We start from the raw sequence: 1,153,433 nt of genomic DNA, 5'->3' as shown, positions 1-1,153,433 counted from the left end.
TGTAAGTTGGATGTTTAAAAGTAGGGGTCTGCCCTATATGCTCTGCAGAAATGGCGGAACGAGGTGTTGGTTTTGCCACAACATTGTAAGCCCTCAAAGTGAATCTTGGTGGGCGCTGGAGCGCCCTGCTGTGAACGATTATATCAAGAATTGTAATTACATGCCATTGTTGAACAGTGGTAGAAAAATTTACCTTTTGGTGGTTGTGGTGCTGGTGCCACAACACTATAAGTCCTCACAGTTACTCTGGGTGGGCACAGGAACGGGCCCTCCTGTGAAATATTATATCAAGAATTGTAGTTACATGTCCCTGTTGAACAGGGGCATAAAAATTGGGCCTTAGGCACTGGTGCTGGTGCCACCACACTGCAACCTCTCCCATATACTCTTGTTTTATTGCAGTAATTAGCCCTGCTGCAAAGCATTGCATCAAAAATTGTAATTAAACACCCCTGTTGAACAGGGGCAGAAAAATTGGGCCTTAGGCACTGGTGCTGGTGCCACCACACTGCAACCTCTCCCATATACTCTAGTTTTATTGCAGGAATTAGCCCTGCTGCAAAGCATTGCATCAAAAATTGTAATTAAACGCCCCTGTTGAACAGGGGCAGAAAAATTGGGCCTTAGGCACTGGTGCTGGTGCCACCACACTGCAACCTCTCCCATATACTCTAGTTTTATTGCAGGAATTAGCCCTGCTGCAAAGCATTGCATCAAAAATTGTAATTAAACGCCCCTGTTAAACAGGGGCATAAAAATTGGGCCTTAGGCACTGGTGCTGGTGCCACCACACTGCAACCTCTCCCATATACTCTAGTTTTATTGCAGTAATTAGCCCTGCTGCAAAGCATTGCATCAAAAATTTTAATTAAACGCCCCTGTTGAACAGGGGCATAAAAATTGGGCCTTAGTCACTGGTGCTGGTGCCACCACACTGCAACCTCTCCCATATACTCTAGTTTTATTGCAGGAATTAGCCCTGCTGCAAAGCATTGCATCAAAAATTGTAATTAAACGCCCCTGTTAAACAGGGGCATAAAAATTGGGCCTTAGGCACTGGTGCTGGTGCCACCACACTGCAACCTCTCCCATATACTCTAGTTTTATTGCAGTAATTAGCCCTGCTGCAAAGCATTGCATCAAAAATTTTAATTAAACGCCCCTGTTGAACAGGGGCATAAAAATTGGGCCTTAGTCACTGGTGCTGGTGCCACCACACTGCAACCTCTCCCATATACTCTAGTTTTATTGCAGGAATTAGCCCTGCTGCAAAGCATTGCATCAAAAATTGTAATTAAACGCCCCTGTTAAACAGGGGCAGAAAAATTGGGCTGATGGCATCACCCAGAACCAAAAATGTTCTTCCAACATATCAGCGGAGGAGGAAGAGGATAGACAATCAACATAACAGGACAGTCACTCAGCATCAGCATAGGCAGTCTTGAAGGGATGTGATATTTCAAAAAAAATTATTTGGTTACATCAGCTTCAGGTGCTTGGTAGCTGTGGGTGATCCAAGACTGATTCATCTTGATGAAGGTCAGTCGATCAACTGATTCGGTGGACAGGCGCACCCTGTGGTTGGTAACAAAGCCACCAGCAGCACTGAAGGTGCGTTCCGAAAGAACGCTGGATGCAGGACAGGCCAGTAGCTCAATTGCATACTGTGCAAGCTCTGGCCAGTGATCCATCCTCAAGACCCAGTAAGCCAGAGGATTTTTGGTGGGAAAGGTGTCCAAGTCGGACCTTGCCCCTAGGTATTCCTGCACCATGTAAATCAGATGCTGGCGATGGTTGCTGGAACCGATCATACCTTGGGGCTGCGGACTAAAAAGTTGTCTGAAAGCATCGGTCAGATGGCCACCTTCTCCACCGCTCCTTCTGACCGATGCCTCAGCAACACGTTGTCCAGGACCAGGAGTTTGTAGCCTCCCAGTCTCTGGGAACGCGTTGCACAGACCTTTCTGCAAGGCCTCCTGGAGATGTCTCATCCTCTGCTCCCTCTGCGACGGCAAGATAAGGTCGGCAACCTTACCCTTGTACCGTGCATCAAGGAGAGTGGCCAGCCAGTAATGGTCCCTCTCCTTGATCCGAAGAATACGAGGATCCTTCCGCAGGCTTTGCAGGATCAGGGAGGCCATGCAGCGTAGGTTAGCTGAGGCATTCGGTCCGGAGTCTTCTGGGTCACTAAGGACAACATGATCCACAGCTACCTCCTCCCAGCCACGTACAAATCCACGGGTTTCTTGGGACTGTAAATCATCCCTACAAGACTTCTGCTGCTGCTGCTGATGCTGAGTGCCAGCCTCCACCTCCATGCTGACACAATCATCCTCCTCCTCCTCATCCTCTTCCTGTGTGATGGGTGGCACAGCAGGAACACTGTCTGGATAAAGGGGGCCTTGAGAGGCAAGGAAGTCCTCCTCTTCCTGCCTCTGTTCTGCCTCAAGTGCCCTGTCCATTATTCCACGCAGCATATGCTCCAAGAGGTGGACAAGAGGTACAGTGTCACTGATGCATGCACTGTCACTGCTCACCATCCTTGTGGCCTCCTCAAACGGTGACAGGACAGTGAATGCCTCCCTGATCATGCCCCACTGGCGTGGTGAGAAAAAACCGAGCTCCCCTGACCCTGTCACACAGGTACTCATTGATGGCCCTCTGCTGCATGGCCAACGTTGAGTTCCACCTGGTGGGCATGTCACATATAAGGCGGTTCTTGGGCAGGTTGAACTCCTTTTGGAGCTCAGCCAGCCGAGCACAGGCATTAAATGATCGGCGGAAATGCACACAGACTTTCCTGGCCTGCTTCAGGACATCCTGTAAGCCCGGGTACCTGCCCAAGAACTGCTGCACCACCAGGTTAAGGTCGTGAGCCACACAGGGCACATGGGTCAGTTGTCCCTGTCGGAGGGCGGAGAGGAGGTTGGTGCCATTGTCGCAAACCACCACTCCTGGCTTAAGCTGGTGTGGCGTCAACCACCTCTCGGCCTGCCCCTGCAGAGCTGACAAAACATCCGCCCCAGTGTGGCTCCTGTCCCCCAAACAAACCAGCGCAAGCACGGCATGGCATAATTTTGCCTGCGTACTTGCGTAGCCCCTGGAACGCCTACGGAGCACCGCTGGTTCTGAGGACAGAGCACTGGAAGAGGCCATGGAGGAAGAAGAAGAGGAGGGGGTGGAGGAGAGAGGTGTGTCACAACCAATAGTAGCATTTTGGAGGAGTGGTGGCGGAACAACCTCCAACACTACTGCACCTTGTCCTGCATTCTTCCCAGCTGCCAGAAGAGTGACCCAATGGGCCGTGAAAGACAGGTAGCGCTCCTTGTCCATGCCTGCTGGACCATGAGTCAGCGGTAATATGCACCTTACCGCTGACCACCCTGTCCAGCAAGGCAAGGACATTGACTTCCACATTGCCGGTAGAGAGCCGGAATCGCCTTCCGTGAGAAAAAGTGGCGTTTGGGGACCTGCCACTGAGGAACCGCACATTGTACAAACTTATGGAAGGGGACTGAGTCTACCAACTGAAAAGGCAGCAGTTGAAGTGCTAGCAATTTAGCCAAGCTAGCATTCAACCGCTGGGCATGTGGATGGCTGGGAGTGAACTTCTTTCGCCTGTCCAGCAGCTGGGGCAGGGACATTTGCCTGCTATAATCGGACGTGGGTGTACTGCTAGCAGAGTGCCCGGAAGCACTTGGCTGTGACACACCTAATTGTACACCTTCATTCCTCTCAGAGCAGGTTTCAGAGAGGACTGAAGGTCTAGGAATAACGCGCAGAGGCAGCGCCCTGCACAGGCGGAGCTCTGCGGTGTGATTCAGTCGGTGTGCTGCCCCTAAGCTGGCCCCCGGAGGGCATCCTGCCTCGTTGGACATGTGCCTCCTTCTCCTCCTCCTCCTCCTCCTCTCTCCTACCAGACACCCACGTGGAGTCAGTGCCCTCATCATCCCCTCCCTCTTCATCGCTGAAGCAAACCTGGCAGTATGCTGCAGCTTGTGGAACATGACTGCCAGATTGCTGTCCTTCTTGAGCATCCCCTCTCTCTGCATCCACGCTACTGCCTTCCTCTAGCTGAGTATCATCAGAGCCTACAAAACACTGAGCATCCTCCTGGAGCATGTACCCAACACTGTGCTCAAAGAGTTCAGGAGACTCCTCAGGAGGACGTGGTGGGTCTAGTGAAGGAGTCACTGATGATGACATTGATAGGAGGGAAGACGATGCGTTGGCAGCTGCTTTGCTATTACCCTAAGCCTGGGTGAGAGACGATGAGGAGGATGAAGAAGGCTTGGTCATCCACTCTACCAAGTCGTTGGCATGTTGCAGCTCAACATGTCCAGCTGCCGAAAAGAAGAACAAGCGTGTCCCATGGCCACGTGCTGATGATGATGATGCACAGCGTCCACAACCAGCACTGTTGTCTCTAGACACAGAGCCTGTTTGCCCTCTTTTATCAGCTCGCGCCTGTCTGCCTCTCCTTGCTGGCCTTCCAGACATGGTAATGGCCTGATGGGAGTTGGGAAAACCAGCAATTGGGTAGTGTATATTGTGCTGGAGGCACACACAACTTCCACTAACTCCTGCAGATGGCAGATGGCTCAAATAGAGAAGAGCTATGTAGGTGGATATAGCGGTGTATACTGGGTTCAGAGCACGCAGACAGCACGCACAATCTCCTACCACTGACTGCAAGCTCTATTTAAAACAAGCAAGATAGATAGCTATATAGGTGGATATAGCGGTGTATACTGGGTTCAGAGCATGCAGACAGCACGCACAATCTCCTACCACTGACTGCAAGCTCTATTTAAAACGAGCAAGATAGTTAGCTATATAGGTGGATATAGCGGTGTATACTGGGTTCAGAGCACACACAATCTCCTACCACTGACTGCAAGCTCTATTTAAAACAAGCAAGATAGTTAGCTATATAGGTGGATATAGCGGTGTATACTGCGTTCAGAGCACGCAGACAGCACGCACAATCTCCTAACACTGACTGCAAGCTCTATTAAAAAAGAGAAATATAGCTAGCTATATAGGTGAATTTAGCGGTGTATACTGCGGTCAGGGCACACAGACAACAACCACTACAGAAGAGCAAGAACGAAAAATCGGCCGATAACGATCGGTGTATACTGTGTTGAAGGTACACAGAACACCCACTAACTCCTACAGACGCCAACACACTACACAAGGCCGCTGCGCTGGCAGCCTTATATAGTGTGGGGCGTGTACTACACAGCCTGAGCTATGATTGGCCACAGGCATCCTGCCTGTGGCCAATCATGGCTCTCCTCGCTGCCGGCGCTGTGATTGGCCAAGCATGCGGGGTCACAGTGCATGCTTGGCCAATCCTGAGCCAGCAATGCACTGCGATGGCGCAGTGCATTGTGGGCCGTGAGCGCCATACGAATTTGGCGCGAACGGCCCATAATGTTCGGAATTCGCCGAACGGGTGAACAGCCGATGTTCGAGTCGAACGTATGTTCGACTTGAACACAAAGCTCATCCCTAATGGAGAGCATCTGTGAACAGCAATTTTCAAGTCTTGCCACAGATTCTCAATTGGATTTAGGTCTTGACTTTGACTGGGCCATTCTAACACATGAATATGCTTTAAAATAAACCGTACCATTGTATCTCTTGCTGTATGTTTATAGTTGTTTTCTTGCTGGAAGGTGATACTCTGCCCCAGTCTCAAGTCTTGTGCAGACTCTAACAGGTTTTCTTCTAAGCTTCCCTGCCCCTGCTGAAGAACAGCATTTCCACAACATGATGCTGCCATCACCATGTTTCATGGTGGGGATGGTGTGTTCAGGGTGAAGTGCAGTGTTAGTTTTCTGACACACATTGTGTCTTGCTGGAAGGTGAATCTCCACCCCAATCTCAATTCTTTTGCAAATTCTAACAGGTTTTCTTCTAAAATTGCGCTGTATTTGGCTCCATCCATCTTCCCATCTACTCTCACCAGCTTCGCTGTCCCTGCTGAAGAAAAGCATCCCCACGAGATGATCCTGCCACCACGTTTCATGGTGGGAATGGTGTGTTCAGGGTTATGTGCAGTGTTCGTTTTCCACCACACATAGCAGTTTTCTTTTAGGCCAAAAAGTTTAGCCCCTTCTTCCATGTTTGCTGTGTCCCCTATATGGCTTCTCGCAAACTTCAAATGGGACTTCCTATGGCTTTCTTCTTGCCACTCTTCCAAAAGGGCCAGATTTGTGCAGTGCACGACTGATAGTTGTCCTGTGGACAGATTTTCACACCTGAGTTGTGGATCTCTGCAGCTCCTCTAGAGCGACCATGGGCCTCTTGGCTGCTTCTCTGATTAATGCTCTCCCTGCCCAGCCCGTCAGTTTAGGTGGATGGTCATGTCTTGGTAGGATTGCAGTTGTGCCATGCTATTTCCATTTTCCGATCATGGATTGAACAGTGCTCCATGAGATGTTCAAATCCTGGGATTTTTTTATGACCTAACCCTCTTTCAAACTTCTCCACAACTTTACCCCTGAACTCTTTGGTGTGTTCCTTGGCCTTCATGATGCTTTTTGTTCACTAAGGTTCTCTAAAAAAAACTCTGAGGGCTTCACAGAACAGCTGTATTTATACTGAGATTAAATTACACACAGGTGGTTTCTATTTACTGATTAGGTGACTTCTGAAGGCTATTGGTTCCACTAGATCAGGGATATGCAATTCGCGGACCTCCAGCTGTTGCAGAACTACAATTCCAATGAGGCATAGCAAGACACTTAGAGCCACAAGCAGGACAGCCAGAGGCAGAGGCATGATGGGACTTGTAGTTTAGCAACAGCTGGAGGTCCGCTAATTGCATATCCCTGCACTAGATTTTAGTTAGGGGTATCATAGTAAAGGGGGCTGAATACAAATGCACCCCACACTTTTCAGATATTTATTTGTAAAAAATGATGAAAACCATTTATAATTTTCCTTTCACTTCACAACTATGTGCCACTTTGTGTTTGTCTATCACATAAAATCCCATTAAAATACATTTACGTTTTTGGTTGTAACGTGACAAAATGTGGAAAATGTCAAGGGGTGTGAATACTTTTTCAAGCCACTGTATATATACAAGAATTGCTTGTGTGAAAAGTTTGATATTTTCAGCTTGCTGAAGTGTGTTTCGTGGAGACAAATATTATTACTTTGAAGGGCACATGCTTCTCTCTATACAGAATATCTTTTTTGAGGGCTGTTGAGGCCCTTCACATTTAAAGAGGAGACCTTAAATAGCATAGTGTTGGAGGGAACGCATGATGAGAAGCTGGGACCTTCATCCAGGACCAGATAGGAGAGTATGGATACCTGTAAAGGATTACGCCTCTTGTATATACACTGGTGCTCATGTTTGCAGTTTGTTCAGTTGTGTAGGAGAGCATCTTAGTGAGGGTATCACTGATGATAAGTAGAACCGTTTTTAGTGAACTAAAGAAATGCAGTCATAGAGCATCAGTAAAGTGGGTAAGAATTATGGCAAGATCCAAAAGGTCACACGTGACCAAAAACAAGTGTGCAGGTGTAGCCAGACATGGCATTTGTGGGGGGAACTTGGAAAAAAAGTCCAAAAGCGCAGTGCAAGTAGCAATTTTGAAAAAAACTGGGTTGAGTGAAAAGGAAAAAAGGCAGATAGAGTACCGTCTTAGAATCAACTGGGGGTAACACTCAAATGTTTGCGCTGTGGGTGCAGGACTGGGCCTCTGGAATGTGCCCTTGAGAGGTTCTGGAAGAAGCAGCATTATGGTTATCATTTCATCAGCGCCACCTACAGTATGCCATTCAGGATCTAGATGTTGGGTGGTCTCAGAACGTTCATGTGTGTTGGCCATGCTCACTCCTGCACTATATCTATTATGGTAGCAGCATTGATTCTTCTCCTGATTTAGACATCAAACAAGTCTTCCTCTCTTCATCTTCATTACATAGGGTGTAGAGGAAATTTTGGTTTACAAAACATATCTTGGGAGGAATATAATAATTGTTAGTGATAATAATAATAATAATAATAATAATAATTGTTTGTGATTTCAGCTCGGTACACAGGAAGAGACAAGGACACTGCATTGTGACAAGATCAATCAGTATTTTCTACAGTTGCTAAAAATGTTCTTAGCTGTTAAACTAATTTAGACACCATGTTTGGGGTTGAAATGGGGGGGGGGGTGCCTCAGGCATCTCTGTGAGAGGGGTATCATTGCTAGGGTTGCCACATGTCTGTGTTTTTGCAGGGACAGTCCTGAGATATGATTGAATTCCTGGTTTTGCAACAAATCTGTGCTGAATCCTGGAACCCAATGCTGGACCGAGGCACTGAGCTCCAGTAACTGGCTTGACAGGCACGCTAGTGTGGGCACTTGGCACATCTGACTCACATCTCTTGTGGGGTGTCTGGAGTTCTACATGCCGCTTTCTGCACCTCTATGGCAGCCAGCATCTCTCAATGCTGGATGCCTTTAGAACACACTGCAGAGCCGACTTAAGCCACCTCCTCCTTGGCTTTGACATTCACATGTATACAGGGAGGAGGAGGAAGAGCCATGAAAGAGAGAACTGCTCTGCATGAGCTGCTGATTATCTGAGGTTTGCCGTGTGTAATAGCGCAGGTGGACACAGTGACCTGGAGTTGGTGTAGAGTGGGCCAGATAATGTATTGCTTGTATTCATTGGGCCTTTTGCTTCCACCAACATAGTGGCAGCATAAAATGACTGCTATAACACCCAAAAAGTGTGTGCACATTTCTTTGTTTGACTGTTGGCTTTCATTTAGGAGGCTGTAATACCACCTATCACTTACACAGGTGCAGTAATGTGCAGTGCAGGTTTGAAATCCCAGGGGCAGAAAAGTTGCTAAGCTGTAAGTTAATATTCTTGTTTTGTGAAAACCGAGACAAGGCTCTCACCTTCTTTGATTGTATGAACAGTCCTGAATTTATGACCAACATACAAGCTTCAGTTATGTAGAGATGATGAGCAAGTAGGCTTATTTTCCTCCAACCTTAATCTAGAGTTACAGAGGTCTGCAGCATCTACTCTTCCTACGTATTGGAAAAACAAAACAAAAAAAAACTCATATGCAATATTGTCAAATGTGGTCAGCCTAAATATACTATCCTTCACTTGTTCTTTTAGAGATAGTGAGGGGTGCACATTACAAAGGAAGTTATGACAAATATTATTTCAACTATCTTCAAACTTGCAGCCATCCCAGTCTCTGCAGCATATAGATTTCCTGCAGTGCAGATACTTTTCTATCTGACGCTTCATTAGCCTTCTGATTCCTGGAAGGTTCTCGTGATGAAACCCAAACATTATCCCAGAGCAATATAGTATAATCTTTTGTCAACCTTATAATAGAAAAAAAAATAAAGTTATTTAAAAGCAAATGACAGTGCTACATAGTTGAAAGCAATGGGATGGCTAAAAAATACTTTGCCTAGGGTGGGAAACATCATGGTGACTTCCTGATATTCCAAATAACTCACAGTAAAAATCGGCTTTATTCCTAACTTCTTTATTATTACTTTAATATAAAACTCCACTATTGTTGAGAGTAAAAACCACCTCTATGTTAGTAATACACCTTACAGGGGATTTTAGAAAATGTTACTGCAGACACATACCTGTTTTCTGTTTGGTACATTTGGCAAAGTAAAAAATCATTACTTAGGTTATGGCTTCTTATGTTTCCAAGTGATGTGGGTGACATCACTGTGTCTCACCATTACCTCTTTTTCTAGCTGGACACTTAAAATCCAATAGCCTGGAGTGCACTCTTATAGGATTTAGAGCCCCCAGCTATCTGTCACCAGCACACCAAGGATCTACATACAAGGTCCAACGTTTTATTTAGACATTACATCATAGTTACATAAGCAATTTGTGGAGCCTTGCAGGACCCTTCCTCAGGCAGGTGACAAGTGCAGTACAGAACAGGAGAATATTTAAAGTGATACTAAAGTCTTGTTTTTTTTCAAATACCAAACATGTTATACTTACCTGCTCTGTACAGTGGTTTTGCAGAGAGAAACCCAGATCCCCCTCTTCTCGGGTCCCTCTTCAGTGCTCCTGGCACCTCCCTCCTGTTAAGGGCCGCCACAGCAAGCAGCTTGCTATGGGGGCACCCTAACAGAGCCGCAGCTCCCTGTGTCCATTCAGTTGTGACCCGGCCCTGCCCCCTCTCTCTCCTCATTGGCTCACTGACTTTGATTGACAGCAGTGGGAGCCAATGGTGCTTCACTGCTGTCTCAACTAATGAAGAGGGAGAGTATCTCGAGCAACATCGCTGGATCGAGATGGGCTCAGGTAAGTATAGAATGCATTAGGTGGTGGTGTTTACCCTTTTTTATTTTTTTATAGTTATTACATTTCTGTCAGTGTCAGTCCTCAATTTAAAGGGCACCTAACACCTATTTTCATTCAATAAAGTGCATCTAATCACACATTTCCCAGTTTATATTAAATGTGGGTAATAAGCCTAAAGGCCAAAAAGAAGAGGCAGACATTTTCATGCCACTGAGGGGGACAGCAGCGTCTATGTCCACAGGCAAATGTGGACATGGGCCATCCTCAGGCAGGGCACATTTGTCTCTGTTTAGTGATGTTGCCCATGATATCCAGCCACAGCATGTAGAAGAGAAGGTGCTGGACTGGCTTACTAAATCATCCTCATCCTCTATGACTCAAGCTGACACTAGTGTGAAGTCCATCGCAGCTGCCAGAATGGCTTATTTTGCCTCCTTGTCCACAGCTACTCCTGCCATAGCCCCAGCATCATGCATGAAGGAGTCAGATAAATTATTTGAACAAAACATCAGCCACTTGCTTCTTGAGGTTGCACAGACATTACTTGATTCTGGTGTTGGTTCTGCGGTAGAGGAAGGGAGTAACATGAGCCTACAGAGAGGGGGGAAAACTCCTAAACAACAAATTGGTAGTTATGTTCTCCCATCCTCTCCATGATCAGGGCCCGCCCATCTGGTTACGTCACTTCCTCCCATGCGGTCCACACCAGGCAGCTTGAATTTCCTGGCCTTCTTGGACATTTCTAGTATCCCAGCTCAGCCTCTCACAGCCACCTGGACCCTAAAGAGAGGTATACCACTGCTTCATGCAGATCAGCAAAAACTGAAACTTCTCCTCCAGTTTTCAGGAGCCCCTGGTGCTGGCAATGCATATAGCAACGAAGATAAAGAGAAAATCCTGGACAGCCACACTCCAAAAGAAAATGTGCCTTTTATTAAAAATCAGGATCACAAAATACAGGCCACAGCAGAGCAATACAAAAGAGCTGACGCGTTTCACACTACAAACAGTGCTTACTCATAGCTAACAATCACAAGAATGAATGTCATAAATATATATTATTTGATATGGACCATGTGACTAAATGATTATTCAATTAACCTGTGAACCCAACAGATCAAGCTGAACTAATCACATAGGGTCTCAACACATGTCACAAAGACAATCAAACCTTAATAGACACGTGATTGTGTGGTGTGCAATTAAATAAATCAATGTGTAGAAATATACATAACATGATGGAATGAATATGGTAAATGTTCATATTGACATAAATATAAATGTAAAGTGCCCATCCACCACATATGAATGAATACATAAATAATTTTATGCTATATGCATATATACAACTGAAATTTAATCCATGTACATAAATAAATAAATAAATGATGTGAACACCTAATTAATACATATGTGAATATATTGTGAAACACATGTGGAAAAGAAGGAAAAAAAAAGTCCTCCTCAAATGTGTATAAAAGTGAATATACAGTGTGTATATAAATGGGTTGTAATTATGATTAACTTTGTGTAGTTGTGTTAAATATTTAAACCTTACATTTATGGTCTGAATAAGATGTATTTACACTGACGATGGAAATATTGAAGATAATAATAATATGTGCATAGACATGAAATCTCCCTCAAGGCTGATGAAAAGAGCTGTGTCTGCTTGTGAATATATATCCAACATGACCTCAACAAAAATATTGTGTATGTATGGAGGCTTGTGGACATTGATGTATATGTCTAAGGAGAATATTAGTTAGCTGAACCTATATGAGTGCATGGATCTAAACCCCTCCCAAAAACATTAACCCACGACTGTATGTTACTAGAGATAGTATGCAATGTCATCTCTCACCCATTCTATTATGTATGTGTTAGACATTTAAATCAGTAAATAAATGAATCTACATACAAAACACGGGGGGGGGGGATGGAAAGTAGTGATGGCCGAACGGTTCGCCCGGCGGTCGTTTTGCGGCGAATTTTCGGCTGTTCGCGATTCGCCCGATCGGCGGACCATTGCCACCGTTCGCCCGGCGGACTTCCGTGTTTTCTGTGAAAAAGAACTTTGACCTATGATGACACATCCATCATGGGGTACAGGACAGCCAATTGAGACATTACAGCACATGGACACTTGGACATTCCCCCTAACTTATAAATACACCCGATCCAGCGGCCATTTTACATTCTTTCTTCTGTCACTATAGGGAGAGGTTGCTGTGTGGAGCAGGGAGAGATTGCAGTGACCCAAATCGCTAGCTCTTTGGTACACAAAAGTTATTTTCAGGACTGGTATAGGTGTTAGGTGTATATAGGTTTGCTGTGCTACTGATTGTTGCAGCAGCCTGAGTGTCTTTTGTCAGTTTAGAGAAAGGGACAGGACGGTGTGTGATGCAGGGAGAGTCAGTTTAATCATTAGCTGTTACTATCAGGTCCACAAAAGTGCTATTCCAGTAACCAGTTATTGTTCCAGCAGCCTCTGTTTTGTCAGTTTATATAGGGACAGGCAGGAAGCAGTGTGTGAGGCAGTGAGGGTCAGTTTAATCAGTAGCTGTTACTATATTAGGTCCACAAAGGTTCTTTTCAGGACTGGCATCAGTGGTATGGTAATAGGCTTGTACATGTATAATATTCTTTCTTCCAAATATAGAAAGAATATTATACTTGACTGCTGCCCTTCTGCTGCAGTCTGCTAATCAGTCACAACCTACTTGTTCCACAAAGGTCCTTATAAGGACTGGTAAGGTCTAGGGTGCTACAGTAGGGTTGAGTGAGGTACAGTCTGCTATTCTATAAGGACTGTTATATGTCCACAATACATAGGGTTGAGGTGCACTACTGCTGACCACTGCCCTATACTGCAGCAGTCCTTCATCGGTATAGGGACTGACGTACAGTCTGCTAATCAGTCGCACACAACCTACTTGTTCCACAAAGGTCCTTATAAGGACTGGTAACCTGGTGTAGCATGCTACAGTACATAGGGTTGAGTGAGGTACAGTCTGCTATTCTATAAGGACTAGTATAGGTCCACAATACATAGGGTTGAGGTGCACTACTGCTGACCGCTGCCCTATACTGCAGCAGTCCTTCATCAGTATAGGGACTGACGTACAGTCTGCTAATCAGTCACACACAACCTACTTGTTCCACAAAGGTCCTTATAAGGACTGGTAACCTGGTGTAGCGTGCTACAGTACATAGGGTTGAGTGAGGTACAGTCTGCTATTCTATAAGGACTAGTATAGGTCCACAATACATAGGGTTGAGGTGCACTACTGCTGACCGCTGCCCTATACTGCAGCAGTCCTTCATCAGTATAGGGACTGACGTACAGTCTGCTAATCAGTCACACACAACCTACTTGTTCCACAAAGGTCCTTATAAGGACTGGTAACCTGGTGTAGCGTGCTACAGTACATAGGGTTGAGTGAGGTACAGTCTGCTATTCTATAAGGACTGGTATAGGTCCACAATACATAGGGTTGAGGTGCACTACTGCTGACCGCTGCCCTATACTGCAGCAGTCCTTTATCAGTATAGGGACTGACGTACAGTCTGCTAATCATTCACAACCTACTTGTTCCACAAAGGTCCTTATAAGGACTGGTAAGGTATAGGGTACTACAGTACATATGGTTGAGTGAGGTACAGTCTGCTATTCTATAAGGACTGGTATAGGTCCACAATACATAGGGTTGAGGTGCACTACTGCTGACCGCTGCCCTATACTGCAGCAGTCCTTCATCAGTATAGGGACTGAGAGTTTTGTCACACGGTCATTTAAAAAATGACAGGCAGAGGAAGAGGCAGGCCCTTCCGCAGGGGTGGTAGGGGTAGGGCAGGAGCAACAGGCTTGAGCCAAAGTGGGAAGTTGCAGAAGGTGCGTTCAATTACTTTAAAGGACGCACCAGACTTGGTTGAGTGGCTCACTGAGCCTTACTCTTCTGCACCCTCCTCATCCTCTCGATCTGCACCCTCTTCTTCACTCTCTGCTATGTGCACCCCCAAAGACACTACCACCAACAACACCACCACCACCACATACCTTCCGCTTGAGTCACTGGAATTATTTTCCGATCCATATCAAGACATTTCTGATGCGCAGCCACTCTTGGTATTGGATCAGGAAGAGGAGGTAGCAACAACCGCTACTTAGCAGTCTGAAGACAGTACCCATATCACCCCAAGGAGGAGGTTGGTCCCTGGTATTGCTGCCTACTCCAAGATCTCTACTTATAGCGGTGGGGAAGGTGACGTCGATGATGACGTGTCTAGTGATGTCACGTGGGTGCCCACAAGAGAGGAAGAGGAGGAGAGTTCAGAGGGAGATATGGACCAGCAGATAGGGAGAAGAAGCAGGCGGAACATAGATTGCACAGGAGGGACAAAGCAGACTGCTAATGTATCAGGAGCAAGGCATCAACCATGTACGGCCACATCTGGCGCTCTCAGGATGCCGGCACATGGCTCCGCAGTGTGGGCTTTTTTTAACGTGTTCGCTGCTGACAATAGCGTTGCCATCTGCAATCTTTGCAGTCAACGCATTCGTCACGGTAAGCCTAACACTCACCTAGGGACGACCGCCTTAAGAAGGCACATGAGCAGCCATCACCGAGCCCAGTGGGAGCAATGGAACACACAAAGCCACACTCCAGGCTCTCACCGTCCAGCCTCGTCTTCTACTTCTCCTTCTTCTCTCTCCTCACAATTGTCCTCCACTCCAACTTCCATCACGCCAAGCTCACGTTTTTCTGCAAAAAGGCAGGCTTCTGTGGGCCTAATGTTTGAGCGTAAAAAAATGATGACGCCGGATAACCCTCTTGCCCAACGGTTGATGGCTGGCTTGTCAGAACTCATAGCCCGCCAACTACTGCCATATAAACTGGTGGACTCGGAGGCCTTTCGCAAATTTGTGGCCATTGGAACACCACAATGGAAGGTCCCAGGAAGGAAGTATTTCTCAGAGAAGGGCATCCCAGAGCTATATGGCCATGTTCAGCAGCAAGTGAATGTATCTCTGGCACACAGTGTCGGTGCCAAGATACATCTGACCACAGACACGTGGTCTAGCAAACACGGGCAGGGAAGGTATATCACTTTTACTGCCAACTGGGTTAACCTTCTGACGGCCGTCAAGCATGTAACCCGTGGCACCCGTGTAGATTTGGTTTTACCGCCACGGATTGCATGCAGGCCTGGCTCTTCTTCTCCTCCTCCTCCTCCTACTCCATCCTCCTCCCTCTCCTCCTCGGCTGACTCCTCCTTTTCCACTGCTAGCGTCTCTTCCGCTGCGCCGCCCAAGCTCCCCAGAACCTATCCGACATGCCAGGCGAGACGTTGCCCTGCCGTGCTGCGTCTGTTGTGCCTGGAAGCCAAGAGCCACACTGGCCCGGCACTCCTTTCAGCTTTGCATTCACAGGCAGATCAGTGGCTAACACCGCTCAATTTGACAGTTGGTAAAGTGGTGTGTGACAACGGTGCCAATCTGCTTAGCGCATTGAAACAGGGCAAAATCACTCACATGCCATGCATGGCACATGTCTTAAACTCGTTGTCAAATACCCTGGGGTCCAGGACATTTTGCGGCAGGCAAGGAAAATCTCGGCCCATTTCAGAAGATCTTACACGGCCATGGCTCGCCTTGCTGACATTCAGCGGCGACACAATCTGCCGGTCAGACGTCTTATTTGCGATTGCCCGACGCGATGGAACTCAACCTTCTATATGCTTGATATGCTGCTCCAGCAGAAACATGCAGTTAACGTCTACCTGTATGAACTCTGCGGCAGAACAGGTTCTGGGGAGCTGTTTTTTTTTTCACCGCGCCAGTGGCTGCTCATGCACGACGCATGCAGACTTCTGCGGCCATTTGAGGAGATCACCAAACTGGTCAGTCGCAGCCATGGCGCCATCAGTGACATGGTACCTTATGCCTTCTTTATGGAGCGTGCATTGCGCCGTGTCATTGATCAAGCTGTGGAGGAGCAGGTGCGGGAAGATGAGGAAGTCGCAATGCTGGATGAATTCCCAGGGGGGGCTACTCTATCTGAGACAAGTCAACAACAGGAGTCTGAAGAGGAGTCAGAGGAGGATGGTGCCGGGGCGGATGAGGAGGAGCAAGAAGAGCATGCTTTAAACCTTTCTGGGACCCTTGTTGTTGTGCGTGGATGGGGAGAGGAGAATGAAGAGGACGACATTATCCTGGATGATGAGCAGGAGCCAGGCCACCACACCGCTTCCAGTTTAGGGCAAATGGGGGCCTTCATGCTCCAGTGTTTTAATAGGGACCCCCGTATAAAAAGCATAAGGGTCAAGGACCAGTACTGGGTGGCAACGTACTTAGACCCCCGGTACAAACACAAAATGGCGGAAATGCTACCGCCGTCACAGAAGGCTGTCAGAATGCAGCACTTCCAGGCCTTGCTTCGAGAAATGCTGCATTCTGCTTTTGCGTGCGCTGGCAGAGGAGCAATTCCCACTCCCAGAGAAGGAGTTGCGGGTACCAATCCAACAGCGCCTGCAAGAAGAGGCCGGTTTGAAGATGTGTTGGTGACTTCGGATATGAGGTCATTCTTTCAGCCGACCCATCGACAAATGTCATCCGGATCCAGCATCAGGGAACGCCTAGACCGTCAGGTGTCCGACTACATCAGGTTAACGGCCGATGTGGACGCTCTAAGGAGTGATGAACCCCTGGACCACTGGGTGGGCAGACTTGACCTCTGGCCAGAGCTTGCCCAATTTGCAATCGAACTGTTGGCTTGCCCCTCCTCCAGTGTCCTGTCCGAAAGGATGTTCAGCGCAGCAGGGGGGATCGTGACCGATAAGCGTACTCGCCTAGCTCATGACAGTGTTAACTACCTCACATTTCTAAAAATGAATGAGGCATGGATCTCGGAGGAATTCAACACATGTGACCAGTAGACCATGTATACGTCTATAAACAATTTTTTTAATCGAGCACACAGACCTTCTTTCTTCATTTGGCTCACTTCCTTGTCCAAAAAAAGCACACCGTACTATATGCCCGTACCCTCCTCTTTGAAGAGGTTGAGCGGTGTCATATTTCTACTGGGGCTGCTTATTATGAGGGGCTCCCACCATCCCTGTGCTGTGCTGACTTCCTCCTGGGGCTGCTTATTATGAGGGGCTCCCACCATCCCTGTGCTGTGCTGACTTCCTCCTGGGGCTGCTTATTATGAGGGGCTCCCACCATCCCTGTGCTATGCTTATTATGAGGGGCTCCCACCATCCCTGTGCTGTGCTGACTTCCTCCTGGGGCTGCTTATTATGAGGGGCCCCCACCATCCCTGTGCTGTGCTGACTTCCTCCTGGGGCTACTTATTATGAGGGGCTCCCACCATCCCTGTGCTATGCTTATTATGAGGGGCTCCCACCATCCCTGTGCTGTGCTGACTTCCTCCTGGGGCTGCTTATTATGAGGGGCTCCCACCATCCCTGTGCTGACTTCCTCCTGGGGCTGCTTATTATGAGGGGCTCCCACCATCCCTGTGCTATGCTAACTTCCTCCTGGGGCTGCTTATTATGAGGGGCTCCCACCATCCCTGTGCTGTGCTGACTTCCTCCTGGGGCTGCTTATTATGAGCGGCTCCCAGCATCCCTGTGCTATGCTAACATCCTCCTGGGGCTGCTTATTATGAGGGGCTCCCACCATCCCTGTGCTATGCTGACATCCTCCTGGGGCTGCTTATTATGAGGGGCTCCCACAATCCCTGTGCTGTGCTGACTTCCTCCTGGGGCTTTACCTCTGCTGTGCATATTATGAGGGGCTCCCACCATCCCTGTGCTATGCTCATTATGAGGGGCTCCCACCATCCCTGTGCTATGCTCATTATGAGGGGCTCCCACCATCCCTGTGCTATGCTCATTATGAGGGGCTCCCACCATCCCTGTGCTATGCTGACTTCCTCCTGGGGCTGCTTACGGTGCAGGTGTCAGTGCTGTATATCACGGTGCTGATGTCAGTACTCTCTATCACGGTGCTGCTGTCAGTGCTGTATATCACGGTGCTGGTGTTAGTGCTTTATGTCATGCTGCTGATGTCAGTGCTCTCTATCACGGTGCTGCTATCAGTGCTGTATATCACGGTGCTGGTGTTAGTGCTTTATGTCACGCTGCTGATGTCAGTGCTCTCTATCACGGTGCTGTTGTCAGATGACTCTATCACGGTGCAGGTGTCATTGCTGTATGTCACGCTGCTGATGTCAGTGCTCTCTATCACGGTGCTGGTGTCATTGCTGTATGTCACGCTGCTGGTGATCATCTCCTGCACCCTCTTCTTTGCCTACCCTGGTCCCTGACCTTCCCTCTCCTCCATTGCCTTCATGCGCTCCACAGTCCTGAATTGTCACAACAATTTCCCATATAAAAAAGGAATGCTTGTAGTTGTCGATCCCAGATTCACCTCATACATGTGTTATGTCATTGGCCATGTGGTGGGACTATGTTTGCACAGCTATTAATTATTTTGTGGCTGCAAATTTGACCTATAGGTTTGCAAAGTTCGCCTCCCATTGAAGTCAATGGTGCCTGCCGCGAACGTTCCGGTTCGCGAACTATCGGCCGCGTTCGCGGTCCGCGTTCGCGAAACGTCCCGTCAGAAGTTCGTCCATCACTAATGGAAAGCCCTGTAAAATAAAGGGGGAGAAAAACCCCATGATAGGCAGATTGGTAGCGGCATGTATCAAGACGAATATGTAAATACCAAAGTGATCCTAATATTATCATTGACCATCCTTAAACTCAATATATAGGCCATCAATCATATCTTATAAAAACTCTTTTTAAACAGAAACACATAACTCAACATATATAAAATTATATGAACATATAAACATTGAAACATTAAAAAATTAGCAGAAGAATTTATTATGTGCACTAATGAACAAAAGTACCCTCTTGTTCCCATCTACACCGACCTCACTGAATGTAATCAAATTTTATGTTCCATATGAATCCGGGTGTATAGGGATATATATTAACTGTCTTGGATATTCTTATTAAGAAACTATCACAAAACGAGGGACAAATGTCCATAAGAGATTTAAATGGGCATGATCAATGGTGATCAAAACCCTGTCAAATCAAAAATAGAACCCTCACTCGTTCATTTAGGAACTGAAAACCGCCCAAGTGGACACCCATTACAATGATATTAAAGAGTTAATGAATAAATAAATACATGGGTGGCGACTGGGCAGTGATTGATGGTCATAATGTCAATAGACAAAGAGACCCAACCACACCGAAGCAATTCTTGAAACAATGTGCAATCCTCATACACATGGCAATTGTACATGTATACCAAGATTTTCCCGAAATACCATCAAAAAATATCAGTGAATGGTCAAGGTTATGACAAACTACCACGTTAGCATCTGAAACAGTCCGTTTATATGTCTTGAACCTCTTGGGAATGAACTTGAAATCCAGCCCTTGGGGGGTATAGGGCCCGGAACACAGATGTATATATGTAAGTATGCAATGTATCTCTTAATGCCATAAATATGTTCATGTGTAGTGGCTGGACACCCCTCAAGACCTGGCTCATGGACTAATCACATTTTTTTTTTGTTAGGACAATATGTATAATCATGTACCGCAGAGTTGTGCAATAACCGATGTCCTCTACTATCCCTGGTGACAACAGCATCAAAGATTGGCTTCTATAAGTGGAATAAATAAACACTGGAATTCAGTCATAGTAGCTGGACACATCCCACTCGAAATTTAACCCTGACATAATTCTCGCTTCTAAGGTGAAGATCCAGTACACCTTGCGCTTGCAAAGTGTCCGGAATCTGTCACCGCCTCTTTTGGGAGTAGTGGTCCCCTCAATGCCCTGTATGAAAAATTTTGAGACATCTTTAAAATGGACAAGGTTCCAATATTTAGCCACATTGGTTGATCTATGCTTCTCTATATTGTACAGATGATTGTCCAGCCGATCTTTCAATCGGAGTGCAGTGCCGCCCACATATTGAATTTGGCAAACCTCACAAGTGATCAGGTATACCAAAAATTGGGTGTTACAATTGATAAACGATGGAATATCAAAGGTTTTACCATTAATGCAGAATTGTACACACTTGTCCTTTTTGATGTGATGACAATAGTCACATCCTTTGTTACCACATTTAAAGTCCCCCCTGAATTGTAACCAGTTAGAACTAGACTGTTCACTAGAAAATAGACTAGGGGAAATATTGACATTCATTTTTGTGGTTGTTAGCTATGAGTAAGCACTGTTTGTAATGTGAAATGTGTCAGTTCTTTTGCTCTGCTGTGGCCTGTATTTTGTGATCCTGATTATTCAATAAAAGGCACATTTTCTTTTGGAGTGCGGCTGTCCACTATTTTCTCTTTATCTTCGTAGCCACCTGGACCCTGGATGAAATACCGGATAGCAGACACCCCACGAGGATGATGTTCTGACAACAGACATGCTTGGTAATTCTTGAATCCTGTAAGTAAAATTTGTCATGAATCACCAGTAATACCTTCATGCCCCGTCTATCTGCTATTTCTGGTCTGTGTATCAGCCTTGGGTCTGCACTCTCACACCCACATGGTTAAGTAATCTTCCCTCAGCGTGGCTCCACCCTAGCCTCTACAGCAGGGGTAGGGAACCTTGGCTCTCCAGCTGTTTTGAAACTACAAGTCCCATGAGACATTGCAAGACCCTAATGCCGCGTACACACGAGCGGACTTTTCAACATCCAAAGTCCGACGGACTGAGTCCGTCAGACTATTCGAACGTGTGTGGGCTGCAACGGACTTTTGACTCGCCAAAGTCCGAAGGACTTTAGAATATGGAACATGCTTCAAATTTTTCCGAAGGAACTCCGCCGGACCCGGTCCCTTCGAAAAATTTGCTCGTGTGTATGCTACTCCGACGGACTAAAACCGACGCTAGGGCAGCTATTGGCTACTGGCTATGAACTTCCTTATTCGAATCCAGTCGTACGTCATCACGTTCGAATCCGTCGGAGTTTAGTGTGATCGTGTGTGGCCAAGTCCGCTCAGCCGAAAAGTCTGTCAGAACTCCGTCGGAATTCCAGCAGAACTCCGACGGAACTCCTTCGGAAGTCTGTCGGACATAAGTCCTCTCGTGTGTACGGGGCTTAACAATCACAGGCATGATGGGATTTGTAGTTTCAAAACAGCTGGAGAGCCAAGGTTCCCTACCCCTGCTCTACAGGATACACTAACACCATGCTGTCCAAGCCTGCCTTCCCCACGCAATATTGTATGTTTGGTTTCCTGAATCCTGCTTGCTGGGCACGCTACGTCTGTTTCTGTTACCGATCTTGGCTTGTTCTTTGACTATCGCTGCCTGCTTGTTACTCTGACCTTTGGTGTGTTCTCTGTCTATCCTTGTCTGCTAGTTGCCCTGACCTTTGGCTTATTTCCTCACATTCCCTTGTTGTCCTGGGCTGCTGCTTCCTCTCTATCCTCCTGTAGCCTACTGTGAGCGTGAGCTGGGAAACCCTCTGGGCCGTGACCTGGAGCCAGTTGCAGCACAGTCCATTCTCACCATTAGGCGAACACCTGCTGGATCTTAGATTTTGTGCCTTGAAGAATCTTATGCTCTAGCTCCCAGTGGGATCAGTGTTGATACTCCAGTGGACCTGCTTTCCTGAACCACCCACAGTTCCATCTGCAGCAGTCAGCCATAGGGTCCACTACCTTAGCGGTGCCTCAGGTGACCTGACAGTTAGTTTGGGCGATGGTCCTGGCTGATGTGCTGCTACCTGCTGTTAACCAGCATAGTCCCCAGACTTGAGACACAGGAGTCTAATCAGACAAAAGTGATGCAATTCATGCAAGTTTTGGCCTCCCGCTTTGAATAGCTTCAGGCCTCCTTTGGATCCGAGGTTCAACAACCTCAACTTACTCTGCTTATGGTCCCTACCACAAATTCATTGCATCTTCCAGCTCCTTCTAGTTTCTCTGGTGACTCCAAGGCATGCAGGGGAATTCTTAGACAGTGTACCATCCTTTTTGAGCTCCAGCCTCAAACCTTTCCTCTGATCAAACAAGAGTAGCCTATATTGTCTCCCTCCTGACCAACGAGGTTCTAGCCTGGGCTGCCCCTCTGTGGGAGAGGAATGATCCAGTGGTCTCCAGCTTGTTTAACTTTCTGAAACTCTTCCAGAATATTTTCAAGGAACCAGGCCATGTCTCTTCTGCAGCCAGTGCCCTTTTACGTCTCTGTCAAAAGTCTTCTTCGGTGGGACAGTATGCCCTTCACTTTCACATTTTAACTGCTGAGCTGAACTGGAATAATGAGGCCTTATTTGCAACCTTTTTACAAGGCATCTCTGACAGAGTGAATGATGAGTTGGTAGGAAGAACAATTCCCTCAAATATGGATGATGTTATCTACATCTGCAATCAGATCAATATTCGCTTCCAGGAGAGGACCCTAACAAAAGGCGTCAGTACTTCATGGTCCTTAGCCAGTCCAAACTCCCCTCTCCTCGATGCGTGGGGCATCCCTCACCAGCTGTGGAACCTATGCAGCTGGAGTGGACTAGGTTACCACTTTAAGAGCATTTTAGGCACAGGACTCTGAGTTTGTGTTTCTACTGTAGGGGCAAAGGTAATTTTTGGGACACCTGCTCTCTCTGTCAAAGAAACGCAGGTCTAATACATCTGGATGGTGGCATATTGGACACAGGAAAATCACCTTTATCATCCAGACTTCTTCTTTCTGTGCTCCTCCAAGTCAACACTTCCCCTCATGCACCCTACCTGGATTCCAGAGCCACTGGAAATTTCATGTACTGGGGAACTGCATCTTCCATGAAAATTCATCTCTTACCACTCCACTGGTGAATTTGGCAATTGATGGTACTGTTCTCCCTGGGGGGGCCCATCCACTTCCAGACCCTCCCTGTCAAGATGTCCATAGGGGTACTCCACCAAGAGTAGATATCATTTCTTGTGCTGCCTAAAGCCTCAACCCCCAGTGTATGGGGCCTTCTTTGGTTACAGCTCCATTCTCCACACATTGATTGGACTATTGGGAAGATCCTGGCTTGGGGTCCCTCGTGTTTCTTTTCCTGTCTACTCAAGGTTACCCCAAAGTAAAGAATTCCTGTGGCCACCACATCAGTATCTCCTGCTCTTCCTGCTGAATATAGTGAGTTCTGGGATGTATTCTGCAAAAAATCAGGCCTTTTAACTGTGCCATTGACTTTGTTCCCGGCGCAACCCTGCCCAGGGGCAGGACCTATACCTTGTCCAATCCCGGAGACCCAGGCCATGTCTGAGTATGTTGCGGAGAATCTAAAGAGAGGGTTAATTCAGAGATCCCCATCCCCTGCTGGAGCAGGGTTCTTTTTTGTAGCCAGGAATGATGGGACCTTAAGACCCTGCATTGATTATCGAGCCTTAAACTCGATATCGGAACTGTTCGACAGACTGAAACACACCTCCATTTTCAAGTTGGATAACACCCAAGGACCAATTTTTCAGCACCTGCTTGACAGGTGCCTATCATTTACATTTTTGACAGAAAGGCTCATTCTTGCTTTCATCGCCTGTCAAGCAGGTGCTGAAAAATTGGTCCTTGGGTGTAATTTGTGCCCATGAAACCAATACTAAAAAGTGACTTCAAGATTAAATCAACACCCACAAAGCTAGGTAGCCTAGACAATCTTGCAGAGATTTGAGATTGCAATAACATTTAATCAGCAACATTTTCATCAGGGATTAGATAGCTGCTGCTGATTCAGGACTGATACATTTTGACAAATGTCAGCCAGTCAACGGAGTCTGTGGACAGACAGGCTCTTTTATCTGTCACAAAATCTCCAGCAGCACTGCATGCTGCATCCAGCATACTGGATGCAGGGCAGCCCAACAGCTCAATTGCACACTGGGCAAGTTTTGGCCAGTGGTCTATTCTCATGACCCAGGACCCAGTAGACCATCTACTGGAAAGCTCTCCATGTCTGTTTTCGCCCCTAGATAATCTTCCACCATATGATGCAAACTCTGCTGATGGGATCTTGAAGCTGACAGCTGGGTGCAGGTCAGCCCAACAGCTCAATTGCACACTGGGCAAGTTTTGGCCAGTGGTCTATTCTTATGTCCCAGGACCCAGTAGACCATCTACTGGAAAGCTCTCCATGTCTGTTTCTGCCCCTAGATAATCTTCCACCATATGATGCAAACTCTGCTGATGGGATCTTGAAGCTGACAGCCCTGGGCGCAGAGGAACAAAAATTGAAATGCATTACTGTGCCCCTTCTCCACTGCTCCTCCTTTGACCAACAGAAGCCTCAAAACTAGCTTTTTTCCATGAGATTGTAACCTACCAGAGTCTGGAAAGGCATTACATAAACTCCTCTTTAGGTGTCCTCAAGATATTTCATTCTGTGCTCCATCTGTGAGGGCAGGATGAGTTCCGAGACTTTCCCCCTGTAACGGTGGTCAAGGACGGTTGCCAACCAATAATCCTTGTCCTTGATGTCACTAATTATCGGGTCCTTTTGCAGGCTTTGAAGAATAAGGGAGCCCATGCACCACAAGTTTGCTGAGACATGAGAAGCAGAGTCCTTGGGATCACTGAGGATTACAGTTCCTGGAACAGTCTCCTCCCAGCCATGTACTATTTCCAAGATTTCTGGGGACTGAAAACCATCTCTTAAGGATTGACATATGTCTTCCTCTGCTTCAATGCCTCCAAAATTGCCAGAATCCTCCTCCTCCCTATCCTCTTGTGTGTTCTGTGGGGTTGCAAGAATGGTGTCTGTATAAAGCAGGCCTCAAGAGGAAAGCAAGTCCCCCTCTTCCTCCTGCTGCTCTGCCTTGAGTGCCCTGTCCATAATGCCACACAGAGTATGCTCCAGCAGTAACACAATGGGGATTGTGTCACTGATGCATGCATTGTCACTAGTGATCATCATTGTGGCCTCCTCAAATGTTAACAGTACAGTGCATGCCTCCTTTTTCAGCAGTCATTGGTGTGGAGAAAAAAAGCCTGTCCTTGTTCCATACTCACAAAGGAACTTGTTAATGGCCCTCTGTTGCATATGCAGCCGCTGCAGCATTGCCAATGTTGCCAATGAGTTCCACCTGGCAGGCATGTAACAATTCAGGCTGTTTATGGGCAGGTGGAATTCCCGCTGAATTTAAGCCAACTGAACACTGACTGTATATTAACACCTGAAATGGCTACAGACTCTTCTGGCCTGCCTTATAAGATCTTGCAAACCTTTGCACCTGTTTTAGAAATGCTGCACCGCCAAATTAAGGACATACCAGGCATGGCCCATGTGTCAACTTTCCTTGTCGAATGACGGACAGAAGGTTAGTGATATTATTGCACACCACCAGAGCTGACCAAAGCCCCTACAGAGCTGAAAGAACCTCTGCTCTGGTGTGGCTTCTGTCCCCCAGATAGACCAGCTGAAACACTGCATGGCATATTTTAACCTGACTCGTTGAATGGCCCCTTGAATGATTAGGGGGTACTGGTTCATGGGGCAATTCAGCAGAGGAGGGCATGGAGGTGGGGGTGGAGTTGACAAATCTTGCATCATCACCACCATGGAGATGTGGAGGCAAAACAAGCTCCAGCATTGAGCCCTGTCCTGCATCCTTCCTAGTGGCAAGCAGAGTTACCCATTGTGCTGTGAACAAAATATATGGTCCATGACCATGCTTGCTGGACCACGTGCCAGCAGTAATGTGGACTTTGTGGCTGACTGCCTTGCCCAATGGTGCCAAAACATTGCCTTCCACATGATGGTACAGAACTGGAATGGTCTTATGTGCAAAGAAATAGTGACTGGGAACCTGCCATCGCGGCGCAGCACATTCTGCAAATTCACGGAAGGGGCAGAATCCACCAGACGGAAAGGCAGGACTTGTAAAGACAGCAATTTGGACATGGTTGGAATTTAGATGCTGGGCATGTAGGAGGCAGGTAGTGTATTTTTTTTCTGCAGCAGCTGTGGCAGAGAAATTTGCCTGCTATACTCTACAGCTGATGATGTGCTGCTGGCAGACAGGTTGAAAGGACCTGTGACACCCTTTGCTATACAATCATCCCTGTCAGTGGAGGGTGCTGAGAAGTCATGAGATAAAGCTGGGGTAGACATGAAAGGTGAGGAGTGAGGAGTGAGGAGGAGAAGAATTGTGTCCCTTGTGTGTGGATTTCGGGTGCTCGTGCCAATGGGCTGAGTGGTGGGAGGCTAAATGCCTGGTCTGTGGTACCCAAATAGCTGGTGTTTTTGCCATGCTTGATCTGTTTGCGGCAGAGATTACAAATTGCAACAGTGTGATCGGCTGTACATGTGCTAAAAAAGGCCGACACAGCTGGTAGTGGGCCGGGAGATAAGAGCGCCACAATCTGATGGAATAGGGTGGCTGCTTTCTACTCTTCCATGATGGCTGCCTCTGGAGTACATTCTGCCTGGTTGGGGTTGTTTCTCCAACTCACTTTTCTCCTCTTCTCTATCCGGCACCCAAGTTGCCTCAGTGACCTCATCATCATCCCCTCCATCCTCATCATCACTGGAGCCAACTTAAAAATACTCTGTGGCTGGGGGAACATGACTGCCAATTTGTTGTTTATCAGTGTTCTCCCTTTTCTGTAGGCTCATGTTACTCCCTTCCTCTACCTCAGAACCAACATCAGAATCAAATAATATCTGTGCATCCTCAAGAAGCAAGTGGCTGATGCTGTGTTTAAATAATTCAACTGACTCTTCTATGCACGATGCTGTGGCTATGGCAGGAGTAGCAGTGGACAAGGAGGCAGAATAAACTGCTCTGGCAGCTGCAGTGGACTGCGCACTAGTGTCAGCTTGGGTCATAGAGGATGAGGAGGATGAGAATGGTTTACTAAGTCCACCACCTCCACTGCATGCTGTGGCTGGATAGCATGGGCAGCATCACTAAACAGAGACAAATGTGCCCTGCCTGAGCACAGACCACACTCACATTTAGAAAAGATAAAAGAAAGGCGCATGGTCTAGTGCATGAAGTTTAATTAAAACAAAATGGTATAGACTGAAAGTACTGTGTATTCATAATTATAGATACATTACAAGAATCTCACTTGGTACACAATAATAAAAAACACTGCCCATGTAGGGGATAGATAAAAAGTGGATGGTTAGCTGCCCATACAAGGGACAAATAATGAATACTTGGCTAACACGTTTCAAGGATTTTTCTGCACCACCCATCCTACTGATTCTAGCAAGCAGACCAGAACTGGTTTTATAATACTTTTTAGGCTCCGAAGAAGAGAAAAATCCTCTAAATGCGTTAGCCAAGTATCCATTATTTATCCCTTCTATGGGCAGCTAACCATCCACTTTTTATCCCCTATATTGCCAGTGTTTTTTTATTATTGTGTACCAAGTGAGATTATTGTAATGTACCTATATTTATGAATACGTTGTACTTTCAGTCTATACCATTTTTTTTAAATAGACTTTTCTCTAAGTATTCATGCACTAGACCGCGCACCTTCCTTTTATGTTTTCTACATATCATTTCCGACTTCCCCTAGTCGGCATAGGCAATGGGATGCCCATGAACAGTTATACAATGCCACCAGGAAAATGCTACCACCTTCATTGAGGCTCACCGCACTAGCGCAGGAGGGAATTTTGCCTGTCTATATGCACATGTTCACATTTGCCTGTGGCCCCTCATAGTGGCATGGGAATGTCTGCCTCTTCTTGTTGGCCTCTTAGACATGATGGGGGGAGCTTATTACCAACATTTTATAGAAACATGTGTGATTGGATGTACTTTATTGAATGAAAAGCGGTGTTTGGTGTACTTTAAATTGAGGACAGACGCTGACAGAAATGTAAAAACTACAAAATAAATAAATAAATAAATAATGGGGAGCATCAGTGTAGCAGTCAGATAAACTGTGGCTAAGAATTTAAAATAAAGTGGGGCAGGCAGGGAAGAAAAAACATAGACAAAAGAAGAAAAACATGCAGCAACCCAAAAAAATAAAAAGGTATACAGCAATGTATACAGCACTAAATGTTATATAATGCTTTATTAAAAACTGCATTGAACTTACTCACTATACTGACACTATATTACACTCACACACTACACTAACACTACACTACACACTTAGAGCCACAATAAATGAACACACTAACTCATTAGTAGCAAACTGAGCCCTGTTCTATCTATTTCAACTCCAACACACTGCAAAAGCTTCCTATTGCTTTGCGCACTGTTGCACAGTCATGTTGGAACAGGAAGGGGCCATCCCCAAACTGTTCCCACAAAGTTGGGAGCATGAAATTGTCCAAAATGTCTTGGTATGCTGACGCTTTAAAAGTACCCTTCACTGGAACTAAGGAGCCAAGCCTAGCCCCTGAAAAACAACCCCACGCCATAACCCCCCCTCCACCAAATGATCTGGACCAGTGTAGAAAGCAAGGTCCATAAAGACATGGATGAGTTTGAGATGGAGGAACTTGACTGCCCTGCACAGAGTCCTGACCTCAAACCGATAGAATACCTTTGGGATGAATTCGAGTGCAGACTGTGAGCCAGGCCTTCTTGTCCAGCATCAGTGCCTGACCTCAAAAATTTGCTTTTGGAAGAATGGTCAAACATTCCCATAGACACTGCTAAACCTTGTGGACAGCCTTCCCAGAAGAATTGAAGCTGTTATAGTTGCAAAGGGTGGGCCAACTCAATATTGAACCCTACAGACTAAGACTGGGGTGCCACTAAAGTTCATGTGCGTATAATGGCAGGGATCCCAATACTTTAGGTAATATATTGTAGCATTCTGTTTTTACTAGGTTTTGGAGGACAACTAGAGGTTTTAATTTCCAAACGTGACGCCACTACCTTGAGATAACCATTGTCTTGAGGAAACCTGGCAAGGTTTTTGGAGCTTGGTGACATATGCATGATGTATTTATAAGCAGCTTTAAAATGACTTTGTAACTAAAATAAATGTGTAAAACAAAGCTGCTCCCAGAAAGAAAACATTGAATAGTCATTTCTCCCCCTACTTGCTGACAATATCTGCTGTAATAAAGAGAATTTGGCAGCTAAAATCCATCAGAATCCAAATTGTCAGTGGTTTAATATGCCAGGCTCTATTTTATTAGTGTATCCTCAGATAGTTAAAGTAATTCTGTGTCCTCCTATAGTAATGAAAGGGCCAGTAGCAGGACTCACAAAATGCACCAGGGACTAAGGCCGCGTACACACGCGCGGACTGTTTGCCCAACCTTGTTCGTCAAAGGCCGCGTACACACGCGCGGACTGTTGGCCCAACTTTGTCCGTCCAACAGTTTGAGCGAACAGTCCGCTCAAACTTAGCATGGACGGACATGGCCACACACGACGTACAAACAGTTTGCTGAAACCGTGCGTGATGACGTGAACGGCACGTACGACGGGACGAAAAATACGACGTCCTATACACTGCAATGCAACCTTCCGACGTGGAAATCCTTTCTGAGCATGCGCGAGACTTAGTTGGCCGAACAAGCCTACACACGAGCGAACAGTCCGCTGAAACCTTGTTTCAGCGGACAGTTTTTCGGAATTTCCGTAAGACCTTGTTCGGCCAACTGTCCGCTGAAACTGTCCGCTGAAGCCCCACACACGAGCGGACTGTCCGCCCAAACACTGTTCAGCGGACAAGGTTGGGCGAACAGTCCGCGCGTGTGTACGCGGCCAAACAGTTTCGGCAAACAGTCCGCTCAAAATTTGCATGAGCGGACTTGCCCACACACGAGCGGACTGTTTGACGAACAAGGTTGGGCAAACAGTTCGCTCAACTTTTGAAATGAACGGACTCGCCCACGTAAGGAGGAGGCAAATCCGCCCATTTCGAGCGCGTGTACAGGTAGGCGGGGCCCGCGAAGGAGACGTCGCGGGCTCCGCCGCCTGGAATGGGCTTAAAGGGGAACCCCAACGCCGAAAAAAATCGGCGTGGGGGTTCCCCCCAAGTCCACACCAGACCCTTGTCCGAGCACGCTACCCGGCCGGCCAGGAAAGGGGGGCGAGCGAGCGCGCCCCCCCCTCCTGAGCCGTACCAGGCCGCGTGCCCTCAACATGGGGGGTGCCTTGGGGAAGGGGGGGGCCGCGCGGCCCCCCCACCCCAAAGCACCTTGTCCCCATGTTGATGAGGACAAGGGCCTCTTCCCGACAACCCTGGCCGTTGGTTGTTGGGGTCTGCGGGCGGGGGGCTTATCGGAATCCGGGAGCCCCCTTTAAGAAGGGGGCCCCCGGATACCGGCCCCCCACCCTATGTGAATGAGTATGGGGTACAATGTACCCCTACCCATTCACCTGTGAAATAAAGTACAAAAAAAAACACAACACATGGAAAAAGTATTTTATTGCACAGCTCCGGGGGTCTTCCGTCTTCGGGGGTCTTCTCGCCGGACTCCTCCGCTATGTGTGTGTAGCTCTTTTACTAGCGGAGGAGTCCGGCTTTCTTCCTCCCCGCCGCCGGCCTCTTCTCCCGACTTCGGGGGTCTTGTCCCCCTCTTCGGTTCTTCTGCCGGGCCACCGCGCCTGGTCCGGTGGCCCGGTCTTCTGTCGCCGTCTTCCGTTCTTCTGTCGCCGCCTTCGGTTCTTCTGCCGGGCCACCGCGCCTTCTTGTAGCTCTTTTACAGGCGGTGGCCCGGTCTTCTGTCGCCGCTGTCGTCGTCGCCGCCGCCGCCGCCGCCTTCCGTTCTTGTTCTTCTTCTTGTTCTTCTTCTTCTCCTGGAGATGTTGACTCGACGATCTCTCCGGCCGGAATGCCAGAGCCGCGCTGTGCGGTCACTTATATAGTGACAATGGGGCGGTGTCACATGGTATATGTCACATGGGTTGGTCACATGGTGACCCCGCCCCCTTACGATGTCATAGTCCCCATGTGACATCAACCCATGTGACCAACCCATGATAAGCCCCCCGCCCGCAGACCCCGACAACCAACGGCCAGGGTTGTCGGGAAGAGGCCCTTGTCCTCATCAACATGGGGACAAGGTGCTTTGGGGTGGGGGGGCCGCGCGGCCCCCCCTTCCCCAAGGCACCCCCCATGTTGAGGGCACGCGGCCTGGTACGGCTCAGGAGGGGGGGGCGCGCTCGCTCGCCCCCCCTTTCCTGGCCGGCCGGGTAGCGTGCTCGGACAAGGGTCTGGTGTGGACTTGGGGGGAACCCCCACGCCGATTTTTTTCGGCGTTGGGTTTCCCCTTTAAGCCCATTCCAGGCGGCGGAGCCCGCGACGTCTCCTTCGGGGGCCCCGCCTACCTGTACACGCGCTCGAAATGGGCGGACTTTCCGAGCGGGAACAGTCCGCTCATTTCGAAAGTACAGCGGACAGGCCCACACACGGGCGGACTGTTCGCTCAAACACAGTTTCAGCGGACAGTTTTTCGGAATTTCCGAAAGACTTTGTCCGTCCAACTGTCCGCTGAAACTGTCCGCTGAAAGCCCACACACGAGCGGACTGTCCGCCCAAACACTGTTCAGCGGACAAGGTTGGGCGAACAGTCCGCCCGTGTGTATGCGGCCTAAGAAATCAACATTTTTGGTGATCCTCTGTCATATTCTTATGGTGTCTCCACTGGGGCGGTTTAGTCTTACCTCTTCTTCCAATTATATCCTGACACCATAACAGAAGAAACCCCACCAAAAGGATCACAGACCACAATACAAATCTGACAAAGATTCTACATCTTCTCCACTATTCCAATAGGATGTTTTTACTTCTGCTTGCATCTCCATTGCAGATAGTTCCCTTATTTACTTTTATAGTGACAGAGTCAAGTAGTGTGGGAAAAATCTCTCCTAACAAAGCAGTGAACAATAAAAATTGGGTAGTGGTTCTAACCCTTCCTTCCATTTTGGCTGGAAGGGTCCTTTAATTCAGATTTGCTTTACATAAGCCGTTTTTACATTTCCCCCCAATAACTTTTGACTTGGTCTTGGTTCTTGTAGGCAGTTCAGCTACTGTATTTGCATTCATTTTGCATCAGTTTCAAGCTTGGTTATTTTGTTCCTTTTTTAAAAGTAATAGCTGTGGTTCTTGTTCAAAGTGAGGCGCTTGTATTACTTTATGAATCATTAGATACACCAAGATTTCATCAATAATAATTCTCCTGCTATATTTGCAAGTGCACTTGGAAGTGCAGTTGCTCTCAATCTAAGGGGTAGACCTGAAATGAGTGGAAGCTCTGCTCATTTTATCATCCAATCATGTGAAAACTAAAATGCTGTTTTTTATTTTCCTTGCATGTCCCCCTCAGATCTACACCGACTTTACTTCCAAGTGCACTTTCAGTGCAAAGTGGATTTTCCTTTAGTAAATAACCCCCATAGTGTGAGGGAAAGGTTCCTGCATGAGGAGGGATAGAATAGGGATATCTCTGAATTCCCCTACTATATATAATCACCAGATCTGCTGCCGCTATCTTCTTGTCAGCCTAAATGTGCTTTTAAGGCTTGAACTACCACCCTGTCTTTGCTTAAGTTATGACAGCAAATGTCACCGCAAGTGCTATTGCAAGTGCAATAACAAGTGTTACCGTCAGTGTTACATTCCTGTGACTCTGCACTATACTATTTTCCCTAAATAAATGAGTTTATACCTACAGCTAGTCTCTGTGTGCATGCTCCTCCACTACTGGGTATCATAGGTCTTGGCCCCACCCACAGTTGTATACCTTATATTGCACCAGCTTCCCATTTTGTATTTTTTAAATTAATATGTACATAGGCTATGCTTCCAAATAGTTTATAGCAGGGATATGCAATTAACGGACCTCTAGCTGTTGCAAAACTAGAAGTCCCATCATGCCTCTGCCTCTGGGTGTCAGTCTTGTGGCTGTCAGAGTTTTGCTATGCCTCATGGGACTTGTAGTTCTGCAACAGCTGGAGGTCCGCTAATTGCATATCCCTGGTTTATAGTGTTTTAGGTTGGGGTTTATACCAGTGGCGGCTGGTGAAGTTTTTGGATGGGGGGGCGCCAGACCCAGCCCATCATGACCACGCCCACCATTTTGGCCCCTCCCACTTCTCATAAAACACGCCCCTTATGTAATCGGAAAAAAAAATTGACGTGGGTTCCCCCTCCGAGAGCATACCAGGCCCTTAGGTCTGGTATGGATTCCAAGGGGAACCCCCTACGCCGAAAAAACGGCGTGGGGTTCCCCCCCAGATCCACACCAGACCCTTATCCGAGCACGCTACCCGGCCGGCCAGGAAAGGGGGTGGGAACGAGCGGGCGCCCCCCCCCTCCTGAGCCGTACCAGGCCGCGTGCCCTCAACATGGGGGGGGTGCCTTGGGGGAGGGGGGCGTGCGGCCCCCCCACCCCAAAGCACCTTGTCCCCATGTTGATGAGGACAAGGGCCTCTTCCCGACAACCCTGGCCGTTGGTTGTCGGGGTCTGCGGGCGGGGGGCTTATCGGAATCCGGGAGCCCCCTTTAAGAAGGGGGCCCCCGGATACCGGCCCCCCACCCTATGTGAATGAGTATGGGGTACAATGTACCCCTACCCATTCACCTGTGAAAAAAAGTACAAAAAAAAAACACAACACAGGGTTAAAATATTTTATTGCACAGCTCCGGGGGTCTTCCGTCTTCGGGGGTCTTCTTGCCGGACTCCTCCGCTATCTTCTTGTAGCTCTTTTACTAGCGGAGGAGCCCGGCATTCTTCCTCGCCGCCGGCCTCTTCTCCCGACTTCGGGGGTCTTGTCCCCCTCTTCGGTTCTTCTGCCGGGCCACCGCGCCTTCTTATAGCTCTTTTACAGGCGGTGGCCCGGTCTTCTGCTGCCGCCGCCGCCGCCCGTTCTTCTTCTTCTTCTTCTTCTTCTTCTTCTTCTTCTTCACCTCGGCCACCGACCTCCACCCCATCGGGGGAAGGGAGTAGCAGGTACTCGGCCAGGAGCAGGGCCAGGAGGAGGGGACTGGGGAGCGTGGCTGGGAGGCAAGGGGGATCGCCCCTGGATTCAGCGCCCCCTGCTCGGCGTAGATGCATGGGCCAGGCCGGGGAGGATGGTGAGGTCGGTCCGCAGCGGTCGGCTGGACAGCGGGTGGGGGCACGGCCCGGCGTGGCGGCCCCCAGTCCCAGGGGAGATGGCGGGGTTTCCGGTGGCAGCCGGGACAATGGACACAGCCTGGCCGAGGGGCGGGGGACGAGGAGCCGGCGAGCTGTGAGGTGCAGGAGCCCTTCACCGAGCAATGTGGGAGGAGAGGGCGGTCGGGTGGGCCGGGCCCCCAGAGATGTTCATCGCAGAACCCCGGATGGCGGAGCGGGCCCGTCTGGGCGTCCTTCTTCCGGACCGGTGACGGCCGTGGCCAGCGACCGATCGGAAGGTGAGCTGTCGGAGTCTGATGGCGGTGATGTCCGTGACGCGGAGTCGGCGATGGGTCCCTGTGCGGCGGCTGCAAGGCCCAGTCCTGGGCAGCCCGGTGAGTGTGACACTTCTTTTTCCATATCTACACTGTTGCTTGACTTGTTGGGGCAGGGTAGCGGACGGGGTGCGCCGGCGGCCGGCGGTGGGTCTGCGGGATTGGCGGGCGCGTCCAAACCTGCGGAGCCGGCAGCGGGTGGGAGGCAGGAGGGCCTAGGGGGGTTGTTGGCGGGCCTGAAGGAGCTGGTTCAGAAATTTGAGGGGGGCTTGGCGGGCGGGACGGCCCAGGCGTGGGCGCCGGCGACCGCCGGAGCGGTTCCGTCTGGCGTGGAATCCACTCCGGCGGTGGCCCTGGGGGTCCCGGCAGCTGGGGGGGCAGCGCCGGCGGGCTTGGCGGCCCCCGCAGCTGACGGGGTTTCGACGAAGTCGGGGGAACAGAGCGCAGACCTGGTCAGGCTGGCGGACGCGGCTAAGAGTGAGGTGTACGTTTGCTTCGAAGGACCCTTGGGGGCGCACTTGAAGCAGGAGGTGAAGGAGAAGATTTGGAAGGGTGAGTACATCGAGATCTTTACCCTGCTTCCGCTGGAAAAGTTCAACCTGGACTGGTTGAAGCCGGAGGAGCGGAAGAAGGAGGACGAGAAGAAGCGGAGGTATAGGTTGATTCCGCATACTTTTTCAAATTGGCTCCAGGCGTTTGCCATTCTGGCGAGCGTTGTAGGGGAGAAGGCACCGGAACATTGCTCCACGTTGTTCGTGTACCTGGAGGCCATCAGTGAGGCGCATAGGACGTACGGTGGGGTAGCGTGGCTCAGGTATGACGAACAGTTTCGGCAACGGATGGCGGTTAGACCCTCGCTTCGCTGGGACCATAAGGACATCAGCCTGTGGATGAAGTTGATGACGGCTGCGAGGGCTCCCAACCAGTTTTTTCAGCACGGGGTCGGAGGTTCAACTACCCCCGGACAGCCGACCGAGAAGCGCTGGGGTTATTGCTGGCAGTTCAACGAGGGCACCTGTAAATTCGGACCCACCTGCCGCTTCAAGCATTTGTGCTCGGGTTGCGGCGGGTCCCACCCCCTCACCAGATGTTTTAAAAAAGGAAAGGGGCGCGCGGGAGATGCTGTCCCGAAGAGGGACGACCCCGGTACGGGTGGAAAGGATGCGGCCTTTCCTCAATAGATATCCGGACCGGGAGGGGGCGCGGGTGCTGGAGGAGGGTTTTACGGTTGGTTTTAGGATCCCCAGTTCGTTGGCTGCCCCTCCTCCCGTGGCCAACAATTTGAAGTCCGCAATGCAACACCCGGAGGTGGTGACGGACAAGTTGAACAAAGAAGTGGCATTGGGCCGCATGGCCGGCCCATTTACGGATTCGCCCCTCCCCCATTTAGTGGTATCGCCGCTGGGGGTAGTCCCCAAGAAGGAGCCCAACAAGTTTCGTTTGATTCATCACCTGTCCTTTCCGAAAGGGGGCTCTGTTAACGACGCCATATCGCCGGAGGATTGTGCGGTGACGTACACATCCTTCGACGCGGCGGTGTCCTGGGTGCGGAGGTATGGACGGGGGGCCTTAATGGCTAAGTCGGATGTCGAATCGGCTTTCCGGCTCTTGCCAGTGCATCCTGATAGCTTTTGGCTTCTCGGGTGCTGTTGGAAGGGGGGGTTCTACGTCGACCGTTGCCTGCCCATGGGTTGCTCCATTTCATGCGCCTTGTTCGAACAGTTCAGTTCTTTCTTAGAGTGGGCCGTGCGGGACGTGTCGGGCATCAACTCGGTCATTCACTATTTAGATGATTTCTTGTGTGTAGGCCCGGCCGGCTCGAATGTTTGCGCCGTCCTCTTGGGGACGTTACAGCACTTGGCAGGCCGCTTTGGGGTCCCGCTAGCGCCGGGGAAGACGGAAGGGCCCACAGTCTGCATTACGTTTTTAGGGATCGTGATCGACTCCGAAAAGATGGAATGCAGGTTGCCCCAGGACAAATTGGAGTCTTTGCAGGAGGAAGTGCGGGCGACAATTGGGGTTCGCAAGCTGCAATTGCGGCAGTTGCAATCTTTATTGGGTAAGCTCAACTTCGCGTGTCGGATTATTCCGATGGGGCGTGTTTTTAGCCGCCGGTTGGCCTCGGCCACGGCGGGGGTCCGATCACCGACTCATTTCGTGACTCTAAAACAGGAGCACAAGGACGATCTTGTGGTGTGGCAGGCCTTTTTGGCCTCCTTCAACGGGCGCGCACTGTGGATGTCGGGTCCCATTAGCAATTGGGATCTGGAGTTGTTCACTGACGCGGCTGGGTCGTCGGGTTTCGGCGCTTACTTTAAGGGCCAGTGGTGCGCAGCACCGTGGCCTGCGGAGTGGGCCGATGCCGGGCTACTGAAGAACCTGGTGTTGCTTGAACTGTTTCCCATTGTGGTGGCCTTGGAGATTTGGGGGGAGTCTTTTAGGAATTTGAAGGTACGCTTTAATTGCGACAACTTGGGGGTGGTGCACGTGGTTAATCGGCTGACGTCGGCCTCTGGGCCGGTGGTCAGGCTAGTACGCCACTTGGTGTTGCGTTGTTTGCAGGTTAATGCGTTCAGCTATGCTGTGCATCTGCCGGGGTGGAGAACAATTTGGCTGACGCTCTGTCTCGTTTTCAGTGGGACAGGTTTCGGGGGCTGGCACCGGAGGCAGAGCGTCACGGGGTCGCATGTCCGGCTTGGATGTGGAACATAGCGGTGGAGTTGCAGCGCGGTTGATTGAGATGTCGGTGTGTAAGGCAACATGGAGGGCATATTCAAAGGTCTGGCAGGAGTGGTCGGAATGTCTTGCGGCGATCGGCATGGCCCCGGGTGAGGCGGGCATGGCTCAGGCTGTATTTTACTTTCTTTGAAGGGATATGGACAGGGGGGTTTCGGCGGCCTCCATAGACAGGAAGCTGGCTGGGTTGGCCTTCTTGTTTAAATGGGAAGGGAGTCCGGATTTTACCAAGGAGTTTTGGCTGCGACAAGCGGTGAAAGGGTATCGGAGGGCGCATAGACAGAGGGATGGGCGGCGTCCGGTTTCCTTTCAGATGCTCCGGGGTCTGTGCACGGCGGTGGAGACGGTGTGCGGGTCCTCTTACGAACAGTGCCTCTTTAGGGTGGCTTTTTCTTTGATGTTTTTTGGGGCTTTCCGGATTGGGGAGCTGTTCTGCCCGGCCAAGTATCGGGTCAGGGGGTTGGAGGTGTGCGATGTGGAATGGGGTCAGGATGGGGTTAGAATTTGGTTGCGCAAGTCTAAGACGGATCAGGGGGGGAGTGGGGTATTGGTGGAAGTGGCCCCCATTGCGGAGAGGGACATATGTCCAGTGGGGGCGGCGGCGGCTTTCCTGGGAGTACGGCCACGGGTGGCGGGCCCCTTTTTTATACATGAGGATGGTTCCTTTTTGTCTAAGTTTCAGTTCAATGCCATTTTGCAGAAGTGCGTCACGGCAGCGGGGTTTGACCGGGGCCGTTTTTCGTCGCACTCTTTTCGAATAGGGGCGGCTACTGAAGCGTCTAGGGCCGGGCTAAGTGCGGAGGCGGTGAAGAGAATCGGACGGTGGGAATCGGGGAGGTTTAAACTGTACGTTCGGCCTCATTTGTTGGGTTAGGTCTGAGTGGGGGGGGGGGGGAGGGGGGACATGCATTGGTATAGGACATCTGTTGTTGGTTTTTATGTATTTACTGGTTTTTATTTACAGGTTTGGAAGTGGCTTTGGTCTGGATTCTGGGCCATTCCTATGTGTTCTGGGGTTCGAAGAGAGCTGATGTTCGTCCTAACGGGAGACAGCTTGGGATTCCCAGACATGAAGCCCAGGTTCGATGGATAGGGGTCCCTGGCATGCGCTGGAATAGGGTGCTGGGTGAGGTCCATAGGTTTGCTCGCCTGAACTGGCCGCCTGATGTATTGATCCTACATGTGGGGGGCAATGACATGGGGGTCAGGTCCATGAGGGACCTCATACGTGATATTAAGTGCGACAGCCTTCGGTTGAAGGCTGCCTACCCGGGCATGGTCTTGATATGGTTGGATATGGTGGGCAGGATGTCATGGAGGTGGGCGCAGTCAGACAAGAAGGTGGACAGGGCCCGGGTCAAGGTCAACAAGGAGGTGAGCAGGTTTTTTGGTAGGAATGGGGGATTGGCAATTAGGCATCGGGAATTGGAGTTTGAGACCTGGCGATACTTGAGAAGTGACGGGGTTCATTTAAATGAGGTGGGTACGGACTTGTGGGCGTTAGGCCTGCAGGAGGGGATCCAGAGGGGACTGTGCGTGTGGCGGTGCTCGAAAGGGTAAGGCTTTACCACCTTTCGAGCTGTGGCTGGTTGTTTGGGGGGTCAGTTTAGAAGGGTAAGTGGTGCCGGTGGTAATTAGGTTGTACCCATCCATGGGGATGGGGATGGTTGTTGATGTACTTCCTGGTTACAAGGGGGTAACCGGAGGAGAAAAGGGGTAGGTCACTGCATTGGTTTGGGTTTAGCCTCCGAGACAGGGGATGCCGTCTGGAGGTCAAGAGGTAAAATAGATGGTGCAGTGACCAGTAGGGTCTTTGATATGCTAATGACCCATGTTCCAGTGTTAAAGGGAAAGTTTACAAGTTATTATTATTAAAAGTTATTTATAAAAGTTTATATTTTTTATTTATATATTTTGGTTAATAAATCAAGGCCTTTGGCCATTTACTCCAAACACAGTCTGGTCTGGTTTAATGGGGGGTATGGGTTTGGAGGAAAGGAGGGGTGGAAGTGTCAGACAATACAAATGTCAAGAGAGGCCACGGAGCAGCAGCCGAAGGCTGCTAAGCGGAGGGACAGCATGACAATTGTTTGCATGCACTGTCGCCGCTTTAATGTGTATTGCACGGGCCGCTTTAAGAAGCCGGGAGGCGGGGCCAAAGGGGGGGCGGAGCCAACACGTTCAGCGGGAAGCCGAGCGGAAGCCAGGTCACTCGTAGAGCGGAGGAGGAAGAGATTCCCACCCACCCTCCCCTGGGGTTGGTAGGATTTTAATGTATGGGTGTGCTGGTTGTTTGGGGGGTCAGTTTAGAAGGGTAAGTGGTGCCGGTGGTAATTAGGTTGTACCCATCCATGGGGATGGGGATGGTTGTTGATGTACTTCCTGGTTACAAGGGGGTAACCGGAGGAGAAAAGGGGTAGGTCACTGCATTGGTTTGGGTTTAGCCTCCGAGACAGGGGATGCCGTCTGGAGGTCAAGAGGTAAAATAGATGGTGCAGTGACCAGTAGGGTCTTTGATATGCTAATGACCCATGTTCCAGTGTTAAAGGGAAAGTTTACAAGTTATTATTATTAAAAGTTATTTATAAAAGTTTATATTTTTTATTTATATATTTTGGTTAATAAATCAAGGCCTTTGGCCATTTACTCCAAACACAGTCTGGTCTGGTTTAATGGGGGGTATGGGTTTGGAGGAAAGGAGGGGTGGAAGTGTCAGACAATACAAATGTCATGGAGATAGCATGGAAGTCACAATCAACTCTTCTTCTTATGGTTCATTCTCTTTTTGATATCATCTTTATTTCTAGATGTATGTAACTACAGTAATTGAGAGTATAATACTCTCTTCAATTTTTCTCTTTAGGACATTATTACATTTCTGCAATGTTTTAAATGTTAAATGTTTATGTATTTTTTATTTTTTATTTTTTTTGCTAATTAAGGAAGATATTCAAGGTTTCTCTTTGCTTAGAGTAATAAACGTATCTATGAAATTGCTATTCTTTTTTGAAGTTTTTATTGGGTCACAGGATATGTGGTTTTGGTGCTGCTGAAGGGTTTTAATGTAATTTTGCATTGTATGCAGCCAAGTCATTTCATAATTTGACCACATGAGTTGATATTTCTGTCAACTTCATGCTGATCTTGAGCCTACCTCTTTATTGTTTCAGAATTCCTGTTACCAGCATGACAGTGCCAGGTGTGGAAAGAGTTCAAATATTTTCTTCTTTGGCAAGCCTAATTTTTTTTTTCCTTTGCAAGTATGTGGCTCTTATGTGATAATGTTGTTGTCACTTTTGAATGTCACTTCATTGTCTTGCTTGGTGAGATTTCTCTATGACAACAAGTTACTTTCAAGAACAGGCACATAGTAGCAAATCTTTGATATGTATCTTTATAGTGATAGACAAGACAGTAAAGATAGCCTATCTCTGAGAACATGGTCTACCCATTAACTGTTGTATTTCTCTTTGTCTTGATCTCATCAAGCAGAGATAATAAAAAAAAGGTAAAATTTGTTATGTCATATGTATCTCTAGAGTTAATAGCTGTAAAATGATCAAACACCCACTTTAAAGTTAAAGGTTTTCTTGGTATTTGAAGTGTCTTCTATTTTTTTTTTTTTTACTTTTTGCTTTTTATTGGTTTCCTTGTCAATCTCTTTGGTTGATTCATTCTAGTTTTGCAGGCTGTGGAGCCTGTCCTTAAAGAGGAGGTCCGGTTTTGAACAAAAAAAATAAAAGTCAGCAGCTGCAAACACTGTAGCTGCTGACTTTTAATAAGTAGACTTACCTGTCCAGGGCACCCGCGATGTGGGCCGCCCGAGGCTGACCCGTCCCTCAGTCTCGGGTCCCGGCGCCGCCATTTTGGGTAAGGGACACAGGCAGTGGAGCCTTGCGGCTTAACTGGCCGTTTCCTACTGCACATGCGCGAGTCGCGCAGCACTTTGTGAATGGGACGCACTGTGTTCTGGGACACACAGTTCTCAGAACACAGCGCGACCCATTACCCAGAAGACGCCACACGGAGGAGAGAAGAAAGAAGATCTCCGCGGAGGAGGAAGAGGCAGATTAGGATGATGTGCCTAGCAACAGGCATTTCTGGTAAGTAAAAAAAACAAAATTTTTTTCATTTTTTTTAATGATTTTTTTCTAATTTTTTATGTATTTTCTTTTTTCAGGGTGGCCCTCCACTTTAAGTAACTACTTCTTCTGCATAGAACAACTGTATTCTTTAAATAGAATTTAACTGTTTTTCACCAATCTTTAGTTTTTGAAAATAAAAGAAAATCTGAGCTCTTCATGGGGAAATGGGAGGAGGACGTCATCTATTTGGATAACTGGTCCTTTGGGCCAGGTATATAGATGATGTCCTCCTCCTGTGGAATGGTTCCTTCGAGTCCCTCAAGGGATTTTTGACGGAGCTTAATAAGAACGATAGAGGAATTGAATTTAAATACGAGGCGAGTCAATATACCATCAATTTCCTGGACCTTAAGATTTGGAGCGAGGGGGATACCCTATTGACAACTACTTTCTTTCTTTAAGGACACTGACCGCAATGCATTCATCCCACGGGACAGTTGCCATCATAAGGCGTGGTTGGAATCGGTTCCGAAAAGCCAGTTTATCAGAATGAGGCGCAACTGTTCCGTGAAGGGGATTTTGATGTGCAGGCTGGTGTTCTTGTGGAAAGATTTTTAGAAAGGGGTTACGATGAAAAAAACCTGGAGGAAAAACTTAGGGAAGTATGTGAGATTGATCGTAACCTTCTGCTAAAAGAAAAAACAGAGGTTGAGAGGAATAGTAATATGAACAACAATTTTCAATGTCCATTTGTCACCGGATTCTCTCAACAACACTTTTCAGTTAAAAAGATCAAATAATAAAAACAGTGTAGCGCTTCAATAATAATAAATGTAATCAACATAAATTATAAAAATAATAGTGATGTAACAAAAATCGCATAAATCTAAGTGCCTAGAATTAAAAGTCCAACATTAGGCGCTCATTCCACTATGTTGATGGCATAGGAGTGACCAAACTGTCACAGAGAAGGAAAATGGTGTACTAGACGAATGTGTTCATGCGGGTATACTTGATTGTAAACATCAGAGAAAAGTAGATAAATACTTCTTACCGGAACAGTTGGACTCACACAGTCATATGACGGTTGAGTCTAGAAGGCTTGAGGTCACAATCTAGGACCAAGGAGTGTAAGGAGAGAGGTCAGTTGAGCTGGTGGAGGAGCTCCGGGCGGTTGTAGGCTCAATGATGGATCCTTTCAGATGGAACGTCAAAGTATTCAAGCTCAAACGCAGCCCGTTGTACCAATACTCCAACCTCCCCCGAATGAGGAGGGGGGTGTTTGTGAAGTTTTAAACCAAAGCAATGGAAGAAAAGAAAAAAAGGCTCCACATGGTGCGGGTCAAACGATAAAAAAAACGTTGGTTTATTGAAGTCAAAAGGTAATAAATGACTTGGTGATCACATAAAAAACAAAATGAAATTAAAAGCAATGTGGGGTACCAACAGCTCGCCCGACGCGTTTCGACATATGTGTCTTCAACTGGGGCATGTTGGAACCCACCACATTGCTGACAAATATATAGAGAATGAGAGAAAGGTTCCACCTAACAGGAGGCGGGGAATCCAATCTCAGACAGCCTCTTAAAGCTGCAGTATACAATTTAATCAAATCAGAGTATACTAATTCAGACACTATAAGCAAATACAAATAACATCTAAAAATATCACTCATACAGACTATTAGATAGGTATTGATGACAATAAAATCCAGAACATAAGTAGAAAGTAAGCCACCATGCTCACGTGTGGATAGCACTAAATAGATTACATTATTCATAGCCTAATCTGATATATAGATGCAGGATGATTCAATTCACTTATAAAGCATATGCAGAGAACACATCAAGCACTAATACAAAAAGATCAGACATGCGTTGTTAGCTATACATGAATTACATTATACCTTTACCAGAAGCTACCAGTTTACATTTCCATTATTCCCAAACTCATCAGACTCATAAAATGCAGAAAGCCCCAATGCACATACAAAGCATATACAGAGAACACATCCAGTTCTAGTACAGAAACTCAGACATGCATTGTCAATTCTACATAGGCTGCATTGTACTATCCCAAAAACGAACTAGTTTATTTGTATTATATCATGAATGGAGCTGTAATAATGTCTGATAGAGATCTATCATTATGTAATTAAGATGTCTCTTACTTGTTGTGCCAGCAGTGTGTAACCTGGAAATATGCATGAGTAACCATGGTGACAATTCATACGTGATGATCAGTTTTATAAAGTTCAGATCAGATGGTCTAAAGTGTCATGACATACAATGACACAGGAAAGACTAAACCAATCACTCAGTGTGTATGTCATGTGACTAAATGTGGGAGTGGTTGAAAAAAGCTCACGTCTATAGAGTAGAGGCGTGTATGTTTGCACATCATTATGCAGGAATGTAAGGAGGGGGTGTCATTCAAAACTTGGCGCCAATTACTCCTTATTGTGCGCTCCACGCTGCGGATCAAAACAAGCAGCGTGAGCGCTTATTACGTGCATGACGACGAAGTGGGGCGTGTGTGTACAAGCGTCACATGTTACCTAGTTATGCAAAAGTGTAGAGGGGGCGTGTAAGCGTGAACGTCACGCTCTATATCTCTCCACAAAAGTATGGGAGAGGAGGAGGCATCTAAACCTGGCGCCAATTTCGCACATGGAGAGCGTCACACGCCGCAGGGCGTGGCCGGCAGCGGAAGGGCCAATCCGAGAGTGTATCACTCTACACATGCGCCATGACTAGTGACGTAATTACGTCATGTCATGCGCAGTGGTGGATCAAGAGTAAATACAACAAGGTAGTCACGGGGAATGTAAAAGATGTGACAACATCACGTCACGTCCAATAATAAAGCCCGACATAACCATGACAACCGGAGAAGCGTCATGGCATTTAAGATCGAAAAGGTACCGCAAACAAAGGGACACAATTACAAAAACAAAAGGAAAAAACAAATATCGCTCCATAATCAGAGTATACATCTTACTCAGGAGATTTTATCACTAATAACCAAAGGTTATGTGAAATAGAAAAATATAAGGAATAGTGGCGTGGGTCAGATGCAATGCATACAAGTTACGCGCGTATTAACCTATTTTTATATTTTAAGGTGCCTGAAACCCGAAAATGGCCTTGGAATATGATAAATATGGCATATTCTCAACTAATGCCAAAAGTAGGACTAAACATTAGTGTGAAGAGAGTGTGTGAAGAAATATCCGTCCCAGATCCCACGTGATCTAGAAAGAATGCATAATAAACGCATATATCTAGAATCAGGCAGGGGACAGAGATTTGAGAAGGGGATATGTGAAAGGAAAAATATGATAGGAATGCAAAGTATATGCGGTGAATAAAGCATTGTGTCCCAGAGAACACGAATTGGGGAATGTAATGAAAAGTGTAACTAGAGTGCCCAATAAATAGATGTTGGGTATGTTGGTGTGTAAAACCAAGAAAAGAAGAGCTGGAGAAATAAAGATATAAATCAAATAAATAACAAAGATAATATGGGGCACTAGTAATCCATAGTAAGATAGTTTAGGCCTGATTAATAAAGCTGTTGATGTCCCAGTCTGTGTTCATGCCGAAGGGGGAGTAGCACCTCAATTCATAAATCCAAAATGTCTCGAGGCGCGAGACCCCCCTCAGGCATGAATCGCCTCTCCAGTTTGGGACAAATTTGTCAATGACTTGAAAACGGGTACCCGTGGGGTCTCTATTGTGTTTCTCAAGATAATGTCTCGGAACCGGGTGTTTATCGCACCCTTTTTTGATTTTACTGAGATGTTCGTTGACTCTAATGGAGAAATTGCGAATAGTGCGGCCAACATATTGTTGGTTGCAAGGACAAGTAATCAAGTAAACAATGTACCTAGTGACACAAGTGGTGAAGTATTTCATAAGGTATCTACGTGCAGTGGTTGAGGATGTAAAGGAGTCACTTTTCCCCTTACCCAGCATATTATGTAGGCAGACGTTACATTTTCTGCAGGGAAAGTAACCCTTGCTCTGTGGGAAAAATTGTATCGATTTGGGGATATCTATTACATTAGGAGCGATATCATTTTGTATAGATCGGGCTCCCCTGTAGATGGTTCCAGCTTTATCTGGAATAATCCCACCCAAAACTTTGTCACTTTGTAGTACCTTCCAGTGCCTGTTAATAATTCTCTTTATATCATTGTGTTGTGTGGAAAAAGTTGTGAAGAAAGACCATTTATATTTGTCACTTGTTACTGTTTTGACTTTTTTTTGTGTGAGAGAGGCCCTGTCGGTGTGTAAAGCTGCTTGAATCTCAACATCAAGAGTGCGTGGATCATAACCTTTGTCCTGGAACCTCTTACGGATGGTGTAAGATTGAGAAATATAATCACTGACATTCGTGCAGTTGCGCCTGAGCCTGAGAAACTGACTGCGTGGGATGGAATTGAGCCATTGGCGATGATGGCAGCTGTCAACAGGAATATAACCATTCCGATCCGTTGGTTTAAAGAAAGTTTTCAGGACCAGGCGTTTCTGCACTACTACAACCTCTAAGTCAAGAAAATGGATGTTAGTTGTACTGGCCTCAAAGGTCAGCTGAATGCCACGGTCATTGGCGTTAAGGGTTGCCATGAAGGAGTCAAGAGAAGGCCGACTGCCCCTCCATAGGAGGAGGATGTCGTCTATATACCTAGCCCACAGTACCAGTTCAGGCCTGTTGAGGGCATAGACGACATCCTCCCCCCATTGGGCCATAAACAAGTTGGCCAAGCTGGGTGCATATTTGGCCCCCATGGCAACCCCTCTGTTCTGGGTATAAAAAGTACCCTGGAACCAGAAATAATTGTGAGACATAGCAAACTCTAATAGCTGCATAAGAAAATTCCTATGTATCACGGGAAGTGTGGAATCCCTGGAGAGAAACAATTCAGCAGCTCTCAGGCCTAAATCCTGTGGGATACAAGTATATAGTGCAGAAACATCTGCTGTAACAAGAATAAGATCGTCATGGTACTCAATATTTTCAAGTAATCGAATTGTATCACCTGTGTCCTGTAAGTAGGAAGGTATATTCCTTACTAGGGGCTGTAGATAGGAATCTATATATTTCCCTATTCGCGAGGTGATGGAATTTATACCACTCACAATAGGGCGGCCAGGTGGATTCACAGAGTCCTTATGTATCTTAGGGAGATATATTTGTTAGCAATGTGGTGGGTTCCAACATGCCCCAGTTGAAGACACATATGTCGAAACGCGTCGGGCGAGCTGTTGGTACCCCACATTGCTTTTAATTTCATTTTGTTTTTTATGTGATCACCAAGTCATTTATTACCTTTTGACTTCAATAAACCAACGTTTTTTTTATCGTTTGACCCGCACCATGTGGAGCCTTTTTTTCTTTTCTTCCATTGCTTTGGTTTAAAACTTCACAAACACCCCCCTCCTCATTCGGGGGAGGTTGGAGTATTGGTACAACGGGCTGCGTTTGAGCTTGAATACTTTGACGTTCCATCTGAAAGGATCCATCATTGAGCCTACAACCGCCCGGAGCTCCTCCACCAGCTCAACTGACCTCTCTCCTTACACTCCTTGGTCCTAGATTGTGACCTCAAGCCTTCTAGACTCAACCGTCATATGACTGTGTGAGTCCAACTGTTCCGGTAAGAAGTATTTATCTACTTTTCTCTGATGTTTACAATCAAGTATACCCGCATGAACACATTCGTCTAGTACACCATTTTCCTTCTCTGTGACAGTTTGGTCACTCCTATGCCATCAACATAGTGGAATGAGCGCCTAATGTTGGACTTTTAATTCTAGGCACTTAGATTTATGCGATTTTTGTTACATCACTATTATTTTTATAATTTATGTTGATTACATTTATTATTATTGAAGCGCTACACTGTTTTTATTATTTTATCTGTTGAACTTTGTTTGTTTTTGGTGTTGGCTGCTGTTGTGGCCGTTGTGGCCATCTTTCCACAAACTATAGCGCAGTGTTTTCTCTCTTTGTATTTCTCTTTGTGACTCATTATCCACTGCAGCTTCTTTTAGTTTTTTTGTCCTTCATATAATTTTTTTGTTATATCGTTTTTTCTTCACAATGGATATCTTTGAATATAGGACCTCTAGATCCCTCAATACTGATGGTGTGTTTACACCTAATTCCACTAACACTGAAGTTAGTGGTCTCTTTATTAGACTCAAGAACGTGATGGTCTCAGAAATTCATCTTCAATGGGACATCGCCTTCTTGAGGCAATATATTAAAGAGAAAATGGTCCCTCGGGGTCTACGTTGGGACATACATCCCCAACAAGGAGAGGTTGAGTTTGATGCCTGGTTCATCTTTTTCAATGAGATGGGTATTAAACTGTTAAATTTCTTGATAGATAAGAAACAGGCCAGGCTACCCCTCATTGACAAAGAAATTAAAGATATCAAAGAAAAACTTACACCAGCATTGGGTACACCAGAGTATAATACGTTATCCTCCAATCTAAGAAACCATCTGGAGAAAGAGGAAAAAGATCAACGTATTAAAAAACAAAAAAAGTATAATCGTGATGTTAACGATTATAAATCCAATGCTGTCTTTAATTGGCAGAAAAAAATTGGTTCAGAACCAGGTAACGATCCGCCATCAGACATTATGCAACCTGAGGCTATGGAGACGGAAAGGAGGTTAATATATGAACCCCCTCCACCTCCGCCTAGGCCCAGCGGACCTCCTAGAACAAATAACTATGTACACAGATCCCCTGCCCAAGTCCAATACCCTAACCTCCAAGGGAAAGGCTCCAAACCTCGGCATAAGGGTAAAGGCAGAAACAATCAGGGTCATGGCCTAGATAGACACCATGGAAATAACAATGGTGGCTACCAACATACTTCCCGTGAACATAGTAGATCTCGGAGGGATGACAATTATAGTCACAGTAGGGAGGATTACCCACACAGTACTCCGATTCATACCTACAATCGTTACCTACCCCTTAGGGATGAGGATCATTATGATTCTCAACGCGACCCTCCCCCTTACATGACTTACAATGATGAACCTCCGTTCAGACCCCCATATAACCGCAATCATCCATCAGGGCCCCCTTATTATCAGGATTTTCACAGGGATACCCCCATACGTGGAGGAAACCAAAAACTAAACGAGGCACCAGAGGGGGGAGGCGCATCCAGCACAAAAAGAAAAAGGACTCAGTAGGTGCGGGCATTTTTAATCTAAGCACAGCAACACTATCAGCGAGTGAAAAATGTATTCTAGATAAGGGTCTTAAATTTGTCCCACCTAGAAAACTTAACAAATTTAACACATTCATTGACGTGCATAAGTTCATTCGTAAGTTACATATTCAGAGACATTTTTTGTCTCTTCCAAGTGTAACTAATAAGATCTCTAATTCTACATCAGTTAGACACTCTGGTTTGAGCAATCCATCTTTGTTCAACCCAGGTATCTTACCTCCATCTATCAATGTTTTTTAAAATCTTGTTTTAAATGATTTAGACAAGTTACCCATAAAAAGGACACATCAAGACCCTTCTATAGCACAGGGCCTTAAATCTTTATGCGAAAGGAAAAATCTCATCATTCGCCCTGCAGACAAGGGGGGGGTATAGTGGTTTTAGACAAATCTCGCTACATAGGGGAAATGAACAGATTATTGAGCGATGCCACCACCTACAGCCCCTTACCAGGGGACCCTACCCTCAAATACAAAAAAACACTCATACAGATCATAGACGAAGGTTTTTCTCTGAATATTCTAAATAAGAAAGAAAGAGAATTTATGATCCCACTGGCTCCACGCATTCCGACAATATATCAACTCCCTAAGATACATAAGGACTCTGTGAATCCACCTGGCCGCCCTATTGTGAGTGGTATAAATTCCATCACCTCGCGAATAGGGAAATATATAGATTCCTATCTACAGCCCCTAGTAAGGAATATACCTTCCTACTTACAGGACACAGGTGATACAATTCGATTACTTGAAAATATTGAGTACCATGACGATCTTATTCTTGTTACAGCAGATGTTTCTGCACTATATACTTGTATCCCACAGGATTTAGGCCTGAGAGCTGCTGAATTGTTTCTCTCCAGGGATTCCACACTTCCCGTGATACATAGGAATTTTCTTATGCAGCTATTAGAGTTTGCTATGTCTCACAATTATTTCTGGTTCCAGGGTACTTTTTATACCCAGAACAGAGGGGTTGCCATGGGGGCCAAATATGCACCCAGCTTGGCCAACTTGTTTATGGCCCAATGGGAGGAGGATGTCGTCTATGCCCTCAACAGGCCTGAACTGGTACTGTGGGCTAGGTATATAGACGACATCCTCCTCCTATGGAGGGGCAGTCGGCCTTCTCTTGACTCCTTCATGGCAACCCTTAACGCCAATGACCGTGGCATTCAGCTGACCTTTGAGGCCAGTACAACTAACATCCATTTTCTTGACTTAGAGGTTGTAGTAGTGCAGAAACGCCTGGTCCTGAAAACTTTCTTTAAACCAACGGATCGGAATGGTTATATTCCTGTTGACAGCTGCCATCATCGCCAATGGCTCAATTCCATCCCACGCAGTCAGTTTCTCAGGCTCAGGCGCAACTGCACGAATGTCAGTGATTATATTTCTCAATCTTACACCATCCGTAAGAGGTTCCAGGACAAAGGTTATGATCCACGCACTCTTGATGTTGAGATTCAAGCAGCTTTACACACCGACAGGGCCTCTCTCACACAAAAAAAAGTCAAAACAGTAACAAGTGACAAATATAAATGGTCTTTCTTCACAACTTTTTCCACACAACACAATGATATAAAGAGAATTATTAACAGGCACTGGAAGGTACTACAAAGTGACAAAGTTTTGGGTGGGATTATTCCAGATAAAGCTGGAACCATCTACAGGGGAGCCCGATCTATACAAAATGATATCGCTCCTAATGTAATAGATATCCCCAAATCGATACAATTTTTCCCACAGAGCAAGGGTTACTTTCCCTGCAGAAAATGTAACGTCTGCCTACATAATATGCTGGGTAAGGGGAAAAGTGACTCCTTTACATCCTCAACCACTGCACGTAGATACCTTATGAAATACTTCACCACTTGTGTCACTAGGTACATTGTTTACTTGATTACTTGTCCTTGCAACCAACAATATGTTGGCCGCACTATTCGCAATTTCTCCATTAGAGTCAACGAACATCTCAGTAAAATCAAAAAAGGGTGCGATAAACACCCGGTTCCGAGACATTATCTTGAGAAACACAATAGAGACCCCACGGGTACCCGTTTTCAAGTCATTGACAAATTTGTCCCAAACTGGAGAGGCGATTCATGCCTGAGGGGGGTCTCGCGCCTCGAGACATTTTGGATTTATGAATTGAGGTGCTACTCCCCCTTCGGCATGAACACAGACTGGGACATCAACAGCTTTATTAATCAGGCCTAAACTATCTTACTATGGATTACTAGTGCCCCATATTATCTTTGTTATTTATTTGATTTATATCTTTATTTCTCCAGCTCTTCTTTTCTTGGTTTTACACACCAACATACCCAACATCTATTTATTGGGCACTCTAGTTACACTTTTCATTACATTCCCCAATTCGTGTTCTCTGGGACACAATGCTTTATTCACCGCATATACTTTGCATTCCTATCATATTTTTCCTTTCACATATCCCCTTCTCAAATCTCTGTCCCCTGCCTGATTCTAGATATATGCGTTTATTATGCATTCTTTCTAGATCACGTGGGATCTGGGACGGATATTTCTTCACACACTCTCTTCACACTAATGTTTAGTCCTACTTTTGGCATTAGTTGAGAATATGCCATATTTATCATATTCCAAGGCCATTTTCGGGTTTCAGGCACCTTAAAATATAAAAATAGGTTAATACGCGCGTAACTTGTATGCATTGCATCTGACCCACGCCACTATTCCTTATATTTTTCTATTTCACATAACCTTTGGTTATTAGTGATAAAATCTCCTGAGTAAGATGTATACTCTGATTATGGAGCGATATTTGTTTTTTCCTTTTGTTTTTGTAATTGTGTCCCTTTGTTTGCGGTACCTTTTCGACCTTAAATGCCATGACGCTTCTCCGGTTGTCATGGTTATGTCGGGCTTTATTATTGGACGTGACGTGATGTTGTCACATCTTTTACATTCCCCGTGACTACCTTGTTGTATTTACTCTTGATCCACCACTGCGCATGACATGACGTAATTACGTCACTAGTCATGGCGCATGTGTAGAGTGATACACTCTCGGATTGGCCCTTCCGCTGCCGGCCACGCCCTGCGGCGTGTGACGCTCTCCATGTGCGAAATTGGCGCCAGGTTTAGATGCCTCCTCCTCTCCCATACTTTTGTGGAGAGATATAGAGCGTGACGTTCACGCTTACACGCCCCCTCTACACTTTTGCATAACTAGGTAACATGTGACGCTTGTACACACACGCCCCACTTCGTCGTCATGCACGTAATAAGCGCTCATGCTGCTTGTTTTGATCCGCAGCGTGGAGCGCACAATAAGGAGTAATTGGCGCCAAGTTTTGAATGACACCCCCTCCTTACATTCCTGCATAATGATGTGCAAACATACACGCCTCTACTCTATAGACGTGAGCTTTTTTCAACCACTCCCACATTTAGTCACATGACATACACACTGAGTGATTGGTTTAGTCTTTCCTGTGTCATTGTATGTCATGACACTTTAGACCATCTGATCTGAACTTTATAAAACTGATCATCACGTATGAATTGTCACCATGGTTACTCATGCATATTTCCAGGTTACACACTGCTGGCACAACAAGTAAGAGACATCTTAATTACATAATGATAGATCTCTATCAGACATTATTACTGAGACTTTTACAGCTCCATTCATGATATAATACAAATAAACTAGTTCGTTTTTGGGATAGTACAATGCAGCCTATGTAGAATTGACAATGCATGTCTGAGTTTCTGTACTAGAACTGGATGTGTTCTCTGTATATGCTTTGTATGTGCATTGGGGCTTTCTGCATTTTATGAGTCTGATGAGTTTGGGAATAATGGAAATGTAAACTGGTAGCTTCTGGTAAAGGTATAATGTAATTCATGTATAGCTAACAACGCATGTCTGATCTTTTTGTATTAGTGCTTGATGTGTTCTCTGCATATGCTTTATAAGTGAATTGAATCATCCTGCATCTATATATCAGATTAGGCTATGAATAATGTAATCTATTTAGTGCTATCCACACGTGAGCATGGTGGCTTACTTTCTACTTATGTTCTGGATTTTATTGTCATCAATACCTATCTAATAGTCTGTATGAGTGATATTTTTAGATGTTATTTGTATTTGCTTATAGTGTCTGAATTAGTATACTCTGATTTGATTAAATTGTATACTGCAGCTTTAAGAGGCTGTCTGAGATTGGATTCCCCGCCTCCTGTTAGGTGGAACCTTTCTCTCATTCTCTATATATTTGTCAGCAATGTGGTGGGTTCCAACATGCCCCAGTTGAAGACACATATGTCGAAACGCGTCGGGCGAGCTGTTGGTACCCCACATTGCTTTTAATTTCATTTTGTTTTTTATGTGATCACCAAGTCATTTATTACCTTTTGACTTCAATAAACCAACGTTTTTTTTATCGTTTGACCCGCACCATGTGGAGCCTTTTTTTCTTTTCTTCCATTGCTTTGGTTTAAAACTTCACAAACACCCCCCTCCTCATTCGGGGGAGGTTGGAGTATTGGTACAACGGGCTGCGTTTGAGCTTGAATACTTTGACGTTCCATCTGAAAGGATCCATCATTGAGCCTACAACCGCCCGGAGCTCCTCCACCAGCTCAACTGACCTCTCTCCTTACACTCCTTGGTCCTAGATTGTGACCTCAAGCCTTCTAGACTCAACCGTCATATGACTGTGTGAGTCCAACTGTTCCGGTAAGAAGTATTTATCTACTTTTCTCTGATGTTTACAATCAAGTATACCCGCATGAACACATTCGTCTAGTACACCATTTTCCTTCTCTGTGACAGTTTGGTCACTCCTATGCCATCAACATAGTGGAATGAGCGCCTAATGTTGGACTTTTAATTCTAGGCACTTAGATTTATGCGATTTTTGTTACATCACTATTATTTTTATAATTTATGTTGATTACATTTATTATTATTGAAGCGCTACACTGTTTTTATTATTTTATCTGTTGAACTTTGTTTGTTTTTGGTGTTGGCTGCTGTTGTGGCCGTTGTGGCCATCTTTCCACAAACTATAGCGCAGTGTTTTCTCTCTTTGTAGTTAAAAAGATCATACAAAAACATTGGCATATAATTAAAAATGACCAGGTTTGGGGGGGCGCATGCGCGGCGCGGAACAGGCAGGACGCTAAACCCAAGAGCTCCGGGGACAGCGGAGATTCTACAACACTCCCGGGACGCTCTCCTAATAACCCCAAACTAACCTCTTCATCCCGAGGGATCATTCGTGCATGCCGACATCTAAGAAGGGCAAGCGGAAAACTGCTCAACGCTCTCTTACGAACTATCTGCTACGGGTCACTGAGAGACAGGAGATGTCCCAAGATGGCGCCCAGGCCTCCACAGACGTGGAGGCCCTACGTACGGCGAGCTCTCATACAGGTACGGGGGATGCCCAACTAACGAAAGCAGACTTGGAAGACAGTCTAGCTAACATGTATGACAGGCTAGCTAGGAAATTCCAGGCGGAATTACAAAAATCAACTAGTACACTGTCTCAAGAGTTAGCGGCCCTGGGAAACAGGACGGATCTCTTAGAAGTGAAACATGATGAGCTTCACTTAGCTTATGCAGACCTCCGGAGGGACCACGAGGTGTTGGGAGACACGGTTGTCCAGCTCCAGAATCATTTGGAAGACCTGGACAACCGCAACAGAAGGAACAATGTTAGGGTGCGGGGGGTCCCTGAATCGGTGACCGACCTCCCAGCTACGATCATAAAGTTGTTCCAACTCCTCCTTCCTAACCAGCCAAAGGAATCATTTATCTGTGATCGCCTGCATAGGGCTCTGAGGCCTAAGCCCCCCCCCGGAGAAACCCCCCCGGGACATTGTCATGTGTCTTAAAGATTTCCTTATTAAGGAGGAAATCCTCAGAGCTTCCCGTAATACCCCAGACATTCATCTGGATGGGATTGCTATACAAATCTTCCCTGACATAGCACCCGCTACTCTGGAGAAGCGGCGACAAATGAGAGAAGTCACCTCTGTGTTGCAGACAGCTCAAATACGTTATCGTTGGGGCTTTCCATTTAAACTTAACATTCCACATAATGGATCCACACATGTTGCTACCACAGTCACGGAGGGTAAAGAAGTTTTAATGAAATTAGGCCTACTGGAGAGACAACAAACCCCCAGGCACCCGCCAACGCCTCGCCCGTCACCCATTTGGGCCACCCCATCGCCTCACAGGGATAGACGTTCCCGAAGACTACAACCACTACCCGAAATATGATTGCACGGTTGACTGCCCGGACTTCTCGCCGATGTCCAGACATATGCACAGGGATTTCAGTTGTCATCATTGGGACACCCAGTCGGATTTATTCAGTTGACTTACCTGGATCCCTTGACCCCCCCCTTTTTTTTCTTCCCCTCTTCCCCCCCCCCCTACGCTTTAGCCAATCGGGCATGTCTACGAAGATGTCCAGGAGTCTCCCTGTCCCCGGAGATGCTCTCTTTTTACCTGTTCTTCTTTTTTTTTTCTCATCTTTTTCTTGGCCTCGCATTTCCCCCCCCCCCCCCCCCCTCCATACTGGTCCTCCACTCCCTGCTCGGTCCCTTCTTTTGACCGGTGTTATTTATTTATTTATTTTTTACTGTCTTTTAGTGGGGAGTGGATGGAGAAGGTGGATGTAGGGGCCGTAGGGCCCTATGTGTACACTTTATTGGTCCGGATGGGTTTTCCACCCCAACCCCACGGTAGTTTTGTTTTTGTTGCTGTTTATTTGTTTTTATGTTTTACTGACCTTAATGATTGCCCTGGAATGTGGATAGATATGCTTACTGCTTATAGCTTTCCTAACTGGTGGAGGCCTGGCTCTGACCACATTCTGATAATGCTATGTCTTAACATGAGTAGGAGTAGCTCCCTGGGCACTGGACTCTGGCATAGGGTAAAGCACTTCTCTGGTAACTTTTTCAGAGGAGCATATATACTTACTGGATAGCATGGGTCTACAAATTATTTCCAATAATGTGAGGGGTTTCAACTCCCCACAAAAACGAAGGAAAGCTTTCCGCCACTATAAGCGAATTGGCGGGGATATTATTATTTTACAAGAGACCCACTTCTCTTCAGCAGCTTGTCCTAAATTCTTTGATAAGTCCTATAAATTGCACTACTATACCACTTTCGAGTCCAGGGCCAGGGGAGTTGCGATCATTATCCGTAATAATATACAGTTTGAACCCTCCCATGTCTATAAGGACCCTGATAGCAGGTTTCTTATTCTCCAGGGCTTGATACAGGGTAAGGCTGTGACTGTAGCTAATTTATACGCTCCAAATTCTGCGCAAGGTACTTTCTACAATATGTTTTTACGAATTTTGGATAGATACATCTCCCCCCATTTGATTGTAGGGGGAGATTTTAGTTTAGTGGCCAACCCTGCGTTAGACAGAAGTAAACCAACACACAGTGCTAAAGCGTTCCCGAAACTACTTAGCAGATCTTTGGATAGATTACATCTTATTGATACTTGGAGGGCACTGAATATTGGCGCCAGAGAATATACTCATTATTCCCATCCCCACGACAGCTACGCTAGATTAGATTACATATTCACATCCCCCATATTACTGGCCAACTCGGCTCTTGCGACTATCCACCCATGTCCCTGGTCTGATCACCATGTGGTAACCTTTCATACCTCTCACATTGGTCTTTCCCCTGCAACGGCCTCTTGGAGGCTGAATGATTCCTTATTGTCTGATTCTGAGACGCACACCCGTATGGCGTGCCTTCTAGAGGAATACTTTGACACTAATGACACGGGTGACATCTCCCCCAAAGTATTCTGGACTGCTCATAAAGCAGTTCTCCGCGGTCATCTTATTGAAATCGCAGTCACCAAGAAAAGGCAGAAAAGTGCACAAATTCGGACGCTCACCCGTGATTTACAGAAATTATACCAGTCCCACTCACGTACACATACGCCAGATACCATGCAGTTAATCAATCAAAAGAGAGCCGAGTTGGACACTATACTCTCAGAACATACAGAGAAATCACTGCGCTGGTCTAAAGCTAAATTTCTTTTACATAGTAACACAGCCTCTAGTATGTTCCCTTGCAAACTTCACCAATCTCTACAACCTTCCCACGTCTATAAATTAAGAAATAATTCAGGCCAAATGGTTACTCACCCCACAGAAGTACTTCAAATTTTCAAATCATTTTACCAAACTTTGTTATCCCCCCTCTCACTACCTATAGCCCATAATATAGACCAGTGGCTTGACTCTTTGTGTCTTCCGTCCCTTTCGGACTCACAACTTCAGGTTTTGAATGCTCCCTGTTCCGACCAAGAAGTCATAGCCACTATGAAAACCCTTAAATCCTCTATGGCTCCTGGCCCAGACGGCTATACCTCTTTGTATTACAAAAATGTTTCCCAGATATTGGCCCCTAAATTGACGAAACTTTTTAATCAGACTCTGCAAGGTCATACACTTCCTGATGAAATGTTACACGCCAATATGACATTAATCCCCAAACCGAATAAAGATCACACTATGCCCCAAAATTATAGGCCCATTTCAGTTTTAAATAATGATATCAAAATTTTAGGAAAAATGTTAGCAAACTGATTGGCCCCTATCATTTGTACCCTGGTCGGCCCGGAACAAACGGGATTTATTCCCAACAGGCAAATCATGGATAATATCAGATTGGCCATGAATATTATACAAGACGCAAACCTTTATTCCCGCAAAGTCTTGATTCTGGGATTGGACATACATAAAGCGTTTGATAGTATTTTTTGGCCATATCTAGATAGAGTTTTAACTAAATTTGGGTTTATGGGTGAATTTGTGAACGGATTTAAGGCACTATATCATAGCCCTCAAACGAGAATAAAAATCCCTGGTTGTTCATCCGATTTCTTCCCTTTAGGCAGAGGTACCAGGCAGGGCTGTCCCTTGTCTCCCCTATTTGCCCTGGCCTTAGAACCCCTTGCCAGGGCACTTATAACTAACCCGAATGTAGGAGGGTACTTGAAGGAAGAAGGAGAGTACAAGATAAGTCTCTATGCGGACGATGTCCTCTTGTTCTTGCCCAATCCTCTGATATCACTACCCAACCTTATTGAGAACCTAGATTCCTTCCAGAAGCTTTCAGGATTAGCAGTTAATTTATCTAAATGTTCTGCCCTCCCTATTAATTTTACCCGTCCGGAAATCTTAAATCTCCAAAACACATTTGGTCTCCCCTTATCTAACCATACATTACATTACCTTGGTATCCACCTGGCCCCTACATTGAAAGATACATACAATGCTAATTTTCCTGTTGCCTTCTCTGCAGTTAGGAGATGGCTGAAATTGTGATCCACAAACCATATCCCCCTAATGGGTAGGGTGGTGGCTGTTAAAATGTCAATTTTACCTAAATTACTTTATTTTTTTAGAGCCCTCCCTTTGTATATCCCACGCCAATCCCTTACGTTGTTACAACGAGATATCAACGTCTTCATATGGCAAAATAAGAGGCCCAGGTTTGGGAGGCCCCTGGTGCATCGACCTCTGCCACAGGGTGGACTGGGTTTACCGGATATGTGGTTGTATTATTTGACATCTAGATTAGCCCAAACAGCTCAATGGCATGCCCCGAATCTTGGGGTGCCGTGGTTAAAATTTGAAACCCAGTCCATACGCCCGTATTTTCTCCCGGGCATCCTGTGGCAGGAGGGGCTGAAGCCAGGGGACCTAGCCCCCCTAAATGCTATTGTCAATCGTTCTTTTTTCTTTGGTCACTCTATCATTCTAAATTTAAACTACGCCCAGTTAGACCCCGTTTGGCTTCTTTTTTGGGGGATAAGAGGTTTCCCCTGGCCTTTGAGTCCCCCGGCTCCTTTAGATGGTGGGTTCAAAAATCGTTGGTCACCCTACAGGCTCTCTGTAATAACATCCATTTTACCTCTTTCTCACAACTTCAAACAAGATATGAGATACCGAGGGGGGAGTTCTTTAAATTTCTTCAAATCCGCCATTTTTTTCAAACAGACTATAGCGCTCCTCAAGCCCACACTAATGCACAATTTGAAGCTATATGCTTTCGTCACTCTAGGGACAGAGGTATTATTTCTACCATGTACAAATATCTCATTGAGACCCAACAGCCAGAGAAATCCAGGGCTATGGGACTATGGGAAGCTGATCTGGCCACTGAATTCTCACTTGAGGAGTGGCGAGATATGATCCTGAACATGCATAGATGTTCCCAGTCCATGGCTATAAAAGATACTGTGGTGAAATTACATACGCGATGGTACCTCACCCCAGAGAGGGTTCATAAGTTCTATCCTTCGGTCCCTGACCTGTGCTTTAGGGGCTGTCCTATGCCTGGCACCTTGCTCCATACGTTTTGGAGCTGTCCTCAACTTCAACCCATCTGGGATCAAGTTTCAACCTTAGTGGCTACCATCGTAGGGTCTAATGTGGATTTAACAGCTGCACACTGCTTACTATTTGCCTCAATCCCGGGGATTCCCCGATCCTCCCAAAGGTTAATTAATAAATTATTTAGTGCCATCCAATGGGCGGTGGCACTACATTGGCGCACACCCTTGACTCCCTGGTCTCAGGTTCTCCGGAGGATGGATTCTATCCGCCTCATGGAGCGGATCCATCATACACTCATGGATTCTATGCACATTCATGCCGCCAAATGGGCCAAGTGGCCTACAAGTGCACGGCCCGAGGGGGTGATACTTCTTCCCCCCCTCCTCATGAGGATCCCTGAGTGTAGGTTGGACTTAGACCCCTTTCTGGGACACAATAGTCTCCCTTGCCTTGATTTCATAGCCTACTCCACCAGGCCATTTGACATTTTCAATCACCCGTTGTTTAGCGGCTACTAGTTGCTACAGGGCTGAAAGATAACATTGATTGTTTTTTTTTTTTTGATGATATGGTCAGTTGTTATAAGAAAATTCGTTCATTGTTTTGTTAACCTACACAGACAACTCGGATAACTTAGCACAGTATCTTTGGATGTGTTAGGCATGAACTCTATGTAGACTGTCTATAACAGGGATTTTTTTATTTTCTCTGTTCTTCAAGATACTGAATTGTCTCAACACTTCTGAAATATACTATTTTATTATCCACTGATGCTGCAATATATATGTGTTTACTATTGTGTATATTGTTTCTCACACAATAAAAACGTTTGTATTAAAAAAAAAAATGACCAGGTTTTGGGTTCATCCCTTCCCGAGAAACCGCAAGTGGTGTTCAGGGGAGTACCATCAATTAAACATAGAATTGCACCTAACGTGTGCGACCCCCCAACAACTAAAGCCATGTTTTTTCAGAACCTAATAGGGTTTTTTAAGTGTAATAAATGTAGTGTATGCTCCATCAATAATATAAAGAAAAAGAAAACAACAGAATTTTGTTCAGGAAATACTAAACAAATTTTCCTCATTAAATCCTTTCTAACTTGCTCCACAGAGGGGGTGGTGTACCTCCTAACCTATCCCAGTGGGCTCCACTATGTGGGCCGCACTTTGCGCCCCCTTCAAGTGAGATTGGGGGAGCATCTGGGAAATATTAGAAGGGGATTTAAAGGACATCCAGTCTCAAAACACTACTTGGAGGTACATGATCGCAATCCCCGGGGAACTTCCCTTTAGGGAATTGATAAATTACAGTTGCCCTGGAGAGGAGGCCCTAAAAAGAGGGCGATTTCAAAACTTGAAATGAGTTGGATATATAGAATTAAAAGCCTTAAACCCTCTGGACTCAATGTAGATATAGAGATTAATGCTTTTATAGACAATGCATGAGAGGTGTACAAAAGGCTCAGAGTGTTACACTGCCTAGAGGATTAGGGTCGCATAACCCCTTTTGAAATTAGTTGTAATTTAATTTTTGATTTAAAATTTTTGGTCAGCACAGGGGTATGAGAGTAATGACGAGGATGAACTGGCCTGACTATTGTTCTGAAGAGTTTGTAAACATAATGTTATCTTTCAACTATTATTCGTTAATTTTTGTTTGTTTTTATAAGTGATTTCATTCTAGAAACCTTGTAATATAACGTATAATTTTTAGAATTTTAAAAAAGGAGTCCCTCAAATATGCATTGTTTAGTTAAGGGGGTTAATGTTTTTTTCCTCTTAACTAATCAAATGAGGACAGACCATTTCCCTCTAGTTAAACTTAGCTTTTAAGGGGTTTGTTTGAGCTGAGATCTGGTACTGTGTGACGTTTGAATGTTTCTAGCCACACAGTCCCTGATGTAGGTTTAGTCTACAAAAAAATGGCGCTTTAGTTGAGGTGGGACTTGGCAGTGGACCCAGATCATGTCCGGTCCCCATGAAAATGGCGGCGGGACATGAGTAGGGTCAGGCCCAGCCCATAGGAGATTCGATTTAACCCCTTGGTCTCCGAGAAAATGGCAGCCGAACGGAAGTGAGGCTTGGTTCGGCCGCAATGCCGATCTTGGCTTTTTCCGAACGGTTGAGGTGGAATCTGGCTGTGGACCCGGATCAAGTTCGGTCCCCATGAAAATGGCGGCGGGGCGTGGTTAGGGTCAGGCCTAGCCCATAGGAGATTAGATTCAACCCCTTGGTCTCCGAGAAAATGGCAGCCGAACGGAAGTGAGGCTTGGTTCGGCTGTAATGTCAACCCTAACCTTTTCCAAACGGAACTGAGGGTTGGTTAAGCCATAATGTTATTTAAGTGATGGATCAGCATATCACCTGTGCCCCAGGAGGACGTAAGGTATTACGAAACAATTCGGACTGTTTGTGCTGATACCACCACGTTAGAATATTTCCCAGCACGGGTGTATATTTGTTTTTAATTTAACCATTTTTAACCATATTTCTTTTCTTTTTTATTTGTTATAACCTGGCCATTTTTGGGTCATACCTCTGGTCTGCTGTATATTTATATTTTTTATCTAATAAATCTGTTGATTGTTTAACGGTACGTTCACGATCGGAGTCCACTTTTGTTTCCCCCTTCCCTTTGCTTGTGGCCGGGCGGCCCGAGTGTTTCATGTCTCCCTACAGGTTTGTTCACTGAAAAACCTTCGTACATGACAGCGCATTGGAGAGCTTTGGATAACTCCAGAAACTCACTAGGATTGGACGGCCACCTTGCCTATTCACTTCGTGCCAACCGAGAGGAAAAGCAGGACGATCGGCTGGTTCCGGAACACTTTGGCCCGGGTCGGCAATCCTCGGAGGATTCGCACGTACTCACGCCCTCAGTGGTGTGGGGGAATGGAGTACACATCTGTGATCCCTGCAGAGGGTTGTCTGCCAGCGCTAACAACTCTGTTGGTTTGGAGTCCATCCATTGCGGTAAGAGTCCAACTTTTTTCCGGTCTGGAAGTGATACTGACAAAATCAGGAAGGTCTCATCAAAATTTTGAGAAGGACTGTTTTCCCTGTTCATTATTCTTTGGCTAGAACCAGGATTTCTTTGTTATAAGGACTTTTTTTCGATTGAATTTCTTATATGGTGTTTTTTTTCGATTTATTTAATTTTTTATATACAATTTATACTGAGTTTTTTTCACTATAGACTTCACGTACATCTAGCGCAACTTTATGTATGATTTTTTTTCTGATTTGATCCATAATTTGATATTTCATGGTGTTTAGTTGCAGCTTTTAGGTTTTGCCCCAAGCGCGATATTTTTGTTTGTTTTCTGTTTAGGTTTAAATACAGTCAGGTTTAAATAGCCCGCCTGCAGCTAATGGACACACGCTTGAGTTCCCGTACGCATGTGCGCATGTGCATTGGCACCCACAATCCCCCACTCGCAGGTCTGGATTGTTACTGTTACTGGCATGATCTTCCTGATAGAGTTTTTCAGATTTTTTTCCTGGGTCGTTGGTGCTGTGATCGAAGATGGATTGACATTGCAGGACATTTTATTTTTATTTTTTTAATAAAGGACTTGTCCCAAACTGTCTTCTGTCAATTTTCCATTTTTGACACTTTTATTGGTAAATAAGTAGGGGTACAATGTACCTGATACCCATTCACATAGGGGGGTAATCTGGGGGTCCCCTTGTTAAAGGGGGCTTCCAGATTCTGATAAGCCCCCTGACTGCAGACCCCCACAACCACAGAGCAAGGGTTGTGGGGATTAGGCCCTTGTCCCCATTTGGTATTTTTGATTTTTATCTATATAGCAGCGAGCGGTTTAGAAATGTAATTTTGTTGTGGTACTGTTATGAACATGGGAAAGATCAGCAATTTTACAGGCAGGCATGATATTTAAAGGAATATTTCATTGTTATTGTTTCACTTTAATCGTTACTAAAATCACTGCTCCTGAAAAAAACAGTCACTTTTTTAAACTTTTTTTTGCATTGAAACATGTCCCCTGGGGCAGGACCCGGGTCCCCAAACACTTTTTATGGCCATAACATTAAAAAATTAGCACTTTTGATTTTTAATGTTCATGTCCAATAGACTTTAACGGTCTTTGCACAATGTTTTTGCCTGTTCGCAAGTTCTGGTGCGAACTCAACCAATAAAAAGTCCACTGAGAAGAAAAAGAAGTTCCACAAGCTATGATGAGAAACTGACATTCCCAGGTAGCCAGAAGTGACACCTCTCACTCTCATGTAAGGCTTGGCAGATATAAGATGACCCTCACCACTAGAGTAGTCATAAGCAAATCCTCCCCAGGGAAAAAGGAATCTGATCCTATTACTTTATATTGTCCTGCAGCATTCCAGAAATAGCAATCAAACTTAACATTCTTCTACAGCTAGATGCGGTTACTTTTCACCAAGCATGGTCAGCTCCAAGGAATTGGGTTTATGATCAATGGTATTCTAGAAGCAAAGATGACCAATGGTCATTCGCGCATGTGTAGTAGCATGTGTACAAGCTCCGCCCTATGTGTTTCATCATTTATGACATCCTTAATTTCTAAAGCTTGATTCAGGCAAATATAAAAAAATATAACATGTAATTCAGTTATGCATTCTTTTTAAAGATGATAATATGTATAGGGATATGAAGGTGGCAACATCGCTCTTGAATCAGCATCCTATAATGCCCTATACAGTGGAACTCAGATAGAGAAGAGCAGAATGGTGACTTTATCAGTGTGCTGCTACTTCTTTATTGCTCAGGCCGCGTACACACGGGCGGACTGTTCGTCCAACTTTGTCCGCTGAACAGTGTTTCAGCGGACAGTCCGCTCGTGTGTGGGCTTCAGCGGACAGTTTCAGCGGACAGTCTGACGAACAAAGTTTTTCGGAATTTCCGTAAGACTGTCCGCTGAAACTTGGTTTGAGCGGACAGTCCGCTCGTGTGTAGGCTTGTTCGGCAAACTAAGCAACACGGCGAAGGTTGCATTGCAGTGTATCGGACGCCGAATTTCTCGTCCCGTCGTACGTGCCGTTCACATCATCGCGCAAGTTTTCAGCGGACTGTTCGTTCGTCGTGTGTGGTCAAGTCCGTTCATGCTAATTTTGAACGGACTGTTTGTCAAACTGTTTGACGAACCTAGTTGGGCGGACAGTCCGCCCATGTGTACGCGGCCTCAGTCATAGGCTAGTGTGGGTTCCAGATTAGGCTGTGTTGTTCAGTTGCAGTTTAAATTGCACAGAGACCTAAAGAGTACAGAACCTGGCTGTGCCATCTGTCATCTGTGTCTGGATCACAACATTTGTTGTACTGAATTACAAACCCTTTGGAAAATAAGGAACTTGGCATGTATAGCATACTATGTACTTTAAATGTGCATTTTACTTGTTTGCATGTTCTGTTATCATTCATTCACAAACTTACCTCTAATGTATTCCAGTGTAAACCCATAAATGCATTCTTTAATTGGAGCACAGTGTATGCACAATCAGGATTTTACATAATATAATAATGACTATCTTCTCATAATTCTATGGGCATGATAAAAGTTTATCACCAAACATAAACGGAATACTCTCACACAGAGACAGAACTATTTAAATACAGAATGCTGAATAAACATGGGTTGTTGCAAATACATATACAGTTTTGCTCATAAGTAGGGATGAGCCGAACACCCCCTGGTTAGGTTCACAGCAGAACATGCGAACAGGCAAAAAATTTGTTTGAACACGCGAACACCGTTGAGGTCTATGGGACACGAACATGAATAATCAAAAGTGCTAATTTTAAAGGCTTATATGAAAGTTATTGTCATAAAACGTTTTTGGGGACTTGGGTCCTGCCCCAGGGGACATGTATCAATGCAAAAAAAAGTTTTAAAAATGGCCACTTTTTCGGGGACAGTGATTTTAATAATGCTTAAAGTGAAAAAATAAAAATGAAATATTCCTTTAAATTTCATACCGGGGGGGGGGGGGGGGCTGTCTATAGCATGCCTGTAAAGTGGCACATGTTTCCCGTGTTTAGAACAGTCTGAGAGCAAAATTACATTTTTAAAGGAAAAAAGTCATATAAAAGTACTTTTGGCTATAATAAATTGTTGGTCCCGGCAATACACTTAAAAGTCATTGAAAATTGCCCCACACTCCATTGCCAGGCCCTTTGGGTCTGGTATGAATATTAAGGGGAACCCCAAACCACAATTTGAAAAAAAAATTGCGTGGGGATCCCCCAAATTCCATACCAGGCCATTCAGGTCTGGTATGGATAATAAGGGGAACTCTGCGCCAAGATGTAAAAATAAAATGGCATGGGGTTCCCCCAAAAATCCATACCAGACCCTTATCTGAGCATGCAACCTGGCAGGCCACAGGAAAAGAGGGAGGGGCGAGAGAGCGCCCCCCTACCAGGCCACATGCCCTCAACATGAGTAGGGTGCTTTGGGGTAGCAGCCCCCCAAAACCCCTGCCTGGTGGTTGTGGGGGTCTACGGGTGGGGGGCTTATTGGAATCTGGTGACGTTTCTGGGTGACCCCGCCCCCTCTGATGCATGGGGACATCCCTATGGCTTCCCATAGTGTCAGAGGGGATGGGGTCACTCGGTTACATCACCAGGCGGCCCTGCCCTCTCTGAAACAATGGGGAGCGGGCGGGTCACCCGGTGATGTCATTGTGTGGCCCCGCCCTCACTTATAAAACAATTCTCACCTGAGAGGCCAGTAATTACGGAGGGTGCCTTCAATGGAGACTTTTTTTTTTTTTTTTTGGTCCGTTGGAGTGAGAGAAGAAGTTGAATGGACTTTGTGGGGCACTTTTATTTTTTTATTTTTTAATAAAGGACTTCCCAAGCCGTGTTTTTTTACTATTTTAACACTTTTTTATGAAATGGTAGGGGTATATTTGTACCCCTTTACCATTTCACACAGGGGCAAGGCCGGGATTTGGGGGTCCTCTTGTTAAAGGGGGCTTACAGATTTCAATAAGTCCCGTGCACGCAGACCCCCACAACCACCGGGCAAGGGTTGTGGGGTTGAGGCCTTGTCCCCATCAACATGGGACAAGGGGCTTGGGGGGAGTCGCTACCCCAAAGCACCCTCCCCATGTTGAGGGCATGTAGTCTGGTATGGTTCAGAAGGGGGGTGCTCTCTCATCCCCCTCCTTTTCCTGCAGCCTGCCAGGTTGTGTGCTCAGATAAGGGTCTAGTATGGATTTTTGGGGGGACCCCCACAGGTTTTTTTACATTTTGGTTCGGGGTTTCTCTTTATATTCATACAAGACCCAAGGGGCCTGGTAATGGACTGTGGGGGAATCCCATGCCTTTTTTTCAATGACTTTTATGTGTATTGCCGGGACCGACAATTCATTATAGCCACGAGTACTTTTAAATGACTTTTTTTCCCTTAGAACTGTCATTTTGTTCTCGGACTGTTCTAAACACAGAAAACATGCGACACTTTACAGGCATACTATAGACACCCTCCATGTATGAAATTTAAAGGAATATTTCACTTTTATTGTTTCACTTTAAGCATTATTAAAATCACTGCTTCCGAAAAAATGGCAATTGTTAAAACTTTTTTTTGCATTGATACATGTCCCCTGGGGCAGGACTCAGGTCCCCAAACACTTTTTATGACAATATTATGCATATGAGCCTTTAAAATTAGCACTTTTGATTTCTCCCATAGACTTTTAAAGGGTCTTCCGCGGCTTTCGAATTTGCCTCGAACACCCCTAGTTATTCGCTATCCGGCGAACAGGCGAACACCCGATGTTCAAGTCGAACTTACTTTCTACTCGAACATCGGGCTCAAGCAAAGAGGAGCCAAACAGCCCCCGATTCGGTTCTCACTAGAACATGCGAACAGGCAAAAAATTCGGACCATTAACACCGTTAAAATCTATGGGACACGAACATGAAAAATCAAAAGTGCTAATTTTAAAAGCTTATATGCAAGTATATATAACAGCTGTCACAGAGAAGAAGCATCACTCGGTGAGAGCCTCCCATGGAGGCAGAGCTGTTGCAGCTTTTTTTTCTTTTTTTGTCTCATCGGCAGCGTGAGATGGATTACATTGTAGGACATTTTTATTTTTTTATTTTTTAATAAAGGACTTGTCCCAAAGTGTCTCCTGTCTTATTTACTATTTTTTCCACGCTTTTGTGAAATGGTAGGGGTACAATGTACCCATTACCAATTCACATGGGGGGAGGACAGGATCTGGAGGTCCTCTTGTTAAAGGGGGCTTCCAGATTACGATAAGCCCCCACCAGCAGACCCCCACAACCACCGGGCAAGGGTTGTGGGAATGAGGCCCCTGTCCCCATCAACATGGGGACAAGGTGCTTTGGAGGGTGTCACAGATCAGCTGATCTGTGTCTCACCTTTACTGTTGTAGGCCAGCTGGCACCTGTTGTTCCACTAGCTTGTGTTCAGCTCTGCTGCACTCTGCAGCTATGGGTGTCGCTGGCTCCACCTGTTGCTTAATATATGATTCCTTCCTGCAACTTCCTGTCCAGCCCCTCATGTGCTTCTCTATTTAAGTCCCTCTCAGACCAACTCTGGTTGCTTGAGCAACATTTGTTTCTGAGCTCCTTTTGTGTAACCTGCCTTAACCTGACCTCCCGTGAACTGATCCCTTGTGTACCAACTCGGCTTGTTCTGATTACGTTGTCTGCAGCCCGCCCTGTCCTTGGCTCGCTATCTGACTCTCCTTTGCTTCATCCATCCATCTGTGTCTGACAGTGTCTTCTGGTACTTCCCTAGCGAGCGGGATGAACCCAAGGGTCGTGACCTGGGGTCAGCACACAGCTAAGCTCAAATCCTTGTGAGGGGGCCCCTGGCAGAATACCGGCTGGCCCTTAGACTGCATACCCTAGGGGATCCCATGTCACCTGCTCGCCTGTGGGCTCACTGTACGTCGTACCGTGACAGGGGCTATTCCAAGGCACCCTCCTCATGTTGAGGGCATGTGACCAGGTACAGCTCAGGAGGGGGGCACTCCTCATCCCCCCTCTTTTCATGTGGCCTACCAGGTTGCGTGCTTGGAAATGGGTCTGGTATGGATTTTGGGAGACCCCTACGCCATTTCTTTTTACATTTTGGCACAGGGTTCCCCTTAAAAACAATACCAGACCTGAAGGGCCTGGTATGGATTTTGGGGGGACCCCCACGCAATTGTTTTTTTAATTTTTGGTTCAGGGTTCCCCTTAATATTTATACCAGATCCAAAGGGCCTGGTAATGGACTTGGGGAGGACCCATGCGGTTTTATCTATATTGCCGAGACCCGACAATTCATTAGAGCCACAATCAGTTTTAAATGACTTTTTTTCCTTTAGAAATGTAATTTTGCTGTGGTAATGTTCTAAACACGGAAAAACTGTGCCACTTTACAGGCATACTATAGACACCCCCAGGCACAATATTTAAAGGAATATTTAATTTGTATTGTTTCACATTAAATATTATTAAAATAGCTGCTCCTGAAAAAATGACAGTTTTTTTTTTACTTTTTGCATTGATACATGTCCCCTGCGGGAGGACCCAGGTCCCCAAACACTTTTTAAGGCAATAAATTGCATATAAGCTTTAAAATTAGCACTTTTGGTTTTTCATGTTAATGTCCCATAGACTTAAACGATGTTCTGCAGCTTTTGAATCTGGCGCGGACACCACATAATGTTCACTGTTCGGTGAACAGGCCAACATCGGGCTCACCCTGGCAGAATTTATGATTACTTGGCCATTTTTCAGAGAATATGAATGATAACACAAAAACTTTTCGTCCACTCATGGTTAGTGTTTGGCCGAAGCCATTTATTATGAAACAACTGTGTTTACTCTTTTTAAATCATAATGGCTACAGAAACTACCCAAATGACCCTGATCAAAAGTTGACATACCCTGTTAATTTTGGCCTGATAACATGTACACCAGTTGACACAAAGGGGTTTGAATGTCTATTAAAGGTGCTTTTGATCTGTTTGCTTGTAATTAATGTGTATGTATAAAAGGCCAATGAGTTTCTGGACTCCTGACAGACCCTTGCATCTTTCATCCAGTGCTGCACTGACGTTTCTGGATTCTGAGTCATGGAGAAAGCAAAATAATTGTCAAAGGATTTGCAGAAAATGGTAGTTGAATTGTATAAAACAGGAAAGGGCTATAAAAAGATATCCAAGGAATTGAGAATGCCAATCAGCAGTGTTCAAAATCTAATCAAGAAGTGGAAAATGAAGGGTTCTGTTGAAACCTTAGGAGGAATGGACAGCTTTACCATCTGAGAAGATAGAGAGCCTCATCCACAAATACCACCAAAGACTTCAAGCTGTCACTGATGTTAAAGGGGCAATGCACGGTATTAAAAACTGTGTAAATGTAAACTTTTAAACAGCGTAATCTGGGTAGTTTCTGTTGCCATCATGATTTAAAAAGAGTAAACACAGTTGATTTATAATAAATGGCTTCAGCCAAACACTAACCATGAGTGAAAGAAAAGTTTTTGTGTTATCATTCATATTCTCTGAATAATGGCCAAGAAATCATAAGTTCTGCTAGGGTATGTAAACTTTTGAGCACAACTATAACAGTATTCTAACAAAGTGACTTGTGTTTTTGCCAAAAATATTACCTTACCAAAATGAAAGGTTTGTAGCTTGTGGCTTGGATGTAACGGTGGATGACAGCACACTAGAGGAGCTCCGTGAACCCAGCAGCCTTTTCAGAGCATAACGATCTCCTGGTGGCACTGAGATGGGCAGGATTCTCCGTCACTCCTCTCAGAACCATCAGCAATGATTACCCCTGCCTCTCCCAACAGAAACATATCCTCCTTATTAAAAGCTCAGGCCGCAGCTCGTCCCAGTGCTGTGGCTGACAAGATGGCACAGGCCCGCCACGAGGCTGATTTTGGTGGGGAGTCACTCTCTGCATCGGAGGAACCAGTAAGGGAGTCCTCCCCTGATCATCCACTTACCTTCTCAGACATGACTGCCATAGCTGCAGATATTAAAAGTGCTTTTTCCACAGCAATCACAGACCTTAAATCAGACCTATTAGTGCTGACTGAGGAGCTGACTACAGCAGAAAAAGCCGGGAAGCACAGGAATAAGAACATACAGCATCTTGTACACACTACAGATTCCTGTACTAACCACCTTATAGAGATGAAGAGACAGATTGAGGACTTAGGCAATCGTGCCAGACGCAACAACATAAGGGTGAGGGGCATTTCGGAGTCTGTCCAGTCTGAGCAGATTAAAAAAGCACTCCAAAAAATCTTTAATAGTCTGCTTGAAAGGCCTGAGGATGCCACTATTGACTTTTTCAGAGCTCATAGAGCCCTACTTCCCAAAGGCTCAGACAACTCCCCCCTGTGGGACATAATATGCTGCCTACAAGGCTGTACTATGAAAGAGGAGATTCTGGCTAAAGCAAGAATGAATGACCAAAAGCCTCTTTAATACAGACGTCATTATCCTATACCAGGATCTCTCCCCATCAATCTCAAAAACAGAAGGGCACTGTGCCCCCTACTTGACACCATTAAAACCGAAGGTTACACATACAGATGGAAATTCCATTTTGCTCTTAGTGTCACCCATAATGGATAATCCCATCTACGCCGCATACCGGGGGACATACCATCATTCTGTGATGCTTTGAAGATACCTCATGTTAATGTTCCAGAATGGTATGTAGAATTTAGAAACCAGGAACTGCCTACCAGCCCTCCATCACCACCTCCCTTCTCGCCCTTCCAAGCAACCTGCTAAAAGGTCCAAGACACACAAATAGGGATGGCTGAACGAACCGGTGGTCGTTTCGTGGCGGATTTCGGGTGTTCGCGGTCCACCCGATCGGTGGACTATTGCCGCCGTTCACCCCCGGCGGACTTCCGTGTTTACTGTGTAAAAGAACTTTGACCTATGATGACACATCCATCATGGGGTACAGAACAGCCAATTGAGACATTACAGCACATGGACACTCCCCCTAACTTATAAATAGACCCGATCCGGCGGCCATTTTACATTCTTTCTACTGTCACTATAGGGAGAGGTTGCTGTGTGGAGCAGGGAGAGACTGCAGTGACCCAAATCGTTAGCTATTAGGTCCACAAAAGTTCTTTTCAGGACTGGTATAGGTGTTAGGTGTAGTTCAGGATATAGGTTTGAGGCACTGCTGTGCTAGTGATTATTGCAGCAGCCTGTCTTTTGTCAGTGTAGAGAGAGGGACAGGACGCTGTGTGCAGCAGGGACAGTCAGTTTAATCATCAGTTGTTACTATTAGGTCCACAAAAGTCCTTTTCAGGACTGGTATGGTAAAGTAATACGGGATATAGTTTTGAGTGCTATTCAAGTTATTGTTCCAGCAGCCTGTGTTTTGTCAGTTTAAATAGGGACAGGCAGGAAGCTGTGTGTGGCAGTGAGGGACAGTCAGTTTAATAAGTAGCTGTTACTATTAGGTCCACAAAGGTTCTTTTCAGGACTGGTATGGTAATAGGCTTGTACACGTATAATATTCTTTCTTACAAATATAGAAAGAATATTATACTTGACTGCTGCCCTTCTGCTGCAGTAGTCTTTTATCGGTTTTGGGACTGAGGTACAGTCTGCTAATCATTCACAACCTACTAGTTCCACAAAGGTCCTTATAAGGACTGGTAAGGTATAGGGTACTACAGTACATAGGGTTGGGTGAGGTAGACTCTGCTATTCCTTAAGGACTGGTATAGGTCCACAATATATAGGGTTGAGGTGCACTACTGCTGACTGCTGCCCTATGCTGCAGCAGTCCTTTATCAGTATAGGGACTGAGGTACAGTATGCTAATCATTCACAACCTACTAGTTCCACAAAGGTCCTTATAAGGACTGGTAAGGTATAGGGTACTACAGTACATAGGGTTGAGTGAGGTACAGTCTGCTATTCTTTAAGGACTGGTATAGGTCCACAATATATAGGGTTGAGGTGCACTACTGCTGACTGCTGCCCTATACTGCAGCAGTTCTTTATCAGTACAGGGACTGAGAGTTTTGTCACAAGGTCATTTAAAAAATGACAGGCAGAGGAAGAGGCAGGCCCTTCCACAGGGGTGGTAGGGGTAGGGCAGGAGCAACAGGCTTGAGCCAAAGTGGGAAGTTGCAGAAGGTGTGTTCAATTACTTTAAAGGACGCACCAGACTTGGTTGAGTGGCTCACTCAGCCTTAGCCCTTGTACACACGGTCGGAGAATCTGTCAGAATGAGTCTTATCGGACCGTGTCGTCAGATAATCCGACTGTGTGTGATATGCATCGGACTGATTCCGTCTGAATCTCCGTCCGACCCAATTTTCCAACATGTTGGAAATATTTCCCGACCAACTGGGCCGGACGGACCTAATCCGATCATGTGTAGAGCATTTTCATCGGACCAAGTGCCACGAATGCTCAGATCAAATTCCGACATCAAAGCTATTGGCTACTATCCTGAATGTAGTCCCATCGTAACGAAGTTACGTCATCACGTTCTGAAAGATTGGATTTTTCACCAACTTGGCCCGACCGTGTGTATGCAACAGTTTCGCACACAATCCGTCGGACTAAATCCGACGGGCAAAATCCGACGGATTTGGTTGGCAAAATCTCCGACCGTGTGTACATGGGCTTACTCTTCTGCTCCCTCATCATCCTCTCGATCTGCACCCTCTTCTTCACTCTCTGCTATGTGCACCCCCAAAGACACTACCACCAACAACACCACCACCACCACATACCTTCCGCTTGAGTCACAGGAATTATTTTTCGATCCATATCAAGACATTTCTGATGCGCAGCCACTCTTGGCATTGGATCAGGAAGAGGAGGTAGCAAGAACCGCCACTCAGCAGTCTGACGACAGTACCCAGATCAGCCCAAGGAGGAGGTTGGTCCCCGGTGTTGCTGCCTACTCCGAGATCTCTACTTATAGCGGTGGGGAAGGTGACATTGATGATGACGTGTCTAGTGATGTCACGTGGGTGCCCACAAGAGAGGAAGTGAAGGGGAGTTCAGAGGGAGATATGGACCAGCAGATAGGGAGGAGAAGCAGGGATAACTTACATTGCACAGGAGGGACAAAGCAGACTGCTAATGTATCAGGAGTGAGGCATTGACCATGTACGGTCACATCTGGCGCTCCCAGGACGCCGGCACATGGCTCCGCAGTGTGGGCTTTTTTTAACGTGTCCGCTGCTGACAATAGTGTATAGCCATCTGCAATCTTTGCAGTCAACGCATTAGTCGCGGTAAGCCCAACACTCACCTAGGGACGACCGCCTTAAGAAGGCACATGAGCAGCCATCACCGAGCCCAGTGGGAGCAACGGAACACACAAAGCCACACTTCAGGCTCTCACCGTCCAGCCTCGTCTTCTACTTCTCCTTCTCCTCTCTCCTCACAATTGTCCTCCACTCCACCTTCCATCACGCCAAGCTCACGTTTTTCTGCAAAAAGGCAGGCTTCCGTGGGCCTAATGTTCGAGCGTAAAAAAAGTGATGACGCGGGATAACCCTCTTGCCCAACGGTTGACGGCTGGCTTGTCAGAACTGATAGCCCGCCAACTACTGACATATAAACTGGTGGACTCGGAGGCCTTTTGCAAATTTGTGGCCATTGGAACACCACAATGGAAGGTCCCAGGAAGGAAGTATTTCTCAGAGAAGGGCATCCGAGAGCTATATGGCCATTTTCAGCGGCAAGTGAATGTATCTCTGGCACACAGTGTTGGTGCCAAGATACATCTGACCACAGACACGTGGTCTAGCAAACACGGGCAGGGAAGGTATATCACTTTTACTGCCCACTGGGTGAACCTTCTGACGGCCGTCAAGCATGTAACCCGTTGCACCCGTGTAGATTTGGTTTTACCGCCATGGATTGCATGCAGGCCTGGCTCTTCTTCTCCTCCTCCTCCATCCTCCTCCCTCTCCTCCTCGGCTGACTCCTCCTTTTCCGCTGCTAGCGTCTCTTACGCTGCGCCGCCCAAGCTCCCCAGAACCTATTCGACACAAACCTATATGCCAGGTGAGACGTTGTCATGCCATGCTGCATCTGTTGTGCCTGGAAGCCAAGAGCCACCCTGGCCCGTCACTCCTTTCAGCTTTGCGTTCACAGGCAGATCAGTGGCTAACACCGCTCAATTTGACAGTTGGTAAAGTGATGTGTGACAACGGTGCCAATTTGCTTAGTGCATTGAAACAGGGCAAAATGACGCACGTGCCATGCATGGCACACGTCTTAAACTTGGTCGTGCAGCGATTCGTTGTCAAATACCCTGGGGTCCAGGACATCTTGCGGCAGGCAAGGAAAATCTCGGCCCATTTCAGAAGATCTTACACGACCATGGCTCGCCTTGCTGACATTCAGAGGCGACACAATCTGCCAGTCAGACGTCTTATTTGCGATTGCCTGACGTGATGGAACTCAACCTTCTATATGCTTGATAGGCTGCTCCAGCAAAAACGTGCAGTTAACGTCTACCTGTATGAACTCTGCGGCAGAACAGGTTCTGGAGAGCTGTTTTTTTTTTCACCGCACCAGTGGCTGCTCATGCGCGACGCATGCAGACTTCTGCGGCCATTTGAGGAGATCACCAAACTGGTCAGTTGCAGCCATGGCGCCATCAGTGACATGGTACCTTATGCCTTCTTTATGGAGCGTGCATTGCGTCGTGTCATTGATCAAGCTGTGGAGGAGCAGGAGCGGGAAGATGAGGAAGTCGCAATGCTGGATGAATTCCCAGGGGGGCTACTCTATCTGAGACAAGTCAACAACAGGAGTCTGAAGAGGAGTCAGAGGAGGATGGTGCCGGGGCCGGATGAGGAGGAGCAAGAAGAGCATGCTTTAAACCTTTCTGGGATCCATGTTGTTGTGCGTGGATGGGGAGAGGAGAATGAAGAGGACGACATTATCCTGGATGATGAGCAGGAGCCAGGCCACCACACCGCTTCCAGTTTAGTGCAAATGGGGGCCTTCATGTTCCAGTGTTTTAATAGGGACCACCGTATAAAAAGCATAAGGGTCAAGGACCAGCACTGGGTGGCAACGTACTTAGACCCCCGGTACAAACACAAAATGGCAGAAATGTTACCGCCGTCACAGAGGGCTGTCAGAATGGAGCACTTCCAGGCCTTGCTTCGAGAAATGCTGCATTCTGCTTTTGCGTGCGCTGGCAGAGGAGCAATCCCCACTCCCAGAGAAGGAGTTGCGGGTACCAATCCAACAGCGCCTGCAAGAAGAGGCCGGTTTGAAGATGTGTTGGTGACTTCGGATATGAGGTAATTCTTTCAGCCGACCCATCGTCAGGTGTCATCCGGATCCAGCATCAGGGAACGCCTAGACCATCAGGTGTCCGACTACATCGGGTTAACGGCCGATGTGGACACTCTGAGGATTGATGAACCCCTGGACTACTGGGTGGGCAGGCTTGACCTCTGGCCAGAGCTTGCCCAATTTGCAATCGAACTGTTGGCTTGCCCCTCATCCAGTGTCCTGTCCGAAAGGACGTTCAGCGCAGCAGGGGGGATCGTGACCGATAAGCGTACTCGCCTAGCTCACGACAGTGTTAACTACCTCACATTTCTAAAAATGAATGAGGCATGGATCTCGGAGGAATTCAACACATGTGACCAGTAGACCATGTATATGTCTATAAACAATTTTTTTAATCTAGCACACAGACCTTCTTTCTTCATTTGGCTCACTTCCTTGTACAAAAAAAGCACACCGTACTATATGCCCGTACCCTTGAAGAGGTTGAGCGGTGTCATATTTCTACTGGGGCTGCTTATTATGAGGGGCTCCCACCATCCCTGTGCTGTGCTGACTTCCTCCTGGGGCTGCTTATTATGAGGGGCTCCCACCATCCCTATGCTGTGCTGACTTCCTCCTGGGGCTGCTTATTATGAGGGGCTCCCACCATCCCTGTGCTGTGCTGACTTCCTCCTGGGGCTGCTTATTATGAGGGGCTCCCACCATCCCTGTGCTGTGCTGACTTCCTCCTGGGGCTGTACCTCTGCTGTGCATATTATGAGGGGCTCCCACCATCCCTGTGCTGTGCTGACTTCCTCCTGGGGCTGCTTATTATGAGGGGCTCCCACCATCCCTGTGCTGTGCTGACTTCCTCCTGGGGCTGTACCTCTGCTGTGCATATTATGAGGGGCTCCCACCATCCCTGTGCAATGCTGACATCCTCCTGCGGCTGCTTATTATGAGGGGCTCCCACCATCCCTGTGCTGTGCTGACTTCCTCCTGGGGCTGCTTATTATGAGGGGCTCCCACCATCCCTGTGCTGTGCTGACTTCCTCCTGGGGCTGCTTATTATGAGGGGCTCCCACCATCCCTGTGCTGTGCTGACTTCCTCCTGGGGCTGTACCTCTGCTGTGCATATTATGAGGGGCTCCCACCATCCCTGCGCTATGCTCATTATGAGGGGCTCCCGCCATCCCTGTGTTATGCTGACTTCCTCCTGGGGCTGCTTACGGTGCAGGTGTCAGTGCTGTATATCACGGTGCTGGTGTCAGTGCTGTATATCACGGTGCTGGGGTCAGTGCTTTATGTCACGCTGCTGATGTCAGTGCTCTCTATCACGGCGCTGGTGTCAGATCACTCTATCATGGTGCAGGTGTCATTGCTGTATGTCACGCTGCTGATGTGAGTGCTCTCTATCACGGTGCTGGTGTCAGATCACTCTATCACGGTGCAGGTGTCATTGCTGTATGTCACGCTGCTGATGTCAGTGCTCTCTATCACGGTGCGGTTGATCATCTCCTGCACCCTCTTCTTTGCCTACCCTGACCTTCCCTCTCCTCCATTGCCTTCATGCGCTCCATAGTCCTGAATTGTCACAATTTCACATATAAAAAAAGAATGCTTGTAGTTGTCGATCCCAGATTCACCTCATACATGTGTTATGTCATTGGCCATGTGGTGGGACTATGTTTGCACAGCTAGTAATTATTTTGTGGCTGCAAATTTGACCTGTAGGTTTGCAAAGTTCGCCTCCCATTGAAGTCAATGGGGCCCGCCGCGAACTATCGGCCGCGTTTGCGGTCCGCATTCGCGAAACGTCCCGTCGGAAGTTCGTCCATCACTACACACAAACAACTGATTGGAACCCCAGATCCAGTATCCTACCAATCCAAAACCCCCAGGACACCAGGACCCAGGGACAGGTTTTGAGATGGCAATCTCATACACCAAAGTCACTTACTGTGCCCCACACCTGCTTGACCTAAAACTGACACTTTACTAAAGGTCATGTTTGCCCAGAATTAGGGGCTACACAGTGGTAAATACAAGGTCGCACATTATATTAGCTTGTCGAACTTTGATAAGACTATAATACATTGACTTTGTTTAACCCAATCTTGAACTCAAATTAATGGTCAAGACCAATCAGGTTCATGGACTCTCCCATCTCCCTGGGCTAGAGAGCGGACCTACACTGACCTACATATGGGTCTATATGAAAAATATCCCAGGGATACATGAAAGAAGCACCATACTCCACTAATACCCACACGGATCTCTGCCCTAAGGCCCCAACTCAAGCATTGGAGAACACCAATAATATTGACTGAATTTTGGGACACAGCTCCTGGTGCATGAAACAGCTGTGGAAGGCATAACTCTTTCATTTAATCAAAATTGCATAATTAATATACAAATTTTCATTAAGGATATACCACTCCAAATTCTGTTCAGTAACTTTCAAAATATCCTCTCTGTATGGGAAAAGATCCTTCTTATCTAAAATTCCGTATATATTTCTGCACAGCATATTCAACTCAGCCTATCTGTTTATGTTAAGCTTAAGTTTATGTTTATTAATATATTACAAGCACATTTGAGCTTCAACTATGACTTAAAGTGGTTGTATACCCACATTTTTAACTTTTACCTACAGGAAAGCCTATAATAAGGCTTACCTGTAGGTAAAAAAAATATCTCCTAAACCTGTACGGTTTAGGAGATATTCCCCTCGGTATGCGCCGCTGACTGCAGCGGCGCATGCGCACAAGGGGGTTCTCTCCGTGAAAATCCGGCAGCGCTCGTCCGGCCGGACTGAAATCTCCCGCGCGCATGCGCGGGAGTGACGATATCGCGGCTCCGGCCACTCACAGCGCCGGAGCCGCGATACCCGGAAGAGACGCCGAGGGAGCATGTCGGCTCCCTCTGCGTGGATCGGGCCAGATGTCGGGGCCTCGTTCTAAGGTAAGTATTTCATAATGAGCTAGTATGCGGTGCATACTAGCTCATTATGCCTTTTGCTTTGCAGGTTTTAAAAAAAAAAAAAAAAAAATTGCGGGTTTACTACCGCTTTAATAAATGGAGATAGCACTCCAATTAACCTTGCCCCCTCGCTGTGCCACCAAGAGGGAGATCTATTTTCAACCTGTATCAGTTTAGATTTCAATGAAAGTTCTTGGCTCAGACCTATCCAGTTACTACCAGTTATTACAAGTTACTTACCTGTTTTTTGTGGGTTGCCGTATAACTCCTCCCATGCTTCCCAGAAGTAGTAATTTTAGTGACTTTGCAAGCTTCTTCTTATTATTATTCTAAACTAGAATAATAGAACTATGATTTTCACTGCCTGGGTGTATATCACTGAGAGGTGTTGTTACCATACTTTAAAGTTATATTTTATATATGTTGAAAGTTTTTATCTGAAATAATACCAGTGATTATGTAACAGTTTTCTCTTGTATTGTGTCCATATAAAAATACTCTCACTCACCCACCCATCTCCTCTTTACAATTTCTTCAGACTACTGAGTCATCACATATAAAGACCTCCAGATCAAACTTAAGGTATACTATGTTCTCGACGAACCAAGGCAGCAACACCCACATTATCATGAATAAAGATATTAATTCCTATCAATAACCACCATATCACATTTCAAAATGTCTCTCTCTGCCTTGGAAGAAGGACCACACTGATCTCTCTCAACTGCAGAAGTTTAAACACACCTGAAAAGAGAACATCACTACTATGAGAACTAAAAAAAAATCCAAAATTAATTTTCCTGCAGGAAACCCACTTTCGCGTGTCAAAAATCCCTAACTTGACTAACAAATTTTTTACTAAAGCTTATCATGCATCCACTCCTACATCTAAATCCAAGAGGGGTGTCCATTTTGGTAAGCAGGGAAACACCGTTTATCGTCCAACAACAATTGAGTGACCCAGAGGGCAGGTATCTTTTTCTCAAAAGCACCTTGGCTGGCAGACCTACTCCATTAGCTAACGCATTCTTCCCAAATTCTTCACAAATTACTTTCTGCAAGCACATCATAGATGAGCTGAAGTGGTTCTTCACGGCATGTATTATTCTAGGAGGAGACTTTATTTTTACCCCTGAATTCCTCAGTGGACATCTCAAATGGACATTCCAGTATTAAATTTACTGTACTTAAAAGGCTAAAGGAACTACTGCGCTCCTTGACATTAGTTGATGTATGGAGAAAATTACATCCAGATGAACAAGACTACACTTACTATTCTACTGTCCACAATAAATATTCACGTATTGACTACATCTTTAGATCTCAGAGATGCGAGACTAGGTAATCAAATGATTTCTGACACTCTCCGATTTCTATGTCTCTAGCCACATCTACACACCAAACACAGAAAGCATTTAATTGGAGACTAAACCCCTCCCTACTAACAGACCCTTAAATTCACCAACATATCACAGAAGAACTCTTGCACTTCTTCACATCTAACTCCTCAAAAGAAGTGGCTCCCATAACAATCTGGGAAGCCCACAAATGCACTTTAAGAGGTTTATAAAATTGGGTGCAAAACGTAAATGCGAAAGAGAGCTAGAAATCACAAAACTAGTGGACAATATAGAGGTACTAGAAATGCAACACAAACAATGTTTATCCACCAAGATAGGTAAAGAACTTTTGGTAAACCGCAAATAACTTCAACAGATCTTAGATTCCAAAGCTAAACATATGCTTTTTCTATGAAAAGGTATATACTATGAACATGAGGACAAAACTGGAAAATTTCTAGCAAGGGCCCTAAAAGAGTCCCAATTAACATCCAATATCCACGGCATTAGGAATAAAGCTGGGAAATTAGAAGTCTCCACAGAGCAGATTGCAAAACAATTCCAAAATTATTACTCTAACCTATTCAACCTCCCATCACAATATAAACCCTCAACATTACAAGGTGATAGAAAATCCATTCTAATAGAATACTTACTTTAGAGTAAAATCCCTACATTGAAAACTACAGAAAGCAAAGAACTAGAAAAACCTATCAGTGACGAGGAACCAGAAGTATTCAAAGAGCTGAAATCAGGTAAAAACCCAGACCCAGACGGATACATTTCCAAATATTACAAAGCATTTGCGCATTTACCCAAAACATCTCTTTTGAGTGCATTCAACTCACTTAGCAAACCACAAGAAATACCAGACTCATTCACCCTGGCTCACATTACGGTACTCCCAAAACAGACATTAAAGATTGTACGAGCTATGGGCCAATCTCACTTTTGAATCTGGACCTGAAGCTCTTCGCAAAAAGTTTATCTAACCACTTGAGGCCACACATTTCTAAATTCATTGGCCTCAAAAAGGTAGGCTTTATGCCAGGCCGAGAGGCAAGCGATAATGTGATCAAGGAGGTAAGTCTACATGAATTGCACTTGGACATTGTTGAAGGCCTTCTCCTGTCAATGGATGAGGAGAAGCCTTCGACAGGGTGGCATGGGACTACATCTTCTCTACATGTAGACACATAGGTTTGGGCAACCACATATTGACGTGGATTTCCTCTCTCTATCAAAGACCAACAGCTAAAATCAAAGTGATTGGCTTGCTATCAGAACCCGTACAAATACATAATGGCACTAGACAGGGGTGCCCACTGTCCCTGTTGCTATTTATTCTCACTTTGGAGCCATTCAGTATACACCTGAAGATACCCCTTATTACTGGTGTTCTGTTTCTGTAATACAGTACAGGCATCTGCAGCAGTTAAAGTGGTTGTTGTGTGCCTTCTGCACAGTATACACCTAAAGCTACTCTTTATTACTGGTTTTCTGTTTCTGTAATACAGGCATCTTCAGAAGTTAGAGTGGGTGTCATGTGCCTCCTGCACAGTATACACCTGAAGCTACCCTATATTACTGATGTTCTGTTTCTGTAATACAGGCATCTGCAATATTTACAGTGAGTGTTGTGTGCCTCCTGCGCAGTATACACCTGATGATACCCCTTATTGATGGTGTTGTTCTGTTTCTGTAACACAGTCAGGCAGCTGCAGTAATTACAGTCAGTGTACTGTGTCTTCTGCTCAGTGTGCACCTAAAGCTACCCAATTGCTGGTTTCCCCATCTCCCTGAAGGCCATTAGTATGTCTGGAAGACCAACAAGGAGAGGCAGACAGTCATGAGCCAATAAAAGAGAGCAAGCAGGCTCTATGTCTAGAGAAAACAGTGCTGGTCGTGGATGCGGTGCATCGTCATCAGCACGTGGCCATAGGACACGCTTGTCCTTATTTTTGGCAGCTGGACGTGTTGAGCCACATCATGCCGAAGACTTGGTAGAGTGGATAACCAAGCCCTCCTCATCCTCCTCATCCTCTCTCCCCCAGGCTCAGGGTACTAGCAAAGCAGCTGCCAACGCTTCCTCTTCCCTCGTCTCAATGTCATCAGTCACTCCTTCCCTAGACCCACCATGTCCTCCTGAGGAGTCCCCCGAACTGTTTGAGCACAGTGTTGGGTACATGCTCCAGGAGGGTGCCCAGTGTTTTGAAGGCTCTGATGATGATACTAAGCTAGATGAAGGCAGTAGTATGAGCGCAGAGAGAGGGGATGCTCAAGAAGGAGAGCAATCTGGCAGTCATATTCCATCAGCTGCAGCATACTGCCAGTGATGAAGAGGGAGGGGATGATGAGGTCACTGACTCCACGTAGGAGAGAGGAGGAGGAGGAGGCCCTGCCTCTGCACGTTATTCCAAAAGTTCTTTGGTGTGGGCCTTTTTTGAGATGAGTGCATCAGATCGCACCGCTGCTATTTGCAACTTATGTCTCAAGCGTATCTCGCATGGCCAAAACATCAGCTGCTTGGGCACCACATTCTTGACCAGACATATGTTGACCTGCCATGCAGCTCGTTGGCTTAAAGACCCACACCAAAGAACAAAGCAGACCTCTCCTTGCTCCTCTTCAGCTGGGATCTCCAACCCCACTAGACCTTCGGTCCTCTCTGAAACTTGCACTGAGAGGAATGAAGGTGTAGAATTAGGTATGTCATAGCCAAGTACTTGCAGGCACTCTGCTAGCAGTACACCCACGTCCGATTGTACCAGGCAAATTTTCCTGCCCCAGCTGCTGGACAGTCGAAAGAAGTTCACTCCCAGTCATCCACATGCCCAGCGGTTGAATGCTAGCTTGGCTAAATTGCTGGCACTTCAACTGCTGCCTTTTCAGTTGGTAGACTTGGCCCTCTTCCGTTAGTTTGTGCAATGTGCAGTTCCTCAGTGGCAGGTTCCCAAACGCCAATTTTTCTCACAGAAGGCGATTCCAGCTCTCTTCATGTTCTGCATGTGGAAGGCAATGTCCATGCCACGCTTGACAGGGTGGTCAGCGGTAAGGTGCATATTACCGCTGACTCATGGTCCAGCAGGAGTGGACAGGGACGTTACCTGTCTTTCACGGCCCATCGGGTCACTCTTCTGGCAGCTGGGAAGGATGGAGGACAGGGTGCAGTAGTGTTGGAGGTTGTTCCGCCAACACGCCTCAAAAATGCTACTACTTGTTGTGACACACCTCTCTCCTCCACCTCCTCCTCTTCTTCTTCCTCCATGGCCCCTTCCAGTGCTTTGTCCTCGGAACCAGCGGTGCTCCGTAGGTGTTCAAGGGGCTACGCACGTACGCAGGCAAAAATATGCCAAGCCGTGCTTGCGCTGGTTTGTTTGGGGGACAGGAGCCACACTGGGGCAGATATTTTGTCAGCTCTGCAGGGGCAGGCCGAGAGGTGGTTGACGCCACACCAGCTTAAGCCAGGAATAGGGGTTTGCGACAATGGCACCAACCTCCTCTTCGCCCTCTGACAGGGACAACTGACCCATGTGCCCTGTGTGGCTCACGTCCTTAACCTGGGGGTGCAGCAGTTCTTGGGCAGGTACCCGGGCCTACAGGATGTCATGAGGCAGGCCAGGAAAGTCTGTGTGCATTTCCGCCAATCATATAATGCCAGTGCTTGGCTGGCTGAGCTCCTAAAGGAGTTGAACCTGCCCAAGAACTGCCTTATATGTGACATGCCCACCAGGTGTAACTCAACGGTGGCCTACGGCACTAGGACAGGGTCAGGGGAGCTCATTTTTTTCACCACGCCAGTGGGGAATGATAAGGGATGCATGCACTGTCCTGTCACCATTTGAGAAGGCCACGAGGATGGTGAGCAGTGACAGTGCATGCATCAGTGACACTGTACCTCTTGTCCACCTGTTGGAGCTGCGTGGAATAATGGACAGGGCACTTGAGGCAGAACAGAGGCAGGAAGAGGAGGACTTCCTTGCCTCTCAAGGCCCCCTTTATCCAGACAGTGTTCCTGCTGTCCCACCCATCACACACCAAGAGGATGAGGAGGAGGCGGAGGGGGATTGTGTCAGCATGGAGGTTGAGCCTGGCACTCAGCAGCAGCAGTCTCTTAGGGATGATTTACAGTCCCAAGAAACCTGTGAACTTGTATGTGGCTGGGAGGAGGTGGCTGCAGATCATGTTGTCCTTAGTAACCCAGAGGACTCCGGACCGAATGCCTCAACTAACCTACGCTGCATGGCCTCCCTGATCCTGCAAAGCCTGCGGAAGGATCCTCGTGTTCTTCGGATCAAGGAGAGGGACCATTACTGGCTGGCAACTCTCCTTGATCCACAGTACAAGGGTAAGGTTGCGGTCCTTATCTTGCCGTTGCAGAGGGAGCAGAGGATGAAACATCTCCAGGAGGCCTTGCAGAAATGTCTGTGCAACGCGTTCCCAGAGACTGAGAGGTTACAAACTCCTGGTCCTGGACAACGTTTTGCTGAGGGTTCGGTCAGTCACAGAAGGAGCGGTGGATAAGTTGGCCGTATGACCGATGCATTCAGACAATTTTTTAGTCTGCAGCCCCAAGGTATGATCGGTTCCAGCAACCATCGCCAGCGTTTGATTTACATGGTGCAGGAAGACCTAGGGGCAAGGTCAGACTTGGACATCTTTCCCACCGAAAATCCTCGAGCTTACTGGTTCTTGAGTAGGGATGAGCTTCGTGTTCGAGTCGAACATACGTTCGACTTGAACATCGGCTGTTCGCCCGTTCGGCAAATTCCGAACGTTATGGGCCATTCGCGCCAAATTCGGGTGGCGCTCATGGCCCACAATGCACTGCGCCATCGCAGTGCATTGCTGGCTCATGATTGGCCAAGCATGCACTGTGACCCTGCATGCTTGGCCAATCACAGCGCCGGCAGCGAGGAGAGCCATGATTGGCCACAGGCAAAATGCCTGTGGCCAATCATAGCTCAGGCTGTGTAGTACACGCCCCACACTATGTAAGGCCCCAGCGCGGCGGCCTTGTGTAGTGTGTTGGCGTCTGTAGGAGTTAGTGGGTGTTCTGTGTACCTTCAACACAGTATACACTGATCGTTATCGGTCGATTTTTCGTTCTTGCTCTTCTGTAATGGTTGTTGTCTGCGTGCCCTGACCGCAGTATACACCGCTATATTCACCTATATAGCTAGTGTGGCAGCAGGCAGGTAAAGTCACCTGGTTGTATCCAGGATGGTAAATATGTGTGTCCTAGATTCAGGCTTTATGCAGACTTTTACAATTAGAGGGGAAGAGTTAATGAGCCCAGCTGAATTAAGTGGGCTCATTAAGGCCTCTACAAAAAACCCCAGCATCCATAGGGAGATGCTCCATCCTGGAACCAGTTTTGTGTGTATAGACTGGAGAGTCTGAGATCTGTTCTGTGCGGTGAGTTAACGCCTGTGTGGCAAACCCCTACAATAGAGACAGGGACTGGGGCAGCACAAGGCTGCACCCAGTTGTTAGACAGGGAGTCTACGTGTGTAGTTAGAGGTCAAGCTGACCAGGATTTATTTTCTTGTTTTATTTTGTTTGGCTGTTATATGTATCACTGCATGTAGCCTAAATAAACCGGATCTTTTGTTTTTTGCACCTACACCGCTGTCTGCTGTGCCTGACTTTGTGTTGTGAACCCATCCAGGGGGTCACACACACCCGCTACCGAGCGAACCCCCTCACAGTTGGTGGAGAATGCGGGCAGTTTTTTTTTTTTTTGTTAAGGCCAGCATGGAGGAGATACTGAGACAGCTGGCTCTAGCAAATGCAAACCAGCAGCAAATAAATGCAGGTTTACAAAAGAGCCTTGCAGCTCAACAACAAGCCCAGCAGCAGGCAAATGCAAATCAGCAGCAGACAAATGCAACTTTGCAGCAGAGTTTGGAAGCCCAGCAGCAGGCAAATGCAAATCAGCAGCAGACAAATGCAACTTTGCAGCAGAGTTTGGAAGCTCAGCAACAAGCCCAGCAGCGATCTGAAGCCCGCTTCATAGACCTGTTGCAGAAGCAAGAGCAGAATTTTCAACAGAAAATAGAGACATTAATACAGCAACGTCCGCAGACCAATGAAGCAAGTGGTTACAATAATACCGCATCCTTTGGTGTGAGCCGTTTACTGACAAAAATGACTGGAGAGGATGATCCGGAGGTGTTTTTGACCACATTTGAAAGGACTGCTGAAAGGGAAAAGTGGCCTAAGGAGCAATGGGCTGGACTGGTGGCCCCTCTGTTAACTGGGGAATCGCAGAAAGCTTATTATGACCTAGAGCCTGACCAAGCAAAAGACTATGTGGTGCTAAAAGCAGAAATATTGGCACGGCTGGGTGTCACCCTGGCAGTCCGGGCTCAGCGTGTGCATAACTGGACTTTTCAGGTTGGAAAACCCCCCAGGTCTCAAATGTATGACCTCATTCACCTGAGCAGGAAGTGGCTGCAGCCAGAGACTTTGACCGCACCAAACATTGTGGAACGTGTTGTTATGGATCGTTTCCTGAGAGCTCTTCCTACTGCCATCCAAAAATGGGTAAGCCATGGAGACCCAGAAAATGCAGATAAACTTGTGGATCTGGTTGAGAGGTACTTGGCTACAGAGAACCTGACCACCTCTTCCAGGGACTCATGGACTTTCCCCCCTAAGACCAGATCATCCCCAGTGGCGGGTAAGATGACTCCAAGGGGGTGAGGGTGGAGAGAGTGAGAGGGTGGGAGTTCTACCTAAGGTCTGGCGGGAGCAGCCCAGGAAGCCCATGCTGCAAGAGGCAGCAAAAAAAATTATTTGCTACCGCTGCCGGCAAGAGGGACATATTGCAGCCAATTGCCCAGTTGTGGATGAGCCTATGCAATGTGACTTTATAAGGGAGAGACGTCAGTCGCTGTTTGCGACAGTTGCATGCACTGCCATTCGGAGACCTGAGAAACATTTATGTAAAATGTGTATTAATGGTAGACATGTTGATGTGTTGCTGGATTCAGGTAGCCTGGTAACATTGATAAAAGCTGAATTAGTTACTACAGAGGTCTCTGGGAAGAACAGGGTGGCTGTTATTTGTGTGCATGGGGACAACCGAGAGTATCCTGTAACTTCAGTGTTTTTTGAGACCCCCAAAGGTAACCTCTCTCATCAGGTGGGGTTAGTGTCTCAGTTACCACATGATGCTATTGTGGGAAGGGATTTTCCAAAATTCTGGGAACTCTGGGATTGTCCTGAGGCCCCCATTGGTGCCCCTATAAACCAGGAAGATGACCAGAATTCCTCTGGGAGTGGTGAGGACTCTCCTGAATTTCCCTTGTCGGTATTGGCGGGGGAAACTCGAGAAACGGTGGAGGAGCCAACATCCTCAAATGAAAACATACCGTCTGTGGAGTTTTCGGATCTTGAGGTTCACAGGGAAAATTTTGCCACAGAACAGTTAAAAGACCCCACCCTAATAAAGGCACGGGAAAATGTGGTGAAAATAGATGGCGAGTTAGTGAACCCAGATAAGACTTGCCCTTATCCTTACTTCACTATGGAAAGGGACCTGCTATATCGAGTGGCTCAAAGGGCAGAAGAAACCATTGAGCAACTTGTAGTGCCCAAACCTTACAGGAAGTTGGTGTTAGAATTGGCTCATGGACACATTCTGGGAGGTCATCTGGGGACAGAGAAAACCAGAGAGAGGGTATTGCAGAGATTCTATTGGCCTGGGGTCATGAAGGAAATAGAAAAGTAATGTTCCTCCTGCCCTGTGTGTCAGAAGTCGGCACCTATGCCACATTTCCGTAACCCACTGGTACCTCTTCCTATCATTGAGGTCCCCTTTGAGAGGATCGCAATGGATTTGGTAGGTCCGATAATGAAATCTGCTAGGGGGCATCAGTACATTTTGGTTATATTGGACTATGCCACCCGTTATCCGGAAGCAATTCCTCTCCGAAATACCTCGGCCAAAACCATAGCCAAAGAGCTATCCCTTGTTTTTAGCCGCATGGGTATTTGTAAGGAACTGCTTACGGACCAAGGTACACCCTTTATGTCCCGGGTTATGAAAGAATTATGCAAGTTGTACAAAGTGAAGCAATTGCGTACATCTGTGTATCACCCCCAAACAGATGGGTTGGTTGAAAGATTCAACAAAACCCTAAAACAAATGTTAAAGAAGGTGGTGGATAGAGATGGAAAGAATTGGGATTGTCTAATACCCTATCTGATGTTTGCCATTAGGGAGGTACCCCAATCCTCTACGGGTTTCTCACCCTTCGAGTTGCTCTATGGGAGACACCCAAGAGGGCTGCTGGATATCGCCAAGGAAACTTGGGAAAATGAGAGTTCTCCTCACAGGAGTGTGATTGAGCATGTCGCCCTGATGCAAGATAGAATTGCACAGGTAATGCCAATTGTAAAGGAACATTTAACCCAAGCGCAGTTAGCACAGCAGAGAGTGTACAACCGTGGGGCCAAGACCCGTACTTTTTCCCCGGGGATAGGGTCTTGGTGCTAGTCCCTACGGTTGAAAGCAAATTTCTGGCCAAATGGCAAGGTCCATATGAAGTAATTGAAAAAATTAGTGAGGTGAACTACAGGGTTAGACAGCCAGGAAGGCGAAAGCCGGAGCAGATCTATCACGTCAATCTGCTGAAAGCCTGGAGGGATAGGGAATCCCTAGTCACAGAGACTTTGTCACAAGTACAGCCTGATTGCTTAGTTCCTGAGGTTGGAATAGACACCTTATCGAAACCCCAACAACAGGAGGTTAAAGAGTTTGTACTTCGTAACAAAGAGATTTTCTCTGAGCTTCCGGGACAAACATCTGGCGTAGAGCATGACATTATCACCCCGCCAGGAGAAAGGGTAAAACTAAAACCTTATAGAATACCAGAGGCCCGACAGGAGGCAATACGTGGGGAGGTTCAAAGGATGCTGGAATTGGGTGTGATAGAGGAGTCCCAGAGTGACTGGTCCAGTCCTATTGTACTAGTGCCCAAACCTGATGGGAGCTGGCGGTTTTGTAACGATTTTAGACAATTAAATAAAGTTACAAAATTTGACACCTACCCCATGCCACGTATAGATGAGTTGATTGACCGGCTGGGAACAGCCCGATATATGACAACTCTTGATCTCACCAAAGGGTATTGGCAAATTCCCCTGGCCGAGTCGGCCAAGGAGAAAACTGCGTTTGTAACCCCAGATGGGGCATTCCAATATAAGAGAATGCCGTTTGGGTTACAGAATGCACCGGCAACATTCCAGCGGAAAATGGATAAGATTCTGAGGCCCCATCAGAAATATGCTGCAGCTTACCTGGATGATGTGATTATCCATAGCACAGACTGGGTCTCACATTTGCCAAAAGTACAAGCAGTCCTAGACTCTATCCGGGAAGCTGGGTTTACGGCCAATCCAAAGAAGTGTACCATTGGACAGGAGGAGGCCAAATATCTTGGGTACACTATTGGGAGGGGGGTGATAAAACCCCAAGTCAATAAAGTCGAGGCCATACAGAGTTGGCCACGTCCCAACAGCAAGAAACAGGTACGAGCCTTTCTGGGAATCGCTGGCTATTATCGACGGTTCATTCCCCATTTTGCTTCTCAGGCTGTGCCCCTCACCAACCTGACAAAAGGGAAAGAGTCGGTTATGGTTAAATGGTCCCCAGAGGCTGAGGAAGCATTTCAGTCCTTAAAAACAGCCTTATGTAGCCAGCCAGTGTTGTACTCACCAGACTTCTCTAAGGACTTTGTTGTACAAACTGATGCATCAGACGTTGGGTTAGGAGCAGTGTTATCCCAGGTCTGGAACGGGGAAGAGCACCCAGTCATTTACCTCAGCAGGAAGTTAAAGTCCCATGAGGTAAATTACTCCACGATTGAGAAGGAATGTTTAGCAGTGAAGTGGGCTCTAGATTCCCTTCGGTACTATCTGCTAGGTAGGCACTTTGACCTGGTGACTGATCACGCTCCTTTAAAGTGGATGGCTCAGAACAAGGAGACCAATAGAAGGGTAAATAGGTGGTTCCTGGCCCTACAGGAATTTAACTTTACAGTTAAGAATCGCCCTGGTGTTAAAATGGGGAATGTGGATGCTTTGTCTCGGATACATGAGTGTCTGACTGCTGGTGTTACAACCCCAAGGTTGAAACAAGAGGGGGGGGGGTATGTGGCAGCAGGCAGGTAAAGTCACCTGGTTGTATCCAGGATGGTAAATATGTGTGTCCTAGATTCAGGCTTTATGCAGACTTTTACAATTAGAGGGGAAGAGTTAATGAGCCCAGCTGAATTAAGTGGGCTCATTAAGGCCTCTACAAAAAACCCCAGCATCCATAGGGAGATGCTCCATCCTGGAACCAGTTTTGTGTGTATAGACTGCGGAGTCTGAGATCTGTTCTGTGCGGTGAGTTAACGCCTGTGTGGCAAACCCCTACAATAGAGACAGGGACTGGGGCAGCACAAGGCTGCACCCAGTTGTTAGACAGGGAGTCTACGTGTGTAGTTAGAGGTCAAGCTGACCAGGATTTATTTTCTTGTTTTATTTTGTTTGGCTGTTATATGTATCACTGCATGTAGCCTAAATAAAGCGGATCTTTTGTTTTTTGCACCTACACCGCTGTCTGCTGTGCCTGACTTTGTGTTGTGAACCCATCCAGGGGGTCACACACACCCGCTACCGAGCGAACCCCCTCACACTAGCTATATTTCTCTTTTTTAATAGAGCTTGCAGTCAGTGTTAGGAGATTGTGCGTGCTCTGAACCCAGTATACACCGCTATATCCATCTATATAGCTAACTATCTTGCTCGTTTTAAATAGAGCTTGCAGTCAGTGTTAGGAGATTGTGCGTGCTGTCTGCGTGCTCTGAACCCAGTATACACCGCTGTATCCACCTATATAGCTAACTATCTTGCTCGTTTTAAATAGAGCTTGCAGTCAGTGTTAGGAGATTGTGCGTGCTGTCTGCGTGCTCTGATCCCAGTATACACCACTATATCCACCTATATAGCTAACTATCTTGCTTGTTTTAAATAGAGCTTGCAGTCAGTGTTAGGAGATTGTGCGTGCTGTCTGCGTGCTATGAACCCAGTATACACCTCTATATCCACCTACATAGCTCTTCTCTATTTGAGCCATCTGCCATCTGCAGGAGTTAGTGGAAGTTGTGTGTGCCTCCAGCACAATATACACTACCCAATTGCTGGTTTTCCCAACTCCCTTCACGCCATTACCATGTCTGGAAGGCCAGCAAGGAGAGGCAGACAGGCGTGAGCCGATAAAAGAGGGCAAGCAGGCTCTGTGTCTAGAGACAACAGTGCTGGTCATGAACGTGGTGCATCGTCATCATCAGCACGTGGCCATGGGACACGCTTGTCCATCTTTTCGGCAGCTGGACATGTTAAGCTGCAACATGCCAACGACTTGGTAGAGTGGATGACCAAGCCCTTTTCATCCTCCTCATCTTCTCTCACCCAGGCTCAGGGTACTAGCAAAGCAGCTGCCAACGCATCGTCTTCCCTCCTCTCAATGTCATCATCAGTGACTCCTTCCCTAGACCCACCACGTCCTCCTGAGGAGTCTCCTGAACTCTTTGAGCACAGTGTTGGGTACATGCTCCAGGAGGATGCCCAGTGTTTTGTAGGCTCTGATGATAATACTCAGCTAGAGTAAGGCAGTAGCGTGAATGCAGAGAGAGGGGATGCTCAAGAAGGACAGCAATCTGGCAGTCATGTTCCACAAGCTGCAGCATACTGCCAGGTTTGCTCCAGCGATGAAGAGGGAGGGGATGATGAGGGCACTGACTCCACATGGGTGCCTGGTAGGAGAGAGAAGGAGGAGGAGGAGGCACATGTCCAACGAGGCCGGATGCTCTCCGGGGGCCAGCTTAGGGGCAGCACACCGACTGAATCACACCACAGAGCTCCGCCTGTGCAGGGCGCTGTCTCTGCACGTTATTCTAAAAGTTCTTTGGTGTGGGCCTTTTTTGAGACGAGTGCATCAGATCTCACCGCTGCTATTTGCAACATATGTCTCAAGCGTATCTCGCGTGGCCAAAACATCAGCCGCTTGGGCACCACATGCTTGACCAGACATATGTTGACCTGCCATGCAGTTCGTTGGCAAGCGTACCTCAAAGACCCACACCAAAGAACAAAGCAGACCTCTCCTTGCTCCTCATCAGCTGGGATCTCCAACCCCACTAGACCTTCAGTCCTCTCTGAAACCTGCTCTGAGAGGAATGAAGGTGTAGAATTAGGTGTGTCACAGCCAAGTGCTTCCGGGCACTCTGCTAGCAGTACACCCACGTCCGATTATAGCAGGCAAATGTCCCTGCCCCAGCTGCTGGACCGGAGAAAGAAGTTCACTCCCAGCCATCCACATGCCCAGCAGTTGAATGCCAGCTTGGCTAAATTGCTAGCACTTCAACTGCTGCCTTTTCAGTTGGTAGACTCGGCCCCCTTCCGTGAGTTTGTACAATGTGCGGTTCCTCAGTGGCAGGTCCACTGACTCATGGTCCAGCAGGCATGGACAGGGACGTTACCTGTCTTTCACGGCCCATTGGGTCACTCTTCTGGCAGTTGGGAAGGATACAGGACAAGGTGCAGTAGTGTTGGAGGTTGTTCCGCCACCACGCCTCCAAAATGCTACTATTGGTTGTGACACGCCTCTCTCCTCCACCCCCTCCTCTTCTTCTTCCTCCATGGCCTCTTCCAGTGCTCTGTCCTCAGAACCAGTGGTGCTCCGTAGGCGTTCCAGGGGCTACACAAGTACACAGGCAAAACAATGCCATGCCGTGCTTGCGCTGGTTTGTTTGGGGGACAGGAGCCACACTGGGGCGGATGTTTTGTCAGCTCTTCAGGGGCAGGCCGAGAGGTGGTTGATGCCACGCCAGCTTAAGCCAGGAATGGTGGTTTGCGACAATGGCACCAACCTCCTCTTCGCCCTCCGACAGGGACAACTGACCCATGTGCCCTGTGTGGCTCACGTCCTTAACCTGGTGGTTCAGCGGTTCTTGGGCAGGTACCCATTCTTACAGGATGTCCTGAAGTAGGCCAGGAAAGTCTGTGTGCATTTCCGCCGATCATTTAATGCCTGTGCTCGGCTGGCTGAGCTCCAAAAGGAGTTGAACTTGCCCAAGAACCGCCTTATATATGACATGCCCACCAGGTGGAACTCAACGTTGGCCATGCTGCAGCGGCTGCACACGCAGCAGAGGGCCATCAATGAGTACTGCGACTACGGCACCAGGACAGGGTCAGGGGAGCTCGGTTTTTTCTCACCACGCCAGTGGGGCATGATCAGGGAGGCATGCACTGTCCTGTCACTGTTTGAGGAGGCCACAAGGATGGTGAGCAGTGACAGTGCATGCATCAGTGACACTGTACCTCTTGTCCACCTCTTGGAGCATACGCTGCGTGGAATAATGGACAGGGCACTTGAGGCAGAACAGAGACAGGAAGAGGAGGACTTCCTTGCCTCTCAAGGCCCCCTTTATCCAGACAGTGTTCCTGCTGTGCCACCCATCACACACCAAGAGGATGAGGAGGAGGAGGATGATTGTGTCAGCATGGAGGTGGAGGCTGGCACTCAGCATCAGCAGCAGCAGCAGTCTTGTAGGGATGATTTACGATCCCAAGAAACCTGTGGACTTGTACGTGGCTGGGAGGAGGTAGCTGCGGATCATGTTGTCCTTAGTGACCCAGAGGACTCCGGACCGAATGCCTCAGCTAACCTATGCTGCATGGCCTCCCTGATCCTGCAAAGCCTGCGGAAGGATCCTCATATTCTTCGGATCAAGGAGAGGGACCATTACTAGCTGGCCACTCTCCTTGATCCACGGTACAAGGGTAAGGTTGCCGACCTTATCTTGCCGTCGCAGAGGGAGCAGAGGATGAGACATCTCCGGGAGGCCTTGCAGAAAGGTCTGTGCAACGCGTTCCCAGAGACCGGGAGGTTACAAACTCCTGGTCCTGGACAACGTGTTGCTGAGGCATCGGTCAGAAGGGGCGGTGGAGAAGGTGGCCGTCTGACCGATGCTTTCAGACAACTTTTTAGTCCGCAGCCCCAAGGTATGATCGGTTCCAGCAACCATCGCCAGCGTCAGATTTACATGGTGCAGGAATACCTAGGGGCAAGGTCAGACTTGGACACCTTTCCCACCGAAAATTCTCTGGCTTACTGGGTCTTGAGGATGGATCACTGGCCAGAGCTTGCACAGTATTCAATTGAGCTACTGGCCTGTCCTGCATCCAGCGTTCTTTCGGAATGCACCGTCAGTGCTGCTGGTGGCTTTGTTACCGCCTGTCCACCGAATCAGTTGATCGACTGACCTTCATCAAGATGAATCAGTCTTGGATCACCCACAGCTACCAAGCACCTGAAGCTGATGTAACTGAATAATTTTTTTAAAATATCACATCCCTTCAAGACTGCCTATGCTGATGCTGAGTGACTGTCCTGTTATGTTGATTGTCTATCCTCTTCCTCCTCCGCTGATATGTTGGAAGAACATTTTTGGTTCTGGGTGATGCCATCAGCCCAATTTTTCTGCCCCTGTTTAACAGGGGCATTTAATTACAATTTTTGAAGCAATGCTTTACAGCAGGGCTAATTCCTGCACTAAAACTAGAGTATATGGGAGAGGTTGCAGTGTCGTGGCACCAGCACCAGTGCCTAAGGCCCAATTTTTCTGCCCCTGTTTAACAGGGGCATTTAATTACAATTTTTGATGCAATGCTTTGCAGCAGGGCTCATTCCTGCACTACAACTAGAGTATATGGGAGAGGTTGCAGTGTCGTGGCACCAGCACCAGTGCCAGCAGCCCAATTTTTCAGCCCCTGTTTAACAGGGACATGTAATTACAATTCTTGATATAATATTTCACAGGAGGGCCCGTTCCTGTGCCCACCCCGAGTAACTGTGAGGACTTATAGTGTTGTGGCACCAGCACCACAACCACCAAAGGTCAATTTTTCTACCACTGTTCAACAATGGCATGTAATTACAATTCTTGATATAATCGTTCACAGCAGGGCGCTTCAGCGCCCACCAAGAATCACTTTGAGGGCTTACAATGTTGTGGCAAAACCAACACCTTGTTCCGCCATTTCTGCAGAGCATATAGGGCAGGCCCCTACTTTCAAACATCCAACTTACAAACATCTCCTACTTGCAAACGGAAGGAGACAACAGCAAGTGAGATGAAAAAAGATGGACGACAAAACAAATTATACAGGGGTGATAACCCTTCCCTATGTTTTCCAAAAAGCTTACAAATTGTTTTTTTGACTGGAGCTACACTTTAAAAATGTACCAGTTGAAAATTACAAACAGATTCAACTTAACACAACAAATCTACACAGTCCCTGTCTTGTTTGCACCGCCTGTATACTGCTGTTCTGAGTATATAGGGCCTGGGGGCCACACGTATTTCCTTTTTTTAATATGGGTACGGGGTTCCCCTTAATATCCGTACAAGACCCAAGGGGGCTGGTAATGGGCAGGGAGGGCTACCCATGCCATTTTTCTCAATGATTTTCAACCATATTACAGGAACCAGATATAACATTAAAACCGCAAGCAGTTTTAAATGACGTTATTTCCGTTAAATGTCATTTTGTGCAGGGACTGTTCTAAACACGGGAAACACGTGGCACTTCACAGGCATACTATAGACACCCCCCAGGCACGATATTTAAAGGAATATTTCACTTTTTTTTTCACTTTAATCGTCATTAAAATCAGTGCTCCCGCCAAAACGGCCATTTTTAAAACTTTTTTTTGCATTGACCCATGTCCCCTGGGGCAGGAGCCAGGTCCCCAAACCCTTTTTAGGACAGTATCTTGCATATTAGCAGTTAAAATTAGCAAAGTGTCCTAGGGGACACTTTGGGAGGAGAGGCGGGGTGGAGGGGATTTCACATCTAACCCCATTCTAGCACATTCCTCTCTCCTCCCAAAACACCCCCTAGGACATACAGTATCCTCTTAGTCCCCCATTCTCCCCCAAATCACTGTATTATTCACAGACCTCAGATCAGTATGGAACATGCACAGCTGTGTCTTTCCTCCTTCCCGACTCCTCCTGTCTGTACAGGAATACATCAGAGCCAAGGAAGAGGAGGCAGAGGAGGAGGAGACTGTGGCTTTAGTCTACTCTACAGCGTGAAAGGCGGCCGGCGGATAGAGGTGCCTGGTACCACGCAGAAGGGAGATCGCAGTGTGTGGGACACCAAACAGAATGCACAAGCTTCAGAGCACATGACACTGATGCCCACCTTAGTGTGCCCCTCACAGGCAAGTGAATGGAGGCAAGTGTCGGATCTTGTTCCAAACTTGGCTCTGCTCCAGGATTCAGTCTGCATTCACTGGCAAGGTGATGGATAATCCCGGAGGTATGGAAATTTACCGCCCCTGCCGCCCTCAGGCAGCTGCCTGAGCTGCCTTATGATGGTGCTGGCCCTGCCTCCATGTTCAGATAACAACTGTAGATTTTTCACATCTCCATGGGTCTTCGATAGATGCTTCAGGCAACTCCGTAAGGCTGGCACCTATAGGATTTGGGATTTTTTCTGCAACATGGTCCCCAAACCAGGTAGCTCTCTTCAACAGATGTTTGACCTGCTCCTGTATCACTGGCTCCTCCACCAACCTTGACACTACATATCCTCAGTAGCCAAGAAAGGGTTTACCCTTAAGCAAAACTACACCCTTTGAGCGCCTGTGCGTGGGTTCTGAACAATCCTCCCCTACGGTTTTAGCCACATATAAACTTCTAGTACAACCATCAGAGGAGTTTGGAGGGGTCCCCCCATTTCTCCTTACATGGGAATAAGGTCTTGAGATGGCATTCTCCTCTACCCAACGGGAGGACATACTATACTTTCATAATACTCTTCCATAGCAAACAAATACCAAGAAGTGGACTATAAAGTCTTGGCCAGAGGGTGAAAAGTTGTGTCAGTACTGTGCAAAACATCTAACAGCTGCAGGAGATATGGGAAGGCAGTGGCCATGTTATTACACATTTTCAGGGCATGTGATAACCAAAAAAAACTTGATTGAAGGTTAGAATCCTTATCAAAAAGTTGACAGACTTTGATCTGGGAACTGGCCCAACTAACTACGCTTCTTAAACTTCTCTCTCAACTACACAAACATAGACATAAATACAAAAAGACCATGCTAATCTATCTTGTAAATGTTGCTAAGCATGCATCTCTGCCCTTGGGAAACAGAAGACTCTCCCATTACCTACACAGACATTGCACCAGTGGGAACCAGCCCTCAGTCACAATGAATGCTGCCATCGACCCGAAAAAAAAAAGGGTCCAAACCCGTTGTTTTCCTCCCAGCATCTGACATCTTTGGTTGAGCTCACTATGTACTTCATACTCATTCACATGGGAAGGAGGGATCTGGGGAGCCCCTTGTTAATGGGGGCTTCCAAATTCTGATAAGTCCCTGCCTGCAGTCACCCACAACCACCACCCAGTGTTGTGGGGAAGAGACCATTTTGCCATTAACTTGGGGACAAGGTGCATTGGGGTGGTGCCCCCTGCTCCAAAGTACCCCCCCCCCCCCATGCTTGCTGACCCGCTATTTACCAATCAGCTATTCTTTACACAGTATTATCAACGTTTCATTTGATTTGATTTGAATGGTGGCACTTCCAGAAATTTTTAATCTGTGAGAAAAACAAATAACCTTAAATAATGATTAAAAAAAGAAAAATACAATGTGAAAAGGAATATATGATCAGTGCTGGATTTAGATCTTGGGGTGCCCCTTGACATATAAATTAAATTATATGACAAATAAAAAAGTGAACTGAAATGAATGATAAACTGGCTTTTTTCTAAAAGAAAAAAAAGTGTAATATCCCGAAGAAGACACTGATTTTCTTTTCAATTTTATATTATTTGTAAGAATACACATTACACAGGTAATTTGGACTGGCAAGTCATACATCACAGTTATAAATTCCACTACAATATGTACATATAGTCTTTCTTCCTGCTCTTAGCATCTGCAACATTTTTAACTCATCAAACTGTATCATCTTGAGGACATTGCTCTCAATAGGCAGTAGGCACAGAGCACTTAAGCAGCCCATAGATAACACCATTTTCTTTCCTCCCACCAAGAATAATTGTAAATGTGGGAATGCCTCCTGTTGTGCTATTGTGTTTTGCCAGCAGGGAACCTTTCCAGCCAGCAGAACACAGTGATCACTGTTAGTGGCTTTAGCCGTAGGCAGTATTTCCATACAAAAAAATCCAACAGGCTGGTTGTACTGAAATAGATCAATGGATTGATTTGGGTACAATCAGTCTGCCCATAGATGGATTGAATCTGAGCTGGTTGCTGCTGAACCAGCCAAGATTCAATCCATCTACGGCCAGCTTTATACTTTCATAGGTCATCCCAATTCTCAGATAATTGTTTATCAATGCCAATCAGTGGTTGCAGGAAAGAGATTTGCTCAATCTATGGTTAGCCTTAGCCTCAAGTTTTTATCTCTGCATATGGTAGACTACATAAGTCGACTATTACTTTGAACCTGTCATAGAGTGATTGCATCTGGTTCTTGGTCTTTAAACCTATCTGCCAGAAGCCCTCATCCAATTCTTTGCCTCTGAAGCCAGGGGTAACTGTTCTGTATCCTAACGCTCACAGGCACTTAGTTATTTTTTTTTTATTTTTTTAATAAAACTACTTTTATAAATATTACTACTTTTTATAAAGGAAGTCTTGCCCCCATATCAATCAGGCACTGCACATGATTATACATTTTAAGCACAGATAAACTTTAACCAGTTCCCGACCAGTGCATGCCAATATACTTTGGCAGAATGGCACGGGCAGGCAAACGAGCGTACCTGTACGTCCCTTTAAATTTGCCGCCCTGCCATCGCGAGCGCGCTGCTGGCAGCGCGCTCGCGTGCTGGTCGGGACCCCCGTGAGTCCGGTCGCGGGTCCTGTGGACTCGATTGCCACGGGCACACCTGCGATCGTCACACGCGGTGGCTGAACGGAGAGATGCCGTTGTAAACAGCATCTCCCCGTTCTGCCTAGCAACTAGTGACGCTGATCTCTGCTCCATGTGATTGGAGCAGAGATCAGTGTTCACTAAATTAAAGCCCAGCCCCCAACAGTTAGTAACACACCCCTAGGAAAACTTAACCCCTACACTGCCACCCACTAGTTAACCCCTTCACTGCCAGTGTCATTTACACAGGAATCACTGCATTTATATAGCAGTATAAATGACAATGGTCCCAAAAATGTGTCAAAAATGTCCGATGTGTCCGCCATAATGTCGCAGTCACAATAAAAATTATTAATAAAAATGCCATAAAACTATCCCCTATTTTGTAAATGCTATAACTTTTGCGCAAACCAATCAATAATCGCTTATTGCGATTTTTTTTACCAAAAATATGTAGAAGAATCCGTATCGGCCTAAACTGAGGAAAAATTTTTTTTTTATATATATATATTTTTGGGGGATATTTATTATAGCAAAAAGTAAAAAATAATGCGTTTTTTTCAAAATTGTCGCTCTATTTTTGTTTATAGCGCAAAAAATAAAAACCGCAGGGGTGATCAAATACCACCAAAAGAAAGCTCTATTTGTGGGAAAAAAAGGACGTCAATTTTGTTTGGTAGCCACGTCGCATGACCGCGCAATTGTCAGTTAAAGCGACGCAGTGCCAAATAGCAAAAAGTGGTCTGGTCTTTGGCCAGCAAAATGGTCCGGGGCTGAAGTGGTTAAGCACATTTTGAAATATTGAGGACTGGAAAAGGTCTTTGGCATATTATGCTGTTTATGTTAGATATTAAATACTTCAGGCCAAGACTACTTTTGAAAGGGGCTTGGGGTGTGAATATGTGTGACCAGAAGCAATACTTTATTAGGAGAATATAACCAAACGATTGTTTAACCACTTGCCGCCCGCCCTATTACAAATAGACGGCGGCAAAGTGGTTTCATAATCCTAACCGGACGTCATATGACGTGATCAGGATTATGAGCCGCTGCGCGCCCCCGGGGGCGCGAATCGCGGCGATCGTTGTTGCGGGGTGTCAGTCTGACACCCGGCAACTACGATCTCGGTAAAGAGTCTCCGACGGAGACTCTTTACCACGTGATCAGCCGTGTCCAATCACGGCTGATCACAGTGTAAATGGGAAGAGCCGGTGATCGGCTTTTCCTCACTCGCGTCTGTCAGACGCGAGTAGAGGAGAGCCGATCGGCTGCTCCTCTGACAGGGGGGGTCTGTGCTGATCGATTATCAGCACAGCCCCCCCGAGGATGCCCACACTGGACCACCAGGGACGCCACCAGACCACCAGGGATGCCCAGCAGAGGTAATCCTCCCTAGACCACCAGGGATGCCAGTCAGGCACAATGGATGCCAATCAGTGCCCATAATGGATGGCAATCAGTGCCCACAATGGGCATCACTGATTGGCATGCATTATTGTTTGGCACTGATTGGCATCCATTAGTACAGTATAACACCTGTGTTGCTAATGAGTGCCCACCTGTGCTGCTAATGAGTGCCCACCTGTGCCGCTAATGAGTGCCCACCTGTGCCACCTATCAGTGCCCACCTGTGCCGCCTATCAGTGCCCACCCATGCCCATCTGTGCCGCCTACCAATGCCCATCTGTGCCGCTTACCCATGCCCATCTGTGCCGCCCATCCATGCCAATCCGTGCCAGCTATCAGTGCCAATTTGTGCCACCTATCAGTGTCCATCCGTGTCGCCCATCCGTGTCGCCTATCAGTGTCGCCTATCAGTGCCGCCTATCAGTGCCGCCTATCAGTGTCCATCAATGCCACCTCATCAGTGCCACTTCATTGGTGCCCATCAGTGCCGCCTTATCAGTGTCCATCAGTGTAGCCCCATCAGTGCCCATCCGTGAAGGAGAAAACGTACTTATTTACAAAGTTTTGAAACTGAAACAAAAAAAAACATTTTTTTTTTCAAAATTTTGGGTATTTTTTTATTTGTAGCACAAAAAATAAAAACCGCAGAGGTGATCAAATACCACCAAAAGAAAGCTCTATTTGTGGGAAAAAAATGATAAAAATTTCATTTGGGTACAGTGTAGCATGACCGCGCAATTGTCATTCAAAGTGCGACAGCGCTGAAAGCTCAAAATTGGTCTGGGCAGGAAGGTGTTTAAGTGCCCTGTATTGAAGTGGTTAAGCCAAGTTTAAAAATAACAGGCAAGAAGTTATCCTAATCATTAAGGAGCCTTGCCTATGCAAGGCTTAGATGCTAAATACTTCTATGACAGTAGAGAGGTACTATTATAGTATTCACCAAAACATGATAAAAACATTGCCAACTGCAAACCAATCTACTAAAGATTAGTTGGCCTTAAAACAAACAAATAATAAATAAAAAAAAAAATCAGGAAGAAAATATACACCTACATGCAACCACAGTTATTTTTTGGCCTTGGGATGCAACCAATATTGCAGGAAATATGTAAGTTGCTATTTCTTGCCTGTCATTATAGAAATGCTAGTTGTCCCATCGCCATGCTAATCCTCCGATTGCATTTGCATTTGATTTGACCTCATTCTGACTAGCTCCAGGACAATGCCCCATGTACAGCATTGGTCCAAGATCCAAGGGGCTCCTCAGGGACCAAAATAGCAATCTGATAACTAACATAGCTAGTTTCAGACAACACAGAGTACCCACATTTCAAAACTGTTTTCACATTAGAAACAATTCAGGCCAGATCAGATCTTTTTTGAGGATTTGTGGACATTGTATTTCTAAAAATTATACATTTGAAAGGGGGGATTGGGAGCATCCAGTTGAGCAGATGTTCACTCAAATTTAATGAACTAAATAGTTTAGTAGATAATTTGCAAAAATCATTCACCAGTACTGAGAGTGAAAATGCTTGCTGAGATAGTTGCTGAGATAGTAACTTATAAATAGAAGAAACGCTGTAATGTAATTTCTAGCATTGTATTCCTGCTGAGCTAAAGCATTTACTGGTACTGAGCAAAACCAGATCAGAATACACATTATCAATACTATGCGCAGTAGAATTGATTGTGGTGTAGAAGGCTTGCTAGGACAAAATTAGCAAATATTTTCCACTCAACAAGCATTTCAAGAATATATTTATTTTCAACTCAACCACATTTACTGCTGGCACTGAAAGCCAGATCTGTTGCAATTGCCACCTAGATTTCATTTAATAATAATTATGTATCAATTAGATATAAAATTCCCTTCAATGCTCTTCCCCCTTATCGTGGTGGCCAATGAGATGTTTAGTACTCAGTAAGGACAATCAAACCAAAAAAGTCATAGGGGAGGGGAAAGGCAAAAGGCAAAATATTACCATTGCAAATCATCCCCATTAACTTCAGCCTAAGAAAAAAATGGTATACCAGATCAGGTTTTGCTTAGATCAGCATGGAGCAGTAGCTAACATTCCAAGGTTGCTAATAGCTAATGGATTGTAGGGCTCAAGATCTACAGCCAAAAAACTGAAGCTGGAGACTGAATTGGTAATGGAAGGCTTACAACTCAAAATACATCATCAGGCACAGAGAAGAGGAACACCATATATTGTAGATCTAATCCATAGATAAAATACACCAAGGATATAAGGCTTAGGAATGTATTAGAAAAGGGGGGTTGAGGTGCGCTATGGACGTAAAAGAATTTTTTTGAAATCCAAAAAACCAAAATGTGAGAACTTATAAACAAAGGACAATTAATAATGAAAGGAGGGGCTGCCACTACCTTAAATATTCAACCCAAAAGATTGAGAACCATAGACAAATATTAAAGAGGTAGTTATGGCGCTCGCCTGCTGTTAATTATACCTAGTGTCTGCAGGGGACTCACCTGCTAATGATTTTACCTTGTTGTTAAATTACTTACTGATAATTCCACATAAAAGTAAAATTAAAACATAAAAATGAAAAATAAAAATAAAAATTCCATATGTGCAATATGCAAATAACAGTATGAATCGTGCATTAGGCCGGGTTCACACCGCTGCGATGCGGGAACGCCGCGAATCCGCGGCGTTTTCCCGCATCGCACACCTCCCGCCGGCAGTTCACACTGCCCTATGCGGACGGCTGGGAGTGTCAATGATATGTTAATGACACTCCCAGATCCGTCCGCATATCGCAGTGCGATCTGCCGACTCGCACAGGAATCGGATCGCATGGTGTGAACCCCCATGCGATCCGATTCTGTTGCTTACCAAAAAAAGGGTCCCGTGCGAGTTTGCTGCGGGAGCGATGCGAATTCAGCCATACTATCTGTATGGCTGAACTCGCATCGCTACGGAGATCGGATGTGATTTGCGGTGCGAATCACATCCGGATCTCCCCCCGCAGCAGTGTGAACCCAGCCTAAAGGTGTTGCAGAAATACTGTTTTAAATTTTCACTAAATTACTATATATTAGTGCAAAAATTCAATATACTTTCTATAGAAAAAAGTGCATATGTGCGTTTTTACTATTCACATGATAAAAAGTGCTAGGTGCTTATGAAAGTGCCACAATTTCATTATATGCTGAAAAAAAGTGTTACGTGCTTCTGTAAGTGCCACAATAAGTAAATGCAGTGCTTTATATTTAGTAAAGTCGCTAAATAAAAGTCGCTAAATAGAAGAATACAGATGTAAGTTAATACACATGTCCAGCAGAAGAAAGTTAATGTCAGAGAGTCCTTTCTGGAACAAAAAGTGACAGTGTGCTTCAGTGCTTAGTGGCTTCCTGGATTGCAACCGGTGCGATTCCCATGCATAAAGACAATATTCCGCACTCACCAGCTCTCCTGCCCCTTAAGGGGTTAATGCGCCTCCACAGTGTAAGCCCCTGTGTCACTATATACATTTTATTAGGTGCATAAAATGCTACTCACAAAATGAAGGATGAAAAAGTGCCTCAATGTATAAGCCTGGCTCCAGACGACGTGCAATGACGAAACGCGCAGGGCATTGCCTAAGGTGTACACTCTCTCATTACGGCGGCGGCGGCGAATTCAAATGCTGTGACAAGCTTATACATTGAGGCACTTTTTTCATCCTTCGTTTTGTGAGTAGCATTTTATGCACCTAATAAAATGTTGTTTTAAACTGGATTACACTATGTATGCATCATTCTGTTTTTAATGAGGGAAACTACTGGATGGTAACCGAAGCAGCTCTATATAGCGACACAGGGGCTTACACTGTGGAGGCGCATTAACCCCTTAAGGGGCAGGGGAGCTGGTGATTGTGGAATATTGTCTTTATGCATGGGAATCGCACCGGTTGCAATCCAGGAAGCCACTAAGCACTGAAGCACACTGTCACTTTTTGTTCCAGAAAGGACTCTCTGACATTAACTTTCTTCTGCTGGACATGTGTATTAACTTACATCTGTATTCTTCTATTTAGCGACTTTTATTTAGCGACTTTACTAAATATAAAGCACTGCATTAACTTATTGTGGCACTTACAGAAGCACATAACACTTTTTTTCAGCATATAATGAAATTGTGGCACTTTCATAAGCACCTAGCACTTTTTATCATGTGATTTGTAAAAACGCACATATGCACTTTTTTCTATAGAAAGTATATTGAATTTTTGCACTAATATATAGTAATTTAGTGATAATTTAAAACAGTATTTCTGCAACACCTTTATGCACGATTCATACTGTTATTTGCATATTGCACATATGGAATTTTTATTTTTATTTTTCATTTTTATGTTTTAATTTTACTTTTATGTGGAATTATCAGTAAGTAATTTAACAACAAGGTAAAATCATTAGCAGGTGAGTCCCCTGCAGACACTAGGTATAATTAACAGCAGGTGTGCGCCATAACTACCTCTTTAATATTTGTCTTAGGAATGTATTAGCCCTTGTACACACGGTCAGAGATTCCGACAACCAAATCCGTCGGATTTTGTCCGACTGATTTTGTCCGAAACTGTTGTATACACACGGTCGGACAAAGTTGTTGGAAAATCCGACGTGATGATGTTATTTCGTTACGACGGGACTACGTTCACGCTAGTAGCCAATAGCTTTGGTGTAGGAATTTGTTCTGAGCATGCGTCACACTTTGGCCGATCGGAATTCTCTACACATGATCGGAGTATGTCCAATCGGAGCATTTTTTCTGAAAATTTTACCAACAAGTTGTAAAAGTTTACTCCGACGGAAACAGTCCGATGTAGACCACACACAGTCGGAATATCCGACCAAACGGTCCGATCGGACACATTCCGTCGGAATCTCTGACCGTGTGTACAAGGGCTTAGATATGGCAAATAAAGCATCTATTCTGGATCCTGGTTACTGACCAGAGACTATATAGTCATATAAAATACATTAGCAGGATTAGAATATTTTCATATGTTGGATTGAACCAAATTCCCTTTAAATGGTAAAGCTGGCCATAGATGGGAAAACTCTTAGGAAAAGAATGATAGATAATTTCTTGAATCATTGGGGGCTCAAATCGATATTTTTTTTCGACCACAGTGACAAAATAATTTGAAGGAGCAGGATTGAAAAACTTTCTTGAACAAACACATTTCTAACAGCGTATGTGGTTTTTGTACAGTAAAATACATTCATTTCCAAAGAAAATGTTAAAAGCAAACAAAATCTTTCAAACTACGTTTTAATATTCGGAGAATTTCCGTATGAATTTTCCTAAGACATTTCCTAAAAATGTTTGTTCTAAATTCTATCCATCTATGGCCAGCTTAAATTAACTTTTAGTGCATGGACTTTTAGGGAATCCTCTATGCTCTCCAATAACATTGCTGGTCAGCTGCATACTTACTTGTATCTGCTCTGCTGAGATCTTCCCTGTTTGAGCCAGACTGTCTTTTCTTGAAAATCCTCACCATATCAAGTATTGCACCTCCATCTCCTCCATTTGCTGAAAAAGCCAATGGTTAATCAAGCTTTGTGAGAGGAAATAAAGGACATTTCTCTTTGATGTCGGATGATTTTTGGTGTGCCAATCATTATTTGTATTTTGCACTTTCATCCTCTTATGCCGCGTACACACGATCAAACAAGCGGGTGGAAAAGTCCGGCAAACTCAAGTCCGCCAAACAATCCCCCCGTGTATAGCCTCCGGCATACTTTTTTGACCCGAAAGTACGGCGGACTTAGAATGTAGTTTTACACTCCAATCTTCCCGCCGGACTCGCATTTCGGCGGACAATCTGGCCGTGTGTATGTCAGTCCGCCGTACTTTTGAAATGAACGGACTTTTCCCGCCCGGAGAAAAGGGCGCTCATTTCGAGCGGGTCTCCAGGTAGGCGGGGCCCGCAAAGGAGACGCCGCTGGCCCCGCCGCCTGGTATGGACTTAAAGGGGAACCCCAACGCCGAAAAAAAACGGCGTGGGGTCCCCCCAAAGTCCACAACAGACCCTTGTCCGAGCACGCTACCCGGCCGGCCAGGAAAGGAGGGGCGAGCGAGCGCCCCCCCTTCTGAGCCGTACCAGGCCACGTGTCCTCAACATGGGGGGTGCCTTGGGGAAGGGGGGGCCGCGCGGCCCACCACCCCAAAGCACCTTGCCCCCATGTTGATGAGGACAAGGGCCTCTTCCCGACAGCCCTGGCCGTTGGTTGTCGGGGTCTGCGGGCGGGGGGCTTATCGGAATCCGGGAGCCCCCTTTAATAAGGGGGCCCCCGGATAATGGCCCCCCACCCTATGTGAATGAGTATGGGGTACAATGTACCCCTACCCATTCACCTGTAAAATAAAGTACAAAAAAAACACAACACACAAGATAAAATAATTTATTGCACAGCTCCGGGGGTCTTCCGTCTTCGGGGGTCTTCTCGCCGGACTCCTCCGCTATCTTCTTGTAGCTCTTTTACTAGCGGAGGAGCCCGGCATTCTTCTTCGTCGCCGCGGCCTCTTCTTCCGACTTCGGGGGTCTTGTCCCCCTCTTCAGTTCTTCTGCCGGGCCACCGCGCCTTCTTATAGCTCTTTTACAGGCGGTGGCCCGGTCTTCTGTCGCCGCCGCCTTCCGTTCTTCTTCTTCTTCTTCTTCTCCTGGAGATGTTGACTCGACGTTCTCTCCGGCCGCAATGCCAGGGACGCGCTGCGCTGCCACTTATATAGGGACACGGGGCGGTGTCACATGGGTTGATGTCACATGGTGACAGTCCCAGCATCCTCCGGGACTGTGACATCGTAAGGGGGCGGGGGCACCATGTGACACCAACCCATGTGACATCAACCCATGTGACACCGCCCCTTGTCCCTATATAAGTGGCAGTGCAGCACGTCCCTGGCATTGCGGCCGGAGAGAACGTCGAGTCAACATCTCCAGGAGAAGAAGAAGAAGAAGAAGAAGAAGAACAGAAGGCGGCTGCGGCGGCGACAGAAGACCGGGCATCCGTGTGGGCAAGTAGCCCGTTCGGGAAAGTCCGACGGACAGTCTGGCGGGAAGTCCGCCAGACTAAGTACGTCGGACAGACGGCTACGTGTGTATGTGGCTTTAATGGCAGCAAAACTTTTTTTCTCAGTTTTGAATCAGGAAAAGGTTTGAGTCAGGAAGAGTTAGTCCATCTGATGGACTTTTATTACCAGCAATGGCTGGTGATTTACCCTCATGTCCTGTTCAAGTAACATCACCACCATGAAAACAATGGATACCAGCATACTATACACATACCTCCCAACTTTCTGAGATGGGAATAAGGAATACCTATTAGCAAAAGTATGTAGGCATGGCACACACACCCTGACACCCCCCCCCCCCCCCTCCACCCTCCACACACACACACACGCACACTTAAAGGAGAATTGTACAAAAAAAATATTGGTTTTACCACACAAGTGCTATTTTTTACCACTTCTATGGCTTTTGTAATTTACAAATGCAGCCATTTAGAAATTGGACAAAAGCTTTATCACTGTAAAACACTTTTTTATAGATAAGAAGTGCATTTAATATACAACTATATAGATCAGACCAAAATGTGAGACAAATCAGGAGAAAAGAGGGACAGAGGGACTTTGTTCCGAATTAAGGATAGTTCCTTTGAAATCAGGGGGAGTTGGGAGCTATGCCATGTTAACTCTATAGTGTTCTTATGTGCAGCATTATAGTACCACTATTTGCCTCGCAAAAAGAGGCACAATAAAAGCAAAAATACTGTGAAGAAGGCTGGAACTTCTATGAGCTCTGTCTGTCAGCAATGAGACCCTCGCTGCTTTCTACATATATACACCAAGCAATTATTTCACTGACTTCTAATTTTCCCATTCCGTTGCCTTAAATGAGTTACAAACTTAACAGGATTTTGAACTCATTAATGAAATAAGTGACAAAAGTTACAAGCACTGTGGTAGTTCATATTAATGAAATTAATATAATTATCTTTTTTTTTCTGCATGCCTCTCTGGGTATTCTCATTAGCAAAACTAAGGAACTTAATAACTGATGAGATGAATAATTATGTGATGGTTATTTTATTAACTATATTGTCTATGCATTTGATTGGACCTTGTCTTTGAAGACCGGTAGGTTTATTCATAGAGATATTACAGAAAGAAGTGATGAGGTGTAAAGTGTAAACTGCAGAAATTCATTGTAGGCAAACTGCAATATAGTATGACAACTCAGGATCACTTTTTAGATGACATTTAAAAAAAAAGAAAGGCATGGAAGTAAATGTTTTAGCACACACCAAGAGAAAGATATGTATCCAAAAAAACAAAAAACAAAAAAATATATAGTTTGTATTTTATTATACATTTATAGAATTTAAAATGTTGGATTAAGAGAGTAAAGGAAATACAAAATATGAACATACTGGACATTCAAACAACTTATTTTTTTTTGCATCAAATTATTGGAAAGCAATGTACTGTTACTCAAATATTTCCAGAGAAATGGCAGCAGTAAATGTAATATGTTGTAGATGTGATCTGTGGTGTCGCCATCTTGACACTGCTTTGTTTTGGTGTAGGGAGAAGGTGCTCTCTGCACTAATATTAACACAGAAATACCCAGTATGGATTAAAATAAGTAATATATTGTTCAGATTTAGGATTCTTTTTTGGCCACCTAGGCTGCATGCCTGAGTAAGGGTCTGGTTTAAATTATAGGGAAACCCCACAGTGTTTTTACTTTTTTTTTTTAAAAACATGTGCTGTCCTTTACAAATCCTTGGTTAGCTGTTGTCTGTAAACAAACCAGCCTGTGGGTCTGCCTTTTAAGAGCAGCAGCATTACTGCCATGCTACCACTACCAAAGCGTTCACACTATCACTGCAGTGGTAGCACTAATGTTGGTGCAGCAGTATATCTGCCATGGCTAAATGACAGATCTGAATGGTTTGTTTGCAAACAGTAACCTGCCTGGGATATGTCCCCCCTGCTGAATCAATGCCAACGCTTTCCAGTCAGAAAGCAGCATGAGCTTTGAAGAGCTATAGGTCTGAATTACTGGGAGGCAAATCAGATCACTGTAGGGAGACCACTGCTTCCACACAGAGAGCAAGGGTTCCACTATGCAGCTGCTTGCAAGATGCATGCTTTTTGACTGCAGCTGGTTTAGAAAGAAATCAAACTGTAAGGCATGGACATACATATATAAAATTTTTAAATAAGTTTGCTGTCATTCTATATTAATCTGACTTTACATTTTCAACTGCTACATGCAAATTCTGGCATTGCTCTTCTTGTGTTACAGAAACGTATTATTTTCTATCTTCTGCAAAATAGTAAAAAAGTATATGTAGTCCTCTTCTCAAATATGCCAGGTAAGCAAGCCATCCATGCAGATTTGGCATGCATGGCAAGAAGTACATGTCCATACCACTATCGTACTGATTTCAACACCCTCTCTTGCTGTTTCAGTTTGGTATCTGTGGGGAAAGAGAACAAACTTTTTATGAAAAATAAAGTTGTGGAATTCAGCACATCTGCTGATTGGCTGCATCTTGGCATCAAATATCTCAGATTGCCTGCCCATAATGTTTATTTTCCTCTAAGGGCATACTAACTTCTGTAATTCTATGCTGCCAACCTTGCCTGACCTAATTTTCTAGAGAACGCTGCTTTCCCAAGCTATGTTGTACATCCCATTTTCATTCTTCAAATGTGGTCCTAATGCCTAGCTGGATAACTTTCTTGATCTGTCTTATATACCCCTTTTCATTATTTATTTGGTACAGTATATGCCTAACTACTGTTAAATCCTGACCTTCCCCCAACTCTGCTCTGCTTGACCCTTTATTACTTATTACTTATTCCTTGTTTGGTACAGCCTAATGCAATTGCATAGTGAGAGCATGCAAAGAGCCCAGCAGTAATATCAAGTGTGAAGAGTGGGCAAACCATATATACTGTATATCAATGTGGTCCTTATCTTATCAGTTCAATTAAATGAAAAGTAAAATGTTTAAAATAAAAAGCACACATGAACAGCCAAATGTTATTAAAAAAGAAAAAACTTAAAAAAAGTAAAAAAAAAAAATTGACTGAAATCCAACGACTTCTACTGTCCTGTGGTGGTGAGTCTTATCTTATCTAGTGAGAGAAGGTAAGAGTTAACATTTGGAAAAGAAACAGCATTTCTTGGCAGCAGAATGGAGTAAATCTCTGTGGGATTCCCTATTATCATTTTGTGCAGTAGGAAGCTGGGATTTTTGCCAGGCTCCAATTGGTTGACTAACCAAATAATTCAGTTAAACGATTTTAAGTAGGGGTGCTATGTTGTTTTTTGGACCCCTTGCTCTTAAACACAAGCCTTTTTCAGATAGCCTTATTATGCTCAGGATATTTGCATAACAGTAGGCCATGTAGCCATGAGCTTATCAGTCTGTATGATTGATAAACCAGAAAAGAAAGCCAAATTGCCAGATCTACACCCACAAGGAGGAAGCGAATCAAACAAAACTCTTGGGAGAACAGATAATTTTCAACTCAAGCTTAGTTTGAACAAGAAAAGTAAAACATTGCTATTGCATTAGTTCTAAGTTCTAATAATGGTACTAGGTACAGCATATTCATTCTTTTTATTCCCTTAATTTCATTTGACATACCTTTAATAACATTTTTTTTCAGACTTACATTTAATGCAGGCCATGTAGTCCACCAACAGGAACAGTTCAAGCTGGTTTGCCCTGTACTTGTGCTCAGCAATGCAGTAAACAATCACAGTTTAACCAGAAGGGTCCCCCCCCCCCCCTTTCATAACTAGACAGTTTTTATTCAGCACTGTGCTACTTTAACTGGCAGTTGCTCGGTCATGCAACACTGTATGCAAAATACATTTTATCATTTTTTCCACACAAATAGAGCTTTCTCTTGGTGGTATTTAATCACCACTGTTTTTTTTTTTTTTTTGCTATATAAACAAAAAAATACAGAAAATTTTGAAAAAAAACATATTTTTCTTTGTTTCTGTTGTTTCTGTTGTTTTGCAAACAAATAGTCTTTCTTCATAAAGTTAGACTTAAATGTAGTCTGTTACATTTCATTGGTAAAAATAACCCAAAATGCCTGTGTATTATTTAATTGGTTTGCTTCATCAGGAGACCATATGGAGACCCTCATATGCCACATGTGGACAACATTGCAACCAATGGGACAATATTCTAGACAGCCCAGACTAAAATCAGAAAAAAGGAAAATAACTCTAAACTGGTGACAGCGCTAACTACCTGGACTGTTGTTCAAAATTCTGCTTGGAAGTGCATGCCATCCTACCTTGAAGCCTCCCCACTTGGGTAGAGACTAACTAGGCCACAGTTGGCCCCTCGAGACAGATGCTGTTGGCACACCTGAAACCCTATGTTACTACTCAACGCTGTTTCATCCTGTGAGTGTTTCTGACCGAGTGCCTCTCCACTGGGCTTGTTGTGTATTGCGGAACTTCAATTTGAATACAATGCCATTTTTCTGCAACTGGACTCTGAGTGATTTCTGCCACCACATTTTGTAGAGGTAGATGCTCACTAAACTTGGGTAGGGTGTGGGGTGAAGCTTAGGATACTACAGAACTAATGCAAAAGATAATGGGGGACATTCTGTTCATGGTGCAACTCCTTAATCTTTGACAAGCTAGAATAAAATTCTCTGCTTCTGCAGCTTGGAGTCCAACGACTTCTCCCCTAACATAAATATAAATACCTGAATAACCAATTAGAGCACAGGAAATTGGTTATTACTAAAGTTGTCAAAAAGTGGCACTAATGGCGTGTACACACGGCCGGACTTTCTGGCAGAAAAGGTTTGACGGTCTTCCCGATGGAGTTCTGAAAGACTTTCGACGGAGTTATGATGGACTTCCAAAGGAACAGACTTGCCCACACACAAATGGACCAAAGTCTGTTCGTTTTGAATGTGATGATGTACGACGGGACAAAAAAAAGGAAGTTCAATAGCCAGTAGCCAATAGCTGCCCTTGCATTGTATTTGGTCTGTCAGACCAGCATACAGACGAACAGTTTTCCTGATAGAGATTGATTCCATTGGACAGATTTGAAACATGTTCTATTTCTAAGGTCTGTCAGAATTTTTTAAGAAAAAGTCAGATGAAGCCCACACACAATCATAATATCCAACGGAATGAGACCTTTTCTCTCGGAAAGTTCCGTTGTGTGTATGCGGCATAAAACTGGAACTAGAAATCCAGTTTCAAAATGACAATGATTTGGTATCTCAAAGTTGCATTTGTCAAGCTTCATCATAAACTAGTTAGGAGCTGCAAGGGAACAGTGTGAGCTCTCGACCCCAAGATTTACATAACAAGAAGTGCTGCATGAGGTATGTGAGAAAAAATACTTGCTGTTTTCAAAGATATTTCAATACCCTTTCAGTAACACTTTTAGTATGTTTTAGTACCTTGTTTTTTTAGTAAAACATTCAGTATGACCACAGGCAAATTAAAGTGTTGTACAAGATATAGATTATGTGTTCACAGTAGATATTTTAATTGCAGTGAGCTTTCAAACTGGTTGAAATAGTATGGTCAAGTGTTTTTTTTTCTGCAATGGCCAGGTTTAAATAATGCAAGAGATATGTAAGGCTGATAAAGAAAGGAGGAAGTTCACAAAGAAAAAAAAGATATTAAAAAGCTTGTCATCCAATAGGAATAGCCTTAATGATGCTTGTAGAACACACAGACTGCAGACTTTTAAAAATCAGTTTAAGTGCCCTAATTTTCTTCTTAACCGCTGGTTGCAGATCTCTGTGGGAGAATAGATAAATCAATGCTGACCATAAATATTTCCGTTTTATCTCTTATTATTTATAGTTTGTGATATACTTCAAATTTATCTCCTTTCAGATATATATTTGAGCTTAACATAGACAGAAAGTTTCCATTGCCCGATAACCATTTGAGCCTTACATAGCCTGATAGATTGCTTAAATAGATTCTGAGTAAGGCAGCAATCAGATGCACCTCCACACTTTTGAGCTCATGAAAAACCATGTAAAGCACAAAGAAGGGATCTAAGACATCTCACAAATTTTTAATCTTTAATAACTTAAAGTGGAGTTCCATCCAAAATTGCAACTCTCTCTTGTACGCTTCCTCCCCCCTCCGGTGCCACATTTGGTACCTTTCGGGGGAAGGGGGGAATGAGGGACCTGTTTTTGACAGGTCCCTTTCCCCACTTCCGGAGATGGGCCACGGCCCAATCTCCCGGAGGTTCGGTCCCTCTCCTCCTTCCCCCGCTGCCGAGCCAATTAGAAAGCAAATGATCAGAGGAAATGTATATGGTTTGTTTATTTACAATAGTGACGTTTTTACTTGTCCTTGACTCCAAAATACTCTATCCATAGATCGCTTACAGATTTTGAGCAGCTGTGTATATCTCCAGAACCACCAACACATACTATATCTAAGATATACACGTTGTTATCTATCTTTAATTCACCTGGTTTACCATCATACACGACCAAATGGGAGCTGGAATTAAACCATTTAATAAAAGAGGAAGACTGGGATTACATTTTTAATAATACCCATAAATCTTCAATAGCTTGTGACACCCAAGAGTGCAATTTTAAATTGTCATCTAGATGGTATCGCACTCCAGTTAACCTAAATTGAATTTTTCCATTGCAATCTGATCAATGCTGGCGCTGTAATGTTGCTATAGGTAACTTATCCCATTTATGGTGGGCCTGTCCTTCTATTTATAAATGATGGGATCAAGTCATTAAATTATACAATACTGTTGTGGACGAATCAATTAACAATTCTGTTGAATTGGCTCTTTTTTCTTTTTTATCCCAAACACTACCTAAAACCAAAAAATCTCTTCTTTGTTTTTTTTTGTTTTTTTGCCAATTTAATCTTTATTCGACTCCAAACAGGGAGAAACGGTCCCCAAGAAAGAAAAAAAATCAACATACAATGACAAAGTACAAAACAATCCAAAGAGCCAAAATTCAGTACAATTAACGAGTGCAATTATCAGACTGTCGTACACCAGTCATATCCTGGTGAGATCTAATGAGAGTGCCGTGCCAGGGTTCAGGGACACATAAACCCCTTACCTCCCCGGCACCAGCCATCCCCATATACAGGAAGGGGGCCGTTTGTCCCACTTTTCCACATTTAAAAAAAAATAAAAAAAGAACAAAAAACAGAAAGAAGAAGAGGAAGAAAAAAAAAAATAGGAAAGAGAAAAATAAATAAATAAATAAATAAATAAAAAAGTCATGATGGCAGCCACTGCCCTAAGGGCCCCATTAGGCCAATTCTGGGCACTAAGATGAGAACAGGCGGCATCCCTCCAGCGAGAATATGAAGACATTCCAACTGTCCCAAGTTTGTTTAAAGATCTCCTGTTTATTTTGTGCTGTAAGAATCAAATCCTCCATCCTTTTAATTTCTTCTACTTTCCTGACCCAATGAGTGATGGATGGAGGGGAGCTTTGTTTCCAATGGAGCGGAATACAGGATTTCACAGCGTTTATCAGGTGCCTTAGAATGGATTTTCTATATTTTTTAATGGGAATCCATGAAAGATGTAAAAGAAAAAATGCCGCCTCTTCCGGGATTGGAATTTCCGTAACTTTCTGTGTTATGCGTCTGACCTCTCTCCAAAAGTCGATCAAACTGGGGCAGGACCAGAATATATGAAGTAACGTACCCTCTTCTACCCCGCAACACCAACATCTATCCGAAGCGGAGGGGAAACATTTATGCAGTTTAGTTGGTGTCAAATACCACCTGGTAAAGAGTTTAAAGTTTGTTTCTTGCATCTTGGTGCACAGCGAGGACTTAAAAACGAGAGTAATAATACGATGTCTTTGCTCCAAGGAAAATGTACAATTAAGGTCCCTTTCCCAGCGTGTCAGACACAGTAAGTCAGAATGCTTTGAAAGCCTATTCAGAAGCGCATATGTCTGAGAGAGGATGTGGGCCAAAGGCCCTTTACTTGTACATAGCGTCTCAAAATCCGTCTGACGGCGGTCGAATTCTTGGGGATTAGGAAGTGAGTGGAGGAAATGATGTAACTGCACTGCTCTCCAAAAAGGCAGATGGAAATTCCCCGATGGGTCGATCAAAATTGAGATAGATGGCCATTTTCCGTCGATAACATATTTAGACGCATGATCAATTTTAGCGCGTCTGAGCGGGTCATATTCTCGGGAATAAATCCCCGGCGCAAAATTTGGGTGTCCGAGGATAGGAAATAAAGGGGAGGCCAGAGTCGTAAGTGCATTTTGGATAGCAATCTGATAACAAATTTTTAAGGAGGTTCCTATGATAGGGTGCGACTTCAAATCTTTAGGCAGATCTTTGTAGCACCACAGGGCGCTTTTCAATGGGATGCGAGAGTAAGACTGCTCTAATTGCACCCATAACTTAGTAAAGTGATTACGGTTCCAGTCTACTACCCGCCCTATATGAGAGGCCTGATAATAGCGTCTCAGGTCGGGAAGGGCCAAACCCCCCTGTTGTTTAGCTAGTGTCAATTGTGATCGTTGAAGTCGGGGTTTTTTATGGGCCCATATAAATTGGATAAGCAGAGATTGAGCCTGTTTAAAAAATGAGACTGGGATCTGGATCGGGAGAGCTTGAAAAAGATATATAAATTTAGGAAGGATATTCATTTTAATAAGATTGCATCTCCCGAACCATGAATGAAGGCCGAAACGCCATTTTTGAAGAAGAACACGTATCTTGGTAACAAGGGGGGGAAAATTCAACGTAAACGTACTTGCTATGTCCGGCGGGATATATGTACCTAAGTACTTTAGAGCTATATGAGTCCACTTAAATCGAAAATTCGACTGCAAATCTGATAAAATTTCTAGGGGGACAGTGACCCCCATAGCCTCTGACTTTAAGAAATTAATTTTTAAGTGAGAGAGCCTCCCATAAATTTGAAATTCTCGGAGGAGGTTTGGCAAGGAAGTTCTAGGATTCGTTATCGAGAACAACATATCATCCGCATATGCGGAGATCTTACACTCAGTGCTGCCCATGTGAAGTCCCATTATGTCTGGGTTTTGTCGAATAGTAGAGAGGAACGGTTCCAGGGATATAGAGAAAATAAAAGGGGCGATAAGGGGCACCCCTGTCTGGTTCCGTTCCTTATGTCAAAAGGAGCCGAAAGCACCCCATTCGCTTTTACTTGAGCCAGGGGACAGGAGTATATTATACTTATCCACGACAACATTCGTCCCCCTAGGCCTATATGACGGAGGACCGAGAATATAAACGTCCAATTAACCCAATCAAAAGCCTTCTCGGCATCTGTACTCACAAAAAGACAGGGAGTCCCGGAGGATTTAGCTTTGTGCACCAAATTAAGTACTTTAATGATGTTATCCTGGGCTTCCCTGGAGGGGATGAAACCTACTTGGTCAATATGAATGAGAGATTGTAGATGTTGTGCTAACCGTGTGGCAAGGATTTTGGAAAATAGCTTCAAATCCAAATTTAGAAGGGAAATCGGTCTATAGCTTCCGCAAAGACCTGGGTCCTTGCCCTCCTTGGGAATCAAGGAGATATGGGCTCTAAGAGTATCCCTTGGAAAGTTCCCCCCTGATCCTAGGACATTGAAAAACTGCACCAAACGTGGGCCGAGGGCGGGAAGGAGGATCTTATAATATTGCGATGTGTATCCATCTGGGCCTGGGGCCTTACCCCCTTTCAAAGAGCCCACCGCCCGCTGAACCTCCTCCAGTGTAATCGGGTCTTCTAGACGTTCCCGCGATTCCAACGATAGAGTGGGCAGTCCTGAACAGGCCACATACCCATCTATTTCTTCTAAACAGGATCCAGAGGGGGGCAGATTGTAAAGCTCATGATAAAATTTCCCGAAAACCTCGGCTATCTGAGTTGGAGTAGAGGCCCAGTGTCCATTCCCGTCCATCAACTGTGGTATATAGGAGATAGACTTCAACTCCTTAACCGACCGAGCCAGAATCTTCCCACATTTGTTCCCCGACTCATAAGTCAGTTTCTGGCAAAACTGGAGTGCCGCCTTCGCTTTATAATGAAGTAAATCATTGATCTGGGCACGGATTGTCCCCAGTTCAATTTCTAGGGGTCGTGTGGGAGCATGTTTATGCCTTGCCTCAATTGAGGCAAGCTTAGAGAGTAACTTTGTCAGCTGCTCATTCCGCGTTCGTTTAACTCTAGCCCCATGTTTAATCAGGACCCCACGGAGAACCGACTTATGGGCCTCCCAAACCATCCCTGGATCGCAATCCTGGACCTCATTTTCTTGGAAGTACAGGTCGAGTGACTTAGTAACATCTGCTAAAACCTCTGGGTCTTGGAGAAGACTCTCATTGAGGCGCCAGAACAGTGACCTAGGTGAGGGGTTCTTCGAGAGGATATAAGTAAGAGCCACAGGAGCATGGTCAGACCAAGTAATATGGCCAATGGATGAAGATTCTACCAGATGCAGATGGTCATGAGGAATTAAAAAAAAATCTATCCTTGAGTAAGATTTATAAGGGGGAGAATAAAAGGAATAGTCCCTTTCCCCTGTATGTTGCAGCCGCCACACATCAACCAATTGGTCTCTCAAGAAGCACTGGGTTATCTTCTTCCTTACCGATACAGGGACCGAGGAGCTTGAGGTAGAAGTATCAACCGAGGGTAACAGGGGAATATTAAAGTCCCCTCCTACAATCAGCTGACCCTCCTGAAAATCTCTCAAAAGCTCAAAGGTAGCTCTAAGAAACACATCTTGATGAGCATTAGGGGCATATATTGTGGCAAAAGTAAATAACAATCCCCCTATGTGGCCCTTAAGAAAAAGAAAGCGACCTTCCGGGTCCGCCCGGGATTCTTGAAATGCCCAGGGGAGCTTGCTAGAGATCATGTTGTTGTGGAGAGACGTTATACAAAGGGGAGTAATAGAGGTATGTTTTAGGTTCTTTTTTGGGTATGTGGGGCATGGTGGTTTAGAGGGGGGGGTTAATTGTCAATTGGTGATGACTCAGCTGTTGTCTTGGATTCCCTCAGGTGTGCCTATGTTTTAGGGTGGGCCGGGGGATTCCTCGGAGCTGCTGAGTTTAAGTTTTTTAGAGAATGTTATTATACTGTATTATTTTGACTAGGTTTGTGATTTGCTGTCGGATTTTATATCTGCATGTCGTTATAAAATGATGTAATTTTACAAGGCTGGGAGTGGAGGAGACAGGTCGGGGGAATCTTCTCTCCAATCCTGTCTGCCAAATCACCCCAAATAGGACGACGCTTTAAATCCAGCATATGGCTGGTATGCGTTCTAGCAATTTTTTTGCTACTATAGTGTTTATTCCGTGCTATTAGTGCGGAATTTTTTTCCCTCTTTTTTTCACCCCCTTTTTTTTTTTTTCTTGGTAATTCCCCTCGTAAATTCTAAAGCAAGATGACAGATCGTATTAAGTTCACCAGTTTTAATGTTAAGGGGTTGAATACCCCTGAAAAGCGACATATTCTCCAGCGAGACTTGAAGAATTCCTGTACTGACGTGGCATTTATCCAAGAAACGCACTTTAAGAAAACAAGTATTCCTTTTCTTAGGTCAAGTTTTTTTCCCCATGTTTACCATTCCACTAACCCCATTGCTAAGACAAAGGGTGTCTCTTTGTTTTTTTTTTATCAGCAATCAGACAATTGATACCAAGATATTGGAAATCTCAAATTGTTCTGACAATCTCAGAGTGGATTGAGACCCTTAATAGTATTATGTATATGGAAAAACTAGTAGCTGAAAATAATGATACATTACAGAAGTTTAGTGAGGCGTGGCAGACCTGGATAACATTTAAAAATTCATCAACATTTTTTTATTAATATTTAAACTTATTTTTGTAGGAGCATATTTACTTTATTTTTGCCTAAAACAACTTTAAAGGTTGAGGAAAGATTCTATGATCTTGTTAATGTGAGACAATATTAGCCCTTTCTTGTTTGTTTGTTTTTTTTGTTTTGTTTTTCTGTAGTTTTGTTGCTCAGAATATATAGAGAAGGGGGTTTTCTTTTCAAAAAAAATTATTTAGCAGTTATAACTTCAATAAATATCAAATGTGTATTCGGACTGTATTTTGCGTATGTAAATGTCTTTTGTTGTTTGTATAAAGTTTAAGAAAATTCATAAAAATATGTTGGAACAAAGAAAGCACATTTAGCTTTGCGCATGCACAGTAGGGAACCAGGAGTGAAGTTGAAAGTTTTCACTGCCTGTTTCCCTTACCAGGATTGGTGGCGGCAGCACCAAGGAGGCGATCCGAAGATTGGCTGGGGTGCGGACATTGCGGGCTCCCTGGACAGGTAAGTGCCCTAATATTAAAGGTCAGCAGCTACAGTATTTGTAACTGCTGAGTTTTATTAATTTTTTCACCCAGTCTGGACCTTCTCTTTAAGTTAGCCACTAAAAGTTATCTCTTAATCACTTCAGCCCCGTAAGGATTTATTCCCTTCCTGACATGAGCACTTTTTACAATTTGGCACTATGCTGTTTTAACTGTTAATTGCGTGGTCATGCAATGCTGTACCAGCAACAAATAGAGATTTCTTTTGGTGGTATTTGATCACCTCTGCGGTTTTAACTTTTTGCAATATAAACGAAAAAAAGAGCAAACATTTTGAAAAAATATTTTCTACATTTTGTTAAAAAAAAAATACAATAAACTCAATTTTAATCATACATTTAGGCCAAAAAGAATTCAGCTACATGCATTGGGTAAAAAAAATCAATAAGCATATATGTATTGGTTTGCGCAAAAGTTATAGCGTCTACAAACAAAGGTACATTTTCTGGAATTTACTCAACTTTTAGTTTATGACTGCCTATATCATTTCTTGAGGTTCTAAAATGGCAGGACAATACAATACCCTCTTAAGTGACCCCATTTTGGAAAGTAGACACCCCAAGAAATTTGAGGCTTGTTGAGCAAATTGAATATTTGATTTTTTGTCAAAAGTGATTGAAAAATGACAAAAATATATAAACAAAATTTAAACAAAGTTGTCACTAACAGTTATATATTGCTCAAACATGCCATGGGCATATGTGAAATTACACCCCAAAATACACTCTGCTGCTTCTCCTGAGTCGGTGGAATATTCCCAAAACTTGTGGCAAAATTTAAAATATTCCATGGCCTCAACATGCCTCTCAGCAAATAGCTAGGGGTGTCTACGTTCCAAAATGGGTTAATTTGGGGGGAGAGTTTGCTTGTAAAAGCAGTCTAGCGGCTAATTAGCTGCTAGGATTGCTTTTACATGAAAGCCGACTGCTGACTGAAAATAATGATACCTAAACCTGCAAGCATCTTTCTGGTATAACCACTCAATGTCCAGCAACATACCAGTACATTGCCCAGTACATTGCTGCTCCTTGTTGGGCATTTATAGCCTGTAGGCTGAACAAAAAAAATATATTGATTGGTGGATATGATCACCATTAGAATACTGCATCCGCCCACTTCTAATGATGGGCATACATGCACCATTTTTTTTAATTGTGGGGGTGAAATCACCTTCTATGCTGGAGTAACTGATTGCGTATCATGAGAGAAAATGCTGTTGCTGTAAAAATAAATAAATCAGTGCTGCAGTTAAATGGTGTACCTGAAAGGCAAACAACGGTAACAATATAACATTAACTCAATAAAACCAAAACAATCCATGCCAAAAAAGAGTAATAAATATATGCCAAAGCATGGGGGCAATCCGCCCCCATGTTTCGCCATATATTCTCTTTTTTTTCTAACTGTGATGGTGAAATCACCTTCTACAGTAAACAGTAAAGTATAAAAGAATTACACACCTGAAAAGCAAACACGATAAAACATAGTACACCTAGTAAAAAGAGCAGAAAAATAGAGAGAGAACAATAGAGAGAGAATAGAGAGAGAGAGCAATAAAACAATTTTTTTTACACTTTTATTTGTAACTGTAACTGTAATGGTTCCAGGTTCTGGTCTCTCAAAATGCGATGGCATCTTTGGAGACCCTGTGAAAGTGTACCTCAGACTGTGCTATGCTGTGCCCTATGCTAATATTCCACTAGCCTATATCTACGCTTGCTACAGACATGACATCTTCTTTGGGATGATGGTTGGGTAGGGGTACCAGGGAGGAAATATGTAAAATGCCTCCCATGCAGCCGGCTTACTGCATTTGCATTGGGAAGTTGAGACACAGCACCATCTAGAAACAGAAGGGCTGTGACGATCTCTTCCTGGAATTTAAGGAAGGATCCATTTCGCACTGAAGTCTTGTATAGCACATAAGCGTTCAGCAGAGCCAATTGGAATAAGTATACAGACACCTTTTTATACCAGCGTCTGGCCTTACGTGCAATTAAGTACAGTGCCATCAACTGGTCATTGAGGTCCACCCTTCCCATATTAAGGTTGTATTCGTGGACACAAAGGGGTTTCTCCACAACACCAGTCTCCGTAGGAATTTGAACTGTTGTATCTGCATGAAGGGAGGACAAAACAAAAACATTTCATGAATCTTTCCACTTCACTGCGAGCAAATGATTACTTCTCAAGCAGGCTCTCTCCCCCAGCTTAAGATGGGAATCTACAAGCTGCTGGGGTAAGCCCCAGTGATTAGATTGCACAGTGCCACATGCACCAATTCCGCGATAAAACAAGTGACTAAAAAGTGGCACACTCATGTAATAATTGTCCACGTACAAGTGGTATCCCTTTCCAAATAAGGGTAACACCAAGTCCCACACAATCTTACCAGCGCTCCCTATGTAGTATGGGCACTTCTCCGGCTCCATGTGACTATCTTTTCCCTCATAAATCATAAAACTATATGTATAGCCTGTTGCCCTGTCAGAGAGCTTATACATCTTGACCCCATATCTGGCGTGCTTGCTAGGAAGATGCTGTTTGAATGACAAGTGGCAAGAAAACTTAATCAGGGACTCATCAATGCAGACAACTTGATTGGGAGTAAACAAGTCTGCAAACTGTTGGTTGAAATGGTTTACGAGGGGCCCAATTTGGTAGAGCTGATCAATTCAGGGTCACCCCGAGGATGACAGAGTTCATTATCATTGAAGTGCATGAACCATAAGATCTGCTCGTACTATGCCCTGGCCATGGACACAGAGAACATGGGCATATGGTGAATTGGGTCAGTGGACCAATATGACAGCAACTCACTCTTTTTAGTTATGCCCATGAGGAGGGACAGGTCCAGAAAGATTATTTCTATTTGGATGTAATTTTATTTTGGTTTGAAGGTACTTATTTCAGTGTTATTATTCAAAGGTACCACCAAGTTTCACCAAATAAAAAAGTTTGTAAGAAAAAAAAGAAAAAGAAAAGAACACCTCTGCTGGAAAAAATATGTAAGCTGTTGTTACTGAGCTCCCCTTCTGAAAATGCTAGTTGGCCTCTTGCCTTGCTTATCCAATGGCTTTGATTTTTTTTTTTTGTCACTAACCCAGAACAAGTAAAAGTTATAGGTAAAGTTGGTGCAGGGAATATTAGATTGCCTCTCTGGGATCAGGAAGGAATTTATTCCCCTACTGGAGCAAATTGGTTCATGCTTTTCTGGGGTTTTTGCTTTCCTCTGGATCAACTGTGGTTATAGGCTTGTGTATATGGGATTGTATTATGTATAGAGTTGAGTGGACACCTGGATGTTTGGGCGAACTTCGTAAAAAAGTTCAATTTCGGGAACGAACTTGACCCGAACTTGACCCCGAACCCCAACCCCAACCCGAACCTCATTGAAGTCAATGGGGACCCGGACATTTGAGGACTAAAATGGCTCTAAAAAAGTAACGGAAAGGGCTAGAGGGCTGCAAATGGCAAGAAAATGCTCTTAATAGCATGGCAAGTGCTCTGCAAACAAATGTGGATAGGGAAATAACTTAAAATAACATAAAATAAATAAAAAAAATAATATGCTGGAGGCCCCCTTCTCAGAAGAAGAGGTACATGAAGTGATTAAGAACCTCAGAAACTCAACGGCACGTTGCCACACATATAGTGGGAATGCCCCAGAATACGCCCTTTCCAGAAAAAATTCTTCAATTTAATGGACAAGCTAGTGGGAAAATAAAATACTTTGAAATTTAAAAAATAAAAAAATTATAATCTTGACTTGGTGGATGTGGCGGTGTAGGTGGAAGCAGCGGCGGGGGTTGACGAGGTAGCCAACACTGGTTCAAAAATACAACAATGGCTGGGTAAGGCCGGTCATGTGTCGAATTCTGTCCCCCGTCGGATAGTGTCCGCGCTTTACTGCGCTTGCTCAGTGTGTAGGACAAGGGGATTTCGAAAATCTCCAAAGACGAACGGCGCCTGTGCATTGAGTCCAGGTTCAAGCCACACCATCCGAGGTTCAAGCCGAGCGAAGCGAGCCCGTGAGGGCCCCTGTTAATATGTGCTACCGTATGTCCACTTGGATGGTGGGGCTTGAACCTGCACTCACTGCGCAGGCACCATTCATCTCCCAAGATTTTGTGAATCTCCTTGTCCGCTGGCCGGACACGATCTGATAGCCGGACAGTTTTTGTCAGAACACCGGTATATATGTCTATTCTGCACAAGGTACGGACAAGTCCTGTGGGATCCATGCCTAGTTCATTTTAATGAACGTGAGCTTGTCCACATTGGCTCTGGACAGGCGGCTGCGCTTGTCTGTTATAATGCCCCCTGCCATGCTAAATACATGTTCAGATAATACACTGGCTGCAGGGCAGGCGAGCACCTCCAAGGCGTAAAGGGCAAGCTCAGGTCATGTGCCCAATTTGGAGACCCAGAAGCTGAAGGTGGCAGACCCATCATTCAGTACGTGTAAGCGTGTGCACACATACTGCTCCACCATGTTGGTGAAATGCTGCCTCCTGCTAAGACGTTCCATCTCAGCTGGTGGTGCTGGTTGTTGTGGCGTGCTGACAAAGCTTTTCCACATTTCAGCTTGCCTTCTGAGGTGCTGGCGGGGCCAGGCTGCATTGGAGACCTCTTCCTCCTCCTCTGTCTTCGCCTTGTGCTTCCACCGTACCCCTGCTGTGAGGTGGGAATGCCACCAGCAGCGCATCTACCAGCAGCACATCTACCAGATCTTACGATCACGCTCCAGTGAGGGAATTAAGGACGGTACGTTGTCCTTGTAATGGGGATCCAGCAGGGTGGCCACCCAGTAATCAGCACCAGTTAGAATGTGGGCAACTCGGCGGTCATTCCGGAGACACTGCACTATATAATCTCTCATGTGTGCCAGGCTGCCCAGAGGCAACGAAAAGCTGTCCTCTGTGGGAGGTGTATCGTCTGTGTCCTCTGTATCCCCCCAGCCACGCACCAGTGATGGCCATGAGCTGGTCTGGGTGCCGCCCTGCTGTAAACATGGTTCCTCCTCCTCCATCTCCTCCTCCTCACCCTCCACCTCGTCATCCTCCAGAACTGTGCCCTTGCTGCCGGACATTTGTGTACCTGGCATTTTTTGGTGCAGGAACCCACCCTCGTAGCCACTTGTGAATGACTGCCCTAAAAGCCTTAAAATTATCCCTCTTCCTCCTCATCCTCCTCCTGTGCCACATCCTCTTCCATCATCTTCCGAAGCGTTTTTCCAAGGAGGCATAGAACTGGGATAGTAACACTGAGAACGGTGTCATTGGCACTCTCCATATTGGTGGAGTACTCAAAAGAGCGCAACAATGCACACAGGTCTCCCATTGAGGTGTCTACTCCACTGCAGCTCGTGCTTTGCACTTAAATGCCTGGTCATGCAGGTTGTGCTCAGGTTGAGAATGATTATGCCTCGCTTCAGGCTCTGATTGCACAGCGTGCAAACCACTCATGTCTTGTCATCAGCACATTGTCTGAAGAACTGCCATGCTAGGGAACTCCTTGGACCTGGCTTTGGTGTGCTTGGTCCCTTGCTGCGTTGGGCAGTAGCAGGCATACTGTCTAGGGGACGGACGCTCCATTTTTGCACCCTGCTCCCTGTTCTGCTGTGCTGGTGGATCTGCGTGACCACCGCCTCTTCCTCCGAACTACACTGGTCACCTGCATGACGTTGATTCCATGTGGGGTCGAGGACCTCATCGTCCGCCACATAATCTTCCACCCAGTCTTCACCCCTGCCCTCCTTGTCAGTCTGCACAATTGCGTAAAACAGCAGCAGTTGGCACCTGTGTTTCAGCATCATCCGAGACGTGCTGGGATGGCCCTCAAATGTACTCATCATGAGACATAAGTGGTTGGGAATCGTTGCACACAATCTCTTCCAATTCTTGGACAGGGCTAGGTGGATGGCCCTGGGAAACCCTACTAACAGAGTCATCAAAAAACAGGAGAGACTGCTGCATGATTTGGGGCTCAGACTGCTTGGCTGATTTGCAAGGGGGTGAGGTGAAAGATGTATGGACATCGGCTGCAGGTGCCAACTCTGATATTTCATCAGGAGACTGGGTGGGAGACAATGCCAAGGAACCGGAGGCACTGTCAGCAACAAAATCTACTACCGCCTGTACTAGTCCTGGCCTCAACATTCGTACAGCTGCATTAGGCCCGACCAAATATCACTGCAGGCTCTGTCACCTACTCGCAACTGAGGAAGATTTTTCACTTGTGCGTGTAGCTGGCACAGATCGACCACGTCCTCTCTCTGCAACAGGAGCTCCACCAGCAGCACCACGACTGGAGCCACGTCCCTTCTTTGACGTTCTCCTTATATTTTCCAAATTTTGGATCTTGCCCTAAATGGGTGTTTTTGCAATAGCAGAATAAACCCAGAGTATGTAAACGGTGTATCTCACACCTACAGAAATTCAGAAAATGCTATTAAAAAAAAATGTGTGTGCCCTAAAAAATGTTTTATTTGAATAGCACAATAGAAGAAAACTATATAAATTGTGTATCTCACACCTCCAGATATGCAGAATACACTGCAAACATTTTTTTTTTTTGCACTAAATGGGTGTTTTTGCAGTAGCAGAATACACCCAGAGTATGTAAACGGTGTATCTCACACCTCCAGATATGCAGAAAACACTGCAAAATATTTTTTTTGCCCTAAATGGGTGTTTATAGAAGAGCAGAATACATACACAGTATGTACAGGGTGTATCTCATATTAACATATGCAGTGCTGGTGCACTGAGCTTGCAGATAAAAGTTATATTTTCTCTGGCACTGGGCTCATGGCAGTGTAAAAAGACTGTGCACTGCAACCCAGATAATTCTCTCTCCCTCAAAGCAGCAACAGGAACCTTGCCCTACACTGTCTATATTTTCTCTCAGTGCAGTGTAAAAAGCTTTTGCACTGTACCCACAGAACTATATCAATGTAGATCGCTGACTAATTAGAATAGATTTCAGAATCAGGACTCCTATCATGTAATTCTCTCCCTCACAGCAGCAGCAGCCAGGAACCTTTCCCTACACTGTCTAAAGCAGAGTGATGTGCTATGCTGTGTGCCTCTAGCTTATATAGAGGCTGGGTCACATACTGCACTGGCCAATCATAGCCATGCCATTAGTAGGCATGGCTGTGATGGCTTCTAAGGGCACACCAGTTAAACGAATGTCGATTGGCTGCTGCAGGGCTTTTTAAAATGTGCCATTAAATTGCCGAACACCGGACCCAAACCCGAACATACAGTCAATTGTTCGGGTTCGGGTCCGGAACCCAAAAAGCCAAACGTCTGGAACGAACCCAAACTTTACAGTTCGGGTTTGCTCAACCCTAATTATGTATTTATTTATTTATTTTTATTCCTTTTAATGGTTGAACTAGATGGACTTGTATCTTTTTTTTTAACCTGACTAGCTATGTAACTATGTGAAACTTATAAGAATCTCCAAAAACATCCAGGAGGAAAACTTGGGGGTTTTAAACCAAAAAATTGAGAAAAATATTATATATGTTGATATTGATCCTTGTCACCCATTAGGAAGTAGTAGATTTTTTAAAATCACTTGTTCAGAAAGTCCACAGAACAATAAAGGCTGCAGTCACAGTATATTTACAAGCTAAAGACAGAACCATAATGGAAACAAAGGTTCCTCACATACAAATAAAAATGTTAGCAGAAAGGAAATTCTATTTGACAAACCAATAATTTAAAAATGATCAACACATAAGCAGGGACTTTCTAGAAAATGTCAAAAACAATGTCAGCAAATGGGTCTACATAATTGTGTTTGTATCATTAGGGCACAGTAGATTGTTATCCTGACATGTAAAGTTGGCTGCAAACATACAGAAAGTGAACAGCGCTAACACCTGCTTTAAATTAGACTCACGCAGGTGCAGGCAGTGACACTGGCTATTATCCCAAAATCCAAACTCGAATAATGTTTATAGAGCCTATTTTTTTTTTAAATGGTGCGTGCCAATTCTTGAAAAAAAAAGTAATTTTGCATAATAGCTTATGATTGTTACCATAGATAACCATTACTACATATGCATATATTTACTGGATAGTACTTGTGAGACAAACAATAAAGCTTTATAGTTTATCTCTGCTTAGTGAGCAGATAACAGCAATCGTGCAATGATTTTTCATCCAGCAGATCAATATAACCATGGATGTGCTAGTGTTGCTAGTTGGGATCATTCAGTTTCTAAATATAGTCAAATTACTATATTACACCTTGTGAATTATCCATCAACAATTTGTTCCTACATACTGTATACGTGCCTATAAACTACAGCACAAAGTGTTCACATTAAATGGACAATGCCAAATCCAACAAGAGTACAATCATAATGTAATGGAATTTTTTATACATATTAACTTAGCCACATTATCGTACACATATACATGTCTGTTTCATCCAGCAACCTTTCCCAAAAAAGAAAATAGATAGAGATTGATGGAGCTTTTTACTACAGAAGTGGCATGTACATTTCTCCATTGATTTCTGTGTGTGTTCATTTATGGTGCCATAGAATGCAGCCATTAGCAGGTTACAACTGCTTTTTCCCCATTCAATGTATGTTAAAACAGTTGGTGTGTTTTAGTCACATTAAACAGTTGTAAAAAAATACAGCATCTTCTGTTCTGCCTGGAGGCAACATCTTTTCAGGTTCTTAGGGTCTTTCTGCTATGCCAAAATAAGGCAATGGTGCAGCTCAAATGTTATTTACTACTGCTAGTTGTAAATTCATGCACCTATTATTGCGCCACAGAATGAGCTTAATTCAGCTGTACAAGGTTTAATATGGAAAAATAAATGTTAGCTGCAAGGATGATTATTTTTTTGTAAAATTTTTATGATGGAGCAGATGAAAAAGGAATAGATAGGAGTACTGCCTACAGGTTGTACGATAATATCCATGCATCACGGTAGGTATATGTGAGGATGGCTACTGGTATATTATAATTATTCAAGAGCAAATAAAACAAAACAGAATATTCACAATTAGTCCAGTCAGCAGTTTGAAGAACATAATGCTTTTTTTCACTATTAGATGGCACAGGAGAATACAATGCAAGATCTTTAACCAGCCACTTGCACCTCGTCTTATGGTACTTGGCTGCTGATGCAATCTCATTGGGCAGAGGATTAAAAGTTGGGAGGGTTTAGTCACAAAGTCAGGAAAAGTTAGACCCAAGTACAAAATGACACAAAATCTTTGATGGACACAAAATAAGCTTTTCTAGGCAATCTAGGTAATTGTAGGCATCTTGGGGTGTCCACTCTTATGCTTGATCCTAATTTTCAAAAGTATGGAATGGACCCCCAGAAGTTATCCTGGATCAGTTTCACTTGTTTATTTAAAGAGGAACTGCAGTCTGCTCACATCATTTGTAATAAAAACATCTTTGCCATTCTGAACCTTCCCTCCAACCACTTTGCATATTATTTTACACATACTGTGATTCTGTACTTGCCAAATATGCTGCAGAAATCTCCCTCCACTAAGTCTGACTGCATCCATTTTAACTGTAGGCAGTTGAAGCTGCTGCCTGATCACTTCCTGGATTTACACAGATACACAGAGGCACACATCCAGCTCTTCAGCCCTCATTGGCCCTCTTATGACTCACCCCCCTCCCTTCCTGGCAAACTCTCACTAGAGTCACCCCTTAAATAAATCAATTAAATAAACACACAAGTTAGGGGGATGTATTAAATTTTTTACTGGGGGAGTAAACTTTAAAGAGTGGGGGGGTTATAAATAAAAAGAACTGGGGAAGGACAGAGGGGTGGGAAAGGGTGCATGGAATCAGGGTAGACCCAGGATGGGGGCCTTTGTGCAGCCATATTTAGACCCATCCTTTAATTAAATAATTTATAACACTTTAGGTTTACATGGTTAAAAGAATTGGGGTTATGGTGTTTTTTTATGGTTCAGATAAAATGGGTAGATTGGGGGGGGGGGGGGGGTGGTATGAGAACACAAAATGATAAGGATGAAATAGGGTTGGGGATATATGTAGACATTCCGTCCCTAGAGTCACCATTTTTATTTTTCTTCCTCACTCTGTGGGGGGGAATGGGGGGGATGGTGATAGTACACCCCATTTTGCCCTTAAAAGTAGAGTAGATGGTGGGGGGAACCTCGGAATTGTATGTCTATTTTTGGGGATGGGAATATAGCATTATTTATATACTTTAGGAATGTGTTTTATGTATATGTATTATGTATCATGCATATTGTGACGTGTGGATGTTATGTAATTTATTATGTATTCTTGTATGTCATGATTTTTTTTTTAATTTTATGTTATTAAGGTTGTTTTATCTAAAAAAATATAAAAATAATTTAACACAGAGAAAAAAAAAAAACAACAAGGGCAGAATATATATGGATGGAAAGTTGAAAAAATGACTAAAGGTCCGCTTTAATTTGGAGATATGGGGTTGATTTACTTAAGGCTAATGGACTGTTCACATTGCAATGGAGTTTTCCCAAGAGCCGAATGAAACAGGAGAAACCCTGCTGATTTATTTATACAGTATCTTACAAAAGTGAGCACACCCCTCACAATTTTGTGAATGTTTTATTATATCTTTTCATGTGACAACACTGAAAAAAATGACACTACAATGTAAAGTAGTGAGTGTACAGCTTGTATAATAGTGTAAATTTGCTGCCCCCTCAAAATAACTCAACACACAGCCAGTAATGTCTAAACTGCTGGCAACAAAAATGAGTACATCCCTAAGTAAAAATGTCCAAATCGGGCCTAAAGTGTAAATATTTTGTGTGGCCACCATTATTTTCCAGCACTGCCTTAACCTCTTGGGCATGGAGTTTATCACAGCTTCACAGGTTGCCACTGGAGTCCTCTTGCACTCCTCCATGATGATATCACAGAGCTGGTGGATGTTAGAGACCTTGTGCTCCTCCACCATCCATTTGAGGATGCCCCACGGATGCTCAATAGGGTTTAGGTCTGGAGTCCAACACCTTTAACCTCAGGTTCTTTAGCAAGGCAGTGGTCATCCTGGAGGCGTGTTTTAGGTCGTTATCATGTTGGAATACTGCCCTGCGGCCAAGTTTTCGAAGGGAGGGGATCACGCTCTGTTTCAGTATGTCACAGTATATGTTGACATTCATGGTTCCCTCAATGAACTGTAGCTCCCCAGTGCTGGCAGCACTCATGCAGCCCCAGACTATGACACTCCCACCACCATGCTTGACTGTAGTCAAGACACACTTGTCTTTGTACTCCTCACCTGGTTGCCACCACACATGCTTGGCACCATCTGAACCAGATACGTTTATTTTGGTCTCATCATACCACAGGACATGGTTCCAGTAATCCATGTCCTTAGTCTGCTTATCTTCAGCAAACTGTTTGCGGACTTTCTTGTGCATCATCTTTAGAAGAGGCTTACTTCTGGAATGACAGCCATGCAGACCAATTTGATGCAGTGTGCGGCGTATGGTTTAAACATTGACAGGCTGACCCTTGATCCCTTCAACCAGCAATGCTGGCAGCACTCATACATCTATTTACCAAAGACAACCTCTGTATATTATACAGATTATTATTACTGTTTGCAGGCTTTCTTGTGCATCATCTTTAGAAGAGGCTTCCTTCTGAGATGACAGCCATGCAGACAAATTTGATGCAGTGTGCGGCGTATGGTTTAAGCATTGACAGGCTGACCCTCGACCCCTTCAACCAGCAATGCTGGCAGCACTCATACATTTATTTACCAAAGACAACCTCTGTATATTATGCTGAGCATGTGCACTCAACTTCTTTGGTCGACCATGGCGAGGCCTGTTTTGAGTGGAACCTGCCCTGTTATACCGCTGTATGGTCTTGGCCATTCTGCAGCTCAGTTTCAGGGTCTCAGCAATCTACTTATAGCCAAGTCCATATTTATGTTAGAGTAACAATTCTTTTTTTTTCAGATCCTCAGAGAGTTCTTTGCCATGAGGTGCCATGCTGAACTTTCAGTGACCAGTATGAGAGAGTGAGAGCGATAACACCAAATGTGACACACTTGCTCCCCATTCACACCTGAGACCTTGTAACACTAACAAGTCACATAACACTAGGGAGAGAAAATGGCTAATTGGGCCCAATTTGGACATTTTCACTTAGGGGTGTACTCAGTTTTGTTGCCAGCGGTTTAGACATTAACCACTTAAGCCCCGGACCATTTGGTTGGCCAAAGACCAGACCACTTTTTGCGTTTCGGCACTGCATCGCTTTAACTGACAATTGCGCAGTTGTACGACGTGGCTCCCAAACAAAATTGACGTCCTTTTTTTCCCACAAATAGAGCTTTCTTTTGGTGGTATTTGATCCCCTCTGTGGTTTATATTTTTCACGCTATAAACAAAAAAAAGAGTATACATTTTAAAAAAAATGCATTATTTTTAACTTTTTGCTATAATAAATATCCCCGAAAATATATAAAAAAAATGTTTTCCTCATCTTAAGCTGATACATATTCTTCTACATATTTTTTGTAAAAAAAATGCAATAAGCGTATATTGATTGGTTTGCGCAAAAGTTATAGCGTCAACAAAATAGGAGACAGATTTATGTAATTTTTATTATTTATTTTTTTTACTAGTAATGACGGTGATCAGCGATTTTTATCGTGACTGCAACATTATGGCAGACATGTCTGACAATTTTGACACATATTTGGGACCATTGGCATTAATACAGCAATCAGTGTGATTAAAATTGCATTGATTACTGTAAAAATGTCACTGGCAGTGAAGGGGTTAACACTAGGGGCCAGGGGAGGGGTTAATATGTATCCTGGTTTGTGTTTTAACTGAAGGGGGGATGGGACTTTGCAGGGAAACTAACAGATCGCTGTCCATACTCTGTATGAACAGACAATCTGTCAGTTCACAGCTCAGAGAATCGGAAACTGTGTGTTTACACACACAGCTGTCGGTTCTCCGTGTGTGCCGAGTGGTCGCGGGAGCCTGGCGGCGATCAAGACCGCTTGGCACTCGCATCGGCTCGGGGAGAGAAGTGGGTGCCTCCGGTGGTGCGCAAGCGTCCCCTAGTGGCCGTTTATGCTACCGATGTAGCTCAATGGCGATTCACACAGCTGCCGCAGTACAATTGCGGCAGCTGGTCGACTAGCGGTTAATGGCTGTGTGTTGAGTTATTTTGAGGGGACAGAAAATGTTCAGTGTTATACAAGCTGTACACTCACTACTTTACATTGTAGCAAAGTTTCATTTTTTCAGTGTTGTCACATGAAAAGATATAATAAAATATTTTCAAAAATGTGAGGGGTGTACTCACTTTTGTGGGATACTGTATATCCAGTCATGTGCAAGCAAAAATTATTTTTTTATTTTTCTTACATGTGATTGAGTATTCTTTGCAATGGGAAATCTCAGCACATTCACTAAGTTCTAGGGAAAATTCCCATGTAAAGTGCCATTTCCCTGGCAAAGTGAACAGTCTATTTGTTTTTAGTAAATCGACTACAATGTGTAGCAAAGCTTTTAAATGTATAATATTAATCTTGACAATTTTATTTATCAAAGAGCAGAAATTGAAGTAATTTACAACAAATCTGTAATAAATCACAATGACTCTTCATTTAGCCTTTCAGCAAACCCTAATAAACTGTAGTAATTTGGACTAATTCACCAACATGTGGGGGTCCCTGAGGTTTATTTTAGGTATCACTGCTCCATTTATCCAGAGCTAAGCACAGAAAACCTTGGAGACATTTCTGGTCAATTATGTCTCAAAGAAATAAAGCAATTAATTTATACCCTGGATTCCACATATAACCTAGAGAGTATTCATTTTTCAACTTCTTTACTTTTCCTTTAGTCTCCATGTCCTCTTCAGTGTAATTCCTGACCCTGTGTCTGCCAAAAGACTGCTTGTACAGAAAGTGTGTGTGTGTGTGTGTGTGTGTGTGTGTGTGTGTGTGTGTAGGGCAGATGGTTTGCCTCAGGTTTCTTTCCCAGGTTAGTGAAACAGCAGCCAGGCACACAACAACAATCACTCTTCTGGCTTAATGAATAGTCTAGGGCAGTGATTCTCAACCAGGGTTCCTCCAGAGGTTGCTAGGGGTTCCTTCAGTTTGGGCAATTTCTGCCTCTCAGATAAGTTCCCACTGACACCACTTTTTAACTATCTGTAAGGAGGTAATTCTTCCCAATGACCACAAGTGTAAGGACCATTCTTCCCACTGACTATCACACTAATGTATCATGAGTTGTAGATTTCAAATTTTCAGCAGGGGTTCCCTGAGACTGGAGAACTATTTCAAGGGTTCCTCTGTGTTGAAAAGGTTGAGATAGGCTGGTCTAGTGGTTACCTTTTTTGCAAATATATTGCTGAATTACTGAGGTAGAACATATGGAGCTGTGAGATATTCCATGAATGCTGAAAAGTAATCAGAGAGCACTCTTTACTTTGGCGCTGCTCATTGGAACAGTCTCTTTAGTAATAATCTAGAAAACAAACAGCACTGAGACATCGTCATAAATATCCCAGGCCAGGCAAGCTATAGTAGTGATTCACAAGGGAAAGGAGCAGCAACAGTCAACATGATCCTACACTCAGGTCTGTACTCGTGATGTATCTGGATACTTGGATGCTTCTTTCAAATATCAAGCAAACATTTCTTTAGTGAACTCTCAAGATCAGATCCTCAATAAAAGCCCTTGGTTGGTTCCAGAGAATTTCATAAAACAGCACCCCCTCCCCACCCCCCAACTCCAGCAGAGCTGGGACCTTATTGAGCATTAGTAGAGTTTAAGCTGGGCTGCCTAGAAGGGCAGCAGCTCTTCAGGTTGAGAACTTATCCTCCTGGACAAGACTAGCACAGCTCTAGACCCCAATCTATTTATACACTTCCCCAGCCCCCTTCTGGCACCCTCCCCCAGGGATTGGCTGAGACAACATAAATATTTATGTTTGCTGATTGGCCTTTCCAGTCCACTACATTCTGGATTCCTTAAGAAGACAGGAGTAAACAATCAAACCTAATGGAGCCCAGAACAGCCCAACACAATTTCAAACTGCTCCACTGATTACAAGGGGGCCCAATATAACTAAATTTACTTCAGTTGCTGTAGGTTAAGCATGGCATGGATGAAGCGGAACTAATGGGGCACTGATAAGCTGCACTGATTGGCTCTGATATACTGCACTGATGGGCACTGATGAGGTTGCTCTGATGGGCACTGGTAAGCTGCACTGAAAAGCCAGCACTGATATTCTGCATTGATTGGAACTGATATGCTGCACTGATGAAACTGCACTGATGGGCACTGATGAGGCTGCACTCATAGGGCACTGATGAAGCTGCACTGATTGGGCATTGATATGCTGCACTGATAGGCTGTACTAATGGGCACTGATGAGGCTGCACTTATGGACTTTGATGAGGCTGCACTGATAGGGCACTGAAAAGCTGCACTGATGGGCACTGATGAGGCTGCACTGATGGGGCACTGATAAGGTGCATGGATGGGGCGCTGAAACGCTGCACTAATGTGCACAGATGAAGCTGCACTGATTGGCATTGATGAGGCTGCACTGATAGGCACTGATAAGCTGCACCGATGAGGCTGCACTGATATACTTCACTGAAGGGGTGCTGATATGCTCTGATATGCAGCACTGATGGGGCTACACTGATAGACACTGATAGGGTACACTGACAGGCTGCACTGATTGGCAGTGATGAGGATGTACTGATAAGCAGTGAACACCGCTCACTTCTTTACTGACACCATCCACTGCCCTACTGACACCGTCCACTGCTTTACTGACCCTGTCCACTACCCTACTGACACCATTCACTGCCAAATATCTGTAGAAAGGGATTTCCACCATCCCTGCAAAGTTTAATTCTTTATTTCTTATTTTCAGTTGGATGTGTATTATATGTAATGTTACATATCACAGAGACCAATATTAGATTTTCAAATCAAATGATAAGCTGCACTGATGGGCACTGATCTGATGTGTTATTGATTAGTAAGCACTGCACTTTTTTGTTTTTTTTTCATGCCGATGTAAAACAGCATGTCCCGGCTCTTTTGGTGTTGTGACTAGAGATGAGCTGACATACGCCTTACAACCACTGAATGCTGTTAGTAAGATCTCAAAGCTGCAGGAGGAGGAATTTTTTGTAATATTGAATTGCAGCAGAATATAATTATCTGCATGTATCTACAGTTCAGTAATGATTAAATAAATCATGAAGGGGCTATATGTTTATCTTCTGTTGTGGCTGGAGGGGGAAGTGGCATGGGAAAGTAGCAGCCACAGCCAGTAACAGAAAGGCTAGAGGAGGAAAATTCAATATTTAAGTAATATAGATTACACAGAATACATGTTTTACGTTTATAAGATTGTCATCTATCAGTGTGCTCAGCAGAGTGGCTTAGAATGAGGGAGCTTCATTTATGTTGAAGTGGGTGAGTTCATATTTAACACGTGCAGGTCTAGTGTACCCACCCACATTTATTCCAATTCCCAAAGGTTCATGGGAAATGTAGTTCCCTTTCCCTGCAGAGAGAGAGAGAGAGAGAGAGAGAGAGAGAGGAGAGGATATGATGTAATCCCTGCTGTAACACCTCCTCCTTGGCAGAACAGAGGCTGTCATTTTTTGAATTGCAGAGGCGACTTCCTGAAAATTCAGTTAGACTTTTCTCTTCAATGGAAAGGAATTTCACAAATGTATTAACTATTTAGTGTTTTGTGTAGGGGGTGTACTAATGTTTTTTTTTTTTTTTGGCCCAACTCGAAGTTCTGCTTTAAATACATGTAAAATGTGAAATACTTTGTTGCAACCATGGATGTGTGAAACAAGTATGGCGATTCACTAACACACATAGCAACAATGCTTGTTGAGCTAGGAGAGAAACAATGGACTGGAGATCTATGGCAGAACAGAAATGTTCCTTTGCACAAAACAATGATTGCAATTTTCTGACCTACTACAGAGTACTGTAAAACTATAAAAATTACAGTTAAGAGTTTAATTAAATTCCTTTATCACAACAGTGTGAACATAAAAAGAATATTGCTAGTCACTAATTCATACTGCGAAAATGCTTGGTGCAGTAGGAAAAAGCCTGGGGTGCAAAGAGGTGAGTAAAGAAAAGAGGGCGCTTTCTTTTTTTACAACATTCATTATTTTGGATTTTATAAATAATAAATACAAATGATAAACAACTATAATTAATATAACATACATAATTGTTATGGGCAAGTAGCAGGTTATGCTAGCAGTACAAGGTGTACCAACTGATGTAAATTAGCAGGGGGTTACAGAGTGAGCAATGCAATGAATTATCTAAGTCGAGAGAGGACTGCGCTGTGTGGCAGGAAGGCAACCTCTGTAATTTTTTTATCGCTCTCTGTGATTCACCTACTCGAATTGTCCTAGTAACCATTGTCAACGAGACTGAAAGTTGGGGAAAAAACTAAATTTGAGGCTGTCAGCAGAACGGCAACAGAAGGAAAATCTTCCAGTGTGGATACCTGTTTTGTAGACAACTGTCTAAGAGTGAATCTCTCTCACTTTGGAGAGACGTATACTTCCTGTAGTATATACATGTGGTGTATACTGTGGTGTATACATAAAGGGTTCACATAAAGGGAAATCTCAGTAATGGGACAGAGATGGTAAAAGACAAACTGACATGGGGTTTTAATTACTCTCTATTTCATCTAAAGGAAATAAAAAAGTTTAAGATATACACCATATTGACAAACGTATTGAGACGCCTGCCATTACATGCACATGAAATTTCATGGCATCCTAGTCTTAGTCCATAGGGTTCAATATTGAGTTGGCCCAACCTTTGTAGCTATAACAGCTTCAACTCTTCTGGGAAGGCTGTCCACAAGGTTTAGGAGTGTGTCTATGGGAATGATCGATCATTCTTCTAGAGGTGCATTTGTGAGGTAAGGCATTGATGTTGGACAAGAAGGCCTGGCTGGTAGTCTCCACTCAAATTCATCCCAAAGATATTGGGTTTAGATTAGGACTCTTTGGACTCTGTGCAGGCCAGTCAAATGCCTCCACCCCACACTCACTCATCCATGTCTTTATAGACCTTGCTTTATACACTGGTGCACAGTCATGTTGGAACTATTCCCACAAAGTTGGGAGCATGAAACTGTCCAAAATGTCTTGGTATACTGAAACCTTAAGAGTTCCCTTCACTGGAACTAAGGGACGAAGTCCAACACCTGAAAAACAACCCCACACCATCACCCCCCCTCCACCAAATGATTTGTGCACAAAGAAAGCTCTATAAAGACATGGATGAGCAAGTTTAGGGTATAGTGACTTGACCGGCCTGCACAAAATCCTGACCTCAACACTTTTGGGCTAAGACTAAGGTGCCATTAAAGTTCATATGTGTGTAAAGGCAGGTGTCATGATACTTTTGACAATATAGTACTTTAATACCACTTTGCAAAAATAAATTGATTTGGTAAATAGTAACAAGACTAAATGGTTCAAAGTCTCCCGTTCAGTAGAAGCAGTAACAAGGGAGAACTCAAGTGCTATTACCATGGATAAACTAATAAACAATATTAAGACATTCTGAAGGGTTTATAGTGATTCCTATAATTATCTATAGAATGTTAATGAATAATATCCACTATGTAGCTTTTTTAAATGTTGCATGCAGTCAACATAAAGGGTTAGCTATTGAGCATACAATGGGTACAATAAGTACTGAACATGTCACCATTCATGGTAATGGTTTATGGTGAAATTATGTTCTTTCCACTTCCAGATTATGGCTCCAACAGTGCTCACTGGAACATTCAGAAGTTCAGAAATCCTTCTGTAACCAATGCCATCAGTATGTTTTGCAAGAATAAGGTTGCACAATTCTTGAGAGAGCACTTTGCTTTTACCCATCATGAGATCTTTCTTTTGTGACACCTTGGTAATGAGATACCTTTTTATAGGCGATCAGATGAGACTAAACCAGCTAAAATTAATTTGCACTGACAGGGGGCAGGATTGCTTTCTAATTACTGATAGATTTCAGCTGGTGTCTTGGCTTTCCATGCCTTTTTGAACCTCCCTTTCTTCATGTGTTCAATATTTTTCCCTGTGTCATTTCATTTTATTACACATAACTTAATTTCGAAACCTATTTGTTTGTTTTAATATATATGGATTGCAAGAGTTGTCACCTACACGTGGTGACAATTCAATGTCAATAGCACCTTTAGAAATATATTTACCTAGAAAAATGGTGATGTGTTCAATACTTATTTTACTGTATATATGTTAGGATAAAAAGCACAATTCTTTGGTTAGTCTGAGTATTTTGGGGTAATCTACCACACAAAAAAGGTATTTACAATTAAACAGATGTGATAATAGGGATATTAGACAATAAGATTAAGGAGCCCCAAATGGCAGGAATTATATTATAGGCACTCCATAAGGTATAGATAGATGTGTCTTGGATAAAAAGTAATTCTAATCAAAAATCATTAATGCAACCATACACAAAATCACTTTGATCAAATTGTATTGGCATTTACACCACAACTGTTTGTTCTTTTTCAGTGAAAATGATTGTCAAATCATTATTTACACTCTGTGTGCAATAAGTTTACTAGGGTTAAAGAATTATTATTTATAAATTCTTTGTTTACATTATTTACACTCTGTGTGCAATAAGTTTACTAGGGTTAAAGAATTATTATTTATTAATTCTTTGTTTACATTATTTACACTCTGTGTGCAATAAGTTTACTAGGGTTAAAGAATTATTTATTAATTCTTTATTATTTACATATTTACACTCTTTGTTTAATAAGTTTACTAGCGTTAAAAAAAAGAAGAAGTCTCTGTTGTCTCAAAGGCCACCTCCCACGTCTTTTGTTTACATTCCAGGATACGTACAGCTTCGTACTTTCTGCCCACTAGGAAATAAAAGCTGCAGGAACCCAGTGCTGAAATCTTAATTCCAATTTCTTCTCCTTCTAGGTATTAACAAAACAAAGCCTAGTGCTATGTTTTATGTAAATGGCCAGAAGGAGAGGGAGATAGAGACACAACCACAGAGTGTCCATCCTAAAGACCTGCAGACCTTACATCCTAGCAGTCCAGAGAAAGAGCAGGAACTGTATTTGGCCTGGCATGTAAATGAGAAGATTTGCAAGATGCAGAAGCCAGAGTTCATCATGGAAGGTGGCTTTTGAGACAACATAGTCTTCAACAGCTTTAACCATAGTGAACAAATTGTGTGTAAACTAATTGGACTTTAACTATCTAAATGCCCACTTAGTGGAATGTATGAAAGTTCAGTGGAGTGAAGTTAAATGAATAATTTGTTCTACACTGTACACGTTTTTTAGTACACGCCCCACACTATATAAGGCCGCCTACATGTCGGCCTTGTGCAGTGTGTTGCGGTGGCGGAGACAGATATATATATATATATATGTATATATATATATATATATATATATATATATATATATATATATATATATATATATACTGTATTCAGTTTAGCTAGATTCGTACTGTGTCCTTTGCACAGTGTTCACTTAAAGCTACCCCAATTGCTGGTGTTCTGCTGATCCTATCCGCAGGCAGCTGTAGCAATTACAGTTGGTGTATTGTGCCATCTGCACAGTGTGCACCTAAAGCTACCCCAATTGCTGGTGTTCTGCTGATCCTATCCGCAGGCAGCTGTAGCAATTACAGTTGGTGTATTGTGTCATCTGCACAGTGTGCACCTAAAGCAAGCTACCCCAATTGCTGGTGTTCGTACGTCATCATTGTCAATCTGGGGGGACATCATCAGCACATGCACATTGAAGCACCGTCTCGCTCGTGCCATTGCTTCAGCTGACGTGCCCACACTCCATCCAATCCCAGCTGGAAATAGCTCCGGGAGCGATGTTGCCGGCCAGAGCAGTGTGCGGGGACCACAGCGGGGGCTTCGATCTAAGGTGAGTATTATGCCTTTGTCTTGTAGGTTTTTTTTGTAGTGGGTTTACAACCACTTTAACAGACAAATAGATGATGGATGTACTCCAATTGTGTTTTTATTGATGCATATTCTATATGTCACAGAGAATGTTGTTTTTTAAAAATATTTGTATTTATTGAATAAAATACTGTTTTTAAAGCCATTTTGATTTGTTTATGCCTTATCTCATAAAATATCTTATGCAAGGAATAGAGTTACTGCAGAAGACATTCTTCTGCAGAATATCGATCTATTTGCATGACGGTGGGTGACTTCAGGTAGGCATTGTAGCCATTCAGTTCCAGCTTCTAAAATTTAGGGGGCAGGAGACAGGGAATTTTGACCTCACCTACCCAACTGTGTTCTCTATCTAATGCACCCAGGGGAGGCATGGGTGGTAACAGGTGTAATGAATATGCATCTTTGCCACAGTATATAATGAGGTCCCTATACTGGATGCAGCTGCATCTCAAGTATTAAAGAACACAGACCTAGCCTTTCAGGATATGGATGTTTAAAGCTCTCATGGACAAACCTTGCCCTGGCCATCATTTGTGTTGCTAGAAACTTGGAATATTTATTAGGATTAAGAATGAACCAAATATACCAGGGTTTGGTTCAAGGTGGGTTCAGCAAATGCTACTAAAGTTTAGGAGCCGAATGTTAAAAAAAGTAATAGCCATTTTCTAGACTAATGGGCAAAGTAATTGTGGAACAAATGAGACAGCATAAAAACAAGTTTGTTATTCCATTTGGCTGGGAGCAGCAGTTTTGATAATGATTAAAAACAACATTAAAAATTGAGAATTCTTGTAAACAATGTGCCTGGGGGTGTCCTTAAACTGACTGTGAAGTGGTGCATCCATGTGATATATATGACCTACAACAGAAAAGCTGACATTTACAAAGTAAAGAAAAAACACCATTCTAATTGTCAGTAAATGACAGCTCCCAACCACATAATTCTGTTTGTAAACAAAGCGGAGATTCCCTTCATCTATATCAAACCCTTATCCTAGGTGAGGGTTTGATATAGATGTTTATGGGAAAAATCCAATACAAAACAGCACAAGGTTCCCGCTAAAAATGTACTGGACCATTATCCTTAATGAGTGTCTGTTATGGATGTCAGATGGGACCCCTGACCCCCTTTGACAAAAAAAAAAAAAAAACAACCTGTGTGAAATCCCTCCAAATTCTATATCAGCCCCTCCAAATCGGGGGAGGGGGGACACAAAATAAAAAAGGGAAAAAGTGGGGACCCCCTAAAGTTGATACTAGACCCTCACCTGAACCATACCAGGAAACATGACCTCAGCATGGGGTAGGAAACTGGCCAGGGGTGAATCCAATGTTGTGTCAGCAATGTAGTCTACTACTTAAAAGGCATCAGGCATGGTTCATTGTGCCTGACATGGATCTGCATCGCTGGACGATGTGATTGATGTAGATTTGCATCATTGGGCATTTTTTTGTTTTTTTCTTTTTGAACGGACTTGTCAAAAAGTTTCAGTCTGTTTATTTACTATTTACATTTCATGTGCATGAGTAGAGTTACTAAGGGAGGGAGTTGGCCATTAGAAGGTGTAAACTTTAGATATGCATTCTGCCCATCAGTTCTTATTGCCGCATAGCAGACCTACTTCTGGAACAGTGGTGAAGAAACTGATCAGAAAAGCCCAACCAGTGGCCAGCAGGAAGGAACATCCCTAAAGATCCTAGGGATTTGTTCTTTCACTCCAACCTGTCACTTAGATTTGTAGTCTGCACACTCAGTGCATCTGAATGGGTAGCTACAAAGAGAAATACTGAGACAGCAGAATATACTGTAGGCACAGGCATAAAGTAAATGAATGCAAATGAGAATGTAGGGTTTAAAAAAAAAAACAGGAAGAACTGAAACTTAAAGTGCAACTATAGGCAAAACTTTTTTTGTTTTGTTTTGTATAGAGCAAGGAAAGGTTATAACCTCTGTCAGATTTTTTTTTCCACCATCTGCATGATTGCTGAGATTTCCCTTCACTTCCTGTCCCATAGCCAAACAGGAAGTAAGAGGAAATACCTGAAAATTAAGGGAATTCCTTGGGGATCCCCAGTTCAGCAGAACTAGTCGCAATAAAAACTGATCCCTCTCCACTCTATCCAAAATGCTAAAAAAGTTTTGCCTTTAGTTGTACTTTAAAGAATATGCAGTATGTAACCTTTAGAAAATGTAGTGAAGTTATTCAGACAATTCATAAATGTTAAAAAATAGCAGAAATTCACAAATTTTTGGTCAAAGATGGAGTTGAGTTATTAAACTGGATAATTGCAGCTTTATTTCAATCTAGGGAGCCCTTCAACCTCTGGAAATATCAGAAATTTCTGGAAGCAACAATCTTCAGAGAGGTGTCTAGGCCCATCCACAGACAATGCCCTAGACCAGTGATGTTGAACCTTGGCACCCCAGATGTTTTGGACCTACATTTCCCATGATGCTCATGCACTCTGCAGTGTGGATGAGCATCATGGGAAATGTAGTTCCAAGACATCTGGGGGTGCCAAGGTTCGTCATCACTGCACTAGACAAAGTTCTAATGTGGTCTTTTTTCTCTCCCATATATTTGAGACTTATAAAGGGATGTGGCCCCTGCTTAATATTTTTTTTCATCCAAATAACAGATCCAAAACAAGGAATGGGAGCATAGGGTAAGGTCAGAGGCCACAGCTATAAAAACATCCACAGAAATTAATACCTATAAACTGTCATAATTAATAACATAAAAACTAAGTTCCATGCAAATCAATACCTATTTAAAATCTACAATGCAACACACTCCTTGATTTACAAGAAATTTAGGTCAAAGGTCGGAAACAATCTTTAGGCTAGCGCATAGGGAAAGCCTCAAAAGTAGATGTTTTACATTGACTAATGCTAACTAATATTCTTAATTATAAAAATAAAATCCTATTGTTAATAAAATAAACCATGCATTAAACTTAATAATGTGTTGCCCCTTTTAACCAAGTCAATCACACAATCCAAAATTAGAGATAGTAAAATGCATTCTAACAGCTTTTTGAGCTTTTGCTAGATCTGACTCAATGTTTTCACTGCTATCTGAAATATAAGAGCAACCCTCACTGATGATTAAGTCAAATACCCCACCTTTTGGCAGCAAGAATAAAATGTAGAGCAGCTCTGCTCTGTTTTGTATTATTACTAATCTCATTTGCCTACCTTCTTCTGCAAGAGTATCAATACTATTACATGTTTTTTAAAGCATATTCATTGATTTTAAACATTCTCTCTATCATATTCATTGCTCGAGCCACACCATACTGAGGAAGATTGCAAGTCCTATAGAAATGGGACTTTAAATTGTGCATCAATATGATGAATCACACAGTTAAATACTTCAAAAAGCTTTCTAGCAATGTTTAAAAATGTAACCAACATAATGTGTGAATAAAAATCTTATGTTTACATAACTTGTATGTCCAAGGGCCAATACATCAGACAGAATTGTAGCACATAACAGTGAGTCAATGCAAAACGGTCACTGTGTTTTGTGGTATTGCCTGTTTTCTCAGGACCAGTTGATCATAGGTGATGTCATAAGTAAAATAAGAGCTAAAAAATATACTAAGACATAATTTAAACACATATACATATAATTTATTGAAAAAAAAAAGGAAAACATTCACTTCTGCATTCTGGAAAGGGAGCTTTGATGGTGCTCTTTGGATTTCAGGGATGACAGTCTGGGAATTTTTTGGGGCATAGGTGAATAGATTTGAATTATTTTGGTTGTAGGTTTTTTTTTTTTTTTTTTTTTTGTATTCTTGCCTCTCTTTAGGGAGAATATTGTTTTGCAGTGTTACTACTTTTCATGATTTTTTCCATGAGTAAAACTTGGTACAGCAAAATCTATGGGCCATCAGTTAATATCTTGATCCGACAACACACCATGTGATCAATCGTGTCTCCACTCCCCAGTTTGGATGTAAACTCACCAGAAAGTATTGCCTTACACTATCGTGTTTTGGCACACAAGCTGTTAACCACCTTAGGGTAGGGGTGCATCGGGGGGGGGGGGGGGGCAACGTGGCAATTGCCCTCCTGAGAAATTAGATGCTTGTGAGAGAGCAGGCGGGCCAGTGCTGTGCTGAGATCAGTTTCCCCAACAAAATCTGTTTCCCCTGGCTCTCGCCTGAGATTGGAACTCCACCCCTCCAGCCCTCTGCACTGCTGCTTCTCCTTTTTGTAGGGGATACCAACATCATCTCTCACCATCCGCCCTGCAGTTCTGCCCTCACTGTGCAGATAGCCACAGGCAGAAGAGGGATTACATCACCTCTCTGCTGCTTTACTCTGGGATAAGGATGAGCCGAACACCCCCCGGTTCGGTTCCCACCAGAACCTGCGAACAGACCTAAACTTTGTGTGAACTTTAGAACCCTATTAAAGTCTATGGGACTCGAACGTTCAAAATCTAAAGTGCTAATTTTAAAGGCTAATATGCAAGTTATTGTCCTAAAAAGTGTTTGGGGACCTGAGTCCGGCCCCAGGGGACATGTATCAATGCAAAAAAAAGTTTTAAAAACTTCAGTTTTTTCGGGAGCAGTGATTTTAATAATGCTTAAACTGAAACAATAAAAGTTAAATATTCCTTTAAATTTTGTACCTGGGGGGTGTGTATAGTATGCCTGTAAAGGGGCACATGTTTCCCGTGCTTAGAACTGTCCCTGCAAAAAGTGTCATTTCTGCAGGAAAAAAAAGTCATTTAAAATCACTCACGGCTATAATGAATTGTCTGCTCCCCTTAATACAGAGAACAGTCATTGAAAGTCATTGATAAAAAAAAGCATGGGGCTCCCCCAAATTCAATTTCCAGGCCCTTCAGGTCTGGTATGGATATTAAGGGGAACCCCGCGTCAAAAAAAAAAAAATGATGTGGGGTTTCCCCCTTATATCCATACCAGACCATTTATCAGAGCACGCAACCTGGCAGGCCACAGGAAAACCCTACCAGGTCACATGCCCTCAATATTTGGAGGATGCTTTGGGGTCCCCCCCAAAGCACCTTGTGCCCATGTTGATGAGGACAAGGGCCTCATCCCCACAACCCTGACTGGTGGTTGTGGGGGTCTGCGGGCGGGGGCTTATCAGAATCTGGAAGCCCCCTTTAACAAGGGGACCCCCAGATCCCAGCCCCCCATTTGAAATGGTAACACATAGTTGCAAAAGTCATTTATTAAAAATATATTTTTTTTTAAAAGATTCCAGCGGTGGTAATCCACTCTTGCTATCCAGGATGATCCTCTGTCCGGGGTCCAGCGATGGCTGATCTGATCCAGAGATGGATGATCTCTCCCTCCAGTGCAGCGCATCCATCCTCTGTCTCCACCGGAGACACTGCGGGAATCCCAGCAGCCTGACACTTCTTATCTGAGGAGGATGGGGCCACCCGTCACCTGAACCTGCCCCCCTCTGACGGAAGGGGAAAGCTGGGCTTCCCCAGTGATGTACGGGTTACTCCGCCCCCCTCTGATGTAACGGAAGAAGGCAGAGGAGGTGTTTGTCCTCCCTTCCCAACAGTTGGCCAGGGTGGAGAAAGCGATCTTTCCACCCCAGCAAACCTTCGTGCACCTGGTAGACAGTACCAGAGACATGTCGTCCCAGTGGTCAGAGGAGGGTAAGGGAAATGAAGCAGTTGATTTCTTCCCAGCAGCACATAGCACCCCAGAATGATACCACCAGCTGGCCTCTGCCCTCAACTAACAAAAGATACGGTATAAAACTGTATACTTCAGAGATGCTGAGCACTCTGCCCAGATCAAAACAGCATGATTAATTGAGCCAGGGTGAAGGGCCAGTCCACACTTCTCCCCAGCAGTGGGTATGTTCTCTGAGAGAGGCAGCAGTTTGCTTGGTAAGTAATGCTAAGTTTGGGACAATTTATTTGGGGTACTATGTGGATACTGGCATTGGGGGACTGGAACTACTGACTAGCTTCAAAGTCAACCCGTCTGAGGTCCCCTCCTGTGTTAGTCTGTGTCAGGGCTGGGCTCAGCCCTTCCTTATTTGAGCTGCCCACTCAGCTGTTGGCTAATGTCCAGCTCCTATCTCTCCACAGTTACTCAGCTGTTGATGATATCCTGCTCATCAGTCCTGCCTACTTAAGCCGTCCAGTCCAGAGGAGCTCTGCCTTCACTTTGGTAACATCACAGAAACTATCTCCTGCGATCCTGTTCACAAATTAATTTGCTGGCATCCCTTCTGGCTCCAGATCTTACATGCTGTTCCACTAAATTGATCTCTGACTTCTGGCTTGGCTCACTATCTGTTCCGGTTACTGAACTTTGGCTATGTTTTGACTATTTGTTCTTTTTACTTTTATTATTAAACAAGTATGATTTAACTGTACTTCTAGCCTCCTTTCCCCATGGATGCCTAATATGGAGAAACGCAGCATCGGTCGGAGCAAGCAGATTGGTCCTCACTACGCACCACACCCCAGCCAGCTGGTGCAAGCTGCAGCTGTGTTTTTCGCTTTTGAAGTGTCTGCTTTGTGTGTGGCGGTTTTAGATTTCAGTGGTGCAGTGTTGTGCCCCTTTTTTTAAATAAATTAATTTTGATTTTTAAAACACATTGCACTATGAAGCCTTCTTTTTTCCTTCCAAGATGTACCCATTATAAGTTTTCTATTCCTAAACGCGGGTCCCACGGAGCACATCGGAGGTTGCTATTACCGTGGAGGAGAGGATCTGGATAGATGTCTGAAATCGCTGTTCCTGCCTGAGTGATCCCTCCTGGTTGGGCCTATTAGATCTCCATAACAGAGATCCTACGTTTCTGGTAAGCACCCACCCGGCTTTTTTTTTTACTATCCTTTGATTTCGTATGGGGCTATGCTGTAAAAAGAAAATCAGTTTTGGGGCTTTGTACCTAAGGAACCATTCTAATGGACTGTTTTGCACATGTTATGGATTTTTACTTTTTTTATTAGAACAGGGTTGTGTTTCATCACAGGTTTTATTTTATGTATGCTGACCCACACTTATTTCATTTTCATTTTGTTGGTTGCGCATCCATTCCTATTTTTATACGCATTAGCTGTACTTCTGTCTTGGACTGATTTAATGGTTTCTGACAGTACCCAATGGAGAGAGGCCCTGAACCCACCTATCTACGGATTTCATTGTGGAGATACCCAGCCCAAAGGATAACACACTTATCCTTATGGTGGTTGACCGGTTCTCAAAAATGTCTCATTGTTATCCACTTAAGAAGTTGCCCACTTCTAAGGAACTGGCTTCCATATTTGCATGGGAGATCTTTCGCTTACATGGGCTACCCAAGGCGATTGTCTCGGACAGGGCTAGTCAGTTTGTGTGCCTGTTCTGGCGAGCCTTTTGTGCACAGTTGGGAATTTAGCTTGATTTCTCCTCTGCATATCACCCAAAGTCTAATGGTGCCATAGAACAAGGCAATCAGTCCTTGGAGCAATTCCTACTTTGCTATATTTCTGACCATCATAACAACTGGTCAGACCTATTACCATGGTCATAGTTTACTTACAACAGTGCCTTGAATTCTGCTTCCCGATTGTCCCCATTTATGGTGAACTATGGTTTTCAACCTTCCATGTTGCCTGACTTGTTTGTTCCGCTGAATATTCCTGCATTAGAGGAGCATCTCTGTGGTCTTCGTTCCACTTAGGCACAAGTCCAGGAGGCTTTGCCACATGCTAATGATAGGTACAGACTCCATGCTGACCGCAGACACCTGCCTGCGACTTCCTACCAGGTTGGGGACAGGGTTTGGCTGTCATCTCGCAACCTCCGACTTCATGCTCCCTCACTGAAGTTCGCACCTTGGTTTAATGGGCCTTTCCTTATTCTTCACAGGATTAACCCAGTGGCTTACGCATTAGACCTTACTTCTAATATGCGTATTTTGAATGTATTTCTTGTCTCCTTATTAAAACCTTTGATCTGCAACCGCTTTACCACCTCAGTGCCACATCCTCACTCTGTGCAGGTTGAGAACCATGAGGAGTATGAAGTACAGGCCATTGTTGACTCCCGTAGGTTCCATGGGCGCATATAGTACTCGGTGCATTGCAAAGGATACGGTATGGAGGAACGCTCTTGGGTCTCATCCTCAGACGTACATGCCCCTGTCCTCCTCCATAATTTCCATAGACGTTTTCCCCTCAAACCTGGTGGCCCTCCAAGGGGGAGGTGATGTTGAGGAGGTGGCACTGTCAGGGCTGGTCTCAGCCCTTCCTTCTCTGAGCTGTCCTCTCAGTTCTCGGTTAATTGCCAGCTCCTATCTCTCCACAGTTACTCAGCTGTTGATGATATCCTGCTCATCAGTCCTGCCTACTTAAGCTGTCCAGTCCAGAGGAGCTCTGCCTTTGCCTTGGTTACATCACAGAATCTATCTCCTGCGATCCTGTTCAAGAATTGCTTTGCTGACATCCCTTCTGGCTCTAGATCCTGCTTGCTGTTCCACTACATTGATACCTGACTTCTGGCTTGGCTGACTATCCATTCTGGTTACTGAACTTTGGCTATGTTTTGACTACGTTTGTTCTTTTTACTTTTATTATTAAACAAGTGTGATTAAACTTTACTTCTGTCTCAGCCTGATTTCATGGTTTCTTACAGTCTGCTTCCGTAAGGGGAGAGATGTGATGGGAGTCACTTGGGGGGGGGGGGGCTGTGGAACCCAACAACCCTTGGGGAGGTTGGGAAACCCTTGTTTCAGCTCCCTATGCACCTCCTATGTCTAAGCCCTTGTACACACGGTCGGAGAATCCGTCGGAATGTGTCCTATCGGACCGTGTCGTCGGATAATCCGACTGTGTGTGGTATGCATCGGACTGATTCCATCAGAATATCCGTCGGACCCAATTTTCCAACATGTTGGAAATATTTCCCGACCAACTGGGCCGATCGGACATACTCCGATCATGTGTAGAGAATTTTGATCGGACCAAGTGCCACGCATGCTCAGATCAAATTCCTACATCAAAGCTATTGGCTACTAGCCTGAATGTAGTCCCATCATAACGAAATTACGTCATCACGTTGTGAAAGATCGGATTTTTTCGCCAACTTTGTCCGACCGTGTATATGCAACAGTTTCGGACAAGATCCGACGGGCAAAATCCGACGGATTTGGTTGTGGAAATCTCCGACCGTGTGTACAGGGGCTTAGTCACCCTGTGTCTCTAATAGGGGCACAAGGTGACAGAGAAATCCAGTCTGATCTGTGCTAATTGGACTCACGGTACAACCACACTGGAATGTTGTATATATATATATATATTCTATATTGTCTCATACTGTTGTGTATTCTTTGCTGGGTTGTTTGGGGTGTGGCTGTATTCCATTATTCTATTGTGTCTGTCTGCTTTGAGTATTATGGGATGTATATGTAGATTAGCTGTGAGAGGGGAGGGGACGAATTCCTCCAAGGCCGCGTACACACGGGCGGACTGTCTGCCCAACTTAATCTGCTGAACAGTGTTTCAGCGGACAATCCGCTCGTGTGTGGGCTTCAGCGGACTTTTTCAGTGGACAGTCTGACGAACAAAGTCTTACGGAATTTCCGTAAGACAGTCCGTTCAAACTTGGTTTTGTCCGTCCAAACTTGGTTTCAGCGGACAGTCCGCTCGTGTGTAGGCAAGTTGGACAGACTAAGTATGGCGCATGCTCAGAAAGGGTTTACACGGCCGAAGGTTGCATTGCAGTGTATAGGACGTTGTTTTTCTAGTCCCGCCGTACGTGCTGTACACGTCATCACGCACGCTTTCAGCGGACTGTCTGCTTATCGTGTGTGGTCAAGTCCGTTCATGCTAATTTTGAACGGACTGTCTGTCGGATTGTCTGCCGAACTTAGTTGGGCAGACAATCCGCCCGTGTGTACGCGGCCCAACAGTTCTCCCTGCTGAATGGACAGTCTACCCTGCCCTGAATGCAAAAGGGGGGTTGTCCCAAGTATTACCTGTGTTTCAATAAACAGTTCTTGGTCAGCAACCAAAATGAGTGCTGCCTAGTTTATGGTTGCAAGTTGTAGGGAAGATCTGATATCTATATTCAGACTGGAAGGAAGCAGTATATGACGAAAGCACTAAAGCAAGTTATACAAGTTACACTAGTTACAAAGTCCATCTAAATTTACTAGTTTGTCCAACACAACCCTTTCCACTGATTACAATACTGCTGTCTAAGAGTGGCTATGTTACTCATCCATAGATGCATGTAGCCACTTTAAGACATGAGGTATGTAAAAAAATTAAAATAAAGGAATAAAATCCTAAAAAAACTAAATAAATGCAACCATCGCATCCATTGACTGGTAATCTGCAATATATGACATTTTTGTTTTTGGATCTAGTTATGCTTTAAATCGTTGCAGGATTAATGGTCCATTTTTTGCATTATAACCTGCACTGTAGTTAATGTGGAAATCCAGCTTAAAGGACAACTACAGCCAAATCTCGTTTGGTTATACTTCTTCTTTGGATCACAGGAGTGCAGTTAGTTCTGCACTCCTGTGACCTATTTTCAGCAGACAGTGGGCTGAATCTGACATCACTGATCCGGTCCAAGATTGTGACCATATGGTCAGGATCTGCCCACATGCCTGGACAGGCACCCGGCCCAACCTCTCAGTGAGCTGCTGAAAGCCTGAGCTGGCCACTCCCACCTCCTTCACTGCCTGTCATAGGATGCGCACGGGTAAAGCGCTCTGGCGCAGAGCTGTGTGCAATAGGAATAAACGAAAGCACACAAGCACACACACACAGGGTGTGACCCCTCGCTGACCTATAAAGGAAGTGAGGTCATCCAAACACACTGCTGGTTTGTCTTCAGCTTCCTGTGATTCTCACATCTGTTCCTGTTATCTGTATTACCCGTTGTGACCCGACCTCGCTGATCTTCTCCTGACCCGACCTCTGGCTTGACCTTGGACTCCCGCTTTCTAAACGTATTTGACCCTCAGCCTGCATCTGGACTTACCTGCTATCTCCTGTGTTCGACCCCCGGCTTGTCTTGGATTATCCTTCTGTCTCAGCGTTCCTGGTACTTGTTGTCTTGATCTGGACTGTGTTTGACCCCTGGCCTGTCTCCTGGATTCCGCCTTTGCCTTACGGACTTGCTACCTTTGCTTCCGGACCTTCCCACGGGACATCACCTTCAGCTCTGCTCAAGCTACCTGCTGATCTACTAGCAAGTGACTGTCCTACTGGTAGCTTGTGCCTCTTGGTGCAACCACCCTCTGTGCCACCTTCAGGGGTGGTCTGCGCCGAGTCGCAACAGCGACCGCTCTCAGCATCTTGGCCTCGGTGAGTACATTTATATGATACTGCCAGGCACATCAGTGAGCGCAGGGGTGGGGGACTATCAGTCACCAGCTCTCTGCTCAGGGAGCTCTGAGAACCGAGTGATCGGCGGTGTTTGATTGCTTGGTTTACAGATGCAGAATCTGACCCATCCTTCATCCTCTGATTCTTGAAAAAACAAACCCCATACTTCTTTTAACCCCAGCTACACGTAATACTGCCCTTTCACTCCTCCTAACACCTATGCTTACTAAACTGTATAAGAAAGATGCATATACTTTTTTCAGTCCACTCGGGTCTGGTTATATAATATTGCTTCCCCTGTGTCAGCTGGTGTGGCTTCAGGGGAGAGGAGGATGCACTAAGGATGGATGGGCCATTAAATCCTATGGGTGACATCATCAGTTCAGGCTTTACTAGCCATTGTCAGAGCACTCTCTCCTCTCCCTTTCAGACACTGTCTGGATGACACAGAGGAGATCATGAATGGGCTGCCCTACACACGACAGATGCACTAAAGTTGTTGCAATGTTTCTGCACCTTTTTGGGCATAGAGATTTGCATGTTATTTTAACCTTGTGTATTGTCGTGTTTGTTACGTGTTTTGCTGCATGCAAAAATGCACATCTGCTGGCTACGTTTGGGGTGTGATTAAGAAATAATTTCTGGAATGTGCAAATGTGACTGCATGCCAACTGGTAAGTTCTCTGTTATCTTCTCAGGTGCTGCTCTGAAAGACAATTTGAAATATGGGAAAATCCAAGTAAATCTTACTAGTAATTTATGTTTTGCGAGTCTTTCATAACAGCAGCTTCTACCAAAAGATAACCTTTTAATATGCATTTTTTTTTGCTTACATTATGTTTTCCAGTATGGCTGGAGGTACTTTCCTACAACTGACAATCTTTGGGTAGAAATACCTTTTTAAAGACATGAACTATTAAGTATTTCTGGTGAATTGTGCAGCTACACTCTTTGTCCTGAAAGGCGCTGTCCTGAAAGACTCTTGGAAACATACATACCAGTGTAACTTGGATTTGCTATCTATCTATCTATCTATCTATCTATCTATCTATCTATCTATCTATCTATCTATCTATCTATCTATCTATCTATCTATCTATCTGTCTATCACCCAGTTATGTCATATTTTCTTTATCATAATATTATATTTTGTGAGTCCAAATTGGATGTTTTGTTCTGAACTTAATCCGAATTACTGTATTTCATTATGTAGCATATGTCTATTTAAAAGCTTAAAACCATTTGACATAATATCCATTACTGTTCTGTTTTTAGGATGCTTGATTTTTTTAAATGTTTAAATCTATTTTAACAATGTTCTCAACAATGCTTTTTCCAACAAAAGACATCAGCAATTATAATTTCCATTCACCTCTGTATAATAATGAAAGATTCCAGTGTGTTATTGCAGCTAATAATACAGATGGCACTTAAACACCCAAGGATGCATTAATTAAGCAGTCAGCATGATTCCAGTCTAACCATTTTGGCTACAGAATAAATGAAATCTTTCTAGGTATAAGTGACAACCCATACTAATGAAAATTCGTTTTTTCCCTTTAAATCACATTAGCATGATGCTTGTCTCAGTCCAAAAACAATAAACTTGACATCAATGTTCAATATACATTTGAAGTTCACCAATGCTGGTGAAAGCATTCAGGAAATTCAGCCATAAAGACTCCTAAGGGAGTGCATATTTCAATGAAAATGTCCCGCTGCTGTGCATTGATTTGGCACATTAATACCTCTCCGTGCACCAGTAACACACTCAACTGCTTGAATATTAAATGGAGAACTGTGGTGTCCCAGTAGCTGCTAAGTGAGATCCAATTTGCCATGTGCGTTTTATATCATATCAAAGCTACGTGATTTTAAAGGGCATCTTTCAAGTGCAAACTAGCTTCTTACCTCACATGACTGATTGCACAAATGACTGTGATTAAAGGTCAGCTACTTGGAGTTTTTCTTTTACTCCTGCTAGAAAAAAACACTAATAGCAGTGGTAATAATAATATTTATGACATGGAATGGAAATACTTTTTGACTTGGTGATTTTTAAAATTATTATTATTTTACATTACATATCAACTGGCATTGGTAAGGAGATTACAAACACAATAAAAAAAAAAAGACAAAATGCTAAAAACAGTTATATATTCTTGTACAATAATTTTTTTATTTATGATTTCAGGAATAAAAAAACAGCTGGCCACCAAGGGGGATCATAACCTAAACCATAAAGTGGGGACATAGTTGGAATCACATACAACCTGACCATTTTGTGCTGTCAGAAGCGTCAACGTTGTGGCATAAGCCATGGGACCTTGTATGCTGCCTCTAAAGTGGCAGTATTAAAAGAACATTTTGCAATAGAAGACCAGGCCTTACTCCACTCCTCAGGGCCAATAGAGGTTGTTAGGTCACGTTCTCATTGTGATTTATAAGGTAGAAGTGGGAGAGTCAATAGCATTCAGGGATGAGTCAATCAAGATGGTGCCCGGAGAGTCAGGGGAGTGTAGGCCCATATGTTCAAGGGAAGTTTTTTAAAAGTGATACATTAAATTATGTCTTAGGGATGTTACCCAAAGGTGGAGTTGGACTTAACGAAAAACCTCCACAAGCGGCGCCTCATGAGTCTCCTGCATTGAGGTCCAGGAAGAAAAGTTGCAGAAAAGTTGGACCAATGTAACTATGTATATACCTCCTTCTAATCATAGAATACTTGCCATTCATTCAGAAAATGCAAAGCATTCTCTAAATGGCACCTGCGCCGAGCTGATGACCTCCTGTGTTCACAATGCCGTTCGGTGCGGGACCCAGAATCTATTGGAGATTGCAGAGGTAGCAGCGTCTATGTTCGTGATTTCCAGCTTCCCCTGGAACTGGACAAACTTGGATTAAATTAACTATGTATAACATACCATTGCCTGGATTTATTCTTTTAAATAATTGGAAACTCTAATTTAATGACTTTTAGTATGGTAAAGCACATTGTATTATAATCAATTGCTAACTTTTTCACTTTCTTGCTTCTTGGTGTTGCTAAACTCCTGCAGCCACTTTATGTCTCCATAAATGCACTCAAGCAAATGCTCTCCAGGTGATGGCATGGCCTTTCTCATGGGACAACAGTGGATTACAACTGCGTAATATGTACTGAAAATGTCTCATTTAATTTCCATTGATAACTGTATGCTAGGGTGACACCACACGTGAACAATTAGGAGATAATCACAAAAAGGGAATTCAATATTCACAACACTTTTCTGGCAGTAGTGTTCTTTTAAAATGGCCTGCTCCTATTATGGTAAAGCCTTGAAACAGTTTTGTTCCAAAACGTGACAGATTCAGATTTCTTATTTCTGCCACTTTAATTTTCTATTGCTATGACTGTGACTAATTTAAAAGAATCACTGCCAGTTCACAGATTAGGTAAATGGATCAACTCTGAGTTGGCATACAAAGAGACTTGTGTAAGGTATGTCTGTCATTGGAAGTGGTCATACATTTTACAGCTTCCCACACAGGGCTCCATGGTTGCTATGAAGCATAGTAAATAAAGTGAAGCTGTGCTGAGTTTAATCATCCACTCATATGTGAGCAAAAATTTACAAATTTTTCATGCACATACCCGAGTAATCTTTGTAAAGTGAATTTTCACTTATGAAGCTTCACTTCAATGATTGGAAATGGTTCAATAACTTCTTTTCTCTAGTTCTCTAAAAACTCTTTTGAATAGATATATTTCACTTAAACATAATTTTGGGATGATTTGAGCTTTGTGACATGATGCATTATCCTGCTGGAAGTAGCCATCAGAAGATGGGTACACTGTAGTCATAAAGGGATGGACATGGTCAACAACAATACTTAACCATTTGACCACTGGGCACTTAAACCCCCTTCCTAACCAGACCAGCTTTCAGTGCTCTCACATTTTGAATGACAATTACTCACTCATACAACACTGTACCCATATAAAATGTGTGTCCTTTTTTTCACACAAATAGAGCTTTCTTTTGGTGGTATTTAATCACTGTTGTTTTTTTTTTTTTTTTGCACTATAAAAGAAAAAAGACTGACAATTCTGTAAAAAAAATGATTTTTTTCTTCATTTCTGTTATAAAATTTATCAAATTAGTCATTTTTCTTCATAAATTTGGGCCCAAATTTATACTGCTACATATCTTTGGTAAAAAATAAGAACAAATTGGTGTACATTATTTGGTCTTTGTGACAGTTATAGAGTCCACAAGCTATGGTGCCAATATCTGAAAATTGATCACACCTGAAGTACTGATGGCCTATCTCATTTCTTGAGAGCCTAACATGCCAGAAAAGTACAAATACCCCCCAAATGAACCTTTTTGGAAATAAGACATCCTAAGGCATTTAGAAAGATGCATGGTGAGTTTTTTGAAGTTGACATTTTTTTCCCGCAATTTTTTGCAAAATCAAGATTAGTAGAAGCATCGGAGGGTGGCGGGGGGGCATCCATTCTCACCTCCTATATGAACGATCAAGCAGTGAAACAGCCACTATGATAATTCTTATGGTGTAGGGAATTGCTGGCTAAAAAAGCTGATATTTGAATGATGCCTGTAGCTGCAGTCATCATTCAGACATCCCTGCACAAAATTAAGGACGTCATATGACGGCCAGTGGGCGGGAAGTGGTTAAAACACATTTTTTTTTAAATGTATACAATATTTCTAACACATAGCATGTACATACCAAAAATGACACCCCAAAATAGATTCTCCTACTCCTCCTGAGTATGGCGATACCACGTGTGAGACTTCCACAGCCTGGCCACATACAGAGGCCGAGCACAGCCGAGTATAGCTGAGCATGGCAAAGCATGGCCGAGCATGGCTGAGTATGGCTAAGCATGGATGGGTATGGCTGAGTATGGCTGGGTACAGCTGGGTATCGCCGAGTATGACTGGGTATGGCTGGGTTTGGCAGAGTATGGCTGGGTATCACCGAGTATTGCAGAGTATCACTGGGTATTGCAGAGTATGGCTGGGTATTGCAGAGCATGGCTGGGTATGGCAGGGTATTGCAGTAGTATTGCAGGGTATTGCAGGGTATGGCAGGGTATGGCAGAGTATGACAGAGTATGGCAGGATATTGCAGAGTTTGGCAGGGTATGGCAGAGTATGACAGAGTATGGCAGGGTATTGCAGGGTACAGCAAAGTATGACAGAGAATTGAAGGGTATTGCAGAGTATGGCAGAGTATGGGAGGGTATTTCAGGGTATTGCAGAGTTTGGCAGGGTATGGCAGAGTATGGCAAGGTATGGGAGAGTATGGCAGGGTATTGCAGAGTATTTCAGAGTATTGCAGAGTATGGCAGAATATGGCAGACTATTGCAGGGTATGGCAGGTTATTGCAGAGTATTGCAGGGTATTGCAGAGTATTCCAGGGTATCGCAGGGTATTGCAGAGTATTGCAGGGTATGGCAGTGCTGCAGTGTGAGCGGAGAGGGGAAAGAGGAACTGAATATCACGCTGAGTTGTTTACATGTGATCGCGGCTTCATTTGATGGAGCGATCACGTGGTAAACGCCACGTCATTCAGCTATGGACCATTTAGCAAGCGGTTAAACAATGCTCAATTGGTATTAAGGGGTCCAAAGTGTGCCAAAAAAATATCCTCCACACCATTACCACCATTACACCACCACCACCAGCCTGAACCGTTGATGCAAGGCAGGATGGATCCATGCTTTCATGTTGTTTACACCAAATTCTGACCCTACCATCCGAATGTCACAGCTGAAATCGAGACTCATCCAACCAGGCAACGTTTTTCCAATCTTCTATTGACCAATTTTGGTGAGCATGTGTGAACTGTAGCCTCAGTTTCCTGTTCTTAGCTGACAGGAGTGGCACCCGGTGTGGTCTTCTTCTGCTTCTGTAGCCCTGCTTCAAGTGTTGTGCGTTTAGAGATGGTGTTCTACATACCTTGTTTTGTAATGAGATGTTATTTAAGTTACTGTTACCTATGATGTTTTATCATCTCGGACCACTCTGCCCATTCTCCTCTGACCTCTGACATCAACAAGGCATTTTTGTCCACACAATGGATTAAGTCCTTGTGAGCTGCTATGGTATGTATATAAGGAACGTGGTGAATTGGTCACACCCTGCACACTCCCATATAATTATATATATATATATATATATATATATATATATATATATATATATATATATATATATATATATATATATATAATATATTGATACATTACTCTGATTGATTTATGATTGTTTCTTCATTTGTATGTACATATATTTAAAGTCAATATTAATTCCCCATAAACAAATCAACTAAGATTGTATGAGATTTTTCCCCTGCATCTATCAAGTACAGTGCACAGTGCTGGTGTCTCATGATTGTGGATCTTGCTTTCTTCTGGGGCATAATGTAACACATAATAAACTGTAATGCTATTGAAAACTTATGCTTCCTATAACCATTTGAAATTGACCCTTTCTACAATGTATCTGTAAATAAAACCCATACAAAATTTTAGTTTATAGCTCATACATAAATGTGACTGTACAGCAATATAACACTACACACAAATACAAAAATGCATACACACAATTACAAAAAAATGTATTGCTCTTTGGGGCAGATGTTCCTATATGAATGGATTGTGACAATTGTTTTACATAATAAGATGTAGTTTCAAGTACCTGTTGACATTATCACTAATTTTGTATGAAATCAGCCCCACTCCCACTAAAAGTACTGCTCCCTAGACTAAGTAAGGCCTCTTTTACATGGACTGTCCATTCAGGTCCGCCTGTCAGTTTTTTAGGCGGACCTGAACGGACACTCCATAGACCTCTATAGAGCGTCGGATGTTAGCGGTGAGGAGAGCAGCGCTCTGACAGGTCTGTCCCTGCACAGAGTGCAGAGATGGACCTGTCATCTGCCTGCTTAGCGGGGATCGATGGAGCGATCCCCCGCTGAGCAGAGCGGGCTCCGTACACGGACACGTCCGTGTGCAGGAGCCCTTAGATTAATATAATATCCCTATGTAGTCACCTCAGAGACATTTGCTTTGCTGCCTGTTGTGTTAGAGTGCAGCAGAAGCGTTTCACTTTGCAAAAGAGAAGTTTCTACCAGTTGTGTGACAGCAATACTTACTTGCCATCAATATATTTCAGGATGACAATGTCCCAGATGGTAAAAAAAACTTCTTTCCACCACAGAACTGTTTGGTAGGTTTATGGTTAACAGCATCCATAAAAAACAACAGATAGCCTCCACATAGTGAAAAAAATGAATGGTTAAGGGGTTTATTTGGAATAAAAAGGCTTTACATAGATTCCAAGATGCATTGCATCAAGTAAAAAATCTCCTCTGTGATCACAAAAGCATAACATTTAAAAAGGTGCCATGCAATGGAAAGGACTCATCAAACCCGACATGTTTTGTCTACAAGGACTTCAACTGGGGTCTTTGTAGACAAAACGTATTTTGATGAGTCCTTACAATGGCATTGTGCCTTTTTGAATTTTATGCTCTTGTGATCACAGAGGAGATTTTTTACTTGATGCATAACATCTTGGAATCTATGTAAAGCCTTTTTATTCCAAATAAGCTGTAACTATATGGTTTTTCACTATTTAGAGGCTTTCTGTTGTTTTTTTATGGATGCTGTTAACCATAAACCTACCAAACGGTTCTGAGGTGGAAGGAGGTTTTTTACCATCTGGGACATTGCTATCCTGATCCATATTCTCACATACTGGGTCGAGGTTGCCTGAGGTAGCTCAGCTGAATTGGAGGAATTGCACCACTTGCTATCCAGAGCTTTGATATCATTTTGATGCTACCTTCTGGCAAAAGGCGGCCGAGAACTACCGGGCGCCGCCGAGATACACAGGACATCTCGGTGGCGCCATTTTTAAAAATTAAATCTGCAATTAACAGACAAGGGGACAACGATGCACACAGCTGCAATGATAGGCTGCAATGATGGACAGGCTGCAGAACAAGGCTGCAATGATGGACAGGCTGCATGACAAGGCTGCAAATGACACTGACAAGGCTTTAGATGGACACTGATAAGGCTGCATTGATGGGCATTTAAATGTAAGTTTTTTTTCCTTAAATTTCCCTCCTAAAAGTTTTTTCCTTAAAATTCCCTCCTAAACTTGGGGTGCGTGTTATACGCCGGCGCGTGTTATACGCCAATAAATACGGTACTAATGGATTAATGTTTTGATCACCAATTGGACTATACTACCAATGTTGATTTACAATGTGCACAGAGCACTTTATTTAGAGACACAATCATTTAGATGATGGTGTTAAGCCCCGTACACACGAGAGGGATTAAGTCTGACAGACCTCCAAAGGAGTTCCGCCGGAGTTCAGACGGAGTTCCGACGGAGTTCTGGCGGACTTTTCGACCGAACGGACTTGACCACACACCATCACACCAAACTCCGACGGAGTCGAACGTGATGACGTACGACTGGATTCGACGTAGGAAGTTCATAGCCAGTAGCCAATAGCTGCCCTAGCGTCGGTTTTAGTCCGTCGGAGTAGCACACACACGAGCGAATTTTTCGAAGGGGACCGGGTCCGGCGGAGTTCCCTCGGGAAAATTTGAAGCATGCTTCATTTCTAAAGTCCGTCAGACTTTTGCGAAGCTAAAGTCCGTTGCAGCCCACACACGATCGGATAGTCTGACGGACTCAGTCCGTCGGGGTTTGGATGTCGAAAAGTCCGCTCGTGTGTACGGGGCTTTAGAGTTTTTTGTATATGCTAATCACAATTTAATTTATTCTGTATATCACAGTATGTTGATATGTCAATACTCAACAATTAGATTCTTAGCCCTGCACTGTTTTCACTTTATTCATTCACACAATTTTTGTTAAGATTGTAGTGCTGGCTACTATTGTTTATTTATGTGTATAGTGCAGTATTTTTATATTAATTCCTAACAATATATTTCAGACTCTCCCAAAATGGCCAACACAATTTACATCTATGGGATGACTACTGAAAAGGGAGATACGTGCCAGCAGAGGGAGTAATGTTCTGCAGCTCACTCTGGGAGATCCATGAGAGAATTTTCTTGAAAAGAGTAGCTTATACCGCGTACACACGACCAGACTTTTCGAGGGTCTAGGTGCGACGGTCTTTCCGACGGACTTTCGGCGGAGATCCGATGGACTTTCCGAATGAACGGACTTGGCCTCACACAATCACACCAAAGTCCGACGGATTCGACCGTGATGATGTACGACCGGACTAGAATAAGGAAGTTCATAGCCAGTAGCCAATAGCTGCCCTAGCGTCAGTTTTTGTCCGTCGGACTAGCATACACACACGAAACGAATTTCTCGGTCCGGCAGAGTTCCAGTGGAAAAATGTAAAACATGTTCTATTTCTAAAGTCCGCCGGATTTTTGGCAAGCAAAGGTCCGATGAAGCCCACACACGATCGAACAAGTCCGTCGGACCTTTGCTGTCAAAAAGTCTGGTCGTGTGTACGCGACATTAGAGAAACTTTAGAGACACATCCTGCAGTTAGATACTTCTTTATTCAGTGCAGCACAGAGAGGCTGGAACAGATTCCACTTGTATCTCCAGTCTGCATAAAAATGGCCATACACTTTTAGATTTTTTCCTTTTAGCATTCAGATGGATGAACCCCCTGCTGTGCCTATTGTATTGTATACTCGAACAGCCACTTCATTTGATTGAATGCATCTGCTGTTCGTTCACTTGATGTCAATCCAGCCCCTTCAATTTTTTAAAATAGAATAATGTCGGAAAGGAGGGGAACCATCCAAACTTCATATACTGTGGCCAACTTAAAGGAGATCCTTAGCCACAGCATACACTTTTTATAACATTATTGTAATGGCAATACAGTGTAAGCTTACTTAAAAAAATTGCTTTCATGATGTGAGTGATATCTTTTTGCTGGCCAACACTTTTCACAATAAAATTGCTAAAATATTGCCATGGCCATGTTTGGGCTATGATTTCACCACTATACAGTACCTGCCTTGTCCTTTATATAGCTGATGAAAGCTGTGGGGGCTTCATCTAGTGTCACCATCAGGGACTGGTCATGTGTGGCAGGTCATCACATTCTTTTATTTTTGGCAACAGAGTGGTGCTGGGCATTGTGATTAATGATGGATTTTCCTAGACTTTTTTGATGATTTTTTTTTTTTTTTTAAAGAGGATTTTTCTAACAATTCTATAATCACATTACTTGCCATAGCCCCAGTTATCCTTGCACCTCATCATGAGCTAGTGTGATAGACTGTATTGCACAATAGAAAGGAAAGGAAAGGAAAGCGTGTCAGCTAAATACAGAGGATAAATGCAGACAACTGCTTTACAAAAGTGTCTACTGAATAAAGTAAATTGCCTGGCAAGAGAATTTCTTAGTTTGTTGCTTTGGAAAATAATTTGTTGCTATGCAGTGGTTCAGGTCTCCAGTGGTAAGTGACAAGCTCACCAAGGGACATGTTTGATTAGCTTAACTAGATATGGGGAAAATTAACTGTTTATTGCATTTGTTGATATTCTAATGCACAAGTGTCAAACTAGTCGCCTTCTAACTGCTGCAGGACTACAAGTCCCATGAGGAATTGCGAGGCTGACAGTTACAAGTATGACTCCCACAGGCAGAGGCATGATGGGACTTGTAGTTCTGCAACAGCTGGGAGGCTGCTAGTTTGACACCCCTGTTCTAATGCCAATACTATGAAACCACTTGCAAAGAAATGAAACAGTTACTGAATAAAATGGAGAGAGAAAGTGAGAGAAATCAAGAATTTTGAGTTGTTAAAGCGGAGCAAAATCAATCAATTTAGCAGTTTCAAAAAGCGGTTACATTTTCAGCGCTGTGAAACCATCAAATAGCTGGTGTCATAACTAATCACATGTACGCATTATGGCAGTTGAAGATCAAGCAGAGGTCAAGAAGGCAACTGGAATACAGGTGATATCTTTCAATAGGGATCCTGGTTATTGATCAAATTCTGTCGAAGGGACATGTTGGAAAACTTTTGTTGATCAGTGGCTGAAGCCAATTAGTTGCAGTTGCTGATTAGTGTTTTCTGCTAGCAATGGGTTCTGCTGGTCATTGGAAGCAGAATTAACTTGCCTGAGAAGCACTGCAGAGCTCCCACACTGCTTTCTATCTGGCTCCTGGGTCTCCTGCAGAGTGACATTGGCCTAGAACAATGCAAACATCTTAGAACTGGATATTTGTATGTCAAATGGTGTTGGCAAAAACTAGAGCAAGATTCCCAACCAGTCAGAATGACTTCCTTTACATAGGCAGATCGCTGTTCTGGCTCTTTGCCTAATGAGACAGACATTAGACAGAGGGAGCGGGTCACAGAAATGTCAGATCACGTACTAGGTATGTGATCTGATGGAGAGGGGCCACCCTGCCACAGTATATATGTGGTGGGTGGTCATGAACTGGTTAAATGCTAAGTTCACCTTTTGGGGCATGTTACATCCATATTTAAAGAGGAGGTTCAGTCCCCCCACAAAAAATTTAAAGTCAACAGCTACAAATACAGAAGCTGCTAACTTTAAATATATGCACACTTACCTATTCAGGAAGCCTGCGATGCTGGCACCCCAGCCAATCTTCAGATTGGCTGTCGGGTGCAGCTACCGCCATTCCTGGTAAGGGAACCCGGCAGCGAAGACTTTGGGCTTCATAGCTGGTTCCCTACTATGCATGCACAAAGCACTCTGTGCTTTCTAATTGAAGGGGGAAGGAGGAGGGGGGCCGAACTTCTGAGAGTGGGGAATGGTATCTGTCAAAAACAGGTACCCATTCCCCCCTCCCCCCTGAAAGATGCCAAAAGTGGCACTGCTTTAAAGTATGACCGTATAACATGCTCTAGGTCTGCCATCTCCTTCCCCCAAATCCCCTACCTCTGTGAAAATGGGTGTGGGATCTTCTCGCCGCACCAGCTGTAATATTTTAAAATGGCCTGTGCCTCTGGAGTAAAAATTTACATCCTGCATAATCACGCCACAGCCCATGAGACTTCATACTGCTATATGATATAATAAAATATTTACAAAAATGTACTCACTTTTGTGAGATACTGTATATCCAATCATGTGCAAGTAAAAATGCTTTTTTTTATTTTTCTTACATGTGATTGAGTATTCTTTGCCATGTGAAATCTCAGCACATTCACTAAGTTCTAGGGAAAATTCCCACGCAAAGTTCCATTTCCCTGGCAAAGCGAACAGTCTGTTTTTAGTTCTTAATGAACTGTGAGGATGCTGATGAGCACCCTCGTAGTTCATTGAGGAGTCTGACATTGTACCCACCATCTACTGATTGTGGTTGCAAAGCTCTGCAGGCTCCTCTAAAAAAAAAAAAAAAAAAATACAACCCTTTCCTGCAAAAATATGTGATTTTTTTATTTATTTTTTTTTCAAAAAGAAAAACTTAGCCTTAATAAACCCTCACTCTAGTCAAAACTCAAAAAATAAAATAAAAAATAGACTGTTCACTTTACAAGGGAGTTTTTTTCCAAGAGAATCGGGTGAAGCTCTGTTTATATCCAACCATCATCCAATTATGTGCAAACAAAAATGCTGTTTTATTTTCTCCTTGCATGTAATTGGTTATTCCTTCAAAGTGAATTTTAACCGTATTCACTAAGCTATGGGGAAAGTGCAATTAACCTTGCAAAGTAAGCAGTACATTTGATTTTATTAAATCAACCGTGTTGCACATTATACATTTGCTTGTTTTTAGCAGTTATGAGCAGAAGTGGAGTTTTAAGGGGTACACCATTTTTACTCATTGAAAGTGAAAAATCAGTTTAAAGCAACACTTTGTGACTGTCAGAGATGCCATGCGTCTGTAATGTCAGATTCTGCAAATAGAAATTCCGATACCTAACAAAGACTATACTGACTTGTAATGCCGCATACAAACGATTGCACATTCCAGCAACAAAATCCATGGGATTTTTTCCAACGGATGTTGGTTTAAACTTGTCTTGCATACACGTGGTCACACAATATTGTCGGAAATTCCAAATGTCAAGAACGCGGTGACATACGATGAGCCAAGAAAATTTAAGTTCAATAGCCAATGCGGCTCTTCTGCTTGATTCCAAGTATGCGTGGAACTTTGTGCGTTGGAATTGTGTACACACGATCGGAATTTCCCCGACAATGGATTTTGTTGTCGGAAAATTTGAGATCCAGTTCTCAAATTTTGTTTGTCTGAAATTCCCATGGAAAATGTCCAATGGAGCCTACACATGGTCGGAATATCTGACAACAAGTTCCCATCGAACAGTTCCCCTCACAATACACTCAGAACACAAATGATTAGATTTCAAACTGTAGCTATATATCAAGCTATAGGATGAAATTTAGCTGACAGAAACTTTTAGGCATTATACTTCTGCCTGTCATTGTAACTTTAAATGGCAGTCACTTTACATTGAGACTAACAACAATAGATCTACTCATCTACATACATTTTCAGATCTGAAGAAAAATTTAAATCCATGACTTTATAACATGTTTTAAGTTAGGCTTATTGCAGAAGTATGCATCTGTCTTCGGATTAATTCAATTGAATTAATTGTTATACCAAACCTGTACCTGTTATTTGAAAAGCCCCAAACAAACTCACAGTACAGATGGACTGATAAAACCTGATGCTAATGTAATAAATGGAAAACCTTGCACAATTACAATAATTTAATTTGCATAGCAAACGACTCGAAGGATTAGCTAATTGCTGCCTTTGGCTGTTAGCATCAGATGGCGTTCCATAATAGAGTGCCTTATTGCATTATCATTCTGGCATGTGGTACATAATTATAACTTTTGATTTGTAAACCTTTTTAGCTGTTTAGGTTTCAAAAGCTGGTTCTGTGTTTCTGTGCAATATGTGAAAGCATATAATTGTATAACAATGCAAAGAGAGTTGCCATAGCACTCAGCACTGAGAATCAAGGCTGTAGGTATAAGCTATTTCTGTCCATGTCAAGAAATGCCTTATCTCTGCTCCCTGTGGTTACCTCCTTCTTGATAATATATAAAAGCTTTTCTTTTTTATTATATCCTTTCTTTTGAGGTAACCTCACAGCACTAATTTCTGTGATGCAGAGAGAAAAAAAAATAAAAAAAAATAAAGGGCTGGAAATATTACAGAAAGCGAACGCCAGATCTGGAAAGATGCACTGCTCTTATTTTCTTCCAGGATGCATTGCTTTCTTTAGCATCTGTTTCTGTACAATGAATGTAATCATAACACCCATTCATCATAACAGCTTCATTTTGCACAGGGACTGTAAGACATGAGATGTGGTTATATGGGGATAGGGACTCGTGTTTTTGGAGAGTGAATGACAACTTTTGTCATTCGAAAAAGTGTACAATATAGATTCAGAAACTCCAAGTTCAACCCTTCTTGTCTGCAAACTAACATATAAACTGAATACCAAATACAATCTGTGCTTATATAGAAGGAGCTGACAAAAAGAACAATATACAAAGCCCTTATTCAGCCTCTTGAGGCGTCTCATAGGATAAAGCCTATTGGGCAGTGTTAGTATACTGATATTATATGTTGTTTGCTAGAATAGGTCAACAGCATTCACTATATATTTTAGCTATATTCTCATGCTTTATGTATGATTTTAATAAATTGTACCAACTATGTTACACAATCAGAACTTTATTTGTATTTTTACTTGAATAAGAGAGTATCTGCAACATTTTCAATTGGGGGCCATGGAAGGTTTAAGAAAACGGGAACCCCATATGTTTTTTTTTCCTTAAAAATATCTTCTCTATGTGGTTTTATATATTGAGGAATGAAAAAGAGAGAATAAAATCTATGGACCAATGAAAAAACAGAGAACAAGCAGTAATGTAGCTGACTCCTCTAGTATGCTTAGTGCGGTTGCTATGATAACATGTTTCGGAAGCGTGGCCTCCTTCTTCAAGTAACGCCCTCATCCACTATGGTGATCTTATACGCTAGAACCCCCCACCCCTCCACACCGTCAGCCAATGGCATTATGCAGACCAGGAGCATGGAGTACACAGGCATAAGATATCTACAAAGCGGAGGGGGTTATTTAGCAACAGCATCTTAAAACTAATATTTGTATAACTCAATGTGGATTGATTACGCTGATAAGTTTATTTTTTTGTGTGTTTGGACTGGTTCCGTTGGGAAGAGTGACTCACGTGAGGTGGACCTGGATGGACTGGTGCACGGATTAATATTTAAAAGGACCACTATCTATCTTCAGAACTATGCTCACCATTGTCATCCTCCTTTCTCATATATAACTTATATGAATGCTGGTCAAGTGAGAAAAGGCTGAAAGGAGCGCTGCTATCGCATCTGACGTGTACAGAACTTCAGGACTGCATCATTTACTATTTTTATATATACTGTACACTGCCTGCACTGTATATATATATATATATATATATATATATATATATATATATATATATACTACATGGTATATATACCGTGTAGTATATATGCTAGATAGACCTTTGGCAAATCATGGCTCTCACAGCAGAGTGTGCTATGATTGGCCAAAGCATGCAGGTCAGGTACATGCTTTGGCCAATCATCAGACATCAATGCACTGTGATCTCCCAGTGCATTATGAGATATTCAGCGGCACTCAAATTTCCCATGAACGCCCCATGATGTTCGGTATTTGCTGTATGGGCGAACATTGAGCTCACCCCTAGTCTTCAGTCTTATAGACCGCTCGATCGGCGTATCCATTGTGCATGCGAATACAAAAAGGAAAAAAGTTGGCGATTGGGAAAGAAAAGTTTTTGTAAATTATGACTGAATGCAGTCCATAAAGTCTGTGCAAAAAAGCACTTGAAGGAAGCTCAGTGGAGATTTAGAAGCAGAACTCTATGGAATAGGAGAGAAATCACAATAAAGTGCCACTGTAAGTGCAGTATTAAACACAATCTATTTGAGCACAGGATTGATTGTACTCACAAAAGTATGTGGCAGGTAGGCATATCAGCAAAGTAACCTGTCCGGGGGGAGTCCATCAGGTAGTCCTTCAGGGGGTCCAGCAGGGGCTCCATAAGGGAGTCCATCCGAGGCAAAGATGAGGGAACCATGGAGTGGGTTGCACCAGTGGATGGCAGAGTTTCCTGGTCCTCAGAAATACGAGATGCCGGTGGATGAGTCACTTCCGGTCGGATGGGTAGTCAGTAGCAGGTGACACGTTTGCAGAGCATGCGCATATGTCGGCTTCTGTTGGAGGCTCCGGGCCAGATACTGAAGCGGGCTGAATCACGGTCGATGTCATCAAAGGCGGAGCCGACTCTCCGTCAATCACCAGGGCAGCCCGTGAAACATCCGGAGGATGGACTGAAGGAGGGGCCCTAGGAGGAAGTGACAAACCAGATGGGCCCCGATGAGAAGCAGGAATAGCTGGATGCTTTACAGGAAAGAGAGGGGAAGAAGAAGGAGGGGAAGAAGAAGCCAGAGGAGTCACAGACAAAAGGCAGAGGCACATCCAGGAATTATCGTCCGGTGCAGAGGCCCGTTTCATCATCTGGCACAGTAAAGATTCCATGGTGAGGAAACCGACACAGAAGATGCTTCTTCTTGTACTACTGCTGTTGTTCTGACTGTTAAATTTGTTCTTTCTTCTCATAGATTCTTCAACTCACCTGACCCTTTCAGAAGCTTCCAGAAGATTTGAATAAAGTTAAGGTAAGTAACCAATTCAATTAATTTAACTTTAACTGCCCATTTGTATCAGTCCCTGTTCCCATAGGCAGGGGTCGCTATTGAGCTTCTCCTGCCTTTCATTCTTACTCATTGTGGAGGTTGGGTTTTGAGCAGCTCCGCCCTCATGGGTGTGACTGGGCAAACCCTCCTTCCCTCCGCCATTGTGCGCTGCTGTGTGCGCACATGTTCATCACCGGGGCGCGCGTTGCGTGACGTCACTTGTCCGTGCCATATGAAACATATTCAGAATTAATGAAAAAAACTGCAATAAAATCACAGCTCTCATCATTCTCAATATCTACTCCTATCCTTGGTAACAGATCCTAAAATTATCCCGGTTTAACCTTTGTATGCCAGTGGTTTTAAAAAGGCAAAATCATGTCACAGCTAGTGTATCAAAATAATACTGAAGGTCTCTGGTCCACTTTCAAGCTAGCCAGCAAAAAATTCCTCTGCCTCCTCTAATACTATCCTCCTTATCTTTTGGACAGTGCATACCCAGTTGGTCTAGGACTAGCATTGCTGCCAAGTTCCAGCACCCAGTAGATTAAACTTACTACTGCCTGCATCTGCACTTGAGGTAGCCTTGCTACTGTTTATGCTTACGTGGATGCCAAATGTCATCTTATGCTTAGTCCCTACTGTTAACCACTTTGTATACTAAATTGTGTCATTGCCATTGGTTATATATTTTATACTTGCCCAGTTATCAACCATATTGGGTGACAATATATTAAGTTTGCCTATACTACCAGGTTTGCTGCCTTTTATCTTTGAAATAACACTACTATTGGGTACTAAGTATTACTTTCAGTGAGTTGTTGTGATATTGTATGTTTGTACACTCAACCTTATGGGTGTCAGAGGGGCTGAGGTTCTTGAGAAGTTTGAAGAAATAGAACAGAGGATCCATCCTATTCAGTGGCTCCTACAGGGGTAGTGCTAAACCTCAAACCAATCATACCGAGTCATACAAAGTGATTAATTGATCCTTATTCAAAGCTTGACTTGCTTACAGCTCTATAATAGTTTTCTAAAATGTAGTAATAATAATAATAATAATTATAAGAAGAAGAAGAAGAATAACAACTGTCTTTATAAAGTTATGTTATTTGTGGTTCTGGGGAGTAATAATCCTAAGAATTATATTTTGAGTGTGGCCTAGGAGCAAAGTAGAAGTGTGACATCATTAATACCGATGACACCTCTGCTGAAAAAAACATAAATATAAAAGAAGCACACAGATGAGACAATAGTTCACTGGTATAGTAAAATCCCATAAAACCCATGTATCTAGTCTCCACTTCAAAGCCCTGCAATCAACAATAATTATTTTTGATGTAGATTCAAAGTTTTAATGATAACTCTTTTTTTGGTGCAGCTGTCAAAACTGTTACAATTTTCTTCTTCTTTTCTTCAAGAATTAGACATCCAAATCCAATGAAAAAGAAGGGCTGGCCATACACTGATAGATTTTTGTCATTCAACCTACAAAATGCACAAAGGTAAACTAACAGATTCCTCCATCCACACTATACAGCACTAATCCTTGTAGTGGACTTTGGCAGGAACTTTCAGAATCCCTGAACAGTAGCTGCATTTGATTTTTCGCCTCAATGAATGTCAAGCAGGAGGGGGTCAACAAAGCAAGCACAAAGCACATTTCAGCCAGTTACTCAGGAACTCTATGACATTTGAACAGTGTATGGCCAGTTTAAAGTGTTATTAAACCCACAGCAGTAAAATCTGTCTGTATATGCAGGATAGCACGCTTTTTATAATCACTGTGGAACTTAAGGGGTTAATCCTCTGTATTGTGTAAAAAGGCTGTTTTATCATGTATGCACAGGTCCTCCCGCTCCTGCACTGTTTATCTGGGGTAAGCAGCAAACACATCAGAGTAGCCAACCTGCTCAGTTGTGTCTTTTATGCTGGAGAGAACAGTTTCTTGTTCTCAGCCAGGTCACATGATATTAGCATCACACATGCAGTGGAAATCTCCTCCTTCCTGAACTCTCAGCACTGAAGAAACTGTGCAGTTTATCATGTAACCATGGTATACAGATCATCCAAAAAGGTATATAGTGGCAATATTTTAATGTAAAATGAAGATTTATAAGCTGTAAGAACTGTGTTTTCATATTACCGGTTTTAATAAAGAAAACAGTTATGTTAGATGTGCTTCAAAATTTAGCAGGAAGCAGGTTCCATTTTGAGTAGGTGTTCAAAAAACTCTTTGAATTTTGCTTCTAATTATCTATATTTCTTTTTTTTCCTCAATAAAGGTTTCATCCCAGTAAAGTGATCCTTTTAAACATTAAAAACTGCTGAGAGAACCAGTGAGCATGTATCATCTCAAACACAAAATGCCTTTAAAGCACATATATATGGACTAAAGTTCACAGCGGTAAATGTACAAGTAGGTTATTTGATTTTACTTTTGTATTTTAGACATTGTGAAAAGGAAAACCACATTTATTCTGCTATTATTCTCTCTTCCAATGAGAGTACATTGGCCTAATGTTGCTGGATGCTCTCTGAGTCAGCTATGATATGAAAACATTACAGTCAATTTACCACAGAAACAAAATTTCAGTGAAACAAAATTTGATTTCTATAGCCATTCACAAAAAAACTCATTCAATGTACAGGAAACCTCAGCTGTAGTGCAAAAACAGTTATCTGAAAAAGCAATCTACTGTTTGGACTTTATATTAAAATTCTGTCATGCTTTTCTTTGTTGTGTATTCATCAGAAAACAATATCTGACATTTTCATTTAGTTTAAAAAAAAAGGTACATTGCATCCTGCATAATTAGTTGGAGGAGCAGCTATTGAACTATGGTGTCTCTGTAAGCAAGTGGCTAAATCGATTCGAGGGTTTTGAAGGAACAGAAAATTTTTTCAATAGTTTCCTTGCTGAGTCTGCTTTTCTAGTCTATCAACTAGGTGCCTGTTAGGCAGCCCATAGATGGGTCTGTTTTTTCGCTCAACCAGTAGGCTGAAAAAAAAAAAAGGCAGGGAGCATTCGCGGCTTGTGGCATGGCGAACATGTTCTAGGTGATCTCTGGGACCCACTGGCTCTCCTCAACCACTGCATCGCTACATAAACCTGAAACAACTTCGGTGGTAAGCCTGAACACCTTCCCCACTCTGTGGGCACCCCATGGGCAAAATAGGCCAGCACTAGTGAACTACTGTTCACTGTCTGGACCATGATCGCGAATGGCTATGGACCATTACATCACTAGGCCTCAATCCTCGGCCTCGAGTTCCCCTGCTGACCTTTTCGCCACAATGGATCCGCACTTGGGTTCAGAGGAAGCTGGCGTTCATGTTCCAGTTACTTAACAGGTACCTAGGGCTAATACATCAACTTTAACTCCAGACATACTGGATGAAAAATTGCAGAATCTCCTGCTCCAAATCACCCGCATTATAGCTGTGGAAGTGGGTAAGATTGCATTAGAGCTGAGGGAAGAAATTGAGAATAAATTCAACGAGATGGTGAATTATGTCCAAGTTCTGGAGAAGGAAAATCATTCCCTTAAACATTCGATCTCAGCAACAGCAGGAGGACTTAGAGAACAGGGAGCGACAACAAAATCTACTCTTCCAAGCAGGAATGAGCTTTATGTTCGACTTGAACATTGGTTGTTTCACCAGTTTGCCGAACAGCGGAAAATTTTGGGTGTTCGCGGCAAATTCGAAAGCTCCTGAACACCCTTTAAAAGTCTATGGGACAAATCAAAAGTGCTAATTTTAAAGGCTTATATGCATGGTATTGTCTAAAAAGTGTTTGGGGACCTGGGTCCTGCCCCAGGGGACATGTATCAATGGCAAAAAAAGTTTTTAAAAAGGCAATTTTTCGGGAGCAGTGATTTTAATAATGCTTAAAGTGAAACAATAAAAGTGTAATATTCCTTTAAATTTTGTACCTGGGGGTTGTCTATAGTATGCCTGTAAAGGGGCACATGTTAAACACTGAATAAATGGCTGCACTCCAAGATCCATCAAAATTCTTATTTAATAACGAACATCCCAAGTGTTACAGACAGTTCAAATGGTACACGCGTTTCACACACTAACAGGTGTGCTTATTCATTTACGTAAACGGGTGACCCCGCCCCTATGACATCACAGGGGAAGGCTGAAGACTCCCACTGAGGCGGATAGTGCGGACATAGCAGAGAAGAAGCCAGAGCAAGATGCAGGACGAGAAGAGCAGAGGAAGAAGAAGATGAAGAAGAAGATGGAGAAGAAGAAGTTGGAGGAGCAAGAAGAACACAGAAGGAAGACCAGAAGAAAGAAGATGAAATAAGAAGAAATTAATAAAGGACTTGTCAAAAATCATCTCTTGTGTTTTTTAACCTTTTTGTCACTTTTTTTGTGAAATGGTAGGGGTACATACGTTCCCCATTACCAATTCACACAGGGGGTGGATCTGGGGGTCCCCTTGTTAAAGGGGGCTTCCGGATTCCGATAAGCCCCCCACCCGCAGACCCCCACAACCACCGTGCAAGGGTTGTGGGGATGAGGCCCTTCTCCCCATCAACATGGGGACAAGGTGCTTTGAGGCTACCTCAAAGCACCCTCCCAATGTTGTGGGCATGTGGTGTGGTACGGTTCAGGAGGGGGGATGCTCTCTCTCGTCCCCCTCTTTTCCTGTGGCCTGCCAGGTTGCATGCTCAGATAAGGGCCTGGTATGGATTTTGAGGGGGACTCCCACGCCATTTATTTTTAATTTTGACACGGGGTTCCCATTAATATCCATACCAGACCGGAATGGCCTGCTATAGAATTTAGGGGGACCCCCACGCATTTTCATTTTTTTTCAAATTTTGGTTCGGGGTTCCCTGTGGGGAAATCCCCATGCTGCTTTTATCAATGAACTTTTAAGTGTATTGCGGACCGACAATTCATTGTAGCCACGAGTAGTTTTAAATTACTTTTTTCCTTTAGAAATGTCATTTTGCTGTCAGACTGTTCTAAACACGGGGAACATGTGCCCCTTTGCAGGCATACTTTAGACACCAACCAGGTACAAAATTTAAAGGAATATTACACTTATATTGTTTCACTTTAAGCATTATTAAAATGCTCCCATAAAAACGCTGTTTTTAAAACTTTTTTTGCATTGATACATGTTCCCTGGGGCAGGACCCAGGTCCCCAAATGCTTTTTATGACAATACCATGCATATAAGCCTTTAAAATGAGCACTTTTGATTATTCATGTTTGAGTCCCATAGACTTTAACGGTGTTCACGTGTTCGAACAAATTTTTTGCCTGTTCGTATGTTCTGGTGCAAACCGAATGGGGTGGGGGGGGGGGGTTGTTCGGCTCATCCCTACTTCCGAGGAATCCCTGAAACTGTGGGTGACAACACCTTGCACCCAAACCTCTTGGGCCTCTTTAATACACTAGTCCCCACAGTGGTGGACATAGACTGGTGATTCAATAGAGAACATCGCTCCCCCGGCCCAAAACCCCCATCCGGAGCCAGGCCCAGAGATGTTATTGCGTAGTTTCATTTTTATGATAGTAAAGAAGCTCTAACTTTAGCTACACGCAACAAATCCCAAATCGCATATAAGGGCACAAAATTCAGAACTTCAGCAATCTTTCTCCTACCACCCTATCCAAATGAAGAAATCTCCGCCCTATTACTACACACCTGCAACTCCACCGAGTTCCCTATTACTGGGTATTCCCCTTTCGCCTCATTGTATATAAAGAGAGAGCACCATATAGTCTCTGGGTCCTTCAGGAAGGGGAAGCCTTCATGAAAAGCTTAAACCTCCCCCACTGCCTGTTGAGAATCTCCTTCCTCCCCTCGCACCAAACCGTCCTAATCCAGCCATGTCTGGACTCCAGTCAAGGGTCAGTTGAAATAGGTTGTCTTCAGAATGGAAAGAATTTTTCCTGCTTAATGTGGGCTCTGTTCTGGACATCTCTACACTGTGGGAGTCACACAAGGCATTCTTCAGTGGTGCTTGCATTGCGGAGGGCTCAGGCCTGAAAAAGATAGGAATAGTCTCCCTACATCTAAGCAAGGCGGCTAAATCCATTTTATGGGTGAAACAAACATTTTGACTAACCTTTGAGCCTTCCTACAGGCTCAACCCTTAATGACAATTGCCACCTGTTGACCCACGAAAGGCTCCCTAACATTGGCATGTTCACTGTATAGATGATTTATATGTATGACCTCTACAATATGGCATGATCTTTATTAGGGATGGGCTTCATGTTGGGATCGAACATGAGTTCAATTCGAACATTGGGATACCCCAAAGCACCCTCCCAATGTTGTGGGCATGTGGCCTGGTACGGTTCAGAAGGGGGGCGCTCTCTTGCTCCCCTTTTTTCCTGCAGCCTGCCAGGTTGCGTACTCGGATAACGGTCTGGTATGGATTTTTGGGGGGACCCCACATCATTTTTTTTGCAATTTTGGTGTGGGATTCTCCTTAACCACTTGCCGACCAGCGCACGACGATGTACGTTGACAGAATGGCACGGGCAGGCAAATGGGCTCACTTGTACGTCCCTTTAAATTTGCCGCCCTGCCATCGGGAGCGCGCCGCCGGCGGTGCGCTCCCGCGCTGGTCGGGACCCCCGTGAGTCCGGTCACGGGACCCGCGGACTCGATCGCCGCGGGCATCCCCGCGATCGTCTCACGGAGCGGCCGAATGGCCTAGCAACTAGTGACGCTGATCTCTGCTCCATGTGATTGGAGCAGAGATCAGTGTTCACTAAATAAAAGCCCAACCCCCTCACAGTTAGTAACACACCCCTAGGAACACTTAACCCCTACACTGCCACCCACTGGTTAACCCCTTCACTGCCAGTGTCATTTACACAGGAATCACTGCATTTATATAGCAGTGATTACTGTATAAATGACAATGGTCCCAAAAATGTGTCAAAAATGTCCGATGGGTCCCCCACAATGTCGCAGTCACAATAAAAATCGCTGATCGCCGCCATTACTAGTAAAAAAAAAATAATAAAAAATTATTAATAAAAATGCTATAAAACTATCCCTATTTTGTAAACGCTATAACTTTTGCGCAAACCAATCAATAATCGCTTATTGCGATTTTTTTTACCAAAAATATGTAGAAGAATACGTATCGGCCTAAACTGAGGGAAAAAAATGTTTTTTTATATATTTTTGGGGGATATTTATTATAACAAAAAGTAAAAAATAATGCGTTTTTTTCAAAATTGACGCTCTATTTTTGTTTATAGCGCAAAAAATAAAAACCGCAGGGGTGATCAAATACCACCAAAAGAAAGCTCTATTTGTGGGGAAAAAAAGGACGTCAATTTTGTTTTGGAGCCACGTCGCACGACCACGCAATTGTCAGTTAAAGCGACGCAGTGCCGAATCGAAAAAAGTGGTCTGGTCTTTGACCAGCAAATTGGTCCGGTCTGAAAGTGGTTAATATCCATGCTAGACCTGAAGGGCCTGGTATGGAATTTGGGGGGACCCCCACGCATTTTTAAAAAAATTTTGGTTTGAGGCTTTCCTGTGGGGGAACCCATGCCATTTTTTTCAATGACTTTTATGTGTATTGCCCGGGACTGACAATTCATTATAGCCGTGAATAGTTTTAAATTACCTTTTTTCTTTAGAAATGTCATTTTACTCTCAGACTGTGTTAAACATGGGAAAAATGCGCCAATTTACAGGCATGCTATAGACCCCCCCGATACGAAATTTAAAGGAATATTACACTTTTATTGTTTCACTTTAAGCATTAATAAAATCACTGCTCCTGGAAAAACTGAGGGGAAATCCCCATGCTGCTTTTATCAATGAACTTTTAAGTGTATTGCGGACCGACAATTCATTGTAGCCACGAGTAGTTTTAAATTACTTTTTTCCTTTAGAAATGTAATTTTGCTGTCAGACTGTTCTAAACACGGGGAACATGTGCCCCTTTGCAGGCATACTATAGACACCAACCAGGTACAAAATTTAAAGGAATATTACACTTATATTGTTTCACTTTAAGCATTATTAAAATGCTCCCAAAAAAACGCTGTTTTTAAAACTTTTTTTGCATTGATACATGTCCCCTGGGGCAGGACCCAGGTCCCCAAACACTTTTTATGACAATACCATGCATGTAAGCCTTCAAAATTAGCACTTTTGATTATTCATGTTCGTGTCCCATAGACTTTAACGGTGTTCGCATGTTCGAACAAATTTGTTGCTTGTTCGCATGTTCTGGACGCAAACTGAACCCAGGGGCTCATCCCTAATCTTTATTCATATGCGATGTATATTTTCTTGTATAATCTATAGTCTTCTTTTTTTTTTGTATTGCTATCTTGGACATATTGTTTGCACATTAGACATGTGCAGAGTAAAATATTTTGTTTCGGAATTTCGTTTTCGTCCGAAAACTTAATTTATTTAGTTACTCCCGAAATTCGTTTTTATTTATTTAGTTTTTCGTTCAAAAATTGCATTCGTCCGAAAATCCACATGAATTACGGTCGAATCTGTCTTTGAAGGCTTATGGTGTCTGTCAAATGTATAAAGAAGATTCGACGGAGCTAGTATATAGCATACTTTAGAACCCTATTAAAGTCTATGGGACTCCAACGTTCAAAATCTAAAGTGCTCATTTTAAAGACTAATTTGCAAGTTACTGTCCTAAAAAGTGTTTGGGGACCCGGGTCCTGCCCCAGGGGACATGTATCAATGCAAAAAAAAGTTTTAAAAACGGCCGTTTTTTCGGGAGCAGTGATTTTAATAATGATTAAAGTGAAACAATAAAAGTGTAATATTCCTGTGGGCTTCCAGATTCTGATAAGCCCCCCGCCCGCAGACCCCCACAACCACCGGCCAGGGTTGTGGGGATGAGGCCCTTGTCCTCATCAACATGAGATTCCCCCCAATGTTGAGGGCATGTGGCCTGGTACGGTTCAGGAGGGAGGCGGGCCGCTCTCTCGTCCTGCGGCCTGCCAGGTTGCGTGCTCGGATAAAGGGTCTGGTATGGATATTTAGGGGGAACCCCACGTCAAATTTTTTCTTAAATTTGAGGCAGGGTTCCCCTTAATATCCATACCAGACCTGAAGGGCCTGGTAATTGAATTTGGGGGACCCCCACACTTTTTTATTTATTTTTTTATCAATCACTTTCAATGAGTGTTCTCTGTATTACGGAGCTGACAATTCATAATAGCAGTGAGTGATTTTAAAGGACTTTTTTTCCTGCATAAATGACACTTTGTGCATGGACAGTTCTAAGCACCAGAAACATGAGCCCCTTCACAGGCATACTATAAACACCCCCCCCCCCTACGAAATTTAAAGGAATATTACACTTTTATTGTTTCACTTTAATCTTTATTAAAATCACTGCTCCCGAAAAAACTGCCGTTTTTAAAACTTTTTTTTTCATTGATACATGTCCCCTGGGGCAGGACCCGGGTCCCCAAACCCTTTTTAGGACAGTAACTTGCAGAATCTTTTCTCTCTGTCAAATCTTTTTTCTCTGTCGAATATTTTCTCTATATAATCTTGGACTAATAGAGGTAAGGTTAGGCACATTCGACCACAGGTTCTATAGACAGATTGTTATTGTCAGAGTCATGTCGAATCTCCTATTCTATATCGAACTGTTGTAACAATGAAAACGAAAATAAAGCATTTATTTATGTCGGATCTTTCGTTTTTCGGATTTTGTGCTTCGTTATCGTTTGTCAAAACGAAAACGAAAATAGCTGAAATTCGGACGAAAATGCATTCGGACGAAAACGAATGCACATGTCTATTGCACATCATGTTTTTGGTTACATGTGTTATTATATGAGTATGATGTAACTTTTTCCTTTTGTTTTGCTAAAAATTATAATAAAATACAATTATAAAAAAAAAAAAGGCTCCATTCCCCCATTCACCCTTTGAGCTATTGTATTCTTAAACCTGGGAGACTTCCCTGCCATCAGAATACACTTAGTCCTCTTGCACACGATACTTATGTTTGAGTATTTACTTTTTCAGACATTTATTTATTTATTTTTTATGTATTTGCACGTATTTATGCACATTTTCGTGCATATGTGCTTGCGCAATTTCATGCAAACTTATTCTCAGCGCACATTTGTGCACAATCGCGCGGATTTGCACACACTTACGTGCATGTGTGCATATATATATAGGAATAATTTACTGACTAAAACTGCAGATTTTTCTATTTTGTTTTTTTACGTGCCTGTGTGCATAGGCACATTACAATGAATGGGCTGTATTTTAGTAAAAAAATAAGCTGTACTGAGCTTTTTCAAGCTGCAGTGTGCAAGAGGCCTTTGAGCGCCGCTGGCTAGATGGACTTCTGTACAACCTCCCTGCCCATACATGGAATGAATTTCATCAGGTCCATGCTGAACTGGTCAAACTGTGATCCATGTAAGGCCGGTTTTAAATGGCAACAATCAGTTCATTAGAGCGCCAGTCATTAAAAGGGTGTGTCGGACACTAGAAGACAAAGCCCTGCCTCTACCAAGGCTTCCATTGTATGGAGATATAGGGGTTGAATATAAAAGCAAATAGGCTGTAAAATTTGCAAGTGAAGTTGTACTTTGCAAGGGAATTTTCCCCATAACTTAGTAAATGAGGTAACACTTTGCTGGCTTGCAACATCTAAACATGTGCAATCAATGTTTGTTTTCAATTAATATTGCAGAACATATTGTCATCCCATATTGCAGAACAAAGCATAGTATGGTAGCTTGGGTAAAAAAAAAAGAAAGAAAGATAATCTGTGGGCAATTCTGGTGACTAGTCCTTGGCCCCCCTTTTTTTTGAGGGGGGGCAAAGCTTTGCAAAGTATTATAGTTATTATGTATTATGTTAACCTGTTATTATGAAGTCCTTATGAAGTATTTTTTGAGGACACACAAAAGACAGGAGTTCATTGATCAGGGCCCTTCCCTTTGCATAAAGCCCCAGGGTCGGATGGCTTAAGTAATGAATACTACAAAACCTACACTGAGCAACTCATAACCCATCTCTGTAACTCTCTCAACAAATTTTTGGCCACTGGCTATATTCCATCAGAATCTCTTGAAGCCATCATCACCACCATTCATAAACCTGGCAAATCCCCTCATGATCCAGTCAATTATCGCAACATCTCCCTCCTTAATACAGACCTTAAACTGTGCGCCAAATTCTTAGCAACTTGCCTTGCTCAGCGCATGCCTCACCTGGTGTACCCCTCCATCTAATACTAGCAGCAATTTAGAAGGACTTTCATACACCCCATTCCTTTTTACCCTCTAGACCACCATCTGAACACCTGACAACAGCTGCTTAGCCACATTTTGAAAAGTTGTTCATATGGATAATTTTTTAGCGCTTTGGTTAGTGTGAACCTCACCTAATAACAGTCACTGTAATGCCACCCATATTCCATGAGCACTGTAAGCTGACACCTATGCTGAACAAGTGTCAGGTTGCTGTCACTCTGTTTAAAAAAGGACAGGAATATGAATGTTATTATAGTGACTGTTATTATAAGGGGGGCGCAGGCTATGCACTATGCCGGCATTTCTAACAGCTCCCCACTTTTCTCTCATTTTTTGCTGGGGAAAACCCTTTCCTGCTTTCTTCTCTCTCACCTCTATTATTGCAGAATTATCACTTGAAGACAGTTCAGAAGCTTGTGTGTAGACTTATTCCCTCATCAAAGCCACCACTCAGATCTGTTCCATCCTGCTCCTGCACTACAGGAAGCCAGCGAAATGAAGATTTGGTTGCAGTGATGGGCAGCACACTATGTATACCCATTGGCTGAGGAGGCAGCAGGAGATGGGGCAGCCTGTAGCCTACAGGCTGCTCCACCTCCTGCCTCCCAAGCCAATAAGTAGCTAAGTCTCCCTAATAAATCCCTCGCTTCTGACATCACCCAGGATCTCCCATGTTCTGGCAGCTTGTTTGCATTGAAGAGACTTTTGCACCTTAAAGGCTGCGCTAGCCTAGCTGCTACGCCATTAATGGAGGCTCTGGGGGGGGAGAGTTTGGACCCCCTGACCCCCCTTATCTATGCCCCTGGGTGGCTGTAGCTGTCCCTTTAAGACTGTACATATGGGATTGCTGATGGGCTGCCAAGTAAGGATGGTCTCAGTTTGCATTAACTGTAGGCAGCAAGGGGTTGCGCATAGTAGTTCCACTCATCAGTTCCAGTATGCAACGGATCAGGTCCAGTATGCCTGGTGATCAGTTGTCCCAGAAGTCTCAGTCCTCTTGATCAGATCTTTCCGGTGTCAGCTCCTGGGGTGGGTCAGGGGACTGTTCACACCTGGTACCACGTCTTGATGGGTGCTCTAGTCTGCACTGCAACATGCATTCCATTACCCACCCAACAGTAAAAGTAAAGCACTGCCAGTTAACAGGTAAAGCAGAAGCAGAGGAGCATGGTATGAAAACACTGAACACCAATGCTGGAGAAAGGGGGTTATTACAGCATGTAATGAGGGATATTATTATAGCAGCCTGCCACTGATCACCAATCCTGTTTAACATTACTACCACTGACCACCAATGGAGGGGAATTGTTGCAGATACTTACACTAATACTGCTGTTGCTGTCTGCTCTCACCAGCTAATTCTACTCCCACCACTAGTCTTCAATTACCATTCCAGAACGTTTTGCCTTGTTTTTTTTATTGTTATAACATTCAGCAGGCTTAAACATGTTATTATGTCATTCCCTCCTCCCTTGTGCATTCCCACCCTTTTTTTCATAGATAGACTTTAGGGATTATATCATAAAACACATTTATTTAAAGCGGTTGTATACCTGCTGATATTTTTTTCTTTACACACCTGTAAGGCACAGCATACTAGCTCATTATGAAATACTTACCTTAGAACGAGGCCCCGACATCTCACCCGATCCACGCCGATAGAGCTGACATGTTCCCCCGGTGTGTCTTCCGGGTATTGCGGCTCTGGCGCTGTGAGTGGCCGGAGCCGCGATGTCGTCACTCCCGCGCATTCGCGTAGGAGATTTCTTTCTGACAGGGTCCAGCGTCTGCCGGGCTTTCAGCCGAGAATCCCCTGTGCGCATGCGCCGATGCAGTCAGCGGCTCATTGCGAGGGGGATATCTCCTAAACCATAGAGGTTTAGGAGATTTTTTTTACCTACAGGTAAGCCTTATTATAGGTTTACCTGTAGGTAAAAGTTCAAATTTTGACTATACAACCACTTTGAAAGAGATGAAAGAGCATGTGCCTGCAATTTCCTGGTGGCAGTTAGAGAAGAATACATCTAAATGATACAGTGCTATTTAAAGCTATTTAGAGTCTTAAACTCTTGTGTCATTCATTGTTGTCATCATCATTATCAGCAGTGCTTTACATTATTTCACAACAGCAGCAGTTACTACACTGTGATGGTAATTTCTCTTATGGCCAATCAACTATATGAAGGCATTGTTAACAGGAGGTAAACTATAAAAACAAATATACCGTGCTGTCTAAAAACTACAATAGCAGCCAGCACAGTAGTGAATCAATTGTAAAATATAAAAAAGTTGGAAAAGTGCAGCGCTAACAAATGAATGATTTTAGAGCTCAACTAAAATCAATATGGTGGAAAAAAAAGTATACTAATGACATAAACTCAATATACAAAAATACAAAGGAGTATCCATAAGTGAAACATGGGGACAGAGAAAAGTCCTTGGAAGTGAAAAGAACATATATACCGTCCAATTATGTGATAGGAAATCCACCACCAGAAGCAATCGCTTACCAAAGGGATTGAACTCATATAGGTATACATCTAATGAGTCAATCAAGCTTTATAAAGTACCCACGATGATCCAGGCTCACTGTATGGAAACAACCTCCACAGGGATGTTCAGGACGGTGGATGTCAGCATTTAGATAAACAAAGAGAAGAAGGAGGGCACATAGCGGAATTTCCATTCGGAATAATGGATATTTAACATGTAAACCAAGAGAAATACACTCACATTTCCATGGTATGAAAAGCGCTTATAAGAGGACAGTAACAGTGTAATCAGCATAGCATTCCAACGTGTTTCGCCTCATAAGGCATCATCCAGGGTGCTGATCCACTGTTAGTTCTATTTATAGATAATCCCTTGATGAACAGCAGCTCTGTCTATCACACTGTATGATTTAATATTGAATCTTACAGTGTGATAGACAGAGCTGCTGTTCACCGGACACTGAAATGTAGCAGTGGTGGTGCACACTGGACAGCGATGTGCACTCTCCAGTCTCCCTCATGGCAAAAAGGAAGCTGTATCCTGTACAGCCTGAGACAATGCAGCTCTTTCCCCTCCTTCTGGTAAACTGGATATACATCCTAACTTTGAAGAGGGATATCTTTATTATGGCAGCAGCTAGCTGCCATAACTCTGGTATCCTCTTCTTTAGCGGGTGGTCTCCAGTTTCCAATAATAGTGGTCTCTGTGGCGGATTCACCACAAGATCACTTTTATTGGTGGCGGGAGAGGGCCATCCCCTCCTGCTGCTCTCCTGTGCCCTCCGCCACTTAGCGGAGCCATCGGTAGTGGCGGAGGCGATCGGATTCTTCTCCTTCCTGGGTATGGAGACGAGTGAGGGGAGGATGGCCCCCACCCGTCACCATACCATTGCAGGGCGGAGGCAACGTCAAAAAATCACTTCATACTGACCTTAAATGGTATGCCAAAATTTTAGCCAATTGACTCCTCCCCTTACTCCCTGAGCTTATCCAGCCTGATCAGGTGGGATTCGTCCCTGGCAGGGAGGCGAGAGACAATACTCTCTAGGCGATTAACATACACCACTGGCTCATATCTCAACACCATAGAGGTTTATTTCTATCCCTTGATGCAGAGAAGGCATTCAAAAGAGTGGCCTGGGATTACATGACAGAAACGTTAAAAACCATGGGCCTCCCAACACGAATGTTTAACTACATCCTCATGCTTTACTCTGCTCTGACGGCAAGAGTGAGGGTTAATGGTCATTTATTGAATGCCTTCTCCATCGCAAATGGCACACGCCAAGGGTGTCCACTGTCCCCTTTAATTTTTGTACTCACTTCTAAGACACATTCAGGCAAACAGGGATATTAAGGGAATAGATGTGAAGGGTCGTACATTTAAAACTGCTGCTTTCGCAGATGATATACTACTGTTTCTTTCAGAACCCTTGACATCCATCCCCAATCTTCTTAAAACTCTTGCTCAGTTTAAAGACATCTCAAATCTCCAGATAAACGCTGCGAAATCCAATGCTTTAAACATATCACTACCCTTCTCACCGCAGCCCACTAACACCTATCAGACATAATCCAGACTTCCCAATTGGTCAATCTGAGTCATTTCTCCGTTCCATATGGCCACACCCAGAGATACTAGCCCGACACTTTTTCACCAATGGAAATCTTTTAACGCGCTCAAACATACCGTGCACAGACCCCAGACGACCTATCCCTCAATGGGTATACTTCCAAATTAGACATTTCTTAGTCTCCCACCAGCATCAACCAGACTTTGCTAGATCACTCACTCCCTTTGAATCTCTCTGCGACACGATGGAACCACAAAGACACCTCATATCTAAAATTTACACTCTCTTCTTCGCGGAATGTAATCCCAGATCTCTTAAATCCTCCGGCAGTTGGGAATCAGATCTGGACTTGCATTGGTCAGAAGAGGAGTGGGAAGCCATATTCTCCCATATCCACAAGGGATCTGTCAATGTATCAGTCCAAGAAAATGGTTTCAAAATAGCTGCAAAATGGTATAAAACTCCGTCTCAGTTACATAAATTTTTCCCCCAAGTACCCTCTACATGCTGGAGATGTTCTCAGGAAGAGGGAACTCTCCTCCACATTTGGTGGTCATGTCCCCGTATCCAACCCTTCTGGACAGAGGTTCACCGTCTCATTTGTAAGATCACCACCCTCCCCATTGATTTTTCGCCAGCACAACTACTTCTTCACCATACCTCGATTTCGAGATTGAAATACCAAAGATCACTGGCACAACACCTCATTAATGCAGCGAGAATGTGCATCCCGGTTCTATGGAAATCCAGTACCCCACCCTCCATCTCAGATTGGTTCCATCGCATCTCCAAGGTAGTTGAGATGGAAGAACTTATACACCAAACGAAAGATTCTCCACTAGGCTTCTGGAAAATTTGGGCTTGTTGGCATCATTTCCGAAACTCATCAGAATACGCATCATTACTCTCCTAAGTCCTGGCATTTATATATTACCTTGTACCATTTTCTTAGGGCCTGTACCTAAAACATACGCCCCTGGCTAGTAACATGTTTATTAGTGTCCTTTCATTGGAAAAATACCTGTAGAGTCGTTTAATGCTCTAAAGTTAGTCAAGTTATTTCAAAGTATTGTACCATTCTGGGGGATTTTTACACCTCATAGGATTGTCACGATTGAATGACTTGTTGTGTACCTGATGTACTATATTTCTGTTCATCATTCTGTAAACTACTCATACCTTTTTCAATAAACCTTTTTTGGAAAAAAAAAAAAAAAACATATCACTACCCATGGAACAACGCACACAATTCCACAATAACTTTCCCTTTAAATGGAACCACAATACTCTTTCATATTTAGGCATTCAAATACTTACCTCCTTGACAGACCTATACTCTACAAATTACCTAACTCTTCTCCAAAACATAACCCAACATCTGAAGAAATGGTCTCTGGGGGTCTTTTCCTGGTTTGGCAGAGCTGCCATCATCAAGATGAATATTTTACCGAGAGTGCTATACCTCTTTCAAACAGGCCCGATTAAGCTTCCCAACACATTTTTCACATCCTATCACAAGCTTTGCACAGACTTCATCTGGGGCACAATCAGACCCAGATTAAGCTTTGAGAGGCTCGCCATCCCCAAACACAAGGGAGGAATAGGCTTGCCCGACACAAAAATATTACTCAGTTTGCCATTTGACAAGAATACTTGATTGGAATATCCACTCAACCACCAAAGACTGGGTCCAATTATAAAACTTGTTTGACTCGATCCCGGTAGCCCAAACTCTGAAACATGTCCCACCAACATATTCCTCACATCCAATAATTTCTCTGACACTCTCCACTTTTTGATTTACATGTAAAAAATACAAAATTTCATCAACTTTAGGACCCCTGATGCCAATTAACCACTTGACCACTAAGGCACACCCTTAATAACCAGACCAATTTTCAGCTTTCGGTGCTCTCACATTTTGAACGACAATCACTCAGTCATGCAACACTGGACCTATATGAATTTTTTGTCCTTTTTTTCACACAAATGGAGCTTTCTTTTGGTGGTATTTAATCACTGCTCGGTTTTTTTATTTTGTGTGCTATAAAAGAAAAAATACCGAAAATTATGTAAAAAAATGAATTTTTCTTTGTTTCTGTTATAAAATTTAGCAGATTAGTAATTTTTTCTTCTTAAATTTTGGCCAAAATTTATACTACTACATATCTTTGGTAAAAATAAGTACAAATTGGTGGATATTATTTGGTCTTTGTGAAAGTTATAGAGTCCACAAGCTATGGTGCCAATATCTGAAAATTGATCACACCTGAAGTACTGACGGCCTATTTCAATTCTTGAGACCCTAACATGCCAGAAAAGTACAAATACCCCCCAAATGACCCCTTTTTGGAAAATAGATATTCCAAGGTATTTAGTAAGAGGCATGATGAGTTTTTTGAAGTTGTCATTTTTTCCCACAATTCTTTGCAAAATCAAGATTTTTTTTACTTTTTTTTTCACAAAATTGTCATATTATCAGTTTATTTCTCACACACAGCATATGCATACCACAAATTATACCCCAAAACACATTATGCTATTACTCCCGAGTACAGCGATACCACATGTGTGAGACTTTTACACAGTGTGGCTACATACAGAGGCCCAACATGCAGAGAGCGCCATCAGGCGTTCTGGAGCACCCAGGACAATTCTGACATTTCTCTCCTACATGTAAAAATCATCATTCATTTGCTAGAAAATTAAATAGAATCCCAAAACACTATGTTTTTTTAGCAAACACCCTGGAGAATACAATGGTGGTCATTGCATACTGTTTAATTTTTTTCTCGCACGGTATTTGCGCAGCAATTTTTCGAATGCTTTTTTTTTTAAAGGCGACGGTTTACATTTTTTTTACTGGTTATATGTTTTGAGTTACAGAGGTCTAGGGCTAGAATTATTGCTCTCGCTCTAACGTTCACAGCGATACCTCACATGTGTGGTTTGAACACCGTTTTCATATGTGGGCGGGACTTACATATGCGTTCGCTTCTGCATGCGAGCACATGGGGACAGGGGCGCTTTACATTTTTTTTTTTTTTTATTGTTCCTTTTACTTTATTTATTTTAGTTTGACATTTTTTTCCCCAAAAATAAATTTTTTGATCACTTTTATTCCTATTACAAGGAATGTAAACATCCCTTGTAATAGGAATATGGCATGACAGGGACTCTTTACAGTGAGATATGGGGTCAATAAGACCCTGCATCTCACCTCTAGGCTGGGAAACCTGAAATAAAAAATAAAAAGATTCTGGCTTTGATCGTATTGGCGAGTCGGTAGAAGCACCGGAGGGTGGCAGGAGGGGGGGATGTCTATGGCTGGGTATTGCAGGGTATCACCGACTATGGCTGGGTATTGCAGGGTATCTCCGAGTATGGCTGGGTATCTCCGAGTATGGCAATTTATGGCAGGGTATTGCAGAGTATTGGCAGGGAATTGCAGAGTATTGGCTGGAATTGTACTGCAGAGTATTGGCGGAGACTGCAGAGTATTGGCAAGTGTTGCAGAGTATTGGCTGGTATTGCAGAGCATTTGCGGGTGTTGCAGAGCATTTGTGGGTGTTGCAGACTATTTACTGGTGTTGCAGAGTATTGGCTGGTGTTGCAGAGTATTTGCGGGTGTTGCAGAGTATTTGCGGGTGTTGCAGAGTATTGGCGGGTGTTGCAGAGTATTTGCGGGTGTTTCAGAGTATTTGCGGGTTTTGCAGAGTATTTGCGGGTTTTGCAGAGTATTGGCTGGTGTTGCAGAATATTTGCGGGTATTGCAGGGTATTGGGGGGTATTGCAGAGTATTTGCTGGTACTGCAGAGTATTGGCAGGGTATTGCAGAGTAATGGCAGGGAATTGAGGGGTTAAATTTCGGTGAGCAGCGATGTGGGCACTGCAGATGCAGCCCACAGCGCTGCTGACACCGATCTCTTCCCCCTCCGCTGTACCAATCGGTACAGAGAGGGGGAGGGAGGAACCGGTGTCATAACATGACGCCAGTTGTTTACAAGTGATCACTCCGTCATTTGACGGAGCGATCACGTGGTAAACGGCCGCGATGAGCGGCCGTTTACCGTGATCCGTGATGCGCCGGGTCCACAGGACCCAGCGGTCACGGATGCTCTCGAGTGCGGGCCCCAGGGGGCGCATGAGAGCGGAATTCTGGGAGGACGTCATATGACGGCCTCCCAGAGTTAAACAACCGCCCTGTAGCCGTCATTCGGCTATGGGCCGGTTGTTAAGTGGTTAAACTCAACCTGGACTTTTCACCGGGGATGCAGTCTTCCTTCCTAGCAGACTGCTGGCCACATACCACTGTTATTGCAGACCAATTTTTTGAGAATAACAGCCCGCTTTCATATTCCAACCTAAGGACTAAATTAATGACGGACAAACTCTCACTCTGGACATACACTCAAATCAGACATTTTCTGGACACCAAAGCTAAGAGCTTAGAATGGTCGAGATGTCAGACAATCTTTGAAGAAATGTGTATACGTAAAGAGCCCCAAAGGCACTTAATATCATTCACATATAACCTACTGTTCACAAATAAACAACTCTCTGACAACTGGGCCCATAATAAGTGGCATGAAGAACTTTCTATTAACTTTACGGAAAGGGACTGGGAAAACATTTACACAATTGTCCATAAAAGATCCCTAAACATATACGCTCAAGAAAACGCTCACAAATTACTCTTGAGATGGTATAGAACACTCCTCAAACTACACAACATTTACCCGACAACCTCCCCACTCTGTTGGAGATGCAAACGAGAGAACGGATCCCTGTTGCACATATGGTGGTCCTGCTCCAAACTTCAACCATACTAGACAGAAGTTCATAGACTTACTCAACAAATCAACACATACACTTTGGAATACTCCCCTGAACAACTCTTATTGCACAGAACACCTCCACCACATCACGCATACCTAAAATCCCTGCCCATGCACATGATTATGGCAGCAAACATGTGCATTCCCTCTAAATGGAAATCGTCGGAACCACCTTCTTTAAAAGACTGGTTTTGTCGCATTAACAAAACCGCAGAAATTGTGGAATTAATTCACCAGGCTAGAGACACTCCTTTCAAATACACTCAAGTTTGGTCATGCTGGCTACATTTCCATACAACAGATGAATACAGTAATATATTCACATAACCTCACAGTGGGAGCTGTGGTGACCCCCTGGAGAAACTAGATAGCAACGACGCAAGCTAGGCTCAACATTTCATACCCTTTCCCCAATGGATACTTAATGCTCTTTTTATACGAATACCACACAGATATAATACATTAACAACAAACCCCATTAACTACTGTAACAAACACCTTCAAGACAATGCCCCATGTCATTTTGTTTGACCATTGATTACTCATAGGCAAACTTTCATTCATTCAACCCCAAAATTCGCAATCAACATTAATCCAGGTGTAAATGATGATACTATTATGAACATGTAGACACTTTGGACTAACTATCGAATTTCATGTTAAGTTTAACTTGCTAGTCTTACTGTTATCAATATGCTTAACCAAACCGTACGATCTATGTTTTCCGTTGTACAAGGCATTTAGCGGCTGCGCCTGCAAGTGTTTATTCCTGTTATGCTTTTCAAATCTCAATAAAATGTTTATAACGAAAACTTCACTTCAACCCATAGCTCTTAAAGGGCCATTTATTATTTTTTTTAAATTACAACATTTTTTTTTGTATTGCCTTTTAGTGTAAATATGAGATCTGAGGTCTTTTTGATCCCAGATCTCATATTTAAGAGGTCCTGTCATGCTTTTTTCTATTACAAGGGATGTTTACATTCCTTGTAATAGAAATAGTGACGCAATTTTTTTTTAAAGAACAGTGTAAAAATAAAAAAATAAAAGGTAAAGTAAATAAGACAAACAAATTAAAATGTAAACGTTGACCGCCCCCCCCCCCCGCCCCCAGCTTGTGTGCAGAAGCGAACACATATGTGAGTAACACCCGCACATGAAAATGGTGTTCAAACCATGTAAGGTATCACCACGATCGGTAGAGGGAGAGCAATAATTCTAGCCCTAGACCCCCTCTGTAACTCATGCCTACTGTAGAATTTTTGAGTGGGCGCAATTTTAAAGCGTGACATGTTGGATATCAATTTACTCAGTGCAACATTATCTTTCACAATATAAAAAAAATTGGGCTAACTTTACTGTTGTCTTATTTTTTAATTCAAAAAAGTGTATTTTTTCCAAACAAAGTGCACTTGTAAGACCACTGCGCAAATACGGTGTGACAGAAAGTATTGCAACGACAGTCATTTTATTCTCTAGGGTGTTAGAAAAAATGTATAATGTTTGGGGGCTCTAAGTAATTTTCTAGCAAAAAAAACAGTTTTTACCTTGAAAACAACAAATCTCAGAAAGAGGCTCGGTCCTTAAGTGGTTTATGAAGTCAGCTGGCAAACTCCTTCCAGCATCTTACTGATTGTCACAACCTAAGGTCCATAACGTAGAAGTTTCTCATACAACAAATTGGATGCTGCGATAAGAGCTGATGTAGGGAAAATAGAAAGCTTTTATTTTCTGCAAAATAAGTACAATAAAGTGGAGTTCCACCAAAAAGCGTAACTTCACTTCGTTGTACTCCTCCCACCTTTGGTACCACATTTGGCACCATTTGGGGGGCAGGATACCTTCCAGGAGCTCAAACCGCAGGTATTGACGTCACTGCCGGGGCTCCCTCCTACTTCCCCGGCTGCCAGGCCAGTAGGAGAGAGGAGTGGGGCCTCGCGCATGCTCAGTAGGGTTCACTGCTGGGTTCTCTTACTGGCAATGGAGGTGGCATGCACCTGACAACTGATGGAAACATCATCTGCGGTGCTGATATTGCTGGTTCCAGGACAGTTTCCAATTATTAGAAGTCAGCAGCTGCAGTATTTTTAATTTGTGGAGCAGTGGTCGGACCTCCGTTCTAATGCTATATTGGTACATAAAGAAGCTGGAATTAAGGAACAACAAGGTGAATTTAGACTGTAATCCATTCCCCCAGAAAACATCTCTACATCTCTAATTTTCTGAATGGGGCTGCTTTGATGTTTCATGGGCCCCCAATGCCTCCCAGATTTAAAACAATAAATATTTTGTCTGTTCAAAAGACACTGATGCTCCATGCTCTTACATTAAATTGCAAGGTGTTCTGCTGAGCTTGATGAAGACTGAATTGTATTGTCCACACTATACTTGAGAGGTATTTCTGCACAGATCTCATTTCACATAATTGCATAGCCTATTTTGAATCAGAGAGAAGCCCAGTTGTAGAAATATATACATTATTATTTCCTAAAGAGTTTCTTGAACAGAGATGCTTCTGTGTGCATATTTCCAGCCACTGGACTATGTGGTGAAGCTATATAGGCTGTTTTGAGTGGTTATCTGTATATGAATCTTGATTTCTTTGTTTACTGGAGTCTACCACTATTTCTGTTTTTTGTTTTATGATCACTTTGTTACTACTTGCCTGTAATTAATTAGGTCATTGTGAATGTTTTCTTGATTTTAACATGTGTGTGATGTCCTGTTGTGAAATTAGTTTTTGAATGGTTAAATTTTTTTCACCTCCTCCTTGTTAATTGAGGAAAGGAGGGTATTTAATTAAAGTGATTTTAAAGGCTGAAGGTTTTTATCTGCGGCATTGGCACAGATCTGTGATTGCTGTGTCCTTTGGACACAGGTGATCACAGATTAGGTAAAGAGCCAATCACAGTGGCTCCTTAACATGTGACCAGCAGTGTCAAATCACAGCTGATCACAGTGTAAACAGGATTTGCCGGTTATCAGCAGTCCTTTCCTCATGCTGACAGCATGTGAGGAGAGGAGAGCCGATAACTAGCAAACCCACACAGAGGACATCCACACTGATAATAAGGGCACTGATCATCAATGTCCTGATGATCAGTGCAGCCCCAACAGTGCCCACACACAAGTGCTGTCAATCTGTGCCCATCAGTGCTGCCAATCAGTATCAATCAGTGCTGAATGCCAGTGCCCATCAGTAATGCCTGTCAATGCCCATAAGTACTGCTTATCAGTGCTCCTATCAGTGCCCGTCAGTGCTACATATCAGTGCAGCCTCATCAATGGTTCCTCATCAGTGCCCATCAGTGTGGCCCTTATCAGTGCCCATCGATGCTGCCTCGTCAGTGCCCATCAGTGTTTATCAGTGTAAAATTCCTGCAATACATCTGTACAATGTTTGTAATATGCCTGTAATATGCCCGTAATACACAAATATTACACCTGTAATGTCTGTAATACACCTTTAATATGCCAGTAGCATGCCTGTAATACACTTGTATTATGCGTATACTACACCTGTAATATGCCTTAATGCACCTGTAATATGCCTGCACTACACCTTTAATATGCCTGTAATATCCCTGTAATACACCTGTAATACGCCTGTACTACACCTTTAATATGCCTGTAATATCCCTGTAATACACCTGTAATATGCCTGTAATATACCTGTAATATGCCTGTAATATACCTGTCATTTCCCTATAATACACTTGTAATATGCCTATAATACACCTGTAATATGCCTATAATACACCTGTAATATGCCTATAATACACCTGTGATATGCCTATAATACACCGGTAATATGCCTGTAATACGCCTGTAATACACATGTGATATGCCTTTAATATGCCTGTAATACACCTGTAATATAACTGTAATATACCTGTAATATGCCTGTAATACACCTGTAATATGCCTGTAATACACCTGCAATACACTTGTATTATGCCTTTAGTACGCCTGTAATACACATGTAATATGCCTCTAATACACCTGTAATGTGCCTGTAATACACCTGTAATATACCTGTAATACACCTGTAATATGTCTGTACTACATCTGTAATATGCCTGTAATACACCTGTAATATGCCTGTAATACACCTTTAACACGTATGTAATATCCCTGTAATATGTAATGTAATATGTCTGTAATACGCCTGTAATACACATGTAATATGCCTTTAATATGTCTGTAAAACACATGTAATAAACCTGTAATATGCCTGTAATACACCTGTAATATGCCTGTACTACACCTGTAATATGCCTGTAATACACCTGTAATATGCCTGTACTACACCTGTAATATGCCTGGAATACACCTGTAATATGCCTGTAATACACGTGTAATATGCCTGTACTACACCTGTAATATGCCTGGAATACACCTGGAATATGCCTGTACTACACCTGTAATATGCCTGGAATACACCTGTAATATGCCTGTAATACACCTGTAATATGCCTGTACTACACCTGTAATATGCCTGGAATACACCTGTAATATGCCTGTACTACACCTGTAATATGCCTGGAATACACCTGTAACATGGCTGTAATACACCTGTAATATGCCTGGAATACACCTGTAATATGACTGTACTACACCTGTAATACACCTTTAATATGCCTGTAATATCCCTGTAATATGCCTGTAATACACCAGTAATATGCCTGTACCACACCTGTAATATGCCTGTAATATCCCTATAATACACCCTGTAATACACCTGCAATTTGCCTGTAATACACATGTAATACACATGTAATGTACCTGTAATATGCCTGTACTACACCTGTAATATGCCTGGAATACACCTGTAATATGCCTGTAATACACGTGTAATATGCCTGTACTACACCTGTAATATGCCTGGAATACACCTGTAATATGCCTGTACTACACCTGTAATATGTCTGGAATACACCTGTAATATGCCTGTAATACACCTGTAATATGCCTGTACTACACCTGTAATATGCCTGGAATACACCTGTAATATGCCTGTACTACACCTGTAATATGCCTGGAATACACCTGTAACATGGCTGTAATACACCTGTAATATGCCTGGAATACACCTGTAATATGACTGTACTACACCTGTAATACACCTTTAATATGCCTGTAATATCCCTGTAATATGCCTGTAATACACCAGTAATATGCCTGTACCACACCTGTAATATGCCTGTAATATCCCTATAATACACCCTGTAATACACCTGCAATTTGCCTGTAATACACATGTAATACACATGTAATGCACCTGTAATATGCCTGTAATACACCTGTAATATGCCTGGAATACACCTGTAATATACAGTACCTATAGTATGCCTTTAATACACCTGTAATATGCCTATGGTATGCATGCAGCGCGGAAGCAACAGCAAAACGTCACTTCCGCCCAATGCTCTTAAAAGGACTTTTTGTAATGACATAAACATTTTTTTTTTTTATTTCATTTTAGTGTAAATATGAGATCTGAGGTCTTTTTGACCCTCGGTCTCATATTTAAGAGGTCCTATCATGCTTTTTTTCTATTACAAAATATGTTTACATTCCTTGTATTAGGCATAAAAGTGACCCAATTTTTTTTAAAGAACAGTGTAAAAATTAAAAATAAAAGTTAAAATAAAAAATAAAATTAAAAATTAAACATGCCCCGTCCCGCCGAGCTATCGTACAGAAGCGACTGCATACGTATTTCGATTGCTCAGATTATGAGATTACACAGCAAAAATAGAGTTGCGATCAATCTATAATTATGACCGCATCTTGTTGATCAGACTCTACTTCCCCGTGTGTGACATATCGATCAGATGAGTTGTGGATTATAGACGAAGCACTCCTATCAGAAACGATCAATCTGGGAAAAAAAACTGATTATGAACTGAAAGGTGTATGGCCACCAAAAGGAGAATAGACAATCAGATTGCATAGTGTATGGTCAGCCTTGCACTTTTCCATTCTTCCATTCATTTGCTATGTGAGATGTGAAATGTCACTATGCTCTGTGCACACAATCACCTTGCAGCTGAAAGCCAAGTGTGTGTGTGTGTGTGTGTGTGTGTCTGTGTGTGTGTCTGTGTGTGTGCTAGGTGAGCTGTGCCTGTCCTTTCCATAGCAGGGCTTTCTTCCAGCTGCACAGCCCACAATGGTCCTCTCTATAGTCAGTGCACGCAGATCCTCATCCCCTCATTGTATAGGGTAGTATGATGTCTGATCACTCCCAGCTCACCCTGCACACTCTGCCTGCACTCCCCATCCTCAGACAGACACAACACGTGCTGCCTCCCTCCTCCGCCATTCTCTCATTGGCTACTCATCACGGCTCTGCACCGCCCTCCTCTTCCTATTATGGGGCATCCTGAGTCCGAACTGGGAGCTCCAAACAGCAGCATCAGTATCAGCAGCATCAGCATCTCTGGGTATCTATAGTACACACAGCATGGGGCTCTGCAGCACCCTCACTTGTCTCATGGCTCTTACTCTGCCCTACTACCTCTATGCAGAGCAAGGTAAGTCTACTGCCAGCAGCTACACACACACATCACACAGCACATCTGCTCCTCTACCAGGCATGCTATAGGGGTGCCTTATCACAAAGACATCTTTTATACAGGGACACAACTATGCTAAAATAGCCCACTTATAAGGCGATGTGCAATGTGATGTCTGTGTGCTTTTTATAATACAAAAACAGCATGGGAACATGCCACAGTACTTACTAGCATGGGGATTTTGACAGTTATTGTTGCTACCAGTTTTAAAGTATATATATATATATATATATATATATATATATATATATATATACTGTAATCAACTTGTGTTATGGATGATCTGATTCTTGTACTGTTGTTGCAGTTATTGTATAGCAGAGGTAATATAGAAACATATATTAATGCAGTAGTGACTTTAAAGGGAATTTCCTAAGAATGGACTGCACATGGCAGCCAATCAGCTTCTAGATTTCTTTTTTTAAAGCTTAGCTGAACAAACTAAAGCAAGAAGCTGATTGGTTGCCATGCACGCAATCCCCCCCCCCCCCCCTTTGAATTTGACTGATTCTCAATCAACAGCGATATCGCTATCAATGAATGGCAGGGTGTCTTTCATGGGATAATGATTCATATTATTGAGACGCCAGTTTAATAATAAAGATCTCTAATAGGTCTGTTTAATAATATAATGTAAGGTCACTGAGACATGAGTTTAATAATATTATTTTAGATCACTGAGACATCAGTTTACTATTATGGATCACTGAGACATCTGTTTAATAGTATTATAGCTATCTGTTTAATAGTATTATAGCTATCTGTTTAATAATATTATACCGGCAGGTATCTGTTTATTAACATTATAGGTATCTGTTTAATAATACTATGTAAGATCATTGAGACATCCATTTAGTAATATTATTTTAGATCACTAGGATATCTGTTTAATATTATTATTTCAGATCAAGCATACATTTGTTTATTAATATTATGTTAGATCACTAGGACATGTGTTTAATAATATCATCCTTTATCCTGCTACTTGCAGGAATAGCCGTAAGCCATGCTATAGTTGAGCGTCTATTGTTTTGATGTGTAGACAATCACCCCCTGCTCTGGATAGTCTGAATTTAAAGGGCTGGCTGATCGGAGTACGTCTTGGAATGCGTGCAAGGATGCAGCTTTTGTCTTTGCTCTTCCTGCTGAATAGTGGAGCAGCGAGATGGTTAATGGTACCTGTGACACCGAGTTTTCTTAGCACAGAAGGTGCATTTCACGTGCAGGCATTTTCCAGGGCATACTTTTGGTCCAATGCCTTTGTGACTCTTTTGTTATTTTTAGGCTTTGATACTTGACTATTGGCTGGGGTTGACAAACCTGTGAAGTGGGAGGTAAATGAGAAGTCACAGAACCATTGCTATTTTTTTTTTCTTTTTTTGGTGCTATGCATTTAGGATGGTAGAGCTGATAGAGCTGATTTTCACAGCGGTATGGAAAATTATTGCTCAATGGTGCATGCATGATTTCTAATTGACTGGACTCTTCCTTAGTATCTAGACAGAGCAAGCCAGCAGGGAAACTGCATATCTCATCAATGACAGCTATTTACTGTAGAACTTAACTATTGGCACAAGATGGCATAATTACTTCCTGGAGACAAAAATGTCCTCCGCCACGCTAGCAAGATCTCTTTAGTTTAATCAGAGAGTTGATTTTTTTTTTTAACACTGTAACAAAGTACCATATAAATGTTACTCAATGAACTGATGACTCATATGATTTACTTACTATTGTAAGCTTTGTATCGGCATGCCAAACCAGCAATCACCTCTAAAGACACAGCAAGGTTAAGAGCAATATCATAAAACACAAATTGCTACCTCCGATTGGATGATTGGGGAAAAATGCAAATTCGCGTCTTAGTGTATTCAGTAAATTATTGCTTTTATTTTATAAGATAATGTAAAGGATGGAAATTATGACCATTATGTCGTCTGAAGTGTGTTAACCAGTATCAGTTGGTTAGTTTACTGCAGTCCAGTTGGTGAAGGATAAATTCTGATTGGCTGACTGGGTGCTATGATTTTGTGAAGTTTGCACATTGCTTTTTTCCCTTATTAAATAAATTAGTAGCTTGGTCATGCTTTTATGAAACAGGGGTGTGCCTGCAGTGAAAGCTGATTATATACACAGCTGTTTAGTGATTAGAACTTCCCAGCACTGGGGTCCCTGGTTCAAATCCTGGTCAGCATGTAGTTTGCATATTCTCCCTGTGCTTGCATGGGTTCCATCCCAAAGACATTCCGGTAGGCTAATTGGGTCTTTTCTAAATTGGCCCAAACATGTGTGCACATGTGACATAGGGACCTTAGATTGTAAGCTCTTTGAGGAAAGGGACTGATGTGCCTGTGGAAATTGACAGTGCTATGAAAATACCTGTAATAAATTAAATACCTAAGATTCACCTGTTAAGTGAACACCCCATCAAACTTTGTAAAGGAAAACACTCCTTTTTTTATATTTGGGAAGTGTTGCTGAAGCTGTGAGTTAAGTGATGCTAAGTGACACAAAATGTACCAGCTGGTAGGCGGCACAGAATGAGCGAGGCGATGTCTAGCAATCTGCATTGTTGCATTCTGGAGATCTCAGTTTACTTTCTTTTAAAGTAATAATTATATACCCACGTTGGGCATTTTCGTGGTATAGAAATGTTGAATACAGTGTCAAAATTTGTTAAAAATAACCTGTCTGTAACATAAGCAGAATTATGTCCCAGTGGGTTCTTATTCTGCACATTGACTTTCTTATGCCTGAAATGTTTCCACCTTTTCTGCATAGAACAGCTGCAAACAACCGCTACACCACAGTTTTTAAAATAATGAAGTTATTTAGGATGACATTGTGAAATAAGTAGGAGGATGCGGCACTGTGTAGCATGGACAGGTGATCATTTACAGCTTGCAATCTGCCGGAATGGCAAAGAGCACTGTGTAAAACAAGCCAAAGCATCTTAAAAAATATTTGAAGTCACTTTTATCTAAGTGAATAACTGGTTTTTAGAAGTCCATTTTCATCCAGGCTTCAAGATGTTGAAGAAAGGTGTATGATGAATTCCGAAAAGAAAAAAGGGCCAGAGTTACACAGAGATGAGAGAGAAAGATTTAGGTGTGAGTGTTGTAGATATAAGCGGTTCAAAGATGAGGCATTTCTGAGCTTGGTATAAGAGGATCGTACTGATGGAAGCTGAGATTGAAGGTGATATACATGAATGTGCTAAGCCTTGTAGAGAGTGATGAAATTGGAACGTTAGAGGGGGATAGTACACGTTTTAATATTTTTGGTAAGCATTTATAAGTTGTATCACAGGGAAATGTTACATGATCTGATCAATCACCTATCCATAAATGCACTGTGTCTATATGGATCTGTATCCATACAACTAGGTTATTGAAATATATACAGTTTTAAATTTCCCTGGAATACTTTTCCATGTGTGTGTGGACTAAAACAATATCCCATACACTTCCATTTATGTGATCTGTAATCTGATTAACACTGTAGAATTATTAAAAAATATATTTAAGGAATACATAACAAGTGGTTTATCTCAGGAAAAGAAAGCCGTATTCTCTAAATTCAGTTATATTTTACATGTCTTACAAGTACTCAGGAACTGATTATTGCCGATGTAATTAATGCATTACCTAATTGCAATAGCAGGTATCAATCAATAGTATGACAATCATCGCTACAAGCTTGGTATTCTATCTTAGTTCACGCTACAACCATACTATAATAAAATCAGCAAGAAACTTTCAAGCATATGTCACCTTATCCTTAAAATACCCCATAGGTTGCAGTTATTAATGAATCGTTTTTGGATCACTTTCCTATCAGTAACACATCATGTGAATTTTTTTTTTCAAAATACTTATTCTTTCCATTTTAACTTTCATATATTAGCAGTAACTTTGAGTATATGATTTTTTGTGTAATGATTTGTCTTTTATTGAGAGGCAGTGGAATGGTGAAAATAGGTGTATTTTTATACTGAGCTTGCGGTATTCCTGAAGATTTGACAAATGCAAAAACGGAAGCAACCCTATCAGTCATGTAAGAAATTCAATGGATTTTATTCCAACATTTCAGCTGCCATCAGAGTCCTCAGCATTCAACATTTCTGGTGGTGTAAGATTGCTAAATCTTCCACTGCACTCTTTGGTTCCTTCTCAAAGATCCTTAAAGATCATTACAGGACACAGAAGTAATGTTGGGGTTAGAGAATTCAAGTTACAGAAGTGTTGACAGAGACTGTAGTGACTGAATAAAGCAAATGTAGGAAACAGGAGCTACCAGAGAGGTAGCTGTATTAGCTCTTCTTCTACAGTCCAGATCTATTTTTAATTATTTAGGGTCTCTTTAAGACCCGTGTGTTGCAATGTTTTCTCACCATATCACAACTGAGCAGCTCAAATTGTAACATAAAAGTTCTATCCATGAACCAATAGCTGATTTATTTTCTCAATTTAATGTGGCATTTGTTACCAGGAAATGTGGAAGAGGTCACGGATAAATCATAGTCAACTCAGAGGATGTGTGGAGATGTGCACTTATCTCAATGTTTGCTGGGCATGCCCTCTAGTGATAACGTTTTGAGCTGAAGTATTTGGGATACGACCTACACTCTTTGACAGACCACTAACTCTTGACCCTGCAGTTACACTCCTTAATTTAAATACATTTAAGCTTACTAAGCTTCAATTTGGGCTCCTTCTGCAAGTTATTTCTGCTGGTAAACAAATGCTAGTAAAGGCCTGGAAAACTCCCAAGTTGTGCCTCATCAAAACTAGGAATAGGATCATACAGGCCACTCAGATGTACAAGATAGAGTCTCTATGTTTACCAAGCTATGGTGGTGACCTTCGGTTACTCATTTCCTCCCAATAGGTTTTGATGATTCCCTGCTTGAGCCTTGACTCTATATCACTCGAGTCCCCCATTTCTCCTCCTATCAATGATACATACTGTACATTTCTATATTTGAATTATAAAATATTTGTGTAGCCCATCTACTTTCAAAAGCAGGCTTGAACCACAAGTACTAAGAACCATTACCTTTTGAGTTACATCGATTCCTCTATACTTACTCTCCCAGTAACTGAAGTTCAGGCATTGAAAACCGCTGAAAGTGAATGCTTATCATTTTCTTTCTGCACTAAACACAGATGAACTTACACAGTATTTAAACTTCAAATAATGCTCTAGTCAGCTTAGGCTCAGTCATTCCTTTATGCAGCGCCACTAGATCCCCCTCCATGGCACTACATGTCTCATAATGCATGTACCATGTGCACATGCATGGCCAACTGCATTCAATCAATTACACTTGGGAGGCAGGTCTCTAATGCATTTAGGCTGCCTGTGCCTGCCAGCACAAGGAGTGTCCTTATGTCAGAAAGCAGTATCACATGAGAGCACATGAATGGGTGGCTCCATAGGTTCATGCAAGTCAAGGAGCCACTCTTATTCAGGAAAGTGGGACCAGTGCTCTAGGTACAAGCTGATTCAGGAGGAAAAAAAAGAGCAGTGAGCACATTGAAGAGCAGCACAGAATGTGTTCATGCCAGCAGTATAAGTAGCAAAAACAAATGTAAGCTTTTATTATCATTTCCATTATCATATTTGGGTGCACCAGTCCTCATTGCAGATAAAGACTAATTTCTTTAATATCCCCCCCCATCATGCAAGTGATAGAACCATCTTAGAGCGCAAATTAATGTTAATGCTGGAGTGGTTTATGAACCTACAGGGGGTGTTTGCAGCTACAGAGGAATAGGTAAGCTTACTTGTGGTAGGTTGTTATCACTATTGAAAGTATTTAGGAATGACCATGGGGGGGATCTGTTGGTCTTGATAAAGCCATAACGTAAATAAGTGCTGCAGGTTGCTTGCGCTTCCTGTTCTTCACAGTTTTTTTTGTATATTTGAATAATCTTGAGTATGATGGGTATTGCTGGGCATGTATTAATGGCAACTATTCCTATTTGTTATGTGCAGGATATTGTAACTAAAGTTATGGCTCTTACTTGTGTATAATATTGGCTGGTGATTGTTCAGCCACTGTCTTTGTGAATCATTTTTGGATTACATTGGATGGCAGGAATACAAAGGGAGCCTGGTAATGAAAAACACTACTACATCTCTTAAGTTGAAGCACATATCAAAGAGACTGTGTCAGCGGCTAAATAGCCTGTCTACTCATTACTGTATTGTCTAGAAGAGTCACATAATATGTCAGATAAACATGTTCATTGTATTCTGTACATTATCTACTAGAAAAATCTCACAGTGTCTATCCCTGTCCCTTCTGTATGTTGGCAATAAATCACTAAGCTTGTTTAGAGTTTCATTTTGGTGATAAATGGCAAAAGTTTAATTCTAATATTGGACCTATTAGAGTAGAGATATGCAGTAGCCTAAAATATCAGAACAATTTTTTCTACAGCGTGTAGAGGACACACTAATGAAGGTGATTTAAAAATGGTAGTCACAGCTATTTATACTTTTGTTTTTATCCTGAAATTTTGGTATATGCTTAGCAAATAATTATGTTTGTCCTTCAGAAGTTGCTTTGAAATGAAACTGTCAGTAAGGGAGATGTCATATATTACCACTCAGAAACCCATGATATTAAAATGTGTATACGGTAGCTTGCAATGGTATAGGTGTCTGTTTAATAAACTGTAATAATGCCTGCATGATCGCAGTTTACCATCACATCACGTGATAATTTATCACCGCTGGAGAAAAGTTGGAGTCTAAGGCCGCGTACACACGGGCGGATTGTCTGTTCAACTTAGTCCGCTGAACCGTGTTTCAGCGGACAATCCGCTCGTGTGTGGGCTTCAGCAGACTTTTTCAGCGGACAATCTGACGAACAAAGTCTTACGGAATTTCCGTAAGACAGTCCGTTCAAACTTGGTTTTGTCCGTCCAAACTTGGTTTCAGCGGACAGTCCGCTCGTGTGTAGGCAAGTTGGACGGACTAAGTATGGCGCATGCTCAGAAAGGATTTACACGGCCGAAGGTTGCATTGCAGTGTATAGGACGTCGTTTTTCTAGTCCCGTCGTACGTACTGTACACGTCATCGCGCACGCTTTCAGCGGACTGTCTGCTCATCGTATGTGGTCAAGTCCGTTCATGCAAATTTTGAACGGACTGTCTGTCGGATTGTCTGACGAACTTAGTTGGCCAGACAATCCGCCCGTGTGTACGCGGCCTTAGTGGCTGAATTAATACAATGATAAGTAGCAGTTAAGGGATGAGTCACCTTCTGTCCAAACTTAGTTCAGCAAGACCCGTTGGAAGCTGGTACTTGATCGCATCCCTGACAGCCCAATCAGCTATAGCAAGAACATTTCTCTACCTGGCCTATAGCCGTGTAAACAAGGTATGCCAGGTGTGCCTGGGCACATCCTAATCACCCTGTTTGGTGCAGATTCCCCATGTTTAGACCCATGATAAATTACCAAAGCCCCCTAACCCCCCGTTAGGGGGCTTTGGTGAAATATCACAGGCTCCTAAAAAATTGTAAACAAATAATAAAAATAATAACTACTGGCATGGTCTACTGCCCTTCTGACACCAATCTCTGCCCTACTGGCACCAATCTCTGTCCTACTGACACTGCCCATTGCTCTGCTGACACCATCAGTATACAGTATATACACATGCACACACATGCAAATATGTTTGAGTTTTAGTGTGCATACCCTAATGCAATAGGATGTGTACGCCTATGACCTGGCCATATGGTCATATTAGGTCATGGATGTCACCAGCATCCCCATCCCTTTGCATGCATACAGCTGTGAGCTGTGGGGTAAGGAATGCCCCAGCCACAGCTAAATGGGCTGGCAGTAATGCATTCATGGTATAGCTTCCCACAGGTTCATCAGAACTGGGTTAGAACTAGGACAGCGTTTAGACCAGAAAAAATAGTAAAGGTCTAACGAGCTACCAAATCAAAGTTCCCCTATCTTATAATAGTATAATGACAGCTGCTAGCACTAATCACGCCCCATACTAACATGTGAGAATCACAGATAAATAATTAAATCATGTGCTGCACTATCCCCTTAATGATGTGCTGAACCTGCAGCAAAAACCTAAAAAAATAAAATTGTTATCTAAAGTGATGTGCCTATAAAATCTAATTCAAGGATATAATAATAATATATAAGTGCCTAAAAGTCGTTATTCAGCTTTCAACATCATATATCGTGAATATACACACATCTCATAAAATATAAATATTGATACAAAAGTGATCCATAAAGTGCTCAAGTGTATATAAGTCTGTGATACTCTGACCACCCAGGATCAGTTTTTAGTGTCCTTAATACAGCAATAATAAATGTGACTTGATAGGTGAATGTGAATATAGCGATCTTCAGCAGTGATTAGACTCAGGTGCTCCCCACCCAAAGGTAATGACCACTCACCTCAGAGCATGTGACCTCGCAATTAAGTTTGGTTAATACCCCTCTGCCCCTTCTCCTCCAACCCAGGCACACAGACATACCACTGTACTTCATGTCACAGACCCCCAACATGACGTCATTCCAGCCTTGATCCACAGAGTTTTCCAGGAACCTACAAGAAGCGACTTGGAAACCTACTACCTACCCTGCCCCACCATTTACCCATGGACACCTCTGAAACAGACCCAACCCCTCTTGCTTAGAGCTCCGACCCCATCCCCCAGATGGGCCCGCACACCTCACGGGGACATATATCTCCTTAGCTCCCTGCTGCAGATCAAACCAAGTTCCCTTTATACTCCTCCCCATCTCAACTCCCCCTATTTTCCCACTCTTAGTAGTTGCCTTATGCCTAGCAGTCCATACCCTCACATCCCACACCTTTTTGGTCCCTTTAATCCAAGAATGTTCTTGTATACAATCTTACTGAACTTGTTGTACGTTTAATTTGCAATTTTGTTAACATCTTACTCCCCCCGATTGTTGGGGATCTCACTGTATATCTGAACCTTTGTGCCTATTATCTCTTTTCAATAAAATCTATTTAAAAAAAAAAAAAAAAAAAAAGTTTGGTTAATATACGAGTTCTGTGTATCATCAAAATCATCAAAACAGATTGCAGGTCAGGTTGTAAGGTCCAAACACTGCTCAAAGATGTAGCATCCGCATATATAAATATCAAACAGAAACTCCATAGTGTGATACTGTTTTAAAAGATTTTATTTACTGCAAACAAAGCCCTATTATAGGGTACACACGTGGGTCCGGTGTGTTAGTGCATCGCACTATATCATACATTAATAGTACCAAGCCGTGAATGAGATCGTGTGCTCCTACTCCATAAGGTAGACCAGCTGTCTCCTACACCATCCAGTCCCCTCCCCAAGGGACTCTCTCCCCACATTACTGCCACATCCCATCCCATTGTCTTCACCGTCTCTGTATTTACTTTCACTACCTGCTTCATTCTTCTGCTATCGCCCCTCATATCCCCTTGAATTTCTCTTCTCCCCACAGATTTCACCTCTCACCCACTTACACAAACTTCTCTTGTCCACTCCAATCATCATCAGTACACCAGCTTTTTTTTCATTTTTTAACCGCTTGCCAACCAGCCTCCATCATTATACTGCAGCAGGCTGGCTCGATCCCGCGAACCGTTTTAGCTATATGTCGGCTGGCGGGATCGGCATAGCAGGCATTCACCGGCTGCACAGCAGAGGTGCCAATGCTCGTGGCTAACGGTCACAATGACCGCTGTCCACGAGTGATCGCAAGCATGAGAGACAGAACAGGGATGAGTATGTGTAAACATACACTTCCCTGTTCTGTTCTGAGAGGAGTGACAGATTGTGTGTTCCTATTAGCTAGAAACCACGATCTGTTACTTCCTCTAGTCAGTCCCCTCCCCTTTCAGTTAGAAACACAGTTAACCCCTTGATCTCCCCCTGGTGTTAACCCCTTCACTGCCAATGACATTTTTATAGTAATTAATGCATTTTTATAGCACTGATCGCTGTATAAATGCCAATGATCACAAAAATGTGTAAAAATTGTCCGATGTGTCCACCATAATGTCACAGTCATGATAACAAACGCAGATTGCCGCCATTACTAGTAAAGAAAAAACTAAATTAAAAAAAGCTATAAATCGATCACCTATTTTATAGATGCTTTAACTTTTGCACAAACCAATCAATATACACTTATTGTGATTTTCTTTTTACCAAAAATATGTAGAAGAATATATATTGGCCTAAACTGAGAAAAAACTTTATTTTTTTTAAATAAAAAATGGGGATATCTATTATAGCAAAAAGTACAAAATATAGTGTTTTTTCAAAATTCGCTCTTTTTTTGTTTATAGAACAAAAAATAAAAACCACAGAGGCGATCAAATACCACCGAAAGAAAGCTCTATTTGTGGGAAAAAAGGACATCAATTTTGTTTGAGTACAGTGTTGCGCAACCAATTGTCAGTTAAAGCATTGCAGTGCCGAATCACAAAAAATGGCCTGGTCATTTAGCAGCCATATCTTCTGGGCTGAAGTGGTTAAAGGAGAAGTCCAGCCTGAGCTTGTATGGCTGGGCTTCTCCTAAGTGTCATAGGAGTGCAATTCGTTTTTCCACTCCTGTTACCCATTTTTAGCAGAGAGCGGTGTGAAGTCTACTCTCTGCTGACGTCACTGGAATCCATCCAGGCATCGCGTCAGCGCGACAATAAAGTCTGGATCCGCCAGGTGAACCTGGACTGATGCCTGTCTCAGCCTCTCAGCGAGCCGCCGAGAGCCTGAGATGGCTGCTCCCCACCTCTCCACAGCTCAGCACTCCAGTGAGCATAGAGGAGAGGTGCAGGAGAGCTGCTGACTGACAGGAAGCAGCTCTTCTCTCTGGGATCTGTGAGAACTGAGACATCGGAGGTGTTCGATCGATCAGTTCTCAGTGTAGAGACACCAGGGGAAAGACGCAGCAATGGACCGATACTGCATCCACCTAAGTAAGTATAGTAGGGGAAAAAAACAAAACCCATACTTCTCTTTTAATTAAGAATGTCTGCATCTGTTAACATGACATTCAGAGATGAACAGTTGTGGGCAGATATACATGCAGTATGTCGACATCCATTTTCTCTGTGGGGGAACACAGATTGTTTTTCTTCTGTGGAGGGGGAGAGGGAGCGGCTGTCTCAGCCTCTCGGTGTCTTACTGAGATGCTGAGACAGGCGTCAGTCCAGGCACCTGTAGGATCCAGACTTTATTGTCGTGATGATGTGCTGCCTGGACTGATTCCTGTGACGTCAGCAGAGAGCGGACTTCAGACCGCTCTTTGGTGAAAACGGGTCACAGTAGTGCAAAAACTCCTGTGACCCTTATGCCACGTACACACGATCGGACTATCCGGCAGACTTTCCGAACGAGCGGACCCGCCCACACATGACCGGACTTTTCCGGTGTGCCCACACAGGGAGTAAAGTCAGTTCATTTTGAACATGGCTCCAGGTAGATGGAACTAGCGAAGGAAGTCAATGTCGCCACATCCATCGGCGAGATTGACACCTCGCTAGGCCCGTCACCTGGTATGGATTTAAAGGGGAAGCCCTACACCGAAAAAACGGTGTGGGGTCCCCCCAAAGTCCATAGCAGACCATTATCCGAGCACTGAGACCGGGCGGTCAGGAAAGGGGGTGGGGATGAGCGAGCCCCCCCCCCCCCGAGCCGTACCAGGCCGTGTGCCCTCAACATGGGGGGTGGGGGGTGCTTTGGGGTTGGGGGGGTGCTTTGGAGAAGGGAGGACCCTGCGGCCCCCCACCGCAAAGCACCTTGTCCCCATGTTGATGAGGACAAGGGCCTCTTCCCGTCAGCCCTGGCCGTTGGTTGTCAGGGTCTGGGGGCAGGGGGCTTATCAGAATCCGGGAACCCCCTTTACTAAGGGGGCCCCCAGATTCCGGCCCCCACCCTATGTGAATGAGTAGGGGTACATGGTACCCCTACTCATTCACCTGGGGGAAAAAAGACATTTTTGTACATAAAAAACACAACACAGGTTTTTAAAATACTTTATTAGACAGCTCCAGGGGTCTTCTTCTGTCTTCGGGGGTCTTCTCGCCGGACTCCTCCGCTATCTTCTGCTCTTTTGCTAGCTCTTTTACTAGCGGAGGAGCCCGGCTTTCTCCTTCGTGTGACATCACCTGATGACCCCACCCCTTGTCCCTATATAAGTCGCCCCACAATGCGTCCCTGCCATTATGACCAGAGAGATTAACGTGTCAACATCGGAAGAAGGAAGAAGAAGAAAAGAAGAGGAAGCAGAAGGTGACGGCGACAGAAGACCGAGCCAACGCTAGTTAAAGAGCTGGAAAAAGAAAGCGGAGGCCCAGCAAGAAAAACCGAAGAGCGGGACAGGACCCCCAAAGAGCGGGACAAGACCTCGAAGTCGGAAGAAGACCCCCGGACGGCGGCGGTGACGAAGGAGAAAGCCGGGCTCTTCCGCTAGTAAAAGAGCTAGCAAAAGAGCAGAAGATAGTGGAGGAGTCTGGCGAGAAGACCCCCGAAGACGGAAGAAGAGAAGACCCCCGGAGCTGTCTAATAAAGTATTTTAAAAACCTGTGTTGTGTTTTTTTTATGTACACTTTTTTCCCCCAGGTGAATGGGTAGGGGTACCATGTAACCCATACTCATTCACATGGGGTGGGGGCTGGGATCTGGGGGCCCCCTTATTAAAGGGGGCTCCCGGATTCTGATAAGCCCCCCTGCCCGCAGACCCCGAAAGCCAACGGCCAGGGTTGTCGGGAAGAGGCCCTTGTCCTCATCAACATGGAGACAAGGTGCTTTGGGGTGGGGGGCCGCAGGGTCCCCCCTTTCCTCAAAGCACCTCCCAAGTTGAGGGCACGTGGCCTGGTATGGCTCGGGGGGGAGGGGGGCACTTGCTCGTTCCCATCCCCTTTCCTGACTGGCTGGTCTGCGTGCTCGGATAAGGGTCTGCTATGGACTTTGGGGGGACCACCACACTGTTTTTTTGGTGTAGGGCCTCCCCTTTAAATTTATACCAGGTGGCAGGAACACTAAGGATATAAAGAGAGCAGGATACTTTTTTTTTTAATATATAAGTACATGGTAAAGCACATAGGAACATATTTTTTAACAAATGTTTAAAAACTACATCAATGCATTGGAACAATGCCTCACTCAGGGGCAGGCCCAATGTACAACAGTAAAAGCACTTCCACTGGTGTGAATGAGTGCCTTTAGTGAACTGGGCACAGCAGTTGCAAGTGGTAAAACAATTGCCACTCATAAAAGTGACTGTGCCATGAATCTTTCCCGATGTATCAATGTGGCAAAAAAACAGTCCTATAGGTAATAATGAATTCCCCCTGAAGGTCAGGGGAGGAGGAAAGAAGGAGCTACATGCTGCAAAGTGCCTTATTAGATGCATTACAGCATGAACAATCTTGTCGTTATGCCTGATTTATATGTAAAATGCTAACTTCCCTGGCTCTCTACGCCCTGTTTCACCTAAAATATCCTTTATCACCAAGACCGACTCGGCTTGACTTGGCAATAAATCTTGATGATATTCGCCATTACAGTTTAGTGCCTTTTACCATTTATTAAATAGGTACATTCCTATTATTTTCTCTGTGCTTATCACTGAGAATTCACAGTGAAGAGAAGGAACAAGATATTCCCTGTTTTTTAGTACCTACTTGACTTATCATCTTTTATTATCCTCTACATGCCAACAATATGCAAATATGCAGCCTCTCGGCGAGTGGGCCTTGATGCTGAGCAGCTGCATAATTTGCGTACCAAAATATAAACAAACCTGTGCCAAGAGCACACACCCTGCACGCTCCCAGCACAGTTACTGGTGCCTAATGGAAAGCTCTCAATAGTTATTTGCGATTGGGAGCTTTCCCATCATGTGCCCATAGTTACGGACAATCACGGCGTTCACAGGATCATAAACCCTTCCCCGCCTCCCGGCACCAAAACCCCTTAAAGGGCTGGGAGGCACCGGAATTAAGGGGTTAAACGCTGCACTGGGGACTTATCACCGCTTATCACTGGCCTTTCCCTGTTTATTAAACATACACCCTAGTGTAGTTAATTTAGTGGGATCTGAGACATGCATGTTAAACATATTAACTTGCCTCAATGTACAATAGTCTAGAGTAGACCAGTGATGGCCAACTTAGTAAATATACAGATCCTCAAATGAGGCATTTAACATGGTCAGAGGGTTGCTATTAATATTATTTATTAGGATAATATTAATAAGATTTAAAATATCATTTTGGATAAACCAATCCTCTTCTAGAAAGCCACTAGACAATAAAAGACATATACTAGTGGTCTTCGGAAGCCTTTCCAAATCAGCAGCACATATTGTCCATAGACCACTTTGCATATCATCATAGCTCCTTGCACTGTCTTTCACTGTCTTATTAATATTTATGAGAGGACAGTTGCCTGATCTGGCTATTTATTTATTTTTTGTTTGATTGGGCAACAATCTTAAAACTATGTGTCAGGCTGACAGCCAAATGCCCTTGAGGAAACATTAATCAGTCAAACTGGAAATGTATGATTCCCCTGATTAGCTTTCAATCTTTACAGCCTCTGTGTATAGCATAAACATAAATTCCTGGCTTTACTAAGGGCAGTTGCTTGATTTGGCTATTTTTTTGTTTGATTGGGCAACAATCTTAAAGTCATGTGTCAGGCTGACAGCCAGCCAAATGCCCCTGAGGAAACATTAATCCGACAAACTGGAAATGTATGATTCCCCTGATTAGCTTTCGACCTTTACAGCCTCTGTGCATAGCATAAACATGAATGCCTGGCTGTACCAAGCAATTGCATTTATAAAAAGTGCAAATGAGATACATTCCTGAGAGAGGATGGGTTGTGCAGCATATCAGTAAAATCTGTTTCACTACATAGTGGTGCTCCCAGCACTGCAAAAGTAAAGCCTGGTACACAACTGCTGGTTAAATGAAAAAAAAAAAAACTGACAGCTTCGGTCTGAGCCACTGTACTAACCGTGTGTAAAGAAAAAACAAGAGAGCCTAACTAGATAACAACAAAATATGAAACAACCCACAACCACATCCCAAATCAAACAGAACATGTGTTTACATATACTATATGATTAATGTAATACCTATTTATACCTATTTGTTTCTATGTCAGATATTACAGTATATCTTCCAAATAAAACCCCTGAAGAAGGAATTGTATAAACGATTATCTGAAACATGTTGGGTATTTGATGTATGGATTGCACTCATTAGCTTAAAAGTCAGCCCACATCCTAGGAGATTTACTGTATCAATTGTTCTAGTTATGCCAATATATTTTTAACTGTGGATTTTATGGATTTTGTATAAATAAAATTGTATAATATATCTTTTTCTTACTTTCTTACTTTCTTACTTTTCACTTTTCATTCAACCCCTACCCGTACAATCCCTGGGACAATTTTCTTCCTTCCATGTGAGGTTAGTTCAGCGACCTTCTAAGGCCGGCGATATACGGCTTAAGGCTGGCCATACATGGTACGAATCTCGGCTGGTTCAGCAGGAACCGGCCAAGATTCAAATCGTCATTGGGCAAGCTGAATGTTGATCAATCGATCAACTTGGGTACAACCAGCCTGCTGGATTCTCCTGCAATTATTGCTAGCAGCTGCTAAAGTCACTAGCAATAATCACTGTTTTCTCCTGGCAAGGACAGCTACCTCGTCTGCCCCTCTGCCAGGAGAAGACAATTGCTGATTCCCCTGTCAACACTGTCTGGCCCCGTGGTTGTGGGAAAGATGTTTGCACTGTGTATGACCTGCCTAACACTCTACACCCTCCCCACCCCACCCCACCTGTTCCCTCTGTACTGACAGGCTATCAGAGCCCATGTAGCCAGTAGAGTGGTCCAGGAATTTGAAATCCCAGCTCTTCTCCATCTTTGTGCAGTGCATCCAGAACAAATGAAAGCAACCAATCAGAATCGCTCTGATCCGTCAGATCTGCTGGAACAAAGAATAAGGTAAGGATTACACTTTATAATAGACTACTCTGAACAAGGACAAGAAAACTGTGTAAAAGAAAATTAAAGTGATAGGAGGTTTGTTTTATCACTCATCTGAAATAATTGATGTCTCAACATAACACAGATGCCTAATAGAAAAATAGCATTTCAATAAAACTACTCTGGTATGCTATGAAGCAAACAAAATCTGAAAAGTGATTGAGAAGGCCAGCTTTATAAAGTAAGATCCATACATCATTATTGATTTGTTGTCCCCAACTATAGTCACCTCTTTACTGGTAAAGGGCAGCCTGCATTGCACTGTAGTCAATAGATTACCCGGAATGGATTGTTGAAGTTTTATATATACCCATGAATATTCTGAAGGATAACGTACAGGGTGTGGATTCCTTATCGCATTGCATGTGTTGTATATCATAATAATTAGATGAGAAGTTTGAAAAATTAAAGCATGGTGATGGAGTGGAGTTTATGGGATTGGTGTACTAAAGGAGTAAATAATATTCACTTAGCATAGGGAATATTTACTTAGCTTTGCAAATAAGATGACATGTCTTTGTTTCAATCACCCAATATAACGAAAGCAATTTTCTTTTTATTTCCTTGCACATGGCAGGTTATTTAAAAAGTTACCCAGTTTCGCCACATTTACTTACTTAGGTTTTTGAAAACTATCTTGTTTAAGAAGTGAGCCTCTTTGTGTCAACGGACCTTTGCCAAGAGAGATCTGAATACTGTCAATTGCTGACCTCTTTCTGAAAATATTAGTCATGGAAATCCTAAGGCTTCATTGCTTTCTGAGAGGCTTACCTTGGAACAAGTATGTACATTAGCAAAGCCAAAGTTGAAGTAAATCTGCATATTTAGTTACGAGCTAATGACACAAAAAAGCACTGAAGATACTCAGTTAACATGGCACCGAGGAACCAGTATTTTCAGAAGAGGAGGTCAATGATTGCAGCCTCCATACTTTCTTAGCCCAAATACTCTAAGGTCTTTGAAATTGCTGTTCACAAAGCTACCCAGACATGGTGTCAGGGTGTCATGTGCGTCTCTGTGCCTTTAAGGAGGGGTGGGCTCCCTCCAGGCACACCTGCCTGTACCCTATCCATTGTTATATGTGCTCCTACTATGGTGACACGAGAAATTTTAGAGTGTAGACTTTAGAATATATAGAGGAGCTTATGCATATATTTGCAAAGTAAACTGTTGGACTGGATCAATTTGGTTTGTTTGCAATGTGCGTCGCCCTTCCATGTGCACCTTGCTGCAAAAGGTAGTTATAGGTTGGGTGGTTGCCATTTTTTGTAAAGTTTGGAAAACGAAAGCATGGTGATGGAGTGGAGTTTTTTGGGTGAATGTACTAAAGGCGTAAATGTGTTTATTCCTATGTTCCCTTAGCAAAAGGGTATATTTACCTAGCTTTGCAAAACAGGTCACATTGTTTCAATTGCCCAATAAAATGAAGGCTAAAATATAATTTTGTTATTCCCTTGCACATGGCAGGTTATTGAATCAGTAACACAGTCTCACCACATTTACTTACTGTATTTATTGGCATATAACACTCACTTTTCACCATGAAAATCGGGTGCAAATAGCGCATGCGTGTTATACACCAATATTTCCATTTTAGCTGCCTCAGAGGGGACAGGGAGGGGGTGGGGCAAGCACCATCAGATTGCATACAATGAGAATCTACTGTTTACTTGGTGACCTCTGTAATAGGAAGTCCCGTTTCCTGGGCCACCATTGGACCACTGTTCTGTCTATCATAGGAGATTCTCACTATATGTAATCTGTCTGTGCTCATCCTGCCACCCTCCTTGTCCCCTCTAGCCTGCAGATGGGCATCGATCAGGCTGCACTGATGGCAATGGAGAGGCTGCTACATTGATGGCAAGGGTGAGGCTGCTGCATTAATGGCAATGGTGAGCCTGCTGCATTGATGGCAATGGTGAGCCTGCTGCATTGATGGCAATGGTGAGGCTGCTGCATTGATGGAAATGGTGAGGCTACATTGATATGGACTGATGAGGTTGCATTGATGGACATTGATCAGGCTGCATTGATAACAATGGTGAGGCTGCAGATGGGCACTGACCCTTACTTTGCTTCAAAGTTCCTTATTTAAAATGTATGTTTTTTCCCTGAAACTTCTCTCTTAAAATGAATGTGCATGTTATCTGCCTGTGTGTGTTATACGCCGATAAATATGGTACTTAGGTTTCTGAAAACTATCTTCTCCATTAATAAATGAAACACTTTATGTTAGATAAAGTGAACCTTTCCAAGAGAAATCTGGAGGCTGCCAATTACTGACCTCTTTCTGAAAATACTAGTCATGGAAATCCTAAGGCTTCAGTGCGTTCTGAGTGACTTACCCTGGAACAAAAATGCACATGAAGAAAGCCAGAGAGAAGCTGAAGTAAATCTGCATATTTATTTGACACAATGACAAAGAAAGTACTGAAGATACTCAGTTAGCATGGCACCAAGGAAAGTATTTTCAGAGGGGGAGAACAATATCACTTTAAAGTCTTTAAAATTGCTGTTCGCAAAGCTACTCATTGCAAGCTAAAAACTCAAATCTTAAAACAGTGTAAGATGTTTAGGATCCTTTTACTGATTTTGACTTCTTTGACATTGCAGTTGTTTTAAAGGTCAGTAACACCTTCCTAGGGATTCAGTAACATTTTTCCCTCCTTAGCTGCAATTTGCTATATTAAGAAACCTGCAGTTCAATAATACCGTATAAATGCATATGGAATAATTATTGGATTCAGAATTGTTCTCTGAAAGAAATAAAAAAATACCCCAAGCATGAGCAAGGTATAAGCAGATGTTAGACAAAAAAATTGAATCTCAGTAGTCCTGGTGAAAACATTCTTGTAGTGTGATAACAACATATATAAAATATAAGCAGCAGTTGAGGAATACACGAACCCCTTGTGACCACAATATGCCTTTTTAAATCCACATGAAAATTCCACTTGCTGTGAGACAGAGAACTTAAAATGGGCAGCTGCATGTGTCCCTAGTTCTTAAACCCACTGCCACACTGAAAAATTAGTCATAGCATTATTAGCAAGTCAATGCTACTAAGAGCTAGGCTTTTTCACAAAAGTGGCACCTAGAAATAGTGGTACATGTATTTGAAGGAGATATTATTTGCAGTAGGTGAGAACTGGCAAGTTGCTTGCTACCTTCTGTCTGTGGAACTGGAAGGCAGGGGAAGCCCATCCATTAGGGGCGCCCGGGCGTGGCCCCCTCTCTCCTCGCCACCTCCTATATGCAACGGATAGATTCATGCATAGCATCAATCTATCTATGGCTGCCGCGGCCACCCCCTATTCATGCGTCCGACCCCTTTGAGGTCACCAGGCGCATGAATTACAGTGGCCAGATTTTTTAAGCACCTGATTAGAGCCACACGCTCTAAAAGGCTTCAAAATAGGGTGGGCTCGGGACACTGAGGATGTGTCCAGGGCCCACCCAGGTGTGTTGCAACAGCAAATTAATATTCACTGTTACAACACTGATCCTCCTCCTGGCCAATCGGAAAGCTGCTCTTATACCCCTCACCCAACTGGCTGAAAGGGCAGGCAATCATTTTGGATGCCTAGGAGGAGGGAAGGAGACGCACAGCGGAAGCGAAGAGGAGAAGAGCTGCCTGGTCACTGCTGCTGCTCAATAGATGACCAATCCCTGCCGCCGCTCCATGGATGCTCGATCCTCACCGCTTAGTAAGTGCCAATGGACCAACCGGCAGACAGCGGGGGGGGGGGGTGAGTTTGAGTTGCCACCCCAAAATAAAAAAACACCAGCTGCCACTGCTGTAAGGGTTCTTAGGCCCCTTACCTTTTTACTGAAAGACAATTTAACAAAAAAAAAAAAGCACACACACACACACATGTCTACACAAACATACATACATATCATCACCAGTTTTAAAATTAATTTATTATTGTTGAACAATTTTTTAGGGTGCAATTTAGGAAACCAATATTTTACCCTTATACTGCCATCCCTATTATGACTACATCAATGAAGTTCTGGAACATAAGATTCTGGGGGAATCCCATGCCCCGCTTATCATGTACTACTACCCTCAAACTACATTGAGGGGTTGATATACTAAAATTGGAGAATGCAAAATCTGATGCAGTTCTGTATAGAAATCAATCAGCTCAAGTTTTTTGTCAAAGCTCAATTGAACAAGCTGACGTTACAAGAAGATTGTCTACCATGCACAGCTGACACGATTTTGCATTCTCCAGTTTTAGTAAGTTAACCCCATTGCATCAAGTAAATGGGAAAGTGGTCAAAGTTATCTCTTACTGGTCCGTCATGCAAGGTACATGTAAGTTGTACCTGTATTCTGGAATTACATTTGGCTAATGTTGAGGAAGAGTCCAATCTCTACATTTGTGTCTCATTGTCATGCAGCCCAGCATGTAGGCTGGTATTAGCTCAACAGGGGACCACATGCTTTCAACCTTTTTGTTATATGGATAACATGTCACATACCTGGCATGAATGGGGGTGGGATGGCACATTTGTTTTCTGTTCACACATCTCAGCCTTGGTGGATGGTTTACTCTTCTCTAATCAAAATGTAACTCAGCGTAGTTAAACCTGACTAGGCATCAGATGCCAAACAACAGCCTACCAGAATCCCAAAAGAATAGCCAACGTTACTGCATGCAAATTGTTAGCCTGAACTGGTTGTTTCATCTTTGAATATTTAGCCTATGCCTTTGCTGCTTGGATAACATTTTACAGCTGACGAGAGGAACCTTTAAGGCTTGATGCTTTTGTGTTGTGTGTCCCATGTGTTCTCTCTGTCTCTCTCGTTTCATGGGGTGCATTATTGTATCTACATCTTTGCCTGAAGGGCATCAACAAATCAAAAGTCAAAGAATTCCTTTGACATTCTTTTATTTGCAAATGCAAAAAAAACACACAAACCCATACAAACGAATATGCCAGTATAATATTCATTTAGCGTCAACTGCTTACATAAAGAGAACAAAACCATCATTAGCTCATAAACTTGCAGCCCTGGTGTACCATGAGAATTTCATTTTATGGATTGGAAATGTTGTTTTTATATTTCTAGCACGCAATCCATTCATGTGGCAATTTACAGCATCACAGAAACAATAGACTAAACAGCACAAAGTAGCTAGAGATATTCTGTAAATAAGACACAATTCAGTTCTAGACAGCAGTGGGTGAGATCAGACAGTGTTCGGAAACATGAGGTAATAGATGGACATTGCATAAGGGGTCATACTGTATTCTGATATGTATTTACGGCCTCGGGTACAGTACTCCTGAGAATTGGCTGGCTTTGTTTGCCTGGAATGTAAATCAAGCCATTACATTCTCTCTCTTGCTTTATTTCTTTATAAACTCCGCTGCACATTACATTGTGCTGTCTCTTCTCATCTCCACCATGACAGTCATTGTAAGAGCTTTGTGGAATAACTTCAGAGAGAAAAATGAGACACAGGCTATTTACAAACCTCTACAGTAATATTTCACCCAGCTTCTATTTTATTGTTAGATGGAGAGATAAATCGCAGATCTTTTCTTTTGCCACATTTACAACCTTAAACTGTCCTGTCTTGTTTAAAGAACTGAGATATTCCTTCAGGGCTCTCCTTATAAAATAAAATATGCCCGAGCTTTAAAAAAAAGACATGCGGGGCTTTGAATGCTGTTAGAAGCCCATAAAATTTCAGCAAAGACAGCTTTCCTGTTCTTATTGGTCCACCGTCCTATAACCTTAAAGTGATCCTGTCATAATACAACCATGCGATCTTCCATTGCTGAATTTATTATTGCTGATTTCCTGGCAAACATGCCCATCCTATGATTTTTTTTAATTATGGGTCAATTGCTCAAAACAGAATGCAATCCGTCAAATGTTCTCACTTATTTGCTTACCAGTGAATTTCTAAGTAGTAAGGGTGCAGGATACGGATGACTGCCGGTAAATAAGCAACGTCAAAAAGGTCAGAAAAGACAGCCAACATACTTATAATATGACAAGTTCTTTCTAATGGCTTTTCTGTGTCTTTACTCACGAAGCCAGGCCGTATAAACCAAAAGAAGCTGTGTTTAACTCATCTCGCACTGATAAATGTTAACAAGCTTATAACAAGTCTATACAAGCTGCATAAACATTGCACTATACCAGGGGTGTCCAACCTTTTGAGCTTCTTGGGCCACATTGGAAGAAGAGAAATTGACTTGGGCCCCACATAAAATAAACTAACAATAAGGATAGCTGTTGAACAGAAAAAGTCAGGCAGATCACAAGTTAATGATCATTGACCTATCTGAGTAATAAAACTTATTTTTTTGTAATTTTTTTTTTATTATAAAAGTAAAAGAGGACAACATAAAACTAGTGTGATATTTGACACTGTTTTTGATAAACAAATACATCAATATCTGGTTCGATGGTTGTGGTAGCAATTCACAAAGAATTCTCAAGGTGCTCATAAAATATTTTGGTTCAAATTTTGCCCTTTGTATACTTCATCCTTGAAAATAGTTGCTCATAAATATAGGTGCTGCTGAAAACTGATGACATTATTAGGCGTGATATTAAGAGTGATATATTTTCCTTTGGGAAGATAGAATGTAAAACAGTCCAGTAAAGAGACACCGTCAAATTTTTCTTCGGCCACATGTGTTTGCTAAGTGTAAACATATTTTTAGGTATGCATTGAAAGACGTCATGGGCTGCATGTGGCCCAGGAGCCATAGGTTGGACACCCTTGCACTATATATTATTTTGTAACTGTGGTCCAGCAATTCTGTACATACAGTGGTGTAAAAAATATACTATCTTACCAAAAGTATTGGGACTTCTGCCTTTATACACAAATCCTGATGACACCCCAGTCTTAGTCCGTAGGGTTCAATAATGAGTTGACCCACCCTTTGCAGCTTTAACAGCTTCAATTCTTCTGGGAGGTTGTCCACAAGGTTTAGGAGTGTCTATGGGAATGTTTGACCATTCTCTCAGAAGTGCATTCAAGTTCTTCCACCCCATATATGCTCAGCCACATCTTTATGGACCTTGTTTGTGCACTGGTGCGCAGTCATGTTGCAACAGGAATGAGCCATCCCCAAGCTGTTCCCACAGAGTTGGGAACATGAAATTGTCCAAAATGTCTTGGTATTCCAGTCACTGAAGTCACTGGAACTAAGGGGCCAAGACCCACCCTTGAAAAACAACTCCACACCTAATCCCCCCCCCCCCCCGCCTGATGATTGGACCAGTGCACAACGTAAGGTCCATAAAGACATGGATGAGTGAGTTTGGGGTGGAGGAACTTGACTAGCTTGCACAGAGTCCTGAACTCAGTCTGATACAACACCTTTGGGATGAAGTAGTGCCTGACCTCACAATTGTGCTTCTTTAAGAAAGGTCAAACATTCCCATAGACCCACTCTTAAACCATGTGGACAGCCTTCCCAGAAGAGTTGAAGCTGTTATAGCTGCAAGGGGTGGGCAAACTCAATATTAAACCCTAAGGAATAAGACAGAGATGTCATTAAAGTTAATGTATGTGTGAAGGCAGGCATCCCAATACTTTTGGAAATAAAGTTTATGAATTGCATATCTCTGCCCACTACACGTAAGGCCAGGGTCACATTATTAAGAGGCCAGTAGACTACACTTTATTTAATTATCTTATCACATTTTTCTTTGTATACTTTAAAGCACATTGTTATGAAAATTAATGTTTTACCCAATAAAGCATAAATATGTAGAATATCGTTTTACAATCTGTATAAATCTAATTTTGGAGGTGTTCTGATCCATAAAGACTTTTTTAAATATCACAAGATCACAAAAGGAGGCAAGAAAAATGTGCTCTGTGGTCTAACCCCAAGTAACCTTTTTTTTTCTGAAGAGGTAATTATATGTCAGTGGAGTGCCTTACACAGTATTTCTGCAGATGTTCTTTATAGTTCCTTGTGGTCACTATTTTCTTAATCGGGGTTATAGTTATAATAAGGGAATGTATGAGCTAAATCAACAAGGTAAGCAGTAACAATGGTTAAGACCGCATTTTCAACTATTATTTTTGCCTTGAGATGCCTTCTATTCCGCTGGATAAGTTTAGTTACAATATCTCTATGCAGGCAATTTACCTTCTCTTGGGGCCATGGGCCTCTGTAGAACTTTTTTCAGGGGGGGGGGGCATAATTTTTAACAATGTAATTATGACATTATCATGGTCAGACTGCAGATGTAGTACCGTTCCTAGGATAAGTAATGAATAATGGCCAACAGACCCTCTTACCAGACCAAACAAAACTACAGCAGCAATCCCTCCGGCTGGACAATAGCTCAATCTGGGTTCCCCGGGGGCATCTCTGGTCAGTAGTGTAGTGTGTCTGTACCCTGGTAGTGGCTCAGTCTTTCTCTCTGGTGGTGCTTGGCAGCATGGCTCTTTCTGGTGGTGCTGGGCAGCATGGCTCTCTCTGGTGGTGCTGGGCAGCATGGCCCTCTGGTGGTGCTGGGCAGCATGGCTCTCTCTCTGGCTTCTGCCCACCACACTCCTTATTCCTTGCCCTATAGTGATCTCGCCCTCAGCTTTTTTACAGGCTGCAGTCTCTCTCTTGATCAAGCTGTAGCCTCCTCCCTGTGGAAAATGGGTTCACCAATCTTTGAGACTACATGTTCCATGATGCTCTCCTCTCCTAGTCTCCCTTGATTGGCCCTCAGTTATGAGCAATAGGAAAGGAATTGAGCAGGCAGGAAGCTGGGCAGGGAATCTGGTAAGAGCCGCCATCTCTTTTCCCTGACAGGAGAAAGAGGGGGGGAGTGAGTGGGGGAAACCTCTGATAGCCCGCAGCTTGCCTTTCTCCTGTCACAGTGCCGCCGAGTTCTCTGCTGGATTGAGCAGGGAAAAAAGCCCAAAGTCACACTACACTGATGGAGAGGCTTGACAGCACCTTAATGGTGGCACCTGGGTGTGGGCTGCCTGCACCCAGATAGCAACGCAACTGTGCTGAATTTAAGATCCAATCGCTGATTCCGGGGGGGGGGGGGCACTTGACCCACCTTGCCCCTACCTGCGGATGCCCATGCTTGGGGCTCTATATTTCAGAGGCTGGGTTGTCTTTAAAGTATGCTGCCTTCCACGAAAACCTTTATATTTTATATTTAACAATGATCATGTAGCTAGGTAAAGATGTCAGCAAAAAGGCATTATCTTTCTTATTATCCTTGAAGCCTATCCAAATCCTAATGGCTTTTCTGTAAAGTTTTCAGTAGAGTTTCTTGCACAATGTAAAATCCGATCGCCTCTTGGGGGATCAGGAAGGAATTTTTTTCCCCTGCTGTAGCAAATTGGAGCATGCTCTGCTGGGGTTTTTTTTCGCCTTCCTCTAGATCAATTGTGGGCATAAAATTGGGTATTTGGATTGTACGATTATTTTTTTATTTTATTTATTTGTTTTTAAGGTTGAACTGGATGGACTTGTGTCTTTTTTCAATCTGACTAACTATGTAACTATGTAGCGCATACTGTATAAGTGAGGTATATACAAGAAAGACAAAAGGCCAATAGGTAATTCCAGTGGAGTCCATAGAAAACATACATATCTGTTTTAAATAACATGGCTCAGAAAGAGGACCTATACTGTGGAAGCTTGCAAAAAAGAAAAGTATAGGACAAGGGACTAGTTACCAACATTGTCTGTGATCTCCCTATGTTCTTCCATTACTGACTTACCATACCTTGTTTTGCATTGTATGCATTCTATGTGAAGGCTGCCATATTGGTTAAAGGAGTAGGTTCTAGCTTCAGTAGGTCAGTGTTGTCCCCTGATGGATGGGTTAGCTGATGAAGGGTGGTTAAAAAGCTGCAGGAGAGATTAGCAAGCAAATAGATCCACAGAATGAGAGAATGCATGAAGCAGAAGCAGGGAGAAGTTTGCACTGCATGGACAGTGCAGCACAGTAGTAAAAAATTTTTGAGACAGAGGAGGCAATGCCATTGATGATGTCACACTGCAGATAAACACCTATTAGGTGACAAAATAGTAGTGTCTAGGCATGGTCAACCTTTATATATATATATATATATATATATCCTAAAATAGTAAATCTTTTTTTTTTTGGTTATAGGTTCACTGTAAGAGGCCTATTGCAAATATGTACAGCCAGCAGAAATAATCCCCATAATTTGTGTAATATGATTATTTCCAATGTTTGTTAGCTCCATCTAATTACCACAATGCTTTTTTTTCCCCCTGCTTGGGGTATTTCGGGAAAACACCATACTATGGCCACAATATGGAGCTGACGAACATAGGAAATATTCATATTGGACAAATTATTTGTGAATAATTATTTGTAACTGTTTATAAGTAGCCCAAGAAATAAATAGTTTACATAATCTATTTTGATTTTATTTTCTAGCTATGTATTTGCAACAGTTTTATTTAGCTAAAAAAGGGCCTTTTGTATTTCTTGGGGCAATGATGGGCAGAAAGCAGCTATTTGCTGATAGACTTGCCCAGTTCTATTATTTAATGAGTGTGCAATCCCAAGCTGGCATCGTATGAAAATAACAATTAGAGCAGGTGGTAGTGGCTTCCCAGGGCATGTACTGAGCTCAAGATGCCAATCTGCTCTTCCAGAGGACAACAGAATGAATGCTCTTGACATGCTTTTCAACAGGCAATTTTGCCTTAATATTGTATTGGACTTTGTTCATCTTTTACAAAGGACAAATTACTGCTATTATATAAGTTAGCTCTAAAGCAGAGTTGTAATTGATTAAGTATATTAATGAATAAATAAAATGTATTTAAACCATTTACATCACACGTTGGTTTATAAAGAAAATGCTTCTAAGTGCAGGATTTTATTTTTTTAAGCAAGATTACCAAAACTAATATGTTTATCCTTACAGCTCTACAGTAATAGATTCAGTGCAAGCATGCAGTCAATGAATCAGGGACTTCTGTCCTCCTTACGTATTCCAGGTCACTGACTCACTAAATAGAAAAACAAAAATTTGATGGATAGTTCTAGCATTTGGACTTTTGAAACGTTAAAAGTCAGCAAGGGCAGTTTGTATCCAGGTAGGTTCCTTCTAATATAAAAAGGTAACCATAGTAGAAAATATTTTCCTTTTCATATGGAAATGTCTGCCACTAATACAAGTAAATCATACTTCAAGTAGTAGTGTAGAGACTCTAAATAGTAATAGTTGTTTCCCATTTAAAATACAGAGTATCCAGCAGATATTGGTCAGCTTTTCAAATAAATCCATCTTTCCTCAAAAATACGGTTTAATGCACGGAACAAGGTAATCAGACACTAAGCAAACAGATTGCAGACAGATTTTTTTATTTTTTTTATTTCAATAAAGTTTATTAAGCCAATGAGCAGGTACAATAGAAAACAAGAGTTACATCGTAGCAAGGCAAACAGTACATCTATTAACAAAAATAGTTTTTTTCACCTGAGCATCGTATCCAGTTACATTGACAACTTAGTGATGCAAACCATACGTATGTGGCTACACATTAGAGTTGTGCCATAGAAATTCAGTGCAATCAAGAGTCAAAAATCGAGTACCTGTGGATCTTAGAATTAAATCCAAAACTGAGGTAATCATAAAGGTGAAGTAAAGAGAAGATGGCTACAGAAAGGAACTGGGGTGAAAGAAAGAGAGTAGACAAGGCGAGGGCATCAAGCAAGCAACTCCCAACAAAAGAGGTCAGCCGACTCTTCCCCACTGGGCTGCCCCCAGAAGAGAGGGAGGACCCGAGCGCAGAATCCTGCCCAATGTATGTACACACCTGTCACCCCGCAGTGAGTCTGGCAAAAGCGTCCGAGTACCTGAAGAGCACCCACTGAGACCATGTTGTGTGAAATCTGTTTGCTGTTTCAGTGGCAATGGCAAGCATCTCTTCCATCGTATAAATATGGTTAACTGAGAGTAACCATTCCCTAACTGACTGTGTTATTTGTGTTTTCCAATATCTGGGGATCAATGATTTGGCAGCCATGAGAAGGTATTTTGTCAGGGACCTTTTATATAACCCCAATGGGAAATCAGAGATGTGGAGTAGGCAGCAGGCCGGGGAAAGAGTCAACTTAGTGTCTGTTATCTGCCGAACTAGCCCCGAAACCGGATCCCAATAGCTAGTTATCTTGGGACAGCTCCACCAAAGGTGTAGCATGTCTCCCTTTGCCTCACCGCATCTCCAGCACAGGTCCGAGGACAGCGGGTACCATCTCCTCACCTTGTCTGGAGTAGCATACCAGTGTGAGAGTAGCTTATACAAATTCTCCTGCAGCCTAGTGCTAATGGAGTACTTATGGGCAAGTATACATGCATTTTGACATTGCATGTCTGTGAACCGTGTTTGAAGAGCTGATTCCCACTGGTCCCTGAACCTGGCTGAATCTGAGTTCTCAAGTTGTTGTAGAGATGCATACATGACGGAGGTTGTCCTCCCCAGTGGCTCACTTTTACAGCATAGGGTTTCGAAGGTAGTTAGGTCCCTTAACATGTCCTGTTTCCTCGAGGAAGAAAGTATGTAATGGCAAGCTTGTCTGTAGTTCCAAAAAGACAGTGTTCTAGGTAATATGTCACCCAGCATACCTGCATTCGGACGCACCTGGCTGGCGGATGTAAAATGGGATGCTAGGAGGGGTGAGTTGTCCTCTGTCAGGAAAGTCCCTGACTCCAGGCCCGGTGGAAAGTCCGGATTTTGTGCCAGAGGAGACATGGGGCCGGGAACTGTCGCTATCTGATGTCGAGCAACCAGCTTATGGAAAACTTTCAGTGTGGCTCTAATAAGGGGGTTTTGAGATGAACTCAGTGGGCATTTGGTCCATGGTATCCAGGGTGCAAATTTTAAAGGCTTTCACGAGAAGCTTTCTTTGAGGGAGACCCAGTCCTTTCTGTCAGCATGGCAGTGCCAATCAATGATTCACGCAAGATGCGTGGCGTAATAGTAGGATTTGAAATTCGGGAACCCTAGTCCTCCATCTATCTTTGGGTGTATTAGGGTGCGTAAACTGATACAGGGCTTCTTGTTAGCCCATAGAAACTTCCACAGAATCGACTGTAGGTGCTTAAAAAAGTTAAACGGGAGTTCAATGGGCAGTGTGTGGAGGAGATATAGTACTCTAGGGAGTGTCACCAGTTTAATAATGGCTGCCCTTCCAAACCAAGGGAAGTACTTGAGGGACCACTTGGCCAGGTCAGTTTCTATCCTACGTAACATGGGTATGAAATTTGTGGCATAAAGTGCATGGAGCTGGGGTGTGAGCTGATTCCCCAGGTAGGTTAATGAGTTGGTAACCCATTTAAAGGAGCTATTCTGTTGAGCTAATGACAATGCATCTGAGGGAAGCAAAAGATTCATCGCCTCAGATTTGGTATAATTGATCTTGAGATGGGATATGTAACCAAAGATAGAAAAGGCCCGCAATAGATTTGGGATTGAGGTATGGGGCTGCACTAGAAAAAATAGCAAATCGTCTGCGTAGGCAGCTACTTTGTAGGATTTCGGGCCAATCTGGAAGCCATTGATAGAGGGAGAATTATTAATATTATGAATGAAGGGTTCTAGGGACAATATAAATAAGAGGGGGGGCGGGGGGCACCCCTGTCTCATTCTATTTTTGATGAGCACCTGCTTAGACAAGGTGCCATTGATCTTAAGCTGGGCAGTTGGGTTCTGGTACAGGAAAGAGATCCAGGAGAACATGTGGGGTCGCAAGTCAATGTGACTACAAGTATGGAATAAGTAGTCCCAAGCGACCCCGTCGAAGGCCTTCTCTGCATCTGTGGACAGGAGAAGGCCCTCGATGCCAGCAGTGCGACAATGATGCATTAAATTTAATGCTTTGGTCACATTATCCCTGGACTCCATCCCCGGCATGAACCCTGCCTGTTCTGGGCCAATCAACTGTGGTAGAAAAACACGCAGGCGGTTTGGCACTATCTTCAACATGATTTTCAGATCTAAATTTAGGAGAGAAATGATTTGGTAGCTTGAGCATGCCGTGGGATCCTTTCCCGGCCTAGGGAGTACTGTAATATGTGCGCCCAGGAATGTGTCTGGAAGGTTACGTGGTTCCCTAAGGAAATTGAAGGTGTTTAAAAGTGGGACTTCTAACAGATTGAGGAAGACTTTATAGTAATGGCCGTAAGCCCATCTGGGCCAGGGCTCTTCCCAGCCTTAAGGCCTTTGATCGTTGCTGAGAGCTCCTCAGGCAAGATTGGGTGTTCCAACGATTCCGTATCTTTCAGGGAAAGTACTGGCATGCTGCTTTGCACCAAGTAATCTCTAATAATGTGACTCCTCTCCCCTCGCAACTCCTCTGGGGTATGTTGGGGAGGGACATCATAGTGGTGGGAGTAAAATTTGTGGAAGCTCTATTCAGACAGATTTCTAATGTCAATAGAAACATGGGCACTAGTGGCATAAGGAAATACTGTTAACAGGTAAGCTGCAATAGTGCCCTGTGTTTGGTGATTATTATTTGATCAGGGTGTCTTCTGGGTAGGTATAGCAGATACAGACTGCCTTGGGTGAGATCTGCTGATGTTAAATAGGCTATGGCCAATCCTTATATTTTGGGCATTAGCCTCTGAACAGCAGGGATAAAATTATGCACTCTAATGGCACGTACACACGACAGGACTTTCCGGCAGACTAGGTCCGATGGTCTTCCCGATGAACTTTTGGCAGAGTTTCAACGGACCTTCTGAATGAATAGACTTGGCCACACACAAACTGATTTTTTATGTGAAAAACAATCGGATTAGCCCAGACACAATTGGATTGTCCGACGGACTGATTTTGTTGGACCTAGTCTGCCGGAAAGTTCGGTCCTGTGTATGTGGCATTAGTGCCATTATCAAGTATGCCGAAGCCAAAAAGAACATGAAGTATCTTGTAGTCAAGAACCAGAACAACTGTCAGTATACAGACTCGTTGGGCGCCAAGAGTGGATTACATAGGCCTATCCCGGGGTGAGTTCTTCTGGGCTATGCTAGGCACCTTGAACAGGGTCTCTGCCTTACACATAGGGTACCTTTACTTGAACAGACGACTGAATTCTAGTTAACTCTATCAATATTAATATACACCACAAAGGTCACTGTTGCATTTAGGAGGAATACGCAGAGCCAATGCCCACTCCCCATGTACAGTGTATGTCTGCTGCCTCACTCCCAGTAACAGAACAGGGTCCCACTGTGCACCTAGCATGGACTCACTTAACTCTTCCTCTTCCATACCTGTGCCCAGGCTGGGGCCTCTGGGCACTGATCCACCCCTGTTGCTATGGGAGACAGACTGCCAGGGGAGATAATGGTAACAACAACTCCCCTATTGTCCCAACTCTCACAGGTACATGCTTCACATCAAGCTGCTTGCTAAACGTTGCATTCTGTACTGCATTAACTCTTGTATTGCTTTCTTCATCCCCCAATGTGTCTAAATGACCCAAGTGGTACTGTAGACTATGCATGGCGATTACTTGCATTTCACCCCTTTAGTAACTCCAGACCAAGCAAAGACAAGATTTCAAAGCTTTACTTGAATAACTGGGCATGCTAAGTTGAAAACAAAGGTAACAGCCTTTCCTCAAACGAATCCCTTACTCTGACTTATGGCTGCTCCAGCATACCTGCACAGAGAAGAGTTCATTTTTGGCAAAGTCCAAGGTGGCAGTATCCAGGGTTGGCATTATCAGGGCAGACTGCTGGTCCCAGCAATCCTTAATGCTGTAGAAGTTTACACTAACAAGCCCTCAGGATTTGACATGTTACAGCAAGCTGGCAAACTATACTCTGGCAACGGTATCAGTAGTCAAGAACTCTCAAACTCCGCAACTCTCTGGGATCCGGACTTCTGTCTCTTTTATAATGACAAAGGACCAGTGGGTCAGACCCAGGAAACTTACCCAGAAAAACCCAGGAAATATAATTAACTCTATCCCTCCCAATTAGGGCAGCACCTAACTAGACTGAAATAGAGAACCTGCCTACAAGTTGCTTGAAAGTCAGCTATGCCATAGGTAAAAAGTCAGAGTATCCAATGTAGATGCACAGTAAGTGAGCCACAAGAGCCGGAGGCAGACCTGAAATTTACTAGAAGAAGGGATTTATGGTTTTAGAGTGCTCTTTCCCCAATGGAAGCTTCCTTTTAAGTAAGGTGAGAAAGCACTCTGAAGTACCCAGAACTTACAGCATGATCACCCCCCTTACATATGTAGCCAGATCCTGGATCACATTATAATGGGGACTGAGAGGTTGCTTTTATTATATCCTTTTTTCGGAAGGCATGCCACACAACACCACAAAACCCATAAACTTTTGTGAAGGATGATGGGAACCTTGGGAGGTGTAGTCCAAAGCAACGGCTATATAATGCAGCAGCTGGGATTCTGAACCACATATCCCTGTATGCTATAGGAGGCAGAGGAGGAGCCAAAGGGGTGTTAAGGAGATTTGCCCGGCAAAAGTCTCTTGGTGCCACAGGAGCCTGAGAGATGGAGCAACGAGATCGTTCCTTCAAGGATGCTAAGGCAGGCGGGCTTGGAACTAATCACCAGCAGAAGCGTGAGATTCCCAGGAACCCTGTCTGCTTCGCAGCTCTTCTGTCATTCCCACTGAGAGACCTGTGGGTATCCAGTTTCACTGCTACAGATTACTGAACTCATGCTAACTCTTAGAAGAACTGAGCGGGCTCCTTTCACCATGAGATCAGACCGATGAGCCCAGGAGTTGGTGAGGGAGTCACGTTCTTCCCGTTGTTATAAAAAAGTGCCACTGAAAGCAGGATATCTAGGCAGCAGAGCCCAGCCTAACCCAGCTCCCCTGTTATTAATATTGCCCTATACCTCTTCCACAGTGTCTGTAGCAGGAATATTGAGGTACACTTGCAACTGACTGCAGTGTCCAAGGACTATACTAAAAGAAGTCGATATTCACTGCCTACTCATGGCCTCTAAGCCTTTAAAGTAGACTTTTATCAAATGCACTAACATTCTTAATGGGCCCCAACAGTAGCCAGCAGGAGACCCACATTAGAGTCTGCCCCTTCCAATACCACTGTTAACCCCAATTAATCTTTGTATGTATTCAATCATTTTATAGAATGTTATGGTCTAAGACTGTCCAGTCAATTTAGACCTGGCATAGCCACCACTAGTTCACATTAACAGCATAGCTTCATTGTTTGGTGGTTCAAATGTGGCCACTGCCTTCGGTTGCACTTATGGGGCTTTTTACTGTTTATTCTGATTTTGGAAGTCAGATAGAAACTTTGTAAATTTTGCTAGCAATACTCTGTATGTCAGTCAATGTCAATACAATGTTCAATTTATGGTATGTTGCATTTACCTGGTCATCTGTCGACCTTATTCACAATACATTAAGCTTAACTATCTGATTTGATGTTTGTCTCTCTAGTAGAAAATTATCACTGGATGTAGTACTGCCTGACGGGGTTTGTGGTGCCTTACAGGCATCCTCCCAAGCAGGTGAGTCAAAGAGGTTGAGGCATCTGAAGAGTTTGGGGCAAAAAAACGTGAGCTCAGTTATATTCAATGGCTCCTATGGAGGGTAGCACTACACATACCTGATGAGAAAGAATACCAGAATCTAGTTTGAAGGTGGACATAAGAAAAAAATGTAAATCCAAAATACTACAGAAAATTAACGATGCAGCAGTATAAAGACAAGACAGTAAAAGACAAGCCAAACAAGAAGACATTAAGGCTGGGTTCTCACTATTGCAAATTGGATGCAGGTTTTCCCCACATCCAATTTGCATAGCAGGAGATTGTGACTGGCTCTCTATGGAGCCGATTCACACATCTCCGCAGCAGCTCCGGTGCAGATTGCACAGCAGTCCTGTGGATCTTTTGGTCCATTTCAGGTCCGAATTCCGCCAAAAATTCAGGCTGAAATCGGACCTGAAATGGTGACTGAAGATGCACCGGACTGCTGTGAGCCGCTGCGTTCTCCAGTGTGAACCTAGCCTTAGCGTCAGGAAGATGCAAACAAAAACATACAGGCGAGGCTTAACAATTAAGAAAAAGGCCAGAGGTTAGGACACAAATATAAGACCACAGAATTTAATCTAGAACATGTATTGCAGTATATATTCTGGAATAGCTTGGAATTTAGACCCAACAAATAATTTATTTTAGATTTTAGTTTCAACTGCATTTGCTGTATTCTAAATTATGACTGTCACACCTTTCTCAGTTGCTTGTCATTAAACTACATTTTTACATCTTGCAGACTACTGCAGCCCTGTGAGTTCTTATATTTTGGAAGTTTATGCCGCCTTGAACATATGGTGTGCTGTTCTAATCTGCAGCTGTATAGATTTTGGGATGTTTATTATGCTTATAAGACACTCGTTGATTTTTAACAACCATGCATTTAATTGATAAGCAGTCTTCAGTACAAGAAAAAATATTAAACCAGTAGGGAGGAGTAGAAGGCTTCAAAGATTCTAATTAACTTATCTGCTCTGCAGAGTCCTCACCTCAGCTTATATATAATGTGTAGTAATAGAATTAACAATTACGTGAATGACCCTTATTGAAATGGACAGTGGGTGAGGCACAGAAGGATGCTTGGAGAAGTACCATTGTAATGCAGTAAAGTGATGCTGCATTGTCTTAAACATTCTCTAACACTTATTTTTACTGTGGGTGAGCACAGATATATTTTTGCCAACCATAATAAACCACTCAAATATATTAAAGATTCTGGCTTGTACATAGCACAAACCTATTAAGAAGAATTGCATAGAATCTAAATGGAAAAATTAAAGTTTAAATGAAGGGATCAAAATGTTAATATAGATTATTGACATCAGTTTATTAATTAGAAAATTTGTCTGCATACATTGAGAAATGTATCATATAAAAAAAAACCTTTTGATAATGCATAGTTACTGCTACTTACTGGAGCATATATCTAAAACTCCCCTGTCATGCTTAGGGTTTTATTACGTGATAACAGATGTACAACTCCTTATTGCTCTCACAATATTTAACTTCAATTATTATCTTAACTTTGCTCAGAAAAACAGTAAGAAATGGGCATTTGTATAATTGCAATTCTCCATAATCACATTTCGGGGATTTTCGTTTTCATTTTAACAAAACGATAACGAATGCGCAGAGACTGAAAGATCTGAAATAAATAAAAAAATTCTTTATTTTCATATCCATTACATTTTCATATTGTTGCGACAAAAGTTCGATATAGTTAGATAGAAGATTTGACATGACGGTGACAATAGCAATCCTGCGGTCAAATGTGTCTAACCTAACTCTTTTAGTCCAAGATTATTCTACATAGACAGAAAAGATTTGACATTATAGAGACAAGATTCGATGAAGCAGCTAAAAACATTGCAAGTGGACATTTACTATCAAATGCTCCGCCCGTAGGCTATAGAAGAATTCAAATGCTGTTTGACCAGTAATAATGTATGGCCAGTTTAAGATTAAGCTGGCCATAGATGGTTCAAATCTCGGATGGTTCAGAAGGAACTGGCTGAGATTCAAACCATGTATGGGGAAAGATGATAGTACCCAAGTTGATCGATCAATTTACGTGCAACCAGCCTGTCAGATTTGGCATGTGATTATTTCCAGGCGCTATAGCTGCTAGCAATAATCACTGTGTGTTCTACGGGCAGGGACAGCTCCCCATATCCTCCACCAAGGAGGAACACAATGGCTCAATTTCATTCCATGACCATGGGTGGAAAGAAAATCACTTTATTCCCTCCATCAACACAGTCAGTGTTGATGGAGGAATAAAGCAATTTTTCTTTCCTGCCACCTGTGGTAAGAAAATCGCTTCATCGATGGCCGCCTTAAGGCTATAGAGCCTTTAAAGCTGCCATTCTATCATCTGCATCAGCTCACTGCTTTAAATGAGGAAAGAACGTAAAACTATCAGTTAAAGAGAGATTATCTCATGATAAAAAAAATATTACAGCAGGCATAAAGTGCAGGCACCACCAAAATCCTGCTGTTATCGCCAACTGCTGGCCATTCTGTCCAGCAAAGTTCCAGCACTTCCTAATAGTGCTGTAGCTATATCTCATTATCCTGCCTCCTGTATATTTCTATTGGTCCGTAAGGCTGTCTATGATGGAGCTGCGCCAATAGGAATTTGTGGTGGAAAGAGACAGGGCAAGCACAACTGCCTGAAAGAGTTATGCCCTATACACATGGTCGGAAATTCCGACGGAAAAAGTCCGACCGGATTATGTTGTCGGAAAATCCAATCGTGTGTGGGCTCTATCAGACTTTTCCAATGGAAAAAAGTTAGAGAGCTGGATCTAAAATATTCCAACAACAAAATCCGATTGGACATTTTCCGATCGTCTGTAGAGAGTTCCGACGCACAAAGTGCCACGTATGCTCAGAAAAAATTTGGAGACTAAAGCTATTGGCAACTGGCCTCTACGTTGTCCCGTCATATGTTTTGTACGTCACCTCATTCCGAACGATCTGATTTTCTGACAACTTTGCGCGACCGTGTGTATGCAACACAAGTTTCAGGCAAAATCCGTCAGAAAAAATCTGATAGATTTTGTGGTCGGAATGTCTGACTGTGTGTATAGTGCATTAGAGATGTATCTGTCATAGTTTTCAGTCTTGACAGCAACATTTTGTTACTGCATGCATATGCCATCTCATGCTCAATGTTAAATTAATTGTAATGGTATTTGTTGTACTTACTTGCTCTGTCCAATTATATTGCACAGGGGGGCTCAATACCTGATTTGAGATCCACTGTTATTGCTCCAGGCTTCTCCTCTTCTAAGTGTTTCTCCCATATTAAGCCACTTGCTTTGGAGGCAGGACTGTGGGTTTGATCCTGAGCTGAGCCAGCATGGTTCAATCCCGACTCCCACTCTCTGCTCACATGTTTGATTTACAGCAGCAGGAGGCTCTGATGCAGATGGGCACAGCACTGGATCAAGATCGGGCTCAGGCAAGTATTTAAGGGGGAGGCTTGAAAGAGCTGACATGGAAGGGTTTTTTACCTTAATGCAGGGAATGCATTACAGTATAAAAAAAAAGTTTGCCTTTAGAACCACTTTAAGCGCCTGTAATAGTATGTTAAAAATGCATTATTAATTACTCAGTGTTTGTGCATTGCCCTACTCTGCACTGAAATGCAGGTAGTAAGGGTAATGCCACGTACACACGACCGGACTTTCCAGCAGACTAGGTCCGACGGACTTTCGGCGGAGTTCCGATTGAACTTTCTGTCAGAAACCATGAATCAGACTGAGACAGAAGTACAATTAAATCACACTTGTTTATTAATAAAAATAAAAGGTAAATAGAAAAAGTGTAGTCAAGCATAGCCAGAGTCCAGGAACCAGATCAGGTAGTCAGCCAGGCCAGAAGTCAGGGATCCAAGTAGAGCAACAGCAAGCAGGATAAGGTGCCAGAAGGGATGTCAGCAAGCCAGTCTTTAAACAAACCGCAGGAGATGGCTTCTAGCAATGTGACCAAGGCGAAGGCCGAGGTGAAGTGAGCTGGAAGGCTTTAAGGAGGCAGGTCAGACGAGCATCATCAGGAACAGCTGGTAACTGTGGAGAGAGAAGAGAGCTGGCAATTAGCCGACAGCTGAGGGGCCAGCCCAGAGAAGGAAGGGCTAAGCCAGCCCTGACACTTTCTGAATGAATGGACTTGGCTTCACACAATCACACCAAAGACTGATGGATTCGAACATGACGTACGACCGGATTAGAATAAGGAAGTTCATAGCCAGTAGCCAATAGCTGTCCTAGCGTTGGTTTTCATTTGTTGGACTAGCATACAGGCGAGCGGATTTCTCCATAGGAACTGGGTCCAGCGGAGTTCCGGCTCAAAAATGTGAAACATGTTCTAAAGTCCGTCAGATTTTTGGACAGCAAAGGTCCAATGGAGCCCACATAGGAACGAATTGCTGTCAAAAAGTCTGGGCGTGTGTACGCGGTATAACTCTCCTCCTAGTCAGTGATCACCAAACTAAAATGTACCCTTAATAATTGTGAAATTTGACAGTTTTACAGAGCGCTGGGAGTACGGCTATCACTGTAGTCCCAGAGCTCTGACAGGAGAGTGCTGGGAGTATTGCAAAAGCTGTACTCTCAGCATTTAGTAAAACTGTCAGTTGTAAATTAAAGAGATTAGTCCAGGAGGTGGCATGCACCTTAATGGACTTAAGCTATTGTAATCTGGCACATTTTAAAAACTGTCTGAATTCCTGGAGTTCAGCTTTAAACACTTCCAAAACTGAAAAAAAAGTTTTGGCTTTAGATATATATCAAGCTTTATAAAAAAGATTCTGCTGCCTTCCATATTAGTCTGAATGGTTCCGTGAATTGTAAAATTAAATTGGCCGGCTCTGCTCTGAATTGTGGGTGGAAGGGTGTCAAGTTCAGGTTGATGGTTGTCATGGTTACAAGAAGAAAAGGGCAACCAAACCACATAACTTCAGACTGATTATGTGCAGTACTTACGGTGATGAATAATACTGACTGATCTCTTAAATGAACAGCCTGTAACAGGAACATGATCTCAAAGAAACTATTACTTCTACCATGAAAGAAATGTTATGATTTTTTGTATGTTATGACATTGAGTTATCAGTAAAAAAAAGAAAAAGCTTCAATATGCAGTATTATCTGTATCTGACAGTAATACACACTTATCCCACTTATTTTGCAAGGACTGGAGAGAAAATGAAAAATGGAGGCATCTCTGAATCAGCAGCTAAAATCTGAAATGTGTTGTAAAAATTGCACTGCACTGCTCCTTTCTGACACTCTTGATTTGCAGCTAGGGGAAACTAAATATCTGGTTATAATATGGTTAAATAGTAATGTTCTGGCTGTTTGCATGGTGAAACTATTGTTACAAATGATATGGTACTTGGATTTTTTTTGCTGTTTAGGGTTAGTCCACACTAGCATTAACCCTCTGAATAGCAATTTGCAGTGGATCACTTTTCAAAGGGCCTTTGAAAGGCGGTGAGGTGACGATATGTTGCAATTATTGAAAATGAAACCTCATGCATTGCACTTTAATGGCCTACATTTGGCAGGTGGTAATTGTTATTGTGGCATGTGTACACCCCCATCTGCTGTTTTTGCAGCTTAAGGGGGAGAAGTTGCAGTTGTTAAAAAAGCGTCTCAACCGCATGTTTTACAGTGTCCCCCAACCACAAGTGAAAACAAGCCCTTAGGCTAGGTTCACACCTACAGGTGTGGCAGAGCCTGCGTACATCCATGTATTTCCCGCACATTACCACATGTTGCATTTTGACCCTTTTCGAAAAATGCACCACACCACACTGCATTGTTTGAGCAGGGAAGGAATTGAACCCTTGTCAAGTGCTATTGATGTCCATGGTTCTATTAGTGCTCATTTACACCTGCTTCGCCTTCAACACACATTAACCACTTAAGTAACCAAGCCTCTTTCTAAATTTTGTGTTTACAAGTTAAAAACATTTTTTTTTGCTAGAAAATTACTTAGAGCCCCCAAACATTGTATATATATTTGTTCTAACATCGTAGAGAATAAAATGGCGGTTGTTGCAATCCTTTTTTCCACACCTGTCTTATGCCGCGTACACATGATCGTCGTCATGACGAATTCTCGTCAGAAAAAAAATGGATGTTTTTTCCGACGGAATTCCGATGGAATTCCGCATAAGCTTGTGTTGCCTACACACAGTCACACCAAATTCCGACGTACAACACTATGTACAATACGTACAACACTACGATGAGCCGAGAAAATGAAGTTCAATGCTTGCGAGCATGCGTCGAATTGTTTCCAAGCATGCGTCGGAATTTTGTACGTCAAAATTGCCGCAGACGACCGGTATTTCCGTATAAAAAATTGAGAACATGCTCTCAATCTTTTGCTGGGCAAAATTCTGCCAGCAAAAGTCCGATGGATGCACATGATCGCATTTTCCGATGAAAAGTTCTGTCTTTTGCTGGCCGAATTTCCGATCGTGTGTACGCGGCATTACAAGCGCACTTTTTTGGGGGAAAAAGTCACTTTTTTAAATTAAAAAATTAGACAACACTAAAGTTAGCCCAATTGTTTTTTATATTGTGAAAGATAATGTTACACCGAGTAAATTGATCATACTTCAAAGTTGCGCCCGCTCGTGGAATGGCCACACACTTTTACCCTTAAAAATCTCTTTTGAGTTACAGAGGAGGTCTAGGGCTAAAATTATTGCTCTCGTTTTCATATGTGGGTGCTACTCACGTATGTGTTTGCTTCTGTACGCGAGTTCGGGGGGACAAGGCACTTTAAAAAAAATATATAATAATTTCTTATTTATTTTGCATTTTTTTCAAATTTTTACACTGCTCTTTAGAAAAAAAAAATGTGGGTCCCTTTTATTCCTATTACAAGGAATGTAAACATCCCTTGTAATAGAAAAAAAGCATGACAGCACCTCTTAAACATGAGATCTGGGGTCAAAAAGACACTAAATATATATATAAAAAATAAAAAAAGTATGTAATAAAAAAAAAAAAGTCCCTTTAAGAGCTATGGGCGGAAGTGACGTTTTGACATTGCCTCCACCCTGCAATGATATGGATACGGGTGGGGGCCATCTTCCCCTCACTCGTCTCCATGTCAGGCTATGGAAAGGATCCGATCCTCACCGATGGCTCGGTAAGCGAAGGAGGGCAACGGAGAGCGGCGGAGGGGGGGGGGGGGGCCTCTCCCGCCACTGATAAAAGTGATCCCACAGCGAATCTGCTGCAGAAACCACTTTTTTTCTTAAAGTGGACCGCCCGCTCTTGAAGAGGACACCGGGGTTATGATAGCTAGTATTCCTTTTCAAAGTAGCGTTGTAAAATGTTGGCAGGCAATCCAGGTGGTTTTGATTCTTCAGTGATGATTCTTCCTTGGTGATTCTTTTGTGTGTGTTGATTTTCTATTTGTTTTAAAAGGGCTCAGTAGAACCCCAGCTCAGTAATACCCCCACTCAGCAGATTGCCAGCTCACTGGTACCCTCTTTCAGCAGAGTCACAGCTTATTAGTACCCTTGCTCAGCAGATCCTCTACTCAGTAGTACTCATAGCTCTGCTGAACCCCGCTTAATAGTAATGCCCAGCTCTGATAAACCCTGCTTACTAGCAAACCCCCAGCTCTGCTGATTCCCCCCCCTAGTAGTAGCCTCCAGCTCTGCTGATCTCCCACTCAGTAGTAACCCCAAGCTCTGTTGATCCTTTGGTTTGCTGATCTCCTCTCTCTGGTTCCCGCTCACTTCCTGCTATATTGCTCCCACGCTGTACACCACACGTGCTTGCTTTCCTCCTCTGGTCCCCCAGATCTGCCGATCCTCTGCAACTCAGTCCTTTCTCTCCAGTCCCCGCTCACCTTCCGCTATAGCATACACATGTTGAACATCATGTGTGCTGTTTGCTAGTTGCTTAGCTTTGATCTGGACCCCGCTCATCTCGCTTCTGCTCCTCTATGCACACCAGATGTGACGCCTGCAGCAGACACTTCCAGAATATATACACATGAACTGGAAGTGACTGCTGATTACGTCTTTCTGGTTTGCGTGTTGGTTTCCCAGTGCATCCTAGGATATCTCATACCTGCAATACCTCCAAAATAAAGCAAAGCTAAAGCTGAATAAAAGCCTCTCAAAAGCTGAAGGTGCTGCTAGTGAGCTTTGCCATAGACTTCTGTGGAGGGTTTGGGCATACCTCCCAACATTTTGAAAGGGGAATGAGGGACACCTACTAGCAAATGTATGTAGGCATAGGACATGCCTCCTGCCACAACCACTTAAAGGAGAATTAACCCAAAAAAAGGTTAATTAAATCCACAGGGGCTTTTTTTTACCACTACTATTCCTTTATATTGGCTTTTAAAATTTACAAATGCTGCAAATTTTTAATTTGGATGAAGGGATTAGTGCTGGAAAACACTTTTTGAAAGATAAAAAGTGAATTTTATATACAACTATATAGATCAGACCAAAATGAGGGACAAATGAAGGGGAGAGAGGGACAGAGGGACATTGCTCCAAATCAGAGACAGTCCCCCAAAATCAGGGACAGTTGGAAGCTATGGCTTTGGAGGCACGTTGAAGCAGCAAGAAAGGGACATACTGTATAATTTGTGATGCAAAGCAAAGCAAACACAACATGTAAACAGGACTGTAAGCTTACCATTTTATTTAGGGACAAGTACTTTGATTGACGTTCAGAGCACTTTAAAAAAAAGTGTGTCCAATGCCACATTTTGAAGCAAGTGGAAAGAAGCCCTTAAAGAGATTTCCCCTTACTTACTGTCCTGGCAGGAACAAAGGGGAAATCTCTCTAATGCCTGGTACACACTAATGCCGTGTACACATGATCAGACTATCCGAACGAGTGGACCTGCCCACACATGACCGGACTTTTCCGGTGGACAATCCGCCGGACTATGGCGGGGGTCTGCCGGATTTTTGAAATGAACGGACTTGCCCACACACGGAGTAAAGTCCGTTCATTTTGAACGTGGCTCCAGGTAGACGGAACTAGCGAAGGAAGTCAATGTCGCTACTTCCATAGGCGAGATTGACACCTCGCTAGCCCCATCACCTGTTATGGATTTAAAGGGGAACCCCTAAGCCGAAAAAATGGCGTGGGTGTCCCCCCAAAGTCCATAGCACACCCTTATCCGAGCACGCAGCTCGGCCGTTCAGGAAAGGGGGTGGGGACGAGCAAGCGCCCCCCCTCCTGAGCTGTACTAGGCCGCGTGCCCTCAACATGGGGGGTGCTTTGGGGAAGGGGGCCCTATGGCCCCCCACCCCAAAGCCCCTTGTTCCCATGTTCATGAGGACAAGGGCCTCTTCCCAACAACCCTGGCCGTTGGTTGTCGGGATCTGCGAGCGGAGGGCTTATCAGATTCCAGGAGCCCCCTTTAATAAGGGGACCCCCAGATTCCGGCCCCCTACCCTATGTGAATGTGTATGGTGTATGATGTACCCCTACCCATTCACCTGGGGGAAAAAAGTGTACATAAAAAAAACACAACACAGTTTTTTAAAGTACTTTATTAGACAGCTCAAGGGGTCTTCTTCCGTCTTCATGGGGTCTTCTCGCCGGGCTCCTCCGCTATCTTCTGCTCTTTTGCTAGCTCTTTTACTAGCAGAGGAGCCCAGATTTCTCTTTTGTCGCCGCCACCGTCCAGGGGTCTTCTTCTGACTTCAGGGGGTTTTATCTCACTCTTCGGTTCTTCTTGCCGGGCCTCCTCATTCTTCTTCCAGCTCTTTAACTAGCGCTGGTCTGGTCTTGTCTCCTTCTTCTTCTTCTTCTTGCCGGGTCTCCTCTTTCTTCTTCCAGCTCTTTAACTAGCATTGGCCGGTCTTGTCGTCTTCTTCTTTTTCTTCTTGCCTGGTCTTGTCTCCTTCTTCTTCTTCTTCTTGCCGGGTCTCCGCTTTCTTCTTCCAGCTCTTTAACTAGCGTTGGCCTGGTCTTGTCGCCTTCTTCTTCTTCTTCTTCATGTCACATGGTGACCCCGACCCTTATGATGTCACAGTCCCAGCATCCTCCATTGGAAGAAGATCCCCAGATGGCGGTGGCGATGAAGGAGAAAGCCGGGCTCCTCCGCTAGTAAAAGAGCTAGCAAAAGAGCAGAAGATAGCGGAGGAGCCCGGGCGAAAAGACCCCATGAAGAACCCCTGAGCTGTCTAATAAAGTACTTTAAAAACCTGTGTTGTGGTTTTTTTTATGTACACTTATCCCCCCAGGTGAATGGGTAGGTGTACAACGTACCCCATACTCATTCACATAGGGTAGGGGGCCAGAATCTGGGGGCCCCCTTATTAAAGCGAGCTCCCAGAATCTGATAAGCCCCCCACCCGCAGATCCCCCGACAAACAACGGCCAGGGTTTTCGGGAAGAGGCCCTTGTCCTCATCAACATGGGGACAAGGTGCTTTGGGGTGGGGGGCCTGGTACGGCTCAGGAGGGGGAGCTCGCTCATCCACACCTCCTTTCCGGGCTGTGTGCTCGGATAAGGGTCTGCTATGGACTTTGGGGGGACCCCCATGCCGGTTTTTCGGAGTAGGGTTCCCCCTTAAATCCATACCAGGTGACAGGGCTAGCGAGGTGTCAATCTCACTGATGGAGGAGGCCTTCTCTAGTTCCGTCTACCTGGAGCCACGTTCAAAATGAACGGACTTTACTGTGGGCAAATCCGTTCATTTCAAAAGTCTGGCAGACTAGCACACAGATGGGCGTATTGTCCGCCGGACTGCCGAGTCCAGCAGACAATTTTGAGTCAAGACTTCTTTCAAAGACTTTTGGGAAGAAAAAGTCCGCCAGAGCCCACACACGGGCGAATTGTCCACCGGACTCTGGTCCTCCGGATAGTCCAATTGTGTGTATGCAGCATATGAGTTTTTTTTTCATGCATGAAAAAAATTGTAAGCTCCGGTCGGAGCTGCTGTACTAACCATGCGAGGTGAGTGCGGTGATCTCCCCCACTGAACTGACAGGGGAATGCCCTCCCTCCACCAGAACACTCTGATAAGCACTCTCTGCCATTGGCTGAGAGCGCTAATTGGAAATCGGTCAGCTGCTGGTTTTCCAGCATGCACGTAGAACAGAAGCTGGCCTAACGGTCAGGTTCTGTTGGACAGACAGACTCACACATGTGCCGAATGTCGCCATTTTTTTTTTTTTAACAGGCCAATGTCTTACAACATTTGGCCCAGACTTAAGGCTAGGTTCACATTATTTCAGTTTCCTTGAGGCAACCTTTGTGCAGGCACAGGAGCCCATTTATTAGAATGGGCAGCTGTACCTGCAGGAAACACAGGAAGGTTTCTAAAATGCAGCCTTAGGGAAATCACATAGCGCTAAGCATTTCCCAGCATAGGAAAATGCTCTGCAGTTTCTAGTGCATAGAGGTGCCATTAAGAATGAATGGCACACCTACACATCTGCTAACAACAGGGCATTTTTTGCTGTGAGTGCGGGAAAGCGTGCAAAGTACACACAATCCCGCACCTAACAGCAGCACAGACAGAAGTTAAAAATCCATTTATTCATGCAGGGGAAGAATATAAACACCCTAATGAATCTCCAGGTATCAGTAAAACCTTACAGAAGTTCTAACTCTTCCTCTGCTCTAGCCAAAACGAAAAAAAAAAAACAGTAAAAAAAATATATATATATATATATATATATATATATATATATATATATATATATATATATATATATATATTATTTTAAATGATCATTACACTAACATGTTTGTATTGCCCGAGTGTGCATGCCTTTATAAAGGGAGGAAAAAGTATGGAAAAGAATTCCACAGCAATCAGTAGGTGCTCTAACCTACTGTACTTCAAATGACAGTTAAATTTAGGTTGTAGAAAACAACATGGCCCCAGGTTTTATTAACTTTGATTTACTTTATAGATAAAAAAACATGATGAGAGTTTTGATTCTGTGATTGTTCAGTCACATTAAGGGTACTCTTATGTGAGGACTTCTGATTGTTCCATTAGGAATCATCAAAGCCTTCAAAAAGCTTTTTTCTCCTGAGTTTTCACTGAACAGTGCTGGGTTATCTTTTTCTCAGTAGAACAATAGAGAATTGGACAAAACTGTCCTGCTGAGGTCTTGATGGCTGACCGGATCTGATTAAACAATTCAAGAACCATATGTGGCCCAATATATCAGCAGCCGCATTGCAAAAATTGTTAATGTGGCCTGATTGTCATGTGCTAATTTTAGCAACCAATTCCAATGCATTCCAATGTTGCAACCAACTAGTACAAGATTCATTCTGACTGGGTGCAATGGGTTAAAGCACTTAATATTATATGTTGACATGCGTTAACACAACGCATTACCTGTGTTAAAGAGGCCCTTTCACCAATCTGTTCATTTCATCATGTCTAAACAAACCTCTGATGTCTCACTTTTGAGACAAAGAAAGATATTTAGTAAAAATTATATTAAAGGATCATTTTTTTTCTTTTTAAATAACGAACATGTTATACTTACTTACTGTGTATTGGTTTTGCACAGAGCAGTCCCGATCCTCCTCTTTTTTTGGTGCTGACACTCCTGGCCCCTCCCTCCTGCCTAGTGCCCCCCATAGCACGCAGCTTGCTATGAGGGCACCCAAGCAGGCTCGCTCCTGAACCACTGCTTCATGTGTCCATTCACATATGGAGGGTGGCGCAGCTCCAATCCCGCTCTCTCCTCATTGGCTCACTGGCTGTGATTGATAGTAATGGCTACCTCTGCTGTCTCAGTTATTGAGGAAGGAGTAACCCAGGAGACCTGGCAGAGCCGAGGCCCTTCTGCACATCACTGGATCAAGATGGGGCTCAGGTAATTATGGGGGGGCTGGAGGCCCTGCTGCACACAGAAAGTTGCAGAGGGAATGCATGGCGTTAAAGACCTGGAACCTTTACAACCACTATAAAACCTGGTACACACCATTGTCAACTTTAGTCAGAGCCACTGTAATAACTATGCAAAGTTAGTACAGAAATCTCCCCTGCTGAGCTGGCAGGGGGGTGCCCCTCCCTCAGAACACTCCAATCAGTGCTCTCTGCTAAGGCTGGGAGTGCTGATTGGGAGTCGGTCGGCTGCTGATTTTCCAGCATGCTTGTCCAACAAAAGCTGGCCTATCGGCTGACTTCTTTGGACAGACCGACATACACATGGGCCGAATATCGGGCATTTTTTTTTAGCTGGGCAATGTCTCCTGACGTTCAGACCATGTGTTTGGGGCTTAACCCTTTCTCAGCAGCCTCAGCTGCATTAAAGATGAATGAACATCTCAACATACACCAACTACACACAGTATACAGCGCTCTATTCCCATCTGCTTCTGGTAAAACACTGCCCATCCATTTACAGGAAGCCTTGTATTTTATCAATATAAAAATATTTGTATTTTATCAATGAATAGAAGGCCTTCTCCAATTTGGAATATTTAGCAGACCAGAAGGGAGAAAAAAAAGAGTTCACACATACTTTAACACACATCACTGTAGTCACATAGGCTTAAATTCAACCATAGAACAATTTCCCTTCCCCATGGTGCAATTCTTTTTTTATCTCTTTCCCCAGAGTAAACAGGTATTGTTGTAACATTCTAATAACGTCCTATTATTTTATAGAAACCAATAAAACGGTACTCCTAAATACATGATGAATGCTCCACACAGTTCAATGTCATATTAGCTTTTCTTTCTGCTGAGAAGAAGGTTAGAGTCTTAATATCTCTACTGTAATATGTATTTTTTTTTTTTTTGCTGCAAATCATTTGTATGCTGCAGGTTTCATTTGGTGCTGCACCGCAGAAGGAACCTTTTTTATGATATGGTAGATTGATATTGTCATTTAATGTTGCTTTATATTGCTGTGTGTGCTTCATATTCCTCCCCTCTTATCACTGTGTGGTCCTGTACCCAGCATCATCTATTTACATGCTGCTTTCAATAAAGACAACCAAGTACCGAATCCAACAAATAAGCAAGCGTTCTAGCCACATGATCCTTCATTTTTCTCTCTAGCCTTGTTTCTTATCAGCTTATTTATGTGTTTGCCTACCTCTGCTTGTGTTTAGCACTTTGTTTGCTTCTCTTTATTATGAACAAGGCTTGCACAACCCAGGGATGTTTAGCTATTGCCTGAAGTTCATAAAAATCCCTAGGTTCCTGTCTCTTAAATAAAATGTATTGATTAGGGGATGTTAAAGTTAGCAATGTCCTAGGGAACTGTAAATAATTTAAATGCACTGACATTAGAGCTGCAGGATTCTGGCTAAAATGAGAATCACAATTTATTTTTTCTTAATAATATAAAGATCACGATTCTCGTGGCGTAACATCTTCTTTCACATTATACAAAAAAATTGGGCTAACTTTACTGTTTAGTTTTTTTTAATTCAGCAAAGTGTATTTTTCCCAAATAACTGCATTTGAAAGACTGTTGCGCAAATACAGTGTGACATAAAATATTGCAACAACCGCCATTTTATTCTCTAGGATCTGTGCTAAAAAATATATTTATAACATTTGGGGGCTCTAAGTAATTTTCTAGCGAAAATATAAATTTTAACTTGTAAGGAACAATTGCCAGAGAAAGGTCTGGTCTTAAAGTGATTAAACTGTCCTAATTTACATGCCAAAGTTCATCCTTTTGATCTAAAAGAATGAAACATTACATTGTTTATAGTTATCTCAGTGCTAAGGAATGTTGTGATAAACCTGGCAGGCTGCCTGTTTTTTTATTTTTTTTCACAGCTATCAGCTGTGAGCTCAGAATGGCTCTGCACCGAATCGTGTAAATGCTGTATTAAGATTGTGAGGGGGGTTGAATCGAGATAACAATTTGTTAACAATGAATCGTGCAGCTCTGAAATCCCATATACACAATCCTATACCCACAGTTGATCCAGAGGAAGGCGAAAACCCCCAGCAAAGCTTGATCCAATTACAGGGGAAAAAAATTCCTTCCTGATCCCCAGAGAGGCCATTGGATTTTCCCTGGATCAACTTTACCTATAAATGTTAGTACCCAGTTATATTGTGTAAATTTAGGAATGAATCCAGGCCTTTCTTATAGCAATATACTAAGCTGACCAGAACCACCTCTGGAGGGAGTCTATTCCACATTTTCACAGCTCTGTGCATAGTGCAATCCTGACCCCTGAGCTCTGTGCCTAGTGAAATCCTGAGCTCTGTGCATAGTGCAATCCTGAATAGTCAGAGCAGAACTAATCTCTCAGCTCCCCCCTCTGGCTCCGCCTACCCAGTGCAAATAATTTCCTATCCCGACAACACGGTCAACAGTGGGCTTTAGTCTTCTGTCAGCTGAGTATAGGTCACAGGAGTGCAGAGCTAAGTGTAAGTTCACTTTTACAGAAAATCTGACAGGTGACCTAAAACTGCCCCTCAAGGTCCCACTGTACCTACCTCCTGTGATCCTGTATTGACAGACACAGGTAAGCTGCTCTATCAGCTCAGGGATTTGAAATCTCCACTGCTTAACCCTAGCCCTAACCTCCTAATGCCTAACCCCTCAATCTCTAACCTTAGCCCCTTAACTCTAACCCCCTAATGCCTAACATCCTAATGTCTAACCCCAATTCTTAACAATAGCCCCTAATGCTTATCCCTAAACCCCTATCCCACCGTAACCCTATAGAGGTACTCTCAATGAAAGCAAGAATTGGCTTGCTGTAAAAAATTGCAATGATATGCACCTGTCAAACAGGTGCAGAAAAATTACTCTTTGGGTGTCGGGGGTGCCTACCCACCATAACCCTATAGAGGTAGGGCCGGTTCACACAGGGGGCGATGCGAGGCGACACCGACTTGCCTCGCCGCGACCTGCCCCGACCTCAGCGGCGACTTGCAAATGACTTCTGTATAGAAGTCAATGCAAGCCGACCCGAGGTCGCCCAAAAGTCGTACAGGAACCTTTTTTCTGAGTCTTTGGGTGTCGGGGGCACCTTCCCACTGTAACCCTATAGAGGTAAATAAACTATAAAATATTAGTGCGCTAAAATCAATCCTCAAGTGCCTTCCGTGCATTTGCTACTAATTCCCAATATCAAATTGCATCTAGTGTGTAAACAAAAACAAATGAATCAGAAACGAATCACATGCAGCTGCTGCATCTGCACTCTAGTTCAGTTCACTCATGTGTGCCGATCTCTTTAGAGATTCATATGCAGTCTTTCAGGATACCTTATCACCCTCAGTCCTTTTAATTATGTCCGTACACACTAATATCCCCCTACAGCTTATATGGCGTTTTAAACCTTGCTCCTTACTCTGTAGTCTGCACTCCACCGTAAACGGACATGAGGAAAAGAAAAGAGAATGTCACGTGACCTGTGACTCAACGCGTCGGAGGAGGAGCCAAGGGACATCAAGCCCTCAGTGTTCAGAGAGGTTGTGAGGAGGAGTATAATCTGACACTCTGCTTGAGGCTTATGTACTAACTGGTTTTATGAGTAGGGTTGCTGGATGCATTGTATTATCACCCTGTGTCGCAGTAACACACTATCCCTGGTTCTCTCTTGTTTTCCTCATATCCGTTTATGGTGGAGTGAACACTACAGAGACACACTCTATGGATACATTATAATATACTACAATATAATGCGCCAAAACGTACAGTGACAAACAGGACTATCTGACCTTAAACTGGCAATAACGCACACAAAACGATATGGCCTTAATCTGGCAGTAACACACACAGAACTATATGGCGTTAAACTGGCAGTAACGCATGCAAAATCATATGGAGTTAGACTGGCAGTAATGCACACAAAACGATATGGCATTAAACTTGGCAGTAACGCACAAAACTATACGCCGTTAAACTGGCAATAACGCGTGCAAAATGATATGGCATTAAACTAGCAGTAACGCACACAAAATTATATGCCGTTAAACTGGCAGTAATGCACACAGAACTATATGGTGTTAAACTCACAGTAACACATGCAAAACTATATGGCGTTAAACTGGCAGTAACGTATACAAAATGATATGGCATTAAACTGGCAGTAACGCACACAGAACTATATGGCATTAAACTGGCAGTAACGCACACAAAACAATATGGCATGAAACTGGCAGTAACGCACACAAAACGAACAAAATTATATAGGCATAAGGACTGTGACATCATAAGGGGTGGGGTCACCACGTGACATCGCCCTGTGACCCTGCTCCTTTTGCCTATATAAGTCGCCACATACCGTGTCCACAGCATTACAGTGGGAGAGAGCGTTGTGTCAAAATTGGAAGAAGAGAAGAAGGAAGAAGAAGACGGCGACGAACAAGAAGATCGGGCCAATGCTAGTAAAAGAGCTGGAAGAAGATAGCGGAGGAGCCCAGCAGAAGAACCAGATAGCAGGAGAAGAGGTCGGAAAGCGTGCAGAAGTCGGCAGAAGACCCCCGGAGTCGGAAGAAGACCCCCGAAGATCGGAAGAATACCCCTGGAGCTGCCTAATAAACTATTTTAAAAACCTGTGTAGTGTGTTTTTTTATGGACACTTTTTCCCCCAGGTGAATGGGTAGGGGTACGATGTACCCCATACTTATTCACATAGGGTGGGGGCTCCCAGATTCCGATAAGCCTGCAGGGTGCCCCCCTTCCCCAAAGCACCCACCCCTATGTTGAGGGCATGCGGCCTGGTGAGAGGGTATTGAAAGAGAGGATATTGATGGAGGGGGTTTGGATGGACAGGGTATGAATGGACTAGGAATGGATAGACTGGGTATGGATGGATGGGGTATGGATGGAGGGGGTATTGATGGAGGGGGTATGGATGGACGGGGTATGAAAGAGATGGGGTATGGATGACGGGGTATGGGTGGACAGGGTATGGATGGAGGTGGTATGAATGCAGAGGGTATGGATTGAGGTGTTATGTATGGATAGGGTATGGATGAACAGGGTATGGATAGATGTATTATGGATGGAGGGAATATGGATGGAGGGGTTATGGATGGATGAGTAGGGTATGGATGGAGGGGGTATGGATGGATGGAAAGGGTATGGATGGAGGTGGTATGGATGGACTGGGTATGGATGGAGGGGGTATAAATGGATGGGGTATGGATGGGAATGGATGATGGGGTATGGATGAATGGAGAGGGAATGGATGGACGCGGTATGGATATATGGAAAGGGTATGGATGGACAGGATATAGATGGAGGGGGTATGGATGGGCCGGGTATGGATTGCCTGGTTACAAATGGCCTGACTACTTCACTGCCTATACTCAGTGGTCAGCCACCCCGACTCCAGCATCACCCATCATTGAAGTGAAGTCTCATGTAGATGAGAAGGCCTGACCTCTGCTGTGCTCCTTGCTGTAGGCTGATTCTGGCTTAGTGACTTGAGGTTTGAGGCCAGAGGCAGCCAGGCAACAAATCATTTCAGAAGTAGGTCAGCAATGGCAGCCGATCTGTAGAAGAACTCTACTCTATACAGTTGACCTAACCAACCTCCATCCTTATAGGAGGTGCTCTAGAGTTCTGCTCTTACCTATACTGCTTCCCGAACTACAGCCAGGACCCTCAGAAAACCTGGTGTGGGACACAAGTGGAGCTCTCTTCCACCTCCTCCAATCCAGTGCCCATAGGACTAATAGACAGGTATGAAGACCGGCATGGGGGAAGGGGGGAAGCTTCATCTTGTGTTAATTCCGACTCCCAAAAAAGTCACTATTTGAGTATTTTGGGAGGTCTGGATGAGTGATGGAGGGCAGTACAGGAAAGAGAAAGAAATTGGAAGCTGGAAAGACTTGCCTTTGTCTGGAACGATGCATATAGATGAGTAATGAAGGGCAGTATGCCATTGACTTGCATTATGGCGCACTCTATAAGGGCAGACTCAGGGGCTTCTATCAGTAGACTTTTTTTGACCAGCTTCACTGCCATCTTTTGTTGAATGGTGGGATGGGAGGCCAACAGCACCTTCCCGAAGAACCCCTGTCCAAGCACTTTATGGAGGGTGAAGCTTTTCATTAATAGTCCACATGGCTGGTGGCTCCATATTGCGGTGTGGAATGAACCAAATTAAGATGGACCACACCATATTGAACTGTGGAAGGGTATTACATTGTGGAATGATGGACCATTCTGTATTGTGCCATTGAATAATCTGATTAAAAATGTACCATCCTGTATTGTGGCCTGGAATAATCTAAATAAAGATGGACCACTCTGTATTGCGTTGTGGACTAATCTAAGTGAAGGCAGAACATTCCATATTGAGGCGTGAACTGACCTGGGTAAAGGCAGAACATGCTGTATTGTGCTGCGGTCTGAAGCCAGTGGGAGGAGTTTCCATGATGTTCCATTGCTGCGTCCTGGAGTCGGATGGATCTCAATGGTGGGTTGAACCTCTTTAGTTGGCTTTCCTTTGTTGATGATTGAGTCATTATTTTCTTCTGGAGAGAAAAAAAAATATTCCTGTTCCGCTATCTACTCGTCATTTATTGGTGGGACGTGGGATCTGCGCACATTTACTGCTATACATATATAAGTTATAGACATCTGTGATCTGGGAATGACCTTATATTACAAGAGAATAACTGACACTTTTTTTTATTTTTTTTTTATTTCTTGGCTGCTGGAAAAAAAAGTCACAGTAAAATCAATGCTAGCACCTGATGTATCGGAAACACTGATATTTGACAGGCCATTTAGTACTTCCTTAGTTAATAAAAAGCCAACAAGAGACAATACCTCAATGGGCTAAACACTGGTGTACCTGCTTGCCAGTGGTATGGCACATATGGCAAGTGCCATGGGTGCCATAAGAAGTGGGCGCTGCTGAGTGGCTGGGCGGCAAGGTTTTGCCCTGTATAATTATGTTGCTTATATGTCAACTTGTGGCTGAATAGGACCTGCAACAGTGTAAACATCCAGAGATTGACGAGCAAGCCAGCTGGATGTGCACTGTGCAGCTCCGATGAAATACTTCACCTGTCAGATCTAAGTTGTGATGTCCGGTATGGGCGGGACTGCTACTCAGACCCAGCCCTCTGTCAAGCAACCAGTGTAATGAATGAACCGACTCACGTGGTACTTCATTACATGTAATGCTCCTCCTACTCCCTATCACATCCCGCACTTCCCACTTCCCCATTCCTCCCACAGAGGAACAGTAGCCCCTCCCCTCTACAACATTGTATCTAAGCCCCGCCCCTTCCCCTACCTCCTTTCCAGCATAAGCAGCTTCTGTTAGTATACACAGGGATAACACTGCAGGTGAATGTAAGGTGAGTGTATAGTGAGAGGAGGTTGAGCTCTGATTGGACAGTGGGGTATCAGACATTCACAGGAGGGACTACAGGTCCCAGCATGTCAGCTGCTTTCTGGGGAGGTTTATTATTGTGCCATCACTATGTACAGTGCTGAGGACATCACTTCCTGGGTACTACATGCTGTGTGATGTTCCATCTACTTACTGTGCTGGTGGGGGGGAGTGATGTACCAGGCTGGCCTCCCGCTCAGCTGTCTGTATGTATTGGTGGGATCTCTAGTTGCAGATACTATATCTCTCTGCAGATTGGATCTGTCCAGTGTGTGGGCTCCGGGGCCCCCTACAGGAGATCTGAGAGGGGGATCAGGCACCTAGGGATGACAGACAGTAAAGAGAACCTGTCATTCAGATCGAAAGTAAAAGGCAAGTACTACAGCTGTGCACCTCCATTGCTGACACCATCCCTGCACTCAACTGCCGTTTGTCTGTTTGTAAGGCATCTGGTGAATGCTTTGCTCTGTGCCAAGGCCCATCCCTGGTGTGGGGAGACATTAAAGCTGACATTTACCTGAAAATCACCCTACTACACACTATTCAATTTTTCTCATTCAACCAGCATGCTGAACTGAAAAAAAAAAAAAAAACTGACAGCTCTGGGTAACTCTTCCATTACACTGGTTGTTTGACAGAGGGACGGGTCTGAGTAACAGTCCCGCCCATAACCGACATCACAGCTTGGATCTGACAGGTGAAGTCTCTGATCAGAGCTGTACAGTGCACATCCAGCTGGCTTGCTCACCAATGCCTGGATGTTCACACTGCTGCAGGTCCTATTCAGCCAGAAGTTGACATACATCGCTGGCTGGGACAAAGTTGTAAAGTGTCAGGATCAATGGTCTGTTCCCCTCCTCAGGGGGGTTTTCAGCCTTGTGTAACCCCGCACTCACAGGTCACAATTTTCACTTACTCCACTTACTCACTCTGTAGGTAATGCATTTCTGAATCCTTCTACACTTTGTGTAATGCACACTTTCATAGTTTATGCAAAACCATTTGTAATGGAAGCTTTTTCTTTTTTTCTTTTCTTATTATAGTGCTGTGGTTTGCATGTGTCCGTGAAATTCTATCTTGCGGCACAGTAATCAAAGCATGTTTTAGAGGTACTAGCAAACCTGGGTTTTGTTTAGCCAGGCCCATTAAGCCCCCCCCCCCCCCCATTGAGAGTGTCCCTCGTTCAAAAGTTGGGGGATATGGTCTTTTCTGCCGTAAAAGCCTGTTACGGGCAGCGACAGTCGTGGGCCGGCCATGCAACCGTTCCAAAACCTGCAGGGCTTGACAGGGCAGCGCATGTGCAGTAACGTAATGTCGCCACCTTTTGCCATTTTTTAAATGGAAGGCACTCATTCTCAGCGGTGCCACAGTGGCGCAAACGGTGCAGAGAGGAGGCACAGGCCACAGAAGGACTTTAGGGGGGGAGCTGGCCCGGCAGAGGAGGACAGTACACTGATGTGCACAGTGCCTGACTGGAGAGGTAAACGGGACACCGTGACAGAACAGAAGACAGACACTGACTGATGTGGAAAGGTATGGTAATATGACAGAGATTCAGTGTTTGCCATAGGCGGCATTTTCACTAGATACGCCTCTACTGCTTGCCCCCCCCCCCATGAGTAGGTGCAGGACTGAAGCTAGCAGCAGGGACCGGCCGCCATGTGTGCCTTGCCAGCTGGGATGGATGGCTTGACTACAAATTCAGCAGGACACAGTGGGAAAAATATCAACCTCACCAAAACTTCACCCCACACAAGGCCATTGTATTTTTCAGCCAACACTGATGCTATAAATGCTGTGTACCTTCTGGGATGGATGGCTTGGCTGCAACATACTGTACATTGAGGCACTGTGGGATTCAAGGACAGTCTCACCCAATATTCACTCTCAACGGGGATAAGATATGCTTCAGCCCATGCTGATAATGGGTTTTCCATGCAATTGCGAGCTATCTTGAATGGTGATGCACAGACCGGCTTCTGGACCCAACACATAATTTTACAAAATGTATAAGTCAGCACACGCTTCAAAGACCCAGAAACCCCTGATTACTGTTTTGAAAAATTAACTTAAAGAGGAGGTACAATCCGCAATACTTACCTTGGTCCCAGCAGCTGACTGCCCTATTACACCCAGCTGTATCTTTCTCATTCTGTGTGTGCTTGGGCCCCGTGCATTAGCCCTGCTTGTGCAGTGTGCCCAGGGTCCTTCTTATTGTGATTAGTTTGGTGCATGCATAGGCTGTGCTTGCAGAGTGTGGCTATATTATTATGCCTGCTCAGGTGCTGGCATGCATATATGCAGGGTATTTGAGGTACTGATTGTAGAGGCAGTGTCAACACAGATACACAGTGGCCCGTGTATCTGAATATATGGGACGTGTTTGGCAGGTGGTAGCAGCTACCAAAAGCAACTGGGGGCTTAATTCCTGCAGCAGCATGTGTACACCTTTGGCTACTGCCTCAGCAGCTAAAGGAGTTAGGGATTGGGGGGCAGTAATTTTCTGCAAATCAATCTCAGGGTTTAATCACCCCCCCCCCCAACTTTGTTTTTGAACAAGTCCTAATTGTGCCGCTGCTGAATGCAACTAAGGGATCATTCACAAATGCAGCAGGCACTGCTGTGCCTCTGAAAAGTGATCCAAGTGTGTTTGACAGGTGGTGAGGAGGCGATATGTTGTCTCTTCACCATCTGATTTAAATCCATGATTGACATGCAATGCACATGATTGTGACATGGTAGTACAGCAATTAGAGGTTTAAATCGGATGAGAGGAGGCGACATTGTTCGAAACTGTGCCTGGTGATCTTTGACTTCTCACACGTTGGTCAGGTAGATCTTCACTGCTGTAGGTTGCCTACCCCTTTCCTCTTATCACAGGACATGGGTGAGAGTGGATGGGTAGAGTGAATTCTGTTAAGATGAACCTGATCCCCAGAATGTTGTACCTATTCCGCTCACTCCCAATCCTGATCAGAAAAAAATCATCTTAAGTTCTTCCAATGGAAAATAATTAAGTTAATTTGGGGCAAGCAGGGATATCGCTTCTCACAACGTATCCTTTTAAGTACCAAATCCCAGGGTGGGCTGGGTCTCCCGAAATTACTATGGTGTTACCAAGCTGCAAGGCTGGCACAATTATCCACTATTTATTCTAGACTGGAGAAGCTGGATTGGGTGCACATAGAGAAACAGTCAGTGCTTCATTCACACTAGACTTTCTTCTATGGTATCCCCCAAGGAATAGACCCCCAGTGATGTCTCAGACTCTGTCTCACTCACTGTCCCTATGGGACACCCTACGTAATCTTCCCTATTAGGTCTCAGAAATCCAACCCCTAGCACACATTTTTCACAATACACAGTTTATCCCGGGTATGGACACCTTCAAATGGTAGTTAGTTAAAGGCATGTCCCAAATAGGAGACTTCTTCTCCTGCACTGGACCCCTATCACTTACACACTGTGTAAACAAAATAGAACTCCTTAATTCCTTAAAAATGTAGGTTCCACCAAATCTCACACTTTCCACACTCACTCTGGAAAAACAAACCGGAACCACCAATGTTCATGGAGTATGAACGATGGTGTGGCCAGGTCATGAAGCAAAGGGGGGGGCATATCTATAATCTCCTGATCACTGGGGAGGAGTTCTACAAAACTCCCGTATATGGAGGCATGGGAGAATGACATACAAGAGGACTGGGATTTGGAGGATTAAATAAATTCTTCTCCAGATCCTACAAAGGAATCGTTAACTCTGCCTTCATAGAAGCCAACCTCAAGGTACTTACGAGATGGTACTTAGTCCCTACTAGACTAGCTGCCATCTACCAGTTCTCCTCTCCATTATGCTTCAGGGGATGTCACACACTCGGCACCATGTTACATGTTTGGTGGAGATGCCCGAAAATCTGAGTTTACTGAAACAAAATATTCCATATTATCTGCAGAGTCACTGGCTGTGCAATCCCACAAACTCCCTCAGTAGCCCTACTTAATTCCCCCATCCTGAAAACTCCTAAACATACACAAAAACGAATCCTCTTTATGCTGGTGGGAAATAAATTATCCATAGCTAAAGCCTGGAAACAACCCAAGGTCACTGTCATATCGACTAAGAGAAAGATCTCATGGATCATGACCCAGGAAAAGATAGTGAGCACTATTCTAGACTAATCTACAAGAGTTTGAAGCAATCTGGGAACCATGGGCCCAACATGTTGGTATCTCTCTCCTACATGGATACAGCTGAACTTAAGCGGACGTCTTGGAGGCCGACTGGTATCTTTTTACTCTTCTCTACTCTACCTCTTACTTTTTCCTTCTCTCCTTTTTTCATATCTCCACTTCAATATTTCTTTGCATAGACACATGACGTTGTCTATTTGTTAAGAGTTACTTATCTTTAGTGTGAACCAGGAACCCATGGTTTGATTATGTGTTCATCCACAAGAATGTACACAGTGAATCCTTCTAGACACTATTTTAATAAGCTAATCAATCCAGTTATCCAGTAATGCTGGGGGATACAAAGTATTCCCCCAGTGGAAGGTTACGGCAAGACCTCTTAGGCCAAGGGATGGAAGGTGGCGACTCCAGCTTCCCCATGACACAGCATGTTCCCATAAAGGGTGTTGGGGGCAGGGATGCTCTCAGAAACTCACTACTGGCATCCGCAAGCATCTGTAGAATATGTATATGTATTGTACACATAGAACACAAATATGTGCATGTTTAATATTTGCGGTTCTACAAGTTTGTTCCACTGATTAATTTGCAACTGGTTTGAGAAATGTCATTATTACCTTTTTCTGTATTGACTTATATTTGAAATTCAATAAAACATTTGAAATGTTTAAAAAAAATGGATGAGAGGACAAAAAAGTGAGCAATTGGTCATATCACTAAATTAAATGTGGTTGGCTCTGCTGAAGATCCCTCTTTCTTATGTTTGATCCTATATTTACAAATTCTGTATATTCATTGTGAGTGAACTGTTATGTGCTTACTTGCTTCTGTATCACACATACTATATGTTTATTCTTAGTTTTCTATATCTGCAAATATTGGAAACCTTATCTAAAATAAAACCTGATCTAAAACAAAAAAATAAAAAATAAAATCATTTTGCAGTTTGGGACTATTTTATGTGCTCCAGCTTTCTACAGATGAAACTAAATTCAATAAAAGATCACATAAAGTGCATTCTTGACAAACAACTAAGACTTGGTGATTTTCCACTATTCAAACACATGCCCTGGAATTCATAAAGCCTGGCACAGAAAACATTTCTGAAAGTGTCTCTCATAGCACAGCATGCGCCAAACTCATATACATTTTTAGAATGTGTACTTGATTTTGGCCCATGCTGCAATACTCAGGCAGGACCCTTTTGCAAAATCTGTTTCTCTACGAAAGTAGAAAGTTGTTTTTAATTAGCTCCAGTTTTATAGGATATGAACTGTCAGTATTTTACTTTAAATTTGTTGCAGGTGTTGCATCAAAATGTAAAAGTGGAGCAAATTAGACTTACCCAAATTTGGTGCACGAGTCGCTGTCAGAGCCAAAACTGTCGAAGATGTTTTTTGAATAAGCCGCAAAACATTAAAAAGAGCAAGTAACCTCAAAGCAGCTTTATTGAATTCCCCCCATAGTGAAATTAACCACAGAGCATGACCCACTGCTACTAGTAAGTCTTACTATGAATGCGTAGGAACACCTCAATTAGCAAAAGCTAAAGCTGTCGGTAAGGGCCTTTTCACACAAACTGCATCCACACCGTGAACAGATCCCCTGTGGGATACAACAGACTGGGATGGATGTCACCTTTGACATTTGCTTCCCTCCAGGTTTTTCTTTCAGCACTGGTGCTTAAAGAATTTGCAAAATCTGAAAGTTTTTTATTTTAATGCAACCTATGCATTAAGGTGAAAAGCTTTCTGTGCGCAGCAGCCATCCCAGCACCTCCAAATACCTACCTGAGCCCCATCTCTGTCCAGTGATGTCCACGAGTGCCTCGGCAATCTGTGACTCTCCCCCCTGATTGGCTGAGACACAGCAGTGTCACAATTGGCTCCCGCTACTGTCAGTCAAAGCCAGTTAGCCAATCAGGAAAGAGAGGTGCGGGGCCAGACTGGACTTTGTGCCTGAATGGACACACGGAGCTGCAGCTCGGCTCGGATGTCCCGATAACAAGCTGCTTGCTGTGGGGGCACTTGACAGAGGGGGGGTGCCAAGAGAGCCAAAGAGGCACACAAGAAGAAGAGGATCAGGGCTGCTTTGTGTAAAACCACTGCACAGAGCAGGTAAGTATAACATGTTTGTTAATTTTAGAGAAAAAATTTGACTTTTCTATCACTTTAACAGACACATGTTAGATCTATGGGCATACGCCCTTTTACATGCTTTTACCTCCCATGCATCAAAGTTAGGTAGAAAAAATGTAAAAAGGATGTAAACGTTTTCTTTGTTCAGACCTTGACAGACTCAGAGGTAATCAAATGGACACATGTATGTTTACATCTTCCTGACTATACAATCACATTGAGCTTCCATTCAGATCATCCATGCCATGTGAAATGGATGATAAAGTAGAAGTATAGTTAAAGCTTTTTTTTTTTTCATTTTGGATGAAAGATTGCAGTGGCCTCATACACTTGAATCAGTGATGCTACACCCACCAACCATGACAGGGTGTATAACTTGTGCTGCCCCTGAGATATGTGTACACCCCTGGCCACTGCAGCCAAAGAGGTTGAGGCAGGGGTGATAAAACACATCTTATCTATGGAGTTTTACAACACCAAAACTACAAATGTAAATTAACCCTTACTGTTCTGCGCCCCCTATAAGGCTTCTTTCGCACTGATGTCCTGCGGTTTACCTGCACTGTGGGTGCAGTGCAGTGCATTTCCGACTTTCCTGGGTTAGCTGCGCTTTGCCATAGACTTCTATTATATCCTGCAGGTGTGGTGCACTTTCCGAAACTGCATCAAAAACTCTTGCATTCAGAAAGCCTACCAAACCCGCAGGATATAATTGAAGTCTATGGCTAAGCACACACAAACCCGCAGGATATAATTAAGACTATGGATAAGCATGGCAAACCAGTAGGAAAGCTTCAGGTACACTGCACTGTGGGTAAACCACAGCACATCAGTGTGAAAGCAGCCCTATAATATTATGCCCAGTGTATTACTTCACACTGACCTGAAGATCTCTTCGTTCTTGCTGCTGGCACCACCCTGGAGACCACTAGCTGGGATAAGAGGTGGAGTGCAGTTGGTATCACTCCCCATGGAACAGGAGCCAGCACTACAGAGGAGGCATCGTCTTATGTAGTTCTTACAGTTATTGCTCCCTACTACAGCTTCAGCTTTGCAAATAGTCCCTCTGCATTGTACTCTGTTTGATGCTCTGGGATGGCGGGTCAGAAAGCCCAGACCACAAAACACCAGTCACTTGGCTACGATCTACTGGTTGCTGACCCCCGATTTAGCCTAAATGAAGGAGTGTCTTTTGAAACTGGGCATTGTTCAAAAGTAACATTGTTAAAAACCCATTCTGCCATTGTGAGGAAGACATTTCAATACTATCATTCTACAGGCTGCTAATAAAGAATGTGTCACTGCAAGGGAAGTGTGTATATCTAGTTCTGTATTTTCAAAACAGCCCAATATACAAGTAAGCTGGGTATTATTTTTATGCATACTGAATGCACAGTTAATCTTGGTTACTACTATATCCCAGTGTCTCACACGTTTGGGATAACTCCACAGTAGATGTATAAGATTACCTTCATTCAAGTTACCTTTACTACAACATGGGGTTTCTCTGGCACCTATCCTGTGGAAAAAAGCCAGAGTTCTGTAATACTGTATCACTCCATTGATGTAAATTGATAGGCTGAAGAATAAGCCTCCAGAGCCTCCAGAGCCTCAGCCACCATTCTTTGAAAGACAGCTACATTTAATTGCAATATTCATTACTTTGAAGAATAACCTTGTGGACAGGACTTCAGGCACCCTAGCAGGGGCACTGTGGAACTGCACTTGCTAATGCCTAAGCCATAGGCAGGAGTCCTCTGGGACTGTGACATCATAATGGGCGGGGACATAATCCGGCGATCCGCATGCCGTGTGCCTGTCATTGTGGCCAGAGACAGCGACAAGGCAACAGCTCAAGAAGAGAAGAAGAGAAGAACAGAAGGCGGCGACAACGAAGACAGCGGCGACAGCGGCGATAGAAGACCGGGCCACCGCTTGTAAAAGAGCTAGAAGAAAGCGTGGAGGCCCAGCAAGAAGAACTGAAGAGGGGGACAAGACCCCCGAAGTCGGAAGAAGATGGCGGCGATGAAGAAGAAAGCCGGGCTCCTTCACTAGTAAAAGAACTAGCAGAAGGAGTCCGGTGAGAAGACTCCCCAAGATGGAAGAAGACCCCCAGAGCTGTGCAATAAACTATTTTTAACCCTTGTGCGTTGTGTTTTTTTTTTACATTTTTTTTCACAGGTGAATGGGTAGGGGTACATTGTACCCCATACTCATTCACATAGGGTGGGGGGCCAGTATCTGGGGGCCCCCTTATTAAAGGGGGCTCCTGGATTCTGATAAGCCCCCCGCCTGCAGACCCTGACAAACAACAGCCAGGGTTGTCGGGAAGAGGCCCTTGTCTGCATCAACATGGGGACAAGGTGCTTTGGGGTGGGGGACCCCAGGGCCCCCCCTTCTCCAAACCACCCCCCCATGTTGAGGGCACGCAGCCTAGTACGGCTCAGGAGGGGGGGCGCTCGCTCGTCCCCACCCCCTTTCCTGGTGGGTAGCGTGCTCGGATAAGGGTCTGATATGGACCTAGAGGGGGACCCCCACAACATTTTTTCAGCGTTTCCTTCGCTAGTCCCAGCTACCTGGAGCCGCACTCAAAATGAAAACTTTCCTCCATGTGTGTGGGCAAGTCCGTTCATTTCCAAAGTACAGCAGATAATCCGCGGGACTATGTCTGCCGGACCTAGTGCGCTGGAAAAGTCACATGTGTGGGCAGGTCCGCTCGTTCGGACAGTCCGGCAGACTTTACGGCGGTTTGTGTGCCAGACTAAGTCCGCCGGATAGTCTGATCGTGTGTACGTGGCATTTGTTTACAAACAGAGTAAAGTGGTTAGGACCTGTAATTTTGCTGGCAATTTAAACACACTTTTTACTTTGTAAATGTCAGTGTTGCTGTAGTAGTTTGTACACATTGCTCAGATCAACCGATTCACAGGCAAGGTCAGGGCATTCCCCAGGCATGTTACTTAATGGAGTTTTGCATTTTTAATGTCTTACTTTAAGCATTACTTAAATCACTGCTCCCTGCCAAATGGAATTTTTACTGTTTTTTTTTTTGCTTTGGTACATATCCCCAAGCACACCGCCCAGCTTCTCATACCATTTGTTTGACAGCACCTAGCATTGGCCTAGAAAATGGGCATTACTGCTATAGTATTCACTTCCCAGGTATGTCAGCTGATCCCTAGTGCAAATATATCCACTTAACTTAACTATGACTGCATTGTTCTCAATATTCTAAACAAATGAATGGCAAATGACAGAAAAAATATCTCTTGTTCATGCTTGCATCTTTACATGAAGGTAAGTGTATTCAATTGGCATTAACCACTTGACCACTGGGCACTTAAACACCCTTAATAACCAGACCAATTTTCAGCTTTCGGTGCTCTCACATTTTGAATGACAATTACACATTACTAGTCATGCAACACTGGACCTATATGACATTTTTGTCCTTTTTTCACACAAATGGAGCTTTCTTTTGGTGGTATTTAATCACTGCTCGTTTTTTTATTTTTTGTGCTATAAAAGAAAAAATACAGAAAATTCGGTAAAAAAATGAATTTTTCTTTGTTTCTGTTATAAAATTTAGCAGATTAGTAATTTTTTCTTCATAAATTTTGGCCAAAATTTATACTACTACCTATCTTTGGTAAAAATAAGTACAAATTGGTGGATATTATTTGGTCTTTGTGAAAGTTATAGAATCCACAAGCTATGGTGACAATATCTGAAAATTGATCATACCTGAATTACTGATGGCCTATTTCAATTCTTGAGACCCTAACATGCCAGAAAAGTACAAATACCCCCCAAATGACCCCTTTTTGGAAAGAAGACATTCCAAGGTATTTAGTAAGGGGCATGATGAGTTTTTTGAAGTTGTAATTTTTTCCCACAATTCTTTGCAAAATCAAGATTTTTTTTACTTTTTTTTTTTTTCACAAAATTGTCATATTATCAGTTTATTTCTCACACACAGCATATGCATACCACAAATTACACCCCAAAACACATTCTGCTATTACTCCCGAGTACGTCGATACCACATGTGTGAGACTTTTACACAGTGTGGCCACATACAGAGGCCCAACATGCAGGGAGCGCCATCAGGCGTTCTGGAGCACCCAGGACAATTCTGACATTTCTCTCCTACATGTAGAAAATTGAGTACTGTCCGTGATACTTTTTTTATTTGCACTAACATACAATTTTTCAGGACAAGCTTTCGGGGTGTGTCCCCTTCTTCAAGGTCCAAGCAGTACTGATTTACAAATTTTTAAGCAGAATGTAGAGGAAAAAAAAAAAAAACACCTCCGAGGGAAAGAAGAGAAAAAAAAAGAGAAAAAAACAACAAAAAAAACCACATACAAATCAATGGCAATAAAGATAATAGAAGAGTTAGTGAGATAAGACAGAGGGAGAGCTATGGAATGGAGGGGGGGGGGGGGTTGCTAGTCACAGAGGGGGTTGTAAAACTTTAGTATAATGAGTAAGGAAACCTATATCTAAATTCAGGCCATTATTTTTGGTGTCAAAAAGAATTATCATTCTTAGTTCAAAGGTTTTCCTTTCCTGGATATTTCTGAAATTCCCTTTAAGAACTAAAACATTGAGGTCTTCTATAGTGTGGTCCGGTTGTGAGAAGTGATGTCCAAACACGTCTCCTACATGTAAAAATCATCATTTATTTGCTAGAAAATTACACAGAATCCCAAAACATTATATATGTTTTTTTAGCAAACCCCCTTGAGAATACAATGGTGGTCGTTGCAACTTTTTATCTTGCACGGTATTTGCGCAGCAATTTTTCGAATGCTATTTTTTGGAAAAAAAAACTGTTTTATGCTAAAAAAAAAAACACAGTAAAGTTAGCCCAATTTTTTCATAATGTGAAAGATAAAGTTACGCTGAGTAAATAGATACCTAACATGTCACTGTTCAAAATTGCACACGCTCGTGGAATGGCGCCAAACGTCGCTACTTAAAAATCCCCATAGGCGACGATTTAATTTTTTTTACTGGTTTTATGTTTTGAGTTACAGAGGAGGTCTAGGGCTAGAATTATTGCTCTCGCTCTAACGTTCGCAGTGATACCTCACATGTGTGGTTTGAACACCATTTTCATATGTGGGTGGGACTTACGTGTGCGTTCGCTTCTGCACATGGGGACAGGGGCGCTTTAAAAAAAAAAAAAAATTGTTCATTTTACTTTATTTATTTTAGTTTGACATTTTTTTCCCCAAAAATAAAATTTTTGATCACTTTTATTCCTATTACAAGGAATGTAAACAACCCTTGTAATAGGAATATGGCATGACAGGTCCTCTTTACAGTGAGATATGGGGTCAATAAGACCCCACATCTCACCTCTAAGCTGGGAAGCCTGAAAAAAAAAAAAAGATTCTGGCTTTGATCGTATTGGCGATTCAGTAGAAGCACCGGAGGGCGGCGGGAGGGATGTCTATGGCTGGGTATTGCAGGGTATCACCGACTATGGCTGGGTATGGCTGGGTATCTCAGAGTATGGCTGGGTATCTCAGAGTATGGCGTTGCAGAGTATTGCGTTGCAGAGCATTGCAGGGTATTGGCGGGTGTTGCAGAGCATTGCAGAGTGTTGCAGGGTATTGGCGGGTGTTGCAGAGCACTGCAGAGTGTTGCAGGGTATTGGTGGGTGTTTCAGAGCATTGCAGAGTGTTGCAGGGTATTGGCAGGTGTTGCAGGGTATTGCAGAGTGTTAGAGGGTATTGTCGGGTGTTGCAGGGTATTGCAGAGTGTTGCAGGGTATTGGCGGGTGTTGCAGGGTATTGGCGGGTGTTGCAGGGTATTGGCAGGTGTTGCAGGGTATTGACGGGTGTTGCAGGTTATTGCAGAGTGTTGCAGGGTATTGACGGGTGTTGCAGAGTATTGCAGAGTGTTGCAGGGTATTGCAGAGTGTTGCAGAGTATTGCAGAGTGTTGCAGAGTGTTGCAGGGTATTGCAGAGTGTTGCAGGGTATTGCAGAGTGTTGCAGGGTATTGCAGAGTGTTGCAGGGTATTGCAGAGTAATGGCAGGGAATTGAGGGGTTAATTTTCGGTGAGCAGCGATGTGGGCACTGCAGATGTAGCCGTCATTCGTCTATGGGCCAGTTGTTAAGTGGTTAATTGAGTTAGTAGGCTGTCTCTCCTTGAAACTTTGCTGACCAAGGCAGTGCCCTTTGTAGCCTACCACAAATCCTAGAATGCTGATCCTTTAGCAATTGAAATCACTGTAGGCTAGCTTTAGACGTGGCAGAATCACGTAAAGCTGAACTCCAGGCAAACAGCAAAATATATAATTGTAATGCACATTTGTAAACTGTAAAGCTTCTTGCACACAGCAGTAAAAACCACTGTGTTTTTTACTGATTTGAAATTAGGTGCGTTGTTGTCTATACAGCGATAAGTACAGAGCTGTAAAGCAAAAATAGAATATTTTACATTTGAGTGCAGTAATTTACTGGCATAAGTGTGTTTACTCATCTATTTGCATGTTTACATGAGTATAAATAAGTATATTACAACACTGGCAATTCGAATTTTACTCATCTATATAGTTTTTTACTCACAAACTTTCTGTTAACAAATTCATGAGAAAACATCAGTAAATTATCATGCCCCTGTGCAACTGTCCTCATAGTGTTCTGTTACTTTTGTGACTCATATATCTCTTTTAATGACAGCACAACCAGGAGTGTGATACTACTTTCTTTGTTATAGGTGTAGCGCTTACTCCCGGAAAGGCCACGTGAGCACCAGTGAATATATGCTAAGGATATCAGCAACAGTTATTAGGACCTTCCCTTTGGATCTGTACTCACGTTGTCCCTGGATACTAGGACACGACAGCTGGGACAACAATGAGTAGAACTTTTAACTGGGCTGCCCAGAAGGGCAGCAGCCTTGTCAGGCTGGAAATGTCTCCTTCTGGACAAGACCAAGGTGCCTTAATTCCCAGAATATTTATGCACTCTGCAGCCACCTACTGTACACCCTCCCCCAGGGATTGGCTGAGACCACATAAATATTCAGACTGCTGGTTTGGATCCACCCAACCTACTATATTCTGGAATTCACCAGAAGATTGGAGAGTAATCAAACTTGCAGCTTGCAGAGTCTAGAAAAGTGCAAAGCTATCACACACTGCTCCATTAGTTACAGAGGAGCCAAAAATAACTAAATTTGCCTTGCTTTCACATCAACCTAATTAGTAGGGTGCTAAATAGGTAAAGCTGACCTCTAGGCAGATCTAAAAGACACAAATGAATGCAGCTCTGTAATTAATAAAACACCATCAAATGTATCTTGAATGCATACACCTTAACCAGTTGCCGACCGCCGCACGCCGATGTACGTCGGTACAATGGCACGGGCAGGCATAAGGACATACATGTACGTCCCTTGCCTCCCGCGGGTCGGGGGCCCGATCGGGCCCCCGCCCGGTGCCTGCGGCGGTCGGTATTCGTTCGGGAGCGATCCCGGACGAGGGGACGGCCATTCATTCATGGCCACCCCCTCGCGATCGCTCCCGACGAATAGAAATCCCCGGTGACATCACTTCCTCTCCTGTAATGTAAACACAGGAGAGGAAGTGATGTATTCTCTCCTCCGTGACGGTATTTTTCGTTCCGACACGGAGGAGAGCGGATCAGTAAGTTGCACCAACACTCTACACACACAGTAGAACATGCCAGGCACACTCACACCCCCCCTTTACCCCCCGATCACCCCCCCAATTACCCCTGCCCCCCAGTCACAGTGACACCAATGTCATTTTTTTTTTTTTTTTTTTTGCATTGGTGTCATTTGTGACTGTAATAACTGTTAGGGCAGTTAGAGTTAGCCCCCTTTAGTTCTAATGTACCCCCCTAACCCCCCCAATAAAGGTTTAACCCCGTGATCACCCCCCGTCGCCAGTGTCACTAAGGCTGGGTTCACATTGCAGCGGTTTATGAGAACGAATGTGATTTGCACCGCACTGCAGTGCAAATCACATCCGATCTCTGTGCGATTCGAGTTCAGCCATTCGCCGCACCCGCCGCACCCGCCACACCCGCCGCAAATTCGCACGGGACCCTTTTTTTGGCCCGCAGCAGAATCGGATCGCATGGGTGTTCACACCATGCGATCCGAGTTTGCAGATCGCACTGCGATATGCGAACTGATCTGGGGGTGTCAGTAACATTTCACTGACACTCCCAGCAGTTCGCATAGGGCAGTGTGAACTGCCGCCGGGAGGCATGCGATGCGGGAACCCGCCGCGGATTCGCGGCGTTTCCGCATCGCTCCAGTGTGAACCCAGCCTAATAAGCGATCATTTTTCTGATCGCCGTATTAGTGTTACAGGTGACGCTAATTAGGCAGGTAGGTATTTAGGTTCGCCGCAGCTTTTTATAGCGCCAGGGACCCCCATATACTACCGCATAAAGCCCCCTGATTGCCCCCTAGTTAACCCTTTCACCAGTGATCACCATATAACTGTTACAGGTGACGCTGGTTGGTTAGTTATTTTTTTATAGTTTCAGGGCACCCGCCATTTATTACCTAATAAAGGTTTAACCCCCTGATCACCCGGCGGGTGTCATTTGTGACTAATAACTGTTAGGGCAGTTAGGGTTAGCCCCCTTTAGTTCTAAGGTACCCCCCTAACCCCCCCAATAAAGGTTTAACCCCGTGATCACCCCCCGTCGCCAGTGTCACTAAGGCTGGGTTCACATTGCAGCGGTTTATGAGAACGGATGTGATTCGCACCGCACTGCAGTGCAAATCACATCCGATCTCTGTGCGATTCGAGTTCAGCCATTCGCCGCACCCGCCGCACCCGCCGCAAATTCGCACGGGACCCTTTTTTTGGCCCGCAGCAGAATCGGATCGCATGGGTGTTCACACCATGCGATCCGAGTTTGCAGATCGCACTGCGATATGCGAACTGATCTGGGGGTGTCAGTAACATTTCACTGACACTCCCAGCAGTTCGCATAGGGCAGTGTGAACTGCCGCCGGGAGGCATGCGATGCGGGAACCCGCCGCGCATTCGTGGCGTTCCCGCATCGCTCCAGTGTGAACCCAGCCTAATAAGCGATCGTTTTTCTGATCGCTGTATTAGTGTCACAGGTGACGCTAGTTAGGCAGGTAGGTATTTAGGTTCGCCGCAGCTTTTTATAGCGCCAGGGACCCCCATATACTACCGCATAAAGCCCCCTAATTGCCCCCTAGTTAACCCTTTCACCAGTGATCACCATATAACTGTTACAGGTGACGCTGGTTGGTTAGTTATTTTTTTATAGTTTCAGGGCACCCGCCATTTATTACCTAGTCTCACTAGTGTACCCCTAAATTTAGGGGTGTCTACTTTCCAAAATGGGGTCATTTGGGGGGGGTTTGTGCCATCTTGGCATTTTATGGCCTTCAAAACTGTAACGCCCTTAGAAAGCCTGAAGGCGGTGCTTGGTTTTCGGGGCCCCGTACGCGGCTAGGCTCCCAAAAAGTCCCACATATGTGGTATCCCCATACTCAGGAGAAGCAGCAGAATTTATTTTGGGGTGTCATTTCACATATGCCCATGGCATGCGTGAGCAATATATCATTTAGTGACAACTTTGTGAAAAAAAAAAAAAGTTTGTAATTTTCCCGCAACTTGTGGCAAAATATAAAATATTCCATGGACTCAACATGCCTCTCAGCAAATAGCTTGGGGTGTCTAATTTCTAAAATGGGGTCATTTGTGGGGGTTTTGTGCCATCTTGGCATTTTATGGCCTTCAAAACTGTAATAGGTAGTGAGAAGTGAACTCAAAAATTTACGCCCTTAGAAAGCCTGAAGGCGGTGCTTGGTTTTCGGGGCCCCGTACGCGGCTAGGCTCCCAAAAAGTCCCACATATGTGGTATCCCCGTACTCAGGAGAAGCAGCAGAATTTATTTTGGGGTGTCATTTCACATATGCCCATGGCATGCATGAGCAATATATCATTTAGTGACAACTTTGTTAAAAAAAAAAAAAAAAAAAAAAGTTTGTAATTTTCCCGCAACTTGTGGCAAAATATAAAATATTCCATGAACTCAACATGCCTCTCAGCAAATAGCTTGGGGTGTCTACTTTCTAAAATGGGGTCATTTGTGGGGGTTTTGTGCCATCTTGGCATTTTATGGCCTTCAAAACTGTAATAGGTAGTGAGAAGTGAACTCGAAAATTTACGCCCTTAGAAAGCCTGAAGGCGGTGCTTGGTTTTCGGGGCCCCGTACGCGGCTAGGCTCCCAAAAAGTCCCACATATGTGTTATCCCCATACTCAGGAGAAGCAGCAGAATTTATTTTGGGGTGTCATTTCACATACGCCCATAGCGTGTGTGAGCAATATATCATTTAGTGACAACTTTGTGTAAAAAAAAAAAAAATTTTTTTTTTTGTCATTATTCAATCGCTTGAGGCAAAAAAATAAAATATTCAATGGGCTCAACATGCCTCTTATCAATTTCCTTAGGGGGTCTACTTTCCAAAATGGGGTCATTTGGGGGGGTTTTGTACTGCCCTGCCATTTTAGCACCTCAAGAAATGAGATAGGCAGTCGTAAACTAAAAGCTGCGTAAATTCCAGAAAACGTACCTTAGTTTGTAGATGTGACAACTTTTGCGCAAACCAATAAATATACAATTATTGACTTTTTTTTTACCAAAGACATGTGGCTGAATACATTTTGGCCTAAATGTATGACTAAAATTGAGTTTATTGGATTTTTCTAATAACAAAAAGTAGAAAATATCATTTTTTTTCAAAATTTGCGGTCTTTTTACGTTTATATCGCAAAAAATAAAAATCGCAGAGGCAATCAAATACCATCAAAAGAAAGCTCTATTTGTGGGAAGAAAAGGACGCAAATTTTGTTTGGGTACAACATTGCATGACCGCGCAATTACCAGTTAAAGCAGCGCAGTGCCAAAGTGTAAAAAGACCTCTGGTCATTTACCAGCAAAATGGTCCGGTCTGAAAGTGGTTAATTACCAGAATTTCACCCAGTATCTACCTGTTAGGGTCACCATACTATCTGACCATGCAATCTCAGTACTACTTTAGAACAACCAAAAACAATGCAATATGAGGACTAAGGCTGGCCATACATTATAGAATTTCCTCAATTTCCTTTAGATTTATCTTCAGCTAAGTAGTACAAGGGCCTGCCTGATTGCATACACATTGAAAGTGTTTAGAATTGACCCCATATTGGGGTTGATTTACTAACGGCAAATAAACATTGCACTTTGCAAAGTGCAATTGAACTCTGCAAGAGCAGTTTCTCCAGAGCTTGGAAAAGGAGTAGAAGCTCTGCTGACTTCCATCAATCCAATCATGTGCAAGCAAAATGCTGTTTTTTCTATTTTCCTTGCAGATAATTGGATATTCTTTACAAATTGAAGCCGTATCTCACTTTACTCGGGAGCAATTGCTCTTGCAGAGTGCAACTGCACTTTGCAAAGTGCACAGTGTATTTGCCTTTAGTAAATCAACCCCATTATATGGTTTTGGTAAATCCAAATGAAAATTGTACAGGAAAATAATATAATGTATGGCCAGCCTAAGGCATCCCAAACATGAGTCCATTATTTTTTCGTTCAACCAGACCCTATGGCTTATTGACGATTCAACGAAAATGACTTCAGTAGATCAACTTCTGTACAACCCCAGTGCTCATACAAACACGCTTCTCAACATGCCTAAATATGTCTAAACATATTTGCAAAATGTGGCTTAGGTATGTCCTTTATGCTGATTTTCTCCTGCCAGGAGAAAAGGTGCTCAGAAGAGCTGGGCAAACTCCCCATGTGTAGGAAGCCTATAAGGCTAATTATGTAACACTAAAAGGAGAAGTATGGCCAAAGCTTTTTTAAATGTACTTCTTCTGTGGGTCACAGGCGTGCAGTTCATTCTGCACTCCTGTGACCCGTTTTCAGCCGAAATCAGGCTAAAGTTGGATGAGGTCACAAAGCTGGTCCAGGCTCTGAAAAGATCCATTCATATTGTTCGGATATGGGGACATGGCCGGCAGCTGAAGGAGAGAGCTCAGAGTCTTCCAGCTCTCCCGGCCAACACACAATGACTCCGAGCGACACTGCTAGAGCCCACAGGAACCCTGCTGACACTGTCGTGGACATGTGTAAGAGGAAACCCAAGGGGGGCCCTAGAAAACTAACGGACTTCTTTGTGTTGGCTAGTATGCCAAGAGCCCAAGATGGCACCGCTGCATATAGACAGCAGCGTGCCATGTAGAACTGAACACAAGGAGATAAGAGGGATAGTAATAAACCCCCTCCACTTCTCCTAGCCACAGCAGCCATTCTTCCTCCTGCAATACCCCATTACAAAGCCTGCAAAAGGCTACACTAAACGCTCTTCTGCCCACACTTATGCAGGGGAAAGACAGGAGGGCCATACATCCCTGAACAGCAATGCTGAGTTCTATGATAAAATCCATGATTTTCCAACTACTGGGCTGCCCCTCAGCAATCCCACCATGAAAGAGATGCTGGTGTCCCTGCAGGGATCCATGCATAGAGATCTTATGGACTGTGTTTCTCAAATTAAAACTGACATAGCTGAGGTGGGGGACCGTGTTAGCCACATGGAGAGTAAAATGGCGAGTTTGCTTCTGAATTAGTAGATGCGCAAAACGACAAAGATGATGAATTGAAGGCACTGAAAAGCAAAATGGCGGACTTAGAGGACAGATCTTGCAGAAACAACATTAAACTGCACGGGGTGGCAGAATCTGTACCCCCCTCTGACCTCCGACATTATGAGCAACAACTGATAAGTGACTTGCTCCCTGACACATCTGCTGGCAAAGTTATTGTGGATCGGGCTCACAGGCTATCCAAGTCACACCACCTCCCAGACAAAATCCTGCATGATGTCATAGCCCGCATACACTTTTTCCATGTTAAAGACAACCTGATACGGTTTTCAAGACAAAACTCTCCATTGCCTAACCCGTACTCAGGAATCGTCATTTATGCTGACCTTTCACAGCACACCATGCTGGCACAAAAGAAACTAGTGCCACTTACTAAGCTACTATGAAACAACCACCTTGCATACTCTTGGGGCTTCCCGACTAAACTCCTTGTTACAAAAGATGACCGCACCTATGTTATCAGATCACTGGAGGAAGGTCTTCAACTTACAAAGAAATGGGGTCTTCTCCCAAATGAAGAAGAAGCCGTGCTGACTACCAATACAACTGGGCGCATATTACCGGGATGGAGACAACTCAACGCAACCTGAACCTACCTTTATATGCCTCTATTAAGGTTCCATAAAGGCCCACTGCTCAACAAGGCCGGGAACAATGCTGGTTACTAAGAGCTAAAACCGCCAGTTGCTCTTATGCGATACCTTTCACACAAAGAGGATTATTTCCTCACTTTTTTATAATATTTCTATTACTTGGTTATTGACTTTTTTGTTTCTCTCTTTTATGCTTTATCACCTATGGTTACACACAGAAAACGTAATGAAAACTCTCTGGAACCTATTTTCTACTGGTCGCCACGGCATGATCTACCCTATGACAACTCTAAAGCCGCGTACACACGGGCGGACTGTCTGTCCAACTTAGTCCGCCGAAACACATTTCAGCGTACAGTCCTCTCGTGTGTGGGCTTCAGCGGACTTTTTCAGCGTGCAGTCTGGCGGACTAAGTATTTCGGAATTTCCGTAATATTGTCCGTCCAACTTTGGTTTCAGCGGACAGTCCGCTCGTGAGTAGGCTACTTGGACAGACTAAGTATGGCGCATGCTCAGAAAGGATTTACACGGCGGAAGGTTGCATTGCTGTGTATTAGACGTCCTATTTCTAGTCCCGTCGTACGTGCTGTACACGTCATCGCGCAAGCTTTCAACGGACAGTTTGTTCATCGTGTGTGGTCAAGTCTGTTCATTCGAAAGTAGGACGAACTGTCCGTCGGATTGTCTGATGGACTTAGTTGGCCAGACAGTCCGCCCGTGTGTACGCGGCTTTAGGACATCTTAACTTCAACTACATCAATAACCACCTACTTTTTAACCCAAAGCTACCCCCGCACAGCAACCTCCCCCTGATGGACAATGATCCTTAACTTTGTGTCCATTAATGCACTCAGCCTCAACAGCCCCTTTAAAAGAAGGGCAATGTGGCAACAGGCAAAAACCCTGAAAAGTGACGTCCTGTGCATTCAGAAAACTCATTTTGCACAGAAAAAACACACACAGACAAACTTTACCCCCAGGTTTTTACAGCTTCTGGCCCAAAAATAATGGGGAGTGCTGATCACAATTAGCCATACCATTGCCTTTCGCCTCCATGACATGATTAATGATAAGCGGGAAGATTTATTATACTGGTCTGTGAACTTAATAATATCATGTATACTTTAATTAATCTTTACGCTCCTAATTGTAGACAGCTCCCTTTCTTGTATGCTCTCAGAAAGAAAGTTGAGACTATTAAGAAAGGTTTACTGATGTATTGTGGAGATTTTAACTGTGTACCTAATAAACAGTTGGACTGCTCTGCTCTACAGCGATCAACACACAGTGAAATCCAACCATTTTTACACTCATCTAATATGCATGATATATGGCGTTGTGTCAATTCTGAAGAAAAATATTTCACTTAATATACTGCTCCCCACAAATTGTACTCAAGAATCGATCTGTTTGTTTCTGACCTATCTGTTATAAAAAAAATGTTCTGTCAGCTAAAATTCATTCAATCACTTGGTCTGATCACGCACCGATCTCCATATCAGTCAAAGAGCAAAATTCGTCAGTACCAGTGCATTTATGGCAGAACACTATGTCCATACTTAATAATCCTAAATACAGGAGTAGGCTGCAAGATCAGATCAAGGATTTTTTTCTCTACAACGATAAGCCTGACACCTCTATTTTTTCTCTGTGGCGTGCCCACAAAGCATACAGCAGAGGCCTGCTTCATCAAACAGCATCAAAAGAAAAATAGAAGAAATCACAAGCATTGACGACACTGCTTACCATACTTAAAACCCTTGAGATGCAGCACAAATCCAATCCTACCCCTCAGATATACTCTGCATTGTTCCAAACCAGACAAGACGTATGTACACATTTAATCTCTGATCATCATTATTACCTACAGAGACTTAAAGCCACCCAATACACCCAGGGAAACAAAGCTGGCAAATTTTTAGCGACTTATATCCGCAAAAAACAACATAAATCAAAACTTTCCCAAATTATTGACCCCAACATGGATAAACTGGTATACCCTCCCCTAGATATAGCCTCTTATTACAAACAACTATATAACTTAAAATCAGATACCTTAACACTTCCACCCTCCGATATTGAGATCAACAATTTTCTTCCATCTATAAATCTTCCCTCCATAACTATTAAATAACTGCAATTCTTAAACTCTGATATATCAGAAAGAGACATAATCTAAGCCATCCACTCCCTACCTCCCAATAAATCTCCAGGTGCTGATGGCTTCTCTGCAGAGTACTACAAAGCCTTTCAAAACATACTAGTGCCATACATGAGTAAACTCTTTCAAGAAGCTAGAACTTTGACCTCATTTCTGGAAGAGATGCTCCAAGTGGTTATAGTGGCCCTCTCAAAACCAGGGAAAAAGCCAGATGCTCCTCAAAACTTCCGCCTTATATCCCTTCTCAACACGGACTTGAAGGTATACTCAAAAATTTTAGCTAATTGTTTAGCATATTGTTGGGATCTGCCCTGAAGACTGGATCAATAGCTGGCTAAGTCTCTCAGTGAGCTGTGGAGAGCCCGAGTCAGACCCTCCCACTCCCTCCACAGCCTGGTGCTCCATTGAGCACTGGAGAGGCAAAGCATAGAGCAGGTGACTAACTGTCACCAGCTCTCTGCAGGTTGAGGACTGAGAGTTCAGCATTCAGTTTCCAGAGCCAGAGGGGAACAGATGCAGCTGGGATCGGGGCTGCAGTCATCTAGGTGAGTATGATTTTTTTTTTTTTTTTAATTCCTAAACTTCTCTTTAAAGCAAGTTTTAATAGGAATGTAAAAAAATTAGGAAAAACGGTGGAACATACAGTAGCTTTTTTGCACATATTTAACATAATGTCTTAGTATGCTGCTACATAATACCAATCTTTCAGTTAATGTATTACTAAGAACTGTCTTGATTGATCAATCAGTATGCTTTATTTAGTGATTTAGTGGTTCTTTAACCAACTCGTAGTTTGTACCATTCACAAGGGGTATAGAACTGGCAGCTGTTATCTCAGTACTTTGGATAGTCCTTTTCCCATAAAATTACACATGCAAGTCTTGAAGCTCAGACAGATTTCAGTTCTCAAGGCTGTTTAGCCAGATGGTTCAGGCAGCGTGGCTTGTGTTTATTTAAATAAAAAAAAAGGACACCTGAGACATTCTAACACAAACTTTTACCATCAGTATTCTGATCTCATCTGGCTAGAGTTTTCAGTAGTTAGTATTTGACATGCTGTAAATTTTTGCATAAGCTATTGGTGGCTCAAAATGTTACTAAATACAGGACCCCGCATTAACTATATCTGGTCTCCCACAGTACACAAAACATAGAAATGCAATTATTTTAGTAAATATAAATGGCTAAATGCCTTTTCTCACTGGCAGTATAAAGCAGTCTTATGACTGCCACTTCTAACACTTCTATGAATGCCTGGTTAAAGCTTGTAGGAGGAGTTTCATACTGCCTGGCTGTCCTATCAGGAGGCGGGACCCTTGACCCTCTGTCTGGACAGTGCTAAGTGGCCCTGTACTGATCACATGCACCCTCCCAAGAAAAAAATGAAACTCTAGCAATACACACTAAAATGTGCAGTCTGACTCCAGTAACTCTGTCTTGTCCGGACATGTTATGGGGACAATGTAAGAAGAGGAGGATCTGTGCATACAGGATCAAACGGCCTTTTTACACAATGCAGAGGATTAACCCCTTAGGTTCCACAGTAAGTATAACAAGCATGCTTCATTGCATATACAGACTGATTTTACTGTTGTAGGTTTAGTAACACTTTAAAGTTAATCTAAGCTTGGGTTAAAAAAATCTATTCAGGTATGCATTCTTAACAAAAAAACAACAAAAAACAAAACAAAAACAAACATATTATCTTGCTCTCAACCTTCACCAAATCTCCAAATTACTTTTTTTTTATTATTATTATTGCAGAATAATAATGTACAGGAAGCATTACTATTACAGTAATAAAATCCTCTTTATCCCTTAGAGTGTTTGCTATTTGGTACAATGAACTAGAACTTTTCTACATTGTTCCTTTCACCAATAAATGAAACATGCAAATAATGTTATGAATGTAAGTGTCAGTAAGGTTACTTCTCTGTGAATCTGTGTAAGTGCTTTTGTTTCCAGTACTATGCCACATTCACCATATCACATGAATTAGATTTGTATGGTGTATAATACACATTTTTATGTTTGCTTTTAAGAAGAATGTTACAAAGAACCTATTTTAGTTTTAGAGAAAAACAAATACCCACAAAAAAAAACTGCTTTCATGAAACTGTAATAATTTTGAATAAACCAATGGTATTAAGTTCAAAAAATTAAAAAATAAAATAAAATAAAATATGCTACAAAAAGGAATTACACATAGTGGAAGAATGATAATGATTAGTGAGTACCTGTAGACAGGGCCGCTGATAGGGCAGTACAACCAGCCCTGTTGTACTGGGCCTGGCCAGCAGGGGGGGCCCAAGCAGCTTTTAACTTCTAGCTAAAAAAAAAAAAGCTAAATAACTATATTAACCCACATCCACTTGATTGCTAAGGTATATAAGCAATATAAATTCATTTCATGGGCCCCATCAGGTTACCAGAGGGGCCCAGGAGGTGAAAGCAGAAGAGGGACTTTTTTTCCATTTTCGGGTGCAGGGATACAATTCTGTGCAGCATGCTGCTCTCAGTATACCTTCACAAACTAAAGTACTTCCTTCTCACTGTATGCCTCTCCGGCGGATGGATATTACTGTTATATGGCTCCCTTCAGTCAGTAAGTGCTGCAGCTTGAGGGACTTATCACTGAGTTCTGAGACAGACAGAACAGCAGGAGTAATCTGTACAACGGCAGTGGTCCACAGGCAAGCAGTCCCCTGCACATACACACACACTGATAGGTCACACTATTGTAGAATGTGCAGTCCCCAGACTCTGTGTGCTCATGGTCATTATCATTATGATGATCAGGGCACAGCAGGTGCTGTATGGCTCTGTCAGTGTAACATGGCTGTTGGGTGCTGACTTTCCTGATATTTGGCTGGACTGTGTGGTACAGACTATATCTCAGCACAGCCATAACAAAGCCAGCACCACACAGTCATGTTACACTGACAGAGCCATACATCACCTGCTGTGCTCTGATCATCATAATGATAATGACAATGAGCACATAGTGAGATGCTACTTTTATACATGTGATGGGGGAAGGGACAGTAAAAACACACAGCCAAGCTGCATTTTTTACCACCCTCAAACCACTCCCCTTTCATAACCTTTCACCCAAACTTGCAATTAGGTCCTTTTTCATGCAGACCTGATTGAAAGCTCCATGTAGGTTTACAGGTATGAACTGACTTGTGTGCATTTATATCCACCTTCCTCCGTGTCCATTCAGGTGGGAAAAAAAAATTGGAAAAGAATATCCTTTCATATTTTTCCAGACCTAAATGTGACAGATCAGAGGTAGCCTGATGTAAATGGACACAAGTCGGTGTTGTATGAAGGAACAAACTGAATGGGCACAGATGTCAAAACACTGACATCTCTCCCATCCAGATGCAGTTATGATTGGTGGGGCGCTGTAAATGTTACATGTTCCAGCTCCTGGCTCCAGACACCCCCCACCCTGACAGTGTGGAGGCAGGGGCGGGATGAGGGGCGGGGATTGTGGGCAGAGCCATGGTGGGTTGTGGGCGGGGTCAAGGGGGCCCCGTCAAGTAGGCTGTATGGGGCCCCATGATTTCTAACAGCGGCCCTGCCTGTAGACAAGTCAAGTTTGCAATATTGTTTTTAATATAATATTTAGTAGTACTCATAGTGCAATTTTTTTTAAATGCAATAACGCAACAGAATAAAAAAGTGACTTCACACGAAGACCCAACATGTGCACTCCACACTGCTCCAATTGTATACTGTGCTGTGCATTATACAGTATTTTACTCATTACTCCACTCTGTACACTGTGCTGTCCATACCACTCCACACTACTTCATACCACTAATAGAAAGTTATTAAACACACTTTTGATAGTGTTCCAACAAAGATCTATTATTTAAAAACCTGTATTCCAGGAAGTTCTGAAATGTAGGAAACTGTACAGTACGTGCAGTTATTAAGAATTTTTCTCTACAATAACCTTATGTAGCTGTGTAGAGAAATGTAGAGCACACGAAGTGCAGATCAAGGTATAACTGCAAATCATGGGATTATCTAACAAGATAACTCTAGAAAGTCCAATATAAACAAAAGAAGGCAGAGCGAAGGAGGTAGGGAACTCATTCAGCTGTGTGTAAATCTGACCTTTAGCTATATTGGTCTGTAAACAACAGTCCTTTTCAACAAAGTAGCAAAGAATAGACAAGCAAACATGTGAAACATTTTAAACCGGTTCTAATGACTGAAGTTTTTTTTTTTTTTTTTTACCTTAATGCATTCTCTGCATTAGGGTTAAAAAAAACTTCAGTATGCAAGCCCCCATTTATAAATACCTGAGCCCAATCTCGATAAAGTGATGTGTACAAGAGCAGTGTCTCTCTTGGCTCTCTCCCTCCTCATTGGCTCAGACAAGTGAGGAGGAAGCATGGGCAGGGCCGAGCCGAATTTGCTATGTGGGCACTTGTCGGGAGGGGGTGGGGGGGAGCCAGGAGCACCAACGGGGACATGAGAAGAAGAGGATTGGGGCTGCTATGTGCAAAACCATTGCACAGAGCAGGTAGATATGCCAAAAAAACTTTAACAATCAGTTTAAAGTGGTAGTAAACTGCTGCAGAATAGAAAGAGTAAATAAAAACCTATGAGACAATGACATAATCTGTTAGTATGCATCACATACTAGCACATTATGAAATACTTACCTTAGAATGTAATCCTTCCAGTGGCGCCTGGGCACTGCTGAAAGGGCTGACATCTTCCCCTGCCCTTTCTTCTGGGTGACAGGCTCACACATCTGTAAACACACACACAGCTCTGGCCTCCCCTGTACACAAACAACCTCCCCCCTTCACTTGTACACACAACCACTCCCTTTCTATTTGTAGCTCTTGCTTGCACACAGTTGACACAGGTCACTGAGACTCATAGAGGAGCTGCAGCCAATCACAGTACATAATACAGTACAAGCAGCATGCACACAATGGGTGCACATGCAGGGAGTAGCCAGAGGTGGCAGTAATGAGCTTGACGTGTGAGCTCAATGGCACAAAGCATCAGATACTATGGTCTTGTAGTCGCTAGTGCACACAGTTCCTCTGCACCTGCACCTGCCTTTTCCTGGCCCTGCCAAGCTGCTGGGCCCCTTAGGACTCCTGGCCCCCTATTGCTGTACCCCCCCCCCCCCCGATGGGAGCCCTGCATGTGGCTAATCTGAAGTATACATAAAGTTCTTCATTAGCAGTATGATATGTATGAGTGGCAGGCAGCTTGGATAAGATTGTAAGGAAAATATTAACTTTTGTGACCAGGTCATATATTACACATAATACTACATTAATGCCACCTGCGAATGACAATGGGACATTTTGCCAGACAGAAATCCTTGATCATAGTATGTACTAAGGTATTCAGCTTTTGTCAGTGGAGTCAGTTAGGTTAAAATCATGCGAGTTGAAAATAAAGTTGGAATAAGAAGTGAATTATGTGCAGACTGGCGGTGCTTCTCTCGTATCAGGAAAGGATGCACTTTATGGGCATTCAGAGACACTACCAGTGCCATTCATTATAAATAATCATTCAGTCAAAGAAAGAACTCTGAAACGTGCAGAGATTCTCTGCTTCACATATATCATGTGGAGACCAAACAATCTTTAGGACATAACAGAGTCAGATCAATTATCTCTCCTTCCAGGGATGAAACGTCCATATTTGAATTTTAACATTAAACTAGGGCATGTTCTGTAGATCAAACATGGAAATATAAAATTTGATGGCAGTGAACTGCCCTTTCCCTACCTGTAGTATTGTACCATAAACATAAAAGTGATATATCAGGTCTTTTATGATTTTGACATCATGCTTGCTGAATCCACACTACGTAGAAGCATAAATGAAGGGCAAGAGAAAAGAGGTAACAAAACTGCCTTTAGCTGATGAATAATATAAAAATCTGAATATTAATGAACACTAGAGGTGGACATGGTTGTATTGGCTCCAAAATTGTTATGCAGAGATGAACCATCGTGCCTTTGTTTTTTGATACTATGCTGATACACACTCTATGCAAATGAGCAGTGATGTCATTGCATATGTGATCTAATTATATCTATCCATTGCTACTATGAGGGCTTATACTGACCCCTTAATTATTTTGTGATAGCAGGAGTTACCAGAAGAATTTACATATATATTGAAGAAAACATGTTTTGGCTTTCTGACTAAGACTGATGGCAGGATTTGGTACAAGGTTTAGTTTTCTGATGTGCATCCAGCTGGGCTTCCTTTAGTTCTGCCAGAACAAAATTTTAACTCTAATGCATGGGTTAGCTTTTAAGATACATCAGTCATCAGTCATCATACAGGCATACCTCACTTTTAAGTACACAATGGGGTTTATTTACTAAAGCTGGAAAGTGCAAAATCAGGCTCACTTCTGCATAAAAACCAATCAGCTTCTTACCCCAGCTTGTTCAATTAATCTTTGGTAATAAAACCTGGAAGCTCATTGGTTTCTATGCAGACGGGAGCCTGATTTTTCACTTTCCAGCTTTAGTAAATAAACCCCATTGTGTACTTAAAAGTGGGGTATGCCTGTAGTATGTTTTAGCTTTCTCTTTTTAAAGTTAGCAAAATGCCTACTGACTATTCCTGTCATAAAAGGAACCAGAAAATTTGTTATCTATCCATTTATTGGAAGGGGTGACAAGCATAGTTGTATCAAAAAAGGAATTACCGTATTTTCCGGCGTATAAGACGACCTTTTACATGTAAAAAAATTGGCCAAAAAGCAGGGGTCGTCTTGTACGCCGGGTCAGCTCCTCGGATGCCGGCTGGGTGTTCGGTAATACTGTATGTAGCTTTGGCTACATACAGTATATACCGCTGAGCCAATCCTGGTGAGCGATGTATTCAAATGAATACAAAGCCTGCTCGGATTGGAGTAACGACCTCTGCCAATCCGAGCAGGCTACTCTGTAGCCTGCTCTGATTGGCTTGGAGAGTCAGAGCAGCGTGGGCTGATGATGTTACAGCCTCTGCCAATCCAAGCAGGCTTTGTATTCATTAATAGAATACATCGCTCGCCGTGATTGGCTCCAGCAAATGCAGGAAGAAGGAAGAAATATGAAGCCTCGGAAGCCTCGAAAGCCAGGTCGTCTTATACGGTAAGTACAGATTTAAAAGCATTTTTGTCCTGTAAGATTAGGGGGTCGTCTTATATGCCGGGTCGCCTTATACACCGGCAAATGCGGTATACATTTTTGAACAGTTACTTGAACATGGGTGGCAATACAATCTCGAAAGTAAGTAGGAAGGGTATTCTTCAAACAACATAGATTCTCTTTTTATCCAATATTGTACTACCAAACAATTGTACTCACAAACTGTTGGGTCGTATCTTAGTGTCTTGTGTGCAGCAGAAGTTAACATGCTGGTTCAATAGAATGCCAGTGGCCAAGAGTCTAAAGAGGTATCCAACTGTCTCCATAGATGACAGACCGCAGATGAATGTATAACCCAACAGTCTTTACAGTCTACAGCCAAGAAGAGTGTGATTAGGCAAAGATCATAGCAGAAGTCCCCAGGAAGAGTTGCCACACATTCATAAGGTTTTGGGTAAGCCACTGCAGAATGGAATCACTATAAAAATCAGGTCATATGACAAACACCTGTGCCAACGAGATAGACTCTTGAGTGGGAGCTGACCATATGCGTAAAGAATGTTTGGCTGCCCACGGTAAAGGGAACATTTTAGTTCTGGGGGAAACCCTTTATCAGACAGGAAATTAGGGAAAATCAACAAGGAAACAGACAATAAAAGCTTACAGCTTTTAAGCTTAAAGCTTAAAGCTTTCTACAACATTCTCCTTTTTAGCTAAAAAAAAATGGAATTCCATCTTAAACCTAACTAGCCTCTACTTTCTCTCTTCTCATTCTTTGTTACTATATCTTTTGAGTCTTCTTGCCTATTCTTTACTTTACTTTCTCAGAGTGAAGACCGGTTTCTGGGTGATGGGGGATCCTTTTTCTGGATGTATTGCTCCCCTTCCACGATTGTATACAGCTACTGCCAGGTGCATCTCCAACCCATTAAGGTTTACGAGCTGACCCTAAGCTTGGAAATACAATATGTAGCTGTTCTGTCCTTTAATGTATATCAAGCCTGATATGTGCCTTGTTAATGTAACATTTAGAGTTTTGAACAAGTTCAGAGGTTACCCCCACACTGATAGTACAATCTATACTGACTGTGAAGATTTGTATTTAGAAGAACACCCTTTTTATAAGTTATTTTATGTTTGGTCTTTTACCCATTCAGTATATATTTTACATTGTGGAAGATACACATTCTTTGTCGTAACTTTTGTATACTTACTTGTGAAATACTTCAATAAAAAACATTTAAACAGAAACCTAAATAGCCCCAAAAATGCCCCCTTCCCCCTTTTAACACCTATGTTGACTAACCTGTATAAAAAAATATGCATATACTTACCTATTTTTAGCCTGCTCTGGTCCAGTCATATGATCCAGCTTCCTAGTGTCAGCCAGCAGTGGGTGCAGAGGAGAGAAGGGAGCACCAACAACAGATGGCCCATAAAAGCCTATGGGTGATATCATCATTCCAGTCTTTACTGGCCATGGTCAGGGGCTCTCTTTCTCCCCTGCAGCTGTTGCTGGCTTACACATAGAAGATCACATGCCCCGATTAGGGCAAGCTGCAAATAGATATACATCCTTACACAAGCTAGGCAGCATAAGTGTTAGGAGGAGGCAGGAGACATTTTTAAGACTAGTTAGGTTTAAGCTGGAATTTCACTTTAACTAAATTTAACTCCACTGTCAGAAACCATGAAATCAGACCTGAGACAGAAGTACAGTTAAATCACACTTGTTTAATAATTAAAGTAAAAAGAACAAACGTAGTCCAAACATATCCAGAGTTCGGTAACCGGTACGAATAGTCAGCCAAGCCAGAAGTTAGGGATCAAAGTAGTAGAACAGCAAGCAGGATCCAGAGCCAGAAGGGATGTCAGCAAAGCCAGTCTTTAAACAGGAATACAGGAGACAGTTTCTTGTGAGGTTGACCAAGGCGAAAGCAGAGCTCCTCTGGACTGGATGGCTAAAGTAGGCAGAACTGATGAGCAGGATATCAACAACAACTGAGTAACTGTGAAGAGAGATGGGAGCTGGCAAGTAGCCGACAACTGAGCGGCCAGCTCAGTGAGGGAAGGGCTGAGCCCAGCCCTGACACCCACCTAAATAAAATAAAGCATTTTTATTTTAGTTTCTTTTGCTGTTAAAGAGATTTCTTCACAATTCGTGTCCTGGGAACCACCTTTTTTACCAGTCAGGAAGTGAAGAAATATATCCAATGAAGTTTCCAATGGCAGTAATGCCTGTCTGGAATTCTAATCCTTGCTCACTCTTGGACTATAGATAGTATTTAATTATTATTATTTGGAAAATGTCTTTATTTTCCATAAACATTGGAAATGTATGGAATGTAAGTTGTCGTCGTTTATAAAGAAAAGCCCAATACTAGCTCTGCATGTCCTGACTACTTCTGCAATCTAAAGATTTACTTATTAAAGGTACCATCAATTTACACAGCACTATATATATATATAGTATATTGACATCAGTCCCTTCCCTCAATCTAAGGGTGGTGCCTAACTCACATATACTAGGGCTAATTTAGACATGAGACAATTAGCCCACCAGCATGTCTTTGGAGTGTAAGAGGAAACCCACACAGGCAGAACATGCAAATTCTGTGCTTTTAATTTGGATTTGAACCAATGATCTTAGTGCTCCTAGGTGGAAGGGATAACTACTGTGCTGCCCAATAATCCTGATGGGACTGTCTCTACTATACAAAGAGGAGGGTAGGTGTTTCCATTCTTTAAGTTACTTATTCAGCTGTTTGTTGTCTGTGATCCTGCTATTCTGTGTTCAAACACACTGGTAAACTAGCAATCTGTAACCATAGAGCTCCAGACTCATGCACTACCCGCTGACTGAAAAATGGTAAATATGAAATATTTACTGCATATGCAATGTTTCATACTAATCAAACTGGAAAGAAATAAAAAGAAAATGTTTTTCTTTAGTTATTAGCATAATTCATATATAAAATGTGTATATGAAGAAACACGGTTTGCTTTCTTAAATATCAGCCTTTACAGGCTTAGTATATAAACTATTTAGAGGGGCTGTACACTCAAAAATGCAATATTTTATTTTTTAGAAATAATAAAATTACAAAATTGTAATAGGATGGCATCAATTAGACAACCTATAATTGCCCTTAAGCTTACAGCCACAAGTACCACCTAGCAGCAGAGAACCGCTTGTGACTCAAAAGCTCTTGGTAGAAAAAAAATGCTTTATATTGGTACTACTATTGAGACTAAGATAAAGTGAACAAAATGTGCAGTAGCAACAAGGGAGTGAAACAGATGCTCTTCAAACACTCATTAAGAAGACACTGCTGACAAAAAAGTACAAAACACTTGAATTATTAAAGTTCATCTCCTGGCAGTGAATAAAAAAAAAAAAGACAATATGTTTTAAACTGAATATTCAGTTCTGGATAGATACCATTACCTATATTCTAGCTGATGAGGTATACCCACAAAAAGACCTTTCAATAAAGAGACATACGTTTTCCTGCAGGTATACCCCAGCTGATTGGTCTTAAGCCTCGTACATACGATTGGATTTTCCAATGGAAACTGTGTGATGACAAGCTGTTGGCGGAAAATCCGACCGTTTGTATGCTCCATAGGACAATTGTTGTCGGATTTTCCTTGGACAAATGTTGTATTGCAGGTTTTAAAATTCTCCACAGACAAATGTCTGTTTTTGGATTTTTCGAGCGTGTGTACACAAGTCCATCGGATAAAAGTCCAAAGTACAAACACGCAAGCAAGGACAAACCAGAAGCAGTTGGTAAACTAGCTTTTGTAATGGAGAATTAACATTCGTGACATGGCAAATTATCAAATCTCGATCCAAAAAATATAGAAAATATAACAAATCAAATCATTATTATTCAACCAAAAAATAAAATAAAAGCCTCTTGCATGTGTCCTACTAATATAGGGGGCCAACAATGCCAAGAGTTGGTGAAAGCAGGGGTCCATCATCCGGAGATAATTCAGGATTATTCTCCTGGAGCTCCCTCAGCAAAGGCATATGACGTAATTAAAGAAAAGAAAAACGTGACAGCGCTGCAATGGTACAAACTATATGAATATAAATAACTAACTGTGCAATATGTGTTTAATAATTTCAAATAATAAAAAGTCCAAACAATAAAACAAAGAAAATAGTTCTTCAACTGATGTCAAAAAATGTGTGTGATGTTTCTTCAAAGAACCTCCTTATCCAGAGTGCTCCCACCACCACATGCAATGCTCGCTCACCTCCTTTACTCAACCCTGCAAGGGGTCAAACACACCTTGCACTTTGTGCCAATACTCCATTCAAGGGATCCATAGTGATCTTTACTCGCTCAAGGAATAGAAAGAAAAACAATCTATAACTGGCATAAATTCCATCCACTGCTTCAAACCTTAATCCACATTTATGACCGGTAGTTGCAGAAATACATGGAAAAAAACAAAAAAAAAGATTAAAAGCATTGATAGCATAATCAGAACAGTCTCACTCAGTTGGGATAAAAATCTACCGCCAGGCTCAAGAGGTGGTGGTAGAGGTGGAGCCTGGCTGTGGACTTTCATCCCAACTGAATGAGACTATTCTGATTATATTATCAATGCTTTTAATCTTTTAAATAAATGTGAGTTTATTACTAGCTGGGATTGAGAGGTTTCATTAGTTATCCCTTGGATACTGCACTGTATGAGGTACTTTTTTGTTTTTTCCATGTATTTCTGCATCTACTAGTCATAAATTTGCATTACGTTTTGAAGTAGTACAGTGGATGGAACTTACTAATTTATACCAGTTATAGATCTTTTTTTTTCTATTCCCCATAGGGGCTGCTGAGTGATGTGGCCCATCTGTCTTCCTGCCCAGCCCGGCATTCACTTCCAGTCACTCCCAGACAATAAACAAGTCCATCAGCGTTGTTTTTGTATTTTATTGAGGGATTAGAACTTGGATGGGGTTAAGAAATTCATGAGATGCCCAGAAAATTATTCTTGCATGGTTTGGGTCATTTCAAAAATTCTCATCCTGCACAGCACTTTCTGCAGTCTATCTATCCTTCTCCCTCCAGCACAATTCTTCAGGAGCAGCTAGCACATGGTTAGGCCTAACTCTGGTTTCAGCTAGGCCTTAGCCAAGTTCTTTATTATAGGCAGGGACCGTGGGCCCCTGTGGTGTAGCAAAAGAAAGTACTGGTGCTAGCTGCCCTCTTTGTATACTACTGATCCCAGTCAGCCCCTTGCAGACCCTGTCAGTCATCCTGGTTGCAGCATCCTGACTTCACTGCCAGTAACATCACAGTCTCTCCCTCTGGCTCTACATCCATCTCTGATTGCACACTCTCATTCTTCTCTGACATGCCTCTCCCAGCTCTCCCGACTGTGCCTGCCACTCACCAACACCTGATGGATCCCTCCTGGAAACTAGCCCAGCAGTATTCCCCTCTGTCCTCTCCTGCTCCTGTTCAGGACACCCCTAGGGCTATGTGGGGTTCCTGTTCTGCTCTGAGCCCATGGCCCCAGGTCACCCCCCCCCCAGAGTAGGGAGCTTCCTCAAAGGCCCCAACAGCACAATCCCCCATTCTCCAGTTCTTCCACCTGAACAACTCCTTCACAGCTGGGCTGACTCTAGGTATTTAAGGGGGCCTGCCCCCTGCCAGTCAAGGTTGGGGATTGGTCAGGGCTCCTTAGAACACCCTAGATAACTCCACCTCTCTTCCCCACCTTCCTTCTAGAAGCCTCTAGAAGCAGAAGGGAGGTAACCAAAAGATTAAACTAGCTGTTAGTCACCAGCCTACTCTAAGCCACTCCCAGCCCACAGATCAAAACAAACATGCCCTTTTTTTTAGCTAGGCCTGCCTAAATTTCCCTGCACTACAGAAAAATCTCATTGTAGCATCTACACTGAGTAGAGGGTTCTACAATATTAATTAAATACATTTCCTGTAAGATATTACCCATTGATAATCACATAAGGATTACCAATTCCTAAAATATTAAAGTCATATGTTAGCTGTGAGTTAAGGAAGCATTTTTAAATATTATTATTTTTTCTCTTTAAACGAAAGAAAAGAGCATTCAGACTCACTTGCTTAGGCTTAAAAGTATACCCACAGATCAGCAAAACCTTTTATTTCCCTGGCAGTGGAAATGTTATTTATTGCCGAGATGTTCACATTGGAAATACCTTCAGATTGTACTTTTTCCTGCTTTGTCTTTTCCTGTGCAGGAGTTTGAACGTAATTCTTCTCCTACGGGAGCGTTGTTAAATAGCTGGTATCAATCACATAGCATGGGTATAAATCATTTAAAGGCAAGGCAGGGCCAGTGATGCAGAGATAACCTTGTGTAATAGCAGATAGAGAAGCATAATGCAATCTCCAGCTACCATTTCCAGACCAGATGTGTGAGGGCAGAAGCAGAGAAATTGTGAGTCGGATGAGAAAGTTTATTATGATATGAGAATTGGCCATGAAACATATTGTGTGTTTTGATTCCAAGCACATTTGAGGTACAGCCTTCTCCTCCTCAAATAGCGTTCTGGATGATTACAGCTTCAATCTACCTTCCGTTTACCCAGTCTGCACCTAGAACAGCTATTAAAGTTATGTAAGGCATATCCAAAAGCCGTCAAATGTTGGGTGTTCGCTACTGTCCTCATCATTGTGGAAATCCCTTTACGGATGATGTTGTGCATTGGGTTGTAGCTTTAGTGAAATGTGAAATCATGCTCAGTCATCAAATATAATTTAACATCAACAGCTTCACAATCTGTACTACCTTACCTTTTTTGTGACAATGTTGAAATAGCAGCAAAGTAATAGGAAAAGTCTGCAAAATAGTTAATTTTACAGTTCTGCAAATCCGAGACACAAAATTGTATTCTTACAGGCCTATTTAGAAAATAATATACAATAGTGGGAGCAAAATTAAGAGGACCTGCGTTTTTCCTGATGCGGGGTAAAGCAACAGGTTCATATTAATTCTCCCCCCACCCCCCTGATATTAATCAGATAAATCCCTTGACTTTCTCAGTATTGTGCTGCCCTGTACACATGGTCGGACTTTCTGACAACGTCGGAAAATTCAATCGTTCTGAACACGGTGACGTAGAACACATACGATGGGACTATAAATATTTTTAAAAATAAAAAAACATTGTAACCAATTAAACTATATCCAAAGCCCTTTTTTTTCATTTTAAATAGAGTAGGGTTTTTGTTAACTGTGTCCCATTTGAGAGGTTTTCCTTCACTTCCTGTACTTTAAACACAACAGGAACTGAGAAGAAATATCTCCAAACTCCCTTTATATACAAATGTCACAGGGACATTAAAAGATTTCTACTCAATTCCAGTTCTGGTGGATTTTTTCCTACATTTAATACTGGCGACATCTCCTTATTGGGGAGAATCTCCTTGGGTACATGCAACACATTAAATACCTGGGAGGACTAATAACCCTACTACTGTATATGCAAAATAAAAAAATAAAAAATGTTGCCTTTAACTTTCTCTGTCTTTTTCTTGTTCTCTCTCTCTATTTTTGTATGATTTTGTTCCCTAACGCCGAGTTATTCAAGAACATTTTGCTCTTGTCGGCTTGTTTCTTAATAAGGGCATATACAATAGAGAGAAAGAGAGAATTTGTATAACCCGTTGTGATTAAATGTAGAACTAAATTCCCAAAAAAGAATACTTAGTATTGTAATGCACTATAAGTAAAGTAGGATTTCATTTTAGTTTTTGTTAACAAAAAAAATGTATTGTAGACTCACTGTAAGAACTTCCTGTGGATGTATGCATATTTAGGTAGCTGAACAGCACAGTTTTAATGCATTGACTAAGGTGAAAGGTGCATTGGAACAGCTGTTTGTAGTCCAACTTTGGAGTGTGGAATGGGTGACAACACTGAAGGTGAACTATAGTAACTGTTGTCACCCTGGAAACTGAAGTGTTGGCGATGAGATACAATTAAAAACGGTATTCAACTTTTTGACATTGCATGTATATGCACAATAGTATATTTGATTTAGGTGTTGGGGTTTGGGTATACCGTATATACTCGAGTATAAGCCGAGATTTTCAGACCCTTTTTTTAGGCTGAAAGTGCCCCCCTCGGCTTATACTCGAGTCACCGCTGTCTGCCTACCTGATCAGCGTGTCGTGCAGACAGACGGCGGCCATTCCACTATTCAAAAGCCGCGCCTCCCTGTCTGTGATAGGCGGAACACTCAATTTCCCAGCAGTCAGTGTTCCGCCTATCACGGACATCCGCTCATCCTCATACTACGGACGAGGATGAGAGGATGTCCGTGATAGGCGGAACACTGACTGCTGGGAAATTGAGTGTTCCGCCTATCACAGACAGGGAGGCGCGGCTTTTGAACAGTGGAATGGCCGCCGTCTGTCACAGACGAGGAGGAGAGGTGCGGCTTTTGAATCCTGGCATGGCCGCCATATGTTTTTTATACATGCAGATCGGTGCAAAATGGCACACAATGGCACACAGAGGCTGCAGAAGGACACAGAGGCTGCAGATTGGCACACGGAGGCATGCACAGGACACAGGTAGGCTGCAATGGACACAGGGATGGAAACAGGGAGGTACACAGGGAGGTATGCAGCTGCAGATGGGCATTGTTGACCCTCTTTTCCACTCTTTTAAGCTGTAACAGTAGCTGCTGCATGTCTCACCCTCGGCTTATACACGAGTCAATAAGTTTTCCCAGTTTTTTTGTGGTAAATTAGGGGCCTCGGCTTATATTCGAGTCGACCTATACTCGAGTATATACGGTACTTTAATCTCTTGCCTACCAGGCACTAACACCTCCTTCCTACCCAAGCCATTTGTTTGCTTTCAGCACTGTTACACTGTGAGTTGCAGTCATGCTACACTGTACCCAAACACATTTTTTATAATTTTTTTCACACAAATAGAGATTTCTTTTGGTGGTATTTAATTACTGCTGAGTTTTTTATTTTTTACAAAAAAAAGACCAACAATTTTGGGGAAAAAGTTGATGAGGTGGCACTTATAGGCACTGATGTGGAGGCACTAATATGCCACACTTATGGGCACTGATAGGTGACACTGATGTGTGGCACAGATGAGAACTGATAGGCGGCACTGATGGGCACTGTTATGTGGCACTGATGGGCACTAATAGGTGGCACTGGTGGGCACTGATAGATGGCAGTGGCAGACCCTGATAGGTGGCACTGGTGGGCACAGATAGGCAGCATGGATAGGTGGTACAGATGGGCACTGATGGGCATTGATGGGTGGCACTGATGGGCGACACTGATGGGCATTGGTGGACAGCAGTGATGGGCATTGATGAACAGCACTGATAGGCAGCACTGACTGGCATGGCTAATGGGCACTGATTTGTGGCACTTGTGGACAGTGGTGGGCACTGGTTGCTGCCACTGGTGAGCACTGTATGCCTCCATTGGTGGGCACTGTATGCTGGCATTGGTGGGCACTGTACTGTTACACTTTATTTGTTTATTGTAATCAGGGCACTGATGATCAGTGCCCTGATTACATCTCTAGATGTCCCCCTGTGAGGAGATGCAGCTGATCGGCACTCCTCTCTTCACACTCTGTCAGTGTGAGGCAAGAAGAGCCGATTATCAGAATCTCAGTGTTTACATGTGACCAGCTGTGAGAGGACACAGCCGATCACATGGTTAAAGAGCTGCGGACGCGGCTTTTTACACAGATCAGGGTCGTGTCGTGTCCTAGCAACACAGCGTGGCCGCGATCACCGCGCTGTGCGCCCCTGCGGGTACGCGGGAGCGCCCGTTCTTGGCCACCGTCATATGATGGTAACCCAAGAACAAGAGCTGCACCGCCCCACCGTCATTTGACAGTGGACGGGCTCCAACAAGTTGAACATTTAATATTAACATTTAAGCAATTATATTGTTATGTATAACTTAAGAACCATGGTGTCTTAAATATCTCTAGATATAAACATGTCCTTTTCCTATATAAGATGTACGTTTCTTTGTTAGTTTTGGAAACAAATATTTTTGGGATGCCCATCACTGCTGTAAAAATAATGTGATTGGCTAGCCAGTGCTTAACTTTTGCTATTTTAACAATAATAATAAGTCTGACTACACAGCCTGACCCAAGCCACTTGGAGGAATACGACAGAAGAGAACAGTTAATGACATCTACATCCCGAACTGCTCTGGGAGTGAGTTCTGCAGCAACATGGCTCCCTGCTTCTCACTCACCAACATCACTTGTAAACACAGGAGCCTTCTGTGTTTACAAGGGCAGTTTTCCTCTAGACGGCTCCCACAGGTCCTTGCCTGCCCTGCACTCATGGTGGGGACAAGGAAAATGCAGATGCAGGTGAAGCGTATGATCAGGGATCCCATGGCAAACTGTACTGTGATCCCCATATGGGCCCGGGTGCATAGATCCCTGCAAGTGAGAGAGAGGCAGAGCAATGCCAGGAGGTACTAGAGCCTGGCCAGGTAGGTGAGATATGAGGAAGCTTTTGAAGGGGGGTGGGCATGGTAAAGAGGTGAGAGCCAAGGAGGGGTGTAAGTGAGAGATGAAATGAGCTGAACCCTGCACACTGTGCATAGCGCACCTGTGAACCCAGCACTACTTATGTAGTGCACTCATCAATGCTGTACAAAGTGAACCCCTGAACCCTGTGTATAGGGCACTCCTGGAACTGCACTCTGTACATAGCGCACCCCTGAACTATGTCCTCTATAAATAGTGCATCCCTGAACACTGAACATAACACACTCCTGGTAATTATTGCCTCTTTAAGTCCTCCCAATGTTGGCCACACCCACTGTTCCATGCATTTCAGAAGTGGGGGCATTGTTAAGTTCCTGTACCTATTCTCTGAAAAAAAAAGGCTTGGATACATTTATTTAGTCATATATACATATACATATAGATACAATTAACCCTTTGAAGGCAACCATAATGCCCATGTGGCCCACAATGAACTTGAGTTTGACACTCCTGATATAGTTTATTCTTATTGGGTGTACAGTGTCACAAACAATTGTTTTTTCCATCACCATCCCTCTGCACCCACTTAAACTAAATCACAGGGATGTTTGCCATGATCTAACATACCTAAGGATGGGCTACACCTGATTGGTAGATGTACTAATGAGGAAGTATAGTTCTCCCTGTAGATCCCAAGCCATACTTACTATTATGGGATCCATGGCTTGCCCCAGTGGATCTGACCATGGATAGGTGACTAAGGCCGCGTACACATGGGCGGATTGTCTGCCCAACTAAGTTCGTCAGACAATCCGACAGACAGTCCATTCAACTTTTGAATGAACGGACTTGACCACACACGATGAACAGACAGTCCGCTGAAAGCTTGCGCGATGACGTATACAGCACGTACGACGGGACTAGAAATACGACGTCCAATACACTGCAATGCAACCTTCGGCCGTGTAAATCCTTTCCGAGCATGCGCCATACTTAGTCCGTCCAACTTGCCTACACACGAGCGGACTGTCCGCTGAAACCAAGTTTGGACGGACAAAACCAAGTTTGGACGGACAAAATTACGGAAATTCCGAAAGACTTAGTCCATCAGACTGTCCGCTGAAAAAGTCCGCTGAAGCCCACACACGAGCGGATTGTCCGCTGAAACACGGTTCAGCGGACTAAGTTGGGCAGACAACCTGCCCGTGTGTACGCGGCCTTAGACTTACTATTGGATGAAAATTTATAAGGCATTACTGGTGGCTGGAATGGTAACATTACTATATATGTTGTTTGGGTTTCTGTATCTGCTTGACCTTTCGATATTTAGTGTGTACCTGGTGGCATTTATTCTATTTGACTCTGTTTGCAATTTTATTTTTTTGTAAGCTTTATGTCTACATTCTTGACTTTATGCTTTGTCGTTTTGGGCTGTACCCCATTAATATTCAATTAATAAAAACATTTTCTGGAAAAAAAATTTGGAAGTATAGTATTTCCTTAAAGGTTATTAACCACTTCAGCCCTGGAAGATTTACCCCCTTCCTGACCAAAGCACTTTTTACAGTTTGGCACTGCTTCGCTTTAACTGACAATTGCGCGTCCTTCGACGCTGTACTTAATCAAAATTTGCATCCTTTTTTTCCCACAAATTGAGCTTTGTTTTGGTGGTATTTACTTATTACTTTTTGCTATAATAAATATCCCCAAAATGGAAAAACAAAACAAACAAATTCTTCATCAGTTTAGGTCAACATATATTCTTCTACATATATTTGGTAAAAAAGAAATCGCAATAAGTGTATATTGATTGGTTTGTGCAAAAGTTATAGTGTCTACAAACTATGGGAAAGATTGATGGCATTTTTATTATTATTATTATTACTTTTTATTAGTAATGGCAGTGATCTGCCATTTTTAGAGACATTGCGGCAGATAGATCCGAGACTTTTGACCCTTTTTTGAGACCAATTTTTATCATGACTGTGACATTATGGCGGACACATCGGACATGTTTTACACTATTTTGGGACCATTGTCATTTATACAGCAATCCGTGCTATAAAAATGCACTGATTACTGTGTAAATGTCATTGTCAGGGAAGGGGTTAACACTAGGGGGCGATCAAGAGATTAATTATGTGTTCCCTCAGTGTGTTGTAACTGTGGGGGAATAGGATTCACTAGGAGAGGAGATATATCATTTTTCCTACTTAGTAAGAACAAACGATATGGCTCCTCTTCCCTGACAGCACAAGGATTTGTGTATTTACACACACAAATCCCCACATTGGCGCTCATACACGTGGTTGCGCGTGGCTGACGACAATCGTGTCCACTGGCCACACACATCAGGTCCCCCTCTAGTGGACGCTAAAGGAATGGACGTACCTATATGGGATTTCGCTCAGGGGAGCAATTCTGCCGCAGTATATCTGCATGAGCCAGTCGGGAAATGGTTAAAGGTCTCAGGTGTGGCAATGCAGCCCCAAAAACCTTCATTGTCTTGTGTAACTAAATAAAAGCCTGATTTGTTCCCTATTGGATCCCCACACTTAGTGAATGATGTTATTTGGGGTAGGGAAGGGGTGGCTGCCTGTTGACTTTCCAAAATGGTACACATGGACTGCTTAAGAGTAAGGGGGACTACTTTGGCAGTTTATTGAGTGCATTGTATTCTTAGTGGAAGTTGGGAAAATTGCTGCCAAACCAGGTTTGGGGGCACTGATACTTTTACCAAAATACTGACAAAAAACAGTGAGTTGAACAGTGAGTGGAATAGTGCTTAATAGCTTAAAAGAAAACAAAAGCAACAAGCAGGAAGGTGTTGTATTATATTTTGCAGTCTAATTTTACATTTTTGTCAGGAACAAACCCACAGACACAGATTCACTCTATGAATTGCAGTAACCTAGCACAAGGTTTTCCTGGTAACTTCACATTTCCGTTACACAGAATTGCTGTGCATTAACAAAACGTGCTTACTTCTGACTGAAGGCATTTTTCTTGTATGCTTGTCTAGTGAATACTCCAGAAAATGCTTTACAGACTGACTTATTCTCACAGTAAACTTTTTAAAAATCAGTCCAGTGTAGACAGTTATGCCGACAACAAATGTTCAATGGGAGCTTGTTGTTCGAAATTCCAACCGTGTGTAGGCTCCATAGGACATTTGCTGTCAGAATTTACGACAATAAAAATTTGAGAGCTGGTTCTCAAATTTTCCAACAACAAGTTTAAGCCAACATCCGTCGGAAAAAAAATCCAGGATTTGTTGTGGGAATGTCTGAGTGTGTATACTCAGCATTACAGATCTTTACTGAATTGTAGATTTTCCAAATCTGTGTCTTGAACTGAGTTTTGTTTTAGTAGTAATAAATTGTTTTTGGACATAGTGATCTAGTGGAAAATATGACTCTGTCATAACAAAGCACTATATTTCACACATACAAGTATGTTAAAACTGTCACTTTGCCAATGAAAGATACAGATAGAGAATTTGATTTACTAATGCCACGTACACACAGTTGGAATTTTGGTCGGAAAAAGTTCTGATGGTTTTCCCAACGGAAATTCTGAAGGCATTTCGCTCAAACCTTGCATACACATGGTCACACAAAAGTTCTCTGAACTTTTGACCTTCAAGAACCTGGTGACATACAACACTATGACGAGCCGAGAAAATAAAGTTCAATGCTTCCGAGAATGCATAGGAATTTTACATGTCGGAATTTGTATAGACGATCTGAACTTTTTCCAACCAAAAAATTGAGAACATGCTCTCAAATTCGGGCCAGCAAAAGTCCGATGGAGCATACACACAATCGCATTTTCAGACCAAAAGCTCTCATCTGTATTCTGCTGGCCAAATTTCCAATCGTGTGTACGGGGCATAGGGGCAAATTACCTGTTTGCTTTGCAAGGAAAGTTATACTTCACAAGGGAATTTCCCCCACCCAGTCAAATGTAAGAAAAAATGCTGTATTTTCTTCCTTTCAAGCTCTGGGGCAAATTCCCTTGGAAAGGGAATGGCCTATTTTCTTTAGAAAATCAACCCTACATTGACTAATATATATATACTTTTCTACTACAGAAAGAGAAAAAAAAATATTGGTGCCATTTTGTGGAATAAAATCCATCCATTTTATCGTAGCTTTTTATTGTAGCTACACTGAAACCTTATTTTTTTACTTGTTATGCACTCAGGCTGAATAACACATAAGAAATATGGAATTTTTTATTTGTTACGAAGTGTCAACCGCTTGACTCAAAATACAAGATCGGCTCAACGTTTGCCCCCCCCCCCCCCCCATCCTTCTATATGCAAATGAAAGGTAAACAATAAGAGAAATCACACACTAAAAGAAAAATATACTAACCTATACCCTAACCTCTGCTTACTTCCCATAGGCAAGGCTGATGTCTGTACACAAAGGTAAAAAACCCACAATGTCTTCATGTGGTGCCCTAATACCTTGTGGTCTTTCTGATCATAAACCTTTCCAAATTATGGTATCTTGCTTGTAAAAAAAAAAATATATAACAAAAAAAAATATATATATATATGATATATGGAATAGAGCACACAAATCATAACACATTTATTAATCTGTCATACATACAGTCAAATAGGGAAATGTATTCTTTAGGAAAAATTATGATTAAAAAGGGAGACAACTTTCAAGTTATTTTTGGAACAAAATGTGATTTGCTTGTAAGTCTTTTCATTTAATATATTTGTTACCATCTGTCTTCAAAGAAGAGTTTCACACCTCAACCTGCACAACAGAAATCAGATTACATTAGATGAAAACATCAGTCAAAGTTATTTATAATAAACCTGTTAAACAAGGGCTGAGCGCAGTAGAAAATATTAATAGTTTAGGTATATATTTTTTTTATCTATACATTGAACTCATATACATTTAAATATGAATCTCGTATGCTAAGGACCTTATGTTAATTTATCTTGACGCATGTAAAGCTCACAACAATATGCTGTAGCTTTAGTTAAAAAAAAAGAAGAAAACCGTGCTGGTTTATTAGTCTTACCAGATTTTCGTGTACTGTATTCTTTTAAATCAACTAAATATTTACATTAAGTAAATTGGATGTAGTATTTGATATATACAGTATATAAATGGTCACCTCTATTTTAGCTATGTTTATCTTTATATGGTTTGTAAACTTATGTTTTATATCTGAGAGCATTATGGGTTTCTAAGAGATCACAGAAGAAGCAGTTTTCCTTCAGGCTCTCTCTCATTGGATCTCCATAATAAGCAATCTTAACATGGTATCAGATACAAAAAAAAAATGTATTCTATTGCAGCTCACCATTTCTTAGATGTGGTGGCTGCATTTTCTTTCTTTCATTAGAATTTTCTTCCTTTATGTTCACTTATTGATCTGGTCAATAAGTCTATTATTTTTAAACTTTCTTTAATAGATCAGGCTTTCTCGCAAAAGTGTCAGTTAGAGGGTTGAGACAAATCCATTTAGTTTAGTTTTTCTGCCTTTTGCATTTTTTTTTGCCCAATAGAAAAGTATGACAGTTTTGGGTTAGCGTTAAGTGTTAAGGTTATTGTTAATGGTTGGGGTTAGTGTTAAACGTTAGGGTTAGCATTACATTTCAGGGTTAGAATGCTAAGCCTAACATGTAATGCTAACCCAAACCCCAACCGCAACATTTTATGCTAACCCTAACCCTAAACAATCATACTTTCTTATTGGCCAAAAAATGCATCAAAAAAACGCAACACTTGCATTTTTGGTGCAGATCCGTTGAAGTCTACTGCACCAAAAATGAAATCTGCTGCAGAAAATAAGTCCCCAACCCCTTCCAAAAAATGCAGTCGCTGAAAATGCATAGATATGAATGTGTCCCATAGGAAACCATGTTAAATTAACTGTAGTGCATTCCTGCAAAATGCATGAACCAAGGGTTAAGGCAGAACTAAACATTCCTTACATCCAAAGAAGCTGCCATCATAGCCTCTGTTTGATCTGGCATTGCCATGGTATTGCACACATGTTCAGTTTTGACAGCAGACATTTGATGGCTGGACAATTGGGTTGAGAGCACAAGCAATGTTGAAAGTAATTATTCACGACATGCCTTGAATGTATCTGTTTTGGGAAACAGTTAACATCATAGGTTTAGATCTGCTTTAACATTGACAGGGCTGCTCTAGCAAGCCCAAAACCTACTAGCTACCTATGGACCTAGCGGTCCTCTCTTCTCACACTTCTCACACAATTAGGGATGAGCCCGATGTTTGACTCGAACATTGGGTGTTCGCCTGTTCACCGAATAGTGAACAATTTGGGGTGTTCACGGCAAATTCAAAAGCCACGGAACACCCTTTAAAAGTCTATGGGAGAAATCAAAAGTGCATGGTATTGTCATAAAAAGTGTTTGGTGACCTGGGTCCTTCCCCAGGGAACATGTATTAATGCATAAAAAAGTTTTTAAAGCAATTGCTTTTTTGGGAGCAGCGATTTTATTAATGCTTAGTGAAACAATAAAAGTGAAATATTCCTATAAATTCCAAACCTGGGAGTGTCTATACCTGTAAAGTGGCACATTTTTCCTGTGTTTAGAACAGTCCCTGCACAAAATGACATTTTTTAAGGAAAAAAAGCCCTTTAAAACTACTCGTGGCTATAATGAATTGTCGGGTCCCGGCAATACAGATAAAAGTCATTGAAAAAAATAGCATGGTTCCCCGGTTCTGTACCAGGCCCTTTGGGTCTGGTATGAATATTAAGGGGAACCCCAAACCAAAATGTAAAAAAAAAATTGAGTGAGAGTCTCCTCAAATTCCATACCAGGCCCTTTAGGCATGGTATGGATATTAAGGGGAATCCTGTGCCAATTTTTCAAAAAATGGTGTAGGAGCCCCCCTCAAAATCCATACCAGACCCTTCAGTTCTGGTATGGATTTTAAGGGCAACCCCGCACCTAAATGAAAAAAATGGTGTAGGGGTCCCCCCAAAAATCAATTCCAGACCCTTATCCAAGAGCACAACCTGGCAGGCCAAAGGAAAAGGGGGGGGGGTGAAAGAGCACCCCCTCTTGAACTGTACTAGGCCCCCAAAGCACCTTGTCCCCATGTTGATGGGGACAAGGGCCTCATCCCCACAACCCTTGCCCAGTGGTTGTGGGGGTCTGTGGGTAGGTTGCTTATCGGAATCTGGAAGCCCCCTTTAACCAGGGGACCCCCTGTGTGAAATGGTAAAGGGTACATTGTTCCCATACCATTTCACAAAAAAGTGTCAAAATGTAAAAAAAAAAGACACACCTTGGGACAAGTCCTTTAAAAAAAAAAAAAAAAAAAGTCCCACAAAGTCCATTCATCTTCTTCTATGGCTCCACCGACAGACCGAAAAATAGAATTTTAAAAACCCGCCTCCATGGGAGGGATGTGCCATATGACGCTTCAGCGCCAATGACAGTTCTTTTATAACTGAGGGCGGGGCCACACAGTGACGTACCCAGATGACCCTGCCCTCCATGTAAATGAGTGGCCTCATGGAGGCGGGTTTTTTATTTTATTTTTTGGTCAGGTGGCGCACCCTCCCCATGTTGAGGGCATGTGGCCTGGTATGGTTTAGGAGGGGGGCGTTCTCTCATCCCCCCTCTTTTCCTGTGGCCTTCCAGGTTGCGTGCTCAGATAAGGGACTGGTATGGATTTTTAGGGGGTTCCTCACACTTTTTTTTCACATTTTGGTGTGGGGTTCCCCATAAAATCCTTACCAGACCAGGTCTGGTATGGATTTTGAGGAGGACCCCTACGCCGCTTTTTTTTTAAATGTTTGGCACAGGGTTCCCCTTAATATCCATACCAATCCTTAATGGCCTGGAATGGAATTTGGGGGGACCCCCACGCAATTTTTTTTTTAAATTTTGGTTTGGGGTTCCCCTTAATAGTCATACCAGACCCAAAGGGCCTGGGGGAATCCCATGCCATTTTTTTCAATGATGTTTATCTGTATTGCTGGGACCTGACAATTCATTATAGCCACATGTAGTTTTAAATGACTTTTTTCCTTTAGAAATGTCATTTTGTGCAGGGACTGTTGTAAACATGGGAAAAATACGCCACTTTACAAGCATACTATAGACACCCACCAAGTACGAAATTTAAAGGAATATTTCACTTTTATTGTTTCACTTTAAGCATCAGTTTTTTTCAGTTTTTAAAACTTTTTTTTGCATTGATACATGTCCCCTGGGGCAGGACACAGGTCCCCAACCACTAACACTAATATGCAACTTTTTATGACAATAACTTACATATTAATCTTTAAAATTATCACTTTTGGTTTTTCACGTTCGTGTCCCATAGATTACGGTGTTCGCGTGTAAAAAACTAATTTTTTGCCTGTTCGCATATTCTGCGTGAACTGACCCGTGGGGGGGAGGGGGTGTTTGGCTCATCCCTACACACAATACTGGTGTTTAAAGTACTATGCCTATATTTATCTGATAAAGCCATAATGGAAAATAAAAACTTTAACTTAAAGCTAAAAAAGCAGACTAAGGGAAGGCTAGATCCTAGCCCTGCAGATTCTCACTCACTTCCCTTATGGTGAAACCAGTGTCAGTAGGTCTCGAAGTTATGGTCAAAATATAACTAACGGCAAATCTTTTATTTTTTTGGGATGGAGGGAAAAGGGATTAGTCCCCTGTCAGTTTTTATTGCTGTATGTGCCCTTATAAGGGGGATTCACCCTCTGTATTTGTCCTGTATTTGTTACCAATACAGTAAAACAGCAAAAATAAAAGAAAACCCCAAATTTTGCGTAGTCCCTAGAACAGGAACAGTGGGAATAGTTTTCAATGGGGGGGAACTAGTTATGGCGACCCGAGTGACAACCAGGGATTCCCTCACTGGTGATGGAGTGAAGAAAAATATTCCCAATGGGACCTATATGGCAAAAATAAACCTTACTGGAGTTATAATTCTCCTTTACTCTATCCAAAATGAAGAATAAAGTTTTGCCTTTACTTCTATTTTAAAGTGGTTCTAAACTCAGAAGGTTTTTTATCCTAATGCATTCAATGCATTGAGATAGAAAAACTTTTTGTACTCAGCAGCCCCCCTCACCCCTGTAATACTTACCTGGGCCCCATCTGGATCCAGCTATGTTGCATGAGAGACTCAGTGGGCCAATGAGGAGAGAGTGGGGTTTAAGCCGAGCTGTACCTCTGTGTCTGAATGAACACACAGAGCAGCAGCTCAACTCAGGTGCCCCCACAGCAAGCTGCTTGCTGTGGGGGCACTTGGCAGGAGGGAGGGGCCAGGAGCATCGGGGAGGAAAGAAGGATCTGGGCTGCTCTGTGCAAAACTTCTGCACAGAGCAGGTAAGTATAACATATACTATTTAAAAAAAAAACAAGACTTTAGTATCATTTTAATCTCTCTAATTCAGATTCAGAATACTTTTTTAATCTCATAGGGAATTATTATGATACAGTTACATTCAACATAAACAATACAAGATCACAATAATGAAAGGAACAAGACACAATGACATAATAAAATTACCAATAACAGCAATTAATACCAAATAAAACTAAATTAACTATACTTTAATAAACCATCCATACTATTACATTACAACATAGAATAAATAACACTGAAAAATAACAAAAACTCGAATTACCAAAATGCAAATAGTACACAACTTTCTCTAGCATTACCCAAAATAAAAATTAACATATAACCGGCATACTATAAAAACTACATAAAAATCTTGACCATAAACCAGATTAAATCCTCACATCCAGCCCTCATAGAGGAGAATTATATAATTTGATGGCCACTGGCAAAAATTATTTCCTGTGTCGCTCTGTGATGCATTGTGGTTGTAACAATCTGTCACTGATGGTACTCTGCAGACTGACCAGAGTATTGTGGAGTGGGTGCAAGGATTTGTCAAGATTAAACGTACCTTGAACAAAATTTTCCTCTCCAACACGGTTTTTAATGGTTCCAGCTTCAATCCAACAACATCAGCCTTGCAAATCAGTTTGATGAGTCTGCTTGTGTCGGACACCCTAAGCCTGCTTCCCCAGCATGCCACTGCACACAGGAGAGTGCTGGCCACCACAGACTCATAAAACATCTTCATCATTGTCTGACAGATGTTAAAAGACCTCAGTCTTTTAAAAAAAAATAGAGGAGGCTCTGGCCCTTTCTACAGAGCACTTCAGATATAGGATAATAGGATAGTATATAGGATTGTGGAACTTTACATAGCAGAAAAACAGCAGCTCTAACCTTTCTACACTTTATCCAAAATTAGAAAAATAGTATTTGGCTTGACATACACTTAAAATTGATCAAATTACATTAATAACATAATATGCATTAACTGCCTGAAAGAGGATATTATTATCAGTAAAAAAAAATTACAAATAAAGTTGTTAATCCAACAGATATTACAAAATAGTAACTCAAGACAAAAACAGCCCCAACAAGAACAAAATTGAATATTCTACAGCAGGGATATGCAATTAGCGGACCTCCAGCTGTTGCAAAACTACAAGTCCCATCATGCCTCTGCCTCTGGGTGTCATGCTTGTGACTGTCAGAGTCTTGCTCTGCCTCATGGGACTTGTAGTTCTGCAACAGCTGGAGGTCCGCTAATTACATATCCCTGTTCTACAGCCTTCTTTAATGTGTCAATAATTAATAGTTTAATAGAAAAGTCAGTGCTTACATTTTTAAGTTGTTGTTTTCCTTATTTGGACTAACAAAGTCATATAAAATTGCATTAAATTGCAAGATTTAGTTAACGAGTCTTTTGAGATTTGAGTAATTTAATAAAGGAGTTTGTAAGAGTTTCAAGCATCTGATTAATTTAAGTACATTTAAAGCAGACCTAAATGAGAATGAATGTTTAAGGTGAACGTTGATTACTGAATTCACATAAAAATGACTCCTTTAGTAGATCAAATGGTCATATAATTACTTCATCCAAACCCCTTTCCTTTTATATTTGTATTTTGAGTAGGTGAAATATGTTAACCAATGCCAAATGAATGGGTTCATTTATAATTATTGGATAACACAATGCTAAAATTCTCCAGATTAGACTGCTTGTGATCTGTAAGTTAAAGGAAAATTGTTGAAACTTTTATAGGTTTAATCACTCTCCATCGTCCTAAGCTCTCATTCCAGGACATATCTTAACTACTTCAATACAGGGCACTTTCACCCTTTTCCTGCCCAGGTCAATTTTCAGTTTTCAGCACTGTCACACTTTGAATGACAATTGCATGGTCATGCAATGCTGTACCCAAATTACATTTTTATAATTTTTTTTCACACAAATAGAGCTTTCTTTTGGTGGCATTTAATCATAGCTGGGTTTTTATTTTTTTGCTAAAAAAAACAAGAAAAGGCCAAATATTTTGGTAAAAATCGTTTTTCTCCTTCACTGATGTTTGCTGATGAGGTGGCACTGATGGGCATTGATGAGGTGGCACTTATGGGCACTGATGAGGTGGCACTGATGAGGAGGCACAAATATGCCGCACTAATGGGCACTGATAGGTGGCACTGATATGCAGCACTGATGAGCACTGATAGGTGGCACTGATGGGCACTGAGATGTGGCACAGATGGGTACTGATAGGTGGCACGTGTGGGCAATGATAGGTAGCACGGATAGGCAGCACTGAAGGGCACTGATGGGTGGCACTAATGAGCAGTCACTGATGGACACTGAAAGGCAGCACAGACTGGCATCACTGATGGGCACTGATTGGTGTCATTGATGGGCACTAATTTGTGTCACTGATGGGCACTGCTGGGGCTACACTGATAATCAGGGCACTTGATGATGAGTGCCCTAATTACCTGTACAAGTTTCCCCTGCAAGGAGATACCACTGATTGGCTCTCCTCTCCTTACACTCTGTCAGTGTGAGGCAAGGAGAGCCAATAAATGTCACTTTCATGTTTATATGTGACCAGCTATGAACTGACCCAGCCGATCACATGAGTAAAGAGCTGCGTAAAGAGCCCTTATTTACCGATTTTGGGTGTGACATTTTTGCGCACTGATCGCGGTTGCTCCATGTTCCTAAGACACGGCGTGACCACGATCAGTGCGCGAGAACAGTGATACTGGGGTGACGTCATATGACATTGTCCCAGAATGAGAGAGGATCATGCCCACTGTCCCATTTATTATATTGCAGGTTACTTATTCTTAGTGTTGGCTGCATTTTTTTTTTTTGGGCATGTTTCCCTTTATTGTCCCTTTATTACTGTTCTTCCTGCCGGTAAGTCTGTTCTCTTTCAACTCTCTTTTACAGACCAAACTGTCAATCAAATGCAGCGTTTAGGAAGTTCAAACAAGCCATTTAACAATTAAAGAGGTTCTTACAATGGTTATATTTTATTGATTTAAGAAAAAACATTATCACGAAAGGAAATGAAAACTATTGCTTTAACTATTTAATAGGTGTTAACTGGAGTTTGTCTTTAATTTGTTATTTAACTATGTCTAAATCGTAATGAAGAACTACATGAAGTTATGTTTCACACATTTATCATAGCTCCTGCTATGATGGAGTTACCTTCATAACAAGTGGTTACATGAAAGATGGAAATTAGACACAAGCCATGCCTATATTGCAAGGTTCAGAAGATTAATAAGATACATTAGACTTCCTAGGATAAAGATGCATCGTATTTAAACATACTGTATATTGTTTTAACAAATTGTAATTTCATTCTATGCAATAATATATTGGCTGTTGCACTGTGTAACATTGTCACATGGAAATATCAATGTATTTCAAATAGTGGACAGTATGGATATGTCCACTGAAGTATAACAAAATACAAACCTTCAGCACACCCCTCAGACCCTTTGATTGAGTGTGTTAATTCTGTAACCAGGAACTAGAAAATATGGCTGCATTTGCAGCTCTGAGCTCTCTTTGACATCAAAACTACTAATGATTTTGAGAGAGTCACTTTCTGAGAGCCAGTGACTTTGATAAATCAAATTGGGCTTGCCCTTCAAGCAAATCAGACTCTGGATGGAAAGACCAGGAAAACTTTGCTAAGTACTTTACAATTTTAATTCTATGTATTTTACTGTTGATTATTGTCTCTTTTGTAATTTTATTTATGGAAAATTTGGAATCATGGTCCAGTTACTTCAGCAATTCTCTGAGAGGTTCATTCACACTTTGGAATCTGAAGATTATGTTTTTGTATAAATTGTATGGATCTAAGATAATCATTGTAGAATTATTTTTACTTTTTTTTTCACAAAATTGAGTAACAGGGTGCTTGCTTTAATCTACTAAAAAAGGATCTTGAGCCATGAGCATGGGAGCTGCTTATTTTCTTTTTATCAAGGTAGGAGGTCCAAGGACAAGCATTGCAATTAACCTCCCCCTCCAAGTGGAAAGACATTTGCACATAAAACCCTGGAGCCTCTATCTTATTGGTGTAAACATTTCAATATAGGTTTTTCAGCATCATTTTTGGAACATTGTATGTCACTAGTCCAATTCTCATAGTTCATGCATAATAATATTTTTTGTTTTAGGAGTCTGAAATTGACTAGAATTAGTACAAGCAATGGCATAATATTGGTTGTGATTACCAATTGTGATAGGATAATGGCTTGCCTTGAATTTTAAATTTGGATTTAGGGGTTTGGTTTCTTCAGTATAAGGGTTAGGCTGCGTACACATGGGCGGACTGTATGGCCTACTTAGTCCGTCGAAACACATTTCAGTGGACAGTCCGCTCGTGTGTGGGCTTCAGCGGACTTTTTCAGCGTGCAGTCTGGCGTACTAAGTATTTCGGAATTTCCGTAATTCTGTCCGTCATACTTTGGTTTTAGCGGACAATCCGCTCGTCAGTAGGCTAGTTCGACGGACTAAGAATGGCGCATGCTCAGAAAGGATTTACACGGCGGAAGGGTGCATTGCTGTGTATTGGACTTCCTATTTCTAGTCCCGTCGTACGTGCTGTACACGTCATCGTGCAAGCTTTCGTCGGACTGTTTGGCTATCCGTGTGTGGTCAAGTCCGTTCATTCGAAAGTATGACGGACTGTCCGTCGGATTGTATGACGGACTAAGTAGGCCATACACTCCGCCCGTGTGTACGCGGCCTTAGGTGCCAAGGTAATTTTGAGGTAAAGTATGGATGAAAGGGTTAACTTTAGTTTAACAGCTAAGTTTGATGGTGAGATTGAGGGTTAACCCCCCTGACGGTCTTCCAGAGTCTGGCTCGAGGTGGAATTTTTATACCAAAAGCGGCAACCCCCGAGCCAGACTCGGGACTGCATCGCTGGATCCAGGAGGAGGTTTACTTACATTCTACCTCGGATCCAGCGGTGTCTCCCCGCTGTACGAGCGAGCCGTGTCTCGCTCGATCTATCACATCGCCGATCTCCGTGCCCTGCGAGCGTTGCGACGCACGGGGGTGGAGATCAGCGCCAAATTCTAAAAGTGAAACACACAGTATACATACAGTATAATGTAATCTTACAGATTACATTGCTGTATGTAATTATTTCACATCCCCTTTGTCCCTAGGGGTCTGCCCAGTGTCCTGGGTCCCAGTGTTTTATATTATAAAAACTGTTCTTTATGCCTGGAAACTGGAGATTGTCCATAGCAACCAAAACTGTCCCTTTACATCAAAAATGATTTCAGACCAGCTAGAAAACAGCGATAATAAATTAGAATCACTCGCAGAATTGAGCGATAGTGATTTGTGGGGAGATCCGTCATCAAATACTGAAAAGTAATGACAGTGACAATTCTGCAACTGAGCAAATTTCAGTGTTTTTGATTTGATTACATTATTGAATAATTTTTTTTTATTCTTATATTATTATTTGGTACAATTATTTATAATTATTTATTATATTATAATTTATTTATTTATGATTTCATTTTTCAAACTTTATCATACCCGGGATGTCTGCTAGACTCTGGTTTGGACAGATTTAAGAGAGTTATTCCTAAGAATTACAGGGCTACAATATAAAACGCCAAATTTTCATGCAAAATAATGGTACCGCTTTTAGCACCTAAAATCCGAAATAATCGTACCGCCAGGGAGGTTAAAGTTAGATCGAAGTTTTTATTTGGTTAAAAAAAGTGTAAAGTTAAGTAAGAAATATATATTTTTTGAATTGCAATAAATCACTTATTTACGCGAGTTATAAGTGCATATTATATATGTGCACTGATTCTCACATGCAGTAAGAGACTGAATGTCATGTATACATGTATGTAACATCAAAAAAATAGCATTGATACTCCTGCACCTAAGCTAACTGTGCCAATGTTCAGAAGCCACAAAACACATACCATACTTTTAAAATGGTACTAATCCACACATGATACATCTTTGTAATGCATATAGCATGTTTAAAAGGAGGAAAATATATCCTGTTTATCTGGGCTGGGAGCCAAGCTCTTAAAGTCAAGGTAGACCCTGGGCTAGACTTATAGATTTTATGTAATACTGTACTCGCCTCTTATTAGTTTTTTTTCAGAAGACACAGAGTCTGATCTTAATAATGGATGAAATTGTGTATCCTTTGAAAGGCTTTTTCTCCTACAGATGCATTGACTGAAACCATCCTGTGCACACAGGGAGCATCCCTCCTGCTTTATTGCTTACTTAGAACTTACATGGTTCTTCTGTCAAGATGAGGCATAGCAAGACGGCAGCTAAGCAAACAATCCATATCTCATTAGCGCAATAAAAGGAGATGTTGTATATTCTTTATTTATTTATTTCATTTTTTTTTTGTATTATATTTGCAGTAGGAATAATATGAATTCTGAACAGTATGTTCAGTGAGGTGTCATTTGCAAGCACTGAGGTGCAAAATAGCTTGCAATCCTGAAGGCAGTGTTTAGAATATTTTATGGCTAATAATTTCTCTGTTAGATAACATGCATTCTATTCATAGTGCTGCACGCAACATAATACAACTATCTGCAAAACAATGTGTCTTCAGATTTTCATTCTTATTTCCTTTTCTTGAAAATGTAACTAGTGAGGGTTTTTTTTTTTGGGATCCATGAGTGTGGTTTTGATAAAATGACATATTGCTTAAAATTACTATTTATTTTTACCCAAATGGAATAGTTGTGGAACTTCAAGTTCATAAGCACAGGTCAAGTTAGCATTTGTAGCATATCTACTATTTATTTATTGTAGAGATATACTGTGTGGATTGATTTTTCACCTGTCAGATTTTTGGTTGTGGATGCACCACTATCCCTGTATTTCATTTCACAACAACTTTAAAAGCATTTCATTGACACCTGTCTGCCTAAGTTGATTGTGAGGTTAGCTACTCTACGTAGACAGTATAATGTAATCAAGTTTCTTTTGATTCTAAATTTAAAGATTAAATTGAATTTATTTTTTTAAATACTCGTATACAGTAGTGCATATATTAAAGGTACACATAAAGTAGAACAGACATTTTTAATTTGAGATGCGAGCAATATGACAAGCCTCCCCTCAGAATTAGCTGTCTAGCCTTGTTTCTATTTGTCAACAATTTAGTGATCTGATCTGATTTGACTTTTGCTTGTAAAGAGTGAGATAAATTATCAAACAAACCAACTGCAGGCATGTTGCTATCTCTAACATACAAAAGGCTTGATTTAATAAAAAAAAGTCAGTATACAAATAATAGTAATTTATATCAATACATCAAAGCTATAAAGGAGATATATATTTTAGACATTTAAATATGAGTGGTGATGCAGGAAATAGAAACGGCATTGTAGAGCAAAAACTTCAGAGGGTATGCACCTAGTAACTTTGTATGGTAGCTCTGGAGTTCTTGACAGAACAAGGCAAACTGAGTAAACATTCTAATTTTTAGCAAGTTGTGGAGCTGGATACTATTTGGTTTATTGTTTGGTTTACTTTACCCCAAAAAAAAAAATATTATACTGTAGCTTACTTAATGAGGTGGTGGCATTAGTTTATGACCAGAGCACTTTTTGCGATTCGGCACTGCATCGCTTTAACTGACAATTGTGCAGTCATGCAATGTTATACCCAAACAAAATTGGTGTTCTTTTTTTCCCCACAAATAGAGCTTTCTTTTGGTGGTATTTTATCACCTCTGCGTTTTTTTTATTTTTTGCGTTATAAACAAAAAAAGAGCGTAAATTTTGAAAAAAACACAATATTTAAAAAATTTTGGTATAATAAATATCCCCCAAAAATTTATATAAACATTTTTTTTCCTCAGTTTAGGCCGATATGTATTCTACATAGTTTTGGTAAATAAATCGCATAATGATTGGTTTGTGAAAAAGTTATAGCGTCTACAATATAGGGGATAGTTTTATGCCATTTTTATTATTCATTTTATTTTATTAGTAATGACTGTGATCTGCAATTTTTATCATGACTGTGACATTATGGCGGACACATCGGACATTTTTTACACTATTTTGGGACCATTGTCATTTATACAGTGATCAGTGCTATAAAAATAAACTGATTACTGTGTAAATTACACTGACAGGGAAGGGGTTAACCACTAGAGAGTGATGAAGGGGTTAAGTGTGTCTTAGGAAGTGATTCTAACTATGGGGGGAAGGGCTACCTAGGACATGACAGGCATCACTGCTCCTGATCACAGGGAGCAGTGGATCTCTGTCATGACACAAGGCAGAATGGGGAAATGCCTTGTTTACGCACTTCCCCATTCTACCTCTCCACACCGCAATCGTGGGCTGCTGGAGAACATCGAGTTCCCGGGACCTGCGGGCATGCTGCGGCGTGCCCGAAAGGTGGCAAATTTAAATGGATGTACCTGTACGTTCATTTGCCTATCTGTGCCATTGTGCCAACTTACATCTGTGTGCGGTGGTTGGCAAGCGGTTAAAGAGGAACTTCAGTCTGCTCACATAATTTGTAATAAAAACATCTTTGCCATTCTGAAGCTTGGCTCCAACCACTTTGCATATTATTTTATATATTCTGTGATTCTGTACTTGGCAAATATGTTGCAGAAATCTCCCTCCACTGACTCTGGTTGCAACCATTTTAATGTTGGGCAGCTGAAGCTGCTGTCTGTTCACTTTCTGGATTTACACAGACACACAGAGGCACACCTCCAGCTCTACAGCTCTGATTGGCCCTTTTATGATCCATTCTCCCTCCCTTCCTGGAAAACTCTCATGAGAGTGAGACAGAGAGAGAGATGTGCATTATGTCATACGCCTAGCCATTTTTCCCCACAAGAAAAAGGAAGTGGGCTGTATAAGATATTTACTGGCAGAAAAAAATGTTTTACTATCCAAAGTTAAAACAACAAGGGCAGAAGATTTAATAGATGGGAAGATGAAAAAATGACTGAAGTTCCACTTTAAGCTTAATAGAAGTGTCAAGGGCACGGATATTTCAATGAAAAGTGTTCTATGAATGGAGGAGGCAAACCTTTCATTCATCCGCCCATCCTCATCTCTCTAATGAGACAAATGTAAAACTAAGGTTTGGTGATTTTTTTTTTTTAACCAACACCAGTGATGTTACTTATAATGAATTAAAAGTATGCCTTGTACAGGTAGCTGCTATGTTTGTTGAAAATTTCAGTTCAGATCTTTTCGTGCTGTGAGGGTTAATACATGGCTGAACCTATCACAGATGCTTGTCCAAAATGCCTCTGTATGAATGGAGAATGGACAGATGAATGAAAGCTTTTCTCTCAGCCCTTGTACATACGGTCGGAGATTCCGACAGAATGTGTCCTATCGGACCGTTTTGTCGGATATTCTGACTGTGTGTGGTCTCCATTGGACTGTTTCCGTCGGAATATCCAACGGACCAACTTTTCCAACTTACCGGTAAAATTTTCTGACAAAATGCTCCGATCGGACATACTCCAATCATGTGTAGCCTACTCCGACGGACAAAGTGCCACGCATGCTCAGATCAAATTCCTAGACCAAAGCTATTGGCTACTAGCGTGAACGTAGTCCCGTCATAACGAAATAACGTCATAACGGATTTTCTGACAACTTTGTCCGACTGTGTGTATGCAAAAAAATCCAACGGATTTGGTTGTCAGAATGTCCGACCATGTATACAAGGGCTTACACTTCCTCTTTTCTTGTCCCAGTGTCATAGAGGTGTCACAATGTTAAGACAAGATAGACAGAAAAGGTAGAAGAAGTTGCTCCAATAGAGCCACCAACAGCAGAGGTGGCAGAGATTGCATTCCCTTCATGGAATTGGGCTTTAAAACAGAATACGTAACAGATACCAATTCATGCTATATCATTTTAGAATTGTCCCTTTTAGACTTAAATATTTCAATTGCTATTGTATTATCATATTAAAAAAATGCTCAGTCTTTGCCAATTAATACACTTTGTGACGAATAAGGGAATAAGGCTGCTCTTGCATACAATGTGATTAGTAACAGACTAATGCAAGTTCAAACATCCCATTTGCAGCAATGTCTGCTATATTTGTCATTGCCAGGAAAATGTTGAATTAAGGACAATACGTGCAGCATTTCTGTTATATCAGGCAGTGGAAAAAGCTGTTGGATGAGATTATGAAATTAGGAAAGGTTTAAATCATTGAATTTGATGCACAAGAGGCACAAGAAGATAGCTAGTTGTTATATTGCTGTAGCAATGAGACATGGTTTACAGCATGACATAATTTCTCCTTTCTGTTTTCATTTCAGTTATCCTGCTGGATTCCAAAGAATCACAGGCCGAGCTGGGCTGGACTTCACATCCATCTAATGGAGTAAGTGTTGCATTTTATGAGTTGACTTGTTGAGGGGTGGTTTGCAGAACTTAATGTTGTTATAGGCAATTAATAATCATCATATAGCAATTTACTAGAATACTTAGGTGACCTGAGCAAACTGAGAACAGATTTAAAGACATTACATGGTTAAATTGCATCTGCACCTCTGATGTTGATGGCCAACTTATTGAATATCTGCTCTTAGATAAATTCAAACAATTGTTCAATTATCAGTCTTTGCAAACTTGTATTTATTAAATGTAATATAATAATAATTCATAGTTTGCCTTGAGGTATGTAGACCGAGCTTTAGAGCTTAAAAAGCAATTTTTATTCATACACACGCTTCTTGATCCAACTATGCATTATGTTTGGATTGTCAATATTTTAGACAAACAACCCTATAAGTAGGGCCATAACCACTATTAGAAAAGGTGAGAATTTTGTGTTATGCGGCAACTTCAATGAGCAGAATGAAACAAAATTCTATCCCTTTTCATTTGATCCACAGCAGAAACAGTATATGCATCCAGCATTACCACTGTTTGTAAAGCAGTAATAGAAGTATGAAGAACCAAACATGCTAGAGAGGGGCTTAGTTTTGTGTTGGGAATAGAAGTAGCATGTTGGTGATGCATACAGCCACACTCTCTAGAAGTAATAAGGTGCAGTGTCATATAATGCACAAGCACCCATAATGCATGAAACTGTATTGCAAACAACTCTGTTGCTTTAAGCCTTTTTTCAGAATTTCCTCTGTTTCTAGATATAGCATAAAGCAAAAATCCCATACATATGTCAGGGAATTTTTGACATAACAAAATAATAATTTTAACTTTTCAAATAAATATGAACAATACTGGTTTAAATATGTATGATATAAAGAGAAGGACTAATTCTCACCCCCTCCAATTAAAAACATACCCCACAATGTGTAGGGTTAAATATACTAGCTGCATTCAGCTGATTTAATGTATGTAACTCTGCTTGTACTTGTCACCATTAACCCAGATGAACCTAAACTGCTCTTGAATCTCTTCTTCTCAAGATAAGCTTCTTTTTATAGTCTTCACAGACAGAAGGTTATGACAAATACTTTGAGATGCCTCCAGGGTATACATAAAGTTCAGAAGGTGGTATTTCTAGAGAGAACATTTTATGGGAAGCTGCATAGGGATGCGATCAGCACGAGAATAATGCAGCATTTCTTTAGAGAACATGTAGACCTACAAAATTGCATGTAATGCCAGGTGATTGTTTTTGGTTCCCTATTCTACCTAGGCAAATTACAGAGAGCTGACAGGAACTACCAAGAAAGAACATTTGTAATTTAGCTTTAAAACCTGGGGCAAAATACAATCACAAATATGTGATTTCACTGCATAAATGTTGATCACAAAAGGTATCAATTCATCAATTCCTATTTAAAATTTGAGAAAACCACTGCGTGTTTAATGCCAATCTGCCAGTTCATCATTTTAGAGTCCAAATTCAGTACAATATTTAGTACATTTAGTGTAAGTGATGGTTCACATAATTGTTATTTTTTAAAAAGCTCTCTCACAATAGTGGACTGCGTTAGGAATGAATATTTGCGACTTACTGACCACAGCATGCTAAATAATAGGCATTAGCAATAATTACTACTAGGTATATCATGACCTTGATACATGAGAACGTTCACAGACATTTCGCTGGCTTATTAAATATATACAATTTTGCTAAATATTTACTTGATAAAATTATAAAAAGAATGCAGCTGGTCTTTGGAAAAACAAAAAATGCACACATAAAAACAGAACTTCCCAGCTTGCTCATTGTTTTTCACTATAAGATAAAAATGTGTTGTACTCTAAAAGGATTACACTAGCCCCAAAATTGTTAACACCAGCATACCCAGTCATTGTGAAATTTGCTGATTCATGTCTGCTCTATTGTGTTGTCATTCATTTAGCTGCATAAAAATGTATATTTTAAATAACTTTTATGCCTTCAAAGTCCAACCTACAGGTTCTAGGGGCATCAGAGTTACACTGTATATATATATATATATAAATATATATATATATATATATATATATATATACACTTGATATACACATGATAACCTTTGCCTTTGTGATAGTGAATCATAAAATGTACAAACAATATCTGTTACTAACAGCAACTAACATGTTTCAATTACTTTTGTGTCCTTTAAAAACCTTACCACACATAAAACATGAGTAAGCCAATCTGGATTCAATTGTCAATATTTCAAAGTACAGTAAGCACAGTCCAGAATAAGTGGACTTTTTCCTAATTACTGCTTTTCACAACTCTTTCCGCCATCTTGTCCTCCTTAGGAATGGTATATTATCAGTGCTCCACATTAATATATTAGAAAGAGAAGAGGCAGATTCCCCATACTTTAAACAGCTTTCTAAGATTATGTTTTTATCAAATGGGAGCAAAACCCTATTTTCTTTTTACTACATGGCCAGGATCGATATAATGGAAAAGATAATTAAGACGTTTGAGGAAAAGGGCTATAAAAGAAAGAAATGAGATCACATAATAAACTAGGAGATGCAAAGGAAGAAACACAAAGGGTCAAGCAGCATTGAATGAATAAAAATTACTTCTCCTTTTCATTTATCACTAACTTTATCAACCAGTACAGGGAGATTGAGACAATCTTTTATTAAACACTGGCCTATCCTCCAAAGGTAATAGGACTGCAGTTAAAAAAAACACAAATTCAATATGGATATAGCTCATAAAGGTTCAGGAAACATAAGAAAAGAATAGGCACTTTTAAAGAAGTCATTCTGGGGACACCATTAAAAAAACATTGATTTTAATATTATTAGGTAAGGGTTTTAGGCTTAGTAGATGAGATGCTTTGTAAACAAGATTGTCAATGCATAATTTTTCTTGCATTTAAAATAATGAACTAACAAGGTAGATTTAGATTCTTACAGAAGCCCATTCCTGATGTTTTTTTTCTTTAGGCACAAGCTTTGTAAACCTAAGTGATTGCCACAGACATCTGCAATAAACTTATACATTCTCAGATGTTCCGATTCTAAGAAATGTTTTTTTTTCTCCATTTAAGCCAGCTGCATCCATGCATTTTCTTATTCTTTTTTATTTTTTCTTAGTGGGAGGAAATTAGTGGTGTCGATGAGAACTACAAGCCCATTCGTACCTATCAAGTGTGCAATGTCATGGAGCCGAATCAGAATAACTGGTTACAAACAGGCTGGATTCTGCGGCGGAATGGGCAAAGGATCTTTATCGAGATTAAGTTTACTCTGAGAGACTGCAACAGTATTCCTGGAGTTGTGGGGACATGCAAGGAAACCTTTAACCTTTACTACATTGAATCTGATTATGATCTGGGGAAGAACATCAAAGAAAGCAAGTATGTAAAAATTGACACCATTGCAGCTGACGAAAGCTTTACCCAAGGAGATCTAGGAGAACGTAAAATGAAACTGAATACAGAAGTGAGAGAGATTGGACACCTGAACAAAAAAGGTTTTCACCTAGGATTTCAGGACGTTGGGGCCTGTGTTGCCATAGTCTCTGTACGTGTCTATTATAAAAAGTGTCTCTCCACAGTGCAGAACCTGGCAGTATTTCCGGACACAGTGGCAGAGGCAGCCTTTTCAACACTGGTGGAAGTTAGGGGGACTTGCGTGAATAACTCTGAAGTAGACTTGGATAATCCACCCAGGATGCATTGCAGTGCAGAGGGGGAGTGGCTGGTCCCAATTGGAAAATGTACTTGTAGTGCTGGCTTTGAAGAAAAGGAAGGTAGCTGTACAGGTAAAACTCAGTTTAAAGTTTCTATAGATTCTCTTGACTGACAATGTATTTCTGGTAAATTTATAAAACTCAAAATGCAAGTGAATGTTATATTTCAGTAGCTGATTAGAGATGTAACAGATGATTCAGTAAATAAAACAGATCAATTGCTATAGAACATATCTGCACTGTATACCTCTGTTGATTAACCATTGTCTACAATGAGATATATATATATATATATATATATATATATATATATACATACATTTAGATGTATATGCAGGCTTGTTCATAAAGTGTTAAAGAAGGTTTTATTGTCTAGCTCAAGTGTCTAAATGACCAAATTCTTAACCTAGTTGTGATTCTTGGATGATTATAAACATATGTGGGACTTAATTGCTTTAGCTCAATACTAAACTCTGCTTAGTGTCACACCTAATTCCCACACCATTTACCAACCCAATGCCATCTTTAGTAACCACTGAAAGTTTGATATTGGATTATTTTAAGGTGACCGGGGGGCCTTTTTCTAGTAAAAGAGAGAGTTGAGGACAGATACTGTTGAGGATAGATAGTGACTAACCATTTAATAACCACACGGATTTATGACCAGCTCTCCCCACCTTAATGACCCACTACACATCATTGTATTGTACAGTACAGAATTTTCTATTGTGTTCTGTACTTATGCAAATTAAACAACGTTATTGAGCTGGAGTTTTGTGTTTAGACCTTTTTTCACAATACAGTACAGTAGTTAAGAATGCTTAAAATATTGATTACTTGTGGTTCCTCATTTAACGACCAATTCATTTAACGACCTGGTCGTTAGAACAGAATCTGGTGATTAAGTGAGCAGAGCCTTTATTAAGTCAAAGAAGTTGTGTTCTAGCATTGATAAGATCTTCCATTTTTCTAGTTTATATTCTTAATGCAGAACTATATCGAAAAATCTATCATTGCGGTGTTAAATGCCTGTTTTTTCTTAGGGTACCTGAAAAAGCACTTTTGCTTACCATCTGCCACCCCCATCATCTGGCACTCATCTCTTTATTCTGACACTCTGGTTTGTGAATGAGTGGCATCCTCACTTAGAATGTAGGGCTATTGGTCATGCATTGTACGTGATGAAGTCAAATCTGCAACTTTTGACTGGAGCACCAAAGAAAGAGGGAACCGGACGTTCTTTATAGCCGATATTTGCATTCTGTACTCTATACTTTTTGTGATCTCTGTTGGCTATTCATGTATGTACAATCAGCTTACAGCCAACACAACTTCTGTTAAAGACAATCAGAGGCATGGAAGGAGGAGCCTGGGAGAGTGAGGTATAAAGTAAGTAAGAGTGCTTTTTGCAGGTACCCTAGACAATCACTAGCAGTTAACTCTAACCCAAACCCTTCTGCAAGGGTAGATTTTTTTATTTTCTGGTAGTTCAGCTTTAAAACAGGTGACTGGTTCATTTTAAGCTGTCAGTTAACTCTTGGTGTATATTAATGTAATTTTTGAATGCTGCAAACATTTTTTGATTCCCACTGACGATTTTTATGTAGATGTTATGAGATAGAAAATGTGCACATTTATTATATAGCATATTTTCACATTCCGCAGGTCTGCAGTGATTTGTGTACAACTATTGATAGTATATCTAGTCAACTGACTATATTACCTTATTTTGTTGGACACTTAAATGCCTTCTGCAGGGCTGCATAAACAATGTCAATGACAAACAAATATTTAAGTAAGATAAGACAGGCATACACACATACATGCACAAACTTGAGCAGTATCGTATTTTACCTATTACAGACCCTTTAATCATGATTGTCATAGCTACTACAAATGCAATAGGCAGACATACACAAATGTGTATGTGTCATGTGTTATTACTTACCCAATAGGCAGCCGAATGTAGCATATATGTCTTGCATGAAAGCTAATTATGTCCAGTATAACATGACTGGCCAGTATTGTCTGAAAATATTGTGTAATTAGTTTGCATGTTTATAAAATAACCGTAATGGTGTGGGATAATAATGAACGTTAGATGAATCACTTTCTATTAGAAAATGTGTAATGTCTACTTTCAACTGCTTAGTCCTTTGGCAATAGTAACAAAACAGTGGTATAAACTTTAATTTAGTCTTAATGATTAGAGATGAGAGAAAAATAAAAATCTGCTCTGCCATAATTACTCCTTGTTTTCTACCGCTAGTTAATCCACTCGGTATATGAAGTAATCCAATGCTAATTAATATGATTATGGATTTTTTTTTTTTTGTAAAAACTAAGTTCCTGTTCACACAGGGGTGGCTTTAAAGTCGTCCGACTCTGAAGCCGCTCCTTACAGTACAAGTTCAGCGCAGCTTGCAAAACAAATTTTGTATAGAAGTCAATGCAAGCCGCTCCAAAGTCGCCCCAAAGTAGTACAGGAACTTTTTTCTAAGTCGGAGCCACTTGAGTCGCTCATATTATAACGGTTCCATTGCAATGCATGGAGCACGAATTGTCAGGCTAAGTCGCCTGATAGGTCGCCCCTGTGTGAACTGGCAATTCCAGAAAACGAGGTGTGGTCTTTTGTGGATTAAACAGCCCAGTACATTAGGTGTATAGACGTCTACCCTGATGACTGTAGAGCTGTGAGAATGCAGCCTAACTTTTAAGAAAAATACCTACCCAATGCTTGTGGACACCAGACTCTTAGTTTCTACTGCTTCCTTCTTAAACTGTTATAGGAATCCACTGTAAATGTGCATTCTACTATAAATTAAACACAACCCGTTCTCTCTTGCTCACCCATTTATTAAAATATATTAATGAAAATTACTACATAGGGTCTTGAGGGGAGACTGTATTCTGTCTCCCTCTTCAGATAGCTTGCTAAAGGTTGGAAGTTTACACTATGAATTTGAGTTTGATTCAGATTATATCTTTTAACAATTCACAGTGCTCATGACTGTGTCATTGTGTCATGAGATTCTAGAAGATTCCCATTATGTATTTGTATTACTACTGTTGGTTGAAAAAATCTCAGATGATAACATAAAACCTTTACCAAATAAATAAGCTGTTCACTTTGCAAATTAATTTTCACTTTTGTAAGCTCATTTTTCCTCAGTTTAGTAAAAGGGTGAAATTCACTTTGCAAGTAATACTCAATCACATGCAAGACAAATAAAAACACAATGTTTTTGCCTGCACATGATTCACTAATGGAAGAGAGTATAGCTTTACTAAGCTAATAGAAAAATTAAAATTCACTTGCAAAGTGGGCAGTTTGTTTGCCTTCAATAAATAAACCCTCTAGAGTCCTATAGTCCTATTGAAACATGGTAGGGTTCATTTACTAAGGCAAATAGACTGTTCCCTTTGCATGGGGAGCTGTACATTGCAAGGGAATTTTCTCCAGAGCCTAGTGCATGCACAAAGAATACCGATTCAGTGAAAGGAAAAAAAAAATGTTTGCACATGATTTGATGGTGGAAATCAGCAAAGCTTGACCTCATGCATTAGGGAAAATTCCCTTCCAGAGTGAACAGTCTATTTTCCTTTAGTAAATCAACTCCTGTATCTCTCCTAGTGCAGTAGAGCTCTTAGTACTGTGAGAGCTTTTGTTACACATATTGTTAAAGAGGTTTTCTGTCAGAAAGAAAAGAATAAAAGAATCATGCACATGAGTTTGTTTTGTTTTAACAAACTGTTGAATATAGTAGGAAGTGTAGTGTTTTATTTCTAATAAAGCTTATTTATTACCATGTGTCTTTTTTAAAAACGTTTTATTGCAATGGTGAGCATGTTATGGAATACTTTATTTCACAATTAGAAATGACAGAAACGTAAAGCAGTTCAATGGATAAAAGCATGCGCTTTCATTGTTTTTTTTTTTTTTTTTTTTTTTTTTTTTACATTTTTGAAATTAGCATTGTAATAGCAATAAAAACAATGGTTATTTTTGACAGTCCAATATAACCCTATTATAAAAATCTTCTTTTGAGTTGTGGGTGTGCCTGTTTGGCTGGCCATCTCTTTCATCAGCTTCCCCTTTGCTCATTCATTAGGTTTACTTTTGATTCTCTAAGAACTACATACCCCATGTTACTTGCTGTCTTTTATCAGTGGTGATGCGGTGTGTTTCCTGTACTGACTGCGCCTCTTGAAACTCATCTCAGCTCCTCTGTATTTCAGACAGCAGGCTCTGCGAAATGTGTGACACAAAAGTTAATATTCATAAGATATGGTAAATATGTATCACTGCACTGAAGGACGGAAATGTGTTCTTAAAAAAAGAACGCTTTCAGACTTCAAGATCATTTGGATTAATAAAAGTAGGTTATAAATAAATGCAACTGGAAATTAATACACAACTTTCAATTTTGACCATAGATACATTTTCCCTTTTAGGCAAAATGCATATAATCTCTCAACCAATGTGTTTTTACCACTCCCTGGGGTTCCAGTAGTATGGAAGAACCTGAGATCTGACAGCATCAGTTTATTTGATGTAAGGGCATAGGTCATATTGCTTTGAATTAGCCCGGAGAGGAACATAGCATGCTTATGTCTCAACAATTAAAAGAAAATGTACTGCCTATATACGAGGAGTGTGCTGGGCTGCTTTTTTAAAAATGTTTCAAAAAATACTTTTGTCAGTATCCAGTGTGAACCTCTAATGACATACAAATATTTGTTTTCACATGATAATTACTAAGCTAGGTATTTACCTTGCAATATTATATTTTCTTGAGCAAGTTAGAATTATCTATATGATTTGTAACCAAGAAAAATGCAACCCCACAATAATAATAATTTGGTTATTACTGCAACTAACTAGGAATTACATTCCAAAATGGTTTCAAATCTGTGTTTGGAAGTGGCTTGCTACTGACTGTGTATGATACTGTTGTTCAAGTGCTTCTCACACTGTCACCATAAATCTTGAAGGATTTCTATCCACTTTAAGCCTTAAGCCCAACTGTTAGCATTTGATTCTACCTCAGTTGTTCCTATATTCCTTTATACGTCCTGTAGGCTTGATAACTGTTTACAGATATACCCCACTTTTAAGTACACAATGGGGTTTATTTACACAAGCTGGAAAGTTCAAAATCAGGCTCACTTCTGCATAGAAACCAACGAGCTTCTAACTCCAGCTTGTTCAATTAAGCTTTGGTAAAAAAATAAAAACAACTGCAAGCGCATTGGTTTCTATGCAGAAGTGAGCCCGATTTTGCACTTTCCAGCTTTAGTAAATAAACCCCATTGTGTACTTAAAAGTGGGGTATGCCTGTAATTACATTGGCAGTATTGCAAATATATGGTATGAATAAGGTATAAATAGTGCATAAACCCATATCAACCAACTACACTGCACTTTTCTGTTTTTGGGTTAGTAAAATGTTTATTCTCATTGGTTGTTCTGTACAGTAAATTATATGTGGTTGCTATACACTTTTGCTCTTTGCTTTGTAAAAGGAGCCTAATGAAATGCACAGCTAGCTGCAAAAATAGATGGGTGCTCTCTGAACCAAGATTCTAAGGCTAGCTCAATTACATTTCCAGGATGTTTTTACATTTTTTGAGTTTTCCATTTAAAAATGATGCTGAGAGAAATTATGATTGTAACCCATCACAATTATTTAAAGACATTTCTATGAGTTGAAATTATTTTGTGAATGGTTATATGGAAACTACACTTAATTGCTGTTTGCACAATGCCATCACATGGAGCCTTATATATTAAAATTATTTTTTTTACCAGTTCCCATATTGTTACATGAAAATAAGCATTTGTACAGCAGTTTTTTCTTTATTTAATTCAATAGAACAATGTTTTTTCTCCAGTAAATGCAATTGATCTTTCTCAATGATTGTTATTTATTTAGCAAAATACATATTGTAAGCACCTTGGGATCAGCCTGTTGAGAATGCTGTGATTGTAACCATAAAAATTTAGCACCAATGAAAAAAATGTTAATGTAGATATTTGGTCAATCATTTTTGCAAAGTGCTCTTCAAACAAGTGAAACAAAAACTTTCTAATTTCCCTGTTCCCGAACACATGTTATCTTTTTTACATATTAAAATAAATGGCATTGTTACTTGATGAAAGCATATTTTAAAGTCTCCTTTTCTTTTGTTAATATTTATACTGTTATGTATAGAAAAAAAATAGTACTTTGACAGTTAATTTGGTGTGCTAAATTAATATATTTCCATAAAGGAAAATATTACCTTCTTCAACATGACCTGGTTCTTCTCAAAACTCTGCTGTTCTAGGCGGTAAAACCATTTTACAGTTTGTACATTTGTTGAGTGAAAATTGTTCATATGCCTCTCTTTTACTACTCAATTATATGATCTGCTGTAAAAAAAAAAAAAAAAAAAAACAGCTTGTAGATTTAACAAATAGATCTGATATATGGTGTTTATGGACATGTTTCCACTACTACATCTATACACACATAAGCATAAATTAAACTCAGCTTTCAAAAGGTGAACATTCATAACAAAGGACAAAACAGGCTAAGAAAAACCTAGGGATATCCATTAAAAATAACATTCAGTATTCATCAATAACAAGCAGCAGTTGCAAATTACTTGTAAGGAAAAATCTGGAATACAGGGAATAGTTTTAAGCACTGCATTTTAAGAAGTATGTAGGAGTTTATAAGCAGACAACTAAATTAACAGTGTGATGAGAAATCCTACTTACAATTATAAAAATTAGATTTTAAAAAAGCAGCAATATGGCTTCAGTCTCTTGGTGGTGCCAAAATCCCAGTATTTACTGTACATTACAAAGGAAAAAGTGAGTGAGGGGGACTTTAAAGGCACCATATATTTTAAACAAACCAATGTATAAAATCAACAAAGCTTTATTGTCATGCGTAGTGCATATAGTCTCCACATGTCTGGCATATTTCAAGAACTGTCCATCACGAGTAATATATTAGACCTTTATGATAAGTATAAAGAGCATAATAAAATATGTATACAAAAGAAAATTAGTTCAGACACTTAGGATCCTACCATTGAAGTTAATAAATCACCCAAAATGTATATTTTAAATTTTTTGAGCATTTCTGACCTACTCTATAAGTCCAATTTTCTGATAGCTTAGTTTATGATACCATGTACTTACTGGTGGGCAGTTATAAAAACTGGAGCAAACAGAATCTGGAGCAGTTCTGTGCGATATCATGGATTCGGGATGGAGAAATGAGCCTGTAGCATCCTTTATACCCAGTTACAGTTTGGGAGTAGTTTCCCCTGCAATGTCTACACCTTTCCTTCACCTTTCCCATACCAGCACCCCTCCTGCACATTAACACATCTTAATGCTCAGGAGAGGTGTAGGTGTGGGAAAGGTGCAGACATTGAAGGGGAAACTATTCCAAAACTGTAAGGCCGCGTACACACGCGGGGACTGTTCGCTGAAACTTTGTTCGTCAAACAGTTGCCGCAACAGTCCGCTCAAAATTTGCATGAGCGGACTTGCCCACACACGAGCGGACTGTTTCAGCGAACTGTTTGCCAAACAGTTCGCTCAACTTTTTAAATGAACGGACTCGCCCACGTAAGGCGGAGGCAAGTCCGCCCATTTCGAGCGCGTGTACAGGTAGGCGGGGCCCGCGAAGGAGACGTCGCGGGCACCGCCGCCTGGAATGGACTTAAAGGGGAACCCCAACGCCGAAAAAAATCGGCGTGGGGGTTCCCCCAAAGTCCACAACAGACCCTTGTCCGAGCACGCTACCCGGCCGGCCAGGAAAGGGGGGGCGAGCGAGCGCGCCCCCCCTCCTGAGCCGTACCAGGCCGCGTGCCCTCAACATGGGGGGTGCCTTGGGGAAGGGGGGGCCGCGCGGCCCCCCCACCCCAAAGCACCTTGTCCCCATGTTGATGAGGACAAGGGCCTCTTCCCGACAACCCTGGCCGTTGGTTGTCGGGGTCTGCGGGCGGGGGGCTTATCGGAATCCGGGAGCCCCCTTTAAGAAGGGGGCCCCCGGATACCGGCCCCCCACCCTATGTGAATGAGTATGGGGTACAATGTACCCCTACCCATTCACCTGTAAAATAAAAGTACCCAAAAAAACACACAACACACGAGAAAAAATATTTTATTGCACAGCTCCGGGGGTCTTCCGTCTTCGGGGGTCTTCTCGCCGGACTCCTCCGCTATCTTCGTGTAGCTCTTTTGCTAGCGGAGGAGTCCGGCTTTCTTCCTCCCCGCCGCCGGCCTCTTCTCCCGACTTCGGGGGTCTTGTCCCCCTCTTCGGTTCTTCTGCCGGGCCACCGCGCCTTCTTGTAGCTCTTTTGCAGGCGGTGGCCCGGTCTTCTGTCGCCGCCGCCTTCCGTTATTCTGCCGGGCCACCGCGCCTTCTTATAGCTCTTTTGCAGGCGGTGGCCCGGTCTTCTGTCGCCGCTGTCGCCGTCGCCGCCTTCCGTTCTTCTTCTTCTTCTTGTTCTTCTTCTTCTTCTCCAGGAGATGTTGACACGACGCTCTCTCCGGCCGGAATGCCAGAGCCGCCCTGCGCTGCCACTTATATAGTGACAATGGGGCGGTGTCACATGGTATATGTCACATGGGTTGGTCACATGGGTTGATGTCACATGGTGACCCCACCCCCTTACGATGTCATAGTCCCCATGTGACATCAACCCATGTGACCAACCCATGTGACATATACCATGTGACACCGCCCCATTGTCACTATATAAATGGCAGCGCAGGGCGGCTCTGGCATTCCGGCCGGAGAGAGCGTCGTGTCAACATCTCCTGGAGAAGAAGAAGAAGAACAAGAAGAAGAAGAAGAACGGAAGGCGGCGACGGCGACAGCGGCGACAGAAGACCGGGCCACCGCCTGCAAAAGAGCTATAAGAAGGCGCGGTGGCCCGGCAGAAGAACGGAAGGCGGCGGCGACAGAAGACCGGGCCACCGCCTGCAAAAGAGCTATAAGAAGGCGCGGTGGCCCGGCAGAAGAACCGAAGAGGGGGACAAGACCCCCGAAGTCGGGAGAAGAGGCCGGCGGCGGGGAGGAAGAAAGCCGGACTCCTCCGCTAGCAAAAGAGCTACACGAAGATAGCGGAGGAGTCCGGCGAGAAGACCCCCGAAGACGGAAGACCCCCGGAGCTGTGCAATAAAATATTTTTTCTCGTGTGTTGTGTTTTTTTTTTGGGTACTTTTATTTTACAGGTGAATGGGTAGGGGTACATTGTACCCCATACTCATTCACATAGGGTGGGGGGCCGGTATCCGGGGGCCCCCTTCTTAAAGGGGGCTCCCGGATTCCGATAAGCCCCCCACCCGCAGACCCCGATAACCAACGGCCAGGGTTGTCGGGAAGAGGCCCTTGTCCTCATCAACATGGGGACAAGGTGCTTTGGGGTGGGGGGGCCGCGCCCCCCCCCCTTCCCCAAGGCACCCCCCATGTTGAGGGCACGCGGCCTGGTACGGCTCAGGAGGGGGGGCGCGCTCGCTCGCCCCCCCTTTCCTGGCCGGCCGGGTAGCGTGCTCGGACAAGGGTCTGTTGTGGACTTTGGGGGGACCCCCACGCCGATTTTTTTCGGCGTTGGGGTTCCCCTTTAAGTCCATTCCAGGCGGCGGAGCCCGCGACGTCTCCGTCGCGGGCCCCGCCTACCTTCACACGCGCTCGAAATGAGCAGACTTTCCTCCGAGCGGGAACAGTTTGCTCATTTCGAAAGTAGCCTACACACGGGCGGACTGTTCGCTCAAACAAAGTTTCAGCGGACAGTTTTTCGGAATTTCCGAAAGACTTTGTCCGTCAAACTGTCCGCTGAAACTGTCCGCTGAAAGCCCACACACGGGCGGACTGTCCGCTGAAACACTGTTCAGCCGACAAAGTTGGGCGAACAGTCCGCCCGTGTGTACGCGGCCTAACTGGGTATAAAGGATGCTAAAGGCTCATTTCACCATCCCGAATCCATGGTATCGAGTATTACATCCGAAGATTGTTGAATATTTAACCCTTTTGGGGTTGATGCTGTTTGGCCAAGCATGAGAGTGCAAGGCATTGCTATTTGACGGTATCACACTATCTGGAGTTTATTTTCTCTACATATTACGATTTTTATTGGACTTCTATCTGATAGGATGTCGTTTTAAGGGGGTGACTGCCTTTTTGCCAAAACATGAGAGTGTGAGGCAATACTAGTTGGTGAGTGTACATCTGACTGGGGAAGTGGTGGCATATTTACTCACATGGTGTGGTGACAGTTGGAAGCTAAGCAACAAAGTGTTTGATTATTAATCTACTCATGGACTATTAATCTATCTACACCTTATCACTGTGGGGGGGGGGGGGTTTATATAAGTTATTTTATTATCTCTTAGTGCTACTATTTATCTTCACTATACATATAGGTAATTTACTGCTTTTTAATATTTTTTTTCATAGTGGCTGCTATATACATTTATTATTACTGAATGGTTCTGTGGCATGGTGCTTTGATCTTTGTTGGTGGCACATTTTAAAGATCTCCTTATTCTAAGTTTACCGAATGCTCCGAATAACGAAACAAAATTTGTCCACATTTCCAAAATTCTAATTGAAATTTGAATAAAATTTTACATCAAATTCCAGTCGAATGTAAACATGTTTCTGAAATCAAAGACTGTGTGTTATTAGAGTACCATTTCTAAATAATGCTGTTTTAGTTAAGCCAAAGGTGATTTAAAGAGTCATTGCAATCATTTGATGAAGATTTTTCTTTTGTTTGTTCACTTTGCCACATTCAAATCGAAAAAAAAAAGGAAAGTTTTTGATTCTGCCAATTGAAAAGTTATCAATTCGAATGTTTCAAGTCAAAATCTGTAAATTCTAAGAAAATTAGAAAAAGACAAAAAAATCGGAATATGAATCCTGAATACGAATTCAACAAAATCAACGAAATTTGATGAAATTAAATACTTTATTTATTATACCTTATTTTTGGACTGGGGATGATTTTACCCATATAATGACATGCTATGCGTTACTTAAATAAATCAGAGTTTTAAGGATTTTACACTATTGGCGTTTATCTTTATATTGATACATTCCACTGGACATCTTGCTTCGGGATCGGAGGAGTATCACTCAGAGGTGACTGCTGGATGATTCCTCTTGTTCTTTGATGTGGAACAGCAAGCGTGGATGGAACATATAAGATACACAAGCCTTATTTGACCCCCTGTAATAGGTGGTCAATATGCTCTGGTAAGGGTACACCCTTTATTATGGTGGTGGTTATCACAAGGTGAATGAATTAACCACTTCAGCCCTGGAAGATTTGGCTGTTTGGTCATTTTTTGTGATATGGCACCACGTCGCTTTAACTGACAATTGCACAGTCGTGCGACGCTGTACCAAAATTTATGTCTTTATGGAGCTTTCTTTTGGTGGCATTTGAGCACCTCTGCATTTTTTCTTTTTTGTGCTATAAAACAAAGGAAGAGTGACAATTAAAAAAAAAAACACAACATCTTTTACTTTTTGCTATAATAAATATTCCAAATAAAAAAAAAAAAAATGTTTTCCTCAGTTTAGGCTGATATGTATTCTTCTACATATTTTTGGTAAAAAAATCGCAATAAGCATATATTCATTGGTTTGTGCAAAAGTTATAGCATCTACAAATTGAGGAACAGAGTTATGGCATTTTTATTATAATTTTGTTTTACTAGTAATGGCAGTGATCAGCAATTTTTATCATGACTGCAATATTGTGACAGACAAATCGGACACTTTTGACACATGTTTGGGACCATTGGCAATTATACAGTGATCAGTGCTATAAAAATGCACTGATTACTGTTTAAATGACACTGGCAGGGAAGGGGTTAACATTAGGGGGCGATCAAGGATTAAATGTGTTCCCAGGGTGTGTTCTAACTGTAGGGGGATGGGACTGATTAGGGGAGGAGAGAGATCGGTGTTTATACTTAGTATGAACACACAATCTGTCTCCTCTCCCCTGAGAGGACTGGGATGTGTGTGTTTACAGCTTGTACAGCTACAATGGCTCGTGCAGGGGAGCCAACCTGCTGCAGTATGACTGAGGCGGCTGGTCCAGAAGTGGTTAAAATGAAGGCATTACACTGATGACAGTTGGAAGACACATGGACTCATTGTTTTACATTTTTATTCATATGTATATTCACAATTATATATTTATTATTTATGTGATCATCATATCTCACATCAGTGGTACTGTTATACACAAGTTTAATATGTTTACATAAGCACAGTTTACTTTAATTTTTACATTATTAAATATTAGGGGCGGGTGTAACATTAGAAGCATCAAAGGAATCACTAAAGAGACAAGTTTGTATCAACATGCCCATTTCAGCCTTTGTAGCCACCTCTTTATCTTCCCAATTAATCCTCATGCTTGAAAGTGCTTAGACTTATGACAATTCCTTTTCAGAAGAGTTTATATGAATGGAGTGTTTCATGATATTTACTTTACCAGCCAAGGATGTCTCCGTGGAGTCACAATAGATGAATGAAATGGCACAAGAATCAGGTGATGTTTTCCTGCATCGGCATTTGGTATGACAACTCAAATCCCGCTCTTCAGCTAGGAAAGAAAAAACGTCTCTACCAAATGACCTATTAACTTTTTAGCTACTCTCAAGCCACGCTAAGTTTGGTTCATCTAAACAGACCAGAAGATCTGATACAATTAATCACAGTCCTCTTGGGAGTTAATTTGTACTGTCTTGCTGTTTCCTACACATTTCAGAGCTGCTGCAGATCAAACCTAGCATGCTGACTTTTTTATTTTTTAACAAATGACAGATAAGCGTTAGCACCCCTAGTTAATTGAAATTGTAACTAATATTTTTCTAATGATCAAATTAAAACCCTAATTTATCATTAAAAACAAATTAATATTTTGATGCATTCACACATATTCTGCTGAGCTCAGCTTTTTTTTTAGGTCCAAGAGATGGAGGTATTGGCAAAATCATGATTGTTAATAAGTATAGTTGCCTGAATACAGATATAGCAGCTAACTATGGTTGTGCTAGGAGAGGTAGCTCAAGATGAGCCTGCCATGTCCAAGAAATGTGTACTTACATCTCTGATACACTGTAATGCTTGCAACCAGCTGTGCTTATTTTCAATTTAATTCCTTTGGGTTCAAAGAGGGACTTCAGTTTTGCAACCAGGTGGTATGCTGAAAACTACTTCTTTGCATGTAGGGTTTAAGCTCTGCCATCTCCTGGCATTACAGCATAACTAAAAGCAAAACAGTTTTAAAGCTTTGGATAAAGTGGAGAGAGATTAAAACACCTTTCCATTTTTTTAATGTGGTCTGTGTGCCTGCTAGGGAGTTTCAGTATCTCTATTTGTCATGTGCACAGTTATTATCAAAAGTGAAGGTAGAAGAAACTTACACATGTTGGGTTGTTCCCAGAAAAGTAATAGAGTGGAAATCTTCCAATGGGGACACTAGTTCTGGTGACCTGGGGGGGGGGGGGGTTGACTTAATTTGCAGGGATTTCCTCTCACTTCCTGTTGTGGCTATTGGACAGGAAGTAGGGGGTGAAACGGATCAAAAAACTCATGGATCGTATCGTTCCTCGGATCAGAGTCATAGATCGGATCATTTTTCGGATCAGCAAATAATAATTGAATTTGCAAAAACCTGTGAAAAATCCACTACCATATAGTCCACACTGTATTATTGACTTGGTACGGCTGAGCATGGCTGGGTATGGCTGGGTATCGCCGAGTATGGCTGGGTATTACCGGGCATGGTAGAGTATGGCTGGGTATGGCAGGATATGGCAGGGTATTGGTAGAGTATTGGCAGGGTATGGCAGAGTATTGGCAGGGTATGGCAGAGTATTGGCAGGGTATTGCAGAGTATTGGCAGAGTATGGCAGGGTATTGCAGAGTATTGGCAGAGTATGGCAGGGTATTGCAGAGTATTGGTAGAGTATGACAGGGTATTGGCAGAGTATGGAGGGATGGCTGTGACTGCAATTGTCACAGAGCAGCGCTGTGGGCACTACCGATACAGCCCACGGCGCTGCTGCCCTCCGATCTCTCCCCTCCACTGTACAGATCAGTACATAGAGGGGATAGAGGAGGTTTGTTTACAAGTGATCGGCATTACATTGTAAATGGCCGACAGGTGCACCAAGATGGGTGCCGTTCCGGAGCTAGGCTGAAGCCATGGCCTTTCCTAAGGCCGCAGAGTGCTCCATGGATTGCGCCGTGTGCCGATCCGAACAGGGTGACCCGTTCGGATAACGGATCAGTGATGATCTGTTGCATCCCTAACAGGAAGTGAACGGAAATCTCCCCACTGGGACACATATGGCAAAAAAAACTGACAGGGGTTATAACCTTCCCTTTCTCTATCTAGAATTAGAAAAAAAGTTTTGCCTATGCTTTAAATTTAACTCCCCACACTTTAACTGTACACAGCGAGATACTGGAATTTGTTGACCTCCTTAGGCACATTGTATTCAATGACACTTTACTAGGAAAGTTAGTTTATAAACTTTGGTGGAGTAGACAGTTTCACGTTCACCTGCCGTGACTAGGGGAAATAATTCTGTTTAAGCTAATTTAGTCATTTATAATATTAATTAGAAAAAAACATTTTTATGCTTTCCAGATGTTGCTAGATGCGAAAGGTGTTTAACATACATTTTCAGATAATGAATTGTAGAACATACTATTGAAATATTTATGTATACTTTGCATAAGTTAATGTCTGTTTAATTAAAGGAATTTAGAAGTGTAATTAAAGTTATCAAAGATATTAAATTCTTGTAAGATGTAAAGCCATGATTAAAATCAGAGGCAATGTATTGAACTGCTATGATAATTAATATGGATGATTTTTAATTTGTCTCTCTTAACACAGTTTGTGTTGTTTTGAAGTAATGCTTAGTTGGTCCCTTTCTATTAAGTAGATATAAAGATAAAATAATCTAAAGTCCCATATTTTGATATTACAGAATTTGACAAATTTGCATGCCAATTGGCTATAAAACACTGTTCTGCTTATTGCCTCCCACCCCAGCGTCAAGCCCTAACCCACCAATTCACATTAGCTGCTCATGCCTTTGAAAAAGAGTAAAAGTGGAGACATTGAGGTTAATTTAATAAAGGCAAACAAGTTATTGACTTTTCAAGGGAGTTTTAACTTTGCATGGGGATTTTTCCCTTAGCCCTTTCACTTACACTATATAGTGCTACCTCCCAGCAAGAAGAAAAACAACACCCAAACTTTTTGAAAAGGACAGCTGCACTTCCTGTACTAAACATGTAAGCAGACTCTGCATGCTATAGAAGTGAAAACTACTGCACAACCACCCTAGTAAACCTAAAATGTAAATGTATGCATAATGAGTTCTAGTTCCATCCAATGCGTTGCTTCCAATTTACATTGTCAGGAGCAACGCAAGACTTTAAAAAGTGTTTTTAACTCAAAATTATCTCCCCACCTATGGAGCATATATACACAAACTAAGAGCAGGCTCACTTGGAGGCAGCCCACCCTTCACAAAAACTTGAAACTCTTTATCCACTGTATCCAAAATTTAAATACATTTTGGCTTGAGGTAGGCTTCTGTACTTTCCCTATGAAGCAGTAGCCAACATTCTTGTTTATTATCAACTTATAAATTTACATTAATCTCAAATAAGCAATAGAGAAAACAGTTTTCATCAGTATTGGCAAGTCAATAGACTTTCACTGACAAAGAGAAATAGCAAAGTGCTGTCACTGTGCCACACTACTAAGCAAGCTGCATGGCTTGGGTGGCTCCATGGACACACAACTCTTTAAGAAAGATATTGCACAAAGAAAATTAAGGGAGTTTATGATTAGGCTGATTTGCATCCAAATTGTAATTACCCATTTTAATATTATTAATGCGGCTGAGCCACGTAAAAGCGGTTTTGGACCACTGCAACAAGTCCGCCTTGATCACATGCAATAAGGGGGGGGGAAATTGGCGGCATATAAGGCATCAAAACGGTCGGTCAACTGGATGCCCAGGTATTTGATAGAAGACGTGGCCCAGGTAAAGGGGAATGCCAAGCGCAAGTGGTCCGCTTGAGGCGAAGCGAGGTGAATAGGTAAAATCTCCGATTTGGAAAGGTTGATCTTGAAATTGGATAACTCACCAAAAGTCCTCAGCTCCTTCAACAGAACCGGCAACGAGATCAGGGGTTCAGAGAGATAAAAGAGCACATTGTCCGCATACGCCGACAGTTTGTGCTCCGTCATCCCAACCTTCAGGCCTCTAATGTCTGCATTCGCCCTCACCCTGCATAGCAGTGGTTCCAGTACCAAGGCAAAAAGGAGGGGAGACAGAGGACACCCCTGTCTCGTGCCGTTTCGAATCGGGAACCGGGAGGAAAGCACCCCATTCACCTTCACCTGCGCACACGGAGTGGAGTACAAGGCCATAATCGAGGACAGCATACGCGTCCCCAACCCCTGAGCCACCAGTACCGCCCGCAAATACCCCCAGTCGACGCGGTCAAACGCCTTTTCGGCGTCCGTCGAAAGAACGATACAAGGTTTAGGATTAGGACTGTTACGTGCCCAATGAATAAGTTGGATTGCCCTGATGGAGTTATCTCTCACCTCCCTGCCACGAATAAACCCTGCCTGGTCTGGGTGGATAATTTGGGGCATAAGACCCCCAAGTCTGTTTGCCAAGACTTTTGCTAGGATCTTAATATCGACGTTAAGGAGGGAAATCGGTCGATAGCTCTGGGGGACGGTAGGATCCTTGCCCTCTTTCGGCAACACCGTAATGTGTGCCAACAGCGCCTCGGTAGGAATGGGCTTCCCCTCTGCGATGGAATTAAAGTAGGTGCACATATGTGGCGACAAGAGGGGCAGAAAAATCTTATAGTAGGAACCAGAAAAACCATCCGGTCCCGGGCTCTTGCCCTTGGGTAGGGATTTCACCGCTAGCGCAATTTCCTCCGGCGAAATCGGCCGCTCCAAGTCGACGCATTGTTCCTCCGTAAGTGTAGGGACTCTCGCCGACGCTAAAAATTCTTGAATGGCAACAGACCTGGGAGGCTGAGCGTGCGTGGGTGAGACCGGGGAAAGGTTATAAAGTTGGGCGTAAAATTCCTGAAACCCTGAGGCAATCTTGTTGGATTGGACCCAAACAGCACCCGAGGGGGAACGGAGCTTCTGTACATAAGCCTGAGCATGCTTCTTGCGGAGGGCCCTGGCCAGCATACGGCCGCATTTGTTACCATGTTCATAGTATCTATGAGAGAGATGTCTAGCCTGCCTATTCGTGTGTCGATCTAATAAACGTGAAAACAGGTCACGCAATTCAAAAAGCTTCTGCTTGGCCGCTGGGCTCCCCCCCTGTTTATGGGAGAGCTCTGCTGCCTGCAAGGCGGCCAGAACCCTGTTGAAATCCGCTTGACGTGCTTTCTTAATTTGGGAACCCAATGATATCAGTTCCCCTCTAATCACGGCCTTGTGCCCCTCCCAGAGCACATCCGCACCTATCCCATCCGAGGCGTTTTCCCTAAAATAGTGGGAGATGGTCTCCGATACCTTAGCAACCGCAGCAGAGTCATCCAGGAGATTTTCGTTCAGTCTCCATGTCCAGGCCCTATGGGGACTAGATGGTAACCGAATGGTCACGCCAACCGGTGCATGGTCCGAAAGGGTGATGCTGCCAATGGATGCCGTCTGCAGAAGCTCAAGCGTGGGACGGTCAACATAGACATGGTCTATGCGCGTGTATACGTCATGGACGGTCGAGTAATAGCTAAAGTCTCGTCCCTAGGGATATAAGATCCTCCAGGAATCAAGTAAAAGGTGTGCCTGCAGCGATTTGCGAAAGTGTTTGAAAAAAGCATGGGAGTGTGAGGGTCGGGTGCTCGAAGTGTCGAGCAGAATGTCTGGGCAGACATTAAAGTCCCCGCCTAAAATTAAATACCTGGCTTTAAAGTCTGTCAATAGGTCAAGGGTAGTGTCCAGGAAGGTAAGCTGATCAGAGTTGGGGGCGTATAGAGAGGCGAATGTGTACATGCACCCAGCTATGGTGCCCTTTAGGAAAACAAATCGGCCCTGAGGGTCAATTTTGCTGTCCACTAGCTGAAAGGGGCACGTCTTATGGAACGCTATGTTAGTCCCTCTGGACTTGGCCCTAGGAGATGTACTGTGAAACCATTGAGTAAACATATGGGTGGGCAACCTGGGTAGGGAAAGGCTGGTGAAATGTGTCTCCTGCAGGAAGACCACTTGGGCCCTCAACTTTTTAAGTTCCCACCACAATTTGTTCCTCTTCCCCCGGAGAGCAGAGACCCCGTACATTGTAGGAAATTACCTGGAGTGTAGACATGGGAGAGTTGGAGGGTGGAGGACCGGGCAAGCGTCCAGACCCGCCCGGCGCAGGGACCGCAGCAACAGCAGGCTCCTAGGAAAGGGGGGGGGAGTGAAGAGGGAGGGAGAAGAAGAGGGGAGAGATAGGAAGAGAAAGAACACAAGAAATTAGCACAAAAATACCAACAACATAAAAACAAAACAGCTACATCAAAATTAAACAATGCAGCAGCTTGGGGGGAGATGGGACCCACCCCACTATCCGGGGGGGGCTCCCAGCCCCCTCCTAAAGACCCAACAGGGAACTAAACCCATGGATGGGTGGCCTACGTGGGGAACGTAAACCAAAACAAGGGAGGAGAAAGAAGGCCCCCGCCCCGCCCACCACATCTGAAAGCAGAACAGCCTCCATTCGGGGGAAAATCCGATCCAAAAAAGCAACACAAGTAAAAAAAAAAAGAGAAGGGGGGTGAAGCCCAGCGTGGGCTGATTGCATTCGGGGACGTGGAATCTGGCCGGTCTCTGGTAGAGGCCCCCCCGCCACGGTGGAGTCCCAACAAACTACAGACCGCGGAGGGGGGGGGGTCACAGAGGTAACTACAAAGGCAAAAGAAAAGGGGAACATAAAAACAGAAACCAAATCCCAATAAACCCCCCCTCCCCCCACCCCCGGTGCCCCGCAAAGGAAAGAAAGAAGGGCGCCGTGGCAGACCACCCGCCAACCCGGGGATGTAAACATTCTCCGCTCTGTAGGCCCAGTCTAAAAGGCGAAAAGCATCTAAGGCTGGAGAGAAGTCACTAAAATGCTTGCGGCCACGGCAGCCACAGTCCTCAGCCTCGTAGGGCAAATCCAGGTCCCCGGAACACCCGGGGGGGCATAGGGTGAATACGTCCCATTCACAATCCCCGTGGGGGGAGGTCCAGACACCAGCAATCATAGTAAAAAAAAAAAAGTCAGCAATCAGCCGCCTGTCACACAGCTCAGGCTCGGTATCAGTCTCGGGTATTAGAAGGGACCGCTGAAGAGTCGCGGGTCGAACTACGTCTGTCTCTCCTTTGATTCTTGCGTGTGACTGTAGACCACCTTTGAGGAAGGGGGGACAAGCAAGTCGCTCGGGGGTCCTCTCCAATCCGGAAAGTCCACGGGCTCCAGCCCCAGAGAGGACAGGAAATGAGGAAGATCATCTTTCGTGCGCAGGGTCACCTGCTTGCCATCTTTAAGCACATGCAGAGAGAAGGGGAAGCCCCAGCGGTAGGTCAGTCCCGCAGCCTGGAGCACAGAAAGGAGCGGACTAAGGGCTCTCCGCTGCACGAGGGTGCCCCGCGAGAGATCCTGATAGAAAGTCAATCGAGCACCATCAAAATCATAAAAGGGTTTACCCCGCACTTTCTGCATAATCCGGTCCTTAATAGTATATTTGTGAAGTTTACAGATTATGTCCCTGGGATTGTCAGCGTCTTGAGACGGGGGGCGCAGTGCTCTGTGGGCTCTGTCTATTTCAATAGGAGCAGTGGCTGGGAGTTCCAATATATCCCTAAAGATATCAGTCAGGGTGGGGACAATATCCCTGGGTCCAGTAGCCTCCGGGAGCCCCCTAATCCTGATATTGGCCCTCCTGCTGCGGTTTTCAACATCATCCAATTGCCCCAGCAGTACCTCAAGCTGATGGTCCTGTGTTTGGCACCTAGATTGCAGCAGAGCAATAATGGGGAGAGTCTCCTCTAGCTTTTCCTCCAGGGCCTCCACTCTGTGACCCAGATGTGTAGTATCAGTTTTAAGCTGGGCAATGTCAGCGGTGAAAGCCTTCTCCACTCGGCTAGTAAACTTTTCCAAGTCCTCTCTGGTGGGGAGAGACATGATATGGCGGCGTATTGCGTCATCTCCCATGAGGTCTGAGACCTCTGAGCGGCCATCCAGGGACCCGGGGGATGCAGGGGGGGCCGAATCGCTTACCAATCCTGGGGAGGGCACCGGAGAAGCCAGGGGAGACGGTCCGGTCGACTGGGAAGGCGCCGCTGCAGCAGGCTGTGAAGATTTCCCAGCTTTCTGAAGTTTCCCGGTCGGCGCCATATTGGATCCGTCGCGGCCCTGTCCGTGGGGGCCCGGGAAGAACTGATCCAGCTGTCCCTGCCGCTTCTTATTACCCTGCGGCGGTCGGGAAGACTGCCGGGAGCGTTGGGACATTGAGTCCGGTGATGGGGATCGGATTTCCCCGCTGGAAGTAGCTGATTTGTGCGGCAGTGGAGCGGAGCTGAGGTGAAGCACTTCCTCACTCCTCCATGGTCAGGACACGCCCCCCCGTAATTACCCATTTTGATTGGCCTACAACAAAGCTAAATGTACAGCTGAAATAATTTTGGAAGCAGGACATTTTTCTCCTTCATTGTTGTGCGCTGATGAGGCTGCACTGATGGGCACTTATAGGCTGCACTGAAGGGAACTGATGAGAAGGCACTGAGGGGGACCGATGGGCACTGATAGGCTGCACTGATGGGCACTGATGAGTCAGTACTGGTGGGCACTGATGAGTTTGCACTGATGGGCGGAACTGATAGGTGGCACTGATGGGCACTGGTAGGTAGGGATGGGCTAATGGTTTGGCCCAAGCATAAGTTCGGGCTGAACTTTCCTTGTTTGGATGTTTGGCAAACATATGAACAAACGGATTGTTCGACCTTTTGTTTGCACCCCCCCAAAATGACCACATTGCATTGCGGTGCTGAACAGTGCACTGCAAAACCCTGATTGGCTGAAGCAGTGAAAGCTTCAGCCAGTCAGGGCACAGAGCATTGTCAGAGTCATGATTGGACACTGTCATCATGACTTTATCCATTCATGGCTCATTCCCGCACCACCGTATCAAAGTATTCTTTCAATGGCAGCCATTTTCAGTGTGATTTTGGCATGGAGAGAGATAGAACAGGGCTCTGTTCAGTGCTATTAATTAGTTAGTGTGCTATACTGTGCTATTTTGCTTTAATTGTCAGCGTAGAATATTAGTTTAGTGTCAGTCCAGGGACAATGTGAGTGTAGTGAGGAGGACCATCTTTTAGCCTTCCATTGTGTAGTGTAGTGAGACCATGTCATTCATACATACATTAGCGTAGAGTAGGGACTGCACAGATTGTTTCACTGTAGTGTAGTGAGACCGTGTCAGTCATACATACATTAGTGTAGAGTAGGGACAGCTCATATAGTATCACTGCAGTGTAGTGAGATTGTGTCACTAATCTTTACATTACTGTATAGCTAGAGTAGGGACAGTTCAGTTCAGCATCAGTGTAGTGTCTTTGATTGTGTTACTGCCAGTTTAACACCATATCGTTTTGTGTGCTTTACTGCCAGCTTAACGCTGTATAGTTCTTTGTGTGTTACTGCCAGTTTAATGCCATATAGTTTTGTGTGCATTACTGCAAGATTAATGCCGTATACTTCTGTGTGTGTTACTGCTAGTTTAACTCCATATAGTTCTGTGCGTTACTGCCAGTTTAACGCCATTTACTTCTGTGTGCGTTACTGCCAGTTTAGCACCATATCATATTTAGTGTGTTACTGCCATTTTAGCACCATATAGTTTTGTGTGCGTTACTGCCAGTTTAACGCCATATCATTCTGTGTGCATTACTGGCAGTTTAATATCATATAGTTCTGTGTGCGTTACTGCCAGTTTAACACCATATAGTTTTGTGCGTTACTGACAGTTTAACGCCATTTACTTCTGTGTGCGTTACTGCCAGTTTAACACCATATCGTTTTGTGTGCATTACTGCCAGTTTAACGCCATACAATTCTGTGTGTGTTACTGCCAGTTTAACTCCATATAGTTTTGTGTGCAATACTGCAAGTTTAACACCATATACAGTAGTTCTGTGTGCCTTACTGCCAGATTAACGCCATATAATTCTGTGTGCCTTACTGCCAGTTTAACACCATATATAATTTTGTGCGTTACTGACATTTTAATGCCATTTACTTTTGTGTGCATTACTGCCAGTTTAACGTCATATAGTTCTGTGTATGTTACTGCCAGTTTAACACCATTTACTTCTATGTGCGTTACTGCCCGTTTAGCTCCATATAGTTGTGTGTGTTAATGCCAGTTTAACGCCATATAGTTCTGTGTGTGTTACTGCCAGTTTAACACCATATAGTTCTGTGTGTGTTACTGCCAGTTTAACACCATATAGTTCCATGCATCACTGTACGTTTGGGCGAATTACATTGCAGTATATTATAGTGTATCTGTGGAGTGTGTCTGTGTAGTGTTAGTACACAAATTAAAGTGCAACAAACACCACTTTACATTGATTAAAGTATGTACAGTGTACATACAGATTTCCACTTCTTCTTTACATTTGCTTATAAGCACTGCCCCCTCCCTCCCAATAATGTCTGGGAGGACAAGGAGAGGCAGACATTCCCTTGGCACTGTAAGGGGGCCAGCAACAAATGTGCCCATAGGCAAAGGTGGACGTGATGGTCAGTCCTCAGGCAGGGCATAATATCCTCTGTTTAGTGAGTTTGCCCGTGCTATCCAGCCACAGCATGCAGAGGAGGAGGTGGACTGGCTTACTAAACCTTCCTCATTCTCCTCATCCTCTGTCACAAAAGCAGAGACAAGTGTCCACATCTATTCCTGCCATAGCCCCGACATTAGCCATTGAGGAGTCAGCTGAGTTATTTGACCACAGCATCAGCTACTTGCTCCTTGATGATGCCCAGCCATTACTGGATTCAGATGTTGGTTCTGAGGTTGAGGATGACAGGAACATGAGCCTAGAGAGAGGGAGGAACACTGGTAGACAAATTGGAATTCATGTTCCCCAAGCCACAGCATATTGTCAATTTGTCTCCAGTGGTAATGATAAAGATGAAGATGGAGATGATAATGTAGATGGAGATGATGATGATGAGGTCACTGATGTGACTTGGGTGCCAGATAGAGCAGAGAAGGAAACTGAAGGTGAGGCAGCACAACCCCAAGGAGGCTGACATCAAGAAATAGTAGAGAGCAGCCACCCTATTCCATCACATTCTGCAACTGTTTACTCCTGGCCCACTCCCCAATGCTCAGCTGTCTGGGCCTTTTTCAGCACATCTGCAGCAAACTGCACTGTTGCTGGCTGCAAATTGTGTCTCGGGCACATCAAATGTGGCAAAAACACCAGACATTTGGGTACCTCCCAACCTCCTCCTCCTTACCCACTTCAGTCTTCCCCTGTGATACCGAGTCATTACCTCTCAGCAGCCTCCACTGACAGGGATGATGGTATAGCACAGGGTATCCCAGGTCCTAGCAGCCCATCTGCCAGTAGCACACTACCAGCTGTAGACTGTAGGCGGCAAATTTCTCTGCCCCATTTATTGCAGCAGAAAAAAATATACAGTTCCTGCCACCCTCATGCCCAGCATCCATCCATTGTTCTGCCCCCGTGTCTCCATACAGCTGGTGGTGATGATGCCAAACATGCCCTCTTCTGCATGACTTGCCCTATGAACATCAGGTACCCCCTAAGGTTGCTAAAGGGCATTTCCATGAGCCAGGCTAAAAGGTGCTATGCAGTGCTTCAGCTGGTGTGTTTAGGGGGCAGGAACCACACCAGAGCAGATATTCTTGCAGCTCTGCAGGGACAGACCCAGAGGTGGTTTACACCGCACCAGCTGAAGCCAGGAATAGTGGTGTGTGTGATAATGGTCATACACAGCCAGTGCACGGTTGGCTGAAATTCAGCAGGAATTCCACCTACCCGTAAACCGCCTGATTTGTTCCACCTGGAGGAACTCAACTTTGGCAATGCTGCAGCGGCTATACATGCAGCAGAGTGCAAAGAGAGTACAGCACTAGTAAATACTAAACTATATCAATTAACGATAAATAAATAAATTATGTGAATAAATAAAATAAAAAATACACTTAATTAAATAAAAAAATCTCACTAAAAGTGACGTAAATAGATAAAAAGACCCTTCATGCAGCAGAGTACCTCTGCGAGTATGGTACGACAACAGGCCCGTGCTGCCTTAACTTTTTTTGTGCTGCAGGAGGTTTCATTACTGATCATAGGACGTGCCTCTCCACAGACTCTGTAGACTCTTTTACTTTTAGAAAAATGAATCAGTCCTGGATTACCAGCTATGAAGCCCCTGATGTCAGTGTCACTGATTAAGTCTTTTTGGGATGTGGAACATCTGCAGGACTTTTAGGCTGCCTAGCTTTGAGGGTGTTCAATCATTTCATCTGGAAGAATGTTTTTGGTATAGGTTTTGGTATAGGTATAGGTATAGGTTTGGTATAGGTTTCATGGGCACAATTAACACCCAAAGGCCAATTTTTCAGCACCTGTTTGACAGGTGCATATCATTGCAATTTTTTGGCCTTCCACAAGAGCACCTCTATAGGGTTACAGTGGGAAACTCTTAACTGGTAACCTGTAAAGGCTTCAAAGCGAGGTCTATGGGGATTTATAAATACTGTAGTTTGTCACCATTCTACAAGCTTGTGACATGTTGGGTAACTATTTAATCCACATAACACGATTTTTTTATATTCTACCAAAAAGTGGGTACTAAATTGTGCTTTTGTGTGGGTAAAATGTGTTAACGTGGATTAAATGCATTTTTCAAACATTTCATTTGAAAAATGGCTGCATAATACTGTGTCACATAAAAAAATGCAATTTTTCTCTAGGGTCTCTGCTTAAAAAAAAAAAAAAAAAAAATATATATATATATATATATATATATATATATATATATATATATATATATATATATATATATATATATAAATGTTCACAGATTCTAAGTAATCTTCTAGCAAAAACAAACAAACTGATTTTTACATGTAAACAAAAAAAGTGTCAAAAAAAGGCCTGGTCCTAAACCAGTTAAAGTTGAACTCCACAATTACTAAGGTTTAAGTACAATAAGATGTATCCCACCTTGTGGACTTTTCTCTTTATTTACAATTGACCTTTTTACTCAGTGTTGGGAGCATAGCTATCACTATACTTCCAGCACTCTGATGCTGGACCTTTTGGTCTCAACTCCTGCTGCTGCAAAGTTGCTCTGCCTGCCCTTCCTCTTTTCCTGCCTAGTCACGGAGTACTTTGTATTTTGTGTATTGATTCACAAAATACAAAGGCTTCTGTGAATGAACAGCAGAGGAAGGGGCGGGCAGAGATGCTGTTTGTGAGAAGGTAGTATATCTCTTGTCAGAGCGCCAGAAGTATAGTGATAACTAGAGCACCAGGAGTATAGTGATAGCTAAACTCCCACCACTCAGCAAAACTGTCAGATGGAAAATAAAAAGATAACTCCACAAGGTGGCATGTACCTCATTGGACTTAACTCATAGCATGCCAGCACATTTTACAAAGTTGCTGAATTCCTGGAGTTCAGCTTTAAAAAGACCAGAACCACCAACCACCAACCACCAATCACTTTCCCCATAAGTGTCTCCTGTTAGTTGTCACTGTTGCATGAGAAAGAGGTCCTCAGTGGCCCTGAAATTTCAATCTTATGTGATGGCACATAAATGCCTTGTTTATATTTTCCCACAATGCTGTGCGGTTGATACCACTATAGTACCTGCTTATTTATTTATTTTTGGGCTGAAAGTACATTGGATGAAGTAGCAAATGGTCAAAATCTCAGCCCCTTTTTTTTTTTGCTAATTATGCCCCATAGGGAAGAGATTTGTTCTCCCAGACAAACAACAGGGTGTTAAAGGAATCTCTCCAATGTGCGGGTAATCACAGCAAGTGCCTTCATTGAATAAACTGCCATTCTTTTTCTGATGACAACTCAAAATTCAGGATTTTCCCTCACTTTCAGTCCTATTGACTGTTGCCACTGGGATACATAGTCTTTTCCAGCAGTGATAACTAGACACCAGTCTTTGCTTTATGTACACTTTACATTTGTAGGATATGAATGCTAGAGATAGTATAAGAAAATACAGTGATAGCTATAATATATTATAGGAATTTGCTTCTCATTACAGAAAGTTTACTTACTCATAAACCCAGAAGTTTTGCAATTCGGAAAAATAGGCTCCATGTCTGGAGCCTATTAAACAAAGAAAAAAAATCATTACAATACATATATTTTGAGATTCTTTTTTTTTTTTTCTGACTTCACAAGAAGAAAATGACAATAACAATTTACTGGATATATAAATTTTATAGCTTGTCATGGTTATGTATAATTTATAGGGCTGAGAAGAGTGCATATCTCTTCGTGCAACAATCAAAACTAGACAGTTGTGATTAGTGGAAATAATCCTGAAAAAGCATAGCTCCGCAATGAGAAATCACCCTCAGTGTCACAGATGACACCACGACAAGTGTTTGATGCCCACTGCAAAGTTCTCATTTTAAATGGCTATAAAGCATTTAGAGGCAGACAAACTACATTCACCAAATCTCAAATTGATGAACTGTTACTTTGTTACTTGCTTTTTCTGCTGCCTTGTTTGAATTTCCTTTACTTCATGTCCAAAGATCCTTTATGTAAATTTTAAAAAGCATTGTCATTTAAGTCAGTTAGTTTTACAATAGTATCCCTATGAACACTAGCTGAAGGTCTTTGTTTATTGAGGTACATGTATTACTAACAAATTAGGGAAGCAAGGAGACCAAGTGAGTAATCTTGCAGGATTTATTTTAAAATGTACATAAACTCAGAAACAAAAATAATAAATCTTGCAGCTTATTAGTTCTTATTTGAGCTGCCTGCATTATTTTTGGGTGTTTTTCCCTTTATTTTCACCTAGCAATCTTGCAAATAACACTTACTTGAGCCTACGTGGCTATGCACACTCACTGCAATGTACTATGGAGAAAGCCATGGTTCAGAAAATATCCTCATCTCTTTATCTCCATTACATGGGAAGTTTAGTAGTTTATAGAAGGATAAAGTCATTTTAAGTTCCAGTTTAGCTCATAGGAATTAACATTGACACTACATTTTTGGCAAGATCTACAGTTATTTTCTGTATTTGCTAAAAATGTTCTTAGGCTTACATATCCACCACTTTTGAGAACTGGTAAGTTGCAATATATTACATTTGTGTTCTTTAACTATCCTTTAACAAGAAAAAAAGATTTCCTTGAATAATGTTTAAGAAAGAGTAAACATTAGTCACGTTTGCCTATACTAAGTGCAGGCCGAGATTAAAATAGACCTTGCAGTAAAATGCAAGGTCCACTCACTACCTGCACCCCCACCCTTCCCACAAACCACCTACTATTAGTATCTGTAAAATGTACCTGTGAATAAAAAAGTTAGGATTTATACTTACTTCACCCCTATCTTCCACTTATAGCACCTAGACAGAGATGATGTATTTCTCCCTCTGGGTAAATCCTGGGGAATACAGAGCAGACGTAATCCTGTGAGGAGACATTCTTGCAACTCTGAATTTACCAGGAATCTTCCTGATGTCACACCCAGCCATATGAAAGATGGAGCTAAGATAAGTATATATATATTGTAACCTGGGGGACAGGTGGCAGATACAAAGCTCCCTAGGATGAGCAGTTGCTCAGGCACAGATACCAAGTGCAGTGATGAAGTGACAAACAGTGCTGTGTTTATTTGTGTTATATATAAGTCCATATACAGTGTTCCGGAAAACAAAGGACAAAAATAGCAAAACACAAATCCTAGCCGTGTCTCGGCTCTAACTATACAATATGCAGCCCCTAACTACCAGGCTGAACAAGCCTACCGCTTGTCAGTCTCTACATAAATTGCTTAACAGCTTTTACCAACCTTTTTCTCTTCACAGAACAGCTTTGTCTGTATGTCCCAGGCAGAGAGCAAAGGCTGAGCCTAAATTAGCCTGGGGAAGAGGACCACTACCCGAACTGGATCATGGATCAGAGATTTCTGAATGTGTACAAAAGGAGCCTGGGAGACGTATAAACCCGGAACAGGACTTTTCCTGGGTCTCTGTGGGACGCTCTGCTACAGCATATATATAAATTATTTTACACCTAGTACAGTAAAGAAAGGGGGGCCCAGGCAATTGACATACATTTTAACGCAAGGTCCACTTTAAAACGAGGGACCTTGCGGGTGAGAAGGGTGTGAAGCATGAAAAATTGGCACTGGGCTATACCTACATTTGACCCTTTTCATTCAATAAAATAACTCATTAACTGCCATAAAAGTTTTGACTTAGGTGGCTGCATTGGACACCATTCAGGTTATCGGATCAGATCAGGTTATACTGGAAATAAGATGAAAAAATGCTGCAGGATTTCCGATTGCTTATTATCAGTGCAGAGGCCACTGGCATTGGACAAGTTACGTATGCAGCATAGTAGATGTTAGTATTTAGCTTAGGGACTAAGTAAGTGTTAGGGTTGAGTGGGTTAAGTGTTAAAGCTTTGTTTAGGGGTTGTGCTTTTGGGGAATGGAAGGTAATTGTTAAGTGCTCATATTAGATTTAAATGTTAGAATAGGGGTGGGGAGGGAGCAGGAGTGATCATTCCAGAGGAAATAATTTTTTGATGAAACATGTTGAGTATGATGTCCTCCCACAGAGCTGTAAAAATATGGGTGACCCCACCCCTGATGCATGGAGGTAGCAGTGTCAAATAAGGTGTTTGTTAATAGGGATGAGCCAGATGTTCGTCTCAAACATCGGGTGTTTGCCTGTTGGCCGAACAGCGAACATTATGCGATGTTCGCGGCAAATTTGAAAGCCGCAAAACACTGTAAAAGTCTATGGGACATTAACATGAAAAACCAAAAGTGCTCATTCTAAAAGCTTATATGCAATTTATTGCCATAAAAAAGGTTTGGGGACCTGGGTCCTGCCCTAGGGGACATGTATCAATGCAAAAAAAGGTTTTAAAAACTGATGTTTTTCAGGAGCATTGATTTTATTAATGCTTAAAGTGAAACAATAAAAATTAAATATTCCTTTAAATATCATGCCTGTCGGGGTTTCAGTCCACCCGGAGGATATTCTATTATGTCTTTCTTGTTTACTTTTATTTTTTCCTTTGTGGATAGCTATTTTATTTACCTGGCATTGTACAATGTTCTATATCCCTGAGTCATACCAGATTTAAGATTTCTCTACTGTTATACACAAGGGCACTTCCTCATTGGGAAGGGTCCTAAACTTTTCTCTCTGTAACGCCTGTTCTGCAATAAGTTCCCAGAAATCCCCTGTGAGGGAGATCTGTCTCTGTTATGTTTTCAATACTTCAATAAAACCTTTTAAAACTTAAACAAAAAAAAAATATATATATCATGCCTGGAGGGTGTCTATAGTATGCCTGTAAAGTGGAACAGTTGTCCCATGTTTAGAACAGTACCACAGCAAAATTACATTCCTAAAGGAAAATAAGTCAATTAAAACTGATTGCGGCTGTAATGAATTGTCGGGTTTCGGCAATATAGATAAAACTCATTGAATAAAATGGCATGGGTTTCCCCCAGTCTATTACCAGGCCCTTTAGGTCTGGTAGGAATATTAAGGGAACCCCAAACCAAAAGCTAAAAGAAAAATTGTGTGGAGATCCCCCCAAAATCCATTCCACACCCTTCAGGTCTGGTATGTATATTAAGGGGAACCCTGCGCCAATTTAAAAAAAATGGTGTAGAGGTCCCCCCAAAATCTATACCAGTCCCTTATCCGAACACGCAACTTGGCAGGTCGCAGGAAAAGAGGGAGAGGAGAGAGTGCCCCCCTCCTAAACCATACCAGGCCACATGCCCTTAATATGGGGAGGGTTATTTGGAGTAGCTCCCCAAAGCACCTTGTCCCCATGTTGATGGGGACAAGGGCCTCATCCCCACAACCCTTGCACAGTGGTTGTGGGGGTCTGTGGGTATGGGGGCTTATCAGAATACGGAAGCCCCCTTTAACAAGGGGGCCCCAGATCCTGGCCTCCCCCTATGTAAATTGGAATTTCTTTCTTCTATTTTCATCTAGTGATCCAGCCAGTAAGTCTGTTATTTTTCAGCATAACAGTGAACCTGTAGATCAGCCACTGGCTCAAAGCTGTGACCTCACTTTATAGTGCACTAATAAGGGTAGGTATATATAGCAGAGGCCCAAAAATGAGTGCTAAGTAGTGATTAACCGAATACCCAGGGCTGAGGGGTACGTTTGTGAACTTAACAAACTTTAACCAATGTTCAGATGCCAAATTCAAACCCCATTGAAGACAATAGGAGCCTAATGTTAAAAAAAAAAAAAAACAGTAATGCCCATTTTCTAGGCTAACAGTCAGAGGTTTGTCAAACAAAGAGCATATAGGGTTTGGGCACTGCCTTGTGGAGCATGTACCAAAGCACAAATCTCACATTTACCAAAAAAAAAAATCCATTGAAATTGCTGGTAAATTACAGTTCCCATCCACTTCCTTCTGTTGGTAACCAAAGCAATCAGGGATTCCCTTCATCTATACCACCCTTCCCCTTATCCTCAATGTGAGTCTGGTATAGATTTTGATGGGGGACCCCACACAAAAATCATAAAAAACAAAAATATGTGCTCACCCCCCCAAAAAAAATACATTGCACATACTAGGCCCTCAACCTTGATGAGAACCTGGTTTGGATATTGAGGGGGCCCCATGAAAGCAAATAACACAGCATGGGGTTCCCCTAAATTTAATAATAGACTCTTATCTGAGCATTCAGTCTTGCCAGATACTGTGCCCCCCCCCCCCACCATGTGAATGAGTAAGGGGTATATAGTGCCTTATTCATTTACATTATTAAAACATAAAAGCCCTAAAAAATGTAAAATGTCCTGCAATGTAAATCCAGAGTCAGTAATATTTTCCAGCAATGCAGATCCATGTCAATCATGATGAAGGATACCCATGGAGCTGTCAAAACAAAAAAATCACACTAACACATATTAACTACAGCATGCTAATGACAGCTTCCAGATCTGTCATATAAAATGTAAACTAATGGCTGGAATATTAAACAACATAATTGGCTAAATAAATGCCCACATTTGGTCAATGCCATTGTCCAAATATGCTCATGTGGACTTATTTAGTCAATGATGTCACCATTACCCCTGCTCCTTTGTTTGTATCTAAGGGGCAGGGATAGCTGCTGACATAATAAACAAAATATGGCTGCATGGTCATATTTGGGCAATGTCATCGCCTAAATATGATCACACGGCTATGTTTATTTAGTAATGTCAGCCACTCTCTGTCTCTTTATTTAAATTGCTAGGGATATTCCTGGCCAGCAAAGAACATGGCCAGGTTATCAGGTGTTGGCATCCACTGCTTCTTTAACAGCCATTGATGGGGAAGAGGGTAGCTGTCATATACAGTAGTGGTAGAAAAACTTTTACCAAATATATGAATGCTAGTTTGGTTATATAAAAATGCTTAAAGCGTAACTCCACTTTTGTTGAGAAAAAACATTCCCCTCTGGGTCAGTGGTGGCTGGTGGTACCTCTACCTCTGTACATGCTAAAAGTTTGGTGTTCGGATGCATATTTGAACAGAGCACTTTACTCCAAGCCCACAAAGTTGTGTGACAATAACAAATTAAAATTCACTATTGTCTTCCTGATTCTCCTCCTGGACAATCAGGAAGTGAATCCTGAGCTCCTTCACCCGATTGGCTGAGAGGAAAAGCATTCCTATTGGCCGCTGAGGAGGAGGCAAGAGGAGACATAGGGGAAGCTGCCGTGAAGTACCAGGAGGCGGAGACACCACCCTCTGTCTGCTGCTAAGAGGAAGCACTGCCCACCGCCTAGATGGGGTAAGTGTGGGGCGGATGACCAGCCGCCTGGGGGGGTGCCTGTGACCGGCTCGACGGGGGGAGTGGGATGGGGGGATGGCAGCAGGTGGATTATTTGCCGCTCCGAAAAATATACCACTGACCCAGATGGGAATGTTTTTTCTCAACAAAAGTGGAGTTACGCTTTAAGCATTTTTATATAACCAAACAAGCATTTGTTGCTTTCTTGACCCTTCAGTAGCAATTCACATAAAGCAATAGGTTGCACAGCCATGTTATACACAATTTTAAAATATGTTTCTGGACTTTAGCAACATTAGTGCATCCTGGTGTTATTAGGGGTGCAGTCATAAAAAAATAACAATATTTTTTTGTGGAATGTGGTTATCAGTTAACAAGGCTTAAAGTGTATTGCGTTATTTTGTTGGCAATTAACTTAGAAGTTGATAAAGTAGTACACAAAGAAGTTTATCAGTACTTTGTGCACATGCACTTTTTAATTGGCTGTGTTTATTTTTAGTGAACGTCATCGTCCAATTATCCTTCTGTTTTTGGGTTACTGAACTGTGTTTTTATCTTCCTGGTCTACTGGCAAAAAGTATTAAGCCTCGAGTCAGCATAAGTTCAATTGGTTTATGATGAATTCATATAGCACAGGACCGGATCATACAACAACACCTCTGTTCTAGGTATTAGCCATGTATAATTGCTTTTGTCTGAGTTAGTAATACAAATAGCAGCTATATTGGGCAGCAGCAGACTGAATCACGCATACACCCCTTGCATTTTCAGGTCTATTTCAGCTAAACAACTGAATTTCTGAAATGATAATTTAGAGCTAACAGAAACATATATATATATATATATATATATATATATATATATATATATATATATATATATATATGTATGTGTATATATATATATATATATATATATATATATATATATATATATATATATATATATATATATATATATTTGATTGCTCTTATGCAATCTTTTTATTTTGACTGTTAAGAGCTCTGGAACTTACTTTGCGTTTCACCCTTTCTTTAATAAATTGGTCCAGAGCAGCTCTTTTAAGAAAGGAAGCAATCCACAGGTGTCACACGTGCAATAAGGTTTGGAAAAGCTTTGAGATTCAAAAGTCTTTTCGTGAAAGTATGTATTGTTCTTGAGTAGCCATATAGGTAATAAATGGGTTCGAAACTGGAGACTGGTGCATGGCCAGTGGAACAAGTACTTATATGTTTTAGTATCTGACATCCCAGGGTAGGAGAATCTGAACTGTGTTGCAGAATAGTCACCAAGTGAATTAGGATTAGACTGCTAGACTGCTAGAAGAGAGTTTTAGCCACTGTTTCATTGGGTTTGTGTGTCACTTAAGGCCCTCTTTTTGAAAGCAGGGAATGATACAGCAGTTAATCCTTAAATCATGCATTGTTTGCATGACATTATAGAGTATTTACTAAAACCGGAGAGTACATATGGAAAGAAAAAAAATTAAGGACTTTATGTAACCCCCAAGAGAAGAAAGGGAGTACTCCACAATATAAAAATACAAAAGTTTATTGACAACATCACATGTCCAATATTTATCAGACAGTGTAGAGAACATTCCCTATGTGGGTATAAGCATACTGTAGGTATATGTATGCTGAAACCTGTAACAATTTAGCTAATTTGTGTTTGACATATAGAGATAGATCCAATTGTTAAATATCTCTCAAAGTGTTGGACCAAATCCAAGAATAAACAGTAGGTGACTGGTATTGAAGTTATTTGGTTTCTATGCAGAGCTGCACCAGATTTTGCACTCTCCAGTTTTAGCTAGCTAGTCAACTCCTATGTAATTATTGCAAGTAGCTAACTTAGATCCAAAAACCGATTAGGGAAATTACCAGATTAAGCTGTACTGGTAAGCATTGATGACTTGAAGAACAGAAGATGAAAAAAAAAAGCAGCTGGAATTTCTGACTGACAACTGTGCAGTCATAGATTTATTTATTTACAAGTCATTTGCTATAGAGAGATACCCAGGCAAGTTTAATCTTTTTACAAAACAAGGGGAATTTATCAAAACTTGAACAGACAGGATCTGGGGCAGCTATACATGGCAACCAATCAGCTATCATGTTTAATTTTCAAAGCTTAAAGGGGAATTCCACTTTTGTTGGAGGAGTAATGGGAGAAGAGCTTAGCTTTGGGAAGGTAAAATATGGTTGCGAAACAGTTACCACAGCCTGCAATACTGGCAGCCACCACTAGAGATAGACTCAACCAAAACCTAGCTGGCCACACACACAAAAGCAGAAAAAAAAAAACTTGCATATAATAGGGTGCACTGTAAGGACTGTGTAGAAGTTAGGTAATTCCCAGACATGTCTAAGATTTTCCAAGCTACACTGTGAGCTTGGCAATGGGATCTGTCTTTGTCTATAGCAGATATGATAGCTCCCATATATTAACACTAGCCTGCATGCATTCAAATTGGCTGCCTCGTTCTCTATTAGCCACTGGCAGCAATTACAGAGAACACGAGGACATGACATGAGCCACATAATACAGTCTCACACAGATTACCAGCACATTTTAAAATGAGAATATTACATTAGTAATATAATACAATAATCTCTCTAGTTAGAGGTTTGCATTCTTAGTGTAATACACAGAAGGCCACTTACATTTTTTTTTTTTAGATTCATTATCTGTAGGCTAGCAGTGCATATAAATATAAGCAGAAGTAGTAATTATAAAACAGGAAAGAAAATTACATACAGATATATTGATTATTTGCTGTAGATTTCAAAAGGTAAACAACAGGGCAAAAAAATCCTCATTTTGCTCAAACTTTACCATTGAGCTATATTGTTTTATCTTGTTGACAGGAACATATTGGATATACTGCCATTTTTTTCAAACACTTTCCAGATTATTTAAAATGTTTTTTTTTTTTTTATGATACTTAATGTATAGGGGAAAGATTTGGGATGGACTCTTCCCTTTTGCCATTTACCTTTGGAGATGGTACCTCATCTGGTGTGAGTGGAGTTTTTGCCTGTTCAAGTAGCCATAGATTATATGGATACCTGTATGGGGAACTCGAAATGGTGAGGGCAGCCACTTGCAAAATTCCTTTATCCAAAATCTGAGCATCCATGAAAGATGGAAAAGGGGCTGCAAGGGCAAAGAAAGGGAACAAGTGCCAGGAATCTGGAACCAAAAACTTGAACTTGGGAGAGCTGGTGTCAGTAAGCAGAAGCATAGTAGTAAGGGCACTAAGAATGCATCAAGTCTAGTAGAGATCAGAGCCAGGTCACAATGCAAGTTGGGTAACAGTCAAAGAGGAAGGCATCAAATTGTGAGCAGGAAGAGCCTAAGTTGAAATGCATACAACATAGGCAATGCAAATTTACCAAATGTCTGAGTTCAGATGAACCCTTTAATGTTTGGTAGCACACATTGTGAGTCATGCTAACTCATTGAAAAATGTGGACTTTAAAGGGTTAAGTGTAAGTTCATAATCTTACTGAGAGTTTGGATACCATAACCAAACTATATCTTCTTAGAAATCAGTAATGGTTATTTTCTGTTATAATAGACAAGGGGTTGTCAAGCAAATGACATTGGTGGGACTAGGCCAGGGTTGCCCAACCAGTGGCCCGCAGGGCCCTTTGATGTGGCCCGCAACCTCCTTCTGTAGGATGGCAGATTGGCAAGCCCAGATCAGGTGTTGCAGACCAGAGCATCTGCGTGCAGCTGTGTAGTAGAGCTGTATAAGTTGATGCTTCCTGTATAGCGCTGTCTCTTGCCACAGGCGCAGTGATACAAAATGCACTCTGCCAGGGACGGCAACAGCAGGCGATACCTGAATGGAAGACTGTTATTAAAGGTCAGTTTAGTGTGAAATGCCCCTTTCACACAATTGGTCCAACTCAATCAGACCCTCCATTTGCCTCTATGAAACGGCAGATAATAATCTGATTCGCTTAAAAAAAAAAAAGAAGGGGATCAATCCCCTTCCCTCAGGGAGGATCAGATCTGAGGACCCGTAGAGTGGGCTGTGTCAGTGTCCGCTCTGCATGGACCTGTCATCCAACTGCTCTGCTCATTGTGGCCCGCGACCAGTTACCAAGTCGCTTAAGTGGCCCTCGCTCTTCAAAAGGTTGGGCACCCCTGGACTAGGCACTATGCTTGGGAAAGCTGTACCAAAAAATTTAAACAAATATTTTTTTTAGGCCCCTTTCACATGGAGCGGATCAGTAATGATCCGCTCCGTGATGATCCGCTCGCTCAGCGGGGATCGCTCCGTTGTCCCCGCTGAGCCGGCTGCGGACAGGGCGGTCTCCGTACACTGTGCGGGGACCACCCTGTCAGCTCTCCGCTCTCCTCTATGGGGATCAGATGCGCACGGACCGTTCTGCAGATGGATAGAAAAATAGGATTTTCCTCCGTCTGCAGAATCGGACAGTAGCGGAGGCGGACGAAATCGAGTGTCTGCGGATGTTCATCCGCAGACACCTGCTATCCCATAGGGATGAATGTATGCCTGTATTTCATCCGCAAACGGATGGATGAAATACGGACATATCGTCTGCATGTGTGAAAGGGGCCTTATAATTCTGTTTGGTGGGGAGCAGTGGTTGTACCAATGTTTAAAAGGCTAGATTAAAATGATAAATTATTTTAAGTAACATGCATGGAATTACCCTTTAAAAAAATAACACATACAGTATGTATTATACCCTTAACCTGCCTATGAAGTAGCCCACCTGTATATTGTATACAACCTGCTTACAGCAAAACTGACAATTTACAGAGAAAAATATTCCATTGTAACTGCCGATAAATGACAGCTCCCAGCTGCTTCCTTCTGTTTCTAAGCAAAGCGACCAGGAATTCTCTTAACCACTTACAGACCGGACCATTTTGCTGGTCAAAGACCAGACCACTTTTTGCGATTCGGCACTGCGTCGCTTTAACTGACAATTGCACGGTGGTGCGACGTGGCTCCCAAACAAAATTAATGTCCTTTTTTCCCCACAAATAGAGCTTTCTTTTGGTGGTATTTGATCACCCCTACAGTTTTTATTTTCTGCGCTATAAACAAAAATAGAGCGACAATTTAAAAAAAAACGCATTCTTTTTTTACTTTTTGTTATAATAAATATCCCCCAAAAATATATAAAAAACATTTTTTTTCCCTCAGTTTAGGCCGATACATATTCTTCTACATATTTTTGGTAAAAAAAATCACAATAAGCGATTATTGATTGGTTTGCTCAAAAGTTATAGCGTTTACAAAATAGGGATAGTTTTATGGCATTTTTATAAATTTTTTATTATTATTTTTTTTACTAGTAATGGCGGCGATCAGCGATTTTTATTGTGACTGCTACATTATGGCGGACGCATTGGACATTTTTGACACATTTCTGGGACCATTGTCATTTATACAGTAGTCACTGCTATATAAATGCAGTGATTCCTGTGTAAATGACACTGGCAGTGAAGGGGTTAACCAGTGGGTGGCTGTGTAGGGGTTAAGTGTTCCTAGGGGTGTGTTACTAACTGTGGGGGGACTGAGCTTTCATTTAGTGAACACTGATCTCTGCTCCAATCACATGGAGCAGAGATCAGCGTCACTAGTTGCTAGGCAGAATGGGGAAATGCTGTTTACAACGGCATTTCCCCATTCAGCTGCCCCATGAGATGATCGCGAAAATGCCCGTGGGGTCCTGACCGGCATGCTCACGCGCCACCAGCGGCGCTCTCACGATGGCAGGGCGGCATTGAAGATTGGACGTACCTGTACGCCAATATGCCTGTCCATGCCATTCTGCCGACGTACATCGGCGTGCGCCGGTCGGGAACCGGTTGAACTAACCCAGACCCTAATGCTAGATGAGGGTGATATATAGAAATTACTAAGGGACCCCACACAAAATTGCATATCAAACCCAATGTTATTACTGCTGCTTAATGTGACAGCTTCCTGCTCAGGGATTCTAGTTGTTCGGGAGCCAATCATGGCCTAGGCCAATATGATGTCATATGGTGTCATACATCCCAGGAGTCTTCAGAAGTGGAAGAGGTGAGAAGGGGGTTTTCTCAGCTAAGTATGCACTCCTGCCTGCATGCCTGAGCTAACGGTAGATGGATGCCTGCATGCATGAGCTAAAGGTATATGGATTTTAGGAAGTAAATGCTACATGAATCATTTACCCTTACTCAAGAAGAATGGAGCTAGAGATCTTATGGGGTTGTTTTTCAAAGTGATTTCTCTTCAAAATAGGGCACGGAGACACGGATGGGTGAGCTTGCTTTGAATATTAACAATTAAATAAATAATGTATTCAGTTTGTGGTGTTGGGATGCAGTTCCACATTAAGAAATTATAGGAAACAGTTTTCTTCCAAAGAATTGTTAGAAGTTGTCCTAATAAAAAAAACATCCCCCTCTGGGTGATCTATGTGCATTGTAAAGGATTTTAACAAACTTTGTTGCAGATTCCAACCTTTTGTTATTCAGAAGTAATCCCTGTATGTTCCTCTGTGCTTCTGGTCTGAGCGGATCTAATGGGAGTGGTTTCATAATTATCTATCAGGTCTGCACCTGCAGGGGACATTCTGCTGAGCCTGCATCCCTGTAAATGTGTTCTACAGGGAGTATCTCACCAAAAAATTACATTTTTATTGCAAGGGATGCCTGAAATCTGACTCGTATCATAGGCAGACTTCTGGGAAAATTAGTGAGCCAATCACACAAGCAGGTATTTGTTTCTGGGGAGTGGTCAGTACACACACTGTGTACAGAACACCTCCATGTAGCCATATTGCAATGCATTCTCAGAAAATGACAGTGGCTGCCAATTAAAAAGGAAAGGTAATTTTTAATACCATTCAATTACAATATGACCCGTGTCGCAATTTTATACGCTATAACATTTTTGCTTTATTTGCATTTTTTTCCCCATAAAATTGGAGTTACCCTTTAAGTGTTCTGCATGGAGTGTTCTATGTGGGAATCACTGCACATGAATATCCTGATGGCCCACTTTTTACTTCACTGATGCTTTGCAGTAAAAATAACACTGGCCCAGGGGAGCAATTTCTAACCACGCTCCTCTATAAATCATATGCTGATATCTGCAGATATGATACACACAGGTCTAAAAGCCTGTCTAAAAACTTTATCTTGTACCTATTTATACTACAGCTTCAGTGTAACCTGACTTTATTTTGACACTTAGTTTAGAAATATAATTTTAGCTTTAGACACAAGTTTTATAGTTTTAGGCTTTCACACTTTTGAATAAAGGTTTTCAATTTCCCGAAAAATGCTGTGACTGTTTGGGCATATAGTATTATGGAGGTCAGTCTGCTGGTAAAATCTGATGTAAATCAGATCGGATGAGTTGATCACAACATGGATGGTTTTCTGAGAAACACTGGGGTTGATTTACTTTAGTGAAATCTACTGTTCACTTTGAAAGGGAAGTTGCACTTTGCAAGGGAATTTTCCCCAAAGTTTAGTGAATTCCACTATTTCACTTCGCAAAAAATACCCAAATCAAATGCAAAATAAAAAAAGTAAAAAAAAAAACAGCATTTTTGCTTGCATGTGATTGGATAATGGGGCTCAGTAGAGCAGTAACCTCATTTACTAAGGTCTGGGGAAACAATCTATTTACCTTTTAATAAATCGACCCTATGTCATTTTATGGTCAGGATAAAGCATATCAAGTTTGTAAGTAACAGGGGAAAAATTATTTTTTCTTGAGAAATGTCGAGATTTTGCTTGAATTCACCACCTACACCTATCTCCTACATCACCTACATCACCTACATATGCAGTGGCTAGTCTGGGTTAGGACCTAATGTTCACATCAGAACTTTTTCTCTAATGATACAAGTTAATGGGAATGCAAAAGTATAAAATACTCTGGAAAGTTGTGGTTGCTGTGACTGAAATGGACAGAATATCAAGTTACCATATAAAAAAAATACATGAATTGAACATACCTGCTTAAGATGGTCACAAACAAATGTTGAGCAGTGCCACTGTGCATTACCAGCAGGCTTATCAAGCAATGACGTTGTGGTCAATTTATCAGGCATGATTTCCTTCTAATCATGACAAAAAGTACGTATGATATGTACAGTAGAATACCATTCATTGGTTACATAAATTTTACTTCATCACACTTAATTTACTATTCATATAATGATGACAGTGCATGCATAAAGCATGTTGTTTTGAACAAAAGAATGTTTTACATGTACAGACTTGAATGTGTTCCATTATATAGAGAACATTTCTTGGGAATAGCTGAGGCAGAAAAAAAAACATTACAAGCCACAGAAGAACCATTACAAGAAACACTTAACCCTTATAAAAGTGATCAGCGAGAACTAGAATCCAACCATATAAGCTTATTCTAAAATCCAAACAAAGAAAAAGCATATTAAAGCAGGTTGATTCAGCTTACACGGATGTCCAATGTAGTTCATAAGGAGGTCAACTGCAGGTTAAATGCATAAATAAAAAGTTTATGCATTTAATGTTTAAACTTTTCATGAACTCCCCAAGATATTTTTTTGTAGATGCTAAAGCAGTGTTTCTCAACAGAGGTCCTTGAAACCTTAAGCCCCGTACACACGCGCGGACTTTTCAACATCCAAAGTCCGACGGACTGAGTCCGTCAGACTATTCGATCGTGTGTGGGCTGCAACGGACTTTTGACTCGCCAAAGTCCGAAGGACTTTAGAATATGGAACATGCTTCAAATTTTTCCGAAGGAACTCCGCCGGACCCGGTCCCTTTGAAAAATTTGCTCGTGTGTATGCTATTCCGACGGACTAAAACCGACGCTAGGGCAGCTATTGGCTACTGGCTATGAACTTCCTTATTCGAATCCAGTCGTACGTCATCACGTTCGAATCCGTCGGAGTTTAGTGTGATTGTGTGTGGCCAAGTCCGCTCAGCCGAAAAGTCTGTCAGAACTCCGTCGGAATTCCAGCAGAACTCCGACGGAACTCCTTCGGAAGTCTGTCAGACATAAGTCCTCTCGTGTGTATGGGGCTTTAGGGTTCCTCCAGAGGCTTCCAAAGGTCCCTTGAGCAATGAGCAATTTCTGCCTCCCAGCTAAGTTCTCACTGAAAACATTGATATTTTTAACTAACTGAAAGAAGATAGTTCTTCCCAATGTCCACAAGTTTAGGGCGCATTCATTCCATTGACCATCACACTAAAGTATCACAAGTTGTAGATATAGTAATTTTTAGCAGGGGGTTCCCTGAGACCTGAAAGGTATTTCAAGGGTTCTTCAGTGTTGAAAAGGTTGAGAAAGGCTGTGCTAGAGAGTCTGGAAATCCACACAGTAATCCGATGCAACCAAACTTTCCAAATTCAACCCTAGGCTCCAGAATAGAGTGTAATAATGTTTTATTGACAGGAGTAAAAAGTATGCACACTGTAGCAAAAACTGCACATAACAATTTACAAGGGCAAGTCTGGCAAAAGTGCAAGGTTTGTACTAGGACAGGCGGGAGTAGGGCAGTGCAGGGGAGTAGTATGGCAAGGAAATGCCAGGACTTGATGGGATCATGAATTAACAGTTCAGGGTGCTGAACTGGTAAAGTAGAAAAATAAAATGAAAGCAGCTGAATATAAATCAGTATTTTTGGACACTCAACTGCTGAAAAACTGGAATACAAATCTTCCTGCAGTCAGAACAATGTGGATGGGCTGTGGTGGCTGCAAGGAGAAAACTATTATAACCCTTCTCAACTCTACTAAATGTGTTTGTTACTGTGTCCCCATTGTATAATTTTTCCATCACTTCTCTTCCTTTCCTGAAAAAAAATCAACCACAAGAGAATCCCTAATATCCAAAATGTTTTAAAAAATTAGAAAATCTTTTGCAACCTAGTCAGAAACTAGGCTTGCTAGGGTCCCATACTGAAAAAAGGCACAAGGAGACCACACCATTCCATCATTAATTGAAATGTCACCATTTCTTTGCTCTTTTGAACCCCTTCTACTATTTATTTTTTCATTTTCCCCAGCATAATGCACAGTGTTGGGCATATGTTAATGAATTGCTCCATTTAAGAGTCAGCAACTGTCACTCTCAATTCTGGCTGTCATTGAAAGCTTGGGTCCCCACCAATGATCGGGAACCAGAGTGGTTTCCAGTCGTGTGACTGGAATGTCAACTAGTGATCACATGCAAGCTGGAGACTACACTGACAACATAAGACAGATGAATGCTGCCATTTTCAATTTGCAATATGATTTATGATGTAATTTAAAAGTGTAATAAATGCAATTTCATAAAAAAAAAGTGCTGATTTTTTTTAAAAAGAAAATTTTGTTAAAAATATATATTTTTTTATATTTTTGTGCATTTTTTATTCTTAAAAAAAAAAAGAGCACGGTTTTTATTAAACACTATACTAAATAAAAGCCTTAAATGTTTTTAAAAACAACATAATTACATAAAAAGTATACAAGTCACAGGGTTATTGTCAATAGTACTGATGCATGCAGACACTACTGAATTCAGCCTGGACTTTAAGCAATCCATGGCCTTTGGCCATGAAAGGGTTAACATGAACATATTTACCAGACTGTATTCTTGTTTTAACTACCCAAATACAATTGTTTTGTTTTTGTTTCTCTGATTTTTGTAGATGAATATGAAAATAGCATGGAGGAAGCCAAATAACTATATCTTTATTTTTATTTTTATTGCTACTTAATCTAAAAACACATTTCTGTATAAATAAAAATATAACTAAAACATATGATAGATTTTTCATGAACATGAAATGACATTACAGCCACCTACATTATATAAATGCTGGGGTATTTTCTTGACAGGAACTGAATCAGGAACGGAACTTAGATAAGCCACCAAACGTCTTTAACATTACAGAACATGTCCAGTTGAATGTGACTACTACTACTATTAGCAACATGACTGCTTAATATGATTTGTCAAGAACATAATATGTATGGTGAACATGATCCATACATAACATGACTGCTGAAAACAACCCATCAAGCACTTTACTGGAATGTTGAGCTTGATCTGACAAATTTCTGTCATCTGTAGCTCTATTTGTAATACATGACAAGTCAAACATCAGACATGTAGCATTGTACCATTCGCTTACATGTTTATATAGAAAGAAGCTGAACAATTTCTGCCACTAGCAAGAGCCAATAAACATGCAATTGCCTTTGATAAAATTGTATGAATATTATGTGCAGTAAGAAAGTAAGTAAGAGTAACGCTGCGTACACACGATCAGAATTTCGGCCAGCAAAAGACCGATGAGAGCTTTTCATTGGAAAATGGGACCGTGTGCATGCTCCATCGAAAATTTAGCTGGCCGAATTCCCGCCAGCAGAAATTTGATAGCATGTTCTCAATTTTCTCGATGGAAAAACTTTCTATCGGAAATTCGGATCATGTGTATGCAATTCCAACGCACAAAAACTCACGCATGCTCAGATTCAACTACGAGATGGAAGCTATTGGCTACTAGGTATTGAACTTCCTTTTTCTAGTCCCGTCATGCGTGTTGTATGTCACCGAGTTCTTGGCAGTCGGAATTTGGTGTGACCGTGTGTAGACAAGATAGTTTGAGCGGAATTCCATTGGAATTCCAATGGGAAAACCATCAGAGCTTTTTCTGACGAGAATTCCGATTGTGTGTATGCGGCGTAAGAGTAAGAGTAAGAGTAAGAGTAAGTAAGAGTAGAGAATTTAAATTCTTCTATCTATAGCTGTCTTCATTTTCTTCTGCTTTAAATTTTTATGAATAGATATACAAAAGCTTAATTTGGTGTAAATGTGGCATTGCGGGCAGATTCTTTCTATATCATATTGCCATCAAAGTTGACTTTTTGATATTACTCCAAGAGAAAAAAATAATCAATTGCAGCTTAAGGTGAATGAACCCCTCAACCATTCTAAATATCTAATAGAAAGGCATCTGCTATTACCCTTGTTCACCTTAAACCCTTGTCTGCTTTAGGTTTGCGTTGTAAAAAGGAGCTTCCCTTCCGTGCATCTTATCCAATACAAACATCTGTAATGGCATTTGATTAATATTTAGCTCAAAATCAGGGAAGTCAAACCACTGTACTTAATGGATCAGGTCCAAGCACAGGGCACAGCAAAGTATGGCACATATATGCAGGCTAGGCTAGGCTCAGTCAAGTTTGCAGTGTATACGCAATGGAAAAGGATGATGGTGGAGCAGGAGCGGATGCCAGCCTATCAGTGGGGGTCCATAGCAGGTATTATAATATAAATGACTGCACAAGTAAACATTGTGTGTAGATGATGTACCAGGTTCTCTGCAAAAGGATAATATACTGGGAATTAATAGCAGCTTACGTCATTAGCCCATTACAACTCCATTTGATTCCTTTGTACTTCCTATTGTTACCATTCTGCCCTTTGCCATCTAAAAGCTTTAATGGCTGTTGAGGAAATCCTTGATTTTTTTCTATTACAGAATCAAGTACTTTCATCAGACTAAGCAAAATTTGACCTCACTTCAATACCTTTACCTTTTGCAATATTAACAGTTTTTGTTTCTCGAAGACTGAAATAGGGAGAACTTTGAAAAGCACTCTAACTTCTATTTGCTCACTTTAAATCACAGAGTAAAGAGACACGGTTAAAATCATATTGCAATCTTGCTATTGTTGTACGCTTCACTGCCCCAGTGGCAGCTAGCCATTATCAGCCATCTGCTTGCTGTTAAGCATTTACATATAAAATCCCTGAAGAGGATTTTTTACTAATATTTTTAGGATTTCTTTATGTTCAGTGTGAATAATGTATGCTCTCATAGGACACAAAAGGGGAAATTATTAAATGTGTACAATTAACCCACCCACTGGATAAATTCAGCGGCTGCGTGAATACATTTAAGTTTTTTTGTTGCATATTACTAAGCATATAGACTGCAACATTTAGCATACAAGGCATTATAGCCTTTTTAACACATTTTTTTAAGCAATTCGATTTTTCTTTCATCCAATTATTACAGGAACTGCTAAAATAAATGTGTCATGAGAGAAATATAAGGCTGTCATTAGTGTCTCTGTTTTAAAAATGGTATCTGCCTGGCGGATATACTGACATACAGCGGGTCCCCTACTTACAAACATCCGACTTACAAATTACTCCTACTTACAAACAGAGGGGATGACAGGAAGTAATAGGAAATCTACCCCTAGGAAGAGAGATTCTCTCCTGTAAGAGTTAATATGGGAAAAAGGTGTCCCCACTGATGCTTTATCACCAATCCTTGTTTCCCTAACAGCCCAAAATTTTCAAAATCCAATTATCATTGGGACAGAAAGTGAGGTGAAATCTTCTGTACAGGGGCCCAGACAGCTAAACAGATGTTACTGGGGTGATAACCCTTCCCTATGTTATCCAAAAAGCTTAAAAATAGATTTTTTGGCTGAAGCTACCCTTAAAAAATTTACCTGTTCCGGCTTACAAACAGATTCAACTTAAGAACAAACCTACAGTCCCCATCTTGTTCGTGACCCAGGGACCCCCTGTACCGGGTTACTTTGAGTCAGTAATCTACAACAAATAGGCAGTAAAGTAAGAATCCTCTGTGTACATGTTGAACCAGTGATTTAGAGGTCTAAGACGGTAGGGTTGATTTACTAAAGGCAAGTAGATTGTTCACTTTGCAAGTGCAGTTGCACTCATTTTCCCCAGAGCTTAGCAAATGAGGTGAATGTTCACTTTGTAAAGAATGCCCAATCAGGTGCAAGGAAAATAACAAAACAGCATATTTGCTTGCACATGATTGGATGATGGAAATCAGCAGAGCTTCATCACATTCACTAAGCTCTGGGGAAAATTAGTGCAACTGCAATGGTAAAGTGCACAGTCAATTTGCCTTTAGTAAATCTCAACCAGTAAATCAGTGACAGTGAATTGTTGAGGGCCAGTTTGACAGCCAGGTCAGCCATAGCAGCCTTCACATTTCCCTCATGTCAGAGTGCAGTTTACGCACACACAAAATAGGTTTCATACAGTACAAGCAGTGAACTGCATCAGAACAGAGTGAGATAGGACCTCAAAAATACATTTCTAGTAACTGTATTATGTGTTCATTCAAAACAACGCTTCACAGTTATCTGTTTTAACCACTTTCATCCAATAGTTAATAATATTAATAATAATAATAATATACTGTATATGTGTAGCAACCAAGAGAGACGCTTGCAGGGCTTTAAAGGAGCCACCATATGCAAAATAAACCTTTATTTTACTGAATATCCAATGTTTTTTTAGGACACAGCAACTGTGACAAAGGTGTGCTGTGTCCTAAGGGACACTCGGTAAAAAAAGTTTGTTTCACATATTGTGGTTCCTTTTAAGTCCTGCGGGTGCCTCTAGTGAGTCTGCTGAATATATTATACTATTGGTGTTGTGTAACCAGGCATTTTTTTCACTCTTGTGGTTTTATATACATGTAGGCAGGTGCAGTAATTTGTCTGCCCTGTGGCACTGTGTTGGTGCGACAGGGGAAAAAAAAAGTATTTTATAGTGAAACTAAAGTCTTGTTTGTTTTCTTTTGTTGTTAAAAACAATACTTACCTGCTCTGTGCAGTGGTTTTACACAAAGCAGCCCATATCCTCTTCTCTGGTCCCTTTTCAGCACTCCCTCCTGTTGAGTGCCCCCACAGCAAGCAGCTCACTGACTTTAATTGACAGCAGTGGGAGCCAATGGCACTTTGCTGCTATCTCAGACAATCAGGGGGAGAGTCCCAGACAGCTGAGTCTCTTGTGCAACATCACTGGATTGAGATGGGGCTCAGGCAAGTATTAGGAGGCGGAAGGGATTGCTGCACACAGAAGTTTTTTTTTTAATCTGAATGTATAGGTCCCCCAAGTGTGTATGGCATAAGGCACTGCTTATACAGTATATATACAGTATTTCACAAAAGTGAGTACACCCCTCACATAACCCTTAACCCTCTTGGGCATGGAGTTCACCAGAGCTTCACATGTTGCCACTGGAGTCCTCTTCCACTCCTCCACAATGACATGATGGAGCTGGTGGATGTTAGTGACCTTGCACTCCTCCACCTTCCATTTGAGGAGGCCCCACAGATGCTCAATAGGGTTTAGGTCTGGAGCCATACTTGGCCAGTCCATGACCTTTACCCTCAGCTTCTTTAGTAAAGCAGTGGACGTCTTGGAGGTGTGTTTGGGGTCGTTATCAAATTGGATTACTACCCTGCTGCCCAGTTTCCGAAGGGAGGGGATCATGCTCTGCTTCAGTATGTCACAGTACATGTTGGTATTCATGGTTCCCTCAATGAACTGTAGCTTCCCAGTGCTGGCAGCACTCATGCAGCCCCAGACCATGACACTCCCACCCCCATGCTTGACTGTAGGCAAGACACACTTGTCTTTGTACTCCTCACCTAGTTGCCGCAACACACGTTTATCTGAACTAAATAAGTTTATCTTGGTCTCATCAGACCACAGGACATGGTTCCAGTAATCCATGTCCTTAGTTTGCTTGTCTTCAGCAAACTGTTTGCAGGCTTTCTTGTTCATCATCCTTTTGGGATGACAGCCATGCAGACCAATTTGATGCAGTGTGTGACGTATAGTTTGAGCACTGACAGGCTGACTCCCCACTCCTTCAGCCTCTGAAGAAAACTCATACAGTACCTGACCGTGAGATTGTTTTTCCAGTGTGATTGTATCACGCTGGAAATTGGCACTGCGAGGCTGTGCTTCTTGCGCCTGCCGCCCCCATGAGATGCAACGTATCCATAGGAATGTATTGGGGGTGGCGAGCGGGAGGAGCGACAGAGCTTTAAGTCCATGCTTTGACTAGGCCATTCCAAAATCTAAATTTTGCTTTGTTTAAACTATTTGGAGGTGTTTCGGATCATTGTCCTGCTGCATAACCCAAGTGCACTTGATCGTGAGATCACGAGCTGATGGACGGACAGTCTCCTTTAGGATTTTCTGGTAGAGCTCAGAATTCATGGTTCCATTAATTATGGTAAGTCGTCCGGGTCCAGAAGCTGCAAAGCAGCCATGGACCATCACGCTACCACCACCATGTCTGACTGTTGGTATGATGTTTTTGTTATGAAATGCTGTTTTTGTTTTATGCCAAATGTAACGGGATGCACACCTTCCAAAAAGTTGCATTTTTGTCTCATGAGTCCACAGAATATTTGCCTAAAAGTCTTGGGGATAATTAATATGTTTTTTGGTAAATGTGAGTTGAGACTTTTTGGTCAGGAGTGGCTTTGGTCTTGGAACTCTCCCATGCATGCCATTTTTGCCCAGTCTCTTTCTTATTGTTGAATCATGAACACTGATCTTACCTGAGGCAAGTGAGGCCTGCAGTTCTTTAGATGTTGTTCTGGGTTATTTTATGACCTCCTCGATGAGTCGCCATCATGCTCGGAGTAATTTTTGTAGGCCGGCCACTCCAGGGAAGGTTTACCACTGTTCCAAGTTATCTCCATTTTTGGATAACGGCTCTCCCCATGGTTCGCAGGAGTTCCAAAGTCTTAGAAATGGCTTTGAAACCCTTCCTAGACCGATACATGTACATTATTTTGTTTCTAATCTGTTCTTGATTTTCTTTAGATTGTAGCATGATGTGAGGCTTTTTGTGATCTGTTAGCATGCTTCATTTTGTCAGACAGCTTCTATCTATGGGATTTCTTGATTCAACAGGTCTGGCAGTAATCAGGCCTGGGTGTGGCAAGTGAAATTTAAGTCAGCTTTCCAAAAAATTTTGGTTAATCACAGTTCATTCTTGATTCATCATGGGAGGGGGCAATTACTTTTTCACATAGGGCCAGGCATTCCATTAACAAATGAAATAATAATTTAAAAGCTGCTTGTTGGATTCACCCGGGTATATTTGTTTAATCATTTAAGTTTGAAAAATATGCAAAAAAAAAAAATCAGGCATATATATATATACCAGTCTCAAAACAACCAGGTAAATCAAAATGCTCTCATTCTCTAACAAGAGAAGTCACCCTTGGTGTACTTAGAAATTAATGAGATGCATTCCACAGTCTATTTACAATCACATTCTGTCTAATCCGCATCACTGTCACTCAAGCAAACCGAACCATCAATGCATCTCTCAGTCACTTTATCAAACATCAATTACATTTACATTAACTGTGCAGGCAATCAATAGCTCATAATTTGAAGCCGCCACTGAAAAGAAGTGGTTTTCATTTATTCTGTTAAACTGCAAGGTTTGGCTTTAATCTCCTTATAGATATAATATGCGGGTACTGTGCTTGTATTTTGCAGATGTAGACAACAGCTAAGAAAATGTAGATGATAAGCACAGTGCAGTTATGGTACTCCACACCATATACATAAAACATATAATAAAAAGAAGTAATTATCATATCATGGTTTTACTCCAGTTGAATTACTTAAGATAAGCAAATAAATAGATAACCATTCTACTGGCAATTTCCCCTATTTAATCATAATATATCGAGATTCTGTCCACAGATCTGCCAGTATTTCCTGCCGCAATTTTTTCATTTTGTTTTCTCTTTATTGTTTCCAAGAATCTTTAATAAAATCACAAAAACTGACAGACAGTCAAACAACCTTGCAGTATATCATCCTGGCACACCAAGCATACAAGTTGCTTTCCCCATGATTTGAATCCTGCAAGTATGAGATCTCTCCAACACGCTTAAAGACGCTACAATTTTATATAATATTCTTTACAACAAAAACATGAATTAGAAGATTATCTAAAAACAACTCACCAGGGATTCTTTTTGCCTCCTTGATTTAAGTTGATGGTGTACACCAAGGGTAGGCAACCGCGGCCCTCCAGCCACAGTGAAACCACAAGTCCCATGTTACATTGCAAGACCCTGACAATCACAAGCATGACTCCTAGAGGCAGAGGCATGATGGAATTTGTTTTTTCACCACAGCTGGAGTGCCAAGGTTGCCTACCCCTGGTGTACACTGTGCATTAACCCCAACTGAGGCACAAAAATTTATAAATAAATCACTTTTTTTTGAAGATTGGAAAAGGATTAAAACCTTTTTACATAAAAAAAAAAATGAAAGTGTATTCCTGTCTTTTTTTCAATAGTGAAATTTCCTTTAATTTCCAATTACATTGATACCTTGTATGTTAGAGTACGACAGGACTTTGCCAGATGTGGAAAGAAATTAAAAGTATCTCAGTAAGGAACCCAGGCAGCAATAAAAAGCCAAAAGAGATCATTTAAGTTTAAATACATTATTTTGTTACTTAGTATATTGAAAAAACAGCACTTGCTGTATTTAAAGTGTCATTAAACCTAGACTATGAAAAAATGTCATTACATACTATATAACAGAGTGTACATACTCAGAAACCCACTAAAGCATTTGTTTTGTGTAGATTAAGATTTACAGAGTTGATACTGCCTTCAGTTGTCCCTTCCATCTACTCCATTGTCTCTGTGTCCCCATTACAGCCTGAGATTCTTTAAAGTAGCTGTTGTCATCTACTGAGCATGCCCCAGTTTCAGTTCCCCTCTACTCTCTTCATTTCCTCCTTTTTCTTATCTGTGTAGCCCACATGAGTATAGAGTCACACAGTGGTGAATGACACTCCCATTCTTTCCTCCTCCTCCATGATCTCCTATTGTTAAACACTAGAGGGGCGGGATATAGTATGCTTTTTAAATACATTCACTAAGAAAGTCACAAAAAGGGTCAGTTTTGATGTAAATGCATATTACGTATATCAAATGCAATTTCCAATACCTGTAAAGTAAAAAAAAAGAGCCTTGGATGAAGATGCTGTCTGAACAAAATGAAAGCTAGTATCAATTATCTTTAAATCCACCTACACAATGTTAATGCAAAACAAATACACATTTAATGTTCAATAAAGATTTGTAGGGAGCTGTAAAACAATTTTATTGATTTTTATAATCTACTTGGACTTGCTCTTCTGAAACAGTTTTTTTCTTTTTAGTCATGTGACCGGCATAGCACTATACAGAGCTGTGCAGACACAGACAAATGTAGAGAGCACACAGCAGTAATAGAAACTGCTCCCAAAGATCTTTCCCAGCAGATGCCAAAGAACAGGGAAATATCATGTGACCACACAACAGCATTGCAGGAATAAGATACTTAGAGTTAGAAAATAAAACAAAATACAATTGCATGATATATATGATTTATGTGAATGAATTATGGCAATTAACACTTCTCTATTTAGTGTAACCTACTATCTAAACAAATCTTTTTTTAATGTTGAATCATCCTTAACCACTTGCCGACCACCCATCGCAGTACTGTGGCAAGGTGGCTCGGCTGCAGGAATCCGCATAGGTGTACGTCGGGTCGTGCAACAGCATTGTGTGGGTGCATGAGCCCCACCGTAGGTACGCACACATGCCGGTTGGACAGCGGGGGAGCCAATCAGTGGATATGGCAGATGCGATATCCGCCGGTCACCCATGATCATTCCCCGTAGATACATAACTGTATAAACAAGGCATATCTCCGTTCTGACAGGGGATGACACATGATCTTGTCTTCCTGCTATGCAGGAAAATGGATCTCTGTGTTGTCCCCCATAGTGAGTAAAAAGGGAACACAATTAACCCCTTGATCGCCCCTGATGTGATGATGATAGTGCTTGACCTGTCCCAGTACCGCTAGAAATCGCTGATCATTGGCATTACTAGTAAAAAAAAAAAATAATAATAAAAAGTTAAAGTTAATTTCATAATTAAAACTGTTTTAAACCCAATAAATGGGCCACAGCCTAAACTTTTCCACCAAAAAAATGCCATAAATCTATCCCCTATTTTGTACAAGCTATAACTTTTGCGCAAACAAATAAATATACGCTTATAAGGATTTTTTTTAATCAAAAATATGTAACAATAAATATTGGCCTAAACTTATGAAGAAATTCGATTTTTTTTCTTTTTTTTTTAGTGAGCATGTTTTATAGCAGAAATTAATAAATATTGTTTTTTTTTTAATATGCCTGTATTTTTTTGTCTATAATGCAAAATATAGAAACCACAGAGCTGATCAGATACCAACAAAAGAAAGCTCTATTTATGGGGAAAAAAAGGACATCAATTCTATTTGGGAACAGTGTTGCACGACCGCACAATTGTCAATTAAATTTTTGCAGTGTTGTATCACAAAAATGGCCTTATTAAGGGGGCAAATCCTTCCGGTCTTTAAGCAGTTAAAGGATAAGTTAATTTTTGGAACATGTTACATGATCCACCCATTTTTAGGGTGTAAAATGTAACATGTTCCAGCATCTGCAGCTTTCATCTTGCTGCCCCCCTCCCTATGACAATCAAGGATCTTCTCCACTATTTAAAAACAGCACAGCCATGCGGGACTCCGCCCCCATGACAACATCATTCATTCACAGTTTCTTCTGAATGAATGCCTACAAGTACTGTCAAACGTTGCAGCTGACAGCTTGTAGTTTTCAATGAGCAGTGAGGGTGCTGGTGAGCATCCTAATAGTTAATGTATTTTCCTGCCATCAGGTAACTGTCTGCCAGTATGAGGTATGTGCAGACAGCTATTCTGAGGAGCTATGCCCTGAGAGCAATGTTCTGCAGGCTCCTTATGATGCGTACACACGATCGGAATTCTCGACGGAAAAAGCTCTGATGGTTTTTCTGACGGAATTCCGACGGAATTCGGCTCAAGCTGTCTTGCCTACACACGGTCACATCAAATTCCGATTGTTTATAACGCGGTGACGTACAACACGTACAACGGGACTAGAAATAGGAAGTTCAATAGCCAGTAGCCAATAGCTTCCGTCTCGTAGTTGAATCTGAGCATGCGTGATTTTTGGCGCGTCAGAATTGCATACACACAATCGGAATTACCGATAGAAAGTTTTTCCATTGGGAAAATTGAGAACATGCTATCAATTTTTGGCTGGCGGAAATTTGGACAGCTAAATTCCGATGGAACATACACATGGTCACATTTTCCGATGAAAAGCTCTCTTTTTCTGATTGTGTGTACGTGGCATTAGAGAAAAAAAATAATACTTTTTTTAACCTGCAAAAAATGTGCATTTATAATTTTTATTTTTAAAGGGGAACCTATCCTTTAAAGAGAGTTTCCATTAAAAATAAATGTGGGAATCACAGGCAACTGTCAGCTCCTGGGCTGCAGACTGTTAACACAGCTACAAGCAAAGTCAATTTTTCTATATACACAACATGCACAAAGTAGAGGAAGAAAATAATTGCAAGTAGAGTTATAAATATGTATATTTGAGGTGTCTTCCTAACAGTATGCTTTTTCTTTAATACCATTTTTCTTCTGCTTTTTTCCTGCTGTATTATCTATTTCCCAAATCTTTAACATGATTGACACCCTCATGTAAATGCTACCGTGGTTCAGATAAACCTTCACTATCAAACTCCCATCGTCTCATCACACATCCATTCTGCTCTACAAGGAGAATTTCAACAAGGCCCAAGGTTAATGTTTTCCGACCTGATTGGTCACAAATGAGACAACTTCAGACTGGGGAGATAATGCTGTGGAGGCCTGTGTTTGAAAATTACAGTTGTCTTCTCTGACTGAAGAACTATGAAACCACGCTGTAGTATCTCTAGTCAATCAAGGTCAAAGATTCCATCCGGGGAGCCTTATCGTGCAGCCCCTGCCTTCTTTTAACTGTGACTACTGAGAGCTAAGGTCTTTTAAACAGATATGCTGACAGAGGAAAAGACAGACTGAGAAATATTGTAAGGAGGTTGCTTTGGTGTCAAACTAAAGCAAGTATTTTTGTATGTAATCTAAGAAATGCAGATGCTCAACTACCTAGAAATTTTATGTAGTAGATACTTATTATTCAGGCTTTTGTGCTCTTCAGTTTTTCACAAAGACTGTTTAATAGAATATACTGAAAATATATTTTTAGCCAGCTGTTATGGAAAAACAGAAATCCTCCGTCTTAGCCTCCGTTGTCAGGAAGTAAAATTAATGCTCAATGCCACCTATGCAGCATCTGCTCATATATCATAAAAATACCCTGTTGTCAGATTGTTTACATCAACAAAAATCTTCCCATAAGATCATATGCACATTTAACATATTTCAGGTATGGTATTTACTTGTAAAAGTCTCCCTTGTGTAGCTATCTAAAAGCCTTAAGACCGCTGCTAGACACATCTTGGATGGCATGTCAGCTGTCCCAGCAGACTTAGAATTATTACTTAATAACACTCTATAGTATTCCCCTCAACCCTAATCAAATAAAAATGTTAAAATGGTATTAGACTCTCATTTAAAAAAAATTCTCACCGGTAGGGTAAGGTAGGATAATGTAGGCCCAGCCATTCTAGCAGCCAGAGAGAGGGCACCCAGAAGAAGTCCAGGCAAAAGTGGAAGTGCCTGTGACCAGCAGGAGTGGTGACAGCGCCAATAATGAAGGGCTTTGTTTGACAGGTAAATGTGCTTATGTGTGCTGCATACTACTAGGGCTACCAATAGAAAACTTCCTGGGGCCCATTAAAAAAAATCAACAGAGTTTAATATCACTTTAAGTAAGGAAATAAGTATAACGCATGCCAAAGATGATCTGATTTTCTTTCCTGAAACCACAATTGTGTTCTTTCAGTGGGGGGGGGGGGGGGGTCACAGGACACAGTGATTATTTCTAGCCATCTATGGCTGTAATGGAGTACAATCAGCCTACCCATATATGGTTGACATGTGCGCCATCAATAAATTTGTTTTGTTTCATTCTGTTACATTTCGTGTTAGCCGTTAATTTGCTTTTCGTAATTCGTGTCTGAAATTCTATTTGGATTCCTACAAAATACGAATTTTTGTTAGGTTCGTTAACTTTTCGTAACAATTACGAACGTTCATTATGATGAATTTATGAAGCAAAAAATACCTTTCTCAATATGGCAGTTGTTGACTCATTATGAGGGGCTCCCACCACCCCTGTGCTGTGCTGACTTCCTCCTGGGGCTGTACCCCTGCTGTGCTCATTATGAGGGGCTCCCACCATTCCTGTGCTGTGCTGACTTCCTGGGTTTGTACCCCTGCTGTGCTCATTATGAGGGGCTCCCACCATTCCTGTGCTGTGCTCACTTCCTGGGTTTGTACCCCTGCTGTGCTCATTATGAGGGGCTCCCACCATCCCTGTGCTGTGCTCATTATGAGGGGCTCCCACCATCCCTGTGCTGTGCTGACTTCCTGGGTTTGTACCCTTGCTGTGCTCATTATGAGGGGCTCCCACCATCCCTGTGCTGTGCTCATTATGAGGGGCTCCCACCATCCCTGTGCTGTGCTGACTTCCTGGGTTTGTACCCCTGCTGTGCACATTATGAGGGGCTCCCACCATCCCTGTGCTGTGCTCATTATGAAGGGGCTTCCACCATCCCTGTGCTGTGCTCATTATGAGGGGCTCCCACCATCCCTGTGCTGTGCTGATTTCCTGGGTTTTTAACTTCATCATAACAAATAATCATAATTATTATGACAATATAATATTAACGAACATTCTTATTTTGTCTGATTCTGAATCTCCCATCGACTACCAGTACCAGTCTCCCACTCCCATATTAACCACTTGCCGCCCACCCTATAGGCAATTGACGGCTGCAAAGTGGTTTCATAATCCTGATCGAACGTCATATGACGTGATCAGGATTTTGAGTCACTGCGTGCCCCCGGGGGCGCGCATCACGGCGATAATTGTTGCGGGGTGTCAGTCTGACATCCTGCAACTACGATCTCGGTAAAGAGTCTCCGACGGAGACTCTTTATCACGTGATCAGCCATGTCCTATCACGGCTGATCACAGTGTAAATAGGAACAGCCGGTGCTCGGCTTTTCCTCACTCGCGTCTGTCAGACGCGAGTAGAGGAGAGCCGATCGGCTGCTCCTCTGACAGGGGGGGGTTTGTGCTGATCGATTATCAGCACAGCCCCCCCCCCCCCCCGAGGATGCCCACACTGGACCGCCAGAGACGCCACCAGACCACCAGGGATGCCCAGCACAAGGTAATCCTTCCTAGACCACCAGGGATGCCAGTCAGTGCCCACAATGGATGCCAATCAGTGCCCATAATGGATGCCAATCAGTACCCACAATGGGCATCACTGATTGGCATGCATTATTGTTTGGCACTGATTGGCATCCATTAGTACAGTATAACATAATACAATGGCGCCTATGAGTGCCCACCTGTGCCGCCTATCAGTGCCCACCTGTGCCACCTATCAGTGCCCATCTGTGCCACCTATCAGTGCCTATCCATGCCCATCTGTGCCGCCTATCCATGCCCATCTGTGCCACCTATCCATGCCCATCTGTACCGCCCATCCATGCCAATCCGTGCCAGCTATCAGTGCCAATTTGTGCCACCTATCAGTGCCCATCCGTGTCGCCCATCAGTGCCACGCATCAGTGCCCATCAGTGCCGCCTATCAGTGCCACATATCAGTGTCCATCAATGCCACCTCATCAGTGCCACTTCATTGGTGCCACATCATTGGTGCCAATCAGTGCCGCCTTATCAGTGCCCATCAGTGTAGCCCCATCAGTGCCCATCAGTGAAGGAGAAAACGTACTTATTTACAAAGTTTTGAAACTGAAACAAAAAAAACATATTTTTTTCTAAATTTTCGGTATTTTTTTATTTGTAGCGCAAAAAAATTAAAACCGTAGAGGTGATCAAATACCACCAAAAGAAAGTTCTATTTATGGGAAAAAAATCATAAACATTTATTTGGGTACAGTGTAGCATGACCGCGCCATTGTCATTCAAAGTGCGACAGCGCTGAAAGGGGAGGTGTTTAAGTGCCTGGTATTGAAGTGGTTAAAAAAAAAAAGTAATTTTCCCAACCCTCACTCAGCAGCAGAAGAAAACCTCTGATTGGTCAGCAAAACATCAGTCACATTTCCGTTGTAATGGAATTTGAAATCTGAAATTCATCAACGAAATTTCGTATACAATTTGGAGGCATAGAAATTCGTATTTCGGATGCTTCCGAACATATACATTTTTGGAAATTCATACAAATTTTTAATTTGTACAAAACAAACCAGCCGAGATTTGAACCGTCTATGGCCAGCTTATGGGCGAAGCTGTGTCAGCGCGGAGAATAATTGGGCACACCAAGAAAAGGAGAGGGCTATGACAGGCAAAGAGGGAGGGAGCCTTGCCTGCAATTTCCCAAGTTGGCGTCAGGGTCTCTTTAAAGTTTGCTTTTTACATTACCTTCTTTTACCGCATGTGTAAATGAAAATAGGTATCTTGTTCCATAATGAAGAGCTGTTGATATCATTGGCTTCAACCAAAATATAATTTTACCTACTGTATGTTTAGTTGCAATGGGAAAGCAGCTAATATAAAGGTCTGCACCAGACACCCTGAAAATGTTTTTTCGATTTTGTCCATCCCTCCATCATGCTAACTGACAGAAGCCTTTTTTTTATAATAGTTTTTGTAGAGCAGACCGTTTTTCTTTTCTTTTTATTTATTTGAATGTGCTTATTCTGTATTATCCTGCTAATTATATATGAATGTGGCTTAGTAAAGTTCTTCTTTAACTCTGAGAAGTAAAGTCAAAAATTAATGAATGCATTTTTTCTGCGTAATAGATAGCTCTAAGCATTATAAGACTCGTGCTTAGCAACAAACATTGCCTTAATGCAATCCTGCCATCGTGAAACCACATGGAGTTTTATCTCCTGCCAAACTCCAGGACAAGGTTTGAACGGCTTTCCATTCATTCCTATCTAGAAGCCATAATGGAAGCAGAAGAAGGTTTTATGGGCTAAACTGGAAGACTGTATGACTTGCAGATATCCCAGCATGAAGGGGACCTAAGTCATTACAGAAAGCAGCAGTTACTTTTCACCTTCCTGCTGATTTCCCCTTTCAAGGAGAAAATGTATTCATCAGTCAGGGACTTAAAAAAATGTGGTCTGGTAGATTTTAACTGTTTATGTGATGGGCCCTAATAGTCAAAGATGCTTAAATATACAAGTGTATAGCTTATATACATAATTAAATTAAAGGGTGAATATATATTTTATTATTAATCTATAATTTATCCATTAGCTCATGCTCTTGGCTTTAAAAGAGGCTGATTCATAAAAACAACTGAGCATAAAACGAGAGCTTGTACTGTCGTGATCAAACAATAATGTTGTTTATTTATTTTTTTTAAATGGAAGACTCATTATCAACATTTGTGATATTTTCCAACTCTTCATCTTTTTAATGTAACCGTAAAAAAAAAAAAAAAAAAAAAATCATATTTAGATGGCCATTTCACATTTTTATAGCAATAGAGTTCTTCAAATTCTCCTTCTTAAATTTTAACATAGAGTCTTTGCCATTACCTGTTTTTGAGATTTCTACAACCTTAAGATATTAGGTAGCACATTAGAGTACAGTATTAGAGTACATTGAATTAGTCATACCAACATGGCCGCAGAGCGCCTCTTCCAAACGACCCAGAATTCCTAGGGGGAACATGATTTCCTGAGCTCAGGCCCATTCCGCCCAACATGTCCCAACCAATTATTCCCTTTGTCACGCACCTAGCCATGCCCCCATCAGTCAAGGCTCTCTTTCCCTAGGGCGGGGCTCAAAAGGCCTTGATAGAAACAAATTATGGCCCATTTTCTTTGCTACAGTGGCCAATTAGGTTTCATCCTTTATGAAGAAAGGGATTTGACTGGTCATTATGGGAAACAATTACACATATCTTACCATTTTATCTTAACAATTTTCTTATAAATAGCTCAGTATGTATTTAGGTTATGAGAAGAAAATCTACAAACTCCATGCAGATGGTGCCATCTTTTTAAATGTCACATAGAGATATCTAATCTGGGGTGCACGCGCCGGTGACCCACTCCTGCTCTGATTAGACAAAGCGGAAGCCAATCAGCGAGTTTGGCAAATGCAATGTCCTCCAGGACCCCCCGATCATTCTTGAGAGAGACATAATGGAGGCCTGCCTATGTAAACAAAGCAGATTTCCATTCTGTGAGAAGGGGGGTAGTGATCCTGTGTTTTGCATTTTTTTGGGGTAAGAAGGGACACCAACTTAGGAAGAAAGTGGTAGCAAGGAGGATTGGGGTGCCTCATTTTTGGAACTACTATCAAGCTACCCAGTTGGTGCAGCTTACTGTAGCGCACTCTGCCTGGGAGTAACTCGACTGGGTGAATATAGAGAGACAAGCTACAGTATCTTACACCCCTCACATTTTTGTAAATATTTTATTACACCTTTTCATGTGACAACACTGAAGAAATTACATTTTGCTACCATGTAAAGTAGTGAGTGTACAGCTTGGATAACAGTGCCAATTTTCTGTCCCCTCAAAATAACTCAACACACAGCCATAAATGTCTAAACCGCTGGAAACAAAAGTGAGTACACTCCTAAGTGAAAATGTCAAAATTGGGCCCAAAGAGTCAATATTTTTTGCGCCCACCATTATTTTCCAGCACTGCCTTAACCCTCTTGGGCATGGAGTTGACCAGAGCTTCACAGGTTGCCACTGGAGTCCTCTTCCACTCCTCCATGACAACATCACGGAGCTGGTGGATGTTAGAGACCTCCTGCTCTTTCATCTTCCATTTGAGGATGTTCCACAGATACTCAATAGGGTTTAGGTCTGGAGACATGCTTGGCTAGGCCATATTTATGTAGAACAACAATTCTTTTTCTCAGATCCTTAGGGAGCTCTTTAACATGAGGTGCTATGTTAAACTTCCAGTGACCAGTATGAAAGAGTGAGAGCGATAATATCAAATTGAGCACACCTGCTCCCCATTCACACCTGAGACATTGTAACACTGAGTCACATGACTCCAGGGAGGGAAAATTGCTAATTGGGCCCAATTTGGACATTTTCTCTTAGGGTGTACTCACTTTTGTTGCCAATGGTTTAGACATTAATGGCTGTGTTATTTTGAGGGGACAACAAATTTACACTGTTATACACGCTGTACACTCACTACTTTACATTGTAGCAAAGTGTCATTTCTTCAGTGCTGTCACATGAAAAGATATAACAAAATATTTACAAAAATGTGAGGGGTGTACTCACTTTTGTGAGATACTGTATACACATCTTTACAGCGGATTATGTGGTGAACCTTTAGAGCAGTGATTCCCAACCAGGGTTCCTCCAGAGGTTTCTAGGGGTTCCTTCAGCATTGGGCAATTTCTCTCAGATAAGTTTCCACTGACACCATTGATCTTTTTAGCTATCTCTAAGGAGGTAATTCTTCCCAATGACTACAAGTGTAAGGACCATTCCTCTCACTGACCATTACACTAATGTATCATGAGTTGTAAATTTCTAATTTTTAGCAGGGGTTCCTTGAGACCGGAGAACTATTTCAAGGGTTCCTCTGTGTTAAAAAGGTTGAGAAAGGCTGCTCTAGAGAGAGACTTCCAATTTCAGTTCCGACGCTGAGGGAGTGGGATGCTCCTGCCCAAAGGTATTTGGTCAGAATCATATGGATGGGCCGCCACTGATATATGGGCTCCTACTTAATCCTCCTAAAAGCTACCATATATGGCAGATTAGGATAGGGACCTCCCTGCAGACCTTGAGTTAGAGCCTTGGTGCCCTCATCTCAGACTAGTCATGAATGCTTCACTGGTAGAGGAAAGTCTTAAGGTTTTAACTGGTTAAATTGTATTTAGTTCCCTATCGTTTGACTAAGATGTATGCTAATGCCTCCCCATACCATATTGCTTTAGAGGATGTTCTATGTGGAGGAATTATGCTTCATATATGGTGGGACTGTCCCAGATTGCAAAGTTTTTTAAATAAGTTTTTCTCGATGCTCTGCCAAGTTACGGAATCTCAATTTTACAGCAACCTCAAATTGCATTATCGAATGAACCTTTCCTTTAGCTCAGTGATTTTTTTTTTCTGGCTGCTAAAATCACGATAGTGGGAACTTGAAAACAACCCTCAGGCCGCGTACACACGCGCGGACTGTTCGCCCAACTTTGTCCGCTGAACAGTGTTTGGGCGGACAGTCCGCTCGTGTGTGGGCTTTCAGCGGACAGTTTCAGTGGACAGTTTGACGAACAAGGTTTTTTGGAAATTCCGTAAAACTGTCCGCTGAAACCTTGTTTGAGCGAACAGTCCGCCCGTGTGTAGGCTTGTTCGTCAAACTAAGTTCCGCGCATGCTCAGAAAGGATTTACACGCCGAAAGTTATAATGCAGTGTATAGGACGTCGTATTTTTCGTCCCGTCGTACGTGCCGTTCACGTCATCGCGCACGGTTTCAGCAAACTGTTCGTTCGTCGTGTGTGACCATGTCCGTCCATGCTAATTTTGAGCAGACTGTTTGCCGAAACTGTTTGACGGACAAAGTTGGGCGAACAGTCCGCCCGTGTGTACGCGGCCTCAGTCTCTTTAGGAAGACTGAAACATAAAGTATTATGGATTATGATCCACAAACAGATGGCACATCAGATTATTGATAAGGTACAGCAGTTTGAAAGGATATGGGTCCCTTGGGTTAAATACATACATATCCAGTTGAATGTCCAGTGCTGCCCTCACCTTCCCACTAAGTTACCTATGTCTACCTTATCCCCTCTTTTTACTTCCTTTCCATCTTTTCTTCCTTTTTCTTTTCTTTTCCTCTCACCTGCCCCTGCTGTTTTGGGGTTATTTGCTCTTTCATATATTATGTTACATTTTCCTGATATAGGCTGTGTCGAGAGTCTATACTACTTTTGAATTATCATAATGTTGTCCATTTATCTTTTTTTATCAGTTTTTCTGCTACTCTGAGATTATCTATTTTCAAAACCAGAAATATATTTTCAATTGATCCTGTATGTGAAATAACATAACTAAAATGTCTTCTATGGTTATGTATTTATTCAATGTTTTTTATGCTAGCTGCCAGTGATTTTTATATTTTTCTTCCTTTCTTAACTTTCCCAGAACAGTTAGTCCACTCTTTGGGGTGCTCTTTGTCACCCGGGGTACCTCAAGGAGTTGCAAGACTATGTATTGGAAGAATGGGAGGGCCACACCAATTTTTTCAGTCCAGTAGGATTTTTCTATCCTTACATAAGGCTGAATAAGTGAACCCATAAATGGACACATTCTGTCACATTCTCATTCTTCCAATATATAATTTTTTTCTCAGAATAAGGGTCCTACTATTGTACTAATGTTGTCTTTTCCTGGTCCTAATAAATGTAAAATTTTATGATATCAGTTTTTTCAGGATGCTTTTTTTCTCATTATTACTCATATATAGCTTATGCTGAATACCAGGGGGTGGAACAGGTATGTTGACCAAGAAATGCCACTTAGCAATATAGTCCTTACACCACGATCGGGCTTTCCGACAGACAAGAGTCCATCGGACAATTCGATCGTGTGTGGGCTCCAGCGGACTTTTTCTTCCCCAAAGTCCGGTGGACCTAGAAATAATACATGTTTTAAATCTTTCCTTTGAAAGTCCGCTGGACCCAGTTCCTGTCGGGAAGTCTGTTTGTCTGTATGCTTGTCTGACTGACCAACTACGACGGCAACTACAGCACCTGCCCGCGAGAATGTTTGCAGCGCGATCCTATCGTACTGGTTCTCGTCGGCTACAGGGTACTGTACACCAGGCCCTTAGGTCTGATATGGATTTTAAGGGTAACACCCTACTCTGAAAAAATGGTGTGGGGTCCCCCCAAAATCCTTATCCGAGCACGGCACGGCATGCGCTCTGGTACGGTTCAGGAAGGGGGGGGGGGCGCTCGCTCGTCCCCACCTCCTTTCCTGATCGGCTGGGCTGCATGCTCGAATAAGGGTCTGATATAAATTTTGGGGGACCCCCATGCCGTTTTTTTGGGGTAGGGGGTTACCCTTAAAATCCATACCAGGTGACCGGGCTCGCAAGGTGTCAATTTCGCTGATGAAAGCGGCGAGATTGACTCTCTTCTCTAGTCGTACCTGGAGTCACATTCAAAATGAATGGACTTTAGTCTGTGTGTGGGCAAGTCCGTTCATTTTGAAAGTCCTTCGGACCTCCGCCAAAAGTCCGACGGGAAGTCCGTCTGACCAAGTCCACCAGAAAAGTCCGTTCATTTGTGTACAAGTCCGCTCATTTGGAAAGTCCGGTGGACCTCTGCTGCAAAGTCCGGCGGATTGTCTGCCGAACCAAGTCTGCCAGAAAGTCCGATCATGTGTACACGGCATTACTCTCCTTGCATCTATCATGCATAATATTCTACCTTGACGTGATAGCTATTTTAAGAGGTACTAGAGTAAAAGATACTGTAGCAGCTTGTGTTGACTGTCTAGCAATTCTTCTTTACAGCTGGAATGTGAATGCTGTTAAAAAACAAACTGTACTGCATTGAATTAAATGACCTTGAGGCCAGTGACGTAAGTACTGTAGTCATAGAGTAGATGCAGACAGTTTGAGTCTTGAGTGTTTTTTTTTTTGCACTGTCTTACCTATTGGGGAGTGGGGGTAATTTCCTGTCCTGGAGACACAACAGGAAGTGCAGGAAAACTTTTTTTTTTTTAATTATGGATTTTTTATAAATTTTCCCAGGAACAAGGACAAATACGGTAGATGACTTTCCCCTTTTACTCCCTTGACCGCCTTGTTTTGGTGCCAAGAATACTAGGCACCCTTCACATGAAAAGCACTATTTGTTGATGTTGCAGCTTCTCTATACACAGGGTAAAAGGTGTTTTGTTAATTGAATGTACAATGGAAACATAAGTAGGGTGTTATACAAATAAAAGCTTCCTTTAAAGGTGAGTGGGAGAAAACAGATTACAAGCCCTTAAAACATTTTCAGCGACATGCTCTGTTTTCCTGAAAACCACATTAGCGTGTTTTGATTAAGGGTAATTAGAGGCATATTCTCGATACATTACAGAATTTGTTTTGTAACTCCCAGCAAAGACATTACATTGAATTTAATGAGTTTACAGTGTATTATTAATGCCTATAATTGGCTCTTAGATCACACAGCATAAATTGTCTGATCATGCTCCCTGACTTTTTCTAATCATCTTTAGAATGGATAGCAGTATCTCTAAAGATGGGAGGCCTTGCTTACTGTTAGAGTATTAGGCTCTCAGATCTTTCTGGCCCTTTTCTGTCGTATTACAGGACTTTTGAATTTGAAAATTAGAAAGGGGTCTATATACTGCTAAACATCCAGCCTATATTAAAAAAAAGGTAGTTGACCCAAAATATTTTACCTATATGCGGATTTGCCATAATTCCTGACTGTACTCCATGCAACCTGGCAGTCTTTTATGATCTCACCTACCCTCTTCATAATCTAGCTCTAATTAAAAAAAATCTTAGATATGCTGTCAGTACATCATACATATATTAGAGTGTTGTCAAGCAACGCTACAGAGCCATGCAGGGTCCCTTTCTCAAGACACAGACATACTTGTGCCAACAGACAATTTACATATATTAATAAAATATTAGGTACCATCAGAAACAACAACCAAAGATACCGTTGGGTGGAAGGTTGAGACAAGAAAAGGACCCAGAAAAAAATATTGAACATAAATGTTATGCTGCCAGTATTCTTCATCTATTCAGCTGTGCGAGGACTCGTTGGTGAAATAGGAATTTATATTGTTCTCTTTCTCTCTCTCTTCAACATTTTGTTGAATTTCTTGCCTTCAACTTTAGGCCTATCTCATTCTTCTAACATTACATGGGAAACCCATTCTAGAAATTTAGAGCCAAAGCAGATGTATTCATCGCTAGTATAGAAAACTGTTTTAGCAAGTGCAGTAGCCAAGGGAGATGAACAGAGCTGGTATTACTGACCAAGTAATGCATGCCAGGTTTGTAATTTCTCGCCAGCGAACTGTATATGAGATGTGCAAACAATGACATTATGAAGCTGTTGAGAATTGAGACTCTGGCATCTGCTTACACAAAGGGTGGTCTGAAAGCAGAAAGAGGTCTGGCAACCAGACTGCCCATAGCTAAAACTTATTAGACTGCCATTTGCATACATTTGCCTCACTTTCATTAGCTTTTGCTCTTCGCTGAGAATGCTGGAAACAATTATAAACATATTAAAAAGCCTGAATTATAGCTGTGCTAACTGGGTGTCTAAGTGACTTGTTAGCAGCTAATTGGTCTGCTAATTATGTAGTAAACAGTATGGGATGCTGAATAAAAAAGATGTCCTTTTGCCACAGTGCTATGGGAGGCTAACGAAACCCAGTGGGCATATAGAAAATGAACAGAACCTGGCATATCTTTCAATCATGCATCAACCTTTTATGATGTATTAGTTTTATTACACTGCAACTGAGTCCCAACAGTCTATTACATGGGGTTGAAGAGCTAATGTAAGTCATCTTTACATTCTAACTGCCAGCAATATATGAGCATGCTACAATATTGTATGTAAGCCAGGAAAACTTATTAATCAATTTATCATCCTGTTTTCATATAAATCATGATTCTGTTTAACTAACTGAGTCATAGATTACAGTGTGTGTACAGTACTTCGACAAATAACTGAAACATTGTAGATCAAAGGTTTGCCAATACTTACTGTTTTGTATGGCTATTTGTTCTATAGGCAATATTATTAAGAATTTAACAATATAAAAAAGATATGCAAAAGGAAATTCAAATGATATTGTAATCTTGTATTTATATTATTGTTTGATCTGAAGTGAAATTGATTAAAGGAAATCTCTGACACAAACTGATCACTTCAGTGCTGATTTAATTAAGGCAACTATTAATTGCTCATACAATAATTCATTGCATGCAGGCACCAAAGTAAACCTGTGAGGAGTGAAACATAGGGCTGATATCCTTTTGAAAATACCAATTGATTGACTGTCACATGGACTCATTAATTTTAATACTGTTTAAGACCCCAGGGGCATTGCGAGGGTCCAAAGAGACCCAAAGCTTGCTTGTGCACATCTAAGGTGAAGCATTGCAGACTGCCAGATTAAACAAGGCTCACATCCTTCTTTGTTCCTCATGTGTCTTCTCTTTTGTCTCTCATTGCTATCTCTCCCTCTTTATTATTGTCTTAAATAGTTCTTGACCTCTGGAAAATTGACCCCCTTAATGAGCAGGCCACTTTTTGTGATACAGCACTGGGTTACTTTAACTGACAACTACGAAGCTGTCCCCAAATAAAATACATGTAATTTCTTTCCAACAAATAGAGTTTCCTTTTGGTGGTATTTGATCACCACCACATTTTTTTTTTGTTTGCTTTTGCACTATAAACAAAAAAGACTGATAATTAAAAAAAAAAAAAAAATTTTTTTACTTTCTGCTGTAAAATCTATCCAATAAAATAAAAACCATAAAATCAAATTTCTTCATAAATTTAGGCCAATATGTCAATATGTATTGTGCTACATGTTTTTGGTGAAAAAAAATCCGTGACTTGCAGCAGTAGTGAGATATTGCAGTGAACTGTTGGACACAAATTAACACTTTTGACACTTTTTGGGAACCAGTGACTCTAATACAGTGACCAGTGCTAAAACATATGCACTCTCACTTTACTAATGACACTGGATGAGAAGAGGTTAAACATCTAGGGCGAGCAAAGGGTAAACTGTGTGCCTAGCCAGTGTTTTGTGTTTACTGTGTGCTGCTTCACTAGGGGAAGTGAGCGACCCTTATTTCTGCTTTGGAGAGAAACAGGATCACCACTTCCCCTGTCACGACTGCCCATATGCCTTGTTTACATAGGCATATCTCATCTGTTCATCTTTTACTAATGATTGGGGAGAGCCAGATGACATAGAGAAGCAGCCCACCTGCACCACACCTGCGCCCCTGCAGACAAAAATGCAGAATCACGTATATATACGTGATTCTGCCCACAGCTGCCACCCTGTTGCCGTAAAAGTGCTATAGGGTGGTCAGCAAGTGGTTAACCTAGGTAGAAAGAAAACATATTTTCCTGTTTGACCTATAAATTACTCCTTATTTGCAAACTGCACTTTACTGCACTTGTTTTGAGCCAGTAACTCAATGTGTTTTGTTTACTAAATGACTGGAATATGAAATTTTAACTTTGCAGGAGCCCCTTAATTATTTTCTGTCCTGTACTCTGTCTCAACCCCAATAACAGTCTCTGCCCCCTCTGGCACAATTGGCAATAGTGTAAATGCAAAAAGACCAATGAGAAATACACACATTATGATAAAACACAGAAATTGTCTTTACTACAATATTTTTGTGGAAAGGAGTAACAAACAGTAACAATATATATTCAAATAATGCAATTGGAGAGCAATAACTGAGATTAAGAGCAATATAGCTCAATACTATATTCAGGCTGCTTTCAGGGGATTCAAAACCTGAGAATAACCCCAAGAGCAGAGGCAAACACTTCTATAACCATAAATCACAATATGTCAATCTGTGCCAGATTGGTTACCTTTACTTAGATCGGTTCTATGAGTCCAGGCAGGAGCAGAGCAGAGGAATTACCCTCTTTGTGCCAGGCCTCTCTCTCTCTTCTGTCTTCTGACACCACAGGCCCAACTTCAAACACTGTACTCAAATCACTATTTAATGGCTTAACTTCCCAAATAAACTGTCCCACACACCCACTGCACTGGGCCCATATGGCACTAGTAGCTTCAGTCTCTTTGAAGAAAGATCAGGCTTTGTATCTTCAGCTAGCCACTCTTGTTGGTGCACTTAACCACTTCCTAACTGGCGCACGCCGATGTATGTCGGCAGAATGGCACTGACAGGCAAATGGGCATACAGGTACGTCCCTTTAAATTTGCCGCCGTTCCATCACGTGCGTGCCGGAAGTGGCAAATCTGTGTCCGATCGGGACCACCATGAGTCCGATCGCAGGTCCCGCGGACTTGATCACCACTATACCCACAATCATCTCACGGGGAAGAAGAATGGGGAGATGCTAAAGTAAACAAGCATCTCCCCGTTCTGCCTGATCTCTGCTCCCTGTGATTGGAGCATAGATCAGTGATGTGTACAACACAGCCCCTCCCCCACAGTTAGCAACACGCCCCTAGGACACACTTAACCCTTACACTGCCACCTAGTGGTTAACCCCTTCACTGCCAGTGTTATTTACACAGGAATCAGTGCATTTTTATAGCACTGATTGCTGTATAAATGACAATGGTCCCAAAAATGTGTCAAAAATGTCCGATGTGTCCGCCATAATGCCACAGGCACAATAAAAATCGCTGATTGCTGCCATTACTAGTAAAAAAAATATATTTATAAAAATGCCATAAAACTATCTCCTATTTTATAAATGCTATAACTTTTGCATAAACCAATCAATAATCTCTTATTAACATTTTTTTTTACCAAAGATATGTAGAAGAATACATATCAGCCGAAACTGAGGAAAAAAAATGTTTTTTTATACATTTCTGGGGGATATTTATTATAGCAAAAAGTAAAAAATAATGCTTTTTTTCAAGATTGTCGCTCTTTTTTTGTTTATAGCGCAAAAAATAAAAACCACAGGGGTGAGCAAATACCACCAAAAGAAAGCTCTATTTATGGAGAAAAAAGGACCTCAATTTTGTTTGGGAGCCACGTCACACGTCCACGCAATTGTCAGTTAAATTGACGCAGTGCCAAATCGCAAAAAGTGGTCTGTTCTTTAGCCAGCAAAATGGTCAGGTCTGAAAGTAGTTAAAAGTATGGTGTGGGATTTCTACAGTAGGTAAATCTTGATCCTGGAGAGCCAGAAAAGGTTTATAAAGGATTTGTTGATATTAAAGTAATTCCATTTACTGCTTGTATTTTCTTTTTAGAAGTATAACCAGTTGCCATAATTTTTATATTACATTATATATTATTTACACAGTTCTAAGCTAGCTGTTACTTGATAGCTTAATTGCAATTTTCCAAATACTCTTGTCTCTCTTTTTGAAGACTATGAAAATGCAATCCTCAGCATTTAGAATTCATCGTCTGTGTTTTTGATTAGATAATTTCTTGTCTACTTTCCATCATGTCCAAGGACAGCTTTCCTGAATGCTTATTAAAGTGTATTCATTAAGTTTTCTTTTTTTCTTCTCTCGGTATCGGTCAGGTGAAGGGAGTTCTTCCTATGAGCCATCATATCTCCCACTAGATAAGAAGTTAACAGCTTATTATTTGATTTAATTGGAAAATTCTTCTTAGGGTCATTCTGTCCTTGTGTGGTATCAGGCCTGTTCTCAATTACAAGCCTAATTAAAGTTTGGTCCATGGATTTTTAGAGCTGGAAATACAATGTAGGTGTGCTCATGCTGCCATCAAGTTAAATTATTTAACTAAGCATTTCACACCTTCACATCATCCAGTAAAAGCACGAATATACGCAGTACATGGCTAATTTAAACAGCTTTTAGGTTGCATAAAATTATGAATTTTACAAAATACAAATACTTTGCACCTTAAAGACTAGCTAATTTTACTATATTTATCTTTTAAATGACAATTCATTCACCCATGTGTCTTCATCCTGCATGAGATATTCATTGAGTGACTGCTGGGAGCTATACAACCACTGCACCTTAGGCCAGGTTCTGTTTCTTCCATGCATGAGCAGAAGAATCTCTATGTATTCCAATAAACAATCCATCTATATGTAAAAGTCCCATTGGTATGCCGTAATCCCCTTTGGTACAATTATCCTTTAAAGGACTAATTCACTTAAAAAGGAAGTAAACCCTGATGGGTTTACTTCCTCTTTGATTCCCTGCAAAGGTAAAGCATAATGGACTGCTATGCATCGCATAGTAGTCCATTATGTGTCACTTACCTGACACAGGAGCCAGCGAAGTCACCACTGTCCCCTGTAGTCTGGAGCGTCCATCTTCTCAGTGGGTCTTGCTGCTTCGGCGCTGTCATTCGACGAAGCCGTGATGGCGTCACTCCCGCGCATGCACACGGGAGCTGCCACTCGCGACATATCACCATTGACAGTGGCGTGCTCAGTGTGCCTTCACGCCGCTGTCTACGGCGCATGCGCCGTAGACAGCGGTGCCTGTGTTTTGGCAAATATCTCCTAAACCGTGTAGGTTTAGGAGATATTTCTTGGACCTACAGGTAAGCCTTAATCTAATCACATTCGGGAGAGAGAATTTTGACCACAAAAATTGCTGAATGCTGTTAAACACGTGTAAACGCTGTTAAATATATCTAAATGCTATGCATGGTTAACACGTCAAAGTTTATTTAGTAAAAATAGCCAGATGGCTTCCTTTAAAGCAGTATTAAACCCAAAGTCAAATATTTATTATATTGCAGCTTACCAATTCTTAGATGCGATGGCTATAATAGTTACATTTTTTAGGATTTCTTTCTTCTATTTTCATCTGGTGATCCAGCCAGCAAATCTGCTGTTTTTTTAGAGCAAAAACTTTCCAGCAGAATCAGTTTACATAGATAAGACAAACCACTTAACCCTGACAGGAGTAATTCACCCCTTTATCCCAAAAATAAAATAAAATGTTTTCTGTAACTGATTGTAAAGTTTGAGCTGGAGATTGGTTTCAATTTGTTAGTGGTTCTAAATCAGCTATATACATTTACTATCCCCCCCCCCCCCCCCCCCCCCGCAGACTGGCAATGCTGTTGTCTACTGTGCCTCCTGTGCTCATTCATTCAGAGTAGTATTTCACTAACACAAGAGGTATGTCACTGGCCAGATCACCCAATAAAAACAGAGGGAAAAAAGCCAAATGAAAAAAAATAAAAAACTGTTGCAACCATCTCATCTATTGTTTGGTAGACCGCAATATAAAACATTTTTGTTTTCGGGTTTAATACCACTTTAATTTTCTGGCCCTGTTTGCATGCACCAAAGAATTCTGAAATGTTATCACCCAGTTTTAGTGTTTGGAAGTTCTGTTATATTTATAATTATTAAATGTATATATTTATTATATAAACTGTATATCATTATAATATTTTTATTTACAATATATATTTTTAACCAACACAGTTGTGTGCACAGGGTGTGCTAGGTATTCCTGGGCACACCCTAATCACCATGTGCTGCACAGATTCCCCCTGTTACCTGGCTGCAGAAAAACTTAGGGCGGGGTCATCTGGTGATGAAAGTGGGTGATCCTGTCCCTTCTGACCTCACGTAATGTCAGAGGGGGCAGGGTCACCCATTTACATCACTGGGTGGCCCCTCCCTCCGCTATATAACAGCTGTCAATGCAAAAACCTTGCAGTCGCGGGGACACCTGCCATGGAGGCAATGTTTTTCAGTCGGTTTTTTTCTCGGCCTGTCTGCTCTGTGATCAGAGATGGAGGGGCATCGCAGGACTTTTTTTTTAAATAAAGGACTTATTCCAAACTGTCTCCTGTAATTTTTACTGTTTTGACACCTTTTTAGTGAATGTGTAGGGGTACAATGTACCCGATAAGCATTCACATGGGGAGTCCAGGATCTGGGGGCCCCCTTGTCAATGGGGGCTTTCAGATTCCGATAAGCCCCCCGTTTGCAGACCTCCAAAACCACCAGGCAAGGGTTGTGGGGAAGGGGGGCTCTCTCTCTCTCTCATCCCCCCTTTTCCTGTGGCCTGCCAGGTTGCATGCTTGGATAAGGGTCTGGTATGGATTTGGGGGGACCCCACACCATTTTTTTTACATTTTGGCATGGGGTTCCCCTTAAGATCCACACAATTCCAGCTGCAAGCAGTTTTAAATGAAATTTTTTCCTTTACAAATGTAATTTTGCTGCTCTCATTCATAAAACTATGTACGACCGCTATGTAAGCAGCCTAACATAGCGTAGACTCAGTCCCCTGAGCAATGATTGACCAAAGGCACCCTGCCTTTGGCCAATCATGGCTCTCACAGCAGAGCGCGCTGTGATTGGCCAAAGCATGTAGCTCAGCTACATGCTTTGGCCAATCAGCAGCCGTCAATGCACCGTGTACTCGCAGTGCATTGATGGTCTTGCCTTTCATTATGGTGCGTTCCGCGGGCGCACAAATTTCCCACAAATGCCCCATAATGTTCTTAATTTGACGAACACTCAATGTTCGAGTAGAACTTACTTTCGACTGGAACATCAAGCTCATCCCTAGTGTACACATGTGCTGGTAAAAAATGTGTTTAGAGGAGGAAAGAGCAGTATGAGACCAAGGGGCCCCGCTGTTCTTGTCTGTCTAATCACAATTTTTTTAATTGTGTATATACTGTAACTGTATCCTGAAGTTCATATTTAAGTGGTCTTTTAAGAAATAACTAGCACAACTATTCATTTAGGTTAAAAATATATCCTCCCATGAACTTCTCATGCTACTATACAGAACATTAACTTACACTGCATTTCTGTTGTCTCATACACAGTAGGACACCCAAGGATGGATTTTTCAATAGGGACTGCAGGCATGTACCTATAGGCGCCCTGGAGGGGTGCTTGTCTGTATGGGTTTTTTTATTTCATTTTTTTCCTCCAGTAAATAACATGTTACAAATCTTCTCAGAACTGTCGCTATGTACCTGTCTAGATGGAGTCCATCCATAGAAGGAGACAGGGGACAGTGCTTAGTCTGTGTAAAGGTGTTGATTGGTTAGCATGGGAAAGGATGGGTAGGTTTTGGTGCTCACATAAGAAGAAAGTAGGGGAGAGGAGAGATGAGCCCAGAGGAAAGATGAGGAATGTATCAGGGAGAAATGTCCCACTGCATGGAGGAATGTATCAGGGAGGGGAGGGATGTCCCGCTGCATGGAGGAAGCTGCCACCAACACTTACCAAGAGCAGGGTAGGAAACAGAGTGTCTCTTGTCTGGACTCCTCCACCCCACACTGAGTCTCATCCCTGTATGATGTGCCTGGGCCTTCTTTGTTCTGTCAGAATTTCCTTCATTATGTTGTTATGGGGGTGGAGCAGGTATTGCACTCAGGTGGGGTTGAGCAGGTATTGCACACAGATTGGAAGGGGATTACATACACCAGGGATAGGTGAAGAGATTTATGTACATGGAGGTCTCTGGAAAGATGAGTGTGGACTCTGGATTAGTACAGAATCCACCATACACAGGGATCGGTACAGACTGGATCACTCTTGTGATAGAGGAGCTGATTTAACCTAAAACAAATCTGGTTAGCAAAACCTCCTCCCATTCTGATAGAATAATATCTGGTTGGTCATGGGAACTACTGTACATCCAGTCCAGAGTTCAGATACTGATGCACTCTCAGCCTGGTGGTGGAGAGGTCAGAATTCTACATCCAATGACAGATCTGGTCTCTGGTTTGGTTATTACCTCCCTGACTGTGAGAGTGACCTGTATATATCTATATATATATATATATCTATATCTATCTATGTATATGTGTGTTTTGTGGAAGCTGAAAAAAGCAGACCTACATATGCTGAGCTGTACTGTGGAAAAAAAATCTATCTATATATATATATATATATACTGTATATATATATATATATATATATATATATATATATATATATATATAGATAGATTATTTTTCCACAGTACAGCATATGTAGGTCTGCTTTTTTCAGCTTCCACAAAAGAATTGGCTTTAAAAAGACTTTTGTAAACAAACCCTTTGCTCGAAAAAAATAAACTCAACTATACATACACTGTATATCACATAGTTACATAGTTACATAATTAGTCAGGTTGAAAAAAGGCACAAGTCCATCTAGTTCAACCACAAAAAAAAGAAATGAATAATAATATCATACAATCCCATATACCCAATTCTATACCCACAGTTGATCCAGAGGAAGGCAAAAAACCCCAGCAGAGCATGATCCAATTTACTAAAGCAGGGGGAAAAACTCCTTCCTGATCCCCCGAGAGGCAATTTGATTTTCCCTGGATCAACTTTACCTATAAATGTTAGTACTCAGTTATATTATGTACACTTAAGAAATAATCCAGGCCCTTCTTAAAGCAATCCACTGAGCTGGCCAGAACCACCTCTGAAGGGAGTCTATTCCACATTTTCACAGCTCTTACTGTGAAGAAACCTTTCCGTATTTGGAGATGAAATCTCTTTCCTCTAGACGTAAAGAGGTCCCCCTTGTCCTCTTTGTTGACTGTAAAGGGAATAACTCGACACCAAGTATATTGTAATATTGATTTTGAACTGTTATTTTTCATTGTTTTTACAATGATTTGATCAGATATTAAAGCTTTATTTTAACACGTGTGAGAACAATTAAAAATGACAGGTAAAAATCAACTAACCCTCTTCAAGACCAGGTCATTTTTTTGCTCTTCAGCACTGTCCTTCTTTAACTGGCAATATATACACACACATATGTGTTTGAGCTTTGGTTTGGGGTACACATCTTAATGCAATAAGCTGTGCACACCTATGATTGTTGTATATATATTAATAAAGTGCACTATATCGCAGCAGTGCAGTGTTATAATACGCTTGCATTTCTATATATGTAGTGCATACATTTGTGTTGTGGCCGTGGGCTACTACCTGCCGTGGTCTTTATGCAGCGCCAAGCACAGGTGCAGTGACACATGACGTGACCACCTACCGATACTGTAAATGGAATTCTCTGCCTATAGGCTCCTGAGGTGTAAATCCGGCCCTGAGGACACCCCACCTAAACAAGTACTCACCTAAGTATATGATCAAGGAGAATTACTGCTGTAATTAGTTCTCTGTGGTATTCCTCTGAGCCATTCTTCTGTGAAACAAATCCACTGGACCCTGTGTGCAGCAATATGTCACTGATTAGAATAAGTTAGACATTTCTGTTAAAGCAGATAGTTTAATTGATTTTCTTTTTAAACTGTGACTTTGAATTTCCATGGCTATGGAGTGCAACTGAATCAATGTACAGAGCAGGCTGCTAATGCATGACAAAGAATGGTTTTGTCTTTAGCTCAATAGCTCTCTTCAAATAAACATATGTATGTTTGTTTTTCAGAGCTCTAGGATTAAATCAGATGTGTAGATGACACCTACATTGCTGGAGGTATCATATGATCTAGAGCTGCATTTTTATCTGTCCATTTAAGAAGCCCACAATTGAAATATTGTTACTATTTTTATACAGGATTTATATAGTGCCAGCAGTTTGTGCAGCGCTTTACAATATAAAGGGAGACAATACACCAACAGTACAATTCAGAACAAAAGCTTGCAATCTAAGAGGGAGGGGCTGGTAAAAAATGTAGTTACTCAGTTATTAGCTGAAGGCAGGATAGGCCTACCTGAAGAAATTAGTTTTCAGGGATCTCCTAAATGTGGACAGAGTAGGAGATAACCAGACATATTTGGGGTAGTGAGTTCCAGAGGATGGGATAGGCTCTGGGGAAGTCCTGCTTTTATATTGTCCTATATTGTTTTAGTTTGCACAGCTGTATTTCAAGGTTAAAAAATAATAATAATAACAATATATGCTTATTTCCCATGCCTTATCCCTGAACAAAGGTTGCAAATACAAGAACTATACTTGTTGATCTGGCAGAAACCCAGGGTGCCCTCCTTGTTGGAGGTTACTTGGTCCTTGTGTTATACTTGCAATGTTCAGCCTTTCTTTCTTTTTCTTTTTGATATTTGAGTGGGCTCCTCTTTTTACTGACAATAGCTTTTTTTGCCTTTTCTGCACCAAAATCCTAAGCAGTTTAATTAGTGCTTCCTCCTGTACTATAAAACTCTGCCTAATACCCAAAAATTATTATCTGACTGCCCAGTTTGGTAGCCATATTGTTGTCACATCCCGGTAAGTAGATACAGAAAATAGGGGTTTATGGAAGGGACTTTTGAAAAGGCACCACTATGACAAATATATATATAAAAATACAAATATAATTTTATTCAATACAGTCTTAAAACACTAATAAAATACACACAACAGCAAAATTTGCACAGGATGATGGGACTTTCTTCATACAAGGAAAAGCTATAGATCCCAAAAACCATGGTTAACCCTACGCATTTTCACTCAAGGGTCTTCGTCTGGGGGTTCTCAAGAGCAACAGATTGAACAATTGTCTAAAGATATAAACAGTGATGAATGTCATAAACACATATAAATGCGCATAAAAACATGTATGTAGGAAAATGTATCAAGGAAGGCAACTTACAACATATGGCGGAGAACACATGCATGGATCCCTCCAAAGCCTCCACAAGTAGAAAACAATTCAAAGGACATAAACCTAATGAATTATAAGGGCTCAATGAACAAATGGGTAGAGTTGTATGAACTGGAAGTACTGTGCATCCAATACGTATGGGCACAAACATAGCAAAAAATAAATAAAAAAGCTGACAATACTTAAATGTCACATTTGTTTGCCTGTAGTCATGTAGATAATGGAAATTACCACCATGTGCAGCATAGAGTGGAGAGATGAATCAGTTGCACATGATCGTGGGGGAAATCCCTCACAACTTCCCTGGTAAAGTTGTTGTTAATAACCTTCCCTCATATATGGAGCTAGGTCCATTTGAATTCTCACCCTTCAAATCCTTTAAACCTAATTTTTCATCTGATATCCCTAAGGCCGCGTACACACGCGGGGACTGTTCGCCCAACTTTGTCCGTCAAACAGTTTCAGCAAACAGTCCGCTCAAAATTAGCATGGACGGACATGGCCACACACGACGGACGAACAGTTTGCTGAAACCGTGCGCGATGACGTGAACGGCACGTACGACGGGACGAAAAATACGACGTCCTATACACTGCATTATAACTTTCGGCGTGTAAATCCTTTTTGAGCATGCGCGGAACTTAGTTTGACGAACAAGCCTACACACGAGGGGACTGTTCGCTGAAACTTTGTTTCAGCGGACAGTTTTTCGGAATTTCCGAAAAACCTTGTTCAGCGGACTGTTCGCTGAAACTGTCCGCTGAAAGCCCACACACGAGCGGACTGTTTGCCGAAACACTGTTCAGCGGACAAAGTTGGGCGAACAGTCCCCGCGTGTGTACGCGGCCTAAGAATCCAATGCAAATACACAACTGGATGCCTGGACAGGCAAGTGCCTAATACAATACAATATAATACTAATACAATATTTGTGAAAAAAGAAAGAGTAGACTTGGCGCTATACCTGGCGTGAGATATCACAAACGTTGAATAATATTGTGCTTCTTCTAACTTAATTTGTCTAGTGTGTCAATTGAATATTTGAATGGAAAATAAAATTAAAAATGAAAGTAAAAGTGGAAATAAAAAATCTCAAAGTGTAAAATCCCCTAATTCTTGAGGTTAAATCTAGTGCAATATTACCAAATGTGATGGTGGTGATTGAAAAAAACAAAAAACTTTTATACTTTCAATCAATATACGTGCATATAAATGTATAAAAATGTAAAAATCACACAACAAAAATGTATACATAAGTGCATATAACAAAAAGTGTGAAGCGGTCTACTGAACAGCCAGTATACATGCGATTAATAGTAATAGTGCTAAAATGCAAATAATAGTCCAATAAATGTCCCAAAGAATATTGAAAGTGACTTGTGCAGGAGATGTATAACCACTTATAAAGATCTCCCCGGTGCGTATTTCCAGTCCAAAGTAATGGTATTGCTCTCACCAGATACCCTGCCTCTGCAGGAGTAGATTCACCTTCACAGTGTAAGCCCCTGTGTAGCTGCCTGGTGTTTCCCTGGGAGGTTCATTTATCATCAGCTGGGAATATCTCATATAGGTTCTCAATGAAAAAGAGGAGTATCCATAGTGTGAACAGTTTCCACAAGGAGTTTATTATAAAAGAAAATTACTCACATTTCACAAAATGTTAAAATCGACAAAAAATAAAAACATCCACCAGCCGCTACAACTAGTTGAAGAGAGTGTGCGTCCTATGCCACGCCCTACGCATTTTGTCCGTACGACGCCATCTGGAGCGCTAATACAATATTTGTAGCTGCTAGTAGAGAGTGAGAGGTGTCCCAGGAACAGCACAGTCAAAGTGTTCTGTGTGATAGTGAATAACAGTCTTAGCCTGTACCTCTCCCGGCCATGCCCCCCAACAAGTTTCACTCCACCCACCAGAGATTACTCATGGGGATCCCATGAGTAAGCTCCAGTGGGTGGAGTGAAATGTGTTGGGGGAGTGGCCTGGAACGGGTCCAAGCTGAGACTGCTATTCACTATCACACAGCAGGCTTTGACTTGGTGTGTGGTTTCCATGACCTATCACTCTCTACCATTGTCTGGTGCATAGACAAGCTCCTTTCCCAGCCACTACTCACAGAGGAAGGCACTGGATATCATTCCCATACAGCCTGAGCGGCTCACACACATATCTTGGTTTGCAGATTTGTAGTGGCTGCCTTTAATTTTTTTTTTTTGGGGGGGGGGGGGGGGGTAGAACTCTTACTTAAGACTTATCAACTACTGTTTATTAAGAAAAAATATTTGGTGATATTTCATTATTTATAATCCAAAAAAGTTTAGATTTTATTATTTCAACATTCACAACAGTTATGGTTCCATAAATGGGTTGCAGTAACATACCAACACTAGAATATACAATTACTTTCAGAATTTGTACCTGGAAGAAACTGAACTCAGGACTCAACTCAACATGGTGGCTAAATGGTTTAGCACTCTTGCCTTGCAATGCTGAAGTCCCTGGATTAATTCCCTCCAGGGATTTTGGACAGCTTTAAGCTTTATTCATGTTAATTGTTATTGCATGTATTAATTCAAATCCAGGATACATATCATACAGCGATAATGATGAAAGGAAGGAAATAACTAGCTTCTCAGCTGCTAGAGAGTACTTTTGATGTGGTGCATACTATCAGTATTTTATCCTGGAGAGATGGTTTGTCCCTGTCTGTGATGGCTTCTAACAGACAAACAAATTAGTTTTTGGCTGTGTAAATTAAATCTTTATAGTGCACACGTACCTCGTTCAGGAATAATTGAGAATGTACAAAGACACTTTTAACACAAGTACATCTATAAAACAAGTAAGTGCATGCCCTGGTAAAGTATGACTACAACTTTATAATACATTTCATTAAATAAATCACTGAGGTCATTTTATGCAGTTTGAGACTTTGTGGTTTAATTCTTTTCTCCAAAAGCTGATTGAAATTATATTGATTTGTTGGCATCCAGCCACACATATTGTAGACCAAACTCACCGTGTCTTTTTAACAGCAAATTAATGTGACAGGGAATTTAATGTCTATATATATATATATATATATATATCAATAAACCACAATTTAATTTTAATTACAAGATTATTAGTGAAAATTATAGACATTGCTTGCTTTTTAAGGTAAAGTTTTCAACACTTGTTTTAGAATTTTTCTCTTATAATTTAGCTGGGTCGTTAAAATTGATATTCAGTTTGATAAACATTGTACTGACCATCTCCAGATGATGTCTTATCAGATGAAACACGTCGAGTTGATGTTCATCTAACAAATGCGTTTGATTACTATGGTTTATTTGATTTTATGATGGCATGCCTGTTTTTTTCCTGTTGAATGTAAGTGCAATATTCTTTTAATACATTTTATATAAATGGCTTTACACGATGTGGAGATTCTTTTACTTCTATGACAATTGACCTACTGAGTGAGAAGTTGAACGTGACTGATGTGGGACCGGATGCTGGGTCTGTTACACAGTTTTAACGTCTGGGAGAACTTAGTCTCCTAATGCCCATCTGACTCTATGTTATAATAACATTTGAGTCAACATTATCCAGTAAGCGCATTTGAACCTATATACTGGTGACTGCTTACACACTGTGGTGATCTTTGGAATATAAAGACTTCCTTCTATCAGTATGGAAATTTGATACACTTTGGGTTTTTTATATTTATGAACATTTGACTTTTTTGATTTCACATATGGATTATAATTTATATACATAAGTGAATGGTCCAATCTGGATAGGATTATATGATACACCATTTCTCTGATCAATACTGTCACTTTCTGAATAAGTCACTGTATATTAATCTACAGGTATAGTGCAGCACCTTTTAACTTTCTATAATCATGCACAATATTTTTCAAATTGTGGTGTTTGCAGCTGTCTAATCTATAGGTCTATAGCGCAGTATACTATTGTAACTTATTTTATTAATAAACCACAATTTAATTTTAATTACAATATTATTAGTGAAAAGTATGCCCATTGTTTGCTTTCTAAGGTAAAGTTTTCAATACTTTTCATGGGATTTTTTTTAAAGTTTAGCTGAAGTCGTTTAAATAGATATTGTCACGTACCTTAGAGCAAAGCCTGACGAGCAGAGGAAGGCCTCTCTTACAGCTCTGGTTCAAGGACCACTGAGGTTGCAACAGCATCTGCGAGAGCATGGTGGGGTAGGAGTGCCTGTGATTTTCTCCATTGGCTGGTAAGCTGGAGAGGCAGGTGGCAGCAGTAGTGGCTGCTGCTGGTTAACTGTGGATGTAGGCACTTTGCGGATGCAGGTGTACTGCGGATACAGGTGTACTGCGAATGCAGGTACATGGAGGCTGAGGAAGCTGTTGAGACTGGTGCAGAATCAAAAAATGACCACCTTCCCAGTCTATCCTCAACCCCCTAACCCACATTTTCAACCTCTCCCTCTCCTCCGGCACATTTCCTTCCCTTTCCTTTCCTGCTCAAACATCCACTGGTTATCTGTTTGAATAACTTAAGACCCATCTCCCTGATCCCATTTGGCCCCAAGCTCATCAAACGCCTTGTCCATGACCAAATGACCTGCTACCTCATGGACAACAACCTTCTCGACCCCCTACAGTCTGGCTTCCGCCCACAACATTCTACTGAAACTGCCCTACTAAAACTCACCAATGACCTACTAACTACTAAAACTAACGGCCACTACTCCATACTCATACTTTTAGCCCTTGTACACACGGTCGGACATTCTGACAACCAAATCCGTCGGATTTTGTCAGTCGGATTTTGTCTGAAACTGTTGCATATACATGGTCGGACAAAGTTGTCAGAAAATCCGATCGTTCAGAACATGGTGACGTTATTTCGTTACGATGGGACTACGTTCAGGCTAGTAGCCAATAGCTTTGGTGTAGGAATTTGATCTGAGCATGCGTGGCACTTTGTCCGATCGGAATTCTCTACACATGATCGGACAAGGTCTGATCGGATCATGTTGTCGGAAAATTTTATAGCCAAGCTGGAAAACTTGGTCCGTCGGATATTCAGATGGAAACAGTCCGATGGAGCCCACGGTCCGATCGGACATTTTCCGTCGGAATGTCCGACCGTGTGTACAAGGGCTAAGATCTCTCTGTTGCCTTTGACACAGTTGACCACCTGCTCCTTCTCAGCAAATTACACTCCTTTAGCCTCCGTGATTCTGCTTTATACTGGTTCTCCTCCTACCTATCTTAGCGCACTTTCAGTGTCACTTAAAACTCCATCTCCTCTGCTCCCCTTCCTCTTTTTGATGACACCCTGATCTATCTCTTCACTCCTCAACTCACCCCCTTGATCTCCTCACGGATCTCAAACTTACTGAATGACATGTCAGTTTGGATGTCACACTGCTTCCTCAAACTCAATATTTCTAAAACTGAGCTTGTTATATTTCCTCCTTCACGATTTCCCCCGTGACTTCACCATTAATATCAACAACACAACCATTGGTCCCTCCAAACGTGCCAGGGTCATGGGTGTAATCCTTGACTCTGGCCTCTCCTTCAGCCCCCATATCCAATCACTGGCCAAATCCTGCTGCCTTTACCTCCACAATATCTACAGAATTCGACCCTTCCTGACTAATGACACCACAAAGCAACTCATTCACTCCTTGATTATTTCCCGCCTTGACTACTGCAACTCTCTGCTTAATGGCCTACCCTTAAGCAAGCTATCCCCCTTCAGTCTATTATGAATGCTGCTGCTAGACTAATACACCTAACTAATCGATCTGTGACTGCCACCCCTCTCTGCCAATCCCTTCACTGGCTTCCCCTACCCCACCGTGTAAAATTCAAAATGTTTACTATAACATACAAAGCCATCCACAACATCGCCCCCATCTACATCACCAACCTCATCTGCAGATATCACCCAAATCGCCCCCTCCGCTCCTCCCAGCACCTCCTGCTCTCTAGCTCCCTTGTTACCTCCTCCCATGCTCACCTTCAGGACTTCTCCAGAGCCTCTCCCATCCTCTGGAACTCCCTGCCCCAGTCTGTCCAATCAGCCCCTACCCTGTCCACCTTTAGGAGATCCCTGAAAACTAATTTATTCAGGGAAGCCTATCCCACACCCACCTAACAACAACTGTCCCCGAGCAACCCCAACAAATCATTCTCTGCAGCTATTACCTTTTTTACCACCGCCCCCTCCTTTTAGAATGTAATCTCTATGAGCAGGGTCCTCCTGTACCTTTTGTATTGAACTGTACTGTAATTCTGTAACTGTTGGAGCTACCTAAATCGTGTATAATAATAATAATAATAATAATAATAATAAATAAAAAAATTAATATAATGTAATACATTCATAGATGTGCACACAATTGCTAAACTATATTTTCAGGATTAGCAATATAATAAGTCCATAGATAGTTGATTCGAAAATAAAGTGACAATTGCTCTTTAAAGGCGCTTTAATAGCCGTGTATAAAAAGATTATGCGTTGTGCTGGTGCTCCAACTTGGGCTCCCTCTCTTTTACCACACTCACCAGAGAACTTTCCCCACAAGGGGGTAAACAGCATTCACAGCACACACTGGTTGAGACAGCAGACCCCAGATCCACATTTGGTGTATTTCCCTTCCTCCTTTAACTTTTCTACCCCATCATCTCTTTCACATGTAGAGATGATAAAAGCAAACCCCATAGTGTAATACTGTTTAGTTTTTGATTTTAAAATAGTCCAAAATACACTTACATTGTATAAAATGATTAGCAGCATATAAATCAGGAAATTCTGAGCTGTGATACACTCCATGGACCTAAACCTGAAGTGGCACAATGTCACTAGAGGCTACTCCCTACATGTTTCATCAGACGATATCAGGAGCAGACGCTCTCTGGTTTTGTGGTAAAAGAGGGTGAGCACGAGTTGAAGCACTTGTTTCTTTATTTTCTAATCAACTATTTATGGACTTATATTGCTAATCCTCAGGATATATTTTAGCAAATTTATGCACATGTCTGTGAATGTATATACATTTTTATTTTTATGTATTTATTTGATGGTTGTATACACACAATGAATAATTTGTTTCTAGCACAGATTTATGGTTTATAGCACTTGGCACTTATTTGGTATTTAACTGGTAGTTGGTGCATGTTTTCAAATACACAGTTTTGTATCATACTCATCACCTTTATTTTGCAAACACAGCACCAATCAATTTACTGGCTACATGCTTGATATCATTTTGCACAATTTGATTGTTTTTTGTACTTGTATTCTATGCACAGCATTTCAATTTTCTATATTTACTTAGACTTGATTGTGCTGTGGAATTTATACCTCTTTTTTGCATTTTTTGACCTAGGTCATGTGCACAGCAGCAGCAAGTCCAAACATTAATTATCACATATAGTGAGGGTGATTTATTTTACAGCTCTTTATATATTGTGACAGACCCTACATAGCTATTACGCGTAAACACTGTCGTTTTTTTCAGATTTAAGTAGATGTTTGCTTTTGTGTTTAATAACTATTTAGAGTTATTAAGATTTTGACTACAAAAAGTATATTAGAACATATGTTTTTTTTAATGAATTTTATATATGTATAGTGTGGACTTTGTATCAATAAAATTAAAAATGTATTACAAATTGTTTGAAATATCTTGTTCAGGTACTGGTATAGTCCGTTCTGTCCTTCTTCCCCCTTTTTTTGCTTAGGCTATTTAGGATGAGGTACCCCCTTAGCTTTTTTCATATATTTTGGAGAACTATTTAGAGTTCATCCAAAGCCAGGCTATGAACATTCAAACATTAATAAAATCTTAACAGGCAATAAATTGACTTAAGAACGAGCTCTCACAACAGCTGTAGCTGAAGGCAATGTGGTGCAATTAATTTTCAAAGTTCACAGAAGAATCACTGAAGTTCTTTGTCTCGGGCACCCTTCTCGGATTTCCCAGAGCAGTTTCTGGCTCAAAGTGAGCTGATCTGCTGAGAGAATTAGTTGAATTACTTCAGTGCTTCTGTTGAGAACTTTGAGGATAAATTGCTTCACAGCACCTACAGCTACAGGGATCAATGAGAGCTTGTTTTAAAGCATATTTACAGTTTGTTAAGGATTTGTAAATACCTGGACCAAGATATAATTTAAAGAAAACCTGAGTTGAGAAAAAATGGAGTGTACTATTGCTGAGTGCTGATTCATTTTGAAAGTGCTAGTATGCTGGCAGCTATTATTCAGTGCTAATGGCATAATTTTGCTCTGAATCACTGACCTGGAAGAAAAGGGAAAAAATAAGCTGACTTAATTTGCTGCAAACATGCTTGTTACAAATCATTGATTTAAAATGTATTACATTTGAGAGTCTCTTTGGTGCCAGGCAACTAGCATTTTAAAATGGATGCCAACAATGGCACCCCAGCAATTTATGGAATGCCATATCTCTGGATAGTTAGATTTGACCATCTATGTCTAGCCATAACTCAGAACAGTTTGCTGCGCGAGAGGTATTTTTCCTTTCCATAGAGTATGTAGTAACATGAGTTCAATCCATAGAGTTATTAAATTTGGCAGTTGGTTCTAGTAACACCAAGCTGTAACACTAACATCATGAAAAAGATAAATGCATCAGTGACCTTCCCTTCACCTTCAGTAGTAGACTCTCATTAGCTACAGAACATCAGCTTGTTTTTTCTTTTTTTTTTTTGTAAAGCTGTGCTGCTCAGTGCATCTCTTCCTCTGGAAGTCTACAACTGCTGTTTGCTTATCTTCTGCTATCTGCTAAATGACACACAGCAAAGCTCTCGATGTTCTTTAAAGTTTAATGTTGATCTGCTGTTTACCAATGTTAGTGCTGAAATCACTAAACACCATTGTGCTTCAATTATTCAGCATATTCACAATTTTTTTTTTCAGTAGATACACACCAGAATTCCCCAGTGATCAAAGTTATATTTAATCGGTTGCCACTGATAATATTCAGATTCAAAACAATCATGTTTGCTGTAAAATCTATTTATAATTCATATTGTGCCTAGAAAGTCATCAGAACACCCTAGGATAAAGCAATTTCAACTGCCATGCCTGCAAATTATGGAAATGGAACGAACACCAATAAAAATAATAAAATATACACAGCCATATTTGAATCGGCATTGTACATATTAATGTTTTATGTGTGGAGAAATCTTTCCACTCTTAACAATTACTTTCAAATGGCACAGAAGAAAAGAATGATCTCCAGAAGGAAATTAGATTTCAGCCTTTACAGGGAACATGTGGTGCTTAGACTGTATACATTTGACATTGGTGCCTATTTCTAGAATCTTTATACATGAAAAAAAAAGTACTTCTCAAAGTTTAAAAATGCACCATTAGTGGTAGCCTTACCATTCTGGTTGGTACAACACGGACAGTGAATAGAAAGGCATGCTTTCATTTAATAGTTTAAATACTTGCATTCTTTTTGCTGCCTGATAGTTATTATAGACTAAAAGTACCTTACTGTACTGTGTCAGTGGTGTAATTAGGTTTTGTGCTGCCCTAGGCCTGACTAAACTTATGCACCCCCTAATTTAAATACGACTTACCCCGTCCTGTCAAGGCCACACCCATTCCTGTTTAAGACCTGCCCTGTCATCTGTAAATCTTATCAGTGAAGCCCTATCAGTGCCGCTTATGAGTGCTGTCTCATCCATGCCCAACAGTGCAGCCTCATCAGGGGCCACCAGTACAACCTATCAGTGGCCATCAGTGCAGCCTCATCAGGGGACATTAGTGCATCTTTGTCAGGGCCACGAGTGCAGTATATCAGGGGTCACCAGTGCAGCCTATCAGTGACCATCAGTGCAGCTTCATCAGAGCAGCTTAATAGTGCTTCCTCATTCCTTCCTGACAGATCTCCAGCTGTATGTCTGTCCTGTCCCCTTCCCAACACGCGTCGATACAGGGAACTTCCGTAAATTCCCCCTGAGGTAGATACGGAAGTTCCCTGTATTGACACGCATTGGGGAGGGGACAGGATGGACGTACAGCAGGAGATCTGTCAGGAAGAAACCTTATACCATCCCAATACCGGTTTGTTTTTTTATGCTATTTGCTTGATGCAGAGTGGCACACTGATGTGTCTGGTCTATGTGAGCACTCCATGGGGGGGGGGGGGGTGTTATGTGATTAATAAAACTGTTTAAACATTATTACACATCCAGTTCCTTTTTTACCAATCCAAGGTATGGTGCTAACGGGTCCAGGAGTTTGGCTAAAACTGCAGAACCCCAGAGGTGGTTCACATGCATGTATTGACTGAGCTTAAATGCAAAGGCACACGCTCTGAGGTGAGCGTCTATTACCTAGAGGGAGCACCTCGGAGTGATATCACCCCAGATTGCTTTGGATTGCCTACACAGCAGTTTTTAAATTGAATGGACTTTTGAATTGCTATAATTGGATGTCACATATGCACACAGGAGCACTTTTATTTACTTATTTCTTTAGTGGATTAGGTCCACTATATGATCTTATGGACACTAATTTTGATACAACTATTTATCACATGGATGCATGTTACAGCACTTTATAGTAGTTATTTATTTATGTGTTTATTTTTGCACTACTGTCACTTTCTACAGTCAGCACAGACTGCATTTATTACTGTATGTATTTCACATGCATATTTGCACCTTGGTCATTGCATACACTAATGCCGCATACACAGGTTCGCACATTCCAACAACAAAATCCATGGGATTTTCTCCCAATGGATGTTGGCTCAAACTTGTCTTGCATACACACGGTCACACAATGTTGTCTGAAATTCCAAACGTCAAGAACGTGGTGACGTACAATGAGCTGAGAAAATTTAAGTTCCATAGCCAGTGAGGCTCTTCTGCTTGATTCCGATAATGCGTGGAAACTTGTGCATCGGAATTGTGTACACACAATCAGAATTTCTGATGGATTTTGTTGTCGGAAAATTTGAGATCCAGATCTCAAATTTTGTGTGTCAGAAATTCCAATGGAAAATGTCCGATGGAGCCTACACAAGGTCGGAAATTTCTGACAAAAAACTCCCATCGAACATTTTCCATCAGAAAATCTGACCATGTAACAATAACAATTAAGAAAACAAGAGATGGAAAGGTAAATATCCCAAAAAATATGATAAATTACAAAGAGAGATTTTTTTTTTTTAAATAAAAATGCACTACTAAATATAAATGATAACCTGCTAAATAAAAATTTAGTTAATAAAAGGCAAATATATGTAAATATATAAAATTGTGCCATTTTATCAAACAGAGAAAATTGAAAGTGTATTAACTGTAAAAAGCAACTTTCACTGAAACCTTGTCTAGTTCATTTATTTCATTAATCTTACTCTAAAAATTAATTAATCTTTCATGTTTGGAAACGCCCAATGTGTGTTACACACAATTATGTATTTGTGTCCCGGCTGTATGTATGTGTACAGTATGTTACAGTATGTTGTGTAACTTTTTAAGCTATTGCATTTTTGTTCATTTTGATTCATTTAACTTTTTTATGTAGATTAACAAAGGTGTGTATTAGGGTACAGAAGGTAAATGAAAATGGATAATGGATTGTATATGAAGAATGAAGGAAAATGTTAAAAATAATAATATAGAAGGTAGGGAGGAACGATAAATGGTAAGATTGTAATATAAATAAAATGTTTACCTGAAAGTAAAATACATTTAAAAAAATTGGATGTTGGATTTCAAGAAAATGTCTGCTGTGGTGGTGCCTTAGTGTCTGGCTTCCTAATTCCTGTCAGCCCAGAAGTGCTTATGTACTCCCCTTTCCCCGGGAACATACATAATGTGCACAGTGTCTCCAGAGGCCAGATGACTGACCTCTACAAGCTGCACTGAGAAGGAGTTGATGTCACCAGAGAGTTCAGAAAATCCAGGTGTAGCCTCTTCTCCTCACTTCATGTTCCAGCAAAGGTAAAAGAGAGAAGCAGGGACTGAGGGCAATCATGGATTTTGCAGTGGCAACGTTGCTTACTCGACGAGAGGTTCAGTTTCTGGGGTGTTAGGATTCAGTGACAGGGGTGCTGGGTGGCAGGAAGGTTCAGAGTCAGGGGTGTAGAAGGGTTCAACGGTGGGAGTCGCAATTGCAAAAGAGAGCACTGTATCTGGAGTTAAAGCTGACAGCTCCTCACGGAGGTACCACTCACCACCATGCCTGTAACCACCCCCTCACCACCACTGTGCCAGTAACCCACCATCCTCCGTCACTACTGTGCCTGCACTCTCAGTCTCACTTTCTCACTCTGTATGTCACATTAGCCCTGAGGGGCTGCACCAATGTTCATGAGACAATGGCATTCAACCAAGCTGGCACTACATAGGTATCTAAAGAAGTATGACAGTGTAGAATCCGAAGTTGGCCTAGAGGGATGAGATCAGGGTTGATCAGTGACATTTGTTCAGTTGTCAACAAAGTGGAATTCCTAATAAATCTTGCAGTCCAGGCAGGAAACTAGTATATAACGTAATAGTCACGCTAAGGCTTTTAATTCAATTTACAACATATTGGTAGTTTAGTGTAATAGTTAATTAAATAAAAATAAGGGACATTATACCCTGAGTGAACTTTTAGCAGATAAAAAGTTTGAACAGTAATCAGAGACATTTCAATTATGGATTTTATAATTCCCACTGTAATATCTCTTTAATTGATATACCCTGGAATGGTTCAGTGACCCAGATGTATCCTACACTGTATGAGGGGTTGGCAGTTAAAAAAGATGTAATTCCCTCACAGCAGGGGATTCCACAATAGCGTTGTTCTACATTCAGATATAGATCTCCAGTATGTCTGCACAATGCATTACTGACTCCCCCGATAGTTTGCAGTTTAATAGAAAACTGAGGCAGCCATACCAGTTTGATTCTTCTTTCAAATTAGATTTGACATGTGTGATTCAGTGGGAATAGCATTAGTAAAAGATCTACCCAGTCTAAATAGTCACAGCTCACTCTAGAGGTCTCTATAGAATTTATTCACGAAAAGAATTAGCTAGCATTGAATATTTTAAAGTTCCACTTTTATTTGTGTTTAAACTGCACAGTTTGTGTTGCACAAACTCATATACAGTATATATCTTTAGACACTAGAGAGCATATTTCATTCAGTGCAAATAGCACATTATATATAAATGATTGCTATGAGAAGATCAAACACAGGCTAAAGCTACAAGGAATTGGAGTATATAACATTGTAGGCAGGCAAACTGAAGTCATTTTTTTTTAAAGCGTCTGCAGGCATTAAACATGAATACCATTCCCTCCTATATATGTAGCCGCTACCCTAGAGCAGTGGTGAACAACTTTGTTTAACCACTTCAGCTCAGGAATATTTATGACGAGGCCATTTTTTGCGATACGGCACTGAGTTACTTTAACTGACAATTGTTCATTCACGCAACGCTGTACCTAAACAAAATGTCCTTATTTCCCCACAAATAGAGCTTTCTTTTTTCGTGTTATTTGATCACCTCTGCGGTTTTTATTTTTTATTTTTTGCTAGAAACAAAAAAGGCAGACTGCTATAAAACATATCCAATACAATTTTTAAAAAAATGTTATTTCTTCATCAATTTAGACCAATATGTATTCTACTACATATTTTTTTGTAAAAAAAAAAAAGTCCCAATAAGTGTATATTGATTGGTTTGTGCAAAATGTATAGTGTCTATAAACTTTGGAATCTTTTTATTTATTTATTTATTTTTACTAGTAATGGCAGTGATCAGTGACTTATAGAAGGACTAACTTCCACTTTTGTCACTTTTTGAGACCAGGGACACAAATACAGTGATCAGTGCTAAAAATATATGCACTGTCTCTGTACTAATGACACTGGCAGGGAAGTGGTTATCATTGGAGCGATCAAAACTTGTATTAGGAGAAGGCAGAGACACAGGATCCATGTCATCTGTAATGACAGAATGGTGATCTGCCTTGTTTACATAGGCAGACCACTGTTCTGCCTGTGTACCGAAGCATTGGCAGATGCGGATGGACATTAAGTCGCAGTTCCCACCAATCAGCTCCCACTGTGTCTATTTACAATGGGAGTGGGCCGCCAGCAGCGTGCTCATGACTCAGACCAGAATGTGCAGGATCACGTATTAGGTACATGATCCTGCACTGGAGAACTGCTGTCCTACCGTATATATACAGTATATGATTAGCAAGCGGTTAAAGCCAAATATGGACCCTGTCATCACCAAAGGGCTGCATATAGGGGTTGTATTATAAAAGACAAATATGATGTCTACTTTGAAAAGGGATGTTGCACTTTGCAAGTGAATTTTCCCCACAGCTTAGTGAATGTGGTGAAATTAAAACAAAACAAAAATAAATACACTTTTTCTTGTACATGATTGGATTGATTGTCTTTAGTACAACCTAAATCAACCCTAGAATGTTTAGTAAATGTAATGCTATTGAAGGTTGAAGGCATGCAACATGAGCTAATCAAAGACTGTGGTCAAGGTAAAAGAGAGGGTTAGAGACTCTGAACATGCAATAGAAATCATACTGGGGAATGTCATAGACTGTAGACAATTTATATCAGACTACTAGAGATTCAGTGAGGACAGCATTAGTAAAATATTTACCTAGTCTAAATTGTCAGAGCTTGTTACTCCAAAGAATTTAGTAACTAGCACTGCATTTTTTAAAGCTCAATTTTCATTTGTTTTTTTATTGCACAATTTGCACTTGTGTCCACTAAACTGTGATTGACAGTCCACGTGAGAAATCTGCAAATCTGCTATAGTAGAGACTAATGTTAGCATATTAGCAAAAAGATTATTAAAGACATATTTTAAATGCTTTTTTAACCTACCTACCAATGGCTAAAGACAAAAAGTTCATCTAACTCTCCAGTCTCAAGAAAATATCTAGAGGAGAAACGGTCAATCATTCAATATGATGAGGCAAGTACATTTATTTTGCTTCATATAATATAAAGCACAACAGGCTTATTTGATTAGCATATGTTTGATCCCATGTTTAACTAGCATTAAAAGCTTAGGGGAGAAATTATAGTTTAAAATAATTATTGCATGTTGACAATTTATTTTAATTAAGATGTTCAAATTTACAAATATATTTAAAAAAAATAAATAAGTTGAACTCTTTTCACTTGAAACGTTTGTCTACGTTTTGCTCACTTTTTTTAAGTGATCCATGAGCAATTCTATCATTTGTTGCATAAATAAATAGGAAAAAAAAAAGGCCATTGATTTGAAAACGCTCTTTGAAAAAGGGAGAAGGTGACCTCAGGCACAACCTTTCTAGCTGTGACAAAGATAAAAGTCTAATCTTGCTACTGGCCCCAATCAGCAAAGCTTTGACCATTCTGACCATCATATCCAGTTATTACTGATTAGTGGTCAGAGGCTGAAGTTGACTTTGCCCCAAACCTAGTGTGATTATTTTCTCACAAAATGTAATTTTCTCAAAATATAATTAATCTGCTGGCATTCTTATTATGTGTGCCACCTTTACTGAGATTTTTTTTTTTTTTTCATTTTTCATTTCAGTTTTTTTTTTTCCTTGGATGTAACTAAACTTCCAGCTGTTTCAAACTGAAAGTAGAAAAATCATAACTTTTCCCAGGGAAACTAAGACAATTATGAACACCATTTACAGCACTTTCTATGTGGTGTTCATATATAGAGTATTTATGGAAATTGTTGGTATAATTAAAGTTTCAATGTGAAGAAATGTTCCCAGAAGGAAATTACAGAAAAAAAAATCACAGTATAATTTATCAGCTACAGTGCAGTCAAGTAAAATGGCTCCCACCTGTTTTTATGCTACACCAAGTTTCTTAAATAATATCAGTACATTACAATGTGCCACAAAGGTAAAAATATATTGAAGAATATGTGAGTTGCAACTAAACGCCTTTTTTTATAAAGTGCAGAGTATTATTTAGTGCTGTACAACTTTACTTTATTGAAAATTGCCATTAATATGTATTCTTTATTTGTGTCATTTGGTAATACTGATATAATACATGAGCATATTTCAAGATAAAAAGGGTGAGTACCAAAAGGAGGAACAGTTCTGCCATATTTAGATTTACTAGATTTTACAGTATAATCTCTTATGAATATACCTGGCTCTTTCAATCTGAGATACATTTTTTTTATTTCAGGAATACTCCTCTCATTCTGCTGACCTGTGTGCTTCTCCTCTCCTTTTTTTTTTGTCCCCTTCTCCTTTAAATTCTTCCTGCTAACCACCCCATTCATTTTCAATGTCCTGTATAATGCAAGCACCACAATTTTGTCCTGCATATACATTCAAATAGAGCTTGAAGTGCTGCTGTACCTGGTAACTTTCAACATTCCCTGATAGTTTCACCCTCTGCCCTCCCCCCTTTTGCTGCTCACATATTTCTCTTGGTAAGGCCCTCTATTATAGCAATGGTCTATTAGTAACATTCATGAAAGTGGAATGGGGCATTAAATAAAATGCATATGAAGCCTCAAAACATATTTTCTGAGACCCTGTAGAATAAAATAATGGTAGCTGTAATTTTTATGTAGTACGATATTAATAGGAACTTTTTTCAAAGATATGCTATCAGTAGAAAATACACTCAAATGTATTTTAGTGCACATAAACACAATAATATCTTTAGATTTTCTGTAAACTAGACAAGTGAATAAATACCAAATATGTCAAAGCTCAAAACTGCATGCACACTTGTCATGGTGACAAATTATGTTATCCAAAATTGTCCATAGGCAACACATTAAAGGCCTTTACAGCTCATCAATTAACCATAAATGATGGTTATAGGATTATTCCTTTTATTCCAGTGTGTGCGTCAAGACCTAATATATGTTGAACAGTTGTAGTTTATGGTTTAAAGTGAGAATATTTTGTGGAACAGACATTATTTTTTCACAGATTGCAACTGAGGATTTGCATCATTTAACTTACAGAACACGCCACAACTTTGAAGATTTATTTGTATTGTGAAGCAAACAACAAATAGGACAAAATAACAGAAAAAGTCAATGTGCATAACTATTCACCCCCCTAAAGTCAATACTTTGTAGAGCCACCTTTTGTGGCTATCACAAATCCAAGTCGCTTTGGATAAGTCTCTATGAGCTTGCCACATCTTACCACTGGGATTTTTGGCCATTCCTCCTTGCAAAACTGCTCCAGCTCCTTCAAGTTGGATGGTTTGCACTTGTGAACAGCAATCTTTAAGTTTGACCACAGATTTTCTATTGGATTGAGGTATGGGCTTTGACTAAGCCATTCCGACACATTTACATGTTTCTCCTTAAAGCACTCAGGTGTTGCTTTAGCAGTGTGTTTGGGGTCATTGTCTTGCTGGAAGGTAAACCTCCATCCTAGTCTAAAATCACAGTGGTACAGGTTTTGCTCAAATATATATCCCTGTATTTAGCACCATACATCTTTCCCTCAACTCTGACCAGGTTCCCAGTCCCGAGTACTGAAAAACATGATGGTGTTCTATAGGTGATGAGATGTGTTGGGTTTGCGCCAGACATAGTGCTTTCTTTGATGGCCAAAAAGTTACATTTTAGTCTCACCGGACCAGAGCACCTTCCTCCACACATTTTGGGAGTCTCCCACATGCCTTTTTCACAAACTCAAAACTTGTCATTTTGTTTTATAGCTGAAAGTAATGACTTTCTTCTGGCCACTCTGTCATAAAGCTCAACTCTATGTAGAGTATGGCTTATTGTCATCCTATTTACAGATACTCCAGTCTCTGCTGTGGAACTCCAGGGTTACCTTAGGTCTCTGTGCTGCCTCTTTTCCCTCCTTTCCTTGTCCATGGGTTTTAGTGTGCGGCCCTCTCTTGGCAGGTTTGCTGTTGTGCCATGTTCTTTCCATTTGGTTATGATAGATTTGATGGTGCCCCAAGGGATCATCAAAAATGTGGATTTTTTTTTATAACCTAACCCTGATTTTACTTCTCAACAGCATTGTCCCTTACTTGTTTGGAGAGTTATTTATGGCAGTGTTTGGTTACTGGTGCCTCTTGCTTAGGTGTTGCAGCCTCTGGGGCCTTTCAAAAATGTTTGTATATGTAATGACAGATCATGTGACACATGTGGACATCATTTCACTAATTATGTGACTTCTGAAGGTAATTGGTTGCACCAGAGCTTGTTATGGGCTTCATAACAAAGGGGTGAATACATACGCACATGCCAATTATCAGTTTTTTATTTCTGAAAAATAGTTTTATGTATATAATTTTCTAACTTTACTTCACCAACTTAGACTATTGTGTTCTGATCCATCACATATAATTCAGATGAAAAAACACTGAACTAAAGGCTGTAATGTAACAAAATAGGTAAAAAGCCAAGGAGATGAATACTCTTGCAATGCACTGTATATTAAAAATAAAGATATTGAGAGGAATTAACAAAGGGTGGCACAATTCACTTTGTTAATTAGGACTGATTTGCTCCATGTTCTACACTTTGTCTATAACAGTATAGAACAATAGCTGGGCTGCATACTATAGATTAATCTGTCTGTAAAACAGAGATCTCCTTCACTAATATGGGGCATAACCCTTCAAATATTTTTCTTCACCACTTTCTGGGGTGAGCTCATATAGCACCCAGCTGAATAGTCCTGCAGCCTCCTGAAACATACAACATCTCCCAAGAAGATGTGAAAGGGGAGGGGACTTGTCTGTGCCTATGGAAGAATTGTGGAAGTTGGTCCAATAAAAATTGTTACTGTCCCCCCCCCCCCACCAATAAAAAAAACTGTAACTTAGTTACAGGCTGGGTGGAGGGGGCTTCACATTTTGAGTAAAGTGTTACATTAACCACTTCAATACAGGGCACTTAAACACCTTCCTGCCCAGACCAATTTTGAGCTTTCAGCGCTGTCGCACTTTGAATGACAATTGCGCGGTCATGCTACACTGTACCCAAATGAAATTTTTATCATTTTTTTCCCACAAATAGAGCTTTCTTTTGTTGGTATTTGATCACCTCTACGGTTTTTATTTTTTGCGCTACAAATAAAAAAATACCGAAAATTTTGAAAAAAATATGTTTTTTTTGTTTCAGTTTCAAAACTTTGTAAATAAGTACGTTTTCTCCTTTACTGATGGGCACTGATGGGACTACACTGATGGGCACTGATAAGGCGGCACTGATGGGCACCAATGTGGCACCAATGAAGTGGCACTGATAGGCGGCACTGATGGGCGACACGGATGGGCGACACGGATGGGTGACACGGATGGGCGACACGGACGGGCACTGATAGGTGGCACAAATTGGCACTGATAGCTGGCACGGATGGGCGGCACGAATGGGCGGCACGGATGGGCGGCACAGGTGGGCATGAATAGGCGGCACAGGTGGGCATGGATAGGCGGCACAGGTGGGCATGGATAGGCGGCACAGGTGGGCACTCAGGCGGCACAGGTGGGCACTCATAGGTGGCACAGGTGGGCACTCATAGGTGGCACAGGTGGGCACTCATAGGCGGCACAGGTGGGCACTCATAGGCGGCATCGGTGTTATACTATAGTAATGGATGCCAATCAGTGCCAAACAATAATGCATGCCAATCAGTGATGCCCATTGTGGGCACTGATTGGCATCTATTATGGGCACTGATTGGCACCCATTGTGCTGACTGGCATCCCTGGTGGTCTAGGGAGGATTATGACCTTTATTACCTTTTCCCTGGTGGTCTGGTGGCGTCCCTGGTGGTCCAGTGTGGGCATCCTCGGGGGGGCTGTGCTGATAATCGATCAGCACAGACCCCCCCTGTCAGAGGAGCAGCCGATCGGCTCTCCTCTACTCGCGTCTGACAGACGCGAGTGAGGGAAAGCCGATCACCGGCTCTTCCCATTTACACTGTGATCAGCCGTGATTGGACACGGCTGATCACATGGTAAAGAGTCTCCGTCGGAGACTCTTTACCGAGATCGTAGTTGCCGGGTGTCAGACTGACACCCGGCAACAACGATCGCCGCGATGCGCGCCCCCGGAGGGGCGCAGCGGCTCATAATCCTGATCACGTCATATGACGTCCGGCCAGGATTATGAAACCACTTTGCCGCCGTCAATTGCCTATAGGGCGGGCGGCAAGTGGTTAAATCTGATCTTCAATAACGAGTGTACAATTGAGGGATTACCAAACTCAAACCACCCCTAAAACATGACTGCAGTTGGACAGAGCAAACAGAACAGCTGCCAATTTTCTCAGCAGCATGCTTGGGGGTTTTCAGTCTCCATTTGTTTATGTATAGTTATAGTACAGCTTTTTTTTTACAGCTAAAAAACTACCTTTCAAATGCAGTAGTTCTGGGTTTTTTCAAGCTTGAAAACGCAGCAGCCAAAAAATGCTGATAAAAGCCTATATGTGCATGAACACAGAGGATAACACGCTGGGGAGTTTGCTGGGTGTAAAAAAAATGCCTGACGCCCAAAAAAAGAAGCTGTAAAAATGCCCAGGCATGAGGCCTAACACTTTTAATATTTTGCTGAAATTTAAATGTTTTTAAACTGATTTTTTTTTATGTATGCAATATTGTTTTTTAAATAAAACATGTTAAATAATTCCTAGAACACCTTCAGTTATATAAAAAGCACAGCAGTAGCAGTCTGTCTCACAACTGTTTTTATCTGATTAAAACTTCCAACTGAGTCATTTGATAAGGGATGAGTCACTGTGGTTAGTAATTAAGCTGTGGATATATTGCAGCTTAACCTATGGAGCTCTGTAAACAACAGACATTTTAAAACAGAATTCTAAGCAGTCTCTGGAGGAGAAGGAAACTAAAGTTAAACTTGCTGGCTAAAAGAGAAATATAAAATTTGAATATGCAGTATAGCATGTATACCTGACTGAAAAAAAAATGTAAATGTGTTTATATCCCTAGGTCAAATAAATAAAGATAGACATATAAATGCAATAAATAAATAAATAAATACATCTTTGTAATCCTGTGATGTAGTAACACAATGATGATCTAGAATTGTGGCTTTGTTGCTAATAAAAGGTCTATAAGAATACTTTTGTTTGTGAAATACATTATTCTGGGACATCACCATGTCTGTATATTTGGCAATGGCTGATTATGCTTCATCTATACGGATTGTCACTGATTTGTCTCTCCTTGCTAAGCAATCAACGCCCACACTAAAACAATCAAGTACATGCTTGTCTGGTATCATTGAATATGATTAGGCATCAGAAACTCATTAGGTAAAACATTACAGAGAGTCAATTAAAGACCTTAAAAGCAAGCCTTTCAAGTTAATTTGATTGTTTGAGTTTTTTGAGTGTCCTGTTTAAAAAAGAAATGCTTGAAATCAGGCACATATTGCAAAAGGAAATAATTAAAAAATATGAAGTCAAAAACTAAAAATAGTGCTACACTGTTGAGTGATAATAAAATGTAACCTAAAGGACGTGTGTAAGGGACACACCTGATAAATCTACATAAACAATGAACAATAGCGTTCAATTTGAGCAAATATCAATGTGTACTAAATATATCACATAAAATACTTATTATAATATCAACAAACATGAAATTAAATTAAAATAAAATAGTAAAGTCCTCTGAAGAGTGATAAACAATCCTCTGAAGAGTGATAGATGAAAAAGTGCACCATGTAATAGGCAAAAAAATAAAGTGACTTTCTTTCTTCCGTGCAAAAAAGGAATGTACAGTGCAATATGATTTTCTTTTACTGGTGACACCCTCTTCTGTGCATGTGCATCCAATTTAAATTTATAGTGCAAAATAATAACCCAAAAGTGCTGGCTTCTTCCATGCAGTGCACTATAGTGATGGCTGGCCTCTTACCTCACGGCTGTGGGGTAACAGCATGAGTGTATTAATGACAGGTAATTCTTGAGAGTGACCAGACTCCTAGGCATGTGAATTTTCAAATGTGGAGATGGAGGTCTACTCCTTTGCGATCAAATGCCACTTATCCTTTCCACACATTCATTTGTAACTCCCGCAGTATAGGTATATATGAGATGGCAAAGGGAAGAAGAATGGGATTCCAGGATAGTGTAGTATTTTTAAAACAACTTGATTTATTAAGTAAAACGGTAGATGCAAGGTACTCACATTTAAAACATAAAGTTCAGGCAGAGATGAGCGTAGTAGAACAGCAAGCAGAATCTGGAGTCTGAATGTCAGCCAAGCAAGTCTTTAACAGGAACACAGGAGAGCATCTCTAGAGATGTGACCAAGGAGAAGGCAGAGATCATCTGCTCATCAGGATGCCCTGATGAAGTCACGTGACCGTGATGACACGCGTATGGACAGAGAGGCACCGGAAGTGACGCAGGCGAGCTCGGCGCTCATGGTTTGTAAACTGAATTTCATGTTTTAGATGTGAATACTTTGCCTCTACTGTTTTACTTAATAGATCAAGTTGTTTTAACCACAAGAAGATTTTGCTGCTGAATGACCAATGCTGCATTTGTTTCCCTCAGGCTCTAACACTGAAAACCAAGTGATCAAACACCACTGATCACTCAGTTCTCAGGGCTCCCTGAGCAGAAAGCTGGTGCCTGTTAGTCACCAATCGTTGCCCCCCACACTTACTGGAGTGCTGGGATGTGGAGGGGCTCAGGCTCTCAGTGACTGGCAGGAAAGCTGAACTGGGTGCCAGTACAGGCATGTGGGCAGATCCCGAGTTCATTGCCACGATCTTGCCCGAGCCTGGACCCATTCTGTGATGTTAGCGGACAGTGGGCTTCAGCCCACTGTCTGCTGAAAATGGCTCACAGGAGGGCAAAATGAAGTGCACTTCCAAGTGCACTTGCAGCGCAAAGTGGATTTGCCTTTCATAAATAACCCCTATGTTCTATGTTCAATTAATCTCTATACATAAAAATGTTAAGATCGTTAATGATATCTGTTATAGCCTTTGTTGAAGAAGAAGTCTGTGTTTTCGAGAGAGCCTTGTTTATAATTAGCAGATAAATGTGTATCCACAGATACATCCCTTGTACTAACACTCCAGTTTCATAGCTGAATATTAATAAGATAGCATCTTTCAGTAGGGCCGAATAGTCATATCAAAGATATACCTGTAGCTTACAACCTGATCCCAGGAAGTGAAAAGTACAAATCAGTGCCTACATTTCATCTTGAGCTACTGGAGTCTGCACAGAACAGGGTTTTTTATGTTACAGGAGCTAACTGAGGCTTGGAAAATGTGAAAAGAAGCATAATACTCTACTTGCTGCCTTATAAAAGTAACTTGGCTTTAGAAAAAAAAAATGGAACCGCTTCCCGACCAGTGCACGACAATGTACATCGGCAGAATGGCACGGACAGGCAAATTTGGCGTACAGGTATGTCCACATAAAATTGCCGCCGTGCCATCACGTGTGTGCTGCCGGTGGCACACGCGCATGCCGGTCGGGACCCCCATGAGTCCGACCGTGGGTCTCATGGACTCGCTCACCGCGGGGATACCCGCGATCGTCTCACGGGGAGGGAGAACGGGGAGATGCCCATGTAAATAGCCTCTCCCCGTTCTGCCTAGCAACAAGTGACACTGATCTCTGCTCCCTGTGATTAGAGCAGAGATCAGTGATCTGTAAATCACAGCCACTCCTCCCCATGGTTAGAAACACACCCCTAGGACACACTTAACCCCTACACTGCCACCTCCTGGTTAACCCCTTCACTGCCAGTGTCATTTACACAGGAATCAGTGCATTTGTATAGCACTGATTGCTGTATAAATTACAATGGTCCCAAAAATGTGTCAAAAATGTCCGATGTTTCCACCATAATGTCGCAGTCACAATAAAAATCGCTGATCGCCGCCATTACTAGTGAAAAAAAATTATTAATAAAAATGCCATAAAACTATCCCCTATTTTGTAAATGCTATAACTTTTGCGCCAACCAATTAATAATCGCTTATTGTGTTTTTTTTACCAAAAAAATGTAGAATACATATCAGCCTAAACTGAGGAAAAACAAAAATTATATATTTTTGGCGGATATTTATTAGAGCAAAAAGTAAAAAATTTGTTTTTTTTTTTCAAAATTGTTGCTCTTTTTTTGATTATAGCGCAAAAAGTAAAAACCGCAGAGGTGATCAAATACCACCAAAAGAAAGCTCTATTTGTGGGAAAAAAAGGAAGTCAATTTTGTTTGGGAGCCACGTCGCACGACCACTCAATTGACACCAATGATCTTTTTAGCTGTCTGTAAGGGGGGCATTCTGACTACCACTGTAAAGGGCTATTCTTGCCACTGGTTACCAATAAATTGGTTTTAGCAAGGGTTTCCCAGGTGCTGAAAATTATTTGCAGGATTTCTCTGGAGTAAAAGGGGTTTTAAAAAGCTGAAATAAGGAAAGAAATTTTGTATACAACTATTCTACAATACATTCTTTTGTTGTGACAAATCATTGCGAACGTATTACTTGACTTTTGAAGTCTGAAAATTAAATGACAATTGTTGGCATGGAGCGATGGCACTTTTGACTGCCCTACAAAGGCAGCAATTTGGGGATTGAAATTCGCTTGGGCGCTTGAGCAATTCATGTAGGTAAGCTAAAGAGTTTGTTGAACAGAAAGCTAAAATAAGAGCAAGAATTTGATGTCTTCCCACACATGCTGCTTCTACCTTCACTATTACTCTGATTGCAAAAACTGTAATCAATAAGTGGCAGACTGAGAGAGATACTGCTACAAGGTCCCTACTGTGAGGACGAGCACAAAAGCAGTACACATTCTGTTATGAGCTACTGGACAAGAATCAGCTGCTGAGAATCAATAGTGACTCTGATCATGTATATTGGATGGAGTGAGGCTTTCAAAGTGTTTACAGATTTCAGAACTCTGCTGGATGAAAATGATGCTGATTCTCAGAAATTGCCATGACTGCTAAGTGTTTAAAGATGCAGTCCAGTCCTGGCATGAAATGGTTGCAATGTCATTCTATTTTCTGGAACTTAATAGGGAGAGGAGAATCATGAGTTCTAAAATGTATTAGTGAAAGAAAGGTGTCATTGACAAACATGGCTGACACGATTTCGTCTTAGAGTATCCAGCATCAAATTTAAAGCCACAAATATTGATTTTAAATCTGATCTCCAGTTAGATACAAAATTAATTATTCTCTGTACTTATTACCATATTATAAGATTATTTTTTTTTTCAAATGTAAGGAGTACCTGAACTGACTTGGTATCATCCTCTGGAAGTCTCCTTACAACAAAGCCTTGATTGTAAAAGTCTATTCACACCAGGTGCAGTGGGACTGCGGTGGACAACTATTCCAGTGCAGTCCCAAAACAAGACAAGGCAAAATGCGTTGTCTCCTTTGTGCCCGGTTCACATCACTACATTGCGGCAGTGTGTGGCTGGTGTGTGATGAAAAAAAGTGCAGCAGGCCATACTTTTTTTTCAGCACAGCACAGCACAGTGGGAAGCAATTCACTGATTCGTACCACAAAGTGGCTGAAACAGCCTAATGAAATGTCACATTTCATTAAAGTTGGCTAAAAAAAAGTGAACAGCCCGATGCAACGCAATCATCACATTGACACTGCAGCAATCCCACTGCACCGTATCACACAGCAACCACTGGGTTACAACACATTAGTCCTAATTTAATTAGCCCTACCAGTAAGAATAAGAAGAGCAAAAACCATTCTATTGCTAACATGAAGCATGCTGATAGGAGGTGATAACAGAGTGAAAGAGAGATGAGCCTATCAGCCTATTATTTCTAATTTCCCTCTCCAATCACAGGAGGGGAGGAGGGCAAGACCTTACTTGATTCCCACCCTGTATTGTAGGGTTTTGTTGCTTGGCAAAGCTATTTAAATCACAGAGTTGAAGTAGTAAAGGAGAAATTCCAAAGACAGAACAATGTCACTATCCACGAAAACAAACACAAAAACAGTGGGTGCCTGAGTTCTTCAGATTCCAACTACAAATAAATGTTAGAAACAAATGTCTGGCTTGTCTTTTTATCGGAAGCATGTGCTGAGATAAATAGGGGGCTGCCATTGCTGCCATCCTTTTAAAAACATTCTAGTTTCCTAGCTGTCATACTGATTGTCTCATTTCACTACTTTTTGCTGACCTGGAGTAAGTTTTCTGTTTTCAGCAAATACATTCAGAATCCTTCAATGGCATACTTGTTCTGGGGAAGTAAGCCATAACATGCCAAAGCCCTTGGTTAAAGACAACAGCCAGGGAACTAGCATGTTTAAATGAGAATGTAAAGACAATGACTGCTTTTACACTTTGCTAAGCATAGTTTCCCTTTAAGGTACATATTTCTACACTTGCAATTTATAGGAGAACTATTTTTCTCTGCAAGTAGAATGATGTGTTGCAGTTTCAGATACCAGTAATGTTTGTTTTCTGCTTTGCAAGTAAATAATTATGTTTGGTTCTGATCAGAATTATTCTCAGGTATCTTACCTTGGGTTGAAGCCTCTGTGAATTGAGTTAATTAAATGGTTGACTCTCGCTGCCTCTTTCCCACTGCTAGAATGTTAGTAATAAAGGGAAATCCTGCTATATGGCTTTGACCTCTGGCCATGGTGCTGAAATGTAGTCCCAGTTCTCCTAGCTTACTCTTATTCATTCAATCCATTCATGCAGAAAAAAGGTGAGAGGAAATAGAATACAATCACGTTTTTCATGTATTTTCTTACCAGTGTTTTCAAAGTGCACTTGATCATTTCCACTATCTGTCTCCAATAATTAACCCCTGCACTGATGAATGAGGAATGGAATGTACTTTTTTCTTTTGAGGGGGTATGCCATATAGGTCTATGCTTAGGAGGTTTCTGTTCCAACAAAAGCACCGTTGCTAGTGTAAATTGTAAAATCGTACAGCTTTAGGATCTCATGAATGTGGATTGAAAGCAAAGAAATGGATATGTCGGTTATGTGACCATTAGTTGGAGCAATTTGTGAGTAATAGTCCTGACTTGATTATTAGATCATCATTTTGCTGGTGCTTTAAGATAAGAACCTCTCTCAATCACCAAAAGCTAAATGGCAATCAGAATAGATTTAACATAACAAGAAGGTCACTAGCCCTGACTTGCTATGAGATACCAAACTATATTTTATGCCTGATATATCATTAAAAGAGCTTTCAATTTTTGTTATTTTTAAAACAAAAAATGCATGGGACCCAGTCTAAACAAGCTGGATCAATGTAGCAGATTGATTGATTGAAAGGCCCATGGCATTTCCTGGTCTTCCTAAAATGATGCTATATATAGATTGCAATTATATACAGTATATGGACTGCTCTTATAAAACTTGCCCAGACATGATAGACTAATGGTACTAGATTATGGCTATCCTTGCAAAAATGAAAATGTGTTTACTTTTGTATAAACTGATAAGCTGCAAAAAAAAACAACACATTTTTGTTTTGGGATTTAGATACATTTTAGCATATACTGAATTTCCTGGTTTACCACTTACCGCTTCCTGGATAACATTAGCTGTTTACTGACTAGTTTCACTAAACAGTTCAAACAAATGGCCATTAATCAATTTAAACAAATATAATTTGTAGGCTAGAGTTATAAATCAGGGCTGTCATGCTAACATGAAAAGTATGGGTATTGGAAGAATGTGCTTCCAACATGAAAGTACTAAGTACTAGTATGCTTAAATGTGTGTATTTGTGTGTGTGTATTTGGGTACACAAAGAAGGGTGGATCCATTACTGGACGAGAAAGAGAAATTCCTTGCATTTACCCACCAGGCCTCTGATTTCCATATGGCTACACCCCCAGTCATTATAGTACTAATTCATCAATCACAGAAAGAACACCCACACAGGGAACACCTTTAGGGACAAAAACTCCCTTAAAGACCTCCAAACAGCGACATGGGTGATTTTCAGTTGTGCAACTAAAATCTCCAATACCCTACCTTGAAACGCATTAAAGCAGTAATGATTTCCCTGCAAGGCATTGACATAATGTGCTACTATGCATCGCATACTAGCACATTATGAGAGACTTACCTTAAAACGAAGCCCTCCAGCAGCACGCTGTCACTGTTGAGTGGGCTTCCATCTTCACCTGGTCTTCCTTCTGGGTTCCTGGCCTCCGGCTACATGAGTGGCCAGGGGGAAGATGACATCCCTCCTGTTCATGCACGGAGGAGCTGATCTACATGGCACTCTGAAGGTCTGGCACAGTATGCCGAACCTTCAGAGCGCATGGACCAGTGATGTCACCGGCTGCATGCAGTGTAAATATCTCCTAAACAGTGAAATTTTAGGAGATATTCATAGTACCTACAGATAAGTCTTACTATAGGCTTACCTGTAGGTATAAGTGTCAAAACTGAGTTTACTACCACTTTAAGGGGAACTTAGTTAGAACTTACTAAGAAGCTATGCATGGAAATCAATCTACTTCTACCTTTCATTTTCAACTTAACTTAGCTGAACAAGATAAAGCAAGAAGCTCATTGGTTACCATGCACATCTGCTCTGGATTCTGTCCACTCCAGTTTTAGTAAGTTATCCACATTGCATTATATTTTGAAAAGTTTATAGGAAATGTTCAATTGCACTGCTATGCCAAAGTTTGCAGACAGTAACACAATACTCCAAATCAGTTGCAAATAAATGTTTCTCTCAGTTGAATGAGCACCTGCGATTATTTTCATGTAGTTTTCAAATGAATAAATATCTTATACATTTAAATTACATTAATTATTGCTTGATTTGTTGGGTTTTTTAGTCACATGATCAAAGCTTGAGGTGAAATTTGCCTTTAAGTACCATAATCATAATAAAATTGTACTGGAGGTAGAAACGGAGAGCTTTTTTCCCCCCGTTGTTTGAAATTACTTTTTAAATCGTTTAACTCTGCTATCAAACTAGCAACCCCTATGACATTAAGCAGATTTTAATCAAAGCACTGTCCCTGTTTGTGTCCATGCCCCTGGGAAGGGTCATGCAATATCTGTTTAAAAGACATCGATATTAAGATGGATTGGAATTCAGGTGTTGTAGGTCTATGGCAGTGCTTTTTCTTTGTAATTTGTTATTGACTGATATGGAAGCTGAAATCAATAATAATAGGAGGTATCAGGCACTCTGATGCCTACTGTGCAGTTTTTAGCCTCAGTGACAAATAACAAAATGTATTACCATTGCTAGGAAAAGTATATATATTAATGCAGAAGATTTGTAGGCTCATGTTTGTCTGCATAGCATATACGAAGATTAGATTACTCCATGGGAGTTTAGTCTTGCTACTTTTATACTTTTATTTAGGGATGGGCCAAATCATAGCATATACGAAGATTAGACTACTCCATGGGAGTTTAGTCTTGCTACTTATATACTTTTATTTAGGGATGGGCCAAACACCCCCCCCCCCCAGGTTCAGTTCACACCAGAACACCACAAAAAGGCAAAATGTTCTGATGAACAAGCAAAGCCTATTAAAATCTATGGGACACAAACATGAAAAATCAACAGTGCTCCTTTTAAAGGCCTATATGCAAGTCATTGCCATAAAAAGTGTATGGGGACCCGGGTACTGCCCCAGGGGACATGTATCAATGCAAGAAAATAAGTTTTAAAAAGGATAATTTTTTCAGGAGGAGTGGTTTTAATAATGCTTAAAGTGAAACAAAAAAAATGTAATATTCCTTCAAATATCATGCCGGGGGGGGGCACCCCTTAGTCTGCATGTAAAGTGGTGCATCTGTCTGATGTGTAGAACAGATGTAATTCAAACTTGTTTGCGGCTGTAATGTATTGCTGGCTCCTGGCAATATAGATGAAAAATCAAGGAAAAAAATGGCATAGGGTTTCTCCCCCCAGCCCATACCAGGCCCTTCAGGCCTGAAATTGATATTAAGGGGAAATCCACGCCAAAATTGAAAAAGAAATTGGCGTGGGAGTCCCCCCTCAAAATCCATACTAGTCCCTTATCCGAGCATGCAGCCTGGAGGATAGGGGAGGACCAGCGAGCACCCTCCCCATTTATACCAGGCCACATGCCCTCAACATGAGGAGGGTGCTTTGATGTCCCCATGTTGATGGGGGAAAGAGCCTCTTTCTGACAACCCTGGCCATTGGTTGGCAGGGGGGCTTATGGGAATCTGGAAGCCCCCTTTAACAAGGGGGCCCCCAGATCCCTCTCCCCCACCCCTACCCATTCACCAAAAAAAGTGTAGAAAAAAATAAAAAATTATTAAAGGATTTTGACAAATCCTTTATTAAAAAAGAAGTAAAAAAAGTGTCCCGTGATGTCCATCCATCTTCAATCACACTGCCTGACAGATCCAAAAAATAGAAACAATTAAAAAACGCCACCTCCATGGAAGCCCTCCCGGTGATTGTTGTCTTCTCGCTTTGACAGCTCTTATATAGGCAAGGGCATGGCCACCCACCTACATAAGTGAATGACACCGCTGCCCTTTGGTGTCACATGGTGTCAGAAGGGGTCAGGGTCACTTGGTTACGTCACTGGATGGCCCTGCCCTTGCATATATAACAGCTGTCAAAGACAAGAGACAGCAGTCACCAGGTGTGATTAAAGATAGATGGGCATTGTGGGACACTTTTTTTAATAAAGGCATTGTCAAGAAGTTTCTGTTGTGGTTTTTACTTTTTGACACTTTTTTGGTGAATGGGTAGGGGTACAATATACCTGATACCCTTTCACATGGGGGGAATCTGGGTGCCCGCTTATTAAAGGTGGCTTCCAGATTCCGATAAACCCCCACCCGCAGACCCCGACAACCAATGGCAAGGGTTGTCGGAAAGAGGCTCTTGTCCCCATCAACGTGGGGACAAGGTGCTTTGGGGGGCATCCCAAAGCACCCTTCCCATGTTGAGGGCAAGTGGCCTGGTATAGTTTAGGAGGGGCAGAGCTCACTCGTCCCCCCTTTCATGGCCTGCCAGGCTGCTTGCTCAGATAAGGGTCTGGTATGGATTTTGGGGGGGACCCCTTAATTCTGTCATGGGGTTCCCTGTAAGCACTTCAATACACTGTATTATATACTCTGCACTGCACTATATACCCTGCACTGTATTATATATACTTCACTGACTGCACTATATACTCTGCAATGTATTATATATAGGAAACTACACTGATGCCACTATATACTCTCCACTGTAATATATATATATATATATATATATATATATATATATATATATATATATATATATATATATATATATATATATATATATATATATATATATATATATATATACTGCACTGACCGCACTATATACTCTGAACTGTATTATATATCTTATATGGACTGCACTATATACTCTGAACTGTATTATATATACTATACAGACTAAACAATAAACTCTGAACTGTATTATATTATTATACAGACTGCACTATATACTCTTTACTGTATTATATATACTATACGGACTGCACTATATACTCTGAACTGTACAATACATACTACACTAACTGCACTATATACTCTGAACTGTATTATATATACTATACAGCCTGCACTAAATACTCTGAACTGTATTATATATACTATACAGACTAAACAATAAACTCTGAACTGTATTATATTATTATACAGACTGCACTATATACTCTTTACTGTATTATATATACTATACGGACTGCACTATATACTCTGAACTGTACAATACATACTACACTAACTGCACTATATACTCTGAACTGTATTATATATACTATACAGACTGCACTAAATACTCTGAACTGTATTATATATACTATACAGACTACACAATAAACTCTGAACTGTATTATATTATTATACAGACTGCACTATATACTCTCCACTGAATTATATATACTATACGGACTGCACTATATACTCTGAACTGTACAATACATACTACACTAACTGCACTATATACTCTGAACTGTATTATATATACTATACAGACTGCACTAAATACTCTGAACCGTATTATATATACTATACAGACTACACAATAAACTCTGAACTGTATTATATTATTATACAGACTGCACTATATACTCTCCACTGTATTATATATACTATACGGACTGCACTATATACTCTGAACTGTACAATACATACTACACTAACTGCACTATATACTCTGAACTGTATTTTATATATATATATATATATATATATATATATGTATATATATATATATATATATATATATATATATATATATACCACACTGACTGACTGCATACTACACTACACTACCTGCCTAATCTCCATTCTTTCACTATATATGGCCGCCGTGTAAACTGCAGCACTGCAGCCTTATATAGTGTGGGGGGGTGGGCCTTTGGCCAATCATGGCTCCCCCAAAACATCGCACTTTGATTGGCCAAAGCATAGAGGTCAGCTGCATGTTTTGGCCAATCAGCAGCCGTCAATGCACTGCGATCTGACAGTGCATTATGGTTCTCTCCACGGCAGGCAAACTTGCCGCAAACACCCCATATGTTCATTTGTTCTAAGAACAAATGAATCCCCAATTTTCCATGTAGAACTTACTGTCGACTCTTACCTTTATTTATAATTTATATAAATGTTTCTTTTGAGTTATATAGACAATAGAGCCAATTAAAGAAGGTTGTCATTCTAAATAAAAAACATTTCTAACACAGAATAGGACTATCATTGACATTGAACCTCTGTCACATTTTAATTGTCATCTGTCTCCCTATTGCAGATTTTCCTGTCTTCCTGTCTTCACTTCCTGTCTTATAAATAGTAAAAACTATAAAAGTGAGTGGAAGTATCTCTATCCCTGGGAAGTCTCTCTAGAGAGCCCTAGATTGCAGTAAAATATGACAATGGTTAAAACATTTCCTAATTATATCCAAATGAAAGAAAAAAAAAAAAAAAAAAATTACTACAACTAGTAGAGTCACTAAATGCCATGCTGTTCATGTGACTCATAATGCACCTTGTTTCCAAGCGTCTGACAATGTTCACCTCCAAACAGCAGTCTATATGTATAGAAGAAACCATACTCCACCAGAACTAGTCTTTAATAATGTGATGTGCATGTCAGTGCTTGATTACATAGCCTTTAAAGCATTAAATGATTTATGAATAAGATCTGACACATGAAACATGTTGGAGACTTTACAAGCTGTGTAAATTGTAGATGTCCTATTCATTAAAACTTGGTCAGTTGGGGTAAAGCTTTTTCTTTATGTGTGTCTTGTAGCTGGAGTGTAGCAAGCATTTTATGTCCATGCATAATCATATTGTTAAATGAGAATAAACAAATACATTTCAATAAAAAAAAAATACTATTTTCAGAGCATCTTGGTTTTTAGAATTTTTAGTTTGTTATGTGCTTGTTTTGGAAAACGTAATGTGCAGAGTAATGCAAACACTAACACTGTCTAATGTATGATTTTTCAGTTAATTCTTGTTTGTTTTGACTGTTTTCTCTCCATTTGTAAATGCATGAAATTCCCTCTTGTGTTCAACATTTTTAACAGCCTCTTAGAATTTGATAAGCTATGTCTGTTCCTGGATGGCCATTTTACTGAGTAACCAAAAGATACACAGGAGTGGCCGCATAACAGATCATTTGAGTGCTCAATTTCTTGTGTCGTTTAGGGTATTACTATTACTATTAAACTACTGGTAGACATAGGAGACTATAGGATGACTCAGTAGATGAAGTTATTATTCCTAATAAAAGTCAGTTAAAACCTGCAGTAGTCAAGCTGTCAAGTACAATTGGTTATCAGATGTGGCTAATTTAGTAACTGAAAATTACTTTATGTGTCTGTGTACAACTATGCTTAGCTATTCCTAATCATTTAAATGATAGAAAAATTAAAAAGGAAACTACAAAGTCATCCTTTGGGCCAACCCTACCCTGATCTTTGAGGCTTCACTGCCTATTTACTCACCATGCTCAGATGCCAGAGCAGACTCAATTGTACACAACTACATGTGTTCTTGGACATACCCAGGGAAGATAAGATCCTCAGCTTCCCTCTCTCAGCAGCTCAAATATTCCACACTTGATAATGCAGAGATAGCTGAATCCAGGTGAGATGTTCTCCACTGTCAGAACGGGCATGCAGGCAGCAAGGGAGCCTATAATATGCAGCTTCTCAAGAAGACCCAGCTGTTGTGGGGATCCATTCTTCAACTGTTACATGAGTACTGCCAGCAGGGAGGCCATATGTCCTTGCAGGTGTTACTAGAGTTAACATGGACTTCACTGAGAGGAGCACTACAGTATCTATGAGGATAATTGTAAGAGGTTGTTCTTGTTCTAAACTTTTTTTCTGAAGTAGTGACTCTCAGACTCTCTGGTGTTATAGAGCCTTATAGAGACTGTGCTATTCACCCTCTTGTTACTCTGACAGCCACAAAGTTTGTGCAGCTGTTATAGTCTCTTTTTACTCTGCAGTGTATATATAGGTGAAAGAATACTATAATAATAGCTTGATCATCTGCAATGAATGAAATTAGTTTACTAATCCGGGTGTAGTACAAAGCAAAACGGGGCTTACGTACTTCGCCGTATAACCTTAATCATCTCCTATGATTAAGACTACACTCAGAAATGAGTAAGCCCTGTATTACTTTGTACTACACCTGGATTAATAAACTCATTCATTGTGGAAGATTGAGCTGCTGGCTTTCTTTCACCTATATGATTGCTTGGGTGCTAGGAGAACACTACAAGGCAATGCAACGACTGCTTACTGCCTTGGGGAATTACAGTAGGTTTTTAATACTATATTTTAATTCTACAGTGTATACATACTCTTAATTCCGTGTATACATACTCTTTGTCATTCTGACTCTGTTTTGCATTCTCAATTCAAACCTTTTGCCTATTTATTAAACTGCAAGTTATAGTTACTCTCTGTTTGATCATTCAACTCCTTACACATCCTGTTAACAGTAATGTCACATCCTCTCACACTAGACCATAATAAAGGTGTTCTCCCTTGTACACACGGTCGGACATTCCGACGGAAAATGTCAGATCGGACCGTGTTGTTGGATAATCTGACCATGTGTGGGCTTCATCTGACTTTTTTCGTCGGAATGTCCGACCAAAAAAGTTTGAGAGCTGGATATAAAAAATTTCCGACAACATGATCCGATAGACTTTGTCCAATCGTTTGTAGAGAATTCCAATCGGACAAAGTGCCATGCATGCTCAGATCAAATTCCTAGACCAAAGCTATTGGCTACTAGCCTGAGCGTAGTCCCGTCATAACTAAATAACGTCATCACGTTACGAACGATCGGATTTTCCGACAACTTTGTCCGACCATGTGTATGCAACACCAGTTTCGGACAAAATCCGATTTTGTTGTCGGAATGTCCAAGGGCTTAAAGAAAAAAAAAAAACAGCACTATAATATTATTAAAAAACACCTTTCTATTTTAGCCTGCAGGTAGACAATCATGTGTTTTCTACATTTCTCAGCCTGTACCTTCCTTTTTTCTTTTTTTTTGCATGATTTTGTATTTGCTTTGATCCAGTCACACATTTTTTACTGTTTTTACTGCATGCTTCCCAGCCACTATCCTTTATTAGTAGGAGAAACCCCATAGAAACAAGTTTCATCCTATATTTTTTCCTACTGTAATGGTTCAGAGCAATCGTAAAAGCACAGTCAATTTTCCAATCCAGGTCAGCTAAGAACTTGAAAAATTCATTACATGCCTCTTTTGACACTAAAGGATTTGTAATAGTTTAGATCATCTACTCTGACATTTTTTTGTACACATCACACCTTTCGACCTTTAAACGTGCAAAGTCTGTGCACTGCTGCCATTTTTTTTATTTGCACCCTTCCCTCTGTTAATTTTATATTTCTTTTTTTTGTTGAGGAACTCCTTGTCAAATGTTCAATTTGTTCTCAAATAATTTATAGTAATATAAGTAAAGAAACATACATTTTATTATATTTTTTTTAAAAACCTGTTCTATGAGAAGCAGTCTGTGTTACAGTACAAATAGTTATAGCTTAACAAACATCAAATTCCTTCAGATCTAAAGGTCGATGTCCCCCACATTATAGCCTATTCAGAGACGAGGAGCATGCATTCACCGACTAACTATCGTGCATTTTGAGTGCAAATGAATCTTCCAACACTGTGGTTGAATAATATGTCTTTAACAGGTAATTTAAAAAAAAGGCAAGCCCAGGACAGGGAATTATAGCTTTTAAGTTATCATTTATGCCTGTAAAAGGTCAACAACATGTTTACAACACTTTAGGGAATTAACTTTTTATTTTGCTATTATAACACACATGGCCTTAATGGCAATATAAGTAAAGAATCCTATGCATTTTATCATATTCTGTTAAAAATTGAGAAGCATGCTGTGTATACAGTACATTTGTTCCAATGTTTCATTAAATATCAGAAACTTTAGATAAAAGTATGGCTTAAGCTTTTTCACAGGAGTGCACTTACTTACACTGAGCTGCTCCAGTCTCTGGATGCATCCCGGCAATAATGTCGGGATCTACCCAGATGCCTAATTGCCAGCTGGTTCAGTCTCTCAGCATGATGCTAAAAGCCTGAGTCAACCACTCCTGTCTCCTTTCCTGCCCGGTGCTTCAGTAAGCACTGAAGGTGCAAAGTGGTAATTGACAGTCACTGTTCTGTGCTGAGAGTGTATCCTAGAATTGAGTAGTCAGCCATCATATGTTCGCTCTGTTCTTGGGCTTAGAGTCAGCAGGGAATAGCTGCAGCATCACATCTATGCTGCAGCCTTATGGATGATATGATCAGCTTGGTCAGAGCTGAGGAATCTAGTGGCTTTCAAAAACTTCTGCCTCACACTGCAGTCAGTTATATAGGGTTCCACGTCTAGTGATTTCACACAGCGTATGATACAGTTTCCCATATATGGGCAATGTGAAAGTTTTACAAGCTTAGAAAATAAATTTTGTAAAGGCTAGCAATTGGCTAAATGACCGTATTCATAGAGTAGTAATTAATTATTCATACTCTGAATGGACTAAGGTTATTAGGGGTGTACCCTAAGGTTCAGTATTGGGACCTTTACTTATATACAGTATGGGATTAAAAGTACAATTCTGGTGTTTTTAGATAACACCAAGCTATGCAGTAGAATAACATCCTTACAGGATGTCTCCAATTTACAAGCAAACGTGAATACGCTGTTAATTGGGCAGCTAGGTGGAAAATGAGGCTTCATGCTGATAAATGTAAAGTTTTGCACTCGGGGCTAAAAACATGCATGCATCACACATAATAAAAGGAGTACAACAAAGGGAATCAATGGTCAAGAAGGATCTGTTTGTTCTGGCAGATCATAGCCAATAATAGCATACAATGTCATGCAATGTCAAGCTACAGCTTTTAAAGCAAAGAAAACACTTATAAAAGAGGTATAGACTCCAGAGAGTGATACATCACTACCTCTGAACAAATTATTAATAAATGAGTAAGACCTCATCCGAAATATGCAGTTCAATTTTGGGCAGCAGTTCACTAAAAGGATATTGGGGAACTGGAAAAAGTGCAGAGAAGGGCACTGAAGCTGATATGAGGCATGGGGGAGCTCAGCTATGAGAAATCATTAGCTGAACTGAATTTGTTTTCTCTTGAGAAAGCATTAAAGGGGATATTAATCACAATGCATAAATACATAAGTGGTCCATAAAGTGATAGAGCTTTCTTTGGGTGGTATTTGATCATCACTGTGTTTTTTTTTTTTTTGCACTATAACCACTTACAGACCGGACTATTTTGCTGGTCAAAGACCAGACCACGTTTTGCAATTCGGCACTGCGTCGCTTTAACTGACAATTGCGCAGTCGTGCGATGTGGCTCCCAAACAAAATTGACGTCCTTTTTTCCCCACAAATAGAGCTTTCTGTTGGTGGTATTTGATCACCTCTGCGGTTTTTATTCTTTGCGCTATAAACAAAAATAGAGCGACAATTTTGAAAAAAGCATTATTTTTGTTATAATAAATATCCCCCAAAAATATATAAAAATTCCCTCAGTTTAGGCCGATACGTATTCTTCTACATATTTTTGGTAAAAAAAATTGCAATAAGCGATTATTGATTGGTTTGCGCAAAAGTTATAGCGTTTACAAAATAGGGATAGTTTTATGGCATTTTTATTAATAATTTTTATTTATTTTTTTACTAGTAATGGCGGCGATCAGCGAGTAAATTTTTTCTCAGTTTAGGCCAATATGTATTCTTCTACATATTTTTGGTCATAATAATAACAATGAGCTTATATTGATTGGTTTGCGCAAAAGTTATAGCATCTACAAAATAGGGCAAAGATTTATAGCATTTTTATTATTATAATTTTTTTTTACTAGTAATGGTGGCGATCTGCGATTTTTATGGTGACTGCAACATTATGGCAGACACATTGAAAAATTTTGACACATTTTTGGGACCATTGACATTTATACAGTGATCAGTGCTGTAAAAATGCATTGATTTCTGTAAAAATGGCACTGGCAGTGAAGGGGTTAACACTGGGGGGCGATCAATTGGCTAATTGTGTTCCCTGCTATGTGTTCTAACTCAAGGGGGTATGGGACTTGCTAGGGGAAGAGATAGATCAGTGTTCATATTTTGTATGAACACACGATCAGTCTCTTCTCCCCTTACACACAGAGATACCGGTTCTCACTGTGTCACAAGTGATCGCGAGAGCCCGGGGCTCATTGCAACCGCCGGGCACTCGCAGCGGCTCCAGGGGTCAAGCAAAAAGAAGCAACGTAACTTGATAGAGATTCGCACAGCCGAGCCATGTTGGCGCAGTCCAACTGCGGCAGCTGGTCGGCAAATGGTTAAAGGTGAATTATGCTTTGTCTGTCTACATTTTGTTTTTATATTTGGCTCTTGGTGGTTTATTTATTTTTACTGGTACACTCCTTATTCTGCAGACTGAACTTTGAGACTTGGGTGTCTTTCCTTTCCATATACCCCCAGGTGCAGTTATCTGCACCTTTCACACGCTCACTATATGTTTGCCCTATTCACTGCTATATTGCAGCCAGCATTGCACATCATTATTTTTGTTATTTATTACCCACTAGGATTTTATTATTCATTTATCACTGTAATGCATATTCAAACTTATTTTTAGAGCAAATATATTTGGTGCCATCATTGATTGTGAAAAATAAAATGTAGCGCTAAATAAACATTAAATTCAATAGTACATGGACAATATAATCACATTAGGGACACATGACGTGGATCCTGAAAAGAAAAGAAAAGTATTGCCAGTTCATCAATCTGTACACAAGTCCACTTGTATGGAGAGAGAGTGGCCAATCTTCTCAAATAGACTTTAACTCAAAGTATCCACAAGACACTTCACAGCAATCTGTTGGTCTATGGGGATATCTGTGGATGCAACAATCTGAAGATATAAGATGGATACGCTTACCAGAACAGTTGGATCCGCATGCCATACGACAATGGGTCAAAAGAGCTTGTAATCCCAACGGATTGTACTCCAACTTATGGGAAGAAAGGGTCACGATGTGAAGTCCTCTCAGGAGCATCAGCAGTCCCAAATAGGAACAGGTGAATCGGATGATTACCAGCCAGTAGTTCCCATGTTCAGGGGTGAAGGTACCTCAAGGACCCAATCTCACTTTCAATTCAGGAGTTCGTGCAGGTAGTATATAAATAGGAAGAAGAAAAAGAAAAGGCTCCGGATGGTGTACGTAAAAAAAAACAATAGGTTTTAACAAAAAAAATGCGTATTATACAAATATAAAAAGTGATCACAAAAAACAAATGAACTAGAAACAAAGCAATATGGGGTGCAAGTAATGCTACCCGACTCGTTTCGACACAAGTGTTCATCAACAGGGGCTTACTCTGTCCCCCCACATTGCTACTATATAAATGCTTTGTTCTAAACCAGATCCGCCCATTGATGGGTGGAACAGGAAATTGAAGTTAATGAAGGTAAATAAAAACATGTGCATGAAACCACTCACTTGCAAACTTATTTCAGTCAGGACGAGCACACATCCATATTCACAAATGAGCCCCCACCCCACACACTAAATTCCCAATCCAAGTACGCACAGAGACCATAGCATTCAGGGCAGAGCACAAAATATCGGCCAGAATAGCACAGACCTTTCCACCTGTAACCTCTATACATTGGGTCCCCAACCAGGAAATGGGTAAAAAGACACTTCCGGGGTGACCAAACTAAATACCATAGTGAGCCACAATGCCAGAGGACATCTGTGCATACAAGCACATATATATAAACTTGTAATATATGAAAGTGTGTGAACTTATAACATTAAAAGCTACATAAATACATGGAGGGAAATGTTCACATAATCAAACAAACAGTATGTGTAACAAATCAACAGGAAGGGAAACAAGGTGAATTGTATTGTGCAACTCTCCACTCCCACAACGGTCACATGACCGCTATCACTCAGACGGTCACGTGACCCGATCATTGATTGCCCACCCACATTGAATCTGCTTCTTGTTTGTCCCCTTGGGTTCTCGCTGAGTCACACTTGCACAGCCCCCGGTTAAGACCTCCCTGGCAGTCACCATTTGGAAATATTATCATATCTAGTCTTAGCTGATTTGTAAGTATCAGAGCCCATCAGGCTTGAGGTTGGACTTATTTTATGTAATACGAGATACCATTAGGTATGTCACATGCCTGATGTTTTACCTTACAGATGCTATAGATTCATCTACTCCTGAAGAGTGAACAAAGAGTTATAAAATTAGTAGACATGCTTTGTTTTCGTCCGAATGCATTTTCGTCCGAATTTTCATTTTGACAAACGATAACGAAGGTGCAGAAACCGAAAAACTAAAGATCCGACATAAATAAATGATTTATTTTTGTTTTCGTTGTTTCAACAGTTTGATATAGAATAGGAGATTCTACGTGACTCTGACAATAACAATCTGTGTCTATTGAACCTGTGGTCGAAATGTGCCTAACCTTACCTCTATTAGTCCAAGATTATATAGAGAAAAGATTTGACAGAGAGAAAATATTTGACATAGAGAGAAAAGATTCGACAGAGAGAAAAGATTCTGGAATTGGGTGGGGGAATTAAGATAAAAATAATGATGATGATGAATGTTATTGGCTGATTGTAACCAAAGAGCAGGAGCAGTAAAATAGCTAGAACTAAGTACATACGTACAGCCAACTTACTTTCACTTACGATTGCTAGCAGAGAGAGACACACATACTGAATCATTTCAGAAGACAGTCAATCTTAACTGGTCCGTTTGAATTGTCACTTGTCAGAGAACCTGAATTATTATTAAGCATAAGCACAGCGGCAGAACAATAGTGAATTAATAAATAATAAATAATAATCTGCTGCTATTGTGTTAGTGTGAGAACCTTATAGTGATACTAGTGTTTCTGCTAGTGTTGTTGTGATAGCCTCCGAGGCTGCCTGTGTTGTGGGGGGGATTTATTATTATAGAATCTTTTTACCTGTCTGATCAGTGATCGCTATTACCAGTCCACCAGTTTCTGTTTGAATGAGTATATAATATATATACAAATACAATTGTAGATGGCCCAGGTACATCCTCTAATGCCTCCATGTCGCTCTCACAATGGGTTGCCACCATATTCGTTATTATCAGTCACTTACTATCTGACACCTGACACTGTGAGATTTAGACCTTTCATTCAACATGAACGACAGAGATTCGACAAAGCAACGAAAAACAAACACGCTTGTAATAATATTAGACAGAGCATTGAAACTGTACAACGCTGCAATCACACATTTCCAGAGTCAAATGCTCCACCTATAGGCTATATAGAGTTTAGCAGCTCCGGCGAATCTTCTTTATACATTCGACAGACACCATAAGCCTTTAAAGACAGATTTGACTGTAATTCATGTGGATTTTCAGACGAATGCAATTTTTGAACGGAAAACAAAATAAATTAAAACGAATTTCGGGAGTAACTAAATAAATGTATTCTTTGGACGAAAACGAAATTTCGAAACAAAATATTTCACTCTGCACATGTCTAAAAATTAGTCAAGTTTAAAGATGCAATTTTTTTTAATCATGTATTGCCAGTTTTATATTGTGAAGGGATGGAGGAACATTACTGGGTGCACTAGGCCACATTCTATTTTGTTACATATAGTGAACATGGTGTAGAGTTATTACTTTAAGGTCATCATAAAGGACAAGGGAGAATTTTTTAAGATTTAACCTTCACATATGGAAAGGTTTCTTCACAGTACACGTTGTGAAAATGTGGAATAGACTTCCTCAAGAACTGATTTTGGCCAGCTCAGTAGATGGTTAATAAAAAAGCTAGCTGCATTCCTAAATTAACAAAACATAAGTAGATATAAACATTTGTAGCGGTGGCTATTGAAGAGGACGCACTATGCATTTTTCAAATTTAAAGTTATGCTTGAACTGCAGTTTGGTATGGGTACAATTGCCTAAATTAGACTTCGCCATCAGTCTGACTGGACTGTGAGATGTTCAGCCTGGCCAAAGGGGGCACTGTCTCTTCTGGTAGGCATGGAACTATAGTCTGGTTAGGTGCATAAGTTACTCTCTCAGTGGGAGTGGCGATCACGCAGTGCTTTCCAGGAGAGGGTATTTAAGATGCGGATGTCACGTGGTTCAGGGTTCCAGTCCAGAATGATGTACTGACTTCATGGTCCTGGTCCTCCTGACCAGCCCCCAGGAAGGCTATGGCCTGGGGTGCGGATCCACCCTATTTTGATGTCTCAGGGCTGGCTAGCCCGAGGGAAGGAAACTAAAGGAGGATTCTAAGGTGGTTGGGTGCCGTCTCGGGTTTGGGAGAGACCCAGTGACTTCAAGCACTCCAAGGGAGGACTCTCCAGAAGAAGACCACGTACGGGTTGGTTTCTTAGTGAGAGCCTGGAAGGGCTGAAGTACCCAAGAGAATTCGGTCTCGTGGATATCACCAAGCTGGCTGAAAGATCCAGGTATTCTGTGAGTGTTCTTCAAGTTTAGTTTCCCTACGTGTTCTACAACAACGTCTGTGGCAGAGACATTATCTTGTACGTTCTACAACAACGTCTGTGGCAGAGACGTGTTCCTGAGTAAGCACCTTTTTGGCTGCTAGGCCTTGTGAGAGAAGGGCTGTACAAATTGAGTGAACAGCCAGTTGAGATTGGCTATTCTCTGGATGCAGTCAAAGTAAGCAAGTTCTTCAACATTTTGACTTTGACACTTAGAGTGCTTGAACTTCCTTTCCAACCCTCTGATCTCAATTTAAGAGACTGTTTATTGTCTACGTTTTGCAAATAAAATCCATTCAAGTGAATCTGTTGTCAGTCTCTCGAGTTACTGGGCCATCTACCACGGGTCACCCCTAGACGTGAAACGAGGAGAGCAGAAGGTAACGGTAACCCCAAATCTAACCAGCAGCTCCTTCGAGGGTAGTGCTTCACATTTATAATTAAATACAGCACACAAACTATGACAAACCAGTCAAATAATTAAACATTTGATAGGAATTTTACTCTTGCTTAACTATCAGTCTTTTAAGAATAACATAAAATAATGTGTATGTTGACAAAAGAATGAACATGCAAATTGCATTTTTGTAAAATATAGATATAAAACATAATCACGGGTATTCAAACACCTTAGATTAATTCCTCATTACACTTTTGTTTCTTCTTTTTTACAATCTACAAGTTGCACAGTAAGTGTGTGTGTTTTATTATTTCATTTTTTTGCAATTCGCACATGGACTGCTCTTGTGTTACAGGCAGGGTGGGCAGATCTGACTGGCATCCATATGACTTCATTTAGAGGAGATCTCAGGTGCATCCTCAACAAAATATGAGAGTTAAGGTTCTAAAAACCTTGTTTCTATGTATAGATTTTAATTGTATATGAACACAGGGGCAGCCATCTTTTCTTTTTACCCACTAGCGGAAACAGCTTGGCATAGCAAAATTTTCAATAAAGACATATTTAACATATTATTGTCATGTTTGTGTTAAAATAATATCTTAGGGAACTTCTCCTTTTTATTTTCTCTTGCACATTACTGGGTATTCAAATTCCACTTAACTACATGTTATTATATAACGTGCTCTTTTTTTAAGTCTTCATACTGGTTTGCAGTGCTGAAAAATAGTTGTGGTTTACTGTTCCTTCTCACTATAAAAAGTCTGTAAGTCAGCTGACCCACTATGGTTACGATACTAAAATAAAAGAGCATGTTATATAATAACATGTAGTTAAGTTGAATTTGAATACTCAGTAATGTGCAATAGAAAATAAAAATGAGAAGTTCCCTAAAATATTATTTTAACACAAACATGACAATAATATGTTAAATATGTGTTTATTGAAAACTTACTATGCCAAGTTGCTTTCACTGGAATTGTTAATACTGCTAATTAGTGATCTCAGACATCTCATTTGTATTGCACAAAGCATAGCATACAGCTGAAACCCTTTCCCACAAACCTTCACTAGTAAAATGACAATTAGAGAATTAACATGCTTTTAGAGATGCTATTGATGCAAAGAAACCCTTTTAAATTACTTTGTCCATATGAGTGATTAATGGTTTAGCTAGACTACTTTCAGCACCTTTCATAGTTCCGAGAAAAGATCCTCCTATAGATAAATAATTTACTGTAATGTAACATTTTCTTTGGGGGCTTTATCAATGATTTCTCCTAAATATATTAAGTTCAAACGTGTCATTTAAAGTCTAAAAGTGCTAAGCAAACTAGTTGTTATAATTGGCTTGTCAAATTCCAATAAAATATATTTTGCAAAATGAATAGGACATCAAGAGTTATAACTAAGATTTTTTTTTTGTGATTTTTTACAACATTTCACTAATTAAATTTAAATATTTAAATAAAAAAAAAAAAGAATATAGAAAGTATTTAAAAAAAGGGTATCACTGGAATAAGTAATCGATGGACTAAAAATGCAGTGACATAACAACATTTGTACTCCACTGAGTGCTGTGATGGCAGAACTTTTAAACAGATCTGTAAATGGATGATGTGCCTGTGTACACCAAATTCAAAATATAACAGAATGTTGTGGGGTTAAGCACCCCATGATTCAAGTAAGTGGAGGGGTAGTTTAAGGTAGGAGAGAATCATGTTTCTTGTTACACCCTAAATATGGGTGTAACATGAAACATGAACTTTGTCATAAAGGTGGATTTTGTCAGCAGGGACTGGACAATTTTTGATCAGTCTGTGGCCATCTCTGCTTGACAGTAGTCTAATGTTTGATCAACTTCTTTCGAAGGAACATGCTGGAAAACCTTTGTCAATCAGCGGCTGCTGCCAATCAGGGGCTACTTTGTGTTTTAGGTTCTGTAAATGCCCAGTGAACACATACATATTACATACATATTTCTGATATTCATTACAATGTGTACGAGGATAAAGGAAAGCAGTCAAAATTGGGCTTATTCATGCATTTGAATGTTCCGTATTAAAGTATACATAAATCCAATCACTGAAATAACATGTAAGCTTTAACATGTTAAAGTTACCTTAAAAGTAATTTTCGGTATTTTTAAAACTGCACTTTTCATTTGAATAAGACCTGAAGATCCTTCTATGAAGGTCCTCAACCTCTCACTGTCAGAAATGTGTTTTCCTGTGATGCTACACTAGCAAAAGAATTAAAGAATTAAGATTATTCACATCCTAAATTGGGTGAAGATCCTCTTTATTTTTTCAATCAGATAAAAATCTAATTCCTGTTTATTTCATCTGCACATGAATAGGTATTCAAATTGAACACAACTAAAAATTATTGGTTTACGATTCTTGACTCCCTTAGTAAAGCATCATTCAAGAGGCCATTTCAACATGCTATGTAGCCATGACTCTGTTTTTATGTCATGTATACATGAAGTGGTATTAAATGTAATTTGGTTAGGGTTTACATCTGCTTTACATTATTATAATTATGCTAGTTTAGTTACTGTCAGGGTTGGACTCAGCCCTTCCTTCTCTGAGCTGGCCCCTCAGCTGTCGGCTAATTGCCAGCTCCCACCTCTCCACAGTGAGTCACCTGTTAATATCCTGCTCGGCAGTCTTGCTTACTTGAGCCGTCCAGCTCAGATTATCTCTGCCTTCGCCTTAGTCAACATCACAGAGACTTTCTCCTGCGCTCCTGTTAAAAACTTGCTTGCCTGACATTCTTTCTGGCTCCAGATCCTGCTTGCTGTTCTATTACGCTGATTCCTGGCTTCCTGACTTTCTGGCTTGTCTGACTATCCATTCCGGTTACCGAACTTTGGCTATATTTTGACTACGTTTGTTCTTTTTACTTTTATTATTAAACAAGTGTGATTTAACTGTACTTCTGTCTCTGTCTGATTCATGGTTTCTGACACTTATGAAAGATATATTTTCATAATGTTTTCATATATCTTTATATCACACATTGTCATCTGAGGTCTTAGAATTGCTGTCTTGTTAAGTTCCTCACTTCAGACAGATCACATTCTGGCTCTTGAAACTGTAAAAGTATTAATTTTTCATGAGTAAGCTTGTAAGGTTAGTGTCCCTTTTAGGCTGGTCTCAGCCCTAAATCCAAGCAGTCTTTGCTGGACTTCCTTTTGTAAATGTGATGAGCTAGCAATGAAAAACTCCATTAGGCAGTGGTAGAATAACTACATGCTCCCCCTCAATATTCCCCAACTTCAGCCTGGTTCAGCAGTGTCAAGGTAATGATGTAAGAGAATTGTCAATACTGTATAGAGACTCAGGACACTGACACGCAATACCTATATGCAGAATCATGTGTCTTTGTGAATGGACTGTTATGGTGATTATTTTGACTTTGTGCTACCAGTTGTAATCAAGTAATGTGCTATCAGTTGCAATCAATGAAAGCATTCAGAAAAGTAAGTTCCCTGACTGGACATTCTGTAAATGGGCTAGTTGGGATGTATGTAAGCCCCAATATGATATGGGGGGTTCTCACACCCTAATGGGCCTTATACACAGGGCATGTGTCTGTTCCTGTGTCTCTCTGGGTGGAAAAGGGAAACTGGTCCAGGAAGCACTATGCCCTTTGAGCCTCCATTCTGCTATAGGTGAACTGGTTTACCCACTCATGGACTGTGAGGTTGCAATTATCATGGGCCATGGGGCCATGGGCAACCCGATTGGTCCTGCAAATAGTGATGAGCCCCCAAGCAATATAATGGTAGCTTTTTTGTTGCACGATCTACAGGAGGCCTCCTGGTGCAAAATCGTGCTTATCAATCAGCACTAGGGAGTGCTACAAGATTGCACAATTGTAATTTTTTTCAGAGCTGACATTCAGATTTTTGTATGATATAAGCCAATTTATAAATACTTTTCTTTAGATCATTTTAAAAGGAGGCCCCCAAACATATAATTTGTAAATATATAAGGACTTGACAATTATCAAGGTAGAAGCCAGTTTTACCAGGAGCCCAGGAGCAGTCATAAACACTTTAAAACTGCTCACTAACTGTGGGTTATATAAAATGGGATCAGCAAAATCATCAACAATATTATTTAATTCTTTAGAACTTAATATGGTTTTCACTTCTTACCAACGTCTTCAGTTTCCAGGAAACCATTTTTGATTGATCATGCCAGTTGATATATCACCTTAAAAAAATGTGTGAGCATAACATGTGGTAATAAAGGATATTTTTCCCAAATCATCTAAAAATTAAGACATTAATTCTAAAAAGAAATATTTTATTTTTGGATACAATGTGATTGGATGAGTCAACCGCTGAATTTTAATATCTTCTCTAGATTTCAGTGGTGAGATCTCTGTACTATTCTAGCTCTGTGCTAACCCAAACTGAACATTTGAGTGTTCTTGTGCTCCATAATATAAATTAAATTGATTCTCATGGTTGTATTTTTTTAAAGTAACAAACATGTTATACTCACCTGATCTGTGCAATGTTTTTTCACAGAGCAGCCCCACAGCTGATCCTGGCTCCTCATCTTGCCCCACCTTTTGCTATGGGGCACTCAAGCAGGCAGGCTCTCTCCCAAGCCTCACTCCTCTGAATTAACGTTGTCCATTCACACACAGAGCATGACTCGGCCCAACTCCCCACTCTCTCCTCATTGGCTTACTGACTATGATTGACAGCAGAAGGAGCCAATAGCTTCTGCTGCTGTTTAAGGGGAGTGGCTGTACCCGAAGGTTTTTGTACCTTAATGCATAGAATGCAAACCTTTGGCCTTTAGAACATCTTTAAATAAATGTTTACCATGGAAATGACAACCTGTTAATTATAGATCAAACCTAGATCAAACTTCATCATGTGTGGATTTTTTTTTATACATACTGTATATTTATGTTTTTATTCCATTGCTTTTTTATTATAGTCAGACTCTTGAAAGTAATATGTTGGCAGTAAATGATTCTATAAAAAGACAGGGCCATCTGCTAAGGATTATAATCTTTTTCTAGCAATGATATAAAGGTCTAAACTATACAGGACAAGCAGGAGATCTAAATCGTATTTTACCATAATAAATTTCACAAAAGTACAGTTTGGAAACTGTGTTTTCTGTGCAGTAATTCCTGATTAAATGTAATATGTATTTTAGTACTATCTCAATTTGCTGAAGTGCTCTTTCTTGCTCTGTAAAATGTTACCTCCAGATAACAGGCTAGAGAATGAAACTTTATGGCTAAGACCGTAAAGATTTTTTTTGTTTATAGTTACTGAAAGCATCAAAGAATGTCATTGATTTTAAAGCTAAAATATGATGCAGCACTTATTTATATATTAACAGCATTAGTTTATGTGGTTGGATTTTTTACTGTCACTGCAGAATTTTGATGATCCTCAGTAAAATAGGAAAGAATATTTTGTGAATATTCATATATTCTGTTCAAAGTAGTTATTGGTCTTGTTCCTTTACAAACTGGGAATTATTTGTTTAATGTTGTACTTAAAGTAGTGATTAATAATTTGGTATACTATAAGCAGGGATTTTTCTCAAAGAGTAGTTATAGGTACTCAAAACCCCCTCACCAATCTCCTCATCTGGGGAGAGCAGCAAAGTGCCAAATGATGGGTATGGCCAAATTGCAGTAAGAGCAGGAGGGCCTTAAAGGTGCATTATTAAATGAAACTTGAGACTACTCGCTGTATACATTGTGCACATATGCATGTAGGCCCTTTACAAAATAATCTGGAGTGGGTGACTGGGGACAAAGAGAAGGCTAATTTATTAAATACTTTCTTCAGCTTTGTGTATACAAATGAGCATGGGGGAGCTCATGTCCATAATGGGGGTGGTAGTGACACAGCCCCAAATCCACAATGGCTCAAAAGTGATATGGTCCAGAAATATTTGGACAGAATAAAGGTGGATAAAGCACCTGGACCAGATGGCATCTGCCCACGGATCCTAAAAGAATTGAGCTCTGTAATTTCAAAGCCATTGTATCTAATTTTTAGGGACTCATTAATGACAGGATTAGTACCACTGGATTGGCGCAGGGCCAATGTGGTGCCTATATTTAAAAAGGGAACAAAGTCTTTACCAAGTAACTATAGACCTGTTAGTTTAACTTCTATAGTTGGGAAGATAGTGGAGAGATTAATAAAAGACCACATAGACGAGTTCTTGCAGGAAAAAAATATTTTAAGCAACAGACAGCATGGATTCATGAAAGACAGAAGTTGTCAGACAAACCTGATTTCTTTTTATGAGGAGGTAAGTTAAACCTTGGACAAAGGGGTGGCGGTGGATGTGGTATACTTGGATTTTGCAAAAGCGTTTGATACAGTTCCGGCACACGGCTCATGTGTAAGGTAAAGTCTACAGGTTTGGAAATATCAGTTTGTAAATGGATAGAAAACTGGCTAAAAGACAGAATTCAGAGAGTAGCAGTTAATGATTCTTACTGTGAATGGTCTAAGTTCATCAGTGGTCTACCCCAAGGTTCAGTGCTGGGACCCTTACTTTTATCTTTATAAATGATATTGGGTCTGGGATCAAAAATAACATTTCCGTCTTTGCAGATGACACCAAGCTATGCAGTGGAATAACGTCCTTACAGGATGTCTCCAATTTACAAGCTGACCTCAGTGCTCTGACTCATTGGGCTACTATGTGGCAGATGAGGTTTAATGTTGAGAAATGTAAAGTTATTCACTTGGAGGCTAAGAATATGCATGCATCATACATTTTAGGGGGAGTACAACTGGGGGGATCCATAGTGGAGAAGGATCTGGGGGTTTTGGTAGATCATAAGCTCAATAATAGCATGCAATGCCAAGCTGCGGTTTCCAAAGCGAGCAAAGTCCTTTCTTGTATTAAGAGAGATACAGTGGTGTGAAAAAGTGTTTGCCCCCTTCCTCATTTCCTGTTCCTTTGCATGTTTGTCACACTTAAGTGTTTCGGAACATCAAACCAATTTAAACAATAGTCAAGGACAACACAAGTAAACACAAAATGCAATTTGTAAATGAAGGTGTTTATTATTAAAGGTGAAAAAAAATCCAAACCATCATGGCCCTGTGTGAAAAAGTGATTGCCCCCCTTGTTAAAACATACTATAACTGTGGTTGTCCACACCTGAGTTCAATTTCTCTAGCCACACCCAGGCCTGATTATTGCCACACCTGTTCACAATCAAGGCATCACTTAAATAGGAGCTGCTTGACACAGTAAGGTCCACCAGAAGATCCTTAAAAGATCCTTAAAAGCTACACATCATGCCGAGACCCAAAGAAATTCAGGAACAATTGAGAAAGAAAGTAATTGAGATATATCAGTCTGGAAAGGGTTATAAAGCCATTTCCAAAGCTTTGGGAATCCAGCGAACCACAGTGAGAGCCATTATCCACAAATGGCGAAGACATGGAACAGTGGTGAACCTTCCCAGGAGTGGCCGGCCGCCCAAAATTACCCCAAGAGCGCAGCGACGACTCGTCCAAGGAACTGAAGGCCTCACTTGCCTCAGTTAAGGTCAGCGTTCATGCCTCCACCATCAGGAAAAGACTGGGCAAAAATGGCCTGCATGGCAGAGTTCCAAGGAGAAAACCACTGCTGAGCAAAAAGAACATCAAAGCTCGTCTCAATTTCTCCACAACACATCTTGATGATCCCCAAGACTTTTGGGACAACATTCTGTGGACCGATGAGACAAAAGTGGAACTCTTTGGAAGGTGTGTGTCCAAGTATATCTGGCGTAGAAGGAACACTGCATTTCATAAAAAGAACATTATACCAACAGTAAAATATGGTGGTGTTAGTGTGATGGTCTGGGGCTGTTTTGCTGCTTCAGGACCTGGAAGACTTGCCGTGATAAAAGGAACTATGAATTCTGCTGTCTACCAAGAGATCCTGAAGGAGAATGTCCGACCATCTGTTCGTGTACTCAAGCTGAAACGAACTTGGGTTCTGCAGCAGGACAATGATCCTAAACACACCAGCAAGTCCACCACCGAATGGCTGAAGAAAAACAAAATGAAGACTTTGGAGTGGCCTAGCCAAAGTCCTGACCTGAATCCTATTGAGATGTTGTGGTATGACCTTAAAAAGGCCGTTCATGCTCGAAAACCCTCTAATGTAACTGAATTAGGACAATTCTGCAAAGATGAGTGGGCCAAAATTCCTCCAGGACGCTGTAAAAGCCTCATTGCACGTTATCGCAAACGCTTGGTTGCAGTTGTTGCTGCTAAGGGTGGCCCAACCAGTTATTAGGTTTAGGGGGCAATCACTTTTTCACACAGGGCCATGATGGTTTGGATTTTTTCTCACCTTTAATAATAAACACCTTCATTTACAAATTGCATTTTGTGTTTACTTGTGTTGTCCTTGACTATTGTTTAAATTGGTTTGATGTTCCGAAACACTTAAGTGTGACAAACATGCAAAGGAACAGGAAATGAGGAAGGGGGCAAACACTTTTTCACACCACTGTATGGACTCCAGAGAGAGAGAGAGAGAGAGAGAGATATCATTTTGCCCCTGTTCAAATCATTAGTAAGACCTCATCTGGAATATGTAGTTCAGTTTTGGGCACCAGTTCTCAAAAAGGATATCGGGGAACTGGAGAAAGTGCAGAGAAGGGCAACCAAACTGATAAGAGGCATGGAGGAGCTCAGCTATGAGGAAAGATTAGAGGAACTGAAATGTATTCACTCTTGATAAGAGGATATTAAGGGGGGATATGATCAACATGTACAAATATATAAGGGGTCCATATAGTGAACTTGGTGTTGAGTTATTCACTTTACAGTCAACAAAGAGGACAAGGGGGCACTCTTTACATCTAGAGGAAAAGAGATTTCATCTCCAAATACGAAAAGGTTTCTTCACAGTAAGAGCTGTGAAAATGTGGAATAGACTCCCTGCAGAGGTGGTTCTGGCCAGCTCAGTGGATTGCTTTAACCCTTTCATGACTAAGCCTGTTTTTGGAATTTGGTGTTTACAAGTTAAAATCCATATTTTCTACTAGAAAATTACTTGGAACCGCCAAACATTATATATATTTTTTTAACAGAGACTCTAGAGAATAAAACGGCGATTGTTGCAATATTTTATGTCACACGGTATTTGCGCAGCGGTGTTTTAAATGCAACTTTTTGGGAAAAGGTACACTTTCATTAATTAAAAAAAAATAAAACAGTAAAATTATCCCATTTTTTTTGCATAATGTGAAAGATAATGTTACGCCAAGTAAATAGATACCAAACATGTCACACTTTATAATTGCACGCACTTGTGGATTGACGACAAAGTACGGTACCTAAAAATCTCAATAGGCGACGCTTTAAACATTTTTTACGGTTACCAGGTTAGCGTTACAGAGGAGGTCTAGTGCTAGAATTATTGCTCTCGCTCTGACGATCGCGGCGATACCTCACATGTGTGATTTGAACACCGTTTACATACGCGGGCGCGACTTCCGTATGCGTTTTCTTTGCTTTGCGAGCTCGCGGGGACGGCGGGCGCTTTAAAAAATTTTTTTTTATTTTTTTATTTATTTTATTTATTTTAAAATTACTAAATTGTTTAAAAAAAATAATAATAATTTGATCACTTTTATTGCTGTCACAAGGAATGTAAACATCCCTTGTGACAGTAATAGGTGGTGACAGGTACTCTTTATGGAGGGATCGGGGGTCTAAAAGACCCCCCACCCCTCCTTTACACTTCAGTGTATTCAGATCGCCGAAAACGGCGATTCTGAATACCGGATATTTTTTTAAAACCGGCGCCATTGGCAGCCGAGTAAACGGGAAGTGACGTCATGACGTCGCTTCCGTGTTTACTATGAGGAGACTGGAACGAAGCCGATTACGGCTTCGTTCCAGTTCCTCCCCAGCGGCCGGAGCCATCGGACACGCAATCGGTGCTCCCGATCGAGCGGGAGCACCGGTAACAGCGGCGGGAGGGGGGGACGTCCCCTCCCGCTCCTCCGGCATAACAGCCGAGCGGCTTTTAGCCGCATCGGTTGTTATGGCTGGATAGCCAATCGCCCGCTGTAAAAGACGGTACCGGGATGATGCCTGCAGGTGCGGGCATCATCCCGGTATACCCCCCGGAAGCCGAGTACGCATATCTGCGTACGCTCGGCGGGAAGGGGTTAAGAAGGGCCTGGATTATTTCCTAAGTGTACATAATATAACTGGGTACTAACATTTATAGGTAAAGTTGATCCGGGGAAAATTCGATTGCCTCTCAGGGGATCAGGAAGGATTTTTTTCCCTTGCTTTAGCAAATTGGATCATGCTCTGCTGTTTTTTTTTTGCCTTCCTCTGGATCAACTTTGGGTATAGAATTGGGTATATGGGATTGTATGATATTATTATTATTTTTTTTGTGGTTGAACTAGATGGACTTGTGTCTTTTTTCCTCCTGACTAACTATGTAACTATGTAACTATCAGTCTTTGTACCCACACACTATGCTTTATTTTCTATGTTGCAAGTAAGAGTCTAACAGACATGAACAATACTCAGCAAAATTATTTTAAAATAAAATGTAACACTTTTCAATGTGTCTTAAAATATAACTTTACAAAATTGTCAGTGACTACTTAGCAACCAGCAACTGTTGAGACAATAAACACGTTGATCAGAAATAAATAATGTAAAAAAGCAGCACTAAGAGTACAAAGGTCAGGAGTTTGTAATATACACCCCAGTGTATCAAATCCAGTGGTCAAGAGTATGAAACATACAACAAAAATGTATACAGTGCAGGGCTCAGGGGTATATAACTGGCAGAGTGTAGAGCTCAGGACCACATATTGGTAAGAATTCAGTCAGGGCTCAGGAGTATGCAATGCAGAGTGCAGGGCACTAAAATGCATATTTCACAGGGTGCAAGGCTCAGGAGTGAGTAACACAAAACAGTGTACAATCAAAAGTGACCTTCTACACCAGCACCCCTCCAATACAGAGGTCTTCCTCCAACCTCTTCATTACAGAGCTTTTCCCCTGCCTCTCCAGTTCAGAGTTCTCTACCCAGTCCCCTCCCCCCCTCCTTTTGCCGTACAGAATGGCAAAGAGAGGTGTTGCTGTGGAAGAGCAGCTATTACTGAAGGAAGAAGTCCTTCAGAATGGGAGAAGGGGGAGCCACTGACATATGACTAGTATGGCATGGTATGGCATTACAAGTGTCATAGAGTCAGATGGTGTTGAAGGCCCCAACTCTCTTTTGAGATAGCTGTTCCGGGTTTACTTTGATGGCGTCTTTCATGCCTCTTGTGAACCGGTTGCCGTCTCTGTCCAAACTGTGGACCTCACTTTCCTAAAAAGAATATTACTTTTGTTTAAATGATAGGTGGACTGCTATGAACCCTGTATAGTTCACTCTCTTATGTTGGGCTGGTGGCCAAGGGTTTTTTGAACAGTTATTTTGTTTTCCCAGTGTACAGGTATTTGCATTTCTTTCTACACTGGATATATCAGATTATTTCACCTGTGTTTGGGTGTTGTTTTTTTTTGGATGTTTTAGAAAGTTAAGGGTTTTCACGCCCAGCAACACACTGAATTCTTTCCAGCAGGATCAAAGAAAAAAATAAAATATATTTTGTTGAGAAGGGTTAAAACCCAGGGACAAAAGGACCTCCTTCTCCTTGCATAGGTGTCTAAGGTACACAAAGTAAAGCCTAGTTCACATGGGCCAAATGTCGGGTGGCATTGGCCGGTTCAATAGAAACCGTCAGACATTTGGCCCGTATGTACTGCAGTCAGTCCAACAGAAGGAGTCCAATGATGAGAAAACACTGATCAAGGTGTGAGTGCTGCAAGTCTAGTGTTGCTTCTAAGATCAACAGGGAAAAATGGATGAATGGCTGCACACTCTAGAACGATGCCAAAGATCATTCTTGTAGCAACAAATAACAACAAATAACAGCATATACAGCACAGTGAGCACCAGGAGATAAAACATTTAATGTGTTTCATGCAGATAACAGCATTTGACCATAACATCTATCAAAGGGGGCATGACCGATAAAGGTCTGCTGATGGGCTCCCAATCAACGCTCTCAGCCAATGGTGCTGACCGAAATGTCTGGAGAGGGGGTGGTCCCCCTGTCAAAACACACTATAAGAGCAGGGGAGATGAGTAGTTAGTACAGCAGCTCCTCCTGAGCTGTTAGTTTTTTTTTTTTGTTCAGCCCTGCTACAACTAGTATGTACTAGGGTTTAGGGAAAATCCATTAAATAGGGTTGAAGAATGAACTAAAGACATAACAAAAAGATTTCCTACTCTAGCAAAAATAAACAAATTGGATGAAGGTTTACTTACTCATGCACAATCTGTTTTTACAGTCAACTGTCCTACATTTGCATTGTGATGTTTTTCATTCTTCTCATTCAACCTTTGCCATCCATAACATATACTTTTCGGTAACCATCATTCAACCCTTACCATCCATAGCATGTTTCCTAAAGCAAGTACTATTTAGCCTTCAACATCTATAGCACATATACCCCAGCAAGCAACATTTGATCTTCACCATTTTTAGTATGTACCCTCCTTAAGGTACCATTCAATCTTCACCATCCATAGTGGAGATTCACTCACCAGCATAGACTGTAGCACCACCAAAGCACTTTTGCCTGAGTGATTGGTCTTTAGAACCAAGAAATGTATCTATTTCTTGAATGACTTTATTGATTCTCATTGTTATCTCCCCAAGTGGAGCTCCTTCTTATTTCCACATACTTTTGAGAACATAGACCTTTGCTCACATCAAGATTTTTTGTTCACCAAGCTTTTTTTTTTTTTTCTAGAAGGGACCCACACATATGTTTTAAAGCTTAGAGTTAGCAAAGAGACAATATACATTTCTAGTTGCTGCCCAATATTAATCAATAACAAATAGTAGATGTACTATACATTAGTATATACTAGTATACTAAATAGTATATACTATATGCTATAAACTATATATACGTTTTTTATATTTATATTTTTTTATTTATATACGTTTTTTATTTTTCATTTTATCTCAATATTTTTTCAAACTGACTCCCACTGCTATGTCTCAGCCAATAAGGAGGCAGAGACCTGGGGGAGCAGCTGCTCACCTGTGCACATCACTGTATTGAGATCGGGCTTGGGTAAATATGTAAGGGGGGGGGGGGGGGCTGTACACTGAACCTTTTTAACCTTCAGTGTACAGCATGGAATGCATGAAAGTAAAAAAAAAAAAGTTATCCTTTACATCCGCTATGATGAATTTCAGAGGAAACAATTTCTAAATAGCTGCAGAAATATATAGAATTTAGAAATTGGGTGCATGCAATAATGCATGTATTGATGTATATGGCAGAAATTACATTATTTTGTATTGTCTTTTTTAAAAATAATTTCTTCAATGTGATTTATTTTTTAAATGTATTTATTTATTTATTTAATAATATGTTGCAAGCAGCAGTGGCATTTACATGGCATTTACATGCATCTTTTGATACAACTTTTGAACTGGCAATGACATATGACTTTATTACAGCCAGTCATAGAAAAAGCCAGTCTTTGTGGCATGTTGCCTAATACTGTGTATTGAAATTCTGTCTTTGAGACATTGGGTGGACTCAACTACATACTGTATACCCCAAACTAAATGTTATGTCCTGACAGATGGACAGATTGTAAATCTCATATTGCCAGGGAGTATTTCTTCTGTGTTTATAATGCTGTGGGTTGAGGTCTAATTGAATTAATCATAACATCTTCTGTCATAAACATGACAGAAGTGCTTTGCACTTAGGGAGGGAATTAGACTGTTCATTCATGAAATGTGTAGATGATGTTTTTATGTTGTTATTGCTAATGCTAGAAATATACACATTGCATTTTTTTCTTTAATACATGGTACATTTCCAGAAAAGCTTGGTTAGTGTCAAATGTAATCATTTTTAAAGCTAACAAGACTCATATGTTCGTCCCTTCTGTCCAAGAACCTGTTTACTCTTTTGTTCCATAAATGTAATGATACATTATTTTGGCAGAGAAAACAAAAGTATTTGCAAAGTGATGTTGCAAATCTTATGCCCCGTACACACGAGCGGACTTTTCAACATCCAAAGTCCGAAGGACCGAGTCCGTCAGACTATCCGATCGTGTGTGGGCTGCAACGGACTTTTGATTCGCCAAAGTCTGACGGACTTTAGAAATGAAGCATGCTTCAAATTTTCCCGAAGGAACTCCGCCGGACCCGGTCCCCTTCGAAAACTCCGCTCGTGTGTATGCTACTCCGACGGACTAAAACCGACGCTAGGGCAGCTATTGGCTACTGGCTATGAACTTCCTTATTCGAGTCAGGTCGTACGTCATCACGTTCGAATCCGTCGGAGTTTAGTGTGATCGTGTGTGGCCAAGTCCGTTCGGCCGAAAAGTCTGTCAGAACTCCGTCAGAACTCCGGCGGAACTCCGGCGGAACTCCTTTGGAAGTCTGTCGGACATAAGTCCTCTCGTGTGTACGGGGCATTACAGATCTTTAGTTTAAAGCCTGGTACACACTAGAAGTTTTTTTTGGTCCAATTCAGCAGTCTGAACAAAAAAAAAAAACCTGAAGCGTTCAGGAGGAGCTGCTGTACTAACGATCCTCTGTTAGTACAGCTATCTCCCCCACTGAGCTATTTTGTTCTGATAGGGGGATTGCCCCCCCGCCATAACACATGGGTCAGTGCTCTCAGCCATTGGCTAAAAGGGCTGATTGCGTGCTGATCAGCAGACCTTTTTTGGTCCGCTGCCGTACACATCGACCGCATGTCAGCCGGATTCTATTGAACTGACTGATGCCACCCAATATTTGAATAAAACAAAAACAATTCCATAGCTCAACTCACTAACCAGTCTGCTGACCAACCAAATTAACCTGTCTAACTGTCTGTGAAAAACAGGGGTTTAGTTAGCACACATTTGCAAACGCATGTGAAAGCTGCAATGCCTCGTCACGGCACCCTGCGTTGCTTGCAGTCCTAACACTACAAATTTATAAGTGTCTCCACAGTGGAAGCACATGTATGGGATGGATAGATGTGGGACAGGTGCCTAGAGACTGCCCAAGCCCCCTTAAGGGAACAGGAGCACACTGGACACTCAGCAAGAACACGATGACAGTGCAGGTGCCCAGTGTGTCCCTGGACCATATATACAAACAGTAACAAAAAACTGGCCACTGCCCACACCCATAACTGGCCTTCACAGTGAGGAGCCCATGGAGGGCATATATATATAAAACAAAGAAATTCCATAGCTCAAATCACCAACCAGTCTGCTGACCAACCAAATTAACCTGTTTAACCACCTGTTAAAAACAGGGGTTTAGTTAGCACACATTTGCAAACGCAAGTGAAAGCTGCAAGGCTTTGTCATGGCACCCTGCTTTGGTGGCAGTCCTAACACTACAAATTGATATGTGTCTCCACAGTGGAAGCACATGTATGGAATGGATAGATGTGGGACAGGTGCCTGGAGACTGCCCAAGCCCCCTTAAAGGAACTGGAGCACACTGGACACCCAGCAAGAGCACAATGGCAGCGAAGGTGCCCAGTGTGTCCCCGGACCATATATACAAACAGTAACTAAAAACTGGCCACTGCCCACACCCATAACTGAACTTCACAGTGAGGAGCTCATGGAGGGCATATACATATAAAACAAAGACAATTCCATAGCTCAACTCACCAACCAGTCTGCTGACCAACCAAATTAACCTGTCTAACCCAATATTCGACCCATGTGTTAACCCTTTCTGTATTTTCTAATAGAGCTGTTTGTGTCTCTAAATGTAACCTATTGATAATTGTGGTGTCTTTGCACCAAATGGTGTTGAAGCCCAATATTATCTATCATAGTCACAGTTTGGCTAAACTGTTCTTGCATAATGATTGGTGATGGCTGTGCTGCAAAGTTATGACATTTTATTGCAATGCCATACAATATATGGTGCTATTATGGCAAACTCAATATGAAATCTTGGATGATTGCTGCAGGGCTAGAAAGGCATGACTGGAAATATAGGGTGATGATCCTAATTCTTTATTTATGTTGTAGATGTGTTGCTGACTAAGGGAATGGGAAAATACAAGTAGATGGAAGAGCAGAGTAAGGTACAAGTAGGATAGTTGGTGGCAGGAGTGGGAGAGTAAAGGGTTCAGACAATGACAAGCAGCCAAGGCAGTAGGAAGAACAAAGTTAGCTTCAGGCAGATGACAGAGGTCTTGGCTTGTGTACAACTAAAAATAAGGTCAAGACAGATTATAGTAGGAAGAAGAGATGGTGGAGTGGTGAATACGGGACATCAACTTTTGAATTTGGTCAATAATGTCCTCACATTGTCATTTATGGAAATTGAATGTCTTCTTTGGCATAAGATCAGAGTTGGAATATGAAATTGTTTTCTTTTATTCTGGTACTCTTTTTTTACCAATTAATTAGCGTTTTGCCATTTAATGCCAAATGGCTCTTGCTTAGAGGTTACTGTCACTTGTACAGAGAAATAATGGTGTTTTTTATCTTGTCTACATTTGTTATTATAGTTAAAATCATATGTTCTTCTTTTTTTTAAAAACAGAAAGGGCTGTTTTCCTGGCATTTCATTATTGTTATTTTATATCGTCACTTCGCTGACACTGCTTAGCAGATTTCATTTTAAATAGCTAAATAAAAATGTTTACAATACAAATTTTATCAGCAACTAGGCTCTTTCACGAATGGTTTATTTCTAAATATTCTTGAGGAAAGGACATACATGGCTCAAAATATTGCACTGCAGGTGTATAAGACAGCCAGTGAGGATATCACTTTTTATAAATCTCCAAGAATATTTATCTATTTCTGGTTAAAGTAAATGCAAACCCATTATATCTAATGTAAGCTTTAAAGTGGAACTAACCTATTAAATGTATTGTTTCACAAAACCGTTATATCTAAGGCATGCCTCCCATGATAACTGCTGCAGTTGCCAGTTTGCTTGTGTCAGCTCTCAACTGAAGATTCAAGTCTTCTAATAGTGGAAGTCATAGCTGATCACATGTGCAGCACCATGACAACTGCAAATCTAAATACAGGCTAAGATACCTCTGTCTTCACCTGTGAAGGATAAGAGGCTTTAACTCCATCTTCATGTGTTAATGTTATTCAAAAGTAATTGCCAATATTTTTAAATCTGCCATTTTTATTAATGGTATACTTAATGATCCTGTTGTCACTCTGACACCCAGTGGAAGTGCATTTCTATACACCTAAACAGGCATATCCCACTATTTTTACCATCAAGAAACGCACACTGAGAAATTCCATGCAGCCATCCCTGTAGTGCACGCAGACAGGAAAAGCGTGTAATGAGACTTCACAAGAGAAACACTAAGATGCAACAACGGACGTAGGTTAAAATTAGTATTTTATTTTAGAAATCCCAGTTGTGCATGATAAACAATACTTTAGCAAACTAAATGTTATTATATTAGGGTTTATCTCTACTTTAATATATAGAGACATTATTTTTGCTTGCTCTCTAGGGGAAACTGTAAATGCACAATGCCCTTACTAAAGTTTACTGCAGTTCTACATGATAAAACTTGGACTTGCAAAAGAAGTGCATGGTTGATCTACATACAGTATTTGTTAATTGATTTACCTGCCAATAGATTTGTAATTTCCTCTTGTAATGCAGGCCATCCTGACAGATAGCACAGCCCCCTGATTCCAATCGGTAGACTGTACAGAAACTGAGCAACACAGCTTGATGTAAGTTTATAATAAAGGAACAACTGCACACTGAAGGGATCATCCCTCTATTTTATCATCCTCTCAGCAAGCATTTATCATTACATGGAGGATACTGTGCCAATCATCAGAGCTTTTTTTTTTTACAATAGTGCCATCACAATAAAAGGACAAAATACAGTAAACATAAACAAAACAAAAATACAAAAGTAAGACAACAATAAAGAAATTTAACTCTACTTAGTTAAAAACAGAGCAGAAAACACAAACAGAAAATAAACTTACTTCCAAGAGCAAACTGTTATGAAATCAGTTACTTTTTAAAACAGCAAAATAAGGAGTCACATGATCATTTATAAAAAAAAAAGTAACGCTGAACACATTTAAAAAATAAGCTTTACAGCACAAATTCCATTTTGCAACCCAAGAATCTATTTTTTTTTGTGCAGCTATGCCCGTTTATAGAGCTTTAACAATATACTTTAGCTATAGACAGTTGACAAGCACACAATGCAGCATAGATGAATAGTCTCACCTGGTAATCTAGCCAGAGATGGGCCTATTGTTTGGAATAAATAATACAAATTCAGTTGTCTCTTTTGAAAATCTTTACAATGATTAAAAACAACTTTTCTGAAGACAAAACCTATGAATTCAGTCAAAAGTAATCTTCTAGAGTACTGGAACCATCATTTGTTCTGTTGTTCTAGTGCCTGAAACTACAAAAGCAGTACCTAGTGTGTAATCTATGAATCAAGAAGTTTCAGAAACATTTTTTGAAGGAGAAGAACATCAGAGAACATCAACCAGTATGTATTCATGTTCACTGCTGGTTTTTATTTAATATACTGTATTTGTAAGTTTTCAAAAGGATATCTTGGCTGTTCTGTTAATGGGTTAGCCATTGGCATATTGTGGTTGATTTACTAAAACTGGTGAGTGCAAGATCTGGTGCATCTGACCATGCTAGTCAGACAGCTTCTAACTTCAGCTTATTCAATTAAGCTTTGGCAGAAAAAAAATAGAAAACTGATTGGTTTCTATATAGAGCTGCACCAGATTTTGTACTCTCCAGTTTTAGTAAATCAAACTCATCATGTACAGTAGCAAGGGTCCAGTTGCTTCAGCAAGCCAAAATACACAACATCTATACTATGAGATTGTTTACAGGAAGGATTTGCCCCCTTAATGATCAGGCCATTTTTTTTGTGCTACAGCACGGAGTCGCTTTAACTGACAATTGTGTGGTCGTGTGATGCTGCACCCAAACAAAATGTATGTCCTATTTTTCCCACAAATAGAGCTTTCTTTTGGTGGTATTTGATCATCTCTGCATTTTTTTTGTTTTGTTTTTTTGCACTAGAAACAAAAATAAACAATGTTTTTTTACTTTTTGCTATATAAAAACGAATTTCTTCATCAGGTTAGGCTATTATGTATTCTTCTACATATTTTTGGTCCAAAAATCCTAATAAGTGTATTTTGAATGGATCGCACAAAAGTTATAGCATCTACAAAATAGGGGATAGATTTATGGCATTTTTATTATAATTTTTTTTACTGGTAATGGCGGTGATCAGTGATTTCTAGTGTGACTGCGACATTGTGGCGGACAGATTGGATACTTTTGACACTTTTTTGGGACCAGTGACATTTATACGGTGATGAGAGCTTAAAATGGCCACTGATTACTCTATAAATGTCACTGGCCGGGAAGGAGTTAACACTAGGGAGCGATCTGGGGTGTGGTCTGAGGCAGCATGGTGTAGGGCGCCTGAACGAGAGCTCCGTCGGTCGTTAATCCTTAAACCACCAATCCTAGGGAGATCCTCTCCAATATCTCAGACAGAATCCACAGCGAACTTATGCGGCATCGGTCCACAGGGATGTCACCCCCCCAAGCGTGTGATGGACACCGCTAATAAGCTCAACAGGTTCCGCCATGAGGAGAAGGAGGCCGGGAGGGTAGATGGTGCCGAGCCACACGCTGAGCTGGAGCAAGCAGCGGGAGACACCGCCAAAGTTCTGGAGGCTATAGCGCAATGTCATCCCACAGTGCCAGACTACACTAACGTCTAAAATCGAGGAGGTGAAGGTGGATTTATCTTTATTGTGGCATGATTTCCAAAAGCTGAGGGAAAGAGTGACTGAGACAGAGCGGCGCATTGGGCAAGTGGAAGATGACATTCCTCCCCTACAGATCACTACCGAGCAGCTGCAGCACCAACTCCAGTCTGTCATACAAAAACAAGATGACATGGAGAACAGATTGAGACAGTGCAATCTCTGCTTTGTAGGTATACCTGAGGGAGCAGAGGGCTCGGACCCACCATCTTTTTTGGAAAACTTGCTTGTCACTACAAACGTCAGAGATGCCTTCTCAGTCTCCTTTGTGGTGGAGCACGCGCATTGCCTGGCGGCAAAATCTCCTCCACCTGGTGCACCTCCACACACTTTCATTGCTAAATTTATGAATTATAGAGACAGAGACACCATACTTCGACTTTCTCGTGATAAAGGAAACATAACGTTCCAGAATGTACCCAGATATTTCCGCAGAAGTTCAGCACCGCTGCGCACAGTTTACAACCATTAAACGCCAACTACGAGTGAAAAACCTGAAGTATGCCATGCTATACCCCGCAAGATTGCGAGTGGTGGGTGAGGACCTCGTCCACTTTTTTGAGGATCCTGAATCGGCGATGGCCTGGCTGCAGCACCGTGAGAACGTACAACGGCCCACGGCCTGAATACCTTGGTTGAAGTACCTGTGGAAGTGGTGCCTCTGAGTAAGCATACACTCTCCTTTCAATGGAGAATGCAGGATGCAACCTGTAATCTAATATAGCCTTTTTTATTATTTGGGATAAATGTCTGAGATCTGGAACATTCATTGGGTAGTGAACTGAATCCTGAACAATGAACATTTTTCTTTTATTTTTTGATACCCTTTTTCTTTTCCGTTTCTTATTTTTCCCACACAATGTGACTATGCCGAGGGGAGCTGCCGCAGGCACGTTTGCGGCCAAGTACTACATCGTGACTTGTCCCCCGGGGCTTGGGAGGACTTTGCCCTGTGACGTGCCCGTATAACTTGCCTGGACTCCCTGCAACATGGCAGGCCTTTCAGAGACTATTCGCTCCCCCTTGCAATGGTTAAGGGTAGCGGTAGGGTGCTCCACATGTGAATGTGTCTTTTTTGTGCACCGTACAGCTTCTCCAGAAAGGTACGAACTTAAGAAGTCGAGTTTCCCTGGCCAGCACTCTTATCCCGATCTGGGGCATCCGATGTGGGGTCTGAGCAAGAGGAGCTGGACCGGTGCGTGGTATCAAAAAAGCACTGCAGTGCTACTATTTTATATTTGTTTGTTTGCCTCCAACTTTTTCCCCCTTCCCTGTTTTTTTTTTTCACAGTACTGATATTGCTAAGGTATTTCTGGTCAATGTGGGCTATGCTTGAGCAATGTGCACTCGTGGGGTCTGGCTTGTATGTGCTGGGGGGTCATCATTTAGTGTGGGCTGCTTTGGATTTCTGTCCGCTGATTCTCAAACCTATCTGTATACCATGCCACCGATTACATTTTTGACGTGGAAAATCAGGGGGCTGCATGCCAAGCCTAAGTGCACTGCGATCCTTTCGCACTTGAAGGCCCTGCGTGCGGAGGTGTGTGTACTGCTGGAGACCCATTTGACAGGCCCTCGCAGCTTACCCTTAAAAAACAATGGCTTGGCTGGGTATATCAGGCTCCCTACACCCCTCATTCTTGGGGAGTTGCGATCCTGATATCCAAGAACGTTCAATTCCACCTCATCACATTACGGACGAATCCCCATAGCAGGTAAATTTTCATGCATTCAACGCTTGAAGGGTGTGAATTATTACTGCTTGCATATTATGTTCCCCCAACGTTCTATTTCATGGTTATACAGGAGGGTCTCGAGTTCATGTCACAGCACCCTAATACACCAGCTCTCTGGCTGGGTGATTTTAATATGGTTATCAACCCCCAAATAGATAGAATAGAACCAAGTATAATTGGGCCCCGGTCCCAGGGTATCATGAGGTTTGGTAGGCTGATGGGTGAATTTGCCCTAATAGAAACACTAGGGGGCAATCAAGGGATTAAATGTTCCCTGGGGAGTTGTTTGTAACTGTGGGGGCAGTGTAGTGACTGGAGGAGGAAACAGATTGTGTTCTTAATCACTAGGAACAGCAGATCTGTCTATCCTCCCCTGACAGAATGGGGATCTGTCTGTTTACATTGACAGATCCCCATTCTGTCTCTCTCAGGAGCAATCACGGGTGGCCGAAGGACATCACGGCCGCCAGCCACGTGCATGGGCTCCGGCGTCGCGCCATGGGTGCACGCGTGCCTTCAGCACCCCTAGTGGTCTTAAAGTGGCCGATGTACAATGACGGCGATTCGCCCAGGAGAGCCAACCTGCATTTATTATACAACTTCAGTGGCTGGTCTTTAAGTGGTTAAATTATGGTGAACCAATGTTTCTAGTTGCACATACAGTATCTCTGTATTTAGGTGGCCCTGTAAGATATGCTGGTCCAAACTAATAAAATTGCCAAATGGCCTGTGTAGGTTCTCATTTATCCAGGACATGGTGTAGTTACTAGTATTTGGTTATATTCAAGTGGACTTTTTCTGTAAAATTTAAAGTAATTTCTCAGCTTATCCAAGCCACTTTTACTTAGTTTTAGGAACATACCCTAGCATTTATAGCAACCAAGGTAATTCCTTCACATTAATAAAATCATCATGTAATATGTCAAGGCAAATGTTGTTGTGTTAGAACAGGATGGGTGGTGTGACATTTTGTGAAAACGCTATGTTCTAATTCCAGTCCAATCATTTAAATTAAAGGATTAACAGTTGTTGCAGGCTTTCTGGCACTATTGAATTGGATTATATATGTGGGGTTTTCAGCAGTAGGGATAAGCCGAACACCCCCCTGTTCGGTTCGCACCAGAACCTGGGAACAGACCTTAACTTCGTGTGAACTTTAGAACCCTATTAAAGTCTATGGGACTCGAACGTTCACAATCTAAAGTGCTCATTTTAAAGGGTAATATGCAAGTTACTGTCCTAAAAAGTGTTTGGGGACCTGGGTCCTGCCCCAGGGGACATGGATCAATGCAAAAAAAAGTTTTAAAAACTGCCGTTTTTTCAGGAGCAGTGATTTTAATAATGATTAAAGTGAAACAATAAAAGTGTAATATTCCTTTAAATTTCGTAGCTGGGGGGTGTGTATAGTATGCCTGTGAAGGGGCGCATGTTTCTGCTGCTTAGAACTGTCCCTGCACAAAGTGTCATTTGTGCAGGAAAAAAAGTCTTTTAAAATCACTTGCGGCTAAATTGTCGGCTCCCGTAATACAGAAAACACTCAATGAGTGTTCTCTGTATTAGCCGACAATTCATTCATTCATTGATAAAAAAATAAAATAAAATAAAGCGTGGGGGTTCCCCTAAATTCAATTACCAGGCCCTTCAGGTCTGGCATGGATATTAAGGGGAACCCCGTGTCAAATTAAAAAAAAAATTGACGTGGGGGTCCCCCTAAATATCCATACCAGACCCTTCAGGTCTGATATGGATATTAAGGGGAACCCCGCATCAAATTAAAAAAATAAATTGACGTGGGGTCCCCCTAAAAATCCATACCAGACCCTTTATCCGAGCACGCAACCTGGCAGGCCACAGGAAAAGAGGGGAGGACAAGAGAGCGGCCCCCCCTCCCTCCTGAACCGTACCAGGCCACATACCCTCAACATTGGGAGGATGCTTTGGGGGTCTGTGACCCCTCAAAGCACCTTGTCCCCATGTTGATGAGGACAAGGGCCTCATCCTCACAACCCTGGCCGGTGGTTGTGAGGGTCTGCGGGCGGGGGGCTTATCAGAATCTGGAAGCCCCCTTTAACAAGGGGACCCCCATATCCCGCCCCCCCTGTTTGAAATGGTAAGGGGGTACAAAAGTACCCCTACCATTTCACAAAGAAAGTGTAAAAATGGTTAAATAAGACAAACACACTTTTGAAAAAAGATTCCAGCGGTGCTAATCCACTCTTGCTATCCAGCGACGGATCTCCGGGGTCCAGCGATGGATGATCATATCCAGCGACGGGGGATCTCTAAGTCCAGCGCTGTTCATACATCCGTCTTCTGTCTCCACTGCGGAGACTGCGGAGATCCCAGCGCTGATGTTTCTTATATTAGGAGGGCGGGGCCACCCGTCTCCTGACCCCACCCCTCTGACGCTGGAGAGGGAAGCCAGGGGTTCCCCAGTGACGTGTGGGTGACCCCGCCCTCTCTCATGTAACGCAGTTTTCCGTTACATCAGAGGGGGCGGGGTCACCCATACATCACTGGGGAACCCCTGGCTCCCTTCACTAACGTCAGAGGGGGCGGGGTTAGGTGTCGGGTGGCCCCGCCCTCCTAATATAAGAAACGTCAGCGCTGGGATCTCCGCAGTGTCTCCGGAGTGGAGACAGAAGACGGATGTATGGGCAGCGCTGGACTGAGAGATCCCCCTCGCTGGATATGATCATCCATCGCTGGACCCCGGAGATTCGTCGCTGGATAGCAAGAGTGGATTAGCACCGCTGGAATCTTTTTTTTATTTTTAATAAAGGAATTTTTCAAAAGTGTGTTTGTCTTATTTAACCATTTTTACACTTTCTTTGTGAAATGGTAGGGGTACTTTTGTACCCCCTTACCATTTCAAACAGGGGGGGATCTGGGGGTCCCCTTGTTAAAGGGGGCTTCCAGATTCTGATAAGCCTCCCGCCCGCAGACCATCACAACCACCGGCCAGGGTTGTGAGGATGAGGCCCTTGTCCTCATCAACATGGGGACAAGGTGCTTTGAGGGGTCACAGACCCCCAAAGCATCCTCCCAATGTTGAGGGTATGTGGCCTGGTACGGTTCAGGAGGGAGGGGGGACCGCTCTCTCGTCCCCCCCTCTTTTCCTGCGGCCTGCCAGGTTGCGTGCTCGGATAAAGGGTCTGGTATGGATTTTTAGGGGGGCCCCACATCAATTTTTTTTTTTATTTGATGCGGGGTTCCCCTTAATATCCATATCAGACATGAAGGGTCTGGTATGGATATTTAGGGGGACCCCCACGTCAATTTTTTTTTAAAATTTGACACGGGGTTCCCCTTAATATCCATGTCAGACCTGAAGGGCCTGGTAATTGAATTTAGAGGAACCCCCACGCTTTATCCTTTTTTTTTTTTTAATCAATGAATGAATGAATTGTCGGCTAATACAGAGAACACTCATTGAGTGTTCTCTGTATTACGGGAGCCGACAATTTAGCCGCAAGTGATTTTAAAAGACTTTTTTTCCTGCACAAATGACACTTTGTGCAGGGACAGTTCTAAGCAGCAGAAACATGCGCCCCTTCACAGGCATACTATAGATACCCCCCAGCTACGAAATTTAAAGGAATATTACACTTTTATTGTTTCACTTTAATCATTATTGAGTAATGATGAGTTCGACTCGAACTCGAAGCTCATCCCTATTCAGCAGATGTTCCTGTCTGAGGACAGGATAGAAGGAGTGACAGTTTGTGGTAAATGCTGTGGTATTCTTTTGACACTTATTAAAACTGGATCAGCTACAACACATGTTAAACTTTTCAGAAGAAGTCCATCTGAATGTGAATAACCCCTAACAGCAATATTGTCTAACAGACGGTCTATTTTAATGGTTACTGGTACTTTTGATAGTCCTAGAGTCAATAGGAAGCCTTTGGGAGCCAACTAAGCCTTGTCATTTCTATAGGTAAGTCTTAACCCTACCATTGAATAGTCCAATCTCACAGCTTCAGTAATCTGAGGAGGCTGTCACATTGGACTTGTAAAAGGCAGAGCCAGGCTTACTTCCAGTAGTGGAGGTGCTTCAGTGGGTGATCTCAGTATGGAATAAGCTTACCTGTATTCATGGAAATTGATTTGAGAATTTTCGAAGATAATATCAAAATTTGCCTTGTGTCTTCAGCTTGGCATTATTGCCATAGTAATATGAATATAAATCACTTTTTTTTTACTATAATGGACAGTTTTAGATCTTTGTCAAATTCTATTTTTTTAAAGGTGACACTGATATTAAAGCTAACCCATCAAATAGACTATTTCCAAAGTTTAGTAATAATACTTACATCCATTTAAAATTTAAGGCATTCATTATATTTTGTTAAGTAATATTATTATATAAAAATGATTATACCTGCCCGATTCAGCTAGAGCTGCACTTTTGTTTGATGTATTGTGTGCATATTGCTGAACATGAAGAAATGTTCTGAATGCATATTTGATCATGTGACCCATTGTGCACTGCGATTTAGAAGATGAGTATTAGGAGATTACAGTTCATGCTATAGCGATCTCTGTAACCTGCACCTGTTATTAGCTATTGTCAGTAGAGTGCTGTAGGAAAGCAATAAGCGCTTCTGTGACATAAGAATTTCCTCTGCAGCCTGAACAATACAATAATAGTTATTTCAGCCTGAAGGATTAAACTGATGAAATTCTGTCATAGAGGTGAAAGACCTTTAGAGATCTGTACATGAAATAATCTAAGCAATAATGTTCTTTTAATCTATTCTCTCCACCAGTGGCAGTGGAATACCCAGATCAGAAGTGACCTGCCAACATATACTGAAGCTTCACTTAGGGTGACTTAGATACCCATTATAAGCTGTAATACTTCTACAGTTGGTTTTAACTGCCCAGAGACTATGAACTAAAATATATATAGAGAGAGAGAGAGAAAGAAGGAGAGAGAGAATGTTTATGCTAGACTAGCGATGAGTGTATGGCTTCCACTCTAGAGGTAATCAGATAATTCATGTATTAGACTGTTTTAAATTACATAATTCTTAACAGAAGTGATGGAGCTACATGTAAATATCCAAGCAATCCAATTAATAAAATAGGCTCTGGCAATTTGTATGCCTCACTGGAAAATTACAAATAAGAGCTATGAGCTGGTCTGACATCCTTTCTGTGACCCACAACATACAAATGTGCACAACCACACCCTTTACTGCCACACCCACCTTCCGTTATGATTCCTGGGCACAACTCAAGTTCATGACAATTTTCTTAGGTTATCATTGGAGTCTTCAGGGAAACTCTATTACTGTGTATGCAAGATCACTCCAACCTGATTGTAGGTATATGAAGCTTCAAAGCTTCAGCTGTATCTAAAATGAATAATGGGAAATAGATTAGAAAAGAGACAGTGAAGGCCAGAGGACAGTGAACAGCAACGGGGACCTTAAGCCATATGCACAAGCTCCTACCTAAATTTATCAGCCTAAAACATTGCATTCACTAAAGACCCACACTACCTTCTCGGCGCCAAATGTCACCCCCATACAGGACCTTGTAAAATGTATTTAAAGGTAATAGTTAACTGTATGCTAGTTTACCTCCTGGCCTATAATCACTAGCCTGCACTGATTCTTTCTCAGGTCTCAACTTCCCAGCTCTAACCTGCACTGGATCTTTTTCCAACTCTTATCTTAAATGCACTAGCTATTTCTACACTCCAACCTACCCAACATTTCATCTGCAAAATGGCAGTTTTTCATACTGAGGAATAATGGGCAATTATCCATAGAAACCACGGAACCGCTAAAGTGGATTCTTCAGTGATAAATTCAAGTTACTGGCCTTTTGCTTGTGGCTTTGCAATATTAATATATTAAGATGGTGAAACAGATCTAGTAAAAGAGTTAAAAGTCTATAAGGAAATTAAAACCTCAAAATACCACCTTCTCAGTCAGTCACAAATCTAAACGGCAGCTTCATACAACAGAAGAGCTATTATACTCACCTCTCCAGCAGTCTGTGTCTGCCACCTCCATTTCATTACAGAGCTACAACCCCTGTCAATCTTTTCAGCATTCAACACTTCTGGGAGTGTCAGCTGCCAGTGCCCCCCACTGAACATCATTCTGTTACTCCTGCATCGGTGCAGGAGAAGCCCTAAAGTGACACAGGGGTTGAAAGATGGAACCACATCACATAGTAGGATACACAGACAACTGACACTCCAGGCAGGGTTAAATAATGACTATGATCGTATAAGAGCTCTTCTGATGCAGTGAGCAGCCAAGTGGGCCAAGTGGGATTTTGACAGACTGAGAGGCTGCTTTCTATACTATATATCTATATTTTATCGTCCATTTCACCTTGGGCAAAGGCAGAGCATAGTCTAGTAGTGTCAGCTTTACTTGTAAATGAATATTGGTCTGTGACTGGTCAGTGGAAATTGTCATTAAAGGGGCATAAATAAAATGCTGGAATGGGTTGAACAGACATTTTTTAGGATATGAACTTGCTCTAAGTCAGTTGTTTTCAACTCCTGTCCTCAGGACCCACTAACAGGCCAGATTTTAAGTATTACCTTGGGGAGATGCAGACTAGAATACTGAAATCACAGAGAAGCAAATGATATCACCTGTGATGTATTTCGGTTATCTTGCAAACCTGGGCTTTTAGTGGGTCCTGAGGACAGGACCCACTGCTAGTTGAGAACCAATGCTCTAAGTCAACATGACCAAGTAGCCACCTGCCTACTAGGGCACAGAAGTGACCTAACCAACCAACTTTGAAAATGGGCCTGCTGCTAGTTTGTGAAACTGTTAATAATATGATTGATTAATATGGTTTATAATCCGAAGCAACTCATTTTGAGAATTGAACCTGCTTAAAAAATTGGCTTTTGGAATCTGAGTGGTACCCACACGCTGAACCGTCAATAAACTATAAAAACATTCAGGATGGTAAAACGGTATATTTTAGCAATAATTTTGCAATCGTGTGACTCTGCTGCCAAGTTTCTTGTACTTTTAGTAAAGTATTTATTGTGTCTTTGTAATTGTGTTTTGTGCAGCTTTAATATTTTTGTTTTCTCTGTAGACATGTTTCTTGCAGTTTCAATATGATATTGCTAGTGTGTCCGTGGTCATGTTTATTGAAGTTTCAGTATGGTACTGGTTTTTCTTTTGCAGACTTGTTTTCTCCACTGTAATTACCATGCTGATTGTGTATCTGAGCATCTTTCCGGTGGGGTCAGAGCTTCTGCTGCTATTTCAACAACTTTTTTTTTTAATACAGTTGTAATATGGGATAGACACCTGACTTCTACTTTTTACCTTTTTTCTCTACTAAAAAGTGTATCTAAATCCAAGAACAAAAATGTAATATATTGCGGCTTACCAACCATTAGATGCAGTGGCTGCATTTTGTTTATTTTTTTCATACTTTTTTCTTATTTTTTCACTGGGTGATCCAGTAAGTAAAACACTTCTTGTCCTTGAGTGACAGAATTACAGAACCCATCTTTTCTTTACATAGAGGGGTGGTGTTTTGAAAAGCATACATCTTTCCTTGCCTTCATTCTCTAGCCGCTCATTCCTGTGTGGCAGCCAGTAACACTACCCAGCATTTACAAGTAGGTGGGTGCATGTGAACTGCTTCCCTGTGACAACATTAGGGCCTAGCAGCCAATCGTCACATGAACAAGAGAATGATGTCACTGTTATGCCGCATACAGATGATTGGAATTTCCGACAACCAAACCGTGTATTTTTTTCGGACGGATGTTGGCTCAAACTTATCTTGCATACACAAAGTCCCAAAATTGTTGTAGGAAATTCCGACCGCCAAGAACGCAGTGACGTACAACACTTCCCACAAGCTGAGAAAAATGAAGTTCAATAGCCAGAGCGGCTCTTCTGCTTGATTCCAAGCATGTGTGGACTTTTGTGAGTCAGAATTGTGTACACCCGATCAGGATTTCCGACAAGTTTTTTTTTCGGAAAATTTGAGATCTGGCTCTCAAATATCTGTTGTCGAAAATTCTGACAGCAACTGTCTGATGGAGTCTACACACGGTCAGAATTTCTGACAACAAGCTCACATCGAACATTTGTTGTCGGAAATTCCAATTGTGTATACGCGGCATTACTCTAGGTTGCTAACACCAGTGATTTCCGTGACCGCAGAGAGGAAGCAACAGTATGGGAGTGCAGACAAGGTGATTATAAAGGGTCAGGGGCCCCTTTGCCAAAACAATGTCATTTGCATTGGCAAGGTGACAGTGTCGTTTTAAACAAACTTCTGAACTGATCTATTTTAAAAAGAAATGGGAACCAGGAGTAATGTATTCCTTCTTCTTTCAATGATGGTGCTGGCAGTTCATAATGTACTTCTATTCATTCACAGAACAATCAAATACACACCATAAGAAGTACTTTTCAAGGAAGGTTCAGAAGATGTTTACTAAGAAAGTAATGTACTTTCATGATTTTTATTCTAATGGATTAAACTAGAGAAGTCTAAATTACTAGGCACAGTTCCTATAAGTCACTGCATCCTCTCTAACCCACTCACCAGCAGGCAGTAACAAAGAGATTCATTTCCTGCCCATGATTTTCTCTTAAGGAAACATATTCATTGAATTTTACCTGTTTCATGTTAGCACTTCCATAAAACTACTTTAATAGCAGCATTCAGTGATTGCATTCTGAAAAGTATTTTTTTTTAAGCCAACGTGAAATCAGTGTAGTATTCTGATGCACTAAACAATTTTAGGAAACAGAGCATTGATTGTTGGGAGATCAGTCAGGGTGTTTAAAGATTTTTGGACAATTACAAGAAAAGCTACAGTTGAGGCAAAGCTAGGGCAACATTTGTATCCAGTGCATTTTTTCAGGGGCATTATTGTTCCTGATTGCATGATTAAACATGAATGTACTAAAATTGTACACTATCTTTACTTTCTGATTTTTAGCAAGCTATATCTTCCTTGCCTTCCCATCCTCCCGTGACTGGTCAGGAGATGACTTGTCATCACATATCACATACATCCTTGCCTATAAATATATTCAGCAACATAGGGTCTTTATTTCTGGCAGCTCCGCAGCTCCTTTCAAAGCTGTTCAGATCCTTCACCCATTCTTCTCACAGCGTGCATTGGACACTGCTTGTTCTCTCTAATTCACATCTTCATATCAGTCACAGTGCATTGCAGGGCTCACTACAGCAGCTGTCACTTATTCTTGTCACTTACAACACAGTGGCAAAAACAGTCACAGTCCGTTCACTAAAAGCTGCCTGCTTTTTTTTTTTAACTCTTCTTAGTGGCGCAGCTGAAAATATTATGTTGTACACAATCTTTTGGTTTGACCAAGAGATGGACACCCTGGGTATGGAAATATTAGGAAGACAGAGAGCCTCTTAAATTGCCACAAGGAGAGTACGTAATTATTGAATGTTTCTGTGGGTGGATTGGCCAGATTCATTTATAAGCATTAGGGCTTTGTTCATTTAGCTTTCTCTTAGGGAGGATGCCTGGAGTAGCGTTAGGGCTGTATGCATTTTCTGGGACTACTCACATCCCCCTCTCATGAGATGTTGGACATTGGGACACACCTAATGTGAGCTAATTTCTCTTCTCATGTCACATCTCTCTGAACTATGCTTGACTGTTTGTAAGCTAAGTTGTCATCACCTTCAAAGAACAGCTGACGTGTGCAATTATTTCTGTTGTACTGTTTCAGCAACTGCTAAAACAATTCAGGTGTGAACCCCTCCTTCTTATAACTGCTTATTGAAATGAACCAAGGTGCAAAGCGGGGTCTGTTGGTGTAAGGTCAGATGCAGGTGTGCAAAGGACTGTCAACATATACTGGTTTAAGTGCATATGAACCTTAAATGACATACTGTAGTTGGGGATTTGTTTCCCTTGTTCCCAACTATGCATGTGGTAAGCTTTTTTATTTTTTGAAAAGTATTGAAATACGTTAAAATACCTGGTGATCTTGCCAGTACCCTTCACCACATTTTCTTCTGACCACTCTAAGCACAGATGCAGATCCATTCTAGCATGGTCAGTATGCATCTAAGAATGGGAGCTGCAGGATCCCTTGTCTGTACTCCTGTGGTCAGATTGTGACTGACATGCCCCCCCTGCCCAGCCCAGCCCAGCCTTCTGTTTAGGAGCTAGATAATGCTGTGCTGCCTGTACTTTGATGGCCAGATCTCAGTGGACACTCTCTCCCACCTAGTCCTGCACAGTTGAGTAACAGTCACTTTGTTATTTGGTGTCTGCAGGAGCTGCTTATTGTCACTAGGAATCTCCTCCCCTAGCCATCACAGCCTAGGATGCCAAGCCTGCATAGTGGTAAAATGAGTGTTTGTAAATGTATGAAAAAATGTATTTATAAAAAAATGTATCCGAAAAGTTTTGCCTAAGGTTGGTATTTTATGTTATTAAAAGCTTTAGAATAGGCGGGTTAACATTCACTTAAAGACAGGCTGAGGCCCTCCCCTAAGGTACCCCCACACCAAGGATATGCCAGAGTGGGTTTAAGAGCAGTTGGTCTTCCCTATTACACAACACTAGTTTCAGTTGACAAACCAATTGTCCACAGTTGATCTTCTCTATATCCGTTGGCATATTTAGATTGTATGGAAAATCTGATTGTACAGTGACTGCAACTGCCCCTAGCATCTTTTAGCACATGCTGTTCTTCTAGAACTATTTTCAATTGATTTGAAAGTTGCCCAAGGTGCTCATTGCCTAGTTCTCTCGGATGTGGCTGTTCCAATTTATAAATTCTACCAAATATTCAGAATCTGTCCAAATGACCCAATTTTGTAATTTTCAAATCACTTCCACGTTTTGTGTTTCTAAGCAGTGGCAGGGTTAACAGTGCAATCGACTGAGTACCTTTTATATTAATGAAACATTTGTAACGTTTTCTGGGTAAGTCACTATTCACGGTGGAAAAGAAATTCACTCTCTCAGAACTGTGTATATTAAAAAGTACTCAATCATACCTGATTAAAAAGAGATGCCTCGCCAGCCTCATATTACTGTAATAATGATAAATTATGAAATGTCTTAGCATGTTTCTCAGTTAAATATTCTTTTAGCACAGGAGCATAGCAATTTTTTACAGCTGAGCTGCTGTGACCTCCAGTGAATTGCTTTCTATTTTCTCTGTACCATACGGTAGCTATTACCTAGAAATGTATTTACATGGGTACTGCATGCAGTCATTGATGGAAAACTAGGGCAGCCAACATTTAGAACACGCAGATTGGTTCCCGTCTTCTCAAACAGCAAAACGTATTTTCTGCTCTTCCTACCACATTATCAGAAGACTGGCTAAAGCCTCTAAGGTATTTAAAAAGGAAATACATTTAAAAGACAGGCATGCTCCTGCTTCCTTTTTTTATTTAAGGGATATATTCCATTTACTCTCTGCCTTTCTTATTACCCCTTTGGGTGAAAATATAAAAACGATAACAGTGTGTTTGGTCTCGCTTTCAATATCTTATTTTTACATGGATATGATGGCTAGATTTCCTGAAATCAAATAATATTTTCGATAGATTGGTTGGTGAAATGTAACAGCTGCTCCAGCATCTTGCAGGTCCAGCGTTATTTTGTAGCATAACTAACAGGTATGCTATGCATTAAACTAGAAAGAAAATAAGCATCTGTTTATTTTGTAGCTAGCTAATGATTGTGATAGAGCAGTGGTTCTCATTGTTCTGCACAACTAGAGGTAAAAAATACTTACCTTACTCCTCGCTTCAGCAGGCTCGCTTCATGAGAACAGGCCCCTGAAGTCTCTTCTATATGAGGCTGCGGGCCATAGTCGCACAATGGTATCATCAAGTACAATACAGTGTCAATAGCCCTAAAATGTACATGACGGCAGTGAGATATCAACCACAACTGAGATACAGAAGAGTGCCAGAGACTGCTTGAGGAAGGAGTAAAGTACTTTACCTTTTACCTCATCCCCTAAATTTAACGAGCATTTAATAATTTAGTATGAATGAGTGATTTGCTTGTAATTCATGAAGTTTGGCTTTAAATGTACTCTGCATTCAGAACTGAAAATTGGCCTCTGTTTGATCTGCAGTTGCCATGGTGTTGCACATGTGATTGGCTATGACACCAGCCATTTTATGGCTTGATAGTTCCGTTAAGAGTGCAAGCAACTATGACAGTTACAAGAGAAACATGGTATAGCAGAAAAACAAATGTACATACTCGCCTATATGGCTGCAGCATGGGTCTGATGCTACAGCTGTCCCCCACAGGTTCCAAGACAGAGAACCGAGTACCACTGATCATCAAGTTCTCAGACTTCACTAAGCAGAGAGATTTGACTGTCAGTCACCGATCTCTGCCTCCAGCGCTCACTGGAGCGTTGGGCTGCGGAGTGGGGGGAGTGGCTGGATCAGGCTCTCAGCAACACGCTAAGAGGCTGAGCCTGCTGCTGATCAGCTAATTTGGCAATCAGGATATGATTGATGATACCGTAAATAGCTAGAGAGAGTTACGCAGTATAGGCTTCAGAAATCAAATGATCCTCTTTTTCAGGAAGCAGTAGATTATACATAGCTCCCAACTGTCCCTGATTTGTAGGTATTGTCCCTGATTTGTAGGGACTGTCCCTGATTTGAAGAAATGTGCCTCTGTCCCTCTTTCCTCCGCATTTTTGTCTGATCTATATAATTGTATTAGATAAAGGGGTAGGGAGCTTGGTCCCTAACCAAGCCCCCTTAGAGAACAGGGGCAATTGGACTATCTCAGTACGATATAAACTAAAGTAAGTTAAGATATGTAGACAGATTGATATGTAGACAGATTGATATAAAGGTTTATTAATACAACATTGATAACACATAGCGAATAATCAGATACAGCTACTATCTTGGTGCAATATAAACTAAAGTAAGTTAAAATATGTAGACAGATATATTGAAAAAATATATAAAGGTTTATTAATACAACATGAATAGCACATAATGAATAATCAGATACAGATTAAAAGCATGGTAACAATCCATGTGTATCACCAAGATAATGATCCCCATGCAGGGACTGTGATGGAAGGGTTGACATTTCCCCACCCTTTCCTACCTTTTCCTCTTCCTGAGAAGGGAGAACATGCAAACTTCAGGCAGAAGGTGTTGTGTTCAGGTTTCGAACCAGCAACCCTTTTAGCTTCTAGGTGCAAGTGCTAACCACTACACCATTTGTTAATCAAATTACAGATTTCCTCTTGACGAAGCGGCATTAGACCGCAAAACTAGTTGAGATGTTATCTGTGATCAACTATCCCACTGTGATTTTCCCAACATGGGTATAATTATATTGGTGATACACATGGATTGTTACCATGCGTTTAATCTGTGTCTGATTATTCATTATGTGCTATTCATGTTGTATTAATAAACCTTTATATATATATTTTTATATATCTGTCTACATATCTTAACTTACTTTAGTTTATATTGCACCAATATAGTCCAATTGCCCTTTTATCTCTAAGTTTCTGGATGATGATACAATTTTCTATACACCTTTTATCACTATTACTGCTATAAAGGCTACTCCTATCTCTATATAATTGTTTATAACCACTTCCCGACCAGCGCACACCGATGTACGTCGGCAGAATCGCATGGGCAGGCATACTGGTGTACAGTTACGTCCAGTTTTAAATGCCGCCTTGCCATCACGAGCGCGCCACGGGTGGCGCGCTCGCTTGCCAGTCGGGAACCCCGTGAGTCTGGTCGCGGATCCCATGGACTCGATCGCTGCGGGCATACCCACGATCGTCTCACGGGGTGGCTGAACGAGGAGATGCCGTTGTAAACAGCATCTCCCTGTTCTGCCTAGCAACAAGTGACGCTAATCTCTGCTCCATGTGATTGGAGCAGAGATCAGTGTTCACTAACACAAAGCCCAGCCCCCCACAGTTAGTAACACGTCCTTAGGAACACTTAACCCCTACACTGCCACCCACTAGTTAACCCCTTCACTGCCAGTGTCATTTACACAAGAATCACTGCATTTGTATAGCAGTGATTGCTGTATAAATGACAATGGCCCAAAAATGTGTCAAAAATGTCCGATGTGTCCGCCATAATGTCGCAGTCACAATAAAAATCGCTGATCGCCGCCATTACTAGTAAAAAATAATTTATAAAAATGCCATAAAACTCTCCCCTATTTTGTAAACGCTATAACTTTTGCGCAAACCAATCAATAATCGCTTTTTGCAATTTTTTTTACCAAAAATATGTAGAAGAATACGTATCGGCCTAAAGTGAGGGAAAACATTTATTTATATATTTTTGGGGGATATTTATTATAACAAAAAGTAAAAAATAATGTGTTTTTTTTACAATTGTCGCTATATTTTTGTTTATAGTGCAAAAAATAAAAACCGCAGGGGTGATCAAATACCACCAAAAGAAAGCTCTATTTGTGGGGAAAAAAAGGATGTTAATTTTGTTTGGGAACCATGTCGCATGACCACACAATTGTCAGTTAAAGCAACGCAGTGCCAAATCGCAAAAAGTGGTCTGGTCTTAAGCCAGCAAAATGGTTCGGTCTGGAAGTGGTTAAAATGTACTATTTATCTTTCTAAAAGTGTTTCCCAGTGCTAAACCTTTCATCAAATTCTAAATTGGTGCATTTGTAAATTTCAAAAGTCAATATATATGAATAGTGGTGGTAAAAGGGGGGTGTGTTCCTATGCCTACATACATTTGCTAGTAGGTGTCCCTCATTCCCATCTCAAAACGTTGGGAGGTATGGATTACATAACACTCAGATTAGTGTAAATTAAGCAATAATTTTGTAATGTTTGCTAGTTAGCAATAATTGTTCACTACAGAGGCATAGCTGGAACCTTTAAGGCCGCAATAAACCATGAAGGGCCCCTGACTCTGGTGGGGCCCATTCTTCTGAGTCCAGGGCCCTCAATCTCTATCTCTGCAGCCTCTGCTGCACAGAATGAATGGACAGGAATAGCTCCTTAAAGAGTTTCCCATTCATTCACAAACTGTTACTATGCATCAGTTATGAATGCACACAGTGCTGTACCGATCACTTACTGTGTCCATTCAGTAAAGAAAGGGGCCAGAGAGGGGGGGCACCATGAAAGGAGGAGGGAAGTGTAACAAGAAGGTGTAGTATGACGGGGCAGTGTGACATGAGGGGGGTAGTATGACAGGGGTGGTAGTGTGATAGGGAAGCAGTATAATGGGGTGGTATTGTGACAGGAGGAGGGCAATGTGGCAAGGAAGCAGTGTGACAGGAGGCAGTATGACGGGGGAAGTGTGACAGGAGGGGGCAGTATGACAGGGATATTGTAACAGGAGGGGGGTATTGTGACAGAAGAGGGAAGTGTGACAGGTGGGGGCAGTGTGACAGGAGAAGGGCATCTAGGAAGTGTGACAGGAGGGGGAAGTGTGATAAGAGGGGGCACAGTGAAAAGAGGAAGGCAGTGTAACAAGAAGAGGTAGCATAATGGGGGACAGTGTGACAGGAGGGGGCAGTATGGCAGGAGGGCAGTGTGATAAGGGGGGGCAATTTGACAGGGTGATATTGTGACAGGAAGGGGGGGGCGATGTGATAGGAAAAGGGTACCTGGGAAATGTGACAGGAGGGGGCAGTGTGATAAAAGGGGGACAGTGTGAAAGAAGGGGAGCAATGTAATAAGAGGGGGCAGTGCAATAAGGGAACACTGTGAAAGGAGGAGGGCAATGTAACAAGAGGGGGCAGTATGATGGGGGTAGTGTGGCAGATGGGGGTAAGTATGATGGGGGCAGCGTGACAAGGGGGCAGAATGATGAAAAGGCAGTGTGACAGGAGGGGGGCAGTATGACGGGGGTATTGTGACTAGGGGGCAGTGTGATGGAGGACAGTGTGACAGGTGGGGGCAGTGTGATGGGGGACAAATGATGTGGGCAGTGTGATAAGAGGGGGGCAGTGTGACAGGTAGGGGGAAGTGTGACATGTGGGGGTGCAGAGCTATAAGAGGGGGCAGTCTGACAGATGTGGAGGGTAGTGTTACAGATAGGGGAGCAGTGTGACAGGTGGGAGGGCAGTGTGACAGGTGGGGGCAGTGTGACAGGTGCAGAGGGCAGTGTGACAGGTAGGGGAGCAGTGTGACATGTGAGGAGGGCAGTGTGACAGGCGGGATGGCAGTGTGTCAGGTGGGGGGCAGTGTGACAGGTGGGGAGGGTAGTATGACAGATAGGGAAGCAGTGTGACAGGTGGGAGGGAAGTGTGACAGGTGGGGGAGGGTAGTGTGACAGATAGGGGAGCAGTGGGAAAGGTGGGGGGCAGTGTGACAGGTGGGGACAGTGTGGCAGGTAGGGGAGCAGTGTGACAGGTGGGGAGGGTAGTGTGAAAGGTGGGGAGCAGTGTAACAGGTGGGGAGGACAGTTGACAGATGGTGTCAGTGTGACAGGTGGGAGGGCAGTGTGACAGATGGGCAGTGTGATAAGAGGGAGCATTGTTACAGTAGAATACACATTATGCTCAGTTGCAGGGCTTACGTTACAGGAGAAGCCTAGAGGCAAGAAACCGCAGTTTTGGACAGAGCCGGCAGTTGTGTTAACTGATGACTGCCAGGAACACATAGCACAAGGCTGGATAGGAGGGGTGACAGGGCAGAATATAGCAGTACCAATGCCCTGTATTATGCACTGCAGCCATCTGTGGGGTTGATAGGAGGAGACTGCAGGAGCATAATACAGGGCATCAGTTCCACAATATGCTGCTGCCTATCCTGCCCCTCTCATCCAGATGTAGATAAATGTGACAGGGTGCCTCACGGGCCTCCTGAAGCATGGGGCCAGGTCACAATTGCGACTTCTGCAACCCTTATATTTATGCCTTTGCCTCCACCAGACCATCTACATTATGTGACACTAACTTCCTCTAGACTAGCTGCTATCCCATCAAATATTATTGCCCATCCCTCAACCAGAATGTTTACAGAGAAAGTCTCCAGTACACACACATTACCTCACAGGTTATCTTAAACACATTTCTCCCAGCATAAGATTTCTCTCTTTCAACTCCAAAGGTTAGATACAACTTCACTCACAGTTCTGTATCAAACACAATGAATACTCCCCTTGTACATACTGCTTCCCTGTGGTGTCTGTGGGATGCCCTCTGGCTAGCAGCTTACATCCAGAGTTTATACAGTGGAGAGGGGAGGGGCCTCTCATACGGGCAGGTATCAACAAGAGTGTACAAGCAGAGTGACAAACTTCACTAAAACTGGTCACTGTCCAGGTCAAAGGCCGCTTCCTTCTCCACTGTATAGACTCAGAAAGTGAACTGCTAGCCAGAGGGACATTCCATGGACATCACAGAGTTACCAATCACCACCTCCCATCCCCCCACCCCACTGTATAGTTAGCTGCCAGATGTACAGGAAGGCGATGCCTGGTCTTGGGGCTCCCCCACAGTGGCGGAATGCCAGGGCTCGGTTGGAAGTGTGACTGCTGCGACTCTGGTAGTTCCACCACTGGCTCACTGATTGGTTTTCCATGTTGTCTGAATTGCTCTCTAAAGAAAAAAATAAACATTTTATTCTCCATATCCTCTCTACCATAAAACATCTTCTGGTTTGTTTTCATGACATTGCAGCCCTTTCACTTAAAGCCATACCTTGAAACTCTTTCTGACCACTCCAGTTCCAATAAGAGAGAGATGTAGTGGCTCTAGAAGCAGCTTCTGGGAACTAGTAAAAAGGACCTCATGAGCTGGCTGTCTTCTAAAGGTTCTTGCAGCCTGCCACTGATGGGACACTGACAGACCCCCTTTCAGCCACTGTCAAAATACTGATGCCTCCTGGGATATCTTATGTGGTTATCCCATGAGGCTGCTGGTTTGGGGTACACATTATTATAACCTAGGTGGGAATTAAAGGTGGGGGCGGGCCAGAGAAATAAAGTAAACAAACAAAACAAATCAGCTTTTAGAATTGCAGAGCTGAAGAGGATTGAGAAAATGCAAAATGTTGTTTGGTTTTGGAGGTCTTTTTAAATCTTCTTTCATTAGTAAGCATTTGTACACATGGATAACAATGCAGTTGTCAGACATCAAGCATCAAAAAGGGCAGTGATCGGGGGGCGTGGCTACCGCGCAGTCAGATGGACGCGTGAAGCACTAGCTCCGTACCACCGAGAGCCTTACAGCACAGACCGGGGGATCGTACAGACTCCTACAGGCAGCACTTGGCGGCGAAACTCCTCTACACCTCGCCGGGATGACCCGTAAACGCAAGGGCATGCCTCAGCTGAAGAAATTGCCGCAGTTCTTCCCGCGGACTCCTCGAGGCCTAATCCAAGATGGCGCCGGCAGCGCCTCACCCTCGGCTTCCAGCGGCTCCGGATCGGAGACACCAAGCCCAGGAGTACAAAAACGCTCATCGCCCAGATCTCCGGGGATGTCTACTCCGCTCTCCCTCAGCCCAGTTAAATCTAAGCCGCGGATAGCAGAGACCCTTCACACCGAGCAGGTTAGTGGTGAAGGGGAACAACTAGATGACACCAGGGAAATTACTGACTCTATTGACATGTTCCCCACGTCAAACCAGCCTGTGTCCGACACCACACTAAAGGACATGTTGGTCTCCCTGCGCAGTACATTACATTCTGATATAATGGACTGCATGAGAGGATTTAAGTCTGATATGAACGAAATGGGCGCTAGAATTGACCACGTGGAAAACAAAATGGGTGAATTCGCGACCACCATCAATTCTGTAGTTGATGCTCATAATGATCAAGCGGAGGAAGTGGCATGGTTAAAAGCGAAAATCGCAGACTTAGAGGACAGATCTAGGCGCAACAACATCAAACTCAGGGGCGTCCCTGAGATAGTGTTGCCGGGGCAATTACTGCAATATGCCCAAGAGCTGATAGGTGCCTTCTTACCGGACTTGTCAGCCGCGGACCTGGCAATCGATCGAATACATCGCTTGCCTAAACCGTCGCACCTTCCGGATAACATCCCAAGAGATGTTCTGCTAAGAGTCCATTTTTTCCAGGTTAAAGAAAAATTCACCTTAGCCTTCCGGACCAACAATCAACCACCAGAGCGCTACGCGAATCTACAAGTGTTTGCTGATTTATCACAGCACACTATGCAGAAACGGAAAGCACTGCTGCCCATTACAAAGGCCTTACGCAACCACAACATACTATACAAGTGGGGGTTCCCTTGCAAGCTTACCATATCCAGGGAAGGCCAAACGAAAGTGATTAACAACCTAGAAGAGGGCCTAGACCTGCTCAAGCAGTGGAAAATACTCCCCTACCAGGAAGACAACACCTCCACTTCACTGTCTAAAGTATCATCGCAAGACAACTGGCAGGTGGTGTCGCGCAAAAAGAAGGTTGCGAGCTGCAATAATTGAAACCCCGGATCATATCATACCTCGGTATGAGATTTTTCTTTCCTTTTGCGATGCTCTCGGTACCTGCGGGACTTTGCTAGTTCTCGTTTTTCCCCCTCAGTTATATGGCGGGCAGTAACAGTGCCCACAGATTCCAAGTTGAATTGACCTTCTTATTCCCTTGGCGGATGCCAGGATTTCGAAGCTATTCTTTTTCTCTTTTTTTACTTGTGCTTTTTTCTCTTATTTTTCTTTTTGTGTTTTATCCCCCCCTCCTCGAGTTAACCTCTTCCCCCCATGAGATGGACTACGCTACAGGTGGATCTCCCCGTCAAGAGATGAGGGTTCGCCTTAGATTGGACTCCTATGCGAGCATTGAACGGTTCTCCAATATAAGAAGGTACGCAGTATTTCACTTTATCGATTACTCCTTCATCATTTTCTCTTGAAATAGCTATTAATGCTGAACGTTGTTTCATTAAATGTTCATGGTTTGAACCATCCTGCTAAAAGAGCTTCAGTGTGGAAAGAAGCACAGAAACTGCGTGCTGATGTACTTTGCTTGCAAGAATCTCATTTCCAGGCTTCGGATCCTCCATCGTTTCATCATAAAAACTACCCACACCTTTTCTTTGCTTCTGCCTCTCAAAAACGCAAAGGGGTCATAATTGCCCTCAGAGACTCGGTTGCTTTCACACATAGTCTCACAGTGACGGACCCTGAAGGCAGGTATATCATATTGGTGGGTTCTCTAAACAACAAAATTTATACTATTGTTTGTCTCTATGCTCCTAACTCCCACCAGACAAGGTTTCTCAGAAGATTACTTACGAAAGTCAACGAAGTGAGACAAGGGGCCTTGTTGATGTGTGGAGACTACAATGTCACAGTAGATTTCAATATGGATACCACCACCAGATCTCGTAGACCTCTTCCTTCATTGCGGCGTTTGCTACAGGAGGAGGGGTTATACGACGTCTGGAGATGTCAGCATTCCACTGAAAAAGATTATTCCTTTTACTCTTCTAGACACAATACATATTCGAGAATTGATATGATCTTGGTTGACAGATATTTGTTGCAAGCGGTTTCCTCCTCCGCCATCCACAGCATTACCTGGTCTGATCATGCCCCTGTCTCAGCTGTGGTGGCGGAGGAGAACACTAATAAATTGTCTAGTGTCTGGAGGGCGAATATGGGACTATTCAAATCACAAGCTCAGATGAAAGAGGTGACTAATAATATCAAGGAATTTTTCTTGCTAAACTCAGGTTCCGTAGATGACCCTATGATTCTTTGGTGTGCACATAAGGCCTTTGTAAGAGGTATTTTAATACAAGCTAGTGTGAGACTTAAAAAGCAGAGAACTTTTAATGTAGACCGTATCTTGAAGGATATTGATCTTTTAGACCAACAAAATAAACAAACCCCTTGCCCTACGGTAGCACATAAGCTGGGTGCCCTTAGATCCGAGCTCAGACTCCTCCTATTAGAGGATCATAATAAATATATTAACCATCTTAAACTCACACACTATTCGGCAGGAAACAGGGCAGGCAAATTCCTAGCCCAACGTTTGAAAAATCATAGAATTCGTACCACTATTCCCTACTTAATCAACCCTTCGGATGGAAGCAAAATATATAATCCCAAGGGTATAGCAGACTCCTTTGCCCAGTATTATGCTTCCCTTTATAATATTAACTCGGACCCTAAAACTTTGCAACCGGTGGAAGCAGATATCCAATCTTTCCTGGCCGATATTTCTCTTCCCAAATTATCGGAGGAGCAACTTTCAACCCTTAATACTCCCATATCCCAAGCGGAAATACAGAGAGTCATCAAGTCCTTACCTTTGGGCAAATCCCCTGGTCCTGATGGCCTTCCAGGAGAATACTATGTACAGTTCGGTGACCTACTGACCCCTACTTTACAAACACTCTACTCCAAGGCGGCTGCGTCCTCTTCATTCCCCCCGGAAATGTTAGGTGCATACGTTGTCACCATACCCAAACCAGGAAAAACCCCCGATACTCCACCTAATTTCCGCCCTATATCGCTTCTGAACACGGACGTTAAGCTTTATGCAAAAATCCTGGCCCAGAGACTACTTCACGTTTTACCCTCACTTATTAACCCGGATCAAGCAGGGTTTACAATGGGGCGACAGGCATCCGACGCAACTAGGAGGGTGATTGATGTGGTGTGCCACGCGAGGTCCTGTCGGACGCCTTCTCTGCTCCTTTCTTTGGATGCGGAGAAGGCGTTCGACAGGATACATTGGGGCTATATGAGTTCTGTTCTGCGCAAATTTGGATTTGAAGGCCCAATTCTTACAGCAATATTTGCCCTTTACTCTACCCCCTCAGCTAAAGTTTATACCTCGGGTATCCTATCTGAATCTTTCAATATTACAAATGGCACGAGACAGGGGTGCCCCCTTTCCCCCTCAATTTTTAATTTATTGATTGAACCTCTAGCGGAAAAAATTAGATCACACCCGGACATTCACGGTTTTACCTTCCGTAGCAAGGATCACAAAATAAACCTTTTCGCAGATGACATTATTTTGTTTCTTACATCCCCGAAGACGTCCTTGAAATATGCCCAGATGGTCCTAGATAATTTTAGTCGTATATCGTACTATAAAGTTAATGATACTAAGTCCCTTGTCCTCCCTCTAGCTATCCCACAAGAAGTTAAACTCCACCTACAGAAATCTTTCCCTTATTCATGGAAGGAAGATAACATAACGTACCTGGGCATCCAAATTACAGCAGACCCAAATAGATTGGCGGATACCAATTATCTTCGGTTGCTCCAAAAGCTGTCCGCTGAAGCTAAACGTATCTCTAAAACAGAACTAACCTGGTCGGGGCGTCTGGCCTCCTTCAAAATGCTACTACTCCCACAGATTCTCTATATGTTTCGTACATTACCTATTCCCATTAAGGCCACACATCTTAAATCGCTTAACTCGCTCCTCAACAACTATATCTGGCAACAAAAGAAACCTAGATGTTCTAAGGCTTTATTGATAAAACATAGAAGAGCAGGGGGCATGGGATATATCGAGGTACAGGATTACTTTCAAGCGGTCGTACTCACACAACTTAAAACTTGGTTTAACAAACAAGCATCTGCCCCATGGAGGGATATTGAACAAACCATGTCCCCGACGGGAGACCTTCTTACGCTGTTGTGGCTAGACCGCTTGAAGCCTTTTCCTCTACATAGTTTACCCCTAACAATACAGGCGTCTCTCTGGGCGTGGAGAAGTCTTGAGCGGATCGAAAACACAAAATTGGGTGAAACCGAGATTCCTTTAGGCATTGAGATACTCACTAGAGCTATTCCCAATCTTTCCCTCCAGAACTGGCAAACAAAGGGTATTACTCTAATATCTGATCTGTTTTATGAAGGGAAAATTAAAGGCTTTAACACTCTCAGGGCGGAATATGGTCTTGAGGCAGGGGAGGTGTACAAGTATGGTCAAATTTCACATTTTTTACGCTCTTTACCAACGTACCAGTTGAACCTACCTGGAGAGATCTCGAAATTTTACATGCATAAATGTAATTCAGTAAAAGGAGTTTCCCTCTTTTACGGCCTTTTCCAGCATAAAAATGTTTTCACCAAGTCCTCCCCATATTTGAAGTGGGAGGGAGACTTGGAGAGGGCGTACTCACCGAAACAATGGCAATATGCCATTAACTCAATTTATAAAGCTACTAGGTGCGTTAATTATTGGGAGTTACACCAAAAAATATCCTTAAGGTGGTACCTTACCCCGTATCGACTGTCCAAATTTTCCTCTAATCACTCTAATTTGTGCTGGAGGGGCTGTGGGGGAGTGGGTACTCTCAAACATGTTCTCTGGTCCTGTAAAAGCTTGACCAGTTTCTGGAACAGTGTGTTCCGGTTGATATCCTCATTCTCCGGAATTATCTCTTCCTCCGAGCCAGGCCTAGCTCTACTAAATTTGGGAATAGAGACTTATCCTCCTCAATACCGTACGGTTGTAACACACATTCTCTTGGCGGCCAGGTCCCTTATAACTCGAAAATGGAAGTCAGACCAGGTCCCTAATCTTTCAGAAGTACTTACCATAGTTAAAACTAACTGTGTATATGAAACCCTATTGCTACAAAGAGTGGGAAATGGTATGAAACGTATGGATAACTGGAAATTATGGAAACTTAAATATCATTGAGCTACCCCTGTATTAATGGTATACATTGTTATTATGCTCACACCACTAGGTCCATCTCTTTTTCCCTCTTTTTCCCTCATTTTCCCTCATTCTCCCTCATTTTCCCTCATTTTCCCCTTATCCCTTAACCTTCCCTTCCCCTTCCACCTCCTCTTTATGTCTCCTGAAGATTCTAATCTATTCCTCTCTTGATAGAGCTGTGAATGGATAGACAGTAGTTACTGAATGAGGTCTAGTTACAATATATACGATGATGGGTTGAAACTTCTGTGTTATCTTGAGACCTCAGAGGTTATATCACTATGCTTTTCTTTTTATTTCTTTTTTTTTTTTTGTATAAGTATATGATTGCACCGTATGTTATTGTTCACAGTGTAACTTCCTGTCATTTTGAAGTTGTGTATTCTTGTCTTTTTATTTCTGTCATGTGAAAATCTTTAATAAAAACAAATTTAAAAAAAAAAAAAAAAAAAAAAAAGGGCAGTGATCAACAATGAATGTGGTTCATTGACCTTTATGACAACTAACACATCGGAATTCAATATACAAAGCTGCACATTAGCAATGGAAGTATACATACTTTTTTGATGTAATAGGCCCTGTACACAAAGAATTTAGAAAATGTTCAACAAGCTTCTATAGTTTTGTTGAAACCTTAAAAAAAACATTAGCTCCATTTTGAAGATGTTAAACACAGGTCTTAATAGTAGTGCTATGATAGTTGTTTTAACCCATTTGCTGCCATTGACATATGGCATTTGTCAGTGGTGGCTTAACATGCACTACCAGTTGCAGCCAGAAGTATATGTGTATTTCTTTAATTAACTTTGAACTTTATGATGGAAGTGACTCAAGCAGTGGTAATGCTGGCCAACCACTTTCATGGTCACCAAAATATTCTGCCACCTCACATGACAACCTCTGCTTGTATATCCCTTGCTCTGCTGTCCCACCTGTGGGCCTGGGACGGGCACAGGAAGTGTCACTGGGCCCAGGACGGGCTTCACAAGTGTCACCGGGTAGAGTAAAGGGAGCTCAGTGAAAATCTATTTGCTTATTCTCCCTCTGGTGAATGAATCTGGAAGCCATATATCACTTCCTAGGCCAAAGCTGTCATTCAATGAATGAATAAATGAATGAAATACTTGAATAGCGCACAATGCGAACTGAATCGCCTCTAGGCGCTGTGGCGAGCTTTGATCATCTGCTAAAAGAGGAAGGTCTTGAGTTTTTTCCTAAAAGCCAGGTTATTTTCTTCCAGGCGGATGTTGATTGGTAGAGCATTCCATAGCCGAGGCCCTCAATGGGAGCGGTAGTCAGAAATGAAACTGTTCAAACACAATCTGTGCCTGATCAGCTGCTTTGGGGTTCATAGGCAACATTAGTGTTCTAATTGGCCAACTCTGTGATATCAATCAAGTTAAGTAGGAAAAAAAAAGTTTACGAAATTAAACTACAGGTACATAATATGTAAACTCATGCGTCAATTGTGATACATATGTTACATATGCTTGTGCACGCCTTATTGAGAGCAATAGTTCTATAATCATCATTTATGGGTACCTCTAAACTAATAACATGTAAAGGCTTTTAAAGTGCTGTCTATGGACAATTTTGGCTATCAAAGTTTGTTTCGGTTTCGAGGGCATGCATAATTTTAAGGGGTTTGTTGAGTATCGATTTACTCAACATAATCTCATCTTTTTAGTTTTATGGGCCCTGTTTGTTTTTTACTGAAAATATGTGTTTGATAAACAGCTATACAAATTTTGTTTGACAACAAATCCAAAATTGTCTCTAGTGGCAAACGGGGTAAAACAGCCATGTCACTGAACCAAGGGCCAGCAGTAAGAACCGCAGAGTGCAGCAGAAAATCAGTAAATCTCACAACCCAAAGTGTCGGCTTTTGAAGATTCTTTAACTGCCATTTTTTTCTTATGCAAATGGAAATGGACGGCCTGGCAGCAGGGGAAGACCGTTAATGCCGCATACACACGAATGGACTTTTCAGGCAGACTAGGTCCAAAGGGATTTGTCCGTCTGATAATCCGATCGTGTGTGGGCCTAAAAATAGAACATGTTTCAAATCTATCCGACTAACTCAATTCCGGTGGACTACAATCGGGAAAATCGTTCGTCTGTGTGCTGGTCTGGCAGACCCAATACGACGCAAGGGAAGCTACTGGCTATTCAACTTCCTTGTTTAGTCCCGTCTTACGTCATCTCGTTCAAAATGAACGGACTTTCGTGTGTGGCGAAGTCCGTTCATTTGGGAGGTCCGTCGGAACTCAGCCGAAAGTCCGTCGGGAAGACCGTCGAACCTAGTCTGCCGGAAAGTCTGGTCATGTGTACGTGGTAATACTCACTACTTCAGCTGTCTGCATCACCAATCTCCACTAGTAACAAAATCTTTAGAAACCAACACCTTGAGGAGTCAAATTACTGACAATGCTGATCCCTTTGCTTTATGGTTCCCTCTACTGCCACTTAGTGCAGCGATGGGCGAGGATTTCAACACTCCCAAGACTATCGGTATTTGAAGATTATCAGCTGGTGTTCTCTCTTTACTCTTGCAGAGATTGGAGGCTCCGGCAGCCAGAGAGGTGAATAATAAATGTCCTCTTTCCAGGAAGATATGTATTTTCAAAATCAGTTTTGGTGACAGAGTCCTTTTAGCAAGGATAGATTACCAAAAATGTCCTGATCCCCCTGAAACACTGTTATCAAAACAGGAAGTGAGGAGAAATCTTCCCAGTGAGGACACAGACAACAATTGAAGACAAATGTTTTGACCTTTTCCTGTTCAATCCAAAGCCATAAAACTATTAAGGCTAGAGTTACGCTTTAAAGATTTAATCTTTAGGGTCATAATCCTGGTTTTCTTACATACTGAGTGGGATACTTAGAACAAACATGGAAGAGTTTTAAGACTCTACTGGCTGCTTTTTTGTTTCAAGCTGATGCCTGCACATAAAAAAAGATTCCTGCTAGGAACAAAACCCAGGAACCCAGTACTTCAAGTCACAGTTAAGTACTAAGCTGTAGTGCTGTCCATTTGTACTCAACAGTAGTATATATTTCCACATGAAAAAAACAAAATTGGTGTCTACTTGCTAGGGTTGATTTATTAAGGCAAATAGACTGTTGACTGTTGAACATGGTGAAATTCAACGTTGCAAAATATATCCAATCATGTGCAAGGAAAATAAAAAATAGTATTTTTACTTGCACATGATTGAATGATGGAAGTCAGTAGCGCTTTAACTCATTCACTAAGCTCTAGAGAAAATTCCATGGCAAAGTGAACCTTTTTTCCTTTAGTAAGTCAACCCGAATGTATTTATCACATTGCATGCTAAATAGAAAGAAAGTACATACCGGTAAGTGTTTTTCATACATGGGTAAATAGGCAGATAGATGCAATAAGAAACAAAGGGGTATTTCCTGTACCGTATTACAAACTAATGAATACAATGCACATTTCATTTACCAAGGTTCAATGGAAGAGGTTTGAATACTCATTCTATAACAGTATTACTGCTTAGATGTATGTGGTATCTATTATGTAAAGATAACCTCCTCTCTCAGCATACAGACATTACAATGTCCCTGTTAAAGTATTTTTCAAGGTGAGTTACTGTAATTATTTTCCCAGCACATGAATCTTTCAATAATTTCATTAACTAATGGCTACAATAGCATTATATTTCTTATGCATGAATCCAATGTATTCAGCAAATTGAGCGTGTTTATATTCTATAGAGATGATGACATAAGAAAGAAAATGGTACCAAGGTGAAATGTATGGAAAAATGTAACAAACTATTGCAACACCATATGCAGTGGCTATTTTTCTGTATAAGAAGTTGGATTGGAGGAGGTAAATAACAATTTTCTGATTGCAGTCCAAATAGCACCGTGCAAAGAAAACATTTGCTATAGTTAACACTGTCAGTAGCTGTTTATTGTGTTCATATTTTATGTTTTAGTCTCTGAATTACATTCCGTCAGCATAGTGTAATAAAACTGCAAGCAAGTGATGTGATTCTCTTAGTTTAGATGTTTTGGTTTAGAATGCCCTATTACAAAGGGTACAAGATGGGACTTCATGTCGTAAAATCAATATATTCATTTTCACCTAAAAGTTATAGTCTCAGGTTTTTTTTAAAATAACAAATATGGTATACTTACTCACTTGCTCTATGCAATAGTATTGCAACAAACAGTCCTAATCCTCCTCTTTTGGGGTCCCCGGATGGCACTCTAGATGCCTCCTCTTCTCAGTTCACCACCCATAGTAAGCATCTTCCTATGTAGGCTCCTGAGCTGGGCTGTGTGCATCTATTGACCCACCCTGCTTGGCTCAGCCCCACCCTCCGCTCCCTCCTCACTGGATTTGACTCACAACAGCAGGAGTCAATGACTCCCACTGCTCCCTGTCAGTCCCAATGTGAAGAGATACTGAGAAGAGAAGACTGTTGCCTGGGCACAACACTGGATCAATCCAGAAGTCTGGTAAGTGTGGGGTGGGGCTGGCACAGCAAGTTCTAAAACATTAACAGGGAATTCATTAGGGTTAAAAATGTTTTAGCTTTAGAACTACCTTAAATTGACAAAGTTGTTTCAAGAATTGGAGTTTGCACACCAGAAAACTAACCAAATAAATTTAAGAAAACAATAGCTTATATCAAGATGTGTTTTAAATGAATTCCTGTACCACAAGAGATATTTTTGAGTATATTGATCACGCCACAAAAACTAATATATAATATTTATAGATTGTTAGCTCTTACAAACAGGACCCTCTAAATCCTCTTGTATTGATTTTTTTGGTAACTGTACTGCTGCCCTTTATTTTTTAAATGATGTTGCACATACTGTTGGTGCTAAATAAATTCTGTATTATAATATTAACCGCTTAAGCCCCGGACCATTTTGCTGGCTTAAGACCAGGGCACTTTTTGCGATTCAGCACTGCTATGCTTAACTGATAATTGCGCAGTCATGCAACGTGGCTCCCAAACAAAGTTGGTGTCCTTTTTTTCCCACAAATAGAGCTTTCTTTTGGTGATATTTGATCACCTCTGCGGTTTTTATTTTTTGCACTATAAACAAAAAAAGAGCAACAATTTTGAAAAAAATGCATTATTTTTTACTTTTTGCTATAATAAATAGCCCCCAAAAATATATAAAAATTTTTTTTTTTCCTCAGTTTAGGCCGATACTTATTTTCTACCAAAAATATGTAGAAGAATATGTGATTATTGATTGGTTGGCGCAAAAGTTATAGCTTTTACAAAATAGGGGATAGTTGTATGGCATTTTTATTAATATTTTTCTTTACTAGTAATGGCGGCGATCAGCGATTTTTATTGTGACTGTGACATTATGGCGGACACTTCGGACATTTTTGACATCTTTTTGGGACCATTGTCATTTATACAGCAATTAGTGCTATACAAATGCACTGATTCCTGTGTAAATGACACTGGCAGTGAAGGGTTTAACCAGGAGGTGGCAGTGTAGGGGTTAAGTGCATCTTAGGGGCGTGTTTCTATCTGTGGGGGGTGTGGCTGGGATTTACAGATCACTGATCTCTGCTCCAATCACAGGGAGCAGAGATCAGTGTCACTTGTTGCTAGGCAGAATGGGGAGATGCTCTTTACATTGACATCTCCCCATTCTCCCTCCTTGTGAGACGATTGCGGGTATTTCCACAGCGACCGAGTCCATGGGACCCGCGGTCGGACTCACATGGGTCCCAACCGGCATGCACATATGCTGCCGGCGACCTGCACGGAATGGCACGGCGGCAATTTTAAATGGACGTACCTGTACGCCAATTTGCCTGTCCATGCCATTCTGCCGACGTACATAGTCGTGCGCCGGTCGGGAAGTGGTTAAACATAATATCATTGCTGAAAAAAACGATTGCTACTTTTACTTAAGTTGAAGCTCCAGCTAAATTTTATTTTGGCTTTGGATAGAGTGAAGAGTTTGGAACCCCTGCCAGATTTGTATTGCCTTCTAAGCTGGGGAGATTCACCCTTTTCAAAAATGTAAAGTTTTCATTGGAAATAAAGAATAGGGAAAAACTCTAATGGGACAAAGTCTGTGAAAAAAAATCTGACAGAATTTCTAACACTTTTCTCTAATAAACATAAAAAAAAAAAAAATACGGGCTGAAATTCCAGCTTTGCCTACCCCATAGACCCAGTCTGAAAACCACAGCCTGACCAGGAAACCTCAGCCAAACACCCAACCTTAATGCTGAGTTGAAATGTATGCCATTGTTGTGATAAACCCTATATTATTGCAAGGGGAAAACAATAAGATTTCCTCCAAATGCTTTTTAATGTGGTCACTCGATCGATCTTTATTTGATTGCTTTGTTGTGCAGTCGGGCTCATGCTATGGTCATATGTTACATTATTATAAAAAGAATCACTCATCAGACAAGTATGATTATTTGCTCTGAAAGGCTTTAGAGCCTGTTCACACTGAGGCAGCACGACTTGCAGCGCGACTGCCTCAGGCGACCAGGATCCGACTTTAGCGGCGGCTTGTGAAATGACTTCTGTATAGAAGTCAATGCAAGTCGCCCCAAAAGTCGTACAGGAACCTTTTTCTAAGTCGGAGCGACTTGAGTCGCTCCGATTAGAACGGTTCCATTGCATAGAGCGGGACGCGACTTGTCAGGCGGCTAAGTCGCCTGATGGGTCGCCCCTGTGTAAACCGACCCTTATAGTATGTCCATGTTGTATTTACATTTGTCTTGGTTACATGTCAGTTATTTTGTTAGAGAATGATCAAACATATGTTCTGAGGTTATATTTTGTAAAACTGACACCAGCATGTCATCACTGTAATTGCATTTTTTTAATAAAAAAAGTCTAAACATTGTAAAAATGCCCAGTTTTTTAGGATCGCACCAGCATATTTTCAAAAGTTAATAGATAATATCTGTATAGCAATGACTCTATTAACTATACATGGTGCATGATCCTTACTTTTAGTAATACACAGGACAACAGACATGATAAGGTCTTGGGATGAGTAAATCTGGAATCTCCAATTCACCATTTTTTAATTCACTTTATTATTTGCATGTAAATGTGTCTGATCTGCAAGATTATTATTTTTTGGGGATACAAAGCAATCATGATTCATGGATCATATGATCTATGAATATATGCATATTGGACCTATCTGCATGCATACATTAGGGAGAAATAAAAAAAACGCACTCATGCATCATCCATGGTCAGCATCAATTTTCTGGAATTGTCTTATACTAGATGATTAAATTATGTAAATCCTGGAGCATTTGTAGTAACCTTTATGCTCTGAGTTGTGTATACGCTTGGGGTTGATATATTAATATCAAATAGGATATTCACTTTGCTGTGGAACATTCCTTTAGCTTAGTGATTTTGGTGAAAATTCACTTGCAAAGAATACTCAATTATGTGCAAGTATTATTTTTTGCTTGTACATAATTAACTAAACAAGGATAAATTCATGTGCAAAGTGAACAACCTATTTGCCTTGTAAATCAATCCACGATATCTCACAAAGATCAGTCCTCTATTGCTACTTCTCACTTTGAGACTTATTACAAAGTTAGTTATCCCCGTGGGAAAGGAGAGAAAATGCTTCCTTCTTCTTGCAATTGATGACATCATTCTCCCAGAATACTCCTCATAGTAACTTTCCTGAGATTAAGGCCCTGTTTTTATGAAAGGGGGGATTTTTTTGGTATATATTTCTACTATATATTGCTACATGCCAGAAATGTATTAGCCTGCTAAGTTACTTACAGTTTGGATTTAAATGCATTTCATAGGGCCCTAAATGTAGGTACCACTCAATAAAGCATTCAGCTCAGTCCAGTTGCTGCAAATTTCAGCCCGCATTGCCTTTTACAGGCAGCAGGGCTGATACCTGTGCTTCCCAAGTTTATATGTTGTTGTGTATGTTAAATGCCAGGATTTCATGCACAGGTCCTAGATGCCCCATGTGCAAGGGGCCAAAGGATGTAGCATGTGTTAAATAGGACTGCCATATGTGTAGTTTTGAACTACATAGTTACATAGTTAGGTTAAAAAAAGTCCATCTAGTTCAACCAAAAAAATAAATAAAATAAAATAAAAAAATATCATACAATCCCATATACCCAATCCTATACCCACAGTTGATCCAGAGGAAGGCAAAAAAAACCCCCCAGAAAAGCAGGACCCAATTTGCTACAGCAGGGGAAAAAAAACTCCTTCCTGATCCCAGAGAGGCAATCGTATTTTCCCTGGATCATCTTTACCTATAAATGTTTACCCAGTTATATTATGTACATTTAGGAAAGAATCCAGGCCTTTCTTAAAGCAATCTACTGAGCTGGCCAGAACCACCTCTGGAGGAAGTCGATTCCACATTTTCATAGCTCTTACTGTGAAAAAACCTTTCCGTATTTGGAGGTGAAATCTCGTTTCCTCTAGACGTAAAGAGTGCTCCCTTGTCCTCAGTGTTGACCATAAAGTGAACAACCCAACACCAAGTTCACTATATGGGCCCCTTATATATTTATACATGGTGATCATATCCCCTCTTAATCTCCTCTTCTCAAGAGTGAATAAATTCAGTTCCTCTAATCTCTCCTCATAGCTGAGCTCCTCCATGCCACTTATCAGTTTGGTTGCCCTTCTCTGCACTTTCTACAGTTCCCCGATATTCTTTTTGAGAACTGGTGCCCAAAACTGAACTGCATATTTCAGATGAAGTCTTACTAATGATTTGTACAGGGGCAAAATTATATCTCTCTCTCTGGAGTCCATACCTCTCTTAATACAAGAAAGGACTTTGCTCACTTTGGAAACTGAAGCTTGGTGTTGCATGCTATTATGGAGCTTATTGATCTACCAAAACCCCCAGATCCTTCCCCACCATTAATTCCCCCAGTTGTTCTCCTGTAAGGATGTTATTCCACTGCATAGGTTAGTGTCATCTGCAAAGACCGAAATTTTACTTTTAATCCCAGACCCAATATCATTTATAAAGATATTAAAAAGTAAGAGTCCCAGCACTGAACCTTGGGGTACACCACTGATAACCTTAGACCTTTCAGAGTAAGAATCATTAACCGCTACTCTCTGAATTCTGTCTTTTAGACAGTTTTCTATCCATTTACAAACAGATATTTCCAAACCTGTAAACACATGAGCCGTGTATGGGGAACTGTGTCAAAGACTTTTGCAAAATCCAAGTATACCACGTCCACTACCACACCTCTGTCCAAGGTTCTACTTACCTCCTCATAAACAGAAATCAGGTTTGTTTGACAACTTCTGTGTTTTATGAATCCATGCTGGCTGTTGCTTAAAATATTTTTTTCCAGCAATAACCCGTCTATGTGGTCTTTTATTGAACTCTCCAGTATCTTCCCAAATATAGAAGTTAAACTAACAGGTCTATAGTTAGTTGGTAAAGACTTTGTTCCCTTTTTAAATATAAGCACCACATTGGCCCTATGTCAATCCAGTTGTACTATTCCTGTCATTAATGAGTCCCTAAAGATGAGATACAATAGCTTTAAAATTACAGAGCTCAATTCTTTTAGGACCCGTGGGTGGATGCCATCTAGTCCAGGTGCTTTATCCACCTTTGTTCTGTCTAAATATTTCTGGACCATATACCTTTTGAGCCATTGTGGATCATTTGAGACTGTGTCACTATCACCCTCATTATAGACATGAGGTCCTCCATGTTCTTTTGTATTCACAGAGCTGAAGAAAGTATTTAATAGATTTGCCTTCTCTTTGTCCCGAGTTACCCACTCTAGATTATTTTGTAAAAGGCCTACATGCTCAGACCTGACCTTTTTACTATTAATATATTTGAAGATTTTTTTGGAGTTTGTCTATGTTTTGCAATCTGTCGTTCATTTTGAGTTTTTGGGTCCTTGATTTCCTTTTTACATATTCTATTATATTCTTTGTAACATTTAACCACTTCCCGACCAGCGCACGACGATGTACGTCGACAGAATGGCACGGGCAGGCATATTGACGTACAGGTACGTCCAAGATTCAATGCCGCCCTGCCATCGGGAGTGTGCCGCCGGTGGCGCGCTCCCGCACTGATCGGGACCCCCGTGAGTTCGCCTTGGGACCCGCGGACTCGATAGCCGCGGGCATCCCCGCGATCGTCTCACGCAGCGGCCGAATGGAGGAAATGCTGTGTAAACAACATTTCTCCATTCTGCCTAGCAACTAGTGACGCTGATCTCTGCTCCATGTGATTGGAGCAGAGATCAGTGTTCACTAAATGAAAGCCCAACCCCCCCACAGTTAGTAACACACCCCTAGGAACACTTAACCCCTACACTGCCACCCACTGGTTAACCCTTTCACTGCCAGTGTCTTTTACACAGGAATCACTGCATTTATATAGCAGTGATTACTGTATAAATGACAATGGTCCCAAAAATGTGTCAAAAATGTCCGATGGGTCCCCCACAATGTCGCAGTCACAATAAAAATCGCTGATCGCCACCATTACTAGTAAAAAAAATAATAATAAAAAATTATTAATAAAAATGCTATAAAACTATCCCTATTTTGTAAACGCAATAACTTTTGCGCAAACCAATCAATAATCGCTTATTGCGATTTTTTTAACCAAAAATATGTAGAAGAATACGTATCGGCCTAAACTGAGGGAAAACTTTTTTTTTATATATATTTTTGGGGGATATTTATTATAACAAAAAGTAAAAAATAATGCGTTTTTTTCAAAATTGTCGCTCTATTTTTGTTTATAGCGCAAAAAATAAAAACCGCAGGGGTGATCAAATACCACCAAAAGAAAGCTCTATTTGTGGGAAAAAAAGGACGTCAATTTTGTTTGGGAGCCACGTCGCACGACGCAATTGTCAGTTAAAGCGACGCAGTGCCGAATCGCAAAAAGTGGTCTGGTCTTTGACCAGCAAAATGGTCCGGTCTGCAAGTGGTTAAACGACACTAGTGTTCCTTCATTTTGATATTTTTTAAAAGCTCTTTTCTTATTGTTCATAGCTTTTTTAACTTTGGACGTGAGTAACATAGGTTTTATTTTTAGCCTTTTGAGCTTATTTGCAGTGAGTTCACAAACAGTCACTTTGAAGAATTCCCATTTCTGTCCTGCGCTCATTGATGTCAATATCCCCTCCCAGTCCAAGTCCTGGAGAGCAGCACTCATCCTTGGAAAATTTGCTCTCTTGAAGTTAAGTGTTTTTATCTTTCCCATATGTGTTTTTTGAAATTTAAAATAAAATCATGTTATGGTCACTGCTACCAAGATGTTCCTTTATATGAACATTAGTAATAAGCTCTGCATGGTTTGAGATTACCAGGTCCAACAGTGCATCATTCCTAGTCAGGGCCTCAACAATCTGGACCATAAAATTGTCCTGTATTAGGTTTATAAACTTTTGCCCTTTAACTGTTCCAGCAGTGCCATTACTCCAGTCAATTTCTGGCTAGCTAAAATCCCCCATTATTATCACCGTCCCAGCCCTTGCAGCCCTTTCTATCTGTGCAAAGAGTTGAGTCTCCACTTCTTCATTAACATTGGGTGGTCTATAGCAAACTCCAAAGATTAACTTTTAATCACACACACCTCTATATGCAGTTCCACCCATAATGCTTCAGACTCATCACACTCTCCATCAAACAGGTCCTCTTCACACTCACTTTGAGATCACTTCTCACATTTTGTACCCTGTCTCTCCAAAAGAGTGCATAGCCAGGAATATTAATAGCCCAGTCATGTGAGGAATGAAGCCAGGTTTCAGCAATACAGATTACATCATAGCTCTCCTCATGCACCAAAGCTTCCAACTCACCTATTGTGCTTGGCAGACTTCTGACATTGGTTAACAAACACTTTAATGCATTATTACATTTTGCTCTGTTTTTTTTCTTGTTTAGTAGTAAAATGGCAATATAATTTCCAATGGTTGTTTGCAACATGGGAACTTTCTGGTCACCTGCCATAACCCTCCCCCATCTATCCCCATTCTACCTTCCATTAATGTCTGACCCTTAACTGATCCGTCTGCCCAATGGAATTCTAGTTCACCCTCCCCCCCCTTAATCCTAGTTTAAATACTCCTCCAGCCTTCCCATAAACTTCTCCCCCAGCACAGCAGACCCCCTTCCATCCAGGTGCAATCCATCTTTAGCATATATGTTGCACCCCAATGAAAAGTCAGCCCAGTGCACTAGAAACCCAAATCCCTCCTATCTACACCAGGTCTTTAGCCATGCATTCAGCTCTCTAATCTCCCCCTCCCTTTCCTGTGTTGCGCATGGCACTGGCAATATTTCAGAGAATATCATTTTGGAGGTCCTTCCCTTCAACTTGCAGCCTAGTTCATTAAATCGATTCATAAAGAGTCTCCAACTTCCATGTATTCTGTCATTGGTTCCAATGTAAACCAAGACAGCTGGGTCATGCCCAGCCCCTCCCAGTAATTTATCAACCCGATCCACCACATGTCGAACCATAGCATCAGGGAGACAGCAAAACATTTGGTTGAGGTGATACTGGTGACAAATTATTCTATCAGTCCTTCTTACTATAGAATCTCCTATTACCACCAACTGTCTAGACCTACCTGCACTCCCCTCATCACCTCTACTAGATGGGCTGCTCTCCCGGCTGTTAGGGGTAGCAGTAACATCTAGGGTTGCCACCTCTGTGTTTTCCACCTCCACAACTTCACCCAACTTGGCAAATTTGTTTTGATGCACAAATACAGGACTGGCCTTTTTTTTCTGTGAGCCCCTTCCACTCCCTCTAACTACATTAACCCATTTTCCTATCTAATAATCCTGACTTGCTCCTCCACATCAACCCTACTGGCCAGGGGACCCTTTTCAAGGTTGTCCTTTCTGCCCAATGTTGCAACTTGTTCCTCCAGATCTCTAATGCGAGTTTCCAAAAGGGCAAACCACTCACATCTGTCACAGCAGTATCCATCCTGGAGCTGTTGCACCAATTTTGCATACATGTACTTACCAGTTCTTTAACGTATATGCCAAGTGTCCTGTTTAAGCACTCTAAATAGCATGCTGGATCGCTCACACTCTCTCATATAGGTACAACTGAGGGACCAGCCTGCTAGTTTGACATCAAAGTCTTGCTATGATTTTCAGGTCAGCTAAACCTGTGTGAGGAAAACCTGCAATCATTGTTTCCAGGCTTTATTCATTTACATTGTTTGTTTTACAATTGTTTTTTTTTTGTTTTGCTCTTAGACACAGAGACTTGTCTTTTGATTCATGCATATTGCCAGTTCCAGCAAAACTGAAAATGTTCTAAAACATTAAAATGAATTGTTCCTATTTAATTAATTTATTAACTCATTCCACCTTTTAGCTATTATTGTTTTATATTATTATTTTGTTTACTGTTCATATGTATGTTTTTTTCAAACATTTTGTTAATTTACTTTTTTGTAGTGTTACATTAAAAAAACACACATTTTAAAAGTCTGTTATGTGACTTGTAAATAACTTCAGCACAATCTGTACCAGAAACATAATTTTAGTGTTGTTATAATTGAGAATGAAAAAAGCTATCTTAGTATCCAGATTGAGAAAAGCATTTGGTTTATCATATTATTAATAAAAACCTGGTCTGTTTTACTATGCTCGCATGGTCATTATGATGACTACATTGGTTTAACCATGACTATTAGGCCATGCACACTTTATATAAGTCACATTGATGTGTGCAGTGGGACACTAAATAGGCAATACAAGAATGTGAAATCGATAGGCTGGAACTAGAATTACTAATAATTATTAGTGATAACAATTACAAACTATTTAGTAGACCTTATGTCAGACATTCACTGGGGGCCATTGGCCTTTTTATTAGGTATGTGTACTGTTTGTTTGCTTATATTTTCCAACAGATACAGTTTGTAAGGGCGCTCTGAACTTCAGGACCAAGCAAAAACAGATGTCTTTATGAACCAGAAAGTCTATAATAGGGTATCTTCCACACTTAGGGCTGCACTTATGGAGAGAAGCAATCTCTGAATAGGAAACAGAAAAACAAAGAAAAGGCGCCTCTAAGTGTAGAATTAAAAGCTGTTTAATTTCCCTGAAAAGGGTTAAAAACACTTACAAGATATGTAGACTGGCAGAGCATATCATTAATATCCATGTAGGTGGTCCGGCATGAATGCAGTGGTCACTGGCATATACCAGTTCTTTAGGCTGTGTGTGTCCAGTAGCAGGGAGGTCCAGGAGATGCCAATGGGAAAAAACAGCAGGGAGCTCCAAGAGAACTGACAGGCCAGCCCGCAATCATAGTCTCAAAACACGAGGATCCTGGAAGTGACGTCAGTGGCAGGAGACAATAACCAGCAACCAGCGTGGGCCACAAACAGGAAGCAAAACAGGAAGCAGTCATCAAAGAGGGACGCGTTTCGGAACATCTCATTGGTTCCCTTATCAACCTGATGACTGTGTGTGTATGGGACTAATTTATACTACCTGGGCGGACCTTAGGGGCGGGAATATGTAAATGGAGTGTTATCACAATATAAAGATATAGGACAGGAGGAGAAACAGAAACAAAATCCCTATCCAAACAAAATAAATAAATAAATATATGATTTCATACAGAACAACAACCAATAAGCGACATTTTATTGTCCTATACCTTTATATTGTGATAACGCTCAATTTACATATTCCCGCCCCTAAGGTCCGCCCAGGTAGTATAAATTAGTCCCATATACACACAGTCATCAGGTTGATAAAGGAACCAATGAGATGTTCTTTGTTTTTATATTTTCCAACATCTGTTTTTCAGCGGGAAAAGGTAGTACGGTCATATTCATCCTATTTATAACAGGGCAAATGTTACATCCACATTTATTTTTAGTATTAATAATAAAAAAAAGCTTCTTATATTGCAGTAATCAAGTATATATAATTGATAAGCCACCAATGTAAAATAAAAGGTCAACAGGCTGTCAGCCTTGCTTCACTAAATTTCACTTTAATGTCCATGTTTTCCTGATGATACCTCAGGATATTTTTATGTGCTTGATCTACAGTCTATTTGGGTTAGTGTGGATCTGGCGCTCTTTATGTCATACCCTACATCTGTGTTCTGGTGCCCCTGCTGACAGCCTTGGATCTTTTCTTTTACATTGGTGGCTGGTCAATTTTTAAATATGTGCTTACTACAATATAAAAATCTACACCACTGAACCCCTGATGAAGATGTACAGTTTGAAACACATTTGATTCCACATATAATTTATTATCATGTAACATAATAAGAATAAATAACATAGTACACAATTGTTAATGAAACAAAAAAATCACATACAATAAAAACAGTGAATGAAAAGGCAAATAGCAGAGTGAACAAATGTCCTTAAACACACCAAATGTTGCATAAAGTGAATATTCCCAGAAAGCAGTGAATGTGATCAGTCCAAATGATTCCTTCAGGTTGGTGTTACACATCCACTATTATATCAACTTCCACCAAAATTACATCACCAACCTGCATCCAGTGGTCACCATACCCCATTCACTGTTTTCTGGGAATATTCACTTTATGCACCACTTGGACATTTGTTCTCTCTGTTATTTGCTTATTCATTCACTGCTTTTCTTGTATTTTAAATAGTTTCACAGTGCTACCAATGATAGAGTACTATTTTATTTAATCATATTATGTTATATGTTTAGTTAGGGTTATAGCAGTAACAGTGCTTTTGTTGTTTGTTTGTGTGCTTGTTTTTGGTGTACACTAAGGATTTTATTATACAAACCACCTACCGCTTTTTTAACACGGAGAGGGGAATTTACACATACTTTTTTGGAATTTATTATCATAATTTGATTGTAATGGTGACATCCATAGGATGTGTGTGGTATATATTGGTTCTAAATGGAGAATTCCCCATGGGTTTTTTAGCAGCAATTAGGAGTCAAAAATATGTTTTCATAAAAAAATATTCATTTTATTCATTAAAAGACAATTGGACATCAATATGATACAAAAGTTAAAATATGAGCTCTGGTGCACACAATCGAGACAGTTTGGACTAAGAAGGGGAAGCAAACAGTGGATAGTGCCATGTGATATAACTGCTAAACAATATACATCAGAGGGTACTCCCTCACAGTATTGATGAATTATAATTATACTATCCTATTTGTTTATAAAATGACCCAATGCATTTCGACCTTAGAGGTTGTGGTCTTCTTCAGGGGGTTCTTACATTTCCCTTCCACCAAGACGGCTCGCTTATCCAGAGACTTCTTTGTTAAAAAGTACAGAGGAAAATAAAGAATTCCTTTCAATTATGATCTCGAAGCTTTGGAATTGCGCTTACCTCTGCCCCAGGGAAGAACAGCCCTGGCCCATGAGGCTTGCAAGTGTTCACAGGTTGGTATGCCCCATAAGGGAAATTCAGACCAAAACATCTGATTATTTTGAAGGAATTATTTAAGCACTGTGACAACCACAATTGGATGCGCAGTGTTAGTCTGTTCAAATTAGGAGCATGCAGCTACCATGTCCAAGAATCAGAGAAAAAATATCTGTGTGCTCACATCAGGGATCAGCTGAGGAACTCTATTTTGCTCTGTACTTTTTAACAAAGAAGTCTCTGGATAAGTGAGCCGTCTTGGTGGAAGGGAAATGTAAGAACTCCTGAAGAAGAAAACAACCTCTAAGGTCAATTGCATTGGGGCATTTTATAAACATTGGATAGTATAATTATAATTCATCAATACTGTGAGGGAGTACCCTCTGATGTATATTGTTTATCAGTTATATCACATGGCACTATCCACTGTTTGCTTCCCCTTCTTAGTCCAAATTGTCATGCATTGTGTACACCAGAGCTCATATTTCAACTTTTGTATCATATTGATGTCCAATTGTCTCTTAGCCACTTGCCGACCAGCGCACGACGATGTACGTCGACAGAATGGCACGGGCAGGCAAATGGGCGTACATGTACGTCCCTTTCCGTGAGTCGGGGTCACGGGACCCGCGGACTCGATCACTGCAGGCATACCCGCGATCGTCTCACGGAGCGGCCAAATGAAGAAATGCCATTGTAAACAGCATTTCTCCATTCTGCCTAGCAACTAGTGACGCTGATCTCTGCTCCATGTGATTGGAGCAGAGATCAGTGTTCACTAAATGAAAGCCCAACCCCCCCACAGTTAGTAACACACCCCTAGGAACACTTAACCCCTACACTGCCACCCACTGGTTAACCCCTTCACTGCCAGTGTCATTTACACAGGAATCACTGCATTTATATAGCAGTGATTACTGTATAAATGACAATGGTCCCAAAAATGTGTCAAAAATGTCCGATGGGTCCCCCACAATGTTGCAGTCACAATAAAAATCACTTTTTGCCGCCATTACTAGTAAAAAAAATAATAAAAAATTATTAATAAAAATGCTATAAAACTATCCCTATTTTGTAAACGCTATAACTTTTGCGCAAACCAATCAATAATCGCTTATTGCGATTTTTTTTACCAAAAATATGTAGAAGAATATGTATCGGCCTAAACTGAGGGAAAAATTTTTTTTTATATATTTTTGGGGGATATTTATTATAACAAAAAGTAAAAAATAATGCGTTTTTTTCAAAATTGTCGCTCTATTTTTGTTTATAGCGCAAAAAATAAAAACCGCAGGGGTGATCAAATACCACCAAAAGAAAGCTCTATTTGTGGGAAAAAAAGGACGTCAATTTTGTTTGGGAGCCACGTCGCACGACCGCGCAATTGTCAGTTAAAGCAACGCAGTGCCGAATCGCAAAAGGTGGTCTGGTCTTTGACCAGCAAATTGGTCCGGTCTGAAAGTGGTTAATGAATAAAATTTATATTTTTTTGGAAAAAATATTTTTGAACTCATAATTGCTACTAAAAAGCCCCATGGGGAATTCTCCATTTCCATTTAAACATTTGGTATCGGGGTGTGCAGCCTTATCAGACTCCCATACACGTGTCATTCATTGCTATATGTTGGTTCTAACAACTTACATCAATGTATCAGCCTCATATTTTAATGATTGATGCTTTATCATTTTTCATAATAAGGATACAATTTTTGTATAATTGGATTGTATTCATTATTTTGATTCCGTAAAAATCCCACATGTTTTGGTAATAATTTCTAGATAAAAAAATAAACAGTTCATTTAATGATCTTTATTTCTGGCAGGGCTATGATCCTAGCTGGGGTATAAAAGTGACCCTCCCTAGTGTTCATGCCTATATCACCATTCTTCATACCATAGTTCTCTATGCTCTTAAAATAATCTTGGAGACAGAATCTTAACTGCCAGCTGCCATTTTTTCCAGGTACACATTTTCCATATTTATATGACTGATAAATGTCACACTCTTTTGGGTTGTTAGTGAGATCAATATCTGAAGACTCAATATGCAGTAAGTAGCATGCATATCGCTAATGTCACAACATCCACTTGACGCAAGGTGGCTAACATGTTAGATTCTGACTTATGTGCTAAGTACTGTGATACAGCTTCATCATTTTTACACCAGTGTAATACTAGATATAGCCTGCAAAGACATAAATTGCAACGTAATTGGCCCATTGGTGCCCAGCAGAAAACAATCAAAAGATGCTCAGTGTAACAGCAAAAAAAAAAAGGGTTGCTGCTGAATCTATTTTCTGAGCAGCTCCACAGCCACCAGTTATGATTTAATATCATAGATAAATGTTCTTATTTTTCTCTGCTATTCTAAATGAAATATATTGACTGGAATAACAATCGAGAAAGCAAAGTGAAAACATCCAATAAAAGATATAGATAGGTTCAGCAGGACAAGTAAATGGATCTTTATACGGTGAGTCACTGGACATGTATTAAGTGCTCTTTTGCATAGTAATTTCAAGCAAAATGTTCTTCATCAATGGATGAAGTATGTTCTTTGTACTATTCATACTATGCAGAGGTATTAAACTGTCAAAGTCATGATTTTTTAAGAAATAGATATATCTCATTATTATAGCTTGCGTCAGAACTGTTTTCAAGGCATTAAATAACATGCATTTGAGCTTTGAAAACAGGCACTTTGCTAAATCAATGCCATAAAGAGAGATGAGCATTTCTTCCCACAATTTCTGAACCATTCATCCTACCCAAAGGAAATTTAAGGATTTTGTCAAAACATACACTATATTGCCAAAAGTATTGGGACACCTGCCTTTACATGCGCATGAACTTTATCAGCATCCCAGTCTTCGTAAATATTCAATATTGAGTTGGCTCACCCTTTGCAGCTATGACAGCTTCAACTCTTTTGGGAAGGCTGTCCACAAGGTTTAAGAGTGTGTCTATGGGAATGTTTGACCATTCTTCCAGAAGTGCATTTGTAAGGTCAGACACCAATGTGGACGGGAAGGCCTGGCTCACAGCTTCCTCCCACAGGTATTGGGTTGAGGTACAGGCCAATCAAGTTCCTCCACCCCAAACTCACTCATCCATGTCTTTATGGACCTTGCTTTGTGCACTATAGCGCAGTCATGTTGGGACAGGAAGGCCATCCCTAAACTGTTCCCAAAATGTTGGGAACATGAAATTGTCCAAAATGTCTTGTTATGCTGACAACTTAAGAGCTCCCTTCATTGGAACTAAGGGGTCAAGCCAAACCACTGAGAAACAAACCCACACCATAATCCCCCCTATACCTAATGATTAGGACCAATGCACAAAGCAAGGTCCATAAAAACATTGATGAGCGAGTTTGGGGTGGAAGAGCTTTACTGGCCTGCACCTCAACCCGATAAAACACCTTTGGGGTGCATTAAAGCAGAGACTGTGTGCCAGGCCTCCTTTCCAACATCTGTGCCTGACCTCAAAAATGTGCTTCTGAAAGAATGGTCTAACATTCCCATAGACACACTCCTAAACCTTGTGGACAGCCTTCCCAGAAGAGTTGAAGCTGTTATAGCTGCAAAGGGTGGGAAAACTCAATATTTAAGTTGCCATTTAAATTCATGTGCATCTAAAGGCAGGCATCCCAATACTTTTGCTAATATAGCATATCATAAAAAAAAGTAAAAAAAAATATGTATAATTTCCTATTCAAATTCTTGTAACACAGATACCATGCTTGTCTCGTTATTATAATATTTGTTATCTCATAAGACTTTGAAAAACAATATTGCAATTAAAAAGTAAACAATTTCAATAACCTGAAAACTGTTGAGTACAAGACGTGGACAAAATAATATGAGAACTCTGATAACAGTACACCAGTGTCTTGCAATCAATTAATATGTGTATCAATAATTTATCACGAGTGTAATTACAAAATGTAACATGAAGGCTTATAATTTAAACTGTGCAAGGATTAAATGGAAAATACATAGTAACTCATTACAATTCACTGTCCATTGAACTACCGTAATTATGGTAACGAAACAGTGAATAACTTGGTTTGGGGTCCCATAGCATCCCAACACTGGAGGGAAAGAGAGGAACCTTGGTGTTGTCAGGTAATCTCTCAATTCTGGCTTTAGCTAGACAGGTTGGTGTAGGTAATGTTTCTCTGTCGGCTGTTCTATTAAAACAGACCTTCATTTCATCCACTGGGCACTCTGCCCATAATGCTTGTGACTGTAACTCAAACTCTACGATGCTGATGGCAGCAATATAAAACATACAGCCTAGCTGCTCAAAGGGTGACTAAACTATAGATAATGTAATTTGGTTTGTGGATAAAGTGGTTAAAGAAAACCTGTCAAAATACAAATACTGGGTCAATTGTTTCTGATCTGTTTTTGAAGGTATACCCTCCAGACTGTTATCCTTGTTGATGCTGTGTCTGGGTCATTGATGCCCAATATTCACATGTTTGTTCCAGGTAGTAAAGAAATAATAACAATTACAGCCCCAGAGTCTGCACCTTCAACAAGAGATCAGCAATAGCAGCTCCTAGATATCCAACCAGACAGATTCCTTTTGGGCAATGGGGGAATGTATGACATAATTTGCTATGACAGACCTACTTCATAGCCTGTTTTATTTTCATTTAAAATTACAGGAAACAGCTAATTTCACTTATATGGCTTTGGAGTGCTCAGTGGTCTGTGAATTGGTTCAGTGCAAAAGCTGCTGATAAATAAAACTCTAAAGGTGAGAGACAGGAGTTCTATATTAAAAATCAGTCACTGTGCACTGAAAGCAATATTAAACAATATTAAACTAAATCAGGTGTCGCATTCTGTAATACTATAATGGCATTGCAAGAGGGGTTATAGTCTGGTGCCAGGCACCTGACATTGCTAATTTTGGCACTGAGAAGATATACTGTGCTGTCTCATATGTCTCAAAGTTACTAAAAATGTCTCTTCCTACCCCCCCCCCCCCAAAAAAAAATAACTTTACAATTACCTAAAGCAAGCTCTTAACATAAAGTGGGCATATGATCAGATATATAGTTTTCAAGCAAAGTGCACATATGCTATGTAATAAGTTAGTATAACAGTCCCAGGTATATATTTATTTTAATTATTTCAGGTACTTATATAGCGCCGCACTTTACATGTACATTAGACATTCACATCAATCCCTGCCCTCAAAGAGCTTACAATCTAAGGTCCCTAACTCAAGGGACTAGGGCCAATTTAGTCAGGAACCAATTAACCTACCAGCATGTCTTTGGAGTTTGGGGGGAAACCAGACTACCTGGACGAAACCCACGCAGGCACAGGGAGAACATGCAGACTCCAGGCAGGTAGTGTCATGGTTGGGATTCTTATTTATCACTTATCACGGGGATCACAGTACTTGTTCTGACATTGACTTCATATGCTTTTACCTCTAGAAAGAAGGTACCATCTTTGGCCAGGCATCATTTAGGGTCATCATGTACTTCCTGGATTGTGATGTTTTCTCAGAAATGACACAGTCATGTAAATGCAAACATCTGTGCAGTTCTTGGTTGTATTCATAAATGTCTGATACATCCCAACCCCCAATGCCCCCCCCCCCCCCCCCCAGACTTGCTGCAAAATTACAGCGTTGCAGTCTTATCACTGGAGAAAGAGAGATTGAGGAATTATTTCCTCCTGCCTGCAGTAGATTCATATTATCTCAGGGCAAAGTTGCTAGCCTAGAGCTCAATAACTGTTTTTTTTTTTAAAGCCTGACTTCATATTTTCTATTACTTTAAATACCTTGTTTGGGCCAAGTGATGAGGCTGATGTGAACACTGTAAAAACATGATGTAGCAGCAGCTACATACAATATGCAGTGTTGTGTTCTGACATCCTTAGGAGACTTTCCATCTGCTGCCAAAACAAAATTGAGTTAGGCTGAATGCTTGTCAGATATTCATAGGATATTATGTATTTTTATCAATGAATACAAGGCCTCCTCTTTTTGCTGGTGTGGGGATTGTGGTGTCAACCAACCTCCTCTCCACCTTGGTTCATCAAAGGAAGTTTTAGTTCAGGAATTACTAAAACTGAAGAGTGGTAATTCTGGTACAGCTGTGCATGGTAGCCAATTGGCTTCTAACTTCAGCTTGTTCTATTCTGCTTTGACAAAATAAAAAAATAAAAAACGGAAAGCTTATTGGTTTATATGCAGAGCTGCACCAGATTTTGCACTCTACAGAGTTAGTAAATCAACCCCATAGTCTGCTTCCTTGAAAATCCTCCCTTTGTGTATGTGTGGGTGGTTTCCAAACTGCTACCCTCCCTTCCTGTCTGTGTGTGTCTTTTTTCTCCAATCAGCTGTAAAAGAGACACTTGTGCATGTGTACTTCTGTATAGGGCTGTGCGCATCCACTAAAACACACAGTGCCCAACAAGCAGGCTCCTGCTCCCTTTTGCCAGCTCCTGAAAAAGAGTTAAAAGAGCCAATCACTCCCCTACCCCCACCTCTAGCATTAGGAAGTTCAGGGGAACAGTACAGATTATGAAGGAAAGTGACAAGGAAAGCAGGTAACTGTTTAGGGCAGGGGCAAGGAACCTCGGCTCTCCAGCTGTTTTGAAACTACAAGTCCCATGAGAGCCGAGGTTCCCTACCCCTGGTTTAGGGGATTGAAAACATACTAGGGTTTTTTTATTTACCTTAAAGCATAATATACCTTTCTATCTGTACCTTGTGTTTTTCACCTGCATAGGATATGCATTGATCATGGAGTTTCATGGCATCATTTGTAGCCCTGTATGCACAGACTATAGTGATGTAAAGCTTTACATTCCAGTGTCAGAAGTTTCTGTTTGTGTTCAAGTATAAGGTATGTGGCATGGTACTGCATTAATTCATGACCTCTATCTGTAGTCTGAGAACTGACATTTTCTGTGAAGGAAATACAAATCCTACATTCCCTAGATCGCTCAGTCTAATGCTTTGCAGGTAAGAACTACACAGTAATCAGAGCTGACACAGACACAACACGCACAAGCAGAACAATTGACAGAGTTTACCATGCTAAAAGAGATGTGTTTAATCACAATAGCACTCCCACATTTTTGATGCAACATAGAGAAATGACTAGACATGCATTGGATAGTGTTTGACCCAAAATAAAAGGCTGTCTGTTCCTTTGGTGATTAGGGACAGAGTAGCTGCAGCAATTCATGGACTTAGGGGAATCAGTCAGCCATGCCACTACAAAATGCAGCCACAACATGTGAGCCTATTATTACAAGGTAGAACAAATAAGCCACGCTATTGAATACAACTATACAAATACCTAGTTAAAACAATTAAAACATTTGAAAGTTTACAATGTCGTTAGAATGATACTAAATGTATTTTTTTTTATAAATAACAAACATATCATACTTACCTGTTCTGTACAATGGTAGCCCCAATCCTCCTCTTCTCGGGTCCCTAGCTGGCGCTCCTAGGCCCCCCCCCGTGTCCCCCATAGCAAGCCGCTTGCTTTGGAGACATTCAAGCATGCTCACTCCTAAGCCATACTCCATATCCATGTTCTCTCCTTACTGGCTGAGATTGATAGTAGCGGGAGCCAACGGCTCCTGCTGCTGTTTCTTAGCCAATGAGGAGATAACCTCTGCTCTTGTGCTCTTGTGCACATTTATGGATTAGGATTGTGCCCAGGTAAGTATAAGGCAGGGTATTACATACCAAAGGTTTTTTATCTTCATGCACAGAATGCATGCAGAAAAAAATCCTTTAGACTTTAGAATCACGTATTTTTCTGTAAATGCATTAGAGTAAAAAAACATGTATCCTTAAGTAACACTTTAACTCTACACTTCATTGCTAATATGTACATATTTTATAAGGATATAATAAATGATTGATTTATTTTTTTTAATCTGTGGATTGCACCAGACAATCCAGCCAGGCTTTATTTATTTATGTTCTCTACCATGAAACTTTTCAACCAAAACCGAAACTGAAGACCTTAACCATTGACCTGACGAAAGTAGCATTATCCTCAAGGACTCCTGCCTGCTATTAAATAACACAGTAATGGTCTGTTACTTCACAATCATTTAGAAATGGGTCGTAAAACCACAACATAGTGCTTACAGAGGTAGGAAGAGTATGAGGGATTTAATTACTATTTAGTGAAGAAGGAGGAAAAGGCAATAAAGGGGGTCATTTACAGATCATAGTGTTTAAATCCAGGCGACTGTGCTGAGATTTTCTTAATTATCTAAATGCTCCCAATTAGCTCATTGAATCTAAGTCCTTATATTTATATATACATAATATTTTTCAATATGTATGTCTTTTTTGTTTGCATTGTGAAGGATATTAGCTAATACAATTTATATTAAATAATGTATTAGTTATGGAAAGCATGTTATATTTAAGCATTCCTTTCTGATTAGATGACGATTTACCTGGAAAGTTTGGCGTTAAAGGGATATTGGCAGTTTATTGGCTAATTCAGCGGATTGAAAATGCAAGCTTTTGAAATACATTTTCTTTGTCAGGCATGATACAGTTGTGAATCTGAGAACCACATGTGTGGTATTAGCTGTTGGATTTCCAGATAGCGATCGGGACTCAGAAGAGGGACTCACACATGGTATAAAGATAAGAAGACCTGACACACTTCACACCTAAGTGTGAGGAGGTGATAGTGAAAGCCTTTTGAAATCTCAATACAATGTTGAAAAAGGAAACAGGATTCTTTGGCAGAGAAACAATTCATTTCATTGAAAATCATAGTGGAACATGAAAATCTATTTCTATTTAGGCCACAGTCCAGAGCGCTGAATTTCTCTTTTTAGTAACATTCCCCATCAACCTTTATTTTTGTGATTGGAAGTTTTCTAATCAGCATTGGAACTTTAAAATAATTTGAAGAATAAAGCAGCCATAAACAATGAACATCTCCTGATAAACCGACTTCAATTTACTTTGTGGCACTCCCACCTGGCATCCTTCTGTGGGAAAAATCAAAGGAGCCAGACAAAATCTTTGGCCAAACAGCAGCTGCATCAAATCAGCCCATCAGGATACAATAGGAACAGTCTGAGATTCATCCATCTACGCTGTATAGCGTGGATGGCGGAATCTGTTTGATTTTTATTTATTTTTTGCTCAGCCAAGTATATGGCCAGCTTAACCTCCCTGGCGGTATCCCCGAGCGTGACTCTGGTTTTTTTTTTTTTTGTATTATCGGTAACCCCCAGTCACGCTCGGGGTAACATTGCAGAGCGGCGAGCGGAGATCTTACCTTCTCCCGGCGCTCCAGCGATGTTCTCCGCAGTCCTCCGTGTCCTCCCCTGTGATCGCCGACGCGATCGCCAGCAAGGTCATGCCATCCTGACTTCCTGGTTCCGTTCTCTGCGAGCAGCAGCGGCGCACGGGAGCGGAACTGGGCGGGAATTTTAAAAAGTTAACACAACACAAACACATAAATAGAGGTGATACATTGTAATCTGAGAGGATTACACTGTATCATCTCTATCTGACTGATAAACTATACAGTGCCCCTTGCCTCCAATAAAATAAAATATAACATGGCATCAAAAAAGCACCAATTCGCTACAAAATCGCCATTGGACCAGCTGAGTGACAGCGATAGCGACACGGAGTTGCTCGCAGAAATTAGCGATAGCGAGTCGTGGGGAGATTTGTCGTCTGACACTGACACGGATCTGACAAGTGACAGCGGTGATGATCCTGCACCTGACCTCAGCGATGTGCGCAATTGGTGCCCTATCGACTGCGATACAGACCAGGTAGCGCCGCCAAGATTCCCCTTCACTGGATCACCTGGGATGAAGATAGATGTCAAACGTGACAATCCTCTGGCATACCTGCAATTATTTCTCACTGAGGATGTAATTGAAAAAATTGTCACAGAGACAAACCGCTACCAGGTACAGCAATCCGCTACGCTGCATGCCAGGTTTTCCCGCAGCAGAAAGTGGGAACCGGTGACCAAAGAGGACATCTGGCAGTTCCTGGGACTCATTATTCTTCAGGGGTTGGTGGGGAAACCGCTCCAGAAATGGTACTGGACCACCAATAAATTACTGGCCACTCCGTTTTTTGGCACCGTGATGTCCGAATACCGTTTTTCCCTCATCATGAAATATTTCCATTTCACGAACAATGAAGAGTTTGATGAGGCCATGCATCCTGCACCCAAACTCAAAAAAATCTGGGAGGTATCGCAAATTATTGTGAGCAATTTCCAGCGGACCTACGTGCCAGAAAGGGACGTCTGCGTGGATGAAAGCTTGATGGCCTACAAGGGACGCCTGAGCTGGATACAATTTATTGCATCCAAAAGAGCGAGATTTGGCATAAAGTCCTACATGCTCTGCGAGTCATCCACCGGGTACATCTGGAATTCGGTCATTTACACCGGTAAAGGCACGAAGTTCAACCCCAGGTACAGCGGCTATGGGATTGCCACATCATCAGTCCTCACACTGCGCCATTGCTGAACCAGGGATATTGTGTCACCATGGACAACTTCTAAACGTCTCCGGAACTTTTTGATGTTTTGCTAAAAAACAAGACCGATGCGTATGGTATTGTTAGGCCTAATCGACGTGACATGCCATCTCTGTTCTCCAGGAAAAATCTAAAAACCGGAGAAATGGTTGCCTGGCAGAAGGGTAAGATGATGGCAATGCGATGGCGAGACAAGAAGGACGTGTGTCTCATGAGTACCGTGCACAATACCTCCACTGCCATGGTCCACACCTAACGTGGGAAAGATGTGCTGAAGCCGCAAGTCGTCATAGACTATAATTGCACTATGGGAGGTGTGGACAGAGCCGATCAGGCAATGACATTTTATCCGGCTATGCGCAAGCAGCAAAAAAATATTATAAAAAGATTTTCCGGCATCTTCTGGAGCAATGCCTTTGGAACGCATATGTCCTATACAGAGCACAGAGTCGCAAGCCTCTTATTCATGCCGATTTTACCTGGAAGGTGGCTGAGCAGATTTTCCTCGAACACCAGACACCATCAGGATCTGCGATCAGACCTGGACGACATGCTGTTGACGTTGTCAACCCAGAACGCCTAACAGGTCGTCACTTTGTGGACTACATACCACCAACCGCAAAAAAGGCAGCACCTACCAGGATGTCCGTGGTTTGCTGCTCAAAGAGAGATAGCAGTGGACAAAAAGTCTGAAAAGAAAGCCGGTTCTATTGTCTGGATTGTGATGTTGGACTGTATCAAAATGTATCACACTCAGGATGTTTATTGAATTTTCTTTGTTTGACAAATTTCATTATTTCGCATTACATTATTAAATAAAATTATATTATTTATAAGATTATAATTCATGATTTTGTGTTTCAAACTTTATCACATCTGGAATGTCTACTAGAGCCTTGTTTGGTCAGGTTTTAGTAAGTAATTACTAAGAATTGCAGGCCTATGATACATAACACCAAATTTTCATGCAAAAGAATTGTACCGCTTTTGGAATAGAATTCCTGACAGAATCATACCGCCAGGGAGGTTAAGCAAATAGGTTGTCCATTTTGCAATGAAATTTTCTCCGGGCTTAGAGAAGTTCCGCTGAGTTCCATCATCTGCTCATGTGCATGCAAACATCATTTTTTTGGGGCATTCTTTTGCAAATTCTGTAAGTTAAGGGAAAATTTCAAAGTAAGCAAACTAATTGTCTTTAGTAAATCAATCCCAGTAAACTGGTATTGGCAAGCAGGGCAGCAGTCTGGTGCAATTTCTTTAATGCCAGTATAGACCTAGTTGTATCTTATGTATTGGCTAACGATATTGGATTCTTTATGTGTCTGGGGTGGTAGCTTTATTTCTGAGATGGATAGGTTGGTCTCAGAATAAATGTCTGTCATTTAGCATGATAGTTTGTGTTTTGCTACTCAGAAAATAAAGATATTTAGTTTGAGTTTTATTGTAGGATGGATATTTTTTTTTTTTTTTTGTGAAATAGCAAAAGATTCTATTTGATTACAGAATAGAACCTTTTTTCAAACTATGGCCAATGGTCCAAATCCAGCTTGTTATACTGTAAGATGTACCTGGCAAGCAGCTAGAGTCATGTTCCCCTGCTATGCTCTCTTTATCCCAGACATTTAGTTGCTAGGACCATTGGTGTCCTAACAACCAATAATATGCTTTCCCCAGCTGCAGGACAGACCTTTTTCCTCAATACCTTCTCTGCCTCCCAGCCCTGTTATACTGAATGACTGACATACACTGACTACACCACGCAGTAAGCAAGGTAAGGCAGACCCCTAATAGAAAATCAAATCTGATGTAAGGTAGGCTCTGATGGTCATACTGATATAAAGGGGGACTCTGCTGTAAGGGGGGCTTTGATGATGCTCTGATGTAAGGGGCCTTTAATGTAACAGAGACTTTGATGGGGTCCCTGTTGGATCCTGAAGCACTTTGGCATTCCATATTACTTTCTAGAATATACAATAAAGCAGAATTTAAGATACAGTATTACTGATAATGGACAATTGTTGATTGTGTGTATATCCAGTTCTGCTGACTTTCATTATCCAATCATGTGCAAGCAAAAATGCTGTATTTTTTTTTTCCCTTGCATGTGATTGGGTATTCTTTGCAAAATTAAGCTTTACCTGATTTACTAAGCTCTGGAGCAACTGCAGTTGCAGAGGGCAACTACACTTTGCAAAGTGCACAGTCTATTTGGCTTTAGTAAATCAATCCCATGTGTATATTAAGTGTCTGTATGTACAAAAAGAGGCAACAGACTTCCACTTCTGGTGAGAAACGTGTCCAAACACAGATAAGTGGCAATAATCCATATGTGAATCACTGCGCCCATGAGAACCATTGGTATTAATGAATTTTCCCCCAATGGTCAAGTAAAATATACATATATAATACAGTTAAAAAACATCAATTTTTTTTAAAAGTAAAGAATGCACTGGTATAAAATACCAGACATGGCTAACAGACACTTGCATGTATACGATTGGCAAAGATTCTCCTTCCAGTCTGACCTCTTGGCAAAGGCTTGTGTGATGATGTAACATCCATTAGCCCCATCCGACATGTATCATTGCATTGACGCCATCAGGGGGAGTGGCCCATACTACCATGTGTAGTATATGCTATATCCAGTCTGTATGCAGAATATGACTGGATTTTGAAAAGTTGAAAGGAAAAGCTAAAGTGTCATCCCAAACTTTTAATGATATGTTCAAATTAGTAAATGAAACTGAGTGTTTTCTTAGTGGTTATAGGAAATTCCTCTGTGTTTATAGTTCATTATACTAAATCAGACACAATGCTCAATGCCAGTATGTTTGCTTTATTTTATCATAATTGTAGCCGAACACATTTGCAATGTCATTGTCTATAATGAAACCATTATGACTTTCACAGTTAGATTAGTGAAATGTAATCCTTAATCAATTATATATAAAAAAAAATCCTGAAATGCAGACTTGTTGTTGCACGTTGTAATAGATATTAAACAATCATTCTCTTTAGCTTTTTCTTTAAAAAATTGCAAAAAAAAACACAAAAATGCACAAAGTCCTAGCACATTACCCAGAGTGTATGATGAGGCCACAATGTAGTGCACTGGGAACAAGATTAAAGTTTTTCTGGATACATTCTGGTGTCACTTTGACTTTGGATATAAGTAACGGGTGCATTAAAATTGGTCTTTGGGTGTCGTGGCGCCTTCCCTCCTTAACCCTATAGAGATAATCTTGATGAAAGCAAGAATTTGCCTTGCTGTAAAAAATTGCAATGATATGCACCTGATCAGACAGGTGCAGAAAAATTGTTCTTTGGGTGTTAATTGTGCCCATGAAACCTATACCAAAAACATTCTTCCAGATGAAATGATTGAACACCCTCAAAGCTAGGCATCCTCAAAGTCCTGCAGAGATTCCACATCCCAAAAAGACTTAATCAGTGACATCGACATCAGGGGCTTCATAGCTGGTAATCTAGGACTGATTTATTTTTATAGAAGTCAAACGGTACACAGAGTCTGTGGACAGACGCATTCTATGATCAATAACGAAACCTCCTGCAGCACTGAATGTCCATTCTGAAAGCACGCTGGATAGCACGGACAAACTCACTAAACAGAGGAAATGATGCCCTGAATCAGGATGGACCACCATGTCCACCTTTGCCTGTGAACACATTTGTTACTGGCCCCCTTTCAGTGCCAAGGGAACGTCTGCCTCTCCTTGTTGTCCTCCCAGACATTATTGGCATGGGGCGGTGCTTATAAGCAAATGTAAAGAAGAAGTTGAAATCTGTACGTAGATGCACTTTAATCAATGTAAAGAGGTGTCTGGTGTACTTTAATTTGAGTACTCACACTACACAGACACACTCCGCAGATGCACTATAATACACTGGCACTGCAATATAATGCACCAAATGTACAGTGATGCACAGAACTTTATGGCATTAAACTGACAGTAACACACGCAAAACGATATGGTGCTAAACTGGCAGTAATGCACACAATATGATATTGCATTAAACTGGCAGTAATGCAATCAAATAGACGTGTTCAACCATCACTACACTGAAGTAATCTGAACTGTCCTTACTCTAGCTATATACTAATGTCAAGATTATTGACATGGTCTCACTACACTGAAACTATCTGAGCTGTCCCTACTCTAGCTGCCCACTATGAAAAGCTGAATGATGGTCCTCCTCACTACACTGACACTATACCTAGACAGACACTAAACTAATATTCTACACTGACAATTGAAGCAAAATAGCACACTAACTAACTAATAGCACTTAACAGAGTCCTGTTCTATCTCTCTCTATGCCAAAATCACATGATGAAAATGTCTGCTATTGAAAGAATACTTTTATACTGTGGAGAGGGAATGAGCCATGATTGGATAAAGTAATGATGACAGTGTCCAATCATGACCCTGACAGTGCTCTGTACCCTGATTGGCTGAAGTTTTCACTGCTTCAGCCAATCAGGGCTTGCAATGCACTGTTCAACACCACAATGCATTGTGGTCGATTCAGGGAAGGGTGAACAAATGACCGAACGACCCATTTGCTGAACAACAAAAGTTGGGCCCAAAACCTATGCTCGGGCTGAACCATTCGCCCATCCCTACACACAAATAGCTACAACTAAAAAGATGATGTAAGAAAACCCAAGTGATGCAGAGGTCAGGATATTATTATTCTTATTATTCAGGATTTAAATAGCGCCAGATATTTACGCAGTGCTTTCCAAGGATATGGAGTTGTGTCACCAAGACCCAGGTATCACTCAGACTTGCAAGCTCACATCAAAGCTCACCCCTTGAAATGCGTCAGCTTGTGTGTCTGAGTGATGCCTGGGTCTTGGGGACACAAATCCATATACTGGCCTCTGCATCACTCTGGTCTTGTTACATCAACTTTTTTGCTTGTGGCTATTTGTGGGTATGCATTTGGCACAGTTTTTAATACCATAGGTGTACGTACAGGCTGTGCTGGTTTTGCCTGGACACACCCTAATTACCCCCTGTGGAGCCAATTCTCCCTGCTTTCTGCCCAAATCCCATCTTCCCCCTGCAGTGTTGACAGCTTCCCTCCTCTCCTCTCCCACCGGCTGCGGTGGGGGGATGTTTTAGGATGGAGAACAAGGGAAGGGGCCAGAAAATATTTAATTTACAGGCCCCTTCCTTTTCTGAATAAACACAGTGAGGGATCTGTAACTTAACTGAAGCATAAAATACACAATATTGTCAAATGTATTGGGACACCTGTCTTTACATGCACATGAACTTTAATGGCATCCCAGTATTAGTCTGTAGGGTTCCATATTGAGTTGGCCCACCCTTTGCAGCTATAATAGCTTCAACTTTTCTGGGAAGGCTGTCCACAAGGTTTAGGAGTTTCTATGGGAGTGTTTGACCATTCTTCCGGAAGTGCATTTGTTAGGTCAGGCACTGATGTGGATGAGAAGGGTCAAACATTCACATAGACACACTCCTAAACCTTGTGGACAGCCTTTTCGTGAGGAGTTGAAGCAGTTATAGCTGCTGCGCCGATGGGTCTTTTTCCATCTCCACGAGCACCTGGGTGTGACTGTGATGGCGCTGACTGCTGGGTGAATTACCACCTATGTGTTGGCTCCCCTCCCTCCCACCATGCTCATGTTTGTGACGTTGGAGGTTGGTCTGCGGCAGCACATATTTATAGGAACAAAAGAATCATAAGCCGCGCTAAACAAATGCTAGCAACTAAAAAGGCAATGTGCAATAATATTAGAATAAATATTATACAGGGTATGGCAACCCTATACATATACGTGATGCAAAGCACACATGTGTAGATATATCAAAACCAGAATCTAGCTAGTATAATTTAACATATACGTATACAATAAGGTTTTTTAGCATAAACCTCTAAAGACATAAAAAAAAAAAATTTTTTAAAGAAAAACTTAAACACCCAGTGTGCACAAATAAGTCTGTGTATAAGAGCCACCAAAATGGTTGACGTAAAGCTGTACATAGAAATCTTCTATAGATAAACCACAATATTCTTAGAGGTTCACTGTTAGATCCAAACTGGAAAACGTTGTGTTCAATCCACCACCAACATATGGTAAGGTTTACTGCTTACCAGATAGACATGACCCCCCACTACAGAGGGTCACACGAGGCTTTATGGAGTTAAACGCCACTTCCAGCCAAGGGGGGGTTCCTTGATATCCTCCTGATTCCACTGCTCCAAAAGATCTTGAAAAGGGGACTAACTCCCAGATACTTCACTTTGAGGTCCAGAGGAAGAACTCAAAGGCAGGGGCACCAAAGATCATAAAGGGAAAAAGAAGGGCTCTAAATAGTGTAAAACCCTTTATTTATAAAGATAAAAAAGTAAAAATGCACTTACAAGTATATAAAAGAAAATAAGCCTTAAGTCCGTGGCGCCGGCCGGACACACACAGACAGACCCGTTCTCCGCGCTTCGCAACAAAATTGCGTCATCCCCTGGATGACGCAATTTTGTTGCGAAACGCGTAGGGCTGAACAGTACGCTACTTATCACCTCGTGTTTGTGACGGGTCCCAGGAGAACGGGTCTGTCTATGTGCGTCCGGCCGGCGCCACAGACTTAAGGCTTATTTTCTTTTATATACTTGTAAGTGCATTTTTACTTTTTTATCTTTATAATTAAAGGGTTTTACACTATTTCGAGCCCCTCTTTTTCCCTTTATGATCTTTGGTGCCCCTGCCTTTGAGTTCTTCCTCTGGACCTCAAAGTGAAGTATCTGGGAGTGAGTCCCCTTTTCAAGATCTTTTGGAGCAGTGGAATCAGGAGGATATCGAGGAACCTCCCCTTGGCTGGAAGTGGCGTTTAACTCCATAAAGCCTCGTGTGACCCTCTGTAGTGGGGGGTCATGTCTATCTGGTAAGCAGTAAACCTTACCATATGTTGGTGGTGGATTGAACACAACTATCTATTGACGTCGTCCCGGTTACGAGCGGCCTGCGCGCCCCTGAGGGGCGCGCGCGGCGCGCTCTGTGATCGGCAAGTCCGTGAGACTCGCCTGATCCCCGATCCGTGTAAGGGGTCGATCCCGACCCCTTATCACGTGATCAGCTGTCAGCCAATGACAGCTGATCATGTGATAGAACGGAGCCGGTAATCGGCTATTATTCCTCCTCGCGCTGACAGCGCGAGGAGAAAAAAAAAAGCCGATCACCGGCGGCCGTGATCGGGACATCAGTCCCGATCACGGCCAGCAATGCAAGGCACCACATGCCACCTGCCAGTGCCCACCTGCCTCCCGCAGTGCCATCCTGAAGAATAACTAAAAGTAAAAGTAAGTGCCCCCCGTCTGTGCCCATAGTGCCCACAGTGCCACCCACAGTGCCACCCACAGTGCCACCCACAGTGCCACCCCACAGTGCCACCCACAGTGCCACCCACAGTGCCACCCACAGTGCCACCCAATCTGCCTCAAAGGTGCTGCACCCCAGTGCCGCCCATCAGTGCCCAGCAGTGCCGCCCATCAGTGCCCAGCAGTGCCGCCCATCAGTGCCCAGCAGTGCCACCTATCAGAGCCACCTATCAGTGCCACCTATCAGTGCCCATCAGTCCCATCTATCTGTGGTACCTATCAGTGCCCATCCGTGCCACCCATCCGTGCCACCCATTCGTGCCATCTTATCTGTGCCCATCTTTGCCCATCAGTGCCGCCTTATCTGTGCCCATCGGTGCCGCCTTATCTGTGCCTATTAGTGCCGCCTTAACTATGCCTATCAGTGCCCACCAGTGCAGCCTATCAGTGCCCACCAATGCAGCCTATCAGTGCCCACCAATGCAGCCCATCAGTGCCCACCAATGCAGCCTATCAGTGCCGCCTTATCAGCGCACTTCAATGAAGGAGAAAAATGACCCGTTTGCAAAATTTTATAACAAACTATTAAAACATGATTTTTTTTTTTTTTTTTTGCATCTTTTTTTGTTTGTTTAGCAAAAAATAAAACTCCGAGCTGTAACTAAATACCACCAAAAGAAAGCTCTATTTGTGGGAAAAAAATGATAAAAATTTCATTTGGGTACAGTGTTGTATGCCCGCGCAATTGTCATTCAAAGTGCATCAGCGCTGAAAGCTGAAAATTGGTCTGGGACTGAGGGGGGTTTAAGTGCCCAGTAAGCAAGTGGTTAAGTTTTTCTTTAAAAATTTTTTTTTTTTTTATGTCTTTAGAGGTTTATGCTAAAAAACCTTATTGTATACGTATATGTTAAATTATACTAGCTAGATTCTGGTTTTGATATATCTACACATGTGTGCTTTGCATCACGTATATGTATAGGGTTGCCATACCCTGTATAATATTCATTCTAATATTATTGCACATTGCCTTTTTAGTTGCTAGCATTTGTTTAGCGCGGCTTATGATTCTTTTGTTTTATCCATCCTGTATTTATGTGACACAGTTGAGCCGCAGCTGAATATCTTCATTTCATAAATATTTCACATATTTTTTCACACATTTTTTATATACACATTTTCATATATTTCTTTTACCTTAGCGCAGTTTTTCCCCTTTTTTTCTTTGGTACATATTTATAGGAAGCTGCCCTGGTGGGGTCTGGGTTGCTCTGAGCTCTCCTGAACATTGGCTTTCATGTTTTTATGCTGGACTGGTTTCTCTCCCTTCCTTCAAGCACCAGATATTTATCAGACCCTCACAAGCCATCCTCTCCCCTTATCCCCCCCCCACTTCCCCCTCCCCTGGAAACGGGTGTATTGGTGGTGACCTTTCATCATGGTCTTCCACCTCCACTCCTGCTTAGTCACAACCACATGGTTTTTCATTTCTGCACCAACCATCTTTCCCACCCAGTCCACATTTACCTTTAAATATTATTTCATTCACATAGCCCCAATCCCTTGATTGATTCACTTAATGCTGATGTTTCCCATGCTTACACCAGGAGTGCTCAGAGCAGAGGCGTACTAAGTGGGGGGGCGGGGGGGCATGCCGCCCCGGGTGCCACACACTGGGGGGGGGGGGGTGTCAGGCCAGCGCCCCCCCCTCCGCAACTGAAGTGTCAGACAGCCGTGCCTCGGGTTCGCAGCCCACACAGAGAGAGCCCGAGGCACTGGCAGTGGACGGCATTGCAGGGGGGGGGTGCGAGCAGCACCCGAGGGGAGTGACATCTGCCGGCTCAGTGATCCGGGACCCGGCTCCCCTTCTCTCTGTGGTCGCGTCGCGCTGCCGTTCTGATCAGTCTCGGGCAGCGGCTGTCACTCACAGCCGAGCAGAGTGAAGCCGCCTCCCCCTCCTCCATGCACAGCACTGTGTAGACAAGGAGGGGGAGGCGGCTTCACTCTGCTCAGCTGTGAGTGACAACCGCTGCCCGAGACTGATCAGAACGGCGCGACGTGAGTCACGTGACCACAGAGAAGGGGATTATTGCGCCGGGTCCCGGATCACTGAGCCGACAGGTGACACTCCACTCGGGTGCTGCTCGCACCTCCACCCTGCAATGCCGCTGCCTTGGGCTCCAGGTACACTATGGGTCCTTAGGGGAGGCTGTGCACTGTAGGGGGGTTCTTTACTGTGGTGGGTCCTGCACTGTAGGGGGTCCTGCACTGTAGGGGGGTCCTGCACTGTAGAAGGGGTCCTGCACTGTAGAAGGGGTCTTGCACTGTAGGGGGGTCCTGCACTGTAGGGGGGTTCTTTACTGTGGTGGGTCCTGCACTGTAGGGGGGGTCCTGCACTGTAGGGGGTTCCTGCACTGTAGGGGGTCTGCACTGTAGGGGGGGGGTCCTGCACTGTAGAAGGGGTCCTGCACTGTAGGGAGGTCCTGCACTGTATGGGGGTCCTGCACTGTAGAAGGGGTCCTGCACTATAGGGGTCCTGCACTGTAGGGGTCCTGCACTGTAGGGGGGGGTCCTGCACTGTAGGGGGGTCCTGCACTGTAGAAGGGGTCCTGCACTGTAGGGGGGGTCCTGCACTGTAGAAGGGGTCCTGCACTGTAGGGGGTCTGCAGTGTAGGGGGGTCCTGCACTGTAGAAGGGGTCCTGCACTGTAGGGGGGGTCCTGCACTGTAGAAGGGGTCCTGCACTGTAGGGGGGTCCTGCACTGTAGAAGGGGTCCTGCACTGTAGGGGGTCCTGCACTGTAGAAGGGTTCCTGCACTGTAGGGGGGTCCTGCACTGTAGAAGGGGTCCTGCACTACAGAAGGGTTCCTGCACTGTAGAAGGGGTCCTGCACTGTAGAAGGGGTCCTCTACTGTAGGGGGGGTCTGTACTGTAGGGGAAGATTCGGTACTGTAGGGGAGTCTGTACTGTAGGAGGGTCTGCACTGTGGGGGGGGGGGTCTGCGCTATAGGGTGGAGGGGTCTGTACTGTAGGAGGGTCTGCACTGTAGGGGAGGATTCTGTACTGTAGGGGGGTCTACACTGTAGATGGGGGTCTGTATGGTAGGGAGGGGGGTCTGCACTGTAGGGGATCTGTGTAACATGCAGAGGGTCCAGAGCTGTGAGGGGCTGTGTAATGTAAAGGGGTGCAGAGGTGCAGGGTGCTGTGCAATGTAAAGGGGTCCAGAGGTTCAGGGTGCTGTGTAATGTAAAGGGGCCAAGAGGTACAAGAGCTGTGTAATGTAAAGGGGTCCAGAGGTGCAGGTTGCTGTGTAATGTAAAGAGGTCCTTAGGCGCAAGGTCCTGTGTAATGTAAAGGGGTCCAGAGGTGCAGGGCGCTGTGTAATGTAAAGGGGTCAGGAGGTTCAGGGTGCTATGTTATGTAAAGGGGTCCAGAGGTACAAGAGCTGTGTAAAGTAAAGGGGTCCAGAGGTGCAGGCTGCTGTGTAATGTAAAGAGGTCCTTAGGCGCAAGGTCCTGTGTAATGTAAAGGGGTCCAGAGGTGCAGGGCGCTGTGTAATGTAAAGGGGTCAGGAGGCTCAGGGTGCTATGTTATGTAAAGGGGTCCAGAGGTACAAGAGCTGTGTAATGTAAAGGGGTCCAGAGGTGCAGGCTGCTGTGTAATGTAAAGGGGTCCAGAGGTGCAGGGGGGTGTGTAATGTAAAGAGGTCCTTAGGTGCAAGGTCCTGTGTAATGTAAAGGGGTCCAGAGGTGCAGGGTGCTTTGTAATTTAAAGGGGTCCAGAGGTGCAGTTGTGGAGAGGGGGGGTACACAGTAGTGACAAAAAGATATTGAAGGATGCAGAGGTATGCAGGGGACACGATGGGTGTTTTTACATTTTATGGTGGGGGGGGTGCCAGATATAGGATCCGCCCCGGGTGCCAAATGCTCTAGGTACGCCCCTGGCTCAGAGTGCCTGGATCTGCCTAAGGTGTTGTCTGTGATGGGTGTTGCCTCTGAACATGCCCCCTCAGCTTCCAATACTGATGCCCCCAATCGGCTCATGGTCACTGACATTGTGCCAGTAAATGCACATATACCTGTAAGTGATCTTGTTTCAAATGGAAGAGGGGTGTTTTCTATCTATTCTACCGTATATATTGATACAAGCTAGTCTTACTTAGTTATTTTACTCTCCCATTGCATATACATCACATGTCTTCTCCTGAAGAGTGGCTTAAAGCCGCAAAATGCATCAAGCTACCAGATGTTGTGTACCTCAATTACACACTCACTAAGATATGTGCCCATGTATACAATTTGTATTGTGACAAGGATCAGAAAGACCATAGACTGTGCAGATGCTATTTTTCAATTGTATATACCAAATCATGAATATTGGTGAACTCCTTAATCTTATCATATGATTAATGCTTATAAATATGTTACTACCGGACATTACCATTTTATAAATTGGCACCGTGGAAGTGTGCATTTCTTTGTATATGAAGTACAATGTATGTAAACATGTATCTATGTAATATTAAATATTTTACTATCCGCCACTCTATTAATTTTGTTATCATGAGCTTCGTATAAAGTCCCACCCTTTTTGTTGCATCTTTGCTGCTTTTTCTGCTGCATTTTTGCTCATTTTCCTCACGTGAGATTGTTATTGGGGGATTTAAAGTGACCATCAAAAATAGGAGGAAGAAAGGTGACTTAAATGCCACTGACCACCAATGATTTCCAGATTGTTTCAGAGAGGTTCACAATTCCACTTACCACCAATGTTGTTAGATTGTTTTGAGGGGGGGTTTAAAGTTTTTTGGATTTACCTATGACATTTAGCCACTGCACACATTGCAATTTAATTACAATGCAATTTAATTTTACTGGGGACATCTAGTAATAACACTTTCCAAGAAGGGTCATTGGAGGCATTCATTCTTGTTTTATATAGTAATATATAAGAATAAAAAGCCAAATGGTTATTAAAATACCACCTACAGAAATTAATTTAGGTACAGCGTTGCAAGATGTAGTAATTGTCAATCAAATGATCACAGTACTGAAAACTGGAACAAAAGGGCCTGGACAGGAAGAGGGTGTAACATGTTGGCCCTGTAGTGGTTAACATGAAGCTGATGGGTCAATAAGAAGGCACACAACATCACGAATATGCAGCAGTTTTTACAACCTATGTTACGCTAAATAAACTAATGAGCATGACTAATCTGCCCATGTTTATAACGCTTTGTAAATTTTAACAGTAAATTGAGTGCCTTAATAATCAATCTCCTAGGTACTGTGGGTAATGGAATCTATAGGACGAAGGTCTGCCTTATATCTTTCTTAATTTCCTCAAGGGCAAAATGACATTGCCCTACAAAATCTATTACAAGACAAGAGTTGGAGTTTGAGAAGACAAGCAAATTTTATAACAAATATAGCGAGGGAATGAGCTCAGAACATGGTGTCACTTTTGATTACATTGCTCAGAGAGACAGGTAACCCTGAACATTATCCAGTACCCTCCAAGGCTCACAGACTAAAGCAGCTATTTTAATTTTAGCCCTTTCAACTTTCAACAAACAGTGCTTATTTCTTCATACTATAGCAATATTTGGTAAACTTTTTTTTTAACTACCTTAAGAACTTCAGTGACACCTATGGAACAAGGTAGCATAAACATGAGAAATCAAAGTTTCCTATCACATGGCAGTTGGCAGAGAGATGCATCATATTCCTCTCTCCTCTTATAAAAAAAAAAGTGTGTGTAAAAAAAAAAAAAAAATTATAATAAATAATATTAATAACAAAAAAAAATCCAAAAAAATACCTAGTTCAAGGTATGAGCCAGGCCAGTGCCAGGGTTAGTGGGTGGGTCAAGGTCAGGGTCAAAGGTCAAGGTCAGGGTCAGTATTTCTTTGCACAGTATTTGTTTTCTAATTAGTATCAGTGTCAAAATGTGGCATAATCCACCTGGATGCACAAAGTAGTTGTGATGACATGTACAGTTTCACTAACACATGTCAAAGTTGCAAACTTGTGGTTAGGAATTTGGATTGTTTTACCCTTAGGCATGTAGGGGTTAATCAGCTGGTACATTTTTTGCATTCTGATGAGAAAAGTGTCAGTGTCTGCATGACATTAGGATGCTCAAAATCTCACTTGTATCCTAGAGCAGAGTACTTCACATAAAAAATACATTCTGGGGGTTGCCTGTGTACAGAACGCCTCCAGGTTGCCATATTGCATGTAGCTCTGCAGATTGGAAAGGTAATTACAATTTGGCTTTATAACAACTGTATATATATATATATATATATATATATATAATATATGCTATATTTTTATTTCCACAATAGTGTCATTGCCTTTAAGTTAATAAAGCAAACATTTAAAATATGTCTGTTTTGCTGTTATTGAGATTCCCCAGGAAATCCTTATTAAAAGATAATTTCATTATAATTTTCTCTATTGCTGATAGGGCCTGGGAACAGTGGGGTTTATTTACTAAAACTGGAAAGTGCAAAATCTGGCATAGCTCCGCATAGAAACCAGGTATATTTTGTCAAAACGTAATTGAACAAGCTGAAGTTAGAAGCTGATTGGCCACCATGTACAGCTTCACTGTTTTTTTACAATCTCCAGTTTTAGTAAATCAATGCCAGCAGCATAAATGCAAAATAGCGCTATTACTCTGGTTTCTTTGAAGCCTCCTGAAGCTTCCCAAGTATGGGAAGACTTCCAAAAACCACAGGTTAAAGAGATATGTAAAAATACAAAATGTAAGCAGCACTGTGGTTGAGAAGCAACACTGTTGTTGTAGCTACAACATTATGGAGTACATTTACTAACGACAAATTAAGTGAAGCTCTGCTGACTTCTAGACATGTGCATTCGTTTTCATCCGAATGCTTTTTCGTCCGAATTTCAGGTATTTTCGTTTTCGTTTTGACAAACGATAATGAAAGCACAGAATCCGAAAAACGAAAGATCCGACATAAATAAATGCTTTATTTTCATTTTCCTTGTTACAACAGTTCGATATAGAATAGGAGATTCGACGTGACTCTGACAATAACAATCTGTGGCTATAGAACCTGTGGTCGAATGTGCCTAACCTTACCTTTGTTAGTCCAAGATTATATAGAGAAAATATTCGACAGAGAAAAAAGATTTGACAGAGAGAAAAGATTCTGCAAGTTGCTGTCCTAAAAAGTGTTTGGGGACCCGGGTCCTGCCCCAGGGGACATGTATCAATGCAAAAAAAAGTTTTAAAAACGGCCGTTTTTTCGGGAGCAGTGATTTTAATAATGATTAATGTAAAACATGGTTCTAAGCACCAGAAACATGTGCCCCTTCACAGGCATACTATAGACACCCCCCAGGTACGAAATTTAAAGGAATATTACACTTTTATTGTTTCACTTTAATCATTATTAAAATCACTGCTCCCGAAAAAACGACCGTTTTTAAAACTTTTTTTTGCATTGATACATGTCCCCTGGGGCAGGACCCAGGTCCCCAAACACTTTTTAGGACAGTAACTTGCATATTAGCCTTTAAAATTAGCACTAGAGATTTTGAACGTTGGAGTCCCATAGACTTTAATAGGGTTCTAAAGTTTACACAAAGTATGCTATATACTAGCTCCATCGAATCTTCTTTATACATTTGACAGAGACCATAATCCTTCAAAGACAGATTCGACCATAATTCATGTGGATTTTCGGGCGAATGCAATTTTTGAACGAAAAACAAAATAAATAAAAACTAATTTCGGGAGTAACTAAATTAATAAATTTTTCGGACGAAAACGAAATTCCGAAACAAAATATTTTACTCTGCACATGTCTACTGACTTCTACAGTTGGGCGAACAGGTCGAGCTGAGCAAAAGTTCAGCCCGAATATCGCCTGTTTGGCAAACACACAAATTTGTGGGACTGCACATGGCATTCTAAGCCCTTATTGCACAAAAATTTGCTCAATCAGGGCACAGTGAATATCTGTTTTTTAAGGAGTGGGCCGGGAAAGCGGCCGCTGCGTCCTTAACAACAGATAAGTAATCAGCTGTCAATGGGCTTCCCTGCTAAAAGCTAAATAATAAAAAATAGAAAAAAGTGCAAAAATAAAAACGGTGTGGGGTCCCCCCCAATCCATACCAGGCCCTTCAGGTCTGGTATGGATTTTAAGAGGAACCCCACACCAAAATGTAAAAATAAAATGATGTGGAGTCCCTTAACTAAGCATGAACCCTGGCAGGACAGGAAAGGAGGGGGGTGAACAAGCGCCCTCCCTCCTGAAACATAGCAGGCCACATGCCCTCAACATGGAGGGGTGCTTTGGAGTAAGGGGGCTCTGCCCCCCCACCCCAAAACACCTTGTCTTCATGTTGATGGGGACAAGGGCCTCTCCCTGGGCATTGGTTGTCAGAATCTGAGGGCAGGGGGCTTATTGGAATTTAGAAGCCCCCTTTAACAAGGGATCCCCCAGATCCCACCCCCACATGTGAATGAATATGGGGGCGTTATACCCCTACCCATTCATTCAAAAAAGTGTCAAAAATAAATAAAGACATGAGGCAGTTTCTGACAATTCCTTTATTTAAAAAAGTAAAGAAACAATGTCCCCCAATGTAGATCTATCATCAATCACAATGCCAAATGCACCGCCAGACCTGAAAAAAGAAAACAAAAATGCCTGCTCTGCCATTTGCCGATTCTTAAATAAGTAAGGGCGGGGGCCACCTTGTGACAACACTGACCCAGCATGCACAAGGTTGTGACGTCACACGGGGTGGTGCCACCAGGTGGCCCTGCCCCTTACCTATTTAAGAACTGTCAAATGATGAATCAGGCATTTTATGGTCAGCCTTCGTCATGGGCATGGCTTTTTTTTTTCAGGCAGAGCCTCCTAACCCCCAAGCACAACCCCATGTTGAGAGCATGTGACCTGGTATGGTTCAGGAGGTGCATACTCAAATAATTGTCTGGTATGGATGTTGGGGGGACCCCACACCATTTTTCTTTAAATTTTAGTGTGGGGTTCCCCCTTGATGTTTAAAGTTCAGGCCCCATAGCCATTAATGGGGTTAAGGTCTGAACTTTTGTGGTGTTCGAGAGTTCTGGTGCAAACCGAATTGGGGGGGGGGGGGGTGTTCCGTCCAACTCTACTGACTTCGATCATCCAACCATGTGCAACCACGGATACTGTTTTTTAATTTCTTTGTATTTGATTGGGTTTTACACTATTGCAAAATGCTTTTTTTATAGCAGCCTTTGGTAAATAAACCCCACTGTGTGTGTTTTCTTCTGTGCTCTGTGCAGTGGTTTTTCACACAGCACCCAGATTCTCTTTGTCTCGGGTATCCTGCCAGTGCTCCTGGCCCCTCCCTCCTGCTGAGTGCCCCCACAGCAAGCAGCTGTCTATGGGGGCACCCAAGCCAAGCCGCTGCTCTGTGTGTCCATTCAGACATGGAGTAGCGACTCGGCCCGACCCTCTCTCCTCATTGGCTCGCTGACTTTGATTGACAGCAGCGGAAGCAAATGGCGCCCACTGTGTGTCTCAGCCAATCAGAAGCCAAGGTTCTCGTGCTGGATCTAGATGGGATTCAGGTAAGTATGGGGGGGGCTGAGGGGGGCTGCTGCATACAGGAGTTTTTTTTTTAATCTTAATACATAGAATGAATTTAGATAAAAAAAAACCTTATGCTTTTTTAACTACTTTAAGTGAAAAGTAATGGATAACATCATAAGTAGCATATCCTTGGCTGGGGAGACTAGGAACCGAACCTCTGGCCATGTAACTAACTATGGTGCTTCTGAGAGGTGGTTCCCTCCCTTTTTATGTGTTTGCAGAAGGTGGCACTTCCCAACACTCAGGAAAACCTGGCCAACAGAGTTACCCTTACCTACCAGGGAGCACCACCTCAGCAGGGCAAACACAACTAAACAGTGCTACATGGTTACTCCAAATCCTAACCTCATACATTACGAAATAGAACAATTTTCAGTAACCATAAAACATTTAACATCTACCTACTTATATCCATGACTTTAAACATGCAATACAAGTATAAAGTATGGCGTTGATTGTGGCAACATTTTCAAAACCTTATACGTTGAGGTTTTGGAGCATGTCTCTGATATATATGCAAAACACAACAAATCAATGAATACAATAAAAATATTATAGCTCATTTCCTGGAGACTTACTGATTTTTATTGTATTCTGTAAATTAACCAGCATAGTAGCATAGGATGGGAGACAGTCATGACTATGTGCCCTATAAAACATCTCAGATGACTTGCCACCGCCTAGCTCTGCATGAGTGAATTTTATAACCACATTGATCCACGGCCGATAAACACTGGTATTTCATTTTATTTATGCATTAAAAGATTCTCAATACATAGATTTAGTGTTTGCAATTGGTTCTTATTATTCATTAAGGACTCAAAAACAGAGGGTATTCTTTAACCATATGAAGGAAAGTTAGTAATTATAAAACATATGCAAGATGCATACTCGTGAAATGTGATTTGTTGTGAAAATCCAACATTTTAATGGATTGCAATTCACATTTATAAGGGCTTAAGGGAAAGTTGATTTCTGCAATATATCTTATATATTGTGTGTGCATTTATCTACAGTATGTGTTAAAAAAAGAGAAGAGTTTATACTAAGCTGCCTTTTAAAGAAAGAAAGTTCTAACTACACAAAATAAGGAATTATTCACAGTATCCCTATGCAGTGTGGGTAAATAATTTTTTATTTTTTTTAAAGAACATTCTTGATCTCAGTGTTGTCTATACCAATCCTGATTCATCAAGGAAAGCAATGCCATGCTATGCCAAAGCTAAATATTTGCTTTCTCATCATGGGCTGGCTATCCTTAACTTGCTATATATACTGTATGTCTGGCCTACAGCTTGAGGGAAACTGATCATTTCCAGATCATTAGACATTCTGAAGATCAATTTCTCACCAAACATACAAATCCACTGTCCAGTATAGGATGAACAATCTAACAATAGTTATTTTGAGTGACACTGAACACTGACTGGTCACTACTAAAGCAGTAGAATACAACAGCTATGGATCTACATGGTTCATAATCGGAATTTAATTGAGCATAAAGTCTACTGTGAACTTGAGCCCGAGTCCAAGTATCATTCTTTAAAAGGGTGTGATAATGCTTGCTTTTAATATGAAAAAAAATGTCAACACTATACTTGCCTTCTCAAAGTTAGAGCACTGCCACCTTGTATTCCCTCAATTTTGCCTGCTGGTCTTCTTTCATGTTCATTGATGCCTATTATCATTCAATCCCCTTCCTGTGACCCCAGCATATCATGGACATACACCCTGGGAGATCATCGCAACAACTGCCTTGGGACACATTATGGCAACATAGTAGTTGCTCACATGTCACTATGTGTCAACTTGAATGGCTTTCTGTGCTGCTGTAAGAACAACTACCTGATTAAAGAATAACAAGATATATAAATAATCAAATAAATGTGAGGGCAGTGCCAAACCAGGAGTTGGCCTTTTATTCAGTGAGTCATACTTACAGAAAATGGCATACAGATTCCTGTACCAGGCAAACTGCTGGGAGTGATGACAGCAGCAACCTCTGCATTCTGGCTAACCCAATGACACCTGACGATGAGACAGGGTGTATGTGTCGGGACATGTAACATCAGAATTAGGCCATGTTGGCCAGATTGGTGATTAATCAATTACGATGGGACGGATAGATCGGTTTCATCCAAGCAAAAGTTGATACATATAGGTCAAAGTTGTTGTTGTTGATTCCTAGGTCTAAACAAATCAGCCTGATAGTCAAGGGCACAACCAAAAGACCTAGACCAACAATTACAAAGAAAGTGAATAAACAGGGAATTGAGGGTGATTCAATGCTAATTATGATTATTAGGCCTCATGTAAACAAAGCGTTCATTTAACTCTCCTAGAAGTCAGCAGCTGTTTTGAAGAGAAAATGCATGTCGCTTTTAAAAGTGTCTAAAGCTTTTACAAGCTTTTAGGAGCTTTTGCAGACTTCAAGCCCTTGGGTGTTTATTTAATTAATTGACCAGGATAAATAATTAAATTTATTCTGGCCATTGAACTTAATGAATGCTCAAGGGCTAAATGTGCCTAGCGTTTAAGCACATTTAGCAGCTTTGGGTAGCGTCAAGCATTTTTTCTGCCTAAACGCTGCTCCTCCTGGATGCACTGGAATTTTGTTTTTACCTGCCATTAAATGCTGATAAAAGCCTATGTGTGCACGGACGCATAGGCTAACATGTAGTAAGTTTTGAGGCAGGAAAAAAAGTCAGACATCCCTAGGAGCAGCTGTAAAAATGTCCAGTGTGCATGAGGCCTTAGAACCAATCTTCCTCAGAAAATGATCATGTGGACTATTGGAGACTTTTCAAATGGTAAATGCTTATGGTTTTGTATATGAGACCACTATGGCCTCACATGTGCATTGTCTGCCATACTGAAAAAACACAGTCCCCATCTAAAGTCAATGACCTTTGCTTCAGCATGTGTATTTGAGTGCACATCGGTAGAAACCATGATGTATGTGCAAACAGGGTTTTTTCTATGTGATACACAGCTTCAGTAAATACTGTACAAAAATAGTTAGAGGTTGTAAATCCACCACTCCAAGCCTATATTCTGTACAAGCAATGTACCAGGCAGGTGTTCTCCATGGTCACTGACAATTCAAGCGCTCGCAAACATACCTACCTAGACTAAGAAGTTGAAAGTAGACTCACAAACTAAAGGCTGCTTGTTAATTATGGTTTTTCTGCAAACAAAGTTATCTACATGCAACTTAATTTTCTGACATATTTTACCCTTGGAAGGCTTCATTATAAAACAAATAAACACTTTTGAATGAGGGGTTACATTATTCTGCATGTGTATTTAATTGTATGTATGCTGTATGTGTATTATATTTATATATTGTATAATAGGAGGGAAATATTCAACTAGAATCAGCAGTGGTAAACCATGTATGAGACATGGACATCCAATAAGGTTGATCATGAACATTTATTAGGAAAGACAGTAAACAAAGGCAGTTTTGATGCAGGAGAGCTGATCCATAGCATTAAGCAAACAAAACATCTGCATGACCAAACCACTAACTTAAATAAGGTCAGTTCCTGTAATTTTTGTTAGTTTTTCTGTCAACACTCAGCCTTTTCACCCAGCAGCAGGCTCCTACAGCAGAGAGAAAAAGAGATAGAGAGCCCTGAGCATTAGCCAGCTCAATTATATGGTATAAAGGCCTGTGGACAGATTAAATAGATTTTTCTCCTCACCCCCTCCAGTGCCACATTTGGCACCTTTGACAGGTATCCTGTTCCCACTACCAGAAATCTGGGCCGCGGCCCCTGACGTCACTGCTTAGCTCCCTCCTCCTCCCCTTGCCACCGGGCCAGTAGGCAAGAGGAGTGGAGCCTCACACATGAGCAGTAGGGCGAAGAGGGTGTATTTATAAAAGGGGGGAGGGTGGGACTTTATATGAAGCACCGGACAGCAAGAAGGTACTAGGATGAATATACAGAATTTTATTAACCACTTGCCGACCGCCTAACGCCGATCTACGTCATCAGAATGGCACGGGCAGGCATAAGCACGTAGATGTACGTGTTTTGCCTCCCGCGGGTCGGGGGCCCGATCGGGCCCCCGCCCGGTGCCTGCGGCGGTCGGTTTTCGTTCGGGAGCGATCCCGGACGAGGGGACGGCCATTCATTCATGGCCACCCCCTCGCGATCGCTCCCGACGAATGGAAATCCCCGGTGACATCACTTCCTCTCCTGTAATGTAAACACAGGAGAGGAAGTGATGTATTCTCTCCTCCGTGTCGGTATTTTTCGTTCCGACACGGAGGAGAGCGGATCAGTGAGTTGCACCAACACATCCCACACACAGTAGAACATGCCAGGCACACTCACACCCCCCCTTTACCCCCCGATCACCCCCCCAATTACCCCTGCCCCCCAGTCACAGTGACACCAATGTCATTTTTTTTTTTTTTTTTTTTTTTTTTTGCATTGGTGTCATTTGTGACTGTAATAACTGTTAGGGCAGTTAGGGTTAGCCCCCTTTAGTTCTAATGTACCCCCCTAACCCCCCCAATAAAGGTTTAACCCCGTGATCACCCCCCGTCGCCAGTGTCACTAAGGCTGGGTTCACATTGCAGCGGTTTATGAGAACGAATGTGATTCGCACCGCACTGCAGTGCAAATCACATCCGATCTCTGTGCGATTCGAGTTCAGCCATTCGCCGCACCCGCCGCACCCGCCACACCCGCCGCACCCGCCGCAAATTCGCACGGGACCCTTTTTTTGGCCCGCAGCAGAATCGGATCGCATGGGTGTTCACACCATGCGATCCGAGTTTGCAGATCGCACTGCGATATGCGAACTGATCTGGGGGTGTCAGTAACATTTCACTGACACTCCCAGCAGTTCGCATAGGGCAGTGTGAACTGCCGCCGGGAGGCATGCGATGCGGGAACCCGCCGCGGATTCGCGGCGTTTCCGCATCGCTCCAGTGTGAACCCAGCCTAATAAGCGATCATTTTTCTGATCGCCGTATTAGTGTCACAGGTGACGCTAGTTAGGCAGGTAGGTATTTAGGTTCGCCGCAGCTTTTTATAGCGCTAGGGACCCCCATATACTACCGCATAAAGCCCCCTGATTGCCCCCTAGTTAACCCTTTCACCAGTGATCACCATATAACTGTTACAGGTGACGCTGGTTGGTTAGTTATTTTTTTATAGTTTCAGGGCACCCGCCATTTATTACCTAATAAAGGTTTAACCCCCTGATCACCCGGCAGGTGTCATTTGTGACTAATAACTGTTAGGGCAGTTAGGGTTAGCCCCCTTTAGTTCTAAGGTACCCCCCTAACCCCCCCAATAAAGGTTTAACCCCGTGATCACCCCCCGTCGCCAGTGTCACTAAGGCTGGGTTCACATTGCAGCGGTTTATGAGAACGGATGTGATTCGCACCGCACTGCAGTGCAAATCACATCCGATCTCTGTGCGATTCGAGTTCAGCTATACAGATAGTATGGCTGAATTCGTGTCGCACCCGCCGCACCCGCCGCAAACTCGCACGGGACCCTTTTTTTGGTCCGCAGCAGAATCGGATCGCATGGGTGTTCACACCATGCGATCCAAGTTTGCAGATCGCACTGCGATATGCGAACTGATCTGGGGGTGTCATTAACATTTCACTGACACTCCCAGCAGTTCGCATAGGGCAGTGTGAACTGCCGCCGGGAGGCATGCGATGCGGGAACCCGCCGCGCATTCGTGGCGTTCCCGCATCGCTCCAGTGTGAACCCAGCCTAATAAGCGATCGTTTTTCTGATCGCTGTATTAGTGTCACAGGTGACGCTAGTTAGGCAGGTAGGTATTTAGGTTCGCCGCAGCTTTTTATAGCGCCAGGGACCCCCATATACTACCGCATAAAGCCCCCTGATTGCCCCCTAGTTAACCCTTTCACCAGTGATCACCATATAACTGTTACAGGTGACGCTGGTTGGTTAGTTATTTTTTTATAGTTTCAGGGCACCCGCCATTTATTACCTAGTCTCACTAGTGTACCCCTAAATTTAGGGGTGTCTACTTTCTAAAATGGGGTCATTTGGGGGGGGGGGTTTGTGCCATCTTGGCATTTTATGGCCTTCAAAACTGTAACGCCCTTAGAAAGCCTGAAGGCGGTGCTTGGTTTTTGGGGCCCCGTACGCGGCTAGGCTCCCAAAAAGTCCCACATATGTGGTATCCCCGTACTCAGGAGAAGCAGCAGAATTTATTTTGGGGTGTCATTTCACATATGCCCATGGCATGCGTGAGCAATATATCATTTAGTGACAACTTTGTGAAAAAAAAAAAAAGTTTGTAATTTTCCCGCAACTTGTGGCAAAATATAAAATATTCCATGGACTCAACATGCCTCTCAGCAAATAGCTTGGGGTGTCTACTTTCTAAAATGGGGTCATTTGTGGGCGTTTTGTGCCATCTTGGCATTTTATGGCCTTCAAAACTGTAATAGGTAGTGAGAAGTGAACTCAAAAAATTACGCCCTTAGAAAGCCTGAAGGCGGTGCTTGGTTTTCGGGGCCCCGTACGCGGCTAGGCTCCCAAAAAGTCCCACATATGTGGTATCCCCGTACTCAGGAGAAGCAGCAGAATTTATTTTGGGGTGTCATTTCACATATGCCCATGGCATGCATGAGCAATATATCATTTAGTGACAACTTTGTGAAAAAAAAAAAAAAAAAAAAAAAGTTTGTAATTTTCCCGCAACTTGTGGCAAAATATAAAATATTCCATGGACTCAACATGCCTCTCAGCAAATAGCTTGGGGTGTCTACTTTCTAAAATGGGGTCATTTGTGGGGGTTTTGTGCCATCTTGGCATTTTATGGCCTTCAAAACTGTAATAGGTAGTGAGGCGTGAAATCAAAAATTTACGCCCTTAGAAAGCCTGAAGGCGGTGCTTGGTTTTCGGGGCCCTGTACGCGGCTAGGCTCCCAAAAAGTCCCACATATGTGGTATCCCCGTACTCAGGAGAAGCAGCAGAATTTATTTTGGGGTGTCATTTCACATACGCCCATAGCATGTGTGAGCAATATATCATTTAGTGACAACTTTGTGTAAAAAAAAAAAAAAAATTTTTTTTTTGTCATTATTCAATCGCTTGAGGCAAAAAAATAAAATATTCAATGGGCTCAACATGCCTCTTATCAATTTCCTTAGGGGGTCTACTTTCCAAAATGGGGTCATTTGGGGGGGTTTTGTACTGCCCTGTCATTTTAGCACCTCAAGAAATGAGATAGGCAGTCGTAAACTAAAAGCTGCGTAAATTCCAGAAAACGTACCTTAGTTTGTAGATGTGACAACTTTTGCGCAAACCAATAAATATACAATTATTGACTTTTTTTTTACCAAAGACATGTGGCTGAATACATTTTGTCCTAAATGTATGACTAAAATTGAGTTTATTGGATTTTTCTAATAACAAAAAGTAGAAAATATCATTTTTTTTCAAAATTTGCGGTCTTTTTACGTTTATATCGCAAAAAATAAAAATCGCAGAGGCAATCAAATACCATCAAAAGAAAGCTCTATTTGTGGGAAGAAAAGGACGCAAATTTTGTTTGGGTACAACATTGCATGACCGCGCAATTACCAGTTAAAGCAGCGCAGTGCCAAAGTGTAAAAAGACCTCTGGTCATTTACCAGCAAAATGGTCCGGTCTGAAAGTGGTTAAAAAGCTTTTTTCCTCGGAAAAAACTCCAACGTTTTTGAACATGAGCAGTAGGGTTCCCGGCTTGAAGCCATAAGACTACACTGCCAGGTTCCCTTACTCACAATGGCAGCGGCATGCACCCGACAGCTGATGGAAACATCAGCTTCAGTGCAGACATCACTGGACTCCAGGACAGGTAAGTGTCCTATTATTAAAAGCCAGCAACAGCAGTATGTGTAGCTGCTGGCTTTTAATTTTTGCAGCAGTGGGCGGAACACCACTTTAATGAGGTCTGTCTAAAAGATAAGATGTAGGCTTAGGAATGGAGGCTAGAGACAAATAGGTTAACGGGTCATTAAACTGATATTTAAAGTGGTTCTAAAGCCAAAACATTTTTAATCGTAATGCATTTCCTGCATTAAGATAAAAAAAAAAAATGTTTTATGGCTTTGTCTGCTCCCGTTCCCTGTGTAAAGGGGAAAAGAGGGGAGAAGAGATGCAGTACTGTACACTGAGGCATCTCTTCACCTCTCTCTTTTTTTTCACACAGCTCCTGCTGCCCTTAATCAAATGCAGTGATGAGGAAGTGAGGGCTAAGCTAAGCCCTGTTTTGTGTTTCTGTGGAGCATGGCTTCATAGACATAAACAGATAGGGAGCAAGCACACACTGTGTACCCTCATATCAAGTAGCTTGCCATGTGCGCATACAAGGAAAAGGAGAAGCCAAAATCTCTGGTGGGGGACACCATAAAAGGAGGTTTAGGGCAGGTGAGTATGGTCAATGATATCAGTCGCACATGTGTAATTAAAGGGATTGTAAAGTCAGAAGGTTTTTTTCTCTTAATGCAAATATTGTTGTTTCAATGTTTTGCACCTATAAAGTCCCATATGTCCCACATATTTCCCCTAGTCCCAGCAAGGCGGCGGACCTTCTAGATGGCTGATGTGTTTCAAAGGCAGACCCCTTCTCCTCTTCTGAGATGTTGCTTTGACAGTCTTAAAATAACAAATTATTTGAACCACATGATGTAGTAGAGGCTCCTTCCACCAATAGGCACCAATAGGTGTGAGTGATGACCTAACTCAAGGACAACTGACAACACCAAATGACGATGCAGACGGAACCAATATCAAAGTCATAGGGGTGCTCCAGAAATAAAATAGACAGATAAAACATGTATATGTTTATCTGTGACCAATATACATGCAAATATATATATATATATATAAATACTTTTTTAATGTATCAATAATAATAATCAAATATACATCTGTCATAATGTGATATTATGCAGTGCATATTAGCACATTATGGCATTAACCATCTTGAGCCCATTAAAAAAAAATAGGGCAGAGTTTAATACCATTTAAAATAATGGGTATGTATTGATTATTTTTGGAGAATAAGGGCCGGTTCACACTGCGGGCGATGCGAGGCGACACGACTTGCCTTGCCGTGATCTGACAAGTCGCCCCCGTTCTGTACAATGGAACCGTTCTGAGAGGAGCGACTCGAGTCGCTCCGACTCAGAAAAAAGGTTCCTGTACTACTTTTGGGCGACCTCGGGGCGACTTGCATTGACTTCTATACAGAAGTCATTTTCAAATCGCCGCTGAGGTCGCGGCAGGTCGCGGCGAGGCAAGTCGGTGTCGCCTCGCATCGCCCGCAGTGTGAACCGGCCCTAAGGGTATCATTTTTTGTTATGTTAAAAAATCTAAATGGAACTCAGAAATAACTCAAAATATAAATATAAGCTGAACATACCTGAAAGTATGCTGCATTCGCCTATCTACACACATTTAAGACCTAACACAGCCTGTCAGCTGCTGCATGAAATCTTCTATGTGATTTTTTTTTCCACATTCAGAAAGTGGCTGTTCTGTTTTGCAAGGCTCCACTTGATGTTTAATTTTTCATATTTACGCACAACTCCATGTCTGCTAAATATAAATGACTCTTCAGCTGACCTTCGTTAGGCAAGCAGTCGCTATTGTCATAATTCTTACCTTTTCCCCATTGCTTTGCTTTCGCATAAAAACAGCAGTGCTTGCACACCTCTTTTTTCATCACATATCAACTAGTGGGGTGCACAGGCATTTTTTAATCGGAAGAGAAGCTACCATTTTCAGCTCTTCTTTCACATGGTAAAAGTTGATGGCCCATGCCCAAGTCCCAGCTGGCAGAAGTTAATGTGACATGACTGCATGCAGAGATTCCAGATTGGTCTGTGTGTGCTTAAAGGACAGAAAATTCTATTGCCAGTCAGCTGCAAGTCACACATTAACTGTCAGGTCTTATGATTCCTTACATGTTATCTTATTCCTGCCGAGTTTACCATACCCCTGAGCAAATGCAAATATAAATAACTACAACCCTGTCTCTGTGAGGAACATGAAGTGAAGATTTGGAATCTGCAGTTATCTTGGCAGGACGATAGAACATTATTTTACCATTGTTCATAATACTTTTTATATCGTAGTTGTATGCCAGTGGTAGTTTTATAAAGAATGTATTCGAATTACACTAGAAAAAAAAGTACCAAGTTAATAAACGCTATCAGTTCATTAATTATTGGTACAGAATGACATGCCCTGATAGTTTAAAGTGTGGGGCTTTAAAGGCTTTGAAGCTTCCATAGCTATCTCTAATATATATAGAATGGGTAAAGTTGAAACACTCTTTAACCTCCCTGGCAGTTTTCCCGAGTGTGGCTCGGGGTTAAATTTCAGTACCATTAGCAGTAACCCCAAGCCGCACTCGGGATTGCATTGCAGGATCCTGATGCAGTGTACTTACCTTGTCCCCAGGATCCTGTGATGTCCCCCTGCTGTGTCAGCGGGCCCTGTCCTCTGCCTGATGCCTCTTTGTGCTGGGCTCCATTTTGAAAAAAACAAAACAATATTTTTTACTTTCTGCTATAAAGCATATCCAATAAAGAAAATGTAAACAATAATTTTTTTTCATAAATTTAGGCCAATATGTATTCTGCTACATGTGTTTGGTTAAAAAAAATCCCAATAAGCGTACAGTACATTGATTGGTTTCCCCAAAAATTAAAGTGTCTACAAACTATGGCATATATTTAGCGAGTTTTTATTTCATTTTCATATTAGTAATGGTGATGATCTGCGACTTATAGTGGGACTGCGATATTGCACTGGACATTCTGACATTAACTTTTGACGCTTTGCGGGAACCAGTGACACTAACACAGTGATTAGTTGCTCAAAATATTCACTGTCACGGTACTAAAAAACACTGGCTGGGAAGGGGTTACATCTGGGATGATCAAAGGGTTATCTGTGTGCCTAGCCTTTTTTTTGTGTACACAGTTTGCTGCTTTCACTAGGGGAAGGGGGGTTCTAGTCCCTGCTTTGCTGCCGCCCTCTAGCAGTAAAAGTGCTATAGGGCGGTCAGCAAGTGGTTAATGTCCTGTCCCATAGCCAAAACAAAAATAATAGAGAATATCCCTTTTAAATGAGGGAATCCCTTGTTATTACCAGGGTCACTAGAATGAATGTCTCCATTGGAAGATATCCCCACTATTCCTGTTCTAGAGACACCACCACATTTAGGATTTTCTTTTACTTTCACTTCCGGTGATAATGGTAAACATGGCTAATAGAGAGGGTGAATCTGGGGCTCAGATGGCAATAAAAAAAAAAAACCTGATAGGTGTTGTAATCCACCTTCACTCTATCCAAAACTTAAAAAAAAAAGTTTTGCCTTTAGGTGAACTTCAGTCACCCCCCCCAAAAAATGTACTACATAGCATTACTAGCCCTTAGATATGTTTCTGTATTAGCTTTTTTCCTTTCTTTTTTACCCAGTAATTTTGCAAATAACACACTTCCTGTCCCCACTCTGGATGGAGGAGCAATGGATGGAGATATCCTTGAACAGTATCATTCTCCATCTGTGGAGGGTAGTGTTAGATACAAAAGCAGATTTACGCTGGATATGTCTAGTAAATTAAAGCAGAACTGCAGCTAACAGCAGATACAGCAACATTATCGCTGGCTAAGATCAAGTGTAGTATCTGTTCTTATCAGTTACCAGGAGGTGGCGCTTACTTCCGTCCCTGTTCTACGGCGAGGTGGAGCAGGGGTGGCGGTTGCTATGCAAAGCCTGCTGGTGTGAAGGTGACCTGGAGCGGTTTGTAGCCGAAAGGGAAGCCTTCTGATGAGGATTGAGAACCACTGATTGGCGCCAGGGGAGGGGACCCTGGCCTTCTGACTTGGATTGTGGCAGCTTTAGCTCCGGTCAGTTTTTCGGGAGGGAAAGTTCGTTCCCCTTTCTCCCACCGGGGGAACGGCCTGTACTTCCCGAATGTAATTAGATGGGAGCGAGGGTGTGACCTGATGGTAAAGGGTCTCACTAAGCTCCTAGATCTCCATGCCTTTCTGGCTGGGGTGGGGGATGCTTCTGTTGAAAAGCCCATGGTGATGTGCCCCTATCGTGGCAGTCCAGGGGGTGCCTTATACTCACTGTGCTATGCACTTTGATATTTGGCACCTTGGTCACGTCACCATAAACACATTTTTTCACACCTGCCTCTAGGGCCTGGCTTTTTGGCTAGGACCAGAGGAATTTTTGATTCCTGGCCGGAGGGCCTGGTCATTGTATTGCACAATGGCCACCTTTTCACTCTCCTCTTCACTATCCCTTTCCTCACTTTTTATTTATTTTATTTGTGTTGTGTGTGTCACGTTTGTCACTTCACGTTTTGATGAGTAGGGTGTCGGTCCTCGGACCTATCCTGAAAGTCTTGTGGGAGGGTGGACATAGGCCTTCTGGCTTGGTCCGCCCTCTATTGGGGGGCCTGCCTTCGGGGGAGCCCCATAGTACCTAGTACCTGGGAGGTTCTGTTTCGGCAAACCTTCCGGGGAAAGGAGGTCGTCCGGCTTTGGCTGGACGACCATGAGTCTGGTACCTCAGTCCCTGTCAGGAGCCTAACGCCCCTGGGGATCAGGGTAAGGTCCTTCCTAGTGGAGGATATCAGACACCCGTCTGCACTTTTTAGTGTGTCACTCTTTATGTGTGTGCACTTTTTTTGGCACCGGGTGGACGTTTTTTGGGTGTGTTTTGCACGCCATGGGCTTTTTAAAAAAAAGAAAAAACATTTTGTTACCTTTATGATAAAAGTACTGGCAAGCTGACCCCCCACTCCTTGCTGGCAGCATTCATATGTCTATTTCCCAAAAACAACCTTTGGATATGACGCTGAGCATATGCACTCAACTTCTTTGGTCAACCACAGCAAGGCCTATTCTAAGTGGAACCTGTCCTGTTAAATGGTTGTATAGCCTCGGCCAGTGATGGCGAACCTTGGCACCCCAGATGTTTTGGAACTACATTTCCCATGATGCTTATGCACTCTGCAGTGTAATGGAGCATCATGGGAAATGTAGTTCCAAAACATCTGGAGTGCCAAGGTTCGCCATCACTGGCCTAGGCCATCTTTATGTAGAGCAGCATTTCTTTTTTTTAGATCCTCAGAGAATTCTTTGCCATGAGGTGCCATATTGAACTTCCAGTGACCAGTATGAGAGAGTGAGAGCGATAACACCACATTTAACACACCTGCTCCCCATTCGCACCTGAGACCTTGTAACACTAACGAATCACATGACATCGGGGAGGGAAAATGGCTAATTGGGCCCAATTTGGACATTTTTACTTAGGGGTGTACTCACTTTTGTTGCCAGTAGTTTAGACATTAATGGCTGTGTGTTGAGTTATTTTGAGGGGACAGCAAATTTACACTGTTATACAAGCTGTACACTTACTACTTTACATTGTAGAAAAGTATAATTTCTTCAGTGTTGTCACATGAAAAGAATTACTGTTATAAAATATTTACAAAAATGTGAGGGGTGCACTCACTTTTGTGAGATACTGTAGCTGTAGCTTGTTTTTAGCCAATCAGTTGCTGCATTATACTTTTACATCATACTTTTTTTTGTTTTTGGTTTAGTTTTCTTCATAATCTAAAGTACGTACAAAAAAGTAATAAAATGCAAATTCTCTGTTATAAATGCTCTGTCATGAACTCTTATTATTGACATTGAAAATAACATAACATTGTGTTGCTCTATATCACATTTGCATTGTTAGTCGCAACGTTAATCTCACCAATGTCAAAGCATGGCTCTAAAGTTACTAAAAGAAAATGTTGAGCTTGGAATGCTGTGGGATTTGCAATAATATCTTGTGACCCTTAAAGTGTACATAACCCAAAAATCTATATTTCACGATTTTGATAATATGCTGTGTGGTACTATTCAGCAATCTTAGCCAAATATGTTTTTGTGAATTTCCTATCTGGAGATTCCAGCAGAAGCAGCACATTCTCTTGCAGCCTAACAATGCTAAGCCCTTGCTTTTCGATTAGCAGCATTGTTGTAGGTCTGCCATATGAGCTTCTTTAGCTGGCCATTGGCTTGCATATGTGGTTTATTAGATTGCCAACTGAAGAAGTTCACATGGCAGACTGACAACACTGTGATAATTGTGAAACAGTAGGTCAGAGATGTCAGCCTGCAGCAGGATTTTCTGTAACTGGCAGGATCTCTAGGCAGAGGTGTAATTACAACCTTCAAGGCCCTGGTGCAAAAAACCATGAAGGCCCCCCCCGACCCACTGGTCCCATGGCCATTTCCTCTGGTCACGGGCATGCTGAAGGTTATTATTAGGCTTTTTCATGCGTTTCGTAATAAATTGAAATTCGGCAGAATTTAGCATCTTTTAGATTCGACCAAATAAAAAATTACAAATTTCAATGAATACGAAAGAAATTATAGCGGATATAACAAATTAATTCGACATGATTCAGTAATTCATTAAAGATTTAATGAAACAAAAGGTCAACTCAAAGTAAATCTTACAGTCCAATCACCTGATTCATTTTGTGCTTAAGGATTGTGCTGGCTAGATTTTGAATTAAACAAAATTTTCCATTGTGTACAAGTCTAGTTATTATTGCACTCACTGACACTAATGTTGGATACTATTTTACTGCAACTTCTTCCATGTCCTGGTGACCCTGATTCCATGTTACACCCACTGCCCCAGATTCCCTGTCCTGGTGACCCTGATCCCATTTTACACCCAGTGACCCCTGATCTCTTGTCCTGGTGACCCTGATGCCGTCCTTTTTTACACAATTTTTTTCCTCAGTTTAAGCCTTCTACATATTTTTGGTAAAAAAAAATCACAATAAGCGATTATTGATTGGTTTGTGCAAAAGTTATAGCCTTTACAAAATAGAGGATAGTTTTATGGCATTTTTATTAATGTTTTTTTTTTTAAAATGGCTGCGATCAGTGATTTTTATCATGACTGTGACATTATGGAGGGCACATCGGACATTTTTGACACATTTTTGGGACCATTGTCATTTATACAGCAATCAGTGCTATACAAATGCACTGATTCCTGTGTAAATGACATTGGCAGTCAAGGGGTTAACCACGAGGTGGCAGTGTAGGGGTTAAGTGTGTCCTAGAGGCATGTTGCTAACTCTGGGGGGCGTGGCTGTGTTTTACACATCACTGATCTCTGCCCAACCACAGGGAGCAGAGCTCAGTGTCACTGTTGCTAGGCAGAACAGGGAGATGCTTGTTTACTTTAGCATCTCCCTGTTCTTCCTCTCCATAACGCAATCGCGGGTATTCCCATGGCGATCAAGTCCATGGGACCCGTGACTGGACTTCCCGTGAGCACGAGCGTGCCTCTGCCACCTCTTATAGGGCAACGTACAGGTACGTGATTCTGCATATACATGCCCTCCTGCCGACATGTATCGGTGTGAGGCGGTCAGGAAGCAGTTAACAGCCAGTATGTTTTAAACCTATATAATAATAGTGGCCTTGGTAGCATACATTTACATGCCGTGTGAAGGTACTCCTAGATTACTACATAAATCTGTACAAGTGCATCCTGCTTACAGCAGCATTAAACTCAAAAGCATACATTCATTATATTGCAGCTTACCCCAGATGTGATGGCATTTTCTTTTTTTAGGCCTTCTTTCTTTTATAACTGCTTATAAAGTGTGAACTGAAGATTGGCTTCAATTTCAATTTGTCAACGGATCTAAATCTTTTCATACATTAAACACCCCCCCTACACTGGCACTGTTGCTGACTGCTTTGCCTCCAGTTCTCATTCCTCCAGAGTTGTGTCTCACTAATGCAGAAGATGGGTTGCTGGCCAGATCAACAGGTGAAAACAAAGGGAAAAAAACAAAGAAAAGAGAACTGTGCAGCTACCAAATTCATTGATTGATAGGCTGCAATATAATAATTTTTTTAGTTTTCGGTTTAAAACAATTTGAATGTATTGGCTTTGAGGCTAGTGGAGGCACTCACTTCTTTTAGATCTTTAGAGCTGTGGTAGTGAAAATCTGATGTAACTTCTTTGTTAGGCTTTTCAGTCAGACCTATATAGGAAATCTCTATATTTAAAAGACTTAATGCAGAACTCTAGACATTATTTAACTAAGGATAGAGTGGAAAAGATTTAGAACATCAAAGTATACTAGAAAAAGTGGCAGTATATTTAGATATACCACATTTTTTGTTATCGTATTATGTGTTCATTTTTTGTAGATAATGTGACCTCCACATCTCCTGAGGAAGCTGCCCTGTGCTGTGAAACATGTAGAGAAATTTCCAAAATAGAATTGTCTCCTATGCACGCATATGCATTTATCTGACACTGCAAATTTGTTGAGATATTGTCTAAAGCTCAAGTTGCTTTAACCACTTCAGCCCCGGACCATTTTGCTGGTCAAAGACCAGACCACTTTTTGCGATTCGACACTGCGTCGCTTTAACTGACAATTGCACGGTCATGCGAAGTGGCTACCAAACAAAATTTACGTCCTTTTTTCCCACAAATAGAGCTTTCTTTTGATGATATTTGATCACCCCTGCGTTTTTATTTTTTGCGCTATAAACAAAAATAGAGCGACAATTTTGAAAAAAACTCATTATTTTTTACTTTTTCTTATAATAAATATCCTCCAAAAATATAAAAAAAAAACATTTTTTCCCCTCAGTTTAGGCCAATACGTATTCTTCTACATATTTTTGGTAAAAAAAAATCACAATAAGCGATTATTGATTGGTTTGCGCAAAAGTTATAGCGTTTACAAAATAGGGGATAGTTTTATGGTATTTTTATTAATATATATTTTTTTACTAGTAATGGCGGCGATCAGTGATTTTATTGTGACTGTGACATTATGGTGGACACATTTTTGACACATTTTTGCGACCATTGTCATTTATACAGCAATCACTGCTATATAAATGCAGTGATTCCTGTGTAAATGACACTGGCAGTGAAGGGGTTAACCAGTGGGTGGCAGTGTAGGGGTTAAGTGTTCCTAGGGGTGTGTTACTAACTGTGGGGGGCTGTTTACAGTGGCATTTCTCCATTCAGCCGCCCCGTGAGACAATCGCGGGTATGCCCACGGCGATCGAGTCTGCGGGACCCACGACCGGACTCACGGGGGTCCCGACCAACACGCGAGCTCGCCACCGCCGGCACGCGAGCGATGGCAGGGCGGCGTTAAACATTGGACGTACCTGTACGCCAATATGCCTACCCGTGCCATTCTGCCGACGTACATCGGCATGCGCCAGTCGGAAACCGGTTAAGTCAGTATATACTGTATATCTACATTGCATGGAGACAATGTCACTACTAAATGAGAGCCCTCTGAGGAGGCATAATATATGTACATGTTTTTAATCATATTTTTTTCACAATAAAAATGTATTTTTACACATTTTATAATATTGTCAATGTTGTATGGGGGGTACAGAGAAAGTATTTTTTTCCTCAGTTCTTGTATAGTTTTTTTTGGGGGTTAGAACATCATCAACATTTTTTTTGCTTGTCCAGTTTTACTTGACCTAATGTGGTTTGTTTAATTAAAGCATATAGGGTGTTCTGTTTACAAAGGAATTTTCACTTTTATCAAAGGAATAATCCCCTGGTTTAATCAATGAGTTGAAAATCAATGACTTCCATCAACCAATCATTTGCAAACAAAAATTCTTTTTTTTTCCTGCACAAGATTAATTATTTTTGCAAAGTGAATTTTCTTAGCATTCACTAAGCTAAGGGAAAATTCCCTTGCAAAGCGAACAGCCAATTTGTTATTTATGAATCAATCCCAATTTTCTCTATGACTATTTGTTCACAGGATAGATTTAGAGGGTAAGGTTCCAAGTAATGACATGAACAGCATAAAAAACCCCTGACATTTTGGGGTCCCACATTCAGGAAGTCAAGAGAGCTTAAATATGCCATCATCTAGGCAAAAACTGAAATGTTAGACCTCCTGTGATAAGTGCAATGATGATGGTTCATTAAGGACTTCTACTTTGCAGGGACTGTTAAAAATTGAACAAACTTTTTAAAATAACTAAAACACATTCCTCTCACTGATAGGAAGATTTGTATTTGTAGTGATATATGTTCTACTAAACATAAAAAAATGTGTGTTCTTAGGGTGCATTTCGAGCTTTGTAAAAAATAAAAATAAAATCTTTAATAACTATAATGTGTTTTGCTGTTCTAATAATAGGAGGGGTAATGACATTCATACCGATTTGTACCTTCTCTTGGAGTGTGTTAGCGAAGATAATTAGATCCATACATTTAGCAAAACCAGGGTCATTACCTCCAAATGAGGTACAGTTGCTCATCTGAGTACCTACAATTAAACCTCTATGTTGTCTCCTACCCTATTAGAATGTAATTATCCCGTTTGTACTACAAGCAGCGGATATTATCAGAGGAGAATGCAGTAGAATGCTTTATGTTCTTCTGACAATGAAATACTATGTGTCTGCTGGGTCACACTATAAACAGTTCTGTCTTCTTAATACCTTAATGTTGATGAGGTGGAAACACTTCATTCACTTTCTGATTCAGTGGTGAAGTATCCTAAGAACCAAATGGTCAGAATAAAAGGCAATATATAATTCTGGATAGAATCTTGATTAATTGCTTCATTAAATGCACAATGTTAACATCTGCCGAGATAAAGATAGCAGTAGAAGCAATTTGCATCCAGGCAGCATTTTACTGTGGCAACAGCTATCTTTTGCAAACTGTATAATGCCCAGTTAGGGTGCCCTAAAGAGCAGTTGATTTTTGTTGCCTTCTACGCAATCATTGTAGCTAAACACAGATTTCAAGGATGTGTTTTTACAAGTCACTTTTGACGGGATGTCCTCCTGAACATCATGTTTTTTGACCACACAGTTCCATTTACGTTGTATTAGTAAAGAAAACCCAAGGTACACGCTGTTGCTTTTTTACAGAATAAATAAATTATAAAACTAGAGGTGGGTGAACTTCTTAAAATCCATTCTGCAGATGATTAATCACCACTATTCTCTTCAGATCCTTCCTCATTACTCTGGGCTGATTTCTACATCCTGCCCATCTCCACTTTATCCCCACCATAGGAATTTTAGTCATATTTGGCACGGTATTGGACACCTTACCTCCTTGCCCCCTATTCTTAGAGTGGGTGCTGAAGTGACCATATGGATAACACTATCAGAACTTGATGCCGGTTGGTCCCAAAATAACGTTCTGTGATGACTCCGGGATTTTTTTACCTAAAGGTAAATAGGCTGTACACTTTGCAAAGAGCAGTTGCACTCTGCTGGTGCAATTGTTCCAGAGCTTAGTAAATGAGGTAAAGCTTCACTTTGCAAAGAATACCCAATCACATACAAGGAAAATAAAAATAAAAATGCATTTTTGCTTGCACATGATTGTATGATGGGAGTCAACAGAGCTTTTGCTCATTTACTAAGCTGTGGAGCAACTGCACTTTTCAAAGTGCACAGTCTATTTGTCTTTAGTAAATCAACCCCTATGTCATTAATGCTCTAGGAAAAGGTGTGGTGGAGCATGTATCATATGAGGTCCTAGCAACACAAACATAGTACCTTACCATTACCTTGCCATTATTAAATGTAGAGCCTAACCATGAATTTGCATGTTACCATACCGGTTTAAATTGAGAACATGTTTTCTTTTAAAACAATCCTCCTTCCCCGTCCTCCTTATCAAATTACTTAATTTTAGTTCTAACTATAACTTGCTTTGATTTAAAAATAGGACTGTAGCCAGGAATGTATGACAATGAAAATGCCCATTCTTTTTCATCCACCCCCTAACAACACACAAATCTTGTATTTTTCCCCTAAGCACCACGCATTTTGGAACACTCTGAAGTGACATTCAACTGCCCTTCTTGCTTGCCTTGATGCTGTCTTTTTTCAAGCAATCTGAGCCCTCGCACAGTTTTCTTTTCCTCCATAATCAGCTGCGGAAACTAGGTTACAAAACCATTGACATGTTCAAGAGCCCAAAGTTTCCTCTAAGGCCAATGTAGTGGCTATATCACCCCAGCATTGGTAAAATAAACATAGAAGCATATTGCAATGCCGAGAGTGAAAATGTCTACAGGAGCACATGGACAATGAAAGCTTGTTACATCTAGCAGTACCTCGAAGAATGTTGCAGGTTTTATAGAGAAAAGAAGGCTTGATCTCATGGTGTTTTAATCATAAGAAATATTTAGATGCAAACATGAATTTTAAAGTTAAGACCCTCTTTAAGCTTCAGTGACAGCCACCAGTGATGCTTTCATTTACAGAAGCAATGTGGCTATGAGCAAATGGAGATTGAGATGATGACAATCTTGGACTCTGAGGAAAAAATGATTGAAAAGAAGAAGGAAGATTGAGTGGCACTTGAACTGAGCTGGCTCAGAGGTACAGTATCAGATTCATCATCCTGCTGTGACTGCAAAGACAAAAAAGCAATTGAGTCAGCAATGTCAGCCAACTAGCATTCATGAATCTGTATGTTGATACTTTGTTGTGACAAGTTCGTGAACTGTAGTGCTTTCTTCCTGCTTCTACTTTTTACCAACAGTTTTATTGAGAGATGAAGTAGCACTCATGTGTTTTTTCTCAATTACAATAAATGGCCTCTGTCATGTGCAAATGTCATGGGCAAATATTGTAAAACAAATACCTTGCTGCCCTTTAGAAAATCTGATGTTTGCATCCAAAAGTTTTTTGTCATTTCGGAATGGTCTTTGTTGTGAACAAATGGCTCAGTTACTCCGGTTTCTTATTTCCCAATGTTACATATGTAATTTTTTTGACAGGCATATAGGATATTTAGTGGCTGATTGATTGGGACATTCAAAAAAATTCAGGCCAATCATTTTAAACAAAAAATTGCAATCATTAGAACATGTACAGAACAATCAGTAACCTATCCCTGTTTTACAAACTCTGTTCCTACCACTCTTATTTTCATTCTGCTTTCAACCCTTTTAACAAACATTTCCTAAAACTGCCCATAGTTACCATCTTCATAGTCTGCTATCAGTAAAACTGTGCAATGCATCCTACTAAGAATGATAAGCGAGCATTAGAAGCACTGCTTCTGACTAGTATTGGTCATTTATTTTCATAACATTGTTGATGCACTGAAGTATGAAGATGAGGAACAATGAGAAGCATTGTGATAAAGGTTCTAAATAACGCAAGGACATGTTACATTTTGGTACAAAATGGCAAAATATATACTTGCTTTTATAAGGGGGTTGTGTGCTATGAATGATAGTGCCCCTTCTGCTTGACTTGTAAACAGGTATGGAAAATGTCCTGGAGGTATCAAGGGCTACAAGATATCCTAGGGAAGCTTACCTCAACAGGAACCACACCAAAACCAAACCAAAATCAACTTCTGGCCAGACCTTATATGCCAGAGTTTTTTTTTAAATCTTAGCTTGTGCAATTTACATGATCAGGTCAAACAAAAAACATTTGCTCATCTAAAGGTAAAGGTTCTTTAAAAAAAATACCCAACTACTAAATTTTTGCTGCTTATATCTAAATTCTTTTTAGCATTTCTGAATGGCCTCCATGTATTAAAATGATTAAGGGTCATTGGCAAGATGGTGAAGATTCTTTTCTAAACCCTTACATTAAGTACCCGCTGGCCCTTGAAGGGATTTAGAATGCTGGGAGGGCATGACTTATGTGATTTGCTAGCACAGCGGTCACCTGATCGGAAAGTTCCCAATCACAAGCAGCGAACAGAAACTTTCTGTTAGCTGCCGGCAACTGTGTCAGAAGTGCGCAGGGTGCGCATTCTAGACACAACTCTATCAGTGCTATTGCAGGCAAATATGTGGCTGCTCACATATTTGCGTGTACTCTGCACAAAGAGGTTAAGTAAAAAGTTTGACAAATATGACTAGTATTTTTTCAGACATTGTAAGGTATAACAAACTCTGGCAACTTTCTAACATTTTAAGACTATTAATCTTCATGAACCCCTGCAGGGTACAGGAAGTTATCAGACGTTCTTCTATTTACCTGTCCCCTTATTGTAGCATGATTCCTGTCTCTGGTACTTAAAGTGTCCCTAAACACATATATAAAAAAAACTATCAATACATTGTGTATTGCATGCTGTTCTTTTTCACTCAGTCACTATGAGATTTGTTTTCTATATTCTGCAAAAAAATGATCGATCATGCTGCTCTCTATCTCCACCTTATGTCCCCAATGCAGCTAGGGATTTTACAATTGTGGTGGAAGCTCTGCACATGCTCAGTTTTCAGTGAGTTTCTATGCTGAGCATTTCCTCCCTATCACATCTGAGCAGCCCATGTGACTATAAAGTCACACATGTAGGTGTATACACAATGATAAATGACAGCTTACTTCCCCCCTCCTTCTCCATGCCCACTAACTAGCTAAACACAATGGGGGTGGGGGATTACGTATAGGTTCATCAAGGCTTCACCTCCCCCGTATTCTAAGACATAGGCTGGAGGGGTGTAACACAGCATGGGACTGGCAGAAATCCATCTACGCAATGCTATTTCCACAAGATAATAAAGATTTGATTTTAAATATACATATTGATATTAACTGACCAGCTGGTTTGTTTATAAATTCTCATGCTGACAGCTACCACCATACTCATGCTGTTTAAGGGATAATATGCACATGTAAGGGATACTATACCTAAAAAAATAAGGGAAAACACAGTGTAGGGTTCCTCCTAAAATTCATACCAGGATTTTATACAGGCATGCAGCACAGATGGACAGGAATGGGAAAGCATTAAGCATGTGACCCTCAGCCCTCTCCCAAACAATAACAGGCCACATGCATTTCATATGTCTTTATTTGGAGGATCATGACCATATTTGATCAAGAACATTACCCAAGATCCCTAGCTGGTTTGTTTACAAACAGAAGCTGGCCTGGGGATCTGTCATACGGTAACAAATAGATCTTCAGCTTGTTTGTTTACAAACAGCAGCCATGAATTCACACAGGCGTACTGACTACATTTTTGTCCAATGTGTTCAGTAATTCACCAAAATGTGAACACGCTGAGTTTGGGTTGAACCAAACTTACAGCTCGACCAAACCTCCCCATGACTGTAAGTTATATCCAGTTAGATTTCTAGCTTAAGAAATCATCAGTAAAAACTGCTGCTTTGCAACTTTGGAAGTCTGATTCTAGCCAGTGTTCTCTATGCAAAATGCCTTTATTTTCCCACAATATTTGTGTGTTTTTTTTTTTAAAACATATTGCTAGATCAGGTGATTTCCTCCTCACTTAACTCTTAAATGTGGGGATATTGGATTGCTACCAGTTCTGGGCTCAGGGAGTGATGTGAACAGAAAATTCTGCCTGAAAAAGAACTATACTTGAACTTTTTCACTGACCTGACTAAATTGGAATGCAGTAAATAACAATAACTTATTAGCTGGCTAATTTTATTGAATAAGAAAAGAAAATGTAATTTAAAGTATATATAAGGTGAATTACTAAAAATTCCTTGTACATTTCAATGAAATACTACAGTATGTTAATATTGTAGAGGTAAATTTAAATATTTTCAGATTTGAGGTTTTAATAAAATAATATATGCTGATACGGCCATAAAGATTCTTGTTAAAGCAATTCCTATTAAGGGGTGACAACTGTCTTCTAACTCTGCTCCTATACAGTCAGGAGGATAGTTCATAGCAATGATGTGCAGAAAACACTGGAGTGAATGCATGTATACAGAAAGTGGCTGAAAGGTTAGCATGCTGGGATTCAAAAAAGGTGGAAATGGTATTTTAGGAAAAAATAAAAAATGTCAATGCTTCATGATACACAGAGCAGTAGAAAACGAAATGTTATCTGGTTAGGGTTTACACTGACTTTAAGGCAATCCTCCAACTGCTCTTTCAGGTCTCCTACTGTAAATATTCAAAATAAATTTCTATTACTGCATTTACAATTTTCATCTACATAATGTGCTGTGGGGAATAATAAGTGAGTGGGGTAAAAATTTACAGGAATATCCACCTCCATCTGTCCCCATGCCATTTACAACCATTTGCAACTATAAAACAGAACAGCTAACTGCTTACCCATATTTATGACAATTATACTTTTCTATACTTACCATATCTAATATCATCTATACATCATCAGGCATAGGGGTTGATTTACTAAAGGCAAACAGACTGTGCACTTTTTGAAAATGCAGTTTCACTCTGCAAGTGCAGTTGTCCCAGAGCTTAGTAAATGAGTGAGAGCTCAGATGACTTCCATCATACAATCATGTGCAAGCAAAAATTAGTTTTTTTGTTTTCTTGCATGTGATTGGGTGTTTTGTGTAATGTGGAGCTTTGCCTCATTTGGAGCAACTGCACTTGCAGAGTGAAACTGCACTTTCATAAGTGCACAGTCTATTTGCCTTAGGTAAATTAACCCCATAGTATCAGTCTAGATAGAAGCCTTTTCAATCAGTATTGAAATTATTTTAACTGGGTATCATCTGTTTTCATTTCAGAGCTAAAAACACCAATTTCTTTTTTTAGGATTGATTGGGCTTTTTAAAAAATTAAAAAATTGAGGGTCACATTGGTCAACAGCTGCTCCTCGCCAATTTTACAATAGGGATAGAATGACAAAAAAAGCTACTTACACAGTAATTCCACTTAGTGACTCAATAGGATTCATACAACAGCACATGTTCAATATGTTTTATAATGATTGGAATTGACAATACATCCCAATTTTACAGGATGCTATGCTAAATCTAAGATCTAGGGAGCAATGTAGATAAAACGTCAGTTAAATACAGAAGCTAGAGAGTGGAAGGAACATGGCAGGGAGTTATGAAGTTCAAGTAGTAGTAGTAGGGTTATTAACCTCCCTGGCGGTATGATTCAGTCTGGTTTTAGGTGCTGAAAGCGGTACAATTATTTTGCATGGAAATCTGGTGTTTTATTTTGTAGTCCTGTAATTCTTAGGAATAACGCTCTTAAATCTCTTCAAACCAGAGTCTAGCAGACATCCCGGGTATGATAAAGTTTATAATACAATAAAGAATAATAAAAATGATTCAATAATGTAATCAAATCCTAAAACACTGAAAAAGAGGCACGTTTTGGTTGCTATGGACAATCTCCAAATTCCAGGCAGAAAAAACAGTATTTATAATATAAAAGTGCATGCAGGGCATTGCACAGACCACTAGGGACAAAGGGGGTGTGTAATTTTTTAATACAGCACTGTAATCTGTAAGATTACAGTACTGTGTGTGTTTTGTGTCTTTTTACTTTTTTTAATTTGCCACCGTTCTCCACTCCCATGCACCATAATGCCGCAGGGAACGGGAATCGGCACTGTGAATCGAGCGGAGGACAGCTCGATCACACAGCGCGGCGGACATCGCTGGATCCAGGGGACAAGGTAAGTAAGTCTCACTGTGTCCTCCCCTGCATCCAGCGAAGCGAACCCGAGTCTGGCTCGGGGTCACCGCTCCTGCTAGTAAATTCCTAACCCGAGCCAGACTCTGGATTACCGCCAGGGAGGTTAAGGACAATAAGGAGGTGTTTAAAACTACATTTGTAAAAGAAAAAAAGAATAAAACTATAAAATGTGTATCTCATTATACAGACTTGAAAAAAGTAATGGTTGGTTTGGAAGGTTACCTTGCTCTTAAATCCTGGAAATCTAAAAATGCTTCCAGTGCAGTGGGGCTTTACCTGCACTGCAAGCATTAACTGCTCATTTAGTCTTGGGGATAGTACAAGCACTTTAACTTACCTGATCCTACCCAGCAGATGGCACACCCCCATGCTCCAGGAGTGGGCTGTTCCTTAGCGTTAATGAAATGTTGACATTAATATTGAACATATGACTGATCATGCCACAAAAAAGGTATTTTATTTAAGGATAGCAATCACATGAAGCCATTTATTATAACATCGTTTTTTTGGATCCTTTTTAAATCCTAATGATAACAGAAATCACCCAAATAGCCCTGATAAAATGTTTGGCCTTGGTACAGACACAGAAGGTGGCACACAGAGGTTAAAATGACAATTAAAGGTTAATCTTCCACATTTGTGGCTTTTTGAATCACAGTTAATGTCTGTGTATAAATAGTCAATGAGTTTGTTAGCTCTCACATGGATGCACTAAGCAGGCTAGACACTGAGACATGAGGAGGTAGAAAAAAACTGTCAAAGACCTGTGTAACAAGGTAATGCAACTTTACAAAGATGGAAAAGGATATTAAAAGATATCCAAAGCCCTGAATATGCCAGTCAGTACTGTTCAATCACTTAATAAGAAGTGGAAAATTTGAGGATCTCTTGATACCAAGCCAAGGTCAGGTAGATCAAGAAAGATTTCAGCCACAACTGCCACAGGAACTGTTCAGGATACAAAGAAAAACCCACAGGTAACCTCAGGAGAAATACAGGCTGCTCTGGAAAAAGATGGCGTGGTTGTTTTTAGGGAGCACAATATGATGATACTTAAACAAAAAAGAGCTGCATGGTCAAGTTGCCAGAAAGAAGCCTTTACTGTACAAGTTCCACAAAAAGCCTGGTTACAATATGCCCAGTATCGTTGAATTACTTAAAAACAATCACACTGTCTTTTTGGAGAGCCGGCTGTATTTCTCCTGCGGTTACCTGTGTGTTTTTCTTTGTATCCTGAGCAATTCTTCTGCCAGTTGTGGCTGAAATTGTTCTTGGTCTACCTGACCTTGGCTTGGTATCAAAAGAGCCCCTAATTTCCACTTCTTACTAAGTAATTAAACAGTATTGACTTTGCATATTCAAGGTTTTGGATATCTTTGTATATCCTTTTCCATAGTTTCCTTACCTTGTTACACAGGTCTTTTGACTATTCTTTTCTACCTCCTCATGGCTCAGTGTCTAGCCTGCTTAGCACATCCATGTGAGAACTAAGAAACTCATTGACTATTTATACACATATACTAATTGTGATTTTAAAAGACACAAATGTGGGACATTAACTTTTAATTGCAATTTTATCTGTGTGTGCCGCTTTATGTGTCTGTACCAAGGCCAAACATTCCAGGGTATGTAAACTTTTTATCAGGGCCATTTGGGTGATTTATGTTATTATTATGATTTAAAAAGGATCCAAAAACAATATGATAGTAAATGGCTTTGTGTGATTGCTATCTTTAAATAAAAGACAGTTTTTTTGCACGATCAGTCATATTTTCAATGCAAACTTTTGAGCGTGACTGTACCTTTCTACAACATTTATTTAAAGGGAATATGTCAAGAAAGAAATAATGGAGCTGCCATTTACTGACTTGGTTTTGAAGTGGCATGCCATACCATCCTTATCTTTTAGTCACTACTTAGAACATGTGTCATGTCAAATGTTAGCACTCAGTAGGTAAAATTATATATATATATATATATATATATATATATATATATATATATATATATATATATATATATATATATATATATATATATATATATATATATATATATATAATAGAAGTAAATCAACAACAGAATGGCTTAAACAGAAGAAAATACGCCTTCTGGAGTGGCCCAGTCAGAGTCCTGGTCTCAACCAAATTGAGATGCTGTGGCATGACTTCCAGAAAGCGATTCACACCAGACATCCCAAGAATATTGCTGATCTGTAAAGAGGAATGGTCAAGAATTAACCCTGACCGTTGCACGTCCGATCTGCAACTACAGGAAACGTTTTTCCATCTGCACTGCAAATGTTTACATGGTGTGTTCAATAAAAACATGGTAACATTAATTCTTTGTGTGCTATTAGTTTAAGAAGACTGTGATTGTCTATTTTTGTGACTTAGATGAAGATCAGATCCCATTTTATGACCAATTTGTGCAGACATCCATATCATTCCAAAAGGGTCCACATACTTTTTTTTGCAACTATATATATATATATATATATATATATATATATATACAGTGCCTTGCGAAAGTATTCGGCCCCCTTGAACTTTTCAACCTTTTGCCACATTTCAGGCTTCAAACATAAAGATATAAAATTTTAATTTTTTGTGAAGAATCACCAACAAGTGGGACACAATTGTGAAGTGGAACGAAATCTATTGGATATTTTAAACTTTTTTTAGCAAATAAAAAACTGAAAAGTGGTGCATGCAAAATTATTCGGCCCCTTTACTTTCAGTGCAGCAAACTCACTCCAGAAGTTCAGCGAGGATCTCTGAATGATTCAAAGTTGTCCTAAATGACTGATGGTGATAAATAGAATCCGCCTGTGTGTTATCAACTCTCTGTATAAATGCACCTGCTCTGTGATAGTCTCAGGGTTCTGTTGAAAGCGCAGAGAGCATCATGAAGACCAAGGAACACACCAGGCAGGTCCGTAATACTGTTGTGGAGAAGTTTAAAGCCGGATTTGGATACAAAAAGATTTCCCAAGCTTTAAACATCCCAAGGAGCACTGTGCAAGCGATCATTTTGAAATGGAAGGAGTATCAGACCACTGCAAATCTACCAAGACCTGGCCGTCCCTCTAAACTTTCAGCTCAGACAAGGAGAAGACTGATCAGAGATGCAGCCAAGAGGCCCATGATCACTCTGGATGAACTGCAGAGAACTACAGCTGAGGTGGGAGAGTCTGTCCATAGGAAAACAATCAGTTATACACTGCACAAATCTGGCCTTTATGGGAGAGTGGCAAGAAGAAAGCCATTTCTCAAAGATATCCATAAAAAGTCTCGTCTAAAGTTTGCCACAAGCCACCTGGGAGACACACCAAACATGTGGAAGAAGGTGCTCTGGTTAGATGAAACCAAAATTTAACTTTTTGCCCACAATGCAAAAAGATATGTTTGGCGTAAAAGCAACACAGCTCATCACTCTCAACACACCATCCCCACTGTCAAACATGGTGGTGGCAGCATCATGGTTTGGGCCTGCTTTTCTTCAGCAGGGACAGGGAAGATGGTTAAAATTGAGGGGAAGATGGATGCAGCCAAATACAGGACCATTCTGCATGAAAACCTGTTGGAGTCTGCAAAAGACCTGAAACTGGGACGGAGATTTATCTTCCAACAAGACAATGATCCCAAACATACAGCAAAATCTACAAAGGAATGGTTCACAAATAAACGTATCCAGGTGTTAGAATGGCCAAGTCAAAGTCCAGACCTGAATCCAATCGAGAATCTGTGGAAAGAGCTGAAAACTGCTGTTCACAAACGCTCTCCATCCAACCTCACTGAGCTCAAGCTGTTTTGCAAGGAAAAATGGGCAAGAATTTCAGTCTCTCGATGTGCAAAACTGATAGAGACATACCCCAAGTGACTTGCAGCTGTAATCGCAGCAAAAGGTGGCTCTACAAAGTATTAACGCAAGGGGGCCGAATAATTTTGCACACCCCACTTTTCATTTTTTTGTTAGTTAAAAAAGTTTCAAAAATCCAATAGATTTCGTTCCACTTCACAATTGTGTCCTACTTGTTGGTGATTCTTCACAAAAAATAAAAATTTTATATCTTTATGTTTGAAGCCTGAAATGTAGCAATGGGTTGAAAAGTTCAAGGGGGCCGAATACTTTCGCAAGGCACTGTATATATATATATATATATATATATATATATATATATATATATACGTTTAAAAGCAGATTTCAATTGATATTACATTGAATCCCAATGGAGTTATAGCCATGGAACTTTTTTCAGTCTAATAATGCAAAGAGAGAAGAGATGCAATATGCCTGATTAACATTTGGAAACATAAATCTCCCCCGTAGTTAATATCTGCCCCTCTAGGTTAAAAGCATCATGCTCAGTAAATGATTGCCCAGAATATTTTATTATCCTACAATGTAGAACCTTTTTTTTAAATCAAGCCAAGCTTTTCCCAAGATTTTTGTATTGGCCTGGTGTGAAAATAAGATAATCAAAAAAAAAAACTATAACATGGGATATGTATGAATCAGAAGTAGGTATAATACATGGCACTGTTCATTGCGGGCTTATGATTTGAGGGATTCTAACAGGGATTGAGTTTTACACAGCCTAATTTGTTAGTAAGGCTGGCCTTGGCATACCATACTGAGTACCTGACCTTATTTATTGCTATATATGCTCCAACATAGATGCTCTCTTAGATGAGTTATGTGGATTTAGCATATACAGTATATGCAAATGTTGTTGAACTGAAACTTGTGTTTTTAATGCCAATTTATTACACAGTGCAGTTTCTTGCTGGTCAGCTGGTAAGATCACTTTGTGTCCATCGATATAAGGATATAAAGATAGATACATAGATCTTTTGCTTTTCTAAAATGTTGAAGTATGAACAGCTTGTTTGTGTACTTCAGGTATTTGACAGTTACTGATCTTGGTGCCGCTTGATCTTACAATTGCTGACCCATCTGGAGGGCTTGTTCTGGTGTACAAGGATGCTTAACCACTTCAATACAGGGCACTTATACATCTACATTATACATCTACATTATACATTATGCATTATAGATTATGCATTATACATTGGGCGGCACAGTGGTGTAGTGGTTAGCACTCTCATCTAGCAGCAAGAAGGGTCGCTGGTTTGAATCCCAACCACAACACTACCTGCCTGGAGTTTGCATGTTCTCCCTGTGCCTGCATGGGTTTCCTCTGGGTACTCTGGTTTTCTCCCACACTCCAAAGACATGCAGGTAGGTTAATTGGCTTCTGTCCAAAATTGGCCCTAGTATATGAATAGGAACCTTGGATTGTGGGTTTCTTAAGGGTAGGGACCGATGTGAGTGTGCAATGTACAGGGATAGGGACAATTGTAGACACTCACTCAGGTTGGACTGGTGTCTTTATTCAACCTTACTAACTATGTAACTATCTTCCTGCCCAGACCAATTTTCAGCTTTCAGTGCTGTTGCAATTTGAATGACAATTGCGCGGTCATGCTACACTGTACCCAAACTAACTTTTTATAATTTTGTTACCACAAATAGAGCTTTCTTTTGGTGGTATTTGATCACCTCTGGGATTTTTATTTTCTGCTAAACAAATAAAAAAAGACTGAAAATTTTGAAAAATACATTTTTTTTGTTTCATTTACAAAACAATAAGTAAGTTTTCTCCTTCACTGATGGGCACTGACAAGGCAACACTGACGGGCACTGATAAGGCAACACTGATGGGCACCGATGAGGTGGCACTGATGAGGTGGCATTGATGTGCACTGATGATGGGCACTAATATACGGCACTGATGAGGCACTGATAGGTGGCACTGATGGGCACTGATAGATGGCGCTGATATGCATCATGGATGGGCACTGATGGGCGGCACGGATGGGCACTGATAGGTGGCACTGATGAGCACTGATAGGCGGAATTGATGGGCACTGATAGGCAGCATGGATGGGCACTGATAGGCGGCATGGATGGGCACTGATAGGTGGCACTGATGTACTGTAATGTATGTCACTGATGGATACCAATCAGTGTCAATCAATAATGCCTGCCAATCAGTGATGCCCACACAGTGATTGGACACGGCTGATTACATGGTAAAGAGTCTCCGTCAGAGACTCTTTACCTAGATCGTTATTTTGGGGTGTCAGACTGGCACCCTGCAACAATGATCACCGATATGCATGCCCCCAGGTCATATGACGTCTGGTCAGAATATTGAAACCACTTTGCCATTTTGCTATATGGCGGGCGGCAAGTGGTTAATGTCCAAGACCTTTGGAATATACGTGGAACATAATTTAGGTGTGTAGCTCTCTGAAAAGCTGATGATGCAGAGGTTTCTTCTTAAATGATTTTCTAGTCCTTCAACATTGTCCATTTGAGCTTCTTGTATCTGGTTGTGTTTCTGTATAATTGACCATGAGTGCTCAAGTTTATCTTCTAGTGTAGAGATGTGGAATTTATGATGCATTGGACCTGCCTCAATACATATTGCCACAGGTGTTCAATGCCTTATGATAGTGCTTAGGTTTTTTTTTCTGTGGTTAAGAGCTTAGCTACTTCCTGTCAGGGCTGGGCTCAGCTCTCCCTTCTCAGTGCTCAGGTTGCTAAGCTGTCAGTTACTTACCAGCATTTATTGTTCCACAGTGGCTCACCTGGTACTCATTTTCTGCTCATCAGTCCAGCCCACAACCAGCCCCTTCTGTCTATTTAAACTGGTTGGATCATTCATTCAGTGCCTTTGCCTTGGTCAACATATCTAGAGACTCTCTGCTGTGTTACTGTTGAAGACTTGCCTAGCTGACATCCCTCCTGGTTCCTGATGCTGTCTGCTGCCTCTGACTATGCTAATCTCTGGCCTCCTGATTTTATGGCTTGTTCTGACTACCCTCTCTGGCTACCAAACCATGGCTATGTTTTGACTACATTTAATATTTGTACTATTTTACCACTTTATTAAAAAGGTGTGATTTGTTTACTGCATTTTCTGTCTCCATCTGTTTCATGGTTCCTTACACTTCCTTAGTGATGTTGGCCTGTGATCCATCATTATTCTTGTTGGAGGATGAGTGGGAGCATCCCCTTGTTGGAAGTGTAGGGTGGTCTGTGGCCATCTAAATTTATGTGGCCAAGTTAGTCACCTGTGATGGCTTGGGTAACAAGTATGACCTTAACCTGGTGGGAGCCAAACAACAGTCCATTCAGAGGGTGCCCGGTTGTGGTTGAGCCACAGTGGTGGGGTGGTTGGCCTAGTTTTGTTTGCATTTTAAAATCTGTGTAAAGAGGACATTTATTTCCACATGTCTTCTGAAAGAACTGGTAGATATAACAGGATTTTGTTACTATTTTATAACTTGTGATTTCTAAATAGCTGCATTATCTGTAGACTTCGGGAATATTAACATTTCTCTGAACCAAGTCGTGCAAAACTATGAGAAAAATTGCATTTCCTTTAGAGTGAAATGGTATGTGAAGGAATATGTGAAATGCCATATTTTAATAAAGAACCTGATTCACTTCTATTAGCTATAATGTTCTTGTATTTTGTAAGCCTTCCTAAATGTTGAAGTTTGTAGGAAGCAAGGTATGTAATCTCTTAGTTGTAAATCATTTTCAATCCCTGTTGAAAGGTCTGGGAAAGACTTCTTTGCCCTATGTACAGATTAAGTAATAGGTATTACAGAAAAAAATGCTTCATATTGGCAGTATCAATGTCTTTATTTTTATCAGAGTCCTTAGCACAAAGCTTGAACTCTGAAAGATATCCTTAGCAGTTTCTTTATTGCGGGTCTGACAAGCCAATCAACTGAAAAAAGTACATGTTTTCATTCTTGTCTTATTCTGTTATCTTTGACAAAACTCAGTCTCATTCAGAGTTCAACATGCATCAAATAGTATGAAGCCCTGCCAATATCAAGGACATATAGTGTTGCATTTTCATTTTAGCTACTACTGTATTTAAACTGAATGATTTCTGCATGTTTTATTAGTTGCATGGTCATGTAAGAAAGTAAGTACATCCCACAATAATTGTTGACTTTTTCAACATATATGAACAAGCAAATATCTTCATCCAAACAGTGCCTACAAATATGGGTGATATACTTTAACAAATGACACACAGAATTGGCATTGTGTAATTAATCTTATAATACAATAAACTAATAAAAATGCACAAAAAACGAATAAAAATGTAAGTACATTCCTATATTTACCACCAATCCATGAGATTAAAACCATTTTTTTTTTCAAATTAGGTAGCAATAATTACAACTACCTTTTTAAGAAGTAACTGTCTTATTTGAACCTCCAGCATCCAGGATCCAGTGTTCTCTTTGCTATTGATATGTGTGGTGTCATCATCACAAGTCTTAAAGAGCTCTAAAGCCTTCATAAAGGAAGTTGTGGATATCTATAAATCTGGTAGGGGATTTAAAAATATCTACGAGTGGCATAGATAACAAACATCAGTTATTTGTCCGAGACTGGCTAGCCCAGCAAACTCACCCCAAGAGCTGACCGTTTGATCTTAAAATAGTTCTTAAAAAATCCCACAATGTAATCATGAAATCTGCAGTAACACTTGCAACAGTTGTCAAAGTGCATGCATACACAATCAGAAAGAAATTGTGCCTGGAAAAAGCCTTTGCTGTGCAAAAAGCACATTACATTGAGACTGTAGTTTCCTATAAATGGGAAAACTGGACTTTAAAGGTAACCTGTGGTCCCAAATTACATATTAAAAACAATGGAATGTGTACATGCTGTCTAAATGTATCTCCCCCATGTGTATAAATCAAAAGGCTACCCAGAGACACCTATATGGATTGGCCCATAAGTCAATCTCACGTGAAATAAGACATGTGTCATAATCCTACACATGAATGTGGGGGCCAGCTCCAGAGTCACTGCGATAACACTAATGGATCACTATGTTTTTCACCAAAGGCTTCTTCAGGGGATCCCATTGGTACTGGGAGATATATCACAATTGTAATTAGCATCTAGGTACACAAATTAATTTGCAGATAAATCTCATTACAGATGAATTACACATTGAGCATTAAACATATTAGAACCAAACATAAACCCACTCATTGGAGGTTTGATCCGTAAAGACCAGGTGGACTTCATCCCCAAATGACAGACTAGCAACAATATACAACGTATTATCCTCCTGCAGCATATAGCCAGATCCCAAAACATACCCATGCACCTCCTCTCCCTTGATATATACATAAGGCATTTGACACGGTATCTTGGCCGTATCTGCCCTATATACTGCAATGCTGGGGCTTTGGCGCACATTTTCTTCAATGGATAAATGCCCTATATACCCACCCGCAAGCTTAAGTAAAATACTGGTTTTTGCTTGGACAAATTCCCAGTCCAACGTGGAACTAGGCAGGGATGTCCCCTCTCCCCTTTAATTTTTGCCCTTTCCATCAAACCCCTTGCGGCCCTGAGTAGAGCGAACCCGGACATCCCCGGACTGGAGGTAGCTTCGACATCGCATAAACTATATATGTTCGCTGACAACGCCCTTCTATTTATTACCTCACCCCATACTAATTTGCCTAATCTCTTACAAGATACATTTGCCCAGGCCTTGAGGTGAAGCAAACCAAATCTAAGGCCCTCAATGTGTCTCTGCCACAGGATGTACTCAAACGTTTATGTGAAAATTTCCCTTTTCAATGATCCACGTCCTCCATACCATACCTAGGTATAAAATTGACCAGCAACCCAGCCCAACTATTTCATGCTAACTACCTCCCCATGCTACGTAACCTCACATCCTTCATTGTCTCCTGGCAGCCCCTGTGTGTCTCCTGGTTAGGACAGGTCGCGGACGTGAAAATGTCATTACTACCCAAACTGTTATACCTATACAGAGTGCTCCCAGTCACGGTCCCTTCATATTTTCATAGGGTCATACAGAGCCAGGCCTTTAAATACATTTGGGGAACAACAAAACCCAGAGTTCCCAGACTAATTTTATTTCGCCACAAAACAAATGGGGGTCTAGGAGTACCAAACTTTCAAAACTACTTCTATGTGGCACAGCTGGCCCAAATGGCCCTGTACCATGCGAAAACCGAAATTTCACTATGGGTCAGCTTGGAAGCTATAGACACCCACCCTATAACTGTCTCTAACCCGCTGTGGCTGCCCCCCCAAATGCGAAGAGCAATAACCAAACCTGTTACTCAACATTCCCTTGGAATTTGGGATAAATTATGTGATCCCTTTAAATTAAAGTCCACACACTCACCCTAATGCCGCGTACACACGATCTGACTATCCGGCGGACAAACTGCCGGACTTTGCAGCTGAGGTCCGCTGGACTTTCCGAACGAGTGGACCTGCCCACACATGACCAGCTAGGTCCGGCAAACAACGGCCAGACTTTTGAAATGAACGGACTTGCCCACACACAGAGAAAAGTCTGTTCATTTTCAAGGTGGCTCCAGGTAGCCAGGACTAGCAAAGGAAGTGAATGTCGCCGCCTCCATTGGCGAGATTGACACTTTGCTAGCCCCGTCGCCTGGTATGGATTTAAAGGGGAAACCCTACGCCAAAAAAACAGCATGGGGGTCCCCCCACAATCCATAGCAGACCTTTATACGAGCATGCAGCCCGACCGGTCAGGAAAGGGGGTGGGGACGAGCGAGCGCCCCCCTCCTGATCTGTACCAGGTCCTGTGCCCTCAACATGGGGGGGTGCTTTGGGAAAGAGGGGGCCCTGTGGGCCCTTCACCCCAAAGCACCTTGTCCCCATGTTGATGAGGACAAGGTCCTCTTCCCGACAACCCTGGCCATTGGATGTCGAGGTCTGCGGGTGTGGGGGCTTATCTGAATCCAGGAGCTCCCTTTAATAAGGGCCCTCAGATACCTGCCCCACCCTATGTGAAGGTGTATGGGGTACGATGTACCCCTACCCATTCACCTGATGAAAAAAGTGTGAATAAAAAAAAACACAAGTTTTTAAAATAATTTATTAGACAGCTCCGGTGGTCTTCTCTTCTTCCGTCTTGGGGGTCTTCTCTCTGGACTCCTCTGCTATCTTCTGCTAGCTCTTTTACTAGTGGAGGAGCCCGGCTTTCTTCTTCGTTGTCGTCACCACCTTCCGGGAGACTTCTTCCGACTTTGGGGTCTTGCCCCGCTCTTCTTGGGTTTTGTCCCACTCTTCGGTTCTTCTGCCGGGGCTCCGCTATCTTCTTATAGCTCTTTTACTAGCGTTGGCCCCCATGCCATTTTTTCAGCGTATGGCTTCCCCTTTAAATCCATACCAGGGGATGGGGCTAGCAAGGTGTCAATCTCGCTGATGGAGGCAGCGACATTCACTTCCTTCCCTAGTCCCGGCTACTTGGAGCCACGTCCAAAATGAACTGACTTTTCTCCGTGTGGGCAAGTTCGTTCATTTCAAAAGTCCGGCGGACTAGCACACAGATGGGCGGATTGTCCACCGGTCTGCCGAGTGCGGCGGACAATTTTGAGTCAAAACTTCTTTCTAAGTCAGCCGGACTTTTGGAAAGAAAAAGTCCGCCGGATAGTCCGATCGTGTGTACATGGCATTACTCTCATTTTTTGGCCACACGCACTTTTACCCAGCCTATGTGGAATCTACTGCTTTTTCAGCTTGGTCCCGTGCAGGCCTTGATCATGTGTGTGACTTGACTTCGGGCAACTCAATTATAACGTTCCCAGCCCTACAAACCCAGGCACAACTTTCCCACAAAGTGTTTCTGCTATCTTCAAATAGCTCATTTTATCCAATCAACAATAAAAAGCTGTACTGATTTGGACCAATTATCCCAGTTTGAGAGTATATGTATCTCTGACCCACACTCCCCAGTAGGGATGAGCCGAACACCCCCCTGTTCGGTTCGCACCAGAACCTGCGAACAGACCTAAACTTTGTGTGAACTTTAGAACCCTATTAAAGTCTATGGGACTCGAACGTTCACAATCTAAAGTGCTCATTTTAAAGGGTAATATGCAAGTTAATGTCCTAAAAAGTGTTTGGGGACCTGGGTCCTGCCCCAGGGGACATGGATCAATGCAAAAAAAAAGTTTTAAAAACGGCCGTTTTTTCAGGAGCAGTGATTTTAATAATGATTAAAGTGAAACAATAAAAGTGTAATATTCCTTTAAATTTCGTAGCTGGGGTTTATCTATAGTATGCCTGTGAAGGGGCGCATGTTTCTGCTGCTTAGAATTGTCCCTGCACAAAGTGTCATTTGTGCAGGAAAAAAAGTCTTTTAAAATCACTTGTGGCTAAATTGTCGGCTCCCGTAATACAGAGAGACTCAATGAGGGGCGGGGTCAGGTGACAGGTGGCCCCGCCCTCCCAATATAAGAAATGTCAGCGCTGGGATCTCCGCAGTCTCCGCAGTGGAGACAGAAGACAGATGTATAGACAGCGCTGGACTGAGAGATCCCCCATCGCTGGATATGATCATCCATCGCTGGACCCCGGAGATCCGTCGCTGGATAGCAAGAGTGGATTAGCCCCGCTGGAATCTTTTTTTAATTTTTTTTATTTTTAATAAAGGAATTTTTCAAAAGTGTGTTTGTCTTATTTAACCATTTTGACACTTTCTTTGTGAAATGGTAGGGGTACTTTTGTACCCCCTTACCATTTCAAACAGGGGGGGCGGGATCTGGGGGTCTCCTTGTTAAAGGGGGCTTCCAGATTCTGATAAGCCCCCCGCCCGCAGACCCTCACAACCACCGGCCAGGGTTGTGAGGATGAGGCCCTTGTCCTCATCAACATGGGGACAAGGTGCTTTGAGGGGTCACAGACCCCCAAAGCATCCTCCCAATGTTGAGGGTATGTGGCCTGGTACGGTTCAGGAGGGAGGGGGGGCCGCTCTCTTGTCCTCCCCTCTTTTCCTGTGGCCTGCCAGGTTGCGTGCTTGGATAAAGGGTCTGGTATGGATTTTTAGGGGGACCCCCACGTCAATTTTTTTTTTAATTTGATGCGGGGTTTCCCTTAATATCCATATCAGACCTGAAGGGTCTGGTATGGATATTTAGGGGGACCCCACGTCAATTTTTTTTTTAATTTGACACGGGGTTCCCCTTAATATCCATGTCAGACCTGAAGGGCCTGGTAATTGAATTTACCCCCACGCTTTTTTTTTTTTATCAATGAATGAATGAATTGTCGGCTAATACAGAGAACACTCATTGAGTGTTCTCTGTATTACGGGAGCTGACAATTTAGCCGCAAGTGATTTTAAAAGACTTTTTTTCCTGCACAAATGACACTTTGTGCAGGGACAGTTCTAAGCAGCAGAAACATGCGCCCCTTCACAGGCATACTATAGATACCCCTAGCTACGAAATTTAAAGGAATATTACACTTTTATTGTTTCACTTTAATCATTATTAAAATCACTGCTCCTGAAAAAACGGCCGTTTTTAAAACTTTTTTTTGCATTGATCCATGTCCCCTGGGGCAGGACCCGGGTCCCCAAACACTTTTTAGGACAATAACCTGCATATTATCCTTTAAAATGAGCACTTTAGATTTCTCCCATAGACTTGTATAGGGTGTCCCGGCTTTTCGAATTTGCTGCGAACAGCCAAAATTGTTCACTGTTCGCTGAACAGGCGAACAGGCAATGTTCGAGTAGAACATGAGTTCGAATCGAACTCGAAGCTCATCCCTGCTCCCCAGGAATTATCTCCCATTACACTCATCTATCTTCCACATCGGTCACTCTCCCACTGTATGCCACACAATGGTCCGAAGACCTGTCGTTTGATCTGGATGTGGAGGCCTGGTCAAATATTTGGATTAACACTAAAAACTCCACGCAGAATGTTGTCGTGTTAGAGGCAAACTACAAAGTTTTAATGCGCTGGTACTTGGTCCCAGCTAGAATTACTAAATTTGTACCTGGATACCCCCCAAACTGTTTCCAAGGTTGCAAAGATCTGGGCACCTATGTCCATATTTGGTGGACATGTCCAGTAGTGAAATGCTTCTGGACAACAATTTTTCACATGCTATCTGTGTTAATGCAAAATACTTTAAAACTGATCCAGCAGTTGCCCTGTTAATCCTAGTACCCCGCGAACTCACTAGATCCCAAGCCCGCCTTCTGCTCCAATTAATTACGGCAGCCAAGCAAACCATTGCAAAAGCTTGGAAGTCCCCAACCCTTCAAACAACTGAAGTAAAAAACAGTCACCCAGGCTACGATCGACAGCAGGATAGAGGCAACAATCCTTGACAAACTTCCCAAACATAGCAAGGTATGGCAACCCTGGGTAGAACACTTTCTATCCCCCAACTTTGATAGACACCTGTTGGAACCTTAGCCCATCCTAAGTATCATCTGATGGTAACAACCGCCGCTCTGGGCCAGTGCGGGCTGTCCAACCACTCCACCCCTGTGTCTCTCCATTCTCTATTCCTTTCCTCCCCTTGTCCTCTCTTTCTATACTTCCTCTATACTTCTCTTCTCTTTAATGCGGAAAATCCAGTAAGACAGAACAAGTCCCTTAAGGGAGGTCTCCAAGATCGCGGTCAATGAAATGACAACGGACGATAGCTCTTCTTCCTCTCTGGACAATCTGCTTGTGCATAATAAAACTGTATTTGATAAGATTTGTTTTGATCCTGGAACTCACATTGAGTTTTGATTTGCATGCTATCGCTGTAATATCACTGTGCAGTTCGCCATGTTGCATTTGTATGACTAAAATTGAACTGTATTGTTCTTCTTTTTTTTATAATCTAATTTTTCAATAAAAACCGTTTGAAAAGAACCAAACATAAAAAAAATTATATTTGGATGTGGTGCCACAGACAGTGAATCACATTTCTATATTTTTGCAATTTCCTATAAACATATAGGCAAAGACAATGCCTTCTGTATTGTGGACTGATAAATCAACGATAGAGTTGTTTGGCCACAGTAACTTTGTTGCAAGAAACCTAAGATAGAATTTTAGGAAATAATCTCACACCAAATGTTTAGCATGGTGGTAGAAATGTTATGGTCTAGGGTGGTTTTGCTGCTTCAGGGCCTGGGCAGCTTGTACTTATCAATTCAATTATCAATTCTGTTTCATATCAAAGTGTACTTAATGAGCCTCTGAGGCCATATGTGCAAAAGCTAAAGATGAACTGGAAATTAATCTGCCAACATGATAATGACTCAAAGCACACTTGCAAATCAGCCAAAGAATGGCTTAAAAAGAACAAATGAAGGTTTATGACCGGCCTAGTCAAAGTCTTGATTTGAATCCCAAAGACGTGTTGTGAGGAGGTTTGAAACTGGCAGTTCAAGTAAGAATGTGAAAAAAAAGTATGGTGCACAAGCCGAATATTTAGGTTTTTTCATTGCAGCACCTCCCCCTTCTTTTGTTTATTAGTAACAATCATATCACTCTTATTAGTTAATATGAGTTGTAATTATTATATATATATATTTTTTGCAATCTTGAGTGGGTATATGCACATTCTTTAGGGTAGCGTGGATTTTCCACTTTTTAGTTTAAGTTGGAAAACTCACAAACATCTTGCAACTAAATGTTGCATGGAGCAGTGGCCATCAATTTCTCAGAGTCGATGTCACAGACTAGTGGGCAGTTATGTAAGTGCCTAAAAGAAGTGATGTCTGTTAAAGGGGGCATTGCTAACTTCCGAGGCCAAGGATGTTCTTACTTTTTTTATAGAGTAAACAATTACATCTATTGCTTTTTTTTTGTGTAATAAATAAATAAAAAGGCACATTTCCTTATGTTTTTATTCAAGTATATCTCCTTATCTGTAGGCATTGCGTAAATGAATATCTAGCATTTGCTTATTCAGGCCGCGTACACACGGGCGGACTGTTCGTCCAACTTTGTCCGCTGAACAGTGTTTGGGCGGACAGTCCGCTCGTGTGTGGGCTTTCAGCGGACAGTTTCAGCGGACAGTTGGACTGACAAGGTTTTTCGGAAATTCCGTAAAACTGTCCGCTGAAACCTTGTTTCAGCGAACAGTCCGCTCGTGTGTAGGCTTGTTCGTCAAACAAAGTTGCGCGCATGCTCAGAAAGGATTTTCACGCCAAAAGCTATAATGCAGTGTATAGGACGTTGTATTTTTCGTCCCGTCGTATGTGCCGTTCACGTCATCGCGCACGGTTTCAGCAAACTGTTCGTCCGTCGTGTGTGGCCATGTCTGTCCATGCTAAGTTTGAGCGGACTGTTTGCCGAAACTGTTGGACGGACAAAGTTGGGCGAACAGTCCGCGCGTGTGTACGCGGCCTCAGATGTGTTAAAAAAAAAGTTAATGCACAGCTGCACCAGATTCTGAATGCAGTTTTAGTAAATCGTCCTAGTGTGTTGCGTTTTATAAACTCGTATCAGCTTGGAGACAATTGAATGTTATAATTAATGATAAAAGTACATTTTATTCAGTAGCTATAAACGACCTGAGCTCTCGCAATGGACTATCCATGTTTTCTCCCTACTTTCAACATGTCTCTTATTTTTACACTGTTCTTTAGAGAAAAAAATATGTCACTTTTATTCATATTACAAGGAAATTAAACATCCCTTGTGATAAAACAAAATATGACAGGACTTCTTAAATATGAGATCTGGGGTCAAAAAGACCTCAGATGTCATACTTACACTAAAATTACTTACACTAAAATGCAATAAAAAAAAAAAAATTGTCATTTAAAAAAAAGAAAGAAAACAAAAAGGCCCTTTAAGATCTAAGATCTATGGGCAGAGATAACGTTTAGACGTTGCTTCCACCCTGCAATGATATGGAGACGGGTGGGGGCCATCTTCCCCTCTCTTGTCTCTATTTCACACAGGGAAGAACATCTGATCGCCTCCGCTGCTGCCGATGGCTACGGTAAGCGACGGAGGGCACCGGAGCATTGTGGGAGGGCAGCCCTCTCCCACCTCCGACAAAAGTGATCTCACAGCGAATACTCCGCAGAGACCACTTTTATCTTGAAGTGGACCCCCCGCTGAAGAAGAGGATGCTGGTTGTGTTAAAGTGCGGTGTAAAATGTTTTCTTTAGGAGGCTGTAGATAAATGGGCATAACTTATGTAGGACTTACGTAGGACTGTGTAGCCTTATGAGTTTATGTGAAATCTCCTTTAATACCTGTACAATATTGTAATTAGAAATATATTTCAGTTAGGAGGAAATATATATTTAAAGTATTGAGTGTTGTATTGGTGTTACTGTAATTAGTTCAACTTCAAAGCTTGGTCTTTTGTTTTCCCTGATAACATCTCACCTGGGAAGTAAACAATAGCTTTCTTTGACTCATCCAATCAGGCTGTTCCCAATATACATTTACTAGGTACAGTGACCAATTAGGGAGAATTATATTAGCCACACTACAGAAAGTAAGGGGGGGTATAATGCTTTGTGAGCAAGCTAGCACACTCTGGTGTGGGAACACATGGCAGTCACCATGGGCTGACCTGAAGTTAACAGGTAATCTAACTCTAAACTTGCACCTTATATTGTATTGTAAATATGGTTCTGTGAATAATTTGTAAATATCATGTAAGCCAGGGGACCTACACTGTACATTGTGTTGTAAATACTGTCTGGTGTGTAATTTGTAGATATTATGTAACCCTATAAATAAATTTGTATTGCGGATTGAACTACCTCTTTTGTACAGATCTAGATATGTATGTGTCCATACTACTACAATGATTGAGGTGTATGCACATAATCATAAATACTAGTCAACAACTGTTTGTTTCACCTAAGTGGTGAAAATTCCAGATCTTAGATGTTGAGAAAACACATTATTTTACAATTTCAGACCTACAAGTGCAGACCTGTGACAAAAAAAGAGGTGAGGATTTATCAAAACTGGAGCAGACGGAATCTGGAGCAACTGGTGTATGCACAGTAACTAAGTAACCAGTCAGCTTCTATCTTCAGCTTGTTAAGCCATGAACAGCTGCTCCAGTGCTGGTAAATTCCCCTTTAGGAGGCTGTAGATAAATGGGCATAACTGATATAGGACTTATGTAGGACTGTAAATTCCCCTTAGATGGTAAGTGGTCCCACACAGGAAAGAAGATTGTTAAACAAAGAAGAGAAGACGGCACTTCTAAGTGCAGTAATGAAACACTTTAAAGAAAAGGAAGGGTTAAATACACTTTCAAGATGGAAGTGAAAAACAGGCAATCAATTAATTCACATCCAGCAGGATGCCTTCCAGGAGTAAAGACAATTGTAGGTGGAAGTTCCAGCCGACCAGCGGTGGGAAATCTTGTGTCTCTGATCCAAGATGGAGAGCTGTGCTGTCAGGGCCAGCATGGAATACAGGCAACCGGAAGTAATATCAGAGTGGGCGGGACAAGTTTCGGAGCATGCCCAGTCGCTCCTTCTTCAAACCCTTCCTTATCATTAAAGTGTTTTTTTTACTGCACTTCTCTGCTTTGTTTTTCCTATAGAGTGTGCTTCCCTCTTTTGAAGTGCTGCTGTGGTGCATTAATCACATTTCAAGAGCCAGTCATATACTGTTTGTTAAAGTCTACTTGTTATCCAGAGTGCCCTATTCTCCACACTCCATAAATTGCTAAACCGTTGTTAAAGTTGCATAGAGACATAGTTAAACACAACTTACCATTTTGTAAAATGATGAGTGTTCAGCTCTGATGTTGTGTAAAGTTTATTTAATGTCTGTAGTTTAAAAACCTGTTGATGAGATTTTGTACTATTTTATGTATATATTGTACATAAATAATATACAGGCATATACTTTTTTTTTATTTCTTTAATTTACCTGGTGAATACAAGCAGAGTAGAGGCTGTAAAAAAGTACCGTATGTTATATACTATATAACATCACTTGAGTCTGGAGAACATATATTCCGTAAGACACATACGCGTGAACAAAGAAAATGGTTACTGGTTACAGGTACAACTTGGGGAAATAAGCTTTGTAGCAAAATTCACATTTGTTTTGGCACTGAGCACTCTATGTCTAAATATGTTGTTTTTTAAATGTCTTCATGAAAAAAGCAAACATTTTATAACAGTAGTAAACTCACAAAAGAATCATCTTTGGTGTAGATTGGCAGTCAAAAATAAATTTTCATTGTATGCCATAGCTGGTGACAGTCAGATTTCTGGCAATCCTGTTTTATTTAATCCATAGCTATTAGTCACCGTGAGTTAAATGAGGACAAAAGTAAATTAAAGTTTCAAAGAGTTATTCCCGTGATTGTTGTCCTGGACAGCACAAGGAACAAATGCTCTTTGCACATCTAACTTGACAATTCCCTATCTACAAAAACTATATTTTCTGCCCACACTCACAGCAGCCAATTTTTATAGAACTCCTTTTATTTCTTTTAACCAAACACATTTGTAAACAGGTGAAGGTCAGTATTGAGCACCTGCCGGCTGCGAAGAATCAATATGTCATTAAACAGTGACAAAAAGGTCTGCCGCACTAATCAGCCCTCCTTCATAGCTCAGGAATTCAGATAAAATGATGTTCCTCTCAGCCTTTGGAAGCTGTCGGTGCTAACCACCGAGAAAATGTCTTGCCCGCTGAGATTATAGCCCACACAACAAAGTTATGATGACTTACTAAACGCTGATCTGGTGTCTTTGATACACTTGTATCTTACAGTATTTATTTTAACCTACATACACCCTGTAGCTAAGTTGCTGTCTAGAAGTGAACCCATCTCACAACTAGTTGACCTTTATGACAATGTAGATGCCCTAGCTGTTCAAATGAACTGAAGATAAGCTACAAGACCTTGATGTTGGTTAAGGTTCAGTAGGTTAAATGGTTTGTTCAGGAGTAGATAGAAGCATGGGGTCTTGTTCATACAGATGATTATTTTAGTGATTGCTTTGCATTATAGTACAGAACACTTGAGGCCTAACAGACCCTTGTCTGTGCCAAGACACACAAGAGAAGAAAACTACATATATGTGGTAACACAGATCACTTTGTTTCCCTCAAGTTTCTAGGCTTTCTAAGGATGAATGCCTGCATTAATAAACAAATTGTAGCTCCACTTGCTGGTTGAATCTAGTACTGCAGTCTGACCATAACATGTAATTATTTCCTATAAGAATTCCAATGTGCTAAGTAATACAAGTAACAGCACATTTGGGCTCCCTTGGGGTTTATAAGGGGACTATGAAGACCCATTTGTATTGGCATATTTAGGATTTTCATTTTTGTTGTAAATACCATATGATTCATCACAACATCTTTTAAATGATAAGTTCACAATTGTTTGAAAAATAATAAATGCACATTTAAAAAAAAATGTAAATTTATGGGGTTTTTTTTCCTGCAGGAGCCTGGAAAGCATTGCATCCATGATTAGTGGATCAGGGGTGCAATGTCAGCCTTCTGAAGACAAGCCCTGCAGCTTTCAGCCTAAACCTCCATACAGACTGTCAATTTGCAAGCTGTTACTTGTGAAATAACTACAAGGGCGTTCGTCAGTGTGCAGTTCATTCAGCACTACAAGCCATCTGCCACGATGGCTGGCAGTACTTGCAGGTCATTCAATCACAGGAAACTGTGAAAGAAGGATGTGGCCATGTGGGCTGAGCTTGCATGGCTGTGCTGTTTTTGAATTGTGACAGTGAGTGTACTGAGATGATCCATTGACCTCTGTCACACTGAAGGGGGAATCATAGAGGGTCAGCAGGAGCTGGAACATGTTACATGTTCCACTCTAATATGGGTGGAACATGTGACATAAACTTATCCTTTAATGATCTTGGTCCTGAGCTGCATTTGAGAACCTCAAAGACATTCACACCAATTTATAAGTACTGTATTTATTGGCGTATAACACTCACCTTTCACCATGAAAATCGGGTGCAAATAGCGTGTGCGTGTTATACGCCAATACAAAAATTTAAGTTTTTCCTGAAACTTCCCTCTTAAAATGAATGTGCGTGTTATACACCGATAAATACAGTATGTATTTTAAAAAGTACTACATTGAGACGCATAAATGGAGTGAGAGTTCCACATACATTTTTGTCCTTTTGCTTGTCCTTTTGCAGGTTTCTATGGGTTTTCTGAATGAAGAACTATAATTTCACAAAAAAATAACAAATGCAAGCAATGAATTGTTTATATTGTGTTAATATTTTTTTTTTACATGCTTCAGTCTTCAATTTTACTGTCAGTCGCAGGCTCTCTTCCCTGCCCCTCCAGTGCTCACTGGAATGCCAGGCTGTGGAGGGCAGGAGCAGCTGGTTCAGGCTCTCAGCTGTGCCCTGAGAGGCTGATCCAGCTGCTGGTCCAGGCATCTGGGTGGATCCTGTCCATAAAGTTGAAATCCCTCCAGTGTCTGAACCAGCTGAATGATGTCCTCCGACAGCAGACTTTAGCCGGCTGTTGGCTGAATAAGGGTCACAGGAGTGCAGAACTAAGTGCACTCTGGTGACCTACAGGAGATGTAGGTCCAAAAGAGCTTTGATTCCACTCCTCTTTTAATTACAATATAAAGAACCTGCAAGAAAAAATAGAATATAGTTAAGACAAAAGTTGGAGAAATTGTCTTCATTGCCTGTTTCTATGAGAAAGCAATGTGGTGAACACTCTGCAGCAGGAACACTGGGATAAAACCATGGGAAAGGTCCTAACTCTTCTCCTCTCAATCCAAAATATACAAAACATTTTAGTTGGAGTTGCCATAGTACAGTTATGATGTCCTCTGGTTGGAAATTAGCAGTTCACTGATTGCCTTTATTTGTTGTTTAGAAATTCTATATTTATTTATGGTCGGAGCTTTCCAACCGAGATAGATGTGAAACCACATAAAGACGCCACAAGACTCACAACATAACATAGACCTGACGGTGCCCTGGTCAGTTGGTTGGTACACCAAAAAGAAGGCAAAAATATCAGAACAGGAAAAGCTGTATTATTGGTATACATGACATTTATTGAGCAAGCTTGGTGAAGGCTTGCAACATCTCAACCTGGGGATTCGGAATGTCCTGGGTAAAGCAGACAGATTTCCATCTGACTAATCTTCTGATGACATGACCTGACACCTCATGCCAGGAACAGTCTTTCCACTCTGATCCGGAAGGACTGTCTGGAAAACTGGTTAGGGCTGAGGCCTGGATTAGCCAGGAGGATGTGAACATATCTGATGAACTGGCTAGCTGTTAGTGGGCTGGAAGGAAAAGGCAACAGTAGGCTGGAGCTAGACTGGCTCGGCAGGTGTGATAACAACTGATCCAGAATTGCTACAGGACACCATTCGTTGTGGGTCTGGGAAAATTTGATGTTGAACCATTACTGGACTGATGCATTTTGGACACTGCCAGGTGTAGGACAAAATGGTCTTGAAGGCGGGCCACATGGCACCTGCATAGCACCTGACAACCGGGGCAACCCAGGTGTGTCCCCAGACCTGAGCTGCCGCAACAATAGTGAAAAGCTCGAACAATGAGAATGCCTGGCTGAACCCGGCACCAGGAGGATTTTCCTACGGCCATGGACCTGCAAAGCAACGGGTGTCAAACATGTCAGTGAAGCCTGTGGAGGCTGGTGCATCTGTTAATATATGAGGTGAGGAGGCTGAAGCAGCTGGGAGGAACATGGAAATGCCGTTCCAATTCTCAAGGAAGTTGTCTCACATTGCTAGTGCCTGGTCTAGTCTTATGGTTTGATCAGGGTCCTCTGCATGGGAAAGGAAGACCAGGAGACGAGAAATTAAGGATGCCCCTGAGGGATAATTCTCACAACAAAGTTCAGTATACCTAACAGGGACTGCAGCTGTCTCTTGGTGCAACTTTGTGAGGTGGTGAAGGTGTGAATGACCACCCTAATCCGGGAGAGTATGCCAGGGGGTAGGTTAGTCTGCATGGAGCGAGTGTCAAGAGTGATGCCTAGGAAGGTGATGGACTGTGCCAGGCTTTATGCTCTGCTATGGGCACATTGAGATTGCCACATACTACTATTAATTTTTCCAAGTCTGATGGGGACTTTCTAGGTCATTCGATCAGCAGGAAGTCATGAAGATAGTGGATGACTTTCTGGTACTGCACTTGATGAGACAGGATCCAGGTAAGGGACTGAGTGAGAGTGTCAAACAGCTATGGGCTGCTCTTAGAGCCGAAAGTCAGTTTGGCTTGATGAGTAGCAGTTTGAACACTTGAGAATTTGCCCTTTGACAGGAGAGGCCATCCCAACTTGTCCACCTGGGGCGGCCGTGCAGGGCCAGCATGCCCGGGGCAGCACTAAAGGTGGAGGGGAGGGCCAGGAAACATCTGGACTCCGCGTTGGAACACCAGTTCGCTGGCACTCAACTGATCTAAAAGTGGAAAGACAGACATGCGAATGAGTGAATGTGTGCCACTGGTAAATAATGATCGGCCGTGAACGTGTGCCACTTGAAAATGAGTTGCAATAATGTGTTGCAAAATGAACTTCAGGGAGGCAGAAAACAAGAAAGCAGAGAAAGCAGACACTGTGTGGAGAGGAACATAGAGTTAGTGGCCAGGCTGTATGCCACTGGAGACGAAGAGTGACTGATTGTGTGCCACTGGAGACGTGATTGCAATGATTGCAAAAAGTAGCCTTATCAGGGAGGTGAAAACAAGGACAGCAGAGAAATTAGGGCATGTGGGGATGAGCCATAGTCATGTGCAACCTTGAGTGATGATCATATGGTTGTGGAAACGAAAGAATCGTGCCGACATGAGACGGAGTTACAAAGTAGGAGTATCATATGCTTTTCTTTTTTTTAAATGTATTTATTTGACACCGAAATGAGGTGTGCTAGTTCATGTAGGAGTTGTACGTGTGTACGGGTAAATGAGTGGTATAAGTGGCTTATAACAGGAGCCTCAAGGAGGAGGCCACATTTTCTGAAGCTTGTGGTGCCTATGAATGGGTAAATGAGGGCTATGAGTGGTGACTGAGAGCTTGTGGCAGGAACCTCTATGGAGAGGCGATGCAGAAGCTTGTGGTGCCTCTGAATGGGTAAATTAGTGGTATGCATGGTAACTGAGAATTTGAGGCAGGAACCTCGAAGGGAAGGCCATGCTGCAGAAGCTTGTGGTGCCTGTGAATGGGCAAATGAGGGGTATTAGTGGCAACTGAGAGCTTGTGGCAGGCAGCTCTATGGGGAGGCCATATTTAAAGAAGCTTGTGGTGCCTGTGAATGGTTAATGAGTTGTATGAAAGGAAACTGAAAGCTTGTAGCAGGAACCTCATGGGGGAGGCCATGTTGCAAAAGCTTGTGGTGTCTGAAAAGGTAATGAGTGATATGAGAGGCGACTGAGAGCATGTAGCAGGAACCTCATGGGGGAGGCTGTGTTGCAGAAACTCCTGGTGCCTGAGAAAAGGTAATGAGTGGTATGAGAGGTGACTGAGAGCCTGTGGCAAGAGCCTCATGGGAGAGGCCATGTTGCAGAACCTTGTGGTGCCTGTGAATGAGTAATGATTGTTATGAGTGGCAACTGAGAGCTTGTGGTGGGGACCTCATAGGGTAGGCCGTTTTGTGGAAGCTCATGGTGCCTGTAAACGGATAATAAGTGGTGTGATTGGCAAATAAGAGCCTGTTGCAAAGAACCTTGAGAAGGAGGTCGTGTAGCAGAAAGTTGTGGTGCATGTAAATGGGTAATGAGCAGCAACTGAGAGCTTGTGCCAGGAACCTCATGGGGGAGGCCGTGTTGCAGAAGCATGGTGCCTGTTGGAAGAACATATTATATCTATATTTTTTTTTTCTTTATCTATTATTATTATTTTTTTTGTTCTTTTTTTTTTGTAGAAAGCACGTCCAACCTAGTGCAGGATGGAACAACCTGAACATGACTGACCTAAGGGAAAAATGACAGACAAGAAAATGTGAGTGGTCGAATTGTGTGCCACTGGAGACAATGAGTGGTCGGATCATGTGCCACTGGAGATGTGCTTGCAATGATTGCAAGAAAGTAGCTCATAAGGGAGGCGAAAACAAGGACAAATCGTGCCGACTCAGGTCGGATTTATGAAGCTGGAGTATCGTGTGTGTATGAGTAAGTGTGACTGTATGAATGGTTTGAGTAACAATTGGTTGCTTGTGGCAGGATCCTCACGACCAAGCTGCAGGAAGCTTGTGATCTGTGTGACTACTAGAATCGACTTGTGTCATGCCAAAGGTACAAAACACTATGTCGCCAACGTGACCGGATTTGAATAGGACCCTCGTAGAGTGTTAGGGTGCCACTCCCTTCTCTAACAAACAAGGCAGAGGGAACATGCAAATCTACTACGCCTGTGCTTAATGATGTCAGGACACGACCAACAACTCGGAGGCAGCTAAGCACGAAAGGTATAGGAAACATAACGAATCATAACATTACATATGAAATGAAAAAAGGTTTGAATCCTACCTGCAACAGCGAGTGAGAACCGCCAACGAAGACCACAAACTTGTAATCAAACGCACAGACTCACGAACACGAAAAATACTGGCCTTCTAATATATATATATATATATATATATATATATATATATATATATATATATATATATATATATATATATATATATATATATATATTTGTGAACACAGCTCACACTCATTGCAAGGTCTGACCTGTCTTTATGTCCTATGTCTTTGTTGGTGCACATTCCTTTTGCTACTGCTGTGACTTTGTTTGCGTCATTCATTCTTGACAACACCATACACAAGATGCATTTCTTTAATGCTATAATATGTGTGATATACTGCAGTATTAGGATAGAAAAATTAATGTATATTTGACAACTCATATCATTCCATGAAAAATTAGTTCCCCAGCCGCCAAGTTTTCTATACGATTCCAGTAATAGAAATATCATTAAGAACTGATGAACTACATGTAATCCTAGATTGATGCCAACTCAACCACCAAGTTGACAAGTGTGCCAGGGGAAGGAATGACAGCTGATTTAAACCTTCATTAAACAAAGCCTCCACTACTCATGCTGTCAGAAGGCTTCAAGGTGTTCTATTCTTTTCTATACACTTGTAGAGTACATGGCATTTAATTCTGATGTCATAGCAGACTTGTAAAAATACAAATCCCACAAGTGCAATGATGAGAAAATAGGAAGTATCTGTACAGTGTAATTTATGGTGTTATCCCTGTGCTTCTAGAAGAACTTATGTAGTCCTCAAATGCATTATTCACTACCCAGTGCAAAATTACATGCTATTCCCTTCTTTTTAAGACTTGTTTCTTTCCACTGTTCAACTATTAAAATGTTTTAATCTAGGTAGTTTAGTAAATAAAGCTTTATTCAAGGTGATATGGGGATAGGGGTGGGTACCATCATCCTTAATTATGGATATTGGAAAGTGGGAAAGTGCCTGGAGCTGCTCCAAACATACTCTATAGTACTAAAAAGTCGAGGGCTATCTCGGTACCCAAGGATTGAACCAGTTAAAAGGAAAAATTAAACAATTTATTAGAAAATAGAGATAGTAAAAATAGTTGGTACAGAGGTACATACACTGTGCACATAATACCGTACACGGTAATGAAAACAGGTAATGGACACCTAGGTCCTAATACAAGAAAGCTTGAATGTGTATCTTGATGGAGTTCTCTACATGTTTCGCAGTATCCGCCGCTTCTTCAGGAGGGGTCAGTCAAAAACATCTACAAGAGTGAATAATTAAACAGTTATACAAGTTTCAAGATTAGTAAGTTTCAGTGTAATGGACACTTGGGTAACAGTACATATTAGATTAATCTTGGCGAATCTAAAGAATTATAGGTCGCTTACCAAATATGGCCTTGGAGGCGCCACGCAGTACCAAGAGAGGCACCCGATAAGGGGTAGTTCCTCCGGGGCGGACATGGGAGACACTATGAGTACAAAAGACCATAGTTGAAAAATGGTAAGGTGGGTCCGTGCTAATAATTATGGAAAAAGAAGGAGGGGGGAAGAAAAAAAGAGGAGGGGGAAATGAAAAGGAAAAGTACCAAGGAAAAACAAAAGAAGGAAAGAGGAAAAGGGGAAGGAAAAGAAACAAAAATAAAAATAATTGAAAAATGGGAGAGGGGGAAGGGGGTAAAAAGGAAGGGGAATGGGGGGAAAAGGAAATAGGGAAAAGAGAGAGGTGTGGGGGAGAAGAAATAAATAGGGTAGAAAACAAAAACAAACACCATAGCTATAACAACCATGTCCAGTTAATTAAACACCGACCCACCTTGTCAATCACGTGTGTTCTATGTATGTACCGGGAGCAATGTGTAAACAGAGGAAGGTATTATGTCCCAGGAATGGGAAGGCAGGCTGTGGTAGTGACAGCATATCATATAGACAGCATATCATAGGATCATATCATAGCATATCATAGGCTAACTACGAATGACTCATCTTGAGCATTTCCAGTCCTATTGTTGCCGCAGTGCTTATGTACACAATTTTCCTTAGCGGCAGTCCCATATGCTTCTTTTAGGTTGTGTGTTTTTGCTGCAGTTTGTTTTTTTAGTGCACCAATGATGCAGCATGCAGCCATTTTTATGCACTTTCAGAAAATGCGTGAAAAAATGTGCAAATTGATAGGAGCCCACGGGACGGGGGGGGGTAACATGCAGGAAGACAGTGAGGTCACCAACACTGCAGCCAAACTGCAGCACACCAGTGTTAACCCCGCAGCTGCATTTAACCAGCACCGTCTCCCCCACCCACTCACTGTCTGACCAGCACTTACCACATCTTGGTGGCGGGTCAGCGGATGACAGCGGTGAGATGTGGGACAGGTAGCTGGTCAGGCAGCTGCTCCTGTGTCCTCCATGCTTCCTCCATGCTTTTCCTCCTGCTAGATATCCAAGAGGAGCGCCTGTCCTTTCAGCCAATAAGGTGACCGGTATCAGACCCACGCTTCCTGATTGGCGGAGAGGAGGTTCAGTGTTAGAAAAGCAAATATTAATTTGGATATGGTGACCATGGATTCAATCCTGGGCAAGGGGTTGGTGCCCTGGGCGCCCCTAATGGATGGGTCACCCCTGCTCTCTGTTCAGGGAAATATGGAGCGGGGTCCCTCACTGTACGGGGGAATGTGGAGCGATGTCTTTCTCTCTCTTTGTGCAGGGAAATGTGAAGCAGTGTCTCTCTCTGTGCAGGTAAATGTGGAGCGGTGTCTCTCTCTCTGTGCACTGGAATTGTGGAGTGGTGTCTCTCTCTGTGCAGGGAAATGTGGAGCGTTGTCTCTTTCTTTGTACCGGGAAATGTGTAGCGCAGTCTCTCTCTCTGTTCAGGGAAATGTGGCATGGGGTCTCTCTCTGTGTAGGGAAATGTGGAGCGGGGTCTCTCTCTTTGCAGAGAAATGTGGATCAGTGTCTCTCTCTGTGCAGGGAAATGTGGAGCAGTGTTTCTCTCTGTGCAGGGAAATATGGAGTGGGGTTTCTCTTTGTGCATGGAAATGTGGAGCGGTGTCTTTCTCTCTCTGTGCTGGGAAATGTGAAGCAGGGTTTCTCTCTGTGTGGCATAGCTTTATTTACAGAGTGACTTGGCTGGCCAATATGCGTTTGTTCCACTGCTTGCCTCTATCGTCTGCACTGGTTGCTATGATTGCCTGGCGTCTAGCAACTAGTGATGTCACAGTCCTGAGGAAGAAAGCGAGGCTGAGGCCCCAGCATTCAGAGTGGAGGAGGATCTTCTGCCTCCTCCCCACCTATTACTGTTTGGCTCCCCCCACCTCCTCCCTCCATCTTCTCCTGTGGGGCGGCATGAACCTTGGAGCCTGTTGGAGGGAAGGGAAGTGTCACTGACTGACTGTGCCAAAAGAACCTCTCTAGAGTCAAGCTGCCTGAGGTGAGGTTGGGAGTAGTGAATGAATTAGAACGTGGAGCATAAGCTGGCAGCAGAGGAGGAGATCACATCCTTAAATCTCAGCCAGGGTTCATGCTGGAACTTGTAGTCCTTTACTTTTGGGGATGTGACACCCCAAAAGTGAAGGACTAAAGGTCCCAGCATGAACCCCTCAGAGCTCAGGATGTGTCACACAACCCTGCCTCCCCCCCAAACTAGTGGAATACAGGTTCCACTGTCCCAGCTTAAACCCCTCAGAGCTGAGGATGTGTCCCCCAGCCCTTTAACTAGTGACGGACTACAGGTCACAACATGAACCCCTCAGAACTGAGGATGTATCACCCCCCCAACTAGTGAAGGACTACAGGGCACAGCATGAACCTGTGGGATCTAAGAGGACACATCCATAGATCTCAGGCATTAATGCTTGGACTTGTAGTCCTTCACTAGTTGTGGAGGGGGGGCAGGTCCTCAGCTCTGAGGGATTCATACAGGGGCTTGCTTTCACTTTAGCTCCTGGAGGCCATGGTGGTACAAGTCCCCCACGGGCCCTGGACCTTGGCCCTCCCCCACCTTTGTTATCATATAAAACCTTAGACCTTTCCCGATTTATCACTTTGCCATCACTGGTTCTAAGGGCCACTTGACTGGACTTGCTCCCCAGGCCTAAGGCTGCCAGCCCTCCCCTGCTTAGACCCAAGTATATAAAGACCCTGCACATCTGTGTACTTACACAGATTGCAAGCATCTACCAAAACCCAGACACAAGATATAAAGATCTGATCCAGAACAACAGAATCCAGAGAAAGCTGTGTTTTTAAAATGATAGCATTAATCCTTAAAGCGGAGGTCCACCCTAAAGTGGACCTTCCGCTCATCGGAACCCTCCCCCCCTCCGGCGCCACAATTGGCACCTTTCAGGGGGGAGGGGGGTGCAGATACCTGTACAGTACAGGTATCTGCACCCACTTCCGGGATAGCTCTCTGCGGAAAGGGGCGTAGATTACGCCCCTTTCCGCAAGTGCCTGCCCCTTTCCGCAAGTGCTCCGCTGCCTGCTGGGAAACACACAGATCCCAGAGGCAGCGGGGACCGTCCTTATTGCGCAGCGCGACTCGCGCATGCGCAGTAGGGAACCGGGAAATGAACCCGAAAGGCTCCATTTCTTGATTCCCATACCCAAGATGGCGGCGGCAGGACCCGAGAGACGATCTAGAGATCGGCTTCAGGTGCCGACATCGCGGGCGCGCTGGACAGGTAAGTGTCACTATTTTAAAAGTCAGCAGCTGCAGTATTTGTAGCTGCTGGCTTTTAAAAAAAAAAAAAAACGTGGAGTCCCGGCAGACTCCCGCTTTAATGGCAATAGTGTGCCACATCTTCCTATACTCTCACAGCCTGAGAGCCTCTCTCTGTTTGTCACGATATATATATATCTATAGCTAATATATCTATATAGCTATAGCTATATATATATATACACACACACATATATATATATATATATATATATATATATATATATATATATATATATATATATATATGTATATATGTATATATATATATATATATATATATATATATATATATATATATATATATATATATATATATATATATATATATATATATATATATATATATATATTTAAAGCAAAGTTTGCAGCCTCCCTGAGTAGGGAATGGTTCACATGGGCTTTGCAATATACAGAGCATTACCAAGGGGCTTTCAAGCTAGCAAAAAAAATGTTTCAACTAGTTAGATTAAAAACAGAGATTTATGTTCCATACATTTTTAAATTTGGAATATGTGGAATATTTGGAATCCACATTGCCACATTGAGGAAAATCTGATCCCCAACTCTGAACTATCTTAGTAATATACAGTATATCCTGTTATGCGGTTCCATTTTATTGCACTCTGAAGTCAGTGTTTTTACTGTTCTCTGTGTTTTAATGAAAACCCAAAGATTTCCAGTAATTATATAACTGCTTATGCAAATATATGCAAAGTAGCTGTGTACACAACTAGTAGACGCAACTGCATCTTCAGGATCATAAAATAGTAATAAAAGCAAATAATGACTGATTTCCAGGTAATGGATGCTAAGTATCCAACTGGTATAAGTATTTCCAGATATTTATCACCTTTGTGCTGACATTTTAAGGCAAATAATAAACATGTATTTTATGTTAATAGTTAATTTTTATACAGTAAAACACACAGGTGTATATACTGCATGCTCAGTTATTCTAACTAAATATCAACACATCCTCCTGACAAAATGGTAAACTGATAATCAATTTGATGAAAGACACTTAAACAAAAATGCATTTTATCATTTTATAATGAAAGCAGGACAATTATTTTTTTACTAGTAATATGAATTCCCTATCCTTTTCTCCAATCCCTGCACAGACATTTTGAAGTTATGTTCTGTATCTGCTCTTTTTGACAACAATTTATACTACTACTTAGCTTGATATATAGTAGCAAGCTTAATATAAACTATACCTCCTGGACACAGTGAATGCTTGCATAAGCTTAATGTAGCAAGATGGGTAGTAAATATTCATCAACATGCTTAATTTGCTATGCTGGCTTAAAGTATGAGACTTACCATAACTGCATCCAAGCCACTGTCTTGAACACAACTTTAAAATGGAATTTAATGAAAAGGGTAAAGATTTGCTATGTTAAAAAGAATATTTTGCAATGTTAACTATGCCTAAACAGTCCCCTTGAAAATGTACCTTTTATCCAAAATAACTCCTATAAAATAGCAGGGTGCTTCTTGGTATGTGAGTATGCCTAGATATACAACTATAAGGCTGTAGACACAAGTGTATCTGCAGTATGCAAAGTAAGGCACTCACTGCTGTCTTCAGTTGCTAGTCTTAGAAGATTTAGAGTGAAATTTTTGGCAATGTCATAACTGTACTGCTCACCATGTACCTTGCTTAAGGCTCTGCCATGAAAAAGGAAAAGCCTTGGTCTACCACATACAGAGACATGTGGTGGACCAAGGATCAACAAAAACAAGAAAGAGAGAAAAAGAGCCTGCAGCTTCTTCAACTAACAGCAGAAATCTTTGCACTGGTCGGGATCCACTGTCTGGACTTGTCTGTGTACTATCTTCCCAGACTTCAGAAAACCCTGGAAGACCAGGTGAACTGGAAAGTCTCAAACCACACAAAATGGATGTTGAATCTCACATATCTGAAGGAAATTTTTGCACTGTGGCGAATTTCGGGTATGAATCTCATGTTGACGATTTTGGTAGAGAAGGTGTCAGCAATAATGATTGCTCCATCATGGCCAAGGAGGCTGTTAATCTCCCTCCCTGTGTCACCTGGAGACATGTTTTCCAATCAGACTTCCTCAAGCCTGGGAAATGCTGTTGCAGGATGGCCAGACTCATCCAAACCTAGCCCACCTGGCCATCCTACTTTCATCCGGAAAGGTTTTTACAAAGTCCACATACCATCAAGTATAGCAGAAGCTTGAAGCCAATATCATTTTTTATTACAGTGGCAAATGTGCTTAGTTTTCTCCAAGCAGGACTCAATACAGGTGTGAGTTATAACACTCTTAAGGTACAGGTATTGGCATTATCAGTCCTAACAGATATAGTACATCCTGGTTGAGAGTGCCTCTAGTGATACAGTTTCTGAATGTGGTCTTTAAGATTCATCCTCCTATCCACCCATACCTTCCTAAGTGATCCCTTCTGAGAAGGTTATTGGAATCAACCTTCTTTCCATATTCATAAAGTTCTATGTGGTACCTCACTCTGAAGATAGTTTTAGTTTCAGCAAGGTGGATATAGGAGATTAGTGCCTTTTCCTGTAAGGAGGTGAATTGTAACATTTTTCCTGATCACATTAAGACCTTCTCCAAGTTTCTTTCTGAAGGCTTCTTCAGAGTTCCATTTCAACTGGGAATCTGTGCTTCCAGCCATTCCAGCTTTGTTACCAAGCTCCGAAGATCCTTGTTGGAGCAAGTTAGACCTAAAGACTCTCCTTCAAACTTTCTTATGTCATACTGATCCATTTTAGAATTCAGTTGCTCTTTTTGTATTTCCTAGAGGTCCCAAGATAGCCTTGTCTGCTCCCCCTAGGATAATTTCATCCGATAGTAAAGACAATTTAGGCAGCATATTCTTTGGATGGTCTTTCCCCTCCCTCAGGAGATATGAGCTCATTCCACAGAGCAGTCCCAGCATCCTGGGCAGCTTGGTCTGAAGTCTTAGTGGATATTGTAGTGAAAAGCTGCAAGCTGGAGTACTCCTCAAATCTTCATCAGACATTGCAAATTGGGTGTAGCCTTGGATCATGGGTGAATCAGTTATATCTTTTGCTTTAATGCATGTTTTGTAGCAGCATCTGGTGTATGTGTGTTTTCTTCTCCCTCCCTAGGATTTTGGGCTAGTTAATTACACATTGTATTGCTGACATGACACAGAGCGATTTTATACAGGGATGTCCTACACAGGGTCAAGGGACAGAATTAATCCATGGTGCTGCTGGCATGAGGCAGAGCCAGGAAAGGAAAATGACAGTAATTATTGGCAACAATTATACTATATATAATATATACTATATATAGTGGATGACTAGACTCAGTGTTAAAATCATATTTTAGTGAAATTTGTGCCAGTTTGCTTTAAGAGCCTGGTAGCCCACTTTTATTAAAACAGATTAAAATAAAGTCAATAAACTTGCTCACGCAGGGGTTTCAGTTGCACATGGCATAAACAGGTAACACAATACCAAGCCACCTGGCTTTCTCTTCAACAGTACCTCTGCTCTTAGTAATGGGTCTCTCGAACCAACGGCTCTTCAATGCACATACTGTAGTTTCAAGCCCGTCAACAAACACAGCTCCTTTGCACACAGCTCTTCTTTAATGCACACAGGTAGCAAACAGTGATACTGACTCACACATGTCTCATAAGGTGAAGCCCTGGCTCCAGATTGGGAGCACATCTCCCTCGTGGCTGGAGCCCTGAACTATTCTCAGTCCTTAAAGGGTTTGTAAACCCTCATAGTTTTTCACCTTACTTAATTTCACCTAATGGCTCATGCTGCTGTCAATCAAATCCAATGACGTGGCGTGGGGGTGGGGCCGGGTCCTGCATTCTGTGTGACTGGACACAGATGCAGGACTCTGAAGCATGCATGGATGCCCACCTTAGGTGAGCCTTCTCCAATGTGGACACTCGACGTGGAGAGGAGCCATCAGCACCACTGTGGGGACCCCAGAAGAGGAGGACTGTACAGTGGAGGTAAGTATGACATGTTTGTTATTTTAAAAAAAAGGAGGGTTTACAACCGAAAATAATCATCCAGGCAACAAGGACAAAGCTTGATTAAGCCAAATTTGATTGAGTTTTCAGCAAGGATTGACCAAAAGATCTTTTGTTGACCAAAAAGCTCACTTATTGCAATTGGTTTATAAAAGATTCAATGCTTTTAATGTAACAGCTGCCATAAGGAATTCTAATGCCGCGTACACACGTAGCGGACTATCCGACGGACTTAGTCTGACTTCCCGCCAGACTGTCCGTCGGACTTTCCGAACGGGCTACTTGCCCACACACGGCACTTTTTCAGCGGACTAATACGGCGTACTAAGTCCGCCATAATATCCGCCCTACTTTTCAAATGAACGACTCGCCCACACACGCGGAGGAAAGTCCGCTCATTTCGAGCGCGTCTCCAGGTAGGCGGGGCCCGCGAAGGAGACTTCGCTGGCCCCGCCACCTTGTATGGACTTAAAGGGGAACCCCAACGCCGAAAAAAATCGGCGCGGGGGTCCCCCCCAAGTCCACAACAGACCCTTGTCCGAGCACGCTACCCGGCCAGCCAGGAAAGGAGGGGCGAGCGAGCGCCTCCTCTCCTGAGCCGTACCAGGCCGCGTGCCCTCAACATGGGGGGTGCCTTGGGGAAGAAAAACGGAAGGCGGCGACAACAGAAGACCGGACCACCACCTGTAAAAGAGCTATAAGAAGGCGCGGTGGCCCGGCAGAAGAACCGAAGAGGGGGGCAAGACCCCCGAAGTCGGAAGAAGAGGCCGCGGTGACGAAGAAGAATGCCGGGCTCCTCCGCTAGCAAAAGAGCTAGAAGAAGATAGCGGAGGAGTCCGGCGAGAAGACCCCCGAAGACGGAAGACCCCCGGAGCTGTGCAATAAATTATTTTATCTTGTGTGTTGTGTTTTTTTTTGTACTTTCTTTTACAGGTGAATGGATAGGGGTACATTGTACCACATACTCATTCACATAGGGTGGGGGGCCGGTATCCGGGGGCCCCCTTATTAAAGGGGGCTCCCGGATTCCGATAAGCCCCTCGCCCGCAGACCCCGACAACCAACGGCCAGGGTTGTCGGGAAGAGGCCCTTGTCCTCATCAACATGGGGACAAGGTGCTTTGGGGTGGGGGGGGCGCACGGCATGCGGCCTGGTACGGCTCAGGAGGCGGGGCGCTCACTCGCCCCTCCTTTCCTGGCCGGCTGGGTAGCGTGCTCGGACAAGGGTCTGTTGTGGACTTGGGGGGGACCCCACACCGATTGTTTTCGGCGTTGGGGTTCCCCTTTAAGTCCATACAAGGTGGCGGGGCACACACACGGCCGGATTGTCCGCCGAAATGCGAGTCCGGCGGGAAGATTGGAGTGCAAAACTACTTTCTAAGTCCGCCGTACTTTCGGGTCAAAAAAGTATGCCGGGGGCTACACACGGGGGGATTGTCTGGCGGACTTCAGTTTGCCAGACTTTTCCACCCGCTTGTTTGATCGTGTGTACGCGGCATAAGGCATTCTATGTATGGTTAGCAGTAGATCAAATATTTTTTATTTCCATCATTACTTTGTTGCTTGAACTTTAAACTGAAAACAACAAAAAAAAAATTTTGTACCCAGTCTGCAGTGTTTTTTCAATAATTTTATCTATGACTAGGTTTGTATACCTAGCATAGACACAAGAACAAAATGCTCATATTTATGTAATAAGTACCAGGGCAGATTTTTTTTTCTGTTGTGTCTTTCTGATCAGCAGGAGGGGACAAAAAGCTAAATAACAAATGTTATTTGGATATTACTCTGACATAAAAGAATATTCAAGACAACTCACAGGAGGTGCAACGCTGCACAAACAGCAAGAGAAATATTTTCAATCAGCCCCCTACACAGCCAGTTATTACCTTAAGTTTGCACTTTGCTGCAGCTGGTGCATCAAATATTCATAGACTTCTTACTTGACTTTAACGAATGCATTTACAAAAATTCCACATTCATACCTTGCTCTCCAAATAGAGTTGGGGGAAAAAGACAAGCATTAGTATGCCAAACCTTTTTTCACAAGTGTTTAATAATTTAGATTTGCTATGTTATTAAGCAGTCACAGGTGGAAAGATGATACTTTGTGAGTAGAGAATGGATGGGTGTGCTGAATTCAATTATTTTTTTGGTAATTTATTTTCAACCCTGTAATATTTGCACGCTAGTCTGGAATTGCTTGAGAGCTGCCATATTGAAAAGATAATGAAAGATGTCCCTGGAGTCCTGCAGGACAACTCTGTCAAGGACAGTTACTATTTCTCTAGCATAGTAATCCTTTAATGTGTCACCAAATTGCTTTTCTAATAAGTGTGAATTTGTGCAAAATGACTATATTTTAAATATTATAGCTTTCTAAATTAGATAAATGAAAATGACTATACTGGGACAGTATACTAATGTATATTAAATACTTACAAATATAGTCGCATGAAATGCAAAAAGGGTCATAAAAAAGGATGTTGGATAGGAACACTATGATGGTACCCAGAGACATGAATTTTCATGTCTTTGTAAAGCCCTGGTCAGGTTGGAAAACCAGTCCCAATTTATGTTATTCCCCCAACTAAGATAAATGTCCAAGGACCACATTTGATATTAGGGATGAGGTTCGGGTTCACTACTACCATGGGTTCAAGGCCCCCCATGTTGAGGGTATGTGGCCTGGTATGGTTCAGGAGGGAGGGGGCCCCCTTTTGCTAGCCTGCCAGGCTGCATGCTCGGATAAGGGTCTGGTATGGATTTTGAGGGGGACCACCGCACAGTTTTTTTCAAACATTTTTGTATTGCTGGCAATGGCTTGCAGCTGGGAAAATCTATTTAAATGTAATTTGTTTATTTTACATATGTCATTTTTGCTGCAGCTGGTTCTATACATGGTACAGATGCATCACTTTAAAGGCAGACTAAGGGGACCCCACTCCCGTGCACTATAATAAAGGAATTTTAAATTTTTTTATTGTGTTACTTTAACTATAATTAAAATCACTGCTCCTTTAAAAATTATAATAAATCATTTTGCATTGATACAGGGCAGTACCTTGGCCCCCATACCATTTTTATGGCCAATAAAGTGCATACAGGCCTTCAAAATGGGGACATTTTCAATTTTTCAAGTTCGGGTCCCACAGACTTTACTAGATTTGCGATTCGGGTCGGAACCTTTTTGGTAGTTCTGGTGTGAACCAAACCAGGGGGGTGTTTGGCCCATCACTATTGCTGGCATACACTGGTCTGATGACAATAGAATTGGTGTGGCAGAAATAAGTAACACTTTTTCTGGCTTACACTTGTTTGGCAACACTGCGACTGGTGTGGCTGTAATAAGGAACCCTGTTGCTGACATACACTGGTCTGGTGACACTGGGACTACTGTGGCAGTGATCAGGAAAACTGTTGCTAGCTGAACTGGTCTGGTGTGGTGGCAATTAGTAACGCTGTTACTAGCTACACTGGTCTGGCGTGGTGGAAATTAGTACCACTATTTCTAGCTACACTGGTCTGGCTGCAATATGACACATGTGGTGGTGAACAGAAAGACTGGTGTTGATTTATCAAAACTTGAGCGCAAAATATGGTGCAACTGTGCATGGTAGCCAATTAGTTTCTAACTTCAGCTTGTTCAATTAAGCTTTGACAAAAAAGCTGCAAAATGATTTTGACCACTCCCGTTTTAGTAAATCAACCCCACTGTCTCTGGCTTGCCTATTAGGGCAGGTTGATGGACTATTAAGTGAGATTGAGGGAGGGGGTAGTAAAACATTGTGGTTGAGCCTCACTTTTGGTGCTGTCCAAATTCTGTCCCTTTAGCTGCAAAGGCAGTGGCTGGAGGTGTACACATGCCCTGGCTGTGATACTTTGCTTTACAACTGTTGCAGGAATTATACCCCTGTTGCTTTCATTCAAGTGAATGGCGGTGCTTGTGTGGGGTCCAAAGGGTTAAAACAGGTGCTGAGGAGGCAGTACAACATCTCCGCACTGCTTGCCAAATGCTCTCTGAAAAGAGAAACGCACATGTGAACAGGACCTTATAGTTACACTGAGATTGTGCCAAACAGTGATATCAGGGCAGCCAGGCATTGTACATGATCACTGCCACAGCAGTACAATGTCACCATAGTACTGTGAGCTGATATAGTTAATTTTAAAAATTTTTATACCTTAAGTGCATACCATAGTAGATGACTATAGTATGCATTTAGTTTCCTCTCACATTAGATCTCCGTGAGAGGAAAGATAATTTAAAGGCTGCAGAAATGTTGCCTTTGTTTCCAAGTGTGATCGCTGTGATTGGTCACAACGGTGACATGGTATGTCCACCCACATCAACAAAGCTCCCATCTGGGTGTTTATACAGTATACATGGGCTGCACAGAAAGTGCTTAAAGGCAAAAATATATATATATATTTTTAGTTTTGGATAGAGTGGAGAGAGATTAGAACACCTGTTTGAATGATATTGCTGTATGTTAGGGAGATTTAACCTCCATATTTGTCCTGTCTGACCATAATCACTAAGAGTGAAAGTGAAAGAAAATCACAAACTTTGGGTTGGTACCAGAACGGTAATAGAAAATAAATCTTCCAGTGAGGGGCACTAGTTCTAGTGACTGAAGAGACAACTGGGGATTCTCTCACTTTCAATGAATTTCCTCTCACTACCTGTTTTGGCTATAGTGCTGGAAGTAAGAGAAAATCTCCCTAGTGGGATGCCTGTTCTCTTATTCTCTTGTCCATTTTGTCCTATTATTCTGCTTAATACTGCCCTGCTACTAGCCTGTATCCTTTAAAGCATCTTAATTTGTATAGTAAATTAAACCCTAGTCTGTGTTCTTTGTTTCTAATTAACTTGGGCCTAGCCTTGCTATTTAAAATTGTCCTACTGCCTGACAATTTTATATAGCTTTATAATCTGTGGTTTCTATATTCTTAAAGCAAAACTAAAGTCAAAATTAAACAGTTTAGGAGCAGGCAGGCTATTTATTGTAGAAGAGACACTTGATTGCTTCCACAAGCCCACCCACCATGTTTCCTGGGCCTCTGTATCTCATCTGCGGGACTGGAATTTTCATAGAGGGTGTCATCAGGTAGGGGGAAGGGAGATCAGTGAACTTCCGCTTGCTGACCTTCGCTAGCTAGTCAGTACATGGAAGCTATGAGGATTTTGGCACTCACAGTTTCTGTTGTCACTTTCTTTGACCTCTAGGAGCAGGGAAAAAGCTAATAGAGCACAATCTGCACCCCATTAGCTTAAGTGGACTACATGGGAGACATCAGAAGTCTAATTGTTCCCTGATATTTAATTAAAGAGAACCTATCACAGTAAAAATGCTATCACATAGATGGCTATTGATCCCCTATGTGATGGCAATAAAGTTTAATACATACAGTCTAGAGGAAAGAAGGGAAAGGGGAGACATGATTGAAATCTTTAAATACACCAAGGGGTGAATAAGGTTTAGGAGGGCAGTTTTTTCAATATGAAACCAAAATCAAAAACATGGGGACATGACCTCAAACTAACTGGAGGTAAGTTAGTTAAGTAACTAACTTATCTAACTAAGTTAGATAAGTAAACAAATCTTAGAAAGTATTATTTTACTGAAAAATTTGGCATGGGTTTCCCTTAAAATCCATACCAGACCCAAAGGGCCTGGTATGCCGTTTTCTTTAATGATTTTTATGTATATTGCCGAGATCTGACAATACATTACAGCCGCAAGCAGTTTTGAATAAAATTTTTCCTTTAAAAATATAAGTCTTAAAACTATGGATGAATCTAAATTTAAAAAAGGGGGTACTAGTGCGCACAACCCCAACTAACCTACCTGAATAGTCACTAACAGTCAATATTATTATTAGTTAATTATTAATATTTAAAGAATTCTTTGCACTTTATTTGCTTATTGCACAAGTAGATATTTGCAAATTCATTGCATATTTGAAGGATTGTTGCACTTTATATGCTTTTTTTTGCACAGTATTTATTTGCACATTTATTGTACTGTTTACACATTGTGGCTAGCATATTTTGCACAGATCTAGTTATGAGTTTTATCTATGTTAATTGATTAAATATTTTTTAGAGGTTAATTATTATTCCTTTTATATATTTTGAGCATTTTTTTTTTTATTTATTTATTTTTTTTTTTTTTTTTTCCATTCAAGTTTTTATTAGAAATATACAATGGTTACAGTAACAGTGCCCGTAACGTGCGTGCATAAACAGTACAGTACAGTACATAACATATATTGAAATAAAGCACTCTCATTATGCATCCAACTTCATCTTGTTTTTGTGAATGAATTTCTGGAACAAAACCAGCTAACACAGTGGGAAGGTTAAACATTCTACTATAACGTATAATACTGCCAATCCCTTTCCACCCATTTAATTGTCTTAAGTATCTTTGACATGCTTTGCTGGGATAGGCCTAAGTAGAAAATCCTCTGTCATGCCTAGTAAACAAGATAGGGTTTTGTCTTAAAGTAAGTCGGTCGTCATGTGTGAAATTGTTTGTGAGCGAGTTGTTATACCGTCTAAATTGTTATAGCCTACTGGAAGTGTGAAATGAGTAGCTGTGTATTGAAGGGGAGTTATCTGTGTAGATAAATAGAGGAAGGGAGGGTGGGGGAGGCGAAGGGAGGGGGGGGTACAGAGAAAGAAGGAATGTAAAGGAGGGAAGGGTATAGCGGGTATGGTTACCTCTCCGGCTTCCGCCGTTCATGGCGTTTGGGCCCAGCCTGTCTGGGTCCCTGCATTTCTTACATTGAGGAGGGGAAGGTGTGTTTCCAATTCTGTCCTAGACTAGGAGGAAGAGGGACATTGTCTACGTGGTACAGCGTGCGGGTAGCAGTATGCGAGTCCTTGGTATGGTGCGATTTTTACTACTTAACTTGTGGGTCTCAGGATCATCTTATATCTCTCTGAGTTTTTAAAGTCGTTCCATTGTCCCCAAGTTCTGGCAAACTTATGTGGGGCATCTTTCGCAATGTGGATTAATTCTTCCATTTCTGCTATCTTCTCGATACGTTTAAACCACTCTGATATAGAAGGGATATCCGGGGATCCCCAGTGAGCTGGTACGCATAATTTGGCTGCGTTAAGCATGTGCATATACAGTGATTTTTTATAAACTAGAGCAGGTATATCACAGTGGTGAAGTAGAAATCTCGCAGGCGAGTAGTCTAGCTGGGCACTCGTGACTTGGGAAATGATGTTGTGAACTTGCATCCAAAAGGTCTGTAGTCTGGGGCATGACCACCAAACATGAAGGAATGTGCCTATTTCAATGTTGCATCTCCAGCACCTGTCTGTGATCTCTTTGTTGTATTTGTTTATCAGTGCTGGTGTCCTGTACCACCTTGAGATTGTCTTATAGTTGTTTTCCTGTGTCGTGACATTGAGTGACGCTTTGTGTGCAAGTATGAATATCTTCTCCCAGTTTTCCTCTGTTAATTCCATCTGTAAGTCTCTCTCCCAAGCTCTGCATGCTGTCCCCTCTTTCGGTGAAATCGAGGAAAAGAGAAGTGAATATGTGTTTGAGATTACATGCTGTTGCGGCGTGGTTTGGGAGCAGAGACTCTCGAATGGGGTGAGTGAGCGTCCAAGTGAAGTGTCTGTGTTTGTTTTCTGGAGGAAGTGTCGGATTTGAAAGTAAACCCAATAGGGGAGGGGGTCTACTTCGGGTGTCTTGGGTATTGCATCACGATCTATTAATTTACCTCTTTGAAAAAATTGGTGAGCTTGTATGTCAGTAAACGGCCATCTATTCCTGAGGAAGTGAGTAGACATTCCTGGTTGGAAGTCCGGGTTGAGCCTTATAGGGGTGAGGGGTCCAGGGTTTGAGGAGATCTTACCCCGTTTAACTGCTTCTCGGAAACTGTATAACGTTGCGCTTATAAGTGGGTGTTCTTTCAGTGTTTTGGGGATACGGTGCGGGGCTATCCAAGGGGTACTTTTGATTTGGAGTTCCGTTAGGGAGTCTTCTAGTTTCACCCAGTCTTTAGTGTTACCGTGAACCGCCCAGTCCACTACTCTACATAGGTGACTGGCCTGTGAATATTTTGTGAGATCTGGTAGACCGATGCCCCCTTTTGGTTTTGGTTTAGTAAGTTGAGTATAACTTATTCTGGGGCGTTTGTGATTTCAGAGAAATTTTTGGGTCAACCTCTTCATTACTAGAAAAAAGGAATGAGGAAGTCTGATGGGTATTGTTTGGAATAAGTATAGGACGCGAGGAAGGACATTCATTTTCAATATAGCCGCGCGACCAAACCATGAGAAATGTGATTTGTCCCAGTTGCGCAAGTCTGATGCAATTGCCTGAGTAAGCGTACCGAAATTCTTCGTACAAAGGTCGGACAGGTGTGAGGGAAGCATAATCCCTAGATACTTAATTGAATCGTGTTTCCAGATAAATGGGAAATTGTTTTGACATAGTGTGACGACATCTTGCGGGAGAGATATATTAAGGGCGTGGGATTTGGAAAAATTGATTTTTAAGTTAGAAATATGATGGAATAGGTCGAATTCTTTCAGTAGATTGGGAATTGAGGTCAGGGGGTCTCTGAGGAACAGCAATATATCGTCCGCAAAAGCCGCTAACTTGTATGAGTGGTGGGTATTCCTTTGATGTTATCGTTTGCCCGTATGCTATTTAGGAGGGGTTCAAGCGTGAGGATGAACAATATAGGGGATAGGGGGCACCCCTGTCTCGTTCCGTTCTGGACGGGGAAGGCGTCTGACAGGTGGCCGTTGACTCTAATTCTCGCCGTTGGAGAGGAATATAAAGATAAGATGTAATTTAACATGCGATTAGGTATACCCAGATGACGTAGTGTCGCTTCTAGATAGTCCCAGGCCAACCTGTCAAACGCCTTCTCCGCGTCCAAGGAAAGGAAGAAGCCTTTCATCTTGTTAGAGGATAGCCAGTGGTGAATGTTAATTGCCTCACGGCCAGGGACAAAACCTACTTGGTCCTTCTCAATCCATAAGGGTAGGAGGGGGAGGAGGCGGTTTGCTAGAATTTTTGAGAATAGCTTCAGGTCTACATTTAATAGCGAAATTGGCCTATAATTCGTGACTGAGGTGGCATCTTTACCTTCCTTATGTATGACCGTTATGTGTGCTGCAAGCGTGTTAGTGGGTGGGGTGGGAGTGTTGGCTAGTGAGTTGAGGGCTACGAGGAGCGGGGTTGTGAGTATATCGGAGAAAGTAATATAATACGGGGCTGACAAACCATCTGGGCCAGGGCTTTTTCCCGGTTTCAGTTGTTTGATTGCCCTTTTCAGTTCCTCCTCTGTTATGGATTTGTTAAGGTCACTGGCTGTCTCAGCTGACATAGGGGAAGGGCCGAACTTTTGTAAGAATTTCTGAATTAGGGCTTCTCTGGAGTTGTTCCCTGATAAGATGTCTTGTTGCCCAGATATATGATAAAGCTTCCTATAGTATTTTTCAAATTGGGCCGCTATATCTATAGTTGACGTGTGTGAGACACCCACATGATCTTTTATGGTGTGTACTATGGTGTTGGTTTTCTTTGACTGAATAGCCCTAGCCAATAGCCTCCCACTTTTATTTCCCTGCTCATAGAAGAGTTTCTGGGTCAAGATAAATTTGCGTCTGGTTTTGCAATTAAGGAGATCAAGGAGTTGTTTTCTAGTGTCCGTGAGGGTCAGAAGAGTTTCCTGGGCATGCGAATGCTTATGTGCAAGTTCTAGTTTTTTAATTTTACTAATCAGGTCATTAATAGTCCCTGTGTGAGCTTTTTTCCGAATAGCTTTGAGAGTCATAAACTCGCCCCTGATCACGCATTTATGTGCTTCCCAGACCGTAAAGGGGGAGAGATCCGGGTCAGTGTTTTCTCTAAAGTAGTTGGTAAGACTAGTTTTTATGTAATTTATGTCAGTCTCAGAGGACAGCAGGGTGGGATCTAAGCGCCATATTTTGGTGGTTGTCTTCGTCTGTGGGAGTGTCAGGGTAATTGTGATCGGGTTGTGGTCCGAGTGTATAAGAGGTTCAATAGTTGCTGACTGTAAGAGTGGTAAATCTTTTTGAGAAAGAAAGAGATAGTCCAGGCGTGAGTATTTAGTATGGGGGGCCGAAAAGAAAGTGTAGTCTTTCTCGTTTGGATGTGCTATGCGCCATGAGTCGTGGAGACAAAGAGCTTGCAACTGGGATTTAATATTGCTCAGAGATCTATAGGGTAGCGATGAGGTGCCTGATGAAGAGTCTAACAGAGGCTGGAGTGCAACATTGAAATCTCCTCCCAGTATAGTAATACCCGCCTGGAATCCCGCTAAAAGTTCTGTTATTGCGCGAAAGAAACTAACCTGGGCTGTGTTTGGACTATAGATGTTCGCTAATGTGCACCTATGCCCATTAATATGACCTTTTACAAAAATGTATCTGCCTTCTGGATCTGTCAGGGTATCTTCTAGCTGCCATTGAATGTTTCTGGACAAAAGAATGGACACCCCCTTCGTTTTGGCCAGTGGGTTCGTGGCATGGAAGGCAGTGGGAAATCTGTGGTTGGACAGTTTGGGAATTTTGTTCGAGTGGAAGTGCGTTTCCTGAAGGAACGCCACGTCCGATCTCAGTTTCGATAGCATATTCAGGATTTGGGACCTCTTTTCAGGGATATTTAGTCCCTTAACGTTTTGAGAGACTACCTTCAGTGTTACGTCTTGGGTGAAGGAAATATTAGTAGGCATGATCGTGTAGTTTAACTTAGGTGATTAATGCGTGGAAAAATCACACTCTGTCCTCCGTGGCTTGGATGGTCGAGACTCCCGTAGTCTATGAGCGTGTGTGGCCCTTTTCCGGTTGCCAGACTATGGAAATCTCCGGTAGAGAACTACAGTTCTCACGCCGGCGAAAGCCGGAGAGGTAATAAAGGGAATGTGTACTAAGATATCTACAGGTTAAGGGAGGGGGGGTGGGGGGGGGATATCAGAAAGAAGGACTAGGGAAAGGGTAAAAGGGATAGGGGTGGTAAGGGTCACTATACAATACCGGGGGTGTGTAGACCTGCTACCTTACCCAAATGTACCTTGACGTCCGGTGTAAGTCAACGAAAAGAAATTCTTTGTCGTTTTGTGGAGGAGTGGAAGGTCGTCCGATGTGTGTTCTTGCGATGTCCAGTCAGTGTCGAGACCATATGAAACATTGCACTTTCAAGAGTTAATTGCATACTGTAGTAGGGGGAAAATAGAGAGTGAGAGTGGAGAGGAGAGGTTTGTTAAACAGTGAAATACCTCAACATATGGTAGGCCGTGTATAAAGCAACAGAAACTTAGGCCAAACTATAACAACATGACACAAAGTAAGAACTAGTATTCTGCAATTACGCGCTTCTGAGCTTTTCTAAGATGCTAAGAGTAAAGCCAATATCCTGCGTAACCCAAATATTCTGGAAAATAAGAAAAGGGTAGAGGAAGCGAGAGTGTTAGAGGGTCGGGAGGAGGGTAGCGAGGCGTCTAGTAAGCCTCCGCCCCGGTTCACCATAAGGCATCAGGGATCCTGAAATCATCAAAGGAGTAGGCATCAGCAAGACACGCCGTTCCCCCTTGTGGGAACGGAGTACTTGCATAGTGGAAAGGAGGCCAGTGCCATACTTATGGGCCAGGTGGCTTTAACAAAGGCATGACTTTCTTTCGAGCCTCCAAGACGATGTAGTGTGTCGAGTAGGCATAACTGTGAGGTTATGACCCCAGGACCCAGACCTTTTCTCTCCTGAAATCAAGGCGGCCCTCCTCCCGCTCTCCTTCTCCCGAGAAGCACATATTAACAATAATGATGAAAGAACCATACACCACAAGGAGGAGGGCCCTTTCAGCATGTAAACAACCCCCCAATCTATTGGTAACAGACATTGCCCCAATTACATTCTGTCTTTGTTCAGGAAAGGGCTGAGGGGGTTTCTCAGACCCTTAGAGGTGGCTCTGACTGAATCAAAAACCGTAGAGCCTCTGGCCTGAGTATCCGTGCACCAACATTTAGAAACTGCTGCCGGGTGCCAACAAGTTCGCGGGAGAGGAGGGGAGACTACCGCGGTTTACAGCAACAGTAGTATCCATCCCTTTCCGTCTAATGTGAACGGGCTATGTGTACTTTACCGTAGATGGTCAACATTGAATCATTTATCCTGTTAAATCGGTTGGCATGTAGTGGGTGTCCATGATGCCCGCCCTGTATTGTAAGTCTTGAGGAGGATATGGGGCTAGTGGGTAAGCGCACAAGAGACTGTTTTACGGAAACTCGCTGTTGTAGAAGCCAGGGGGGTTGTATGCATTGGTAATGATGAGGGGGGGCAGTAATAATGATTGGAACATGTCAGCCAAGTGACCAAGCGGACTCATGGAATGTGGGGTCATTCAGGAGCTGTCCGGTCGTGCGCGCCTGTGTGCAGGGGAGGATGTCGGGCTGAGATGTGGCCTTTCCCTACGCTCCCTCTGAGGCGGTGGTCTTGGGGAAGCGGATCTTCGTCTCCGAATTTGAAAATCGTCTCTTTCTGGTATGGTATCCATGGAATTTGACCTCTGTAGTCGCAGAGTACGGAACGCTTTGTACCAGTCCGGCAAGTCTATCAGGGGTATTTGGAGCGTAGAACAGAACTCTCGAAGATCTTCTGGGACCCTGAGATGTGCTGTACGTCCCGCCACTGTGGCCGATAGGCAAAATGGATGACGTCAGCGGTATTGGATTTCCTTGCGGCGTAGGACCTCCAAGAGAGGGCGTAGGTCCCTTCTATGCTGCAGGGTAATTGGGGAGAGATCTTGGAAAAGCTTTATTTCTGCACCTTGAAAGATCAGGTTGCGCCTGTCTCTGGCCCTTTTCAGGATGTCTTCTTTCAGTTTGAAGTTCACCACACTGCATATTACATCCCTCGGGGGGTCTGAGTCTCTGCCCCTTGGTCTAAGAGCTCTATGCAGCCTCTCAAAATCAATCGGGGTCTCTGGAGGTCTCCCCAATAGGTTGTTAAAGATATGGGTGGTGGCTTGGGTAATGTGCGGTTGTTCAATTGACTCAGGTATGCCTCTTACCCTGATTTTGTGGCGACGTCCGCGATTATCTAAATCCTCCATGTGTCTGTGGAGTTCCCTGATGTGTGTGCTGTGCACATGGGAGGCTTGCTGCAGGTGGTGAATGGCGGTATCATGGCGGGCTGCGGCCTCCTCTAATTCCGTCGTGCGTATATGCATGGCTTGGACGTCCCTCCTCAGGTCAGCTATCACAGATGTGAGGGATTCTTTAATATCAGTAGCCACTGACCTTAGATCCGCCATCGTGATCGTGTGTGCTGCGGGCGGGCTGTCCTGTCGCTGGGTACCTCTCCTCTCTGAGGGACTTCTGCTGGGCGATCGTTCGTCCGAGTAGGCCGCAGAAGGAGCCCCGGCCTCGCGTGAGTGCGCTCTAAACATATTCGGGATACTGCGCCCGGATCCGTTTTCGGGTCCCCTCGGGGAGCGGGAGCGGGATTGGGAGTTCTTCCCCTTCTGTTTCCCCATAGTTGCGGCGCTGTTTCTCTCGGCTAGACTTAAGTCTGGGTCTCTGGCTGCTGGAGCTCTGCAGTTAAGCGGCCATTCTGGATCGGCGCCAAGCCACGCCCCCCTGAGCATTTTTATTAATTTATTTATTTAGGTAGCGCCACATACTTTTTTCACATAAAACTATGGATGGCTGCTGTGTAAGCAGCTTTACATAGTGTGGGGCGTAGACTCAGCCCCCTGAGCCATGATTGGCCAAAGGCACCCTGCCTTTGACCAATCATGGCTCTCACAGCAGCTGTGCTGTGTGATTGGCCAAAGCATGCAGGTCAGGTGCATGATTTTGCCAATCATTAGACATCGATGGAGAAAAAATGTGTAGCGCTAATACTCTATCAGGTAAGTGGTTTATCAATGAAGATGTGCTAACTGGAGTGTAAAAATAGATATACAACCATAAACACATAAAAATAACAAAGTGCATTCAATTGTCACAAAGAAAATGAAGGCATATGTCAAGTCCAAGATTGTAAGGAATCATTTAAAAAAAACTCAGACAGGAATATGCAACCCAAGTGTACAATTCCAAATAGAGAAAATGTGATTGATGTGCTGCTAAGATTTGTGGTGAAGAATTATGTGTCTCACCATGCTAGTGGTAAATGACTAGTAGATTTTGCTCTGCAGGGAGGGGCTGCAAAACACTATGATGTTGGCAGCAGATGTGTGAAAATATTCCTCCTTGCCAGTTCGTGAAGCAATGACAGGATTAGCTGTTAAGCTAGGGAACAGGTGGGAGAGAGGTGAATTTGCAGCTGCTGGAGTAAATGTGCTGCTCTATGTCTGGAGGGAGGAGGATGAGGGAGGTTTCTCCACAACCTTTTCCATTGACTGCATAGCATACCCACAGCCAAAAATAAAAATCAAACATGTCCTTCCGGTCAAAGGTGCAGCCTATCCCTCACTTTGTCCTGTGAAGGTAAAACTTGCTTGTCACCTATTAGCTGCATGTGAACACATGATGAATACCAGCACATGATGAATACAGGGGATTGCTTAACTTTATTAGCAGCTTTGGAAATATAGCAATTGAGAATGTGGTGATTAGGTGCACCGTGCATCCCAAAATGCTACATGTCAGTGTATTACAATACATCATTGTGTATAGGATTGTATAAAGCAATCTTCAGCACTGTATAGTATAGCAGCAACTATCTCTCCCTGCAAATACTCTGTCAGCTCTCCTCATCTACTACAAGTCTCCACAAACACTGATCAAAATCTTCTGGGAAACCTGGCTTTATTGTGGAGGGGGCTGGCACATATGAAAACCCCCATTACTGGCCTTTATAAGCTACCTGACCACAGTTCAATTGCTGGGAAGGGTATTACTGATTGCTATAGAACTTACCTGAAAAACAAACTACTCGTTCAGGTCAAACTCACATTCAACCCAAACCTGAAGCCATTTGTTTCCTTAGCATATGGCCAATCTTTAAGGGGATATTTATATATTCACTTTCAATCAAAACGCATTTTTAGGCTTCACTGTGATTACTAAAATTACTATTAACTACTGGACACTACACAGACGTTCTGTAGGGTGGGTGACAGCAATCAAGCAGTTAGTTAAGTAGGATTTTCAAATAATGTTCTCCCAATAATTCTCCACTCTCAATATTTGTTTTAGACTATAATTTTACTGCTATGAAGAACCGTTTTTTTTTTTTTTTTTTTTGGAAGGCTAAAGATGTTTTTTTCATGATTTAGCAAATACATGAGTAATGATGCATTTCTTTTTAATCTCAAAGGAAGTGCTCAAAAATAATTTTCCTAAAACAGCATAACCATAAGGAGAGAAGTAAATAGTGTATGCTTTCTTGGTCACATTGTCTGTGCCCAGGCCGCTTCCTAAAATCTTGTGAATGCAGCATATGGTGCTTAGTTTATATGTGAGAAGAATGAAGCCTGTGGTGTTTCTCACTGAAATATGATGCACTTACTCTCTTCTGGACAAAAGAAGGAAATTGGAAGCTGTGAATGTTGCTTTTCCATTTTTCTAGCCCATATTTAGGTTCTGATTTTGTTTCATTTTGCTGTTAGACTGCTGCAGATGTTTTAGAAAAGGAAGTGACTATTATTTTTTACCCCTGTTCAAGAGAGCTTTTAGAGCAAAAGCATCATTTTATTTTTTACCCTCGCCATATATGACTCTGTTCTTTGTAACAATGGAATTTGTGCATCAGCTCCAGACAGGATAAGAGCATTTTGTTTTTTTGTTTACAAAGGTTTTGTTAGGTACAAAACTTGTTATCATAAATCGAGAGTAATGGAATCATCATTACAGTAAATCATGTTGATATATACAGTGGGTGATCAAATTATTTAACCAAGATACTTAACTTACTGTTAGGTTATTATTGAGATACATATAATACAAATATTCCTGAGTGAGTTTTTGGCAAAAAAAAAAAAAAATCAGGGTTTAAGAGGTGATCTGCATGAATAAACCAAGGGTCCCATTTTTCATCAGGAGAAGAGCATTTTGTAGCATGTTGGAAAATCTCATCTAACTAACCTAAATTTATATATATATATATATATATATATATATATATATATATATATATATATATATATATATATATATATATATATATATATATATATATATATACACCATTTATTAAGCAAAACTCTCTCACTTTGACCATTCAGGGCAAATTGACAGTGTATCCAAATAGCCCACCTCCCCAGAAAAATATATTTGGTGATCCATGCACCCAGGCTGCCTCCCAACTCATCACAGCCCTTGCCCCATTGCTATAATGGATTGAGGCTTTCTGGATATGGGAAAGAATGGGATCTTCCTTATGTGGGAGGCCCCATGCCTGAGTGGTCACTCACCAAGCCGAATACTATCATGGAGGCAGCAAGGGTGCGTGGATTGGTGAGTATAACTTGCTAGGGGGTGGGCTATCAGGAACTACAGCTAAATATGGAGATATTTACAGTACCTATAGGTAAGCCTTATTATAGGTTTTCCTATAGGTAAAAATCATACATGGGAGTTTACTCCCACTTTAAACCACTTTTGTGATTCATGCACCTCATTCAAAGAGAACAGGCAAAATACCAACACTACTTAATTTGTTGGAGTTAGAAAGATAGAGGTGTCCCCTGCTTTCCTCCAGCCTTCTTTTTGGACAATCAGAGAAAAGTAGCGCTGATGTGCAATATCAAGACAATATACTGTTATATAATTATGTTAACTGGATATAAACATACATGTAGTTAATTTTAAAGAAATATACAACTAAAGGGAAAGGTGTTTTTTATATCTGGAGTTTAACAGTTTCCCTACCACCAACGTATGTCATATGGAGGTGACAACAAGGGGTTTTACACACACACCCAGCAGCTGCAGTTACTGGGGGTGTGTGTATATCTGTAAAGTCCATTATCAGCTGTGGAAGCAACTCAGCAGCTTTGCATCTGCCAGATTGCTTCCAAATACCTCTGGTTATCATAGGCTCTGTGCGCCCATTGAAACACCTGAGACTGGCATGGCGGATGTTGCCAGTAGAGGGGAGGGAGCATAGTGGACTGCTCTCCTATCTTTCTTCTTGCTGGCCCTATAATTAGCGTAACTGAATTTTTGATAGAAATTTTCCATTTCCTAAACTGTCAATATTGGAACTATCACCATTCTCTATGGTGTCTACTTTCAGAAAATATATAATGTTTAGAGGTTTTATGCAATCCTTGGCCTAAAATGTTTTTGTTAAACGTGTGTAAAAAAATTGCAAAAATAGTGCGGGCAGTGAAAGGGTTACATTTAAAGCACTAAATTAATTTTGCTTTACTTATATATAAATGCTATACATATTGTTAAATATGTAGCGGTATTGTATTATTTTTATGTAGCAGTACTGTGATTGCTGCAGGCAACACTTTACATAAAAAAACTAATCTCAATTAATTAAAAAAGAACATTATACATAAATTCAGATTTATGCTATTTTGTTATAATACAGGCATTAAATACCCCTTTTTGTCCTAGGTACTCTAACAATGCTCTGAGGACCAGCTGTAGTGACAAGAGTTGCCATAAAATTGGCAAAAGCAGCAGGGCAGTGACAGATCAGTGTAAATCCTTCATTCAAAGCTGCTGGCTTTATTGTGTGGCATAAACCTATCTTTTCTTCTATGAGGCAGTACAAAACATTATGTCACCCTGTCCACAAAGCATTCAATTTTCCAAAAGCACAGGTCAAACATGTATAAAATTGTCCTTTGAGCGCCAAAAGAATACAACTGCTATCAATGGCTGGTCATTGTGCATTTTCTCAAAGCTTCTTTTAAACCAATTTACATTAATGCAAGTGAACAAATCAAAGCACAAAGGATAGTTCTGATTTCATTTCAGATTCCATTACAAACAGTGGGCAGAGCTGAGAGAAGATCTGTGTTCTAACATCACAAAATCCATCATCTAACAAAACAATTATAGGTTGTACTTATGAAATGGCAATTCCTCTGCTTCTCATTTTGCTTAACCCAATAATGCTCCTTGCCCTGCTACATTTGATCCTGTATATTGAAACTAGGAAACCTTTTTTGAAATTTAAAAGGGGTTCTATTAAGTACATAGGATGCATTAAGGTGAAAAAACACGTAGGTTTACAACCCCTTTAAGCTTTGAAAATAAAACCTAGAAGCTGATTGGTTACTATGCACAGCTGCAACAGATTCTGTGTGCACCAGTTTTAGTAAATCTCCCCCATATGTACTCATTTTAAACATTTACAGCTCCTAATTTGTAAGAAAATCAGGTGTCCTAATATCTTCATTTCCTACAGCACCCCCGCAGTATCTAAGATTTTGTTTTGAAAAATCTCAGTGAATCGGTGTAAAAAAAAAAAGAAAAAAAAAAGAAGGCCGATAATAGCTAATAATATTTAGTCGCATTCAACCACACATGCTTTTTTCTTACCACCCACCAAGTGACTTTCTTATTTCAAATGAGTGTCAAAAACATACCCCATCATTTATAACCACATGAGTCACATTAATCCAATCACCACTGGGTCATGTCCATAGAACAGGAAAAGATTGACCGCACTTGCAGGTGTGAAGCAATAGTGATAACTTTATTGAAGATAAAAATCCATCAAAACAACATAATATGACATCATAAAAAGATTCCACTGGGTCACGAAGTGTGTAGCGGTAGATACTAATTGTCCAAGAACATGAAAAGAGGTGTGAGTTTGTGAAACCACCCTGTTCTATTTTCATAATCCAAACACTAAGGTGCTATGAAATCAGGGAATGGTGCCCATTCTCCGAGTCACTTGGCTGAAGGTGTGAATTGATGTCATATTGTATGCTACACACACGAAAAGTGCACCTCTGTTATGAAAGGACTGTATGCAGCAAACTCTTTAATTTCCCCCCAAACATTTTTTTTCATAAATTGGTAAAGTATTTAAAATTAAACTTCCCAAAAAAAGTTTTGGATAGAATGGGAAAGGCCTAGCACCTCTGTCAAGTTTTGATTTTACAGCCTTTACTTCTTTCTCAGAAACAAAACAGGAAGTGACAAGAAATCTCTCCAAAATGAAAGGAAATCTCACCTTGAAAGTAGAACTATTGACTTTTTTCTTTTCTTTTTGGATAGAGTAAGGAAGGGTTATAACCCCTCTCAGATTCTTTTTTGACATCTGTGTTCCATAGCATAGATTTCCACTCAACAGGAGGGAGGGGCCAAGAAAGCTGGCTAGGGACCCGGGAAGAGGAGGATCTTGGTTGCTCTGTGCGAAACCACTGCACAGAGCAGGTAAGTATAACATGTTTGTTATTTTTAAAGAAAAAAATGAGACTTTAGTATCACTTTAATCAAAGTAAAAAAAATGGTGTGCTGAAGCAATTAGACGTTAGCTTTTCCCGCAAAGGTTCTCCTGAGCTTGATGAATATGAGGGCTCTAGCTTTGGTCACGTGACTTGGCTAAGCAAAACCTATCATGACTGCAATGGAAGTAGTAAAAAATGTCCCAGGAAGGGTCAAAAAGACCATTCAAAACATTAAAAGAAGTAGGAAGAGTGTACAAAAAAAGAATATTAATTTACATTGCATGTATGATATCGGGGTGTCATATCAAAATTATGCATTTCAAATCCTTATTAGCCATATGAAGCTATGTTTTGATGGTAGTATGTTTATATACAAGATTCAGGGCTGTGAGATCCTCTTCTAATTTTATGTGCAAAATAATTACCCCTCATATGTGTTTTGGTAGGATAAGGACAATTTTATGAAATGCGTACTTTTTGCATCCTTATAAGAGCATTTATTTCAAGTTAGTAAATTGCAGAAGAAAGCCAGCCAAAGGAATGTTAGCGATCACTTGAAAAATGTAAAATATTGGGGCAATATGTCCATTTTAATTATGTTTATGTGTCCTAATCAGGAAAAGCAGGGTTTATCAATTGATTGTAGGCATGTATGGTACAAGTGCCTCTGCCTATTTTCCCATGGAGTACTCTCTGGAAATGAGCTCAAATAGTAAAAACTTTTTAGCTTCCTTTGCATCAATCTGCTTTACTTTTTCCCTGAAACTTAACACACTAATTGGGAACTGAAACATTCCAAAAAGATCTTCAATTTCTGACTGATATTATCAGTTTGCTGTAAGTTTTGTGGGTGATAAACCAATAGAGAGAGTAGAATGAAACTAATTTGATAGCTTGGAATGAGGTAGTAAATGACTCTTTTTTTTTTCTTGTTTTATGTGCAATAAAAGAGACCAGTGCTACCAGACCAAATCCACAACAACCAATTATATTTCAGCCCTTTCAGTAGGTTAGAACTGTCAAACAGTAAACACTAATTGCTGATTGGATGCTATGGGCTAGTCCTCTGTCCGCACTGCTATTTGCCTTATTTAGTATACCTAACAGTGTTTTGAAGGGAAGGATTTCCCAAAGTGTCTGGCAGCTAATGAAGTGGGAATTTACGGTACTTTCTTTGACTAAAAACAGCAAAAACTCCCTAGCTTTAAAAGTTCACAGATTCTTCCATGCAGTAGTAAGTTACATTGTTTGAATTCAATTTCAATGTCCTGCTGTCAAGTTTATCAGTGTTTAAGGTTGTCACCCTAAGATAGTTTTTATAAAAATGGTACTCCTTCTTTAGAGCATATGTACATAATTTGTCAGCTATATATATTTAACACTAGTATTTAACCATGTTTCATATATTGTTTCTATTGATCACCATATTCATGTTAGTGATTTAAAACTCTTTAAACTGCTGTTATATCCAAGCTTTGCAAAATTTACTGCATGCAAAAAAGTAACAGTGGCCATAGCAGCCCAAGCATCTACAAGCTCTCGTTCACACCAAACAAGAGTTTGAAATTGTGAACGTTCAGCCAAACTCGCACAACTTCAAACCTGCATTTCAGTGCAAGTTTGGGGGCGATTTGAAAGACATCTGTGCGGGTTCACGCACAAATGTCTACTGAAATAACCGCTAAAGTCACCAAAAGTAGTGCAGGAACTACTTTTGGAAATTGCTGTGGTGCTGCAAAGTCGGCATTGCACCGATTGGGACAGTGCCATTTCCAGCAATAAGCTGATGTGAAAGGATGCCTAGGGTGGGATGGGGGCCCCATTAGGGAAGCTGTTAAGGCAGATAAAAGGTTTATGGTGTAGACTATTTGACCTAAAACAAATGGAATCATCAAGGTCATTGACAGTCACAGGCCCCCTTTTCTCTATTTATGTTGTTTAGCTATCCTAGCTGTGTAAATGTATTGCCCAGCTTACCTGCATGAAACTACCCTGTACACCTAAAGAAATCATCCTGACAATTTAAAAAAAAAATCTCACAGTTTCTTCTTAGTTAAAATCTCATAAGACAGCTGGGTTTGTAGCTCTGCAAAAAAATAAATAAAATAAAAATGACAGATTTTAACCACTTGCTTACTGGGCACTTAAACCCCCCTCAGTCCCAGACCAATTTTCAGCTTTCAGCGCTGATGCACTTTGAATGACAATTGCGCGGGCATACAACACTGTACCCAAATGACATTTTTATCATTTTTTTCCCACAAATAGAGCTTTCTTTTGGTGGTATTTAATTACAGCTCGGAGTTTTATTTTTTGCTAAACAAACAAAAAAAGATGCAAAAAAATAAATAAAATAAAATCATGTTTAATAGTTTGTTATAAAATTTTGCAAACGGGTCATTTTTCTCCTTCATTGAAGTGCGCTGATAAGGGGCACTGATAGGCTGCACTGGTGGGCACTGATGGACTGCATTGGTGGGCACTGATAGGCTGCATTGGTGGGCACTGATAGGCTGCACTGGTGGGCACTGATAGGCATAGTTAAGGCGGCACTAATAGGCACAGATAAGGCGGCACCGATGGGCACAGATAAGGCAGCACTGATGGGCAAATATGGGCACAGATAAGATGGCACGGATGGGGGGCACAGATGGGTGGCACGGATGGGCACTGATAGGTACCACTGATAGATGGGACTGATGGGCACTGATAGGTGGCACTGATAGGTGGCTCTGATAGGTGACTGATGTCCAGATCACGGCCGCCGGTGATCGGCTTTTTTTTTTCTCCTCACGCTGACAGCGCGAGGAGGAATAATAGCCGATTATTGGCTCCGTTATATCACATGTCATTGGCTGACAGCTGATCACGTGATAAGGGGTCGGGATCGAACCCTTGCATGGATCGGTGATCAGGTGAGTCTCATAGACTCGTCGATCACAGAGTGCGCCGCGCGCGCCCCTCAGGGGGCACGCAGGCCGCTCGTGCACGGGACTACGTCAGTAGACGTAGTCCCGGAAAAGGAGATCCGCGCTGTAGCCGTCATTCGGCTATAGCGCGGGTCTCAAGTGGTTAAACAACTTTGTAATAGGGTTAAAAAATAGTCATGTGTGGTAGCACTAACAAATATATAATCATGTAAAATATCCAAGCTTTGCTAAAAAATGCCTAAAAATTGCCCAAAAATGTGAATGTGATGTGAATGTAGAATATATACAGTATGTAAAGCGTGTAAATTGACAGTGTTTAAATAAGTACCTGTAATAAGATAAAATAATATATTATATACAAATCAGTGGGTGGGTAAAGCCTACCTTTTAGTTACACAAAGCTTTAGGCATTTAGTTACACAAAGCCGCAGGTATTCATTGTCCTCCATTATAACCTTCTAACCGCCGGTGTCCTAACAACCAATGAATCATCAGTTGACAAGAAGGACGTTTACACAGCATCCTTGTTTGCCCCTCTCTTGCCCCTCCCCAGCAGCACTGGGGTTACATTGGTTGAGTGAGGGAGAGAAACTGAGAGAGAAGAGGAACATTGGAATGCTAGTCAGTAATAGTGTGCAAAGGTTTTTACTTTGGAAGAATAAATCTCTAACGTTGAGTGCCCTACATGTGTGGATGTTGCTATGTTATGTAAAACTATTTGTTTTGTTTTTTCATTTTTGAATGAGATGACTCAAGATTGTACAGAATTTTAAAGGATGCCTTGACTGAAAAAAGGTTGAGAAACACTGGTATAGAGTATGTTATAAAGTAATTATGTGTAGTAGCGCTAACAATTATGTAATCATATAAAATAGCTTGGTGGCTTTTATTGTCTTTATTGCTACTACATATGGTGGGAGACCTTTGCACTAAAGCCTAAGATCTGATATGCTGAAATAGACTATTGTGTGCCACCTCACCCCTTTAAACCTGAAAACCTATGAATTACACAGGTTCTGAGGCAAATTTAATGCAGATAAGGCAAGTGAGTTTAATTAACACCTTAATCAGCCACAGAACCTGTGTAATCACTATGTGATTATTATGTGTTCAGGGTTAAAGGAATGATGTGGCAACCTGATATTGGGAACACAATTGTTAGCTGGAAAAATAAGGTTAAAGTGGTTGTAAACCAATAACAACAAGTTTATTCTACAGTTAAGCCTATAATAGGGCTTACCTGTAGCTACCCAGGATATATCCTATACCTGCACAAATTAGGAGATATCTCCTGTCCCCTGCATGTGCCGAAGACATGGGCACATGCGTACTGGAGCAAACTGTGCCATTGCTTCAATCTGTGTGCCATTACCGGCGGCTCCCACACACATGCACGGAAGTGACATCATCGTGGCTCTGACCAATCACAGCGCAGAAGCCGCGATACCCAGAAGTAACCCTTGGGAGAGATGTTGGCAGCTGGAGGGGGAGACAAGGATGGCTGCGGTGGCTTTGTTCTCGGTTAAGTAATTCATAATGAGCTAGTATGCTATGCATACTAGCTCATTATGCCTTTGTCTTGCGGGGTTTTTTTTTTTTTTTAACCAGGGTTTGCAACTACTTTAAAATATAATTCCCAACACTGCTGCTCTTCCTTAAAAAAATCATCCTCAGCACTAGCCACTAGTGTACTAACTATGCTGATAGCTCTCCTGAAGCACGTCTTGAGTTTAACCTACTTTATGTTAAGATTAATGAAAGTATTGAAGTTTTGTCACAGTTGGCACTGCTAGGTTCAACAGAGAGTGGTCATGGGTGGGGTCACTATCAGAATTGTGCTATGGAGCTCCATGATCTGTAGTTATGCAGTAAGTAAACCAAAATACAGCACTGCACAATGTTTAGTTAGTCCAGTATGTGTCACAAAGATTCCTTTTAGGTTTATATTAATGGTATTCATGTGATAGTTTGAGTTGCTTATGAGCAGGGTTGCCAACCTCCTGCAGCATTTTTTACTGACAAAACATAGAAAATTTACTGGCGGAGCACATTTTTTACTGGCAACCTGAGAAATTACAGAACTATTGAAAACTAACATAGTGAATATTTAAACAATATAACCATGATATGGAAACACAGACAATACCTATAACAAAGTAATTTGCTTGATTTGCACTTAAAAAGTTAACACAGCATGAAATTATCAGCCCCTGATGTTTGCTGGCAGTTTGTAAAAATCTGTGATTTTTTTACAAACTGTCAGTAAATTTACTGGTGGTTGGCAACCCTGCTTATGAGATCATTCAGAATTCAGTGACAGGTGCATATGACTTTCTTCTGATCCGCATTTAACCTGCTTCAAACAAGTTTTGTATTTTCATATACTTGTATAGAAATAGAAAATCCATTTCAAGCAAGGAAAAACCCTTCTACACAGGCGCTTTATGTTTTGTAATTACATACAGCATTACTGCAATATCAAAGTACAATTATATTAATACACGTGAGCAGAATTGTGAAACTGCACCATAAAATCAATCCTGAGATATTCAGAATTGTGATATGACATTCAGTTTATGGAGTTAAATAGGAATGGAAATGCTTTTGAGTTGCCTTAATAATAGCAAACTGAAAACTGAGGATCATACAAAAAAGCAATTCTACTATAAAGTAAAGATCTATGTAGGGGTTAATGCTCAATTTAAAAAATTAACTCAATTAATCTCACCTTTAACGTGGTTGTACACCCTGTTACACCACTTTAACCTACAGGTACGCCTATAATAGGGCTTACCTGTAGGTACCGTGAATTTCTCCTAAACTTGCATAGTAAACTGCATGTGCCGATGTCATCCCTCGCTCGTGCCGTTTCTTCAGCAGCTGCGCCATTACCGGATCGACGTCATTGTGGCTCTGTCCAATCACAGAGCCGGAGCCCACGAACCCGGAAGTAACTCCAGGACGACATGTCACTGGTCACATCAGTGTGCTGGGACCGCTGCAACATCATCGTTCTAAGGTAAGTATTTCATAATGAGCTAATATGCCATGCATACAAGCTCATTATGCCTTTGTCTTGCAGGTTATTTTTTATTATTTTTTTTATCTGGGTTTACAACCACTTTAAACACAGCTTAAACTTAGAACACTACAAGCCTAGAACCTTTGTTTATGTACAAATTTTATTCATTGCAGTTTAGTTTACTGACACTAAATTATATCCTTATTCTACAAAAATAATATATATGCATTTACTACTTAATGGCTCTGTAAACCGTTTTTCATCACATAATTTCTTGCTGTGTCTCTATGCCTCCTTATAATATCCGCTCTGTGCCCCTGATCCTCCTCTCCCCACTACCATTTGTTTGGAAAGAGCAGTGCATGCTAGTTGTTGTTATATGCAGTTTTATGCACACTACAAATCCTGTAGTCTAGGGGTTTCCAACATTTCAAAGAGAGAGGGCCACTTAAGTGACTTGGTAACCGGACGCAGGCCACAATGAGCAGAGCAGGTGGATGACAGGTCCATGCAGCGTGGACACGGACACAGCCCACTCTACTCTATGGGTCCTCCAATCCACCCTGACAGAAGGGGATTGATCCCCTCATGTTTTTTTTTTTTTTGCGAATCAGATTGGAGGTAAGCGGATGTAAAAGGACACAAATCTGTTTACATCTGCCGTTTCATAAAGGTGAATGGAGGGTTCGATTAAGTTGGACCGATTGTATGAAAAGGGCCTTTCACACTAATTGTCAGAAACCATGAATCAGACCAAGACAGAAGTACAATTAAATCACACTTGTTTATTAAATAAAAATAAAAAGATAAATAGAAAAACGTAGTCAACGGAGTCCAGTAACCGGATTGAGGAGTCAGCCAGGCCAGAATTCAATAACCAGATCGGGTAATCAGCCATGCCAGAAGTCAAGGATCCAAGTAGAGCAACAGCAAGCAGGATAAGGAGCCAGAAGGGATGTCAGCAAGCCAGTCTTTAAACAGAACCGCATGAGATGGTTTCTTGTGATGTGACCAAGGCAAAGGCAGAGGTGAAGTGAGCTGGACAGCTTTAAGTAGGTAGGTCAGACGAGCATGATCAGGAACAGCTGGTAACTGTGGAGAGAGATGAGAGCTGGCAATTAGCCGACAGCTGATCAGCCAGCCCAGAGAAGGAAGGGCTAAGCCAGCCCTGACACTAATGCAGCGCAGTGCACCTGTGTCTTTCCTGTGGGTTAGCTACACTTTGCCATAGACTGTTATATCCTGCAGGTGTGGTGCACTTTCTGAAAGCCCACCAAACTCAACCGAAGTCTATGCCTCAGTGCAGGTAACCTGAAGGTGCACTGCACTTGCGGATCAGTTTGAAAGCAGCCCAGTAACCACTGCGCAGATATGCCCATATATAAACTGCAATTTTAGTAATAAATCAACCTTTATTAACAGTCTTCCATTCAGTTATTGCCTGCTGCTGCTGTCCCTGGCAAAGTGCATTTGGTATCACTCTGCCTGTGGCAAGAGACGGCGCTATACAGGAAGCATCCGCTTATACAGCTCTACTACACAGCTGCTTGCTTTGCCAGCTTCATTAACAGCACAGATGCTCTGGGATGGCGGGTCTGCAACCCATGGTCTGGAGTTGCCAATCTGCCATCCCACAGAAGGAGGTCACGGGCCACATCAGAGGGCTCCGCAGGCCACATGTGGCCCCTGGGCCACTGGTTGGGCACCCCTGCTGTAGTCTATTTGGAGGGTGAGAAATAAAGGGGCAGCTTTGTTCGTACATACAGTTGGACCATGGAGAACGGATGTAACAGGAAGTCAGATCACATTGGCAAAAAAAAAGGAATATGAAGCTTTTGGAGAAGCATTTTTTTTAGTTAAGAATATTTATTTAATATGATTTTTTTTACACCAGAGTTTAGTGTCACTTTAAGATTGTGCTGGCTTCATGGATCCCCTACGTTAGAGTAATCATCTTTCATTTATTTTCTTTGTAGTAGATGAAAGCAGATGTGTCCTTTGTGTAAATACCCTTCTGACAAATAGACTATAGAATTTCTTCCTAGCTGACAAGTATGTTCCCTGTGGATATATGATTTAAATATATATGGCTATTACTGCAATGATGTAGACTTTTGCAGAAGCTCAGGAATGCAAGGAATAGTTTACAGCAGTACAATGAAAATTGCTTTTAACTTGAGAAATATTGATAGTGGTTGAGCACCTGTTGCACCTCTCTCTAATTCATGATTTGTTTTCACTTTCTCTACTGTAAGCATAACCATTATTTTTGCTCCCACCAAACAAATGTGCTTTTGGTGCTTAAAATAAACACTTTATCCAAGCCTTTTTGGTCTTTTGTGATAGCTGCATAAATTAGCAGACTTTTTTTGATGAAAGTGATGTAGACAGTGACAATAAATCTTGTCTGTATTTACAGCTTATGCTACCCTCCAATCTATCTGTTGTTAATGAAACCATTCTTTGTGGTGGCTACTGATATAACATTGAGGTTGGTGTGAATATGAAAAGGAAATTGCTCTTTTAACAGAACAGAAATGGAATGGTTTTTGGACTGTTCCTAATTTGATATGGATTTCAGGCTCCATAGGCTTTGTATAAGTAATTTGGAACAATGCAATGATTGCAGTAGGCATATTACAGTGACTAAGTGGTTAGCACTTCCCCCTAGCAGCACTAGCGCCCTTGGATCAAATTCCAACCATGGCACTACCATGTTGTTTTTTTCATTGTTTTTTTCAGGTACTAGGTCCCCCCCCCCCCCCCCCCACACTCCAAAAACATACTGGTAGGTTAATTGGTCCTAGTATGTGTATGTATGAATCTGAAATAGGGGCCTTAGATGGCAAGCTCCGTGAGGGCAGGGACTGATGTGAACGTACAATATATATGCATAAATTGACGGCACTATATAAGTACCTGAAAAAAAATATCACAATAAATTAAATTAAAAGAGAAGTATTTTTTATTTTTATTTTTAACCACTTTCAGACCGGACCATTTTGCTGGTAAATGACCAGAGGTCTTTTTACACTTTGGCACTGCGCTGCTTTAACTGGTAATTGCGCGGTCATGCAATGTTGTACCCAAACAAAATTTGCGTCCTTTTCTTCCCACAAATAGAGCTTTCTTTTGATGGTATTTGATTGCCTCTGCGATTTTTATTTTTTGCGATATAAACGTAAAAAGACCGCAAATTTTGAAAAAAAATGATATTTTCTACTTTTTGTTATTAGAAAAATCCAATAAACTCAATTTTAGTCATACATTTAGGCCAAAATGTATTCAGCCACATGTCTTTGGTAAAAAAAAAGTCAATAATTGTATATTTATTGGTTTGCACAAAAGTTGTCACATCTACAAACTAAGGTACGTTTTCTGCAATTTACGCAGCTTTTAGTTTACGACTGCCTATCTCATTTCTTGAGGTGCTAAAATGGCAGGGCAGTACAAAACCCCCCCAAATGACCCCATTTTGGAAAGTAGACCCCCTAAGGAAATTGATAAGAGGCATGTTGAGCCCATTGAATATTTTATTTTTTTGCCTCAAGCGATTGAATAATGACAAAAAAAAAAATTTTTTTTTTTTTTTACACAAAGTTGTCACTAAATGATATATTGCTCACACATGCTATGGGCGTATGTGAAATAACACCCCAAAATAAATTCTGCTGCTTCTCCTGAGTACGGGGATACCACATATGTGGGACTTTTTGGGAGCCTAGCCGCGTACGGGGCCCCGAAAACCAAGCACCACCTTCAGGCTTTCTAAGGGCGTACATTTTTGAGTTCACTTCTCACTACCTATTACAGTTTTGAAGGCCATAAAATGCCAAGATGGCACAAAACCCCCACAAATGACCCCATTTTAGAAAGTAGACACCCCAAGCTATTTGCTGAGAGGCATGTTGAGTTCATGGAATATTTTATATTTTGCCACAAGTTGCGGGAAAATTACAAACTTTTTTTTTTTTTTTTTTTTTTCACAAAGTTGTCACTAAATGATATATTGCTCACACATGCCATGGGCATATGTGAAATGACACCCCAAAATAAATTCTGCTGCTTCTCCTGAGTACGGGGATACCACATATGTGGGACTTTTTGGGAGCCTAGCCGCGTACGGGGCCCCGAAAACCAAGCACCGCCTTCAGGCTTTCTAAGGGCGTAAATTTTTGAGTTCACTTCTCACTACCTATTACAGTTTTGAAGGCCATAAAATGCCAAGATGGCACAAAACCCCCACAAATGACCCCATTTTAGAAAGTAGACACCCCAAGCTATTTGCTGAGAGGCATGTTGAGTCCATGGAATATTTTATATTTTGCCACAAGTTGCGGGAAAATTACAAACTTTTTTTTTTTTTTCACAAAGTTGTCACTAAATGATATATTGCTCACGCATGCCATGGGCATATGTGAAATGACACCCCAAAATAAATTCTGCTGCTTCTCCTGAGTACGGGGATACCACATATGTGGGACTTTTTGGGAGCCTAGCCGCGTACGGGGCCCCGAAAACCAAGCACCGCCTTCAGGCTTTCTAAGGGCGTTACAGTTTTGAAGGCCATAAAATGCCAAGATGGCACAAACCCCCCCCAAATGACCCCATTTTGGAAAGTAGACACCCCTAAATTTAGGGGTACACTAGTGAGACTAGGTAATAAATGGCGGGTGCCCTGAAACTATAAAAAAATAACTAACCAACCAGCGTCACCTGTAACAGTTATATGGTGATCACTGGTGAAAGGGTTAACTAGGGGGCAATCAGGGGGCTTTATGCGGTAGTATATGGGGGTCCCTGGCGCTATAAAAAGCTGCGGCGAACCTAAATACCTACCTGCCTAACTAGCGTCACCTGTGACACTAATACAGCGATCAGAAAAACGATCGCTTATTAGGCTGGGTTCACACTGGAGCGATGCGGGAACGCCACGAATGCGCGGCGGGTTCCCGCATCGCATGCCTCCCGGCGGCAGTTCACACTGCCCTATGCGAACTGCTGGGAGTGTCAGTGAAATGTTACTGACACCCCCAGATCAGTTCGCATATCGCAGTGCGATCTGCAAACTCGGATCGCATGGTGTGAACACCCATGCGATCCGATTCTGCTGCGGGCCAAAAAAAGGGTCCCGTGCGAATTTGCGGCGGGTGCGGCGGGTGTGGCGGGTGCGGCGGGTGCGGCGAATGGCTGAACTCGGATCGCACAGAGATCGGATGTGATTTGCACTGCAGTGCGGTGCGAATCACATCCGTTCTCATAAACCGCTGCAATGTGAACCCAGCCTTAGTGACACTGGCGACGGGGGGTGATCACGGGGTTAAACCTTTATTGGGGGGGTTAGGGGGGTACCTTAGAACTAAAGGGGGCTAACCCTAACTGCCCTAACAGTTATTAGTCACAAATGACACCCGCCGGGTGATCAGGGGGTTAAACCTTTATTAGGTAATAAATGGCGGGTGCCCTGAAACTATAAAAAATAACTAACCAACCAGCGTCACCTGTAACAGTTATATGGTGATCACTGGTGAAAGGGTTAACTAGGGGGCAATCAGGGGGCTTTATGCGGTAGTATATGGGGGTCCCTGGCGCTATAAAAAGCTGCGGCGAACCTAAATACCTACCTGCCTAACTAGCGTCACCTGTGACACTAATACGGCGATCAGAAAAATGATCGCTTATTAGGCTGGGTTCACACTGGAGCGATGCGGAAACGCCGCAAATCCGCGGCGGGTTCCCGCATCGCATGCCTCCCGGCGGCAGTTCACACTGCCCTATGCGAACTGCTGGGAGTGTCAGTGAAATGTTACTGACACCCCCAGATCAGTTCGCATATCGCAGTGCGATCTGCAAACTCGGATCGCATGGTGTGAACACCCATGCGATCCGATTCTGCTGCGGGCCAAAAAAAGGGTCCCGTGCGAATTTGCGGTGGGTGCGGCGGGTGTGGCGGGTGCGGCGGGTGCGGCGAATGGCTGAACTCGAATCGCACAGAGATCGGATGTGATTTGCACTGCAGTGCGGTGCGAATCACATTCGTTCTCATAAACCGCTGCAATGTGAACCCAGCCTTAGTGACACTGGCGACGGGGGGTGATCACGGGGTTAAACCTTTATTGGGGGGGTTAGGGGGGTACATTAGAACTAAAGGGGGCTAACTCTAACTGCCCTAACAGTTATTACAGTCACAAATGACACCAATGCAAAAAAAAAAAAAAAAAAAAAAAATGACATTGGTGTCACTGTGACTGGGGGGCAGGGGTAATTGGGGGGGTGATCGGGGGGTAAAGGGGGGGTGTGAGTGTGCCTGGCATGTTCTACTGTGTGTGTAGAGTGTTGGTGCAACTCACCGATCCGCTCTCCTCCGTGTCGGAACGAAAAATACCGACACGGAGGAGAGAATACATCACTTCCTCTCCTGTGTTTACATTACAGGAGAGGAAGTGATGTCACGGGGGATTCCTATTCGTCGGGAGCGATCGCGAGGGGGTGGCCATGAACGAATGGCCGTCCCCTCGTCCGGGATCGCTCCCGCACGAATACCGACCGCCGCAGGCACCGGGCGGGGGCCCGATCGGGCCCCCGACCCGCGGGAGGCAAGGGACGTACATGTACGCCAATATGCCTGCCCGTGCCATGCTATCGACGTACATCGTCGTGCGCCGGTCGGCAACTGGTTAAATAATACTTACCTAAGTGGTTTGCAGCATCTGTCCCTCACTACCTCTAAGACAGAGAACTGAGTGATCAAACACAAGTGATTGCTTAGTTCTCAGAGCTCCCTGAGAAGAGAGCTGGTGATTGTCAGGCACCACTGTCTGCTCTCCCCCCTCCCCCCTCCACATACACACACACACACACTGGAAGGCTGCGCTGTGAAGGGGGAGGGAGCGTCTGGCTCCCGCCGGGTTCCGGTCCGGATATGTGGGCGGATCATGACCATATGGTCGCGATATTCAGTCTGCTGTCTGCTGAAAATGGGTCACAGATCTACAGAATGAACTGTACTCTTGTGATCTACAGGATAAGTACAGCCAAGCAAGCTTTGGCGCACTTCTCCTTTAAAGTAGAACCACGGCGACCCATTCAAAAATATTTGATGGAGCACTTATTTTTAAGTGCATCTTAAGTCCTCCAAAATATTTTACAAATACCTGTAGAAAGTAAAACCTACTTCATGGAAATTCTGTTGCACTGCCCCTGAATCCGGAGCTCTGATGTTGAAACCCTCCGACTGTGAGCTGCACTGTCTGGGAGGGGGAGCTTTGAGACACAAGTAAAAGGAGGATCTGACTCACTAAGAGAAGGTTATTTTTGTTTTTACTATTTGAGGCTGTGCATTACATAGTAACTGGATGTAGGACCTATTTGTGATACATGAGCTTTTATATGCAGTCTCAGAAAAGGGAGAGAAAGGGTAGGAAGAAGTATGCGGTCAGCAGTGAGCTAGAAAGCCACCATGAGTCTTGCTGGATGGGTAGGTAGGCCCCATATTAAGGGGTGATAGGAAGTTACGTTGTTAGAGTTTAGATTCTGTGGTTACTAATCCAAGGGGCCCATTGGGTGTAGATTTTAGAGGTTGTTAGGTATACTTTTACAAACATGTATTCCAGCTGGAAGTGGTCATTGAGGTTATTGACAACTACCTTGAAGGTCAGAGGGGCAGGGCATTTTCAATGTATTTTAATTGACAAAAAGGATAAATGTTGTTCTATTATTTGCCAATACAATTACTAGTTAACAAATACATTAATTATGTGTTCAGTATTTGGTTTACATTTGGTTTACATTTGTGTATACTTACTTATCTATTCATTACAACAGCTTGTCCTCCTGGTTTTTACAAGATGTCCAGCCGACTGCAGACCTGTGTTCCTTGTCCTCAATACAGCTACACCAATCAAGAAGCATCTACACTATGTACCTGTCAGAAGAACTTCTACAGATCTCCCCTGGACTCCCCTTCCACTTTGTGTACACGTGAGTAATCGTTAGTACATTTCATTACATAAAGTGTATATTCAATAAACCCATTCAGCTACACAAAATATTGACCTGAATTTTTGATTAAAGGAAACTTGTATCAAAGGCAATATGTATGTTTCTCTTGCCCACCTCCTTCCCAAAAAATGCAAGTAGCCAAGCTTTCATGGCAATCCAGTAGCTTCCTTATTTTTTAATTAATTGATTTTGAGTAAATTTAGAACAGGTAATCTGACTTCAGTGTCATTGATCTGGGTCAATGAATTAACAAGTATTAAAAGTAATCATTGACTCAGAACAAGTATGCAGATCTAATATTCTGATTTGTCTGATATTCATCTGGGTCAATGACCTACATGACAACCAGGCAACTATCATTTTATAAGTAGAGATCTGCCTTGACTTTATTAATCCATTCTGCATTGAATATAACAAATAAACAAATTACACAGATTATAAGGGGTAGAACCGCGCTGAGACCTAAAAATAATACTTCATGATGAAAAAATAAATAAAAATTCAATATAAATGACAAATTGAATGATAGTATTGAATTTTTTTTTTTTACAGTGAATGTATAAAGGATTATAAGGCTGCTGCTCCACTGTGGGATACACGCACAATAAAAATGGAAATAAAAAGAGAAAGAGCTGCGCCAAAAAAAAAACTAAATAGCAACCAGCAATATATTCATTATCGAGTCCCTGACTCATTAAATAAATAAATAAAAGTCTATGGCAAGAGGATCTCTGTGTTGAAGGAAAAACCGATCACACCACAGTGATTCCACACTTTCTTATCGCTACTGTGCCCAGCCACCGACAAAAAGATGCACTTACCAGATGGTAGAGCGTAAGGAGCGTTATGGTATCAAGCCAATCACAACCCCTCGCCTACACCAGATGCCTTGCAAATCAGGGACAAACGCTCCCTGTGTTGTAGATTCTTAAAGAGAAAGAAGAGAAGCTTCCCATAGTGTAAAATCTTCAATACTTGTTTAATTATAACGAAAATGCGCTTATAAATAAATAAAATAAAATAAAATGGAGGTCATTGCAATATTTTTAGGTCACACTGTATTTGCGCAGCAGTCTTTCAAGCACAATTTTTTGGGGAAAAATACAGTTTAACCCCTTTACGCTGACCATACGCAAATATGCATTCTCGTCTTGAAGGGATTATACTGAGGTGATGCCTGCACCATTTTTCAGAGCCAGTGGTTGGCTTTTAAGTGATAACCGTTGGGGCTAAAAGCCGCTTGGCTGTTATCCTAAAGGAGCGGGAGAGGATGTCCTTCCTTTCGCTGCCTTACCCCTGATCTCTCCATAAAGAGTACCTGTCATCACCTATTACTGTCACAAGGGATATTTACCACTATAAAAGTGTTTCAATTTATTTTTATTTTTTAAAGGAACAATGTTAAAAAAAGAGTGTTTTTTTTAAAGCGCCCCCCAAAGGAAAAGCATACGTAAGACGCTTACAAATGTAAACGGTGTTCAAATCATCCATGTGAGGTAACCTATGGAGATTTTTAAGTGCCATAGTTTGTCGTCATTCCACGAATGTGCTTAATTTCAAAGCATGACATGTTAGGTATCTATTTACTCAGGTGTAACATCATCATTCACATTTATACAAAAAAATTGGGCCAACTTCACTGCTTTCTTTTTTCTTAATCACACAACTGCACAAATACCCTGTAACATAAAATAATTTGCAACAATTTTATTCTTTAGGGTCTCTGCTAAAAAAAAAAAAATGTTTAGGGGTTCTAAGTAATTTTCTAACAAAAAATAAGGATTTTATCTTGTAAGCATCAAATGTCAAAAATAGGCTTAGGCATGACAGGGTTAATGTAATAATAATAATAAAAAAAACAGTAAAGTTAGCTCAATTTTTTGTATTATGTGAAAGATAATGTTATGCTGAGTAAATCGATACCTAGCATTTTTTTTTTTAAAAGGTTACCTGTTTAGAGTTACAGACAAGGTCTTGAACTAGAATTATTTCTCTGACTATAATAATTGTGACGAAACCTCACATGTGGGATTTGAGCCCTGTTTACATATGCGGGTGTGACTTACATATGCATTCTCTACTAGCACATGCATAGAGGGATGGAGCGCTTTAAAGTATGCATCCCTTGTAATAGAAATGAGAATGACAGGACCTCTTTATTGAGAGATCTGGGGTCAAAAAGACCCCAGAGCTTTCATTTACCTTTAAAAGCAAAATCTTTTTTTTTTTTACATTTTGATTTTAAGGAGAAAAATCCCTAGTTTATGCCCGATAATTGGAAGTGATATCAAAGTTTGTTCTGGTTTCCGAGGGCATAGAGCCAAGTGGAGGCCATCTTGCCCACATTTGACTCTCTGCTCAGCGATCAGCTGCACCAGATAATTTCCAAGCTGGGGGGGGGAACCTCTCTCACAACCTATAAAAGGGATCCTGTGGCAAATCCACTGCTGGGATCACTGTTATGGGATAGCCGGCCACCTAACCCAAAAAAAAAATGCTGGCGTTATGGCAGCTAGCTGCTCCATAATCCCAATAATTAATGTCAAAATCATGATGTATATTTACAGTTAGGCGGTCGACAAGATTCTTGAATGCTGTGCCAAGAATTATTCAGAGCCGTCACCAATTGTTGCTAAATTCAGGCTTGCAAAACATATATGACCCCTTAATTAAAGAGAAGTCATAAATGTATATTTAATAGTACCGGCATCTATTTGATCCCTGTCATGTACCTGATAAGAGTAGACTGAATTAACAAGGTATGCCTCTCTTATATCGCCTGCCCTGGCCCCACTGAGAATGAAACAGAGGGTGTCGAGGGACAGACAGGACATGAGTGCCTGTGTGTGTTGATTGCAGGAGCTGTAGCAGGCAATGCATCTCCAAGAAGACTGTGGAACCAGAGGAGCAGGAACAGCAGTAGTGTTCGGAGGACGATTCCAGACTAAAGGGGCACTTTGTTTACACTCATGGTTTTTGATAGGCAGCTTGTCAAAAGTCTGGAGGCTAGAACATATACCAGAATACAGAGCTGGTTCAGCAGACAGCCAGGCAAGCACTCGAGTAGTACTGGGAGCCAGAAGCAGGGTCTCAGGAATACCCGGGGTCGTCAACAGGCGGGCAGCGAGGTACCAAGTCATGAGAAGAGCCGAAGTCAGGAACCAAGCCGGTCAAGGGTAAAAACAAAAAGACAGAATCAAAATCCAGGATCAGGTCAAGAACATGCCAGGTCAGTAACAGGGCACAGCTGAAGATCAGTCAGCAAAGGATATGGGAATGAGCTCCCTTTAAATAGACTGTCTGGCGCCAACAAGGATTGTGCCTGTGAGCATGCACGTTCACAAATTTGTGTGAGCATGTGTGCTCATGCGCATATCTATGCACCAGACATTTCCTGACAATCTCTCTCTGCACCTCCACAAATTCTCCTGGCACCTAGTATGACCTGGATCAACTCCCATGGTCACCAACAGCATACACTCAGAGAAACAATAAGGGCAAATGCCTTATTTAGTGTAACATCATATGGTGCCTTTTTATTAAATAGAATATTGCACTTACAAATACTTATGGCAATTTTGTGGAGGAGAGGAAATAAACACAATAGATGCTAGCACCACTTAATATGCCTGTATGACTTCTCTTTAATTAGGGAGTCATATATGTTTGGAAGGGTTGAATTTTGCAGCCATTGGTGATGGCTCTGGATCTTTCTTGGCACAACTTTCAAGAATCTTTGTGCTTAATGTCATGTTTTCACTATGTGGACATTCATAACATCTATTGTGGGGTCTTGTAATTTATTTATTATCTGATTTCAGTATATGGCAATTCATTTGTTTATATATAATTAATTGTATTCTTTTTTATCAAATTTGGATCTCAATTTATGAAATAGAGGTTTTGCACATTTGATTTTTTTATTTTATATTATTTTACATGTATGACTGGTTTCTGTAAACCTTGTTTGTTTTTCTATTCCAGGTACACCTTCGGCCCCAAGAGATCTAATTTATAGCATGAAGCAGACTACCTTAGTTTTAGAATGGAATCCACCGCTGGATACAGGAGGCCGAGGGGACCTCATGTACAATATTTTCTGTGACCGTTGCTCCATTGCCTTTCAACAATGTGAACCCTGTGGCAGCAGCATTGGTTATGTTCCACAGCAGATTGGATTAGTTGAACGGACAGTTACACTGGTAAATTTGCTGCCCCACATGAACTACACTATTCGGGTGGAGTCTGTAAATGGAGTTTCTGACTTTAGCATGTATACTAAGCAGTTTGCCGAAATTAACATCTCAACCAGTAATGCAGGTACTGTACGACTTTATCCTTAACCCTTTTTTTGCATTTAGAAGATATATCAATTTTTATTTTGTCCATCTTATTTCCATACCTTGATCACCTAGAAACTTTTAAAATGCAATGCTTTCAATAATGTATGCATTATGGGGAAAAAAAAAACTACCTTGTCAGAAGGAATTACAGCTATTTTCTTCTGTAAAAATATGACAACCTACTTTTGTGGGCGTAATACCTTGACAACAGCTATTACAGCTTTCATATAGTCGACAGGAGTGAACCATTTAAAAAGCAAAACATTTCAAGAACATAATGATCACCCCATACAAGTAAGCACCAACAGTCATTACATCTATTTCTTTTTTTCATTAAAAGAATAAGAGACATAATAAATAATTTAGGAGGATTAGTTGGTGATGCATTTTTTACATTAATTGTAATTATAACCTGTTGCAACAATTGATAAATACAAATAGCATGGGACAGAAGATTGCATAATGCTCATTATGATCATCATCAATGAGTAACAATTAACAAAAGAAATTTAGAGGTATCCCCATAGAGCAAAAGTATTATTTGTGTTAATGATTGTGAGCATATTACATTATTCCCTTTTACATTGTTTGTAAAGAGCCAGGAAAGAATTTGTTTCTCTGTATCTGAAATTTTAGTTTTAACTCAGAATAAACAATTAAAATCTCTCTGTCTGACATTCCCCCGTTATTCGCTTTTTACCGCATTATCAACCCTCATTACCTAAGGCTAGGTTCACATATGTATGGGTTGGCAAAGGATGCATAATTGCACCCGTTCCCAACCTGCTTAGAAATGTGCTGCTCTTTAGCAGATGCAAAGGGGTGCCATTAATTCTTAATTTTTTAATACACTCCCACACATCGGCACCAGACCCCCTTTTTTGCATATGTGAAACTGCATGGTGCTGCAGAAAAAATGGGTCAAGGACTTCTTTCCTCATACTTCTTACAGGAGCAGCCCATTTAAATGACTTGGCTGTTTTACCTGCAATGTCCATGTGCAAACACACACACACACACATACTGTATGTGAACCTAGGCTTAAATGGGTATCGCTATTCAAATTTTTTTTTCTGTTTTGATTTATGGTAGAATGGCAAACATTTAAACCCACCTACATTTTTTGTTCCATTGGGGAGATTTGTTTTCACTTACTTTATTGGTTTCAACATCTTTAGAGAAGCAATGAGAGTGCCACATCATTAATCATAGAGACCACAGTCCATTAATGCACAACTTGCTACTTTTGCTCTCTGTTTTCACATGTGCAATCACTAAGGCCCCTTTCACACTGGGACGGTGCGGGCGTCATTTTAGTGGTGTGGTTTTAACCCCCGCTAATGGCCGAAAAAGGGTTAAAACTGCCCGCAAAGCGGCGCTTTGCTGGCGGTATAGCCACGCTGTCCCATTGATTTCAATGGGTAGGAGCGGTGAATACAACGCTCCTTTCACCGATCCAAAGATGTGGCTAGCAGGATGCGGCTAGCGCACCGCTCCAGTGTGAAAGCCCTCCGGCATTCACACTGGAGTGAAAGGGCCCGTTTTTTTCAGGTGCTATACACTCGCTATTTTTAGCGCTGTAGTGCCTAAAAACCGCCCCAGTGTGAAAGGGGCCTTATAATAACCTAGTAGGTCCACAGCATATACAAGCCCTGATGAGGAGGAAAGGTCTACACCCCAAAATGTGTTGACTGTCTTGTCTCATCCTAATGAGAATTTAATAAAATTTAATTTGGATTAATTTTGTGGTTCTCTCACTGCTTCATTTACATTTTTCTACTTCATTCAGAACATCTAGTCGGGGGCACTTTGTTACATGTGAGCAGCCTCACCAAAGATAGCCAGTTTAATTAATCAAACACGTCATTTGCATTTCTGAATATCAATAAGAAGAGATCGAGTGCTTCTTGTACTCTAAATAGGTTTCCTCAGAATTAAATTAACAACATTACTGAAGTCATTCTATAAGGCTAATTATATTCCCTTACTAAAACACAATTAAAGAAAACTTAAGTTCCTTCAAACATAGGCCCATCTCCTGGTTGGGTAAAATAAATACATTTAAAATGAGTATTATGCCCAAAGTGCTTTATAAATTTCAACTGCTTCCAATCACTGTTCTGTGGAAATATTTTCAGAAACTTAGAACTCTTATATTGAAGTATATATGTGCACATAGATGCCCTAGGATTGTATGATGTGCTGGCTAAGGAGAAGAAAGCAGGTGGGTTGGCATTGCCAGATCTTAAAAAATATTATCAGGCAGTCACTATTTTTACAATTAGTAGATTGGGTTCACAATAATAAAAATAAATGTTGGGTGGAGATAGAGTTTATACAAAGTAAAGCAGATTTAAGAAAAATGGTTTGGATTCCACGGTTATACCGAGATTTAGAAAATAGCCCAAATCCACTGATAGGGAATGTTCTTAGAATATGGAATAGTCTGTGTAGGCATTACGATTGGGAACATAATTCACCTTTGATTTCATAAATAGACACAAATTATAAAACATTATATAATTATATACAAAATAGACACCTGGGAAAGAGGATTATATATATTTTGTCAGATGGGCAAAAAAAGGTAATAATACAGTTACAAGATGTGATAATAGGAGATAGGATTTGTTCATTTTTCAAATTAAAGCAAAAATAGGGTAGTATGCTACTAGATAAATTGAGACATGCAACACATACAACACTTCACACAAATGTTACCACAGCCACTACGCGGAAAACATAGAATTAGGTCAATAAAAAAAACAGTTTAGCTCCCCATCTAGTGTCCAGCACAGCATTTCAAAAATATATAAGGTACTAGTGAAAGAAACAGAAGCTGAGTTCTTGCCCCATCTTGAGAAATGGGAGCAGGAACTAGGAGTAAGCTTAACCTCCCTGGCGGTATGACTATGTGTGATTTTTGAAAATGGTACATTGTTTTTCATGGAATGTTTTGTTTTATATCGTAGGCCTGTAATTCAAATCAAAAACACTGAAATTTGTCCAAACAAAGGTACAATATTACTAGTCACTGTAATACCAGACACTGCATATTGGTTTAGTAAACTTCGAGGGTATGAAACATTTTGAGACATGGGACTGCACAAAGTCCGACGTCACAATCAGGACAATGGAAAGCATCCCTCTATGTCAAAAGCAGTTTTAGACCAACTAGAAAACAGCGATAGTGAATTAGAATAACTTTTGCAGAATGCATATTGATTTAGTAAACTTCGAGGGTATGAAAAATTTTGAGACATGGGACTGCACAAAGTCCGACGTCACAATCAGGACAATGGAAAGCATCCCTCTATGTCAAAAGCAGTTTTAGACCAACTAGAAAACAGCGCTGGGGAATTAGAATAACTTTTGCAGAATTTATACTGATTTGTGGGGAAATTTGTCCTCAAACACTGAAAGTGATGACAGTGATGATTCTGTGACTGAGCTCAGTGCTGCGTGATCTGTACCACAGCCAATAGAGCACCAAGTTTGCACATCACTGAGCTCAGTCACAGAATCGTCGCTGTCGTCATTTTCAGTGTCTGATGAAGAATTTCCCCACCAATCACTATCACTCAATTCTGCAAGTGATTCTAATTCATTATCTCTGTTTTCTAGCTCTAAAACCACTTTTGATGTAGAGGGAGGCTTTTTGCATGCCATGGACGTTCTCAAGTTTCCAGGTAGAAAGAATGGTAAAAGTTCAGGCAGGGCACTGGACTTCACAAGAGGTGAAATGATTTGATACAGTAATGTAATCTACAGATTACAACATATTGTGTATGTTTTTTTTTTTTTGTACTTTTTTTAATTTGCCGCCTGGCTCCGCCCCCTTGCATCACCACGCTCACAGGGAACAGTGATACATCAGGCGGTGGATCCGGATGGAGGATACAGTGGGAAGACATCCCAGGATCCTAGGGACAAGATAAGTACCTGTACCTGAATACTGTGTTGTAATCCCGAGTGTGGCTCAGGGTTACCGCTTTTGGTACTGAAAATTAACCTCGAGCTACACTCAGGATTACCGCTAGGGATATTAAATGAGCACCAGAGAAGACTACTAAAATTAGCCTGTTTTTCTTCAAAGGACACTAATATTATAGAGAGGAGCTTTAAACTCTTAACTAGATGGTATGAGACCCCGCAGAGGGCACGCAGCTTTGGGGTGGGAGTATCCCCTCTATGTTGGAGGGGATGAGGTTCGCCGAGGACCTTCATGCACCTATGGTGGGAATGTACCAAGCTACAGGTCTTTTGGAGGGAGAGCATTGAGGTTTTCCAGGAAATAACAGGGGAGCGTATGAAGGCGGAACCCTGGGGATGCTTATTTTATAAGACCAATAAACCCAATATAGGATATCTCTGGTACCACATCAGTTAAATGCAGCTAAAGGCCTGATTCCCAGATACTGGCGAACACAAAAAAAAACAAGTGAGAAGGAATGGATAAAGAAAATCAATCAGATATGCGCTATTGAAAAGACAATACATACAGAGTAAGATTTAATAGAGAGACATAATGATACCTGGGGGAAATGGCAGGATTTTAAGAAAACGGGGAAGTAATATTTATACAGGAGAATGAGAATATATGGGAATATCAATATCTTGAGATGTAGAGAAGTGGCTATTTGGAGAAGATTAAGAAGGGAAAAGGTGGGAACCTAGAATGGAGAGGGGGTGCGAAGTATATATATATATATATATATATATATATATATATATATATATATACACGAGTATGTGTATGTATATATGACTCTCCTCTTTTTTTTCTTTCTTGGGGAGGAAAGGGGGGATATGGTTTAAGTATGTGGATTGGAATTTTGTATAAGTTTGACAATGTTTGTTTACATTGAGATCCTTTGAAAATCAATAAAACTATTAAATACTAAATAGATTTCGACACTGTAACAGGAAGTAAGAAGAACTCTCCAGTATGGACGCAGACAACAATAAATGAGCCGATAGAGGTTCCCCACTTTTTTTGTTCCTTGCTGTGGTGTTCCTGTTTCCTAACTTTCGTTGTTGTCACCAGGACAAGAAGTTCAGGGAAATCTCCCAAACAGGTTCGCAAGAGCAAAAAATACTTGACTGGGTTTCTATCCATTCTCTGCTCAAAACTAAAAACAATGTTTTTGTTAGAAAAACGCTCAGTGGTTTATTTATACATTTTTCACACCCAAGATTGAATCTGATTAGATTCAATTGCAATTGGATTCAATTGCAAAAATCCTGGGGTATGACTCCTGAGTGAAGGTTGTTTGAATCTTATGTGAATAGACCTTGGGGTGTATTTAATGATATGGAGTACTGAACAAGTAAGATTTAGGCTTTGCATGGGAGAGGTTGACCAGGAAATGAGCTAGGATATGGCTCTACAAATATCCCTGTCCCCTCCTATCAAAATCCATTCACAACCAAAATATTATTTTGAAATTGACTGATCTAACTACATGAAAAGTACATAAGCAGGGAAATGCTACTTTCATTTAGGAATTTGAATATTGTTTTTTAGGGTCTGGTATCTAAACAATTTCAGAACTTTTGAAAGACAATGTCACATCTGTAACCACGAGTTGATCTTCTGATGTCACATCTATGTTCTAAAGCATTCTGAATCCTTATTACTCAGCTTGCTATAACTGAATAATAAGGGCTGTCTACAGAAGCATATTCTGATTCATCTGTTCACAAGGAAGAAATCTAATATCCTACCAGACTGGCAAAAAAATTATCTTGAAACCAATGTTAATAAAACAGAGACATGACAAATATAGGGAAACAAATGTTCTTTCCCAAAAAATGTGGCAGCTGTAGCCTGCAGAAGTTATTTCTAGACTGATAAACTGATTGTTTTTTACTTTTAAATCTGTACATGCACTTTAATATTTGCTTTCTGTGTTTTTTAAATTTAAATGTGCACAAATATGTATGATGGCAACGAAGGGGCATATGTCAGTATGTCTTTCATTTATGTAGAACAATTGTTTGGATGTTATTTTAAACCTAAATATTTGGATAGCATAAATGCACAGTTAGCGAATTCCAAATTTAAGGATAACTCTCCTAAAGTAGGTTTATGCTTCACTTAAATAAGTGATACACAGGTTAAACTAAGGCTTTATATACACAAGCATTGTTTAACCACTTAAGCCCCAGACTATTTTGCTGGCCAAAGACCAGAGCACTTTTTGCGATTCTGCACTGCGTTGCTTTTACTGACAATTGCGTGGTCGTGTGACGTGGCTCCCAAACAAAATTGATGTTCTTTTTTTCCCTACAAATAGAGCTTTCTTTCGTGGGTATTTGGTCACCCCTGTGGTTTTTATTTTTTGCGCTATAAACAAAAAAAGAGTGACAATTTTGAAAGAAGAAAACCCATTATTTTTTAAAATTTGCTATAATAAATATTACCCAAAAATATATAAAAAAACTATTTTTTTCCTCAGTTTAGGCCGATATATATTCTACATATTTTTGGTAAAAAAAAAACGCAATAAGCGTTGATTGGTTTGAGCAAAAGTTATAGCGTTTACAAAATAGGGCATAGTTTTATGGCATTTTTATTAATAATCTTTTTTTGACTAGTAATAGCGGCGATCAGCAATTTTTATCATGACTGCGAAATTATGGCGAACACATCGGACATTTTTGACATGATTGTCATTTATACAGCAATCAGTGCTATACAAATGCACTGATTCCTGTGTAAATCACACTGGCAGTGAAGGGGTTAACCACTAGGTGGCAGTGTAGGGGTTAAGTGTGTCCTGGGGAGTGTTTCTAACTGTGGGGGGCGTGGCTGTGTGTGGCATGTCACTGATCTCTGCTCCCGATGACAGGGAGCAGAGATCAGTGACACTGTCACTAGGCAGAACAGGGATATGCTTGTTCACATTAGCATCTCCCCGTTCTTCCTCCCAGTGAGACAATCACGGGTATCCCCACGGTGATCGAGTCCACGGGACCCACAATCTGACTCACGGAGGTCCATGCCGGTGCATGCTGCCATCGGTGCGCGTGTGATGGCATGGTGGCAAATTTAAAGGGACGTACAGGTACGCCCATTTGCCTGTTCGTGCCATTCTGTCGACGTATATCGGCGTGCGCAGGTCGGAAAGTGGTTAATTATAGTTTGTATACCCTTTGTCTGAAATACAACAAAATTAACAAGTATTTACAAAACATTTACCATGCTTCAAGCAGCATTTTTAAACTCTTGAAGTAGACCTGTATCGTCACTTGACATTATGTATTTACAGATGTATTATTGTAATGAAAATGCAGTTCTACTTTAAAGTACTCCAGTCTTGGAGTGCTGCATACAGATCCAGGAATGCTGTCTTGTTGCAAACTTAGAAGTACATTCACACCAGCTGCTGCATTACAACTGGTGTTCAGTACAGTCCAGCCAGGTCAGCACAGTGCTGATCCGCCAGTCTTGGCACATCACACCGTTTACTTTTTCTTTAAAATAAATGTTATTGAAATGTCACACAGACATCTCATAAAGTTCAACTGGCCGCCACATGGTTCAAGGCAGTGGATTGCCTCATGCTGCACTGTGCTGAAAAAAGTATGGCCACCCAACACAGTCCCACCGCATCTGATATGAACATATCCGAATCACTGTTGCAAAGTACCAAAAGTCTGCTGAAGCCTAGCTTGTTTATAACCAGCAGTTAGGGAAATCTAAAATGCTAATTTCCTGAACTTGTGAAGGTTAGTTCACCTTCTTTCACTGTTTATATCATATAGTGGATTATTGGGCGAGTACTCAGCACTACAGGGAAGTGTTAAAATGTGCATATCAGTGTTGATTCAGAGGTCCCAGCTCACCCAAGGAAATTGTAATAGCATTTGTGGGTACTCCAAAATGTGCATATTTTAGTGCTATTCAAATTTTATAAACATTAGGCAACTAATAACTGTGTTTGTTAAAAAAAATTGTACATTTTTGCAAAATCTGATCCTCTCTAAACTAGCTGTTACTAGCTACAATTAAAACAACTATGTTGCTAAACAGAAAGTGCAATCAAAATATGCATTTTAAATAAAATGGTAAATGCTTACCCATCTCCCTGACTGCTCAACCAACACCACACTACTGAAGAGAAATCCAACCCCAAAGTCTCTGCAAAAACCTACACTTAAAAACAAAATACTTACCCATCCCATGATACCAAACACTGCAAATCACCCCCAAAGTCTGCAGAAACTGTCACTTCTGGGAGTGTCAATCTCTGATGCCCCCCTTGAGCTCAGTGATTCCTCCCACCAACCTCCACATTACTACAAAGTTCAGCAGTGATGAAGGAGTTGATGGATGGAACCACTGAGTTTAGTAAAGAGACACAGTAGATTAACAATTCCTGGAATGGGTAAGTATTGGATTTCTTGTTTGCATCTTTATATCTTTTTACATGTTTTTTTTTTAAATGACAGGGTCATTTTAAACACCGAAGTGTTTGGGGAGTTTTATGTTAAATCCGAATGCTGTTGTAAGAACATAGAATTGACCCTTTGTTGTTGATTCATTACAGGTATTTTTTATAGACCGTTATGCAGTGCTTGTACATTCACATCAGTACCAGCCCACAATCTAAGGTCCGTAGGTGCATATCTCACATAGGAAAGCCAATCTACCTACCAGCACGTTTTTGGGGCACAGGGAAATTCCATACAAGTAGTGTCCCAGTTGAGTTTTGAACCAACAACCCCCAATGCTTCAAGGCAGAAAAGCCAACTATTAGGTCCCTATGCTCCACTAGCAGGCAAAGCCTTATCCCTAGGAGTGGTGATCTTCTAGCAATATATATATATATATATATATATATATATATATATATATATATATATATGCATATATATATATATATATATATATATGCATATATATATATATATATATATATATATATATATAACAAGTTTATATTTTCAAAATACAGAATCAGAAATTTATAAATGCAACATTCTGTACAGCTTGTCACGTAAGTCTGTACACTATCCACTGCTTATCTGTGGCTGACAGAACAGGACAATTCAATTTAAACTCTAAGAATTTAGGATAATTTTTTTTTTAAAAAAGCAGCTTAGCTTATTTGAAAGTCAGACTGCAAAGGTACAGTAGATTTGGCACTGTCAATGGAGTAGATTTTTTTTATGATTCATTAATTTTTTATTTCAATAAATTTTTATTAATTTATAAAGGATATACAAAGGCAAGTGGTACAGGATATGTTGACTTTTACAATTGTAATTAACAGTCAATGTAATAGAGGGAGGGAAGAGGGGAGAGGGAAAGAAAGGGTGAAAAAGAAACGGATAAGTAGGTGGTTACAGAAACAATAATGCAAATACTGGTTACTACACAGGATATATCTTATCAGGGTTAAGATCTAGTTCACAGAATTCTTATATTTGTTGGTGCAAATTTTCCATTGCTTATCAAATAGATCGCACTTCAATGTATTTATGGCAAGAGCACGCTCTATAGTGTGGTGTTGGTTCACTCTTCTAATCAGGTCAGAGATGTTTACCGTCATGGCAGTTTTCCAATGTTGTAATATCATGGATCTAGCAGAAAGAAGGATGTTGGAAATAACAATCCGCATATCATGCGGAAATTGTTCAATACCCATATGTAAAATTCCTAGGGATGGATTGGGGCGAGTGACAATACCCGTGAGCGATGTTATAAGTTGGAAAACTTGATTCCAGTAACTAACCAAGTTGGGACACTCCCAAAACATGTGCAGTAGATGTCCTAGCTGTCCACAATTTCTCCAACATGTATTTTGGGCAGATGGAGAAAATGTTGCCAGTCTACACGGTGTGTATTGCCACCTGTTAATTATTCTAATAGTCATTGCCCAATGATTAATAGAACGGGAGGCTTTTTGGATTTCTCGAAATGTGGTTGTCCATTGATCATCTGTAAATGATTTCCCTAAATCCGTCTCCCATTTAGCAATCGGTTTTGTTTTCACAAAAGATTGTTTAGCATGTAGAAGGGAGTAAAAAAGCGAAATGCCTTTCCTGGTGGGGCGTTCTCGAGTTAAGAAGTTCCACGCACTGGATGGCATTGTTATAATAGGGGGAGGGTTACGTTTTAGAAAATGTGCCACTTGGATACATGTAAACTGGTACTTGTTGGGGAGATTGTATTGAGCCATAATCTGTGTGCTGGAAAGAGCTGTACCATTAGACAATAGGTCTTGGATGGTATGTATACCGTGGTTGGGGAACTGTTTTAGGGACAGCATAGGGATTTTATGCTCGAGCACGCTAAGCGGAAATTTGTATTCCACAGCATTTTGAGAGTTATGGGTATGATGTATGAAGAACCTCCATGCTTGTAGGGAGGCTATAAGGGTGGGAGCCATGGAATGGAGAGCCCAGGGTTTCCAGACATCACTCGCGAGTAATGCCACTAGATCTGGTATTGGGGCTATATGCCTTTCCAGCTCAACCCAAGGTGGTGAATCTATAGTTTTGAACCAGTGTTGGAGTTGGTCCAGTCTAGATGCCCACAAATAATCAGAAACATCAATCAGTCCTACTCCACCTACTCGGTTATGCGGAATCAGGTTGCTAGGAGAGCAGCGAGCTTTTTTACCATTCCATATGAATTTCCACAGAGTAGTAGACAAGGTCTTAAGGAAATGGGTTGGGATAGGTATAGGTATGGATCTGAACATATACAATATGAGAGGGAGAACTAACATCTTACATGCTGCCAATCTGCCCATCCAGGATAATTCGGTCTTGGCTATACATTTGAGCGTTTCATCTATCTTTAGAAGCAATGACTTAATATTGACGGAGACTAGAGTTTTCGTGGAATTAGTAATTTTTATACCTAAGTAGGGTATGCCATCTTCTTTCCATACATATGCAAGAGTGGTTTGAAGTTGGAGTTTGATACGTTTGTCAATTCCTAAATCTAGAATCAATGATTTGGCGAAATTAACTTTATAGTACGAAATTTCACCAAAGTTTTTTAAAGTTTCATGGACTAAGGGGAGAGATCTGGTCGGGTTTGTCAGCATCAGTACAACGTCATCGGCAAACAGGTTAATAACGTGGTTACGAGATCCTCCGCCTCCGCCAGAGGCTCTATCATAAGGTTAAAAATGGTTGGAGATAATGGACACCCCTGACGAGTGCCATTAGAAATAGGGAAAGGTGTAGAAAGCATTCCAGCTGTTAAGACTTGGGCGGATGGATTGGAATATAAAGCCAACATTGCGTTAGAGATAAAACCTTGAAAGCCAAATTTTTGTAGAACTTCCTTCATGTAACACCACTCCACCCTATCAAATGCCTTCTCTGCGTCTATGGAGAGCAGCAGAGAAGGAGTTTTAGTTAAATTAGCATAATGAACAATGTCAATAATACGTCTTGTAGCATCAGAAGTTTGTCTCCCCCTGATGAAGCCCATCTGGTCGCTTTTAATTAAAGAAGGCATAAACTCTGATAGTCTAAGGGCGATAAGTTTGGCGTAGATCTTTATATCTGTGTTCAGGAGAGAAATAGGTCTAAAATTACTAGGGGTAGTGGGATCTTTACCAGGTTTGGGTATAGTGGTCACGTATGCTTTTAACATTTCATTTGGAAAGGATGCTGAGTGTGCTGCCTGTGTGAACATCTTTTGGAGATATGTGGAAAGAATAGTGGAAAAGGTTTTAAAATATTCATTATTTAGTCCATCAGGACCTGGGGATTTCCCATGAGGGAGTGAAGTAATGACTGATGTTATTTCATGGTTTGTGAACGGTGAATTCAGCAATTCAAGCTGTGATTCGGAGAGTTTAGGGAGATCTAAATCTTTGAGAAAATGCTGTATTTTGGGAACAGTGGGTTGAGGAGTGTGGGGGTCGGTGTTAAGGTTGTAAAGCTCACTATAATATTGTGCAAATTGGTTTGCGATTTCTTGAGGATTGATTACTTTATGAAGGGATGTAGGGTGTATCAGGTGGGAAATCCTAGTTTTGGTGCATATTGCTCTAATCCTATTTGCAAGATATTTACCTGCTCTATTCGCACAGGCATAGGTACGTAACTTCAAGCGTCTAAGGTAGAAATCATAGTTTTGGGCCAAGTGATCTCTCAATTTTTCTATAAGAGAGGTTATTTGGGTAGTCCGCTGGTGAGAGGGAGATGCTTTGTTGAGGGTTTCTAAATTGTGGATATCGGAAGTAATGGAGTCTATGGTTGCAGTATACTTTTTTTTAGCTCTAGCTCCTAGCTGGATAAGGATGCCTCTAATAAACGCTTTGTGGGCATTCCAGATTGTGAAGGGACTCTCTACTGAATGTTAATTTTGTTGGAAATATGTTTTAAGGTTTTGAGAAATCAGTTCTTTGGTATCGGGGTCCTGTAGTAATCTAACACTGCAGCGCCAGATGGGTGAAGAGGGAGAGACACCCTTCTCATGAATAGAAAGTGATATGGCAGAATGGTCAGACCACGTAATATCATGTATCTCAGAGGATGAAACATTTTGTAAGGTCCATTGATCTGACAAAAAAAGTCTATTCTGGAATAAGACCCATGTACATGGGAGAAGAAGGTAAAGTCTTTCTCGTTGCTATGTGTGCATCGCCAGACGTCGTACAGTTTTTCAGAGTGCAGGACCGTATTTAGGCAGGTGTTGTTGTTGCGTTTAGCATTAGAAGTGTCAAGTTGTGGGTCGACAATGAGGTTAAAATCGCCACAAAGAATGAGACTACCGTATTGGATAGGTTGTATTTTACGGAGTAGTCTATTCAAAAACCTAATCTGTCGGGTGTTTGGAGCATATAAAGATACAATGGTGTACGGTTTAGAATTAATATCACCCTGAAGAATAATATAGCGACCATTGTCGGCTGTGATGGATTTCTTGAGATGGAAGGAGACCGTGTCACGGATGGCAAGAAGGACACCTCCGCTTTTTTTATTCGGGTTATTTGCCAGGAATATATGTGGGTAGTTTTTATGTGTACATTTGGGATGGTTGTCCTGTTGAAAATGAGTTTCCTGTACACATAAAATATCCGCCTTTAGTTTCTGAGCTTCTGTCCACAGCGAGTAGCGTTTCACAGGGTGGTTGAGGCCTTTGGCATTAATGGAAACAAAGGTAATGGTCATTTTTCAGGTAAGAAAAAAAGATGTGTAAGTGTACTCACAGAATCCTTAGAGAATCATTAGAGTCATCTGAGCTCCATGAGATTGACAGAAGAGATGCCGCTATGGTATTTAGAGATGTAGTAGAACAGGGGATGAAGAGTCCATCACGTGTAGGTCCAGTGCTAATGGAACAAAGGGTGTAACCACAAAAATAAACAATAACGTATAGAACAATAAAAATAGAATCATATAAGCGATCCATATGCAAACAAAGCTGCAAAAATGACAAATGTCAGGGGTAAGAACAAGGAAAGATGAAGAAATCCTTGTGCCCAGGGAGAGAACATATTTGTCAACGGTGTGTGATTATTTACTGCCATCAGTGACATTTTTGGGGGCTCTTCTGTGTGAAACTACTTGCCACTCATCCGGAATAGGGCGTAGTTGTGTTGCAGGTGGTTCCAGAGGGTTTTGTTGTGGAAGTATGCCCCATTGACGCAGGAGTGCGATACCTTCAGCTAAAGTAGTAACTGTGTGCGTGGTACCATCATGTGAGATGGACAATTTCGCTGGGTAACGCCATTTATGTGGTATATTGTGGTTGCGTAAGGCCTTAGTGATGGTTGCTAAGTTTCGGCGCAATTGCAGAGTATGTCTTGATAGGTCAGGGAGGAGGATCAATTCAGCATATTGAGATATGTTGTTGCCTCGAGTACGAAACGCAGTCATAATTTGTTCCTTGATATGATAGTAATGCATCTTGAGCAAAACATCCCGAGGGGTACCTTCAGGTAGAAATGCTGGCTTGGGGATTCTGTGAATCCTGTCAATGGTCAGTTCCTGAGGAGATAATGTGGGGATAATGGTGGAAAATAGCGTGTGTACATACTGCATTAATTGGTTTGGAGGTATGGCTTCAGGAATGCCTCTGACTTTAATATTGCACCTCCTAGAGCGGTCCTCAAGGTCTGCTACTTTACTCTTTAGCCATGTTATTTCTTCATCATGGGATTTGTGGGCCTCTACTAAAGTATTGAAAGAAGTTGTGCATTCCCCTATGTTATGTTCCATTTGGTCCACTCTATTACCTAGTGCCAATACTTCTTTATGGCAGTTAGTGATTTCTACAGTGAGGTCAGCTTGTATGGAGGCTTTGAGTGACATAAGCATCTCCTTAAGGACCGTATCTGAGACCGGTCGATCGGATGTGGGGTAGGCCGCAATCAGGTCGGATGCCGGTGGATGTATAGCGTGGCCTATGGGAGCGGATCCGCTTACCTCCATGTCCGCTCGGTTTACCTCAGGAGAAGATATCCGTTGCCTTTGTTTGGCTGGGCTTCTAGTCGTGGGGCTATTCGTTCCCGAGGAGGAATCGCTGAGGGAAGTCGTTCGGAGGTGAGATTGTTGCGAGGCCTGCTCTTGAGTTTCAGTCACGCACGGACCGGCGCCATTTTGTGTGATTCCGTGCGCCTTGAAAAGGTTCGGAAGTTTCCGCGGCGGTTGTTGACTCTTTCTATTTTTTGGCATCTTCGGTAGAAGCGAAGGTGTCTACCCTGCGTTATAGATAGGTTTATGTGGAAATATGTCACCAATGGAGTCGTTATAGAGTTGTTCTCTCCGGTGGTCGAACGGAGCTCTCAGCTCAAGGGTCCATCTTAGCGCTCGGTCGCCACGCCCCCCATGATTCATTAATTTTAACTAGAAGTAATAGGTATAGAATTGGTAAGCAGAATACAGAGGTTGGGGAGTTTAAGAACATTTTTTTTTTCTTTGTTCTCTCTTTTTAAAGCAAGGCTCTTTCTTGCCTCCCTTCTTTCTTTCCCTTTGTTGAATATTCCTGACCAATATCGGCTCATTCGTGTTTTTGTTTGGTGCATTTATCACAGCTAAGAGCTGACTTACATACTTGCCAGAGGATTTGATTATTACAGTTATGGCTTTTAATGTGCATAGCTTGGAATATGGTGTGCATATAGGATGTTTTATGATAGACATGAATTATCTAGTATAATTTAATCAATAAACCTATGAATAATCTATTGTTTGTTTACATCATATCTATGTGATTTGTATTTGACTTATTATGGGTAAGCATAGATACAAAAGGGTATGCTATAACAATTTCAAGTACAGTCAATACAATATAGGTTGTTGGCTGCTCTGAAAAAGTTGCATGAATACTGAATGAACGTCAGTGCTAATATTTGTTTATTGCAGGGCTGAAATGCAATGCTACCCTTCAAACACTTCAAAATTTCCTTCAAAAGTAGCACAAACCCGACTTAATTAAGTTGTGTTTTTCTAATGTGTGATCTAACAATATAATGGTTGCATTTTCTTTCTTATAATAATCATTTCATCTTTGGCGATACAGTAAAAGAAGAGGGTGCTAAGTGCTCATTTAAAGAAGAGCTTTGAGTGAATGCTTTGCCTTGATTGATTTTGTAATTAATGTTTATAGCCACAATCAGATTAGATAAGCCCATTAAAAGTAGTAAATTAATGCCTTTTTATCATCTTGGTCAATAGTCACCATCTGCTTAATCTTTCTTGATTACTATTATTATTGTCATAACATTTAATATAATTAAATCTTTGGAAGAGGCACCATTAGAGTGACATTCAGTTCTCGCTATTGAGCTGGAGTCGTAAACAGCCTCACTTTGAATTATGGATTGCTTGTGAGTCTTCTAACAATGTAAATGATAGTATACAATATAAGCTTAGACTAGGCTTTAAATGCAGACTTGCATATTTTGTGAAATTAATCTGCTGGTGATAAATAATGATCAACAAGTGTTATGGTTAGAATGAAGCATGTGCCATTTCTAATGTGCTTTACCTTCGTGACACTACTGAATATACTGTATCTCTATTGCTTGATATATTGCCTGAGAGTTTTGCAGAGAGAGGGAGAGAGTGAGAAAGAGAGAGGGATAGAAGTCAATGGATGCTGCACAGCTTTCTTTTACCAATAGTTACATAGTAACATAGTTACATAGTTAGTAAGGTTGAATAAAGACACCAGACCATCCAGTTCAACCTGAGTAAGTGTCTACAATTGTCCCTATCCTTGTACATTGCACACTCACATCAGTCCCTACCCTCAAGGAGCCCACAATCCAAGGTCCCCATTCATATACTAGGGCCAATTTTGGATAGAAGCCAATTAACCTACCTGCATGTCTATGGAGTGTGGGAGGAAGCCGGAGTACCCAGAGGAAACCCACACAGGCACAGGGAGAACATGCAAACTCCAGGCAGGTAGTGTTGTGGTTGGGATTTGAACCAGCGACCCTTTTTACTGCTAAGTGAGAGTGCTAACCACTACACCACTGTGTACTTTAAAAAGAAAAAAGGCACAGTGTTGCATATTTTATGAATATATATATATATATATATATTTATATTTATGCGCATTTGTCTTTTTTTTAATGATCTATATTTCTTATTGTAATGCATTGATTGTTAGAGGGAGATATTATCCTCCTGTGTTTATACATAAGTAATCTCCTACATAAAACAGATATTCAAAAGTAGTGTTTTTACAGAAAAAAATCACCACGTTTGATGAAAATCTTGCTTCTTCAGGTTCTTCACCAATCTCAGTATTTGTGTGGTTGATGGTCCTTACAACAGAATAATAAATAAATTGAATGCAACAAAAAATAAATAAACAGTTAAACAAAATGCAAATAAACAAAACCTACCCTGAAAGGGGAACATGAAAGAAAAACAAAAGAAGGGGGGTACCTACACCATACATCTATTAAATGTATGTATTATTTTTTTGTAAACACCATTAACAACACACATTTTGAGATTGGCGAGGATCTTGAAGAAACTAGATTTTCACTAAATGCATTGATCTAGAAACACTATAATAATTTCTAAGCTGTTTGTTGATTTATCGATCTCTTGATGGAATTCTTTCTTCTCTTTTTTTCATAAGGGAAAATATGATATGTGATTTTGATTTTATTTACGTAGGCAATTTTTTAACTTTTGTAATAAATTATGTTTTTAATATATTGATGCTTCATATCTCTAGTTGGTACAGTCAAAGTCCCATTATTCTATGCTCCTCACCCTTCTTCGGCTCATGAGGTAGTAGTTTGAGAAGAGTGTGTACTTAGAGTTATCTAGTGCTTGCACATTAGGTCAACCACTGATATAAAGTAGGTAGGTGTAAAGGGATTTTGTCAAGGTGGGGCTTCTCTCTGTTACTTTTTAAATAATAATAGTAATAATGCAGAATTCACTTTTGTTTAGCATGATTCCCCAAGATAAACTTAGTCTAGGAAATGTTAATGTTCATTTACACAGTTTTAATACACTATAATGCCAAAAGTATTGGGATGACTGTCTTTACACGCACACGAAGTTTAATGGCATCCCAGTCTTAGTCTGTAGGGTTCAGTATTGAGTTGGCCCATCCTGTGTAGCTATATCAGCTTTAACTCTTCTGGGAAGGCTGTCCACAAGGTTTAGGAATATGTCTATACTAATGTTTGGCCATTCTTCCAGAAGCGCATTTGTAAAGTCAGGGGCTGATGTTGGATGAGGAGACTTAGCTCGTAGTCTCCCCTCTAACTCATTCCAAAGGTGTTCTATCAGGTTGAGGTTAGGGCTCAAGGGTGCAAGTTCCTCCACCCCAAACTCACTCATCTACATCTTTATGCACTGGTGAGCAGTCATGTTGGAACAGGAAAGGGCCATTCCAAACTGTTCCCACAAAGTTGGGAGCAAGAAATTGTCAAAAATGTATTAGAAATGCATGCTTACAGAATTCAATAGCTCAGGCTAAACTGTATTAAGTAAAAAAATATATATACAGGCAGCCCCCGTGTTTTGAACAAGATAGGGTCTGTAGGTTTGTTCTTAAAAGATGTACCTGCTCCAACTTACATACAAATTAAATTTAAGTGTAATCCTAGCCCAAAAAAATATTTTTACGCTTTTTGGATAGCATAGGGAAGGGTTAATACCTCTGTATCATTTGTTTTGCTGTCTGTGCCCCTGTTCAGAATATTTCACCTCACTTTCTGTCTCCCTCCGTTTGTAGGTATGATTTGTATGTAAGTCAAATATTTGTAACTTGGGGACTGCCTGTACTGTATTTCATTTAAATGTATACTTCAATAGCCTCAAGGATTAAAAAAAATATTGTGTGCACCTAATGACTTTGCAAACCCTAGTTAGAGTATGTGTGACTGCAAACTGAGAAGTCTCTGGAGGACAAACTGTTAAGGAGAAGGGATACTGTGAAAATTTCAATGTATGTGTCCTGGATGACAGAGTAAAGACCAATGTGTGTGCTGGAGGTGGGATTTCACCCGGAAAAGATCAATCTGTATAGTGGAGGTGTGATGTCACTGGGAAAAGACCAATCTATATGATGAAGGTGTGATGTCACTGGGGAAAAAACAATATACTGTGTACGCTGAGGATGTGATGTCACTGGAAAAAGGAAGAGGCAAAATTAAACTCTGACTTAGGCATTATTGGGACTTGAAACTGCAATGAAAACAAAATTCAGACTTCAATTGTTAAGAAATAAGAAGGAAAAACCTTAAAGTGATTTAAAGTCTTATATACTTACGTTCCTGTGAAGTGGTTTTGCACAGAGCAGCACAGATCCTCCTCTTCTCAGGTCCCTCTTCTGTGCTCCTGGTCCCTTCCTCCTGTTGATTGCCCCCACATCAAGCAGCTCCATTCAGACATCCCCTCTCTCTCCTAATTGGCTCACTGACATTGACAGCAGCGGCAGCCAATGGTGCCACTGCTGTGTCTCAGCCAATCAGGAGGGAGAGTCTTGGATGGCCGAGATACTTGTGGACATTGCTGGATGAAATGGGACTCAGGTAAGTATTAGGGGGGCTGCTACACACAGAGGGCTTTCTATGCTAATGCATAGAATGCATTAAGATAAAAAAAATAAAAAATAAACTTCTGACTTTACAACCCACTTTGGTGCTTAAAACATTTGGATTATTTTAGAATTTATAGTTATCCACTAAAATAGTATATTTTTGGCTTACACCCTGCCTTTGTATTTTGTCATGGCTAATGCAGTGAATCACCTTTTTTTACAGATAATAAATACCAAACATTGTGCTTTTTAGTAAAAAAAGGGTTTGTCATATGCTAATGCAGTGCACTTGATTAACCTTGTAGTGAAGTAAGGGAAGACAAAAACACCAGGACTTAGAGAGTGTCCTAAGGCAAGACATTTCAGCATACCACAGTCTCCATCTAATCAATGTAGCAGTTTAGATTCTTCTCTGAAATCAAACATCAAAGCATTCAAAAACACATGTTCCTTCAGAAGTGAAGTTGGTTGTTCATGATCACATGCTATAAACCCATCATCCATTTCTTACATAGTAAATATTTTTTATGCATGTTTTTTCTCTAGAATGGACATATAATTTAGCGCTTTACTATGTACATGGATCAATTTATGTTAGTTAATACATCTGTTTATTTTATAATTTGAATTGGTAACTTGATATAATAAGAGGAACATAATTATACATTTTGGGTTGGCATTACTGTGAGGCACAGCAGAGCCTTCCTAAAAAATAAGTTATGCGTATGTTTTACTTCTATAACAAATCCAAAATGTAGGGTTTTATACCCATGTTAGGATAGTGGGCAGAGCCAACCAAATTATGTGCCCCTAAACCAATGATGGCAAACCTTGGCACCCCAGATGTTTTGGAACTAAATTTCCCATGATGCTCAACTATACTGCAGAGTGCATGAGCATCATGGGAAGTGTAGTTCCAAAACATCTAAGGTGCCAAGGTTTGCCATCCCTGCCCTAGACTAACTTTGTATCCTGAACTAGTGGTTTACAGCACAGATAAAGCCTAACATTATAGAGCCCGTTTATCATAAATGCAACATTTTCAGATTTGTTGGCCACCATTAGTGGAGTTCATGGAATCCATGACTCCTATAGAGCACATTATCCTAAAATTAGGAATTTTTATTATTTATAATGTATTTAAAAGTCTTGCCCTATTGATATAGAAACCAGAGTTATTAATCCCTAAAAAAAAAAATAGAAGAGAGCTGCTAAAATTTGGTTATACTGTACAAATAAAGCAATGCAGCTGGATATGTGGTGCTGACAAAACCTTGTAATAATAAAAGTATTCCTTTTTTTTAGCCCTCTGTCTCATAGGTATTTGAACATGGTTATTCATTAGGAAATGTTCTGCACCCTGAAAGGTCCTTCTTATATCTCCCACGTGCATACTCTGATTAATTAAAAGGTGACTGGCTGTCTGTGTCAATGTTTTTAGGTATACATGTGAAAGTACTCAGTTTGATTAAATAATTGTATTAATGCATGTTACAACACTGTGTTTGGATAGTTTGTTATATATAGTTACATGGGTAGCTATATTTGTTCCTTATCTATGCAGATTTTGCTTCTTGCTTGAAAGTACAGAAAGTGCAGAGATGTGTACCCCCTAACTGGTTGGCCCTGTGAAGTAGACTTCCTTAGCCTTTTTAGGTCACATTGTAGATTTTGAGACCAGTGTTTTTTTTTTGTTTTTTTTTTAGGGAAAGGTATAGTTTGTGTAAAATAATAATGTGATTTGGCAATGTTGACCGGTTCACTACTGATTCATGTAAGGTGTGTATTTCAATGATAGATTTTCCTAAATGGGCAATATATTGCTTAGTTTGCAATTGCGGTTGTGGGGAGCAGTAAAACAAAATTGTGGTTAAGCTGGGTTTTTTTTTTATTATCCCCCAACTGCTCACCTTAAAGTGAAAGTTTAAAGGCTCGATTTTTTTTTTTTAAATAACAAACATATCATACTTTTCTCCACTGTGCAGCTCATTTTGCACAGAGTGGTCCCGAATCTCATCTTCTGGGGTTCCCTGGCAGCTCTCGTGGCTCCTCCCTGCATCAGATAACCCCCTAGGAGAAGCGCCCTCCCAGGAGGATCACCTTGTGGGTGTGCTCCTGAGTCAAGCATTTTCCTCCATAGACACAAATGCCAGACTCACCCCCCTCCCCCCCGGCTCCCGCGTCATTGGGTTTGATAGACAGTAGTGGGAGCCAATGGCTGAGCTGCTATCAATCTATTCAATCAAGAGTCAGGACCCCATGGAGAGAGGGAGAGCGTGTCTCTGCCCATGGAAATAAGGGGCTCAGGTAAGTAAACCGGGGGGGCTGTTTTTTCACCTTAATGCATAGGATGAATTAAGGTGAAAAAACACAATGGTTTTACGACCCCTTTAAGCTTCAAAGGCAGCGGTATGAAGGTATACACATGTGCAGCAACAATTACCACACTGCTGTATTTGGCAGCGGTAGCATCGGATGAACAAGACCCATTCAAGTAAATAGGACCATGCCACAAGTACCCTGCAATGCAAAAGGTTTCGGTGTGGTGATGCGGGCTTTTAGCATTTAAAACAGGCAGTGGGGAGGTGACATAACTCCTTCTCACCATTTGTCATATGCCTTCTGAAAAGCTTGCAACGCAAGTGTAAATAAGCCCCATGGGGGTTTATTAACTAAATGCAAATACAAATGGACTTGGAAGTGCAGTCGCTGTAAATATGATGCTAGAAAAGAAAAAAATGCATTTTTACCTGCACATGATTGGATGGTAAAAATTAGCAGAGCTTCCCCTCATTTCTGATCTTCCCCTCAAATCTAGAGCGACTACCCTGCCAAGTGCACTTGCTGTGCACTTGTAGTGTACAGTGGATTTGCCTTTAGTAAATAAGCCCCAATGAGTGTTAGAGAGGCTGTTAATGTGGCAACAGATGATACTGGACATCTGCCAATATTTTCCATAGCAGCCAAGAAACTGCAGTCTCTGGTGATGAATCTGATGTAATGTCTTGAACCTAATGTGTACATAAAATATTTATCCAGTAGTGTAGATTGTATTCAATTGATAGAGAGTCAATATGTGATGTACATCTGTGTTTTGTCAATAGGTAGGCACAAGCATTTGTAGATATTAGTTTGAAAAGCTTTCCGTATGTACTGTATATAGCACCAAAAATGATTAATTTCAATAAAATGGAAGAGATTTACTAGAATTTGGTTATACCAGTATAACACTACAGCATGTACCTGGCCATTATTACTGCATATGGTAAATGGCCATAATGAGATGCTCTGCATGATTAAGAACTTTTTTTTAGACTATGTTTTCTTTCAGTACACAGAGGTGTGATGAGGTGAGACCAGCTGATGCAGCTTTACAATGACTGTTAAGGATCAATGGATGTTTGGATTTCGAGCCATGTTTCTTCAAACTGCTGCTCCCAGATTAAATCTTTGCCAACAGCTAAACTAATTAGTCTTAATCTCTGGGCTTTTTTGTAACTGAGATGCCTAATCAGGAGGCTGAGTAAGCACACCAGGCATGATAACGTCTTCCCTTGGTGCCATCAATGACTTCTTCAGAATCCCTAACAAATGTGCTTCAATTTTTCACTGCTCTAAAACTTACATTTCTACTCAAACTTCTTTATCAATACATTGGCAACATTATAGCATATTTAATATAACATGAGGTTTTGTATACCTATTTTTTTTTTAATAATATGTAATTTCATTTCGGGATTCCCAAATTTACTTCACTCTATATGCAGGTATTGGTTAATATAATGCCATTTCTGTTTATTAAAAATTGAATACTTTGTACAGGGTGAGTTTTACCACCATTTGCACTTTTTATAGTTACTGAGTTCCACTACACAACAAGAACATCATAAGAAAATAATCATAAAACAATATGGAAATGCTTATATGCTTCACCTGTGTACTCGCTAAGTGGGTTTGTGGTTCAGTAATCACTAGTAGATTGTATTAAAGACCTATGCATAAAGACCGTAGTATTTGAAAGCCCTCTTTTCCTGGTAAAGGGTCAGGAAGGGGGTAAAAATTACTCTAAAGCCCCATACACACTATCAGATTATCTGCTGAGTTTTTCCTTCAGATTTACCAAAACCATATAGTAGAAGGGCCTGCCTGATTGCATACACATTGAAACTCCTAAGGTTTGTCCTCATATTATATGGTTTTGGTAAATCTGAAGGAAAAACTCAGCAGATAATCTGATAGTGTGTATGGGGCTTAAGCCAAACTGCCAGAGATCCCTGAAACTCGTTCCCTGGAGGGTGCAGTGATCCACCTTAAAACCACAATGGGCATATGGTCGCTGCCCTGTGATGGAACGGGGGTACATTGGCCTATATAAACCACAACCTACTAAGCCTGTTAGGACACCTACACATTCATAAGTCAGTCAGTCAAGCATGGAACAATGGTGATCATAAACTGTGACAGAGCACCCCGATATCCAATCGATATCAAATCATCCGATGCCCAGTTAATTAGCACTAGTAACACATCTAAGGAGTTCAGCCATGTGAATGATCAGTCCAGACTTCTATTACCTAAAGCAGGCTGTCCATGTGGGGATAAGGAAGGAGAGATTGCAGTGATGTGGTAGTGTGTGAAAACAAGGAGAGCTTCTGTGTAAAATCGGATCTCTGTACACAACAATGAGGAGACGTTTCGTTTAAATGTAAAGACACATATCAGGACAGGAAGATTCCCACAGCATGCAGGTAATCTCAGCCTGTCACACGTGTAGCTATACTCCTGAAGGCTCCAGTATGGTGATAACAAGTGTACTCACAGACCTCACGGATCACCATTCACAGTCTCCCACAGATAGATGGATGAGCAAGCCACTCAGCCTAGTCCCAGTAGATACAGCTCTCCTGCAGGTGATATCCTCAACTAGAGTCCCTGTAGTGGTGGCTGAGCCAATAAGGGGGGGTGCATTTCCCAGCATCAGCGTCTACATGTTTTGTTCCTGTATACCGGAACTTCATCAGGACACATGGGATAGTCAGCTGTCACTCTCTTAAGTATAGGACCACGATCCACCCCTAATCTTACTAAAATAACCTCAGGTGCTATTAATCCATCATGTTAAAGCCCACTTTCAAAATTGCACACGTGTGTCACACAAACATATAATATTATCTCCCTATTGCACAGTTCCATATGTTATAACAAAGGGGGAGGGAGAATAAATTGTCCTTACACTCCTCACAGGTATAGGGAGATATGTGTTCAGTCATAGATGCTCTTGTGACAGGCTGAGATTACCTGTATGCTGCGGGAATCTTCCTGTCCTGATATGCGTCTTTACATCTAAACGTTTGGCAGTCTGCTAGGTGTTGTGTACAGAGATCCGATTTTACACAGAAGCTATCCTTTGTTTTCACACACTAACGCATCACTGCAATCTCTCTTTCCATATCCCCACATGGACAGCCTGCTTTAGGTAACAGCAGTCGGGACTGATCATTCACATGGCTGAACTCCTTATATGTGTTACTAGTGCTAATTAGCTGGGCATCAGATGATTTGATATTGATTGGATTTTGGGGTGTTCTGTCCCAGTTTTTGATCACCATTGTTCCATGCTTGACTGACTGACTTATGAATGTGTAGGTGTTCTAAAGGGCTTAGTAGGTTGTGGTTTATATAGGCCAATATACCCCTGTTCCATCACGGGCAGTGTACCATACGCCCATTGTGGCTTTAAGGTGGATCACTGCACCCTCCAGGGAATGCATTTCAGGGATCTCTGGCAGTTTGGCTTAAAGTATTTTTTTTAGGGGGTGTTTGCATTGGAGGTGGTGGGGCTCAGCTCCCTGCAGGGACTGCATCCCCCACCCCTCACCAGATTACAAGGGATGGTGCATTTTCGTCCCACACATGGTGAGGTATTTGGGTTAACCAAGGAGGGGTTTTTTTTGTGGAAGATCATGGGGGATGTAGGGTAATTTGGTTTGTGTTAGCAAATTTTGTATAGTTATTTGATACAATAAATACTGTATGTAGTTAATTCAGTTTGATGTGTAGACTCTTCTGTTTGTTGTTTTGTGTTTTTGTTTATGTACCCCATTCTTCAAGGTCCAAACAGTACGAATACATAATATTTTAGCAGAATGGTATTAAGACAATCTCTGAGGGAAAAACACACACACACACTCAAATATGACATAATGCAGGGAGAGGGTTATAGACTGAGTGACGACAAAAGCCACAGAAGTGAGGGAGATCATAAAAACTGTTGCCTAGAAGCAGCCATCCACACTGGGCATGCACGGCCAGCAGAGCTCTATTTGATTGGGCAAGAGGTTTGGACGCCTAGTAGCTGCAATGCTGGACCCCGCTAGCTGCAGACTGAGATCGGGCACATTTGGTAAGAGGGCCAGATAGGTTTTCTTTTTCTTTGTATGTGTCAGTACTACAGTTGAAAGGCATGAAGGATGCAGATCCCATATGGGGCATTTCTTACTATATATTTTGACATTTGATTATGTTTATTACCGCATATACTCGAGTATAAGCCGAGATTTTCAGACCCTTTTTTTAGGCTGAAAGTGCCCCCCTCGGGTTATACTCGAGTCACGCAGATCAGGTAGGCAGACGGCGACCATTCCACTATTCAAAAGCCGCGCCTCCCTGTCTGTGATAGGCGGAACACTCAATTTCCCAGCAGTCAGTGTTCCGCCTATCACGGACATCCGCTCATTCTCATACTACGGACGAGGATGAGAGGATGTCCTTGATAGGCGGAACACTGACTGCTGGGAAATTGAGTGTTCCGCCTATCACAGACAGAGAGGCGCGGCTTTTGAACAGTGGAATGGCCGCCGTCTGTCAGACGAGGAGGAGAGGTGCGGCATGGCACACAGAGGCTGCAGAAGGCAAAGAGACAGGTAGGCTGCGATGGACGGGACACGGGGATGGACACAGGGAGGGACGGGACACAGGGAGGGACGGGACACAGGGAGGGACGGGACACAGGGATGGACGGGACACAGGCATGGACGGGACACAGGCATGGACGGGACACAGGGATGGACGGGACACAGGGATGGACACAGGGATGTATGCAGCTGCATATGGGCATTGTTGACCCTCTTTTCCACTCTTTTAAGCTGTAACAGTAGCTGCTGCATGTCTCACCCTCGGCTTATACACAAGTCAATAAGTTTTCCCAGTTTTTTTGTGGTAAATTAGGGGCCTCGGCTTATATTCGGATCGACCTATACTCGAGTATATACGGTATACTTTTTTGTCAGGATTGTGATATCAGAGGGTGGGGAATGTCCCCCTTTTTCTTGTGTTTAATTGGTGGATAGCACTATATACAGTATACCCTGTGTCACTATATGCAAGTATCACATGCCTGATGAAGGGGTCCTGCGTTTCTCTGAAATGTTGCATCATTCTTTTAGTGATGTGATCATTCTTCAATAAAAATAGCCTTTCAGACGACAATAGTGATCTGTGATGTGATGGCAAATATGGACATAGGTCATAAAAACTGTTGGATAGTGATTTAGAAAACGAATGTCCACATTGTCACAAATAGAATTAGCATTCTTAGTTCAAAAATGTTCCTTTCCTAAGTAGTTTCCTTTAAGAATCAAAACATTCATGTCTTCCATGATGTGGTCTGGTTGTGAGAAATTATGTCCCACAGGAGATAAAAAATCATCTTGCTTATGCTCCTAAATTGTGTGTCTGCGTAAATGAATTATCGTTTGCAATTTCTGCCCTGTTTTGCCAGCATAAGATCCTTTGTTGCATTTTTTTCATTAGATGTAATATTGAAGTTCCCTTTGTATGTGTGAGAATATGTGCAGGAACTCATCCACCCACCAAGTGAGGGAGGTAGTGATAAAATGCATTGTGCACACCATGTTATAGGGTGGGTGGGGCCAAATTTCACAAACTGAGGTTATACTGAGGCTGTGGGGTTGATTTACTAAAGGCAAATTCACTGTGCACTACAAGTGCAGTTGCTGTAGATCTGAAGGAAAGCTCTGAAATGAGGGGAAGCTCTGCTGCTATCTATAATCCAATCATGTTCAAGCAAAAATGCTGCTGTTTATTTTCCTTGCATGTCCCCTTCAGATGCACAGCGACTGCACTTCCAAGTGCACTTGTAGTGCACAGTGGATTTGCTTTTAGTAAATAAACCCCTATGTTAAATAAAACCAAAACTGCATAACACATACTATTTGTTTAATGACGGAAACATTTTAAAAATAAAATCTTTAAAAAAAAGAGTGCATAATACATAGTGTGGGATTCAAGATTGCGCTACGCACAGAGTGAATAGTTCGGGAGTTCACTATGCACAAAATGCAGAGTTCAAGAGTGCAGATCTCACAGGCCAGTTTACAACCAGAATTTACCTCCAGCAAAAAATCTTCCCAAACTCTCCTTTCCTATACAGAGCTTGATACCTTAATTCACCTGCCACAAAATCCCAGCTGCTACAATAAATACTCTTGACCACTGAACTATGTATGCTGTATTGTGCCTCTCCACTAAATAGAAATTCCCAAGTGAACACTTTTTCCCCCTAAAAAAGTAGCACCTGTCTTTCACTACTGGAGCCCTCTTTGACAGCTGAGCTTTGAGCTACAGAGGCTCAGCTTACCTCTGTAACACACATCCACAGGTCGCCTCGGCACCCCACTGTTGGTACCCCTGTCCAAAGCTCACCTCTGCACTAGTCATCCACAGTTAAACTCTGCACCCCACTGTCCATAACTCACTGAACCCCCATCCAAACCTCACCTCTGCACTCTTCTCCAAAGCTAACCTCTGCACCCCTGTCCACAACTCATCTCTGCACCTCTGTCCATAGCTCACCTCTCCATCTCCATTCACAAGCATTTGAAACTCCCCTCTGCACTCATGTGTCCCCTCTGCACCCCCTGTCCGCAACACCCCACTGTCTGCAATCCATCTCCGCAGCCCCCATCTGCAACACACCTCTGCACCCCCTGTCCGCAACACTCCCTTGAACTCTTGTTTAAAGTTCACCTCTATACCTCCTGTTCACAACTTACCTCTACTTCTCTGTCCACAACTTATCTCTGCACCTCTGTCTGTAGCTCACCTCTGCACCCCCATTTACAACTGTCTACAGCTCTCCTCTGCAACCCCTATCCCTATCCACAACTCATCCCTGCACCTCCTGCCTGTAACATCTCTGCACCGCACCTTCTGTAACCCACCTCTGCAGCCCTGACCCCCCTTCCACAGCATACCTCTGCACACCCTCCATTCAACAACTCACAACTGCACCCCCCCCCACCATAGATAACTCCTGTCCATGGCTTATCTCTGCAACCTCTTCATTCTTTTAATTAGCTAAGATTTGTAGCTCTTGTCCACAGATGTGGGATGCAGAGCTCAGAGCTAAGAATGGGGTGCAGATGTAAGAGGTAAGGACCTCAGTATCCCCCATCCACATCTTATTTCTACACCCCCTTCTCAGCTCTGAAGTCTGTACCCCCACAGCTCACACCTTGTGCACACCCCCCCCCCCTACAAAGAAGCTGTCAGCAGCCAGCCCCTCTCCAGTACCAAATGCACTTCTCCCAGGAACTCATGTCCTGCCTGAGTGCTGTTGCAGAGAGTGCAGCCATGCTGTGGAGAGGTGAGCTGTCCCTTGCTCACACAGGAACTGGGTTTCTATGTTTACAAGTGGCAATAGAAAGCAGTGAGCTCAGGCCCAGTGCCTAAGGTGAAGTTTCTTAATTCATGCAATAGACTCCATTTCTTTTATCACCAATATGGTGCTATTTCATTAATTTGGCACAGGACATTTGCTTATAGCCATAACATGATAAAAATTTGTGTAACGGGTGTCTCACTCTGTCACTCGCAATCCCGCTAAGCTGGCCGCCACGATTACACATGCTTTCAAGCCTGAAAGAGGGGCGGAGTTGCCTGTCATGTCTGCATAGGCTTTCTCACCCCCCTCCTTCTTGTTTCACTGACTGAGTTTTATGTAATGTGAGCTGACTCACAAAGGCTACTCTGTTCCTCCTTGTGCCCCTAGTGGCAAGAAGAACAAAGGCAATTAAAGGCACAGTTACAGCAGCCAATCCAAGGGATTTTAATAAGCTGCAGGAAGCAGCTGCTGCAAAGGATTCTGGAATGTGCAGTCCCTATCTAAAAGGGCCCAATAGCTTTCTATGAGGATAGAGACACAAATCCCAGCATGCTCTGCTGGCAGTAAACGAAAGGAGAGATGCTGTCTCTCAGATGATCTTCCTGCTCGATTCAGGCCTCCACTGCGAATCGGGACATCTAGCCTGAGAGTGGGTAATCCCAGGTGAATATCGAGGCACACCTGCTCCAACAGTGAATTGTTCTGGTGTGAGGGGACCAGTTGGGTTGCCAAGAGAGCCTGTCGGTTCCAGGATGTTCCTTTGGGCCTTGATCACAGGATTTGGTGAGAGGGCAATTTTAGTGAGCTGAAATGTGTCTCTTGTGTGCGCATAGAACATCGCTATAGTGCAAAAGAGTTGCGTTTTGCAGGATGATTGAGCCCTTTGGTATTAATGGATAGATCATTAAGTGTCATTTCATGAAATTATAGTGAATGCTGTGGGCAAGGTAAGAATCTATTTTTGTGGAGAGTAGGTTCCCTCTGGTGGTTGTAACCAGCACTGCAAGTGAAAAGTGGATTAACATTTAAAAAGGTAGTTAGGTACTCACAGTGAACAGTGTGGTTTCTTCCTGTGATGTTGGAAATAACCCATTGAGTCCCATTGTAGGTGTTGATGCTTCGAACTGTATGGTGTTGAGGTGATTTTTCTGTTTTCCTGAATCTACCGACATGCAAAAAACTTGAAAATAATACGAATAGGTAAAAGAGAAAATAACAGTATAACTTGTATAACATTAATGAGCACCCAACCTGGTGCGACAAACGAAGTGGCTGTGCTGATAAATATTATTGGGGGTTAAGTTCAACCGCTTAGTCCCTGATGCAATATTTTCAACGACTAGGGAACTGAAGTAGACCACTCGGTCCTAATTATGCATGGGATTTAGTGTTATTTTCTGTAACTTTTTTCCATTCATGTTCTATTTGGCGTTGGGTGGTAGGGTTGTTCCCTGTCTGGATCTGGGAGAATGCCCCATTCCTTTAGTAGAGTAATCCTTTTTCCAAAGAGGTTGGTGTGGTGTGGTTTTCTTTGGTGATGGTAATTTTTGTAGGGTAGCCACATCTGTAAGCAATTCTATGATTTTGGAGAACTTTGGTCATCGTATAGCCACTTCAATACTGGGCACTTTCACCCTCTTCCTTCCCAGACCATTTTTCAGCTTTCAGCGCTCTCACACTTTCAATGACAATTGCGTGGTCCTGCTGCAGTCTACCCAAATGACATTTTTATAATTTTGTTCGCACAAATAGAGCTTTATTTTGGTGCTATTTATTAACGAGTCTGTTTTTAATTTTTACGAAATAAGCCCACCTGCCAATGTACATATATGTACATTGGCCGGGTGGGAAGTGGTTAAGCTCTTTCTTTTCTGAAGTGTGTATTGTGACAGATCAGCAAAGACTTGTAGGCTCTGATACTGTGAGGGTATTTGAGCTTGTTTCCACATGGTTGCCATAAGAAGTTCCTTCACATGAAAAAAATGCAGGTGGAAGAGTACATCTCTGGGAATGTGGTCTGGTAGGTGGGGCGGCTTGGGGAGATGGTGAATCCTGTCGATAGTGATATCTAAGTCAGTGAGACTGGACAGGAGGTTTTTAAACATTGTTGCCGTATAGAGGTTCGGGAAGGCTTGTTGCACTGTTATAGGGATCCAGACTTGTCTAGTTTAGCTTTGATCCATTCATTTTCGCCCTCCCTCTCATCATGAGAGTCAACCAGATCGTTAATGATTTCTGCATACTCTTCCATCTTGGACTCTATGTGGTCCACTCTATTTCCCACTGCCTGTATATCTTGAATAAATTTGTGCATGTAGGTGGCCATATCTGTTTGGATCATGCTCTGTAGAAGCATGTCTTTTAGCACAGTATCCAGCACAGCCAGGTTCTGTGTACGGAAGGATTCTATGGATTCTGGCATCTCCCTAGTGTCCTCCCCTGATTCTGAGATAGGGCTCCTCACCGGGCCTAATCCATTGCCATCCAGCCTGGGTTTTGACTTGGCAGGGCTGCTGGTGGATGGGGAGGGAGGGTAGGAGTTCAGGCTAGCTGGGGAGTTGTTTATTAGCAGATGATTGTCTTTCTTTGAGGCTTTTGTCAGCAGGAAAGTGTCTGGAGGTGAGCATGCCTTGGCCATCTTGCCTACCTCCATCAGCGGTCAGGGTGAAGAAGTCCGTGAGGTGCTGAGGTTTCCTATAGCCATGTCGTTTGTTAAGCATGCTCCCGGTTATGTCCCAGGCTAAACTACCATGGTTACGGGGTGACCGATATCCCGGATGGGGTTGCTTTTAGCCGCTGTGTCCCTGTATCACTGAAGCTCTGGGATTATGCAACCATCCAGCTTCCGCATCAGGCCATGCCCCTCCTGCACTACAGAAGGAGTTATTTGAACACTGTATACAGACATCATTGCTGGTAGTCATCTTGCTGACACTTGCAGTACCACAAGGATAAAGGATAAGGCTATCCTTTTCTTGTAAAATGTATACAGATACCATTGTCCTCTCACCTTGTTGAACAAAACCCTGCCTGTTTCACTTGATAATCTGGAACAGTTGTGTTGTTTGATCCTGCTACCCAGGGGTTAAAGTGCACCAACAAAAGTGGCTAGCTGAAGACATCAAATATTATCTTTTTATTCAAAAAGGTCTGAAGCTACTAGTGCCATACAGATCCACACACACTCTGCATATGCATTTGGTATGGGGGACAGTTTATCTAGAAAGTTAAGCCATTTCTTGTTGGTTTGAATACATGTTTAATGTTGGGCCTGTGGTGACAGGGGACAAAGGAGAGAGGCCTGACACAAAGGGCGTCATTCCTCTGCTCACCTCCTGCCTGGACTCATAGAGCTAGCCTGAGTAAAGGTAACCAATCCAATTTAAAGTGTCACATTGTGCTTTATTTGCCATTTGAGTGTGCCTCTGCTCTTGGGGACATTCTCGGGTTTGGAATCCCCTGAGAGCAGCTTGAATATAGGATTGACAGCTATATTACTCAAATCTCATTTACTGCTCTCTAGTTGATTACTGCATTTATTGGCGTATAACACGCAAAGGTGTATAACACGCACATTCATTTTAAGAGGGAATTTTCAGGAAAAAAATGCAGTCTGATCAATGCCCATCTACAGCCTCACAAGTGCCATCAATGCAGCCTCATCAGTCCACATCAATGCAGCCTCACCATTGCCATCAATGCAGCAGCCTCACCATTGCCATCAATGCAGCAGCCTCACCATTGCCATCAATGCAGCAGCCTCACCATTGCCATCAATGCAGCAGCCTCACCATTGCCATCAATGCAGCAGCCTCACCATTGCATCAATGCTGCAGCCTCACCATTGCCATCAGTGCAGCCTGATCGATGCCCATCTGCAGCCTAGAGGGGACAGGGAGGTTGGGCGGACAAGTGGCAACAGATTACATACAGTAAGACTCTCCTATGATAGACAGAACCGTGGTCCAATGGCGGCCCAGGAAAAGGGACTTCCTATTACAGAGGCCACCAAGTAAACCAGGAGATTCTCACTGTATATAATCTGACAGCGCTTATCCAGCCCCCCTCCCTGTCCCCTTCGAGGCAGCTAAAATTGAAGTATTGGCGTATGACATGCACATGCTATTTGCACCCGATTTTCATGGTGAAAAAGTGGGTGTTGTTATTAGAGTTGAGAGGCAGAGTAACGGACTGAACAAACAAAGCGGCTCCTATGGGGGGGTAGCTCTACAGTTGCAAATGTTTTATTGAATCACCCCCAATTTGTTTATTGACAGATACTTACCCCTGAATTTCACACCATGATTGTGAAAATTCTGTTTTTTTATATAATCAAAGAAATTGAAAAAAAACACCTGCTGAACATTAAAAAGCAAAAAAAATTGCTCCTCCTGGTGGGTTTCATCTTGTAGGATTGTATCTTTTAGATCTTTTCAGTTTTTCATTTTCCGACCAAGAAAGTTTATTGCATAATAATAATGCTAAATTAGGTTAATTCTTAGTCATTTATTCTGAAATTAGAACATTTCTTGTCAAGCATACCTATATACCAACCTTAAATCATATTGACTGCTATAACCTTCTAAATAGTTAATGAACATACATCCAATATAATTCAAATCAAGTGTCATTTTGAACACAATTAACAAAACTCTTGTCAGCTGTTCATGTTAAATCTAGAGGCATGTGCAGAACAGAATTTTAACTTCAACACTTGCCTTGGAAAACAGTCCCCAACGGAGCAAGATTCACAGAGAAGTAATCAGAGACGAGAATGGCTCGTTTGTTCCGTATTTGATCGCAACAGATGGAAGTCACTTGGAAAACAGAATAACATCTGATAATGCAGATGCACTCGATTTTTTAAGACAACATTTTGAAAAGTTCAGATCAGCTAATGTGCAGAATCAACTGCTTTATTACAAGCTTGTGCAAAGCCTTGTCTGCAATTTAATATCTTACAAGGCTGTAAATAAAAGCAATTTCATTATAGTCATGAAAAAGCTAGGAAAATAAATTTGTCATGCTATTGGTCTTGAAAGTTTCTCGCAACCTTTAGTAAGCCACCCAGCAACCTAAAAATGTAATTGTGCCTCTTTATTACTTAGACTGCTAAAATTTTAGCTTATGTCTTTTATCACTCAGAATCTGTCAAGGTCCTTATTAGAAACCAGTACGTTCTTGTACTAACACACACACAGTGTGTGTGTGTATATATATATATATATATATATATATATATATATATATATATATATATATATATATATATATATAATGCATACACACAGTATCTCACAAAAGTGAGTACACCCTCACATTTTTGTAAATAATTGATTGATTATACCCTTTCATGTGACAACACTGAAAAAATTATACTTTGCTACAATGTAAAGTAGTGAGTGTACAGCTTGTATAACAGTGTAAATTTGTTGTTCCCTCAAAATAACTCAACACACAGCCATTAATATCTAAACCGTTGGCAACAAAAGTGAGTACATCCCTAAGTGAAAATGTCAAATTTTCCCTTCCCGATGTCATGTGACTCGTTAGTGTTACAAGGTGTGAATGGTGAGCAGGTGTGTTAAATTTGGTGTTATTGCTCTCACTCTTTCATACTAATCACTGGAAGTTCAACAAGCCCCTCATGACAAAGAACTCTCTTCGGATCTGAAAAAAAGATGGCCTAGGCTATAAGAAGATTGCCAAGACCATGAAATTGATCTGAAGCATGGTGGCCAAGACCATACAGTGGTTTAACAGGACAGGTTCCACTCAGGAAAGGCCTCGCCATGGTCAACCAAAGTAGTGCATGTGCTCAGCGTTATATCCAGAGGTTGTATGAGTGTTGTCAGCATTGCTGCAGAGGTTGAAGGGGTGGGGGTCAGCTTCTCAGTGCTCAGGCCATACGATGCACATGGTATCCAATTGGTCTGTATGGCTGTCGTCCCAGAAGGAAGCATCTTCTAAAGATTATGCACACAAAATCCCGCAAACAGTTTGCTGAAGATAAGCAGACTAAAGACGGATTACTGGAACCATGTCCTGTTGTCTGATGAGACCAAGATAAACTTATGGGGTTCAGATTGTGTCAAGCATGGGTGTGGTGACAACAAGGTGAGGAGTCAAGCGTGGTTGTGGGAGTGTCATGATCTGGGGCTGGCATGCCAATCAGGGAACCATGCCAACATGTACCTTGGCATACTGAAGCAGAGCATAATCCTCTCTCTTCAGAGACTGGGCCAGAGGGCAGTATTCCAACATAATCACGACCCCAAACACACCTCAAAGATGACCACTGCCTTGCTAACAAAGCTGAGGGTAAAGGTGATGGACTGGCCAAGCATCTCTCCAGACCTAAACCCTATTGAGCATCTGTGGGGCAACGGAAGGTGGAGGAGAGAAAGGTCTCTAACATCCACCAGCTCCATGATGTCATCATAAAGGAGTGGAAGAGGACTCCAGTGGCAACCTGTGAAGCTGTGGCAACCTGTGAAGCTCTGGTTAACTTCATGCTCAAAAGGGTTAAGGCAGTGCTGGAAAATAATGGTGGACACACAAAATATTGACACTTTTTGGACATTTTCACTTGGGGTGTACTCACTTTTGTTGCCAGTGGTTTAGACATTAATGGCTGTGTGTTGAGTTCTTTTGAGGACACAGCAAATGTACTACTTTACATTGTAGCAAAATTTTAATTTCTTCAGTATTGTCACATGAAAAGATATAATAAAATATTTACAAAAATGTGAGGGGTGTACTCACTTTTGTGTGATACTGTATATATTATGTATTTTTTTAATAGAAAATTATAGCTTATGTACAATTTTTTCCATTCATTTATGAACATTCCATATTATTATTCCATATTATTCATAAACTTAAAAAATTTTTTGCAATGCAAGATTTGAAATATTTAAAATGAAAATTTAACATGAATAGGTGGTAGATAACAATAGTTTTTATATCTATTGTTCACTTCACTCTCAAAAGAAAGTCCCATCTTTGTTAAGATGTAGGAAGACTTGAGTCCTGACCTGCAAAATGTGCCTCCTATGTTGGGTTAGGGGTATACCAAGCTTTATCTTCCCACATTATGAAGAAGAGACATTCTTTAATTATTAGAAAAAAAAATGCTCCACAGTACCTGTAGCTATAAAGGTCAGCTGGGGTCTATTTTAAAGCTCATTTTTATATGAACAAATATGTAGATTTACCCCTTTTTTTTATTGCCAATGAAAGTTATTTATACCACATATGTATGTTATATGCTCAAGTGTATATTGGACTTTCTGTGATCTGATTTATACTACTGTACTACATATTTTGTACCATCTTTTGTACCAAATAAAAAAGTTTGTAAACAAAAATAACAAATATGTAGATTTATGAATTTTATAGCCTTGCTACAGGTCCGTTCACCTAGTGCATGGCAGGACAAAAATAGAAATGTAAGGAGGGCAAGTAAAGCTGGTAAATGAGAATTAAAGGAAATAAGCAGCAGTTATGTTTAAAGGCATTGCACAATTTCATATGTTTTGTGGTTTTAACCACTTCAATACCGGCACTTAAACACCTTCCTGCCCAAACCAATTTTGAGCTTTCAGCGCTGTCGCACTTTGAATGACAATTGTGCGGTCATGCTACACTGTACCCAAATGAAATTTTTATCATTTTTTTCCCACAAATAGAGCTTTCTTTTGGTGGTATTTGATCACCTCTGCGGTTTTTATTTTTTGCTAAACAAATAAAAAAATACCGAAAATTTTGAAAAAAAATATGTTTTTTTTGTTTCAGTTTCAAAACTTTGCAAATAAGTAAGTTTTTTCTCCTTCACTGATGGGCACTGATGGGGTTACACTGATGGGCAATGATAAGGCGGCACTGATGGGCACTGATGAGGTGGCACCAATGAAGTGGCACTGATGAGGTGGCACCAATGAAGTGGCACTGATGAGGTGGCATTGATGGACACCGATATGTGGCACTGATAGGCGGCACTGATGGGTGGCACTGATGGGCGACACGGATGGGCACTGATAGGTGGCACAAATTGGCACGGATTGGCATGGATGGGCATGGATAGGTGGCACAGGGGGGCATGGGTAGGCGGCACAGGTGGGCATGGGTAGGCGGCACAGGTGGGCATGGGTAGGCGGCACAGGTGGGCATGGGTAGGCACTGATAGGCGGCACAGATGGGAACTGATAGGTGGCATTGTATTATAATATATTGTACTAATGGATGCCAATCAGTGATGCCCATTGTGGGCACTGATTGGCATCCATTATGGGCACTGATTGGCATCCATTGTGGCACTGACTGGAATCCCTGGTGGTCTAGGGTGGCATACCTTGTCCTTGGCATCCCTGGTGGTCTGGTGGCGTCCCTGGTGGTCCAGTGTGGGCATCCTTGGGGGGGCTGTGCTGATAATCGTCAGAGGAGCAGCCGATCGGCTCTGCTCTACTCGCGTCTGACAGACGCGAGTGAGGAAAAGCCGATCACTATTTACACTGTGCTCAGTCGGAGACTCTTTACCGAGATCGTAGTTGCCGGGTGTCAGACTGACACCCCGCAACAACGATCGCCGCGATGCGCGCCCCCGGGGGTGCGCAGCGGCTCATGATCATGATCACGTCATATTACGTCCGGTCAGGATTATGAAACCACTTTGCCGCCGTCTATTTGCTATAGGGCGGGCGGCAAGTGGTTAAATAGGTATTAACCACTTCAGCCCAAGAAGGATTTACCACCTTACTGACAGTGCCATTTTTTGAGATATGGCACTCCATAGCTTTAACCTCCCTGACAGTATTCCTGAGTCTGGCTCGGGGGTATTTTCAGCACCAAAAGCGGTAACCCTGAGCCACACTCAGGACTGCATCGCAGGATCCAAGTACAGCAAACTTACCTTGTCCCCAGGATTCTGCAATGTCTCCCCACACTGTGTGCAAGCTGTCCTCCGCTTGACCTATCACAGAGCCGAGCTCCATTTCCTGCGAGCGCTGCGACGCATGGGGACGGAGAACGGTGCCAAATTCAAAAAGTAAAAAACACAATACATGTACAGTATACTGTAATCTTACAGATTACATTACTGTATCACATTATTTCACATCTTTTTTGTCCCTATTGGTTTGTCCAGTGCCTTGCATGCAGTTTTATATTATAAATAGTGTTCTTTTTGCCTGGAAACTGGAGATTGTCCATAGCAACCAAAACCGTCTCTTTACCTCAAAAGCGGTTTTAGACCAGATAGAAAACAGCGATAATAAATTACAATCACTTGCAGAATTGAGCGATAGTGATTTGTGTGGAAATCCATCATCAAACACTGAAAGTAATGACAGCGACAATTCTGCAACTGAGCAAATTTCAGTGATTTTTTAATTGATTACATTATTAAATATATTTTTTCTTATTATATTATTATTTGTTAGAATTATTTATTATGTTATAATTTATTATTTAGTTTTTCAAAATTTATCATACCGGGATGTCTACTAGACTCTTGTTTGGACAGATTTAAGTGAGTTATTTTCAAAAAATTACAGGCCTACAATATGAAATGCCAAATTTTCATGCAAAATAATTGTACCACTTTCAGCATCAAAAATCTGAAATAATCATATTGCCAGGGAGGTTAACTGACAATTGCGTCAGTTGCGTCACAATTGATCACATGCGTTTTTGTTTTTTTTGCGCTATAAACAAAAGAAGAGCGTCAATTTGAAAAAAATCACAATATTTTTTACTTTTTACTATAATAAATATCCCCCAATTAAAAAAAAAATATGTCCTCAGTTTAGGCCAATATGTAATCTTCTACATATTTTTGGTAAAAAGAATCTCAATAGGAGTATATTAATTGGTTTGCATGAAAGTTATAGCATCATAAAAATAGGGGATAGATTTATGGCATATTTTTTTATTTTTTTTACTAGTAATGGCTATGATCTGTGATTTTCATTCGAAGCAACATTGTGGAGGACATATTGGATACTTTTTTGGGACCACTGACATTTATACAACGATCAGAGCTATAAAATTGGACTGATTATAATATAAATGTCACTGGCAGGGAAGGGGTTAACACTAGGAGGTGATCAAGGGGTTAAATGTGTTTCCTCAGTGTGTTATAACTGTGGGGGGTATGGACTGCCAAGAGGAGGAAACTGATCAGTGTTCCTATATACTAGGAACACATGAGCTGTCTCCACTCCCCTGATAGAACATGGATTTGTGTGTTTACGCACACAGATCCTCGTTCTGGCTCTGTCACGCGCGATCGCGTGTGCCGGGCAGACATCGCAGCCGTCAGCCATGTGCATCGGCTCCCCAGTACCACAGCGGGTGTGCGCACCTTTATACCCCTTAAAGTGCCCGCTGTACAGCTACGGCGATTTGCACAGGGGAGCCCTTCTGCCGCCGTCAAATGGCGGGCAGTCGGCAAGCGGTTAATGTAGTTATATTCCCTGTACTGCTTGTTTACATTACTGTGCAATGATGGCTCACATGTTATGGCTGCAGTTTCTAGTGTCATGGTTGATCTGTTCCTCTATCCACATCCATTAATCCACCTTGCTTGTCCCAATTCACTAAAAAGACAAAGAGCTTCTTGTTCCTGATCATATGCATGTCTAGCTATTTTTCTATGTTGCATCACAAATGTTTTATGAAACAAACGCATCTGTGCCAGCATGGTGAGCTTTGTTAATTGTTTTTTCTTGCACCAGCACTAGACTGAGAGATCCAGCTATTGTAGGATATATAGTTTCTTCACAGGAAGTGTCAGCTCTTAGACTATAGACACAGGTCAAACATCCACCTGTGCAGTGCCATGCCACATGCCTCATGTTTCAAACAAGCAGAGATTTCAAATACTGTAATGCGATGATTCACTCTACTAAAGATTGTACAGACCAACAAATGACTCCAAGAAACTACATGTTCAATGTACTGTACATGGTATGCAGCTGAAAAACTCAGGCTGCAGGTAAAAGGTGTATAATGCCTTTAAAACAGAAGGGTTTTTTGGGATACATCTCCACACACAGTGTATGTGTTCCATTACATGCAGGTTTCTGCTTCCTCTTAAAATCTGTCCTGAGCAGCTGTCTTCTGGTGCTGCGTGAGTTAACAGCAGTTGCTGCTACTGAGAAAAGTTGTGCCACTCACCTGCCCCCTTCTACCATCTCTGCCATTCACAAACATTTTATTTTCTATTATTTTATCATTATTTCCCATCTATTATTAGTGTTATCATTAAAAAATATGTAAAACATATACGCTTAAAATGAATGAAATTAAAAGAAAAAAGTTCTGTGCACGGTACCACCAATATGTTCCTGAAGAGGAGGGGTTAACTACACTCAGAAGGCTCACTGTTCCATGGGCAAGGTGTCATGCAGGGAAGGACGCTCAGGCTCCAATGAGGTAATGTGACAGAAAGCTCAGCCTGTAGTACCGGGGTCGGTAATTGTGTAAATGGGGGAACGTAGGAAACTTCACAGCGGTGTCCAGAGCTGGCCTCTGTGGTCCCAGAACAGGCTGCTGTGCCAGGATTTTAACTCAAAGTTACATGGATACAGTCTGTGTCCATGTGCTGGAGCACATGGCTCCAACTTTCTGCAGACTTTGTGTGGTGGATTAATCTCCTCTCCGACACAGTCTGTATAGTTCTGGCAGGGAGGAAGAGGGAGAGAGAGCTAAGCAGCCTAGGATACAGACCTCTGTTCAAGGAGTTTTCCACTGAAACCAATGTCATTATTGTTCCTCTCCATTGCCCCACTGAGCAGTATTGTACCCTCTCCCCCCCATCCAAGAATTACTGTTCACCCACCTCCCCCAACTGGGAAATATTGTTTCCCTGATTAAGCCATATTATTCCCTTCACACCCTGATGAATACCAATGAACTCTCTGAGCATTATTGTTGCCCTCTTACCCCCACTTAGCACCAATAACCCTCACCATGCCGTGCTGACATGAATGCATCTTTTTTCCTTCCCCATCCCCCACTGACCTCCAAGATGAGTGTGTGCTTCCATCTGCAGACACTAATACCGGGCATTTTGTTTATACTATTGGCTGCATTTTTTTTGTCTTACTGACCACCAATGATTGGCATATTTCTTTCACTGTCCACCATCAATAGGCATATTTTTCTCCTATTGATCTGAAGCTATCTTTTTCTTCCTAGTAGACTCTATTTAAATATGTTACTTTAAAATGTCCCCAATATTCAGCGCAATTTAGCCATACCCATTTTTGTCACAGCTCACTACATGCACAGCATGTCTTTTCTGGCCTAAGGTGTCCCTCTTTCTTAGGTTCCAAAGTTGGGAGGTATTTTAATGTCTGTAAACCATAAGGCTGCCAAACCACAGTAGCCTTTATGCTCAGTAAACCCATTTATTTTGCCATTCTACGGGTTATAAACCCTCGAAAATTGTCATCTAAAATGTCCTTCTTTCTATCAGTATTCTGTAACAGACGAGTCAGCATGATCTGCAATTGTTAATCTGCAGCCAGCATTCCTTATCTAGAAGATTATTATTTATTTTTAATACAGATAAATTAGAAATATTCACTACTACAGCAAAAGCAAACATTTGTTTTCATTAACCTATAAGATGTTGTTAGGCTATTTCCTTAGTGCCTAGTAAATCCCTTTAGCTTTATTTCATTAACGTTTACCCTTTTTAATACGCATTTAATCAGAAGTATAAAGAGGATTCAAGTGTATTTATCTTGTGCAAGCACAGAGCGCAGCAGTCAATATGGTCATTAAATGACATAAAAAGGAGAGTTTAAGCCACCTTGCTCGATCTCCTAAAATATACAGCTAAGACTCTTCAAGCTGAATGAAGTCTTAGCATGATTGATCTGTATACAGGCTTATAAAAGAAAGCAACATAGCTAGTGTCAAGTCTACTGCAGACAATAGGTGACATTTAGAATTGATAAAAAAAAAAAACAGACAAAGAAAAACTGACCTGGTTTTCCAAATACCTTTTTTAAATGCCACAACACCTTTTTATTATTTTCCTATTTTTTTCCAAATAAAAGGGATGTCATACAAAAAAGGATAAGTAAGAAAGGGTAAATATGTTATTACCTTTTTGGGGGAAATGCTTATAAATAAAGGTCTTTGCTATATTTAATATTGTAAGTGTTTGGCATTAGTCATAGTAATTCTGCCTTTCTGTCCATGCATTGTAACTGAGAAAAATGTGATATGTGGACAGCCCATGACACCAGTTAACCCTATATACCACAGCATTTCCTATTTCTCCTCAACAGTGATACATGTAATACAAAAACCTATCTCTTTTTTTATACATTTTCCATAGGCCTATGCTACAGTATATTTGTCAGTCATATATAGGGATGGACCCACCCGATGTTCAAATCGAATGTAAGTGCGACTCAAACAAAGATGTTTGCTCGTTCGCGGATTAGCGAACATTATGGAGCACATTCGAGCACTGTAGAACACCCCATAATGCACTGCGAGATCACATTGATGTCTGATAATTGGCCAAAGCATGCACCTGACTGCATGCTTTGGCCAATCATGGCCAAAGTATGCAGTGTGCCTTTGGCCAATCATGGCTTACACAGCGGCCGTATATAGTGTTATAATAACGTGGAGGAGATTGAGAGAACGTTAGCTATAGGCGGGTTAGTTAGTGGCATGCAGACAGTTTAATATATATATATATATATATATATATATATATATATATATATAAAGTGTAATCAGTGTAGTGTCTGAAGGGCCTGGTATGGACTGGGGGGGGAACCCACACCAATCTTTTCCTTGATTTTTGTCTATATTGCCAGGAGCCGGCAATATATTACAGCCGCAAGCAATTTTCAATTAAATGTTTTCTTTTAGGAATGTCATTTTTCTGTGGCACTGTAAAACACATAACACGTCATACAGATGTACCACTTTACAGGCAGATTAAGGGGACCCCCATGCATGGTATTTAACCATTTCCCGCCTGGCCTATAGTAGAATGATGGCGGGGCGATGGTTCCATTATCCTGACTGGATGTAATATGACGTCACTGATGGAGGCTCCTTACCATGTGATCAGCTGTGACCGATCACAGCTGATCACAGCGGTTCGCGCTGACAGGGAGAGCTGATCGACGGCTCCCCCTGTCAGAAAGGGGGGTCTGTGCTGATAATCAGCACATTGATTATCAACACAGCACCATCAGATGTGCCACAACAATGCCAATCTGTGCCCATCAGCTTCCAAGCAGTGCCCCATCAGGGACACCTGCCAGTGCCCATCAAAGTGCCAATCAGCACCCATAAAAGTGCCCCATCAGTAATGTCTGTCAGCACCCTTCAGAGGCTCATCAGTAATGCCTGTCAGTACCTCCTCATCAGTCCTGCCCACCAGTGCCAACTATCAGTGCCCATCACTGCCGCCTATCAATGCCGCCTATCATTGCCACCTATTAGTGCCCATCAGTGCCACCTATAAGTGTCCAACCATGCCCCCTATCAGTGCTGCCTACCAGTGCCCATCAGTGCCTCCTATCAGTGCTGCATAACAGTGCCACCTATCGGTGCCCATCAGTGCTGAATATCAGTGCCCATTAAGACTACATATTAGTGCCACCTCATCAGTGCCCATTAATGCAGCCTCATCAGTGCCCGTCAGTTAAGGAAAAAACTCAATTTTGTAATAGAAACAAAGAAAAACGTCAAAAGTGTTGGCCTTTTTTAGTTTGTTTAGCAAAAAATAAAAACCGCAGTGGTGATCAAATACCACCAAAAGAAAGCTCTATTTGTGGGAAGAAAATGATAAAAATTTAGTTTTGGTACAGTGTAGAATGACGGCGCAATTGTCATGTAAAGTGTGACAGTCATTTTTAATGTTTCACTTTATGCATTATTAACCACTTAAGGACCGCCTCACGCCGATGTAAGTCGGCAGAATGGCACGGCTGGGCACAATCACGTACCTGTATGTTGCTCTTTAAGTGCCCAGCCGTGGGTTGGGAGCGCGCCACCGGCGGTGTGCTCCCGACCCGGTCCTGAGCTCCGTGACCATGGCCGCGGGACCAGCGGACCCAATCGCCGCTAGTGTCCCGCGATGGGGTCACAGAGCTGAAGAACGAGGAGAGGTGTGTGTAAACAAACCTCTCCCCGTGCTTCCTAGTGTGGCTGTCACTGATCGTCTGTTCCCTTTTATAGGGAAGGACGATCAGTGACATCACATGCCAGGCCACGCTCCCCTACAATAAAAAAAACACATAACCTCATACATAACCCCTACACTGCCCCCTAGTGGTTAACTCCTTCACTGCCAGTGTAATTTACACAGGAATCGGTGCATTTGAATAGCACTGATTGCTGTATAAATGACAATGGTCCCAAAAATGTGTCAAAAATGTCCGATGTGTCCGCCATAATGTCGCAGTCACAATAAAAATAGCCGCCATTACTAGTAAAAAAAATATTAATAAAAATGCTATAAAACTATGCCCTAGTTTATAAACACTATAAATTTTGTGCAAACCAATCAATAATCGCCAATTGCATTTTTTTTACCAAAAATATGTAGAAGAATACTGAGGAAAAAAATGTTTTTTTATACATTTTTTGGGGATATTTATTATAACAAAAAGGAAAAAATATATAATTTTTTTCAAAATTGTCGCTCTATTTTTGTTTATAGCGCAAAAAATAAAAACCGCAGAGGTGATCAAATACCACCAAAAGAAAGCTCTATTTGTGGGAAAAAAAGTACGCCAATTTTGTTTGGGAGCCACGTCGCACGACCGCGCAATTGTCAATTAGAGCAACGCAGTGCCGAATCGCAAAAAGGGGCCTGGTCCTTTGGCTGCAAATTGGCCCGGGGCTTACGTGGTTAAAATCAATGCTCCTGAAAAAAGATTTGTTTTAAAAACTTTTTTTTAGCATTGATACATGTCCCCTGTACTAGTACCCGGGTCCCCAAACACTTTTTATGGCAATAACTTGCATATAAGCCTTTAAAATTAGCACTTTTGATTCATGTTTGTGTCTCATAGACTCATAGACTTTATTACAATACAATAATTTGCTTGTTCGCATGTTCTGGTGTGAACCGAGCTGAGGTTGTTCGGCCTATCCCTAGTCATATACAGGTAAAAACACCTAAGATGTCATGCCATTGGACCAAACCTGGAAAGAAGATATCTATAGAGATTTAAAAAAAAAGGTGTAGCTGTGCTTCAAGAAGGGTGGATAGGACAGAGGAGGGAAGAGAAGATAAAAGCTTGAGTTAACCGTTAACAAACATTCTTGCATTTCATAAACAGATCGGTATACCAATAACCTGCTATAACATAGTAGCAGGCTTTTTAAATACGACTGTAAAATGAGCAATGGTAATGAGCAAAGTTCGGTATTCCAAAATAATAATTAATTAGGTTCAGTTACTTTAGTCAGGTCAATAAAAATTATATATGTTTGAATGATATAGATTATCATCCTTTCTCATCATCATTACTCTTTTCCACAACTAACCAAATAAGCCAGATAATATGAAACAAAGACAGCAGAATGGACACATATAAATAAAACTATGGTTAACAATTGATAGCCAAGGGAAAAGAAGGGCGTTAGCCAATAAACCAATTACAGTGAGGAAAAAAAGTATTTGATCCCCTGCTGATTTTGCATGTTTGCCCACTGACAAAGAAATGTTCAGTCTATAATTTTAAAATTAGTTTTTTTTTTTTTAACAGTGAGAGACAACTACAACAAAAATATCTAGAAAAATGCATTTAAAAAGGGTATAAATTGATTTGCATTTTAATGAGTAAAATAAGTATTTGACCCCTTCGCAAAACATGACTTAGTAGCAAAACCCTTTTTGGCAATCACAGAGGTCAGACGTTTCTTGTAGTTGGCCACCAGGTTTGCACACATCTCAGGACGGATTTTGTCCCACTCCTGTTTGCAGCTCTTCTCCAAATCATTATGGTTTCAAGACTGACATTTGGTACCTTGAACCTTCAGCTCCCTCCACATATTTTCTATGGGATTAAGGTCTGGAGACTGGCTAGGCCACTCCAGGACATTAATGTGTTTCTTCTTGTGCCACTCCTTTTTTGCCTTGGCCATGTGTTCTCTCACTGTTAAAATAAAACTACCATTAAAATTATAGACTGATCTTTTCTTTGTCAGTGAGCAAACGTGCAAAATTAGCAGAGGATGAAATACCTTTTCCCTCACTGTATAATTATAAAGAATTCTTTGTGGAATCAGCAATACCTAGGTAGGGTCAATTCACACCAGATGCAGTTCCGTTCACTTTTTTCTGCAATAAAAATGCATGCACAGTGTTTTCCATGTATTCCAATGGCAGTACAAACAGTGGAACAAACTAACTGTTTCCTCAGAGTTATGCTTCTTTTTGTTTCCTGCTCAAAGATACAGCAGTATAGAATATTAATTTAATGTGTGCTTAGAGAGAGCTGTCACACAGAGAATACTCTTGGCTCCCAGACGATAATAGCCCAGCTAACAGAAAGAAACCATGTGTGAAAGAAGTCTGTGCTTCAGTTACAATATTACGACATAATTTGCTAAGCAATTTGGTTTAGCAGTGGCAGGGCCCGCTTATTCAAGGTGCCCCCTCCCCTCCCTAAAATGCTGTATAAAAGTATTAGTGGTGGGGGAAATAAATAATACACCTGCCTTTCCCTCACTTAGTTCTGACAAGATCTTTCAGAATGATGAATATCCCAAATTTCACACGCGTTTGCACCACAGTGCAGGACCATTTTCTCATGGGATTTGGACTACTCAACATTCCCTAGGATTTGGCCAGAATCAGGATAATATCACCCTTGTCCAGGCACTATGGTAAAAATTTGGGGAAAAGTAAGTATACTATCTAACTAGGGATGGGCTGAACACCCCCCGATTTGGTTTGCACCAGAACATACCGAACAGGCAAAAAATTTGTCAGCACACGCGAACATCATTAAAGTCTATGGGACACGAACATGAATAATGAAAAGTGCTAATTTTAAAGGCTTATATGCAAGTTATTGTCATACAAATTGTTTGGGGACCTGGGTCCTGCCCCAGGGGACATGTATCAATGCAAAAAAAGTTTTAAAAATGGCAATTTTTTCGGGAGCAGTGATTTTAATAATGTGAAACAATAAAAGTGAAATATTCCTTTAAATTTCATATCTGGGGGTGTCTATAGTATGCCTGTAAAGTGGCACATGTTTTCCGTGTTTAGAACAGTCCCTGCACAAAATGGCATTTCTAAAGGAAAAAAAAGTAATTTAAAACTACTTGCGGTTATAATGAATTGTCGGTCCTGGCAATACAGACAAAAGTAATTGAAAAAAACGGCATTGGATTCACCCAGTCCATTACCAGGCCCTTTGGGCCTGCTATGAATATTAAGGGGAACCCTGAACCAAAATTTTTAAAATAAATTGCGTGGGTGTCCCCCCAAATTCCATACCAGGCCCTTCAGGTCTGGTATGGATATTAAGGGGAACCCCATGCCAAAATGTAAAAAAATGGCGTGGAGGTCTCCCTCAAAATCCATACCAGACCCTTCAGGTCTGGTATGGATTTTAAGGGGAACTCTGCACCAAAATTCAAAAATAAATTTCAATGATTTTAATCTGTATTGCTGGGACCGACAATTAATTATAGCTGTGAGTACTTTTAAATTACTTTTTTCCTTTAGAAATGTAATTTTGTAGAGGAACTGTTCTAAACACAGGAAAAATGCGCCACTTTACAGGCATTCTATAGACATCCCCAGGTACGAAATTTAAAGTAATATTTCACTTTTATTGTTTCACTTTAAGCATTATTAAAATCACTGCTCCAAAAAAAATGGCTGTTTTTAAAACTTTTTTTTTGCATTGATAAATGTCCCCTGGGGCAGGACCCAAGTCTTTAAAATGAACACTCTTGATTTTTCATGTTAATGTCCCATAGACTTTAACAGTGTCTTGGCGGCTTTCGAATTTGCCCTGAACCCTGCATATTGTTCGATGTTGTGCAGAACACCCGAACAACCAAAGTTCGGCCCGAGCTTATGCTTGGGCCAAACCATTCACCCATCCCTATATTTAACTATTATACCCATGTGGGTACTTTCATTTAGCATTTTAGGGATCTATAGGGTGGGCAGCTTGCATAAGCAGATGTTGCTACTGATGTGGAAGGTCCACTTTTGTTTATTAATTTGTGTTTTAATAAAGATAAGCACAAAATAATTTTGGCATATACTAAGGTCTTGCTGATCTGTGCCAACATTTTATAAATCTGCATAATAGTGAATGTTTTTATAATTCATAAAAGCTTACTTACCTGATTTAAATATGCATGAACACAAATTTCAAGACACCTGTTAATGAAGTTGATAATGCATAGGCACCATATTGGGATTTACTTTTTACAAAAAGTACTCCTGATACCTTTTTTTCAGCTTTTAGTTCAGTCACGTGTTCACAGTCTAAAGCATTATGAGAAGGAAAGGGGCGGGGGGTGGTAGTTAGTTCCTGATGTGGACAGGCACTATGTGCTGCTGGTACCAAATCCAATACTTTGTGGTGTGATTTGTGTCAATGCAAAATAAATTAGCGCAAATTGCACTGCAAAGAATCACATGAAATTTGAACAGGAATGCGGTGCAATTCCTATCCAAATTGCATGCGATTTCCCCCGGGTGTGTGTGTATAGAAAGGGAAAATCAGTATCTAGTGGGCAGTTTATTAAACATTTTAGAACTCACAGTATATAATTGGCCAAAAGCAAAATCTGCATGGATGTTCCGGTCCCTCCGATGAGAGCAAGTCACGGCTGCTGGAGGTGCTCACAGGGCTGGAGGAGATGTAGAGTTGGTCCATCCCCAAGCTGACATCACTTATGCCCTATACTGGGTCCTGAAACTTCTCCTGTGAGCACCTCCAGTATGACTTGCTATCAATGGTGGGACCAGGACACCTATGCAAATTTTGGATTTGGCCAGATATGTACTTAAAGCGAGTTCTAACATATTTGATAAATTGCCCTCTAAATGGCACATTTCCCTTTCTATGCACACACACAGGAGCAGTGATTCAGACAGGAATCGCACCGCATTCCTGTTCTAACCACATGTGATTCTTTGCAGTGTGATATGTGCCATTTTTTTTTTGTATTGATGCAAATTGCACTGCAAAGTATTGGTACTCGGTATCGATGAGTACTCAACCAAAAGTATTGCTACTCTTAGCTCCACTGAAGTGTTCAAAGGAAACTTGTGAGGATAGGACTATGGAAGCTGTCATTGCCTCATCTTGGGGGTCACACCATAGTGAATCACAAGCACAGGACAGGTAGCTAGTGATAGAGGTTCAATCCTGTTCAGGCTACACACGATTCATGCTTGTTCTAGGTCAGTGACTCACTAAGAGAAAGGTGGCAGAAGAAGCCAGATAGACCCAGAGCTTAAACGTATCCTCACATCCAGTGGCGGCCCATGCATTGTGGGCACATGGGTGCTGCCCTCTCAGTCCCTGCTACCGCCCCCCATCCATGTGCCTGGTCCCTTTCAGGATGCCGGGTACATGGAATCCTATGGGCAAGGGTGTTTATTTTAGAAGTACCTATATGATGCCTTGCACTTTGGAGCAACAGAGAGAAGATGCAGGAGGAGCGGACACCAGAGCCACTGCTGCACAAGCGAAGGAGAGAAGGTGAAGACACCACAGCCCCAGGCCTTGTTTGGGTAGGTTCCGACATGCTGGCAGCATGAGGGGTGGGAGTTGTTAGACCCATGCCTCTAGCTGGGGGGTTGGTGTTTGTCAATCCCATGAGCTAGGTCCCAAGGCAGAGCTGTATAACCTGAGGCTGAGCTATATACCCTGAGGCTGAGCTGTATACTCTGAGGCTGAACAGTATACCCTGAGATTGAGCTGTATACCCTGATCTGTGATGTAGAACTGTATACCCTGACCTGAACTGTGATGTGGAGCTGTATACCCTGATCTGTGATGCTGAGCTGAAAACTCCTAACACTATGGGTGGAAGCAAATGGATTATAGGGGACAGAGTATGTGGATTCTATAAGGGGTGGGAATTATGAGAAGTGGGGGAGTCAAAAAGGAAGGACGGGATCTTGCACCTCCCCATCCTAAAACTTCTCCAGCTGCCACTGCTCACATCTATACTTTAATGTCCAATCCATGCAAAACTTGTTTCAGTTTTGGACAGAGTGGGGACGGGATGGCACAGTTGTCAGTTTTTTTTTTATCAGTATCCCCATTGTGGACATTTTCAGCGTTGTAGGTGCAAAAAACAAAAGATGCAGTTTATTTATGCTACATGCAGTGATACATATAACAGCCAAACAAAAATAAAACATGAAAATAAATCCTGGTCAGCTTGACCTCTAACTACACACTTAGATTCCCTGTCTAACAACTGAGTGCAGCCTTGTGCTGCACCAGTCCCTGTCCCTGTTGTAGAGGTTTGCCACACAGGCGTTAACTCACCGCACAGAACAGATATCACACTCCCCAGTCTATACAAACACAAAACTGGTTCCAGGATGGAGCATCTCCCTAAGCATGCTGGGGTTTTTTGTAGAGGTCTTAATGAGCCCACTTACTTCAGCTGGGCTCATTAACTCTTCCCCTCTAATTGTAAAAGTCTGCATAAAGCCTGAATCTAGGGCACACATATTTCCCATCCTGGATACAACCAGGTGACTTTACCTGCGTGCTGCCACATACCCCCCCCTCTTGTTTCAACCTTGGGGTTGTAACACAAGCAGTCAGACACGCATGTATCCGAGACAAAGCATCCACATTCCCCATTTTAACACCAGGGCGATGCTTAACTGTAAAGTTAAATTCTTGTAGGGCCAGGAACCACCTATTTACCCTCCTATTGGTCTCCTTGTTCTGAGCCATCCACTTTAAAGGAGCGTGATCAGTCACCAGGTCAAAGTGCCTACCTAGCAGATAGTACCGAAGGGAATCTAGAGCCCACTTCACTGCTAAACATTCCTTCTCAATCGTGGCGTAATTTACCTTATGGGACTTCAACTTCCTGCTGAGGTAAATGACTGGGTGCTCTTCCCCGTTCCAGACCTGGGATAACACTGCTCCTAACCCAACGTCTGATGCATCAGTTTGTACAACGAAGTCCTTAGAGAAGTCTGGTGAGTACAACACTGGCTGGCTACATAAGGCTGTTTTTAAGGACTGAAATGCTTCTTCAGCCTCTGGGGACCATTTAACCATGACAGACTCTTTCCCTTTTGTCAGGTTGGTGAGAGGCACCGCCTGAGAAGCAAAATGGGGAATGAATCGTCGATAATAGCCAGCGATTCCCAGAAAGGCTCGTACCTGTTTCTTGCTGTTGGGACGTGGCCAACTCTGTATGGCCTCAACTTTATTGACTTGGGGTTTTATCACCCCCCTCCCAATAGTGTACCCAAGATATTTGGCCTCCTCCTGTCCAATGGTACACTTCTTTGGATTGGCCATAAACCCAGCTTCCCGGATAGAGTCTAGGACTGCTTGTACTTTTGGCATATGTGAGACCCAGTCTGTGCTATGGATAATCACATCATCCAGGTAAGCTGCAGCATATTTCTGATGGGGCCTCAGAATCGTATCCATTTTCCGCTGGAATGTTGCTGATGCATTCTGTAACCCAAACGGCATTCTCTTATATTGGAATGCCCCATCTGGGGTTACAAACGCAGTTTTCTCCTTGGCCGACTCGGCCAGGGGAATTTGCCAATACCCTTTGGTGAGATCAAGAGTTGTCATATATCAGGCTGTTCCCAGCCGGTCAATCAACTCATCTATAGGCGGCATGGGGTAGGTGTCAAATTTTGTAACTTTATTTAATTGTCGAAAATCGTTACAAAACCGCCAGCTCCCATCAGGTTTGGGCACTAGTACGATAGGACTGGACCAGTCACTCTGGGACTCCTCTATCCCACCCAATTCCAACATCCTTTGAACCTCCCCACGTATTGCCTCCCGTCGGGCCTCTGGTATTCTATAAGGTTTTAGTTTTACCCTTTCTCCTGGCGGGGTGATAATGTCATGCTCTACGCCAGATGTTTGTCCCGGAAGCTCAGAGAAAATATCTTTTTTACCAAGTACAAACTCTTTAACCTCCTGTTGTTGGGGTTTCGATAAGGTGTCTGCTATTCCAACCCCAGGAACTAAGCAATCAGGCTGTGCTTGTGACAAAGTCTCTGCGACTAGGGATTCCCTATCCCTCCAGGCTTTCAGCAGATTGACGTGATAGATCTGCTCCGGCTTTCGCCTTCCTGGCTGTCTAACCCTGTAGTTCACCTCACTAATTTTTTCAATTACTTCATATGGACCTTGCCATTTGGCCAGAAATTTGCTTTCAACCGTAGGGACTTGCACCAAGACCCTATCCCCCGGGGAAAAAGTACGGGTCTTGGCCCCACGGTTGTACACTCTCTGCTGTGCTAACTGCGCTTGGGTTAAATGTTCCTTTACAATTGGCATTACCTGTGCAATTCTATCTTGCATCAGGGCGACATGCTCAATCACACTCCTGTGAGGAGAACTCTCATTTTCCCAAGTTTCCTTGGCGATATCCAGCAGCCCTCTTGGGTGTCTCCCATAGAGCAACTCGAAGGGTGAGAAACCCGTAGAGGATTGGGGTACCTCCCTAATGGCAAACATTAGATAGGGTATTAGACAGTCCCAATTCTTTCCATCTCTATCCACCACCTTCTTTAACATTTGTTTAAGGGTTTTGTTGAATCTTTCAACCAACCCATCTGTTTGGGGGTGATACACAGATGTACGCAATTGCGTCACTTTGTACAACTTGCATAATTCTTTCATAACCCGGGACATAAAGGGTGTACCTTGGTCCGTAAGCAGTTCCTTACAAATACCCACGCGGCTAAAAACAAGAGATAGCTCTTTGGCTATGGTTTTGGCCGAGGTATTTCGGAGAGGAATTGCTTCCGGATAACGGGTGGCATAGTCCAATATAACCAAAATGTACTGATGCCCCCTGGCGGACTTCATTATCAGACCTACCAAATCCATTGCGATCCTTTCAAAGGGGACCTCAATGATAGGAAGAGGTACCAGCGGGTTACGGAAATGTGGCATAGGTGCCGACTTCTGACACACAGGGCAGGAGGAACAATAATTTTCTATTTCCTTCATGACCCCAGGCCAATAGAATCTCTGCAATACCCTCTCTCTGGTTTTCTCTGTCCCCAGATGACCTCCCAGAATGTGCCCATGAGCCAATTCTAACACCAACTTCCTGTAAGGTTTGGGCACTACAAGTTGCTTAATGGTTTCTTCTGCCCTTTGAGCCACTCGATACAGCAGGTCCCTTTCCATAGTGAAGTAAGGATAAGGGCAAGTCTTATCTGGGTTCACTAACTCGCCATCTATTTTCACCACATTTTCCCGTGCCTTTATTAGGGTGGGGTCTTTTAACTGTTCTGTGGCAACATTTTCCCTGTGAACCTCAAGATCCGAAAACTCCACAGACGGCATGTTTTCATCTGAGGATGTTGGCTCCTCCCCAGTTTCTCGAGTTTCCCCCGCCAATACCGACAAGGGAAATTCAGGAGAGTCCTCACCACTCCCAGAGGAATTCTGGTCATCTTCCTGGTTTATAGGGGCACCAGTGGGGGGCTCAGGACAATCCCAGAGTTCCCAGAATTTTGGAAAATCCCTTCCCACAATAGCATCATGTGGTAAGTGAGACACTAACCCCACCTGATGAGAGAGGTTACCTTTGGGGGTCTCAAAAAACACTGAAGTTACAGGATACTCTCGGGTGTCCCCATGCACACAAATAACAGCCACCCTGTTCTTCCCAGAGACCTCTGTAGTAACTAATTCAGCTTTTATCAATGTTACCAGGCTACCTGAATCCAGCAACACATCAACATTTCTACCATTAATACACATTTTACATAAATGTTTCTCAGGTCCCCGAATGGCAGTGCATGCAACTGTCGCAAACAGCCACTGACGTCTCTCCCTTATAAAGTCACATTGCATAGGCTCATCCACAACGGGGCAATTGGCTGCAATATGTCCCTCTTGCCGGCAGCGGTAGCAAATAATCTTTTTCGCTGTCTCTTGCAGCATGGGCTTCCTGGGCTGCTCCCGCCAGACCTTAGGTAGAAATCCCACCCTCTCACTCTCTCCACCCTCACCCCTTGGAGTCATCTTACCCGCCACTGGGGATGATCTGGTCTTAGGGTAGAAAGTCAGTGAGTCCCTGGAAGAGGTGGTCAGGTTCTCTGTAGCCAAGTACCTCTCAACCAGATCCACAAGTTTATCTGCATTTTCTGGGTCTCCATGGCTTACCCATTTTTGGATGGCAGTAGGAAGAGCTCTCAGGAAACAATCCATAACAACACGTTCCACAATGTTTGGTGCGGTCAAAGTCTCTGGCTGCAGCCACTTCCTGCTCAGGTGAATGAGATCATACATTTGAGACCTGGGAGGTTTTCCAACCTGAAAAGTCCAATTATGCACACGCTGAGCCCGGACGGCCAGGGTGACACCCAGCCGTGCCAATATTTCTGTTTGTAGCACCACATAGTCTTTTGCTTGGTCAGGCTCTAGGTCATAATAAGCTTTCTGCGATTCCCCAGTTAACAGAGGGGCCACCAGTCCAGCCCATTGCTCCTTAGGCCACTTTTCCCTTTCAGCAGTCCTTTCAAATGTGGTCAAAAACACCTCCGGATCATCCTCTGCAGTCATTTTTGTCAATAAACGGCTCACACCAAAGGATGCGGTATTATTGTAACCACTTGCTTCATTGGTCTGCGGACGTTGCTGTATTAATGTCTCTATTTGCTGTTGAAAACTCTGCTCTTGCTTCTGCAACAGGTCTATGAAGCGGGCTTCAGATTGCTGCTGTGCTTGTTTCTGAGCTTCCAAACTCTGCAGGTGAGCTTTCTGCTGGGCTGCAAGGCTCTGTTGTTGAGCTGCAAGGCTCTTTTGTAAAGCCGCATTTGTTTGCTGCTGATTTGCATTTGCTAGAGCCAGCTGTCTCAGTATCTCCATGCTGGCCTTTAAAAAAATTGAAAAAAAACTGCCAAAATTCTCCACCAACTGTGAGGGGTTAGCTCGGCAGCGGGTGTGTGTGACCCCCTGGATGGGTTCACAACACAAAATCAGGCACAGCAGACAGCGTTGTAGGTGCAAAAAACAAAAGATGCAGTTTATTTATGCTACATGCAGTGATACATATAACAGCCAAACAAAAATAAAACATGAAAATAAATCCTGGTCAGCTTGACCTCTAACTACACACTTAGATTCCCTGTCTAACAACTGAGTGCAGCCTTGTGCTGCACCAGTCCCTGTCCCTGTTGTAGAGGTTTGCCACACAGGCGTTAACTCACCGCACAGAACAGATATCACACTCCCCAGTCTATACAAGCACAAAACTGGTTCCAGGATGGAGCATCTCCCTAAGCATGCTGGGGTTTTTTGTAGAGGTCTTAATGAGCCCATTTACTTCAGCTGGGCTCATTAACTCTTCCCCTCTAATTGTAAAAGTCTGCATAAAGCCTGAATCTAGGGCACACATATTTCTCATCCTGGATACAACCAGGTGACTTTACCTGCGTGCTGCCACAATATATATATATATATATATATATATATATATATATATATATATATATATATATATATATATATATGGCTGGAGCTGGGCTTTGATGTGTTAATGTAGTTACAATACTTACCCATTAAGTTATTGCAGATTTATTGCTTTCATGGCAGAGAAGTCCCATCCTGAATCTTCTGCCCTGTCTTAACGCCATCCAGATATGAACAATGATTAATGCCAAACCTATAGGGCATTGTCTGAATGAAGGCATTTTTTATTCTCAGATGATGTGCCATAGAACCCCTGATGACTAATAAGGTGATTAGCATGGCCTGGTCTGACCATAATGAGTTTAAAACTAATGATCCCTTGTGTCCATGTACAAAAGAAGAACCATGTACAGAGGAGCACAAGTCTGTAAAATAGAGTCACAACATGAAAAAAAAAAAAAACACAAAAAAAAAAAAGCTTTGAGCTATTGGATTAAGTCCCAGGTTTGTTGTATTGCGTATGTCACAATTCATGGAGCTTTAGCAAATCTTTTATCTCAAGTTTGATTGGAATATTTTCAGTGCCATGTATTTCAGTATGTTTGTTTCTTGATAGATTGACATGTGTTATAAATTGCTACAAAGAGAATTTATTTAAGAAAACAGGGATTTTAAAGTAGTATATTGATTGGCCCTTCAAGGAAAAAAAATATTTTAAATGACTTTATTTCACTAATTATTACAGGGCAGTATCCAATGCACGGATTGTGGGTTTCCTGCACCGTGTTCAAAACGCACTGCTCCTTGAATTTGCTGTAAGGCTGGATTCACACCTATGCAGTTTAAGTGCTTTTTGCATTTTTCTGATTTTCACTACAGTCCATTTAACATGGTATCCTATGGAATATGTTCAGTAGCGCAAATCTGCAAAATACAAAAAGCACTAAAAATGCATAGGTGTGAATCCAGCCTAAGTGTAGGTGCAATGTTAATGAAACAAAGTGTGTTTGCCTGCACCAGATCACAGGGTACAAAAGTACGCTGCGATCCTGTTGCAGTGCATTTTCAAAAGTAGTGCATGCATTACTTTGATGTAATTTGAGCCAATTCAAAATAAATGCTCCCAAATCGCACAACACTGAAGCACATATGAATTGCAGTGGAATGCTGTGCTTATTTCTGTGTCATTCGTGGGCAATTCATAGTGCAAACGTACCTTTATAGGACATACACTTCTTTTCTTGTTTTTGCTTTATTTGTACCAATTTGTTATGGGGAAAAAAGAAGCATACTACAGTATGTCCAGAGAACAAGGGTTCCAAATACAAGTCCTACAGGTTCTCTGTTTTACACTTCCACTTTTAGGCTGTAGTGTAAATCTGCGGTTTCATCTATTAACAGTTTAACTGTCAGATACTGTTGCACTATTAAATAAAATAATACATTTATTAAAAACTAGAAAATAAAAAGGATTTATTTTTTTGTGTGTATTTGTCAGTCTATAATTAAAACAGAAAACTAGATATAGACAGTGACAACTGGTTTTGAAAAATAGTAAGGTATTTAGTCCTAAATGTAGATATGATCGGGGGGTTGGGGTTCAGTGTAAAATTTCTTAAAAAGGTGTATTCCGTCTCCGCAATGGTCCGATTCTGCAGACGGAGGAAATTCCTATTTTTCTATCCGTCTGCAGAACAGATCAGAAGAACATGGACAGACGGACCGTGTTCATCCGATCCCCCATAGAGGAGAGCGGAGAGATGATAGACCACCCTGTCATTCGCCGGCTAAGTGGGGATAAACGGAGTGATCCCTGTTGAGCAAGCGGATCATCACAGGGCAGATCATTACGGATCTGTCCCGTGTGAAAGGGGCTTATACTTAATGCTGGCCATTTATTACAAAGACACAAGCACTCATTGCAAACATATTTACATACAATATAAATACAGTGCGCAAAGCAAGGTCAATAAAGACATGGATGAGCAAGTTTGGGGAACTTGACTGACCTGCACTGAGTCCTGACCTCAACCCAATAGAACACCTTTGGGATGAATAAGTGCAGAGACTGTGAGCCAAGCCTTCTTGTCCACATCAGTGCCTGACCTCACAAATGCTGTTATAGCTGCAAAGGGTGGGCCAACTCAATATTGAACCCTACGGACTAAGACTGGGATTCCATTTAAGCTCATGTGCGTGTAAAGGCAAGCTTTCCAATAATTTTGGAAATATAGTGTATGTAATTATGTTTGCAAAGAGTGCTTGTGTCTTTGTAATAAATGGTCAGTGATAAGTATTATTTCTTGTATGAATATTGCCAATCACAACAGTTCAACAGCTCAAATTAACAACTTTTACAGAAGAGGATCTATGCATGATGAATTCATTTTACGTTTAAGTGCCCCTTTTTAAGAAATCTTGCTCTCAACCCCAGCCCCCTTTTGGTGATATAGTGTAGTTACATAGTTGGTAAGGGTGAATAAAGGCAGGTGTAAAAAAGTGATAGTAGGAATGCATTCAAAAAAATATATGCTTTAAAAAAAAACACAAGGTAGTTACAGGCATACCCCAGTTTTAAGTACACAATGGTGTTTATTTACTAAAGCTGGAAAGTGCAAAATCAGGCTCACTACTGCATAGAAACCAATGAGCTTCCAGGTTCTATTACCAAAGCTTAATTGAACAAGCTGGGGTTAGAAGCTCATTGGTTTCTACGCAGAAGCGAGCCTGATTTTTCACTTTCCAGCTTTAGTAAATAAACCCCATTGTGTACTTAAAAGTGGGGTATGCCTGTATACTGCATCAGCAAGGCCTCTGCCAGGTAAAGATTTCAAAGCAGACTAGGGTTTCAGAATGTGCTGTTCAAGCTCTTTTGAGAAGAACAAAGAAATGGGCAATGTTGAGGACCATAGACATAGTGGTCGGCCAAGGAAACCTAATGCAGCAGATGAAAGACACATTATGTTTATTTCCCATCAACATCCGAAGATGTTTAGCAGTACCATCAGCCCAAACTGGAGGAAACCAGTGGGATCTGGGTACACCAATCTACTATCTGGAGAAGTCTGGCCAGAAGTGGTCTTCATGGAAAAACTGTGGACAAAAAGCCACACATCTGATGTGAAAACAAGGTTAAATGATTCAACGATGCATGATACATTGGAACTGGGGTGCAGAAAAATGGCAGTATGTGCTCTGGACTGAGGCAGTTTATTTGCTGAAGAGCTGGAAAGTGGTACAATAATGAGTGTCTGCATGCAACAGTGAAGCATAGTGGAGGTTTGAGACTGCATTTCTGGAAATGGGGGATTTGGTAAGGATCAATGAGGTCCTTTCAATGATGTGATTGGCCCCAGATTTAGGACAACAACCCCAAACATACAGCCAATGTCATTAAGAACTATCTTCAGTGCTATGGAAAAGAACAAGAAGTCCTGGAAGTAGTGGTTTGGCCCCCACAGAGCCCTGATCTGAACATCATTGAGTCTTTCTGGGATTACATGAAGAGACAGAGATTTGAGCAAAAATAGCTTAACTCCACCAAAATTGCTAAATAAAAGCCTAGATAAAAGGTAAAGTAAATCTTATCTTCAGCACAGAGTAATAATAACAGTGTATTAGCCACCCAAAGATTTTACCCACAGGGTAGAAAAAGTCCAGTTCAAGCCCTTTTGGGCAGCTCTTATCCAATATGCAGCACTCCAGACACTAGTCTGCTCTCCAAACTCCTTACTACTCTACACCTGCTCTAGGAGCTTCCTGTCTTTAAGCGCTTCTTCCTGGTGGTAGGTTGTAAGTTAATTCTCACCTCTCTGATTGGACTACACAGAACCCCACACCTTGTATGGGTGAAAAAAACAACAGCATGCAAATCATCCATATTAAAAGGACCAAATGCGGGTTATCCTGCTGAAAAAAGTTTACTAGCATCGGGGAATATCTTTTCCATGAAAGCATGTACTTGGCCAGCAACAATGTTGACACAGAAATGTCAGGATCAGGGTTTCTAAGAAACTTTGCCCAAAGCGTCACAATGCCGCTATTGGCTTATTTTATTCCCATAATGCATCCTGGTGCCGTCTCTTTTCCAGGTAAGTGACACAATTAAATACTTACCTGAGCCTGGACTTGATTCAGCGTTGTGCCCAAGAGTATTATTGCTGCTTTCTCTCCCACTCCTCACTGCACATAAAGGCAGCAGTGAGATCCATTGGCTCCTGCTGCTGTCAATCAAACCCAGTGAGGAGAAAAAGGGGGTGGGGCTAAGCCACGCTCTGTGTGTCTATAGACTTCTGACTTTTTGTCACAAGTGAGAATTTCTCTTTGTAGGATGTACAGTAAGGAGCATTTGTTTAGCTGTCATAGTAGTGTGGATTTCTTGCCCTAACAGTTTTCTGGTTATCTCAGCCAGCGCTGGAATTAACCCTGTATATTTAATGCAGTCTTCCTGAGACTATAGAAATCCCAGAGTGTTTCCTACAGCTATATGTAGTTCTGAAAAAAACACAGTTTTAAGAAGTTTGTATTGGGGCTAAGTAGTAATTGTGCTCAGAAGTACTAAGCGTCATATCATAATATAAAACATTGTGATGGTTATTATTATTGCAACCACAACTTTTTTTTTTTTTTTTACTGACTAAAATACCATTTATTTCAGCACTTGTTTGCTGTCATTGTAGAAGTGATGGAGCGCCCAGAGATGTGATATGCTTAAAAAGACTGGTAAACTGCTAGGGATAGAATAGTTAGCTGGAACTTTAATTTCTGAAGTTAGTTCTCTGCATTGATCCCCCCTTCCTTTCCTGACAATTTTATTCTACTGCGCCGGTCTCGGCTGTCGAGTAATGTACTGCCTATGCCATCAGATCACCTGCTACCTGTCCTTGTTTTAGACATATTTTATGTTCATGCCAATGACAATATGGAGGTCTCCAGGGAGCCCCATCATAATTTTGCTACGTGGGCACCACGATCTGTAGTTATGCCCCTGGGCTGTGCTCTTCTGTGCTGGCACTGAATACATGAAACTTTTTCTTTTTTTTTAGACAAGTATGTTTACAGTTGTCCAGTTTTAAATCACATTCATTTTTCTATTCTGCATCCAGTTCAATACACTTTTCAGCTAGCTTTACTTATGAATTTAGCCAAATCAGAAATCGTGTTAAAATTTTTATAACTCCAGCAAAGTATAAGTAATAAGTGTTTGCTTGCAGGTTCTCGGTGGACTCTCTGCCAGGAGAGTAATAATAAGAAAAGTGAGAATATCTACCAAAGTATTTATTTTACATCAGTCTAGTTTAAACAATCTATGGACAGAATAATTAGTTCTCTGAAGTAAGATAAATCTATTTTTAGGTGGCAGGTTAATTTCTTGAGAACTTGCTGTCTCCCTTAACAGTCCACCTATCTTTGTAATGCCTTCATATAACCATAAAAAAGAAATCCCAAGTAATGATTGGACAGGTGGTTTAATTAATAGGTATGTCGTATCTGCTGAAACTAATTGGATTTTAAATGGAGGCTGGAGAAAGATTTGTAAGGCTTGCTGATACCTTCTCACGCTATGTTATTACAGAGTTTGAAACTAGTGCCGATGTCTGCCATCTTCCCACATCCTTATCTCTCTCTTCTTTCTGTACTATTATGTTATTAGCCATTTGCATAAAAGTCCATTCAAGTAGTTCAGGTTAATGGAGACAAACGATTTTCATGCACTTCTCAAAAGGAATTCACGAGCAATTTAATTTTAAGAGATTAAACTTTGATCCTGCTTGAAATCATTTTTTAGCCGTTTGATCAAATACTGCAGGTCACTTGGCTTTTTCTTTGGTTATAAAGCAATTAGTTAGAATACAACGCTATCTCCTCAATCTCTTTTCAGTTCCCTTGCTGCAGAGACATTCATCATGCAAGCCCTCCGTTACCAAGCAGATAAATGCAATATTTGAAGAAGATAAATACCCAATAGACACAGAAATATGTAGGCTATTGTAGTACAGGACAGATATATTAACCCACTGAGCCGACAACAATTTAAACATTGTATGCCTCCGTAATATAATGCAGTTTCCTTGGCACAAAAGGTATAATGCAGCAAATGGGACTAGCCAAAAACACTTGAACTCTTTGTGGACTGTGAAATATCCATTTCCCTAAATGCAATTTGCTCTTTAACAGATCACCTGGTTGTAACAGATCATTCATCCAAATTAATATAGCAAGCAATCACTTTGCAAAAAAATTAATCTGAACTTCATGCAGATAGAAGAAAAGCACCTTTTAATCCAGCTTATATATTCACTGAAAATGGTAACGTTAATTTTTACATAAGGTTCCTGTAATCTGCTGGACAGCAGCACTAACTTTGAAAAATGGAGTAGAAACACTCTGAGTATAGTGACTACTTATCTTCCTCGGTCCAGCAGTGTGCCTTCTATGATGTCTGTCTGCCCATGCTTCTAGGTTTTACTTTGGGTGTCGTAGCATGGCCAATCAGTTGTCTCCACATTACTTGGCTGCTTCCATAAAGGGCTGTTGCTTTCTATGAACCCATGCACTGTTTGTTCACATTGTCTCTAAGTCCATGTGCTACTTGCCTGTCCTGATGTCTTTCCAGTCCCTGAGCCTCTCCTGACATTTTATTGCCACCTGGACCACTCGCCTGTGGTCACCTGGTATGCTCCTTCTGTCAGCTACTCACTGCAGCTGTTGTTTCTAGTACGCATGATCTGTAAGCTCCTCTTCTGTAAACTACTTTACCAGGTACACCCCATCCACCTGTGCCACCATTTCCAGCTTCCTCTGTGTATGCTTGGCCTGCCAACTCTGCTCCTTCAAGTCCTTACAACCAGGTACATCCAAACATCTTTCTTCCATGTCCTGCCAGCTTCCTCCTTGTATGCTTTCTATGCCAACTCTTCTTCTCCCGGTCTTTGCAGCTGTGCATATTCAAAAAACCCTTTGCTGTGCTCCTGCTGGCTCTCTTTTGGTATGCTCTATCCAACTCTGCCCCTCCAGGCCTTCACAGCTGGGTACAACCAAAAATCACTTTTCCATGCTCCCACTGCCTTCCTCCTTGCCTCGCTGGTCTGCTGGTCAACTGGTTCACCCTGCTGGTGGTTCTGTCACATTTTCCTACTATATTTGCTAGTATCTTGGGAGGAGTAACTTGGGGCAGAAGGAAGCTGTGCAAACTCTCATGAGGGAGACCCTGGTGAATACCACTCGTCTACTATTGCCAGGGTCCACTTTGCTCCATTCCTGTATAGACCCCCGTCTATCAGAGTGAACAGACAAGAAAATAGTATTCTAGAATGCATCACTAGAGGGGTCACCAGCAGGATATGGTTTGTCCTGATTCCCCTATATAGACCTTTAGTTAGAGCTCATTTAGAAGGCTGTGTCCAGTTCTGAAGACCTCACTGTCAAATTAACAGTGGGAAACTTAAAAACTAATCTTGGAAATCATTTTTTTACTGAGAGATTATTTGATGCTTGAACTAGACTTCCAACAGAGGTAGTGAATAAGTCAACAGTAGGAGGATTCAAACATGCTTGGGATCTACACTCAAACAAAAATTACAGACTCAATGGACCACTTGTTCTTTTTTTTCTGCCATCACGCTTCTATGTTTGGCTTTATTTTTTGTGCACAGAATCATTAGTGTTACGATGCCTGTAGGGGAGAACAGAACAATGACCTTGTCATGTTGCTGCTTCTTGACCAATTACAAGCTGATGTCAGCTTAATGATTAAGCCCCATTACCTAACTACTGCAGAGAAAAGTGAGGTTATGATTTGGCTATGGTGACTTGCAGGGGTGTCTGGACCAGATATTGGCCAAACACAATTACAAATGCTTTGGCAGATAATCAGTTCATACAGTATATTTGTATTTCAACTGTTTACTTCTGCTTTACAGTAGAGAAAAACTTTAACAAAAATCCTTTGTTATGTTGAGCACTATCATTAAAATTAGACTGCATTGTTTATACAAAAATACAGTTTTCCCCTACTGTTCTATTGTGCTATACATGTCCCGTACATCTTTGTATGAAATTCCCGTGGATGTGGGCATACTGCATTGGTAATAGAATGTAACAGTTTTAGGGTCTATGTTGCCAGGCTTTGGGGTTGTGTCCATAAACATATGCAGCATGCATTCAGATGCATTATGCGGGCATTTAAGACCTGTTTCAGGTGCTCTTAAGATAATATATAGTTTATTGATATGTGCATTTGACCTGCAGCTGAACAGCATTTGATCTCATTACAAGCTGCATGAACTTGCTTTGAGCTGTAGTTGATGCAGTAGTAGTAGTTCTGACACTAACAAAACATCATCAACTCAGGCACTTACTGTGATGCCTATTGCAGAGTACAGTATGTATGTGCATTGTATATTCTCATGTCTGTCTATAATACAGTTTAAAAGTGTACACCTGGACAAAGTAAATGCTATCACGCTAGGGCAGGAAGAGTTTTGAGGATTTTCTGGTAAGATTTAAATGTAAACAAGATGTTTAAAAAAGATGGAACATTTTTGACATTACAAGAACATGTACAACATCATATATGGTTTAAGTGTTAGGGTTTAGATACACTTTACTTGTCAGTGTTGATGGGCTTCTGTGAGAAAATTCAATTTGCTTTTATCATCAGTTTGAGAGGCTTCTGAGATTGTTTATAAATCATTGCAGGTGCAGCTGACCTCTTTCTGATCTGCATTAAACATCCTTTAGCTACTTTTGCATTCCTATAGCCTTATATGGGTAGATTGGGCCTCTGTCAACAGGCTTTGGCTCTGGTGTTGCTGGCATTAGTTTGACATCAGTTTAAGATGCTTCTGAGATCATTCTTGCTTCGTATGCATGCTCGGTAGAAACCCATAGACATCTATAGGACCAGCTTAGGCAATGTAAACATTGTGGAGAATCACCGGTAGACGCAGTGCCATAGGTATGTATGTAAACATTCAGTCGGAGGTTGGGTTCAATCAGCACAATGGGAGGGGGGAAGTGTGAGGAAATATATTTAAAATGCTGTTTAAACTTTGACTTAATTTTTAAGTTAAAATTCAATCATAAGGTATTTACATAAGTGTTTTTCAATACATTTCTTGGTGATTCTTTTAATATTAAAAGTATCCAATTTATGAAATGTTCAAATATTTTAAAATATATTTGTTAAGATTTCAAGCATACTATATAATATAACAGCTGAGATTTAATAAGCTGGAACATATTGAAAGCACATACTGCCTGCCATTTTGGGAAACCCCCTTCTAAATCCTCATAGTTCACTCATCAAGTGACTACCAGTACAGGTCAAAATATTAAGGCCCCTTGACACTATGCTGTTTCATTGTAGTATACAACTGTGCTGCAACAGCCGTTTCATCAAAAAAGGGCTGCCAATGGATGGCAATGGAAAAAAAAAACAGACCCAAGGCTTATTTATTGCAGTACAAAAAAAATACACAGTACTTGAGTATTGAGGTGTTATTCTAAATTAATTGAATGCACTGAACAGAATGCCTTTGTTACTGTCATTGTAAAATATAAATTACTGCAAAGTATAGGTCAGAAGGAAGCCTAAAGGCTAACAATACTTTAAAATAACTTAAACTTAATGACATCCTGCCCCATGCTAACTAAAACCCCCTACACTTACTATAGTTCAGCAGACAATGCAGTCCAGGAACCATTATGGGTAGTGCTCAGAGGTTTATTTGTATACTTGCAAGGAAACAAGTATTCAGGCCTATGAGAAACTATATACTCCCGGAACTCTACACCTTAACATTTTCCTGTTCCTGGTACCCCTATCACTGAAATCCCCTCCACTCTTGTCTCTGAACCTTCCTGTTTCCCAGCACCCCTGTCACTGAACCCCAACACCCAGACACTGCACTTTTATGCCAGTGAGCCAATGAAAAGTCCACCACTGCCCCTCTGTCCCGGCCCAAACACCTTAAATTGGTTGTAAACCCTTACAATCCACTTTTTACTACAGGTAAGTCTATAATACGGATTACGTGTAGCTACCCTGGATATTTCCTAAACCTGCATGGTTCAGGAAATATCCCCTGTATCAGCATGTGCCAACATCATTGGCACATGCACACTGAAGCAATAGCTCATTCGTGCCATTGCTTCAGCTGATGTGCCGTTACCAGCGTCTCCCGCGCATTTGAAGTCATTGGAGCTCCTGTCAATCACAGGGCTGGAGCCCACTATATCTGGAAATAACTACCAGACCACTGTGAGGGCTTCGATCTAAGGTGAGTATTTCATAATGAGCTAGTATGCTATGCCTTTGTCTTGCAGGTTTTTTTTTTTTTTTTGTACAGTGGGTTTACAACCACTTTAAGAGAAGTTGAACCTTGATTTTCTTGGCTCTTTGCCTACTTCCTCCTCTCTCTGATGAATCACCTCCTCCCCAGTGCAGCCTGTAGGGGCCAGTCAGTCCTCCAGCCTCTGGGGGTGCTGTGTACATTGTGTGTGTTTCAAGGGAAAAGGGGGTGAAAGGAAGAAGGAAGCCAAACATTAAGACACCCATCATCTCTTGTACTACAAAAGCCTTCCAGTGCAGAAATCATTTTCTAGAAGTTCAACATACTAATTATTTATTTATTTATTTTACTTTCAAGTAACTAACTAAACTAAATAAACAGAGATTTTCATTTTTCCTTAATTAGATAATTGAAGTTAATATTCACCTTATTTATTGTGCTAAGATTCTCAAAGACTTTAGTAAATTGGCTTAATTTTCTCATTAGACGGGCAGTTGTACTACTCCATTCTTTTAACACAACAAATTAACATACACAGTAGTTTACCTTTAAAAAGACAAATGAACTTTTCCTGAATGCTGACTTTACTTCCCTGATCTCACTTGACTTTATAATAAGGCAATCTGCAAAGTGCAGTATTCTTTAACAACCACAGTTCGTCTTTCTCTAATCTGACAGCAGTAAACTGAAATCTTATAGAATGGGCTGCTGCACAACACCATTGCTCTTTGCACCAATTTATTAAATGAATGAATATGCTTTCCTTTGTAAATTCTCTTTTTTCCAATCCCTTACATAATTTGAATCTATCTATCTATCTATCTATCTATCTATCTATCTATCCTCAATTTAATTAATTTAGTGCTGGGACCCTCCAGGCACTTGCCTAAAACTCATCAGATACAAACAATTGCACACGGGTGGTACCTTGATCCTATTCTATTTATTATAGCAGAGCAATGCAAGAAATCAGTTCCACTTTCAGGGAGATTTTACAAAACTTCCTACTCACTACTTACTGCATCATACTGGGGGAGATTTACAAAAATAGTTGAGGCAATTCAATTCATTAAAAATTGAGGTAATGCAAGCACAACATAACCAGCAGGAAATGGAAAAAAAAAAGGTAAATATCCTAAAGCAAGAGATGCAATCTCCCATGCTCTAAGTATATTGTGGTTTAACCGGTTCCTGATCGGCTCCTGTAAATATACATTGGCAGAATGGCACGGCTGGGCAAAGTAACGTACACACACCTGCCGAGAGCTCCTTGACCATGGTCGCGGGTCCCGCGGACTCGATCACCTTGGGCATACCTGCCATTGTATCACGGAGCTCAAGAACGGGGAGATGCCGATGTAAACAGCATCTCTCCATTCTGCCTAGTGACAGCACACTGATCCCACACTGATCGTCTGCTCCCTGTCATCGGGAGCAACAATCAGTGTGGTGTCACACACAGCCACTCCCCCATACAGTTAGAAACATGCCCCTAGGAACACTTAAAGTGGAAGTAAACCCATGGATTAAACAGTTAAAAAAAAAGGCATGCCGGGAATGCTAACTGCACATTGGCTGTGCTCTCAGCCAAACTATCAAACCATCCAATGGCTGTGGTCATAACGAATCACATGTGCAGCACCATAGCAGTTGAAGATTAAACAGAGGCAAAGATGTCAGCTTCCTTGGCTGAAAACGATAGCGGAGTTTACTTCCACTTTAACCCCTACAGTGCCACCTAGTGGTTAACCCGTTCACTGCCAGTGACATTTTTACAGTAATCAATGCAATTTTATAGCATCACTGTATTAATGCCAATGGTCCCAAAAATGTGTCCAAATTGTCCAATGTGTCCACCAAAATGTCGCAGTCATGTTAAAAATCGCTGATCGCCACCAATACTAGTAAAAAAAAATATTAATAAAAATGCCATAAAACTATCCCCTATTTTGTAGATGCTATAACTTTTGCGCAAACCAATCAATAAACGCTTATTGCAATTTTTTTTACTAAAAATATGTAGAAGAATATGTATTGGCCTAAACTGAAGGAATTTTTTTTTATATATATATATTTTTGGGGGATTTTTATTATGGCAAAAAGTAAAATATAATGCGCTTTTTTTTTTCAAAATTGTCACTTTTTTTTAGCGCAAAAAATAAAAACCGCAGAGGTGATCAAATACCATCAAAAGAAAGCTCTATTTGTGGGGGAAAAAAGGATGCCAATTTTGTTTGGTAGCCACGTCACATGACTGCGCAATTGTCAGTTAAAGTGACGCAGTGCCAAATCGCAAAAAATGCTCTGTCAGGAAGGGGGTAAATCCTACCGGGGGGCTGAAGTGGTTAAATAGATTTTTTCTTTGTACTTTGGAACCGTAAACATTTAGTATATTTATAACATCGCAAATAAGATTTTTTTTTTTTTTTGACATAAAGCTGATATATTTTACAAGTATATCTAAAAAAATAAATAAAAACAAAAAGAATTAAAGGGTGTACAATCCTTTTAATAAGCATGTACAAGTATAGTAATGCAGCTAAGCTGTAGTTCTATTGAGTTTAACCAAAACCAAGCTAAGCATAAAGGAAGAGGTAGCATCTTTATACATACTATTCAGAAAGCTGATACTACAATACACAGTCTGACAATATCACATCTAGCTTTAGTCCAGAAGGTAGAATTATACTTTCATGATTCTGAATGAAAAGCAATAGCAGCTCTGACTTGATCTGCCTAAGATATAAAAGATTATGTTAACCAAGGCTGCAAAAATTCCACATTTAATTTACCCGCTGAAGGTCATAAAAAGAAAAGTAAAAGCTGATACTATGTGTAAAATATCTGAGCCCCGGTGACTATATAATTCAGCTTTTAGATGGCCTGTGGAATTAATTCTATCTTTTTTATTTTGTGTAACAGGAGTGTGTAAAATACATTAGCTTGCTTTCTCTTTTTATAAGCTTTCAGCGTGTTCCATCGCAAAACTTTCTTCAAAATAGTCGAAGTATGCAACAAAGTGTTCCAGGCCTTACAGTACTCAGCACAATCCAGACAACTCATTGACAAGCAACAGGAAATATCACCCTGTAACCTTGCACTTGCTTCATTCAGGCATACATAATTCATATGACCTGACATGGTTGACAGAAGCCTAGACAGTCAAAGTGTACGGAAATATTGATGAGTTATAAGAAATGCAGAATTTTTTTTTTTCTTTCCATGAAATTATTGTCATCTTATGATTGATCAGTCATGGCTTGGCACGGATATCATAAGGAGATCAGATGACCTGATCGCTTATAATTATTTAAAAACAAATACTGTAGCTGAACTGATAACATTTCTGCTGCATAAAGAGAGAATTTTGGGCATAATTATTGTGATTAAAGTGGAATGCTGGTCAAATGGCTAAATGCATGGGAGAAGTACATATACTGTATGTGAATGGTGTTATCCTAGAATTTTAATTCTATCCAGCCACTTTTGTGATTTATACCAAACAGCACAGCCAGAAGGGTAACTTCAGTTTCATTTTTGGAGTTAACTGAATGCCTTCCTAAGAGAAATACAGGGCATATGCTACTATTGCTGACCTTCTTTCTGGATTGTTTTCCAAAATAGTTAAAGTGGTTGTAAAGGCTAAAATATATTTTTTTCCTAAAAACAAACGTCTTATATTTATCTGCTCCATGGTATTGCACAGAACTGCCCTGAATCTCCTCTTCAAGGGTCCCCTCACCAGGCTCCTCCTCTTTTGCATGCACCACCATAGCAAGCTTCTTGCTTCTTGCTTTGGTGGCGCATGAACAGGCTTACTCCTGAGCTGGGCTATATATGTCTAAAGACACACACAACAACAGAAGTCAATGGCTTCCAATGCTGCCTCTGTGTCCTGTGAATGCAGGGAGAGAGGAGAGAGCCACTACAGATGGGCGCAGCACTGGATTAAGATAGAAATTCAGGGGCTGGGACACACAAATGCTAGGAATGTATTAAGGTAAAAAAATGCCTTGCTTTAAATTATCTTTAAAGTCAGAGTAAAGTCAGATATCTACATGCTTGTCCTGGTTTAGTAAAGTATTGAAAAAAAGAGGGTCTGCACAACTGCCATGTCACTAGTACAAGAAGAATGATAAAACAACAATGCTAGCTTCCATGCTTCTAAGAAAAGGGCTCCTTGAAGCATCACTGTTGTCCCCTTGCCGCCGAGCGTACGCAGATGTGTGTACTCGGCTTCGGGGGGGTTATACCGGGATGATGCCCGCACCTGCAGGCATCATCCTGGTACCGTTTTTTAGAGCAGGTAATTGGCTTCCCAGCCATAACAACCAATGCGGCTAAAATTGCCTCGGCTGTTATGCCGGAGGAGCGTGAGGGGACGTCCCCCCTCCCACCGCCTCCCGCCGCTCTTACCGGGGCTCCCGTTCAATCGGGAGCATCGATGCACAATCTGATGCCTCTGGTGGCTAGGGAGGGACTAGAATGAAGCCGTAAGCGGCTTCATTCCAGTCTCCTTGACGTAAACACGGAATCGACATCATGACGTCACTTTCCGTTTACTCGGCTGCCAATAGCGCCAGATTTAAAAATATATACAGTATTCAGAATCGCCAAAAACGTCGATTTGAATACTTTGAAGTGTAAAGGAGGGATCGGGGGTCTTTTAGACCCCCGAACCCCCCATAAAGAGTACCTGTCACCACCTATTACTGTCATAAGTGATGTTTACATTCCTTGTGACAGCAATAAAAGTGATCAAATAAAAAAAAAAAAAACAATTTATTAATTTTAAAATAAATAAGAATTTCTTTTTTTTAAAGTGCCCCCCGTCCCCGCGAGCTTGCGCAGCAAAGAAAATGCATACTGAAGTCGCACCCGCATATGTAAACAGTGTTCAAATCACACATGTGAGGTATTTGCCACGATCGTCAGAGCGAGAGCAATAATTCTAGCACTAGACCTCCTCTGTAACTCTAACCTGGTAACCAGAATTTTTTTTTAAAGCGTTGCCTATTGAGATTTTTAGGTACTGTAGTTTGTCGTCATTCCACAAGTGCATGCAATTATAAAATGTGACATGTTTGGTATCTATTTACTCGGCGTAACATTATCTTTCACATTATGCAAAACAATTGGGCTAATTTTACTGTTTCGTTTTTTTAAAATTCATGAAAGTGTCCCTTTTCCCATAAAGTTGCGTTTAAAACACTGCTGCGCAAATACCGTGTGACATAAAATATTGCAAAAATCACCATTTTTTTTTCTAGAGTCTCTGCTAAAAAAATATATATAATGTTTGGGGGTTCCAAGTAATTTTCTAGCAAAAAATATGGATTTTAACTTGTAAACACCAAATGTCAAAAATAGGCTTAGTCATGAAAGGGATAACAGATGTAATACCCATATTGCCCATACCTCAACCTCTTAACCTTCCTCTTATTAATTGAGACCACACCAGGTTGGAGTAACAAAAGGCCGTAGCAACCTACTTTATTTTAACAAATATCTTCAAATTAAACATAAAATATACAATATAACATCTGTTAGTCAACCCATCTGTCTAGCGTTGGTCTAGGCAGGCAATTCGTAACATCTGTGGAAGAACAATATTACACTGCGGTCCCTCTCCAAGTGTATTCATAGGCCTCAAGTCGACAAGCTGGCTCAAAGACAACCACTGACCGCAGTGCCCCATTACCACTTCCTGGCTAACCCCTGTTAGCTGGAAACCACCATCAGGAACCATATCAATGATAGTTCCCGAACTCTTTCTTCTGACATATATTTCTTCCCCTGCACAGACCAACGCCCGCCACTGCTACAACATCCAATCTTCCGAAAACCTGTAATAACAAAAGACAACAACAACCTACCAAATCTACATCTGCTACTAAATTATAGGGAGGGTGGGCGGGAACTTTCCCCCACGCTATGGTGTCTGACAGCTCATGGAGGGATACATTTAACACCTCCCATTACCCTTCCCCCTCGGCACCACAATACCTCCCCCTTCTGTTTCTTCTGTTTCCACGGTTAACCCCGTCATGTCCGCCCTCTACTTATTTCTTTCTTGCATTGCTGCGGGCTCTCTATACAGTGATATGAACTTGCCTCACACAGAATGACTATAAGCCCTTGTACACACGGTCGAAGATTCCAACGGAATGTTTCCTATCGGACTGTTTTGTCGGATATTCCTACTGTGTGTGGTCTGCGTCGGACTGTTTCCGTCGGAATAACCGACGGACCAACTTTTCCAACTTGCCGGTAACATTTTCCAACAAAATGCTCCGACCAGACATACAGTACTCCGATCATGTGTAGCTTACTCCGATGGACAAAGTGCCACGCATGCTCAGATCAAATTCCTAGACCAAAGCTATTGGCTACTAGCCTGAACGTAGTTCCGTCGTAACGAAATAACGTCATCACGTTATGTACAATCGGATTTTCCGACAACTAAGTCCGACCGTGTGTATGCAACATCACTTCCGGACCTCTTCCAGAATTAATTCGACAGATTTGGTTGTCGGAATCTCCGACCGTGTGTACGGGGGCTTAGAGCCCCAATGAAGGAGGAGCTCCTTTGATACCTAAAATGCATTGGCTGTCTTTTAACACAATATCAATAAATTAATTTGCACTCATTTATCTTTTGATCTGGTGCTCATTCCATATATACATTTCTGAAGGGTAACCTTGTCCGTTGTGAGCAGCCTAACCCGAACCAGTGAGCTCTTCAAATGCTTTTTGCTTTCTCATTTCCTTGTTTAAACTCATATCAAAATCTCAGCACCTCTTGGATTGCTTCTGTGTGCCCAAAAGAGATTTCTCCACACTTCTAACTAACAATTTTGTCGCCAGGACAGGAAGAGATGGATAATCTTTAAATGGGGCCATAGACAATATAAAACTGACATATGTTTTAACCCTTTCCTCCAAAACTAAGAAAAAACTGTATTTTCACTTCCTACTATATACTGTATAGTAATTCAATTATTGTGAAAGGAACTGCGCCAAATGGTGTTTTTTTTTATTTGTCTTGAGTTCATCTAGCAAGGATTAAACATGCTAGTGGAAAAAGGTGCCATGATAGCTACAGCTGTGCTTTGGGCAGACATCATTCACAAGCATGTTGTAAGTGAATGTAAAAAGGAAGATGTGCTATTAATCAATCAAAGTGGCACCGCAAAGTTCTTAACAAATATATTTCCCAGAAGAAAGAAAATACATCTAGCTGAATATGCCATACAAATGGTTATAATCAATCACAAGCATCCTGTTTCCTGGTCTCTTCTAAAGAATTCTTACAAAATAACTGCAAGCACTTGCAACTGTGTATAGCTATGTCCTCATAAAACCTTGGTGGAGTTTTAGTTATTGTTTATTGGTATACTGGCGTGCTGTACACTGCCTTTTTTCCATATGACATTATTACTGGAGAAAAGCCTTAAGGCGGCAGTTATAACTGAGCCACCTGTACAACAATTTTATAGCTCATTTACACTAGTGCATGCAGTTGTGGGGCAGTTATGATGGGGTTACAGCACAGCCTCGTTCCCCTCAATAATTATTGCCCGCCAAATGCAACAGTGGAGATAATGTTTGCCTTGCCAAGATGCAGAGTATTACGGCTGTGGCATATATACACCATTGTCCACACCATTGTTCAGCTCCCTTTGCAGTTTAAGGAGTGATAAAAATGCTTTTCAGCAGTTTTTAATGACCCCCTCAGCCACAAATGTAGCTGAGCCCTTAAAGTAAAACTACAATAAAATTTGTTTTTCTAGTTTTAAGGGTTGGAAACTCTGTTTTCTTCTATTACTCTCTGTAGTCTTGTTTAGGAGATCCACTCTTTCTGTCATGTGACCTTTCAGAGGTAAGAGTTAAGGGAAATCTAAAACTTTTATAGTTGACTCCAGAACAAAAGTAGAGGTGAAACCACCTAATGAGTTCACTTAATCTGGGGACACCTATCAAAGTTTTATTTTGGGGTGATTTCCTCTCACTCTCTATTGTGCCTGTAGAACAATTAGGTGAAAGCTCCCAAAAGGAACACGCATGGTCAACAATAAAAACTGACATAGAAAAGAGCTTATATATCAAAATTTTGTCAGTAAGACACTATGTATTTATTTTTTGTTTCATTCTTAAATGATGGACAGTAAAATGACAGTTGTAAGCAGAACAGTTGCTATGGGAAAAAATATGGCCCCTAGGTTAGTAGACCTCTAAACCCCTTAGATATTTGGCAAAGTTGCCATATCTGATGCTGTTGAATATTTTTCCTTCACTTCTTACTTTGTGATGTCATCAGAACAATAAATGAGAAAAAAACCTCTCTAATAGAGTTCCAAATAGCAGTAAAAACCCAACAAGGTTCTAATCCTTACCCACTGTATCTAACACTAAAAAAAGCAAATTTACAAAACAATCATTTATCCCCCTCAAGGCCACCAGCATTTGTTACTTCAAATTGGAGTTATTTCATACATTTTTTTTTTACATAAAAATTCTCAGTCACAGACAGCAGTCATATCAAGCATGTATGAAATATGTATATTTATGACTAGGCAGTATTAAGGCAATACTATTTTCTCCAGTACAATAATCGCTTGTTTTAAAGTGAAGGTGTAGACCCAATGTACCTTATACATGTTCTCCTGCTCACTCATAAAACCTACCTATGAAAGCAATAGGCTATTAAAATACAAATATAAACCTTTACTGAGAGTCTTCTATAGGAAAGCTCAAATCCTCGGGGAGAAGATCTATTATTATAAGTCATTAAATTGATAAGATATAATTTAAAATAGATCAGACTAAGTGGCTTCTATTATGTATTTTCTTCTCAAGCATTATTCAATGAGCAACTGTATTTTTAATGTACATAAACCATAAAAAAAAAATCAAATAATTTACAACCATTGCTTTCTTGGCAGGCTAAGCTTATAATAACCTAGCTTGTGTATTACTACACTGCATGAATGTACAGTAGCAAATAGCTATGGTATATATTGAAACTGCTATGGCCCAGCAATATGAAATTTCTGCACGTAATTTAAAAAAAAAGAGCTATGCCATCTTTAAATACCAAGCCTGTGTTTTTCCACAATCCAATTTCCTTTCTTCACTAGGTTCATGGAGCGAAATAAAAATGAATGTACAAGAATTTGTTGTAAATACATTAGGTGCTTATCATCTTTAATATCTACCTGTTGTCACGCTATTTGCTGTTTGCTTCATATGTAAGCTGGGCCATTTGCAGTCTGCAGTTTAATAACAGTGAGTTCAAACCATAATGCACTTGGAGTGAAGCATACTTAATGAACTGTCACTTTCAATTATTTCCTGTGAGTGTAAATTCCTAGGAGCTAACGTAGTGCTTTGACCCAGATTAAATGGTGTGCCTATGCCGGTACTAAAGAGCCTAGTGCATTGTAAATTAAATGTCACTGGTATGGCTGTGCTGTGTGTGGATTTGTAGATTATATCTCAGGAGCAGAATCCCACTCACTAAGATATCAATGATGACTATCATGCAAGAAATACATTTCAAAGACATGTCCAGGGCTCATTTATAGCTCCATATATTGTAAACACCAGTAAAACTTTTATGGACTTTTATAGGGTATATGTGCTCACAGGCCTAAGGCTGGATTAGACTAAAGATATACCATGTTGACAAGAGTGGGAGTTCTGTTCATAAGCTTAGCTTAAAGGAAAAAAAAAAACACAATATATGTTTTAAATTATTTCATGATTAAAGTCTAAGGTTGAAGGCAACATGGTTTAATAAAAATAAAGAATATTTCTGTATACAAGGACTGTTATGAACCCTAGACTGAATCTAAGCTTCCATTAATACTTTTGTGCAACAGGGAATGTATACCTTTGGTACTATTACTCAAGGTGCACATGAGAAGAAGCATGTCGTTTGATATTGCCCATAGCAATAAATCAGATCTCCCCTTTCTTTCTCCCTGTAGAGTGTGTGCAAAGGGAAACATGGATGGTAAGGGTAGCATGAACCATATGATACTGTATATCACATATAGGGTTGATTTACTAATGGAAAATAGACAGTGCACTTGCAAAGTGCAGTTGCACTCGGCAAGTGCAATTACTCCAGAGCTTAGTAAATGTGCAGAAATGCTGCTGCTTTCGATCATCCAATCAGGTGCCAGCCCATGATTGAGTATTCTTTGCAAAGTGACGCGTTACCTAATTTACTAAGCTTTGGAGCAACTGCACTTGCAGAGTGCGACTGCACTTTAGGAAATCAAACTCATAGTGCTTTGTCTGATTCACACACCTCTGGAAAATATGGCACGAAATGTTGAATGTATCAGTGACAACACAGATATTGCTGTACAAATGATTACCATCAGAAGCCAATGGGACATCAAGTGCTGCTAAATATTAATCCATATCTCAAAACATTAAAGCTTGGTCTTATAAATGTTTTGAGGAGATTAAGCCTTATTATATGTGGTGTGTACTTGCATTATTTTTGTATCATAAAAAAGCGACCTGCACTACAGAAAGAATTTAAAAGTAAGGTTTTTCATAATGTGGCACTCAGTGTTAATTGAATCCACTTTAAAGTGAATGTCCACTTTAAAAGTCTGGTACCTAGAGAAGAATACATGTTGTTGAAAAGTAAGACTATAAACCAAAGTGTTGATTTACCTACTTAACGGCCGGCCCATAGCCAAATGACGGCTACAGCACAGCTCGATAACTCTGGGAGGGTGAACGTTGACGTTCTTCCAGAATTGCGCTTCCACACGCCCCCTAGGGCACGCACCCGGGAATATCCGTTGCATTACGGTAAATGGCCACTGACAGCGGCCTTTTACCACGTGATCGCGCCATCAAATGATGGAGCGATCACTTGTAAACAAACAGGCGTCATATCCAATTCTTCTCTTTCCTCTCTGTACCGATCAGTACAGTGTGAGCGGAGAGGGGAGAGATCAAGTGCAGCAGCGCTGTGGGATGGATCTATAGTGCCCACATCGCTGATATGTGACAATTCCAGCCTCATCCATTCATCCATGCTCAGCCATCCCTAATCAACAATACTCATCCATGCTGAGCCATCCATCCCTAATCAGCAACACTCATCCATCCTCAGCCATCCATCCCTAATCAGCAATACTCATCCATGCTCAGCCATCCATCCCTAACCAGCAATACTCATCCATGCTCAGCCATCTATCCCTAATCAGCAATACTTATCCATGCTCATCCATACTTAGCAATAAGGAATGAGCCTGATGTTTGAGTCTAACGTAAGTTTGGCTTTAACATCGGGTGTTCGCCTGTTTGCCGAATAGCGAACAATTTGGGGTGTTCGCTGCAAATTCGAAAGCCACAGAACACCCTTTAAAAGTCTATGGGAGAAATCAAAAGTGATAATTTTAAAGGCTTGTATGCATGATATTGTCATAAAAAGTGTTTGGAGACCTGGGTCCTGGCCCAGGGGACATGTATCAATGCAAAAAAAGTTTTAAAAATGGCAGTTTTTTCGGGGGCAGTTATTTTTATAATGCTCATTTAAATTTCATACCTGGGGGGTGTCTATAGTATGCCTGTAAAGTGGCGTATGTTTCCCATGTTTAGAACGGTCCCTGCACAAAATGACATTTCTAAAGGAAAAAAGTCATTTAAAAGTACTTGCAGCTATAATATATTGTCAGTCCCAGCAATACACATAAAAGTCATTGAAAAAAACGACATGGGATTCCCCCACAGTGCATTACCAGGCCCTTTGAGTCTGGTATGAATATTAAGGGGAACCCCAAACCAAAAAAAATAAAAAATTGGGGGGTCCCCCTAAATTCAATACCAGGCCCTTCAGGTCTGGTATGGATTTTAAGGGGAACCCCGCGCCAAAATGTAAAAAAAATGGCGTGGGGCCCCCCAAAAATCGATACCAGACTCTTATCTGAGCACACAACCTGGCAGACCGCAGGAAAAGAGGGGGGATGAGAGAGTGCCCCCCCGAAACCAGGCCACATTCCCTCAACATGGGGAGGGTGTTTTGGGGTAGCCCCCCAAAGCACCTTGTCCCCATGTTGATGGGGACAAGGGCCTCATCCCCACAACCCTTGCTCAGTGGTTGTGGGGGTCTGTGGGTGGGGGCTTATCAGGATCTGGAAGCCCGCTTTAACAAGGGGACCCCCAGATCCCAGCCTCTCCCCTATGTGAAATTAATGGGGGGTACAAATGTACCTCTACTATTTCACAAAAAAAATGTCAAAATGGTAAAAATGACAATACCTGGCTTGGAACAAGTCCTTTATTAAAAAAAAAAAAACATAAAGGCCCATGATGTCCATTCATCTTCTTCTTCTCTTGCTCTGATGGACCGAAAAAGAAAAAAAAGCCGCAGCCGACTCTCCTCCATGGGAGGCGGGTCGTTCACAACTTTTTTTTCTGGTCCGTCGGAGCGAGGGAAGAAGATGAATGGACTTTATGGGAAATTTTTTTTTTTTTTTTTTTTAATAAAGCACTTGTTCCAAGTCATGTCTTGTCATTTTATGGGACACATACTCATGTTCGTGTCCCATAGACTTTAACGATGTTCATGCGTTCAAACAAATTTTTTGCCTGTTCACATGTTCTGCTGCGAACTGAACCGGGCGTTTGGCTCATCCCTACTAATCTCTACTCAGCAATACTTATCCATCCATTCATACTCAGCAATACTCATCCATCCATCCATACTCAGAAATACTCATCCATCCATGCTCAGCTATCTATCCATACTCAGCAATACTCATCCATCATCCATGCTCAACCATCCCATCCACCCCCATCCATACCCAGCTATACCCAGCCATACTCATTCATGCTCAGTCATCCCATCCATACTCAGCCATCCCCATCCATGGCTCATCCATCCCCATTAATGCTCATCCATGCCACATCAGTTCTCATCCATGCCACATCAGTTCTCATCCATGCCACATCCATGCCACTAGAGTGCCTCACAAAAGTGTAAAAGTAAGTCAAATTAGATTTGAAACGTATGCCCCTAGAACACCTAATGGTGCTCCCTGCATGTTGGGCCTCTCTATGTGGCCAAACTGTGTAAAAGTCTCCCACTTGTGTTATTGCCCTACTCAGGAGGAGTAGGAAAATCTATTTTAGAGTCTAATTTTTGGTATGTACATGCTATGAGTTAGAAATATTGTATAAATGGACAACATTGTGTAAAAAAAATCTTTTTCATTTTCTTTACACATTTTCCAAAAACTTGTAGAAAAAAATGACATGTTCAAAAGACTCATTATGCCTCATAGATAATGCATTGGGTTGTTTTCTTTCCAAAATGGGGTCATTTTTTGGGAGTTTACATTGTCCTGGTGCTCCAGGGCCTTAAAACGTGTAAGAGGTAGTCAAGAAATTATATGTGTAATTTATGCCCAAGGATGCCTGATGGTGCTCCCTGCATGTTGGGCCTCTGTATGTGGCCACTCTGTGTAAAAGTCTAACATATGTGGTATTGCCATACTCAAGAGGAGTAGTAGAATGTGTTTTGGGATGTAATTTGGGCTAAGCATATGCTGTGTGTGAGAAATAACCTGCTAATATAACAATTTTGTGGAAAAGAAAGAAAAAAAATCTTGATTTTGCAAAGAATTTTGGGAAAAAATTACAACTTCAAAAAACTCACCATGCCTCTTACTAAATACCTTGGAATGTCTACTTTACAAAAATGTACTTGTCTGGCTTGTTAGGGTCTCAAGAAATGAGATAGGCCATCAGTACATAAAGTGTGATCAATTTTCAGAGATTGGCACCATAGATTTTGGACTCTATAACTTTCACAAAGACCAAATAATATACACCGATTTGGGTTATTTTTTTACCAAAGATATGTAGCAGTATAAATTTTGGCCAAAATTTGTGAAGCAAAAGTGTATAACGAAGAAAATGATTTTTTTTTTTACAGAATTGTCAGTCTTTTTTCTTTTATAGCTCAAAAAAAAAAAACAGCGGTGATTACATACCACCAAAAGAAAGCTCTATTCGTGTGAAAAAAGGACAAAAATTTAAGATAGGTACAGTGTTGCATGACATGACATGAGTAATTGTCATTTAAAATGTGAAAGCACCGAAAGCTGAAAATTGGTCTGGTTAGGAAGGGGGTTTAAGTGCCCAGTGGTCAAAAGGTTAAATATGGTAATCTTTATATCATAATCTATATACTAATTTATTGATTGAGGACCATGGAGTTTGGATTATATAATTAGAACAAGGTGTTTCACAAACTTTCACATCCAGTCGAGTTCTAGAACAATCAGCATCTGACTTGACACATTGCATGACACCATGGTCATTGACTTAATAGTACATGTGTGGCAATAAAAGCTGGAGTTTAACTTCAACTACTAACTATACCATGATCTGGTTAAAAAAAACGTTCACAGATACAATAAAATGGGTGGTTGTTCAGGGTACTGCTTATCCATAATACACTAGGGCTCTGCTTTAACAATAATCAGGCTAAAATCATCCCTCTGAAACATGATCCTCTTTGCTTTGTGAAACTATGCTAATAATGATGATATTGTGGGAGCACTGGAAAATAATATCCTGAAGCTACACCTAGGAATGATTGATCCATCAAAAATTATAAAAGAAAATTAGGGCCACAAGTACAAAGATGTTGGCAGAACTCAGTCCCTTAACCACTTGCTTACTGGGCACTTAAACCCCCCTCATGCCCAGACCAATTTTCAGCTTTCAGCGCTGATGCACTTTGAATGACAATTGCGCGGGCATACAACACTGTACCCAAATGAAATTTTTATCATTTTTTTCCCACAAATAGAGCTTTCTTTTGGTGGTATTTAATTACAGCTGGGAGTTTTATTTTTTGCTAAACAAACAAACCAAAAAAAAAAAAAATCATGTTTAATAGTTTGTTATAAAATTTAGCAAACAGGTAATTTTTCTCCTTCATTGAAGTGCGCTGATGAGGCGGCACTTATGGGCTGCATTGGTGGGCACTGATAGGCTGCATTGGTGGGCACTGATAGGCTGCACTGGTGGGCACTGATAGGCATAGTTAAGGCGGCACTAATAGGCACAGATAAGGTGGCACCGGTAGGCACAGATAAGGCAGTACTGATGGGCACAAATAAGGTGGCACTGATGGGCAAAGATGGGCACAGATAGGGTGGCACGGATGGGTGGCACGGATGGGTAGCACGGATGGGTGGCGCTAAGGGGCACTGATAGGTACCACTGATAGATGGGACTGATGGGCACTGATAGGTGGCACTGATAGGTGGCTCTGATAGGTGGCTCTGATAGGTGGCACTGCTGGGCACTGATGGGCGGCACTGATGGGCACTGATGGGCACTGGTAGATGACACTGATGGGCACGGATATGTGGCACTGGGGTGCAGCACCGTTGTTGAGGCAGATTGTGGGCACTGATGGGTGGCACTGTGGGCACTGATGGGTGGCACTGTGGGCACTGATGGGTGGCACTGACGGGGGGCACTTATTTTTTAATGAGGTGGCACTGGCAGGGGGCAGGTGGGCACTGGCAGGGCTGGCCGTGATCGGGACTAATGTCCCGATCACGGCCGCCGGTGATCGGGACTGATGTCCCGATCACGGCCACCGGTGATTGGCTCTTTTTTTTTCTCCTCGCGCTGTCAGCGCGAGGAGGAATAATAGCCGATTACCGGCTCTGTTTTATCACATGATCAGCTATCATTGGCTGACAGCTGATCACGTGGTAAGGGGTCGGGATCGACCCCTTGCTCGGATCAGTGATCAGGCGAGTCTCATAGACTCGCTGATCACAGAGTGCGCCGCGCGCGCCCCTCGGGGGGCGCGCAGGCCGCTCGTGCACGGGACAACGTCAATAGACGTAGTCCCGGCAAAGGAGGTCCGCTCTGTAGCCGTCATTCGGCTATAGCGCGGGTCTCAAGTGGTTAAATAATGTAGAAATCTAAAAATAATTTTGCCCATGGAACTTTGGTTAATTGCGCCAAATAAAGTTGAAACAAATGTTTTACAATGTACAAAATGTATTCCATAATGAGGTTAAAATCAGACATATTTATCACTACATATGTCATAATAAAATGCACAAATGTTGACCTAAATTAGTTGGATGTATACAATATTGTAAATCCACTCTAATGGGTGTGCATTGGACTGACACCTTGACGCATTTCATGGAACAGCACCCACTTCCTCAGGAGTCAGCCAACATTTGTGTATCTGTGGAGAAACCATGTCAGAAGAAATAAAAAAAATAAAAAAATATAGTAAAACATATTTAGGTGTATATCTATATATATAAGACCACTATAAATAGTGATTGTCCACTTCCTCAGTAAATATACGCACATATCAACCAGAAAAATGTATGAAAATGCGCAAAACGCAATCAAAAGAGTAAATACAAAAAGGATAACAGAGGCGTTCTCTTTGGATTGCATTTTGTGCATTTTTTTGGGTTGATATGTGAGTATATTAACTGAAGTAGTGAACAATCACTAATTATAGTGGTCTTATATATACCTATATACGTTTTACTATATTTTTGTCTCTTTTTTTCCTCTTTCTTCTGACATGATTTCTCCTAAGATACACAAATTTGGCTGTCTCCTGAGGAAGTGGGCATGGTTCCACAAAATGCGTAGAGATTTCAGTCCAATATTGTATACATCCAGCTAATTTACATTAACATTTGTGCATTTACTCTATTTTATTATGACATATGTAATGTTCAATATGTCTGGTTTTAACCTTAAAGTGTTTGTGAAGTCAAATTTCTAAATCGCTGCCAGCTCCTCTATTAGAGCCTGGCATACCACACTATGTAAGTCATTTCTAAAAATGAGTATTGTAAATACCTATTTATAGCTTTCTTCAGGCCTGTCACGTGACTTGCAGCCACTTTACAGCTCTGATACATGGCTTCTGCGGGAGGGGCCAATATCTCCCTCTGACGTCAACCGGGGAGATCACGTGGCCTCCCGCAGAAGCCTTGTCTCGGAGATGTAATGAGTCATGTGACTGGCCTGAAGATAGCTCTAAAAAAGGTATTTACAATGCTCGTTTTTAGAAATGACTTACATATTGTGGTATTCCAGGCTCTAATAGAGGGGCTGGCAGTGACCATTGTAGGTGTTTTATTTTTAATATTAGCAGCCGGGGAGGGTGAGGTGGAGACACAGAGAGGGAGCTGACAAGCAAGGAGCTGCGTATGATGGAGTGACGCACTGTGACCACATTGGTCAGGGCTCAGCAGCCCTGAATTTCGTGATGAGAGGGTGTACAGCGTTAGATTCAGGGAGGTTTTCTTTACAGTTTAGAGGGGGCAGATTACAAAGCATAAGAACTGTGCTGTTTAATATGCTTTAAGGGACCAGGATGTGAATTTTTTTGGGGGTTAACAAACACTTTAATATGGAATAAAGTTAGTACTTTTAAGAAATTAGTTTATACTTTATTTGGTGCAACTCACCAAAGTCCCATGGGCAAAATTCTTACTAGATTTCCTCAAAAAATATGTATGCAGGCCCGGGAATAACCTCCATTTTTAAGGCAGTAACAAAGTAACTAAGACAGCTAAACCCTAGTTCTGGGTTTTGGGATAATTTCAGTTTGATGGAAAGAAGTGCATAAGAGTTAACAATGAACCCAATATTGAAATAAAAAACACCAACATGGGGGAACTATTGTCCTTATGGACAAAGATAAATATCCCACCAGGGTGCCCTTAGTAATTCTGGATGAGGATCATTCATTGAGAATATCAGTGAAGATATTGATCACACTATTCACTCCTTTGTGGTAAATCAGCTTTCTTTTGTCAGAGATATGATGCAACTTTTAACATTGTTGCATGATTTGCTAGTACCAGAAAATACCCTTCTGCTTACATTGGACATAGAGGTGCATTATTTGTCCATTCCACATAATAGTGGGCTTCAATTAGTGGAGAAAGTGCCCGAGGCAAGGGTCACACACAAATATGGACACAGCTAATTTATTTTGGATTTTTCAGAATTTCTTTCGACGTACAACACATTTTAATTGAATGGTAAATTCTTTTGTCAATTCCTGGGCACTGCAGTGGGGTGCAGCTTATGGGACATTTACTTTTTACTGTAATTACTTTTGGGAGACATAGTTGTTTCGCATGGAGGAAGGGTCTTTGGTGTCCTGAATTCTCTTTGGGATCAGGTACATTGACGACATCCTCATATTGTGGATTAGGCTCAAGGGAAGAAGCTTTGGAGTTTGTGGTCAGTTTGGCAAAATTAATATAATCTCAAATTTACTAGTGAGTGGAAATCATGTTCTTTCATTTCACTTTCTTAGATTCAACTATCTATTTGGGCCAAGGCTGTTGGATTAGGACCAAACTGTATATAAAATCCACAGCCATAAACTGTTTTTTACATGCCAATAGCCTCCACCTTGAGGCACTAATTCAGAACATTCCTACATGTAGGTATGTAGCCTCCCTGGCGGTATTCCCGAGTCTGGCTCGGAGTAAGATTTAATTACCATAAGCGGTATTCCCGAGCAAGACTCGGGATCCCATCACAGGATCCATGGAGGGGGTTATTTACCTTGTCCCCTGGATCCAGCGATGTCTCCCCGCTGTGATCAGCGAGCCGCCTTGTCTCGCTCAATCTGTGACAGCGCAGAGCTCCGTTCCCTGCGAGCGTTGCGACAAATTCAAAAAGTAAAAAACACAGTATAGATACAGCATACTGTAATCTTACAGATTACAGTACTGTATCAAATAATTACACATCCCCTTTGTCCCTAGTGGTTTGTCCAGTGTCCTGCATGCAGTTTTATATTATAAATACTATTCTTTATGCCAGGAAACTGGAGATTGTTCATAGCAACAAAAAAATGTCAGTTTACATGAAAAGTGGTTATATACCAGCTATAAAACAGTGAAAATAAATTAGAATCACTTGCAGAATTGAGCGATAGTAATTTGTGGGGAAATTCATCATCAAACACTAAAAGTAATGACAGCGACAATTCTGCAACTCAGCACATTTCAGTGTTTTTGATTTGATTACATTATTGAATAATTTTTATTATTATTATATTATTATTTGTTATAGTTATTTATTATATATATATATATATATATATATATATATATATATATATATATATATATATATATATATATATATATTATAATTTATGATTTCGTATTTCAAATTTTATCATACCCGGGATGTTTATTAGACTCTTGTTTGGATGGATTTAAGTGAATTATTTCTAAGAATTACAGGCCTACAATATAAAACGCCAAATTTCCATGCAAAATAATGGTACCGCTTTCAACACATAAAATCTGAAATAATCATACCGCCAGGGAGGTTAGGGCCCATTGCAACTGCACAGAACAAAGGGAGTTTGAACCAGAAGAGCCTAGTGAAAATAGTATCTCCAGATGCCTTCAATATGTCTATAGAAAGACTTGCTCCCCGGGTGACTTTTTGATTCATAGTCATATTACCGTGGAAGGAGGCACAATTACTTTACTAATTGGGAGGACCCTCAGGTGCAGGCAGAGTGCGGACTGCAACACTTTTGGTGTGGTCTACATTTTGATCTGTGCCTGTAGGACCTTCTATAGGAAGACAATTTGCAGATAGTTGCAGGACCACATCTATAATATTGCCATCTATCACCTTAAGACTTCAGTCACTAGGCATTCCATCTAACACATAATATAAATAGAAGCCTTTTGAAATTCTGGGTAATAGATGTCAGAAAGAATGAGAGAGGAGGTAATCTTGACCAAGTGCTGTGAATACTTTCTGGATGCACTGTATTTACTACACACTTATTACTTGCCCAAGCTGCATATTAAGATGTTGCCTGTATGATATATATATGTGCATTATGAGTGCACAGTACAAATGCTATATGCAGTAAACACATATGGCATTAATCTATTATTATTATTATTATACAGGATTTATAGATTGCACTGCGCTTAACAAAATAAAGGCAGGAGGAATCAGAAGGCCCTGCTCATTAGAGCTTATAATCTAAAAATGGAGGGTCAATTGATACAAAAGGTAATAGCGGTGTGGGACGAACAGATTGGGGAAGTAAAACAGTGTATAAGTTAGAAGCAGGATAGGCTTCTTTAAAGAGAAGGATTTTCAGGGATTGTCAAAGCAGTTCATTTCATCTCCTTTTGAGAGACCAACAGTGATTATTGCACACAGTGGCTTAAGTGTGCACATGTGAAGCAATGGATATGCTGAAGAATGTGGGACTTAGCAGCTTAGTAGCCAATTGGATGTTTAGCGTGCTCTTCAACATATGGCGGGATACAAACAAATTCTGTCAGCAAAAGATTGCTATGTGGTATGATCCATGTCATATCACACTCTCCTTGTTAGGTTGACCCCATATTTTGTGGGTCTATACTGATTTTGAATGCATTCTTTAAGAAATGGTTGTGATTTTAGCAGAGGGTTATATATATTTTGAATACCCCCCTGGGAGTCTAACCAATTTGGGTTTTGAATACATATATGGGCACTAATTTCAGTAGGGTGCAGGTCATTATAGGTTTAATTGATATTTGGCCAAAATATTTAATATAATTTTTCATCTATAATGAATAAGAGTATAAGCCAGGTTTATGTGTACGTTTTGTGACAAAAATTTGTCTTGCAGCACCCATTATTTCAAGTTATCTGAGGAGATGTGCGGCAAAACATTTTGTTTTTCTATCTACTACATAACAATATAATGAAACTGGCAGCTAAAGTCTGTCATTTTCTTCCTTGAAATTGATGTTTTATTGAAGGTCTTCTCCATGTTCGTATTTAATTGTTTTCAAATTGATTGGAACATTTGCTTCACATTACTTCTTTAATAGAACTGATTGTCCTTGAGGTTTGTGTATTTTTGAACAGTAAACTAGATCAATATGTTAAAAAAATGAATGAATAAGAAAAACAGTTTGTTCAGCTTGTTTCCTTTACTTTAAAATTGGTCAGAGTGTAATGGATTGTGTGTGTGTGTGTGTGCTTGCATTTGTACGTTTCAGTTAGATAATTTTTGCACCTAGTAGTTTACAAAAATGAACATGTACATGTACAATGAACAAGGGCTTGCTGGAAAAAAGGGTAAAAGTGAGGGTAAGTGAGCACACCTGTGCTAACTTTGCTAGCTGTAATCTGCCTCTTTTACTTGTTGGTTTTCAAGCTTCTTAAGATATATTGGTATTCTCTTCAAACTAAAACTCTGCAGTCACTCATGTTGGTGTGGAACTACTAATCCAAAAATATTGGTCTTGCCAAAGTTACTGTAGATCTGTAAGCCCCAACATGTGCATCTAATGCCACACAGATCTCTTCAGAACTGTACATTCCAGTATACTCTATTGGTGCCTACTGGATTCTCATAGTCGGGTCAACTCCCAGCCTTCACCTTCTCAACCTAAAATTATATCCACACTACCTACATGACACTCCTATTTTATATTCTTCTGTCTACTCATAGGGGTTTATTTATAAAAGCTAGCAAAGTTTGTCACAATTCTGCATAGAAACCAGCTTCAGCTTCCAGGTTTTATTGCCACAGTTAATTGAACAAGTTGAGGTTAGATGCTGATTGGTTTCTATGCAGAAAAGGGACAAATGTTGCCCTCTCTAGCTTTAATAAATAAACCCCATCATTGATTTTTTATTTATTTTTTTACTTTTTTTAGTACTGCAAAATAGGAAGGATAAAAATAGGATCTGCTGTTTGAGCCATATGTGTAGTGCTTCCCCTGGAGGAGCCACTGAATTTATTTTTGATTTCTCCTTGAGGAATTTTAAAGAATTTATTAGGCCAACCATAGCATAAACGAAAAGGGTTTAGCAAATGCACCTTTACAAACAATCAATAAGACAACAACATTACTCAGAGAGTTATGGTTGAAACACCTGCAGTATTCTGACTAACATTAATTAAAAGAACTGAACTGCATTTGCTTAGCAACAGTTTATAAAGACAGTTCTAACTTGCTATAACAGTGAAGTTTTAACCCACTGGCCAGTGATTGATGAAAAAAAAAACCCTGGCTGGGAAATTTGGGGCCCTTGAAAAAAGCCCAACAGTTCCGAGCAGACAACAGATTAACTTATTTGTTGTTAGTCTTAGTCAGGGCACCCTCTTCTAGGTCTCTGGACAAGTGCTTTGACTCAGTAAAAGTTCTCACCCGATTGTGGTCAGCTATAGGAAGGAATCATTCATGCAGAAACAGCTTCAAGACTCTCCTCTTACATGTATCATTTCACAGAGTATGATGGCAGCAGTGGTCTCTGCTCAGCCCTCTTCTGCTGGGCATCAGATAGCTTAAGCAAATTCTGGCCCCATACCGCTATTCCTCCTTCACTGCTACCTTGTGGTGCCCTCTCTCCGCTGCTCAACACCGAAAAATTAGTGCAGCAGGACAAGGTCCCCACATTGGCTTCCTCCTGGTATTCTGCAGACTGACACAGTAATGCTCCCTTTCTCTAGCAACCCAGTTTTCTGTCCCCTTGCTCTGTTGCTTCAGTCAATTACTGTCTTCTAGGCCCAGCCAAAGTGGCTACCCCTTGCACTGAAGACTTATAGAGATAAGTGCAAAAAGACACAACAGCAAAGGAACCCCATCCTGTGCGGCGGCTGGGTGACCTCCCTGGTGGATGGACTAGTCCTATCTGTTTGTTTCATCTTGTGTATGTCCTGGCATGGGACTACACCCTCTTGGCCATAGGACGAGCATGCATACGCGCGTGCTCTCATCGTGCATGCGTACTGCAATAGCTCCGACCCAGTGACATCACACTTAAGCAAAGGCTGTCATCTGCTGAATGCCACTGGGTCAGGGACTACAAAAAGCAGGCTTTGCCTGCTTGCCAGTGTCTGGATACCGGGCCCAGGAATAATTTACCTTAGCGCAATCACAGTAAGTATACCTCCTTGGTACACATTCCCACTATAGCCATCTTGCAGCCTCCATTACCCAGTTCCCGATCAGCACACGATGATGTACGTCGGCAGAATGGCATGGGCAGGCATATTGGCGTACAGGTACGTCCAATCTTTAATGCCGCCCTGCCATCGCAAGCATGCTCGCGTGCTGGTCGGGGCCCCCGTGAGTCCGGCCACGGGTCCCGCGGACTCGATCGCCGTGGGCATACCCGCGATCGTCTTAAGGGGCAGCTGAACGGAGAGATGCCATTGTAAACAGCATCTCCCCATTCTGCCTAGCAACAAGTGATGCTGATCTCTGCTCCATGTGATTGGAGCAGAGATCAGCGTTCACTAAATGAAAGCCCAGCCCCCAACAGTTAGTAACACACCCCTAGGAACACTTAACCCCTACACTGCCACCACTGGTTAACCCCTTCACTGCCATTGTCATTTACACAGGAAACACTGCATTTGTATAACAGTGATTGCTGTATAAATGACAATGGTCCCAAAAATGTGTCAAAAATGTCCGATGTGTCTGCCATAATGTCACAGTCACAATAAAAATCTGTGCAATTGTCAGTTAAAGCGACGCAGTGCCGAATCGCAAAAAGTGGTCTGGTCTTTGGCCAGCAAAATGGTCCGGGGCTGAAGTAGTTAATGGAGCTGCAAAACTGACTTTTAAATTATCTGTGACTACTGTTTTCTCCCCTATAGGTCATATACATTGGGCAGGAGTGTGTGTGCTTCAGTACACCCTCACTTCTTATCCTTTCCCACTGTAGTGGTGCAGATATCTGTGGAACACTGGTACCCCCATTTCCAGTCGGTTCTTTAATCCCCAGGACCCCCTATCTCCTCCCAGTGTTGCCTCTTTTCTACCCCTTCCCCCTTTCCCATTCCCTCCAACCCTCCTCCCCTCTCCTCACCTCCCACCCACTCCCTTTCGCTTCCCTCCTTTGCCCTTTCCCATCATTCTTTTTCTCACTCACACACAATCCCCCACTATTTCCTTCCCTTCACTACACCAGTATCACAGTCACATTCCTCTACTCCCAGCCCCCCGCCCCCCCAAATGCATAGGCTATCAATCTCAACAGTTTTACTCTATCTACCCAGATACCAGTCTATTGATTAGTAAGTCCCCCCAATCACCCCGGGGGAGCCTTTTTGGTGATGGCATGTGTCCTGTGCCTGCCAGGGTTATAGATAAGCTCTTTTTTTCTCCTCCATATATATATCTTGTTACTGACATTATTGTATGAAATACTGTTATTAATTTGGTCAATTGTAATGCTTTTGATCATTTGCCAATCAAATTACAGATATCCTCCTGACGAATCGGCATAGATTGCAAAACTAGTTGAGATGTATCCATGATCAACTATCCCGCTGTGATTTTCCCCATTTGGGGACCACTGTTTTGGTGATATAAATAGATTTGTTATGTTGTATTAATTTTCTATTAATAAACCTCTATATAAAATCTTCTACATACCTGTTTACAGATTTGAATTTACCTCAGCTTATCTTGTACCAAGATAGTCCAATTGCCCCTGTTCTTTAAGGAGGCCTGGTTGGGGACCAAGTTTCCAACCCCTATATATCTTAATTTCTGGATGATGGTACAATTTTCCACATATTGTTTTACTACCATTACTGTTGTAGAGGTTATTTCTATTTTTCCATCCCAGAACTGATATAAGGAGAAGATTTTGTAAGGAATATGGATTTTTCTATGTACCGTCAAGGGCAACCCATACAACATATCAGTTAAAATCATACAAAAGTTTTATTATAAGCAGTCAGACAAATCCAACACTAAAAATATCATAATGATAGATGCTCGTGCAAAAGCATAACGCTCCCTATATGATTGAAACGCTGTTCCTTTTGAATGGATTCATATGTCACAAATGCCACAATATTTAATAATTGTGTAGCATTAGTGAGGGCAATTTATACTAATATGAATGAAAAGCTACACGATACATTCAGGCACTTTATATTCTGAAAAGAAGCACTGCTACTGAAAAAAATTGGGAGCCTAATTTGGACCTTTTTCTTATAATGCTGAGCCCATGTAAAAAAAGTCAAACTGTCAGATGGATATCACTGCTCTATATAGTATCACAGCGAATGTCTGTTTCTGATGTATCTTAATTTAATTTAAAAAAGCAAACTGATCTTTATGAAAGTAGTTCCAGTCACATTTCATTGATTAATCACGGTTTGAAAAAAGGAACACAAGATTAACTTAACTACTTGTATGTGTTAATGGCAATTTTTGAAGCCTGATTAGCACAGATCTAGGTCCACTCTAGAAAGTACTAGTTTTGTTGCTTGTGCATCGAAAATGAATTGAGTTTTCAAATAGGTAGCCATTTTGTATGTTTAAATAATCACAACGTATATGTTATGTCATTAGAATTTCATCATTAACTTCTGTAATGTAATGTAAAGCACACTTACAAGTCTGTTTATAAAATTTTTGCTTTGTGAATTTCTTATAATGCTGGCAAAATATTCCTGGCAGGGATGACTTACAGGTTCTTAGCATGCCAGCTCACTAACAACCAAAAGCCCTTACCAGGAAGATGTCACCTTTAGCAGTTTTAATAATACCACTGCTAAATGTTTCACTTCACACTGCAACCTGAGGATAGCTTGGCTGAACACTTATCCATTCGACCATTCGCACAGAAATCTTCAAAGATTGTACAGAGTGCAGAATATATTCATAGTATTTCTCCTGATGGTTTAATGTTCTTAGTCTATAGTCTCTATTCTCTATTGGTGAATGTTCTTTAACTAGTAGTAACTAGTAACTAGTATAGTCTTATGTTCTTATGGCTATTATTCTCTCAGGATCGAGTTTTAGGGAATGTTACATTCACCCGGCAAAAGGCTAAAAAAATAAACTGACATTACACATGTATTATTAGTATGATTTCAATGAGCAGGGGCATTTAGGAGCGGTGTATACACATTAAAGCATCTAAAGGCTGCAGCTTGCAGGATTTTTTTTAACGTCCCTTAAGCACACCGCTCCAGTGCACCGCTCCAGTGTGAAAGCCCTTGTTCTTTCAAACTGGAGTAACAGGAGAGGCGCTTTACAGATGTTATTTTTAGAACTATAGTGCCTGTAAAGTGCCTCAGTGTGAAAGTGGCCTTAGGTGGGAATGCAGAATTAAATAGACCCCTATGGGTCATGAGAAAGATTCTCTGACTAGTTCAGGAGTTAGTTTGACAGTCTTAAATTTTAAGGACCATAAAATTAATAATTTATCAGTATACTTTTCTGATTAGGGGTCAACTTTAAATATTTTTACACAAGATTTGCACAACTTTCACCCAGGATTCCCACATTTTCATATTAAATCTAATTAGAAAAAGTGCAAATATTAGGTGAAAGTTGTGTGAATCTTAAATGAAAACAATTATAAAACGACCTCTTAGGGCTATATTTAAAAAGCAGCGAATATGACTTTCAACAAACATTCAACATTCAAAATGATTGATTTGCATGAACAGATCCTCTGCTAAATCAGAGTTGACCAAGGAAGATGTTAGTTTCTTTACATCCATGCCCATTTAATTTGTGAATTTGTGTTCACATTTACACACTAGACACGGACAGACCTGTGATAGCTCTAGCTCAGACTACCTCTTATCTGTCACGTTCAGTTTAGAAAAAACAGTAAAGGACACAGTTGGAAGAAGGCAGGTGTAAACGTACACAAATCCATTTACATCAGCCTGCCCATAGACCTGCAAGGAACTTCAGATCAGGTCTGCCTGAAAAACAGACAGACCTGATCAGAAAGCTTGTGTGAAAGGACCCTAACTAATACAATCACATAGTTTGTTAGCTGGCTTGGACGTCAACGTTTTCTAAACAGAAAGTGTAATAACGACAAATGAGGTTTAATGTAGGAATGCATTTGGAAGCTAAAATATGCATGCAAGTTACATATTAGGTGTCTAGGCCTGAACTTGAACCTGGAACCTCTGCTGTGTCTTGAAATAACTCTTCTCAATGAGCTACCTGAAATGCAGAACAGCACTGTGTCTTTTCCATTGGACAACCCTGCCTTGTGCCTTGACTTCTGCTTTGACTTCTGCTTTGATGTCTGCTTTGACTTCTGCTGAACCTCAAACTCTTTGCTCCCCCCACGAACTTCCTGATTTAAACCATGTCTGCATTTACGGATTGCTAGATTATTGTGCTCTCTCCAACCAATATCTTGCTCTTGTCTTCCCTGCTGCCATTCATATTTTTGCTACAACTCGTTATGACCTTTGTCTTGTTTCTTGACTACACTTCTGCCTGATCCCAACCTGCAACCACTTGTTACTGACCTTTGGCTTGTTTACTGACTATGCTTATGTTTGATCCCTACCTGCTATATCCACTACTGGACCCTGACTTGCTCACCTCCTGGTGGGGCGATCCTGAGGAACACAACCTGGTACTAACATGCAGCAAAACCCATCTCCACCATCAGGAGCTCTGGTGAACATAGGTTAGTACTTAAACTCTACACCTCAGATGAGCCTGTGTCTTGAGCCAGGGTGACGTGCTCATATACCTATCTTACTGGTCGGTCGGAGTCTCCCTTCTGCTATAGCTACTGGTTTACGAGCCTGATCTCTGATCATGATACTAGGGGGAGAACCTCTGGGGAATCAATTATAGAAAATTGTCTGGAGGCTCTATTAGATGACAGACTTAGCAATAGCATGCAGTACCAAGCTGCAGCAAGCAAGACAGCAATGTATTAGCATGTCTTAAAAATATTATTTCCTCAAGAGATAAAACTATAATTCTACCATGTTACAAAACTCTTGTTCGTGTTGCACCTTTAGTAGATTGTCAAGTTCTAGTTATCAATCCTAAAGGAAGGATCTGCTTGAACTTGAAAGAATCCGGAGAAGGGCAACAAAGCTAAAAAGTGTGCTGGAGGACATCAGTTATGAGAAGTGACTACATACTAGGGATGAGCTTCGTGTTCGAGTCGAACATACGTTCGACTCGAAAATTGGCTGTTCGCCCGTTCGGTGAATTCCGAACGTTATGGGCCGTTCGCACCAAATTCGTGTGGCGCTCACGGCCCACAATGCACTGCGATGGCCCAGTGCATTGCTGGCTCATGATTGGCCAAGCATGCACTGTGACCCCGCATGCTTGTCCAATCACAGCGCCGGCAGCGACGAGAGCCATGATTGGCCACAGGCAGGATGCCTGTGGCCAATCATAGCTCAGGCTGTGTAGTACACGCCCCACACTATATAAGGCTGCCAGCGCGGCGGCCTTGTGTAGTGTGTTGGCATCTGTAGCAGTTAGTGGGTGTTCTGTGTACCTTCAACACTGTATACACCGATCGCTATCGGCCGATTTTTCGTTCTTGCTCTTCTGTAGTGGTTGTTGTCTGCGTGCCCTGACCGCAGTATACACCGCTATATTCACCTATATAGCTAGCGATATATCTATCTTTTATAATAGAGCTTGCAGTCAGTGTTAGGAGATTGTTCATGCTGTCTGCGTGCTCTGAACCCAGTATACACCACTATATCCACCTATATAGCTAACTATCTTGCTCATTTTAAATAGAGTTGTCAGTCAGTGTTAGGAGATTGTGCGTGCTGTCTGCGTGCTCTGAATGCAGTATACACCGCTATATCCACCTATATAGCTAAATATCTTGCTTGTTTTGAATAGAGCTTTCAGTCAGTGTTAGGAGATTGTGCGTGCTGTCTGCGTGCTCTGAACGCAGTATACACCGCTATATCCACCTATATAGCTAAATATCTTGCTCGTTTTAAATAGAGCTTTCAGTCAGTGTTAGGAGATTGTGCTGCTGTCTGCGTGCTCTGAACGCAGTATACATCGCTATATCCACCTATATAGCTAAATATCTTGCTCGTTTTAAATAGAGCTTTCAGTCAGTGTTAGGAGATTGTGTGTGCTGTCTTCGTGCTCTGAACGCAGTATACACCGCTATATCCACCTATATAGCTAAATATCTTGCTCGTTTTAAATAGAGCTTTCAGTCAGTGTTAGGAGATTGTGCGTGCTGTCTGCATGCTCTGAACGCAGTATATACCGCTATATCCACCTATATAGCTAACTATCTTGTTCGTTTGAAATAGAGCTTGCAGTCAGCGGTAGGAGATTGTGCGTGCTGTCTGCGTGCTCTGAAAAAGACGGACGGCAAAACAAATTATACAGGGGTGATAACCCTTCCCTATGTTTTCCAAAAAGCTTAAAAATAGTTTTTTTTGACTGGAGCTACACTTTTAAAATGTACCAGTTGAAAATTACAAACAGATTCAACTTAACACAACAAACCTACACAGTCCCTGTCTTGTTTGCACCGCCTGTATACTGCTGTTCTGAGTATATAGGGCCTGGGGGCCACACGTATTTCATTTTTTTAATATGGGTACGGGGTTCCCCTTAATATGCGTACAAGACCCAAAGGGGCTGGTAATGGGCAGGGAGGGCTACCCATGCCATTTTTCTCAATGATTTTCAACCATATTGCAGGAACCAGATATAACATTAAAACCGTAAGCAGTTTTAAATGACGTTATTTCCGTTAAATGTCATTTTGTGCAGGGACTGTTCTAAACATGGGAAACACGTGGCACTTCACAGGCATACTACAGACACCCCCCAGGCATGATATTTAAAGGAATATCTCACTTTTTTTTTCACTTTAATCGTCATTAAAATCAGTGCTCCCGCCAAAACGGCCGTTTTTAAAAGTTTTTTTTGCATTGACCCATGTCCCCTGGGGAAGGAGTCAGGTCCCCAAACCCTTTTTAGGACAGTATCTTGCATATTAGCCGTTAAAATTAGCACTTTTAATTTCGAACGTTCGAGTCCCATAGACTTCAATGGGGTTCTAAGGTTCGTACGAATTTGGGGTCCGTTCGAAAGTTCTGGTGCGAACCGAACCGGGGATGTTCGGCTCATCCCTACTACATACATTTATTTTATTCTCCCTATAGAAGAGGTGCTTAAGAAGTTATATGATAGCAATATACAAATCCTTGAATGGTGACTCTAGCATTAGGAGGGAACTTTTTAATATTATGTCACATGCCAACAAAATTAAGTTAGACAAGAAATGATTCAATCTTAAACTGCATAAGAGGTTCTTTAATGTTAAAGCAGTGAGGATGTGGACCTCCCTTGACCTCCCTGATCTTCCCTCCCCTGGTGTCAGTAGAGAGTGTAGATAATTAAAAAAAAGTTTAGATGTATTCCTTAATAGACATGTGCAGAAAGGAAAAATTTGTTTTGTTATGCTACTAATTTTGTTTACTTATAGAATTCATGTAGTTTGGTTTCAGAATTTGTTTAGTTTTCACTAAAATTAATTTAATTTATTAACAGCTTCAGCCCTGGACCATTTGGCTGGCCAAAGACCAGAGCACTTTTTGCGTTTTGGCACTGTGTCGCTTTAACTGACAATTGCACGGCTGGCTTCCCCACTGACAGATGGATGTAAAGAAAAAAATGTTGACATTAAAAAATAAAAATAAAAATGGACTAGGGTCCCCCCAAAATCCATGCCATACCCTTATCTGAGCATGCAGCCTGGCAAGTCAGGAAAGGGGGGTGAGAGAGAACCCCCTCGAGACCATAGCAGGCCACATGACCTCAACATGTGGGGGTAAGTGCTTTGGGGCAGGGGGGTTCTGTGCCCTCCACCTTAAAGCACCTTGTCCCCATGTTGAGGCGAGTGCCTGTTCCCACATCACATAGAACTCGCAGGCAGTTCACACTGCTCTATGCGAACAGCTGCGGGTGTCAATAGAGAGTTAATAACACCCCCAGATCAGTTTGCATGCAGGAATCAGATCGCATGGGTGTGAACACCCATGCAATCCAATTCCAGTGCAGACCGAAAAAAGGTTCCTGCACCATTTTGGTGCGAATGTGATGCAAATTCAGCCATGCAACATGTAATCTGCATGGCAGTGCCGTGCGAATCACATGTGATGTCTAACGACACACCAGTGTGAACCCAGCCTGAAAGCACTACAGCCAGTAAATGCTATGTAACACAGCTGTTAAGTAATTACATTGGTAACAAAATAGACACAAACAATGATAAAATTTGATCACCAATACTAATACATGTTATCCAAACAAATCCAAAAAATATTATACTGGATAAATACAATGAAGCAGCTTGTTATATTGTTGAAAAGAGGCCAAAAAAAAAGGAAATAAGATGTAATAACTGATAGAACTTTATCTCAAAAACAAACAGGTTGCAATTTGTAACAACGTAGGTTGCTATGACTAATAGCAGGGGTTGCTATGGACAACAGCATAGGTTTATATGGGTAACGACACAGATTGCTAGAGATAATGGGGGGAAATTTTGGACTTTAAATCAAGCCCATGATATGTGCCTCCATCCCTGGTTCAAGTATGAGAGAAAGGAAAAGTGGAACTTTATATTAAGTTATTGATTAGTGCGGGTGATGTAATTTGAAAGTATATTTAATTGGCATATCGGGTGTGACAATACATAGCAATAATGCACATAGTAAAAATGATTTCATATATATATACACACACACACACACACACACACACACACACACACACACACATGGTGTGGTCCTCATGAATATATATACATATACATATCAATTTAATGGCATACAGAATTGACCAAGAATTTGTATGGCTAAAATAAATAGATTATTTCAAATTAGATGACATATATATATATATATATATATATATATATATATATATATATATATATATGCAATGATCTATTTATTTTATCCATACAAATTCTTGGTCAATTCTATATGCTGTTAAATTGAAAAGTATATGTATATACAGTATATATTCATGAGGACCACACCATGTATGTGTGTGTGTGTGTGTATACATATATATGAAATCATTTTTACTATGTGCATTATTGTTATGTATTGTCACACCCGATATGCCAATTAAATATACTTTCAAATTACTTCACCCTCACAAATCAATAACCTAATTTAAAGTCCTACTTTTCCTTTCTCTCATACAGGTTGCTAGAAGTAATGGCATGGCTTGCTATGGGTATTGGTAAGAAAAAGAAAACAAGATGTCAATAACTGATAGAACTTCATCTCATTCATCTGTCCTATTTTAATTGGGGTATTTAGTCCATGGATCCACCATGCTTCACGTTGTAACAATTTTGTGTTAAGTAAAGGAGTATTGTGATCCCACTAGCATCTGCTAGTCTACACCTTCATATTGCTGTTGTGGCTGTAAGGAGACTCCCCAACACTGCACACTTGCACCATACCTACATGGACTTTGAGATTAACTATAACTATTAACTATTAATTATTAACTGACTATATTTGGGTGCAAGTGGCTTCATCCTCTTTGTTTTCACTGCCATAATTATACACTAAATTCCATATGGTCAGAAAGAATGAGAATGCTTCCCAGGAGGATAACTGCAAAACTAAGCTGTCACAGGTGTTTACTAGGGAAGTGAATACTACACAGACAATTGTGGATTACCTCATAGTGTTCAATAGGTTGAGAACTGCTCTAAAAAATAAGACTTGCCTGTGGTTGGATTTGACTGGTGTCCAGCATTACCTTGCAGTGAATATGATATTACTGGGCTTAAGGATTAAAAAGTCACTAACCACGATATATGATTTTCTGAAGTGATAGAATGGCATTCTTAGTGACTGTGCTCTCTCTTTGATGAAGCTTATTCTGGAATGAGCAGACACGTTTGCAGTCCCTAACAGTTAAAATTGCAGCATTAAGGAGTTCTTTTGTATCCTGGGAACATACTGTGGTTTATCAGATGCTTAATGAAAAATAAAATAAAGATATCCAGAAATTTGAGCAGGACAGCATGTCAATAAAAAGAGAAATATATTTGGGAAGAGATGTCAAATATTATGCCAATTGTACTGTGTATGATCATCAAGACTTGGGAGGCAGATATTGCTAAAAATTAAAGTCCATATTGAAGAATTGTGCAGGAGGGGGAGAGAGACGAGTGACGATCAACTTGATTCTACTGTGGATACTTATTCCACAAATACATCTAGGTCCTCAGTGGAATCTATGTACTTAAAGAAGAAATTGACTAAATATACAAAAAACTAATTGGCAAAGAAGGAGCAAGGCAAATCAAAACACATGAATAAAATATGATTAATCAAAGACAGAAGATTGAGGAGATTTATCGTCAAAACGTAATGCCCGGGCAGGTTAAACAGAAAAAATTTAATATAGAAAATCTTGTTAATATCTCAGTTGTGGAACTCACACAGAAGGAATTAACTCTCTTACCTAGAGCTCTCGCCTTCTCCCCTATGAAACATATGTTTAGTACTATTTTGGATGCAAATCACTTTATTAGATATGTCCTTCTTAAAAAAAAAAAAAAAATTGGCAGTGATATTCCAGAAACAGATGATGCTATACACAGAATGAGCTGGTTGATGATTACCCTAATGTTCAATCTTTTATGTTCAGGATCTTTGTGCTAGCCTTACTTTGAACAGTTGTAGACTTTATCCACCAGGGAGGGGTTCTTGCCGCACTGATGTTTCCCTTTCCAATCAAAGGTGACAGATATTTGTATCCAGTTCAGGCCAGAAGTAGTCCTTTAGAGGTTTTTTGAATACTATTAAATTGGAGAAAAAACAGCTTTGGTTGAAAGAGTGAGGGACCATCATCAGTTTCCCAGGAACAATCCATCATGGAATGAATTATATGCTTTACAGAATTTGAAGCGACACAATTATTTAGTGATACTGGCTGCAGATAGGGGAGGTTGGTGATGGTTTTAAATGTGGCACAATACAAAGTGGGGCTTTGCAGCAATTAAGTGACACCTCCACTTACCATGCTCTTCAAAATAATCCAGTCTCTGTTTTCTAGACTTCTCTTCAGAGTCTTCTTGTTCATGGGCAGAACATGGGGGTTATGAGCAATACAATAGCAGAGTATCTATATGTGAAGCATCCAGTGACACCTATATTCCACCACCTACCCAAGATACATAAATCTAGAGGAAGGCCCAGGAAGAGACCTATCGTAGCTGAAATTGCCTCATTTTTGATGTTACTCAGTGAATGGGTAGAATATCACCTCCAACCTTTAGAAAAAAGAATATCTGGAAATATTAAAGATACTAAGAAGGTTCTATCTCGGTTGAAGGCTCTTACTTAGCTAGAGGATTTTACATTGGTTTCCCTTGATGTTCAGTCGCTATACTCCTCTGTAACTCAATCATTTGGCCATTTTAGCTATATGGTCTGCACTTGTATAAAGATCATTCTAATGAAAGTCTGTATCTTGTGCTGGCTAGAGAGTTTCTCCCCCAACAGAGTTTCTTTTATTCAATTGTGTGGGGCATCGATGGGGGTTAAATTTTCACCCTCATTTGTGAACCTGTATTTGGATACTTGGAGAACTCATCTATTTTCGCACATTGTAGTAGAGACATTCCAAACATGTCAGACATGAAGGGGTTGATTTACTAAAACTGAAGCGTGCAAAATCTGGGGCAGTTCTATGTACAGTTCTGCATAGAAACCAATCAGATTCCATTTTTTTTGTCAAAGCTTAATTTGATTTTACCCCCTTCCTGACCGGAGCACTTTTTGCAATTAAGCACTGTGTCTCTTTAACTGACAATTGTGCAGTCATGCAACATTGTAACCAAACAAAATTGGTGTGCTTTTTTCCCCCACAAATAGAGCTTTCTTTTGGTGGTATTTTATCACCTCTGCGGTTTATATTTTTTGCTCTATAAATAAAAAAAGAGCAACAATTTTGAAAAAAAGAAAGATTTTTTACTTTTTGCTTGACACCATCTGAACCAAATACATTTATCTTAGGCCGCGTACACACGCGCGGACTGTTCGCCCAACTTTGTCCGTCCAACAGTTTCGGCAAACAGTCCGCTCAAACTTAGCATGGACGGACATGGCCACACACGACGGACGAACAGTTTGCTGAAACCGTGCGCGATGACGTGAACGGCACGTACGACGGGACGAAAAATACGACGTCCTATACACTGCATTATAGCTTTCGGCGTGAAAATCCTTTCTGAGCATGCGCGCAACTTTGTTTGACGAACAAGCCTACACACGAGCGGACTGTTCGCTGAAACAAGGTTTCAGCGGACAGTTTTACGGAATTTCCGAAAAACCTTGTCCGTCCAACTGTCCGCTGAAACTGTCCGCTGAAAGCCCACACACGAGCGGACTGTCCGCCCAAACACTGTTCAGCGGACAAAGTTGGGCGAACAGTCCGCGCGTGTGTACGCGGCCTCAGTCTCATCAGACCACAGGACATTGTTTCAGTAATCCATGTCCTTAGTCTGCTTGTCTTCAGTAAACTTTTTGTGGGCTTTCTTGTGCATCATCTTTAGAAGAGGCTTGCTTTTGGGATGACAGCCATGCAGACCAATTTGATGCAGTGTGCAGTGTATGGTCTGAGCACCAACAGGCTGTCCCCCCACCCCTTCAGCCTCTGCAGACATGCTAGCAGCACTCATATGTCTATTTCAGAAAGACCACCTCTGGATATGATGCCAAGCATGTACACTCAACTTCTTTGGTTGACCATGGCGAAGCCTGTTCTGAGTGGAACCTGTCCTGTTAAAATGCTGTATGGTCTTGGCCACCATGCTGCAGCTCAGTTTCAGGGTCTTGGAAATCTTCTTAAAGCCTAGGCCATTTTTATGTAGAACAACAATTCTTTTTTTCAGATCCTCAGAGAGTTCTTTGCCATAAGGTGCCATGTTGAACTTCAAGTGACCAGTATAAGAGAGTGGGAGTGATAACACCAAATTTAGTACACCTGCTCCCAATTCACACCTGAGACCTTGTAACACTAACGAGTCACATGACACAAGGGAGGGAAAATGGCTAATTGGGCCCAATTTGGACATTTGCACTTGGGGTGTACTCACCTTTGTTGCCAGAAGTTTAGATATTAATAGCTGTGTGTATATCTCTACACTCACTACTTTACATTGCAGCAAAGTGTAATTTCTTCAGTGTTGTCACACAAAAAGATATAATAAAATATTTACAAAAATGTGAGGGGTGTACTCACTTTTGTGAGATACTGTACATGCTTATCAACATTTATCAAATGTGAGTTGCCACTTTATTTGTGCTGTATAAATCCCATACATTTTAACGTTGCACTTAGCTTAGCACCCCTTCTGTTTTTCTTTAGAAATACTACTGGAAAGACTTTCCTCATAATTATGGGATTATATCAGTTGTGGCACACATATTGTAGTGTATAGCATTCTTTGAACAAGATGTTCAATACAGTACATACAGTGGGGACAGAAAGTATTCAGACCCCCTTAAATGTTTTACTCTTTGTTATCTTGCAGCCATTTGCTAAAATCATTTAAGTTCATATTTTTTCCTCATTAATGTACACACAGCACCCCATATTAACAGAAAAACACAGAATTTTTGCAGATTTATTAAAAAAGAAAAACTGAAATATTACATTGTCCTAAGTATTTAGACCCTTTGCTCAGTATTTAGTAGAAGCACCCTTTTGATCTAATACAGCCATGAGCCTTTTTGGGAAAGATGCAACAGGTTTTTCACACCTGGATTTGGGGATCCTCTGACATTCCTCCTTGTAGATCCTCTCCAGTTCTGTCAGGTTGGATGGCAAACGTTGGTGGACAGCCATTTTTAGGTCTCTCCAGAGCTGCTCAATTGGGTTTAAGTCAGGGCTCTGGCTGGGCCATTCAAGAACAGTCACAGAGTTGTTGTGAAGCCACTCCTTCGTTATTTTACATTTAGTGTGCTTAGGGTCATTGTCTTGTTGGAAGGTAAACCTTCGGCCCAGTCTGAGGTCCTGAACACTCTGGGGAAGGTTTTTGTTCAGGATATCCCTATACTTGGCCACCTTGGCCTTCATCTTTCCCTCGATTGCAACCAGTTGTCCTGTCCCTGCAGCAGAAAAACCCCCCCCACAGCATGATGCTGCCACCACCATGCTTCACTGTTGAGACTGTATTGGACAGGTGATGAGAAGTGCCTGGTTTTCTCCACACATACCGCTTAGAATTAAGGCCAAAACATTCTATCTTGGTCTCATCAGACCAGAGAATCTTATTTTTCAGCATCCTGGAGTCCTTCAGGTGTTTTTTCACAAATTCCATGTGGGCTTTCTTGTGTCTTGGACTGAGGAGAGGCTTCCGTTGGGCCAGTCTGCCATAAAGCCCTGACTGGTGAAGGGCTGCAGTGATGGTTGACTTTATACTACTTTGTCCCATCTCCCCACTGCATCTCTGGAGCTCAGCCACAGTGATCTTTGGGTTGTTCTTTACCTCTCTCACCAGGGCTCTTCTCCCCTGATAGCTCAGTTTGGCCAGATGGTCAGCTCTAGGAATGGTTCTGTCTTCCCAAACATCTTCCATTTAAGGATTATGGAGGCCACTGTGCTCTTAGGAACCTTAAGTGCAGCAGAATTTTTTGGTAATCTTTGCCAGATCTGTGCCTTGCCACAATTCTGTCTCTGAGCTCTTCAGGCAGTTCCTTTGACCTCATAATTCTTATTTACTCTGACATGTACTTTGAGCTGTAAGGTCTTATAGACAGGTGTGTGGCTTTCCTAATCAAGTCCAATCAGTACAATCAAACACAGTTGAACTCAAATGAAGGTGTAGAACCATCTCAAGGATGATCAGAAGAAATGGACAGCACCTGAGTTAAATATATGAGTGTCACAGCAAAGGGTCTGAATACTTAGGACCATGTGATATTTTAGTTTTTCTTTTTTAATAAATCTGCAAAAATGTCAACAATTCTGTGTTTTTCTGTCAACATGGGGTGCTATGTTTACAATAATGAGGAAAAAATGGACTTAAATGGTTTTAGCAAATGGCTGCAATATAACAAAGAGTGAAAAATGTAAGGGGGTCTGAATACTTTCCGTCCCCACTGTAGGCTGTACTACTTGTTCCTTTAGAGCTAGACTAGGGGAGCATTATAAGATTACATCTAATTTAAATTTAAATCAATTATCCTTTGTGTGCCAGCATTTTAGAGATGTCCATGGAAGTAATATGACATGTTTTCAGTTCTATGGATTAGAAAACGTTACAAAACTTGTTAGGGGTGGCGACTTACATAAACAGTTGTTAGAATGATAAGCATGGTGGTTTCATAGACTGAATACCTGCATACCTCATGGACTAAATCAAAATGGGACATTCATTTTTTTATAGATGAAGTTTCAGTTATTGACATCTTGTTTTCATTTTTTTACCATTACCCAAAGCAACCCATGTCATTACCCCTAGCAACCTGTGCCGTTACTCATATAAATTCCTTGTTGTTACCCATAGCAACCCTTGTCATTACCCATAGCAACTCATGTTATTACCTATTGCAACATCTTTGTTTTTCAGGTAAAGTTCGATTAGTTATTGAAATCTTGTTTTCTTTTTTTTTTTTCTTTTGGTGTCTTAGTTTTTTTGGTTATTAGGGTTAGTGAGCAAATGTTATCAATGTTTGCTATCATCTTTTATTGATGTAGTTCATTGACAGCTGTGTTATATCACGTTTTTTGGCTGCAGTACTTTTAAGGTTGAATATTTGTTTATTGTTACAGTTCAGGTAACAGTTTAAAACAATAAGAATTGAGAGGGGAAGGGGGGTACAGAATAAAGAAAGTTGGGGAGGGGGGAAGGGGTAGGGAGTGCATTGCATACAAAACAACTTACAGGCATCTGCAGAATTCACTCATCAAGTCATACAGTGAAACCCATACAAGAAGGAAATTATCATAAAACCTCTCCCGCGGTTTCGTCTATACAAGGGCCCTGTTTGGGAGGTCCATGCAGTCAAGGGGCCTGTGAGGCTAAAATGGTAGCCTATGTGGCCTGGGATGGGTTAGCTGTTTGCGTGACCTCTTGGATCACCTGGGTGGGGGGGGGCAGGGTGTAGGTAAGGGGGACTCAACAAGAAAAGTCTCTTGGTTTGTCCACCTGGGGGTCCGCTCTGAGCCCTTTGGTCCGGGGGACCAACCCAAACAGTCTGCCCGTGCTCCACATTTACAAGGCCTCGTTTTCACTAAGCTACACTATTGAGAAAGGGGGCCGATGAGGAGTGATGGAGCCAGGGATACCAGAGGGACGGCTGCAGTACTTTTAAACTGATGTGTACTTCATCCTTACACTTGCTATGATTAAGGCCCACACAGGGCTTAAACATGTAAGCAAGGAAGGTCACTAGTTTTTTTAATCCTGCGTTAAATAACAATAACATGGAAGCCAGTGGTCTGAAGATGTAAGCTATAGGGAGCTATGTAGATCCAAGCTGAATATAATTCTGTTTTAACTTCACTTACAGACTGGAAGATTTGACTGCTTCATGACCAGGCCATTTTTTGCAATACGGCGCTGTGTCGCTTTAACTGACAATTGCACAGTTGTGCGATGCTGTACCCAAACAAAATTGATATCCTTTTTTTCCCACAAATAGAGATTTCCTTTAGTTGTACTTAATTACCTCCTGTGGTTTTTATTTTTTGCTCTATAAACAAAAAAAGAGTGACAATTTTGGAAAAAAAGCAATATTTTTGATTTTTTTCTATAATAAATATCCCCCAAAAATATATAAAAAACTAATTTTTTCCTCAGTTTAGGGCAATATATATTATTCTACATATTTTTGGTAAAAAAAAAAAAACTGCAATACGCGTATATTGATTGGTTTGCACAAAAGTTATAGCGTCTACAAACTATGGGAAAGATTTATGGCGATTTTATGTAATCTTTATTATTATTTTTGCACTGACTAAAATGCACCGATTACTGTGTAAATGTCACTGTCAGGGAAGGAGTTAACACTAGGGGGCGATCAAGGGGTGAAATGTATGTTCCCTAGGGGTGTTCTAACTGTGAGGGGATAGGACTGACTGGGGGAGGAGACATATCATTGTTCCTACTCAGTAGGAACAAACAATATGTCTCTTCTCTCCTGACAGAACAGGGATTTGTGTGTTTACATACACAAATCCTTGTTCCTGCTCTCGCGCATGCAATCGCGCCCACGGGCCACATGTATCAGGTTCACTGCTGTGCAGCAGACGCACATGTGCCTGCTATCACCCTTAAACGTACAGACGTACTCATATGGCGATTCATGTGAATTAACCACTTTGCCACTGTATATCAGCCTGAGATGGTCAGCAAGTGGTTAAAAAAGGGGCATATCCCCTCATTTTATGCACTGGTAACAACATATTTTAACAGACAGAAAGTGAAGGAATTTTTCCTACAGAACTCTTGACAGCAGTAAAACCTGACAGGAGTTTTGATCCTTTCCTACTTTATAAAAAAAAAAACACACACAAATTTTTTTTTGGCTATATATATATATATATATATATATATATATATATATATATATATATATATGCACTTTAATTCAAAAATGAAAAAAAATATATTGATAAACACTGAAATTATTATCAGTGTGCTATAAGGAAGCTCTGTTCACCTGTTTATTTATTGGGTTGCATATTTTAAAATATATTTTGTCATCAACACCATCTGGTAAAACCCACAACATTCACAGAGCAGCTGTGTTTCTTCTTCTCTGAGATTTGTCATCAGAATTAGCTCTACCCTTGCAAAAAGTATGCTAGTTATGCCTTACAACCCACAACAGAGTTTACAGGTTGTTCAAATGTTCTTTAAACTTGTTGATAGCTGTAAAATGTAAACGGTAACATCCATGATATTGTTATTTATATTACCTATGTATTTTGTTAAGGAGAAATTAATTCAGATGAACTTGATGATTTTTTTGTCTTTAGCAAAGCAGTGTTCCCAGGGTTAGTAATAATTATAATCAAAATTTATTCCACATCCAATTTACATAAATCAGACCCAAAATGTAAGTATACATCCTATGAATTGGCAGATCATCATAATGAAAATTGCATTGTGCTTTTATGCTTTTTTTTTGTGTGATGGCAAGAGGAGGAGGAATGTTGACTATCTCTATAGAGTGGGGGGAGGTGGATACACCTGTATGGCATACTGGGCCAGTTCAGGCCTCTGCTCCTCTCTGTAGATCCAGTTTTACCAAAAGCTTGTTACATCTGTAGTAGAACCGGGCATGAAATCAGGCAAGAATTTGTTTCAAATGCAATGTATTGGTAATTATTATTACCCATCCATTATAAAACAGGACAAGATCAATTGCAATCAGATAAGAGGTCTAAAGCCTCATACACATGATTGGATTTTCCACAGACAAAACCTCAGATTTTTGCTCACAGTGCGTCTTCCCCAAACTTGTCTTGCATACAAACGGCACACAATTGTCGGCCAACAAACATGAATGTGGTGATGTACTACGTGTTTTTTCAGTTCTTTAGTGCCACCCTTTGGGCTCCTTCTGTTAATTTTGTGTAAGTAGAAGTTTGGTGAGTGTTTATTTGCACTTTTCATTTTGTGCTTTTCATTTTGCACTTTTAAGTTAGTTGCTGAATGGCCGTTCGTCAACCAGCCATGTTGCGGAATCAGAGGAGATAACATGTTATTTATTATTGGACTTGGAGTTATTGCTTTGACCCAAGTTCAGTCCAGGAACAGGAGGAGGATTTCTTGGACCAAAAATTGGTTGGTTTATTAATTGTGACCAATTATATCATATGCCTTTGCTGCGGGAGCTCCAGGAGAATAATCCAGATGATTTTTGGAATTATCTCTGGATGACGGACCCCTGCTTTCACCAGCTCTTGGCATTGTTGACCCCCTATATTAAGAAGCAGGACACATGCTTTTATTTTATTTTTTGGTTGAATAATGATTGATTTAGTATATTTTCTATATTTCTGGATGTATAGAATGCACTTTTTGGTTAAGTGCTATTGTTAGATAGCATGTCTAAATTTATTTGTTATAATTTTTTAATGCACAATAAAATAAACTTGTGGAGAATAACACTTGGCTATGTGTTTTACTTCAAATGATAGTTTGGGAGAAGGCAGTTACAATTTAAAAAATACAATGTAAAATTAGTAAAGGAAACCAACATAGTTGTATCTTTGATCTTAAAACACTATGAGAAAAAGTGCTGTGGTAACTTGCACCAAAAAAAAACAAAAAAACAAGCATAATAATATTATTCATGATATCACTAGAAAAAAAAAAGCCTTTGAAAAGTCGTTTGCCATAACTCATCAGTATCATCAGCAAAGCAGCTTCATTATTATCCCATTAGATAAAGAAGAAGAGAATGTGCGCTGAAGTTTGTAATTTTCCACATCACGAACATTAATTCTCCATTATGAACGCTAGTTTACAAGACTCACCGCTTTCAGCTCATCCTTGCTTCTAAGCATGCGTGTTTGTACTTTGGACTTTCATCTGACAGACTCAGAAAATCCTACAACAGACATTTGTCCACGGAAAATTTTAAAGCCTGTCATCTAACATTTAATAAAGAATATAGAAGAGCGCCAAGTCAGTAAAACGTGCATTTATTTAAATAAATGAAATAAATGCACTTTTTACTGACTTGGCGCTCTTCTATATTTTTTATTGGTATCCTATTCATGAGATGACTTCACTCTAAAGAAGCAGCTTCCGCTGGTGATTGTGCACATACATCCCCTACCCTCTAAGGACAGCAAGCAATTCCTTTTGGATTCTCAGCCAAGCCCAAGTACTGTTTCTTAAATAATTTTTAAATAACAACTTTTCTTTGATAAAAACTGTCTTGAGTCAACTTTAATGAAGAGACTGATCTTAAAAGGACACACCAGTATCTTTTAAAGCGCTAGTATGTGTTTTGTTTCTTATTATATGTCATCTAACATTTGTCTGCGGAAAATCCCACAACAATTGTCCGATGCAGCGTACAAACGGTCAGATTTTCCGCCAACAGCCTGTCATCACACAATTACCATCGGAAAATCCGATCGTCTGTACGAGGCTTAACACACACTCAGTGATCACATGTGCAAAAAATATTAGGAATAATTTCAGAAACTGTGTTACGTATATAAAAGAAGGGTGCAATGAGTTTATGTACCTGATCAGCACTGCAGTAAGCCCAGAACACCACAATTTGCCCTAGAGCTATACACATATCTGTAAAAGATATATTTTATTTAATTTTCTTTTGAGGAAAAGCATGTTCTTTGCAACTGACCTTAGGAAACGCTTAGCTACTACAATATGACATTCTAGTAATATCTTGAAACACACTTTTTGAATACACAGTGGACTGTGGCTGACCTATTAACCCAACAAGGACAGCAAAGTTAAAAACATATTTTTTCTCCTTTGTATTTTTTCACATACTGTAATGTGTACTGTATTGTAATTGGTTCAAAGTGTATATATACCCCAACAGTTAACTTCTCTTATTTGCTCCATCTTAGTTTGCACAATTTTAAAGCATGATTTGTTTGGTATCTATTTACTTGACATAATATTGTCACATATTTTACCCCAAAAATTGGTTATTATATTGTGTTCACTAAAATTAATTAACGTGTATTTTTTCCAAACATTTGTGAAAAATGTCTGCTCAAATATCGACATATAAAAATTGCAACCCCCCCCCCCCCTTTTATTTTATTCTTTAGAGCATCTGCCTAAAAATATATATTATTTGAGGGTTTTAAGTAATTTTTTCAGGTAAAACATTGAAGATTTTTACATTTATAGTAGAAATGTCAGAATTGGACTGTTTTTTAAGTGGTTAAATGTATATATATATGTGTTATCTAAGGTCCCTAACTCACATCCATGCATAAACATAATAGAACCAATTTAGACAGGAGCAAATTAAACTACCAGCATGCATTTTATTTCATCTGAATATGAACTTTATGATTTTGGAGCTAAAAGTAGAATATGAGCATGTAGAATTTACATGTGGTGTACAATTTCTTACCTAAGTCCTTGTGGTAAAGCAAGCCTTTTTGAACAAAAAACAAAAAGTTTGGCATTACTCAATGATACTAAAGGATACATAGTGTCTGAGAGTGTCCTCTGTAAGCAATATTTAAAATATATATGCAATTTAGACTTTCTAGAATTTTACTGAGGCTTTACCCTATCAGGGCAAAGTGACACTCAGTTACTAGCTTCCTCCTGACCCACTTGCAATAACAGTTTTCATGTTCCCCCGCTGCTCTGTTACTTCATCGGAGTCTCACAAATATTTAATAAAGGTAAATATAATGCCCTTCCAGGTAAGTGGAGTATGTGATTGACCAATCATAGGGTCTAATCACTGAAACTTGATGAGGAGGACATATCATCAACCCTGTGTAAGTTCTGACAAGTTTTTGCAGGCTTTAACTTCTAGAGAATAGAGCATTGGGGGAGTTGAGCAGAGGTGAGTATAATTGGGTAAGAGCGTTTGGCTAAAAAGAGGGGCCAAAATCTCTAAGAGAATGCTTTTTGTATTTTTGCATTCAATTTTAAAAATAGAAATAGCACTGAAAGTACATACAGGAGCACAGTGGTCTTCCACTCTCTTACATTGTAACTGATGCTACCTAACAGCAGCCTCTACCCTAACACACATTTTATGTTAGTCCACAAAACCTGAATTGGTTAGGTGATACTAGATTTGATGAGTAGACTTGCTAGGGTTAGGGGTATCAGAGTAAAGGGGGCTAAATATAAATGCACGCCACACTGTTCACATATATATTTGTAAAAAAAAATTGAAAACCGCTTATCATTTTCCTTCCACTTCACAATTAAGTGCCACTTTTTGTTGGTCTATTACATACAATCCTAATAAAATACATTTACATTTTTGATTGTAACATGACAAAATTGCGTAAAATTTCAAGGGGTGTGAATACTTTTTCAAGGCACAGTACAGACTGCTTTAACTGCTGTGAATTTTGTGGATTTAACACTTTAACTTTTATGTTTAGATCAGTTACTTTTCCCTAAATGCCTGATCATCTGGCATTACTGTTTAAAAAAAAAAAAAACACAAAAGAATTGATAAGGGAATTGGCTTAACTTATATGGGCAACTGTTACCACACAACGTAACATTTTAGAGAAACAGGATCATAAAAGAGAGAGATGCTGTGATACAACTACAACAAAAACTTCAGATCATATGGTTCTACACATTCCTTCAATGCCATACAAGCTGCAAGATACAAAATGAATTAAAAAAAATCTAATCACAGACCTCCAAATGAAAGGAAAATGCTCACTGAAACCTTGACATTACATTATCTGAGCTGTAAAGGAAACATAATGGCTTTTTTACTTGAAATTAAAAAGTCTTACAAATATTTGCTTAAAATATTCAGTATATATTTATTCTTAAGCCAGCCTATACTCTGGGTATTTAATTAGTTTTTCCATAGAGGTTATTTACAGGAAAAAACTCAACATGGAGACAGCAGGTGGTATAAATTAATTCATAGACTCACCCTTCCTGCTAATCGGTAAACAGCATGGGGTTAAATAGAAGTCTTTGCGTAAGACGGATTGTGCTTGTGCCTGCACCAGATCTGCCCCAGACACTCATATTAACACAATAATAAGACTATTGTTTGTTCTGCTACGCTGCAGAATTCATTTACTATGTAAAATCAGAACCCAGTTACTCATTTTATGGCAGATTTATTGCATTTACAGAGGTTTAATCTTCTGTTCCCAGCAGCCTTTAAATGCACATGGCCTGTGATATTTGAGCTCTGATGTCTGGAGTGCACTATGCATTTAAAGCAATGACCTCACAACATTAACTCTGTCCTCCTGTGCAGTATGTCAGTTCTGTAACATTCTATTTCCAAATGTGAACTTCATTCCCTCTTCTAACTGCTTCTGACAGCATCTCCTGTTTATCCTTGCTGAAATTCTTTGCCTACCAGCTATTTTTATGTGCTCCCCCCTTCTATTGCATTTTCAAGATCTAATTGTATAATTCTACTGAATTCATATGTACTTAAACCATGCTTAAAATTCATTACCTGTATTCTGTTTATTTATATAACATGACTGTTTAATGCTGCTTTTTACAATAACGGCTGTAAAATATTTACATTTGACTATATTTTTCTTTCAAAGGTACGTTACAAAAATGTGTACATACTTTTTCCTTTTGTTTTGGTCAATAGCTTGTGACGATAAACACTTTTTTTTGCTAAAATGAATAACATGGATGGAGCCATGAAAAGTCTGGCAATACAACCACAGCACAACTATGGCATATGTGTTGTGTTTGCAAGTGTATATACTTGTAGAGGAAAGAGTAGTCTGTCTGCTATAAAGCTAAATTCCCTAAGCTGCAGTATGGTGATCATTATGTTCCTTAACAGCCATTATTTTTTATTCAATGACAGACAATGACACTAATAACACATTGCTTATAGCTTAGTGAATTGATCCTTTAATCTTTGGGAGCTGTCCATTTCAGCACCTTTTCTGTACCCCTCATACGTGAATCCCTTAACTACAATAATCAGCATTTACCATAAACATATCACAAGTACTGAAATGAATAGAAATACAAGGGATTTCTGTTTTCAGGTAGGAGATGAAGATGAAGACATATATTTATTTATGCATTGCCAATTGCTTGTAGGTTGTTTGTTGCAAAAGTTTTCAATAACCATTATGGAAGGACTAGACAAATGTTAGAATCTATGTAGACAGTGTTTCTAAACAATTAGAGCTCTATCTTTACAGCCTTTTCTATTTAACCACTTCCCGACCAGCGCACGCCGATGTATGTCGGCAGAATGGCACGGGCAGGGATATTGGTGTACAGGTACGTCCATTTTTATATGCCGCCCTGCCATCGCATGCGCTCCACCGGCGACGTGCTCCCATGCCAGTCGGGACCCCCGTGAGTCTGGTCACGGGTCCCATGGACTCAATCGCCGCAGGAATACCCACGATCGTCTCACAGGGCGGCTGAATGGGGAGATTGCTGTATAAATGACAACGGTCCCGAAAATGTGTCAAAAATGTCCGATGTGTCCGCCATAATGTTGCAGTCACAATAAAAATCGCTGATCGCTGCCATTACTAGTAAAAAAAAAAAATATTAATAAAAATTCCATAAAACTATCCCCTATTTTGTAAACGCTATAACTTTTGCGCATACCAATTAATAATCGCTTATTGCGTTTTATTTACTAAAAATATGTAGAAGAATATGTATCGGCCTAAACTGAGGGAAAAAATGTTTTTTTATATATTTTTGGGGATATTTATTATAACAAAAAGTAAAAAATAATGAATTTTTTTTTCAAAATTGTTGCTCTATTTTTGTTTATAGCGCAAAAAATAAAAATCGCAGAGGTGATCAAATAGCACCAAAAGAAAGCTCTATTTGTTGGAAAAAAAGGACATCAATTTTGTTTGGGAGCCACATCGCACGACCGCGCAATTGTCAGTGCCGAATCGCAAAAAATGTTCTGGTCTTAAGCCAGCAAAATGGTCCGGTCTGAAAGTGGTTAAGTAGGGCTTTTTTGATCTCTTGCTAATGTAAATGTATACACATTTATATATGTGTTTAGTCTGGATACTCTGATGTAGTTTGAATTGTCTCTGCAGAGTATCCTAACAAAGATGATGTTATGGGTCAAACTGACCCACTCACTTTAATGAGTAAAAGGGTTTAGTAGCCAAAGAGAACATAGTGATCAATTCACTAACGTTTACCACATGCAATAACATTGTCACGTGACCCATTTGTATAAATGATCACATGTGGTAAAAAAAGTCCAATTCACAAAAAATGTATGATTATGTGGTATTTACCACATAATGATAAATGTTCTGGCAAATATATATAAAAAAAAAAAACATTCAGTAGGCTCTGAAGTCCAATTCACAAAAGGAACAGAGAGTAAAAATATATGCGATATTTATCACCAGTGTTTAGCTGGTTGCAAAGAAGTGGATCTGGAAGTTAGCCACCACTGACAGCTGAATGTAAAGACAACATGCTGGCGATTAAAAAAATATGGATAAAAAACAGTGTGGGCCCCCCAATGCATACCAAGCCATTTGGGTCTTGGGGATTTCACCTCCCTGGCGGTATGATTATTTCAGATTTTAGGTGCTGAAAGTAGTACAATTATTTTGCATGGAAATTTGGCGTTTTATATTGTAGGCCTGTAATTCTTAGAAATAACTCACTTAAATCTGTCCAAACAAGAGTCTAGTAGACATCCCGGGTATGATAAAGTTTTAACAATGAAATCATACATTATATTATAATAAATAACTATAAATAATTATACCAAATAATAATATAATAATAGTAAAAATGATTCAATAATGTAATCAAATCAAAAACACTGATATTTGCTCAGTTGCAGAATTGACGCTGTCATTACTTTTCAGTGTTTGATGACGGATCTCCCCACAAATCACTATCGCTCAATTCTGCGAGTGATTCCAATTTATTATTGCTGTTTTCTAGCTGGTCTAAAACCACTTTTGATGTAAAGGGACATTTTTGGTTGCTATGGATAATCTCCAGTTTCCAGGCAGAAAGAACACTTTTTATAATATAAAACTGCATGCAGGACACTGGGCAGACCACTAGGGACAAAAAGGATGTGAAATAATTACATACAGTAATGTAATCTGTAAGATTACAGTATACTGTATGTATAGTGTGTGTTTCACTTTTTGAATTTGGCGTCGTTCTCCGTCCCTGTGCATTGCAACGCTCACAGGGAACGGAGCCCGGCTCTGTGATGAATCGAGCGGAGAACAAGCCGCTCACACTGTGGGGATCCAGGGGACAAGGTAAGCATACTCATCCTGGATCCAGCTATGTGATCCCGAACCTGGCTCGGGGGTTACGACTAACGGTACTGAATTTTTACCCCGAGCCAGACTCGGTAATAACGCCAGGGGGTTTAAAGGGGAATCTCATACCAAAATCTAAAAGAAAACTGGCATGGATCCCCCCATAATCCATACCAGACCCTTATACGAGCATGCAGCCCAGCAGGTTAGGAAAGGGAGGGGATGACCGGGTGCCCCCCTCCTGAACTATACTAGGCCACGTGTCCTCAACATGGGGGGGTACTTTTGGGCAGGGGGGCTCTTCCCCACCACCCTGGGTGGTGGTTGTGGGGGTCTGTGGGCAGGAGGCTTATCAGAATCTGGAAGCCCCCTTTAATAAGGGGGCCCCCCAAAAGATCCCCCCAGATACATTGTACCCCAACTCATTCACCAAAAAAGTGTCAAAGAGCAATAAAAACACACACAGTTTTTTTGACAATTCCTTTATTAAAAAATAAAAAAAACATGTCCCTCGAAGTAGTTCCATCAATCATGATGCTCACCACACCTTGTGACATCCCCAGCCAGGAGCATGCTTGGACAGTGATCACACAAGGTGGTGAGGCCACCCAATGATGTCACCGTTTAACTCATCCCCTTAGCTATTTAAGAACTCTCAGATGGCGGAGCAGGAGCCTTCGCCGGGGCCGGAGGTTTTTTTATATTTCTTCTTTGTCTGATCGATTGGGGGGGCATTGTGATTGATCTACTTCAGGGGGACATTTTATTCAAATGTTTTAATAAAGGAATTGGCAAAAACTTTGTGTGTGTGTTTCTATTTCTTTTGACACTTTTTTGGTGAATGAGTAGGGGTGCAATGTACACCATACTTATTCACATGGGGGAGCAGGATCTTGTCAAAGGGGGCTTCCAAATTCCAATAGATCCCCCCCACCCCAAAGCACCCCCCATGTTACTGACATGTGGCCTGATATGGTTCAGGATGGGGGCACTTGCTCATCCCCTCCCTTTCCTGAAAAGCCAGGCTGCATGCTCAGATAAAGGTCTGGTATGGATTTTAATTCTAATTGTTGACATGTTTTCTTTACATTCAACAGTCAGCTGATGAGTCATCTGTTTTAATGACGTAGCGGGCGGCCTTCCAGCTTCCCGGCCTGCTCCTTAGCAACCAGCTCAATGCGATAAATTACCGCATGAATATATGCAGTAATTACTGCATTGGGGAAACTTTGCCGCAGTAGTAATTTACAGAACAATTCCCAGTGCATTGAACTTTTCACAATTGTTGCTGCATGCATTATTTTACCACATTTTTTTCAGTGTTATTCAACTCTTAGTGATTGGACCCCATAATAAATGATCAACAATTTTATTACTTTTTCATGACTATTTATTTGCACCAACCTCTGCACTTTTTAAAAACAGTTCCTAAGTGTAAAAGATTTGCCACAGATAGAATTAGTGACGTAGGGCAGCATTGAATTTTCTATACTATAAGTCAATGAAAAGATGATTTAAAAGGAAAAGGGTTTCAGGACAGCTGAAAGCCAATTGAGTAACATGATTTGCAAGCTTACATAGAGTTTCTAATAATAGAAGGTTTGCATGCATGGGTGTGGCATAGAAGTTCCAGGTTAAGGCTGTTCATATTTCCCTATACCTGTTAAGATAGTGGTGTGTCCCACCTCAGGGTGAGAGCAATGTTCAGATGGTTGCTTGTAACTTTTCACGATATTGTTGATGTTTCTGCATACAATGCTTATACCCTTTGGATATAAATTATCTATAAGTGGAGTGGCAGTGGAGTGACAGTAACCTATATTGGTAAAATATGTTCCTGGAGGAACATTTCAATTGACTGATTGAAAGATGAGACTGGCTGCCACAATCACCTGCTGCATGCATTGTAAAGAGAAGTAAGGCTAATGCACCTGAGTCCTCCACATCAACTCCCTTTAAAAAATTGTCAAGTTGTCAAATCTGCCCACCCTTCCTGGACAATACATCTGGACAAAATGCATTTTTGTAAAAAAACACATTTACGCTTACTGTCCAACTTGTGGACTGTTAAAAGAAAGAGAGAAAAATAATTTTAAAGGAGACACTAATTTGAAATGCCTCAATACCTGTATGTAAGTACTAGATTTGTATTTTGATTTATCTACATATTGAAAAGAAAATAAGCAATATATATGGCAAGTGACATGCAAATCATTGCATATTTAATTTTAATCAGTATATATAGATTAGCCTACAGCCAAACCAATAATATTCAATAATCTTCCACTCTTAAAGGATGACTCCGAGACACTCCTAAGGAATGACCCCATGTTATTCTAGCAAGTAAGGATAGGTGGGGATAGTGGAAGGTGATAAGTGTAATGTGCTCACGTTTATGTCTTTAATCCCTCCAATCTTCTCGAAAATCTCACTCTTTGAATTTGGAAAGGGGGGCATGTCCTGAGCTGGGATGTGAGTAGACATGTGGCATTTTGGCTCCCTTAATGAATTGTATTTACCCATCTTGCTCCAGGTCTGGTGGTGTGCTGGATCTGGTTCTTCTCCAGATTCTTCTTTTTCCTGCTTCCACCCCATTTCTCCTTTTACCATGAGTGTTACTGTTATGCTGGCTGGGATACCAAAAAAAGGTGCAAGAGGAGTTATGCACTCCGGTGAGGCTCTTCCAATATGGCATGTATGTACTGAAAGGGGGAAAACTGCTAGGCTAGAGGAGGTGGTATTCATACTCAAGTAGTTTTCAGACCTATGAGGTATCCCATGATGCAGACACTACTGCAACTCCATCTGGACATCCTGCCTCCTCTCCCAAACTGATGGATTGAAGGTAGTCTATTACATCTGATATGGCCTCTTCTAGGGTAATTGACTTTCAGGACACTTCATGTATTCCCAAACAGCTTCAGGATGAGAAATTTGTTTTGAAATACAGTATGTCTAAGTTGCAGTACAAGAATGTGGCTTCATTTTTATATTGTTAAAGACTCAGATTAATGCAAGGGAGAAGAAATAATACTTATTAGACACTATTTTAAAGTTTGTGAATGAATTTCAGCCCTGGAAGGCAGAAAGAGTATTATGTATTGTGTGGTACATCACATCTTCCATATTGGTATAAACCAATAATTTTGAAAAAAAGACAGACTTGTTGGAGTTACAGAAAAGAGGGTCACATAACAGAATATACTGAGAAACTGCTTCTCTCTGAAACTTTTAATTTTCTTTTTGAAGTTGAGAGGGCACATCAGGGTTTAACTCGCCCTCTTTAGCATGAAGGATTGTCAAGACCAGCTCTAGCTGGGACAGAGACACATCAGGGGTTATTTAATGACAGAAAATCCACTTTGCACTGCAAGTGCATTGAAAGTGCACTGAAAGTGCACTTGGAAGTAAAGTTGCTGTAGTTCCGAGGGGGACATGCAAGGAAAATAAAAAACAGCATTTTAGCTTGCACATGATTGGATGATAAAATCAGCAGAGCTTCCACTGCAGATCTACCTCTTAAGCCCCATACACGCTATCAGATTTTCTTCAGTTTTTTTCCTTCAGATTGAAACTCCTAAGGTTTGACCTCATATTATATGGTTTTGGTAAATCTGAAGGAAAAAATCTGCAGAAAATCTGATGTGTGTGTGGCGCTTAAGATTTAGAGTGACTGCACTTCCAAGTGCACTTGCAGTGCAAAGTGGATTTGCCTTTCGTAAATAACCTCCATTGCGTACTATCTTACAAAAAGCATGTTGTCCAGAGAATACCCTGAGAATACTGTACTTAGAGTAAAGATCTCACAATATCCAGATTTTGATTCAGAGGTTCAAAAGAAAAGGGTAAATTTTCAGGAAACAAAAAAAGACATTTGCAAAAATTAAAATTGTCACATGTTATGCTCTATGACTAAGAATTGTTGCTAGGGGAGAAACCATTTTTTATATATATGCCCGTGTGAAAGGGGTCTAATAATTTTAAATGAGGTTCTGTGGGAAAAATAGCTTTATAAGTAGATAATGTTCAAGAGACACTGGTCATTGTTAAGAATCCTCTATGACTATTATTTCCACCTTTGACCAATTCTTAGGGTTGGGCAACCTATTTATTGGAATAAGCATGCAGCGTTACCTATTGATGCTTTGATCTTACCAACTATGCCAGTTCAATTAAGCTTTTTAAAAATATTTAGGTGTCCTTCCTCTATTCCTAAAGGAATAACATTTATTAAACATGGATTCACTCATTTCTAAATAATGTGTCGTAAATCATTTGTGCATAATGCAATTCATGGAGCAAACTTACTTTATCCTTTTTTTTAAAGATGATCAAAATTCCTCAAATATTGTATTGTTTTTCACAATTCACCGGTGCAGATTGCATAGAGCTATTTCCAAATGATCACTAGTATTTTAGCCACTCCAATCCATGGATTTATTTTCTAGATGCACAGGTGCAGCATCTTGTGGGGTGGGGTAAGGGTACTTATCACCTACACCAATTGTTATGTTCCTGTGTAGGATATGTAGATCCTTGAAAGACTTTAGAAAAAAAAATATTTCTTTACAAAGGAGACCCTATCCTTCAACTAAAATATAAAATTAGCAAAATGGCTAAACAGTTCAGTGCATTAGAATGCCATCACTACTTCAACATGCAGTGCTCCTTTTTGTAAAACAATGCTTACTTTTTCAGCTTCTCATTTCTTTGCTCCCCCCTATCTGTCTTTCCAATATCTGCAATTTCATCATGTCATTTGTTCTCAAGGGGAAGTAACATATATGACACATCATAGGATACCAGTAATAAAGAATAAATTGTTTTTTGATACAAAGTGTGTAAACTCTTCCACATACAATATTTAAATTCATAAATATCTGATGACATATCCTTCAAAATGTAGAGTGGAATGGTCTCAAGACATTGGGGAGATGAAAATAAGTGGATAGAGGGGCTACATGTGATTGCTTTAGTCTCAACATTAGCATCTCAGAGAATAACTCAGGTGTTTATTTTTCATAGGACATGTAGAACCCACTATTCATTTTATAAAACAGGTATTTAAGATAATTCAATTGTACTCAATGTGGTCAAGCCTCAGATGATTTATCCATCTTCTCTGAAAATATCCTATGCTTGTTCTACATAGGAAAATGGGGGGTTGTGGGGAAACATGGGGGGTTATTTACAAAAGGCAGATCCACTTTGCACTACAAGTGCACTTGGAAGTGCAGTCGCTGTAAATCTGAGGGGTGGAGATGAAATCAGGGGAAGCTCTGCTGATTTTATCATCCAATCATGTGCAAGCTAAAATGCTGTTTTTTATTTTCCTTGCATGTCTCCCTCGGATCTACAGTGACTACACTTCCAAGTGCGCTTGTAGTACAACGTGAATTTGCCTTTAGCAAATAACCCCCTTGATATTTAACAAATTAATGCTATCTTTAAAGCAAGTGTAATATAATACACATATATGTATTTTGAGGCATTAAGATCTTTCACATCTTCCAGTCATGTCAATCTAAGCCTAGGGCATTAGTAGAACATTGTTTCTTGCTACAAATCTAATTTTACAGAGGTGGGCTTGCCGTGTCCAACAACAGTTAGGGAGTGGCTATTGATAGTTAATTTGTATTTGAAGCAGTTGACCTTTCGATGTAGAAAGGCTTAAATAAATTCCCAAATATTTGGCTGGAATGTTTATAGACCCCTCGTCTGGGTCAAGACTATTTATTTGTTTGATTATTCCTGTACTAAAATGTAAGGGATGTAGGTGGAGTTTATTTTGAAATGAATCACTAAAGAACCAATTGATGTGAGGATGATGGATGTTCCAAGCTTGTTGGTTATTTATATTGAGCAAGGGGACAGAAGGTTATTGTAGGTAGTGTTTTAAAATTGTATAATATTTTACTATTATGTTTGTTAATTTTTCCTCCTTTTTTGGGATGTTGCTTTTCATTTATTGGTAATTTTGTTTTGTGTTTAGTAAAAACAAAAATGTATAAATAAAATATGAAAATAAAACAAGAACGTCTAAGTCTTGAGATTCTAAGACCTTTAGTTTGATCTTTGATACAAGCTGTGCTTTCAATAAGTCATTTAGTCCAAATATCTGATTTACTAAAGTTGAAAGTGCACTCAAAAGGTCTTGAATCTTACTCTGCAAAAATATACCTCTGTTTACAAAGAAAAAAAAAATGCTTTCAACATTTCCTTGGTATTATGTCTGCATGGAGGTGATAAAGGTTCAACAGACATTGCCATGGCTAGACATTCCCAGTTCCATGTGCTTCCTAGGACCAATCAAGCCAGATTTTTTTTTTTTTTTTTTTAACATAACATATATAAAAAATATTTTTATAAATGTGTTATTGGATTTAAGTTAAGAAAAGAAAAAAATGTAATATCAGTGAAGTCAGCAGTGACTGACAGCAAATAATTAAACTAGAAAATAATGTTGCTGCCATCTATTGCCATTATTATTATCAAAATGTGAACTATGGACCACATAAACTAGTATTAATGCACCAAATATATGGCACATAGAAACCTGATTTTCTAATTGCACAAAATGATAGTTAAATTTGAAGGGTTTGAAATTAAAGATGTGACTAGTAAGGCAATAGTAAATCAATACTAAATGCTACTTTTCACACAAAAAGGTCTCAGAAAAGAATCCCAGGTGTGATTTTTCACACAGAAAGTCTCACAATCTGTGCCAAATAGAAATGGTGAAGAAAAATGGTTTGATAGTTTTTCGTACTATAATTGTGTGTAGTAGTACCCTAGGAGAAAGCAACATACAATAGTTACACATTCCACTATGTGCCAAATAAATTATATGCATTGCAACATAACAGTTGAAATGACTTAGGATTTGTCAAAACATGATTCTCATTCATAAAGAAGTGGCAGCCTTAGTTTATCTGGCCCTACATGTTTATCATTATAAATGGGAGAAGAAAAAAAAAATTCTTGATTTGCATGTATGGTGTCATACCATGTAGGGCTACAGGCATAGAGACAGGTCCAGAAAATTAAATTACTACTTGAACATTAGAGCGTCTCAGGCTTTTGGGCACCAGGAGGGATCTATAAGGTAAGTGGCCCTACATGCAGGCCCCTTCAGATATCTGCTCTATAGTATGCCTGCAGCTTCCATGCAAAATATATGCTTTATTTTCGTTCCTCGGATGCTGCCGCTACCATCTTCGGTAAGGGAATCAGGAAATTAAGCCCTGTGGCTTCACTTCCCGGTTCCCTACTGCGCATGCGCGAGTCACGGTGCACAAATCCGAATGGTCCCTGCTGTCTCTGGGGCCCATGTGTGTCCCAGCAGAGAGCGATGTGGGACACAAAGAGGCGTAGACTCCTGCGGGAGTCTATGCCCAGAAGTGGGTGCAAATACATGTCTTAGATAGGTATCTGCACCTCCCTCCCCCAAAAGGTGCCAAATGTGACACCAGAGGGGGGAGGGTTATGAAAATCGGGGGTTCGATTTTTGTGTATATGTGTAAATATGGTGTTAAGAATTTTAAAATGCAGATACCTACCTTGAGGAACTTGCTTTCTTCATTACTATGCCGAAATACCAGGTCTTTCTCATTTGCAAAGCAATATCTAGTAGTGGTATCTCCCCCTCCCCACTCTCCACACATTCCTAGCTAATCATTATGAATGGCTGTCTCACTGGCCAATAGTAAATTGCAGGATCAAGAGACAAATGTTGACAAAGTCAAAAAGTGTTGAAGCTTTGAAGGCTTGGCCACAGTGGTGGTGAGTAGGACTGCAGCCTACTAAGTATATGTTCTAGGTGCCTGAACTTTATACTTAACATTGTAGTATTTTTATTTTTACTTTTGATTCAATTTTAGTCCAGGGAACTGCAAAAATGTGACACTGCAGCACATTAGAAAAGATTTTAGCCTGTGGGCTTTGAAATGTTTTTAGAACGTGTAAATAAATGAAACAAGAAAGCAGTAATGAATAAAAGATTTCAATTTAATAAGCACAAAGAGTTGCAGAGTCACTTAGCACTTTAAGGCATGAATAGAAAAAACACAAATACAAATACATAATTGTTCAAATGAATAATTCCCCTTCTCAAATTGAAATAGAAAATGAATAAGGTAATTTGCAGGTTAGTCTTTGTAATCAAGACTAAGCACAATGGTGTGCTATTTGAAATGTTACAGAAAATAGTTTAATGTAAAAAGGTCAACATAAGGCAGTAGATTTTGCCTATTTGCTATATTATAGATGAATAGTAATTTAAACAATAGTTGAAGAACTGCTGTTTGTAGTACCTAAAACGGGGTAAAAGTAAAGGAAGAGGACTAATGCAGTGTAAGCAAGTAGACTGAAAAAGTGAACATTCAAACCTTGAGTATGGTTCTCCTCTCTAATAAATGGCTATTAAGAGCAACTTCAACCACTGAGATTATTTTACATAAAGCGGAGTTCCGATTAAAAAAAATAAAATAAAAGTAAGCAGCTACAAATACTGCAGCTGCTGACCAATCAGACACCTGTCCCAGGGTGCAGCAATGTGGGGGAACGAAGCGTTGCTCGTTTCCCCCCTCCTCTCTGCCGTGCTGGCATTGTCATTGTGGGCGCCCGGCTGTGGCTCCACAGCTGGGCACGCACTGCGCATGCATGAGCCACGCTGCATGCTGTGACTGGTTTGGCAATCATCTGAGAGCTGTGGCATGTCCCAGATGATTGCCGAGAGGGAGAGGTGAACATACGTCCAGTGCCAAATGTGGCATGCCAGGGGGTAACCTTCCCTTAAAGTGGAAGTTCTATTTTTGGGTGGAACTCTGCTTTAAGGCGTAGCAAATGTTTATTTTGGAATGTTGACTTTGAATATCCAATAATGTACAAGGGAAATTAAAAATACAGGCTTTTTGCTGGCACATGATTGAAGGATTGTAGTGAAATAAGCTTCACCCTAAGGGAACATTCACTTTGTAGAGTGAGCAAATAAACCTAAATGTGTGAAAGCATAATTTTATCCATGGGAAAACCTGGAAGCACAACGATCTTCAGGGTGGGACAATGTTCAAAAGTGATAGTAAAATGATTGGGACAGCCTGTAAGACTCCAGTGTGAGGAGAAATATATAATCCCATGCCAAGTGTAGGTAATGGCCTCTTACCCTATAGTAAAAGCCATACAAAACTCAACAAAACATAAGTAAAGTGCTCAGTCAGTAAGGTGCTCCAAGTGCTTGTCACCACTGTGTTACCACTCTATGTCAATTAAGAAAATCACTTACCAACCAATATGGACCATTATAAACAAAACAGTCAAAAGCGCTTGGTACAATCAGAGTCTCCTCATGCCACTTTTTATCCGATTATTCCAATGGATTCCAACAGCTGCAGAATGAAAAGCAACAAAAAGACAAACTTTATAGCGTAATATTTTAAAACATTGCCTCTTTAAAAATAGAATTGCACTTACAAGATCTCAGATACAATAGCACTAAACATCCCAAGAGCTGTTTCCAAACAGGCGGTGAGCGCTGATATCCCAGCAGATTGATAGCTTGATGTCATCACGTTTAGGCCACACCCGATGTGTTTTGTGAGAAGATGATGTCTTCAGGGGGATTGGCCAAATGGAGCACATCATGCTACAATTCTTATATAGTGTCCTGGGCAATGCTAACCAGAAATGTACCCATTACGTTGTCCATATGGTACAACACAAATTCTCTTGAGAGACATCTTGTGGTTAAATAAAAAAAATGATTGGGGTCTTTTTACAACCAGACTTGGTTGAACTAGATGGTGTTGTGTCTTTTTTCAACCAGACCAAACTTAAATATGTAAGTACAACCAAGAATGTTACTGATAATAATATCAAACTAAAAATCTAAATAATACCCAAGGCCGCCTATTTATAAAAGCCTAAATAACAATGCATGCGATCTTTATTACATTAATTAAAATAAATTGATATATTCCATTTAGTCCATCTATGATAAACAGTGTGCATGGAGGAATCTCCACTATGGGCTATTGTATCCAGCAAATTGCAGCCCCTGCGGCTACCTGAATGCAGTGACACTGCCAAACAGGGACTGTGTCTAGTAGGATGCAATCGCTGATTGGTTAATAATTTTCTATTTGACTCAGTTGATTTCTAAACCAGCTTTTTTCAAGCCAGGTAGTGCTTGCAGGGCTATCAATAGCATCATTTTTATCTGATTTAGCAGTAATCCATCTATGGTCAGCCTTAGGAAAGATATAATTTATTATAATCAATGTAATTGTTTTCTGGAAAGCTTGGTCTGCATTTGAATATGGTAAAAAATGTGAACAAAGAACTACAAAATAAAAAAAATGAATTGATATGCTGATTATTATAATTAAAAGTTCTAACCATATACAGTTACCAGAATAAAATCTCTTTTTGATACTTTAGGGCCAGTTCACATCAGGAATTGCATAGGAATAAAGTATGTGTTCCTGTGTGATTCACATGCAGTTCTGTGTGGTGCAATTTCAGACCATTCATTTTAAATGGGCTGCACCCCACTGCACCTCACCAAAAGTAGTGAATGCATTTTTTTGTAAACTTACTGCAATGCATCGCATGGTACTTCTGTACCATGTGATCTGGTATAGGCCAACACACTGCATTTGTGAGATGAATCGGGGTTTCATTAACGGGTTGTAAACCCTCATGTTTTTTCACCTTAATGCATCCTATGCATTAAGGTGAAAAAACATCTGCCAGTGACCGGTACCCCAGCCCCCCCCCCCCCCCCGTTTTACTTACCTGAGCCCTGGAGGACATGCTGTCCCTCTGCCTGGAGTTCTCGTCACTTGATTGGATAGATTGATAGCAGCACAGCCATTGGCTCCTGCTGCTCTTAATCTAATCCAATGACACATGCGCTGGAGCCAAGTCATACATTCAGCAGCTATGGACGCTGAATCCTGAACTCGGGAGCATGCCCGCAAGGTAACCCCCAGGAGAGTGCTTCTCTTAGGCGGTTATCTGATGTGGTGAGGAGTCGCGAGAGCCATCGAGGGACCCCAGACATCGGTGTTCAGGGCCACTCTGTGCAAAACAAACTGCACAATGGAAGTAAGTATGACATGTTTGTTAATTAACAAAAAAAATTTTGAAGCTTTACAATCACTTTAACCTAATAATAACCCTTGCTGAAAATCGCAACTGCAGTGCTCTTTGAGTGCCGTGAGGAAAACATGCATGAAACATGGATTTCGCACACGGTCATCTGGTGTGATCTGGCCCCTAGTGCGTTTTGTTTTTACATCGACCATTAGGTCTATGAAAATTTTATTATGTGACATCATTACCTTATTTTAGCCTTTGAACTTGTTTTTCTGGAGTTTAACAGAGTTAAAAGTACAGAGTGACAAGAATATATCAATAGCAGGACTTGACATTTGACAAAGATATTTTAATGTGGGCTCTCCTGCTTTTTTTAGAGTATAAACATTTCTTTGTAAGGTAATTCCCTTATTAGCAATTAGAAATAGTTCTGTGCAATTTCTTAGCATTTTAATTAGCTTTTGTATGAAAAGACTTAGGACCTTAAGACAAAACAAAGGAGTTATTAGTTAGGAGAAATGGAAAAGGCCACAAAAGCAAAGCTGTAAACTTAAGTAATAAATAATTTTTTGTAATTGTTATTAACCAGTGTTTGCATATTGTTTTTAGATGCACTTTATAGTTATGTCAAATTTTACCTATTCTGAAGCTGAAAGTCCTGCTTGTGATAAAATAAACAATTGCAGATAAATCCGAACTTGAAAAGAAAAGACCCCAATCACACAATGATAATCATAGGATTTCAGGAGCTCACATTAAAAAGAAATACCAAGCAGCAATTATGTTATGCTTGATTTTTGGTGTAAATAAATTAGTCTCTCAAAGTAAAACTCAGCCACAAACTTTTTTTTTTAACTAGGTTAAACTAGGGGAGGGGTTAGAACCTGTGTCAGATTATCACAGGCACAGTAGACATGGATGGGAATAAAAATTACAGACTTCGAAAATCGTTCAATGGGGGAAAGCTGTTCTTGTGAAATATGTTAAGGAACTTTCCTCACTTTGAAGAGATTTTCTATTACTTTGTTTTGTGTCTACTGGACAGGAAGTGAATAGATATCTTCCTTATGGGACAAACACTAAAAAGTCAAGAACAAACAAAACCTGACAGAGATTCCAAACATCATTTGCCCTATCCAACACTAAAAAAAGTGTGCCTTATGATACACTTTCATTTTAAGTCCTAATGCACACTGGACATTATAATAACATTATGACAACACCAGTAGCTTTGCAGTGAGTTTTTACAAAGTTTTTTTAGCGTTAGACTTTTTAAACATTTTTCTTTTTTTTTTTTTTAAATCAATGGGATCAAAAATATAAAAAAATGCAGGTGAGCTGTGTTTTTGAGTGTTTATCAGCATTTTTTTTTTACATCAGAGAGTTTTTACATCTGAAAAACTCCCCTAGAAACCACTAATTTGGGGTTTTTGTTTACAGCCAAAAAACACCCCAGCCAAAAACAGTTGATAACAGCCTATGTGTGCATGGACACATAGGATAATATGCTGGAGAGTTTATTGACTGCAGAAAAAAGCATCTGAAGCCAAAAACAGCAGCTTTTAAAAAATCCAAAAACATCCAGTGTGCATGTGGCCTAAAAGTAGTAAAATGTTTTTGATAATAAAAGGATGAAACAGTTCAAAAGTACCATGTAAAAGTTAAAGGGTAATGCAATTGCAGTGAGATGTTACAACTACAATAAGTGCAAGGACTGCAGAAGCCTGACTTGCACTGGGATGTCAGCACTCACAAGGCTAATAAGGCTGCTTTAAAGTGTCAAAATGATACTAAAGTCAAAATGTTTTTTGCTCTAAAATAAAAAAAAGATGTTATATTTACCTGCTCTGTGCAAGGATATTTCATAGAGCAGTCCCTTACCTCTTTAGTGGGTCCCCACTGGCACTGTCAGTTCCTTTTTCCTCCAGTGCCCCCTTAGTGAGCCACTTGCTATGAGGGCACCCCTATTCCTGGCTGTGTGTGACCATAGACATAAACAGCACTGGTAAGCCCCACCTCCACTCTTTCCTCACAGGTGTTTGGCTAACAGAAGCCGAAGCCTATGACTCCCAATGTCCTGCAGCCGGGACAGTGCCGGATCAGAGGGAGAAGCCAGGTAAGTGTTTAGGAATGGGGAGGAGAAAAGGTGGTGGGACGTTTTTTACCTTAATGCATACAATGCATTAGGGTAAAAAAAATCAACAATATCTTTAGAATCACTTTAACAATTATGTTAATAGGGAGAGATAAGGAAAAAATGATTGGCACTTCTACATATGTTTTACCTGTCTCTTTTGTAGCCTTGCATTAAAGCAAAAGTGACACATGTGAAATAAAATCATTTGTCTGACACAATGCAGAAATGCTTATACTTTTTAAAGTCATGCTTGCCTTCAGCAAGTATTCATTGTGGGAAATTAACTGTTTTGGTGTTTGGCAGGCAAGCCCTTGATTGTGACAATGATAATGACAACAGAATATTTATATGACGTTACATTTATGAATTCTATTGAGGAAAACACCAGTAAATATATTTCTTGCCCTTCTAAGTTACCATTCTGTTTTCCTGTATTTGTTTGCCATAATTATTTACTGTAAAATGTCTTATTATTTTAAGTTTTTTCTTTATTCTTGCAGACTGGGTAGGAGTGGTAAGCAATATATATACCTGTGAAACTGTTTAATGAAGTACAAGTGATACTGGAATTTACTTCTCTAACTGGCATTCTCAGGTGGATTGTATTTCTCTCTGAACAACTGCAGGGGAAAAAAAAACTTTTATAGATGAAGAAGGGCATGCTGTATTGCTTTATACTTAGTTTTCTTAGTAATTCATTTTTATTTCAAGACAATAACCTAACATTGCGTGTAGATCACCATCTGTTATAATGCTGTCACCAAGGAATACAGTTGAGTAACTCACATTTTAAGATTCCCATTCCCGATAAAGAAAAGGCATATAAGACCTCTTAGAGACTCTTAAATCAGTTTTTGTTATGCTTACCAGCAGTACAGGACTTTTATATTGTTTTATCGATACTAATTTGGTATTTTTATATAATCTCCATCATTGTTATTAAGATCAATTTGAATATAAGAAACAAAGTGTGTTCTTTTATGCATGTGAAAACAAGCCTAGTTACTTAAGAACCACAAGCGCCTTTGATTGTATGATACATGTAGTAGTCTATATTATTATTATTAGCATCTAAAGGCCGACAGGGAAACTGACCGGACATACTGGAGCAGGGAATTTCCGAGGATGGGAAATGCTCTGGAGAAGTCCTGGAGGAGAACATGGGAGGAGATAACAAGGGAGCTAGAAAGCAGGTGAGTCAATAGCAACCAGTCAGATCCTAATAGTCAAAGAACGGAACATACAAAAAACATCACCTTCTGTCCGGGAAACTATTACACTTACTTAACCACAGGGCACTTATACCCCCTTCCTGCCCAGACCAATTTTCAGATTTCAGTGCTCTTGCACTTTGAATGCCAATTACTCAGTCATGCAATGCTGTACTCACATTTTTTTCACACAAATAGAGCTTTCTTTTTTGTGGTATTTAATCCTCACTGGGTTTTTTATTTTTTGCGATATAAGTGAAAAAAATAAGATTTTGAAAAAAAAAAAACTTTTTTTTAGTTTATGCTATAACATTTTGTAAACATTTTTGTTCATAAATTTGGGCCAAAATTTATACTGCTACATATCTTTGGTAAAAATAACCCAAATAACTGGATATTATTTAGTTTGTGTGAAAGTTATAGCGTCTACAAGCTATGGTGCAAATCATAAAAAAAATTATCACACCTGATGTACTGATATATCAGGACAGTATAAATACCCCAAATGACCCCTTTTTGAAAAGTAGACAGTCCAAGGTATTTAGTAGGAGGCATGTTGAGTTTTCTTTGACGTTGTAATTTTTTCCCACAATTCTTGGGAATATGAAGAAAACATATTTTTTTACACAAAATTGTCAAAGTAACAAGTTATTGCTCACACACAGCATATGCGTACTTCCAATTATACCCCAAAACACATTCTACTACTCCTCCTGAGTATGGTGATACCACATGTGTGAGACTTTTTCACAGTCTGGCTACATAGAGACTGAGGCCCAACATGCAGGGAGCATTGTCAGGCGTTCTAGGAGCATAAATTACACATATACTTTTCTAACGACCTATCACAATTTTGAAGGCCCTGAAGTACCAGGACAGTAGAATTACCCACAAAATGACCCAATTTTGGAAAGCAAACACCCCAATGTATATTCTATGAGGCATAATGAGTATTTTAAACATGTCATTTTTTCCGCAAGTTTTTGGAAAATGTGGAAAGAAAATGAAAATGTATATTTTTTTTTACACAAAGTTGGCAATTCAGAAGATTTTTCTAACACATAGCATGTACATAGCAACAATGATCCCCAAAATACATTCTGCTGCTTGTCCTGAGTAAGGCGATACCACATGTGTGAGACTTTTATACAGCCTGGCCACATAGAGAGGCCCAACATGCAAGGAGTACCATCAAGAGTTCTAGGAGCATACATGACTAATTTTCTGATGACCTATCACACTTTTGAAGGACCTAGAGCACCAGGACAGTGGCGTTACCCACAAAATTACCATTTTTAAAAACAAATAACCCAACGTATATTCTATGAGGCATGGGCTGCAGATATGTACTCAGGCAAACTTATGGGCTGCAGATAGTTACTCGGGTACTCTGATGGGTTGGATATAGGTACTCGGGTAATCTGATGGGCTGCAGATGGGTACTCTGATGAGCTGCAGATAGGTACTTGGGTAATCTGATGGCTTGGAGACAGGTACTCGGGTAATTTGATGGGCTACAGATGGGTACTTGGGTACTCTGATGTCCTGGAGACAGGCACTCTGGTACTCTGATGGTCTGCAGATAGGTCCTCAGTTACACTGAGGGGTTGTGATGGGTACTTGGGTACTCTGATGGTCTGCAGATAGGTACTCAGACACTCTGATGGGTTGGCAACAGGTACTCAGGTACTCCAATGGTCTACAGATAGGTACTCAGGTACTCTGGGCTGGTGGAAGGTACTCGGGTACTCTGGGGTGGAGACAGGTACTTGGGTACTCTGATGGTCTGCAGATAGGTAATCAGGTACTCTAGGCAGGTTACAGGTACTCAGGTACTCTGATGGGCTGGTGACAGATACTCAGGTTCTCTCAGGGATGTTACAGGTACTCAGATGGGCTGATGACAGGTACTCTTTATTACTGGGGGCAATCAGTGTGGTTTGATGTACACTGTGATTGGTAACTAGCTGTAAAAGTGGTAAAGAGACATTTTTATTGGCTCTTTACACTGAGGGACACACCTCATCCCCAATCATCACGCTGCATTCTCCCGTGGGCGTGGGAGAGTGGCGAGAATGGGCAGATGTCGTCCACCCGGAGGGACAGAGTGTTCCTGCCAGCGTCATTTCACTATGACTCGGTATGGAAGTGGTTAACAATACCAGTTGTTTATTTGTCTCAAATATGTATTTTTAGAACCCCTGTACAGGAGAAATCATACTAAAACACTTCAAACATGTTAAAATCTTATTTACCACCAACTTTGTTCTTAGTCCCGTGTAAGCTCTGACTAGCGTGACTCGGAACATACACTATGCAGCTTTTTTGTTCTCCCAATGGCTGAACTGAATAGGAGGAACGCAAAGGAAAAGCATGTGTTTACAATTTACTTTATTATAGCTTCACTCACAGCAGCAGAACAGTGATGAGGTCATCTCCCATCCTGTAATTAAGATGAAGTTTAAGTTTTCAGCACTGTGCCAAACAATGTGATACCATTGCTGTTGTACAGGGCATTGCAGGAGGTTGATTTCAAGCCATATTTAGAAATACTATATATGCTGTTCTTTCGCCAAATAGATGTATTTATTTTTATTATTACATACCTAGGTCAAAAAAATTTTGGGCTATTTTGAGCTCAGCTTTAACCACTTCAGCTCCGGACCAATAAACACCTTAAGGACCAGAGGTCTTTTTGCAATTTCGCACTGCGCTGCTTTAACTGGTAATTGCGCGGTCATGCAATATTGCACCCAAACGGAATTTGCGTCCTTTTCTTCCCACAAATAGAGCTTTCTTTTGATGGTATTTGATTGCCTCTGCGATTTTTTTTTTTTGCGATATAAATGGAAAAAGAGCGACAATTTTGAAAAAAAAAGATATTTTCTTCTTTTTGTTATAAGAAAAATCGAATAAACTAAATTTTAGTCATACATTGAGGGCAAAATTTATTCAGCCACATGTCTTTAGTAAAAAAAATGTCAATAAGCGTATATTTTTTGGTTTGCGCAAAAGTTATAGCGTCTACAAACTAGAGTACATTTTCTGGAATTTACACAGCTTTTAATTTATGACTGCCTATGTCATTTCTTGAGGTGCTAAAATGGCAGGGCAGTACAAATCCCCCCCAAATGACCCCATTTTGGAAAGTAGACACCCCAAGGAAATTGCTGATGGGTATGTTGAGCCCATTGAATATTTATTTTTTTTGTCCTAAGGGATTGAATAATGACAAAAAAAATAAAAATAATTTTTTTTTACAAAAAGTTGTCACTAAATGATATATTGCTCACACATGCCATGGTTATATGTGGAATTGCACCCCAAAATATATTCCGCTACTTCTCCCGAGTATGGGGATACCACATGTGTGGGACTTTTTGGGAGTCTAGTCGCGCACGGCACCCCGAAAACCAATCACCACCTTCAGGATTTCTAAGGGTGCAAATTTTTGATTTAACTCCTCACTACCTATCACAGTTTCGAAGGCCATAAAATGCCAAAATAGCACAAAACCCCCCAAAATGACCCCATTTTGGAAAGTAGACACCCCAAGCTATTTACTGAGAGGCATGTTGAGTCCATGGAATATTTTATATTTTGCCACAAGTTGCGGGAATATTACAAACTTTTTTTTTTTTGCACCAAGTTGTCATTAAATGATATATTGCTCACACATGCTATGGGCATATGTGAAATGACACCCCAAAATACATTCTGCTGCTTCTCCCGAGTACGGGGATACCACATGTGTGGGACTTTTTGGGAGTCTAGTCGCGCACGGCACCCCGAAAACCAATCACCACCTTCAGGATTTCTAAGGGTGCAAATTTTTGATTTAACTCCTCACTACCTATCACAGTTTCGAAGGCCATAAAATGCCAAAATAGCACAAAACCCCCCCAAATGACCCCATTTTGGAAAGTAGACACCCCAAGCTATTTACTGAGAGGCATGTTGAGTCCATGGAATATTTTATATTTTGCCAAAAGTTGCGGGAATATTACAAACTTTTTTTTTTTTTGCACAAAGTTGTCACTAAATGATATATTGCTCACACATGCTATGGGCAGAAGTCAAATTACACCCCAAAATAAATTCTGCTGCTTCTCCCGAGGACGGGGATACCACATGTGGGGGACTTTTTGGGAGCCTAGCCACGTACGGGACCCCGAAAACCAAGCACTGCCTTCCGAATTTGAATATAAAATGCTATAAAAAACAAACTAACCAGAGTCACCCGTAACACTTATACGGTGATCAGTGGTGAAAGGGTTAACTAGGGGCAATCAGGGGGTTCAAATTTTTATTAGGTAGTATATGGGGGTCCCTGGCGCTATATAAAAACCTGACGGGGAACCTAAATAACTAACTGGCTAACCAGCGTCACCAGTGACACTTATACTGTGATCGCTGGTGAAAGGGGGTGAAAGGGTTAACTAGCAGCAATCAGGGGGTTAAAACCATTATTGGGTAGTATATCGGGGTACCCAGCGCTATAAAAACCTGGCGGTGAACCTAAAAAAATAACTAGCTACCTAGCGACACTAGCGACACTGATGCAGCGCTCAGAAAAATTATCGCTTAGTGACACTGGCAAAAGGGGGTGAAAGGGTTAACTAGCGGAAATCAGGGGGTTAAAACCATTATTGGGTAGTATATCGGGGTACCTAGCGCTATAAAAACCTGGCGGTGAACCTAAAAAAATAACTAGCTACCTAGCGACTGTAGCGACACTAATGCAGCGATCAGAAAAACGATCGCTTAGTGACACTGGCAAAAGGGGGTGAAAGGGTTAACTAGCGGCAATCAGGGGGTTAAAACCATTATTGGGTAGTATATCGGGGTACCTAGCGATATAAAAACCTGGCGGTGAACCTAAAAAAATAACTAGCTACCTAGCGACACATGCAGCGATCAGAAAAATGATCGCTTAGTGACACTGGCAAAAGGGGGTGAAAGGGTTAACTAGCGGCAATCAGGGGGTTAAAACCATTATTGGGTAGTATATCGGGGTACCTAGCGCTATAAAAACCTGGCGGTGAACCTAAAAAAATAACTAGCTACCTAGCGACTGTAGCGACACTAATGCAGCGATCAGAAAAACGATCGCTTAGTGACACTGGCAAAAGGGGGTGAAAGGGTTAACTAGCGGCAATCAGGGGGTTAAAAACATTATTGGGTAGTATATCGGGGTACCTAGCGATATAAAAACCTGGCGGTGAACCTAAAAAAATAACTAGCTACCTAGCGACACATGCAGCGATCAGAAAAATGATCGCTTAGTGACACTGGCAAAAGGGGGTGAAAGGGTTAACTCTAGGGGCAATCAGGGGGTTAAATCTTTATTGGGGGGTGATAGGGGGCTACCCTGGACCTAACACTAACTGTCCTGACAGTTTTTACTGTCACAACTGACACTGAATGCATTGATCAGTAAAGAAATGATCAATGCAATCAGTGACACTGTGACTGGGGGGGGAGGGGGGGCGGGGGGGGATCGGGGGGCGATCGGGGGGGGGATCGGGGGGGGTTTGTGTGCCTGTGTGTACCTACATGTCAGTGTAGTGTTGGTGCACACTTACTTTTAGTCTTCTCCTCGTAGTCCGGTCAAAAAGAACGCCCCTAGGAGAATGACATCACTTCCTCCTTCCTGTGTAAACAATACACAGGGGAGGAAGCTTCTCATTGGCCAGGAGCGATCCAGAGGGGGTGGCCGAAAACCAACGGCCATCCCCTCATCACGGAGCGCTCCTGGACCGAATCGGACCGCCGTAAACAGCGGGAGGGGGTCCGATCGGACCCCCCACCCGCTGGAAGGCAATCACGTAGATGTACGTGATTGTGCCTGCCTGTGCCATTGTGCTGACGTACAATGGCAATACGGCGGTCCTGAAGTGGTTAAAGCAACCTTGTCACTTTACTAAATATTTCAGCTAAGTCCACTCTGTAAAATAAGATACATGAGATAAGATTAGTATATACCTGCTGTCAAATGCTTCTGTATTCTGTAGAAATGGTCCACCGGGGGAAAAAAAAGCATTTTAGGAAGTGTAGATCATCTGGGTTCCCTGCTGCCTTCTCTAGTTTCTCCTGTTTACCTCCACAAAATTATAGAAGACAGCAATGATGATCAGCGGGAGAAATCAGTGAGAACTTGACCCAAAAAATCCACACTGACAGAAGTGCTCATTGATTTACCATATTTAGGTGAACTAACAAGCCTTGATCCACCCACTAAAATAAAAGACCATCACAGCTGTAGTAATTCTATAAAAAAAAAAAAAAAAAAATTGTACAATTGTACTTGAATCACTGAATTTGTTTTTTGGAGTTCAGATTGCTACTTTTCAGTAGTAATAGTAACACATACATTAGAATGACAACTGTATATTGTTTTAGTTGGTGTAATGCTGTGTGAGAAAACGCTAGTCTTTTCAGCAACAAAACTAACAACTCGACTTACAATGTCATGCACATTTTGCTTTAGATACCCGTGGCTTTCCCAGCTGCTAAAATGTAGGCCACGGGGATTGTTAGTAAAAGGAAGTAGTCATGAATAATACATGAGATTTTTTTTTTTTTTTCACTTGAGATTAATAAGCAGAGTAATAAACATGGAATTTCACAGACATTTAAGTTGACTTCCTGGGGACTTGTAACTTTGAAAAGTTGTGTTTTGTATTTGGAAAGTTTGAATTGTGTATTTTATACACTCCATTAAGAAGTAGGGCACAGAAAAAAAATATGTACTATATTGTCTTCTATGCCTCCAAACGTGTTATTATTTTCTGCAGTTGTGGGAAGGAATTTAGCATTTTTACATCTTTTGGTTATAATAATTAAGAGTTAACATGTATCTAGACACATAGTAGCAATCCCTCTCAGGTGTTTATTACTGTCTGTGTTCGTGTTCAGGAGGTTTACACTTTCTGTCACCAAAATTGTGGAATAGAGGTGAGATATTATAACACAGGCACACTTGTTCTGGTGACAAATGTCTATGCAGAAATTTGCTTCACTGTTGTACCTACAATACTGGAAGTGAAAAGAAATATCAATAGGACACAAATGACAAAAAAAATAAAAATAAAAACAGACAAGGGTGTTAACCATTTCCTAAGTTATTCAAATGAAAATAAAAAAGGTCTAATTGTTACACAGAAAAATGTGTGTATCGTCCATCTGCAACAAATTCAATGAGAATTATTGTATGTCCTACCCTTAAACTAACCAAAGTATTTTATACAGTATCTCAGAAAATTGAGTACACCCCTCGCATTTTTGTAAATATTTTATTCTATCTTTTCATGTGACAACACTGAAGAAATGACACGTTGCTACAATGTAAAGTAGTGAGTGTGAGTAGTGAGTGTACAGCTTGTATAACAGTGTACATTTGCTGTCATCTCAAAATAATGCAACACATTTTTCAGCACTGCCTTAACCTTCTTGGACATGGAGCTCACCAGAGCTTCACAGGTAGGGATGAGCCGAACACCCCCCGGTTCGGTTCGCACCAGAACTTGCGAACGACCCCCGCGTTCGGTACGAACGTTAGAACCCCATTGAAGTCTATGGGACTCGAACGTTCGAATTGGAAAGTGCTAATTTTAACGGCTAATATGCAAGATAGTGTGCTAAAAAGGGTTTGGCGATCTGCCTCCTGCCTCAGGGGACATGGGTCACTGCAAAAAAAAGTTTTAAAAACTACCGTTTTGGCGGGAGCACTGATTTTAATGACGATTAAAGTGAAAAAAAAAAGTGAAATATTCCTTTAAATATGGTGCCTGGGGGGTGTCTATAGTATGCCTGTGAAGTGCCACGTGTTTCCCGTGTTTAGAACAGTCCCTGCACAAAATGACATTAAACGGAAATAACACCATTTAAAACTGCTTGCGGTTTTAATGTTATATCTGGTTCCTGCAATATGGTTGAAAATCATTCAGAAAAATGGCATGGGTAGCCCTCCCTGCCCATTACCAGCCTATTTGGGTCTTGTACGCATATTAAGGGGAACCCCGTACCCATATTAAAAAAAAGGAAATGCGTGTGGCCCCCAGGCCCTATATACTCAGAACAGCAGTATACAGGCGGTGCAAACAAGACAGGGACTGTGTAGGTTTGTTGTGTTAAGTTGAATCTGTTTGTCATTTTCAACCGGTACATTTTTAAAGTGTAGCTCCAGTCAAAAAAAATATCTTTAAGCTTTTTGGAAAACATAGGGAAGGGTTATCACCCCTGTATAATTTGTTTTGTCGTCCATCTTTTTTCATCTCACTTGCTGTTGTCTCCTTCCGTTTGCAAGTAGGAGATGTTTGTAAGTTGGATGTTTGCAAGTAGGGGCCTGCCCTATATGCTCTGCAGAAATGGCGGAACAAGGTGTTGGTTTTGCAACAACATTGTAAGCCCTCAAAGTGACTCTTGGTGGCCGCTGGAGCGCCCTGCTGTGAACGATTATATCAAGAATTGTAATTACATGCCATTGTTGAACAGTGGTAGAAAAATTGACCTTTGGTGGTTGTGGTGCTGGTGCCACAACACTATAAGTCCTCACCGTTACTCTGGGTGGGCACAGGAAGGGGCCCTCCTGTGAAATATTATATCAAGAATTGTAATTACATGTCCCTGTTAAACAGGGGCAGAAAAATTGGGCCTTAGGCACTGGTGCCATCACACTGCAACCTCTGCCATACACTCTAGTTTTATTGCAGGAATTAGCCCTGCTGCAAAGCATTGCATCAAAAATTGTACTTAAACGCCCCTGTTAAACAGGGGCAGAAAAATTGGGCCTTAGGCACTGGTGCCATCACACTGCAACCTCTGCCATATACTCTAGTTTTATTGCAGGAATTAGCCCTGCTGCAAAGCATTGCATCAAAAATTGTACTTAAACGCCCCTGTTAAACAGGGGCAGAAAAATTGGGCCTTAGGCACTGGTGCCATCACACTGCAACCTCTGCCATACACTCTAGTTTTATTGCAGGAATTAGCCCTGCTGCAAAGCATTGCATCAAAAATTGTACTTAAACGCCCCTGTTAAACAGGGGCAGAAAAATTGGGCTTTAGGCACTGGTGCCATCACACTGCAACCTCTGCCATATACTCTAGTTTTATTGCAGGAATTAGCCCTGCTGCAAAGCATTGCATCAAAAATTGTACTTAAACGCCCCTGTTAAACAGGGGCAGAAAAATTGGGCCTTAGGCACTGGTGCCATCACACTGCAACCTCTGCCATACACTCTAGTTTTATTGCAGGAATTAGCCCTGCTGCAAAGCATTGCATCAAAAATTTTACTTAAACGCCCCTGTTAAACAGGGGCAGAAAAATTGGGCCTTAGGCACTGGTGCCATCACACTGCAACCTCTGCCATATACTCTAGTTTTATTGCAGGAATTAGCCCTGCTGCAAAGCATTGCATCAAAAATTTTACTTAAACGCCCCTGTTAAACAGGGGCAGAAAAATTGGGCCTTAGGCACTGGCGCCATCACACTGCAACCTCTGCCATACACTCTAGTTTTTTTGCAGGAATTAGCCCTGCTGCAAAGCATTGCATCAAAAATTGTACTTAAACGCCCCTGTTAAACAGGGGCAGAAAAATTGGGCTGTTGGCATCACCCAGAACCAAAAATGTTCTTCCAACATATCAGCGGAGGAGGAAGAGGATAGACAATCAACATAACAGGACAGTCACTCAGCATCAGCATAGGCAGTCTTGAAGGGATGTGGTATTTCAAAAAAAATTATTCGGTTACATCAGCTTCAGGTGCTTGGTAGCTGTGGGTGATCCAAGACTGATTCATCTTGATGAAGGTCAGTCGATCAACTGATTCGGTGGACAGGCGCACCCTGTGATCGGTAACGAAGCCACCAGCAGCACTGAAGGTGCGTTCCGAAAGAACGCTGGATGCAGGACAGGCCAGTAGCTCAATTGCATACTGTGCAAGCTCTGGCCAGTGATCCATCCTCAAGACCCAGTAAGCCAGAGGATTTTCAGTGGGAAAGGTGTCCAAGTCTGACCTTGCCCCTAGGTATTCCTGCACCATGTAAATTAGACGCTGGCGATGGGTGCTGGAACCAATCATACCTTGGGGCTGCGGACTAAAAAATTGTCTGAAAGCATCAGTCAGACGGCCACCTTCTCCACCACTCCTTCTGACTGATGCCTCAGCAACACGTTGTCCAGGACCAGGAGTTTGTGACCTCCCAGTCTCTGGGAACGCGTTGCACAGAGCTTTCTGCAAGGCCTCCCGGAGATGTCTCATCCTCTGCTCCCTCTGCGATGGCAAGATAAGGTCGGCAACCTTACCCTTGTACCGTGGATCAAGGAGAGTGGCCAGCCAGTAATGGTCCCTCTCCTTGATCCGAAGAATACGAGGATCCTTCCGCAGGCTTTGCAGGATCAGGGAGGCCATGCAGCGTAGGTTAGCTGAGGCATTCGGTCCGGAGTCCTCTGGGTCACTAAGGACAACATGATCCGCAGCTACCTCCTCCCAGCCACGTACAAGTCCACGTGTTTCTTGGGACTGTAAATCATCCCTATAAGACTGCTGCTGCTGATGCTGAGTGCCAGCCTCCACCTCCATGCTGACACAATCATCCTCCTCCTCCTCTTCCTCCTCCTCACCCTCTTCCTGTGTGATGGGTGGCACAGCAGGAACACTGTCTGGATAAAGGGGGCCTTGAGAGGCAAGGAAGTCCTCCTCTTCCTGCCTCTGTTCTGCCTCAAGTGCCCTGTCCATTATTCCACGCAGCGTATGCTCCAAGAGGTGGACAAGAGGTATAGTGTCACTGATGCATGCACTGTCACTGCTCACCATCCTTGTGGCCTCCTCAAACGGTGACAGGACAGTGCATGCATCCCTGATCATGCCCCACTGGCATGGTGAGAAAAAACCAAGCTCTCCTGACCCTGTCCTGGTGCCGTAGTCGCACAGGTACTCATTGATGGCCCTCTGCTGCGTGTGCAGCCGCTGCAGCATGGCCAATGTTGAGTTCCATCTGGTGGGCATGTCACATATAAGGCGGTTCTTGGGCAGGTTCAACTCCTTTTGGAGCTCAGCCAGCCGAGCACAGGCATTAAATGATCGGCGGAAATGCACACAGACTCTCCTGGCCTGTTTCAGGACATCCTGTAAGCCGGGGTACCTGCCCAAGAACCGCTGCACCACCAGGTTAAGGACGTGAGCTACACAGGGCACATGGGTCAGTTGTCCCTGTCGGAGGGCGGAGAGGAGGTTGGTGCCATTGTCGCAAACCACCATTCCTGGCTTAAGCTGGCGTGGCGTCAACCACCTCTCGGCCTGCCCCTGCAGAGCTGACAAAACATCCGCCCCAGTGTGGCTCCTGTCCCCCAAACAAACCAGCGCAAGCACGGCATGGCATTGTTTTGCCTGCGTACTTGCGTAGCCCCTGCAACGCCTACGGAGCACCGCTGGTTCTGAGGACAGAGCACTGGAAGAGGCCATGGAGGAAGAAGAAGAGGAGGGGGTGGAGGAGAGAGGTGTGTCACAACCAATAGTAGCATTTTGGAGGCGTGGTGGCGGAACAACCTCCAATACTACTGCACCTTGTCCTGCATCCTTCCCAGCAGCCAGAAGAGTGACCCAATGGGCCGTGAAAGACAGGTAACGTCCCTGTCCATGCCTGCTGGACCATGAGTCAGCGGTAATATGCACCTTACCGCTGACCGCCTTGTCCAGCGAGGCAAGGACATTGCCTTCCACATGCCGGTAGAGAGCCGGAATTGCCTTCCGTGAGAAAAAGTGGCGTTTGGGGACCTGCCACTGAGGAACCGCACATTGTACAAACTCACGGAAGGGGGCCGAGTCTACCAACTGAAAAGGCAGCAGTTGAAGTGCTAGCAATTTAGCCAAGCTAGCATTCAACCGCTGGGCATGTGGATGGCTGGGAGTAAATTTCTTCCGCCGGTCCAGCAGCTGGGGCAGGGACATTTGTCTGCTATAATCGGACGTGGATGTACCACTAGCAGAGTTCCCGGAAGCACTTGGCTGTGACACACCTAATTCTACACCTTCATTCCTCTCAGAGCAGGTTTCAGAGAGGACTGAAGGTCTAGTGGGGTTGGAGATGTCAGCTGATGAGGAGCAAGGAGAGGTCCGCTTTGTTCTTTGGTGTGGGTCTTTGAGGTATGCTTGCCAACGAGCTGCATGGCAGGTCAACATATGTCTGGTCAAGCATGTGGTGCCCAAGCTGCTGATGTTTTGGCCACGTGAGATACGCTTGAGACATATGTTGCAAATAGCAGCGGTGCGATCTGATGCACTCGTCTCAAAAAAGGCCCACACCAAAGAACTTTTAGAATAACGCGCAGAGGAAGCGCTCTGCGCAGGCGGAGCTCTGCGGTGTGATTCAGTCGGTGTGCTGCCCCTAAGCTGGCCCCCGGAGGGCATCCTGCCTCGTTGGACATGTGCCTCCTCCTCCTCCTCCTCCTCCTCCTCCCTCCTTCCAGGCACCCACGTGGAGTCAGTGCCCTCATCATCCCCTCCCTCTTCATCGCTGTAGCAAACCTGGCAGTATGCTGCAGCTTGTGGAACATGACTGCCAGATTGCTGTCCTTCTTGAGCATCCCCTCTCTCTGTGCTCACGCTACTGCCTTCCTCTAGCTGAGTGTCATCATCAGAGCCCACCAAACACTGGGCATCCTCCTGGAGCATGTACCCAACACTGTGCTCAAAGAGTTCAGGAGACTCCTCAGGAGGACGTGGTGGGTCTAGGGAAGGAGTCACTGATGATGACATTGAGAGGAGGGATGACGATGTGTTGGCAGCTGCTTTTCTACTACCCTGAGACTGGGTGAGAGAGGATGAGGAAGATGAAGAGGGCTTGGTCATCCACTCTACCAAGTCGTTGGCATGTTGCGGTTCAACATGTCCAGCTGCAGAAAAGAAGGACAAGCATGTCCCATGGCCACGTGCTGATGACAATGCACCGCGTCCCCGACCAGCACTGTTGTCTCTAGACACAGAGCCTGCTTGCCCTCTTTTATCGGCTCGCGCCTGTCTGCCTCTCCTTGCTGGCCTTCCAGACATGGTAATGGCCTGAAGGGAGTTGGGTAAAACAGTAGTTGGGTAGTTTATATTGTGCTGGAGGCACACAACACCCACTAACTCCTGCAGATGCCTTTTTTATAGAACAGCAGAGTTAAAGGGGTATATACAGATGTATACTGTGCTGTGCTGGAAGCACACACAACTTCCAATAACTCCAGCAGATGTCAATCGGGCCCAAATAGAGAACAGCTATGTAGGTGGATAATAGCGGTATGTACTGGGTACAGAGCAGGCACACAGCACGCACTATCTCCTGAGTGACACTACTGACTGCAAGCTCTATTGTTAAAGATGGACCACTAGCTATATAGGTGAGGTGAATATCACGGTGTATACTGCGGTCAGGGCACGCAGACAATAACAAGAAAACAGCAGAGTTAAAGGGGTATATACAGATGTATACTGTGCTGTGCTGGAAGCACACACAACTTCCAATAACTCCAGCAGATGTCAATCGGGCCCAAATAGAGAACAGCTATGTAGGTGGATAATAGCGGTATGTACTGGGTACAGAGCAGGCACACAGCACGCACTATCTCCTGAGTGACACTACTGACTGCAAGCTCTATTGTTAAAGATGGACCACTAGCTATATAGGTGAGGTGAATATCACGGTGTATACTGCGGTCAGGGCACGCAGACAATAACAAGAAAACAGCAGAGTTAAAGGGGTATATACAGATGTATACTGTGCTGTGCTGGAAGCACACACAACTTCCAATAACTCCAGCAGATGTCAATCGGGCCCAAATAGAGAACAGCTATGTAGGTGGATAATAGCGGTATGTACTGGGTACAGAGCAGGCAAACAGCACGCACTATCTCCTGAGTGACACTACTGACTGCAAGCTCTATTGTTAAAGATGGACCACTAGCTATATAGGTGAGGTGAATATCACGGTGTATACTGCGGTCAGGGCACGCAGACAATAACCAGAAAACAGCAGAGTTAAAGGGGTATATACAGATGTATACTGTGCTGTGCTGGAAGCACACACAACTTCCAATAACTCCAGCAAATGACAATCGGGCTCAAATAGAGAACAGCTATGTAGGTGTATATAGTGGTATGTACTGGGTACAGAGCACGCAGACAGCATGCACTAACACTACTGACTGCAAGCTCTATTATTAAAGCTAGATCACTAGCTATATAGGTGAGGTGAATATAGTGGTGTATACTGCGGTCAGGGCACAGACAGTAACCACTACACAAGAGCAAAATAGTAAATCAGCCAAAAACGATTGGTGTGTAACTGTGTTGAAGGTACACAGAACACCCACTGCTTCAGATGCTAACAAACACTACACGAGGCCGCCTGAAAGGCAGCTTTATATAGTGTGGGGCGTGCACTACACAGTCTGAGCTATGATTGGCCACAGGCAAGATGCCTGTGGCCAACCATTGCTCTTCCCGCTACTGGCGCTGCGATTGGCCAAGCATGCGGGGTCACAGTGCATGCTTGGCCAATCGTGAGACAGCAATGCATTGCGCCATCGCAGTGCATTGTGGGCCACACGAATTTTGCCGCGAACGGCCCAAACGTTCGGAATTCGGCGAACGCACGAACGACCGATGTTCGAGTCGAACATGCGTTCGACTCGAACACGAAGCTCATCCCTATTCACAGGTTGCCACTGGAGTCCTTTTCCACTCCTCCATGACAACATCATGGAGTTGGTGGATGTTAGAGACTTTGCACTCCTCCACCTTCCGTTAGAGAATGCCCCACAGATGTACAATAGGATTTAGGTCTGGAGACATGTAAGGCAGTGGTCAACTTGGAGGTGTGTTTTGGGGTCGTAACTTTTTGTGGGCTTTCTTGTGCATCATCTTTAGAAGAGGCCTCCTTCCAAGATGACATCCATACAGACCAATTATGCCGCGGACACACGACCGGACTTTTCAACATCAAAAGTCCGATGGAATGATTCCGGCAGACCATTCGATCGTGTGTGGGCTGCAGCGGACTTTTGATTTGCAAAAGTCTGACAGACTTTAGAAATGGAACATGTTTCAAATGTTTCCGACAGAACTCCGCCAGACCCAGTTCCTACCGAGAAATCTGCTCGTGTGTATGCTAGTCCGACGGACAAAAACCGACGCGAGGGCAGCTATTGGCTACTGGCTATGAACTTCCTTATTTAAGTCCAGTCGTACGTCATCACGTTCGAATCCGTCGGACTTTGGTGTGATTGTGTGTGGCCGTTCATTCGGAAAGTCCGTCAGAACTCTGTCAGAACTCCGTCAGAACTCCGTCAAAAGTCTGTCGGACCTAGTTCCTCGAAAAGTCCGGTCGTGTGTACGCGGTATTAGATGCAGTGTGTGGCATATGGTCTGAGCACTGACAGGCTGATCCCCCCACCCCTTCTAGCTCTGCAGCAATGCTGGCAGCACTTATACGTCTATTTCCCAAAGACAACCTCTGGATATGATGCTAAGCATGTGCACTCAACTCCTTTGGTCAACTATGGTGAGGACTGTTATGAGTGGAACCTGTCCTGTTAAACTGCTGTATGGTCTTGTGCTGCAGCTCAGTTTCAAGGTCTTGGCAATCTTTATGTAGAGCAGCAATTTATTTTTTTCAGATCCAGAGAGTTTTTCAGAGAGTTCTTTGCCACAAGATGCCATGTTGAACTTCCAGTGACCAGTATGAGAGAGTGAGAGCAATAACACCACATTTCACACACCTGCTCCCCATTCACATCTGAGACATTGTAACACTAACTAATCACATGACACTGGGGAGGGAAAATGGCTAATTGGGCCCAATTTGGACATTTTCACTAGGGGTGTACTTAACTTTGTTGCCAACAGTTTAAAGTTTGAAGGGACAGCAAATTTACACTTAAAAGCTGTACACTCACTACTTTACATTGTAGCAAAGTGTCATTTATTCAGTATTGTCACATGAAAAGATAGACGTAAATATTTACAAACATGTGAAGGGTGTACTCACTTTTGTGAGATAGTGTATATACAAGACTTGCGTTTGTAAGTATCAGGAACAATGACTCAAAAATGGTTCTTCTAGAGCCTTTCTCTACTACATAGAAGAGAGGTCTGTCACAGCGGGTACAAGCAGTGGGAGTAACATCCTTGTAATGAAATGCCAGAACTTACAAAACTCACAAAATATTTGACATCTTAAAGGATAAGTTCACCTTATGAAAAAAAGAATAGATGAATATCATTTTGCAAGTAAAAAAAATTTTTTTTTTTAATTGGGAGCCTGGAAAGCACCCACAAGCAGCATATAGTGTGTGCTTTGCAGGGCTCTTGCAGGCTCTGTGTGTGAGCTGTTTGGCTGTACATCGTACGGCAAAGCAGTTATACTTTAACAGGAAGCACCAATGAACTACCACAGTGCTCAACAGCGCCATGGTAGTTCAATGAGAACTACAAGACAACACCCACAAAGACTACTGGACCTTGTAGTTTTCAATTCACAGAACTCTGTGAATGAGCCGGCTCGGCCGAATTCTCCGCATAATTTGACAGAGAGCAGGGGGTGGGGGGAAGATCCATTGAACATCGAGGAACTGGGAGTGTGGGTGCCAGTGGATTTGTAATATGTTACCTGTTACAACCTGAATATGGGTGTAACATGGAACATTTTAGGCTCGGTTCACACTGCAGTGATGCAGGAACCCTGTGAATCCACTGCAGATTCCGGCATTGCATGTCTCCCGGCGGTAGTTCATACTGCCCTGTGCGAACTGCTGGGAGTGTCAATTGAAAGTTAATGATACCCCTAAATCAGTTTGCATTTTGCCATGCAAACTGCAAATTTAGACAGTAATCGGATCGCATGGGTGTGAACACCCGTGTGATCTGTTTCTGCTGCAGACCAAAAAAAGGGTCCTGTGCGAGTTTGGTCTGGTACTATATGTATGGCTGAAATCGCATTGTACAGAGATCACATATGATTTGCACTGCAGTGCAGTACAAATCACATCCAATGTTGGACATCGCACCAGTGGGAACCGGCCGTCACAAAAGGTGAACTTATCCTTTAAAATTTCAACATAAAAAAACAAGATGAAATAAATATGTTTACTGTCTTGATTTGTATGGGCCCTGAGGTGTTGTTGTCCTGTCTGCACAGAGCGTATGGCAGCAGCATCCTTAGCTAAGAGAGATGCTGGAGGGTGGAACAAGAACTTTGGGAGTGTAGTTCAGTGGTAACTGATCTTACAAAGGTCAGAGGACATGGTATCAGGGCATGTAGCGGGAATACCAATTCTGTATTATTTGCAAGAAGATGGAGGCGTCTAATGGGTATTGTAAGTTTGTGATTCACAGTATCTATATTGATAGCAAAGTCCTAATTATAGAGAACAAGAAGTGTCTAAAAGCCTGAGATTATTTTTGTCAGCTACCATTTAGATGGAAGCATGCATTGCTGTTAAGAATGTTAAAACTATAAGTAAAGACAAAACTTTCTCTTTAGTTTTGGACAGAGTGGAGGGGGATTAGAACACCTTTCAGTATTTATTGCTGTCATTGCCACCATTATGGAAATTCACCCTCTATTTTTCCCGTTTTTTCCTATTTTTCTATCTGCAAACTATGGCTCCCCAGCTACCGCAGAACCACATGTCCCATGAGGTATTGTAAAGCTCTGATATTGACAAACATGACTAGGCATAATGGCTCCAGTTCTGGAATGGCCGGAGGGCCCCAGGTGATGCTTCTTTGCCCCAGTCTTTTTTTTTTGAGTATTACAAATAGGTTAGATGAAAGTCTGAAGGATGTTGTGGCTTGAAGATAGTGTCTTAGTACCGAAGTAATATCTTCTTTGTGAAGATGCTCAAAGCTTGGAGATAATAGAGGAAGAGGAGAACATAGGGATGAATCCATGTACCGTTCTAAGGTCCACTCCATCTGAGTACAAAAAATTATATTATTGTCTTCTGATCCCAGAGCCTGAAGTTCTAATACTCCCCAGCCCAATGCCATTGCCACAAAGAAAAATTGTTTCCAAGTGAGATTCCACAAGGATGCTGAATTATATGGGCAACAGGCTGTTTGAATAAGGGCACCAGAGTGATAGATAGATCCCAAGTGGGAAAGATTTTTTTTAATGGCTGGGCTTATCTTCTTGACTGTCTTGAAGAATTTGATTATTAAAGGATCTTCGGTCCATCTCTTGTTGTCACAGCAAAGATTGATACCTGTACTGTACCTTTAAGTTTCTTTATCCTAATCCTAGGTAACAGACAGAAAAAGCAGCTACAGAAATATAAAGGAGTTAGCCAGTGGTATTCCAGCTGGAGCAAGGAAATTGTATTCCTGTGTAAAAAAAAAAGAAATAAATTACATTTACTGTTGGCAAAAAACAGGGTCCCCTCCAGGGGCTCCCCACATAGACAACCTCCTCTGATGACAACAGACTGCCATGCTGAAAGCCCCCCGTAATAAACAATGGAGAGGGGAGGGGCATCTGTGGAAGATACAACCCTCTAAAAAATGATTTTGACAAACAAGGGCAAACATTTTTAAATGTGCCCCTATTCAAGATGGCCATCACAACCTCAGGCCAGACCATGCATGTGCGACTGGCGGCATTCAATTATTTTAAATTGCAAACACATGTGGCCAAAAAAAGGGGGGGGGAGATACATACATACACACAATGCCCCTGAGAAACATGGAAAAAATGGAAAACATGGAAATAGACCACAAATAGACCACAAAACGAGATGGTTAACATAAACAAAAAAGAAAAAGGGATTGCTATGTATACATGTACATATCAAAGATACATATAAGAAAATCCAATATCTCTAAATAATCAAAAAAGTACAAACATGATAATAAAGACATAGTAAACCATCACCATGTATAATACAGGAAATGCATGAAAACATGAAATTGTAACAATAAAAACTAGATACATTTATAAACAAAAGTACATGTGCAAATTGTTGCAAAGCAAACTTTAATAGTAAAACTGGGTTTATAAAAAATGTCTATCAAAACATGTTGGAACGTACCATGTTTATATGTAGGAACTTCAGTTCATGGGGTGCCACTAAAGAATGCCCATTGTAGGTGCGTTTGGTTGTGAACATGGTAAGCATGGGCACCCTGACAGGTCTACAGCTACACTGTCCCATGCACAACAAACTGCAGTGTACTGTGTGTCCTGACACCTTGTTTTGAAACCAGCATTAACTTTTTCAGCAATTTGAGTTACAGTAGCTATTCTGTTGGATCAGACTACACAGGCTAGCCTTTTCTCATCATATACATCAGTGAGCCTTGGCTGCCCAGCCTGTTGCCAGTTTGCCAGTTTTCCTTCCTTGAACCACTTTTAGTTGGTCCCGATTACTGTAGACTGGGAACATCCTATAAGAGCTGCAGATTTGGAGTTGCTCTGGCCCAGTTGTCTAGCCATTACAATCTATATATACATATGGAAAGTCCAATCTGCAGTACCTTGTATGTTTATTAGGAGAGTTACAAACTCATCAAAATGATTGTTTTGGACCCGTCAGGATCCTTCATGTTCTAGATCTTTCAAACTGTTGATGAGTTTGATAACAAACATATAAGGTGCTGCTGTAGATTGCACTTTCATTGTTTCTATATACTGAGGATTGGGTGATCTCAATTATCTGCTTTGCACCTTGTATAATGTTTGTGTTGAATAGTATTTACACTATGATTTGGTTTTGTAATATTCATAACATTTGGCGTATCAACAAACATGTTTGGGTAATATACAGAGCAAAAACCTATGCCAAACTTTACATCCCACTGCCTGACTATTAATCTAGGACATATCACAGTGGAATTCTCAATATGTCTAATACATATAAACATTTAAACATTATGGTAGTTGATGGGTCTTGTGGAGCAAGGATATCTCTACACATTTCTGATGCGACTTTCCTAGATGTCACCTCAAGGGACCTCACAGAGAATGGTAACTATGGTGTGCTAGTTAAGCCATTCATTCACCCAGTAGGGAAATACAAGCATTTCCTTCTTTGACCCCCAATCCTCTCCTGATGGAGCAGGCTATATGTTACCAATGCATTTTGGTTATCTGTTTAAAAATGATGCATTACTGTGAATGTGAAACCCTGGCCTACCTCCTATTTATGTAACAAAATGTAAATTGAAGCACCACCCCACCTCTGAGAAGTCCAGATACAACTTTATTCCAAGTGCAAAATCAGGGAGAGAGTCCAAAGTGAATGGGCTTTAAAGGTACTCTAGGTACATGACAGACCAGACAAGGGTTAATACTGCACTGGGAGACCCCTAGTACTGGGAGACAACTTCAATGAACAGAACATACAAGTAGTGAGTTCAAAAAAAGTGTCTGATTTTTATTGGGCGGGTATACAGTTTATATTTGGTTCAACTTTACCAATCACAATAGGGGAGAGGTAAGTGGTTAGTAAAGGAATATATTGAATATCATTAATAATGAAACAATTCATCCTTATATGGTTATACACGCCTATAACCTCTAAAAACATGGCTGGCATAAGGTTACCAGAGTGAATATACCATCTGGTGATGACTAATAAGTCATCTTCCTGGCACCTTCCTATGCCATGTTCATATCCCCTTAAACAGGAAGACAGACTAGACCACATTTTATTTATATATTATAAAATGCTTTTAATTGCCTATGCAAGCAGTTTCTTGTTTGCTCTTGCAAAATGTAGCTATAAGCGGAAATTACAGAATAAGCTAAAAACTCCTGGTCCTAAATTAAAAGTATGTAAACTTATAGTTGCCAAGATGAAGTCACAGTTGTTTGGTCATATTACTACAACAAGTACACCTAAAACATTTTGTGGGTTGAAAAAATGCCCTTTCATCTGGGTTTGATTGAACGGACTAGAAGTAAGTAAAAACTTTATAGTATGTCTTCCAGTGTGATTACAAGCACAGGCCTTGTAAACAGTTGGTTTGTTGTATCTGGACCTAAATGGTTTGGCTTTAATTTCTTGTTACTTTACACTACAAAAAAATCATTTTTTTTTGAGATAGCAATACCAATAAGATAACTTTTCCACTTTCCTCAACTATGCCATATTTATGTCTATAATCCAACTTTATAATAAACATAGGGTATCTAGAAAACAGTGAGATTTGGTAAAAGTGGCTGCACCCTTGTTTTAACGTAATTTAGTTCATCTAGATTAAAACACATATATTTAAATTAAAACCAAAACCAAAACTTTTTTTTTTATGAATAGTAGGGAAGGGTTTAAACCTCTGTCAATTTTCTGCTGTGTCTTATTGGGGAGATTCTTGTTCACATCCTGTTCTGGAGCCATGGCAGCAAGTGGGAGGAAATCTCTTGAAAGTGAGAAATCTCCTCATAGACATTTGTTACGGCAACAATTGTCCCAATTGGAAGATTTTCTTCCTTGTCTCCTGTTCTGAAGACAGATATACATTTAGAATTTTCCATCATTCTCTGTTCTGTTGACTATAGTCACTAGGAGAAGTAGAGAGGGTGAATCTCTCTAGTCAGTTCACAGACAGCAAAACTTCTCAACTCTGTGCAAACTTTAATAAATTAAAAAAAATAAAAATAATGAATTTAATTTTACTTGAAATTTGTATGGTAAAGTGAACTTATCTACAATTACTGAGTTAAGGTTTTCAATTCCTATATTATATCAGCCTAAAAATCTAAATTACTAATTGACCTATTTTAAATCTTCTATGTATATTTCTGCATGATAAGAACCATTTACATTAGAAACATATAGCTCTGATTCCCCAATCAAGAATGAATTGTGTTTGCAGTCCATTTAGTGTTGATTTTGTAAGGTTGAACTTAGCTGACACAACAATGTGCATTCAGACACATGCAAACAGATTTAAATGTGTACAAACTCGATGGTAGCAAACCTGAGGGGTCATGAATGTCACTGAGTATAGTAAAGTATAATGTAAGAATTCTAACGTATACTACACTGTGTATGATCTTTATTTTAAAATGCCTCCTGCTGGTAGTGTTATGAGTATTGTAGTTCAGTAATGCACAAATATCATAAAACAAGCAATTCATTTGTTTGCGGACACATTTTTGCCACTGCTAAAAGTTTGGCTAAAAAAAGTCATGATTTTTAAACACATGGTTAGGTTATAAAAAGCTATTGATACTACAAACACAAAAGCAATGTAAGTATTAATCAAAAGTCAAGTTCTGAAATGGCAAAAAAATTATAAACAATTCTTATAGTAATTTCTTAAAAAACAACTTAATTCATCCTTACCTTATGAAAAATTTTGTTAATGTATCATGTTATGGATCTTTCAAGGCCTGGCTTGCACACTACAAGTTAATACACTCTCACCCTCACATGCTTAGTTGCTCTCTATTTTTAGGCATAGCCAAACTTGTAGAGGCAGATCTTCTGAAAGCCTTAAAGCTGAACTAAACTATTTTATCCTTTACAGACAAGGAAGCTGCTATCTTAGCCTCTGTTTGATCTTAGTTTGCCATGTACTGCACATGTGATTAGTTATGACACCTTCCATTTGATGGTTTGACAGTTGAGGACACAAGCAAATGTGACAGTTAGCAATCACGGCATTCCAGGGATGTAACTGTTAATTGAACATGGGTTTAGTTATGCTTTATGATTTATTGCTGTTAAGGAGCTCTGGGCTTTAGCAAAATGGTAGCCTCCAGCAAGAAGAAACAGGAGCAATGCTGGTGGCAATTTATAACACACACTTATTTCAGTAGCATAATTATTATTATGGAATGCATGTTCCTTGCTAAAGAACATTCTTTTGTATCGAGTTTTTATGGGTAAAGTTCCACTTTAAATACTAGCATATTGAAAAATTGAATTGCAGGAAAATACCAGGTGCTTGTTTTAGATAGACAGATAGATAGATATGTAGATAGAAGATAGGTAGAGAAAGGGAGATACTATAAGAAACACTGTCAATAACCTGAATTAACCACTTAGCACCTGCGCTATAGCTGAAAAACGACTACAGCACAGGCTTAAAATGCCGGGAGGGTGTACATGGACCTCGTCCCGTTCTTGCACTGCTGGCGTGCTCTGTGATTGCCAAGTTCTTGGGACTCAGTTGATCACTGATCGAGGTAAACAGCTGATCGCAGAAGTAAACAGAAGCCGATTATTGACTTTTATTCTCACGCTATCAGTGTGAAGAAAACAAGAAAGCCGTTAACCAGTTCTGTTACAGGGAAATCGGTCCCCTTAATGTCCACCAGTGCTGCTAATCAGTGCCCTCCAGTGCTGCTAATCAGTGCCCACTGGTGCCATCTATCAGTGCCCATCAGTACTTCTAATCAGTGCCCACCATTGTCACTTATCAGTGCCCATCACTGCCTAATCATCAATGACACTTATCAGTCCTGCCTATCAGTGCAGCTTATAAGTGCCCATCAGTGCTGCATATCAGTGTCCATCATTGTCACCTATCAGTGCCCATCAGTACCCATATCAGTGCCATCTCTCATGTCACCTATCAGTGCCCATCAGTGGCATCTATCAGTGTCCATCCATACTGCCTATCAGTGCAGCCTAATCAGTGACTCCTGATCAGTGCCCATCAGTGCCACCTCATCAGTGCCCATTAGTGTCACCTCATCAGTGCCCATCAGTGTCACCTCATCAGTGCCCACAGTGCAGCCTATCAGTGCCCAGAAGTGCCATCTCATCAGTGTCCATCAGTGAAGGGAAAACAATTACCCGTTTGCAAAATTTTGAAAAACGTTTTGTTTGTTTTTTTCAAAATTTTCAGCCTTTTTTTGTTTGTTTAGTTTTGATGATTAAATAGCATCAACATAAAGCTCTATTTGTGTGAAAAAAATAATAAAATAAAAATTGTCGTTCACAGTGTGAGAATGCTGAAATCTGAAAATTACCCTGGGCAGGAAGGGGGTGTAAGTGTCCAGTAAGCAAGTGGTTAGAGGAGTCATACCTAAGCTTCTTCTAGCACAATGTAGCAGACACCTCAAAGTGCCTACAATTCAGGTCAGTTCTTTGTTCAGAACCCAAGTTGGTATTCAAATAAAAACCAGGTTTTCTAGTCAAGAGCCCAGTCCGGTGCCTTGTGCCAACTAAGCTTCACTATCAGTCAATGGAATAGCCCATCACAGCAGGCCAATACTGATGCTTAGGAAATGGGAGAGGATGAGGGTAAGCCAAGGAAAGCCAAGAAAAGGTCATTAGCAGTAGCTCAAGGGACAGGCGCATGCTGCAGAACTCTCTGAAGTATTCTTTGTTGCCTATGCTTCATATATGATAAGAAATAGGCATTTTTTATGAGCATGCCTGTTAGTGCTAACTGACTGATATTTTATTTGGGAGGAATGAGTCCTTGACACTATAGCAATCACTAAGCTGCAAAGAATGTAGTTACGTTAATTATATTTTTACATACCTTGTTTTTAAAAGCTCAGCTCCAGGAATTAGATAACAGGTTTAAATGCTTATTATATCTAGGGGGTGCCCGATTGAGAAAAGATACTTGTCCTATTTCTCACTCCAGCAGGGTCCATCCAGTGGTGTAACCAGTCCCTCTCCTGTAAGCTGCTCATAGCTGCAGTTTCATTCTTGCCTTCTCAACTTACAATACAGGGTTGATAGCCTTGTACAAGATGATGCAAAAGGACTTCCCACATTTTCAGGGGGAAGAGCAGATCCCTGGAACCTACCACATTGGAGGTTATAGACTAGGTAACAATGCCTGTTATGATTATTTCAGATTTTTGATGCTGAAAGCGGTACAATTATTTTGCATGAAAATTTGGTATTTTATATTGTAGGCCTGTAATTCTTAGGAATAACTCAATAACTTAAATCTGTCCAAACAAGAGTCTAGTAGACATCCTGGGTATGATACAGTTTGAAAAACAAAATAATAATTTATAATATAATAAATAACTATAAATAATTATAACAAATAATAGTATAATAATAATAAAAAATTATTCAATAATGTAATCAAATCAAAAACACTGAAATTTGCACAGTTGCAGAATTGTCGCTGTCGTTACTTTCAGTGTTTGATGATGGATTTCCCCACAAATCACTATTGCTCAATTCTGCAAGTGATTATAATTTATTATCGCTGTTTTCTATCTGGTCTAAAACCGCTTTTGAGGTAAAGAGACGGTTTTGGTTGCTATGGACAATCTCCAGTTTCCAGGCAAAAAGAACACTATTTATAATATAAAACTGCATGCAAGGCACTGGACAAACCAATAGGGACAAAAAAGATGTGAAATAATGTGATACAGTAATGTAATCTGTAAGATTACAGTATACTGTACATGTATTGTGCTTTTCACTTTTTGAATTTGGCGTCGTTCTCCGTCCCCGTGCGTCGCAACAATCACAGGGAATGGATGTGATAGATCGAGCAAAGGATGCCTTGCACACAGAGCGAGGAGATATCACAGGATCCTGAGGACAAGGTAAGTTTGCTGTGCTTGGATCCTGCGATGTGATCTCAAGTGTGGCTCGGGGTTACCGCTTTTGGTGGTGAAAATACACCCCAAGCCACACTCAGGAATACTGTCAGGGAGGTTAATAGTGGAGTCTGGCTTTATTATAAAAAATGGTCCCTTTGTGTCAATTGTTAATGGCCAAATGCTATATTTCTTCTCCTGCAATAGAGAAATGACAGCTGGAATCAGATTGGCTGACACAGACAGCACCTAAAATTCCCTCCGAGATTTCATTTATTTCATAAATGAACCTCATTGTGTCTTTATTTTCCCTCTTAAAACTATTCATGCTTGAGTATACAGTAATGTAAAAATCCAGCTCCTTCCTAAAAAGAAAGTAAGAAGAATTGCATCCACTCTGTGCCTTTTCAGGTCTTTATGAAGTTAGGAAAGAGGTTTATGATTTGTGAACAATTACATTCACTTAACTTATTTAGTCATTTTTTTCCCTCCCAGAGTGTGTGCAAATCTCTTTTCTATTGCTGTGAATGTGGCATGCTATTACAGCTGCAGGTGCGTGTTGCCTTAATTAATAGTGCTCACATTCTAATCTGAAATGTGAACTGCAGGGAAAGCTATAGAATGTACTTTATTTAGGTTTTCATTGTATGCCGGTTAATCCTTTAAACCAGCCATCCTTCCACACCGGGTAATGTGTATTTATAGCATATTTTGTACTGTACTTTTGGGAGAGCTGTGACATTGGATTTTGCCATTTTAATCATGTATTTCACTAGACAGTAGCAGAAAAGGTCAGATTAATTCTTAATATTAAGCCATCAGTCATGCTAACAAATAATGTACTCATATTTTCAGCAGCTCTTTATAGTGTTTCTGTCAAATAATGTTACCTTCACCATGTAGACAGTGTTTCTTTTTCAATTAAAGGAAACCTGGATCAAGAAAGAGGAAGATGCCATTGGAAATGCTAGTTATCTGGCTAACTCTTGCTAACAGAAGACAACATAGCAACCCCTATATTTCTCTCAGTGCATGTTTCCTTTAAAGCTGAGGGATGGACAGACTTTTTTTGCATAGTTATAATGGTCCAGCTTGATCTCTCATACCTAAGAAAACTCAGTTAAAGGTGATAATCACTGTAGTAATCCCCACAGTGCTTGCTGCTATCTTCTACATAGTAACTGCTGGTCTTCTACATAGTAACTAGAAGGGGTTGCTCGCAAGGCACTGCTGCCACTCACGGAGTGCCTTGTATTTTTTTTAATGAATACAAGGTATTTTTGCTTGGGCAGGGTAAAGAGGTTGGGCAGTGATATCAAGATCTATACTTTGTCTAACCAGAGAACTTCTTGATTTCATTTTTTAAAATTCAAGGTGTTTTATAAATGACAGTTATGCCAAGCAAGCAACCCCATGTGGTCAGTGTGTAGAGAATGGGGAGTGGAATGCTAGCCTTGTTTGTCTTTAGGTGACATGCTGTGGCCTCTGTGAGGTTGGTGAGATCTATTTTTCCAAGAACCTAATGGATGGTTTGGTGGCCTGGCTGTTCCTTTCCAGGTTTTAAAGACAGTTTCTCTTACCAAGCTTAACCCCCTCCCGCCTGCCGTATAGACAAATGCCGACAGTGGGGTGGCTCTCTCATTCTGGGACAATTTCATATGACATTTCCCTACTCTCACCACGCTTGCACACTTGATCGCGGTAAAGAGCCAATGACGAGGCCCTTTATTCATGTGATTAGCTGTGTCCAATCACAGCTGATCACGTGTAAACAAGGAAATTACGATTATCAGCTTTCCTCTCCGCACACACTGACAGCATGTGAGGAGAGTAGAGCCGATGAGTGGCATTTCTTTCCAGGGAAGACCTGAACAGAACATCAGTGCCCTGGTTGTCCATGCAAAAAATGATAAAAAGGTCATTTGGGTACAGCGTTCAATGACCACACAATAGTCATTCAAAGTGGGACAGCGCTGAAAGCTGAAAATTGGCCTGGAAAGGAAGGAGGTGGAAGTGCCCAGTATTGAAACAGTTAAAGATGCCTTTTACCTGGGCTGTGTTTCTCTTTCAGTCTGTTGGAAGTAGAGCAACATTTGGTTCTTAACATATCCAGGGGCAGTTTTCATTTTATACATTTTGAAGCTTGTAGTTGCACAGTTTGTACATTTTGAAGCTTACTCCCTAACCCTGCTGCTATTCATCAACCATTATAGTAAATATAACACTGTTGTTTCAAAAACTGCATATATTGCATAATATCTAAATGTAAATGGCTTTCCTTCAAGTGCCTTCTAGTGCTCTGATTTGGAAATGTTCAAAACATTTTATGGCTAAGGTGTCTTATATTCTTCTCCCAAACTTAAAGTGGGGTGCCCCCTAAAAAAACAAAAATTAAAAGTCAGCAGCTACAAATACTGCAGCTGCTGACTTTTAATAATCAGACACTTACCTGTCCCAGGGTCCAGTGATGCGGGGGAACGAAGCCCCACTCGTTCCCCGCTCTGCTCGCAGCGCCGGCATTCTTACTGTGGGCACCTGACTGATACGCCGCACAGTCTTCTGGGACATGTGACAGGTCCCAGATGACTGTGCAGCTCCGAGGAGAAGTGATGTTAGTGCCCTGGCACTGAAGGAGGCAGACTACGAGGGAACCCCTAGCAACAGGCAGTTAGAGGTGAGTAAAAAAAAAACAATTCCAATTATTTCATTTTTTTATTTTTTTATGAATTTTAAGCTATTTTGTTTTTTTTGGTGCCAACACCACTTTAAGCTGGGTATACACTTGTAGAATTTGAATGAAAATTCTTAGGAAAATTTATAAAAAAATTCTCAGTACATTCAAATGTAATTTCAAAATAGTTCAATATTTCATTTGCTTTTAACATTTGATTTTGGAATGAATGGACTAGACAAATGAAAAACACATACTAGTGTTAAAAATTCATACATTCGAGAAAAAGTTTCTAGCCTGTATCTTTGAATTTTCTCATCACAGCGGTCCACAACAAATGTTGATTTGACCCCACTAAAGATTAGAAAAATTACCAAATGTTCCTAAAACATTCTTACAATGAAAAATGTTGAACAATACTTTGTTTATGCCCAGATATAATACTCCAAACATAATCTGAATGTGGTTTAGACCATTAAAAAGCCTAAAAAAGTTGAATGTGATACAAAAAGAAATCTGTTGTGTAAGTGAAAGGTGAAGTGTTTATGTGAAAGGCCACGGGTGTACAATAGGAAATATACTGTTAAACAACAGGAGAAAAATTAGAACTTTAAAAAACTCCTTTGGTAAAACTCACGTGTGCAATCAATTGAACACAATTTTAATTATTTAAAATCATATGTCTTGTTTTTAAAATATTTCTTCCTTAGTTTTTGATAAAGTGGAGAAGAGCTTTTATTGCTGTCTGTGTTCTCATTGGTGAAACGTATCCTTTCATTTGTCCTGGTGATCATTGTTACCAGCACAAAAAGTACACCTGGGAATTGGGAATTTCACAGTTCCCCCTGGAACAAGAAGTAAGTGGAAATCTTTAGATGTCCCAGTTCTTGGCTGGGATCAAAGATGCAATTTATTCAAAAAAAGATTTTAATTCTATAAGTATGTTAAAGATAGAGCTTTTCAGGTTATTTCTTCAGCATATTTGCAGGTTACTGCAGGCCACACTTGTTAGTATGAGTACAATTTGGATGTGAGAGGTTTGGGGTCTGACCTGCAATGCACAAAACCAACCTGAAATCTGGTTGGTTACAATGAAGAGAAATTCCTTTCTTTCAGCTTTTAGATATAAGCTTTAGTGAAATCAAAATCTAAGAAATGCAGCATGCAGGCAGAAAATATTTAACAAATAACTCTGTTGCAAAGTAATAATGTTCAGAGGATATGGAGTACTAAATATTATATTTCATAATTTCATTTTGGGTTTTTCATGTGCCATGGCATCAGTCCAGTAAAGTTCCAGTGACAAATCACCTTGTCTATACCCCATGCAGTGAACTTGATATTATTGTGCTGATTACTGACACTGGCTTGGAGAGACATTGGTTTGGGATATGGGTAATTTCATCTGACATAAGGCCTGTCAGAGTATTGGAACATTTACATATATATTCATGAATTTTTTAAACTGTTATCAGATAGCAGCAGTGCTTATTTATTTATAATTTGTATGATATATGCAGTACGATGGGGTCTTATTGGTACATTTATCCTCAGGTTAAGTGCCGCAGAAAGTCTGAAATGAGATACTAATTTGAATTCAGTTTTAATGTATTTGGTATATCTGAAGAGTTCAGAATGCTATCCATATTTAATAACACTAAAAAAGTTTGACATCAATATTTCTATAAAGTAGAAAATGCCTTGAGGATATAAAACAGCAAATGGGATTAATATAAGAAATGAAAAACTATGCAATTTCTAAAGGAAAATGTGTAGTTATTTAAGCAAATTTTTCTTTTATTTATTGAAGAAAATGAGGTTGTTACCTTACAATTAATTTAACATGCACACTTGATATAACTATTTAATTGACTGGTATGCCGTACAACTCCTCCTTCTAAAGTAATTCTAATTAACCTCTTCCAAAAACCATGAAAGTAATCTGATTAGCCTCTTGGCCACAAAACACATTCAGTTCAAAACAGATCTGTGTTAGCATTAGGCAAACAACAGCAACAGCAGCAATAACAGCAACAACAGCAGCAGCAGTAGGGTACGTTTGCATGGTACTGATGATGATGTATGAACATCAGATTTTCCTGGCAAATAAAATGGTCTGTATAGCATATACACATACTTGCACGTATTTGCATGTACGTGTACACATGCGTAAAAATACCAACCAGTGTCAGTGCCAAATCAATGTAGATTTTTATATATTTTTTTTTTATATATATTTTCTAATGATCTATACACGTTTATACTCCTGAGTGTACAGGCCCAATAAAAACAATACACTGAATTTAGATCAATAAAACAAAAAAATGCCTGAATGCCTAAAAAACATGTTTTACTGGACTTTCATCTGCAAGAGGTCCTATGCCCCGTACACACAGTCGGATTTTCTTCCGGAAAATGTTTGATGGGAGCTTTTTGTCGGAAATTCCGACTGTGTGTAGGCTCCATCGGACATTTTCCATCGGAATTTCCGACACACAAATTTTGAGACCTGGATCTCAAATTTTCCGACAACAAAATCTGTTGTCGGAAATTCCAATCATGTGTACACAATTCCAATGCAAAAAGTTCCATGCAGAAGCAGAAGAGCCGCACTGGCTATAGAACTTCCTTTTCTCGGCTCGTCGTACGTGTTGTACGTGACCATGTGTATGCAAGACAAGTTTGAGCCAACATCCGTCAGAAAAAATCCATGGATTTAGATGTTGGAATGTCCGATCAATGTCTGATCGTGTGTGCAGGGCATTATAAAAAACAATATTAGAGCCCTGCCAAACAGTAATATTATTTGGTATAAGTCATTTCATTTTGTATGAAGTTCTACAAAACACTTGAAAACAATCCTTTTGGTGATCTCCCCACTTTGCTCATGTTTACTGCTGCCTGCCAGAGCCATGTTTTGCTTGACTTTAAGTGAAGGGAGGTTTCCCTGATAAGAACCCCCCCAAGTTGAGGGCAAGTGGCCTTGCATGGTTCAGGAGGAAGGGACATTTTAATTTATTTTTGCATGATGTGCCTTCTTAAAATCCATACCAGATCTGAAGGGTCTGATATATAATTTGGAAAGGACTTCACACTGCTTGGAGTTCCCCTTAAAATGTATAACCTGATGGGCCTAGTAAAAATTAGGTTGGAAACACCATGCCCTTTTTTGTGGGTGTCCCCCATTAATATCAATATGAGACCCTTATCTAGGATAAGGGTCTAGTATAGATGACTGTATGCAATACTTGCCAACTTTGTTTACCAACAGAACAAAGCCACTGAGAAGCTGTCAGGTATCGGGTGTGAGTGTGCACCACCGGCGGCTCACTCCCACTGTGAATCCATACATTGGAAGCTGATCAGCAGGTGCCTTTTGTAAACAAGGCAGACTGTCATTCTTTGAGTACAGAAGGCATTGATCCTGTATTCCTTTAAAGCAGGAACACTGATCCATGCCTTTCACTAGTAAAAGAAGCAAAAGAAGCCCCAGACTACACTGAAACACCAGCTAGGCAGACAGTTAATCCTTTGATCGCTCCGGATGTTACCCCTTTTCAGCCAGTGTCATTAGTACAGTGACAGTGCATAATTTTAATTTTTTACAGTTCATCTCCCATTGACTTCAGTGGGATGCCAATTTGGCACCTAAACTTTTGGAATGTTTGCTAAACCCGTCTCAAACTGAACCTGTCAGACCTCAGACTCAGTGGCATCTTACAGAGCCAAAGAAACCTTGACTGAGGTCTTCCTAGGCTTTCTTGTGACACCGCTGAGGGAATCCTGGAATCATGGGAGGTCTGGTAAATCAAGGTGGCAGTGACAAACTGTGATGAGGGCTAATTTGATTTACGGCAGATTTGGTCTGGAAGGTGGATTTTGGTTTTAAGAAGGGACGATTTGTACTTGGAAAGGATTAATTCCTGAAGAGAATATTTGTGCTGGTGGGGGGTTCTGGGGGTGTCATTTTTGTTTCTGCTCAATGTGTTACACACTCCAAACACCTGTACTCTATGAGTTGACCTTTGCACTCTAAGCATTATGCACAATCACGATCCTTGCATCCTGCACTTTTTGTTACAAAATACTGACTTCTACACTCTGTGGGGTTGATTTACTAAAGGCAAAAAGACTGTGCACTTTGCTTAGTAAATAAGCAGAAGCTCTGCTGACTTTCATCAACCAATCATGTGAAAGCAAAACATTTTTTTCCCTGCATCTGATTGGATATTCTTTGTAAAGTGAAGCTTTACCTCATTTACTAAGCTCTGGAGCAACTGCCTTTGTGAGTGCAATTGCACTTTGCAAGGTGCACAGTCTATTGGCCTTTAGTAAATCAACTCCAGTGTGTTATATACCCCTGACCACTGTGTATTACATACTTCTAACCTCTGCAGTTCATGCATTAACCACTTCCAGTTTGGGCCTTTCCTGGCACTTTTTGTTCCCATGTAACTGTAGCGCCGGTACTCCGAATGTAAATTTAGTTTTTGCTCAAAACTGTAGTGAGTTTTGGCGTTAATTGTGTTAAATTGTACCTTGGCCAGTTTGGCTGGGCTGTATAGAAGTTCTGCCTGGTCATAGGTGGGGTTGTACACCTGTGGGAGGCTATACAACGCAGTCTGGTTGGACGCATTGGGTACCAATCTCTATCTCTGAGCCAATCCGTTGGGTGCGTTTGTGTCACTGTGTAATCCAGGAAATGTACTTAAGATGCAAAACTCACGTGGTTCGGGGTTCTGGTCCAGAAGTTGTTGCTGACTCCATGGTCCTGGTCCTCCTGACCAGTCCCCAGGGGCCCTCATGGCCTTGGGTGCGGATCCATCCATTTCCGAGCCTCAGACCTGTCTAGTTTGAGGCACAGTAACTGGAAGGAGGATTTTAAGGTGTTCCGGTGCCATCTCGGGTTTTGGAGAGGCCCAACAACTCTACACGCGACCAGGGGAGGACTCTTCAGTAAGAGGGCCACACACAAGGCTGGCTACTCGGTAAGAGTCTGGAAGCTGAGCTGCCATGGACATTGACTGAATCCACAATTCTTACAGTATCGCCGGACCATCTGAAAGATTCTGGTACAGTAAGAAAAGTTCCTACTTCTACCCTTCCAGTTGTAACTAAGTTTCCAACCAAGTCTCCTTGAGAGACTTTGAAAAGCTAAAATTACCTGTTGGCTGCTAAACTCAAACTTAAGGATTTATCCAACAACTAAAGAATCCAGTCGCGCGTGGCTGTTCCCTGGATTGTGTACAGAGAGAGAGACTTTTATTGAAGTCAGCAATTCCAAGCACCTGAGCTAAACTTTACCATGATACCTTCTATTCCCAACTTAGAGACTGAGTTTGTTCAACCGTTTTATGCAAAATAAAAATCCTAACAAGGAATTCCAGTGTCGGTCTCTACGGTTACTGGGTTATCAACCCTGGGAACCCCTAGACAAGGACAGTGAGTACAAGCTGGAGGAGGTAATCGGTAAGCCCAGAAAAATTCAGCAGCTCCTTTGGGGGTTAGTGCTACATAACAATCAGTATTTTTTGTTAGAAAATTAGTTAAATCCCCCAAACATTGTATTTTTTTTAAAGCAGAGGCCCTAAAAAATAGAGTTTTTTTCAAACGCAACTCATTAACCTAAGTTAGTTTGTACATGGATAGCTGGATGATTTTTCCTGTTGCTTGCATTTCTTTCTGGGTTCCTGTTTTTGTTTTGTTTTCTGATTCCTCCTCTACATCCCCTTCTCTGTATGTATGTTAGCATTTGGATCTTAGAGGTGTGAAGAACTGTGTGATTTTCTGGGGTTTCAGACTCTGTGTCTCTTGATAGGTCTAAATTCTTGGGTGGAGAAGTAGACAGGCCATCTACATTGGTTATGATGATTGGTGAGGTGGGGTCCTTTTCCCCTTCTGATCTTCTCTGGGTATTGAGTGTGTGTTGGAGGGGGAGTCTTGGACATCTGGATCATTTCCAGCCTCAATCTAAAATAATACATACATAAAAGTAAAAAAAAAAAAAAAAACATAATTTAAACGATCATTCAAGTCTTAACAGAAAGTAATATCTTTATAAACCAGAAGTCCAATATATATCCCTTTTAACCTAGGACAACAAAAATTGAAATCGTATTCTAAGACTGGCATTTACCTCACTTCTTTAATCTTAGGGCTGACTCTAGACACTACAGTGGCACCAACTCTTCTACATCTATCATAAAAGCACATTGTGAGCCTTGTATGGCCTGTGCCATGCTATTAATATTATTGTTATTCTTTACATTACAAAGTGAACATTAAAGTAGTTTTCACTATACAGGAAAAAAGTAGAAAATAATGTGCATATTTTTTTATTTTTTTATTTGATAAACTGCCTGCTTGTTTTGTTCCCACACTGTCACATTTCTGAAGTTGTCAAATGTTGATAAATAACAACCCATAATTGTGTTTAAAATATGACAAGATCACCATTAGCAAATTGCTTTTGACAAATTGCAGTAACATTTTCTGGCACTGTTGCCAAGGTTTAATGCATCGTCTGCTTTTTACTGACGTGTAAATGACCTGATAAAAGCCAGCCTAACCTCCAATCAAACTCTGATGCATTATTATCTGTCCATGGTGCTGAAGTTGGAAATAAACTGGTTACATGCAGCAAAACGTCTGCATTTGCTTGTGTTCCTATGCCGTGCGTGATAATGACCACACATATTGATTTCTGGGTATATCAGAGGTTAGGTTGTTTGCTCTCTGGATTAATCTTGATTATGAATGAGCTTCTGTCTCTTCAAAAATATTCTTCTTCTCTTTCTAGAGAAAATGAAATGAAGTCAGTACTGTGCCAATAAATTAAATAGAATTTTCACAAACTACCATACATAACCTTTCTGCTGTGTATACTCAAAGAATAAATTACAGCCATTTGTGGACAGCAAAAAAAAATATTTTATATGATTTTCTAGTAGAATTAACAAGAACCTATGATTGTTTATATATTCTTTACTATTTTTCTGCCTGACACAAAATATCTTACCCTTAACAGCATTGTGAGCCTTCTATTGCAACTACTGACTTAGGAGATTGTCTTATATTTTAGATAGTATTACAATTATATATAAAATATAATACAATCTGCACAATTAATATGCCAAACTATGAAAAACTGGATAATAAGCCGTTAAATGTGATCTTTTAGCTTGCAATATCAGTCAGGTGTTTACCACTTGCATATTTGTAAATGAATAGATATTTAACTGGTGTCTTTAAAGTTGTTCCTCATCAGTGGCAGTCTACTTATTCAAGTTGCACCTTTCTCCTCCCTAAAATGCTGCACAAAAGTGCCTTTTCAGGGAAAAATAGGTATGTAACAGACTTACCTTACCACAACTTCCTCCTTTAGCACCAAGACAAAGGATGATGTCACCCTGCTTCTGGCCAGATCTCAGAGTTGACTGTGATACTTAGGGCACCATTTAAAATTATGCACACTCTTGAGGCACCCCATTCTAAAATATAAAAAACTAATAGTTTTATATAACACAGCAACATCCACACGCATAGGGCACCCAATGTTAGAGATGATTTACTCTCCCAAAGCAAATACACCTTTGCACAATGGTATAGACTAGTATTCCAGAGTTTCTCTTCTCCTTTATCTCGCTAACATGAGTCCAGTGCTGAGAAGTGCGAACAAGGATGCAGTGTAGGCACCCAACATCCCCTATATCAACCGCTGACATAATTAGTCTTTAAGAAGTCAGTGGCTGGAAGGTTGTAATAGTGCACAATGAAAACGTGTGGCTTTGTGTAACTAGAAAGCCAGTTCCTCTACCCATTGGCTTGTTCACAATTTTTGGGCAATTTTGTAAGCATTTTGCCAAGGCACCCCTGAAGAATCCTGGGCACACTGGTGGAAAAAGGCTGATTTAACTAATACCCCCCAGGTATTATATAAACCACTGCTTTTATGCAGTGGTTTAGGGAAGGGAAGAGGGCACTCTGAATAAGCCAACCTTGCCACTGTAGTGAAAGGTCCACTTTAAAGTGAACCTGTGCCTAGACTATGGACGTTACATATTCTTAACAAGAAGTAAACGAGTTTTGAAACAAGTCATTTTGAAACAAGTCACTTCTCAGGCTCGGTTCACACCTATGGCCATGGATTGCACAGGAATGCTGTACATCCCTGTTCTCCATTTCAGGGACGAATCAGGGCCACGTCTTTGCCTGAATTTGGCCCAGAAACAGAGCCAAAGACTCAAAGCATTTCTGTGTAGTGCACTCCACAGCTGCCCCAGAGGTATGTGAACTGGCTCTATAGAGAGCCGGTCACATTCTCCTGCTATGTGAATTGGATGTGGAGAAATCCACATCCATTTCACATAGGTGTGAACCCAGCCTTCGTGGTTATGTTCGTCTCCCATCTACCACTCACCACACATTCCTAAAAGCCAGTGAGTAGCTTTGCAACTAGCTTCAGCACTACGTGGAAGTTTCAGATCTTTGCATGATCAGAATGGCCAATCATTTGAATTAAGAATTTGTTGCTGAAAGCTACTGCGCCTTTGTACAGACACTTCTGTTGGCAGTTTTAAGTATTTCAGAATCTCTTTAACTGGCTGTCTGAGCCCCTCCATCCACCTGTTTGTGTTATGAACCATGTTGATTTAAATGCTGAATAGGTTTCTTCCACAACATAGGGAAATATAGTTGATGAGGGGTCTACCCATCCTTGACAGAACTCTGCACCACACCAGAGCTTGCCATGATGTTTTGTACTTGCTTTTGGCCCATATATTCTCATATTTACTTTGAACGTTGCTCTAATAGAAGTCCAGTCTTGAGACAAATACAGGGAACTGAAATGATTTCTGTATGAAAATTTAGACAGTCTTGCCTGGAGTTTTATGTCACAGTAATCTGCTGACAATTTATTATACCTCTTTTTCCGGCACTAAACCCTTTAAAAAGGCACTGAAATAAAACACATTGGACAAAGGTAAAAGCTTTCCAAAAAACCTTAATTGTATTTTCTTTATAGGAAAACAGTTACCCATTAATAAAAGAGTCCAAACTTCAATGTGCTCTTTACTAGAAAGCATTGAATTGTAAGAAATCATGCAATAATACCTAGTGACAAGTCAGGAGACTAAGGCACAAAATTTACTGGTAGTAAATCCATACACTGGACATGATTCCAAAGGGAAGACAGCCTCTGGCACTGAGTCCGACCTACAAAACATCATTAGATAGATATGTTTTACCCAAAGGAGATCTTTTCTTTCTCAATTTATATGTCACTGCCATTTAGAGGAAAATTAAGATATGAAAATGAAGGCTCTTATAAAGGGTATCTTTTCCATTTATATTTCTCCTCTGGCTTGTATACAGTGCTGTTAATCAAACTAATCTATCTTAGAATACTGCAACACTGAACTTGGCCATGTAAGTTTAATTATGGAACATGCTAACGCTGCACCATCCAAATGATACAGTGCTTAAAAAAAATAAAATACTGAACACTATTTGCATAACTCTTTAAGTATTTTTAAAGTGAGCTTGTTACCAGGAAAGACTTACATTTTTAATAACTATCTGAGAACTATCTGAGAACAAATGACTAAAACCAGCCTGCATATACTTTCTAGTTGTGCTTAAAAATGTTCCCTTGTGTCCAGGACCCTGAACTTTGTAAATTGGACCCTGAAATGTGTAAATTGCTAAATGTACATGGAATATAAAAGCCCTAAATTCTAGTTAATACAACAAAAACATGTACAAGTCTACCATACCTTTAAGGATGTATAAAACTTTGCCTGGTAGAAGGGGAACATTGCAGGTGTTATAACAAAATGAATCACTTTGCTAAATGATTCTGTTCTAACCTGGACACATCTGTTCATAATCTAGAACAGGCTGGCCAGACACCTGCTGAACTAATGCAAATTGCAAACACTGCCACTGTAATTACTAATGCCACTTTTTTTAGCATTTTTGTATATTGGAACAAAGGTTTTATTATATATTACTTTGCCTAAACGACCAAGTTTTTCATTACTTACTCTAAAAGACATTTATTAATTGGTTACAGCAATGTCAAAATGATCTTAGATTAAATAAGCTTATCTCTTGCTCACCAAAGCAAGCTTTTTGTCAAATTGCCATTTTAGGTGCCCAACCTTAAGTGGATGGTTGTTTTTTTATTTCTCTAGCACTCTCTCCCCAGCTGAGGAAAATAGCTTTGCAGGAGTATCCACAGTTTTACATATTGTATGGACTTGTGAAAGGTGGCATCGCTTTCTTTATAGAAAAGAGTTTGCCATGGCAATGGTTCTGTCTGCATCACAATATGAGTATGTCCTCTCAATCACAAACAGTTGAAGTAAAATGTCAAAAGTTTCTTGGAACATTTTGAGAAAATTCTAGAAGTCTTCAGGATAATTTTCGATCAACTTGGCTAGCAAAGGCACAAGATGCAAATGTGCCAATGGAGAAACGGCTCAAAGGGCAGATATGTCACGCATGAGAGTGATGTATCTTATGTGTTCTTTGTTAGCTCACAAAATAAATACAGTTTGGGAATGGGGGGGTACACAAAAGTCAAAAAATCTTTATATAATTTCTGTTTATTGATCGACAAAAATGTACTATTTATGTCGTTAACAATTGATAATATGTCTACAAGTGGGGGAAAATGTTGATAGAATGATAGCGTTACCCAAAATTAATAAAGATAATAATACTAAATTTGTAACTGAAGACTATCAGGATTTCCTTTAGTCAAATGACACCATTTTGCTGCAGGCCAGGCTGGTGTAGGTATGAAACTATATTTTAAAAACTGGTCTCACAATTCAGCTGCATTTCCACTAAGCATAGCTTTTGTAATGCTTTAGCACTACAGGTCTGCTTCCCATAGTGCAACTGAGGATATGGTAGAAAATATGAGTAATCTCTAACTGAGTCTTCTAGTCAAAGAATGCAGACCTTACATATTTTCCTAGTATGTTTTCATATGGACGGAGATGTTGCATGTGTTTGGTACAAATGGGATTCTAGTATTGGAATTATCAAAACTAGACTAAGCAGCTTAAATCTTTACAACAGTTTGGTCTATCCAGAGTCTATATACCACATATGTCACTGGCTGCAGTAGTTCCAATTTAATGAATTTTGTCCTTTGCTACATTAGACGGCATCTTCTCCCTGACCCCTTATGAACAAATTTGCCATTACTCTGATGGACCGACAGATGAGGTTATTTCATTACTTTACAGAGTATTAGTGTTGGACACAACACTTCACTATGCAGCCAAATGGGAATCAGAGCTTTATTGTACCTTCTATGACTTCTATGACTCTTCTCAAATCCTTCACCTTCCTGCACAAACTTACAGTGGCTTCTTCAGCACAAGAAAGGAGCTTTACATTCTTAACTAGATGGTATAGTTGACCTTACAGGTTACACAAAATTATACCTTCCATTGCAGATACAGTACCTGATGGATATGCAGGGGAGAAAAGGCTACAATATCGCATATGGTGAAATTGTCCTCATATTCAAAACCGCTGGACAAATGTTTTCTCTACATTCCATCAATTCTCTTCCTGAGACATTCCACAAACTTCTTAAATTGCTCAGAACCTTGCATAACCTCTCTTTGGGCTATTGCTTTATCATCTTTTTTATCTTATTTTCTTTTTTCTCCTTATTTCTTTTTGGTTTACTTGACCTCTTCAAGATCATCTACTAGGACACCTGATCTGTGGGATGTATAATGATACCTCATAATGTTGAGGGTTGAACATTTCAAGTGCCTGTTTTCTCTTTATGTGCTGTATTTTGGTATGGCTATAAAATGTGCTGCTCATGGTATATATCATATTTTGTAAAACTGGATTTGTTTGGATAAAAAAAAAAAAAACACCTCTTAACAGAGTATGATTATTTCCAACCTATTTGTTAATTACAACGACTATTTCCAACTTTAAGACCAGCTGGTTCTTGAGTTGTCATATGGGTGTGACAATGGCAATGAAACTAGCTGTTTAACAATTAAAAAGATAGATTACAGTTGTTCAGACTTCAAAATTACTGTAATTTGGACTGCTGTATTTTCAGAACATCCGAGGAAAGTATAAAAGAGTGATGTTAGATAGATAGTCTCAATTTGTCCATGTGTGGTGGAATGATGAAAGCATAAGACAGACTATCTGAATACATGCTTATGCCTGCCATAATTGCTTGTGTTTGTATTGCTTAACCTTAACCTGAATTACCTGATGTTGGTATGTGTAAATTTGATATTACTCCTCAATTATGTGTATAACACAACTGAAGAAATGTTTCCCTCTGCCTGAAAAAAACAGATAACATTATTATTATTATACAGGATTTATATAGCGCCAACAGTTTACACAGCACTTTACAACATTAGGGCAGACATTACAATACAATACAATTCAAGACAGGGGGAATCAGAGGGCCCTGCTCATTAGAGCTTACAATCTAGGAGGGAGGGTCAAGTTATACAAAAGGGTAATAGCTGTGGGGGATGAACTAATGGAGAAAATAGTACAGTTTTTAGATGGAGGCAGGATAGGCTTCTCTGAAGAGGAAAGTTTTCAGGGAGCGCCTAAAAGTGGATAAATTTGGAAACAATCTAACAGATTGGGGTAGTGAATTTCAGAGGTTGGGCGAGGCTCTGGAGAAGTCCTGCAGGCAGATATGGGAGGAGGTGATGAGGGAGATAGAGAGCAGGAGGTCTTGGAAGGAACGAAGAGGGCGATTAGGTTGGTATTTTGAGACTAGGTTAGTGATGTAGCTGGGGGCAGAATTGTGGATGGCTTTGTAAGTAAGTGTTAGTATTTTTAATTTAATTCATTGGGCAAGTGCCAGCCAATGGAGGGATTGGTAGAGAGTGGTAGCAGACACTGTGCAGTTTGTAAAGTGGATGAGTCTGGCAGCAGCGTTCATGATGGACTGAAGGGGGATAGTCTATTTAAAGGTAAGCCAATGAGGATGGAATTGCAGTAGTCAAGGCGAGAGATAACCGGGGAGTGAATCAGGAGCTTTGTGGTTTCATTGGTTAGAAAGGGACATGGTTTAGAGATGTTGCAGAGGTTAAGCAGCAAGCTTTGGAAAGTGATTGGATGTGGGGCCGAAAGGAGAGTTCAGAGTCCAGAATAACACCTAGCACGCTGACATGTGGGGATGGGTGGATGGTTGTGCCATTGCTCTTGACAAAGAAGTCAGGGGAAGAGGCACGTGGGGGAGGAAATATTATAAGTTCGGTTTTGGACAAGTTGAGTTTGAGGAAGTGGTGTGACATCCATACAGATATGTCGGTTAGTAAGTTATTGATGCGTGAGGAGACTGATGGAGTGAGTTAGGGGTGGAGAGATATATTTGTGTGTCGTCAGAGTAGAAATGACATTGAAAGCCGTGAGAGGCTATCAGCTGACCCAGGGAAGAGTTGTAGATTGAAAATAAAAAAGGTCCAAGAACAGAACCTTGGGGGACTCCGACAGAGAAGGGAAGAGGAGTGGAGGAAGTAGAATTGTAAGTGACACTGAAGGTGCGTTGGGATAGATAGGATGAGAGCCACTGAAGAGCACAATCACAGAGACCAAGGGAGTAAAGTTTTTTGAGGAGGAGAGGGTGGTCAACCATGTCAAAGGCAGCTGAAAGATCCAGAAGTAGGAGTACAGAATAGTGTTCGTTGGTTTTTGCAGTTAGTAGGTCATTTGTGAGTTTTAACATCATTTTTAAATTTAGGCACAGTTACTTGAATGAAACCAAAGGACTACTTTTTAATGAAAAATAGTACATTTGGGTATCAAGGGGGCCTATAATTCCATATTCCTTGAAGAGCTTGGTTTTTGCTTAGAAGTTGAAATACAGGATAAATACATATTGGGGGTTATTTGCGAAAGGCAAATGCACTTTGCACTGTAAGTGCACTTGGAAGTACAGTCGCTGAAAATCGAAGGGGTATATATGAAATGAGTGGAAGCTCTGCTGATTTTACCATCCAATCATGTGCAAGCTAAAATGCTATTTTTTAGTTTCCTTGCATGTCCCCCTTGGATCTACAGCGACTGCACTTCCAAGTGCACTTGCAGCGCAAAGTGGATTTTCCTTTAGTAAATAACCCACACTGTCTAAATGCAGGGGACATGCATATTCTTAGATTAATCTTGGTTTCATTATTGTTTTTCTTCTAGATCCATGCAGTAATGCACCTTGAAATAACTCCAATGCTTTCTTCTGTGCAGAAGCTTCATGTAATAAAGACGATTCACTGCCACACTCTTTCCTTGTGAAGGGTCGCTGGTCTTTTGCCTACCCCTCTATATTTCTGCACAGGCTATGTACAGCACAAAATTATGTTATCCCCAATATTTTAAGTTAATATCTGGCTTTGTAAAAGCATGTAGTGCACCCCAAAAATAGACATACTGGATATCCTATGAGGCTGTTGAGGACTATATTTAAATGTTTTTTTTCTTTGCACAGTTTACAATACACTTTTTAAATAAATTTTTCAAATCCTGTGTACTAGAAGCAAATTTCCAGGCACATATTGAGCAAAATTCTCAACTGTATTAAATTATGTATTATTAATGCCACCCCCCCCCCCCCCCAATCTATCTGATAAGATTAAAAAAATAATGTTTTTAAAGAACACTGCTGGGCACCACTTGTATCAATACCAGTCACAAAAACACTTCTCTTTTTATGAAACGCATCCTCTGTTTATGGAATCTGCGTGTCTTGGCTATACCAACATGCAAAAATTGACAAGAAAAAAAAAAGAAAAAAACAGTACGCTCAGTCTTTTACATCACCTAATCACCCCTATTGATTGGGGAAGGAGTGTACAGGTGCACTACAGCTTCTATTGATTTGCAATGACTTGCTTTTTCTGTTGTCTGTTATGGATCTAAGCTAATTTGCTTAGCAACATTGCATATTAACAAACCCATCAGTTTCACAATCTAAATCAAAGTAAACACGACAAAGACTGAAGATCTCCAGATTGTTTAGACTGAATATCTTCTATAAGTGTTAAGGACATATTCACACTATGCTGTTGCTTCAGTGCACACACGTAAAATTTTCTTACACCTTGTTGTAATGTGCATTGCACTAAGGCAGGCCATATATTTGAAAGGGCTGTGTTATGCACCAAAACACATCAAAAAAGGTGCATGTAGCATTTCTGGCAGCACATTGCAGCACACATGAATGCAACTAGCACATTCTAAAGAAGAGATTAGCAATATAAGTTGATGTATACTTTTTTTTTACTGCATGTACATCTATTAAAAACAATTGCAATAATATGGATTGCATAATCATTTGACAGCCTATTATTGGTAATGCTCCATACTTCAGATGTATGTGCAGCAGCACAAATGAGAGCATGCTCCAGGGCAAACATGTACATGCAAGGGATTACTGATGAATGCCAAGGACCAGTTTATAAGATAATTAAATTACTGCGAAATGGATAGGAAGAATTTAAATAGTGATAGCTTAAAGATGACTACGCTCACCCATCTTTTTCTAGTACATATTTATTTTACCATTTACTTTTTTATTCGGCCAATTGTTATTTTGTCTTAAAGCCATTTTTTCATACAAGAAAATAGAAGAAAAAAAGACAGTTCAATGTAAAATGTTTTGTTGAAAAAGGTTGGTGATAACAGATTATTCTAGTTTATATTGGAAATTACGTGTAATTTCTGATCCTTACCTATAATTGAATCTGCCATCAGATGCTGTGAACTATGCGCTGTTCGTGTATTGTCACTTGTATTGGAATATCAGTGTCTTGAGTTCAAAAATACACCTTAGAAAAATACATTGGATACCATAAGGAGGACAAACTTGCTCTGACTTCCCCTCACTTCCTGTCTCAAAGACCGCTGAGAAATCTCCTTAATGGAGTACAAAGTTTGACAAAGTTTCTACTCCCCCCCCCCCATTCCTTTCCGCACACTTTAACAAAAATAGCTTTATTTGGTGTTTGTGGAGTTGATTTACTAAATATAAATAGACTGTTCCGTTTGCAAGGAAAGTTGAGCTTTTCAAGGAAATTTTCCCCAGAGTTTAGTGAATGAGATTTCTGCTGATGTCCATCAGCCAATCATGTGCAAGCAAATATGCTGTTTTTTTTTTTTTTTCCTTGCACTTTATTTACGTATTCTCTGCAAAGTGAAACTTTATTACATTCCCTAAGCAAAGTACAACTTCTCTTGCAGAATGAATAGCATATTTTCCTTTTAATCAATCAACCAATGTATCCCAAATTGAGGGTGTCATAAACTCTGTAAGTAAAACAATATTAAATGAGTTACCATAATCTATTGTCACTTTTGTACATTCTAACAGTAGCATCTGTCAACACAAAATCTGGATTTGAAATCTGCTGTGCCTCAAATTATGTGGTTGACTACATTTAGCCTACTGTATGTGGGAATGTTATGAAATGGACTACAGCATTACATGCTGGCACAGCCAGCACCAGCATATGATAGCACATCAGATCTCCTCTTCATATAATTAAAGTCATAAAATGAAGACATATGCAGTACAGGAGCATTGGTTCATGGGATTTGTGGATTTTAGGGGCAGTGCATGCTCTGCTGGAAACCAGGGACAGGAATTGAAAGAAAAAAAAGCCTCCACCTGCAGCACACAGATATAAATAGACTTTGAACAAAAAAAAGAAAAGGTATTTCAACTTTGTCTGCAGATTCAAATAAAGGGATTGGTTTACTAAAGACGAATAGTCTGTTAACTTTGCAAAGTACAGTTACACACTGCAAGACCAGTTGCTCCAGAGCTTAGTAAATGAGCAAAAGCTGTGCTGACTTCAGTCACCCAATCACAGGAAATCAAACTTGCTTTTTTTTTCCTTTGCACTTGATTGTATATGAAGCTTTACCTAATTTACTAAGCTCTGGGGCAATTGCACTTGCAGTCTATTTGCCTTTAGTAAATCAACCCCATAGTAAGGAATGTGTAAAGTTTTTTTGTATGTAAGGTTTGGTGACACTTAAAAGTCTGATTATGTTATTATCTGAGGGTTAAAACAATTAGGTTATTTATTGATCATGTTGAAAAGGTGAGGAAAGGTGTTTTATAGTACTGGGTAAAAAGTGCATATTCACAAAAATAGTTGATTGATAGGCTTTTATGGCAGTAGATCATCATAGCTTTATTACTTATTTAGGCACAGTTTAAATACAATTGCAATTGTTTTTTGGTCCTGGATACCATTAGCAATTTATCGAATAAAGCTGATTTTTTTTTTCTAAATATCTTTAGGGAATTAAAGCACCACAATAAACATCTCTAATCGGGAGAACATTAACCGCTTCAGCCCCAGAAGATTTTACCCCCTTCCTGACCGGTGCACTTTTTGAGATTCGGCCCTGCGTCGCTTTAACTGACAATTGCGTAGTCGTGCAACGTGGCTCCCAAACAAAATTGACGTCCTTTTTTTCCCACAAAAAGAGCTTTCTTTTAGTGGTATTTGATCACCCCTGCAGTTTTTATTTTTTGTGCTATAAACAAAAAAGATAGCGACAAGGCCGATACGTATTCTTCTATATATTTTTGGTAAAAAAATTCAGACTAAGCTTTTATTGATTGGTTTGCGTGAAAGTTATAGTGTTTACAAAATAGGGGATAGTTTAAGGCATTTTTATAAAAAAATGTTCACAAGTAATGGTGGCGATCTGCGATTTTTATCATGACTGCGACATTGTGGCGGACACGTCGGACATTTTTGACACATTTTTGGGACCATTATCATTTATACAGCAATCAGTGCTATACAAATGCACTGATTTCTGTGTAAATTACACTGGCAGTGAAGGGGTTAACCACTAGGGGGCAGGGTAAGTGTTAAGTGTGTCCTGGGGGTGTTTATAACTGTGAGGGGGTGTGGGTACATGTGACATGTCACTGATCTCTGCTCCCGATCACAGGGAGCTCTAGGCAGAACGAGGAGATGCTTGTTTACATTAGCATCTCCCCGTTCTTCCTCCCCATGAGACGATCGCGGGTATCCCCATGGCGATCTAGTCCGTGGGCCCTGCGACCCGACTCACAGAGGTCCTGGCCTGCAGTGCATACACGATGGAAAGGCAGCAAAATTAAAGGGACGTACCTCTACACCCATTTGCCTGTCCGTGCCATTCTGCCAACGTACATCGGCGTGTGCGCCGGTCGGGAACTGGTTAACATATATCAACGTATATTCCCTTTTTTACATCTACATCGAACAAATTTTAATGTCTATAAATGCCTCAAAAAACAAAGCCGTGTTATCATTAGGGAAGAACACTGTTCATCTATAATGCCGCAAATGTGCCATGAAAATTCACAATAATCCATTTGTATCAAACATAATCTAAACCTTCAAAAACATTTACAATGTAAATTTAAAAAACGCACTCAAGTGCTCTATATTTAGCGCATATTCCTTAACTTTACCAACCCTTCTTAGAAAAAAAGGGGGGAATTCCTTCTCCCTTTTTCCCTTTATCCTTCCCCGTTCCATTCACCCTTCCCCCTTCCCTCCTCCCCTCCCCCTCTCATCTCTTCCCTCCCACCAACTACCCCTTCACTTGAATGAAGCTGATTTATTAAAAGAGATTCACTTTACTTATCCAATTGGGAAAAGTCTAATTCCAATTCTTATGTTTCACCTGCACATGATTCTAAGTGAATACAACTAAAATTTATTTGTGGTTTATAACTCTTTAGTAAATCATCCTCAATGTATATACATGCCACCTGCAGTTGTAATGCAGTTCAAAACAACCAGGACTTTGCTTTTTTTCTGGTCTAAAAGGATGGCAGATGACTCCAATGGGTTGTTGGGAGCAACAACTCTATTTTACTGTACTTCTTTTTTTTTTATATAAAGGATCTCTCCTATATTATTCACTGAGCATGTTGCTTAATATCCACAGCAACCGTACCAAATGAGAACATTTCGCATGTGTCTTCTAATTTTATCAGTAGGATAATTGCTTATATTGGCTAACACTGTTAGTATAACAAAAAGAAATAACATGACAATGGGCTCTTCTTTTTTGCTTCTCTTATAATTTTCACAAAATGCTTTTGCAGTGTGTGAGCGACGTCTGATTAAACCATTCCATGTGGCTGCCTCTTTGTTCGAAAGGATGGCCTCAATTTTCATTAACAGAACCACTCTGCAATCAGCCGTAAACAAGACATAGAGGCCTGTCAGATATTAACATGCTTGTCGGCTGGAGGCAGCCATGGAAGACAATGACTACTTATCTTGTGCTGCTGCTGTGCTAAGGTCTGTGACTATAACATGTTCTGTTTCTATTGCCAACCATCTAGAAGTTACATCACCCAAAAGCTGATAACACTAACCCTTACTGCTTGCTTGGGTTCATTTAGAAAAATGTTACAAGCACATAAAAATGATGCATTGTGATTAAAGTGGTTCTAAAGGTAAAATGTTTTTTTGCATTCTCTGCCTTAGGGTGAAAAAACCTTTAATAATGGCTTCCCCCCAGCCCCTCTAAATACCTGATCTTGGTCCAGTGCTGGGCACGTCTGCAGTAGCTCTTCTCCCCTCTCCCGACTCTGGCCATTGGCTCCTGCTGCTGTCAGTCAAAACCTGTCAGTGGGGGGGGGGGGGTGGTTCCGAGCCAGTCTGTTTGTCTAAATAAACACAAAAATTGGAAGCAGCTTCCTATGGGGGCACTCAGCGGGTGACCAGAATCGCTGGCAGGGACCTGTGTAAAACCATTGCACAGAGCGGGTAAGTACGACATGTTTGTTGTTTTAAAAAAAAATGTCAAGCTTTACAATCACTTTAAACTAGTTGTTATAGACACTTTCTAATATAATTATATTACGCAGACACTGCTTTTGCTTAGTTTCAAAAATTATCCTTCTTACCTTTTCTACAAGGTTAAAAAGTTCTGTCATGTGAACATGCATCTCTTCCTTCTGATAGTGGAGGTGGAGTTACAGGACTCATAGCGGTTAATTTGCTCAAACTGGAATGGGCAAATCTGGTGCAGCTGTGCATGGTAGTCAATCGGCTTCTAACTTCAACTTGTTCAATTAAGCTTTGAGAGCTGCTCCAGATTTAGCACTCTCCAGCTTTAGTAAATCAACCTTGTAGTGTGTCCATATTCTATAGTCTGTTCAGCCTGAGGAAAGATGCAGGCTGTACTTGAGTGTTCAAGATCCAAGCTGTGATTAGGAGGGGTGTTTTCCAGGAGTAGGCTGTGATTCGGAAGGCATCCTGTGTTAGAGGCGGGTTATGATTGTTTTGGGGCATGATGGCTGAAGTAAGCATTCTGTGTGATAGAGACTATGAATTGCTGTATAAAATACACCTGTAAATGAATAAAAAATGAGTGCAACATACACTTTAAAGTATAACTAAAGGCAACAAAATTTCTGGTAGTTTGGGACGGATTTGACAGCTTATCTGTTTTTATTGCTGTCTGTGCCTCTGTTAGGAAAAATCACCCTCTCTAATTGTCCTGTTTACCATTATAATTGAAAGTGAAAGTAAAAGAAAAACACAAATTTTAGGTTGTCCCCAGAAAAGTAATAGAGGAGAAATATTCCAATGGGGACCCTAGTTCCGGTGATCTAAAGGGCCCCCAAGGAATTCCTTTAATTTGCAGAGATTCCTTCTGACTCCCTGTTTGGCTATGGGACAGGAAGTGAAGGGAAATCTCTGCAATGGGACGCAGATAGTAAAATAAAATTCTGACAGGGGTTATTACCCTTACTTTAGCCAAAATGAAAACAAAAAATGTTGTCTATAGTTCTACTTTAAAGGAGAAGTATAGCCAAAGCTTGTTTTCTGTACTTCTTCTATGAATTACAGGAGTACAATTAATTTTGCACTCCTGTGGGCCAGTTTCAGCAGAGAGAGGACTGAAGTCTGCTCTCTTCTGACATCACCAATGTCAGTCCAGACACCGCATCATCCCAATAATGGAGTCTGGATCTGCCAGGTACCTGGACTGACCCCCGGCTCAGCCTCTCAGTGAGCTGCTGAGAGCCTGCAAAGGCCACTCTGCTCCCTCCACAGTGCAGCGCTCCAATGAGCAAGGAAGGAGAAGAGCAGAGAGCTGTGACTGACAGTCACCAGATCTCTGCTTATGGAGCTCTGAAAACTGAGCAATTGGCAGTGTTCGATCATTCTGAGGGGTCAGGGGACAGCTGCAGCATCAGACCTATCCTGCATCCACCTTGGTAAGTATAAAACTGCAAAAAAATAAAAAATTCCCTTACTTCTCTTTTATGTTTAAGGGAAATAATAAGATCTTCAATAAAGGAATCGGGGTAAGTAGTCATATATGAGGGATACTTCCAGATAACAGGACATGGTGGAAAAAAATATATTAGTTTGCTCATTGCCAGTCACCCTCAAAAAGTGAGCAGTAACACAGAGATCCTATTGCCAGTTGGGTAAGGAACTGCATGGACTCGAGGGCCAACAGTTTTTGTGCCCAATAAAACAAATAGTAAAGTATTTTTACAGGCAGGTAAAAAAACAAAAAGCTAAACTTTTTTCTAATTTTGAATAGAGAAGGAAATGGTTTAAAGCACTATCTGGTATTTTATTTCTCTACCTAAGAACAAGTAATGGACTAAGGACTGTTTCTTTAGAAGTGTCCCTCAAATGTGAACTCAATTCTCCTCATTATTGCATCTTTTAGAGGTAATCTCACATATGTACTGTTAGTTTCAGCAATGCAATACAGCTATTTGTGTGGTTAATTATCAACAAAACCGGAACTATTGGTTGGACTTGATAACAGGATGGGGGAACATTGGTTTAGCCCAATTCTTGCCTTTTAATCAATTGCTAGAGAATTTTTTTTTAGAAAAAGTTATCCGATTTTAAACTCCAAGTGTACTTGGCATGAAACTGTCTTCTTCATGTGATTACATCTGAAATAAGCCACCTCAATGCTCATCAGCAGTTCTTTGCTGTCCTGTGAGCTGCAAGGCTGATTTGATTGAGTGATCAATCAAAGTCACCATGAACACAAGTGTTAGGACAACATGACAATCAATACAATTAGTGCACCCCAGCAACTGAATTTTTATTGTTGGTCCTACTTTACTTTTATGGAGGTTTTCTCAACATTTTAACTATAACTATAACTTCTATATATCAACTTATAATAACACTACATTGTAGGTGGCATTACAGCATAAGATACTGTATTACAAGGCAGCCCTTTTTAAATATTAGTTAGTTTTAGTTTAATTTAGTAAAACCAGTAATCTAAGAAATATGCTTATATACATATAAGGACATATTCTTGTCATATATGAACCATATTAGATGTTAAAGAATAAGAATGTTAACAACCCTCGTATCCTTTATTCTGCAGTACTTGAAACTTCACGTTTTACATATGCGTGTATATATATATATATATATATATATATATATATATATATATATAGATAGATTCTCATATATCTAGATATACCTGGAATTTTACTTTACATACTTGGGTTCCCATATTTATATACCCTTAATGTGTCAGAAAAGTTTTACATTTCATATATAGGGCTATTGATGCACCAATAACTTTGGCGTTACCTAATATACTAAAAGGTGTATTTATAAAAATAAATAAATAAATTGCATGGCTGTTCCTCCATCCTAACAGCATGTAAATTCATTCTTTGTAATTGATGAGAAATTTGATTATTCCAAGCCTATATTCACTCCAGACCAAATTTGATTAAAAAAAGTAGGAATGGGAAAATACTGTATTATGACCACTATATGGTACTGAGTACCAAAGGAGATATACTGTATATGTTCCTCAACTCCATCTAGTTGCCATAGCGTGACATTTTTTCCATTCACCTTGTTTTTTTCAATGAATAGCATTCAATCTAAAGAGAATATTGCCTGAGAACATTAGATTTGACCACATTTGCACAGAATGAATTCACATGCAGTATTCATTGATCAACCGCTATGCAATTTTTATAAACAAACTCCTAAGTGATACATGTTTTCTTTTTCTTTTATTCTAAGGGGGAACACACAAGGTAATGTTATCCAGAGAGTATTATATTTTCTAAACAGTCTAGTAAAATAATGTATAAAAATAAACCTTTTTTTCCCAGTTTGATCAGTAATAGTTTTAAAATAAAAAAATATTGTTACTGTAGACTAGAGAAAGTAAAAAAAAATAAAAAAAATGTATTTATTCAAATAGCATAGAAATGGTAAAAACTAACACAAAAGGAGTAGTGTGGAGTTAATTAGCAGTGAAGGTCAAAGGAGTAACTTTTAATAGAGCAGAACTCCAACCAAAAATTACATGGTAAAGAAAAATAGCCCATTAAAGGACACATTATTAGCTTTTGCTGCAATATTCATCTTTATCCAAGAGATTTCCCCAGCAATGCTATTTTTCTGCCACTTGATGTCCTCAGCCTGATGGCCAGCATCATTCAACTCACTTCTTTTTAGCCCAGGTTGTCTTGAACCCCAGTGGCCGCTGGTGCTCAAAATTTTTTGGGGGGTGCAAACAAACTGAAAAATTCAGAAAAAAAGCCCCATCAATTGCAGCCTCACTGTGCCATCAAACACAGCCACTGTGCCCATCAAACACTGCCACTTTGGCCATCAAACGCAGCCACTTTGCCCATCAAACGCTGCCACCATACCCCAAATGCTGCCACTGTTCCCATTGAATGCTGCCACTGTGTCCATGAAATGCTGCCACTGTGCCCCAAATGCTGCCACTGTGCCCAGTAAATGCTGCCACTGTGCCCCAAATATTGACACTGTGTCCCAAGTGCTGCCACTGTGCCCCAAATGTTGTCACTGTGCCCCCCACCCGCCGTCTGCCTGGCACTTGCCTTGTCTTGGGTGGGCAGCGGGTGATGGCGGCAGGCAGTGAGCAGTGTCCGTTGTCCTCCATTTCATCCCGACCTCAATGTCTTCTCCTGCCTGCTCCTCCTCTCATCTTCTGCAATGATTAGACGCCTTCATGCAATGCATGAATCTATCTATTGGTGATAGAGCGGTGCAGGAGAGAGGAGGCGGCGCTCCTGCGCCCTCCATGGATGCACCGCCACTGCACAGTGATGAGCTCATCTGTCTCTCTGCTTTATTTTCCTATCAGCATGCTTCTTGACAGCCTATGAACTGATTGGTTCTTTGTTCTGCTTCTTCCTCACACTCTAGACCTGCTGTACAGGTACTGCAAGAGGCTAATACCAGGTCAAATGTAGCTTGCTATTTAAAACAAATATATATATATTGTATCTTTTAAATATGATTAGAATTCAACTGTTAAAAAACTGAAATCGTTGGTGGGTTTGCTGAATCTGGCATTGTAAGTAAATGAAAGAAATGTCTTTGATCTGCAATACGAGCAGCATCAAAATATATGGCAACAATATTGTTACAGTGCACTTATGAATGAAGATTGTAAGAGTTGCTACACCCTTCATTAATGCAGAAGCATCTGTCAGAATTCCTGCAACAGACAGTGAAAATTGGCTATCAAGATGACAACCAGGCCCTAGGATTTAGACACACTGGAGCTATAGCTAAATTTGCATCAAGTTTTTTTGTTTTTTTTTACACACTGTTTACTCAATTAACAAAACAATTCAGCAACTAGTTTTGATAAAAAAAAAAAAAAAAGAAAATCCATAGGTTTCAAATATTTTGAGTAATATATATATTTTTGGAGGCTGTAAAAATGAAAAAGACTACAAAGCATATTCTTTGTTACACTTTCTCATACCTCATACTTTAAGTAACTGATTTTTATATTAAACCTAATCCTATTATGTAAACAGCAGGGTGTTTTTTTCATTATTTTATGGCAGCACTGAAGAAATATTTTGTACATAGTAAGAAAAATAGTGGAACTACAGAAGTACTGCACCATAGTATAGTACAGTTCTACACAATCTGCTATGTTTAGATTCAAGTGCAGATTAACCTTGACATGTGGGATAACATTAAACCTAATTCATTCTTAAAAATGTATTAAAAAAATTATTACACAATGATTCAGCATGTGTTGAAAACTTTTGGAAGCCGGCTATACATGGATCAAAATTCAGGTGGTTCAGCAGGGACCAGAAGAATTTCTATCCTTGTATAGGTACCCTGGTTGTACAAAACTCGATCTTTCAATCAACTTTTACCCAACCACTCTATGAGGTTTTTCTAGACGATAAATGCCACCTATAGCTGGCAACACTGATCATTGTGTTCTGATGGTGGGGAAGGATCCCTGCCATGAGAACACAATAGTGTAGTGGGAGTGATCTCTTCATCCACCTCAAAAGTGTGCACGAAAATACATGTATAATTTATGGCCTGCCTAACTGAAACAGACTTAGAAATATATCATTCTACTTTATGTTTTCTATTTGTTTTATCTTTGTTTGCGAAGGGTAATATTACAGTATTCTACAAAAATTATTTAGATTGTAAAGCCTTATTAACTGCACTCTCGCTGAAAACCAATGTGTGAGCTTTCTACCGATCTATAACATGGGAATAGGATGACATGAGGACAGCTTAAAACTCTCACTGCAGATATACTTTTATATTGAGATTGTTTCCTCCTAATTTCCTTGATATTTGCTGGCACAGAGAGGGGTATATTGGTGCCATACTGTACAAATGGTAGGAGGGCTAGCCAGGGGGCGTACCTAGAGCGTTTGGCACCCGGGGCGGATCCTACACCTGGCACCCCCCCCCCCCCCCCAACTTTTAAATGAAAAAACACCCACAACTTTTTTCATTTTCTCAAGAATATTTATTGCACAAATTTGTAAATGTTCCATCAACTTAAAAAAAAAAACAACATTGGAAAATAAGTTATTAACTTACTTAAACTTATTTCAATTATTTATAACATTTACTGAACAGATAATACTGCTTATTTTAAGCAAAAAACAGATCCAAACTCCAAAGTGACCGCTCAGTCTATATTGAAAGGAGTCATTCACATCCTCTGCCTTCGAGCCTTCAGTTCTGCAAATTCATCAATGACTGCATCAAAGTTAATTGTCTTTGCATATTCATGTTCAATTGAAAGTATGGCCAGATTTGTCAACCTTGTCTAACTCATGGTAGAGCGGAAGTAGTTTTTTATTAACTTTAATTTTGAAAAACTTCTTTCACATGAAGCAATGCTCACACAGAGAGTCAAAAAGAATCTAAAACACAGTGACAAGTTAGGCAAAGATTCACAAAAATCCCATTTAATAATGAACTGCAGGAATTGCAAAACCGTCCATTTCTTTGCCTCTTCAATACTGATCTTGGCAGCTTCCAAATGCCTCCGAAGGCGTTCAATCTCCACATAGATGTCTTCAATCGAGAATTCATCAAAAACCTCAGTCAATTTTGGAGTATAATTCTGTAGATCTTTTTCTGTTGCAACAACCAGAGTGTTTGGCTGAATAACAGCAAACATTGAGAGGATATTTTCAATTACCTTAGTACGAATTTCCAACTCCTGGTGAAACCGATCAAGGCACTCAAACATAGCCCTTTTAATTTCCTCTGGCAATGTGAGACCAGCATCCTTTGCCTTCTCTCCTGGCATTGTTTTCCGGAGCTTTACTCGCCCTCTTCTCTCCATTGAAATGCCCATATCCTCACACATGGTAGTTGCATAATGAATTGCCTTTTCCACAATTTCATTTCGTTGACCTGCAAGAAATGCTTTTAGAGCTTGTAGCTTCACACTGCACTTTTCAAGAGTGAGTCCCACTGCTTGCAAATACTTCTGTGTGATATTAACTTCTCCCAGAACGTCACACCAGAAAGAAAGATAACACAAAAAAGTAAAATCGCATACAGCAGGCAGCAACATCTGAGCAGATCCTCTTGTGTCCACATTTTCTTTGGGATCACACAGCTTTTCAAGGGCTGAAGTAAGTTTTTTCAAAATTTGCCCTCACTGGCTTCACAGCATCATAATGAGCACTCCATCTTGTTTGGGAAAGTTTTTTCACTGTCACACCTACATTCTCCTTCAGCAATTCCCAACGATGTGTAGAAACTGAAAAGAACAAATACACTTTCTCCAATGTTCCAAAAAAAAAGTAACACAGGAAGCAACACTTCCAAAAGAGTGCACCCCACAAAGGTTCAGAGAATGGTTTGCACATGGGATAAACAAAGCCTTGGGATTTATCTCTTTTATCTTTGCCTGAACACCACCATGAATCCCTGCCATAGTTGCAGCATTATCATATCCTTGACCACGGCAAAGGCTTATGTCCAGTCCAGCTTCCTCCAGATGTTTTTCAGCACGCGGGCGAATTGCTAGCGATTTGAAAGAAAAGGAGTTGGGACTTTAAATGAAGCACATGGTTTGCAAGACAACACAAAATGGTGTATAAATAAGCGGTTTAATAATTCATATACAAAACAATGGTATAAAACAATATCCTATTAATACTTGACAAAATATCTAGAATGAATAGTGACACTGATAAACAATGAGAACATACAGACTATGATATCAAATGGCAAGATAGGTAGAACAAGTAATAAAAATGGTACAGCTATCGTTGCTTGGTACAATCAAAGGACCACCAGTGTTGAATCAGGTAAACAATTATTTCTCGATCATGCCGGCCGATCTCGGCATGATTGACCTCCAAAACCCTCTTAACTTAATAAGTGGGTCCACAGTAGCTTAAATTTACAATATCCTTCTAAGTGAATTTATACCCAAAAAATTACTTAGAACCCCCAAACATTATATATATATATATATTTTTAGCAAATGACAGTCATTGCAATATGTTATGCCACTCAATATTTGTGCAGCGGTCTTTCAAATGCAAATTTTGTGTAAAAAAAAAATACACTTCAAGGAATAAAAAAATAAAAAAAAAACGAAACAATAAAGTTAGCCCAATTGTTTTGAATAATGTGAAAGATAATGTTACGCCTAGTAAATGGATACCAAACATGTCACGCTTCAAAATTGCGTACACTCATGGAATGGCGACAAATGACGGTACTTAAAAATCTCCATAGGCAACGTTTTAAAATTTTTAAAGGGTTGTCTTTCCTTTAAGACAAAGTTGGAAAAGTGGGTGGAACTCCACTTTAGGTTTGTATAGGATCAGAAACTTCCAGTACAGTAGAATGCTGTAGAGCATAGGGTCTCTAAACTTTCTTAGAAAAGGAAGGGTTCACTATCCTTCAGACTTTAGGGGCTGTGGCCAGTGATGTTAGAAAATGTCCCTGCATCAGTGGGAGTAAACAGTGCCTCAGGCTTGGTGGTCACTGGGAGTAAAAAAAAAATACGTAGCACCTATGGTTAGTAGGAAAATAAATAGTGCCCCATCAATGGTATTAGTGGGGAGAAAAGTGTTCCATCATTGGTGTCCGTGGAAAGAATAGTTCCTAACATTGGTGTTAGTGGGAGGAATAGTGTCCCATAACTGGTGTCAGTGGGAAGAATAGTGCCCCATAAGTAGTATAAGTGGGAAGAATAGTGCCTCGTTGTTGGTGTGAGTGGAAGAAATGGCACCAAACGTTGTGTCAGTGGGAGGAATAGTGCACCATAATTGATGTCAGTGGGAGGAATAGCGCCCATCATTGGTATTAGTGGTATGAATGCCCCATCGTTAATGTCAGTGGGAAGAAATGTGCCCCATTATTTATGTCAATGGGAGTAATCATGCCCTATTGTTGGTGTCAAAGGAAGGAATGGTGACTCATTGTTGGCGTCAGTGAGAGGAATAGTGTCCCAAGAGCCGGAGAAAGATTTTTTTCCCCACAAAATTTTAATTGTAATAGGTCATTCCTCTCACATGGCATGTGTATACTACAAATGACACCCCAAAATAAATTCTGCTACTCCTCCTGAGTATTACAATACCACATGTGTGGGACTTTTTCACAGCCTGGCCACATAGAGAGGCCCAACATGCAGGGAGCACTGTCACGTGGTCTAGGAGCATAAATTACACATCTAAATTGTTGACTAACTATTACACTTTTGAAGGCCCTGGAGCACCAGGACAATGACATGTGACAACGACATGTGGCACTGATACGTGGCACTGATGACACATGACACTGATGACAGATGCCACTAATACGGGGCACTGATGACAGATGGCACTTATACTTGGCACTGATGACACGTGACACTGATGACAGATGGCACAGATACGTGGCATTGATGACACGTGACACTGACAGGTGGCATTGATGACAAATGGCACTGATACGTGGCACTGATGACATATGGCACTAATACAGGGCACTGATGACACTTTACACTGATATGGCACTGATGACAGATGTCACTAATACGTGGCAATGATGACAGATAGCACTAATATGTGGTACCGATGACACGTGACACTGATGACAGATGGCACTGATACGTGGCATTGATGACACGTGGCACTGATAACAGATGGCATGTGACACTGATACGTGGCACTGATGACAGATGGCACTAATATGTGGCACTGATGACATGTGACACTGATATGACACTGATGACAGATGGCACTAATACGAGGCACTGATGACAGATGGCACTTATACGTGTACATTATACGTATACCTCTTGCAATAAAACATATTTTTAGCAATGCACTGTGCGTGATTTATATTTTCATTCGAGCCAGCCTAGTGCAATTTGACTTTAAGACTAGACTGGCAATGGCTGCTCAGTATTCACAGCAGGGAGAATTTTATGAGAAAAGTGTCTTTGGAGGGACTGTCCCTCCAAAGACACTTTTCTCATAAAATTCTCCCTACTGTGAACACTGAGCAGTCATTGCCAGTATTGGTCCTCAGGGACAAACAGTTTGAGCATATGGAAAAGGCTGATTAAATAATTAAAAATGAGCCGGTACTTTACAGCCATTTTACAGTGTAAAGGACATTTCCGGATCATGGATGTTCAGTATAGCAGTCCCCTCCCCTATCTCTTCAGTGTTGTAAGTTGTGACACCTCAACTTACTCACTGTGTGCACTGTGCAGGAGATGCTGCCGATGCTGAGTCAGTGAGCCTGATCCTCTGCTGCCAGCTGCCGCTGCTCGCCTGAGTAGCTGAGTGACTGAATCGCCACCTTACTGCTCCTACACGTGGAGAAACAGGAAGGAATCACTCCACGGCACCGGGGGGAGGCACTACAGAGGACGCACGCACTGAAACTGGATGGCCGATCAGCGGCCATGCCCGTAGCGCTGCCACCCCTATAATCGCGGAGGGGACACCCCCCAAGTGTGCAGCACCCCCTGCCCCCTACTTAGCATGCCTCTGGGGCTAGCTGTATATCCATCTGGGATTCAATTTTCTGCATATACAACAATGCCATCAGACAGGACATTTAAAATACACCACCCTTATGCATTCACCAAAAATCAATAGTATAAACACATTTACAATATAAGTAGCCTTGGATATCCACAACGAGAAACTCAACAGTGCTATGACTCCACCACCATATATGCACTCACCAGAAGTACATTATGTATACAAATGTCCTAATCACCACATTATTGAATGGTCTACCATGCCTCAACACTCTTACAAAATAGAGCATCACAGTACCTTCAAAAAAAAAAAAAAACTCACCACGTGGAACCAAAAGCCATATATAGTGTAGTATTTATTGCACTTGATTTGCATTAAAACAATAGTATGAAAAAGTTGCAGCATACATCCAATGTAAAAAAAAAAAACATGGCTGGACATATTGCATTACACATTGATTGACTTGCTGCAGTTGTTGCTTTTCACGTGGTGGATATCCAAGACTATTTATTTTCTGCATGTGATTATACTATTGATTTCTGGTGAGTGCATAAGGGTGGTGGATCAGTAGCACCCTTTTTATCACATGGTGTATTCTTTTTATTCCAGTGGCTCTCCAAATTTAACTTTTTATAGACTTTTTTGATAGAACACCGCCCATTACAAAATTTACTTTTGAGAGGTTTTTTTTGTTATTTGAATCTATTGTATATTTTAAGCATTGCACTTTGTTTTATATCATAGCCAGAATGCAATTTAATTTGCATTCTGTAGTTAGTCACCTGCAAATAAACAAAAATAAATGAGAGCCAAATACAGGGTATACAGGTACCTCTTCCATATGATGGCACCAACCTGCAAGTAAACTAAAATACTTATGTACATACTGTATATGGCAGTGCTTTTATTCTGAGTGATGGTCAATAGGCTTACAGCAAGATGTGTAAAAGAATCCTTATCCACTGGTAATATTACACAGTGTTGTCTTTTTTTTTTTTATCATGTTACATTTATTCGATGACTGCAGCATTTTCAAATGAAACATGATAAAAAAAAAGTTGCCCTTTTGGTTAATACAAAATGTAAAAAGCATTAATCGGATTGGAAAGGATTAAATTGGATTAAATCGTTGCGCTTTTCATATTTAATTAAAGTTCAATAGTCTTTTTTTTATATCATATTTAATGTAGTGGTGTCGGCTTCCATTTCACTTTCACCACTATTGTGATATACTGATGGAGTCAAAGGGGTGCCAGTCAGCTGTGAAAATCTGGACTTTCAAATGAAAGAAAATGTTAGTCCTCTCGCTGTCTGAATACAGCAGTATGATAACTAGAAAAGTTATTGTTCACAAACTGATTTTGACTACTATGGTGTGCTGTTTATGACCAGTGCATATCACTCATATTGTATATTTGTTAATCTATCATAATGGCAAACCACACTAAAATATGTGCATGCAGAAAGGTTCATGTACACCAATGACACTGCACATAGGGATAATTTAATGCTGCACAGAATGCACAAATTGTATACATGTGCAAGAAGGTATACAGTGCCTTGAAAAAGTATTCATACCCCTTGACATTTTCCACATTTTGTCATGTTACAACCAAAAACGCAAATGTATTTTATTGGGATTTTATGTGATAGATCACCACAGAGTGGCACTTAATTGTGAAGTGGAAGGAACATGCTAAATGGTTTTAACGTTTGTTTTACAAATAAATATCTGAAAAGTGTGGCGTGCATTTGTATTCAGCCCTCTTTACTCTGATACGCCTCACTAAAATCTAATGGAACCAATTAGCGTCAGGAGACACCTAATTAGTAAATAGACTACACCTGTGTGTAATTTAATCTCATTATAATACAGCTGTTCTGTGACGCCTGCATAGGTTTGTTAGGGAACCTTAGTGAACAAACAGCATCATGAAGGTCAAGGAACACACCAGACAGGTCAGGGATAAAGTTATGGAGAAGTTTAAAGCAGGGTTAGGTTATAAAAAAATATGCCAAGCTTTGAACATCTCATGGAGCACTGTTCAATCCATCATGCAAAAATAGAAAGAGTATGGTACAACTGCAAACCTACCAAGACATGACCGTCCACCTAAACTGACAGATCAGGCAAGGAGAGCAATTATTAGAGACGCAGCCAAGAGGCCCATGGTAACTCTAAAGAAGTTGCAGAGATCCACAGCTCAGGTGGGAGAATCTGTCCACAGGACATCTATTAGTTGTGTACTCCACAAATCTGGCCTTTATGGAAGAGTGGCAAAAAGAAAGCCATTGTTGAAAGAAAGCAATAGTAAGTACCTTTTGCAGTTTGTGACAAGCCATTTGGGGTACACAGCAAACATGTGGAAGAAGGTTCTCTGGTCAGATGAGATCAAAATTGAACTTTTTGGCCTAAAGGCAAAACACTATGAGTGGCGGAAAACTACACATCACCCTGAACACACCATCCCCACCGTGAAACAGGGTGGTGGCAGCATCATGTTGTTGTGGGGATGCTTTTCTTCAGCAGGGACAGAGCTGGTAGAATATTTAAATGTTTAAATGCTGAGAAAGAGCTGGTACTGGCACTGTATCTGGACTCAACAATACACTGACTGTCAGAAACCATGAACCAGACCGAGACAGAAGTACAATTAAGTCACACTTGTTTATTAATAAAAATAAAAAGATAAATAGAGTAAGCGTAGTCAAAGCATAGCCAGAGTCCAGTAACCGGATCGAGTAGTCAGCCAGTCCAGAGTTCAATAACCAGATCGGATAATCATCCAGGCCAGAAGTCAGGGATCCAAGTGGAGCAACAGCAAGCAGGATAAGGAGCCAGAAGGGATGTCAGCAAACCAGTCTTTAAACAGAACTGCAGGAGATGGTTTCTTGTGATGTAACCAAGGCGAAGGCAGAGATGAAGTGAGCTGGACAACTTTAAGTAGGCAGGTCAGACGAGCAGGATCAGGGACAGCTGAGTGACTGTGGAAAGAGATGAGAGCTGGCAATTAGCCGACAGCTGAGCAGCCAGCCCAGAGAAGGAAGGACTAAGCCAGCCCTGACACTGACACACCAGCAGTGATAAATGGGCCCTTATTAAAATAGCAATAAGTCATATTAGAAAGGAATTAGTTAAACAGGTTTGACAATAGCAGGGTCAGCAGGTTTGCAACCACGAAAATATTTTTTTTACATTGATACATGTTCCCCAGGTTAGTGGCCACCCCCCCCCCCCCCATGCTATTAATTTACACCCCTTGCCTATTAGTCCAGAAAATTAGCATTTTTAATATGACAAATTTGGCTACTATTGATTTCAATGGGGGTTGCAGTTCAGCTTATCCCTACTAGCCACTTGCAAAGTTTATATAAGCAAAATTTGCAAGTGGTGGGGCCCATGAGTCTTTAGTCTTGCATTGAAGCACTTGTCATCAAGATAAATATATGTAATCCACAGAAAAATAAACATGTCCACATTATCCTAAGGTGAATGAAGATGAAAGGAGGAAGAAGGCCCCTTTAAATAGTGTTCCACTGTCAGCATAACAAATCTTGCGAGAACCAGCAGGATCAATACAGATGTGGATGGCCAAAGGCCTCCAATCACGCAGATGCCTTTTGGATGTCTTTCTGACAGCAGTCAGTAAACAGAAAGCGGTCAGCAGACTAGGTGGTGATTGGTGCAACACAGTTTGAAAAAGCCCCAAGCTGGCTGATGATGGCTACAGAACTGATCACCCTGATTCTAGGTGCTTCTGCACCATGGAGGGGGTTGAACAACAATTTGGGACTCTCCTCCTAAGCCTGCATCTGTATCCCGTACCCATATGGATTCTCCCCCTTAGCAACCCAGAACTGTCCACTTTCCCACAGCTTTACCTGTTTTCTAGTCTCATAGGTGGGGTTAAGTCCTGTTGCTCAGCAAGGCAGCCAATCAGAGCCCTGCTTTTCCTGAGTCTCCAGCAAAAAGCAATATGGCCATTTCTCCTCCTGTACTGTGGACACTTTTACCTCTCACCTGCACACGATGAGTCAAAAGAAGGGAGGCAGAGCTAACCTGGAGTGAGGTTACAATCTCCCGCTGAGGTCTACCCACCATGGCTACACTACTGTTTTACATCTATAATAAAAAAATAATTTATCTCCATGTTTGGTTTTAAAATGAATGTATTCTTGGAATATCCAATTATATTTCCTGTCAGAAGCAATTTTAGCAACAGTTCATAAAATGACAGCCAGTTCCAAAATATTAGGGATGCTTTTGTGCAACAACAGGAGACTGTACATAATGATCATAGTAATAAAAGGCGCCTGAACAAAGAGGGTTACAACATATAGCGAGCACGCTCTACTTAGTGGTTCTGGTAAGAGTCTGAGGGTGATCCACTAAGACATTTGTGACACATTTCCATTGGTGTGTATGCAGTCAGAAGCATTGCAGAAAATTCATGCAAACCCTGCAACATTTTTATTGTTAGCACTGAAACCTGTAACAAATTCATAACAAATACTGCCATATTGATGATAAGGAACGTGGAAGTACATAAAACCTTCTCTATTTTGGAATAAATTGGTGCTTTTGTTGCATCTTTGAGATAATACTGAGGCCTCTCACTCAAACCGACATTTAATACATTTCCATTACTCTCCCAAACTTTCTAGATAGTTTCTCTGTCTGTAAATCTCCACCACCTCATTGGAGAGATATGTGTAACAGTTTTGTCAGAGTTGCAACAGATTTATATACACCTTACTGATGCTTACATGAATTTGTTGCAAGTTCCACCATTTGACACACTAGTGCGAGACAGATTTTTAAAGTGAATCCACAACATATTTTATGAATTCCAGGGATTGTGTTCTCTTTTCTCAGATTGGTACCTTTACTGAGAACGCAGGCAGCTGCAGGCTTTCCTGAGCCAATGTCAGGAGAACAGCTGGAAGGCTATAACATCTGAGGTAACAACTGTGAGGTATGGCCATGAATTGAGCTGAGCAACACTTTGGCTGTGAAGTGAGCTGAGCAACATAGTCATTCTATTCTTGTTAAAAATTGTCTAAAACATTGGGATATGAAGCTTCTCCATTATAGATGGCCCACCTAGGCTTGGATGGTGATCTAAAAGTATCTACATTGCCACAGACCCGCTAAGCCCAACTCTTCTACATTAGCAAAAATACTGTTTGACTAGTTTTGTAAATAGAAAAAGTTGGCAAAAAAATCTCAATGTGTGTATCCCTTAAAATTCAACATTGCCCTGCCACAAAAGAACTGTGTGTATGGAGTTCAGTGGTGTCTGTCTGAGGTGAGAATGGCTGGTGCTACTGCTCAGTAATGGACACTGAAAAAGTGTCAGGCTGGGATATTGAGGCTGTGATCTTCATCCCACCATCATTGAACCAAGGACCTGCAGAAGCCTATAAGTGAAGGAAAAATTTGGGCTATTAGTTTATGCTAAGCTGGGATCAAATGTGTGGATCAATTTGAAGAGATTAGCCTAGCCCTATATAGTAAGTTGAAGCGTATATGGAGCCAAAATGTTTTACTTCATTTAGAAGGAGTGGGGAAGTATTAAGCCTTGTACACATGATCGGATTTTCCAAGGGGAAATGTGTGATGACAAGCTGTTGGCGGAAAATCTGACCGCGTGTATGCTCCATCCGACAATTGTTGGCCAACTTTCCATTGACAAATGTTGGATGGCAGGTTTATAAATTTTCTGTGGACAAATGTCTGTTGTCAGATTTTATAAGCATGTGTACACAAGTCTGTTGGACAAAAGTCCAAAGTACAAACACGCATGCTCGGAAGCAAGGACTAGCCAGAAGCGTTCTGTCTTGTAAACTAGCGTTCGTAATGAAGAATAGACATTTGTGACGTGGCAAATTATGAAATCTCAAAATGCAGCACACAGTTCTCTTCTTCTTTAATGGGATAATAATGAAGCTGCTTTGCTGGTGATACTGATGGAGTTATTGCCAACAAATTTCCAAAGGCTTTTTTGTTCTAGTGATATCAAGAATAATATTAATATAAAAAAACAGCCAAAGACCAAACGCTGCGCTAGAGAAGGGACATGAATATCCAAACAATAAATATAAATCAATCGGTAGAGCATCCAGCACTTCGAGTTTTAGAATGCAAAAAAAAAACTAAATTTACTTAAATAATAATATATCAAGAAATATGCTGGATTAATAGCACCGACTCTGCTTAAATATAATAGATTTGCACACTGGAATTAAGCATATATAATAAACATCAAAAAAATATTATTTAAAATGACTAAAAATATCTGGTGAAAAAATGCTAAAAGTGAAAACTAAAGCAGAATCCCGAAAAATGAAAGTATAGTGAAAATCAGTCCATAGATACAAGTCCTTAGGTAAATTGGCAATGAAGATCAGTGAGTATGAAATCCCTTTGCCAAGTGGAAAAACACCCAGGAAGTGAGCAAATATTCTCCTTACTGACTCCAAAGACCAATAGAATGGTCTCAGCAAGCCCAGGGAATTCGGTCTCCCAAAAACCTATGCTGCAATACAGCTGATCCTGGTACCACTCAGGAAATATAAATAATAAAAGCTCCCACTCTCCCTGCTCACTGTCTTCAGCAGAGCTGCACCTCCAACGAGGCAAACGGTGAGGACGTCAGAGCACCTATTTCTGAGAAAAAAAGGACATCAATTTTGTTGGGGTGCATTGTTGCAGAACCGTACAATTGTCACTTAAAGTGAATCAGTGCCGTATCGCAAAAAATGGCCTGGTCATTAACCTCCCTGACGGTATGATTATTTCAGATTTTTGATGCTAAAAGCGGTACCATTATTTTACATGAGAATTTTTTATTGTAGGCCTGTAATTCTTAGGAATAACTCACTTAAATCTGTCCAAACCAAAGTCTACTAGACATCTTGGGTATGATAAAGTTTGAAACACAAAATCATAAATTTTAATATAATAAATAACTATAAATAATAACAAATAATAATATAATAACAATAATACTGTTTATTCAATACATTTTAGTAAATAATATAATCAAAAACACTGATTTTTTTTGGCCAAACAAGGGTGCAATATTAGTAGTCATATTGCTTCAGTAAACATCCCGGGTATGGAAAATTTTAAAACATGGTACAACACAAAGGTCGACATCACAGTCAGGACAGTAGAACCTGGTTTCTTTTCTGACTTTCCTTCCAGTGCCGTCACGCTTAGAGCAGAAAACCACACACATCCTTGTGGGTGCTGACTTCTTTTCCATTGGTGGAAAGTGGTCCATAAAGTGACGATCAGTCAGGCGTTCCGGATTCACAAGGCCAGCAGCACCACGTCCAGATCTATTTACAGTTGTTGGTGTTTGGTGCTTCAGAAATATACGTTCGACAACTTTCCAAACAAAGTCCGCGTGAACCACAGGCTTGTCACTCTTTTTTTATCATAATGAAGGCATTCCACAGGCACTGTTCAAGAAGATACCTGAAGACTTTTTTTGTATTTTGTTTTGTTGTTTTCTCATCACTAGATAAAGTGTCATGGCCTGGTCAGCTCTGTCAACACCTCCCATGGTGTTGTTGTAGTCCATCACAACTGGTGGTTTCATTATGTCTTTTCCACCTTTTGTGTGCACCATGACAGTAGAGGTGTTGTGAATAGTACTCATTAGGCACACATCTTTTTTGTCGCGCCATCTCAGTGCCATCATTTTGTCTTTCTGCCAGGCAACTATTTCTCCTGCCTTGAGCTTTTTATTGTCAAAGGTTGGCGGCATGTCACTCTGGTTAGCCCTAACAGTCCCGTATGGATCCATCTGGTTCTGTAGAAGGAACTCAGGGGGCTAGAGAAGTGTAAAAATTGTCTGTGGTTACACATTAGCCCTGATTCAACAGTGGCTCAATCAAAGTAAGAACTGAAGTGGTTGCCATTCCATAATTACTGAATCTTTCATTGAATTTGGTTCCTTTCCTAGTGTAAAAGACCGAATTCCATATGTAACCAGTGCTGGATTCACATAGCATGAATGATTTTATGCCAAGTCATGCTCTCTTAGACACGATATACTGTATCCAGCTGAGTCTTCCTTTGTAGGCCATTAGACTTTTGTCGATACTGATGTCTCTATCTGGTCTGCTGGAAAATTTTCTGAATAAATTTGATATACCTCCCAAATCTTTTTGAGTTTTGGTGCTGGATGAAAAGTCTCATTAAATTCTTCATTATTTTAAAAGTGCAAATACTTCATTATCAGATAAAATTTGTACTCCGACATGACGGTGCCAAAAAAAAAAGGAGTGGCTAGTAATTTGTTGGTTGTTCAATACCACTTCTGCAGGGGTTTCCCCAGCACTCCCTGAAGAATGATTAGGCCCAGAAACTTCCAGATGTCCTCTCGGTCACTGGTTCCCACTTTCTGCTCCTTGCAAACATCTGATGCATAAAAGCTTGTTGCTTCTGGTACTGATTTGTCTCCATAACAATTTTTTCTATACCCTCATCAGTTATAAAGAGTTGGAGGTATGCCAAGGGGTTGTCGTCTTCAACCTCCACTTTGATACCGGGTGCTCCAGTAAACGGGAATCTTGGGGCGCTACGTGCTCCGTACCGCAGTCAATCGAATAACAAGTCCACACATCACTGGGCACAGTTGCAGGATCATCGCTGAATTTGCTTTTTGTTTCTGATGACGAACTTCCCCACAAATCGCTATCACTCAATTCTGCAAGCGATTCTGTATTGTTGTCGCTGTTTTCCAGCAGGTCATATGACGCTTTTGAGGTAGAGGGGCACATTTTTGATGCCATGTTGTTCTGCAGTCTCCAGACAGAAAGTACAGTAAAACTGCAGGCAAGGGTACTGGAGAAAGCACTGGGAGCAAACTAAGGTAAATTGTATTTTATTTAGTAATGTAATCCAATGTGCTTTATACTATTTGAATTTGTCGCCGGTTCCACTCCCCTGCGTCGCAACGCTCTCAGGGAACATAAGCCAGGGCACACAGTGCATTGGGCGGAAGATTTGGTGTTTTGACGAGAAAGCTGCCATACACAGCGGGAGTACATTACAGTATCCTGGGTACATGGTAAGTAACTTCTTCCAGGATCCAGCAATGCAACCCAAGTCTGGCTCGGGGTTACTGCTAGTGGTACTGAAATCTCACCCCGTGCCACACTCAGGAATACCACCGGGGGGTTAAGGGGGCAAATCTTCCGGTCTGTAAGTGATTAAAGTGCCAACATGCAATAATGATGGTGCTTAAATAACATCCATAAAAAATGCATAAAGAATCATATAACTTGCAAACATGTATGAATATATTGTGTATATAAACAGCCTGTGAGAAAGTGCATATTCACAAATCAGTCTGCAAGAGTTCATAAATGATGAACAGTCCTTAGGTGGGTTAAACTAGCTTTCAACCATCCAAAAAGTGCACTGTACAATGCTAATAGAAAGAAGGATCCAACACCAGCAACACCCTCTTGGCAAATGCTTCTTATTTGTGGATTTGGTTGATTTGTGGATTGATATATTCATGCATGTTTGGAAGTTATAAGATTCTTTATGCATTTTTAAGGATGTTATTTAAGCACCCTCATTTTTGCATGTTATAAACACCTTTGACAGTGCACAAAGAGAATGACAATAGCAAAGGCTATGGGGCAGACCACTGCACCAGTAGCATTTTTAATCTAATAATTTATAGACTTGTCTGCTTAAATCAGTGTTAGATGCTCAAGAGACAAGTAAAACAGACCCACCAGCTTATCTCATTCCCCATGTATCATAGGACCCTGTTCATTACAATAAAATATCCTCACGTTGTATTATACATAATTCCATTTGCATGATTATATTTTTACAAAACTGTATTTCACATGATTCTCAATTATAATTCATCTTACTTAATTCCAGAAATACCATATTAGTTATTCATGAAGCCTTCTGTATATCATATTATTCAAAGTTTAAATGAAATCCATGTGGAACATTATACGTACTGTATGTATTCATTGTCCAGAGTATGTGTTATATACTTTCTAGTTATTTCTTTTTATTAATAGTTATTTAAACAACAGCAAGGGGCTAATTTATTAAAATGAAAAACAATGAGCGAAATGCTTTGTAATAAATGAGAAAGGCAAAATGTAAAAATGTATGCATAGTCAAAACTTTTTGTTAAATTCTATTAAACAAAGCAAATATATATATATATATATATATATATATATATATATATATATATATATATATATATATATATATATATATATATATATATATATATATATATAAATATATATTAATTACCTATCAATCCCTAAACTGTTTAGTTTTTCTAAAGAGGGGAACTAAGCTGGCCATAGACGGATTGAAATTCAGCCGGTTCAGTAGTAGCACTTTTGAAACAGATAGCTTCACCTCATTGATTAAGCTCTGGGGAGAAACGGCACTTGGCAAGTGAAAAGCCTTTTTGCCTTTCGTAAATCACTCCCAATGTCACTTGGATGGAAAATAAAGAAATACCTCCCAAACAGTATCAGTAAAATTCTGACTGAAGTTTTCAGCTGGAGTTTCACTCTAAGATGGTGGCACACAGTCACCTTATGTATAGATTTAAAGCTGGAGTTCCTCCAATTTTTTTTTAAAAGTCAGCAGCTACAAATACTGCAGCTGCTGACTTTTAAAATATGGACACTTACCTGTCCAGTGCACCCGTGGTGTCGACACCCACAGCAGATCTGTCACTCGGCTCTCGGGTGCTGCTGCTGCCATCTTCACTAAGGGAATCAGGAAGTGAAGCCTTGCGGCTTCACTTCCTGGTTCCCTACTGTGCATGTGCGAGTCACGCTGTGCAATACGGATAGTCCCTGCTGTCTCTGGGATCCGTGTGTTTACCAGCAGACAGCGGGGGGGGGGGCAGGAAGTTGTGTAGATACCCACAGATTCTGCTCATATCTATGCCCAGAAGTGGGTGCAAATACCTGTATTATACAGGTATCTGCACCCCCTGCCCCCTGAAAGGTGCCAAATGTCACACCGGAGGGGGGAGGATTCCGAAAAGCAGAAGCTCCTTTTTTGTGTGAACCTCTGCTTTAACCTTTTTTAATCTTATCCTTTCTTCGATTGATACCACAATGAGAGCATTTGCCTTCACTATAATCACCTGAGCAATATCTGTTTTATTGTGAGAGAAGCGGCAGTGTTTGCATTCCTTTAGTTAGAGTTTTACCGCTTAGAAAATATCTGACCAACATATTAAACTCTTTTTGCAGGAGATAGTGGAGGGATGCCTGTATTTTGACATGTAGCTCAGTCCAGAGTTCTGAGAAAAGCAATGACCCAATCACACGGGCATAAAGTAAATTCCTTTGGGAAGTTCTGTGAACAGTTCTGTGACCCTTTTTAGCCAGCCAAGTTTGATTATAACTGTTAATTATGAATTCTGTTTTGATGTGCTTCCTTTGGCTTGTTCTGGATTTCACTATGTTTTGCTGTTCCTTACCTAGCAAGCCAATTTGCTTGGAAACAATTGCTTATATCAGACTTTCTCAACCTTTCTACCCCTGAGGAACCCTTAAAATAATGTTCAGGTCTCAAGCAAACCCTGCTGAAAAAAATGTCCATAGCTTACGTTAGCAAGATCAAAAAGGTATCACAAAATATAATAAATGAACAAAAGAGTAAAGAATATGGCATACCTAGAATATATGACACTCGACGTGGATCATTTTTACCACCCTCTGCTCTATATGATAAAATACTTTCAGTAATAATCGTAAAATGAAAAAATAATTATGTCCGGAAATCATGACCAACTCCCTTACAGAAACAAAATACTTTCTTGCATTGGCATTTAGTGAAGGGTCCCTTATACATTGGCTGTGAGGAGGTTCCTACATCTTCGTGCATTATCATCAAGCTGCTGGCTCTGCCCAATGATGTTGGTTCTGGAACTTTTAAGGTTAATCTGCCACACCTACCTCTGGAGGAACCCTGGGGTTTCATGAAATCCCTGGTTGGGAATGACTGGTTTAGATTGCATACTCAGACTGCTATGTGTGGAGCTGACTTCCTTTGGCCAAAAAAGGAATCTCAGTAAAAGCAAAAACTGTGTAATCATAATTACCTATCTTTAATTACCTGTGCACTCATGATTACCTATCTTTTAATAAATATGCAACACAGTACAGCTCAATGAATTTCATAGTATTGTACCAAAGCAGTGTTTTAAAAGCCGCCTTACCAAGATTTTAGGAATATATCCCTCTTTCGGGGTTAAACTATTTGATTAGAATTTGCCATGGCGTGATTTACAAAATATGTTTCTATTAATTGTACACTAAACATCATTCATAATGAACTTTAGTGCGCTGAAAAACCACATGAAAACTTTTAGCGTTGGCCATTAATATTATATACACATAAAGTATATCTTACTACAACATAGTTTTAACCTAAACGTGAGATAGCTAATTTCTTGTACTAGATGAAGCAAAATCCACAGGGAACTGGGTTACGTTATGCAACCATTACAAAAGCTTTTTAAATATATATGAGTTTGTTTCTATATCCTTGGTGGCAAAAGCCAGACTTTTCTCCTAAGCATCCATCTAGTAAATGTAAAACCTTCCCATCTCTGTAATGAAAAAGCACATCCTCCTACTCTTTCAATTAAGCAGATGCGCAGAATCCTGTTAGAAAGATGGGAGACGAGGTAATAACAATGTGTTGTTGATTAGACAGCAAGCAGCACGTTCACTCCCAGTTTAGACTGTATTTCACCCTTTCACTACTATACTTGTACTGAATACTAATTGAACATCCTCTCGTGTCCACTGTTCAGGACACATCATTTAGCAAAGAGGACTGTTACCGTCTCTAGAGAAAAGGGTATTTATTTGTGTTTTTCCACCTGCTGTCAACATGAAACCTCTCATTTTAGCTGATTGTAAGCTTTTGGGGTATAGGATGACAGTGCTATTTAAATATCTGTGAGTATCAATTATCTTAACAAAAACCTTTTTTATAAAAATGTTGTGCCTCTTAAGTTGACCCTTTTCATTACTTATTCAAGAGAACAGATGTCTCATTACCTGCATTAACCACTTTCAGACCGGATCATTTTGCTGGCTTAAGACCAGAGTACTTTTTGCAATTCGGCACTGCGTCGATTTAACTGACAATTGCGCGGTCGTGCGGCGTGGCTCCCAAACAAAATTGACGTCCTTTTTTTTCCCACAAATAGAGCTTTCTTTTGGTGGTATTTGATCACCTCTGCGGTTTCTATTTTTTACTCTATAAACAAAAAAAGAGCTGCAATTTTGAAAAAAACACATTATTTTTTACTTTTTGCTATAATATATATTCCCAAAAAATATTTAAATAAAAAAATGTTTTCCTCAGTTTAGGCCGATACATATTCTTCTACATATTTTTGGTAAAACAAAATCGCAATAAGCGGTTTGTGCAAAAGTTATAGCGTTTACAAAATAGGGGATAGTTTTATGGCATTTTTATACATTTTTTTTTTACTAGTAATGGCAGTGATCAGCGATTTTTATTGTGACTGGGACATTATGGCGGACACATTGGACATTTTTGGGACCATTGTCATTTATACAGCAATTAGTGCTATACAAATGCACTGATTCCTGTGTAAATGACACTGGCAGTGAAGGGGTTAACCAGGAGGCGGCAGTGTAGGGGTTAAGTGTGTCCTAGGGACGGCTTGCTAACTGTGGGGGGAGTGGCTGTGTTTTACAGATCACTGATCTCTGCTCCAATCACAGGTAGCAGAGATCAGTATCACTTGTTGCTAGGCAGAAAAGGGAGATGCTGTTTACATCAGCATCTCTCTGTTCTTCCTCCCTGTGAGACGATCGCGATTGGACTCATGGAGGTCCCAACCAGTGCGTGTGCATGCCACTGGTAGTGCGCACGCGATGGCATGGCGGCAAATTCAAAGGGACGCACCCGTACGCCCATTTGCCTGTCCGTGCCATTCTGCCGACATACATCGTTGTGCGCCGATCGGAAAGCGGTGAAGGTTATAAAAACTTTCACTAGCTGTTCCCCCAACCCCTTCCTAAGTACGTACATGTTTTACTGTAAACCATCACTGGTCTCACAGGCACAAAGGCAGCAGTGGGAGCAAATGGCTCCTGCTCCTGTCAATCAAATCCCATAAGGAGGAAGCAGGGTGAGATGCAATGTGTGCGTTTATGGATGCATACAGCCCAGCTTGGAAGCACACCTGCATGAGTGGCCAATAGCAGCGGGCTTGCTGTGGGGGCATTTGGAGAAGATAAGGAGAAAGGAGCACTGCAGTGGACCCCAGAAGAAAAGGTAAGGAGCTGTCATGTGCAATATTGATAAATATAAACCTTTTCTTTTATTTTAGAAAAAAAATCAAGCCTTTAGTATCACTTTAAAAATATGTCACAAGTCATGGTCAGTAGAAGCTTTCCATGGCATGTTATGTTTGTAGACATGAGGATATCATATCAGCTTAACTCGTACAGTATGCATACCATGCTAAATATGAACCAGTGTCTCAGAAAATACCTACCTTATTGATAACATCCTCCTAAATAAAAATGTTTCACATATTTAAATACCTTGCTTTTATGAAAGCTTCTTCTAACAAATAAAAATATCAGATGCATTTTTCCATTGAGATAAGAAGACAAGCACATTTGAGTTAGGCTTAGGGCTCCCAGGTCTATCAATGGGCACAATAGCCATTTGCCCGTTCATCACTATGTTACAGCACCAGGGAATAGATGCGTGAAGTGTCCCCTGCAGTTACTGAAGCATGCAGAATGCCTACAGAAGGAGAAGATATCTTTATGTCTGACCAAAAAAATATCTGCAACTTTCTAACCTTGCGTAATATTTCTCTTTTACACCTGACTTTTAAATAGGCATAATTCCTAAAATCAGCTTCTATACACATATATAATTTTTCACTTCCTGCACCTTTACAAGAATGACTGATTCATTCAGTGCAATCCCACTTTCCATTCATCATTATGTCTCTATTCATATCCTTTATGAGGAGAAATACTAATTAGGCTGTCAGCACCTTTCCCCTGTATGTCTTCATTAGCTAGCTGGCTTTTCTTGCATTCACTATATTTCCCATAATACATATACTGTATATATATATTAGGGCTGTGAAAATTAAAGATTAATTCCTCGATTAATCGTTAATCTTTTTGATTGCTCAAAATTCTTTTGACCAGTACTCACCTCTCCGCCGACTTCCCGGGTCTTCAGGGAGATCCGCCGGAGATACGGTGACATCACTGGACTCCTCCCCCCTTCCCCAAGTGCCTCCGTCTGCTTACAAAGGGAAGGGGGGAGGAGTCCGGTGACATTGAAGTTTTTGATTGAACATAACGTGTACGGGGGAGGAGCTACGCATGACGCCAGCCGCTGCTGCCCAATGGAACTAACATGAATGTCAGCTTTACATGCTGTGTCTTTATCATCTTTATGTGAGTAGTTTGAATTTGAACACAAAAATGTAATCTTATACTTAAGCGGTGAGCACTTAGATCTTTTCTTTCTACCCATGACCTAAGATTGTGAGAGAAGTTTATGGTCCGTGTTAACCCTTTTGATACCTGCATGCATGACCACCTGTTTGCACAGGGGTCCATGCCATAAGGTGAGAGTGATTAGTTAGACCAGAGGTGGAGGGATTGTCACGCTACTGTGGAAAAAAAAAAAAAAATTACTTATGTCAGTGCAGTTTGAATTTAAAATGTTTGTGTGAATTGTGAAGTTAAGTCATGGATTGTGGAAACTAACTAGTGTCAGGTGATTATATATAGTGTATACCACATTTACCACTGATTTATGCAGAGTTGCAATGCAAGGAGATCAGCTAAAAGTAGTTGAATCTGTATGTGCGTTATAACTAATCGGAATTAGTCGATTAATCGATTAAAAAATAGATTAATCGAACACGAAATTTTTAATCAGTAACAGCCCTAATATATATATATATATATATATATATATATATATATATATATATATATATATATATATATATATATATATATATATATATATATATATATATATATATATATATAACTTGCAACTATTCAAGGGTATCCTATATATATATATATATATATATATATAACTTGCAACTATTCAAGGGTATCCTGGCCCTAACGCCTTTTCCCCCCAAAAAAGTTTGTAAGAGAAATACATATTGCTTTTGCATTCTAGAAGTATCTGGCACCCAATAACTTCACACCTTGCACCCACTATGCCTACCCCCCATATACAGAAGGATGTCAGCTATCTCTGGCCCTAGAGGTCCTCATTAGACTGAAGGAGGACAGAGACCTTGCTATATATATATATATATATATATATATATATATATATATATAATTTTTCCTTAAATGTATATAAATAACCTGAAGAGAATCGTTTTTTTCTTCTCAGCAAATGTAAGCAATTGTTATACCTTAAAGTGTTTCTAAACCCAGAACCTGAATTCACTATATCTGGTCTCCCATAGTACACAGAACATGGACACAATACAAACTGATAAATACCCTTTCTCATAAGCAGTATATAGCAGTCTAGTGACTTCTATCAGTTCCTAGTAAAGCTTGTAGGAGGAGTTTTCATTCCCCTGATACTCTGCCTTAACATGTCTGGACAGTGCTGATGACACTGGGAGGGTGTTGATTACATGCACCCTCCCAAGATAAAAAAAAAAACTCTAGAAATATACACCAAGCTGAGCATGTGCAGCCTGTCCTCTAGCTCTGTAAATATCAGGTTATTGTTTGGAGACACTAGAAGAAGAGGAGGATCAGAGAGACGGGATCAACGAGCCTTAATATACAATGCAAATGATAAACCTCTTAGGTACCACAGTAAGTATAACAATCATGCTTTACTGCATATACAGACTGATTATACTGTTGTGTGTTTATTAACACTTTTAAGTTGTAGGTTTTATAAGACATCAACTATACTCAGCAACTCTCCATCATGTCTAATGCCACGTACACACGATCAAACAATCCGGTAGAAAAGACAATCCCCCCCGTGTGTTTCGGCTCCGGCTGACTTTTTTTACCCAAAAGTCCGGCGGACTAAGAAAGTCGTTTTGCACCAAAATATGTACGGCCGTGTGTGTGCTAGTCCGCCATACTTTTGAAATTAATGGACTTTTCCCGCACGGAGAAAAGTCCGCTCATTTTGAGCCCCAGCTCCAGGTAAGCGGGACCAGTGAAGGAGGCATTGCTGGCCCTGTCACCTGGTATGGAGTTAAAGGGGAAGCCCTATGCCGAAAAAACAGTGTGGGGGTCCCCCCTAGGTCCATATCAGACCCTTATCCAAGCACGCAACCCGGGCGGTCAGGAAAGGGGGTGGGGACTAAAGAGCGCCCCCCGAGCCATACCAGGCCGCGTGCCCTCAACATGGGGGGTGCTTTGGGGAAGGAGGGCTGCGCGGCCCCCCACCCCAAAGCACTTTGTCCACATGTTGATGAGGACAAGGGCCTCTTCCCGACAACCCTGGCCGTTGGTTGTCGGGGACTGCGGGCAGAGGGCTTATCAGAATCTGTTAGCCCCTTTAATAAGGGGGCCTCCGGATCCCGGCCCCCCACCCTATGTGAATGAGTAGGGGTACAATGTACCCCTACCCATTCACCTGTGAAAATAAAAAAAAATAAAAACACAACACACAAGGGTTAAAATAGTTTATTGCACAGCTCCGGGGGTCTTCTTCTGTCTTTGGGGGTCTTCTCGCCGGACTTTCTTCTTCGTTGCCGCCGCCCTCTTCTTCCGACTTCGGGGGTCTTGTCCCCCTCTTTGGTTCTTCTTGCCGGGCCTCCTCGCCTTCTTCTAGCTCTTTTACAAGGGGTGGCCTGGTCTTCTGTTGCCGCTGTCGTCTGGCCTTCTGTTCTTCTCTTCTTCTCTTCTTGAGCTGTTGCCTCATCACTGTCTCTGGCCACAATGACAGGCACGCAGCATGCGGCGACTTATATAGGGACATCGCCAGATGATGTCCCCGCCCATTATGATGTCACAGTCCCAGAGGATGCTTAAAAAACACAGCTGTAAGTATACATGAGACTAGCCAGAGGTGAGCAGTTTACAAGAGAACTTTGTTTTATGTTGCACTTGCAAAGAGGGTCATATTGGTAATCCAGCAAGAAGACCGACATCCAAATTCGGATCTAATAGATTTAGTATTATTAATAGAGATGAGCCAAACATCCCCCGGTTCGGTTCGCAGCCGAACATGCGAACAGGTAAAAAATATGTTCGAACGCGCAAACACCGTTGAAGTCTATGGAATGCCAACGTGAAAAATCAAAAGTGCTCATTTTAAAGGCTTATTTGCAAGTTATTGCCATAAAAAGTATATATTGGTATTGTTGCATCCCTGCAATATAGATAAAAATATCAAAAATACCCAAAAAATTGCGTAGACGTCCCCCTCAAAATTCATATCAGGCCCTCCAGGTCTGGTATGGATATTAACCACTTAAGGACCGCCTCACGCCGATGTACGTCGGCAGAATGGCATGGCTGGGCACAGGCACATACAGGTACGTTGCCCTTTAAGAGCCCAGCCGTGGGTCACGTGCGCGCCACCACTGGCGCACTCGTGACCCAGTCCTGAGCTCCGTGACCGTGGCCACGGGACCCGCGGACCCTATCGCCACTGTTGTCCCGCGATCGGGTCACAGAGCTGAAGAACGAGGAGAGGTAAGTTTAAACACACATGGGCGTCCGCAGGTAGGGGCAAGGGGGGTCAAGTGCCCCCCCTGGAATCAGGGATCAGATCTTAAATTCAGCACAGTTTCATCACTATTGGGGTGACACCTTCAAGGTTCTGTCAAGCCCCCCTATCAGTGTAATGTGACTGCAGGCTCTTTTCCCTGCTCATTCCAGCAGAGAACTCGGTGGCGCTGTGACAGGAGAAAGGCGAGCTGCGGGCTATCAGGTTTCCCCCGGTCACCCCCCCTTTCTCCTGTCAGGGAGAAGAGACGATGGCTCTCACCAGGTTCCCCACCCAGCTTCTTGCCTGCTCCGTTCCTTCCCTATTAGCCACAACTGAGGGCCAATCAAAGGAGACTAGGAGAGGAGAGCATCATGGGACATGTAGTCCCTAAGATTGGCGGCCCCCATTTTCAACAGGGAGGAGGCTACAGCTCGATCATGAGAGAGATTGAGAGACTGCAGCCTGGAAAAAAATCTGAGGGAGAGAGTGTTACATGACAAAGAATGAGGAGTGTGTTGGGCAGAAGCCAGAGAGAGCCATGCTGCCCAGCGCCACCAGAGAGTGAGCTACACTGCCCCATGCCACCAGAGAGAGGCACACTGCCCAGCACCGCCAGAGAAAGAAAGACTGAGCCACTGCCAGGGAACAGACTTGATACACTACTGACCAGAGTCGACCCCGGGGAACCGATCGTCCAGCCGGAGGGATCACTGCTGTAGTTTCACTGGGTCTGCTAAGAGGATCCACTACTTATCCTAGGGACTGTACTATGTCTGCAGTCTCTGACCATGATAATGTGATAATGACATTGTCGAAAAGGGGCGGTGCATGGGTGACCCTAAAATTATGCCCCCCCTGAAAAAAGTTCTGTGGACGCCCATGTAAACACACCTCTCCTCGTGCTTCCTAGTGTGGCTGTCACTGATCGTCTGTTCCCTGTTATAGGGAAAGACGATCATTGATGTCATATGCCAAGCGACACCCCCAACAATAAAAAAACACACACACACTCACACTTAACTCCTACACTGCCCCATAGTGGTTAACCCCTTCACTGCCAGTGAAATTTTTACAGTAATCAGTGCATTTTTAATCGCATTGATCGCTGTATTAATGCCAATAGTCTGAAAAAGGTGTCGAAATTGTCCGACATGTTGGCCATAATGTCACAGTCACAATAAAAATAGCTGATCGCTGCCATTACTAGTAAAAAAAAAAAATTATTAATAAAAATGCCATTAAACTATCCCCTATTTTGTAGACGCTATAACTTTTGCGCAAACCAGTCAATAAACGCTTATTGTGATTTTTTTTACCAACAATATGTAGAGGAATACGTATCAGCCTAAACTGAGGAGAAATTAGGAAATGTTTTTTATATATCTTTGGGGGATATTTATTATAGCAAAAAGTTAAAAATATTGAATTTTTTTCAAAATTGTCGCTCTATTTTTGTTTATAGCGCAAAAAATAAAAACTGCAGAGGTGATCATATATCACCAAAAGAAAGCTCGATTTGTGGGAAAAAAAGGACGCCAATTTTGTTTGGGAGCCATGTTGCACGACCACGCAATTGTCAGTTAAAGCGACGGGGCCTGGTCCTTTAGCTGGAAAATGGTCCGGGGCTTAAGTTGTTAAGGGGAACCCCGCACCAACATTTAAAAAAAAATGGATTGGGTCCCCCAGGCCCCCCAGGCTTTATATACTCTGAACAGCAGTATATATAGTATCTCACAAAAGTGAGTACACCCCTCACATTTTTGTAAATATTTTATTATATCTTTTCATGTGACAACACTAAAGAAATGACACTTTGGTACAATCTAAATTAGTGAGTGTACAGCTTTTATAACAGTGTAAATTTGCTGTCCCCTCAAAATAACTCAACATACAGCCATCAATTTCTAAACCACTGGCAACAAAAGTGGGTACACCCCTAAGTGAAAATATCCAAACTGGGCATTATTAGCCATTATCCCTCCTCTGTCTCATGTGACTCGTTAGTGTTACAAAGTCTCAGGTGTGAATGGCGAGCAGGTGTGTTAAATTTGGGGTTATCGCTCTCACTCTCTCATGCTGATCACTAGAAGTTCAACATGGCACCTCATGACAAAGAACTCTCTGAGGATCTGAAAAAAAGAATTATTGCTCTACATAAAGATGGCCTAGGCGATAGGAAGATTACAAAGACCCTGAAACTGAGCTGTAGCATGGTGGCCAAGACCATACAGCATTTTAACAGGACAAGCTCCACTCAGAACAGGCCTTGCCATGGTCAACCCAAAAAATTTAGTGCAGATGCTCAGCATCATATTCAGAGATAGTCTTTGGAAAATAGACATATGAATGCTGCCAGCATTGCTGCAGAGTATGAAGGGGTGGGGGATCAGCCTGTCAGTGCTCAGATCATACGCCGCACACTGCATCAAATTGGTTTGCATGGCTGTCATCCTAGAAGGAAGCCTCTTGTAAAGATGATGCACAAGAAAGCCCAAAAACAGTTTGCTGAAGACAAGCAGCTTGAGGACATGGATTACTGGAGCCATGTCCTGTGGTCTGATAAGACCAAGATAAACTTATTTGGTTCAGTTGGTGTCAAGCGTGTGTGGCGGAAAACAGGAGAGAAGTACAAAGACGAGTGTGTCTTGCCTGCAGTTAAGCATAGTGGTGGGATTGTCATGGTTTGGGGCTGCATGAGTACTGCCGTCACTGGGGAGCTACAGTTCATTGAGGGAACCATGAATGCAAACATGAACTGTGACATACTGAAGCAGAGCATAATCCCCTCCCTTTGAAGACTGGGCCGGAGGGCAGTATTCCAACATGATAACAACCCCAAACACACCTCCAAGATGACCACTGCCTTACTAAAGAAGCTGAGGTCAAAGGTGATGGACTGGCCAAGCAGGTCTCCGGACCTACACCCTATTAAGCATCTGTGGGGCATCCTCAAATGGAAGGGGGGGAGTGCAAGGTCTCTAACATCGGGGCAGAAAAATTGGGCCTTGGGTATTGGTGGTGGTGCCACAACACTGTAATCCCTCACAGATACTTGTGTTGGGTGCTAGAACAGGCCCTGCTGTGAAATATTATATCAAAAGATGTAATAACATGCCCCTGTTAAACGGGAGAGAAAGATTGGGCCTTGGGTGGTGGTGGTGGTGGTGGTGCCACAACACTGTAACCCCTCTTGTTGGGTGCAGGAACGGGCCCTGCTGGGAAACAGGACTGCCAGTTTCTTGTCCTTCTATGGCATCCCCTCTCTCTAGGCTCACTTTACTCCCTTCCTCAACCTGGGAACCAACATCGGAGCCTTCAAAACGCTGCACATCCTCCAGCAGCATATAACCGTCACTGTGGTCGAACAGTCCTTGAGACTCCTCAATCTTCTGCCTTTAGAACCACTTTAACTTAAAATGTATTTAAAAAGCTCATAGCTCATTCTTATGTCTATTGAGTTCTTTCAAAGAAAACAAGAAATCTGATTTGTTCTGATTCTGATCTGGTTAATATGAGCAATTCCTTCACATTTACGCATTTACATTTAAGTGGGCGTTTCCTTATTATGTTGTGGATTACAAAAATTGCCCCTGTGTGCTTGTATTAAGGAATCTGTTAGATGATTTTCTTATACCACCACAATAAAAAGCTCATTATGAAAATGTTGAATTGCCACTTAGTTAATAAAATTATGTCTATGAATTTCTATCTCCACAACACAGCCTCTGTATTTAATCACTTTGCAGAAGCCTTCTTTGTTCATTACCTGAGAAAATAGAAAAGAAACACTGGGACATTTGAATTTCTAGTCTTGACATGTTCACAAGTTTCTTGTTTTTTTGAAAGGTGTGTGCATGCAACATATTCTTATGCTGCGTACACACGACCAGACTTTTCGAGGGATTAAGTCCGACAGACTTTCGAAGGAGTTCTGATGGAGTTCTGGCAGAATTCTGACGGACTTTCCGAATGAGCGGACTTGGCCACACACAATCACACCAAACTCCGATGGATTCGAACATGATGACGTACGACTCGACTCGAATAAGGAAGTTCATAGCCAGTAGCCAATAGCTGCACTAGCGTCGGTTTTAGTCCGTCGGAATAGCATACACACGAGCAAATTTCTCGGTAGGAACTGGGTCCGGCAGAGTTCTGGCTGAAAAATTTGAAGCATGTTTCATTTCTAAAGTCTGTCAGACTTTTGCGAATCAAAAGTCTGTTGCAGCCCACACACGATCGAATAGTCTGCCGGAATCATTCCGTCAGACTTTGGATGTTGAAAAGTCCAGTCGTGTGCACGGGGCTTTATAGTTGGGTGAGAAAAAATTAGATCCTCTTTTATGTTTTTATTGTTGGGGAGATTCACTTCTATATTTTATTGGTGCCCACTGTCGCTAAAATAGAAAGTCAGGGAAAACTCAACATGTTAGATTTGTCAAAACAAACAAAGATGTCACCGCTCCATGTTAGATTTGTCACCTGAGCAAGAGATATGGGAAAATCAATCAATCAAAAAAAATGTTTTGGTGGCAACAATTGAAGATAGGAATTTCCCTAATTTTGAACAGAGTTCCTATTGTTTCCTGTTGCTTCTCCAAAACATAAAGTGAAGGTACATCTCCCCAGTGAGACAAAGATAGCAAAACATAATCTGATAGTGGTCTTAATCCTTCCCTATCCAAAATAAAAACAAAAAGTTTGCCTTTGCAAATGTTAAACAGTCAATGCTGTAAAAGAAGAACTAACAGAATGTTCAATGTATTTCAATAACTATTTGTACTTTATATTTTGTCTCCCAAAAGAGTTCAACACCCTTTCTGTTGGGGAACACTTTTAACTGGTGGAATGGCATACCATTATTTACCCTGTTCTACTTGAACATAATACTGGATAGATAATAATTCAATGCTATTCAGCCCACTAATTGCTGTGTACCGAGCCCAGTGGCCTGGTACTATATAATTATTGTGGTTGGTTATCAGGGTGATGGCATGCTATTGTTTACACAATTAATCCTCTGTTAGAAACCAAGTAGAACAAATGTGATCAAAACATAGCCAAATTTCAGTAACTGGAACAGATAGTCAGCCAAGCCAGAAGCCAGGGATTAATGTAGTGGAACAGCAATCAGTAGATTCTGTGATGTTGACCAAGGCGAAGGCAGAGATCCTCTGGACTGGATGGCTTAAGTAGGCAGGACTGATGAGCAGGATATCATCAACAGCTGAGTAACTGTGGAGAGAGATGAGAGCTGACAATTATTTGATAGCTTAGCAGCCAGCTCAGAGAAGGAAGGGCTGAGCCTACCCCTGACACCCTCCCATTCTTCTTTTGACAAAAGAAGCAGAAAGATTATAGTGATTTTTGGATGGAGGAAGACTGAACAGTAACTAAAGATCCATTAATTAATTTGTACTGACACTGTAGTCACTTTTAAAATATTCCCCATTTTCTATCTCTATATTATACATATTATACATATGATATAAATGCTGTCTCTGTATGTAAACTGTATCTTAACCCATCACCTCCCTTATTCTCATATCTGCATATTGCCAACTTCATCTCCATCCTGACACTGTATGTGATCTACTGTATATAATAAGCCCTTCACCTCCTCCTCCCCTTGTGTACGATCTGTAAAATAGGGTATCACCATTACCCAGCTCTGTATTTTAACCCCCTCAATCCCAGCATATTTCTTTTGAATTTTCAAAATGCTGTGATAAAAAAATAGATCACCTTGTGGTGTCTACTTTCCAAAAACAGTGTTTTCATACTGTCCAGCATTTTCATTTGCAAGTTTTTATAACAGAAAATAGGGGAAACTGCTTTTTCACATTTTAGTTTTTTAGTTAATTGAAGATTATTTTGCTTATATTTAGCTTTCCCTGCTTGCTCCATCCTCCCTCATCAACATGTTAATACAAATTTTAATAAAACCTTTCCATTTTCTGGATACAAAATCCAAACACGTTGGTACTGCACACCTACACTGATCCACAAATACCAACCAGACCTCCCAGATACCTGTTGGAGATGCGGAAGTGATAAAGGGTCTATCCAACGCATTTTCTGGAGCTGCCCTAAAATCCAATCATTCTGGTCCAAGATTCACCACATCATCAGCAAAGTTACCACATACTCATTTGAGTTCACACCAGCCCAATTCCTCCTACACCACTCCCCCTCTACAAACAAATTATACTTCAAGTCTCTTGCCATGCACATGGTAAATGCAGCCAAACAATGCATACCAATCCATTGGGTAACTTCACACATCCCCACTACCAAAGAAATGGAACGACTCATGTGCATAGCCAAAGACACACCTACAAAATTATCTTCCAAATGGGCCTGTTGGACTCACTTTCTAACAACGACAGAATACCACAACCTTATCATCCCTAATGCAATGCAAGCATAAACTTCAGGAGACAGCCCATTCTAAACTCTCAACTAAAACATTGAATCTATAAAACTCGTATCCCCTTTCTAAACTTCTATTTACCCACTCCCATGGAGGGAGAGAGAGATGGCACCCAATTCACCCCCTCTGCCCCGTCTCTCTCTACCCCCCAATCCCCAATCTCCCCTCTTTACTCTCAATATCCCTCCCAAATACTCCACCTACCCCAAACTTTCCTTCAAACCACCCATGAACCCTACTCTCATCATGGACATCCAGAAGACAGATATCCTACTCACATTCCTATCACAACATTTTCACCCTATTTTTGACGCTTTAGATGGGTAAGAACACAACATTTTCACCCTATTTTTGACGCTTTAGATGGGTAAGAAGACAAGACCGCCTATATCTTTTCATCCACTTTTATTACTTACTTGATAAAGAGACACCAAATAAACACCCAAGCACCTACCAACTGCTACACACTCATCCGACTATAACAAAAATAACGCCCAAATCTTCCTTAATGGACTCTCGTATCCCTCCTAAAATATTACCCTGTATGACATCCACTACAAATAGCCAATGGCGATATTACAGCGATCACTCTTCAATTGACCTTTAAAAACTTAAAACTCAAACCCCCTCCTGCTTATAACATCAAACATATACTGTATACAATTTTTATGTACTGTGTTCTGCTTAAGTTAACTGTTACGTACACTTCTATGCGATACTAATTGCTTCTGTTTTCATTCTCAATAAAAAAAAATCATGAAAAAAAATAACAAAAACAACTTTCCATTTTCATTACATATTTTAATTCAGCACCACTGATGTCATCGCTGTTTCTCAATGCTATGTAGGCAGGTAATGGCTGGTGCTAAGGTCTGGAAGGTTGCCCTTAGCTTCTTGAAAACATCACTGCACCCTGCCAAGCAAGGGGCTAATTCTTGAGTGCAGTTTTGCAAACATTAAAATGTCTTGATGGCTGATTATTAGTCTGGAGAAGAGAAAGTTCCTAGGCAGACTGCTCTTGGTAAAATCCACATGTGATGCTGAGCTACTGTGATTAAAAGAGCTGAAATGCAAATGAAAGAGATGGGCCAGGGACAGTAAGGCTGGAGAAGAAAGGGCTCATCAGAGCAAGCAATTTTATTATAGGCGAGGAGCATATATAAGCATGCATGCATGTATTCATGACTTAGGTTAAGGTTAAGTTCAGGTTTAACTTGTTTTGTTTTTTTCCCTCATTCGTTTTTTCTTATCAAACAAAGTGTGTTACTATGATATGTATATCATAAATCATTCCTGACCTCTGTTTGTCACAATGTAATGTAATACAATGCAGGCATTGTGTAAACAGTTACATACTATAAGCAAAAATGTATATTTATCAGTCTGACCTTTGACAATAGAAGGATACAAGTAATGTTGTTGTTTTTTTTTGTTTTTTTTTTAACTAGGTTCACTCTAGCATAATCACATGCCTTCCTGACCCAAAAGCAAAACATGCTGCTCTTTAGTAGACACACAGGGGTGCTCCCTTCATCAAAAACTCATGTTTTCATGTGAATTAAACTATGGTGCCACAGTACCATGCGGTTCTGTGTAGTCACATCTTTAAAAAAGGGTTGAGGATTTTTTCCCTGCATTTCCTATAGGTGCAGCAGCTCAATTCAAATAAATTGGCTGCTGTGCCCATACAAAAATGTGCCACACAAGTGTGAACCTAGCCTGAGTGTTTACTCATAGACATTCCATCACTAAAACATGTTGGTAAACATCTGGGAGCCATCATAAGCCTTTTGCATTGTGCTATAGAACAAAGATATAAATCGCTACTGGTTATGCAGAATGGAAACTGCAAATACTGAAGCCCCAGGGAATGCATTTATCAAAACTGCCAATTATGGAAGTGCTCTGATGTAGCAAAAAGGTTGAAATGTGAATGGTACATGTGAGGAAAGGGTGGCACAACTATTTGATTTAACCCGATAGCAAAACTGTAGATAGCCTTAAACTCTCAAAAGTCTACATATTTACACGTCTACTTTCACAAATGGTTTGTATTTTACAATTTTTAAAAGTGAAAATCACAATAGATAAGAGAAACATATCCACTAATACCTAGAATTCCTTTTGAAATTAATATTTATCGGTTTTTGTTTTGTAGTAAGCCAGCATCAAAAAAAAAATATATATATTACTTTCCATATGTATTCACATGTATAGATTGTCTAGGATAGTGAGAGATACTGTATTGAAATCCAATAAGTATCTATGCATCTATCTAACATCATCTTCTTCCATTCAGCCATTCTTCCATTCATCCAATTTTCCTTCATTCAGGCATTTTACATCCATTTAATCTCTTCTTAGCCATCACTGTCCTGCAACATGTATATTTTGTACTTTACTGTCTAGTGAAATAGTTAAGAGTTAATGGACTAGTCAAATGTGAAACCAGAACCCAATAGACGCCATTCGACTATTACATGATTAGCCCTGCTGCACTTGTATTGCAAAATAAAGGCTGTAGAAAAAAGAAGGGAGCAAGCTAGCATTCACAATCCCCCTCTAGCATCCCCTTTGCTTGTCAAAATGAATTTATCAGCATTGCAGTTGCCTGCTTTGACTTGACTTTAGTACAGATGCTAAAGTTTCAGGGCAAACGCTTTTCTTTAGACATTTTATTGCCACTGTGTTTGAGAGTTCATAAAATATGCTCTGTACAAACCCATGCAATCTTTAAATTCAAGGACAAGTTAGATGCGGGCTTTTCCCTGAGGCTATAGAAAAAGCACCAAGTTTGTCAATGATTTTTGATGGTATGAGACAGGACTTAGGCTGAAGACTGTTGTCCAGCTTTAATATGGGGGAATTCCACATGCAGAAAAAAAAAGCTATGTATATATATATATATATATATATATATATATATATATATATATATATATATATATATATATACATAGAGGTGTAAAATTTGATAAATTCCTTTACAATAAATCTATGGTTTAACTCTCTGCTTGTGTTGTGTTAATCGACATTCATTTTTTATTGCATTATTATTATTATTATTATTATACAGGATTTATATAGTGCCGACAGTTTACGCAGCGCTTAAATATTGTGAGCTGTTGGTCAGAGATTTAGTCACCTAATAAACAAAGTGCATTAACATAAAAAATATTAAATTGTAAGTACAAAATTAGATACATCAGTTATATTGTTTGCAAAAAAATGGAAAATAACTCCCTATAGGTCAACTGTACACATTGCAAGAATTTCAGCAAGCTGATTTTTCCTTTTCTCTGCTCTGAAAAAAAATACTGCTTGTTTCACCAAGTCCTTTTACTAGAAGGGAGGGACTGCTTTTATTGTAACAGGCTGAAGCAATCTCAAAGTTGTAATAAGAAGACCTGAAGCATCCACATCCCTTTACAGGTAGATGAGGCTTAACGGGCATTTTACTACAAAAGAAGGTCCTATTGCAGGGGATATCTGAAATTTGATGTATATTTCAGAGCAGACTTCTGGAAAAGCAGTGATTTCATCATATAAAACAGAAAATGAGACTTATATAGCACTGTCAATTTACGCAGCGCTTTACATATACATTGTACATTCACATCGGTCCCTACCCTCAAGAAGCTTATCATCTAAGGTCCCTAACTCACATTCATATACTAGGGCCAATTTAGGCAGAAGCCAGTTAACCTACCAGCATGTCTTTGCTCATGTACGAGGATGGTGCTTAAAGTTATTAAGAGTCTAAAAATGTAACATGTCCTGTGCTAATTGCAAATGAAAAAACATATCTTCCTTGTACAATGCACAACCTTACAAACAGGCTACAGTCATAATATTTTTGTTTAAAATGCAACATAACATACATAACAACCAGATCTCACCTTTTTCATTTGATTTATTTGACTGCGGTGTATGATGCTTGCTCTAGTTCAATTCAATGTACATAGTCATTGTTGATGTTTAGTTGACTTCAGCACTTCCTGACCTTATGGACTTTGATGAGTCTAATCTGACTGTCAGCGGCAATTTCCATCATTGGAGGGCACACTAACCTGACTTGACAATGCATAAGTAAGCTTGTATATGATAATTGTATTATACATGATGGGAAAAAATGTGTGGCTGCAAATCTTACAGGAAAAAAAATGCCTCTTTAGCTCTTCCCCCTATAGGCACAGACTTATTATGATTAATGGTTAGTAAATCTACCCTTGCCTGTCAGAAATTGTTTCTGAGTTCATAGAGTCAGCAAAGCTACCTACCTACCTTACCCTCTGCTGTTCCCTTTTCTTTTTTACTTCAATCCTTTCCAATCTCAGGGTCTTTTTCTGTAAGTCCATCCTTTATTTTGTGTGTTATATTTATAATGTTTGAGATTTTTTGTTTCAGTGTTACCTTTTCAATTATAGTTGTATCCTCTTTCAGTTTGACTGATTGTTCTTATCAGTTAGGGCACTGGGATTTTCTTTAAATCTACAGTTCAGAAATTTAGATTTTTCATTGTTCAGCCTTTGCAGGATTTCAACTCTGCCTATACAAACTTTTGAGATTGTGATTACCGTATATCTTTTCTATGTTGTCCTGATTTGCCAGAGTATTTTTCTTTCCCAAAAAGCAAGCAAGAATGGCTAAGCTAAACAACAAATAATTGTTATATTACAGCTTACCCATCCTTAAATGTGGTGGTTGCACTACATTTAATTTTATTGTTAAAGTACTTTTTCCTTTATTTTTACTTGGTGATCCAGCTTGTAACACACTGGGGCTGATTTACTAACATGATTCTCTGATGCATGGAAAGAAGACTTTAATAAAGGACTTGTCAAAGACAGTCTCCTGTCATTTTTAACCCTTTTGTCACTATTTTGGTGAAATGGTAGGGGTACTTTTGTACCCCCTTACCATTTCACACGGGGGGGGATCTGGGGGTCCCGCAGACCCCCACAATCACCAGCCAGGGTTGTGGGGATGAGGCCCTTGTCCTCATCAACATGGGGACAAGGTGCTTTGGGGGGCCACTACCCCAAAGCACCCTCCCAATGTTGAGGGCATGTGGCCTGGTATGGTTCAGTTCATGAGGGGGGGCACTCTCTTGTTCCCCCTCTCTTTTCTCGTCCCCCCTCTCTTTTCCTGCGGCCTGCCAGGTTGCGTGCTCAGATAAGGGTCTGGTATGTATTTTGAGGGGGACCCCACACCATTTTTTTTGGCGTGGGGTTCCCCTTCATATCCATACCAGACACGCATTTTTTTTTCTTAATGCTAACATGACCTGTGTGCAAATAGCCTTAAAAAACCCATAGAAGTGAACCAACTCAAGTCAAGTTGAGAGGTGCGCCTGTTCAACTTATGCAAATGAACCTACATGACTTGACATTTACTAAGATTTTGCCAGTGCAGTGAACCAGAGCACTTGAACCGGCGCAAATGCCGTTTGCACATGTGTAGTGCATAAAATGATCTCACGCAGTTCCAGTGTATTTGCAGATGCAGCAGGCTTGCTCAGAGAATGTTTATATTCCGTCCTATTTTGGCCATATTTGTTACTTGGACAGTCATATCTATACTTAATCACATCACCCCACATCAGCCTCATAATTTTGGCACTTCCAGCTTCTTTTAATTCTGAGTTGAAGATGCCGTGCGCACACAGATTGCAGCCACCCATGCACCGGCAACATGATAGTATATGGGGAATTGCGCTGTGTTACATGCACAAATGCTTTGTGAATACAAAAACGGCTATTGCGCTAGCGTGCACCGCTACTCATGGTGCAAATGCTTTGTAAATCAGCTCCACTGTCTTAGGGGGACCTCGCTCACTCACCTTACTATATATATATGGAGGAGCAAAGAAAGTTAACCTAGGAGGCCAGGAGTTTGCTATATCTAATATAAAGACACTGTTCACTTTGTTGGGAAATTTTCATTTTGCAAGTGGGTTTCCCTCAGCTTAATGAACGAGGTGAAGCTTTGATGACTTGCATCATCCAATAGTATGCAAGAAAACATACCTTCTTTTTTTCCCTACTCATGATTTGATATTCTTTGCAAAGTAAATGCTTACCACATTTGCTAAGATAAGTGAAAATTCCTTTACAAAGCGAAAAAGTCTATTTGTCTTAAGTAAATCTCTCTACTCATCTCCATAACATAGATGGGAGGTGTTTAGTAGCTCACAGAAGTGAGCTTGATGTGGGGTTATAACACTTCTCCAGATTTGCACAAAAAAGTTACAAGCCTACTGGATTTTTGGTAGGATCAACGGGTATTTTTTGAACTTATCAAACAGATACATTAAAATGCATCCAATAATATATTTAAGAGCAAAAGGGAGCCAATAAGAGAAGTGTAGTTGTTGGAGTGTGTATGCACTTAAATTACTTTGCTTCAGGAATCATTTGCATAGATGCTGGAGTTCCGGAAAATATAGGCTGTCTGTGTCTGTGATTTCTTCACTCAATTTTAGGAAATAGCTTATTTTGCCAATTCTAATGGCTGCTTCCGGTTGCTTATGTTTTCTTATCTGCCCTCTACTATTTTCTGGGATTTTATATTCAGATGGATTATTATTATTGTTATTATTATTATTATACCTTTTTATTTCCTTTTGCTATTGCTAAAGCCCTAACATACAGCTAATCTTCTCTCTGTTTGAAATATGTGTTGGTGCTATTTTCTCAGCATTGCCACTAACCTCCTCCTATAGTTGTTGAAACTTGAAATCCATAAAATGTTTTGTTTTAATTACATTAAATGTTACCACTTTTGGATGGTTCCCTTGTTGCAGTCAATTGGCTAGCAAATATCACTGAACCTGGCATCTGCATTATGCAGTGTCACACAAGATGGGTAGGTAATGGGCTGCAATATCAGTCAAAACACAGTCCATTGTGAGATCGGACTAAACACGGTCCACTGAAGAAGGAAAAAAAAACACTAATCCCATAGCTATAATTTAATAATCAAGTTATTCTCAAATTGCATGTGTTAAAAATGCTACATGTGACTGCTACATGTACATTGTGTTGAACACTGGTAACTGGATTGCTAAAACTGGCTGTCAAAAATAAAGGGAATAGCTAGCAAGGTCGTCCTTGAAATAAGAAATTAGGTGGATGAAAAACAAATAGAATTCTGCCAAGATAATTAATTGGTCATAGCAGCAGCCTTAGAGATAGCATTCGACATGGACATCATTGGAGACAAGCAAATCACTGATATATCAGTTGACCTATCAGTTGTTTTATTTGCATTGACATTCAAGGGCATCAGATTTGTAAAGCTGCATGTTACATAATTTTCTGTGGATTTATAAAATGCACATTGATAGATAGGGGTAGTAAATCAAAGGTGGAATCAGTTTCCACTGATCTCTAGTCATTACCAGATTTCATACATACAGTCTATATTTATTGCCATTAAATAGGGAAGAGTGCTATTGTCACAGATCTGTCTGAATTCAGCCATGTGTCTTCTGGTACTTCTCACTGTGATAACTGGTCCATCTATATCTGTTTTGCTGTGTCTGTCTGCTTACTCTGTGTTTGTTAAAAAGGAAAGAAAAAAACACAGTGGGGCCAAATATTAAACTTTATACAGCAGCTCGCACGATACCCAGATACACAGTAGACCAAAATATGTGAATTGAATAGGAATATCGCTGTACATATCTGGTGTCACTGGAAAAGATCTAAACAGGGAACTAAAGATCCACAAATTGACCAGGATCTAACTATATGGGCATCTGGTGAGTGCAAACTTTGGATGGTGGTGGATATAGTCACTGTTACTCTAGGTGAATCACCATATAAACAATTATATGCAAGAGAGTATTGGCATGGAGTAACTTTTTTTGAAATACTTTCTAATTTTTTGATATTTTGATTAATATGAAAATGTTTGTTTTTGGCACTTATCACAGTGGTGTTGAACTTTAATGTTTGGATATCATAATTTGTTTGGATATGTTATATCTGAGCACAAATAATATATGTATTGGTTAGCACAACTACCTATAGATTTATTTGATATACACTTCTACTTTCTAGTGAAGTCACTTTAGCTGCAGAAAACCACTTATTCGTTTTTGAACACACAATTTTTTGATACACAATTTGTTTTGCACTGGTGGCACACATTAAACATTTTTTTTAATTATATGTCTACCAATAAAAAGTGAAATAATAATAGATTATGCACATTTATAAAACATGTAAAATGTGACCCACTTCCATCTCAGTTAAATTGTGCAAATAATATTTCAAAATGATATAAAAATAAACATCATAGAAAGTAAACATATACTGTAAGTCCCAATGAAAAGGGAAATGTGATCTTACCAAAGAAAAACAGAAGGTAAGTGTGAGTCTCAAAAGCCTTCAGATCAAAGTAAATCAGCACACCACCCAGTGCAGCAAGCGGGGGGAGGGGGGGCTATCACACATGATATAATCCACCCAGAGAAATCACTGTGGCAGTATCGCAGCTTGCAGGCATGAACCAAGTTATTTCCATTGACTGTAATGCCCCGTACACACAATCAAATTTTCCAACAACAAATGTTGGATGTGAGCTTGTTGGCTGAAAATCTGACCATGTGTAGGCTCAATCGAACATTTGTTGTTGGACTTTCTGCCAACGAATGTTGGCTAGCAGGTTCTCAAATTTTCCACCAACAAAACTTTGTTGTCAGAATTTCCAATCATGTGTAGAAAAGTCTGATGCACAAAAGTTCACGCATGCTCGGAATCAAGCAGAAGGAGCCCTGACTATTGAACTTCCTTTTTCTCGGCTCGTTGTATGTCTCATACGACACCACATTCCCATGTTCTTAATTGTTTCCCAACATTTGTGTGACCGTGTGTATGCAAGACAAGTTGGAGCCAACATCCTTCGAACAAAAATCCATGGTTTTGTTGTCGGAAAGTCCGATCATATGTATGGGGCATTACTCTCACAAGAGATACCACTTGTATGTATAAGTTGGTTCAGTAAACAAGCATCATGAAACAAAGGAAAGACTCTCCATAGTGAGGATCTACAAAAATACAAAAGATGTATTCAGTGCATGCACTTACAGCTAAAGTGGTTGTAAAGCCACAAGGTTTTTCCCCTTAATGCATAGAAAAAACCTTCTATGCCGTAACTCCAGACCCCCCTTTTACTTACCTGAGCCCGATCTGATCCAGTGTTGTGCACGAGTGCAGTGGCTCCAGCCACTATCTCTTCCCTCATTGGATAAATTGATAGCAGTAGGAGCCATCGGCTCCTGCTGCTGTCAATCAAATCCTGTGACACATGAGCGGGGGGCAGGGCCGAATCCCACTACATCAGTGGACGCAGCAGTGAGCCTGCATGGGTGCACCCATGGAAAGCAGCTTTCTGTAGGGGCACCCTGTGAAGGGGAGGAGCCAGGTGCACGGGCAGGGCTCCCCAGAAAAGGGGGATCAGGGCTGCTTTGAGAAAAACTCTTGCATAGAACAGGTAAGTATAACATGTTTGTTATTTTTAGTTTTATTTTAAAAACTAAAGTTTACAAACACTTTAAAAGTTGATAGATCAGTGCTTCATCTTTACATATAATTCCAATTAAAAATTCAGCACTGCACTTTTTATCTATCACTTTGTGTTTGTGCCATCTTCTAATGTGTTTTTTTTATATAACAAAAGTGAATGCAGTGCTAAACAGTGAACATGTTAAAAAATATAAAAAATATACCATTTAACGAATGATGAATATAGCTACCACAATCTATGTGAAAGGTGCCAAATTACATTGAAGTTATACAATGCCCAGCTACTGCAACAAAAATATCCCCCGATGTGCAAACAATAATATAGTAAAACTGGAGGCAATGGTTTACTATATGATTGTTTTCACATCAGGGTGTTATTTTTGTTGCAGGGGTTTGGCATTGTATAACTTCAATATAATTTGGCACCTTTCACATAGATTGTTGTCGCTAAATTCATCATTCGTTGAGTGGTGTAATGTTTATATTTTTGGCACATTTACGATTCAGTGCTGCATTCAGCTTTGTTATAAGCTTGTTTGAATATCAGGGGGATATTCTAGTTGCAACAGCTGGGGATTATTATAAGAATTTAAGAGAATAGCTTGGATCTTTTCATCTACGCCTAGATTGTGGGCATGCATTTTGCCTGTATGTATAGTTTTCCTGTTGGTACATTGCATGATTCCTTCAAATCTTTAAAATAAATGTGTATGATTCTGTGCAAGGAAAAAGTACCAGCAAAAAACAGAAAATAGGAAAAGAAAAAAGAAGAGGAAAAGAATCAGGAGAACTGCTGCCTTTACTAATTACACCCACCTGGGTGGGGTAAGCAAAAGTGAAAGAAAATAAAAGTAGATGTGGCGTTGCACATTCAATTCATACAATGTAGTCTAATCTAAATAAAAATTAAAATCAATAATGTAGTCTCTGTAAAGTCAAGTCTCATCCACCTAGGGGCTAAAATATGTGCTGTCAATAGTTTACACAAAATGCTCAAACCTTAATTGCTTAGTACATTAAATACAGTTATGTGTAAAAAAAATCATATTGGTGGACATCAATCCTGAATGAAGTGAATAAAAATATATAAAACTGAAAACTAAAAATTAGGTGACAGAGTGAAAAAATGCATGATGAAATTTGAATAAAAATTAGTACAAATAAATAAATGAAAGTCCAAATTAGGAATAATTTCCCTTTAAATTTCAATAATTGTGCTCATAAAGTGCTTTGTGCTGGTGGAGAAGTAATAAGAAATTCAAAAGCTGGTTTGAAATCCTCTTCCCAAAATGATCAAAGCATACGTGACTTTTCTGTTCTCTTATTGTGATTGCACTCACCAGAAATTTCACCCCCTCCTGGGGTATGAGACATTCACAGAATTTGCCACTGTTTTTCACCTTTAAGGTTAACCAATCCAGGATACTTCAATTGGTGTTCCACTTGTTTACCATATAAAAGGAGAGAAGGGCCCCAATAGTGTAATACTATTTAAAACTTTATAAAACTTTTATTCCAATTAAAAGAAATGTGGAAATGTACTCACATTTTGCGATACACTAACAGTGATGACCGGAAGTGAGGCAAGAATGTATGCTTACTTCACCCTATGCGTTTCGGCACTCTGACGTCATCTGGAGCGTACATCCGCACTTGCTTCACCTTCTTTTTATAATGCACCATGACCTACATAATTATGGTGGCCATTTTTGATGCGATTTTACAGACCGGAGTCTGAACTAGCTTTCCCATATACTTTATTTTAGTAAGATTAATCGGACCGAAATTTCTAATATTTCATAGTCGTTGCTCTTTTAGGTTGTCTATGTATTTATAAAGATCATTAGATATAGACAAACGAAAAATAAATAAATAAATGAAATCTAGTTAAAGACAACCGAAGACAAATGTTTTTGTATTTCCAATCAAAATTACCAAAAAATGATATTATTCATACCAACCCTTAATTGTAAGTACAATGCCTACCCAAATAAAATATAGTTACAATAAAAAGTATGTGAACCCTTTTGGAATGATATGGATTTCTGCACAAATTGGTCATAAAATGTGATCTGATCTTCATCAAAGTCACAACAATAGACAATCACAGTCTGCTTAAACGAATAACACACAAAGAATTAGATGTTACCATGTTCTTATTGAACACACCATGTAAACATTCACAGTGCAGGTGGAACAATTATGTGAACCCTTGGTTTTAATAACTGGTTAAACCTCCTTTGGCAGCAATAACTTCAACCAAACGTTTTCTGTAGTTGCAGATCAGATATCCACAATGGTCAGGAGTAATTCTTGACCATTCCTCTTTAGAGAACTGTTTAAGTTCAGCAATATTGTTGGAATGTCTGGTGTGAATCGCTTTCTTGAGGTCATGCCACAGCATCTCAATCGGGTTGAGGTCAAGACTTTGACTAGGCCACTCCACAAGGTGTATTTTATTCTGTTTAAACCATTCTGTTGTTGATTTACTTCTATACTTTAGGTCGTTGTCCTGTTGCAACACCCATCTTCTGTTGAGCTTCAGCTGATGGACAGATGGCCTTAAGTTTTCCTGCAAAAATAGTTCACATAATGATTCAAGGGAATGGCCATTAAGAATTAATAACTGAGAAAAATGCATATACCGGTATAATCACAGCTATTCTACCAAAATGTAGTTAAAAAACACAGCTACTGTACTAAAAATGAGTTAAAAAAACAGTGCAGATCTACATCTATATTTAGTCGTGTGGGCTGGAGGGTATCTAGTTGGAAAATCCACTTTGTTTCATTCTGGGATTTTTTGATTCTCTTGTTTTGCCCTCTCCAATGTCCTTTGATCTTATCAATTCCATAGAAAATCATACATGTAGGATCTTTATTGTGATAGTTCCTGAAATGTCTTGAGACACTGTGTTTGTTGAATCAGTTTTTTATATTGGTTATATGTTCTCGGATTCTTACATGTAATTCTTGTTTGTGGCAGGGACACTCTATCATATACGTGACATGGGTGCGATTACATGTTATGAGTTCCCTTATGTTATAATGTGTTCCATTGGCCAGGGAGGTGAAGTCTGTCTTTTTCTTACTAGTAAGAAAAAGATAGACTTCACCTCCCTGGCACCAAGATCTCATAATGCTGAGATCTCAACTGAAAAGACAACAGATCTGTTATTTTCAGTCTACTGATTTACCAAGTCAGTATTGGAAGAGCAAATGTGTTGCAGCACTATTTCCCTAATTCAATAAGTATTCATTTATAGATCCTGTCACAATTCTCAAATTAGCAAAGCTGGGTATTTGTTTATTCTTTACTTTTTAAATACGATTAACTTAGTCAATGCCTTTGCAGAATATAGAAGAGAAGATTAAATGCTTCTTGAAAACAAACAGTTGCCAATATCTTCATAATGTATGCTAAGTACAGATTTATTGAGGATATATTTAACATCCTGTTAAAGACTATGTCATGTATTGACGATGTTTGTTCAATAAATTGTGTTATGTGGAGCCACAAAATGTTATTTTTTCCTGTGTGAACTTTGCATTGATATGCATAAGTTGCTTATTATATATAAATAACGATGGATTTGGTGGTGTGTGCACTTTAGCAGAGAACCTTGTTCCATTCTTGACATATAAAAAAATCATCCTGCTGATGAGTAGGTACCACAATACAGTATATAGTCAAAAAACGTTATCCTGTGACACTGCGCTATCCAAAGAACCAAAAAAAGCTGCTAACACAATCACAAGGATATAAAACAGTGAATAATTAACAAATATTAAGTCATAGTGTAGCGCTAAAAGAAATATAAGTGACCTAATACATAATGATACGTGGTCATACAATATTTAACCAAACATTAAACACAAAAATCATAAACTGTGCAAAAAATACACCTTAAGTGCAAAAATTCATAAGTGTATAAAAAAGTCCAAGAAAAAATAATAATAAATAAAAGTCTCTATATAAATGTTGATCCAATCCAAACGTGAGATAAGGGTCACCATCCACCTTCTTTAAATGAGGCTAGCATGCAGACACCCTGTGATATTCCCGTCACCTTTTAAGATAAAGGCTTACCAGATGTAATGGATCCAAACGAATATACATTCGAAGGATCATACGGGCTTGTGCACTCGAATACGAGATTTCAGACGTAAATTATCCAGGGAAGTAACGAATCAAACTGCTCATACCACAATACAGTATGTCTTCTATGACTTTTGTTAGGCAAAAAATCCTCCTTTATTTTAATTTTACTTTGCAGATCTGACTTTCCTGACTTTAGATTAAGTAGGACCTACTGTTATCACCCAATACCAGTGATGGCAAACCTTTTTAAGCACGACTGTCCAAACTGCAACATAAAACCAGCTTATTTATTTCAAAGTGCCAACACTGAAAATAAACCTGAATACTGAAGTTTATGTTTAGAAAAAACAACTCATACAGTTGCCCGAACTAATGTTAATCTTTTTTTCACCATCTGCATAAAGCTAAATGTGACAATCAGACAGAATCTCAAACTGAGAGATCACATATGGGCAGTCCATCGGGTGATAGAAATGTTCTCAAAAGTCTATATGGCTATATATATAAGTTGATGGATTTATATATCTGATATAACAAGCTAATGGTACATATCCATATTCCCTTATATATTACTTTATTCTATCTAAAAGATTATTCCAGAACTGCAACAAGTTAACTATCTATTTACCTTATGCCCCGTACACACGAGAGGGATTAAGTCTGACAGACCTCCAAAGGAGTTCCGCCGGAGTTCCGACGGAGTTCTGGCGGACTTTTCGACCGAACGGACTTGACCACACACCATCACACCAAACTCCGACGGAGTTGAACGTGATGACGTACGACTGGATTCGACGTAGGAAGTTCATAGACAGTAGCCAATAGCTGCCCTAGCGTCGGTTTTAGTCCGTCGGAGTAGCACACACACGAGCGAATTATTCGAAGGGGACCGGGTCCGGCGGAGTTCCGTCGGGAAAATTTGAAGCATGCTTCATTTCTAAAGTCCGTCAGACTTTAGCGAAGCTAAAGTCCGTTGCAGCCCACACACGATCGGATAGTCTGACGGACTCAGTCCGTCGGAGTTTGGATGTCGAAAAGTCCGCTAGTGTGTACGGGGCATAAGGGTTTTATCTCTTTCTATATTATCTGTCTATGTAATCTCTCCTAACCTTTTGTTGGCATCATTCCATTCCACATGTCGGACACCTCGGAGCAGCTCCAGAAGTGAACACTCAACTCAAACGCTGCTGAATGTCAACTTAACTTTTATTTCCCGTGTCTCAGTCTTATATACAGTTTGAAACAGGAAAAGTTCAGTATCCTGTTTTTAATTCTACACACATCATAAACATACTGTGCATAACAGGAAAAAAAGTAATTTACAATAATTATTCAGCAAGAAATAATTAACCATAGGAACAGATGCATATATAACAAGAAACTAACTCAGGGAGGAAAGATGACAGAATAGCAGAAATAACAGGAAAACAAAACTGTCCCCATAGGTTAGAGAACGATGGGCTGAAATTTCCTACATTCCATTAAAAAAACTGTACGTTAAACTTCAGAATATATCTCAGTAGAATTTTAACTTAAAGCATAACCCTAACATAAGTCTGTAGCTTAGGGCAAGCCTCAGGTGGAGGTTGAAGCAGTCTCCAGGTAACATGCAAGAAAGAAGGATAAAGAGAGCAACTCACATTTTTGTAGACAGATATAGGCATATAATATAGTCCAACTTCCTGTGGAACCTTAGCCACCTAAGTATAGGCAAAAGTGCCACCCATCAGTGCCACCCATTAGTGCCCATAGTGCCACCCATCAGTGCCCACAGTGCCACCCATCAGTGCCACCCATCAGTGCCCACAGTGCCACCTATCAGTGCCCACAATCTGCCTCAACAACAGTGCTCCACCTCAGTGCCACATATCCGTGCCCATCAGTGTCATTTACCAGTGCCCATCAGTGCCGCCCATCAGTGCCCAGCAGTGCCACCTATCAGAACCCCCTATCAGTCACATCTATCAGTGGTACCTATCAGTGCCCATTAGTGCCACCCACCCGTGCCACCCATCAGTGCCGCCCATCAGTGCCACCATCAGTGCCATTTTATCTGTGCCCATCTTTGCCTATCGGTGCCACCTTATATGTGACCATCAGTACTGCCTTATCTGTGCCTATCGGCGCAAACTTAACTGTGCCTAACTCAGGGAGGAAAGATGACAGAATAGCAGAAACAACAGGAAAACAAAAAAAGCATGCAAGAAAGAAGGATAAAGAGAGCAACTCACATTTTTGTAGACAGATATAGGCATATAATATATTCCAACCTCCTGTGGAACCACAAGGCGTACTGTGCCACTGGTGACACTACTCTGCTGGGTCTGGAAGCTGACTGTGTGTGTAGAAGGATCTAGGAAAGAGGGCTGGAATGCTCTTTGAGCACGGCGTTAATCGCAATGACGTCACTGGACGTGCCGTGATGCGTTACCAAGCATGCGCACTGTCGGTCAGTGTGAGCTCCTTTGGCAAGCTCTTCCAAGTGTTCAAGGTTCAGCTGCCAGAAGATAGCGAGCCGGCAACTTATAGCTTATCATATCATAGGTTCACCATCGCAGTAGGTCATTTTTATTGTACAGGGTGCTGACACTTGGTCAGGGCTTAATAAGATGTCAGAAAAATTCAAGACGTCTTTTTTAAAAGGTCATTGCACAGAAATTGTAGAAGCTGTTTTTAGGCAGGGCTTTTGGTTTAATGTAGAATTCCAGGTTTAAATACATGTTAAATAGTTTATTTGGGCCAAGCTGAACCAAAAAAACTATTTTGACTGTGTGCTCATGGGTTTATTAAAGTACTCCTATTTACATAGGATATTTCTGTCAGGAGCTAACAAAAAATTCTAGCATAAAAAAAAATATGCTGATTTTGATGCAAAATTGTAAATTAACGCTCGTTTACAGGTGTATGGTGTTTAGATGTGTATCTACATAAACTCTTTCTGTTGGTCAGAATATAAATTTATTTTGGCCACTGGAATTAATTACATGGAGACATGTGCTTATGTTTATATGTACATGACTTATGCCTGTAAGCGCCTCTCTGAATGCAGGTTTGGGGCATTTTTTCTTAATGCCAATAAATAGTGATGGCCGAACGGTTCGCCCGGCGGTCGTTTCGCGGCGAATTTCCGACTTTCGCCGTCCGCGGGTTCGAACGCCTTTTTCCGTCGTTCGCCCCGGCGGACTTACGTGTTTAATGTATACAAGAACTTTAACCTTTCGTGACACGTTTATCATGTGTTACAGGACAACCAATTGAGACATGACAGCTCATGGACACTTGGACATTCCCCCTAACCTATAAATACACCCGATCCGGTGGCCATTTTACATTCTTTCTTCTGTCACTGTAGGGAAAGGATCCTGTGTGGAGTAGGGACAGAGAAAACGCTAGCTATTTGGTACACAAAAGTTCTTTTCAGGACTGGTATAGGTGTTAGGTCAGCAGCCTGAGTTTCTTTTGTCAGTTTAGATAAAGGGACAGAGCGCTGTATGCTGCTATTTTAGGGACAGCTCAGCCAGATTAGTCTTTCTTCATCATCATCATCATCATCATCATTAGCTGTTACTATCAGGTCCACAAAAGAGCTGTTCCAGCTAATCGTTCCAGCCTACTCTTTTTTGCCAATTTGTATAGGGACAGGCAGGAAGCAGTGTTGTCAGGCAGTGAGGATAATTTTAAAGACTTGCTGTTACTATTAGTTCCACAAAGGTTCTTTTCAGGACTGGTATCAGTGGTACGGTAATAGGCTTGTACACGTATAATATTCTTTCTTCCAAATATAGAAAGAATATTATACTTGACTGCTGCCCTTCTGCTGCAGTCTGCTAATCATTCACAACTCACTTGTTCCACAAAGCTCTTTATCAGGACTGGTAACTTGGTCTGTCTAGGGTGCTACGGTACATAGGCTTGGGTGCGGTACAGTCTGCTGTTCTGTAAGGACCGCTATCGGTCCACAATAGATAGGGTTGCCGTGCACTACTGCTGACCGCTGCCCTATACTGCAGCAGTCCTTCAGCGGTATAGGGACTGACGCACAGTCTGCTAAACACTAATACACAACCTGCTTGGTCCACAAAAGTTCTTATAAGGACTGGTAACTTGGTATAGGGTGCTACGGTACATAGGCCTGAGTGCGTTACAGTCTGCTGTTCTGTAAGGACCGCTATCGGTCCACAATACATAGGGTTGCCGTGCACTACTGCTGACCGCTGCCCTATACTGCAGCAGTCCTTCATTGGTATAGGGACTGACGTACAGTCTGCTAATCACTAACACACAACCTGCTTGGTCCACAAAAGTTCTTATAAGGACTGGTAACTTGGTATAGGGTGCTACGGTACATAGGCCTGAGTGCAGTACAGTCTGCTGTTCTGTAAGGACCGCTATCGGTCCACAATACATAGGGTTGCCGTGCACTACTGCTGACCGCTGCCCTATACTGCAGCAGTCCTTCATTGGTATAGGGACTGACGTACAGTCTGCTAATCACTAACACACAACCTGCTTGGTCCACAAAAGTTCTTATAAGGACTGGTAACTTGGTATAGGGTGCTACGGTACATAGGCCTGAGTGCAGTACAGTCTGCTGTTCTGTAAGGACCGCTATCGGTCCACAATACATAGGGTTGACGTGCACTACTGCTGACCGCTGCCCTATACTGCAGCAGTCCTTCAGCGGTATAGGGACTGACGTACAGTCTGCTAATCACTAACACACAACCTGCTTGGTCCACAAAAGTTCTTATAAGGACTGGTAACTTGGTATAGGGTGCTACGGTACATAGGCCTGAGTGCGTTACAGTCTGCTGTTCTGTAAGGACCGCTATCGGTCCACAATACATAGGGTTGACGTGCACTACTGCTGACCGCTGCCCTATACTGCAGCAGTCCTTCAGCGGTATAGGGACTGACGTACAGTCTGCTAATCACTAACACACAACCTGCTTGGTCCACAAAAGTTCTTATAAGGACTGGTAACTTGGTATAGGGTGCTACGGTACATAGGCCTGAGTGCGTTACAGTCTGCTGTTCTGTAAGGACCGCTATCGGTCCACAATACATAGGGTTGCCGTGCACTACTGCTGACCGCTGCCCTATACTGCAGCAGTCCTTCATTGGTATAGGGACTGACGTACAGTCTGCTAATCACTAACACACAACCTGCTTGGTCCACAAAAGTTCTTATAAGGACTGGTAACTTGGTATAGGGTGCTACGGTACATAGGCCTGAGTGCAGTACAGTCTGCTGTTCTGTAAGGACCGCTATCGGTCCACAATACATAGGGTTGCCGTGCACTACTGCTGACCGCTGCCCTATACTGCAGCAGTCCTTCAGCGGTATAGGGACTGACGCACAGTCTGCTAATCACTAACACACAACCTGCTTGGTCCACAAAAGTTCTTATAAGGACTGGTAACTTGGTATAGGGTGCTACGGTACATAGGCCTGAGTGCGTTACAGTCTGCTGTTCTGTAAGGACCGCTATCGGTCCACAATACATAGGGTTGCCGTGCACTACTGCTGACCGCTGCCCTATACTGCAGCAGTCCTTCATTGGTATAGGGACTGACGTACAGTCTGCTAATCACTAACACACAACCTGCTTGGTCCACAAAAGTTCTTATAAGGACTGGTAACTTGGTATAGGGTGCTACGGTACATAGGCCTGAGTGCGTTACAGTCTGCTGTTCTGTAAGGACCGCTATCGGTCCACAATACATAGGGTTGCCGTGCACTACTGCTGACCGCTGCCCTATACTGCAGCAGTCCTTCATTGGTATAGGGACTGACGTACAGTCTGCTAATCACTAACACACAACCTGCTTGGTCCACAAAAGTTCTTATAAGGACTGGTAACTTGGTATAGGGTGCTACGGTACATAGGCCTGAGTGCAGTACAGTCTGCTGTTCTGTAAGGACCGCTATCGGTCCACAATACATAGGGTTGCCGTGCACTACTGCTGACCGCTGCCCTATACTGCAGCAGTCCTTCAGCGGTATAGGGACTGACGCACAGTCTGCTAATCACTAACACACAACCTGCTTGGTCCACAAAAGTTCTTATAAGGACTGGTAACTTGGTATAGGGTGCTACGGTACATAGGCCTGAGTGCGTTACAGTCTGCTGTTCTGTAAGGACCGCTATCGGTCCACAATACATAGGGTTGCCGTGCACTACTGCTGACCGCTGCCCTATACTGCAGCAGTCCTTCAGCGGTATAGGGACTGACGCACAGTCTGCTAATCACTAACACACAACCTGCTTGGTCCACAAAAGTTCTTATAAGGACTGGTAACTTGGTATAGGGTGCTACGGTACATAGGCCTGAGTGCGTTACAGTCTGCTGTTCTGTAAGGACCGCTATCGGTCCACAATACATAGGGTTGCCGTGCACTACTGCTGACCGCTGCCCTATACTGCAGCAGTCCTTCAGCGGTATAGGGACTGACGCACAGTCTGCTAATCACTAACACACAACCTGCTTGGTCCACAAAAGTTCTTATAAGGACTGGTAACTTGGTATAGGGTGCTACGGTACATAGGCCTGAGTGCAGTACAGTCTGCTGTTCTGTAAGGACCGCTATCGGTCCACAATACATAGGGTTGACGTGCACTACTGCTGACCGCTGCCCTATACTGCAGCAGTCCTTCAGCGGTATAGGGACTGACGCACAGTCTGCTAATCACTAACACACAACCTGCTTGGTCCACAAAAGTTCTTATAAGGACTGGTAACTTGGTATAGGGTGCTACGGTACATAGGCCTGAGTGCGTTACAGTCTGCTGTTCTGTAAGGACCGCTATCGGTCCACAATACATAGGGTTGCCGTGCACTACTGCTGACCGCTGCCCTATACTGCAGCAGTCCTTCATTGGTATAGGGACTGACGTACAGTCTGCTAATCACTAACACACAACCTGCTTGGTCCACAAAAGTTCTTATAAGGACTGGTAACTTGGTATAGGGTGCTACGGTACATAGGCCTGAGTGCGTTACAGTCTGCTGTTCTGTAAGGACCGCTATCGGTCCACAATACATAGGGTTGCCGTGCACTACTGCTGACCGCTGCCCTATACTGCAGCAGTCCTTCATTGGTATAGGGACTGACGTACAGTCTGCTAATCACTAACACACAACCTGCTTGGTCCACAAAAGTTCTTATAAGGACTGGTAACTTGGTATAGGGTGCTACGGTACATAGGCCTGAGTGCAGTACAGTCTGCTGTTCTGTAAGGACCGCTATCGGTCCACAATACATAGGGTTGCCGTGCACTACTGCTGACCGCTGCCCTATACTGCAGCAGTCCTTCAGCGGTATAGGGACTGACGCACAGTCTGCTAATCACTAACACACAACCTGCTTGGTCCACAAAAGTTCTTATAAGGACTGGTAACTTGGTATAGGGTGCTACGGTACATAGGCCTGAGTGCGTTACAGTCTGCTGTTCTGTAAGGACCGCTATCGGTCCACAATACATAGGGTTGCCGTGCACTACTGCTGACCGCTGCCCTATACTGCAGCAGTCCTTCATTGGTATAGGGACTGACGTACAGTCTGCTAATCACTAACACACAACCTGCTTGGTCCACAAAAGTTCTTATAAGGACTGGTAACTTGGTATAGGGTGCTACGGTACATAGGCCTGAGTGCAGTACAGTCTGCTGTTCTGTAAGGACCGCTATCGGTCCACAATACATAGGGTTGACGTGCACTACTGCTGACCGCTGCCCTATACTGCAGCAGTCCTTCAGCGGTATAGGGACTGACGTACAGTCTGCTAATCACTAACACACAACCTGCTTGGTCCACAAAAGTTCTTATAAGGACTGGTAACTTGGTATAGGGTGCTACGGTACATAGGCCTGAGTGCGTTACAGTCTGCTGTTCTGTAAGGACCGCTATCGGTCCACAATACATAGGGTTGCCGTGCACTACTGCTGACCGCTGCCCTATACTGCAGCAGTCCTTCATTGGTATAGGGACTGACGTACAGTCTGCTAATCACTAACACACAACCTGCTTGGTCCACAAAAGTTCTTATAAGGACTGGTAACTTGGTATAGGGTGCTACGGTACATAGGCCTGAGTGCGTTACAGTCTGCTGTTCTGTAAGGACCGCTATCGGTCCACAATACATAGGGTTGCCGTGCACTACTGCTGACCGCTGCCCTATACTGCAGCAGTCCTTCAGCGGTATAGGGACTAAGAGTTTTGTCACAGGGTGATTTAAAAAATGACAGGCAGAGGAAGAGGCAGGCCCTTCCGCAGGGGTGGTAGGGGTAGGGCAGGAGCAACAGCCTTGAGCCAAAGTGGGAAGTTGCAGAAGGTGCGTTCAATTACTTTAAAGGACGCACCAGACTTGGTTGAGTGGCTCACTCAGCCTTATTCTTCTGCACCCTCCTCATCCTCTCGATCTGCACCCTCTTCTTCACTCTCTGCTATGTGCACCCCCAAAGACACTACCACCAACAACACCACCACCACCACATACCTTCCGCTTGAGTGCAAATGGGGGCCTTCATGCTCCAGTGTTTTAATAGGGACCCCCGTATAAAAAGCATGAGGGTCAAGGACCAGTACTGGGTGGCAACGTACTTAGATCCCCGGTACAAACACAAAATGGCGGAAATGTTACCGCCGTCGCAGAGGGCTGTCAGAATGCAGCACTTCCAGGCCTTGCTTCGAGAAATGCTGCATTCTGCTTTTGCGTGCGCTGGCAGAGGAGCAATTCCCACTCCCAGAGAAGGATTTGCGGGTACCAATCCAACAGCGCCTGCAAGAAGAGGCCGGTTTGAAGATGTGTTGGTGACTTCGGATATGAGGTCATTCTTTCAGCCGACCCATCGACAGGTGTCATCCGGATCCAGCATCAGGGAACGCCTAGACCGTCAGGTGTCCGACTACATTGGGTTAACGGCCGATGTGGACGCTCTGAGGAGTGATGAACCCCTAGACTACTGGGTGGGCAGGCTTGACCTCTGGCCAGAGCTTGCCCAATTTGCAATCGAACTGTTGGCTTGCCCCTCATCCAGTGTCCTGTCCGAAAGGACGTTCAGCGCAGCAGGGGGGATTGTGACCGATAAGCGTACTCGCCTAGCTCACCACAGTGTTAACTACCTCACATTTCTAAAAATGAATGAGGCATGGATCTCGGAGGAATTCAACACATGTGATCAGTAGACCATGTATATGTCTATAAACAATTTTTGGAATCAAGCACACAGACCTTCTTAATTCATTTGGCTCACTTCCCTGACCCAAAAAAGCACACCGTACTATATGCCCCTACCCTCCTCTTTGAAGAGGTTGAGCGGTGTCATATTTCTACTGGGGCTGCTTATTATGAGGGGTTCCCACCATCCCTGTGCTGTGCTGACTTCCTCCTGGGTGTTCTTATTATGAGGGGCTCCCACCATCCCTGTGCTGTGCTGACTTCCTCCTGGGGGTTCTTATTATGAGGGGCTCCCACCATCCCTGTGCTGTGCTGACTTCCTCCTGGGGGTTCTTATTATGAGGGGATCACACCATCCCTGTGCTGTGCTGACTTCCTCCAGGGGCTGCTTACGGTGCTGCTGTCAGCGCTGTATGTCACGGAGCTGCTGTCAGCGCTGTATGTCACGGAGCTGCTGTCAGCGCTGTATGTCACGGAGCTGCTGTCAGCGCTGTATGTCACGGAGCTGCTGTCAGCGCTGTATGTCACGGAGCTGCTGTCAGCGCTGTATGTCACGGAGCTGCTGTCAGCGCTGTATGTCACGGAGCTGCTGTCAGCGCTGTATGTCACGGAGCTGCTGTCAGCGCTGTATGTCACGGTGCTGCTGTCAGCGCTGTATGTCACGGAGCTGCTGTCAGCGCTGTATGTCACGGAGCTGCTGTCAGCGCTGTATGTCACGGTGCTGCTGTCAGCGCTGTATGTCACGGAGCTGCTGTCAGCGCTGTATGTCACGGAGCTGCTGTCAGCGCTGTATGTCACGGAGCTGCTGTCAGCGCTGTATGTCACGGAGCTGCTGTCAGCGCTGTATGTCACGGAGCTGCTGTCAGCGCTGTATGTCACGGTGCTGCTGTCAGCGCTGTATGTCACGGAGCTGCTGTCAGCGCTGTATGTCACGGAGCTGCTGTCAGCGCTGTATGTCACGGAGCTGCTGTCAGCGCTGTATGTCACGGAGCTGCTGTCAGCGCTGTATGTCACGGAGCTGCTGTCAGCGCTGTATGTCACGGTGCTGCTGTCAGCGCTGTATGTCACGGAGCTGCTGTCAGCGCTGTATGTCACGGAGCTGCTGTCAGTGCTGTATGTCACGGAGCTGCTGTCAGCGCTGTATGTCACGGAGCTGCTGTCAGCGCTGTATGTCACGGAGCTGCTGTCAGCGCTGTATGTCACGGTGCTGCTGTCAGCGCTGTATGTCACGGAGCTACTGTCAGCGCTGTATGTCACGGAGCTGCTGTCAGCGCTGTATGTCACGGAGCTGCTGTCAGCGCTGTACAGTGGTGTGAAAAAGTGTTTGCCCCCTTCCTCATTTCCTGTTCCTTTGCATGTTTGTCACACTTAAGTGTTTCGGAACATCAAACCAATTTAAACAATAGTCAAGGACAACACAAGTAAACACAAAATGCAATTTGTAAATGAAGGTGTTTATTATTAAAGGTGAAAAAAAATCCAAACCATCATGGCCCTGTGTGAAAAAGTGATTGCCCCCTAAACCTAATAACTGGTTGGGCCACCCTTAGCAGCAACAACTGCAACCAAGCGTTTGCGATAATATGCAATGAGGCTTTTACAGCATCCTGGAGGAATTTTGGCCCACTCATCTTTGCAGAATTGTCCTAATTCAGTTACATTAGAGGGTTTTCGAGCATGAACGGCCTTTTTAAGGTCATACCACAACATCTCAATAGGATTCAGGTCAGGACTTTGGCTAGGCTACTCCAAAGTCTTCATTTTGTTTTTCTTCAGCCATTCGGTGGTGGACTTGCTGGTGTGTTTAGGATCATTGTCCTGCTGCAGAACCCAAGTTCGTTTCAGCTTGAGTACACAAACAGATGGTCGGACATTCTCCTTCAGGATCTCTTGGTAGACAGCAGAATTCATAGTTCCTTTTATCACGGCAAGTCTTCCAGGTCCTGAAGCAGCAAAACAGCCCCAGACCATCACACTACCACCACAATATTTTACTGTTGGTATAATGTTCTTTTTATGAAATGCAGTGTTCCTTCTATGCCAGATATACTTGGACACACACCTTCCAAAGAGTTCCACTTTTGTCTCATCGGTCCACAGAATGTTATCCCAAAAGTCTTGGGGATCATCAAGATGTGTTGTGGAGAAATTGAGACGAGCTTTGATGTTCTTTTTGCTCAGCAGTGGTTTTCTCCTTGGAACTCTGCCATGCAGGCCATTTTTGCCCAGTCTTTTCCTGATGGTGGAGGCATGAACGCTGACCTTAACTGAGGCAAGTGAGGCCTGCAGTTCCTTGGACGTTGTTGTGGGATCTTTTGTGACCTCTTGGATGAGTCGTCGCTGCGCTCTTGGGGTAATTTTGGGCGGCCGGCCACTCCTGGGAAGGTTCACCACTGTTCCATGTCTTCGCCATTTGTGGATAATGGCTCTCACTGTGGTTCGCTGGATTCCCAAAGCTTTGGAAATGGCTTTATAACCCTTTCCAGACTGATAGATCTCAATTACTTTCTTTCTCAATTGTTCCTGAATTTCTTTGGGTCTCGGCATGATGTGTAGCTTTTAAGGATCTTCTGGTGGACCTTACTGTGTCAAGCAGCTCCTATTTAAGTGATGCCTTGATTGTGAACAGGTGTGGCAATAATCAGGCCTGGGTGTGGCTAGAGAAATTGAACTCAGGTGTGGACAACCACAGTTATAGTATGTTTTAACAAGGGGGGCAATCACTTTTTCACACAGGGCCATGATGGTTTGGATTTTTTTTCACCTTTAATAATAAACACCTTCATTTACAAATTGCATTTTGTGTTTACTTGTGTTGTCCTTGACTATTGTTTAAATTGGTTTGATGTTCCGAAACACTTAAGCGTGACAAACATGCAAAGGAACAGGAAATGAGGAAGGGGGCAAACACTTTTTCACACCACTGTATGTCACGGAGCTGCTGTCAGCGCTGTATGTCACGGAGCTGCTGTCAGCGCTGTATGTCACGGTGCTGATGTCAGTGCTCTGTATTACGGTGCTGCTGTCAGTGCTCTGTATCTCCTGCACCCTCTTGTTTGCCTACCCTGGTCCCTGACCTTCCCTCTCCTCCATTGCCTTCATTAGCTCCATAGTCCTGAATTGTCAGAACAATTTCCCAAATAAAAAAAAAATGCTTGTAGTTATCGATCCCAAATTCACCTCATACATGTATTATGCTATTGTCCAGGTGGTGGGACTACGTGCTACCCCCTAATAATTACCCCGTGGCCGCAAATTCGACCTAAAGGTTTGCGAAATTCGCCTCCCATTGAAGTCAATGGAGCCCGCGGCGAACGGTCGTTTTCGCGAACGTTTGTGCCCGTTCGCGTTTCGCGTTCGCGAAACGTCCCGTCGGAAGTTCGTCCATCACTACCAATAAACACAGATCTAAAATATAAACCTAAATGCCACAATGTGCATGGACACATACATTAGCTGAAATAAAACTGTATTCAGTGACTGAAAGAAAAATGCATCTAAACGTGCCGTTTTTTCTGCCCGTATGCATGTGGCCTTAAAGTGGTAGTAAACTCTGTACTACCACTTGTAATTACAGGCAAGCCTATATGAAGGCTAAAGCCCCGTACACACGAGCGGACTTTTCAACATCCAAAGTCCGTCAGACCGAGTCCGTCAGACTATCCGATCGTGTGTGGGCTGCAACGGACTTTAGCTTCGCAAAAGTCTGACGGACTTTAGAAATGAAGCATGCTTCAAATTTTCCCGACGGAACTCCGCCGGACCCGGTCCCCTTCGAAAAATTCGCTCGTGTGTGTGCTACTCCGACGGACTAAAACCAACGCTAGGGCAGCTATTGGCTACTGTCTATGAACTTCCTACGTCGAATCCAGTCGTACGTCATCACGTTCGACTCCGTCGGAGTTTGGTGTGATGGTGTGTGGTCAAGTCCGTTCGGTCGAAAAGTCCGCCAGAACTCCGCCAGAACTCCGTCGGAACTCCGTCGGAACTCCTTTGGAGGTCTATCAGACTTAATCCCTCTCGTGTGTACGGGGCTTTACTTGTAGGTACTGTGAATATCTCCTGAATTCACACAGTTTAGAAGATATTCAGAGTTCATGCAGCCAATGACATCTTCAGCACTTACAGTACCGTTCCTTCATAGCCCATGTCATAGACGGCGGCTCCCACATACATCCATGGGAGTGACGTCATCGCATCCCCAGCCACTCATGTAGCTGGAGGCCGCAGACCCGGGAAAGACGGGAGAAGATGTCAGCCATCTAAGTGGTGACAGCGCAGCACTGGAGGGCTTTCGTTCTCAGGTACCGGTAAGTCTATCATAATGTGCTAATATGCGATGCATACTAGCACATTATGACATTGCCTTGCAGGGAATTTGTTTTTTTATCACCTGTGGTTTACAACTGCTTTAACCGCTAGAGATCTGCGCTATAGCCAAATGACGGCTACGGCACGCTCTGTGATTAGTGAATCTATGAGACTCGCCTGATCACATATCGGAGTAAGGGGTCGATCTCGACCCCTTACCACATGATCAGCTGTCAGCTAATGACAGCTGATAATGTGATAACAACAGAGCCGGTAATCACCAGCGGCCATGAGAGGGACTTCAGTCCCAATCACGGCGAGCTGGCGCCAGCTCATCAATGCCCACCTGCCCCCTGTCAGTGCCACCTAAGTATAGGCAAAAGTGCCACCCATCAGTGCCCATAGTGCCACCCATCAGTGCCCACAGTGCCACCTATCAGTGCCCACAATCTGCCTCAACAACAGTGCTCCACCTCAGTGCCACATGTCCGTGCCCATCAGTGTCATCGACCAGTGCCCATCAGTGCCGCCCATCAGTGCCCAGCAGTGCCACCTATCAGAGCCACCTATCAGTGCTCATCAGTCACATCTATCAGTGGTACCTATCAGTGCCACCCACCCATGCCACCCATCAGTGCCGCCCATCAGTGCCACCCATCAGTGCCATCTTATCTGTGCCCATCTTTGCCTATCGGTGCCACCTTATCTTTGCCCATCAGTACTCCCTTATCTGTGCCTATTAGTGCCGCCTTAACTATGCCTATCAGTGCCCACCAGTGCAGCCTATCAGTGCCCACCAGTGCCACCTCATTAGCGCATTTCAATGAAGGAGAAAAATGACCTGTTTGCAAACTGTTATAACAAACTATTAAACATGATTTATTTATTTTTTTTGCATCTTTTTTTGTTTGTTTAGCAAAAAATAAAACTCCCAGCTGTAATTAAATACCACCAAAAGAAAGTTCTATAACAATTTCATTTGGGTACAGTGTTGTATGGCCGCGCAATTGTCATTCAAAGGGCATCAGCGCTGAAAGCTGAAAATTGGTCTGGGCAGGAGGGGGGTTTAAGTGCCCAGTAAGCAAATGGTTAAGGATAATTGAAACCTGGAATTCTATTTTTAACTTTGTTTAAATTGCTAATATTACTGAAAACAAAAAGCGTGGCCAGGTAATCTCTGGACTGTGTTTTTTTGTTTGTCAGCTATAACATGTGCAATGACAGGCACTGAAAGTCTTATGCCCCGTACACACGAGCGGACTTTTCGACATCCAAACTCCGACGGACTGAGTCCGTCAGACTATCCGATCGTGTGTGGGCTGCAACGGACTTTAGCTTCGCTAAAGTCTGACGGACTTTAGAAATGAAGCATGCTTCAAATTTTCCCGACGGAACTCCGCCGGACCCGGTCCCCTTCGAATAATTCGCTCGTGTGTGTGCTACTCCGACGGACTAAAACCGACGCTAGGGCAGCTATTGGCTACTGTCTATGAACTTCCTACGTCGAATCCAGTCGTACGTCATCACGTTCGACTCCGTCGGAGTTTGGTGTGATGGTGTGTGGTCAAGTCCGTTCGGTCGAAAAGTCCGCCAGAACTCCGTCGGAACTCCGGCGGAACTCCTTTGGAGGTCTGTCAGACTTAATCCCTCTCGTGTGTACGGGGCATTACTGAGTTACATACCAATATTATAAAACCTGATGAACAGAAGTCTAAAAAGCTTTAAAGGGTGATAGGTGACATCAGTTTGAAATTATTTTGGTTTAATGCAGTCTTGCTTAAATGGATATTCTGTATAAGCACATGTTTCATTTGCAACTTTGGCTAATTTTCTGCTCTCATCTTTTTAGCCCTGTCTTTGATCACTGACATTCGGGCGGACAGAGTGGATCAAAAAAGCATCACCTTATCATGGCAGGAGCCTGCTTTCCCATTCATCAACAACACAGAGTATGAGATCAAGTACTATGAAAAGGTATTTTGAGCTTTTCTTATTTTCAGTGCCATTACTGCCCCAACAGACTATTTGCTAATACAACATAAAAGAAAATATTTTTCTGCAGGTTTAGAGGCTTGTAAGTATGTAGGTGATTGCAGCATTTCATAAAAGTCATACTTTGCCATAAACTACTCTGACGCTGGTGCACGTTTTATTTCTTCTCATTTCAGCTGCTTTTTATTTCATTTATAAAGTTTGGCAAAATAACTTCTTTCTTTTGCACTTTTGTCCCATTTTGATGTTAATTGTAAACTATTTTGTTTCTAAATTATAACCATTTGACATTGACATTTGTGATGCTGAAGTTCAGTGTTAAATGGTATAGCAAATCACTGCTCAAACTTTTTTTCTTTCAAGTTTTTTGCAGACTGGGGATGGTTTAGATCTTTTGTGAGGTCTTAAAGTGACTGTAAAGGCCTTTTTAAAAAACAAACAGACATGTCATGCTTACCTCCACTGTGCAGCTCCTTTTGCACAGAGTGGCCCTGAACCTGCTCTTCTGGGGTCCCCCGGCAGCTCCTGCAGCTCCTCCCCACATCTGATAACCCCCTTGGAGAAGTGCTTCCCTTGCGGGCGCACTTCTGAGTCCAGAATTTGCGTCTATAGACACAGAATGCAGGGCTCGGCCCAGCCCCCTGGCGCCCACGTCATTGGATTTGATTGGCAGCAGCAGGAGCCAGTGGCTGTGCTTCTATCAATCTGTCCTAGATGGGGAGTCATGGCATCTAGACCTAGAGAACGAGTGCCCACATTGTGGCCTGGCAGGGTCTCTTTTATCCCGGAGACGATTTGACCTGGAAGGGCTGACAGACAAAAAAGAGAAAAATGTTGTCAACAAGCCAGCTCATAACAAGCCTACAACAGTTCTCTGGCCTTTTGACTTTGCCTACACATACTTTGGGCATGAGGGCTGGCCGCCTGGAGGCAGCGACCTGTTCATGGCACCGAAGGGAATACTGAGCACTAGTCTGCACTTTCCGGAAAGCCACAGTCCTAGGACAGGGAGTAGGATGCAGGGTTACTAAAAAGGTGACATTTCCCCTTTAAGAAACCCCCCCCCCCCCCGTGATTCACGGGTCTGTGACAATGCTCAACTAGTGCAGGATGACCAGGACCTGGTGAAGACAGTGGCAGAGGCAGAGCACCTTTTAAATCCCCCGCCCTGGTGACATCACTGCTGTACCCCTAGTGCACCTGAATTAAGGAAACCCAGCTAATAGGTGTCTGCATGGCTGCCGGGCCCTACACCAAGCTGTGCTATGCTGAAATCAAGCCTTGGTTTCACTCATGGCTCGCCCATGTGCAAAAGTACCCCTGCAGCCACGAGCAGGAAGAGATGCAGCATCCTGGAACACAGGAGCATTCCAGGCACCATGAGAGGCCTTGAAAACACTAGAGCCAGGGAAGAAGGGGGAGAGAGAGATTTACATATAATACACATACTGCTGCCATGGAGAGACACTGACGTGATGGAGTCTTCAGACCCTGCACCATGATGGACGTCCTGTCCTGGGCATACACAGGCCACCCCTCACCACTGGGACATTCCACCTGGAGTCACTCGCCCACCCACAGCTGGGCCCAGGGCTCTTGCACCACTTCACAGTATGCCCAACTCCGGTCTGCTAGGGGCTCAATCATCTGGACTGGACATCAAGCCAAAAACTTAAGTGCACGGCTGTGTTGGTCCAAGAGGAGGACAAAAAAGGAATGCAATCTCTGGCTGCGAGCTCACATTTATGGGAACAGAGTCCTATAGAATTGGAGAGGAGGCGGGGTAAACCCACACGTAGGCTGCCATGGAGTGCATCAGGAAATGTCTTTTAATTTAAGGGTTTCCATGGAGACCAGAAAAATTCCTTCACCATGCTGGATTACTTAATGAATGAAAGAATGACCAAAAGTTTAATGCAAATGAAAACTGAATTTTAATCTAGTGCTTTTGTAAAATGCTCCATATACAAAGCCATACAATCTGAGTGCACTGAATTTAAAGAGAAATATAAAATGCTAACAAATATGTTACAGTATGGTAGTAGCTCAAACTGTTACACTCTGTAGACACACTGGACATTACAATATTGCTGGAGAAAAGCAGACATTCACTAAACTACTAAATTAAACAGATGAAATATATTTTAGATACTACTAACATGAAATATTGTGGACTTCTTTGTGTCTTCATTCCTAAGCATCTACAAGAATATAGTTAGAAGCAAGATGACTGAATAGACAAGTAGACTCATTTTTTTTTTTTACTTAGCACTACATAGATATACAATGCTTTAGAGCATTTGATGAAGGGTCGCATTGGTTATATCATAAAGAAAAAAAAATGCCCTACATGTCAACTCAGAGAGGCGTGAGGAGAAAGGGTTGGCAGGGTTTGGGAACAATAGAGACATGGGCGTCCGCAGGTAGGGGCAAGGGGGGTCAAGTGCCCCCCCCCCTGGAATCAGGGATCGGATCTTAAATTCAGCACAGTTGCATTGCTATTGGGGTGCGGGCTCTGTTCCTTCCCTATTGGCCGTAACTGAGGGCCAATCAAAGGAGACTAGGAGAGCATCATGGTACATGGGGATTACTTATCCTAGGGACTGTACTATGTCCGTAGTCTCTGAACATGATAATGTGATAATGACATTGTCGAAAAGGGGTGGTGCATGGAGTCACCCTAAAATGATGCCCCCCCTTGAAAAAAGTTCTGCGGACGCCCATGAATAGAGATTGGGATAAATGTTGTAACCTGTCTAGAAGTTCTTCTAACCAGGAGTGGTTAGGTACAAGATATCTATCTGTCCAGACAGGAACGAGATTCTTGCCTGATGTGTCAGATAGGCCTGATTGAGTGACTACCATTTAATGTCTGTGTACTGTTTAAGCTCTGCAGTAAGTCCTTGAACTGAGATCAGATGGCTTAGAAGGGCCAAAAATAGGTGTTTTATTTGTAGTAGAAGGGACAGTTGACAGCTGTGTTTTCAGGGGGAGATAATGGCTGCTATACATTATTATATACAGATCCATATGGTGCTTTATATAATGCTGTACTGTGGTACATTACAATGAATTTAAATGTGATGGGAAACATACTGTGTAGTGTACCCCACCTTTATTTACTACTGTATTGTGCTACATTACCCTAAATTACATTGTCATAGGCTTTATATTATTGTATACTTATGTGTTCACAGTGCATAGATCCAACAGGAAAACACAGCTGTCAGCTGTCCCATCTACTACAAATAAAACACCCATTTAGAACTACCTTTCTGTGTGTACCAGCAAGAAAGTTTGCTGCTTTTTACCTGATAGGTCATACATTGCCGTTTTTTGGTTGTTTTATTGGAATTTTGCATTTTCTTTTCTTTAATCTTTTTGTAGGTTTCTAATAGGTCAGGTTTTATTGTCTTAGAGCCGATGTTTGGAGTTTAGTATTTCAGGGCTGCAGGTTAATATTGCAGGTTTCCTTTTTAGGTATACTTTATATAGTTACATAGTAGGTGAGGTTGTCCATAAGGCCAACCTATGTGTGTGATTATACGTCAGTATTGTCTATCCCTGTATGTTGTGGTTGTTCTGGTGCTTATCTGATAGTTTTTTTAAACTATCCATGCCCCCTTGCTGAGACCGCCTGTGGAAGGGAATTCCACATCCTTGCTGCTCTTACAATAAAGAACTCTCTACATAGTTTAAGGTTAAACCTCTTTTCTTTTCATTTTAATGAGTGGCCACGTGTTTTGTTAAACTCCCTTCCACAAAAAAGTTGTATCCCTATTGTGGGGTCACTAGTATGGTCAGGGCCGTCTTTAATACTGAATCGACCCTGGGCAAAAATTTTCTTGGGCCCCCCCCCCCCATGCAATTTCCCTCTCCACCTGCTCTGAGACATACAATAAATAGCAGCTAAATTTAAAATCAGTTTACTGTATCAGATCAGGCAGCAATTGCGATTGGTTGCCAGCAGTTACGGCATATCATTACTGCTTACTGACTGGTTGCTAGAGGTTACAGCACACATTATGGCTCACTGATTGGTTGCTAGATGTTACAGAACATCATCTCCTCACTGCAGGAGTGCATGATATACATATGAATGCTACCTTTATTTACATATCAATGCCGCGGCCCGCAGCTATTTACTTTGTATTGTCGCCGATATTTACATATTAATGCCAGTTATTTACATGTAAACACACGGCTTGCAGGTGAGTCATATGTACACAACAATAGGGCAGAGCTGGGCAGCATTAGTACCAGCACTTCACACTGAGATATTGGGACACAGAACAGGACTAAAACTTCAAGGGACAAGGGAATTTAAACCTGGATAGTTGGCAAGTGTGAGGTAGCTGTTTTGGGCCCCACAACAATGACAGGGCCCAGGGCAGCTGCCCCTTTTGCCCTACCTTAAAGACGGCCCTGAGTATGGTATTTGTAAATTGAAATCATATCCCCTCTCAAGCATCTCTTCTCCAGGGAGAATAAGTTCAGCGTTTGCAACTTTCTCCATAACTAATTTCCTCCAGACCCTTTATAAGCTTTGTTGCCCTTCTTGCACTCGCTCCATTTCCAGTACATCCTTCCTGAGGACTAGTGCCCAAAACCGGTCAGTATACTCCAGGCGTGGCAGGACCAGAGTCTTGTAGAGTTGGAGAATTATCTCTGGAGTTGATCCCCTTTTTAATGCATGCCAATATTCTGTTTGCTTTGTTAGTAGCAGCTTGGCATTGCTTGCAATTGCTGAGCCTATAATCTACTAGGTCCTTTTCCATCCTAGATTCCCCAGAGGTCCCCCCCAGTGTATAGATTGCATTCCTATTTTTGCCAACCAAATGCATTATTTAAATTTTTCTACATTGAACCTCATTTGCCATGTAGTTGCCCACCCCAAAAATTTGTTCAGATCTTTTTGCAAGGTTTCCACATCCTACAGAGAAGTTATTGCCCTGCTTAGCTTAGTATCGTCCGCAAATACAGGGATTGAACTGTTTACCCCATCCTCCGGGTCGTTTATGAACAAATTAAATAGGATTGGTCCCAGCACAGAACCCTGGGGGATCCCACCACCCGCCCCTGATCATTCGAGTACTCCCCATTTATCATCACCCTCTGAACTCGCCCTTGTAGCCAGTTTTCAATCCATGTACTCACCTTATGGTCCTTGCCAAGGGACCTTATTTTGTACAGTAAACGTTTATGGGGACCTATGACAAATGCTTTTTTCAAAATCCAGATACACCATGTCTACAGACCTTCCTTTATCTAGATGGCAACTCACCTCCACAGAGAAGGTTAATAGATTGGTTTGGCAAGAACGTTTTTTCGTGAATCCATGCTGATTATTGCTAATGATAGCGTTTTTATTACTAAAATCTTGTATATGTTCCCTTAGTTTGCCCTCCAAGTGGTTGCATAATATTGATGTTAGGCCTGTGATTCCCAGGGATGTATTTTGGGCCCTTTTTAAATATTGCTGCTACATTGGCTTTTCTCCAATCTGCTGGTACCATTCCAGTCAGTAGACTGCCAGTAAAAATTAGGAACAATGGTCTGGCAATTACTTGACTGAGTTCCCTAAGTACCCTTGGGTACAAGCCATACAGGCCCAGGGTTTTCATAGGCACATATTATTTAAAGCTGTTTGATGTTTTTTCTGTTCAAAATGTGTCAGTGATTTTTTTTTCAAATATTGTGTATGCAATTAGTACAATATTTTTCCATTTTGTGAGCTTTGACTTAAAATGCAGACTGATGCAGATACTAAAAGTGCTTAAATATCATCTATGGAGTCAAAACAACAGTTTGCTGTTTTTGTTCTGAGAAATAATTATACTTTAATAATATCATCATTAAAGCTGTCTGGTGTCTCCCGATAAAAAAAGCACCCTAGTAAAAGTGCTTAAATACTCAGTATGGAGTCAGCAGAATAATTTGCAAGCTTTATTGTGTGGACTAATAAATACTAAGGATTTTTGGATTTAAAGCCAGCTGTTTTATATTCTGTTCAATTTGCACCTTATAATGTTTTAGTGGGGATTTTGTTTTTGTGAAATAAATACACGCAAATGTTGATTTTTAGAATAAAGGCAGACTGTTATCGCTATTGTTAAAAATGCAGCCTACCAAAAGTGCTTTAATACTGTCTATGGAGTCAGTGCAACATTTATCTCTTTATCTATATATATATATATATATATATATATATATATATATATATATATATATATATATATATATATATATATATATATATATATATATATATATATATATATATATATTCAAAAGTATTGGGACACCTGCCCTTAACCACTTCAGCCCTGGAAGAATTTACCCCCTCCCTGAATTTGGCGATTCGGCACTGCGTGGTCGTGCGATGTGGCTCCCAAACAAAATTGACATCATTTTTTTCCCTCAAATAGAGCTTACTTTTGGTGGTATTTGATCACCCCTGCAGTTTTTATTTTTTTGGCCTATAAACCAAAAAAGAGTGAAAATTTTTGAAAAAAACACATAATTTTTTTACATTTTGCTATAATAAATATTCCCCAAAAATATTTAAAAAAAAATGTTTTCCTCAGTTTAGGCCGATATATAATCTTCTACATATTTTTGGTAAAAAAAATAAATAAAAAAAAAAAACGCAATAAGCGTTTATTGATTGGTTTGCACAAAAGTTATAGCATTTACAAAATAGGGGATAGTTTTATGACATTTTTATTATTTTATTTTTTTACTAGTAATGGCAGTGATCTGCGATTTTTTATCATTACATTATGGTGGATACATTGGTCATTTTTGACACATTTTGGGACCATTGTCATTTATACAGCAATCCGTGCTATACAAATGCATTGATTCCTGTGTAAATGACACTGGCAGCGAAGGGGTTAACCACTAGGGGGCAGTGTAGGGGTTAAGTATGTCCTGGGGAGTGATTCTAACTGTGGGGGGCGTGGCACATCCCTGATCTCTGCTCCCGATCACAGGGAGCAGAGATCAGTGACACTGTCACTAGGCAGAATGGGGAGATGCTTGTTTACATTAGCATCTCCCAGTTCTTCCTCTCTGTGAGACGATCGCGGGTATCCCCATGGCAATCGAGTCCACCAGACCCGCAACCTCGACTCACGGAGCTTGCCGTGGGCACGAGTGCGCGCCCACTAGCCGCCTCCTAAGGGGCAATGTAGAGGTACCTTAGTTTGCCTGTACGAGCCTTTCTGCCAACGTATATCATTGTGAGGAGGTCAGCGAGCGGTTAATGCCTTTACACGCACATGAACTTTAATGGCATCCCAATCTTTGTCTGTAGGGCTCGATATTGTGTTGGCCCATCATTTGCAGCTATAACAGTTTCACCTAGGGAATGTTTGACCATTCTTCCAGAAGTGCATTTGTGAGGTCAGGTGATGTTGGATGAAAAGGTCTGGCTCACAGTCTTGCCTCTAATTCACCCCAAAGGTGTTCTGTGGGGTTGAGATCAGGACTCTGTGCAGACCACAAGTTCCTCCACCCCAAACTCACTCATTCATGTCTTTATGGACCTTTCTTTGTGCACTGGTGCGCAGTCATGCTGGAACAGGAAGGAGTGATCCCCAAACTGTTCCCACAAAGCCAGGAGCATGAAATTGACCAAAATGTCTTGGTATGCTGACACCTTAAGAGTTCTCTTCACTGGAACCAGGGGGCCAAACCCAACCCCTGAAAAACAACCTCACACCATACCCCCCCCCCCCCCCCCCCACACACACACACACCAAATGATTGTGACCAGTGCACAAAGCAAGGTCCATAAGGACATGGATGAGCAAGTTTGGGGTGGAGGAACTTGACTGGTCTGCACAGAGTCCTGAAATAAACCTGATAGAATACCTTTGGGATGAATTAGAGTGGAGACTGCAAGCCAGACCTTCTCATTCAACATCAATGCCTGACCTCACAAATGCACTTCTGGAACAATGGTCAAACATTCCCATAGACACACTCCTAAACCTTGTGGACAGCCTTCCCAGAAGAGTTGAAGCTGTTATAGCTGCAAAGGATGGGTCAACTCAATACTGAACTCTAAGGCCGCGTACACACGCGGGGACTGTTCGCCCAACTTTGTCCGCTGAACAGTGTTTCGGTGGACAGTCCGCCCGTGTGTGGGCTTTCAGCGGACAGTTTCAGCGAACAGTCCGCTGAACAAGGTTTTTCGGAAATTCCGAAAAACTGTCCGCTGAAACTTTGTTTCAGCGAACAGTCCCCTCGTGTGTAGGCTTGTTCGTCAAACTAAGTTCCGCGCATGCTCAGAAAGGATTTACACGCCGAAAGTTATAATGCAGTGTATAAGACGTCGTATTTTTTGTCCCGTCGTACGTGCCGTTCACGTCATCGCGCATGGTTTCAGCAAACTGTTCGTTCGTCGTGTGTGGCCATGTCCGTCCATGCTAATTTTGAGCGGACTGTTTGCTGAAACTGTTTGACGGACAAAGTTGAGCGAACAGTCCCCGCGTGTGTACGCGGCCTAAGAACTAAGATTGGGATGCCATTAAAGTTTATGTGCGTGTCAAGGAAGGTGTCCCAATACTTTTGACAGTATAGGATATATTTTGCAAAACATGGGATAGTTCCCCCAGGGCTTTTCAAGGTATTTCAATCAAAATCATAGAACTTTGGTAAAATCTTTCATTTATACAAAATGCAAATGGCAGTACATTCATCTTCATGACTCCAATTCTCCCTAACCAGGAATGAGCAAGCTGAGACCATTTCTGCAGGTCAGACCTAATTGTGTTCAGAAGAGGCATAAAATTGTTTATTATTCAAAAAAGAAAAACCACAGAGATGATCAAATACCTCCAAAATAAAGCACTATTTGTGGGCAAAAAGCATGTAAATGTTGTTTGAGTACAGCTTCGCACGACCACGCAGTTAAAGCAAAGTAGTGTCGCTTTGCAAAAAATGGCCTGGTTATTGAGCAGCCAAATCTTCCGGGGCTGAAGTGGTTAAAAGAAATTTCAGTGATCCAAAAGCCTCTGTACGCTGTTCTCACCTCCCCAATATGAAAAACTGCCCCAGAGGAGGCACACTCTTGGACCTCCAAGGGGCGAAGAAAAGGGTGGCACCTGTGAGGCATTTTCCAATAATCTGTACGGTTTAGGAGATATTCCCCGTGCAATGAGCCACTGACTGCAGTGGCACATGTGCACAGGGGATTCTCGGCTGAAAGCCCGGCACATGCTGGGCCTTGCCAGAAAGAAGTCATGCGCGCGGGAGTGACGACATGGCGACTCCAGCCACTCACAGTGCTGGAGCCGCAATACCTGGAAGACATGCCGAGGCAACATGTCATCTCCCTCGGAGTGGACCAGGTGAGTTACCGACGCCTTGTTCTAAAGGGGAGTATTTCATAATGAGCTAGTATGCGGTGCATACTAGCTTATTATGCCTTTTGTCTTACAGAGATATAAAAAAAAAAAGTGTCAGCAGGTATACAACCACTTTAATCAATCATTAAAAAAAACATGTACAAAGATAAGTGTTATCCAATGCAGCACTGCTGAACAATCTCGGGCCAGTTAGTCCCTGTCCATATTTGGCTGCTCTCTCTTTTTATACATATTGTATATTATTTATTTATTTTTAATATTTGCCTTTACTTTAACCACTTCAGGACCGCCGTATTGCCAATGTACGTCAACACAATGGCACAGGCAGGCACAATCACGTAGATGTACGTGATTGCCTTCCAGCGGGTGGGGGGTCCGATCGGACCCCCTCCCGCTGGTTACGGCGGTCCGGTTCGTTCCAGGAGCGCTCCATGATGAGGGGATGGCCGTTGGTTTTCGGCCACCCCCTCTGGATCGCTCCTGGCCAATGAGAAGCTTCCTCCCACTGTGTATTGTTTACACAGGAAGGAGGAAGTGATGTCATTCTCCTCGGGGCGGTCTTTTTGACCGGACTACGAGGAGAAGACTAATAGTAAGTGTGCACCAACACTACACTGACATGTAGGTACACACAGGCACACAAACCCCCCCCCCCCCCCCCGATCCCCGCCCCCCGATCGCCCCCCGATCCCCCCCCGCCCCCCCTCCCCCCCAGTCACAGTGTCACTGATTGCATTGATCATTTCTTTACTGATCAATGCATTCAGTGTCAGTTGTGACAGTAAAAACTGTCAGGACAGTTAGTGTTAGGTCCAGGGTAGCCCCCTATCACCCCCCCAATAAAGATTTAACCCCCTGATTGCCCCTAGAGTTAACCCTTTCACCCCCTTTTGCCAGTGTCACTAAGCAATCATTTTTCTGATCGCTGCATGTGTCGCTAGGTAGCTAGTTAATTTTTTAGGTTCACCGCCAGGTTTTTATATCGCTAGGTACCCCGATATACTACCCAATAATGGGTTTTAACCCCCTGATTGCCGCTAGTTAACCCTTTCACCCCCTTTTGCCAGTGTCACTAAGCGATCGTTTTTCTGATCGCTGCATTAGTGTCGCTACAGTCGCTAGGTAGCTAGTTATTTTTTTAGGTTCACCGCCAGGTTTTTATAGCGCTAGGTACCCCGATATACTACCCAATAATGGTTTTAACCCCCTGATTTCCGCTAGTTAACCCTTTCACCCCCTTTTGCCAGTGTCACTAAGCGATAATTTTTCTGAACGCTGCATCAGTGTCGCTAGTGTCGCTAGTGTCGCTAGGTAGCTAGTTATTTTTTTAGGTTCACCGCCAGGTTTTTATAGCACTAGGTACCCCGATATACTACCCAATAATGGTTTTAACCCCCTGATTGCTGCTAGTTAACCCTTTCACCCCCTTTCACCAGCGATCACAGTATAAGTGTCACTGGTGACGCTGGTTAGCCAGTTAGTTATTTAGGTTCCCCGTCAGGTTTTTATATAGCGCCAGGGACCCCCATATACTACCTAATAAAAATTTGAACCCCCTGATTGCCCCTAGTTAACCCTTTCACCACTGATCACCGTATAAGTGTTACGGGTGACTCTGGTTAGTTTGTTTTTTATAGCATCAGGGCACCCACCATTTATTACCCAATAAAGGTTTAACCCCCTGATCACCCGGCGGGTGATATCAATTAGGTTTTAGGGTCAGGGTCTGCGTCGCCCCAGGCAGCGCTAGGTTAGTGCCAGTACCGCTAACACCCACACGCAAAGCATACACCTCCCGTAGTGGTATAGAATCTGAACAGATCAATATCTGATCTGATCAGATCTATACTAGCGTCCCCAGCAGTTTAGGGTTCCAAAAAAACGCATTGTTAGCGGGATCAGCCCAAATACCTGCTAGCACCTGCGTTTTGCCCCTCTGCCCAGCCCACCCAAGTGCAGTATCGATCGATCACTGTCACTTACAAAACACTAAACACATAACTGCAGCGATCGCAGAGTCAGGCCTGATCCCTGCCATCGCTAACAGGTTTTTTGGTAGCATTTTATATTCAAATCCGGAAGGCAGTGCTTGGTTTTCGGGGTCCCGTACGTGGCTAGGCTCCCAAAAAGTCCCCCACATGTGGTATCTCCGTACTCGGGAGAAGTAGCAGAATTTATTTTGGGGTGTAATTTGACTTCTGCCCATAGCATGTGTGAGCAATATATCATTTAGTGACAACTTTGTGCAAAAAAAAAAAGTTTGTAATATTCCCGCAACTTTTGGCAAAATATAAAATATTCCATGGACTCAACATGCCTCTCAGTAAATAGCTTGGGGTGTCTACTTTCCAAAATGGGGTCATTTGGGGGGGTTTTGTGCTATTTTGGCATTTTATGGCCTTCGAAACTGTGATAGGTAGTGAGGAGTTAAATCAAAAATTTGCACCCTTAGAAATCCTGAAGGTGGTGATTGGTTTTCGGGGTGCCGTGCGCGACTAGACTCCCAAAAAGTCCCACACATGTGGTATCCCCATACTCGGGAGAAGTAGCGGAATATATTTTGGGGTGCAATTCCACATATAACCATGGCATGTGTGAGCAATATATCATTTTTTTTTTTTTTTTGTCATTATTCAATCCCTTAGGACAAAAAAAATAAATATTCAATGGGCTCAACATACCCATCAGCAATTTCCTTGGGGTGTCTACTTTCCAAAATGGGGTCATTTGGGGGGGATTTGTACTACCCTGCCATTTTAGCACCTCAAGAAATGAGATCGGCAGTCATAAATTAAAAGCTGTGTAAATTCCAGAAAATGTACTTTAGTTTGTAGACGCTATAACTTTTGCGCAAACCAAAAAATATACGCTTATTGACATTTTTTTTACTAAAGACATGTGGCTGAATACATTTTGCCCTCAATGTATGACTAAAATTTAGTTTATTCGATTTTTCTTATAACAAAAAGAAGAAAATATCATTTTTTTTCAAAATTTTCGCTCTTTTTCCATTTATATCGCAAAAAAAAAAATCACAGAGGCAATCAAATACCATCAAAAGAAAGCTCTATTTGTGGGAAGAAAAGGACGCAAATTTCGTTTGGGTGCAATATTGCATGACCGCGCAATTACCAGTTAAAGCAGCGCAGTGCGAAATTGCAAAAAGACCTCTGGTCCTTAAGGTGTTTATTGGTCCGGAGCTGAAGTGGTTAATTTGTGAGCCATTACTGTGTTACAAGTGGTACACTGAGTGTTGGGTTCAACTGGTTATCTGGTGTAATAAATGTGTCTGCGAAAAGAAAATTGTTTTTCTATTCGTATAGTGTATTATTTACATAAATGTGGATGAAAAATAAATGTTTAACTAGAAAACTGCAGTGTGTCTTTTTGAAAATGTGGCCTACAGAAAAATATTTACAACTTCATGATGGAAGGTAAAACAAATCCTAACACCAGAACATAATTTTGCAACTTTGACATGTGTTTGTAAAACTGTAAATATAATTGCAACTACTTAGTGTTTCCAGGAGAATTTTTTTTATTAAAATGTACCTGTTTTTTTTTTGCTACTACCATAACCTACCACAGAAAAAACCCTAAAATAAATTCTCCTGATCCTGACAATCGCAACAATACCACATATGTGTATGTTATTTGTTGTTTGTATCTGTAGTGTGGCCAAGAAACAATGGTGCGCATTTTGCTTTTTTATATCCTACCTAAAACACGCTGACACTAACTGATGCCTAACCTTGACCCTAACTCTGGTCCTAATCTAGATCAAGCCCCGCTCTATGTAGCTATTTTTTTCTTTATTTTTTTTTTAATTATTATTAATATTATTATTATTTTTTTATTTTTATTTTTTTTACAAATACTTCTTGTTTTACACGTTTCTCCTCTAGCAAAGATCTTTTGTATAAGAAACAAAATACAAACAAAATACAGGAGCAGGCTTTACATTGATCACTGTCAGAGCCAATCAGAGGCTGAATAATATACAACCGGGATGAATAAGAGATGAATAATATATACACATAATAATATACTGCGAAAAAAAACATGCTTGTGGAATGTAAATTAAAAAAATAAAGAGCAGCTAGCACGCAATGGAATATTTAACATAGCACCAATATTCATAAATCTGTGCAAATAAAGGCAGCGCTACCCAAAATGACACCATCAAAGTGAAAAAATTACAATCTTATACATATATCACAAATTAAAAAAAAAATAAAGTGCATAGAACACTCAGTAAATAAATAGTTCCAATATTGCAATAAAGTTCAACATGATGGTAATGTACTACACTGAAATGATGTAGTGCTTCAAACTAAAAAGCTTTGACCTTTCCACCAAGCACAGAAGAGCTTATTAATAGCCTACAAGAATACCATGACCCTCTGAATATGATTGGTCATGGTAAGCATGTGTGTATATCTCCAGGCTGCTTTACTCCTTAGCAGTACTCGGGATATCGTTTTTTTTTTTTTTTTTGTAGAATTTAAAAGATGAGATTGGCATGAGTAAATACCTTTAGTATTGTAGGTGTTCATTTACTGTAAAGGAGTTGTAAAGCCTCATGGTTTTTCAACTTAATGCATTCTATGCATTAAAGTGAAAAACCTTCTGTGCTGCAGCTGCACCCCAGACCCCCTTTTTCTTACCCGAGCCAAATCGTTGGAGCACGTTGGAGCATGAGCCCAGCAGCTCCGGCCACTGTGTTTTAGAGCACTGTTGCACCTAATGATTGTTGTGCCAGTATGCTAATGCTGCTGCATTGTTATGTTTATTGGCTTTAAAGAATTGAAATTGCTCACATGTAAAAGGGATCTTCTTCAGTTTTGGGACTTTTTTGATTTATCCTTGCATGGATACTTTTTTCACATTTTGATTATGTATGTTTATTGAAAATTGTCAATAATTGTTTATTATAGTTGCACTTTATATACTTATTTTGTCTAAATTTTGAGAACAAAAAATGTTTTTTTATACTTTAGCACAACTCATTTGGTTGATGCTTTGCCTAATTTTTGCACTGTTTGTGCAGTTTCCATTTATTTTCATATTTATGTATGTATTTATTTATTTTTACATTGGTATATGTCCCCCATGGCAGTATCTATCTACCTGTGCCTTTCGTTTTTACATTCCCTTACCTGTTAGATTTGAAAATAGCTAGGAAGATTTTAAAAATTCTCCTTCTCCCCATTGACTTCAAAACATTTCATATTAAAGTTTAGGTATGGCTTTTGCAGAGATGCATTGGTCCAGCTTGAATCAATGTACTTTGATACTTCACCAGAGTTTAGTGTCACTTGAACCTCCCTGGCGGTATGATTATGGCAGATTTTTGAATCTCAAAGCGGTACATTGTTTTGCATAGAAATTTGGTGTTTTATATTGTAGGCCTGTAATTCTTAGAAATAACTCACTTAAATCTATCCAAACAAGAGTCTAGTAGACACCCCGGGTATGATAAAGTTTGAAAAACAAAATCATAAATGATAATATAATAAATAACTATAAATAATTAAAAAAAATAATAATATATTAATAACAAAATGTATTCAATAATGTAATCAAACCAAAAACACTGAAATGTGCTCAGTTGCAGAATTGTCGCTGTCATCACTTTCAGTGTCTGATGACGAATTTCCCCAACGATTCACTATAACTCAATTCTGCAAGTGATTCGAATTTACTATCACTGTTTTCTAGCTGGTCTAAAACCGCTTTTGATGTAAAGGAACACTTTTTGGATGACATGGACATTCTCAAGTTTCCAGGCAGAAAGAACAGCATATTTAAAGCGGAGGTCCACCCTAAAGTGGACCTTCCGCTCATTGGAACCCCCCCCCCCCCTCCGGCGCCACAATTGGCACCTTTCAGGGGGGAGGGGGTGCAGGTACCTGCACAGTACAGGTATCTGCACCCACTTCCGGCGTAGATTCTGCAGAATCTACGCCCCTTTCTGAAGGTCCCCCGCTGCCTGCTGGGAAGCACACGGATCCCAGAGACAGCGGAGACCATCCTTATTGCACAGCGCGACTCGCGCATGCGCAGTAGGGAACCGGGAAATGAAGCCGAAAGGCTCCACTTCCTGATTCCCATACACAAGATGGTGGCAGCAGCACCCGAGAGACGATCGAGAGATCAGCTTCGGGTGCCGACATCGCAGGCACGCTGGGCGGGTAAGTGCCATTATTTTAAAAGTCAGCAGCTGCAGTATTTGTAGCTGCTGGCTTTAAAAAAAAAAATGTCGGACTTCCAGGGGACTCCCGCTTTAATATAAAAGGGCACGCAGGGCACTGGACAAAGCATTAGGAACAAAAGAGAGGTGAAATGATTTGATACAGTAATGTAATCGTACAGTGTATTATGTGTGTTATGTGTTTTGTACTGCCGAGCTCTGCACCGATGCATTGCGACACTCGCAGGGAACGGAGCCTGGAACATTGATAGAACAGGCAGATGATCAAGTAGAAGATACAGCGGGGGGGGGGGGGGCAGCCCAGGATCCTGTGGAAAATGTAAGTAAGCTGTACCAGCATACTGCAAAGCAATCCCAACAGTAACTCGGGATTATTGATTTTGGTACTGAAAATTAACCCCCGAGCCACACTTGGGATTACTGTTAGGAAGGTTATAGGAAAAAACAAACTCTATCTTTATGGTGTAAACAGCTAATACCATCATTCCACCATGTAATGGAAACAAACAAAGACATATATGTTTGAAGTCCAGCCTGGGTGACAACCATTGTGCCATCTATAGATACAATGGGGAAAAAGGCTAATGCCCCATACATACAGTCAGATTTTCAGACGGAAAATGTACGATCGGATCTTGTTGTTTCGGGAAATCCGACCCTGTGAGGGCTCTATCTGACTTTTTCTGTCGGATTTTCACACGCACAAAGTTTGGGAGCAGAATCTAAAATTTTCCGACAACAGAATCCTATAGTTTAAATTCCGATCGTGTGTAGACAATTCCGATGGACAAAGTGCCATGCATGCTCAGAATAAACTAAGAGACAAAAGCTATTGGCTACTGCCCTCTTTATAGTCCCGCTGTACATGTTCTGCGTCACCTCGTTCAAATTTTCTGACAACTTTGTGCCACCGTGTGTATGCAAGACAGGTCTGAGCCAACATCCGTCTGTAAAAATCCTATGGATTTTGTTGTCGAAATGTCCGACCAGGTGTATGAGGCACTATACATATAAGGACAGGGTGTGCGTTACCCACAAGCTTGCTATGTGGAAAATAAATGAAAAAAAGACACAAAAAAAGAAAATGAATGCTGCCTCAGCATCCAAGGTGTAGTAAGCTGAAACATATGGACTAATTGTTTTTGGATTTAGATTTGCTTAAGGGCCCACTCACAGTTGCCTGCATGCTACACCAGAGCAGGTTAGCATGAGACCAGCAGTCTATTTTGGACTGCAGAGAGATGCGTCTGTGGGCGGCGCAGTGCTTGTTTTATTGCATCACACAGTTCCCCCCCCCCTTTTTTAACTTTACTTTGACAAAGTGCATCACAGATTCCCCTTTTATTTTTGCTTGAACTTTACTTTTTACAAAGTGAGACTTCATTCATATGACTGCACATGGGCACAGTGAGCTCTGCTTGCTGTTCAATGACATGCAAGGCCATTCAGAGAGCAACATTATTATGCAAACATGTTGCATATCATAAGTTTTGGAACTTAGTGAAACTCTACATTCTGGTGTGAGTGTGACACACAGAAAACTACTGTTTCCTGTGTTCCATTGCAGTTAACTGTGTTTAAACATGAGAAAAAAAGCAGGTTACTGCATATAGTGTTTTAACAGGCCCTTAAAGTGAAATCATATTTAAATCAATAACACCTCCTTCAGCCTACAAAGCCAGATCCCTGACCTTATTTTTTGGAAAGGTCCCCCAACTTGACAGGGTCTCACTTCCCACCTGAAATGGACAATGTAACTGGAAAGACCAAGTTCTTTTATATCTGCATTTGGCAGGCAGTTGACGTTACCTAGACCAAATCTGATTATTAATGGGGCACATGTTGCCAAGCAGCTAACAGATATACACTCAGATATAAAATAGCAGAAAACTGTCAGATATGGCTATCCATGTCTATGGCCTAGAAGGGGTCAGAGGCCTGATCTCTGTGGTCTTATGTCATATGCAGTATGTATATAATGCTCTATATAACTTTTTTACATTGTGCTGAGTCAAGTCCACATGCAAATACTTAGAATGGAAATAAGGTTTGGCTCCTAGCCACTCCTGTTATACTTGATCTCCTTTGAAATTATTGGAGTGTGGAGAGACATTTCAAGTCATGTCTTGCAGTGAAATTTGGAATCCTATCAACACAACATGATTACATTAAGACAGAAACACGGGCTCTCAAAATGAATGCGTCCTTTAGTTATGCAGAACAATAAACTAATTAGCTGTGACAAGCTGTAGCTAAATCAATACTGAACCTTTCCTATTATGTATAATTGTATTTCCAAGGCATAACTGCATATCCAATTTGAGTTGAACAAATCAAATATCGTAACTAAAGGTCTAATCATGGTGGATTATTTAGAAAATGAGATGGCCTTAATTTGCAAAAGGAAAATTGCACTGCCAACCTTTCAGAGGATCATGCATGTAGATGATAAATATTGTTCATGACATGTAGAATAGGAAAACAGCAAAGAAAGCGTGATTTTCTTGAAAGTAAAAGATTTGTTGCAGTTTATTATCGTTAGCTGTTAGATTAGCCATTGCCAATTTTCCTGTAAAATGATAATTGCCTGGCTTTCATGCTAATCCTCTGTTACTCCTCTCTCACTTTACTGTGAGTTTCTCTGCATCAGTGACTCATACTATTTAACCAGAGGTAGCCATGCACCTAAAATTTTCATATACAGACTAATATTTATGTTATGATAGGTGCCCTTTAACAGTTTCCAATATGTCCTTTTTAGTAGGACTATTTTACCAAGACCATATGGGGAAAAAAAAACTATATGACAGATTAAAGGTAATCTCTCTGATTTGAGCACATTTGCACTAATCCCTGGATAACATCAGCAGTGCACTAATTGATTTTACTGGTTTCATGGAATTGCTCTTTAATGGACTATTATCCTAAGCTACTTCCCAGCAATTTTCATCCATTGATAGACTCCACCAATAGAAACCAATTTAACTTGGAATAATGGCAGGTAATGTGATTGCTTCACTGTATCAACACTTCGCTCTACTCCTCTTACACATGTAAAGTGTTATTTCTAAAAAATAAATAAATAAATAAAATCCTTTAGGGCGACGAAACATTATTTTAGAAAACTATATTTTTACATAAAGCAAGTGCATAAGTGTTAATGGACTCTCTAACACTTTTTAAATACTTCTAAAATGTACCGGTAGCCAACTTAATCTCCAAATATAATGCCTTCATCCTGCATTTGATAAGTACCCAAATAACACATGGTCTGATCAGCAGCTTTTGAACTAAACAATAGTCATTGCTGTTGTAACAAAGACATTTCAGTAGTCCTGTTTACCATTAGTTGATCTATATATTTCTATGGTTGGGCAGGAAAATATTATTTAGGGATTCTTCAACTCTACTTTTATTTAATCATTTATGTAACATACCTAAAGTATGATTGAAGGAAAGATATAGGGGGATTATAACACCTGTCAGTCATTATTGCTGTCTATGTGTCAGGGTTGGGCTCAGCTCTTCCTACTCAGAGCTCTGTGCTCAGCCGTCGGTTGATTGCCAGTACTCTTCATTCCACAGTGACTCACCTGGTCTTCATTTCCTGCTCATCAGCTAGCCCTGCTGGCTATTTAAACTGCCTGAATCAGATCTCCTGTGCCTTTGCCTGGTCAACTTATCCAGATACCTTCTGCTGTGTTTTCCTGTTAAAGACATTTGCCTGGCTGACATCCCTTCTAGTTCCTGGTCCTGTTCATTGCCTCTACTACACTGATTTCTGGATTACTGTTTCACTGGCTTGTTTCTACTACCTGCTCTGGTTAACGAACCCTGGCTATGTTTTGACTACATTTGCTCTGTTTGTACCATTCTACCATTTTACCATTTTAGTAAAAAGTGTGATTTTGTTACTGCACTTCTGTCTCAGTCTGATTTATGGTTCCTGACACGATGCCCTCATTGGGGAGATACACCCTCTCTGTTTATCCTGTTTACCATAATCACTAAAAGTGAAAGAAGCTCCCATATTTTGGTTTGTCACTATATCCCTAGTTGCTAGTTAGTAACTGGCCCAGGCTGGAGGGGAAAGAGTTAAGTATGCGTGCACAGTTCCCAGGCTTTTTGAATCCAGTATGCTCACCAGTAATAGAAATATGGGAAAAGGCTGGGTTTGAGGCTTGCTTTTTGGCCCGTGCTTGACCACATATGCTGTGAGGAAGGACTAGTGCACTTTGTAGCATGTCACAGGCACTGGGGATCTGAAGATCAACCAGTACCTGGAGAATACCAACATAGTCTACTACGCTGCAGAGGTATGCTTGGGCAGCCATTCAGTTATAGTTAAAGTTAGGAAATGTACTCTGCTCGTATTGAACTGTTTCACTGAAGAACTTTTAAGTAAAGTTGCAACCATTCTGAGCTTAGTCTGAAGTTATTTCTTCTGGCGTATCAAAAAAAAAAAAAAATAGGATCTGTAAAGCACCACTGCAAAAGGTTTAACTTGACAAGACAAGAAGAAGGGTGTAATTGCTAAGAGTACTGTGACATAAAGAAAGGTGAGAGGATTGAAGGACACTATGGGGGTTATTTCCAAATCCACTTTGTACTGAAAGTGCACTTGGAAGTGCAGTCGCTCTAAATCGAAGCCCTTGTACACACGGTTGGACATTCCGACAACAAAATCCATTGAATTTTGTCCAACGGATTTTGTCCGAAACTTGTGTTGCATACACACGGTCGGACAAAGTTGTCGGAAAATCCGATTGTACATAACGTCATGACGTTATTTTGTTACGACGGGACTACATTCAGGCTAGTAACCAATAGCTTTGGTCTAGGAATTTGATCTGAGAATGCTTGGTACTTTGTCCAATCGGAATTCTCTACACACAATCGGACAAAGTCTGATCGGATCATGTTGTCGGAAAGTTTTATAGCCCAGCTCTAAAACTTTGTAGATCTGAAATGAGTGGCAGCTCTGCTCTATCATCCAATCATGTGCAAGCTAAAATGCTGTTTTTTATTTTCCTTGCATGTCCCCCTCGGATCTACAGTGACTTTACTTCCAAGTGCACTTTTAGTGCAGGTTCCAAGTGCACTTGCAGTGCAAAGTGGACTTTTCTTTAGTAAATATTCCCACATGTATCACCTTGCATACTATCTTATATGGGAAACTAAGGTGCAATCCATTCTGGGTTTTCTGGGACACTTTGGCAGTTTTGGGTTCTGAACCGAATTTTGCTTTCCACTTGTGACCTGCAGCAGGTGGGAGAAATAATGAAGGACAGGAGTAGAGGTTGCTCTGGCCTGGGACTCAGGGAGGTTAATAGCTAGAGAGCTACATGTGGAGATTTGCTCTGTAAGAGAAAGGAAAAGGTTCGCAAATTGTTTGTTATTGTTGGTGACTGGGAAAAGCCCTTCACCTGTGAGGTAAAAACCTGTACTGTTTAGTTAGTGCCTGGATGGCAAGGATTTGTTTTCTGTTTTGTTTTTTGTTTTTTTTATGTGCAACCTTTTAAATAAAACTGACTACAAGTCAGAATTTTAAGAAAAGACCTATTGTTGGAGTGCCTTTTTCCCAGGGAAGGTGATCCCCACTTGAGCTAACTTCCACAGTACCCAATCACAAGTTCAAAACACAAAGCAACCAATTGTCAGGTATGAGTGACGGGGCCTCCAGTAGCAAGGGGGTCGATGTCCTATAGCAACCAGACCCAAACCACACTATGAGGTCTACACTATGTGTATGTCAGGACCGCATTCTGTTACTGGGAGTAAGGTAACAGATGTACACTGGACTGGTGGAGTGGACTCAGGCTCAGCATGTCCCCCCTAATGCCACATATAAGTTACAGTGTGTATAGCCATGGGACACCATGTTTTCAGACGAACTTTGTATTTATTTTTTACTTCACATGATGTAGAACTGCTGTATATTAGATTTTTACATGACTACAGTCTCTGCCTGGTCTCAGGCTTTGATGAGCGCAGAAGGGTTATAATCCTCTCTTACTCTTTCCGAAGTAAAAAAAAAAAATGTTTCCACTTATTATTTATTTCAATCTACAGCCAGTGGTGGTTTTCTAAAACTGACAAAAATATGATTTTCTGTCAGCACAGCAATAGTACTGGACATGCTTTAGAAATCACACAACTGTAGGTCACAATTTAGGCAACACTTGACAAAGGTGTTTAATGCATTTCCAAATGCATTTTTTAAATTAAAATAATAAACATGTATTCCTACTCTTCTGGGTCCCACGCCGGTACTATGACTTGCTATGGGGACAGGCATGCAGGCTCAGGCCTGAGCCAAACTGTATGTGTCTATAGAAATGCACAGTGCAGTTTGGCCCAATCCCCTGCTTTCTGCTCACAGGCTTTGACTGACATCAGAAGAAGTCAATGGCTTCTACTGCAGCACAAACATCCTGTGAGAAAAGAAAGACAGGAGAGAAGAACTGCAGACAGGTGCAGCACAGCAGACAGGACTTTTTTCATTGAATAATGAGTGACAGGTAATATTATTAATCACAATGTGAAGTAGATGTCATAAAAAGCCATTCTCACCCGTGCTTATAGCGGTAGTAAACCCGCTGACACTTTTTTTTATACCCCTGTAAGGCAAAAGGCATAATGAGCTAGTATGCACTGCATACTAGCTCATTATGAAATACTTACCTTAGAACGAGGTGCCGGCATCTCACCTGATCCACGCCGAGGAAGCTTGCGCGTGGGAGACTTCTTTCCGGCAAGGTCCGGCGTCTGCCGGACTTTCAGCCGAGAATCCTCTGTGTGCATGCGCCGCTGTAGTCAGCGGCTCATTGCGAGGGGAAAATCTCCTAAACCATACAAGTTTAGGAGTTATTTTTTTATCTACAAGCAAGCCTTATTATAGGCTTACCTGTAAGTAAAAGTAAAAAATTAGACTATACAACCACTTTAAAAAAAAGGCATGCTAATAATACTCAATTGGTTGTGCTGATTGCACCCATGTGTATCAACCTGTAATGTTTTAATAAATGTGCGTAGTGTAGTGGTAAGTGATCTCTTCTGATCAGCAGTTGCAACCACATTTCATCCTAAACAATTCATCTCAACTGGTACATAATAAATGTGCAGAAAAAGTTTAATTATATCCAAATTAATTGTGAAAATAAATAAATACATTAACAAATTTCAAGTGGAAAAAGGAAAAAAGTGAAAAAAATATTAATTGATTCTAAGTTCAATCTTTAGTAGTGGAAAAAATGACAAAGTTTAAGTGCCTTGAGCTTGTCCAAAGTGACTCATGACTATGAATGAATGAATTAATGAAATACTTGTATAGCGCACAATGCGAACTGAATCGCCTCTATGTAGCAATTTAGGTGAATTCTGTGCTGCCCTTCTGTTCCCCACTCACCAGATTGTTGTACTCCTTAGCTCAGCAAACTATAGGGTATTCAAATCATTTTGCCCCTCCGGGGGTCAGCTGTTACCAGTAGATATGGTTGCAGTAATTACCTCCTCATAGATGAAAGAGAGACTCATAGTGTAAATCCGAATGATTTTATTAAAAAAGTAAAGTTAAAAACACCGGTTGACACATTTATGTGTATTATCTAGAATAACTTGGTTGCAATACAGAAGCTTCGGACCTGCGTGTGTTCCACAGACCAGAACTCCACTACCTGAAAGTGACATGAGTGCGTACCAAGATCCAACTTACGCATTTCGTCATATGCCGTGATCTGAGACGATGCCATCTTAATGCATCTCACATCTGTTAAAGTGAGCGGTCTTGCAGGGTCCACCCCCTGTAGGCTCTGCCACGTATGCAGATAGACAATTCTCCATAGGGATCTGTGTATGTTTGAACCTTACACCCCCGGTGGTCAGATTTAAAATTACATCCTGCAGTTGCTCTCTCCATTACAATACAGTAAAACTCCAGTAAAACTCCAAATTTTCTAAAAATCCAAATAATTCAAATAATTCTAAAAGCCCCCATTCATTCAGAGGAAAGAGTATATATTGCTTGGTGGTCCTATTGTTATAGTACTATTTGCATCAATCCTAACAGATATTTAAATGATACATATCTTAGAGTTAATTGCATTCATTGTTACCATATGGGTATTATCAGATAAAGCTGTCAATCTTCTAATAATCTAGAAAATAAGTTCTAAAATTCATTCAGAGGAGAAAAAATAATTCGGAGGAAAAAATATATAAATATATTATTGATTGATGGTTCTAATACTATGATTGTATATACACCCCCCTAAACAGCTATTTAAGTGGTACATGTCTTACATTTAGGTAACCTAACAACCTTTAACCCTACATGTATTATGATTAGGCAACCAGGTCTAGTCCCCAATTATCCTCATACACTTCTATTTGTCTTTATTAGAGTGTAATCCATAGTGGTGTGAGGTCAGCTCTATCATATCTATTTATTTCCTATTAGGCATAAGGTACTGGTTGGGGACTGCCACCCCAAGGGTAGGGATCATATTTAGAAGTTGGATATAAAGCAATTGAGGTCAATGCCGAGGTTGAGGCCCTCAAGTGCCAGAGACCCCAATCTATATATCCACAAGATTTTTTGCTACCACCTCTCCAATGATCCCTAATTTGGTCTATTCCATAAAATATCAACCCTGTGGGGTCCCTGGGATTTACTTCCTTGAAGTGTCAGGCTGTGTTTCAGAAATCCCTCATGTTGTTGATATGTTCCCTAATCCACACGAATAGGGGTCAGGTAGTCTTACCTACATATTGGAGGTGACACAGACACTCTATGACGTAGGTGACATGGGTACTATTGCATGTAATCAGCTTTCTTTTTTTGTAATTCCCTGTTGTAAGCCCTAGATTTAAATTACTCTTTTCTGCGGTTGCTTCTTGCTCACTCTACATGGAAGACATTTTTGGCACCTGTAGAATCCATTCATTTTTGAGAATATTTTGACAGGTTTCAGGGGATCAATCACATTATCGACCAAATGGTTTCTAATTATGGGAGCTCATCTATACATAAACCTGTGTTTCTTATGTAGAATTTTGGATAGGACCCTATATTCTTTCAGGATGGGCTAATATTTCTGATAATGTGTTCTATGGATTGATATTGTGTATTGAACCCAGTAATATAAGCCACATCAGTATAATTTTCTCTTTTTTGTCTTTCTTAATCAGTAGTGCATTCTTATCCACTTTTTTTTAATTTTGGTTTTCAATTTGAATAGGTTTTTTTCTTGGTTGCCTTTTTCCTGAAATCTTTTAATGATGTATTGGCTTGTGTTTTGAAATCTTCAGAAGTGTGACAGTTTCCTCGCAGTCTTAGCAGTTGACCTTTGGGGATATTCTCCTTTCGCTTGAGGTGATGGCAGTTTGAAGATGGTATAAACCCATTACGGTCTGTTGGTTTAGAGAATGTCTTCATATATGAGTCATTTCCTTTCTTGAATATCTGTAGATCTAGATAGTCGATCTGTTGATGGTCCCACTTCCCAGTGAAAGAGATCCCATACTTGTTATGGTTAATTCTCCTAAGGAACTCTTCAAACGACTTCACTGTTCCTTCCAATTAGATGATTAAGTTGTCTATGTATTTTCAATACAACTTAATTTGGGGTATTTTCTTGTTATAGATATATCTCTCACATATTCATAAAAAGCTTGGCTATGCTGGGGGCATAAAGTGCCTCCATAGATATATGGAAATAGCCGCGCTTATGGAAATAGACAGGAACAACAAAAAATATATAAGGAAGGGGATAGGTGCTGTTGCACAGAGGAAAGAAAATACAAACAGGTTGCAGCCGCCCCTGAGTGCATGGGCTTTTGTTAAAGTCCGTGCCTAAAGGTTAATATAAGTGGTTATTAGGGGCTATTGGCGCTACCTCAAAGTAATAGTTATACTGTTAAACCTCCGGTGAGTGACCATTACCAGTACACAAAGCTAATTCTGTAATATAGGTGTGAAACTTTCCCTATTATCTATATATATATATATATATATATATATATATATATATATATATATATATATATATATAGCTATACTGGTCATCTATATATATATACTGGTGACACCAATAGTGTACATCTGCCACACATATATAATAGACTCCACAAATAGATATAAAAATGTATATAGAAAATCCTCAGGTCAAGAATTATCCAAGCGCAAAAGGTATATAGATATAAAGATAAAGAAATAGTATAAAAATAAAGAACTAAGAAACCCTTAGAGTGCTTTGTGAATAATTGTGATTAGTTCCACTAAATGTAGAAATGCAACATAAAATATCCTTGTAAGTAATACTTATACTTATTCCCCCTATAAATAATATTCTCAATAGATAGTAGTGCGGTGCAAACCCTATGTGGGCTTATCACTATAAATACCAGCTGATGTGAGTTAAACCAAGGATTGTATAAGTCAACAACCCCTAAATAAGTGATACCTATAAAGGCAAACAATATATATATATATATCTAAAACAGAAAAAGAGAAAAAGAGAAAAAGAGAAAAAGAGGGTTTTTTACCATAAAAAGTGTATGTGCACCTTATATGTGAACCTTATATAGGTGATGAAAACTATACTAGGATTTACAACAACCTTCCCATCCACGTATGGCAGGGAGAAAAAGATGGAAAATATGAAAAAATTAAAAAAATGCAAAAAGTACAGTAGGAATATCAAAATAGAGCTAGAATAAAATAAAATAAAATAAAGTAAAAATAGTCCACAATAATTCTTCTGGTAAACGTCCAACAATGTGCAAGATTCCAGCTCAGGAAAAAACAAAGAAGGTGACTTTCGTGATCATATATATTTCTTTAGTGACTTCCGAGTGTGGAGGTTAGAGCCGGCTGGTGGAACCCTCAACAGCGCACAGCGGAGCAGAACCTATATGCTTGCAACCCCCTAGGGGGTACGTGGATCTGGTGAGTGGGGACCCAAAAGGGGAAACAAGCACGGAAGTCACTAAAGAAATATATTACTTACAAGGATATTTTATGTTGCATTTCTACATTTAGTGGAACTAATCACAATTATTCACAAAGCACTCTAAGGGTTTCTTAGTTCTTTATTTTTATACTATTTCTTTATCTTTATATCTATATACCTTTTGCGCTTGGATAATTCTTGACCTGAGGATTTTCTATATACATTTTTATATCTATTTGTGGAGGCTATTATATATGTGTGGCAGATGTACACTATTGGTGTCACCAGTATATATATATATATATATATATATATATATATATATATATATATATATATATATATATATATATATATATATATGACCAGTATATATAGATAATAGGGAAAGTTTCGCACCTATATTACAGAATTAGCTTTGTGTACTGGTAATGGTCACTCACCGGAGGTTTAACAGTATAACTATTACTTTGAGGTAGCGCCAATAGCCCCTAATAACCACTTATAAAGTGCCTCCATGGCCACACATTTATTTTAAACATAGTAGTTTCTCCTATACCAGAAATAGTTACTTTGCATGGCTAATTGGAGGCTTTCAAGGATGAAACCTATTCTTTCTTGTTTGAGTGTGGTAATTTCATGTAGGGCCTTCTCTACTCCTTCTAATGCCGCGTACACACGATCAAATTGTCCGGCCTACTTAGTCCGCCGAAGCGCATTTCACCGGACAATTCAATTGTGCGTGGGCTTCAGCGGACTTTTCCATTGTAAAGTCTGGGGGACTTAGAAAGTATTTTTGCAGTCCAATCTTTCCGCCAGACTTGGATTTCAGTGGACAATACGTTCGTTCGTCAGTATGCTAGTCCAGCGGACTAAGAATGACGCATGCTCAGAAGCAAGTACGAAAAGGAAGCTATTGGCTACTGGCTATTGAACTTCCTTTTTCTAGTCCCGTCGTATGTGCTGTACGTCATCGTGCTAGCAAACGCCGGACTTTCTGTGTGTCCTTGTGTGGCCAAGTCCGTTCGGTAGAAAGTCCGCCGGACTATCCGCCGGATTGTTTGCCGGACTAAGCACGCCGGGCAATTCGCTCATGTGTACGGGGCATTAGCCGTCTTTCTGTACAATGCTGGTATATGAGTTGACGTCTATCATGGCAAGTAAGCAAAGCTCAGCACCTTTAAGGTTTTGAAGTTCTGTTATCAGTTGTGTGCTATCTCTGAGGTATAATTTCCCTTTTTGTACCAATGGTTTTAAAAATTGGTCAATATACTCCCCTAGCCAGGAAAAGAGTGAGTTGATTCCACTAATAATCGGTCTCCCTGGTGAGTTGTCTATCCTCTTATGGATTTTTGGCACGTAATATATTACAGGGGTCTTCGTGGATTCTTTCTTGCTTTGTATTCCTTTATCCTTCCCCTTTTTTACAAGTGCGTTCAGCTTCCTCTTATAACGTAGTTTGGGGTTCCCTTTTAAATTCTTGTACATGTTATCCACTTTAAGTAGATTCTCCATTTCTTCTTCAGAATCTTTTTTATTTATTATGACTAGTCCCCTGCCCTCATCGGCGTATCGCCACTTCCTTCTTTTTCTCCATTTCCTTAATGGTTTTCCATATATGCATTATTGTAGATCCCCTCATTTCCAGTTTCTTCAGATCATCTTCTATCATCTTTTTGAAAGCTCCAATGCATTGACTGCCAGGTGTCTTAGGGTTGAAGATAGAGTTATTCCTAAGTGTAGTTTGAACAAATTCTGAATCTTCCGGTACTCTTGTGTCTTCATGCAATACAAAATGTTTCTTCAGGTTCAGTTTTCTCATGAACTTCTGAAGATCAATGTACGCCTCCAATTTGTCTAATGTTTTGGCAGGTGAAAATTTCAGGCCCAAATCCAGAACTTGCATTTCTTCTTCTGAGAATTGGGCGCTACTCAAGTTATATATTCCTTCTCCTAATATTCTTGTTGCTTTTTTCTTCTTCCCTCCCCTCTTTCCTCTTGTTTGATTGCTCTTTCCATATTTCTTTGTGTTTGTCCTGTCTCCCTTTCCTGATTGATGATCCATCCATTCCTTATGTCTGTCTCTTGTCTTTGGTAGGGTGGATATTTGCAGTGCCCTATGGGCCCTTGGTGTCTCTCTGTATCCCTGGGGGGTTCTTCCCATCTCTGGGCACCTCCTTTGTTCTGTCCCATATCTTCTTCTCCAACATGGGGTTCTGAATGTGCCGTAAGCGTTCCATCTTCCTGGTGGTCTTCCTGGTGGTCCTCCCCTGTGAAAATCCCTTTCTTCCCTAAATTCTCTCCTTTGTTGGAGGTTACAATAAGGGGCGTGCTAACCCACCCTCAGAGGGGAGTAACGGTTATGCGTAGGGATTTTATATCTTTGAGTGGTTGGTGTTCTAGGATAGATAGGTTCATGATAGCTGTTCCTCCTCATATCAGGTCTTCCTGACTGGTAATTTGATGGTTTAGATGTTATCCTATATCCCAGCCCAAGAGTAGGGTTAAAACTTAGTTAGGGTGTGTGACCCCCCCCCCCCCCCCCATTGTAGATTTATTTTTCCCACCCGTTCACTTAAGTTCTCTTTCATCCATGTATCAGCCACATTTCCTGCTGGTTCTTCAATTTACACTTGCCATTTGTATACTTTATTGTTTTTATAGTCTAAAACATTTCTTGAATTTGTTCTGCTTTTTTGCCTGAATTTCGATGTCATCAATGTCATGCTCTTGGCTGAATATCCCTCCTATGTCTATATTCCTATTACTCATGTAGCCAAATATGTCCATTGGTGCAGAAAAAGTCAAACCCTAAGGTGATGAAAAAATATATATAAATTGTTATATTCCGTGCTTAGGTGTAAGCTGGGCTACTGTCTCCCCTAAGGGGCTCCAACCAGAGCACCAGTATTTAAAAAAGATTTTATGAATATAGGGGTGGATGGTGTTGTCTGTCACCTGAGAAGTTTATCACCTGGGAAGAGTAACACACTGTATTTATTATCTATCTATTGCACACTCACCTAGGAAGATTAACACACTGTGTTTATCACCTATCTATTGCAAACTCACTTCGGAAGAGTAACTGTGGGGGATCACGCCTCAGGTGATGGGCAGCGCCATCCACCAGTATATTCTTATAATCTTTTTTTAAATACTGAAGCCCCTTAGGGTAGGCAGCAACCCAGCTTACACCTAAGTGTGGACTATAACAAATTATATATATAAGGACTTAGGTAAGTGTTTGGGGGGGGGGGGGGGGGTTATGGGCCACAGCAAGTGGTAAAACATGTTTTACCTTAATGCAGGGAATGCATTAAGGTAAAAAACATTTTAGCTTTTGTGCCTGGCTCCATGTACTACTTAAATTGTAACCATAGAAGCTTTTCTACTCCATCCATAACGTGATTCAAAAATGCTGCATGGGATTAGGAGTACCCTTTTATTGGTCTGCTAAGCCCAATCCTCGTACTGTTCAACAAGCGGGGGCCTAGGCCTTTATAGATCTAGCAATACCAATTCTTGTGTTCTTGTGTAATCAAGGGTTAGGATCCCTTTTGGGTGACCCTTCCCTCTTCCCTATTTGGGTAGGGCTGGGATTCTTTCCCTAGGAGAAAGTATAAAAAAGACAGGAGGAGTTTGAGAAGGGGCTGATGGAAAGAAGTAGCCTTGGAGTTCCTCAACACGTGGTAGTAAGGTGCTTAAACTTGACCTCAAGACTCCTTAGCTTTCCACCCCCATACAAAACATTGATGTACCTAGCATATCTGGCACCCATTTGTGGCTGTCATTTGAGGGTGTGATCAAACTGCATCAATGGGAGGGGCTTAAAGGGGCATATGCACCTACATATGCAACCAAAATACCCCCTCTTCTCAGTACAAATCCCCCATGCTCATATCTCCCACAGTACTGATCTCCCCTAATGGCTATGAATTCCCATCCCAGCCCTTCCCCTCAGTACAGACCTCCCCAACACAAATCTCTCAGTACACACTCCCCTTCCAGCACAGACCTGCCCCAACACAAATCCCTCAGTACAGACTCCATTCTCCAGCACAAATTTAACCCTAACGCAGAGTCCCTAGCACAGGCCGACCCCCCCAGCACAGACCGCCCCCCAATACAAGCTGATCCTTTCCAGAACAGATCCTTCATAGCTTCCAGTACAAACCTTTCAGTACAGACTCTCCCCAGACCCTCCTCCAGTTCAGACTGACCCCCCCCCACAGAACAGACCCCTCAGCACAGGTGAACCCCCTTAGCAGAGACCCATCAGCACAGATGTATCTACCCCCTCATCACAGAACTCTCCATACAGAGGACCCTCCAGCACAAAACCCCTAGTACAGACTCCACTCCTAGCATAGACTATCCCCTAAGCACAGACAAATGGACTGCCCCAGCACAGACAGGCCCTGCCCAGCATGAACCCCTCAGTGCAGACTGACCCCTCTAGCACAGACACCTTAGTACAGACCACCCACCTCCCCAGCACAGTCCTCTTAGCACAGATCAACCCCCAGCACAGACCCCTCAGCACAGATCACTCCCCCAGCACAAACCAGCTCTCCCAGCACAGATTCCTTAGTGCTGACTAACCCCTCCAACACAGGCTGCTAAGCACAAACAGACCTCCCAGTACAACCCCCCAGCACATCTCAGTAAATACTACCCCAATATTCCTAAATGTCCCCCCAGTTCAGACCCCTCAGTACAGACAACCCCCCCCCCCCCCGAGTATAGACACCCCTCTCCCAAGTACACACACCTCAGTACATATTTACCCCAAAGTACAGAACACTTAGTATAGACACCCCCCCCCCCCCCACACACTCACTAGATGTTATGCAAGAGCTGAGTTTGAGAGAAAGTTATTTTGGCTCTGTCATATGGTTGAGCGGGGAAGGAGTTCCAGCTGTCCCCCCTTAGTACACCACTGATACAAACTCTAAATGAGGCCATGTTACAGGAAATCTTTAGATACCTCCAAAACAAAGACTTCATTACACAAACAATTTAACATTCATCATCCCTCTAGACCAGGGGTGTCCAAACTTTTTTCAAAGAGGGCCGGATTTGATGAAGTGAACATGCGCGAGGGCCGACCATTTTGCCTGACATTCTTTGAATCGTTAAAATTCGGTCTAAGTGTGTTCGTTCGGGCTCTAATACACTGCCCAACAAGAATTCTCTTGCCTTTGTGGCTGTGTGTGGGAAGAAATGAGCTTGGGCGTATTTGTACATACTGTATTAATTGGCGTATAACACGCACCTTCACTTTAAGAGGGAAGTTTCAGGAAAAAAAAATGTTTAAATAAAGAACTGTGAAGCAAAATAATGGTCAGTGCCCACCAATGCAGCCTAATCAGTGCACATCTTCAGACCCACCTTTGCCAGGAACACACCCACCACAGCCAGGAATGCACTCACCATAGCCAGGAATGCCCCCACCATAGCCAGGAATGCCCCCCATAGCCAGGAATGCCCCCCCATAGACAGGAATGCCCCCCCCATAGCAAGGAATGCCCCCACCATAGCAAGGAATGCCCCCACCATAGCAAGGAATGCCCCCACCATAGCCAGGAATGCCCCCACCATAGCCAGGAATGCCCCCACCATAGCCAGGAATTTCCCCACCATTGCCAGGGACGCAGCACCATTGCCTGGGACGCAGCACCATTGCCAGGAATGCCTCCCCAAATGCCTCACCATTGCCAGGAATGCCTCCCCAAATGCCTCACCATTGCCAGGAATGCAGCACCATTGCCAGGAATGACTCACCATTGCCAGGAACGCAGCACCATTGCCAGGGACGCAGCACCATTGCCAGGGACGCAGCACCATTGCCAGGGACGCAGCACCATTGCCAGGGACGCAGCACCATTGCCTGGGACGCAGCACCATTGCCAGGAATGCCTCCCCAAATGCCTCACCATTGCCAGGAATGCAGCACCATTGCCAGGAATGCAGCACCATTGCCAGGAATGACTCACCATTGCCAGGAACGCAGCACCATTGCCAGGAACGCAGCACCATTGCCAGGAACGCAGTACCATTGCCAGGAATGCAGCACCATTGCCAGGAACGCAGCACCATTGCCAGGAACACAGCACCATTGCCAGGAACACAGCACCATTGCCAGGAATGCACTGACGAGCGCCAAAGGAGAATCTCCTGTTTACACGGCGGCTTCTTTAATAGAAAGTCCCGCCTCCTTTGATGGACAGAACAGTCGTCCAATGGCAGTGCAGGAGAAGGACTTCCTATTACAGAGGCCGCCCGTAAACAGGAAATTCTCCTGTGTACGGCGCTCGGTCCTGTCCTCCCTGTACCTTCCGAAGCATATATATCTTTTGTGGCCCCGGCGCTGGGAGATCGTCGGGGGCCACAAAAGATATGTATGTCCAAATAACCAGGCGGGCCGTTCAAAACCGGGCCGCGGGCCGCAATTGGCCCGCGGGCCGGACTTTGGACATGCCTGCTCTAGACATAACACTCAGACATATATGTTTACTAGACATGTGCAGAGTAAAATATTTTGTTTCGGAATTTCGTTTTCGTCCGAAAACTTAATTTATTTAGTTACTCCCGAAATTCATTTTTATTTATTTTGTTTTTCGTTCAAAAATTGCATTCGTCCGAAAATCCACATGAATTACGGTCAAATCTGTCTTTGAAGGCTTATGGTGTCTGTCGAATGTATAAAGAAGATTCGACGGAGCTAGTATATAGCATACTTTAGAACCCTATTAAAGTCTATGTGACTCCAACGTTCAAAATCTTAAGTGCTAATTTTAAAGGCTAATTTGCAAGTTACTGTCCTAAAAAGTGTTTGGGGACCCGGGTCCTGCCCCAGGGGACATGTATCAATGCAAAAAAAAGTTTTAAAAACGGCCGTTTTTTCGGGAGCAGTGATTTTAATATTGATTAAAGTGAAACAATAAAAGTGTAATATTCCTTTAAATTTCGTAGGGGGGGGGGGGGGGGGTTGTCTATAGTATGCCTGTGAAGGGGCTCATATTTCTGGTGCTTAGAACTGTCCCTGCACAAAGTGTCATTTATGCAGGAAAAAAAAGTCCTTTAAAATCACTCGCAGCTATTATGAATTGTCGGCTCCCGTAATACAGAGAACACTCATTGAAAGTCATTGATAAAAAAATAAATAAATTAATTTAAAAAAAAGCGTGGGGGTCCCCCAAATTCAATTACCAGGCCCTTCAGGTCTGGTATGGATATTAAGGGGAACCCTGCCTCAAATTTAAGAAAAAATTTGACGTGAGGTTCCCCCTAAATATCCATAACCAGACCCTTCAGGTCTGGTATGGATATTAAGGGGAACCCCGCGTCAAATTTTAAAAAAAATTTACGTGGGGTTCACCCTAAAAATCCATACCAGACCCTTTATCCGAGCATGCAACCTGGCAGGCCGCAGGAAAAGAGGGGGGGACGAGAGAGCGGCCCCCCCTCCCTCCTGAACCGTACCAGGCCACATGCCCTCAACATTGGGAGGATGCTTTGGGGGTCTGTGACCCCTCAAAGCACCTTGTCCCCATGTTGATGAGGACAAGGGCCTCATCCCCACAACCGTGGCCGGTGGTTGTGGAGGTCTGCGGGCGGGGGGCTTATCAGAATCTGGAAGCCCCCTTTAACAAGGGGACCCCCAGATCCGGCCCCCCCGTTTGAAATGGTAAGGGGGTACAAAAGTACCCCTACCATTTCACAAAGAAAGTGTAAAAAATGGTTAAATAAAACAAACACACTTTTGAAAAATTCCTTTATTAAAAATAAAAAAATAAAAAAAAGATTCCAGCGGCGGTAATCCACTCTTGCTATCCAGCGACGGACGGTCATCTCTCCAGCGATGGCTCATCTCATCCAGCGTAGCGAATCCTCCATCCTTCTTCTGTCTCCGTGGAGGAGACACTGCAGGCATTCCGGCGGCTGACGTTTCTTATATACGGAGGGCGGGGCCACCCGTCACCTGACCCCGCCCCCTCTGACGCAAGGGGAAACCCGGGGTTCCCCGTGATGTATGGGTGACCCCGCCCCCCTCTGATGTAACGGAAACATGCCTGTGTTACATCAGAGGGGTGCGGGGTCACCCATACGTCACAGGGAACCCCGGGTTTCCCCTTGCATCAGAGGGGGGCGGGGTCAGGTGACGGGTGGCCCCGCCCTCCGTATATAAGAAACGTCAGCCGCCGGAATGCTTGCAGTGTCTCCTCCCCGGAGACAGAAGAAGGATGGAGGATTCGCTGCGCTGGATGAGATGAGCCATCGCTGGAGAGATGACCGTCCGTCGCTGGATAGCAAGAGTGGATTACCGCCGCTGGAATCTTTTTTTTTTTTTTTTTTTTTTTAATAAAGGAATTTTTCAAAAGTGTGTTTGTTTTATTTAACCATTTTTTACACTTTCTTTGTGAAATGGTAGGGGTACTTTTGTACCCCCTTACCATTTCAAACAGGGGGGGGGGGCGGGATCTGGGGGTCCCCTTGTTAAAGGGGGCTTCCAGATTCTGATAAGCCCCCCGCCCGCAGACCTCCACAACCACCGGCCACGGTTGTGGGGATGAGGCCCTTGTCCTCATCAACATGGGGACAAGGTGCTTTGAGGGGTCACAGACCCCCAAAGCATCCTCCCAATGTTGAGGGCATGTGGCCTGGTACGGTTCAGGAGGGAGGGGGCCGCTCTCTCGTTCCCCCCTCTTTTCCTGCGGCCTGCCAGGTTGCGTGCTCGGATAAAGGGTCTGGTATGGATTTTTAGGGGGAACCCCACGTCAATTTTTTTAAAATTTGACGCGGGGTTCCCCTTAATATCCATACCAGACCTGAAGGGTCTGGTTATGGATATTTAGGGGGAACCCCACGTCAAATTTTTTCTTAAATTTGAGGCAGGGTTCCCCTTAATATCCATACCAGACCTGAAGGGCCTGGTAATTGAATTTGGGGGACCCCCACGCTTTTTTATTTATTTATTTATTTATTTTTTTATCAATGACTTTCAATGAGTGTTCTCTGTATTACGGGAGCCGACAATTCATAATAGCTGCGAGTGATTTTAAAGGACTTTTTTTCCTGCATAAACGACACTTTGTGCAGGGACAGTCCTAAGCACGGGAAACATGCGCCCCTTCACAGGCATACTATAGACAACCCCCCCCCCCCCCCCTACGAAATTTAAAGGAATATTACACTTTTATTGTTTCACTTTAATCAATATTAAAATCACTGCTCCCGAAAAAACGGCCGTTTTTAAAACTTTTTTTTGCATTGATACATGTCCCCTGGGGCAGGACCCGGGTCCCCAAACACTTTTTAGGACAGTAACTTGCAGAATCTTTTCTCTCTGTCAAATCTTTTTTCTCTGTCGAATATTTTCTCTATATAATCTTGGACTAATAGAGGTAAGGTTAGGCACATTCGACCACAGGTTCTATAGACACAGATTGTTGTCAGAGTCATGTCGAATCTCCTATTCTATATCGAACTGTTGTAACAATGAAAACGAAAATAAAGCATTTATTTATGTCGGATCTTTCGTTTTTCGGATCTTGTGCTTTCGTTATCGTTTGTCAAAACGAAAATAGCTGAAATTCGGACGAAAATGCATTCGGACGAAAACGAATGCACATGTCTAATGTTTACATAGATCAGCATCTAAAGGGACCATTTCTTCCATATATCTATCTTCCCAGAAAGGCAAACACCCAACCCTCTTTCCTAAACTAGCAAACCAATATACTCACAAGGATAAATGAATACAGGCTTCAATGAGCACTTATGCAGAGTGCAATGGTATTGGTAAGATGAACCAAAAACTTTGATTCATAAGGGTGTACAGCACTGTAATTTGTTTTGTTATTTTATGTTACATCAATAATATGGTTTCTAAATAATGAGAAAATTGCCACAATTCTTAAGGACTTAATGTAAGTTTAAAAAGATTTGGATTTGGTCCCCTTCACTTAAACACTACCATTTTTTCTCCCCTTTCTTCTTCTTTCCTTCTTTTTTTCCATAAACAATTAGTCTTAATTGCCAGATACAATTCCTCTCCTTAAACTCTTGTTAATGACCCCCTGTCAAGGACACAAGATAAGAAAAATAGTCATATTTTTTATTTAAAAATATTCTTACGTGCAGATGAGAAGATAAAGAAAATCATAGGAGGACCTAGTCACCTAGATCTGAAAGGCACTGGATATTTATATTCCAATATTCAGATATTTTTTGTACAATTGGATTGTGAATCCCACATGGAACAACATGGTTGATACTGTGTTCTACTGATGATTAAACTGTTTTATGTGTTTTTACATCTATACGCTTTATGCTGCTATAATTTTATAAACATTCAAAAAAAGTTATTAAAACAAAGACTGTTACCTTGAATGGGTCTCTCATAGTGTTATCCTAGCCTGCACTATTACGTTATGTTGTATGGTCTATTTGATTTGGGGTGATAAAGGGCTTTTTAAATGACCATCTCAATTTATATTGAGTAGTAACAATACTGTTCTCATTAGGAGATGCTAGTGAGGTCATCTGCCCCAGGTCAGCAAACATAACTATACAATACATTTTCTGAAGCCATTATCTTTTTAACATAGCTATAAAAAGATAAATGTATCTACTTTTTATATAAATTGATAGCCTGAACTAAGTTTTCCTGGAATGTGAATGATTTTTACTGGATGAAGGCCACTCAAATTTTTTAGCTGCCCTTTGTCTTGCACACAGCTCGTAAACTCTCAACATTTGCATCAAACTATTCAATCTGAATTAATTTTAAAACCTTTAAGAAAAGTGTAGTGAGGACTGGAGCACAAATATCTGTTCTGTGATGTTATATTTCAGCCTCCTTACTGCCGAAAACCCCCCCCAAAAAACTTGTCAATTCAATTGTAAATTCATAGCTTACCTTTAGCGATAACAACATTTTAAAGGACAGTGGAAACTTCACACTTGCGTTTGATCCCTTAAAAAGGTTTCCCCTCCCAATGTTGTTGCAATGATAAGTGATAGTTTTAGATTTTAAATGCAGCTTATCCTGTTGGTGAAAACTGGTATTATGCCATAAGATATGAATCCTACTTATAAGCTGGAAGTAAGAATATAAGAACTTAAGTGGAGTTGCTTCCAATTTGACCAATCAAATTCATTGGTTCACTTTTTGGAAGAATAAAAAAAATATTTGCAGTGAATAATTCAGAAAAGGTTATATAGTCATCCATCTAAAATTATTAAAACATTATACAGCTTATTGATTACTTATATAAAATGTCCATAATCCAAAAGAAAACTTTATGATACAACAGAGTGGCTATTTATGAGAGTAATTCATGCAGTTTCAACACTAAACCTACACACCCCCAAAACATGAAATTTAGTATTAGTATGGTAAATATATAGCATTCAAGTATAATATGTCACAGGAAGCCATGCTGAGAACCAACCATTGTCATCAAGTTTGAACAACATACCTAAAAAAAAGAAAAAGATTATGCATTATGTGCAAATCTTTTCTATATATGAAGGTATTTTTGTAATTTACTTAACCCCTTCATGCCTGGGTAATGGGTAAAACAAATGTTAATGCCTAAGCACAATTTTGCAATTTTGACATATCTTAGTAATACCGTACATATAATCACAACTACTTTGTGCATCCAAGATTATGCTGCTTTTTTCAGGACAAATTGGGGTTTCATTTGGTGGTAAATGGTGAAGGATATCTCCTGATTTTTTTTATTATCAAAGCAAAACTGACCCAAAATAGTAACATTTTTTTTTTAAATGTAGATGTATATTTCCTACTACAACCAAAAATAAACTCTCCTGCTCTGCTTTTTAAACAATTTAAAATTCTAAAAATATTTTTTTTGAAACGTTACTTCAAATAAGTATTGACAAAAACCTCAACAACAAAAAGATGAATAGCAATGAAGAGACTTATAAAATCAGACAAAATAAGGAAAACAAGCAAACAAGAGAAGCAAACAATTGTAACAATATGAAATTACTCTGCCATACTGAGAAAAACACTGAATAATTGGGCAAATGCTGCATTCATTGTTTTCTGTAAGCCACCATCATAATATCTTACAATTGGTGAGCTATTTGGCTAATCTATGAGAGGTTGACATATATGGTATGATGGAAATGGGAGGCTGAAATCTCCATCACCAGGACAAACACTTTATTATTTAATTCATAATTTAACCATGTTTTATTTACAAAAAAGGATTTCCACCTCTGGGCTGTGGTTTAGTTGACTGTTAATTTCAGAAGAAGAACTCATTCACACTGGGTATTTGCTGAGCATCTCTAAATGTCTTTTCCCCCAGCTTAAAAAACCCACCTAAAACCTTTTTTGCAAATGTTTTTCCAGCTCTTTTAGGCACAACAAGAATTTGGGCTAGGGATGGGTGAATGGTTCAGCCCGAACTTTGGTTGTTCAGATGTTTGACAAACAATGAACATTATATGGTGTTTGTGGCAAATTTGAAATATAAACACTGTTAAAGTCTATGGAACATTAACATGAAAAACCAAAAGTGCTAATTGTAAAGGCTTATATGCAAGTTATTGTCATAAAAAGTGTTTGGGGACCCGGGTCCTGCCCCAGGGGACATGTATCAATGCAAAAAAAGTTTTAAAAATGGCCATTTTTCGGGAGCAGTGATTTTAATAATGCTTAAAGTGGCACATTTTTCCTGTGTTTAGAACAGTACCACAGCAAAAATGACATTTCTAAAGGAAAAAAAGTAATTTAAAACTGATTGCAGCTGTAATGAATTGTTGGGTCTCGGCACTATGGATAAAACTTATTGAAAAAAAACAGCATGGGTTCCCCCACATCCATTACCAGGACCTTTGGGTCTGGTGTGAATATTAAGGGGAACCACAAACCAAAAATAAAAATAAAAATTGCGGGGGGGTCCCCCCAATATCCATATGAGACCCTTATCTGAGCACGCAACCTGGCAGGTCACAGGAAAAGAGGGGGGATGAGAGAGCGCCCCCCTCCTGAACCATACTAAGCCACATGCCCTCAACATGGGAGGGTGCTTTGGAGTAGCCCCCCAAAACACCTTGTCCCCTGTTGATGGAGACAAGGGTCTCACCCCCACAACCCTTGCCCAGTGGTTGTGGGGGTCTGTGGACGGGGGGCTTATCAGAATCTGGAAGCCCCCTTTAACAAGAGGACAGCAAATCCCTTCCCATCCCCATGGGAATTGGTAACAGGTATATTATACCCCTACCATTTCACAAAAAAGTGTAAAAAATTGCAAGAAAAACAGGAGACCCTTTGAGACAAGTCCTTTATTAAAAGATATAAAAATAAAAATGTCCCATGATGTAGAGAGTGGGGCCACTCGGTGACGTAAATGCCACATGGTGTCAGAGGGGGGAGAGGTCACCTGTTTACATCACCGGGTGGCCCCGCCCTCAGCTATGTAACAGTTGTCTTTGAGAAACAGTGTCACTCAGGGGGAGCCTACAATGGAGGAGGAGCTGTTATAGCTTTTTTTTCTTCTTGGATCATTGGCGACGTGAGATGGATCTACATCTACTATCTTTTAATAAAGTACTTGTCCCAAAAATTTGTGGTTCGAGGTTACCCTTAATATACATACCAGACCCAAAGGGCCTGGTAATGGACTGGGGGGGACGCATGTCGTTTTTTTTTTTCAATGAGTTTTATCTATATTGCTGAGACCCGACAAGTCATTACAGCCGTGATCAGTTTTAAATTACTTTTTTATCCTTTAGAAATGTAATTTAACTGCACCACTTTACCGGCATAGACAGCCCCAGGCACAATATTTAAAGGAATATTTAATTTTTATTGTTTCATTTTAAGCATTATTAAAATCACTCTTCCTGAAAAAAAAACCTGCAATTTTTAAACTTTTTTTGCATTGATACATGTTCCCTGGAGCAGGATCAGGTCCCCAAATGCTTTTTATGATAATAACTTGCATATAAGCCTTCAGAATGAGCACTTTTGTTTTTTTATGTTAATGTTCCATAGACTTTAACGGTGTTTGCGCGTTCATCCAAATTTTTTGCCTGTTCTGGTGTGAATCCGAATCGAGGGGTGTTCGGCTCATCCTTAATTTGGGCATTCATTCATTTTATTGGCCAGAACATTGTAATTTATAGTTTAAATGATAACTTAGCATATAGACATGTTTAGATGTGCTTCACTAAGTCAAATGTTTTTTTTACCGATGCAGTCCCTCTGTTGAACTCGCAAGTAATACGTTTTTAATAACCTAAGGTCTGTAAATGCCTATGTGTGCATGGCCAGATAGGAGCATCCAGAGGCTGAAAAAAACTCTAATGCCCTTTGAAAAAAAAGTGTGTTTTTATAGCTGCTGTGCATGGGGCCTTAGTGTGTTGGACTCTTCCTGGCTGTCACTGACAATCAAGACTGTGTACTGGAGAATTGCATACAAATAAACACTGCTGAGGCTGTGAGTCGGAGCTGTTCTCCTACACAAAACTTTAGGTATAGTGAATTTTCCTGTCAGTGGCAGCACCAGAGGAGTAGCACCACCACAATTTCTTCAACCACCACACCACCACCAGCCAAACACATTTGTAACACACAGTGGCAGTCAAAGTCAAGCAGACTATAGCAGATTCATCAAAGACTTGAAGAGTGATCCCGGGGCTTCTTGCAGTTTCCAGACACCTTAGTTAAAGTTTTAATTGGTGTTAATTGTTAGAACCTAGGTAGAGTGGTGGATCAATCTATTCTGATTGGATAGATCATCTTTATCTACCCTCTGCACCTAATTAAGTAAGTACTCACAAAGGCTGGATTACTAAATCTGCTAGCCAAAGAGACATTGGTGACTTTGTCTGGCACTCAATGAGTCATTGTTTTACCTCTTTAGCCCTTGTGGAGGGCTGGAGGGGGATTTTCTCCATGTAGCAGATACCAGCCCGCAGTTTGGTTTGGGATAGGTCTTAATATTGACTACAGTAGAATAATACTGTGGCTACTGGTCATATATTATCTGCAGGCTATACACTGGTAACATAGGTCTAATACTGTGACTTAAATAGGCAATATACCATGACTATAGGCTATATACTATGACTACAGTCCGTATAATGTGAGTAAATAACATATAGTGTGAGTGTAACTAAGCCAGACAGAAGAGGTCAGGGATAGAGATGAGCTTCTATTCAGGTTGACCATGTGATTGACCCAACCCCAGATTCACAGTTTGCCAAACTAAATGGCTAGATTTAGCCAGATCACTTATCCATCTAAACCTCCAGATACTGCAGCTGGAAGTCATTCATTTAATGGTGGTATAACTATCATCGCTGAATGACAGATTCCTGCCACTCAATGCCTCCAGCCATTCACCCCCTTTTTCCCCTCCAGCTTTTCTCTTTTCAGCATCCAAAGGTTGCTACAGTCAGTGTTATTACTCCATCATTGCGTACTTAGTTGAACATTGCACTTTTTAACTCACAAAATGTTTCTCGATATCTTATTATAACACAGAATTCATGATTCAGCTCCTCCACTTGCATCCCCAGCACCAGCATAGCACCTGCAAAAAATGGCTTGAGCTACCCCTGCCAGCTTTTCTTACCCCTGCAGCCAGCCATCCATTTTCTGTATGTTTCTGTCCAGAAACTTGTGTCCTTTTTTCCCCTCTAGCCTCTGAGCTGTTTGTTCTCCTCCACACGCTTGACTCTATGCTTTAATGCACCAGCCACTCAATCATTTTTACCCCTGCAGCCATTCACCCCTTTGTTTCCTTCCAGCCACTCAGCCCTGTATTTCCCTCAAGCCTCCAGTACAGAGTCAGCAGAGGTTGTGTTCATGGTTGAGTGCCTTGTGTGTACTCTGGAACAGCACGCAGGCCAGTGCTGACACATAAAGTGGCAACAGGTAAATAAAGAGCTGTTGATTGGGCACTGAGGCACCACCTGGTTGCCTAAACAGATAGACTAAGGTAGATTAACAGCTTTGTGTAAATTCTGCTGCCTTACGTGTCCACTCTAGCCTAACCTTCTCTCTCCTCCTGCTTTCTGTAGCTTCTGCTACCCTGGGCTCCATCACTTGCTGTAACTGTGAAACTGTGTATAACTGTGTTTGTCTGTGTTGCAGAGTTGTGACTTTAGTATAGCAATTTTTGATTTGCTATGAAAAACAGGCTACCAGTGCTTTACACTTAGCACTTTAATCCCTGCAGTATACATAATATAAGCCCAGTGGTCAAGTGCTTACCATATCTTTATATTTTTCCTACCCAAATAAATAAGCACCTGTCCTTTACAGCCACGCTCTTGAAGCACAGAAAAAAAAAGAAGAGCAAAGCTAAGATTAAGTGGGGTTTATGATATCACAATAACCCTGCAAGTTTCTGTCTTAACAGGGTGACAGAGTTCAAGTTGAACATGGGATTATATAAAAGCCTGAGTCAATCTGTTGACAAACCATAAAATACACAAAAAATTGCCCTGTGAAAGCTTCTTTTACAATGCCTGCTGAGAGAGAACCTTTACTGCTGCTTTGACTATGGACAGGATTTTGTATGCCTTTATAAAATGTTACAATGATGCTTTAAGTCAGTTTCACACTTGGTAGTGTGTCACTGTTAATACTTAGCATATATTCAAGACTCTACATTGCAATACCTGCAGAAGAATAAAATTCCAGTTTAATTATAAAGCGCGACCATATTTTGAAATCTTAAAATAACTAAATAGAACCAATTTATTCCTGTACCTGCTTTTCTTTTACTTATTTCTTTTCACTGAATCATGTTGATTGACAGTACAGCCTAAACAAAAGCAAAACAGGAACAGGAAATGGAGAAAGTCAGCAAAGTTACTTTTTCTAGTTAAGAGCTTTCCAGATACAACATGCTGAGGAAAGAGGGAAGTCACATTTAGTAATGGAGTTAAGTGGTCATTTCAGATACAAACAACTAATGTGTTTCTATTTTTGATCAGAATGTGAAGGTACAATACTATAACTGCCAAGTTTGGAGTTAACAAAACAAAAAGAAGAAGGGCAAAATTCAATTTTTCCACCCATACACGTCATTTCTACATTTCTGTGGCCCTTTATTCAGTGAGAATACTTTTAGTGGCTACAGAAGCTCCTTCATTTAAAGCCAGAGGTAAGCTATAGCTCCAAAGATAAAGCTCAGTGTCAGGGGATAAGCCGGAGAAGATTGGCTCAAAAGCCTTGCATGCTTGTCAATACCAAGCATGGTTGCATTCATTCACGGTGTGTAAATGTTCGTTCATGGCACATGCTTTTATACACTGATGCATGCCATGTGTGATAGATCTTGGCACTCTCCAGCCTTTATAAGGATGACAGTTGCTCACAGACTTTGTTGATTGGTTCTGTCACATACCTGGTCCAGAGGCCAAGATAATGAGAGGGCTTCCCTGGCGGGTGAGTGCACAACACCCCTAGAAATAGTGACATGAGATGCTGAGCCCAAAGAAGCATGGGTTAGTCAGATGCATCTTCAGTGGTGATGTCTCTTCAGGTGGAAGCCGGGCACTGAAAGCAGCTGATCCAGGATGACACACTGAGAAGTGCAGACAGTTCCCAGCAGGCAGGATGAGACAGGAGATGAGGTCAAGAATGGAAACCAAGATCAGAGCACAGTGGTCAAGCAGAGAAGTAGATCTATTGCACATGGCATGTGTCAGTGAGCATAAGTGTGCACTGTGAATAAACATTCATGCCCTGTGAACAAATATTTGTGCGCCACAAATGAATGCGACTATGCTGCATATTGACAAGCGTGCCAGGCCTTTGAGCCAATCTTGTCTGGATTAACCTAGGACACTCAGGCTGTATCTCTTCTAAAGCTCAACTCAGATCATTCAAATTGTTCTTACAGGAATTTTAAAAAGTCCTTTGGCAGAGCATGTGATAGCACAACCAGTTAGGGCCCTTTCACACAGGTGGACCAATCAAGTCCGCCTGTCAGTTTTTAAGGTCGGACCTGACATCCAATCCGATCCTGTCAGAACTCCTGTCATGTAAAAGTGACTAAGCACTCTTGTGCCCTGTGCCTTTATCTTCCTCTGAATGCTAGTGTAAGCAGATGTGGACTGAGATTTGGGAATGTCACTATAGTGCTGCTTAAGGAGTGTAACAATCCATGCCAGACTGTGACTTCCTGACTCCTCGAGGCTCCAGGAACTGCTTCTCTCTCTCCAACTGAGAGGCTGGAAACCACCCTGCACACCCACGACATTCCCATGATGACAGTCCGGATGACAGCCCGGAGATCTATATACAGAAGAGCCCATTTACATTTTTTTATCTTGTAAGTGTTCTTAATCTTGTTTTTAAGTAATAAATACCTCCTTGCTTCACTTTAGTGCTGCTCACTGTTCTCCTTGCTGGAGGCTCTGACAATAGAAAATAGGATTTTTTATACTCACCGTAAAATCTTTTTCTCTGTAGTTTACCGACTGACACAGCTCCTTTCTTAGACCATCGGGTTGTTACGCCACCTTCAGGGGAGGACTAGGCAGAACATGTTAAAATGTTATAATACAACTAGAACTTTCTAGTTCCGCCCAAGGAGTGGTCCCTTAGGTAACAACCCCTCAGCCTGCTACTGCAGCCTCAGTACGTCAACAAGCAGTATAATGTAAAAAAATAGGAGGGTAGGGTGCTGTATCAGTCGGTGAACTACAGAGGTAAAAGGATTTTGCGGTGAGTACAAAAAAGTTGATTTTCTCTTACGTTCACCGACTGACACAGCTCCTTTCTTAGACCATCGGGACGTCCCCAAGCAGTGCCAAAACGAGGGGTGGGAAAACAGCATAAAAACTTCACCCACAATGGCATGTGGGAACTAATATAAAAACTTTACCCACAAAAACAACAGTGTGTGGGAATAACCAAGATCTTTTTTAGCCACAAAAAAAGTGCTCCTCAATCTGGGAGTCACTACCTCCAAACCGCCTCAGAACTTGTGGTAACTAATGCAAAACTGCATTTACTAAAAGGTACTGTGTTTTTACCAAAAAACAGGAAAAAAATGTAAGTACAATTGCAATTACATGGCTGCCTGGAAAACTTTGCAGCCAAAACAGGCATCAGCAGATGCACCGACATCTACCTTGTATAATTTAGTAAAGTTGTGAACAGACGACCAAGTCACCGCTTTACACACTTGAGCGACAGATGCTTGATGTTGGAAGGCCCAAGACATTCCAATTTCCCTGGTGGAGTGGGCCATGACTGGAAAGGGGGGCACCTGCCCCTTCAAGGCGTAGGCCTGTACTACAATCTGTCTGATCCACCTGGAATTGGTGGCCAACGAGAACGCCATGCCTTTTTTCTACCAAGCCACCAAAACAAACAAGGAGTCTGACTTCTGAAAGGGAGCCGTAGCAGACAAATACACCCTCAGAGCCCGAACCACGTCAAGGTAATGGAGGGCCACCTCTTTTGGATGTGTCGGTTTAGGACACAGAGATGGCAACACAATGTCTTCATTAATGTGGAACGCCGAAACCACCTTCGGCAGAAAAGAAGACACAACACCACCTTATCCTTGTGGATAACCAGATAGGGCAACTTGCAAGACAAAGCCGCCAGTTCCAAAACCCTCCTGGGCCACTAGAAAGACCACTTTCTGGGAAAGGGTCAACAGAGGGATCTCTCTGATATTTTCAAATGGTGGTTTCTGAAGCGCAGATAACACCAGGTTCAGATCCCACGGGGTTAATGGTGGATGCACCAGAGTAACTACATGTCGGATCCCTTGAATAAAGGTGCTCGCCAGAGAGTGAGCCACCAGGGGTCACTGAAAAAAGACAGCCAAAGCTGATATTTGTCCTTTAATGGTGCTTAACACCAATTTCTGGTCTACTCCTTGCTGTAGAAACAGCAGGATCCTGGATATAGAAAAAGAGCGCGGACGCCACCCTGTCTCCTCACACATGGAGATGTAGGCCTTCCAGGTACGATGATATATCTTTCGAGAAGAAGATTTCCGTGCTCTCAGCATAGTTGGAATCACCGAGTCCGAAAGACCCCCTCAATACCTGGCTCTCAATAGCTATGCCGGTAAAACCAGTGATAGTAAAGCAGGATGGAGAATCGGACCTTGAGACAGAAGATCCTCTCGTAATGAGAGTCACCATGGGGTGTCCGCCACCAGGCACACTAGGTCTGCATACCAGGGATGCTGAGGCCAATCTGAGTTAATCAGTATTACTGGAATCCCCTCAGCCTCCACTCTGCGGAGCAGACGTGGTAACCGTTTCAGCGAAGGAAAGGCATAGATCAGCTGGTACTGATCCCACGGAGCCACCAGTGTGTCCGACGCATCTGCCCAAGGATCTCTTGTCCTGGACACGAACCTCAGCACCTTCCAATTGAGACGGGAGGCCAGAATATCCACGTCTGGTGTGCCCCATTGCAGGCACAGTAGCCTGAACACCTTGGGATGCATCGCTCATTCTCCTGGGTCCAGCATCTGGCGAATTAGGTAATCCGCCTGCCAGTTCTCCACTCCCAGGATGTAAATGGCCAATAGGGCCAGTACATGTCGCTCTGCCCCCCGAAGGGTGTAAGCGACCTCTCGTGCGGTGGCCGAGCTTCTTGTTCCTCCTTGGTGATTGACATATGCCACCGCCGTGGCGTTGTCTGACTGGATCCTGATCGGACGGCCTCGAAGTCTTATCAACCAGTTGGAGAGGCATAGCCATTTGACTGGCTCACCTGAATCTGCCGATCCAGAGATAACGGAAATTTGTCCCATTTCGTAAAGATCTCCTTCTGCAAAACTCTTGTGTGAAACTAGGCATACAGTACTGCCTCGAAGGAGGCCACCATGAGCCCCAGAACTCGCATGCAGAAGCGTAGCAGCGCCCACCTGCGGTTCATCAGCAGTTTTACTGCGGCTCTGAGAGTTTGCAGCTTGTCTGAAGGGAGATAGACTCTTGCTCCCATGGAGTCCAGCAGTAGGCCTAGGTACTCCAAATGCTGAGTCGGTACAGTCAAAGACTTTTTTAGGTTTAACAGCCACCCAAATTCCTGCAGAGTCTGCATGGTGATCGCCACATCCCCCTCTAACTCTGAGGCGGAAGATGCTCTCAGGAGGAGATCGTCTAGGCAACCCATGATCGCGATCCCGTGTTGTCGTAGCAACGCCAAAACAGGAGCCAATACCTTGGTATAGACTCGGGGGGCTGATGCAAAACCAAAGGGGAGAGCCACAAACTGGAAGTGGGCTTCCCCAACTGCAAATCGCAGAAATCTCTGATACTGAAGGCATTTGGGTATGTGCCGGTATGCATCCTGGATGTCCAAAGATGCCAGGGAATCCCCTTGATGGAGCACAGCGACTACTGAGAGAACTGATTCCATGCTGAACCTCTGTACTTTTACAAAGTAATTGGATGTACCCATTCCTTTTTGGGGACTTCAAACAGATTTCAGTAGAACCCCTGGAAATGTTCAGACTCCGGAACAGGTACTATCACCCCACAACTCAGCAGGTCCCTTACCGCCCCCAATAGGGCCTCCCGGCAAGCCGGGAGTACGGGTGTGCTAGAGGGGAAGAATCTATTTTCTCGCCAAGAGAGCAACTCTATCTTGTAGCCTGAGGAAATCAGATTGCAGACCCATTGGTCGGACAGCTGAGAGGCCCACCGGGCTGCAAACTCCCGAAGGCGACCCCCCACTCGTGTTGCGGGTGGGGCAAACCTTCATGCAGTAGCACTTTTCCTCAGAGGCTTGTTAGGCTTGCGGTTTTGTCCTTCAGAGGTCATCCTGTAGGGCTGGGGACACTTAGGCGAAGCCCCAGGCGGACGAAAAAGCCACTTGTGAGCGGAAAAAGAGGGAACTTGCCTACGGTGTGGCTCCTTAGCCTCCCTGGCCTGTGGGAGCAGTGTACTCTTACCACCAGTGGCATTTTTAATAATGTCATCTAATGAGGCTCCAAAGAGCCGTTCGCCAAGGAAGGGTAGATCCGTCAGGGCTTTTTTAGATGCCTGGTCACCTGACCAGCATTATAGCTAAATCAGGCGCCTCACTGCTGACACCGAAGCCCTGGATAACAGAGGAAGGGTATCCAGGGCTGCGTCACAAACGTACTTAAGGCCTTGTACTAACTGGTCTGCTAATTCCATGCAGACAGGAGAAGCCTGTTGCTCCCCCAATTCACTGTGAAAACGTTTTTCCCATTCAGTAAGTGTCTGTGGCACAAGTGCGGATGCCAGTACTGGTCGCATTGCTGACCCCACAAATGTAAACAAGGAACGAGCCACTGCCTCGGCCTTCCTGTACATGGGGTCCTTAAAGGTGGGAGTCCCCTCTACCGGGATCATGGTTACTTTGTTTAACATGGATACTGGGGGGGCCCATGACCGGAGGAGCCGACCACTTTTTGAGAAGACTCTCCTCAAAGGGATAATGCACCGCCATGTATTTGAGGACCGAAAAGGTCCATTGCAGTCTACCCCATCCTTGTATATGAACTTATCGAAATAAGTCAGATACGGAAACACCTTAAGTGTACAGGCTGGCTTACGGGACCCAAAAGGGACCGTTACATCAGCAGAGGGATCTCCTTTCAGGGTATTATGAACAGCTGTGACAAGTGCTCCAACAAGCGCTTTATCGCACACGGACCCGGACGGGGAATCATCCTCACTGTCCAAATGGTCCTGGTCAGCGCCGTCTGAAACGACAGAACAGGAGTCACCAGCCTCAGTGGGGCCCGAGTCTGCATCAGAGCTCTCCCTGGAGGACAAGGGGGCAGAGGCCATTTTTTACCACCTTTTTGCACATGCACCGCATCCATCTTGGCAACAAACGAATTAAGGACCGCCGATAAAGCATCCAGAGGCACTGCAATGTCTGCAGTCAAACCGGTTGCAATTGCCTGAATTTTGGGAGAAGAAACACCAGTTTCTGAAGCCATGCTGACCCTACCCTGTCTGCCACCTGTTGGGGACTTAGGACAGTGATGATCCCACCCTCCTAACTGCTGCTGGCTGAGGGGCTCCCCCGCAGGACTCACCACCCTGATCGAGTTCTGTGCCATCCAGCTAGGTGTGCCTGTGTCCTGTGCCAGCTCCCAGGTGCATAAGAGACCAAACTGCGCTGTACTGAGCTCTTATGAATAGCGCTGAAGCTGAAAAACATGTTCAGGCTTCAACAAAATGTCCACTGAGTGTCCAGTATAAAGGACATAATCACAGGGAAAATGGCCGCCGGACTACAGGAAAATGGAGACAGCACATGCTGCTCCCTGGTCCCACCAAAAATGGCCCCCGAGCACTGTATGCAATGAAGAACAGTGAAAAAACAGGCAGAAAAATGGTGATAAAACAGCGCTATAGCAATCAGCAGGCACAGCCTCCAGACACCACAGGGAAGAGACCTACACACATCCAGGGCACAGCTATCCAGCGCAGTTCCCTCCAGGTGAAAGCCCCCTGGGGATCCCCTGTCTATGGCACACACTGCTCAGCAGCCCATGCAGCATTCCCCACAGGGAAGGGGGGAGGGAAGATATGGACAGGGAGAGAAGAGAGGGAGGTGAGGGACCCCTGAATCGACCTCCCAGTGAATGCCCAGCTGCTCAGCCCCACTGAAGCATGGAGAGCTGTACTTACCAATCCTGAAGAGCTGGGAGACATTCCATCACAGAACCACTCTCCGATCAGTTCGGGGTGGCTTCTGGCCCGGCAGACTGTGACGCAGACATCAGTAGCTCGGTCATATGTGTGCCATGGGGCTGGGGTCATGTCGTGGCTGACCCAGGGTGGAGCTCTGGTCTGCACAAACTCGCTGGCCAAGCTGGGGAGACTACAAGGATAAGGGTATCCAGCCTGTCACCCAGCCGGCTGTTGATAGCAGATCACAAGATCTTTAATCTTGCTCAAAAAGCAACATTTCAGCAGAAAAATCCATGGACCGATGGGCCCGCAGGGTTCCTAGGTCCTTCTCCTTCACTAGGCAGAAAAAAGCTGAGGCTGCAGTGGCAGGCTGAGGGGTTGTTACCTAAGGGGCAGCCCCTTTGGCTGAACTAGAAAGTTCTAGTTTTATTATAACATTTTAACATGTTCTGCCTACTCCTCTCCTGAAGGTGGCGTAACAACCCAATGGTCTAAGAAAGGAGCTGTGTCAGTCTGTAAATGCAAGAGATAGATAATCTACCACACAGAAAAAGATTTTACAACAAGGCACAGTAAGTCAGTAATGGGGAAAAAACAGCTGCAGAGAGACCACAGGCAAAATTGCCCTCTGTGTACCTTCTTCCTTGGCACAGCTTCTAGAGTATAGTTCCTTCTTAAACTATCAGGAGACCAGGAGACCCTTGCTGTTGTTTTTGTTCAGAAACAGATGTTGCCTATTTGAACATTTGAAAAATATTATTCTTTTTACAGCAAATCTAACATACATTTTTCAAGTTATTGGTAGTATAATGCAATCCTTGGATGAGCTATTGACTAACCCACAGGACGTTTTCCCATAGAGATCAGACAAATACCTTATAAATATTTTTACTGGGATGATTTAGTTGGTGAGGATAAAACTATAGTATGATAGGCTCAATTGACAAAGCAAACACACCAGGATAAGGATACCTATTTCAAAATAAGTGAGTTATTTTAAGTCCAATGAGATTTGAAGATCACAGTTACATGGCAAAAATAAAAAAATCTTTATCTTGGATTTAAAGCTTTGTGAATAGAGCTAAATGTGTTTAGTGAACATAGATGCCCATTTATAAAGCCATCGTATGGCATAATCAGGGCTATATCGCTGCTTAAAAGAAAGAAAAATAATCTGGCACATTTATTCGCAGCTTTCACCTTCACATGCTTCATGACTCTAAAGCAAACAAAGCTTTGTCCGTTCTAATAAATGGAAAAAAGTGCAGGAGGAGGAAGAATTTAATTGTAATTTTGACAGGTCATGTGACAAGATTCTACTTTCTGGGAAAGTTCTCTGCAGCATTATGCAGAGAACACAAAAAGGGATATTTATCCTTACGACTGCAGTGATCAGCAGCATGGGCAGCAACAGAGGAAAGACTCTAATATCTTCTTAAAGTGATTTAAGGCTTCTTTTTGATTTTTTTTTTTAATAAGATAACAAACATGTCAAACTTACCTGTCCTGTGCAATGGTTTTGCACAGAGCACTCTTTCTCTTCTGGGATTCACCGGCACCCACCGAGTGCTGCCATACCAAGACAATTGCTATGGGGGCACTCATTCATGCTGACTCCTAAGCCCTGCTCTGCGTGTCCATATAATGCATGGAACGGGGCTCTGCCCCACCCGAATTTTGTGTCACTGGCTCTGATTAACAGCTGTATCTGTTGTATCTGAGCCAAAGGGGATACAGTCTTATCTAAGCCAATGGAAAGCGAGAGAGCCAAAAGAGCCATGGCTTTCGTGCACATCCCTGGATAGAGACCAGATTCGGGTATGTATTTAGAGGGGCTGTTGGGGAAGCTGCAAGCAGAAGTTTTTTTTACTTTACTGCATAGAATTCTACCTTTGCAACCACTTTAACTGGTATTCCCATAGACATTTTTATGACAGTTACTTTAACCGGTTCCCGACCAGTGCACGCCATTGCACGTCGGCAGAATGGCATTGCATATTGGTGTACAGGTAAGTCCAATCTTTAATGGCGCCCTGCCAGCGGCGTGCTCGCATGCTGGTCAGGAGCCCCATGAGTCCGGTCGCGGGTCCCACAGACTCGATCGCCACGGGCATACCCGCGATCGGCTCACAGGGCGGCTGAATGAGGAAATGCCGTTGTAAACAGCATTTCCCCGTTTTACCTAGCAACTAGTGACGCTGATCTCTGCTCCATGTGATTGGAGCAGAGATCAGTGTTCACTAAATTAAAGCCCAGCCCCCCACAGTTAGTAAGACACCCCTAGGACCACTTAACCCCTACACTGCCACCCACTGGTTAACCCCTTCACTGCCAGTGTCATTTACACAGGAATCACTGCATTTATATAGCAGTGATTGCTGTATAAATGACAATGGTCCCAAAAATGTGTCAAAAATGTCCGATGTGTCCGCCATAATGTCGCAGTCACAATAAAAATCGCTGATTGTCGCCATTACTAGTAAAAAAAAATTATTAATAAAAATGCCATAAAACTATCCCCTATTTTGTAAACGCTATAACTTTTGCGCAAACCAAGCAATAATCGCTTATTGCGATTTTTTTACCAAAAATATGTAGAAGAATATGTATCAGCCTAAACTGAGGGAAAAAATGTTTTTTATATATATATTTTTGTGGGATATTTATTATAACAAAAAGTAAAAAATAATGCATTTTTTTCAAAATTGTCGTTCTATTTTTGTTTATAGAGCAAAAAATAAAAACTGCAGGGGTGATCAAATACCACCAAAGAAAGCTCTATTTGTGGGAAAAAAAGGACGTTAATTTTGTTTGGGAGCCACGTCGCATGGCCGCGCAATTGTCGGTTGAAGCGATGCAGTGCCGAATCGCAAAAAGTGGTCTGGTCTTTGACCAGCAAAATGGTCCGGGGCTGAAGTGGTTAAACTGAAGTATATTTAGTTGCAATGGGTATCTGTGGTTAACGTTCACCATTTCTCATTGCACTGCTTTAAAGTGTATGAGTAATGTTTTTTTTCTTATACTTTATTTATGTATTTATTATGACCAGGGTTAAACATTTTAAAAAATTTTTATATATATTTTAAATAAAGATTTGTATTCCCATTTCATCTGGCAGATGCAGTTTTCGGGTTCTTCTCATGTTTTTCATACTGCCCAAGTAAACGAGCCTAAACAACTAATTATCCTCCATTCCTCCCTTTAAGTTTCTGCCTGCTAAAATGTCTCTCTCCAAAAAGTTAGGTCAATCATACTCTACAAATAAGCCACTTCTGCTATGTAATCTATTTAGCCTATATTGCCCTGTAAATCCTGTGTCATAGGTGCACCATGCATTAAATGTTTGTTTGTAAACAATTTTTTTAGATAACTAGTAAAACAAAAAAAATATAACATTAGTTATATGTAAAAATATAACATTAGTTTAAAAATGTATAAAACATAAAAACTCATAAAAACATTAAAGTTCTATAAATACATAAGCACAATGACTGAACACTTAGCCCTTGTATACACGGTCGGAGATTCCGACAACCAAATCCATCAAATTTTGTCCGTCGGATTTTGTCCGAAACTGTTGCATACACACGGTCGGACAAAGTTGTCGGAAAATCCAACGTGATTACGTTATTTCGTTATGACGGGACAGCGTTCCCGCTAGTAGCCAATAGCTTTGGTGTAGGAATTTGATCTGAGCATGCGTGGAACTTTGTCCGATCGGAATTCTCTACACATGATCGCAGTATGTCTGATCGGAGCATTTTGTTACCAACATATTGGAAAACTTGGTCCGTCGGATACTCTGATGTAGATCACACACAGTCGGAATCTCCGACCGTGTGTACAAGGGCTAAGACCCCTTGCACATGGACATAATAATTTACCAATGTTCATATGCAAGATCTTACTGAAAGATCATGAGTAAAAAACCCAAGCTATGTTTTATAAAGACCTTGTGAATATGTGCACATACACATGTAAAAATCTTCATCATCTTTTAGCTGCCAGTGTTGCAATTTACTGTACATGTTCATATATACTTGCATGAATTGCATATGAATGGCATTTACAGCACTCAAACATAACATCTTCTATTTATTTTTGGCTTTGAACTTAAGGCCCCTTTCACACGTGTGGACAGTATGTCCATATTTCATCCATCCATTTTCGGATGAAATACAGACATACATGCATCCCAATGGGATAGTGGGTGGATGAACATCCGCTGACACCCGATATCATCCGTCCCCGCTATGGTCTGATTCTCCAGACGAAGAAAAATCCTATTTTTCAGATCGTCCATGTTTATCCGATCCCCCCATAGGGGAGAGCGGAAATCTGACAGGGTGGTCCCTGTACAGTGTACAGGGACCACCCTGCCATCTGCCGGTTCAGTGGGGATCTACGGAGCGATCCTCGCTGAGCAAGCGCATGTTCACGGGGTGGATCATCACGGATTCGTCCGGTGTGAAAGGACCCTTACACTGCATTACTGATTTATACAGCTGTGTACATCGTCCCATAGACAACAATGCACCTGTGCACAGAGCCATAAAAAAAAGACACAGCTACAAATGTGGTGCTGTTTTTTTTCCGCCAATCTGCAAGACACCTCTAAGCATATCTATGGTCAACATTTTTAATCAATTATTCAGTTATTTCATTTCAGGTGTTTTGCATATTTCTAGCTTACTACTATTAATCTGTGTGATCTTAAAATTTGTAATTTTACTTTGTGGCGATCCCAAGACATTTACGTCCTTGAACTCTGTGACACATGTAGGGATCTGCTGCCCTCTGCTAGATGTGTTTGTAAGTGGTTGTGCTACTTATTGTCACAGAGTTACTTAAGTGCATCACTTCCTGTCTCTGTGTGGCTGTGTTAGAAACTCCAGAGGAAGGAAGTTATTAGAGAGAGAGGGTCTGAGACCACATGTCCTGATATGGAGGAGCTGCTAATAATTCAAGATAGAATAGGGAATATTAGGCAAGTGTTCCTATGTTTAATAGTTTACTATTGTTGTCCATAACTTCTGGGTGACTCAGGCATCTAGCTCTTATCACACACTATATTGCTAGTTGCCTAAGTGAACCATTGACAGACCTAAACACTATTGCCTGGGGATCAGGGAACATCTAAACCCATACAAATACTGATTTACTTAAAACAGTAAAAATGTATTTCAACTGGAGTTCTAAGTGTAGGTGTACTTTAATTAAGTCATTTTAAACTGATCACCTCTAGGAAGAGAACATTCCCTACAGGGACAATACATAAAAATGATGTCAGTTATGTATATTGGAGACTGATAGCTATACAATATGGATTGCATAGCAGGATATTGCTTTGAGAGTGGAAGCATTTGAAGGGAAATGATTAGCTGATTGGAATCTGTGCCAGCAACTCCATAGCATTTGGAATTTCTTGGATTTCTGGGACAGGTCCAGACTTTGGTATGGAACTATATCAACATTATTAATGTAGTTGAGAGAGCTGCAGAGTTCTATAGATGAACATTTATATTTATGAACTTTATTTCTAAAAGTAAACCTTTACCTGAAGCTGTGAAAGTGAACCTGTACATGAGGATTTGAACTATGGAAGCTGTGGCCAAAAAAGTCAAGTAGAGATCAAATAACTAGTCACCACTATTGCCTGTGGTTACCTTACAGATGACCCCCTCCCCATTTCTGCTGACTTACCATTCATTCTTCTGTACTGTATATAAGTGATCATCTTAGCAGAGGTAGGGCTTTGCTTCCTGTGTAAGAACTGCCTGTCTAATGATTGATGCAGAAAAAAATCAAGCAGAAGAGGTGGAAGAAGCACAGATCTATAGATTGAATAAAGCAAACGCAGTAAGATCCTTGCACTTCAGTTCCTCAGGTACAGATTTATCTCCATCAAAGATAAGCCTGTCTATAAGGTCTGTTCTGCTTTACCTCATATACCCCATCAGTGCAATAAACTGAGCCACTCTAGCCAATGGACTTGCAAAGCAGGGGGCAGGGTAGCATGATAGTATGGTAGATCTTTAACTTAGTTATACATTTGCCTGTTTTAGGATGTATTGCATCATTTTACACCATTTACTATATTGGGAGGTAAATACCTACAAAAGTTTCTTTTTAGCAGAGCACCAACCTGATTTAAAAAAATGTCTTTACCTTCCAAACACGTTGGTTGCTTTCCTATTTATAGGTAATGTGGTAGGTTAATTGTCAGTGTCAGCAGCCTGATGCATGACATTTAGGCACATGTCTTTTGTTGATCAAATCAAATGGAAATATATAGTATAAGCATCTATACTACATATGTAGACAGGTGGTTATTGTTTAACCACCTGTCTACTAGAGCTGTTAATAAATGGTGGCTGATAGACAGGGATTTTAAACACATTGTCAAGTGAGAACAGCACGGAGAGCTCCGTAGCACCACATATAGCTTTTACACACCCTAAACCTATAATTTAAAGTATCCTCTATGTAATCACCAAAGTCACATGAAAATGCCCTCTCCCTCCCTTTTTGAAAATAGTTTGTTTATTAGCCACATAAAAGGTAAACATTGAATATCAAGATTTGCCCCGATAGACTTCAGAAGGGTTCATAAAAAAGTTCAGATTTTGCACATTTTTTAGGACATTTTGCAAAACTGGCAACAAATCGAATTTGGACAAGTTCATTAATACAACATATATGTATATACACAGAAACAAGCATATGATAAGGATAAGATGCCTTGGTGAGTCTAGATGACATAGATAAACTCGCAGTTTATCTATGCAGTTTAGTAGTTGAGGTGCTCAGGACTTGGCACTATTTTACTTGCTTCTCATGTATAATTCTGAGAGTGTTCAAACTGCTGCTAGTTTGCACTCAGCTGCAGTAATCATGAAACCTGTGTGGAATAAAACAAAATCTAATCCACAAGGCTTGATAATCCACCCCACCCAATCTCTTAAGGATTCTTAGTGGCAACCAGCCCCATTACACATTTCATAAACAACATGAGGAAAAGAAGTAAATAACTAGATTTATTTACCTCAGGGACTTGCTGACTTTACCTTAAAATTAACATTTAGGAAGTCCTTATGCTACATACCTCCCATATTACACTTTACCACATAACTAGTTTTACAAACACCATGGGAGTGATTTACTAAGAAGAAGGCACTGCACCAGTTCATACATTAATTGGTACACCGGAAAAGTCAATAATTGAAGCGCAAATAACAATAATAATTATTTGCATATGGAGCTAGGGTAACTGCGGTTTTCTCATTGATAATAGTGCACGCCCAATACAATTGGTTAATTTCATCTCATTGGATGTGTCTTGTGAGGCAATTAGTAGGTGTGTTCAGTTAATTAACCCCTTTGATGCTATCTCATTCCTATCAATTCGAATATATCTTTGAAATGTGTTTTTTTTTCTTTTTTTTTACCCAAATCTTTCAATGCATTACAAAGAACAGAGAAATGTTTCTGAATCCAATAAATACATTTTTTTCGATCTCGATCTTTAAAGGTGACCATATGCTGCAATCAGTTAGATCTTAAATAAATTGGATTTAGTGCAAGAGCCTGTTTGATTTCCTATAATTTGAATTAATTGTACAAGTGCGTCTTCCTATTACCTATTTTGCAGAAATATCGAGTTGTACAGAGATTGGCCAACCAGATTGCATAGTGCATGACCATCTTAAGTGCCAAATTTGGAATGTAGATGTGCCATGACCCACTTGTATTTTCCAAATGATATTTCTTGGGCATTATACAAGACACATAAAAAAACACCTTTTTTCAAGACATGCTAAAGTGATCAGGAATATTCAAACTACAGCTCTCCAGTTGTATCAATGGCAGCTCCAACTTATCAATGGTAATGCATGAGGTGGTTGCGCCCTCCTGCGTGTTTTTTGCAGGATGTTTTATCCTGAGTTTGTGGTTTTGCACAAGTACTTTTCAATCTATGATTTTCTTTGCTTTCTTCCCTGCATGGTGCTAAAAATGCATTGGCAGCTCTCTTTTTGATTTTTAACATTTAATTATCATCTTTTTGTATTTGTTTATTGCTGAGATGGTGGGGGCCTTTGCTTTCATACTTTTAACCAACGACCTCATGTTTTTTTTCGTGGCAGAGCTCACAGTAGGTAGATGTTATGCTTTGTATTTGTTTCCAAAGTGCAGGGTGTTAAAGAGGAAGTAACCCCTGATGAGTTTACTTCCTCTTTCATTCCCTGCAAAGGCAAAGCATAATGGACTACTATGCATGCAATAGTAGTCCATTATGTGTCACTTACCTGACACAGGAGCCAGCGATGTCACCGCTCTCTCCTGTAGTCCGGCGCATCTATCTTCTCGGTGGGGTCTCGCAGCTCCGTCACTGTCATTCGGCGAAGCCGCGATGACATCACTCCCACGCATGCGCATGGGAGCCGACACGCGCGGCAGCTCCGTCGTTGGAAATGCAGCGCTCAGTGCGCCTGCACGCCGCTGTCTACGGCGCATGCGCCATAAACAGTGGTGCCTGTCTTCCGGCAAATATCTCCTAAACCGTATAGGTTTAGGAGATATTTCTTGGACCTACAGGTAAGCCTTAATCTAGGCTTACCTGTAGGTCAAAGTGTGTTGTAAGGGTTTACAACCACTTTAAAAGATAATTTTCTGAACAACCTTTCTTGTTTTCTCAAATGAAGGGGCATATTCAGATAGAGGGAAAGTTCTTCATAGGCTTCCCCATGTCTGGACCTGGTAGAAGGTTCAGATAGCCTGAATCTTTTTACAGCAGATGGAGAAAGTTTCTGTGAAAGAGGTCTTTAGTGATATAGGATCCTTGAAAACATTCTGGGTGACTTTGATCCTGCTCTGCAGGAGAATCAAAGTGATCTTTATCAAGTAATATTACTTTAAAAGATACCTGTTTTTTTTTATATATATATATATATTTCATCAGTACACCAAAATTTGTGAACAGGGTACAATACTGTAATGCATCCACAAGGTATTGTTTCACATACCTTTACAGTGGGGAAAATAATAATTTGATCCCTTGCAGATTTTGTGAATTTGCCCATTTACAAAGAAATGAAAGATCTATCATTTTAATCATGTGTGTATTTTAAATGATAGAGACAGAATATCAACCAAAAATACAGAAAAAAACACATAAAACAAATGCTATAAATTAAGCTGCAGTTCAGTCAGTAACATAAGTATTTGATCCCCAAGCAAAACATGACTTAGTACTTGGAGAAACCCTTGTTGGCAAGCAGCTCTGTCCATAAATTTTCTATAGGATTAAGGTCTGGGGACTGGCTAGGCCACTTATTGTGTTTCTTCTTGAGCAAATCTGTTGTTGTCTTGGCGGTATGTTTTGAGTCATTGTCATGCTGGAAGACCCATCCACGACCCATCTTCAGTGTTATGGCTGAGGGAAGATGGTTCTCATCCAAGATTTTACAATACACGGCCCTGTCCATTGGCCCCTCAATGTGGCAAAATTGGCCTGTACCTTTAGCAGAGAAATAGCCCCAAAGCATAATGTTTCCACCTCTGTCATCAACTGTTCAGTCATGTGGTTCAAGCAGAACCCTATTTTTTAATTTCCCTTACATTCCCTTGGGAACTAACCTTAACTTATGGTGTTACTAAATCCACAACAGTAAAATCTGTCTGTATATGCAGTAAAGCACATTTGTTATACTCACCGTGGAACCTAAGGGGTTACTACGGGGCATTGTGTAAAAAGGCTGTTTAATTCTCTCTCTTCTCTGATACCCTCTTCTTTCACTGTCCCCAATCCATCTCCTGAATGTACAGAGCCTCGGGAAAACTCTGCACATGCTCAATTTGGTGTCTATTGCCAATCAGCAATTTCCAGACAGAGGGTCAGAAATCATGCAGCCTCATAGAACGCATAGGACAGTAGAGGAGAATGAAAACTTTTCCTACAAGCTTTAACCAGTGATCGGTCGGACACTTATAGAAGTCACAAGACTGCTACATACTGCTGATGAGAAAATTATTGGATTTCCATGTTCTGTGTACTGTGGGAGATCAAATATTGAATGCAGAGTCCTGGATTTAGTAACACTTTAAATAAACATCCACTTTGTGCAGAGTACATCCTCTGCATCTTAGTTAATCAACCCCATTATGGGTTTAAAGAGAAACCAGTGTAACGTTTGAAGGAGATAGAAGTTTATCTATGCATGGACTTAGCCATCAACAAGAATTTGTGCTATAGCTGCTTCTACTACTTAAACAGGCGTGCATTGCAATAAAAGCTGGTAATCGACTGGTTACGATGGACTACTGATGGATATCTGCCTGCTACAAAATAAAGTGGCCTTAAAATTTCTGACTTTTTTTTGGCTCTCTACTACGGATCATCATAATTGTTAAACACTGATGCTGCGTACACACGACTATCCGCTAGAGGTCCGCCGGACTTTTCGAACAAGCGGATCTGCCCACATACTACCGTGCTTTTCTGACGGACAATCCGCTGAACTATGGCGGGAGTCCGCTGGACTTTTGAAATGAACGGACTTGCCCACACACGGAGTAAAGTCTGTTCATTTTGAACGTGGCTCCAGGTAGCCGGGATTAGTGAAAGTAGTGAATGTCGCCGCCTCCATCAGTGAGATTGTACCTTGCTAGCCCCGTCACCTGGTATGGATTTAAAGGGGAAGCCCTACGCCAAAAAAAGTCATGGGGTCCCACCCGGTGACCCCGCCCCTTGTCCCTATATAAGTCGCCGCACAACACGTCCCTTCCATTGCGGCCAGAGAGAACATGTCAACATCACAAGGAAGAAAAAGAAGAGAAGAAGAGAAAAAGGCAGCGGAGGCAGTGGTGGAGGCGGCGACAGAAAACCGGGGCCAACACTAGTAAAAGAGCTATAAGAAGATAGCGGAGGCCCGGCAAGAAGAACTGAAGAGCCTGACAAGACCCCCGAAGAGCGGGATAAGACCATGAAGTCGGATTCTGATAAGCCCCCCGCCCGTAGACCCCGACAACCAATGGCCAGGGTTATCAGGAAGAGGCCCTTGTCCTCATCAACATGGGGACAAGGTGCTTTGGGGTGGGGGGGCCGCAGCACCCCCCCATGTTGAGGGCACATGGCCTGGTACGGCTCAGGAGGGGGGCTCGCTCTTCCCCCCCCTATCCTGACTGACCGGGCTGCGTGCTCGGATAAGGGTCTGCTATGGGCTTTGAGGGGACCCCACGCCGTTTTTTCGGCATAGGGCTTCCCCTTTAAATCCATACCAGGTAACAGCGAGGTGTCAATCTTGCCGATGGAGGCAGCAATATTCACTTCCTTCGCTAGTCCCGTCTACCTGGAGCCACGTTCAAAATTAACGGGCTTTACTCCAAGTGTGCGCAAGTCAGTTCATTTCAGAAGTCCGGTGGACTAGCACACAGATGGACTGCTGAGTCCGGCGGACAATTTTGAGTCAAAACTTCTTTCTAAGTCCGCTGGACTTTTGGGAACAAAAAGTCAGCTGGAGCCCACACACGGGCAGATGTATGTGTGTGTGAAGATTTGAGGCCTATGTGATAAATACAATTTTATTTGCTTTATCTTGATTTCATTAAATATTGGTAGAGCCTTTGGATAAAACCAGGAGACACAAAAACCCCAGAGACCACATTTTGCAGACGTACATCATTCTAAAAACACAGATAAATGAACTTCATAAAAATTAAAGGGGTTGTAAACCCTCATGGTTTTTCACCTTAATGCATTCTATGCATTAAGGGGAAAAACCTTCTGTGGTGCTGCAGCCCCCCTGAGCCCCTGTTTTACTAACCTGACCCCGATCTTTCTCCAGCTCGACCTCGTGTCTCGTGTCCTGATTGGATAGATTGATAGCAGCACAGCCATTGGCTCCTGCTGGTCAATCAAATCCAATGACGCAGTGCCATGGGGCGGGACCGAGTCCTGCATTCTGTGTGAATGGACCACTCTGTGCAAAACAAACTGTACAGCGGAGGTAAGTATGACTTTTTTTTCTTTTTGTTTTTTTAACGAGGGTTTACAACCCCTTCAATGTTTTCTTTGCCATTCAACAGCAATTGAACATATGGCTGCAACATACTTAAATAAACAAAAGCTTTTTTTTTTAAATAATAGGACATATATCTAGCAACTTCAGCACACAAATCTATTTATTTAAAGGCAATTTCCATGTGCCTGTGCTGGTTTTTGCTATGAGTATCATCACTTTGTTATTGTACTGTCAGGGGTGTGTATTATCCTCCTCACTGCCTGTTGGAGAATGGTAATAAAGCTGTTTCCATTCCCTAACTGTATTTCCTCACCAGCGCTCACCGCCTGCATTATTAAGATATATTGTAACCTAGTGGAAAGAGGCATTTATTCCTGACATTTCTTCACATTGCTGCACGAGAGTTGTCTTTTAAACTTGTTAACAGATATTCATGTGTCTCCTACCCCACATGTATTGTATTCACTATGATCTACTTTATTACATTAAGATGCAACATACACATTTCCATAAATGTTCTACATTATATTTCTAGATCAGCGCCATTTATCAAACTCAGCTCTGTTACCCAAATGGTGCCCTTTTATGATTTTTTTTATTTGCATAATGCCTTTAAGACTGTTGGAGCAGGCAAAGTCATTAGTTGACAGGATATTATTTATGTCTACAGTCTATGGTAGTGTTAGAAGCACTGCTTAAAGGGAACCTGTCATAATAGATATATGTGCTATGCCATTGCTTACTTGTTTTGTAGTCCATGGACACCCTGGCTGTCATTTCCAGTCTGTGGATTCTCTACTAAGACATTGATTACTACATTTTATTGCTTGGATGTGACAACCCATATATCTATATTTAAATTTTGCCTTTAGAGTGAACTTATTCTTCATTTTACACTTTCAAAAGAAAAAGTTCTTTCTATACGTGAAACAAAGTAAAATTGAATAAGAGAGGGCCTTTTCCATGTGTCTTTTCTTGAGCACTTTTACTTTTAAAGGTTTAAAATAAGCATAAGCTCAATTTAAATTTATTGCAATACATGTTTAACCAACTTTTTTTAGTCAAGAAAATTTGCCCTAGTGAGTTTTCCAATGGTTATAACCAGTGGTGTAACTAGAAATAACAGTTCCCCACAGAAAATGTTTTATGGGGCCACCTTGCCAAACATAAAAAAGAATTGCCATTGAACACCCTAATTACCACAGTCACATGGCACAGCATGAAAAAAATTACAAAATAATATTACTTTCTACAATAACAAATATTGTTTTTCTGTTCAATAGATTTTTATTGTTTTTGACAGAGTTCAAACATTGTTTTTAAAGACCCATTTTTGCACTACAGTCTGGAAGGATGAAAGAAAGAATGGATGAAAAATGCCCCTTACATTGGTGGTCAGAATGCTTGTTATATAGGTGGTCAAAGGGTAGCAAAGTGTTTCTTATGATGGAGGTCAGCAGGTAGTCATTTGAAGTAAAAATGTGTAAAGGGGAATTTTTCTTTCTACCAATCACTAACATAAGGAGGCATTCTTCCTTCCAATGACACCCAATCTAAGGAGGCATTTTTCAGTACAATGACCACCAATGGGAAGAGGTATTGTTATTCCCAATGACTACCAACTTGAGAAAGTTGGTGATAAGTGGAATGAAAAATGACCCTTAGTCATTAATAGTTTGATAGTTAAGTTGTCTTAGGATGAAAGCACTGTACCATTTTCAGTGGGAAACAAACATTAAACAAAAAAGGAGTACTGTTCTACTAGGGTTCTTTATTCTTTTCTTTCTTTGGGGAAACCAAGCAGGTTGTGTGCCTGCGGGGTTTGGACCTTTATTATTACTGCAAGAAAGACTGTCAACTATCTGAGGATAGGGTACTTTTAGAAGGGGCCCATTTGCATTGTACAAGGCCCTTCTGGGTGGGTGTCACTGTACTAGACAGAATTCAGAAAGTTCCCAGTTTCGTTTTTGAGATGTGAAGAAGGTCATATTTCATGACACCACACCCTCCCCACAGGTGCACACACAACTGAAACAGGGTTACATCTGGTAACCATGAGCTATGAAAAGTATGGAAACACCTGCTTGTCTGTTATAGAGGTTTTCTAACATTGACTTAATATTGCCAACTGCTCCATTATCAGGCCATATATGGCAGACTAACTCATCCAACTAAGATCCATCATAAGTCCCTATATAAGTACACTAGGGGCATACTGTGGCTGCACTTGTTGATATCATGAAAGGTAATTGAAGCAGTAACAGATCAAAATACTAGATGAAAAAGTTCTTAGTAGTTAGGGTTTATTTTGATGCTTGATAAAGAAAAATAATGCATGATTAGTGTGCACAAACACCCTTATGTAATTGTTTGATGTCATTCACACATTTTAAAGCTAAACTCTATGGAAAGGAAAAACCCTCCTTTGCAGTAGGGCTCCTGTGAGGGTTAAATTGCCATTTAGGTCTAGAGGACCTTGGTAACCAAAACTGTTTTTCTCCCAGATCTAAACAAGTATTTAACCCTTGCAGGTTGATGGCAGCTCCACTGCAAGGGAGCATTTTTTTTTTCTCTGGAGATAGACTTTGGCAGCCATTACATATATTTCTATATACAGTATATTTCACTAATGCAGAATACTCACACAACACCTGCAAAGATTAAATAAATATTGTTCCCTGTACTATATACAACTGGATTTCCATTAAGAGCTATTGCTTTACGGGGCATAATACCACTTAAAAAAAAAAAAATATATATATATATATATATATATATATATAACTATATAACATAAACATACTTGCATACACATACTGTACATATACACCCATATACACTATGCTGACCAAGAGTCGCTGATTTTCAGGGACAGTCCCAAATTTAGGGAGGATTTCCTCAGATCAAAAATGTCCCCTGATGTGTCCCCATTTTGAACAAAGAAATGTCCGGGCTGACTAACTCAGTGACCCTAGATCCCCCCGGCAATCCAGGGTTCTGTGTTTCTTGGATGCAGCCTAACCACATCATGAAAACCTCAGCTGCCTGCATCCTAGCAACCAATGGTGCTTGATCACTGGGTGGTGGATCAAGCTGTCCCAGCTCCCAGGGACCCATGTCCAACATAACCTGTGGTGATTCATGAACGGTTTGGGTTTCACTAGCTTTCACCAGCTTCCAGCTCAGTTTGATCTGGTACTTTAAAAGGCAGAGGAGAGCTCTGGGGTCTAATAGACCACATATGTTTCAGTAAAGAGTACCTGTCACTTCCCATGCTAATACAAGGGAAGTTGTTCATAAGCAACAAGCCAAAATAAAGAATGAGAGTTTTAGTAGCAAATACATCATACAAATTAACAGATTAAAAAAAGTACACAATCTTTATTACAGAGTCATACAAAAAGTTAAAATGTACATATACACTTAATACATATAAGCATGTGTATACACAGAATAGTGCCATACTGTTTGTCCAAGATGTTACAATGTAAGCTGTCTGGATATGGCAGAAGGGCTGTAACATGTAGCATCCTGACAGAAAACAAGTTTTGGAAGTATATTCCTTTTTCAGAGGCTAAACAAGGTAGACCACATCTACAAATACAATACCATAATTAAGTATATGTATACAGTAATGAATAAAAAGATATTAAACATTTAATACAACATTTCCACAGATGAATTACAAGGTCCCCCTTGAAATTCATATTATACAAAATGCTACATATGAACATCTGCCAAGAATAAAAAACAATATTGCAACCGGCTGTCAGGAGACTGATCCATCCACAAGGGGGATATGATATACTAAAGGGCCCAATACACAGTAACCAGCATACACAGGGGTCACCTGGCACATATAAGTGGGAAGGAAAAAAGGCAAAAAAACTGTCAAAAAACAGTGCATGCACTGTTATATAGGAGGGAATCCTGAACAGGTATTATTAAACAGAGTAAGACACATCCAACAGTGCTGCAGAGTAGCCCAATAATGAGATATTCATCAAGAAAGAGGAAGCAGATACCCAAGGTAGAGAAGGAACAACTGAAAAAAAGCTCAAAAAAGAAAAAGAGACATGAAAAAAAAGAGGAAGTGCACAGCCACTAGTGGTGTCACATAGATGCATACCAGAAGCCAAGTATGCAGAGTATGTAGGAGATGATTCCTCCCCTACGTCAGCCAAGAGATTTAAAGTGATACTAATGTCTTTGGGTTTTTTATACATAAATAACAAACATGTTATATTTACCTGCTCTGTGCAGTATTCTTGGGTCTCTCGCTGGTACTCCTTGCCCCTTTCTCCTGCAAAGTGCCCCCACAGCAAGCAGCTTGCTATAGGGGAACCCAAGCTGAGCCACTGCTCTGTGTGTCCATTCAGAAATACAGCCGTGGCTTGGTCCAGCCCCCTCTCTCTCCTCATTGGCTCACTGACTTTGACTGAAAGCAGCCGGAGACAATGACGCCCACTGTGTGTCTCAACCAATCAGCAGGGAGAGTCCCAGAAAGCCAAGGCTCTCGTGCAGAGTCGCTGGATCAAGATGGGGCTCAGGTAAGTATTAGGGGGCTAAAAGGGGCATTAGAATGCATTAAGATAGAAAAAACCTTCTGCCTTTACAACTACTTGAAGCTCAGGGTACTGTGTGTTTAAGTATGCTTGCCAATGATCATTACTAGTGAGCAGCTTGTAAGGATCAAGTGGCATTCATCAAATTGTCTCACGCATCTCTCTTTTGAGGAGAGACGCGTAGAACAATTTGGTGGTATAACATCATCTTTTATATGTTACCAAACAATTGGGTATTATATCATGTTTTTTGCATTAAAATGTTTTAAAGTGTATTCTTTCCCAAAAATTTGTATTTGAAAAATCGCTGAGAAAAAATCATGTGATATAAAATATTTAAACACCCACCGTTGTATTCTCTAGGGCCTCTACTTAAAAATAATATATAATATAATGTTTGAGGGTTCTTTTGGGGGTAATTTTATAGCAAAAAAATGCAGATTTTTACATGTAAAGTATGTGAGACGTGTCAAAACTGGCTTGACTAGCTAGTGTTTAAAATACCATCTTGCATTCCCTGTCATTGCAACCTTACCGGGCACAGTGTGAAGATTTTGTTTTAACTCGCCTGCTAGTTGCCCATGGTCAGTGCAGCGAGGCAGGGAATGTGCCCCTTTATTGCACACTGCCATTTGGTGGAAGCTTGATGCAGCATGGGTTTTTGCTGCTGTGTGGCATCCTTTGCTCTGCAATCCATTGCATTGTGGGCACGGTGTGGGGGAGTCTGGCATGGCTGTAGACAGTGAGATGATATAGGGAGTGGGTTGGATTCTGGGTACAGCGTTGCATCTTTCAATATGTGGATGGAGTGTGTGCCATGTGAAAGGGGAGGCTTGCATTATGGGGGGAGGCAGGGTGCATCTTTGCCTTTATGGACAGGGATCCTTGCACCAGTTTAGGTAACTATATACCACAGGATGCTCTATATACCACCCCATGTCTACAGGTAGCTTTAGGCTACAGTCAAATCTCAAATTTTACAGTACCTTCAGTAGTCATCAGTACAGAGTTCAGCACCCTTTAGCCTCCTTCCTTTCCCTAGAGCCATAAAGGGCTCCTTAGGTTAGTTTACTCCAAAGAGCTCACCACTATCTAACAGATACAGATGCCAAAGAAGTCTTTCTTGGACAGGTACCACCAACACAGCAGGATTGTTTCCTCCCAATGACAGCAGTAGAGCACCCTGTTTTCTCTTTAGTGATACCACCAGCACAGCAGTATTTTTCTGATGCCAGGGCATTTTTTTTCACGTGCCTCATTTTTCTCATCACTATTAAACGCTTCACTTCATTGTGGTTTGCCAAAACCAATAACAGTATTCTGGCACATGTCGCAAGCATTAAATACAGTTTGGCATTTTTCTTCTTGATACCTTTACGGTATTCCTCCCAACTATGCATGGATATTTTGGTCCCTTTTATTTTAAATCTGAATAATGCATCTTTATACCTTTAGTGCCCGTTCACACAGGGGCGACGTGACTTGCAGCGCGTCTCACAGACGCGACCTGCACACGATTTCAGCGGCGACTTGCAAAATGACTTCTGTATAGAAGTCAATGCAAGTCGCCTGAAGTCGCCCCGAAAATACTACAGGAACCTTTTTCTAAGTCGGAGCGACTTGAGTCGCTCCTATTAGAACGGTTCCGTAGTACAGAACGGAGCGCGACTTGTCAGGCGGCTAAGTCGCCTGACAAGTCGCGGTAGTGTGAACCGGCACTGAATGTTGTCTCTTTTCCCAAAAGTTTGTGACCAATTGTTTGATGAGATTTTGAAAAAATGAGGTTCAGTTTTGTGAGTGTGTTTATAAGTCGGTAAGGTCAGATGGCTTTGGAGTCCATTTTGAAAATCTGGTTATCTTAATATGCACACTCATACATACAGTTCATATATATAGACACACATACTCACACATATATACACACAAACACATGCAAATTTATACAGTTACCTACTGTACCTACCGTATGTGCCAACATGTGTTTTTCCAGCAGCCAGCTCTGCTTTCTCCTGTCCAGCAGTCCTGAGCTTTTAGAATTCTTCTTGCAACAGTTTCTCCCTACAATAGCTACTGCCTGTGAGGAAGATACATTTGGCTCTTACACATCTTGTAAGCTGTGTACTGCACACTGTGTTGGGTTCTTGGCTGCTGGTGGTAGAGTTAAAGCTCTCTTTTGGCAGGAGAAACTGAAAGTGAACTGGTAGTAAAAGCCCTGGCTGCCACAAAATTAATTCATAGGGGTAGTTGGAGCTGATAGCAAAAGGACAAACACCTCTTCAGATCATGTCTGGACCCTCCCGTGCCCTGGGCCCCATAAAGTTGCTATGGGTGCTATGGTAGTTCCACAAATGATAATTGAAAAATAAAATAAATACTGAAGGAAAAGCCACACATTGTTAAAATTACACCATAGTATTTTTAGTAAACGTAACTTTTTTTTCCAAAACACAGTCCCTGCCTTAAGGTATGTCTCACTGACACATTTCACCCCAATTGGGCTTAATGGTAGAGGTTTACAACCACTTTAAAAGACATTAAGAACAATTGTACCAAAGGTATAGTTGTCCGTTAAGTACATAAGTCACATTTTTATTTCAATCACACCATTGGATCATGAGCAACGCATGCCATAAAAAAAAAAAATATATACACATATTCACAACAGGTAATAATGTTTTGAGAGTATGAAAATATTGGATGGCTTCTTTAACTTTCAATGACTTTGTTACGGAGGTGCATACAACACAGCACTTTTTTTTTTTTTCTTACATTTAAAAGTCATTTGAAAAGTTCCTCACAAAGCCCACATCAGCAGACATTAGCAAGCCAGGAATTCACCCGAACGAAAGGTTCAGAGTAGAAAGTGCAGTGTAGACAGATCTGGGGGTTGAAGCAATCAGAGTCATTTGCACAGGTTTGATATAGGGCAGCAGACAAGCAGTGTGTGGTTGCGGAGATTACAAGCAATCTCATACCTCTTTTGGTTTTATCAGTTCTCACTTGTGAAAGGTCCCATCCTGCCTCTGCCAGGGTCACCAAATAAATTACAGGCAGAGCTGGAAAGATGTCACTTCTTGTTGCTTGTGAGATACTATTAATTATGGATGCTGCTTTTGAACAGATTACAAATCAGTTCAGATAAGCAAAGCAGCAAAGTCTTTGTTGGAGATAAATGTCTAACAGAACTATGGATTCCTTCTGCATTTGTAACTTTATAAGTATCCTATTTTCCCTTCACTTGCTATAAAAGATTGGTATTACATGATCCCGCTTGGTGTAGGCTTGCATTATTCAGGATAAAATGTCGCTGTCCTTCAGACATTATTGTAACACATTTATTTTCTGTGCAGCCAAGGAAATACTTTGTATGCTCATGGAAGGTTGCAACTTTTCCAGTGACATAGCCTAATCTTCTCTAAATCTTGAAAGCCATATGCAGGTGAACAAAGTGAATTAAAAGCTGGTGAATCAATGTACACATGAAAATTGCTTGCTCTTGTATCTGATTATGATATTTTACAAGCTTTAACAAGTTAATGTCGTTTCAGTTTTCGAAAGCTTAAATTAAAGGAATACCTGGTAATTTTGCTATGAAGGTCCTTGTTCAAGAGCTTCCTGTTATGTTATGTTTTGACTGCCCTCCTGCATTGTCACCATGCCACATGTGCCCTAGATTGAGACTACAAAGAGGCCTGCTCACATATTGCATGGGCATGTTTCATTTAAACATTATTATATGAAGAAAAAAAACATGACGGTTGCTTATGATCCACAGTGTTTTAACAAACAAAATGGCATCCATTTATAATATCTACGTTACGCTACTTGTTTATCTATTAATGAGACAACTCGGCCTGAGCAGTTTGAGCCTATCAGGCTCAGAAGTGGACAGTTCAGGTAAATTCAGGATTCACACAGCTCTGTTACACTGAATAAGCATCAAGTTAACATTGCTATGATATGCTCTGATTTCCAACCAGAAGGGATTGTCAGAAGAAAATATTCAGGCAGATTCCAAACATTAAATAGTGATTTATTACAAGTATTATTTCATGAATGTGTAATTTTATGCTTACCTTCAACTCTTGCTTAAATTTGCCAACTGAATTTGGCTCATAATTATTCGATAAAAATAATAATAACACCAATAACAATAATAATAAGTATTTGGCTTAGGTTTATATATGTGGTCAGGAACATGTACAAAATCATGCCTGTTCCTGATTGCAGGCTAGACATGGGCACCGTCAAAAAATTTGCTTCATTTCGTTTCGTACAAAAAAAAAAATCGTAATTTGTGTATGAAATTCAATTCGGATTCGTACGAAATACAAATTTTCGTTAGGTTCGTAAATTTTTTGTTAAAATAACGAAAGTTCGTTATGATGAATTTAGCATTATGAGGGGCTCCCACTATCCCTGTGCTGTACTGGCTTCCTGGGTCTTTAACCTTTCGTTTTGTTAAATTTTCATAAAAATTTATTAAAGTTTGTTATGATGAATTTATAATTTTGAGGGGTTCCCACCATCCCTGTGCTGTGCTCACTTCTTCTGATTGGTGAACAAAATACCAGTCATATTTATGTTAATTTGGATCCGAAATTTGTTAACGGAATTTTGTATTTTGTATGCAATTTGTAAGTATAGAAATTCCCATAGGGTTCCCACCATTCCTGTGCTGAGTTCCCAGGTCTGTACACGTGCTGTGTGTCTATTATGAGGGAGGGGTTCCCACCATCCCTGTGCTGAGTTGCCGGGCCTGAGTTTATACCCGCTGTACCCATTATGAGGGGTTCCCACCATCCCTGTGCTGTGCTGACTTCCTCTGATTGTGAACAAAACACCAGTCATGTTTCTTTTAATTTGGATCCGAAATTCGTTAACGAAATTTCGTATTTCGTATGAAATTTGTAAGCATAGAAATTCCCATAGGGTTCCCACCATCCCTGCGCTGACTTCCTGGGGTTTTAACTTTTAGGTTCATTAACTTTTCGTAACAATTACAAATGTTCGTTATGATAAATTTATCATTATGAGGGGTTCCCACCATCCCTGTGCTGTGCTGACTTCCTGGGTTTTTAACTTTTAGGTCCGTTAATTTGTTAATTACGAATTTTCGTTATGAATTTGGATCTGAAATTCATAAACAAAATTTCGTATTTCGTATGGAATTTGTATGCATAAAAATTTGGATTTCGGATTCGTACAAATGTACGAATTTTCACAAATTTGTACGAATTTTGGTTTCGTAGGAAACTAATCGCACATGTCTATTGCAGGCACAACTTGCTGTTCTTTAGCAGATATGCAGGGGTTCCATTAATTCATAATTGTACCCCCACTTAGTGGCAACAACGGAACCCTAAAGTGTTATTTAAAACAAAACTATTCAATTACTTCTATAGGTCTGACAATAGGTTCTCCCAAAAAAACCTATGGCTTAAGGTAAATTAAGGTACTGCTGCTCACAGTCATTTAAAGGCACGGTGGGAGTATGAAGAGTTTTTGAAGAATTTTTTTGTATATAGCAAGTGGTAGATATGGACAATATGGTACACATGGATACATTTTTCTTTTAATTTTTAAGAGGTACATGATGATTTATAGACATGTGCACACTGAAATATTTATTTTCTGAATTTCGTTTTCATCCGAAAAAGACATTTATTTAGATAAACAATATTGTAAACAATGTCAATTAACCATATATTTTCCGAGACAGTGGGTCTGAAGTATGTATAACAGTCTAAGGTGTTCTTGGTGAAATCACATGTGAAATTTATTTACAAAGATGATTTTGACTATGTACAGTACTATGTAAAAACAGAAAAACAACACAAACAAAAAATAAAATGGTGTCACTTGCCAACATACAGGGTGCCCAGCTAACAGACCTGGAGCAACCTACTGCTGCCCAGAAACATAACCCTCTGCTGCATGTAAAACTTATGCTGGCCATACACTATACACAAAATCATTCAAACTCATTTTCGAAAAAAAAAAAGAAAGCACTCGGCCATACATTTTTTTTCCATTCACATATACCTAGTGCAAACAGTTTGGATGCCAAACACATTAACCTGTCAATTTATCGTTTCTTTCAGCAGAAAATTTCCAAACTTGTCCTTCGTTTTTTTTGGTTCAAAAACGTCACAACCGATTACCGATTTGTGCTCATAAACTGGGCAAAAAACAAACGACTGTCCAAATGGCCAAATTTCGGCCGATTTTTCACATAGTGTATGGCCAGCATTACAAAACATGAGCTGTATTTCGTTCTCACTCTTCTGATATACACAGAAACTAGTTCCAGGGGGTAAGCCTAAAATAAGACTGGCTTCAGCCATCCCTAACAACCTCAGATGAAATCTAATCAAAATGAAAACAATTCAGCAAACCAATGGAATCTGGGCCATACAATACCTTGAAAAAGTATTCATACCCCTAAAAATGTTCCACATTTTGTCATATTACAACCAAAAATGTAAATGTCATTTATTGGGATTTTATGTGATAGACCAACACAAAATGGCACTTATTTGTGAAGTGGAAGGAAAATGATAAATGATTTTTAAATTTGTTTTACAAATAAATATCTGAAAAAGTGTGGTGCTCATTTGTATTCAGCCCCCTTTACTCTGATACCCCTAACTAAAATCTAGTAGAACCAATTGCCTTCAGAAGTCACCTAATTAGTAAATAGAGTCCACCTGTGTGTCATTTAATCTGAGTATAAATACAGCCATTCTGTGAAGCCCTCAGAGATTTGTTAGAGATCTTTAGTGAACAAACAGAAACATGAAGGCCAAGGAACATGTCAAACAGTTCAGGGATAAAGTCGTGGAGGAGTTTAAAGCAGGGTTAGATTATAAAAAAATCCCAAGCTTTGAACATCTCATGGAGCACTGTTCAAGCCATCATCCGTAAATGGAAAGAGTATTGCAAAACTGCAAACCTACCAAGACATGGCCGTCCACCTAAACTGAAAGGCTGGGCAAGGAGAGCATTAATCATTGCAGTCAAGTAGTTCCATGGTAACTCTGAAGGAGCTGTAGAGATCCACAGCTCAGGTAGGAGACTCCGCCCAATGAAAAGAAACAGAAGGTGTGTGGACATAGCACTTTATCCTCAATAATTTCCTCCACATGGGTCCATAAAAACTATAAAAACTGCCCACCTGACATGGGATTACCTCTGTGGAGACATAGACTGGCTAACGCATTTCAAGAAATGTCTCTTCCTCAGAGCCTAGCAGACTTGTCTGCTTATATACAGTGTAATGGTTTGATGGGACCATGTGCAAAGCTGGTAGAGACATCCCCAAAAAGACTTGCAGCTGTAATTGCAGCTAAAGGTGGTTCTACCAAGTATTGACTCAGGGGGACTGAATACAAATGCACGCCACACTTTCACATATGTATTTGTAAAAAATGTTCAAAAAACGATTTAGCATTTTCCTTCCACTTCACAATTGCGTGCCACTTTGTGTTGGTCTATAACATAAAATCCCCAAAAAATGAATTTATGTTTTTGGTTGTAAAAGGACAAATGTGGAAAATTTTAGAGGGCATGCATACTTTTTAAAGGCACTGTAGAAACTTCCTGCATTAGACACAGCCAAAACATTTTTTTTGTTACTGTTACTACACACACACATTGGTCCACTACCAAGTGATTTAAAGTGGTTCTAAAGTATAAATGTTTAGGCATCATCACCCCCCCCCCCTCCCTTTTACTTACCTGATCCCTCATTTAATCCAGCACTGTGCACATTTGCAGCTCTTCTCTCCTCTCACTTCTCACCTATCACAAAGAGAACCTGTCACCAGCCCATGCTATCACATATGGGGCTTGTGATTGCATTATGATAGCATTTAACTAAATAAAGTAACATTTAAAAGAAAATGTAAAAAAATAATGTTTATAAAGAAATACAAATAATTGAACAGTTAGGTTTATAATGCTTCGCATTTTTTTCTAACTAGACCGTGGCTCATCAAGTGCGTATGTCACTTTCCATGAATGCCTAGTACAGACGTGAGTCTTAAATCTCCCAAATTTTGGGAAGAAATGAGGGGGGCACATTCCTGCATTCTCTTCACACATCTAGAGTTTGTCAGAACTCACTATCATCAAACCAGTCATTTTGTTTCATTTATTTAAATATTGAAAGATTATCTAATGAATGATACAGCACAACTGGGATAAAAAAAAAAAAGAAGATCCCTAGCGTTAACAGAGCAATAGATTAGACCCTGAAAGTGAGCTTCATGGAGATGGTCATTAATGTTGCTATTACAACTTTTGTTTAATTTTTCTTTTTTTTATTACTTCTACACCACCTCCTACAGAACATGTTTGCTGTGATGGTGGAAGGTGTTGGAGGGTTTACAATTTACACTGAGGCTCTTGAGATCTAAAATGCTCTTAAAAGTTAATTCCCAACCATTTCCTAACAACTCTACATTGTTGGTACCTAGAAGTGTACTGAATATACTGACCTTAACTTGTTAACTGTCCTTGATTAATACATATCTTATATTATGAACAATGGTAGAAGGGAGATTTCCAATTGCCTGTAGTTATGCCTATGCATGACATCTATTAGCTCTTCAAAATTATGCTTCAAGACTTGGGTTTAGGGCTAATAATTCTGTACTGTGGAAGAACATATTTAAAAGTCCCATTGTGTAAGAAAGTAAAAGTGGCTCTAAACTAAAGTTTTTTTTTTTTTTTTACCATAATGCATTTTTTGCATAAAGGTTAAAAACCTTCCACAGTGTGTTCCCTCCCCCCCCCCCCCCCCCCCCTCCATAACACTTACCTGGCTCCTGTCACTGTGCCTGGCTGAAGGTCTTCTCTCTCACTTCCTGATCTCACAGGCTTGGCTGAGAGAATTTAGAGCCATTGGCTTCTGCTGAGCTGTTGTCAATCAAATCCAGTGAGCAGAGAGCGGGGGTGGGACCAAGCCAAACTGTGTGTCTATATATACACACAGCCTGGCTCAGGAGCAAGCCCACATGGCTGCCCCTATAACATTTTGCTTCCTCTGGGGGAAGACACAGAAGAGTAGGAGCCAACATCACTTATGGGGGACCCCAGAAGAGGAGGTATTGCATAGATCGGGTAAGTGTAACATGATTGTTATTTTAATTAAAACATAGACTTTACAATCACTTTAAAAACAAAACAACATGTTATGGAAACAAAATATATATTTTTTAAAGATAGTGCTCACATACATAAATAAAATGTGCAAAACAGAACCTAACAGGATGATCCTCACATACATGCCCTATAAACTCATGAATAACATAAATGAAAAGTCAATGTGGTTAAGCTATTGTGGCAGCACGCAGGTAAAGTCACCTGGTTGTATCCGGGATGGGAAATATGTGTGCCCTAGATTCAGGCTTTATGCAGACTTTTACAATTAGAGGGGGAGAGTTAATGAGCCCAGCTGAAGTAAGTGGGCTCATTAAGACCTCTACAAAAAACCCCAGCATGCTTAGGGAGATGCTCCATCCTGGAACCAGTTTTGTGTTGTATAGACTGGGGAGTGTGATATCTGTTCTGTGCGGTGAGTTAACGCCTGTGTGGCAAACCTCTACAACAGAGACAGGGACTGGTGCAGCACAAGGCTGCACTCAGTTGTTAGACAGGGAATCTAAGCGTGTAGTTAGAGGTCAAGCTGACCAGGATTTATTTTCATGTTTTATTTTTGTTTGGCTGTTATATGTATCACTGCATGTAGCATAAATAAACCGCATCTTTTGTTTTTTGCACCTACAACGCTGTCTGCTGTGCCTGATTTTGTGTTGTGAACCCATCCAGGGGGTCACACACACCCGCTGCCGAGCTAACTCCTCACACTATATATATATATATATATATATAATGTGTGTGTGTGACTGTCCCAACACCAATGGTTGCTTCAATGATTCAATGATTAGATATTCTTAATCTCCACCACTAGTGCTCAAATGTTGGATGTGCACTCACCAGAGATGTTTGACCCCTTTTTACAGGTAGGTCAAAATAGGCTTGTGGCATTGGGACAGTCACAGATAAACCAGGTCCAGTTTATTTTTTATTTTGCATAATTAAGATGTTTATTTCACCTATAAATGGCAGCCACATTTTTTTCACATTTTGTCCCAATTTTAGGGTGCCACACACTGGTATTGTATTTCTACTATATGTTATGGAAACAGGCTGTAGTAGCATATCAATAATATGTGTACTGTGATTGAGAGATTGGAATGAAAATGCCCTCATGTTTTTTCTTTCTATTTTTAGCAATGTCTGTTTTTTCCTATCTTTCTCACTTTTCCAGGTCTTTCAGATTTTCTTCCTAAACCAGGAAAAGTGAGACTGATGGCACTGGGGGGGGGGGGGTGCTTTTTGATGTGTGGATTTAGTTATTACATAAGGCCCTGCTACACTTTTTTCAGCAGGGCAAAGCACCTATGAATTGAAGGGATACTGAACCATACAGTTAAACCCCATTTTTGTCTCTGGTTCCCATTAATGCACTCTAGCGCAGTGTGCTTACAATGGTCCTACAGCCTTTTCTAGGTGTTACATAACAAAACAATGTTGCGCTTCCTGAATAACTCCCAATAAATCATTAAATAAGAATATGAGATTAACTTGCAATATAGCAAGATACTTAGTGCACAATCAAATATTCATATTCCCTGACTGAGAATAGTGAAAATTACACAATAATGAAATATAGGTGTTTCCTCAGTGGGAATAGTGAACAATAAACAGTAAAGATAAAGTCCACACACTCAAAAAATAAATAGAATACAAATAAGAGTCCGAATGCACAAAAATAATCCTCAGAGTCTTCTGCACAAAAAACGCACAACACACCACCAGTGCATAAACGTTGGAAATGCAAGTGCTCTCCTCCACCTCAATACCCTAGCTGCTCACCTCACGATCTGACCCCTGTTTCACCAGAAGGTATTACCAAGCTCCTTCTGGGGCTCACAAAATATATCACTAATGCACAGACAAACTTATACAATATTCCAGCAGTCTGAAAAGGTGGAATTAATTTATCTCAGGTTTCTTGAGGGATATTGTTGATAAATATTTCTGTCCCAAGTGGAGGGGCTTCTCCAACCCAGTCTGCAGGAAGGCCACCATATTTTCTCTAAACAATAACCTGTACAAGAGTAACATTATACCTTTGCATCCACTCCAGAAGGGCAGCTTCATTGTCCCTATTCAGAAAATTAATTCAAGCCTCGCTCTCAGCATTCACCACATTGTTGTTCATCATTAAAGAATGATCTGCTCTCTCCATGGGATCAAATCTGAACTGAGCTCTTTTCTATGCTCTGGCCAGTAAAAGCAGACAAAGACCCCGGTCTCCTCCATGGACCATAATCAGCTGGTAGGCAGCTTGCCCCTAGTCCCCTCCAAAAGCCCCTGTCTCAGTTGGGTCTCTCACAATATACTTTAGTCATAATGGGGCTTTAGGTCTGAAAGCAGGAAGTGGAAAGAGAAGTGAAAGGTGAGTTGAAGTCAGGAGAGGTGTCTGTCAGCCATAATGCTCATAGGCCATGACATTTAGAAGCTGTGAGATGGGCTTTAGCATATGAGAATTCCAGCAGGAGATGGTCATTAGAAAAATGAATAACATCTTGTAGATGACGTGGCTGTTTGGTTTTTCATTGCCTTGCAACAGCTAGTCTGGCAGCAATGAGGGTATACGTTGTGAATGACTGTATATGAGGCCTGGATGCCTACTCCTAGGAGAGCCATATACGGTGAGAGTCATCGGTGTATTCCTTACTAATATGCAAAAAGTGTTGATCACCACCCAAAACTTGTGATAATAGGGCAGGACCACCATATGTGGGCTAGAGTTCCTGGGTGATCACAGTTGCACAAGCATTTTGCTGAATTGGAAAGCCTAACACGTATCTGATCCCTATGTATCTGTCTAACTAATGTATCATGGGCTCCATAGGAACAGTTCTAGGAACAAAGCAGTGAGTCTCTCCCTCTGAAGTTGTGTATGTGTGCAATTTAAACTTCTTAGCTCTTCAAACAAGCTTTTTTTTTCAACAAAAAAGTGATGGACTCAATAATGCTCCCAATTTTCATATGATCCATGTGGTTTGTATTATTAAAGGAGCATATATTAGTGCAGAACTAATATTTTATTGCATTGCACATGCAGGGTGCACATACATACCACCACTGTTTTTTTTTTTTTTTTTTTTAAACTACAAGAGTACACAAGTATTCTTGTGTTTTTATTTTACAGTGAATAGCACCTAGCTAGACTAGACAGCACACGTATAATCATGAATAATTAAAATGCACAGACCTAACAGATATAGTGAAATTTCAACTGTAAAGGTGTGAGAAGAGCTTACTAAAAAAGAGGCAAGGACACCCAATTAACTTGAGCTGCCCTCATGAGAATTTCTGTTGAAAATTAATAGTTTAAATAATGTTACCAAATTTAAAATTGATCCTCATCAGTGGACACTATGACAAAGAATAAGTTATTAATTACCCGTTTCTTTTAAGTACAAGATAATTTAATTAAAATTATGCATTCCTTGACTCTGCCAGAGGATCAACTAGAAAATGGGAAAGAGAGGGAGAAAGTGCTTAAATGTACAGTGTAAAAGACTAAAAGACTCTCGGGGCTCCATTTTCAGTGCTTTACAAGCGGTAATCTGACACGATGCAAAATACCTGGCTGATTATTGCCTCAGTGTTTTGTGTGCTGTGATTATCACTGTGCATGATTAAATGCACTCAGAATATCAATACTTTCTTTAACTTTTGGACAGCTATTTCAGAGCAAGTTGCTGTGGGAGAGCGTTATTGGTGAAAGTCATCTAAAGATTTAAAATTGATATCAAAATTAAATATAATTTATAGCAATGGATGAATAAACTAATTAAATATAAGTAAAGCGACAGAACCATAGATTATATATTATTTATTATTATTTTCTACTCTTCCGATATTTCACTACTCCACCACCAAGATTACGCTGTAATTTTGCCATGTTAATGTTTCTTGTTTTTAATTTTGGAAGCTTTTTTTTAAGCATTGTCCTAAGGTGACAACACTGATACACAATAGATACAGTGCATTAAGAAATGTGTTGTCACCCTAGTAAGTGTGTTACTGGCAGCATCAGCTAATGAAAATAAAGGAAAAATCCTAAAAAATGTAAACCAATTTAGCTACCACATCTAAGGACTGGTAAGCTGCAATATTTTAAATGTTGGTTCTTGGGTTTGGACACACTTTAATCTATACCTGTTCGACGCTCCAGGGCAGGAGCTAACCTCTCCATAGGAAAAGACCTACATAAGCCCTTGTACACACGGTCGGAGATTCCGACGGAATGTGTCCGATCGGACCATTTTGTCGGATATTCCGACTGTGTGTGGTCTCTATCGGACTGTTTCCATCGGAGTATCCAACGGACCAAGTTTTCCAACATGTTGGTAAAATTTTCAGACAAAATGCTCCGATCGGACATACTCCGATCATGTGTAGAGAATTCCGATCGGACAAAGCGCCACGCATGCTCAGATCAAATTCCTACATCAAAGCTATTGGCTACTAGCCTGATGGTAGTCCCGTTGTAACGAAATAACGTCATCATGTTCTGAACGATCGGATTTTCCGACAACTTTGTCTGACCGTGTGTATGCAACAGTTTCGGCCAAAATCCGTCGGACAAGATCCGACGGACAAAATCCGACGAATTTGGTTGTCGGAATGTCCGACCTTGTGTAAGGGCTTAGAGTGTCAGACACTGTCTTTTTTGGTGTAGCAACGGACAGTCATTAAATACCATATAAGCAGAAACTAGGGCCATATAAACATTAATGGATTTCAGCTCTGATCCACCATATGAAACAGCACTGCAAACATTATCCACTGGTAACAACAATGTGGTCCATGCAAACTCATTATTCTTATTCATGAAGTATTTGGAAAGTATTCTAAAATTGTTATACACTGTCCAAAAAAAAAAGAAAAAAAAAGCTTTGGATAGAGAGTCACTTTATTGGTTGTGGATATTAATTTTACTTTACTGTTATCAAAAAAAGGTTTTTTAAGGTAAACCAAGCCTATGGGAGTGGGATGTTAACGGTGCAATAAGTCAAAAACTGTATTCTTATTACAAAATTTATTTATACATAATTCATAAAAGCAGAACAATGATCCGTATAATCATACTGAGGTTATATACAACTTTGTGGTCCAATAGATGGTAAAGTTGAGGTAGTTGCGATTGATTTATCCCGACATGTTTCGCTTAATGCTTCATCAGAGGATAAGCCAACTACCAACATAATAAATTCAAAAAAGAGAAAACATAAATTAATTTCACAAAATACATTTCTTTGTACATAATTCATACAAGTAATCGACATATATAGTGTTTAAAGGACACGAGTGAGGTTCAAAGAAATGATGGAAATATGCTCACCCCCATTTTACCGACCCATTCGTACCCCAGGAAAAGTTATATGACTACCAGATGGATAGAGGAATGCAGGGCAACAAGTACAGCAGTCAGGCAATATAGCTGGAGAGGGCATAGACGGCGGCTAATTGGGACAGAAAAATTGTATCATATCAGCATACTATTTATAAATAAGAGCTATGTTGTTATTATATTTTATACTATAGTCAATATATAGGAATAATCTGTAGCCTTTTTTAAAAAAAGAGAATTATATTTTAATATAGCAATCATTTCAAGATTTTTTGCATTTTTAATTTAATGAATATTTTATACTAGTGGGGCCCAATTACTATTTATTTAAATACATCCACTTACATTTACTGACGATAAAGTAGAATTTCCTTAATATATTTTATTTCCCAGATATTATATTATATCCACCAAAGTGCATAAGGAATTCTCCTTCAGGTTAAGACAAGCCCAGAGTGATAGCACACTCACATGGGCTCTGCAACCTGTTTACACGATATCTAAGAAAGAAAAATACATTTACCATTAATTGAAGTGTGGATAGAGAAAGAGAGTCATTCTCAACAATCAAATATTAAAACTACTGACCAGCCAGCAAGCGTGGACTTCCTCCTAGCGCGGCTCCCCCACAATAGAGCCGAATGTTTTGTGTCCCAATAAATATACCGCCGTCCATCGAGCCGGCGTCTGACGTCACCGGCTCGATGCGGACGTAAACAGCGGCAGTGCGCCTGCGCGAGAGAGCCATTAGGGGAATCTGGAGACTACATTTCCCACAAGGCCTCGGTGCAAACACCGGTGTTCAGGGAAACGTATAGGAGGGGGCGGCCAGAGCGCAGCTAAAGCAGCGCTCTGGCTAGCACCCTCATATTGCTCCAAGAATGTATGTTTCCCTGTCTCGCACGCAGGGACCACCGCTAACCAATGGGCAGCCCGCTCAATCAGATATAATCCGATCTAGCAAAGGTGCCCTCGGGCGTCCATATGCTCCTCTCCAATGCCAAAGTGCCAAAAGCTGCCGACCAGGAGTCATGCATCATAATTGCATGCGATATTCGAACAAATCATGAATCGCATGCCAGACCACACGTGGGGAATGGAAAAGATTTATAAATAAAAAAAAACCCAATGGGGGATAAAAAATACAAATAGATAAGGGGGGGGGGCAGAAAAATATATGTATATATACCCCAATATATCAATCGGTACAATCGCGATAATGGACCAAATCAATCGCGAAATCCGTATATATATTTAATTGAAGGCCCCATTTCGTGTCCCAAAAACAGAATTCACAATCTACTTTGAATATCAATAATATGGAGTATCACAGATAAGTATTAATATATTTGACATATAAAAATGATATACAACCATATAAACAATAATTAATAAAAAACAGGACGAGACAAAACAAGACTGAACAAAGGAAAAACACAGCAAATATCATCCCCCCCCAACCCACCCCCCAAAAATCAAAAACCCCAGACCAAAGGTCCTCAAAGAAATGATCGATAACTCAAATTTTCATTAAACCCAGGAAATATTATTGCTTTTAAATTATATATCCATCTTGCTTCTATTTGTAAGAGTTTTTTATCAACACTCCCCCCTCTTGAAGAGAGTGGGACATGATCTAAAGCCTGGAATCTAATATAGTCTGGGTTAAAGTCATGATGTAGGCCTATATGCCTACCAATTGCTGTGGTCATTTTTTTTATTAAGGATTGGTTTTATATGGTCTCTCATCCTTATTGCGAAGGCTCTTTTTGTTTTGCCTATGTAAAATCCTCCACACCGGCACTGCGCCAAATACACTATGCCAGGTGTGGAGCAGTTCACACAGGATTTCAATTGGTGCCAATTTCCATTTGGTAATCTAAATCTACTACAGCTAGCCATATATCTGCACATATCACAATGTCCGCATGGGTAGGAACCATATTTCCCTATTTTGGATTCATTATCACAGTCAATATAATGACTATGTACCAAACGGTCCTTCAAGGAGGGAGCGCGTTTGTAAGTAATCTCAGGACATTCATTAACATATTTCTTCACCACAGGGTCGGCTAATAGTAGGGGCCAAAATGTCTGTATTATATCTCTAAATTACCATCTATTGGACCACAAAGTTGTATATAACCTCAGTATGATTATACGGATCATTGTTCTGCTTTTATGAATTATGTATAAATAAATTTTTTAATAAGAATACAGTTTTTGACTTATTGCACCGTTAACATCCCACTCCCTTAGGCTTGGTTTACCTTAAAAAACCTTTTTTTGATATTTCTAACAAAGGGATGAGGTGTCAATTAATGGGGTACTGATGGAGGTTTGAATCATTTCCTTGTTTGACTTTACTTTACTGTGTTTAAGGTATTTATGTTTGACATTTTGTAACACCATGTAAGTAGGCTTCTGTTTTTTCCTGGGCATTCCCCAGGCGTTGTTATAATGTAACCCTTACATTTGCAGCTCCAACTCCCAAAGGGGCTGTTGATAATAACTAGTTCTTCTTTAAAAGCACAGAGGCTGCCCACCACTGCACAAGCACCACTTGGGACTGTCCAGAAATTCTTGGAATCAGCTATGACACCTTCTCCATCTAAAAGTTAAGAAATAATAAAAAAAAAAACATTTTTTTTAGGTATGTAACATAAATGGGAACACATAAATTGTAGAGTGAGGTTTTCTAAATTTTGACTTAATCGTGGAAATACACTTTAAAACTTGTGTGTTTCATTACAGGAAATGGTGACCGCATCATCTTTTCCTTGTTGCTGTAGTCAGATCCTGCCTGCTCTCCGTACCTCTTTGTTGGCTCCATCACACACTGTAGCCACAAAGTAAGCAGGGAGAGCAGGAAGGGATGCACTACACAGCAGTCAAACAATGCTTTGTCAATTACTTCTACAGCAAGCATTTTGTAAAGGTAAGCCAGGTCCGTTACAATAGCCAGGTCTTTTACAAAGTGATTGATCCAGGAGGTAGCTGCATTATCACAGAGGAGGAAGATAGCATTTTAAAGGGCAATAGCATATACGTATACCAACTTCTATTTCTTGCCTATCTGGATTTCTTTTTCCAAGGAACTAATACGAATTCATTTGCCAAGACTTGTAACAAACACTCCCTATTTTCTGCATATGAAGTGGAACCGTAATCTTAACTGTAGTCTGTATTAAGAAGGGAAACTCATTGATCCTCTGTGTGTGCAACTATATCACAACAGATACATTTTGGGCAGATTAATTTACTTTTTTTTAATCCTTCCTTTTTTAGTACTTTTCATTTTGGTTTTCTTGATAACAGCATTAGATAGTTCCTTTACATTTCATTGCTTTCTTAACTTAGAATTACAAATCTTTTCCCAATCTCCTTATCAAAATACCAAATATGTAACTTGAATATTATTTGTTGTCAGATTACAGATTCCTGACATAATAGGGATTTGTCCATTAAAAGGATAAGTTTGCCCTGCAGCTGTTGAATAGTGCTTATGCCTTGGCACTGTGTTATGTATATCTAGCTGCAGAAGTGCTTTCTGAATGGTATTATGCATAGATTCTACAAATGTAGTCAGTTAGAACAGTAATGATTTTAGGAAGATCCGTATCTTTTTTAAGTCTTTAATTTGTAATTTTTTTATGTTTCCATAGGACCAAAGAGACCAGAGTTACTCCACTTTGAAAACACCCCTCACATCAGTGACTGTTCATAACCTAAAGCCGGGAACAGTCTATGTCTTCCAAATCCGCACATCATCTTCATCACAAGATTATGGTAGTTACAGTCCAAGCATTGAAGTGGAAACACTAGGAGAATGTAAGTTATTCCCTGTACATGAATTAAATTGGATTCTTGTTGGGTTATGGTGTAACTAATCAAGTGTATGTAACAGGAGGTCCTATATGCCCTTACTAATTAGGTACACTGTGTAGCCCTTTGTAAATTCAGTAGCCCTATTGTGTATAGAGGAGTACTGGTCACTTAAAGGAGTGCATCCATCAGCAATTGTGCAAGCAAAAATATTGTTTTATAATGCCCCTTTTACATGATTTAACCATTTGGTGGCCATGCTATAGCCGAAAGACAGGAGGGCATACATGGACATCCTCCCATGCTTGCACTACCTGTGCGCCCCCTGCAGCGTGGGGGCAGTGCACTCTGTGATCGCTGAGTGGTTGGGACTCCGCGGATCACAGATCGGAGTAAAGGGCCGATCACAGCCAATGGCAGCCAATGACAGCTGAGCACATGATGTAAACAGAAGCCAGTAAGAGAAAAAATAAAGCCGATTACTAGCTTCTGTGAAAGGGACATCGGCCCCTCACAGTGACCAGCAGTGCTGCTAACTAGTGCCCACCAGTGCTCCTAACCAATGTCACCTACCAGTGCCGATCAGTACTGCTAACCAGTGCCCACCAGTGTTACCTACCCGTGATCACAAGTGCCACCTACCAGTGCCCACAGGTTCCACCTATCAGTGTCCATCAGTGCTGCCAATCAGTGCCACCTATCAGTGCTGCCTATCAGTGCCACCTATCAGTTATGACTATCAATGCCAACTCTCAGTGCCCTTCAGTGCCAACTATCAGTGCCCTTCAGTGCTGCCTATCAGTGGACATTTGTGCCACCTATCAGTGCCACCTATCGATGTTCATCAGTGCAACCTATCAGTGCAGCTGCATAATTGCCTCCTGATCAGTGCCCACCAATGCCACCTCATCGGTGACCACCAGTGCAACCTCATCAGTGACCACCAGTGCAACCTCATCAGTACCCATCAGTGCCACCTATCAGTGCCCATCAGTGCAGCCTATCAGTGCCCATCACTGCACATCAATGAACAAGAAAAAAAACCTGATTGCACAATTTTAAAAACAGGGTTCTTGTTTTTGCAAAATTTTCTGTGTTTTTTTGTTCGTTTAGCAAAAAAATAAAAAATCTAGTAGTGATTAAAGTGATCGTAAAGCTTTTTTTTAAAAAAGAACAAACATGTTATACTTACCTCTGTGCAAGGGTTTTGCACGGAGTGGCCCTGATCCTCCTTTTCTGGGGTCCCCCGTGGCACTCTTGGCTCCTCCTCTTCTTGAGTGCTCTCAATTTGCATGGGGGCACCTGTGCGGGCGTGCTTCCGAGTCCTGCTGCTGAGTTCCCTGACACAGATAGCAGGACTCGGCCTCGCCCCCGACTCCCGTGTCACTGGATTGAATTGACAGCAGCGGGAGCCATCAAAGCGATGCATAGTGATGTTATCACGATTGTCAGGAAACCTGGCCACTCAGCTGGTGTATGGAGATGGGAGTCTAACGCTTTTAAAGTGACCTGTGATTGATTTTCATTAAGCATTTGATGTTGTGCACTGCTTCCTTGATGCACTTTACTTGTGAGTGATTTTATCTCATGATTTTAATAAAATGTTAGTTTTTTGTGACTATATTACACTATGTGGAGTTTTTTTTTTTCTTTGCCTTGAGTGAATGAACCTGGTTGTGCCCTTTATCTTATGACTCTTCTAGTGGAAAAGAGGGTTGACATTGTGCGATGCAGAATAGGGAAAAGAATAGGCTGCATCTTTTGCTCTGCACACATTTTTTGCAGTTTTATATTGTTTTTGCACCTTTAACACTCAAAACCCATTTTTTCCACTACTATTGCTCTAATACAAAGAATTAACTTTTTGGGTAAGTAACATCCTCTGCTCACAGGAATATTTGTGCTGTTTTACAGTGTGCTGGCACCAATAAAATGCAAAACTGAATTTTTAGACAACCATTTCCCAAGGATAAACATAGTTACATACAGTGCCTTGAAAAAATATTCATACCCTTTGAAATGTTCCACATTTTGTCATGTTACAACCAACAACGTAAATGTATTTTATTGGGATTTTATGTGATAGACCAACACAATTGGAACATAATTGTGAAGTGGAAAATGATAAATGGTTTTCTTTTTTTTTTATAAATAAATATCTGAAAAGTGTGGCGTGCATTTGTATTCAGCCCCCTTGAGTCAATACTTTGAAGAACTACCTTTCTGCAATTACAGCTGCAAGTCTTTTTGGGAATGTCTCTACCAGCTTTGCACATCTAGAGAGTAACATTTTTGCCGTTCCCTCTTTGCAAAATACCTCAAGCTCTGTCAGAGTGTATGGAGAACGTCCATGAACAGCAATTTTCAAGTCTTGCCACAGATTCCCAGTTAGATATAGGTCTGGACTTTGATTGGACAAGTCTGGCTGGTTGATTGCACAGGTGGGTCCTGGGCTTATAACAGAGCTAAGACCAGGGTTCTGGGCTCCACCCTCCCTAGGAGTCCAGGCAAGCAAGGGAGAAGCATGCATGTCTGCACGGTATAATCAGAGGGCCAAAAGCTGTGGGCTGAGCAGCAAAGAAGAGAAAAAGAGGTACAGTAGTTGTACGACATCAGGTGGCTTGGCATTTTTCATTTTTTATTATTACGCTGTTGCTGTGGAAAGCTGAAGCCCCTGTGTGGGAAACCCACCTGTTATTGGACTTGTTTTGTTTTACTTTTAATAAAAGTGGGCCAACAAGCCCTTAAATGGCATAACTGGCATGGACTCTGCTCACTGGTGTGCTCTACACAGGCTAAATAACCCCCAAATATCACAATATATATATATATATATATATATATATTATACAGTATTTCAGGGTCCTGGAAATCTTCTTATAGCCTAGGCCATAGCAACAATTCTTTTTTTCAGATGCCATTTTGAACTTCCAGTGATCAGTATGAGAGAGTGAGAGCGATAACACCAAATTTCACATACCTATTCCCCATTCACACGTGAGACCTTGTAACACTAATTAGTCACATGACACTGGGAGGGAAAATGGCTAATTGTGCCCAATTTGGACATTTTCATTTAGAGGTGTACTCACTTTTGTTGCCAGCGATTTAGATATTAATGGCTGTGTGTTGAGTTATTTTTAGGGGACAGCAAATTTACACTGTTATACACTATCATCCTCATCCTGCCAGGTTGCGTGCTCAGATAAGGGTCTGGTATGGATTTTGGGGGCACCCCTATGCCATTTTTTATTTTGGTGCAGGGTTCCCCTTAATATCCATACCAGACCTAAAGGGCCTGGTATGGATTTTGGAGGGACCCCCACACAATTTCTTTTTACATTTTTGGTTTGAGGATCCCCTTAATATTCATACCAGTTTTATCTATATTGCAGAGACCTGACAATTTATTACAGCCACAATCAGTTTTAAATTACCTTTTTCCAGTAGAAATCTCATTTTGCTGTGGTACTGTTCTAAACGCGGGGAAAATGTGCCACTTTACAGGAATACTATAGACAACCCCCAGGCATGATATTTAAAGGAATATTTCATTTTTATTGTTTCACTTTAAGCATTAAAAAAAATCACTGCTCCCTGAAAAAACTAATTTTGCATTGATACATGTCCCCTGGAGCAGGACCCGGGTCCCCAAACACTTTTTATGACAGTAACTTGCATATAAGCCTTTAAAATGAGCACTTTTCATGGTGTTCTGACGGCTTGCCCCGAATACAGCATATTGTTCGATGTTCACTGAACATCCGAACAACCAACTTATGCTCAGGCCAAACCGTTCGCCCACCCCTTGTAATGAGTACTTCTGCTTTTATGTTTACATGTAGCTGCAGGGCAGGGAAAGAAACAGTCACAGCTGATTGGCCCAGCACTGACAGCTATTTGCCAGTGTTCCAGTCTTCTGTAGTTGGCAATATAACCCAAGTGTTTCTAAATTCCTGTGACTTTTAATAGACTCCAAGAACACAGGTTTTATGGTAAACTTCCTGAACTATGCCAGGCCACATGCCCTCAACATGGAGGGGTGCATGTTGATGGGGACAAGGTCTCTTCCCAACACACACCTGGGCTGTGGTTGTGGGAATCTGCAGACAGGAGGCTTATCAGAATCTGATCCCGGCCCTCATGTGAATGAGTATACCTACCATTCACCAAAAATGTGCAAAAAGTGAATAAAGACAGTAAATGAGCTTTTAATAATTCCTTTATTAAAAAATAAAAAAACAATGTCCCCTAATGTGGATTTATCTCATGCCGTCCACCACACCACAGGACCCGAAAGAAAAAATCTCTGGCCTTGAGTAATGCTCCCTGCAGACTGCCTGCTCCTCCATCTGACATTCCTAAAATAGCTCAGGGGCAGAGACATTTGATGATGTCACTGAGTGACCCCGCCCCTTTATGACATCACCGATTGGGCATGCTAGGTTGATGATATCACAAGGGAGCGGGTCAGCAAGTGATTTCACTAGATGGTCTCACCCTTTACCTATATATTAGAACTGTCACTCTGCGGAGTAGGCATTAGGCAGTCAGCCTTGTTGCGGGCAGCTTTTTTATTTTCCAGGTCCAGCGGTGCATTATGATTGATGATGGATCTACATTGTTTTTCTTTATTTTTGACACTTTTTTGGAGAATGAGTAAGGGCGCAATGGGGCAGGATCTGGATTTTGGGGGGACCCCACACCATTTTTTTTTTTTTTACATGTTGGGGTTTTTTTTCTGAATTTTCTATTGCTGGCATTATTTTCTTTACATTTTACATTTTAGCTGTCAGTGGGGAAGCCATCAGTTGTTAAAGGATGCAGCTGCCCACTGCTGAACACAGAATTGACAAGTCATTTTTCGATGTATCTGAATTAGAATCATTCTGAAAATTTGGAATTCCTTAAAAAATGTATAAACAATATTCAACGAAAAGGAACCCAAAAGTGGGTCTTCTCCTCCCTCCAGTGCCATATTTGGCACCTTTTGGGGGGGGCAGATACCTTTCTTTGACAGGTGTCCTGTCCCTACTTCTGGGAGACTCCTTTCCCCGCCACTGAGCCAGTAGGAGAGCGCAGCGCTGCCTTGTGCATGCGCAGTAGGGACCCGATGTGAAGCCGTAATGCATCAGTACCGGGTTCCATTACCAGTGATGGTGGTGGCAGCACCTGACAGCTGATGGAAATATCAGCTGCGGTGCCAACATTGCTGGATTCCAGGACAGGTATCTTACAATTAAAAGTCAGCAGCTGCAGTATGTGTAGCTGCTGGCTTTTAATTTTTGCAGCGGTGGGCTGAAACACTACTAAATGAATTATGAAACAAAATTAGTAACATAACAAATATATCCAAAACTAATTTTTCCTTTCTGCAAAATCTAATATACAGTACAGTACATGGAATAAAATATAATATTTTATTATTATATATTTTAATAACATATATGTCCACTATATTAACTTTTTTTTTTATCTTTATTTATCAAAACATTTTTTAAAATTTTTCTCATCCAACATTTACAGAACCATTCTCTACATTCCAATACTATCGGATTACATTCTTTTTTTACTTAACTATCCTTTACAAATCCATTACCATTATTGTCTCACTTCCATTTATTATTCTTTTATAAAATCTGTAATCCTAATTAATTCCCTATCCCTTACTCACTCATACATCCCCCTTTTCCACACACCCAACTCCAAAAAAGAAAAGAAACCCCCCCCCCCCCCCCCAATTTTCCCCCCTTTCCCTTCTTCCTCCATACCCCTCACCTCTATTTTTATCAACCTTATCTTTTTAAATTACCAATAACAATGCTGATTTTTTTTTATATTCTTCCCATCTTTGCCATACTGTCTTTACCTGTTCCCCCAACCCTATTTCATTCAATAATCCCTCCTCCAGAAAACGCATCTCGTCCATCTCTATTATCCAATCGTCTATCGAGGGCGCTATCTCCTTTTTACATTTTCTTGCTATAACCGTTCTCACTGCTGTTAGGAAGTATTTTAATATCCCTTTCTTTATCTTAGACAATATAGAGGCTAGTATATCTGGTTGTATTTTAACCCCGGTTACATCCCAGTAAATTTTATATATTTTTTTCCCAAATTTCTGAATCCCTGGGCAAAAATATCAGATATGTGACATTGTACCTACTTCTCCGTGGCACCTCCAGCAGGTATGATCATTCTCTGGGTTGATTCTATGCATGTCTATTGGACATCTAAACCACCTCGTTAAAAGTTTATAGTTTCTCTCTTGATGCCTGCTGGAAACCGACATCTTATGTGTTAGTATGATTGTCTTCTCCCACTTTTCCTTGGGGATATCTATCCCTAGTTCTTTTTCCCATTTTTATATAGAGCTCAGCTCTAGCTCCCTATTATTTGATATTAAATATTTATATACATTGGATAAATTATGTGTTGTTTCTGTTCTTGCAAAAATAATAGTTCAAGTGTGGTCGGTACTCTATCTAATGTCCCCCTTTTCTTAAGGGCCATAATATATTCTTGAAGTTGCCTATATTGTATCCATTTATTTTCATGTTCACTTCCTAAGGCTTCCAACTGGGGGAGTTTACCCCCTCCATTGTCTGTATAATCTTTGTGTCCTCCCCTCTCCGCCATTTCAAAAAAGTCATAGCTTCTCTGGCTGGTGGAAATTCAGAGTTACTGAAAAGGGGTGTCATAGGGCCCACATATGTGGATCCTATTCCCCCTTTCATCAAACCATCCCATACCTGCAGTGTTGAACTAACCAAAGACAGCATCTTTTCCTTTGAGGGGGTCTGTTTTCCCTCTTTATCCATGGCAATGATTTCAATTTTATACCCTCCTCAAGCTTCACCCATTGTTTAGATTCCGTATTGTGAAACCAGTCCACAATCCTTGCCACCAATACTGCTCTTAAATATAATGACAAATCTGGGAGTGCTATGCCCCCATCCTTTTTTACCTGCATTAAAGTCTCCCTCTTTATCCTGGCTGGTTTAGCTGCCCATATAAAGCTCCCAATTGCTTTCCATAAGGAATTCCAAATATTTTTTAAAGGAAAAATTGGGATTGTCTGAAAAGTATTTTTGGGAGTATATCCATTTTTCAAATATTTATGTGGCCTGTCCATGAAAAACACCCCCTATCATACTGTTGCAGCATCTTATTTATTTTATTCATTATTGGAAGATAATTATATTTCCAGAGTTTCTCCAGTTCTCTGGGTATATATATACCAAGGTACTTAATTACATCATGTTGCCATTTAAAGGAGAAATTCTTTTTCATATGCTCAACAGTATTAGTAGGGAGCGTGATATTCAAAGCTTCATTTTTATTATAGTTGACCTTAAAGTTACTTAATTCCGCGAAACATTTTAACTCCCTAATTAAATTTGGCATTGTCACTATTGGGTTTGTGATATATATTAACAGATCATCTGCATATGCTGATATTTTATATTCTTCAGTTTTTACCTTAATTCCCTGCATGTCCATGTTATTCCTAATTGCTATCATCAAGTGTTCCATGGCTAAAACATATAGCGATGGGGACAGGGGACATCCCTGTCGAGTACCATTTGTTATAGTAACTATTTCCGATACTTCCCCATTAGCTCTTATTTTGGCGGTATATTAACACATTTTGCCAATTTTAGTCAGTACCAATAACAAGAAACCTTTTTTTGGGGGAAAGCTTTAAAATTTGGAATTGTTGATGGAAATCAATCTTTTGGCAAACATATACAGTATATGACCAACTTTTATAAAAAAAAATAGTACGTTTTATGTTTGACTTGAATATTGTTTTTACATAAAGCCTTAGATGTTATTGATTATAACATTTTTTAAAACATCTAACTTTTTGGTTAACCTAGCCAGAGGTATCAGGTCTGCAGTTAATAGCTAGCAGTTATTTGATAGCCAAGGAGCTGTGGCATGAGGTTCATTTGTGTTTAGTAGAATGGACATCAGTGAAGCATAATACAGTAGACTGATGATTTATATGCATGAATGTAACAAGTGTTTTTATACCATCTTGTGTATATAGCAGTGGTGTTCATTGGAAAGCCAAATCTCCATAAATTTACATTAATTTCTCATGCAATTTTCACTATATTGATGGCATGTTTGACCTATGATTCAACACCACCTGTTTCAGCCGCAACAGATTAAAATGTATGTGTGTTTCTCCACAGTATTTTTCGGCTGCTCAGTTTATCCTTGTACAAAAGCTATACCTCTTTTGCTTAATTATTATTCAGCTACAAATGTGCCAACATAGCTCTGATTATTGAAATTCCATCATGACAGGATTGTAATTTAGTGCACTAGTAAAATTACAGAGTTTGTAATCCCAGAAATAAAATAAAACCTTAAAATGTTTAATTGTAGAGTCCTGCTTGTCTTTTTTTTTGGAATGAACGTTAATTGTATTCAGCCATGCATCTGTTTTTGAAGGAATTCACTGACACAGAAAATATAAACGTATCTTGAGACTTATACATTACAGCTGAACGATGCAATTTTTGTGTGCCAAAATCAATTCTTCACTATCAGAGTACAACTACTGTTAAACCACACAAGCCTGCCAAGTACTATGATGTGGGACTTTACATTATACTCCAATCAGGAAACGCTATCCTAGAAATTGTTTTTCCTTTATTTTTATTTTGTTGGTAAACTGGCATTGTAACAATTGAAAGGTAAAATAGTTCTGCCCACCCTGGTGAAAAAACAAAAAACTGTCAGATAAAAGGAAGGATGGACATTGTTAAAATGTATAATTGTGTGTGCCTTAATATGATTTATAGTTAAAGGGTAACTTTACAAGGTGCTCTTTCCATATTTACAGTTATACTTAGGAATGGGGAATGAAAACAAGTGCCTAAGCTGTATTTTTACTGATTCCCAGCCACCCAACCAAAAGATAACGTATAGCCGGAAAAAAGGCTGAACACATGCTGTGGCAAAATTACCACAGCTTTCTGAGTTGACAGAGGCGGCAATGCCTTTCAAACTTTCCTATTCAAGTGAATAGGGCCTAGCTGCAACCACAAGCCAAATGCTTGCCTTGCTGCTGTTCAGCCCAAAAAAAAATCTAGAAGAAAACTGTCAGCCTTGCCTCTTGAATGCCTAGAAGCCACAACTTAGCCACACAAAAGTGATCCGCCGTGGATCGCTTTACAAAATATCCTGCAGTGTGAACTTAGGCTTACAGTACAGACTGAAGGAAAGTTGCATATACAGGTAAGTAATTTAAAGCTGTAGTAAACAAAAGTTGTTGAAAATAAAAATTCCCTGTAAGGCAATGTCCTAATGTGCTAATATGCATAGCATGGCTAGTAGAGTTTGTACACATAATTCCTTACTCCATTTCTTTCACAGACATTTGTCTGGATTGAGATCAGGAGACTTGATTCACAAGATTATACATGTTCGAGTTCAACAACAGACAAAAATAAATCAAATAAAAACCTGCATCCACAGAATCCTAAACCTGTAGTTGATCCAGAAGACAACCTTCTAAAGCATGATTAAATTTGCTGCAGCAGGAAACAAATTCCTTCCTGGTTCCCTAAGGAAATTGGATACCCCCTTACTCAACAATCTACTACATTATTTCTTTTAGAGTATAACCAGTTATATTCTGTGAATTTAGAAACATGTGCAGCCTTGCACAGAGTTATGTCTCGTACAACCAATCAGACTATCCGGCGGACTTAGTCTGGCGGACAAACTACCGTAAAGTCTGCCGGACTGTCCGAATGAGCGGACCTGCCCACACATGGGACATTTCCGGCGGACTAGGTCCGGTGGACCTAGTCCGCCAGACTATCCGCCATACTTTTGAAATGAACGGACTTGCCCACACACATGGAGAAAAGTCCGTTCATTTTGAGCACGGCTCCAGGTAGCCGGGACCAGAGAATGAAGCGTCACTGGCCCTGTCACCTGGTATGGACTTAAAGGGGAAGCCCTATGCTGAAAAAACAGTGTGGGTTCCCCCTAGGCCCATATTAGACCCTTATCCGAGCATGTACCCCGGCCGGTCTGGAAAGGGGGTGGGGACAAGCAAGCACCCCCTCCTCCTGAGCCGTACCAGCACGGCTCCCCCACCCCAAAGCACCTTGTCCCCATGTTGATGAGGACAAGGGCCTCTTCTCGACAACCCTGGCTGTTGGTTGTCGGGATCTGCAGGCGGGGGGCTTATCGGAATCTGGTAGATGCCTTAAATAAGGGGGCCCCAGATACCGGCCCCCCACCCTATGTGAATGAGTAGGGTTACGATGTACCCCTACTCATTCACCTGGTGAAAAAAGTGTAAATAAAAAAACACAACACAAGTTTTTAAAATAATTTATTAGACAGCTCCGGTGGTCTTCTGTCTTGGGGATCTTCTCACCGGACTCCTCCGCTATCTTCTGCTCTTTTGCTAGCTCTTTTACTAGCAGAGGAGCCCGGCTTTCTTCTTTGTCGCCGCCGCCGCCAGGGGGACTTCTGACTTCGGGGTCTTGTCCCGCTCTTCGGGGGTCCTGTCCCCCTCTTTGGTTCTTCTGCTGGGCCTCCGCTATCTTCTTATAGCTCTTTTACTAGCGTTGACCCGGTCTTCTGTCACCGCCGCCTTCTTCTCTTCTTCCCTTCTTCTCTTCTTCTGTTCTTCTTCTTCCCTACGATGTTGACACAACGCTCTCTCTGGCTGCAATGGCGGGGACGCGTTGTGCGGCGACTTATATAGGGACAAGGGGTGGGGTCACCGGGTGATGTCACGTGGTGACCCCGTCCACTTATGATGTCACAGTCCCAGCATCCTCTGGGAATGTGACATCATAAGGGGCGGGGTCACCATGTGACATCACCCAGTGACCCTGCATCTTGTCCCTATATAAGTCGCTGCACAACGCGTCCCTGCCATTGTGGCCAGAGAGAGCCGTGTCAACATCGCAAAGAAGAAGAAGAAGAAGAGAAGAAGAGAGAGGAGAGATGACATCAATTCCCCTGCTGTATTTGCACTTACATATGCAGGGGAAGGTTTTCATTCACCAGGACCGATCACCAGGTCCAGGCCATATACCATTGGCCTGGGCCTGGGGATTGACCAGTACTGGATCTAATCCTATAGTCACGGCTGCCTACGGGGGGCGCGTGCGACGTATAGCTATGACGCTTCTCTCAGCCCGGCCAACCTGCCGCAGTATAACTGTGGCGGCTGGTCCGGAACCGGTTAACTAAACACATTAAAACTTATGTGCTGACAGCCCAGCTTGATAAAAATTAAACTTACTGTATGCTAGGACAACTGAAGAAAATGTGGTCTTACCACTTGTAATTGTATTTTGCCTTTTTGCCATGCCTTGATGTTGCAAAAAAGTATTAATAGTTGTTGCTTTTTTACAAAGCAAAAAATAGAGCTCCTCGGATTAAAATTTTCTTGCTTGGCATAAGAGGCAGTAAAGGAATTTAGGGTGATTGCCTTAAAGTGTAACCAAAGGCAAAACTTTTTTTTTTAGTTTTAGATAGGCTGGAGAGGATATAGAACATCTGTCTGGGTTTTATTGCTGTCTGTGCCCCAGTTAGTGAGATTGACCCACTCTATCTGTCCTGTTTACCATTATCATTTAAAAGTGAAAGTAAATGAAAATCCCACATTTTGAGTTGTTCCAGAAAAGTAATAGAGGAGTAAACTTCCAATGGGGGCACTAGTTCTAGGGTGTCACCATGACCCTGGTGACACCCTGGGACTTTGGATGGATTTCTTTTCACTTCCTGTTTTGGATATTGGACAGGAAATTAAGGGAAATCTCCCCTATGGGACACAGGTGGCAAAGAAAAAAAATGACAGGGGTTATAACACTCCCTTATTCTATCCAAAATAAAAATGTTTGCATTTAGTTCTGCTTTAAAGGAACTCACTGTTATGAGAAGGCTCTAAAGTCAGTCTCTTCCCTTACTGGACTCATAGACTGAATAACATTTCAGTATTTCAGTGAATTCTAGTGACTACTTAGTCCTGTGCAAGAAAAATGTATAGAACAGAATTTTTACTAGCTCGTGATTGCATGACTGAAAAGGAATACAGCTTTGGTGTATTTACTAAACTTGATGAACATTCACTTTGCAAAGTGAACAATCTCTGCTTCACATGCACAGAAAGAATATGTTGGGGATAACTGTGTCAATCAGAGCCTTCGTGCACCGGTGTCTTGCTTTGTGACAAATGTTCTAAAAGCTCAATATCATTTGTCTGATATGTTTGCCTAGTTATCAGGATGACAACTCTTGGCACATCTCTTTTCCTTGCCGCCCTTCCCTGTAAATTCCTAGTATCTTCCTTGCAACTTCCTACCACCTACCACAGGAATGCTCAGGTTAACCTCCCTGGATGCTCCTAGGCATTGCAGCACACAACACCCTTCAATTTGTCCATACACAAATCCAGGAAAAATGTCTGTAGTACACCATTGCTTCAGATGGTTTATAAGAGAATATGGCATATCCATAGCAACCATAGCAACCATCTGATCCATTTAAGGCAAGCCAATCATTAATCATAGCTACTCTCAAATATGAAATTTAATTATTATAAAACTTACTGAATCTCACCCACTTACACAAAAAAAAGTAATCTAAAAATCTTAGTAAGGAACAAGAACATAATGAAATCATATACATGTATATGAGTGCATAACAGTGTACAAAAATATCTAGAAATGATGTCTACTAATACATAATTTATAATACACATATCATTTCATATATATTAACATGCAATGTTATTAGAAAAGACAACTGGGGCACAAGGAATATTTCCAACTATATCAGGTAAAAATCAAAAGCCTAATATTCCATCTTATATTTAAACTCATGGAGATCTTTTAAAAAAGAATAGACTGTGTATCTCTACCTCATTTGGGATTACATATTTTCTTTACATCATGAAACATGAAACCTTTCATGTCTCCCTGATGTATTTATAAAAAAATGTTTTCAGGCATTACACCAATCCTAGTAATGTTCCACAATCTTCACTCTCAAGGGGCTGTACATTTAGCGCATCTTAGAAAACATAGTGTACATCAAATAGTTGAAACATTTTTAGTATTGCAGTTTATACACTGCATTGAGGAATCACATGTAACCATATAAACAATATTATTTGTGATGCTGTTAGTAGTTGGTCACATTCAGCTGTACTGTTCTTTTTCCTGAGAATGTTTCATCACTCATCCAAGGGGCTTCCTCATTTCCAAATTCCAATAAGTTTTAGGAGAGAACATTTTTATGCGAGGTAAATCATGGAAACAGAACAAGGTAATTTCACGTATTTACACCTCTCACATCATGTTCATGGATAATCACCTTTTGTCTTGATGTATTACATAAAACCATGGCGGATTAAGGTGACAAAGTTACCCAGTTGTTTAAATGTTGGGCTATGCTCCTGAAACTCATTAGAACTAATTTAGGATACTACTTGGATTAAAACTTCTTTAACGCAAGTCCAATACAAGTCCAATTGGATGTGACTAACTATCACTAACACCTGGATAAATATGCGCAAACATTTATGCATTATTGATGCAAGGCTTAAAAATGCATTTAAAGGGTTATTGAGACTTTAGTTAACAATAAATAAATGTCAATATCGTTACAATTATTTGAAGACAATTTCTAATATTGCAAGAGAAATGGGAGAGAGTATGAAGGAATGGGTGTTAAGTGGTGATTCCCTAATGATAAAGCCTACACATATATTTGTTAAAACAAAGTTTATTGGAATACGGTATATACAAAAAACACATATATAAATACACAAAAAGCATGGGAAACTTGAAAAGGGATAGGAAGAAGTCAGCATGTGTCTGATGGTAGTCTGGAGTCTTTTACAGCCACGAAAAAGTGTGGACTTCCTGGAGGATGAGACATAGTTTTTGCTGAGCTTCTGCACCATTGTGGTACCTCTTAAAGCAGACCCCTAAAACCAAGTGTGGGATTGGTATTTTGGTGATGAGTCATTATGTTTGGATAATGCCAGCATTATGGACTGTTGCCAAAGTCCCAAGCTCAGGAAGCTTGCTCGCTAACAGGGAACCCCAACCCTAAAAATTTGCAAGAGAAATAGGAGAGATTATGAAGGAATGGGCGTTAAATGGTGATTCCCTGATGATATAGCATACACATATATTCATTACAACGAAAAGTTTATTTAAATATATACAAAAAACACAAATGTATATAAATACACAAAAAGGGCTACCAAAAGAGCCCCTACATAGATACAATTACCAAATGTGCAACAAAACATCAAATTGTATAGTATAGAGCTTGTCACAGCATATGTCAAACGGGTGTTATAAGGAGCTTGCCAATATGTTTCTTGGCGCCCATTCCTTCATACTCTCTTCCATTTCTCTAGCAAATTTTTAAGGTTGGGATTCCCTGTTAGCGAGCAAGCTTCCTGAGCTTGGGACTTTGGCAACAGTCCATAATCCTGGCATTATCAGGGACCAAAGTCGCTGTAATCAGGGCTTGGAGGCTCTTTCCCAACCAGTCTCACGGAGCCTCCAAATTTCAGGTCTCAAATGAGGACTTACCAAGCCATAGAGTACTGTATCAGTCCTCTTCTCATTGAGCAGACTACCCTGAAGCTCCTCTCCCTACATTTTAAACAATTAAAATTAGAAATTAGTTGCATGTGAACAATCGGATAGTAATAAGATGTAAAATATATAGTTATATTAATTTGTTGTTAACCGCGGGTGATACCTCATCAGTGAAGGAGAGAATCAGTAAATCAGTGTTAGCCATGTGGACCTGACCTGCAGGGGAGATTTAGTGTACCTAATATGCCACAAATGGGAATATAGGCTAGATATCAAAACTTTGGGACCCTGCAATCTCAATATGCCTATAGGAGGATAATTAGAGACTGCACATCTGTGACTGCCAAATTTGGCATTTGAAGCATGACATAATTGAAGAAATGTATTTAAAAAAAAAAATTTGAGGCAGATTAAATATAATTGGTAATAAATGTGGTCTCATTTATTCAGGGAAGTCTATCCCACAGCCACCTAACTGTTCCCGAGCCACCCCCATCAAATCATTCTCTGCAGCTATTACCTTTTGTACCTGTAATTGTGTTGTCCCCCCTATACATTGTAAAGCGCTGCGTAAACTGTTGGCGCTATATAAATCGTGAATAATAATAAAAATAATAACACCGTCATATACATTACTTCATTAATTAAGAAGAAACACTGTAAAACTATTTAGATGCTTTTCTTGCTTCTTTACAAATAGGTGTTGATAATTGCTAATTGAAATCTGGCTCTGGGTGCCTACTCTGTCAAATTATAGTGCCAAACCCCATTGGGAAATACGTTCACACACAGGTAGGCAGCAGAACATTCAGAAGGCTCAGAGTAGAACATTCACAGGTCTGAATGACATTTGTTTAAAATGGTGAATATTCTATTGGTTAAAGCTGATCTCCATGGTTTAGTGAAGTTTAAATAGTTTGTTTGGACCAAGCTGGTCCAATTGCACTATTACCTTCCCTATTAGATGTGTCCACTGTGTCTGCTTTATCAACTGTATGTAGCCTCAGCTACATAAAATATACAGAGCTGTGTTCTGGCAGTGGGACTGGAACAGCCATTTACAGAGAGCTTTGTATGTTACGAATGAATACAAAGCTTCTTCTGACTGGATGTGTCAGAGACCATCCATCATCTGCCTGCCTCTTCACCTCAGCCAACCATAGAAAGCTTTGTATTCATTCAAAGCTCAGTGTGAATGGCTGAGCAGCACTCAGGCTGACTTGATTTTGTTTCTGGTAACAGAACAGAAAGTTCCCGTCCCATTCCCAAACAAATCACTGTATAATTATGTAGCTAAGGCTATATATAGTTTGTATAGTGTATACAGTGGGCACATCTAGTAGTGAAGGTAAAAATTTGTTTGTAATTTCCTCCTGCTCCTGTCTGCTTAGAACTATACTTCATTAAAACAGGGAGATAAGTTTAAAGCGGAGGTCCACCCTAAAGTGGACCTTCTGCTCATTGGAATCCTCCTGGAATACAGTACAGGTATCTGCACCCACTTCCGGGATAGCTCTCTGCGGAAAGGGGCGTAGATCTACGCCCCTTTCCAAAAGTCCCCCGCTGCCTGCTGGGAAAAACACAGATCCCAGAGGCAGCGGGTCCATCCTTATTGCGCAGCACGACTCGCGCATGCGCAGTAGGGAACCTGTAAATGAAAGGCTCCACTTCCTGATTCCCATACCCAAGATGGTGGCGGCAGCACCCGAGAGACGATCGAGAGATCGGCTTCGGGTGCCGACATCGCGGGTGCGCTGGGCGGGTAAGTGTTAGCTGCTGTATTTGTAGATGCTGGCTTTTTAAAAAAAAAAACGGCGGAACTCCCTGCGGACTCCCGCTTTAAGTTAAAAAAAATCAAGTTAAACCAAGATCAGTTATCAAGTTAAAAAAATTATACTACGAAAACTGTAAACTAAGCTGACCTAAAAAATATTTCCTATACACTGTAGTTGTGTTATTAAAATGTTTGCAAAGCGGTTCAATTTTTCTGCGTATTACAATGTAAAGCCATTGGCAACATTTTAAGATTTCCCTAGGTTTGTAATCCAAACTAAGGCTGCTGGAGGAGGTTAAGGATTAACAAGGGTATGGATTTTATATCAATTTGGAAGAAAACAGATTAGTTGGGGCAAGTGGTTTTTATCTGCTGAGAAATTGTATGTATGTATGAAAACCTCTCATTTTCTTCCATTAAAGGGCTCTAAAGCCACAATATAGATAGCTCACCCACAGTTGGTTAAAAAAGGTACGGCAGAGGCATGCATGTCAAAAATATTGTTGGCTGAGAAAGGGATGATTTCCATTTAAACAGACACCACAGATATAAATGAAAGGTTGGAATGATAGCTTGCTCGGTATGAATTTTACAGATTGTGCTTAACGGGGCCTTAAATTGCATCCGTTTACTGCTCAAGAGACATTTTCAGAATGAATTGAATCCAATAAAATTTTTATGGAAAAAAAGTGTAGCTGCCTAGAGCCTTCTTATTCAAACATTGGGTGGCAGAAAATTAATGAATAAGAAAAGCATTCAGATGTCATCATTTTAATACGGCCTTGTGATAAACAGGAATATTTTTTTTTTCTCATGCCATCTTATATGGCTGTGTCAAAGCTTGTGGAAGCCAAAAGGCTTCATTTAATATTTCAACAGAGTAATTTTGAAATACGGATTTCATTAAAGTGGACCTGGCAGGATACCAGCATGTGATGTTTATGTTTATTTAAAGAAAACTGTGACATTTGCTTTTATTTTAACCCATCGCCATTCTCCTCAAGCAACAAGTACACATGTTGTCACAGAGACACTTGACAACAAAAGGCAATTTCAATCTTTCTAATAAACAATTACCTGGCACGTTTATTTGTTATTGTCATTTGTGTCCAACAGAAAGTCCAATTATTTGCCACATATTTGATGTTTATTATCACATTAGTAACTAAATTATTGAAAATATAGACAATGATTCAATTCAGAGAAAGGCGTAACCTAGAGGGTATAGGGAGTGGATGTGACAACATGCATCCTGGCTCCCATAGTGCATCTCACCTGGTCAAGAACTGTGCTGGGTCTGTGTAGTGGTGGCTTTGGATCTCCTGCTTTATGTGGGTTTCCTTCACATCCTTCCCGGGCCAAGCTGGTGGGGGTATATTCAGCCTGTTTAGTGCCCTTGCTGAATTTGTAGTGTTCTTATAAAAGGAGGCTGCTGAGACGATTGTGTATAGGCTGTGGCTTTCAGGGCTGCAGTACTGCTATTATTTTGGATTATTTTATACAGCCTAAGGCCCCTTGCACACAGTGATATCTGGTTGTATTGTATTGCTTCTGGCTTTTTATTTCACCTGGGAAGGAGAGATATAGATTCCACCCCTGCTGCAAGCATCCTGTCAAAGTCTATGGCAGGCTCTGGCTGGACAGGACTGAACACTGTATCAACTGGTACCAGAATTTAGGGCCCTGTGCATTCAAGCATACAGGTCTGGTACAATATGCAGTCCCAGAGGCTTAGCCCATGTACACACGGTCGGAGATTTTGCCAACCAAATCCGTCGGATTTTGCCCGTCGGATTTAGTCAGACGGATTGTGTCCGAAACTGTTGCATACACACGGTCGGGCCAAGTTGGCGAAAAATCCGATCTTTCAGAACGTGATGACGTAATTTTGTTACGATGGGACTACATTCAGGCTAGTAGCCAATAGCTTTGATGTAGGAATTTGATCTGAGCACGCGTGGCACTTAGTCCGATGAAAATGCTCTACACATGATCGGATTAGGTCCGTCCGGCCCATTTGGTCAGGAAATATTTCCAACATTTTGGAAAATTGGGTCGGACGGAGATTCGGACGGAATCAGTCCAATGCATACCACACACAGTCGGATTATCTGACGACGCGGTCCGATAAGACTCATTCCGACAGATTCTCCGACCGTGTGTACAAGGGCTAAGACAGTCTGCCAGAAACAGGACTGGATGTTGAACCTATTACTCCCAGGCACAGCTAAAATATTGGAGGGCTGCACTGCTCCTAGACAGCTCCAGCTGCAAGAAGCCTAAAACTACATGTGAAATGGTACTACTGTGTTATCTGCATGACAAACAGCAAGGTGGTTACAAACTGTTCCTGTGAAATACATAAGCACTATTTCCCCTTTAAAAGCTCTGGATTAAGGGTGTTCCTCTAATTGCAGAACCTAAAGAGCTTGCTGGTGTTTTTTGTACTTTGTTTCTCTCTCTCATGAATGGGTAAGATTTGATTACTAGAGGAGACGTGAAAAAAAAGCAAAAGCAAGAGGTGTGCACACCAGTAAAACTATTACAGGATGGTGTGTGAAAAAAACACGAAAAAGAAGAAGAAGGAGGTAGTGGCCAGGCTGTAGCAGTTTGCCCAACTGAAGGTGAAGGTGGCAGCTTATAATGTAATGAGTGCTATAATGAGTGCTCTATTTCAGGGATGTGCAGTCAGGGGAGGCAGATGTGCCACACCTGCTATAAACATATAAAAAATAAAATGATCAAGCTTCGAGGTTTGTAGCTGGGTGACCCGGGGTCAGAGAGACTGAAGTCCGACCCCAACACTGGTCAAAATTTGGGGCTTCTGCCACCTATAGTTCCAGAGATACGCTGCTTCTTGTGCAGCTTGTCAGAAGCTACATACAGGGTGGCCAGTTTCAATACAAGTTTTTTACAGCAGACTGAGAGGATGAGCTCCCAGTGCCTCTGATTTCTTGTCAGAAGCAATGAGCTCAATGGACAGCTTAAAACCGTGGACCAATGGTAAAGCACGATTGTGACAAGATGTCCAATTAAAATGCTGCAGTGGAGGTTCTCCTCTCACTGCAGTGTCATAGAAGAGTGCATGCGTCTAAAAGACAAATGCTCCCTTCCAGCCCAGCTCTCTTAACTACAAGGAAAAACATGGGTTTCTAAATATAAGATTTACCCATAATCCCATGGGTTTTTCTCACACAGTTAAGAAGGCGAATGAGAATCTGCAGCTGCTGAAAGGGTACTGTTTTAAACAAGCCAAATCATTTATTATTATGCAATAACATAATCATTTATCATTTATTATTTATCTATTTACTGTGAAATTACTGCTTTGAAGTTATAACTTCAAACTTCAGTAATTTGACCGTTAAGCCACCTGCTTAAGTACAGTTTTTAAAAACATAGTAAATTACCTTAAAAACAATATATAATAATTATTTGTATATTACTTACTTATGGTATTAACCCCTTGCCACCCAGGCCATTTCTGACACTTCTCTCCTACATGTAAAAATCCAATTTTGTTTCTAGAAAATTACTCAGAACACCCAAACATTATATATATTTTTTCATCAAATACCCTAGAGAATAAAATTGTGGTCATTGCAACTTTTTGTGTTATATGGTATTTGCTCAGCAGTTTTTCAAATGTGTATTTTTTCAAAAAAATGTTTCATGAATATAAAAAAAAACACTAAAGTTAGTCAGATTTTTTTGTATACTATGAAAGATGATGTTACGCCAAATAAATAGATACCTAAAATGTCACGCTTTAAAATTAGGCACATTTTTGGAATGGTGCCAAACTTGTACCTAAAATTCTCCATAGTCGATGCTTACAAATGTTTACAGCTTACATGTTTAGAGTTACAGAGGAGGTCTAGTGCTAGAATTATTGCTCTCACTCTAACAATTGTGACGTATGTAACCTGTGTGTATCTGGCTCTGATACTAGCCAGTGCCTCACCAGCCACTAACCTCATGTCCCTGCTCTACCCCCCCCCCCCCCCCCAAGAAGCTGAGAGCTCAAGATTATTCTGACATAACGTGATTGATTTCTGAGGGGATAAGTGACTCCCAGAAAATAGTGCTTCAGTGCAAGAGTTTAACTTTGTTAAAAACTTAGATAGAAACAATGAAAGAAGTAGCAATTTTTATTATGCATGGCTTAAAAGAAACTTGGGAAAGAATTTTGGTTCTAAAATAAAGCAGGCATCATCTTATGCCAAGACAGCCAAATGCTATCATTATAAAATGTATATTATTAAAAACTCATGGCATAAGTACAACATCAAAATTGTTGGAGTTCCAGAAAAAAAAACCTGAGAGGTAATAAAACTGAGTATAGTGAGAAATGTACAGTATTTTCTCAGTGTTCAGAAAATAAGCCAGAAGCCAGGGACAAGGAGCTTGGGTTTTAGATGTATTGTGTATAATATGCCCTTAAGAGAAATATATTCTTGTTTCTAAAATGTATACTACATTGCCTAGAGCATACCTTGCATTTGATCCTCCCAACATAATACCATTATTTATTAAATATAATTTACATATTTGGCTAGGGAAAATTCTGATCATACTCCATTTGTAGTACAATTTTAAATTAATAACAGAGATACTTCTCTTTCGTGGAGACTTATGCCTCGTACACACAATCGGACTTTCCACCAACAAAACTGTGGGTTTGTCCGAAGGGCGTTGGCCCACACTTGTCTTGCATACACACTGTCACACAAATGTTGGCCAACAATTGCACAAGTAGTGACATACTAGATGTACTACGTGATTTGTCAGCTCTTTAGCGCCACCGTTGGGCTCCTTCTGCTAATTTATTGTTAGTAGAAGTTTGGTGAGTGTTGATTTGTGCTTTTCTTTTCGCATTTTTCATTTAGCGCTTTTCAGTTCGCACTTTTCATTTAGATTGTCCGTTCGTCAATAAGTCATGTTGTGGAATCGGAGGAGATAATGTGTTATTTATTATTGGCCTTGAAGTTATTGCTTTGACATTATTTTTTTGATTGAATAATGATTTGATTTGGTATATTTTCTATATTTTTGGATGCATAGAATGCACTTTTTGGTTAAGTTCTATTGGCAGATAGCATGTCATTTTTTTTTAATGCACAATAAAAAAGTGTGGAGAATAATACTTGGCTATGTGTTTTACTTCAAATGACATTTTGGGAGTAGACAGTTTTACATTTAAAAAAACACAATGTAAGATTGACAAGGGACACCAACATAGTTGTATCTTTGATCTTAAAGCAGAGGTCCACCCTAAAGTGGAGCTTCCGCTCATTGGAACCCTCCCCCCCCCCCTCCGGCACCACAATTGGCACCTTTCAGGGGGGAGGGGGGTGCAGATACCTGTACAGTACAGCTATCTGCACCCACTTCCGGCATAGATATCTGCAGAAAGTACGCCCCTTTCCGCAGAATCGACGCCCCTTTCCGAAAGTCCCCCGCTGTCTGCTGGGAAACACACGGATCCCAGAGACAGAGGGGACCATCCTTATTGCGCAGCCCGACTCGCGTATGCGCAGTAGGGAACCGGGAAATGAAGCCGCAAGGCTCCACTTCCTGATTCCCATACCCAAGATGGCGGCGGCAGCACCCGAGAGACGATCGAGAGATCGGCTTCGGGTGCCGACATCGTGGGCGCACTGGGGGAGTAAGTGTCATTATTTTAAAAGTCAACAGCTGCAGTATTTGTAGCTGCTGGCTTTAAAAAAAAAAAAACGGCGGACTCCCGCTAAAAACTATGGGATAATGGTGTTGTGGTAACTTTCACAAATAGAAAAACAAAACAAAAATAATAATATTATTCTTGATATCACTAGAAAAAAAAGCCTTTGAAAATTTGTTTGCAAAAACTCCATCAGTATCACCAGAAAAGCAGCTTCATCCCATTAAAGAAGAAGAGAATTGCACGCTGCATTGGAGATTTCATAATTTGCCACATCACGAATATTAATTCTACATTACAAACGCTAGTTTACAAGACCGACCGCTTCTGCTTCTGAGCATGCGTGTTTGTACTTTGGACTTTTGTCCAACGGACTTGTGTACACACGATTGGAAAATCCGACAACACACATTTGTTGGCAGAACATTTCAAAAACATGCTAGCCAACATTTGTTGGTGGAAGGTCTGACAACAACTGTCTGATGGAGCATACAAACAGCCGGATTTTACAGCCTGACATCCAACATTTCCCATCGGAAAGTCCGGTCTTGTGCACAGGGCTTTAATCTGTATTTTGGTTAAGCTTGTTTCTGGAGTCCTTTTCTATTGTTTCCAATGTTAATATTTTATAGGGGATGGAATCACTCTACAGCTTCTCTGTTGGTAGTCTAAGATGTTTTAAAACTGTAATTCTCAGTTGTTACAGGAAATAGAAAGGAGGGGTACAAGTGAAATTGGGCACATAAGGAAAATATTATTGATCCTTACATTATTTGTTTGAAGAATTGGTTAGTGGCACATGAACTAGTCAACAAATCTCATTGAAGAAGGCAGAAGATTGGCCTTTTTCAAAGCAGCATTACTTTGAAAAGGAAAATAAAGTTGGGCATCTTTGAGTAACTATAATACAGGCCCAACAGTCATCTGCTTACATTGGGATGATAGAAAATGAAATAGGCATATTAGTTTACACTATCTCTGTTACAGCAGACATTCTACTTAATAGTAATGTGTATGCATCCAATAGGACATATTCAGCTGAGCAATTAAGTCATTATTTAAACAGTATAACAGTACCAGTTTGGTAGCTGGTGGATATAAATGACATACTATAGATTCTCATTTTACTTTGGAAGAGCTGGAAAGTGTGTTGGAGATAATTTCTACAAAAAAAACCCTGGAGTTATGGTGTCCTAGTGTAGTTAAGATTTATAAAGAAACTCTCTTGCCTTTATTATTATACAATATTAATGCATTTTTAAAACGCCATTTACTACAAACCTCTTTGCATAAGGTGAAAATAGTGGCTATACTGAAACCAGGTAAGGATATGATGTATCCAAATTCAATACTGCCTCATATCTTTGCTTGCAATATATGTTAAATTCATAGCCAAAATGTTAGAAAATTGCTTGGTTGCAGTAGTACATAAATGTGTCCCAATCAAATAGGTTTTATGAGTAAAAAAAAAAAAAACAGATAACACAGGAGCAAGAGCAATATTATCTCTAGATGCAACTAAAACCTTTTTTAGTATTGAATTGTTATTCAATACTGAATCGGGCACGCAGTGCAATGATCACAGACACAGTGCAACTCCGATCTCTGTATCTCTATCAGCGGCTCTTTAACCATGTGATCGGCGTTCAATCACAGCCGATCACATGTAAACAAGGAGATGCCGGTAATCAGCTCTCCTCGCCTCATGCTGACAGAGTGTGAGGCGAGGACAGCCAATCAGGGGCATCTCCTCACAGGGGGACATCTAGGGATGTAATCAGGGAACTGATTATCAGTGCCCTGATTACAATAAATAAATACAGTGTCACAAAACAGTGCCCACCATTGTCCACCAATGCCTGCATACAGTGCCCACCAGTGGCAGCAATCAGTGCCCACCACTGCCCACAAGTGCCACCAATCAGTGCCCATTAGCGATGCCAGTCAGTGCTGGCAGTCAGTGCCGGCTATCAGTGCTGCCCATCACTGCTGTTGACCAATGCCCATCAGTGTCACCCATCAGTGCCACCTATCAATGCCCATCAGTGCCCATCTCTACCGCCTATCTATGCCACCTATCCATGCCACCTAGCCGTGCCCATCAGTGCTGCCTATCAGTGCCCACCATTTCTTCCTTCGTTTAGGCCAATATGCATTCTGCTACATATTTTGGTAAAAAAACGCTATAAGTGTATATTGATGTGTTTGCGCAAAAGTTATCGTGTCTACAAAATAGGGGCTAGATTTATGGCATTTTTATTATTATTATTATTTTTTACTAGTAATGGCGGTGATCTGCAATTTTTAGTGGACTGCAACATTGCAGCAGACATATAGGACACTTTTGACACTTTTTTGGGACCACTGACATTTATACAGCGATCAAAGCTAAAAATAGCCACTGATTACTGTATAAATGTCACTGGCACGGAAGACGTTAACACTATAGATCAAGGGGTTTAGTGTTCCCAAGAGAGGTGTTTATAACTGTATGGGGGCTGGGCTGACTGGAGGAGGAGAAAGATAGCTGTTCCTAATCACTAGGAACAGCAGATATCACTCTACTCCTCTGACAGAACGGGATCTGTTTGTTTACATCCCTGTTCTGCCTGTCTCTCCCACAGATCGCCGTGTGCGCGCCGCCAGTACAACTGTGGCAGCTGGTCCGTAATTTGTTAATAATGATCCTCTTCAACCTTTGGTTATTCCACAGCATGGTTCATAAACGCATGCTACAGATAAATGTGTGCTTTTACATGCTCTGTGACAACAGCAAGATATTAAAATAAAAGGAAAAGAACAACAGTAAACAATGCGTATTTTTCATTTTACCACTGTAATGGTGCATTCATGCTAGCCATAGAACAACAGTTAGGGAATCAACCAATTATACAAAATATTATACATAGTACATATTAACATTTCTGTACAGTTTTTTTCAGGTTGTGGAGATTTTCTCTCAGTAAAATAAATCTAGGAAGTGCTCTTATCAAAAAAAATCCAACTTCGCTGATTTATTAAATTTCCTAAATGTTAATTTGGTTGGGAAGTAGCTACATTTAAGTATGATTCTGTGCTGCACAATCTCCCATTCTTGATTGGATTAAGCCAAAGTAGTCTCAGAAAGAGGGTGAACACACTTGACTCCATAGCGCTAGGGGATTATTGAGCATTCAAACAGCTGTAAAAGGTGTCCGTTCCAATCTTGGCTCCTCATCTAGAACTAGTAAGAAGAACCAATACAGACAGGTAATCTTGAAACAACACAAAAAGCACACATGCCTAGTGCATTACCATGAACTATTTATTAAAAAAATAAATATAAAAAATGCATACTCACAAAAGCCGTAAGTTAACCAGCAATGAACATAAACCCAAGTGGCAGAGGTCCCTAATTAAAGATGAAATTCATATGGTCCTGACGTATATATGACTTTCCAGCTTACACATTTCAAGAAACTGGCCCTCTTCCTCAGAGCAAAAATGGTCTGTTTAACTTCTCTCCTCTTAAATAAAACACAGACCTACAGCTTTTCCCAAAGAAGAAGGGGAGACCATTGCACACTAGTCGCAGAGGCCAGCTCCTAGAAGTCAAAATTAGAAGCCTGATGTATGTTAGAGTAGTATGAGTTTCATCTCTAATTAAACTGGAGTTCCACCCAAAAGGGGAAGCTCTGCTTGTTTGCTTTTTGACAGATACCCATCCTCACTCCTGGGAGACTTCACAGTGGTGAGGTCCCTCAAAAGTTCAGCCCCCCTCCTCCTTCCCCTACCACCGGGCCATTTACAAAGCACAATGCGCTTCACTCATGCACAGTGGGGAACCAGCTGTGAAGCCACAAGGCTTCACTGCCGGTTTCCCTTACAATGAATGGCAGTGGCAGAACCCAAGAGATGATTGGAAATTCGGCTGGGTTGCTGACATCGAGGGATCCTGGACAGGTAAGTGTCCTAATATTAAAAGTCAGCAGCTACATAATTTGTAGCTTTTGACTTTTCATTTTTTGGAGCTCCTCCTTAAGGATTTTCTTACCACTTGGGTTTATGTACATTGCTGGTTTATCTAGTGCTTTTTTGAGTATGCACTTCTTTGGTTTTATTTTCAAATAAAAAGTTGTTGGTAATGCAATAGGCATTTCCCCCCTTGTTGGTTTGTGTTTTTCAGAGAGAGGGTGGCTCCTACACTAGTATACAAACTGTGTTTAATATTCATAAGCTCTGGACTGGGTGTTTTCAGAAAAGCAAGAGGGGCCACTCTAGTAATACAGCAACTAATTTTAAAATGATCATGTTTAATTGAAGTATATTTTAAGCAAATCCTAGCCTTGCTATCTATCATTGAATGTGATGGATAGTTTCACTGACCAATAGCAAAGTATTCCTAAAAGGATAAAAGTATTGATTTAAGTGAAGTATTTTATTTTATTTTTTATATATAGCTCTCTGTTTTGTTCTCCTCTCTTTTGAAGTCCATAGAAACATCACCTATTTTAATGACATACTCTGCTCATGTGTATTGCAGTGGCCCTGGCATCCAGTGAACAGAATCCTCTTATCATCATAGTGATAGTGTCTGTAGCTGGATTCATTGTTCTGCTATCCATGGTGGTGGGACTCATGATATGGAGAAGGTAAGACTTTTCCCATGTTATCTAATTTTCAATGTGTGTTACTGACTTACATATTGACAAATTATTTTGTTTTATATACGTTGTGGTACAATATTTGAAAAGCAAAAAGTTAAAGTTGAACTCCATATATAAAAGGCATAAATTAATGCAACTCTTTATTTAATAGTGATGTATTTTTGCAAACCACTGTACAGCAGAATTTAGACCAAGAGAGGGATCAGCAACACAAAGAGCCAGCCAGTTGTACAGCAGTGCTCATGTGCTAAAAAGGAACCCATTGATGAGGAACAGAAGGACAGACCGATGGGCTTATCAGTCTGTTGCCTTTCCCTTCACCAGTTTGTGAAAGTTTGTTTACTGTAAGGACGGGAAATTCACAAAAAGTATTGTATGCGCTACTTATGAAAAATGTGCCACACTAAATAGCATGGTACTGGGGTACTCTGTAATTTTGTGCCCGTAAACACACTGGGGGTTATTTAATAAAGGCAAATCCACTTTGTACAACAAGTGCACTGAAAGTACACTTGGAAGTGCAGTCGCTGTAGATCTGAGGGGGACATGCAAGGAAAATAAAAAAACAGCATTTTAGTTTGCACATGATTGGATGATAAAATCAGGAGAACTTCCCCTCATTTCACATCTTACCCCCAGATCTACAGCGACTGCACTTCCAAGTGTACTTCCAGTGCGCTTGTAGTGCAAAGTGGATTTGCCTTTTGTAAATAACCCCTACTATGTTTGGGATGCCATTATAAATGTACTGGTACCCACAGCAGATCGCAAAGGCAGTGTGTTTTGAACATGGAGCAGGAAAAGTGCACAGAACGCATTTTCCTTGCATAACATTCTGGTGTGAGTAGAGACGGTTATTTTAGCTAAGTAAATAAGGTAAAGGTATGTTTACTTTTGACTACTACATCAAGAGCAGGGAAATTAACAAAAAAAAAGAAAAAAAAATGTTTTGCCTTTGGAAGAATCACTAAGCTAAGTGAACAGTAACTCTGTACTGGTAAGGCCCATCTACACTTCTTCATTCCTATGAATTGCATTAACACGTGTGCTTTAACATGCAGCATTTTTCGAATTTAGTTTTCCAAGGTTGTGTGTTATTGTGCATTGTGGCGAGATGCAACCCATTTACATCAGAACGCCACAGCCACACACTAATGCACATAGTGAGCATTAATGTGTGGCGCAGAAGCTTGTTTCGGCCCTTATAGTATAGTTTATTCAGGAGAGCTTTATGAGTAAGGCCGCGTACACACGCGGGGACTGTTCGCCCAACTTTGTCCGTCAAACAGTTTCGGCAAACAGTCCGCTCAAAATTAGCATGGACGGACATGGCCACACACGACGGACGAACAGTTTGCTGAAACCGTGCGCGATGACGTGAACGGCACGTACGGCGGGACGAAAAATACGACGTCCTATACACTGCATTATAACTTTCGGCGTGTAAATCCTTTCTGAGCATGCGCGGAACTTAGTTTGACGAACAAGCCTACACACGAGGGGACTGTTCGCTGAAACAAGGTTTCAGCGGACAGTTTTTCGGAATTTCCGAAAAACCTTGTTCAGCGGACTGTTCGCTGAAACTGTCCGCTGAAAGCCCACACACGAGCGGACTGTTTGCCGAAACACTGTTCAGCGGACAAAGTTGGGCGAACAGTCCCCGGCCTAAGAGAGTAGAGCTGGATACACATTACACAATTTGTGTTCTTCAATTACCTTTAGTATAACCTTCAACTATGTAGTGCAAGGGCCTGCCCGATTGCATACTATTTGAAAGTGTTTTGATTTGACCTCATATTATATGTTTTTGGTAAATCTAAAGGGAAGTTGTACAGGAAAATTTTATAAGAATTGTATAGTGTGTAGCCAGCTTAAGAGAGGATCTGAAAGCAAACAGTTTCTCCTGTGCTCTCTTTTTAGATCAATGACTGTAACACCAGTGTCATAGGTACACACTGAATTAAATGTTTGTTTGAAAAATAAAGATTGTATATACATAGTAAAATACTGTAAACACCAGTTTACAAATCCTTTAATAAGTTAAACATAACTGGCACAAAATCATTATCATTACCTATTGCTTTGTTTCCACAGGCAGTGTGGCTACAGCAAGGCAAGTCAGGATGGAGATGAAGAATTGTACTTCCATTGTGAGTATGCTTATTGTTATAACTGCATTAACATAGATCTAAAAGATATATAAGCAAACAAAAAAGTCCTTGATTTTATAGACTCCTCTAATATCCTCAAAAGGAGTATATTTGTTCACCATAGTGTCACCAGTAATGGAATATTTATTCTAAATATTCAACTTATTCACAAATATGTCACTCATTTTTAATAATAATGGGAGGATTTTTATTTTTGCATTTTTATGGCCATACATATGACAAATTTCAAGTAGTTTCAAGACAGCAGAGGCAAATGAGTAGCTAGATTTTGTATTGTTATTAGATTTATTCCCATCATCAGTAGAAATACAGCTTTCTGTATTTACACATTTACGCATTACATAGTTACATAGTTATATAGTTAGTCTGGTTCAAAAAAGGAACAAGTCCATCCAGTTCAACCCACAGAGAAAACAAAAAAAAAAACCATATACACAATCTTATAGCCAAAATTGGTCCAGAAGAAGGCAAATAAAAAACAATAAAGCATGATCCAATTTGCTTCAGTGGGGGAGGGGGGGGGGCCTTCCTGGTCACCCCAGAGACAAGCTGATATTCCCTTGATCATTTTATCTATAAATATTAGTGTTCAGGTATATTATGTAATTTAAGGAAAGAATCTAGGCCATTTTTAAAACAATCTACTGACTTGGCTACCTATAACCAGCTCTCGAGGGAGTATATTTCACGTTTTCACAGCTCTTACTGTGAAGAAGATTTTTCATGTTTGGAGGTTAAATCTCTTTTCCTCCAGATGTAAAGAGTGCCCCTTTGTCCCATGTGATGCACTTAAAGTGAAAAACTCTACACCAAGTTCACTATATGGGCCACTTATATATTTATACATGGTGGTCATATCCCCCCTTAATCTCCTCTTCTCAAGAGAGAATACATTCGGTTCCTCTAATCTTTCCTCATAGCTCCTCCATGCCTCTTACCAGTTTTGTTGATCTTTTCTGCACTTTCTCCAGTTCCCAATATCCTTTATGTGAACTGTTGCCCAAAACTGAACTGCATATTCCAGATGAGGTTTTACTAATGATTTGTACAGAGACAAAATGACCTCTCTCTCTCTCTCTCTGGGGTCCATACCTCTTTTAATACAAGAAAGGATTTAGCAAGCTTTGGAAACTGCAGATTGGCATTGCATGCTATTATTGAGTTTATGATCTACCAAAACAACCAGATCCTTCACAATTGATTCCCCCAGTTGTACTCCCCCTAGTATGTATGATGCATACATATTTTTAGCCCCCAAGTGAAAATTTTTATATTTATGTACAATAAATCTCATTTGCCACATAGTCACCCAGATAAACCATGCATTGAGGTTGGCTTGGTGTCATCTGCAAAGACTGAAATTGTATTTTTAATCCCAGACCCAATATCATTTATAAATATATTTAAAAGTAAGGGTCCCAGCACTGAACTTTGAGGTACACCACTAAAAACCTTAGACTATTCAGAGTAAGAATCATTAACCACTACTCTTTTAGACAGTTTTCTATCCATTTACAAACTGATCTTTCCAAGTCTATAGACTTTACCTTACACATTAGCCGTGTGTGGGGAATTGTGTTAAACACTTTTGCTAAATCTACAGTACATTATATCCTCAGTTTCAGTCACTCCTTTGTCTAAGGTTTTGCTAACCTTAAAAAATTTAGCTTAAAAAGAAATCAGATTTGTTTGACAATGTCTCTCTTTCATGAATCCATGCTGCGTGTTGCTTAAAAAAAACAGTTCTAGCAAAAACAGATCTATATCTTCTCTCCAGTATCTCCCCAACTATATAAGTTAAACGAACAGGTCTGTATTTACTTGGTAAATACTTTGATTCCTTTTTGAATATAGGAACCACATTGGCTTTACACCAATTCAGTGGTACTATACCAGTCATTAACCACTTCAGCCCCGGAAGAATTTACCCCCTTTCTGATCGGGCCATTTTTTGCGATACGCCACTGCATCGATTTCACTGACAATTGCATGGAAGTGTGATGCTGTACTCAAACAAAATTGATGTCCCTTTTTCCCACAAATAGAGCTTTCTTTTGGTGGCATTTGATCAAATTTCTGCATCAGTCTAGACCAATATATAGTCTACATATTTTTGGTAAAAAAAAAATCACAATAAGTGTATATTGATTGGTTTGCGAAAAAGTTATCACATCTCCAAAATAGGGGATAGATTTATGGCATTTTTATTATTATTATTCTTTTACTAGTAATGGCGGTGACCTGAGATTTTTATCGGGACTGCGACATTGCAGCCGACAGATCGGACACTTCTGACACTTTTTTGGGACCATTGACATTTATTCAGTGATCAGAGCCAAAAAGCCACTGATTACTGTATAATTGTCATTGGCAGAGAAGGGGTTAACACTAGGGGGCGATCAAGGGGCTAAATGTGTTTCCTTATTGTGTTCTAACTGTAGGGGGATGGTACTGCCTGGGGGAGGAGACCGATCACTGTTCCTATATACTAGGAACACACAATCTGTCTCCTCTCCCCTGCCAGAACGAGGATGTGTGTGTGTTTACGTTCTGGCTCTGTCAGGCTCTGTCACGAGCAATCACGGGTGCCCAGTGGACATTACGGCTACTGGGCACGTGCATTGGCTCCCCAGTGACATGGCGGCGTGCGCGCGCCCCCTATACCCATTTAAGCGGCCATCATAAAGCTACAGCTATTCATGCAGGGGAGCCATTCTGCCACCGTCAAACGGGCGGACAGCAAGAGGTTAACTAGTCTCTAAAAATTAAAAAAAAAAAGCTTTGAAATAACCAAGCTCAATTCTTTTAGGACATGTGGGTGGATGCCATCTGGTCCAGGTACTTATTCACCTATAATCTGTATAAATATTTCTGGACCATATACATTTTTGAGCCATTGTGGATCATTTGGGACTGTTTCAATACCATCCCCATTATGGACATGAGCTCCCCCATGCTCCTTTGTATACACAAAGCTAAAAAAGGCATTTAAGAAATGTGCCTTCTCTTTGTCCCCAGTGACTCCCTCTAGATTATTTTTGTAAAGGGACCACATGCTCAGACCTAACCATCATTACTTCATTCTCACAACAGTAAAACAAGAGAGGTTCCATGTAAAAGAGGTTATTTTAGTAGAATGGTGTTGCTCTGGGCCAAAAAATAATTGTGCTCCTACAGCCAAGCACCGATTGTATTTATTTGTTCAGCCATTTTTTTAATTAAATAATGGCTGTAATTGGGTTTAAAATGGATAACTAGATACAAGTTTCCTATGTTTTTTTTTTTTTTGCTGAATGTGTATGTGTTTTTTCTTATTATGTGGAATACAGTTTTATGCTCTTTTTAGTTTTTTTTGTATGTCAGTGCTACCGAGCCCTGTCAGATTTTTTCTGCCTTTTCCTGTTTACATGCACTTGCTCCAACTTTGGCTGCACATAATTTCTCTGGGCGTATTTACTGTTAGTAATAAAAGTGTCCAGCTCAGTCTTTGTGGCTTTGGCTGCTTGCCTTCTCCCATGAAGGGTACATGTGATAAGGTTATGGCAGGATCACAGGGGATTATTTAAATACATGGTGCAGTTTTAAAAAATGTCAAAGCTGATCATGGCATGATTTTATTGTGTTAAAGCTCATGAGATGTCAGTGGTTGGTTTATATTTACTTTAATCCATCAGCCTTTTTAACCCATTGAGTCTAAACTACATAGTTTAGCCATAACGTTATGACCACTGACAGGGTAAATAAATAACATTGATTATCTTGTTACAATTGCATCTGAAAGTTGATGGGATATATTAAGACAGCAAGTAAAAAAGATGTCCCTGAAGTTTATGTGCTGAAAGCAGAAAAAAAATGGACAGTTTATTGTGTTTGGGGTTGCATAGTCGCAGACCAGTCAGAGTGCCCATGCCGACCCATGTCTGCTGGCAAAAGTGCCTACACTGGGCATGTAAGCATCAGAACTGGACCATGGGGCAATGGAAGAAGGTGACCTGGTCTGATGAATCACACTTTCTTTTACATCTTGTGGATGGGCATGTGCATCATTAACTTGGAAAAGAGATGACACCAGGATGCACCATAGGAAGAAGGCAAGCCAGCAGAGGCAGTGTGATGCTTTTAGAAATGTTCTGTTCGAAAACCTTGGCTGTCATTTTGAAATGTACCACCTACCTAAACATTATTTCCGAGCAAGTACACCTCTTCATGAAAATGGTATTCCCTGATTGCAGTGGCCTCTTTTAGCAGGATAATGTGCCCTGTCACACTGCAAAAATTGTTCAAGAATGGTTTGAGGAACACAACAAATTCAAGGTCTGGACTTTGCCTCCAAATTTTTCAGATATTAATCCAATCAAGCATCTGCAGGATGTGCTGGAAAAACAAGTTTGATCCATGGAGGCCCTCACAATTTACAGAACTTAAAGGATCTGCTACTGAAGATTGGTGTCAGATACCATATCTTACCTTCAGAGGTCTAGCAGTATACATGTCTTGAAGGGTCAGAACAGTTATGGTGGAAAAGGGGCTTTTTCTGGTTGCAAAAAGGGGACCTGCTTAATATTAGATGGGTGGTCATAAAGTTATGGCTGATCAGTGTATGCTTCTGTGGTAAGAGTATGTTTGTCTGTTATACCTGTATAGACTTATGCCCTGTACACATGGTCGGACTTTCCGACAGAAAATGTGTGATCAAACACAAAGTTTGAGAGCAGGATCTAAAATTTTCTGACAACAAAATCCGATCATTTAAATTATGATCGTGTATAGACAATTCCGAAGGACAAAGTGCCATGCATGCTCAGAATAAAATACGAGACAAAAGCTATTGGCTACTGCCCTCTTTATAGTCCCATCATACGTGTTGTACATCACTGCGTTCTGAATGATTGGATTTTTCCGACAACTTTGTGCGACCATGTGTATGCAAGACAAGTTTGGGCCAAAATCCGTTGGAAAAAAGTCAGACGGATTTTGTCGTCAGAATGTCTGACCATGTGTACAGGGCATTACAGCCTATGAGGAAGAATCAGGGATTTAACAGAAAGATGACCAAACATTCTAGGGTGAATTGCTTTAGCAATCTGAACAAACTGAAAATATTCTATGTATCTATCTGGCATTTTTCTAGGAAAGCCTTTCAATTCAGAAAACAAGTTAAACCAGAGGCTGAAAAGATTTTAATTAAAGTAAAATGTCAGTGTGTACAAATTGTTACATTCAGGCTTTCTTGTAGTTTTATTATTGTCAAGTTATCACATTGAGTTTACAATAGTTTTATGACCTACATATTTATTGTACTTTAATATTAATTTAAGATCATCTTCCATTCAATTGGCCTAATTACATAGCCTACCAAACTTATCCTGGCATCTGATGCTTCAAAGTATAGAATGGTTTTATAGTTGAAAATGAAACAAGATTATTAGTTATTTTTTAATTTTATACACAGATTTTAGATGCCATCTAAATCGTAACTGCAGTTTTAAAAAACGATTACAGGGCTGAGGCATCATTGTGCCAGTACTAACGATTGCCAGCATTATACTACGATTGCCAAACATATTTAAAGATTTTTTTCTCTGTCTGGCAATTTTTAGGTTTTAGCTGAACTCCAGGCAAATCACTAAATATACCGGTAAAATACGAATTTGGAGGCAGCTTTACCTGTCAAAGGATTTGCAATTTTTCCAGATTTACACAGCTCTGCGAAACAGGTTTTTTTTTCTGCCACAGATGAGCAGACGAGCATTATAGTCAAGTCACCGTCCCACCTCCAGCCTGGTATTGGTCAGTAAAGGATCAGTAAAAAAATCATCAAATAGGAGACTTTTAGTCCCATTTGTGAGGAAAAAAACTTAAGTAAAAAAAAAGTTAAAATTTAAAGCATTAAAGTTACAGCTGAGCACAAAAAAAATTCCCTTCCCCAAAAATTTTGAGACCCCCCCCACCCCCACACGTATAAATGTAAACTCCTGTATTGGTGGTGCCTACGCATGAAAACGTTGATTGTGATACACATGTTACATATGTGAGAGCAATATTTATAGCACCATACCTTAACTCCTCCATAACATTAAACTGATGACCCTTTAGGGGGCTTTGAATGTATCACCTATGGAAAACATGGGGTACTGAAGTATGGCACCAAATGTTTTGTGCAAGTAAATTTAAGGTTTTACATGTCGAGTATCTATTTACTCAGTGCAATCTCATCTTTTATAGTTTACAAAAAATTGGATAATTTATTGCATTTGTGTGCCCTAAAATTAAGTTTAGTAATTTTTTTACTGATGTTTTGCAATAATATTGTGTGACATAAAAAAATTAGAGCTACCACTATTTTATTCTCTAGGGTGTCTGCTTTCAGAAAATGTATAATGTTTTGGAGGTTTTATGTAATCTTTAGGCCTAAAATTACTTTTTAACCCCCCAAAGAGTACTCGGTTTTCGGGGGTTATACCGAGATGATGCCCGCAGCTGCAGGCCTCATCCTAGTACCGTTTTATAGAGCGGACAATCAGCTTTCCAGGTATAACAACCAATGTGGCAAAAAGCCGCTCTGCTATTATACCGGAGGAGCGGGAGGGGACACCCTCCCGCCACCTCTCGCCGCTCTTACTGGGCCTCCCGTCCCACCGGAAGTTTTGATCCATGACGCACCCCTTCCTTCCTAGAGACAGACTGGAACAAAGGCAGAAATGGCTTTGTTTCAGTCTCCTGAATGTAAACACGGACGTGGCGTCACAATTACACTTCCAGTTTACTCGGCTGCCAATGGCGCGGGATTTAAAAAAATATACAGTATTCAGAATCGCTGTTTTCAGCGATCTGAATACTTTGAAGTGCCATGGAAGGATTTGGGGTCTTTTAGACCCCTGATTCCACCATAAAGAGTACCTGTCACCACCTATTACTGTCACAAGGGATGTTTACATATACCAGCCATGAGTCTTATGAGTACCAATTTTTGTCTGTATAGACTTCCATCCCTCAGCACTATTCAGTGAGGAACGTTGTGTTTGTATTTCATGTAGCTGATTTCAGCAAACCTATATTAATTCTATTTAGCAGTATTTTTTTATTAAAATACAATTTTTTTTAGTCTAAAGCCTTTTTATTACTAACAAAATAAAACAAAATGTCAGTCCACAATAATAATTTAAAAAAAAAACTGTTTAGACACCCATTGTTAGCACTAAGGAAATGTTTTCATTTTTTTAAATATCATTATTCCTAATTTCTGAGTCAGGCTGTTTAGGCCAAGCAAACCTACTATGATCAAAATGCAATAGCTCCAGTCTGGACTTGTTAATCAAGTATATTCAGGTATATTCAGAGTACTTTTGTTATGTTTCCTTCCCCTTTACCAGAATTCATAACATTACAGAATGCTAAAATCGAAATTTGTGTACACATTTGATTGGGAAAAAAATGTGAATTAATGGAAGGAGTCAGTGGGTAAACATAGGTTTTGTTGTAAATGGCGCACCTCCTTAGACTCAGTCTATATGGACAATATGGCAACTTGCAACTTGAAAACTTGACAAGATCCACCAGAATGTCAACTCTCTAAGAACACTAAGAAGTAGTATCCAATGTAGTTTATTTCTACAGAGGATGTTTTTGTAGATTTTTAGGATTTTTTCTACCAAAAAAGACAATTCACCATCATAATCTCTTGACTCTCTGAAATCCTATTTACTCAACAAGGGTGAAAACTAACTAGGAAAGGTGAAGTGTGATAACCATTGCTAAAAACAGAAAAAAGAAAGGGGGCAGGAAACAAAGCAAGTGCAATACTATAAACAAAATAAACAGGCCACTGTGATCGCGCAGCATTAACAAAATATAACTCAAATTTTTTTTAATTAAAAATGAAACACTCTTAGGGCTCATTAACACTTGCTTCAGCTTCAACACACATTAATGGCTGGTTTACACTTGCTTCAAAACAAGGCTTTGGACAGGCTTTGTTAAAGCTAGTCAAAGCTCCTGTCACTAAATAAAATGGTTAGCTTACATGCCTGTTTTTGCCTTGCCTTTGCTTTGCTTAAAAAATTATACCTCCTGTCACTTTAGTGGTGCTTCAGAGCTTCTTCAAAACCTCCACAGAAGTCTATGGCAAAGCTCGCTTGAAGCCCCACCTAAGCCCCCCCAAAGGCTCATTGAAGCCCCATCAAAGCTCCACCAAAGCCTCAGTGAAGTCCCACCGAAGCCTCATCGAAGCACCAAGCAAAATCAAAGAATAAACAAGACTGTGGTGGTGCTTCAAAGCTTCTTCAAAACCTCCATAGAAGTCTATGGCAAAGCTTGCTTAAATCCCCACTGAAGCCTCACTGAAGCCCCACCTAAGCCCCACCAAAGGCTCATTGAAGCCCCATCAAAGCTCCACCATAGCCTCAGTGAAGCCCCACCGAAGCCTCATTGAAGCACCAAGCAAAAGCAAGGTGTAAACAGGACTGTAAGTTAACTATGTAATTTAGTGATTGGAGCTTTGACTGGCATTCAGAGAGCTTTAACAAAGCGTGTCCAAAGCCATGTTTTGAAGCAAGTGTAAACTAGTTCTTAATTTGTTATGTTTTATTTTAACTTAAACTAAATGCTCATTGAACTTGCTTTACAACAATGAATTTTTTGCAGCCACAGATACTGTACCGTTAAAATCTGCCATCCAAGAAAAATAAACCAAGTCAATCCTGGAGTGTATAAAACACTGTGTGTTGTTAAAATTCTACATAGTTTGCTGACAATGTCAGCTTTATTCTCTGCTTGGCATAAGGCTTTGTCTTTGTGGGAGATCTCTGGGTTATCAAGATGCAATCATTTCATAGACAGGCCTTGTCAAAGTTGGTCCAGACGTGAGAAAGGATAACTTGATTTGATTTTTTGGCAGATGTCATGTAATTTTGCTATCTTCTGCTCCCTGAAGCATTACACTGGCAGTCCTTGCCTGACACAGTTTACACACCGCACACTCTTGGCTTTGACTGTGATTCAAAATGCCTGCTATTGCAATACAATATTTAACATACAAAAGCTGCCCTTGCTTATAAGAGGATGAGAAGAAAAGTAAATATTTACTTTTTTTGTTAAAAAGGGATGCCATTAAAGATTAAGGTAGATAAAAAAATACAGATTAATGTGCTCAGTGACAATATATTAAATTTAATTTTAAATACAACTAGTTTTTGAAGATGTTTTTGATTTGGCATGTACTGGTGCTGTACAGCAGCACTCAGACTGGGGGCCTTCAACTATCTAAACAAGACTGTAAAGAAACTGTGAGTGTTTACCAGTAATGATAGTGTATCGGTACAGTCGTGAGGGCTGCTGATTTCCGTAATTTTCGTGATTGTGATTTCCATTCACTCTTTAAACAGAAAACAGCCCATGCACTTTGTTTTGTTTTTTTGTTTTTATTGAGGGGAATTAACTTGGATGGGATAAGGGGATATGGTATGCCCACTGAATTGCAGAATATTTACATGGGACCAACTATATACACTCCTTGTATATACACTCCTATTTACATCTATCTAGCAACCTAGAGGGTGCTACAATAGCAAAAAGAAAAAAAAAAGGTTTACTGAAGGCTCCTATGGGTGTCTCAACCAGCCCCAAATTATGAGAGGCTCGATCATGCACATGCTAAACACTTCCTGTGGCTGGTGGTTATCCTGAGCCTTGTTAGTACAAGGCAGACTCTCTAATGAAGGAGGTGAGAGCTGGCATGCAGTGCAAGGGATTAGAAGGTCTATTGCATGTCTAAGCCCACCAGAATTAAGGGCTCATTGTGTGTCCTGCTGAAAATCCAACAGCAAGTTCTGACACCTGGGCATGCCGACAATACACTTTAGGTATGTATATATATTTTTTTTACTATTGCTGCAGGAAATGAGGAAATTATTTATGGTCTGATTCGTCAACCAATGGTACAAAAACATGTGGAATGTGAAAAAAATATTGAAATTTAAAAACTAGTACAACTGTAATTGGTATTTTATTTGTTGGATTTTTATTTTACTCTGCATACTGTATATGTTTCCCATTCACCCAAAGACAGAAGGAATTAAAGGTGCTTATCATTCTTCAGTTTTGATTTTGCAATTATTTTACATAAAGAAAGATACAGCAGAAGGGACATGTCAAGCATACGTAAACCAGTTTCTAAAATCTCAAATAAGATTCACTAGGTTGATACAAAATGCTTCAATGTTGATAAATCATTTTCTAGAATTTTAAATCTGAAGTTTTCATTAATATAATACCTGGTGGTCATGAAAGGTCCTAGTTTAGGCTCTTTTTGCTGTTGCCTGTGTTGTCCTCTCATCACACAGGTGTCTGATGACAACTTCAGGTAACTGCTTCAGCACACATTATGCAGGTATGGTTAAATGTTGTCACTATCAGGAAACACACCTTAAGGCCGCGTACACACGCGGGGACTGTTCGCTCAACTTTGTCCGTCAAACAGTTTCAGCGAACAGTCCGCTCAAAATTAGCATGGACGGACTTGCCCACACACGACGAACGAACAGTTTGCTGAAACCGTGCGCGATGACGTGAACGGCACGTACGACGGGACGGAAAATACGACGTCCTATACACTGCATTACAACTTTCGGCGTGTAAATCCTTTCTGAGCATGCGCGGAACTTAGTTTGACGAACAAGCCTACACACGAGGGGACTGTTCGCTGAAACCAAGTTTCAGCGGACAGTTTTTCGGAATTTCCGAAAAACTTTGTTCAGCAGACTGTTCGCTGAAACTGTCCGCTGAAAGCCCACACACGGGCGGACTGTCCGCCGAAACACTGTTCAGCGGACAAAGTTGGGCGAACAGTCCCCGCGTGTGTACGCGGCCTAAGAGTGCATGCAGACAGTAAGTCCCTGCACTAAGGCCATGGGAGATCAACAGCACTGAATTGCAGCAACTGATAAAGGTGAAAAGCATTGTTTTATTTCTAAATACATTTTTTTTATTCATAATACATTAGTTAACTAAATGTCATTCAGTTAGGGTATATATCTGCTTCCATGTTGCAGGATTCGGAAGGTGCTCTCGCTTACATTCCTGAAGGCCTCCTTCACATGTTTTTTTTATATGCATTCACCAGGTTCCAGTAGAAAGAATCAGTGGATTCTTGCAGCTGGAATGAAGGGTGTATGTGAATAGAGGCAACTGCTCAGCTTGTACAAAGTAATGACAAGAGCTGTTCATATTTATCCACACACCAATTGGTTACTTATGGTTAGGTTATCGAATGTCCGAACCTGGATGCATCTTTTTCAATTTTTCTTGATAGACTTGTGATTTTTTTCAGCCAGAGTAACTATGTAATTTGTACAGGCTGAGTGACCGTATTTGTTCACATATACCTGTCATTCATTAATTCTTAGCATTGTAATGCAGTGTATGCAAGTAAACACCCATGTGAAAGTTAGATATAAGAAATGAGTTGATCATTCAGCCTCCTTTGTCCACAAATTAGATATCAGTTAAGGGCGGACTTCGAATTTAGGGAACCATGTAATAACAGAAATATGTAGACAGCTATTGGTTATCTATTTTTGAAAATGTTAGCTTTTCAGCTTTCAAACTTTGGCTAAAATAGTATCTTCTCATGATCAGGGGTCAGGGTCAAAGACCATTTGCTATAGCAGTAGTGGGACTACCACCAACCAGCAGAATAGATACACAGACAGTACCCCTAGTGAATGACGTGGGCTCAACTGGGGTGCGGAGTCTAAGTACTAACAGGTGTTCACCAAAACTCCTGATGATGGAGATGGATTTTGCTGCATGTTAGTACCAGGTCCTGGTCCTCAGGATCCCTCCAACAGGAGGTGAGCAAGCCGGGGTCCAGTAGGGATAAGCAGGTAGGGATCAAACAGAAATGTAAACAAGCCAAAAGGTCAGAAACAAGTAGTTGCAGGTTGGGATCAGGCAGAAGCATAGTTGAGGAACAAGCCAAAGGATGATAACGAGTGGTAGCAAAATATGGACGGCAGCAGAGAAGACAGGAGCGAGATACTGGCTGTAGAGAGCACAATAATCTGGCTAACAGGAAGTGCAGAGACATGACTTGAATCAGGAAGTTTATGGGAGGGCAAAGAGTTCAAGGTTCAAGACAAAAAAGGTTCAAGACAATATCATTTAAGGAATTGTCCTAGGAACTGTATTTCAGGTAGCTCTGCAAGAGACATTACAAGACATAGCCGAGATAGCGGGTTCAAATCCAGGCCCTGACATATGCAGATCAGGAGTTCTGACTTCACTTGCTCGAAAAAAACCTAATCTGGGTTGGGACAATATAAGAACCAGAAAATCCTGTGACAGGTGAACAACTAAAAGTTTCAGTAGTAGGTCAGCAATGTCTACATTTTTCTTTTATAAAACATTTCTTTTAAGACTGCATAAAGGTAACTGGTAAGCAGAAGGAGATAAAAAGTGAACACGATTGATGAAAAATCATGACATTTGATAAGACCAGAATCCTGAATGTGTCTTCTGTTTACTGTGGCTTGCTGTGGAAATTTGTTAAATTACTTGTTGATAAAGGGTCCCTCGTCTTTATTAATAGAATGTTGTTCTTGAGCAGCCTTTCCACTATATACAGACGTATGAAGAGACAAGAGCAACATATACAGCATTAGCATTCAATTCTCATCACGAGTTTGTTAATCACTAGCTGTTAGTGTATGTCTATAGCTGGCTGATAGACAAGCGACACGCATTTGTTTCACTTAATTGTGGGTTTCGTATGGATGAGCCAATCTAAAATGAGTTTCACCTGAATGTGTGAAGCTGGTCATGCATGGCAAACTATAATCAGGGCAATATTTTTGCTATCACACAGGATAAATTGTGTATGGAAACCAGATAGTGATTGCTACAGCTTACATATTATTTGCAGTCTTTGTAGAGTGACCTGTTTTAGTAAGCAGAGGCTGATTTTTAGTAGCCACATTTCTGTGCCGCTGACCTTTAAACTTGGTACTGAAGGTTCCCTCTAATAAGATAGTGTTGTTTCGCATCTTTAGCCCCTCACACAAATATATGTATAAATACTATTGATAGTGGATGCTTTTGTCTCTGAGAGAGCATTCACCTCATCATGACCAAATAATGCATGTGTGCCCATAGATGTTATTGGGTTAAGCTAGCTGGGGGATTTGATGTTTTCAAATGATTTGCTCATAATGGAAAGAAACTTTGCCCTGGTATTCTTTATGAAACTGTGTATAGTTCTTGGAAAATATAGAAACCCCTGTTTGCTATACCTAAAGTTCTTGATGCAAATAGAATTGTTGGACAGAATGGACCTATTAAAAAGGAATTTAAATGAACAAAAAAACTAAGAATATTAGCAATAGTAATATATGTGTGATCCATTTTTATCTGATTCAATAAGCTTTGCTTATCAGAATGGCACTCTATAGCATTAAATGTATATAAACGCCCAAAAAACAACCTATAAAATAAAAGTAGAGACAGTAAATATCTGCAATACATGCACATAACCCTGTTGTTGTGGGTTTTTTTTAAGACCCAGCAAGTAAAGAGGACACCTTTATGATCTGCTAGGAATACACTTGGCTCCTAATTTCATGTTGTTGGCTAACAACATACAACATTTTTGTGGACTAAATTATGTCAGCCCACCCAGTATTCATTCTTTTTTAGTGGTTCTTTAATTTACCAAGGGTTTAGTGAATCTTGTTTAAAACCTGAGCTTAGAATCCCTTTGGAGTCTATAAGGGGCATGAATCTTGTTGTTAAACCCTCCCAATTACAGGGCTATAATGCAAACTATGTTCAAAAAGACATTGGGAGCTGGGAACTGCTATGGGCTATATGTTCCAATTGAAAAAAAATATTGTACCGTGGGAAGAGAGTATTCAGGGGGAAAATTTAAAATACACAAGTCCTTTAAAAAAACATGCTAGAAAGATGCCTTAAAGCAGTGGTCATCACCCTGTCCTCAGGGCCCACTAACAGGCCAGATTTGCAAGATAACTGAAATACATCACAGGTGATCTCATGTGCTGCAGTGATTGCAGTATTCTAGTCTGCATCTCCCCAAGGTAATACTTAAAACCTGGCCTGTTAGTGGGCCCCGAGGACAAGATTGATGACCACTGCCTTAAAGAGTAACTCCACTTTTGTTGAGAAATGAGAACATTCCCCTCTGAGAGAAATGTACATTGCAAGGTTTTTAATAAACTTTATTGCAGAGTCCTACCTTTTGTTATTCTGAAGAAATAGCTGTGTCCATGTCCAAAGAAAATGGGCAGATTGATTTCATAATTATCAATCATCTGCTGTAATTGCAGGGTTATAACTACCGGTAAGCAAGTGGAAGGGGCTGCATTTTTTTAGATGTGATTTCCCCTTAGGAGCATCTCACTAAAATTAAATTTTTGTTGCAGGGGATGCCAAAAATCAGATTTGTATCTTAGTTCAGACTTCTGAGAAAATCAGTGAGCCAATCACACAAGCAGAACATTACATTTAAGGGAGGTGTTCTGTACAACATCTGTGCACAGAACACCTCCAGGTTGCCATATTATATTGCATTTTACAAAAAAAAACATCACTTCAACTTTGTTTTGTTATTTAGCCTACCTTCTCCCTGTACCTGTTACCTTTGAACATCAGAATGCTACATACTGTAAGCTTGTGCGCGGTGTGATGCATTCTGTCTCTCTACTAGAAGTTTACTGTTCGAGTTTACACTTTCAAACTAACTCTCAAGGGTATGAAAAAACATATCTATTGTTGTTGGTTAAGAGTTGACTTTATGATAGTGGGAAATGTTTTATATTGTTTACCCATAAATAAAGCAGAGAAAGTGCTGCTATGAGACATTCACACTCACTTCTAAGGAAAATGTAAAAAATGCAAGGTCGGTCGCATATAGCAACATAAACTACATTCCGCATGAAAGTGAAAATTGAGCTATTAGGCCTGTTTTACATGGGCTTCAGCTTGTATAAGAGCAGTGAGAACAGCAAGCCTTGACAAAGCATTTGCAGCGCTTTCAGCAAGCTTTGTTTAAGCTTTTAAAGTACCGTTGAACTCCAGTTTATTATTGCTGAGCACAGATCCTAATGGGAGTGCCTATTGTCACTTTAAAACGGTTGTAAAATGTGTCTGGTAAAAAAAAAAAAAAAATGTAAAGCAATTACATAATGTGTTAGCATGCATTGCATACTAGCATATTATGAAATACATATTATGACATACTTACGGCGTGCTGTCACTGCTGAGAGGACTGACATCTTCCCCTGGTCTTGCTTCCGGGTTTTGAAGCCGCAATGACGTCACTCCCACGCATGCTTGTGGGAGCCCTCGGTTCTGGCACGAAGCACTGAAGTGTCGGCAAGGTATGCCAGACTTTAAGAGTGCACACACTGGTAATGTCATTGACTGTCTCTAGGGTGAATATCCCCTGAACCGTGCATGCTTAGGAGATATTCATTTTACCTACAGGTAAGTCGTATTATAGGCTTACCTGTATCAATCAATTCCCTCTGTGCGTGTTCTAATTGTAGGGGGATGGGACTGACTGGGGAAGGAGACTGATCATTGTTCCTAAGCATTAGGAACAACAGATTTGTCTCCTCACTCCTGACAGAACCAGGATTTGTGTGTTTAAACATACAAATTCCCATTCTGGCTTTGTCAAGAGTGGGTACCAACACCATCTCTTTGGCTGTCATTTGTCATCTTCCCTTATGGTCAGATACTGAACCCCGGTGCTTCGAATCTTGTCACTTCTGTCTCCTACTTGTTCTTCTAAATGAAACTTACAATGTTTTACAAGTGTTTTCTTTTTAATACTACACTATGGTGGCCCTTGCATCTGTTTTTTTCTCTCTCCCCTTGTGTGCATCCTAGATGGAGTATCCCCTCCTGATTTGCAGGTTGCAGCACCCACCTGTCATTGTAGCATTTTTTTGTATAGTGTTGGCTACCCACTCAACAGATTCCATTTGTGTATTAACTGTATATTGATTTTTTGTATCACATTTTCTCTTTTGATTATTAAGTGGTGTACTGCCACTTTGACATCACACATTAACCATTTGGTTTAATCATTTTGTTTTCCCCTAACCATTCAGGGGTTGCTTTGTGGAGTGTTGTGGTCCCAATGGATTTCTACTGGGCCTTTTTTTTTGACATTTTATTATTGAAATTGATTTTTATCTCACATGTATAGGTCAGTTTTTAACTGGACCCCTGGTCTGGAATACTTGGGATTGTTGTCCCAATTACATGGTTGATGCAGGTATATTGCTACTTTGGCATCATATAATATATCATCTAATAGGGCCTCTAGTTCTGGTGACAGCCTCAACTTGGAGGAATTTCCTCTTGCTTCCTGTTTTGGCTATGGGACAGGAAGTGAATGGAAATTTCCCCTCTGGAACACAAATAACAAAAAAAATTTTGCTTTTTATTACGCTTTAGGCCGGGTTCACACCGCTGCGATGCGGGAACGCCGCAAATCCGCGGCGTTTTCCCGCATCGCACACCTCCCGCCGGCAGTTCACACTGCCCTATGCGGACGGCTGGGAGTGTCATTGATATGTTAATGACACCCCCAGATCCGTCCGCATATCGCAGTGCGATCTGCCAACTCGCACAGGAATCGGATCACATGGTGTGAACCCCCATGCGATCCGATTCTGTTGCGGACCAAAAAAAGGGTCCCGTGCGAGTTTGCTGTGGGAGCGATGCAAATTCAGCCATACTATCTGTATGGCTGAACTCGCATCGCTACGGAGATCGGATGTGATTTGCGGTGCGAATCACATCCGGATCTCCCCCCGCAGCAGTGTGAACCCAGCCTTAAGCACATTTTATAACCCTAATTAATCTTCCTCAGCTTTTGCCTACTTAACTATTTTTTCTTGCCTTTTTTAAGCATTGGCATTTTTTGTGTTTTTATGTCCTTTGTTAATGTTTTAGCATTGCACGAACAATATGTACATAATACTAGTGAAGTGAAGTGACTAACCTCCAGTGATACACAGAGATTAAACAAAAACTCCTATATAAGGTGCACCTGTTTATCTGCAGCCCACTCTTCTCTACATCTTTTGATAGTGTAGAATTTATACAGCTTGCCTAAGCTTTCAGAAAGCAGGGGATGGGGGCTGAAATAACATAATGCAGAGCTCAATGAGAGCTGATTGGAGGGAAAGACCATGCCCCCTTCCCACAGCAAACAGGAACAGAACTGAGGTTGTCAATCACAGTCTGTGTGCTGGAGTTCCCTCCTGTCACCTTTTTACATCTTGGTGTCAGGAAAACTTGTCCAAAGTGATGCGGATAGAAAATGAACAAAGTAGTAAACAGAAATTACACTTAATTCTCTGGGGTGAGACAAGTTCACACTATTGACGGATATGATTTGTTCATGTTTCATGTCTGAGGTTTACAACCACTATAAGTCCAAAATCAAAGGGAAAATTGCTCATATGCAAAAAATGTTTAACTATCAGGAGGTTGAAGAATGAATTGTTAGGAGTATTTTCAGAGCCAGAAGTGTCTGCTGGGTGTAACAGAGAAATTTAAACCTCCTCCCATAGCTTCCTCCCACCCCCCCCCCCCACACCTTTATTTTAATAAAAAAAAAAAAAAAAAAAAAATTTACTGTTATGTTTCCCTTATTGTGACCGCAATGACTTGTCCACTCTTTGTGATGTCATCACTTCACATGAGCGCCTGAGGAAAGACCTTCCCACTTTGCAGAAAGTAGGAAAGAAGACTATTGATTTTTGAAAAGTAGAGGAGGACTAACAGAGTGTAAATTGTATAACATTATTTCCTAATTAATTAATTAAAAATCCATCCATTAGCTGTACTAAGCCTTTACCCCAGAGCACATGTATAGAATCTCTTATATCTCTTGATAATACAATGGAAAGATGAGATGTGATGAGTTGCTATGGGATACTGCACATTGCTTTAATTTTAATTATAATTTTATGGCACCTGCTTGAGGTGTATGAGCAGGTGAAGTAAATATACAAATTTCAATGCACGCTTGTCAAGAAAGGCATTTTTTAGATGTTTTTTTTTTCCACAAATGTTTTTACATTGTACTTTGCATAATCAGATTGTTTATATATCTTGGTATCAAAATTGCTTCTCCTTTAGGCATACTTATATTATTTGTAATCCCCAAAAAAATAAAACAGTGTTGAAAAAAAAATTGCTCTATATATAGCCTAGAGGTCCTATATATCAAGGAAGGAATTGATAATAACAGGAAGATCTTTCTGACAGTTTTGTCTAGTTCTAAAGCTGCCCTGGGCAGCTGCCCTACTCATTTAAGCTATATTTCCTCAAAGGTGAAAATCACCCAACAAAATCTGTTTGTAGGTAGATTCTTGCTAATTTAAGAGGACATTTCACCTTTTTGTTGAACATTTTAAATAATTCATACTACTAAAACATACTTTTTTTCAAAGGAAGGAAGCTGGAGTAAAGCTTGGCAAAATTATAATTTAAAGTGACACTAAACAATATCCTTATTTTCCAAAAATAAGCCACGCACACATCCACTACTTAATGGCCCTGCAATCTATTTTTCATGAAATTGTCTCTTACTGTGTTTTATTACCTCCTTATAATGTCCTCCGTGAGCTCTCAAACCTCTCATTTTCATTTTAGATTCCATCTGAGCAGCGAACCTTAGTTGCAGTCATGTGCACTACAAATCCCATAGTCCATAGTCCCTAGTCCATCTTGGGAGCAAGCAAAAGAGGGTTGTTATGTTTGTACATATGTTGGGCTCATGGACAATGAATGTAGCCATTCTCCAACAGGAGGACAGATGACAGCAGCAAAAAAAAAAAAAAATGGAATTTGAAGGTTTGGAGTGAAGTGGGAGCAGTAGAAGATTTTTTTGGGTAGTAATATATACATACTTAAATATATATTTTTTTTAAGTGTTGCTTTAAGTGCTACTTTAACTTATTTAAACTATTTCTCATTTTTACCATCATTTCATGTTATATCAACATTACCACTTTTCATGTTGAACTTGTATAAGTAGGAGAAAATTTAGCAGAGAAATAAGGTGAAGGTTGGCAGAACAAAAAAGCAATTAATTTGTCATTCAAGTTTTCAATGTCTCAAACAAAACAAATCTCCCTGTGCAATTATAGTTACATTTGAATGGATATTCTTTCTTGACTCTATCATGGCAGTCAGATACATTTTTTGTATGGATGTCATAACTGTGAATAGCTGTAGTTACAAGTTAGCAAATTCCGCTTTGGAATCCTCTATTAATTTTGCCATCAGTAACTCATGTGTTAGGGAATTTTCTATTTTAAAGAGATTCTGTAAATCTCTAGTTGATGTTCTATACAAGAGAAGATCCATCATGCTGCCCTTTGCAATGGCCCTTTTCTCCTGCCTCCATTCTGTTTCTGCACTGACATCTCTGTAAAACTCTTCAGCATTAGTCAAGTTTTGGAGTCTTAGAACCTTGTGTCCTCCAATGCATGCTATGGCTCCTTCTTTCAACCCCCACATCAAATTCTCATGAGTCCAGTAGTGATATAGACATTTGGGAATGGAAACATTTTAGGATTTAGTACTACATTAATAAAAATCCTTTTTTCAGTTTGGTCTTTGATACTTCTAATTTCTATTTTCCATGTGTTATCCGAAAGTTGTATTTTGAGATTTAATATCTCTCAGATATGATTTGGGTTAATGAGAGTTCTTTGACCATGAGTGAAATCTTTAATGCCACGAATTTCGGCCAGCAAAAGATTGAGAGCATGTTCACAATTTCACGGTCGGAAAAAGTTCCTAAAAACTCACTCATGCATAGATTCAACTACGAGACAAAAGCTATTGGCTACAGGCTATTGAACTTCGTTTTTCTAGTCCTGTCCTATGTGTTGTACGCCACCGCATTCTTGATGGTCGGACTTTGGTGTGACCATGTGTATGCAAGACAGCTTGAGCGAAATCCCATCGTAATTCTGTTGGGAAAACCATAAGAGCTTTTTCAGACCAAAATTCTGATTGTGTGTACGTGGCATAACACAATAACAAAAATGTATTAGTGAGTAGTAAGAAGGTCTAAACTAATAAACTAATAAACAGCAATCTATCCATTGTACAGAAAAAAAGGGAAAAAAGCATAGATTAAATGAAGAAATGTATAAGAAAAAAGGAATAGTCACACACTGGAAGCAAATGGATGCTTTGCAGGAAGTCTCTATTGTCATATGCCAAACACTTGTAAAGGAATTACAGTTGACGCGTTCACACAAGTGTACCGGTTCCAGTGTGTGACCATTCCTTTTTTCTTATACAGTTTGCAGACGGTGGTGACCCGGGATCAGTACCTGGGGCTGGTTTGCACCTAGAATTGCCTGAACCAGTGTATTTTCTCTTGTTTTGGCTTTAAATACTGCTATACATACATGAATACTGAGTATAATACTCAAAACATTCATATACAAACAGCAAGACAGACAACAAATAGGACAAGCATGTATACATATCAGTGCTAGGATATGTCCTGATATGTACCAGTGGTTTAGTATGAGGGTCCCCTGTAGGGGTTGGGTCTTCTCCCTTCTTTCTCTATCCCAAGAATTAAACTAATATAGACCTATAACAGAAAAGGGTGTGTCTGGTATGTCCTTAATCGATAAGGCACCTCATCCCGGTAATTAAATACAATTTGGAGCAAACAGGAAAGGGATTATCATGGGACCACAAATAAATTGACAAGTACTTTTATAAAGAACATTTTTATTCATACAAAATTATACAAAATGTGATTTAAAAAGGGAGCCGTCAGTACAAAGTAGTCACATATCAATAATGAAGCAAATTTTGATGACCAGCTGATAAGATGGTAAGTAGCAAGCCAACTTGTTCCCTACTAGTTTCGCCAACACATTGGCTTCATCAGAGTAGAATAAAGTGATGCTCAAAAATTGCTTTAGCACTAAAGAGAGAAAAAAACAATAATATAAATATTAAATTACACGCTACAGCGAGTGACCAGCTGTCCTGGTATAAAGGGTCCAGTCCCAACTCTGGCCACTCCTCCTCCTAAGCCCTCCCCCACAGATGTCCCCAGGGAGGATAACCCCCATCCTGTCAACACTCGACCAACATACCATGCGCATCAAGCAAGGCAGGATAGATGCTCCCAGGCGCCAAAAAATGGCCAGCAAACACAGCCAATTCAAGATGGCTGCAGGGGGCTTGAAATGAAATACTATAAAAGAGAGAGAGAGAAAAAAAGTATTTCACTTCAAGCCCCCTGCAGTCACCTTGAATTGGCTGTGTTTGCTGGTCATTTTTTGGTGCCTGGGAGCATCTATCCTGCCTCGCTTGATGCGCATAGTATGTTGGCCGAGTTTTGACAGGATGGGGGTTACCCTTCCTGGGGAAATCTGTGGGGGAGAGGTTAAGAGGAGGAGTGGACAGGGTTGGGACCAGACCCTTTATAGCCGGTCAGCTGGTCACTCGCTGTAGCGTGCACTTTAATATTTATATTATTGTTTTTTCTCTCTTTAGTGCTAAAGCAATTTTTGATCATAACTTTATTCTACTCCCCTGATGAAGGCAATGTGTTGGCGAAACTAGTAGGGACCAAGTTGGCCTGCTACTTACCATCTTATCAGCTGGTCATCAAAATTTGCTTCATTATTGATGTGACTACTTTGTACTGATGGCTCCCTTTTTAATCACATTTTGTATAATGTTGTATGAATAAAAGTTTTCTTTATAAAAGTACTTGTTGATTTATTTGTGGCACCGTGATAATCCCTTCCCTGTTTGCTCCAAATTGTATTAAATATAGCCCTATCTCTGATAAACTTGCATTGGGCCATCTTGATTGGTGCAACTATCTTACCCTTCTCCTACATCCAGGCGTATCTCATCCAGGATTGGACAACTTCCCCATCCCCTAGATTTAGCATAACTCAGCCCCTCACTAGCACCTCCTCTCTTGGGGGAGAAATTAATTATACCAGGTCATAACCTTCTCTTGAATGGTGCATTAGTTATGCAAGGTCATATCCTGGGCAAATTTTACATTCCTGAACAGCTGGCCATATCCTCTGCATATCTAAAGAGCGCATCTTTTGAAGTGAATATAGTGTTAAAGAACTAAGTTCAAAAGGCCTGGTCTAGATAATAACTTTGGCCCCATATAGTCTGTGATAAGGAACTTAATTTAGGTGTTGTCCTTTCTTGCATATAAGTTTTACGACTGGTAAATAGCAGAGCACCCTCTGTGGTGGTACATGTTTAGCCCAACCTAACATTCCTGCCCTTCGAAAAAGAAACTGGCAAATCAATTTATTTCTCACACTAGAAACTGAAAACCTGGCCCCCAAAAATTTGCATATATAGCTTTATCAAACCATAAAAAAAAAATCTCATATCACTAATCCTTGTTACTTATTTTAAAAAATATATACAAATATTTACAGTTGCTAATGGAGATTACACATAAATGCCTCATGAGGCAACACTTCTTTTATTAAATTGCTTACTTTTTTATTTTATATTTTGTTTTACAAAGCAGTAAAACCCTCCTTGTGTGGGTACAATAATTCAGAGCTATATAAAGTAAATGAACATCATATTTCTAGATAAGTATCAGAATGGGTTAAATAATAAAGTATACCTAAAAGCAAACCTTTTTTTTCATTTTAGATGGAGTGGAGAGGGATTAAAACACATGCCAGGTTTTTATTGTTGTCTGTTCCCCATTAGGGAGATTTGTTGTCTCTATCTGTCCTGTTTATTGTTAGCATCAGTGAAAAGTAAAAGAAAACCCCACATTTTGGGTTGTCCCTAAAAAATTAATAGAGGGGGAATTGGACTATCTGTGAAAGTAAATCTCCCAAATGAGACACAGATGACAAAATAAAACCCGACAAGGATTATAACCCTCCCTTACTTTATGAGAAAGCTGCAAAGAGAAAAACGTTTTTTTAATTTTTTTAGTATAACTTTTAGCTATGGTAGAGACATAAGAAGGGATTCTTTGTTGCTTTGTGACGGTCAATTTTTACCTGGCGGCTCCATTTTGATATACTTTTTATAGTCTCAAGTGTTATAATAGTGATTCTTGGGCTGACTGTGAACTTAAGTGGTAGAGTTTGTTTTTAACCTTTGTATGAATGTACATGCTTTCTGTTTTTTGCTCAATTTAAAATCTATAATCTGTTGATTTGCCTCACTGAAAAGTTCACACAACCTCTGCAAGGAACAAATCTTCTGTGGACTTTAACGCACAATTACAATTCATTTACTGAATTGAACAGACTGAAAAAATAATGCATAGCATGTGCAAAAGTTACTTAATAACACCCCATTCAGAAAAATCACAGCTTTCAAACATTTCTTGCTGCCAGCTAACAATCTTTTTTATTTTATTTTTTGCATTTGGAATTATTGCCATTTTCTTTCTTTTGGAACACTTTTAGTGCAATCATTTTCTAAAGTTGTCTTGCAAGCATGGTGTGTTTGGAATTTACCCACATATTTTCAATATTATTTAAGGTATGGGACTCGATCTAAACCCTAATATTTTGTTTATTGAAATATTTGATGATTGGTTTTAGGGTATCATTTGGATCATTGTCTTGTCAATGTATATAATTTGCCCACTCTGGTATTGTGGGTGGTTTATTAGATGTCCAGTTCAACAAGATTTCTCAAGTAGCATAAATGTTGAAAAAATGCTGTATGACATTTTGTAATAAAAACTTCTCATTAATCTTTAAAATGATAATGTGAAAAGGTATGGGGAAATCCTAGTAGACCCTACTATAGAGGGGTAACATACTATTTGTGTTACACATTTGGGAGTTAGAGAAGGTAATTTTCTTTATATTTTATGAAGTAAAAAAAAAACTGAAAACTGAAACAAGTTATATTGTGTATATCTGCCTCAAGTCAATATCACCAATTGTATCTGAAGTTCTGCAACCCCCCACAAACCCTTTGCTGATACCTCAACCATATCAGATTTACAGTGCCTTGAAAAAGTAGTCATACACCTTAAAATGTCCACATTTTGTCATGTTACAACCAAAAATGTAAATGTATTTAATTGGGATTTTTTGTGATACAAACTCAAAGTGACACATAACTGTGAAGTGGAAGGAAAACAATAAATGGTATTCAACATTTTTTTACAAATAAATATAAGAAAAGTGTGGTGTGCATTTGTATTCAGCCCCCTTTGCTCTAATACCCCTACCTAAATTTTAGTGGAACTAATTGCCTTCAAAAGTCAGCTAAGTATTAAATAGTGTAAACCAGTGTGTAATTTAATCTCACTATAAATGCAGATGTTCTGTAAAGTGCTCAGAGGTTTATAGAGAACCTTAGTGAACATGAAGACCAAGGAACACACCAGACAGGTCAGGGATAAAGCAGGATTAGGTTATAAAGAAATATCCCAAGCTTTCAACATCTCAGCACTGTTCAATCTATCATATGAAAATGGAAAGAGTATGGCACAATTGCAAACCTACGAAGACATGGCCGTCCACCTAAACTGACAGGCCGGGCAATGAGAGAGCATTAATCAGAGAAGCAGCCATAAGGCCAAGCAGCCATGGTAACTCTGGAGGAGCAGCAGAGATCCAAAGCTCAGGTGGGATAATTTGTCCACAGGACAACTATTAGTCGTTCACTCCACAAATCTGGCCTTTATGGAAGAGTGGCTAGAAGATAGCCATTGTTGAAAAAAGTCATAAGAAGTCCCGTTTGCAGTTTGCACAAATCCAGGTGGGAGGACACAGCAAACATGTGGAAGAAGGTGCTCAGGTCAGATGAGACCAAAATGTAAAAGCTATGTGTGGTGGAAAACTAACACTGTGCATCACCCTGAATACACACCATCCCCACTGTGAAACAAGGTGGTAGTAGCATCATGTTGTGGGGATGCTTTGGGAAGATGGATGGAGCCAAATGCAGGACAATCTTAGAAGAAAACCAGTTTAAGTCTGCAAAATACCTGAGACTGGGGCAGAGGTTCACCTTCCAGCAGGACAATGACCATAAACATACAGCTAGAGCTACAATGAAATGGTTTAGATCTAAGCATATTCATGTGTTAGAACGGCTTAGGCAAAGTCCTGATGTAAATCCAACTGAGAATCTGTTGCAAGCCTTAAAAACTGCTGTTCACAGATGCTCTGCATTCAATCTGACAGAGCTTGAGCTATTGTGCAAAAAAGAATAGGCAAAAATGTCATTCTCTAGATGTGCAAAGCTGATAGAGACATCCCTAAAAAGACTTGCAGCCGTACTTGCAGCGAAGGGTCGTTCTACAAAGTATTGACTCGGGGGGCTGATACAAATGCACGTCACACTTTTCCCATAATTATTTGTAAAAAAAAATTGAAAACCATTCATCATTTTCCTTCCACTTCACAATTATGTGCCACTTTGTGTTGGTCTATCACATAAAATAGCAATAAAACTCATTTACGTTTTTCGTTGTAACATGACAAAATGTGGTCAATTTCAAGAGGTATGAATATTTTTTTAAAGCACTGTAGGTTCTAGAAGATGGCCTAATTTGGTGCAGCTAAATGTAAATAAAATACTTTAAATCACTGGGATGGGTTTAGTGATGGCATTAGTGATCATTATATCCTAGATGATAGAAATATTACTATAAAGATGGGAAAAGTAAATGCATGTCAACTTTTTAAATAGCAAAAGAATATTGAATGACATAATTCAATATACTCTTTAGTTTGTTAAAGAATGTCTAAACAATGTCTTTTGTGATGGATGATTTCTTCAAATCATATATTTATTAGACAGATATAGTAACAAATTGCGGATTATTTGGACTGTGCTAGAGTGGGGAAAATGAAGACCATGATTATTCTTCTAGAAACATGTTTTTAATTATATTTCATACTTGGAGTTAGCATTTACTTGTGCAGTGTGAGGCAGGACTTTTAAGATTCAAAATGTAAAATACTCTAAAATTAGAAACTATCCAAATTAGCTGATTGCAAAAGTTCTGACAAAACACAATATTTTTGTAACTGCAGCCCAGTAGTATAGGAGAAACATGGGTTGAGCAAATTCATCTTCCAACAGGATTAGTTGTCTTTAGCCAAATTGGGGTATTGTTACCCTAGAAAAAATAATACAATAGTGTATTTATATCACTGCATGGTTTCCTGGTTACCAATGCTGTTATTTATAAAAATAAAAAAAATAATAATAATAATTTGTGGAGAATTTTGTAAAATGAACTAACATAAATTTAAGTTTATCTTCAGGCAAAACTTTATTTTTTTTATCAGTACTTTGTAGAGTACCCACTTGTCGACCAGCTTGCACCGATATACGTTGGCAGAAGGGCACGTACAGGCATATTAACGTAGGAAGCCTGCAGCGAGCTCCAATAGTGTCATTGTGGGTTCCGCAGACTCAATGTCTGTGGGGGTTACCCGCTATCGTCTCACGGAGAGGAAGAACGGGGAAATGCTGATATAAACAAGCATTTCCCCCATTCTGTCTATTGACATTGACACTGATCACTGCAATACTGCAATATTGATTATCTAGAAGGATATACATGCCTCCTGCTTGTATACTTATCTGTAAAAGGTCTCCCCTCTGTCTGCTATAACACCCAAAAAACTGCATATTTTGTGGGTGGGTCTGTTTTCCATGGCTCATTGGGTGGAGTAGTGATGTCAGTAGATTTCCGGCCTACCTCTACACTCCCCTTATCAAAATGCATTTTCTCCTCTGTATTTCTTACACTGAACTTGTGCTATGATCACTAACATCCAGTCAAAACCCAGAAAAGTCGCCACATGTCTTCAGCATGGCAAATCATCCTGAGGTGTGGAAAAGCAGAATAAAGGAGTGGGAGGGAATTAAAAAATAATGCATGTCTCTTAGGCTTTTGCATGAAATTTGTAAATCACCTGTCACTCACAGCAAGGGGGAGGATTTTACAAAATTTTTCTCTGTCAAGATTTATCTCACTGAAAACTAAAAGAGGATTGCTCAGAGCTAGATTAACTCTTTGTGGCAAGACTGGGCTCAAGTGATAGGAAATCTTATACTCTACATTATGTCATAAAAAAAAAAGAATTTCGGGTTTACATCCAATTTAACTCCTACAGCGCCCCCTAGTGTTTAACCCCTTTCAATACCAGTCACATTTACACAGTAATTCCTGTATACATGTGAATGGTTCCAAAAATAGCACCAAAGTGTCCAATATGTCTGCCATAATGTTGCAGTCACAATATAAATTGCTGATCACAGCCTTTACTAGTAAAAAAAAAAAAAGATTAATAAAAATTCCATAAATCTATCCCCTATTTTCTAGACACTATAACTTTTGCACAAACCAATCAATAAACGCTTATTGTGATTTTTTTTACCAAAAATATGTAGAAGAATATGTATTGGCCTAAACTGAGGAAATATATTTTTGGGGATATTTATTATAGCAAAAAGTAAAAAATAATGATTTTTTTTAAAAATTGTCGCAATTTTTTTCTTTATAGTGCAAAAATTTAAAACCGCAGAGGTGATCAAATACCACTAAAAGAAAGCTCTATTTGTGGGGAAAAAAAGACATCAATTTTGTTTGGGAGCCACGTCACACGAACGTGCGATCGTCAGTTAAAGCGACGCAGTGCCATCCAAATTGTCCAGTGCTGAAGTGGTTACAGAAGGGTTTTTATTGCATAAGTGCAATATCAGTGGATATTCTTATGACTAAAAAATGTAGTGAGTTTGCCCAAAGCTGTAGGGAAGTATAGGCTGTAAATTTGGCATCTGGATCAGTAGAAGTATAATGGATTCTTTGCAATTGTAGAATAAGTCCCAATTTTTTTATCATCTCTCAGATACAACAGTGTGTCATCGGCATACAAAGATATTATTTCAGTTACATGACCTACTTGAATACCTTTTTAGCATTGGAGTCCCTATTTTGAATTGCTGGAGGAAACAAGTCCAGGAAAAAAGAATAAGTGTTGTTTTTAGGCAGTAGCAGTAGTAATAGGCCTTTTTTTGAAGGCAAAAAAATTAGTTCAGACACCATAGTTTCCGAAGCCAAACGCTTCATTTAGCCACGTTTCATTTATAGGCGTTTTTCATATTTGGGCATTAAAAAAAAAAAAAAAAGTTTAGAAACGCTTCTAAACGCAAACGCAGGAGAGGTTGTAAAAACGTGGCGTGTATATGAAGCCATCCCGTGTACATGAAGCCTAATGCCTCATGTACACTGTTGCTGTTAAATGGACGTTTAGGAGCAGTTGGGCATTTTTTGCAACTGCTTCTGAACTCTACTCTATGTTATCTTATCAGTACATGAATACAGGGTCGTTTATAGTAATTTCTAGGCAGTTGAGTTTAGAGGCTTTTTTTGGAACGCAAAAAAAATGGGTTCATAAGCTGAGTTTAGAGGCATTTCAAGTGCCAAATGCTATTAAACTTGGCTAAACGTGGTAACTCAAACTTAGCCACATTTTCTTTACAGTCATTTAAATTTTTTGGCTAATTTGAAAAAAAACATTTTTAAATGCTTTTAAATGCAAACACAACTAAACGCAGCATGTAAACATGACAAAATGGACATTTTAAACGTGGGTTACTATCTGTCAAGTTGAATCGTTCAGGAGAGGCTGTAAAAACATCCCGTCTACATGAAGCCATTGAGACAAAAAGCAAATATTTGAAAAAATAACTGCCCCAATTTTACTCTTGCTTTGGCAGTTTCCTATAGCTCTCCAAACTACTACAGGATTATTTTAGACCAATACAACAGAACACTTTCTTAAAAATGTTCCCTGCCAATGGAGTGGAAAGCTTTCTATGCATCAAGGAAAGAAGAGACTGGTACAGAGAATATCATGGTTAATGTGAGAGATTTCTGAACAGGTTGTACAGGTTTATGTCCATGCCATTCATGGCATGAATCCTATTTGACTGAAGTGTACAATTAATTTGATGACCTAATTATGTCTGTTTTTTGGCTATAACTTTGCCATCTGCATTAAGTAATAATATATGTCTATATGATGTGCACAGAAAGGGATCTTTCCCAGCCTTGATAATAAAGACTATAAAGGTCTCTCTCATTAATTCTGATAGATTATCTGTCTTCAGGGCAGTGGAATATAGTTGCTATGGACTAATTATGAGTGCTTCTCCTTACTGTATATCAGAAAGTAATCTAGTCCATGTGTCTTTCTGATCACCATTGATTTTACTACTTTCTGGAAACACTGGGTGTGAGATGCCTACAAATGTTATCAGTTGTCTTATATATCTCCCTTGGAGCTCTTAAAGAGGAACATCACTGTTATCTTAAAAATCACAACAAAGGAACCTGGATGAGAATTGTTTAGTAATGACAATCTACAAACAGATATTATAGAAAATTACAAGCCTTATATTTATACATATCTTATTTTTCTTTTTCTCCTCATTCTTCCCATGGTGGCCATTTTTACTAAGGGCAGATACATTCATCTCAATTTACTTTCTGGAACACTGCCTGGAACTCTGGGTTGGCACTGGTGATATAATCCTCTTAGGATGCCTCTGGGAGGCCTTGGTTACATCACCAGTGCCTCACTCAACCGCGAAGCGGAAAAAACTAATTATAAGTGAAAGCAAATAAATATGTGTTTAACTAATGAATGTAAGATGATAATGGATTGGCAAATATAGAGTTGAATTGTACTTGTATACTTGAATTGTAAGTGCTGCTTAAACTGTTGGCACTATATAAATCCTATATAATGATAATAATAATACTTGTCATTGGGCTAGCCCTGTAGATCCCAAGAATCATGACAAATGGTGTTACTTCTATGTTATTAGCCCTTATATCGTAAGGGTTTGATCTGTTTTACCACATTTATTCTTAACTACTTCCCACCCAGCCACTGCACATAAATGGCTGGGTGGACGCTTCCTCCTTCTAAATGGTCATTCCTGAACGCCGCTCAGAAGGAGCAGGATCGCGTGGCCCCTTGTATACACAGCCGCGCAGTCCCGATGCACTCGTGTCACCCGGACACGGTGCATCTCAGATTGGCAGGAGGGCTCTGGTATTGGCCCTCCTGACCACATGATGGCTGTGCAAAATCACATCCATCATGTGATCTAAATAGAGAGACAGTTGGTAGGTCATTGGCTCTCCTCCTCACATGGAGCTTGTCAGTACCCCACACAATGTCCCTAAACAGTGTCTTCACAATCTGTCCCCCACACAGTAAAAACACCTCTCCCATATATGTCCCAGTAAAATCATCTGCCCCCATGATCACCTGCGCACATCTGTACATGACCATCTGCATACATCTGTCTGTGATCACACAAACCAATTAATATACACTTATCAGGATTTTGTTTACCAAAGACAGAATACATGTTGGCCTAAATTTATGACCAAATTTGATTTTATTGGATTTCTTTTAAAACAGAACGTAGAAAATATAGCTGTTTTATAACATTAAAAGAAGAAATAAAGTTATTTGGGTCTTTAAATGAGGATAGTGGGGCTGTTCAAGTCCCCTCCTCCATCCCGGTTCAATATTAGAGAAAAAGGAAGCAAAGGGCAGGACTTTAAATGAGGCACACGGGAGCAGAAATGTAAATAAATGCATGCAAATGTAATAATAAATTCATGTAAATATTCATATATTTAAATATTTATGCACATAGCTGTATATTATTATTTTATATTTCATTAAAATATACATTCCAGCAAGGAATTTTTTCAAATATATGAAGAACTTGACATATAAAAAAATACAAATAAAATAGAATGTGTGACACATTAAATATATATATATATATACCGTATTTGCCGGTGTATAAGGCGACCCAGCATATAAGACGACCCCCTAATCTTACAGGACAAAAATGCTTTTAAATCTGTACTTACCTTATAAGACGACCCGGCTTTCGAGGCTTCCGAGGCTTCCTAGGCTTCATATTTCTTCCTTCTTCCTGCATTTGCTGGAGCCAATCACGGCGAGCGATGTATTCTATTAATGAATACAAAGCCTGCTTGGATTGGCAGAGGCTGTAACATCATCAGCCCGCGCCGCTCTGACTCTCCAAGCCAATCAGAGCAGGCTACAGAGTAGCCTGCTCGGATTGGCAGAGGTCGTTACTCCAATCCGAACAGGCTTTGTATTCATTTGAATACATCGCTCACCAGGATTGGCTCAGCGGTATATACTGTATGTAGCCGAAGCTACATACAGTATTACCGAACACCCAGCCGGCATCCGAGGAGCTGACCCGGCGTATAAGACGGCCCCTGCTTTTTGGCCAATTTTTTTACGTGTAAAAGGTCATCTTATACGCCGGAAAATACGGTATATATATATATATATATATATATATATATATATATATATATAAATCAAGATGGAACGTCCATACATGGTTAATGATTGTGTGCACATAATGGTAAAAAAAATTATTAGGGATGGAGGCGTACGGTCGCACTAATAATTTAAATATTTTCTTTACTCAGATTTTCTTGTCATCTTCATTTTTAACTTTCAAACTATGTATTTTGATTGTCCTTCTACAGAAACAATTAACTGAATGCTATTTTTTTATTTTTATTATATTTTTTTGTTCCTTGTTAGTTTGATCATTCACATTATATGTGCGCGTTGGTGGTATCAGCCATTGTTTGTCGCGTGGCCGCACCTCTTTTATTTAGAGCTGCGACAGGCACTGGGGATTTCCCCTCTGCCCTGTTCTGATGTGGGGTGGACAGGGGGCCTCCTCCACTGAGTTTCGACGTCATGCCTCCTACGCCAAATGTTTGGCGTCCTCGTGGCACACTTATACCGGCTGCTTTGCTCACCATCTCCAGTGCTTGTGGCGCCCAGATTAACGTTGTTCGCTGGGTGCTTGGTTGGTTGGCTGGAGGCTTTGTGGTGCCTTCCTCACCCCTCTTAGGTTGCTGGTGCATGACATTGGGGGCGGGTCTGTGATGACGCGCACCCCAATATTCTCTCCTTGTGCAGGGTCTCACACCCCGGTTTCCTTTCATCAATTTTTTTCATTGCAACCACACACTCCTTGGCTCTCATACCCTTATTCACCTTGCAGCAGTTATTTATTTCTTCTCACTGTCTTTACACTCACTTCCTTCTAATTGTTCCCTGTTCCTTTCCTCTGGCTATTCCTTTCACTGCTGTGGCCTCTCTCACAGTTTCTTCTCTTCCATTTTATCTTTCTCTCACCACATCCTTTCTCTCCTTTTTTCTTTTTTTTACACTGTTTTTAACCTTATTTTTGCTCATTTGTCCTTCATTCTCCCTTTCAGTCATACACCCTCCATACACTTCATTTTTTTTTCACTCATTCAGTTATTGTTTGTTTTTCAGTGTTCCCCCTCATTGGGGCCACCTTTCTTTAATCACCTATTTGTGTTTATTTCCTACACTTTAATCTACCTGGGGCGCTGTCTGTGTTGGGTGTTTGTCACCTGGACGTGCTCCCTCAGCTCCGGGATGTGGCATTTATGGCTAGTTTGACTTTCATGGCTGCACCACCATTGCACAGATATATTTGTAAGTCCGTGGGTCAAATGTACTTATGTGGGGATTTTTCATATTTTACATTTGCCCACTTCCTTTTCATACTATTTAAAATATGGTTGTCTTAACTATTCATAGGTGGTCACTAAGGATGAGGTGAACATCCCCCCCCCCCCACCCCCGTTCGGTTTGCACCAAAACCTGTAAACTTCGTGTGAACTTTAGAACCCTATCAAAGTCTATGGGACTCGAACATTCAAAGTGCTAATTTTAAAGGATAATATGCAAGTTACTGTCCTAAAAAGTTTTTGGGGACCTGGGTCCTGCCCCAGGGGACATGGATCAATGCAAAAAAAAGTTCTAAAAACTGCAGTTTTTTCGGTGAGCAGTGATTTTAATAATGATTAAAGTGAAACAATAAAAGTGTAATATTCCTTTAAATTTCCATGTCCACTGGGGCAGGACCCAGGTCCCCAAACACTTTTTAGGACAATAACTTGCATACTAGCCTTTAAAATTAGCACTTTAGATTTCTCCCATAGACTTGTACAGGGTGTTCCCGGATTTTCGAATTTGCCGCGAACAACCCATATCGTTCACTGTTCGCCGAACAGGCACACAGGCAATGTTCGAGTCAAATATGAGTTTGACTCGAACTCGAAGCTCATCCCTAGTGGTCACTACAATTTTGCTCCTGATGAGTGGCTATAAGGTCCCGAAACACGTAGAGCTTACAACTACCGTTATGTGCACACAATCATTAACCATGTATGGATGCTCCATCTTGATTTATATATTTTTTTGTTTTTGGTAATTTCTCTAAGTGACATTTTAATGTGTCACACATTTTTATATTATTTGTATTTTTCTATATGTGAAGTTCTTCAAATATTTGCAAAAAAGTCCTTGTTGGAATGTCCAGGGTCCTTTTTGCGATTCGGCACCTCGTTGCTTTAACTGACAATTGCATGATCATGCGACTGTGGCTTCCAAACAAAATTGGCGTCCTTTTTTTTCCCACAAAAAGATCATTCTTTTGGTTGTATTTGATCACCTCTGCGGTTTTTATTTTTTGCGCTTTAAACAAAAATAGAGCGACAATTTTGCTATAATAAATATCCCCCAAAAAATATATAAAAAAACATTTTTTTTCCCCAGTAAAGGCTGATACGTATTCAAAAGTTATAGCGTTTACAAAAGAGGGGATAGTTTTATAGCATTTTTATTATTTATTTTTTAATAGTAATGGCGGCGATCAGCGATTTTTATTGTGACTGCGACATTATGGCAGACACATTGGACATTTTTGGGGCCATTGTCATTTATACAGCAATCGGTGCTATTTAAATGCACTGATTCATGTGTAAATGACACTGGCAGTGAAGGAGTTAACCACTAGGGGGCAGTGTAGGGGTTATGTGTGATGTTATGTTTTTTTTTATTGTAGGGGGCATGGCCTGGCATGTGACGTCACTGATCGTCTTTCCCTATAAAAGGGAACAGACAATCGGTGACAGCCACACTAGGAAGCACGGGGAGAGGTTTGTTTACACAGACCTCTCCTCGTTCTTCAGCTCTGTGACCCGATTGCGGGACACCAGTGGGGATCGGGTTTGCTGGTCCCGTGGCCACGGTCACGGAGCTCAGGACTGGGTCGGGAGCGCGCCGCCGGCACTTAAAGAATCACATACAGGTATATGATTGTGCCCAGCCATGCCATTCTGCCAACGTATAACGCCGTGAGGCAGTCCTTAAGCAGTTAATGAAATGTAAAATATGAATATATAGCTATGTGCATTCATATGTAAATATATGAATAATTGAATGAATTTATTAAAACCTTTTTTTGTCCAATTTACTTTTCTGCTCCCGTGTGCCTCATTTAAAGTCCCGCCCTTTGTTCCCTTTTTCTCTAATAGTTGTTTCATAACATTTTCACTCTTTTTTTGCTTATATCGCAAAAAAAAACAAGGGGTGAACAAATACTACTAAAATAAATCTCTATTTGTGTGAACAAAATGATAAAAATCTAATTTGTGTACAGTGTAGCACGACAGCGTATAGTAGAAAACATGGGTCGGTGGTAGTGAGAATTCCTGAGACAAGGCTTCAAATTACTTAAACTTACGATGGCCAGCTTGATATAAAGCTTTCACGGACATGAGACCTTTCAGTTTCCATTGTGAGTAGATTGCATGCAAAGTGGATTGGATGAACATAGGGTTCCCTTGGATAGGTAGATGGCTCGAGATGGTAGTCGGTAGGCCCAGTAGTTTGCGGATTTCTCTCCATGCAATGTTGGTGTCTCTGATAAGCAAATTAGATTTTAGGTGGGGTGGCAGAGTATGCAGGTTGGAGTGAAGGACTGCTGCCAGTGTGTATGGGGAAGCCATAGCCCATTTCAGATGTACATTACAGTATTTAGAGTTGCCTGAAAGCCAGTCCAGACCTTGTCTTAACAAACATGCAAGATTCTAAAAACGAACGTTGGGCACACCAGCACCTCCTTCGGTCTTTGGGAGGCATAATTTAGGTAGAGCTATGCGCGCTCTCTTACGTGACCATAAAAAGGCAGATAGTGCCTTGTATAACTTCTGGATATCTGCGTGTTTCAGCAGGAGGGGTATGGTCTGCATGGGGTACAATAGTCTGGCAAAGGATATCATTTTAAATAAATGGCATCTCCCAAAGAGCGAAATAGGCAGGGTCGCCCATAGGTCTAATTCCTGTACAATCTTAGACAAAAGTGGGGGGTAATTAAGCCCATATAATGAGGCCAGTTCACGACCTATGTGTACTCCTAGGTATGTGATATGGCGTTTGGCTATTGCAAATGGGGACTGGTGCGTCCATTTGTGAGCCAGTCTGGGATTCAAGGATAAAATCTCACTTTTGTCAAAGTTGATTCGGAAACCCGAGCAGCTTTGTAAGGTTCCAAAGATTTCCTTTAACTGAAGTCTGACATGGGGTCAGTGGTAAACAGCAAGATATTGTCCGCAAACAATGCGGAGGGCAGAGTCTGCGATCCTATTGGTAAGCCACTGATCCCATCCTGTGAATTAAGTAGCCTGGAGAGGGGTTCAATTGCCAGGTTAAACAATAAGGGCAATAGTGGGCACCCCTGCCTAGTACCTTTAGTTAGGGGTATCGATTCCGATATGAAATCAGGGGTGACCAGGCGAGCTGTGGGAGACATGTACATCTGTAGAAGAAAGTGCATAAAGGGGCCTTGAAAACCAAACCGTGTTAATACTCTAAATAACCAAGGTAAACTCACATTATCAAAGGCTTTTTCTGCGTCCAGGGATATTATTGCTACGTCTTGAGTGGGATGCATTTTAGCATAGTGTAGGGCCAGGAGGACTTTACGTATATTAAGTGTAGCCGAGCGGCCAGTGACAAAGCCTGACTGGGTGGGGTGGAGTAGGGAGGGGAGCATCGTGGCCAATCTAGAAGCAATTATTTTAGATAAAATTTTAGAGTCTACATTTATCAGAGAGATGGGGCGATAGGATCCTGGCATAGTGGGGTCCTTACCTTTCTTTGAAATAAGTTTTATGAAAGCCTGTGTACCTGTGGGCATATAAGGCCCTCCCTGCCACATGCCTGCATACACAAGCTGAAGAGTGTCAGGTATATAATCTATGGTAGATTTATAAAATTCCGCAGAATAGCCATCCGGCATTGGTGCTTTGGCTGTGGACAAGATCGAGATGGTGCGTTTAACCTCCTCTAGGGTAATGGGGGCATTAAGCAGTGCGAGGTGGTCTCCCTGTAGTGTTGGTAGGCGCATCTTAGACAGAAAGGTGCCCGCTGTATTCATGTCAGTGGGGTCAGCTTTGTATAGGGTTGTATAAAAATTGGTGAGAAGAATAGCATTAATTCTATCTTTGGCTGAGGTCACGGATCCATCCGAGTCTCTCATGGAATGAATGTGAGTGGGTCGTCTGAGCCCAGCGCACAATTTCGCCAGTAGTTTGCCCGCTTTATTCCCGAAAACTATGGAAGTATAGCTTAGAATAGGCTAGTTGGGCCGTTTCTTGTTGCTCCGCCCAGAGGTCGAATGCCCTCTTGGCTTGAGTCCAGCTTTGAATATTCTCCGGGGTACGGCTCACAAGCAGGCGCTCGTGAGCCATACGAAGCGCTTTGCTGGTGTCATTAGTGGTGGTGGCATAGTCAGTCCAGGCAGTCCGAAGCATGTCTTGGAAGTCAGGGTTGTCAGCTAGGTAAGAAGGAAATCTCCATGTTCTTGGTGCGCACGGGGTCGTCGGTCGTGATAGATGCACCACTATAGGGCTGTGGTCTGATATCCTGGCATCTAATATTTCTGAGTCTAATATGGAAGGTGTCAAGGAGGGGGAGACAAAGAAGTAATCTATACGCGAGAAAGATTGATGTGGTGGAGAGAAAAAGGTGTATTCCTGGCTGGTCGGGTGTTGTAGTCTCCACACATTGGTGAAATGTATAGAGGATAGGGCCTGGGCTAGTTGGGTGGGTGTGGGTGTTGCGATAACCGAGGGAGTCGCGCGACGAGAGCTAGTCGTTGAACGGTCCGTTATGACAGACATACCAGAGTTAAAATCCCCCCCAACCAGGTGCCTAGATTCAGGGGTGGCTAGTATCCATTGGATTACATCTTGGAAGAAGGGTGTACCCGGCGAGTTAGGGGCATAAATGTTAGTGATGGCCATGGGGACAGAGTCCATCATTATCTGTATAGTCACCTTACGGCCCTCAGTGTCAGCTCTAACAGTTGTTACTTCATGTTGCAGGTTTTTATGTATTAGTATGGCAACACCAGCCTTGCGCCCAACTGCTGGCGAACCATAGACCGCACCCACCCATAATTGACATAGTTGTTGCAGGTCGTCTGCCGTAGGGTGCGTCTCCTGCAACAAAGCTACGTCTGCTGGGAGGCGTTTCAAGTGTCCTAGAACAGCCATACGTTTACATGGTGATCTAAGCCCCTTGCCATTCCAAGAGATAACATTAAAGTTATGCCCACTACCTTCAGAGGCCATGTAAAAGTTAGACAGAAGATAACCACAGTGGGCGGTTCAGGGGCAACCCTGCTGTGCTCCAGGGTCCCCGTGTATAAGTGTCTCCTCATAGAGACTGCAATCCCCAAGGGTGCTACAGCTATACTAAATAACCGTACCTGGTATATGGCCGTATAGGCAAAAGATCTTATCAAAAATATAAAACACAACGTGAAAAATAACATATCAACAAGTAGAGACTCTCCTTTTTTCCACATGACGCACAACTTTCAATCTCGGCTATCAGCCCTGTCCCGCTCCTCCCCTGATGGCTGATAGAGGGCCAGAGGGGGAGGTATAGAAAATAAAGGAGAAAAAAATAAATATATGTGGCAACAGGTAAAACCCAGTATCCCAACGAGGGGATATGAATGGATCCGGCGGGGGGATAAAAAGTAGTACCCCAGGCTCCGGAAAGGTCCTATGCTCACGTGATGGATATCCACCTGTGCTAGGGAAATATATAGGGTAGATGAGCCGAGTTGAAAGCCATATCCCCTAGAGTTATAACATCATATAACACAAAGCAAAGAACCAGGGAGAAAATGTCCTGCAATAATAATAGGAACTACATAGGTTAACAAAAGGAGCAGGTCCCCCAGTCCAGAACATGACATTAAGGGTAACCTACCAGTGATCAGCAGAGCCCATACTTGGCCAGCTGGCCCCAGAAGGTCCAGAGGGAGAAAGAGGGAGAACCAAGATAAAAGAAAAAAAAAACCCTTTCCCCCTCACTCCCCGTCAAACTATAGAAAGGTAGGTGTACCAAAGATTGTCAGCGGTGTCCTGAATGGTCATCCTTAGGTGTGACTCTGATGCGTTTATATGGAGGGTTTGTGGGGCTGCGTTGATGTTTAGGAGGCACAGCAGTTTTGTTTGCAGATCGAGAAGATGAGATGTCAGCCATGGCAGAGTGTTCCATGTCAGTGCTCATGGATTCAACATACCTTTCCGCTTCCTCAGGCGTGGTGAAAGTAAGTTGGTCTCCTTCATTCGTTTGGAGCCGTAGCGTGGCCGGATAAGACAAGGAGAATTTGATGTGGTTATTGTAGAGGGTTGTACACACCAGAGAGAAGGCATTGCATCTGTTCATCACCTCCACGGAGTAATCAGCAAATAGCAACAACTTAGCCCCATCGATCGTCAAGGAGCGGGAGCCGCGGAACTTTTGCATGATGGCAGTTTTATCTGCATAGTTCAAGTACTTGACTATAACATGGTGAGGTTTGGAGCGTGATTCGAATGGTTGTCCGATACGGTGAGCCCGTTCGACTGTGCACGGTATGCGGAGGCCCGGTTGTTCAGGGATTTTTTTGGAGCAGAGCGTGGAGAGCTGAGCAGAGGTAACCGATTCTGGTAGACCAATAATGCGTAGATTGTTCCTCCTTGACCGATTTTCCAAATCGTCGAGCTTCTCCCAAATCTCTTTGTGTGTGTTAAGAACCCTAGCGATCTTAACAGATGCGCCAGCCGCTTCATCTTCATGTGCCGAGATACGTTCCTCCGCATGTTGCAGCCTCTGTGCCTGGGCCCGTACTTCTAAATGGAGCTGCTCCAGCCCCCTGTGAACCGCTGCATCTACTGTAGCTGCGAGTGTGGGACCCAGCAAGAGAACCACAGCTTGTGCTATTCCCTCAGGGGATGCAGGGTCAGCCTGGGTAGGCGCTGGTTGAGCCGGGGGTCCCTGAAGCGGCGAAGCCTGCTCCTGTAAGGGCGGTGCAGCTGCCATGTTGGCCGTGTGTGTCTCTCCCGCGGGAGGAATGCCCGCCGAGGCCGTTTTAGCGTACGATCGCTCCACGAAGCGATCCATGATGTCTCACCCGTCCGCTGAGGTGGTGTGGGTTCTCCCCGAGGCCTGAGCCGGTGTTCTAGGCAGGATTTGTGAGGAAGGATGCAGGAGCTGAAGGCGATCACCTCCTCCTCATGTGGCGCCGGAACCGGAAGTCTTCATTCATCATAATTTTAAGTAACATGTCATGTTAAAAGAGACATATGGACTTTACAAAAAACAAACAGTTATACCTAGGTGGATGCGGCATGAATCCAATGAATCCAATCCAATCTGTCCCCCATAAGCTCTGCAGTGAGAACTGAGCAACCAAACACAGCTGATCCCCCTCCGCTCTGAGCAGAGAGCTATGACTGTCAGTCACTGGCTCTCTTCTCTGCACCTCCAGTGCTTACTAGAGGGCTGGGCTATGCAGGGGGCAGGAGCATCCATCTCAGCTCTCAGTGGATTGATGAGAGACTGAGCCAGGTTCCAGTCCCGGCTTCAGGGTGGATTTTTTAATAGTCTCGACCGGCTGAGTGACGTCAGCCTGCTGTCAGCTGAAAATGGGTCAGAGGAGTGCAGAACAAACTGCACTCCTGTGACCTACATGAGAATATAGCCAAAATAGCTTTCACCATACTTCTCCTTTAAATTGTGTTATCTTCTTTTTGTTGTGAGGAATTAAAAAAATATATGACATCTATATAGGCACGAAATCCTTCAATACATTTGCACTTAATGACCCCTTCAGCCTTCTGTGTGATGTGGATATCCCAGGAGACTATGAACAGTCAAGTGTTCATCAATCTCTCCAAAAAAATAAGGCAATGGGAAAGTGCAGGAGTAAAAGTAAGCTAAATACAATACACAAAAAATAAAAATTGTTTGTGATCACGTACAAAAGAATTGGTAGTAATGGAATGCAAGAAAAAATTGTTAGGATACTTGCACACAGGATCTACAGTAAATACAGATGCATTGTTATCTATAGAACAATGCACACAGCTATGTAAAAATCAGTAATTCAGCAATAAGTGTAGAGTCATAAAATATAAAATTTCATGTTTGAGTGCAGTAATTTACAAGCATACACGTGTATACAAATGTATACCCCGCGTACACATGTACAGTACAGTATATTGCAACACTGGCAACTAGAAGAGGATGAAGAAGAATTTTACACATGTAAAGTATATGTATATGAATGTTTACACACCCTTACGTGTGTATATGCAAGGTTTTTGTTGTACATTTTAATCAGAATCCCGAGTATAAACATCAGAAAATTATTATGCCTGTGTGTAAGAGGTTGTAAAGTTATGAGGGACCTGTGAGATGTCCACTGGATACCATAAGCAATCACCGAGGATATAATATTTAATTGTATAGTATGTTTATATTATAACTGAATTAAAGTTTATATATAGCCAAAATGTAGTTGTCTTTATTTTGAATAGTGTAAGGAGGGCTTAAATCCCTTGCTAGTTTTTTTTTTTGCTGGCTGTGTACCATTGGGGACATTTTTCTTTAAATCCTGCCCCAGAGAAGTAAAAAAGAGAAATTCAGAAATAGAAAAAAAAAACAATTACATTAATCTGGGTGGATGCATCTGTCCCCTGCTGGCTCTGCATTGAGAACTGTGACAGAACCAACATCTGAACTAGGGATGAGCTTCGTGTTCGAGTCGAACATACGTTCGACTCGAACATACGTTCGACTCGAACATCGGCTGTTCGTCCGTTCGGCGAAGTCCGAACATTTTGGTCCGTTCGCGCCAAATTCGTGTGGCGCTCACGGCCCACAATGCACTGCGATGGCACAGTGCATTGCTGGCTCATGATTGGCCAAGCATGCACTGTGACCCCGCATGCTTGGCCAATCGCAGCGCTAGCAGCGAGGAGAGCCATGATTGGCCACAGTCAGGATGCCTGTGGCCAATCATAGCTCAGGCTGTGTAGTGCACGCCCCACACTATATAAGGCCGCCAGCTAGACCCACCACGTCCTCCTGAGGAGTCTCCTGAACTCTTTGAGCACAGTGTTGGGTACATGCTCCAGGAGGATGCCCAGTGTTTTGTGGGCTCTGATGATGACACTCAGCTAGAGGAAGGCAGTAGCATGAGCGCAGAGAGAGGGGATGCTCAAGAAGGACAGCAATCTGGCAGTCATGTTCCACAAGCTGCAGCATACTGCCAGGTTTGCTACAGCGATGAAGAGGGAGGGGATGATGAGGGCACTGACTCCACGTGGGTGCCTGGAAGGAGAGAGGAGGAGGAGGAGGAGGAGGAGGCACATGTCCAACGAGGCAGGATGCGCTCCGGGGGCCAGCTTAGGGGCAGCACACCGACTGAATCACACCGCAGAGCTCCGCCTGTGCAGAGCGCTGCCTCTGCGCATTATTCTAAAAGTTCTTTGGTGTGGGCCTTTTTTGAGACGAGTGCATCAGATCGCACCACTGCTATTTGCAACATATGTCTCAAGCGTATCTCACGTGGCCAAAAAATCAGCCGCTTGGGCACCACATGCTTGACCAGACATATGTTGACCTGCCATGCAGCTCGTTGGCAAGCGTACCTCAAAGACCCACACCAAAGAACAAAGCGGACCTCTCCTTGCTCCATCAGCTGGAATCTCCAACCCCACTAGACCTTCAGTCCTCTCTGAAACCTGCTCTGAGAGGAATGAAGGTGTAGAATTAGGTGTGTCACAGCCAAGTGCTTCCGGGAACTCTGCTAGCGGTACACCCACGTCCGATTATAGCAGGCAAATGTCCCTGCCCCAGCTGCTGGACCGGCGAAAGAAGTTCACTCCCAGCCATCCACATGCCCAGCGGTTGAATGCTAGCTTGGCTAAATTGCTAGCACTTCAACTGCTGCCTTTTCAGTTGGTAGACTCGGCCCCATTGGGTCACTCTTCTGGCAGCTGGGAAGGATGCAGGACAAGGTGCAGTAGTGTTGGAGGTTGTTCCGCCACCACGCCTCCAAAATGCTACTATTGGTTGTGACACACCTCTCTCCTCCACCCCCTCCTCTTCTTCTTCCTCCATGGCCTCTTCCAGTGCTCTGTCCTCAGAACCAGCGGTGCTCCGTAGGCGTTCCAGGGGCTACGCAAATACGCAGGCAAAACAATGCCATGCCGTGCTTGCGCTGGTTTGTTTGGGGGACAGGAGCCACACTGGGGCGGATGTTTTGTCAGCTCTGCAGGGGCAGGCCGAGAGGTGGTTGACGCCATGCCAGCTTAAGCCAGGAATGGTGGTTTGCGACAATGGCACCAACCTCCTCTCCGCCCTCCGACAGGGACAACTGACCCATGTGCCCTGTGTAGCTCACGTCCTTAACCTGGTGGTGCAGCGGTTCTTGGGCAGGTACCCCGGCTTACAGGATGTCCTGAAGCAGGCCAGGAAAGTCTGTGTGCATTTCCGCCGATCATTTAAAGCCTGTGCTCGGCTCTCTGAGCTCCAAAAGGAGTTGAACCTGCCCAAGAACCGCCTTATATGTGACATGCCCACCAGATGGAACTCAACATTGGCCATGCTGCAGCGGCTGCACACGCAGCAGAGGGCCATCAATGAGTACCTGTGCGACTACGGCACCAGGACAGGGTCGGGGGAGTTCGGTTTTTTCTCACCACGCCAGTGGGGCATGATCAGGGATGCATGCACTGTCCTGTCACCGTTTGAGGAGGCCACAAGGATGGTGAGCAGTGACAGTGCATGCATCAGTGACACTGTACCTCTTGTCCACCTCTTGGAGCATACGCTGCGTGGAATAATGGACAGGGCACTTGAGGCAGAACAGAGGCAGGAAGAGGAGGACTTCCTTGCCTCTCAAGGCCCCCTTTATCCAGACAGTGTTCCTGCTGTGCCACCCATCACACAGGAAGAGGATGAGGAGGAGGAGGAGGAGGATGATTGTGTCAGCATGGAGGTGGAGGCTGGCACTCAGCATCAGCATCAGCAGCAGCAGCAGCAGCAGTCTTGTAGGGATGATTTACAGTCCCAAGAAACACGTGGACTTGTACGTGGCTGGGAGGAGGTAGCTGCGGATCATGTTGTCCTTAGTGACCCAGAGGACTCTGGACCGAATGCCTCAGCTAACCTACGCTGCATGGCCTCCCTGATCCTGCAAAGCCTGCGGAAGGATCCTCGTATTCTTCGGATCAAGGAGAGGGACCATTACTGGCTGGCCACTCTCCTTGATCCACGGTACAAGGGTAAGGTTGCCGACCTTATCTTGCCATCGCAGAGGGAGCAGAAGATGAGACATCTCCGGGAGGCCTTGCAGAAAGGTCTGTGCAACGCGTTCCCAGAGACTGGGAGGTTACAAACTCCTGGTCCTGGACAACGTGTTGCTGAGGCATTGGTCAGAAGGAGCGGTGGAGAAGGTGGCCGTCTGACTGATGCTTTCAGACAATTTTTTAGTCCGCAGCCCCAAGGTATGATCGGTTCCAGCACCCATCGCCAGTGTCTGATTTACATGGTGCAGGAATACCTAGGGGCAAGGTCAGACTTGGACACCTTTCCCACCGAAAATCCTCTGGCTTACTGGGTCTTGAGGATGGATCACTGGCCAGAGCTTGCACAGTATGCAGTTGAGCTACTGGCCTATCCTGCATCCAGCGTTCTTTCGGAACGCACCTTCAGTGCTGCTGGTGGCTTTGTTACCGATCACAGGGTGCGCCTGTCCACCGAATCAGTTGATCGACTGACCTTCATCAAGATGAATCAGTCTTGGATCACCCACAGCTACCAAGCACCTGAAGCTGATGTAACAGAATAATTTTTTTTGAAATATCACATCCCTTCAAGACTGCCTATGCTGATGCTGAGTGACTGTCCTGTTATGTTGATTGTCTATCCTCTTCCTCCTCCGCTGATATGTTGGAAGAACATTTCTGGTTCTGGTTGATGCCATCAGCCCAATTTTTCTGCCCCTGTTTAACAGGGGAGTTTAAGTACAATTTTTGATGCAATGCTTTGCAGCAGGGCTAATTCCTGCAATCAAACAAGAGTATATGGCAGAGGTTGCAGTGTGGTGGCACCAGCACCAGTGCCTAAGGCCCAATTTTTCTGCCCCTGTTCAACAATGGCATGTAATTACAATTCTTGATATAATCGTTCACAGCAGGGCGCTCCAGCGCCCACCAAGAGTCACTTTGAGGGCTTACAATGTTGTGGCAAAACCAACACCTTGTTCCGTCATTTCTGCAAAGCATATAAGGCAGGCCCCTACTTTCAAACATCCAATTTACAAACATCTCCTACTTGCAAACGGAAGGAGACAACAGCAAGTGAGATGAAAAAAGATGGACGACAAAACAAATTATACCCTTCCCTATGTTTCCCAAAAAGCTTAAAAATAGTTTTTTTGACTGGAGCTACACTTTAAAAATGTACCAGTTGAAAATTACAAACAGATTCAACTTAACACAACAAACCTACACAGTCCCTGTCTTGTTTGCACCGCCTGTATACTGCTGTTCTGAGTATATAGGGCCTGGGGGCCACACGCATTTCCTTTTTTAAATATGGGTACAGGGTTCCCCTTAATATGCGTACAAGACCCAAATAGGCTGGTAATGGGCAGGGAGGGCTACCCATGCCATTTTTCTCAATGATTTTCAACCATATTGCAGGAACCAGATATAACATTAAAACCGCAAGCAGTTTTAAATGGTGTTATTTCCGTTTAATGTCATTTTGTGCAGGGACTGTTCTAAACACGGGAAACACGTGGCACTTCACAGGCATACTACAGACACCCCCCAGGCACCATATTTAAAGGAATATTTCACTTTTTTTTTCCACTTTAATCGTCATTAAAATCAGTGCTCCCGCCAAAACGGCCATTTTTAAAAACATTTTAGGCATTGACCCATGTCCCCTGGGGCAGGAGCCAGGTCTCCAAACCCTTTTTAGGACAGTATCTTGCATATTAGCCGTTAAAATGAGCACTTTTCATTTCGAACGTTCGAGTCCCATAGACTTCAATGGGGTTCTAAAGTTTGTTCGAATTTGGGGTCTGTTCGAAAGTTCTGGTGCGAACCGAACTGGGGGGTGTTCGGCTCATCCCTAATCTGAACCCACAACCACAACAGCTCCTTACCTGAATCCTTGGATAAACGTACTTTCTATCTTTCTGATGAACCTTGAACTTCCTATTCCCTCCATTAACTTCCTTTTTAAGCCATGTCTTTGCAGTTTGTGTTTGCCAGATTATACCACTCTTGTTTAGTAAATATCTTACTTTTTTTGCTCCTGCTGCTGTCTGTATCATTACTACTACTCCTTACTGACCTTGGATTGTTCCTCAACTACACTAAAGCCCCGTACAGACTTCCAAAGGAGTTCCGCCGGAGTTCCGCCGGAGTTCCGTCGGAGTTCTGACAGACTTTTCGGCCGAACGGACTTGGCCACACACGATCACACTAAACTCCGACGGATTCGAACGTGATGACGTACGACCCGACTCGAATAAGGAAGTTCATAGCCAGTAGCCAATAGCTGCCCTAGCGTCGGTTTTAGTCCGTCGGAGTAGCATACACACGAGCGGATTTTTCGAAGGGGACCGGGTTCGGCGGAGTTCCGTCGGGAAAATTTGAAGCATGCTTCATTTCTAAAGTCCGTCAGACTTTTGCGAAGCTAAAGTCCGTTGCAGCCCACACACGATCGGATAGTCTGACGGACTCGGTCTGACGGACTTTGGATGTTGAAAAGTCCGCTCGTGTGTACGGGGCTTTACACTTACACTTGATCCCAACTTGAAACCAGTTTTTATCAACCTTGGCTTGTTTATCAACTAGGCTTCCACTTGATCCACTTGATCCCAACCTGCAACCACTTATTACCGACCATGGCTTACTCACCTCTAGTGAAACTCATCTCCACCATCAGGAGCTATGGTGAATACTGGCTAGTGCTTAGACCCACACCTTGGGTGAGTCAGCGTCCTCTGCCAGGGTGATCCGCTTGTGTTCCTAACCTGCTGGTTGGTGGAAAGCTCTTGACTGCTATAGCTACTGGTCTCTGAGCCTGACCTTTGGTTGTGACAGGGATTCAGCTGATCTGTCATCAGCTCCAGAGGTGAAATGGGAGGATTGTGTGGACATCTAGCCATACCGCTGGCCTTGGGGATTGCTTTCTTCCTTTACACAGTGGCTGTGCAATTCACTTTGGGTATATATGAGTATATATATTCCATGTGTTTGTAGTGTTTAGAAAATGTAGATTTTATTGCACTTTCCTTCTTCTTGCTTGTTTTGTGATTTATGTGCATCCTTGTGCTGTTTCAAAGAAGGTTATGAGATCATACAGTGCATTAAGGAAGATTATATGGACACTAAAATAGGACTCTGTTTTATAGGATTGGCATAACACAGATTGAATATATTTTTTTGTATTTTTAATTGTAGAGGCAGGATTTGTTTGTAACAATTTACTCTACAAAACTACAGTTTACATTTCAATTTCCTATGTTGTTGTGCCCTGGATTCGTTTGACTATGCACTTTCCCAGCTATATCAAACATTTCTTCAAATCAAAAACAACAGATTCAAACATGTTCTGCACATTTTGTCTGTTGGTAAAATAACTTTTTCATACTGACAGTTCAGTATATTAGGATATGGTAATCTGAACCTTTATTTTTTGGTAATATTTAAACTTTTCTAAAACCTTATGTGAAATACTTTTATTATAGTGTCACATAGTACTCATGCTATTTGTGTTTACATTGTGTTTCTGATTGCAGTTAAAATCCCAACAAGAAGAACTTACATAGATCCAGACACATGTGAAGACCCTATGCAAGCTGTTCACCTTTTTGCAAAAGAATTGGATAACTCCAGCATAAAAATAGAAAGAATCCTTGGTACAGGTATGCTCAAATATATAATAAACACTACATGCATGAATACCTATAACCTGCTTAAGAGGACCAAAGAGCTGACTTGGTATTGTTGGTATTATTTGATGTTTGATACATAAATAATTGTTCTTGTGTTGGTATCGGGAAATTATAATGAAGTTTGCAGATGATTAAGGCCTCATGCACACTGGACATTTTCTAAACTCTTCTAGAAGCCTCCATCCTGGAAGTGTTAGCGAAAAAAAAGCCTGACACTTGTAAAAGTGTGTGACGATTTTAGCAGTGTTTACCCACGTTTACCTGTGTCAAATGTTTGGGTGCTAATTAATTTAATTGGCCAGAATAAATAATATAAAATAGCGCTAATACACATTTAGATGAGTTTACATGCGTTTACAAGTGCCAAGTGTTTTTCCGCCCTGTTTTTCTGTTTCTTCTGGACGCACTGGCAGTAGGTCTTTTTTTCCTGCCTCTAAACAAATACTGAAGGCTAACATGCAGGGAAGTTTAAAGGCAGGGAGAAAAAAAAAATATGTCCCTAGGAGCAGCTGTAAAAAACATCCAATGTACATGAGGCCTGTGTGCCATGAGTGCAAGTGGAGAGAGTCATATTTGGTGGCATATTCTTGAGTTTGATTCATTGTTAAGGGTGGTTTTCTTTCTCTAAAATTAAAACTCGGAATCCATTTACATAGTTTTACCTACAATGATCTTGATTACTTTTTTTTCTTGTTCTACAGCTTAATGAAATCTCTTACCAGTAATGAAGTAATCAAGGAGGGGGGGGGGGGGGGTTAAGGAAAAGGCATTAAACAAGAGAGTGGGGTTGAAGGGGAGCCTGTGGTGAGCAAAGCAGTGTAATTAGAAAAATGAGACATCAAATAAGAAAGATACACGTGAGCAGGATCAAGTCACAGTACATTTAGGCCCGGTTCACACTAGTGCAATGCGGGAACCCTGCGAATCCAGTGTGGGTTCCCGCATTGCACCTCAATCGCACAGTGGTTCTCACTGAGATCTGTGAACTGCTGCAGGTGTCAATGTAACAACACCCTCAGATCAGTTTGCAGATAGCAGTACGAACTGTGAAATGGTGCAGTAATCAGATCGCATGGGTGTGAACACCCATGCAATCCAATTCCAGTGCAGACCAAAAAAAGGATCCTGCACCGTTTTGGTGTGAATGCGATGCAATTTCAGCCATACAGTTTGTATGACTGAAATCGCATCTCACAGACATCGTATGTGATCTGCCTAGCAATGCGATGCAAATCACATGTAATGGCACTAGTGTGAACCGGGCCTTGGGGTGTGAAAGTCATGAAGACCACAATGTTCCATTTGTAGGTTTTAACAAGCAAGTAATCTCTCAATATCACACTGGTAGTTTAGGTCTAGGATTGTATTAGCAGGCCAGAACTGTTTTTAACATTCAGCTCCATTGACGTCAATGAGTTTGATGCCAATGAATTTGGATTTGACTTGTGAACTTTTGTCATGTTTGCCGAATCCTACTCCAGGTGGATTTGGCTCATCACTAGAGAAGGGTTCTCCAGGATCCACCATGTGATGTCATCATTTTTGAATTAACTAACATCTATATATAGATATAAGAATGTATTCATTAAAGTGATATCAAAGGTATCTTTTTATTTTTTAAAGATAACTAACATGTTATATTCACCTGCTTTGTGAAATGGTTTTGCAAAGAGCAGCCCTGATCTTCTTCTTCTCAAGTCCCCAGTTGGCGATCCTAGCCCTTCCTCTTCTGCTTGCTATGGAGGCATTTATGCATACTCTCTCCATTCTTTGTCCATAGGAGACACAAAATCTGGCTTAGCCCTACCCCTGCTTCCTCATCATTGACTGTAAGCTGTGATTCACAGCAGTGGGAGCTGCATACTAAAAGTTTTTTACCTTCACGCATAGAGTGCATTAAGGTAAAAAACCTTCAGCCTTTAGATTTTGTATAGTTATGCACTGTAGTTGAATGCATAACATTTTGTTGTAACATATTATATTCTGCATTAATGATGGTTTATTGTTGTTTTAAAAAATATTGATATTATTGAAAGTCCACTCAAAAGACTAATATTTATCTGATCCCACATTTTTTGCTCAGTTTACTGCAGAATGACATTAACAATTTGTGATCTCAGCAGAGAGCTGCAAATACACTTGGTGTACATGAATCTTCTGGCAAATAATGTTGAATTGTGCTTTTTTAGAAATGGAGCTAAAGGAAAACAAATACATTCTAGTGCCCCCATTACTCCATTCTGGTCACATAGAGAGGGGCTGCTGCAATATGCTAAAGAGGGTGTGAGACACAAGTCCAAAATAAAGCAGATCACAAGTGAGCGAAGAGGTGAAAGCTCCATTACAAAGAAGGCTGCATTGTGTAGGAAAATAAAGAAATGTACCAACTCATTCTCAACAGCATTCACTGTTATGATGTGCAATGGAGCAGAATTAGCGTAGAACAGACATTAGTTGCTAAAGCGACCATAAGCTTGTACTAAATTAGACCAGTGCCGTTAATTTAATGGTGTGGAGTTTAAATTAACTGCACTAGTAGAAAAAAAGAGTTAAAGGGTAACTAAAGCATTTTGCCATCCCATTTAGCAGAAACTCAGTTTTACTGGATTTTTATTTTTCATATTCTCAGTATCCATCAGTTGTCAAACTATATTAGGTGAGTTCAATTACTGTATCACCTTTGTTGGATGACTGCAAAGCTAAAACTGATTACACCAAGAGGTTTTGTTTGCAATCCATCTGAATAGACTGACAGGCCTACCCCGAGAGAGAGGAACAGTAAAGAACAGGAACTGTGAAGCAATAATAAACAAGTTTTATTTGAAATATGCAAACAAGGCTGTCCCTATGTACAAATATAATTTATAATTAACCACTTAAGCCCCGGACCATTTGGTTGGCCAAAGACCAGAGCACTTTTTGCGACTCGGCACTGCGTTGCTTTAATTGACAATTGCGTGGTTGTGCAACGTGGCTCCCAAACAAAATGGATGTCCTTTTTTTTCCACAAATAGAGCTTTCTTTCGGTGGTATTTGATCACCCCTGCGGTTTTTATTTTTTGTGCTACAAACAAAAAAATAGCGACAATTTTGAAAAAAACACATTATTTCTTAAATTTTGCTATAATAAATACCCTCCAAAAATATATAAAAAAATGTTTTTTTCCTCAGTTTAGGCCGATATGTATTCTTCTACATATTTTTGGTAAAAAAATGCAATAAGCATTTATTGATTGGTTTGCGCAAAAGTTTTAGCGTTTACAAAATAGGGGATAGTTTTAAGGCATTTTTATTAATTTTTTTTTTTACTAGTAATGGCGGCAATCTGCGATTTTTATCATGACTGCAACATTATGGTGGACACATCAGACATTTTTTAACACATTTTTGGGACCATTGTCATTTATACAGCAATCAGTGCTATACAAATGCACTGATTCCTGTGTACATGACATTGGCAGTGAAGGGGTTAACCACTGGGGGGCAGGGTAAGGGTTAAGTGCGTCCTGGGGCATGTTTATAACTGTGGGGGCGTGGCTACATGTGACATGTCACTGATCTCTGCTCCCAATCACAGGGAGCAGAGATCAGTGACAGTGTCATTAGGCAGAACGGGGAGATGCTTGTTTACTTTAGCATCTCCCCATTCTTCCTCCCCGTGAGATGGTCGTGGGTATTCCCACGGCAATAGAGTCCGTGGGATCTGTGACCCGACTCACGGAGCTCTCTGCCAGCGTGTGCGTGTGCCGCTGGTGGCGCACACATGATGGCGCAGCGGCAAATTTAAAGGGACGTACATGTATTCCCATTTGCCTGTCCGTGCCATTTTGCTGACGTACATCGGCATGCGCCAGTTGGGAACAAGTTAAAATATAAGCAGAAACGTTTTATGAAAAAAATTAACACAGTGATAAGATTTTTATAACTAAGTTTGTGACATGGTTTTTAACGTGGATGCAGGCTGAAGCGATGACGTCCTTAAAACAATTTTATTATTATGATAACTCATGCAGCTTGAGCCAGTACTGCATCCAAATTTATGACTACCTGGTTTGCATGAGGGCGGCTTTTAACCACTTGACCACTGGGCACTTAAACACTCTTAATAACCAGACCAATTTTCAGCTTTCGGTGCTCTCACATTTTGAATGACAATTACTCAGTCATGCAACACTGGACCTATATGAAATATTTGTCCTTTTTTTTCACACAAATAGAGCTTTCTTTTGGTGGTATTTAATCACCGCTCGTTTTTTTATTTTTTGTGCTATAAAAGAAAAAATACAGAAAATTCTGTAAAAAAATGAATTTTTCTTTGTTTCTGTTATAAAATTTAGCAGATTAGTAATTTTTTCTTCATAAATTTTGGCCAAAATTTATACTACTGCATATCTTTGGTAAAAATAAGTACACATTGGTGGATATTATTTGGTCTTTGTGAAAGTTATAGAGTCCACAAGCTATGGTGCCAATCTCTGAAAATTGATCATACCTGAAGTACTGATGGCCTATTTCAATTCTTGAGACCCTAACATGCCAGAAAAGTACAAATACCCCCCAAATGACCCTTTTTTGGAAAGAAGACATTCCAAGGTATTTAGTAAGAGACATGATGAGTTTTTTTAAGTTGTCATTTTTTCCCACAATTCTTTGCAAAATCGAGATTTTTTTTACTTTTTTTTTTCACAAAATTGTCATATTATCAGTTTATTTCTCACACACAGCATATGCATACCACAAATTAAACCCCAAAACACATTCTGCTATTACTCCCGAGTACGGCGATACCACATGTTTGAGACTTTTACACAAATTTACTTTTACACAATGTGGCCACATACAGAGGCCCAACATGCAGGGAGCACTATCAGGCGTTCTGGAGCACCCAGGACAATTCTGACATTACATAGAATCCCAAAACATTATATATGTTTTTTTAGCAAACACCCTGGAGAATACAATGGTGGTCGTTGCAACTTTTTATCTCGCATCTATTTGAGCAGCAGTTTTTCAAATGCTTTTTTTTTGGAAAGAAAACAGTTTTTTGCTTAAAAAAAAAAACACAGTAAAGTTAGCCCAATTTTTGCATAATGTGAAAGATTAAGTTACGCTGAGTAAATAGATACCTAACATGTCACTCTTCAAAATTGCACACGCTCGTGGAATGGCGCCAAACGTCGCTACTTAAAAATCCCCATAGGTGATGATTTAATTTTTTTTACTGGTTATATGTTTTGAGTTACAGAGGAGGTCTAGGGCTAGAATTATTTCTCTCACTCTAACGTTCGCAGCGATACCTCACATGTGTGGTTTGAACACCGTTTTCATATGTTGGCGGGACTTACGTATGCGTTCGCTTCTGCATGCGAGCACTTGGGGACAGGGGCGCTTTAAGAAAAAATGTATTATTCATTTTACTTTATTTATTTTAGTTTGAAATTTTTTTCCCCAAAAATACATTTTTTGATCACTTTTATTCCTATTACAAGGAATGTAAACATCCCTTGTAATAGGAATATGGCATGACAGGTCCTCTTTACAGTGAGATATGGGGTCAATAAGACCCCGCATCTCACCTCTAAGCTGGGAAGCCTGAAAAAAAAAAAGATTCTGGCTTTGATTGTATTGGCGAGTCAGTAGAAGCACCGGAGGGCGGCGGGAGGGGGGGGGGATGTCTATGGCTGGGTATTGCAGGGTATCACCGACTATGGCTGGGTATGGCTGGGTATCTCCGAGTATGGCTGGGTATCTCCGAGTATGACTGGGTATCTCCGAGTATGACTGGATATCTCAGAGTATGGCGTTGCAGAGTATTGCTTTGCAGAGCATTACAGGGTATTGGTGGGTGTTGCAGAGCATTGCAGAGTGTTGCAGGGTATTGGCGGGTGTTTCAGAGCATTGCAGAGTGTTGCAGGGTATTGGCGGGTGTTGCAGGGTATTGCAGAGTGTTGCAGGGTATTGCAGAGTGTTGCAGGGTATTGCAGGGTGTTGCAGGGTATTGGCGGGTGTTGCAGAGTGTTGCAGGGTATTGGCGGGTGTTGCAGAGTGTTGCAGGGTATTGGCGGGTGTTGCAGAGCATCGCAGAGTGTTGCAGGGTATTGGCGGGTGTTGCAGAGCATTGCAGAGTTTTTCAGGGTGTTGCAGAGCATTGCAGAGTTTTTCAGGGTGTTGCAGAGCATTGCAGAGTATTGGCGGGTGTTGCAGAGCATTGCAGAGTGTTGCAGGTATTGCAGAGTGTTGCAGGGTATTGCAGAGTGTTGCAGGGTATAGCGGGTGTTGCAGGGTATTGGCGGGTGTTGCAGAGCATTGCAGAGTGTTGTTGCAGGGCATTGCAGAGTGTTGTTACAGAGTGTTGTTACAGAGTATTGCAGCAGAGTATTGCAGCAGAGTATTGCAGCAGAGTATTGCAGCAGAGTATGATGGGGTTAATTTTCGGTGAGCAGCGATGTGGGCACTGCAGAGCGATCACGTGGTCACGGATGCTCTCGAGTGCGCGCCCCAGGGGTCGCAAGAGTGGAATTCTGGGAGGCCGTCATATGACGGCCTCCCAGAGTTAAACAACTGCCCTGTAGCCGTCATTCGGCTATGGGCCGGTTGTTAAGTGGTTAAAGTAACTCTCCTCACAATAGAAGCCAGGTAACAAAGCATTCAGTTGGAATACTGGTTTTAAGTTGTATGACTTGCCTTGAGAATAAAAACTGGTTTACAGACTTTGCTGCTTCAGCTTACACCCATTAAAAGAACCATGTTGCACAAATGTACAGTATCTCACAAAAGTGAGTACACTCCTCACATTTTTGTAATTTTTTTTTTATTATATCTTTTCATGTGACAACACTGAAGAAATTACACTTTGCTACAATGTAAAGTAGTGAGTGTATAGCTTGTATAACAGTATACATTTTCTGTCCCCTCAAAATGACGCAACACACAGCCTTTAATGTCTAAACCGCTGGAAAGGTAGTACACCCCTAAGTTAAAATGTCCAAATTGGGCCCAAAGTGTCAATATTTTGTGTGACCACCATTATTTTTCAGCACTGCCTTAACCCTCTTGGGCATGGAGTTCACCAGCGCTTCACTGGTTGCCACTGGAGTCCTCTTCCACTCCTCCATGATGACATAACAGGGCTGGTGGATGTTAGAGACCTTACGCTCCTCCACCTTCCTTTTGAGTATGTCCCATAGATGCTTAATAGAGTTTAGGTCTGAAGACATGTTTGGTCAGTCTAACACCTTTACCCTCAGCTTCTTGAACAAGGCGTGGTTATCTTGGAGGTGTGTTTGGGGTCATTATCATGCTGGAATACTGCCCTGTGGCCCAGTCTCCTAAAGGACGGGATCATGTTCTGCTTCAGTATGTCACAGTACATGTTAACATCCATGGTTCCCTTAATGAACTGTAGCTCCCCAGTGCCGGCAGCACTCATGCAGCCCCAGATCACTCCCACCACCATGATTGACTGTAGGCAAGACAGACTTGTCTTTGTACTCCTCACCTGGTTGCTGCCACACACACTTGACACGATCTGAACCAAATAAGTTTATCTTGGTCTCATCAGACCACAGGACAGGGTTCCAGTAATCCATGTCCTTAGTCTGCTTTTCTTCAGCAAACTGTTTGTGGGCTTTCTTGTGCATCATCTTCAGAAGAGGCTTCCTTCTGGGACAACAGCCATGCAGACTAATTTGATGCAGTGTGCAGCATATGGTCTGAGCACTGACTCCCCACCCCTTCAACCTCTGCAGCGATGCTGGCAGAACTCATACGTCTATTTCCCAAAGACAACCTCTGGATGACGCTGAGCACATGCAATCAACTTCTTTGGTGGGACATGGAAAGGCCTGTTGTGAGTGGAACCTGTTCTGTTAAATGGCTGTATGGTCTTGGCCTCCATGCTGCAGCTCAGGTTCAGGGTCTTGGCAATCTTCTTATAGCCTAGGCCTGTGATGGCGAACCTTGGCACCCCAGATGTTTTGAAACTACACTTCCCATGATGATAATGCACTCTGCAGTGTAGTTGAGCATCATGAGAAATGTAGTTCCAAAACATCTGGGGTGCCAATGTTCGCCATCACTGGCCTAGGCCATCTTTATATAGAGCAACAATTCTTTTTTTCAGATCCTCAGAGATTTCTTTGTAATGAGGTACCATGTTGAACTTCCAGTGACCAGAATGAGAGAGTGAGAGCGATAACACCAAATTTGACACACATGCTCCCCATTCACACCTAACACTAACGAATCACATGACATCGGGGAGGGAAAATGGCTAATTGGGCCCAATTTGGACATTTTCACTTAGGGGTGTACTCACTTTTGTTGCCAGCGGTTTAGTCATTAATGGCTGTGTATTGAGTTATTTTGAGGGGACAGCAAATTTGCACTGTTATACAAGCTGTATACTCACTACTTTACATTGTAGCAAAGTGCAAATTTCTTCAGTGTTATCATATGAAAAGATATAATAAAATATTTACAAAAATGTAAGGGGTGTTCTTACTTTTTTGTGATATACTGTATATGGTGGCATAAGTGGAATAATAAAAAAGTTAACAGTTCCAAAAATTTTCAGGGCTCAACGCACCTCTATTACATGTATTAAAAGAAATCACTAAACCACTGTTAACTTTATGGCCCCGTTCACAAATTCACATTTTAGCGCATGTGCTGTAAAGAAAAACAACAGACGTGTCATAAAAATGTTATTAAATAAGTCTATTCAGATCTATGTGGTGCAATTCAGCGCAGCTTGAAAAATGAGGCATGTCTGTTTTCCTAAATCTCTCATAAAATAATGATAATTCATGTAAATGCAATAAAACAAATGTTAAAAAAAAATACTTAAAGGCGGACAGCATCCAACACAGATAGATGTGAATCTGGTCTAAAGGCTTATTTACACCAGGTTCATTAAACTGTGTTGATCTGCATTATTTAATGCAGGATTAATACAAGGAAATTGAGAAAAGAATTGTTTTCTATGTGCTCTGTTCACACCATACAAATGTGTTGATGTGCATTACAAAGTAATGGAGCATGTATAAATTTTATGAAACGAAATGTAAGTAAATGTGTGTCACAGTGTGCTGTTGAATAAGAGTTGAATAAAGTGGTTTTTGTTAATTTTCAATAAAGTTAACATTTTAGAAAAAACATAAACACTGTGATGCATTGCTACACTATTCACACCAGGACGTGCACATTATACACACAATAATTCACGCTGGTTGCTGTGAATGAACCCTTAAAATGTAATTTCTACTCTATTATGGGTTATTTTACATATTTCTGTTCATACTTTATGTTGTTAAATGAATTACTTAAAAATGAATTGAAGCAACTCTCTCTGTTTTTGACTTTGCTAAGATGGAAGATTGTCATACTCTTTGCATAGCTGCATCAAGTCTGCTTCATTGAATTTTGATTGCATTGAATACTTTCAGGCATCAATATAATGGTTATTATATGCGAGTGTGTCCTATAGAAGAACTTTTTCATATAGTTGCAGCTATGCATGCTTACTTAACATGAAACTATACATAGAAGGGGATTGATGCCATGCTATAACACCATTCTTTGGCAGCTGGATGTTTAATATACTGCCAAGAGCTTCATGGGCATGTTTACACTGGATCAAGTATACTTCATGTTATTATGTCTCAATTTACAAATATACAACTATTTACACGTTTTTAGAATCTGTGGATTACACTATGAGGATTCTATACTTCTATACCCAATAATTCAAGGGATTATACATGAATGGTAATGATCCTGAATGCCAAATAATGTCTCTTTATGTGGGTTGTTTCTTGACATGAGTAATCATGTATGTACATACTTTTAGAATGAAAACTGAGAGTGCATAATATTGGAGATATATAAGATGTATCATTGTTTATTATGTATTCCTTTATATAAGCTATATATTTGACATCTATATAGATCATATTTGCCAGGTTGGACTGATATCGTATTTGGCTAACAGATTCAGAATACAGGGACCTGCTACAGTACTGTTTTATCTGTGTTTTTCTGGGGATTAGGCAATATAGTAGAGGGTTTAATAAAACTGGGGAGAGCAAAATCTGGTGCAGCTCTGCATAGAAACCAATCAGCTTCCGGGTTTTATGGTCAAAGCTTAATTGAACAAGCTGAAGTTAGAAGCTGATTGGCTACCATGCACAACTGCACCAAATTTCTGAGTGCTCTAGTTTAAGTAAATCTCCCCCAGTGTGTATATGTACAGTATATTGGAATATGAATGTATAACGTTTTTTTTACGTTTATCTTTACTTTTTCCTCTCTTGTTAATATTTGTGCATTAACCTTGATCTAAGACCTATTTACACTGTTCTCTTGTTTGTTTTTGACATATATTTTAAAGCTAAACTGTGGGCAGAAAAGTTTAATCAATACTATTAAAGTCAACTCCTACATTTAACAAATATTTTTCCACTAAAAGAAGCAGCCACTGGTCTATCCTTTGCTAAATGCAGCATTTCCAGTGGTAGGTGTCCTAATATCCTGTATATAAGACTGGTGGCCAGTGAGCCATCATATTTTATTTTTAACAGTGGCAACATCATTATGTCACCACTCACTGTGGTGGGAGGAACGGAACATCTCTTATCAAATTACATTGACAGGGGAAGAAACTCACTGCCCTGCCCTGCCCATGATAAAATAACACCATATTTGACAGGGTACAAGACTCCTGGTTTGTACCAACCATTCATGCCTGCCAGTCCCTTACATCAGTCCCTTGCATACTGATGTCCATTAAAGAAAAAAATTCCCTTTGAATGAGGGGACTTGTAGTTTGATACAAAGGTATTGAATAGGAAATGAAAGTGACATTAGCACTTCATCGATTCCTCCTCATATTGTCTGGGCATAGCAGCTTTCACCCTTCTAAAATGATGACATCATGAACATTAAAAATGTACAAAAACTATGTAACATTGAATAGAGAAATTTTGATTTCTGTCCTGGAGTTCAGCTCTCTGTATAGTAAACAAGCCAAAGGTCAGTAACAAGTGTCTGCAGGTTGGGATCAAGCAGAAGTGTAGTAGAGGAACAAGGCAAAGGTTGGTAACATGTGGTTGCAGGTTGGAATCAAGCAGAAGCGTAGTCGAGGAACAAGGCAAAGGTTGGCAATGAGCAGTAGTGAAGATGCAGATGACAGCAGGAGTGACAAGAGCAAGATATTGGTTGGGGAGAGCACTACAATCTGGCAAACAGGGAGTGCAAAGGCATGGCTTACATAGGCATGGGAGGAGCAAAGGGCTCCAGGTTATAGAAAAACAAGACAGAGGGCAACGGATGTCTAAGGAATCCGGGAGCTGCCCAGCATCTTAGCAAGAAGAGACGCTGCCAGACACAGAAGAGGTCACAGGTTTGATCCAAGGTCCTGACATAATATGGTAATCTACTGTGATTAAGATCCATGTGTCTCTAAGTAAAAATTTGTGTTCAGAGCTTTTTCCAAGATCACTTTTATCCAAGATAAATTTTGCCTTCTTCATCACGATTTCCATTGACCACAAGGTCTTTTTTAAAGGCTTGAAGAAAGACACATCTGAATAAATACTTTACTCAAATCTGACAGAAGAAAAACATAAGCCAATTCTCTTGGTATACCACTCTGAATACATAACTCCTCTGGAAGAGGGTGATTCACTCCTGAGGATGTCTGACGTTCAGTAGTGTAGACAATTTGCTGTCTTTTTTCAGTTTATATTCTCATTTACCTGCAGCTAGGATAGCATTAAACGATGCTGCTGATCTCTCTGTGAGACATCACAAGCTAACATCTGTTCTTAGAGGCTTTGCAGAAAACTGTCTGGAAATATGCTAAGTTACTAAATGATTTATTGATTTTCATCCGCTTTGCTGCTGAAAACTTTAAAGCAAATTAATTCTATTCTTACAACCCTGAAGCTTTAATCACTTGAGCACGCCTAAACTTCAAGCTCCGTTCTTCAGGCTTCTTTTTTTTAAAAGATAGGTTCATTGTAAGGTTAAGGATTTTTTTAATGACATATAGCAAAATTTGAAGAGTTTAACCCCTTCCATGCCCTAGTATAGCTTCTACTAAAGATATTTTAAAACTTTTTTGATTCTCTGCACAGTAAATGTTATTTTCTTTTACAACTTTAAAAGTATATTTTATGTAGGTGAATATATTGTCATTTTAGTGTTTCTTAGATAAACATATTAAATAAAGATTAGATTGATGTAAAAAAAATCATACTAACTTTTGTTCTTGCTTTAAAAATCTTGCTTCTCTGCTTAGGTTTTGGTTATTTAAGCACATAGGCAAAGACATATTTCCTTCCCACGTTTTCAAGAGCTGTTCCTTACTTTGAATTGCCATACAGTGATTGTATTTTACTGCTTTTTCTCACAATTAAAGTGTCTTGAAAATATTTAATTAAAGTGGAACTTTAGTCAGAAAAGAGTCCTGCTAGATTATATCATGCTGGCCCCTTTTGCAGATATAGCAATGCAAAAACATTAAAAATAAGTATCGATTCTGTTTAAAATCTGATAATATAATGTCTCACCCTGCTCTGCAATGTGCAGTTGATCTCTATGTTTTGGCACTGTGCTAAAAATTTAGAGAGCAATCTGCTAACGATATAAAGATTTACCGCTGCTCAGGGGCTCTGGGCTTTAGCAAAATTGCAGCCTCCAGCAAGAAGAAACAGGAACAATACTGAAGGCAATCTACAACACACACTAATGTTGATAGCATAATTATTAATATGGAACATCTGTTCCCTGTGAAAGAATGTGATTTTTTAAGAAACAGGCGAAGTGAAGACGATGAAGCTGTGTTCACTTCAATCATCCAATCTAGTGTCAGAAATAAATACTGTTTTTTGTTTTTTTTGTTTTTTTTACTTGCCCTGGCATATCATTTAGTATTTTAACCTCCCTGGCGGTGATCCTGAGTCTGGCTCGGATTAGGATTTTACTATCATAAGCGGTAACCCTGAGCCAGACTCGGGAATGCATCGCTGGATACAGGGAGAAGTTACTTACCTTATCCCCTGGATCCAGCAATGTCCTCCGTGCTGTGTGATCGAGCTGTCCTCCGCTCGATTCACACAGTGCCCGAATGCCACCGAGGGAACCTGCGACGTTACGGTGCACGGGAGCGGAGATCGGTGCCAAATTCAAAAAAGTAATAACACACAAAACACACACAGTACTGTAATCTTACACATTACAGTACTGTATAAAAAAAAAATTACACACACCCTTTGTTCCTAGTGGTCTGTCCAGTGCCCTGCATGCACTTTTATATTATAAATACTGTTTTTTCTGCCTGGAATTTGGAGATTGTCCATAGCAACCAAAAAGTGTCCCTTTATGTCAAAAGTGATTTTAGACCAACTAGAAAACAGCGATAATAAATTATAATCACTTGCAGAATTGAGCAATAGCGATTTGTGGGGAAATTCATCATCAAACACTAAATCTAATGACAGTGACAATTCTGCAAATTAGCAAATTTCAGTGTATTTGGATTTGATTACATTATTGAATAATTTTTATTATTATTTATTATATTATAAACTTTATCATACCCGGGATGTCTGCTAGACTCTGGTTTGAACAGATTTAAGAGAGTTATTCCTAAGAATTACAGGACTACAATATAAAATGCCAAATTTCCAAGATCCTTCTACAAACGTTTATATTTAACTTTATATGTGCCAGGGATGTATTACATAAGTCATTGGTTGTACCATCCCTTTAACATCCAGTAATTTAGATCAATCAGAAGGTTAAAACAAGCAATACAGTTCTGTAAATTCAAGATAGCAAAGCAAAATATAGGTCTCTTATCCATCCATTGTCTATTAACTGCCCACAAACCTAGACCTAGCCCAACAATGACAGTAATAAAGTGGAGTGCAAAAAAGTAAACCCTATTGAAACCCTACACAGGGAATCGCTACTACAAAGGCATTTGGCAGTCCTCATAGTGCTAAGACAAGCGTGGCTCTACCTTACTGGCCAAAAAAAATCAACAAGTTCACACTCTCAGCAGTAAGCTCTTCTTTGAACATGGCAACAAAATCAGCAAATGACGGGAGCCTAATTTACTGAGAATGCTGTTGGTAGAATTTATTAGAGACACTGCAGGAACAAAAAACTGCACTACTACAGCAATTGCAAAACTGTTTAGGTGTTATTATGAAGGTCTCTATGATTTACAAAAATCACCAGCCTCATAGCTCCCACCTCTCCCTTTCCTCTAAAAATATGCCCCCCCCCAAAAAAAAAGATTCCACCACATCATTGGAAACACCTTTTACTCAAGTTCAGTTAGCGATTTTGCAACTCGAAGTAGGAAAAAGTCCAAGCCCTGGTAACTTCAATCCCCAACTACTACAAGACTTTTTCAGACATCCTAATGCCCCATACACACAGTCAGAAATTCCAACGGAAAAAGTCAGATCGGATTATGTTGTCGGAATATCCAAACATGTGTGGGCTCTATCGGACTTTCTCTGTCGGAATTTTTGACGGAAAAAGTTTGAGAGCTTTATCTAAAATTTGCCGACAACAAAATCCGATCTGAATTTTTCCGATTATGTGTAGAGAATTTCAACGCACAATGTGCCGTGCATGCTCAGAAAAAAATTGGAGACGAAAGCTATTGGCTACTGGCCTCTACGTAGTCCCATTGTACGTGTATAATGTCACCTCGTTCCGAACTATCGGATTTTCCCGACAACTTTGTGCAACCGTGTGTATACAAGACAAGTTTGGCCCAAAATACGTCAGAAAAAATCAGACAGATTTTGTCCGACCGTGTATTTAGGGCATTATACTCAAATTTATAACAACATTTGATCCATCTGGTCATTCCCCCATCCTGCCAGACACTTGGAAACTCACATTTTGGTTATAATCTGCCTTTTGCTTGCATTATTTCCTTTCAATAAATTTTTATTGTTTTATAAAGGATATACAAAGGCAAGTGGTACAGGACATGTTGACTTTTACAGTTACAATTAACAGTCGATGCAATAGAGGGAGGGAAGAGGGGAGAGGGAAAGAAAGGGTAGGGAAAAAAAAAAAAAGAAACAAAAAGAAACAAGAAAAAAAAACGAGAAAGAAATGGAAAAGTAGGTGGTTACACAAACAGTAATGCAAATACTGGTTACTACACAGAATATATCTTATCAGGATTAAGATCTAGTTCACAGAATTCTTATATTTGTTGGTCCAAATTTTCCATTGCTTATCAAATAGATCGCACTTCAATGTATTTATAGCAAGAGCACGCTCTATAGTGTGGTGTTGGTTCACTCTTCTAATTAGGTCAGAGATGTTTACCGTCATAGCAGTTTTCCAATGTTGTAATATCATGGATCTAGCAGAAAGAAGGATGTTGGAAATAACAATCCGCATATCATGTGGAAATTGTTCAATACCCATATGTAAAATCCCTAGGGATGGATTGGGGCGAGTGACAATACCCGTGAGCGATGATATTAGTTGGAACACTTGGTTCCAGTAACTAACCAAGTTGGGGCACTCCCAAAACATGTGTAGTAGATGTCCTAGCTGTCCACAATTTCTCCAACATGTACTTTGGGCAGATGAAGAAAATGTTGCCAGTCTACACGGTGTGTATTGCCACCTGTTAATAATTCTAATGGTCATTGCCCAATGATTAATAGAACGGGAGGCTTTTTGAATTTCCCGAAATGTAGTTGTCCACTGATCATCTGTAAATGTTTTCCCTAAATCCGCCTCCCATTTAGCAATCGATTTTGTTTTCACAAAGAATTGTTTATCATGTAGAAGGGAGTAGAAAAGCGAAATGCCTTTCCTGGTGGGGCGTTCGCGAGTTAAGAAGGTCCATGCACTGGATGGCATTGTTAAGGTAGGGGGAGGGTTACGTTTTAGAAAATGTGCCACTTGGATACAAGTAAACTGGTACTTGTTGGGGAGATCGTATTGAGCCATAATCTGTGTGCTGGAAAGAGCTGTACCATTAGACAATAGGTCTTGGATGGTATGGATACCGTGGTTGGGGAACTGTTTTAGGGACAGCGTAGGGATTTTATGCTCGAGCAGGCTAAGCGGAAATTTGCATTCCACAGCATTTTGAGATTTATGGGTATGATGTAGGAAGAACTTCCATGCCTGTAGGGAGGCTATGAGGGTGGGAGCCATGGAATGGAGAGCCCAGGGTTTCCAGACATCACTCACGAGTAGTGCCACTAGATCCGGCATTGGGGCCATATGCCTTTCCAGCTCAACCCAAGGTGGTGAATCTATAGTTTTGAACCAGTGTTGGAGTTGGTCCAGTCTAGATGCCCACAAATAATCATAAACGTCAATTAGTCCTACTCCACCTACACGGTTATTCGGGATCAGGTTACTAGGAGAGCAACGAGCTTTTTTACCATTCCATATGAATTTCCACAGAGTAGTAGACAAGGTCTTAAGGAAATGGGTTGGGATAGGTATAGGTATGGATCTGAACATATACAATATGAGAGGAAGAACTAACATCTTACACGCTGCCAGTCTACCCATCCAGGAAAGTTCAGTCTTGGCTATGCATTTAAACGTTTCATATCTTAATAAGCAGTGGCTTTATATTGACAGAGACTAGGGTTTTCGTGGAATTGGTGATTTTTATACCTAAGTAGGGTATGCTATCCTCTTTCCATACATACGGAAGGGTGGTTTGAAGTTGGAGTTTGATACGTTTGTCAATTCCTAAATCTAGAATCAATGATTTAGCGAAATTAACTTTATAGTACGAAACCTCACCAAAGTTTTTCAAAGTTTCATGGACTAAGGGGAGAGATCTAGAGGGGTTTGTCAGCATCAGGACAACGTCATCGGCAAACAAATTAATAACGTGGTTACGAGATCCTAACACGTGTCCAGTAATATCGGCCTGGGATCTAATGGCCTCCGCCAGAGGTTCTATCATAAGGTTAAAAATGGTTGGGGATAGTGGACACCCCTGACGGGTGCCATTAGAAATAGGGAACGGTGTGGAAAGCATTCCAGCTGTTAAGACTTGGGCGGATGGGTTGGAATATAAAGCCAACATTGCGTTGGAGATGAGACTGTGAAAGCCAAATTTTTGTAGAACTTCTTTCATATAACACCACTCCACCCTATCAAACGCCTTCTCTGCGTCTATGGAGAGCAGCAGAGAAGGAGTTTTAGTTAAATTAGCATAATGAACAATTTTAATAATACGTCTCGTAGCATCAGAAGTTTGTCTCCCCCTGATAAAGCCCATCTGGTCACTTTTAATTAAGGAAGGCATAAACTCTGACAGTCTAAGGGCGATAATTTTTGCGTAGATCTTTATATCCGTGTTTAGGAGAGAAATAGGTCTAAAATTACTAGGGGTAGTGGGATCTTTGCCAGGTTTGGGTATGGTGGTCACGTATGCTTTTAACATTTCATTTGGAAAGGATGCTGAGAGTGCTGCCCGTGTGAACATCTTTTGGAGATATGGGGAAAGAATAGTGGAAAAGGTTTTAAAATATTCATTATTTAGTCCATTAGGACCGGGGGATTTCCCATGAGGGAGTGAAGTAATGACTGATGTTATTTCATGGCTTGTGAACGGTGAATTCAGCAATTCAAGCTGTGGTTCGGAGAGTTTAGGGAGATCTAAATCTTTGAGGAAATGCTGTATTTTGGGAACAGTGGGTTGAGGAGTGTGGGGGTCGGTGCTAAGGTTGTAAAGCTCACTGTAATATTGTGCAAAGTGGTTTGCGATTTCCTGAGGATTGAGGATTTTATGAAGGGATGTAGGGTGTATCAGGTGGGAAATCCTAGTTTTGGTGCGTATTGCTCTAATCCTATTGGCAAGATATTTGCCTGCTCTATTTGCACAGGTATAGGTACGTAACTTCAAGCGTCTAAGGTAGAAATCATAGTTTTGGGCCAAGTGATCTCTCAATTTTTCTCTAAGTGAGGTTATTTGAGTAGTCCGCTGGTGAGAGGGAGATGCTTTATTGAGGGTTTCTAAATTGTGGATATCGGAAGTAATGGAGTCTATGGTTGCAGTATACTTCTTTTTAGCTCTAGCTCCTAGCTGGATAAGGATGCCTCTAATAAACGCTTTGTGGGCGTTCCAGAGTGTGAAGGGACTCTCTACTGAACGTTCATTTTGTTGAAAATATGTTTTAAGGTTTTGAGAAATCAGTTCCCTGGTACCAGGGTCCTGTAGTAATCTAACACTGCAGCGCCAGATGGGTGACGAGGGGGAGACACCCTTCTCATGAATAGAAAGCGATATGGCAGAATGGTCAGACCACGTAATATCATATATCTCAGAGGATGAAACATTTTGTAAGGTCCATTGATCTGATAAAAAGAAGTCTATTCTAGAATAAGACCCATGTACATGGGAGAAGAAGGTAAAGTCTTTCTCGTTGCCATGTGTGCATCTCCATACGTCGTACAGTTTTTCAGAATGTAGGACCTTATTTAGGCAGGTGTTGTTGTTACGTTTGACATTAGAAGTGTCAAGTTGTGGGTCGACAATGAGGTTAAAATCGCCACCAATAATGAGACTACCGTATTGGATAGGTTGTATTTTACGGATTAGTCTATTCAAAAACCTAATCTGTCGGGTGTTTGGGGCGTATAAGGATACAATGGTGTACGGTTTAGAGTTAATATCACCCTGGAGAATAATATAGCGACCATTGTCGGCTATGATGGATTTCTTGAGATGGAAGGAGACCGTGTCTCGGATGGCAAGAAGGACACCTCCGCTTTTTTTATTCGGGTTATTTGCCAGGAATATATGTGGGTAGTTTTTGTGTGTACATTTGGGATGGTTGTCCTGTTGAAAATGAGTTTCCTGTACACATAAAATATCCGCCTTTAGTTTCTGTGCTTCGGTCCACAGCGAGTAGCGTTTCACGGGGTGGTTGAGGCCTCTGGCATTAATGGAAACAAAAGTAATGGTCATATTTCAGGTGGGAAGAAATGTGCAGGTGTACTCACAGTGTCCTTCGAGAATCATTAGAGTCATCTGATCTCCATGAGACTGACAGAAGAGATGCTGCCATGGTATTTAGAAATGTAGCAGGACAGGAGATGAAGTGTCCATCATGTGTAGGTCCAGTGCTAATGAAACAAAGGGTGTAACCACAAAAATAAACAATAACGTATAGAATAATAAAAATAGAATCATATAAGCGATCCATATGCAAACAAAGTTTCAAAAATGACAAATGTCAGGGGTAAGGACAAGGAGAGATGAAGAAATCCTTGTGCCCAGGGAGAGAACATATTTGTCAACGGTGTGTGATTATTTACTGCCATCAGTGACATTTTTGGGGGCTCGTCTGTGCAAAACTACTTGCCACTCATCCGGAATAGGGCGTAGTTGTGTTGCAGGTGGTTCCAGAGGGCTTTGTTGTGGAAGTATGCCCCATTGACGCAAGAGTGCGATACCTTCAGCTAAAGTGGTAACTGTGTGCGTGGTACCATCATATGAGATGGACAATTTTGCTGGGTAACGCCATTTGTGTGGTATATTGTGGTTGCGCAGGGCCTTAGTGATGGTCGCTAAGTTTCGGCGCAATTGCAGAGTATGCCTTGATAGGTCAGGGAGGAGGATCAATTCAGCATATTGAGATAGGTTGTTGCCCCGAGTACGAAACGCAGTCATAATTTGTTCCTTGATATGGTAGTAGTGCATCTTGAGCAAAACGTCCCGAGGGGTACCTTCAGGGAGAAATGCTGGCTTGGGGATTCTGTGAATCCTGTCAATGGTCAGTTCTTGAGGAGATAATGTAGGGATAATGGTGGAGAATAGCGCGTGTACATACTGCAGTAATTGGTTTGGAGGTATAGCTTCAGGAACACCTCTGATTTTAATATTGCACCTCCTAGAGCGGTCCTCAAGGTCTGCAACTTTACTCTTTAGCCATGCTATCTCTTCATCATGGGACTTGTGGGCCTCTACTAAAGTATTGAAGGAAGTTGTGCATTCCCCCATGTTGCGCTCCACTTGATCCACTCTATTACCTAGGGCCAATACTTCCCTATGGCAGTTAGTGATTTCTACAGTGAGGTCAGCTTGTATGGAGGCTTTGAGTGACATCAGCATCTCCTTAAGGACTGTATCTGAGACCGGTTGATCGGATGTGGGGTAGGCCGCAATCAGGTCGGATGCCGGTGGATGTATAGCATGGCCTACAGGAGCAGATCCGCTTACCTCCATGTTACGGTCCGCTCGGTTTACGTCTGGAGAAGATATCCGTTGCCTTTGTTTGGCTGGGCTTCTAGTCGTTGGGCTATTCGTCCCCGAGGAGGAATCGCTGAGGGAAGTCGTTCGGAGGTGAGGTTGTTGCGAGGCCTGTTCCTGAGTTTCAGTCACACACGATCCGGCGCCATTTTGTGTGATTCCGCGCGCTTTGAAAAGGTTCGGAAGTTTCCGCGGCGGTTGTTGATTCTTCTTATTAAGCATATGCTCAGCTTTGTCCTTTCCACTGATACTGAAATGGCATTTAAAAAAAAAGTGGCCTGGGACTAGATGCGCCTAACCTTTGGGTTTGCAAGCCAAAATAATTTGTGTATTTATAATCTTTACACAAACCCAACAGCCAGAGTATGGGCTACCGGCCACCTACTGGACACCTTCCCTATAGACAATGGTAGCAGGCAGTGGTGTCCCGTCATCATTACATTGGAACTGTTCTTAAGAATGGTATAACAAGACCCTGATAATTGGCATTTGAATGCCAATTAAAGAATTTAAACCATCTGCTTATGCATATGATTTCTTATTTTACTAACCCAACCCCTTACTTCCATTCCCAACATGCTCAAAGTTTTTGAAGAATTACATTATATATATTACATTATATTATTATATATTCCTAATTTCAAAGTTAACTACTCAAAGTTAACTACTCAAAATCTTTTGCTTTGAATATCTCCATGCCCTCCAATATGGTAACTCGATGCAATTGCAACTTTTCATTCACATGGGCCTCTAAGTTTATCAAATATCTTGGGATTTATTTTCCTACTGCCCGACAGACCTAAATTCAATAATTTCTCTCACATTCACTCATCCCTCAGCTCAGATTTAAATACCAGGGATGAAATGCAGTTATCATGGTTTGCCAGAGTTTGCCTTCATTGCTACTTTTTAATTTCCCTTCGGCAAAGGCTCTGCATCTTCCTCTGGAATATCCAGCACTTCAAAACAAGTAATGATACTCTCACTCTTCCAAAATTCCACAGAGGTATAGGTGTCCCCGATATCCAGAAGTATTACTGGGCCTGTCATCTATCTGGAGTCATAGATTGGACGGTTACATTTTTCCCTGAAAGATTGGACAGGTCTTGAACAAGCCTTCTCACACACCCCTCCTCATATCTAGCCATGGCTCCAGAAGATAAGTATTTCCCCTGAGCATGATTCCTACCCCCATTCACATTTTTAGAGCATTACACTTTAAATACACCCTCATCATTGAATATTCACCATTGATCCCTATTTGAAACATCCCATATTTCCCCCCTGATGCCTCTGCATCTTTTTCTCAGAGGATAAATCCATACTCCCAGCACATGTCTTTTTCAAACAACATACTTTTTTTCACTTGGCAATCCTTGCAAGACTCTAACCAAACTGTGCCCATTCTATAGATATTTTTCACATGAAATATCTATGAACAATTATAGTTCTCTACTGCATGAAATACCAAGATCTTACAGGAATCTTGTATAGATGTGTACTTGCATCTTGTAACACATATAAAAGTGTTTTAGGATAATATATTCCTAGCCATCTCCAAAACCAATATTAGAAGATGTTTTCTCACATATATTTGAAGGTTGTTTTGGTCCACAAGAAATTACACATATTACAGCAGCATTAATAACTGGCAAATCATTATTTTTGAAATGCTGGAAATCCTACATTTGTCCTTCTGCTTTTAAATGTCTTTCAACCCTATCCCAACTGATACATTGTTTTAACAAATCTGTGCTCTAAATCAAAAAGCATACATGGAGTTGGAATCCCTAGCTTTTATATTTATGTTTGTTATATGCACCTAAACCTAATCTTTTGGAGCATGTCACATGTTTCATCCATATTCAAGGTGTAACATGTAACATGCTTCAGACCTGCCCCCTGCACCTCTGATTCCCACCGTCCTGTAACAGCAGGCAGGGGATCCTCCTCTCCCCACACCCGTTGTCATATTTTGTAAGCAGTGCAGCTGTGAGAGGCTCTGCCCAAATAGCATCATCATGTATTCACAGGAATTTGTGAATAAGAAAACAACAAGTCACATGTGCCACTACGGAAAACATCTTGTAGTTCTCAATGTACTACAAGTGTTCTGATGCGCATGGTTCTAGTCCATTCAAACTGCCTACAGAAAGCTGTAACAGAGCTGCAGACAGTGTGTGCAGGAACCTGACATTGCACCCACAATCCACTGATAAGTCGTACAATACTCTGCAGGATCCTGTGAGAAAAATAATAAATGCGTGTGTTTTTTCCTTCAAAAACATGAGCATTTATTATTTTTTTAACTATAAATTAGTAAAGACTTTTAGTGGTTCTTTACACTTTTGCACCTTAAATTTTCACTGTTTTTAAAAATTATACCATTTTAAATGTGCACGTTTGTTATTTATTGGCATTATATGGTTTTATCTTTCATATTCAGTTAGAGTATTTTTTAACTATATACAGTGCATTTGATAAACATTTTTTCAACCATCATGGGACTTTAAAAACCAGAGGACCATTTTGGAATTCTAAAGGGACCATGTTTTCATAAAGGAGTGAGCTTTTACAAACTTTATGTCTATAATGTTCATGTAAAAAAAAATGCCTTAGACATCTTGAATTTACATCTTCTCTGGATCTTCTTCCAGGTTTGGCATCTTTAGACATCTTGATTGGCAAGAATAGGAGGACATAACCTTCACACATGTGCACATGCAAATGCAAGTTTGCAGACAGGAAGGTACCTTTTTATTGCGACAAAGTGAACCTTTTTTGCAATAAAAAGTAGGGATGCATCAATACCAGTATAGCCGCCAATACCAAGCATTTGTGCGAGTATTGGTACTCACCCAAATGCTCCTGAAACCAAAACTGATACTTTGCAGCTTGATTTGCGTCAATACAAAATGAATGTACACAAATCTCGCTGCAAAGAATTACCAGCGATTTAGACAAGAATGCAGTGCAATTCCTGTCCAAAATCGCATTGGATTTCCCCCACCGCTCGTGTGTGTGTGTGTGTGTGTGTGTGTGTGTGTGTGTGTGTGTGTATAGAAAGGGATTAAAGCGCCATCTAGTGGTCTAGTGGGCAGTATAAAAAATGTTATACCTCACAGTACATATCTGGTCACATGCAAAATAATCTACATAGATGTCCCGGTCCCCTGCTGACAGCAATTTACGGCCACTGGAGGTGCTCTTAGGGCTGAAGGAGATATAGAGGCAGTCTGCCCTCAAGCTGATATCAGTCCCACTCTATACCCACGGAGTCCTGGAACTTCTCCTTCAGCCCTGTGAGCACCTCCAGTGACCCTGATTTGCTATAATCGACAGGACTGGGACACCTATGTAGATTTTTTTTTTGCATGTAGCCAGTTATATACTGTGAGTTTTAAAAAAAAATTCAACGTCCCACTAGTTGGTACTTTTCCTTTCTATACAAACTCACACAGGAGCTGTAGGTGAAATCGTATGTGATTTGGACAAGAATCGTTCCACACTCCTGTTCAAATCGCAAGCACTTCTTTGCAGTTTGTGAGTTTGTGATTTTTTGATTTTTTTTTGTATTGATGCAAATCGGACTGCAAAGTGTCAGTACGTGACCGAAAGTATCGGTACTAGTACTCGCCGATAAAAAAACAAAAGTAGTGCAACCCTAATAAAAAGCCTGCTTCTTGTTAAATGTTTGTTTTAGTAGCAAAAGTTCCGCATTCAGGGTCTGGACTGACACTCTTTGCACTTCCTTTTGACTTACATGTGACCTGCTTCAATCGGATTGTCCCGTATGGGAATGCAAACCCTGTTTGAATCCAATTGAATTAAAGCCTGTCAACACAGGTCATAAGGTATACATTGCACTCACTAAAAAAAAAACAATGCTTTCATTTTAAAATCAATTTTGCCAAGGCATTACCATTCAATTCTGTTAAATGAAAAAAAGGACAGTCACAATTGCAATCCATTATTTGGTGTTAAGTATCTTGCTTCATAGAGTCATAAGAATGTGCTTTACCTGTAAAATTGATTATTTTTTGTTGTAGTGTAGAACCAATATAAGTGACTTTATGACATGTATATGTGACTTAACAAAATCAGATAATGAGATTTTGTTTTTCAGCGAAGCATTTTGTAGGGTATACATTATATAACTGACATAAATCCATAGACTCTGCTAATCCCTGCATGCTGCACGTCAGCACTGCTACTGTGAAGCCCCAGCAGGAAAGTAGGTGGATCTATTGAAGTCCCCTAAGCCTGAACACACTGAGTTCAAGCCTTTATTCTTAAATAAATAAAACGGTTTATAAAAAAAAAAATGAGTTATTGAGCTGTCAGTTTCTTTAAAAATATTTGAATATTTATGAACTCCACATGAACCCTTTTTCATTTGGGTCTATTCTTTTTTTCTGCTGGGGTTGCAGAGGGGTAGTAAAGACATTCAGCCATGTCAAGCAGGAGCCTCGGCAGTCCCCAAAGTGTGTGCATGTTTCCAGGAGTGCAGAACAGTGCATTATTCCGTGTGTGTTCGTATACTGTACGTACTTATGTCCCTCCCTCCTAGATTGTAAGCTCTAACGAGCAGGGCCTTCTGATTCCCCCCTGTATTGAATTGTATTGTAATTGTACTGTCTGCCCTAATGTTGTAAAGCGCTGCTTAAACTGTCGGTGCTATATAAATCCTGTATAATAATAATAATAATAATACTGTATGTATATGTAAATACATTTGTGCGAAGATTTGTTTGTTCTATGCATCTGCATGCACTCAGTCCCATTCATATCTATTGGGATATATCAATTGTACAAACACAGTCACTGGTCCCAATATGACAGCAATGTAGGTGTAAACTGTGTGTTCAGTGACATGCACCCACACCTGTATGTCAGATTTGGGCAAGTGGCTGTGCCCATGCAGCTACTCCATTCCAATAGACATGAATGGAACTTCCTGCATGCAGATGCATGAGAAACCCGTGGATCTTAAGCGGGTAAAAACATTCATTCAGATAGATCCTTAGATATGCCTATGTGAGCAAGGCCTAACTAGGAAACCCAAGCAGCCAAAAATCCCTGTACTAACACTTGCCCACTATATTCAAAACAAAAAAAGTGTTGCCCCCAGAGATCAATTATATCCTTAAAGCTGAACACGAGCCTTATCTTTAGCCTTGCATATTTATACAGGCTCTTCCCCTGTACTAAAAATGTATACTCTTTTTGTATTGCAATAAAAAAAGGGGGGGGGAGTAATTAAGGTGCTAGTATTTGGTGGATGTCAAGTGACGCATTTTTATACTTGGATATTTACTTGTCATTTTAAAAAAACAATTAGGATAGTGAAAAAAAAAATGTATGCTCTGATTTCACTGCATGCTGCCAGCATCTCAAATTGTGCATTAGAAGCTGCAATAAATTAGAACCTTCCTCATTATCTAGCCTCACCATCATTGCTCTCCCTAGCCCACCAATTTAATTCACTGAATTTCAGTTCTTTCAATTATAGAGGCTCAGTATCAGGGGAAGCCTTTGCCTTGGGTAGTCTGCATGAGGCAAAACCCACTACTCAAGCTAACATCCTCCCATCAAGGCATTTTCATGTATAACCCCTTTCAACTGCTTGTGGCAGGACTGAGGACTCTTGAGAAATGTATAGAAGTAGGGTGCTGTGATTCTTCCTACAGTAGTGCCATCTCCTCCCATCAGCCATGACATTGCAGAGAGAAGCACAGAGACCCAGTGATAATGCCACTGGGTCTAAAAAAAGATATGCAATTAAAATGGAAAGGTTTTTTTTTTAAACATCACTGGCATGCTAATGAAGGGTCAGAAAAGAACCAGGGAAGGAAAAATGTAATCAAATTAAAGGATACATTTAGCTTTTAGGAAAAAATTCTAAATGCACATATTTCTGCAGAAAAAAATAATGCATTCATTATTTTTCCCTGCAGGTGCCTGGAAAGCAATGAACTCATGATCAGTAGATTACAGGAACAATGCTAAGCTCTTAAAGACCCTCAGTATAGCTGTCTGCCTATACCTCAGACATTTACTGAAGAAGAGAAGAAAGATCAATGAACTGTGAGGGTGCTCATCAGCACCCTCACAGTTCATTGAGAACTACATGACGTCTGCCACAAATGGAAGATGGTAATTGTAGTTCATCCATCCACAGAACTCTAAATGAATGACACGACTGTATGGGCAGAGCCCTGCACAGCTATGCTGTAGTTTATTAGTGACAGCAGGTGCGGGGAGATCCGCTGACACAGGGGGAGAATGAGGGGGTGTGGGGGTTACTGCTGGAGCATGTTATGCATTACACCCTAAATATGGGTGTAACATGTTCTGAAAGGCAAACATAGCCTTTAAACACCAGCTTTAAATGTAAGTAGGTAAAATTGCTAAACTTGTGAAAAGAAGCTTAGCACTCTACTTGTCAAATGGAAATATAATTATGAAATGTATATTTAATATTTACCAAAGTAGGTTGTTTTTTAAATGTTATTCGTTTTAGTCAGGTAAGAAAGAAAATATATACAAAATATTAACAAAACATTATACATTCCAGAGTGTTTTGTGCAGGATTGTACATTTACTATTTTGGGCCATGGATCAAGGCTCATTTTGTTGTGATACTGGGGTTGATTTACTAAAGGAGAGTGAACACAATGTTACTTTATTTAACAACATTCACTTTGCTAGGTTAGCAGTATCTAAATTAACAATAGTGACTCATTGGAGGTGATTTACTTAAGGCAAATACTGTAGGCTGCTCACTTTGTAGGGGAAGTTTCACTTTGCAAGGACATTTTTACCAGAGCTTAATGAATGTGGCAAAATTTCACTTTGCAAAGAATACCTAAACACGTGAAAATAAAAAAAAACAAAATGTTTGCTTTCACATGATTGCATGACGAAAATCAGCAGAACTTCACTACATTCACTAAGTTCTGTTGAAAATTCCATTGCAAAGCATAATATCACCTTGCAGAGTGAACAGTCTAATTGCCTTTAATAAATAAACCCTATAATAAGCCTTTGAGAAGCATCTTCAAATCACTGGTAGGCATGTGGGGACTACAGATAAGAGGGGACCATAGAGGCCACTGCAGGCTTAAGAGTTAAATCCAAAAAGCTCTATGTTTCTCCTCTATATCCATGTAGGGGTTTATACTATGACCCAATAAGACTCAGAAGCATTGGATCAAATGCACCTTTACTACCCATAATTGTTATTTTGGTGTTTATTATAAAAGAGAGGGATGCATTCTTGCTTGTGTTTACAATGCAATGTTCCAAAGTATCTTGCATTCAGCAAACGGGGTGTGTGTGTGTGTGTTTGGCGAAGGTACATAAACAACAAATTGTACTCCAAAAGCAATATTTACATAAAGACATACATTGCAAATTCACCTGAGATTTCAGGGCCCAGCAACCGGGTGAACTATTCATCAGTGACAAATAAAACAGCAATTTAATGCTAGCATTGTTAACTGAATACTAACTACCCACTCTTCTCACCCTTTTTGTTACTGCTTTTTTTTTTACTGTATAGAAATTATGTAACTGAAGTATTTTGATGCCTCCCTGTGTGCTGGCCCAGGGGTCAGCAAACAATCATTGATTATTTTGCAATTAGGGAATTTAGTTCTCAGGAGAAACAAGAAAACTTGTGAAAAATCAAGTTAGGGATGCTGTTTAGATGAATTAGGCTATAAGAACAGAGGCAGATAAGAGGGCTTTTGTTATAAACTAGAGAATAATCTATGCAATGAGTTTGGAGAAGACATAGTTCAGAACCAGTAAATCAACCATGGAACAAGAAATATAAACTATGGTTGCAATCATTCTAAATACGGGGCCTAACACAAGTGATTTAAAACTAGGAAAAAATTAATAAATATATATATTTATCCCAGTATAATTGATTACAAAAAAAAAATAAAAAATTATATGATTTGAAGGCAGAACTGTAAAAAATAGATAAACAAAGAAAATGTGAAAAAAATAAGCGAACAGTCCAACAGGATAAAGCTAAACTTCGGACCGACAACATTTAAAGCTTAATAATAATAATAATAATGATTTCAGAACCTATGCACTGTAAAAGTTAGTTAGTTCTAATAATATGTGTCTCACCTCTTGCTGTTGCAGCATTTGTTACATATCCTACTTTTTCTCAGGCAGCAGTCTCCTATTAGTGCTAGACATCTGGGGCAGAGGCTTGTAGTTTCAGCTGCAGTAACTCAGTACATTGATCACTGAGGGTTGCTCACTCATCCATTCATGAAAGGCCTTGCATTCTTTCCAATGAATGTATGTCACTTTGTGATTGGAGTAGGTGTGAACAAGAACGTTTTTTTCTACTATGTAGAGCTAATGGTAGATTTACCGTATATACTCGAGTATAGGCCGACCCGAATATAAGCCGAGGCCCCCAATTTACCCCCAAAAAAACTGGCAAACTTATTGACTCGTGTATAAGCCGAGGGTGAGACATGCCTGTCCATCCCTGTGTGTGTGTCCGTCCATCCCTGTGTGTCCGTCCATCCCTGTGTGTCCGTCCATCCCTGTGTGTCCGTCCATCCCTGTGTGTCCGTCCATCCATCCCTGTGTGTGTGTGTGTCCATCCATCCATCCATCCCTGTGTGTGTGTGTCTCCATCCATCCATCCATCCATCCCTGTGTGTGTGTGTCTCCATCCATCCATCCATCCATCCCTGTGTGTGTGTGTCTCCATCCATCCATCCATCCATCCCTGTGTGTGTCTCCATCCATGTGTGTGTGTGTGTGTGTGTGTGTGTGTGTGTGTGTGTGTGTGTGTGTGTGTGTGTGTGTGTCCAGCCTACCTTTGTCCCGAGCCTCCGTCCCGTGCCTTGCCTCCTTGCCTCCGTCCCGTGCCGTGCCTTGCCTCCTTGCATCCGTCCCGTGTCGTGCCTTGCCTTGCCCCCGTCCCGTCCCGTCCCGTGCCGTGCCGTGCCTTGCCTTGCCTCCGTCCCGTGCCCTCTTCGTCGGCGGCCATTGTAAAATTCAAAAGCTGCGCCGCCGCCTTCGCCTGTGATAGGCGGAACACTGAATTTCCCAGCAGCCTGTGTTCCGCCTATCACAGACGTCGTATCATCCTCGTCCGTAGTACGAGGATGATACGATGTCCGTGATAGGCGGAACACAGGCTGCTGGGAAATTCAGTGTTCCGCCTATCACAGGCGAAGGCGGAGCCGGAGGCGCGGCTTTTGAATAGAATGGCCGCTGTCTGTCTGCTCGACACGCTGATCGAGCGGGCAGACAGCGATGACTCGAGTATAAGCCGAGGGGGGCACTTTCAGCCTCAAAAAAGAGGCTGAAAATCTCGGCTTATACTCGAGTATATACGGTATGCTGTGTAATAAAAACATCTCCAGTCAGTCAATAAGCATTGGTAAATTCATGCTGGGTACTTAAAATCTTGTAAGTTTCTCCATTCAGTGCATGTTTTCCAAGTTCCTATTGATCTTTTTCTACATTACAGCCCTACAACTCTGCTTCATGTCAGGTCAGTTTTCTGAGGATTCTGCAGATAGTGTTGGCCATGCTCCACTAGTCTCTGTCTGCTCCTCCTTAGGGTAGGCCTTAGCACCATATTCTTGCTGTGCCAAATAATATTTCCTTTTTTGGTGCACCTGGGCCTTTATTTGAAACTTGTGCAGCAGCTGAGCACTGTGTCTTGTATTGCAACTGCCGTTACTTATCTATACCTTGCTGCCATATTATTGGTTTGGTAATGACAGAGCTAGGGGGAAGTTTTTGTGTGTAGTGTCTTTTTTTTTATTTGGCCAACGACTCTCTAACCACTTATATTGCAGTTGGCCATATTGCTGCCTTTTGGGTGGCTTAGTAATGCTTGGCATAGGCCTCCATTTTTTTAATTCCTTTCAGTTTCTCTTTGGCTGGTATTGTGATGCAGCTAAAGCTTTTAGAATTTTTTCTCCAGTCAACTGGAAACTGAAGACAGTGGGGCTTATTTACACTTTGCACTACAAGTGCACTTGGAAGTGCAGTCGCTGTAGCTTTGAGGAGGACATGCAATAAAAAACAGAATTTTTGCTTGTACATGATTGGATGATAAAATCAGCAGAGCTTCCTCTCATTTCAGATCTTAGTCTTAGGCAGCCTTCTCTGGCCATTTATTCAGAAAGCCAGGAGGAGCATTGTTCATATATATATTCAGGACTTCCATCATAGGAAAAGCGTGACACTGAGCACTCCACTTCCGTGAGAGATCCTGGAGGGCCAGTCTAAATAAAGCCTCCCAGCTAACCACACTGTGCCTCTTTATGAAGCCTTAAGCTGGGTTTAGAAGCCGATACTCTCCAAATTAGCACCCCCCCTTCTAAGATAAAACCTGCCAGTGTCAAACAACTAACTGGGGGTTGGAGGCCTTTCTTGTTTTCTTGCCTCCATCCTTCCCTGGCCACCACACAGTTTAGCAGATCTTTACTGAGTTCTCTCAGGGCTACCTAAATAAGTTCTCTTTCTCCAGCTAGTGTGGCAGTTAAAGCATTTTATTTCCAACCTGTTCGCCATTTTCAAACCAAAAATGGGAGAACTTAAGGCTGACCATAGATTGATTGAAAAAGTAAAATAAAAAAAATAATGAACGGGTGCCTCCATCTACACAATTGAGGTGGATAGATAAATATTTACCACTGAGACATTGTATTCTGACAGTGGAGAGTGTTTGCTGTCAGAATACACTAATTGGGGGCTGCAGCTACTGATTCAGAAAAATCTCCCAACAAGCCCAATAGAGGGAAGCCAAGCACCAGACCGGATTGAAATTTGGCTGGTCCCTGCTGAACCATTCCAATTTTGATCCATCTATGACCAACCTAGATTTTTGTGGCTGAACATTTGCAAGTGCTGCTAATATCTGCTTGACTCAAACACTTGTCACAAGTGTTCTTTAGAAGTTTTGTGGACTACTTTTTAAACAGATACAATAATCCAAAAAATATTTCTTAAATGCTTTTCTGCTGTCTTTTAAATGTTTAGGCAAATTGCAAATTGGAAAATCGGTGGCATATCCGATACACTTTTTCATAATGTGACAGTCTCTCTCTCTCTTCTTTCTTTCTTTCTTTCTTTCGATACACTTTTTCATAATGTGACAGTCTCTCTCTCTCTTCTTTCTTTCTTTCTTTCTTTCTTACTCACCCTCTCTCTCTTTCTCTCTCTCTTTCTTCTCTCTCTCATTGTGTGTGTGTATATATATATATATATATATACACATAAAAAAGAAGCTCATCTCACATGACGATACTAAGGTACTTTTCAGATGCTCAGTCCACTAAATGAAATGGGAAACATTCACAGCATGTGTGAGGTGTTCCCCTACAGAGTTTCAGCAGTGATAATTACTGTGCTTGATGTGCACCAGTCTAAGACACTTGCAGAGCTATAGCTCTGGGATTTATAGAAGTATATTTGTATTCATGCTAAGGGGATTTACTGTGGTTTTGTAATTAATCACAGCAGCATGGTTTCGTTTACATGTAATTCTCACTTTTAATTCTGCTACCAAAATACTCTTCATATTGGTTAATTTATGCACTTAATTTATCCTATACTTCAAATGTAATCCTTTGTGAGTATTCCTTGTACCTGCAAGGTGAGGTGGCACAAGAGAATTTCATGCCAGAAACTTTGTTACGTGACAATCGCCCTGCAGAAATATTGCTTTGAGCTGATGATATTTGCAAAGTCTCAGGATAGAAGTCAGTGGTAAATGCGCTGACTCTGGATGTACTGTATATATTATCAAAACTAAGATTTCTACATACAATTTTTCAATGACGGAAGTGCTTTAGCTGGATATTTTTTTCAACAGCTAGAGGCAGCAAAGTAATCCTTATTCTCCTTCTTTCTTTGGAAAATTATTAATGGTTCTAATGAGAGTCAAAGTAGCTTTGTCACTGTATTGATGACTATAGAGAAAAACAGCCAGAGCCTGTTCCTCGGTTTCACAGGGCGGTCTTTATTGTTTAAGACTAGGGGCTGGTACTTGCATACTGCTGTATAGGTAAAAGGTTGGAATCACTGGCTTTGGGACTTAGCGGGAATTTGAGATCTGAACAAGGTTATTAAGGTGTATGTCCTGGAATATTTACATAGTTACATACAGTAGTTAGTCAGGTTGAAAAAGTCCATCTAGTTCAACCAAAAAATAAATAAAAAATAATACAATCCCATGTACACAATCCCATACCCACAGTTGATCCAGAGGAAGGTGAAAAACCCCAGCAAAGCTTGATTTAATTTGCTACAACAGGGGAAAAAATTCCTTCCTGACCCTCTGAGAGGGAATCAAATATTCCCTGAATCAACTTATAAATGTTAGTACCCAGTTATATTATGTACATTTAGTAAAGGATCCAGGTCTTTTTTAAAGCAATCTACTGAACTGGCCAGAGCTACTTCTGGATGGAGTCTATTCCACATTTTCACAGTTCTTACTGTGAAGAAATGTTTCCGTATTTGGAGATGAAATATCTTTTCCTCTAGGCGTAAAGAATGCCCTCTTGTCCTCTGTGATGACCTTAACCAGTCGCCACCCACCCACCATCAAATGATGGCTTGTAAGTGTTTTGTAAGTTATAGACATGTGCATTCGTTTTCATCCGAATGCATTTTCGCCTGAATTTCAGGTATTTTCGTTATCGTTTTAACAAACGATAACAAAAATGCAGAATCCAAAAAACGAAAGATCTGACATAATTAAATGCTTTATTTTCATTTTCATTGTGACAACAGTTCAATATAGATAGGAGATTCGACATGATGCCGACAATAACAATCTGTGTCTATCGAACCTGTGGTCGAATGTGCCTAACCTTAACTCTATTAGTCTAGGTTTATTCTGCAGAGAGAGAAAAGATTCGACAGAGAGAGAAAAGATTTGACAGAGAAAGAAAAGATTTGACAGAGAAAGAAAAGATTGCTGCTGGAATTGGGTGGAGGAAGTAAAATAAAAATAATGATGAAGATGAATATTATTGGCAGATTGTAACCAAAGAGGAGGGGCAGTAAAATAGCTAGAACTAAGTACACTTGTACAGCCAACTTACTTACGATTGCTAGCAGAGAGAAACACATACACTGAATCATTTCAGAAGACAGTCAATCTTAGCTGGTCCGTTTGTCAGAGAACCTAAATTATTTAGCAATTAAGCATAAGCACAGCAGCAGAATAACAGTGAAGCAAGCTATAGTTCAACTTAACTTTTTCATAATAATCTGGTGCTATTGTGTTAGTGTTGTGAACCTGATAGTGATACTAGTGTTGCTAGTGTTCTGATAGCCTCAGAGGCTGCCCGTGTTGTGTGTGTGTTTGGGGGGGGGGGTTTATTATTATAGATTCTATATTATAGATTGAGATTCTATATAGATTCTGTATACCCTATCGTGTTACCTGTCTGATCAGTGATCACTATCACCAGTCCATTTTCTGTTTGAACTATATACATTCAACATAAATGACAAAGATTTGACAAAGCACCGAAAAACATACAAACGTAAAATCTTTAGCTTATGATGTCTGTCGAAAGTTCTAAGAAGATTTGACGGAGCATCTAAACTATACGGAGTCATACAGTTTAGCTGCTCCATCGAATCTTCTTTGAACATTCGACAGACACCATAAGCCTTCAATGACAGATTCAACCTCAATTAATTTGAATTTTCGGACGAATGCAATTTTTAGCGAAAAACAAAATAAATAAAAACTAATTTTGGGAGTAACAAAAATAAATGTATTTTTCGGACGAAAACGAAATTCCAAAACAAAATATTTCAGTGTGCACACGACTAGTAAGTTATAAATAAACATTGTAAATAAATATCAGAAAAGCATGGCGTGCATTTGTATTCCGCCTCCCTGAGTCAATACTCTGTAGAACTACCTTTCGCAGCAATTATAGCTGCAAGTCTTTTTGGGTATGTCTCTACTAGATTTCCACAACTAGAGAGTGACATTTTTGCCCATTCTTCTTTGAAAAATAGCTGAAGCTCTGCCAATTTGGATAGAGAGCCTCAGTGAACAGCAATTTTCAAGTCTTGCCACAAATTCTCAATTGGATTAAGTCTGGACTTTGACTGGTCCATTCTAACACATTAATATGCTTTGATCTAAACCATTCCATTGTAGATCTGGATGTATGTTTAGGGTCGTTGTCCTGCTGGAAGGTGAACCTCCACCCCAGTCTCAAGTATTTTGCAGGCTCTGAAGAAAAGCATCCCCATAGCATTATGCTGCCACCACCATGTTCAAGGTGGGGATAGTGTGTTCAGCTTTTAGACCAAAAAAATAGATTTTGGTCTCATCTGACCAGAGCACCTTTTTCCACATGTTTGCTGTGTCCCCCACATGGCCTCTCGCAAACTGCAAACATGACTTCTAATGGCTTTCTTCAACAATGGCTTTCTTCTTGCCACTCTTTCATAAAGGCCAGATGTGTGAAGTGCACAACTAATAGTTGTCCTGTGGACAGATTCTCCCACCTGAGCTGTGGATCTATGCAGCTCTTCCAGAGTTACCATGGGCCTCTTGGCTGCTTCTCTGATTAATGCTGCCCTTGTCCAGCTTGTCAGTTTAGGCGGATGACCATGTCTTCGTAGGTTTGCATTTGTGCCGTACTCTTTCCATTTTTGGATGATAGACTGAACAGTTGTTCCATGAGATGTTCAAAGCTTGGGATATTTTTTTTAAAACCTAACCCTGCTTTAAACTTCTTCACAACTTAAAGGGGTTGTAAATATAAAAATGTTTTAACCTATTACCACTCTGTGTTACAGACTGATTTCTAATAAGTTGATGATTTCCTCCCAAAATATTTTATCACCTGTTAAATTTGTATGTAATGATAATCCTCCTGCTATCCTCCAGCGATTCCTTCCTCTACTTCCGGGTTAGCGGTGCACGTGCATTAAAGCGACGTCATGGCAACCTCGGAACTACATTTCCCATTATGCTTAGCGGCCTTGTGCATGTGCAGTGCCCTTTTTTCTATATTTCATCTAATGACCATCTAATGACGTTCACACGCCGCCCAAATTAAACACCCATCCCCGCCTCCCCAGCTGCCCTAGCATGCATATATTAACAAAATGGTAATGTGTACAATGTTCTACTGTTCAGACAGAGGCATGAATGAGCATATAATGGGATGGACGGATAGAAAAGGGAGAAATGTGAAGGTGGGATGCATGAAAAATGAATATTACAGCTTGTTGTGAGGGAGAGGGCATTATTTGTTTGTATTGTGTAGGAGGAGGAGACACACAATGCATGCTAGTGAATGACTACTGTAAAGGCAATGATCTAAATAGACTTTACTATGTTATATTAACAATTCCAAAATGCCAGTAATTTTATAGTCTACTACATCATTTGGTTCAACATTAGCTTGTTGTTTTAAAAAAATGTTTTGAAGTTGCTGCTGTTTTCTTTTCTAATGCCTCGTGCACACGATCAAACAATCCGGTGGAAAAGCCCCCCAAACAATCCCCCCGTGTGTAGGCTCTGGCGGACTTTTTTTACCCAAATGTCCGGCGGACTAAGAAAGTATTTTTGCACTCCAATCTGTCTGCCGGACTCGCATTTCGGCGGACAATCCGGCCGTGTGTGTGTGCCAGTCCGCCGTACTTTTGAAATGAACGGACTTTTCCCCCTCGGAGAAAAGTCCACTCATTTTGAGCACGTCTCCAGGTAGCCGGGGCCAGCGAAGGAGGCATCGCTGGCCCCGTCACCTGGTATGGACTTAAAGGGGGACCCCTACGCTGAAAAATTTATATGGGGGTCCCCCCTAGGTCCATATCAGACCCTTATCCGAGCACGCTACCTGGCCGGCCAGGAAAGGGGGTGGGGACGAGCGAGCGCCCCCCCCTTCTGAGCCGTACCAGGCCGCGTGCCCTCAACATGGGGGGTGCACCTTGTCCCCATGTTGATGAGGACAAGGGCCTCTTCCCGACAACCCTGGCCGTTGGTTGTGGGGGGTCTGCGGGCGGGGGGCTTATCGGAATCCGGGAGCCCCTTTAATAAGGGGGCCCCCGGATCCCGGTCCCCCACCCTATGTGAATGAGTATGGGGTACAATGTACCCCTACCCATTCCCCTGTAAAAAAAAAAAAGTAAAAAAAAACACCACACACAAGGGTTAAAATAGTTTATTGCACAGCTCCGGGGGTCTTCTGTCGGTCTTCGGGGGTCTTCTCGCCGGACTTCTCCGCTATCTTCTGCTAGCTCTTTTGCTAGCGGAGGAGCCCGGCTTTCTTCTTCACCGCCGCCCTCTTCTTCTGACTTCGGGGGTCTTGTCCCCCTCTTCGGTTCTTCATGACCGGGCCACCGCTTGTAAAAGAGCTAGAAGAAGGCGCGGTGGCCCGGCAAAAAGAACCGCCAACCGGCAAGAAGACCCCCAACATCCTCTGGGACTGTGACATCATAATGGGCTGGGACATCATCCGGTGATGTCCCTATATAAGTCACCGCGCGCCGCGTCCCTGCCATTGTGAGCGGAGGCAGCGATGAGGCAACATCTGAAGAGAAGAGAAGAACAGAAGAACAGAAGATGGTGACAGCGGCGACAGAAGACCGGGCCACCACTTGTAAAAGAGCTAGATCAAGGCGCGGTGGCCCGGCAAGAAGAACCAAAGAGGGGGACAAGACCCCCAAAGAGGGGGACAAGACCCCCGAAGTCGGAAGAAGAGGGCGGCGACGAAGAAGAAAGCCGGGCTCCTCCGCTAGCAAATAAGCTAGCAGAAGATAGTGGAGGAGTCCGGCGAGAAGACCCCCGAAGACGGACAGAAGACCCCCGGAGCTGTGCAATAAACTATTTTAACCCTTGTGTGTTGTGTTGTGTTTTTTTTTACTTTTTTTTACAGGTGAATGGGTAGGGGTACATTGTACCCCATACTCATTCACATAGGGTGGGGGGCTGGGATCCGGGGGCCCCCTTTAATAAGGCCCCCGCCCGCAGACCCCGTCAACCAACGGCCAGGGTTGTCGGGAAGAGGCCCTTGTCCTCGTCAACATGGGGACAAGGTGCTTTGGGGTGGGGGTCCGCCCGGCCCCCCCTTCCCCAAGGCACCCCCCCATGTTGAGGGCACGCGGCCTGGTACGGCTCAGGAGGGGGGCGCTCGCTCGTCCCCACCCCCTTTCCTGGCCGGCCGGGTAGCGTGCTCGGATAAGGGTCTGATATGGACCTGGGGGGACCCCCACTCAGATTTTTTGGTGTAGGGGTTCCCCTTTAAGTCCATACCAGGTGAAGGGGCCAGCGACGCCTCCTTTGATGGCCCCTGCTACCTGGAGACGCGCTCAAAATGAACGGATTTTCCTCTAAGTGTGTGGGCGAGTCCGTTCATTTCAAAAGTACAGCGGATAGTCTGGCGGACTTAGTACGCCGTATTAGTCCGCTGAAAAACTGCCGTGGGTGGGCAAGTAACTCGTTCAGAAAGTCCGGCGGACAGTCCGGCGGAAAGTCTGCCAGACTAAGTCTGCCGGATAGTCTGCTAAGTGTGTACGCGGCATAAGAAACTCTAGACAAGCTAATGGTTAGGAATCCAAGTCTGATGGCAACAAGGGGGTGGAGTCAAGGTGGGGAAGTGAAGATTAGTGCAGATTAAAAATAAGGCATGGGAGGTGGCACTGCGGTGTCAAAGACACGCCCACTAACTCCCAGCCCCTGTGTCTCTGTGATACGTAGAGAGCGTCTCCACGCATGGCTGTAGTCCTAGGGTGGGGGCAAGCTTGATCACTCACCACCAGGCAAAACGGCTCGATTGACGGTGACAAGCTCCATGAAGACTAACAGGAAGTGAGGATTTCAAACAAGGATTAGTGACATTTAGAAGAGAAATCGAAGGAACAGCTAAGTGAACTAGCACTGCATTAGCTTAAAGGAAGCCAGTTAGCAAATAAAACATGTACTTTTACAACCCCTTTAATCCCTGACCTGTCTGGTGTGTTCCTTGGCCTTCATGATACTGTTTGTTCACTAAGATTCTCCAACAAACCTCTGAGGGCTTCAGAGAACAACTTTATTTATACTGAGATTAAATTACACACAGATGGACTCTATTTACTAAATAAGTGACTTCTGAAGGCAATTGGTTTCACTAGATTTTAGTTAGTGGTATCAGAGTAAAGGGGCCTGAATACAAATGTACGCCACACTTTTCAGATATTTATTTGTAAAAAAATTTGAAAATCATTTATCATTTTCCTTCCACTTAACAATTATGTTAAGTACTTTGTTTCAGGCTATCACAAAAAATCTAAAATAAAATACATTAACGTTTTTGGTTGTAACATGACAAAATGTGGAATTAAAATTTGTGACTTACCTATTTTTAATCTCAGTGATAATGGTAAACACGATAAACCGAGCGCGTGAATCTCCCCAATGGGGCCCCAGATAGCAAAAAAAACAAAAAAACTGCAAGTGTTCTAAACCTTCTCCACTTCTCTCTAGAACTAAAAAAAAAAAAAAAAAAGTTTGTCTTTGGTGATACAGGTACTTTAAATTAGATTTAATTTGCACTTGGTGATTAAAACGATCATTATTTTTAGTTCCTTCTATTAGCAGACATGCTTAAATAAGCATAAGCTTTTGAGAGCAGAGTGAGAAGATAATGAGCTCATCTGTGTGTTGATTCTCCTTTTACTGTCCAGTCACAGGTTGGAGCAGGGCTCTGTTAGCGAGGTCCCTTACCCTGCTAGACAGGGCTATGCTGTGGGGTAGAGCTGCCTAAATCTCAGGACTGGATTGACAGAAATAAAATTCCTTTGGGAGGGGAAACATCTCCATTATAGAAATATCCTCTGTGTAAAGTTCAGGTTATATATATAAACCTTCAAGTCTGCAATAAATGTAAAAATAGAAGGACTAGCTCCGTCATTTATGGTGCAAAACAGGAAGCAGGCCCTGGCATTGAAAACGTTAAATACAATTGAATTAATCATTTCAACATGTACTTCATTTTATGAGATCTGGGTATTATGAGCACCAACTTTTTAGTCATTTAGAAGGTTACATTATTGGACAAATCTGTATTGTACAATGACAAGATAAATAATTAATCAGTCTTACATCCTCCAAGTTTTATTTCAAGTTAATCAATCTACTTTACAAATCAACATGTTCAGCTGCAAGTATTGTTTGCTCAGTGTATGTGTAATACAATCAGTTCTTATGCCCTGCTTTATGTTCTTTATTATATCATTTTCACCGGTACATTACGGGGAATTATTACAACCAAAGCTACTAATTAGCAATGGCAATCAATAACATCTTAATTGTAATCATTGCTATTTCGTAGATTGTACTTTTTCCCACTTCTTTAATTACAAAGCATTAATTAAATTGGCATTACACAAAGAGTATATACTGCACATATTTTATTAGGATTAAGATGCTAATTACATTTAATTATGTATCTCTGATGAAGTTTTTTTTTTTGATGAATACCTGTACTGTAAAAATGTAATTTGCATGTTTTGTAAGTTTCTTTTTTATAGAAATGTCAGCTAATCAGTAATTGAAGTGCATTGAAAAAAACATGTTATTTGTAACAAGTTAAACACGCTATATATTGAAAAAAGTTATGTTTCAGCAGTGAGCTGAATATTTTTTTATCATAAGACACCATGCATACAGGACATTTTTTAAACTCTCCTAAAAGTCTTTCCTCATGGCAGCAGTGTTTTGGCAGAAATAAAATGTCTTATGCTTGTAAAAGCATGTAACGCATTAAAGCGCGTTTGGGAGCATTCACAGGTATCAAGAGCTTGGACTTTGATTAGTTTCAATAATTTATTCTGAACATTGAAATAAATTAACGCTGAAGTGCTAAATATGCCTAGCATTAACAAGCGATTAGACATGTTTATAACTGTCAAGTGTTTTTTCTGCCAAAATGCCGCTGATCCTGGATGCACTGGCAGTGGGGTTTTTTATTCTGCCTCTAAAAGCCCTTAAAAGTCTATGGCGTTTATTTACTAAAGCTAGAGAGTGCAAAATCAGGCTCACTTCTGCATAGAAACCAGCTGTGAAGCCTTACAATGCCTGCACCTGCACCCAAAGCCAATTGACAAATCGGCATGGGGGGGTGCAAACATTGCGAAATCCCTGGACAGGTAAGTGTCCTTATATTAAAAGTCAGTAGTATTTGTACCTGCTGACTTTAAAAAAAAAATCCAGGCTGGGGCTCCTCTTTAACTACTTTAATAACATTTTACAAAGGGGGAAAAAACCATGATTAGTACATTTCTGCAATACATGTACATTTCCCCATGCAATATCATTGTATTAGGCCATTGTAATATAAATGTCTAATACGTCATTGACAGCATTACCATGCTTCACTTTTTGTGACAGCAAGATTTTTTCCTTATGATTGTCATTCAAAAAAACATAAGTAATTTGTAATAACATTAGCTTTAAAATAGCCAGATGCCACTGTTGGAAGTGAATGTTCTGATATTTAAACAATTGCTCCACAGCCTTGAAGCACAGTGATCAAACTGTTAAATAGTCTACTATAAGCACTTGCCATACTGTAGTTTCCATGACAGCGGAAATGTTTCACCTTGATGGGCACCTAGAACATATAAGTATTTGCAATAATATTAATGTTAATATAGTCTTATAGCCTAACCACTCTGGAAAAAAGACAAAGTATACTCTTTTTTGTTCATTAGTATATTGTGTAGCAGAACATTGTGTTTCTTATACTCACTTTATACAGCATTATGAAAGATTTCACTTTTTTTCTGTCTGTAAATAGTCTCAACAAAGCATTAAAGGTTAATGCAATGTTAACATATTACAAACTCTATTTATGAATAACTAGATTGTTAATTTCTGCTTGGTTTTATTGTTGTAAAAAAATAGAATATATAATTTGCAAACCTAAACCTTTGCTATTTTTAGGCTTCATACACACTGGAGCATTTGTAAACACTTTTCTTCTAGCAGGAGAAAAGCTAATTCAAAAAATGTGCCTAAGTTGCGTTTTTGCAAACATGTTTAGGTGTGCCAAGTGCTTAGGCATTTGTTAATTCTTTTGGCAAGAATATTATTCTATTGTGGCCATTGAAATGAAAAAAATGATCAAGGACTAAACATAACTAGCACTTAGGCACGTTTAGGCGTGTTTTGACATGTTTACACTTGTTTAGTCACATTTTGGCATTTGTTTCTCTAACAAAACTCTTCTCTCTTGAATGCACAAATGATGTTTTTTTTTCTCAGCTTTTAACCACTTCAGTCACCGAGGATTTGGCTGCTCAATGACCAGGGCACTTTTTACATTTTGGCACCATGCTGCTTTAACTGGTAATTGCGTGGTCATGCAATGCTTTACCTAAACTTAATTTGTGTCCTTTTTTTCCCACAAATAGAGCTTTCTTTTGATGCTATTTGATTGCCTCTGTGATTTTAATTTTTTGCAATAGAAATGGAAAAAGACCGAACATTTTGAAAAAATATGATATTTTCTACATTTTGTTATAAAACAATTCAATAAACTCAATTTCAGTCATACATTTAGTCCAAAATGTATTCAGCCACATGTCTTTGGTAAAAAAAGTCAATAAGTGGGTGTAAATTGTTGATTTCACTCCTCACTACCTAACATGGTTTCAAAGGCCATAAAATGCAAATATAGCACAACCCCCCCCCCCCCCCCAAATTACCCCATTTTGGAAAGTAGACAGCTCAAGCTATTTGATGAGAGGCATGTTGAGTCCATGGAATATTGTAAAAAAATAGGAATAATTACAATAGTTTTATTTTTTTCCATAAAGTTGTCACTAAATGATCTATTGCTCAAACATGCCATGGACATATGTGAAATTGCACCCCCAAAATACATTCTACTGCTTCTCCTGAGTACCACATGTGTGAGACTTTTTGGGAGCCTAGGCGTGTACAGGCCCCCGAAAACCAATCACTGCCTTCGGGCTTTCTAAGGGCGTAAAATGGTGATTTCTCTTCCTCACTACATATCACAGTTTTGGAGGCCATGACATGACAAGAGAGCACAAACCTTCCCCCAAATGACCCCTTTTTGGAAAGGAGATACTTCAAGCTATTTGCTGAGAGGCATGTTGAGTCCATAGAGTATTTTATATTTTGCCGCAAGTTTCTGGAAAATTAAATTTTTTTTTTGTTTTTTACAGTGTCACTATATGATATATTGTTCAAATGTGGCATGGTTATATGTGGAATTACATCCCTAAATACATTGTGCTGCTTCTCCTGAGTATAGAGATATCACATGTGTGGTACTTTTTGGCAGTCTACCCACGTACAAGCCCCGGAAATCCTATCACCGACTTCAGGCTTTCTAAGGGCATATATTTTTGATTTCACTCCTCACTGCCTATCACAGTTTCGGGGGCCATGAAATGTCCATATAGTACAAAACTCAATTTCAGTCATACATTTAGTTCAAAATGTATTCAGCCAAATGTCTTTGGTAAAAAAAAGTCAAGCTATTTGCTGAGAGGCATTTTGAGTATTTTGCAGATCTTGCTTTTTTTTTTTCAAAGTTTTGAAAATTGAAAAAATAAAAAAATATATATTTTCTTTCTTAATTTTCAAAAATAAATGAGATCTGCAAAATACTCGTCATGCCGTCATGCCTTTTAGCATGACGCATGCCTTGCGGTGTCTATTCTCCAAGATGGGGTCATGGGGGGGTTGTGCTCTCTAGACATTTCAAGGCCTCCATAACTGTGATAGGTAGTGAGGAGTAAAATCACAACAGAAGAAGTATCAGAATGTATTTTGGGGTGTAATTCCACATATAACCATGTTCGAACAATATATCTTTTAGTGACAACTTTGTGTAAAAAATTAAATAAAATAATTTTCCCAAAACTTGTGGCAAAATAACACAACATGCCTCTCAGCAGAAAGCTTGAAATGTTTTCTTTTCAAAATGGGGTCATTTGTGGGAGATTTGTGCAATCTTGACATTTCAGGGCCTCCGAAACTGTGATAGATTGTGAGGAAGTGAAATCACCATTTTACGCCCTTAGAAAGCCTGAAGGCAGTGATTGGTTTTGGGGTCTTGTACATGGCTAGGCTGCCAAAAAGTCTCACACATGTGGTATCTCTGTACTCAGGAGAAGCAGAAGAATGTATTTTGAGGTGTAATTTCACATATGCCTATGGCATGTTTGAGCAATAGATCCTTTAGTGACAACTTTGCGCAAAAATAAAAATAAAAAAAATGAATTTTCCCGCAACTTGTTGTAAAATATAAAATCATTCATCAAATAGCTTGGGGTGACTACTTTCCAAAAAGGAGTAATATGGGGGGGTTGTGCTATCTTGGCATTTTATGGCCTTCAAAACTGTGATAGGTAGTGAGGAATGAAATCACCAATTTACACCCTTACAAATCCTGAAGGCGGTGCTTGGTTTTCGGGGTCCTGTACGCTGCTAGGCTCCCAAAAAGTCTCACACATGAGGTATCCCCATTCTTAGGAGAAGCAGCAGAATGTATTTTGGGGTATAATTCCACATATAACCATGGCATGTTTGAACAATATATAATTTAGCGACAACTTTGTGCAAAAAAGCTTGCTCTTGCTGTCAAGATAAATAAATCAGTGCTGCAGCTGAATGGCATACCTGCTAAGCAAATGATGGTTAACAATAAAACAAAGTAACCTTACAGTATAACAGTCAGACATACCATACCTGCAAAGCAAATACAATAAAACATAGTAAAAATAAAACATGTTTTAATGCAATCTGTGCCTAAAAAATATATGCTGATGCAGGGGGGCAATCCACCCCTAATGTTAAGGGCAATCGCCCCTCCACCCCTGCCCCCATGCTTCAGTATATATGCTCTTTTTTTTTTGTGATGGTGAAATCACCTTTTACAGCGCTGGAGTCACCAATTTACATATCGTGGGAGCAAACGCTGTTGCTGTCAAGAAAAATAAATCAGCGCTGCAGCTGAATGGCATACCTGAAAACAAACATGATAATACATAGTAACATCAAAACATTGCATTGTATAATACAATAAAAAAGAGCAGAACAATAGAGAGAGCATAGAGAGAGAACAATAAACAACTACTTTAAAAAAAAAAGTAAAGAATAATGATGTGCTGTACATAAATAATAAAGTGCAAATGTGAGAAACACTAAAAGCACTGTAAGAGGCAATACTTGTGGTAAACAAGCACATGAGCATATTATAAAGTTCAGATGTCACATATTATCCATTAAGTAAAAATGATAATAACAATAATAAAGATAATAGAATACAGTAATAAAAATGAAGTATCTAAAATAATTAATAATAGTAATGTATCCCCTTACCATACTGCTGTAAGCTAACAGCATGTGAGCATATGCCTTTGGTATGGAAACCGTTATAGATCCCCTGGTGGTTGTCCTATAATTGCGTGAACCACAAGATCTGCTCGTATCATGCCCTGGCCATGGAGACAGAGGACACGGGCATATGGTGAACTGGGTCAGTGGACCAATATGACCACAGCTCACTCTTTTTAGTTATGCACATGAGGAGTGATAGGCCCAGAAATGTCTTCAATGTCTCTGGCAATGTCTCTGGCAAAGGGTCACATGGGGATTAGCGGCAATGAATTGACCAACATACAAATGGCTTTGGTCCACAATAGATCTTCCATGAAAAATAGCTCTTCCGTGAAAAACAGCAAACAAAAATCAAGTGACCTAAAATCAGTTTCCACCTGCATTCCGGGTTGGCCAGTGAATGGGGGAAGTACAGGTGCTGCAGAAGTGGTGGCCTCCCAATTAGGATTGGCAAATGCAGAAGGAAGGGCACTATGGGCTCGACGGGCCTGTCTTTGTCTTCTTCTTGGTGGCTGCGGGACACTAGTTGTGCTAGCCACCTCACCAGCTTGAACAGCACTTATGGGACTTGCCACATCACCATGTACTACTGCAGTGCTGGTTTGACTATGACCAGAGTGTACTAGGCGGCTGTGCTTGCCAGTTCACCAGAAGGATGAGTGGCATTAGTACTGGCTCTTTGCTCCATACGAGAGCCCTGCATTTTTTGCACCTCAACAACAGCAGAAGAATGGGATCGGGGACACCTGACCTTGACAGGGACCACAACTCCGTTGTCAGAGCTATCTGTCAGGGTGCAGCTGCTGTCCTCAGGATTGTATTCTGAGCCTGAATCTGACAGATGGGTGACTTCCTCTTCACTATCCGTCATGCACAGAAATATATAGGCCTCTTCACTAGTGTACCTTCAATTTGACATTTTGGTCTTTAAATTTACTGGTGCACTAGTGCGACTCACAGGAAAAAGAGATCCTGACTGTCAACAACTGATTCAAAAGCTACCAAAAAAACTGTTAGCATTCGAAGGGATCAGGCCTGAATCTGTGAACACTGCAGTTATGTATGTTGTGTTTTTGTAAGTTTTAGTGATGGATTGATACTGCACTTGGGTGGGCTGTGCTGGACTGGTCTGGGCGGAGGGGCTAAATGCAGGTGCTAGCAGGTATCTGGGCTGATTCCTCTAGCACTGCATTTTTTGGGAACCCTAAACTATTGAGGATGCTAATATAGTTCTGATCAGACAAGAGATATCGATCCATTCAGACACTATACTACTAAGGGAGGTGTATGGTGCATGTGTAGGTGTTAGCGCTACTGGCACTAATCTGTCATTGCCTGGGGTGATGTAGGCCCTGACTGGTGCTAAAACCCAACTGATATCACCTGCCGGGAGATCAGGGGGTTAAACCTTTATTGGGTTATATACGGCGGGTGCGCTGGCGCTATAACAAACAAACTAACTGACCAGCGTCACCCAGAACACCGATGCGGTGATCACTGGTGACAAGGGATGAAAGGGTTAACTAGCAGGCAATCAGGGGGTTAAAATCTTTATTAGATAATATATGGGATACCTGACGCTATAAAAACCCGATGGTGAAGCTAATCAACTAACTGGCTAACTAACATCACCCATGACACAAATACAGCGATCAGAAAAAGATCTATTAATGAAACTGTCGACAGGGGGTGAAAGGCTTAACTGGGGCAATCAAGGGGTTAACATTTTATTTGGGGGGTTTAGGGGGGTGCCTAAGACCTACCTCTGCCTACTACTAACTGCCCTAACACTTATTACAGTCATAAATGGCACCAATGCAGTGATCAGTGAAAAATCTGAAAACTGCAATTGGTGACACAGTGACAGGGAGTGAAGGGGGTTAACTGGGGTGGGGTGATTGGGGGGTGACAAGTGTTCCTATGTGTACTGGTCTTAGTGTAGTGTTGTGAAACTCATGGTAAGACATCCTCTCTCCTCTCACTGGAATCGAAAAGACTCCATGAGGAGAGATGACATCACTTCCTCCTGTCTGCATTTACACTTACACAGACAGAGGAAGGATTTCATTTTTTAGGACCGATCAGCAGGTCCAGGCGATAAATAATTGTGTGGGAACTGAGGACTGATTGGTCCTCTAACGAATCTGACCGCCGCAGGCACGTGGGGGCGTGATCGTGTACCCCCACCCATGGGGAGGAAGGGATATACAGGTATAGTCATTTGCCCACCCGTGCCATTCTGCCAACGTTAATCAGTGTGCAGTGGTCGGTAACTGGTTAAACGCCCTTGCCTTCTGTAAACACCTATATGTACATGGGCAAAGGGGCATTTAAAGAAAGGAAAAAAATGGCAAAATACTGTAAAACATGTGTTTTGTTTTTGTTTTAGCTCAAGTGTGCAAAGAGGCCTAAAAGACAATATAAGGCTTTTACTTGGTACACTGTCTAAATCAGTGTTTCTTAACAGGGGTTCCACCGAGATTCAACTTTGTGGTGGATGTATATCCACCCAATGTTGTTTTTAGTGTTCCCAATGCGCGCTAACAGTGGGAACATGCATGGAGAGCGGGGAGATAAGCATGGAGAGCGGGGAGCCAAACATGGAGAGCGGGGAGCCGAGGGTGGAGGCAGGGAGCTAGGGGAGCCGAGGATGAAGACTGGAGGCAGGGAGCATCAGATCAAAAAGTGAGATCTGTCTCAATGGTAGCATTAATTCACACTGTGGAGGGGGGCCCAGAGAAAAGGAGCACCTGGTTAAATTAGAAGCCGAGTTCCTGTGTAAGTCAGGGGTGAATGCAGAGTGCTGGAGGTGCTGGGGGGAGGTAAGAGCAGAGAGCAGGAGATGATATCCTGTGTATAACAGCACTGAGGGGGGAGCAGAGAGTTTAGGCACACAGCTGGATCAGGCTGAATGTAACAGGAGGTGAGATTATAATAGCTGTTATGCCATAATTGTACATAATGCTATTCAGTCTCATGTCACAGGCCCTTGCAGTCTGCATTCAGTCACTACCATACACAGGATCTCGCCTCCTGCAAGATTCAGCCATGTGCTCCTACTGTCAGCACTCCTCCTGGTACTACCCTCATAGGTTCAGAGGAGCTGGAACTATAGAGGAGGCACCAGGTACCAATGAACATTGACAGTACTCGCTGCCAGTGCACATTGAAATCAACATTGGTATTGTGCATATTTTTTCTGCACAGAAATATGCAGCATGTATGTATTTTTCTGCAGAGAAAAATAATCAAATGATACCAACATTGTGGTGTGAACAGGGCCCATAGAAATCAGTTATGCATTAATGTTGTGAACAAGTCTCAACTGTTCCCGTAGTCTGCTATCCTATTTATCAATCACAAGTTTTGTTCAAGTTCAGTAAGGCCTCGTTCACACAGGAGCAGATCCGGGGGGGGGGCAACGGAGCAATTGCACCCCTCAAGAAAATATTAAAGACTGAGGCTGAGCCCTCCTTGGGTAACCACATCTGCGGTTGGGACAACTTGCAGTCATTCTAAGCACAAATTACTGCTCAGAAACCTCGGGACTGCACTCTCCGACCCCTGTACCTCCCCCTGCAGTTTTTCAGCCTCTTTACTGCAGGCTGCTGCTTGAGTGGGCGGGATGGGGATGTGCCTTTTCCCCAAGATCATGTTCCTCTGGAAGAGGGAAATGTTTGCAGCTGCTGAGCAGAGAGAACCTGTGAAAGTTCCTGGAGGTGAGCTCTGCTGCTAGCACTACATTGTGGTTTTGTTTACAGGCACCTCTATGCTGAGTCTGCTGAGTTACTGCAGCTTAGCATAGAGGTGCTTTTAGATGACAAATGAGATCTTCATCTTCTTTTCATGACAAGTGAGAAATTGAACTTATTAAAAGATTATGACTGGTGTATGTCCTCCTGAATTCTCCCCACCCCCTGTGTATCAGTGTATGCCCTCCTGCATCCCCCCAGTGTATGCTATCCTAACCCCCCCCCCCCAGTGTATCAGTGTATGCCCTCCTGAATTCCTCCCCCCCAGTATATGCCCTCCTGAATCCCCCCCCCCCGGTGTATGCCCTCCTGAATTCCCCCCTCTCCCCAGTGTATCGTGTATGCCCTCCTGCATCCCCCCAGTGTATGCCCTCCTGAATTCTTCCCCTCCAGTGTATCAGTATATGCCCTCCTGCATCCCCCCAGTGTATACCCTCCTGAATTCCTCCGCCCCAGTGTATGCCCTCCTGAATTCCTCCCCCCATGTATCAGTGTATACCCTCCTGATCCCCCCCAGTGTGTAAGTGTATGCCCTTCTTAATCCCCCCCCCCGTGTATGCCCTCCTGAATTCCTCCCTACAGTGTATCAGTGCATACCGTCCTGATCCCCCCCAGAGTATCAGTGTATGCCCTTCTGAATCCCCCCAGTGTATCAGTGTATGCCCTCCTAAATTCCTCCCCCAGTGTATCAGTGTATGCTGCCCACCTGCATCCCCCCAGTATATGACCTCCTGAATTCCTCCCCCAGTGTATCAATGTATGCCCTCCTGCATCCCTCCCAGTGTATGCCCTCCTGAATTCCCCCCCAGTACATGCCCTCCTGAATTCCCCACCAGCGTATGCCCTCCTGAATCTCCCCCCAGTGTATGCCCTCTTGAATCCCCCCCAGTGTATGCCCTCCTGAATCCCCCCCAGTGTATGCTCTCCTGAATTCCCCACCTCCCAGTGTATCAGTGTATGCCCTCCTGATTTCCCCCCCCAGGGTATCAGCATATGCCCTCCTTAACCGCCCCCACTGTATGCCCTCCTGATCCCCCCAGTGTATGCCCTCCTGATCTCCCGCCAGTGTATGCCCTCCAGATCTCCTCTCCCAGTGTATGCCCTCCTGTTCTCCCCCCAGTGTATGCCCTCCTGATCTCCCCCCCAGTGTATTCCCTCCTGATCCCCCCCAGTGTATGTCCTCCTGACCCCTCCCAGTGTATCAGTGTATGCCCTTCTGAATCCCCCCCCAGTGTATCAGTGTATGCCCTCCTAAATTCCCCCCCCAGTGTATCAGTGTATGCTGCCCTCCTGCATCCCCCCCAGTATATGACCTCCTGAATTCCTCCCCCAGTGTATCAATGCATGCCCTCCTGCATCCCCCCAGTGTATTCCCTCCTGAATTCCCCCCCAGTGCATGCCCTCCTGAATTCCCCACCAGCGTATGCCCTCCTGAATCCCCCCCAGTGTATGCCCTCCTGAATCCCCCCCAGTGTATGCCCTCCTGAATTCCCCACCTCCCAGTGTATCAGTGTATGCCCTCCTGATTCCCCCCCAGGGTATCAGCATATGCCCTTCTGATCCGCCCCCACTGTATGCCCTCCTGATCTCCCGCCAGTGTATCCCCTCCAGATCTCCCCTCCCAGTGTATGCCCTCCTGTTCTCCCCCCAGTGTATGCCCTCCTGATCTCCCCCCCGTGTATGCCCTCCTGATCCCCCAGTGTATGCCCTCCTGACCCCTCCCAGTGTATGCCCTCCCAATCCCCCCCTAGTGTATGGCCTCCCGATTCCCCCCTAGTGTATACCCTCCTGACCCCCCCAGTGTGTGCCCTACTGTTCCCTGCACACTGCCCTACATCCTACTCACCTCTGTACACCACCCTACATCCTAATGACCTCTGCACACCACCCTACATACTACTGACCTCTGTACACCACCCTACATACTATTGACCTCTGTACACCACCCTACATACTACTGACCACTGTACACCACCCTACATACTACTGACCTCTGTATGCCACCCTACATACTACTGACATCTGTACGCCACCCTACATACTACTAAGCTCTGTACACTACCCTACATACTACTGACCTCTGTACACCACCCTACATACTACTGACTTCTGTACACTGTATTACACTGTATTATACATTAAATTCAGTTCCGTAAGCAATACCTTATTTTCTGGCAGTGCCCCTTCCCGAGACTAGACTCAGGATCCCCCCTGTGTTCACAGCATATGTGCAAAAAATCAAAACTATTAGCAAATTTAACTTAAAATATTTTGGGCTTATTCTAATGCAGGTCTCTGCAGGGACATAAAGAAAACAATTGATTTCTATGTGAACTAAATTGTGAAATGAACAAATCAGACATGTGTAAAAAAAAACCCCCAGCAGCTATACTATAATACCATGAAACAATGTGTCAGTACGTGAGGACAGCGACTCCCACCAGTACAGCGCTATAACAAAATTAATAAACAATGTAGCTTGTGATGTATTAAAAAATATCAATACAAAGATACTGGATTGCACCAAAGTAGTGCATGCACTATTTAAAAAATGCACTACAACTGTATTGCATGATATCACAGTACTATGCAATCTGGAGAAAATAAAACGCATTACATTTGCAATCTGGATTTGGGATATCTTCAGAAATCTACTGACACCTGCAGCAAAATGCACATCCAGTGCATTTGGAAAGGGCATAGAACGTAGGTTTCCCGTACCGTGTTTTCGCTATGAATGAAATTGAACATTCTACTTTACTTCTGTACAATTAAAATGTCACCTACATTCCAAATTAACTCAGACAGGATTATGACAGATCAGTACTGTGATCTTAAATCTTAAATAAATACGATCAAGACCTACTCACTCTTGGCTGGATCATGATAGGTTTTGTTTTATTAGAGTTCAGATTTAGAGTAAAGAAGCATAAAACTCTATTTATTGTGCATACCTCTTCTGTGAATTACCGCCTAGCTTTTGAAATACATATTTAAGGCTGGGTTCACACCACAGCGATGCGGGAATGTCGCGAATCCGCGGCGTTTTCCCGCATCGCATTACTCCCGCCGGCAGTTCACACTGCCCTATGCGAACGGCTGGGAGTGTCAATGATATGTTAATGACACCCCCAGATCCGTCCGCATATCGCAGTGCGATCTGCCGACTCGCACAGGAATCGGATCGCATGGTGTGAACACCCATGCGATCCGATTCTGTTGCGGACCAAAAAAAGGGTCCCGTGCGAGTTTGCTGCGGGAGCGATGCGAATTCAGCCATACTATCTGTATGGCTGAACTTGCATCGCTACGGAGATCGGATGTGATTTGCACTGCAGTGCGGTGCGAATCACATCCGGATCTCCCCCCGCAGCAGTGTGAACCCGGCCTAATGGGGTGGATTTACTAAAGAAATAGAAACTACTTGTGACAGGATTCAGTTTGGGTTCACACTGCTGCGGGGGGAGATCCGGATGTGATTCGCACAGCAAATCACATCCGATCTCCGTAGCACTGCGAGTTCAGCCATACAGATAGTATGGCTGAACTCGCAGCTGTCCCGCAGCAAACTCGCACAGGACCCTTTTTTGGGTCCGCAACGGAATCGGATCGCATGGGGGTTCACACCATGCGATCCGATTCCTGTGCGAGTCGGCAGATCGCACTGCGATATGCGGACGGATCTGGGGGTGTCATTAACATAACATTGACACCCCCAGCCGTCCGCATAGGGCAGTGTGAACTGCCGGCGGGAGGTATGCGATGCGGGAAAACGCCGCGGATTCGCGGCGTTCCCGCATCGCAATAGTGTGAACCTAGCCTAAAGGCTGTTTTTATTTTAATGGCTGTGCTATTTGGACTTTCCTTCTTTCTTTTTTCCTATTTTATTCCTTTTTCTATGCTGCTCAGCAAACGTCTTCTTTCATTTATGTTTTCTTTCCATCTTTCTTCTCACATCACAATATTATTGTGTTGCAATCTTGCATATATTGTGTTTGCATTCTATTACGAGTTCATGTTTTATGATGTTTTATGCGTGTATGCTCCTCCTAGGATGTGTGTCCTAATGAAGTCTTAAAACTGACGTAAAAACAGGAATTGGTTATAATTCTTCCCCACTCTTTTGGACACCTTAACCAGTTTTGCTTATGGCCCTGTTCGAAGTCTGAGTGACTCAGAATTGCGGGCAGAATCGTGCCTTTGGATCCCATTCATTACTAATGTCACCCCAAATGGGCTAAAGAAACATGTTTTGTTGAGTTAGGAAAATGCTTAGAATTGCGTTATTCAAAAATGCATGAAAGTCGGCTCCAAAAAAAGGATACAAGAGTTTCCTTGGAACATTTTTGGACTGGAGGGCAGCCCATTTAAGTGAATGGTGTTGCTCCAAAAATGCACAATAAAAGCAAAAAAAGGGGCAAAAAACTTTGACGATCCCACGTCACTTAGATGTGAATGGGACTTTACAAAAGGATAGCCAAGCGTTTTGTGAGTCGGCAATATATCATTGATTTACTAAAGGAGTAGATTCTGGTTATTTGTTAAAATGTTGCTAAATTCTATGTTCCTTTAGTAAATAGTAAATTTGGAAGGGCTGAATTTTCACTGTTGGCTATGACATACTGCACATCCTTATGTATCTTTGCAGTGCCTAAAATAGAAACAGCTTATTTGCTGAGTAATACCCTATATTTATTTCAAGCAGGATCATATATAGATATAATGCTCCCCTAGGCACACCTACAAATCCTTTTGTAATAAATGGATTGTTAATTTTTTTTTTTAATAAGCATTTACAAACATGTTGTACTTACCTGCTTTGTAGAATGGAATGCAAATAGTGCCTCTGAGCCTCCTCTTCTCAGGTCCCCCAACAGTGCTTCTGACTTCTCCCCTCCACCGAGTGCCCCATATAAAAATGCTTTCTATGGGGGCACTCGGTGGAGGGGAGAAGCCACTCATGTGGGCTTGCTACTGACACAATCAGCAGGCCTCGTTCCTCCTCCCACTCCCTCATTACTGGCTTTAATTGACAGTAGTGGGAGCCAATGGAATCCAGATGCCACAGCAAAGCCCAAAAGACCAGTAAGTGAAGGGAGAGAAGAGCTACAGACATGCACAGTGTTGGATCAAATGAGGGCTCAGGTAAGTAAATGGAGGCTGGGGGGGGGGGGGATACTGACACCTAAACATGTTTTACCTTAATGCAAGGAAGGCATTAAAGGAAAAAAAATGTTTACGCTTTAGAACCTCTTTAACGCAATTTGACGCTTGTAATATGTGAATCATAATGCTAGAATACAGTTCTAAGAACCACATAGGTTTTGCTTTAGATTCACAGTTACCTTTCAACTGCAGAGACCACTTACGCGGACTTTCCGGCAGACTAGGTCTGACGATCTTCCCGACAGACTTTCAGCAGACCTGAATAAGGGAGTTCATAGCCAGTAGCCAATAGCTGCCCTAGCGTCGGTTTTCGTCCATTCGGACTAGCATACAGACAAATGGATTTTCTCGAGTCCGTCTGAAAGATTTTAAACATGTTCTAAATCTAAAGTCCATCTGATCGTTCGACAGCAAAAGTCTGATGAAGCCCACACACGGTCGAATTGTCCGACAGATTTGTTCCGTCAGACCTTTACTGTCAAAAAGTCCAGCTGTGTGTACACGGCATAAGTGAAAGAGAAAGGACATGTGGTTTCACTTTCCCTTAAAGTAGAACTAGTTAAAACCCCTGTCAGATTTTTATTCGTTATCTGCATCCCATTGTGTAGATTTCCCTTCAATTTCTGTTGTATAGTCAACAGGTCAAAAGAGGGAAATAAGATAAAGAAAAGAATCATCATTTGTAACTCTTAAGTTGACCCTGTCCTTACAGTACACATACCGTGTTCTGATCACATGCAGTAAAAAGTAGGCAATGATCTCTTAGGCCGCGTACACACGCGGGGACTGTCTGCCGAAACTAAGTTCGTCAAACAGTCCGCTCAAACTTTTGAATGAACGAACACGCCCACACACGGCACTTTTTGAGCGGACAAATACGGCAAACTTTGTTCGTCGTACTAAGTCCGCGCAACTTTTGAAATGAACGGACTCGCCCACACACGAGGCAACAGTCCGCTCATTTCGAGCGCGTGTGCAGGTAGGCGGGGCCCGCGACGGAGACGTCGCGGGCTCCGCCGCCTGGAATGTACTTAAAGGGGAACCCCAACGCCGAAAAAAATCGGCGTGGGGGTCCCCCCAAAGTCCACAACAGACCCTTGTCCGAGCACGCTACCCGGCCGGCCAGGAAAGGGGGGCGAGCGAGCGCGCCCCCCCTCCCGAGCCGTACCAGGTCGCGTGCCCTCAACATGGGGGGTGCCTTGGGGAAGGGGGGGCCGCGCGGCCCCCCCACCCCAAAGCACCTTGTCCCCATGTTGATGAGAACAAGGGCCTCTTCCCGACAACCCTGGCCGTTGGTTGTCGGGGTCTGCGGGCGGGGGGCTTATCGGAATCCGGGAGCCCCCTTTAATAAGGGGGCCCCCGGATACCGGCCCCCCACCCTATGTGAATGAGTATGGGGTACAATGTACCCCTACCCATTCACCTGTAAAATAAAAGTACCCAAAAAAAAAACACAACACACGAGATAAAATATTTTATTGCACAGCTCCGGGGGTCTTCCGTCTTCGGGGGTCTTCTCGCCGGACTCCTCCGCTATCTTCTTGTAGCTCTTTTGCTAGCGGAGGAGTCCGGCTTTCTTTCTCCCCGCCGCCGGCCTCTTCTCCCGACTTCGGGGGTCTTGTCCCCCTCTTCGGTTCTTCTGCCGGGCCACCGCGCCTTCTTATAGCTCTTTTACAGGCGGTGGCCCGGTCTTCTGTCGCCGCCGCCTTCCGTTCTTCTGCCGGGCCACCGCGCCTTCTTATAGCTCTTTTAGAGGCGGTGGCCCGGTCTTCTGTCGCCGCTGTCGCCTTCCGGTCACCTTCCGTTCTTCTTCTTGTTCTTCTTCTTCTTCTTCTCCAGGAGATGTTGACACGTCGCTCTCTCCGGCCGGAATGCCAGAGCCGCGCTGTGCGGCCACTTATATAGTGACAATGGGGCGGTGTCACATGGTATATGTCACATGGGTTGGTCACATGGGTTGATGTCACATGGGGACTATGACATCGTAAGGGGGCGGGGTCACCATGTGACCAACCCATGTGACATATACCATGTGACACCGCCCCATTGTCACTATATAAGTGGCCGCACAGCGCGGCTCTGGCATTCCGGCCGGAGAGAGCGACGTGTCAACATCTCCTGGAGAAGAAGAAGAAGAAGAAGAACAAGAAGAAGAACGGAAGGCGACCGGAAGGCGACAGCGGCGACAGAAGACCGGGCCACCGCCTCTAAAAGAGCTATAAGAAGGCGCGGTGGCCCAGCAGAAGAACGGAAGGCGGCGGCGACAGAAGACCGGGCCACCGCCTGTAAAAGAGCTATAAGAAGGCGCGGTGGCCCGGCAGAAGAACCGAAGAGGGGGACAAGACCCCCGAAGTCGGGAGAAGAGGCCGGCGGCGGGGAGAAAGAAAGCCGGACTCCTCCGCTAGCAAAAGAGCTACAAGAAGATAGCGGAGGAGTCCGGCGAGAAGACCCCCGAAGACGGAAGACCCCCGGAGCTGTGCAATAAAATATTTTATCTTGTGTGTTGTGTTTTTTTTTTTGGGTACTTTTATTTTACAGGTGAATGGGTAGGGGTACATTGTATCCCATACTCATTCACATAGGGTGGGGGGCCGGTATCCGGGGGCCCCCTTATTAAAGGGGGCTCCCGGATTCCGATAAGCCCCCCGCCCGCAGACCCCGACAACCAACGGCCAGGGTTGTCGGGAAGAGGCCCTTGTCCTCATCAACATGGGGACAAGGTGCTTTGGGGTGGGTGGGCCGCGCGGCCCCCCCTTCCCCAAGGCACCCCCCATGTTGAGGGCACGCGGCCTGGTACGGCTCGGGAGGGGGGGCGCGCTCGCTCGCCCCCCTTTCCTGGCCGGCCGGGTAGCGTGCTCGGACAAGGGTCTGTTGTGGACTTTGGGGGGACCCCCACGCCGATTTTTTTCGGTGTTGGGGTTCCCCTTTAAGTCCATACCAGGCGGCGGGGCCCGCGACGTCTCCTTCGCGGGCCCCGCCTACCTGGAGACGCGCTCGAAATGAGCAGACTTTCCTCCGAGCGGGAACAGTTTGCTCATTTCGAAAGTGGCCTACACACGGGCGGACTGTCCGCTCAAACCAAGTTTCAGCGGACAGTTTTTCGGAATTTCCGAAAAACTTTGTTCGTCAAACTGTCCGCTGTAACTGTCCGCTGAAGCCCCACACACGAGCGGACTGTCCGCTGAAACACTGTTCAGCGGACAAAGTTGAGCGAACAGTCCGCCCGTGTGTACGCGGCCTTACTGAAACTTCTTGTGTCAAATAAGTCTGTTCTCTCATTTTTCAGCAAACAGCTTTACAGATTTCATTAACCACTTGCAGACCGCCGCACAACGATATATGTCCCTTTTTTGAAGAGGGATATCTCGGTAATGGCAGCAGCTGCTGCCACAACCGAGGTATCCATCTCTTCAGACAGCGGTTCGGTAAATGATAATGGTGGTCTCTGTGGCCGATTCGCTGCAAGATCACCATTATCGACCCCTCTGCTGCTTACCGGAGCCATTAGCAGCAGCGGAGGCGATTGGGTCCTACCCGTGGCTGGGTATGGAGATGAGTGAGGCTAAGATGGCCTCCACCCTACTCCATACTATAGCAGGGCAGAAGTGACGTCAAAACATGACTTCTGCCCATATGTCTTAAAGGCACTTTTTTTATGTAATTTTTTCAAATGACAAATTATTTATTTATTTTTTATTGCATTTAGGTTCAAATATGAAACCTGAGGTCTTTTTGACCCTGAATCTCATATTTAAGAGGGCCTGTCATGCTTTTTTTCTATTACAAGGGATGTTTACATTTTTTGTAATAGGAATAAAAGTGACCCAAATTATTTAAAAACAAAACAGTGTAAAAATAAATAATATAAAATAAAATAAATAAGAAAAAGTTGTGCCCGCATATGAAAACGGTGTTCAAACCCCACATGTGAGGTATCACCGTGATCATTTGAGAGCAAGAGCAATAATTCTAGCCCTAGACCTGCTTTGTAGCTCAAAATATGCAACTTGTAGAATTTTTTATATGTCGCCTATGGAGATTTTTAAGGATAAAAGTTTGACGCCATTCCACGAGCGGGTGCAATTTTGATGCGTGACATGTTGGGTATCAATTTACTCTGTGTAATATTATCTTTCACAATATAAAAAAAATTGGGCTAACTTTACTGGTGTCTTATTTTTTTATTCAAAAAAGTGAATTGCAATGACCGCCATTTTATTCTCTAGGGTGTTAGAAAAAAAATATATAAATGTATGGGGGCTTCTAAGTAATTTTCTAGCAAAAAAACGTGTTTTTAACTTGTCTGAAAACTGAGTCTGAAAAAGAAGCCCCGGTCCTTCAGTGGTTAACCTCCACCACTTCCAGGAGTGCTGGAGAATTTTCTGCAGCCTGTTCCTGTTCCTTTCAGACATCTGTTTTTCTTTGAATTGAATGTGTCTGTAAGTGGCTTTGTCCACACAGTCTTGTCATGCATTCACAGAGACCTGTGAATCAATATACGCCAAGTACCATCTTCTGCCATGGCAGAGGGACGCAGCAGAGCATTTGGCAGTGAGGTAGTTACGTCACCATATTTGTGGTTCATTCATTACTTTCTCCAGACCCATAAACTACGGCCTGGGGCTAAGCAATGCATGAGTCTGTTCCTTTTGGTCTTAGTACATTTACTTTTTTTCTTAAAGATGGACAATGCCTTTAAATTCTTGTGCTGGTATCATAGGTACCGTATATGGGAGGTATTGTCTCTTACAGAGTCACAGACAAAAAAAAAAAAGCTTTGACTGTATTTGGACTTTAAATTCCTTTTCTTTTACTTTATGTATATAATCTGCTTGGATGATTCACAACTGTTTTATGCATTCAGTATGCAGACTACATCTACATTATCTCCCCAGATAATCAGGGCACATAATTAAACATTTAATAATACATTTTATGGTGCTGCTTCTGTTTTTTATTTACGCAAATGTAACAGTTTATGGGGAGGACTTTCATTTTAAGGCTAATTCCAGTTAAAGCAGAATAAATGTTTTTTTTTTCTTATAATGAGAAGTTTCTTTTTTTATCATTTTTATCACTAGCTATGAATCTGTGTCCACTTTAGCCAACTGATAATGTGTTAGCAAAAATCTATTTTTTTCTAATTTCTCTCAACCATGGTTGGGTATTCATAACATAAATTCACCTTATTTACAAACAACTTGAGCAGGCTCTACTTTTTTTTAAATCCCAATGAGTTGATGTAGGTGAAAAGTAAGGCAGTGACAGGAGTTTCTTAAAAGAAATTCCAGGATGACAAAAAAAAAAAAAAAATTCATATAGTACCAGTATGTTTATTTTTAAAATGAGCTAGTGTAAGGACCTGGATATGACATGGTAGCAGCCTCTTGCAATCCCAGACTCGGAGAGGGAGTACAAGCAGGGCTGTAACAAGGGGTGGGCAGAAGAGACAGGAGCCCTGGGTGCTGCAGGTATATAGGGAAGAGGGGGCGCTGTACGTTCATTAGCAGTGTGATAAACCTCACTGCTACCATCAAGCTAAAGTCTGCCCTAATAATGGCCAATACATTAGGGCAAACTTTAGTAGCACAGCACCTGGCAGAGTGCCAGTGGGGTGCCGAGTGATGAGGCTCACTCGGTAATCCTGCATCTGGCACTAGAAAAACCCCAGCACTACAGTCAGGTAGAGTTGTCTCCGTTCAACAGGCGGAGACAGCCTCCTTCCCAGATGTGTTGTAATTTCCAGGGCAGGAAGAGAGTGGCGTCACACAGGAGTTAGAGAGCATTTAAGGTAGAATCAGACAGACTTGAAAGCAGCGGGCATAGGAGAGCTTGATGTTTAACCCCTTGGGTAGTGAGTTGGTTAATTAACATTGCTGATAGCCTGGGGTTAATAAACACTGGCAGTGTAAACGAATGCAGCCTGAATGGGGTTACTTAACACGGCCACTGGCCATTGCTAAAGTAGTGAAAAGTGGTTGTGTTTATTAACCTCTTCATGTTGCATTTGTGGCCAGTTGTGGTTTTTATTAACCCCTTCATGTTGCATTCTTGTCCATTGCAACAAATTAACCAATTGGGTGGGGGGAGGTATTTAAATAGAACTGCCACCGACCAACAATGCAGGAAGGTTAGCAGGCTACCAATAAAAGGGGGGTTTGAATAGCAATGCAGGTGTTATTACCAGGCACCAATGCTTGTTATTTTAATATTGTGTAATCTGGCACCAATGCTGGATGGTTATTAGTGTGTAAAGCTGCACCAATGCTAGTGGTTATTACTGCGAAACCTGACGCCAATGCAGGTGGTTGTTATTGTGGTAACTGGCTCCAATGCAGGGGATTATTGTGGAAGCTGACACCAATGCTGGGGGCTATTATTACCTAAACTGGCACCAATTCTGGGGTTTATTATGGTATCCATGACGGGGGGGTCCCAGTTTGGCATTTTTGCCATGGGCGCCGGATGACCTTTTCCCGACACTGAGCACAAGTAGCTAATCAGTTGAGTTTTCATGCTGACAGAAGAGAGCAGAATGATAGTGAAAGCAAGTCTGATTATATTGTATTAATTTTCTAGGTGAATTCACAAGACATACAAGCAAGATAGTAAGGCTTCTGTACCTTCTAGAGGCACAAACACTTTAGTTATTTGATGTTCTCTTATAAACTTACAGATGGCTTGCTGATATATACCATTTTCAAATCTCCATTGTATTTCAGGGGAATATGGTGAAATTTGCAAGGGTTGCTTGAAACTTCCAAGCAAGAGAGAGCTTCCAGTCGCAATACAGACTCTCCGAGCTGGCTGCTCAGAAAAGCAGAAGCGCTCATTTCTGGCAGAGGCTAGCATAATGGGACAGTTTGACCATCCCAACAGCATACGCCTAGAAGGAGTCATCACTAGAGGTAAGAAAAATGGTCTAGAGCTTTAATAAACTCATTCAGGCCGATAAAATGAACCGTGCATCCCGTCCATTCTTCACAATTAAGGAACAAATCAATAGTGCGTATTTTCCACTTCAATCAATTATTGGTTAGAATTCTGTTTGTGTTACCTACGTAGTAGAGAAGAGGGTCTGGCAGAAAGATTCAACACTATATGGGAAAAATGGATGGAGCTTAAAAAAACTAGAAAATATACAGAAAAGTGGATGCTGTAAGCAGTGGAAAGGATGAGGAGCAGAGGAGAATGGGAGGAGATGAAGAGAGATGATGGAGACTGACAGAGGGGGGAAGGGGGGTGGGAGGCAGAGAGGGGATTGGGGGGGAGAAGTATATTTTTACGAGGTTAAGGGTATTATTAAATGTGTTGATTGAAATAATGTATATGTGTACAAATGTTTGTTTTATAATATAAAATCCAATAAAGTTTAAATAAAAGAAGAAAATAATAATAATAATGTCTGTGCTTTATATATTTCTTATATCAGTTTATCATATTAGTGGTAGCAGCTTGCATGCAATAACGTTTAAAGAGACACTATCATTGGGTTGCACTGCTAAATGTTTACCCTGTAATGAATGTTGTAAACATTATACATCATTGTGTATGCAATACTTTTTTGGCTTGATGGTTCTTTTAACCTTTTAATGGTTCACTTTAATTGCAATTTTAATAGTGAGCTGCCACTCCTGGAAGTGTTGGATCCTCCAATTTGCACAGCCCCTGATAAGTCTTGGCTCCCAGAAACTTGTAGACAGTGAGCTGTAATAAATGTACTGTCATCATATGGTCCTGGTAGCTCCAGACTGATTATTCAAAGCTGTCAGGGTCACACTAGAGCAAAACGTTCCTTACAGTTACTGTAACTGTCATTGAGTAGACCCGTTTAAAACAGTAATGTTGAGCATAGCTAGCAAATCCCATTGTCAGATTCTAAGCCTAACATTAATTGATTTGCTATATTACTGAAAAATCTTAATACGATTGTTTTCCTTTGTTTCAATCCAGGCAGCATGTATAGCTTACATATATGTTGAAATTATAGTAATGACATAACGCTTACTACTTTGCAGGTAATACAATGATGACTGTAATGGAATACATGGGTAACGGTGTTCTGGATTCCTTTTTAAGGGTATGTAATCCTCAAATTTAAATATTTAGTTATGCATGTTAAAGCATCACTCCACCCAAACTAATATCTCATTTTAGAATAGGTATCAGGCGTAAGGTTACGTTTCTAAACTGCCGCTCCCGTGATAAGTGAATGCTTTTGGCTTTGAGGTATTTGACAGGCAATAAGGCAGCAATAGGATGCCTCATCACCGTCTGTTTGAACCCCATAACTGCTGCACCAGAAATTTGCTTGAGTTGTGTTCAAGCTCAACGGGAGCGATCATTTTTGAATCAAAGCACCACGACTGTGGTACGTGAAACTATCTTTATCCACTGCTTTTGCAGCTTATATTTTTTTTTAGACCTCGGACATGAAATATGAACAAAACACTGTTCCTGTGTGAAGGGGGTCCTTTTCTCCAGTGAGCTCTCACTGAGATTTTCAGGGAGTAACTTCAGCTCCCTGACCCCTGCTTTTTGAAAGCTCAGACGAGCGCTATAAATTCTGCAGTAGAGAAGACAAGACTGCAGATAAACAGGTAGAATTTATGTAGGATGATTCGTTTCATCTCTGTATATCACCAGAGGCTAGTCAATTCACTGGGTAAATGTAAGGGTTTACAACCACTTTCAGGGGGGGTGGTTGAAGGTCAAGTCATTTTCGATGTCATGTCTGTAATCTCACTAGAGAGATTCGCCTTTTCTATTTATCCAATTGATCATTGTCCCTGAGAAAAGAAGTTGATGGAATACCAAACCTATAGGACTCCTTCACACGGACGTGTCCGTGTACGGAGCCCGCTTTGCTCAGAAGGGGATCGCTCCACCGATTCCCGCTGAGCAGAAAGATGACAGGTCCATCTTTGCACTCTGTGCAGGGACGGACCTGTCAGAGCGCCGCTCTCCCCTATGGGAGATTGGATGAGGATGGACCGTAGGGTCCGTGGTCACCCGATCCGATCCTCAGACGGATGGAAAAGTAGGTTTTTCCTCTGTCACACTTTTTCGGATCGGAGTGGGTCGGATGTCAGCGGCGACATCCGACACTGCATAGAGGTCTATGGAGGGTCCATTCAGGTCTGCCTAAAAAATGGACAGGCGGACCTGAACGGAAAATCCATGTGAAAGAGGCCTTACAGTTATCACCAGGGCAGGAATAAAGAGGAAATCTTTTAATGGAGACACCTGTTAAAGCGACAACTCTCTACAAGGAGATTACTTTGCAGAGGTTTCCTCTCATTTTTTGTTGTGCCTCTTGGACAAGAGTGGAAGAGAAATCTCCTCAATAACATTTTCATCATCACCATACCTAGAGAACATGGTTAAAGGATAAGTTGATTGTGAGATAAGACTTATAGAAAAAACTGAGTACTCAAGAATTGTATGAAAAAATGATCTAATCATGTGAAAAGCAAATTAATCTTCACTTTGAATATGTAATCTTGTGCATATGCTTTTCACATCATTGAATATAATTATAAAATTAATATTCACCCATTTTGTGAGTGAAGATACCCAGCTCCTTCCGAAAATCAGCCTACCTAATTAATATCAATATTGGTTATTATGAACATTCTACTACATATGCCAAAAGAAAAATCCTGTTGACTTATTTTATCTGCACGTGATTTATGATTGGACAAATTAAGTGGATATTCACATAGTTGTATGTGTAAAGATTCTCAACTCCTGTAGTAAATTAGCCCAACTGTATTTCCTCATATAATTTTGATAATGCGTTATTTTACAAATCAATCACCTATAGGCTTGTTGCTTGCTTTGGACAAAAGAGTGGGATGTGGAAAAACAATTTTCTATCAGACTATCAGACTTTATTTTATAACTTTAAACATACACTGATAAAGGCGTGAAAAGGTAGAAGAAGAGAACATTTTATTTTGTGGTTTATATGTCTGCTTTTATGTTTCATCACATAAATACAATTCTTTGAAGATGTGCATTGCTAACAATGTGTAGGCTGACATCCTTTATCCAACCCTAGCTATTATCTTAGTAGAATACATCAAGGACAGTTGTCCACTTGAAACCCCCCCAAGGCTTTTAAGCAGAATATTTGTGTGTCGCATCAGATTGTTGTATTATTCGATTTAAAGCTAGAAAATTAAAATTCCCTCCCCTTCAGCACTTACACAGCACATGAAAACCACAGACCACAATAGCGAGCTTGTGCTCAGGAAAACATAAAAGGTCTAAAGAAAATAGAAGGTTGGAGGGTGTAAAACAAAAGCTGAACAGCAGACAATTTTGTCTGAGCTGATTATGACAGAGCACATAGAGCATTTACAAGACACCATGTATTACCATATAAGCTTCAGGCTGCGTGATTGTGTTAAAAAGCACATTTGTATGAGCTTAAATGCTTCCCACCATGTAATGCTACTGCAGGTCTATGGATATGTTTTTCTGACTGGGAGCTTGTCTGTTACGTAGAATTTTATTACACCCTATGAAGTTTCCAGCAACTATCTTCTGCTATGCTAGTTACTGTATTTATTGGCATATAACACTTTTTAATTTTTTTTAGCTGCCTCAGAGGGGACAGGGAGGGGGGCGGAACGAGCGCCGTCAGATTACATACAGTGAGAATCTCCTGTTTAGTTGGCGGCCTCTGTAATAGGAAGTCCCGTCTTCTGGGCTGCCATTGGACCACTGTTTTGTCTATCATAGGAGATTCTCATTCTATGCAATCTGTTGGCGCTTATCCCGCCCCCCTCTCTGGCCCCTCTAGGCTGCAGATGGACATTTATCAGACTGCATTGATGGCAATGGTGAGGCTGCATTGATGGCAATGGTGAGGCTGCATTGATGGCAATGGTGAGGCTGCATTGATGGCAATTATGAGGCTGCATTGATGGCCCATGTGAGGCTGCAGATGGGCATTGATCTGGCTGCATTGACACACTTGTTAGGCTGCAGATGGGCACTGACCTTTATTTTGCTTCAAAGTTCCTTATTTACAATATAAGGTTTTTTTTCCTGAAACTTCCCTCTTAAAATGAATGATGTGTGTTATATGCCTGTGCGTGTTATACGCCGATAAATACGGTATCTCATGCGGATTTATGTAATAGTGCAAAAGTACAATGATGATGCATGTAGCATAGTCACCCAAATTAATCATTCAATCAAGTATAGTGTTTAGTGCACAATATAAAGTCTTTCATTCAAATCATCCTATTTATAAATTACTGAAATATTTTAATTCTCCAAGACAATAGACTAGGAATCTGAATGGTTAATAATGAGCAACACTAAGCCCTTGTACACACGGTTGGAGATTCCGACAACCGAATCCGTAATTCCGACGGATTAATTCCGGAAGTGATGTTGCATACACACGGTCGGACTAAGTTGTCGGAAAATCCGATTGTACATAACGTCATGACGTTATTTCGTTACGACGGGACTACGTTCAGGCTAGTAGCCAATTGGAGAAAAAAAAAGAGCCGATCACCGGCGGCCATGATCGGGACATCAGTCCCGATCACGGCCAGCCCTGCCAGTGCTCACCTGCCCCCTGCCAGTGCCCACCTTCCCTCTGCCAGTGCCACCTTAATAAAACATAAGTGCCCCCCGTCAGTGCCACCCAGCAGTGCCCACAGTGCCACCCAGCAGTGCCCACCATGCCTCCCAGCAGTGCCACCCACAGTGCCCACAATCTGCCTCAACACCGGTGCTGCACCCCAGTGCCACCTATACGTGCCCATCAGTGTCATCTACCAGTGCCCATCAGTGCCCAGCAGTGCCACCTATCAGAGCCACCTATCAGTGCCACCTATCAGTGCCCATCAGTACCTATCAGTGCCCCTTAGTGCCACCCATCCGTGCCACCCATCCATGCCACCCATCCGTGCCACCCATCCGTGCCCATATTTGCCCATCAGTGCCGCCTTATCTGTGCCCATCAGTACTGCCTTATCTGTGCCTATCGGTGCCACCTTATCTGTGCCTATTAGTGCCGCCTTAACTATGCCTATCAGTGCCCACCAGTGCAGCCTATCAGTGCCCACCAATGCAGCCTATCAGTGCCCACCAGTGCAGCCTATCAGTGCCGCCTCATCAGCCCACTTCAATGAAGGAGAAAAATGACCTGTTTGCAAAATTTTATAACAAACTATTAAACATGATTTTTTTTTTTTTTGCATCTTTTTTTGTTTGTTTTTTGTTTGTTTAGCAAAAAATAAAACTCCCAGCTGTAATTAATTACCACCAAAAGAAAGCTCTATTTGTGGGAAAAAAATGATACAAATTTCATTTGGGTACAGTGTTGTATGCCCGCGCAATTGTCATTCAAAGTGCATCAGCGCTGAAAGCTGAAAATTGGTCTGGGACTGAGGGGGGTTTAAGTGCCCAGTAAGCAAGTGGTTAAAAAAAAAAAAAGTTTACGTGCTCCTGAATTAACATTTTCGAACCAAATTGAGAATTTCACTGTATATTTCGCTGGCTTTAAGCCCTGGTTCACATTGCAGCGATTTGGCATACGATTTGGCATGTGATTTGCGCCGCCGCACCTATTCCCAAAAGTAGTTTCTGTACTACTTTTGGTGACTTTGGGGTGCGATTTCCAATGACATCTGTGCAGCAACCCACACAGATGTCTCTGAAATCACCTTTGAAGTCGGGACTGGCATGCGGGAATGAAATTGTATGAGTTCAGCTGAACTTGCACAATTTCATTCCCACTGTCAGTGTGAACCAGGGCTTAAGCTATGTTTTTTTATATAATTAATTATATGATTGTGGCCATATTTTTCTTGTTTGAGTATTATGAGACTCATAGATAACTATGATTCAACCGTGTATAGATAGAATAGAAAAAAAAGGATGCTGCTAAAAGCATGATAATTATACCACTATCCATTTATAGCCACTATTTTAACCACTTTTGGTAACTGCTAGATGCTTTCTCTTGTATATTAAATGTTTATAGTATGCCTTAAAGACAGGCTAATTTCAACAAACCAAGTGACATTTTAGTTGTGTGTATGTATGTGAGGATTATTTTAATTTATAGACTTGGGCAAAAAAGAGCATCTATTTCTTAAAGTGCATCTGTGTCCAGAGTTACATATTCTTAACAAGCAGTAAACGGCCTTTAAAACAGGTCTTTACTAACTCTCTAGCTGTATGCACTGTAAAGTATTTCCTTTTTTAGAGCCCCAAAGAGCACAACCAATGCTCTGAAGTTGGGTTTCATTTGGTTTCTGACAGCTTTAAAAACATCTACTATGGGACATACACGACTGCCAAGATTATGCTCTCAAAGAAACAGCAAACAGTTTAGGGCCTCTGCTGCAAACTTTGCAAATTAATTTCTCCATAATGTATATAGATACAGAGGTGAATGAAAGCTTGTTTTAAAGTGATTTTTTGGCTTGGTCAGAATACTATTAATAATCATGTAAATACTTAATGAGCATAGACTGAGCACAGATTCACACTTAAGAAACTCTATCACTTTGCTCATTCAGGAAATTATAAAGCTCACTCCTATACTTATCCACCTATACTTACAGAACTGCACCTCTCCACTGCTCTGTTCTTGCACTAAAGCTTTTTTTTCTGTGTACGCTCCATTTCAGATTGTGTTGGAGTTTACACTGGATTAAGGATGCCAGCCTCTCATTCATATGACCTATTCACAAGACTCCCACTTTTCAAATCTATTCACATGACTGAATTTAGACTTGGGGACTGACCTCTAAGGCCAGGTTAAAAATTTCTCTCCCTAGCAATTTTTTTTGTTTTTGGATGCAGTTTGGAAAAAAAATTACATTCTAGGCCTGACGGATGACAGTTCTGCCTCAGACAACATTCTGTTTCTGTGAGCTATAGACAACAAAGAATCTCTTAGTAAAAATGCATTTAAAGTGTAGGTTCAGCTTCAGCAAGATTTTCCAAAAAAGATTCCCATATGCAATTCCATATCATGCAAATAGTACATACCAGCACTCTTCCTGTTTTAAAGCTGAACTCCAGCTTTTGCTACACTTTGCATAGTTTGTTTGATCCTGTCCAAAACAAACAATTTTTAGAAAGGTGAACTTACACTTAAAGATAGCCATACATGACTCAATTTTTTGCCATCTCCTGCTAAATCGGCCAAAAGTCAATTTAAAAATCAGTGGAGCTGGGTGAAAAATTCTAGTTTAAAGAGTGACTGCATCCTATCAGATGCAGCCACTGTTTAGGTAATAAGGCAACCAAAAGTTCTGAGGCTGCTGAATACAACATTCATCCATGCTAAACAGGAAACTATTAATTTTCTGTTGTTCAGCAGGCAGGCTGAAAGTGAGAAATCAATGCCTAGGATATAACACTGAATCCTTCTTCATCCACTGAATTAGATTAGAAGAAGTTGCTGACAGATAAAGTTAAAAAGTTTACAACTTTATTTTTTAAACGGTACTGTAAAAATATGGCTTAAAACAATATATAAATTTACTGAAGTCTTGTGTAGTGTTATCCTTTATTAGCACTTTAACTTTAATGGCATTTCATTTGATCTGAAAGGGTGCTAACTGAGGTTTCATCTTTTGTCTAATGTATCCTTTTCCCTTAGAAACATGAGGGGCAGTTCACCATTGCTCAGTTGGTGGGTATGTTGACTGGCATAGCTTCAGGAATGAAGTACCTGACAGAGATGAGCTACATTCACAAGTGTCTTGCTGCACACAAAGTCCTAGTCAACTCTAACCTGGTCTGCAAAATATCAGGATTTCGACATATTCAAGATGATAAACTTGACACTGTATATTCCACCATGGTTCGAAATTCAAATGTAAGATAATTTTTTTTTTATTATTATAGCTGGTTGGTATTTTAACTTGAGCTAAAACAAGGGATATACTTGTCTTTCCTAAATTCTGTTATTGTCCTCTGAATTGTAACTCTGTGCACAAGAATTATAAACATTGTTTATGCTATTGGCTAATTGTTTGATCTTTATATATATCCCATATTCGCAGCATTCAAAAGGGAACAATTAAGGAAATGCAAATTTCAGCAATGTAAAACAATCTGATTTCAGTTTACCATATCCTTTGTTCAGCAAATTTTCTTGACACAGTTATATGTAGAAGTGTTGCCTCAAAGGACAATTGGGGTAGATAGGGTTAGGTACTATCATCCTGTAATTGTATAGTGGAGAAAGGGGAGATTAGTCAAGGGCTACTCCAAGCAATGCCCTCGATCATCAATGATGGTTAGGACTATCTTGATACCCAATTGTATAACAAGGAATTTATATCAAAAATATATTTTATTACACAAATAAACAATACACAATTGACAACAAGAACAAATAGGTAATTGTTGAAAAAATATCACATGAAATTCACATTAAAAGAAATGTAAATGCCCCCACAGGTGTGTGGAGACACGATGATGTAGGTATAGATGTAGTCCTCAACACGTTTCATGGCCTATGCTGCTTCTTCAAGAGGTGTCATCCAAAATATCTATGGAAAAATAAAATCTCATAGTTATAGTATCATGAAAGTCTAAAAGGTAGTTAAACAACCAGTAACACATTTTATTTGGAGTATTAGGAGAAATCCTGCCTGACTCACCAATGAAGGCCCATGAGTAATGAACGGCATCAATTGAGACACCAAAAAGAAAGGGAACAGGGAGGGGAACAAAACACAAAAAAACCTCAACAAAAAATGTTGGATGTGTTGGACTTTTTAGGCATAGTAATATATTTAGATGTAGCAAAAAGGGGAAAGAAAAAGAATATTTTAAATAAAAAAATATTTATTTATAAAAAAGGAAAAAGAGAGAGAATGTATATAAAACATACCAAATACTGTTTCATATCCTGTCTAAACTAGTACATTTTAACAATGTCCATATATATTCCCATTAGGCATATGAGCCCAAAAAAAACAACAACATTAATACTCAATATAAAAACTGTTTACAGTAGACAGGATATTAGTTACAGAACCGATTGGATGTATTTTGACGCTCTATATGTTTCGCGTTTTGATTAACGCTTCCTCAGGAGCTTTACCCATTTTATTTTTCATAGGGAGTGCCCCAAGAAAAACATGTAGGAGAAAAAAGGAAAAGGGGAGATATTTTTCTATGCAAATAAAGTGATTTTCATATCGACATCACACAGTTGTATGTACAAGAGCCTGCAAATAGCATAAAGTCTCCGAATATTTATGATGTGAGACAGCAAGGGAAGATGGTATAAACCATAATCTCTTTTTATTGCAGTTAGCGGGTTCCTACGTACATCTCTTCAGCGAGATATAGGCAGACTTGTTCCAGTGATTCTGAGGTGTAAGGGGGACAGTTCAACCCCTCAGGTGCCTTCCTTTACCAAAAAATTCAGACCGCTGTGCCGAGCGGTCTCACATCATAAATATTCGGAGCCCTTATGCTATTCGCAGGCTCTTGTACATACAACAGTGTGATGTCGATATGAAAATCACTTTATTTGCATTTATTTTTCTTGGGGCACTCCCTATGAAAAATGAAATGGGTAAAGCTCCTGAGGAAACGTTAACGCGAAACATGTAGAGCATCAGAATACATCCAATCGGTTCTGTAACTAATATCCTGTCTACTGTAAACAGTTTTTATATTGAGTATTCATGTCAGGTTTTTTTTTGGGGCTCATATGCCTAATGGGAATATATATGGACATTGTTAAAATGTACTAGTTTAGACAGGATATGAAACAGTATTTGGTATGTTTTATATACATTCTCTCTCTTTTTCATTTTTTATAAATAAATATTTTTTTATTTAAAATATTCTTTTTCTTTCCCCTTTTTGCTACATCGAAATATATTACTATGCCTAAAAAGTCCAACACAACCAACATTTTTTGTTGAGGTTTTTTTGTGTTTTGTTCCCCTCCCTGTTCCCTTTCTTTTTGTTTTCAAGATATATAAAGGACATGGCATTTGGTTTTTTGTTTTATAGTATATCCACAGGACCACCCTGTGATAGATACACATCATATTTATTTCAATTGAGACACCCTCAACTGGGGCGATCCCCCGGGGGCAGACACGGGGGCTATTGGGATGGACTGAAATTGAATAGAGGAAGTATAATTAATTAGTTAGGCGTGAGTTCCAACACAAAACCAGTACACAAGGTAAATTAAGAAAAGGTGCAAAGTGTTGAAAAAAGTAGAATAAAAAAAGTGAATAAGGAGGGACAGAAGGAAAGGGAGGTGGGGGAAGGGTGGGGAAAGGTGGAGGAGGAGCAGGATGGGTGAAAAGGTTGCAAAAAGGGGAGGAAAAGGGGGAGAGGAATGGTAAGGTGGGAAAAGGGGGGAGAAAGGGGGGTTCAATGGAGGGAAAGAGGGGGGGGGAAGGGGTTGCCAAAAGAAAAAAATGAAAAGAGGAAAGAAGAAGAAAAGGGGTGAAAGGGAAAGAAAGATCAGGAAAGGGGGGGAGGGGGGGAAAGGGGAATGTTATGTATATATGTATACATTTGGGTACTGAGATAGTCTTAACCATCATTGATGATTGAGGGCATTGCTGGAAGTAGCCCTTGACTAATGCCCCCTTTCTCTACTTGAGATAATTATACATATAATAATATAATATAATGTAAAATCTAAAAAAAAAGTGTTTTGGATATGTTTACTCATAAATAATTTGGGGGTGTAAAGAGTTAGTTTTTTGACTATCATCTGCTACATTGCAGGGTGGAAAGAGCACTGTTTTATGGACAGCACCAGAAGCAATTCAGTATCATCGTTATAGTACTGCCAGTGATGTATGGAGCTTTGGCATAGTAATGTGGGAGGTCATGTCTTACGGTGAAAGACCTTACTGGGACATGTCTAATCAAGATGTAAGTATTACAATATAAAGTTTTGAATATTACAATTATAAAATTTCCTCCCCTTTACAAATATTTAAACACACATAAACTATATACTGTAGGTTTTGCTGGTCATTGTGTTAGAAGACTCTTTTGTTCTCCACATTATCCAAATGCAATCCTCAGGCTCTGGATGTTCCATGTGTATAAAGAGGATTGGCTACTTGCACCTGGACATAGTTGAAGAGGTTTTTAAACCTATGACCACCATGTACATATCTTCATCTATATTGCACAAATATAGCATACATGCAGAATAGAGCAGATGTGTATTATTGGTGTTCATTGGCTGCATGCAGCAGCTTCTTTGTGGCCCTCAGTGGTTTAAGGATATAATTCATTCTCAGCTGTTCTCCAATTGATAAGTTATACTTCCTAACATAATTTTCTAGCTGAATACTTCAGGAAATGTCTTATAGTCCCGTTATCTAGGATTATATAGTGAAAATTGGATTTGGATTTGGATTTGAATTGAAAATTTTACTATGTTAAGGTCCAAATTACCATACTCTTTTTCTGGAGTTAGATAGATGCAACCAACAGCAAACACAACGTGCCCCCCTTGAAGATCGAATCTACTCCAATCGGTTAAATGTTTCATGTAAGCTTGACATGCCTGCTAGAGAGAGAGAATAAGACAGAGAGAGAGATAATTTTGATGTGTATTCTATTACCAAGGTCATCAAAGCCATAGAAGATGGATTCCGACTTCCAGCACCAGTGAGCTGTCCACCTGCGCTCCACCAGCTGATGTTAGATTGCTGGCAAAAGGACAGAAATGATAGACCAAAATTCACTCACATCCACAACATTTTATCCAAACATGGACAGAGTCCTGAGAAATGCCAGTCTGCAACATCCACAACAACAAGGTGTGTGTTTTCTTCCAGTTCTTTGTAAAGTGTACTATTTGTAGAGCTGTGGTGGACACTGATGTCCGCTGAACATTAGGGTTTACAACCTAAAGAATCTTGTAATACCATTAACATTAACATTTTTAAGTTGTGTTTGTGACTGAAAACTTAGAATGGTATGTACAACTGTATTTTTGAAGAGTTAGTATTTGTTATCTAACAATGATACTTCCATTGCTACATTACAGCTGAAGTTTTGCCTTTTTTGAAATTTTAAAATAAATCCTTTATGTTTGTATGACATTTCTTATATCTTTATCATACAGTACAACTCATATACCATTGGTTATTTTCCGCTACCTTCGGCAGCATATAACCCATGGAGTATGAATTGATTTCTGTGTCATGATCTGTACTCCAAGATACAGAATTTACAGGTACATCAGAATTCCTTTTTTTAGATCATCACTGCTGTGTCTCTGTGCTTCTTTATGCAATGCAGGAAGATCATGGAGTGTGGAAGGGGCCCACAGAGTGCCATACTTAGTTACCTGGAAACATCACAGCACCCTGATTCATTGATTCTTCTCTCAAGGACCCTCAGCCCTAATGCGTGCAGTGGAGTTGATTTACTAAAACTGGAGAGTTCAAAATCTAGTGCAGCTCTGCATAGAAATTGTTTTATTGTCAAAACTGAATTGAACAAAATGAAGTTAGAAACTGATTGTACATCTGCATCAGATTTTACACTCTCCAGTTTTAGTAAATCAACCCCAGTGAGACAACTCTTAGGAGAAGTTATGCAAATATCAAAATGCCTTGATGGATGGATGTCAGTCTGAAGGAGTGGGCAGTCCTAGTCAGGTTGCGTTTTTATGCAGACCACCATAGGTAATGTTATGTGTGATGCTGAGCCTCCATGACCAAAAGAACTGAAACCTAATGATCAAAATGGGCAGGCTAGTAGGAAAGAAAGGTCTTGATGTCCTTCATTCTATAAATGAAAAGGGCTCTATCTGCTGCATCTTCTAATACACATTGTAAGAAGTTAACATTATGCAGTCAAATCAGAGCAGGCTATCAACTTTTGATAATATTGATCTACGCCACTCGTAAGCCACTGTGAACATCTTCTGTGAGCCTCTACTGCTCCAAATTCAAGTCCTCTCCAAGATTCCATCCCGCTCAATGCATGCATAAATCAAACAGGGATTGCACATTGGTAATGTTAACGATGAGGAAATGAACAGAATCACAGATTCAGCTCAGCCTCCTTCCATTGGCCATGCTCCACTGATGTGTTTCATCCGATAGGGCTTAATCAAAGATGTCCTATGCTGGTGATAGGTGATTAAGCCATATCCAGGTGAAATGCATCACAGGGTGGGGCCAATGTCAGGGGACTGTGCTGAAGCCAGGATTCATGGTTAACATTATATGTGACATCCCAGTTTGTTTGATTCATACGTTTAACTTTTGTCATATTGAATAAAAGTTTGTATAATGTGTATCACTTCTGTGACTGCAGTCACAGTGGGTAAGGCTAGGTCTGTTTTTCTCTGAGAAACAGTTGCTTTGCCCAGATAAAATGTACCACTGATAACAACTTTGATCAGTTAAGTCCAGTGCCACTGGTAACATATTTATGGATGATTTAATTTGCATTGGGCCTAGATGTTCCTTGTAAACAGTTGAAAAGCTATCATTATATACACATTTTAGTTTTATATTTGTTTTTGATATTTGCCAGTAATGATCTGTACTTAATATAGTCCAATGTCTTATTTGCATAGAAAATTCCTGTAACAGTGAAAATGATGTGGCAGAAGTGATTGCTTTACTCAGGCTATAAAGACCTCACACATGCAACATGTCCACTAACACTGGCCATCTTTCCTGCAAATAAGCTGTCCAGCCGAGCAATGTAAAGTCAGTCTTGTGAAACAGACCTTGTAGAGCAAAGCTTTATAGCATAATCTGTTTTCACATTGCTCTCTCTTTGTACAGCTGAGGATCCTGCTGGCTTTTTATGTTGTTGGTATTACATGAGTCTAAATCTCACCTGTTACTGAAACATTTATTGGTGTAATATCTGTGTGGTCTAATATGGGTCTGGAGCTTTCTGCCTGTCTTGCTCTCTCTTGCTTGATATTTTATTCATCATCAACCTGCACATCCGCAGTGGTCCAGAGGTCGTGCTGTACACAAATCGTATTCCCAGCTGGAGCGTTATCAAGTTAAGTAGAGAGTGTACGATTTCCAGAACAAGCAAGACCTGAAATGATTATCTCTAACATTTGCTGATGGAGCACTGCTGCAATAGAAGCCATGCTTCTCATATACAAAGACCTTTTTATTGATCCATTACCCAAAAAATAATAGGAAATGGCTTACGTTTGTGTTTTTCAGAGAAATATTTATATTGCAAGGAAGAGAGTTACAAAGGCCTTCATGCATGTTTAACCACTTGCAGACTGGACCATTTTGCTGGTCAAAGACCAGACCACTTTTTGCGATTCGGCACTGCGTCGCTTTAACTGACAATTGCGCGGTCGTGCGATGTGGCTCCCAAACAAAATTGACGTCCTTTTTTTCCCACAAATAGAGCTTTCTTTTGGTGGTATTTGATCACCTCTGCGATTTTTATTTTTTGCGCTATAAACAAAAATAGAGCGACAATTTTGAAAAAAACGCATTATTTTTTACTTTTTGTTATAATAAATATCCCCCAAAAATATATAAAAAAACATTTTTTTCCCTCAGTTCAGGCCGATACGTATTCTTCTACATATTTTTGGTAAAAAAAAACGCAATAAGCGATTATTGATTGGTTTGCGCAAAAGTTATAGCGTTTACAAAATAGGGATAGTTTTATAGCATTTTTATTAATAATTTTTTATTATTTTTTTTTTACTAGTAATGGCGGCGATCTGCGATTTTTATTGTGACTGCGACATTGTGGGGGACCCATCGGACATTTTCGACACATTTTTGGGACCATTGTCATTTATACAGTAATCACTGCTATATAAATGCAGTGATTCCTGTGTAAATGACACTGGCAGTGAAAGGGTTAACCAGTGGGTGGCAGTGTAGGGGTTAAGTGTTCCTAGGGGTGTGTTACTAACTGTGGGGGGGTTGGGCTTTCATTTAGTGTACACTGATCTCTGCTCCAATCACATGGAGCAGAGATCAGCGTCACTAGTTGCTAGGCAGAATGGAGAAATGTTGTTTATACAGCGTTTCCTCCATTCGGCCGCTCCGTGAGACGATCGCGGGGATGCCCGCGGCGATCGAGTCCGCGGGTCCCGCAACCGGACTCACGGGGGTCCCGACCAGCGCGGGAGCGCGCCGCCGGCGGCGCGCTCCCGATGGTAGGGCGGCATCGAATATTGGACGTACCTGTACGCCAATATGCCTGCCCGTGCCATTCTGTCGACGTACATCGTCGTGCGCTGGTCGGGAAGTGGTTAAAGCGTGATTGGATTTCGATATAAGATATTGTATAGCTTAATTTTGTGTGCATTAGTTCAAACGATCATTGTCATACTCATGACAAATCCATTAGCATAACCCATGCATGCCAACTGATTACATTTTATTTCAAATGAATTGATTAATTCTAAGTGCTTGACCCCTTTCTTTATATCACAAGTTTTCAGACATTTACGGACTTATCCAACAACTACATACTGCAAGTGCATACACCAGCAAGTTAACAGATTAATGGACAACTAATCCTAACATTATTTCTGTTTTGCACACAAATATATATTAACTTTACAACAGCATATACACGTGAACATTATTAAAGTTGAACTCTGAGAATAATGCCCCATACACACGATCGGATTTTCCGACAACAAATGTTGGGTTTGAGCTTGTTGGCGGAAAGTTCAACCGTGTGTATGTTCTATCAAACATTTGTTGTCGGACTTTACGCCAGCAAATGTTGGCTAGCAGGTTCTCAAATTTTCCACCAACAAATGTTTGTTGGCGGGTCAGAGATATAACTAGCGCTCGTAATGGAGATATCACGTATGTCTTGTATGTCACTATGTTCGCAATTGTTAGCCAACATTTGTGTGACCATGTGTATGCAAGACAAGTTGGAGCCAACATCCTTCGAACAAAAATCCACGGTTTTGTTGTCTGATCGTGTATACGGGGCATAAGACTAAATCTATTCTTGCATTAGGCCCCCCACATTGCAGTGGTTCAATGCTCCTTTAGTCCAGGGGTACAGGTGTATAAGGGGGTGCAGGCATAAAGTGTATTAGTTACCCTATACCTGAGCCCAGCAGGCTCAATGCTATCTTCAAGCTCCAGACTGTGGGAGATACCTTGGTGTCATCATGTACAGTGCAGGGCTATTAACCCTGCATTGTACATGAAGAGGCAAGCATGCAATCTCTGCCTAAAGCAGCTTAAGCCAGGCATAAAGGGAGTGATTTTCTTTCCTGCAACTACGGGTTACCCCATCAACACAGTCAGTGTGTTACTATTGTGTTCTCAACTGACGTGCTAGTTGCACCCAAGTGCCCATACATGGTTCGAATGTTGGTCAGTCCCAACTGACCCCTCCATCCCTAGACTGAACAAGCTGTGAACTTTGCCTCATTCCCAGGGTTTAGCTCTAAATGCTTTAAATGTTTTCTTAAAACATGCTTTTCTTCCTCTCTTCAGTTATTTTAGATAAACAAGATTAAAGTGTACAACAGCCAAAACATTTTTTAGTTTTTGACAGAGAAGGAAAGAGTAAGAACTTCTATCAAGTTTTTTCTGTGGTCTGTGTGAGATGCACCCTCTCTCTTTTTCCTGATGACCATAGCAAATCCAAAAATGTACGGTTGTCACTGGAAAGGAGGTAAAATGAAAACCTCTTATAGGCACACCTGTTCAGCAACAACATTTAGGCCGGGTTCACACCGCTGCGATGCGGGAACGCCGCGAATCCGCGGCGTTTTCCCGCATCGCATTACTCCCACCGGCAGTTCACACTGCCCTATGCGGACGGCTGGGAGTGTCAATGATATGTTAATGACACCCCCAGATCCATCCGCATATCGCAGTGCGATCTGCCGACTCACACAGGAATCGGATCGCATGGTGTGAACCCCCATGCGATCCGATTCTGTTGCGGACCAAAAAAAGGGTCCCGTGTGAGTTTGCTGCGGGAGCGATGCGAATTCAGCCATACCATCTGTATGGCTGTACTCGCATCGCGACGGAGATCGGATGTGATTTGCGGTGCGAATCACATCCGGATCTCCCCCCGCAGCAGTGTGAACCCAGCCTTAAGAGGGGATTTTTCTCACTCTGTGGGGATTTTATCTATTTTTCTCTTTTGTCTTCAGAACAAAAAGCTAAGGGAAGTTTCTCCATAGACAGCAAAAAAGAAAAAAAAAACATAATCATGTATTAAAAATAAAGAAAACCTAGCAGGTGTTCCAAGTTTCAACTTTAGGAATACTTTCAACTTATAGTCCACTATCACACAACAGTAAAACAGCATGTGACCATATTTTGTTTCTGATTTGCTTAGGGTTAGTGTACACTGCAACACTTTTCAGCAGGTTACTAAACAATGTTCTATTTGGGAGCTTGATGGAAACTTCATAGAAAAAAATATGAGAGTCTGACATTGTTAATTTCCATAGGTACATAGTTGGTGAGCTTGAAAAGACATCAGTCTATCCAGTTCAACCTATGATGTGTGTATGTGTTTATGTCAATAGTACATTGTATATCCCTGTATGTTGTGATCATTAATCGTTATTCATCATTATTCTTTTTTTTAACTATTGATGCTCCCTGCTGATACCACTGTCATTCCGTCAGAATAAACTCTGATGGTCTTTCCGACAGAGTTTCGACAGAGTTCCGCTGAAATGGACTTGCTTACACACGATCACACCAAAGTCTGTTTATTTATGATGTACGACGGTAATAGAAAAGGAAGTTCAATAGCCAGTAGCCAATAGCTGCCCTTGCATCCAGGGGCGGACTGACAACTCATGGGGCCCCTGGGCAATAGGAGATTATGGGGCCACACAGTATACACACACACAGTATACAATCACGCAGTATACACATACATGTACACACAGTATACACAGACATGTTTCTATTGGCTGAGAAGGTACTGGAGAGGTTGGGCAACTAAAATCTCAGGATTTTTAGACCAAAAGCATGTCGGTAATGCCGCGTACACACAATCAAACAATCCGGTGGAAAAGTCCGGCAAACTCAAGTCCGCCAAACAATCCCCCCGTGTGTAGCCTCCGGCATACTTTTTTGACCCGAAAGTACGGCGGACTTAGAATGCCATGTTGCACTCCAATCTTTCCGCCGGACTCGCATTTCGGCGGACAATCCGGCCGTGTGTATGCCAGTCCGCCGTACTTTTGAAATGAGCGGACTTTTCCCGCCCGGAGAAAAGTCCGCTCATTTTGAGTGGGTCTCCAGGTAGGCGGGGCCCGCAAAGGAGACGTCGCTGGCCCCGCCGCCTGGTATGGACTTAAAGGGGAACCCCAACGCCGAAAAAATCGGCGTGGGGTCCCCCCAAGTCCACAACAGACCCTTGTCCGAGCACGCTACCCGGCCGGCCAGGAAAGGGGGGGGCGAGCGAGCGCCCCCCCCTGAGTCGTACCAGGCCGCGTGCCCTCAACATGGGGGGTGCCTTGGGGAAGGGGGGCCGCGCGGCCCCCCCACCCCAAAGCACCTTGTCCCCATGTTGTTGAGGACAAGGGCCTCTTCCCGACAACCCTGGCCGTTGGTTGTCGGGGTCTGCGGGCGGGGGGCTTATCGGAATCCGGGAGCCCCCTTTAATAAGGGGGCCCCCGGATACCGGCTCCCCACCCTATGTAAATGAGTATGGGGTACAATGTACCCCTACCCATTCACCTGTAAAATAAAAGTACAAAAAAAAACACAACACACGAGATAAAATACTTTATTGCACAGCTCCGGGGGTCTTCCGTCTTCGGGGGTCTTCTCGCCGGACTCCTCCACTATGTTCTTGTAGCTCTTTTGCTAGCGGAGGAGTCCGGCTTTCTTCCTCGCCGCCGGCCTCTTCTTCCGACTTACGGGGTCTTGTCCCCCTCTTCGGTTCTTCTGCCGGGCCACCGCGCCTTCTTATAGCTCTTTTACAGGCGGTGGCCCGGTCTTCTGTCGCCGCCGCCGCCTTCCGTTCTTCTTCTTCTTCTTCTTCTTCTTCTCCAGGAGATGTTGACTCGACGATCTCTCCGGCCGCAATGCCAGGGACTCGCTGCGCTGCCACTTATATAGGGACAAGGGGCGGTGTCACATGGGTTTATGTCACATGGGTTGGTCACATGGGTTGATGTCACATGGCGACAGTCCCAGCATCCTCCGGGACTGTGACATCGTAAGGTGGCGGGGTCACCATGTGACACCAACCCATGTGACATAAACCCATGTGACACCGCCCCTTGTCCCTATATAAGTGGCAGCGCAGCGCGTCCCTGGCACCCCCCCATGTTGAGGGCACGTGGCCTGGTACGGCTCAGGAGGGGGGGCGCTCGCTCGCCCCCCCTTTCCTGGCCGGCCGGGTAGCATGCTCGGACAAGGGTCTGTTGTGGACTTGGGGGGACCCCCACGCTGATTTTTTTCGGCGTTGGGGTTCCCCTTTAAGTCCATACCAGGCGGCGGGGCCAGCGACTTCTCCTTCGCGGGCCCCGCCTACCTGGAGACGCGCTTGAAATGAGCGGACTTTCCTCTGCGTGTGTGGGCGAGTCCGTTCATTTCAAAAGTAGGGCGGATAGTACGGTGGACTTAGTACGCCGTATTAGTCCGCTCAAAAAGTGCTGTGTGTGGGCAAGTAGCCCGTTCGGAAAGTCCGACGGACAGTCTGGCGGGAAGTCCGCCAGACTAAGTACGTCGGACATACCGCTACGTGTGTACGCGGCTTAAGCGACATTTCAGAGACGGATGTAAAAAAAAAACACAGATTTTTACATACTGTCCCTGGTTTTACTGAGGCTGGCAACCCTGATGGGGCCCCCGGGCAGTGCCCGAGTGGCCAAATGGTCAGTCCACCCCTGCTTGCGTCGTTTTTGGTCTGTCGGAATAGCATACAGACAACCGCTTTTCCTGATAGGAATTGATTCGGTCAGAAAGATTCAAAACATGTTCTATTTCTAGGTTCATCAGAATTTTTGAAAAAAAAGTCAGATAAAGCCCACACACAATCGGAATATCCAATGAAATGATTCCATCGGACCTTTTCTGCTGGAAAGTCTGGTTGTGTGTACAAGGCATAAAGAACCCTCTATGTTGTTTAAAATTAAACCACTTCTCTTCTAATTTTAATGTCTTTTAAAACTCCCTTTTGCTGAAAAGTTTGTTCCCTATGCTAGGGTTACCAGTACTGTATTTGTACATTGATACCATATCCCCTCTCAAGCGTCTCTTCTCCAGAGAGAATAAGTTCAATGTTTGTAGTCTTTCCCCATATCTGAGGTCCTCCAGTCCCTGTATTAGCTTTGTTACCCTTGTCTGGACTCTCTCCAGTCCCAGCACATCCTTCCTGTGAAAATGTTAGTTGCCTGGCTGCCATGCTATGTCATTGGCTTTGGCACTGAGTCACTGAGTCACTGAGCTTTGTCATTGCTTAGTGAGTGTTTCTTGTAGTAAGAAACAACCAAGTATTTCATTTCCAAAAGTAGATCAGCAATGGCAGCCCACATATATGTCTCATGATCGCTTTCATTTAACAAAGTCAATAGCCAGAGAAATCATTGTACATTCTACAGGACCAGCAAGCAATGATGACCCAGCTGCTCTCTTTCCCCTAAGGCTGAATGAAACACTCCAATGTGAGCTATACAGAAGAGGCTCTAACAACACATGTATTGCTTGCAGCAAAACCCCCTTAGTTTTTGCTATGCAAATATTCAGTTGCAAAGATAAACACTTTCTGCTTGGGTAATGCACATCTAGAGTTTAACCACTACAGCCCCGGACCAATAAACACCTTAAGGACCAGAGGTCTTTTTCCAATTTCGCACTGCACTGCTTTAACTGGTAATTGCGCGGTCATGCAATATTGCACCCAAACGAAATTTGCGTCTTTTTCTTCCCACAAATAGAGCTTTCTTTTGATGGTATTTGCCTCTGCGATTTTTATTTTTTGTGATATAAATGGAAAAAGAGCGAAAATTTAGAAAAAAAAAGATATTTTCTTCTTTTTGTTATAAGAAAAATCGAATAAACTAAATTTTAGTCACACATTGAGGGCAAAATTTATTCAGCCACATGTCTTTTGTAAAAAAAATGTCAATAAGCGTATATTTTTTGGTTTGCGCAAAAGTTATAGCGTCTACAAACTAGAGTACATTTTCTGGAATTTACACAGCTTTTAATTTATGACTGCCTATCTCATTTCTTGAGGTGCTAAAATGGCAGGGCAGTACAAACCCCCCCAAATGACCCCATTTTGGAAAGTAGACACCCCAAGGAAATTGCTGATGGGTATGTTGAGCCCATTGAATATTTATTTTTTTTGTCCTAAGGGATTGAATAATGACAAAAAAAATTAAAATAAAATTTTTTTACAAAAAGTTGTCACTAAATGATATATTGCTCACACATGCCATGGTTATATGTGGAATTGCACCCCAAAATATATTCCGCTACTTCTCCCGAATATGGGGATACCACATGTGTGGGACTTTTTGGGAGACTAGTCACGCACGGCACCCCGAAAACCAATCACCACCTTCAGGATTTCTAAGGGTGCAAATTTTTGATTTCACTCCTCACTACCTATCACAGTTTCGAAGGCCATAAAATGCCAAAATAGCACAAACCCCCCCCCCCCAAATGACCCCATTTTGGAAAGTAGACACCCCAAGCTATTTATTGAGAGGCATGTTGAGTCCATGGAATATTTTATATTTTGCCACAAGTTGCGGGAATATTACAAACTTTTTTTTTTTGCACAAAGTTGTCACTAAATGATATATTGCTCACACATGCTATGGGCATATGTGAAATGACACCCCAAAATACATTCTGCTGCTTCTCCTGAGTACAGGGATACCACATGTGTGGGACTTTTTGGGAGCCTAGCCGCGTACGGGACCCTGAAATCCAAGCACCGCCTTCAGGATTTCTAAGGGCATACATTTTTTATTTTACTCCACACTACCTATCACTACCTATCACAGTTTTGAAGACCATAAAATGCCAAGATGGCACAAAACCCCCCCAAATGACCCCATTTTGGAAAGTAGACACCCCAAGCTATTTGCTGAGGGCCATGTTGAGACCATTGAATATTTTTTTTTTGTCCCAAGGGATTGAATAATGACAAAAAATAATATTTTTTTTTTTTTTACAAAAAGTTGTCACTAAATGATATATTGCTCACACATGCCATGGTTATATGTGGAATTGCACCCCAAAATATATTCCGCTACTTCTCCCGAGTATGGGGATACCACATGTGTGGGACTTTTTGGGAGTCTAGTCGCGCACGGCACCCCGAAAACCAATCACCACCTTCAGGATTTCTAAGGGTGCAAATTTTTGATTTCACACTCCTCACTACCTATCACAGTTTCGAAGGCCATAAAATGCCAAAATAGCACAAAACCCCCAAAAATTACCCCATTTTGGAAAGTAGACACCCCAAGTTATTTACTGAGAGGCATGTTGAGTCCATGGAATATTTTATATTTTGCCACAAGTTGCGGGAATATTACAAACTTTTTTTTGCACAAAGTTGTCACTAAATGATATATTGCTCACACATGCTATGGGCATAAGTCAAATTACACCCCAAAATAAATTCTGCTGCTTCTCCCGAGTACGGGGATACCACATGTGGGGGACTTTTTGGGAGCCTAGCCACGTACGGGACCCCGAAAACCAAGCACTGCCTTCCGGATTTAAATATAAAATGCTACCAAAAAAAACTGTTAGCGATGGCAGGGATCAGGCCTGACTCTGTGATCGCTGCAGTTATGTGTTTAGTGTTTTGTAAGTGACAGTGATCGATCGATACTGCACTTGGGTGGGCTGGGCAGAGGGGCAAAACGCAAGTGCTAGCAGGTATCTGGGCTGATCCCGCTAACAATGCGTTTTTTTGGAACCCTAAACTGCTGGGGACGCTAGTATAGATCTGATCAGATCAGATATTGATCTGTTCAGATTCTATACCACTACGGGAGGTTTATGCTTTGCGTGTGGGTGTTAGCGGTACTGGCACTAACCTAGCGCTGCCGGGGCGACGCAGACCCTGACCCTAAAACCTAATTGATATCACCCGCCGGGTGATCAGGGGGTTAAACCTTTATTGGGTAATAAATGGTGGGTGCCCTGATGCTATAAAAAACAAACTAACCAGAGTCACCCGTAACACTTATACGGTGATCAGTGGTGAAAGGGTTAACTAGGGGCAATCAGGGGGTTCAAATTTTTATTAGGTAGTATATGGGGGTCCCTGGCGCTATATAAAAACCTGACGGGGAACCTAAATAACTAACTGGCTAACCAGCATCACCAGTGACACTTATACTGTGATCGCTGGTGAAAGGGTTAACTAGGGGGAATCAGGGGGTTAAAACCATTATCGGGTAGTATATGGGGGTACCTAACGCTATAAAAACCTGGCGGTGAACCTAAAAAAATAACTAGCTACCTAACGACACTAGCGACACTAATGCAGCGATCAGAAAAACGATCGCCTAGTGACACTGGCAAAAGGGGGTGAAAGGGTTAACTAGGGGCAATCAGGGGGTTAAAACCATTATTGGGTAGTATATTGGGGTACCTAGCGCTATAAAAACCTGGCGGTGAACCTAAAAAAATAACTAGCTACCTAGCGACACTAGCGACACTAATGCAGCGATCAGAAAAATGATCGCTTAGTGACACTGGCAAAAGGGGGTGAAAGGGTTAACTAGCGGCAATCAGGGGGTTAAAACCATTATTGGGTAGTATATCGGGGAACCTAGCGCTATAAAAACCTGGCAGTGAACCTAAAAAAATAACTAGCTACCTAGCGACACTAGCGACACTAATGCAGCGATCAGAAAAATTATCGCTTAGTGACACTGGCAAAAGGGGGTGAAAGGGTTAACTAGCGGCAATCAGGGGGTTAAAACCATTATTGGGTAGTATATCGGGATACCTAGCGCTATAAAAACCTGGCGGTGAACCTAAAAAAATAACTAGCTACCTAGCGACAGTAGCGACACTATTGCAGCGATCAGAAAAATGATCGCTTAGTGACACTGGCAAAAGGGGGTGAAAGGGTTAACTAGCGGCAATCAGGGGGTTAAAACCATTATTGGGTAGTATATCGGGGTACCTAGCGCTAGAAAAACCTGGCGGTGAACCTAAAAAAATAACTAGCTACCTAGCGACACTAGCGACACATGCAGCGATCAGAAAAATGATCGCTTAGTGACACTGGCAAAAGGGGGTGAAAGGGTTAACTCTAGGGGCAATCAGGGGGTTAAATCTTTATTGGGGGGTGATAGGGGGCTACCCTGGACCTAACACTAACTGTCCTGACAGTTTTTACTGTCACAACTGACACTGAATACAGTGATCAGTAAAGAAATGATCACTGCAATCAGTGACACTGTGACTGGGGGGGAGGGGGGGCGGGGGAAATCGGGGGGCGATCGGGGGGGGATCGGGGGGGTTTGTGTGCCTGTGTGTACCTACATGTCAGTGTAGTGTTGGTGCACACTTACTTTTAGTCTTCTCCTCGTAGTCCGGTCAAAAAGACCGCCCCGAGGAGAATGACATCACTTCCTCCTTCCTGTGTAAACAATACACAGTGGGAGGAAGTTCGTCATTGGCCAGGAGCGATCCAGAGGGCCATCCCCTCATCACGGATCGCTCCTGGAGGGAAACGGACCGCCGTATCCAGCGGGAGGGGGTCCGATCGGACCCCCCACCCGCTGGAAGGCAGGCACGTACATCTACGTGCTTGTGCCTGCCTGTGCCATTGTAATGACGTACAATGGCAATACGGCGGTCCTTAAGTGGTTAAAGATAATCAGTTGCAAACACACTAAAGAGTCAATCTTAAATTGTTACAAATGAGCTTGCTAACATATGAAGGATGTATATTTACTGCCTGAGTTAGCTTTATTTCGTTTTTTTTTGTCTTAAGCAGGGTACACACTATTAGTTTTTATTCATTCAACCTCATGGTTGAATAAAAAACTGTCAGATCTGGTCAGAGTTGCTGTACTAACCATGCAAGGTTAGTTCAGTGATCTCCCCCACCAGAACACTCTGCCATTGGCTGAGAGCACTGATCGGGAGTTAGTTGGATGCTGGTTTTCCAGTATCCTCGTCTGACAGAAGCTGACCAAACCATCGGCTTCGGTTGGACAGACTGGCATACACACGGGGTGAATATTTTTAACTGGTCATTGTTTCCCGGCATTCGGACTGTGTGTATCCGGCTTTAGGCTGGGTCCACACTATTGTGAATTGAATGCCGGTTTCCCCATATCTAATTTGCATGGTAGAAGATTGTGACCAGCTCTCCGCTGTGAATTTGCACAGGAGTTCTTTGCGTCTTTTGGTCCGTTTCAGGTCCGAATTAAGCCCAAAAGTTCGGGCTGAAATCAGACCTGAAACGGTAATGGAGATGCAACGGACCCCTGCTGTGAGCCTCATTCGGCAATAGTGTGAACCCAGCCTGACTCTTATGTTTGAGAATCAGGGGTAAGAGATAACCTGAAGTGAATATCCAGACGACTGGCTGACCTCCTATCATTTCTTTACTTTTGACTGTCATTGCAAATGGGGAACAGAGCTAAACTGTGGTTTAGAGAAATGCAAGCACCTAAGACGCCTGTTCTTTGATATTGTTATGTGCACTCTAGTGATAAGAACTAATGTCTAAGGTCAGACAAATACTATCACAGCAACTGACAGACTTCAGGTGAGCTCAGAAATGACTCCCATGTTGAAGTGTCATTCTTTGGAAAAATCTAATAAAGATTAAGCTTACCACACAAGTTACAATCTCCCAACATTTATATTGATATTGTACAATCAGATTGTGACATGTATGGTGGCCCTAAGTAAGAAAAAAAACTTTTATAATTAGAATTGTACTATTAGAATAATGTATTCAGTAAGATCAGTCATAACTGATACTCTCCACAATGGTGCATAATAAATGAAGAACACCAGGCCTAATAATTTTAGTTAGGCTGTACAAGAAAGCTGCATGTATATGTAGTCTGTTTAATGCAATAAAAACACCCAGAAAACACAAACAACCAGTCATCACTGCAAGCCTAGACTACACCGATTTATATCTCTATTTTTTAATTTGCCAAAGACTTCAGCCACCATTTGGTTTATTTATTTTGAGGACATTGGATGCAGGATCTCTTTGCCTCTTACTAAAACCATTATAAAACCACAAAACATAGTCTTATTTCCTTAGCTGCATTTTAGAATATGTTAAATATATAAAATGGTTACAGTGAGACCGTTTGTCATTACCATGCCTGATGGGTTAAGTCGGGAATTCAAGTATGGAGATTTCTTCACTTGGGTCCTTAACCTCCCTGGCGGTATGATTATGTCAGGAATTTTGTACCAAAAGTGTTATGCCCCGTACACACGAGAGGGATTAAGTCTGACAGACCTCCAAAGGAGTTCCGCCGGAGTTCCGACGGAGTTCTGGCGGACTTTTCGACCGAACGGACTTGACCACACACCATCACACCAAACTCCGACGGAGTCGAACGTGATGACGTACGACTGGATTCGACGTAGGAAGTTCATAGACAGTAGCCAATAGCTGCCCTAGCGTCGGTTTTAGTCCGTCGGAGTAGCACACACACGAGGGAATTTTTCGAAGGGGACCGGGTCCGGCGGAGTTCCGTCGGGAAAATTTAAAGCATGCTTCATTTCTAAAGTCCGTCAGACTTTAGCGAAGCTAAAGTCCGTTGCAGCCCACACACGATCGAATAGTCTGACGGACTCGGTCCGTCGGAGTTTGGATGTCGAAAAGTCCGCTCGTGTGTACGGGGCATTACAATTTTTTGCATGGAAATTTGGTGTTATATATTATAGGCCTGCAATTCTTAGTAATTACTTACTTAAACCTGAACAAACAAGACTCTTGTAGACATCCCAGAAGTTTGAAACACAAAATCATGAATTATAATCTAATAAATCATCTAATTATTATTATATATTATTCAATAATGTAATGCAAAATAATGAAATTTGTCAAACAAAGAAAATTCAAAAAACATCCTAAATGTGATAAATTTTGAAACAAGGTACAGCACAAAGTCTGACATCACAATCCAGACAATGGAACCCGCTTTCTTTTCGGACTTTCTTTCCATTGCTATCTCTCTTTGAACAGCAAACTACGCACATCCTGGTAGGTGCTGCCTTTTTTGCGGTTGGCGGTATGTAGTCCATAAAGTGACGACCTGTTAGGCGTTCTGGGTTGGCAACGACAACAGCACGTCATCCAGGTCTGTTCATAGCTACTGATGGCGTCTGGTGTTTGACAAAAATCTGCTCAGCCACATTACAGATAAAGTCAGAATGAACAAGAGGCTTGTCACTCTTTGCTCTGTACAGAATATATGAATTCAAAAGGCATTGTTCCAGAAGATGCCGGAAAATCTTTTTATAATTTTTGCTTCTGTTTGCGCATAGCCGGATAAAATGTCACTGCCTGATCGGCTCTGTCGACACCCCCCATAGGGGGGGCTTCAGCACATCTTTCCCACCTTTTGTGTGGACCATGGCAGTGGAGGTATTGTGCACAGTGCTCATGAGACACATGTCCTTCTTGTCTCGCCATCGCATTGCCATCATCTTACCCTTCTGCCAGGCAACAATTTCTCAGTTTTTTTATTTTTTTCTTGGAAAACATAGATGGCATGTCACATCGGTTAGGCCTAACCGTACCATATGCATCAGTCTTGTTTTGTAGCAAAACCTCAAACAGTTCCGGAGATGTGTAGAAATTGTCCATGGTCACACAATATCCCTGGTTCAGCAATGGCTCCAGCAGTGTAAGGACAGATGATGTGGCCATCCCATAGCTGCTGTACCTGGGGTTGAACTTCATGCCTTTACTGGTGTAAATGACCGAATTCCAGATGTACCCAGTGGATGACTCGCAGAGCATGTAGGATTTGATGCCAAACCGCGCTCTTTTGGATGCAATAAACTGTATCCAGCTTAGGCGTCCCTTGTAGGCCATCAAACTTTCATGCACGCTGATCTCTCTTTCTGGCACATAAGTCTGCTGGAAATTGGTCACGATAATTTGGCTTACCTCCCAAATTTTTTTTAGTTTGGGTGCAGGATGCGTGGCCTCATCAAACTCTTCATTGTTCGTGAAGTGGAAATACTTCATGATGGGGGAAAACCAGTATTCCGACATCACGGTGCCAAAAAATGGCGTGGCCAGTAATTTATTGGTGTACCAGTACCATTTCTGGAGTGGTTTCCCCACCACCCCCTGAAGAATGATGAGTCCCAGAAACTGGCAGATGTCCTCTTTGGTCACCGGTTCCCACTTTCTGCTTTGGGAAAACCTGGCGTCCAGCGTAGCGGATTGCTGCTCTTGGCAGCGATTTGTCTGTGTGACAATTTCTTCAATTACCTCCTCAATGAGGAATAATTGCAGGTACGCCAGAGGTTTGTCACGTTCAACATCTACATTCATCCCAGGTGATCCAGTGAAGGGGAATCTTGGCATCGCTACCTGTCCATATCACAGTCAATAGGGCACCAAGTGCGCACATCGCTGAGGTCAGGTGCAGGATCATCACCGCTGTCACTTGCCAGATCAGTGTCAGTGTCAGACGACAAATCTCCCCACGACTCACTATCGCTCAGTTCTGCGAGCAACTCCGTGTCGCTGCTGCTGTCACTCAGCTGGTCCAAAGGTGATTTTGTAGCGAAGTGTCGCTTTTTTGATGTTATGTTAGATATATTTTATTGGGAAAAATTGGAGGCAAGGGGCACTGTACATTTATCAGTCAGATAAAGAGATGATATAGTGCAATCCTCTCAGATTAGAGTGCATCACCAGGTATGCCACCCTAGACCACCAGGGATGCCAGTCAGTGCCCACAATGGATGCCAATCAGTGCCCACAATGGATGCCAATCAGTGCCCTCACTGATTGGCATGCATTATTGTTTGGCACTGATTGGCATCATCAGTAAAATATAATACAATACAATGTCGCCTATCAGTGCCCATCTGTGCCACCTATTAGTGCCCATCCGTGCCACCTATCTGTGCCCATCAATGCTGCCTATCAGTGCCCACCCATGCTCATCTGTGCTACCTATGAATGCCCATCTGTGCTGCCTATCCATGCCCATCCATGCCGCCAATCCCGCCAGCTATCAGTGCCTATTTGTGCCACCTATCAGTGCCCATCCGTGTCACCCATCAGTGCAACCTATCAGTGCCCATCAGTGCCACATATCAGTGCCCATCAATGCCACCTCATGAGTGCCACTTCATTGGTGCCACCTCATTGGTGCCCATCAGTGCCACCTTATCCATGCCCGTCAGTGCAGCCCCATCAGTGCCCATCAGTAAAGGAGAAAAACTTACTTATTTACAAAGTTTTGCAACTGAAACAAAAAAACTTATTTTTTCTCAAAATTTTCGGTCTTTTTTTATTTGTTTAGCAAACAAATAAAAACCGTAGAGGTGATCAAACACTGCTCTATTTGTGGGAAAAAAATTATAAAATTTTCATTTGGGTACAGTGTATCATGACCGTGCAATTGTCATTCAAAGTGTGACAGCGCAGAAAGCTCAAAATTTGTCTGGGCAGGAAGGTGTTTAAGTGTCTGGTATTGAAGTGGTTAACAAGTCATTTTCATACTTGTAGATCAATTGCTTGCTATCAGGGCATATACAATTCTACCTGTTGAAATAAAACAGCTTTGGTTGAAAGGACCCTTTAAAATAAGCCATTGACTTTTACGTTCTGTTTGTCATTCAGCCAGCGCTATCACTACCCACTAAAATGTGTTACCTGGAGTGGCAGTTATATGTATTTACATCTTACAAGATGGAATTGCCTTTTACACTACATGTATGATACAGACTCATAAGTGGTCTATGTGGACATATTAGGACAATTACAACCTGAGCTTAGATTTTACAATTAGTGTTGTAGCAATCTGGTCTCCCCCACCCCTTTGGCTGGGACAAGTGAGATTTTACAAGTCACTGTATTACCAGGAGGAGGATTTATAACATACAATACAAGCAAAATTTGCTGGTGCAATTTAGCCAAATTTTCCTTAGAATTTTGACATCTGACCAAATTTAGACAGCATTTTTAGAACAGATAAAGATTCTAAGAAGATCTCGCTAATATCTAGCCTTTACATTGGGTAGCACATTTCTGGTGTTTTTTTTTTCCATTCAGGACTATTTTGTTCCAAAGTCTACCAAAGAAAATGTTTCCTTCTGTTTGAAAAGCATAGCATCTTCAGATTTAAAACATATAATTAGTATCCTGTTCTACAGTCACAAAGTGGCTGCACACTTTGATTACTTTGAAATCTTTACAATACCTGCATTCTCAGTTGGTACTTTCAAATATTTCTTTTCGTGCTGTGCCATCAGTTTGGTTTGTATAGATTGCAGCACAATGGTTCTATGTTCTTTATACCGCTGTATAATTATATTTAAATGCTCCCTATATGGAAGAATATAATAGCAATTTCTAATATAATTACAGCTTTATAATTTTCATAGCAATTGGCCATTGGAATGTTTTTTATTTTTTTTTGTCAGGCACTGAGTAGAGGAGAAATTGAAAACAGGTTCTGGCTTCATTGTATTACAATGGATAAAAAGCTGAATGTGAAATTTATAACAGGGATGGACAGCTGCTGAATCAAATAATTGGATTATAAGTTGAGATCAGTGACATGAAATGGCTTTATTCTAGTCAGGATTTATTCAGTTGCCTTATATAATTTCGATAAATTCAGAAAGATACATGGCATATGTGTGATATAGGAGATGAAATGCACTTTAAAGTTTCTAAATAAAGGCAACACAAGGGCAATATTTATATCAAGACTAAATTAATAACAATTTAGATTACTAAAAAAGAACTCCAATTAAACTAAAGATATTATTTCGAGCTATTGAAGACACTAAAATCAACAGATCATTTTACCTATTTTTGTGCAACTGTAGAGAAGCTAATATGCGATTTACAGTTTGACCAATCAGAAAATTATGTGTTTGCACTCATTTCCTTTGCTATATTAAAATGGCTGATTGACATCCTAGCCTAAATAGAACAATCTCATAAGTCAAATGTACTCCTATTTTCACCCGAAAAACAAAACTGACAGATTTTTTTGGACTCACAGAAGATTATAAATTGCTCCTCTGTGTCTTGCTGCCCTCTAGGTCTGGGGTGTCCTTATTGTGTTTTCCATAGCTTCAATGAATTAGCACCTCCAGACCATGGGAGAACAATGCTAAGGCTTCTTTCTCAGAGCCTGATGGCAGAGGTTCCTTCAGCTGAACATATACTGTACACTCATAAATGCATACACGTTATGATAACCTGGGGCACTCCCCTTTAGTGGGAGAGGTAGTTAAGGTAGTATTAGGGACCAACAGAAACAGACCTCTTGTAAGGTGCTCAATGTTATAGATGTGTGTGCATCTGTTACACTTGACCCTAAACAATGTGCACAGGTATTATTAGTTTGTGGTCCCACCATAACACATATGCAATTTCCCCAAAAGCCCACACGCGATCAAATTGTCTGACGGATTTGTTCCATTGGACCTTTGCTGTTGAAAAGTCTGGCCGTGTGTACACAGCATAATATTCTGATCACAGACATTGCAATTTAACATTTTTCCCCAAAAAATCACAAATTAAATCAACCTATGGTGAATTGCTCATTAGTACAATTGTATTCCTTTGTTCATTAATAATTTCACACCACTGATATAAAAATGGTTAACCATGTAGAGCCTCATCTTGCTATTCACTCAGGAACCATCACATTGTCATTCTGTAGAAAAAAAAGATATATACATATGTAAAAATAAATCATAATCCAAATATACATTAGCATATGTGTTATGCTGGGAACCCTACCAAATAATACCTGTGCACCTTATTTAGGGTCAAGTGTGACAGATACACACTCATTCATAACATTAAGGAACCTTAAAAAAAGATTTGTTTCTGTTGGTCTCTAATATTACCTTAACTGACTAAAGGGCAGTGCCTCAGGTTCTCATATGTATGCATTTATGAGTGTACTGTATATATTCAGCTGAAGGAGCCTCTGCCATCAGGCTCTGAGGAAGAAGGAAAACCCTTTGAAACGTGTCAGCCAGGAGGGGCCCTAAGATAGTTCTCCAATTATATGGAGGCTGCTGATTCTGGGGCTTTGAAGGTACAGAAAATCGGCTTTTTAAAGCACACTAATTGTCTCATGCTTGTAAGTAGTTTTTATGATCTCACTTACACATAATAAATACACATAAATATACATTGGATAATACACTAGGCTGGTACGCCCTATGTTTTACATTTTCTGTAACTGTATAAAGTCCTGACTTTGACTTGGCAATAACTTCTTTTGGTTCCTATACAGAAGAGCTCAGGGAGGGGATGAGAAAAGCAGTGCAAGCAGCCAATCATGATAAAAAGGAGTGTGGGGGACATGCCTGTAGGTAAAATTGAAATTGTAGCAGAAAAAAATTAAGTCACCCCCCCCCCCCCCCCTGCTAGGCAGAACCATGCTCAGTGGCAAAGATGCATAAACCTTTGGACTGGATGGATAGGAATACAAAGTGTTTTGGGAGGCTCTGGTATATGTATTTCACCTGTGTATTTAGTTATTTACCTGGAATTTAGTATTAAATGAGAGCACATAAGTGGTTTACATTTGAAATTTATTTTTAAATACCAATCAAACTCCATATCGGGTATTTTTCATGTTAATTACTCATTCCCAAATGTCCTGGAAGATCTGAGTTCTCTAAGCTCCTTTTACAAATGTTTATGGCGTATGACTTTTTAAATGGACAAATTGCAGTAGTACATTTGTAATAATGCCCTCTGTTACAGGTTATATGGAATCTCTAAACATATCAATAGTCAATGAATAAAGTAATGAACTATTGTCAGTAACAGCACTTCCTTTTTAAGGCTGGCAACACTTAAGCTGGCCATAGTTAAATTTATTTATTTTTTTGTTCAGCCAGTGGGCAAGATGGATAGAAGAATTCTCCCCACTCGGACATTGCATGCTAACAGCAGAACTTTATGCTGTCAGAATACACCGATCAGCAGCTGCGTAATAAAAACATCCTTGCCATTCGGAAGCTTCCCTCCAACCAATTTGCCTATTATTTTATATATACTGTGATTCTGTACTTGCCAAATATGCTTCAGAAATCTCCCACCACTGAGTCTGTCTGCAACCATTTTAACTGTGGGCAGCTGAAGCTGCTGCCTGTTCACTTCCTGGGTTTATACAGACACACAGAGGCACACCTCCAGCTCTGCAGGCGTACAGCTCTCATTGGCCCTCTTATGACGCACCCCCCCTCCTTTACTGGCAAACTCTCACGAGAGTGAGATAGAGAGCTGTGCTTGATGTCATAAGCCTAGGCTAATTACCAGACAAAAAACAGGAAGTGGGCTGTATAAGGTATTTACTGGAAGAGAAAAAAAATGTTTTACTATTCAAAGTTAAAACAACAAGGGCAGAGGATTTAAAGCGGTTCTTCACCCTAAAGGGGAAGTTCCGCTAATCTGATCCCTCCCCCCCCTCCGGTGCCACAATCGGCACCTTTCAGGGGGGAGGGGGTGCAGTTACCTGGATAATCCAGGTAACTGCACCCACTTCCGGCCAGACCGCTGCAGACCCCCGCAGACGCCCCCCCCCCCCCCCCCGTTGTGTTCTGGGAAACACACAGTTCCCAGAGACACAGCGGGGGACCATAAGATACGCGCAGCGCGACTCGCGCATGCGCAGTAGGGAACCGGGCAGTGAAGCTGTAATGCTTCACTTCCCGATTCCCTGACAGAGGATGGCGGCGGGGGCAGCAGCGAGAAGAGCGATCGCTCGTCACCTGCCGCCGACAACGCTGGACCCTGGGACAGGTAAGTGTGATTTTATTAAAAGTCAGCAGCTGCAATATTAGTATTTTTATTTTAGGTGCAGAACCGCTTTAATAGATGGAAAGATGAAATAATGACTGAAGTTCCGATTCCAGTCACTGTCTCTCAGCTACCTTCTGTGCACATTTCTTCATTTAGCCCAGGGATCCTCAAACTACGGCCCTCCAGCTGTTGCGGAACTACACATCCCATGAGGCATTGTAAAACTCTGACATTCACAGACATGGCTAGGCATGATGGGAATTGTAGTTCCTGAACAACTGGAGGGCCGTAGTTTGAAGACCCATGATTTAGCCATTAGGTTTCCTAGCAGGACTATCACATAGATGGCCCAATGACCAACCAAAGGAACTCACAAGAGAATAGCTTAAAATTGTCAGCTTGTAAAATGAATTGGTGTTATTTGCAGGTTCTCCTGGTAAGAAACTGCAATAGATTTACCCAATAAATATTAGCTTAAGAAAATTGCATACATATGATGCCAAACTGAAAAAATCGATTTAAAGTTCACACATACTTTAGGATTTGTAGGGAAAAAATATAAGAATGGAATAAACAATCTGAGCATGTGTAATGGGAAATCAGAGAATAACAATTACATTTTATTTTGTGTTGCTTTAAATAGATCAAATTGTATAGTCCCCCTTTCCCCATAAATAAATGCAAAGTGAAAGGAAAAAAAAAAAACATAAAAGGAAAAAAGTAAAAGTTAAGTTTTTCAAACTATGGCTTTCAAACACTTTCATTTGTAAAGTGAATTATTGCTGGGCAGTCTCCCAGGATCCTGCCTAACCCTGAGCAGCCTACATTTCATGAGAAGTGGCTCAAGTCGAGTGGAAAGCTAAGTATTTTTACTTTTTCCTTTAAATGTTTTATTTTTCTTTACTTATTGTTTCTTATTGAAGGGGCGATTCCAAAAGCTGTTATTTGTTTTAACAATATTGCTGTAAATAGGGATGAGTAAACCAATTTGCTGAGGTAAGGCTCCAATCCAGACCAAGCAACCATGGACCGATACATAAAACCACTGCTTTTTTTTTTCTTCTCTAAATGGTATTTTCAAGAACTACAAAAAGACTGTACATGTTCAAACTGTCACACATTATACCCTCAACTTTGAGTATGTCTTTTAGGAAAGGGGGCAAAAAAAGTGCCCATTTGTGAACCATGAGTCATTGAGGATAAACAACATACATTTTAAAATAACTGTCCGCACTGAAGACAGGTGACATGCTAAGCATACCCTGATGGGTGGATATATGATATATTAAACCCTTTACTTACTCATCCCTATGCAATTAAAAAATACATATACATAAACACTGACACACTCTAAGCCCTTGTTCACACGGTCAGAAATTCCGATGGAAAATGTCCGATCGGACCATGTTGTCGGATAATCCGACCGTGTGTGGGCTCCATCGTACTTTTTCCATTGGAATGTCCGACCAAGAAAGTTTGAGAGCTGGATTTAAAATTTTTCGACAACATGATCCGATCGGACTTTGTCCGATCATTTGTAGAGAATTTCGACCGGACAAAGTGCCATGCATGCTCAGATCAAATTACGAGACCAAAGCTATTGGCTACTAGCCTGAACATAGTCCCGTCGTAACGAACGAACGTCATCCCGCTCTGAACGATCGGATTTTCCGACAACTTTGTCCGACTGTGTGTATGCAACACCAGTTTCGGACAAAATCCGTTGGAAAAAATCTGACGGATTTTGTTGTCCAAATGTCCGACCGTGTGTACAAGGGCTTACACTTCCCTTTCTTTCTAGAACTTTAAAGCATCTGTTCCCCTAACACTTTATATTCCTGATATGTGCCTGCTGCACCATGTACTTGTATGAACAAGTTACCTGTTCTCTTTGTATTGCTTCCTTTATGTGAAATCCCTAGTGTTCCTGCTAGTCCCCTTGCTGTCCTATTAAAAACTGACCACACTAAGCAGGATATGGTCGGTTCTCTAGCTATGTTGGGAACTCAGTGTACTCTGCTCCAATGATCAGGCTTGTCCTGACACACCCCCACTGCACATCCTTTCACTGGGAAGCTCAGTGTGCTGCTGCTTCTCTTCCTCCAGCTCTTACTGTATGCAGCTGAGAAAAGAGGGAATGTGATCACTTATAAAAATTCATAATATTTATTTGTATTTCTATACAAAAAATTTTTCCCTTAATTCCTATTTTAAATTGAATGGGCTGTTTTACAAGGTGACTGTTTACAATCAATTTAAAATGTAACCCCACTTTTGTAGACAGAAATGTACATTGCTATGATTTTAACAAACTTTGTAGCAGATTGCCTTTTCTACTTTGAAGAAAAAGCTGTACGTGTTTACCAAGTCCCAGTTTATTTAAAATAGTATTTATGATATGTTAGGGATGAGGACAAGAAAATATCCATAATGATCCTATTAAAGGTTTTCACCAAAATACTAAATGAATCACTAATTATTTATTTTGTTCATGCATTCATTCAATTGCAAACAATTGTACCAGGTATCACAGATGTTATTTAATGAAAAGGGAAACAACAACAAATTGTCAGTTCCAAACATGATGTAGTTGAAATTCTGTATCAATTTGATGGGCTATTTGTAAAGGAAATTATTTATTCACGCATTTCTAATTCTATGAGAATTTATGAGATTGTTGTCAGAATATTACCAAACCAACCAATGCTTTGTGTGACTGATGCTGGCAAAGATAACAGTGTTTAAAGTTGTCTTTTTAAATAAGAAATGCCTAATGCCTGTATAGATCAACAGCAATGAAAAGAACCACTCATTTGCTTCTGTATTTTCCAGATCACACAGCACTTCCATTCCCTTAATTGAACGGACGTTTACAACATTTCCCTCATTCAGCTCGGTGGGGGAATGGCTGCAGGCCATTGAAATGGAGAGATACAAAGATAATTTTACAGCAGCAGGATATTGCTACCTGGAGTCAGTGGCCAGGATGACAGTTCAGTAAGTTGTGTGTGCTTATTTTGACATCTGCTGTTTTACTCATTGTGGGATGTGATGGGGTAATGTAAGAATGCTGGGTAATGTAAGCCCTTGTACACACGGTCGGAGAATCTGTCAGATAATCCGACTGTGTGTGGTATGCATCAGACTGATTCCGTCCGAATCTCCGTCCGACCCAATTTTCCAACATGTTGGAAAGATTTCCCGACCAACTGGGCCGGTCGGACCTAATCCGATCATGTGTAACGAAGTTTGATCGGACCAAGTGCCACGCATGCTCAGATCAAATTCCTACATCAAAGCTATTGGCTACTAGCCTGAATGTAGTCCCATCGTAACTAAATTACGTCACCGCGTTCTTGGCAACCGCTAAATCAGACAACTTGGCCCGACCGTGTGTATGCAACAGTTTCGGACACAATCCGTCGGACTAAATCCGACAGACAAAATCCGACGGATTTGGTTGCCAAAATCTCTGACCGTGTGTACGTGGGCTTAGAATGCTAGCATGGGGCATTACAAATTTAGATGATTTCAATTTACCCTTTTGTAGATGACTTATCCTATGTCAATCAAATAGAAAGGAAACACTAAAATGAAATACTTTGAAATATCACCACATACCGTAATCCAGAAAACATTGACAAGTATTCAAACACCTAAAATACTTTTACCCTTTAACTGCTTTTTAGCTGCAAGCTGGGGGGTTGTTGTTGCATGGTACACTTTTCTTTCCACAGTTAAAGTAACACAGTTTAAAGTATACTCATGCTGCCATTCCTGGTCTCCTTTGGAGGAAATTGTTATGGCTGTTATGTTGCCCACTGTCTTCAACACTTTGAATCACTGACCAGGAACAGACATGCATTATCAACCAGAGGAATGTCCTTATCTACATACTTGTTCCAAGTTAGTGACTTAAATATTATAACAAGCAGGTAAGTGCCTAATTGTGACAGGTATACATTAAAGCAGAGTTCCAGCCTGTATAAAAAGAATAAATGAAAGTCAGCAGCTACAAATACTGTAGCTGCTGACTTTTAACTCTTATCTGTCTAGGTATCAAGCAATGTTGGCACCCCTAGCCGATTTGCCCATCGGCTTCAGGTGCATCCTTACTAAGCATCCTTGCGACTTCACAGCCTGTTTCCTACTGTGCATGCTTGAGTCGCTCTGTGGTTTCTGAATGGTCCTGCTGTCTTCTGTGACTTGTGTGTCTCCCAGAATGCAGTGAGGGGCTGCAAATTTTGTAGATCACCGCGATTGTTGTGCGGCAATCTTAAAGTGGGAGCAGGTACCTGGTTTTGACAGGAATCCACTTCCCCCTACCCCCCCCCAAAAAAAGGGCAAATGAGGGGTGGAGGGCGCGAACAACTGGAGCTTCTTTTGGATAGAGCTGCCTTGAAAAGGTATTCATACCCCTTGAAATTTTCCACATTTTGTCATGTTACAACCCAAACTTTAAGGCCGCGTACACACGCGGGGACTGTTCGCCCAACTTTGTCCGCTGAACAGTGTTTCGGCAAACAGTCCGCTCGTGTGTGGGCTTTCAGCGGACAGTTTCAGCGAACAGTCCGCTGAACAAGGTTTTTCGGAATTTCCGAAAAACTGTCCGCTGAAACCTTGTTTCAGCGAACAGTTCCCTCGTGTGTAGGCTTGTTCGACAAACTAAGTTCCGCGCATGCTCAGAAAGGCTTTACACGCCGAAAGTTATAATGCAGTGTATAGGACGTCGTATTTTTCGTCCCGTCGTACGTGCCGTTCACGTCATCGCGCACGGTTTCAGCAAACTGTTCGTACGTCGTGTGTGGCCATGTCCGTCCATGCTAATTTTGAGCGGACTGTTTGCCGAAACTGTTTGACGGACAAAGTTGGGCGAACAGTCCCCGCGTGTGTACGCGGCCTAAATGTATTTTATTGGGATTTCATGTGGTGGACCAACACAAAATGGCACATTATTGTGAAGTGGAAGGAAAATGATAAATGGTTTTCAAATTTGTTTACATATAAATATGTGAAAAGTGTGGCGTGAATTTGTATTCAGCCCCCTTTACTCTGATACCCCTAACTAAAATCGAGTTGAACCAATTGCCTTCAAAAGTCACCTAATTAGTAAATATAGTCCATCGGTGTGTAATTTAATCTCAGTATAAATGCAGCTGTTCGGTGAAGCCCTCAGAGGTTTGTTAGCGAACGTTAGCGAACAAACAGCATCATGAAGGACAAGGAACACACCAGACAGGTCAGGGATAAAGTTGTGGAGAGGTTTAAAGCAGGGATAGGTTATAAAAAGAATATCCCAAGCTTTGAACATCTCATGGAGCACTGTTAAATCCATCATCCAAAAATGGAAAGAGTATGGCACAACTGCAAACCTACCAAGACATGACCATCAACCTAAACTGACAGGCTGGGCAAGGAGAGCCTTAAGAAGAGAAGCATAGTTACATAGTTAGTCAGGTTGAAAAAAGACACAAGTTCATCTAGTTCAACCATAAAAAAAAAAAACATACAATCACATATACCCAATCCTATCCAAAGGAAGGCAAAAAGAACTCCAGAAAAGCAGGGTACAATTTGCTACAGCAGGGGAAAAAATCCTTCCTGATTCCAGAGAAGCAATTGGATTTTGCCAGGGCAAACTTTACCTATAAATGTTAGTACCCAGTTATATTATGTACATTTAGGAAATAATCCAGGCCTTTCTTAAATCAATCTACTGAGCTGGCCAGATCCACCTCTGGAGGGAGTCTATTCCACATTTTTACAGCGTTTACTGTGAAGAAACCTTTCCATATTTGAAGATTAAATCTCTTTTCCACTAGACGTAAAGAGTGCTCCCTTGTACTCATTGTTGACCGTAAAGTGAATAACTCAATACCAAGCTCACTATATGGACCCCTTATATATTTATACATGGCGATCCTTTCCCCTGAATGAATAAATTCAGTTCCTCTAATCTTTCTTTATAGCTGAGCTCCTCCATGCCTCTTATCAGTTTGTTTGCCCTTCTTTGCACTTTCTCCAGTTCCCCGATATCCTTTTTGAGAACTGGTGCCCAAAACAGAACTGCATATTCCAGATGAGACAAAAAAGACACCACTTGCTCCCATCTATAGCTGGCTATCGCCGTAAGAAGCATTGGAAAGCTAACAACAGGTACAAACAAGGCCAAGGGAAAAAACCAAGCTTAACTTACCACCAGCCCGCAGACAACCAAATAACCTGTCTAACAGTATGCGTTAAAAGCAGGGGTTTAGTCTGCACAAATTTGCAAATGCATGCATAAGCCACAGAGCCTCGTCAAGGTACCCTGGTATCTGTGGTACCTAACACTAATTTATAAGTGTCCCCACAGTGGAGGAACATGCATTCTGATGGATAGGTGAGAGCAGGTGGACTGAAGGGGAGCCACCCTTCTTAAAGGTATAGGGGCACACTGAACACCCAGCATATAGCACAATGGCTGCAAAGTTGTCAGTGCATTGCCTGACCAAAAAACACGACAGTGATACAAAAAAGACACCCCATGTTCCCATCTATAGCTGGTTATCGCAGTAAGAAGCAATGGAAGGCTAACAACAGGTACAAAAAAGGCCAGATGAGGTCTTACTAATGATTTGTACAGGGGCAAAATTATATCTATCTCTCTGGAGTCCATACCTCTCTTAATACAAGAAAGGACTTTGCTTGCTTTGGAAACCATAGCTTGGCATTGCATGATATTATTGAGCTTATGATCTACCAAAACCCCCAGATCCTTTTCCACCATTGATTCCCACAGTGGTACACCCCCTAGTATGTATGATGTATATTCTTAGCCTTAGCTTGTAATTTGGAGACATCCTGTAAGGATGTTATTCCACTGCATAGCTTAGTGTCATCTGCAAAGACAAAAATGTTACTTTTAATCCCAGACCCAATATCTTTTATAAAGGTATAAAAAGGAAGGGTCCCAGCACTGAACCTTGGGATTCACCACTGATAACCTTAGACTATACAGAGTAAGAATAATTAACCACTACTAGTTTTCTATCCATTTACAAACTATTTCCAAGCGTGTAGACTTTACCTTACACATGAGCCATGTAAGGTAAAGTATATGCTAGAGGCACATGACAACTCTGGAGGAGCTGCAGAGATCCACAACTCAGGTGGGAGTATACGTCCACAGGACAACTATGAGTCGTACACTACACAAATCTATCCTTTATGGAAGAGTGGCAAGAAGAAAGCCATTGTTGAAAAAAAGTCCCATTTGCAGTTTGCAAAAAGCCAAGTAGGGGACACAGCAAATATGTGGAAGAAGGTGCTCTGGTCAAATGAGACCAACATTTAACTTTTTGGCCTAAAAACAGAAGATTATGTGTGGCAGAAAACTAACACTGAACACACCATCCCCACCGTGAAACATGGTGGTGGCAGCATCATGTTGTGGAATTGCTTTTCTTCAGCAAGGACAGGGAAGCTGGTCAGAGTTGATGGGGAGATGGATGGAGACAAATACAGGGCAATCTTAAAAGCAAACCTGTTAGACTTTGCAAAAGACTTGAGACTGGGGCAGATGTTCACATTCCAGCAAGACAACAACTATAAACATAAGGCAAGAGATACAATGGAATGGTTTAGTTTAAAGCATATTCATGTGTTAGAATGGCCCAGTCAAAGACCAGACCTAAATTCAATTGAGAATCTGTGGCAAGACTTGAAAATTGCTCTCCATCCAACCTGGCAGAGCTTGAGCTATTTTGCAAAGAAGAATGGGCAAAAATGTCACTCTCTAGATGTGTAAAGCTGGTAGAGACATCCCCAAAAAGACTTGCAGCTGTAATTGCAGTCAAAGGTGGTTCTACAAGGTATTGACCCAGGGGGGCTGAATACAAATGCACACCACACTTTTCAGATATTTATTTGTAAAAAAAAATTAAACCATTTATAATTTTCCTCCCACTTCACAATAATGTGCCACTTTGTGTTGTTCTATCACATAAAATCCCAATAAAATACATTTACATTTTTGTTGTGTCATCACAAAATATGGAAAATGTTAAGGGTATGAATACTTTTTCAAAGCACTATATAGGATAAAATTACACCCACAAGGATTACACTTAAGGGTCAAATTTGGAAGGCAAGGAACTGTAGTAAGTGACTGGCCTGTGCCATAAAAGTAAATAAATGTAATAGGACTGAGCAAAGGTATATTATACATTATAATAACCAATCCGAATTTTTGCTTTACCAGTCATAATATAAAAAACTGAAATATGACTGGTCACTGTAAAAAAAAAACTACAATTGATTTATTCTTGTTTTTTTTAGAGAAAAATATGTAACAGACTTTCTTTCTTCTTGAGATGTTTGAGCCTGGAAATATCTGATTAAATAAAGACAATCAACATTTTGTCAGTGTTATATTTATCTGTATATTGACATGCAGTCTACCTGTGGTGCTGATTATCTTGCAATTGCAATTGTATGACTCTCTACATATTACACAAGTTGACGATTAATATATTCAGGCAAATAACAAAAAAAATCAGTTTGATGATTTGTTCTACTTGCAAATCAATTTGTTAATCTTTAATCCTGGACATATTTGTATCTGTGTCTTTTACTCATGATGCATTTCCAATTTATATACATAATTCTGAACATAAATACTGGCATGCCCAGGCTTCAACTCTTCCACATTTGTTGAAAAAAGACATGATGCCATATAAAACAACAAATACATTAAGCAAGGGAAATTTACCTTTGTCAGATTAAATGTGCTCATTGAAGTGTCACTAGTAATCGCTTGCTTTTTCTGCAAACACTAATACTCTTTCCATTGCTACCACACTATGGCAAACAACGCCAACTCCAAAAAATAACAGCAGTATGGGATTGGCATGAAGGTTGCTAGAGGACTTTCAAAGCACTGCAATGATGTATATTTTAACATGCAAGATAAATGATCAACCTCCCCTCAAATTGAATTTGTCATTTTGAATAGCAGGCTTCCTTAACCTCCCTGGCGGTACGATTATTTCGGATTTTAGGTGCTAAAAGCGGTACCATTATTTTGCATGAAAATTTGGCGTTTTATATTGTAGTCCTGTAATTCTTAGGAATAACTCTCTTAAATCTGTCCAAACCAGAGTCTAGCAGACATCCCGGGTATGATAAAGTTTGAAAAATGAAATCATAAATTATAATATAATAAATAACTATAAATAATTGTACCAAATAATAATATAACAATAATAAAAATTATTCAATAATGTAACCAAATCAAAAACACTGAAATTTGCTCAGTTGCAGAATTGTCGCTGTCATTACTTTTCAGTATTTGATGACGGATCTCCCCACAAATTGCTATCGCTCAATTCTGCAAGTGATTCTAATTTATTATCGCTGTTTTCTAGCTGGTCTAAAACCATTTTTGATGTAAAGTGACAGTTTGGTTGCTATGGACAATCTCCAGTTTCCAGGCAGAAAGAACAGTTTTTATTATATAAAACTGCATGCAGAGCACTGGGCAGACCACTAGGGACAAAGGGAATGTGAAATATTTACATACAGCAATGTAATCTGTAAGATTACATTATACTGTATGTATACTGTGTGTTTCACTTTTTGAATTTGGCGCCGATCTCCGTCCCCGTGCGTCGCAACGCTCGCAGGGAATGGAGATTGGCTCTGTGATAGATGGAGCGAGACACGGCTCGCTCGTACAGCGGGGAGACAACGCTGGATCCAAGGGAGAAGGTAAGTAAACATCCTCCTGGATCCAGCGATGCAGTCCCGAGTCTGGCTCGGGGTTACCGCTTTTGGTATAAAAATTCCACCCGAGCCAGACTCGGGAATACCGTCGGGGGGTTAAGACTTGAAAATGGACCAGTAGATATAGGATATGTTGGGTTGGTGGCCTGAGTGAAGATACTCCTCCATGCAGACCTTAAAGCAATAATAAAAACAAAATAAAAATGTAACACATCGCAACTTACCAATTCTTATATGTGGGGGCTGCATTAGAATTATTTTTAAGCATTTTCATCCATGATCTGGTCAGTGACCTTTAACAGAACAAGCTATCCAACAAAAGTGGCAGTTCATTTAACACTGATAGGGTTTTTTACAATAGTTAGGGTTTTTTTCTATTCATTTATGTAAAACCTTTATCCCAAAATTAACAAAATAGTGTGTTGTAACTGCTTAAAAATTGTTAGCCTTTAATGTGTTAGTTTAGATATGAGTCCATCTAAATCTGCCAGTACAAGTGCATCCAACACTGCTAAACCCTAGCACAGGAAGCGTGTTACTGGGTTTTTCACCAGGTGTTTAATCAGGTGAAAAAAATGGGAAAAGGCCTAAAAAATTAATGCAACCACCACATTTAGAAACTGGTAAGCTGCAATATAATAAAGTTATGTTTTGAGGTTTAAATATGGTTTAATCACAGGGGAAACTGCAGTCAGGAACAGTTGTAATGATGGTATGTTTTTTTTCTTATTGAGATAAATATCATTTTCTTTGAGTAACAGCCATCTTATTTATCACTTAAAAGGGCTTAAAGATGAACTAAAAGCATTTTTTAGTTTGGAGTAGAGTGGAGTGGGATTAGGACACTTGTCAGGTTCTGTTTGCTGTCCGCACCCTAGTTAGAGTGATTCACTCCTTATACTATATTTGTTCTGTTTAGTGTTATCATTCAAAGTGAAAGTAAAAGAAAGAAAATCACAAATTTTGAGTTGTTCCTGGAAGTGTAAAAGACAAGAAATCTTGCAATGGGGATGCTAGTTATGGTGACCCTGGTGACAATCAGGGATTTCCTTACTTTTGAGGGATTTTCTCTCACTTCCTGTTTTCCCTTCACTTCCTGTCCATAATCAAATCTCCCCAATGGGACACAGATGCCAAAAAAACTAATAGGTGCTATAACCCTCCCTTACTCTATCCAAATTGAAAAAGAAAAGTTTTGCCTTTATTCATTTACAATTCATCCTTTTTGATTCAGTCCTCTTTTTAGCATACACAGCTTGTATATACAAAGGGTTTGTCTTAGTAAACTATCTACTTTAAGAAGATTTTCACTGTTTTTGATCCCACCAATCATGACAATGGCAGCATTGTATCCTACATTGTGTGGTAGTCTTTTTTTTGTTCACAGCCCCCCACAATGAAAGGACTAGTTGGTTGTGTTTGGCCCTTCAGGCCAAATGTTTCCAGGCCTCCCCTGACCCATCAGGGTTGCCAGAGGCTTTTCTACAGAAAGAAAACACCTCCTGCTGTGCTCTATCAGATGCTGTGGTGCTGATTTACTAAAACAAAAAAGCTGTTCACTTTTCAAGGAAATTTTCCCTTATCCTAATGAATGAGTTGCTATTTTGACCTCCATCAACCAATCATGTGCCCACAAAATACTGTTTTATTTTCTTTGCATGTGATTGGATATTCATTGCAATTTTTTGTTTCATTAGTTTTTTTAGAGAAAAGTATAATATCATACAATACAATAGAATAATGAGTACACAGTGTCCCATCAAATAGTCAGGATAACAGCGTTTAAGGACCTAAGAACGGTTCTCGTATATACAAAGGTATAATACATATTACATAGGGTATTTACATCAGCAGCAGGATACTTTGTATATAACAGGAAACCAAATAGAGGAGCAGTAAAATAGTAAAACAACAGAGAATAACAAAGTATAAATAAAAATACCATTTTGAAACGGCAAGACACTAATGTCTTATAAAACACTAAGACAATTTTTTGGCTAGGCATTCTAGCTAGGTATGATAGAAAGAGAACGGGAAATATTTAACATATCAGCAGTTATTGATTTTTAATCTGAAGAATCCATAGATTCCATTGACGATCAAAAAGTCGCTTAGTACCTGTCAGAAACCATGAAACAGACTGAGACAGAAGTACAATCAAATCACACTTGTTTATTAATAAAAATAAAAAGGTAAATAGAAAAAGCGTAGTCAAGCATAGCCAGAGTCCTGTAGCCAGATCGGGTAGTCAGCCAGTCCAAAGTTCATTAACCAGATCGGGTAATCAGCCAGGCCGGAAGTCAGGGATCCAAGGAGAGCAACTACAAGCAGGATAAGAAGCCAGGTGGGATGTCAGCAAGCCAGTCTTGAAACAAAAAGCAGGAGATGGTTCCCTGTGATGTGACCAACGCGAAGGCAAATGAAAAAGTGAGCAGGAAGGCTTTAAATAGGCAGGTCAGACGAGCATCATCGGGAACAGCTGGTAACTGTGGAAAGAGAAGAGAGCTGGCAATTAGCCGACAGCTGAGCGGCCAGCCCAGAGGAGGAAGGGCTAAGCCAGCCCTGACAGTACCCTGTCTGTATGCTAGTAGATTTTCGAATGCAAAGTTGTGTTTCACCATATCAATCACTTCTGATACATTAGGTGCAAAGTTGGATTTCCATTTTCTAGTTATTAACATTCTAGCAGCTATGCCTATATTAAGGATTGCCAAAGCTGGAGAGGGTGAGGTGATGATCCCAGTGATTTTGGAAATTATGCAGAACACCCTGTTCCAGAAGCTGGTTAGGTGCTTACACGACCAAAAAATGTGCATACGCTATCCCACCATTCCACAGCCTCTCCGACAGAGTGGGGATTGTGTTGCAAGGAATTTAGAGATTCTATATGGAGTGAGGTACCATCTAAGGGCAAGTTTGTGGGAAAATTTCCAATGGTTAGCACATTTAGAGGCCTAGTAGATGAATTTGAAGGCTGAATGCCATTGGTAGATGGTGAAGGATTTTCCTAAGTCTGTTTGCCATTTTAAGTATGATGTGGACTTATAAAAAGTGAGTTTATTTTGCAGAAGGTTATAAAAAAGGGAGATTCCTTTGATAGAAGATGGTGCGTCTATAAAATATTGCCAACTTTGTTTATATGTATATATATATTTCGGATTTCGGGGGGGGGGGGGGGGTTGAGAGAATTCAGAAAATTAGAAATTTGAAGGTACACATAGTGATCTGTAGCCGAGACATGAAATTCGTTTTGGATCTGGATTTAAGGATGTTCTCTTTGCGTATGTGGTCAAGATTCGTAATTCCCTTCTTTTTCCATTTTTGAATGGACAGGTTAGGAATTAATATTTCCAAAACCTCTAGTGGGATAGGTACAGAAGTCCTCTGCGTCTGAGAGGGGTTCAAGGAAAAAAGGGTTCTCCATGCCCCCAGGGAAGCCTGGGTGGAGAGATATAACTGTTTTAATGATCTGGGTTTCCACGTATCGGCCAGTAGTAAGTTCTTAAGTGAAGATGTGGAGCAGCAAGATCACTCAACATCAACCCACACCTTGTCCGTTTCTATCAGGAACCAGCTTTTGAGTTGGGATAGATGAGTCGCTACCCAATAATCATGCAAATCTACCATGCCCATACCACCTGCATGTGTTTTACAAGTTGGGTGTGGGAACTGCGAGGTTTCATATTTTGCCACACAAATGTCTTCAGTATTTTATTAAGTGCCATTAAGTGTGTTCTTTTAATAGGTATAAGGTTCGTTCTAAAAAGATACAATATTCGACATAGCATGAACATTTAAAAAATGGCGTGACGTCCTGTCCAGGAAAGCTCACACTTTGACATTTTTTGGGCATCTTTTGATAATTTGTTAATAAGAAGGAAGTAGTTGATATATGCTATTTGCAAGACATCGGAGACCTAAGTAGGGGATTCCATCAGTACTCCAGGTATATGCATAGGAAGCTTGGAGTTTGTTGCGAAGAATTGGATCTATACCCAGGTCTAGTATTAAGGACTTAGTATAGTTAACTTTGTAATAAGATATTGCACTAAAGGTTGTAAGAATTTTGTGTGTTGTTGTTAAAGACATGTCTGGGTTTGTTAGAAAAATGATTATGTCATCTGCGAACAGATTTATGAAATGGGAGTCAGTCTGAAATTTGAAACCAGTGATTTGGGGGGCTGTTCTTATTGCTTCTGCTAGGGGTTCAATTAGTAAATTAAAGATAGATGGGGATAGAGGGCAGCCCTGCCTGGTTCCGTTTGAAATTGAAAAGGGGCGGGACAACATATTGGAGGTATACACTTTTGCAGAGGGTGTGGAATATAATGCCAATATAGCCGATAATATAGGTCCGGTAAATCCAAATTTCCAAGAGTATTATTCATATATTGTCAATGGAAACGGTCGAATGCCTTCTCCACATCCAAAGAGAGGAGCAGAGAATTCACTCGACCAGCCCCGGCATGTTGGACCACACCTAAGACTCTTCTTGTTGCATCAGACGCCTGGTGTCCAGTAATAAAGCCTGTTTGGTCTGGCTTGATAAGGTTTGGTAGAATAGGGGTTAACCTGTGGACTATCATTTTTGTGTATAATTTTAGGTCTTTGTTTAGTAATGAGATCGTTCTATAATTGCCCAGAGAGGTAGGGTCTTTTCCTGGTTTAGGTATTGTTACTTTGTAAGCCTGAAACATTTCTGAGGGACATGAGGCAGCAGCCATCGCAGCTGCATACACCACGGAGAGGTTTGGAGTAATGATTTCTTGGAATTGCTTATAATAATCATTCAACAGACCATCCAGTCCTGGAGATTTCCCTAGAGGAAGGAATGGATAGCTCTACTAATTTCTTGAGGAGTTATAGGTGCATTGAGAACTTGTAAATGATCGCTCATAAGAGTAGGAAGTTGAAGATGAACTAAAAATGATTCAATATCAGGGTCTTTTGGTTGTAGGGTGTCGGCGGCAACTTTTAAGTTATGGAGGGAGCTATAGTAGGATGCAAAAGCATCCGCAATTCCCTTTGGGTTGGTAATTTTTTGTTTAGAGTGTGAGTCTATTAGATATTTGATTTTGGATTAAAGTTTTTTTGCTTTAAATCTATTTTCCAATACTTTGCCTGCCTTGTTGCCTGAAAAATAGTGTGCTAATTTGAGGGCTTTAAGATGTTTATCATATTGTTCCACTAATAATAGTCGTAAGTTTGTGTGAAGTTTAGACAAGGTGATAGATGAGGAGTGGGTTGGGTTTATTTTGTTAATAGATTCTAGAACACATATATCTCCCAGTAGTTTGTCGAGCTGCAATGACCTCTGCCTCTTAATACGTCATCTGTATAAAAATATCTCTTATGAAGGTTTCATGAGTGCACCAAACAGTAACCGTATTAGAGACTGACTGGGAATTTAGTTGAAAAAATTCTTGAAGATGCTTATTAATATCAGAGACATTTTGGGCCCGAATTTAATAGTTGTGAATTAACTCTCCAAATATGCGCAGGATTGGGTGTGTGTTCCTCCATTATTGACATGGAACTGGGGCATGGTCTGACCATGTAATATTGTGAATATTGGAGGACACAGCCTGAAGAAGCACTTTGTCTACTAGGATCATATCAAATCTAGAGTATGAGTTGTGGCGCGCTGAGTGGAAGGTGAAGTCCTGTTCTTCAGCATGTTGGCATCTCCAAGCGTCATAAATACATTATCTTCCTTGTGGAGTAGCGGTTGAAGTGTTGAGGAAGGACGTTTAGGTTTTGATGACAAATTCAGAAGGGGGTCAGCAGCAAGGTTAAAGTCCCCTCATATCACTAGTGATCCCTGTCGGAGTTTTGATATTTTGCGAAATAGTTTTCTTGTGAAGTGAAGCTGGTGCATATTGGGAGCATAGGCACTTACATTCGTATAAGGTCTATTGTCTATATTGCATAGGAGGATTAGATATCTACCCTCTAGATCACAGATAGAGTCATTCAGAGAGAAGGCTACAGAGTTTTTAATCACAATGAGGACTTTCTTTCTTTTATGGGGTGTAGATGCAGTAAAGATGTCAGGGAATTTTTTGTGGCTTAAAGTAGGGGAGGCTGAAGCTTGAAAGTGAGTTTCTTGTATACAAATTAAGTCACTTCCTAGATTAATAGTTTCCTTCCAGAGAGATGCTCTTTTAGCAGGGTGATTTAGCCCTCGTACATTGAAAGAAGTCACTTTAAGGACAATGTAGGCAAAACATTTGAGATTCTTATATTACTTCTAGTCAGCAGAGCCACATCTACATAAGGAACGGTGTGGGCTTCTGTGGAATTAGCAGATGATATATCCATTTGTTGTCTTATTAAGTTCTCCTTTAGAACGCCAGGCCAAAAATCTTTAAGAGGTGGACAGAACAAAACAAAAACTAAAAAAACAGGGAAAAAGTAACAACCAATTAGTAAAAACATGGGTGATTCCAAGTGAAATCTGATTGCAGTTCTACTGCACACAGCTTGTAGAGGGAACAACATGGGGATAGTGTTCCATCTGACCAGGGTGGTCTTAATGTTATATCTGTCCAGAGGGGACCAAGTTGCATGCCTCTTTGTGCTTACGTTTGTAAGAGACAGTCTGCCAGTCCTCCTGAGTGTTTACTTTGGTAGGTGGTGACTGGGAAGTGGTTTCTTGCTCTGGAAGAATGTCCCGTGCACATAGCAGTGCCAGGCCATCATCTAGACCACAGAAGTGGTGTTGTTCTGAGTTATGGTGAGCTTTGTTGGATAGCCCCAGCGATAAATGATATTGTGGTTCCTGAGAGCTTTCCTAATTGTCAGGAGTTTTTTTTTGCAATGTATATTGGGAGAGACCTGCATATATTTGAAGGCGGGAAAATTGCTCAGGTAACTGGGCTTTTTTGCGGAAGCTGATGAGCTGATCTTTAACATGATAGAAATGCGCTCTCATTATTACATCTCTAGGGATGTCATCAGGGAGATAGGAGGGTTTCGGTAATCGGTGTATCCTACCATCTATCCCAACATCACTTCAGATCACATGCATATTGATTCAATTGAGCATTTTGCACAGATTCGGGGACACCTCTAAGCTTCAAGTTGTTCTGCCTTGAGCGGTCCTCGATATCTGTGACCTTGGCTTTGAGGTTTTCTAGTTGGTCATCTTGGTCCTTATGTGCATCTATTAGGGTGTTGTGGGAGGTTGCAAATTCAGCAATTTTATGCTCGATGTGATATACTTTCCCCCCTAGCTCCTGCACTTCAACTTTGAAGTTTGTCACACACTGCATCATATCTGCATTTAATGAGGCCCGCAGGGATACAAGCATGTCTTTTAGAGACAGGTTGATTGGTAGCAGGGAAGGAGCTCAACATGTCTGACAGCTCTTTGGTAGTATTAGCAGAGTTGCAGCTAAGGCTTACCTCTATAGGAGAAGAATCAGCAGACAGTCTGGGTTTGCACATAGCAGGGCTCTGTGTTGTTGGAGTTGATGCCGCTGGTAACCTGGGCTGAGAGGCTTTGGAGGCTCCCGCTGAAGCAGGACTCTGCACAGAGTGAGAAGATCCCCTAAGCTAATGAAAAATCCCCTTGTATAGTGAAAAGATTTTTCCCTTAGTAAATCAACCCCTGTGTCTGATTGATATTGTTAACACAGTTATCTAACAATGCAATTAACAGAGGTGTAAATGTGTGTGTGTGTGGAGGGGGGCAGTGGGTTTGAGAACAGGTTAACCACTTGCCGACCGCCGCATATACATTTACGTTGGCAGAATGGCACAGCTGGGCAAATGAGCGTACCTTTAAGATCACGTGTCTCACGGACTAGAGGTCCATAGGGATACCCGTGATCACCTCACAGAGCTGAAGAACGGGGAGATGCTAATGTAAACAAGTATCTCCCCATTCTGCCTAGTGACACTGTCACTGATCTTAGCTCCTTGTGAGCAGGAGCTATGATAAGTGATGTGTCACACATAGCCCCTCCCTCTAACAGTTAGAATCACTCCCTAGGACACACGTAACCCCTTCCTAACCAGCTAGTGGTTAGCCCCTTCACTGTCAGTGTCATTTTTACAGTAATCAGTGCAATTTTATAGCACTGATTGCTGTAAAAATGACAATGGTCCCAAAAATATGTCAAAATTGTCTGACGTGTCCGCCATAATGTCGCAGTCCCAATAAAAATCACAGATTACTGTCGTTACTAGTAAAAAAAAAAAAATAATAATAAAAATGCCATAAAATGAACCCCTATTCTGTAGACGCTATAACTTTTGTGCAATTTTTTTTTACTAAAAATATGTAGAAGAATATGTATTGGCCTAAACTGAGGGAAAAAAAATTATAAATTTTTTTGGGGATATTTTTTATAGTAAAAAAAAGTAAAAAAGAATGTGTTTTTTTCAAAATTGTCACTCTATTTTTGTTTATAGTGCAACAAATAAAAATTGCAGAAGTGATCAAATACCACCAAAAGAGAGCTCTATTTGTGGGAAAAAAGGACATCAATTTTGTCTGAGAGCCACGTCGCACAACCACGTAATTGTCAGTTAAAGTGACGCAGTGCCAAATCACAAAATGTGCTCTGGTCTTTGGCCAGCAAAATGGTCCGGGGCTTAAGTGGGTAAAAGAAGCTGAGAATGCCACCTGCTGGCTATCTGTCAAAATACAAAATATTCACATGCATATTTTAAAAAGTTATATAGAGCTGCAGTTGTACTATTCTTTTCAGCTTTCTCCTGTAAGCCCACAATAGGTTGCTGATGATTCATCCCAATGAGGTGAATCGGCAGATAGAGGATTGCAGAGCAGTAAGTCTGGGGGAGACAGCAATGGAGATAGGGTGGATATTGCAACAAGAGCTGTATTTATTATTTTAATTCTCACAGAGCAATGGATTTGTTTTAATCAAGATGGAGTTGTCTGGAACAAAGATTACATTTTATTTACTTTATTTAGGGAAAATATGTGCAAAAGGCATATAGAGAAACCCCAAAAAATACATGTTGACGCATAAAGAAATAAAATTGGACAAAAATACATGTCATCCCACCTGTGAAAAAGATTTAAAACTCTGTATGTTTTCATAGCTTGCAATGTAAATCTAGCATTAGAGTTCATTGGGAACTATTTTCAGTACATTGCCATTATAATTGTTATTCATCACAGTCACAGGCAGTGCATTTACTAACTTTCAGTTCTCATTGACACAGGGTTAGTGCCAAGAGAATCAATGGCCATTTATTACAAGCTAATCTGTGATACCATAGTATTATACTATATGCTCAACCAACTGTACATTCACCTTAAATGACCACGGGAGCAGTCCCTAAAAAGAAAAAGCTCTGTTTTATTCCTCATAATGCTACAACTACTGTTTCCCCTGTACCACACCAATGACATCAAGTCAATTAGTAAAATATTCTTAGCAAAGGCTTTAACAAAACACACTCTGTCTCATCTTTCCTTTACTCGTATTAATCTGCAAAAAGCAAAGAAAGTCTGACCTTTTTAAAGTTCTAGTCATTCTAGTTGAAGCTTACATGGGACTAAAGACCTTTCTGCTCCATGTTACACTGCTGGGACAATCACCAAGAGCCAGCACTGCCACAGAGTCACATGCTCCTCATTTTCCAGCAGTATTGCTTGGCTCCTTTGCTCCCAGTTGATTAAAAAGAGTGGCGTGAGTTCAAGCTAAAATTTGACTTTATGCTACTGGAGAGGGGGGCATTTAAGCACATTTGTTACATCGTCCTGTATAAGCCTCTCCCGTGACTTCTATTTTCAGGAATGTTACTTTCCTGGCTGTTGAGCTATTGTAGTCAGACACAGATAGGCAACAAGAGAACAAAATTCATTGTGCTTCTCCTAATATATAGAAAAAGGAGCAAATAGCTAAAATTGATATATACATCCAACCATAAAGTTACATATAAAGAAGCTTTCCCTCAAAGGGCACCTAAATAAATGGGTGTAGGATTCACAAAACATGCACTAGTAGAAATATTTAGCATAAAGGGTTAATAATAATTTCACAGTCCAAATTAAATTAATCTGCAGTCTCTCTCCCATGCGCACCTACATCTGTAAATTAATGTTTGAGGGAAACCGGCTGTTTAAAAGGGCACAATATAATGCTTACCACGTTTTTAGAACTCATATACAAGAAGATCAAGTAATGCATAGGCAGCAGAAATGTCCTGGAGCATAATCAAGCACTCAGAAGTATTATTAGGAATCCAGTAATGGCAGTCCTTTTACTTAACTCATGATAGGTGTACTTTCAAGAAAATGAATGGGGAGAGTATGATTCTCTTCTAATAGCTCTTGTTCCTAGGCCATCCTTGATAAAGAGATGTCCCCCAGGGTCCATAAGGTCCATGAGAGATTGATTCAATCTGGTAGTGGCCACTAAAAAATAGAAAGATATATTTTAGACTGACTCCTCAAGTGATATCCATAATGCCACTCTGAATAACATTTGTGCTCTTTTCTCCAGGGATGTAATGAGCCTAGGGATCACCTCTTTGGACCACCAGAAGACCATACTTAGTGGCATTCAGACCTTACGTGCGCAAGTTATACAAATGCATGGACGAGGGGTGCAAGTGTGACATAAGGACACCAAGCTAGTTCCAGGACGCAGAAATCCAAGGGGTGAGCTGTACAGCCCCCTAATCTGGCCAAGAAAAAAGAGCAGAAACAGAAAGAAAAAACCTACCGAGGTGGAAAATGTAACTTGGATCGATTTGGAGTCAACATTTCTCCTAACTCCCTGAAAGCATTTGTTGTGTTGGCTAGTATGGCTGATATTCTACTATGTTCAGTGTCATAAGGAAATTTTCTTATCATGGAAAGATGGAATACCTGACAGTGTATTGACAATGACAGCCACAATTGGCAAAACTGGACAGATTTTAGTAGTCTTTTATCAGGGCCATGTGTCTGTATGAAACATAGGCATACAGGGTGAGCTGGAAAAGTGTGCACTCATTTTTTACATGGGGTATATTGTTGTAATATTGTGGTGCCAACTACTCCATTAACTATAAGTACTTAAGTATTTTTCTAACAGCAACTGTGTTGTACTGACTCCCATAAATAGCTTTTATTTTTACAGAATGTAAAAAAAAGACTTTTTATACCACATCAAGTGTCCAAGTGATATGTGTTTGGTGCAGAAAGTGCTAGTCTTTTTCTTTTCTCCTCCTTACTTAGCACTTTTTACTTGGCGGCATTAAATGATGGCATCTCTCTCTCGTGGGGCAAATGCGATACAGCCGAAGTGGTGCAATTTGTCTTCTAGCTGAAGTTCAAAGAGAGCAATCGCTTACTTTGCAAAGGTTTGTCTGACAGATTTTAGCAGTGGGGAGGTGAAATGGCAAACTAAATGGATAGAAAGAAAACAACAACAAAGCAGTTGTAAGCCTTTTTTACAGACTCCATTTTAAATATTAAAACATACAAAAGTCATGGGTAAATTATATTATTGCACCTTTTGGAAAAGAGTGTGCCAGCCTAATGGAATAACAGACAGGGTATGTTTAATAGCATCTAACTCATAATGGGTTATTACATAACATAATACTACATACACTTGTTTTGTAAAGAGTTAGGCTATTTGTTTTTATCTACAATGCAATCAATTTCCTGATAACTTCATATACCGTAGCTGTTCAGCATACATATTGCCCAAAGCAGCTCCAACAAGGTTTTTTCTATTTCTACCTATTAATGATAATGGTTGTGTCATCTAGGGTCATGGTCTCTTTTCCTGTTCTTGCCAATAACTCAATTTAATTTGCAGCATGTCTTTTTTTTTTTAACCTATCTGCTTTTATGTTCAGGAATAGTAACGGGTTGACTGGCCACCACTTCTCACAGCCATTTGAAGCTCACTTGATGGAATATAATTGTGAGTGAAGGGTACCTAACAATAGTATAAAATGAAAAGTGATTAATGTTACTTAAGAGAAAATCAAGCTTGCAGTATTTTAACATAGTCTTTATATATCCAGCTCACTTAACACTTTAAAAATATCTCAAGTTCCTTTAAGACAAATATCAAACCTATAATAAGTTGTAGGCCAAATTTAGGAAGACAGTTCAGCACCAAGGACGTATGAAACAGTAAAAATGTAACATTACTTTAGACATTAATACACCAGTTTTAAAAAAAAAAAAGATATTTAGTAACAAACTTTTGTATTATATGACTCCAACCTAAAATCTAGTTTAAATGAATCATTACAAGTATTTAACTTAAAAATGTATACAAATATATCTTTCAAGCTGAACTCTAATCAGGTAAAACAATTCCATGCAGTAAATCCCCTCCTCCCATGCCCTTTTCCCCACACTTCACAGGTTGGTTGCTTATTTTGTCTAGGGGGTAATAACTAAGGTGAAGTACTTACCTTATTACTAGCTCCCTTGGCAACCAGTGCTCCCATCTGGTGTCTGATGATCCCAGTATATGTGTGGGCCATTGGCATCCTCATGTATAATCCAGGCCTGCTACAAAACTTAATTTTTGCAGCTGACTGGAATTTACTAGGTAAGAACATTTTCTCACAAATTGTCATCCCTTGTCCCCCAAATCGCTATACTTACCTAAGCCATGGCATTGTTTTTATCAAATTTCTACCATCTTCCTGATCTGACATTCAATTTTGTGTATTTATCAGAGACGTCAATGACTAAATGTTTGTTCTTGTATCTTCAGGTGTGCATACGGTAGCTGCCACTGGGTCTTGATTTCCTTGGCATGGGGAAATAAAGTACCCAAAGTTGCTAAGAACTCCCAAAACACTTAGAGTGAGCCAGGAGCTATGGCAGATGGAATTAAAAATGCTCCTGCACTACCAAAAAGCAACAAACTCGTTAAAAATTTAACTAAAGAAAAAAAAAAAAAATATATATATATATATATATATATATATATATATATATATATATATATATATATATATATATATATGAAACAACACTACTTGACTGCTGCCAACATCTTATGTGTTCCCTCACATTTATATAGATCACAAATCAGACAAACTGGCATGCCACATATGCTTATCTCTACGTGCCATAAACGCAAAGTGATCTGAACAAATAACCAAATGTGTATATATATATAAATATATATATAAATATATATATATATATATATATATATATATATATATATATATATATATATATATATATATATATATATATATATATATATATATATATATATATATACATTGTAAGGGATTAGCTCAGTCTCAGGATGTGCAGGACTCCCTGGATGGGTAACAGCACAGTGAAATAGGCACAGACAGACAGCAAGATCTTTGTGAAAGCAAAAACTGTGGTTCATTGAAACATCTGTGGTTACAAAGTGCAGGTATTAAAACAGGTAAAATAATACAAAACAGAAAATAAACCCTTGCCACTTTGGGCATCTAATGACACCAACACAAGAACCTAACTACTTGTTCTGCCACAGCCTACCGCAGCCCAGACACTTGGCAGTCACACATAAATAAACAAAGGCTTTTAGCCACACAGACTTAAGCCTCATACACACAATCTGTTTTTTCAGCAGGGAATTTTGTGATGACAGACTGTTTACCTAAAATCCAACCGTTAGTACACTCCATCAGACAATTGTTGTCCAGCTTTCGGCCAACAATTGTTGGTGAGCAGGCTAGTAAATTTTCAGCGGAGAATGGTCTGTTGTCAGCTTTTCATATCGTGTGTACACAAGTCTGTCACACAAAAGAAGTACAAACACGCATGCTCGGAATCAATGCTCACCAAACACGACATTAGCAGAAGGTGCCCAAAGGGTGGTGGTGTTCAAGAGCTGAAATTCTAATAGGCTCACTACACAGCACAAACACAAAAGCAATCAGTGTACAGCATGAACCTGGGACAAATATATCTCCCATCCTGGACACAACCCATGGATTTTCCTGCCATCTTGTCACAAATAGATAGATAGATAGATAGATAGATAGATAGATAGATAGATAGATAGATCTAGATATACAGTATCTCACAAAAAGTGAGTACTCACATTTTTGTAAATATTTTATTATATCTTTTCATGTGACAACACTGAAGAAATTACACTTTGCTACAATGTAAAGTAGTGAGTGTACAGCTTGTGTAACAGTGTACATTTGTCGTCCCCTAAAAAAAACTCAAGACACAGCCATGAATATCTAAACCACTGACAACAAAAGTGAGTACATCCCTAAGTGAAAATGTCCAAACTGGGCACAAAGTGTCAATATTTTGGGTGGCCACCATTATTTTCCAACACTGCCTTAACCCACGTGGGCATGGAGTTCACCAGTGCTTCACATGTTGCTACTGGAGTCCTCTTCCACTCCTCCATGATAACATCACTGAGCTAGTGGATGTTAGAGACGCTGCAGTCCTCCATTTTCTGTTTGAGAATGCCTGACAGATGCTCAATAGGGTTTAGGTCTGGAGATATGCCAGTCCATCACCTTTACCTTCAGCTTCTTTAGCAAGACAGTGGTCTTCTTGGAGGTGCGTTTGGGATCCTTATCATGTTGGGATACTGCCCTGTGACCCAATCTCTGAAGGGAGGGGATCATGCTCTGCTTCAGTATGTCACTGTACAGTTGACATTTATGGTTCCCTCAATGAACTGCAGCTCCCTAGTGCCAGCAGGACTCATGCAGCCCCAGACCATGACACTCCCACCACCATGCTTGACTGTAGGCAAGACACACTTGTCTTTGTACTCCTCATCTTGTTGCTGCCACACACGCTTGACACCATCTGAACCAAATAAGTTTATCTTGTTCTCATCAGACCACAGGACATGGTTCCAGTAATCCACGTTCTTAGTCTGCTTGTCTTCTGCAAACTTTTTGGGGGCTTTCTAGTGCATTATCTTTAGAAGAGGCTTCCTTCTTGGACAACAGTCAATTTGATGCAGTGTGCAGCATATGGTCTGTGCACTGACAGGCTGACCACCCCACCCCTTCAACCTCTGTAGCAATCACTCATATGTATATTTCCCAAAGAGAACCTCTGGATATGATGCTAAGCACATGCACTCAACTTCTTTGGTTGACCATGGCGAGGGCTGTTCTGAGTGGAACCTGTCCTGTTAAACCACTCTATGTTCTTGGCCACTGTGCTGCAGGTCAGTTTCAGGGACTTGGCAATCTTCCTATAGCCTAGGCCATTTTTATATAGAGCAACAATTCTTTTTTTTTTCAGATCCTCAGAGAGTTCTTTGCCAGGAGGTGCCATGTTAAACTTCCAATGACCAGTTTGAGAGGGTGAGAGTGATAACACCAAATTTAACACACCCGCTCCCCATTCACATCTGTGACCTTGTAAAACTAACGAGTCACATGACACTGGGGGGAGTGACTATTTGGGCCCAATTTGGATATTTTCACTTAGGAGTGTACTCACGTTTTTTGCTAGGGCTGTATGTTAAGTTATTTTGAGGGGACAGCAAATTTACACTGTTATTCAAGCTGTACACTTACCGTATATACTCGAGTATAAGCCGAGATTTTCAGCCTCTTTTTTGAGGCTGAAAGTGCCCCCCTCGGCTTATACTCGAGTCACCGCTGTCTGACTGCCCGAACAGCGTGTCGAGCAGACAGACAGCGGCCATTCTACCTTTCAAAAGCCGCGCCTCCGCCTCCGCCTCCGCCTGTGATAGGCGGAACACTCAATTTCCCAGCAGTCAGTGTTCCGCCTATCACGGACATCGGCTCATCCTCGGATGAGCCGATGTCCGTGATAGGCGGAACACTGACTGCTGGGAAATTGAGTGTTCCGCCTATCACAGGCGGAGGCGGAGGCGCGGCTTTTGAACAGGGGAATGGCCGCCAGGGCGCCGACGAAGAGCGGCGATCCTGGCATGGGACGACACGGAGGCTCGGGACGGGACGACACGGAGGCTCGGGACGGGACGACACGGAGGCTCGGGACGGGACGACACGGAGGCTCGGGACGGGACGACACGGAGGCTCGGGACGGGACCGGACGGAGGCTTGGGACACAGGTAGGCTGGACACACAAGGCTGCACGGACACACACACACACACACACACACACACACACACACACACACACACACACACACGGATGGATGGACACACACACACACACAGGGATGGATGGATGGATGGACACACACACACACACAGGGATGGATGGATGGATGGACACACACACACACACACACACAGGGATGGATGGATGGATGGACGCACACACACACAGGGATGGATGGATGGACACACACACAGGGATGGATGGATGGACACACACACAGGGATGGATGGATGGACACACACACAGGGATGGACGGACACACAGGGATGGACGGACACAGAGGGATGGACGGACACACACAGGGATGGACAGGCATATCTCACCCTCGGCTTATACACGAGTCAATAGGTTTCCCAGTTTTTTGGGGGTAAATTGGGGGCCTCGGCTTATACTCGGGTCGGCCTATACTCGAGTATATACGGTATTACTTTACATTGTAGAAAAGTGTAATTTCTTCAGTGTTGTCACATGAAAAGATATAATAAAATATTTACAACAATATGAGGGGTGTACTCACTTTTGTGAGATACTGTATATATCTATATATATAGAGATATATATTTCTATACATATATAGATAGATATAGATATCTATCTATATATATTCACAATAACAAGACACAAAATGCATTAAATCATTCTGTATGTAAAAAAGTCTCTGTGTTTCCTTTCTTTCATCTTCTCTTTAACACAATGTGATACATTTCCATATATTGCCTTATGTGTAAATGTGTAAAGTATTATAAGTAGCACCCAAAAATCCAGTGCTGCAAAATACGCTCACACCACTCATGTCACCACTGTGCTCACAATGCTCTAACCTCTTCTGTATAACCCACATATATAGTAAGGTAATATAGAATTTATTATGCATTCACAGGAACTTCTTTATCACACTTACACACTTACATTAATAAAAACATAGACCAGGATGTCATAAAAACACATGTAAATACCACTGTTTTGAACATCACTTTTAGGCTACATTTGATGTCACCCAAGCTCCGCCCTACGTGTTACATCACTTGACTTTATGGTGGGGGGGAGGTTCAGCAAATACAGTTCCCATCGATTTCCATTACTGGCAGTGATATGTTTTAGTCTTCCATAGAGAATATATTATGGCCGCCATTTTGTTGAGGACCAACTGATACAAAATATGTATGCAAATCCTCTGGTGGCCATTTTATTTGTGTAAATACCTATATTCAAACTAGCAGCCACATTAAAGCGGCCATTTTGCTGGGGATCAATTAATACAGAGTCTATATGTAAATCCTGATACTTATACGCATTACCACATAAGGCACTATATATGGAAGTGTAACACATGGAGTGAAGGCGAAGATAATACAGAGAAATTTTTGCATGCAGATTGATTTATTGCATTTTGTGGTTTGTTATTACGAATAAATATATATATATATATATATATATATATATATATATATATATATATATATATATATATATATATATATATGTGTATTCATATCACTTGGAGAACTTGGAGAAAATATAAGAGTGTATGGTTTATAGAGATAAGCACATGATATATATATTGTAGCGGCAATTTGTCTAATTTGTGAGCGATGGCAGATGGCTATCACTTCTGGAGTTTATGAGGGATGAAAGAAAATAGCAGGTGGCTCCACCCACCATATTTTAAATTTAAAACTAACATATTACTTTAAATGTACACATGTCATATGACATTTATAGGCTACCACATATCTCAGAACACACCCTTTGTAGTCATCTCTTTACATACTAATGGAAAAAGGCTACTGACAATGGTTTTCTTCCTAAAGACCATATTTGCTTAGGATGTAAGCATTTATGTTATATTTTGGTTACATACAGGCTACATATTGTAGGTTGATGATTGGATCAGCTAACTGTGATATGTTTGTCTGTTTTCTCCCAGTTTTTGACAAACTTTAAACTTCCACGTGTGTAAAGTAGTTATGTAAATGATTAGAGAAATATGAATACATTATGATGATGTTACTATAGCGATGTACTGTAAATTACCTTCACTTATAATGTGGAAATTCCAGATTTCTAACAACACAGTGAAATTATCTAGGAAGATTTCTGGTGACTCTTTTACTATCCATTGATATTAAAATACTAAAATTTTTTGCTTGCAATGATGGCATTGTGCCACCAGGTCCTTCAGTGCCTGATGAAATGCATTTCTTAATAACAAAGGTTCCACCAACAATGGTTACCACCTCTGTCTTTATTCAGGCAGTGTTCATTAGCAGACCATTCCTATGCATCTGACAGACCATATAGATATCCAAATAATTTTTTTCTGCTAAACTCCCTTTTTAGAAAAGCAGCTTTGTAATTGAAGCCTGTCCTTACAATGTTTTTACTGAAGCGAAGCTCCTAGCAAGAAAATCTCATTTAGGGTTTAATTATTTTTAACAGCACCTTTTATGCTGCCAGCAAAAAGTCAAATGATAGAGTGTTTTGGGTTATTAAACTTAACATTAAAAGTACATTATATTTCTTTTTGTCGTGCTAATGCAGTTGTTAGAATCAGAAAAAGTGATGGAACTTTTGAAACTGGTGTTATCATAATGAGGACCATAATTAACCACCATTCATCTTCTGTTAGTATGGTGTGGTTGCAACTTTATTATCAGTGTCAAGCGACAGAAATCAGAGATAATGAGGCAGCAGGCAAAATGTAGATATGCTGCATTTAAACAGCCAAAATCACATATATGTCTGTAGAAAGAAAATGTTACATCACATACCAGTGTTTTTGCTGACTGGTAAACCAGGAGATATATGTAGAAGATCAAACGTCCAGTGAGACTGTATCAATGTGCTGCTAATTTGATGACTGTCAGTGAGCGATTGAATCTGTCAGTGGCAAGGAATTTACTTGTTCATGTAGTCCTATCTATTACTGATAAAGTACATATATTTGGAAAATGACACTCACATAAACGTGCCTATACATTTAAAGGGTAAGTTTCTATTTGGCATTTTACTTCTCCGTACATAAAAGTTCCTTAACAGAGTTTTCATGGTCATTGCAGCTTTTACTTTTCTCGTATAACATTATGAACAAGCTTCAGCTACTAAATGCTCTTTTATTACTAGCCAGTGGAGAGAAGTTGTCTATATTACCTGAGCTAAAGCTAAACTAGTGAAGCACTAGTTATCATGGAAGAAATATGCACACTTACACTCCTAAACATTACAACATGCCAGTAGGTGACTAGGCCCTTCATTTTAGTTACCTTTAACGGATTTCAGGCTACTACAGCTGGTTTATTTATTCTTAGAGTAATCAATACAAACTTGCATATGCATATAGCTCTTATATGTTGTATATTCATAAACAAACCTGCACTGTTTTTCAAATGTCCCAGACAATGTTTTAGTTCTTCCAAACATCTAATTTTTTTTTTGCCCAAAAGAGTTTCTAACATCTGTATTTCCCATTGTAATTAATTGTTATATTTAGCTTTGTTATCAGTAGTAAAATTCTTACCTAAAGTGTATTTCCTCCAAGCAGGGATCTTCCTGTATTGTCCTAAAATACAGCTAGAACAGCAAACATAAAAATCTATTAATATGCCTACAGGTGCCCATTACCACGCTTCTATAACATTACAAAAGAGCTTGAAGTATTGGCATTCAAGACACTGTTTAAACCTGCTTTATATGCATTCAGGAAAAGTAATCAGCATTTACCTTAGGGAGAGATGCTAACCTTACAAAAGCATGTTTGCTCAAGTGCTTTATTTCCTTCTCAAATTTGCATACCAAATTAATAAAAAGAACCCCCGTTTTCTACCCTGTTGACATTTGAATTTATGATAAGTATTGAGAAACCCAGTGCATACATATCACTTTACTCATGTCTCACGACAAAGTACACTTTGCTCGATAAGATTGGAATGGAAATAAAATATCAGTTACAGCTGATGTAATTTTTTTCTGCACAGACAATTTTATATGAGTTAATATGAAACTTAAGCTCTAAAAACATGATCTTTTTTCCAAGTCCGTCTGAATTAAAATTACAGGTGTTTTATTCATTAAAGCCATTGCCATAACAATGCTTTTTTGAGGATTTTGGCTTCAGCATTATGGTATATAGCAATGCAGATTAGCAGATGAGCTTTCAATACTTGGAGTACACCCTGAAATTTTATCTATAACTCCCTAGGACCTTCATTTTAAATTGTAAAATTATTATTACAGCTGTGATGTGCTGGCCATTGTGTTCTGTTAACTATGGAAGCTGTGCCCCCCCCCCCCCCCACTCACACACAATACACACGTTTCCAGCTTGACTCTTTTTATTGGAGCAGATGACAGAGAAGAAGGATAAGACCGAGGAATTATTAATACAGTAGAGGAACCAGAGAACCCAGCACTGCCTGCTTCCCTATACTGCGTGCTTTAACAAAGATAGATTTACATATCCATATACAGAGAGAGCAGAAGACATGTATGTCTGCAGAATGATGGTCTGTGGGTGTTACTACATTATTGCTCATTGGTCCTAAAACCTTCCTAATAGAGACTACTATATTTATAAACTCAGAATTCTGACTTTGAATCTCAGAATTCTGACTTTTAATCTCTAAATTCTGACTTTCAAAGTCAGAATTCTGACTTTCAAAGTCAGAATTCTGACTTTGAATCTCAGAATTCTGACTTTCAAACTCAGAATTTTGTAAAAAAAAAAAAATGAAACTCAGAATTCTGTAAAAAAAAAAAAAATATATATATATATATATATATATATATATATTTTTTTTTTAAATCATAATTCTATATATTTTTTCATTTATGATGGCCCCAGGGCTCTTCCATACTGTCCTTATCCAACACACAAGCTGATATGAGTCAACATATGGGTTCAGCTTATACCCACATATACCTACATATTATACCCACATCTTTGAGATCTAAAAGTGCAAGAATTAGGTCATCTGTAAATGAAAATCCAGTAGTGGATGTCTGGATTCTGTGTGGTTGGTTACACATATTTTGCATGTTTACTATTACATAAAAAGCCCCTTATCAGTGACTTCAAACATTCCAAACCATCTTATTCTTCAGATATTGTTCATAACTACTGCTCTTCAGACAGCTCGCCGTCTTCAATCCCAGACATCACTACTATATAAATATCTACTTTCATAGGGCTTCCACAGAAGTTCAAATAATTATTTTTAAAGAAAAACAAAAGAAAAAAATTATCTGACACTTATACAGCTAACATTTAACAAACAATTTTTATTCCAAAAAAAAAAAAATTATAAAGATATGGAACACAGGTTAAAAACAATATTGTAGCTATTCTTTGTATCATCTCAACAGCCAACTGGATAGACACAGATGATAATAACTCATACCATCATGAGAATTGTTTCAGATTAACTTTAAAAAGTTATCATATTTTCCATGAAGTGAAAAAAGATTGAGAGCTCTCAAGAATTCCGTAACATCCTTTCATATTAAGTTCTAGAAACTTTGTATTACTGATCCTACTTAATGACCTAATGGGAGACATTCACAGAATTATTTAAATGACTACAAAGTTATTCATTAGCAACAAACCTCTTGACAAACTGCTACGCCTTAAATTTTAATTAATAAGCAATAATTAATGTTTCATTTGGACACTGCAATGGGGTCTCTGATGTATAATCTGATTTTTTTTCCTGCATTCCCTTTTCTAAGTTAGTCTCAGACACGCATTCTAACAGAGAAGAAACTAAGGAGGCTTCCTGAGCATTATACCAATTCCAATAAATTTATAGATATGCTAATGTAAATGTTGGCCTTTTAGCAAAGAGGGTTAAAAGATTCAAGAAGATGTGTATTTCCCTAGAGAACATGCGGATAATCTGACACTCTGGTAAAAAGTATTTCCTAATAATTTAAAACATAAAGAAACGCAATTACATCAGGATTAGATGTGGAGATTTTAATATATTAGAATAAGCATAATACATTCTATGCCAGCTTACCGTTATTTGCATATGGCTGTATGTGTCTTGTATACATATGAGATATGCTCATATATTTAGAATTTGAAAATGTAAACCAATTGCCTTTTTCAACAGTAATGGTGATTTGTAAAGTTCAGTAGCCCATATCAAGTAGATCTCCATTAAATGATGTCATTCTAGGAATTGGTGAGTTACAAAAAAATGTTTTTCATTTTTTTTGTCATATAATATAAAACGTATTTTATACATAGGTCACCAAGCAATACTTTATATTTATAGTGCCATATTCAAATAAGACTGTACTTGGCATTAACATGACAAAAATAAAAATACAATGGCTGAGCATTTAGAATCTCATTTATATACTGGTTTGTCCCTAAAAAGTTTAAAGGATTCCTCTCTGTCTCTGCAAAACTATAACTGATTTTCCAGCACAGTGGGGATTACCTACTTTCCTAGTAAAAAAATTAAGGTGAACTGACATAGTGAATAAACTGCTTCCTTCACCCTTTCTGCCCCCTAACTTGATGTGATTTGTGCAGCTTTTACTCTGATTTATTAGTTTCAAACCATGGCTAGCCAGATGGCAGCAGAAGATGGTTGGCATAGATCAGCATTAAATAAAAATCTGGCACTATTTCTTGAGGCGCATGTGTGCTTCAATGTGCATGGATTGATGAAAGCAGTAGCATTAGAATTTTGTACTATTGCAAAATCATAGCTTGAAGGTGGAGACCATGAAAAGTGACCCCTAGTCCTTTTGCCCAGTAAAGGCATCATGTACTACTACAATTGGTATTTTATTAAGTAAACTACTTAGAACTCCAGGTTTTAGGTTAAAATTGATTTCAACAAGTTCATTTGTCAGCAAATATTGAGAGGTTATGCCAGTAACATAAGTAGTACAGTTGTATTATGTGTTCATTTCTAAAGCACTAATTATGGTATTAGATGCACAAACATGACAAGATTTTCCACTAATTTTAGTTATAACATAATTAGTATATGAAGAGATCTAGATATTGCAATACTACCCCTTTTTTATCTATAGCCTTCGAACAACTCCATTGCATCAGCTACAGTTAAATGTTAATCTGCTTTCCTAATGAGTGTATTAATGCTTAATTTATTAACCATGTTGATTTTCTATACACCCTGTATACATATACATTAACCTTACTGTACAATATTGTAAATATATAATTGAAAAAGGACATATATTTTTTTATGTGTTTCTGGTGAGTGAGAGAATGGGTGCTAGGATGTATATATGTTTAGATGCAGTTTAATATCCCCTTTTTCTTGTAGTGGTAGTAATAAAACAATGGCCAATATAAAATACAGTTGTTCATTCACTCTTGGACCAAGCCATTTTTCAATGAAAGATCCACAGAGAAAGGTTTCTTTTTAATACATGAAATATGAAATCATCAATGACAAATGTAAAATTCTTATTACATTTTTTGGCTCTCCCAACAATTACAGCCATAAAATGTCTTCGCTTTAAGCCAAGTTAACTCTGTCATGCTTCCCCCGGATGGATTCTACATTTACCATAGTGAATATGGAAGAAAATGGCAACACCATATAATTTCAATAATATAGGGTCAGTACACCCAAATCTGATATTTATTATGGGTCAATGTTAAAGAGTTGAATCATCTAATGGCTTCTTGTGTGTCTCAGATTCACCAGTAGTGCTATCTCAACACTTTGTTTTCCAAATATATATAGGCACTTATGTCCCCAAGAAATATGAATCCACTTGCATTTAAATATTACTATTATTTTGTTTGAAGACAAGCATTTCGTTGTTCTACTACAAAATATTATAGAAAACATAACTTTAAAACAGTATTAACTGCAAAAGTAAACAGTTTATATGTTGCATCTTAGCAAATCTTAGATGTGATGGCTGAATACGTTTTCTTTTTAGGCTTTCTTTCGTCTATGTTAACCTGGTAATCTGGCCAGTAAGAATGATTTTTTTTTTTTTTCAACAGCTCTTCTGCACATATATCAGTTAAGATTATTGAGACAAACCATTTAAAAATGATGTGGGCTTACAATGATCAGCTTTTATTTATTTATGTAAAATCTTTATCCCAAAAGAAAAAAAACACTGGTAACTGCTTCTGTAACTGCAGTGTGAGCTGGAATTTGGCTTCAATTCATCAGCAGATCTAAATCTGCTAGTACATCTAATACAATATTCCCTTCAGATTAACTGCTGTCCAAAGGTGCCCCTGTGGAGGCACGCTAATATAGAACATGTATTACTGGCCAGATCACTAGGTGAAAACAGAGGGGAAAAGGTCTAGAAAAAGAAAAGTAATGCAGCAACCACATCTAATGTTCAGTAATTTGCAATATATAACATTTTTGGTTTCAGGTTTAATATTGATTTAAATGTTCTACATAGTTAAAGGTTTTTGATTTGTACAACAGTGACATATCTGCCTTTATTGATCTTAGTTAGTCTTGGTAAATCACATATTTTCAAACTGCATAAATACATATATTTGCATATATTGTATGTATACTGTATATGATGGCTGTGCATTATTATATGTTACATATTTATTGGCACCAGCAGAATAGTGTATATTGAGATTTGCAATTTGAAGTTCTGAATAATCAGCAACACACTCTTTAAAATGTTCTACTACCTATATATGGTTTAGATTTTAACAGCTGGATTTCTGCTGAAAAAAGAAAATAAGTTGTCAGATAAGAATTCAGAGAGTTCAGCAATTTCCATCTATAGACCTTCTTTGAGCTCACTGTAAGGTCTATTTTCAGACCATAATGTTGGAGTGTGTGGTGTCATAAAGAGAATCTGTATGTATTAAAATATTAAAAGTTTATTTATTTACATTAATGCGAACAACATAAATAGATCTAAAGTATAACTATATGAATCTCAGTGCTACTTGAACCCATAAAACGTATTTACATCCATTTCCTAAATAGATGGAGTTGCTCCAGCAGCTGCTGTGTGTCATTGCTCAGGGTGGGCTCCCTGATGAACTATGAGTATTGGCATGGCTGCTTATAGTTTTTACTAGAAGTTCTTGAGACACTGTAAAAACAAGGGAGAGTAATTGGAAGGCATAGACCATAGAACTTTGTGGTCATCAGGTATTATTTTAATGAAATCTTCCCATTTAAAAAGATTGAAAATACATTTTTGAATGGCACTAGCATGTTATAGACTATATAAGATGTTAGTGATTGGGTTTAGATTGGCTCAATGTAGATCCAATGAATGAATGTTTATTGTATTTATATTTTTCTAATGAACTGAAAAAATAATTGTTACTACAGCCACAGTTTTGAATGCACAGTAAGCAGGTTCACTCTAACATGGCCATGAAAATCTTTGTCCTGGCTCTCCTTGGTTCACCCTTCTCTAAATACAACGAAAAAGACAATTTTCTAATAAAGTGAATGCCTTCCAGTTATATGAGAGGGACTGTGCTAGTAAGCATGTGCTTCCCTACCTGTTATGTCTCTCTCTGTCCCTCCTTCCATTTTTGCAAAAACAATATGGTGAGGGGCAGAGATGAGGATCTGAATAGGCTGTTACCACTACCTACATAATGTTTGGTTCAGTAAACCAACCTTGTCACCAGGAATTGCTACATATAGCTCAATATTTGCAACCAGTAGCCCTGACTCAAACATTGCTTCTGATAGTGAGCCCCAATAAGATCACCTTAGATGGAGGTAATGAGGATTTCTGTCTATTACAGATAATCATTATTGTACACATTATTGCACTAGATTTTTAGTCTATTGCATGGTCATGTTAAGCAAGTATCCAAATGGGCTTAGCCATTCAAGTGAGAGTATAGGATAGGAAGATACCTCATATAACTTTAAGGGAGACATCAGGTTGTCTATCAGTACATTTTTCCTCAAAGATCTACATGCTATGATGTGCTTTGTTTGAAAGCATATTGATTAGTAGACATATGCTCCTTCCTGTAAACCATGGAATACTTTTCCTGGTTATGGCAATTGGCAAAAAGTTTGGGGAGTGCAGCAGGTAACTTAAAAAGATAGGCCACACAGCTGAAACTGTAGAGAGTTTTTGTATATAAAGAATCCTATCATGTTTTTTTTTGTAATCTATTTCATTAATGGAAATATGTTAACTACAAGCCCTGATACTATTACTATTTAACATATGTGTCCATAAGCTGTTATTTACTCAGCTTTCCTTTATCAACCAAGACTCAGCAGAGCAATGAAGAAGAAGCTCCCAAGAGCAAGTGATGCTTGTAGGAAAGGCAATCATTTGCATGCAGTAATTATCTTGTTACTGTTCCACTTTCCGATAAAAGTCCCTGGCAGTTTCTGGTCTGGTCTAAGAGTGAATGCATTTTTCAAACAAGGGCTTAAACCACAATACAAATCGGAGATAAACAAATGAATAACATCTTTGGTCGCTTTTGTTAATTTTTTTTTCTGGACTCTTTTGTATGAATTTACATGTTCTACGATTGAAATAATAAAGGGTTATTAACTTTATAAGCTGAGTTAATTCTCTCTGACATTGTTTGTTTTTTTGTGTTTGTCTTTTTTTTAATATATACAAGTGCTGGTTTATTTAAAGTGCCCCGAGGAAAGCATTAATTAGCATATTTGGCAATTATGATGCAATTAGCACATCATGGTCTGGCAATAAGGAAGTTAATGTGCTAGTGATTTATTAAAAACTATGCGAGCTTCAAGGGAATAGTTGGGCTCAGTTTAAAGAATCAACATATGAAAGCAGCAATTATAATGCGTGAGCAGGAGGGCATATTTCCTTTACATTTCATCTGCCTTACTTATCCACATTGTTCTTGAATATAGTTTGGAAAGATGTTGTTTAATTTGCAATGTTAGGCCCTGTTGGTAATTTAAGAATATGCATGGTGTATGTATTAAACAAAAAAAATCATGGGATCTTACTTTAACTATGCATAGATTTATTCACTACAAATATTAAGAAAAAAAAATTGTAAAAATATAATACTAAATATGTGTGTTAGATGTGAGAAAGTAATCACAAACACTGACAATTTGTAGGCAAAG

At 41.4% G+C, this 1,153,433-nt stretch overlaps 1 protein-coding gene and 2 long non-coding RNA genes across 3 annotated transcripts; 1 reads left to right on the top strand and 2 right to left on the bottom strand.

Annotated features, from left to right (window-relative positions):
* Positions 1-195,309: 195,309 nt before the first annotated feature.
* Positions 195,310-1,139,134, top strand: EPHA10 (EPH receptor A10). Its single transcript, XM_077481808.1, has 17 exons — positions 195,310-195,573; positions 308,727-308,791; positions 311,938-312,607; positions 614,371-614,526; positions 618,532-618,867; positions 860,487-860,611; positions 945,581-945,746; positions 972,329-972,437; positions 974,547-974,602; positions 1,021,778-1,021,903; positions 1,082,252-1,082,437; positions 1,083,548-1,083,609; positions 1,090,174-1,090,392; positions 1,093,290-1,093,439; positions 1,094,148-1,094,341; positions 1,119,330-1,119,494; positions 1,136,747-1,139,134. Exons 1-17 carry the CDS (start codon positions 195,504-195,506, stop codon positions 1,136,859-1,136,861), a joined length of 2,970 nt encoding a protein of 989 aa, XP_077337934.1. The 5' UTR covers positions 195,310-195,503; the 3' UTR covers positions 1,136,862-1,139,134.
* Positions 316,377-352,837, bottom strand: LOC143982795 (uncharacterized). The gene is made up of 4 exons (XR_013274512.1): positions 352,697-352,837; positions 330,930-331,019; positions 318,821-318,950; positions 316,377-316,784 (listed from the first exon to the last, which is right to left on the bottom strand). It is a non-coding gene; the product is annotated as an uncharacterized LOC143982795 (long non-coding RNA).
* On the bottom strand, positions 1,135,098-1,146,053 carry LOC143982794 (uncharacterized). Its single transcript, XR_013274511.1, has 2 exons — positions 1,145,870-1,146,053; positions 1,135,098-1,136,658 (listed from the first exon to the last, which is right to left on the bottom strand). It is a non-coding gene; the product is annotated as an uncharacterized LOC143982794 (long non-coding RNA).
* Between the last annotated feature and the right edge of the window lie 7,380 nt (positions 1,146,054-1,153,433).

The sequence above is a fragment of the Lithobates pipiens genome, unplaced genomic scaffold, assembly GCF_037356315.1.
Source record: "Lithobates pipiens isolate NorthernLeopardFrog02 unplaced genomic scaffold, aLitPip1_a1.2 Scaffold_16, whole genome shotgun sequence".
NCBI classification, from domain to species: Eukaryota; Metazoa; Chordata; class Amphibia; order Anura; family Ranidae; genus Lithobates; species Lithobates pipiens.
Note: the sequence above shows the minus strand (reverse complement) of the source record. Positions and strands in the feature narration are given on the sequence as shown.

Bases quoted from the DNA above. Each gene is read 5' to 3' on its own strand.
- EPHA10 (XM_077481808.1), top strand. From the start codon at position 195,504: ATGGGGCTCTGCAGCACCCTCACTTGTCTCATGGCTCTTACTCTGCCC. The intron at 195,574-308,726 runs GTAAGTCTACTG...TTTTCATTTCAG, and splicing joins CTACCTCTATGCAGAGCAAG to TTATCCTGCTGGATTCCAAA. The intron at 308,792-311,937 runs GTAAGTGTTGCA...ATTTTTTCTTAG, and splicing joins CTTCACATCCATCTAATGGA to TGGGAGGAAATTAGTGGTGT.